This window comes from Ambystoma mexicanum, chromosome 6p, assembly GCF_040938575.1.
Source record: "Ambystoma mexicanum isolate Mex_15411 chromosome 6p, UKY_AmexF1_1, whole genome shotgun sequence".
In the NCBI taxonomy this organism is placed as follows: Eukaryota; Metazoa; Chordata; class Amphibia; order Caudata; family Ambystomatidae; genus Ambystoma; species Ambystoma mexicanum.
This window is the reverse complement of record NC_090935.1, coordinates 254,103,349-255,256,781: the sequence shown is the minus strand read 5'-3', so window position 1 is coordinate 255,256,781 and position 1,153,433 is coordinate 254,103,349. Positions and strand designations below refer to the sequence as shown.

Genomic DNA, 1,153,433 nt, shown 5'->3' with positions numbered 1-1,153,433 from the left:
GAGAAGGAACAGGAAATTGACTCGGCCTCCAAAGTCCCATGGAAAAAAAAGAGGCGAGGTGAGTAAAGGAAGGACCAGGCACAAACAAGTGCACCTCTCGATAGAGAGAGAGAGGGAAACAAGCGGAAAGGAACCGATGAGTTAACATTTATAAAGGACGAATGGATGGGAGGGCAGATACTGTTGAAGTTAGAAGTTAGATGGAAAAGGAAGTGATGGTGCAAGGCCGAGTGAACGGTCTGATGAGGCTCAAAGAAAGGAAAGGGAGAAGGAAGTGGACATAAGAAACGAGAGGGCAAGAAAGAAGGATAGGTTGAGGCGAGAACAACTATATCGCGAAGAGCAAAGTATACCGCTCAGTCTCACTCAATATGCAGCCTATGGAAAGTACAGGCAGAACATGCTAAGGTTAGAGGAAGAGAAGAGAGTGCACGAACAAAAGGTAAAAAAGCGAGAAGACGAGGAAAGTAGAAGGACAAAGGAACGTAGAGATGAACGGATGAGGGAAGTTGATTAGGCTAGAAAGGAAGCGAAGAAGCGAAGAGAAATGGATGAGGAAGCAGAACGTAAACGCAGGCAAAGGGTGCGAGATTTAGAATATTTGCAACAGGAAGTGAAAAAACCCAATCCTGTTGTAGACTGGGAAGACATAGAAGAGTTCTTTCCTGCAAGCGATGCGGTACCAGGTACAAGTGGGACAAATATCGATGATGACTTTGACACCAGAAGCATCGGGGGAAGCGATTGACAAAATATAAGATGAGATGGGACTGGAACGAATCTCCCAAGAGGGAAGGGAAGATGAGCGCTTAGAGAACACTCAGCTATATGACACTGAGGATGTCACCCAAAGTAGTGGGAGTAGGGGACGTTCCCTAGATAGACTAGAAGTTGGGCAGAACGAAGATGATGCGAGAAGTTGTGCAAATTGGGAGTACTCGGAATCAGACTCCGATGGGGAAGCGAAGGAAGTAGCGTATGACGAAGGGAGGTGGTGTGAAAAGTGACTCCCAGGGAACCGAGAGATACGATGGTCAGATGCTAGCGGGTCCATAAGTAGGACACCGAAGCCCGCTGGATGGTCCAGCCGACATGAAGAGACACCCCACAGTCAGAGGGGGGCGTCGGCACCTGCCTATACTGTTAAGTGGCTTCAATTCAACACTCCAACCAAGTCAATGCCGAGTCTGGGATGCCCAAGGGAAGCCCTTAATTATATATTTTTATGACAATTTTATAGATCTGGATGATAAACCCTTGTATAACGCCCCTCTCTTTGAATCCCCCTGACCTCAATGAGCCAAGAAGTAGGTTTGTTTTGCAAATTAAAAGATTTATTTGAAAAAATTAAACAAGATATATATCACACTTTTATAAATAAATTAATATTTGATAGCACACTTATGAATATGACAGTGATCAACAATGGATAATATTACACTAACACTTTTTAATTACTTAGGAGTTGGTATAGAGAGGATAAAGTAGCTGAGAATGCTTTTATGGTTTCAAGGAAATGCAATGATGGAAAAGAATGCAGCACAGAAATAAACTGAGATGGTTTCCACAAGAGATAATATGATCACTTTTTCTTTTGACAATTCACTCCCCCCCTATGCAATATAAGGAGATGGAAGGTGAGCACACAACTTTCAGGAATACAATCGAATGCAATACCAATTTAGTTCCCCCCTAGCAAGCTTAGAGCAATCGGTATGCTTTTAAAACATGCAGAAATACTTTTAATGTGATTTACAATTAAGTGAAAATATGCTAAAAATGATTTTAATTCCCTTTAGGAGATTCAGGGTAGGTGACAGCTACTTTGAATTAGTCCAGGTCAACACTAGGAATGATTCAGGAGGGATTATCAGGTTGAAAACTCTCATTCCTAGCACGTATGGTTCAAAAGATACAGACAATTTAGTGGAGGTAGATTCTCAAAATTAAAGTAAAGCTCAGAATGACAAATGACACTTTCACAGGTTCGAAATCACAGAACGGACATACAATTTCTATGCTGTTCTAAATAGGTTGAAATGGTTTGAATTAGATTATTTTAAACTAAGAGATTGGTTTTGCACAGCTCTGGCTGGATACTCACTCCTAATTTTGGAAGGAATGGGCCTCATCACAGATCTGGTCAACAGGTTTAGCTGCGATTCTCTGCTGGTCTGGATCTCTGGTTCTGGCAAAAGTTCTGGCACTGCACAGCGGTCTGGTCTGGGTCTGGTCTTCTATCGGCACTGCACGGCGGTCTGAATACAGCTCTGCTTTGTGGGTTCTGGCACAGGGTTCTAGCCAGAATCAAACAGCACAGCCCGGCTGTTGAATAGTTTGGTTAGGTGGCTGGATTCTAAGGCCTGCTGAGAAGGATTCAGCTTTTGGTTCAGGCCTCTCTGCTTCAAGTTCTGGAGTCTATCTGGAGTCTATGGTCCTTGTGGATTTTGTCTGGTCCGGCAAAGTGCTTCGCAAGAAAGTGGAAAGTGACCGTGTCTCCTTGGGTCTCAGTGGTTCTTTTTATGTCTTTTGAAAGTGGGTGGGAAGCCTGACTTTCTATGCCCAACCCTCTGAGGATCCTGATAGGCTATAGGATTCTCTGTCGCCTGACTGGGGAACTGAATTGTGAGTCATCCGGTAATCCTTTTTATGGCATACAGAAAGAACACTCCCCTTGTCACTTTGCACACAAATATATTTTTGACTTAAATGCATATTTATCTATGTACAATTTTTCTGATATTATATGTGCAGTTAACATATTTTCTGTAGCACCAAACCATCCGATCCCTGTCTTTGTAAGATGTTGTGTTCACTTGTGACAGAATTCTGCCCTTTTCATCCAGAACACAACCTCTAAAGTTTTCCAGAATTTACACAAATGTGTGCAAGGAATATGGGCAACAGATGATGAAGTGTCAGATTTTTAACATACATACATTTGGAGTAATACCCTATTTTCCACTACTACCCCCAGAACATACGACAGAGTCCTAACACCTCTTAAAATGTGCACAGAAAAATCACAGGAATCATGATATTATTGATATAATTTTGACATTTATGTACAATGAATTATCCATCTTTCTAAAATTATGCTCTGGCCCAGATGGGTGTGGTTTAGGTCCCAAAGCACATGGCGAATTCCTTGTTCGTCCCCGCCTCCAAGCTCAGCTGGCTCACAGAGGCAGTGCCCCTCCCATTTCCTTCCACGAGGAAGCCATTTACGACCCCCTGATTTAACATTTGCCTGAGCCAAGGAAAGTTCATTGTTCTGTTTCCTGCAGTCCCAGGTACTCCTCCCCTGATTCAATCAGAGAGGTGTGATCTCCATTTGGTGGGGGCAGCAGAATGCAGCCAGGCCTGTGAATGCAGTTGTTGGACAAGTTTCAACTCCTGTCGGGGGTAGTTGCCGGGCAAAATTCAATCTCTTTAAGCCAGGCTTCAGCCAAATGTCACTTTTGTTCCAGTTTTTCTTCATTCAAATCAAACTTACAATTTTGACACATGCAGCTAGAACGCTGATTCTAAGTTCAAAACTATGACATTTAAACAGTTGCAACCTATGTGACACTCAAAAGTAGGTCACTCATTTATTTTAAACATTTTGATTTTAGTGGCTTAAAGTCCAATTGCACTTAAGCTGCTGACTTCCACAGCTCAGCCAGTTTTGTTATGAACATTATTTTAGGCTCTTCATCTTTCCAGATTTGGTATGCACACAAGACTTCATTCTACCAGACGTCTGCTGGTGTTCAGTAAGATTTTTGAATATCTTGCAATGTTTGAATAGGCATTTTGAGCTTGCATTCAGAGAAACAAAGGTGATTTTAAAGCGCTTTTTGAGCTAACAGGCACTGCTGTTTTTCCTTTGGCACCACGCTTCACTCATGGCGCTTCTGGCCCATCACGCTCGCACTGGTGGGTGGCAGGTCAGGCGACCATTTTGGTGTGCGCAAAAACTGTGCGGTTTTCCTGGATTCTGGCGCCAATGTGGGCTTTTCGGCCATCTTGGATTTTCTAAGCCCAAAGCACCAAATGTTGTAGCATAATAACTTGAACGTGGGTTGATACACCTAACAAGCCCCCCCGCGCCGACCGCACTTTGATTTCGAGTCGAGGGGGAGTCGGGTGCAAAGGATGTTTTGATCCACACGCTGGGATGTCCGCATCATCTTCTTCCAATTCCGCAGATGGCAAAGTTCAGCATATTTTCCTCCATCAGGGTGGAACGATCGGTTCTCCTCGCCGGTCCTGATGGGAATATTGGGCGGTACCCCTGGCCCCTCGGACCTTTGCTCCCGGTCCCCGGGTCGTCCTCCATGGTTAGTCTCCATGGTTTCATCTCTCCTAGGATGACAAAGCAAAAGCGGCAGAACATATTCGTAGACATTTCCCCACCACTATTAATGGTGGGGCGAACATATACATTTTATACATCAGGAGACATTTGCATTCAAGAATCATAAGATTTTATAGGCTATATGTGGAATATTTTAGGGTTGGATTTGTAGTACTCTGGAGCGGCCCCCTCTGGCATTGCAGAGGACTCCTCCAGTTGCTGCAGAGTGTGCCTGGGATGGCAACACTTAAGCTGATTTATATGGACCCACTTGTCTTCCCCTTCCGCCAAACTACCCTTGGGGATGCGGATCTTGTAGGCGACTGGTGAGATCTTGTCTACAATTTCAAAAGGTCCCTTCCAGGTAGGCAGAAATTTCCGCTGTTTGGCCTGGTTCCTTTGGAAATTGTATAGATAAACCTGGTCCCCTACATTGTATTCTTTCCTAGTAGTCTTCAAATCATAGTGAGTCTTCATGCTAATGGCTGATCTTTCTAGGTTTCGCTGAGCATAGGCAAAAGCATGTTGGAGGTGTTTCCTTAAATTTTCAACATACTCATGCGTTGTGGAGGCATTGATCAAGGTTTGCTCTTGGGTCCTGTAGAGCAAATGCTGGGGAAGCACCATCCTGCGTCCAGTCATCAGCTCAAACGGTGACATTTAGTTGCAGATGAAGGGGTAGATCTGATGGCCATTAGGACCAGAGGTAATTGGATATCCCAACTTGGCCCAGAATCTGCCACAAACTTTTTTAAGATGCTCACAATGGTTCAGTTGTAACGTTCTACTGCACCAGAAGAGGCTGGCCGCTAAGCAATGTGTAGCTTCCTTTTAACCCCCAGTATCTCCCACATCTTTGTCATTACTTTGCTGGTGAAATGGCTGCCTCTGTCTGACTCAATCCTTTGGGGTAGACCAAAATGGGAAAAAATGTGGTTGATCATCAGGGCAGCTGCTGTTTCTGCCTTGCAGTTTGGGGCCGGGAGACATTCCACCTATTTAGTAAATAAGCATGTCACCGTCAACATGTACTTATTGCCCCTAGAGGAGCGAATCACAGGGCCTATGAAGTCGACTTGCAAATCTGACCATGGCAGTGTCGTCCCCCTCTTTTGGAGAGGCGAACGGTGTGTGACGGATGTTGGCTGAAATTGTGCACCCACAAGACACCCCTTCAAGTATTGGTCGAGGTCCTGCCCCATGTGTGGCAAGTAAGCAACCTCTCTTAAGATCTCAAGTGTTGTATGAACCCCCCTATGACCGGCGGTGGCCGCATCATGGGCGTGACTTAACATCAGGCTTCGGAATGAGGTAGGGACCACCCACTGATCATGGCCAGCTTGGGATTTCCTTACCAACAAACCATCTTGGATTCAAAACATTTTTGGACATTTCATCAACACTCTAAGGTCCTCTTTCCCAATCTAATCGGTATCCGTCAGGGGAAAGTTCTCAGGGTCCTCAATGTGTTGGTAAAACTTACCAATTATTGGATCCCCCTTCTGAGCCGTGATCAAAGTAGCATCTGGGGTCTCCTTACTCCATTGTGTAGTTTAAAGATCATTGTGAGCATTTGTCTGGGACCTAGTGATAGCAGTGACCTGGATTTCCCTCAACAGGGGCTCAATCTCTATTAGATCCCCTTGGATGGCCCCGGTTTATGCCAGCTGATCAGCTAAGTCATTTCCAGTTTTGGCTGGTCCCTCTACCTTGGAATGACCCTTGATCTTTTTCCAGTAGATGGTCATCCCGTTCGAGGTGACCAGATCATCAATGTTTTGGATTAACTTCCCATGTTTCAAGGTTTTGTTATTAGCACATAACATGCCTCTGGTTTTCCAATTAACCAGGTGCTCCACGAACCCGTTCCGTACATAATCCGAATCTGTGATTATGACCAGTTCGTGGAGTTGATGTTGGACAGCAGTGAGGATAGCTTGATACACAGCCATCAACTCTGCCACCTGACTACTTCGGGGACCAATTTTGTACCCAGCGGAGGGTTCTGGGGACTCATTCACCCATGCATTCCCTACGCCGGTCACCAGTTCTTTTTCCCTGTTGTTGTCAACATGGTAAGAGCATCCATCCACATATACAGTGGGCATTCCCTCACACTTGTCTTCTTCAAAGACTTTATGGGCGGAATTAAGGTATGCCTCCATGTTGTCCTTGATTTTTAGACTTTCGTCCTCGAGACAGTTTTCTCTGGCACAATCATGCAAGTCAGCCAGACTTTGCGCGAGGGGACTCTTCTTGTTGTGGCCATATCTGACCTCCACAGGAAAGCCTTGCATTGACAGAATCCAGGAAGTAATTCGGGAATTACTCACATTTCCGGCCCGGATTCTGTCACTTTGGAGATACGGGCAGTAATTCTTCAATGCCCACACCGTTGCCAGGAGTGCCTTCTCACACTCATTGAATTTGTCCTCCACAGAGGATAAAGTTTTGCTCGCATAGGAGATTACTTTATTGACCTTGTCATGCTTTTGATATAACACTGCAGTCAAGCATGTATTAGAGAACCCTGTCTCCAAGAAAAACTCCTTGTTTCTGACAGGGTAAGCTAGGCAGGGCGCTTGTGAGAGGCTTCTTTTTAGCTGTCTTACTGCCTCGGATTGTTCTGGACCCCATTCCCACTTGACCCCCCCTTCAAGAATGAATCAGGGGTCTGGTGATCTCTGCGTAGCCCTCAATGAACTTTCTGCTGTAATTAGTCAGTCTAAGGAGGCTCCTTAGTTCCCGCAGAGTTGTGGGGTCTTTCAGTTTCTGAAGTGCTTCCACTTTCTTTTCCTGGGGACAGAGCCCCTGAGGAGTAATCTCATGCCCCATGAAATTAACACGGGTTCTACACCACTGTGCTTTCTGAAAGGAAAGTTTTGCTCCGGCGGCCTTCAACTGTGTCAGAACATAACGGATCTCTGCTATGTGTTCCTCCACAGATGAACTTTTGATGAGGACATCATCTACATAAGCCAGGTTACCCCTCGCACCCAGGTCGGGCATGACCTTGTGTAGGAAAATGTTGAATTAATTGCCGGAGTTGAGATATCCGAAGGGAGTCCGGGTCCAGGTGTACTGCTGGCCCCCAAAGGTAAAAGCCAGTTTGTATTGGTCCTCCCTACTGACAGGCACAGTCCAGTACCCATTGGTCAGGTCTATTGCAGTGAATACTTGTGACCCCTGGATCCGGGCCAGCCCTTGGTCAATGTAGGGAAGAGGCCATCGGGAAGTATGGACCCGTTTGTTGAGCTCCCTAAGGTCGGCGCAGAGTCTCCACTGGCCGTTTGGCTTCAATATTCCCAGCACCGGATTATTGAAGGTGCTGTGTACTGGACGGATTATTCCTCGGGGCTCAAGGTTCTTAATTATTTCAGTAAGGGACTCCATGGATGGGAGAGGCAAGCGATATTGCTTCACAAACGCTGGAGTCATGCCAGGGTCCGTGGGAATTGTTGTGTGGATGTCGGTGCGACCACAGTCATATGAGTCTACCGCAAACAGATCTTGAAAATCCAAGAAAACTTGTTTCAACTTTTGCTTCTGTACCAGAGTCACACAGGCATCAGCTAGGTTGACTCTCTCTCTTCCACCATCTGCCTGAAGCCTGGAAAGACTTCTGGTTTTGCTGTCTCAGCGGCCTCCTCCAGCTGGGTGGGGAAGTCCCTGGTCAGAGTGCTGATTTTGACTGGAGGCTTCAGGTGGGAAAGGCAGCCCTCATGGACCTGGAAAATCACCTCATCCCTTCTGAAGTCATAAGTCACATCTTCCTTACCATAAGGGCAGGAAGTGTACACCAGGAAGTTCCCCCCCATGCCGGGTAAAGATCCTGTCTGGTGTTGTATTGTCATCACTGTCACTGTCAAAACAGTCCTTGGGGATTGGTCCTAACAGTTAATTTCCTAAATCAATGGAGAAATGTCGGCCATCAACCGCCATTCCAATAATGGTGCCTGCGGCTAGAGTAATACTCTTTAAGTCGCTGTTATCCACCTCTATTGGAATGGTGTCATGTTCTATGTTGACTAATGGTGTTGGGTTTACCTCTAACCCTTGCTGTTGGAGAAAAGCATTTAGATGAATATAAGCATCAGGGTTTTTCAATTTTTGTCTTCTTTTAACTTTCACTTCCAGGGAGAATTGTTGGGTCCTTTCTGGGATGGTGACTTCCTCTTTAATCTGAATTTCAACTGCATAAGGTAGCAATTGAGCCAACCTAAATGCTTTTTCTGGATCATCAAAACCCATGGGATTATCCGCTAATCGGGACCAAGCTTTGAAGTTTTTTAGGTCCAAACTAATGGCAAAGCGATTGAGAATATCACTGCCTAAGTAAAAGGCGGCAGTGACGTCTCGCACGACCCAACAATTATGGACTATGCTCCTGTTGCCAATGGAGATTTTGAGCATACACCTGCTTGGCAGATGTTTGGAATTGGGTGTTTCCAGATCCATTTCCCATTATCTATCAGTTTGAATGTGGGAATGGCTGGATCTTTTGGGAGTTGGCGGAACATGGCTTCGCTGATGAAGCTCTTACCGTTGTTCACACACACTCGGGCGAGAACAGAGTCCTTCCCATCATTTAACTGAACAGGGATGAACAACTGCTCTCCAATTTGCTAAATATCAGCCAGGCTCTGAGCTGATTTCACATCTTTCTGGACTATTGGAGTGGGAATGTCTGATTGTGGATTAGTAAAGAATTTCAGCGTGTTTCCTTCCAGTGTGCAATACCACCTTAAACTGGAAGGAAGGTTGATTTTCAGAAATAGAGAGGACCCCCCATCACCAGTCTGTTGTCCTACTGCTATTACTGTCACGTCTGGAATTTGGTTATTCTGGAAGTGAAATTCTACTTGGTCAAATTTTTGTTCAACCTTGTGGCACGTGCCGTTTAAACTAACATGGTTGACACTCTGTTTTAATTTTATTGGCCGGCTAGTCTGGGTCCAGAGGACCTTGTTTACGCAATCTATTAGGGATGACAACCTTCTCAGGATGTCATTCCCTAGTAAACAAGGGGTGCCCTCGGGAGTCACTACTATGACCGGGTGTTACACCTTGTGTCGCCCAATTTTAATGTCCAAATCTGCAATCCCCTCGACGGGAATTTCCTTCCCGTCAAAGTTCTGAAGTTGTCCAGGAAGAGAGGTGAGAGGAATACAGTAATTCTCCCCCCTTCCTGCATTTAGTTCATCAAAGGCCCTTTTGGACAAAAGGGTAGCTTGGGATCCCGTGTCCACCAGTGCCAAAATTGTACCCTGCCCCTGCACTTGTACCGGGGCATAGTATCTTCCCTCCTTCTCCTCAAGGGGGCACAGATAATGCACATTTCTGGACAACTGGTGGGCTACTTTTTTAGTTTTGGACATTGCGAGAGAAGAGATTTGGGCAGAATTCTGTGGAGAGTCATGGGAATCTGCAAGAAAAAGTTGGCAACTGGAAATCAGAGCCATTGTGGGTTCCCCTGGTTCCGGTTCTGGTCCGCCACCCCCTTTTTGGAGGCAGTCACCAGGATGAGTTTGAACCAGGGGATTTTGATGCTGTTGGTTCTGGAATGAGATGATGGGCGGCGCTAGCTCAGTCCCCACATCTACCCAGTCTGGATTTGGATCCCTTGGGACCTATTTTTCTTTGGGAGAGTTCCCCCATCTCTGAAGGAGAAGACCCCTTTCCCAGGATCCTCTGAGGATCCCTCTCCCTCAAATTGGAAGATCTGTACCTCCTCCACAAACTGGGTCTGTTTGGGTCCTTTGTTTCTCCTACTTCCTCTCTGCTCCTTGGGTGGCAGACTTTCAGGGGTAGGAGATTTTGTTTCCGGTTCCTGGGTTTCCAGGGACTGTTTACAAGTGGGGAAGGAAGCTTCCTCCAAGGCTTTACACCCCCCTTGCCCTTGTGCCTCCTCCCTGGGAACCGGTGGGTTATCGGGGTGCTGCCCCGTCATTGTTCTGGAGCACCAGGCCCAGAGTTTGGGGCATTCTGCACCGGCATGCTCATCTGAGGGTTCTGTTGAGCCTTCAGCATGTGACCCAGATCCTGTGCCATATTTTGGACCTGGCGCTCTAACTGTGAAACCCGCTCAGGCTGATACAGGGTTCTGTTTTCCACCCCTGGGCTGATCCCGGGAAGGGTAGCTATCCCTTCTCTGGTAGTACCCCAGGTTGGGAAGATTTGGGTACCCCTCCACCCTTGGCCTTCCCTCTCCCGGATTAGGTGGTCTGAGCTCAGGGAATTGGGGAAAGAAGGATGGATGATTTTGGGGCTGGAAGTTGGGTGGATACCTGGGGAAAAAGTTCTGCCCAGGGTTTGGTGAATTTCTGCCCTCCTGTGGGAAGTTAGGAGGGGAGTTCCCTGGGTTAGGTGCTTGGCTGGATCCCCCCCCTTGGGCCGGCGGAGTCCACACATAACCCAGGATGGGTCGGTTTCCCTTGTAGCGGGGACTTACATAGTCAGGGGAGCGAGGGACCCCATTTGTGGGACTACCTCCTTGACTCCCTGTCTGTGACTGGCCCGAGGGCCTTCTGGGCTGAGAATTATTCGGTGCAGTCAGGTTTTAGGCCCCCCATCTCCAAATCTAAAATGGGGGCAACCTTTACCTCTGCCACCTTGCCAGCAGCAGGGGTGCTGGTCGGTTTGGGACTTTTCTGGGCGTTATTTTTATTTTCTATCGGCTTCTGCACCTCATAGATTCGGGTGGCCTGTTCAATGACCCAGTCTAGTGATCTTTTCTCGTGAAAATCTCTCACTAGCTGGGTCATGATGTATTTGGGCAAAGCATGGTAAAACGTATTTACAAACACTTTACTGTCCGTGCGCACCCTTCTGGTAGTCTGCGCAAAGGCACGCTTCAATTCCTGCACAAATTCTTGTGGGGCCTGATCCTCCCCACATTGCAAATTGTAGGCTGCCTTGTGAGCCTCTTGGGGATTCCGGTGAACAGAAAAATGTTTCAAGATGGTCGCCGTATATGTGGACCATCTTGAATGGTTTTGGTCCTCCAGCCCCGCAAAGAAATTGGAGTATTCTGGGAAGAATGTCCATTTTACATACTGAATGCAGCTACTGCTGTCCTTCAAATGGAAAGTCTCCATCATGTGCTCGTAAAGCTCCAAGTGTTCCCAAACAGAATACTTGGTGTTCTTGTGATAAGGGGTGATGACACTCCTTATCGCCTTAATCTGTTTTACGGGGTCCTTAAGCAAGGAAGCAAGGACCTTTTTGCCTTCTTGGTTCGGGTAACCCTAGTCCATTCATCCTCTAACTCAGAGGCACTGCTCCCAGAGGTTCCCGTCTGATCTTCCAGGTTTTCCCGAATTCTGCAAGGCTGGGAATGGCCGGCAGAATGTGGGGACCTAGTCTCTTGTGTCCTGGGGCGCGCGGAGGAGTCTTCAGATTCCTCCTTGCTGCCCGGATTTGATGAGTACCCCCCCACTGACCTAACTGGGCAGAGGTTTTTAGGATGCCCTTATTGGGCCTACTCTCCTGGGTTCCCCACTAAATTGCACTGTACTTGGGTGCCCATACCCGGATGCCCGCCCATCCATTCCTGGGTGGTACTGGCCTATGAGCTCCATAATTTTGGCTGGATGGTAATCTGCCATCCCTGCGGCCCTGTGCTCATGTGCGCCAGGGGACATGGGGGTGGCAGAGTCCAGGGACTGGGAGAAGTGAAGGCCTCTGGTACTAGGGCTCCTGAGGTTATGCTCAGGTGTTTCCCTTTCACAGCGAACCTCATCTCTATCAGCCCCTGCTCCCTGTTGCCATGCAAGAGCCTGTGCTTTCAGTTCCTCAGTTAAGGCCTTATTAGACTATCAGTCTCTCCTGCATGGCTACCTGTTGCTGGAGCCTATCATTGTGCTGACAGAGAGCCTCATTTTCTCTCTGTGCCTCCTGGTTGGTCCTGGAGTACTGGGCAAGTCTTTGCTGCAGGAGGGTTACCACCTGGGTCCCATCCCTACTGGCCTGTTCCTTGCTTGCCAGAGCACCCTCCACCCTCCTGGTGTGCTCTAACAAGTTCTGATGCTCTTTTTGGAGGTCACCCAGTCCCTGGAGGGCCAAGTGATTTTCTTCAATGTTTCCTTTTAATTGGCAGACTTCCTGGCCTAAGGTGTCCCTTTCCTGACTAAGAGCCTGCATCTGTGCCGCCAGGTCGTCCCTCTGCCTTTTAAGGGCACCAGCTTTCTGGCGCTCTTCCTCAAATTCTGTCTGGGTATCCAGGTCTTTCAGAATCAGTTTGTTGCTCTCTGCCTTCTCCCTATCTAGGTGGCTTTGCAGGGTGACTACCTGCTCTGCGCATGCCCTGTTGAAGTCCAGTTGTTGCTCCAGCTGTTTCTGGCTCTGCAGTAGGGAGTCCAAACCTTCTTGGTACTCCTTCTGCAAGGCCAGAAATCTGGTATCCTGGTCAGACTTTTCCTGAGATACTGTCTGCTTTCATTTTCTGACTCCTGGCTCCTGTGCAGCCTCTGCTTAGAAGAGACCAGGTCAGATTGGGCCTTCTCTAATGCCATATGTTGCCTATTTGCCAGATCTTGGCCTTCAGCACATTTGTACTGCATGGCTCCCATATATAAATACAAATATGCCGCTATCCTAACAATCTTGTTGTGTTCATCTTTGGCCTTAGGGGCCATGTATAGTTCGCTCAGGGTCACGTGTAAGGGACCCTGATCTTTCCAGCTGTCTAACCCAGTCGCATTGACCTGTTGTGTGATTGCCTGCAGCCACACATTCTGGTCCTGTTCAGACCATTCACCTCTCACAAAAAGTTTATGTAAGAGGTGCTCTCTAGCTATCTTCATATCTACCAAGGTCGTCATTCTGGAAATTGATTTGCTTCCTGACTTACAGAAGTTTGTATTTTGTTTTGCAAAACAGACCATCTCCTTAGAGCGTCCTACTTTTGAGGGGTGATTTTACAGTGTAACACAGCGTGGTGATCCCACAGGATTTATGTATCCTGTCAGTTAGCACACTGTATTAAGCTGCACAAGTGGTAGATCTAATCCAGACGTCCCGGCTCGAGCCCCCACTCTGTTAAGTGACTTCAATTCAGCACTCCAACTAAGTCAATACCGAGTCTGGGATGCCCAAGGGAAGCCCTTAATTATATATTTTTATGACAAGTTCATAGATCTGGATGATAAACCCTTGTATAACGCCCCTCTCTTTGAATCCCCCTGACCTCACTGAGCCAAGAAGTAGGTTTGTTTTGCAAATTAAAAGATTTATTTGAAAAATTAAACAAGATATATATCACACTTTTATAAATAAATTAATATTTGATAGCACACTTATGAATATGACAGTGATCAACAATGGATAATATTACACTAGCACACTTTTTTTAATTACTTAGGACTTTGTATAGAGAGGATAAAGTAGCTGAGAATGCTTTTATGGTTTCAAGGAAATGCAATTATGGAAAAGAATGCAGCAAAGAAATAAACTGAGATGGTTTCCACAAGAGATAATTTGATCACTTTGTCTTTTGACAATTCAATCCCCCCCCTATGCAATATAAGGAGATGGAAGGTGAGCACACAATGTTCAGGAATACAATCGAATGCAATACCAATTCAGTTCCCCCCTAGCAAGCCTAGAGCAACCAGTATGCTTTTAAAACATGCAGAAATATTTTTAATGTGATTTACGCTAATATGCTAAAAATGATTTTAATTCCCTTTAGGAGATTCAGGGTAGGTGACAGCTACTTTGAAATAGTCCAGGTCAACACTAGCAATGATTCAGGAGGGATTATCAGGTTGAAAACGAATTTCAGCAATGCAAGCAAGAGACAGCAATTTTTTAACCTGTGGTGAGATTGAGCTAGTTTTCAATTCTCTGCATTTTTTCCGAGCTAGTTTTCAATTCGCTGCATTTTTTCCGAGTGCGTAAAGCGCGATTACGGAAAAACTATAAGGAGTAGAAAGTCGGTTTAGGGCTAGTTAGAAAGCTTAGATTCTTAGCGTATGGTTCAAAAGATACGGACAATTTAGTGGAGGTAGATTCTCAAAATTAAAGTAAAGCTCAGAATGACAAATGACACTTTTACAGGTTCGAAATCACAGAATGGACACACGATTTCTATGCTGTTCTAAATAGGTGGAAATGGTTTGAATTAGATTATTTTAAACTAAGAGATTGGTTTTGCACAGCTCTGGCTGGATACTCACTCCTAATTTTGGAAGGAATGGGCCTCATCACAGATCTGGTCAACAGGTTTAGCTGCGGTTCTCTCTGCTCTGCTGGTCTGGATCTCTGGTTCTGGCAAAAGTTCTGGCCCTGCACAGCGGTCTGGTCTGGGTCTGGTCTTCTATTGGCACTGCACGGCGGTCTGGATACAGCTCTGCTTTGTGGGTTCTGGCACAGGGTTCTAGCCAGAATCAAACAGCACAGCCCGGCTGTTGAATAGTTTGGTTAGGTGGCTGGATTCTAAGGCCTGCTGAGAAGGAATCAGCTTTTGGTTCAGGCCTCTCTGCTTCAAGTTCTGAAGTCTATCTGGAGTCTATGGTCCTTGTGGATATTGTCTGGTCCGGCAAAGTGCTTCGCAAGAAAGTGGAAAGTGACCGTGTCTCCTTGGGTCTCAGTGGCTCTTTTTATGTCTTTTGAAAGTGGGTGGGAAGGCTGACTTTCTATGCCCAACCTTCTGAGGATCCTGATAGGCTATAGGATTCTCTGTCGCCTGACGGAGGAACTGAATTGTGAGTCATCCGCATCCTTTTTATGGCACACAGAAAGAACACTCCCCTTGTCACTTTGCACACAAATCTATTTTTGACTTAAATGCATATTTGGGGGCGTGTTTCGATGGGTGAGCCGAGCGTTTTTTTCCCACATTTCGGACTTTGCGGTTGTGTCTGGGTAATAAATTCTGGGGCGATTTGGGCATATCATACCTCTGCGGATTCCCACAGGAGTCCTCTTTTCGGAAATGCATGGTGTTCCCTGTTTTCATCGGTGGCTTGGACACCCGAGGCCCATATCTGTATGTTGTGCCGGTCGGCAGAGCGTCTCAAATTCCAGTCTGAAAACAGACTTGGGGTTACTTGTGTGTTAGGCTTTCCCCTTGGTGGCCAGGTAGGTGCACCCACACATGTGAGGTACCGTTTTCATCGGGACTCCTGTGGGAACTCGGGACGGTAGGCCATTTGTTGTTGGGGGCGTGTTTCGATGGATGAGCCGAGCGAAATGTGCAGAAAATGCGTTTTTTTCCCCACATTTCGGACTTTGCAGGGGTGTCTGGGTAATAAATTCTGGGGCAATTTGGGCATATCATACCTCTGCAGATTCCCACGGGTGTCCTCATTTCGGAAATGCATGGGGTTCCCTGTTTTCCTCGGTGGCTTGGTCACCCGAGGCCCATATCTGTATGTTGTGCGGTCGGCAGAGCGTCTCAAATTCCGGTCTGAAAACAGACCTGGGGTTACTTGTGTTTTAGGCTTTCCCCTTGGCGGCCAGGTAGGTGCACCCACACATGTGAGGTACTGTTTTCATCGGGACACCTTTGGGAACGCGGGACGGTAGGCCATGTGTTGTTGGGGGCGTGTTTCGATGGGTGAGCCGAGCAAAATGTGCGGAAAATGTGTTTTTTTTCCCCTCATTTCGGACTTTGCGGGGGTGTCTGGGTAATACATTCTGGGGCGATTTGGGCATATCATACCTCTGCGGATTCCCACGGGTGTCCTCTTTTCGGAAATGCATAGGATTCCTTCTTTTCCTCGGTGGCTTGGACACCCGAGGCCCATATCTGTATGTTGTGCCGGTCGGCAGAGCGTCTCAAATTCCGGTCTGAAAACAGACTTGGGGTTACTTGTGTTTTAGGCTTACCCCTTGGCGGCCAGGTAGGTGCACCCACACATGTGAGGTACCATTTTCATTGGGACACCTGTGGGAACGCGGGACGGTAGGCCATGTGTTGTTGGGGGCGTGTTTCGATGGGTGAGCCGAGCAAAATGTGCGGAAAATGCGTTTGTTTCCCCACATTTTGGACTTTGCGGGGGTGTCTGGGTAATTAATTCTGGGGCGATTTGGGCATATCATACCTCTGCGGATTCCCACGGGTGTCCTCTTTTCGGAAATGCATGGGGTTCCCTGTTTTCCCCGGTGGCTTGGACACTTGGGGTTACTTGTGTTTTAGGCTTTCCACTTGGCGGCCAGGTAGGTGCACCCACACATGTGAGGTACCGTTTTCATCGGGACACCTGTGGAAACGCGGGACGGTAGGCCATGTGTTGTGTTTGTGTGGTTTTCATAACATTTTGACCCATTTGCTGGTGGCCTTTGTCACACAACCCTTTCATTTCCCAAATGTGACCTACATTTAGTCGCTGCACCATACACTTTTGTAACCTGCACAAGTCACCTAACCTTGAAAAGTTCTGCCTGTGCTCTTTCAAAAAATGTATGCTTGCCATTCCTCACCACATTGGTTTTCCCGTTTTACACATGCTAAGTGCATCTGTTCAGGCCGTGAGCGTAAAACTCCTGTGTACCATGGCTCAGTGTTTGGCTTGTGGTATTGCTTGTTTTGTAAAACACTACAAAAAATGTGTGCTCTCCTAACTGCAAGAGTCGGGGGAATGTAGCGGAGCATTGCTTTTCTCAAAATTCATAGAAGACATTGCCGTACCAAGCCAACCATGTCCAACACATACCTTTTTTTCGGTCATTTTCCCGCTTTTCCCCCAATCTATGGCAGTTTCCCCTACCTAGTTGTTGCCTGACCTAAGCAAATCACCCCTTCCGAAACTTGAAATTTTGTCTACTTTTCAGAAATACTTGCCTTTCTGTCCTCTAATTCGGCTTTCCTACCCTTTTCTTCCATTCCGTCCATGCATGTTCAATTGGCAAAAATGGCCAAAATCACCTACCTCTCACAAAACGGTTGATAACCACATCAAAATAATTTGTTTTCGTTTCCACTCAACCTGTCCTTGAAAGCCTGGAAATTGGGGAATTCAGCACAGCAAACCATTTGTTCCTAGCTCTTACAAGGAAAAAACCACAGGCTTCTTTGTACATCATTTTATTGGCATTTTTTGAAAAAACCCAAAATGTTCGCCCTTTTTGCTTATTTTCTCTCACCCCCTACAACAACCTAGGGTTCCTGGGTGGCGTTACGACCGCCTACATGTGGGAAAAAAGGAGCCAAATTTGGCCGAGATACCTCATGTAACAAAAAAGTTACAAGCCATTGAATGGCCACATACCGAAATCACCAAAAAAGGCCCTGAAACTGGGGAGAAATACCCATGGCACTTAAGGGCTAAAGGGCAAGACAAAGATAGCATAGGTTTGTTCTTTGGAGGCCGGTAAGGTGTAAGAGGTCTGGAATGGCTGCCCCTCAACTTTTTGCGCAAACAGCATGGCCCCAGACTGACAGTGGTATTGGGCCTGTGTACCGCCTCATACTTGCCAACCCTTCTGATTTAGGCAGTAGGCGGGCTACTGCTTTTTAAGCAGTCCTACTGCCTACAGATTTGGGTGACAGATCCTACTGCTTTTTACAGTGGCAGCTTAATTTATGTGACTCTAAGACAATTAATCTGTCAGTGCAGTGGGTGGATAAGTGATACCTTTGAGTGATGAGCTCAGATAAATCCACTGACCTGACAGCTACATCACTCTGCCCTGCACTCTTACAGGGAAAGACCTTACGTTAACTACTAGTGAAGGCAAGTTGCAGAGCGTACCACCATCAAACAGCATTTGCCTATAAGACTGAGGAGGGTATCAGTCTCCATGTTGTTCAGTGTTCCACCTCCACTGCAGTAATAAATATGTACTACCCAGGCTGATGCTTCAGAGGAGTGGCAAATGTTGCATACCAGCTCTGTGTGATTACCATCTGTGAAGGTGGGTAATTAAATATAGTGTTACCGTACCATTCAAAATTATATATTGTAAACATTTCACCATCTCTCCATGTTGTGCTGTTTGATGGGTTGTGCATTTTAGAATGCTCCAGTGGTGCCAACAATGTATGGTTTGTAATTTTCTGTGATGTCATTGTTATGCTAAGTATTATTTTTGAAACTTGAAAAATCCTACATCTTAGACTTTTTTCTCACAGAATGTTGGCAAGTATGCCGCCTGCCCACGTGGGCATGCAAGGCTGAATGGGGCGGGCCCACAATGAGGAAGCACTAGCAGCTCCTTCAACTTCAACACGCTGCGTGTGTTAACTGTATAAATACTATATTTATACAGTTAACACGTACAGCGTGTTAAATATGACGGTCGCTCGTTCAGTCCCTCTAATTAAATCCTCCTCCCCCAACACCCGATGCTGGCCCGGCCTACACTGCATCTCCCAGGGTGTCAGACAGGACATGGGAGTGGAGGGGGGCACTTCACAGCTGTGCACGATCTTTTACTTAGACCCATGGCATGTGAACGAGCAGCGCAGGTTTGTGTGGTGAGAAACCGTGCCGCACAAACCCCCCCTCACCCCTTGCTCAGCGCCATCAGCAGTTTATGCAGCTTTAAAGGTGCCAGACAGGAAAGCCAGGGAAGTGTTACAATTTATTGCGTGCAAATTAATTACCAATTGGGATGAATTAAGGGGCTTGCTGTCTTTTCGTGAATTGTAAACATTGACTAAACAGTGCCATCGCTGTGGCACCCCTGCACGAAAACGCACCTTTCTGGGGCCACTTTGACTTCACTTACCTTACTTAGTAGGCTGAGTAAGTGTGAGGTCTCTCCTCAGGACTCCAGTCTCCAGGAGGTCGAGTTGGCGGAGTCACACTTCGCTCACGCTGTCAGTAGTCAGGAGCATGCGTCGCTGCCTGGCTAGTGGCTTCTGAAGCTGAGGCTGCGCACTCGCAGGGGCATATGCAGTATGCCGCCTGGGCACGTGACGCTCCAAATGCGCAGGCGAAGGTGCGGGGGGAGGGAAAGGGGGAACGCATGAGCTAGCTGCGCAGCAACAGAGTTAATAATCTTGTTTGTTTACTATTACCAATACCCGGGACGTGGCGCTGCTGCTGACTGTCTGAACTCAGTAGCGTAACACAAAATGTGGGGGCCCCCCTGCTCCCTTCTGGGGTCACGCTTCCATTTCCTGGTGGGGTGGTCCATCTGGTGGTCCATTTGGGCGTGGCCTATTCCTTCTTGTTTCTTGTGTGCGTGGGTTCCATTCTCCCTTTAAGTTTCTCTCGGCCCAGGTCCATGCCTCTTTGGGATCAGTGAAGTGTATTGTGGTGCCATTATGATATATCTTCAACTGCGCAGGGAACAGGAGGCCATATTTCACGTTCAGTGTCTGTAAGCGCTTTTTGAGAGGGTCAAAGGACTGTCTCATCTTCTGCACCTCTCTTGGGAAATCTGGAAAGAAACCAATCCTAGAGCCGTGATATGTTATCTCCCCTTTCATCCTGGCCATTTGCAATATTGCGTCTCGATCTCTGTAGTTGAGGATCGTCGCTACTACAGTTCTCGGTTGTTTCCCAGGTATCGGTGTGCCCGTTGGGACTCGGTGTGCCCTTTCTATTGAGAAGTGTTGACAGGGTCTTGGAGGCAAACAGTTCAGTGAGCCATTGTTCGAGGAAGAGTTCCATGCTCTCTCCTTCAGTCTTTTCGGGCAGCCCAAGAATACGGATGTTGTTTCTTCTTGACCTGCCCTCTCCCTCCTCCACCCTGCTCTCCAATACCTTAATACGTTCTAGCGCTCTCTTCATTTGCTGGCCCATGCTTCTCAGCTCATCCTCCGCAACAGATATACAGGTTTCAGCCTCACCGGTGCGTGATGAGAGTTTCTGGAGATCGTGTCTCAAAAGGGAAACTTCTGTGGAGATGCCATCCATTTTGACTTCCATTGCGGCTCGTGAATTGGCAATGGCGTTCATTACGTCTCTTAGGGATATGGCTTCCTCAGGATTTTGTGCGTCTTCAGGTCTACCTGATTCCGTTGGCGGGGGCAGGGTGGTGTTTGTGAATTGCTCCATAGTGCTTTGGGTGACCACCTTTTTGGTTGCCGTCTTGTCCTTGCCCATTGCAGCAGGTGCCTGCTGGCGTATTGTTATTGTATGGTATGCGGGTCTGTTTCAGGGTATTTTGGGCACACGCAGGCGACCCAGGGGGGTTGGGGGGGTGCAATATGGCGTCCTTGATACAATGTCCTGCCCCCACCCTCCCCTCTCCTTACCGGCTTGACTTGCTGGCTGTTAGCAGGCGCTCACGGAGCGCCCGCGAATGTCTGTTTTGATCAGAAGGCAGTGATGATATGGCACGGTTCATCCGTGTCCGAAGCCACAGTCTTCCAGGTTCGATCCGCCTCCGGTCGTCGCCGAGCGGGGAGGTCAGGGCCCACCCGGTCAGATTCTCGGCTGGGCTTGCTGGGTGTCAGCGGGCGCTCGACGTTACCCGGAGCGCCCACGAGTGTCTCTATCAGAAGGGAGTAGTGGTGTGGCGCCGCAATCACCCCGATTCACTCCGCCTCCGGTCGTCTGCTCAGTCGCCGAGCGGAGAAGTCGGGGATCACCCACTCGGGTCCCTTGCAGGCTCCGCCGCTCGTCTGCTGCAGCTGTGTCCTGCCTGCGATGGTAATGATGCGAGCAGCTGCCAGAGGTCAGAGGCCTGTATGTCCCCCGCGCCACTGGGCCCCCAGCGCTTCTTTGACACAACGCGCCGTCCTTTCTTGAGTATGTCAGACCGCTGCGGCCTCTCCTCTCTCGTGTCGCGTAGCGGCCATCTTGGATTCTCGACAGCGCCGGTTCCAATACTTTCCTCGATGGATTTCTCAGGGTCTGGTTGATACATGGCTTCGCAACTTCAGCAAGTTGTGGCGGCGGATGACAGCTCTCTTTTGGTGCGTCTGTTTGGCTTCATTTCAGCAGCAAACCGCAGGATCATGAAGGATGTTGCTGGCGGCCCAGGAGCTCACAGAGATCACGTCTCCATGTTGAGCCCGCTGGCCACGCCCCCTGTATGAACATTGTTGATGACAAAATTAAGAATGGAAGAAGTTACCCCACTTGCACATTTGTTCAAGCAGTTGCCAAAGCATGCAACAAAATTGAAGAAATATAGTCAGGAGTGGGTTAAGGGCACCGCAAATAAAATGTTTATGCTGTGGCCCCAAAATGGGTCATTATCTAAGGCTGTTTTAAAGCACATCACCACCTTCTTACATGCCACATATAGCAGGAAGAAGCTCAAAAAATGCCTTGCTATTCTCGAGCTCTGGAAAATGTTTCAACAAGTAAATGAAGAAGAACCCCCCCGCAGACTGGATATTAAATGTATGTACGGAGGGGGGTGAGATGCGTACCGCGCCACCTGCCCTGCCGGAACCAGTTGTTGAGGGAAGTAAGCCGGAGCGTCTTTACCCACTAAGAGAATTTAAGGCAGCCACAGGTTATAGCAACCCTGCATATGAGTCACCTGCATGTAGCAGTGACAAGACGAAAGAGAAGGAACAGGAAATTGACTCGGCCTCCAAAGTCCCATGGAAAAAAAAGAGGCGAGGTGATTAAAGGAAGGACCAGGCACAAACGAGTGCACCTCTCGATAGAGAGAGAGAGGGAAACAAGCGGAAAGGAACCGATGAGTTAACATTTATAAAGGACGAATGGATGGGAGGGCAGATACTGTTGAAGTTAGAAGTTAGATGGAAAAGGAAGTGATGGTGCAAGGCCGAGTGAACGGTCTGATGAGGCTCAAAGAAAGGAAAGGGAGAAGGAAGTGGACATAAGAAACGAGAGGGCAAGAAAGAAGGATAGGTTGAGGCGAGAACAACTATATCGCGAAGAGCAAAGTATACCGCTCAGTCTCACTCAATATGCAGCCTATGGAAAGTACAGGCAGAACATGCTAAGGTTAGAGGAAGAGGAGAGTGCACGAACAAAAGGTAAAAAAGCGAGAAGACGAGGAAAGTAGAAGGACAAAGGAACGTAGAGATGAACGGATGAGGGAAGTTGATTAGGCTAGAAAGGAAGCGAAGAAGCGAAGAGAAATGGATGAGGAAGCAGAACGTAAACGCAGGCAAAGGGTGCGAGATTTAGAATATTTGCAACAGGAAGTGAAAAAACCCAATCCTGTTGTAGACTGGGAAGACATAGAAGAGTTCTTTCCTGCAAGCGATGCGGTACCAGGTACAAGTGGGACAAATATCGATGATGACTTTGACACCAGAAGCATCGGGGGAAGCGATTGACAAAATATAAGATGAGATGGGACTGGAACGAATCTCCCAAGAGGGAAGGGAAGATGAGCGCTTAGAGAGCACTCAGCTATATGACACTGAGGATGTCACCCAAAGTAGTGGGAGTAGGGGACGTTCCCTAGATAGACTAGAAGTTGGGCAGAACGAAGATGATGCGAGAAGTTGTGCAAATTGGGAGTACTCGGAATCAGACTCCGATGGGGAAGCGAAGGAAGTAGCGTATGACGAAGGGAGGTGGTGTGAAAAGTGACTCCCAGGGAACCGAGAGATACGATGGTCAGATGCTAGCGGGTCCATAAGTAGGACACCGAAGCCCGCTGGACGGTCCAGCCGACATGAAGAGACACCCCACAGTCAGAGGGGGGCGTCGGCACCTGCCTATACTGTTAAGTGGCTTCAATTCAACACTCCAACCAAGTCAATGCCGAGTCTGGGATGCCCAAGGGAAGCCCTTAATTATATATTTTTATGACAATTTTATAGATCTGGATGATAAACCCTTGTATAAGGCCCCACTCTTTGAATCCCCCTGACCTCAATGAGCCAAGAAGTAGGTTTGTTTTGCAAATTAAAAGATTTATTTGAAAAAATTAAACAAGATATATATCACACTTTTATAAATAAATTAATATTTGATAGCACACTTATGAATATGACAGTGATCAACAATGGATAATATTACACTAACTTTTTAATTACTTAGGAGTTGGTATAGAGAGGATAAAGTAGCTGAGAATGCTTTTATGGTTTCAAGGAAATGCAATGATGGAAAAGAATGCAGCACAGAAATAAACTGAGATGGTTTCCACAAGAGATAATATGATCACTTTTTCTTTTGACAATTCACTCCCCCCCCTATGCAATATAAGGAGATGGAAGGTGAGCACACAACTTTCAGGAATACAATCGAATGCAATACCAATTTAGTTCCCCCCTAGCAAGCTTAGAGCAATCGGTATGCTTTTAAAACATGCAGAAATACTTTTAATGTGATTTACAATTAAGTGAAAATATGCTAAAAATGATTTTAATTCCCTTTAGGAGATTCAGGGTAGGTGACAGCTACTTTGAATTAGGCCAGGTCAACACTAGGAATGATTCAGGAGGGATTACCAGGTTGAAAACTCTCATTCCTAGCACGTATGGTTCAAAAGATACAGACAATTTAGTGGAGGTAGATTCTCAAAATTAAAGTAAAGCTCAGAATGACAAATGACACTTTCACAGGTTCGAAATCACAGAACGGACATACAATTTCTATGCTGTTCTAAATAGGTGGAAATGGTTTGAATTAGATTATTTTAAACTAAGAGATTGGTTTTGCACAGCTCTGGCTGGATACTCACTCCTAATTTTGGAAGGAATGGGCCTCATCACAGATCTGGTCAACAGGTTTAGCTGCGATTCTCTGCTGGTCTGGATCTCTGGTTCTGGCAAAAGTTCTGGCACTGCACAGCGGTCTGGTCTGGGTCTAGTCTTCTATCGGCACTGCACGGCAGTCTGGATACAGCTCTGCTTTGTGGGTTCTGGCACAGGGTTCTAGCCAGAATCAAACAGCACAGCCCGGCTGTTGAATAGTTTGGTTAGGTGGCTGGATTCTAAGGCCTGCTGAGAAGGATTCAGCTTTTGGTTCAGGCCTCTCTGCTTCAAGTTCTGGAGTCTATCTGGAGTCTATGGTCCTTGTGGATTTTGTCTGGTCCGGCAAAGTGCTTCGCAAGAAAGTGGAAAGTGACCGTGTCTCCTTGGGTCTCAGTGGCTCTTTTTATGTCTTTCGAAAGTGGGTGGGAAGGCTGACTTTCTATGCCCAACCCTCTGAGGATCCTGATAGGCTATAGGATTCTCTGTCGCCTGACTGGGGAACTGAATTGTGAGTCATCCGGTAATCCTTTTTATGGCATACAGAAAGAACACTCCCCTTGTCACTTTGCACACAAATATATTTTTGACTTAAATGCATATTTATCTATGTACAATTTTTCTGATATTATATGTGCAGTTAACATATTTTCTGTAGCACCAAACCATCCGATCCCTGTCTTTGTAAGATGTTGTGTTCACTTCTGACAGAATTCTGCCCTTTTCATCCAGAACACAACCTCTAAAGTTTTCCAGAATTTACACAAATGTGTGCAAGGAATATGGGCAACAGATGATGAAGTGTCAGATTTTTAACATACATACATTTGGAGTAATACCCTATTTTCCACTACTACCCCCAGAACATACGACAGAGTCCTAACACCTCTTAAAATGTGCACAGAAAAATCACAGGAATCATGATATTATTGATATAATTTTGACATTTATGTACAATGAATTATCCATCTTTCTAAAATTATGCTCTGGCCCAGATGGGTGTGGTTTAGGTCCCAAAGCACATGGGGAATTCCTTGTTCGTCCCCGCCTCCAAGCTCAGCTGGCTCACAGAGGCAGTGCCCCTCCCATTTCCTTCCACGAGGAAGCCATTTACGACCCCCTGATTTAACATTTGCCTGAGCCAAGGAAAGTTCATTGTTCTGTTTCCTGCAGTCCCAGGTACTCCTCCCCTGATTCAATCAGAGAGGTGTGATCTCCATTTGGTGGGGGCAGCAGAATGCAGCCAGGCCTGTGAATGCAGTTGTTGGACAAGTTTCAACTCCTGTCGGGGGTAGTTGCCGGGCAAAATTCAATCTCTTTAAGCCAGGCTTCAGCCAAATGTCACTTTTGTTCCAGTTTTTCTTCATTCAAATCAAACTTACAATTTTGACACATGCAGCTAGAACGCTGATTCTAAGTTCAAAACTATGACATTTAAACAGTTGCAACCTATGTGACACTCAAAAGTAGGTCACTCATTTATTTTAAACATTTTGGTTTTAGTGGCTTAAAGTCCAATTGCACTTAAACTGCTGACTTCCACAGCTCAGCCAGTTTTGTTATGAACATTATTTTAGGCTCTTCATCTTTCCAGATTTGGTATGCACACAAGACTTCATTCTACCAGACGTCTGCTGGTGTTCAGTAAGATTTTTGAATATCTTGCAATGTTTGAATAGGCATTTTGAGCTTGCATTCAGAGAAACAAAGGTGATTTTAAAGCGCTTTTTGAGCTAACAGGCACTGCTGTTTTTCCTTTGGCACCAGGTTTCACTCATGGCGCTTCTGGCCCATCACGCTCGCACTGGTGGGTGGCAGGTCAGGCGACCATTTTGGTGTGCGCAAAAACTGTGCGGTTTTCCTGGATTCTGGCGCCAATGTGGGCTTTTCGGCCATCTTGGATTTTCTAAGCCCACAGCACCAAATATTGTAGCATAATAACTTGAACGTGGGTTGATACACCTAACAAGCCCCCCCGCGCCGACCGCACTTTGATGGTGGGGCGAACATATACATTTTATACATCAGGAGACATATGCATTCAAGAATCATAAGATTTTATAGGCTATATGTGGAATATTTTAGGGTTGGATTTGTATTACTCTGGAGCGGCCCCCTCTGGCATTGCAGAGGACTCCTCCAGTTGCTGCAGAGTGTGCCTGGGATGGCAACACTTTAGCTGATTTATATGGACCCACTTGTCTTCCCCTTCCGCCAAACTACCCTTGGGGATGCGGATCTTGTAGGCGACTGGGGAGATCTTGTCTACAATTTCAAAAGGTCCCTTCCATGTAGGCAGAAATTTCCGCTGTTTGGCCTGGTTCCTTTGGAAATTGTATAGATAAACCTGGTCCCCTACATTGTATTCTTTCCTAGTAGTCTTCAAATCATAGTGAGTCCAGTCATCAGCTCAAACGGTGACATTTAGTTGCAGATGAAGGGGTAGATCTGATGGCCATTAGGACCAGAGGTAATTGGATATCCCAACTTGGCCCAGAATCTGCCACAAACTTTTTTAAGATGCTCACAATGGTTCAGTTGTAACGTTCTACTGCACCAGAAGAGGCTGGCCGCTAAGCAATGTGTAGCTTCCTTTTAACCCCCAGTATCTCCCACATCTTTGTCATTACTTCGCTGGTGAAATGGCTGCCTCTGTCTGACTCAATCCTTTGGGGTAGACCAAAATGGGAAAAAATGTGGTTGATCATCAGGGCAGCTGCTGTTTCTGCCTTGCAGTTTGGGGCCGGGAGACATTATACCTATTTAGTAAATAGGCATGTCACCGTCAACATGTACTTATTGCCCCTAGAGGAGCGAATCACAGGGCCTATGAAGTCGACTTGCAAATCTGACCATGGCAGTGTCATCCCCCTCTTTTGGAGAGGCGAACGGTGTGTGACGGATGTTGGCTGAAATTGTGCACCCACAAGACACCCCTTCAAGTATTGGTCGAGGTCCTGCCCCAAGTGTGGCAAGTAAGCAACCTCTCTTAAGATCTCAAGTGTTGTATGAACCCCCCTATGACCGGCGGTGGCCGCATCATGGGCGTGACTTAACATCAGGCTTCGGAATGAGGTAGGGACCACCCACTGATCATGGGCAGCTTGGGATTTCCTTACCAACAAACCGTCTTGGATTCAGAACATTTTTGGACATTTCATCAACACTCTAAGGTCCTCTTTCCCAATGTAATCGGTATCCGTCAGGGGAAAGTTCTCAGGGTCCTCAATGTGTTGGTAAAACTTACCAATTATTGGATCCCCCTTCTGAGCCGTGATCAAAGTAGCATCTGGGGTCTCCTTACTCCATTGTGCAGTTGAAAGATCATTGTGAGCATTTGTCTGGGACCTAGTGATAGCAGTGACCTGGATTTCCCTCAACAGGGGCTCAATCTCTATTAGATCCCCTTGGATGGCCCCGGTTTATGCCAGCTGATCAGCTAAGTCATTTCCAGTTTTGTCTGGTCCCTCTACCTTGGAATGACCCTTGATCTTTTTCCAGTAGATGGTCATCCCGTTCGAGGTGACCAGATCATCAATGTTTTGGATTAACTTCCCATGTTTCAAGGGTTTGTTATTAGCACATAACATGCCTCTGGTTTTCCAATTAACCAGGTGCTCCACGAACCCGTTCCGTACATAATCCGAATCTGTGATTATGACTAGTTCGTGGAGTTGATGTTGGACAGCAGTGAGGATAGCTTGATACACAGCCATCAACTCTGCCACCTGACTACTTCGGGGACCAATTTTGTACCCAGCGGAGGGTTCTGGGGACTCATTCACCCATGCATTCCCTACGCCGGTCACCAGTTCTTTTTCCCTGTTGTTGTCAACATGGTAAGAGCATCCATCCACATATACAGTGGGCATTCCCTCACACTTGTCTTCTTCAAAGACTTTATGGGGGGAATTAAGGTATGCCTCCATGTTGTCCTTGATTTTTAGACTTTCGTCCTCGAGACAGTTTTCTCTGGCACAATCATGCAAGTCAGCCAGACCTTGCGCGAGGGGACTCTTCTTGTTGTGGCCATATCTGACCTCCACAGGAAAGCCTTGCATTGACAGAATCCAGGAAGTAATTCGGGAATTACTCACATTTCCGGCCCGGATTCTGTCACTTTGGAGATACGGGCGGTAATTCTTCAATGCCCACACCGTTGCCAGGTGTGCCTTCTCACACTCATTGAATTTGTCCTCCATAGAGGATAAAGTTTTGCTCGCATAGGAGATTACTTTATTGACCTTGTCATGCTTTTGATATAACACTGCAGTCAAGCATGTATTAGAGAACCCTGTCTCCAAGAAAAACTCATTGTTTCTGACAGGGTAAGCTAGGCAGGGCGCTTGTGAGAGGCTTCTTTTTAGCTGTCTTACTGCCTCGGATTGTTCTGGACCCCATTCCCACTTGACCCCCCTTCAAGAATGAATCAGGGGTCTGGTGATCTCTGCGTAGCCCTCAATGAACTTTCTGCTGTAATTAGTCAGTCTAAGGAGGCTCCTTAGTTCCCGCAGAGTTGTGGGGTCTTTCAGTTTCTGAAGTGCTTCCACTTTCTTTTCCTGGGGACAGAGCCCCTGAGGAGTAATCTCATGCCCCATGAAATTAACACGGGTTCTACACCACTGTGCTTTCTGAAAGGAAAGTTTTGCTCCGGCGGCCTTCAACTGTGTCAGAACATAACGGATCTCTGCTATGTGTTCCTCCACAGATGAACTTTTGATGAGGACATCATCTACATAAGCCAGGTTACCCCTCGCACCCAGGTCGGGCATGACCTTGTGTAGGAAAATGTTGAATTCATTGCCGGAGTTGAGATATCCGAAGGGAGTCCGGGTCCAGGTGTACTGCTGGCCCCCAAAGGTAAAAGCCAGTTTGTATTGGTCCTCCCTACTGACAGGCACAGTCCAGTACCCATTGGTCAGGTCTATTGCAGTGAATACTTGTGACCCCTGGATCCGGGCCAGCCCTTGGTCAATGTAGGGAAGAGGCCATCGGGAAGTATGGACCCGTTTGTTGAGCTCCCTAAGGTCGGCGCAGAGTCTCCACTGGCCGTTTGGCTTCAATATTCCCAGCACCGGATTATTGAAGGTGCTGTGTACTGGACGGATTATTCCTCGGGGCTCAAGGTTCTTAATTATTTCAGTAAGGGACTCCATGGATGGGAGAGGCAAGCGATATTGCTTCACAAACACTGGAGTCATGCCAGGGTCCGTGGGAATTGTTGTGTGGATGTCGGTGCGACCACAGTCATATGAGTCTACCGCAAACAGATCTTGAAAATCCAAGAAAACTTGTTTCAACTTTTGCTTCTGTACCAGAGTCACACAGGCATCAGCTAGGTTGACTCTCTCTCTTCCACCATCTGCCTGAAGCCTGGAAAGACTTCTGGTTTTGCTGTCTCAGCGGCCTCCTCCAGCTGGGTGGGGAAGTCCCTGGTCAGAGTGCTGATTTTGACTGGAGGCTTCAGGTGGGAAAGGCAGCCCTCATGGACCTGGAAAATCACCTCATCCCTTCTGAAGTCATAAGTCACATCTTCCTTACCATAAGGGCAGGAAGTGTACACCAGGAAGTTCCCCCCCATGCCGGGTAAAGATCCTGTCTGGTGTTGTATTGTCATCACTGTCACTGTCAAAACAGTCCTTGGGGATTGGTCCTAACAGTTAATTTCCTAAATCAATGGAGAAATGTCGGCCATCAACCGCCATTCCAATAATGGTGCCTGCGGCTAGAGTAATACTCTTTAAGTCGCTGTTATCCACCTCTATTGGAATGGTGTCATGTTCTATGTTGACTAATGGTGTTGGGTTTACCCCTAACCCTTGCTGTTGGAGAAAAGCATTTAGATGAATATAAGCATCAGGGTTTTTCAATTTTTGTCTTCTTTTAACTTTCACTTCCAGGGAGAATTGTTGGGTCCTTTCTGGGATGGTGACTTCCTCTTTAATCTGAATTTCAACTGCATAAGGTAGCAATTGAGCCAACCTAAATGCTTTTTCTGGATCATCAAAACCCATGGGATTATCCGCTAATCGGGACCAAGCTTTGAAGTTTTTTAGGTCCAAACTAATGGCAAAGCGATTGAGAATATCACTGCCTAAGTAAAAGGCGGCAGTGACGTCTCGCACGACCCAACAATTATGGACTATGCTCCTGTTGCCAATGGAGATTTTGAGCATACACCTGCTTGGCAGATGTTTGGAATTGGGTGTTTCCAGATCCATTTCCCATTATCTATCAGTTTGAATGTGGGAATGGCTGGATCTTTTGGGAGTTGGCGGAACATGGCTTCGCTGATGAAGCTCTTACCGTTGTTCACACACACTCGGGCGAGAACAGAGTCCTTCCCATCATTTAACTGAACAGGGATGAACAACTGCTCTCCAATTTGCTAAATATCAGCCAGGCTCTGAGCTGATTTCACATCTTTCTGGACTATTGGAGTGGGAATGTCTGATTGTGGATTAGTAAAGAATTTCAGCGTGTTTCCTTCCAGTGTGCAATACCACCTTAAACTGGAAGGAAGGTTGATTTTCAGAAATAGAGAGGACCCCCCATCACCAGTCTGTTGTCCTACTGCTATTACTGTCACGTCTGGAATTTGGTTATTCTGGAAGTGAAATTCTACTTGGTCAAATTTTTGTTCAACCTTGTGGCACGTGCCGTTTAAACTAACATGGTTGACACTCTGTTTTAATTTTATTGGCCGGCTAGTCTGGGTCCAGAGGACCTTGTTTACGCAATCTATTAGGGATGACAACCTTCTCAGGACGTCATTCCCTAGTAAACAAGGGGTGCCCTCGGGAGTCACTACTATGACCGGGTGTTACACCTTGTGTCGCCCAATTTTAATGTCCAAATCTGCAGTCCCCTCGACGGGAATTTCCTTCCCATCAAAGTTCTGAAGTTGTCCAGGAAGAGAGGTGAGAGGAATACAGTAATTCTCCCCCCTTCCTGCATTTAGTTCATCAAAGGCCCTTTTGGACAAAAGGGTAGCTTGGGATCCCGTGTCCACCAGTGCCAAAATTATACCCTGCCCCTGCACTTGTACCGGGGCATAGTATCTTCCCTCCTTCTCCTCAAGGGGGCACAGATAATGCACATTTCTGGACAACTGGTGGGCTACTTTTTTAGTTTTGGACATTGCGAGAGAAGAGATTTGGGCAGAATTCTGTGGAGAGTCATGGGAATCTGCAAGAAAAAGTTGGCAACTGGAAATCAGAGCCATTGTGGGTTCCCCTGGTTCCGGTTCTGGCCCGCCACCCCCTTTTTGGAGGCAGTCACCAGGATGAGTTTGAACCAGGGGATTTTGATGCTGTTGGTTCTGGAATGAGATGATGGGCGGCGCTAGCTCAGTCCCCACATCTACCCAGTCTGGATTTGGATCCCTTGGGACCTATTTTTCTTTGGGAGAGTTCCCCCATCTCTGAAGGAGAAGACCCCTTTCCCAGGATCCTCTGAGGATCCCTCTCCCTCAAATTGGAAGATCTGTACCTCCTCCACAAACTGGGTCTGTTTGGGTCCTTTGTTTCTCCTACCTCCTCTCTGCTCCTTGGGTGGCAGACTTTCAGGGGTAGGAGATTTTGTTTCCGGTTCCTGGGTTTCCAGGGGCTGTTTACAAGTGGGGAAGGAAGCTTCCTCCAAGGCTTTACACCCCCCTTGCCCTTGTGCCTCCTCCCTGGGAACCGGTGGGTTATCGGGGTGCTGCCCCGTCATTGTTCTGGAGCACCAGACCCAGAGTTTGGGGCATTCTGCACCGGCATGCTCATCTGAGGGTTCTGTTGAGCCCTCAGCATGTGACCCAGATCCTGTGCCATATTTTGGACCTGGCGCTCTAACTGTGAAACCCGCTCAGGCTGATACGGGGTTCTGTTTTCCACCCCTGGGCTGATCCCGGGAAGGGTAGCTATCCCTTCTCTGGTAGTACCCCAGGTTGGGAAGATTTGGGTACCCCTCCACCCTTGGCCTTCGCTATCCCGGATTAGGTGGTCTGAGCTCAGGGAATTGGGGAAAGAAGGATGGATGATTTTGGGGGTGGATACCTGGGGAAAAAGTTCTGCCCAGGGTTTGGTGAATTTCTGCCCTCCTGTGGGAAGTTAGGAGGGGAGTTCCCTGGGTTAGATGCTTGGCTGGATCCCCCCCCTTGGGCCGGAGGAGTCCACACATAACCCAGGATGGGTCGGTTTCCCTTGTAGCGGGGACTTACATAGTCAGGGGAGCGAGGGACCCTATTTGTGGGACTACCTCCTTGACTCCCTGTCTGTGACTGGCCCGAGGGCCTTCTGGGCTGAGAATTATTCGGTGCAGTCAGGTTTTAGGCCCCCCATCTCCAAATCTAAAATGGGGGCAACCTTTACCTCTGCCACCTTGCCAGCAGCAGGGGTGCTGGTCGGTTTGGGACTTTTCTGGGCGTTATTTTTATTTTCTATCGGCTTCTGCACCTCATAGATTCGGGTGGCCTGTTCAATGACCCAGTCTAGTGATCTTTTCTCGTGAAAATCTCTCATTAGCTGGGTCATGATGTATTTGGGCAAAGCATGGTAAAACGTATTTACAAACACTTTACTGTCCGTGCGCACCCTTCTGGTAGTCTGCGCAAAGGCACGCTTCAATTCCTGCACAAATTCTTGTGGGGCCTGATCCTCCCCACATTGCAAATTGTAGGCTGCCTTGTGAGCCTCTTGGGGATTCCGGTGAATAGAAAAATGTTTCAAGATGGTCGCCGTATATGTGGACCATCTTGAATGATTTTGGTCCTCCAGCCCCGCAAAGAAATTGGAGTATTCTGGGAAGAATGTCCATTTTACATACTGAATGCAGCTACTGCTGTCCTTCAAATGGAAAGTCTCCATCATTTGCTCGTAAAGCTCCAAGTGTTCCCAAACAGAATACTTGGTGTTCTTGTGATAAGGGGTGATGACACTCCTTATCGCCTTAATCTGTTTTACGGGGTCCTTAAGCAAGGAAGCAAGGACCTTTTTGCCTTATTGGTTCGGGTAACCCTAGTCCATTCATCCTCTAACTCAGAGGCACTGCTCCCAGAGGTTCCCGTCTGATCTTCCAGGTTTTCCCGAATTCTGCAAGCCTGGGAATGGCCGGCAGAATGTGGGGACCTAGTCTCTTGTGTCCTGGGGCGCGCGGAGGAGTCTTCAGATTCCTCCTTGCTGCCCGGATTTGATGAGTACCCCCCCACTGACCTAACTGGGCAGAGGTTTTTAGGATGCCCTTATTGGGCCTACTCTCCTGGGTTCCCCACTAAATTGCACTGTACTTGGATGCCCATACCCGGATGCCCGCCCATCCATTCCTGGGTGGTACTGGCCTATGAGCTCCATAATTTTGGCTGGATGGTAATCTGCCATCCCTGCGGCCCTGTGCTCATGTGCGCCAGGGGACATGGGAGTGGCAGAGTCCAGGGACTGGGAGAAGTGAAGGCCTCTGGTACTAGGGCTCCTGAGGTTATGCTCAGGTGTTTCCCTTTCACAGCGAACCTCATCTCTATCAGCCCCTGCTCCCTGTTGCCATGCAAGAGCCTGTGCTTTCAGTTCCTCAGTTAAGGCCTTATTAGACTATCAGTCTCTCCTGCATGGCTACCTGTTGCTGGAGCCTATCATTGTGCTGACAGAGAGCCTCATTTTCTCTCTGTGCCTCCCGGTTGGTCCTGGAGTACTGGGCAAGTCTTTGCTGCAGGAGGGTTACCACCTGGGTCCCATCCCTACTGGCCTGTTCCTTTCTTGCCAGAGCATCCTCCACCCTCCTGGTGTGCTCTAACAAGTTCTGATGCTCTTTTTGGAGGTCACCCAGTCCCTGGAGGGCCAAGTGATTTTCTTCAATGTTTCCTTTTAATTGGCAGACTTCCTGGCCTAAGGTGTCCCTTTCCTGACTAAGAGCCTGCATCTGTGCCGCCAGGTCGTCCCTCTGCCTTTTAAGGGCACCAGCTTTCTGGCGCTCTTCCTCAAATTCTGTCTGGGTATCCAGGTCTTTCAGAATCAGTTTGTTGTTCTCTGCCTTCTCCCTATCTAGGTGGCTTTGCAGGGTGACTACCTGCTCTGCGCATGCCCTGTTGAAGTCCAGTTGTTGCTCCAGCTGTTTCTGGCTCTGCAGTAGGGAGTCCAAACCTTCTTGGTACTCCTTCTGCAAGGCCAGAAATCTGGTATCCTGGTCAGACTTTTCCTGAGATACTGTCTGCTTTCATTTTCTGACTCCTGGCTCCTGTGCAGCCTCTGCTTAGAAGAGACCAGGTCAGATTGGGCCTTCTCTAATGCCATATGTTGCCTATTTGCCAGATCTTGGCCTTCAGCACATTTGTACTGCATGGCTCCCATATATAAATACAAATATGCCGCTATCCTAACAATCTTGTTGTGTTCATCTTTGGCCTTAGGGGCCATGTATAGTTCGCTCAGGGTCACGTGTAAGGGACCCTGATCTTTCCAGCTGTCTAACCCAGTCGCATTGACCTGTTGTGTGATTGCCTGCAGCCACACATTCTGGTCCTGTTCAGACCATTCACCTCTCACAAATAGTTTATGTAAGAGGTGCTCTCTAGCTATCTTCATATCTACCAAGGTCGTCATTCTGGAAATTGATTTGCTTCCTGACTTACAGAAGTTTGTATTTTGTTTTGCAAAACAGACCATCTCCTTAGAGCGTCCTACTTTTGAGGGGTGATTTTACAGTGTAACACAGCGTGGTGATCCCACAGGATTTATGTATCCTGTCAGTTAGCACACTGTATTAAGCTGCACAAGTGGTAGATCTAATCCAGACGTCCCGGCTCGAGCCCCCACTCTGTTAAGTGACTTCCATTCAGCACTCCAACTAAGTCAATACCGAGTCTGGGATGCCCAAGGGAAGCCCTTAATTATATATTTTTATGACAATTTCATAGATCTGGATGATAAACCCTTGTATAACGCCCCTCTCTTTGAATCCCCCTGACCTCACTGAGCCAAGAAGTAGGTTTGTTTTGCAAATTAAAAGATTTATTTGAAAAATTAAACAAGATATATATCACACTTTTATAAATAAATTAATATTTGATAGCACACTTATGAATATGACAGTGATCAACAATGGATAATATTACACTAGCACACTTTTTTTAATTACTTAGGACTTGGTATAGAGAGGATAAAGTAGCTGAGAATGCTTTTATGGTTTCAAGGAAATGCAATTATGGAAAAGAATGCAGCAAAGAAATAAACTGAGATGGTTTCCACAAGAGATAATTTGATCACTTTTTCTTTTGACAATTCACTCCCCCCCTATGCAATATAAGGAGATGGAAGGTGAGCACACAATTTTCAGGAATACAATCGAATGCAATACCAATTCAGTTCCCCCCTAGCAAGCCTAGAGCAACCAGTATGCTTTTAAAACATGCAGAAATATTTTTAATGTGATTTACGCTAATATGCTAAAAATGATTTTAATTCCCTTTAGGAGATTCAGGGTAGGTGACAGCTACTTTGAAATAGTCCAGGTCAACACTAGCAATGATTTAGGAGGGATTATCAGGTTGAAAACGAATTTCAGCAATGCAAGCAAGAGACAGCTATTTTTTAACCTGTGGTGAGATTGAGCTAGTTTTCAATTCTCTGCATTTTTTCCGAGCTAGTTTTCAATTCGCTGCATTTTTTCCGAGTGCGTAAAGCGCGATTACGGAAAAACTATAAGGAGTAGAAAGTCGGTTTAGGGCTTGTTAGAAAGCTTAGATTCTTAGCGTATGGTTCAAAAGATACGGACAATTTAGTGGAGGTAGATTCTCAAAATTAAAGTAAAGCTCAGAATGACAAATGACACTTTTACAGGTTCGAAATCACAGAATGGACACACGATTTCTATGCTGTTCTAAATAGGTGGAAATGGTTTGAATTAGATTATTTTAAACTAAGAGATTGGTTTTGCACAGCTCTGGCTGGATACTCACTCCTAATTTTGGAAGGAATGGGCCTCATCACAGATCTGGTCAACAGGTTTAGCTGCGGTTCTCTCTGCTCTGCTGGTCTGGATCTCTGGTTCTGGCAAAAGTTCTGGCACTGCACAGCGGTCTGGTCTGGGTCTGGTCTTCTATCGGCACTGCACGGCAGTCTGGATACAGCTCTGCTTTGTGGGTTCTGGCACAGGGTTCTAGCCAGAATCAAACAGCACAGCCCGGCTGTTGAATAGTTTGGTTAGGTGGCTGGATTCTAAGGCCTGCTGAGAAGGATTCAGCTTTTGGTTCAGGCCTCTCTGCTTCAAGTTCTGGAGTCTATCTGGAGTCTATGGTCCTTGTGGATTTTGTCTGGTCCGGCAAAGTGCTTCGCAAGAAAGTGGAAAGTGACCGTGTCTCCTTGGGTCTCAGTGGCTCTTTTTATGTCTTTCGAAAGTGGGTGGGAAGGCTGACTTTCTATGCCCAACCCTCTGAGGATCCTGATAGGCTATAGGATTCTCTGTCGCCTGACGGAGGAACTGAATTGTGAGTCATCCGCCTCCTTTTTATGGCACACAGAAAGAACACTCCCCTTGTCACTTTGCACACAAATCTATTTTTGACTTAAATGCATATTTGGGGGCGTGTTTCGATGGGTGAGCCGAGCGTTTTTTTCCCACATTTCGGACTTTGCGGGTGTGTCTGGGTAATAAATTCTGGGGCGATTTGGGCATATCATACCTCTGCGGATTCCCACGGGAGTCCTCTTTTCGGAAATGCATGGTGTTCCCTGTTTTCATCGGTGGCTTGGACACCCGAGGCCCATGTCTGTATGTTGTGCCGGTCGGCAGAGCGTCTCAAATTCCGGTCTGAAAACAGACTTGGGGTTACTTGTGTGTTAGGCTTTCCCCTTGGTGGCCAGGTAGGTGCACCCACACATGTGAGGTACCGTTTTCATCGGGACTCCTGTGGGAACGCGGGACGGTAGGCCATTTGTTGTTGGGGGCGTGTTTCGATGGATGAGCCGAGCGAAATGTGCAGAAAATGCGTTTTTTTCCCCACATTTCGGACTTTGCAGGGGTGTCTGGGTAATAAATTCTGGGGCAATTTGGGCATATCATACCTCTGCAGATTCCCACGGGTGTCCTCATTTCGGAAATGCATGGGGTTCCCTGTTTTCCTCGGTGGCTTGGTCACCCGAGGCCCATATCTGTATGTTGTGCGGTCGGCAGAGCGTCTCAAATTCCGGTCTGAAAACAGACCTGGGGTTACTTGTGTTTTAGGCTTTCCCCTTGGCGGCTAGGTAGGTGCACCCACACATGTGAGGTACTGTTTTCATCGGGACACCTTTGGGAACGCGGGATGGTAGGCCATGTGTTGTTGGGGGCGTGTTTCGATGGGTGAGCCGAGCAAAATGTGCGGAAAATGTGTTTTTTTCCCCTCATTTCGGACTTTGCGGGGGTGTCTGGGTAATACATTCTGGGGCGATTTGGGCATATCATACCTCTGCGGATTCCCACGGGTGTCCTCTTTTCGGAAATGCATAGGATTCCTTCTTTTCCTCGGTGGCTTGGACACCCAAAGCCCATATCTGTATGTTGTGCCGGTCGGCAGAGCGTCTCAAATTCCGGTCTGAAAACAGACTTGGGGTTACTTGTGTTTTAGGCTTACCCCTTGGCGGCCAGGTAGGTGCACCCACACATGTGAGGTACCATTTTCATTGGGACACCTGTGGGAACGCGGGACGGTAGGCCATGTGTTGTTGGGGGCGTGTTTCGATGGGTGAGCCGAGCAAAATGTGCGGAAAATGCGTTTTTTTCCCCACATTTTGGACTTTGCGGGGGTGTCTGGGTAATTAATTCTGGGGCGATTTGGGCATATCATACCTCTGCGGATTCCCACGGGTGTCCTCTTTTTGGAAATGCATGGGGTTCCCCGTTTTCCCGGTGGCTTGGACACCCAAGGCCCATATCTGTATGTTGTGCCGGTCGGCAGAGCGTCTCAAATTCCGGTCTGAAAAAAGACTTGGGGTTACTTGTGTTTTAGGCTTTCCCCTTGGCGGCCAGGTAGGTGCACCACACATGTGAGGTACCGTTTTCATCGGGACACCTGTGGGAACGCAGGACAGTAGGCCATGTGTTGTTGGCAGCGTGTTTCGATGGGTGAGCCGAGCAAAATGTGCAGAAAATGCATTTTTTTCCCCACATTTCGGACTTTGCAGGGGTGTCTGGGTAATAAATTCTGGGGCGATTTGGGCATATCATACCTCTGCGGATTCCCACGGGTGTCCTCTTTTCGGAAATGCATGGGGTTCCCTGTTTTCCCCGGTGGCTTGGACACTTGGGGTTACTTGTGTTTTAGGCTTTCCCCTTGGCGGCCAGGTAGGTGCACCCACACATGTGAGGTACCGTTTTCATCGGGACACCTGTGGAAACGCGGGACGGTAGGCCATGTGTTGTGTTTGTGTGGTTTTCATAACATTTTGACCCATTTGCTGGTGGCCTTTGTCACACAACCCTTTCATTTCCCAAATGTGACCTACATTTAGTCGCTGCACCATACACTTTTGTAACCTGCACAAGTCACCTAACCTTGAAAAGTTCTGCCTGTGCTCTTTCAAAAAATGTATGCTTGCCATTCCTCACCACATTGGTTTTCCCGTTTTACACATGCTAAGTGCATCTGTTCAGGCCGTGAGCGTAAAACTCCTGTGTACCATGGCTCAGTGTTTGGCTTGTGGTATTGCTTGTTTTGTAAAACACTACAAAAAATGTGTGCTCTCCTAACTGCAAGAGTCGGGGGAATGTAGCGGAGCATTGCTTTTCTCAAAATTCATAGAAGACATTGCCGTACCAAGCCAACCATGTCCAACACATACCTTTTTTTCGGTCATTTTCCCGCTTTTCCCCCAATCTATGGCAGTTTCCCCTACCTAGTTGTTGCCTGACCTAAGCAAATCACCCCTTCCGAAACTTGGAATTTTGTCTACTTTTCAGAAATACTTGCCTTTCTGTCCTCTAATTCGGCTTTCCTACCCTTTTCTTCCATTCCATCCATGCATGTTCAATTGGCAAAAATGGCCAAAATCACCTACCTCTCACAAAACGGTTGATAACCACATCAAAATAATTTGTTTTCGTTTCCACTCAACCTGTCCTTGAAAGCCTGGAAATTGGGGAATTCAGCACAGCAAACCATTTGTTCCTAGCTCTTACAAGGAAAAAACCACAGGCTTCTTTGTACATCATTTTATTGGCATTTTTTGAAAAAACCCAAAATGTTCGCCCTTTTTGCTTATTTTCTCTCACCCCCTACAACAACCTAGGATTCCTGGGTGGCGTTACGACCGCCTACATGTGGGAAAAAAGGAGCCAAATTTGGCCGAGATACCTCATGTAACAAAAAAGTTACAAGCCATTGAATGGCCACATACCGAAATCACCAAAAAAGGCCCTGAAACTGGGGAGAAATACCCATGGCACTTAAGGGGCTAAAGGGCAAGACAAAGATAGCATAGGTTTGTTCTTTGGAGGCCGGTAAGGTGTAAGAGGTCTGGAATGGCTGCCCCTCAACTTTTTGCGCAAACAGCATGGCCCCAGACTGACAGTGGTATTGGGCCTGTGTACCGCCTCATACTTGCCAACCCTTCTGATTTAGGCAGTACGCGGGCTACTGCTTTTTAAGCAGTCCTACTGCCTACAGATTTGGGTGACAGATCCTACTGCTTTTTACAGTGGCAGCTTAATTTATGTGACTCTAAGACAATTAATCTGTCAGTGCAGTGGGTGGATAAGTGATACCTTTGAGTGATGAGCTCAGATAAATCCACTGACCTGACAGCTACATCACTCTGCCCTGCACTCTTACAGGGAAAGACCTTACGTTAACTACTAGTGAAGGCAAGTTGCAGAGCGTACCACCATCAAACAGCATTTGCCTATAAGACTGAGGAGGGTATCAGTCTCCATGTTGTTCAGTGTTCCACCTCCACTGCAGTAATAAATATGTACTACCCAGGCTGATGCTTCAGAGGAGTGGCAAATGTTGCATACCAGCTCTGTGTGATTACCATCTGTGAAGGTGGGTAATTAAATATAGTGTTACCGTACCATTCAAAATTATATATTGTAAACATTTCACCATCTCTCCATGTTGTGCTGTTTGATGGGTTGTGCATTTTAGAATGCTCCAGTGGTGCCAACAATGTATGGTTTGTAATTTTCTGTGATGTCATTGTTATGCTAAGTATTATTTTTGAAACTTGAAAAATCCTACATCTTAGACTTTTTTCTCACAGAATGTTGGCAAGTATGCCGCCTGCCCACGTGGGCATGCAAGGCTGAATGGGGCGGGCCCACACTGAGGAAGCACTAGCAGCTCCTTCAACTTCAACACGCTGCGTGTGTTAACTGTATAAATACTATATTTATACAGTTAACACGTACAGCGTGTTAAATATGACGGTCGCTCGTTCAGTCCCTCTAATTAAATCCTCCTCCCCCAACACCCGATGCTGGCCCGGCCTACACTGCATCTCCCAGGGTGTCAGACAGGACATGGGAGTGGAGGGGGGCACTTCACAGCTGTGCACGATCTTTTACTTAGACCCATGGCATGTGAACGAGCAGCGCAGGTTTGTGTGGTGAGAAACCGTGCCGCACAAACCCCCCCTCACCCCTTGCTCAGCGCCATCAGCAGTTTATGCAGCTTTAAAGGTGCCAGACAGGAAAGCCAGGGAAGTGTTACAATTTATTGCGTGCAAATTAATTACCAATTGGGATGAATTAAGGGGCTTGCTGGCTTTTCGTGAATTGTAAACATTGACTAAACAGTGCCATTGCTGTGGCACCCCTGCACGAAAACACACCTTCCTGGGGCCACTTTGACTTCACTTACCTTACTTAGTAGGCTGAGTAAGTGTGAGGTCTCTCCTCAGGACTCCAGTCTCCAGGAGGTCGAGTTGGCGGAGTCACACTTCGCTCACGCTGTCAGTAGTCAGGAGCATGCGTCGCTGCCTGGCTAGTGGCTTCTGAAGCTGAGGCTGCGCACTCGCAGGGGCATATGCAGTATGCCGCCTGGGCACGTAACGCTCCAAATGCGCAGGCGAAGGTGCGGGGGGAGGGAAAGGGGAAACGCATGAGCGAGCTGCGCAGCAGGCAACAGAGTTAATAATCTTGTTTGTTTACCATTACCAATACCCGGGACGTGGCGCTGCTGCTGACTGTCTGAACTCAGTAGCGTAACACAAAATGTGGGGGCCCCCCTGCAAGCCATGCTGAGGGGCCCCCCTCAACTCCGCAACAAATCACGGGTCATGCCACACTCTGGGCTGACCTAGATTATCACGCTTGCGCAATACGCACAAATGTGCTGTTGAAGGGGTAGGCCACACACTGCACTAGGAGAAATATATAAATATGTGTTTTAATGCAATATACCGCACACTTTCTGAGTAACATTGGCTAAAAAGTCAGAGTGTTTGCAATTTGTTTTGTAGGGTAATGCCAATCCACTACATGCAAGTCACCCAAGGTGCACAGGAACATTAATGCTTTCGTATGAAAAGTTGCATGCCACATTGAAAACATGTCCCACTGGCTGCACAATGTAGACCAGTATAGACACATAATAACATTACAGTAAAGCATGCCAGGCCACATTTAGACATACCTAGACTGGTTGAACCAAAATGCCAGTCGAAGCAATAACACTCATAAAGAAGAGAACACACATTCAAGCCTGCATCTCTGTGGCCTCTAACATAACTGCCAAACTCTTTAAAATCTGTAAGTAACGGGTCAATCCTGTTACGATCTTTACCTCTCTTGTTCCCTCCAAAGCCCTCTATATGGCCCTGTTCTCTCACTTCTCTGCAAAAACTCAGGACATCCAGTCCCCCATCTCCTCTTCCTCTCCCTCTTCCTCTCTTGGCCCCCCATTGGCCAGCTCTACTTCTCTTCCTACTTTCTCCTCTTTCTCACTGACAATACCTGGTGAGGTTTCTAGACAAGCCTGATCTTTTAAAGTGTTTTCCAAACAAGGGCTCCCCTGCTCCTCTAGAACAATCAAGGACCATATTGACACCCTTGCTCCAGCCATGGCAGATTTCTGTAATCACTCTTTCACCACTGGAATGTTCCCCTCTCCCCTTAAGCTCTCCCTTGTGCACCCACTCATCAAGAAGCCATCTGCCTTTCCTGCCTGCCTGCAAAACTATGGCCCAATATCCATCAATCCTTTCCTGGGCAAACTGTTGGATAAAAACTGGCCATCTTCCAGCTTACTCTCCACACTGAATCTGTTGGTTTTCTCCATGATCATTAGTATGCCTTCAGAGCTGCCAGAGGCATGGAAACTGTTCTCCTGCACACCTGTGAAGAACTGCTCTCGAACCTTGATTACAGCATTCCTTCTGTCCTCATCCTCCTTGATATTTCCTCTGCTTTCGACACGGTCAACCACGCCATCCTGATTAATCGACTCCATGAGAACCATGAGAACCTGGACATCTCAGGCCCTTGAGTGGCTGTTCTCCTTCCCCTTGGACTGCCCCTCCCAGGTGCACCTTGGTCCCTTTCTCTCCACCACATCTCTCTATACATGTGGCGTTCCCCAGGGCTCTATCCTCTCACCCTAGTTTTTCAACCTTTTCTTGGCCCCTTTGGCTCACCTGATCTCTCCTTTCTCCTCTTATGCAGATGACACTCAGCTTTCCTTCAGGCTTCCCTCAGTCTCCTCTCCTCTCTCTCTCATTCAAGTCTGTCTATCTGCGATTCAGGATTGGTGCGTATTCACTGATCTCTCCCTTAATGCCAGTAAGATGGAGATCCTTCTCATTGGTACCCCTGCCCCTGCTTTCCCTCTCGCACTCTCTCCGTCTCTCCACCCAGCTTGTGCCCTCTTCTTTCGCCTTCCTGCAAGGCAACAAACGTAGTTGTTATCTTTGACTCCACTCTCTCTTTCTCTCCCCACATCTTGGACATCGCCAAGAAGTCCCACTACCAGCTGCTCCTCCTCAAAGAGACTCTTCCCTTTCTCACTTTCCCCCAGAAGCTCACTGTCTCCAGAGCCCTGGTTCTCTCTAGGCTGGACTACTGCAACAGCCTCTTTCTCAATTTGCCTTCCTCTACTCAATTTGCCTTCCTCTACTCTCTACCCTCTGCAACTAATCCAGAACAGGACTGCAAGACTTATCCTTGGCCTCAAGCCCAGGGATCATATCTCTCCAGCCCTGAAATCTCTCAACTGGCTCCCGGTTGCTGCAAGGATCAAGTTCAAGACCCTTTGCATTGTCCACAAAGCTTTCTGGGCCCGGGCCCACACTACATCTATCGCTCTCTTCCAAAATACTTTACTTCTCAAGCCCTTTGCTCAGCTACCTCCAACTCTCTTAGGGTTAGACACTTGCCCAGGCAGAGAGTGGGGGGGGGGGGTAGATCTCTCTCCTATGCAGGTGCCTTCCACTGGAAAGGCCTCCCTGCCCCTCTCAAACTTGAGCCGGACCACCTGAAGATCCGGAAGCAGCTCAAAATGTTCCTCTTCTCCTCTGCTTTCTCTCTCTCCCTCCCCTCCTGGCCTACCTGACCTACCAGTCTGCTGTACCGACTGGTTGCTGGGCTACCCTCAGAGTCTCACTATGTCCAGACTCTTTCTTGATCAGTCACCCCTGCCCTGCCTCTGGGCCTACCACGCACTTAGGGACTGTAACTGTAAACCAACAGTCCCTTGTTCCTCTTGCACTACCCAGAGCTGCACTGCCCTGGCTGCACTTACTCAGAGAATTGCTGCCCTGTTTTTCCCTCCCTCTCCCTTGCACTTCCCCTCTCCCTTTCCCCTTGCATTTCTCGATCTCACACCTGCACAATCTAAATGACACAAGGCTTAGTAAGATCGTTTGTCTTTTCCTCCATTGTCTTGTCACGCCTAGAAACACTTGTGTACAGGCGTGTTATAAATGACTTATAGCATAACATTTTATCACAGATTCCCAGAAAAATATACAATGCCCCAGTAAGAAACGACTAGTATGGAAGCACTGAAATGCCAGTCTAGCCAGGTAATTACACTTAGCAGGACTGCTTTCTCAGAAATGCCAAGTTATAAAAAAAAAGTCATACCAAACTGAGGAATGACTAGACTGGCTGCACAAAAATGCCTCTCTAGCCGCTAATACCACTTATCATGCCTGCTTAGACTGGACATGGACAACCATTATGATTTGTCACACAATCCCACCCCCTCACTAACATCCCCTCTCCCTTCCACCCCTACCCCAACCTCCAAAATCAGCTCCTTGGCCCGGAATTGCCTCCACGTCCCTCTTCCTTGACCCAGAGCTTACATATGAGGCTCCTTCACTCATAGGTAAGTACTGGGATGAGGAAGAGTGGGACTAGGAATAATGAAGGATTACAGGTAGCTAAGTCAGGCATTACCTCCATGTACCGCTACCTCATCCCAGTACTTGTGTATGAGGTAGAGTGCATCATACACAAGTAATGGGACGAGGAAGAATAGGGCTAGGACTAATGAAGATTACCAATAAGTAATCAAGGCATTAAACACAAGTAGTGGTGCAACACCATTGAGTTGACTGGGATTCAGCAGTAGTCCCCCCCGAAATGTTGGGCTATGTTGACTCGACCTGGCTGACCTTCAGAGCAGTTGCCGGGCAGAACAGGACAAAGATGTTAAACGGCACCTGGGTTTTGCTGTTAACAAAAACCCAGCAATTGCTAACATAAAGCATTTCACTGTTAGTACCTGAATTCAAATGCGACAGTTTTTAGCCAATTGAAATCTTGATATGGATTTAGTACTTGCATGCCACGGGAGTGATTGGAAGGGTAGAGAGGGAACAGGAGACCACTCAATTCTCACAGCAGTCCATACGTGGGAGCTTTAAACCTTAACAGAGAGGGTTAACTGCTTGTAACATTGAAGCTGCACTAAAATAGTCTCATTAAAATGCGTAAATAAATTGGATTCCCCCACACAAATATGTTTGCCCCTCCCCCAATGCCCGTGAAGTTAGCGCCTCTCCCAACATTTGAAGGGATAGCCCCCCCGAAATGTAGGTTTTGTTGCACCCCTGAACACAAGCACACACACCATTTACCATATACACACATGCACACCCAGCCATCCATACATTTAAGTGTGCACCCTTTCACCATACAGGCAAACACACCCAGGCACCCACCCATACATTTAAGTGTGCACCCTTTCACCATACATTCACACAGGCAGCCACCTATACATTTAAATGTGCACCCTTTCACCATACACTCACACACGCACCTGTCATGGGGTTAAGGAGAGCCCTATTACTTCAAAAAGAAATTGTTTCTTTTGGAAGTCACATTTCTTTATGAATGCAGAGTGACTTCAAAAAGATACTGGGGGTCATTATGACCCTGGCAGTAGCCGTGCCGGTAAATACTGGCATGGCTACTGCCAGAGTCATGAATTTTCTGGTGCCCATTCCTGGGCGCCGGAAAATATTACTCCCCATTCCCATTTGAGTCTCATTGGACTCAATGGAAATGGGGAGGCCGGATGCACCAGCACCATTCATGAATGGTGCCAGTGCATCCGTCGAGATCTGCGCGCCGGTGCAGTTCCGCCCACCAGGTCAGTCCTGGCGGGCTGAAAGGTACCTGCTTGCAGAACTCGTAGTTTGCCGGTCTGGAAACAACGGTACCGGCAAGCTTACCGGTACTGTTGTATCCGGAACGGCAAACTCATAATGAGGCCCACTGTTTATTTTTGAAGTCATAGGGCTTCTCCACCCCATGACATGGAGGCCTCCAGCCTAGGGTCTTCCATTGCATGTGGTGGGGGGAACACTCATACTTCGAAATTAAAGTTTATTTTTGTAGTCACTCTGCCTTCATGAAGACATTGGGCCTCATTACACGACGGCAGTGGACCAAGGTGCTACTAGCTACTAGCTAGCTACTAGCTACTAGCACCTTGGTCCATGCCAGTAAAATACCGGCACCGCCTTGGTGGAAAGGGGAATTACCGCCCCATTCCAAGGTTGGCGGGGCGGTAATTCCCCCCTCCCCCATTGCCCTTCCCCATTCCCATTTTTGCCCCATAGGGCATAATGGGAATGGGCAAGGTGCTAATTACGGCACCGCAAATTGCGGTACCGTAATTAGCTCCCTGGTCCCTTTGCGGGTTGGTTTTTAATGCCTGCAAAAAGCAGGCGTTAAATTCTCCAACCCGCAAAGGGACCTCGTAGTAAGGCGGTAAGGGTTTACTGGTACCGGTAAAATACTCCAAGTGGGGCCCCCTCCCAGGACATGTGCTGGTGGGGTCGCCCGCACCGCGGGTGCTGCGGGGGCCCCCGTTACGCCAGTGCCCCGGAGTTGCCAGCCTGGTAACGGTTGTACGCTATACAGACGCATCGGAGGCCAAGCACAGCAGCAGCAGGAATAGCGGTGCTCGCCGGGTGGGGAATGAAATTGCAGAATGCCGTCCCTGTCTGTCTTCTTCTTACTGATAGATTGTATCGATCAGCAGTGAATCTTTGGATACCGAGACCTCATTACTCCATCTTCTCGGGTTGAGTATGTCGTTGTGGGTTACGATTCTTCATAGTCTTTGTGGATTTGTCACAGCAGTCTGGTTTCACAGGGTCTTCACCGTGAATGGCCACGTGTAGCGGTCGAAAGGGTTTGCAGTGGTGGCAGTGAGTCAACTGATCAGAGGGTTCCGGTTCTGATCCAGTCCTTGGCAGAAGTTCTTACTCAGCTTCACTAGATGTTCGTCTAACATCTCGATGTCCAGTTCTCTGTGCAGGTCAGCTATCCTTGTGAAGATTGGATCTCCAGACGATATCCGGAGGGCCTTGTTCTGGACTATTTGAAGACTCTTCCGGTGTCGCTCATGGGAGGTCATCCAATCTGGCGAGGCATACGTCAAGGTAGGTCTGATGATCGCCTTGTAGCCATTGATCTTTGTCCAGAGGGGCATGGACTTGGTCTTCAGGAGTGGGTGCTGCGCTGCCATCTTTCCTGTTGCCTTCTGCTAAGTATTCTCGATATGGCTTCCCCAGTTGAGTTTGCTGTCCAGGGTCACATCAAGGTAGCGGCTGCTGCTCTCCCACTTGATGATCTTTCCGTAGGATGGCGTCCCTTCTAGACCTGAAACAGTTAAACTTGGAAGTGAAAGGAGCGGGGTGGTGCATGTGTATTTTTAAAATGTTTTTCTTCTTTTTTTAAAACCGTATGACTTCCAGGACTATTGAGCTGGGCTTGTTTGTGCCTATCACTGAAAAACCCCCTGTGTACTGTCGCACACACCTAAACCAGTCCTGAAAACAGCGCTATCTAGCAGCCACCGCGTGTACCTAAGCGTGCCACCCGTAGGCGAACTCCCCAACAACCAGCAGCACAGAGCATACCTGCCTACATTCCAGAATGAAAAACCAGAGATCTACGTCAATGGAATTCCCCGCCCACATGTTCGCTAGGCCACGCCCACACATTGCATTATAGTTTATAAAGTCCCAGGATTATAATAAGCACTAAATGTGCAAAACATATTAAAGAATCCATCAGAAATATATATGTACGTGTGTGTGAACAAAGTGCATTATTAATGTGATAAAGGAATCTCGAGAACACATGCCACAATAGCTTTTATTTACTTAATCCACATGCGGTATAAGGGTTCCCCATAGCGGAGGCCGTAACGTGTCCCCTTTATTACAGTTAACTCGTTTTGAAGGCAAACATGAGCACATTTCGGGAGGGATAGCAAAGAAACTTGTACTCCCGTCAGATGTGCTGTTAAGTGCTGAAAGGCACAGTTACTTGCTGGTATTGCATGGCACGAAAGGGATCAAAGCACACACATCTAGTGGAGATGCAGGAATGGCTGGAAAACCCAGAGACTTCACGCTCTTCCCTGGAGAACCAGAAAAGAGCTTAAAAACCCTGAGTCTCCGGCCTAAACCCGGAGGTTAGGCAGGTATGGCACAGAGCGATGTCTCCTACTTGGGATTCCATTTGGGGGCCTGCGAAAAATCCTTTCTGCCTGATAACCCCCTCTGCACGGCTACGGCCGAGGGACACATGCTTCATTATCACATATCCTGGCTGCCACGGGGCACAGAAAGCGTAAACCCAAAGGAACCACCCGACACGATGCAAGTGGAGGGAGGGTGGCAGTTAAACAAAGTGCTTTAAAAGCCAACACTACAGGGAACAGGCCCGTTCCCTGCCACTCCCCCACACTTACCTCCTCATCCTGCTTCGCTTCATCCTTCCTTGCAGCCAACATCTTAATCACTAAGCAGGACCCAAAGAGGTTGCCCCTAGCGCTGGCCGCCTTTATATGGGGGCTCTTTGACTGTGGTCGGCCCAGCGTCGCCCCCTGATGATGCTACCACTCCCCCCTAACCACCTCCCCCAAGAGGTCTCCCGCCCCCCTTTTCCTGGGCCGGGCACTAAGGGTGGCCCTCGCCGACCGAAGGCCATTTGCAATGGCGTGGGAGCCTGGCAGTTCCCAAGCCCAGTCTCAGAAGACTTGCATGAAACTGAATACGGAAACAACCAGCCTGAAATCTTGTTCAAAAGATGTCCAACTGGTATGTTTGTCTTGCAATGTAAAGACATTCTTTTGATATGGTTTGTACTGTGTCCAATGAAAACAGCAGAGTCCAACTTCCATTACTCACTCAAAAGGATTTCTTGCTGAAACACAGACATGTTTCCATTCTTCTGATTGTCTGAGGCCACCTTCTAAAGAAGGTAAACTCTGAAAACCATCTCATTGCAGTTGGTAAAAGCCTCACAGCCTTAACAGGGCATCAAGCATTTGCGGCTCTAGCTCAGGCATCTCACAAAAACGCTCGAGTATCAGAGCTGGCAACCAATGGGCAATTATTTTAAAAGTTCCATTAATAGCCAAACTTTCCAACACTGTGCAGGTGTTAAATGGGATGCAACTCCTATGCAAGTTGAAGTTTCTGTGAGTGTATAAGATTAGTAAATATTGGGGCTCCTGTTTCTCTTGTGTTTCAGTGATACCACTGCATAGTTCTATGACATCACATTGGATAAAGTCCAGGAAGCTGGCTGGCAATTCTAAATAGTACTTGCACACCAGGTTATCGATTTTATGATTCCGCTGTGAATAGATACTCAATATCTTCACCAAGTCAGAACGGAGTTGGATTGGGCGCTGTAAAACTGGTTGCTGGTGCTGTTGCTAGATGTTCGTCGAGATAAATCATCAGACAGTTGGAGCGAGTGAAAGCGAAGCTCTGAAGCTTCCGACTGTTGTTTGCTGAAACACAAGAGAAACAGGACCCTTCTACTATAAATTCTCTTCTCGTCCCGATGATGGCCTACCAACTTCTCAGCAACATAAATGAGCTAACGAATGGCCGAAACACTGTTGTGTCGACTGCCCTTCACAGTGTTTAACACACAAACTGTAATAGTTTTGTAATCTGATACACTTTGTCTACATTTTCATTTCTTACAATGAGATTCCTTACAGATATAAGGATGTTCATATGTTTTGTATTGTGATCCAGGCACATAGACTTGGATGAACACTAATGTATCATGTGGAGATACTGTTTTGAAACTGATAAGAGTCCTGTAAATACTTTTTAACAAGAACAATTTTTCATGGATTAAATCATTGGATAAAAAAATAAAAATTCAGTCTGTCCTAAAGTATTGTGTTGTTTAACTAATTCTAAACAATATTGATTATTGTGTGAACATTGTGAGAGGTGTCTACACCGGGTTCAGTCACCCTGTTCACTTTTTTTTTTTATTGTGATTGTATAAGAGACATCTGTATATCTAAAAAGTTCAACATGGTTTCTCTTGCCGCTTAAAATGCAGAAAGGTTTTCCATAAACTTGATCTTTTCACTCTGCTCCCTGCTAAAATGTAACTTCTCACAGCAGAAATGCTAATGTGCCATGATCTCAAGTTTGTCACAGACTAAAGTTTTTTGAGACTGTACAGTTCATGAGGCTTGAGTTCACTTTTATTTGAACGGCCCTGACACAGTCCCTGACCCTCCTCTAAGGAGGAGGGAGAGAGCAGAGTTTTTTTTGTTTTGGGCAGGGCAGGCACCCAATTTAAGTGAAAAGCTTCCTGCTCTAAGACAGGAGTGGGGATCTTTTGACTTTAATAGCGCCTCCACCACTTGGGGAAGCCTTTGAAAGGCTGTACATGCTAGTGGCACCCTATTCAAATGAAAAGCTCTCTGCTCCCATGCTAGATCAGGGAGATTTTCACCTAAATAGGAATGTAGAGGAGCAGTTGGATGCGTTTTCCCTAGCCCCCGCCTCCTCACAGCTGTCATACTGGACCAGCAAGAGAAGAGTTATATGTAGGGCCCCATGTGTTGTCCCTATACCGTAATGAGTGTATAAGAGATGATATGCACTCAGTCAACCATACAGAATGTACCCCCGTACTAAAAGAGTTTAAGGATGTCAGCACGCACCAATGGACATCATGTGCTAAGTGAACTCTGACGAGGGCAGAGTGATGTAATGAAGAAGATATACGAGGATATACTGAAACGATATGGAAATACGTAAGAGTAACAATGTAACTGAAGTAACAAGAGAAACATGTACAAAATGACAAAGTAATCGTATACAAATAAGATTAATTAACTTGCTGACCAATAAGTGTAAATACACAGTAACGCAAGGTAGATGAGACATATAGAACCTCGTTATAGAGGAAAATTTACCGTTAACGTGGCAAGGACGGCCATAATAGAAAGATGAATATCGGCTTGTGTGAAGATTCAGTCCAGCTACCTCAGAAACAGGCTAGGGATGCAGAGTCAGGAGATGTTGAAGAAACAGTTTTGCATGCAGAATAAAGAGGAGTCTTTATTGGCCTGGGATCACGGGTGCTTTTTTAAGGAATAATTACAAGACACAAAGGGAGGCAGATGGATAAGACATGTACGTTAGACATAGTTCTCTTAGATTAAAGACAAAGAAAATATTTGCAAGAGCCAAGTATTGGACAATTAACAATGTATAAGGCTCATACAAGATGGACTGAGCAAGTCTGTAGAGGCCAAGAGGGGCAAGAACACTCATTAGCACCCTGGGCTGGGGAGTCAGTCAATCAGGTGACTCGGAACGCGGGCTGACACTACCAGTGAAAGCCTGCATTCTATGCTGCCTCACGGCCAGCTCCACCAACCCGCCAACTTCCCACCACTGACCCAGTTTTAAAAAAATCCCTCCCCCCAATTTCACTTACATGTTAGCTGCAGCCGCGAGTCCCGCTGCCACAGCTGCTGCTCCCCTCCCTGCTCTGGCCGTCATGGAAATGGAAGAGGGGTGCCATACGGAGCCCTGCTGTCCCGTTCACGGAAAGAAAATACTTTGTAAAAACGAACATTAGCACCCATGCATCTGAAAAGCTGCTTCACCATGCGGGGTGGCAGGGTCAACCAACTTAAATGAAAAGCGCATTCTGAGGTGTGAGGACTTTTTCACTTAAGTTCGATGTGGCTGCCGCTCAGCACAGTGAGGCATTTTATTTTACATGGGGTGCCATGGCCATTGCCATGCCAGTATAAGGGAGCTTTGTAAAGGCTTTCCCATGCTGGCGTGGCAGAGGCTATTTCGCCCCATGTTAATTATGTCAATGTGGCACCCTGGGCGAACACGCAGGTCGCCCACGCCTAACATTGGCCCTGGCCATACACACAGTGGCACTTTGGATAGGGGAAGAATGTAAAATGGGCATACTTTACATGACATTGGTATTCAGGGCTCATCGTTTTCTTTAACATAGGGGGCTGCATGGTTGAACACCTGCCTGGTGACCCAAACCTGGAGCGCACCTCACAACTGGGTAACCCCTAAATCAGTCACGTTTCAATCCTCCACACTAATGTTATTTTCTATGTGTTCAGTAAACGTTCAATACCTGATTCATCCTCAATATATAATTCTCTTTGTATGCTTCTACAATGAGAACTGAGCATGTGCACAGCCGTTCTTACCACGCTACCTTTATCTCTGGGCAGCATATCGTCCACAATAGAGTGAAATGCAGAAGCTGCCTGAACCAGTATATATGATTCAATGTTAGCTCAAGTGTTGTGAAAAATTAAAATGAGCACTAAAACAGTGCACGTTGTGTAATTCAAATATATAGGCCTTTTATCATAGACATATTTGTGGTCATTCATATTGTTCTAAAATGCTCTTTCCTTTTATGCAAAGCAAGAAGAAACTCTCACTGGTGTTCCATGCCACTTCACCTTTCTCCTAGAGCAGGGGTCTGCAATCTGCAACTCTCCAGTTCTTTTGGACCACAACGTCCATAATCCGTCACCCATGGCTATTTTGGCCTGTGGTGATGGGAGTTATAGTCCGAAACACCTGGAGAGTCAAGGCTTAGAGAGCCTTGTCCTAGGGGTATTTCCAAAGAGTACAGTAGAAGTGTACCAGACTGCCCATCTTGGAATGATAATCCTCTATCAGAAAATAATGTATATGATTATTCTAGGTTTTTATATTGTTAAGCACTGCACTGCAGAAGCACTGCAGTGGCTACCTCCCTTGCAAACCCCCAGAAAACTCACCTGGGCCATGCTGCACCTGCTGGCCATATCCTCGAAACCCTCCTAGAAGCCCACCTTGGTTGTGATTTATCTGTGACCCATACCCACGTCCACTGGGAGGCCCCCCTCTTCCTCAAAAGCTGTGCTGCATGTTCCACCACCCCATGAATCCCCCCCCCCGCGGGCAGCGGTGCCTATGTTGTTGTTGTTGTGGTGTCACCTGTCCTCCTGCACTGGTCAATACTGCCCCTTCCAGAGCGTATTTACACTAACTTTGCTTCCTCTTGCTTCCTTTCCTAGCGCTTCTTCCTCATATTTTCTTACAATAGCCTACAATGGTGTACTATCGTAAGTTGCATTTCAGCCAAGGTTTCGACTCCATGCCTACTCATTTTTTAAGCTGCTTCTGCACTGGTTCTGGTAACACTTGGCACAATGTGTAGTAAAATAAAGCTACTGTCTTGCCCCACATTTCTCGCATTTCAAGGTGCCAAAGCTCTTGAATCGCCTGAATATCGTGTAAGGGGCCTTCGTCTTCATCTTGTGGGCCATAATCACACTAATTTCTGAAGTGTCTGGGTACTGCATCCTTAGAGCTTGCCATACAGCGGCTCGGCAGTTTGCAAATGGCGAGCCATCATGTGCCATGTCCTAATTGGTCACTCCTGGTGTTAGAACTGATAGAATATTGTTTCGTCCTCATTGTATATGTTGGCCTATACCCAGTCGCTTTGCGAGGAAATTCGTATTACAAGGTCGTGATTCAAGTGAATCAAGCCTCCATTTTAGGTTAGAGCTGCCATTTTAGTTTATTGTACAAAGTTACCCTGTAGTCTAAAATGGCCGTCTCGTGTGCTCTTGTTCTTGCCTTAACCTCTTCAACCTCTGTAGGAGAGTTAATGTCCAACCTGCCTTCAGGCTACATGTTAGGGTCATGTAGACCTTGTCCTTTGTTGACCTCGGGATCAGGGGATTACTTGAATCAGCAATGTTAACCTACAAGTATACAAGAACAATAACGCTATCCAAATACAACATGCAAAACATTTGTTTGATCTGTATTAAAGCAATGTGTAAAGAGTGTAACGTTAAACTAGAGAATAATAATGTTTGTTAGTGAATGTATTAAAAAAGTAAACCGCATGCACGAGATATGTAAATGAGGAACGAACCTGGCGTGACCCTAGCCCAGTACATGATTAACTTGAAAGAGGCTGGACATCGTTATAACGAAAATGTATAAATACGCCGATGTCCAGCTAGCAAATCCTGCTCACTGCTCACATTGAACCCTGTTGGTGGTCTCTGTGATGTATTGACGGCCAAATAGCTATTTGCGTACTTTGTTTTATAACTGTTCAGTTTTGTAATAAAGATTCTGGGAATCTTTACAAGCCTGTGTCAGTGTATTTTCCTTTTGCATGGTGTAAAAGCCTTAATATTGTATTTTTCTGATTCAACAGATGGCGCCCGAATAGGGACCCTCAAGATCGACTTCGTCTCGTTGAAGGTTGGCTCGGCTATCGGACCGGGATCGGACGGTGCCAACAGAAACGGCCACTCTGGATGAGAAGCAAATTCCTCGACAAAACTGCACGATCCGATCCCTGAACGGTGAGCTGTAGCGACGTCTTGACGAGGGTCCATATATCGAGGTGGGTAAATTTGCCGAAAATCACCAGACACGTGGGTCCTTAGCATTGTCCTTAGTAACCCGATCGGGCCTCCCAGTCCTTTGGTCAGGTGAATCGTGACCCGATTCTTAATTTAACCCTGACAATTTGAATTTGGCGCATTGTACTCGCGAGCACAATTACTTGACGAGGTAACATCAGAACTTTGATATGCCTGGGAAATTGCCTGCCTGCTTTAGGGCATTATTCCGCAGCGACAGACAATCTTTGGAAGATAGCAGTCCCGCACCACAGGAGGGGTCGCCGGCATGTACTATGTACTGTAAAGGCTTTGGTAGTATAGCATTTAATGACATTTGGCACAGACAGACCAGACATAATTCTAATCTTCGGTGGCCAACCAATGGTAGTTTTGAAATCCCTCGTATAGAATATCTACAGTCTGTATTAGTCAAGAAAAAGGCTAGACCTGCAGCATTTGACGCATTGCATAGTTGGAAAACAGAAGCTTTGCAGCAACAAAAGAGTAGAGAGAAACATATGCATAGATATATGACAAGTGTCGAAAAGGCACGGTTATATGATCGAAATAAACAATTGGAGTCAGTCAGGAACACGGACAGGGAGTTTCAATTAGGCATTCAGAAAATCTACCCTTCAAAAGATTTTCATACGTCATATGAATTGATTAATAAACTTTTGCATGAACGAAGGCCTGATGCCTCCGCGCCACCCTGGTACGTCCCTCCTCCTGCCGCTTTGCCCCTTCCTGTTGTTATTCCCCCTCCTATAGTTCCTCCGGTCCTCCCAGCTGTTCTTCCTGTTGTTCTTCCAGCCATCGCTCCTTTGCCTGCCCCCTTGCCTCCACCTGTTGATATTCAGAATGTGCCAACTCTTCCTCTTCCAAGTGGTTCTGCATCGCTTGTAGTACACCAGGGAGCGAGACCAAGGGTTGTGACTCGTAATACTGTGTCCCCAGAAAAAAAGAATGAATTGATCACTTGGGCTAAACATTGTATGGAGAAGGGTGAACAAGCTGATGTTTTTTCCACACTCGAAAATTTAAGAGATATTCCTGAGAAAAATGTTTTTATTGAAGGATTAGGGACTCATTTGAGTATAATGTGGAATAAATTAAACGATGTAGATTTCCCACAAGGGTTACGGGATTTGAACGCCTTAGCGTTGTCCAGAGATACTGCGGAGAAGGTATATGAGCATGTTGAGAGGATTTTTGAATATAGGAAGGAGTTGGAAGGGTTACAGAATGAGGAAGCAGATGGTGGTAGTTTAGGTATTATGTACTTACAGAAACGGTTTTCTCTTCGCCGTGAATTAAAAGGTGAGGAAGCGCGAATTTGTACTAAGGATGCGATAAGATGGATTTCGGATATGTCGATAACTCCAGATGAACTATATGACACATACAGTCAGTATACGTTAGAAATGCAAAAGAAGGTGATACAGGTGATGGTAGAGTACCTGCAGAATGAGTGTGTAAAAAGAAAGATTTGTTGTCCCGCAGAATTGTTGAGTGTTTATAAGAGAGCCTTTTCGATTGATACTTCTTCGACTGCCTTAGCGCTTGATTTGGCTCTGTTGCTTAGTAAGCGTTCAGAGCTGCCTACTTCTCAGTTGTCTATGAGAGAGGTCCCTCCGACATTTGTCCCGAAAGTTGAGATTGCGGCCGATGCTGCGCGAGGAATACTCGCGGGGGAAATTCCTGCACATTACGTATCACATTTTGTTCACGTCCCGTTTTCAAGACAGGAAGTGAACACCATAAAGCAATCTATTCCTGATGTAAGAAAGAATCCGACCTGGTTCTATAAAGAAATAGAGTCGGTCTTACAGTCGTCGGGATTCACCTTAAGTAATATTGATTTATTATTTCCCGTACTCCTGAAAGTTGATTTATGGAAACAGATTAGGACTGTAGATGATGTACCTGGGTTAGGAGATACATGGGATAACATGGCTAGGCTAGATAGAGAAAGACCAGCTGGCGAGCCACCGCCTCAAGTGATATTAACCTTGCCTGATAGGATTATTGTAAAATTGAAAACCATAGTTCCTGAAAAAAGAATCATTTGGGACAAGCTTACGGCCTGTGTCCAAGGAAAGTCTGAGGGTGCTGCCGATTTCTTCAATCGGTTTGAACAGGTATTTTCAGATTTCAGTGGACAAGACTTAGGCACAGAGTCAGGGAAAAGGCTGTTTGTCGACAAATTTGTACGTGGATTGCTGCCTGACATCCAGTTACAGATTATGTCTTCCGAAAGCGCTTGGCAGGCGAAGTCTCAATCAGAAGTACTGCATATGGATCAGTACTATGAAAATCGTGTAAATAATGAAAAGGAAAAACTTGAGAAAAAAAAGGGTGAACTGAAAACAAAAGTCCTATTACAACAGATTGTTAGAAACCCTAGTGGGGGTAATCAATTTAGAGGTCAGTACTTACCGCAGGGAAGTACGACCCTGGCTCTGGTAACCATTAACCAGTGTGCCTATTGTCGACAGGAAGGCCACTGGCGCGCACAATGTCCGACCTTGCAGCAAAGGTCATTTGGGAACATGGGTAGACGATCCAGAGGTCGCCCAGGTGCAGAGGGCCCTGGCAGAGGTCAGTTTGCACCAGAATCTCAGCAACCTCCTTCACAAGATAAGCAAGTTTCGAATGTGGATAATAGGAACATTTTTGATCACCCTTCTGCCGCGTTCCTCTCTGAAGAGCTTCCTCTTGATAATATTCTGTTTTGCTAGGATTGCCCGAAGCAGGATTTGGAACCGACGCCTATTCCCGTTCCTCAGAAAGGCCCCTACGTTGAGATGGCGGTGGGAAATAGGAAGCATCTATTTTTAGTAGATACGGGAGCACAGAAATGTTCCATTGATCATTCACGGGTTCCAAATATTCCCCTGTCAGGGCAGTTCAACGTTTCCGTAGGGTTTTCAGGCACACCTGAGGTTTGTCTGGTCTCTTTGCCGGTACCGATAACACTGGGTCCCTTCACGGAACAGTGTCCATTTCTACTTACCACAAACTGTGGGGTGAACTTGTTGGGGTTAAATTTGTTGAAGGCACTGCATGCAGTAATACATTGTTCTCCGGACGGAGTTCGGTTAACAATTTCACCTCAGCAACCACTCGCCTCTCAGTTTTTGACTCCACCTTTACCGACAGAATTCAGTAATGTTCCAGAATGCTTATGGGCAATTGATAATGATGTGGGCATTCTGTTAAAATTGAACCTGTTAAAATTATTTTGAAACATGGAGTAAAATTGCCTCGCATCCCGCAATATAAGATCTCAGTTGAAGGCGAGCAGGCTTTGAAATGTATAGTTTCTGATTTTGTACATCGTGGAGTAATTGAGGAAATTACGGGTAGCCTATGTAACAGCCCCATTTTGCCAGTATACAAAAAAGGTGATAATGCGATTCCCTTTTGGTTCATAATTGATTTACACGCTATCAACAAAATTGTGGCTCCTCAATTTCCTATTGTACCTGATGTTACAACGATACTAACCATGATTCCGGCTTCTGCCACTCATTTTAGCGTTGTTGATCTTAAAAACGCGTTTTTCAGTATTCCTATACACAAGGATAGCAGGTATTTGTTCGCGTTTACCCTGGGCGGACGCTCGTTCACATTCACTCGTGCACCACAAGGGTACACTGAGAGTCAGAGTATTTATAGTAGGGCATTCAAAGAGCAGCTCGATACTCTTGAGTTGCCTACTACTTGCACGTTACTACAGTATGCAGATGACCTCCTCTTGGCTGCTGATTCTGAGAGTGCCTGTAAAGAAGGCACCAAGTTGTTGCTTTGTCATCTAGCAAAACATGGCATCGAAGCTTCACTCAAAAAATTCCAATATTGTTGTCAGGAGGTCGCCTATTTAGGCTATCTCCTGTCAAAGGAGGGAAGACGGTTGACACCTGAACGAATAAAGACTATTTCTGGCATGTCTGTCCCAAATACGCAGAAGGAAGTTAGAGCCCTGATAGGTATGGCTTCTTACTGTAGATCGTGGATCCCTAACTTTTCGTTAACGATTAAACCAATGCTGGCTTTGACAAAGAAGGGCATTTCTTTGCCATTGCCATGGACTTTGGAACACCAGACAGCATTTGATTTGCTCAAATCCACGCTGTGTTCAGCGCCGGTTTTAGGAACTCCGAATTATGAAAAGGCCTTTGTGTTGTATGTGCATGAACGTGATGGATGTGCTTTGGCTGTGTTAACGCAGGAACATGGAGGGAAGAATAGGCCGTGCGGCTATTTTTCATCCGTCCTTGATCCTGTTGCATGTGCTTTGCCGAGATGTTTGAGAGCTGTTGCTGCTGCGTCTGTAAAACAGAGTGAGGGAATGGTCCTGGGTCATGCGTTAACCTTAATGGTACCTCACTCTGTAGATATTTTATTGAATAGAACTCAAACGCAACACCTCACTTCCGCATGATTGACAAGATATGAACTAATCTTGTTTGCCCCCCACATTCAAATTCAGAGGTGTTGTGTATTAAATCCGGCTGAACTTTTACCTGTCCCGCAAGATACTGTTGAAAGTGACGAAACGTCACACGATTGCCTTTATGCGACAGAACAAGAGAATAAAGGTAGAATCGATCTGAAAGATACGCCTTTGAATAGCCCACAAGGAGAGCTATTTTGTGATGACTCTTGTTTTAAACTTCCGCATAGTACATCCACGGCTGCTTATGCCGTTACTACTTTAAGCACGATTGTGGAAACCAAAAGAATTATGCATAAATCCGCTCAGGCCGCAGAAATTATAGCGTTAACCCGAGCTTGTGAACTTTCTGAAGGGCTTACAGTAAATATATATACCGATAGTCAGTATGCTTTTGGGGTGGTCAACAATTTCGGTAGACTTTGGAAAGAATGAGGGTTCTTGACCTCGCATGGCACGAAAATTCAGCATGGCACTTTAATAGTACGATTACTTTCGGCACTCGTACTCCCTGTTCAGCTAGCTATCATATAATGTGCAGCACATCAAAAGGTTACAGATGATGTAGGAAAAGGGAATGCTTTCGCTGATCAGATAGCTAAACAAACTGCCACTGATTTTAGTTCAGAAATGTATACTGTAAGAGAAACTGTAAATATTTGCACTTTGGGTGAAAGTATCGATTCTGTAAAAGATATTCAAGCAGATGCTACCATAGAGGAAACTAAGAGATGGATCGAGGGTGCAGGGAGACTGGATGATGATGGGTGTTGGGTGGACAATGTTGAAGGAAAATAGTTACTCCCTGACGCCTACATTACAATGATGGTTATTATGGCTCATGGTCCGACACATGTTTGTGCGTGTAAATTGACTAAAATGCTACACAGTATATGGGCCAATGATAAGATTTTCAAAACTGCGGAGCGTTTTGTCCAAGGGTGCATGGTCTGCTTGCAGCACAATGTAGGAAAAGGTACCTTGACTCCTAGAGGAAGTTTTGCTCCACCTTCTGTTCCGTTTGAGGTTATTCACTTTGATTTTATTGAAATGGAACGTTGCAACAATCTTAAATATGTGTTGGTTGTCATTTGTGCCTTTAGTAAGTGGGTTGAGGCCTTCCCGGTTAGAGATGCAACGGCCATAACCACGGCAAAAACTCTGTTGAAAGAGTTTTTTCCTATGTTCGGGCTGCCGAAAGTCATCTGGTCGGATAATGGGCCACACTTTATCGCTGATGTAATCCTACAAATATGCAAAAGATTACAGATTGATAAACGGTTCCATTCGGCCAGACATGCCCAAAGTGCCAGATTAGTGGAAAGGCATAACGGCATTATAAAGAACAAGCTTGCTAAGACGTGTGCTGGCACCAAGTTAAAATGGCCGGACGCCTTACCGATTGTGTTGCTATCGATGAGAACAACCCCTCAAACTAAGACTGGGCTCTCTCCCTTTGAGGTGGTAATGGGGAGACCTGCTAATATTTGGGGTTTGCCAAAAAGCAGTTTGTTGCGGGATATAGAAAATGTGCTTCTTTCAGATTACTGTAACCAGTTGACTAAAAATCTGTTTTCAATTTATCACCAGGTGCGAGAGACATTACCTGTACGGTACGAGGGTCCTGGTCACAGTCTACGACCGGGGGACTGGATCCTCATGAAGGTTTTTGAGAGGTGTCTTGCCTTGCACCTCGGTGGAGGGGTCCCTACCAAGTCCTGCTAGTCACTCAGACTGCTGTGCGGGTAGCGGGTCGTAAGAACTGAATTCATGCGACGCACACCAAACGGGTCCCACAGCCCGTGCCATACGATACAGAAGACACAGAATCCCTTCCCACTGCTGTAACTAACGTGCCTGAAACAGCAACAACCGACAAGAGAGTATCGGAGACCGTTCCAGAAGTCGCAAGGCCAGACAAAACGGCCATTTTGTCTCCGCACTCTCCAACAGTGGAACTTCCGGATCAATCCTTTTATGATCCCATTTCCGTTCACTCGCCACCTCCAGGAGGAAGTGACAATACTTTGTTTTCACCAGAAACTATGAAATTTAATTTACGTCCAAGGAAATAAACGTACAGCACGGTCTGACTGTGCGATTGAGAAAATCATTTGAGGGCTTGTCTTTTGGCCTGACTGTACGGGAGGATTCTGTTGGCTAAGGGTTGTGGGAAAGACATTAAGAAGACGCACGACTGGAGTCACCAGCAAACGAACAATTTTTATTTTTTCGATTGAAGACTACAATGCCTGCACCCGCTACCGCTCGTATCGAACTTTTAGATCAATATGTGACTAGCAAAGACAATGATCAAATATGCAATGAGACCCCCAAAGTGTATTGTTACCTTTTTGTGATAACTGGATTTTTAGTAACTGTTGGTTTTGGGTTATGGTATCTGGAGGAAGCATATCCGTTAGAGGACTTTTTACCTATTGAAAATGTATCTGTTATCCCCACTTCTTCTGTGCAATTGCATACTTTATCGCCTGGAGATTCTTCGCATAGACAGAACTATCAGAATAATACCCTTTTGTTAATCATGAATGCCACTCATGCAATTTTAAATAGAACCAATTGCTGGATCTGTTCACATCTACCGCAACATGGGGATAAGGGGTTAGGTTGGTATATTCATCCTTTACCTTTGACAACTGCCTGTTACGCTTCTCTTAGAGCACTATTCTTTGGCCGATGGAATGACAGCATCTCAGGGAACTTTGATGGTACAAATTTGAATAGTTTTGAAAAACGTGTTTTGGTGCCCATGGGATGTTCGCTGTTTGCAAATAGGAGTACACCGAACGTTGCTTCTGTTAAACCCTCTGATAGATTGTCTCGTCCTTTTCAGTCTTTGAAGTCTTTCAAAATGGCTCCTATAGGCAATAAGGATGCCACGCCTCCATCTTATTCTGTTAATCATAGCCCCGATTCAGTATCCTTCTCCATACAGAGAAATGGAACACGGTCAATGGGTAATTTTAGAAAGTGCGCCAACGTTGCGAATTTGACTAGTGAGAACAGACCTCTGTACGTAGGCGAACCTGTCTATTTTGTTTGCGGTAATGTGGCATTTCCATGGTTGCCCAGGGATTGGCAAGGAACCTGTTATTTAGGGATTCTATTACTTGGGGTATTTATTGCCAGTACTGCAGAAATTTCGAAGACTCGTCCACAACGAGGTGTGAAAGGGGATACTCCAGCGCAAACTTTAGGGGACATCATGAAATCCTTTGTGCCATTTTTTGGGCAAATTACGAATTCAGAAGATATCAGGGGACTAGCGAGAGTATTGGAGAGAACCATCAACCGGACCACTGACATACTCTATAATATGACGTTGGAACAGAAAGCGAAGATTAGTGGCTCTTCAGAACCGGATGGCATTAGATGTCATTCTGGCAGACCATGGAGGAGTATGTAAATTAGTGGGGTCCGCTTGCTGCGTTTACGTACCAGACTCCTCTCCAACGATCTTTAGGGCTATCCAAAATCTACATGTTCTTAGTTCAGAAGTGCATGTTCCTGAGGGAAACTGGGAACTTAGTGCATGGTTTTGGGACCTCCTACGGTCGTGGGGATGGAAGTTGTTTTCGGCCCTGCTGATTATCTTGGGAAGTTTTCTATTCCTTTGTTGTTGTATACAGTGTCTCCCTGGTATATGTTCAGTATTATGGGGGTATTGCGCGCAAGCAACAAGTGTATTAGGGCATAAAATATATGCCCCAGATAAGGCTTCCAAAGAGTATGTGTTGAAAGAAACTCTAGTGTCTGATCTAATGGCAATAGATATGTCCGACAAGGATTCGGGATGTATAGACATTGAAATGTGGAGTTAATCCCAAAACGATTTAAGGTAGTCTAGTGCTTGGCATAGGCCAAAAGGAGGGTTTGTTAGAACTGATATAATATTGTTTCGTCCTCATTGTATATGTTGGCCTATGCCCAGTCGCTTTGCGAGGAAATTCGTATTACAAGGTCGTGACCTCAAGTGAATCAAGCCTCCATTTTAGGTTAGGGCCGCCATTTTAGTTTATTGTACAAAGTCACCCTGTAGTCTAAAATGGCCGTCTCGTGTGCTCTTGTTCCTGCCTTAACCTCTTCAACCTCTGTAGGAGAGTTAATGTCCAACCTGCCTTCAGGCTACATGTTAGGGTCATGTAGACCTTGTCCTTTGTTGACCTCGGGATCTGGGGATTACTTGAATCAGCGATGTTAACCTACAAGTATACAAGAACAATAACGCTATCCAAATACGACATGCAAAACATTTGTTTGATCTGTATTAAAGCAATGTGTAAAGAGTGTAACGTTAAACTAGAGAATAATAATGTTTGTTAGTGAATGTATTAAAAAAGTAAACCGCATGCACGAGATATGTAAATGAGGAACGAACCTGGCGTGACCCTAGCCCAGTACATGATTAACTTGAAAGAGGCTGGACATCGTTATAACGAAAATGTATAAATACGCCGATGTCCAGCTAGCAAATCCTGCTCACTGCTCACATTGAACCCTGCTGGTGGTTTCTGTGATGTATTGACGGCCAAATAGCTATTTGTGTACTTTGTTTTATAACTGTTCAGTTTTGTAATAAAGATTCTGGGAATCTTTACAAGCCTGTGTCGGTGTCTTTTCCTTTTACATGGTGTAAAAGCCTTAATATTGTATTTTTCTGATTCAACACTGGGAACCCTGCCCTTCTCCATACATCATCAGCGGCCTCCCCAAGAATCGCCGCTAGTAGCGCCTTTACGTCCCCCACTAATCTCTGTCCCGCTGTCATTTTTCCATTGTCCCGTACCCGCTGTTAACGAGGGTAGCCTACATCTCATGTTTTCCTTGTCAATGTGTTTCCATGGTATATAATTGAGGTCGCCCCTCCCTTTTCCAACAGGGAAAGCTGTGTAAATCCTACCTACCCATTCGCTCCTCGAGTCAGTCTAATCTGCTTGTCGGCGTCCCTAATATCAATGTATGCATCTACGGGCTCCCCTTTCTGTCGCCGTGGGAGATCCGAAGCCTTTGTGCATATGGGACCAGGTCATCTATGTTGCATAATTTGTCCATCGACCGCAGTGTTCGGTCATCCTTGTCTCCCTTAGATCCCCCTATAACCTTCCCCAGGTCCCACTTTTGCCTGCACTTTTCCCTGTGGACTGGTGCTTGAATTGCCTGCTTCCCTCATCCCCACTACCGCTTGCTTCGTTGTCTGAATCAAAGCCCATTTTACTACAAAAATCGTCCACGACGCTCAGTCTCCTAGAAGTTGTGTCTGTGTTGGGCTTTACAGTAACGTCGATGTCCCGCAAGGCATGCCTGTCTCCTTCCCGCAGGACCCCATGCCTGTTCTGTCTGATACAGCGGTAGTCCTATCCTGTGTGGTCGTGCTGTCCGTCTATGCTCGCCTACCTCCTCCTACTCTATCATTACCCGTGCTCAATGTCCATCGTGTTTTTATGTCTCTAATCGCATGCTCCTCCTCCTTCTTGCATACGCGGTCTCTTGCTATTCGCTCTATCTGCCACTTTCTTCTCTCCCTGTCAACTAACACTTGCTTTACCTTCTCATCTTCTTCCCTTCGTCTCTCCTTCTCTGCTAACTCTCTTCTCCTCCTTTCTCACTGCTCCTGATCCTGCTCTTTCTCTTCCTCCTTTTCCCTTTCTCTGCATGCGCTCATGTCTCTTTTTAACCTCCTTCTCTCTTATGTCTATGACCCCCATTATTTCTGCTCATTCCTTTGCTTCAATGCTCCCCGTAAGGCCCTCTATTTTTTTTGTTGCCCCCGCTGCCTCTTCCGGTGTCTTCCCTTCTAGCTTTAGGAGGATCTGTCCCCGTACCCACTCGTTCATGGATATGTCCTCTTTGTGCTTGCCTGTGCCTCGCTGTGCACTCCCTTCCCACTGGTTGCCTGTCCGACCCTTTGCAGCCCCTCCTCCTTTGTATACAGTGGCAGTTAAAATACTCAGTTTGAATACCATTCGGCTGCCTTTGACTCCTGTAATGGCCCTTGTTCATCATATTAGTCCTCAGCGTTTTCGCTCACAGGAGAGAGTGGGGGAGCTAAGTGTAGGGGTGCTGTCCCAGTTGCCTTGTGTTGGTTCAGCATCCATTGACCCTTGCTGCTTTCACCTCGCCCTCCTGGAACATCCACCACAGCTCAAATATTGCCATGGGGTTTGCTAACTTCTTCCCCTTAAAAGTGCCTTTTAAGTATGTCAGTAGTGATTGTCGCACATCCTTGGAGAAACATCTGCATTGTTGCTATGGTTTAGTCAATTTACCCTCAGTGCTTTTTGTCCATTCTACGCTATCTTTACAAATCTTGTCCTTATCGGGAGGAAGGGTCTTACATAAATGCTGTTGCGGCGTGTCACTGCCACACCACCCTTGATAAATTGCGTTTATTCTTACTTGACACCAAGTTGAGGTTTTTGACACTCCGCTGTTAGGGGAAAAATACAGTGCAATGGCAATTCTTTCAATTTTCTTTGAGCCTCTCTGGATCAGCAACAACCTGTCAGGCGTGCTCCAACTCTCTGCTTGTCAGGCACACCTACAAATCTTGCGCATGCACCTTCTGCACACCGCCACTAGACAACCTCATACATCAATTCAAAGTTTCTCAACACTGTGCCCACAACACGAAGTCCTATGCACAAATCCATGGGTGACATCACTGACTTAATAAACAAGGTAGTGCTAAAATCACTTACATCGCGCACAATGCTAGAATCCCGTTGTCCCAAAGAGACACACACAACCCCAACATAAAGCCACAGCTGTCTTCCTGCCTCCTAGCAGAGTATACCAATATTTTCTTGTGTTCGATCTGTACCCTAAAGTGTCGCCTTGTAGATAACTGCCTCTGCAAGGCTTAACTAGATGAATCATCTTCTGCTATCTAGGCAAGCTCCCTTTGCTAAACCTTACAGGGATACCATCATCTATGACCTGAGCTAAAATGCCCAACCCACAGGAAATCCAATATTTACATAACTTCTGTCATTCGTGCCCTCGAGTCAATAGTCTAGGTTGTTCACCAGAATCTTTTACCTCGAAACCGAATGTGCCCTAACCAGAAAAAATGAAATCTACCTCTGCTCCTGTCCCTGCTTAGCTTGACTATGCTAGACAATGCTTAGACAATACTGTATAATACTTAACAATGCTTGATACCACATTCCCACTCCCTGTTACTTTCCCTCTACAAATAGTTGCTGTGTGGCTGGGTTAATACTTACACTCTGTGATCTGCTGATGCTGCTCGGATGCCGCGGCCCCCAAAGTTGCTATGCCACCTGTCTGGTATGCTGGACTTCTCACGGACCGCAGGCAGGATATTTGCCAGGATGGCTCCTGATGGCCTTTGCACAAGTCACGCTTTCCCCGTCATCTCGAAACCCGCGCGGCATCCAGCTGCCCTCCAGGCTCTGTGGTGGGAGAGTCGGCTTTGTGCCGGACTAGCGTAGCTGAACCATTCTCTGCTACCAACTTGTTGGGGTAAATACCAGGTATGCCAGGTCGTGTGGGGACTCGTCTCACTCCCAAGGGCCCAACAACCCTTTCCTGTGAATAAACAGAGGACTCAGCCAACGGCAATTAGAACTGTGGTTTCTTACAAAAAAATTATAGGGATCATAAAAGACAATCAAGATTCTCCAGTACTTCTCAACATTACAAGGCATGCTCCCCAGTTTTGAAACTACATGTTGTCATCACCTGGGCTCTTACCCAAAAACCTATCCCCACTACTGATTGGGTGCTGAGAGTAGTAACACATATAGCTATCACCTATAGAGGTTATTCTACCAGGCTCCATATGTGCTCCTGTAGTCCTATAGGGTTAAATGCCATAAGCATCTGCAAGCTTGCTCAGGATCTCTTGTTGCCTTCTGTTTCTGCGTTACTGCATTTGGCTAATGGGAAAAATAATACATTCTTTGACGGTATGTATATGAACTGTGTAAGCATGTTCTTTATGTATGCAGGTGTGTGTTTGTGTAATGTTGTGCAGGGCTGCGAGTATTCTTTATGACTAATGCTGCTACGTTATGGTGTCTCTAGTGATGTCAACAAAGTGGCTTCTCGGTACTTAATCGATACAGTAGATTATGGGGTTCGGGTCCGCAATCTCTGTTAGATTCTCTGGATCTGGAAGGATATGCACTGGATATGGTTGAAATGGCTGTTGAGGGAATATCTCCCTGTATACGTGTCAGGCAGTGGTGCACTTGGTGAAATGAGAGTGGCTTTGAGTGTATTTAACTCTTCAACCTGTCATGTTCATGGGGGTGAGGAGGGGCATTCCTTGAACCTCTCTTCAAGGGCAAAACAGATCTTGTAGTAGTAGGCCTGGCAGGTGAGTGGACCAGGTGCAAATCATTGAAGTACTGTGGTGTGGGTGAAGTCTAAAGAAGAAGTGGCAGAACCACTGTTTCTGTTAACTGTTGTAGAATTATCCTGACAAATTAATATTGCTGAAGCAAGTGTTGTGTGAACTGCTGCAGAATCATTTAACATTGTTCAAACATGTGTTTTGTGAACTAGTGCAGAACTATCCTGACAAAGACATGTTTGTTGATCCTAATGAACTATGGAAGTAAAAAACGCAGAACGACAAACCTGCCCCAAATGTGGTGAGGAAAATGCGGGGATGACGCATATGTTTTGGGCATGCCCAGAAATCGAGAAATTTTGGAGAGAGGAAGCCCATAGATTGGAAGAAAAAGGGATTAAGATAACTGTGGAAAATGCATGGGCATGTTTGATAGGGGGGTTTCCTAGACCACGTAAAACTAAACATTTAAGTAAGCTAAAAGATTTGGCGTATATACTTGCAAAGCGTAGGATCGCCATGGGATGGAAGGCATGCCACAGACCAAAGATAGAAATATGGTGGAAAGACCTTCAGAAATGGGCAGAAGCTGAAACTGCGGTATGGCAGGAAGCTAGTAACGTTGGCGGGGATGAAGAAGCAGAAACCCTGTCAGCATTTAATAGCACACTGTTTGGGCCCATACAAGATTGGTCCAGCGACCAAGACTCAGCAGAGCACACAGGTAAGGGAACCCCTTTGCAGGATGAAGCGGATCGAGAGGCAGTGTAGGCTCGGGAGGTAGAGGGGGCGGAGGGAGCGGGAGATGCAGTAAAACGTTGATGGAATTGCACAAACATTACAAACATTGAAAATATTGTAATATGTACTGAAAGTTTGGTTGTTTGTTGTATGGTTAAAAGAAAATTAATAAAATTGTTTTAAAAAAAAAACAATGGAAGTATTCCTGGTATATGAGAAGAAGTTGCTTTAAACTTTGAAGAGGAAAGACTTGTTGAATATTGTGAACTGTTGGTGGAAGTTCAAGTTGTAACAAAAGAACTGTATTGGAACTTTGGTTGCAAGACAAGATTTCCTTATTCCTTTGAACTGCTGACTGGTATCCTGCTTGCATCTGGGGAAGGGGAATTCGCCCAGATTATAAGGGGAGTGTGAGACAGGCATGGAATCAGGAGAGACAAAGACTCAAAAGTAACAGTTTGAAAACCTTTATTGTCAAACTTAGTGGGGTTGGTGTAATGCCTACCTGGTCCTAACTGATGCTTCTAAGGGCCGTCGATGTCTGTAAGTCCAAAACCAAAATTTGTCAGTGTCCAAACCTATGCTTGCCCTCACTCTTAGCCCAAATGTGATAGGGGATTTTCGTAAAAGAAAAAATGGTGGCCCATAAAGAAATATAAACCACAACTGGTTTCAGGTAATCTTACCAAAAGGTGTAGTTCTGCCAGTTTCAAAATAGTTCAACTCAAAAGGGTTTCCTTTGGAACCTTCCACGTAGGGCTCTTGCAGTAAGTTAATAAAGTTAACAATGTCTCTGGTTTCTTTGGATCCCTTCCCCAAGCTTTGATTCTTCCAGTTTCAAACAAAAAGACACAGTTCCTGTTAGGCCTCTCAGGGTTCCCTTCCCCAAGCCGAGGCCTTTCCCGTAAAGTTCACAATGTCTCTGTGTGTCTCTCAGGGTTCCCTTCCCCAAGCCTAGGCCCCTTTCATTTCAGATAAAAAGGTAGTCTCTCTGGGGCCTCTCAGGGCTCCCTTCACCAAGGTCTAGGCCTTTCTGATCTTCATAACAGTGTTCTTTACAATTACTTCTGGGATTCTCAGGGTTCCCTTCCCCCAAGCATAGGCCCCTTTTTGGTATTTCAACAAAATGTTCTCCTGGTCAGGATGTACCTTTCAATATATAGTTCTTTCATGGGGTAGTATCAGAGACATTTGAGAATTCCGGGCCCTTTGCTCCTCCCAAGCATGACCACTCTGACTTCTAGCCCCTCTCCTTATTCTCTGCACCTTTCCTCTGGCCCCTTTTCCCTTCTGTACCTCTTTCACTTTGTCTTTTCCACTTCATTGTGCTTCTTGCACACCTTCTTTTCTGTCGTGCACACTTGAATCCTCTTTTCCACCTTGCTGCGCATCTTGCACACTTTTCTTTACTATTTCATGCACTCTTGCATCTTCATTTCCCATTCCCGTGCTTCTTGCACCGTCCGTTTTAGTTTCGGGTAGCTTGCAAAATTTCATGGCTTTCCGTTCTTTTTCTTTCTGTCTTTTCTGTTTCGGGTCGCTTGCACCCTTTTCCCCGCTTTCTGGTTGTTCGCATCCGCTCTATGCTTTTGGCTCAATTTCTTTCTATCTATTTAGTTTCTGCGCCACTAGCGCACTTTCTCTTGTTCTTTATGTCTTTTGGGTTTCCGCGCCGCTAGCGCCCTCCCTCTCACTTTGCTTTCTCTCACTTTCAATCGGCGGGCCGCTTGTCCGCTTCCACTGCTTCTGCTCCTACTCCAGCCACTCGCACGCTACTGAGTTTCTCGCTCTCTCTAATTCGTAAAACTCACCAAAGTAGCGCAGCGCTGGCGAATAGTTCTTCAAGGTTTTTGGACCTGCACACATCCCAGGGAAATGAGCACTGGCATGGACATGGCCAACAGTCTGCAATTCTTCCTGCTCCAGCTCCTTGGAGACACGGCTCCCTTGCCACGCTGCAGCCCTTCTGACACACCGGGCCAGCGTCTCGGCATCCCGCACTCTACTGGATCTTCGGGCTCCTCTCTCTACAGCTTTCTGCTCCTTGGCCTCCACGTCCCATTCAAAAACCCCAGCTTGCTCACTGCTTCTGTCAGACCCACACCTTTTTTTAATTTATTTGTTTTACTTGATTTAATTGTTTAAGAAACAATATTTACAAGATTGCTCCTGAGGATTAATCTTTCAGTCCTTAAAAGAATAGAAAAGTCCAACTCGTACCAGCCTCTGCTACATGAAGAAGGAAGAAACGGACAAAGAGGAGGGAGGGTTTGATCTCCTCAAATTATGCAGTCTATTTTGTCCAATTCCGGGCGTTTCATTAGCCCGAGGCTTTCATAAAAGCCTGTTACTGCAATGGTCCATTTGATGTTCTCTCCACTCATCAAATTATTCCATTTCCCCTCTTCGTCCTAGAAATCGAATTTGCCAAATGGGTGTCCCAGATGGAGAATGCGGGTCTCGTCCACCCCTCTACAAGTGAGGAGCAAATGTTTAAGAGTTTCAATTGCGTCCGATTGGCGACAAAATTGGCAGAGGCTGGTGTTCACTTGTTTTCGCCTTGCTAATATCTCATTTGTGTATAAGATATTCAGGCGGATGCGCATGAAATCTTCACAAAGCTTCTTGGAGGGACACTTCAATAGATAGGCTTTTGTTTCATTGATTTTAGCTGGGTTGTCCGGCCGTTTCTTCATGGATTTTACTAGTTGTACTTCGTCTATTGTTTGTATCCAGTCTCTCTCCATCACTCACCTCTTTACTTTTCCTGGATTACAAATTAGGTCATCTTGGGTGCAGCCTGCCCAGTCAAGGCGTTGGTTGATTTTCTCCTCCCATCGTTGGAGCATCTTACACGTACCTGCTCTAGTTTCTTGCAAAATTGCCTTGAGTATCAATGAAGAATTTTGCAAGAGCATTTTTCGATAAAGCATCAATTCGTTCCATGTTACGATGGAGTTTATAGACTGGAGTGTTCGTTCTTTCCTGATGACCGCCACAGGAGTGGATTGTGGTAGACTTAGTACTTTGCGCCAGTACAGGCCTTCTACTTTCTGCCAGAAGAGTGGCGAAATGTAGGGCATTGATTCCACCCCATACGTTAATGTGGGGATGACTTTCATCCTATAGAATGTCAACAAGGGTGCTATTGAGAATCGGCCGTACTTCTTCAACAGTATTCTGGTCTGTGTTGTTAAAAGGCGTAATTTTTTCAATATGGTTTCACACCTCGGGCTTTCTTTGGTACTTTTACTCAGTATGACTCCAAGGTACTTAAACTCCTTGACAATTTCCAGAGTTTCCTCTTGTACCTTCCATAATTCATGTTTTTACTCATGCCTTTTCCCAGGATCATAACTTAAGTTTTTTCTTGGTTCCTTTGTAGATGGTTTGCTTGGAGGTAGGAATCACGTTTAGTAAGTTGTCTTTGTAAGCCTATCGGCGTTTGGTACATCAAGATGATATCGTCTGCATATAGCATTCTTGTTATTCTCTCTTCACCTAGTCTTGAAGGCAATATGCGTACTTTTGCCTCGAGATCTTTGTAGTCCGAAGTGTATGTGTTATAAAGTGCCGGGGCAAGAGGGCATCCCTGCTTTACTCCTCGTTCGATTGTAATCCAAGATGACAGTAGACCCTGCTGGTTCAGGTGCACACAAATCGACGTGTCACTGTACAGATCCTTGATGGGATTAAGGATTTCTGGTTGGCAGTTATGATTTTCTAGTTTTTCTCACAGCAGAGTTCTGTCGACACAGTCGAATGCCTTTGTTAGGTCAATGAAAGCCATGTAGATTTTGGGATGGCCCTCAACGACTTTGGCTTTCAGAGTATTTATGGCTAAAATGTTGGAGGTCGTTCCTGAGTTTTTTTACAAAACCTATTTGTAACGGGTCAGTCATTTTGCCGAGGGTTACCCAACCTTGGAAACTTTCCAGGATGAAAGCAGCAAAAAGTTTCCCAATCGAGTCTAATAATTATATAGGCCGGTAGTTGCTTGGGTTGTCTCTCGCATCTTTCTTAAAAATTGGCACCACTATCGCCTTCTTCCAAGACGGGGGGATGGTTGACGCTGTGTTACAGTTCTTGAAAACTTCTCCCACGGAATTGGACCAGCTTTCCGCCTTTTGTTTAAGATCGAAGTTGGTAATGCTGTCTGGTCCCGCCGCGCGTGAACCATTGAGTTTTTTTTATTTTGTTGATGATTGTTTCTTGATCCGTAGGGACCTTCCATTTTGCTTTTGTAACTGTCGAAGAGGATGATGGAAATTTCAAGGGGGCTTTGTAGAGTTGTTCGAAGTGTTTAATCCAGCTCAATTCACCCACTGCGTTGGTCAGTGGCTGGTTCTCGCCCGTTATTTTCCCATTGATAAGTGACCAGAAATCCTTTGATTTCTTGCTGCAGATAGTAGACAGCATCAGTTCGGCGTCATATTGGTTTCTCTGATGTTTATTCGCTCTAAGCCACTGTTGATATTTTTTTGTAACTTTGTTTGATTCCACTATGTCCATTTCCAAGCCTGATTTATTTGCTTTTCTTTTGGATTTTCTAACAAGCTTCCTTTTCTCCACCAGTTGTTTGTTACAGGCGTGGGTTGTCGTTGGTGGCCATTGAGCATCTTTTTTGCAGGCTCTTTGTGAACTGTCAAGGCTGATGAGTAGTCTGTTATGTTCTCAGAATTGTGTCTGCCCCGACTTGTACGCTCTGCGTATTCTTTCATCAAGATGCTGATTGCTGGGCCCGAGAGTCGAATACGAATACCCATTGTATCAGTTTCTAGGGATGAGAGCCTTCTTCTTCTTTTAAACTTGTGTGCCACTCATAAAGTAGTAAATTGTGATCGCTATTTTTTGTTCTTCGCACCCTGAAGGACGCAAAATATTTTAGGACGCTTCTAGACACATGGATGTAGTCAATAGCCGCCCCTTCGCCATTTCTTTCCCATGATGGAATATGGCTTGGCTTTGCGTCGTTTATCAGGTGCAGGTTATGCAGGTCTCTGGATTTCATGAGACTGGACCACAGAGCGGCCCTTCCCCGTGAGTTTCTCTTTCCGGCAATTAGGTCGATGTTCAAATCCCCTGCAATGATTACGTGTTTGACATCTTCTTCTATTAGGGCTGCGTCAATTGTCAGCTCAAGTTCCGTCAAGAACTGTTTGTTCGATATTCGCAGAGGGTTCCAATAGATGTTAAGAACCAAGATCTTTTCTTGCGTCTCATTTTTGGAGCTTGAGGCAGGGGCTAACCAAGTGATTATCGATGCCAAAATGAATTCAGATCTTTTAATAACCTTTGTCAAAGCAGGGTGCTACCTGATTTGACAGCTATTATTATTCCTGACCGGGGTCTTCCTCTAAGTCCTTTCTGGTCCGGTGAGTGTGCCAACTCAAATCCACCCAAACAGGGTTTTTGGATTAGCCATGTCTCCTGCAGACATAGTACGTCAAAGTCAGGCAGAAGCACGTCTGATCTTGCGGTCAAATGGGCGAATCCCCTCGCGTTCCAAGATGCCAATGTCAGTATAGGTGTAATATCTGATCCAAGGGGGTCTAGATCTAAGCCCCTGGTATCCTTATATGGTGGCTATTTTGCTCTCAGCCGGTTGACTTGCTTCTTAAACCAATCGCTGTTTTCATTTGGGTTTGTGGGCACTTGCTCTCCGAAACACCAGCCTTGTCTGCCTTTGGAGGATGGACCAGTTTCAGTCGTTTGATGAGATCTCTTTAGAGTCGATTTGTCCAAATAATCCTCTTTCCAGTGAAATCTTTCTACTGGTTGGGGTAGCTTTTCTTTTGTCTGTTCTTGTGACTGTATTTGGTCGTTGGAAGTCCAAATGTGTCTTATTACTTTTTCCCCCGCCAATCCCAGAGAGTTGGCTACTTTCTCTGAAGGGACCTGAGATGGCTTTTTGAGGGGGCGTCTCAATTTAGGTGAGTTGTGGTTCTGTGGAGCCCTTGTGTTTCTTCCTTTAAGCGGCCCTCTGGGACTTTTATAGTGCACTGGAGAGTCAAGTAGAATCAGGTGTGCACAGTTGTAGTACAGTGCCTGACCTTGCCTGACTCTATTAGTGGGACAGCCTAATGGTGCTATGATGTAGGCCTCTCTTTGCCTCTCAATTTTGTTCCTATGGGTAATCCTCATTGCTCTCGATCACCTCTTCCTCGTCCCCGTACTTATTGGAAATGGGGAGTGGGAGATGGGATGAGATTAAAAATACTGTCTGTGGGCGAACAAACATAGGGTGATGAAAAGAGGAGAAAAGGGGATACCCTGGCCCTGGTTTTCTGTGCCTGGGGCGGTTCTCCCTTTTTAAATTCAGTCTCAGGCCCCATGTATTCTGTAATGAAGATACTGGTTTTGACAGCACACCCTATGATCTGAAATAGGGGGGAGTTGGATATATTGTAAGGTCCAGGCTAGAACTTTGTCCCATCTGATCCTCCTTAATGTCGTCTTTTGTTCTGGAACAACCCTCCCGCCTCCCTCTTGGGTTAGAGACAGCAGAACCTGCATATCCGATGAAAGCACCAGAGACTTCTTCCTCCTCGCCTATCATCCCGTTGGCATACCGCATCTCACCCATGAAGGTTGAAGAAGAGTAGAGTGATGGATAACTGGGAAAGGCGGATACTCTGTCTTGCCCTCAAACATACTTCTCCCACTAACCAAGGAACCCCTAGTCCGGTGATCCTCCCTCGCTTGTCCGGGACCCAGAGAGAAAAAATTTGAGAATACCTTCAGGTTTCTCATAGGAGACAGTTATCAAGTTATGAACATGACTGCTATTTCTGTTATATTTTAATTGCCACATGTTACCTTGTTACGTTTGTTATATGTATAAGTGTGAGAGACAGAAACCTTTTGTTAGAGTGTTTCCTTTAGTTTATTTTGATAGGCAAGGAAATCCTCGTCAGGATAGGCAAAGTGAGGCGTTTATTAAACCTTTTGAGTTAATAAACCGTCACAAATGTATCCGCCTCACATTTCTGACCCCTCACAGTAGTTGGCCGGGCAGCAGTTCTTAACTGCAATTGTCCCACCAGCCAGCAGGCGAAAACCGACCCCCGTCCTAGGGAGGTGAACTTAAGGGCAGCTTCCCACCCTGTCTGGCCCTGTCCGGGCCTGGAGGATCATGAGGCCCCGGCCGCCTGCAACTTAGATGATTTCCTTCCCACTGCAGCGGTCCGCAGGACCCACTGGTAAGCATTCTCACCCTGCATTACGGTCTGCTCTTTTCCCTGCTGCCAGTTACTCTTGGCCATCTCTTCTCCTGCTATACTTCTCAATGTAATTGCCATCTTGCTCCCTCAGTCCTCGGACTCTTTTCCATGTTCGCAAGCACCCCCTGTGTGCAGTGCTGATTCTCATCCCCCAATGCTCATTCACAATGTTTAGCCCTCGTGCTGTTCTCTGATTGTCGATGTGCTTTTACATCTGTGCATCTCCATTTTGTGCTGTATTTGAACTCTCTGGTAAAATCGAAATTATGTATGCTTTTACATCTGTGCATTTCCATTTTGTGCTGTAACTGTGCTCTTTGGTTAATTCCCAGGTCTGCCCTCCCCCTCTAGGTCCTAGTCCTTGATGGATATCATGTGTAGTTGTGTTCCGTGTCCTCTAGGCTCTCTCCCACGTCTACGTCCCCTCTCCACTGTGATTACTGTTGCTACTGCTGTCTGTCTCCTGCCTTTTGCTTCTGTGTTGCTCCTTATTGTGTGATCCCCCTCCTTGCACTTCCTGCATTGCATAACGCTGGGTTGTGCACCCCTTTTCTATCTCTCTCTTTCTTTCTCTCTCTCTCTCTCTCTCTCTCTCTCTCTCTCTCTATCCCACTCTGTATCCCTCTCTCTCTCTCTGTCTCCCTCCCTTCAACTTTCCGTCTCGCACCCCTCTATGGTGCTCTCCATTTCTCCCATCTTCTGTAACTGCTACTCTATCTGCTATCATATCCTATCCCTCTCACAAAGACTGGAAGGAAAATGTTCAAGAAGGATATTCTGGTCTCCAACCCAGGCCTTCCCATCACTGAGACCTACATCAGCGCTTCCTCCAGACAGACTCGCACTGACTTCCTCTTTGCTGTTCCCTCTCCAGACCTATGGACCACTCATATGGTCTCTGTAATCTCTCCTTTCTCCTATTCTCCCATTAATGGTTGCCCCAGATGGGAGGTCATCTTGGCCTCCTTCCACTCCTCCAAGACCATCATTAATGTCTATCTGAATGGTATCGTCTTGGTCCAGGGTTTTCAGTCCAATCTCCTGCTGCTTGATAGGTGTCTCCAGCTTCTTATCAACTTCCTCCCTTCTCCTCCCACTCCCTCTACCACCTCTCTGGCTCCTCTGAGACTTTCTTCCTCATCTGCCACCTCCCTTGGCACCCATCTCCTATTCTCTGGCCCCTATGCCAACTCCTGCATCTGCCCCTGCCCACTCTCTGGCCCCTCTGCTGCTTCCGCTGGGTGGCCCTCACCCGTGTATTGCACCCCAGAAATCTTTCAAATGTGGCAACCTGCTCCATGTCGCTCTCAATGCTCTCTCTGCTGTCAACCACTCCTCTGACATCTGCCACTTCCTAGAAGAGCTTGGACTCCTCGCTCTCACTGGGAAATAGTTCACGGCCAGCTCTGTCAACGGTTTTGACACTCTCCTCCCTGAAGGCTACAAGATCCTCTCTGTGCCCAGCACCAACCGACCCACAGGCGGAGTGGCACTGATCTTTCCGGAGTGGGTCCCTGCTTCTGTCATTCCTACGCAGGCCTACTCCTTGTATCAATCCCTGTCTCCAGGCTCTCTTTCTCTCCTGGCCTCAACTCCTGCATCTGCCCCTGCCCACTCTCTGGCCCCTCTGCTGCTTCCGCTGGGTGGCCCTCACCCGTGTACTGATCTTTCCGGAGTGGGTCCCTGCTTCTGTCATTCCTACGCAGGCCTACTCCTTGTATCAATCCCTGTCTCCAGGCTCTCTTTTTCTTCTGGCCTCTCTCTTACTGTGCCCTATATTTACAGGCCACCTGGCCATGTCACCCTCTTCATCTCAGAGTGTGCAGACCTCTCCTCTTCTCTACTTGCCTCTACCTCTCAACCTCTCCTCCTAGGAGATCTCCACATCCACCTGGATGCCTCTAATCCCTCCTCTGGGCTCTTCCACAACCTCTGCGACTCACTCTCCCTTTCCATTCTTCCCTATGGTCCGACACACTCTGCCAGACACACCTTGGATGTTCTCATCTCCTCAGACATCCCTCTTTCTACTCCTCTCCCGTGGACTGACCACTTCCTGCTTTCCTCTCACCTGACTCTTTGTGTCCCTCAGACAAGACCCTCCCCAGCACTGCCACCTTCATTCTCGGTCATTTGGCCAATGAAGTGAGTGTCAGTGGACGTCTTTGCCTCTACCTTCTCTGCTCCTCCTACTCCTGCGGTTGACTCAGACTCTGGCACAGCCCTCTCTAACCGGCATCTTTCCATCTCCAACACTCTGGACATTCTTGCCCCTGTCATGAGAATCCATCTGAAGCCTACCTTCAAGTGTAACTCTTGGTATGATTCCGACCTTGCCGTCCTGAAACGCACGTGCAGGGTGGCTGAGAGGAAGTGGGAGGGCTTTGGGTGCATCCTCTGACAAACAGGCCTGCCGCCTGCTCCAAAGGCAATATAGACTCTGTCCACTTCGATAAGAGAGCGCATATCCAAGCCTGCATCTTACCGGCCTCTAATAGCTTGGCCAAACTCTTTAAAATCTGCAAGGAACTGGTCAATCCTACTGCAGTCCCTACCTCTCCTGTTCCCTCCCAAGCCCTTTGTATGGCTCTGGCTTCTCATTTCTCTACTAAAACTCAGAACATCCTATCCTCACTCCCCTCTTCCTCTCCTTCTACCTCTTTCAGGCCCCCTCTAGCCGCCCCTCCTTCTCCTCTTCCCTTTTCCTCCTTCTCTCTTACAACACCTGACAATGTTTCTAGACAAGTCCAATCTATGAAAGTGTCGTCCAAACAGGTGCTCCCATGCTCCTCCAGAAACATCAAGGACCACATTGCCACCCTTGGCTGATTTCTGCAATCACTCTTTTGCCACTGGATCTTCCCCTGTATCCTCAAGCACTTCCTTGTGCACCACCTCTTAAAAAAGCCTTCAGCCAATCCTACCTGTCTGGCAAACTATTGCCCGATTTCTATCACTCCTTTCCTGAGCAAACTCCTGGAAAAGCTGGCGATCTCCCAGCTTACTCTCCACCCTGAATCTGTTGGTTGTCTCCATGACCATCAGGCTGGCTTCAGATAAGCAAGAGGCACTGAAACTGCTTTTCTGAACACCAGTGATGATCTGATCTCTAATCTTGACTCTAGCTCTCCCTCTGTTCTCTCCACCTTGATCTTTCCTCTGCTTTCGACACGGTCAATCACACCACCCTGATCAATGGACTGTGAGAACCTGGGCATCATGGATCAGGCACTTGCATGGCTGACCTCCTTCCTCCTAGACTGACCCTCCCAAGTCAGACTTGGGTCCTTTCTCTCCACCACCTCTCTCTCCACATGTAGTGTACCCCAGGGTTCTATCCTCTCACACCCTGGATCTTCAATGTCTATCTGACCCCTTTGGCCCACTTGATCTCCACCTTCTCTTCTAACCTTCAGTGTTATGCGGATGACACTCAGCTTTCCTTTAGCCTCATTCCTGACTGTCTATCCACGAGGCAGAATTGGTGCACCTCTAATGATCTCTGCCTTAATGCCAGTAAGACGGAGATCCTTCTCATTGGGACCCCTGGTCCAGCTTTCCCTCTATCACTCTGGCCACCCCTCTTGGGCCCTCTTTCTTCACCTTCCTGTGAGGCAAAAAACCTTGGTGTCCTCTTCGACTCCACTCTCTCCTTCACCACTCACATCACAGACCTCGCCAAGAAGTCCCACTTCAAGCTACATCCCCTCAGAGGTATTCTCCCTTTTCTCACCATCTCCCAGAAGCTCACTGTCTCCAGAGCCCTGGTTCTCTCTAGGCTGGACTAATTCAACAGCCTCTTTCTCAGTCTGCCTGCCTCTACTCTGTGCCCTATGCAACTAATCCAGAACAGAACTGCAAGACTCATCATTGGCCTCAAGCCTAGGGACCGTATCTCTCCAGCCCTGAAATCCCTCCACTGGCTCCCGGTGGCTGCAAGGATCAAGTTCAAGACCACCTGCATCGTCCACAAGGATTTCTGGGGCCTGCATTACATCCAACTCTCTCTTCCGAAATACCTTCCTTCTCGAGCCCTTTGCTCTGCTACCTCGAACTCTCTGAGGGTCAGACGCTTCTCCAGGCAGAGAGTGGAGGAGCAGATCTCTCTCCTCTGCAGATGCCTACCTCTAGAATGGCCTCCCTGCCCATCTCAGACTTCAGCCGGACCACCTGAAGTTTTGGAAAGCAGCTCAAGACCTTCATTTTCTCCTCTGCCTTATCTCTCTCGCTTCCCTGCTCACCCCTGTCTGCTGCGCCGACTGGTTGCTTGATTCCCTCAGGGCCTCACTAGGTACCATCCTCCTCCATGACCAGTTCCCCATTGCACTGCCTCCAGGCCTACTCCACTAAAGGGCTATCACTGAACCGCACAGCCCCATGCCTCCTAGCACTTACACAGAGCTTTCCTGCTGCCCCGATCGCACTTCCCCTGCACTTCACACTGTCACACTTGCACGATTTGAATGACGCAAGACCTAGTAAGATCGTTGTCTTGTTTTTCTCATCATATGTGTTTACAGGGTCATAAGTACTCACATTAACCTCTTTGATCTCCCATGACACACTGGTCTGGGCACCTTCCCTGCTTTTTGGTAATGGTAAATCTTCATCAATATCATATAAGGAGTGCGCTTCCTGATCAGACTGGCTAGGGATAGGGCGAGCCTGCCTGCCTCATTTCTCCCTGTTCTCTATAAGAGGCATGTATGAGGTCACTTTCAGTCTGTACATGGGGAGTAGTAAGTACATGATATGAGTACCTTCATGAGAGGGTTGACTCCCCTTCAGCATAGCACCCTGACCAATACATTGGTTTATCAGAGAGTTTCAATGCCAGTTTATATTCTTTCATTTCATTCTTTAATTTCAGGAACTGGTTTCTCTCTACCTTGGATTTCCTGCTTACATTCAGATAGTTGAGCTTATAACTCTGCGTAACGTATCAAGAGTAAGACACGGACACAGTGGCATTTTTGGTGTTGGTTGTAGATTTTTGTTAATAAAATAAAAGAGGGGTTGGGTGAAATTCTGCCTATCCCTAACTCTAGGAGGGGTTTCCCTGCCTCAACAAAACTAAGGAACGCCTGTGTCACAATGTCCAAATCAGAAAGTGTCCTCTGTAGCACCGGCAGGGTTACCGCCGGACCGGTAATGAGGCACTATGTCATTGATATAAGCTCCGCTAAATGCTGAAAATGGATGGAGTATCTGATCCATAAGTATCTGAAACGTGGTAGGTACTCCATGGGGACTGAAAGGAAGTACTTTGAATTGGTACAGTCCGACAGAAGTGGAAGAAGATGTTTTTCCTTATCTTCTGGATTTACTGACCCTTACAAATGCCCTTTTGTTAAATCGATGGTGGAAAGGTAAACAGCAGTTTTGAAATGGTGTTTACCTTTTGGAAATGTATACAAAACCTCCAGGTGTTGTCAGGCTTCATAACAAGAACTATTGAAAAGCACCAGGGGATTTGGGAAGGTTCTACTATGTCCAAGGCTGTCCCTTTCTTCAACTCCTGTATGATGATATCTCTTCGAGCATCAGGGATTCTATAAGGTTTCAGACTGACCACCTTCACTGGAGGAGTATGAATATAATGAAAATAAAACCTTTCCCCTTCCTGGCTCATTAGATCATCATGGAAATTGTTCCAGCAGGTCTTGAAGGTACTGTTTGTGGGTAGGAGAAAGATCTGAAGGAATCAAGTTGTTCTCATTTGGATCTTCTGTCAAAAGACTAGCCATACCAACAGACTTAGATTGGATTGGGTCTTCTCTCCACTCTTTCAGAAGGTTAATATGATATATTTCAGTTTTCACCCATCTGTCTGGCTGAGAAACGCCATAATTATAGGGACCCAAGGGGAGGAGGGAGGGTTGGGGGCATGGCAAACAAGCCATTCGATAGACTATGTTTTTCGTTGTCTCCGATGGATCCGAAATTATCCTGGAACGCCCGCAGGAAGAAGAAAGCGTCCATAACTCCTTTGCAGACCCACATATGGGTGAATGTAAGCAGCATTCAATGAACTGAGATGTTGTTCATTCCGTGACACCGGGAGTGAGTTATAGGCTGGACAAGTACGAGGGAGTCCTGAGATACGAAGGGCAAGATGGCCGCCCTCTGGGAACAAAGGATCCGAAGTTCGGTGAACCTGCATTGCAACTTAGGACACTGAGACACTCGCACTGGACCGTTCTTGGAAACAGTGACCACAGAGCTTGAATGAAGGTGAGCCGGGTCTCCACAAAGTGCAATAAAGTTAAGGCGCAGCCCGGGTCAATTTGGGGACTACTGGCCACGCTTGTACCCACGGAGACATGAACCGAAGCAAGATCTGCACCGGCGAGCGCAGCGGAGATCAGCTCCTCCTCGTCTGAGACTGAACTGGAGAACAATCAGCTGATACATGTGTTACTGTATCCACGACCAGGTACAAACATAACACGGACAAGATCCAGGAGTCTGCAACTGTTGCGAAGAAAGAATGAAGGAGCCCGACACTTACGAAGACATAGGAAGCTGAGACACATAGGGTAGGCGAGTGATTGGTTTTTGGACATGGCGATCACAACGGCAATGACTGAGGTACTAAAGAAAGGGTTTCTCCTGCCCATGGTACTGGCATGAAACTTGGAGCGGAGTCCTGTGCGTTTGCATCAACCGCGCGTAATCTAGCACCATTGTTCAGTCTCCTAGACACGGGGATGGCCCGCGTTGTGGCAGTGCACTAAAGTCGGATGATTGTTGGGACAATATACCTATACACAGAGCAGCACCCAAAGAGACAAACAGTAAGATGGAAGCTGGGTGCCTGTAAAGCACCAGCCCGCATTTCGACATAGAAGTGTCAATTTGCACAGTGGCCAGATCCCATGTGAGATCCTGCACCGGGGTCTTCCCCCTTGTTGTGCAGGGAACTAACAGCCCAAATCAGGTGCCCTAAATGCCCCGAAGCGGCCGCAAGAGGAGAGGGCCATCTCTATGCGCATACAGGAAATAATAATTAGCGTAAGCTGGACATACTCCGGTTCATTGTTACAGGATCATTCAGCCCGATGTGAACCTGCAGATACGACAACCAGCTGCAGAAGGGACAAGCACAAGAGACAGTTCGCCGCAATCTGAAACCGGCTCTGTAGAGCCAGAAAACTGGGAAACAAGAACCTGATTGACAGGGAGGTAGACACATTGGGTCTCATTATGACTCTGCCGGTCTGGAAAGAACGGTGGTGGTAAAACCGCTGCCACTGTTCTTTCCGGACTGGCTGATTCAGAGTCCTGCAGGCAGGAGGTTCCACTCCCTCCAGGTCTGACCTGGCGGGTTTAACACCACCCGTCTGCAGGCGGAAATGAAATCACCGGCTCCATCATAGACGGAACCGTTGTTTCCATTGTCCCCATCCCCTATGGGAATGGGAATTTACAGAATTCCGCCTCCGGAATTCCCAGGTCACTGGGGTCGTAATGCCATGGTAATTCCGGGAATCACGGAGGCGGAATGGTAATGCGGGTCCGGTGGTATCCTGCTGGTTTTTCCGCCACGGTTACCGCCGGACTCGTAATAAGGCCCATTGTCTGGGTCTCCGCGCCACGCGGTTTATTGAAGAGAATCCAAAAACTGTAACTGTAGCAAGGGACATGGAGCCGGCAACGTGGGAGTCCCGAGAACTTCATCAAACCAAGTCATTTCACCGTGCAGGCGCACAAGAGGAAGACACGGTTGTTCTGGCACCAAGGACATTGAGGTTGTATAGGTGAGCTGGCCCTTCTGATGGGCAAAATTGCAGACCGACAGCACATGTCGTGAGTGCAATGTAAACGAAATAGCAGAGACACAGTCGGGGGCCTCTTGAATAAATTGAGTGCCCATGAATCCGGAGCATAAAGAGGCCATGTGAGGTGCGGGATTTGCATATTGACTACACGGGCAAAATTACTAAAGGTAAAGGGAAGCCACAAAAGAGGATACCAGAGGTCTGTGTGTGGAAGAGAAGGATTGCAACAAAACCTATGACCAGAGCCCACACTTCCAGTTATAGGAGGTGGTGGTGGTGGTGGGCAAGTTAGCACACCAGATGCAGGCGCCTGTAAGTGCAGCCTGAGGAACTGTGAGTGGCTTTAACCCCAGGACCCGGTGCACAAGTGGCACAGACAAGAGCACATTAAAGACATGTCATAGGTGGATTGGCAATGGATAAAAGGTGCTGGCATCATACCAAAGGCGCACAGAAGATGAGCGTAGAATAAGGGGCTGAGTCCAGGGTTCAGATATCTGAGGAAGACAGAGACGACAGAGCTCTGAGGAGAACACAAACTGAAGCACTTTCATACTGCGCAACACGCAGACAACAGCCCTCTGACGTACAAGGTTCCAGAGTAAGCCTGGATACAGAGAGACATTGGAAATAACGACTTGGGCAACCCCAAGTGAAGAGAACATTCCCAGATTCAACCTGTCCTCTGCAAACTGACTGGAGTGAAAGAGGAGCAGGCAACTAAGAAGAAGTTTATTATATCATCATAAATAACTGGGGGTGTCCAGCGTAAAGGGCAACACGTGCAGAGTCTACATTGGGGGACTTAGACCAGTAGTCCAGGTACTGGTAGTGCAAGAGGACACAGAACGGCGAAAGGGATAAGCTAGGTGCAATATCTATACAGCGCAGCATACAGCAAGAAATCCTTGTGAGAGCCAGGAGACGAGACAGTGCCAGGCCCCGTGAGATTCCAGACCAGAACTAATTGGACTACACGGGGGAGGGCACACCACCTCAAGAACAACGATGGCCACTAAGCCAATTAAAGGCAAGGGGAAGCAGCCCACGATGGAGGAGTTCACTAAATCCCCAAACACGATGGAGGTGTTGAAACAAAAATTGCAAAACACGCACAGCGAAGAAACCCAGATAAGAAATGACCAGTGGACCCTGGAGGCGATCGCAGACTTGAAAACATCGGGGGAGGACAAGCTCGATGCCGCAGTGGCTGAATTGAAAATCTCGCTGGAGTTTAAGATAGATGCGGTGCAGGTAGACGCCAATTTGTTGCGGCAGGATGTGAGAGCGCTGGCGGAACGCACGAGTGGACTGGAAGTAGTGAAGGCTAACACAGCCAGAAGTTCAGCGAATGCCACAGAAGTGCATATACTGTGACACCAAGTGCGCAATCTGAAGAACCGAGCAGAAGAAGCAGAGGGGCAGGCATGTAGGAACAACATACGCATTGTAGGACTCCCGGAAGGAGAATACGGATCAGATCCGACCAATTATATTGAGTTCATGCTGCTGCAGGAAATTAAAGGGGGTGCACTCACCCAGGGGTTTGCAGTGGAGAGAGCACACAGAGCACTGGTGCGGAAGCCACCAACGGGAGCCCCCCCACAGCCGATCATTGCTAAAATATTGAACTATAAGGACAGGGAGAAGATCTTGGAACATTTTCGGAAAAGGGGAACGGTACACAGAGCATCAGTGTCCATCACAGCGTACCCAGACTACACTCTTCTGGTGCAGAGGCAGAGACTTCTCATTACGGGGCGATCAAGCGGAGGCTGAGTGGAGTGGGTTATAAATACATGTTGATGTACCCAGCGAAACTCAAGGTGTTCAGTAAGGGCAAGACCCTATTCTTTGATACTCCGGAGAACACAGCGGAGTGGCTGGATGCACAAAACTGTCCAGCTGGGGTGGATGACCAGGCGGAGAGTAATATGAATAAGTGAATCTGGGGTTTCTGGGGCTGAGCAGGTGGGGGAGATGTTGACTTTGGGACTTGAATATAACACTGTCTATTGCTAGGTTGAGATGAGGCAAACTGAGAGTTGGAATGTTAACTTAATGCAGGAGACACAGGTGTCGCATTGGAGCAGCGACAGCGGTAATTCCACTATCAACACCCGAAATAGTTTTTAGTGATACTGTTAGAGCGGTATCTACCTGCTGTGTTCCGAGTATCAGTGTTACCGGCAAAGGACTAGATGCGGGGACGCCGGGGACGCCTGAGATGCAGGGATGGAGCTGGGTGACAGTTGAGGTTGGGAGGGGAGGGAGTTTGGGGGGGAGTTAGACCAGTTGGGGAGGGAGTTGGGGTGGGAGAGGGGGTGAGTTGTAATAAAAGGAGGGCAAGGGTTAAGGGAGTTGGGAAAGGGGGGGGAAGGGATATTGGGAAAAGTTGGGGTGCAAGCTTATATCTATAAATCACTGCGTATGGAGCGGAAGACTAGGGAGGATAGGGGCAGAATGGGGTATGGATGAGATGGGGGACCTCAGGATAGAGACCTAGAATGTCAGGGCTCAATAAATATTTGAGGAGGAATAAAGTCATGATGTATTTGAAGAGACAGAGAATTGATATTGCTTTATTACAGGAAACTCACCTGACAAAAGAAAAACAAGAGGTGGTGGAGAGGAAATGGAGAGGGACCACCATAGGGGCAACATACTCCGCGTATGCCAGATGGGTGATTACGTGGATAGCACTGCATGTCCCTTTTAAGCTGTTGCAGTCTACGATAGAGCCAGATGGGAGGATGGTGCTAATAAAAGGACTAGTAGAAAATAGAGAGCTGAGCATTATCAACACGTATGCCCCGAACCAAGATGCTGCCAGCTATTTCAGAACATTGTATAGCAAGATCAGCCCATATATTGGGGGGCAGTTATATGGGGGGGGACTTTAATTGCATGCTGGATCCTAGGGTGGACAGATCAGATGAGAAGATGGAGAAGCCCACTCCGGTAGCTAAGGCTCTGAAGACCCTATTGAGTGATTTTTGACTAGTAGATGTATGGAGGATGCACCACCCACAGGATAGGCAATATTCTCACTGCTCGGCCCCACAAAACCTGCACACGCGGTTAGACTACATATTTGCTGCACCGGAGTTGATAGGGGAACTAGTGCAGTTGGAATACAAAGCGAGAGTCCTCACAAACGACTCGCTATTGATCATAACATGGCAGAACTCTCCACCCAGAGCATGGATTCCGACATGGAGACTTAGAGCTGAAGCTTTGAAGGACACAGTGTTCAGGGAGAATCTGAAGAAGGAAATAAAGGCATATTTTGAACATAACACCGGGAGTGTAGCATCGGCTGGCACACTATGGGATGCATTTAAGGTGGTGGTGAGAGGGGCGGCAATATCTAAATCCAAAGGCCTACAAGATGGGATAACGCATGAGTTACACAAGGCAGAAAAGAAACTAGAGACAATAATGCGTAGGGGTGGGCAATCCCCAGAGGAAGCTGGAATTATATGACAATTGCAATAAGATTGCAGGGAGTACTGGGAGAGTTTATGTAACCTGAACTACAAAAAGTATTTTGAAAGGCAGCATGCAGAGGGAGATAAGCCAGGCAGGTTGTTGGCCTGGTTGTACAAGAGTGAGACACCCAGACAAACAATCAGAGCGGTACGGGGATGGATGGACAAATATTAGATAACCAAGAAGGGGTGAACAAAGGCTTTTTGGAGTTCTACCAGCGACTGTATATGGATGTTGATGAGGGAGAGGAGATTGATCTGATGGAAACATTGAAGGACATCGGCCTTCCCAAACTGGAGGCAGGGGAGAGGGAGAACTTGGAGGCCCCAATTACATTAGAGGAATTGGAAGTGGTGCTCAAGCTCTTACCTACTAGTAAAGCTCCAGGGGTGGATGGACTCCCTAGCGAGTTTTACAAGACGTACAAGGCAGAGTTGCTTCCACCACTACTAGCAATGTTGAACGAGACGCTAGATGGGAGGATGCTACCAGTCTCATCCCACGCCTTAAGCCAAATAAACCATGCATGGACTGCAGGTTGTATAGGCCGCTATCCATGCTTAATCAAGATAGCAAGATACTTACGGAAGTGCTGGCAAATAGGCTGAGACCGGTTATCAATAAACTCATACATCCTGACCAGACCGTGTATGTTCCGCGCAGAAGCATAGCAGACAATCTCAAAAGGCTCCATCATGTTATTGAACAAATGGAAAAGGATCCCAGGAGGTTGCATTAATCTCATTAGATGCTGTGAAGGACTTTGACTCTGTCAAATGGCCCTGGCTGATGGCGGCCTTGAAGGAATATGGGGTTGGGCCCACATACTTGAGGTGGGTCTAGTTGCTGTACAGCAAGCCACTGGCTCGCATCAGGATGGGAGCGACCATCTCAGATCGATGGCAGCTAGGTAGGGGTACTAGATAGGGATGCCCATGGTCTCCGATGCTGTTTATCTTAGCACTGGAACTGCAACAATATGGAGAGGTGGGGATCAGCACGAAGGGAGGGCAACATCTGATATCAATGTATGCTGATGATATGCTGCTGTATTTGAGATATCCCGAAGAGAACCTACAATATATTCTGGAATGAATGGGGCGATACGCGGTGCTGTCTGGCATAACAGTGAACCCCAAGAAATCATGTATATTTCCCCTGGGTAGGTACAAAGGGATACCACAAGAAGAACTGCTGGTATTACAAATACAATAGGAAACCTGGACTTTGAGATACCTGGGGACTGATGTACATCACAGTGTTGAGGTCGAACAAAAGCATAACACAGAGAAGGCAGTGGCTAACATTGCAAACAGCATGAGGTTCTGGGCCAAGCTCCCTTTGACCATGATGGGGAGAGTGGCACTATGAAAGATGGTGGTGTTGCCTAGTTCCATGCTCCCCACAGATGCCGTTAGTGGCACTAAATGGAGTGGATGAGCAATTGAGGAAGATAGTCCGGAAGCATTGAGAACCGATTGGTATAGCAACGCTGGGGGATGTGTGGCAAGAGGGGAAGGCGGTGGAGTTCGACACACTGGTGGAAGACACCGGTTTGCACCAGGGACAGTATAGTACTTATACTAGGTTGGAGCGGAAGATAAAAGACACCTGGTCGGAAATAGAGCTGGAGAGCCAAACCGACACGGCTATAGAAACGTTTTATGATGTGTCTGACGGAGGCCACGAAGTCTCCCGACTTTACAAACTGCTGATGTCAAGGGTGGGGAAAGAGGTGAACCAGTTGAGACGGGACTGGGAGGAGAAAGCTAGAGAACATATGGATGACGGGCTGTGAGTGAGGGTACAGGGATACCACAAAAAAGTATCCAGGAACATGAGGTTGAAACAAATCCAGTTATATGTTATCCATAGAGCGTAAATGACTCCCAAGAAGATAGCCAAGTTTAAGAATGCGGTAATACAAACCTAAATGTGGGGAGGAGAATGCGGGACTGGTGCATATGTTCTGGGCATGCCAGGAAATAAGGAGATTTTGGAGGGAGGTAGCCCACCTCTTGGCGGGGAAAGAAATAAGTTTGGAGGTGGAATCTATGTGGTCGTGCATGGTAGGGGCTTTCACTAGGTCGCAGGGAAGGAAACACATAAGCAAACTCAAAGACCTGGCTTACATACTTGCTAAGCGCAGAATTGCAATGAGCTGGAAGGCAAGCAATGGACCGAAAGTAGAAGCTTGGTGGCAGGATCTCCGGAAGTGGGTGGATGCGGAAACGGTGGTGTGGGGCGAGGCAGTACATAGAGGTGGAGAGGAAGAAGTGGAGACGTTGCTAGCTTCGAGGCAACTAGTAGCTACACTGTCTGGGTCTGACCAGCAAGCTTGGAGAACAATGGTTATTCAGGAGGAGAGGGGGGGTGCCCCCAGAAAGGGTGGTGGAAGGTGGTGATGTGGGTTAGGCTCGGGATAGGGGAGGGGGCTAACAGGGAGGCAGTGGACATATCACGAAGAGTACATGAGACAGGGAATGTATAATTGCTGTTCACTGTTTGGTTCATATTTGGTTTTGTTTGTTGTTGAAATCAATAAAAATTGTTTAAAATAATAATAATAAATAAATTATAGGGACCAGTTTTCTCTAATATATCATATGGTCAATGCCATTTAGATAGCATTTTATTCTTCCAGGTGGGTAACACAACACAAATATTTTGCCCTTTTAAGAATGATGAAGGTGTAGCTATCTTATCATTATCATAGAGGGACTTCTGTTGTTCTTGAGCTTTCATTATATGGGAATGAACTATAGCTTGGACTGTACTCATATGTTCTTTCACACATTGGGCTGTCTGAGATAGGGGTAACAAAGCTTCTTCCCTCTCTTCCCATGTCTCTCTCAACATGTCAAAACACATGTCAGGGCTCCTGACCATAAAAGAGCTCAAAGGTTGAGAAACCTAGGTATTGGGGGGGAGGGGGTTACTGGATGGCAAAGAGGACCCAAGTTATCACTACTTCCCAATTCCTCCAATCTGTGTCTACCAATTTTTTAGGACACCTTTTAACATCTTGTTGAAATGCTGACCAAGGCACCAGTTTGTGAGTGGTATATTGAGGTTCAGAGCGTTTTACTTTGAAGTATCTGTTTTGTTTCGGCTATTAACTTACTTTTGAAGGTGGTCCCTTGATCTGTAAGGACCTCCTTAGGGAAGCCAGCTAGAGATAAAAAGGTATCATATGTGTTAATATCTGTTGTGATGTGTTGTTTCTGAAGAGGGGAATGCTTCGGGATAACTTGTAGCATAATAGAAAATTAGCAGGATATACTGATTTCCTAGCCGGGCGGGTTCAAGTGGTCCCACAATATCCATACTAATGTGAGAAAAAGGGATGTCAATAATGGGTAAAGGTTGAAGAGGAGCTAGAGCTAGAGCTGGTGTGTGAGTGGTAAGATGGATTTCTGAACTCTGAACTGGGGGGCAGAGTTTCAGAAGGCCAGACTAGTTTCTTTGAATAGGGTAACCTTCTGGACAAGGCAGACCAATCAAGGTAGCATTGGCGGCAGTCAAGACTAGGTCTCAGGATGGCTGAGGGTGATTGAAAGCCCACAATGAGCACACACAGAAAGGACACTACACATTACTCTGTCAGGTGTATATCAAAAATACATGTACATTTATTAAAGGCCTTTTAAATCAAACATAAATTAAGATCAGTAGCAATACTTAAACGCATACAACACTACTATAAAACCTATATACAGTTACAGTTGGCCTAAAGGAATGGCACACAGTGAGGGTCCACAACCTGTAAGGGAAAGAGAGCAAACAGTGCGAATATACTTTAGGCAGTCCTTCACTTTATCAACCCTATCTGAGAGGCAGTCCAATCCCGAAGAAGAGTTGAGCCTTATGCTCAAATGTACTTTCGGATGCAGCTGCACACAATCGTGCAGTTGGGCAAAAACAGGGTCTCTTGCAGGGGCTGTAGCAGCTCAGGAAGGCAGGTGAGGCAGTGAAGAATATGTTCCCACTATTCGAGGAGGGTCTCCCCAAGAGGGCAGAACAGGTTACAAGAGTTGGGAATAGGACGGTAGCACAGGCAACCTGGGGAAAGGTGAGTGGCCCTCAGGGGACACTTGTGTGTTGAAATGGATGGATGCGCCAGGGGCCACCGTAAGGGTTGCAAGTACTCACCGACCCTAGGCGGATTCCGGATCAAACTTCAGCAGTTGAGTCCACTTCGGTTGCGGGTTCAAATGCTGCAATTGTGGTGCTCTTCGGCTTTCAAGTTCTTCACATCGGTATATGCACGAGGTCAATAGAACCTGTTAATCGCCTGTCCTTGCATCTTGGCTGTTCCCAAATTCCTTCCTGTCAGATGTGAATGTGTGATAGTCAGTAGCATTCTTTGATGAGTTTTGGGGAATACAATTTGAGACTGGGGCCGGCCTTCTGGACTAGTATCGCCACTATAAAGTAGGCCCTGCCTAATGAAGAAGAATGGTCCTTCTTTCCTTTTCCCCTCTTCCTCTCAGATGGCATGTAGGAAGGCCTCAGCTGATATAGGGTTGTTGCGTTGGGTGAACACTAGGGCCGGGATAATCGCTGGCTCATCACCCTGGGGGTTGGGTTTTAATACCTCAGAGGATGGTATAGTGTCTTCATCTGCCTCCCCAAATCCTTTCTCACCTCTTTCGGTTTCATTAGCTCTGGTACTTTCCACATTTCTAGGGAACAGTTACTGCTCCAAAAATCCCTGTGCTATTTTTTCTCCCTCTTTGATAGTATAGGGGTTCTTCTCGTTAGTCTGAAGCAACCATTTAACGTCACCCCTATAATCAGGGTCCACCACCTCTGCCATGACATCTAAGCCATGCCTCCAGCTAATCCCTACTTAGATATTAACCATATATAGGTTGCCTTTGGTGGCTTTAGGCCCAATTTTGTTGGCAGCAACAACCGTTCTCCTTGGCTACTAGTAAGTCAAAGCCAATGGATTCCTTAGTGGCTATAGATGGTCTGGTATCTCGCTCACTAAGTTTCACAAATCCGAGGGTCCCCCAGTTTGTATCAGCTGAGCTTGATCCCACTGCTAACACCATACGTAATGGATCAAAAGAAAGACTCGGACACAGTGGCATTTTTGGTGTTGATTAAAGACATTTATTAATAAAATAATAGAGGGGTATGGTGAAATCCTACCTATCCCTAAATCTAGGAGGGGTTTCCGAGCCTCAACAAAATTAAGGAATATGTGTGTCACAATGTCCAAATCAAAAAGAGTTCTCTGTCCTGTGTCCAAAATCCTAAGCTGAGACTCACACATTAAACTCAATAGAACTTGAAAATGGGGTGTCTTTTAGCTGAACGCCTGCAGCTTCTTTCCAAAGTTCCAAACACAAAGTTCTTAAAGTGCAGAAAAGAAACCAAATAAGGTTCCACCAGAAAGTGTCCTTCCATTACCCAAGCGTTCTCTGGCTTTTCAATGTCACTTTAATATACTACAGTCTCAAGGGAGATGACCCTTCCCCTGCATTTCCTTCAGTTAGACAGATCAAAAATGTTCACACTCCAAAGAGGTAGGATTCTTCTTATTCCCTTTGAGACATTCTCAATTCCACAAGTTAAGGCAATGTTCGCGCTCCTAAGGGATATGGTTCTTCTCTTTGAGATTCTCACCTTCAGATGAATTGTTTATATGCAGGGACCTCTTCTCCTTTTCTTCTTCTCCATCGTCTGGTTCACTCTCCTGCTGGGGCTTTTTCCATTCAGTTCAACAACGTACATGCAGGGTGATTTTTCCTCTCTTCCTCTAATGCCCGGTTTACTCTCTTGCCAGGGCTTTTTCAGGTGATTCAGTATTTGGGTGCAAATCCCAGATTTACACTTCTGACCATTAATCACATTCCCCTGCATCCAGTTAATTATAATGGTCATACAATTGGTCTGCAACCCTTTTCCAGCAGTTCTTAATGTCCCAGCTCCCCTGTTTGGGCTCCCTTGATGTGTTAACAGTATGCAGCATACGCCCTGAAGTGCCCAATCTCCTTCTTTGGGACTACCAGTGTCCGTTGGTAGCTTCGGCGGCCCTCACATCTCACTGCAGTCTGCTTGCTGGCTAGGAGCGCGTCCTATCAGATTCTCGGTTCCCGTTTGGTCTCCTTCTTTGCTTGTCAGCCCCTGCTGCCAGTGGCACCAACGCAGTAAACCTTCCTCTACTTGACTTCCCTGGCAACAGCTCCAGTCTGCAGCTTGCTTTACTCTGTTGTGCTAACCAGTGTCCGGAGAGGTGAGTCTCTTGCCCTGTTCAGATGTGCCGCATTTGAATGTCCCGGCACCTGTTAATCTTCTCCAACCACAATATTGCAGTGTTGGCTTCGGGCTTGTAGTGATCTTCATTGCTCCAGCCCTCTTCCTCGTCTCAGTATTAAGTAGAGGGGAGCGTAAGTAAGGTTGGTGATTAGTTCTAATGGGAGATTCTCCCTCCACACTACAATATGCCATATAAGAATGGGGAAAAGGCAAGTGGGTCTTACCCAGAAAAACAGGTGCAGGTCTGCTTTGGTCCAGCAAATTCACCTCATCTCTCAGAGGGTTGTCCTCTCTCATGTGGTCCTCCCACAGGTAGCCACCCCCATAGTCAGAGTCAGGTAGCATCTTCCTTTCCCTGGACATGTGAGGTCAAAATTTCCCCCCGGAGTTAATGACGGCTTTGCTAGATTTGTCACATCTGACACTGACGTTTGGCTAGTTTCAAGCACACTGATCTGAGCCATCAATCAATTCCTGCAATTCTGTACCTCTTCTTGGAGGATTTTGTTATCCCTCTGAGAACCTTGCGCTATGCATGCATTTTCATGGCATTTCCAATTTAAAATGACAAGCCCTCTCTCCTGAACATCTATACTTTATTTATTTATTTATTTGTATTGCATACCAAACCCTTAGAAATCTGGGCGCATTATTCCAGTTACATTTTTACAAGATATGGATGTATGTTACAGTGGCATAGGTGACATGGCATTTAAGACAACATTTACAGTACGGAATACATGTTGCAGAGATAATAGATGATACAAGCAAAGACAAAATGTACAACATAGGCAATAACATGGGCAGGAAATAATACGGGATAATATGTACCGCCCGAAATGGCCGCAGCAGGTGGAGTAATTAAATTTACTTGGTTTTGCTGGTGGTAAACCATGTTTTCACACTTGTCCTGAATTGGGGGAGAGTGGGAGTGGTTCATATGGCAACCGGTGTAGAGATCCACACTTTGGAGGCGAATATCCGGAAGCTGGTGCCACCAGATTTCTGGCAGTGGTACCGAGGGACTTGAAGGCAGTGCATTTGGAAGGATCTGGTATAGCTGGATGATTGGGTTTTGGTAAATCTGCAGACCAAGTAGTTGGGTGCTGAGTTCGTAAGGCATTTATGGGTAAGGGTTAGTGTTTTCAGCGAGATTCTGTTATTAACGGATAGCCATCCGGCATTCGGTCTTGTTTCTGATATATGGTATGACTAGGGTATTTTAAAGGCTGCTCTGATAGCGTTGGTTTGGAGGACTTGTAGTTTGTTTAGATTTCTTTTGTTGGTTCCAAGATAGAGTGCATTGCAATAATCCAATTTGGATAGTATCAATGCTCTGGCTACAGTGGAGCAGCTTGTAGAGGAGAGAAATGGTCTGCAGACGTTTATTCATTTACAAGTGTTGGCTGTGGAGGAGGCCACAGCTGTCACTTATTTAGTCAGTGTTACGGAGGAGTCTAGATAGACTCCTAGGGTCTTGACGACTTTAGAGACCGGGATGTTAATTCCCCTCAATACAGAAGGAGTTGAAGGTGGTATCAAGTTTGTTTAGTTTGGCTTATAATTCTGTTAGTAGGAGTTACGTCTTCTTATCAATGGAGCAGAGGCCTTGTGTGGTCATCCATGCCTGAATGATGAGGTAGATTTTATTCAGTAGTTTGGAGTCTGTGTCATGATTACCAGTAATTGGTATAAGGACTTGGGTGTCATCTGCATAGTTAGTGCTGGTGACACCCAAGTAGTCGAGACCGTCGAATAGTGGTTTTGTGAATATGTTATAAAGTCTAAGTGACATGCAGGAGCCTTGTGGCACTCGGCATGTCACCAGGGCAGGATCCACAGAAGAGAGGGGTGAGAAAATTCTCATTGCTCTATTTTCTAAGAAGGATTGTATCCACTCAGTCGTTTCTTCAGAGAAGTGGGCTGAGGAAGAGAGGTGGTTACAGAGGATTTTGTTGCTAAGCAGATCAAACGCGCTGATAAGTGTAGGAGAAGGAGGAGTGTTATATTGCCTTTAACTATGTGCTCATTGATTTATTTATTTTATTTAATTTTATTTAATTATTTGTATTGCGCCGTTAACTCGCGAGTTTCGGGGCGCAGAAACGTGGACACAAAGACAAGAGAAATGGAGGGGACAGTTCCTGGAATCAATGATTAAGTGGGTCATGAACGTGGTCAGTTGAAAAGATATGTTTTCACTAATTTACGAAAACGTAAGTAGTTAGATTCTTTCCTTATGTGGGCTGGCAGATTATTCCAGATGCCTGCTGCAATGACTGGGAAGGATTTTCCCAGTCCAGATCTAAGTTTGTGTGGCATCACTGCGATACTATTTTGATCCGAGGATCTCAAGGCGCGGCTTGGAACTGAAGAACGTATTTTCGATTTTAGATAACCTGGTGCCTTCCCGTGGATGCATCTGTGGGCTATTGCGAGAGCCTTAAAGTGGGTTCTGCTCTCCACTTTGAGCCAATGTAGTTCCTTCCTAGATGCACTGATGTGGTCTGATTTAGATTTGCATTTGATTATCCTAACTGCGTTATTTTGGATAATCTGCGACTCTTGGATGTTTTTTTTTGTTAGCTCCTAGCATAAGTGCGTCCCATAATCCAAAGGGAAAGGATGGTTGCTCTGGCACCTGTGGCACAGTTGTTCTCCGTGAGATACGGTCTAATAGTTCTGAGGAGTCTCAAGTAGTAATTGCAGGTTTTTTTTATGTATTGAGTCTGGGCCTCTGCTCCTAAAGACGCTTCCATCATCATACCCAAAGTTTTTACTTTCTCAAGTACTTTGATGTTAGCATCCTTGATCTTGAAATTTGCATAGTCGTGGGGCAGTGATTTTCTGGCTTGGGTGGATCCGAAGATCATCAGCTCAGTTTTGCTGGCGTTCAAACACATCCAGTTGGAATCCATCCATTGTTCTATGATGTTATAGATACTACTTAGATTGTTTTCTGTTTTATGGTCCCCGCTGAGCTCCAGTACCAGCTGCGTATCGTCCGCATAGTTGGTAAAGAATATGTCAGCATGGTCTAAGATGTAGCATAAGTATCTAATGTAGCGGTTGAACAGCAATGGGGACATGCTGGCTCCCTGGGGAACCCCGCAGAGGATCTTCCTTTCAATTGAGAATTTGTCTCCCCAATGGACTCGGGATGTTCTTAAAAAGGACATTATCCATGTTTTTGCCTCCTGTGAGCAGTTTGCTGTTTTGCCTAAGGCAGTTTCGAGCAGGTTCTGATCCAGGAGATCAAAGGCAGCACTGAGGTCTAACAGGATGAGAACTCCCGTTTTCCCCTTGTCTAAGATGCTAAGCATCTTTGTCTGTAAGTCGAACATGGCTGATTCTGTGCTATGAGATGGTCTGAACCCTGATTGATGTGGGTGTAGCGCGTTAGAGGCCTCAATGTGTGCCTGTAGTTGTGCCGTGTAGTTGTGTTTTTAAGTCTATTGGCACTGTTTCCGTGCCGTGTCTGGGCTGGATTCCCGATTCCTGTAGGCCTAGGAGGTTGTTTGTTTCCAAATGGGTCTGAATTTGGAGATAGGCTGTCCTGTCAAGAATTTTCAACAGGAATGGCACTGTGGTAATCGGCCTATAGTTTGTAGGGACATTAGGGTCGAGGTTGCTTTTATTAAGAGGGGGAGTACCCACGCATCTTTTACGTTACTAGGGACTGTTTTTGATTTTAAGGATGAGTTAATGAAGGCTGTGATGGCTGGTGCCAGGTCTTTTGCTGCATCTTTGATTACGGCCGCAGGGTATATATCGCCTTGGCAGCAAGAAGGTTTTAGGCTGGTGATGATGTTTTCCATTTTAGCGATGGATAGTGGAGAGAATTTAAAGAGGTTGCCAGTCATCTCTACTGGGTTTTGGGTTTTAGAGGGTATTACGTTTGTGTTGATACTATGTTTTTTCAGTTCAATCTTTGATTGTAGTTTTGAGATTTTGTTGAGTAGGGCATCTTGGACCTTAGTGCACCAGTCCTTGTTTTTGGCACAGGACTCAGTAGGTGGGGTGGGTGATTCTAGCTCTCAGAGTATCTTAAAGAGTTCTTTAGAGTCTGATTTAGCGCTGTGGATTCTATTATTATAGATTTCACTTTATGTCTGGAGGATGGCTGTCTTGTATGCCTTAGTTGTTTTTAAGAAGGTATCTCTAGTAAGTGTAGAGGGTTGGTTTTTCCAAGCCGATTCGGCCTTCCTTTTGTTGTCGTGTAGAGTTAAGTTTGGGGGTGAACCAGTTATTGAGGTGAGCCTGGGGCTTAGCTTTCTGTAATTTCACAGGAGCAATAGTATCAATGGCTTGGAGGAGCGTATTATTGTAGAGGTCCACAAAGGTGGACAGGTCTGTATTTGTGTTGGAGTAGTTTAAGACGGGTTGTATTAAAGGTTGAAGGTTTTCGGTGGTGGTGTTTTTATTATTTCTAGTTAGGCCGGAGGAACCAGGAGGTTGGTAGATGGGGAAGAAGAGCAAGGCTATATGGTGAAAGTGATCACATGGTGGTCAGTCCGCGCGCATGGTGCGTTGTCGAGAATGTTGGTTTCACAGTTGAGGTCAGCAATCCAATCGAGGAGTCTAACTTTGTTGTGGGTAGGTTTGTTAATACGGTGGGAGAATCCAAGTTCCGTTATTGTGCTATTGACAGGGCTGGACTGTCCTTGGGGTCAAGGAATCCGAGGTTAAGATCGCTGAGGAGTAGAATTTGTGTTCCCGGTTTGGTATCTGTGGCAAGGAGTTGTTGCAAATCACCCTCGAATGTGGAGATGGGGCCGGGTGGTCTGTAGATCGGATCAATCTTAAGGGTGCAAGAGGCTGATAGAGGGAGTTTCACTGTGAGGAGTTCGGCAGAAGGGAATGGAAGGTGAGGAGGGGGGGACTCTGAAGCCGAGGTCAGTTTTGCGAATGAAGGCTACACCACCACCTTTGGAGGTTTCTCTGTCGTATCTCGTGATGGTGTATTCATCAGGAATGGCTAGTACCAAGGAGGGGCCTGCTGCTGCATGTAGTCAGGTTTCTGTGATGGCCAGGAAGTCTAATTGATTGGTGTTTATCAGGTCTGCCACGTCAAGGGCGTGGGCTGTTAGAGACCTGGCGTTGATAAGGGCGCCTTTGTCGACCATGTTGGGCTTAGTGAGGTTGCTTCTGCCAGTAGAGCCATTAAGAGTGCAAGGAGTGTCCCTGCAGGAATCGATCGTGAGCACCATATTAGAGTTGCTAGTAGTCTTAGTGATAGTGGGCTGTGTACTATGTGCTGCCTGCAACAGGTCAGCCTCTGCCTGTCTGAGATGCGACATCAGATATATATTTTCTTCCCTGATTCTAGCCAGTTCCTTAGACACGGGTTGACCCTTATCTACATTCATTTTCAATTTGAAAACATTTTTTTCTTTGATCAGCTGCAATTTCTGTTGCTTCAGAATATTTAAATCCTGGTGTATCTGATCAAAGTCCTTTTGTGAGTCAATCTCTCTGATGAGCAACTGACTGTTTTAACGTTTTAGTTCACTTATGGACTGTTAGAAGGCCACAATTCCATCCAACAATACTCTATTGTGGCTAGTCTGGTTATTCAATTGGTGTTTAAGGTGACTTATGGTTTCTGCATTCTCTTTTTGTGTCTTTTACATCGCAGAGAATTGCATTTCCTGCTCTACACTGGCTTGTTGATGGGTTTGTAGTTCATTTATGAGTTGCTCAATGATGTTTTCATATTTGGGCTCTAGAATGTTGCTTTGATGTAATTTACCTCTAACTGCATGAGTGATTGCCAAGCTTCTTTCTTTCAGGCTGCTTCAACATACTGGCCCATTTATTTTGCAATCCTTTTTCTTTTAATTGTAAATGGAAATAGAACAAAGCCATACGTTGGGCTGTTTTAAGTTGTTCCTCACAGTTGTTTTGGGTCATATAGAATTCTGCTAGGTCTTTGTGTAAAATTCCACCTTCATGCCAAATGTCAGTGCCTGCTAATGTAACTTCCTGTATCATTCTGGCTTGGCCAAGACATGTTTCCTGGCATCTTCAAATTGAATGTTGCTAATTTTGAGTGCATTATTTTAAACAACTCCCTAGAACTCATGCTACACAGGAAAGCAAACCTTGCACTTTATTCCTGCTAGATATCAACAATCAATGCTAAATCAAATCAAATTATCTTTGTATTAACTCTACACAATCTTATTCTCCTGTACACCTCCCTGGAACTCAAGGGTCAAGCAAACAGTGTCGTTTTTAACAACCGCATCAAAAACATTCCATGCAAATCTCTGACATTGCACTGAAATGAATAGCAGGGTAATATTGCAAATTGTCATGAATCAAACCAGAAAGCTAGATGTGAGGAATTCGACAATCCTCACGGGGAGTGTGCGCTGGCTTCGGCTTTTTTGTTGTTTTTTGGTAATAAAAATGAATGATGGGAGATCAACCTCCGGAAATGTGTGAGGCCATTCCACACACATTTTTCCTGCTCACTGTACGATAGTCACGTGTACTCCGGGTGGACACAGCCTACAGGCCCTGTCCTCCACAGTCATGTCCAGCTGGAATGTGACAGCCATGGGTACATCAAAGCATCTCAAGAAGGGGGAAGGCACACATTCCTCCGGCCATGCGCAGCCTAGTTAAAATATGAAAGGCCCCATGGATCTGCCTCCCTATTGTCTGGTTCGGCAGGTGGTAGTGCATAGTAATGAGAAATAATGAAGGCAAGCCTGCGAAAGGGGCTTGGTCGCAGGACAGACAACAGGAAGGCGGGGCTAACACCTCTTTGATATTCAATGTGTCAACTTGAAGCCAGTTCCCACCCCTCTGTATGAAGGACAGTGAATGGCATGTCTGGGTCCACTAGTACAGGCAGTGTTAAGCGGAAACCTGTGCAGTTCCCTCTGGGACCACTGCAAAAGATTTAGGCCTACAGGTGTTTGGCAGTAAACCCACTTGGTAGCTGTCTGTACCACACAGATTCACCTGGTAGCTGTGGCTGAGCAGTCAGACTTCTCTCAAGAAAAGTTAGGCAGTATGTGGAGTATACAAAATAGGGCAATTTACACAGTAGAACAAGCAGACACGGAACAGAGCTTGGGTGTAAAGATATATAGGTATTTATTTATAACACCACATCTATGAAAAGCACTCTGGCACTAATACGGCAAACAACTTCAATTACAATTACTAGAAGTATCTCAATCCTCTAACAATATGTCGACAAGTCTAGGTTCATCGGCACCACTTATTTGCAGACAGAGGTGAATGTTTTAACCTAGATGGCACTCTAATATTCGTTAGGAGGGGAGAGAAAAAGGTAGGGTATGAAACCAACTCGGTACCAACACTTTTAAAAAACAATGCAAGGCACATAAAGCAGAGTCTACTGTAGATCACAAAGTTCAGAGGCCAGGCCCACTCGTAGAGAGGCAAGGCGATATGTCCCAAAAAGTATCACAGTGGAAATGCACTTCGAGTCTTTGTTGCAAATTGTCACAGAAAGATTGGACCAGTTCACAACAAAAAGTTAAGAAGGCGACCCAATGGAGAGGCAAGGATTAAGACACCTCACGCTAACCGTCACAATGGAAGCCAGGCGGACACGGTACCTTGTATGTGGAGAGACAGCTCTGGCGGGGGCAGTTGTTCCTGGTGGTGGATGCAGGTCGGGGCTTTGCCAAGAGATGAGATGCTCTCGTCGTCGAAGAAAAGTTGAAGATCATTGCACCACCAGGGAAGAGACCAGCCGCGGAGTGCTCCGTCACAAGGCACCACCTTTTGTTTGCGGTACAGTGGTTAGTGGCTATCCGGTTGCCGGGGTGCTCAGCACGGGCAATTCGACCACTACGTCCTGGAATGAAGAAAAAGCAAAAGGGGACTGGTTGTGCCCACCAGTCAGGGGAAGAAGACTCTCCGGCGGGGAGATCTCCTCTGTCGTTGGGAAGTGGTGAGTCGGTTCAGCAGGGCTCCACCGGAGGTGTCGTCGTTGCAGGTCGGCTCAGCTTTACCCTCGTCAGATTCTTAGGTCCTGTGGCGACTTCTGAAGATCCAGTCCCAAAAGCCCTGCTTTTATGCAGCAAACCCCCATTCATTCAGCCTAGCTGTCAATCAAAACACGCTAAGTGGTGAGCGGGGTGGCTCACCACTTGGGCCAATCACACCAGAGTGCGACTTGAGTTGGCAAGGCAACTCAGTCCAGGGTGCCTAAACCCCCTCCCACACCCCCTGTGGTACCCAGACAGAATGGCACCACTTTGGAGGGCTTCTGTGCAGAAGCCCGCCAAAAGTGGAACAAAGGGCTCAACCTTTGGTTCGGAGTTACAGAGACGAACACAGACGCCATTTTAAAAACCGAGTTCTAGCAGAAAATACCAACCGATAGATTTATTTAAGACAAATAAACCGGCGGTATGTTAGAGACTAACGGGAAAAAGTATTAGTCCCCAACAATCGGAAGAATTCCATAGAATTATATTCGGGGTCGAATATAACAAGTAGTTTCCACTGCCACCAGCCAAAACTCGACGAGGGGGGACGGGACGGTGCCCCCTCGAATAACAGACCCAGGGGTAATCGAATTACCCCTACCAGTACTTCCACAATAGGATGGTTTGTACTAGTTCTGTTAGTAAATTTAGGTCTAGTAAAGCCAATGGTGACTTTACATGCCCTAGGAGACAGTAGTCAGTCCCAGGGTATGGAGTCTATGGTGGGGATCCTCTAGGACACCCCAGTGTTATGGCACGGAGGGTGCGGTGTAACACACATAGCAAAACATATGAGACCCTATGGAGTAAAAGACCCCATAGCCCATAGAACACATAGACATTAAAAGGAATTAACCACATTCATGTCCAAGAGTGGGAGAAAAAGGGTCTCACTCTTGCCAGGATGGAAAAAAACAAACTCCAAAAATCCAGCCTAAACAGAGAATTCTCCCTAACACGCAGGCAACCCCTGCGGAGCGGACCCCTTTCAGTGGGAGAAGTATGTGATTTAAGGGAGACAGAAAGTCTGCTTTTGTCACAAACTTCAAGAGAGACCTGCGCTTTGATTAAGAGTCACAGTGGAATCAGTTAACCAGAGAAACACTATGGTCTACAACAGACAGGAAGATGGGTGGGACTTAGGAGTATATGTTGTCACCTCTTACCTTACCTGTTGCAGAGCACTCTGGTTCTGACCGGACGCATAACAGAAGATTGTTGGTGGGGACCCAGGTTTGGTTCATTAAGGTAGGCTTAGCATGCACCAATAACTGGGGCCCATTTGGCTTTAAAAGAGGGCTGAACCCCTCACTTAGCTGATCATCCGACAACTTCAAAAGGAGTAAGAAGGACTCATTTGGAATCTGGCTGAATGTACAGTCTATCTTAAATCTTCCACCAGTGAAGGAAGACCAAGATTTCCAAGAGGGAAACAAGATCCCTCCCCTAAACATATCCCATGGAACAGAGGGAGATACCTGACTCAGAGGACTCATCCAGCAGCTCCAGAACTGGTACCTAGTCAGCACACAGCATGCCCTCCTAGGTTCTGCCAGCAAGCTTCCTAGGTGGGAAGAGCCAGAGAGTCTCTGAACAAAAGACAAGGCAGTTGCCTGCAAGCAGTGTCCTCAGCTTTTGGCCATCCGCCTTGAAAGGACGCCACAAGCCCTGTGAAGAAGCTAGGAGGAGTGCCACACAAGCATCAACCAGCGTCCATCTTTTAAGGACATTTTTGAGGCCATAGAGCTCTCGAACTGTGACAGGCTGCGCGACTGACTGTTGTCACTCTACAGTCACTCAAGCCGCCCGAGATGCCTCGACCAGCATTCCAGATCCATCAACCGGCACCGAGACCACAATTCTTGACACCAAGCCGCAGTGTAGGCCAGCCTGCAGCCGTCCGCCCAAAGTCGCTTGCCGAACTGCCTGCTGACTGATACCTGCAGCTGTCTCCCATCGTGAACTCTGTCGCAGGAGCTGCTGCAAAGCGTCCTGGAACCAACTTGATGCTGTCAAGCATCAAGAACATCTCAAGCACCAGGTACATTGTGGATCTTTCCCCCGGTCCTTCTCCGAAGGCCCCTGGTGACATTTACAACCCCTTACTCCCTTGGTGCTAAAACCAAATAACCTTGAACAGTTGCGTTATCGACTACCTTCCTTTCAGTATCCAGACAACATCCCTTTCCTTCGTGAAACTTTCCTCTGTGTTCCTTTACAGGGTGGGTTGGCAAGAATAATGTATTCTGAGAAACCAAGAAAGAGGCACAGACACAGATGGTGATTGGTATAAACATTTATTAAATAATAAAGGGGTTGAAAAATGCCTCTCTGTCCCAAATCTAGGAGTTAGTTCCCTACCTCAACAAAAACTAAGTGTCTGTCCTTTGTCAAGATGTCCAAAGCAAAAATGTCTTGTGTCCGAAAGCTTATCTTTCTCAATCTAAAAGTAACTCTAATGTGTTAAGGGTTTTGTCTATGGCTTGAAAAGTCCACCACGTTCCAAATGCACAATTTTCACGGTTCCAGGGAGTGGCTCCCTTCCCCAGGTATCTTTCCACCAAAACAAAAGTTCAAAAGAATAAGCAAGTTCTTTGTAGCCCAAGAGGATAAACCCCCCTCTTTGTGGTGTTGCAGTACACACCAGGGGAAATTACTCCCTTAGCAAGGTCTTTTCCACATTCAAAGCAATTCAAAATCCTAAGGGCATGACTCCTCCATGGGATTCTCTGACTCACCAAATAGCTTGTATACTCTCCTGCCGGGTTCTCACTTCATCCATTTCCAAGATATGAGGACATATGCTTTTTCCCCAAGTTCTTTTTATCACTGGTCCATTTGTATCTCCCCAGATATTAGGGCTATGAAAATCAGTTTGTGATGTAAGTCATATGGAATTTCCCTCCCGTTCCAGTTAGGGACACAAGTTGCCTTCTCCAGCTCCCTCCCGGGGCTCCAATTTTCCACTGTGGCCTCACCAGTTTTAGGAGGGCTCCTATCACGACCCTCACCCAAAACCCCCTCTGGCAAACCCATTGGCCAGGTGGAGTCAGGACTCGGGCCTCTAGAGCCTGGCATCCGCTTCAAAAGCCCTCATGGGGCCAGGCTCATAAACCATGAATAAACAATGTGCTTGGGAACTACTTTATTATTGTCAGCCAACATGGAGGCATCCACATAGCTTGGTCCCTAAGAACCAAGCTATGCGGTTTAGTGTTTTGGGTGTGGTAGCCTAGGGACTACTTTCCCTGGACTATTTTATTGGGGCTATTTAAACCACACTCGAGCAAGACAACACGCTTCTCATTACTTTGCAGCTTGCAACGTGACACTCATTGTGTCCAGCTATTCGCTCGAACCTCGGAGAAGCAGAACCTGCAAGGAGACAAAAGGAACATCATTAGCAGCAGCATCTCACCTGCAGTCTTCATCTTTAAACACTCTAAGAACAGCTTCCTCGAATCTGCACGCCTCCCGGACAGAACGACCTGATAGAGGAAGATAGAGGCAACATTAAAGAAAGCAGTAGAGACATTTGCAAATTACGAACTGCTCAAAAGGCTTACCTGGCTGGTCGCCTCTCGGCTGACACCACTCCAGACATTCTACTCGCGCTGAAGAAAACCATGACCTACAAGGAAGGAAAACACAGGTTAGCAAAGGCAAGACTTTGCAGCACTGCGCATAGCGCTTACTTACCGCATCATAGCGCTCTTAATGCACTAACATTTACCAGCGGGGCTCAACCAAGCCAGTTCGCCGCGCTGAAGCTCCGCATACATATGGGAGAAAAAAGAGATATTTTAAACAAAGAAAGGCATGCAAGATAGCAACAAAACTAAAGAACAGCAATAAGACCTACCTGAACAATATCAAACGGGCCGGCGTCAGTGAAGTAACTGGACCGCACTCGCCCATGAAAGACAATGCGCCCCTGCAAAGAAGGCAGGACGGAGAGCACGCCTAATTCTACCACAAGGTGAGGAGAGGGCGCCAGAGGGACTGAAATAATACGGGGGTGCAGGGAGGATACTTACCCCAGTCGGTCAGTCTTGAACACAGTCCTCCTGTATTTTCAGGCAGAACCTTCCACGCAGACCACATCAGCGCAAAGCTGAGAAGCAAACCAGCGAGTAACCCGGCTGGGTGGCATCCCTGTGGATACCAGGTGAGCGTAACAGCTCCCTTGGCTTCTCTGACCACGCTCGGGTCCCTCTTAGCGTCCGTTTTTTCTGCTTCGGGTGGCGTGTCTCTGCGGCTGGTGGCGGTCTGTGCGTCACTTGTGCTTACCTTGCCAGCATGAAGCTCCTTTGCCTCGTGTCCCACATCGTTGTCTCTCCTGCCTGCAGGAATGCATCTCCAGTCCAAATTCCACCTCCCCCTTTCTTTGTGCCGCTTATCTGCCTCACTCGCCACCTTTTGGATTCCCAGCCCGACTGGGAAGTATTCTCCATGGTTCTCCTGCATCTCTGTGCTTGCCTTTCAACCTTGACAGCATGCCCCCCCCCCAAGTGACTAGCCAGTGGGATCTCTCTGTTGCTCTCAGCTGTTCCATCTTTGAACTCCTGCTTCAAGGAAGGGAGTTGCACTGAGCCAATCATATTACTCCAAACACTAAACTGCTCCTTCTGGTTCAGCCAGGTAATCTTCATTTAGGAAGTCCTCTTTCTCGTCTCAGTCTTTGTTATTCTGTTTGCTAAAGAATATTGGAGGATACTGTCAGCAGACTATGTGGATTGTATAAGGGGATTATCACAGTATGCCATTAATGCATGAGGGTAGGAGGGGATATCCCTAAAGGGGAAAGAGGATAACATGGCTCATCTGATGATGGTTGTCACTACCCCTGAGGGTTGCCTCCCCTAATGTGATCCTCCCTCACATAGCCACCCCCAGGGTCAGGATCAAGTAGTGGCTGCCATCCCCTGGCCACATGAGGAGAGGCTACCTGCGGGAAAGGAGTGTTGACATCATCCGATTCATCACAGTAGGGATATCCAATTACTTTAACAGACTATGGGGGTCAATACTTGTTTGCCGGTATGTGGCAAACTGTATTTCCGTTACTGCCAGTGGCTGTGGCAGAGTAGGTCCCCATTTCTTTTTAGAGTCTGTTGGACTCTCTTGGGCATTTTGCTCGAATTTTTGGGTTAATTCCAGCAAACCTTGGTAGAAAGCTGGCAGATTTACCTCCTGCTCATGGCTCTAGGTGAATCCCCCAACTTTCCGCCTAACGTGCAGTTGGGCGGTGCGGGAATGCGGCAGTATATGCTAATAACGCTGCCTTTTTCCCACACCACCCATTTTTAATGAGGCCCTATATCTTTATTCTCAGTTGGATGGATGTTGGGAATTTCGAAGTTTCCCAAAATAACTCCAGTGTCTGTTGACTATGTGGGCATTAATTAAATTATTATTTAATTAGAAAATGCTCAGGATCTACTTCAGAACCCCCACCCAATCAATAAAGGTAATATAGTAATTCAAATAGAACCCCTCCAATGGTTTATCTTCGGTACTCACTTTAAGTTTCTCTGGGTTTTGTGTTCTGGAAAAGTCATCAATCCTCCAGGATCATCTCATGGGAAGAACAAGGATCTGGTAAGACTCAATCCCTCTGTTTGCCTCATCCCAAGCCCTTCTCCTGCTTTCCTCCAGATTTTAATTCACCACTCCTTGTCTCATCCACCTTGCAACGTTTGGTTCTCCTACACCAGCCATCAGTTCCCTCTTTCCATTGTTCGTCTACTTTTAAACCCCAAATCGCCCCACCAAAATCTCTTAATTATGAGGAGCCACCTTATTGGCCCATGATTTGTATTGGACATCTATTGTCCTCCTCCTTAAACAAGCCCTATTCCCTTTTCTCTGACTGGTCCCTATTCATTATTAGTCTCCAGTTCTGGGAGTTATGACTCCACCCATTTGGAATGGCATTTCTGAACACTTCATATATGAACTTTAAAAATCTTCAATATGACTCTTTTCTTCAAATTATAAATAAGCGTCACAAACTGTATATATCTGAATTGGTCTGAACATGCCGATCGCAATGCGCCGTGTTTCATGTCGGCAGACGGGTACAGGTACAAATGACACATTTTTGCTATTTGAACAATAAGGATAAAAATTAGAATCATGATATTTTAAGTATCTGTTTCCATTAGCTACAAGTTACCTGACTCTTTGATCTTTCATATATTTTGGGGAGCTGTAATCACATTTTAGCTAATAATGTTTGTTCCCAAAGTCACAGGGAGTTGGATTATCAGATGCGTCTTTTCCTTTGCTTTTTCGGGAATATTTGAACCATTTTAGTAAGAGTCACAGTTCTCAATTAAATGGACAAAATATGATCCTCCATATATACCTATGGCCACCTATTAACTACATACATATTATTAGTTCAATCAAACTAGCACATTTGTCTTCCCATGATCTGTATGTAGGCCTGGCCGCTGGCTTTTGTTGACCCAAGCCTGCAATAAACCACTTAACATTTTTGCTCCCAGGGTTGATGACCATCTGACCATCTGTGTCCTATCTTCCTTGAGCAGAGGGGATAACTCCGCCCCCTAACTCATGTGACATTCTCCTGGAAAAGGTCAACTGTATAGACTACCAAGTAAAATCCAACTGGAACACTCTTTTGCTTGTGTATGTTATAATACTCCTCTCAGTCCCCATTGAGTACGGGGTTCCCTTCAGTTTTGTATGTTTGACAGCCTAAACTGTCTGTAGGGACCATTTATTGTAGTTTAGCCACTTACACTGTATGGGCTACCAAGTAAAATCCAACGGGAACACTCTTTTGCTTGTGTATGTTCTAATACTCCTCTCAGTCCCCATTGAGTATGGTGTTCCCTTCAGTTTTATATAATTTGACAGCCTAGGCTGTCTGTGGGGGCCATTTATTGTTGTATAGCCACTTACACTGTGTGGGCTACCAAGTAAAATCCAACGGGAACACTCTTTTGCTTGTGTATGTTCTAATACTCCTCTCAGTCCCCGTTGAGTACGGAATTCCCTTCATTTTTATATAGTTTGACAGACTAGGCTGTATGTAGGGACCATTTATTGTTGCCTAGCTACTTGCACTGTGTGGGCTACCAAATAAAATCCAACGGGAACACTCTTTTGCTTGTGTATGTTCTAATACTCCTCTCAGTCCCCGATAGTTTTATACATGTCAATTGTCATCAGTCCTTGGGCTCCACTGCAAAACTGAATTTAATGTTGACAATTATTTTGAGGCCACATCATTGTTTATTCAGTGTTTTCATTCACCCCAATAAAACCTCTTCCCAAGCTCAAGCTCCGGCTTCACAGAGTTGACCAATGTCTGGTACATTTAAGGGACAATGAGCAGTTCTTGATCTTTGAATTTGCATAACTCAATATCTACACTACAGCCCATGGTCACCTCTCCACACACTGTTATTCTGTTCTCCAACATCCACAACCCCCCCAAATGAAAGCCCTACCCACCCTCAGCCCAAGTGGTCACAAGCAATTGTGAAACATTTCCTTGCTCCTTGCAGCTGCCTTGCACAGCAGCCTTTGTCAAAACCCAGAGATTGGTCTTACCCTGTAGGCGATATCACCTGTCTCCAATAGGTGGTGCAGGATCTATGACTGTGTGCTGCTCTACCCTGGACTGGGATCTCATAAGAGAAAGGCAAGAGGTTTTCACTAATAATGCAAATAGTGGCAAGCATTGGATTACCTTTACCTGACTCACACGAAGCACCATAGTCAACATATTTGCTTCTGTAGAAATGTCAACAAGGTATGATATCTGGGTTGTAAGATCACGGAGGAACCATTGATCTCCCAGGAAGTTCCTGTCTAGCACCAGCTTGGGATTCATTTGCCCTGATATTTTCGCAAGATGTCCCTGTGGTTGCCTTTGGATGGTTTCAGCCTGCACAGACATTTAGTAGGCGGTGCAAACTCTATTGCCTTAACTTTAGTCATCATCTCCTACACCATTCTACGTGAAAAGAACTGAGCGCATGATATGTTTGGTGACTGTAATGCCTATAAAGACCACACAGATCCACCAGCAAATTATAATAGCAATGCACTACGCTGCATTCCAGGATCCACCACCACCTGTGTATTTTCTATTTTTTTATTCATGTGTTTAGTTTATATTCAATCAAGAACAAACTTTTGCATATAAAAGAAAAAGAAAACACAGATTAATTAAAATAGCATTATCTGCTACACAACTTAAAATAACATTACCTACTACATTTATGGACACAACTGATTCTTCAACACAAGTAATTAAATCCTCTATATATAAAAAATACAATTACACATTTCTATGTTCACTGACTAAATTTGCAATATGATGACTTCTTTTATAATTAAAATGATCGATGCATATCTACGCAGTCACCTTTTGCCATTTATGACAGGCAGCAGCGTTATGTACTATTGATTCTGCCCCTAACAGATCGGACCAGAATTGGTCCCTGCTTATGCTCTCTATGTATGTGCCATGACCTCCGTAACCTTTGATGTATAGGGGTTTCAGTACAATGCATGCAGTCAATAAATGTCGAATTGTTTCCACTTCTGTATCGCAGTGCCTACACATTCCATCTTCGACTTCGTTGGCACCCCTGTTCCACTTGTTCATGTATTCTTTAGTTCCCAATATATTGAGTCTTAATTGCAGCGTAAATCTCCTGAGCGATAGATTAGACAATTTTATTAGGTAGGATTTGGGTTTACCCATCTTGAATCCTTGGTGAGAGTACTCTCTATATCTGCTGAGCTTACACAGATTGTCTATGTCAGTTACCATATCCCTCTCCCTGGATTTCATTTTTAATCACTGACACATAGTCCGGTCGATCGCATAATGCGTCTATGTTTAGGCCCAGTTTGTACAAATAGTCTTCCGTGAAGAGGCTCAGCTCTTTCCTAAAATAGTTGGAACGTTCATGGTTTGTTGTTTTACCCATTAAATGAAGAAGGGGATTTGTGCTGGCTACCCTTTTTCCAATTTCTAGATATAAAAGTGTTTTTCTGATGGACCAACTTGAAAGTAATGACTCTAATCCATACTCCAGTTTCAAGGCCTCCACCGGCATGCCCCTAGGCATATTCATTTCTGCTCAGAATCTTGCCTTCTAGTTTCGGTAACCAGCCGACATCCTTTTCTGGCAGTGTCTCAAGTGCATATAATATCCCCAGGCTCACACTAGATTTATAAATTTATATAAATCCTTCTATATTTCTGCCACCTCTGTGCTCCACGTAAGATTTTATTGCCAACCACCTTCTCCATATTTTGGTTACAATATGTTCTTTCTATTGCAATGCTGATGGTGTCGCCCATATGGGGACACCCAAATAGAGCGCTTCCGTTGCCCTTTCCAATGTTATACTTTCTAAGTACCATGATGTTTTTTTTGTCTTTCTATAGGAATCTTTCAGACACATTGTTCTTGTCTTGTTTATAATCATAAAATGCTCTGTTGCGTATACTTATAGGTCGTTTAAGGAGCGCTGCAGACCAATTTGTGTCTGGTCTAGGATAATTATATCATCGGTGTAAGCCATCATGACCACTTTTACGCTGTTTATTGTTGGGGGAAGGTTTCTTGTTTCCATTAGGGCTTTGTCCATATCCGCTGTGTAAGGGTTGTACAGGATGGGTCCTAATACGCATCCCTGTTTCAGGCCCTCACTAGTGGCAATGTATTTTGTCAGTACCCCCACTTGATTAAGGCGAACTGCCACTGTGGTGTTATTATATACCTCTTGTATGAAGTATAGAAGAACGTGATCAATGCCCCATGCCTTTAGTTTGTGACACAATCTACTTCTAGACACCAGGTCGAAGGCATTAGAGAAATACACATAGCAGCAGTATAATGTGTTTTCCCCTTTTGGGCGTATTGCTCTCAAGAATTGCAATGCTGCAATGTTAGTTGTTGTTCCATATCTCTTCCTAAAACCTATTTGGAACAGACTCATTATGTTCCTATTTTCTGTCCAGTTATTCAGAATTTCCAAAAGGACTCCTGCAAACAGTTTCTGACTAGAGTCCATCAACGCCAGCAGTCTGTAATTAGTTGTTAAAAGTCTATCCCATTTTTTTGCTATTATAGATTTTCTCCAGCTCTCAGGTATTTTGCCAGACTTAAGTATTTCCCCGAATTGCCATGCCAAAAATCTCGCCCAAAGGTTGGGATGTGCTATGTAAGCCAAATTTGGGATGCCATCCGGCCCCGGTCCACGGGAGGCTTTTGCTTTTATTATTAGTCTTTGAAGAGTAGTTTCCGAGAACTCTTTTTCCAGTTTGACTCTTAAGATTTCATTGACCCTACTCCAATTTATTTTCTCTCCTCCGTCTGACTTTGTAAGTAGCTGAGCCTTTGGGTAATAAAGATTTTGAATATGTTTTACCATCCATCCTCTGATATAGGATGTAAGTCAATCTTAGATGCCAGATTTCTAAAACTGTTACAGTTTCGCCAGAATTTCGCCTTGTTGTCTTGTCTTAGCCAAGTGAACAGGTTTATCCAGTTCACCGTCCTGATCGAAGCTCTGTGTGTTTTTTTGCCAATTTCTATATTTTGTGGCCAAGTTTTATGTGTGTCTCTTTTAGGAATCTGATGTTAGATCTAAATTACGTTTCACTGCTGCCTTTTCATTTCGATATTTTCTCTTTGTTTCCTGAACAATTGGGTCAAATAGCTTGTGATCTTCATCCTGGATGTTTTGAAACCTCCCTTTTTTGTTTTTTAAATAAGGTGGGATAATCTGTTTTATTATCTCTTCCAAATTCCGATCCCCTAGGGTGCGCAGGCAGTTCAATTTTCCTTCATTAGATTTTATTGCTTCGTTTAAACGTTCTATATGTCTATGTGACCATTTCAGTCTATTTCCTGAGTTATTTGGAATGACATTTACACAGTTTTGCAGTTCTTCCTGGCCTTCATTTTGCGTCGACGTCCAGCGTAATATTCTATGATCGCTAATTCTGCTGTGAGTAACCTTTATATTGCTGCATATTTCCCCCATTACCCTATTCAATACCACATAATCGATTAGGGAGGAGGCTATGCCTTTTGACCATGTATATATTGGTGCAGTTGCCGCACTGGTTTGCATTCCCATTGGATCCAGATAAAAACATTCAAATAATGAATGCCAACTGTATTTCTGCCACACTTTAGAAGTGTTTGGTACTTGTAACAGTCGTCTATCGAAATCTCCCGCCAGTATGATGCCAACTGTGTGGGTGTTTTCCATCCAGCCGGTAATAGCCTCTGTGATTACCACTTGTGTAGGTTTAGTCTGTAGGCCCCCTGGAGGATCATAAATGTTGATAATTAATATTTTACCCTCAGAGGGCATGCTGGAGGGTTGTAGTATGCCCATTAGCATGTTTGGGGATTTGTTTGCACTTAACCAAGGTTGCAATTTTAAGTGAGACCTAGCTCCAATAGCAAGACACTACTCGCACTGCCCTTGTTGTATTTTGTGGCCTTCTTATATAGAATTTGATACCCATCAATATGGAATATTTTTGTGCACCAAGTTTCTTGGAACATACGTCCACCTCCTTCATTAATTTCTGGTCCTTTGGATGTATTAAGAATGATTTATGTCCTCTTGTATTCCAAGAAGACCATGATAACTTGCCAGCAGCTTTCACTTGTCAGTTGGTGCCACTGCATGCGTTCATGGGCATCAATAACGTGGAAGTGACGGCCTGGGGCGTAGCCCGTGATTTCTGCTTTTATAATGCTCTCAATGCCTCTTTCTCTGTTGGCAGATGTAAGGTGGTATTTGTGTTCTTTATGTAGCCTTCGTGTACCGCTTTTGTGCCTGCAGTTCTCTGGCAGGCTATTAATATAAAGCCTGCACTCAGAAGGGCTTCTGAGTGTGTTTTCAACAAAGCCACCACTAATGGTGATGCAAACTCGATCAATGCCCACTTTGTCTCACTGTTCCATTCCGGTAACTCGATTTTTAAAATGTCTCTAGTTTGAATGTACTCCATGTATTTTAGCTGTTTAAATATTGCCAGTAGTACAGATCGATTTAGGAAAGGGCTCTGTGAGGTGTGTGCAATTTCCTCCAATATTACCCATGTCCCCCGTCTTTCAAGGCACCAGGGTGGATAATTGGCATTATAAAGGCTTCCTCCGTCGAGATCTGGTTGCTCCATGTATCTCTGTGATGTTTGGCAAGTCAGTCCTCACACCTTCTAGTTCTACTGACTTCTGAGCCTGTAGCAGAGTTGTGTCCTTCTTCAAATCGCTCTTAGGTGGCGCCTCTCGTTCTGCCAATGACTTATTGTTTATATCATATTTCCCTATCGACCCTTTGTTCTGAGTTAATCCTGTGCCTTCCTTCTTCTGGTGTACAAATCCTTTACACTCAAACAACCTTTGCTGTTTTTTAGGCTCCAATTTTTTATAAAATGGCATAACCTGGTTTGTCTTAGGCGATTGTTTATTTTTTAGAACCCTCTTTAGTTCAGTGGGCTGGATATTTGGACCTCCTCGAAGTCCCAATCTGTTTTCTTCTTACTGGGTTACCCACAATCATCCTCTGTTTTCTTTGGATCGCTGGTTCCTTGCTTTTGTTTTTTTATTTTTTTTTCATTAGTAGCGTCCACTTTACCTTGTTCGCTTCCAGACTGCTTGGTTTGGTCATTTAAGAATGTATCCATTTTTTTGAACAATGCTCTTGTTATACCTAAGAGCTTAATAGAGATCTTTTGCCTATCTCCTAGTTCTTCTTTTATGGAAGCGATTAGTACTGCTTGTGCATCAATCTTACTTTCCAATGCCATCAAATGGCTCTTTATATCAGGGTCATCAGCCATAGTTCTTTCAGCCACCATATTGGACTCCGTGGCCTCCTCGGAAAAATAGGTATCTGATGAGTCCGAGTATGTGGCAAAAACTGACATGTCAGGTGAGTAAGACAAACTGATGCCTTCATTAACCTCAGCACTTTTCTTGTTTAACAGCCTTTTTTCTCCCCCAAATGAAGCTCTTTTCATGTTATTTACTAAATTCAACAGTGAATTGTTGTTATCTATTGTGTCCGACAGGCGCTTTTCCTTATCCGACTCTCTTGTTTCTGATGAATGTCTGAGCGAAGGCTTGTCCTGGGCTCCAAAATAGGCTGTGGTGTCTGCTTGAGATGGCTGGTTGCATTTAGGGTTTTTTAAAGCTGCATACCTGTTGACACTACGTAGGTTGTGGCACTTGTGCTGTACATTTTCCTTCTGTGTTTAATTTTTAAATGTCATTATTACAGGTAGAAAGATCTGGGTTACCCAGGTTGTTCACTAGTGCTAGAATTTCCAGTACGTCTGCTTCCCAGCAAGTATAGCAGAGCTGTTTTATGCCTTCTCTTCCCAGATCTATAACCCTCAGCAAAAGGGTATGTCTGTTAGTAGCAGCAAAGGTAGAACTTAATAGCAGAAAATGAAAGTACCTTCTTCTGGTATTACCCAAATTGACCTTTTACGATTGACCTTTTGCACAATTGACCTAATTATAGTGGTCCTAATTGACCTTCAGCACAATTGACCTTTATATTATTTTAGTTATTTTATATATGTATTGGGTTGGTTTTGGATTACAAATTATATAAGGGGATTGAGTGGGGGATTGCAGAGGGGGGTTGGATTGGGTGGCGTAGTGCGGGGGGGTTTCCCCCCCGCATATATGTCCTAATTGACCTTCTAAATTAGGTTAATTCTCGCGTGGTCAATTGTGAAAAGGTCAATTAGTTATACAACCCTTCTTCTCACTTGGCATTGAAGCTCAGGAGCGTTTGCATTTTGCTCCCAGCTTCACTCCTCACGCCCAGTTTACCGCAATTCAATCCAGCGTAGCTCCGCTCCTTGCTTTCATGATTTAGCCAGTCTTGTCAACTCTCGCTTTTTCACGCTTTCGGGAAAGAGCCCTTTAATTTCCAGTGAAAGGGCAGCGTGTATCTTCGTGTAGCCGTCCACTAGCACAGCAGTTCCAGCCGCCTCGGGAAGAATTGCAGCTGTCGCAGAGTATTTCCGTGTGTTCATACAGGATACACGGTACACAATATAAATAATGGCGAAAAATGGTGTATGTATGTGTTGCTGGGGAAGCAGTGTGTCTTGGTGTGGGTGGAGTGCGCACACACACCCACACAATAAACATTTGCAATGTGCTTAATACTGGAGATCTGTCTCCAAGCACGGTACTGGTATGCAATGCATTTCCCCTGAGCTATCCTGCTGGCACACACGCACACCGGCAAACTCTGTATTAGCTAGATGCTGGATTTAGGTAGGTCAGGGGTTGGGGACTGTAAGGTAAACACTTGGACAACAAAATAGGCTCACACAGGAATAAAATGGCCTAATTCACAAATCACCTTTAGTGATGGTATTTGGGAAAGGCATGGGCATCCTAGACGTACAAGATCACAGTGCAGTTTTCTAGAGACCCAGGTAAGTTTATTGCACAGTGTTCATTCATGTATGTATTTACTAGGTATTACAATTAAATGAAAAGACAACTCGAGCTGACTTGTTTGGTTTCAATCACCCTAAAGTGAAATAACTTTGAATTGCGAGAGTGCTTGAATGGCTCCACCTTCTTCTGTGGGGGGCACCACGTTTTTTTGCTCTTGCGGATGGGGTCATTCCCAGCTCTCTGCAATAGGGTGCCAATGGTAAACAATTAGCGCCCTTTTGTAATGAAATGCACCCCTCTCTCACGCTGTAATGCAGGACGCCGGCACGAGAGCGGGTGCATTTCATTACAACGGGGCACCTAACGCGCCTTCCTCCATCACGCCAGCTCGGGGAACCCTTCAAAGACTACCTGCGAGTTGGCGTGGCGTGCAGCAAATGTGGCACCAGGGTGGTTGCCCAGGTGGCCGCGGCCTAAAGCTGTCCCTGCATGATTTGTTAGAATGACTGATGTGATGTCAATCTGTGAATGCAACTCTTTATTTATAGAGAGCTGAGAACATAAGCAGTGCTTCCAATTTTGGTAGATGTGGGAAGTGGGGTTCATGGAATGGATTTCCTTGGTGTTACTCAGCAGTCGGGGGAGCACGTAAGCCAGCGACCAGGACTTCTAAGATGACAAGCCGAGCCTCCTCTCAATGAGGGATATTAGACCTTTTCAATGATATGACCCCTTGCTGTATACTTATAGCAGCCAAGTTGACTGATCACTTAAAAGAGCGGGGAGAACGCACCGCCACAGACCCAGCTGAAAGAATAAGGACAGCAGGTAAGTAACACAGACACCGATATGGACCACCCTATAAACCCACACTAGATGAATACCTGAATCAAACTGTCCCGAATCCCACAGTATAAACTGGAGGCCACCGTATAATTTACAGACAGGTGGTTAGGTTTTGATTGTAGATAGGAGAGAAGAATAGAATACTCAAGTACTAAATGATTCTTTTACCCTTACCAGTGATGTGAAGAAGGATGTCCAAAGTCAAATTATCAGAAAACAACAATAGAGTAAAACAAAAAATAGGGAAGGTTAGTATAGGGTACTATACCCGCGTGACACGAGGAGCGCACTACATACAGGAAGGTGCACCTACCGCAGAGCGTCCTGTGTGCACTTGTTACCAGTAAACAATTCAAAGGTGAGGAGCAGAAGTCTAATAGGAAGTATTCAGATGGGGTAGCCCACAGAGTACAAAGTCATGCAGTCCGTAGCAAGTAGATCAGTATTTTACCAGATGGATGCTGGGATCAGTAGGTTCAAACTGCGAGAAAAAATGCAGTTTGAAAACTGCAGCAGGCGGAATGCTGTGTTTTCGGCAGGAGTGTTTTACTCGTTCCAAATGGAATGCAGGTAAGAGAAGTTCCGTGAATGGGAAGTCTTCTAGCAGGCCAGCGGGTTCGGTACACAGGCGGGCGGCAATGATGCAGAAACAGTAAACGGGCAGACCGGGAGCAGGCAATAAGTCGAGTTGAGGGGCGGGCGGTAGCTGAACAAACGAGATCCAAATCAGTCCTTTTACAAAAACGAGGGTCCTGGTACACGGGCTTGACACAGTAATAAGGAATAGACAAGAAGGAAGTCCGTAATGACAAAAACAGGGTCTGATACACGGGAAAAGTAGTTAGAGGAATAAGAAGACTTCAAAAGATGCCGACGTAAAGGTAATCAGAAGCAGCAGGCTACTACAGCTCATATTCCCAAAAGGGGCTCATAGTCCCAAAAGGGGCGTGCCCGAGTGAAAGTGAGGCACCATGCTTGGATTCCGGACTACATTGAGGGGGTAAGTTTTCTGGGTAATGTAGTCCACTTTGCATCCCGTAGATACTGCTGCAGCAATCTTCCAGGGCAGCTGGCAGCGCGAATACCTCACACCTTTAGGGAGAGCTACATTCCCCGTGCCCTTATTGAATGGAAGAGCACAAGGGGCATGTGATGGCGAACTAGGCAGGCCCTTAGGTGTGACACCTGGGATCAAACAATTTGCACAAGTAGTGAAGTTGTGATTGGCATTCAGGGCATCAATAACATTAATTTGACATTTTTCACGGTATTGGCACTAGAGCAAAGATGCCCTTACTGCAAACACGTATTCTTTGAATGCATTGTTGCATCAGGGCAATATTTGCCCCAGAGCTAGTACCGTGCCAAATGAACACTAGAGCAAACAATGCACCGATTCAAAAATGAATTTTATAATGTATAAAATTGTACTTGCAGAAAGCACGTGTTAATGACTGGGGCTGTCCTAGTTGCTGCCTTCTGGCCTTTTGGCCTTTTGATGCTAAATATGAAGCAAGTCCATTACGCCACACATTCAAGGGTTTCCACGTTCAGCGCCCTTTTCCAAAACAATTCCTGCTCTAAAAATACGGGCACTTACTTACCCCAGCCAGAACATTAGCAGAAACCAATTTCTGTTGTCAATGCCAAGTTGGAGCAGTCCCAAAGAAATGCTTTGTTTACTAGGAAACAACTCGCAGCAGGTGATCGGGACGATTTAAAAGTTGCGCTGGAAGAAAGCCAGGTGTCACTCAGAGCGTGTGGAATTGGCGACCCTATCTTGTCAGAGGGCATTGAAATGGCGGGCGAACGCGCCTACGAAGGAGGCATGGCGGGCGCCGCCCCTTAGTGGGGGTTGCCCAGCCGGCCTCCGCCCCCCTCCTCGGACACGGCAGGGGGCGGGGATACGGGCCGTAGAAACACCCCCGGAAGAGGCTCAGAGTGGGGGGTAAGAGAGGCGGGGGCAGGAAACCGAGGGAGAGGAAGGCCCTATAAAGGGGGAGGGTCTTCTACGCGCCCGTTCTCTATCCCTCGGTTTCTGCCCCCGCTAGAGGACGCATTTTGCCAGCAGAGAGTCTTGGAGGAGTCACAGGTCGATCCCTTTAGCAAAGAACTGGCAGGCCCATAGGGGAATGCTCAGCCAACAGATTAGATCTTACGGCGCCCCAAGAGTTCTAGACTCAGGGGAGGCCCTGGGAAAAAGGGGAGGGGTTTAGGGGACTTGGAAGCCATTTCCAACCCAAGATTGCGGGGTGTGGGGGGGGAGAAATGAAGAGACAAAAAATCACAATAAAGGTCGTCAAGGGAAGTCGGTCGGGGGAGCAAGAGGAGAGTACGGGGGCTCAGGTAATGTTGACAGAAGTAACTGGAGGGGGAAGTCTTCACGGAAGGAGGGAGGCACGAGGGGGAGGTGGGAGGACCAAGACAGGGCTGTATGGTGAGCAGAGGGAACAGGTGGGGGGGGAAATAGGTTCTAGGAAGTCAAGGGGGGACAATGACCAACGATGGGGGGGGCAAGATACAGGGTACGAAAGAACAGGGCTGGGAAGTCTGCCTTTGGGGGAAAAGGGAGCCTAGGATCTGGAGGGGCAGAATTGTCAGGGGGGGGGTTTGGCCTGACGCAAGAAACCTGGGACCTGGAGAGGGGAGGAGCAAGCTAGGGAAAGGAATGGGGAGGGCTAGTGTCCACGGAAGATGACGGGAGTGCGGGCTCTGGGCTAGACTTCGTAGGGAGGCCTGGGGGAGAGGGAACTGCGAGGGAACGAGGGACAAGTTGGGGCTTGCTGTAGAAGCGGCACAGTTGGGGACGGGGGGCCAGTTTAGAGTAGTAAGGGCGCTGGGACAGCTGTACATCGCAAAGCGATGATTATCTAGGCAGGCAGAAAACGTGTTAGCCGGCACCGGAGGGCGGTGTTGGCCAGACTGAAAAAACGTGTTAGCTGGCACCGGAGGGCGGTTGTCGGCCAGAGGGAAAAAACTTGTTAGCCGGCACCGGAGGGCGCTGTCGGCCAGAGGGAAAAAACTTGTTAGCCGGCACCGGAGGGCGCTGTCGGCCAGAAAGAAGAATTTGTTAGCCGGCACCGGAGGGCGGTGTCGGCCAGAGGGAAAAACTTGTTAGCCGGCACCGGAGGGCGCTGTCGGCCAGAAAGAAGAATTTGTCAGCCGGCACCGGAGGGCGGTGTCGGCCAGAATGTATAAGGAATATTGGCGGGAAGTATGACAAACGGGAAGCATCAAATGGCCAGGGGTAGAGAGAGGTTGCTAGCAAGGGCTGGGCTCTACCCGAGGCGTCCACCGGACGAGGACGGTAAGGGAGGGGGTGGGGGAGGGGAACCTAGGTAACCTCACACGGCGTAGAAGAACCGGTGGTGTGGTGAATTACGGATCGCCTGTAAGATAACTCCAAGACTTTATGCAAATAAAGCTGCTGTGGCATTTACTCTTCCAACTTTACTAAGCGTCTGGTGTGTTATTTCTGGCTGACAAACCTCTACTGGGTCGGTGTAGCGCTGGGGGGGGGGGGGAGGGAACAAGTCAAAGGAGGGGGGCGGCGGCCTTGGGATGCCCCCGCTATGGCGGGCGAACGCGCCTACGAAGGAGGCATGGCGGGCGCCGCCCCTTAGTGGGGGTTGCCCAGCCGGCCTCCGCCCCCCTCCTCGGACACGGCAGGGGGCGGGGATACGGGCCGTAGAAACACCCCCGGAAGAGGCTCAGAGTGGGGGGTAAGAGAGGCGGGGGCAGGAAACCGAGGGAGAGGAAGGCCCTATAAAGGGGGAGGGTCTTCTACGCGCCCGTTCTCTATCCCTCGGTTTCTGCCCCCGCTAGAGGACGCATTTTGTTACCCACCCACCCTCCCTTTAAACAAAATGTATGCACTAATTTGTCTTTTGTTTTGCAGGTCGCCCGGCGGAGTTACATTGCGATCCCTTTAGCAAAGAACTGGCAGGCCCATAGGGGAATGCTCAGCCAACAGATTAGATCTTACGGCGCCCCAAGAGTTCTAGACTCAGGGGAGGCCCTGGGAAAAAGGGGAGGGGTTTAGGGGACTTGGAAGCCATTTCCAACCCAAGATTGCGGGGTGTGGGGGGGGAGAAATGAAGAGACAAAAAATCACAATAAAGGTCGTCAAGGGAAGTCGGTCGGGGGAGCAAGAGGAGAGTACGGGGGCTCAGGTAATGTTGACAGAAGTAACTGGAGGGGGAAGTCTTCACGGAAGGAGGGAGGCACGAGGGGGAGGTGGGAGGACCAAGACAGGGCTGTATGGTGAGCAGAGGGAACAGGTGGGGGGGGAAATAGGTTCTAGGAAGTCAAGGGGGGACAATGACCAACGATGGGGGGGGCAAGATACAGGGTACGAAAGAACAGGGCTGGGAAGTCTGCCTTTGGGGGAAAAGGGAGCCTAGGATCTGGAGGGGCAGAATTGTCAGGGGGGGGGTTTGGCCTGACGCAAGAAACCTGGGACCTGGAGAGGGGAGGAGCAAGCTAGGGAAAGGAATGGGGAGGGCTAGTGTCCACGGAAGATGACGGGAGTGCGGGCTCTGGGCTAGACTTCGTAGGGAGGCCTGGGGGAGAGGGAACTGCGAGGGAACGAGGGACAAGTTGGGGCTTGCTGTAGAAGCGGCACAGTTGGGGACGGGGGGCCAGTTTAGAGTAGTAAGGGCGCTGGGACAGCTGTACATCGCAAAGCGATGATTATCTAGGCAGGCAGAAAACGTGTTAGCCGGCACCGGAGGGCGGTGTTGGCCAGACTGAAAAAACGTGTTAGCTGGCACCGGAGGGCGGTTGTCGGCCAGAGGGAAAAAACTTGTTAGCCGGCACCGGAGGGCGCTGTCGGCCAGAGGGAAAAAACTTGTTAGCCGGCACCGGAGGGCGCTGTCGGCCAGAAAGAAGAATTTGTTAGCCGGCACCGGAGGGCGGTGTCGGCCAGAGGGAAAAACTTGTTAGCCGGCACCGGAGGGCGCTGTCGGCCAGAAAGAAGAATTTGTCAGCCGGCACCGGAGGGCGGTGTCGGCCAGAATGTATAAGGAATATTGGCGGGAAGTATGACAAACGGGAAGCATCAAATGGCCAGGGGTAGAGAGAGGTTGCTAGCAAGGGCTGGGCTCTACCCGAGGCGTCCACCGGACGAGGACGGTAAGGGAGGGGGTGGGGGAGGGGAACCTAGGTAACCTCACACGGCGTAGAAGAACCGGTGGTGTGGTGAATTACGGATCGCCTGTAAGATAACTCCAAGACTTTATGCAAATAAAGCTGCTGTGGCATTTACTCTTCCAACTTTACTAAGCGTCTGGTGTGTTATTTCTGGCTGACAAACCTCTACTGGGTCGGTGTAGCGCTGGGGGGGGGGGGGAGGGAACAAGTCAAAGGAGGGGGGCGGCGGCCTTGGGATGCCCCCGCTAAGATGGCGCCCAGAGAACATTCTTCAGAGCTGTGCGTCGTGCCAGGGCAGCAACACAGGTCTCACGCGAATGAAATGACACGTGCTGTTTTCAGACGAAAGATAACATATAAACCGACCTAATCCTACTTCTCTCTCAGGCGACACATTTACATTGCACTAGTAAGACATCCGGTATTAAAGGGGTAACCAGGCATGCCAATGACAAGGAAAACGAGCATTGGTAATAGCAACCGTTTGGGCTTTTGTGTTAGGTATGGGAAAGGCATTTGGAAGGCACTGCCGTAGTGGTATTAACTGGCCATCAATGGTAGCAACTGCAAAATGGTGCGAGTACATGGGTATATAATAGCGGTGTCTGGCAAATGCCTAATACCTATACATAAGCCAACCCGGTTGGCTTTACCAATGCTTGTTTTTAACAGGACTTCAGCAATGGGCATGCAAAGTGCTTCTAAATGGAGTGGCTGAAGGCAGACCCGGTTAAGACATTTTCTATCACACCAGTAATGTGTTTACAACTTCAATTAAATTAAGTCGTACACTCTCAGACGACTGATTTGAAAAAAAAAACAGGTAGGCACTTTGATGGTAAGGCTTGAAAAAGCTATCTCAAAGATATCCCAGGAAGATGTGTTTTGGAAGGGGCAGGAAGTGGGTTACCTAACAGCCAAAACTAAAATATAAAAACAATATTAGGAAAGGTGTTCTACATTCCAAGATAGAAGGTGACTGTCTCACTTGTGAAGGCAAATTAAGAATTGTTCGTCATGCATAATTTGCAGAAAACTCCGCCGGAATTCAAACATGATTAAGATGGATGTGCTTTAGTATGATAGCCTAACTGGTCACAGAGCAGTTGTGAGAGATGGGCAAGGCAACAAAGGAGCAACAGTAACCATGCCCACTGCTTCTTCTCCCAAGCCTCAAGCAGTGGCACCCCTCGATCAACCATCTAAGGCACTCGTGGATAACATTATTGGCCTAATTACAAGTTTAGCCAGAGGCATTGCTAGGGTGCTGGGGCGGGGGGGGTTGGCTTAGGGTGAGGGGGCTATAGCCTCGTGTGTTTTGGTTGTAGCGCCGGATAGAAGTTCAGGGGCTACAACCAAAAGGCTAGCTAGCCCCGAGTCACGACAGTCCCAACATTAGGTTACCCCCAGATCTTTTCCAGACCTAGCAACACCCCTGAGCTTGGCAGTTTTAACTGTGGTAATACAGCCAAAATGAATTATTACTTGAGCCCAGGGAGAGCAAGAACCAAGCCAGAGCCTGATGGCTCTCTAGCCCTTCTGCATGGGCATGAATGTTTGTGTAATGCTTCGAGTATGAGCCAGATGTGACTCTGGTGGTGGAATGAAAAAGCAGCCTGAGGGAAACTCTGATGACTCCTGTAAGCTTCCAGGTTTCATCTACTTCTAGATGAGTATTGTAAGGGTGCAGAAATAAGACTCTGACACAGAGGGTGGTGATTCGAAACATTTATTTAGGTGCAAAACGGAAAAGAAAACCCTTTCTCGCCCTTACTCTAAAAGCACTGTCCTTGTCTTGAAATAACTAGTTTCAGAATGTCCAAAACAAAAGTCCCAATGTCAGAATCCTAACTCTGTCCCCCACATCTAAGTTTAAACTAAATGAAAATAAGGTCTTACCAGCGCAAAGGGAGTGGCACCCTTCTCCTGACAAAAGACACTTCTTGAATCATCAGACCTTGAAGTATTGGGGAATGCCTCCCTTCCCCAGCCTTTTTCAGGCTTCTTGCAAGGTTCAACAACGATTGAGGAAAACTCTGATCCCTAGTTGGCCCTTCTGAGGCTTCTTTTCTGATCTGGGCTCCCGACCCTGATTGGCAGACCTGGCTTCTTTTTACCATCACAGTTGCAAAAACAACAATTGTTGGGGAAAACTTTTCCCTAGTTCGCCCTTCTTAGGCTTAAATTCTGTCTATGGATTCCCCGACCATGATTGACAGACCTAGTTTCTCTTCACCAGGCACAGCGATGAAGAAGAATCGCCTTGATGTACTCCCAAGCTTTGGAGGGTCCGTCGGCCTGTTTAGCAGACCTGGTTTCCTCCCACCACACACTGTGACAAAGAAGAACAGCCTGGATGCACTCCCAGGCTTTGGTGGGTCCCTGTCCCTGGTTGGCAGACCTGGTTACCTCCCACCAGGCACTGCGACAAAGAAGCAACAAAGGAGAAAACCAAGGATGGCTGTACAATTATATGAAGTCACTCACTTAGTTATATTTAAAAATAATGTATTTGATCACAATCTTTGAGAAAGTGCTTAGTGCAATTAGACCAACAAATCTCAACATACGCATGAAAAACAGTTGCTTGGGCTGAACACTAGTTGCTCCACCAAATGTACTAACATGCGTACGGGTGTACTGACATACATTCACAGATTCACTTTTAAGAAGAAATTAAACCAACACGTTCACAGGCTCAGACATTCTGATAGATATATATGGATATTGCACATACAAGGTTGCCAAGAGGCAGAATCAGTGAAACACTTCCCTGTGCACACCCACAAAGAGAGAACCAACAAAAGTACTGCACATCATGTGACAATAATGAAAAGAACACACAGACCACAAACCAATGGTTTGTGAAACAACCTAAATTAAAACTAACGAGACTTAAAGACCAGGGGTGTAAACAATATCACCCTGTAACAGTGGGAACATCTGTTACTGTATCCAATTCATAGGTATGCAGACCTATACATTTGCTAAGGTACCTAATCATTAATGCTTGATTAATTACACATATTGTATAAAGAACATTGCCAAAGCACTTCATGACTACACACAATCTTCATCATATGCCAACTCGAGGTTCAGCTGTTGACTCAGCCATATATTTTGACAATGGCCCAGCCTTCATCAGGGCAAACAGAAACTTTGCAGTCAGGGAAGTGGAAGTTCAAAACACCTATGGAGATTAACAATGTATTTTTTAAACACTGGCCCAACATTGCTTAAAAGCATATCTCAAACAAAATTATATAAAAAGTACTCTTCAACACATTGGGCCTCATTACAAGTTTGCTGGTAAGAAATCTCAATTAACGGCATGCCGGTGCCACTGTGCCCGTCAACCCTTGACGCCGGAAACACTGGATGATTCTGTGTTGGCGTGCAGGTTGTATACTAATTGACCTTTTCACAATTGACCTCGGGAGAATTGACCTCAGGAGAATTGACCTAATTTAGAAGGTCAAATAGGACGTATATGCGGGGGGAACCCCCTGCAACCCCCCACCCAATCCAAAATCCCCTGCAACCTCTCATCCAATCCCCTTATATTATTCATAATCCAAAACCAACCCAATATATATATATAAAATAACTAAAATAATATAAAGGTAAATTGTGCAGAAGGTCAATTAGGACCACTATAATTAGGTAAATTGTGCAAAAGGTCAATTGTAAAAGGTCAATTTGGGTAATACCGGTGTGCACGCGCATTCCAACATGACGGTGATACCAACCCCCGCCCACAAAATGCCAACACCGGCGTCCTCGGTGCCGGTGACTCCGATTCCGGCAGCACGCTCACCGGGCCACCGGCACCAGTTAAAACGGTGCCGCAATTACTGTGACCGGAAATACAATGATCACCGGAACAGGAAATCAACCGGCAGCCATTACTAAAAGACAATCCATTGCAATCCTCAGAGCAGAGGCTACAGACAAAAATCCTGAGCACATAATCAAATAAAACAACATGGCATCAAGAGTCTGTGCAACCCGGAGGCGCAAGCCATGCTTCAGCGAGGCGGAGCTCAACATGTTGGCGGACGCCATTGTCCAACGTGCAGATTAACTTTTCTACACTGGCCAATGCATTCAGGCCCAGCTGCGTAAGAAGACCATCTGGTAGGAGGTTGCCCAGCAGTTGGCACAACCCCCAGCACTGTGCGTGACTGCCACAACAGGTGGTGGCAGCGCATCTCCTATACACCTGCTGCCCTGGGAGGAGACGTGCAGCAGTGTGCTGCACCTCAAGGCAATAGAAGGGGTCGGTGCTGTGTAGACCAGAGCCATGACATCTGAGTAGGCTGATGAGTATACGTAACGCCAATGACACATCAACCTCCCTGTCCACCCTGCACTCACTACAGCAGCAAACTATGACAAGTGCTTAGTGCACAACACCAATACAGCATTGCCACCCCCCCAGAGACATGCAACCTAGGTTGCACACAATGACATACACCTTCATCCAAAACCTCACTCATACCACAAATACACATAGAACATAGCACATGCACCCTTTATTGCCAACAGAACATGCCCCTGCTGCCACTCAGACACACATCCACCTGCCACAGCAAAAATGGTATGTGTCTGCTGTGCTAGCCCTGGCACAAAGTCACGTCAGTGCCAAGCACCTTCACCACCCACAAATGACCAGCGTCCCACACCATGGAAACATGTGACACTCTCGTCCCAGCCAGCCCAACCCATGAATGCAAATTGCCACCTATCCTTGTAAGTGCTACAGGCAGCAGGCACAGGGCGACCCCATCCATGGCACAACCCTCCCCAACACAACATCACATAGCATGTGTGCCACACCCCTAATATCCTAGCCAGCAATTGCCAGTACACCTCTACAGTATCTCTAGCACATCACACACCATGTACATACATCACACATCCACACACACAGTATGCATGACACAAGCATGTGTGCACCATGCCATGTCCCCCGCCATGTCCCTGACACAGCCTGTCATTAAAAAGCAAAAGCATTAATCTTTGCCTCATCAATCCACACTCATTACTGACAACCTGCCTTTCTGACTGTCTCCGGCACCTCATCTGGCAATGAGGATGCCCATCCCAGCACCTCAAGGGGCCATAGGCGTCAACACCGAGGAACCCAAAGGACCACCACCACCCAGGACTCCACAGCCTAAACAGGCACAACTGCAACTGCAACCCCAGTTTATCTGTCAAGCAACCTCAGGCCCCAGTGGTGCCACCAGCACAGCCACCTCAGGCCCCACAAGCTGCACCCACCCCGGCAGCCCAAGATGCAGCAGTACTGCCACCACCACCACTGCCACAAGGCTGTGCACATCCGTGCTTTGTAGAGGACGCAGCTGACAAGAGTGCTGTGTAAACCAGAGATAGCACAACCATAGCATTCAGGAGCCCCTGCTATTCAGCTGCATGGGCCCAATTAGCCCACAAGGTCCCCCCTTCCCCAGTGTGAGGGATATTGATGGACGGCTCACCAGGATGGAAAAATGGCAGGATGCTCTGATATCCCTGGTGCAGCAGCACATTCAGGAGGTGCAGATCATGCACAAGCGAGTCCAGGCCAGTGGACGCCGTAATGCACGTGCACTTGTCCACTGTACACGTGCCATTGTACAAATGTCACGGAAGGGAGGGAAAAGTGTGATTTCGTCCTTTGCAGAGAAAATGGCAATGTTACTCTAGGCTTTCCTGGACCGACAGCCCATGACCCCTCCCACCCCCCACACCATTGCCAAGCACAACACCTGCTAGTTTGGTGTAGAGCAGCACAAGGCTGCATTCCATGTGGCTATCCCGCGCGGGATACAGTCGCACACCTGAACCAAAAAGGGGAAGGAAATAGGCCATGGACACATATGTGCCCTGTCTGTGACTCGAACATTGTCAAACATGACAGGAGTTTCCTAGAAACAGTTGAGGAGGGTGGCTGGGGAGGGATACTTGGTGAGGGGTATATACATTTGTATATATTTTCATAGCACAAATTACAGTTGGTGTTGCAAACAAATCATGACTAGATATTGATTTTTCAGTGTAAGTGAGTGATTTTATTAATATGCAGTGCCCAGTGCGCTAGCTGACCTGTGCCACGTGTGTGACAGGTGATCAGAAGTAGTGGTGTATAAGTTCATCTCGTGCAACACATATGGATGCACAGTGCTGTGATGGCATGGATGGATGCCATCACAGCACTGTGCAATTGGCAGCTCCTCATCACTGTCCTCCTCCGCCACTGGTGGATGCATGGCCATGTCGGGCGGCAGTGGGACATTGCGCTTGATACACATGTTGTGCAACATGGCACAGGCAAGGACTATCTTTCCCACCTTTACAGGGCTGTACATTAGTGCACCCCCGATCTACTCAAGCAGCGGAACCTCCCCTTTAACAGGCCAAATGTCTGTTCAATTGTGCACCGAGAACGGACATGGGCACGGTGTGTGCCTGCTCATGAAGGTTGTGTGGTTGCCTCACGGGGGTCATCAGCCAGGGCATCAGGGGATAGCCAGCATCACCTGCACAGGAGCAACAGAAAGTGTACACTGTCATACTTTAGCCCATATCATGTTGGTATAGGCTATATAGTGTTCAATTAACAATACAAAAATGCACATGCAAAATGCAGTTTAGCTAGCCTGTGTCCTATTTCGGTACTAGAAATGAACATTGTGATAATGCATGGTGGGTGTGTGGTGTGCAGTTGCTTTATCATGGCCCATTCACAGCCAACATGACCACTGAACCTTTTAGTACAACCAACGCAAATGGAACTGGTGTATGTGTTATTATTGTGTTAAAATGCAATAATACTATTATGTCCATGACACTAAATCATAAATATGTATTGAAAAACATTTCTAATTCCAATCCGATGCATATGTGATTGTGCACTTCTAAGAGGCAGTGGATCTGGCTAATTGGTGTGCAGGCCAATAGTGGTATGTGGGTGGAAGCATAGGTATTCTCTGTCTGTGCATCAGGTGGTGTGGGTTGACTAGACTGTGTTTGGGCTTCTTTTTGTCACTTTGGTGTGGGGCATTCTGGTACATGTAGTGCTTTTTCATATTGGTGTACGGAATTGATGTTGTTATGCATGCACTGGATCATTTTCTTCAGTTGAGGCACGCCTGTCAAGGCCTTGCACTCAGGAATGCTATTACTGTATTGCACCTTGATTTCTCCCTGAACACTTGCAGGTTGAATGCACTCACAACCCAAAGTAGGTTTGTCTTTTTTATCATTACTTGTACTATTGTAGCAACTATTGATCATTGCTCTTATTCATGGTCTACCTTCCCCTTTGCCCACCCTATGTGCGCTTTCAGGGTGTTTTGCTAATTGTTTGAGCGCATAGTAGTTGAACAACAAATTAATTGATGCATAAACTGCGCACAACAGCTGCTGTGTCATGATGCCTACCCCCGGGGACCCAGACCACGTCCAGCAACCACAGAAGCGGGTATCAAGATATCCTAAGCAAGCCCAACAACCCTTGCTAGGGTCTATTTGGGTGCAGGCCTGGCGCCTATGGCGCCAGGCTCATATGGAGAGTCAGTCCTGGCGCCATAGGGACTATTTTACCTAGGGACTATTTTTTTACTCGGGTGGGGCTGGGGAGGAATACTTACCTGGGACTACTTTGGAGGCTATTTAAACCACGCCCGAAGAGCAGCACACGGTTTGCGTTATTCTGCATCCAGCACCGTAACGCTCATCGTGCCAGCAAGTCTGCATCCAGTCTTCTGCCATGCCCGCCTCGAGTTTGGAGCTCCTAGAAAAAGGGAGAAAGAAGGAGAAAAGGTTAGAACAAGAGCAATACCTTTGATCCTTACCTGAATTCCCGATCCATCACGCCTTCGAGCTGGAAGAAAGAAGTTATTTTATGCGCGTCGCCTTGCCTGCTGCAGCGTCACGCTGAACTCGCCGGCCTTCGCAGCATCTTCACATTTCACTGCATCCTCCTGCATTTTACCACCGCACTCCGGCACCTAAGGAGAAGACAAGAACAGCAAGGTGAGCCAAGGGAATACACAGAGGAATACCCCCCATAGACTTACCTGATTTTACCACCGGGGTACTATTCTTCTTCACGGGTCGGCGCAGCTTCCACTGCATCCTAGCCGAACCCCGGCCCCTAAGGGGAAACAAAAGGACAGCAAGGTGAAACAAGGGACTAACAAGGGGAACCCTCCTCACCACAAAAGACTTACCTGATTTTACCGGCAAAGGCATTATTCCCCGAGACTTCATACTTTCTCTCAGCGCCTGAATAAGGGAGAAAGCAACAGGTTACATATGGACATTATTTTATCTGTGTTGGATAATACAAATCCTTACCAGAACATTACCTTTTGCCACGAGGAACTCTTCAGTAGGGTCAAGCTGCAACCTGCAAGGAATCGGACAAGAGTGAAAGTCAGGCATTTGACCTCTTATGAACTACATACTTACGGCATCTTGCCGGGAATATCGGAGTCAATATTGTCCTGGAACTCACCAATTCCTTCGAGCCAGTGAAGCAACTGGTAATCTACGCGCCCCTGCGCTCAATGCAGGATGGAGAGCTCATCTTTTCAAATCATCAGGAGAGACTATAAGAGGGAACACCCAAGGTGATCAGTGGGGAGAACAGCGGGTTGCGGGATTTACGCACAACTCAACGGGTGGTTAATTCCCTTTCTCCACTTGCAGAAGAATATTCCTACGGGCCAAGCAAACGAAGCTAGGTGGGCCAGTCCAATCCGTCATATCGGCCCTACGCATCACATTGCTGGAGACCGCAGCTGTCCATCTCAGACCGACGCCTCTGTGGGAGCCAGGTGAGCGTAACATGCTGATCGGTGTTACATATGCCCATAATTCAACTGTGCACATGCCCTTGTAGTTAGACTCACCCAGCAGCCAGGTAGGCTATGGTGTTTTCTGCCTCCTGAAAGGTAGGCCATAATTGCACCCCTTAAATACATTGGGGTACCCCCTGATCACGCTCATACGAGATTAAATACACCCCTCTAGGGAATTAAGGCCATGAGTCTATCTTGCAAGAGATAACAAACTTTAATCTTTACAGAAAATGAGGATAAGGGGATGGGGGCTGCAAAGTACTGTGCCCCCCACCCCGACCTGCATTCTGTCTTCCTTGGCTGGCTCCTGCAGACTAAATGGCAAGCAGGCACCTTTATATACTCGTCAACTTGGTCACTGCATACCGGTATAGCTCATCCAAAACTGTTCTTCTTGCCATACAAGGGATGCTGTAGTCTCCAGTGTTGCATGGCCAGGTTACCATTTAGACCAACCTAATTTAACATACTGCTGCCTCTACAGGAATACATTGTAGCTCTTACTTAGCATCATTTGCTATGTTATAAACATTCATACATAAACACATCTTCCCATCATTCTCTCAACACTTCACTCAATACAATTATATTTGATCTTGTTCAGTAATTTCTACAAAAAAACCTTATTTTTACATATGGTGGCATTGTGTGCCTGAGCACGTACATTCGTCTATTCTTAGTCTGCATGGGCTTTTGATGGACAGGAACAGCTGCTCAGCCACTGTGGGCTCTGCCAGCCTGCCTGTAGTTTACTTTTAGCACAGGCTGCATTCACTGTGTGCTTTGAGCAAAGCTAACTCAATTTAACAGTTTTACAAATATATCCATCTAAATAGTTACTTGCACCTTATATTTCAATCCTACCTATCTTTATTTAGTCACCCTCCTCCCCCCTGGACTCTTGTAGTGCTTAGAAAACAGTTAACATAAGTCTTGGCCAATTCTAAAGTGCTTGGAAAGTTTGGGAATGAAGGAAAGCATTAGGCTTCTTCCCAACATTCCCCCCTTTCGTTACTTGTACACTAACAAACTTATCCCCACCCGACATATTTACAACCCCAGAAATATTAGTTTTTGAGTTTTGCTGTTTATTGTATGGCAAGGTGTTTTAGATCCCCCAATTGATACCATCATCTTTGCACTATTGGGGACTATAGGAACAAATCATCGGAGACCCCATTGGAACGTGCAGAAGAGAACCAAGAAGAACACAATCACAGGAACCAGTATTTTTACTGCTACCCCCACCCATGATGAGACCCAATCAAAGACAAGCGATAACCAATCTGTGTTCTGAACTCCACCTTCTTTCTTCATTTGAACACCTAGATTGTGCACCGCCTTGATGAGGTGGAATAGTGACCCATTCTCAGCATCCTCCGGGGGTTTAAAAGTGCAGCAGCTGCTTGTACCGCAGGAAGTAAAAAAGATGAAAAAGAAAGTCTCTGCTGGGCTAAAAAGCCGATACTCGTCAGGTATTCCTCAGAACAGTGAAGAACAGTCTTTTAAGACAGTTTGATCTGTTATTTATTCCCCGCAGTTGAAATCTTCCTTTTCCTGGCAGCATACCAAATTCTTGCGTGATCTGCAAGCTTCTTTCTGCTTCTTTAGGTGCTAGAGTGGCTGTTGGCACCCAGACCGGCATTTCTTCTCCCTTCAGGTGTTCTTCCAGGATTACTAGTAGCACGGAGTACAGAGTGGCCAGTGAACACCTCCCCCTCCAAGATGGTAGGAGGTGCAGGCAGGCTTATTGGACACAAACCCAGTATTAATCCATCACCGCTGCTGTACCTTTTGTCAAACCAGGGATCACAAGAGTGTGCTTGCACTGTGTTTTTGTGCCACCAGGAACTGTTCCTTCATTGCTAAAATAAAGTTCAAAGTTTTTGGCTCTATGTATTCGCACTGCTTCTTCATTGTTGCAATCTGTGTCAGCATTGTTATGTGTTGGGACCATATTTGCGCACACATAGTCTCAATTTCGGATATTTCTTCTCCGCTGTATTCAATCAGCCCATCTGCCAGGCACATCACTCTGGTACCCTGCCATTTGTCATTGGAGTAACCTTCCAAGGAGAAATATGGTCCTTGTAGACTTGTAGACACTGGCGGTATATTGTGTTGCCATTGCATAATGCTGTGTCTAGATCAATGCTCTTCAACTGCACACTATGTGCCTGGAATGTGCCCTTATCCCCTATAGTGCAAGATGTCCCGGGCATTATGCCTCTGTAATTGGGAATGGATGTGGAGTTAAATCCTTGGAAGCCACTGACGTGTGCGGGATAAGGGCACCCACATAACATCTTTCATGGATTTCCTTCCTGCAATGCACATATCAGAGTACAAGCTATTCAATGTTTCTAAATGCTGGATGTCAGAAATACAATCTCCATATCATACATACACATCACCATATCATACATACATGTTCCCATTTTGTTATCACTTGCAAGAGTATACTCACGTGGGCTTTGTTCACTCGAGTTTCCTCTGTTCCGAAGCTGGCCGGTCGTTCTGGATCCACACCCTGCTTCAGTGTGCAGAGAAGATTTCTTTTAAAATGGCTCCTACTAAAGTCGCTTAATATACATGGGGTTTTTGATTAAGGGGACCGATCACTATAGCTGGGCATGGCTCTTTTCCTGGTGACTAGGCATTGGCTTTGCAAAGTACGGAGGAAGACTGAGGTCACGTCAAGGGGTCACCAGTGAAAGGTAGGCCATACTTGTAACCCTTAAATACATTGGGGTACCCCCTGATCACACTCATACCAGATTAACTACACCCCTCTAAGGAATTAAGGCCATGAGTCTATCTTGCAAGAGATAACAAACTTTAATCTTTACAAAGATGAGGATTGGGGGTTGGGAAGTTCGGGAATGAAGGAAAGCACTAGGCTCCTTCCCAACACTCCCCCCAATTCAACAGTGCACGTGCCCTTGTAGTTAGACTCACCCAGCAGCCAGGAAGGCTCTGGTGTTTTCTACCCCACCCCAATTCAACAGTGCACATGCCCTTGTAGTTAGACTCACCCAGCAGCGAAGTAGGCTTTGGTGCTTTCTGCCCCCTCCAATTCAACAGTGCACATGCCCTTGTAATTAGACTCACCCAATAGGCAGGTACGCTGTCCACTGTGACGTGCCATGTATCCAGGCAGCATGGAGTTGTGTAGCAACATGGAGACGTGGGTTGAACTGGGAAATCTGGCACATCAATGGGTGATGAGGTGGCAGGCATCACACACCATCTTAACATTCAGTGAGTGATACAGTTTTCTGTTATGGTAGACTGCCTCCACAGCATGCCTGGCCACCAGCTCCACATGTATGCAGTCCAAAGCACCCATCACGTTTGGCAGGACATTTTTGTGACATTGACCTGGTCAGCAGTCCTGGGTAGGCTGATGTGCTCTCCAAGGTGACGCAGCAGTGCATCAATGACCTGGAACAGGACACACGGAAAACAGGGATGCAATATCCCATACAGCTCACACACAGTGTGTTGATATGTGCCTGTGGCTAGGAAGTGTAGCACAGACACTACCTTGAGCAAGGGGGGATGGCTGTGTGGATATTTATCAGGCTGACCATGTTGTCAGGGATCAGGTCTACTATTGAAGTGATTGTGTCCCTGTCTAGCCGGTACAGGGTGTGGATCTGGCTTTGACTCAGGTTGAAAGGTGTGATCCTTATGCGTGGAATTGTTGGCTGCCTACGATCTGCAAATTGCTGGACATTGGGGTTTTTCTGGGCCATGATGGGCCTCCTCCTCAAGCGCCTCTGCTGCACCCTCTGCCTCTCTGCATCTTCAAGTAGTAGGCCTGCAGGCAGGGCCTCTAGCTCCAGTACTGCTATTGCTATCATAGAGGTGTGGGGTGTGGGAGGGGTTCTTTTTTGCTGTGCTCATTGGGATCACCTGTGCTGAATGTGGACAGCTATGGAATGTTTCTACACCCCTAAGTCTACGTAACGCCTGGTCCATGATCCCAGTGTTTCTGGCACAGTTTTCACAGTGCTTCTGGCATGTCCATGCCGGTATTTGCGTGTGTGTGGAGCGCACGACTGATGCATCCCTCTGCAGATTCCGGCAACAGTGTTGCCGGATGCAGTTGGTCACTTTCGGTGCCAGTGTTACCGGCTTCGCAGCTCAGACTATGCTGGTCTGAAAAGGTGCCGGTACGGAGTGACCGGAAATGCTATTTCCGGACTGGCATACTTCTAATGAGGCCCATTATCTTGGAACACATACCATGTGTAGGTTTCTGGTGGATGTAATCCACATTAGTATTCAGACAACAGAATCAGCCTCCCCAGTGACCCTTCGGTTCCCATCACCATGGAGAGTCTGCAAGAAGGACAATAATGAGCCCTTTTAGTCTTACATTCTGTTATAAATACGTTGTTGTAACAACCCAATATCAGAAAACATTACACTGACCTTGAGGAGTGGTGCTGAATTTGCATCTGCCACACATTTCTGTCACACACAACTGCAACAAAAGAAGTAGCACTGAGACCAACATTATATTGTAATGTGATACCGCATGCAGGCCTGTTATGAGCGCATCCATAGTCAACTCTGTGTCGGCCTATCTCCTTGTCGTGTAAGCCGCTTCCCTCAAGATACTCTCATCCTGGGACATGGGGATCACCGCCAGGGCACCAAGATACTGCTGTTCAAGAAGTCCAAATACACAGCCTGTGCGGCAGCGCTTGTCAAACCAGCTTTAGGCGAGCTGTGACAAATCACATGATCCAAAGCAATGTGACTATGGCTTTAGCCTGCCAAGATGCCGGCCATCTTAAAGAAGACCATCTTAAAGAAGACTACATTCGTAGTGAATTTAAATTCCAAGGACAATGCCATACGTGCACATAACCGTATACATTACAGTTGACGTTATTCTTTTTGCGATTAGTGTTGGAAATAAATAAAGGGATGCTCCTATGTGCGAACGGCTACTGAACTATGAAAGATCACATGACCAAAGACAACGTGACTATGTGTTTGAACAGCAACAGCGGCGGCCATCTTAACTTAGGCAACATTCAAAGTGAATTAATTGTCGGGGGTAGTGTCATGTAGGCACACAAAAAAACAGCACATTAGCATTTGGCATTGTTGTTTAGTCCATCAGTAATATTGAAAATGAACACTGGACTAATCCTATGTGCAGGCGGTTAATGCCACTTGAAATTGTTAGTGGGGCTTCAAATCCACTCACAGAAAACACATTTTGTGGTACTTCAGACTAAGTGAGTACAGTATAAATGCCTGTTCAAATCACAGAAGAACTTGCTAAAACAAGGGATTTTATACCCATTAGGCCAGCCTGTTATGAAGTATTCAAAACACAAAGTGTGCAGTCACACACACAATAAAGCTCACCAAGCAGACACCAAGAGAAACTAAGTAATGGATGCCCAAAGAGAGTAACATTGGCATCATGGCACTCAAGCCTGTACTGGGCTGACATGCCGTTCACCTGGTGTTGTCACCTTAGAGCAAAGAGGCCCAGTGGATTTCATCATTTAGGCCCAAGATGTAGGTCTTTAGTCGGAAAATCCATTTCTGTTTCAAATTAAACAATCAATTGCATGTGCTATATCCTGCAGGCTCTGGATTCACAGAATCTATGACCATCCAGCAGATTTCAGAATACCTGTTTTGGTTGTCTATGTAGTGTTGCACTAATGCTGCAGTCAGAGTACCATTCCTAATTCTCGACCTTTGTTCCCCAATTCTAGTGGATACCTTTTGAGTCGTCATTCCAATGTATGCTAGCTGGCAAGGACAGAGAATTGTATACATCACATTGGTGGTATTGCACTTAGTGTATGTCGGTAACTTCCAGCGGGTGTTGTTATACACTACTTCTGTACCACTAATGCAAAACTGACAGACACTGCAGTGACCGCATGGAAAGTGATTCCTCACAGGGTCTGAAGCTAAGGTCCACATGCTTGATATAGAGTTTGTTTGTGGTTGTGATTTTGACAACCTGGAATGAACCACATAGTCTTTAATACCTTTGCCTCGTTTCAAGGCAAATAAAGGTGGAGAAAATGTGCAGCCTGTGCTACAAACTAGGTTCCAATGCGACGAACAGCCTGGATGCACTCCTAGGCGTTGGTGGGTGCCTGACCATTGCACACAGACTTGGGTTACTCGCCTGCCAAGTACTGTATTTATTGTTTATCACTCTCACAGTACTCTTTATATGGTTGCAGATCCCCACCAGTAACCCGCTAGACTTGGTTCACTGTTCCAGCAAGTATTCTTCACTTGATTATGGTTTCTGAGTGTATTTTGACTTTTGTTAAGGTTGCAGACCCATTCATGTGGCTCTATGGGTTTACTTGCCCGCCTTGAATAGTCTCTGCCACTTTACTTGGCCCCCGACACCTCCCCAATCATCAGCATACCTGGTTTTTTGGTCCGTAATATTCTCAGGACGTCCCATGCGCCTGCCGTCAGTGGTGGGTCTACACCTGCTTCCTTCTCTTGGGGGGGGGGGTGCCAGGAGCGTCCTCCTTGCTGCTCGCCGCTTTGTCACTGCTAACTGGATCAGCTTGACAGCGACCTTCTCCTTGTTCAGTTCCCCGGTCTGCCTTCCTTCTTTGCTTTTAAATTTACTCCTTTCTATCAGCTGTCGAGTACCACTAGAATGGGCAAAGTGGTTCTGGCAGGCACTCTGTACTGCTCCAAGCCTCCTCCTTGTTCCAGTACTGATTGAGGTATGGTGTTGCAACTCCCTAGAGATCTTTCTTGTCCCACTACTCTGTTTTATTACAAAAGTAAAAGGGTAGGGATGGTGGGAGTGGGGGCATAAGAGAGGTGTGGGGCGGACCACATTCTCTTCATGTCGTCCTTAGTCCCATACTGGGAATTCTAACCAAGTGATCCTCCCGCTGAGTACCACCTCCAGGGGGACAACCGGGGAGCGGCCTCTCCTCCCTGGTAACATGGGAAGGGGTCACAGTACCTTTCTCATTTCCCATGCCAGTTTATGTTTAGCACATGGTTTTTTGCTTAGCCTCACTTGTGTATCAGATCCATTCTCCACATTTCTCCATGCTGCTATTAGTGGCAGGGACAAGTAGAGTTAGGTTGGGGACTGAGGGCAAATTATACTTTTGACTTTGTGATGACAGACAAGTGCCTTTAGTTAATTTAGATAACCTGGGTGATCACTTTAGTAATAGGGAAAGATAGGCCTTCTTATATTTTCATTAAAGAAAGGTATCATGTTCTCAATGTGTCTGACTCCTTCTCCTGACCTGCCATTTATGGTGTTAGAGTGGAATGTCAACCAACAGATAGAAGTTGGGGACCTGTGCTCTTCACAAGGTATAGCCCTTCTGGCTAAAGCCTCTACTGTAGCCACTGATGAGTCCATAGGCTTTGATTTACAGAGCAGAGAGGACATTTTAATTCCATCAAATGAGAGATGGTTGATAGTCATGGGACTCACCCTCTCACCACCCCCGGGTTCCTATGTTAGGCTAGCCTCAAAATCAGGCTTAGCATGGAAATATGTTATGGTGGGGGTAATGGATCCCGGCATCATGGGAGATGTAAAAATCCTAATCCATAACCACTGAAATAATCCATAAACAGTTAAGGAGGGCGAGAAAATAGCTCAAGGGATACTAGAACGCACCATGTTCACGATTATCCCAAGAGGTGAAAAAACTAAGAGAGATGGAGATGGGCTCACAGGGGTTTGGAGAAGCAGACAATCCCCATAGAGGAAGCCTGCTGAGAAGGGATGGAAGAGGTTGCACCCCTTCCCGATATGGCGTTTTCCCAAAGAAATTACTTCACAGGGGATTTTGGAAGGGTGACCACTGAAGCGATTTGGTGTAGCCAGGCTGGCCCTTTTCCCTTCATAAAAAAGATTTATTATATCGAGGAGATGTTGAGAAAGGTGGCTCACCCAGATCCCAACTGTACGCTCCCCGGAGCCATCGAAGGATTGTTTTACAGCTAGCACATTCACAACTGACGGATGCTCATGAAGGGGTGGGAAAAACTCATTCAGGTAATTCCCAGATTTTCCTGGCCAAGAGTTATCAATGACATTAAGAACTACCTTTTGCTGGTGACATCTGCCAAAAGACTACAGCAACTCTGGTCCCGATAGAACCCTTACAACCCTTACCGATTATTGAGGTCCCTTTCTCTAGTATAGCGATTGACATAATGCGCCTGTCCAAAACATCTAAATTAGAAAACACATTAATTCTAGTGATTGTGGATTATGCCACCCAATATCCTGAGGCATTTCCTCTTCACAATAACACCACCCAGCAGATTCTAAAACATCTGCTACCCTTCCTCTCTAGAGTAGGATTCTGTGACAACCTAATGGTTAATTGGTACAAAATAACAAGAATTATGAGACTTCAGCCAAAGTAGTTTTCTTTGGATTGAAAGAGAGCCCAATACTTTATTAACCAAGTTCTTTTCTTTTCAGAAAAGCCAGTAAAAAGGATACTTCTTCTGCAAGGTTCCGCCAATCTTCAAGGAGAGGGTCGTCTTGTCGGGCTGGCCAGGACTTGAAAAGGTAGGTTTTATCTGAAGGACTGTTCGAGGTCTTATTTATTTATCTTTGTCTTTACTTCTGTCTTTTCCCTTTTTGTCTCTTGCTTTGCTTTTCCTCTGTCTCTCCGGATTGACGTTTCACTTTGGCTCTTAGGTTTCGATTCTTAAAGGATCTTCCTTTTCCTCTTCTGTTCACCTTGTGACTGGGCTAATAAAGTTCAAAAGTCTCTATGTTCCTTTTCTTTCCACTTTGAGCCATATGTTGTTTATTTCTTTCAGTAAGGTTGCATGAGTATGCTGGCTTTCTTCTGTTTCCCAATTGTCACGGTTGGCTTCCTTTTCAAAAGTCCTTTCAGTCCATCACCCTATATTCTAGAGTCCTATTTCTTTTCTCTGTTCATTTATGTGGATGTTCGCTTGTTTTTATTTTTTTAAGTGTGCAATCTCGTACTTCATTTGGCTTCCCACATAGTTAAGCCCTTATTTCCTTTTGTTGCACATACGTAATAAAGTTTGTGTGGCCTGACTCTTTCTTTAAGGATTGCTCTTCGCCCTTTCACTTCTCAAGCCTCTTATGGGTTAATCAAACGATCCTTCTATTTTGTCAGCCTCTTACGAGGTCATAGGTTTTTACTCCTCCCCTCGTTACGGAGCGTAACCTGCGGGCTGAGTCTTCCTTTTTCCCCTCGTCAGCGAACGAATGCTCGATCGCCTCCCCGCCTCTTCCTAACTTCAAACCTTGGCTCCGGAGTCGGCAAATCACCCTTTCTTCCAGTCATGAAGAACGTCTCCCTCCTCCTCTCAGTCCGTTGTTCAGGAGTAGCTCGTCGCGGTCCGCGCCTCCTCACGACACGATACGCGGCAGTATTTCTTTATGTAACTCTTCCTGGTAACACTCCGCTCTCCGCTTCAACGTTGAACGATAAAATAACTCAGCTTAACTTTTATAACTTAACTCTGCGCAACGGCGCATTGGAACTTTTTTCAATCTCGTTATCACATCAGCTGCCTCCTCAATATGCCCAGCTGAGACCGTTGGGTTCGACCTCTTCCTCGTCACCCACCGTTTCCTAGGGAACGAAAAACACAGGGTTTTAGAGGAAAGGTCCTACATGGCTCACTTCCTGGTTTAGTATCTCCGTCTCCGGAGGGCTTTAGAGTCCCAGTTTGTACACAAAAGTAAGGCAGACCCTAGGACTAGGACATACACATTGTCACAGATTCCCAAAGGAAATCCTTACTGACCAAGGAACCACATTTATGTCCTGTTTAATGCAAGAAGTAAAGGAGTTAAAACACCTCAAAACCCTAAGAAAACCAGTTTATCATCCACAGACAAACAAGTTGGTTGAAAGGTTTAACCAGATGTCAACAAGAACAAACTGGTGGGAGGAATTGGGATATTATGGGCTTTATTTGCAGTCCGGAAGACTGCTCAGTCATCCCTGGGATGTCACCTTTTGTGGTTCTTTATGAGAGGGAACCTCAGGAGTTTCTAGACATGCCAAAGGGGACTTCTATTGTCCCAGCCTGGAGCACAGACGAATGTCTGACGAGCGTGTGAACTTTTTTTGTCTTGGTCCATTCAAAGATTTTTTCAAGCTATCAATTATCACTTTCGTGTCCTGGAAGTTTATGGTGTGGCTCCCTTCCTAGGGGGAAGCTTTAACTCTGCCAACTGGAATAACCTGTTTTTGACAGCTTGCAAATGCAGCCAAGGCGGTTTAAACCTTTATTTTCTGATATTTGGTCCTGAATGAAAACAAACCTGTGGAATAAAATAAGCCCAGTATGTATTTTCACCAGCCACAAACCCCTTTACATTGCTAGGTAATGGCAGGCTTTCCTTCAACAGTTTACTTTTTAAACAGGCATTTTTCTCCTTTAGTTTTGCAAAAGCTCATTTTTACACATGTGTTGCAAACTGCTAGCATTTCCTTTCAAATTCGATTTTTCCATCTGACTCCCCAATATTGCCTCGCAGCCATAGTTATTTTCTTCTAGGCAGTAGTTTAGTTGAAGCACAGATGCATTGAAACTGACATGGCTCAGATAGCTGGAGTCTCTTTTGAACTACTGAGCTTTGATTCATTTATAAAGAAATGAACGTGTTTTCCCGTGCAAGTAAAACTGAAGTTCTTTGTCGATTTCTCTCAGAGTTGGTTTGACAGGGCCTGTCATTGAGAAATCATGCCTGGTTTTGCTGAGGCACAATGGGATCTCCGTGATCCGACCGTGGCTGATTTGCCCACGGCCGGAAAGTTCTCATGAGAAAGGTGCGAACCACCAAAAGTCCACACCTTTCTCATGCAAACAAACATACATACCCACACCCCCACCCACACCCACAACACACCCATGACACCCCCCCACCCACACCCTCAACACACCCCCACCCACACCCCAACATAAACAAACCCCACTTACCTTTTTCTTCACGCTGAGACCCTGCAGCGCCAGTTCCATTTTACTTCCATGATCGGGAACCGGCGCCACAGGGTCCTTTTTTTTCTTCTTCTTTTACAGGGGCTGCAGAAGTTTTACCCACAATACCCCGCTCACTATACCACACAATATATTGAGTGGGGTGTTGCGGGGGACAGCCCCCTTTTTTTTCGTGGGTGAGCTGCGGGGGTGTCCCCCGCAACACCCCGCTCACTCTATAGTGAGCGGGGTGTTGCAGAGGATGCCCCCACAGCTCCCGCAGTCTTTTTTAAAATTTTGTTTACTTACCTGGAATGCTATCATCAAAGATTCAAACTTTTGGTGTTCAAACCTTTGGTGGTAGTATTTTTAGACCTTTTTGTACGTGCAACAGTTTAGATACGGTCAAAACGTACAATACCGCACAATTAGATACTGGGCATGGCAGGGCCTTATTAATCACAGTGATTTAAGAAAGAACAGATGGAAATAGTGTCAGCAGCATTATTTTAAAGGTGAAAAGTTTCCTTTATAATGGAGATCTTGGGCTTTCAGCAAAGCAGTGCTGCCTTTTCCTCCATTTCTTTTGTACAGGAAAGAACACACTGGCACGCTCCCTTAGTGTGTCCCTTGTTCCATCATGCCCCTGTGTGCTTGGCAAGAAGGAGCAGCCATCTTTTTGTTGCTGCAAAAACACAGTTTTGAGGCCATAGCGCTCTCAGGAGCCAGCACAACCATTTTGCTGTTTCTGCACAAATGCAGCTTGGTAATGGGAAATACTGTTGAGTGTGTAAATATATCCCACATATGCCCCCCCGACTCTTCTGAGATTTCAAGTCGAGGGAGAATCGGGCAAGTGGGATTACTCCATGGGGCCAAGAAGGATCAGTCAGGTATGAGTCCTTTGTCCATCAGAGAGCGGAACGTTCCGACCCTCTCGCTGTCTCTCGTTGGAGCCTGGAATGACACCCCCAGCTTTCTCTTGGATCTTCCCTTATAGTGTTGAGCGACACTCCCAGATTGTCTTTGATTTCTCCTTGCCAGGTCCCAGAGGAGGTCCTCCTTGGTAGGTAGTGAAGGTGCAACCAGTTCAAATCTATGAAAGAGAACACAAACCGGTTACTGCAATTTCCCAATAACTGCCCTCCAGTCGGGCTGACAGCAGTGGGATACGCAGGTATTCAATGATGAAAATTGATAATGAAGAAAAATACTCCCTGTTACATAATTATACTGAAAACTCTATCAGTTCCCTTCTGGTTCTTCTTTTTCTTATTCTCATGTTTCAGATGTCTCCTCTATGTGATTCTCTCTGGGCTCCTCAATTCATTGCAAAGTGGGCCTAGGGTGACAACTGTTTAGCTGATTAATATGGACCCATTTCCATTCTGTCAATTCACCTTTGGGGATGCAGATTCTGTAGGCGACAGCTGAAATTTAATCTACAATTTCAAAAGGACCACGCCAACTGGGCAAAAATTTGAGCTCTTTGGCCTGGTTCCTTTGGAAATTGTACAAGACCCTGTCTCCTACTTGGTATTCCAGTGGTTGTTTTTAGATCATATTGAGTCTTCATGCCCTCTGCAGATCTTTCTAGATTCTGCTGAGCGTACGCAAAAGCACGTTGAAGGTGTTTTCTTAGATTCTCAACATACTCATGAGTTGTGGAGGTGTTTATCAGTGTCTGCTCCTGTGTTCTATTGAGCAAATGCTGATGTAGCAACATCCGTCGGCCAGTCATCAGCTCAAATGGAGACATCTTAGTTGCAGAAGAAGGTGTAGATCTGATGGCCATCAGGATTAGTGGTAATCAGATGTCGCAACTTGGCCCCAGAGTCTGCCACTAACTTTTTTAGAATGCTCACAATGGTTTTATTTTATCGCTCAACTCCACCACTAGAGGGCAGCGGTATGCAATGTGAAGTTTCCTTTTTGCCCCAAGTATCTCCCACAACTTTGACATCACTTTGCTGGTGAAGTGACTACCTCGGTCTGACTCAATCCTTTGGGGTAGGCCAAAACACGAGAAGATGTGGTTGATCATCAGGGCAGCGGCTGTTTCTGCCTTGCAATTTGGGGCTGGGAGACATTCCACCCATTTGGTAAACAAGCATGTTACGGTTAACATGTACTTGTTCCCCCTAGAGGAGCGAATCACGGGCCCGATGAAATCTACTTGTAAATCTGACCAAGGCAGTGTCATCTCCGTCTTCTGGAGGGGAGCTCGGTGTGTGAGTGATGTTGGCTGAAATTGTGCACACACAAGATACCATTTCAAGTATTGGTCGAGGCCCTGCCCCATGTGTGGCCAGTATGCAACCTCTCGCAAGATTTCTAAAGTAGTGTGAAACCCCCGATGACCGGTTGTGGCCGCATCATGGGCGTGACTTAGCATCAGGCTTCGGAATGAGGTAGGGACCACCCACTGGTCACAGCGAGATATGGATCTCCTTACCAACAAACCATCTTGGATTCAGAACATTTTCGGACATTTCATCAACACTCTGAGGTCCTCTTTCCCAATATAATCGGTATCAATCGGAGGAAAGTTCTCAGGGTCCTCAATGTGTTGATAAAATGTACCAATAATCGGATCCCCTTTTTGTGCCATGATTAAATCAGCATCTGGGATCTCCTTACTCCACTGGGCAGTTGAGAGTTCATTGTGAGCATTTGTCTGGGACCTAATGATAGCAGTGACTTGGATTTCACCCAACAGGGACTCAATCTCAAGGAGATCCCCCTGGATGGCTCTGTTTTTGGCAAACTGATCAGCTAGGTCATTTCCAGTTTTGTCTGGTCCCTCTATCCTGGAATGACCCTTGATCTTCTTCCAATAGATGGTCATCCCACTAGAGGTGACCAGATCATCAATATTTTGGATGAGCTTGCCATGTTTAAGCAGTTTATTATTAGCACATAGCATGCCTCTGGTTTTCCAATTAACCAGGTGCTCCACAAACCCGTTCCGGACATAATCTGAATCAGTGATTATGACCAGTTCGTGGAGTTGGTGTTGGACGGCAGTGAGGATGGCCTGATAAACTGCCACCAACTCTGCCACTTGACTACTATGGGGACCGATTTTGTACCCAGCAGGGGGTTCCGGGGCATCATCCACCCAGGCATTCCCAACGCCGGCCACCAGTTCCTTTTCCCCGTTGTTGTCAACATGGTAGCAGCATCCATCCACATAAACAGTGGGCATTCCCTCACACTTGTCTTCTTCATAGCGGGGAATTCAGGTATGCCTCCATGTTGTCCTGGGTTTTAAGACTTTCGTCCTCAAAACAGTTTTCACTGGCACAATCATGCAAGCCAGCCAGACCTTGCGTGTGGGGACTCTTCTTGTTTTGACCATATCTGACCTCCACAGGAAACCCTTGCATTGACAGAATCCAGGAAGTAATTCGGGAATTACTCACCATTCTGGCCCGGATCCTGTGACTTTGGAGGTATTGCAAAGGCTGGTGTGGAGTCTCCACTATGATGTGTTCCCCCTGGATGAACAGGCGGTAATTTTTCAATGTCCACACCGTTGCCAGGAGTGCCTTCTCACAATAGTTGCATTTTTCCTCCACAGAGGATAAAGTCTTGCTTGCATAAGAGATGACTTTATTGAGCTTGTCATGCTTTTGATATAATACTGCTGTCAAGCATGTATTTGAGAACCCTGTCTCCAAGAAGAAAGCCTTGTTTTTGACAAGGTAAGCTAGACAAGCCGCCTGTGAGAGGCTTCTTTTGAGTTGGTTTACTGCCTCGGCTTGATCTGGACCCCACTCCCTCTTGACCCCCCCTTCAACAGGTGGATCAGGGGTCTTGTGACCTCTGCGTAATCCTCAATGAACTTCCCACTGTAATTAGTCAGTCCAAGGAGGCTTCTTAGTTCACGCAAAGTTGTGGGGTCTTTTAGTTTTAGGAGTGCTTCCACTTTCATTTCCTGGTGACAAAGGCCCTCAGAAGTTATCTCATGCCCCAAGAAGTTGACACGGGTTCTGCACCACTGCGCCTTTTGGAAGGATAGTTTTGCTCCGGCAACCCTCAACTGTGTCAGAACTTAACCGATTCCCGCTATGTGTTCCTCCACAGTTGACCTTTTTATCAGGACATCATGCACATAGGCCAGGTTACCCCTTTCACCCAAGTCGGGCATGGCCTTATGTAGGAAGATGTTGAATTTGCTGCCGGAGTTGATGTATCCGAAGGGAGTCCAGGTCCAGGTGTACTGCTGCTCCCGAAGGTAAAGGCCAGCTTGTATTGGTCCTCCCTAATGACAGGTATGGTCCAGTACCCATTGGTCAGGTCAATGGCAGTGTATACCTTTGACCCCTGGATCTGGGCCAGCCCCTGGTCAATGTAGGGGAGAGATCAGGACATGTGGACCCGTTTATTTAGCTCCCTAAGGTCAGCACAAAGTCTCCACTGGCCGTTCGGTTTTAAAATCCCCAGCACTGGATTATTAAAGGTGCTCTGGACTGGACGAATTATCCCACGGGACTCAAGGTTTTTGATGATTTCCGTCAGGGACTCCATGGATGCGAGAGTCAAGCGGTATTGCTTCTCAAACACTGGAGTCATTCCAGGGTCCGTGGGAATTGTTATTGTATGGATTTCGGTGCAACCACAGTCATACGAGTCCACTGCAAAGAGATCTTGAAAATCGAAGAAAACCTGTTTTAACTTTTGCTTTTGCTCCAGCGTCTCACAGGCATCAGCAAGGTTGACTCATTCTTCAACCATTTGCCTGAAGCCTGGAAAGAATTCCGTTTTTGCTATCTCAGCGGCCTCCTCCAGCTAGGTGGAGAGGTCCCTGGTTAGAGTATTGACCTGGACAGAGGGTTTCAGGTAGGAGAGACAGTCCTTGTGGACCTATAAGATCATCTCATCCTGTCTGATGTCACAGGTCACCTCTTCCTCACCGTAAGGGCAGGAAGAGTACACCAGGAAATTCCCGCCTTGCCGGATGAAGATTCTGTCTGGTGGTAAGTCATTGTCACTATCACTGTAAAAACAGTCATTGGGGATTGGCCCTATCAGTTCTAGTACCTAGATCCATGGAAAAATGTCAGTCATCAACCACCATTCCAATAATGGTGCCTGCGCCCAGAGTGATACTCCTAATGTCGCTGTTGTCCATCAATATTGGAATGTTGTTGTGTTCTACATTGACTAATGGTGTGGGTTTAACCCCAGCCCCTCATGATGGACATTGAGGTGTACATATGCATCAGGAATTTGCAGTTTCTGTCCTCTTTTAATTTTTAATTCAAGGGGGAATAGTTGTGTCCGTCCTGGGATGGTGACCTACTCTCCAATTTTGAACTTCAGCTGCATACGGCAGCAATTGGGCTGACCGAACTGCTTTTTCTGAATCATCAAAGTCCATGGGATTACCCCCTTGTCGGGACCAGGCTTTGTTATTTATCAGGTCCAAAATAATGGCAAAACGATTGAGAATGTCACTGCCTAAATAGAATGCAGCAGGGACATCTTGCACGACCCAACAATTATGTACTATGTTTTTGTTTCCTATAGACATTTTTAGCATACACCTGCTAGGCAGGAGATGTTTGGAACTGGGAGTTTCCAGGCCCATTTCCCACTTATTGAAGAATTTAAATGTGGGAATGGCTGGATCTTTTGGGAGCTGTTGGAACATGGCTTCGCTGATGAAGCTCTTACCGTTGTTCACGCACATTCGGGCGAGAACAGCTTCCATCCCCTCCTTTAACTGAATAGGGAGGAACAAATGGTCTCTAATTTTCTGAATATCAGCTAAACTCTGAGTTGGTTTCTCATCACTTTTGACTATGGAATTGGGATTTTCAGATTGTGAATTGGGATAAAATTTCAAGGTATTTCTTTCCAGTGTGGAATGCCACTTGAGACTGGAAGGAAGGTTGATTTTCACGAATGTAGAGGAGTTCCCATCACCAGTTTGTTGTCCTACAGAAATTACTGTAACCTCAGATATTTGATTGTTCTGGAAATGAAACTCAATATGATCAGATTTTTGTTCAACCATGTGGCATGTGACGTTTAAACTAACATGGTTGACACTCTGTTTCAATGTTATTGGCCTGTCAGCCTGAGTCCAGAGGACCTTGTTCACACAGTCTATTAGGGGGGACAGCCTGCGCAGGATGTCATTCCCCAGTACCACAGGGTGTACCCTCTGGAGTCCCGACTATGATGGGGTGTTTCGCCTTATGTCGCCCAATTTATATTTCCAAATCCGCAGTTCCCTCGAAAGGAATTTAATTCCCATCAAAGTTCTGGAGTTGTCCAGGAAGAGGGGTGAGAGGGATCTGTTATCTTTCCCCCCTTCCTGAATTTAGCTACTCAAAGACCATTTTTGACAGAAGAGTGGCTTTGGATCCAGTGTCCACCAGCACCGAAAATGTACACTGCCCTTGCACCCGGACCGGGGCATAAAATCTACCATTTTTCTCCTCCACTGGGCAAAGGTAATGTGCATTTTGGGCAAGCTGGGAGGTCAATTTCCTTATTTTTGACTCCGACACAGGGGTAGTTTGGGCATAATTCTGTGTGGGAGTTTGGGGATCTGAAAGAAAAATTTGACATTTGGATATTTGGGGAGTTTTGGGCTCCCCTTTTTCAGATACTGGGCTGCCCCCTCCTCCCTTTTTGGAGGCAGTCACCAGAATTGGTTTGTGAGGTTTGGGATCCCTCTGTTACTATTGGGTTTCCTGGATGCTCATTCTGGGGTTCAAGGATGGGCGATTCTGACTTAGTCCCCACATCCACCTAGTCTTCATTTAAATCCCTTGGGACCCATTATTCTTCGGGAGGAGTTCCCCCGTCCCTGAAGGAGAAGATCTTTTCTCCAGAATCCTCTAAGGATTCTTCCCCTTCAAATTGGAGGACACTAACTTCCTCCACAAAATGGGTCTTTTTGAGTTTGTTATTTCTCCTACCCTCCCTCTGTTCATTGGGTTGCAGATTTTCTGGGGCAGGAGATTTTTGTTCCGGTTCCTGGGTATCCAGGGGCTTTTCACAAGAAAGGAAGGAAGCTTCCTGTAGGGCTTTAAAACCCCCTTCCCCCGTGCCTCCTCCTCTGGAACCGGTGAGTTGTCAGGGTTCTCGCTCGTCCTTGTTCTGGGGGACCAGACCCTTGGTTTATGGGGTCCTGAGCCGCCATGTTTGTCTGAGGGTTCTGTTGAGCCCTCAACATGCGACCCAGATCCTGGGTAAGGTTTTGGACCTGGCACTCCAGTTGGGACACCCGTTCCGGCTGGTATGGGGTTCTCTGGTCAATTCTAGGTGGATCACGGGAAGGGTAACTATCCCTTCTCCCGTAATACCCTGGATATAGTGAATTTTGGTAAACCTCCACCCTTGGCCTCCCCTCTCCCAGATTGGGTTGTCTGGGTTCCTGAAATCGGGGAATGAAAGGAGGGTTGTCCTGCAGGTTAGGGTTTTTTGAGTATCGGGGGAAGAAACTTAACCCAGCATTTGGGGAATTACTGCCCTCCTGGGTAAGTTAGGAGGGAAGTTTCCTGGGACAGTACTTATCTGATTGGATCCCCCTCTTGGGCTGGGGGAGTCCATACATACCCCAGGATTGGTTGGTTGCCCTTGTATCGGGGGCTGATATAATCAGGGGAGTTAGGGGTCCCATTTGTGGGATTACCTCCTTGACTGCTACCTGTTTGTGATTAGCCTGAAGGCCCCCTTGGTCTTTGATTTTATGCAGGTATATTTTTAGGCCCTCCCATCTCTTGGTCTAAAATAGGGGGCAACCTTCACCTCGGCCACCTTGGCAGCAGCTGGGGTGTTGGCTGGTTTGGGGTTTTTGTTCAGATTTTTATTTTCTGCAGATTTTCGGACCTCATAAATGCGGGTCGCCTGCTCTATGACCCAGTCCAGAGATATTTTGTCATGGAAATCCCTCACCATCTGGGTCATAATACACTTTGGGAGTGCATGAAAGAAGGTGGTTACAAACTCCCTGCTATCCGTGCGCACCCTCCTTGTGGTTTGTGCAAAGGCACGTTTGAGCTCCTGCACAAATTCTCGTGGGCCCTGATCTTCCCCGCACTGCAGATTGTAGGCCGCTTTGCGAGACTCTTGGGGGTTTCTGTGGGCGCAAAAGTGTTTCAAGATGGCCGCCCTGTTCGGGAACCATCTTGAATGGTTCTGGTCCTCCAGTCCAGCAAAGTAGCTGGAGTACTCGGGGGAGAATGTCCATTTTACATACTCTATGCAGGTCGGGTTGTCTTTCAGATGAAAAGTGTCCATCATCTGCTCATAGAGTTCCAAGTGTTCCCAAACAGAATATTTTGCGTTTTTATGGTAGGAGGTTATAACACTCCTAATGGCCTTAATCTGCCTAATGGGGTCTTCTGTCATAACTCTTGAGTTTGTGTGCCTTCTTTGGCTTAGTCACCCGAGTCCACTCGCCCTCTGACTCAGAGGTGCTACTACTTGAGGTCCCCTCATGATTATCTAGGCACTCACGGATTCTGTGAGCTTGAGAGGGGCTGGCAGAATGGTGGGGCCCAGTTTTTCTACTCTACTCCTGGGGTGCTCAGGAGAGTAGTCTTCTGACTCTTCCCTGGTCCCAGGGTTGGCAGAGTATCCATCCCACTGTCCTAATTGGATAGAGGTCTTCAGGATGCTGTTTTTGGGCCTCATTTCGTTCAGTTTTTCATCAAATTGACCCAACTGGTCCCTAGAAAGGTAGTATTTCTGTCGGTCTAATTCCCTGACTGTCCCCTCATAGGAGTCTTCCTTGTCAGAGACATCCGCCTTAATATTTGAATATCTAGACAGGGACGCCAGTCCATCAATTTCTGGGGGTGCTGATCCGTCAGTTGCATCATGCCAAACCTCTTGAATTCTGCCGGCCTCATGGTTTCCGGCTCATATCTACCGGTAGACATGAAGCTGGAAGTGTTCACAGTATTAAATGGGTTTGAGTCCCTTAGAGGTCCTTATACTATGATCAGGGGTTGCCCTGTCCCTCTCTACCTGTTCATGGTCCCTCCAGTTAGGATTAATTCTAGCACCCTCTTTCTCTAACCTCGCTAGTTTCTCCTTCTCAGCCCCTACTTCTTGATAGTAAGCAATGATCTTAGCCTTTTGCTCAGCTATCAAGGCTTAACTGGCCTCTATGACCAGCTCTTGCACTGCCACTTGTTTGTGGAGCCCATCATTCTTTTCACAGAGGGCCTCATTGTCTCTCTGCGCTTATGGTTTGAGAATAATGAGACAATTTCTGTTGCAGGAGACTCACCTCCTTAGTTTTTCCATCTTTGGTCTGGGTGTTCTCTTTCCGAGCACCTTCTACCCGCCTGGCGTGCTCCCGTAGATTCCCATACTCTGTTTTGAGTTCATTTAGTTTCTGGAGGGCTAACTCACTTCCCTGTAACTCTATTTTTAATTTGCTTACTTCCTGGCCTAGTGCACCTCTCTCCTGATTTAGGGTGCCTCTCTGTTCAGCCAGGTCATCCCTTTGTTTCCTGATGGTATTGAATTTCTGGTGCTCTTCATAAAATTCTGTTTGAAAGGTCTCTCAAAATTACCTTATTATTTTCCTCTTTTAATTTCTCTATTTGGTCTTGTAGGGTAACTATCTGCTCTGCGCAGGCCCTGTTATAGGTTAATTGTTCAGTCAGCTTCTGTTGACTCTCTTCTAGAGAATCAACCTTTTCCTGACACTCTAGTCTTACTGTGTCTAATTGGGCCTACATTATTCTGTTGTTGGAGGACCAAGTCCTCTTTTAATTTTTTTATGTAATTGCCAGATTCTACCTCCAACTCTTGGCTCCTATGTAGTTTCTGTTCCGCTAATTTTAGTTCAGCCTGGATTTGATTTAATAGTTCAGATTGATTATGCGCTAGAGTTTCATTTTCCTCCTGCTTTTCCCGCATCACTCCCATTTGGAGATACATGTAGGCTGTGATCCTGACAATTTGAATGTGCTCCTTTTTAATTTTTTGGGTCATATATAATTCACTCAAAGCTTGGTGTAATAGGCCACCGTCCTGCCATATATCCAGGTTCATGGCAGTGACCTGTTGTGTTATTTCTTGTAGCCAGACTTTTTCATTCTGTTCTGGCCACTCACCTCTGACAAATAGCTTGTGCAGAAGGTGCTCTCTAGCCATGTTATTTCTACTACAGTCATTTTGGACATGTTCTTTCTTTATTAATTTATTTATGTAAGGGTAACCTGTATTCTATTGCTTTTCTGTCTATTTTGGGGTTGATTTTAGTTTTAGTTTTCTAGACACAGGCCTGGTACGTAGAGTATTTGTTTTTGGGCGGCGCTTGTACAGTGTAACACAGTATTCCAACCACACAAAATATCACTACCCTGCAGGTTAGTCTGCTGTGCTAGACTGCACAGGTGGTAACCAAACTCAATCCCGGACTCGAGCACCAAAATTTGTTACGGATTTCAATCAGGCGACACACACCTTGGTCTCGGCCTAGTATGCAGTGCACAACTGAAATGCTTATCTTTTTTGTTATATAGATTCAATATTGAGATGGTACACTACTCATGTCACACCCCCTTTTCAAATACCCCGGGTCAAAATGGACCATGAACCAGGCTGGTTGGTAAAATACAATATTTATTTATTTATTTTAAAATTCAAAAGAAATCATACACTTTTTAATATAGGGAAGCAATCACCAATGGGGAGAGAATTACAATGAGAATGTGAGCAATGCACAGGGTTTAACCTTCTAGCGGCACATATACACAGCACAGCGGAATGGTAGCATTTTTTGGTTTAGGAAAGATGGCACCCAAATTAGAATTTCCCCCTGCAAGGTTCCCTCAACCCACAACTAATCAAGTGTGGATAAACAGAAGCAGCAGGTAATCCGGAATAAGAAACAGGAAACGGAATCCAAATTTGACCTTCCCATCCCAAATAAGAAAGATAAATGGATTTTAAACCCCTTGCAATGTTATGAAATGACACTCGGAAATTGACAAATAATGAATGTGTGCTAAAAACCTTATAGAAAATATAATCCCTCACTAAAGCAACAATGCAAAGACACTAATAATCACAAAGAATGGATTACCAGGAGCATACAGTTAAAAAATGAGTACAAAGTTTAAAACAGATTGCAGCAAAATGACACGTTGGAAACTTTGCAATTTTTCTAATTCCCGCCTGAAATTACCCAAACGGTTTTTAATACAAATACACTGATTTGGAGTGTGTTCTTTTGGTTGGGGTGTAGAGATATATCCCAGGGATATTCTAGAATTGAAAATATGTCTTTAGCTATGAAAATGGGTGAGTTATGCAAGATATAAAAAGGGGCGTTTTGAGTAAAATGGAGCTGTGAAATAGGAAAGGAAATCAGTTGCGACAAGAACAGTTTTACTTTACACTAGAGTATTCAGGCTAGGCCACCAAAGATGGACAAGTAAGAGCCAGGGTTGATTTGTGATTTCAACCCCTTCACCCCAGCGCCCAACCCCGGCGGAAACCAGTCCGATCACTCGAAATAGGACTAATGGCTTAGGATTACACAAGACAAAATTACTGAAGAGATGGTGCTAGCACTAGAAATCAAGGGCAGGGTTGAAAGGATGATTCTGACAGTTTTAACAAGTTAGCAGGGTAAGAATAGTTTGACTTAGAGAGTGAGTTAAGGACAAAGACAAGATATGCTATGGGTTTCTATGGGGTGGCGATTTTACTCACAGTCCACCTTTTAGTTTTGGGATTTTTCAGACCATCAATGGTTCTGGTCACTACACAGCAGCGTGCCTGGCAAACAGCTGGGCAGTTCTGGTAACCGGATGGCACTGGGCTTGAATGGCAATTCTGGTCACTGGATACTAAAGGTCAGCTGGAAGGCAGGATGGCATGCAGTTAGTGGTATCAGGATGCTTCCCAAAAACACCACAGCTTTCCCCTTTTCAATGGGAGATTAGTTGATTTTAAGATTTGAGGCCTTGCTGGTAATAGGATCAGCACTGCTTAGGTTTTGCAGTGGGCCCTGGAATAAGGTCAGCAATGCTTTAGCCTTTTAGTTGGGATCTGGAATCTGGATGGATGGAACAGGAACGCAGAGCAGGAACGTCAGGAAGAGTGTGTGTCTAGAGTCTTTTCATGGACTCTTATTTATAATGCATAGTGACATCATAGACTATATTGCTGGGCCGGCTTAGCTAAGCCCACCTCTAAACAACTGGATTGGACAATCAATGTTGGTTGCCTCCCCTGGGATTTTATGATGTAAAAAAACTTCTGACAGACCTTTTTGCCAAAAATCTGTCATACCAGAATTTACACATTTGTACAGTTGTGGCACCTTAATAAATGACATAATCAGGTTACATATTTTATCTAGAGCACAGCCGTCCAATCCTGCAATCTGTGACACATTGGGCCTCATTACGACCCTGGCGGTCCGGAAATAACGGTGGCGGTAAACCCGCCGCCACCGTTGTTTCCGGACCGCCTGATCCCGACCCCTGCAGGTGGGAGGTGATGTTCCCGCCAGGTCTGACCTGGCGGGTTTAACACCTCCCGCATGCAGGCGGACGAGGAAACACCGGCAGCATTACGAGATGCTGCCGGTGTTTCCATGATCCCGATTCCCATTGAGTCCCATAGGACTCAATGGGAATGGGGATTTACACCATTCCGCCTCCGTGATTCCCAGAAAACCGGGGTTGTAATGCCCCGGTAATTCCGGGAATCACGGAGGCGGAATGGTAATACGAGTCCGGCGGTAACCAGGCGGTTTTACCGCCGCGGTTACCGCCGGACTCGTAATGAGGCCCATTGTTTTGTCCTTTTATATTTTTTTGGTCATTTTCAGTTTGAAATAGTCGGCCTAAAATTCCATAACTTTATACATGAGTGTGGATGAACATAAAGGATGTATGTACAAAACTTTGCATTTGCAACATGGATGCTTTTCTTGTAATCCACAATACTTTGTCATTTCTGTCCCCAAAGTGTCCGTTAATTCTACCATGTCTTCAATGAAAGCCCATAAAATCATATTTAAACTATAACATTTTCACATTTTTACAAATTCTTGCTGCAGAGATAAAAGTCTTTAACGTTTATTTATAAAATAGTCTTTGGAAGCAAATGGCAATCCTTTGTCTGTCACTGGACCATTTTTTTTCTTAAGCTGCCACCAACTGTCACTTCATCCCTGTGTGGGGTGGGGTTCCCAGTTTGATTGAAGGTTTTATGGCCCGCTCCACTTTACAGGTTAGTGTCCCAGGACTTCTATTGTCCTAGCCTGGAGCACAGGCAAATGTCTGACTAGCGTGTGAACTTTCTTTGTCTTGGTCCATTCAAAGTTTTTTTCAAGCTAGCAATTATCACTTTTGTGTCCTGGAAGTTTATGGTGTGGCTCCCTTCCTAGGGGGAAGCTTTAACTCTGCCAACCGGAATAACCTGTTTTCTGACAGCTTGCAAATCCAGCCAGGGCGGTTTAAACCTTTATTATCTGATATTTGGTCCTGAATCAAAACAAACCTGCGGAATAAAATAGCCCATGTATGTATTTTCACCAGCCACAAACCCCTTCACATTGCTAGGCAATGGCAGGCTTTCCTTCAACAGTTTACTTTTTAAACAGGCATTTTCCTCCTTCAGTTTTGCAAAAGCCCATTTTTACACATGTGTTGAAAACTGGTAGCATTTCCTTTCAATTTTCGATTTTTCCATCTGACTTCCCAATATTGCCTCGCAGCCATAGTTATTTTCTTCTAGGCAGTAGTTTATTTGAAGCACAGATGCATTGAAACTGACATGGCTCAGATAGCTGGAGTCTCTTTTCAACTACTGAGCTTTGATAAATTTGTAAAGAAATGAAAACGTTTTCCTGTGCGAGTAAAAGTGAAGTTCCTTGTTAATTTCTCTCAGAGTTGGTTTGACAGGGCCTGTCATTCAGAAATCATGCCTGGTTTTGCTGAGGCACAATGAGATACTTGGCATGGCAGGGATTTATTAATCACAGTGATTTAAGGAAGAACAGATGGAAATAGTGTCAGCAGCATTATTTTAAAGGTGAAAAGGTTCCTTTATAATGGAGATCTTGGGCTTTCAGCAAAGCAGTGCTGCCTTTTCCACCATTTCTTTTGTACAGGTAAGATCACACTGGCACGCTCCCTTAGTGTGTCCCCTTGTTCAATCCTGCCCCTGTGTGCTTGGCAACAAGGTGCAGCCATCTTATTGTCACTGCAGAAATGCAGTTTTGAGGCCATAGCGCTCACAGGAGCCAGCGCAGCCATTTTGCTCTTTCTGCGCAAATGTAGCTTGGTGACGTGGGGAAATACTGTTGAGTGGGTCAGTATATCCCACATTCTGCAGGGCCTATCTGGATGATATAGTGCTTCACAGTAACAAGTGGCCAGAGCATGTACACCACCTTTATTCAATCACACATGCTTTCAGGAAGGCAGGATCGACAACAAACCCACAAAAGTGTCCTTTAGCCCAGACGGCTGTAAAATATCTTGGCTTCTTTGTGGGGAATGGCCTTATCCAACCCCAGGTGGAGAAAGTGAAGGTGGTGCAGCAAACAAGAAACCCTAAAATGAAAAGAGATCTTTGAGCCTTCCTGGTATTAACCTGATACTACAGAAGGTTTATCCCAAATTACTCGACCCTGGCAGCCACTCTTACTGATAAATTAAAGAACTCCCAACCCCAGAAACTAACTTGGGATAAGGAAGACCAAGTGAGTTTCGAGGGCTTGAAAAACATCCTCTTAAGTTCTTAAAATGCTGGATTTTAATAAAGAGTTCCTCCTGCAAACTGATGCCTTAAAATTGGCTTTGGTGCAGTATTCTCCCAAGATCATGATGGTATTGAGCATCCTGCACTCTACACCAGCAGGCAGCTCTTTACCCACACGCAGTCATGTACCATGGTAGAACTCGAGGCCTTGGCAATCAAACGGGTCATTGTACACCTGAGATACTACCTAACGGGGAGGAAGTTCAGGTTGATTACTGACCACTCACTGTTAACCTGGATGAGTCTCAGGAAATACACCAACATGAGAGTAATTAGGTGGTTTCTGGACCTTCACCTTTTTGTTTTACTGTTGAATATCGAAAAGGAAAAGAACAAGGAAATGCAGACTTTATGAGCAGATTCCCACTCAATACAGATGGGGATGCCACAACCCTAAGGGGAAGGGTATGTGATGAATCAAGGGTATTCATCCCTTCTGCCCAGTGGGGAGCCAACCCCCTTGAGGTTAGGGAGGTGAGCCTGTTCCGCAACACCCTTCCTAGGAGTCTGGGCAAGTGTGACCTCAATGGGAGTGACTCCCACTTAGGGGACAAGGACTCCCATTCCGAGGAGTAATTCCTTAGACCAAATACCCTATCTGCATATATGGGACTACCTGCTATGAAGACTAATCTGTCATCCTTATGTTTGGCTTCAGGTAATGTGGGAATAAAACCGCCATACCAAGAAAAAGGGAATGTCGCTTTAAAAAGACCTGGGACAAGAAGCTCTTGAGAGGAGAGGCAGTATGATGCACAGGAGAAGCCTCCTTATGTGATTACATATTGGAGAGGTGGAGCAGAATGATGTCACAGAGCATGCGACTTTTGTAAAGGCGAGGAACCCTAGAGTGAAATGCCAGAGAGTCGACGAATACGGCATCGGGAGACCCATTGTCCAAACACGGGGCTAAGAACCGTTCAAAGGTGGTGTCATAACCACGGCTGCTTCATGGTGGGTGAGACCCCCAACAAACAATGCCGAGACCACCGTAGAAAGGACTACTGACAGCCACTTGCAGCCTGCATCTGTAGATGGCATCATAAATCAGAGGAGCCGAGAAAGCTATGCTGGCGAAGGCAGGCACAGAGCAAAGCCGCATAGAAGCCGAATACCTGAGTGCATGCCAAGCCCCATAAGGTTCCCCTGCATCAGAAAATATACCAGGGAGAGGTCTCTGGGGCAACATATTGAGAGGAGAGATAAAAACTCTCAATGTCACAAGTATGAAAGTCGAACATTAAGTTAGCAGAATTGGTGATATTTGAACTCAGTACAGAGCATGACAAGCAATTCTGTTAGGGAAATAGATAAACAATGAAAGTGAATAACTTGGGAGGAAGGGAGAAGCCCCTAGGTACTGATGCTTGAATAGAGGAGAGAACCCAACGTAAATAGGTGTAGCATGTATTGTGAAATCATACTGTCAAGGGAACAGAATCATAAAAGAGAGAATCCAATACCAAGAACCCAGGAGATGGGGACTCCTAATTTGGATAAAGTCATACAAAACCTAGGGGTTGTGAGTCCTCAAGAATATAAGAGGCATGCAAGTAAATACCCGAGTGTAAGAAACTATTTCAAGGAAAATCGTTGTAAAGCTGGCATTAGAGAGAATGCAAGGCCCCAAGTATATGGGAAGAGCTACATGAGCTCCTGAGGGAAACGTCAAGAGAATATCAAGGGAGTTAACTTAATGAATACTATATTCATAACAGACACATTTGTCTATCAATAACCACAGGTGATAAGATACAGCCTTAAAGCGAAAGCCACTGGGAAGAAGGCCAGAAGACCGATGACCAGGAGAAGATAGACATTCTGCTGGCCTATTTTGAGTTATTCACATTAATGGTAGGATCAGGTAGAGTTAGTTTTGGGGCTTAGGAAAAATTATACCTTTGACTTCCTGATGACAGACAAGCACTTTTAGTTCATTTAGAAAGGCAAGGCAATCCCTTTAGTAACAGGGTAAGATAGATATTTTTCTTATTTTTTCATTAAAGAAAGGTAACATGTCCTCCATGTGTCCGACTCCTTCCAACCCGCCACAGGTGTCATTAATAGGTATCATCAGACTAGAAAGGGATAACTGGACGATAAGAATGCATTCTGTTATGCCTTTCTAGTATGATGATACCTATAAATGACACCCTTCTTCTTAGGCTCCAGTTAGTCCTTTCTTGTCTGAGGGTACCTGCAAATGTCACCGTTATTCATAGGGTCCAGTTTGTCCTTTCTATTTTGATGATACCTATAAATGGCACCCTTCTTCTTAGGCTCTAGTTAGTCCTTTCTTGTATGAGGATATCTATTGTTGTAAGTTGGCTAGCCCTCTCACACCCCTAGTCCCGGTTCAATGCCTTGGCAAGTCTCCATGGAGAAACATTTTTTTATTGTTCTAGAAAGTGTATTCGTATAGAAGTGTACAGCACAGTCCCTTTCTTGGCAGCAATTATTCTCATAGCATGCAAGATTTGTTTAAGCTCTTCTCTTTTCCACTTGGAACGGATATGAGTACTGACACCTTTATGGATACTTTTTTTCAGAAATCGCTTTTTTGATATTTTCAGTAACACCATAGCTGGACTCTCCTAAGAAGCAGAGTCACGTCACCAATCCTGTCTCACAGACTTATTGTGTTTGGTCAAACACCCTCGCAGGGACGTCATTTCACCAAAATGCCAGGGGCAGCAGAAGTGACATCACATGACCCTTGACCTCTGAAGACATCACAGGAAGTGATGTAATTTGACCTCACCCTGAAGTGACATCACAGGAAGTGATGGGATACAACCTTTCACCCCTTGACAATACAGGAAATGGCATTACATAGCATTGTTCCTAAGTACACTACAAAAAATATGGTTACAATATCAATGTAATGTGATATACATTGCAAATAAAAATGGATCACCATATGTCTCGTTAATATCAGTGTGTATATGCCCATATTACCACATTACTGCGAAGGCAAGCAGATGTCCAAGGCCAAATAATAATGATGTGTTATTATATAGCACTTATGCTTAAGAGCTTCATCTAGAACAAATAAACATAGAATATCACCCAACCTGTGTTGGTACTCATTTATCAACATCAGAACGATGAAAGGCTAAGTTGGTCTTGCCAGAATTAGAATCTGCAACTAGCCGATCACACACACATCGCAGCAGCGAGCGCTCAACCCACTGAGCTATGTTACTGTTACGCTAACCTGGCTCCCACAGGGGCGTCGGTCGGAACCGGACTGCTGCGGCCTCCGCCCATGTGACGCGTAGTGCAGCGATGACTGACTGGATCTGCCCTCCTAGTCTTGTCTGCTTGGCCCGTAGAAATATTCTCCTACAAGTGGAGAGATGGATTTAGCGACTTGTGGATTCAAGTGATAGCACCCCCACTGTCCTCCCCACTAATCACTTCTGAAGCGCCCTCTCAGCAATCTCACCTTATATTCTTGAAGAATGAGCCCTCCATCCTGCGAAGCAGGCAGGGGCGTGTTGATGCCCAGTTACTTCACTGGCCTGAAGATATTGGAAGAGTTGTAGACAAATCCTGACTCCAAAAGGTCCTGGTGAAGAGCCGTAAGTATATAGTTCGTAAGAGTTCAAAATGTCTGGAATTCACTCCTGTCCAATTCCTCTTTTATCTTGCAGCTTTGACCCAATAAGAAGATTGACAGCTGAAAGCGCTCAGGTAAAAGTCTGTGTTACCCAACACTGTCCGGTAAATAATGCAAAGTGTTAAACTTGCTGCTTTCTCCTTATCTTACAGGTGCGGCATAAGAAGATGTGGCGTGCTGATGAATTATACCTCCGGCAGTAAAATCAGGTAAGCATATGGCGGCTGAAGAGATTGTCTCTGTCTGTTCTCTCTGCTCACCTTGTTGTTTCTTGTTCCCCTTAGGTGCCGGGATTCGGCGATGTAAAGATGGAGACAGCGCCGGATCAAAGAGATGCTGTGTGGAACGGTGAGTATGGTGCGGCGCTGCAGCTGGCGATGCGACGCCTTTAAAACAAAGTCTTTCCTCTGGTTTGAAGATGCGATGAAACCGGAATCAGGTAAGAAATCAGGTAATACTCTTCTTCTAATCTTTGCTTCTTTCCTTCTTTCTAGGTGCTCCAGGTTCGGAGCGGGTGTGGCAGAAGGCTGGATGCTGCTGCTGGCACAGTGAGCGTTACGCTGCTGGATGCAGAATAACGCGAAGCGTGTGCTGCTCTTCGGGCGTGGTTTAAATAGCCTCCAAAGTAGTCCCAGGTAGGTATTCCTCCCCGACCACACCCGAGTAACAAAATAGTCCCTAAGGTAAAGTAGTCCCTTCCAGGCCTCACATGGGCTTGGACCTCCTTGCAGCATGGTCTGCATCAGGTAAGTGTGCACCTATGAGCCTGGCACTTTTGGCGCCAGGACTGATGTTCCATATGAGCCTGGCGCCATAGGCGCCAGGACTGAACCCAGACAGCCCCTAGCAGGGATTGCTGGGTTTTCTCAAGGCAACATGATGCCTGCTCCCGGGGCTGATGGATGTGGTCTGGATGCCCGGGGGTATGTATCATGACATGACTTCCGGGAACTAAGCCGAAGCCATTGGAGGAACTTACGCATTCAGCAGTAGTCAGTTGACTCTGACCTGCACAGCGGCTACAGCCTCATAGGAGGACTACATCGTAGATAGGATACGGACCGCATTGGGTCTCTAGATGGCCCCACCTTTTCTTGTCCTAGCGAATCCCGCATTGCACCTCTACAAGAATTCGGAGCTGTATTGTTTAGACCCACTCATATTCTGGAGGAGCTCTTTTTTCAATTTGAAGTTTTGAGTATCACTAAGATGGAGAAGTATCTCATCGTTGTGAATTACGGAAGATCTACATGAAGATAAATGTCTGCATGGAAGAATTTTAAAACTATTTCCATATTGCCTGTAACCAAGTGCTTTGTGCCTTGAGATATGTGAAGAAATGAAATGTTTAAATTGTATTACTAAATTATCTAATCTGTCCTGTCCTGAGGAAGACGACTGTCAGGCCTTCTCTCTCCTGCTAGGGCAGGAGATAGACTGCCTAGACTGTGTTAATTAGTCGTCGAAACCACCCGTGTATGATACCAGTACAGCCCATGAAATGGTCGGTTGCTGTACGAGGTACTGGTTGTTGACTATCATGGTCAGATTGGAGACAAGTATTGCTTCTGTTCTATTAAGCTACGACGCGATTATACTTGTCTGTTTCCCATAACAATTTATTGGATTGAATAGGGGACAACTTTTTTACCTCGCAGGAGATACTGAATGTTCAGTCTTGCCTGGATGAGTGCCCTTGTTTTTCTGTTTTTTCTTTTTCTTTTTGGTTTTTTCTTTTTGAATATTTTTTCCTTTTTGTTTTTTCTAGTTAATTCAAACTACCATTATAATTTTTCCAGTGTATTTATTCCAATAGGTTAGGAATATTATCAAGCTAATATGCACTTTAATAGGAAATGTGGAGTATTGATGGTATGTTTTTATGCTGCTTTTATTGTAATTTCAGCACTATGTATGATATAATTGAATATGTGTCTATTAAAGATTGATGAAATTCTACTTTCCTTGACCTGATCTATCCCCCGACTTGACTCCTGTGCTTGTTGCAGTTTATCCCGGCGATTTGTTCTCCGGTTGCATACATGTGAACCCCTCTTCCCTCTTGGTACATATTATTTGGGTTTTCTCAAGGCGACATGATGCCTGCTCCCGGGGCTGATGGACATGGTCTGGATCCCCGGGGGTATGCATCATGACAGCACTCCCCCTCAAGGCCCCTCCTAAAGTCGTTCCTCCCCTTGGTCCTGGTTTGTCTGCGAAGTCCCGATGGAATCTCTTCACTAATCGTGGTGCATGAACGTGGTCACTAGGCTCCCATGACCTTTCCTGTGGCCCGTAACCTTTCCAATCGATTAAGTAAAAAAGTTTTCATTTAACCACCTTGGAGTCCAGGATGTTTTTCACCTCGAATTCAGGTTCTCCATCTATCAAGATAGGATCTGGTGGTTTGGTAAATCTTGTTCCTGGTTGAACTGGTTTTAAAAGTGAAACATGAAAGACGGGATGAATTTACATATTGGAGGGTAATTCCAGTTTGATGGCCACCGGGTTGATAATGGCCTTAATGGTGTAAGGTCCCAAATATCTAGGATTAAAAGTCTGAGTTCCTTTCAGAGGTATGTGTTTTGTAGCTAGCCAAACCTGATCTCCAATTTGGTACTGTGGAGTTTCACTTCTATGTAGACCAGCATTTTTCTTGTATTTCTCTTTTGCTTGCTTCAAATGTTCTGTCGCTTCCTTGAAGGCTTGTGTAATAGTAGAATGTAAATGACTAACTTCAGGCATTTCTAAGTGCTGAAGCGAATCGAGTTCTGAGGTTCGAGGGTGGTGTCCATATATGGTATAAAAGGGGCTTTGTCCGGTTCCTGAATGTACAGAGTTATTGTATGTATATTTGGAAATCCATAAAATATCTTTCCAATTACTTTCGGTCTGATGAAGCATGCAACAAAGGTACTGTTCAAGGGTCTAGTTGGTCCTCTCCGTCTGACCATCGGTCTGGGGATGGTGACTGGTTGATAACCTTATGTCGATTTATGCCAATTGCCAACATTTCTTCCAAAAATGGGAAATGAATTGACTACCTCGGTCAGAGACCAATACAGAAGGAAACCTGTGTATTTGAACGATGTTTTCAAGGAACTCCTTGGCCAGGACTGAAGCACAAGGTAATCCCTTAAAAGGAATAAAGTGGGCCATCTTGGTAAAAAGATCCACGATAACTAGAATGGTGTTAAATCCATTACATGGAGGTATATCAGTAATAAAGTCTAAAGATAAGATGTGCCATGGTGTAGGTGGAATATCCAAAGGTTGTAAAAGGCCAGCTGTTTTTTTCTTCTGACTCTTGTTTTGGGCGCAAATGCCGCAAGACATCACAAATGACTTTATATCTTTTCGCCAGGTGGGCCACCAGAATTGTCTCTTAATTTTGGCTTCGGTTTTTGCGATACCTGTGTGACCTTCCATTAGGGTATCATGATAATTGGAGATGACAAGTTCCTGTAATTCCTTGTGTGGTAGAAATAGTTGTCCTTGATAGTAGGGTAGGTCATTGATGACTGAGTAATCCGGGCCTTTCTTTACCCAGTCCTGCAGGGCTGCTGGATTGAAGAGTTGTTGGATTTTTAAATGAATTTCTCCTAGTGTCTGTAAAGCAGTTATGCCAAGAATTCTTTGTTCAGAAATTATAGGCACCGCTCCGGGTTCGCATATGCTTCTTCCATTCCTATTCGGGATAAGGCATCTGCCTTGCCATTTTTACAGCCTGGTCGATAAGTGATCACAAAATCGAATTCGGCAAAGAACAATGCCCATCGAAGTTGGTGCGATGATTGGGCTTTGGCTGTTTTTAGATACTGCAAGTTCCGGTGATCGGTGATTACAGTAATGGTATGCCTGGAACCGAGAGGATAGTGTCGCTAAGCCTTAAAGGCGGATTTGATGGCTAATAACTCTTTATCGGTAACCGCATAATTTAACTCGGGTGCTGAGAACTTTCTGGACCAAAATGCCACTGGGTGAAGTTGACCAGTTTCAGGATCCTTCTGGGACAGGACAGCTCCCATGGCTAAACTGGATGCATCAGTTTCCACTATGTATGGAAGCTCTGGGCGTGGATGCTTTAAGACAGGCGCAGACGTGAATTTCGCTTTCAGCTCTTGGAAGGCCTTTTCAGCCTCTTCGGTCCACAAGAAATGTTTGTTCTTTCGCAAAAGTGCTGTGATGGGATGTACAACATGTGAGAAGTCCGGAATGAATCTGCGGTAGAAATTGGCAAATCCGAGCATGCTTTGCACCCCTTTAACTGAACTAGGTGATGGCCACTTGAGAATTGCGTCCACCTTTCGTGAGTCCATTCGGACTCCTTTTGGAGTCAAGATAAATCCAAGGAATTCAACTTCCGTAACATGAAAAACACATTTTTCCAATTTTGCATATAACTTGTGCTGGCGTAGTTTCTCAAGGGCTGCACGTACGTGCTTAACATGGTCTGATTCTGAGGAGGAGTACACAAGGATATCGTCTATGTATACGACAACACAGACGTCAATGAGTTCACAAAAGACATAGTTCATAAAATACTGGAAGGCTGCTGGTGCATTGCACAACCCGAAGGGCATCACCTGATACTCGAATAAACCGTACTTGGTGCGAAAGGCCGTCTTCCATTCGTCGCCTTTCTTTACACATACTAGATGATATGCCCCTCGGCGATCTAACTTAGTGTAGATACAAGCATCCTTTACTTGGTCTAGTAATTCGGGGATCAGAGGCAATGGGTACCAGTTTTTTACCGTAATCTGATTTAGTTTGTGGTAGTCTATGCACGTTCTAAGGTCACCTTCCTTTTTTGGCACGAAGAACAAAGCTGAGGATACAGGAGACTTGGAAGGGCGAATAAAACCATTGGCAAGGTACTGGTCTAAGTATTGTCGTAGGTCAAGGTTCTCAGGTTCCGTAAGGACATAGATCCTGCTACAAGGGGGTTGTGCACCGGGTATGAGATCGTTTTGACAATCGTACGATCTGTGAGGAGGTAAGGTGTTTGCCTGTTCCTTTTGGAAGACATCCTGGAATTCTTGGTATTCTTGAGGTAGTTGCATGACTGCTGTGGTTACTGTGGCCAGGCCTGCGTTCTGATTTTTCTTTGGGTAACAGGTTTGTGCACAATCCGGGAAGGTTATTCTCTTCTCTCGCCAATCAATACAAGGATTATGTGTTTCCAACCAAGGTATCCCCAGTATTATTTGGAACTGTGGGGCTTTGATTAGATCAAACACAATAGTCTCTCGATGCCCATCCTGACCCAATAGTGTCATCTCTGCGATGGAATGAGTTACAGGTCCAGAGGCTATTTCAGTTCCATCGACTGTGGTGATGACATCTGAGGTGGTTTTTTGGCAGAGAGGTAGATTCATCCTGGAAGCCAATTCATGGTCCATATAGTCCCCTACGGCCCCGCTATCAATGTATGCCCTTACTGCGTGCATACGTGAGTGTTGTCTAGGATCAATTAGGACCATTTGTATGATCAGATGCGAGGTCTGAGTGTCCTTCTTTAAGCTTGGCAAGCGGACCTCTACGCTTGTCAGGCGTGGTCGTTTTCCAAATCAGGCTCTTTTGGATTTTTATCAGCAACTCCTACCACCTTCCTGGGTGGTTTCATAGGGCAATCCTGTAGAAAATGTCCTGAGGTTCCACAGTACAGACACAATTGCATCTGTCTTCTTCTTTCCCTTTCCTTTTGAGTTAAGGGTCCTTTGACCCCCCACAATTTGCATAGGTTCTGATGCATCTGTTCCCTTGGGGGCAATGTTGGATTTAACCAATACCTGATTTTCGAACTTAGCTCGATCAGCCTTTCTATTCTGAAGTCGATGATCCAGCTGGACCACTAAGTCTATAAACTCTGTGCAATCCTGAGGTGGGTTCACAACTTGAGCCAAGACGTCTTTAAGTTCTCCCCGAAGTCCATGATGAAACAATGTAATTTGTTTGTCCTCAGGTCATCCGGTTTCCATTATCAATCTATTGAAGGTTGCGATATAAGTTAGTAGATCCTGGTTACCCTGTCGTAGGGACAGAAGTTTGTTATCCAGGGCCTGTCCTTGGGAGTGCCGGGCAAATAGTCTTTCCATGCTCGTTTGAAAGCCCTGAAAATCCCGAAGAATTGGGTCATCCTGAGTAACTAGTGGAATTGACCAATCAGCTGCACTGCCGCTGAGATATGATAATACAAAGGCTAGCTTGGCTTGATCGTTTGGGAAGGCTCCTGGTCTGCATAAAAAGTGCAAGCGGCATTGGTTCATAAACACAGCGAACCTTTTGGGACCTCCGGCAAAGCGTTCGGGTGGAGCTAATGGAATATTTCCTGGTAGGTTTATTTGCACAGGGTTGCTCGATAACACAGGAGCTGGGTTTCCCCCGGAACCAGGTAGGGGTGCTTGTCCAGCTTGAGTTTGCAGCAGCTGTCTAGCGAGATCATCTGTGCGCTCCTTCGATACAGTTAGTTCTCTTTTGAGGCCATTAGTCTCTTGGCGAGCAGAGTGCACTTCCGCCCTAAATTCCCCCAATAGTTGGGCCAGTTGGGCAGTTTCAGAGGTTTCCATAACACCCGGGTGGGGATTTGAAGATAGGCTTCGCGTTCTGTTAGGCTCACCTGGCTCCCACAGGGGCGTCGGTCGGACCCGGACTGCTGCGGCCTCCACCCACGTGACGCGTAGTGCAGCGATGACTGACTGGATCTGCCCTCCTAATCTTGTCTGCTTGGCCCGTAGAAATATTCTCCTACAAGTGGAGAGATGGATTTAGCCACTTGAGGATTCAAGTGATAGCACCCCCACTGCCCTCCCCGCTAATCACCTCTGAAGTGCCCTCTCAGCAATCTCACCTTATATTCTTGAAGGATGAGCCCTCCATCCTGCGAAGCACGCAGGGGCGCGTTGATGACCAGTTACTTCACTGGCCTGAAGATATTGGAAGAGTTGTAGACAAATCCTGACTCCAAAAGGTCCTGGCGAAGAGCCGTAAGTATATAGTTCGTAAGAATTCAAAATGTCTGGAATTCACTCCTGTCCAATTCCTCTTTTATCTTGCAGCTTTGACCCAATAAGAAGATTGACAGCTGAAAGCGCTCCGGTAAAAGTCTGTGTTACCCAACACAGTCCGGTAAATAATGCCAAGGGTTAAACTTGCTGCTTTCTCCTTATCTTACAGGTGCGGCATAAGAAGATGTGGCATGCTGATGAATTATACCTCAGGCGGTAAAATCAGGTAAGCATATGGCGACTAATGAGATTGTCTCTGTCTGTTCTCTCTACTCACCTTGTTGTTTCTTGTTCCCCTTAGGGGCCGGGATTCGGCGATGTAAAGATGGAGACAGCACCGGATCGAAGAGATGCTGCGTGGAACGGTGAGTATGGCGTGGCGCTGCTGCTGTCGATGCGACGCGTTTAAAACAAAGTCTTTCCTCTGGTTTGAAGATGCGATGAATCCGGAATCAGGTAAGAAATCAGGTAATACTCTTGTTCTAACCTTTGCTTCTTTCCTTCTTTCTAGGTGCTCCAGGTTCGAGGCGGGCGTGGCAGAAGGCTGGATGCTGCTGCTGGCACGGTGAGCGTTACGCTGCTGGATGCAGAATAACGCAAAGCGTGTGCTGCTCTTCGGGCGTGGTTTAAATAGCCTCCAAAGTAGTCCCAGGTAGGTATTCCTCCCCGACCACACCCAAGTAACAAAATAGTCCCTAAGGTAAAGTAGTCCCTTTCAGGCCTCACATGGGCTTGGACCTCCTTGCAGCATGGTCTGCATCAGGTAAGTGTGCAACTATGAGCCTGGCACTTTTGGCCATAGGCGCCAGGACTGAACCCAGACAGCCCCTAGCAGGGATTGCTGGGTTTTCTCAAGGCAACATGATGCCTGCTCCCGGGGCTGATGGATGTGGTCTGGATGCCCGGGGGTATGTATCATGACAGTTACCTGCTATAGCTATCCTTCCCTCTATAATAAAATGAGCAATTACATGTCTGAATGTTCTCAAAGTCAGAAAGCAAATTACACTCTGTAGTGGATACCATTAAACTGGTAACTGAGATTTAACAGCAGGCCAGTTTATCTGCAGGTCTGGTTCAGAGTTGGCCACATATCAAGCCTGCGTAGATCTACTTTTCAGGCTTCAGAAGTTGTCAAAATACATACCATTGGGAGGGTTCATAAATGTGGATTAAAGAATTTAGAGTAGCGTAAGGAAAGCAGCGCAATCACACGGCATCCCGTACTCTGGCCACTCGTTACCTGATACAAGCAAACAAACATCATGAACAGCATGCCATGGAGATAGGAAAGATAGACACATTACAACAAAGCATTTATTGTGGCACAATGAAATCAAGGGCCACTTTATGTGCTATGGTCAAACATTTATACACTGTACACACGCTTTTAGGCACAAAGATTTTGTCAAGTGACCGAGGACACCGAGATGGAATGTCTTGTGATGATCGTAACAGAGACACCGGCAGAACAGAACATGCTGTAATTGCAACTTGCGAAAAGCAAAATACATAGTCCGAAATTGATGCTTATACTACTCTGAATGTTTTTTGGAAGTTTTTGTTTACATTGTGAATTTGAGGTGTTTAAGAACTCACCCACAGAAGTGTGCCTGAAATAAACCTTTAATGAGTCTAGCAATTATTGTATAAAATTCCAGAAAGACAAATTATTAGTTATTCCTATTATTTCTTATTTATGGTCACTGCTCAAAGTGTTAAACTTGTAGAAAACCCTGTTTACATTAAAAAAAAAAATTTTATTTAAAGGAATTTTTGTCTTTTTTCAGGGTGCAAGGGAGACCTCAGGCGTTGTGGGTGCGACCCCTGGCAATCCCGTAATGACGTCCCTGCGCCCTCTCCTCCAGCGCTGAATTTGACTCATCCACGGAAAACTGGTGACCTTTGTTAAGTCCAAAGGCCATGGTATATCAGATCAACAAATCTGCTCTCTGTATTGTCACTCACCATAAGGCACAAATTCATCTTGAATCTGCTCTTTTCATTAGAGCATGAAGGGAGAGGAGGGTTTCTTGGTGTGCTATCACCTGTGACGAATTTGAGAATTCGTCCCTTTCTTTAGGCGAGGGAGCCCTCCCTTATAGATGAAAACGGGGCATTCTAATCAAATTGCCACAGCTTCCCCAATTAGAAGTACTCCAATATCACACAAACCAATAGATATCTGTAAAGTGGAACCAACTTCCTGTGGGAGGAACACTGAGACGAGGAGGCCTTGTGGAGATGGAAGAAGACATGAGAACTTTAAGAAACATCTAGTTTTTGCTCAATACTTAAAAGCAACTCCGTAAAAAATACAGAACAAGAACTAGACCTTAGAAGTGGAAGCAGAGGTAGCAGTAACGTGAGCAGAAGAAGCTGCAGAGGTCTAAGAACAAAACTAAGACGGAGAAACAGAAGGAAAATTAGCCCGTGGACTACAAATGGCTTGTCTGAGCGAGGGTCATGGGGAAACCACCAACCCGAAACAAAACCACAATGCCTTGCTGACACAATAATACCGGAGTTCGGCAGGAACAGAGCAGGTATCCGAACAGAGCTGTTGAGCCCTGTGACTGACCCGTGGACAGAGAAGGTTGTCGAAGAGTGGTCAACAGACAAAAAACCGAGTCCAGAGAGAGCGGGTGTGTTATTCTGCGGGATTGAGTGGAGACGCCGCTGGTATGCGTAAGAGCCTGGAGTGGTACAGGCCCTGTCGCCTCGGAACCATGCAGCAATATAATAATCCGCCTAACGGAGCTGTCAGGAGGTTGAGGAAAGAGCACTGAGGGTTTCTGAGGCTCGAGCTTCGCTGACTGGTGTTGCTGCCGCAAGGAAACCCTGCAGGTGTTGTGATCATGGAACCCAGGAAAATCTGGGCAAGCAGACCGGAAGAAGCCTGTAGCAAGGTATACACCTGGTGAGACGGGATCAGGGCAGGGGTTTGAAGAAGTTGAGATTTGTCACCTCTTGGATTTATAACTGTGGACAGCTTGACAGAAGAGTAGACCAAGTTTACCAGGAGTAACAGGACTATAAGAGGGGAAGGGACTATAAGAGGGGAAGGGAAGTGATAAGATAATCATGACTCGCCTTCCTCGTCGCAGTTCTGGGCTAAGAGGGTGAACAAAAAGGGAAGCAAGCTATTCTTGTATATATAAAAGTTATTTTTTTATATTGTTAATTTTGGAACAGGAACTTTATTTTGAAAGAGCCATAACATCCCAGAGGCTCGCACAGACCTTGGCAGGCGAGTAAACCAAGGCTGGGAATTGACCTACAGCTGGATAAAAAAAGGATGTGACTTTTTTTTAAAACAATAGAGACTGTCAAAGGGAAGGGAGATAACCCCTTTGAGCTGTATGCAACTTTAATCTTGAAACACATTGGTTGTTTTTGGTACCTTTCACTTTGGACACCAGAAACTAAGGCTGCACGAGACCAGCCATTATATATTTTTACCCTTTTGCACGGTTTGTTGAGTTTAAAATGTGAGGGAAGGATTAGGTTTTGGATAGAGGATGCAGAATGTTTTTTTTTCGAAATTCTGACACAGACACTAGTTGGTTTTGTTGCGGCAGGGAAACCCCTCCTAGAGTTGAGTTTTTCCACCCCCCTGCTTTTACTTTCAATAAAGGTGGCTAGCAAGCAAAGCAACACTCCTGCGTCTGCACGCACCCCTTTCACGAGTGATGCTCAATCACCGCCACCACTAGATTGCATTTCTGTAAATAGCTGCACATACTGGTTCCTAGCGCGTCCTAGGCAAGTGACTGACAGCAGAAATGCGGCATGCGCGAACATGTCAAAGTTCCTAGAGCTCACTTAGTAATTAAAAGCAGAAACGATGTATGCTGGAACTGGAGGCTAATAGCCTAAACCAAAGTGCAATTCCATCGAAACCAGTGCATCGACAATATACATGGACTGGTTTCAATGAAAATGCACTTTTACATGTAAAAAGTAGCATTCCCATGCTTTTTCTGCAACTTTACAACGTTACATGTCGCTGTCCAGTGCTGAAATTTCAGCACTGGCCAGCTCCTTGTACCGTTTGAAAGTTTTTCTGTATATTGGGGGAGGGGTTCCCCCTCCCCAACCCCACACCCACTCACCCCAACCCTAACCCTAATGTAACCCCTAATTTAACCCTAGCCCCAACCCTAACCTTAACCCTAATCTAACCCCTAATCATAACTTTACATTTCGATGGATCCATCGAACTTTTTTCAATGAAATGGCCATTCTATTGAATGGAATTTCGATGAAATAAATGTGATGGTTTGCTGTTGGATGCATTGTCATTTGATGGAATGACTGGATACCGACTAGCATGGAGCTCAATGGAGTGGCGATTCATCACTCGCCTTGTATCGTCGACTGTGACCTCTCATTCAAAAATCACATGGCCAAGAAGACCAAGCAGCATGGTACCAGCTTACGCTCCTCCACAAAGTCCAGCCTTTCACCCTTGCCCTGACTTTCAGATTAGTTGTCCCATTCCTTATCCATTCCCACCTGAACAATGGCAACACCCTGCATGCACAAGCCCCAGATGTCATCTTGGCCCCTCTAAAAGCTGTCCAGAACACTGCTACACAACTCATGACATGACTACAAATATTTGATCACATCACCTCATCCTCAAGAGCTGCACTGGCTACCCCTTCAAGCACACATTATTTTCAAGACTGTCGCCATCACCTACAAAGAAGTCCCAACCAAAACACCATTCTACTTGGCAAAGAAACTCACCAGAACCAGCAGCCATAGAACCAGCAGAAGCCAGACACCACCAGTCTGGACACAAATGACTTCAAGAGGGGAAAAACAGGAATCAGGCCTTTCCCTGCTAGGCACAGAAAGGACCGCCTCACCCGACTCGAACCTAATTCTGCACCTCCTCAGATCCCCCTTCCTCCCATACCCATTTCAGCTCATCTGCTACTCCTGCACCCTACTTTTAATCCCCAGGTGTGTCCCTTTGTCACAGTGCTGTTGCTTACCAGCTAGGTTTGACTTTTATAAATCGTATCCCATTAAAACTTTATGGAGATGTGACCATTTTAGAGACTCCTTTGCTCATGACTGTCATATGGTTCAGGGGCTTAATACAGACTCTCTCTGAAGGTTTGATCATATTTATCACAGACAATGTTTCTTGATCTCCTAGTTGGTGATAAAGAAGTTCTGTTATGCCGAACACAATTGAATTTTCCAGGCTTGAAGAGTCCGAAATTATGTACTCTTTCTATGTACCACTAAAGGATGCTCAGTGTATTATGTGCAAACAGTGCTTAAAGGAGCAATCGTGTCGCAGCTTGGACGGTAACGGCTCACCAGCCCAAGCTTATGCCAACCCGAGCGAAGCGAGGGCCCTGGCTAGGGCTGTGGCCTGCAGGCACCCCGCTTGGGGTGTGTTTGCTATTCGCACCCCAGGGTTTGCCTGGAGTGCAAATAGTTTGTTTTCCTGGGGAGATGCGTTCTGTGCTATTGCGCGATCCCAACCACCTGAGGAATAAATAAATAAATATGGCCACCATAGTCCCTTTTACATTTCCATGGCAGCCACAGGCGGGACTAGAGCCGGGACCAGAGCACAACGCTCTGTTCCAGCAGTTAAGTAGGGAGGGGAGGTGGGTTGGAAAAGGTTATGTTTTGATTTGAAGGGATGGGGAGTGCAGAGTTAACAAGGAGGGGCACCCTGTTGCCTCCACACATAAAAAAAAGACAAAATAATAGGGTGTCAGGTGGCTGGAAACAGCATGCGGTACACTGTGCATTCTCACCCACTGTTCTAGTCACCTGATTGACAGAGTGCCCTTCCCTGGGTGTGAATAAACCAGGTGCCTACTTGGGATATCAAACAAAGGCTGTTCATCTGTGTTCATCTGTGTAATAACTCTTGATTCACTACTGGCCTTCTAGCCCTACTGCCTATTGGTTCCCTTTGAAACTACTGCCCATTACTTCTTGTGTGTACTTTAACAAAAACTGTAGCATACACAGTGCTCACGCAAGTGCCGCCATGCTCCGCGCTTGTCTATGGACACATCTTTGTTCAGATTTTGAGGCCCAGCTTTACTTTATTATTATTATTTTTTTTAAACTTTATTTTTGGAGTTTACATACACAAACCAACACATTTGCACCAACCGGGTGCAGTCATAACAGTCACAACATTCAATCTTCTCTGCTTCATTTCCCCCCACCCCTGACGCTAATCTTAAAGGCTATTATTGCCGACTTGTCCACATTATCTTAATCCGCCATGCGTGGTTCTTCTGATATGTTTGTGTCCACACTCCGTGTTTACGGAGATTGAGTTTGCGAATCTGAGGCATCTGAGTTGGACAGTAAGTATGCTATGTATGGACCCCAGATGTCGGAGGGTCATGCATGAAGGGGTAGTGTCTATATAAATTCAGTGTCCATGTCTTGACAATACAAAATGTCTTTTTTCCAGGCAGCCAGCGTGGGGACTGGGCCCCGACCCCATGTCATAGCAATCCTCCTGCGCGCCAACACCAGGAGAAGGGCTGCGAGTTTCCTTGACGCGGGGTTCAGATATTTGGTCAGACTTAAGAGGGCTACCGTCGGGAGTGGGGACAGCTCCTCTCCTAATATGTCAGCAGTTGTTTGTAGGACTGGAGTCCAGAATTGGGATATCTCGGGACAGTTCCAAGCGAGGTGGAAAAAGTCTGCATCTGTGGTGCCACATCTTTCGCATTGTGCCAATAGTTCTGGATGGTGTCTGTGTTTTTTTGCAGGGGTATGATAGGTTTGGTGCACGGAATTAAAATGGATTTGCTTAAAACGGGTGTTTATAGCAACTTTCTTAGTTTGACGGAGGATGTAAGCCCAGTCATCTTCAGGTATTGTAGCTTGGATGGCTAGTTCCCATTTTAGTTTCGCTCGGGAGTCTATGGTTACTGTGTCTGTTAGTAAGGACTTATATATCATTGACACTAGCCTTCCCTCTCTGTCCGCCTGAATTACATTATGTAATAGGTCCCATGTCGCTAGCTGTTTGGGGAATGATGGGAACAAGGACTGCATAGTGTAGCATAGCCTAAAGTAGAGGAATGTGTCGAGTGATGTAGTACCCCCTCTCTCTTGGGCCATCTGCAGAGTTATAATTGTGCCCTCGGGGAAGAGGTCTCCAAGTAATTGGATGTTGACTTTGTCAAGCCATAAAAGAAATACTTTTTCAGCTGTTAGGGGGATGCCTGGAATAAATTTGATTGGCAGTGGGGGGGAGAACCTTATGTGTACATCGTATTTACGTGCAATCTTCTTCCAGATAGCGTAGGTGGATATGACAGTGTTCATCATGTTGTATGGTACTGTAATGTGGCTAATAATGACACCTCTCAGCAAGTTGGGAGATGCGAGGGCCCATCCAACCTGTACATGCGGGTGGGTAAAGTGTGTTGTATACCAGTGACTTAAAAATTGTGCCTGGGCTGCCCAATAGTACCTCTCTATATCTGGGAGTGCAAAGCCGCCCCGTGATGTTGGAAGTATTAATGTTGCGTGGGCTACCCTCGCTGGTTTCCCTGCCCAGAGTAGTTCCAGAATGAGGCTTTTAACTTTTTGGAAAAATGACCTTGGTAGGAGTAGTGGCATATTTGTGAATAGCTAAAGGAGTTTGGGGAGAATTACCATTTTGGTCGGTGAGGCTCTCCCCCGAAATGTTAGTGGGAGCGACTTCCACCTGTGAACGCGTTCCTGGAGCGAACTTAACGTTGTTGCATAGTTTTCTTTATATATGTCGCTGTGATTAAGGGACATAAAAATACACAGGTACCGGACCTGTGAGCTTTCCCACTTAAAGCCATGGTCGTCTGGAAACTTGGTGGTACTCGGTGTCAGGGGGAATATTGCTGATTTCGAATGATTGGTTTTAAGGACAGAGATATTGCTAAACCTAATCACTTCCCGCATTATTGGGTTGAGGTTAGTTTGGGGATCGTTGACAAATAAAATGACATTGTCAGCATATAGAGAGACCACTAGTTTATGGGGTCCTAAGGTAAGACCTCTGTGCAGTTGGTAGGATCTCAACCTTGAGGCTAGGGGTTCCATTATTAAGGCAAAACTGAGGGCTGATAGGGGACAGCCTTGTCTGGTACCACGTTCAAATCCGATAATAGGGGATTTCATGCTGCCTAGGGTAATATAGGATCGCAGGCCATTGTAAAGCAGCAAAACCAGTTTAATAAAGAAGTTCCCAAGTCCCATTTGTTTGAGCGTCTCAAAGAGGTAGGGCCATTCAACAGAGTCGAAGGCCTTTTCGGCGTCGAGTAAGACAGCTATTGCTTGCTGTGCTGGATTGAGTGCTTCTATGACGCTGAATAGTCTTCTTATGCCGTAGGTTGCGCTGCGCCCAGGAATAAAACCGGTTTGGTTGCCCAGCACCAGTGCTGGCATGAGAGGGAGTAGTCCTGTCACTAGGATTTTGGCTAGAATCTTGTTGTCGGGGTTGATCAAGGAGATCGGTCTGTGGGATGCGCAGTCTTCCGGGGGTTTACCTCCTTTGTGTAATAGTATCACATCACATTAGCTTCGCGTAGTGTGGGTGAGAGAATCCCCTGATCTATGGCTTCTTCGTAGACTTGGAGTAGTAATGGGGCTATGGTGGCTGCAAAGGTTTTATAAAATTCTCCCGTAAGGCCTTCAGGGCCTGGTGCTTTGGTGTTTGGGAGGTGTTTGATTGCTTCTAGAATTTCTTCTTGTGATATAGGTGCATTTAGAGGTTCGTGAAGTTCGCTGGTTACCCAATACAGTTCGGTGTCATTGAGGAAGTTTTGTAGTGTCTCGGGACTTGTGGTGCCTTTGGAGCTATATAGGTCTTGATAGAAGTTACAAAACATGTTAACTATTTATTTTCTGGAGCTATTTGGGTCCTCATATGATGGATCAAGTGATGATGACTCAATGAGCGCGGTGAAAGAGGACTCCCCACCGCAAGGGATGGAGACTAATAAAGTGGGAAAGTAGGCTTGGGAGTGGGGAGGGACGGGAAAATACAGTGGGCGAGAATTATCAATGTATGTTTATCTGTTAGCAAATGGTGCACCCACTGTAAGTTTGGTTTGTTTTTTTTGTTTTTTCGTTTGTTGTCTGAATAAAATCAATAAAATATTTTTAAAAAAAATATTTCTTTTTCTGTGTAGACTAGGGTTCCTTGTGTATCTCTGACACGTTCCACGCGGGCAGGTTTTTGGTCGATAGTTATTAAGTGGCCCAGTAGCGCTCCAGGTTTTTGGCCCTCACCGTATTGACGGATCTGATGTCTGCACCCGAGGAACTTCAGCTCGCGCTCGGCCGTTTCTTTAAACTTTAGCAGTTCTTCTTTTAGGTCAGCTTGGGACTTTGGTTCGTTAGAGGTGGTGCACTTGAGTTCGAGCTCCTTCAGACGTTGTTCACTGCTTGCCAAGTCACATCGTATCAGTTTTAAGATACCGTTCTCTTTTGCCATGCACACTCCACGTATGTAGCATTTTAGTGTTTACCACAGGGTGCCAGCAGAGCTGACGGAGTCTTGATTTACCTCAAGGAATTACATGATTTCCTGTTGTAGCTCTGCTGCGAACACGGGGTCTAATAATGATCCTGGCTTGAATCTCCAGTTGAGCACTGGTGTCTTAGCGCTAGATAGAGTGAATTCAAGCGTTACCATCGAATGGCCGGAAAAGGATCGTGGGAGAATTTGACCAGGCCGCCAGCAGAATGGACTACGAGCGGACACTAAAATATAATCTATGCGTGAGCTGGTGTTGTGGACGGCTGAGTGGAACGTGTATTCTCTTGCATCTTGTTTGGAGTGACTCCAAGTGTCAATCAGATCGAATGCTTGGCAGATCTCCTTGACCTGAAGACTTGCTTTAGAGTGCTTACCAGCTGTGTTGTGTGATTTGCCAGCTTTGCGTTCCATTGGTGTGTTAAGATCCATTCCCCAGATGATTGTCGCTGACAGAAGCACTCCCAGATGTGACATGACCCAGCTGAAATTGTTCGGTCCGTCTGTATTGGGGGCGTACGAGTTCACTAGGGCTATTTCTTTCCCCGCGAGGATCCCTCTCACCAGCAAGGCTCTTCCCTCAGTGTCTTTCTTCGATTCGATCATGCTGAAATTGACTCTTGTCAATTAAGATTGCAACCCCTCTTACATAGGATGATTATGATGAAAAGTACCTATGGCAACCCCAAGATCGGGCCCAATGTTGTTCCGAGGTTGGTAGAAGACGGGTCTCTTGCAGCATGGCCACACTGATTTTGTGTCTCCTGAGGTATTGGAGGATCCTCCTGGTTTTTTCTGGTTGATTGCCACCACGAATATTCCAGGTGGCTATTTTAAACAGTTCTACAGGAGGATGGGTGGATGGTTGGTGACAGACTTGTCGCGGTCGGCGGGTTTCGGCTGAAACCTGGGCATGTGTGTGGATCTGCTGGATCTTATAATCGTCGTGATGGTGGTCTGTGGTGTATCCGTGACGGAGCGTAGGTGATCAGCCGATGGCGTCTTCATGTTGCTATTGTCCCTCGCCTGCATAGGCAACCCCCAACTGGCCCACGGTGAACCCTCCCTTGTAAACAAAACAGTGAACATTGCTGTGCTTGGGGCGCTAGTAGTCTTCCAAGAGGGGAGAGGGCTCCCATGATTTATAATATAGTAATTCTCTGGTTGTTTTCGAGTAGTGGCAGTGACTTGGTACCTCCTTCATATGCTGCTTGCGGGGTGGTTTACGGCGGGTCTCTACTCATCCGGTCTCTGCGTTGTGGCCTCGCATTGTTAGAGGCAGGTCTGCAGCCGGTTCGATCTAGGTAATCATTGGCTTCCTCAGGTGTATTGAAAAATTGAGCTTTATCCTCATGCTGGATGCGAAGTTTCGTGCTGAAGAGCATTGAGTACAGTATTTGATTGTCCTGTAGTCGGTGTTTGACGGCTGTGTATGACCTCTTTTGCGCCAGGACAGCTGGGGAGAAGTCTGGAAAGAATTGGATGTGGTCTCCCTCATATTGGAGGTCTCTTTTTTCTCTGGCCACCCTGAGTATCGCGTCGCGGTCTGAGGAAATAAGGGCTCCAGGCAGCAGTGATGAAGAAACAGTAATTTATTTCATTACAGAGACAGCGGCCTATGAGAGCCGAGTGCCAACATGGCTCTCTCCCTGCAGTCTCTACTGTAACTCATCAGCATTCCTAGAATAACATTCTTAGAACTTAATCAGCTCATGGTGCAGCTCAATGTTTAACTAGGATCTGGTAATACTTTTTTATGAACTTGTTTTAACTTACACCTACATCATAACACATCTCATCCCTTATGTGCATACAGCTGTTTACTCCACATAATAATCCTTAAACCAGCTGGGTTTGTTCTTGACTCTATTTGAATGTGTCTCTGCTGCAGACCTTGAATTGTTGTCATCCTTGGAACACTTATCTATGACACTAGAGTCTCTGATACTGTTATTAGAAAATTCACCAATGTCATGTTCACCATTTTCATGTTTATCATGTGCATTGTCCTTCATTCATTCTGGACATTTCACAATTCTGGACATTGACCAACACTCCCCCCTTCTACAATTACTACATTGTTTCTTACCGCAGATATTTTCTTGGGACCAATGTATTTTCTTTCTACACATTTGGGAGTGAATCTAGGGTTCTTTATGAGAATACAATCTCCCACTTTCCAGGTATTATTTTTGACACTCTTGTCCTCATCAAATCTTTCTTTGTACACCTCCTGTGCTTCTTTGAGGAGAGTCATAATTCTCTCGCGATCAGTGTTGGAACTCTTGGCTAAGTCCATCCACCCTGGACATAGTTTTGTTCCAGGTTGTCTCCCTTTCAATGACATGAACGGAGATACATTTGTAACTGAGTGTGGTGTGGTACAGTAGTTCCATATCATTTCTCTTACTACACCAAACCATCTTAGATTAGAAGCCATGGCCAATTGCAAACCACCCTTTATGAACCTATTGTCTCTCTCAACGAGGCCGTTGGCCCTTGGATGATATAAAGCAGTTCTAGTGTGTTTGATGCAAAATTTCTTCAAGAAAGTTAACATCCTTTCAGAACAGAATTGTACTCCGTTATCAGTGATTAATTCTGTCGGGAACCCCCCCCTGTAAAACACTTCCTCGAAGAATAACACCATCTCTGCAGTGGTTGCCTCACGCAAAGCCTTCCATTCAATCTATTTGGAATGGTAGTCTACTAACACAACAATGTATTTATACCCATTGTCAAGGTTTTGTAATGGTCCTATCAAATCAACTGCAACTTTTTGCCATGGTACACTCGGTACTTTGACAGGATTTATTGGTACTTCTCTAACCATCTTGGTCTTGTCACTCTTACCACACTCTCTACAACCCCTAACACACTTCTCTGCATCACTGTCAATCCCGGGCCACCAGAAATATTGCCGCAAATATCTCTTTGTTCCTCCCATGCCCAGGTGACCTTGATGTGCTATATTTACTAAATGAGATCTGACTCCACTGGGGGGTATTATCCTATTTCCTTTTCTAAGTTTACATCAGTCCTCAGACATACTTAACTCGTCCTTCACACCAAAATATCTGTCAAACTCTTTTCCCACAATATTCTTGTGAGGCCATCCTTCTCTGGTTCAAATCATAACTTGATTCAATATTAAATCCTCCTCACCAGCTCTTATCCACATCTCTTTATCAATGGCATCATGCTCAATTTCTGCAATGCTCACATCTTGAAATTCAGGTGCTCCCTCCAATTCACCATCATACACAGGTAATCTGGATAAACAATCTGGTACCACATTCTCCCTCCCGGGAATGTAACACACCTTGAAATTATAACCCAAGCCTGATCCTAGACAAAGGCAAGCCGGCCCTTCTGCTCCTCCTAGACCTCTCAGCGGCATTTGATCTAGTCGACCACGCCATCCTCACCAACCATCTCACACAGGCCGCACATTTCTCTAAACAAGCCACAAATTGGATCACCTCCTTCCTCGAAGGTAGAGTGATGAAAGTGTTTTCCAATACAGCCAACGCAGAGCCTACCACCATCAGGTATGGAGTCCCTCAGGGCTCATGTACGGCTCCTACCCTCTATAATCTTTTCACCAAACCACTCTTTGATAAACTGGACGCACTTGGGATCACATACACCAACTACGCTGACGATACCCAAGTACTCCTCCCGCTCACAGGACTCTACCACCAGGACGCAGCCACCCTCCAGAATATATACGCCACCATCCAAGCATGGATGGCCACAAACGGTCTATGCCTTAACGGAGACAAGACCGAAATCCTCATCCTCGGCCAAAAACCCACCCTCACAAACCTCGACCCCCTCTTCACCAACTTCTGCATTGACAATTGTGTCATCCCAGTTCTACCTTCGGTAAAAACACTAGGAGTCCACATTGACGCATCACTCTCCATGGAGAAGCAAGTCAACTCCATTGTCTCTGCTTCCGCCCTGAGTACCAAGCTTATCAATGCAATCAAACCATTCCTAACTAAAGATAACTGCCTATCCATTGCCAGAGCCACCATTGGAGCCAAACTAGACTATTGTAATGCGCTACTGGCGGGCACTTCCAACTCCAATCTCAATAAACTTCAAATAACACAAAATAATGCACTAAGAGCAGCCCTCAATATACCTAAAAGAGACCACATTGCGAAAGCCAGAAGGGAAGCACATTGGCTACCTGTTAAAGAGCGCATTACATTTAAAATACTTACCACCGCACACAAATGTATTAACCTGACTGCACCTTCATACCTGTCTGACACGCTAGTTAGATCTCACACCAATAGGCCAACAAGACAATGCCACACTAACCTACTTAGGGTCCCTCGCATCAAGCGAGCTAAAGCAGGTGGAATAAGCTTCCCCTACATCGCACCTAAACTATGGAACGCACTACCTAGCACGCTCAGAGCAGAAACCTCTCTCACCACCTTCCGAAAAAAACTGAAAACCACTTTGTTCAACTAATTCCCCCATCATGTGTATGCTCACCCTCTCCTCTCTCTCCTCCTCACCCACAGCTACACACCTATAACTACTACTTTTCTCTTGCATCCAAGTTATGACCTCTATGTATGTATAACAAGTCATGTTCATATCTGCAAACCTTTCTATTGCAACTAAGTTATGACTTCTCGGTATGTACAAGAAGTCATGTTCATATCTGTAACCAGCGCCACGATGCCCTATGGGCTGCCTGTGCGCTTAACAAATACGAATAAATAAATAAATAAATAAGAGTTCTGCCATCCACCTCGAAACTCTTGGAGACCCTTTGGCCCACTCAGAACCGTTCATCAATTGAACCAAAGGCTTGTGATCTGATCTGACAATAAAAGGTCGACCCCATAGAAAGAACTTGAAGTGCGTGACTGCCCAAAATACTGCTAGTGCCTCTCTTTCAATGACCGAGTAATTCTTTTCTGCTCCTCTAAGTGGCCTGGATGCAAATGCAATTGTGTATTCAGTTTTACCTGAGTCAAACTGAGTCAAAACTGCTCCTAAACCAAGGGTACTAGCATCAACTGAAAGCAACGTTTTCCTGCCAAACATGAATCCACTTAAGGATGGGGCCTTGACTATACAATCTTTGATTTGCAAGAATGCTTCCTGACACTCTTTGGACCATGTGTACTTCACGTTCTTTTTTAGTAACTCCCTCAATGGAGATGAGATGGATGCAAAGCCATTCACAAATTTATGGTAATATTCCGCTAGTCCCATGAAAGAACATAGTTGGTCCTTGTCTTGGGGCTGAGGAGTATTACTAATGCTTTCTATGAGTGACTTTTTGGGAGAAATACCTTCTTTCGAAACTTTGTGTCCCAGATACTCCACTTCCTCAACACTTATTTTACATTTGCTTCTTTGGACCGTTAACCCAGCCTCTTTTAGTCTGCATAGTACTGCCCTAAGTACTCTGTCATGCTCATGCTCATTACTTGCAAAAATCAGAATGTCATCTTGAAACACCTTAACATTTTCCAACCCTTTTAACACTTCCTCCATCACCTTTTGGAACACAGATGCGGCCGAGGCCTACCCAAATGGCATGCAATTGTATTTATAAGTGCCTTCAGGTGTGATAAAGGCAGTGAGATGTTGTGATTCTCGGGAAAGGGGAACTTGGTGATAGGCAGCAGAGAGATCAATGACAGAGAACAATTTGGGTTCGCCAAGAGTGGAGAGTGTCTCGGAAATGTTGTGTAGGGGATGTCTCTCCACCAGAATATTGTGATTAAGACTGCGCAAATCTACACAAAGTCTTAATTTACCATTATTTTTGGCCACTAAAACAATGGGGGACAACCACTCTGTGGCCTCAACAGGTTCAATGACACCCTTATCTACTAAGTTATCGAGTTCACTGCGTAGTTGCGCTCTCATGTTTAACGGCACATGTCTCACTTTATGAACAATAGGCTGAGATTCTTTCTTTAGTCTAATATGGTGTTCGAAGTTCTTGAGTCTGCCCAGACCTTCGGTGAAGACCTCTAGGAACTCTCATGACCACATATCATCAATCTCGGCAATGGTGACAGGCTCAGTGGCACTAGCTTGCACCCTGACTCTCAACTTCCTTTGTTCCTCCCATCCTAAAAGGGAGACTCCCTTTCTTGCAACCAAAATGTCAGCTATGCATTCTCCACCTCTGTATTGCACACTTGCAGTAAACTGTCCCAGCATCTCAATAGGGGATTCCGCATAGCCGCAGGGCCGAATTCTTGGTGGATCCAGCATTGATTCATCCTTTTTTAGAACATCTTTAAATGTCTCTTTAGAAATGATGGTCCATAGGGAACATGTGTCAACTTTCATGAGTATTTCTTGACCATCAATTACAAAAACATCTGTTGGACCTTTGCTGTCTCCTCCTCCAATGGTCGAAATCTCGAAGACATGTCTGGGGTTGTCTTGCGAGGAGTATACCTCCTGTATGTTGTAAGCTGAATGAGTACCTTCTTCTTGGTTGTCTCTGGTTTCTAAGAGATTTATTGATGACCTCGTGCATACATTAGCGAAATGTCCTCTGGTCCTACACTTGAAACATTCAGCATTCCTTGCTGGGCACGAAGGGTAATTCGGACCATGCTTGACACTGCCACATCTGGTACACTTTGCACCCCGTGTTCCTTTCCTGCTTGTATTGACATTAAGTCTCTTCCTGTGATCAACTGCGCACACAGCTTGGGTACTCTGTTTGTCAGACTTCAGTTCTTTGACATATTGTGATGTTTGTTCTATGCTTCTGGCTAAGTCCACTGCTTCATCCAACTTCATGTCTTTTGCCAACAATTTCTTCTGTATCCTAATATTATTTGTGCACCTCACTAACTGATCTCTAATTAACGAGTCAGATAGATGTTCGAATTCACAGGAGTGGCTTAATGTTCTTAATGAGGCTATGTACGATTCCACGGATTCTGAGGACTCCTGCGTACGCTGAAAGAACTTGTGCCTCTCGAATGTAACATTTTCTTTAGGCTCAAAATGATCCTTGAGTTGTTTAATCGCAAGGGCATATTCATCTGTGTCCTCCGCTTCACCAGCTTGTGCACTGCCTAACCCATCAAACACTGCACGGCCTTCCACACCAAGATTGTGAAGTAATAATGCCTTTTTGCGAGTTGAGCTGAATCTCTCTCCTCCCATTGCCACCAGGTAGTTTTCAAACATGTCTTTCCACCTGTCCCACCTAACTTGGGGGCGTCCAGGTTCATTCAAAAATGACATTGGCGGAGGTATTGAAGCTGCCATGTCTTAAGCGGTAAAAAGGTGGTAAAGAGTGGGCTTGCTGGATGCAACCAATAGACTCTGGATCAGTTCAAGTATGCCCAGTGGATGCACAGACTGAGCAGTGACAGTGCTGTGCTATGCAGACAAAGGGATCAGTCTTGTATGAGTACAATCCCTTGTGTATGATGTCACAATCCTCCTTACATCAGTCTGAATTGGAATGTGATGGCTGCTCATCCACAGAATGGATACGTCATAATGGCTGGCTCCTGAAACTTTCCAGAACTGCATGGGCAGGTTGCTGAGCAACGATAATGTCAATGCTAGGGCTCCTTGAAAGTAAACACTGTTGCTTTGAGACAGAGTCAATACAGTAATGGGGAAGGCAATATTACACCCCCAGGGGACGCGCCTGCTGACCTGTTGTTCCGCTCCTCCTGACCTTCCTGCAGCGTCCGCTGTCGCACGGGAGTGTGGAATAATGCAGGCCGCGCTATGACGAGACTTCAAAGGAGTACGCAGACACTGCTGAGAGCCATCCTCGTCGCCAATGAGGAAATAAGGGCTCTAAGCAGCAGTGATGAAGAAACAGTAATTTATTTCATTACAGCGACAGCGGCCTATGAGAGCCGAGTGCCAACATGGCTCTCTCCCTGCAGTCTCTACTGTAACTCATCAACATTCTTAGAATAACATTCTTAGAACTTAATGAGCTCATAGTGCAGCTCAATGTTTAACTAGGATCTGGTAATACATTTTTATGAACTTGTTTTAATTTACACTTACATCATAACACGGTCCTTATAATTTAAGAGCTTTGCTATAATCGGGTGTGGATTTGCTTCTGGAATTGGTCTAGTATTGGGAACCCTCTGTGCTCTTTCGATGACAAACAACTGGGAGAGAGTCTCAGTTCCAAATAGTTCTATGCAAATCTTTTCAACATGCCCTTCCATCTTGATTCTGAGCTGTTGCTCTCTGACCCCAACAATTCTGATATTGTTTCTGCGAGAGCGTCCCTCCAAATCTCCATTTCTGGCGCACACTGCTTTCATTTGAGACTCCAACGAGGATACCCTGGAGGTCAGGGATGTTGTACCATTGTTTAGTTCCGACACGCGCTGTTCGGCTGCATCCAGCCTATCTGCATGTTTGTCCAGACGATGTTGGAGTTGATCGACCTTCGAGGACAGTGTGTCTAGTTTGCTACCCAGGCCCCCAATTCCAGCTTTCAGGTCTAGTAGGATTTCCCTGATGTCAAAGTTCTGAGATTGCTCCTCTGCTTGGGAGACCTCTTGTGTAGGTGACTCTGGTCTGCTGTTGGGGTTGATTGATTTAGTGGAAGAGCTTGCTTCGAAATGTAGTTTCCTTTGGGATTTGTCGGTCTTCCCCATGGTTAGCTCCGAAGTGGCCGCTGTTGGCAAGTGGTTCTCGGCTAATTAGCGTGCTGATGGAAGTGACTTGGTTGGGTCACCAGCGTATAGCGATTTGCACCAGCATTGTGGGCGACTTGTAAGGACTGGTCTCCGGGTGTTGCGTGTTCTGGTTGGCCTGTACCTGGGACGGGCCTGGAGGCTGCGCGGGACTTCTGCCACTGGATGGCGCGGATTTGGGACCCTTGGGACAGTGGTTCCAGAAATGTGCGCCTTCAGAGTGTGTGATTTGGGGCGTGTTGCAACTTCGTTGGCCGGCTGTGTCAGTGAATATTGCTTATATGGGGCTTGCAATGATTCTGATGAGGTGTAGGTTGTAGTTCCCAGGCAGAGGTGAGATCTACCTCCAGTTCTTAGAGGGTCCCGGTGTGTCTGAGAGTATGACTCACTGCTCTTGCTCGGACTGTTATCCTGTGACCCCGTCTGGTAGGGAGAATGCTCAGGTGAATCCACGTTAGACTTGACTGTTTGTGCTTGTTGTCTGGAGCCAGGAGCAACCACTACAATATGTGCGGGGGCTGAGATTGATGCAGGGTAGCTGTGCTGTTTGATCTTGCCACCTGCATGCACCTCTGCAGTTTGGGTGGCAGGGGAATGGCTGCGTGGCTTGTTATGCACGGTTGGCCGTGCGCGTTGGTCTGGGATGGATGAAGAGGGTGGTTCCTTGCCGCCTAATAGTTTGCGTGATGTTGGCGGTATCACTGTTGTACACTACGGACGGCCTGCGTATGTCGCTTTTTACCCCAGGGAGAGGGTCAGCGTCGGCTGCGGTGGAGCGTGTTCCTACAATTGCAGGTAAATGTGGATGTCACACGGGCAGACTGGGGTGTTTGTGGAGCCGGCCCTGTTAGTTGCCGACCGACTGATAGTGCGGGCGGATGCCTGGGGAGCCACGCACGCCCCGGAGCGCTCCTACCTCGTCTTCAATGGAGGCCCACCTGGGCACGGCAGCGCAGTCTCCCCACTCCTCGATGGGCTGGCGGGCGGGGCTCGTCGCAGCAACAGGAGTGCCCGCACCTTCCCAGGCGCTCAGGCCGTGTTCCCCTCTCCGCCACGCCGATGCGGCTCAGAGCTCATGGCGAGTTGTCTTCGGTGTCCACCAGCCACCCTCCACCAATGCCGGTCCGAGCCCTCGCAGGCTCCTCCTCTGTTGGTTGGCTGCTGCGCTGTCAGCGCGGCCCCTGCCAGTGAGGACTCCCGGGCAACGCGGGCGGGTAGGCCCCTGTTGGCTACACCGCTGATGTGCAAAATCTTGAACGTCAACAGTGACCGTGGGCTCTGTGAGGATGGCAATGTCTCCCCCAGACTCCTGACAGCAAAAGCAGTCGAAATGTTCATCACAGATATGTTGATGTTGCAGGATTTATTGGGAGCTGCACAGAGCTCTTTAGGGAGCCGCCATCTTGGTTGCCCCTCTAGCGTCCTCTCCTTTACTTCATTAGGTCATGTTTCTTTGAGCTGGTAGTGGCTCTGAGCAGGTGTGTTGCTAGATCTGGAAAAGATCTGGGGCTACGCTAATGGCGGGACTGTCAGGACTCGCTGCTGGCTGGGGCTACCTAGTCTTTTGGTTTTAGCCTCTGAGATTCTATCCGGGGCTACAACCAAAAGACCCCCCCTCCCTCTTCTCCCCCCGCACCCACCTCATCCCCCTGCAATGCATCTGGCACTGAGGGATAGTTCTGATCACCTACAGAAGTTGTAGAATGCTGGCATATACCTTGTCACCCATGGTTAAGAGGGTAATCCATATTAAGAGTTTATGGGGTATAAGAAGCACGCAGCCCTGCTCCTTTGAAGAACACTATCTCTTGCATGCCGGTGCACCCTGTTGTTTGGCTGACAGAAGGAGGCCAGAGCGTGACAGCAGGAAGTTTCTGGACAGGATGTCCGCAAGGATCATATGCCCATTGTACTGTGAGACTATTCTTGCAGCCAGCCAGGAAACACGCGAGGTATCACGTGAAGTGATGAAAGTGATCACATGGTGGCGCAGGCAGAAGCACTCCTATGAGCAGGTGGTCTCCAATGACTGATACAATTCTCCCCCACTAATGTCCCCAGTGCGAGGAATGGCAGGCACATTCACTGCTGTATGAGCCCAGAGTGGATACCTGGCGCCACTTATTTGTTCACTGCAAACTCGGCCTCTCCCCGGGTTGGAAATGACGGACCTGGTGGCTCGCTGCTGTAGTGCCCACATGGACGGGACAATGAATCCAAAGAATGCCCACTGTTTTTGTGTTTATTTTACGTGTTGTAATTTATTGACCATTGTACTCCCTGCCATACCTCATGGTCGAATGTCCTCGATAATAGCCACTCTAAAGTGTTCCATGCAAACGTTCTCATTGTGTATTTTTCACAGAAAAAGCTGAAGGTCTACAACGGTTTCAATTGTGCTGGGGCCTGAAGTAGAGCTATTATTGCGTTAATCCTAAATCCAGACAGAACCTGAGGCTGCACAAATCAGTGTGTGTCCAGTGTGTTTGTGAATATTATGACCGTGACAGTGAACAGCCATCAAGCTCTCTGTTGTATATCTGCTGCAGAAGGAAGAGTAACAAGAGGACACAGGAGACCCAGGATGCAGAGGAGCCGAAGATGGAGAGAAAAAAAGGCCCACGAAGCCAGAAAGAAGTACCAGGGTTTAAAATACAGGAAAGCAGCAACTGATCCGGCTCATAGGAGTTCAAATTAACCATATTCTAGAAGCCTGTCCTTTCAATTGTGGATTCCTTTGCGAGACAGGAAACTGGATATCCCAAAACTGGAAGTGCATTTGATGCCATGTTGGATCAGAAAGTGTATATTGCTTTCCTTAAAGCCAGACATCTTAGAATGGGGAGAATTATGAGCCATAGGTTTTGGTCTGGCCTTCACCTCTTCCATAGGGTTGCATCGCCACCTAGGGAGGGAATGCCAGCAGCTTCTGTGGGCTCACCCAAGGCACTCCACTGTTTCTAAGCCTCAACGATGGGGCAATCCTGCATCACTCCATGAAGATCCCTGGTCATCTTTAAGAGGGTCTTTCAGCCCTTCAGTCTGGAGGTCAGGAGGGCCGGTATGAAATACAGTAATCTCCACTGCAAAGTCATTTTGCCCCAGGCAATATGCATCAAATAGGGGATGTTCTGTTCCTCGCTAAGTAGCTTACAATACATTTCTGCATACAGGTATTCATCATTCCTATTGATGCCCATGATGGTATATCTATTCAGTATTCTAGATTTCTCAAGGTTTTAATCCCCTTCTCCTTCAGATGACTTATTTCAACTGTCCCTTTGAGCAGGGTGACTGTACTGCCTTAATTGAAGGGCCTGCCCATCACCTTTCCCCGAGATTAGTAGAAGTTTATATACCATTGGATATATGGACAAGTGAGAAGGCTATTTTTTGTATTCCAAAAGGGAATACCGTAGCCCATTGTAACTACCCATCTGTTATTTTGATTGATATGATGTCAAGTGTTCTGGAACTCCAGTTCTAGAACACTTGAGAAAGCGGTTGAGGAAATAGAGGTGGGTGAGCTGGCCATGCACGAGTGTCCCAGGGGTCTCCTATGTATGAATAAACACACTTGTTCCACCTCACAAAGTGCTCAACCATTTATAACAAATTGGCGGCGAGGCGCTGTACACAGCGCAGACAAGACCCCAGAGAAGGTGAGCAGCTTTACGGCTGTATGACCGCCTACACCTTCTAAGCTGGTGAGTGAAGGGAGAATAGTGGCCGCCCTGGGAGGAGAGTTCCCCACTTCACCACCACCATAGTGACAACAAAAGGAGGGTCAGAGAGCACTGCTACCCCCTCCAAATCCAAAAATAAAGTTGTGCGCGACCAGCGCCACTGAAACCAGCGCAAGCACTTCCGATCGGAAGGGTTAGAAAAAAGGACCTGACGATATGCAATGTTACCCATTGTTGACACAGGCACTGTGGCAACGCTTCTCCGCGGAGCGTTGTACCTGCTAGAGAAGGCACAGCTAGTGAAAGAAATAAGAAGGAAGGAATGCTTCTCAGAAAAGAGTAATGCAGCAATAACACAAGAGTGCTATCCACACTGAGGATGCCTCAGAGCAAACAAGGACTTACCAAGAGAGAATAATTGAGAGGACCCAACTGCTTAAGGCACAAAGAGAGCAATTGTGAACATTCACTGCACATACTGAACATCCAATAACCATGCAAAAAACGCCTGCCACATGTGCACTCCTGGCTTCCCCAGGAGAATCTCCCATACCTTGGGAACAATGAGTGGACTCTTTTCAAGTATAACTATGTGCTGTGGGTGGAGGAAAGTTAAACGACGACTTGAAAGAAGAAAGATGCTTCTTTCAAGTTGTCGTTTAACTTTCCTCCACCCAGAGCACGTAGGTATACTTGAAAAGAGTCCACTCATTGAATTGGTGCTAAGGCTATGAGGATTTTTCGCACCCTTCCTGAAATAGCTTACCAAGAAGGGGGAGGGGGCGGAGAGTCCAGCTCCTCAGAATCCGCTAGAAAATTTGAATCAGCACTGGCAAAACTAGAGAAGTTCTTCGGGAACAAAACAAATGTTTCCCTGGAGAGATTTTCTTTTTTTTCAAGGAAACAAAATAAAGGAGAATCTGTGGATAATTATACAGCGACACTTAGGGGTCTTATCACTTCTTGCAAGTTTGAAAGACCAAAAATGAGGCTTACTACAAAGAAATGGAAATAGCCAGTCACGAGGTAAAAGAACAATGTTTATTACAGTCATATGACTGGGTCTCAGCACCCCACGAGGAATACGTACAGACACCGTGGCGGGAGAGAGCCCCGAGCCATCAGAGACATGTTTATATATACAATTCGGAAATAACATACGTTCTACTTGTCCAGCCCCCTCATGTGATAGGGATGACAGGGTTCATGACCTTTCCACATAGCTGGTATTACCAAAACAACATACTTGCATTCCCCCGGCCCCTGTCCTCCTGCAGACATTTTACTGTCTGGGAGCAGGGTAAGGACGTGCATGGGGAAATATTGTGTTCTCTGGTACAAGGTAACATTCTCCGTGTAGCTTATCTATGTTGCTCCTAGAGCCTAAGATCAGTCTGCTCTAAAGCTTGGGAATAGAGTTCTTCTAAAGAAGCACGTTCAGATGCACATTATTACAATTAATGGTTCAGCAGAGAAAACATTTTCGAGACAGGAGGGCACATAACTTATAGATTAGCTATGCTTCTGCAAGGACTTCAAGGTTCTACAGTGTAAGCCAAACAACACGCTCAGCAGAATGTGCATTCCTGTCTCATAGGTGTCATAAAGTTCATGCCTCGCTCTTCCACCGCATTCAGAGTGAAAGCACAGAATGAGCAGGGAACTGAACAATACATCTAAGATGGCGAATAAAACAAAACGGCAATGTGACCATCATAATTGCAGCAATAGAATTGTGGTGTGATGCGAATGTGCTTAGGCCAATATGCATACCTTATAGGACAGTAAACTGAATATATTTTCACAAGCTCACTGGAGTTCTAGATTAATACATCAGAGATCAACTAGTCCTACATTTGAAACACTTGTGATTAGGTGCGTTATAAATGCCATATCACATCATACACACCTCAGACTAACAGATCCAGCAGAGACTCTGGCAAGCTAAAGATCAGACATTAGATCAGGCAATTGATCTGGCTAGAACACTCGAATTAGGAAAGAAGTGCATAAAGGTTGTACAACAAGAGGAAGGGGCTTCCATTAAAAGAATAGAATAATATGGGGATGACAACAACGGCATGACTGTTGCCTTAGTGAAGAAAAACACAGCAACTACAACATTGGCATAGAGTAAATGTCAATGACAGATCTGAGAGGAGCGAACATCCCCAGGTGAAGTGTTATAAGTGTGGGTGCAATAGGCACCAGAATATTGAAAGGGAGTGTCCAGCTGTCAATGCAGAGTGTTACAAATGTGGCATGTTAGGGCATTTTGGGAGAGTGTGCAAAAATCCCAGACTTAATTAAATATTTATTTATTCACACTTGTAGAGCGCACAACAGCCCTTGGGCATCGTGGTGCTGGTTACAGGAAACATAGTTCATTTAGTTACAGTAGCAGCAGAATTACAATTTAACAGGTTTTTTGGAGCAGCACAATATGTAAGCAGAGTAATGAAATGAAACATTAGATTGCAGTATGTTGAGGAAAGAGTGTGATCAGTGGGGGTAGTGGGTAAGAGGAGGGGAGAGGAGAGTTAGTTGAAGAGTGTCATTTTCAGGTTTCTCCGAAAGGCATAGAGTGAAGATTCAGCTCAGAGGGCAGTCAGGAGAGCGTTCCATAGCTTTGGGGCTATGTATGGGAAACCTGCCCTCCTGTCGTGGCCTTGTTGATGCGCGGTATAGTGAGTTGATTGGTGTAGCGTGTCCTAGTGGGTCTTGCTGATGTGGCTCTAGTGAGAGTTTCAGCTAGGTAGGCGGGTGCAGTGGAGTTGATACATTTGTGAGCTGTGGTGAGAATTTTAAATGTAATGCGGTCTTTGACTGGAAGCCAATGTGCATCCTGTCTGGCTTGAGAGATGTGGTCTCTTCTAGGGATACTTAATGCTGCTCTTGGCACGTTGTCCTGCGTGATCTGGAGTCTGTTTAAGTTTTTTGCTGATGTGCCTGCTAGGAGAGAGTTACAGTAGTCCAGTTTGGCCCCACTGGTGGCTCTGGCAATTGAGAGGCAGTTAGTTTGGATAGAAAGGGTTTGATGGCATTGATGAGTTTGGTGCTTAATGCAGAGGCTGAGGCTATGGCATTAACTTGTTTATTCATGGATAGCGTGGCCTCGATGTGGACCCCTAGCATCTTGACGGATTTAAGGACGGGGATGATGGAGTTGTCTATGTTGAAGTTGGCATAGAGGCTGTCTAGTTTTGCTAAGGTAGACTTTTGCCCCAATATGAGGATCTCGGTCTTATCTCCATTTAGGAATAAACCATTCTCTGCCATCCAAGCTTGGATGTTGGCATAGATGTGGCTAAGGGCGGCCGCATCTAGATTGTAAGTACCAGTTAGAGGTAGAAGTACTTGTGTATCATCCGCCTAGTTTGTATATGCTATCCGGAGGGCATCGAGTTTGTCAAAAAGGGGCTTAGTGAAAAGATTATACAGCATTAGGGCAGTACATGAACCCTGTGGGACTCCACAGTGGATAGTGGTGGGGAGGCGCATTCGCTGACGTCACACCATAAGAGCACTGGAAGAAATAGGGGGACCCAGCAGCCTTCTCACTATCATTGATCATTTAGAGGATCCAATATGCATCCTATCGCTTAATGCACCTAGAAAAAGAGGACCTTGGGTAAAGGTTCAATTGAATAAGGTACCACTTGAAGTGATGATAGACACGGGATCACCTTACACAATTGTGGACGCCCTTACGTTTCAGAATGAGCTGTGTTGTTCCATCCAAGGATTGAAATACTCCAATGTGAGAGCAACTGGTTATGGCCAAACCCCCATCAACATATTAGGATTTAAGTGGGTATACCTCAAATTTGGAGAAAGAGAAATTTGTAGCTCAGAAAACATCATCCGTGTAAGGATGGGATGAACAGGCTGCATTGTGATTAAGGATCCAACCAGGAGAAGACAAACCAATATTTAGAGTCATAACTCAAGCCCTTTCGTCCAAGGAGAGTCTGGTTGAACAGTTTCTACAAGTGTTCAAGGATACCGTAGGAAAACTCCAATGATTGTGAAGAGGGATGGTTGAATGCCACCCCTGCTCCCCCTCCCACAAAACACACGACCCGGAAGAAGAACAGAAGGTGCCATGATCGTTCGTACCATGTCAGACCAATTCCTAATGCTCCCATGATAGACAAGTACGTTGAAAGGTACCCACTCAGTCAACCCAATGGCCCAGGAGCAGTGCAAACATCGCCGAAGGTGAATGAGGAGCCTCAGGACACGACTAAGGACACCTCCATTGACAGTCTTGACTAAAGCGCCAAGAAGCCATGCATGACGTCATTAGAGACATCACAACATAGCAGTATTATACATGAAGCACACGTGCCTTCCGCACATCGGGACACAATCACGAACCCGAATGCATGAAGAACACATGCGTACAGATCTATAAGGTAGGCGACAGAGACACATACATACTGTCTTCATGTTTATTATTTTGTCATTAGCTTAACTGCAGCAACGCAGAAACCACAAGACGCAAGAAATCCTGAACAAGCTTGCAGGTGCTTATATGCAATGTACCCTATGGAAATGCAGGAGCACCTACGGGACCTGACAGAACCATGTACGACTAACATATGGAGGATGTCGAATAGCACAATGTAGAAGCCATGTTATGACTTAGGAAAATTACAACAGGCCACTGACCCTCGGCAGAAGCTGAGCTGAGCGAATTAAGGCTGCTCAGAAGAGCGAGCGTGTGAGACAGGGTCTGCTGCCAATGCCACCAAGATACGAGTGACATTCCCTTCCCTGAACTGCAGTAACATCGGCACAGTAAATACGAATACATCGGAGTAATTCAGAGCTCCAGAAGTCCAAAACACGGTCTCTAAGCACTTGACCCAGCCAAGCCGATGATGAACCGAAACTAGCAGCGGGGAAAGAGGAGAGATCTCACGCAGCCAGACAGGAGCTGCAACAAAGTCGTTACAGGAGAACCCAAGTGTTGCATGATATGGACTGGAACTCTCATAGTCTTTGGTGGTGCACACATGTTACAATGCAGGCACATAGTTGTTCTTATTACCTTGAAAAGGTACACTTCGAGCTGAGAACCGATTCGGATCCCATGCCTGGGGGTGTGGGGGGGAAACAGCTCTAGCCAATCACTGTTCAGGACCCCAGGGGTGGGTAGCAATGGGCAAGAACCACTGATCAGACCCCCACACTGCAACATTGTTTAGGTGTAGTAATAATGGGACGGGCTAGGCCTGACATCTGACATGGGAGGGCCAGTGAACTAACATGTATATGGTCCACTATAGGTGGACTATTACTCAACGCCCAATCCACTCACTCGATGGGTTTGCTGGAGAGGGGCCCTGGTTATGACGTCAGTGTGATGTGGTTTTCCCTAAAAACTGGCCTGCGAGCCCGAGATCGCTGAGAGGTTCCATGAGCTTTTCCTTGTGCTGATCCCTGTTGGTTTATGGCTGTAATAAACCGCAGTTGAACATGCTGTGTGTCTGGGCCTATGTTCCTTCTGAGAAAAGGTGTTGGCCCTTTCATGTGTTCTGAGTCTTCAAACTCCCAGTAGCCCCGGACCTATCTCGGGGTTGTCTTAACAAGGTGGTAGGCAGAGGATGGTTCCTGGCACCAGCCTGGCACTAAGCTGACTCCTTCAGCGCCGAACCTGAGAGGCTGTGGGGCCCTCACGTGTATTTGGAGTGAAACGGGAAATGCGTACCCATTTTGAAGGTCGTCAGGAGCAGTTTTGGAAAACATCCCACCCGAGATCGGTGAGGTGTCCTGGCGAGCGCCTTGACGGGGAGCCGGCAGCCGAGCAGTGTCAGCGAACACAGAACGTAAGTATTGGTCCAGGCTAACAGCAATTGTGGGTGCACGGGAGGGTACTGAGCATTGTGGGGTATAGTAGTGGGTATTGTTAAATATTGGTGAAGTATTGTCTAGCAGTGTTGTAGTATTGTTTAGTATCATTGTTGTGAGTAGGGACTGGAGCAGAGGTAGAAGTACCCTTTCCTAGGTTAGGTCACATTCGGTCTTAGAGGGCTTGGATGACGAAACTTTATAAGTAAATTATTCCTGTGGGTTGGGTATTCTAGCTTGTGTCATAGATGACGGTATTCCCGTGAGGGCTTACTGGAGCTATCCTAGTTTGCGGAAGGTGAATTGACTGGTTAAGTCTCCCGGAGAGAGCCGTTTCACACGTTAGGCAACACAACAGGGGCAGTTCGATCACAAGAAATTTTAGTATACTCTGCCTGGAGAGCGGGAAGACAGATGTGGGGTTTGTGTGGGGTTGGAAGTTACTGGCTATTTTGTCTGCGCGCTATACTCAATCAACCTGTGTTGTGTTGTGTTGTTGGCTTGGTGACGTCAACGTTAGGTTGCATACAGCTCACAATAGTGCACCATTGCAGGTTGTGGTAGAAGAAGGTAAAACAAAAGGCAAAAGGGAGAAAGGCAGATGAGGCCAAACATAACCAGCACCACAGCAACTGTGTCAACAGCCACAACAATAAAGAAAAAACAGCAAAATGTGTTCCCACAGGTAATGGTCTAGAGGTAATGCAGTATGTGAATTACCTACACCTCCATTTTGTCCAAACAGAAAAAGCAAAAATGGGCAATAAAAGATCACTCCTACCTGGATGTTCTAATCACTGTTCCCAGATAGTATCCTAATGTTCTCTATGTGTTCAAAATAACATCACATATACGTAAACCCAAAATGTATACATTTATCTCTGCCATTTCGTCTCAATTTATAAACTTCATTGAGCATGGAATCTAACAATAAACTCAGAAGTACTTTTCACAATTTATTGCAAAACATAGATACATTTTTCATACAAACTCTCAAAATTTATTACAAAACATTTTGTTTAAAACAAGCTCAAATTTGAATATATTTAAAAAAAAAAGAAGAGATAAAGGAAAAACATCATGGTTGAACAAAATCATCAATGATAATTAATATCAACAAGCAAAGCAAAAAATAAAAAAGAAACAACAATGAACATGAAATTTCACTAAAAATCAGAAATTGGATTAGTTATCCTAAAAAAAGAAAAAAAGGAGTGCTACAAAATAACTATAACAAATTAATTTCTTTATAAAAAAAGTCATCCAATTCCATCACGTTGGTAACTAATGTATTTGAGAACAAAGTCTCAATAATATTCCAACTCTACTTCAATTTAAGAGTCAAAATTGTCCCACAGTATCAAAAAATGTTCAATTATTTTTGTAGAATTTAGGGTTATGTCTAATGGAAATTGGCTCATGTGCGAACAATGTCCCACTATTTCTTACAGCTCTTCAAAAGGTCTACGTATATGGCCTATCTGTACACCCACAGGCACATCACTCACACCTGCTAGAAAAGTCAATATGGCGTGGTGAAATATGCTTCGGCGTATTGATCAAAAAAAGGCCACCTTCCCCAGGACCTAAGGTGATATGTGTAAGAGCAAGACTCCTAAAAGAAAGGAGATAAAAGCGTAAAAAAGAACAAGTCACAAAAAATTACAAAATAAAAGTGCCTGGCTCTTCAGTCCTCTCCCAACACCACTAAGACATCAAAAAGAAGAGGAGTGAATTAAAAAGTTGGGATTCTGTAGAATTAAGAAATGCACAGAGCTTAGTCATATTGAGATACAAAATACAAGGGAAAGTGTTCTCCCATGATCCAGGGCACAGGATATAAATGAATATATAGCGAGAATGCAAACACTTCAAGCACCATAGAGGGACACACCAAGACCTTAGGGGAGAGGGACCAGTTACGGTCTAACAGAATGTCCAATGAGTGGTGCAGGGGCCATGCAAATAATGACCCCTGTAATTTGTTGGTATGGCATGTGGATGTGAACATACACACTAAGTTGACTACTGCTATGAGTATCCACCAGGGAAGAGCCCCTTCAGGCTGGAATTCCTGATATAATAAAAACAAGAAAACATGCACATCAAGGGGGCCACAAGGCCAGACCAGTGGAAAACTCCAGCCTAACCCTCCAATAGCAATGCCTTTAAAATAAGCATGAAAGTAAATAGAAAACGAATGGGGAGGCACCATCTGCCCTGACGACATCAGCGCTCTATGTCACGCTGGCTCTAAATATGCTAATCTGGTGAACCAAAGACAAGAGAGGACGCTATTACCTTCACGGTCGCTAAGGGTTGTGGAGGCAACTGTGTGTCACATGGAGTCCATCAATTTGTGCACGAAGATGCAAACATGCCGGAAAATATTGAAGCAAACTGCAGGTCATACAAGCAACCGTTCCGACAGCAGCTAGGTAAAAAAATATATATATGATGTACACGCAATCCCCAAAGACCAAAAAGGGGGTATGCACGGGCTCATCGTATTAGTAAAAATAAGCAAGAGCAGACGAGGGAAGAAAAAGGCAAACTGTACCTTATATTGCTGCTGGCATCCCTGCCGCCTTTGTTGTCACGGCCGCCAAGTCACGCAGCCGTAATGTCAGTCTGCGGACGCACCAGGGAATAAAATCACTGTAATGGCGAAACACATGAAGAAAAGGGGTCCCAGATAGGTTTGCACGGTTCCATGGACCTAAACTAGTGCGAGCGCGCCTCTAGCTGTTTGATTACCGTGATGCGGTCGAGAATCTGGTGGATAGAGTGTCTCCTTGCTGTGTGTCCAAATCACTATGGGAACAGAACCTGGGGAACAAGGCTCAAACTTAAAAAGAACGCCATTTGAGCCCAGTGGCCAAAACTGGAATAACACCCTGGGAAAACAGGAATAACCACCATATCCAAACATGATATGGTTGCTGTGGATACCCTGTTAAAAACCAAAGGCCATAAACCACTGCTGAATATCTGCAGGGCATTGTTTCACCGGTATCCTGGCAAAAGTAGAGGTTACAACCTAGAAGGCCAAAAGGTCTCAACTAGAGACAGGCTTCCTGTGGTACATATACCTGCGATCATGCACGTTGAAGATTATGGCGTGCGTGGAACGTGTTACCTAATGGGCCAATGGCCAAATTAGGAAATGACAACTGCCAGAGAACACCACTAAAAATTAACATGCTGTGGTACATGTATCTATTGTGTTGACACATGGAAAAATCCAATGTTCAGTCATGACCCATCTCATATCTAGTGGGTTAACCAAAATGCGGCAAGAATACTCAAGGGCCCCTCATGCTGTAGACTCTCCACCCGTGTCTGCAGGATCTTGGTAAATGAAGTGGTGAGCCTACGAGGGGCTAAAGGCCGTATCAAGTCTGGGGCTTCAGGCTCACCCATATATTTGTGGCAGCTGTCGCCTTGAAGGTATATATCCAGATTTCCAAATTGGCAGGCAGTTACTGAATGTAAATGACCCTAGGGCTGCAATTGGTAGGCAGGAGATTCTTCATTAAGGCCCCTTAGCTTGTCCAGCGTTCTCAGATGATGGATCCATCTGGATTCTTTGTTGTTCAGTGCTTGCTGCGTATTGGAGCTATTTTTGACTGTGTTGATTACCCACCATTGCATGTCATCGGGGGAATGAGCAAATGCGACATAGTGAGACACCATAGGTGCTTGGTGATTCTTGCACCTGATCCTTGATCGATGTTCATTAGCTCTCGTGTGGACTGGTCTAGTGGTCTGCCCCACATATCTTAGTCCACACGGACGTTGAATACAGTATACCACATTTGCAGTTTTACAGTTGTATAAAAAGTGTATATCCCACGTTCTGTCTTCAATTTGGAAGTTGGACATTTTTTGGGTAAATTGGCAGGCTCGACAATTTCCACATGGGAAATGGCCTATCAGTGCTCGAAGGACTCTGTGGCTAGTGTTGGGAGCAACCTGGCTTGTGGAATGAACAAGTTTGTCTCTCAGGTTCCGAGACCTTTTAAACGCAAACAAAGGTTTGCTTTTATCTGGGAGACAACTGCTTACCATCGGCCAGTGCTTCAAGAGGGTCTCTTTAATTGCAAACGATTGGGTACTGTAAGTTGTCACACATGTTATCCAATCTTGTGTTTGATTTCTCAAACTTGGTTCCAACAAGTTCTCCCTGGGGGTGAATCTCACTCTTTTGAGGGCATGCAACACCAATTTCTTTGGATAGCCTCGTTCTTTCACATCATTAGCTAGTTTGTTGGTGTGTACATAATAATCAGCAATCACTGTACAATTTCTTCTTAACCTGAGGAATTGGCTATAGGGCAAATTCTCTTTCAGAGGCATAGGATGGAAACTCTTGAAATGCAGGAAAGTATTTCTGTATGTTGCTTTTTTATACAGAGTACAGGAAAGATGTCCCAATTCTACTTAGATGCAAAGGTCCAGAAAGTTAATCGACGTTTTAGAATGTTCCATCGTGAGCTCGTTGGTAATATGTTGATTATTTAGATAAACAAAAAATTCATTCAAGGACTTGATGTTACCTCGCCCACCGCCCATGGGAGGAGGGTACATGGGGCGTGCTGGTTCCAGCCCGGATTCCCAGGGAGGGGAGGATTCCAAAGGGGACGTGGCTTTGGACCACAAACAGATCATAATCAAGGGGGGTTTTGGGGATATGGCCAACAGATGCAGCAGGTACCAGGGGATTTTCAAGGGGGTTTCCCAGAGCAGGGGAGGAAACCACCTCAGTGCTGGACCTGGGGTAGGCTAGGACACATTTCAAAAGCGTGCCGATTTAGGGGGGCACAACAGAGTTGGGGATATCAGGGACAGCGAACTATCAAGGGGGACAAGAAGATTACTATGTGCAGGGCCAGCAGCAACAAGGACAGATACAAGGCAGCTACCAACAGATGCCACAAGCACAAACGCAAGCACTGGCACCATCACAGGTACAGACACAAGCACCACAAATGGCAGCACCACTACCACAATATTTGCAAAACCAGGGATCAGAGGGAGCACACAACAGCTAGCACAAATACAGGACGATGACACAACAGAACCCATGGACACAATGGCAACAGTACCAGTTAGGTGATTGAGAAGGGTTTCCATGGTGGGAAACAATGCCTTCGCAGGGAATGGGTTATCACTGTACCTGCAATAGGACAGCACACAGACAAACTTGATGCATCCTTTCCTGTTAGTCACACCCAATCCTGCAGAGGAACCTTGCATAGGGGTGGCGATAGGTGACAACACTTTTTCCTTTTTTGTTGACACTGGGGCGATTAGGTCATGCATCCGGGAAGGGACATTTGCATTGTCAGGCGAAACCATGAACACTCAAGGATTCTCTGGGCTCTGGAAGTGGTTCCTTTTACTAATAACATCTCACTATCTATAGGATGTCACAATTTATCACTATCCTTACTTTATTCTCGACAGGCACCTATAAATATTCTGGGATGTGACATCATGAGCAGACTAAACATGACCGTTTCATTTACAGACAAAGGTATAGTGTGCTCAACACCAGGCATACGCATGTTGAACGTAAGACAGATTGTTCAGGCATATTGTGGGCACACAGTAAAGAGGGAGTGCCAGTGGACCCTGAGATATTTCAGTACAGGACAGACATCGCCATTGCACAGATGCCAGGCATCGCAGGGAAGGTGTAGCAAGTGCCTGTTCAGACCAGAGACATCATTGGATGAGCCAGAGGGAACAATAGTGTCCATAGAGATCGAGGCAGTGCACCCAACAGATGATACTGGGAGGGCATGGAGAGCAATCACTGCAGTTGCAGAAGGATGCAGGCTGACCACAATGACAGATGAGGAACCTTTTGGGGAAGAGAGATTGGAAGTCGAAATGATGTTCGAAAGGAGTATAATGTTCTGGTTACAGATCCATTAGAGAGGTGCCACAGGGAATGGCGATGGCGCTGGAGCACCGCCCTCATTCTGGGAGGTGGATACGGCCAAGGTACCAGACAGCTTATGGACCACAAGTCCTTATGACGTGGGGTGCATCAAGGGCATAGGGGGAGTGAAGATCAAATTGAAACCAGGAGCAATATTGTATCCCCTAACCAAAGAAACAGATGAGGGCATTTATGAAACAATCAACACCCTTATTGAGAGAAGCATCCTCATACCATCAAAATCTCCATGCAACACGGCAGTGTACTCCGTGCGCAAGGCCAACGGGGGGTCTTGGCGTTTCATTCAGGACTTAAAACCACTGGCCTAACAGGGAACAGACACCGATTTTTGGCCGACCCATTGAAGAACTACCGCACCCTCGACTTAGAAAACCTATGGGTCCTATTGGCTAGCGGTAACAACAGAAGGTGCACTATCGGTCTGTCTCTGTTTCTGGAAAAACTGAACGTGTGAAATTGGCCTTTTCGCTAAAAGATCTCACTCAGAACTAAGAATGAACAATTCAATAAATTATCATTGGTCGGATTTTTGTAAAAATTGTAACACAATTAAATAAAAAAAAAAAAAAAAACACTTAAACATATTGTGGAAGCAGTGTATCCAATAGCAGCAAACCCAGCAACCATTTTGTGTGGCATTCCAGCGGAAGCCACCTGCTTCGCAGTCATTGATTTAAAGAATGCATTCTTTGCAGTACCACTACACCCAGACTCACAAGATCTCACCAGTTTTATGCACCAAAATCAGAAGTGGAAGCACACTCGTTTTTCACAAGGGTACTGTGAGTCACCTTCTATCTTCAACAGAGTGATCCAGATGGATCTAGGCAACATAGAGACAGAGAGCACAGTCCTACAGTATGTTGACAACATTTTGATTTGCAGTGAGATGGAAGACGAGCGCAGGAAAGATCAGTGCACATGTTGACAGTGCTAGATGACAAGGGGTACAAGGTGGACAAGGCCAAAATACAATACTGTCAGAAGGAAGTGCTATACATTCGACCGATGATAACCAAAGACGGCAGGAACATTGCCCCAAAGAGAGCAGGAATGATATTTGCCACACCACAGCCCAAAACAGTGAGGGAAATGCAACGATTCCTGGGGTTATGCAATTACTGCACAGCATGGGTCTTTGACTACAGCACATGCACAAGACCACTCTTGACTGCACTGAAAGAGGCCCAACAGGGAACAAAGACACTACAATGGACCACAGAGATGACTGACGCTTTGAGGAATTGAAGCTGGCCACATGTGCCACTCCAGTGTTAGGGACCCCTGACTACAAAAAGGAGTTCTTCCTGCTCTCCCACACTGATGGTGTAGTGATGAAAAAGGTACTGATGCAGAAAACAAGCATGGGTCATAAGCCAATTGCTTACTACAGTGGACAACTTAACCCAGTGATGAGAGTACACTACCCATGCAAGCAATCCTTGGCAGCTGCATTTCGCAGTAGAATGGGCATCAGCGGTGACAATGGGGTGCACTACCACTCTTTACGTGGAGCACGCCCTGTTTGCAATACTGCATAAGCCAAAGAGCACACTAACAACACAGAGAACATCAGGGTACAAGGTCATACTATCAAATGTGGGACTGAAGATAGTGCACTGCAGGACAGTGAATACAGCTACATTTTTGGCAGACATACTCAAGGCAGGAGACTGTGCTCATGACTGCACAGAGAACATAGAGCTATTCAGTGAGACATGCAAGGTGGAGGAAGATGCACTTGAGGCGGGAGATGTGTGTTGTACATTGATGGTTCATCGACTATTGATCAGACTGATGGATCAGGAGGACTGGAACTGCTGTAGTGAGACTGAAGGAGGACTGGACAAGTGAGGTAGTTGTGAGTGCACGCTTACCATCTCATTACTCAGCACAAGCAGCAGAACTAGTGGCTCTCATATTGGCACTAGAACACAGCATAGACAAAAGTGTGACGATATATTCTGACAGTGCTTACGTCACATCAACAGTACATTCAGGATTGGCACGATGGCTAAGGAGGGGTTTCAGAAGGGCAGATGGGAACCCGGTGCAGCATGCGCTCTTATTAGGCAAACTGATTGAGGTGATTGCATACCCGAGGGAGCTAGCACTAGTGAAATGCCAGGCCCACACAAAAGGGGAAGATCCTATCTCAAGGGGGAACAAGGCAGCAGACTATGTGGCAAAGTGTGCAGCATATTTTGTGGAGCTGTGGGAACTGAAGGAGAGATCAAACACCCCGGGTGGAGTAAGGAATATGGTGATGAGAGAGGGTTACAACAACATGCCAGAAACACAGATTATGGAGCTGCAGGGAGCTGCACCACAGGAAGAGAGGGAGCGGTGGGTGAAAAGAGGGTGCTCCATGTCCCCAACATATGCCCTATGGCGACAGAACAACATGGGGAAAGTGGTCATGCCACTCGCCTTATTGAAAACAGCCCTGGCACAATTGCATTATCCCACACACACAGGGAAGAAGGTCATTGCTACATGCATTGGAGAAACATGGTTTTGCCCAAATTTAAATGAACATGTAGCTAATTTCATCAGTAACTACTTGACTTGTCAGCAGTTCACTGCAGGGCATACTCTGAGAGTTGTGAGAGGTGCCATACCACAACCTGAAGGCCCATTTCTGCATCTCCACCTGGATTATGTGGACATGATCCAAGTATGTCAAGGATACTGCTACATGATAGTGGTTGTCTGCCCGTTCTCAAGGTGGATATAGGCTGGGCACTGTTCACATGCTGATGCCCTCAGGGCAGAAAAATCTCTGGTCTGGGAAGTGTTCCCAGGATGGGGCGTGTGTGAGGTCCTGCTATCTAACAATGGTCCTCCCTTCACAAATGAACTGTTTCAGCATATCACAACTTTGCTAGGAATCAAACACAAATTCGCCTGTGCGTACCACCCACAAGCAAATAGGGTGTGTGAATGCCTCGATCGCATCCTGAAGGAGTGCGTTGCCACAACTCAGCAGAGCACCAAGAAAAACTGGCTTCACTGTTTGCCTCTAGCACTGCATGAATTACGCAACAAGCCAAGGTCTGACCACCATTTGACTCCCCACGGGGTGGTGACAGGACAGCATATCCGTCTTCCCCTGGCTCCTCCCACTAGAGCCTTGAAGGACTGTAAGAATAGTGCAGATGTGTTAGGGCAAGAAATGTTTGAATGATATGATATGATAGTGTATTTATATAGCGCCTATACACAATGGGCCTCATTACGAGTCTGGCGGTAACCGAGCCGGAAAAACCGGCAGGTTACCAACAGACTCGTATTACCATTCTGCCTCTGTGATTCCCGGAATTACCAGGGCATTACGACCCCGGTGACCCGGGAATTCCAGAGGCGGAATTGTGTAAGTCCCCATTCCCATGGAGTCCGATAGGACTCCATGTGGATGGGGACAATGGAAACACTGGTTCCGTCTATGATAGAGTCGGTGTTTCCATTTCTGCCTGCAGGCGGGTGGTGTTAAACCTGCCAGGTCAGACCTGGCGGGAGTGACACCTCTCGCATGCAGTACTCTTAATCAGCTGGTCCGGAAAGAACGTTGGTGGCGGTTTTACTACCACCGTGTTTTCCGGACCGGCTGGGTCGTAATGAGGCCCAATGTGTTTCAAAGCACTTCAAGGCAAGGGAGGGAACAAGGGAAAATACAATGACATTCTTACAGGCCATGAACAGTAAGGATGTGAAATTAACTATCATACTCGGCCTGACGACATTTCAGACAGTGCAAGTGCTAAGACATAGATAAGGAAGGGAGGGAGAGAGTGGGAAGGAAATGGAAACAGACAAGTGACTGCCGTACTAGACCTGACGACATTTCTGGTAGAGCTGGAGAAAAACAAAAGGTGAGGGAGAGGGGTGCAGAAAGGGAGGGGAGGAACAAAACAAGCGACTATCGTACTAGGCCTGATGACATTTCAGCCAGATAATGCTGGAGAGGAGGGGGGGAATAAGCAAGGGGGGGAGGAGATAGACGAGGTTGCTATCATACTCGGTCCAGGGACAATTCTGATAGAGTAAGTGCATAGAGGAAAATAAGGGTAGGAGGGGAGGAGATAGGAAAATGGAGGAAGGGAGAGGAGGAGACAACAGAGAGTAAGCAGTCAAAAAGAGTGGAGAAGTGAATACAATTGCAGAAGTCCGTAGTAACACAATGTTGCAAGCCAGGATACAAGATGAAAATGGGGACCGCATGATTCAGGGCCACCATGAGTACAAGATGCAAAGGAAGTCCAGCATGAGAGTTGAGAAAGGGTGATTCACCGTGAAACAATGAAGTCCATAAAAGTCAAGTCCAGCATTGGCCACAAGACGGTGATGGTCAAACCAGAATGTATCAGGACAGAATCCTGCAGAAGTAGGCTGGAGGGGGAGGGAGGGGGAGCAGGGTAGAGGAATCAAGAAAACTAGGCAACACCTGTGTGCGAGAAGGGTGGGGGGCACAAGGAAACATCACAGGGGGATGAGAGGGGGTGAGGATGGCCTGTGGGGACAGAGGGAGTAAACACATGTTGGTGCATGCTTACCTGCTGTCTGAGCAGGGGTTTGGGCCCTGGGTCCTCCTGGTCCGAACAGGAACTGCTCTTTTCTTTGTCTGTCCTTCGCTTTGGACGTCCAGAAGAGAGACACCCTTGATCTAAGAGTTAAGAGCAGGAAGGAAGAGGCAGGGCTGAGAAGGTGGCCGGAATTTAGGCCTGGTGACCTATATCCACTTGAACCTGCTCCCCATCTGCAATGGAAAAGAGGATGGACGGCTCCTTCAGTAGGGAAAAAGAGCGGCAACCAGGAAGGCACCAGGTGGGCGGGGCTTGCTAAGTGGGGAAAAAGAGAGGCAACCTGGAAGGCGCAAGGTGGGCAGGGCTTAGTCTGGGTGACATAGATCCACTTGAACCTGCTCCCCATCTACAGAGGAAAAGACGCTGGAGGACACCTTAAGTAGGGAAAAAGAGCGGCAATAAGGATGGAACCAGGTGGGCGGGGCTTGCTAAGTGTGGAAAAAGAGCGGCAAGCTGGAAGGCGCGAGGTGGGTAGGGCTTAGGCCAGGTGACCTAGATCCACTTGTACCTGCTCCCCATCTGCAAAGGAAAAGTGGCTGGAGGGCTAACAGCGGCAACCAGGAAGGCACAAGATGGGCAGGGTTTGCTAAGTGGGGAAAAAGAGAGGCAACCTGGAAGGTGCCAGGTGGGTGGGGCTTAGGCCAGGTGACCTAGATCCACTTTCACCTGCGCCCCATCTGCTAAGGAAAAGAGGCTGGAGGGCTAAGAGCGGGCAACCTTGTTTGACTCCCCTGTAGGTTTTGATCTCTGCCGACAGAGTGCCAATTTGGTCTAACCAGATTCTGATGGTTGTGTCCGTATGTAGCTCTCTGATTGCTGCCAACAAGTCATCTGGACAGCCCCAGGACTTCAATTTGTGCCATAATAACTCACGGTCGATGCTGTCAAAAGCATAAGAAAAGTTGATAAATGCAAGGTGCACCTTTGTGTCTGTTCACAAAGCCTCCATCTTGATCAAATTTAGCAACAGAAGATTTAGCGCCCATCCGACATTCTTTACAAAGCCCGCTTGTCTCAAGTCCACATGCTTAGATTTTATCACCCAGTCGACCAGCTTCCGTTGTATCAAAGTTGCATTGATCTTTCCCAAAACGTTTAGTAGAGCTACTGGGCGGTAATCTTTTGGGCTGGCTCTATTTCCCTTTTTAAAGATTGGAACGATTACCGCGCTTTTCCACAATTTAGGAGTGCAACAGTGTCGATTGATTCTTTCAAACCGAGCTGAACAGATATTGGCCCAGATTTCAGGATGCTGTTTTATGGTAAAGTTTGTTAGCCCGTCAGGCCCAGGGGCTCTAGAGCCTTTTGCTTTTCTAATCACGCTCACAATGTCCTCTCTTGAAAAAGTTAACGCCCAATAGGATAGGCCGTCGGAGGGCACAATCCTGGTGGATTCGCCTTTCTTGTGTTGCTCAGTGAAGTGTGACATCCAGTCAGCCTTGGTCACCAGACTGCTTTGTAGGGCCGTTTGTGGTGCGTGTGTATTATTTATTAGCTGACAAAATTCGCCAGAGTTTTTATTACTCAGGCTATCAAGCATTGACTCAGCGTCCTTCTGTAGCATTAAATGTTGATGCGCTTGTAGCCAGATTTAAAATCTTTGTCTCACGGCCCTTTTTTTTATTGCGCTAGTTTGTGGATTTTGGTCCGATAACTTGCGAAGCTCGCCACGCATCGAACGCTTCCTTTTTAATATTTCGAGGTAAAAACTGTGTTTGTGAGCGTAATTTAAGTGCCTTGAGACAGCTTCTTTTGCCTTAAATTGTGTTAATAGGTGACAATATTCGACAGATAGGGTCTCCTTGCGAAACTGGTTTGAGATTTGAGAGCCCACAGCTTCATTCAGTCTTAGTCTTACTCTGTTTGTTTCCACTAAGACTTTATGATTCCATATGGTGCGTTTCGACGCTCCAGCAACCCTTAATTCCATTTGCAGCATATCATGGTCACTGTTGTCCCTTTGGACCACCTTCATGTTTTTCACTCTCGCGTGCACATCATCAGAGAGAAATATGTAATCGATCGTAGGTAGATTTGTACTCCAATCGTCTCCATGTTGCTGCACTGGTATGTCGCCAGAAGTCTTCTTAAGTCCATCTCAGAACACCATTATTTAGCCAGATTGGTCATTTGGGTTTGAGTATTGTTAACACAGTCAATGTTTAGATCTCCACACACAATTAGACTAGCGCGCTCAGCAGTCTCTTGCAAGGAGTCCAATAAAGTGGATACTTGATCTACAAAGATTTGCTTGCCCGCTCCACAATGGTTCCTATACAGATTGATTATCGTCAGTTGGTCAGAGAAGGTGCTGAAGGTGCCAGGCTTTCCTACAGAGGTCACTTGAATAAATGGAGAGTGGTTTGTGGTTTCTATAATGCGAAAACCGGAATTTCTGTTGATTAAGGTAACTAAACCAGCCATTGGGCGACCTTTTTCCTTCTTTATGGCCGGATTAAATGCTAGTTCATAGCCTTCAACAGTTTCCTGCAGGCACACTACCCCCATCCAACTAACCAATTTGAGTTCAGCAAGTGCACAAATCCCCCTGTATTCCATGAGCCAAACAGGATCACATCCGTAGGGATGTCCGTCTGGCGTTACTTTCCAGATTTTGTGTTCAAAGATTTGGCCAGCCATTGCCACTCGGGGGGACCCTCAGGCATGTTCATGGGTTTGCGCTCCACTTCCTCTACTTCTTTCGTGGTGTTCAGACCTTCTATTGTTATTCTAATTTGGTCCTTGGCAATGTCCGTAGGCTTCGGCTGCTCTGGGGCAAACTTGACTTTGTTCTTACTGGGGTTGTTTATTTCACATGCTTCAAGTTTTAGCACTTGTTGCCCTTTCCTCTCAAGCAACAGAGTTAGATCAGGCTGAAATGAAGCTTTTGCGGCTATCGCCTGAAATCCCGGATCCACTTCAGTCATGCGGACAGGTGACGTACCCGCTTGACCAGAAAGTCGCCCTTTCGTCAGCGTCTTGGCGATGGAGTCTGATTGTTTATATACATCAAAGCCCAAGGATAAAAGGACAGCGCTTGCTTCCAAGATAGTGTCAACGATGATGTTTGACACTAGATGTAGCAAGACTTTGTCGTTTCGTTTCTCATCCGGGAACTCGACTATTTTCACGTCGTCTGATCCAATCGCGCATAGACTTGGCACGTAGTGAAGTAGTTTGATCACATTGTTTCGATTCAGGATCAATTTGTCACTTGATTCAACCTGTTCTATCATCAGCGTATAGGTGGGAAAACCGTTGTTCCTATTCCTGGGGTCATCCTCGCGGAGGAGAGATGTGGTTGACTTTATACTGGGGTGTTTGGACAAGGGCTTATCAAGGGCAACGATATCAGGGAAACTGGCGGACGTTGCTTTTTAAGGGAAATGGTTTTGGGGTTTTCAGCCCAGTGGCGGGGAGATGGCATGTAGAATGTTGGAAGGTTGGGCAGGTGAAAACAGGAAAGGCAAGGATAGCAGGAGACTGGGTTCAACAGCCTTGTTGGTGAGGTTGGGCAAGGCTTTGATGGGGGTGTGCTGGTCATCATGGGACAGGGACTTGTTTTCAACCTGTTTCACTTGGTGGATCTTTGGGGCATTTAGGGTGTCAGAGCTAATGGGGGGGGGAGAGGGGAAGGAGGTCTACGGTGGGGAGATGTTGATTTATCAGTAATGGGTGTGGATATAAAGTTGCAAAAAGGGACCGGTTAGGAGAGAGACTCACAAAATGTTTTCTTTTGCAGATGTGGCACAGAGGAGTGGGGAGTTGCCGCAGATATGGATTTGTGGACATTCCATTGTAAAATGGGCAGGGAAAGATGCAGCAAAAAGAATTTTCGGGACACAATTTGGTTGTAGCTACAACATTGCTTTAGTGAAGTGGTCAGGGGTAGGGGGGCTTAGGTGGGACCAATTGCTGCCCATGTTAGCGGGTTTGAGCGACTGTCATGGGGTTCCGGCAGCAATAATTCTGCATGCAGGGGAGAATGACATAGTTAGAGATACAGGGGTATCACTGTTAAAGAAGATGAAAAGGGACCTTAGGTGGTTACAAGAGGTATGGCCCAAGGTGGGACTATTGTGGACCAAGTTATTGCCAAGGACAGTATGGAGGGGCACGGTGAAGGAAGGGGCAGTTTTGCAGATCTTCGGGGGTGTAAGTGCTGGAGCACCAGGAAATAATTTGCAAGGATTTTTCATTGTTTCGGGAGGATGGAGTACTTTTGTCGTTATTGGGGAACATTTATTACCTGGGCGATGTTCGGCTGGCGGTTAAGGAGTTGGAGGTAGAGGAGGTCTTAGGGTAGGATGGTGTGGGGGCAGAAAGAACACCTCAGGGGAGGGTTTTTCTGGTGCCGGTGACATGGCCCTTTGGAGGAAGGGTGGGGGAAGCACATGGAGTACTAGCGCAGTAAAGGAGGAGGGGTGGTGTTATTTGCACGAGCAGGCTACCCCGGGGATACAAAGAGGGGGAAAAGGTATTGAAGGAGGGTCATGGCCTCGGGGAGAAGTTGGGAGAAAGTAGGAATCAAGGTTAAGAGGAATTTAAGGGGATGGGCGGGAGTAAGGGACAGGAAGGGAGGAATTTTAAATGTTTTTTTTTGGTGGAATTTAATTAGTTTATGTATTTAATTGTTTGGCAAATTGTTAATATGGTTTGTTAGTCTGTAAGGCCAGGGAGCAAGGTTAGCGTTTTTGTGAGCTGTGGCCTGTCATGTTAAGGTAACCTTTTCCACGTAAAAGCGAGTGTGGGAAATTTGTGCAGTAAACCCAAAATATTTTATACAGCAAGGGGCTCTGGCACCACTAATTGCAGGTACTGCTGCTGTCAAAGCTAATGAACAAGTTTTACGAAGAGAGAAAATCACCTCACAACGCAATAGGACCCGGTGTTTTCCTCTGTGTACATCAGCCAATCAACCCAGCACCTAAGTGAACTTCACTACGTTTTTGCTTGTGACTTCCTAGTGTTTTTTGTTTGGCATATTAGTGTTTGTATTTGGTAGACTGCAGCTACCGAGACTGTTAGTTAGTGCTGTATTCATTTTTTAGAAAAAGGTCTTTTGCCCTTATTCCGGTATCACAGCATTAAAGCTGGGTGATGGAGATGGACATTGAGAGAGTATATGAGGAAAGGTAAACAGAGACCAATATAAGTACTGTTGGGCATTAATTAAAGGGCATGTTTAAATGTGCTGGCGGGTCTTCACCCATGAAGCAGTGTATTTTTACATTACACTAGTATGTATTTTTCTCTTTACATTAAGACAATTATTTAAGACCTATATTTTTTCATGCTATGCTGGTCTATACCTGCATACTCCTTTATGCACCTACTGTTGAGTCATAATTTATGCATTTATTTTTTTATTTAGTATAATATATATTGCATTATTTAGGGTCCGTTTACCACTAAATGGGAGCGGAGGCCTTCTTATTGTTTACTGAGCCAATTGCACTAACCCAGGTTGTGTTTTTCTTATTTTCTTCCACAGGTGGGGATTCCGAAGTATGTCCCTCATTCACTCCCAGCGGAGGTACTACTCAACACAGGCAGGATTAGGTGGCACTGTCATTCCTAGGCCCATCTGCGGAGCTCTCAAAGAACTAAAGTACATGTGAAGATGTGTGGGCATTTCCTGTTAGACCTATAGGCAGCCTTACCCTTCAATCTTCCTCAGGGCGTCAACACCTTCCACTCAGCTCCCAGAGCAGGTACTTTAAAAGAGTTTGGGCCTCATTACAAGTATGGCAGGGCAGGAAAACATTGGCGGTAATGGAATTACCAGCAATATACCTGCTCTGCCACACTAGGAGTATGGGCCTGGAGGTAAATCCTCCAACTCTCTGCCTAAAAATCGTCAAAATCGGTGAATTAGCATAGCGGAATTACTGCGGCAGTAATTCTGCCAAAAAAGCCCCATAGAGTCCTATGGGCTCATAAAAATGGGGATTTACACCACCACCGGTAATCCGGTGGTGGTGTAAATCCCCATTTTTATGAGCCCGGACAGTTTTCCGGTGAATTTACAACTGCCGAATACTGTGAAACTCGTAATGAGGCTCTTTTACTTCTGGTGACTTCCAGTCTCAGCTTCAAAAGCATATTCAAGTCTCTGGGCTTCATTCCGGGTCCAGCGGCAACCCTCCGGTATCACCAGCACGGTTACTGCCAGACCCGTAAATATTTACCAGCGCCTGACTTCCCAGTAACACTGGGGGATTACAACCACGGCGGACTGGAAAGTCAGGTGCCAGTAAAATGTTCCCATTCACATAAGAGGACTCTATGGGAGTAGAGACCACGGAAGCACTGGCACCATTAATAACTGTGCCGGTGCTTCCTTGACGGTTTGCCTACCGTGGCCGCTGTGCCCGGCAGGGTCAGACCTGTTGGGCACGGCGACTCTGGCAGGCAAACCTGTAGTTTGCCGGTCCAGAAACAACGGTGTCGGTGAGCTTACCGTCACCGTTGTTTCCGGACCGGCAAACATGTAATGAGCCCCTCTCAGTTGAAAGTAATGCATCCTTTCTTGGTCTACTGCACCAAAATACAGTTTGCATTTCAGGAATGAGTGGATTATCCCGTCATATAGATTATCTAGTTTATTACATTTATTTTTATTTATTTAGTCCGCTTTGTTTGGCTTAATATAAACCTTTCACCCATATCAAAAATAAAATTAATTGCATTAACATTATCGATTTCATCAAGCATATAGAAAGAAAAATTAAACGAATCACAATATCTTGGATGAACAATGAAAGGAGTAATAATAGGCAGTCCAGCTTGACAGAAACACATTCTGTTACACTCTACACTCATCACGAGTTGGGCGGTATCCCGGCGGTAATACCACCAGGATACGGCCCAACGCTAATAGCGCTACCACAACTCGGTCTGGCGCAATTGGTGCCAGGTCACGTGTTTTTGGGGGCAATAAATCCCCATCCCGCATTGGGTCCAATGGGTTGGGGAGCGCTATAACTGTTGGCGGTAATTGTGCCGGCAGTAATAGCGCTGACAACTGCTGAAAATAGGCCGAAAATTTACATTTTTACAATTTTTATCTCCAGCGGTAATAGCCCTGCCCAACTGGTTGGGCACTGCTATTACCACAGGCGGTAATTGTGCCAGCGGGAATAGTGCAGAAAACCTCCCAAAATGCCCCGAAAATTGTCATTTTTACCTCCAGCAAAAATGCCATTTCCCGCCCAACTCGTCATTTGACCAGCTCTTAAATGCAGTGGTAATACTGTTACCGCCACATTTAAGAGCTCAGGCCAGACTCGTGATGAGGCCCTATATATTATTAGGTGCATTATTTACCTTTGCCATTGATTCCAACAATTTAAGCATCTCTTCTAGGAACTTATCAAGGATATTATCAGTGTCACCCTCTCCCCACTCGTAAAGAGCGGTCACAAGCCATCAGATGTAACAGAATTAAGTTATTCGAGGAATATCCCAAGATAGCGTATTCTTTGATCAATTAGACCCATAAAGAACAACAGGAGATGTTGCAGTTTTTCCTTGTTATCCGCGCGGTACAAAATCTATATGTCAAATCTGATCCCCTCCATTGCTTCCCAGCAATTAAAACTTTAGTTGGGTATAAGTTGAGGCGGAAGCACAAGTACTGTGATCTGTTGAAGCTATATGGGAATTTCGTTAGGTATTTACAAAGAGTATTGTAAGTCCGACATTCGTTAGAGGGTAGCTGGTACAGTTTAAATTTTGTTCTCCATAGTTTTATTTTAACTGATTTTCGGTTTAATAGCAGCGCCTCCTCAGTTGTATCTAAGTTAGCTACTCTCTTACGGGAAGCTGCTCTCCATTCTTTTAGTATTGGCCCACTGAGATCAGTGAGGGCTTCTTGTATGAGCTGGAATCTTCTTGTTGCAGCCTTGATGCAGGCAATACTTTTACAGTATAACGAGAGTGCCTTCCATTCCACTGTAGAGAGGTGGAGTGTACAAGCCCCCCCTCCCACCCTTAAAGACATGGCAGAACATAAGGCTCTAATTGCCTGCACCAAGTCAGAAGGGCATCCCCATCTCATCCGTTTCGCCCACAGGAGAAACCTGCCTATGGTGTCAAACGCCTGGGCTAAGTCAATGAACGCTATATCTTTCCCTTGGTCTTCATAGCACGAGTCTTCAAGATGTTCAACAAAAATATTTTCAGACTTGTGCCCAGCACTTTGACGAAGCCCGATTGATAGATATTGTAGTGTCCGAAATCGACATCCAGTTAAACAGTCTCTCCAGTATCAAAGATGAAAATACTTTACCCATCATATCTAGAAGGGCAATAGGATGGTAATTGTTAGGGTCGGCCCCATTGCCATTCTTGCAAATTGAGACCACTATAGATGTTTTCTATTAATCAATGCAATCATGTCCTCTTTGTCGAGATCTATTGACCACTCCCCTGCCCTCACATTCCAGATCCGGTCCTGGACTCGGGTCCAGCCTGTCAAACAAGGTAGAAATATGCTTCACCCAGATCTCCTCTGAGACTGCATTTATTTGTAATGCTCAATGCCTGGAGTGCCTATCGAAATTAATCAATTGCCATGTTTCGCCCGAATCCTTGCAGACATTTATTAGTAGCTTTCTCTGAATCGTGTTGAAGCATCTTTTGCTTATGTGACCGGAACCCAGTTTTTTTTAAGTCTGCCTTCATCCTTTTAGGTGGCGCAGCATCCCTCTTTATTTTATTCGAATCGACTCTCAATTTCTTTTTGCCTCACCAGGTTCACAAACATAAGTGTGTCTATAGGTGAAATCTTTCCTCCTACCAGTAATACCAGTTACAACAAACTCTGCCAAGAATGGTACTTATTAATTAGTTTTATATGGGTCATCTCCCGTGGATATCTTTATACCTGGAGTAAGTTTCGCCCTTAATGAGAACGGGTTCCTCCTCAAATGGTTCCTCCCTTGAGCAGCTTTTACATTTAAAGCATACACATCTTTTTCTGGAGTATGTGTGGTGACCCAGTTCATGAAAGAAATATTATGGACACTACTGATTAATGGAATTACTTCAAGTTTAGAGACCTTAGGGAGAAAGTTGCCAGACACAAAAATGTAATCAATTATTGCATTTTGAGTGTTTCTCTTCTAGGTAGAATGCCCCACACTGTCCCCACTGACCTGCCAATTTAGGAGGTGAAGATTTCTATAATTGGATTCCCTAAACCACCAGGCCCCCCTATTTTCCGTTGGATTACATGTAATATCGTCTTCCCTTCTTATTTAATTATTACCATTCAAGCACGTCATATTAAAATCACTACATATCATGATTTTCAGTTAGGCAAATGTTCACTGCTTTTATCTAATATGTCCATGATAGAGTCCAGGAAGTCTTGATCTTTAATGCCTAGTGGATTTTGATATGAATTGAACATTATAAACCATTCATCCTCCCCAAATGTACGAGTCACCAACTGGGATAATGAGTTGCCACCACTTTAATTCCCAACCCACTCATCAGAGCTAGCAATAAACCTGAAGATGGCCTTTCCTTCGGGCTCTTTGTTGCTGGGTTTAAGTAAATTGAAAAGCTGTCAAGAGATGGGGGCACACGTAGCCACGTTTCCTGAAGGCATAGTATGTCAGTTTTCAAATGGCAGCTCTCCTGTCACACATAGATTTTTGAACCCTCTTGTATTCCTTGATCATAATATCAGGTCACCCGGTTTTGCTGAGGCCTAGGTTAATGCTTCCTTTTATTCAAAACCAATGCCTCTGTCAACCATGACCATGATTCTTCTTGGCCAACTTCACTCCTTTCTACACTCTCACCCTCCTCGTTGAGTCTTCTTTCCCTCCAAATGTTATCATAATGGGCGTCTTGGGGTTCGAAGTGAGGTTGTTCTTTGTATAAATGTTCTCCCAGTCTATTTCATGGGGGTTCCTCTGATGCTCCCTTTGGTTCGGATTTTTGGGAATATTATCGCCTTGCGAGTATGTTCCTGTTTTTCCTCGACTTTACTCGAATCTCTGGTCTTTTGAACTCTGGTTATGTCAAAGCCCAATGGCAATAACCCTGATGCCTCCTCTAGGATGGGTTCCTTAACCAGGTTAGACGTCAGATGGAGCAGCACTCTGTCTAAATGGGCATCATTTAGAAGAAATTCCACTGTTTCCCTGTTGTTAGAACATATGGACCTCAATTTCGGTATGTGATGTAGAAGTCTCAGTCCCGTCCCTCAATTCAAAATCAGGGCATCATCCAAGTGCAACCTGATACATTTCATTTGGGAGCTATTCCTATTTAACAATGGCCCCTGTAGGTCAATTAACGGTTTAACCACCCTATTAACTCCATTTCCCTGACTTAACCTTTTAATCAGGGATAGTCTCTTTTGTTTCAGTGTTTGGAAAGTCAGGGTGGAGAACAGGGAGGTTAAAACGGACATCAACGGACGTTTGCTCAGCTCTCAACGATTTTACAATAAAAAAAACCTTATATGCAAAAAAATACATCAGAAGTGACGTCATACTAGGTAGCAAATCATAAGAAAAACTATCAATTGCTGTGATATGCTTAAGGGGACATCTAAGTATACATTGCGTAGTATTGTCATTGGCTGCCCACTGTCAGGTGGACAACTTATGCCTACCTCTAAAAACATGTCACCTTCAACACTTTTAAGAACAGGGTTTATCATTGTTTTTCAAACTATAATGCCCTTTGTTATACAGTCCTCTACACTTGGTTGGCACGCTTGTGCCATGTCGGGAACATTTGGTTACACTTAGCAGCACGTAAGCTAAGACCCAGGTACCAGGAGGTGGACTTGATATTACCTCCCCCCCAATTAGCCCAACATCTCTCATCACCCATGCCTTCTGCCATGAAGATTGCCCTGGAACTTGACTTTGCAAAGTATCCTTGTCTGTGGGAATATATGGGAGTGCAGGCTCTCACTGTCATTGTTCTTGGACTCCAAGCTCAACTCTATTTCCATCCTTGGCTCACGTGACTTGAGACCACAATTTGGTCCATTTTGCAGCATTTAAATGTCTTAAATGAATACAATTTGGCACTATTGGTGTTCTTTCTTTGCACCTTAACAAGGGATAATTCATCCTTCACACATTCACTGCTTTCAAGAATAGATAACCGACCTTGCTGCTTCAGTTTTGATACCAGGCCAGACAGCCTCGCTATGCACTTGCACAATCTCAGCTTATTCGTGCTGTGACACAATTCTCTGCCTTTCCTCTCCATGGGTCCAGGCTTACTAAATTCATGACACTGATTTTTCAGTTCCTATACAATGGCGGCTTTGCCTGCAGTCTAATTACTACTTATAGCCAGCTTCTATGATGACTTTGTCATTAAAGTATCTGTACAATTATTGAACGGCTGATTTTCTACAGCACTTCGCACATGTGCAATCTTCTTTTCGCATATGAAAGTTTTCTCGATTCTTTACTTCGGCATCAGTTTCTTGTAAGATCCATACATTCTCTTCAGCCAGTATTCTCAAGGCGTCAGACATGTTTCTTGTGACATCACTAGCTTCTCCCTACGCTCCTTTTCATATTCCTTCAGGGAGTTCCTCCCTCAGATTATCATCTCTTCAGGGATACATTCAATAGGGTTTTCTAAATGGGTACTTTCTTTCGAATATCCGCTGCGGTATTGGCACAACTGCTGGTGTCAAACATGGCACAATCTCAGGCTTCCAACATATAAGAGGTAGGGGCGCAGGATCTCCAGCAGAGACATGTAACGGCTCCTCTACATTCCCCTCTCTTGTTGAGTCTCTACAATAGTTTCCGAATCTTGATATTTTTGCTTGAAAAAGTGCTTCTTCAGAGTCCAAATCTTCATCACCCCCCCTCAGGGTGCCGGCTGATTTAACATGCTCATCTACACTCCAGGTCATGTAGGTGCACTGTCCATTCGGATTACCATAGAAACATCGTCCCACGTACTTCTTCTGATTCTTTGGATACAGGAACTTTGTTCCTTCAGGTGCTACGATGCTGGCCTCTATATATTTTCTGACCTCATCTTTATCCGTCAATTCCTTGGGTCCAAATCCAGTTTCAACATCGACCATGATCTTCATTCTTACTGCTTTCTTCACTGTCTTCTTGCATTGGGCCATTAATTTCCTGATCACACACAATCCAAAGATTACCCTCACCAATATTTAACCAAGAATCTTGAATATGTTTGTCAACCACTGTGGAATCCATGAGAATATGGATGCAAACCAACTGTCATCCGCAATGTCCTCTGTCTAGTCTTCCATCTGGTTATGCAGGTTTGTCAACAAAGTTATGGTCTCTGTCAAGGTTCCATTCTCGTCATCATGAGAAGGTACGAAAGTGCAACATGATGGCCCGATTTTGGCACAAACTCCTCCTTCCATTGCTGTGATCATGTCAAGGACATATCTGTTCTGCAGGGTCATTAGTCGTATTGGCCTTCAGCTCTTACTTGATAGAATTGAATCCCCTTATCGTGGTATTGATTGCAGAAGTGCTCATCTCATAATCTGCAGCCATTTGGTCTTGGCCATCGTTTGGATCCCAGGCATGAATATAGTCGTAAATATTGAGACACTCTTGCTGAACAACCTGTGTTTATAGAGAGTGGAATCATATGCTTCCATTGACTTGGCTGAGAAGTAATTCTCTCTTCTGGTCCGATTGAGAAATTCAAGCAATCTTCTTTTTCTCAAATGGTCATCTGCTTTTGTAAATTCTACAATGTTCAGGTCACTCCGAGGAATCACTAATGCTGGAACATGGATGAGCACCAAGGAGCATACTCCACCCCAATCCTTGGGCAGCTTTATATAGGCCCTAGACCCACAAGCCCAATATCGATCCATGAGGATGGCTGTCCCTTCTCCCATCCTGGAAGCATCAACTCTAGTCTTACAGTCCTTGTTATCTCCCACATGTTTCTTTCTGTGTCTTCGGAAGCACAATGTCGCATTAGCCAATGGGATTACAACCAATGATTCATCTTCTACCCATGTCAGCAGTTTGACATGTTTGGCCCATGACTTCAAACATCCATTGTTCACTTTCTGTACCTCTTGTACATATTCTGGCTTCAGTAGATGAGCTGTGCAGCTCATCAGTCCTTCTTCCCATCCCTTCTTGGATTTCACTCGTCCATAGACTAAAACTTGAGTTCGCACCCAACACCCAGGTGATCCAGCTATGTGTGTCACAACAGAGCAATTTGTTTTCTTCATCTCTTCAATGACTACCTCGTCCTGTCCTGCTGCAGGATACACCAGCATCTTGCTCTTCCATCCAGGATCCTTTTCCATCTGTGTGGTCTTGATATAGTCATCCTGTTATTGAAAAGACCATTTCGATCTCCATCGTAGAGTGGCCCAACTAACTTGAAATTGTCCTCTGGTCATACATGCTGCAAGATGGCTGCGGTATCTAGAATCGTCTTCTGGGATTTCTCTGGCAACACAAGTTTGCACTGTATTCATGGCATAGTGTATGAGAGAGCTAAAGTAGCAACTCTCCTTGGATGTTCTCTCCCCCACTTTTCTCATGTGCTGGTACCACATGTTATTCCCCAAATGTGCTCGATTATCTAGATACGTATGTATCCCCTCATTATCTTCCTCTGAATTTCTCTTGTGTCTCCCAAAGGTTGTGTAATAATCATGAAGTAAATAAAAAGTAGTTTTTATAGAAGGGAGAACCATAGGACCTCTGCCTCAGCGGAAACACTAACATAATAGAGACTGTGAAAGATGAGGACAGAAAGACAAAGAGAATAATCGTACAGGTGTATATTATGCATAAAAACATAGGCATCAATTTCTCGCGCTATCCTACTACTCATTGCACTTGTTCTTTGCCTAGAACCATGCCACTTTCCTCTTTAATCATTTTTAATACAGCCATCACATTTCTTTATACTTGCAACTGTAAAATTTGCTCAATTATCGCAATAAGAAGCCTTCTTATCACTGGCCCATTTTTAGGATCTATAAGAAAGTGTGAATATCAACGTTTCTTCTGACAAGAGCCGGGTAAGCTTGAAGTATGAACACAAAGACAGCAAGCAAAAGTTGATGAACATCACTATCGGTAAGCACCATATGAATATTCTCGACGGAATGAATCTGGATACTGATCTAGTTTCCAATTTCTATTTAAGAGTTGACGTTTAGGCATAAATCTGATGCTTCAATGTATCTCTAAAAGTTCATTTCAAATTTCCTGAAATTCTCAGCAAGTCTTTGCACTCCTGCTAAAATATCTATAAGGCGTGTCCACTTGAATTTCAGTGCAATACAAAATCTGTATTAACCGCTAGTTGCTTTATCATCCTTCTTCTTCGTCATCAATCGAGACTGCAAACACTGAAATTCTTCTTCTTGTATTGCTTCTGTATCGGCAACGGTGGGAGGGCTGTCTCACCTTTATATGCTTTTACGTCACTGCAGTGAATCCAAGCACGTCTCCCTTGGACCTTCACAGCTGAAGGGGCTATATTCTCAACAAAAAAAGGACCATTAAAATGTGGCTCATGCCATTTTCTAGTAAAATTCTTGATGAGAACTAGGTCTCCAACATATAACTTAGGTGCTGATAGTAGTGCAATTGGGTTAGTTGTTTAATTGTCTTCTTCTGTGTTCTGAGACCAACTCCCCTTGCACTTGATTTGATCTGAAATGAAAGAAATGCTAGAGGTCATACATGTCAAATAGTTGTGCATTTCATCACCTAAAGCTTTGGCTACACTCTGGGCATCACTTTTACTTCTAGATGGCGGAGTAAGGGGTGTTCTCATTCAATGCCCTGTCACTAGTTCATGAGGAGTGAGGGGATGGTCCAATCCTGGTTGATTCCAAAGGGCATATAAAGCTAGGGGTAGGCAGTACAGCCAACCCTTCTTCAACGTCAATGTAATCTTGGGAATCCTTTCTTTAAGGAGGCTGTTGAGTATCTCACATATTCCATTCACTTGCGGGCGATAAGCAGAAGAAAACTTGTGCTTAATGGTGAATAGAAGCCCAATCTGTTTGAATAGGTCATTAACAAAATGTGACCCATTGTTGGATCTCAGCACTTCTCACATACACCACCTCTCGGGAAAACTTTGCGCACTAAGACTTTTGCTGCTCAAGTGCCATCACGGTGTGTAAACGGACCTGCCTCGATCCACCTAGGGAAGGGACACACCACCACTAATATACCTATATCCATTACATACTTGCAGCATATAGACATGTAAATGCTGAAACGGACCATTCGGTCAAGGTATTACTCCTCTAATTGTGCTCAGTGTATGCCCAGCAGTAAACTTTTGACACACTACGCAGTTTAGCATAAATAGTGCAACGTGTTCCAACAAATTCGGAATTAACCAGTCTTCCGCAATCGTAGCAGCAAGACTCTCTCTAGTTACATGTGCGGTGCAATGCAGCTGTTCAAGAGCAACCTTTAATAACACTACTGGCATCACCGGCTTTCCAGTGCTTTCTTGTCGCCATAATGCTTCTGTGGGGGATAAGGAACACACCCTTCATTTACACAATTCCTGCTCTTCCTGTGGTGCACTCCCTTGAATCTCCATTAGTTGGGTTATCGATCATTTATTAAACACTTCTTGCATTAACATGGGGTTGACTACCTTTTCTTTAACATTCTCAGTATTAAAACTTGAAATGTCTGGGAAATATGCAACCCTTTTGGTTTCTTTGTCTGCGGCTTTGCTCCCACAAGAGAACAAGTCTGTTCACTTAGTATGTGCTGCGCTTTGAACGACCGCTATGGCCACTGGGAGTTGTAGTGCCTTAATAAGCCTATTCAATAAGGATGCATGTTGCACTGGAGTGCCATCTGGGCGGAGGTAGCCCCTCCTCTTCCAACATGCTAACCCTGCGTGTACGGATGATGTCACTATACATCGTCACTTTCTGGCCTTCGTGTCGGAGGCAGTGGAATAACCAAGTTTCTTGAAAACTTCCTAGAATCATTAGATTTTAGTTTTTTACCTAAACCCAAGTTTTTAGATTTTTTGCTTTTGCTTTGCTGTTGTTGTAATTTCGATCTTTGTTTCCTCTAGTTGTAACTGTATCTTTAACTGGACTATTCAGGCTTCCCTGTTCAATTTCGTAAAGAGGTTCCCAGGAGAATGGCAATCCTTGCATCGTGTTTGTTTCTTGGTCAACAATTTCAAGTATTCCTTCCTCTCATATCAAGCCAATTTCCTCTGGGGTTGTATTATTATTTACTTGTTGGACTTGAAAATTCATGGTGTCTTCCACTTGCACAACTTCGATTTCTCTCTCCGCCATAGTTTTTGGTGTGGCAGGCCTGACCAATCGATCCACTTCAGACCACAATCTCGCTTATTTTATGTCATTGCGTTAATTAATTATCAGGTTGACTGTTCTCTGAATAGTGTTTAAGGTTTGTTCAGAGTTCTTATCTAGGTTACCTTGACCGCTGAAACAAATCGTTCGATATAAATCAACTTGGAATAGAGCATCGCTAGTAACGTAGAATGATCTTTCAGTTTGCTGTTTAATGATTCGTCCAATTTTAGGAAGGGGGCCAATGTGATGGAAAGTGCTGACATAGTACTCACATTGATTCCTCCACTTGCAGAGTGGGTCACAAATTGTTCTGACCGTCTAGCTAGTGGCAGTGATCTCAGTTTCTTTTTTGTTCAAGTTGGTGTAAAACACTCCAACGAGTCGTAGCTAGTAGAGCTGTCAGAGGCCCTCCTCCTTCTTTTGCCTCCATTGTGTGTTTGATAGAAGCTGGTCCTCATCTTAGATTCAATGATGGCGGTTTGTATGGAACGCTGAATGTCGTAAGATGTGGTAGATCTCTAAGAAATCAGATTTATGGTTTTGCGTTTGTCACACCACCTCACTGTATACACTCTCCAGATCATGATTTCCTGTGTGCTGAAAATGCTGAGAGTCTTTATTTGACATTGACCCTAGCATTAACCCTTATATTCACTGCATCAATCGGGGGGATGTTGTTGCTAATTGTCAATGGCTTTATTAGGGGCTCCGTAAACATAGACTTAGAGGCCACATTTAATGGTGGTACTGGCAACACCAAAGACTCAGATCCATCCAGGGTTGTAGATAGATCATCTATCAATTCCATGCTTTCAAGCAAGTCCACGTCTGCAATCTCTTCTATCTCCCCCATTAGTTTCCTCCTAGTGGGCGGATTACAATTTTTCAAATTTTGGCCTCGATAAAAAATAAAATCTCTGTTTAAAAAAAACCAAATTGGAGACAAAGGGGGGACAGACCAACAAACATGTACTGTAGTGAAATAGAGGCGTGGATTTAGTCGGTGCGGCGGCCAGGGCTGACAACCTACCCCTCCCCTCTGACACCTTTGTTTAGAAACCCTCAATTTACATAAGGCATGGGGGACAAGGAATTTGACAGGTGGCAAGAGGGTGTCTGCAGGAAACTGAGAGACATGTTTAATGGGCAAGAACTGAAGTCCTATAACCAGGCCACATTTAATGGTGGTACTGGCAACACCAAAGACTCAGATCCATCCAGGGTTGTAGATAGATCATCTATCAATTCCATGCTTTCAAGCAAGTCAACGTCTGCAATCTCTTCTATCTCCCCCATTAGTTTCCTCCTAGTGGGCGGATTACAATTTTTCAAATTTTGGCCTCGATAAAAAATAAAATCTCTGTTTAAAAGAAAAAACACATTGGAGACAAAGGGGGGACAGACCAACAAACATGTACTGTAGTGAAATAGAGGCGTGGATTTAGTCGGTGTGGCGGCCAGGGCTGACAACCTACCCCTCCCCTCTGACACCTTTGTTTAGAAACCCTCAATTTACATAAGGCATGGGGGACAAAGAATTTGACAGGTGGCAAGAGGATGTCTGCAGGAAACTGAGAGACATGTTTAATGGGCAAGAACTGAAGTCATATAACCAATGCAAGCAAGACTTCAAGCTAGGAGAGGGAGAGGGATACAACTACTTCCAATTACGACACTGGCTACGGCTTGCCACGATTAAGCTAGCTGCATCCAGGGAATTTACCCAATTTGAAAAATATGTCACGACAGACTCTGGGGATTAACACATTGTGGGGGCCATTTATGGTATTATAAAAGAGGGGAGGACATTAGGAAAAGGGTGTACATGGAGAAATGGAAAAAGGCAGTGGGACATCACATTGAGGAGGAGCAATGGTTGGTTCTAGGGGCGCAGATCCCAAAGCTAACAAAGGCAGTCCAAATACAAGAAATATGGATAAAGCTAATGGTTCAATGGCACCTCACCCCATAGACGCTACATAAATGTTATCAGGCGGTCCTGGATAGATGTTGGAGGAAATGTGGGGGGGTGGGGACATAGGATCTCATTTGGCGGGAGTGCCCATCCGTTCAACACTTCTGGATGATAATCCCACTAGCAATGGAAGAGATCTTTGGGGTACAACTGAGGGGCTCTCAGGGGGAATCCATCCTGGGTTTGGAAGGAATCCTTGAAGAACTACCAGTAAACCCACAAAGGAAAGCATATGCCACCCTGATGATGCCGGGAGCATTGGTGTTGACCCAAACATGGAAAAATAAGGAACCCGCCAACAAGCATGAATGGGTGGGGAAGGTATGGAACTTTGTGGCACTAGAGTGGGTCACCTATTCTACCCACCAGTGGATCCTCTTAGACTGGGACTTGATCTTAAGGTTTCTTCAGCAGGACTCAAGAGGAGCATGGAGAAAAATGAAAAATGAAACATTTGGGGGTTATCTTATCGTAGAAATGGTCAAGACCCAGAGAGGACCGGGACTGTCGAGGCCAAGTACTGGGAACATTGTTGAAACAAGGGCCACAATTGAGTACTGCAAGAAAGACAAAGTGGCACGGAAGAAGGAAAGGGTCGAAGAGGTTCTTAGGGGATAAAGGAGGGTAGAGGGAGAGAGGTGTGGAGAGGAAAAAGTGTGGGAGGGCAATGGGTTAGCGTTCTGACAGAAAAAGGGAGGCAGGGGCAAGGGATGGAGAGGAGGGAAGAAACAGAGTTAACAATGTTGTTTTACTTGGAAAATGGCAATAAAAACTGACTTACAAAGAAAACCCACATTCGCATCTTTGGTGGTCAAAGCAGTTTTTAACTTTAGATACGCAGTGTTTGGTCTGTTGGAGATCCGTAATTGGGTCCGATTGCTCACAGGGACTACGCTGTTATCGTTCCGAGTTGCTGTTGAGCCACATTCCTGGCTGTTTAGTGGTTCCAAGACAACACAGTCATTAAAAAGTTAGTTTGAAACCTGCTGCTCTGATATCAATAAGTGACCAGTGTGAGAAATCTGAGAATGTACTCCCAAGTAGACCTCGAGAAACCCTTATTCAGGTGGCCATGCGAGGGCTGACACTCTCAATTCCCAACCCTGGGGGTGGACGAGCGAGGGAGGATCACCTGGATAGGGGTACCCAGGGTTATGGTGAGGGGAATGCCCCAGGTGAGATGCAGTATGTTACCAGGGGAGAAGATGAGAAGAGTATGATCCCTGAGACCTTTATGGGCTGTGCCACATCTGCCCTTCTTCCCATTAGATCTCTCTTAGGCCCAGATCCAACAACCCATCTGTGCGTATTCAATCCTCCAAGTTCTCAAATCCTATCACACCCACAAAGCAAAACTCCCAGAATCCTTGTTTCACCAGTCTCCATTTGAATACTCGCCATCTGTAACGCTCACCTGACTCCCATGGAGGCGCTGGCCTGGTTCGCGCTGCTGTGACCTCTTCTAAGGTGATGCGCAGGGTTCGGAAGACGGACTGGACCGGGCCCCCAAATCTGGCTTGTCTGGCTCGCAGAAGTATCCTTCTGTAGGCGAAAATAGGGGATTAACTGTCTGCGGGGTAATGCAATCAGCCTCCCACTTTCCCCTCTCACCCTCCTCGAAACCCTTCTGTGATTCCTTGTAGCGTCTCACCTTAGGGTCTGGAAGGACAAGCTCTCCATCCTGCTTCTGATGCAGGGGCGCGTTGGTATCCAGTTACTTCACTGGATTTTCGGATTGGTGAGAACCAAACTTGCTTGGCTTCCAGGTAAGTTTTGATAAGAGGTTCCCCTTGTGTCCATGCATTAATGTACTAATGCTAGTGTCTTTTTCCCCATAGGGGCCGGGGAACAGGCACCGACCCGAGATGAGAGGTGGAATCCTTGTAGAAATCAGGTAAGTCTTTAATGAGCATTTTTTGGTAATGTCTTTTCATTCGCTCATTAACGCTGATGTCTTTTTTTCCCCTTAGGGGCCGGGGTCTGGAAATGCCAGGATGCGGCGCGGACCCGAAATGAAGAGGGAATGAATCAACAGGTAAGTCTTAACATGGAGATTTAGCTTTCCTTATTCCCTTCTCTCTCTCACCTTTTGTTCTGGCCTTTTTCTCCCTAGGCGCTGGGGCGTGACTGCGAATCCGGATGATCGCTGCTGAACATGGAGGCGCCCAGTAAAGGTGAGTGGAATGCGGCGCTGCAGCGATCGACGCGATGAGCTTTTAAATAAAAGTCTTCCTTTTCAGGATTGTCGGCGAGATGTCTCCGGGATGCGGATTTAGCAGGTAAGAACTTTTTCTTCTTCTGTTCTTTTCTTCTCTTCCTTTGCAGGTGATCCAGGATGCTGGCAGGCGTGGCAGAAGTCAGGATGCAGGAGCAGACACGGTGAGCGTCCAGCTGCTAGATGCAGAACAACGCGAAGCACGTGTGGCTGTTCGGGTGGGGTTTAAATAGCCTTGGAAGAAGTTCCAGGTATGTATCCTTCCTCCAATCAGGTATGTATCCTTCCCCGACCACGCCCGGATGGTAAAATAGTCCGACGGGTAAAGTAGTTCCTTTCAGGCCTCAAGGACGCCGGGATCCTGCAGCATGGTCTGCATCAGGTAAGTGCACCCAAGCACATCCATAATGAGCCTGGCGCCTATGGCGCCAGGACTGATGTCTTTTATGAGCCTGGCGCCATAGGCGCCAGGACACTGTCCAAAGGGCCCCTATATGGGGTTGCTGGGTCCTTCCTTGGGGACTGGGTGTCCGCTTTCGGGGAGGCAGGGCTTGAACCGGCTCCCCGAGAGCGGGCATCATGACAGCACTCCCCCCCCCCCCCCAAAGCCCCTCCCAAGGTTGTTCCCTCCGAGGGTTTTGGTTTGTCTGGGAAGAGTCGGTGGAATTTCCTGACTAATCGAGGTGCATGCACATGGTCGCCGGGTTCCCACGACCTCTCCTGAGGTCCATACCCCTTCCAATCAATTAGGTAGAACAGTTTTGACCTAAACATTTTTGAGTCTAAAATGTTCTTCACTTCGAATTCGGGCTCACCATCTATTAGAATAGGTTCTGGAGGTTTGAGTAGTCGGGTTCCGGGTACCACTGGTTTCAGAAGTGACACATGAAAAACAGGGTGAATTCGCATACTAGCAGATAAATCAAGTTTAACAGCCACTGGGTTAATTATTGCCGTAATAGAATAAGGTCCCAGATATTTTGGGTTAAAAGTTCGAGGCCCTTTGAGTGGTAAATGTCTGGTAGCTAACCACACTTGATGCCCAATCTGATACGGAAGTGCTTCACTCCGATGTAGATCAGCATTCTCCTTGTATTTTCTCTTGGCTTGTTGTAAATGCGTAGTTGCCTCTTTGAAGGCTTGGGTAATTGTAGAATGCAGATGTTCTACTGCAGGCATTCTGAGGTTCTGAGGAGAGTCAAGGTTTGAGGTTTGAGGGTGATGCCCAAACAAAGTATAAAAAGGACTGTGGCCAGTTCCAGAGTGTACCGAATTATTATATGCGTATTTGGCTATCCAAAGAATGTCTTTCCAGTTGCTTTCAGATTGCTGTAACATACACCGTAAGTATTGCTCAAGGGTCTGATTTGTCCTCTCGGTCTGACCATCGGTCTGAGGGTGGTGACTGGTCGATAATCTTACGTCGATCTGCGCCATTTGCGCCAGAAGTGGGAAATGAATTGGCTTTCCCGGTCAGAGATTAGTATAGATGGGAATCCATGTAGCCGAACAATATTTTCGAAGGAATTCTTTGGCTAGGACAGAAGCTGAAGGTAAACCTTTCAAAGGAATAAAGTGGGCTATTTTGGAAAACAAATCCACAATTACCAGAATAGTATTGTACCCCGAACAAGGAGGCAGGTCCGTAATAAAATCCATTGATAGGGTGTGCCAGGTTGCTGGCGGTATGTCTAGAGGTTGAAGGAGACCAGCTGGTCTTTTCTTTTGACTTTTATTTTGGGCGCAAACACCACAGGACATCACAAAAGATTTGACATCTTTTCGCCAAGAGGGCCACCAAAATTGTCGTTTCACCTTTTCCTCTGTTTTGGCAATACCGGGGTGTCCCTCTATTAATGCATCATGATAACCGGAAATAACTAGTTTGTGTAATTCCTTATGTGGCAGGAATAAGCGTCCTTGAAAATAAGGTAAACCATTATCTATGGTAAAGTCTGATCCCTTTTGTATCCAATCCTGTAAGGTTGTAGGGTCCAGGAGTTGTTTCACTCTTGCTTGAATGTCTTCAAGCGTCTGTAACGAAGTCATGCCTAGAATCCTCTGTTCGGGAATTATTGGTACTGGTTCTGAGTTTGTATCAGTTTCTCCCATTCCAATTCGGGATAAGGCGTCTGCTTTGCCATTCTTGCAGCCAAGTCGATAGGTAATCACGAAATCCATTCAGCGAAAAACAAAGCCCATCGGAGCTGCCGTGATGACTGAGCTTTGGCGGTTTTCAAATACTGTAAATTCCGGTGATCAGTGATCACTGTGATGGTATGTCGAGCGCCAAGCAGATAATGCCGCCAGGCCTTAAAAGCAGACTTAATGGCTAACAGTTCTTTGTCCGTGATTGCATAATTAACCTCGGGTGCCGAGAATTTTCTGGACCAAAATTCTACGGGATGCAGTTGGTTGGTTTCGGGATCTCTTTGGGACAGGACAGCTCCCATGGCTAGGCTGGATGCGTCAGTCTCGACGACATAAGGGAGATCTGGACGCGGGTGTTTCAATATAGGTGCGGAGGTAAACTTAGCTTTTAAATCCTGAAAGGCCTGCTCGGCTTCTTCAGACCATTCAAAACGTTTATTTTTCCTCAAGAGTGCAGTAATGGGTTGTACCACGTGTGAAAATTCCGGGATAAACCTGCATTAGAAATTGGCAAAGCCGAGCATGCTTTGAACCCCTTTACAGAGCTAGGTGATGGCCATTTGAGGATGGCATCCACTTTTCTTGAGTCCATTCGGACTCCTTTGGGTGTCAGGATGAAACCTAGAAACTCGACTTCTGTGGTATGGAAAACACATTTCTCCAATTTAGCAAATAGTTTGTGTTGGCGCAGTTTTTCAAGTACTGCCCTGACGTGTTTTCTGTGATCAGATTCCGAAGAGGAATACACCAGAATGTCATCGATATATACGACAACACAAACATCGATGAGTTCCCAAAGGACATCATTCATGAAGTATTTGAAGGCAGCCGGTGCGTTACACAATCCGAAAGGCATCACCTCGGTACTCGTATAATCCGTAATTAGTACGGAAGGCAGTTTTCCATTTGTCGCCTTCTTTAACTCGTACCAGATGATAAGCCCCCCGGAGATCTAACTTGGTGTATATGCAAGCGTCTTCATCTGGTCAAGGAGTTCAGGGATCAGAGGCAGAGGATAACGGTTTTTAACCGTTACCTGGTTCAATGCCCGGTAATCGATACAAGTTCTAGGGTCGCCTTCTTTTTTGGGCACGAAGAACAAAGCCGAGGATGCCGGGGACTTTGACGGGCGAATAAAACCATTAGCTAGGTATTGATCCAAATATTGTCTCAAATGCAGATTCTCAGGTTCGGTAAGGGCATAAATCCTGCTACAAGGGGGTTGTGCACCGGGCACCAGATCGATTTGGCAATCGTACAATCTGTGAGGAGGTAACGTGTTGGCCTGTTCCTTTTGGAAGACGTCCTGAAAGTCTTGGTATTCCAGAGGTAGTTACATGGAGGCAGAGGTTAAAGAAGTTAGATTAATCTTCAGGTTTTCTGGGTAGCAGGTTTGTGTACAATCCGGGAAGGTTATTCTCTTAGCTCGCCAATCAATTCGAGGATTATGTGTCTCTAACCAAGGGATTCGGAGAGTAACCTGAAATTGTGGAGCCTTGATTACATCAAACACAACACCCTCGCGATGGCCGTCGGGACCAATAAGAGTCACCTCAGTAGTGGAATGTGTTACCGGTCCAGAGGCAATTTCAGTTCCATCGACTGTGGTGATGACATCTTTGCTGGTTTTAGGACGGAGAGGGAGGTTAATCCTAGAGACCAATTCACGATCCACATAGTTTCCAATAGCCCCACTATCGATGTATGCCTTTATTGCATGCAAACGCTTAGGCTGTTCTGGATCTACGAGAACCATTGCCACAATGAAATGCAAGGTCTGAGAGTTAGTTTTCAAGCTCGGCAAGCGGACCCCTACACTTGTCGGGCAGAGTCGTTTCCCGAAACAGAGTCTTCATGGTTTTTATCAGCGGCTCCTACCGTCTTTCGGGGCGGTTTTGCCGGGCAATCTCGTAGAAAGTGTCCAGAATTCCCACAATAAAGACATAATTTTAACTGCCGCCTCCTTTCACGTTCCTTTTGAGTTAAGGGTCCTTTAACCCCTCCAATTTGCATAGGCTCAGAGACATCAACTCCCTTGGGATTAGGATGAGTCTTGACCAACACCCGGGTCTCAAACCTGGACCGATCTGCTTTTCTGTTTTGAAGTCTGTGATCCAATTGGACCACTAAGTCTATATACTCTGTGCATTCTTGGGGCGGATTTACAACTTGGGCCAAGACATCTTTAAGTTCTCCGCGTAGGCCTCGATAAAACAACGTGACTCTTTTATCCTCTGGCCATCCCGTTTCCACAATTAGTCTATTAAAGGTTGCAATATGGGATAGGAGGTCCTGATTGCCCTATCGCAGGGATAGAAGCTCGTCATCCAGAGCCTGCCCCTGAGAGTGTCGAGCAAATAACCTTTCCATGCTTGCTTGAAACCTTTGAAAATCACGGAGAATCGGGTCATCTTGAGTAACCAGCGGAACTGTCCAATCGGCAGCGCAGCCGCTGAGATATGACAATTCAAAGGCTACCTTGGTCTGATCATTAGGGAATGCCCCAGGTCTGCATAGGAAGTGCAAACGACACTGATTCATGAATACGGCGAATCGTTTGTGGTCCCCAGCAAAACGTTCGGGTGGGGCCAGCGGCATGTTTCCAGGTAGATTAATCTGCACAGGGTTACTGGAAACCACAGGAGCGGGGTTCCCTCCGGAACCGGGTAGAGGAGTTTGCCCAGCTTGACCTTGCAAAAGCTGTCTGGCCAGGTCATCAGTTCTTTCCTTTGATATTATTAATTCCCTCCTGAGGGCATTAGTCTCTTGACGAGCGGCATGTACTTTGGCCGGTAATTCCCCCAGTAATTGGGCCAACTGATCAGTCTCAGAACTTTCCATAGCGCCTGGGTGGGAATTTGTAGGAAGGCTTTGCGTTCTGTAACGCTCACCTGACTCCCACGGAGGCGCTGGCCTGGTTCGCACTGCTGTGACCTCTTCTAAGGTGATGCGTAGGGTTCGGAAGACGGACTGGACCGGGCCCCCAAATCTGGCTTGTCTGGCTCGCAGAAGTATCCTTCTGTAGGTGAAAATAGGGGATTAACTGTCTGCGGGGTAATGCAATCAGCCTCCCACTTTCCCCTCTCACCCTCCTCAAAACCCTTCTGTGATTCCTCGTAGCGTCTCACCTTAGGGTCTGGAAGGACGAGCTCTCCATCCTGCTTCTGATGCAGGCGCGTTGGTATCCAGTTACTTCACTGGATTTTCGGATTGGTGAGAACCAAACTTGCTTGGCTTCCAGGTAAGTTTTTTGATAAGAGGTTCCCCTTGTGTCCATGCATTAATGTACTAATGCTAGTGTCTTTTTCCCCATAGGGGCCGGGGTACGGAATGCCGGGGAACAGGCACCGACCCGAGATGAGAGGTGGAATCCTTGTATAAATCAGGTAAGTCTTTAATGAGCGTTTTTTGGTAATGTCTTTTCATTCGCTCATTAACGCTGATGTCTTTTTTTCCCCTTAGGGGCCGGGGTCCGGAAATGCCAGGATGCGGCGCGGACCCGAAATGAAGAGGGAATGAATCAACAGGTAAGTCTTAACATGGAGATTTAGCTTTCCTTATTCCCTTCTCTCTCTCACCTTTTGTTCTGGTCTTTTTCTCCCTAGGCGCTGGGGCGTGACTGCGAATCCGGATGATCGCTGCTGAACATGGAGGCGCCCAGTAAAGGTGAGTGGAATGCGGCGCTGCAGCGATCGACGCGATGAGCTTTTAAATAAGTCTTCCTTTTCAGGATTGTCGGCGAGATGTCTCCGGGATGCGGATTTAGCAGGTAAGGACTTTTCCTTCTTCTGTTCTCTTCTTCTCTTCCTTTGCAGGTGATCCAGGATGCTGGCAGGCGTGGCAGAAGTCAGGATGCAGGAGCAGACACGGTGAGCGTCCAGCTGCTAGATGCAGAACAACGCGAAGCACGTGTGGCTGTTCGGGTGTGGTTTAAATAGCCTTGGAAGAAGTTCCAGGTATGTATCCTTCCTCCAATCAGGTATGTATCCTTCCCCGACCACGCCCGGATGGTAAATTAGTCCCACAGGTAAAGTAGTTCCTTTCAGGCCTCAAGGAGGCCGGGATCCTGCAGCATGGTCTGCATCCGGTAAGTGCACCTAAGCACATCCATAATGAGCCTGGCGCCATAGGCGCCAGGACACTGTCCAAAGGGCCCCTATATGGGGTTGCTGGGTCCTTCCTTGGGGACTGGATGTCCGCTTTTGGGGACGCAGGGCTTGAACCGGCTCCCCGGGAGCGGGCATCATGACACCATCCTCCTTCCTCCTGTTCCTCTGATTATTATTTTCGCATTCCCAAACCTGATCAGACAAAACACTAAGATTCCCACAAACCCCTTTGTTCATGTCACAACCCGTTATTCTCGCTTACCCCGCACACCCTACCAATCCCGTCCCTCTGATTGTCATCTTCCAAAATCCTGATCTACTATGACAGAATACTACTGTTCACACAATCCCCTATGTTCTGTTCTTCATCCCGGTCATTCTCGTCCGTTGCACAAACTTCCCTGTGCTGTCCCATAGAATACTCTGACACTCCAACCCCAGTCCCCTCCCCCTTTCTGACAAAACTACTTTTTCACACCCAAGACAGTGGACTAATGTAAAACCTGTTTACCTGACATGTCCCGACACAAGGGTCAGACACAGTCAGGCAAATGACTTAGATCACACACACCTGATGGTCCTTCCTTTTCCCCACATGGACAAAAAGTGGAGCAAGAGAGCAAAGTAAGAGCAAGGCGAGCACTGCATACAGCACAACAAGACTGCTACCATGCAGCAGTTCAAGAGAAGGAGAAAGGTGGCAGGAATCGAGAGGGTGGCGGGAAGAGAAGTGACCTTGTCCTTTTCGTCCAAGACCCGCAGAGCCTTTGTGGGAGAGAGCCTAAGGCTGCAAACAATAGCACAAGTGTACTGCAGCAAATGTCAACGGTACACGGGGCAAACCCCGCACCTGTGGTACCGGCCTCGACTCCAGAGAGGCAACAGCCAAGCAGTTCATCACAGCCAGTGAGTCGTCACAGTCAGGTCAGACACAGTTAGGCAAATGACTTAGATCACACACACACCTGATGGTCCTTCCTTTTCCCCACATGGACAAAAAGTGGAGCAAGAGAGCAAAGTACGAGCAAGGCGAGCACTGCATACAGCACAACAAGACTGCTACCATGCAGCAGTTCAAGAGAAGGAGAAAGGTGGCAGGAATCGAGAGGGTGGCGGGAAGAGAAGTGACCTTGTCCTTTTCGTCCAAGACCCGCAGAGCCTTTGTGGGAGGGAGCCTAAGGCTGCAAACAATAGCACAAGTGTACTGCAGCAAATGTCAATGGCACACGGGGCAAACCCCGCACCTGTGGTACCGGCCTCGACTCCAGAGAGGCAACAGCCAAGCAGTTAATCACAGCCGGTGAGTCGAGGCGAGAACCGATAAAAACTGGGCTGTGTTGAGTAAGAATCGCAAAGCGGCGTGTGTTGAACCTAAGCTGATGAACTTTGAATTAACTGTTAAAAGTGTGAAGGGGAGACCGGTTGCCGAGGGAAACCGGCACCACGTGGCTGGTAACTCAAGACACTCTGGTCAAGCCCCATATGAGGGAAACTACAGATACCAGAAGTCCATAGGAGGGCCAGCGAAGTAGGTCAAAGTGGTCATACAGAGGGTCAATCAAAATCCCTGTACAATCAAAAGTTTTCATCTACAAGCACTGTGAAAGAAAGGTAAGTGAATCCCAACGATATTGGACAATTGTGAATGTGAAGTAAAGAGGGGTCCAAGCTCGACCGAGGGAGATCCAGGGGTGAAGCCATCACCCAAGAATATAAAGAGAAGAGGGGTCCGAGACTGACCGAGGGAGATCCAAGGTGAAACTGTCACCCAACTTGATTGATAAAGGAACTTTGATATATTTTGGAATATGATACGTGAAGGGTCAGTGCCCAGAAGGGGGGGATCCAGGGGTGAAGTCATCACCCTATGTGAAACCGTGATAAACACATAGAAAAGGGTCAGCACCCAGAAGAGGAGGACCCAGGGGTGAAACCATGACCCTATCTGAACTGTGTATTAAAATTGAGAAGGGTCATCGTCCAGAAGAGTGGGACCCAGAGGTGAGTCATTATCACCCTAACACACTTTCATTTGGTTAAAGGAACTTTTGGTTTTGGTATTTGAACACGTCAGCCCCGAAGGCATGAGACTTTCAAAGGAAACGAGATTTGGCCTTCGACGGTCCTGCGAACTGCCATTGGAACTGTCGTCCCGTGCTGGAGAAGCCCGAGACTGTACTGTGCTCCAAGCTCCCATCTTACCCCGTGTCCAAAACGTTGGAGGGGAGGGAGCCCAAGACTACCGCATCCCGACATATTATTTGAGAACACTTCTTTCTTTTCTTGAGAACTATCCCACACCCCTTTTTGTATTAGTTGTGAGGTTTGGCAACAAGTTTCTTAGTATAGGCCCTTTTTATTTTGACATGAAGCCACAAGGATTGCCTTATTTTTCATGTGATGGTCGACACTTGCTCCCATCTTAGATATAGGTTTAGATTAGGCGTGTTTTCAACCTGCATACAGCATTCATTGTTCAATAAACACCCTTGAACTGTGATCACTTGAGTCTGTCTTACTTTTTGTCACCATGAGTTTCTCACACCAGGGACCTCAGCCCCCTTTCAATAGTCAGTTGCCTCAGAGAGCCAGCTTTCTGCTCACTCTGGGAAAAGGAAACCGCTTGGGTTGATTCTACAGGAGCAGTAACTACAATGCTGCTCACCGCATTGACAATGTCACTGGTATCCATAGTACAGGTCAGTATTTCTTCAACATTCCTATCAGCGACGGTAGAGTCAGCCATGCCAATGCTATCCGCTATTAACAGTGTCAACAATATCAATACTACGGTGCGTTAAAATGCTTTAACCGTCACACTTCTCAACCTGGGGTGATCCTGTGTTTCAGGGTCCTGGCCGAGGTTCTTTGTGCACCGGGTGCAGTTCAGGCTGGGCTTCCTGTGGAGCACACTTTTCCACAACAGTCAGAGCATACCTCGTGTTCCTAGCAGTTGCTCGGAGTCCATTTTACAGCTCAAAAGCACCTCACCACACTCCTTCCCACAGCCTGACTGCAGCCCGACTGCACACCCTCCACACTTGCGCCGCCGCTTCACAAGAAGGATCCCTTTTGAAGATAGCTTTACAGTTAAATGGCCAGTAGCAAACCAGCATCACATGGCTTCACAGGGAAAGAGAACCAGTGTTTCTTGCAGACTACAGCCCGACTGCACAAAATGGTTGGTCAGAAAACAATATTCTGTTGTAGTGGAGTGAACATGGATTAGAATTGCAATGTTCAGATGTAGCCCATGACCCAAATAGAGCCCGGCTAGATGCTTCTCCCCTAAGGGAAACCTAGAAATAAAGACAGAGTTTGTGTTAGGTGTAGTGTTTGTGTGCTTACTTGCCTGGACTAATCTATCCAGCCCACCATGGGGAGGGATGGAATGTTGAGGAAAGGGAACAACAATAAAGGACAGCATTTACCTGTCCTATGAGTGGATTAGGGAGAGGAGAAAAGATTCCAAAAATTTAAAAACAAAAGGAACTGTTGGGGAACATTTAAAAAGAGAGAGAGCAAGAGAGGAAGGAGAAAAGAGAAGGGAAGTGTGAGGAATATGATGGCATACTCACTTCTTTCCCCTATATATCCTCCTCCCAGGTGGCCAGGGAAAGGCTGTCGCAATCGTATCCTGACCGTGGGGGTGGATATGTGAGGGAGGACCATCTGGGTGGAGGAGACTCAGGAAGTGGGGATGAGGCACCCTTAATTGAGACATTCTATCTCCCACTTCCCTTTCACCATGAGTCCAAAGTCCCTCAAGCCTTTAAAGGCTGTTTTCCATCCCTTCCCTACTTTTCCTGTAAATCAAACCCTAAAACACACCAGTTATATACTGAGATGAGGAAGAGATCAACTAGATACACACAGCCGCTCTTTAATGATACAGACACATACACCAGTTATGTACTAGGACGAGGAGGAGGCAACCAAGATTAATACAGAACTCTGAAACCAGCAATGAGCGGTCTAGTCTTTTTTTGACTAATCAGCTGGGCGGGAGTTTTAAAAGCAGGCACATTGAAGAACATGGGATCAACTGTGGAAGCAGGTATCTGGACTGCAGGATGAGAGCAGACCTCTCCAGGAAGGCGGCGTGGCCGACGGCGTGCTAGAGGAACTAGAGAAGATGCAGAATGTATGGAGCAGGAAGCAGGGCTAAAGGAAGCTGGAAGCTGGTGGCAGAGTGCGGAAAGGGAACCAGCGGGAGCAGGAGAAGCTGCCGAGTGAAGCCCGAGCTGCGAGGGACGCATCATTGGTGGGAGCGAAGCCACAGAGCGCCGCTGTGTAGATGGAGCGAGGAGCTGCACAAGAGAGAGAAGACGTGTGACAGCTAGGGGCCTCGCTGGAATGCCGTAAGACCCGACCAGTGAGTCAGCCCAGAGAAGGGGACACTGGACTGGCAGGAAAGCATGTGACATATAAGAAAGTTTATGAATGCCGATTTAGATGAAAGTAAGCACCTGACATATATGCTCCCACTGGGGCCAGACCGAACAGGCCATCATGGAAAAGGTCCCTGGTAGCGTGCACAGTGCTGCCCAGGGAAAAGAGTCAAGAGTTACCTAACTAAGCAACCCAGCCAGGCCCTTTGTGGGCCCACTTCATGGCCGGAAAGGTGGGCCCTGCAGTAAAGTTCTCTCAGGTCGTGTATGCAAGGTGGCCCGGGAGGTGAAGGAACAGGTTCCATCCCTGAGGGCGGCGTGGTGAACAGAGGAGCAGGAACAATGGTAAATGAAAGTCCTGGGAATCCCTGTTGCGCAGACCATGTGAATAAAAGTGAAAGTTGCGTAAAAGTCAGGAAAGTCGGGTAAGTCCCAGGCTGCCCTGTCAGGCAGCCCTGGTGAAGAAAAGGTCAGGACTGCCACGGCAAAGCAGCTTATGTAATGCAGGGAATTCTGGTATGCCGGCCAGAACTCCCCAAGTGACCCACTTTCTGCTTCGCTTTGAGACAATGCAGAGGAGGCAAGGCCGTGAAATGGGTGGGAAGCTGGCATCCCCATAGCAATGGGGACGCCGGTGGAAGGCAATATGTAACCGCAGGCATGGTGATGATGTGGGCAGCTACCTAGGGTATGGCTTCCCAGAAGATTGCCCATGGGTGCAGTGAGGCCACGCAGGTCCCTCAGCTTAAACGGGCTGCCAAAAATATTCAATGTGCCACAGAGTGGCAGTGAGCATTGGGGGTTGACCCTGGAAGGAAAGATTTTCTTTTTGCTCATTTCCCTTCACAGATATCTATGGGCCACCCTGCTTTATGTTTGGTGGTTAACTCTGTCCTGATTTTTTGAAGGGAATTAAATCCCTCAGCTTTACTTCCCTTGCCTTTTGCTCATTGTTCTGGGGAAACTGACTAGTCCCTAAGATTGTCAGTAGTTTTGTCCTTTTTGGAATTCCTTTATTGTTACAATTGAACACCTCACTTTACAGCAAAGTGCAATAACGATACTTTGTTTCCGTATGACTTTTCACGTTTTGGGTTTTTTGGTTCCTTTTTATGTGTCTAAGACAAGCTGGTGGCAGCAATGAAATTTTTATCGTTTTTATGATGTTTTACTTGTGCCCTTTAACATTTTTGACAAATGGCTATTAAAGGTAACTTGTTTAGTGTAGAGCCTTTTGAGGCATGATAACCCGGTCTCTGTCTCTTTACTGCCAGTCCCCAGTGACATAACACTGGCGACGAGCGGGAAAGGAGGCAGCCCAGTGTTCTGGGCTACATAGATCCACGTCTTTTGATTGCCTCCTTCAGTCCCAGTGGCAGAAACCTGCCGCCTGTGTGTAGCGCGCATTCCATGCTGCCTCCTACTGTGTTCCCTGGAACGGTATCCCACCGGTAAGAGCGCAAATCTTCTGGTCATCCTAAAAACATCACGTTATACTTGGCTGTATGCCAAAATATTTGGAACCTCCGCAGGGGAGGAGGAATTTACATACTGAGCATATGTTGGGCCCCCACACTCTTTTCCTCTCGCCCTGCATGAACTGCACATTGGGACACCAATCAGCCCTGAAGAAACAGGGTTGCGGCTCTCTGATCAGAGAGTGCACATGCGCCGTGGGGTCTCATTGCCGTTCTTACTTCTGTGGCTGCTGAAGAACTAGGGTTGCGGCTTCCCCATCTACCACAGTGCTGCCCAAAAGGCAAAGATTTCGGGACATTTACTTAGCAAACTCGCCTCATTCACATACACATACACCATGTCTGGAGACGAGGGTTCAGCGCCCCAAGAGGGTTATTACCTCGGCAGCAGGGGTCCTGGGCACCCAATCCCAAATACAATGTTGACAGCTCACATGCGACCTTGGGCCCTAGATGGAGCAAGGTATTGAGCGCTCATTTACTCTGTGGGCCCAGCTGTCCAACAGATCTTTAAGACTCTATACCCCACTAATGGCACCTATGCTGCGGCTGTGTCCGACCTCAATGACTATTTCGTCCCTATGGTGAATAAGGACTATAGAAAAAGTATCATGAGGCCAGCTACACAGAAAGCTGGCCAAAGCTTGGATGGTCTTCACCGACGTTTGCGCCACCTTCCAACCACTTATGCATGGACGGATGAGGACGAGGAAGTGTGACTTCATCTTATATTTAAATGCCTGTCGACGAAGTTGCTGAGGCAGATCCTCTGTGAGCCGGGCATCACCCTACCTTGTATTTTCGAACTGGGGCACTCACACGAGCGGGCGGATGTTAGGGCATTCCGAATGGAGTCAGCTCTCAAGTCAGTGAAGTTGGAGAACGTATGTGCAGTGAGCAGGCAGCCGGCTGGCAGAGGGGGAAGGAGAACCACCTGGCAGAAGAGGGATCAACCTCGAACGCTTAACAACGCAACATGCACCTAGTGTGGTTACGACCTACCCCACTAAAATGATTGCCCAGCTAAAGGACACACCTGCGGTCGAGGTGGTATCCAGAACCACTTTGCTTGCATGTGCAGGGCACAGGCAGCTGCAACCCACTCGAGGGTGGAGAGAACGCCAGAAAACAGCCATCCTTCAGATTTACGTTGGAGCTAAGATTCCCGTGAAGGAGCAGCCCGCTGTTGACCCTAGGATGATTTCTTTAGCTGACCAGCATCGACTCAAGTGATTGACCCGAGGAAGCCGTGCTCTTCTGCCTGATCTGAGAAGACCCTTGTCAGTGCTTTGACCCTTTGACTAGTGGGACCAACTAGTCTCGCCCCTTGATCAAGGATCCGTTCCCAACAAGTCTTTGGAAGTTTCCCTGGACTGCCTGGTGGCCAGACCAGCTCCCTCCTGGGCACCCTGCTGCAGCCGTTGCCGTTCTGAGTGGCACATTGGAACTTAGTGGGTCCATTATCACTGGTACTCATCTTCATCAGTCCTGTAAGGCGTCCTAAGGAGGTCTTGTCCTGCAGAGGTCTTAATTTTTCTTCAATTTAGAAATTAACGTTGAAGCTGTCCTAACACTGGAAGTAGCCGTCACACCCGTGACCCTTGGACCTCTATATCCTGAACAATGACCAGTAGACAGTGTTCACAGCAAATTCCGGATTACCCAAGGTGTCACATGGAAGAATCGGAGTCAGGGGTAAGTAAACATATGCTCCTGTCCCCCTGTCCTCCATAGGGTAACATTGGGTGCAAAGTTCCTTGTACCCTAACTCCCTCTGTCCAGAACTCTGTTTGTCAAACCTAAGTCAAGGATCCTACCCTTGGGCTTACCTTGAGACTAGGATAGAGAGGAGTACTTACTTGATATTGGGAACAACCTTATTTCACTTTGAAATACTTCAAATACCTTTTGAACTCCTTTGAATCACCACCAAAGCCCACTGCATCTTTTCTGAAATACCTTTCATGGAGAAACTGTAACTGGTGCCGGTTACCTTTGGGCAATAGGCTCCATACATCATAGAGGGAACTGGGGTTGGACTGATTCTTTCTATTTCTTCTTGCATTTAAGTGATAAATTGATGTTGATGCATTTTCATTGAACCATATTGAGGAATGTATATATATATATATGTGATATATGGTTTTCAGTGATGATACTTGCCTTTAGATTGCCTTTCTACTGTGTTACTAAAGGCCTAATAATTACTGGGTTTTTTTGTTTCACGCTGACTGTCCAATTTGAATTATTAGGTTTTGCCCTGTATGGATTTGCACACAATTCATGAGATTAAGAGGCCGATTCTTGGAATGAATGTGCGCTGAAATCTTCAGCGCAAGCGTGCGAAAGCGTGCGAATCGCAGTGCCAGTGCGAAAATCGCAGCGAAACCCGCGCACAGCGATTCATGGTAGTCCGTGCGCGAGGAAATTCCAGGATGAGCGCCAAAATTCTGCGTGGCGCATGCTGACGCACACGTCTCCAAACAGCGTGCGCTAAGCGCACAACGGAATCGCAAATAGTGTTGCGCACACAACAAAAGTAGGAGGAACAGGGGGCATGATACGCGGAATGGGGAACAACTCGTGAAAATGTGGGCGTCACGGGGGAAGTACAGGAGGCAAGTGCGCGGAACGCCCACACGCACGTTCAAAACACGTATTCATGGAATCGAACGGGGCTAACGCGTGCGCCAAAAAAGACACGCTAATCCGGAAACTAGGGGTGTACCGAACTTCGGCTTCGAGTAAGTATTCGGCCGAATTCCGGCTCAAAAAAAGCTATTCGGCTCCGGCCGAATAGTTTCTTGCTATTCGGCTCTTGCCGAATACTTTGACATTCGCATTTGAATACAATGCAACATGAACTCAGAAAGACAAATATAGACTTCAGTTTGCAAAACTGAATAGAATTAGGCCAGACAAATTGCTATCACTCAGCTGAAAAATATCTTATATTGTAATCTGCTCTTTAGGGCATGTTTTGTTACAGAGTCTTGGACAAAAAAGGTGCTCATCTTTTATACATAGCCTGCAACAATACAGGAACATCTTTTCTTTTGGTGAATGTTTATACGCAATGTGCACTTTTTTCAGTTGGAAAAAACAAACTGAAAGAAATGTGCGTAGGTACTTTCAGTTCCTGTCATGTCACTTCCCATTGCATACGTCATAATCCCCCCTATTCTTTTTTTAAGGACTTGAGTCTTGAGTTTAACATTATCTGATATTTTATCAGGAATTATAAGTTGCATTGGTTTGTGTATTGGCGAGGAAGAGTGGCTAGGCGAAGTGAAAAGTGAGCAGCATTTGTTTGGGTGGGGTGAATAGTTGTGAGATGGAGTTCATGCATTTCAGATTTCCTCTTGATTTGTGTCCTGCATGAGCCGACATGAACCATTTTAGACATTTCTATGTGAGCTGCAAAGAAGTTTTGAAACTCGACCACATCGACGTTGCAACTGGATAGAGAATGCAATGAATTTGATTCACAAAGGCAGTCCTTTTGCATTTGTGAAGCCTCCTACTTTAACTGGCAATAAATATGCAACAATCCTCTGTACATTTGGTCCGTTCATTTTGGTTAAATCTGCTTTATTTCTGGCTTTTATACTTTAAATAAAGATGCTACATTAATTATAATGAAGAGAAATAAAAGTATAGAATGCATTTAAAATGGTGCTTTATTTGTTTTTGTAATAAGTGTGTTTTTTGGAAGTTTGGAACATGATTTATAAATATAGCAACTATTCGGCTTCATATTCGGCTTCGGCCTAATAGTTAACAAACTATTCGGTATTCGGCCGAATACTAAATATGCTATTCGGTACAGCCCTACCGGAAACACATACGCCAGCAGGAAGCAGGCGTACGTGGACCCACGCAACATAAAAGTGCGCGCAAACAACAAACAAGCACAGATGCCAGGATGAATATACCGTTCCTAGCAGCAGTGGTCGTGGGATACCGCAGGAGGAGGAGGAGGATAGTCAGGACCAGCATTTTTACACCCAGAACCAGCCTTTTTGGGATGCCTGATGACCAGGTGTATGGGAGGTACAGGTTTCCACCTCACATAATACTCAACCTGGTCAGTGAGTGGAAGGATGACCTCACATCACCCACCCTGTTCTCCCAAGCACTCAGCCCCCTGCATTCGGTCCTCAATGTACTGCACTTCTTGGCCACTGGATCATTTAAACAGACAACTTCTATAGTGAGGTGGGTGTCACAGGCCACGCAGTCACGCTGGCTACCTACACCAGGTCTTGGCCATCATGACTGCACGCCCATCAGTCCGCAGGCACATATACCTGCCCAGAACACCTGCAGAAAGGCAGGCTGTTGTCCAGGATTTTTACGGGGTGGCACACTTCCCCAAAGTGCTAGGTGCCATTGACTGCACCCATGTGGCTCTACGTCCCCCCAGGGCATCAGAGCACATCTACAGAAACCGCAAGCACTGGCATTCCATCAACGTCCAAGTAGTATGTGATGCCAAGGGAATCATCACCTCAGTATATGCCAACTATCCAGGGACCACCCACGACAGTTTTATTTACAGAATGTCAACCCTAAACCGGGACCTAGAAGCTGGGCGGCATGGTGATACATGGCTGCTCGGTGAGTATAAATGCCACAGCACATGCATGCATGACAGATACCGAGTAATGTCACAACCCCACTAATGATACCCATTACCACCTCCCAGGGGAAGTGCCTACCCTCTGAGCACCCACATGATGACGCCAATTCGGAACCCCACCACCCCACCCGAGGTAAGATACAACATAGCCCACATTGCAACCCGGGGCATAGTGGAGCGCACATTCGGAGTGCTCAAGTCACGCTTTCGCTCCCTTGACCGTTCTGGCGGGCAGCTGTTATACGCTCCCCCAGTAGTGTGCAGGATCATAGTGGCAGCATGTGTCCTGCACAACGTTGCAACACGCCGGGGCCTGCCCGTGGACATGGTGGTGCCCCCACATCCCCAACCACATGTACACCCGCTGCGCATGGGAGGGGAAAGGGCACGGGGTTAGGCAACCCGTACGCAGCTGGTAGATAATTACTTCACCTAAAATCACACCCCTGTGGAGTGCACAAAGCCCTGGCACATACCAGCTGACAATCAATGATGATGACATAAGGGACAGTCAACTGTCACAACCATACCAGCCTGAGATTGGTCACCTGGAAGTGTTACATTGTGTGCCCTACCTACACAAACACCACCAATGCTGTGTCATCAAAAGACACACTTCTATGCTGCAAAAGTCATTACCCCCTTGCAAAATACAACATGACAACAGTGCCATGTCACCCTACTCCTCCCCAGCACCGCCACCCAACACACCATGGCATGTCATGCTATGTGAGAGCAAACAAAGCAATCCCCAAACCATCACACAAGTGTCAAAGTACAGTGTCCTCAATGGAAACTGCCCACACACAATATGCTCCCAGTAATGTTGAACTAACAACACACATGACCAAATACTTACCAACAATACAATGCAGCTACACAACCTCAAACATAGCATAAACATGACAGTACTAAGTTAAAGTAGTGGTAGTCTTACAACCTGATCATGCCAGCACATCGGCCACTTCCAACTGTACAGTGCTGCTGCCACGCAAATGTCCAAGTGCACTGCTTACAACATAAACTCCATCTCCAAAGTAGACGGCATTGTGAAGACTTGAGGAATTAACCTGCAAATTAGGCGAAAGACATGGATGCACAAGCACATAGCAATACACCATGCAGTGTACAATTCAACAACAATATTCACTAGGAATGTATACACAGTATTGACTACAGACTGCCCACACAGCTCATGGGAGTCCTATGTCACCGTGTAAGTCAATGTCACTTGGGCACACCCTTTGCAAGCCCATGGAAACACGAACCCAAGCATCTAACCCAAACTCAGGACAAGCCTGCATGTGCCCAGCCTGAATACAGTGGATGCCCACGGGAGTCACACAAGGCAACACACTGCAAAAAAACAAAAAATAAAAATAAAAAATCAAAAATGGCCATGTGGGGGCCAGAGGGGGGCACCCAGGAGGTCCGAGGACAGGGTGCGCACCAACACCCACCTGTGTGTATGTTGGGAAAAAAAACCACCTCCATGGGCTCATGGCCTGCACGGCTATGCCAATGTGAGAGAACTGCTGCTGTCGCTATCATCACCCTCTGCTGCTGCCACAGGAGGTGGTGGTGCAATGGGAGGCAGCCCACGCAAAGCCCTGGTATGGTCCTCCATGGCAGCAAGCATGCGGGTGTGGAAGGTCTCGTTTTGGAGGATTATAGTGCGGAGATCCCCATGCAGCACCTGACGTGATGCACGGATCTCCTCCCGAGTTGCCTGCATCTCAGCTGAGAGCGAACGTGTGAGCCGCTCCAGCTGCTGTTCTGTCCTCAAGTTAGTGGAAGCCTCAAGGTCAACAAGAGTCTCCCTGAGGTGTTGGAGTTCTACCCTCAGGGCTTCCCTGTGGCCCTGGGACTCTATTGATATCGATTAGCGTAGAGTCTCCAGTGCCGCCCGTCTGTCCCTGTTGGACGCCAACATGTTCTCCCTGTGTGATTGGCAAATGGAGTCTGTTGCCTGCTGTAGTAGCTCCATCTGCCTTTCAGGGGGGACAATGGAAACGGCCACCCTCTCCATTGCTTGAGCCATCATCTCAACTGATGCTGCCTGTTGGGTTGCCATACCGTAAATGGATTGTTCCCATGCAGTATTGCCTGGTGGCATACGGCCACCGCTTCGACGGGCACCACACCTGTTTGGGGCAAGGTGATCTGCGCCTTGCTGTGCCGGCACTGCCTGAGGCTGCAGGACTGCATTCCCCCTCTGATCTGCTGGCCCAGGAACAGGATCAGATGTTGTGGAGTGTGACCCTGCATCCGTAACCGCCAAAGGCGGACTTACCAACACTGACATCCCCATAGAGGGTTCTCCCCCTGGTACAGGTGGGTTGGACAGAACAGAAACCCTGCCAAAAACACTTACCTGCGACTCCACATAGGTCTCATCATCCGAATCAGCACCTGAAAAGAGGTCTGGGGAGGTGCACCCAGAGGCACCCCTCGACAGAATGCTCTGCAACAAGATTGGGTCTCACCCACCACCACACCACGTCCCCCACTGGTGCCCGGTCGTGCCTGAGATTCCTCCTGGGTCTGAACCATCTCCTCAACCTCTACAGCATCAAGTGCGTCATCCCCTGCAAAAACATGAAAGACAAAAAATGGAAACAGGCATTAGCACCATAGCACACAAATAGGCCTGACAAGCTACATAACCAGTACATGATTTACACAGGTGCCACATGACTATAACCCTCCCATGCATGCACTGTCACTGAGTTTGAAGGGGACCCAAAAGGCAGACACTGATGACACCTACATGGAAGAGCAACACATTTTCTGCATGCTGGGTGGCACTTCCATCACACATTGGGCTGTGAGTGGCATGTCCAATACACATACATGACACATGCCATCACACAGATGGCATGTACCATAGCCATGGTACATTCCACAAGTACATCCATATGTTAGTGAATGAATACTATCAGCCATCCATGTGAGATGGACATGATGAGATGAAAAATGCTACGTAGTGTGACAAAATAGCCATGTGCCACACACTGCAACACATCGAGTGTACAAAAATACAGTGATTGCAGGCCGATGTACACATCAATGGTTTGTCACTTCAACATGACAGGAAACAACTATCATGTTCCACATTCAAACAGGCCCCATAATATCCTGTGATCAGGCCAATACTCAATTAGCCTGAATGGTCAAATCATTCATCTAACAAGGTAACACATGTGGTCCAATGTGGGGTTCATCAATGACAGAAGCATGTCACAAAAGTGACAATAGGGCTGAGAAATGCATAGCCAAAGTGGGAGAATTGAAACAATCAGCCTGAACGAACACGGAAAAATACAAACAATGTTGTTGCAAGATGCCACTTCAAGGGCAACTTCAGTAATGTTGAGCCAAATTACTAATGTGGGCAGAAGGGATACTGTCACACCCAAATCCAAGGCCGCTGAATGTTTTGGATGAAGCACATGAGTGACCCATACCACTCAGGCACACACACCCTCACCTGGCACTCAATCAGAACCCGTCACCCAAACAACATACACATGCATTACACACACATGCATGGGCACTCACCGGACAATGCTTCATAATCAGGTAATCCTCCCACACCTTGGATCTGTTCCTCTGTGACGAAGGCCCCAGCAACAGACTCATGTTCAGTAAGATCGTGGTCCTCTTGTGGAGACCCACCGCCAGTCACCAGAGTAGCGGCATGATTTGAGGCCAGCTTGTTCTTTGCTCTGCATTTCAGGTCATTCCACCGCTTGTAGCAATCATCAGCTGAGCGCCTCACAAATCCAAGGGCACTTATGCAGTCGGCGATGGTCTGCCAGTGTGCCTTACGTTGACCAGGTGTGGTCTTGCACCCTGCAGTCACCAGCATTTCGTGGCTATGTGCCGACACATAGCCCACAAATGCATCAAGTTCCGAATCATTGAAGCAAGGCTTCCTTGAGGTACCGGAGTGTGTAGCCGTGTCTGGGGTCTCAGCCTGTCATGCCAGAGCACCCTTCTTCCTCTTCTTTAAAGGTGGAGCAGAGCCAGAGTGGCTTCGCCGCTCTGGTCAGTAGGGGCAGAATCACCGGTGAACTGGGTAGTAGGAGTGTGGGAATGCACAATGACCATAGGTCTTGATGCAGGCATTGGTTGCAGGGTAATGTTGGCAGGGGGAACGTTAGTTTGATGGACTGGGACTGACACTGTCCTGGCTGGGAGAGTCAGAGCTGTGGCGGATGGAGCTGCAGCTGCCCCTGCAGCCTCCCCACCCTGCATACTTAGGGCAGCAGATGACATAGCTTCCCCAGATCCACGTGGATTGGTGACAACAACTTGCACCGCCACACGTGGCCTAGACTTGCTAACCTGGAAGTCAGCCAGGGAGTCATCCTGTGCCAGGTCAGGTGCCACAATGGGCTGGTCCAACAGGGGCTGAGCTTGGAAGGTGTCAGCCACGTTTCCCTCAACCATGGGGGGGGGCATGGGTGTCCCTAATTGTTCCTCCACACATGGGGGCATAAGGGCACCCTGCAAATCCCGGCCACGTCCCATACCGCGCCCACCACGCCCACCTTTTGAGGGTCGGCCACCTTTGCCTCCCTTACCGCTTGGTCGCCTCCCAGCCATGACACTGATGTTGTTGTGCGTATGGGAGTTGCAGTAAACTATTGTCCTGGGCAATTGGGGGTCAAAGGGGTAGGATACTAGATGGAATTCATACCCTAGTGCTCTAACAAGGCTGTCTGTGACCCCTGGGGGAAGATGACGGGTCACGCAACGCACAGGCAGCCCAAAATCAAAAATAAACGTGCACGCAACCCCTCGTAGACCAAGTGCGTGAAAAAAAGAACCCGCACTACGCTGTGGCACCCAGAAACACAAAAATAAGCGTATGCGTAATACACGCAGCCTACAATGACCTCTGAAGGGGCACGCGACACACGTGGCAAGCACAGTTGCTAAGTACGTGCGGAACTCACCGTTTGCCTGGAAAAAGAACGTGAAAAATACGCGCGTGTGCGCGTTGGCAACACCCCCGCCAAAAGAAGAATTGTACGCTGTCTGAGGAGACAGGAAAAAAGGAGAAGTGAACTCTGTTTGAGGAAACAGGCCCAACAAAAAATCAGAAAAGAGCTGTCAGAGGTAACAGGGAGTACGAACTAGAAACGCTGTGAAGTAATCGCGTGTGAACCGACAAGAAGTATAGATTTCACCCACTCGCTCTCCACGAAAAGCACGTACAAGGAAATGGCGTCCTACACGCAGCTTTTAAACCGGCCCACACGTACACGTCAGAGACGCGTGTATGCGGGCGCTTTCATCCAATTACACGCAATGACACTCGGACGTACAGTTTTTTCACGTGTGCTCTGTCATCACGTGCTATGAGGGAAACACCCGCGCGTATAATCTAATTTACGCGCCTACGTGCTAAGGGCCTTTGGTCCAATGGAATCGCGTGCGTGTGCTGACGCGCTTACGCGCTAAGGCCCTTTCCTCGAATTACACGCTGGCGTGCAAGATTTTCACGTGCCAAATCACTCTGTATCAAGCTGGCAACGCGAAAACACACGGAAGACCACGCTCCTGCCCTGAAGGCCATTTTCCTGCCCCCCAGAGTCCCGCGCATGCTCCCACCTGCTGCTGCCTGACTGCCTGCTGCCCACGTGCCCTGCTAATTGGTGCCTGCACATCAGCCATCTGCAGGGGTCCAGTTGCTGTGTCCACCCCTGCTGAAACAGAAGACTCTTGACTGGGATACCATCGCTCCACAGCCCAGCCCCAGGACCCAGTTGCCCACCCACGCCTGCCTCGGGGGTCGTCATGTCAGGGCAAACACCATCTGAGACCACTGGTGACCCCCAGCCAGAGGGGCAGAGGGCCACCAGCTTCAGTCAGAAGGAAGTTGGTGTCCTGGTGGAGCATGTCCTGGGGCATTATGATGCCCTCTTCGGAACATCACGCTCGAACAAAGAAGGACGGGATAGGATCTGGGACGACTTTGTGGTTGCCATCAACGCAGAGGGGGTGGCAACCCGCAACATCAAGCAAGTCAAGAAGCGCTGGGAGGACTTGAGGTCCAGGACCCTCATAAAGGCCCGGCGCCTCGTGGCCGGGGCAGCATGAGTACCATCCAGATGAGGGTCCTGGAAGGCGTAGGCCCAGCGCTCCACGCCCAGATCCTTCGGAGGCAGACCCGTCCGGAGTTGAGCGGTAAGTGGCCAAGCATTGCTGTGTGAGACAGGGAATGTTGCAGGCTGCTCGTTGACTGATACTTGCCTGTATGTGTGACATAGGCCATGTACGCATGTATGTGTGCAGGGACATCATGGTCATGCATGTGAGACTAGTAATGTGTGAACCACATGGTTGGTGCATGTGTTACAATGCAACATGCGGAGCAGCATGTGGAATGCACACATTAATGCATGCCTGTCTCTGTTATAGGACATGGATGGGGTGTGAGAGATGGGTGCTGCTGTCATGGACATGTATGGTGTCCATGTCTGTGTGTCTGACTTGCGTGTCTGTGACTTGTAAATGCCATTGATGCATGACACATGTCTGTGACAATGTTCAGAATCACTGATGCAGCCTACTCATCCTTGTATCCACTGTGTCTGGGGTGTACGAGGACAGATGGATGAAACTACGGTGAAGTGTGTGCATGTGATAGGCATGACCCATGATGCATGTGAGTTTCAAACCAGCATTGTATGTTTCAAGAGTCCCTTGGACATGTATGCTAATGTTCATAGCATGCGCCATGCCTGTTACTGCATGTGTTTTGCCTGCACTGGCCCATGTGTTGTGGAGGGACATGATGGAAGTGGTGTTTGACAGTGCCACTCATCTGCTATTGCTTCCTGTCTAGGGGATCATTGTACATATCCCTGATGCTTGTGTTCTATGTCTCCCTCTACACAGCGGCAAGTGATGAAGAGGGCGGAGACGGCGCTCTGGAGCAAATCGGCAGGGATGCCCACCCCGGCCGGCGACGCAAGGCCCAGTCACCCTCCCCGAATTTACCATCGTCCGGGAGTGAGGGGACTGGTGCTGCGTCTGCCACTACGGCTGCAGCGGAAGGGGTAGGTGAGCCCCCACAGGGGCTTGCAACGGCGGAAGACGGTGTGGAGCCATCCGGGTTGGTGGTTTCCACAGAGGAGATGGAGGCCGCTACTGAGCCGCACATGGGGCCTGGTGGGGGTGGTACCACTGGTGCAAGTGGTGCAGTCCAGGGGCAGGAGGCACCGTGGAGGGGCCTGTGCATGTCGCTGTCCCTGACCCTGTGACTGCACCACCATGCACCAGCAGGGATGCCCCATCCCAGGCCCGTCCGCAGGTAGGGGGGATGTCCATGTCATCTGACACTCCTCTACCTGCGGACGAGGGAACCCCTGGCCGTATGGAGAAGGTCCTGATTGGTGTCGCGTTGCGCACGCGTGACATTTGTGATGACGTGCGTGCTTCCCGGGGGGAGCACGCCCGTCATCACGAAGAGCAGCCTGCTAACGTGGCCCAGTTGGGAGTGTCCATGGTCGGGGGTTTTGTACATGTGTCGGCCACTCTGGCGGCCCTCTCCTCCTCTGTGGAGACTATGCGCCAGTCATTCTCCATGCCGTCTTCCGGCCCAGATGCCACCAGGGCCCCCTGTGGACCTGCCCTGACCAACGCAGCCAGCTCGGTGGCGATCCCATCCCTGCCACAGTCGGGAGTCGGAGGTCCAGCAGGGGTGGACACCACAGCAACTGGACCCCAGCAGATGGAGGATGTGCCGGCATCATCGAGCAGGGCACATGCACGACAGCGTCAGTGGATTCCATCAGCTTGGATGCTGTCGTGCTGGCAGAGGCAGTTGCGTCGGAGGCAGCGGCAGGCTCAACGTGGGAGGCATCATGGCTCGGGGCCATCTACATCAGAGGGGGGGCATCGGCCGGAGGGCAGGAGGACCCTGGAATGGGAGTGTCTTCCGTGTGGCAGTGGTTGGGCCAGCAGATAGGTGCGGAGCAGCGGCGGGCGGAGGAGGCACGGCTCACAATGGTCAGGGCGGAGAACTCCATGCGCAGAGCGCTGAGGCGGGCTGAGTGCCTCGAGGGAATTTGCAGGGAGTTGGAGGTGGACATGGCGTTATCCCTGCGAGACCTCGGGGACAGAGAACAGGCCCGCCTCCAAGACATTGAACAGGAGTTCGATGATGCCCTGGCCCATGACATCAACAAGTGAGCCGTTGGACTTGCCTGCCGCCATTGTATATAGTTCATTAGTGTTAAGTTTCATTTCTTTTTTCTTTCATTTGGGGCGCATGGACTATGCCCCACATTTTTGTATATAGTTAGTAATTAGGTAGGTTTCATTGTAGGTTTCATTTATGTCGTTGGGCTCATGGACCCTGGATTTGCTATTTGTACATAGTTTTACAGTGGATTTTTCTCCTTCATCTTTATTTTTCTTCACCATGGACCAATGGATATTACGCTTTTCTTTCCCTTTGGATTTGCTTTGTTGGATGGTGACTTTGGACACATTTTCATTTGGATTAATTTGGATTCTCATTTTATTTATTTATCATTTTTTGGGACATGCTGCATTTTGATTATTATTGGCATTATTGTGTGTTTTTATTTCATTCCCTTCATTTTGACTTGAATACATTTTTGTTTCTTACTTCAATGTGTGGTCTTCTCTCATTGGTTTCATGCATGTCACAATGTGGGTTTTCTCAGTCATGTGTTGCCATTGTGTGGGTCTGACAGACTTGTACTCATACTGCTTATTTGTGATCTATCATGTAATGGTGATTTCAATTTGGATTGGATGTAAAGCTTGGTTGGGTGTTTGGACTGGGGTGGCGTGGGGTGGGATTTGTGTGGCCATAAGAGCCAGGGATCTGGATTGTGATGACGTGTTGGCTGGGGGACATGTGTCGGGGCCTGCTGGCAGGTGCCTGTCAATGATGCTGGGGTGGGGGTGCTGGGGGACATGTGTCGGGGCCTGCTGGCAGGTGCCTGTCAATGATGCTGGGGTGAGGGTGCTGGGGGACATGTGTCGGGGCCTGCTGGCAGGTGCCTGTCAATGATGGGGGGGTGGGGTTGCTGGGGGACATGAGTGGGGGCCTGCTGGCAGGTGCCCCTGACTGCTGGGGGGTGGGGATACAGGGGGTCATGAGTGGGACATGTTTCGGGGCCTGCTGGCAGGTGCCTGTCAATGATGGGGGTGCTGGGGGACATGTGTGGGGGCCTGCTGGCAGGTGCCCCTGACTGCGGGGGGGTGGGGAAGCAGGCGGACATGTGTGGGACATGAGTGGGGCCCTGCTGGCAGTTGCCCCTGACTGCTGGGGGGTGGAGGTGCAGGGGGACATGTCTGGGGGCCTGCTGGCAGGTGCCCCTGACTGCTGGGGGGTGGGGGTGCAAGCTGACATGTGGCTTGGCTGGGGGGCATGCCCATGGTGGATGGGCTGCCTGCGGGACATGACCAGGGGTGCAGGGTAGTCCCCTGTGGTGTGGGCTGCCTGCAGGTGCCGTGGGGGGTGTAGAGGGAACACCTGGGAGGACCCACACTGCCAATCCACGTGTAGGACTCACCGCGCACCCCTGAAATTAACGTACCCCGCTCTGACAGCAAAATCGCGTGTGAAACTTCCTGCAAACCCCAGAAATACACGTACCCTGCTGAAATTGCGTGTGGAACTTCCCGCGAAACCCAGTTATACACGTACCCCACTCGCACAGGCCCTTTCGTGTGTGAAACTTTCTGCGAAACACCGTAATACACGTACCCTGCTGAAATCACGTGTGAAACTTCCCGCGAACCCCAGTTATACACGTACCCCACTCGCACAGGCCCTTTCGTGTGTGAAACTTCCCGTGAAACCCCGTAATACACGTACCCTGCTGAAGTCGCGTGTGAAACTTCCCGCAAACCCGTTATACACGTACCCCACTCGCACAAGCCCTTTCGCGTGTGAAACTTCCCGCGAAACCCCGTAATACACGTACTCTGCTGAAATTGCGTGTGAAACTTCCCGCGAACCCCAGTTATACACATACCCCACTCGCACAGGCCCTTTTGCGTGTGAAACTTCCCGCGAAACCCCGTAATACACGTACCCTGCTGAAATCGCGTGTGAAACTTCCCGCGAACCCCAGTTATATACGTACCCCACTCGCACAGGCCCTTTCGCGTGTGAAACTTCCCGCGAAACCCCGTAATACACGTACCCTGCTGAAATCTCATGTGAAACTTCCTGCGAACCCCAGTTATACACGTACCCCACTCGCACAGGGCCTTTCGCGTGTGAAACTTCCCGCGAAACACCGTAATACACGTACCCTGCTGAAATCGCGTGTGAAACTTCCCGCGAACCCCAGTTATACACGTACCCCACTCGCACAGGCACTTTCGCGTGTGAAACTTCACGCGAACCCCAGTAATACACGTTCCCCGCTTGGCGTTTGCTGTTTGGCAGCCCTGTAAACTGGTCCAGGGTTAGCGCAGCCCTTTGCGCTGGATTTGGGATTTTGATGGCTTTTCCTTGCGCTAGGGGCGTTCTTGGGGGCGTAACTGGCGCTGCTGCAGGGTCGCTGCGCCACTCTGCGCCACAGCTGTTTTTTCCCTACTTAAGAAGCCCTCCAGCCTCTTTTCCTTTGCAGCTGGGGAGCAGGTGTGATCTAGGTCACCTGGCCTAATGGTTAATTTTGTTTAAAGAGACATTTTCTCTTTCTTCTGGATAATAGCATCTAGTTGCTTCTTCTTCAGCCCAGTCTTGGTAATTAACATTAATTGATAGGTTTGGGGGTGGTCTTTGTCCACTAAGGGTGAGTCTCTTCCGGTGAGGTCCCACTTGCCTTGACCCCCTAAGGAGGGTGTTGGGGAGCAGGCTCGCCTCCCTAGGCTCACCGGGCGGGAGGGGGTCTCCCCTTTGGGGAGAAGAGAGGAATTCCCTCAATTTGTCACAGTATGCATACATTTAGGTTGAGCTTCCATGCATGATTGGATGCCCAGGATTTTGGTGATTGTTACGAAGACGCTCTGGACACAGGTAAGTCTTCATGGTAAGTATTTATTTAGATAACAGGATATAAAGGCCCCCACAACACAGAGGACTCCTCTTCTCCCACAAGAGGCATCAACTGACAAACTCAGAACTTTGAGCATAACATAAACACACACACAGGGTCTGTGACATCGTCAGAACCTGAACAGGTAAACATTCCACTGCATGGCTTTCCATGCAGCAGTGATCAACATCATAACACATCTCCCTTTTTTTTTCCAAAAATTCATCCATACGAACCTTGAACCTCACACTTGACCTCTCTTCACAGTAGCCACCCTACTCTTGTTCCAGACCTGACCTCCTTCCACACGTACCGCTCCCTTCATAACAGCAACCACTCTAACTGGATCTGAGTATAATGAATCGCCTTTTCTCTTCACCACACCCTTCTTTATTCTTGCCCAATCACCTCGCTCCACATGCAATTCCTTCCTTCCTCTTCTCCTATTTTCGCGCATGACCCACTCACTCTTCTTTTTCTTGAGTGTATTTCTCACTTAATCAATAACTACATCCGACTCCCTGCTCCTCCCTAACCATGGAGGACATGCCATCGAGAAAGGCTTTCGGCCCCTCATAAGTTCGAATGGACACAATCCAGTAGTTGCGTTGGGTGCCATGCGCAATGCCCACATTCTGTTTTGAATCGTCACTAATTTATCAAAACCACACTGCTCTCCCATGCGTACACTTTCCATCACACATCTATTTAGTCTTTCCACTACTCCATTGGTCTCAGGATGATAAAGAGATGCCCTCCTATGACTTACTCCACACCTTTATAATATGCAGGAAATAGCCCTCCAGTAAATTGCGTTCCATTGTCAGTAAGGACACTCTCAGGTAATCCTTCACTCGCAAAGATTTCCTGAAACACCTTCACCATGTTCTCTCCCGATATTTCACGCACCACCTTGAAATCTACTCACCTGGAGAATAAATCAACCACCAGTACCACATACTTTCCTCGGCCATACCCTAGGTCAACAGGACCCAAAATATCCATTGCTATATCACACCAGATTTTTGATGGAACTCCTACATCAATCAGGGGCTGCTTCCTAGCCTCCTCTCCCTTCCCACTCTTGATACAAAAATAGCATTGTGCAAGATGATTCTCAACTTCCTTGTCGAATCCCGGCCACCAATAATCTGATCTTAATACTCCTTTGGTCTTGGTAATACCAATGTGGCCACTATGAGCCAAATCGATAATTCTTTTTCGAATACCTGCCGGAGCGACTGCTCTCTCCCACCTGAACAACACGCCATCAATGACAGATAGCTCATCCTTAACTTCCCAATAGGGCCTCTCACCCTCGACCAATTCAGATTTGTTGGGCCAAACAGACGTTGATACATATGTGATCACCTTGTTAATTATCGAGTCTCTTGCAATCTCCACCAGCCACACTTCTCTAGATACAATTCCCTCTGTGTTAACAAACACCATTTCCATTTCCATCTCCTCATCTAACCCTTCCTGGGTTGCAACCCTTACTCTTGAAAGATTGTCGGCTAGCATGTTCTCCTTCCCAGGAATAACCTCCATGGAAAATTTGTGTGCCTGCATCCTGGTAACCCATCCAGCTACTCTGCGCGAAACCTTATCCAAACCCTTATTCTCGAAGATAACCTTTAAGGGCTTGTGATCAGTACGCAAAACAAATTCCATACCCCACACAACATTTCTAAACCGCTCAACAGCCCAATAACAAGCATAGGCTTCCTTCTCAAGAACAGAATATCTCAACTCTGCACCCTTCAAGGCACGTGACGCATGTGCTATCACCTCCTCTGAACCATCGTCCTGTCTCTGCGAAAGTACTGCACCCAGCCCTCCTTCGCTGGCATCTACAGTAATAATAGGACATTTCCTTGTGTCAAAACAACCCAATGGGCGGGCCATATCAATCTCTTGTTTGATCTTTGTAAATTCCATGTCACAATTTTTGTTCCATATGAATTCAACCCCCTTTTTTAGAATCTTCCTCATTTCCAAAACTTTGGATGCATAATTCATCACAAATTTTTGATAAAATTCCGTCATGCCTAAAAATGAACGTAGTTCACTTTTATTAGTTGGCTTTTCAATTACTTTTATCGAATTTACAATGCTCTCTTTAGGTTTTACCCCTTCATGAGAAACTTCGTGGCCTAAGTAATCTACCTTTGAAACAGCAAATTTACACTTTTCCTGCTTTAATGTGATCCCTCTTTCTTCAAAAATTCTCAAAACTTCGAACAATCTGTTGTCGTGTTCTTCAAGTGTTTCTCCACAGATCAACACATCATCCTGGAAACAAAACACCCCCTTCACACATCTGAGTAAGCGGTCCATTACTTTTTGAAATACCTACGAGGCCGATGCCAAAAGGCATCCTTCTAAATTGAAAAACACCCTCGTGAGTAATGAAAGCTGTAAGCTTCCTACATCCCTCCTCCAACTCAATCTGGTGTTAAGCTGACGCCATATCCAATTTTGAAAAAAACTTCCCTCGCCCGACCCTGGTCAACATCTCACACATGTTGGGCAAAGGGTGCCTATCAACCATGATACATTTATTGAGCTCACGCATGTTTATGCACAGCCTTAGATCTCCTGAACTCTTTTTAACGACTACCACCGGAGATACCCATTCAACTCCACCTGCCTTTTCAATCACACCCCTCTGTAACAATTTCATCAACTCCTTCTTGACCCCTTCCCTCAAGGACAAAGGTACTGGCCTGAGCTTAGCAGCTACAGGTGTGCTATTTCTTTTCAAAATGATTTGGTGAATAAAACCTTTCACTTTTCCCATGCTTCCATTGAACACTCCACTGTGCTCTACCACATACTTACATGACCCCACACATGATCTTGATACCTGATAAACCTGCTCCTCTTTGTTTGGGTCCAGCCTGATGGCAAGATTTTTCTGCTCCCTCCATCCCAACAAGGATTGTCCCTTTTTTGTTATGTATACATTGCCGTCGCATTTCCACCCCTTGAACTCAAACTTACTCCACACATACCCCAACAGGTCAATTTTGTCCTGATTGTAACCACCTGGATTTATATCAGGCTTAGATAGGCCGGACACTTCCCCTTGCATGTCCTTCTCAAACACACTTCTTGACACTAAAGTGACCTTGGATCCAGAGTCTGCCATCATGGATACCTCATGGCCATTCACTTTCACCAAAGCATATGGACGCTCACAATCACAATCATCCACACTTTCATCCTCCATGACAACATTAACGGTGTTAACAACAACATTCTGCATTTGAAGTGTCACTTCCTCCTCAGACGACCTTCCATCTTCTTCTTCGTTCACATATAGGACCTTCTTTTGAGCATTTTGTCCAAATTGAAAGTTTTTGCAACAGTTTGCGTAATGCCCTTTCCTCCTACAATTAGCACATGTAGCCCTGCGTCCCGGGCACACAACCGAGGATGCAAAGTGCGTATTGCTCGCACATCGCAAACATAGTCTCTCATCTTTCTTCTCCGCCTTCTGCGGTGGTTCTTGGCTTCTTTTCTCTTCCACAGTTCCCCGACTTGACTGCCGATTCCTGGATTTCTTCTTCACCTTCCCGTCTGTTACATTTAAAACTTCAGTTTTGCTCTCCTTTGGCTCTCCTACTTCGTTTCTGGATAATTTGGCAACACACGCTAGTGAATGTTCTACCCTCCTTGCAATGTCCAATACGTCATCCAGATTTGGCTCATCTCTTAGCCATAGCTCCTCTCGGATTTTGCTGGTCCTGCAATGTGTCATGAATTGATCACGTATGTGTTCGTCAAATCCATCTTGGAATTTGAAGGACAAGGCAAGGTGTCTCAACGCCGTCACGTATTCCTCCACAGATTCTCCAGATGCCTGCACACGCATGCGGAAATTATATCGCTCCAATATCGTGCTGGTCTTGGGATTAAAGTGCTTATCCAACTTCATCAGAGCCAAATCGAAGTCGTTCATGTCATCACCACCACCATCCCCATAAGGTTGTGGAAGCGTTTCGTATATTCTCTGGCCCTCATATCCCAAGAAATGCAGCAACAACGCCAGTTTCCTTTCGCTGGGGTAAGAAGACCCACCAGCTGCCTTCATATAGTGTAAGAAGCCCTTGCGCCATTGAGCCCACAAGATTTTTGCAGGTCCCGGCACTGGCATAAAAATTGCCGGTCCTGCGATACCTGGTAAAGCTGCCATAATGTCAAAAGTGTGAGCTGCTGGTCTGTGACCTCCTAAAACTGTAGTTGAATTCCAAATGCTCCTAGAATTTCACGTGCCTTCCAATGCTGTGCTAGCTGTCTTTAGATGGAATCCTGCAAGCTTGAAATTTCCCCTTTTTTTTGCAGCTAATTCCACACACAATGCGATGGCAAGATCCTTACTTATCCTGGGTGGTGCACCTTCTACCCAATACTGAGGTGGTGCGGCCTATGCTCCTTGTCCACTCATAAGTCTCTAGATCAGCACAGCACACTACTTTCCACTCTTTCGCGCCTTCTACTGTCTGCGCGGTAATGTGCTCCACCTGCGCGCCTCCTACTGAACTTACGGTAGTGCTCTGCGCCGCCGCCCCGGGCTCTACGCTGCTTTCCAATCCTGCGCGCCTTCTACTGTCTGCGCGGTAATGTGTCCCACCTGCACGCCTCCTACCGAACTCACGGTAGTGCTCTGCGCCGCCACCCCAGCCTCTCACTAGTTTCCCAAACTGCGTGCTTCCAACGGACTGGAGGGGATGATTTCCTCTGGGTAGGGGCGGGTCAAGACTGCCCACCTTACCTTCTTGGTATGCTTCGCCTTCCCCTGTTCCTCGGCGACGTATCAAATACCGTCTCTGGGCCACGCCCCCCCCCTTTTATTTTCCGGGAAGCTTAAGTCCGGTCGTGGCGATCCCGCCTGGAGAAGGGTGGTGGCTGCACGGGACACGATCGTGAAGCTAACGGCGCCAATGAAGAGCAAAGTGGGGCGACTAACTTGTCGCTCGTCAGTGCATGCGGGCAGCGCGGCACTTACTTGGTAGCAGCACTCACTGGATATGAGAATATCCGCCTTCTTGGTCCGGGGGCCGCTGCAACGCTGGGGAAAGCGGAGCGGCCCAGAGCAGGGACAAAACAGCTTGCAGCGGGGTGGCCTAGCTTCGGTGGTCGCTTCTACGCTTTTGGGCAGCGGAGCAACATGCGGGGAGATTTGTTGCTGGGGGCCTCCTGTAATCCCATCCTCGTCGCCATTGTTACGAAGACGCTCTGGACACAGGTAAGTCTTCACGGTAAGTATTTATTTAGATAACAGGATATAAAGGCCCCCACAACACAGAGGACTCCTCTTCTCCCACAAGAGGCATCAACTGACAAATTCAGAACCTTGAGCATAACATAAACACACACACAGGGTCTGTGACATCATCAGAACCTGAACAGGTAAACATTCCACTGCATGGCTTTCCATGCAGCAGTGATCAACATCATAACAGTGATGAAGAGAGATTGACATTGTTGCAAAGTTTCTGGGAAAGGTGGATTGATGGGTTGATGCATTGAGGTTTCAGGAAGCTCTTGATCATTTGAAACATCTCCTTTTATTCGTTCCACGCTGTGAAAAGGTAGTTGACAAAAAATCTTCTAGTTTACAAGTTGGCACTGTGGTATTTTGCTACAGCTTTATTGACTGTCTATCATTATAAAACGATGATTCCGACCACTTGGTTTCCTTGGACAGCAACATTTATTGTGGCTATTAAAGAATGCATAGCACCAATGAGGTTTGAGTCTTCTGTCCGAATTGGAGCAGAGAAAAAGAGGAGAGGCAATTATAAACAAAACTGTTTCCATATCCTGGGGGCTAAGAGGGTGCAAACACTGGGGGCTTTGGTAGCTCAAAGAGAGATACAAGGGAACAGTGAAAGAACAGTTTAAGGGAGAATGAAAGCAGATGGGGGATACATTATTTGGACAGTAACATAGGAGCATTAATTGGGCTTTAATGGTGAATAACCGGCCCATTTTGCTGACTTTGCTACATTCTTTTCTGACAAGGGCCCTAAACTTTGCTCCTCTTTTCCATTTACCACTTTTCCCTCCTTCCTGCTCTCCAGCCGGTTTCTTCATTTTCCTCTTTCTCATCTCCCACAGATTACGATGCTGCTCACCTTTGTGCTCCTGCTCATCCTACTGCCTCCCCTCAAGATCCTATTCCTTCTGTTCTTATTCTCAAAATCTACTCTCTGCTGCTTCCTTTCTTGACCTCGCTTATCAACTCTTCTCTTTCCACTGCTATTTCTCCTTCTTCCTTTCAGAAGGCAACTATTATTCTGATTCTAAAGCCTTCCCTTGATCCTTCTTCCCCTTTCAATTATAGTCCTATTTTTCTCCTTCCCTTTCTAAGATACTTGAACATGTGGTCTGTCCTCTAATTCTAACTCTTTACTTTCCCTTTTTTAATGAAGCTTTTGCCCTTATCATTGTACCAAAATGGCTTTACTCAGCGTTTCCAACTCTCTTCTTACGGCTTGCCATTTTACGCTTTCCTCAATTTTTATTCGCCTTGACTTCTCAGCTGCTTTCAACACTGGCTCATCCTACTCTTCTCTCCACTCTTTCTTCCTTTGTTTTTTCTGGCTATGTTCTATGCTGTTTTTCTTCCTATGTTTGTGGCCACTCTTTCTCGGTCTCCTAGTCTGGTAAAACCTCCCTACCTATCCTCTACTGCATGGTGTGTCAAGGGTCAATCCTTGACCCTCCTCTCTTTTCCATCTATACCAGAGACGTTTGGGTTGTCATCCCACTTCTATGCGGATGACTCCCAAATCTTTGTTTCATTTTCTTCATTCTCTGATTCTCTCCACTCTACTATTTCATCCGGTCTCCTTGTGCTCCAGTCCTGGATAAATGATCACTACCTTTGTCTTAATGCCTCAAAAATTGACATTGTTTTCTTTCCCTTTTCCTCTGTCCCTTCTCCTATGCCCCCTCCCTTCATCTCTTCTCCCCTCCGCTCTCTCCTTTCACCCCTCTGCACGTAACTTAGGTGTCATCTTTGACACCACTCTTTCCTTTGCTCCTCATGTCTACTCTATCGCTAAGACTTGGTGATGCCAGCTCTACAATTTTGCAAGGTTCATCCATATTTGACGTTTCATGCGACATAACTACCCATTTCTACTCTTGGAAGTTCTCAGCTAGACTATTGCTATTCTCTTCTTAACAGTCTTCCTGATTTTAGTCTTGCTCCTCTATGTTCTATTTTTAATTCTGCTATCCGTACCCTGTGCCTGCTCTCTCCTCTATTTCTTTACTCACGTCGCTCACTTTCTTAGTTTACTCCTGATGATCGCATACTCTTTCACTTAACATTCGCTCCAAAAGTGCACATGGTCTTGCCTTCATGTGCCCTTCAGGCCACTTCGTTCTGCTAACCAGTTCCTATGTCTTTCCCAAGGCCTACCTGTGCACAATCTCGTTCCCGCTCTTTTTCTTTGCTGGTTCCTAAACTCTGGATTTCTCTTCCTCTTGACATTTGATCTTCCACATCATTACGTCTTTTCCGCTCTCATCTTCAACTTGACCTGCTTAGTTCCGATCTGTGGTTTTTTTTTTCCAGGCTTTCATAAAAAACTTTAATGTCGGTGTCCTATGAATTTTGTACCGCTTTGTCTGTTTATCGCTTTGGTGAAAGCGCTTAATAAATTTAATAAAACCCATTTTTATGATGCATGTAAAGGAACTGAAGAGAGAGCAGAAAAAGCGAGTTTCAGAGCCTAAATTACAAAGCCTTTTTCAATGGGGGGTTGTGATGCTGGAAATGCATCGGAGGGACAGGGCCTCCGAATCCTTGTCCTTTGCTGTTTTTATCATGTGTTCTGTCGTGTTTTCCGCGCAGGAGTTCATGTGGGACTCCTGGCGGTGCAGCTCTCTCTCTCCTTTGGTTTGGTGAACAGACCCGTGGGATACCCTTATGGCACCCGTGGGTAGGGGTACAACCCTGTGCCCCTAGTGTATGTTTTTGGGCACCTGTGCGTGACCCACAGAGCAGGATACGGGCTAGTGGCAGCTCCGTGCTGAAATGACTGGTGCCCTGAGTGTCCTCCATTTTGGGATGCCCAGGCCCTGTCATTGGAATCAGTAGATTCCTGATGGAGACAAAATGGCCCCTATGGCCTCTTGCCCTCCATCACCTGTTACCCTGATCTTCCCGAAGTCCCGAGAAGCACTGCCTCTGTCCCTTCCCCCTGACTTCTGTTGGGTGGAAGTTCCGTATATGGTAGTGAGGGGAAGTGCCGACCAGACTGGCTGGAGCCTTCTCAACGACCGTATGTTGTGGGTACGCCTGTGGGTGGGACCTGGGTGAATGGATTGTGTGCCGAATATACATTCTATGTTGTGACTGTCTAGTATCTGGTGTTTGACACAATGGTTGAGACAGCCCTGCCCGAAACCGGTATGAATGCAGCTTGGAGTGTTGAATGGCTCGGTACTTGTCCCAATACACATAACTTGTTGTGAGTGTCTAGAGAGAAGTGAATGGCCTGAATTGTGTGCCTGATTGGCTGACTGCCTGCATGAATGCCAGTAGTTGTGATTGGATGCTTGAGTATGGCCCAGCGGAATGAATGGGAGATCAACAGTATATCTGGGGACCTCTCACTGCTAGGAATCGTGTTCAGAAGCTGAAGTCCACTACGACGAGTAACTGGAGTGAAGCTTAACCTTGAGCCCTGCTGGACGAGAAGAATTGCTGTTGCTCTCCTTCGCAATCTGAAAGCTGCTGTGCTTCAAGAACTGACCCAGAGAGGACCTGGTAAGGCACCCTCTTCCCGAGCCATGAGGGACCATCATGCACAGCGGATCTTTGCCTAAGCTCCCTGATAGACAGACCTTCGACAGGCTGCCGACCCGATACGGGGACTGCTGCGGAACGCCAAGGAGAAGCGCCTGGACTGTTGTCCGCCACTGTCGCCGACCGCCGTCGCCGACCGGAGCCGCCGCGCTCCCGTGTTCTGCTTAATTTATGCTTGGTTTAAAATGTCGCGGGCGCACAATGCATTCTGGGAGCGCTCTGAGCCATGTTGGATATTTACTTCACTCCGCAGTGAAAGGCTGCACACATTTTGCTGAAGTGTTAGATTCACAGTGCTGAGACAAACATGCTTTTTAAAACTTGGTATGCAGCCAAGGCCATTTCTGCTGGGAAAAGCTAACCTTGTTATGACTTGCTACTGTTCTCCGTGGAGCATGTTTTTAGAGCAATGAGGCCCTGCGTTCCTTGGGGGCAGCTCTCGATTGACCCAGCTGGCAACCGACGGCTGTTCCTCAACTGCGCAGGTGCAATTCCAGAAGGTTCGAGAATTAACTCCTTTTTTTTGGAGTTCCTATACATGCGGAAACCCGGAGGGGTCAGGTGAGACTTCAGCCAGAGAAGGACGCTCCGACTGGCCTTCCTGTGAGCTGTAGCACTCTCTTCCTGGCTGCCCTCCGGAGTCTTCCAGCCGCTTCTGGATGAGATGAGGACAAGAATTACGCTCACGGTGATGTATTTCTTTTGACTTCTTTACTTCTTCTGCGATCTATGTCCATGTTAGTTTTATGAGTTATTTCTATGTACTTGTAATCTTTGAATAAATAGCCGTAAAGAGCTGATTATCTTCTAAAGAGTGCGTGGCTGTGAGTTATTGTGTCTGTCTGTTTTTTGGGTTGAAGTATTTGCTCTATAATTGCATTGTGATTTATGGTAGTTCCGTGCACTTTTCAGAGGAGAGTAATACATTATGGCGCTGTGAGCAGGGTTATTTGTGATGAAGTGTTCCAAATATTCCAGCATCTGTTTGAACGTAGATAGGCTTCGGTTATCTTGCAAGCGAAAGTAAGTTGGCAGTGAGTGTTGAACTGTGTTAAGCTGTTTTTTTTCCTTGATGGTGTGTGCGTGCTTGTGGGAGTGATTGCAGAGAAAAGACAAAAAATAGATATAAAGAGGTTTTGTACCATTTTGCAGTAATTAATAGTTTGTTCAGGAAAAAGCGTGTTACCGCTGGCGGTGAATGCTCTGATGTTGTCATTCCAGGCTGGACTAAGAGTCCATATGATAAGTTGGCTCAGGCATGGGCTTGTGGTGCCAGGCTAAGTGAGACTTGGGATCAAGGATTGGGGGATGCCGATCCAGCTGATGTAATTGCATGCTTGCAACAAGTTTCAGTAGAACGTGGTAAAGAATGTGTGGCATTAGGTAGGCGAGGTTGGGTTCTTTTGCATGCTTATAGGAAAATACATCAGAGACAAATGGATATGAAAAATGAGGTTTTGAGATTAGAGAGAGAGCTAGCTGCAGAAAGGCAGACGGCATTAATGCAGCAGATTCAAATGAAACTGTTTAAAGATAATGCCGACACATATCAGGCGGTGGCCGAGAGGGCAGCAGTCAGAGTAGCTCGTTATAAATATAGGAAAAGACAGGGAGGGGTCAATAAAAGAAAGGTGGCAACTGTAATCGCTACCGCTGGCGCCGACTGGGATCCAGACAAATGGGATGGGGATATTTTTGATTCCACCAGTTTAGAAAGTAGTTCTGCAGAAGAGTCTGACCCCAAACCCGAGGGGAAACAGAAAACAGTGGCGGCGAAGCCTGTTAGAAGGCGGCGAGCCGGACCACACCCGCAGAATCCTGGTGGTGGTATGGTGGATGTAACCATGCTGGAGGATTACACACAACAGGAGGTTGGGGAAATTATTACCCGTTTGAGGCAAAAATCAGGGGAAGCTTTATTGACATGGATGGTGAGATTGCTAGATGGGGGTGCTGCAGGGTTGTTGGTAGATTCTACTGATTCACCGCGTTTTTTACCCCTGTCAATTGACACCAATGTACAGGAGGTCTTAAGAGCAGGACCGCCCCTGATGCAAATGGTCAAGATACGCAGGTGTCTTTGTTGCACCTGATAGCCCAAGCATGTAACCGTAAATACCCCATTACCACAGACTGGCCTAGTGAAGAAACGAAGTGGTATACATTGAGAGAAGCAATTCAAAAAGTCAGAGAGCATGCTATGAAAGAGGCGATTCACATAGATGCTCCTGATCACATGGGAGCCGTGCCGCTCTCAGTTTCAACTCGAAACATGGTGATTAGAACTGCGCCACCCGCATACAAAAGTATCATTATGACTTTGCTCGTAGGCATGACGGGCAAGGCTACTGATGAGGTAGCAGATGCCATTAGGCATCTTGCAGATTTGGGAGAGTTTGACAAGAGCAATAACAAGCCGCGGGAGAGAGAGGGGCGTAGTGAGAGAAGAACTGAAGGCAGGCGGCAAGATAGCAGAGACTCCCGAGTGTCCCGAAAAGACATGTTTCTGGCTTTGTTAAAAGATGGTGTGCCACATGAAGAAATTGATGGCATTGAAATCAGAGTAATGTATGAATTATACAAAAAACGAGGACTTGCAGCAAAAGAGCGCTATAAACAGGTTAAGAAACAAGTACTCACCACACCAAAGGGGGATGCCTCACCTTCCGCTCCCCCTGCAGAAGAACAAGATGAAGGGTCTATAGGGACACCTTGCCCGTATCAACCGTCATACGCTGATTTGAGAAAGGTGGTGAGTGCAATGCTAGAGGCGGAGTCAAGTCACACTCATTCGAAGTTTGACTAGGGCTTCGGCCAAGCTCCGGCAGCGTCTTCCCGCATAAAAGTGGATAGGCGGCCTCATGTTGATGTTAAGATTTTTTGGGGGCCAGGAAATACACAAGGGGTGCGAGCAATGATAGACACCGGAGGCCTCTTTGATTCATGGTAATCCGACACGATTTAAAGGCAAACAGTTCATGATCACAGGTTTAGGGGGAAAGGAGACCCCCGCAGTGCAAACGCGAGTGGAGATAAAAATAGGCAATTTAAAGAGGCAGAAATACCAAGTGTTGATTGTGCTGATACCTGAGTATATAATTGGTTTTGACATTTTGGAAGGGCTAACCTTGGGACTTGGCGGTAAAACGTACCAGTTTGGGGTGAGTGCATTGATTTGTACACCCATTACTGTAGGCAAATTGAAGATGCCCCCAGTGCAAGTGCCAATAGCAACCAAGTGGGTAGCAATGAAACAATATCGCATTCCTGGGGGGCACAAGGAAATTTCAGACACCATCAAAGAGTACTTGGAGGCGGGTGTATTACGCCCTATTACCACATCATGGAACAATCCGCTCTGGCCCATTAAAAAAGGGGATGGGTCGTGGAGGATGACGGTGGATTACAGGGAGTTGAATAACCACCCCTTAGTGCCCGCAGTCCCAGATGCTATTACTTTGATTGAGAATGTCCAAAAGTTCGAGGGGACTTGGTATGATTGATTTAGCTAACGCATTTTTCTCCGTGCCAATTGCTGAAGAGTGTCAAGAACAGTTTGCATTTACGTGGGGTGGACGTCAGTACACTTTCACGAGACTACCCATGGGGTACATGCACTGTCCGACTATCTGTCACCGGCTGGTGGCAGAGCACTTAGACAAGATACAGTGTAAACCTGACGTACAAATCTCTCATTACATTGATGACATTTTGATTCAGGGCAAGGATGAGCACAGCGTGCAAAGTCTGTTAGATGTCCTTATGGCAGGATTGAAAAAGGAAGGGTGGGAGATTAATCCGAGTAAAATTCAACGTCCAGCTGAAACAGTGATATTTCTAGGGATTCAGTGGCATCATGGGCATCGAGAAATGGTGCCAAAAGCTCGACAGAAAATACTTGAATTCACCACTCCAATGAACAAAAAGCAAGCTCAGCAGTTCATAGGACTGTTTGGGTTTTGGAGACAGCACATTCCCCATTTAGGGCAGATATTGGCCCCCCTCTACAAGGTGACACAAAAGAAATATGAATTTCAGAGGGGGGAAGAGCAGCAGAGAGCCTTTGAGATGGCGAAAGACACCGTGCAGCAGGTGCTTGATTTATGGCCCTTGAAGGAAGGCGAAGTGGAATTAAATGTGTCTGTGCAGGACAATTATGCTAACTGGAGTGTGTGGCAGAAACAAGACAGGAAACGTGTGCCATTAGGGTTTTGGACTCGTAAGTTGCCCGATGCTGGTAATTCATATACTCTGTTTCAGAAACAATTGCTGGCATGTTATTGGGCTCTTGTTGATACTGAGCAAATGACGGTGGGCCATGATGTATTGATGAGGCCAGAAATACCGATCATGCAATGGGTACTGAGCTCTCCTAAAACACATAGAATAGGACATGCTCAAGAAGCCAGCATAATTAAATGGAAATGGTACATTCAAGACAGAGCCAAATCAGGAAAGGGTGGAGTGGCAAAATTACATGAGCAAGTAACCAACAAACCGCCCTCAGATTACATACCACCGGAAGTGCCTGAAAAACGTGAGTCTCCTGTGAAATGGGGAGTACCTTACAGCGATTTGACCGTGGAACAAACAGAGCATGCTTGGTTCACGGATGGTTCAGCCCGATACGTGGGAACTGAGCAGTACTAGAAAGCAGTGTCGTACATTCCCAAAACCAAAAAGATGTTGACAACAACAGGGAAAGGAAAGAGCAGTCAGTTCGCAGAACTTTACGCAGTTTACCAAGCATTGAAACAAGAGACCCCTGGTCAATGTTATGTGTACAAAGATTCATGGTCAGTGGGGAATGGATTGGCAGTGTGGTTGCCAACTTGGCAAAAGAATGGATGGAAGATTCATTCAAAAGAGTTGTGGGGAAAAGAACTGTGGCAAGATATTGCAGAAATGTTGTTAAAAAGTGAAGTCACTGTATATCATGTGGACGCGCATTGTGCCACAGATTCATTAGAACGTTGGTTTAATTCTGTTGCAGATGAACACACCAAAATTGCCTCAGTGGATGCAGAGGCTCGGGAAGACGATATGGAGGGTTTGGCCAAATGGGCCCATCAGATATGTGGGCACCTTGGAGAAAAGGCTACTATCAGGTGGGCACAAGCTCGAGGCATCAGTCTTCCTTTAGAATTAGTGAAAACCATTATTTTGCAGTGTCCCGTGTGCCAACACCAATTGCATAGACCTATACCTCAAATTGTTCGAGGCACATTGAAAAGAGGAAAATTACCAGGTCAAATTTGGCAGATTTATTATATCGGTCCTATGCCAATCAGCAGAGGTTGTCAGTATGCATGCACTATTGTAGATATATACTCGGGATATTTGATGGTTTTGCCGTGCAAACGTGCAACCCAATTGAACACCATCAGATTGTTAGATCAGATCATATTACATTATGGAGTGCCTTTGCAGATTCAAAGTGACAATGGGTCACATTTCAAAGGCAAATTAGTCCAGGAATTTTGTCAGGAAAAGAGCATTGAGTGGGTATATCATATTCCCTACCACTCAGCTGCAGCAGGGCTAATTGAACGAATGAATGGGTTACTGAAAGAACAGTTGCGCAAATCTGGAGACGGCAGTTTGGCAGGCTGGCGTGATCGTGTGTGATGCGGCGCAAGTGTTGAACAATAGGCCTGTGTATGAACATGAAACACCTTTGATGCGATTAATGACTCCTACTTTGCAGGTTCAACCCAATTCAGTCAGAGAAACACTATTATACTGGGAAATTAAACCAGGTTCTTTAGCTCCCTATCGAGCAACTCCAGAGTCAGCAGGGGTAGACTTACATTCTAATGAAGAAATCAGATTAGACCCAAGAGGAATAGTTGTAATTGAAACAACAGGGATTGGAGTACAGATTCCCCCAGAGCATATGGGATGGATTGCCCCTAGATCTGGCCTAGCATTGAAGGGAGTTCAAGTGTTGATGGTAATTGATGCTGATTACCAAGGCGAGATTAAAGTCATCCTAATGAATAGTGGGGATCAATTGTTATCAATCCACAAGGGTGATCGAGTGGCCCAATTGATAGTCATTCCTATTAAGCTGTCCTTGATTAAGAAAGGGGAGCCTCCTACAGTTTTAACTACCCGTGGGGACCGTGGTTTTGGCTTTTCAGACAGCATGGTACCGGGTGCAAAGGTGTGGTGGAACAGCCAAGTGGTCCACCAGTACCAGCAGATGTCATTGCATCAGACAAAGATCAAGTGGTTTTAGTAATGGAGCCTGGTAGAAGAAAATGGCAATATGTACCCGCAGACAAATGTTACCTAAGAGAGTGATGTGCAACACTGATATCTCTTTTCTGGGTTTGCTTTGTAGATCCTGGGTCTGGTTGGTGTGACTGTGGCACTAAATGGACTCCATTTGGACGGGTTAAAAAGTCTTCTGTCACCAGCGAACAATGTCACATCTGTGCCAGTGATCAAGGGGATACTGATAGTGATGAATAATGTTGTCCCCAAGCAAACCTATGCTAGTGCCGACAAGCCCGCCAGACCGAAGACATGGATCCGTGAATTGCGACAAACACATCAGGAGCAAGTGGAAACAACCTTGATGCCAGTTGTGCAGGAGCCCTTTGTAGGACGGAGAAAACACTCTCCTATGATTACTCAAGAGGAAAATATGTGGGTCTATCCGGCACAGCAAGTACGGAATATATCACACTTTTGTTTATCTGATGTGCCCAATGCTGAAGCTTTATTGACTACATGTTTAGTAGCGGTGCCGATGCCTGTTCCGGTTTTAAAGCATATTTTCGGCGTCACACATAATGGGCCTCATTACGACCCTGGCGGTAAGTACCCGACATTACCGCCATGGCGTAATGAACGTTTACGTCGTGGACCGATGGCAGAAAGAGCGCCACATTCCGACCCATCGCGCACGAGCATTACGCCATGGCGGTAATGTAAATAACGCCATGGCGGAAAGGGCCCCTACCGGCATCGTAGGCCGCGCAAGGTGCACTACTGCCACCCATCTCAGCGGCCACCGTAATTAGCGGCCACCGTAATCAGCGGTGGCCGCAATTAGCGGTCACCGTAAAAAGCGGAACCGGAAATAGCGTCATCGCGGCGGAACGGGAAACAGCACGGCGGCCATCTTTAAAAACACAATCCATTGCCATCCTTCCCAACAACACCGGATCCAACCCTGACACCTGTTCCAACCCATCACCCACCCACTTAACCACCCAAAAATGCCCAAAGTTGTCAAGAAGGCATGCGACCGCCAGCGCCAGGACAGATTCTCCCGGGAGGAACTGAGCATGCTCGCGGAGACCCTACAAGACAATGCAGCCGTTGTTTTCTAGCCGCAAATGACCAGGCCGGCGATAGCCAAAAAGAAGGCCATATGGGCCCTGGTGGCAGAGCGCGTCAGCGCGTTGGGGACCGTACCCCGCACCCCACATCAGTGCAGGATGCGGTGGGATGACCTTAGGCTACGTGTAAGAAACATCATCTCTGCCAACCGCAACCTTGCCCTGGCTACCGGTGGAGGTTCTGAATCCCCACTGAAATTCCAACCGTGGGAGGAAATATGTGCCAGCACGATTGGCATGGAAGGCATTGAAGGCGTCGGAGGGATGGAAAGAGGAGTACCGACATCAGGTGATGAAGGTAGGTGCCTCAAATCAAGACATGCCATAGTCACTGAAGTCCATTCATGTGTAGCACAATGTTGCCCTAGAGTGTAAATGCAACACATTAGCTGGACACTGCCCACAGCCACATGCGAGCTCCACCCTGTATACATGTAGCATGCACACCCTAACTGCCGGCACCCACATACCTCCATCCTCATTCCACACAAAAAGGAGACAACCTGCATGCCCTTGCCTCAAATGTGCCTCATCTAATGACCAAAATCATGTCAATCATTGTCATTCCAATGTCCGCAGACTCATCAATAACGCTCTCCCTCCTTTGCTCCACCACATGCTCAGAATTACACCCCGAGGACGAGGACACCCCTGCGACAAAAAGAGCCAAGAAGGCCAAGACAACCAAACACGCACCGTCAACCTCAGCTGCAGTGAGCCAGACCCCACAGCAAGCACAATCCACTGCCTGCAAACACATAAGCCCACCGGCAAGCACCCCAGTAGGCAGCAGGCCAGCAGCAGCAGCACCACCTGTTCCAACATTGCCTGCCACAGAAGGCACCGGTTCTGCGGCCAGCAGCAGCATTGGAGAGTCAGCTGCCATTGCAGCATGCTCAGACTCCGACATTGAGGAGCACGACGTCAGACACCCCACTGACCTTCCACATTCCCCCTGTTCGTCCCATGCCAGCCCCCATGAGGATCCCACACAGGGGCACACTGAGGAAGAGGAGTGGCCATCTACCCCATGCCCAGTTCTAAGTCCACAGGAGGGGAGCAGCCCCTCCATCACACCACCAGCAATGGGCATGGCCCAGCAGGGGCAACAGTCCCTTGAGGACATCATTCAACGGCAGGAACAGCTGTCCACGCTACTCACCGAGCATGCTGCGGAATGTGTGGGTGATAGGGCAGCCATCGAACAGGCTACGGAGACCCTAAGGGCCGAAATTGCGCAGAACACTGACACCCTGAGGGATGCAATGCAGTCCATGTCAAGGGACATTTGTGGCGAACTTGTCGGGGTGCGCCGTGTGCTCTCTGAGCTCTCCCACACCCTACAGGACATGCATGTACGGGAGCAGGCAGGGACATCCTCCGCTGCCAGTTCTGCCCAGAGCAGCCCCGTCCGACGTTCAGGACGGAACCTGTGCTCCACAGGCAGGGGTGCCCCGGGGGCCGGGAGAGGGGGCTTGTAATAGCCTGTGCCCACTGTTACAGGCATCTGTAGACACTCACAGGGGGTGTGTTGGGGGGTGTAGGGGGGAGGGTGGAGGGGGTGTGTTGGGGTGTGCAGGGGGAGGGGAGAAGGGGAGGGGGTGTGTTGGGGTGTGCAGGGGGGAGGGGGTGTGTTGGGGTATGCAGGGGGGAGGGGGTGTGTCACGACAAATTATGATTAAAATACACTTTTTCCTTTTTCCGAAATGAAATGTGTGGACATTTTCATTGCTTATGTGTGCTTTATTGGTGCACAGTCCACAGTGTGCATGTCCCAGAGACACACAGTGCCCCAAGTGCCGTCTCCATGTGATACACACCATCCGTGTGTGCTAGAAGCATTGGTCGATGATATTTTGACGCATTTCACGCCCCTCCTGTGCATCGCCTCCTCCATGAGGTGCGGCCCCATCTGCACCCTCCTCATCCTCATCGTCAGGTGGTTGCAGTTCTGCGTCAGGGGGCAGGGGCACATTTCGTCTGACGCACATATTGTGTAGCATGACACATGCCATGACCATCTTTGCCACCTTCTCATGGCGGTACAGGAGTGCCCCACCAGACCTGCTGAGGCATCGGAACCGTGCCTTCAATAGGCCGAATGTCTGCTCAATGACCACATGGGTACGTGTATGTGCACGGTTGAAGTCCTCCTCGTGCTGGTTCTCCGGGTTCCGGACTGGTGTAAGGAGCCACCTCTTCAGGGGATAGCCTGCATCACCTGTATGTAGGCGAGAATGTATGTGTCAGTCATGACGTCTGATCAAGAACATGATGTGCCACCATGGCTTGCATCCAACTGTTACTTTGGACAACTTCTAAATGCACTAATTGATTCACACAATGCAACCAGTATATGCTCATGGCTCTCATGGCCTGTTTTGCATGCCATCACCCAATGTATGCAGAGGGGTGGAGTGCATTGTGAGTGCCCATGCACTGTGTCTGTTTATGCCGTTTGTTTTGTTGGCCTGGCACGTGTCCTGTGATGTCAATGCGCACATCATTGCAACATTGCTGTGGGCCTCATCATTACCCCAGTGAGCAATGCTGATGTTGATAGGGACATTTTGGGGGCCCTGCTGTCTGTGCAATGGTGTGTTGATGTTTCTGTCCGTCATGTGCCTCCTTCGTGGGCAGTTATGGGGGACAGGCCGTTCGGTTGATGGTGTTTGGTGACGTGCATGTAGGTGCATTTCATTGTTGACAATGTGGTCTGAATTGGTAGAATGCACTTGCAGATGGTTGTGTCATGGTTGGGACACAACCTCATTCACATGGTAGGGCTGCATACATTGGATATTGGCTTCACTGGTGTTGGGTGGAGTTTGGGTTGCTTTAGGGTATCATCTGTCTCCGTTCTCTCTGCTACTCACAGCCAGGTGGAGTATGCATCATTTCCCCCCCTTTCAGCCAGGTGGAGTATGCATCATTCCCCCCCCCCTTTCAGCCAGGTGGAGTATGCATCATTTCCTGACCCCCCCCTTTCAGCCAGGTGGAGTATGCATCATCCCCCCCCCTTTCAGCCAGGTGGAGTATGCATCATTTCCCTCCCCCCCTTTCAGCTTGGTGGAGTATGCATCATCCCCTCCCCCTTTCAGCCAGGTGGAGTATGCATCATTTCCCGCCCCCCTTTCAGCCAGGTGGAGTATGCATCATCCCCCCCCCTTCAGCCAGGTGGAGTATGCATCATTCCCCCCCCCTTTCAGCCAGGTGGAGTATGCATTGGTACGTCGTTCACCTACCCACTTCACATTTCCATGGTCATGACATTAGACTCACCGAGTAGCCAGGATCTTGGGCCTGCATGTCGCTCCATGTAGCGTGGTATTGTGGAGTTCCTCAGGACCATTGAATCATGGGTTGATCCGGGGAATCGGGCACAACAATGTGTGATGATCTTGTTGGAGTCACAGACCATTTGCACGTTGATTGAGTGGAATTGTTTCCGGTTGCGGTACGGTACCTCCATGGCACGTGGAACCACCAATTCCACATGGGTGCAGTCGATGGCACCAATGCAACCAGGTATGCCGGCTAGTGCATGGAAACCCACTTTGGTGTTTGCAATCTCCTGGGCAGTCTGTGGTAATGAGATGTGGTCGTCTGTGTGCTTGAGGAGGGCATCGAGCACTTGGATGAGTGTACGTGAGAATAATGGTTGTGAAATGCCATGCAAGTGCCCCACTGTGTGCTGGTAGGTGTCTGTGGCCAGGAAGTGGAGTACAGACACTACCTTCAGTAGGGGTGGGATGGCGGTTGGACTTTCTATCATGCTGACAATGTCGTTGTGTGTCATGTCTACGATGGCGTTGATGGTGTCCCCGTCCAAATGGTACAGGGTGTGGATCTGCTCAGCAGCGAGGTTGAATGGACTGGCTCTGATGCGTGGGATTGGGGGCTGCCTGCGTGGTGGCACTGGCTGTGCTGGTGGGGCTTGCTGGCCCTGCCTTGCCCTCCTTCTCCTCCTGCGTCTCCTCTGTGCTGCCTGTTGTTGTTGTTGTTGTTGTTGTTGTTGTTGTAGCACTTGCATTGCTATCAGGTCCTCCAGCCCCAACATTGCAAGTCGTATTGGTATCATTGTGGAGTGTGACTGGGTGTGGGAAGGGGTGGGGTGTGCTCTTTTTGTACTTCCTGAGTCTGTATTGGCTCCACCTGTGCTGTTTCTGTGCACCTGTGGCAGCTGGATTCACTTTACATGGCCATTTACGGTTGGTTCGCGATGGCGTACTTAGCGCCATGGCGGTAAGGTACTTAACGGGCTGGGTGATGGCGTTAGGTGCATGCCCGCTTGGGTCGGCATTCGCGTACCTTTCCGCCCTGGCGCTAAGTACGGTGTGGGATGTCGCGTGCGCGCGTCCTTGGCGCAGATAGCGGCAGCGTTGACTACGATGCCGCTAATGGCATCGTAGTTAACGGTCAAGGGTCATAATCGGATCTAGCGGAAAACGATGGCGGTAATCATTTACCACCATCGTTTTTCGCTTACCGCCAGGGTCGTAATGAGGCCCAATGATTCTTTAGTTCAAGACTCAGACATTAGACAATCTTTTTCAGTCTACGAATATTGCCGCTTCTGCCTAGAAACCGACAAGAAGTGGAGAAATTTGACACGTGTGATCACGTACAATGTAACCCAAGGTGATGTATGTTATATTATGACGTGCAAAGCACAAGAAATTGGTAAATGCAGACAAATAGAGTTGACTGATCAATACAATCACACCACATTCGAGAGGAGACTCTGTTCACGAATGTCACGCAAATGCACCAGTGTAAATAACACTATGTCTTGCAATCATACAGTGATAACTGCTAGTCATTTGAATCATGTGAAACTTCCAACAGGATGGCTCTTTTCATGTGGTAACGTTACATATACTTATATTCCAGCTAACATTTCTGGAGGTCCATGTGCTTTGAGTCGATTAGGATTAATGATTTTTCCTTTACACTCAGCGATAACTCGAGGTAAAAGTTCAACCTTTGAATCTATGGGATTATCTCCTGACTGTGATTCACATGTACATTTGCTATGAGAAGCTGAGGTTTTAGCATTAACCCTTTCATTAGTAGGTGTTTGGGGTTTAGCTGCTGGAGGTTACAAATCTTTGATGAAATTAGCGTGTTTAGTAGTTAAAAGTCTTAACCATACTTCGCAAGCTTTAGAAGAATTACTCCTTGATAGTGAAGTTATTAGAAAAGCTACTTTGCAGAACAGAGCGGCTGTTGATTACTTATTGCTGAAACATAATTTAGGGTGTAATGTCTTTGAAGGTATGTGTTGCTTCAATTTGAGTGACCACTCATGATCCCTTGAAAGTCATATTCGAGGTTTGAGGGTTCTCATTTCTCAAGTGTCTCAAGATCAAAACAGAAACTGGTGGGCTTGGTTATTTTCATGGATACCTGATATTGGGAGTACACTACGTTATATTTTTGCTTGCATTTTTATTATATTGTCTATTATAATTGCTTGTTGTTGTTGCCTTCAATGTGTTCCCAATTTAGTTTTAACATTTCATAGGTTTCAGAGACCAGTTCCAGTGCCACCTGGCTACGGAAGATAAATATCCAAAGGGTGGAATGTTCTGCTTAATTTATGCTTGGTTTAAAATGGCACGGGCGCACAATGCATTCTGGGAGCGCTCGGAGACATGTTGGATATTTACTTCACTCCGCAGTGAAAGGCTGCACACATTTTGCTGAAGTGTTAGATTCACAGTGCTGAGACAAACATACTTTTTCAAACTTGGTATGCAGTCAAGGCCATTTCTGCTGGGAAAAGCTAATGTTGTTATGACTTGCTACTGTTCTCCGTGGAGCATGTTTTTAGAGCTGGGAGGCCCTGCGTTCCTTGGGAGGAGCTCTCGATTGACCCTGCTGGCAACCGACGGCTGTTCCTCAACTGCGCAGGTGCAATTCCAGAAGGTTCGAGAATTAACTACATTTTTTTGGAGTTCCTATATATGTGGAAACCCGGAGGGATCAGGTGAGGCTTCAGCCAGAGAAGGACGCTCCGTCTGGCCTTCCTGTGAGCTGTAGCACTCTCTTCCTGGCTGCCCCCCGGAGTCTTCCCGCCGCTTCTGGACGAGATGAGGACAAGAATTACGCTCACGGTGATGTATTTCTTTTGACTTCTTTACTTCTTCTGCGATCTATGTCCATGTTAGTTTTATGAGTTATTTCTATGTACTTGTAATCTTTGAATAAATGGCCGTAAAGAGCTGATTATCTTCTAAAGAGTGCGTGGCTGTGAGTTATTGTGTCTGTCTGTTTTTCGGGTTGAAGTATTTGCTCTATAATTGCATTGGTGATTTATGGTAGTTCCGTGCACTTTTCAGAGAAGAGCAATACATCCCGTTGCCTAAGAACTTCATTGATCCACGGACGCTCTCGTCCGCATCGGCGCCGCTGTATCCTGCTGGAGAAGGCCTGACAGTCGATGCGCTGAGGAGCATCCACCGGTGGGTTTCCCGCCACCCAAAGACCACAGAATTGCCGACGACTCGACGCCCTTGCTGGGCCACAGTTCTTCAACTCTTTGCGGTCCAGAACTATCGACACTGAGGTGCCCCACACGCCTCTTCCTAGCAGGAGGTTTATGCTTCCCCGTCAACGAGCACCGCTAGGAACGACGCGGCCACTTCACTGTCGTAGCTCGACCTGTTCTTCGTCGGACGTTCCACGACCCGTGACTCCTGCCTGAAAGGGAGGACACTCAAGAAGGGTTGTCGATTTCCCCGACGTGGAACGCTAAAACACCAAGGTACTTTGGGTTGCAGAACTATTGGGAAGTCTAAGGGTGAACAATATATGGACTGGGCTTGTATCTTTCTTCTACAGGTTGCCCAGGTGGGGGGATCTCCACACAGAGCTGTGTTTAACGGTAGTTACCAGTATTCTGCCTATTGCTCAACCATTCTGCTTTCCTTCCTCTCTCTACTGCTGGTTTCCTTTTTATTTTGATCTGTGTGTCATTCTGACTGTATGCACTTGAATAGGATCTAATAACGTTAGTGGTACCACTTTAGAACTGTACATATTTACCATTGTTGATTTTCGGAGTACAAAGTGAGTTATTGTGATCGTGTATATGACCTTGAATATTAATGAAATAAAGACTGTGGTTTAACTGATACTGTGTGTGGACATGCCTTCGTGGGTGCTCGGGGACTACACTGTACTTAAGAACCAGCTTGCATCACCTCCCGAGAACCTAGGCCTGGATTGCTCGACTTCGTTACCATAATAGAGAATCTTGGCAGGGGTCTCTGTGCCTCCCCTCTTCCATATAGAGAGCGGAAGTGCAGGCCCCCCCCCTCCGGTCTTTACAGGGGTTTCCCTTTGAAAAAAGCTTTTTGCAAATCAAGCCCTCAGGCTCTTTAATGGAGAGGTACCTTTATACAAATAATGCCCATTAACAAGTGGGGTACTTATTGATCACTCTTTATTGGAAGCGCCGTGACAATGGACCACTAAACCTAACAGCTAACATAGTGAACAGAATTCTCAAAGCCCTTGCTTTCAATGCATGTCAAAAAAACAGGACACTGCACAACAGGCAGAAGGCAACATAACAAATGTCGGTACACAACGCAGCCAACCTTGTTCTAGACAAGATAGAATACAATCCATGTCTGAACCAAAATATCACAATAAATATTGTGCCTTTTTTCAGCCATTATTAATATTCCTCTGTATGAATTCATCAGACCGCCCATAACTGCTTACACTGTAAAGGCTGGTTTAATTTAATACTAATGTGACCTCTTACCTTCCAGCCTTAATGAGTACCCAAAAATGCGTGGTTTAGAAGCAGTCCTTTCTCCATCATATGGCCATTAATATATCTATGCTGGAAATCGAAACCCCTGCGAAGACCCATCAAGAGTCCTGAGGGTTCAAACCCAGGTCAGCATGGAGCTTTGCAAATCCTTCTTGCATGAATAAATGTAGCACAGTAAAACCAACAATTGATGGAAGGGAGACTTTAAAGACATGACAGCCTCTGACCTTGCTCTGTGAAGCCATCCAAACCTTCATCTCGCTAGGTGTGTGCTTTATAAATCCCATGCATAGATACACACACACGTATACATACATACATTTGTCTCCCTAAATAAGAGGGTATGATATGCCTTGATACAGCTCTTGTGCAGCTGTGCCAGCAGGGACAGAGCTTCAACTCACTGATGAGGCCCACACAAGACAGAAACATGGATTTCGCTGCTTATGTTTAAGTGTACTAGAGTTAGGACATAGTAGTCCGAGCAGGTCTGCTCCATTGGTTAGAGAACTGATTCTTTTCTATAATGTATGCATGCATGTATATGTTTATGGGGCCACTGCAAAAGGCAACACCTTGTGTGATCTGATTAGTTAGTAGGCAGGGGGAAGGGCCTCAGCCTTTTTTAATAATTGGAGCAACATAGACAATGGCCAAAGCCCACGGCCAGTGGGCCCGGAGAAGATATAGCCTAACCAAACCCTTGAAAGTAAGTGAAAAAACTCAGTTGACACTGAGTTCAGATGATCCGATTTACTGAAACAAAACCCATGAAATTTGGCAAATGTGGGAAGCAGGGGTGTTGCTAGATCTGGAAAAGATCAGGGGCTAAGCTAATGTCGGGACTGGCGGGATTCGGGGCTAGCTATAGCCTTTTGACTGTAGTCCCTGAGCTTCTATCTGGGGCTAAAACCAAAAGACTCGGGGCTATAGCCCCCTCAGGCTCACCCTAAAAACGCCTCTGGTGGTAAGTGATGCCAATTTTAACTCAGAATCTCCACAGTTGATCGGTCCATGAGTACAACCAAAGAATAGGTATAAAAATGATGGCTTAGTCGGTTGCACAGATCAATGGCAGTGAATATGATTCTATCACCTATGGGTTAAATGAACGTAGCGTGGCATATAACTTCTCAGCATAGAGTACCATCACAAAAGCAAAATAAGCGTATCATAATAAACACAGTACCATAACACCATCTTTCTTCCTGGTGGTCAAAACATCTCCCCCTTAGATTCTTCTGCCTGTTAAATTGAACCACCATAGCAGAAGTGAAGCCCAACTGCCATCTGAATGTATGATCAATTGAGCTGAGAAAGTGCAGCCGCCATTTTGAAACATCACTGAACTCAATATCCCACATCAATAAAATCAGTTCCATTATCTCTTTATTGGCTAATGTGCAATGAACAGAAAAAAACAAACACAGAGAACAATTGCATTAACAGATTTTGCATCTTTAAAATAATTGGAAGATATTTTTGTTTTGACATACATTCACTGCCCAGTTCTTTTTTTTTTCTTTCAATTTCAGATTTGAAAAGGGTCATGCATCTTTAGGTGAGGTCAACTTTAGATGCTGATCAGCTACCAGCAAATGATTTTTAGCTGTACCGTTTCCCAATTATTTAGACAGTGAAAGATTGATACAAGACGAAGGATGAAGGACCATTAAGTTCACAATGGGTACAGCTGAAGACATTAGCACCCCATGGTCTCACAACTTACATACACGTAGATGTGTCCCACTACCCCTATCTGAGATGTGGGTAGAAACGGGTAGCAGCCGGAAACAGGTGACATTGGGGCTTACATTCAATAGCGAGTGACCATGGCAAGATGTTTGACTGGGTGCAAATAGAACACTTTGAGGGTGCACTATTTAGTTGGATAAAGGAATGGAGCAAAATCATGTTAGATGCAGATTACATACAAATGACAAACATCTGGGCTTTCCAATGAAGATGTAGTCATTGGAAGGGATGGCGGAAATGGGTTGGATTTGGTTTTCCAGTATAAAGCTGTCCGAGCTGCCAAAAGTGTTTCTACTTTCCTTGCTGAGGTTTCTTGCGAGTCTAGGTGGTGGGTCCTCTTGCCATTCTGGTGGCTTGACTGGTGAGGGTCTTGAAGCTGTAAAAGTCAAGTTTCCTAGTAGGGCATGCAACAGAGTGGTAAAATATGGCGATACTGTGGATTGCCTATCTCACCTCATACTTGAGTAGCTTTGTGTTCGTATTTCCATGTAAATATGTTATATTTCTTTGGACAATTTTCTAAAACTGATTTTTTTTCTTGACAGCTAATGCCAAGAGCAACGTATGCAGGTTTTTCAGAACCGTATATCAAAAGGAAACAGACTTTTGCCAGTGTAGGAGGCACAGCTTCCACGAGGTTCCTGAGTCGGGTTCCGGGTTCCTGGAATTTTACACATTGGCGGGTCACGGACCTGGCAGAAAGGATTTGCCCCACCCTTTTTACCCGGGGCATCAAACAGGTCATGCCCATAAAGTGAAACTCTAAGCAACACAACGGCTTTCAAGTATAAGAACCTATCATTGTATGCCACATGTAGCCACCGTGGCTCCCTATTTCCTTAAACTGTAAATATCAGGTGTTAATATTATCCATTTTAACTCCTTTACTGTCTGTAGGACATTTAAAAGGTCCCAAAATGTTCCGGGTTTTGCCAATGGGCGTACATATGGCTGTACATTTTCTTTTGGAATCATTATAGCCCCTGTTGTCAAAGGGTTAATGATGCTGATCTTATCGACCTCGGTAGGATGAACGTCTGAGTGGCCCATGTCAGACGTCAGGATTCGGTCATGTGACCTGAAAGTTAAGCCCAGTTATTAGCTGTAAGCGCTTAACTCACGAAACTTTGTCAAAGGCTGTAGGCTCACTTTGGTGCATTTTATGGGCCGCAGCCTAGCCCCGCTCTGGGACTCACAAAAAGAAAAAGTAGTCTTAGGTTGATATAGTGTCAATCCTATTTAATCTTCAATTAGAATAGCTGGGATAATTGCAAGGGCAATGTTTGCAAAATACCTGGTGGTTTCACTATGAATATACAATGCTACCTAAGAATCTAACCAGTGAGTATTGACTCAGGTGAGATAGCTCAGTGGGTTGAGTGTCAACACAAAGACTTTTAGCTTAAAGGATAGATTTTTGGCAGGCCTGTTTTAGCCATTCATCTTTCTCAGTTAGATACATGAGTCCAGTTGACCTCAGTTAGATCATTACTAACACCTTCTGTTTCAACTCATGGTGCAGTTCTCTGTAAGCGGCCTATGATTTATTATTCTGCTTCATAATCTAGCATTTACACATGGTTTAGAAATATAATAACATTTGTTCTTGCGCTAATGTAATTTAATTTAAATTAATCATTTTAGATTTTAAAAAACAGCATATTTCTTCTGTGTACACAGGGTGCTGTGCACTCTACACACATATGTGTCTCTAGAGGTGAAGTAAGCCTGACTCATGTGAATGTTCACCTGCTCATCAAGTAATGTCGCACTTCAGGTGCGATTCCTCCCTCTTCTAAGCACTGTAATCATAGGTGTCGTTATTAACCGAAGTAATGGTACTAAAGTGATCTCTCTTGGAGGCGTGAAGGGCTTAGTTGCCACTGCTGATCCAGAGCACGGTGGTCTGACTGAGGCCTTAAGTAACAAGCGCTTAATGGCCTGAGTTGCTTTATCAGGGTGACATGTCTTTCTGTCACTCCACTTACATCTACTTGTCTCTTCAACAGTACATATTTGTATTGGTTTTGCTCTTTTTCAGGGAGTAAGCTGTATAGATGTAATAGGGGAGCAGTGCCAGGCGACTCAGTCAGTTCATTGAAAAAAAAAAAGCAACCGAAGTGAGTGCACTGATAGGTGTGACTGGTATGAAATACACTTTGAGAGTTGGAGAAAGGGAACACTTTCAGTGGCCCCTTAGAACAAGAGGAGTGCGGTGGGATTGTATCAGAAGTTGGCAGATGTATTTTTTTTACAGTCTAAGAACCAGGACATTCCTCTCTGAAAAGAAATTTACAATTGTAATAAAGGATTGTTGTTTTTGGGTGTGGATGGACTATTTAAACTGGTATGTGGTGTTCTACTAAATAGCAAGCGACTCCCGCCACCACTTCACACGTGAACAATATTTCGCCTGAAGTTGCATTTCCATATACTTTTAATACAATTATACCTCTAACCTGTGCTGATTATATCTCAAAAAGTGCTTTTCCATGGAACAATACCTACCGAGGTGATATCCCTGTCTCTGTTCTGTAATACATAATGTCATATTACAGTTATATTATTTCATTTAGAACTGATTTAAAATAGTCTGAGCTTTTGCTATAGAATGTTTCGGCAAAAAACAATGTAGGGGCGAACAATTTGGGGTTCAAACCCTCTACATTTACCAAAAAAGTCCTGTTGTTCACTCTGTAAAACCTAATATTGTCTTAAGAAAGCCGATCCAGGGATTGCAAAATAGGCATACAAAAAGTCAGTGCTCTGTAGATGCTACACACGAAACTTGAGGTCAGAATGGGTCCCAGAATTCAAAGGCTAGCATAGTAAGGCAGCATTGGAGGTCACTCTCACTCTCAACCCTTCATTGCTTTAAGGCATAAAAAGGGAGAAGCTGGAAATTGTGCTTGCCCTAGAAAGGTTTGATGTACAATCCGCTGCTGGACGAATCTGTGACGTGTTCCATGATGGATCCTACACCTCATACTATCCCGCTGATCATGTTACCACACCTCTAGCATGTGTGTGGTTGTGATTAGGTTATTAATGCATGTTACCATTTTCCAGGTACATCCATTCACCACCTCTCTTTCTGATACACTGCTATCTGAGCATTCTCGTTGGGATGCTCTGGAATGCACGCGCCGTTTATATCGTTACGCTTGCTCTCCGCTATGTCCTCGGGTTTTGAGCACAGTTTCAGCGCCCGTGTGATGAAGACGTCCAAGTCAAACTGAGATTTCGTTCCATCATTGATGTCCGCAGACTCAGTTTGATGAGGTGGAGACGGGTGGTTGTGGTCTTGGGTGTCTGGTAGAGACCCGGGGGGACATTCCAGCATCGGCTGAGTGCTTTTGACCCATTGAGCAATCTCTAAGAAAAGATTGGAAGGCTCCTCGTCCAGGGCGATCTCCCCCGCAGGTTCAATAGCAGATCTTTTCCAGTGGGATAAATCCAAAATAAGTTTGGGTTCAGAGTAATGATGCGGTTTATTGTCCCTCCAAAGTGGTTTGTCTAGGTAGGACGGTGACCCCACTTTGTAATCACACGATCTCCCACAGTCCGTTTCGAACATCCGGTCCATGGATGAATGGGACTGGTCCATGTACCTTTCAGAGCTGCTCTGGGAATACTTGCGTGGGTCGACCTGTGCTTCCTCAGCAATGGATCCAGAGTCGGCTCGTGGGTCTCGCTGGACGTCACTCATCCCCAGGTGGGCATCTTGTCGCCATTCCAAGTCGGAAGACAGGCTGACTTGATACCTGCAACACATAATGCAAAAGGATCATCCCATGGCAAACAGCCACACACCCAGAATCACTTTACATACATGTGAGTGCTGCATGTCTAGAAGTCCCTGGAGTGTAGAGAACTACTCAAGCAAAGAAATGAACATGTCCAAAGATTGAGATGGACAGGCAGGCCTGCTATCACTCTTGAATGGTAAAGCAATGCTTCCAAAAGCAGTAGGACATCTATGGTAGTATATGGAGGTAACCCAGCAAAGCTATATGACCAAGTCTACAGTTTGCAGAGCACAATCTAAGCCTCTGCTTGTAGTTCTACAATGCAAACAGTTGTTGTGTGGGCTGTATAATAATCAATGTTTAATAAATTCCATGTTGGTAAAGAAGCGGTGCTGTGCAGTTTTGTGGCTCATTGTCTGATTTGAACACACAATTAATTTTCTACTTTGAATCATTCCCCAGTTACTGAGTACAAGTAAAAAGTGAGCAAGGTGAAAAAGATCAGGCTATTGGGCTGCCTGATCTGGCTCCCTAGTAATTCATTTACAGGCTATGGCACGAGACTGTACCCGGAGCTAGGCACTACACCCTATATCAAAGAGAATCATGAACCACAGAACTCTCCTGAGTCTGCACGGCCATTTAATATGGGAAACCAAAAAGTTTCATTTATGGAAAACTGATGTGATGTTAAACTCGGCTACATCAGAGGCAAAACCACCCGAGATATGACTCTTGTTTATAGTAACATACATGGTTGACCCTAAATACCCTTAATAACACTCATTAATACAGAGCTAATTTATGACCAACAACAAAAGAAGATATGTGTTTCGCAAAACTGTGCTTTCTTAAGGCACCTCGGTCTGGTCAATATACAATGTCAAATAAAAGTAATTTAACTTTTGTGTATCATGAGTTGCCCAGTGAAACTGTGTACATTTACATCAACAAATAAGCTGTTTTAACATAAACATTTCATAAAATGCATCAATCATTATTTTATTACTTATTTTTGTGAGTGTAGAATTTTGTGAAAATGTTGTGTGTGAGCAGGGGAGAACTGTTGGGTCCTGGCTGCTTGTCCTCCTGGCTACAGGGAATGGAAGATAGATGTTTGATGACAAATGAGTGCCTGTCATGTCACATAATGTTGGAATGTTGCAGGAGGGTTCTGTCTGGTCTGGCAATTGGTGGCTGAACTGGAGTGAGTCTGGTGGCCGGCAGCTGTCCTCTTGTCTTTTATGTATTTTAAGGCTTCACCTAAGACTGCAATCTACCAAAATTAAATGTAGGCTATTCCACTGTCTCCTTGCCTTTGCTTCATGTAAAAGGAACTCTTCATCTGAAACATAACACAATCATCTGTCTGTACAAAGATAATTAAAACGAATTGTCAACACACAATCTCTCAATGAGACAATATTCCAACATAAAGATTTTATAAAGAAAGGAGAAAATTCAAAATGTGAAAAGGTCAATGACGAGAGGTAATTAAAACTTAAAGCACCATCGAGGAAAATTAAGAAAAAAACACATTTACATTAGATCAAGCACATAGCAATGGATGATGGGTAACAGAGAAAATTATTCTTTGAGAATTTAGATAAAGGTTAATCACTACAGAGCTACCTGCTGAACCCGCTCATCGTGAAGCTCTTTTGAATGCAGCTTCTGAGTGCTCTGGCATTATTTGCCCATTCCATTTCCATCTAAGCAGGCCTTTGCCTCGTCATCAGGCCTGTTTTGTTCCCATCCCCTTACCCATTCCAGCCTTCCTTCCCCTCTCACCCTCCCGGTCAGCTAAGAGATATCCGCTGATTCTGCTCCTCATGTAGCTCCTTTGAATGCAGCTTCTGAGCTGGTAAGTGCTCCAGCATTATTTGCCTGTTTCCATCTAAGCGGGCCTTTGCCTCGCCATCCGCCATCAGTCCTGTGTTGTTCCCATCCAACTTACACAATCCCCTTTTTTTCCGGGTAATGGGCAATCTTTTTTTTAGAGAGGAGTCCGGAGGCCTGGAACTTGGAACCCCGAGTCACGAGGAGTATGCAGGCCTTGTGGTAAACCTCTCTAATTATCAACCCACCCAGGAACAAATGAGAGTTTTGGAGAAGGCAATGGGGTTTGTAGCTACCAACTTACACAACCTCCTTCTTTTCTGCCAGGAATTCCACCAATTTATGAGAAAGATTCACCTCCATCAGTACTTTCAGGACATGATCTATTATGTAGAACTTCGGAATCAGGTCTGCAGAACAAATCCAATTTCTGTGTACCCACTAATGCACAGAGCCCTGAAGCACGTGTATTTCAAAATAGGGTACTTAAAGACCTAGAGAAATTGGAGCAATCCAAAAAGAAATCTGCGTTTCACAACACCAGTAACACTGAAAACCAGGCAAGAAAGGATCTACTGAACAATCATAAAATTGTAATCCGCAGAGCGGATAAAACTGGAGCAATAGTATTGCTCAACCGTGAAGATTACCTAATAGAATGCAATCGACAACTCCTGGACTTGACCTGCTACCAACCACTTGTGGAAGATCCAACATTAAAATTAGCGGATATTATTTCTAATAAAGTCGCTAAAGCTGAAGAAAGAGGGTGGATCACAGAGAAAGAGGCAGACTTTTTGGTCAAAGATAAACCTCAAATCCCCCTATTTTATGTACTACCTAAAATCCACAAATCTCTAATCAAGCCACCTGGTAGACCTATAGTCTTGGGAGTGAACTCTGTCCTGGAACCCTTATCGCGGTTTGCTGACAAATTTTTACAACCATTAGTAAAAAGGATGGCCTCTCATGTCTTAGACACGACACAGATTATTGCAGAAGTGGAAGGACTATCGTTTGACCCACAGACCGAAATTCTCCTGGGCCTAGACATGGTGGTACTTTACACCAGCATACCCCAACAGGCAGCCTCACTGGAAATGTTAGAAGAAAAACTGCTCAGGGATCACACTGTCATAAAAACACCTATGTCCTTTATTCTCTGGTGTGCAGAAATGGCAAAACAGGCAAACAGATACAGGGCACGGCAATGGGAGCCACGCTGGCTGCAAGTGTAGCCGATCTATACATGGAGTATTTCGAAACCAGTAAAATCATGATCAACACAAACCCCTTCCGAAACAACATTAGAATGTGGTGACGCTACATCAACGACATCTTTGTCATCTGTCAAGGGCCCACAAGTAGAGCTAGACGAATTTCTAGGTTGGATTAACAAGCAGAATAGATTTCTACAATTCACCTCCAAATATAGCACCAGCTCTGTCGATTTTTTGGACATTTACATCATGTCAGATGCAGATTTGAAAAATCTATATTTAAAACCTTTTAACAAACCAACTGACAAAAATTTGGTTTTAAATTATTCCAGCTTCCACCCGAAATATGTACGAGGCAATCTTCCACTGGGACAATTTCTCATTTCTCAGGCTAAAAAGGAACAGCTCTAGAAGATCTGATTTCAAGATTGAGGCCAACAGAATGCAAGAGCGTCTACTAAAGAGAGGCTACCCATGTAAAATCATTGAAACCGCATGGAAAAGGACAGAGAACAACAATAGGGAATCACTCTTGGAATATAAACAACAGAGATTGGGAAAAGCCAAAACAGAACGGATTGTGTTCGTAAATACCTATAGCCACATGTCTAACACAATAAAAAAATTGGTGTGTAAGAATTGGAATATCCTAGAAAACAGTCCACAACCCATTCAAAGACCCATCATAGCTTTCAGACGCAGCGTAACATCAAAGAACAGATCACCCGGAATGACGTGACCATCAAACCAGAAACCCCACCAACTTTAAGACAACAATGGGGCTTACAAGAAATAGTTGGCCATTTCCCCTGTGGACACTGCACATGCTGTGCCTTCACGAAGAAAAGCTCCTCGATTGACATTGGGCTACGAACTCCATGGCTACAAAAGACCCACACAAATTGTAACACTAGTTGGGTAATATATGCCATATGGTACCCTTGCAACAAAAAATATAGGTAAACCGAAAGAAAAAGAAAATTACGCATAAGTGAACACCAAAGTTGCGTGAAAAATCGAACTCAGAATGCCCCCCTAGTGGACCATTGGATAGAACATGTCCACAGAACACAAGACCTGAGATGGTCCATAATATACAAACTAAAGCAGGGGAAAGATACCAACTTAAGCATTTACTCTTCAAGAAAGAAGAGGAGTTTATTTTCCTGACCAAAAGCATGAATACGGGCCGAAATGAGAAAATGGATTGGATGACGCAGTCCCCTTCTCCATCGAAACCATGACTTGTAGCTGTTAACTGAAAAGGAGGCGGACGACTACTGTACGCGTGACTCGTAGTGTAACCTTCTCTGCGCTACATTACAGTCTCTCAAACTCGCCATGCTTTTACTTTTCTATGCGGACTAAATACACAGCCACGTGTGCATGAGTTGCTTTTTGACTCCAACACAGCTCCTGTACCCCGCTTATTAACATCAGATGAATGTAAACATTCTGCCCATACCTAGGGTATGTCTCCAACACTAAACAGCTCATTTTCCGTTCACTCTCGTTTTTTTGAGAAAGAAAACGGTTCAAATGCTAACACCAAACTTTTTGAATATGCGATCGTTGGTGTGTCAAACCTGTGCTTTAGAGGGTGCGGGTAAACACGGTGGCTGCGGAGTCATGGACCTCTTTCTCTGCTCTCTAGACTTACAGAGTGAAGGATATCTAGCTCCGGGTAGGGTTAGTTCTAATTGAATTAGAAAGTGCGAATGCCGGGTGACGCAGGACGCGAGAACAGGTAGCTCGGCAACCCTGAAAAGAACCAACGAGCCTCACACCCACTGACGTGGTGACAAGCCTAAAAGGACGATGTTTTGGACGGATAGTCCTCGAGGATCTGGTACGAATAACCGACTGCCCTCCAGAGTGACTAATGGACACTTGGACACTTGTAAGCTGATTGCCGCTGCCATTGCATTACCGATCTAGACTCCAGTTAGAACCCATATCCATAATCGTGATCCATTCTGTGCTCCCCTCTTCTTAGGGTCCCTGAACGCCTCCACACGATTTACCGCAACAGTGGATGATACAGAGGGACAAGGCGAGCATTAAAGGACACCCGTGGACAATTCTAGAGAAACGGATTTTAAAAAGCGAGAATAACCTCCAACGGTTTTGTCTTGCCACATACCGTTTCACCATTATGATGTGATATGATATGATATGGCATTTGTAACGCACCTATACACAAGTGTTTCAAGGCGCGACGAGGCAGGGAGGGGGGAACAAAGGGGAGACAGACAACAATCCTACTAGGCCAGGTGTCATTCAGATCACGCAAGTGCAAGGGTAGAGGGGAAGGGAAAAGTGCAAGGGGGAAAGGGAGAGGGGGAAGTGCAGTACAGGGTTAGTAGAATACAAGATAAATAAAAAGGGTCAGCTGGTGGCAAGTGTAAGGTAATTGCAGACAAGTGCTGGGAAGGGGGGCTGTAGGGATACAAAGACAGTCCTGCAGTGCAGGGGATGCTAGGGAGGCAGTGCAGGGGAGAGTGGCTGGGCCAAGGACTGAGATCAGTGAGTGGCCCAGTTGCAGATTCAGTGCAGTTTCAGTTATCTAGCAGGGGAGACGGGGAGAGAAAGCAGAAGCAAAGAGGAAGGTTTTGAGGTGCTTCCGGAACCGGAGATGGTTCTCCTCAAGTTTCTGGGAGGCAGCAAGGCTGTTCCAGAGGGAGGCCCCTGCTGCGGAGAGAGGTCTACCCCCAACTTGTTGCTTGGAGAAGCGGCTGACCCTGAGGGAGTTGGAGGCGGATGAGCGAAGAGCTCGAGAAGGAAGATATTTAGGAAGAGAGAGTTGAAGGTATTTTGGCCCCAGACCCCAGAAGGCCTTGTGGACAATGCAGACGGTTTTGAACTTAATCCTCGCTACCACTGGGAGCCAGTGTAGCGATTTCAGTCCTGGAGAGATACGGTCCCTGGGCTTGAGGCCAAGGACAAGTCTCGCAGTCCTGTTCTGGATGAGTTGCAGAGGGCGGAGAGTAGAGGCAGGCAGATTTAGATAGAGGCTGTTACAGTAGTCCAGCTTCGAGAGAACCAGGGCTCTGGAGACAGTGAGCTTCTGGGGGAAGGAGAGGAAAGGAAGGATACCTCTGAGGAGGTGCAGCTGGTAGTGTGACTTCTTAGAGACATCAGATATGTGAGGAGAGAAGGAGAGTGTGGAGTCGAAGATAACCCTGAGGTTTTAAAGCCTTGCAGGTAGGAACAGGAAGAGGGCCAAGAGAGGCCGGCCAGAGAGCTGCAGGGAAGGATGGAGTGGGTGTGCCGATGAGTAGAATCTCAGTCTTACTGGCATTAAGGCAGAGGTCATTGGCGGCACACCATTCCTGGATAGCAGAAAGACAGTCAGAGATGAAGGAAGGAGAAGAGGAGGCCAAGGTTAGCCTGAAAAGGAGCTGGGTATCATCCACATAGCACTGACAGTTGGGGCAGAGAGCGGCGATGCGGTGGGCAAGGAGTGCCAGATACTGGTTGAACAGCCAGGGAGAGAGGTTAGATCCCTGGGGGACACCACAGGTAGAGAAAAAGATGTCAGAGAGGAAGGACCCCAGTTGGATCTGGGAGGGTCGATTGGAGAGGAAAGAGGTCAGCCACGCCAGAGCCTGACCAGTGATACCCAGGTTATCACGGAGGCGGTTCAGCAGGATGGCATGGTTGACAGTGTCAAAGGCAGAAGAGAGATCGAGCAAAATGAGAACACACGGAGTGTTAGAGTCAAGGTTCGAGAGCAGGTCCTCACGGATGTTCAGGAGAGCAGTTTCCATGCTTCTGGCAGCTCCGAAGCCAGACTGATGGTCATGAAGACTACCAACAGATTCAGCATGGAGATTAAGCTGGGAGATGGCCAGTTTCTCCCGTAGCTTGCCCAGGAAGGGAGTGGTGGAGATTGGGCGATAGTTAGCCGGGCAGGAGGGGTCGGAAGAGGGTTTCTTAAGAAGCAGGTGCACAAGGGAGTGCTTAAGGGGGGTAGGAAGACTCCAGAGGCGAAGGAGTGATTGCAGAAGTCAGCCAGGGCAGGAGCCAGGGAGTCGATGTGGTCCTTGATAGTTTTGGAGGAACATGGGTGGACCTGTTTTGACGAGACTTTCATAGATCGAACTTGTCTGGAAACCTCGTCAGCAGAAAAAAGGGGAAAGGCAGAGAAGGAGGGAGGAGGGGTGGCTGCAGAAGGGCCAGAGGAAGATCAGGGAATAGAGGGGGGGAGGTGATAGGAGCAGAGTGAGGACAGGATGTCCTGAGTTTTTGAAATGAAGTGAGAGGCCAGTGCCGTGCAGAGGGCCAGGGAGGGGACAGGAGAGGTAGAGACTGCAGCAGGGTTGGCCAGCTCCTTGCAGATTTTAAAGAGTTCGGCCGAATTGTTAGATGCCGCAGAGATGCGGGCTTGGATAAGGGCTCTCTTCTTGGTGAGAACGGAGAACCGTTATTGCCTTTGGAGCAGGCGGCAGGCCAGTTTGTCAGAGGATGAACATGAAGCACGCCATTTCCTCTCTGCCACCCAGCACTTGCGTTTTAGGGTGACAAGATCCGAGTCATACCAGGAGTTACATTTGGCTTTGGGCTTCAGGCGGATTCTCATGACAGGGGCAAGGATATCAAGAGTATCAGATATAGCAGAGTGGAGAGTGGAGAGGGCTGTGTCAGGGTGGGAGTCAGCCGAAAGGGGACAGGGGGGCGAGAAGGTGGCAGCAAAAGCCTCAACTGACACGCGCTTCATGGGTCGGATGACTGAGAAGGAGGGTGGCAGTGATGAAGGTGGCTTTACCTGAGGGGTAGGGAAGGTGAGGTGGGAGGCTAGGAGAACGTGATCACTCCAGGAGAGAGGAGTGGAGAGAGGGACAGAGAGGGGAAGGTCAGAAGAGATCAGAGCATCAAGAGTGTGCCCTGCAGAATGAGTCGGCCCAGACGGGAGAATAGAGAGTGAGAGAGAGTCGCAGAGGTCGCGAAAGAGTCCAGAGGGGGGACAGGAGGCATCCAGGTGGATGTTGAAGTCTCCAAGAAAGAGGAGTTGAGTGGTTGAGGAAAGGAGTGAGGAGGAGAGGTCCGACCACTCGGAGAGGAAGGAAGAAATTTGATCGGGTGTCCGATAGATAGTAGCCACAGTAAGCCACGGACCGTCTTTATTATCAACTGCGCATGCGCGAGCCTCGATCCCGCCCGCTCATGCGTACATTGGCGTATTCACTACGCAACATCCCTCCCTTTTCCCTTGAACAACAAACATTATCAAACATTAGAATTAACAGTGTTCTATTCAACTGCAACTGACAGTGTGTCACTGGTTACGAGGCAGGGTCCATGATAAAGTCTTGGAACTTCTGCGGTGGCTTGCGCCCCACCCGGCTCGGGTATCTGAGTGCCTCAACATTGGGCGTCTCTGGTGCCCCAGGAGTCTCTGGCGGTCCATCGTTTCCTTGTGGCACTTCTGCATCTGGATCTGGGCCTTGCGTGACGATTTCTTCCGTGTTCGCCGACCCTATTCGCTTGAAGAATGATACGTTCCGGGTGACTGTCCCTCGTGTATTGGCGGCCGTGATCATAGACCCTCTTGATGTGCGTCACTCCCAGAGGTTGTGTTTCGTAGGGCAGTGACAGCTTTCCTTCAGGTCTCCTATTCCGCACCAGCACGATGTCTCCCACCACAATCTCTTTCTCTGGTAATCCTCGCCGTATTGTCTCTCTCTCGTTCTGAGCGACCCTCTCCGTTCGCACGTGGTTGTTGTCGATCTCCCCCGGACGTCGCCCTTCCACTTCAGGTAACAGTCCTCTTGGTACCCGGCTGAAGAGGGCCTCCGCAGGAGCGACTCCCGTGGATTGGTGCAGTGTCGTGCGGTATTCTCGGAGAAAGTCAAATGGGTTGCGTCAGAGCTCTTCCCCCGTTCATCGATATGCGGAACACTTTGTTGAGCGTTCGCATGAAGCGTTCGACTTCTCCGTTCGCTCTTGGCCAAAGGGGGGTGACTTTGCGATGTTTTATCCCTCTTTCTTCACAGTAACGAGCGAATTGTTGTCCTTTGAACGGTGCTCCGTTGTCCGAGCATATCTCCAGGGGAAAACCATGGGTGGCGAACATCTTCTCCATTGCTAAAATGGTGTGGTCACTGGCCGTGGATTCAACCAGCTCCACCTCTGGATATCGCGACCACTGGTCTGTCACCACCAGGAAATGTGTTCCTCTGCCCGTGGATCCAAAATCGGCGTGTACCCCCCGTGGGCGGTCACTCCGTTCCATTGCCTGAATGGGTGGTCCCCTCTGCACGGGACTTGCTGCCTGGCAGGGAATGCAGGCCCTCACAAATTCTTCAACCCTTCTTTCCAGATCAGGAAACCCGACCTTCAACCTGAGCCGTGCTTTCGTCTTAGCCATCCCCTGGTGGCCTTTGTGGGCGAGCTGCAGGACTTTGTTCACCAGTGTTCTGGGTATCACGATCTGGTGGCCTCTCAGCAGGAGACCGTCATCTGCAACCGACAGCTCATGGCGTGCCTTCCAGAGCGCTTGTAGGTCCTTCTGCGCTCCTACATTCCTACAGGAGTTGTTCTGGAGGACTTCCCGCCACTCCCCACTGGCAACGGCTTCTTTTATTACGATGAATGCCTCGTCATTGTTGGATTCGTCTGCGATCTCGTGGCACGCTAGGGCTACAGGCAGTGCCGACTCTACCACCAGGTGTATGGCCTCTATGCAGTCAGCCACTTCCTGCGAGTCTCTGGGTCGTCCTGTACCCGGATGGCGGGACAGATAGTCAGCCGGGTTGTGTGTCCCTGGGCGGTGGAGTAGCTTGACCCCATATTCCATGAGCGAGAGCATCCATCTTTCTATGCGAGGTGGAGGTTTGGACGATGTACCCGACAGAATCGGGATGAGAGGTTTGTGATCTGTCACCACGACAACTGGCTTCCCTAGGATGTAGATCCGGAAGTGTTTGCACCCCCCACAATATGGCCAATGCCTCACGTTCAATCTGAGAATATCTCCTCTCTGTCTCTGTGAGCGCCTTGCTCGCCTAGGCGATCGGTCGCATGTTCCCCTGATGGTCTGCCTGCATGAGGACTGTGCCCAGCCCCACCGGGCTGGCGTTGACCACGATCTCCGACTCCCGGTCCTGGTTGAAATAGGCCATAGTCTCTTGTCCGGACAGGGCATTCTTGATGGCTGTGAACGCCCTCTGTTAATTTCCGGTCCAGGTCCACGCAACGTCGTTTCTGGTCAGAGCCCTCAGGGGTTCCGACAAAGAGGCTAGGTCGTGAATGAATCGTCCGCAATAGTTGACCATCCCCAGGAAGCTTCTGATTTCAGCTGGGGACGTTGGTGGAGCTGCCTCTCGAATGTCTTTCACCTTTTCGGGATCTGGGGAGATGCCCCCAGCGTGGAGATGCCCCCAGCGTATGAATCCAAAAAATTCCAGCCTGTCCTACAGGAATTCGCACTTTTCTTTGTGCAGAGTCAGACCGAGGCTGCGAAGTCTCTCGAGGGCGTTTTCCAGGCGCTTTAAATGTTCTGCCTCCGAGCGTGCGAAGACCAGAATGTCGTCTGACATGTTTATGACTCCCTTGAGTCCTGACAGGGCCCCCCTGATGGCATTCTGGAAGACCTCTGCTGCGGACGAGACCCCGAAACTGAGCCTTTTGTATTGATGTAGCCCCTCGTGAGTTGTAAAAGTGGTAATATACCTTGACTCGGGGTGGAGCTCTAGCTGGTGATAACCAGATCTCAAGTCCAGTTTCGAGAAGATCTTCGCTCCCTGAAGTTCGCCAACAATGTCGTCCAGGGTGGGCGTAAGGTGGCGTTCTCTCTTGATGGCTACATTGGGTAACCTCATATCCACACATATGCGTACAGCACCCGGCTGTTTGGGTTTTGGGGCCACCACAAATGGGGAGACCCACGGGGTAGGTCCTTCCACTCTTTCGATAATATCTAAGTCAACCAGTGACTGTAGCTCTTTTTTTTACCTGAGCCCGCAGATGGAACGGGATGCGGCGGTGCTTGAGCGCTGTCGGTCTCACTGATCCATCAATGTGCAAACGTATGGGGCTGGCCTTTAGTTTCCCTATGCAGTCGAAGATCATCTCAAAGTGTTGCAGCAGGCGTTCCAGATCGGCATGATATACCACTAACGTGAAATGCACAATGTTCAGCGCTTCTGACGCGGCACAACTTAAAAGGGAATGTGGGCTTACGCTGGTGACGAAGAACCGTGCTTTAATTCTGTTCTGTCCATGAGATACTGGAGCCACGAACACTCCTTGGATGGGAAGGGGTGCATCTCCTCCAAATGCGTATATCCTTGCTGTGGACTCAGTCAAACTTGGCGGGCCTAGGAGTGCATTGCAGTGTTCGGTTGCTAACACACAGACAGATGCCTCGGTGTCTATGAGGACCAGAGTAGGGACTTCTCCAATGAGTACAGTACATTTTGGTTGTCGACTTTCGCCAGGGCCCTTGGCAATGCTGGAGATGAAGAAAATGTCCTCTTCTTCCTCTTCTGCGAGGTTGAGGTCTTGCATACCCTGTTCGACAGCTGATACACCCCTCACTCTCCGAGCGTTGCTCCTGCCAGCTCTCTCTGGCCCCCTCGAGGCCGCTACTGGTGTCGCTGCCCTGCACACCCTAGCGTAGTGTCCTGGTGTGCCACACCGGCCACAGACCCTTGATTTAGCTGGGCACTCACCCATGTGCGGCAGGTCATACCCGCAGTAGGAGCACGACGGAGCAGTGCTTGGAGTCGTGGAGCTTTCCCCACTCCTCAGTGTCCATCTCGCTCTCCCTGGACCAGAACGTCCGATTGCAAATGCCTCTTCCTCCTTTCTCGAGTGCGTGGCTGCGTCCATCTTTGCCCCCCGGGCCTCAGCAAGTTCGTAGGCTTTCCCTGTGTCCAGAATCTGCTGCAGCGTCAGCCCAGGTTCTCTCAGGACTTGTCTCCTCAGCTTCCCGGAACTGCACCCTTGCAGCAGCTGGTTACGAATCATTTCTTCTTCATTCGCCCACCGGCAGGAGCTTACTATGTGCCGCAGCCTCGCACAAAACTGGTCTAGCGACTCTTTTCAGCGCTCTTGACAAACCTGTCAAAGTCTACGTTTGCCATGGGAAGGAAATGGTCTCTGAGCGCTTGTTTTACCGCGTCATATGTGACTACTGGGATAGTGAGCGAGTCATATATCCTGTGGACCTCCGTCCCTGCCGAGTATACCATGATGGCTATCTTCGCCTCATCCTCCGTTTCCCCCGAGGCCCTGAAGAACATTTCTAATTTTTTTAACCACAGGAGCCATTTTGGTCCTAATTTGGATGGAGGGCCCGTGGTGTCAAATTCAGGCATGGGAGCCAAAGTACTGTGCATCCTGCGTGGGACCGGGGCCATGGCACCCTCTTGCTCACCCTCCTCATCCATTGTGATGAGTGGTACTCACAGGGGAACGTAGTCCTTCGTGGGTGTCGAGGTGGTCTGGCCAGGTGGGCCTACTTGCGACACAATATCCTTCTCTGACACACCTCCTCGACTGGTTCACTTTTCTTCAATGTCACAGTCCTGTGGGCGCACAGGCTGTGTAAGTTCCACAACTTGGTCACCAAAAGATAGATGAAATGCAGCTCGTGCACGAGCACCCTCACAGGCCGCAACCACTGCGATCTGCGTGTGGAACAAAATGGCGGCCGGCCGTGCGCGTGGATCCGTGCCGACACGGAGCAACGATTTTCCCTCCAATGCCGTCGGAGTGGAGAAATGCTCCAGAGTCTTCCTCGTCGCCAATGTTGTGTTTGCAGGGTAATGCCAGGGGCCCCAGCTGTCATTCACACGTGCGCTCACACACTCGCACAATGAGCCACGCCGGAGACGTGTGACTTGCTCGGGTCCCCGGCGGCAACTGCCAGCGGACCGTCTTTATTATCAACTGCGCATGCGCGAGCCTCGATCCCGCCCGCGCATGCGTACATTGGCGTATTCACTACGCAACAAGTGGCAGGAATCCACTCAGGGAAGATAAGGGCAACACCCCCCCCAGCACGGGTGGGCCTGGGCACAGAGAGGATCTTGTAACTGTCAGGTAGGAGTGTGTCAAAGCTGGTGACAGAGCTGGCCGTGAACCATGTCTCAGTGAGACCAAGGACATCAAGGTCCAGTTCCTCAAGACGGTGACAGATATCAAAGGAATGTTTGACGGCAGAGCGAGAGTTAAGAGTGGCAATGTGGAGAAGGTTGCCATCCTTGAAGGACTTCCGGGGAGGGGTACAGATCAGAGGTACGCCCTCCGGAGGTGAAGAAGGAGCACGAGAGGGGGCATTAATGATGGCCTTAGAGGAGTGGAAGGAGGCCAAGAGGACATCCCGATGGGTGCCACCATTAATGTAGAAGAGGAGACAGGAGAGAGCACAGATACCATATGAAGGGTCCATAGGTCAGGTGAAGGCACGAAAAAGAGGATGTCAGTGAGAGTTTCCTTGGAGGAGGCACTAGTGTAGGTGTCAGCGATAGGGAGGCCTGGGTTGGAGACCAGGATGTCCTTTTTAAACTTTTTCCTACCAGATTTAGTGAGGAGAGCAGGATAGGCAATGGAGAAGCAGTTAGAGAAGATAGGCGAGATAGAGAGCACCATGGAATAGGAGGGAGGGGGGGAAGATGACGAGAGCAAGTGGACAAGATAGTGAGCGTCAAGCCCTTGTTTACCACATTGCAGAACACAGTAAACACAGTAAATGCATATTAGGTAACCAGTGGAGAGGCCACCTAAGTTTGAGAATCCTGAGAGGGGAGAAAAGCCCTAGTTTACCACATTGCAGAACAACAGTGCACACACTTAAACACCATCGCTCTGGTAAGCATTTCTGATCTAAACCATTGTGCCTGGTCATAATGGTTAGGATATATGTAATGTCAGACACCAGAAGCATGAGACACTGAGACAGACCAACTAATGTTAATGGCCTTTCGGCACTCTCCTCTTCTACTTTCTCTCTGCTCTCCGCTTCCCCTTATTTGGGGTAAGAAATTAACTGTACCATTTCTTCGGTAACATTCTGCTTTCCCTTGTGTTTTCCCCTGTTCTGCAACATTAGATCTGGAGCAAGCTAAACCCGCTGCAGTGAGGGTCACTGCCCTAGAGATTTAACGTTGTCAGGTGTTTTCCCACACCAAACTACCTTGAGATAAGAACCTGTAACAACCTAACTAGGTAATTTCACGTTCGGCACTCTACACCTAATATAACCCTGACTATAATTCTGGGATAAGATCAGCTTGATGCCGGTTTCCTTTGTTTACCTTCTGCGGTAGGACGACATTCAAGAACATCCTTAGTCCAGAATCCGTTTGGACAGCGGTAACCACAGAGTAACAACTGAGCCAAGCTCAGCACGACTGACTACGGTTTTCCTTCTCCTCGGTTGCAAGGTAAGAGACCCCTCCCCATCAATCTTGCCATTGGTTTAATCTCAGCTGCATAAGAACTCTTCCAATGATTTACATTTTGCTGAGCTCTGAGGTTTGCCATTGGGTTAATTCCTGCTGCATAGGAACTTTGCCACCGATTTAAATCTTGCTGCGTGCAGAGGTTTGCCATTGTGTTAATTCCTTCTGCATAGGAACTTTGTTACTGTGTTAATTCTTGCTGCGTGCTGAGGTTTGCCATTGGGTTAATTCCTGCTGCAGGGGAACTTTGCCACTTATTATAATCTTGCTGCACTCTGAGGTTTGCCATTGGGTTGGTTCCTGCTGCATAGGAACTTTGCCACTAACTTACTTTTTGCTGCACTCTGAGGTTTGCCATTGCGTTGATTTCTGCTGCATAGAAACTTTGCCACTTAAACCTTTATTTATTCGGCTTGACAACACACTGGCAAACTGAGATGTTCACATTGCAACAGCAAAATACACTTTAACACAATGCATACTTTACAATACAGTGTTAGGATTCCATGCACATTGAAATGACAGCAGTCTAGGCAATGGGGGAGAACAAACAATTAAAGAGATACAGTTCACAGGGTGGAATTATTGAGGAGAATGGGTGGGGGAAGGGAATTCAGTACCTGAATTCGAGTTCAAGGCGGACATGTAACTACGGAACTGCCGCCAAATATCCCTCGGTCTCGAGTGTGGATGTTGCAATACGCTCCAGGCCTCTTCGGTATCATGTGTCCACGTGATTGTCCTGAGCCACTGTGTATGCGTGGGTGCTCTAGTTCGAAGCCAGCACATCAATATCCAGCGCGCAGCTATTAATATGCAGAGTCCAGCTAGTTTCCTAGAATCGCGTCCAACTGGGGAAAGTCGTTGAAAAGACAGCGCATCGGGGACGGGCCTATAGTATGGTCGAGTATGGTCAACAATGTAGAGCATATTTCAGTCCAGTATTGGGTCAGACGGGGACAGCACCAGATCATATGAATGTATGAGGCTTGATCGGCGCCGCATCTAGGGCAGTTTGGTGGAAGTTTGTGAAACATGTGGTGTAGTCTACTTGGCATATGATGGTATCTGTGCAACACCTTAAATTGTATCAGCTTAAACCCAGAGTTATAGGATACATCATGGGTGCGAGCGCACATTCGGTACCAGCCTTCATCGGTAATGTCAACTCCGAGATCCTCCTCCCACCTGAGTCTGAGTTTAGTGAAAGAGGGGGCAGCTCTAGTCTGGACTAGTGTATAGAGTCTTGAGACTTTTCCCCTGAGAGAGCCGAAGGAGCAAAGCTCGGCAATTATGGGTTCATCGGGTGGAAGAGTGGGGAAGTTGGGGTATCTGTCTTTGAGATTTTTCCGGAGAGAGGAGTATCGTAGCCATGCCGACGGCTTCCGCTTGAGGGAGGGAGGTCTGCCCATTCAAGAAAGTTGCCCTGTACAAAGGCATCCCAGAGTACCAAGAAGCCTGCGTTTGCCCAGCGAGATATGATGGATTGCGGTACGTGTGGGACATCCGGGAAGAAGTTCCAGGGTGGGAGGACCCCATGGAAGGGGTGGGGGGTGTCGACCATTGTCCAGAATTTGGTGAGTGCTAAGGATGTACTAGTGACATGGTCCGCCGAGTCGGGGTCGGCCAGAACTGGTTTAAGGATAAGGGAACCTATTACTCAGTCGCTGACCGTTAGTTTCTCCAGCCGAACATGAGGTGGAGGGGGGTCTATGGTGTTAAACCAGTAGGAGGCAAATTGAGATTGAGCTACCACCCAATACTTGGTGAAGTCGGGGGCGCCAAATCCACCCAACTCCTTAGGAGAGGTCAGTGTTGATAATTTGAGTTGGACTGCGCCGGAATGCCACAGGAAGGTGTTGGTTATGCGGCGTAGTGACCTGAAGAAGTCATCACCCAGCCACAGTGGGAGATTGGTGAATCGGTAAAGGAGTTGAGGCAGCACTACTATTTTAAGTATTCCTATCCTACCCGCTAGGGAAATGGGAAATCTGGTCCAGCTTGTAGTTTTAATGGACAATTTTGTGAGGTAATTCCGGTAGTTGTCTTCGCGCAACTTCGCAGCGTGGCGGGCGATCACTACCCCCAGGTAAGTGAAGTCAGACTGGGACCATATGAATCCCTTTAGATCAGAGGGGGGTTGAGTGGAGTCTGTGAGTGGGAATAGGTGAGATTTAGAACAGTTCACTTTCAGTCCAGATATGTTGTGTCCAAATCGGGCTACATCCTTCAGGATAGGGGCGAGGTTGGTTTCCGGGGAGGGAATGTAAAGGAGGGCATCATCGCCGTACAGGGAGACAATATTGGATTGGCCTGCAGTACGCATGCCTCTATGGGAGTGTGACTTGCGTATCATGTCAGCAAAGGGTTCCAGGGCTATGGCGAATATTAACGGTGAAAACGGACATCCCTAACCTTAGTGCAGATTCTGGCCGATGGGTCGGTGTAGAGAAGTTTAACCCAGGTACGGAAGTTGGGGCCAAACTTACATTTTTCAAGGACTCTCCACAAATACTCCCACGTCACTGAGTCAAATGCTTTCTGCATGTCCAAGGTAGCTGCCACTGCCTGTGCCTCCGGGTTGATCCTACTAATTACATTAAAGATTCTTCTCAGGTTCAGGGAGGTTGACCTGCCCGGGACAAATCCCGCCTGATCTGGGTGAATAATGTGGGGCATAAATGAGGTTAGTCGGTTGGCCAGTAGCTTGGCATATATTTTGATGTCGGAGTTAATTAATGAAAGATGGCGGTATGAGCCGCACTGGGTGGGGGATTTGCCAGAATGTAATATTTGATCGAAAGCCAATGGAGTGAGCACAGATGAGAGGTGGACTTAGGCGGGATAGTAGTGAGGTGAGCCAGTGACATTGTGGATGAGTTTCAGCTAATGTAAGCTACTCGCAGGAAGGTGAAGATAATGTATGTTGCCATAATCTAGATGTGATTTAAAGTGGCCACAAAAACCAATATGTTTTAAAAAAAAAGAGAAAGGAAAGGAAGAATTTCTTTAAAGAAGTGTTGATAGAAAAAATAGGCATGGGCAATTGGCTTCATGTGAGTCAGAAGGGAAAATAATTGATTGAGATGGAACCCAAGGTTTTTAACAAAGGTAGAAGGAGAGGACAAGGAGTGAGATCTGATGGCCAGAGCAAAGGGCCCCAGAGCAAGTATGGGCCACCAATTATCATGGCTTCGGTTTTGTCTGTGTTAAGCTTTAAGTAATTGAGATTTAACACATTAGAAATGGCTCAAATACACATCTGGAATTGCTTTGGTGGACATGCCGACATCTCCATCCAACCAAATGAGAAGTGGACTATCATCAGCTTATATGTACAATATGAAACACAAAGAGTGAAAGAGTTTGGCTAGTGGTTAGCTTAACAATTAAAAAGAACAGGAGACAAAGAAGATCCCTAATTAGCACCACAAGTAAGGGGAAGAAGGGAAAAAAAGAATTGGGGAATATGGACAACTTGAGAGTGACCGTTCAAATGGAAGTAACCCAGGCAAAGGCAAGATCACAGAAGCTCATATTCTCTAGACGGTCATGGAGAGTGCTATTGTCTATCATATTGAAAGGAGCCGAGAGGTCGAGCAGTATTGGAGCAGTAATACTACCCTCTTGTGCTGCCTTTCACATGTCATAGAAGATAGCACCAAAGACTGATTTGGTGCCCTGGCCAGGGCGAAACCCAGGTTCCATAGGATGGAGGCAGTTGTGTCTCTCTAAGCAGTTGCAAAGCTAAAAATTAGTAATGGACTCTAAAAGAATTTCTGGCGCGCCAAGAAGATAGATGGGATGGATATTGGAAGGGACATTAGGGTTGAGAAAGGGGAAACAGCAGCCTTTTTAGCGACAGCTGTAATGCGACCCAGGCTGAGAAAAAGATTATTAGAGATTCAGTAAAGGGTAGAGGATTGTCATAGGATACTGTTTAAGTACTTCAAAAAGGCATGCATCTGAGGGTTAGCCAGTTATAACCCAGTGGAGTGTTGTTAGAAAGATATCTAAAGAACAAGGGAAAAGGTCTGGAGAGGAGGGGAGAATAGGCATTTGCACATTTCTGTGCATATGGAAAGGATTGGTACGTAATGAAGGTTGATTGACAACCGTTTGAGAGGCAGCTTTAGAACTGTGTTCCACAGAAGGGGTTGACAGTTCCTTAATAATAAAAAAAACATTGTCAACACTGTAAACTAGAACAAATATTGTGCTTTGATCATTTTCTTAGAACATTTTAGAAGGTGACAATAGGTTTAATTAGCAAAAGGGCAATACTTTAGATGCCAGTGCATTTCATCAGCTTTGGTAAGCGTGTTAGCCGTAAGCAATGTGTCAGTAAAACATTTACGGCCATTTTTATTATTAGGATGGAAAATATCTTTGATGAGAACCAGGTGGTCTAAAGCTGAGGTGATCCAGAAATCAAAAAGATTAAAGCTGAGCCAATAGTTATTTTAAAGAGGATAAGCAAAGAAAAGAACAACTCACTAATGAGTTCACTGATGAGTTCAAATTAAGCTTCTTCCATGAACATCATTTCAGAGTTTGTGGTTATTTCCTGGGTCCGCATTTTAACAGGTGCACTCCATTTCTATGTTTTAATTCATTGTCATTCCGAGCCATAACAGTACATTCATCAATGTCCTGAAACTCTTTGACGCCATGAAGCAACTTTGACTGATAAAGGCACTGTAAAAATTACCAATAAATATTCGGAAGGCCATTGAAAATGGTGCAAGGTAATGGTTCATGGGTGGGGAAGGATGTGACACAGGACTATGGACAGGGAGACCTGAGGCACAGAGTCAATGATATGGTGATGCATATCAGACAGCAATAGACAGGGAGGCCAGGGTCACTGACTCATCAATGGGTAAGAGAAAGGGTATCGAGGATAAGAGAAGGGCAAAAAGCCATGAAAGGGGAGCGTGTGCAGTGGAGGCAATGCTAAGGGTGTTGAAGAGGACGAGGCAACAGGATATGGGCAGTTATGGGGTAATGAGTGGTAAATAAAAGACATGGCAGGAGAAATAGGTTTGAAGTGTAAATCACAGAATGAGAACAGGGATTACGTAGAGATTAGCACAGCGCAGTGACTGGTAGGAAATAATTCAGGAAGTAAGGAGCGGCACAGTTCAGTAGGCAAACACAAAAATAACTCATTCACTGGCATAAATTGTATGGATAAAGAGGGGAAGAGCACAGGTTATAAATAAAATACATGCAGGACAAATGGTGCTGAGGAGCAGTGCTGCCACCTAATCAGGTACACCTTGCTTCTTTCAGAGTCTAGAAGCAGTGTTAATTTGCAGATGAGGGTGACAATGGATTTTGATTAACAATTATGAATCAGTTTCAGGCAAATATGTAAACTCGATCCAGTTCAACGAAGCATGATAAGCACGATATACAATCCATTCTGGTGTTTAGTTTAGTGACATCTAGAATGACAAATTATCTAATCTAATGTTTACAATTAGCCCTTCTGTGTTCATATATTCAGCAACATGTTAGACAATAAAATCAGCATCAGTTTCATGAAAGGTTAAGGATCCCATAACACAATACATACTATCGAACATCTGGGCACAGAAGACACAATTGGTCTGAATCTGAATGGTGTAATATATCTTGCTTATTCTGGTTTTCTTAGGTATCCCAAAATATGGACTTTACAAATAAAGTTTATATTGTGTTCTTAAGGATTAAATAAGTAATTTATATGGTGATTGTGATGAATCTGGCAATGTCATCACTGCATCCATGGGGGAAACCTTCCCTCACTTGGCCAGTGTGAGGCAGACACATTCTGGTCCTAACCCTGGGGGCGGCTATATGAGGGAGGACCACATGGGGGGAAGGCGACCCTAAGTGGGATGATCCGGCATCATCGGATGAAAACATATATTTCCCTTTCCCTTTTAGGGATATCCCCTCAATTTCTCATGTCTTTATGGCATACTGTGACAGTCCGCTTCAACCACCCATAAAAGCTGCTGATGACATCTTTCAGTATTCTGTGAATAGAATGCCAAGGACTACCTATCATTCCCATGTATATAGAAACACTGGGAGGCGGAAGCTGAATGGAGCCATGAGGATCAGTGAAGCTGAGAAGCCCAGGACACGCTCTAGTGGTTGTCAGCGTATGATAGGTGCCGGGACATTTAAAAACCCAGACAAGTGTGGTGGAGAGAGACGCCGTCTAGAGAAGCGTTCTCCTCTCTGTGCTGACTGGGGGCCTTCCAAGCCGCAGAGAAGACCGTGGAGCCTGGAGGCTCAGGGAAATGGTGGAAAGAGAAGGACTGCTGGAGCGGCTTTGCCATGCTGGGATCATAGCAGGAAGAGAAGAGAAATCTTCCTGGTGGCCATGGAAACTGAGAAGCTGTACCAGCGCTGCCTGAAAAACTGAGAAGGGCTCAACAGCAGAGCGGGGGCTGTGAAGGACGTGGAAGCTAGGTGAAACCGGTGAGCACTTGAAGCGGAGAAGAGAGGCCGGTGTACGAATTCATATTTACCTCGAGAGGTCCAGAAAATGCCACAAAAAGCCAGTGAGTCCTGAGAATGACACTGGGCACTTCGACAATGCTAACAAAACCTGATATGTCAAAAGGAATAATAACAGAAGTCACATTTGCAAGTGTGTAAAGTGAACTGTACAAGAAAATCTTCGCGGGAGATTATACCAGGCAAAGTGAAGTTTGCAAGTTTATAAAGTGAACTGTATGAGAAAGTCCTGGCAGGAAAGTACACCAGGCAAAGACAAGCTTGTGAGTCAAGTTGCATTTAACATGGAGAAGAACCTGGCAGGGGAGTATACCAGGTGTCCTGCAAGGCTGTGACCTGCATACAAGTTGTTTTGTTAAACAAAGAATTCCAAGGAAGACTCATGCCCTTAGGATTCTGAATTGTTTGAACTGACCTGGGGTAGGGAGACATTTCCCTAGGAGTGGAGTGTGATGACAAGAGGAGGGAGTTATCTTCTTGGGCTATAAAGAACTTTGATTGTCCTGTTGATCTGTTGTATTGGTGAAGAGAAACCTTGGGAAGGGAGCCATTTCATGGGACTGTGAACACTATCCATTGGCAACCTATGTAGCACCTTAAAGTTACTTTTAGAATGTGAGGGCTAGGATAGGATTTCAGATACAGGACATTTTGCTTTGTACATCTTGACACAGGACAGACCGTTCGTTTAGGTTGAGGTAGGGAGATTCATCCTAGTGTATCGACTGCAAGGCATTTTCCAACCCCTCTATTATTTTTAGCACAGGTTTGTAATGTGAGAAACATGATGGTGTCTCACTGTCTGAACCCTGGGGATCTCTTTCTCAGGTGGTCAGGGCACAGCCATCGCCCTTGGATCCGGACCCTGTGGGTGGACAGGTATAGGAGGATACTCAGGGAATGGGGGTGAGACATCTGATGGTGAGACATGGTATTCCCCCCGTTCCGACACTTCCTCCACCTTTATAGGTTATTCTAAATCCTGTGCCGTTACCCCCCTAATTGCAACAAGTACCAACTCAGAAAGGAGGCGTGGGAGAACCAGGAGAAAGAAATTACAATTACCATCCCATGTATTACAAGCGCAGGACTATTCCCTTGTCTTTCGACATTCCTTCTGTTGAAATAGAATATTGCCAAACCAGTTCCATTATGCCCCAGTACCTTTCTGTGAAACCACACAGTTTTTGACTAATTAATCAGAAGAAATACAACTCCCACAATCCCTCGACACTGGTTTTCTCTACAAACACTGAAACGAGGAAGAGGAGGGGAGATGAGACAATGAAGATCTCTCAAAACACCAGTGAGAGACAGAGGAAATACTATGCCATATTAGGACTGAACTGTCCTTCTAATGAGGCCAGGCAAGGTCAGACCTCCCTTTCTAACTACTCACACCTGACAACACTTAAAACTCCCAAGAAGTAAAAAAAAGGTGGAGCAGGAGAGCACACTTTGAAAGAGTTGGGGATTCTGGAAGGTGCCGGGAAGCAGGAGAAAGACCTAGCGAGGAGCTGCATAGTGCCCGGGAGACCTGGAGGTCCAATCACAGCAGAGGGAGGCCCTTTGTGAGCCATGTGAGGGATCCGAGCCCGGCAGAGGTAGACCTCTTGTGAGCTTTTGAAAAGGTTCCAAGCCCGGTAGAGGGAGGCCCTTTCAGAACCCTGAGAGGGGTCCAAGCCCGGCAGAGGGAGACCCCTTGTGAACCCTTTGAGAAGGGTCAAAGCCCGGCAGAGAGGGGTCCTAGCCCAGCAGTCAGAGACCCCTTGTGAACTTTTGGAGAAAAGTCTGAGCCCAGCAGAATGAGGCCTTTTGTGAACCATGAGAGGGGTCCGAGCCGGCAGAGGGATACCCTTGTGAAGTTTGGCATAGGGGTCCGGGTCCGGCAGAAGGAGACCCTTATGAACTTTGGGAGCGGTCCGCACCAGGTGGAGGGAGGAGGGAGACCCTGAAAGACTGAGCAAGGCCAAGCAACAAGGAGAAGGTTGCAGGAAAACCGATAAATACTTTTTTTTTGAACTGTGTAGTGCTGAAAGAAGAAGGGTACAAAACAACCAAGTGGTCAGACGAAGGGAAACCACCCAGTCAAAAGTCTGGGTTAGATGTGTTTCAAACTTTGATGCAATTGAAGAGAAGTAATGTTAAAAGGCTTGCGCCCAACTGTGGGAAGCCAGACAAATTTTGAAAGTTGAATGCTGTAACCCCGGGTGAGCGGAACCAAAGTGAAGGTGAACTTTGTATGAGAACTACAGATACCAGAAACTATTACAATGTCAGGAATAAAGACGAAGTGGTCATGTAAGGGTCTGAGTGAAACCTCCCTCACACAATCAAAAGTCTTTGATGCCAGTGAATAATTGAAGAAGTTCCGAGCCAAAGAAAGGGAGACCCATTGTAAGCAGCATTGTGAGACAAAGATACTTGCTAACATTGAGGAATAGCACCATTGATTTGAACTGTATCCAGAGGCTCAAAAGTGTTTTTCCGAGCTCCAATGAGAGGCCTTTTCACATGCCTGAAAATGTTGGGAAGGGGAACACATTTACTCAGTCATTCTGACTTATTATTTCTTGGGCACTTCATTTAGACATATCAATATCCCACACACCTTTGTTACATAGAGTAAGGTTTGGCAATAAGATTTTTTAGTGTAAGTCATCTCTATTTGGACACGACACGACTAGGACAGTGTTTTCTATCATTTAATGGTTGTAGCTTGCTCCCATCTATAGATTTAGGTTATGATAGGCGTGTATCACACCTTTGTTAAAGTTCAATAAACACCCTTGAACTGTGGTCACTTGTGTCTGTCTTACTAATGATACCATGCCTTCCTTACAGTAACCACAATCATGAGTTCTCTGTGTCTGTGTCTCATTCCTGTCTCCTCACATGATGCATACAAAAATAGAATTGAAAAGTTAAATTGAGTTTAGTGGATATTTTTAGGTTTCAGCAGTGCCTCCTTTTAACATACCCTGTACATATCTGCGTCCCTCAATCAGTACAACATACGTGACTAATTCACTGCTACTATTTGCATGGTTCCCAGGGGCTCACATGGCTCCGTGAGAAAGAGGGTGAGGTAGGTTAGTGGGGTAAGAGAGATGGGATAGAGGTTGTGCTCTTCTGTTGGTGTTTGCAGAACCCAGAGAAACTGGCTTCTGTGTGTGTCGGTTTACTGTTAATGGCGCTCTAGCGGACCTGAATAGGAGGGTGTGAAAAAAGTGGGGAGTGGGTGGGGTTAGTAGGGTGTAATGGGAATAGGAAAATAAGAGTTGTGATGTCCTTTTGGGAGCTTCAGTTTAGTTTGCACCGTTCGCTGAGCTTAAGTGCGGTTTTCTGGATGGTGAAAATTCTCATGTGCTGTTGTGCTCGATTATGTGTTAGTCTTTTGTTGCAATGTGGTGTCGTATGTGCAGATTGCTGTGCAGAGAAGTGGTTGTGTGAGGTTCTGTATCAGTAGTGTATGCAGAAAGTTAAGGTTTTAGAATTGGTTTTGCATGTTTTTTCCACTTTTTTGGGCTAGCTTAACACTGTCTATCTAGATGCAAGATATGGCTAAGGGGCACAATCTACCTAGATGCATGATATGGCTAGCTTAACACAGTCTGTCTAGATGCAGGGCATGGCTAAGGGGCACAATCTACCTAGATGCACCGGGGTTATTGTGTCCGAAGGGCAATGTCCAGTGTCTGGCTTGTTTGTGGTTGTTTTTCTTTTTTTTTGGCAGATGTGTGCTGTGTGTTTTGTTAGTAGAAAGGCTGGCCTGTTGGGGTGTGAGTGGCATGTGGGAGGTATGCTGGAGAGGAGCGAGGAGCAGGCGTAGTTAGTAGGAATGCGCACAATGCCAAACCTCAGAGCACAGCAAAATTGACTCAGTGGCAATGTGCCTATGCAGCAGCAATTAACACAACGGCAGACCTCAGTATCAGCAAGATTTAAATCAGTGACAAAGTTCCTATGCAGCAAGAACTAACACAATGGCAAACCTCAGAGCGCAGCGAAATTTAAGTCAGTGGCAAAGTTGGGGGCACTGTTGCGCTTGATGGAACCGGCAGTCTAGACGCCGGGCTTCGGACTGGGGGGATCACTCGCTTGAAAATAACTGCCTTCGTAAAGGATTTCTCCTTCATCTTCGTGTGGGCTGCGCACAAACACCCACACCAGGTCCACACGGACCCTCGTGGCTTGGGACCCTGTTGCAAACGAGATAGAGCGACTCCCAGCACCAGCAGGGGAGCTTGCTGGCTCTCCCTGCATCGCGGGTGAGGGGGCAGGGGCGTCTTGGTGCTTGACGCATGTCGGCCCGCTGTCAGCGACCTCGCCGGCGGAAGACACCCGGTTTGGCACAGGAGTGGACCGGTGCCCACACCTCGAATCTACACCCTTGGGGGCTCCCCTTGGGGCGGGCGCGGACCCTGCCCGGTGCACCGCCGAACGATCGGGTTATTGCAGGGGACTTGCACTGGCCTCCTGCTCCTCGCCGCCCCCCCTTGCCAGCAGATGGAGGCTGCCCATATGAAGACACGGTAGGAGGGCAGGGGGGGTGTATGAAATTTGACAGTGCCCACCAGAGCGGCCCTACACAAGAAGGGCACACATAACTCCTTGCTTACAACTGGACCGCAGACCTGGTGACACATAAAGGGAATCGCAGCCACTGAGGCCCCCCGCCCACCCCACTGGGGGCGGCCCCACCTCTCGCCCTGCAACCCGATCGTCTGTTCAACAGAGGCCATCCACCCTCGCTACCCAACAATACTGGCACCTGGACCTGTGGCAAATTGCCCCTTAGGCGGGAATTTGTGTATTCCCTTTAAATAAGGCGGACCCCTGCTGCAACACCCTATAGGGGGACCCCTAAGGCTTGTGATATACCCACTGCCCTGCACCACAGTGGTACAACCGCCCTCTCTCCACATGATTGAACGAGACTTTAAACCCCAGTAGTGGGCGCAAACCCTCAACAGCCTGGGCAAGGGCACATTCTCTACTGAAACGGGCTTGCAACCTCCTCGAGTAAATGGGAATATAAATCACGTTGGGGGACCCACCCCAACTCTTCTGGCGACCCTACCAAGGTGCCCCCGAATATCCTTTTACATGCATAGTGGAATATAGTCTCGACATTACTGTCCACATACGCCTGCCCAGATTCCTGGAACCCCCCTACACGGACTAAGGAGCAGGTGAGGGAAGAAGCAGACCTCCTTAAACATGTTTGCTAAGACTCCAGCCAAACCCACAGAGGAGGAATCTGACGACACCCCTGCAACATCGGCCGCACCGGCCTCACATGACTCACAGAAGATGCTAGAATACATCCGCGAAAGGTTCACCACATTACACACCAAACTGGACGATATGAATGGTACCATCTCGTCCATCAAGGCACATATTGAGAAGACCGAAGGTCGCATTGCAGAAATTAAAACAAGGGTTGGGGCCAATGAGGATGAGCTGGGTTCTGTTCTGGCCACGGTCTCCTCACTCTCCACTTGGATGCTGGAGGTGGAAAAGAAAAACGATGACCTAGAATCGCGCTCGAGGCACAACAATCTGCGCATAGTCAGTGTACCTGAGGACAATATCAACAAACCCATGGAAGACTTTGTAGAGCACATGTTACTGTCGCTTCTAGACTCCCCTAAACTATCCCCGCAGTAAGGGCAGCAAGGGTTCATCTATACCCCGATTTTTCTGTGGCGGTGCAGCAGGAACGAAAAACCTTTGTGGCAGTAAAGAGAAGGCTCCGCGACGAAGGGGTTAAATACTCCATGTTATTTCCAACCAAACTAAGAATTGAACACTCCAATCAGACATATTTCTTTACCATCCCCGAGGAAGCCTCTAAATTCATTGATGAACACTTTCCTGGCTGATTCTTCACCGTAGAGGTGGCACCGATGTCGCCCGATTAATATACACCATGTTCCTGCCTGGAAACAACCCTGTTTACACCCGCTCGCGCGGTTTGGGCTTTGCCCCGCAGAAGTGCTTTAACAGTTTGTAGTTGTTTCTTCTTTTTTCTTCCTGAATCACTGATCCTCCGCTTACGTGGCTCACACTAATCACATTGGTTAAATTACGGTACTGAAAATCTTCTTCCAACCACCCCGGTCCGGTGCGTTAACGCCAGGCCAGCTAACAGGCCCCAAGGCATTGATGCCGATGAGTTTGCTATTGTTATGGCTTTATTGGGTTATCATTCCTCTGTTTGGGGAGGGATGTGGGTGTGGGGTGGGTGGAAGGGATGTTATTTTAAAAAAGTATTGACAACCACCAGAGATGCCACACATACCACAGTGTTATGCCACATACATTCGGACACAGTGATGCACCCGTCCAGGCTGGATCGGCTTTGGCTGCTGCTGTCCCGTAGACTAAAATTCAACCAGCACCTCTGCACAATTGGCAGATAGTAATTTAACCTCCATGAGCTGGAATGTGAGGGGTCTGAGTAATTACAGGAAGATGCGGCAGATACAACTCCATGCTGAACGCCATGGCTTACAGGAGACCCACGCCCGTTCTGAGCAATGCGAAAAATTTGCTAAACATTGGGGACCCCAGAGGTTTTACACCAACTACTCTGCCCAAAGTCTAGGTACCCTTACTCTGATACACAAAAGCCTTAAGTTCTCATGCTGTCACTCACAGATAGACCCGCTAGATAGATATGTACTAATCATCGGTAGAGTCCAAAACCAGGAGGTAGTCATCTGGAATATATGGCCTGAACATCGATGACCCTGTTTTTTATCTCTACCTGGCCTCTGTGTTGGAATGTTATCCCCTGATCCCGATTATATGGGATGGTGATTTTAATACAATACTAGACATTAATCTTGACATATCAGGCTCTAGACCCTGCCAGCTCTTCAGAGCAGCCTATACTATTCTTACAACGCTCCCTCGACTGGCGGTAGTGGACGCTTGGTGGTTCATGTACCCCGACTCCCACACATACTCCTACTATTCCTTAGTCCTTGATTCACACTCTAGAATAGATTAATGGCTTATATCAGACATATTGGTCAGGTGCCTGTCCCATTTGGCGATCCTCCTTAGAACTTTATCCGGCCACTCACCAGTGATCATCTCATTGAATTGGGGGCAAGACTATGATAGAATGAGACAGTGGAGAATGAGGATCCATGTCCTCCTTGATCAGGTTTTTGCCTCTGAACTCGAATCTTCTATTGAAGAATTCTTTGAGATTAACACGGACTCTGTAGCATCGCAAGCCACCCTCTGGGAATCCTTCAAGGCATACACTAGGGGTATTGCCATCTCTAAAGGGAGCGGCATCCTGAAAGGAATCCGCGCAGATATCGCTAATAGTGAATTGACCCTAGCTAACCTAGAGACTAAATATGCCCGAGATCACTCCCCTGAAACACTAGCCCTTTTGGGGTCAGAACTAGACACATTCTGCAGCCTGGCAGAACGAGAAGTCAAATTCCTGGATAGCCCTCAGTCGGTAAGGAAATACGGCGAGGGAGAGCGGCCAGGCTGCTTATTGGCTAGGTTGATACGCCGAGAATTTGGAGCCCCCAACATACCAGCGATAGAGAGACCCGATGGAACGCTATCTACCTCACCACAAGACATTAACTTAGAATTCCTATCATTCTACACCTCCCTTTATTCAAAAGTTGAAGGCCCCCCGATATCAGAAATGGACTCCTATTTAGAAAACCTCCTTCTCTAAGTCCTATGCACGGACGCCAGCATCTCCCTTGAGACACCGTTCACTCCAAAAGAACTAATCGAAACCATTGAATCATTGGCGTCAGGTAAAGCCCCTGGCCCACACGGCCTCCACATGGACTTTTATAAACAATATAAATCTCTCCTGGTTCCACATCTACTAGCCCCATGGGAGGAGGCGTGTGAGAGGGGCATACTCCCCCTTCACTCCGAGAGGCAATGATAACAGTCCTCCTGAAATACTCTCTCTTTGCAACTTTGTTCTACTAGTAACTGTTGCAGGGATCCACCTGGGATCAAGAAGGAAGTCAAGATCATAAATCAGTATCAACTATCATGGATATTGTTATTTGGGGATAGTTCCACAATTGGGAAGCTCAACTTTAAACAGGATCTTCCCAAACAGACAAAAAGTTCAGGATGCTTCTCTCCTCAGTGGGGGTTTAGTTTCATTGGTTTTACGACTCTTCTGCGGATGGAGTTACATTGGCATTCCTGGTGTCACAAGAAAGTGTCTAATTTCAAACCATTAAAGAGTGGTTACCTTGCCATTTCTGCCATTATGGGAGCTACAGTGACCCATCTCAATGACTCACCAATGTCCTGTGAGAAGGTGGAACAGCAATGAAGAGCTACAGTGAGACCTGTGGGGTCTGTGTTATGTCGTACTATACTGCTTCTGCTCTCATGCAGTTTAGTCACTCATGGGAGAAGGAGCACACCTGGAAAGTGTGATGGAATTATGGGTGGTTGAAAGGATGGGTAGGTCCCAGTGCGTAGAGGCGGTTGTAGGAGTGACCTTTGAAGTGAAGGAGGATGGGGCCCCATTTACCCATGTACTGTATCACTCTATATAACATTCTGTTTAAACTTTCCTGTGGTTTCTGTAAGGGTGTGGAACAAGAAGGGGACATATTTGGGGCTACAGTCTTTTATTTATAAAAGACAAATTTAACTCTCCCTACTTCTAAGGGCTTGCCCTGCCTCAACCTAGGAAAACTTGAGGGGCCTGTCAGAATGTCCATCCAAAAATAGTATGTTCTCTGTCCTCTGTCAGAAACCTAGCGTACTAACCCTAACACCTAAACCAAAAGTCCATAACAAAAGTAAAGTTCATTCACCAGGAGAATGACTCCTTTCTCTTGGTGTCTTGCTTCAGTTTTATTGTGCCAATAGTTTGTTCAGAGTCCCTTCAAAACAGGCCCTGGGGAATAACTGGCTTCTTTTGTTTCTTTCATCAAGGTTCTTGACAGTGACCCTTCAGCACTTTTACAGAAAGCTTGTATAAGTCCCTTCAACTCTTTCCAGGAAGTAGAAAAGAGTGTGGCCTTATTTGGCTTCCCTTTAACGTCTGGATGATAAATGTCTTTTCCAGGCTCCTCTGTATCTTAGTAAACCTTTTGCCAGGCTACTTGAGCAGTGGTAGTGGTTAGGGCACATCGACAAGAGTGATGACTCCTGATGCCCTCTACTGGAACAGTGGTATTGGCTTGACCAGAGCGACGAGGAAGATGACTCCCTTTACACTCTTCTTTACTCTCTGCTTCAGAAGTGGTAGAAGATTGACCATTGCGCCGAGGAAGATAACTCCGGATGCACTCTTCCTTAATCTCTGTTTTAGCAATGGTGTGGCACTGGCCACTGGGCTGAAGTGGATAACTCTGGATGCAATCTTGATTTACTTTTTCTTCGCCTGGTCCCCATCCCGACTTTCTGTCTTTCTCGTTACGTGCTTTGCAGGAATACTTCACTGGTTCTTCACAGGGCTGCAGGTCTTGCATTTTGCTGTTCGCTTCTCCTCTATGTTCTCTTGAGCGACTCTGTGGCCACTTACTGCTGGTGGTCACGGTGTCGTTCCAGGACTATCCGGTCCACCCGCTAAGGGTTATGCCACCACTACGGTCCTTCTCTGACATCAGCGTGTCAGCGACTTTACGACCAGTTGGACGCATTAATTGCGTCCCCCGGCTCGCCTCTTCCCTCTCGAGGACCTGCTCAGCTTCTCAGGGAAAGGCCATCGCTTTTGGATCCTGCCCTTGGGAGTGGATATGCGAGGGAGGATCACTTGAGTAGAGAAGACTTAAGGAGTGGGGAGAGGACGTCCTTGGGTGAGGCATGGTATTACCCATTCCCTTTTCACAATGAAGCTTCGATCCCAACCGCCTTGGTAGGCTATTGTCAATCCTTCCCCTCCTCTTCCCTTCCAAGTGAACCTCCAAAATACCAATATTTTACTAGAACGAGAAAGATATCCACTAGGAGGGCAACTCCTTAAGTGGGCTGGACAAATATACATTAGCCTGCTCTTGTTAATATAGAGAAATATCAGATCAATACCAAAATGAGGAAAAAGCAACAGAGTAATGCGCACGTCCATTCATTCATACCACTTTGGTTGTGAGATGAGGAAGAGGGCTGTGGAGGAGTACTGTTGTAAAAGTCAGTCATGCCCAGCTAATTGGTTTAATTATGGTCAGGCAAGTAAAATAGAGGACTTAAAACTGAAACCACTTAACAAGTATTAGGTGGATAAAATAGGTGACCGCCCAGCAATTCGAGACAACCTTCCAGGAGAGAACCATCCTGGGGTGAGGCATCCAGGAATGAACACGGCATGCAGAGGCAAACCGGGCTGGAGAGGAACCGTTTGGAGTGAAGTTGGGTTGAGCAGGAGTGCAGAAAGGAAGATAAGGATGCCGGGGCCAACGGAGGCCAGGAGAGGGTCAAGAAGCCTGCTGTCCACTTTTCATGGTGTCAACAGCAGGAGCTGTGGCACATCGAATGCATCTGACCAACGCAAGTCGCAGGTAGAATCCGCTGGGGAAGAGCAGTGCTACACACAGCGGAAACCGAGGATGGTGAGCGCTGCTCGCAGGAGCTCACCCGAGGCTCTGGCGGAGCTGAATGAAGCAGAGAAGCTGAATCGAGAAGCCCAGAGGAGCGATAACAGAACAGTGAGTTTAAAAGAAGGGAACACTCATACGGAAGCGCTACGGGGCTGCAAAGAGTCATATTGGAATATCAAACAAACTCAGAATCATTGCAATTGCTATGGGAGAGTAATTCCAAGATTGTTGAATGCTGAACAAGCTGCAAATTGGCATGAGTACTTTTAAGATTGATATGAACATGACTGAATACCGGATAAAGTTGAAAAGGGTTATAAGTACTTTTGAGAGTGCTACAAGCATTATTAAATGCCGGATAAAGATGCAAAGTATTATAAGTACTTTTGTGAATGCTGCAATGCAAGCCTTGTTGAATACCGAACTAACTGAAAGGTGTGATGAGTCTATGTGAATTCAGCAGGAGAGAAAAGCAAGTGATGAACACGCAAAGTGAAAGCAAGGTGGTGTAAAACGGTGAATACCACAGAATGAGTTATATGAAATATACTTTGTGGCAAAGCCAAGAAAATGCCAAAGAGAATCTGAAATCAATGTTTATTGATATATCTGAAGAATGCAGAAGCATAACAAAGTGCCAAGGGTTATTGGTTGTGTCACCTGTAATAGGTGGACCGTGTGGTCCGAAAACTGCACCTAGACCGAGTGACCCCTATTTGAAAAAAGCCAAGGAAAGCAAACGTGAAGAAGTTTACATTTTGCCACGGTTACTTGTGCATGAGAGATACAGAGAGAGAGGGAAAGGAACCTTTGTGAAATATTGAGAATCCAGAATGGTTACGGAGTTGAATTGGAATTAATTTGAAAGTCAAGGGACTTGAACTGATGGTTGTTTGGAAACCTGGAAGAGCTGACTTCTTGTGGATGGAAACGCAGAGACCTTGTGAACTGTGAGCTGACTTCTTGGAGAAGGGAACCAAGAGACTTGGTGATTTGTATTGACCCTAGAACTGTGTTGAACTCTTGGGGAAAGGAATCCCCAAAGGCTTTTGAAAATGTGTTGAACTCTTGGGGAAAGGAAGCCAGAAGGCCTTTTGGAACTGTTTTGAACTTTGGGGAGAGGAAACCTCAAGGCCTTTTTGGAATTGTTATTAATTGGGGAAGGGAAACTGAATTTAAGCCACGATTTGGAAGAAGCTCAGAAATTTGTTTTGACCACCATTTTCGCTGATGCTGGCATCCCTACACATTATACATGTTTAGTTGTGAGGGCAAGTATATGTTCTGCAAGCAGACAGACTTTTAAGTGGAACTTACTGACACAGACTATCCTTAGTTTTATTTAGGTAGGGAAATCCCACCTTAGCATAGGGCAAGTTAGGTCTTACTCGATCCTGACATTAAAGAAAAATAAAACATCTACTTAAAGAGTTCAATCTGTTATCTGTGTCTTACTTCATGATGCCTTCACAGTCCTTTTTGCTTGTTGTTTTATTTTGTTGACTCAGATCTTGTGTAATGTTAACACCATCTTTAAGAGTTCCTTGTTCATTCTCTATGCCGCCTGAGGGCCACTTCGTCACTGTAGCTGGTTGCTTTTCCACATATACATGGCAGATGCTTCTCATGTTCTTCCTCGACCCAGTATACTACACATTTGGAAGTGTCAGTGTCTCACAATAGTACATGGTCTCACTATCAATAGCAGATGAAAAGGGTGGGAATGAGGGTAGGGGTTTATGTGCTGTGGCGATAGTAGGGAGGTTTTTTCCCAGGTAGCTGGCCTTATCCCCAGGAGGGGAGTCCCTCCCTATGAGGTCCTCCCACCTATAAGCACTCCTAGGGGCACTATTGGGTAGCAGCCTCACCTCCCTATCCTCATAGGAAAGGGCTCCTCCCTGGGGAGCAGTGACAAGATCTGGTGAATCATCACATTTCTTTTTCCCTTAACTCTCTAAACCCACAATAATCTCCCTTATCATAGCTCCTTCCACTGTCTGGGTGTTGTCAATACCAGTCTCTGATGTTGCCTCCTCCTACTATTACTACCAGTGTCACACAACCTCCTCATGCACCTTTGCTTCTACCACCTCCTATTGGCTTCCACTCCCCTGTCCTGATGTAGTCTTCTCCCCACCACTGTCCTTTCCATGATGTTATCACTTCCTCTCCTAGTCCCTTAATTCTCACCTCCTCCTCTTTTTCTTCCTCAGTTGTTACCACCTCCTGTCTGGTTACCATCTCCTCCTCCACTTTCTTCTCCAAAACAAAATACAATTGTCGAAATCAATTTAACTCTATCAAAGTATCAAGTGTTAACTATTAAAAATAATGTATGTGAATCAACATAGAACCCATTTTCATAAAATGGGCTGAATAGACAGCTGGGCGATCCACACCACCCATCTCGAAAGCCTGATGGTGTTGTGCAGAGGGACTGACCTGAAAGAAACAACCTGCTGGTGGGAGACTTCACCCAACTCGAGTGGCAACCAGTGAGTGGATGGGTTCACATTACATGATAGCTTGCCCAATTCTACTACACCACTTCAACAGCTCTCTATGACAATGAGATATGATGAAGCTGGTAGACCGATAAAAAGCATCTAGTTTCAGAACATCTGCTAACTACTTTTCAAGTGGCTGCTTCGTCCATGGGCAACTTGATATGTTGGAATCTCCCAGGGGACCCCTCCTATCTATGGGGCACAGGAGATACTGCACAGCTCCTCGCCACCAATTGCAGGTATATCCGCTGAGTGGTACCATAGTGGGAGTTAGGAAAGATTTTCTCTTTCATCTTTCCCTTGTGCTCTAGCACCTTCAAGTGTCTGTTTGTGCTAGATGGAATTACACTAATGATCTTAAATCAGATAATCAGGCATACTCAAAGAATATGGCAAAGTACTGCTTTATTGTCAATTTAATAAAGTAGGGTGATCTCGCAGACATCAGACTGATGCATGCACACTTGCATAGCTGCTTCATTACATGGAGGTCTTATACCCCAGTATGTGTCATCTGTGATTTCATTCTGTGTGACAAAATACAAAACCTATCAAGGGAAGGAGTTGGTTAAGGGAACATACCTACTTATATAAAATATGAGGATTAGTGCATAATTGGCTACCCCGTGACTGTAGGGCACGCCTTGAACCACCTCTAAATATGTATAGTACTGATTATAGTGGACAAATCAACACTGGATTGGTCTATGCAACATTGTATGTTAGGGTGTGCCTCAACCCCACTGATTGGTTAGCATACTATCCCAGCCTTCGACTTTTGGCTCAGCACGTACATGAAACGAAACTTAGATGTTTGAATCCCTTGTCAGACTACTCCCCATTTTCCCAATTAGTCCATTATCTCTCATCGGTAGGCCATCTGCCAAAGTCTTCTGTTTGTAGTTGACCTTGTTTCCTGTTCACTGTCACAAGGGAGTGTGAGAACACCACTATCTTAACTTGAAGCTCTAATGGATAGCTTTTTGTTTTTGACTTCTGAGTCACGTGTGAAGAGACCACAAATTTGTCAATTTCCGCCTCCTATTTACTGCTATTTGATTTAATTATGCAGGGTGCTGTTGCTCTTCTTGGCTTCTAGAGACTTGCTCACTCTATCTCATATGAACTATGTATACGTTTAATTGACCAGCAGTTTAGCCCTCACAGATGCTTTCTTCTTCCGTCATCTATGAAGAATGTCCCACATTTAGAGCGTATCCACGAACTCCCTTTGTGCTCTGTGTTTATCCTTTAAATATAGCCTCCTTAACTCTGGGCCAACCTTGACTCATCGTCGGCTCTGCACACAGAGCTGTTTTTCCACGTCTCTTGATTCTTCAGCCTCGGCCTGTCTCTGAGGTAGCAACGTTAAGTTCAACGTGAGTCAGCATCCATTTTCCTACTATGGCCTTTTCTTGCCACATTATATATTCCTCTATAGCAAGCTTCTATATGTTTTCTTTGTACCTTGCGTTACTGCGTATTTACAGTTATTGGTCAGTAAGTTACTTCATCTTCTTTAGATCCATGATTACTTTAGCTTTAGGTACATGGTACTCTTAGTGCTCCCGTTACATCGCTACTTCTAAGTATTTTCATATGGTTTTAGTATAGGTTCATATATCCACTTTATGACATACTTTGTCCTCATCAGATCTCACTTTAACATCCATCCATAGTATTCATTGATGCATTCTGACATCTTGGCAGGCAACATCCTTCCATGTAACATTCAGTGAAAGGGTACATCCTGTATGGCTGTCTGAGTGCATACCGTCTCTCATACACTCGATGCGGTATAGGAACAACACAGGAGGTCCCAATTATTACTCTTCTCTGACTGTTACAATATGACGGCGGTGAGGGGGTGGGAACTGGCAGGATAATGTCTACCTGCTTCTCTACACGCTCCATAGATTCCTAAAGGACCCCCAGTCTTTTTGCTTACTTTTGTACCTTGTCCTGATTTGAGGAGGTCAGCAGAGCTTCTGCTTTTCTTCCCTTGCCTGTTTTGCTGAATCTCATAGGGAAACTGACTATTCCCTAAGACTGTCAGCACTGAGAGACTTTGGGCCTCGTTTCCACTGACCTCGTAACACTGTTCCGCTGCCTGATATCCCGGTGCCACCGGGACATTACATGTCACTGCGGCCCGGGATGTCAGGCGGCGGAAAGTTTAAGTCTTCATTCCCTATCGGACTCCACGGGAAGTGGGACACAGAAGCACCAGCACCAATGCTAACAGTGCGGGTGCTTCTATGAAAACCATGCCGGCAGTGGCCACTGCTCCTGGCAGGCCAGATCTGCTGGAAGCACCAGCCCCTACAGGCATTGTCGTAGTATGGCGGTCGGAAAAGGGTGCCGGTAGCAACATATCGCCAGACTTGGAATTAGGCCCTTTGTCTCCCTTTTGGAATTATTGTATTTTTATTATTGCGGACATCCCCCTACAATTAAGTGTAGTTAGGATAGTTTGTATCCTTATAAGCTTTTACCTGATGGCTTTTTGGTTACTTTGATGATGGGCCTAAGACAAAGTGGTGGAAGCTGTGTGCATTTTTTCTCATGCTCTTTTGCATGTATTACCCTGCTACAAATATATTTGCTTGTTCTTTCGCCATCTTGCCCTTTGACCTTCTATTCTGTCTTCTCAGGTCCGGAAATGCCATATATGGTAACCCCTTTCCCAGTGAAAGCTGCTGCTTTTTCTTGCAAGTGGGCTTATTTTGTGACTTGACATTTCATGCCGGGTTTCGCTTCAGGCAGCGACGGAGGTTGGTGTGCTGCATAGATAACAATTTGATTGTTGCTGAGATGCAGAAGGAATGAACAGACCAATGAAAATGGACGTGTTGCTATTAAAAACATCATCCTAAATGAGATTTTGATGAAGTAGACTGAAAGAAGGGATAACAACCATAGGCAAGTGACATGCCCTCAACGTGGTGAACAAGAATACAAGAGGGGTGTACTCATGACCAAACTGAATAAACTCTACCCTGATGAATGCCCATGAGGAACTATAGGGGCAAGGACACTTGTTCAGGACCCTTTGTATTTTGCCCGAAACACGATTGTGTTAGTAGGTTTTGTTTGTAAAGTTCTTTCTCACTTTATTTTTTTGAAAATTAATTTCAACAAACCAAAACAACCAAAAAGAACCAGACAGTGAACAATCATTGATACATTTCAAGTCTCATGTACAGTTTCATGATGTGTCCACCGCCTCCCCGTTGCCCCGCTCCCGAGCCTACCCCACATCACCACCATCAACCACTCTATCTGAGGACACCCCTCCCTCCGCTCCTCCCGAGGAGCCATCGTCTTCTAGGCAAGTCTGGGCAGACCCAGACAGTGTAGCTACCAAGTGCCCCAAGGCTATCAGTGTCTCCGCTTCTTCCTCTCCCCCTCTATTAACTGCTTCGTTCCACACCACCGTTTCCGCATCTGCCCATTTCCAAAGGTCGTGATACCAAACTTCTACTTTCGGTCTATTACTTACTTTCCAGCTCATGGCAATTCTGCGCTTAGCAACTATATTAGCCAGGTCTTTGAGTTTACTCATGTGTTTCGCTTTGCACGTCCTATGCAATCCCCCCACCCCCACCATGCATGCCCACAAAGATTCCACCGCCAGACTAATCTCCTTCCCGGCTAAGAGGTGGGCCGCCTCCCCCCCAGAATCTCCTTGTTTCCGGGCATCCCCAGAACATATGTACCAGTCCCACATTCTCCTCCCCACATTTAGGACATGTTTGTGTTCCTGCATTCTTAAATCTTGCAATCTTCTGGGGGGGGGTCATATACGCTCTGTGGGTAACATATAATTGCATTTGTTGCAACCTCACGTTCCTGGACACTTTTTGTGGTATCTCTGTACCCGCACCCACAACTCATCACTCGTAGGTTCCCCGGCCTCTGCTTCCCAATCCCGTCTCAACTGAATCACCTCCTTCCCCACCCTTGACATCAGCCGTTCGTAAAGTCGGGAGACCTCATAGCCTCTGTCTGACACATCATAAAATGTTTCTATGGCCGTGTCGTGCTGACTCTCCAGCACTAATTCTGACCAAGTGTCTTTTATCTTCCGCACCAACCTAGTGTAAGTGATAAACTGTCCCTGGTGTAAACCGGTGTCTTCCACCAGTGTGTCAAACTCCACCGCCTTCCCATCCTGCCACACATCTCCTAGCGTTGCTATACCAATCTGGACTAGCTTCCTCAATTGTTCATCCACTCATTCAGTGCCACTAACGGCATCTGTGGGGAACACGGGAACGGGTTCTCCATAACCCTGCAAGCCCTTCATCATATCTTCCATCCCAAGTCTAACATTCTTGTCTCCCCGTCTCGCTGTGATTTTGGCAACCATATCCATTCTTTCAGGAAAAACGGGACACATTCAGCCCTCAAAAATCTGGACTCTGATGTGGATTCTTCCGATAACCACCTTGTCACATATTGTAGTTGACTGGCTAGATAGTAAATCTCAAAGTTGGTCAATTTAATGCCCCCTTGATCATACGTGTTTTACAGTTTCCATAATGCTATTCTGTTCCGTGTATTATGCCAAATGAACCCCCTACATATACTCTGGATTTTAACAAGAATCACGTGGGTATCATATGTGGTATATTCACAAAGTAGTGCAACAGTCTAGGCAGCATCACCATCTTTAGCAATGCCACTCTCCCCTTCATGGTCAGAGGGAGCTTGGCCTAAAACCTCATGCTGTTTTCAATGTTATCCACCGCTTTCTCTGTGTTTTGTTTATGTTCGACTTCGACACTGTGATATACATCAAACCCCAGGTATCTAAAGGTCTCGGTATCCCATTGTATTTGTAATACCGGCAGTTCCTCCCGTGGTATCCCCTTATATCTACCCAGGGGAAATATACATGATTTCTTGGGGTTCACTGTTATGCCAGACAGCACCGCGTATCGTCCCATTACTTCCAGAATATATTGTAGGTTCTCTTCAGGATATCTCAAATACAACAGCATATCATCAGCATGCACTGATATCAGATGTAGCCCTCCTTTCAAACTGATCCCTACCTCCCCATATTGTTGCCTCAAATATATTGCCAGGTGTTCCAGTGCTAAGATAAACAACATCAGGGACCACAAGCATCCCTGTCTAGTACCCCTACTGAGTTGCCATCGATCTGTTATGGTCGCTCCCGTCCTGACGCGAGCCAGTGTTTTACTGTACATCAATTGGACCCACCTAAAGTACGTGGGCCCAACCCCATATTCCTTCAAGACAGCCATCAGCCAAGGCCATTTGACAGAGTTGGAGGCCTTCACTGCATCTAACAAAACTATTGCGACCTCCTGGGGGTCCTTTTCCGTTTGTTCTATAACATGATGGAGCCTTCTGAGATTGTCAGATATGCTTCTATGCAGAACATACCCAGTCTGACAGGATGTATGAGTTTGTTGATAACAAGTCTCACCCTATTTGCCAGCACTGCCGTAAGTATCTTGCTATCTAGATTAAGCATGGATAGCGGTCTATAAAACCCGCAGTCCATGCATGGTTTATTAGGTTTAAGGAGCGGGATGAGAGTTGCTTCCCTCAGAGACTCCGGCATCGTCCCCCTATCTAGCGCCTCATTCAACATTGCTAGTAGTGTGGGGAGCAACTCTGCCTTATATTTTTTGCAGAACTCGCTGGGGAGGCCATCCGCCCCTAGAGCTTTACTAGTAGGCAAGAGCTTGATCACTGCTTCTAATTCCTCTAACATAATTGCGGCCTCTAAGTTCTCCCTCTCCGCTGCCTCCAGTTTGGGAAGGCGATGTCCTGCAATGTTTCCATCACATCAATCTCTTCTCCCTCGTCAACATCCATATATAGCTTCTGGTAGAACTCCAGAAAGCCTTTGTTCACTCCTTCCCGGGTATCTAGGATTTGTCCATCCATCCCCCGCACCGCTCTAATTGTTTGTCTGGGTGTCTCACTCTTATACAACCAGGCTAACAACCTGCCCGGCTTATCTCCCTCCGCTTGCTGCCTTTCAACGTATTTTTTATAGTTCAGGTTACATAATCTCTCCCAGTACTCCCTGCAATCCTGTTGTAACTGTCGTATGGATCCAACCTCCTCTGGGGAATGCCCACTATTGCACACTATTGTCTCTAATTTATTTTCTGCTTCGTGTAACTCATGTGTTATTCCACCTTGTAGACCTTTGGATTTAGATATTGCCGCCCCCCTCACCACCACCTTAAATGCCTCCCATAATGTGCCAGCCGATTCTACGCTCCCGGTGTTATGTTCAAAGTATTCCTCTATTTCCTTCCTCAGGTCCTCCCTGAACACCATATCTTTCAAAGCTTTGGCTCTAAGTCTCCATGTCAGGATCCCTGATCTGGGCGGTGAGTACTGCCATGCTATAATCAAGGGCGAGTGGTCTGAGAGGACTCTTGCTTTGTATTTCAACTCTACTAGTTCCCCTGTCATCTCTGGTGCAGCAAATATGTAGTCTAACCGCGTGTGCAGGTTTTGTGGGGCCAAGTAGTGAGAATATTGCCTATCCTGTGGGTGGTGCAGCCTCCATACGTCCTCTAGTCAAAAATCACTCAATAGGGTCTTCAGGGATTTAGCTGCTGGGGTAGGTTTCTCTATTTTCTCATCTGATCTGTCAACCCTGGGATCTAGTGTGCAATTAAAGACCCTGCCCATATAACTGCCCCTTCAATATATGGGCTGATCTTGCTGTACAGAGTTCTGAAATACCCAGTTGCATCTTGCTTCGGGGCATACATGTTTATATTGTTCAGCTCTCTATTTTCCACTAGTCTTATTAGCATAGTCTTACTAGCACCATCCTCCCATCTGGCTCTATGGTAGATTGTAACAGCTTAAAAGGAACATGCAGTGCTATCCACATAATTACCCCTCTGGCATACACCGAATATTTTGCTCCTATGGTGGTCCCTCTCCATTTCCTCCCCACCACCTCCTGTTTTTCTTTTGTCAGGTGAATTCCTGTAATAGAGTAATATCAATTATCTGTCTCTTCAAATACATCATGACCTTATTCCTCTTCAGATAATTATTGAGCCCCCTGACATTCCAGGTCGCTATCTTGAGGTCCCCCATCTCATCCATGACCAGGTCCGCCCCTGTCCTTCCTTGTCTTCCGCTCCATGCGCAGTGATTTACAGATGTAGGCTCGCTCCCCAACACCCCCTCCCAACCCCCTCCTCCTTGTCCCTTCCTAACCTCGCCTTACCCCAACTCCCTCCAACGCCCTCTGTTCCCGCCCCTCCTCCAACTCGATCTACCCCAACTCCCCGCCCCTCCACCAACCTCCCAAACCGTTCCCAAAACTCCCTTCCCCCTCCCCCTCAACCCCTTTAACTCCTTCCCATCCCTCGACTTGAACTAACCCACCACTCACCCCAACTCCCTTCCCAACCAACCCCAACTGCCGCCCAGCTCCACTCCTGGATCTCAGGCTATCCCACATCTAGCTCTTTCTCAGTATACCGTTACTCGAAGCTCAGCAGGGGGTATCGGTCTAACCGTATCCCAACTAATCTACCTATGGGGGTTATCGTGTGTCTTCTTGTGCTGCTGATTTAATGCAGCTCCCTTACTCCCGCATTCAACTATTAATATGCCGTTCCGTTTACTTCCCATATCAACCCATCCTGCCCTCCCCAATAACCTTATTTTCTGTCATATTATATTCAAGTCCCAAAGTCAATTAGCATAACAGACCCAAAGCCCACTGGTTCACTTATCTGTTCCACTCTCCGTCCAGTCCTCTGCTCCTGCTGGACAGGTCTGTATGTCCAACCACTCCGTCGTTTCCTCCGGCGTCTCAAAAAATAGAGCCTTATTCCTATGCAACACCTTCAGTTTCACTGGGTACATCAATATATATCTGTATCCCGCCTCGCGCAGCCTTCTTTTGATTGCACTGTTATGCAGTCGCTGTCTCTGCACCAGGAAAGTGTAGTCTGGGTAGGCTGTGATGAATGCAGACGCTCTGTGTATTGTTCCTCCTTTCTGGAAGTGCTCAAGAATCTTCTTCCTAGCTCTGTAATTCAGTATCTTGGCGATGATCGGCCTAGGGTGGCCCCGGTGGTGGCTTCGAACTTGCGCTTTGTGTACTCTCTCCACTGCGAACCCTTGGGTGAACGCTCCTCCTTTGATCTCCTGTAACAGCATAGTTTTGACATAGTTAGTCAGGTCAAATCCTTCTTCTCACTCCGGGAGCCGCACAATTCACACATTATTTCTGCGTGCTCACCCTTCCGCTTCCTCCGCTCTGTTCTCCAGATTGTGCACTTGTTGTCACAGCGCGTTGACTTCTGTGGAGTTCGTCATGCAGATGGCCGTATTGGCCTTCACTTCCGTCTCCAGTCTGCTCGTGCGTTCTGCTAGCGCTCTTATGTCTTGCCGTAACAAGTTGACATCCACTTTTACTGCATCTATCTTAAATGCCAGCACGGTTTTTAGTTCAGCCATCATGGCCTCAAGTTTGGCCTCCCCTGACACTTTCAAGTCTTCAATTGCGTCTAGGATCTGCTGGTCTTTTTGTACTGGAATTGCTCCACCTTGTGTGCTTTGTCCCTTAGACTTAACAACCTCGGTTATATGAGGAGATTTGGCAAACTTGTCTATGGTTGGCTGCTTCCTTTTTCCTTTAAGTTGCTTGGCGGCCATTTTCATGTCAAACATGGACCTTCTGTTCCGGGCGGAGCTTCCTCTCACTGGTGCATTCGTTTTTCGCTCGCCTGTTCCTGTGTGGTACCCACTGTGCAGTTAGTTGCCCCGAGCAGGGCTCCCTCTGGGAATGTCTGTTTAATGTCCAGTCCGTTGACAGTGCAACCGCCTGCCACTTGTGTCAGACACTTTGGCTGAAGGGACCAGCAGATTCTCCTGGGTGCATCACTAGTTTTACTACCTGTGGGGGCCGTGTCTGAACACCACTCAGTCTTTGGGCCTGCGTTTGTGTAATTTGTCTGAAAGGATTGTCCAATCAATGGCAATTCTCCTTGTATGCACCGTGCTCAGGACGTTGTGTTTCCGGGCCAGGTCGCTTCCCAGGTGATCAAACGTAGTCCCTTCCTTTCTTTTCGGTGCACCCCGTCGCAGGGCTCCGTCTCTTCAAAACATTGCTCAGGCACTCATGTATTTCGCAAAACCCATAGCTTGCTCTGTCTCTGTTGCTGTCGGGTGTATTGCCTCTCTGCTCTGGTTGTATATGATCCGTTTTGCTCAGGATCTTGATACTTATGGCCCCTAACCCGTATCTACTCCTTCAGTTTGCTGCAACGTTTCTCTTCTGTTAGTGTAGCCTTTGATGTTCAAGCATGATTGCAGTCCCTCATCATGCGATTCATGCGTGTCAAAGCGTCTTTGTTATTGGTGAGGCACATCTCTTAATCCAAGCATTCCAGTTGCCTGCCTGATGTTGCGGCCTGCATCATGTCCCAAGTAACCACCACTTCCCTTCAGCAATCCCCACTGCCTGCACTAGGCACCACTTTGTCCAACGCTGATCGCCATTTTGCTGTGTACTCCAACGAATTCTCTGTCCTTCTCGTCCGTAACTCCGGTTACAGTTTGTTGTGGACAAGCGAGCTCAGCGTTCCTCGCAATTTCCCATTGCAGGGACTTCAGCACATCCTCATGGGCATGTATCCATCCCCCGTATACGGCCGGATTAGTCAGGATCAGCAGGAGCTCTAGTAACACATGCACTATCCCATGGCCATTAAGCCACGCCCCATCAAGTTCTTTCTCACGTAGTGAAAAGCAGAGCAAGATCACCCAGGCTGTGCTACAGTTTGCAACAAGAGGCAGCTCTTTTGTATGCCATCACCAATTTATTAGTAAACTACAAAACTATTAATACTTTACAGTCGATAGTTGGATGTTGAGAGTGCTGTAGGTTTCTGGTCTTATGAAGCTTGTTTATCCCTGGGTAATAAATGTTGAGTGATGTGTTTGATAAAGTCACAGTGGTATTAGTCCTGTCACTTTTTATTTGTTGGTATTTTGTTAGCAAGAGTTTTACAGGGTTTTATTATGCCTTTTGTGTGAATTTTTTTTTTTTACTATGGATCTTTAACAAATGCCGATAGATGTATTTTTTATTCATATTTAGAATGTAGAGAATTTGAGCATGGGAAGAGCAGAATCAGCAGTACCAATCCTACTCCTATTAGGAACTCTATATTGTCTGTTGATAGTACCGGTGGGGGAGTAGTTGACCGGGTCCCCATATTAAATGGGCATATTGTGTGAGCCAGCTGTTTGGCCCCGTCCACATCCTCTGGCACATGTGACGAATCCTATGGATCCCTCACTGAAACCCCTGCCTAAAGTCTCCTTAAAGGTGGCCAGGGGAAGGCAGACCCTTCATGATCCTGACCTTGGGGGTGGTGTATTGCAGGAGGACCGCTTGGGAGGAGACAAGACCTGGGGTGGTGAAGAGATTGGGATGAGACACTGTATTTGTCCTTTGACAAACAAAACATATCCAGTTTCCAAAACAGGTAATAACATATTGTCATTGTAATGTTCCTGACCTACATATAGAACCTGTGGTCCTGGACACAAGTATCATGAAATCTGAACAAGCCTTACCAACAGAAAGATCCCTTAAAGATATTCAAGATACAAACCTTTCTTACCCTCAAAGGCATAATGTACAGGAATCCAGAAATGTCACCTTACATTAAATATGTTGCCCTGTACCAACAAATTCTAAAGTTTTGATATTCAATAACCTTAAGGGAAGTAAAACTACCCTTAAAGTTAAGAAAATACTTAAGAGAAATGACTGCTGTTGGGATCTACATGTTCCATTACCCCATGAGTACTGGGACAATGAAGATGGCTTAAGATCCATGTTGCAGTAACAGTCAGGCAATTAGGCCTAACAGCCCACACTGAAGGAACCTGGGAGGCATAAAAGGCCCCCTCAGGTGCAGGCAATAGGAAGGAGAGGAATGAGCTAAAACTGTGATTGAAGTGCATGCTGTAGCAGTACAAGCAGAAAGAAGAAAGCACAGAGCTGGCAAACCAAGCAGAAGTGGGAGAACCAAAGGAATGCCGGAATGTGGATACAGCATATTTCACCTGCTTGTTCTGAGAGTGTCCTGTTACCCTAAAATCTGAAGTTCAGAGGATGCGCAGCGGAAGACGTGCAGAGGAGCGGTCTTTCCCCATGTGAGCCGGATTGCAGTCGGTGCTGGAAAGGAAACGTGGCAGAGACTGAACCGAGTAGCTATGGGCGAATCACAGGTCTCAGGAGCGAGAGTGGCTCCTTGATTGAGTGGCCGGACTGGCGACAACAGAGCAAAGGAAGGGTGGGGTCCTTGTGAAGCCAGAAGCAGTAGAAGTTTTACCCAAAGTCGTGGATATTGAGCAACACGCAAAGCAAGGATTACAGAAGCTGGTGAGTCAAACCTGGCGTTCTGATTCCTGATCTTGTGACTTAAGCCCTTCCTGGGCTCGTGCTAAGTCACGTTTAGGGTGACACATGGTAGACGTGTCACCATGTTAATAAAAGGAGTGCACGGCCACCCGTGCGCCAGTCAAATACCATCCATGACTCCTGCCTCCATGTCTTATTGCGTGCTGTGACAGCGCTAATGCAGAGGGCCTACCTGCAGAGCCCTTGATAAAAGTGTGCCGGCACCCTCGGCCTGCGATAACAACTGGCGATGAGGAGTTTGAACCCAGGGTGTGGAGCATGCCCTTGCATGCACCCACTTAGCGGTGCATGTTGCTGGTGGGTTGTGCCAGACAACTGTCTGCATCGCTGGCGAGTTCCCATCGCTGTGGGCGCGCTCCTCTGAGTTCTCGGTGCGTGCCACAGCAAAGGCCATGGAGGAAACAAAATGAATATAGTGAGTCAGCAACACGCCAAAAACCGTCAGCATCGCCGGTGAGGACCTGTGTGGTGCGGATGTGTGCCCCGGAGTCCCCGGTGTGTGCCAACCGCAAAGGCCATGAAGGAAGTAAAACATGATGTGAGTCTGCAAAACACTGACAACCGTCGGTACCGCCGGTGAGGTCCCATCTCATGTGGACTGGCACTGCCAGAGAGCTGCCGCTAATGAGCAGTACTTCCAACCCAAGGGAGAGATGGGAGGAATGAAGCTTACTCCGCCGATACAGGCACCCAGTGCCGGGCTCACCATGCTCCCGCTTAGGGGAATTAGAGTGGTTTGTTATCGCAAAGAGGCATATGAAGTACCCGCCTGGGGATTGAGACCGGAGTGCAAGGAGAGAAATTAAGTATCACCCTCTGGGGAATGTGAGCGGAGTGTGCAGCAGCGGAAAAAATGAAGTGGCTGCAGCCGCAATGTGATGGGGGGGCCAGTTGGATGGGATGTCGGACCGCCGCTGCATGCCAGCATAACCAGCTCCTGCCTGGGGGAGATAACGAGGGTTGCGGCCTCTGCCGCAGTGGTGAAAAAGGCAACACAAGTAGGTTATAGAACTCCCTGCCTGGACCAGGTAACGTCCACACAGGTGCAGAATTGCCTGCGTTTGGACAGAGGATGTAATAAAGTGAAAGAACCAGCACCCATGTTAAGTTTAGCCCAGTGAACTATGGTTGTACTGTGCTGTTGCAGGCTGTGATCCCGCATATGCTTCATGATCAAAATGGGCACAGCAAGAAGTTGGGGTCTTGCATGTTCAGCGTGCTTAAAGATGACCCAGTAAAGGCTGTGTTGTCCATTTAGTGCAAATGCTTAAAATTGATCCAGTGGGAGTGCATGTCAGGCGATCTCCACCTTTTCCTGGACTAATAAAGTGTATTATTTGTGTGTAACACCCAGTGCCTCACTGGCTGAGTTTAAATGTACCTGATTTCTGTTTGACATCCGATGACACAGGGCCTGATTATAGTGTACAGAGTGCAAATTCATGTTGTGTGAACACTTACCCTTGGCATGGGATGTTGTGACTTAAGCCCCTCCTTGGTTCGTGCTAAGTCATGTGTAGGGTGACACGTGGTAGTTATGTTAATAAAAGGTGTGCACAGCCGCCCATGCGCCAGTCAAATACCATCCATGACTCTTGGCTCCATGTCTCATTGAGTGGTGCGCCAGCGCTAATGCCAAGGCAGAGGGCCTGCCTGCAGAGCCCTTCATACGAGCGGGCCGGCACCCCCAGCCCACCATAACACCTTGCGCGAGCACTGCCAGCAACATCATCTAGTCTTTCCTTCATTCGCGTTCAAGCAGAAGCGAGATTAAGTTGCTTGATGCCTTTTCTTCAAGGGAACAATGGAAAGTAGCACTTAATTGTGAATGGAAACATTTCCTTTACTCACATAGAAGCTGAATACTGCCGTAACACCATTGTTAAATACTTAAAACCTTTAAACTTCACGAAGGAGTAGTCCCGTACACCCAATCTTGTTTCCCAAATGAAGAGTACCTTTCAGATCTCTCATTAAACAGAACGATTGTTCTGAAACACCATTGTTAAAAACGTAAAGCCTTTAAACTGCATGAAGCAGTGGTCGTGTGTGCCTAATTTCAAAGTGAAGAGTGAACTTTTCCTCTTTAGTGAAACAAACATTGTTCCTAAGAGAAGTCAAGTGTTTAATTCTATATCTGAAGTTGGAGAGAGAGAGAGAGAGAGAGAGAACACGCATTGCCCAATCCAAGAGTATTCCCCTATTGAGAGTGAAGCAGACTTTCTCAAAGCCAGGAGCTGTTCTAATAATGATTGTGAGCCCAATAAATGATTCTTGCCTAGGACACAAGTGTGCAAGCATTATCTGAAGCCAAGAGAGTGGCACCAAGGCTTCCGGATAATTGTATGGCTGACATTGGCAAATAGGCAAAGGCATAATTGGGGAAGGGAAGCCTTGATGCTCATATACAAAGCTGCTGGAGTTGTCATGGTTGTAGAAGTACAAGAGAGGAAAAGAGGCTGCCCCTTTTGAAGAGATATGCAGAGGAAGAGTGTGTTGCCTGTTTTAAGGTATTGATGTGCCTTAAAGCGAATCCTGTCTAAACCTGTCATTTCAAATACAAAATCCTGAAGCCAAACCTGTCTTTACTGAAGTTGTGGTGTGGTGGTATATTGGTGGTATACTTAGGTTGTCAGTGGATGCAAGACTTCAGTGGTTCAGATGATGTGGAAAGGTATGTGGTCAAGGGGAATGTCTTCATGGTAAACTGTGGTGGAAGTGAAGTTGTTGAAATAGAACCAGCAGAAATGAGATGTCATCCTGACAAACATACCTACTGTGATTTGTAACCTGAATAGACGAAGAATAATTGTTAACCAAGACTTTCATTCCATTAACATTCTAGAAGTTGTGTTTTTCAACTGGGAATATATTTAACTCTGATATAAGATATTCTATTTAATTTGAGAAGACTGCCCTATCACTAACCCCAGAAAAAGAAACCTACCGAGGAGGGCCCCCTGCCTTGGAATATACCGCAATGTACCACAATCCAATTTTGATTCCAAAACAGAGGCTACAACTTAAAGCCAGAGCAAGGCAATCACCTCTGTATACTACAGCTGACAATTCTACCACTAACCCCAGGACAGAGACCTACCCAGGAGAGCACCTCGAACCCACAAACCCTAATCCCAGACCAAGACACATAGACCATAAACATAGCACGATATAAGAAGGATAAAGAAACAAGAATGGAACACAGAAACAAGAAGGAATGTGCACCCATGTGGAATGGAAACCACATCCCACAATTCACAACACCTCAAAATCCTCACTGACCTCCACTATACAGGCTAAGGATAAGGACCAAGACAAGACCAAAAACAGAGTACATCTCCCGATACCTCTCCACCTACAACCCTACCTCAATGGAAAACAAACAACCCAAAAACAAGGACCCGAACAAAACTGGATCTCAACAGTCCACCAAACTGTACACCACAACACACAGAACCCAGTAATTCCAAAGACATTTTCAGAAACACTCCAACAAGAATCAGAGCCAATCTAGAATCCCTAACCATCTGGAAAATAAACCAAACTTACAAAAAAACAACTCACTACTATGAACCAGAACAAAGAAACCCATCCCTCAATTTAATTAAACTCATCAACCAAGAAACAAAGCCCCAACCTCAGGAATAGAAAACCCAACAAAGACCACCCCGGCCAAGAAGCAGGAAATGATAGGTAACAATAAACACGGGAAAGCACACACTCTACACTGAAGCCTACTCAACGTAAGATCTAGGGCCAAACACAAAACAATGTATGCCCTCCTAGGCAAGGGCCGTACCAATGCTCTCTTCTTCACAGAAACATGGCTATCGGACAACTACAAAACAGTCGCCCACAAAGCCATACCAGACAACTTCAACTAATAGATTCCAACAGAGAAAGCCGAAGAGGAGATGGAATTGCAATAGCACAAAAAGACCATGTCAGTGCCACACCACTCCCCTCAACTAACAGGCGACTGTGAATCACTCCTAATCAACATCACGCTCAACGACCAAGACAACTTACTATTCCTCCCGATCTACAGACCACCATCCTACAACCCCAATTTTGCAGCAAAGCTTGCTGACGCCATTGCCAACCGCTCCACTAATCATAATGACATAATTGTTCTGGTGGATTTCAACTTCTGGTTCAAAAGAGAAAATGAATCCACAGCAAAGTCCATCAGCACCCTACTGGAAACACTCCATTTCAAAGAAATAGTGAACGACCCAACTACTGTGCTGGACACACCTTGGACGCAATTTTCTGCAGGGATGGAATCTCGACCACTGCCCAACCGTTACCGATCATATGGAGTGACCACCACTTGATTCCATTCACCGCCAAAATCCCTAAACGCATTTTGCCTGGAAACGCAATACTACATGCCACTAACAAAATAAATTGTTGACCTGGAATCCATAACAGAACTAACAGAATCAACCAAAACAAACATCTCACAGCGGAACAGAATGACCCCAGAATAAGCGGAAGAAAAACTCGACATCTGGATCACAGATGCCCTAGATTAATTAGCACCTGCAAAAACTATTCAAAGACACTTAAAATAAATTACAAGATGGTTAACAGAAGGACTGAGGGAACTTAGAAAAACCAACCCTCAAACTGTAAAAACAATGGAGAAACCATTACAATCAATCGGTCAAAAGCAAATACCAGCCTCAACTCGCAATGTACAAATATCGCCAGTCCTTAAAGCAATAAAAGCATATTACTCCACAAGTATCCAATCAACAACAAACCCACAAAAATAACTATTCAAAATTATCAAGGAAATCAAAAACCCGACCTCATACAACAAATGCATCATACCATTAAAATCCCTATGTGACAACATCAAAAGCCACCTAAGAACAAAAATAGAAACAATTCAGCAGACCATTGACGCAAGTCATGCAACAATAAACACAAATATGGAACCTCCAAAAACCAGTGCACCACCAACCACCGCAACATTCGACAGATTCTAACCCATAGACGAAGAAACCTTCAATAAACTAATAAAAGATACTAACCTCGCCGGATCCTCCAGTGACCCATGCCCACCAGGCATCTTCAAAGAAATCCTCAACCACAGGACTCCAGCATCGTACTTCCAGCTACATATGAACCTATTGCTAAACACAGGAATAGTACCTGAAACCTTCAAATCAGCATACATCAAGACCCTCCTAAAAAATAAAACAGGAAGTGCGCTAGACCCCACCAACTACAAACCTCTATCAAATCTACCCTACCCAGCTAAAGTACTGGAGATGCACATCTACAAAATTCTACTGAACCAGGTAGAAACCAACAGAACACTGGACCGCTCGCAAGTCAGCTTCAGAACAATGAGAGGAACAAAATCACCACTTCTATACATTTGAGACAACCTAAAAATAAACACTGACAACAGCACCCAATCGGCCCGCATACTACTAGACATGCCAGCTGAATATCAGCCGCCTTCAACACAATCAAACACACAACACTAATCCAGAGACTGGAGGAATGCAGCATAATGGCTAAAATCTTTCCCCACCAACCGAACGGAAAGAACCTACCTAGCGCCATTTACATCTAACACCAAAAACATTACTTGTGGCGTACCACAATGACCTAGCTTCTTCCCACTCCACTTCAACATTTACATGCCCCCCCAAATGAAAACTATATAAACCCACGGACTGACCGCTTGCAACTATGCAGACGATACCCTAATCATCTTCAAGATAACCTCAAACCAAGATCCAAACAACACCCTCAACAAATGCCTCACAGACCTGGATGACAATCTCACACTAAACCCAACCAAAACAGAAATAATAACTCCCTCCCACCCCCAGGGGAAACGAAACACAGACACACCTGAATTGGCCACCATGCATGGGAACCCAACCGGAGGCATCCACCGTGATAAGAAAACCTGGGAATACTCATGGATAACCGACTCTCACTAGAACCACAAGTCAACGCAATAGCAAAGAAATGCTTCACCTCATACGACTAATCAGAGGGATACTCCCCTACCTTTCCTTCCCACACAGAACCCTGACAATCATCTCCTTGGTGTAATTGAAAATAGGCTATGCAAACAGCCTCTACCTTGGAATGGCAGAATATCTCACAAAAAACTCCAAAGTATCCAAAATACTGCTGCAAGACTACTCCTGAGACTAAACAGAAGAAACTACACTGCACCAGCCCTGAGAAGCCTACACAGGCTTCCAGTAAAAAAACGTGCTAACTTCAAAGCCCTTTGCCTTGCTCACAAATCACTATATTGACAAGGAGCCAGATTCTTCCAATCCAAAATCAACCGATACCAACCAGGAAGAAATGTAAGATCGAGCAATGACATACAAATTGAAATGAAACACTACGAGAAAAGGAAATTCGGAGGACCCGCATTCTCAAGTTTGATAGCCGAACTATGGAACTCAATCCCAAAGGAAATAAGAACGACAGAACATAACCTTCAGAAAACGACTGAAAATCTGGTTATTCAACTCACCAAGATTAGCATAAAAACAGGCCCCTCCCACAACTCATACCTCGAACCCAAAGCAATCAGGGGACAGTATGGATCCTGGAACCAACAATAAAATAACCACACTGCACTTACTACTAATCATCTCCGCTCCAGGCTCCTCTCCAGCATACCTCCAACATACCACACATGCCCGAATGGGGCAGCCTTACTACACACAACCACAAATCCACAAAAAGAACAAACTACCGCAAACAAACAACCCAGACACTGGACGTTGCAGCACCAGACAATATTCCTAGTCCACACAGTTCCAGCCCACTCAGAAAGCCGACACGCACAGACACAAGTTCCTCCTGGTTCTGCGAGCACCAACAGAAGAGCACACCCTCTATCCTATCCCTCTTCCCTCACGTACCTACTTTCTTACAGAGCCACATGAGCACATAGAGACCATGCAAATCGTATCGCTGCACGGTATAAATCAACATAAAATAACATATACAAATAGAGAGGATGTTGGTCCAAAAAGCTAATGTCTAATTTGTTCTGATTTGTTTTGCAGCTGAAATAAATAATGAAATCATGAGCTGCCGTCAACGCATCAGTGGAAAGAGGTAGACTGGCTAATATATCTGGAGTGTAGGACTAGGCAGAAGAAGCACAAGTGGTCTAAATATTGTGTAAGACCATAATCAACCACGCCATGCTTCTGTTATCTCCATTATGGTGCCACCTTTTCATTTCCTGCACCACAAGAAACACTGTCACCTGTGGAGTTTTGGATTCCAAATTGTAATCACTTTTTGGGAAAAATGCATTTTAATCTATCGTCAGTAGGAGCCGTGTATTTGGACAGACACAATATTATCTCCGGACCACTGTTTTTATAATAGGTGTACATGATGAATAAAGGTACCAGGCCTTCCCAGCACAGCCCTCACACGGAAGTACAACCCAACGAAATACAGGTGCATTTCCCTGAGAGTGTGCTCATTGGCCTACACAGAAAGCTCACAGAAAAAAAGCTTTTATGAAAACGGTTGTGAAAAAAGGGTGCAATGAAAGTGGAATGGTTAATTGTTACTAATAAAAGAATAAATGGGGGTTCGAGACAAAAAAGGGAAACAATGGATTAAAAAAAAGGGAGAGTCGGACGGGAAGTGGCAGGTAATGGGTTAGAAAAGGGTGCAACAAGAAAACCACTATTTTTACATTATTACAAACAAAAATATTAGAAAAAAGTTAATATAACCTAAGGTGTTGGTGAATTGTTACTTGTAATAAGGTGAAATACATAAGTATAAAACATGAAAAGGAATGTGCTGAATTAAATGCATTAAGTGTGCATTTCAGTGAGAAAAACGAAGGTAAAACGTAAATCCAGAACTATGGTCCCCAACCACTAAGCCCATCTGTGTGTAAAGAATGGATCACTTTAGTTACTAGTCCATGGCATGCTATGCAGCCTATACAATTCTTAAATAATAACACACTGCAGCCCCTACCTGTCCCAGTTGGAAATCTGGCTCTGGTTGGCCTCCATCAGTAAAATGTCGTCAATCTCGTCCTCGATCCTGAAGGGATGCTGTGAGGTCGGCTCGTCCTCTGGGCAGGAGTACGGGGTCATGTAGGGGTGCTTGAGCGCTTCTTCTGCGGTTAAGCGATCCATGGGGTTAAAGGTCAAAATTCTCTCAAGGAAATCAATAGCTGTGGATTACAATTGTACAATCATGAATGAGGGTCATTGCAATGCGAGCAGATGCAGAGGTTAATGACAATGGGTGATGCTTTATCTGGATGTATGCGTGGGCACCGCTAGTGTTGGATATCAAACTGATTGCTCTTCTGATTCTCTTCTTTTTTTTATATAGATTGTGCGTGGGGTGCAGCCCACTGTCAAGTGCCACCGTGCAGGGCACTTTACGTTTATTCAAAAGAAAGAGACCAAGGCTTATTAGCCATCGGTGTGGACCGCACACCCTAATGCCCACGAGGGGTTTGTTTGCTTAAATAAAAGTTCAAATTCGTTCGATATTCAAAGTACTTCAGGTAACAAAAGAATTGCTCATTGCATCTCGTATAAGTAAAAAAAAATCTTATTTAATTCAATAAGTTGGTTTCAGGTTAGTAGCAAATCCAAGAATAAGCCTATGCGTTTCGGACCTAGGGTCCTTCGTCAGGGTCTCGTAACCTCGCTTGTCACGAATAATCCTTGTGTTTCACAAATGGAGAAATCAAGCAATGCAATCATAATGTCAAAATTAGCCATAGCATTACATCATGCCATTGCCACAAATAGCAGCGACACGTAGTTATTGTTCACAATTACATTTGCATAATACATTTACAGGGCGCCCACCAAGTAACACAAGACACACATTAACATGGAACATATTTGACAAGAGATAACAGAGAGAACAGTGAACATTTCGCTTTTCATCAATATACATGGCTACATGTGTTGTTTGCATTGAACCAAGATCGTGTTAAACATTGTCATCACGGCTTGCCAGTCGTGTATATTTCTAAACGTGATGATGCTGTTAATGTGATGTGTCTACCCACAGCCGGAGCGTTGAGTTTGCTTCAGTGCTTGTTGGCACTTTGGTTTAATAACCCGCCCACTTTATGCATTGACAGGCATACACAAGCAGCGCTGGGGCATGTGGGCCAGCACTTAGAGTATGAGGACAGCACCCGACGAGCATGTGCAGCTTCTCCTTACATTGGTTGGCTATGCCATGACTGGAAGGAATACTGGTATCAGGGCCGGTCTTACAACAGATTGCACCGCAGGCGGGAAGCATTGTTGGCGCCCCTTCTCCCCAGACCTGGGTTTGGGGTTTGCCATACTTTTATTATGTCTTTCCTCTTTTCCACTGCTTTCCTTTTTGGTCTGGTCACCCTTCCCTTCTGCTATGGAAAGGACTCCATTTAGATTCTGCCCTGTGTGTGGGGTCAGATATCCGTGGAAAGATGGGCACACGTCCTGTAACGCTTGTATCCCCCTAGAGCACGACGAAAAGCGGTGTTCGGCGTGTAAACTCCTTAAACCTAAAACTCTTAAGGAGCGCCGGTTGAAGCGGTGGGCCGCGTACGGTATGTCACGCGTGGAGCCTCCCTCCCCTGCCGCGACACCAGCCGAAGTGATGGGGGTACATCGGATGACCAAACGTCCAACGCGGACTTTATAGACCTTGCGGCGGACTATTCTAGGGCCGCCACGCCCGTCCCTGACCCTTCCAGGCTCGACTCCGGTCTTGCTACAGGGACCACACCCGGTGACGGGGGGGTACAATCGCACCGCACAAAGCACACAACCCAAGCGCTTTCCTCGACGACTTCATCGAAGAAGGCCAAAGCGCCAACAGGTCCACCGGAAACTTCGGCAGCACCCACAGATCGGTCTGATCCGAAGCCTTCCCGCATCTGCAGCAGCGCATGACGACTGGGCATAACAAACATAACAAGGGCGCTACTCCCCAAACTACACGCGCCAAAGTTTTAGAACAAGAAACTTCGACGGATTCCAAGGTTTCCAAGGCCCGTACAGGCCCAAAAACTACAAGTAGGCCTCTACCCGAGAAGCCATCCGCTGACCCTTCTGGAGCCGCGGAAGACATTTTCACTGCCGACACATCATCGGAGGCGTTGTCTCCTGAAGATTCGGTGACTATCCGTAAGAGCATTAATAGGATTTCTACGGCGGTGGGCCTGGTACCGGTTCCGCCCACAGTTATGGGCCAATCCGCCGAAAAGTTTTCCACAGATTGGGAAGACGATCCCGTAGACTCTTACGAAGAAAGCCAGGCACCCCTCTCAAGCACCCTGAGGAGATCCTCTCAACGCCTTAGGACGGAGAACATGGTTCCTACTCAGCTAGGTCCATTTGGGTCATCCAAGTGGACCACGGAGCAAGTCGAGGGGTGTATGGATCGGCTGGAGCAGTTTTTCAGGGCTTCTGATCAACCTCCGCCGAAAAAAGCTCGGGTAGACATTAACCCTCAAACACAAGATATCCAACACCTAGATGTCCAACACCAAGTTGACTATCAAGAAGATGTCCAGATGGACACGTATAGAGACATCTATAAAGAAGAAGAGGAGTCTTCTTTTCTGGACAACTATGGGGAAGATCAAGGCGCAACGGACAACTGGGAGGACACCCAGCAGGACGATCACAACTCTGATATCGTTTGCCTCGACTCTCCCCATCCACCCCGATTCGACAAGCTTCCCCGGTGGATGATCAAATGGCTTTCAACAACATGTTGAAAAAATCAGCAGAATTTTTTAAAATTGCCACGCTTGAAGCCTTGCCCGAACAGGATTTCGCGGACGACATTATTAATGAAAAGCCTCCGGCAAGCCAGTCTATCCCTCTCTTGAGCTCTGTAAAGAAACGGCTGGCCCCTTCCTTACTCACACCCGCTCAGTCTACGGCAGTTTACCCAAGGGTCAAAAAACTTTTCCGACCCTCCCCGCTCCGACCCGCTTTATATCAAAGGACACGCAATCCCAGACTCGCTTGTGGTGACCAACACTCACAAGAGAGCAGGGGAGAGTCACCCCCGGACAAGGAGTCCAAAAGGTTGTATGCCTAAGGTAAACGGGTTACGTCGGTGGCGGCCTATACCGTCCGGATTGACAATAACATGACGTTACTAGCAAGCTACGTCGACGCGCAATGGAACCTACTCCAGGAAGGCCTTCAAGAGGTTCCGGAACCAACCAGAGCCAAGCTTCTCGCCATTGTCTCGGAGGGCAAACTTGCCAATCAGAATGTGGTAAAGAATACCCTGGACACCGCAGAGACAGCAGGCAGGTCTCTCGCACAGGGTACTCTCCTAAAGAGGCACGCGTGGCTGTGCATTTCAGGCTTCAGGCCTGAAACCTAGGCATCTATTATCAACAAACCCATCGAAGAGACCAGTCTCTTCGGGAAGGCGGTAGACGATGCGTTGGAGACAGCCAAGAAGGAGCACAAGACTATTAAGTCGCTGCACCAGATTTCCCATAAACCCTCTTCACAGAGGGGCAGTAATTCTCGACGGTCCTTTCGAGGACAAGCCCGTGCTGCTCAAAACAACTTCGGCACGGGCAACTTCAACTCAAGTCAACCTGCTGCAAGCCCCACTTACTACACCCAGAGGGGTCAGAAGCACGGAAAGAATAGAGGCAGAGGCTCCAATTCCAGAGGAGCGGCAACTGCTGGTCAGAAATGACCACCAAGTCCAGGTCCCCTCCCATGTCTCCCCGGTCGGGGGGCGATTGACATCCTTCCTCAAGGCATGGGAGGGGATAACTTCAGACCAGTGGGTCTTAAAGACGGTCGCCCACGGTTACTGCGTGGAATTCGCCCGACCTCCACAGTTCAGACCGCCGAAACATCGACGCCTTTCACCAGAACATCTGCAGATCCTGATCCAAGAGGTGGAAGCGCTGCTGGGAAAGGACGCCATAGAAGCCGTCCCGATTCTTCAGGTAAACGAGGGTATCTATTCAGTGTACTTCCTTGTACCCAAAAAGGATCTCACCATGCATCCTGTTCTAGACCTGCACCCAGCGAACAAGTTCATAAAGCCCCAGAAGTTTTGCATGGTAACACTGCAAGAGGTGATCCCATTGCTAAAACAGGGGGACTTCATGACAACATTAGATATGAAAGATGCATACTTTAATATTTCAATGCTGCCAGCGCACAGAAAATTCCTAAGGTTCGTGATTCAGGACAAACACTACCAGTTCAAGGTACTCCCCTTCGGCATAGCCTCGGCACCAAGGGTGTTTACCAAGGTCCTGGCAGTGGCAGCGGCACACCTGCGCAGACTTTTAGTTCCAGTTTACCCTTACCTCGACGATTGGCTCATCAAGGGGGACTCGTTCGACGTTTGTTTTTCGAACACCCAAAAAACAGTGGACCTACTGTTCAACCTGGGATTTTCTATCAACGAAAAGAAATCCAGCTTAGTCCCCAGCCAAGTAAAACAGTTCCTGGGGGCTCTAATTCGTACGGAAGATGGTCTAGTCTTCCCTTCCAGCGAGAGGGTTCAGAACATACTCTCTCAGGTTCCTCAGTATGTAGCCAGTCGAGAGGTAACGGTACGCAAAGCTATGCATTTGCTAGTAATGATGGCGTCATGCATATACTTGGTTCCCCACGCGCGGCTGCGCATGCGTCCCATGCAAGAGTGGCTCAACAGCCAGTGGTGTCAGGCCAGCGGACAATGGGAAGATCTGTTAGTTGTCTCGCCAGCCCTCGTTCTCTCTCTGCAGTGGTGGTCGAGGGAGAACCTCTTGAAGGGGAAAACCTTCACCACCCCTGCAGTGGAAGCCACTCTCACGACAGACGCATCTCTCACGGGGTGGGGGGCTCACCTGCTTCAGCAGACAGCGCACAGAGTGTGGTCCCCTCAGGTAGCGTCCAACCATATAAACCTACTGGAGCTACTAGCAGTGTTCAAAGCATTGAAAGCCTTTCAGGAGCAACTGCAAGGGAAGACAGTGCTGGTCCTAACCGACAGCACAACAGCAATGTATTACCTGAACAAACAGGGGGGCACTCACTCTCCAGGGCTATCCAAGCTGTCCCAAAACATCTGGATATGGGCTCTCAAACACACGATGATCCTGATATCCCAACATGTTCCAGGGGAACTCAATCTTCTGGCATACGTACTCAGCAGACATTTTCCTCTGCCAGAAGAGTACGAATGGCGACTGCACGAAGACATTGTATCCAACGTCTTTGCAGAATGGGGGTTTCCAGAGATCGACCTGTTCGTTACTCAGGAGAACGCCCAATGCCAAGATTACGCCTCCAGGTACCCCCAGAACCGATCCAAGGGGAACGGTCTCTGGATAACTTGGTCGGGGAAATTTGTCTACGCTTTTCCCCCGACTCCCCTTCTGAACAAGATAGTACACAAGATGAACCAGGAACCATGATTCTGGTGGCTCCCATGTGGGCCCGCCAACCTTGGTTCGTGCATCTGATGGAAATGTCCCTCTCCCCACCAGTCAAGCTGCCCGGCCCGTACAACATGTTGTCCCAGGACAGGGGGGAGACTCTGCACCCATGCTCACAAACTCTGAATTTAGCAGCATGGCTCCTGAGGTCATAGAGTTTGGACATCTGCAACTCCCTCAGAGATGCATGGACATACTGAGGGAGGCAAGAAAGCCTAACACACGTTATTGCTAGGCCAGCAAATGGAAACGTTTTGTCATCTGGTGCCGTTCCAAAGGCATCAATCCCACCGATTGCTCGCCTTCACACATTGTGTTATATCTAACCCATCTGTTGGACTCTGGGTTAGTCTTCAATTCCTTAAAGGTTCACCTAGCGGCATTGTCAGCCTACACCACGTCACAGCAGAAGGTGTCATGGTGGAAAATACCTGTGATTAAAGCCTTTATGGAAGGGGATAAAAGAATGTATCCCCACCATCACTCACCCAGCCCCTGGGTGGGATCTAAATGTGGTTTTAACTAGGCTCATGGGACCCCCCTTTTGAGCCTATGCATAAAGCTAGTCTGAACGATCTGACTTACAAGACAGCCTTTCTAGTAGCTTTCACTTCTATCAGAAGAGTTAGCGAACTACAGGCCCTCTCAGTTTTGGACCCCTTTGTTACAGTCCACAAAGATAAAGTAGTTCTGCGCACACATCCCAGATTTGCGCCGAAATTCATTTCGAAGTTCCATGTGAACCAGTCAATCGAACTACCCACGTTCTTCCAGAGACCTACTAACATGGCCGAAAGAAGCCTTCACACACTAGATGTGCGCAGGGCAGTCATGTTCTACATGGATAGAACTAAACCACTGAGGAAAACTAAACAATTATTTGTTTCAGTGGCAGCTGGTAGAGAAGGGGACCCTGTTTCTAAATCAGCAATATCAAGGTGGATTGTCAAATACATCACACTATGTTACACTCTGGCAAAGAGAGAACGGCGCTTCAAGCCTAGAGCACATTCTACTCGAGGCACTGGGGCATCCACAGCATTCATTGCAAATGTTCCCCTAGAGTCCATTTGCAAAGCGGCAACCTGGAGTTCTGTACACACCTTTACAAAAGACTATTGCCTAGACACTCTAGGTCTGATTCTCAGGTGGGACAAGCAGTACTTTTTTCTACTGTTCCTTCTCACAACCCACCTCCAACTCCGGGTACTGCTCGCTAGTCTATGCACAGCATGTGATTCTAAGCAGATTAACAAGCATCAGAAGACATGCATTACTTACCGTAAAAGCATTTCTGATGATTGTATCTGCTTAGATTCACATACGCCCTGCCTACCTCCCCGCTCGGGGTGGAAGGAACATAGACTTCTTACTACTTTCTCTCTTCATGTACTCACTCACTATAGCCTTGGGCTCCCTCATTGCAGAAAAAATACGATCGGAGGGACCTCGGCGTGTGAGGGATTTTGGGTACTACACGCGTCACGATAGGGATAGTGTTTCAGACACGCCTGTGCCGACGTCCCCTTTCTTCCCCTTTCGGTCCCCCGAAAGACAAGATGCAATACTCCGCAGTTACCACTGGATGTCGGACCATATGCACAGCATGTGAATCTAAGAAGATACAATCATCAGAAATGCTTTTACGGTAAGTAATGCATGTCATCACTTCTCCATGTGAGTGGTAAAGTCTACTTTAAACATATGCAGAGAGTTGACATGCATGTACAATTCAACATAGCTCCCAATGTTAATGTTGGGGAGGTGGCGTTCTAAAATTATGACATTACAATGTGGACTTTACATTGAAACACACTACAGTGCATTACCGTGGCAGAAAAATGGCAGTTTGAGTATTGGGGTTTATTTCGCTCATGCTCGTGAACTCTCAAAATTCTTAAATTTTTCCTTCATGATCACTCATTTTAGCTCCCGACAGCACCATGAAATTGAAAGATCGCAAAGAAAAACGATGTCGACCATCCCAACATAAAAACAAAAACAATCAAATTCTTAAAGGGTGGAAGGCAACCTTTTCTTGGGACTCATTAAGTTTACTTTTTGCAAATTACTAGTCGCATGTGCTTGAATAACAGCGGCCCCTGCACATTGTGCAGTGTGTAGACAAATTTCATTTCAAGGGACTTGGAGTACTGCGGTTGTCAGAGGAAGCATCTCCAGTGTACCCCAAGAGTAGTGCACTTTGCCCTCCACCCTCACCCCCCAGCCTTGCAGCCCTGCGCTTTTTCACATTCTCTATTATGGTAAAGAACATTGTGCCAAGCTTGGGAGAGAAATGGACTATGCAGAAGGAGCAGCCTCCCCAGGGTGTGTTTAGCTGCTGGTGTATCAAATGCAGAAATGGGTGGCATCAAGAGCCCCACGCTCTGAAACACCTTTTGCGCACAGGTTGGTCACACGACAAAGTGTGAGTAGGTGATTCCCCAACACTTGAACCATTCTTTAGAGACCTGGCTTTGATTAATGTGGCGTTAGCTAGTCATGGCCATTTCCCAGCGTTTGTGTTAAAGGAGATTGGAAGCTGCACCGTGTGGGGTATTTTAAAGGCCATGAATTGATGCTACAGCATGTTGCCCCCAATGGAACAAAGAAAGTGAAGCATGCATCCTGCAAGTCTGGGGATTTGCATTATACGGAATACGGGCAAACCGTCCATGGAGACGGTTTCTACTGTAGTTGCTGAGTCGCTTTCCCAAGCCAGATGCTGTGCAGACTTTGCTCAGCTTTTGGTCCAGCGCCTGCATCCATCCTTCACATCATACAAAAAGGCGCGTTTGTGTAGGTGTTTGTTTATCTCGTTAGACTAGCGTGGTTGCTATTCCAAACAAAAGAAGCACAACGACAAAGAAGAGTATAAAACAAGTCTGAGCGAACAGTGAAATGTATGAAACTCTTGCACTAAAATAAAGTCAGCAGTGCATGCCCAGGAAAGAGGGAACGATGAACAATATGCTCGGGAGCGGGAACTAGGGGAGGCCGTAGTAACCCCCAAACTGGCCCAAGCGTGGTACCGGCCCCCAGGACCTCGCCCTCGAAGCGATTTTGGCCCAGCTGCGGGCCAAATAGCCAACGAACGGACCAATCCAACCCCCGCTGGAACTTGCAACTGTCTAAGATCTGCTGACGGTGACACTCTGCCCAGGTCTTCCGAGAACCGGCCTTTTGATCTCCTGAGGAGAGTCACCCACCAGTGCTCGCTTCCTTTTTCATGACTACTTGAGCCTTGCCAAAAGTGTCTAGCTTTGTGGCCGCCAGAGGCCGTTCTTGGTTGGCCCAGTCATCTCCGCAATACCATTTTAAAATAAATAAAACACCTATGCAGCAATAGGCCTCACCTGTGTACTTGCCTCGGCAGGCTGTAGTTACTGCCGGATTTCCTGAAACAAGGCCAGCGAGGACAGGATGCGGCAACTGTTTGTATTTGCTGATTCTGCTGCTGCTTGGCAGCGTGTGCTTGTGATGTGAACAACTTCAGGATTTAGTGACCCAATCGCTCCTCTTTTCTGTAATGGCCGGGGCCGACAACACCAGCAAGCACCAATCGATCCACACTTCAGTGTCAGTGCACGCCCATAGCCTTGAGGAGGGCACACCACACGGCGCCACCCTGGGCCGGGGGAAGGTAATAAAGCAACAAATGTTGCAAATTTATTTGCCAATTACCCTGCCCTGCCTGAGGGCCAAGGCCAGGTCCGTTTCTTGGCCCTGGCGAGGTGGGCAACTGCCCGGGGCGCAATAGCCCTGGGGGGCGCAATTTCCCCCACCCTGGAGCCTCTGGAGGGGATGGAATTCCCCAGTTTGTGCGGCGGCGCATTGATGTGGGGAAAGTTCCGCAGGTCAGGTGCTGGCGCTGCTCCTTCCGACTGTAATATCACGTAGTATAAAAGTACTACGTGACATTACAGAAGTCAGAGGCAGGCATTGAGATGGGAGGGGAGGTGCAGTGGGCTGTGGGGAGTGGGCGTGCCTTGCAGGGACGCACCGTGGGCCCCGACACAGTAAAAACGGAGACCCGTTTTATTTTGGCCATTTTCTGGGCTTGCATCCCTGCAAGCCCAGAAAATGGCCAAAATAATAGTTTAAAGCAGCGCTATTTCTTTCATGCCGCTTCTTTTCCAAACTATATCAATAACACTTTAAACCACTTCCATGGCACTGGTAATGAGTTACTTCACTATGCGGATAATAGTTTTGACCAGTGTTGCTGAGTAAATATTCTTTAAGCCACGAACCTGTTTATTTATTTATTTAAATGTTTGTCAGGTACATGGAGACGGATAATCGGATACCTGTATCCGACACACATTGCATAAATAAATAAATATGCAGGTACCCGACAAACATTGCATGAATAAATAAATAATCCTGGTCCATGTATCCTTACAACAGTCAAGACTTTACTGTATCAAAGCATACACTTGATTCCCATTCAAAGAATGTTAAAGTAATTGTTTATTGGGTTCAGGTGTCTGCTTGTCATTGCCCTTTTGGCTTAGGTTGCCTCCAAACCCCCTTCAGCATCTTGTGTTCTTTGTTGGTTGTATATACTGCATCCTATGCCATATTCATGGTCTCTTGGTGTGCCCAGTCCTCATTATCTGCAGCCTAAGTGGGACTGGGGCATAAAATTGTCTTCGGCACCAGTGAAAAAGTGGCCCACTGTTGCAAATGGCAATTCATTCCTTGTGTGACGGACTGTTTGACTTTGAGTAGGAGTTCCTTAATGGTGTAGTTTGGAAATGGCGCACAGGGTGCAGTGGGAGTGGTGCGCGGGGTGCGGTGGGAGTGGTGCGCTGGGTGCAGCAGGAGTGGTGCGCGGGGTGCGGTGGGAGTGGCGCATGGGATGGTGTGCGGGCGGGGGCACATTCCTAGTGTTTTGCCCTAGGCACCAAATGGACTAGAAACTGCCCTGGCTGAGGCCACAGCCTGCAGCAGTGCCAGTGGTAGAATACACATGTAACACGTTCGTTCCTAACATTATACAAATGAACAGGCACATTCATTTTTATAATGTTAGGAAACGAATGTGTTACACGTGTATTCTAGCAGTGGCACTGTGGACTGCTAGTGCAGCGCCCCCTGGAGCCTGACTGACGTCAGGCAGCCGCCTGGGCTGCCTGATGCAAAGGCTGGCCCTGACTGGTATGATATGGCAGGACTGGGACATTTAAGGCTGCACTTCATAAATTATGGCAACACCACTGCCCGTGAGGCTATGCCTTACACATGGTGACTATACATCGATAGTGGGCATTAACTGGCATAAGGTGACAGTACTGGGACATTCTAGGCTGCACTTGGCATAGGATGGCAGCACCTATACCTGTAACTTTGAGCCTTACATATGACTGCTCTGCAGTATCCCACATAAGATGATAGTGCCTGTGCCTTTGAGCCTGTCCTTGGTATATGATGCAGCACATGGGCATGGCCTATCTTGCATAAGAGGACTGTACCCAGCATATGGCAGTAAAAGGCTATATTATGGAATTTGAGGTTGCACTTGACATATGATGACAGCTCCTGGGCCTGCCAGGTTGTGCTTTACAAATGATGATTGTATCTGGACACAGGTGACTTTACCTGGCATAGAAGGACAGTGCTTGGGTATCTGAGGTTGCACTGGACATGTTGGAAGCACTTGGACATGTGGAGCTATACCTTACATATGATGACCACATACGTGAATTGGAGGAGTTTGAGGTGAATGCAGTGTTGCGTATTTGTAAGTCTTTTATGCATTTTTATTCCTGTTTATGCATTTACAGTCTTGCCATGCCTTGCTATCTCTTTTTACCTTGTGTTAGGATTTAGTATGCAATGCTAGGCTACGCTAGGTCAGCTCACACATGCCACGGCGTGAACTCAGGACCTGCAAAGTATAGGCAATTGGCCGGGCTCTGCCTTCCAGCTGACCATTAATAACTCACAGATATTCCAACCGGAATGTCACTCAGCCTTAGATGGGGTAACAATACAAGGCAGCTGAACACAAACTCTGTATGCACTACAACTGACATCACACCACATCGCAGCTACTGCATTACCATGCTGACAATTACTGCTAAGGGACAGTCTAATATATTGTCCTCTAGCACCTTGAAGCGTCTCATGTGCTAGATGGAATTACCAATAATGATCTCAGGTCCAAATAACCGGACAGACTCAAAGAACATGGCAAAGTACTACTTTATTGTCAAGCTCAAATAAAGTAGGGCAATCTGGCGAACATCAGACTGTAGTCCACACGCTCACATTTCAATTTTGATTACAGAAAGTTTTTTTACCTCAATGTGTGTCATCTATGACATCATCCTACGTGGCAAACTTAAAAACCTATTGAAGGGAGGGATTGGTTAAGGGAACATATATACCTATATATTATATCAATGAAAAAAAGTTGTTAAAAGGGATGTTATGGTTAAGTTGCACTAATAAAAACCTATGAAATTCATTGAAAAAAACGTAGTTAAAGGGACGTTATGGTTACAAGTAAAACCAAAAAACCTCAGAAATTCGCCAGTTATCTTAAGCTAAGCAACCATAACTCGCACCACCACCGTGCACTGCTAAGACTAACACCCAAGAAATCAAAAATAACATCACAAATGTCATTGATGACATCACTGATGACATCACATATCTGGGCCACTTGTTTTTGTTCACTGACATATATTGGCCAGGTAGTTTTGTTCACTGACAGTTGGATTATTAAAATTGAAAAGGTGATATATATCTAGACGTTAACCATATCATATGTTCTTAAAGTACGTTCCTTAGAGTTTAGTCTCAGCTAATGGTGCACACATGGGGAAATAAGCAGGCCTCAAACACACAATTCATTTATATACATGAAGATAAACTTTAATGTTATTAACATTTTTCTGATGATGCTGTTTCTTTCTTTCTTACTTTAGTTTCCCTGTATGTGCCTCTGATTTGTATGCACAAGTTTAGTTTATTCATTTATAATGCGCACCAGACCCAAAGGTATCAGGGCGCAACAATACAGATAATGCAAAGCTTGATGAACAGGTTACATAATTGGCAGAACAGTATAAAACAAGATAACGCATAGTGGAATATGCAGTGTATACAGGTACAGTGATTGCAGTTTAGTGCACGATACAGGCAAAGCAAAGTACATATATATAAAATATGCAGTTTTTAGCAAATATACAGCCAATATACATTAGTGGTGCCGGAGTGTGATCCCGGCTAAAGGATACATAAGAGTAGGCAATTAGATGTCGTTCGACTTAAGCCAATTGATGTAGCTTAGTCTGAATTTTGGATAGGATTGATCTTCTCTAATGTGGTGTGATAGGGAGTTCCAAAGTTGGGCAGCTTTGACCTGGAAGCTGTTGCCACCAACCTTGGATAGCCTAAATCTAGGGATAGTGATGCAGTTGGTATTGATGAGTCTTGTGGGTCTAGTGAATGTTCTTCTTTGAAATCTGTTTGTGAGGGAACAAGGGGCAGCATTATTCAATGCCTTATGTGTCAAGGAGGCTGTTTTTAAATGAATCTTGTTGAGGGTAGAGAGCCAGTTGTTTTGGCGCCTTATCGCTGAGATGTGGGATCTTTTAGGCACGCCAAGAGCCACTCTTAGGGCGTTATTTTGAAGGATTTGGATGTTTTGGAGGATAGATTTGTTGGCACCAATTGATAGTGCATTGAGATAGTCGAGCCTAGATAAGATCAGGGCTCTTGTAGGGTAATGCAATTATCTTCTGAGAGAAAGGGTTTGCCAGATCGAATTAGCTTACATGTGTAGGCTGTGGCAGAGGCCAAGGCGTTGACTTGTTTAGCTAGGGAGAGGGTGGCGTCGAGGTAGAGACCAACATTTTTTACCTCCTGGGCTACCTTAATAAGATAACCATCAATGATGAAGGATGAGTAATCCTGTCCTAGTTTTTTCAGGTTGGTGTGGGTACCTAAAATGATGAGTTCCGTTTTTTCATCATTCAGGCATACACCATGAGTGGCCATCCATGCCTGGATGATGAGATACACCCTATTCACCAAGGCCAAATCCTCGCCATAATCCCCGGAAAGTGGGAGGAGAATCTGGGTATCATCTGCATAGTTAGTGTAGGTGATACCATGACAGTCCAGCTCATCGAAGAGGGGCTTGGTAAATATGTGGTCTAGAGTGGGGGAGACACAAGACCCCTGGGGGACACCACACATGATAGGAATGGGGTCTGCTGCCGCTGAAGGAGCAAAAACCCTCATGGTTCTGTCGCTCAAGAAGGTCTCAATCCATATTGTAGCCGCTTTCGAAAAGTTGGCAGCTGAGTCCAGGTGTCTGCATAAAACCTTGTGATCCACCAGGTCAAATGCAGCTGAGAGGTCAAGAAGTAGAAGGAGTGCTGTTTCCCCCTGTCTCTCAGCTCATCAACCTGTGCCTTCAAGTCAGTAAGGGCAGTCTCTGTTCCGTGTTGGGAACGGAAGTCTGATTGACGTGCTCCTAGGATTTTATGAGAGTTCAGAAATGTTTGAATCTGGAGATATGCAACTTTATCAAGGATCTTGAGCAGGAAGGGTACAGTTCTAATGGGGCGATAGTTGGTGGGTATGAGCGGATATAACGTTTATTTTTTAGTATTGGGAGCACCCATGATTGTTTGAGATTGGAAGGGACGGTGGTAGATGTAAATGATGCATTAATCAGTTTGGCTATGAAAGGGGCAAGATCTCTTGCAGCGTCTTTTATGAGCTGAGCAGGGCAGAGGTCTCCCTGACAGGTAGAAGGCTTGAGTGAAAAGATTACTTTCTCAGCCTCAAGGATAGATATTTCGGTGAAATTGAATCGGAGGACGAGTTAGCCAATGTTTCCTTCGAGGGGACATTCGGAGGACTATGGTTAGGTGGGTGGTTAAGGGATTGTTTTTTTGGTGATATTTTATTTTGAAGGGTGGTCACTTTATTAGAGAGGGCCTGTTGTATGTCAGAGCACCACGTTATGTCCATGGTACAAATTTCGGGGGTGATGGAGAACAATTCTTTAGTACTAGAATTAGCACTAGAGATGCGTTTGTTGCAGGAATTGCGTTTAGCAAGGAAGATTTCCTTTTTGTATTGGGATGAGATTTCGGTAAGTTTAATTTTATTGGATGTGGATGGGAGAAGTCTTCATGTATTTGAACAGCTCCTTTTTAGGTGTCTAAGGTCTTTGAGTTGAGGCATGAACCATTTGTTCAGATGTGCTTTCGGCTTGCTAGGTCTAAGTTTAAGGGGTGCAATGGTATCAAGTGTGGTTAGCATAATTTTATTATATTCCTTGACAAGGGTGTCTGGGTCAAGGTTGTCTTCAAGCAGGTTGAGGGTAGGCAGGATAGCTGGGATCACTTTATCCCTAGTTATATTTATTATGTTTCTAGTGAGACAGGGAGGAGCAGTAGGTGTTATTGACATGAGTGGTCTAGTGGTAAGGAGTTAGAAAGACAGGAGAGAGTGGTCTGTCCAGGCACAGGGCATGTTGGAGGTGAAATTAACCGTGCAATCGTATTCCACCACCCAGTCGAGGGTTCTTCCTTTGGTATGGGTGGGCTCGCACATTTTTTGGGATAGGCCTAGTTCAGATAGTGTATAAGCAATGGTGGTGGCATGCTTGTCTAATGGGTCGTTGAAGCCCAAGTTGAAGTCTCCCAAGACTAGTATTTGAGACTTGGTTTTAAGGTTATGGGATAGAAGAGTGTGGATATCCTCCTCAAATGTTCCAATGGGGGGGGGCGCTGTTGAGCCGCCGACAAGATGGCCGCCTAGCTACGGAGCTCCGAGACCCACAGACAACGAGCGAAAAAAAAACGGTGGAATCCGCACATCACCGACCCCGACAACAGTACCAGCTGATTCCCCTAGCTGCGGGGCGTACGCCGTCGAAATCCCGCCATCCGAGATACGACCGACGGCGCCGGCCGGGCCTGTGCTGACGGGGGGCGAGGACGGAGTGCCTGGTCATCCGAGTGCGCCGAAGAGTCGGGCCGCTAGGAGAGCTCCTGCCGGGCCGCCGCCTTGGGCCGCTAAACCCACGGACCGTGGGCGTGAAAGGTGAGTGCCTGGGGACGGTCGAGCGGGCCGCCAGCCACCCGCTACCTCGCCGGGGCTCCCCCAAGCCCGGCGTCACCTCCTAGGCGGCTGCGGCTCGCTCCCTCCCCCTCACCTCGATTGTCCTGCCCTCCGGGTGCGGCAGCGGCCTCTGGCAATCCCGGACCCCGCTGGCTGCAGCCCTCCGCGATACGGGAACTGGACCCCCTCCTCGCTCATCCGGAGGCGGGGAACGGCGCAGGGACAGCCCGCGAGCCCTGAAGCGCCCTGTGGAGGCTCCCGGCCCACAACAACACTACGGGCACCCACCACTAGCGACTCCGGCAGCACGACCCCCCGCCCAGAGGACCCCACGAACTGCCCACTCATGGACTTTACCCCAGCAAGCCCTGAACACCGCCGGGCACAACACTAGCCTGCCTGGAGACCACCATTCCCTCCAACTGCACCCTACGGGCCCCCCTGGCCAACCTCTCTCTACAAAAACACGGACTGGGGCAACACCTGTGACATTCGGCACCCCAAATACTTGCCAAATTACTAGCCGGCTGCCACCCCTGTCACTGTAATTCCGCTACTAACCCGCCCATCCGAGATAGGGATGTCGAACAGAGCGCGGGGAGCAAACAAGACAGGAGCTATGGACAAGTTCGCCAGGGCGGCGCCCAGGCCGGACCAGGCATCCTCGTCCACCATACAAGAAGACAATGAGACCCAGCCGGATCCACCACAGCCCGACCTGACGGCAATGATGGAGTCCATGGCAAAAAACTTTGCAGCGTTCCACGAAAAACTGGACGATATTAACGCCAACGTGGCCTCCCTGAAGGCCAAACTGGACCAACATGGCGCAAAGATCACGGAGGCGGAACAAAGAATAGGGACAAATGAGGACAACGTCCACACACTACAAGACACAGTTGCAGGACTCGTCCGGGACATGAAACATGTCAAAGCCAAGTGCGACGACCTCGAATCGAGGTCGCGAAGAAACAATATCCGCATTGTCGGGGTTCCCGAAGCTGCGCTAAAAGGGCGTATGGAACTAGCGGTCGAGCAGCTACTCAGGAACCTACTTGGCAACCCTGAGCTATCACCATTCTTCACGGTGGAGAGGGCGCATCGATCACTGGCCCCACGACCCAAGCCCGGAGACTTTCCCAGACCAATAATCGCAAAATTGCTCAGCTACAAAGACAGAGACCACATATTGCGCCTGGCTAGAGAGAAGGGGGAACTAAGGCTGGACTCCCAAACAATCAGAATCTTCCCCGATTTCTCCGTGGGAGTACAAATGGAACGTCGCCAATTTGGAGGAGTCAAAAAGATGTTGAGAGATAGAAAAATTGAATATGCTATGCTCTTCCCGGCGCGCCTAAAATTCACTCACCGTAACAAAATATACTTTTTCACCGTCCCAGATGAAGCAGTCAAATTTATCGAGGCGCAAATCCCGCCAGTGGACCAAATGGAAGAACCGGTGAACGATGTTTGAATCCCAGACCCTGCCCGTTAGACCTGAGGGTTCCATTCACGCTATATGCCGGAGAGAGGTGCGCCACCGCGACTCGAGATCAGGATGACACCCCTGGTCCTGAACCTTGTCACCCCAGCCTAGCGACTAGGCACCAAACCACTCCGACAACAACGCAGACTTTGGGACCTAAGTACACACTTGCTTTCCTTGTAACCCTTTGTTTCAACAGCCGTGTAGAATACTTATGATGTACCATCGTGATATGTGTCAAAAAATGTGGGTCGTCGGCAGCGGTAGCCCCCACTGCAGCTGCAATACCGCTTGTGACGAAGAGTTTATGGTTTAGCCCCTGTTGGGCTGTTGGTGAAGCGTTGCCTAACTTGAAATGGCACGTGGTTGGTTATACCGGGGGTGGGTGTTGTTACACTGCTGGCTCTGCCTGGGCGGTGAGGGAGGGGGGTGGGGAAGTTGCGGGAAGTTATAAGAAAAATGGCAGGAAGGTGATGACTGGGTTTGTACTGATGCATGACAATACCACAGATGCACATCTCATGGCAATCAGACACAGATCCTCTTGCACTTACAGTTGGGATGTCCCATAAAATGTCAACATGGCTCTCAAAATAATGACATGGAATATTCGGGGACTGACAAACTTTACAAAGTCCCGTAGGATCACGGCGTACGCACAAAGACACGGTATCACAGTACTCCTGCTACAGGAAACACACGCCCAGAAACTCCTATCATCCAATCTTGCACCGTCCTGGGGCCCCAATAGATTTTATACCCAATTTTCCACCCAATCCAGAGGAGTCCTAACACTCATTCACAAATCTATACAATTTAAACTCCATGCAACCCACATCGATACGGGAGGCAGGTATGTGATCCTCCATTGCACCCTAGCGGGTGAGGAATGCCTACTTGTGAATTCGTATGGTCCCAACACCGACTCCCCCGAATTTATAGACGCCGTAATGGCCATTGTCATGAAATATGTGGCGGTGCCCATTATATGGGGTGGGGACATGAATCTCATACTCAATAATGACATGGACAGGACAACCTCGACCCGCAGGGTGGTGCCCCGAGTTGCCAGGCGGCTCCTTACACACATGAACTCCCTGAACCTATATGATGTGTGGAGAACGCTCCACCCCCGGGTTAGAGATTACACCTTTTACTCCACAGTGCATGACAGCTCTTCCCGTATAGACATGTTCTTGTTGTCGGGTTGCCGTGTGGGCAGGGTGCTAGATATCAGGATACTCCCCCGCACACTCTCCGATCATTCCCCCGTGCTGTTGCAGATCCAACTGGGCAGCGCTATGACCGCCCGGCCCGCCTGGCGGTTTAAATCGGAGGCCTTGGCTGATATTGTCTTCAAGGCCGAGATATTGTCTGACATAAATACTTTCTTTGAAAACAACAACACGCAGGATACAACGGAGGGGACCCGTTGGGAAGCATTTAAGGTTTACATCAGGGGGATGTGTATCTCGAGGGAGGCCGGGGTTCTCAAAGCTATAAGGCAAGCCCTACACAGCTCCGAAGCGAAGCTCAAAACGCTTGAACAACAACACACCTCCGCCCCAACTCCAGCCACCCTTGCAAAAATCAGAAAGGAATTAGAAACGTTTGAATCTCACGCCCAGAGTGAACTGCGGTATTTAGCCCGACCCGTGGCCGCCCGCCGTTACGGCGTAGGTGACAGACCTGGCAGGACCCTGGCCAGACTGGTGCGGGCGGAAAGTGGCAAATCCCGAATAGACAGCATCCTAGACGAGCATAACGAGCGGCATTGGTCGGACCAGGCCATATCTGATATCTTCTCTGGCTTCTATGCCAAGCTCTATGGGCCCCAGCCGGAACACAACACACAAGACCTAGACGACATGCTGGAACACATCCCCATGACCATCATCTCCCGGAGCACCAGGGAACAGCTTGACAGCCCGTTCACCCTGGACGAGATAGTCCAGGTGATCTCCGACCTTCCGAAAAACAAGGCCCCGGGCCCTGACGGGCTCACAGCTGAATTCTACCGCGAACACGTCGCCATCCTAGCCCCCATTTTGCACGGTGTCTGGACGGAATCCCTCCTAGCGGAGTCTCTCCCTCCCTCCCTAAGGGAAGCCCTAATTATTGTCCTTCCCAAACCAGGGAAACCCCCAGATGAGTGCGGATCCTATAGGCCCCTATCGCTTATCAATACGGACATGAAAATTTTTGCCAAAGTAATTGCGAATAGATTCCTCCCATTCATGCCCCATATGATCCATGCAGACCAAAGCGGATTCGTCCCGAGCCGCTCCACTGCACTTAACATCCGCCGATTATTCAATATAATGTCCAGAATGGACCCGAAGGCAGACGCAGTGGCAGTCACGCTAGACGCTCAGAAGGCGTTCGACATGGTTTCCTGGAGATACCTGTGGGCGGTGCTGGGGAAAATGGGGATAGGTCCGAACATGCTTTCCTTTATTAAACTCCTGTATACTGACCCACGAGCCAAGGTGCTGGTCAATTCTGTTGTTTCCCCCCCCTTTGTGCTACACATGGGCACCCGACAAGGTTGCCCATTCTCCCCCATCCTTTTTGCGCTCGCCATCGAGCCCATGGCGGATCACATCAGGCACAGGCATACCCGCAAGGGTATCCGCCTACAGGGCACGCCGGAAATCATTTCATTATACGCCGATGATGTTCTCCTATATGTCAGAGACCCCTCAACACATCTCGACCCAATTATTCGTGACATAACAAAAATAGGAACATACTCAGGCTTTACCATCAACTACTCAAAATCCGAGATATTTCCCCTCACTGCGGCAACCCGGCAGCCGACATGTGAATTCCCCCTGCGATGGTCACCGGGAGGCATCAAGTACCTAGGAGTGCAAGTGTCACAGACCAAGACCTCCCTATTGGCAGACAACTATGAGGCAACAGCAGAGCACGTCGAATCCAAACTGCTCAAGTGGCGCAACCTCCCGTTGTCTCTCGCAGGCAGACTGTCACTAATCAAAATGATAGCGGTTCCTAAGCTCCTCTACATCTTCGCTAACGTCCCGGTATGGCCCGGGAAGCAGTACTTTAAGAGACTCCACGCCGCGTGTGCCCAATTTCTCTGGCATTCCGGGGCAGTCCGAAAAAAGTGGCTTCACATGACCCCCCCCTACGAAAAAGGGGGCTTTGCAACCCCAGACCTCACTATGTACTGGATTGCGGCACAGGCCCAACACGCCACGCACTGGTATGCACACCTGAACCCACCTTCACACGTCAAACTAGAGGAACTGGCGGGGGACGGCACTAACATAATGACCCTGTTACTACACCACACGTTCCAAACTGACGCCCCTGCAGATCCGGTGGCCACTACGATCAGGGCATGGAATATGATCTTGACCCCTACAGATGGGCACCGCCCATACTATAAATGGCTACCCCTGCGACAATTCCCAGGTCTCTCCCCCACACATGACCACCATTTCATCCAACATTGGGAGGCCCTGGGATACCGCGCACTCGCAGACCTGTATCCAGAGGGCAAATTCATTACCCCCCAGACATGGAAACCTGGGCACTCTAACTCAGCTCTGGAACTACTACAATACTTCAGGCTGAGAGCGGCGGTCCGGGCAATGTGGCCATCATACCCAAATGAGCCCCCTGACGCACCCGAACTCCAATTCATAGCAAATTCCGTGGGTGGCAAAGGTGTAGTCTCCTCCCTGTATAAAATGCAACTGGTTAAGCGTGAGAATACGTCCCTAAAACCAAGGGAAGCCTGGCCCAGGGAGCTGGAAATAGAGATCACTGACGAGTTGTGGAACAACATGTGCGCGCACACACGCAAAGTCTCCCTGAGCGCTCGATTCCGTTGCATACAGTATAAGCTACTCAACAGACTGTATTACACACCGCTCAGAGTAGCGAATTTCACATGCTCTTCTGCCCACAGGTGCCCGAAGTGCGACTCCGAAGAGGCAGATCATGAGCACATGTTTTGGTCCTGTGCTGCGCTGGGCGCATTCTGGCTGGGGGTAACGGGAGCGCTCACAAAGATAATTGGATCCCCCGTGGACCCCGTCCCACAGGCCTTGTTGTTTGGAATATGGACAGGGGAGAACGCTAAAAAAATGTCCAAATTCCTGAACGTGGGTGCCATGGTTGCTAAACGGTGCATCTTACAATGTTGGAAACGCCGCTCTCCCCCCACCTTCGAAATGTGGCTTAGAGCCCTTACCTGGGTTCAGGCCTGTGAGGAGGAGTACATTGGGTCTCTGCCAGCACCATCTCGCCCAAAGAATGTATGGACGGAATTTTGCACCTATTTGAACAATAAAGATGAGATTGAGGACTCAGTGCCCTTGACCGTTACTCTGGACACGCTACCATGAAGACGGGGGAGGCCGCCCCCCCCCCCTCCTCTTAAGTTGTCAGCACCCCTCCCCCCTCCCCGAGCCGTTCAGAAATGTATGATGTAATACCCGACTGTAATAATGCGAATATGTGGATTTCTGTGTAAACTATGCTATTCCTGTCTTGACTTCCCTTGCCAATAAACAAAAGTTTAAAAAAAAAAAAATGTTCCAATGGGGCCAGGGGGCCTATAGATAAGATGAATGGTTAATGTCTGGGAATTAGTTAGGGGGAGTTTAGCTGTGAGGGTTTCACAGGAGAGTGTATTTTGGGTAGGTGCAAGTCTCATAGAGAGACTGGATTGAGAGATGATGGCAGTTCCTCCACCACGTACATTTTCTCTATCTTGTCTGATTATAGTATAACCGCCCGGGACAACTAGGGGGAGTAAGGGTCCTGCTGCCTCATGCAGCCAAGACTCCGTAATGGCTAAGAAATCAAGGTTGTTAGTCAGTATTAGGTCGGCAATGTCTGTGGCATGTTCCACTAGTGACCTTCATTTATTAATGCTGCATTGAGTGGAGGGGCAGGTGTGGTAGTGATGGGAGGTGATGGCAGTTGGTCTAGTCTTTTTGGATTGTTAGAGATGTATAGGTGTACAGTGTGATGAGGCTCATTACTTGTGATATAAGACATGGTCACTGGGATTTGTAATGTCAGGGTAATATATGCCCCTAGCAAAATAAGCAAGGATAGAGGATTAGTAGGGCTAATGTTAGTGGTGAACGTGAGCATGTTGAGCAATGACCCACTGGGTTTGTTTAGCCAAAGTTTGGCCTACCCTAGGAAAGCATGTCAAGATGTATGCTGATGTCTACGTATCTGATGGAAGTTTGGCTGTACTAGGCATCGTTAACTAGATTATACTATGGTCACAATGGCTGCGACTCTTTAGTACAGGTTGACTGCTGTGACGAGTTGACTACATGCTGGTATGGTGGGTAGTTATGTTAAGGGCTAATGTTAGCAATGATGATAGTTTGATGGTGGGTACCACAATAGTCTAAAGCGGTGCTACCATAGGTTGCTTATGAGATTTCCTAGGTGCACAGTCAGCATGTAGGATACGATTTAAAGTACTTAAATGAAGACATAAGCAGAGTGTCAAATAGGCTGGTTCAATTAGGAAGTGAATGGATGCTAGTGGCCATGCAGAAAAGGACATGCTAATACAGTGTAACATAGGGTAGTAAGTGATGCTGTCAAAAGTACCTCACAGCGTCAGCAGTTTTAGTGCATCCGGGGGCTACTGAGATCATTACAGTTGGATAGCAACAACAGTGTTTGAGAGCAGTATCAGAGACAACAAGCATCTACAGTTTTCAATATATGCAGCGGTAATGGTGAACATTTGAATCGTAATACTATACAATACAGTCACAGGATGCATATGTGATACAGCAGCAAAGTTAAAAAATAAGTAGTGTTCAGAGACATCTGCGAATGATAATACATGTGGAGGTAAACTACTGAGACCGATACTATGTAATTTACTAGTCGTGAACGGACACTGGGCGGCATCAGCAACTTACACTATATGCAATTTAATGTTCGTGGACGTTCAGTAACACAGCATAGGGGTGCCTAGGCAAGTATCTGAGGGAGGGCGCAGATTTTAAGCATAGGTGCCACGGCATATAAGGGTGATTTATGGACATTGGTCAAGCAATGAATGGGCAAAGGATCAGACAGAGTCAGGCAAGTGTAATAAGTCATGAATTGTTAGCTAGTCATTACATGTTTAACATTACTCAAAACTTGAATAAGGTAGCATTCATTATTGTTCTTTCCAAAATTACAAGATTATAAATATTGTACCACTATGGTGCAGGCTGCAGCCATTGCCTATGTTTATATATGAATAGGTTGGAACAAGCTACTTACCTGTAGTTGTTGTTCTCCAGCATGGGTCTGGCATGGATTCACATGCTCATGAATATTCCCCGTCGTCAGGCCGGGAATCCTCGGTATAAAAAAAATCAGTATCAGTTTCGTTTCTGATCTGTCTTTCTCAGTAGTAACCAATCACTGGTCTCTGGGTCATACTGCCCCCAGCCAATGACTGCCCTCTCCCTAACCCCCACCCCTGGCAGCCATCCTCAGATTTGGTAGCACGTGAAGTGGCAGTATGACCAAGTGAGCATGTGAATCCATGCCAGACCCATGCTGCAGAACAGCAGTTACAGGTAAGTAACTTGTTCCTTCTTCAGCATGGGGTCTGGCATGGATTCACATGCTCATGAATATAAGAATACATAGCAGTATACATATGCACAACCACGGGAGGTGGCACAAGGCTCAATATCAAGCAATACAACAACTCAACATTAAGCAACTCTTACCTCCTCACCAGGCTCACCTTAGGCGAATAGGTTGCGCAGCACTGCCTGGCCGACTCTGGACTCCTCCCTGGAATCCCGGTCGACGCAGTAGAATCTCGTGAAGGTGTGCGTCGACCTCCCCGTAGCAGCCCTGCAGATGTCGAGCAGGGGCACACCAGACAGGAACGCCGTAGTAGCAGCGATCGCTCTGGTCGAATGGGCTCTCGGACGGCCGGGCAGCGGTCGGTTTGCCAACCGGTGACAGTGCATGATGCAGCCGGAGAGCCATCTGGAAATGGAAGTCTTCGAGAGAGCCTTCCCTTGATTGACAGGTCCAAAGTTCACAAACAGCTGTGATGTCTTCCGGAAACTCTTCGTGCGGTCCACGTAGAACTTCAGCGCTCAAGCTACATCTAGCGAGTGCAGAGTCCTCTCAGCCGGCGACGAAGGCGACGGGAAGAAAACTGGCAACACCAAGGGCTCGTTGAGATGGAAGTCCGACTGCACTTCGGGCATGAAGGAGGGGTGCGTCCTCAGCACCACCCTCGTGTCGTGAAAAGTCAAGCATGGAGGCTTGCAAGACAGGGCCGGGCCTGGATCTCTCCCACTCGTCGTGCAGAGGTGATGGCCACGAGGAATGCTGTCTTCCACGACAGAAACTTCAACGGCACTGAATGCATAGGCTCGAATGGGGCCCCCATGAGCCAAGTTAGTACCACATTGAGCTCCCACGCTGGGGCTGGGGCCTTCACCGGCGTGAATGATCGGAACAGTCCTTTCATAAATTCCTTCACCAGACGATGAGACCACAAGGACGCCCGTCCTGTAGTTCTGGTGTAACGTGAGACGGCAGCCAGATGTACCTTGATGGAAGCGTGAGATAGGCCAGCCTTGGCCAAAGACAGTAGGTACGGCAATACTTGAGGGGCCGTAATCCGCAGAGGGTTAATCTTCTGTGCCCGTCACCAGACAGAGAACCTCTTCCATTTGTGTCCGTAGCAATTGAGAGTTGAGGATGCCCTGGCCTTTGCAAGAACCTCTCTGCAGTCGGCCCGGATGTCGTATCCTCCAAACTCTAGTGCTGCAGGAGCCAGGCCTGCAAGTTCAGCGACTCTGGTTTGTGATGAAGAATGGCGCCTCCTTCTCTGGAGAGAAGATCCGCGTCCGTCGGTAGCTTGACTGGTGTGGACGCTGACAAGTCCAGAAGGTCCGGGAACCAGATCTGTCTCGGCCACGCCGGTGCGACGAGGATCATCCTGCACCGGGACCTCTTGAGCTGGTTGACGAGCCGGAGTAGCAACGGCAACGGCGGGAATGCATAAAGGAACAGGCCGTCCCAGGGGAACGAGAAAGCATCGGCCATGCTCCTCGGTTGGGGAAACCTGCCGGCGAACCTCCGGCACTTGGAGTTCGCCGCCGTCGCGAAGAGATCGATCTGGGGTTCGCCCCATCATCGGAAGAGTCGGTCCACTTGATCCTGGTGCAGTTCCCACTCGTGGCACAAGCGCAGCTCCCTGCTGAGTGAGTCGGCGATGGTGTTTTTTATCCCTGCCAGATGAAAGGGTACCAGAAACATCCCTTGTGCGATGGCCCAATGCCACAGATCCTGGGCTTCCTTGGACAGGGCAGGGGATCTGGTTCCAGCCTGCTTCCGAATGTAAAACATCGTGGTGGTGTTGTCGGTGAAGATCCTCACCACCTTTCCCTTGCGGGACGGAAGGAAGGACCTGAGGGCCCAGAACACTGCGTGGAGCTCCAAGATGTTGATGTGGAGAGTCTTCTCCTCCGAGCACCAAAGGCCTCTCGCGTGGAGGCCCCCTGGTGTGCGCTCCCCAACCTTCCAGGGAGGCATCCGTCGTCACCGTCACCTGGTGGGCCGGGGCTAGGAAGCCTGTTCCCGCTGTCAGATGAGTGCGGACACCCCACCATCGTATCGCCTGACAGAACGTTTTGTCGAGCGAGATCCTGTCCTCGAAGCTGCCCGTCGTCTGGATCCAGTGGGCGTCGAGGAATTCTTGCAAGGGCCGCATCCGAAGTCTGCAATGGGGCACTAGGTAAATGCAGGAGGACATCATTCCGAGGAGGGACTTGATAGACCTCACTCTGGCCACGTCCGTGGCCAGTAGACGTTGCACCTTTCCTAGGATGGTCCTTATCCTTTCCTCCGACGGTGAGGCCCGCCGCGCCACTGTGTCGAGCTGTGCTCCCAGAAACAGGGCGACTTGCGACGGGACCAGGTGGGATTTTGGAAAGTTGATGGAGAACCCCAGGTCCGTGAGCAGCTGGACGGACTTCGCAGTGTGTTCCACGGCAAGCTCCCTTGTCCTTGCCCGTATGAGCCAGTCGTCCAGGTAGGGGTAGACGTGGATCCCCTGCAGGCGCAGCCGCGCCGCCACCGGTGCTAGGCACTTGGTGAACACCCTGGGCGCCGATTTTAATCCGAACGGGAGGGCCTTGAACTGGTAGTGCCGCCCTTTGACCATGAACCTGAGGAACTTTCGGTGCCTCTTTAGCATAGGGATGTGGAAGTAAGCATCCTCCAAGTCCAACGACGACAGGAAATCGCCCTCCTCCAGCTGTCCCAGCACGTGCTGGAGGGTGACCATCCGGAACTTCTGTGCCTTGATGTATTTGTTTAGCCGTCGCAGGTCCAGGATGGGACGCCATCCTCCTGTCTTCTTCCTCACGAGGAAGTATCTTGAGTAAACTCCAGAGCCCCGAAGCCTCTTCGGGACGAGCTCGATGGCACCTTTCCTGAGCATCGCCCGTACTTCCAACAGCAGTTGAGGGACGTGATTTTCCTTCCTGGCCTCGGGAGGAATGTGGGGGCACCTCTTCTGGAACTCGAGGGCGTGCCCCAGGACCAGGGCGTCCAGCACCCAATGGTCGGTGGAGATGGACTCCCACACGCCGACGAACTTCGTCAGCCGGCCTCCCACCGGGGTGCTTCGGCGGGGGCCCGACCCGACGGACGGTTCAATCTTGCTTGGAGGCCGCTTTGCCTCCTTGACCACCTTGGCGACGACGGCGGGATCCACCTGACTTGCCGCGTCCCCTGTAGGCCTCCTGCGATGAAGACCTTGCCGCTTGACGGTAAGTAGAGGAGCTGCTGCCGGCTCCCTTGGAGGCATCCTGTCTGCCTCCGGAACTCCGAAAGGGCGGCCGTCGTTGTTGGAGCACACCCAGTGCACGGGCCGTCTCCGTGTCCGTCTTGATCACCTGAAGGGATTCATCAACCGCCTTGCCAAAAAGGTTGTTCCCATCGAAGGGCATGTCCAAAACCTTGGTCTGAACGTCCTGGCGGAAATCCGTCACCCTGAGCCATCCTCGTCGTCTCAGGCAAACGCCGTTGCCCAACTGACGGAAACCGGTGTCGGCGATGTCGGCGATGTCTGTAGCCACCGTAATGGCGTGGTCTGAGGCAATCTCACCTTCCTGCAAATTTCCAGGGCCTCAGCCCTCTTGGCATCCGGAAGGAAGTCCAACAGAGGGGCGATCTTGAACTCCCTGTCGTAGCGGGCTACGATGGCCAGGGCGTTGGCCGCCATGATGGTCGTCGCTGCAGATGAGATGACCCGTCGTCCCATCGCATCCAGTTTCCTACCCTCACCGTCCGGAGGGGAGGTTGAAGTCAAGGCCGATGCCCCCCCGCTTTCTTCTTGGCCGCCGCCGAAACGACCGAGTCCGGGGTAGGTTGCGCCCTAAGGCACAAGGGGGCAGCGTCGGGGACCCGGTACTTCTTCTCGTACCGATCCCTCCTCGCAGGAGCCGTGGCAGGGTTCTTGAGGAGGGCGAGCCCCTCATCCCAGATGTCATCAAGAAGCGGTACGGCGAGGACCGTCTTCCTTTTAGCCTTGAGCCGCTGGTAAAGGAACCCCTCCTTCTTCTTTTCCTCGGGGCAGAGCTGGAAGAGCTCGGATGCCCTGGAGATCATTGCATGGAAGGATCCAATCTCGTTGGGTGGGCACGTCCGGTCGTCGCCTCCGTCGTCATCCGTACCCGTCGTAGTCGTGTCCATGCCTGTATCATCCCTGTGGGTAGTGGACCGGGGGGAAGGCAGAGAAGGATGCAGAGGTGGGAGAGGAGGCCTAGGATGCGTCCTCCTCCTCTTAGGCGGTGGGCTCCCCGAAGGTCCTGGCTCCGGATCCTCTGTCGGGTCTGGCTCAGGCTCCTCCGTCGGGGGAAGGGGCAACCTAGTCCTTATCTCCGAGCATAAGGACTGGATGGCTGACAAAATGGGCGCCGAGGTGTCCTGCGGCGCCGGAAACGACGGGCGTGAGGGCTCTTGAGGAGCCTCGTCTGCGTCACCGTTGCCCTCGTCGTCACCCTCGTCGAGATCCCTCCCGATGGGCTGGGTCTCCTCCATGACTTGGATGAGCTCCTCTTTAGAGGTCGTGTCCGTATCCACGACGGCCACCACCCCCTCGACCCCCTTTCCAACGAGGACTTTGTGGGGGTCTTCTCGATGGGCCTGAAAGACGACTCCCTCCGTGGTGGCAGGGAGACTCTGGTACCTGAGGGTGCCTCCACTGGTGTAGCCTCCACAGGCTGAGCCAGGGCCGCGGCGACATCCTCAATCGAGGTCCTAGCAGGGTGAATCACGGCCAACGTCACCTTCTGTATGCCTGGGGCCTTCACCTTCAGGGGAGGGTCCGAGCCTCGCTCCCCCTCTGCCAGAGTCTTCGAGATCGACCGGGGCCTCTCCAGAAGCTTCGCCGGGTTCTCGGACTTCCTCTTACCCGAGCCAGAGCGTTGGCTCGTGGTCGATGGCGCCGGGGAGGGTGCGCCCTGCCTGGCAGCCAAGGAGCCCGACCGTTCGGCGCTCCCGGTGCCCGCGGACTCGCAGTGCTTAGCCTTTTGTTGGGCCCCCGTCGCCGGAGCACCCTCACAGGACTTAGAAGACCGCTCGGACTTCTTCTTCTTCTCGCCTGGCGGGCTCTTACCTTCCAGCCAGTTGGCGAGACGGAGGTGGCGATCCTTCATGGTCCGCTCCGACATGTTTCCACAAAACACGCAGTCCTTTTCCTTGTGCGTCTTGTCCTCATGGAGACAGTAGAGGCATAACGAATGCTCGTCCTCCCTGAAAACGTTCTGAAGCTGGCATCCAGGGCAGGTCCTGAATAGCTTCCCGGGCGTCGAGCTCCCTTTCTCCTGGGCCATGTCCAGGGTAGGCCTCGGAACTTCTGGAATCCTCCAAAAGCGTAACTTGATGAAATCTTCACCCTTGAGGGGCGTAGAAAACTCTGAAAAAAATTCCCATTGATCGGAAGTAGAAACGGTGGAGCTTGAGGCTCTTTTAACCGAAAAAATGAGAAAATCTCCTGAAAAAGCGCGAAAACGCAGCAAAAGCTCGAGAGCTAAGCACGAGGTCTCCCAAAACTGGAACGTGCGGTAAAAATCGGAGGATGGCTGCCAGGGGTGTGGCTTAGGGAGAGGGCAGTCATTGGCTGGGGGCAGTATGACCCAGAGACCAGTGATTGGTTACTACTGAGAAAGACAGATCAGAAACTAAACTGATACTGATTTTTTCTATACCGAGGATTCCCGGCCTGACGACGGGGAATATTCATGAGCATGTGAATCCATGCCAGATCCCATGCTGGAGAACCCTGTATTAACAACAACACTTCAATTCAATGTTGTTTTGATGAGTACATTCTTTAATTCATTAAGTAGTTCATGATAGGTCTCTCAATCACCCCTGACATCTTGTTTCCAACATTATAAACAACCCGTTGTAGGGACTTTTCATCAAAATTAATTTCACATGTGACGTCATCAGTGACTGGCGAATTTCTGAGGTTTTTCGGTTTTACTTGTAACCATAACGTCCCTTTAACAAAGTTTTTTCAATGAATTTCATAGGTTTTTATTGGTGCAACTTAACCATAACATCCATTTAACAACTTTTTTCATTGAATGTCATAGGTTTTTATTAGTGCAACTTAACCATACCGTCCCTTTAACAATGTTTTTTCATTGATATAATATATAGGTATATATGTTCTACTAGACGGATTTCCACCAGATTTACAAAAGCACGCTTCCGAGACCAGGCTGCCAATCCTGCTGCAAATTTGGTGAAAATCCGTCCAGTGGTTTGGGCTGTAGGCGTGAGCAAAGTTTTTTCTCAGTCTATGGAAGAAAAGAAAACATTTGGGACCCCTCCTATAACTTTGCCCCCCTTGACGAAACCTCACCAAGCATTTGTAAAACAACTAAGAGCGCCCATATACTTTTTTTTGCAAAGTTTGGTAAGGATTCGTCCAGGGGGAGCGAAGTTATAAGCCGCCCAAAAAGAGGTCTTCCTATGGATTTAGCAACTTAACCATAACTACAAGGCCGATACAGCGTGCCATGTAATAAGTATTAGTAATATCACTGGATGCTCCTTATCTAGAAGGCACGCCTTGAAACACCTCTAAATGTGTATAATACAGTTTATAGCAGCGGTGGGATGGCTTGTGCAACATTGTATAGCATGTTGCCACATAGGCCCACTGATTGGTTGACATTCAATCCCATCCTTGGACTTTCGGCTCATAAGCAGCAGGCGAGCAAAACGAAACTCGGGTGCAGAGAGCAACGTCACACTACTACCCACTTGCCCAATTAGTACATCATCTCTCACCGGTCAGGCTCTAAACCAAGGCTTCTTCTTTATAGTTGACCTTGCAGCCTGTTCGCTGTTCTGGGACTTTCAAGGGAGTGTAGGTACACCATTATCTTCGTCTGGAGCTTAATGAATAGCCCTGGTTTTCGACTTCAGAGTTACGTGTGAGGAGACAAGGCTTTTGTCCATTTCGACCTTTTATTTACTGCTATTTAATTTAAGCTGGGTTTCATTACTCTTGGCCTTTGTGGACTTGCTCACTCCAACGTACATAGGCTTTTTTGATTGTACAATACTTGCCACTTGCAGATGTTTTCTTCTTTGCTTAATCTAAGAGAAATATGTCTTACGTACATGGCCTATCCTCTTGACTGCCTTTGTGCCTTGCAATTATTCCTTCGTGTTGCATCCTTGATCCCAGGCCAATGGACTCCTCTTTGATCCTCTCACAAAGATGTTTTCCAGTATCTCCTGACTCTGCAGTCCTGGTCTGTCTCTGAGGTAGCTTCATTGGTTTCAACACGAGTCCGACATCCATCTTTTTCTCATGACCGCCTTAGCCACGTTATGTTTTCTTCTGCAGCAAGCTTCTATATGTCTCATCTACCTTGCGTTTCTGTGTACATACATTCTCTTCATCTCTCCTCACTCATTTGTTTGGTGCACATGATTTCTTCATATTCATTTACATGTTTCTCTTCAAACTTTAAGTATTTGCATATTGTTTCAGTATGGGCCTCATTACGACCCTGGCGGTAGCCGTGCCCTTATTTAGGACACGGCTGCCGCCGGTAATGATTTCTTACCAGGTCCAAGAAAAGGGCAATAACCGGGTCATGCCGACCTTGGCGGACCAGGTTATTGCCCTTTTCTTGGACCCGGTTATTGCCCTTTTCTTGGACCCGGTAAAAATCAATCCCCATTCCCATTTGAGCCACATAGGGCTCAATGGGAATGGGGAGGATGCGAACAACGGGCACGTTAATGACGGGCCTGTTGTTAGCACCCTGGCCTGCTAGCGGGTCCCGCTTTTCACGTCTGGTCTGACCAGGCGTGGAAAGCGGGACCCGCTAGCAAGCCTCGTAATAGGGCAGCCCGTAATGAACAGTGCCGGTCCCGTACCGGCACCGTTCATTACGGGACCGCCAGGGTCCTAATGAGGCCCTATGTCTTTGTGTCTTCCCTTCATGACGCCACTCTGACCTTGTCCGATTTCACTTATAGCTCTTCGATGTCCAATGGTGTGTGCAAACATTCCTCCACCCTTTCAGCGTGGGCACATTCGATATGGTTGTCGGAGTGCATATCGTCTCTCATACACTCAATGCGGTATTTGGACAATACCTGGTGTCCCACATAGGGCTCTTCTCCTGCTGTTCCAATATGATGGAGGTGAGGGGGTGTGTCCATCTGCTCCTCTACAATATTGTGTTATTTATTGTGCTATTATGCCTGAAATGTTATGTTAACATCCATTTAAAATGTATGTGTGCCAAATGTTTACCATTCTGCAATTATCTTACTCAAAGTGATTTATTATGGGGGACCAGATTAGTTCCCTGTAACATCCCCCCTTCGATCAACTCGCACAAAATAAATGCTTGCTACCAACTAACCTTCCAGGCTACCACCCTAGCCCAAATCACTGCAAGACTCAGTGTCATAAACCCTTCATCACAATCTTAACACATCGGACATGCATGCATGAAACTGACTGTCCAACCACGCAAATGACCACGCGAATGTACACTTGATACCAAACATACCCACACATGGGTATGCCCAGATCAGGTGTCTTTGGACACCATGGGCCTCATTACGAGTTTGGAGGTAGCCATGCCCTTAGCAAGGGCAAGCGCATGGCTACCCCCAAACCTGGGTCCGGGTTCCCTGAATGGGGAAATACCGGGCCATTCCGACCTTGGAGGGCCCGGTATTTCCCCATTCAGGGAACCCAGACCTGGTCCATCCCCAATCCCATTTGAGCCCTCCTGCCGTTAACCCCTTACCGCCATCCTCGTAATGAGGCCCCATGACTCTAAATACACCTAGAACCCTACACGCTTCAAGATGCCAGTTTCTTCTAATCTGCAAGCATCTAAAATGCAACAACAGCTTAACGATTAGCCCTGGTTTTCGACTTCAGAGTTACATGTGAGGAGGCAAGGCTTTTGTCCATTTCGACCTTTTATTTACTGCTATTTAATTTAAGCTGGGTTTCATTACTCCTCTTGGCCTTTGAAGACTTGCTCCCTTCAACGTACATAGGCTTTTTTGATTGTCGAATACTTGCCACTTGCAGATGTTACAGCAATTTGTGGTCTGTTTTTATATTGTTCTTGTAGTTATGTAATGTTTTTTGTATTTAATGTGTTGTTTTTGTTTTGTTTTAGCGCCTTGATAGGTTTTCTGCACTTAAGAAATATTTTACTTACTTACTTATAGGACTATCAGTGGAAATTGGCAATTGCTGGTGGTCAAATAAACGCCCCGTTATAGAAAGAGAAATAGCAGCACATAGCACCAGCTGCTGCAATGTGAATCACGTGGTATGTGCCAACAGCAAACATACATTTCATGATACAGAAATAGCTGGTGCTGCAGGATCACTATACATGCCGAAAAGGTTTAAATATTTTAAAGCCAGCAGTACTTCTTTTATACAGGCTGTAAATATTTCCACCAATCAGATTTTTTGTTTCTAAAAATGCAAAAAATGTGATGTCTTTCGCATTCCTGTATTTTTTACTGCAGGTTGTAATTACCAGGGCGGTCTATACCTTTGGTTGTAATTCCATGCTGCCAGTGTATGGTATGCTGAAATGGACATTCATGAGTCCATGAAGAGTTTATTTCAAGTTATTTATTCTTCTGTGTATAACAGACAGTTGCTTCCTTCTCCTTCCTCAACCAACTCCTCAATTGCTTTGTTTGTTCCACTGTAAAATGGAACAAACAATGCATTCATCAAAGTATTAAATCAAATACAACACATCTTTCCCCTTTACACTAAATGCCCAATTCCATACACATCGCAGCTATGCCCAAATCAACAAACGGCCGTCGATAGTCATCACGCTGGCCCTGATAACTTTTTTTACTTTGATGGGAGTACCATACCTGGTGCAACCCTTGTGTACACCATGCAGTAACCTTATGCGAACCAGATCTCAAACCAACAGAAACCACACCCCTCCTTCTATCATTCCTTCATTCTCTCTTTTTTCCTTTTTACAGTTTCATCGCTGACTCTACTATCTACCTCCTTCCTGTTTCTTTTACTCATCTATTCTAACCACCCTGGAAAGCGAGCATCTCTAGAGCGCCTGTCCCTCATCAATTCAAATGAAGATCTATTAGTTGTTGTGACAAATCTCTTCTTCCAATTCCAACCTTGGCATCCTACTAAATTGAAGAGTTTTCTTAATCACTCTATTGAAACATTAAACTATTCCATTGGCTTAGGGATGATATAGTGGTGTGGTGATGTGCTTAATTCCACTCTCCCTCACAAATTTAATAATCTCTGACACAAACGGTGTCACATTATTCATCACTATCTCTCGGGGGGAAACCCTCCTTGCTGAAAATGTCCTCTAAAAATATTATCGCCACCTCCTTAGTGATTTTCCTAACAAATCTCAATTCTGGTTAATGTGTATAATAGTTTAACAGTACCAAAGCATACCTCTTCCTTGATTTGACTCTGTGAAACGGACTAATAATATTCATGGCCACTTTATTCCAAGGTTCGAACTGCAGTTCCCCCACCATTAATGGTGGAGTCCTGGTGACAAGCACCTTATCACTCATTCTGCATTGTTTAAACTTTCTAACATACCTGTCAACTTCCCTATCCATTCCTGGCCACCAGAAAGTCTCCATGACCAATCCCTTTGTGCCCACCATACCCAAATGTCCTATATGTGCATCTACTGTGATCTATGGCCTAATATGCTTGAGAGGTTTCAGTCTCTCTACCCTCTTCAAAATCTCGCCCTCAAATTCCAATTCCTCTCCCACTATATCAAAAGGCTTAACATAATTTGGCTGCTTTGTTTTATAAGGCCATCCATCTAGGATGTACCTGCAGACGTCTTTCATCTCTTCATCCCTATAATGTCCAATATCCACTTCTCTTTAGATATGGCATTAACTGTGAAAACACAATCTTCTGCTACATACATTTCACCATTCTCCACCATGTCAATATCAACATTTTCCATTCCCAATATTGGTATTCTGGTCAAACAATCGCAATCTTGTTATGCCCTCCCTGTTTAAATTATATTCAATCAATCTTGATGCCATTCTGAACAGTCTTGGTGAATCCTTTTCCCCCCCACACTCGATATGCATAGAAGAGGTTTATGATCAGTTTTTAGTATAAATGGTGCACCCCAAATGAATTGTCTGTAATGTTGCACACACCCCATGCACATGCTTACGCCTCTCTCTCTCTATTACTGAATAGGAACTTTCAATCTTTGACAATGTTCTTGTGGCAAAGCTTATCAGAACTACCTCTAGTCTCTCCTACTCTTGTGTGAGCACTGCTCCTAAACCCTTGTTGCTCGCATAAAAGGTTATTATTGATTTCTTTTTTGTATCAAATGGTTTGAGAATTGATGCCTTCAATAAGCACTCTTTTGCCATGTCAAATGCAATTTGTTGAGTCTGCATCCATTCAAATCTTGTTCCTTTCCGGAGTAATTCTCTAAGTGGCTCCACTATGTCAACACATTTTCTCATGCATTTCGTGTAGTATTCACACATTCCCAAAAAGGACATTAGCTCAGTTTTATTCTTAGGCCCTGGTACTGCTATGATTCCCTTCACAAAGGATTCTCTAGAACTGATACCATCTTTTGACAATCGGTGTCCCAAATTTTTATAGAATTTGCATTTTTGCCTTTTAACTGCCAGATCACACTCTTGAAATCTTCAAAACTTCCTTAAGTTTCCTTGTATGCTCCTCTTCATCCTTCCTGTATATCAATATACCATCCTGAAAATAAATGACTGTCGGTGTCTTTTTGATTAACTTCCCTATTAGCTTTTGGAAAATGAACGCTGCTGAAGACAAACCAAAAGACATTCTGTCGAAATGGAACAGCCCACAAGGTGTAATGAATGTTGTCAGTGGCTTGCTTTCTTCTGTCAGCTCAATTTGATGATACGCACGCCGCAAGTCTATAGTTGAAAAGATAGTAGCATTCTTCACGCTATGTATTAATTCAGTTATATTGGGCAATGGACGGGTTTCGCCTATAATGTTGTCACTGAGGCCTCTTAAGTCTATGCATAGCCTTATCATCTCATCTGCCTTCATTACCAACACTATAGACACTATTCCCTCTGCACCATCTACTTCTTCTACAATTCCTTCTCTGACCATGTGCTATAGCAATACTTGCAATGGTCCTAATAGTCTTATAGGTAACTTCCTAACTTTTCCTTTAAACGGCTGTGCTGCCGCCTTCAATCTAATGTGATGCTGATAACCAACAAGCGTGCCCACTCTTCCTGAAAAGACTTCCGAGAATTGTCATATAAAGTCCTGTTCCTGCCAATTCTGTTTTATCACTAATATCTGATCCTGCACACTTGGTTTCAGTTTCATACCCAAATCGGTATGATGCCTCCAACTGAGTACATGAGGACCTTTGTCAACCACATTCACTTTTCCCACTAATTATCGTTAAACTTTTCCACAAACCAGCCCAGCATCCCTATTTGATGTCCAGAGTACGCACATTGCATCTTGGTGACTGAGTTTAATGGCCCCACTTTATCTTGCAGCTTGCCTTCATACATGTATTTCTGGTGTGTAAGGAACCTCTGTCTGCCATCAAATCCATCATTATTCCTCCAATTTCTATTTTACAAGTAGGCCTTACAATATTGGCGAACTCAGTGCAGTCCTCATCCTGGTCCCATAACATCAACACATCCTTCCTGTGTTCATATATGTGGCTGTCTCTAGTTGTTTCATTCTACTCATGTATGTAGATTCTTCTTTGATCAGTGCTACTTCCTTCTTTTCTCTCACTGCTGGATTTTTTTTTAAATACTTAACCCTGTATGCTTTAGCTATGTGTCCCATTTTACCGCAAACATTGAAGATTTTTCCCAGCACCAGACAATTCTTTGATGTCAAATGTGGTCGTAAGCTCCACGCCTAAGGCAATTGAACACTGAATGTGTTTTGCCCATAGCTTCACTTATATTAAAGCGCGTCCTATCTTTCTTGTTATCAAGTGCACTTATTTGTGTGCGTTCGGTCACCTTTTCCTAGCCAATCTTTTTTCAAGCCTCAGATGATCTTTCTATACTTTTGGATATGCAAATCACTTCATCCAGGGATGGGTCAGATTCCTCCCATATTTGTTCCCTAATTTGATCATTCATAGTGTGTAGCATTAACTGATCTCGTCAAGAACTTGTCAATTGATTCACTGAGCAGTGGATTTCTTGTATAGAAAGGATGGGCCTCATTCTGAGTACGGCGCTAACCAATGGCGCTATTAACGCCTTGGTTGACGCCGTACCCGGACCGGCAGCGCCTTGTTGGATGGCGGAATTACCGCCCCATTCCAAGGTTGGCGGGGCGGTAATTCCCCATTCACCAAGGCTCTTCCCCATTCCCAAATGAGCCCCCATAGGCTCAATGGGAATGGGGAAGATGCAAATAACGGTGACCGTTCATTACGGTCACCGTTATTGGCTTGGAGTCCCCTTTGCGCCCTCGACTTTAACACCTGCTCAAAGCAGGCGTTAAGGGCGAGGGCGCAAAGGGAACTCGGAGTATGGCAGTAAGGGATCACCGCCACCGGTCTCGTTACCGGTGGCCGCTATCCCTTACCGCCATACTCGGAATGAGGCCCGATGTCTTTTCAGAATGATGCTATCCCTCTTTGTATTGTTTTTCCATTCTTAGCACAACTTCGTCATACACGTGTAAGTCATGCCATTCTTGAGCTCCTAAAACAGGTAGTAATGTAATATTTCCTGGCATGCCGAAACTAAATTATGCATAAAAATTGCTTTCTCTCCGCTTGCTGATAATCTGTTTCCATCAATAGCCTCTAAATATGTATCAAATTCAGCCTTCCACCTGAGCCATGGCATGGGAGGCTTTACAGGATTTTGCATAAACTTAGGTGGGGGATCAAGATGTTGCATGTTTCAATTGTATGTAAAATGTGATAGGTTTGCACAAACTGTGTGTCTCTTTAATGCATCTCTCCTAATCGCTTCATATACGTTCAACTTTGAATCACATACGTTAAACTTTTTTTTCTTTTTTTTTTTTACTGTAACAAAGAGGATGGCAGAGAAAGCTTGTAGACTTACGTATCAACCAGCTCTGGCTGCGTTGCTATGTATGCAATGAGCTTCAGATACGATACCGTCTCTTTTTCTCCAACAGTTACAGGATGCTCAGAACGCTCACTACACCTGAACACTTGTCTTCGGACACTTTGCTATGGATGCAATTGATGTCAGACTTTACAAGGTCCCCTTTTCTACTAGCTCCTCTCCCAGATGCCTCATGCCTGTGTACAAGCCCTGGAAGCCCCACTGCAACTATGGATCAAAATGGACCCACCTCAGTTTGACAAGTGCGCACCGTTGGTGCAAGCTTGGACTGGCCCTTTCGGTCATTCGGCCCGTGGCTGAACGGCTTTGGGGACCCCTGGGGCCGTTTTTTCAGCAGCCACCCTGGGCCGTTTTTTTAAAATACATTTTATTTTTGTATTAGTAATTATACACAATTGTAGTCTCTGTCTGTCTCTGTATGAGACTATGTGTACAGCATGCTGCGGCCCGCGGCGCTGCCTGCTGCGGGCGGGCTACATGACCCGAGCGGAGCAGCTCGCATCGTAGCAGGCCGCAGCCGGCCACGGAAGTATCAAGACTCATGAGGGTGGGGGCCGGGGGGCTGGGCCACTGGGCATCAGGCAGCACAGTGTCTGCAGTCAGACTGCAGGCAGTAGCATAAATAATTCATCAAAGCAAGGTAACACTACACAGATGTTATGCTACCTTGCTTTGAGGACTGCTTCATGCATGCATCATAATTTATGGTGGCCAGTGGCCACCGGCAGTCGCGCTGAGGGGGGCCGGCGCCGTGCAGTGGCGCTGGTGGGCTCGCTCATGCCGGCCGAGTTGTTCTGAATGATCAAGTAAGCAATTGCAAACTAAAGCTATTGTATTTTAACACCTCTGAGTCCTGACCCTGGGGCTGGGCTGGTACTCGGAGCTGCTGCTGGGCCTGGGCCCGGCCACCGGCACTTCGGCATGGCAGCGCAGGAGGCAGCCAGTGACACATTTCACACACTCAGTTGCTTCACTTCAACTTTGCAGGAACTAAGTGCCAACAAATTTGTTACACTTCTTGCAAAGTTGAAACAGCAACTTGTGCCTGGGGCTGGTGGCCGCCGCGGAACAAGGCGGGGTCCAATGAAAATTCGGCTGCAGGGCCGGCTGCCCGCCCGACATAGATTCTGTGCCGCCAGGTCCACAACGTCACACTACGTGACGTGATTGAGGATATGAGGATATTTGCCTTGGGCCTCTGACCCTGGCCATGATTTTTGGCCACACCGCACGGCGCATAGCACAGCGGGCATAGACTAGACGAGAGACAGTCTAGAGACACAGAGAGCCAGACAGCTGAGCCGAACTGCAGTGCACACTAGTCCAGTGGTGGACCACCACCAGACAACTTGTCGGAGGTCGCCAGCCAGCCAGTGCTCAGTGTCTCTACCCAGTGCTGCAGGGCAGGCGAGTTGGCGGAGGCCGCCAGTGCCCAGGCCAGTCCACAGCAGCCAGCCTGCCAACTGTGCCCTGCACAATCAGGTAAGGACAGGACTTTGTATACATCGCAGTTAGGTAGGTTCTGCCCCAATATTGCGTGCTGTTCTACATTCTGCCCCAAATTGCTTTCAGTGTCCGGTTCTACCTCATGCAGCTCTCCCTCAGTTATATTCCAATTCTGCTCTTAGTTAGAGCCTAGATTTTCCCAAATATTCCCCCAAAATTACCCCTTCGTGGCTTCGTATGCACACAGGCTGCAAGTTGTGCCCAAAGAAAATCACACATGAACTAGGTCTCGGGAGGATAGCTTAGGGGGACAACATGGTCGCCTTGAAAGCAAGACGACATGGATCAACAAGGGGATCGATCCCCGGGTCTTCGGTTTACCCTTCATGTCGTAGCTTGCGGGGGCGGGCCTGAAAGAAGCAGGTCATCGGGTCCACAGCAGAGGGGCTGCCTTGATAGGAGGCACCGGGGCGCCTGCAGTATTATCCTGCTGTGTGTGTGTTTTATTGCCTTAACAACATGTGTCACGGAGTGCAGTGCGCAGTGTGTTTCGCTTTTCAGCCCCAATCGGCTGCAGTCCGACTGTCCTCACACTCCCTAAACTGTGCCAATCCGACCATTCCTCGCTTTCATTACGATGCAATGAAACTAAATATTTGATTGGATATCTTAATGGATGCGTTAGTACGTGCATAATATATTTAGCTTAGCTCACTCAACCTCTCTTCCCAACAACTTTCTTAAGCAGTGTCCAAAAAACTGGGATGACTTTTTTCATCTAGGCCAAGTTTCAAGACAGTTGCAAATACTTTTGCTTGTAAAGAACATATCAGTTATATTCAGAGACATTTCTGGGACTTGATTTATTTACAAACAAACACAGCGTACCAACATATAATTAGAGAAACTGCTGAACAATAAGAAGTGATTAATTATAGGCCTCTGTAAACGACATACAAAATTCAGTCTTCGGGTTTGCAGCACGCATTGGCAAGCAAAGAAGTGTACACCTTTTGAGGATATTTTGGAAGTTCAGACTGGTACACTATTTTGCATTGTAATTTATGCGCTCTTGAAATAGCACACACAACACATACTAAGCGAAGCAGAGCATTTATATTGAAACCCGGCGGGCAAATACATTGTGGCTCATTCCTTCCAGAGCAAGACGCCATTTGGGCAGGACTCAGACTGCTATAATTAGATTCAGATGGTTTAACCAGTAACTGAAGGGCAGGGTCAACAGGCCAGTGTTGGAGTATGTACACTGTGCTTGTGGTATTACTAAATCTGGGTGTTTTAAAATACACGGTGTCTGGCAACATTATTTTCCTAAATGTGCCCATAGAAACTTCTGAGTTTTTTGTGAAAAGTAACAAATAAGAAACGTGTGCTTGTGGGACTTTTTCAGACTGGTCTCTGGTCACTTTTCTCATACGCTTGGCTTGCACTCTCCCATGTTCAGCAGCTCGCACGGCCAACAAATCCAAGGCTGTGACCCTTACTTAACGTACTAGTGTGTGTGCAGTGCAACAAGCAATAGTGTGAAGTGAACGAATCGCCCACATCTCACATGTACTCCACAGCAAAAACCATAATCATAACCAACCATTTTACACACACGGCATAAGAGTCATATAAGACCTGATGCACACACACCACGCACGCACCATTGTTACATTCCACACAAGCACAAGTGTTTTTAACAGGACTTCCGAGCAGGTCACACAGAATGCCATTAAATCAAGTGCTCTAGGATGACCTGGTTAAGACATTTTTATTACACCAGTAGCTATTTAACTCCAATTAAGCTATTAACTCACAGAAGACAGCGTTGATAAACACACTGGCAGACACTTCAAGTGCAAGTTTGATAAGGCCTGATTAAAGTGAGCTCAAAGAGTTCCCATGAGCAAAGGCGCTGCTAGCGAGGGTGTGGGGGGTCTGAGGTGGCTATAGCCCTTGGTTCCCTTTTCGTTATAGCCCTAGATAGAAGCTCAGGGGGAAGGGCTGCCTACAACCAAAATGGTAGCTAGCTCAGAGTCTCGCCAGTCCCGACATTAGCATAGCCTGCCCCTGGATCTTTTCCAGCCCTAGTAACACCCCTGCCCAATAGCGCAAACTAAAAATGGTGCTGGGGGTTGGTGTTCTTGTTGTATGTAAACAGGTACATGCTTCCAGATCCCCCAAACGCTGCACCTAGGGAGATGAGGGGAGTTACTAACTTACTGGGGACTGGAGCCCAAGTCCTGGCACCTCTACTGTGTAAAATGTATAAGAGTGAGAGGTGTATGGGCTATTTCAGCCAGAAACTTAAACCAAAGCTGGTGGGGTTGTGGAGCCCTGTATAAGCATTGGCTTGCAGAAGGTCCCAAAACCGCAGTGAGGGTGGTTGGTTCATGCCACTCCTGCGCCTCGGAGCTGTGGCCGGACCCTGTCAAAGAACTGTATGCAAAGTGATGTTATTTTATGAGTTGTGTTGTAATGTAACAGACACATGAACCTTCCATACGTAGCATTTTCTGTAAAGTTGTGAATTGATGCGACTCACGGATGATGGTTTGAGGGCCACTTTTTTTGAGGTGAGGGGTGGGCCACTTTTTTGAGGTGAGGGGTGGGCCACTTTTTTGAGGCGAGGTGTGGGCCACTTTATTTTTGGTGTCCGGGCCTATTTCTTGTCCCAGTCCGACCCTGCATTGGTGCAACGAATCAATGAGGGCTGCTAACATCATAAGCTGCACGTAGGTTCATTGGAGGGCTGGAGCTACAATCATATGGTGCTTCATCCAGGAGGCAGTTGTCTGAGATGGTGGAACTCGTTACCAATTTATGGTATGCCAAAATGACCATTCATGAGTCTATTTAGTATTTAGTTCAAGTTATTTATTCTTCCGAGTTTATCATGGACAACTACTTCCTCCTCTTTCCTCAACCAACTCCTTGACTGCTTTGTTTGTTCAATTATACAATGGAACAAAAAAGCATTACCTCACAGTATTTCATAAGCTACACAACGTGCAATTGCATAATTTTAATACAGCAGCAATTAATACTTGGTGATTGGCAATATCGGAGGCCGATTGCCAAGTGTTACAATTTTTAGGCCTCTTGAGTTCGGTAAAGAACCCTACTGCTAAAACAACATTCATAGTTCCACATCGGTCGGAGTAACCTCCCTCTTCAATTGTTTAGCAATATCATAAGGGACCCCTTAATGAAAAAGTCAACACTTCTTTCTTTATGTGACAGCAGCCGTAGGATGGACTCTGTCTTGCTGACTGCTGCAATAAAGGTAGAATCTCGAAGGACCTACAGTCCAATGGTTCTGTAGGTGGTCCTTCTAAATGCACAATGAAAAGAATCTCCTGCAGATTAGCCGTACAAAACCTTAATTGACACATTGCTAGCTTGTCAGATAACTTATAATTAATGTATACAAATGAACACATCTCCCTACTCCTGAATAAATGATTGAGAGTGAATTTTGTATTTAACATTTGTTTATGGAGTCCAATGTTTACATGACATCTCAACAATAATAATACAATACTCTTTGAACACCCGCAAAAATGAAAACCGCTGTACATGCTCATAAAATGTAAGCCATTGCCACAAATTTAAAGAAATCTCAGTGTTCCAAGTCTACTAACCTCTCAAAATAGATCCTACGCTGTTATTAGAGCACTGCAGTCCTAGATCGGAGTTGTGGGAACACACCAACCAAGTGATACTGAGACACAGGTCTAGATCCCAAGTCTGAAAATGCACCCACAGGGACCTCTCACACTCCCTCTAAGAGTAAAGAGTCCCATGAACAACCAGCACCACTCCCTAACTGACCCAAGGAGAGAGCTCCTCGCCCAGCTAATGTGTCAATCAACCACCGGGTCCTTTAGAATGGCTCTGAGAGAACATATGTTTCTTCCACAAATGTTCAGTTTTGAGGTGAACTGGAAAACCCAACATGGCCATGATACCTCTCGAGTTCAGTTCCTTTTTGATTGTCAACAGTGCTCTCTTCCTGGTCAAAGGTTCTGTGCTCATGTTGTGCAATAGCAATTCATACTGGAAGCCTGTGCATGCCTCTATGTGTTGGATCGCTGCCTTTAGCAACATGTCTCTCAAATTCAACAATATCAACGCCATCATTATGGTGTCTCCATCACCCTCGAGTCAGTCCTCTCATGGGTAGTATGGAGGAACAGTATATATATATATATTTTTTTATTTGTGTTTAATCATTTAAGGATTTTTACAAAGTCTTTTACCATTCTTGTTTTGTAGTTTTTAAAGAAAAAGAAAAAAAGGTCACCATTTTCATATGCCGTTTTCTTTCATAAGGTCCTTTTAAAAATCATATTTGAGGATTGCTCGATTTCAGGCGGACAATTGCTGGATCTGCCCTTTTGAGTGCTATGTCCAGGAGTTTCGCTGCAGCCCTCGACCATCTTGCAGAGTCACCAGCGATTAGCCGACACCAACCTGTTTCTTCATTTAACACTGATGGGTGAGATATCAGTGGTGCCAAGTACGTCTCTCTTTCTTTAGACATTTTCGGACAGATCGTGAGGAGATGTCTTACAGTTTCTGTTTGGTCTGGATTTTCACAGAGGTGACATGTAGCTGTTGAAGATTGTAATCTGCTGGCCAGAATTTCTCTTGTGTGGAGGATGTTTAGCCGGGCTCTCATAAAAGTTTTTCTCATACAATTGAAGTGTACTTTGTTCAACTATTGAGGCCAATGACACGAGGCCCAGATCACGTCGAATCGCAGCCATGGGTGCCGACTTTGGCAGTCCCAACACCGCCTTCCACAGAAAGCCTTCAAGCTTGGTCCAGAATTCTTGTGGGAGAGTTACGTTTGCGCTCATTCCGTATGTTAAAGCTGGCACAATTTTGGATTTATAAAATTTCAAGGCTGGGGTTCACAAAAGTTTTCCAAATTTTGTATCCACTGCTTTTAGTTGTGCAGTCAAATTTCTTGTTTTGTCCCATAGGGACTTCTGGGTGGTATTTTCAGTTAAGAAGTTATCAATCCAAACCCCGAGATATTTGTATTCTTTCACCACTTCCAGTTTGGTATTTTCTAGGAACCAGACCGGGGGAACTTTATGGTCGTGTGCCGATTTGGTGAAAAGAAGAATTTTTGTTTTTTGTTTGTTTATTTCCAGGTTATTATTTTTCATGTAGGATGAGAGGTTCACTAGTTGGCGTTGGAGACCTATTTTGGTCTGGTCCATAGGTATCAGGTCATCGGCGTACCATAGCCTGGAGATTTTGGTCAGTCCGACCTTTGGGAGGAATGAACAAATTTTATTTTCGGTGAATTGAAAATCTCCAATGAAGGCGATGAACAACGCCGGGGCCAGCGGGCAACCTTGCTTGACCCCTGGTTCCGAATAAATTGCGTTTGAGAGATGGCCTTGCTGACTCAAACGAACAAGCATCAAAGTTTTTGTGTGTAATGCCATTATTGGTTCCAGCACCGGTGGCGGACATTTCCAAGTTCTTAGTTTAGACCAGAGTGTTCCACGATCCACCATGTCAAAAGCCTTCGATAAATCCACTAATGCCAGGTGGACCTTTGGTGCGCCGGTTTTCACTTTTGCTTTTATGATGTTTAGCAGTAGTAAATTGATCGCCATGCCTGTGCCCTTTTGGAAACCTGTCTGGAAAATATCAACAGCTGGTGAATCTTTGGCCTATTTTTGGAAATGTGTGTGGAGCAGTGTCGCGAATATTTTTCCTAAAATTTCCAGCAAAGCGTTTGGCCTGTAGTTTGACGGACTTTCTCTACAACCTTTTTTAAAGATTGGGACCAGGACTGCTTCTGTCCACGATTCTGGGATTTGTTTTGCTTTTTAGCAGTGGTTGAAGAGTTCACTTATTACTGCTGCCCATTCTTCCGGATGTTTTTTGATGTCTATGTTGGTCAGGCCATCTGGGCCTGGGGCTCTCGAGGATTTCAGTTTTGCGATTACTCTGATAATGTCTTCCACATCTGTTAAGGATACCCAGGATTCCTGGGTCAACCGTGTTTCCATATGTTCAGACGTTGCAGGAAGCCAAAACAGGTCGCTGAAATGGGAGACCCAGCTTTGTTCCGAGACGGCATTTGAAAGTAGGGGTGCCCTTTGTCCGTTTGTATTTTTCAATAAATTCCAGAAATCTCTTGTATTTCTGGAGGCCCAGGTCTTCAACATTATTTCGGCATCATCTTGGTAGAGAGTTGCCGCGTGATGTCTGATCCACGATTTGTAGTGGTTCGCTCCCTTTCAGTATGCGGACCACGCCTCTTCAGTTTGGTGGCGAATTTTTACATTTTTCAGGTTTCTCATTTCTCAGCGCTTTACCACCACTGTCCGATCGTAGGTGTGGTTATGTTTAGGCTGATTGCCATTTGTTCCTGAGAAGCACATTCTATGGGGCGACAGTAGAGGTACGTAATCCGGTCTCTTAATGTCCCTGCTTGATAGACTGTGCGCTGGATCCGTACTTAGCCTTTCCTTTATTGTTCTAATGTTTTCTGAGGTAAGGCGAAGTTTAGTTTGCCGCTTGTAGGATTCTACGGCCGATGTATATAGGGACCTTTCGGGGCCTAGGTCGCCCCAGGACATTTGTAGCAAGTTATGGTCACTTTCAGCCGTTTTCAAAACTTTGAAAGAAGAGATGTGGGGGATCAGACCTTAGGTTATGAAGATGTAGTCAAGAGTGGCGGATGCTTCTTGTCTTTCCCATGTAGGGATTTGTGGTTCAGATTCTTGTAAAGACGCCACATCGTGGAAGTTTCTAGATTTCATTAATTTTGACCATGCCAATCCTCTTTCATCCGCCAGACAGCTGGGAGGTTGTGATCTTTTGGGTGTGTTCTGAATTCGACACTTGGCGTTTAAATCTCCACAGATTATGATATTGTCCACTTCTAGATCCACATTAATGGTATAAATTGCGTTTGCGACAGATTTGCATAATTCTTTTATTGACGTCCTCTCAGGGTTCCATTACAGGCTGATTATTGCCAGATCCGAGGCAGTCCATGTGTCAAGATCTGGGTTGCGGCGCTGCCATGAAGTTAGCGTGACGAGCATGCCACAGGCTTCGATGATTTTACTTTTTGGTGTTATCCCTGAGCCTACGCGAGTGGCGGTTAGTAAGCCCGAGGACGGTCTTCCCAGTAGCGACCTACAGGCCGGTGACAATTCAATTACAAACCGGTCCATTGTCGGTTGGTCCATTAGCCAGGTTTCCTGTAAGCATAAGATGTCAAAATTTCCCAAGTTAACGTCGCTGGGGCGGGTTAGATGTTTATAGCCTCTTGTATTCCATGATGCCATTACCAGTTCTTTCTGGAGGACTTTGGTGCAGTTGCCTCGACCGACTTGACAAGTTCTTGGGAACTCCCTGTTAGCTGCTATTTCTTTTGGTTTTGTCCAAAAGTGTCTGCCAGCCACTTCCATGGCCAGTCTGAAACTTTTACTGTCTGGTGAGTCTTTTGGTTTTCGCTATTTGCCCCCCGTTTGTATGTGCCAGAGTTTCTTTCTGTAGGACTCTGGGGGGTTTTATATTGTATATGGTATTGGCTACTCCGGCGGGAGCTTGAAAAGCTCACTCATGGCTCATGATTAGGGCCCTCTTTTCTTCTATGTGCCTCTTCTGATCCATTCTTTGTGCTCTGTTGCCAGGCTACTCGTCGCCTCGGAGTGTCTTGCCATCGGTTTTTGTTATATTGGGCTTCGGTTCTTGAGACATAGTGTGTCTTATTCGGTGAACCCCTCCTACGGGTTTCCTGGTCTGGATGTTTAGATTTAGGCTTTGGTAGAGAAAGCAGGTAAAATCGTAATTGGTGCAAGTCTTTTGTCACATCTGTGGGGTTTCTGCTAGTGCTTTGTTTCTTATGTGAATGTATGCTTTTGCTCTGTGTTCCCGGTGGTATGGCTCCAGCAACTCAAAGTCGCTCGTCGTCAAGTGTTTAAGTTTGCTGATTTTAGCCAGGGTTTTTAAAACCGTTTTTCTGTTCAGTACCATATAATCTTCTTTGGCTGAGATTTGCTCAAGTTTGAAGATTGTGGTTCCTGATGATTTATCTTCTGACTTCTTAGAACCTCGGTTTGTCCTGGGTTCATCATTTTGTATTATTACTCTATGGGAATCTGGTCGCTATTCTCTTCTGATTCCAGCAGGATTTGTCCGGCTTTCTTTTTGCACGTGTGGGCTCACTTGGTTTTGTCTTCGTGTGTATGAAGAAACTCCAATGGCCCTACTTGGCCGAACCGTTCGTTTTGAATTCTCGTCGCCACCTTCTACTTCATCGATATGGATTGGCGACGAATTTTTAATTGTGGCTGCTGGAGGTAGTTTGTTATCTGACAGAAGTGTTTTTGATATAGCTGGCGGATCTTCTGACATATCAAGGTGCTGAGACAGGTCTATTAATTTGCTGTTAGCCTGGAAATCCTCGATCGTTTTAAGTGACTGGTACAAGCCCTGATGAACTGCTGCGGTAACAAGTGTTGGTCGTGGTGGCTCTGTCGGTCTTGTTTTAGAGCCTTCCTTTTTTCCATTGCCTAGTACCAGCAGCACTTGAGGCGACTTTTCCCTTATTTGGTTTGGTGGAGTAATCAGTTCTGTTTTTTTTTGTTGGTTACATTTCTTCGGTGATTGAGTCTGCTGTGAATCGGACACAATTTGCCCTTTATGGGGCCTGGAGTCCAGTGTAACGGCCATTTGCCGTGATGCTGTTTTTGAGAAAATGGGGCCAGATCCTTCTGTTTTGGTCCTTCGGTAGTTTGAGTCGCCCTGGAGGATGTTGCGGCGACTATTTGAGCCACATGGCGCCTTTCCTTTAACTGGTCTTCAAGTTTTGCAAATTTTTATCTCCAAGGACGCCTGTGTTTTACTGGTTTTTGAATCCAGGGCTGTTATAAAGCCTTCGATGAAAGTCAGTTTAGCCATCATTGTGGCTGACATTGTGGTGTTGTCCTTCAGGGCCTCGTTGATAGACTCATAAAGTTTCCCAAACGGGTTTAGTGCTATTGTTATTGTTGACATAATCGACAGTAAGTCTACTTTTTTACTAGGAGACTCCTTCTGAGCAGAGGCTGAGATTTCGCTTAATCGTCTGCTTTTGGCTGGAGTGTAGGTGCCCCTGTCGCCAGATTGTTGGAAGGGTCTGTCTTGGGATCTTCTCTCTGTGGATATCATTTTATCTTGCGGGTGGCCTAAGTCCACTGCTTGAGTCGCCGGGTAGGTGTGCAAGGATCCTTGTATATGAGATCTCGTCCATGCGTGGCGATCTTCTACATGTCCAGCTAATATTGTTGGGCAGGCCTGGTCACGTATAGGTGTGGTGGGAGCTGGCAAGCACGCTGCCCCCTGGGCCGGCTGTATGACTGGTGTTTTTTCTGGTTCTTTGAAGTTTCGGGTCCTGATACTTTCTGGGAGCATTGGAGTGGAAGCTAGATGCGTCAAAGTTTCTGGAAGTTGTTTCTGGACTGGTGTTTTCAGAATAACTTCAGTATTTAGTGCCTTTTGTACTAGTGGTTTTAACTTTGGCTCCAGCCTGAGGTTGATTGGGTCAGTTTTACGAGATTTATTTGCTGGGAGGGGATCTTGTATGGCCTCCGAGTCTTCATCCAGTTTCCTTTTATGTTGTTTCAAGAAATATTCCTTCAAAGAGGACGATGTCAATGGGATTGGGAAACACTTTGACCCCCCTGTTTTTTAGGGCCAGCTTTTCGGTGCTTTTTTGTAAGTATTTTGTTTGGTACAACTTTTGTTTTCACCGTTCCTTTTGCATTTGATTCCTTTGATGTGGGGTCAGAAGCCTCATTTTCATTTAGGTGAAGGTCACTTTGAGAGTTCAGTGAGTCGGCCTCTGACTTGGAATTGGGGTCTTCAGTAGGTTCAACATATATAAGTTCTTCGGTGTTCTAATCCTGATTTACTCTCCCTGATGACATCGGTGGGGAGTCTAGGTGATTGGATTTTTCTCCTTGTAGCTTGTTTCAAAAGTTTCACCATCAGAGCTCCGCAATTCATATATTTTTGATTGCTCATCTTGATTAGATATCAAAGAGTCACTTGAGCCAATTCTTATAGGAGAGGCCTTTGTTGTACTCAAGCCCAGGTTTCCCATGGAAGGATTCGTTCTTCTGAGTATCAGGGCTGTGGTCGACAGCCTGAGCCGAGGAAATACCTGAGCCTGCGCTTCCGCGGCTTCATCCACACCCCCATTAAAAACAGGGGGAAAGATCTGTGCCGATTTTGGTTGTGAGGAACCAACGTCTGTTGTAAGAAGCGGGTTCAGTGCCCCCAGCCGTTCAGACCCCCACCAAGGCCGTCCTCCGACAGTCTCAGGAGGGGAGCCACTCGTCGATAAGGTGGAACAGGCGGGGGTTTGTGATGCCGCTTTAGGGCCCCGTAGCAACCGAAGTTGGGCAGACAGGGCTTTTGTGGATTCCACTACAGGCACCCGGACCTCGACGTTGACCAGCGTTGACTCCGGGGCCAGTGCGTCCTCCGCTCGTTCTGGTCCTTCTTCAGATGTGATACGAGGGGCAAGCGAGCGCTCTGCGGTCGGTGGTTGATTTAGAGAAGATGTCATTGCGGGTTTGATTGATGATGCCTTTGCGTTTTTCGGAGGCTCAAAGTCTTTCGGAAATGTTTCCGGTTGAAGGGCTAGCCGAAGCGGGGACATCAGAGGCCGTTTGGGGTGAGTCGCCCTCCCTTCAGCGACACCTCTGACTTCGTTTGACAATTTGCTGCTACTTAGGCAGCGTTTCTCGGGATCGACCTAGGTAAGGATAGGCGGCACATGATGATGGGAGGTCGGATCGAAGGGTCGGGGGCACTGAGTGCACTGGGTCAGAAAGGAGTGCGGAAAGAAATGGGAGCCAGAGAAGGTCGGTTGAAAGCGAGGAGGGGTAAGGGAAGGGTAAAGTGGGGCCCTCATGGCAGTCCACGGTCTGACTGTGTGTTGGGTAAACAGATCACACCGATTAGAAGCTCTGTTTAGTTTTTTTTTTTTTTTTTTAAGGTGTTAGATGCACAGATTCTTTCTGTGGGGACCCACAAAGGAGAGCGGAGGTAAAATGGAAAGGCCCGCTTACCGCTCCTCCTGACTCTGGACACCAGACATATTGCTCGCACACCGCGCAGCGCTCCGCGCTTGCCCAGTGTTTATGTAGATGGTAGAGAAGTTCTTCTGACGAAATAGAAAGCGGACGGTAGTAGCAGATACTTCTTGGCAGTCTATGAAGCAATCTGAAGAGCAGCAGAAACAGCGGTCTGTCCTCACGTCCTCTCCAGACACACTGCTCTCCCTTTCTTGCTGCTGCCATCACTGACAGGTTCACAGAATCCTTTTCCACAATGGATGACAAGGTGTCTGCCTGAATCTCTCCCAGAATGTCAGATACTCACATCTGTTTATTCATTCTTGCATTATCCAATACCTACACTCTGGTGTCTAACTGGAGGAAGCTCCCCATGACCTTTTGCTTGAATTCCCCAATGCTCAAACATATATCAGACATCGACTTACTGATCTAGCGAGGTAACCTACCCATCCACATTGTAAATTGTAGCTGCAACTCTGCCTACCCTACCTGCCACCTCTCCCAACTTAGTCTGCACTACCTTAGATGCTGCCTCAATCCTCTCGCTTCTGCGAGTCACGTTGGCATGTAAACAATTAATAAAGTTGAGGAGGATATGCTGTCTATTTGTCAAACCATGTGGATCAGGTATATTTCCCCCTGAAAATCCCTTTTGTTCTTTCACATGGAAACTGGGTCTTGTGTTTAAAACCTCATCCCAGTGTCTTTCCTCTGTTTGCCAGTAATGGCCTTTGGGCCAGCACTTACCCAAGATGGCTGCCAGACACAATCACTTGGGCAGGGTAAAGTATGTCCTTGTCAGTGGGGACAGGGAATGCAGTGTGATCACCAGTTCCTGAAAAAGAGTGATCCACTAGTCATCACTGGGACGGCACTGGAGTGATGCCTTCACATTACTCCACAATCTCACCAATTGCAGGATTTAGAACAGCTGCATCCAGGATGCAGAGGGTCTCAGATGCAGCTCACTGGTCCTACCTGGTGTCTGGTCCCCCTTGAGCCCTAATCCAGAATCCAGTTCTCCACGCTGTCAGTGCCATGACAGTCTACGCGGTTACCTTTTCTCAGTAAACCATATCGGGAAGCACTGCTCTGGGAAGGTAGATCAGAAAAGGAACCTGGGCCTGATTCACAATGCATGCATATAATCCCACCTTTCAGCAGCATTGAGGTTTGCCATAAATTCTCCTGTGCCAACATTCATGGTGTCAATGACGGGTGCTCAGGTAGTTAGGCTATCTTGGACCATGTTTGGCTCTGCCCCTAGATTTTGTAAATGCACGGAATTGAATACACTCTCCCTTAGGCTATCAGAAAATGGCACTGGATTATTGACAGTGGCCAACTAACTGAAAAGCAAACATTTCAGGACTGTCCAGTCTTTTATGTAGCATGATCTAATTTCCAGAGGAAGACATATCCAAAACAAGATTTCATTCTGCCCGCAGTTTTGGCTATCTCTGCAAAGGTTGCATAGTGCCCAAACAATACAATGGTCAACCCCTGGGAGGCAACGATAAGAAGGTGCTGAGGGCCCAGCCACAGCACCTGGCATCATTTTACTTCGGACTAATAGATCCCATTCACCACGCAATCACTGTAAGATGTCCTGCACTACTGTACCCCATAATATGAGGCAGAGTTTAATACCTGACCATGATCTTTGATAGTCTCTAGGAGTAGCCACATATAGAGTTTTTAAAGTAGGAAAGGTCATTTACAGCCCACTTAACGCTACAGAAAGTGGACCCAAAGAGCAAATTCTCGAGTTTCACTGTTCCATTCTGAAGGGATTGATTGATATATTTTTTTGATTGATATTTTATTTCTATCGTGCTCGTACACAAGTGTTTCAGAGCGCGAAGGGAGACACACCAGGTCACGGAAGGTTTGTTAAACATGGTAGGCCAGTGTAACAGAATTGTTTATTCAATCATAACCAATGATACACTGAGTTCAAGCATCTTGTACCCTATTCAGCCATGTACAATGCTTCAATCCACAACTTTAAGAAGGTGGTTTCGGAGGCCTGAGCCGCATGGGTGGATATAGTTAGATGCCTCTGGGGTTTGTCCATCTACTGTGTTTCCTTCCATCTTTGTAAGCGTTGGGGGAGCATCCTAGCTGCCTGCAGTTTGTCAAAAGCTTTAGAACCTTTGACACTTGGTTCATATTCCTTCAGTGGATCAAAAACGCAGCATCCCCAGCTTAGCATATATTTCTTAGGAAGGTTGACGCATAGAAGACATGCCGAAAAATGTCTAAAACACTGGAGAACCAATGATGAAAGAAACAGTCTTGGGTTCAAGCGGCTTGACCGCGATAAGTTGCAGCTGAGTTTAGTTGCTGTTCTTTGACCATGACCTCACCCTGTTGCCAGTATTCAGGAAGGGCTAACTAAAGAGTAGCTTACAGCTCGACGAAGACTGCTTAGTTTCTAACCAACTTCCAATGTGTGCTGTTTGCCTATAATGACAAGGAGCAGTGATCGGAATACTATTGGGGCTTCGGATGTGCTAGCTTTCTGCTACTCATCAGCTCTGTCCTTTGACCTTGATGTCACAGTTGGCCACTAGCCCTTCAGGAAAGGCGACTTGAATAGCTACTCAGCACACATCGTTGAAAGCACATAGATGTATATGTTTAGGACGCTAGCAGAGAACAGATCACATGTAAGAAAAAGGTAGTCTTATACTGTTCCTACCCACATTCCCTATAGTGACTCCGGGTACATTGCTTGTTGCTCCCCTACTCCATATCTTCCTAGTTCAAGCAGCCTTGCTCTACATTCCCTTCTTGCCAGGACATTCTATGAGTAGAACTCTTTATTTTATTTTTTGGATTTGTAAAGCACACTACAGCCCAGAGGCATTGAGGCGCTGTTTCATGAGAGTGTCTTAGTTACAGGTAGGTGGCCTTGCCCATGGTTACAGGAAGCAAAGGCCTGATCTGGTGTTGTACAACATGAACATAGGTGATTGAGATTACAAAACATCAGATTAGCCTAGTCATGGAAGCACTTAGCATACACGTGTGCAAGTAACATGGTGGATGGGAACAGGTTTAAACAAAAAGCAGTGTTTTGATCGCTTTCCTGAATGTGGTGAACGATTCCAAGTTTCTCAGATGGGGCGGTAAAGAGTTCCAGTTGGTGGCTGCAATAACTGGAAAACTGGATCCTACTGCTCAAGCCCTGATAGTTTTAGGGATGGTAATGCGGTTCAAGTATGCAGCCTTGTGGGTCTGTCTGTGGCCGGAATGGTGATTCGCTAAGCAAGGTAAAGGGGGCTGCGTGTTGGAGACATTTGTGGGTGAGGGACAGGGTCTTGAAAATAATGTGTTCCCTGATGGGGAGCCAGTGGATCAATTTTCTAGTAGCTGAAATGTGGTCCCTCTTGGAAATGACAGTGGTTACCCTGAGGGCATTGTTTTGAACAGTCTGAAGTTTCCTGATGTTTTTTTGCAGGGTGCCTGCCAAGAGGGCATTGCAGTAGTCAAGCCGAGAGCCGAGTATTGCTCTGGCTAAGGTCAGACAGTTCTGTTTTGTTAGGAAAGGTCTTGCTCACGTGATCAATTTGGAGTGGTAGGCGAAGGCCGACGCAATGGCATTAACATGTCTAAACATTTGCAAATTTGCGTCGAAGTAGACCCCCAGGGTTTTTGCCACCTGCGACACAGGGATGGTAGTGTTTTCAATCAAGAATGAGCTGTACTTCACATCAAGTTTTTTGAAGGTTGCTGGGGACCCAATAAGAAGAAGTTCTGTTTTTTCCACTGTTGAGGCAAAGCCAGTTTTCAGCCATCCATGTTTGTATAGTGTCGTAGAAGGAATTAAGTGACTCCTTGTCAACTTCGTAGTCACCAGTTACGGGGATGAGGATCTGCATATCATCAGCATAAATAGTGTATGTGATACCTAGTCTGTCTAGGAAGTTGAACAAGGGGCTCATGAGAAGGTTGTAAAGGGTGGGGGAAATGCAGGATCCCTCAGGGACTCCACATTTGATGATTTTGGGGCTGGCACAGGCCTGGTCCGAGAAGACTTTTATAGTTCTTTCTTTAAGAAAGGATGATGTCCAGGCTATTGTGTTAGGAAAAACGTTTGCGGAGGTAGAGAGGTGGTGGCAAAGGGTATCATGGCCCACCAGATCAAACGCTGCCGACAGGTCCAGGAGCAGCAGGAGGGCAGGTTTGCCTGCGTCACTGAGATCATCAATCTGGTTTTTAATGTCCAGACCAAGCAGATGATTTGATTCAAGATAGTTGTAGACCTGTATGTAGGCTGCTTTATCAAGAATTTAAAGCAGGAAGAGGACCGTGGTGATGGGCCTGTAATCTCCTGGGATGAATGGGGCAAGTGTGGGTTTTTTCAGAAGTGGTTGAACCCATGGTTCCTTGAGACAGGCAGGGACATTGGGGGTCATTACGAGTTTGTAGGTAGCCATGCCTTTGGTCTACAGGAGTCGGGGAGCCCATCAGTCTCATATATATCATCCCCTCGGCGGGTGTGGGAGCCTATCAGGTTGCTCCAAACCCAGGCTGTATCTACCGATGCAAGCCCGGATTCGGAGCAGCCTGATTTCTCTGCATCCGCCCTCTACCTAGCGCTGCTCTTGTCACCCGTCCCCTGCCTCCCACCCACAAATGTAGCCCCTGAACACACCTTCAACCCCCTCTTATTACCTCACAGGGTCTCCTCTGGCCTGGCCAAACTATCATCTTAATTTCATGGTGAAAGCTATGGAAATGGGGCTATTAGTGCACCCTGACCAGGCCCTGCAGGAAAAAGAAGTTTCTCTTTTTATTCTTATTTAAAAAATGGCGATAAGACCCTTGGTGGCGGGCCAACCCTATAAGTAACAACTCACCACCCTCTTTAAGGGACCCTCGCTGCGCTCTGGCCCTTAACTTTGGTGGTGGGCCATTACCTTCAGGGTTGGCCCGCTATTGAGGGACATATTGCCTCATTGGCACCCTGGGAGGGTGCGGGAGCCAGTCAGGTAGCTCCAAACCAAGACTGTTTCTACCGATGCAAGCCTGGGTTCAGAGCAACCCAAGTGCTCTCAGCACCCGCCCTCCACCCGGCGCTGCTCTTTGTCCCCCTCTCCTGCTTCCCACCACTAAATGCATCCCATGAACACCCATCTACCCCCCTCTCCTTACCTCAAAGTGTCTCCTCCGCCTGGGCCAAACCGTCACCTTTGTTTGCTGGTAAAAGTTATAGAAATGGAAGTGGGGCTCTGAGCGGAGCCCCATCTTCAGTTTCCATGGCCACCATGGTGGTAGCATATTGTGGCCAAGTTTCTCATTTATTTTAATTTTACCAAAAAAATAAACATAAGCACACGTATGGGGAACTACACGGGTGCTAATGTCGATATGTCCCTCCCCCCGTGGCAGGCCAACCCTGTAGGTAACGTCCGACCACCCTCGTTAAGGGACCCTCGCTGCACTCGGGTGCTTAACTTGGGCGGCAGGCCGTTACCTACATGGCTGGCCCACCACTTCGGGGCATATCGCCACATTAATGGATGAAGAGAGCCTAGCTCTGCTGACTGCTCCACACACTGTCACTCTGCTGAATCACGTGGGCTCTATTAGACATGAGCCTCCCTACTGCGCTGTCTTCTACACGGAACCTTGGTCCGTTAAACCAAATTGCCATGTCTGGGTTCTCCAGTAGTAGTTTCTTGTAATTCAACAAAGCTAGTTCTCTAAAAAGTCGCTGATTTTGTTAACTTTAAATCTAATTCTTTAAATATTATGTAGAAATGATTTATTTTCAAAAGTAAAAATAAATAAAATCAATCCTTTGGGTATAATAACCTTTGATCCATTATTTTATTTTAAAAAGCATTTATACCGTGGCTATCACCACAGCGGTGCTCTGTGGTTTAATCCCGGCAATTTGTATAGTAGACTGTTTGGTCGCAGCAATGGCAATGTCACCGGTGCCGTATAGCAATGGCAAGCATAGTCACGGCCGTGGCAATTTCACCGTTTCCATGTAGTTGTTGTCTTAGAAAATAATATGGTGTATATATAGTCTTCCGAACATATTTTAAGTAACTTTCTTTCTCCAATGTATGGAATACTCTCGTTTGGATTGATTGCCACCATGTGGTCTAAGTGGATTCTGCACTGTGCCCGGAAAGGTATCAACACGTCTGAAAATAAATCGATATTATTAAGGTAATGAATTGGAGAGTCACGTTTTTCAGGAACCATCATAGACTTTGTGTTTGAAGGGAGGTGTTTGTGTGTTGCAAAGGTTTCCGGATGTTAAGCACCAGGCCATCTTGGTGACCTACTACCTGGGGGACGGATGGCCTGGTGGAGGTGTTCGTTGAGGCACGAGCATTGGTGTTTTAGTGACATTCCGGCTCCTGAATTTAATGAGTCCGTGTTGCTTGAATTGGGGTTCTCAGTATCTATCATGCGTGATGACGGTTTGGCTCTATTGTCTCACATTGCAGGTGGAGTTGCTTTCCAAGATGTTTGCTGTTATGTATGCCTTCACTTGATTGTAACTTGTTGGCAGGGTATGATCCCACGCATGGGTACTTTTTTTTTTTTCAGTTGACATTCAACCATTATTTAAGGGAGCCGACTTTCATGTAGCCGAGTCTCTGTGGCTCTTGTGCATTGCTGTCTTACCTGGTCTCTCCTGGGTTAGCATGGATGGTGGACTGGAGGCCATTATCCGTGCCAAACATCAGATGGCCAAAAGGTTTGCATGCATTCACACTTTTACATGAGTGTGCCCGGGCTGGAACATAGGTGCTATTGTCACCCAACCCCCTCTCTCTTGTGGGATGTTTTTATCCACGCATCCAAGCCCTACCTCAAAACTGTGCAGTACTGACATGGAAAACATCATGATGGCCAGAGCTTCCCAGAAAATGCACAGGGAAATGCATGAAGAATAGGCTGCCACTCATTTTTGCCGATGTTATGGGCACAGAAGGACACTGCCTAAAACCACCAGTGGACTACCCACACAGTAGTCTGAAACCATTGGGAATGGCAATGCTGATTGCCAAAAGCAAACCCATAACTGTTGGGAATTCATTTTCTTAAATCCCAAAAAGGGGTGCAGTACCAGTACTCACCACTATCAGAAAGCCGGCGTTTTAAAACCACCAGATTTTGTAGAAAACTGGATAAATTAACCCAAAGCAAGCCAAAGAAAGACTTACTGAGAGGTGGATCCAATGTAAAGTTATATTCTGAAGTGACTTGAAGGTTTATAACAAGACTGGCTGAGCTGTGGATTTCAGCAGTTTAAGTAAATTTGGACTGAAAGACACTAAAAATCTAAATGTTTAAATTGACTGAGTGACCTACTTTTGAGTGTCACATAGGTTTCAATTGTTTAAATGTCATAGTTTTAAACTTAGAATCAGCATTCTAGCTGCATATGTAAAAATGTTTAGTTTTATTTGAATGCAGAAAACTGGGGAACAGAAATGACATGTAGCTAAAAACTGGCTTAAAGAGATTCCAATTTTGCCTGGCAACTACCCCCCATTAGGAGTGAAACTTGAGTCACAGCTGTGTTCCCAGGCCTATCTGCCTTTTGCTGGCCACACTAAGGATATGCCATCTCTCTGATAATTGAATTAAGGGGAGCCCCCACAGAATACAGGAGCTCTGAACAAAGCCCTGTCCTGACTCAGGCAAATGTTTTATTGGCGGGAGTCGTAAATGGAGCTTCCTCCTGGAAGGACAGGGAAGGGGCACTGCCTGTGAGAGCAGGATGGCTTGGCAGAACTGGAAAAACCAGAAATTCAACCTTGTGCTGGTGGGAAACCACACCCCTTTGGGGCCAGAACATCACTCTAAAAAGATAAATAACTCATAGTACGGACTTGTGAAAATTATGTAAATGACACCATAATTCTTGTGATTTTTCTGCCCACATTTTAAGACGTGTTAGGACCCGGTGGTATGTTCAGGGGGGTTTTAGCAGAAAAGAGGGTATTACTCAAAATGTGTGCATGTGAAAAATCTGACACTTCATCAACTAATGTCCATACTCCTTGCGCACATGTGTGTAAATTTGGGTTAATGTCCGATATTGCAAAATCAGTTAAAAAGTGAAATATGTGCCATTTCTGAATGCAAGCCCCCAGGAAGAGCAGAGTTTGAACAGGGGATACCTCCTGTGATATGTGAGGGGTGCATGTAATTTTAAACAAATGTGTACCTGTGCAAATATGTCTTTTTTTATCAAATATAGATTATGTGCAATTTGACAGGGGAGTGTCCTCTCTGCAAGCCATAAAATGACATCGCTCTGACTCACAGTTCCTTCCCCAATCATGGGAGAGGGGAGAATTGGGCCAATGGCAAGTGGAGAGGGGTAGGGTCTAGTGATGCTGCACACACACACCCATTTTAAAAACAGATAAAAGCAGACAGACAGGACAGATAGGGACCTTCAAATCCATTTGCTGCGGGACGCTCTGCGGGAAAATCCATACTTTACCTCCATCAATCTCTAGAGAAAGCTGTGCAGAAAGATCCAGACTTCAAATCCATCAATCTCCAGAATCCAGAGAGAGAGCAGACCCAGACCAGACCGCTGTTAGCAGAACCAGAGAGAGCTGACCCAGATCACTGTGAAGTGCAGAGACCAGAGTCCAGTCTAAAACCTGACCAGATCCGTGGCGAGGCCCATTTAATTCAAGAATATAGTGTGAGTACCTAGCAGACTGTGCAGAACCAATCTCTTAGTTAAAATAATATAATTCAATCTATTTTAATCTAAGTAGAACTGCCTCCTAAATGTCACCTGTCATTTGTAAAGCTGTCACCTGTCATTTTCTAGTTGCAAGCTGCACTTGTCACTTTGAATTTTAACATTCCAACTCCGAAAAACTACCTTTATTTAATCGCTCATATCTCCGTGACCGTTTGTCCTAGAGACTTGCAGTAACTTTCATCTGGAAGCTGAGATCCTAGGCTGTCCTAGGACCCCAGAATGATAGTGCTAGTCCCTATAGTTTTGCCGCAATCGCGAAAAACGCACTCGCGAATTTGCCGCGATTTGCAAAATTTCTTCACGTGTGAAAACAGCAGTTTTCTTGCTTTCATTTGCCAAAAATTCGTTTAACCTGCTAGTTACTCCTAGATCCTTGCTAAAGTGAGCCTGAACTCATCCCAAGTATATTTCACTCACCCTGAACCTCCTAAAGGGAATTAAAACCATTTTTAGTATATTTTTCACTTCATTGCCAGCACATATAAAAGCATTTTGGGCCTGTGTTTCCAACTTCTGTAGTCTAAGCTTGCTGGGGTGAACTGAATTACAGTTGATTGCATTTCTGAGAACTGTGTGCTTTCCTTCCATTTCCTTGCATTGCATAAAGGGGGAGGGGATTGCCAGAGAAAGGTGATTACATTGTTTTGTTGAAATCATATTGAGTATTTTCTGTACTGCATTTTCATTCAACATTACATCCATCTGAACTTATATAAAGTATTCGTTACCACCTTGTTCTTCAGTTCCTATTCCTAAGTTTACTACCTTATCTGTATACTATTCCTGAGTAACCAAATCAGTTTACTATTAGAACGTTATTCATTGTTCACTACTGCTCATATTTTTAAGTGTGATATTAATTATTACTTCCTATAAAAGTGTGATAGATATATATTGCTTTACTTCTCAAATAAACCTTTTAAACTTGCAAAACAGAACTACTTCTTGGCTCAGTGGGGTCAGGAGGATTCCAAGGGAGGGGTGTTATATAGGGGTAGTCATCCAGAATGCATGAACTGGACATAAAGATATATCAATAAGGGTTTCCATTCAGTATCCCAGACTAGGCATTGATTTAGCTGTAGTGTTGAATTGAATCCTCTTACAAATTGGGGGCTCGTGCCGGACGTTTGGATTAGATTTATCACTTGTGCAGATTAATACAGCGTGCCAGCTGACCAGATACACATATCCGGTCGGATCACCACGCTGTGTTACGCTGTAAAGCACTCCCCAAAGGAACGCTCTAAGAAAAAGGTCTGTTTTGCAAAAATAAAATACTAATTTCTGTAAGTCAGGACAGAGACCAATCTCTAGAATGACGACCTTAGTAGACATGAAAATAGCCAGAGAGCACTTCTTACATAAGTTATTTGTGAGAGGTGAGTGGACTCACCAGGACCGCATGGTCTATTTGCAGGCCATCACGCAACAGGTCACTGAAACAGGGTCAGATATATGGGGAGATCAGGGTCCCCTACATGTGGCACTGAGTGAACTATACATGGCTCCTAAAGCTAAGGATGAACAAGACAAGATGGTTAGGATAGCCGCATACCTGTACCTATATATGGGAGACATGCAGGATAAATGTACTGAAAGCCAAGATCTGGCGAATAAGCGACAGATGGCGTTAGAGAAGGTCCAATCTGACCTGGCCTCTTCTGAGCAGAGGCTGCAGGGGAGCCATGAGTCAGAAAATGAGAGTAGACAGCACATCATTAAAATAAAGAGGGATATGGACATCCTGCAACAGGAAAAGGCTGACCAGGATACCAGATTTCTGGCCTTGCAGAAGGAGTACCAAGAAGGTTTGGACTCCCTACTGCAGAGCCAGAAAAAGCTGGAGCAACAATTAGACTTTAACAGGGCATGCACGGAGCAGGTAGCCACCCTGCAAAGTCATCTAGATAGAGTGAAGGCAGAGAGCAACAAGCTGATTCTGAAAGACCTGGATACCCAGGCAGAGTTTGATGAAGAACGCCAGAAAGCTGGTGCCTTTCAAAGGCAGAGGGACGACATGGCGGCACAAATGCAGGCTCTTAGCCAGGAAAGAGACGCCTTAGGCCAGGAAGTCTGCCAATTAAAAAGAAAAACAGAAGAAAATCACCTGGCCCACCAGGGACTGGGTGACCTCCAAAAAGAACACCAGGACTTGCTAGAGCACACCAGGAGGGTGGAGGAGGCTCTGGCAAGACAGGAGCAGGCCAATAGGGACACAGCTCAGGAGGTAACCCTCCTGCAGCAAAGACTGGCCCAGTGCTCCAGGACCAATCAGGAAACACAGAGAGAGAATGAGGCTCTCTGCCAGCACCATGATAGGCTCCAACAACAGGTAGCGATGCAGGAGAGACTGATAGAGTCTAGTAAGGCCTTAACTGAGGAACTGAAGGCGCAGGCTCTTGCATTGCAACAGGGAGCAGGGGCGGATAGAGACCAAGTTCGCTGGGAAAGGGAAACTCCTGAGCATAGCCTCAGGAGCCCTAATACCAGAGGCCTTTATCTCTCTCAGTCCCTGGACTCTGCCACCCCCATGTCCCCTGGCGCACATGAGCACAGGGCCACAGGGATGGCAGATTACTATCCAGCCAGAAGCATGGGGCTCATAGGCCAGTACCACCCAGGAATGGAGGGGCGGGCATCCGGGTATGGGCACCCAAGCACAGTGCAATTTGATGGGGAACCCCAGGTGAGTAGGCCCATTAAGGGCATCCTGAAAACCTCTGCCCAGTTAGGTCAGTGGGGGGGGTACCCATCAAATCCTGGCAGCAAGGAGGGATCTGAAGACTCCTCTGAGCGGTACAGGACACAGGAGACCAGGTCCCCACATTCTGCCAGCCATTCCCAGGCTCGCAGAATCCGGGAAAACCTGGAAGAACAGACGGGAACCTCTGGGAGCAGTGCCTCTGAGTCAGAAGATGAATGGACCAGGGTTACCCGGACCAAAAGGGCCAATAAGACAAAAAGGGCCTTGCTTAAGGACCCCTTAAAGCAGATTAAGGCAATCAGGAGCGTCATCACGCCTTATCATAAGAACGCCAAGTATTCTGTTTGGGAGCACTTAGAGTTGTTTGAGCAAATGATGGAGACTTTCCATTTGAAGGACAGCCAAAGCTGTATCCAATATGTAAAGTGGACATTCTCCCCAGAGTACTCCAGTTTCTTTGCAGGGCAGGAGGACCAAAATCATTCCAGGTGGTCCACCTATAGGGCGGCCATATTAAAACATTTTTCTGTTCACAGAAATCCCCAAGAGGCTCGCAAGGCAGCCTACAACTTGCAGTGTGGGGAGGATCAGGCCCCACAAGAGTTTGTGCAAGAACTGAAACGTGCCTTTGCGCAGACCACCAGAAGGGTGCGCACAGACAGCAGAGAATTCGTCAATACATTTTTCCATGCCTTGCCCAAATATATAATGACCCAGCTCGTGAGAGATTTTCATGAGAAGAGATCTTTAGACTGGGTCATTGAACAGGCTACCCGGATCTATGAGGTGCAGAAGCCCATAGAAAATAAAAGCAATACCCAGAAAAATCCCAAAACCAACAGCACCCCTGCTGCTGCCAAGGTGGCAGAGGTAAAGGTCACCCCCGTTTTAGAGTTGGAGATGGGGGGGCCTAAAAACCTACCTGCACCTAATAATGCTAGGCCCAGAAGGTCCTCGGGCCAGTCACAGACAGGGGGCCAGGGAGGCTCCCCCCCACAAATGGGGTCCCTCGCTCTCCTGATTATGTAAGTCCCCGGTACAAGGGAAACAGACCCATCCTGGGTTATGTGTGGACTCCTCCAGCCCAAGGGGGGGGTCCAGCCAAGCACCTAACCCAGGGAACATCCCTCCTAACTTCCCACCGGAGGGCAGAAATTCTCCAAATCCTGGGCAGAACTTTTTCCCCAGGTATCCACCCAATTTCCAGCCCCAAAATCCTCCACCCTTCTTTCCCCAATTCCCTGAGCCCAGACAACCGAATCCGGGAGAGGGGAGGCCAAGGGTGGAGGGGTATCCAAATCTTCCCAACCAGGGGTACTACCAAAGAAGGGATAGCTACCCTTCCCGGGATCAGCCCAGGGGAGAAAACAGGGCCCCGTATCAGCCTGAGCGGGTTTCCCAGTTAGAGCGCCAAGTCCAAAACATGGCGCGGGATCTGGGTCACATACTGAGGGCTCAGCAGAACCCTCAGATCGGCATGCCGGCGCAGAACGCACCCAACTCTGGACCTGGTGCTCCAGAGCAATGACGGGGGCAGCACCCCGATAACTCACCGGTTCCCAGGGAGGAGGCACAAAGGGAAGGGGGGTGTAAAGCCTTGGAGGAAGCTTCCTTCCTCACTTGTAAACAGCCCCTGGAAACCCAGGAACCGGAAACAAAATCTCTTGCCCCTGAAAGTCTGCCTCCTAAGGAACAGAGGGGGGGTAGGAGAAACAAAAGACCCAAACAGACACAGTTTGAGGAGGAGGTACAGATCTTCCAATTTGAGGGAGAGGGATCCTCAGAGGATCCTGGGAAAAGGATCTTCTCCTTCAGAGAAGGGGGAACTCCTCCCAAAGAAAAATGGGTCCCTAGGGATGCCAATCCAGACTGGGGAGATGTGGAGACTGAGCTACCGCCGCCCACCATCTCATCCCAGAACCAACAGCAAGAAAATCCCCTGGTTCAAACCCATCCTGGTGACTGCCTCCAAAAAGGGGGGGGCGGCCCGGAACCGGAGCCAGGGGAACCCACAATGGCTCTGATCTCCAGTTGCCAACTTTTTCTTTCAGATTCCCAAGGCTCTCCACAGAATTCTGCCCAAATCTCTTCGCTAGCGATGTCCAAAACCAGAAAGTTAGCCCACCAGTTGTCCAAAAATGTGCATTATCTGTGCCCCCTTGAGGAGGAGGAGGGAAGATACTATGCCCCGGTACAAGTACAGGGGCAGGGTACAATTTTGGCACTGGTGGACACGGGATCTCAAGCTACCCTTCTGTCCAGAAGGGCCTTTGATGAACTGAATGCAGGAAGGGGAGGGAATTACCAAATTCCTCTCACCTCTCTTCCTGGACAACTGCAGAACTTTGACGGGAAGGAAATTCCCGTTGAGGGGACTGCAGACTTGGACATTAAAATTGGGCGACACAAGTTGAAACACCCGGTCATAGTTGTGACTCCAGAGGGCACCCCTTGTTTACTGGGGAATGACCTCCTGAGGAGGTTGTCACCCCTAATAGATTGCGTAAACAAGGTCCTCTGGACCCAGACTAGCCGACCAATAAAATTAAAACAGAGTGTCAACCATGTTAGTTTAAACGGCACCTGCCACATGGTTGAACAAAAACCTGACCAAGTAGAATTTCACTTCCAGAATAGCCAAATTCCAGACGTGACAGTAATAGCAGTAGGACAACAGACTGGTGATGGAGGGTCCTCTCTATTTCTGAAAATCAACCTTCCTTCCAGTCTAAAATGGTACTCCACGCTGGAAGGAAACACTCTGAGATTCTATACTAATCCACAATCAGAAACTCCCACTCCTATAGTCCAGAAAGATGTGAAATCAGCTCAGAGCCTGGCTGATATTCAGCAAATTGGAGAGCAGTTGTTCATCCCTGTCCAGTTAAATGATGGGAAGGACTCTGTTCTCGCCCGAGTGTGTGTGAAAAATGGTAAAAGCTTCATCAGCGAAGCCATGTTTCGCCAACTCCCAAAAGATCCAGCCATTCCCACCTTCAAATTGATAGACAAATGGGAAATGGACCTGGAAGCACCTAGTTCCAAACATCTCCTGCCAAGCAGGTGTATGCTCAAAATCTCCATTGGCAACAAGAGCATAGTCCATAATTGTTGGGTCGTGCGAGACGTCACTGCCGCCTTTTACTTAGGCAGTGACATTCTCAATCGCTTTGCCATTAGTTTGGACCTAATAAACTTCAAAGCTTGGTCCCGATTAGCGTATAATCCCATGGGCTTTGATGATCCAGAAAAAGCATTTAGGTCAGCTCAATTGCTACCTTATGCAGTTGAAATTCAGATCAAAGAGGAAATAACCATCCCAGAAAGGACCCGACAATTCTCCCTGGAAGTGAAAGTTAAAAGAGGACAACATTTGACAAACCCTGATGCTTACATACATCTAAATGCTTCTCTCCAACAGCAAGGGTTAGGGGTAAACCCAACTCCATTGGTCAACATAGAACATGACACCATTCTAATAGAGGTGGATAACAGCGACTTAAAGAGTATTACTCTAGCCGCAGGCACCATTATTGGAATTGCGGTTGATGACCGACATTTTTCCATAGACTTAGGTAATGAACTGTTAGGGCCAATCCCCAAGGACTGCTTTGACAGTGACAGTGATGACAATACAACACCAGACAGGATTTTTACCCGCCATGGGGGGAACTTCCTGGTGTACACTTCTTGCCCTTATGGTAAGGAAGATGTGACTTGTGACTTCAGGAGGGATGAGGTGATTTTCCAGGTCCATGAGGGCTGCCTTTCCCACCTGAAGCCTCCAGTCCAAATCAGCACTCTGACCAGGGACTTCTCCACCCAGCTGGAGGAGGCCGCTGAGATAGCCAAACCAGAAGTCTTTCCAGGCTTCAGGCAGATGGTGGAAGAGAGAGTCAACCTAGCTGATGCCTGTGTGACTCTGGAACAAAAGCAAAAGTTGAGACAAGTTTTCTTGGATTTCCAAGATCTCTTTGCGGTAGACTCATATGATTGTGGCCGCACCGACATCCACACAACAACAATCCCCACGGACCCTGGCATGACTCCAGTGTTTGTGAAGCAATATCGTTTGCCTCTCGCATCCATGGAGTCCCTTACTGAAATAATTAAGAACCTTGAGTCCCGGGGAATAATCCGTCCAGTCCACAGCACCTTCAATAATCCGGTGCTGGGAATATTGAAGCCAAACGGCCAGTGGAGACTCTGCGCCGACCTCAGGGAGCTCAACAAACGGGTCCATACTTCCCGATGGCCTCTGCCCTACATTGACCAAGGGCTGGCCCAGATCCAGGGGTCACAGGTATTCACTGCAATAGACCTGACCAATGGATACTGGACCGTGCCGGTCAGTCGGGAGGACCAATACAAGCTGGCTTTTACCTTTGGGGGCCAGCAGTACACATGGACCCGGACTCCCTTCGGATACCTCAACATTTTCCTACATAAGGCCATGCCCGACCTGGGTGCGAGGGGTAACCTGGCTTATGTAGATGATGTCCTCATCAAAAGTTCATCTGTGGAGGAACACATAGCAGATATCCGTTATGTTCTGACGCAGTTGAGGGCCGCCGGAGCAAAACTTTCCTTTCAGAAAGCACAGTGGTGTAGAACCCGTGTTAATTTCTTGGGGCATGAGATTACTCCTCAGGGTCTCTGTCCCCAGGAAAAGAAAGTGGAAGCACTTCAGAAACTGAAAGACCCCACAACTCCGCGGGAACTAAGGAGCCTCCTTGGACTGACTTATTACAGCAGAAAGTTCATTGAGGGCTACGCAGAGATCACCAGACCCCTGATTCATCTCCTGAAGGGGGGGGTCAAGTGGGAATGGGGTCCAGAACAAGCCGAGGCGGTAAAACAACTCAAAAGAAGCCTCTCACAAGCGCCTTGCCTAGCTTACCCTGTCAGAAACAAGGAGTTCTTCCTGGAGACGGGGTTCTCTAATACGTGCTTGACGGCAGTATTATACCAAAAGCATGACAAGGTCAATAAAGTAATCTCCTAAGCGAGCAAAACTTTATCCTCTGTGGAGGAAAAATTCAACGATTGTGAGAAGGCACTCCTGGCAACGGTGTGGGCATTGAAGAATTACCGCCCGTTTATCCAGGGGGAACACATCATAGTAGAGACTCCACACCAGCCTCTGCAATATCTCCAAAGTGACAGAATCCGGGCCGGAAATGTGAGTAATTCCCGAATTACTTCCTGGATTCTGTCAATGCAAGGCTTTCCTGTGGAGGTCAGATATGGCCAAAACAAGAAGAGTCCCCTCGCGCAAGGTCTGGCTGACTTGCATGATTGTGCCAGAGAAAACTGTCTCGAGGACGAAAGTCTGAAAATCAAGGACAACATGGAGGCATACCTTAATTCCCCACACAAAGTCTTTGAAGAAGACAAGTGTGAGGGAATGCCCACTGTATATGTGGATGGATGCTCATACCATGTTGACAACAACGGGGAGAAAGAACTGGTGGCCGGCGTAGGGAATGCATGGGTGAATGAGTCCCCAGAACCCTCCGCTGGATACAAAATTGGTCCCCGAAGTAGTCAGGTGGCAGAATTGATGGCTGTGCATCAGGCCATCCTCACTGCTGTCCAGCATCAACTCCACGAACTGGTCATAATCACAGATTCGGATTATGTACGGAACGGGTTCGTGGAGCACCTGGTTAATTGGAAAACCAGAGGCATGTTATGTGCTAACAACAAACCCTTGAAACATGGGAAGTTGATCCAAAACATTGATGATCTGGTCACCTCGAATGAGATGACCATCTATTGGAAAAAGATCAAGGGTCATTCCAAAGTAGAGGGACCAGACAAAACCGGAAATGACTTAGCTGATCAGCTGGCCAAAACCGGCGCCATCCAAGGGGATCTAATTGAGATTGAGTCCCTATTGGGGGAAATCCAGGTCACTGCTATCACTAGGTCCCAGACAAATGCTCACAGCGACCTTTCAATTGCCCAATGGAGTAAGGAGACCCCTGATGCTGATTTGATTACCGCACAGAAGGGGGATCCAATAATTGGTAAATTTTACCAACACCTTGAGTACCCTGAGAACTTTCCCCTGACGGATACCGATTACATTGGGAAAGAGGACCTAAGAGTGTTGATGAAATGTCCAAAAATGTTCCGGATCCAAGACGGTTTGTTGGTAAGGAAATCCAAAGCTGGCCACGATCAGTGGGTGGTTCCTACCTCCTTCCGAAGCCTGATGTTAAGTCACGCCCATGATGCGGCCACCGCCGGTCATAGGGGGTTTCACACAACATTGGAAATCTTAAGAGAGGTTGCATACTGGCCACACATGGGGCAGGACCTCGACCAATACTTGAAGGGGTGTCTTGTGTGTGCACAATTTCAGCCATCATCCCTCACGCACCGCGCGCCTCTCCAAAAGCGGGGGATGACACTGCCATGGTCAGATTTGCAAATCGACTTTGTAGGCCCTGTGATTCGCTCTGCTAGAGGGAATAAGTACATGTTGACTGTGACATGCTTGTTTACCAAGTGGGTGGAATGTCTCCCAGCCCCAAATTGCAAGGCAGAAACTGCAGCTGCCCTGATGATTAACCACATCTTTTCCCGTTTTGGTCTACCTCAAAGGATTGAGTCAGACAGAGGTAGCCACTTCACCAGTGAAGTGATGACAAAGATGTGGGAGATACTGGGGGTCAAGAGAAAGCTACACATTGCTTACCGGCCAGCTTCTTCTGGGGCAGTAGAGAGATATAACCGAACCATTGTGAGCATATTAAAGAAGTTTGTGGCAGATTCTGGGCCAAGTTGGGATATCCGATTACCTCTGGTCCTAATGGCCATCAGATCTACCCCTTCATCTGCAACCAAAATGTCACCATTCGAGTTGATGACTGGACGCAAGATGGTGCTTCCTCAGCATTTGCTCTACAGGACCCAAGAGCAGACACTGATAAATGCCTCCACAACTCATGAGTATGTGGAGAATTTAAGGAAACACCTTCAACATGCTTTTGCTTATGCTCAGCGGAATCTAGAAAGATCAGCTGATAGCATGAAGACCCACTATGACCTGAAGACTTCCAGGAAGGAATATCAGGTGGGGGACCGGGTCTATCTATACAACTTCCAAAGAAACCAGGCAAAACAGCGGAAATTCTTGCCTACATGGAAGGGACCCTTTGAGATCATCGACAAGATCTCCCCTGTGGCCGACAAAATCCACATCCCCAAAGGTCCTTTGGCAGCGGGGGAAGACAAGTGGGTCCACATAAACCAGTTGAAATGCTGCCATCCCAGGCACACTCTGCAACAACTGGAGGAAACCTCTGGAATCCTAGCGGGTACTGTCTCAGACTAATTCAGTTCCAACCATAAAACATACCACATCTAGTCTCTAAAATATTGTGATTTGCATGAAACTGTCTCTTAGTTATACTGTTTTTTTTCAAAATAAGAATGTAATGTTTTGTTATGATGAAATGCATATGCTGCCCCACTATCTCAACAGTGGTGGAAAAACATCTATGAATAGGTATTGCCGCTCTTCCTTTGTCGTCCTAGGAGAAAGAAAACCGGGAGACGGGCCAAGGAGGACGATCCGGAGACCGGGAGCAGAGACGCAACGGGCCCAGTGTACCGCCCAATATTCCCATCAGGACCGGCGAGGAGAACCGATCGATCCGACCGGATGGAGAAAAAGATGCTGAACTGTGCCATCTATTGGAAGAAGATGAGGAAACATCCCAGGTCTTGCGAGTCCCATTAGTGAAATAGAATGGCCATCGCAAGAGGGGGGCTTGTGGGATGTTTTTATCCACGCATCCAAGCCCTACCTCAAAACTGTGCAGTACTGACATGGAAAACATCATGATGGCCAGAGCTTCCCAGAAAATGCACAGGGAAATGCATGAAGAATAGGCTGCCACTCATTTTTGCCGATGTTATGGGCACAGAAGGACACTGCCTAAAACCACCAGTGGACTACCCACACAGTAGTCTGAAACCATTGGGAATGGCAATGCTGATTGCCAAAAGCAAACCCATAACTGTTGGGAATTCATTTTCTTAAATCCCAAAAAGGGGTGCAGTACCAGTACTCACCACTATCAGAAAGCCGGCGTTTTAAAACCACCAGATTTTGTAGAAAACTGGATAAATGAACCCAAAGCAAGCCAAAGAAAGACTTACTGAGAGGTGGATCCAATGTAAAGTTATATTCTGAAGTGACTTGAAGGTTTATAACAAGACTGGCTGAGCTTTGGATTTCAGCAGTTTAAGTAAATTTGGACTGAAAGACACTAAAAATCTAAATGTTTAAATTGACTGAGTGACCTACTTTTGAGTGTCACATAGGTTTCAATTGTTTAAATGTCATAGTTTTAAACTTAGAATCAGCATTCTAGCTGCATATGTAAAAATGTTTAGTTTTATTTGAATGCAGAAAAGTGGGGAACAGAAATGACATGTAGCTAAAAACTGGCTTAAAGAGATTCCAATTTTGCCTGGCAACTACCCCCCATCAGGAGTGAAACTTGAGTCACAGCTGTGTTCCCAGGCCTATCTGCCTTTTGCTGTCCACACTAAGGATATGCCATCTCTCTGATAATTGAATTAAGGGGAGCCCCCACAGAATACAGGAGCTCTGAACAAAGCCCTGTCCTGACTCAGGCAAATGTTTTATTGGCGGGAGTCGTAAATGGAGCTTCCTCCTGGAAGGACAGAGGAGGGGCACTGCCTGTGAGAGCAAGATGGCTTGGCAGAACTGGAAAAACCAGAAATTCAACCTTGTGCTGGGGGGAAACCACACCCTTTGGGGCCAGAACATAACTCTAAAAAGATGAATAACTCATAGTACGGACTTGTGAAAATTATGTAAATGATACCATAATTCTTGTGATTTTTCTGCCCACATTTTAAGACGTGTTAGGACCCGGTGGTATGTTCAGGGGGGTTTTAGCGGAAAAGAGGGTATTACTCAAAATGTGTGCATGTGAAAAATCTGACACTTCATCAACTAATGTCCATACTCCTTGCGCACATGTGTGTAAATTTGGGTTAATGTCCGATATTGCAAAATCAGTTAAAAAGTGAAATATGTGCCATTTCTGAATGCAAGCCCCCAGGAAGAGCAGAGTTTGAACAGGGGATACCTCCTGTGATATGTGAGGGGTGCATGTAATTTTAAACAAATGTGTACCTGTGCAAATATGTCTTTTTTTATCAAATATAGATTATGTGCAATTTGACAGGGGAGTGTCCTCTCTGCAAGCCATAAAATGACATCGCTCTGACTCACAGTTCCTTCCCCAATCATGGGAGAGGGGCGAATTGGGCCAATGGCAAGTGGAGAGGGGTAGGGTCTAGTGATGCTGCACACACACCCATTTTAAAAACAGATAAAAGCAGACAGACAGGACAGATAGGGACCTTCAAATCCATTTGCTGCGGGACGCTCTGCGGGAAAATCCATACTTTACCTCCATCAATCTCTAGAGAAAGCTGTGCAGAAAGATCCAGACTTCAAATCCATCAATCTCCAGAATCCAGAGAGAGAGCAGACCCAGACCAGACCGCTGTTAGCAGAACCAGAGAGAGCTGACCCAGATCACTGTGAAGTGCAGAGACCAGAGTCCAGTCTAAAACCTGACCAGATCCGTGGCGAGGCCCATTTAATTAAAGAATATAGTGTGAGTACCTAGCAGACTGTGCAGAACCAATCTCTTAGTTAAAATAATATAATTCAATCTATTTTAATCTAAGTAGAACTGCCTCCTAACTGTCACCTGTCATTTGTAAAGCTGTCACCTGTCATTTTCTAGTTGCAAGCTGCACTTGTCACTTTGAATTTTAACATTCCAACTCCGAAAAACTACCTTTATTTAATCGCTCATATCTCCGTGACCGTTTGTCCTAGAGACTTGCAGTAACTTTCATCTGGAAGCTGCGATCCTAGGCTGTCCTAGGACCCCAAAACGATAGTGCTAGTCCCTATAGTTTTGCCGCAATCGCTTTCATTTGCCAAAAATGTGTTAAACCTGCTAGTTACTCCTAGATCCTTGCTAAAGTGAGCCTGAACTCATCCCAAGTATATTTCACTCACCCTGAACCTCCTAAAGGGAATTAAAACCATTTTTAGCATATTTTTCACTTCATTGCCAGCACATATAAAAGCATTTTGGGCCTGTGTTTCCAACTTCTGTAGTCTAAGCTTGCTGGGGTGAACTGAATTACAGTTGATTGCATTTCTGAGAACTGTGTGCTTTCCTTCCATTTCCTTGCATTGCATAAAGGGGGAGGGGATTGCCAGAGAAAAGTGATTACATTGTTTTGTTGAAATCATATTGAGTATTTTCTGTACTGCATTTTCATTCAACATTACATCCATCTGAACTTATATAAAGTATTCGTTACCACCTTGGCTCAGCGGGGTCAGGAGGATTCCAAGGGAGGGGTGTTATATAGGGGTAGTCATCCAGAACGCATGAACTGGACATAAAGATATATCAATAAGGGTTTCCATTCAGTATCCCAGACTAGGCATTGACTTAGCTGTAGTGTTGAATTGAATCCTCTTACACTCTCTTAGCCAGACTCGATGTTGCTTTGTGCCCTGCTATAAATGCCTCGCTCAGGTTGTCAGTCCATGACCTAGCAGCACCAGCTGGCAGGATGAGGGTGAGAGAGAACCCTTCACTCCCGAATGTCAAAATCACGGTCTTAACGTTTCCTTGTTAAGAACTACAAAGGGAGTTTTTATTTTGAAAGCACCAGTTAGCTGACTCAAATCTGTGCCTTCCTCGAGGACAATGAAGCATATTCTATGGCAAGACTGGAGGCGAGCATTATGCTTCAACTTCATTTATTACTACTCTCCAGCAGTTTCAACAAACTATAACAAAACAACAATAATGAAAATGTCCCAAGTGACTTTTCTTCTTTTGCACTACAAATCCCATAGTCTCTATAGTCCTTCCTCTCCAGCTCAGCTATGACCACATCATGTCCCTGAGCTCCTCCTCTTCTTTTACTGCTCTTCAAGCAGATAAGTGATGTTTTCTTGACCTCCCTGTTTAGATAACTAGAACTTGTTGCGTATATCATCACTAGTGGAAGTAGATGTATAAAGCTTATAGCTTATTACTTGTAGCGTATATCCACCTAGTGGAAGTGAATGTATAAAGCTTATAGCCTATTATCTTAAGGCAGTGAATGTATTCATAATACGCAGTATCTTTGAGCATAGCACTGTTCAGCGCATTAGTTTAGATCTGTGAGATAACACGACAAGGCAGAGTTTATTGCGGCGCGTGAACGTATGAGCCAGCGTTTCTGCCCGCGGGCAAGATTCGCCTTACTCAGGTTTCAGATAAAGGCTCCAGCGGTGCTCCAGTCCTGTGGCGTAATAACGGCACCCTAGGGATTCTGTGAGAGCGACCGCGGAGTTCGCAGGCCCCTCATATGAGGAAACAGGGCGCATGGAGCTCCGGCCCCCTCCCTCATGGAGGCCGAGCCGAGAGCTGTAGCACGAACGAAGTGAGCGCTCAGAGAAATAGCGCAGAGCGATCCGGTGCCCACCTTCGTGTGGGCGGAGCCAGAGCCCTGTATTCCGTCCATGCTCAGTCGCATTTCGTCCCGCTACACAGAGCATTGCAGTTCAGGAAGAACGCTTGCGCACGAGCGAAGCCGTGTAGACAGACATATAACGCTATAGAGCTCAAATATCTGTCAAAGCAGCAGAATAAGAACCTCTGCATAAGAGACTGGAGGTTTCAGCCTTTCTAACCAGGAAGCAAGAGGACCGGCATCCATCTGTAGGACCAAGCCTCCCTAACAGTGGGGGAAACAGCCTTGCACCAGAACAAAAGAACTTAAGCCATCTGGCAGAAAGAAGTATAAAGAGACTGGTGCAGCCACAAAAATAAAAAAAAATAAAAATAAAAGAATAATAATAAAAGAATATACTTGGAGAGAGTGGAAAGACACTGGGTATTTATCCCAAACAAAAGCATCTACTAGGAAGGGGCAGCTAAAACACCTTTACAGGTACCTAGGCACACAGGACACTCCTGATCATGTCAGAGTTCGAATGGCACGAGGTGGAGCAGTCATTGCACTTAGCGGCCAGCTTCAAGGAGATGACGGGGAATTCCCTAGTAGATACAGTGGCTCAAGGGGTCAGACCCCTACAAGAAAGACTGGAGACGTTAGAAGCTATGCTTCACCAGCCTAAAGATAGCACCACAAGGACAAATCGCACGCCCATCGAACCCTCGACAGCAGAGTCTAAGCGGAGTACTCAGGCCCGCATGGAAGGGGCGAAAGACAAGGCTCCGGAGGTCGCCGACACCTTTGCAAAGCTTAAGGAAGCCTATTTGCAGCATCAGGCAGTGCCAGACCTCACGACCCCCACTCCTAGGAAAAAAATGAAGGAGAAGAAGACCTGGGCTCAGAAGAGGTGCCAGTGGAAGGGGACCTACCCCCGCAAGAGTGAGAAGAGCCAGTCAAGGAAGAATGGGCAAAACCCAGTGGGGGAAAGAGAACCCGCAAGGAGAAGCACCTTGAGGAGGAGCAAGATGATATGTTTGATCCGGATAGTATCCGTAATCCGAGATCTTCCGACTGGCAACCGTCCCATAGGGTGGCACAATACATGACAGCGCGGCTGAGAAAGGCCTTTGACAAGGAGGTTTGACAGCGCCTCCGAGCAGAATGCCCTCGCCCCGATCTGCCGGGGAAAGTTGCAGAGACCCCCCGAACTGGACCCCAGTCCAAGACCAAAAAGGACCCTCGCAAGGGTATAGAAAGGTCATGAAGAGTTGTCAGGAGAAAGTACTAGACCTGGCTGGTCCTCTCGCTAAGGTCATGGACCTAGCAGAAAGAGCGAGAGATACGGGGGAGGAAGTAGATCCAGAAGCCCTGGCAGGCTGGGTGCAAAGAGCTGTTTGCCTTCTGGGAAACGCGAACTGCACTATAGCATCGGAGAGAAGGAGAGGCCTATTGCTAAAGATCGACTCGAAGCTCAGCGACTTAGCATCCTATGAAGCTGGAGAAGCAGCTCGGGGCCTCTTATTTGGGGAAACCTTCGGAAAAGAGATGGGCCGCTTCGTGGGCACTTACACATCGCTGGAGAAAGCTCAAGCATCCATTCGAAAGATCTTCCCGCATAGAGTTTTTGTAGGGACCGGCCGTTACAGGGGTAGCACGACCAGTCGCCAACAAGGAGGGAGAAGACCCCCCAACCATAGAGTGCAATACTGGCAGAACAGGCAGCAAGATGCGCTCTTTCCAGCCAGAGGCCGCAACACCAGAGGGTGCAGAGGCAGAGGTTTTGGTCGAGGACAAGGATTTACACCAGGTAAGAGCGATTGCCTACCCCCCAGTAGGAGGGAGGACCAGTATGTTCTGGGAAAACTGGCGCGCTTTCCAGTGATGTCTGGATTTTGCAAACCATCAGAGGTCTGCAGATAGAATTTATGCAGACCCCAGTGCAGAGCCGAATACTCCAGCGCCTGTGCCTAGCAGCGGCAGATCAGGAAGCCCTGAATATCGAGCTGTCACTTCTAGCGAAGAAAAGAGACATAGAGAAATGTCCGGTAGCCCCGAGTTTCATAGGCAACATGTTTCTCGTTCACAGGGAGGAAAAGGTGCTACCAGTAATAAATCTGAAAGAGTTGAATGGATGGATCGTCTACCATCATTTCAAGATGGAGGGGATCCACCAACTCAGAGTCTCCCTGAGACAGGGAGACTGGCTGACGAGGTTAGACCTAAAAGATGCTTACCTGACGATACCAGTGCAGAAACAGTTCAGGAAATTCTTGGCTTTTCACTGGAAAAAGCAGCTCTGGCAATTCAAGACGATGCCCTTCGGGCTTGCGTCAGCGCCTTGGGCTTTCACCAAGCTGATGAAACCCGTAGCGGCAGCAATCTGAGAGAAAGGAATAAGACTGATAATATATCTAGATGACCTTTTACTCCTGGCGGAGGATCAGGGAGCGCTAGAATATCAGACGAGGTGGGTCCTAGACCAATTGAAGTCACTAGGATTTCTAGTGAACATAGAGAAATCAGATACCAAGCCAGAACAGAGGTTAGACTTCCTCGGTTTCGTATTAGACACACGGAAAGCCACGCTAGAGCTCCCTGCAAGGAAGATTCGAGATATCAAACGAGAGATCAGAATGTGTCTGAGGAAGAAGGTGATTTCACTGAGAGTCCTTGCAAGAATAGTGGGCCTCTTGGCGGCCTCCATACAAGCCATATTTCCAGGTCCCTTACATTATCAAGCCTTACAAAGATTGAAGATAAGGCACCTCCAACAGGGATTGAAATATCATCAACTGATACCATTAGATCAGGAGTCCATCACAGAACTGGAATGGTGGTTGCAGAATATGGACGCCTGGAATGGGCGTGCCATTTTTGGAGACCAACCACACCTGATCGTAGAGTCAGACGCCAGTCGGTTAGGCTGGGGAGCACGTTGCGCAGAGTTGCAGACAGGGGGCAAGTGGAGAGAAGAGGAGTTGAACTTACACATAAACTGCCTAGAGCTTCTGGCAGGCTCCTTCGCTATAAAGACCTTCACAAGAGACAAAGTGAAGTCATGTGTACTGCTGAAGATGGACAACATCTCAGCAGTTCGGTACATAAACCACTTAGGCGGAACGAGATCCAGGATGCTAGAAGAACTAGCAAAGGATTTTTGCCATTATTGCCTGCAGACAGGGACGTCAGTGACAGCAGAATACCTGCACGGGGCACTGAACGTGGTAGCAGACTGGAATTCCCGATACATCACAGACTCCAGCTATTGGAGGCCAGACCCCGAAGTATTTCAGATTCTGGATCGGAGATGGGGTCCGATACACATGGATCTATTTGCATCTCGCCTCAACGCACAGACAAACAGCTACTTCAGCTGGAGGTTAGACCCAGACACAAGCGGAACGGATGCATTTCTGCAAGACTGGGCAGGCAGAATGCATTATGCATTCCCTCCGTTCATGATATTGAGCAGAGTACTAGCGAAATGTCGGAGGGGGAAAGCAGAGCTGGTGATAGTGGCACCATTGTGGAAGTCAAAAGTGTGGTCTCGATGCTGATGGAACACTCGATAGACATGCTGAGATTCCTCCCCGAAGGAGAGCGACTACTCACGGTCCGAGCTGGACAGTGTCATCCTCTGAGAGTGAGAGGGACACTCCCGCTCATCGCGTGCAGGATATCAGGAAACGATGGGACCTGCCAACCATTTCGATACAAGCTGCAGAACTCATCGCAGAATCCTGGGCTCCATTGACTAGGAGGAGCTACGACGCGGCTTGGGCCAAGTGGACTAGCTGGTGCAGAAGGAGAGGTTTTCATCCCATTTCAGCGCCTGTAGTAGCTATACTGAATTTCCTAGCACAGCTCCTACAGGACGGGAAAGCATTCCGCACCATAGGAGTGTACAGATCAGCGATCTCTGCCGGGCACCTGCCGATCGAGGGAGTGCCAGCAGGAGAACACCGGGCAGTAAGCAGGCTCATCAGAGGAGCTAAGTTTAAAGTACCTCCTGAACCTAAATATAAGGTCTTGGGGGACGTAACAATTGTATTGAGACTATTAGAGAGCTGGCCAGCGAACAGATATCTGTCGCTCAAACAACTTTCAGGCAAATTGGCAATGTTACTGTGCCTTATATCATGTAAACGTGTTTCGGATATCAAAGCACTAGAGATTAATAGAAGGACATTCGGGCCGGAAGGAGTGTCCTTTGTGATAGTACAAAGGACTAAGACAGGCACTTCAACAGTGCATTATCCTTATTTTCCGAATAATATCAAATGGTGTGTAGCAAGCTGCATCAAAGAGTATGAAATTAGGACATCAGAAAATAGAGCAGCGAGTACTACTCAATTGCTAATAGCGCGTAGGAAGCCTTTCCATGCTATAAAAACAGCTACCATCGGGAGATGCGTCAGAGAGGTAATGCAGGCAGCAGGAATTGATTTACAAAAATATGGAGCGCACTCAATAAAGGGAGCAATGGCGTCTAAAGCATATACAACAGGGGTACCTTTACAAGAGATCATGACAGCGGCAGACTGGGCTAATGATCAGACTTTTAGAGAATTCTACTTTAAGGCTGCTGAGAATATAGTGGTTACAGTATTGGGGCAGCTTTGAACAAGCATAATGCTTGCCTCCAATCTTGCCATAGAATAAAGATTAACCCTGCTAGCTGCGCAGGGAGTATTAATTCTATCAAAGACTAGGAGGCAAGCATTAGTTCCTGCCCGCTGCTATTGTTAATCATATGTTTTTGTATGCAATTTTGATGATGATATGATAACAAAGCTGGACACCACCCTGATACCTTATCTTGTATTTTCCTTAGGGGAAGAGCAGAAGAATAGTTGAGTGGAGAGACTAGCAAAGAGAAGGAGAGTGAGCAGCATGAGGAGCTGACAAACAGTTGGAGTGTTATAAGTCTTCGCTCTGTTGGTGGGACAGTAAAGTTGCATGGTTAAGTGACATTAGGAGCCGTAAAAGAGAGGAGGAGCTCAGGGACAGGATGTGGTCATACCTGAGCTGGAGAGGAAGGACTACAGAGACTATGGATTTGTAGTGCAAAAGGAGAAAAGTCACTTGGGACATTTTCATTATTGTTGTTTTGTTATAGTTTGTTGAAACTGCTGCAGAGTTGTAATAAATTAAGTTGAAGCATAATGCTCGCCTCCTCGTCTTTAATAGAATGAATACTCCCTGCGCAGCTAGCAGGGGTAATCTTTATTATCGCACAAAATGGTTTTAAACTATCTGTCTTATTTTCACATGTTCATATTTACCACTCCAAAAATGTTATTTTAGGTTGAATGTTATATATCTTCACATATAGGAAGCATCATGCCTTTCTAAAACATTCAGGTAACAGTAAGAGACATTGGGCCTCATTACAACTGTTGCGATAAGCCATCAACAGCGCTGGGAGTGTTACCGGCACCGTTGTTGCTGCTCGCGGGAGCCGCTCTACACGCCAGGTCAGACCAGGCGTGCAGAGCGCACCCGCGAACAGACCTGGATTTTGGCAATGGTACCGTTATGAACGGTACCGCTGCTACCATCCTCCCCATTCCCCTTGAGCCCTATGGGGGCTCAAATGTGAATGGGGACGTACCGGCTCTGGGTCCCGCAAAAGGAAACTGCTGGGCCCTCTAAGGTCGGAAGGGCCCGGTAAGTTCCCTTTTGCGGGACCCGGAGCCGGCCCCAACTTTGGGGGTAGCCATGCCCTTCTTGAGGGCATGGCTACCTCCAGACTCGTAATGAGGCCCATTGTCAATTACATTTTTGTCTTGACGATTCCCTACACCTTTTTGGTATTTTGTGGTTGCAACAACATAAGCCTCATTAACTGCTGAAGTGATCGTTCAATGGTGATGCGTTCAAAGATATGTGAAGAGAATATTCTGTGTAATGTGGGAAATTGGAACCCGGTTCTAATGGATCACTGGGGCCGTAGGATGTTGAAATTAAGGTGCTGGAAAATGTTCCCATAGGCCCTGTCTTTATCAGATCAGGACTGTACTGATGTCTTGCCAGTCAGTAAAGTGGTAATCCCATTGTGAAAGGATGACCACGACATTGTGCTAAAACAAGGTTGCCTTTCATGTCAGATTTTATAACAAATTTGTAAATATTCATTTAATAAGGTAAAAATGATAAACATGAATGATAATACGCTATATGTCCACACATTATGTTAGTTGATAACGAGCTTCTTTATATAAAATAAGAGTTCAGGACTATATACACATATAATTAATAACACTTTGTACTTGGAATTCTTATTCAAAGAATTGCACATATATACACTCTATGTGGTACCACACATTACTTAAATCCAGTAACAGATGCACTAACTGCAGACAGTTTTAAATAGGCAGGTGGATTCTTAAGTGAGGTATAACAGCATAGAATAGGGAAGAAAGGCAGATTAGTAGTGAACAGTGGTAGAATATGTTATTTTGGCTAGATATATAATTCTGAGTCAGGAGTCCCCCCACCTGGGCAACCTGTAATGGAAACGTTAGGGAGTAATTTATTCTGTCTTTTTCAGCCCAGTCCAATAATGTTCAATAACCTTCTGGATGACTTCTGTGGCTAGAAGATGCTCTTCCTCGTCACAGTACCTTTGGTGCCTTGGCAGGTGAAGTGGCAAAGGCTCTCGGTTTCACTCGACGATTCCCTCTGAGGATGGACCCCCTTTGGAAGAAGGAGCCACTGGGATGCGATACCAAGAAGAAAAATGGAACCAAAGTCTTTTTGAAGTGCAGCAGCTCTTCGCAGTGCTCTCCTTCGGTCAACGATTTCTCCAACTGCAGAAGTCCTGTGAAGATGAAACTTGATGTGAGCTCCTTAAAGGATTGGTGTATGAAAGTAAGACCCCTGGGACCCTTCGATGACTTCTTGCGGTGACGGGTGCATAGGTCACTTTTGATGTCAGGTTTTGGAATATTGTGTTTTTCCGACTTTTTGTTCTTCAGTGCTGCAGTCGCAGCAGAGACCTCTGTGATGGCTTCTGGAGACCTGGACTCGACCCCTGGAGTAGACCTCGGACCGTCACCAAATCTGGACCCTCGGAACATCTTTGTTAGATTCTGGTGGCAGGAAACCCACTGGCGGACCTTCGACTGCATCCAGCAACTCTGGACTCTCTGGCTGGAACAAGGGGTCAGTGGTGACGGCAAGGATGTCCTTTCAAATGTTCTAAGCAGTTTGGAGCCTTCACAGCTCTGGGTTTCCAGCAGCACTATGCCAGGGTACCCCCTCTTCTGGGCAGTAGAAAGCAATGGCTTCCAACGGTCAGAAAATGCACCTCCGGACGCTGGGTGACAACAAGGACTTCTCTGACTTGAGATGTCCGGGCACTCCTCTTCAGGACTTCAACAACCCCTTCTCCGGACGGCAGGCACACAGGACTGGCTTCCAGGATCGATGTAGCACAGCAGGTTGCACGATGGTCCCTCGTAGCTCGGAGAGAGGTTTCCTTCATAGGTCCTCTCTGGATCAGTCCTTGGTAGACACAACAGCTTTCGGATTACTTGAAGAAATTACATTAGCAGACGTCTCCCCCAGCTGGGCTTCAAGGTACAGCTTCTTCTTGCTAAACTTCAACTTCAGCTTCTGAACAAATTGGTAAGAGGTCCCCAGATATACACATCTTTTCCCCATTCACTCTGGCTGAGTCAGACTCGGTCAGCCATTCACGCAGAAGGGCATTAATGCAGGCATGCATCCAATCAGGCACACATGCATTCAGGCCCTTCACTCCACCCAGACACCCATAACAAAGAATGCAGATTGTGGTAAGCACCAAGCCTTTCAGCAAACTACACTGCACTCGTGTCAGTTTCAGTCAGGGCTGTCTCATTAATTCGGTCACACACACAATAACTAGACACCCACAACAGAGAATGTGAGTTGACTCCATACTCCATTCAAGCAGGTCCCACCCCTAGGGTGTACCCACAACTCACAACCCCTGTGAAGGCTCCAGTCAGATTGCCAGGAGACAGCCCCAGAGCCATATATGGTATTTCCTCCCAACAGCCAGTCATGGGGAATGGGAACAGACATATATGGTGTTTCCACCCAACAGCCATTCAGGAGGAAGGAAACAGAGACATGGCGTTCCAGGACTTTGGAAAACAAGGTAAAAGGCAATAGAAACCAAAAGGACACAGTGGCCATGTTGCCTTTGTGCAAGAATCGATTGATTCCTATGGCAGGGCCTGGATTTCCCAAACATGGAGGACACTCGGAGCCACTGCCAAGCCAGCATGAAGCTGGTACAAGCCCATACTCTGCTCTGTGGGCAACACATTGGTGCACAAAAACACACATAAGAGGAACAAGGTTGTACCCCCACCCATGGGTGCTATAGGTGTATCCCATGGATGTTGTTCACCAAAAGATAAACTGACCAAGATACTTACACCACGGAGCAAAACATCTAGTTCAGGAGCAAATATGTTAACCCAGAGAAGGTGATTCTAACTAGGTCTTGCAAATCCCAGACAATCAGTTTATTAGAGGGTATGTATGAGTATTAAGAAGAGGCTGTATTTGCAGTAGGTGGGGATGAAGAAGACTTAAATTGACCAAAAGACATTGTGAATGTCACTGGGAAGAATATAGAAATTATGCGTGATTCAGGAGCAGAGTCCACTCTGCTCCCAAAAGCGTCTTTTGAACATCTGTTCCCGAATGAGAAGCTGACGGAGGTGGACATCAGACGGGTAGCATTTGGAGAGGCGAAAATAAAGATTGCTTGTTGGTTCGTGGCACATTTTGAATTCAAGGGTAGAATGGCTTCTCGGAAAATATGTGTCACAGAAAAGGTGCCAATTCCTCTTAAGCTGGCTGCAGCAGACAGAAAAAACCTGAGCTCAAACGGAATCCAAATGGATGTGAGACAGTTATGTATTGCAATGACAATAACTTGAGTGAAGAGTAAGTGAAGAGTCTAGTAAGAGACTGGGCTATTTGAAGGAATTTCTGCACAAAATAAGGTTAAGACGCGACTCGAAGCCAGTGGGTCACAAAGTGAGAAATATTCGGATGTCTATTCAAGAGAAAGTAAAAGAAGAGTTGAATAAACTAAAGGCAGACGGAATCATTGAGAGGATAGAGTCATCTGAGTGGGTTTCTCCTCTCATTATAGTAGCAAAACCAAATGGTAAATTTAGTTTTTGTGTGTAGTTCTTGACCGTCACCCTCTGCCGAAAATTGCAGAAAACCATGCCAACACGGGGTGATGCAAAGGTATTCTCAGCACTAGATCTTACGAATCTATCATTAGATCGGAGCAAATGCAAATTCAATCTAGATAAGATTGATTATCTGGGACAAACAATATCCGTCAATGGTGTTAGTCCTAAAAAGGAATTGGTGAACAACATCAGGAAGACACCGGAGCCCAAGAAAAAGGATGAGTTACGCTCCTTTTTGGGCATGGCTGAATACTATCAAAATGTATTCCAAATTGTGTAGACAATTCAGTCAACATAAGACTCCTGATGAAAGACAAATCCAAATATGAATGGAATGATGACTGTGCAAAAGAATCCATCTCAATTAAAGGTGAATTGGATATGGATAAAATGCCTTCCCTTAATAATTTTGTGGTTGGGCGACAAACCATATTATTGACAGATGCCAGTAACACAGCCCTTAGTACGGTCATGGCACAAACTGGCGATAACAAGGAATGTGCCACTGCTTTTGCTTCTAGACTCCTCAAAGAGGCAGAGTTGAATTATTCAACTATTGAGAAAGAACTCTTGGCAATGAAGTGGTCGATTGAAATATTCAGAACTTTTTTATGGGGATCGAATTGTGTGGTTTGCACAGACCACACACCCCTGTAAGAAACACTGGAAACAAAGGGTATGGACACCATTCCTTCAAGAATAAGGAGATGGGTAATGAGTCTCCAGGAATATGTAGTTGAGGTGGAGTATGTTCCAGGGAAGAGATACATACCCGCTGACTGTTTATCACGAATGGTGGCGTAAGGAGGAACAGATGATGATGTGCAAGGACGAGAAGATTGTGTGCTAAATATTGTTCAGTAGATAGTTTCAAAGGATGAATAGAATGCAAGTTTAGACCTTTAGAATGATGTGTTGAGGAGAGTAAGGAATTAATTAGAAAATAATGGTTCGATATCCAAAAGAAGTGTGGAAGGGATAGAATTGTGTGGGGCACGGCCCATTAGGGATACGTTACAAGTGGTTCATGAAAATGTTATGAGAAGTGACAGAGTGATGCCTCCTCACGGCGTTAGACAATAAAATCATATAATGAGTTCACGAAGGACACCAGATGATTACCTAGACGAAACAGAGGGCTTGTTCAGGGTATTAGTGGCCGGGATGTGACCTGGAAATTGAAAGGGCAGTGAGAAAAGGTATTTCTTGTGATTTAAGTGAGAAGAGTCCAGTGATGCAAATGTCTGTTCCTAAAATGCTGTGGGAGAGGTTTGGTATGGATATTGTTGGACCACTCTGTAGCCGAGGAGTACATTTGTATTGCATAGTTTTGGTAGACACTTTATCCAAGTGGTTTGAAGTGAAGATTATAAGGAATATAATGACAAGAGAAGTAATTGGTTTCATGGGAGAAATCTTTAGGCGTGAAGGATATCCTTTGGAAATCCTGACAGATAATTGAGTACAATTTAAGTCTGGAGAACTGCATATAGGAAAATGGCACTGTGGATAGGTTCACATCTATTTATCATCCCCGGTCAAATGGAGTCACAGAAAGATTTAATAAAGCCATAAAGGATTGCATCAGATGAGCTTGGAGTAACAATGAAGAAAGGGAAAAAGTAGTTGTAGAAAGTAGAACAGCCCATAGATTCTCTCCGCACATCACCACAGGATTATCTCATTTTGAGATTAGTTGGTGGAGAAAGCCAAATATTCAAATGTGTCCCTTGTGGTCAGGAAGAGTACAATGGATTTGGGAGGATGTGAATAGAGCAAAATCACGCACTGACGCGAAACAGTTTTACAATAAATGTAGATATGATGTGAAGGAAAGCAGTGCTGGACAGAGAAATAAATGTAGGTGATTGGTGACAGTGAAACTGCCATTTGACCTGAGAAGGGATCAGTTGAAATGGGCAATGCCTCAGAAGGTTATGGAGGTATTTCATCATGCGGTTAGAGTTGAGGATGGGAAGTCTTGAAACATTAATAGGATAGCTAAAATGAAGGAAAAATGTGAGAGATATGGGGTGATGAAACGCAAATGAAGAGACATGAGGTGAAGGAAGGGTGTGAAAGAAATGAGTTGATGAAACCTGATGTGAAGAGTCCTGAGGTTACAGTGAGAAAATCCCTAAGGGTGATGAGAAAGCCGAGTTATTTCATAGATTATATTGTCGATGGATGAAAGGGAGATGTGTAAAATCCTGCTAGCCATTGGAGAGTAGAAGGTGGAATGGAGAATTGGGAGTGCGTGAATACAATGAGGAGCGGGAGAAGAGAGAAGAGAGTTGTGAAGGACGGAGCGGATTGCAGTTGGTAGGTTTTGCAATTATAGACCTATATCCCAATAAATACTTGTGAAAACTGTGATGAATCCTGCAGAGTCATCACTAACCCTCATCCTGAAGTCTCCGCCAGTGTGGCCAGGAGAGGCAGCCGCTACTGGGGCCTAACCCTGGGGTTGTTAACATGAGGAGGATCACATGGGAAGAGAGGGCTGTCAAGGGGAAGTGGTGACTCCTCTAGGAGAGACACAGTATTCATCTTCTTTTGAGCATGAAATTCCCATGATACCCAAATACCCAATAACATGCTGTCAGTGTACAATTCCCTCTCATATAACTACCCAAAGGACAGGCTATGAAAAGTCTGGTAAACAGAATAAGGTTGGTACATTGGGGATTGAGGTCCTAAACCCAAGGGTACATCAAAAACCTTTTCCCAACCTCTGATAAACTTAACAACTCTCAGTTCACAAATCAGTTAAAATTAGCTAAATATAAAAAGACCCAAACCACTAAGAACTTCAGAATCCATAATGCCTGTGGTACTGGGACATGAAAGAGGAATTCAGAGTTGATGGAGATTAAAGGTACCATTAAACATAATGAGCGGCCTAGTTGTTGTAGTGTGAAGCACCTGAGTGGGACATTTAAACTGAGGAATGAGTTACAGCTGGGAGAAGGAGACACTGATGGAGTAGTAGAGGCAGCAGCAGGTCTGAGTCCGGGACTCGCTGTGAAAGCAGAACAAATGCCAGCTGAGGCCAATGCGGGACAAGGAATGTAGCAGTCCAGAGAGACTGCAGCTGGAAGCAGCATTGGGGACAGAGACGAGCTCCCAACACGCGTGTACCGCTCCGGTGAGGAAGCAGAAGCAAAGACCCCACAGAGTTGTCAGAGCTCCACCGAATGACTGTGCTTACCATGACAGTCATACTGGGGTTGACAGCAGAGCAGACAGATCCTGAAAGATCAGTTGCAGTGCCAGCGAGTGAAAAGGGGATGGAAGAGAAGACTGGCCTGAGACACTAGATGACTCCGGGGCACTCCGAACAAAACAATTAGCTGAAACTAATAATTTTGCATATCGAACAAGTGAAGCAAGACAAACGCAGTCAGGGTACAACTCTCCTTATATGGGACACCAAATGGGGATACTTAGAACCACCATTGCCAGAAGCCAAGAGGCCTCAGAAAAGTAATACAAAGGCGGCTGGGGTGTAACTCTCCTTGTATGGGACACTAATTGAGGGAAACCTGTAACCTGCATTGCCAATAGCCAAAAGGCTACAGAAGAGTAATACAGAGGCAACAAGTGTGCAACTTCCTTTTTATGTAATACGAACTTGGGGAGATCTGTAACCCATTTTGTCAAAAGTCAAGAAACTATAAAGAGAAGCTACGATTCTTCAAACCTCCTCACGTAGGATACTGGTGTGGAGAATCTTGGAACAAGCATTGCCACTAAGCACAATTATAGTTGTAGGAGATTTCATCTGGCAGGCGAGTAAACCAGAGAAGGGACAAAATAGTAGTCAGTCCTGAAAGGCGAGTATACAAGGAAAGATAAAGTTGATTTAAAAATGCTGTGTTTGTGGTAAAAATGTGTGGTGGAAAGAACTTGTTAACTTTACAAAAGCCGTTGCTTTGCTATTCTGACAAAAGTGTTTCCTTTGAGGAATAAGTGTGATGTGCTAATAATTACTTGCCATTTTGAAGAGAACATTTACCTTGATTTATGAACTTAAGCTTTGAGGAAGAGACAAAATGGGCCTCATTACACGGACGGCGGTAAGGGTTAACGGTCACCGTTAATGGCAACGGTGACCGTTAACCCTTACCGCCGTACTACGAGGTCCCTTTGCGGGTTGGAGGAATTAACGCCTGCTTCTTGCAGGCGTTAAGTACCAACCCGCTAAGGGACCTCGGAGCTAATTACGGCACCGCAAAATTGCGGTGCCGTAATTAGCGCCTTCCCCATTCCCATAGAGCCCTATGGGGCAGAAATGGGAATGGGGAAGGGCAATGGCGGAAAGGGGATTTACCGCCCCTCCAACCTTGGAATGGGGCGGTAAATCCCCTTTCCGCCAAGGCGGTGCCGGTAATTTACCGGCATGGTCCAGGGTGCTAATAGCACCCTGGATTACCGCCTTCCGTGTAATGAGGCCCAAATTTTAGCAGGCAGGAGACTGTGAAGAACAACAGTTGTTTTGATCTACGACCAAGAATCTGCGAAAGAGACATTTAGTTTGCTACGTAGAAGGACACAGTGAATGGAAAATACTTTTTGTATTACACTGAACAGAACTTTATTGCATCAGAACTGGACTCAGGGTATTCCTGAATTGATCCAGGGCAGGGGACTCCAACCCTGGTCACATGGATACTTTCTAAAACCTTTGAGTTTGAATTGCTATGTTATTTTGTTGAACTAAAGATAGTCAAACATTCTTTGTATCATGTTGTTGTGTGTATGAGTGTGAGGGTCAGAGACATTTTGGACACTAGGTCATGTTTCTTTAGTTTTACTTTGCTAGGAAGGAACATCCTTGTTAGGTTAGTGAAAGATAGGTGTTTATCTTTCCCGTTTTTATTTAATAATGGAAACCTTTCAGAAAACTATACCTCTGTGTCTGTCTTGCATTTCTAACCCCACACAAAACTCACCTGGCTCGTGAACTAGATAATACAATATTCATAGCAGATAATGCTTCTACTCAAGGTTCCTGATTAAGAATCACAAACATTATTGCACAAATGCTTTGCTACTGTACCTTCTCCGGTAACTTCTGGGAGCAGTTTCCGAAGAGGCTTCTTCACGGACCATGTGGTGCTGAGGAACGCTGGCATGACCTTACAAAGCTCCTCTTTGTCCTCTTGACGAACAACAGGAATTGTCTCTAAGATCAGCTGCATTTGCTCCAGCTCATGACCACCTGTGGACCCAAGAAGGAGACGATTAAGGCATGGTGGTGGCCACTTGATTTTACGTGGCTCTGACATTCTCTGTGCAGTTAGAGAAATATTTACCATGAGCACATACACACTCGACCACCTCAACTGTCCATGTCATGACAACACACATTTTACTATTCAGATCGCCTCAGATCAATGCATTCACACCGCTGCATGTAATATTATGTTATTATTTACTTGTAAGGAGTGCTGATGCAGCAAAGGTGGTTTGCTGGTCAGGAGCTTGAGTGATGGTTAAACACAGCTATGCAACCATTCAGCGAAGACACAGGCTTTCAGCTTATATCAGTGCTTATGTCAGTCGCAAAATCAGGTGGAGAGAATTCTACAATGAAATGGCATGAACAGAATAAACTTTACCACCTATTTATGGGAGTAGGGATTTCAGTGGACTGCACAACCAGGAGCAGTCTGAGCATAAGAATTTAGACACATTATAGAGGATGGGTTACTTTGGAAAAATCGAAGGGTGAATACATTGGTAGCTAAGTGAACAGTATTTGAGGTTTTGAAGGCAGGTTTTGAAACAGTGTCTTTATTTGAAGCTAGTCCCCATTATAAAGCACTAGAGTTGCATATTCCAGAGGCACAGATTGTACCAGCAGTCTGGCAGCAGAACTTTTCAGGTGTTGCAGTTGACTGAGTAGGATGAAATATATGCCATTGGTGTAATCAAGTGTTGATTGATCAGTGAAAGAACTGCTTGAATCCTATGGGTTTGGCCCAGAAAAGTGCAGAAGATGACATCTGTCCAAGGGGCATTCTGGAGCCAGCATTGCTGGAAAGGCTGTCTCCTATGCTATAGTGCATAAAATAGCAAGCAGAGGATTAATATGTGAATTATTTCAATCTTTGATACGTGTATTCAATTACATGATAAAATAATGTTAGACTATTTTTTTAATTTTCAATACATGCTAAATATCTTCAAAAAGGTGGAACACATTTATCCTACTGGCAATTTCCATATTTGAAAAAACAATAATTTCATTGAAAACCAAAACCAGAAGAACATTAAAACATTAAAAAATGACATTGTATGTGTTACAGGAGGATGAACAACTTACTACTAACCTTTGTGGTATTGTGAAAGTGGTGCAATGGGGGTAATATGAAGCCCTATCTCAAATGTAAGTTATAAAACAAGGAACTATTATTTTGGAACATACGAAGAATTGATGTAAAACTACACACTTTCTGCATTGCAAGAAGCAAAGAAAGTAAAGTTAAGATTGCTTGCCTCGTGTATACTGCAATGGGCTGGAAGGACATTGATAAAGTAGACTATGAGCCTCATTCCGAGGTTGCCACCGACCCGGAAACACTGAATCTGCCGCCTGACTTCCCAGTGCCACCAGGACATTACAAGTCCTGGTGGCACAGGAAGTCAGGTGGCATATTGGGTAACTCTTCATTCCCGTGGAGTCCCATAGGAGTCCACGGGAGTGGGGAGACGGAAGCACCGGCACTGTCGCTAACGGTGCCAGTGCTTCTGTGAAAAGTCTGCCTGTAGGGGCCGTTTCGCCAGCAGGTCTGACCCTGCCGGGAGAAACGGCCCCTGCAGGCAGACTCGTAGTGTGGTGCCCGTAAGCTTGCCGGCACCCTTGTTTCCGGACCACCACACTTGGAATGAGGCCCACTGTTTGGCAACAGTGACAAAATAAGTTATACATTCCTGTAAGGCTTAATAGGTTTCTCCCACTTCTAGCATCTAAATTACCTACTGTCTCAACATCTATAATTGGATGACATTTTCTACTTTAGGGGCCCACAATCATGTATTTTATGGAATGTTTTGTTGGTCGCCGGTCTAGTGCTTACACTGATTCCAGGCCATCTCAACACACTGCATTGAAGAATAGAATGAAGGGAAGTAGTAGGGAAGAGGTCCATGCTCAGTATGTATGTCCATCTTCATGGCATATGTATGGAAGAGGTCCATGCTCCGTGTGTAAGTCCATCCTTAAGGAATGTGTACCTCCTTGGTTTATATGACCCGCCTCAATGTATTTGTATGTGTACCTCGTTGGTGTGCATGTGCTTTCTCAGTTTGTGTCCTTATTCTGTGAGTATATTATGAGTTTAGCACCATGGCTGCCTCCAAACCTGCGTCCGGGTAGTCGGAATGGGGACTCACCGGGTCATTCCGACCTTGGAGGACCCGGTAAATCCCCATTCTGAAAACCATTCCCCATTCTCATTGGAGCCCCCAAAGGCCTCAATGGGAATGGGGAAGGAGCTAATAAAGGGCCCGCAAATAGCGGACCTGTTATTAGCTCTATGGTCCCTTAGTGGCTCCAGCCACAGTAAAACCAGCCGACCTTAGTGGGACCCGCTAAGGGACCTCGGAATGCGGCGGTAGGGGGTTAAAGGCACCGGCATCCTTACCGGTGCCGTTAACCCCTTACCGCCATACTCGTAATGACCCCCAATGTCCTTACTCAGTGTGATATGATATGATATGATAGTTTATTTATATCACACCCATACACAAGTGTTTCAGGGCACGTGCATGCATCTCAACCCATATGTCCCTCATTGGCATGGACAGGACTGGCTTAAGATGTGTGGAGGCCCATTTCAACATGATGGTTGAGGCCCTCCCTTGGTTAGAGTAGAAAACAGTCTGAGACACCCATTATGATGGAGACAAAGAAATGTACCGAGGGCCTAATAGCCGGCCAATTATCACGAGATAGCCAGCTAGCATGGAGCTGAAACACTAAGTTCCCAGGGAAATTATATAAATACTTTGTCAGCAAGCGGCTGATGTGGAAAAACCAGTGTAAAAAAACAAAGGTGATACCTCTTCTTTATACACCGAGGTAAGGGACAGCCGGAAAGGCTTCACCGAATGCAGCTTGTAAGGTGAGTGCCGCAAAGCGCACATTTAAAGCACCAGAACAAAAGTAATATATTATTGTTTTATAAGTCTGATGACTGGCAACATGGTGGCAGTTGCTGAGGGCCCCCTGTGGCCTGAGGCCCCTTTTAACTGAAAAAGGTTGAAAGGCCCTGGCACTGTCCCTGGGCATGTATGTCCCTCCTTGCTGTGGATTTCACTAACTGTGTGTCTGTGTCATTCCCTCAATTTGATTGACCCTTGTCCCTCTGCACTGTATCTGTCCTGCTCTATGGGCCTCATTACAAGTTTGGCGGTAGCCTTGCTGGTAAAACCGGTGGTCGAAGAGGGGTTTAGTATAGACATTGTAGAGGGTAGGGGAGATGCAGGAGCCCTGAGGGACTCCACATGTGGAGGTAGTGAGGGTAGAGGAGTGAAGGCTGGCGGAGACCCTGGAGGAATGGGCTGCGAGGAAGGAGGCAACCCATTTAGTGGCATCTGAGGAGAAGGCAGCAGAGGTTGCGAGATGGTGACACAGTGGGGTGGTTGATTAGGTCAAATGCAGCAGATAAGTCCAGAAGCATGAGTAAGGAAAGGAGGCCCTCATTTCTGGCATCATCAAGCATGTTCTTTAGATCTAGCAAGGCAGTTTTGGTGCTGTATCTAGGGCAGAAGTAGGATTGCCTGAGGCTGAGAATGTGATTGAATACGAGGCGTTCCTGGATTTGGAGATAGACAGCGCGGTCACGGATTTTTAGCAAAAAGGGGATGGTGGTGATCAGTCAGTAGTTGGTCGGGATTACTGGATCAATGCCGAGCTTCTTGAGAGTGCAGTGATCCAGGATTCTTTGAGTGACACAGGGACCGAGCAGGAGGCATTCATAATCATGATTATTTGTGGTAGCAGAAGGTTGGCACCTTCCTTGATGAGGTGGGCCGGGCAGGAGATACCCCTGCAATGTGACGCTTTGAGGCTTCTGAGTATGTTGGCTACCTCTGCTTCTGAGACAGGGTGGAAGTGGAAGATTTGGGAGGATTGGAGATTAGGCGATGGGGTAGGAGGATTGAAAGGCACATTGATGGATGCTAGTTTGTGCTGAATTTTCTGCTGTTGAGAAGCGATTTTGTCAAGAATTGCCTTCTGAACGTTGCTGCACCAACTGTCATTCTTGATGAATGTGGGTGGGGGGATGCCAGTGATTCGAGCTCTCAAAGTATGGCGAAGAGTTCACAGGAGTTTGAGTCAGCATTCAGGATGTGCGTGTTGTAGGCAGAAGCCTTAGCGTCTTGGATCATTTTTCTTTTGGTTTTTGGGATTGCTTAGACATGGGCTTTATTTTCAGTAGCAGGGTGTTTGTGCGAGATATCTTCCGAAACATGTTTCTCAGAGCCCAGAGAGTGTAGGTCAGGGGTGAACCAGCAGTGTGACCATTTGGAGTGTTTGGGTAGGTGCTCTTTGAGGGGGGGGTCATTGTTGGTAGCTGAGGCTAGTGCTGAGTTGTACTGGTTAACGAGCAGGTCGACATTGGAGGTTTTTCTGGGGGTTGGTAGGAGGTCAGCGAGGAGTGGCTGGAGGTGATCGCTGGTGAGATACAGGTGCATCTTCAAAGGGAGGGGGAGGAAGGTAGGGAGGGGTAGGTTGGTGATGGGAGGAGAAGGAGAATTTGACTTTGTTTTGGTTGGACTATGAACATAGTGGGTTTGACATGATCATGGTGTTACAATTATGGTCAATTAGCCAGTCCAAGGTGCGGTCAAGAGTGCGTGGGGGTGAAGATTTTCTGGATGTAGTCTAAGGCGGCTGTGGCGCAGGTGAGGGAGGCAGCATCTTTATCGTGATGATCATGGTAGCTAAGATTAAAGTCTCTCATGGAAATGGTTTTGGAGTTAGGTCTGAGATTTGTCAGCAGAAGATGACCTAGGCGATAAATGATGTGTAGCAAGATGGTGGATGTAGGAGTATGTGAGATTTTGGAAGTAAGGGTTTGGCAGTTGGGGAAGGGGGTGGAGGGTATGATGTGGATGGAAGTTTTGAGAAACTTTCTGCACAGGTCTGTCATTGCAGAGGATGGCATAGTTGGGGGGAATGGCAGTGGAGAGAGTAGGGCCTGCAGCATTGTGTACCCAGGTCTTAGTAATGGCTAAAATGTCTAGGTCATTGAGCTCAATGAGGTTGTGGATGTTTAGCGCATGAGCTGTAGGTAGGCGTGCATTGATTAAGGCACATTGTAAAGTATGTGAACGTGTGAGGGGCTTGGCTTGGGGGGAGGAATGTCTGGAGTGAGGGAGTGAGGGCAGCAGAAGGCCGGTCTACAAGGTGTGGTGGTCCTGGTACTCACGTGTTCATTGCAGGAGCGACTGGAGGTGGGAAAGGTGGTGGTGGTGGATGGACGAGGGATGTGCACACTGAGAGTTGGGCGAGGCGTTCCTGTCTTGCTCGGGGACGCTGCACTGCAGGGAGGTGGATGTTGCTGTAGGTTTTGCGAGAAGGTGTTGGTGGCAGGGGATGAGTGGTGTTGGTGAGAGAGGGAGATGACTTGGCAGTGCTTAAGAGAACTGCTGGGGTTTGAGTGTAGATAGCCAGTGAGCTCATAGACTTGTACATTGTGGGTACCAAAGCTGGGGAGGGAGAGAAGATGAGGGGGTAGGAAGTGAGTAGGGGGGAGTGTGATGTGGGCAGCACTTCTAAGGCTGATGTCCCGATTGGGGGATGCCGGTGCATGAGTAAGATATAGGTGGGTCGCGACGTCCTCATTATGGGTCAGTAGCTTAGGATTTGAGTGTACCTTGGCTAAGGCAGGGCAGGACAGAAGCTTAGGCACAGTAGGTTGTTTGCAAGGTATGTGTGTAAATAATGGCAGTACATTTAAGTAGAGTAGGGTTATGATATGATATGGTATTTATAACGCGCCTGTACACAAGTGTTTCTAGGCGCCACAAGTCAAGGGAGGGAAGACATAGGGAGGACTAGACAAACAATCCTACTAATACGTGTGTCATTCGGATCGTGCAAGTGCAACAACGAGAAGTGCAGGGGAACGAGAGGGGGAAGTGCAAAAAAGAGGAGAAGAGAAGTGCAATCAGGGCAAGGCTCAGAGTAAGTGCAGCCAGGGAAACGTGGCTTTGGGTAAGTACAAGGAGGCAGGGTGGCTGTACGGGTTACAGTTACATCCCCTAAGTGTGCGGTAGGCCAGGAAGCAGTGCAAAGGAGTCTAATCATGGAGGAGCCTGGTACCCAGTGAGATTCTGAGGGAATCAGGCAACCAATCGGCAAGCCTGAGAGGGACAGGAAGGCTAGAGGTTAGAGGGTGCAGTGCAGTTCATGGAACCTTTGGGTGTAACAGTGCTGTTTACTTGTATGAAGCTAGAGAGGGTGTTAGCACAGTTAAGGCTACGCTTATGAATAGGAGGAGGGAGCAGATCTGTGCTACAAATCATACGCTTACCTGAAAGGCGTGTGGCTTCTGGGAGGTTAGCACCGGTGGAGCCAAAGGCTGGGCTGGATAGGCTGGCGATACAGATTGCTGGATATCAGAGCTCTGAGGGGTACTTGTAATAACAATCTGAGGCAGTTGAATAAGTCTGAACTCGTTCAGGTGGCAGTGGGCATCAGCCGACGTGTGTGGGAGCATGATGCTCTGCAGTTCTTTATCTATGTGGCAGCGTTGAGATGCGAGGCTGCTGTGGGTTGGACAGAATCCATGCGCACCATTAGGATCCTCTGTTGGTTGGCGTTGTAAGTCCGGGAAGCCTGCATGGCATCAGGTGTGTAAGGTACCTTAATGAAGCAAAGTGGTTGCGGCAGACAGAGAGGGAGGGTGCCTTCAGCGCCCTGACAGGCCCTATACAGGTGGAAGCATTTCTTCTTGGCCCTCTTTCTGCGCCAGCTCCACCTGCCGGCTTGGGAACACTTCCTGCATTTCCATAGGATGCGGTCAATCAGGGTTTGTGCTTCGGAGCAATAGGCTGCTCAGATAAAGCTCCAGTGATTGTTGTGTGGTGGCGGCCATCTTTAAAGAGCGTTCACACTCTATTTCAAATAATGAAGGCATGGATGTCCTGGATGTCATGGGGTCTGTGTGGGAGGCAGACCGATCCTCGGTCGATGCCTCTTCAGTGTTGCTGGTGAGAAATGCAGTTCACTTTTTCAGCGTGGAGACTGTTCGTTATTCAGGTACCATTTAATGTGTGGCCTCAAATATCATTTCTTCTGGGGTAGCCCTCGTAACATATGCGGGCTTCTGTCCTTAGGAGTGGGGTGCTCGGATCTTCTGCCCATTTAGGAGTATGCTGGAGATTAGTGTCTTTGAGGCTCTTGGGGCCACATTTCAGAGAGAAACTGTTTCATAAGTCATGGGACCTTTAATCTTTTATTGACCTTCACAAGAAGTGTGTGGTCCCCAAGTCATGGATCACTCTGTGGTTAAAAAGGATTTCATAGAACCAGTGCGTTGTTCTGGTCTCCCTATTGGTGATATTTTTTGGTTGGATCTGGCTTATTTCAAAGTTATTGTCCAGTATTTTCTTTGTGGTCTAATTTACTTAATGCTTCACTACGCCAATTAGACTCTGGTCTGGGAGTCCATAAAACAGCATTTTTTTGGGAGGATCCTTCCTCCACAACTAGATGTTGTTTGGTCTTTTTTATGAGGGGTATCCCGACTGGTTTCTTGGGATATCCTTGGTTAATAAGAGGTCGACCGGTTTCCGATGATTGTAATTCATCATCTTCATCAGGACCGTGATTATTTGCTTGTCTTGGTGAGATCAAGAAATGGATGGCGTTGGGGAAGCCGTCATCCCATCTACCTTCCGTGCAGCTCTGCTGTTCAGATGCTGTCAGCCTGTTTCCTTTTTATCTGGCTGGAAGGGTACATCTGTGATATCCTGTCGTTAGTTTTAGATTCCACGGCATAAGCAAACAGCGGTTTACTGATACAGAAAACCAATTTCTGTGCTTTCCTTGTATCGCCAGACCTCCTTGGTTGAGGGTGCCAAGCCTCTGGGCATCCCGAGGCTCGGCTCAGGGATTGCTGCACTTTACTTTGTTCTGCACGCACAGACTAATCTGAGTCTGTTCTCGCTGCCTATTTGGTGAGCCATCTGATTGGCTGTGGTAATAATATTTGTGGTTATATTGGGCAAGGTCACTCACAGCAGCGTTCGGGCGCAGCGGGAGTGTGCCTCCTGCGCTGAAGTCAAGCCTGTCACTCAATCCGGGCTAAGGATGGGCCGGACGGGCTGTCCCGCAACACAAAACTGCAATTAGCTTCTGCTGACACAAATTTTCCAGTGGATTTCAGGCTGCCCGTCGCCGAGACTTTTACTGGTCATAGCTCTGAGGGATCTGCACTAAAGCTGCTTCTACTCAATACACGCTCTCTCGTGGCACATTCAGTATTTATATATGCCCTCCGCTCAATGCTTTCTCCCGATGTGTTATGTCTCACTGAGACTTGGTTAGCAGAAACATCTGCCCTACTTTAATTGCTGCTCTGCCAGAGGATTTTAACATCATCCATGTGTACAGGGCTTCCCTCCATTCTGGAGGGGGAGTAGCTATTATTTTTAAATCATTTTATACTCTGGCTAAGATTGCAGTGCCCCACGCTCTTCAGATGGACACCCTTTTGGTGCGCTTTACTGTCTTGGTGGTGCGTACACTTCACTTTCTTATTGTTAACCACCCTCCGGACCGGACTTTGTTGATACGCTTCAACTGAAAGTCTCTAATCCTCTGGTTTTAGGTGATTTCAACATCAGGTATAATGCTCCCCAGGTCAACTGCATGGCTCAGTTTCTTGAGACGCTGTCTGAGCTTGAGTTGAGCCACTTAGTTTCTGAACCCACTCACTCAGGAGGTGGTATTCTGGATCTGCTTTTTCAGCTGACCCAAATACCTATGTGCATCCCCAAGTATAGTACTCTGGTGCAACCACTTTCTTATTTCTTTTACCATTCAGGTCATCACTCCTCCTAGTGCGCCCCATCCGGCTGCCACTCTGAGAGAGACGTAACCGGAGGACGACTGATCGCAATCTGATGGTGGTGACCATTACTATAAATGGTAGGAAGGTACCAATGGTTGACCCCCCCATTTTTAGCTCAGACATTTCTACAGGCCGCTGACCTAGTGGCTCCTCTTAAATTTCATAAACCACACAAACGTGACACATTGGCTGAATTTTTTATCACTAAAGTGGCTAACATTCGTGAGCATATACAGTCCAATGCCCTTAGTCACAATGTTAGCTGTGTCACTGTAGATGGCGCAGGTGTTTCTCACTCCTGGTCCCATTTACCTGATTTCTCTACTGATGCAGCAGCCAATGCGGTCTGTCAGCTTAAATCTGCCGTCCATTCAGACCCTATTCCTGGGGCAGTATTAAAGGAAATTCTCCCTGAGGTGATTACTTGGGCTACTGCTGGAATCAATAACACCTGCCAAAGTTGGACCATTCCCTTTAAGTTAAAACAGGCCATTGTCCTTCCTCTTCTAAACAATACCTTCACTGGAACATTTGGTTCTGACTAAGTATCAGCCTATTTCTCTTCTTCTTTTTCTCATGAAACTCTTGTAATCTTTTGTGGCACTTCTTCTTTCTTCTTTTCTGGAAAGATCTACTGGTCTTGATCCCTTTCAAGCTGGGTTCCGGCCTGAACGGGGCACAGAGAGGGTTCTGCTGTCAGTGCTTGATGTTCTGGCCATGCTGGTGTATAGGGGTGGAGTGGGTGACCTGATACTGCTCAATCTATTTGCTGCATTTGATACTGTTGACCACACCATCCTGCTATCTCGTCTGGCACTGGCCTGGTTTGCCTTGTCCTGTTGGCTCCTCTCTCTCTCTCTTGTTGTGTCCTCCAAGGCTCTGCCTTGTCCCCCAATGCTGTTTCATATCTATGTTCAGCTGCTGGTGGCTCTCATCCGCTCTCGTGTCTTCTGGTGCTACGCCTATGCTGATGACATCCAGATCTTGGTACGTTTAGATCTGCATTTGAGATTGCAGTTGTGGGGGTGCTTGAAGGCGGTGAAGGTTTGGATGGACAGCAACTGGCTTAAGCTGAACAGGGACAAGATGGAGGTTCTGGCGGTGGGCTCTTCTTCCTGCATTTCCCTCTGGGTCCCCTCTTCCTGGCCATCTGTGCTGGGAGATTTTCCTATCCTAGTGCCAGTTGTCAAGAATCTTGGTGTCCATCTCTCCTCACTCTCCATGACCTCACAGGTAGGTACAGTGTGCAAAATTGTCTTTTCTTTCCTGAAGGAACTCTGCAAGATCTTACCCTTCCCAACAGTGACACTTCGCCCCAGGTAGTCTCTTCCTTGATTAACAGTCATATTGACTACTGCAATGCCCTTTATTTGGCTCAGCCAAAGGATCTCATTCATCGGCTGCAGAACCTTCCGAATATGGCATCAGGGTGGCAACTCTTTTGCCCTTTGGTGCCCATATTAGTCCTGTCCACCACGCTCTGCATTGGTTCGTGGTAGCAGAGAGGATTACATTTAAATCCCTTTGTTTGGTCCACTGGGCCTACTATGGCCAAGGAGCAGAGTTTCTACAGGACACATTTCTCTGCCTTATACTCTGAGCAGGACACGCCAATCGGGAGTGGACAACCTTGTGGTCATTCCAAAATATTCCAGCTTTCACGGATAGGAGGCTGGGCCTTCTCAGTTGTGGCTGGAAACCTTTGGAATGTCCCCCCTGCTGCTCTTTGGAGCGTTGAGAATCATCTCTCTTTCTATTTTAGGCTGGCTGTTTCCTGCTGTTTCTGTTACTGTCCTAGCGCCAAGATGCCCTCAAGTGTACGTGCGCTCTATTAAGGGTGATAACATAACAAACGATTCATGGGTGAGCCGACATGGGGGTGGTGAATATTTTCAGTGGAGGGTCCCAAATGTTTCCTCAAATGAGCCCTAAATAATTAAGGAATCTTGGGGAGGGATTTTCTACAAAGATTTCTTTTTAAAATAATGTGCTGAAATGTTGCATTGTACAGCACAATATTTTTTTTTAAATGGGATGAAAAGTTATACAATTTATAATTGTTTCTGTATGGAAAAAATAAAAATATCCATTAAATTTCATGATCCATGATGCACGCAACCCTGATCCTCACGGATTCTGCCGCCACCTCCAGCACAGCACGAACAGGAACCAGGAAGCACTGATGATGTAGCACTCCGCTCCATTTGTATGTGGGGGAAGGCGCAGGTGCACAGCATTCCCTTGCACATACAAATGTGCAGTACTCCACCCTGTATCCCCAAAGGCTGGGGAAGCAAAACATCCCGGCCTTGCATGGCCCATTGGACTTGCGTTGCAGGGTTATGAACTGTCAAAGGAAATCACGCTTCCCTTTGACAGTTCAAGCAATCCCATTAGCGTTCTGCAGCTGCAGCACTCCTGGGCTGGCCTGGCTCCTCCACAATGCATGTGTGTTCTGGTGGGTCGGTGCCCCATGCCCATTATGGACGAGTCGCCCCCAGGACACAACCTATCTTTGCCATTAATGGTTACTTTAAATCGCAAGCATGAAGGGCACTTCATGCATACGATTTAAAGTACCCATTACTGGCATAGATGGGAGAACCTAACGTTGACACTAATGGTCATTTAAAATCTAATTCATGAAGCTGGTGCCACAACCTATCTATGCCAGCAATGGTTATTTTAAATCACATGCATGAAAGATGAAGCATTTCATGCATGTGATTTAATGTGGCCATTACTGGCATACGTTGTGGCAGCAGCTTTATGCATGTGATTTACTTACAGTGACTATTACTTGCACAGATAGGTTGTCACAACCTATCTATGCCAGTAATATTAACCTAAACCACTATGCCAGCAGTCTCTGCATGGCATTTACAGTGTCCGACCTTATACATTGTACGGTTTGTCACTATAAATCCCTTGTAGAGAAAATACAAACACATTGTGATTAATCACTGGATGTCACCACTTCTCCGAGAGGGAACCCTTTGCCATGAGGCCAGGGAGGTGAGGCTACTACCCCAGTCAAACATAATAGGAGAGATGTTTACCTCTTGAGTTTGGGTCGAAGGGATGATGGGATGTAGAGCAGAAGCACTTATAGGACTCTCATGGCGACCTGATGAAAATGCTAATAAGATTTTCCTAGAAGAATGAAACTAATTTGTCAAACTATTAGCATGGGTAGAGAAGGAAGAAGGCCCAGTGCACATAACAAGGATAGTGAATGCGTCCCTGTGTTTCAGAAATAATGTCACAGTGAAAGTAGGGGACAATGAAGGATGCAAACGCATCATGGATATGTTAGGCATGAAAGTACGCATGGCCGTATTAATGGACCACTATTGGGCCTGTGATACATGGGCCCATATGCAGCTCTTGCCAAATTGGGTGGGGGGGGGGGGCACATGCTCACTAGCAGTGTTACATGCACGGACACTGGTGCTGCCCCAAAGTGATGTGGTACAAATAGGAGAGTACCCTATGGTAAAAAGTGACCAGAAGGAGAAAAGATACAAGGTTACAACGCACACAAATTGCCAATTATTTTTTTGGAAGATATCTAATGATGCACTAGATGCTCTCCCAACTGAACACAGGCTGTTCAGCAAGGTATCTATGTTTTTCTCATCTCTTCTTGCCCCTGGTTTACAAACAGCCGTAAATACCAAGAGGTTGCAGATAACTAGATGGGAATTAGAAAGTGAGAAAGGACTCAATGCGCTTAAGAAGGAGCTGAGAGCTATCAGATTGATGACTCTCCAAAACAGGTATGTCCTTGACCTCCTCAATGGCACGGAAGGAGGAGAATGTGCAAGAATGTGCTCAAATTGCTGTACATTCACATAAGTACACAATGAGCAATGATGGAAGTAATAACTTTCCTGCAAATCTTGCACACAGAAATGGTCCAGAAAAGAAGTGCAGCTGAAGATGAGGACTGGTTTGAGGGACAGTTCTCATGGGTGCCTGCCTGGTTAGGTAACATGTTTAAAATAATAAAAGCAGTCATGGTATTGGTATGAACAGGTCTCTGTGTCTTGCAAATAATACTAGCACAATGTAGAAAAACAGGGAACAAGGTTGTACAGCAGCACATGATGACAGTAATATTGGGCACCGATAAAGTTGTACATGCCCACACTCAAACAGACAAACAACCTCAGATGCATGTCATCGAAAGACCTATTGGATCCCCTGGCACCAGGTTCACGCCCCCTTTCGACCGTGACAATTTCCTACAACAATGGGTCATTTGTGAAGGTGATAGGGACTGCTGCTTTATGACATGTGGGCCAGAGAAGCATGTAGAACAAGGAGGTAGCTTGAAGGGTGCGTGTAGGGTATGGATACCTACATATGCATATGACAGGATGAAGGAGAATGGAGGTGTGTCAATAAATTGACCAGAGGGGGAGTGTGATGGTGCAGATGATGAGTTGCACTGGGTCTGGCCATGCACCCGTGTCCCCATGCGTTCCCGCGCATAAACAAAGGTACAAGCTGAGAAATGCTCTGTAAACAGTCAGTAAAACACTAATGGTCACGCAGCCACCATGAACAATAGTGTAGGTTGTGCGACAGAAGTAGGGTGAGAAGTAGTATGCATTCACGAAAGCTGGGTAAAGTACCCAGACAGTGTTACACAAGTTGTATAGACATGGGCAGGTAGGGAGTGGTTGCAGCATACAAGCGCAGGGAATAATAAATGGCGGCATGCAAGATACGAAGAACACTGACATGGCAGAGGAAGAGCCTAAGTACCACCATTACTCAGACCAAACCCTGCAAGGCCTCAATTCTGAAATATTTCAGTTTAACATATCATTCCAGGCCTCACGATGCTCAGACAGCAGCCCAAGCACCAGGGACAGTGTGCGAAAGGGAGCTCTGCCTAAGAGTTGAAAGCGCCCCAGATAACGTTTCCCATGGCACAGCGTGGAATTATTATGTTAATTAGTTTCTATTGGTAGCAACAATAAAACAGACATATCTTTGAATGCCAGGTGCAAGTAGCTGCAGTGCCAAATGATCCCATGATGAATAAACATATAGCGCCCCAAGTGGCCACTAAAGAACAGGCACGCACGTTATGAAGGTAGAAAAAACAATAAATGGGCAGAAATGGTTTTAGCGCAGCAGTCCCTAACCACGTGGTCAGAACAGTGACCATTTATTCCATGCCCAATTAGATAGCGCACCCGCTAGGCTCATTGTGTATCTAGAGAGGGGGATGAGATGCCAAGGCCACAAATGTGTCTGGAAGAGAGAACCTCGATATGGGAACAAGATAGGAGTAACTTTCAAGGTTGGCGCACAGTGGTTCGCCCATCTCTCTTTCCCCACCACGTACCTTGGCCACGCATAACATAGCCCAAGGCTGGATGAATAAATTACCAATCAGAACCACCTTTTTGCACCTTATCAACTAGTGTAGTACAATGCCAACCAATGGCAAGTTAGATAACTATATGTTCTATAGTCTACTAACCAAGTGAATAAGCGAATAGATGTTTTTCATGATAAATACTAACCATGACATCAGCTCTGATGTTTTTTTAACTTAAAACCTTGTTGTTCCCAACGCCATTTGAGGTTTTCTTTTGTACACTCTCTCGGCCATTTATAAAGCTGGGTTTCCTCATGCACTTGAAGTTACTCAGTTTACCGAGTTTCTCTCTTTATGGGTATACTTGGACCTATCGCAACATTATGTTCACCAATCACCTCCTCTTCTTTCTCTGCCACCTCCATCTGATGTTCACTCATCTCATCTTTTCTTGCAACTTCTTCCTGATGTTCTTTGGCATTTTATCTTCTATTGTGACCGCTTCAGGATTTTCAACCACCTCCTCCTGTTCTTCTCCTGCTATCCCCCTTGAAACACTTGTGTATAGGCGTGTTATAAATGCCATATCATATCATATCATATCATGGCCACCACATCTTCCTGATTTTCTCTTGCCACGCCCTTCTCTCTCTAGCCTCCACACATCCTCCCCAAACTCTGGTCACCACCTCCTGCTAATAATATCTACTCCCACTAATCACCTGACACAACTGTCTCCTAACGCCTACACAGTCTGTGTGACAGTTTAGGCTTATATAGCCTCGTCTCTCCCCCTGCCCCATCCCTGGGCCAGCCTCTCAGTGATCGTCTGCACCTGTTATTTGAAATTGGTAGGGAATTGGGATTGGCTGTAGTAAATTGGGTAACATGGGCTCCCTAACTGTTAAAGACTAAGGACATGGACCAAGTCTTTAAATGGCCGGTCCAGCATTTTGGATTTCATGCATGTCACTGCTATGGTCTGCCAGCAACCATTGGAGTTGGGATATGAGGCTTTATTGAGGCCAATATTTTGAAACGCTTGTACGTTCAGGGTAAGGCCTGGGAGGAGATTGCAGGGAACTCCTGCTGCCTGCATTAACCAGCAATGAGGTCATGCAAGAATTCACAAAGGGCCCTTAATGTATGAGCAGGATCCAGCAGGGGAGAGTCATTTCTTGCACAATGTACCCTATGTTTCCCTTGGACAGGAATAGTACTCCATAAAAAAGAGGGAATGCTTGGTACTAGGGTGTAGGGAAGATGCGGATGGAATGGATTGCTTGCCTTTCTTGGCCTTTAGACAAGGCTTCCAAAATAATTGGGACTCAACTATGCAACTCCGGGCACAAATGGGGCCCTCTCAGGTACGGCGGTTACTTACAGGAATTGGTGCTAAGGGAAGAAGGGAATATAGGCTAGATAAACTGACACACAGACACAGTGAATGGTTCTTTATTAAAGTGTATGTGTTTTAACTTTGTGCAGTGTAATGACTTACCTGACCAATGTGACCCTCACTGCCGAGGGAACTTGGATCCTTCTGACTGGTGACAATGGGCAGGACTCCACTGCCAGGAACATCAGGTTCAGGTTTGTGAAGATTCCAAGAAAGACATTGTCAAGGAACCGTTAGAAATGGGAGAAAATTGGGAGCAGGTCAAGAGAGGCAGCTGGTGTGCTCCCTGGTGGCCTTTGGCCTGGAGCGGCCTGCCAGGACTCCATGGATCCTGCAAATTTGGCTACAATTGCCAGCTGTGGCCCAGTGGTGTACAAAGCATGGGCAGAGTGACAGGAGCTGCCCGGGCTCCTGTATGGATGGGGAAGTGTCGGCTCACTAAGAGGCCAGACCGGATGGGTCCAAAGAACGACGAAAGCCCCAGGCAACAAGTTGAGATGAAGAAGGGCTACATATGTGGAAGGATGGGCAGCCCATAGGAGTTGGGAGTGGGGTCTGTTCAAGGTCCCTCAGGTGTGAGGTTTGTGTTGATCAGGTTAACACTTAACCCCATCAATGAATGGGGTAACCTGCAAGAGAGAAAGTCTACAGGGTGGGCAGATAATAGAAACGTTATGTTGATTATCCTAAATTGATTTTTTAAAATAAATGCCTGCAAGGGCTAAAACCATCACTCCCTGTGTACTGTGCATTATCATTCCAGTAGGAACTCAGGTCTGTGGCCCATCCAACATCTTCATAATGCAGGTAGCTCAGCACCGCTTTCTGCCCACTTGGTCCAGGTGGTGGAGGTGGTTCTTATGTGGTATATTTCTAGCCTGGGGAATCGGAATGTGCACCTTGCCCCGGGCCAGAAATACCAGGGCTACAAATAGAACCTGCAGTCCATTAAGGTACAGCTTCCCTTTTCACATCTTAAAAGTGAATCAGAATTTCCAATGAGGTACCATCAAGAGGCAGCAGGACTGGGAAATGACTTCCCAGCCACACTAAATATATCCCCCATCCTGGAGAAATACCAATGATCGTCAGTTTAATCACAGCATGGTACCATCTGCATACATCTGAGTTCGTCTGAACCTAGACAAGATTACACTAAATCATTCCACATGAAGTCTGCAACATCTGCGTGTCCTGCTTTTAGTGTCCCAATCATCGGATACAAATCAGACATTACCTTCTTCATTTAAGAAAAATAACATTTACAACAGCCCTCTTCCAAACACCTGACAGAGGCTAGGAATATTGACCAGAGGTGGCAACAGCTGGATGGCTGATGGTGCTATCAAAAGCCTCAGACTGTACTACAGTAATGTCCATGTATCCCATCATACCTATTGAAATGGGGACTTTTAGTGAAATATAGTCTCATTTAGAAACTGTGTCTCGATGGCATGATTGCCCCAAATTACAAAGGCAGCTAATTCAAAAGTGCCCTCACATATCTGTTTCCCCTCGATAACATCAAAGGAAGAACAACAAATGACCTCTGTACCCTATGACATCGCAAGAGATAAAATCACATAACCTTTGGGCCCGAGCAGGGGCGAAACAAAACCTAACTTTGGGGGCGTGGGGGTTACTGGTGTTAGGGTGGGCTACTTGAAAAACTGGGCAGTTTCACTTGGAGGCTCCACCCCCTCTGTTCTACCCCCCAAGAGTAGTCTGGTGTGGGGACCAAGTATCAAATGATACATTTTAAAGCGGAGTGTGCCAGTAAGAATTAACATGTTATTGGATTTAAAGACAACATACACATTTAGTTGTTTTGATAGTTTTGATATGCCATAAACACCCTTTGAAAAATATTCTTGAAACAAAAGTAGATTGTACACCAGAACACTTGTACATATAAGGTCATGTCACAGTAATAAATGACTAGACTGGCTGCACCAAACTGCCAGTGTAGCCATGTGATAACAGATGCCATGCCTACTTTATTAAGTAAAAAATATATATAAGGTCATGCCACAGTAATAAGTGACTAGACTGACTGTACCAAAATTCTGTTCTAGCCACATTACACATATGCTGAAGAAAAAGCAAGTGCACACCAACTCCTACCATCGGATGTGAAAAGGCACATAATGTGGTTATATGTTGGCTCATATCCATTGGGAGGGGGATGATGTGAGCATTTGATTTTGCTGAGGCAGAGGGGCGATGGCAGTTTTGAAATGAAGTGTTACTTCATTTGTACACATACATTTTTCTGTATCTCCACAAACACAGTAAAACGTGAATGCTGCCAGTGCCAGCTTCATGAAATGCGTCCCTCCTTACATCTCTGCTAATAGCAAGTGCGCACATCAGCCTCTTCCAGGGGTGCACCTAGGGGAACATTTCTAGGGTGGGGGCTAATCCTTCAAATATTAGGAGAGGCGCTAACTTCAGATACTGTAGGGAAGGTGCAAACTTACTTCTGTGGGGGCATTTAACATCTTTACACATTAGATGGTGAAGCTTCAATGTTAAAAGCAGTTAACTCTGCCTTTTACCTCTGAAAGCACCCACCTAAGGCCTGCAGGTAAGTAACTTGTTCCTTCTCCAGCATGAGGTCTGGCATGGATTCACATGCTCATGAATATACGAATACATAGCAGTATACACATGCACAACCATGGGAGGTGGCAAGGCTCAACATTAAGCATTACATAAACTCAACATTAAGCAACTCTTACCTCCTCACCAGGCCCACCTTCAGGCGACCAGGTTGTGCAGCACTGCTTGGCCAGCTCCGGACTCCTCCCTGGAATCCCGGTCGATGCAGTAGAATTTTGTGAAGGTGTGCGTCGACCTCCACGTAGCAGCCCTGCAGATGTCCAGCAAGGGTACACCAGACAAGAATGCTGTGGTAGAAGCGATCGCTCTGGTCGAATGGGCTCTCGGACTGCCGGGCAACGGTCGGTTTGCCAACTGACAGGTGACAGGGCATGATGCAGCCGGAGTGCCATCTGGAAATGGAAGCCTTCGAGAGAGCCTTCCTTTGGTTCACAGGTCCAAAGTTCACAAACAGCTGTGATGTATTCCGAAAACTCTTCGTTCGGTCCACGTAGAACTTCTGCGCTCTGGCTACATCCAGCGAGTGCAAAGTCCTCTCGGCCGGTGACGAAGGCGACGGGAAGATAACTGGTAACACCAAGGGCTCGTTGAGATGGAAGTCCGACGGGACCTTGGGCTTGAAGGAGGGGTGCGTCCTCAGCAACAACCTTGTCTCGTGAAAAGTCAAATATAGAGGCTTGCAGGATAGGGCCTGAATCTCTCCCACGCGTCGTGCGGAGGTGATGGGCACAAGGAACGCTGTCTTCCATGACAGGAACTTCAATGGAGCCGAATGCAAAGGTTCGAATGACGGGCCCATGAGCCTGGTCAGCACGACGTTGAGCTCCCACGCCGGGGCAGGAGCCTTCACCGCTGGGAACGATCGGAACAGTCCTTTCATAAACTCCTTCACCAGGCGATGCGACCACAGGGATGACCGTCCTGCAGTTCTGGTGTATCGGGAAATCGCTGCCAGTTGTATCTTGATGGAAGCATGAGCTAGTCTAGCTTTGGCCAGCGACAGTAAGTACGGTAGCACTTGAGGGGCCGTAATCCGTAGAGGGTTAATCTTCTGTGCACGGCACCAGACAGAGAACCTATTCCACTTGTGTCCATAGCACTTGAGAGTTGAGGACGCCCTGGCCTTTGCAAGAACCTCTCTGCAGTCCGCCGGGATATCGTACCCTCCAAACTCTAGTGCTGCAGGAGCTAGGCCTGCAAGTTCAGCGACTCCGGGTTGTGATGAAGGATGGCGCCTTCTTCTCTGGAGAGAAGATCTGCGTCCGTCGAAAGTTTGACTGGTGGGGACGCTGACAGGTCCAGAAGGTCTGGGAACCAGATCTGCCTCAGCCACGCCGGTGCAACGAGGATCATCCTGCACCAGGACCACTTGAGCTGGTTGACGAGTCGCAGTAGCAATGGCAACGGAGGGAACGCATACAGGAACAGGCCGTCCCAGGGGAACAAGAAAGCATCGCCCATGCTCCTCAGCTGGGGAAACCTGCTGGCGAACCTCTGGCACTTGGAGTTCGTCGCTGTCTCGAACAGGTCGATCTGGGGTTTGCCCCATCGTTGAAAGAATCGATCGGATGAGCCAATCGTCCAGGTAGGGGTAGACGTGGATCCCCTGCAGGCGCAGCCGTGCCGACACTGGCGCTAGGCACTTGGTGAATACCCTGGGCGCCGACTTCAATCTGAATGGGAGGGCCTTGAACTGGTAGTGCTGTCCCTGAACCACGAACCTGAGAAACCTTCGGTGTCCTTTTAGTATGGGGATGTGAAAGTACGCATCCTCCAAATCTAACGACGATAGGAAGTCGCCTAACTCCAGCTGGCCCAGCAAGTGCTGGAGGGTGACCATCTGGAACTTCTGTGCCTTGATGTATCTGTTTAGTCGACGCAGGTCCAGGACGGGACGCCATCCTCCTGTCTTCTTTCTGATGAGGAAGTATCTTGAGTATACTCCGGAGCCCCGGAGCCTCTTTCTTGAGCATCGCCCTTACCTCTAACAGCAGTTGAGGGACGTGGTTTTCCCTCCTGGCCACGGGAGGAATTTGGGGGCACTTCTTGAGAAATTTCAGAGTGTGCCTGTGGGCCAGGGCATCCAGCACCCAACGGGCGGTGGAGATGGACTCCCACACGCTGACCTACTTTGTCAGCCGCCTCCCACCAGGGTGCTTCGATGGGGGCCCGATGCAACGGCTGGTTCAGTCTTGCTTGGAAGCGGCCTTGCTGCCTTGGCCTCCCTGGCGCCAACGGCAAGATCCACCTGACTTGCCTCGACCCCTGTAAGCTTCTTGAGATGAGGAGCGGGCCGCCTGATGGTACGTTGAGGTGCCACCGCTGAATCCTTTGGAGGCACCTTGCTTGCCTCCGGAGTTCCGAAAGGGCAGCCATCGTTGCTGCAGAACTCCCAAGGCTCGAGCAGTCTCTGTGTCGGTCTTGATGACCTGCAGTGACTCATCCACTGTCTTTCCAAACAGATTGTTCCCGTCGAAGGGCATGTCCAAAACCTTGGCTTGCACGTCTTGGCGGAAATCCGTCGCTTTGAGCCACCCCCGCTGTCTAAGGCAAACGCTGTTGCCCAACTGGTGGAAACCGGTGTCGGCAATGTACGTGGCTACCGTTATGGCGTGGTCCGACGTCACCTCACCTTCCTGTAGGATCGCCAGGGCCTCCACCCTCTTGTCATCCGGTAGGAAGTCCAACAGGGGGGCGATCTTGTACCACAATTCCCTGTCGTAGCGGGCCACAATCGCTAGGGCGTTGGCCGCCTTGATTGTTGTCGCCGTCAACGAGATGACTCGTCGCCCCATGGCGTCCAGTTTCTTTCCCTCGCCGTCCGGTGGGGAAGTTGAAGATGAAGCCGATGCCTCCCCGCTTTCTTCTTGGCTGCTGCCGAGACAACCAAATCCGGGGTCGGCTGTGCCCTCAGGCACAAGGGGGCGGTGTCGGGGACCCAGTACTTCTTCTCGTACCGATCCCTCTTGGCAGACATCGTGGACAGGTTCTTCAGAAGCGCAAGTCCCTCGTCCCAGATGTCATCTAGCAGCGGCTGGCATCGGTGAAGGTGCGCCCTGCCTGGCAGCCGAGGAGCCCGATCGTTCGGCACACCCGGTGCCCGCGACTCCCGGTGCTTTGCCTTCTGTTGGGCCCCTGTCGCCGGGGCGCCTTCACAGGACTTAGAAGACCGCTCAGACTTCTTCTTCTTCTCACCTGCTGGGCTCTTGCCTTCCTGCCAGTTGGCGAGACGGGCCCGACAATCCCTCATAGTCCGATCCGACATGTTCATGCAAAACGCACAGTTCTTCTCCACGTGCGTTTTGTCCTTGTGAAGACAGTAGAGGCACCTCGAGTGCTCGTCCTCCTTGAACACATTCTGTAATCCGCATCCAGGACAGTTCCTAAACAGCTTGGATCCGGGTGTCGAGCTTACTTTCTCCTGGGATATGTCCGCGGGGTAGGCCTCAGAAACTTCTGGAATCCTCCAAGAAGCGTAACTCGAAGAAAACTTCACCCTTGAGGGGCGTAGAAAATTCCAAAACGGGTCCCCATTGATCGGATGTAGAAACGGTGGAGGTTAAGGCTCGCGTGACTGAAAAATTAGATTAAACTCTTTGAAAAATCGCAAAACGCAGTAAAAGCTCCAGAGCTATAGCACGAGGACTCCCAACACTTGAACGTGCGGTAAAAATCTGAGGAGGGCAGTCATTGGCTGGGGGCAGTATGACCCAGTGATTAGTTACTACTAAGAAAGACAGATCAGAAACGAAACTGATACTGATTTTTTCTTTACCGAGGATTCCCAGCCTGACGAGGGGGGAATTTTCATGAGCATGTGAATCAATGTCAGACCCCATGCTGGAGAACTACAGCCCGATCAGCTCAATGGTGTTGCGTCACTGAGCCTGAGTAGGGTGACCAGACGTCCCAGTTTTCCCATGGCAGTCCGGGGAAATCGCACTCCGTCCCGAGAGTTTTTTAAATGAATGAACCCCATCCCGTGATTGGAATGGCAGGTAGCTGTGGTCCCAGTTTTTGCAGGAAACAGTTTCAGAAATCCTGAAATCGGGGGCCCGGCGCATCTCTTCCTGCTCATGAAGGCTTTTCACGCCCCATTACCTTCCCCCTTCCCCTCCCTGGTGGCTCTCCTCCAATGAGAGGAGTGTGCCTGGAACACACCCCCACAACAAGCCAGCGACATTGAAGTAGGACTACAGTTTTATAAGAGTCATGTTTGTGTTTACTGTAGTACTACTTTTATGTCTATGGGCAGATCAGTTTTTTTTTTTAAAATGGTCACCCTATGCCTGAGTAAACTACAGCAAGTGGATACTAACAAAGACCCTCCCATGACTGCCTACCTAACAAACTATCACGCTCGAAATGTCACAAGAACAATCACAGGTGATCTCAGAAGCCACAATGGCAGGCAATGCAGTTACAATCCCTGGCCATTCATGAATAATGCAGGCCACTACTAGCACTTTCTCGGTTCCTCACTGGTTTCTGCGGGAGGGGGCACAAAAACACCACCATGTCCACTCCTGCAGGTGCTGGTGATTCAGGGGAGAACTCCCCGGAAGGATGAGAGTCTCATGCCTCAGGAGCCTCGTCCTTGGTAGAGACTGCATCAGGGTGATGGTGTTCTCTGATGGCCTTTCAATAATGTACCTTCCCCCCATTAAAGCAGGCAGGACATAGCTCATGCCATTGCTATTTTCAATTAACAACCGAAGGCAGGAAATCCAGAAACATGTCACTTTGATGATCTACAATGCAAAAGTAATCTGCAAATTCCAAGACTCCCCGTCGATAAACTAACCGTTCAGGAAAAAATCACGATTCTAAAACAAGTTTGAAAAAGCGTCATTGAGAAGGGTGGTGTTTCGCTCGTGACGATAGTGGTCCTCTTTAGCCAAGCGATATAGGGTTCAGTTCACGCCATAATTAAGGCGTCTCGGAGGAATATTCTGAACAGATTGAAATGGAGCATTTTCCAAAATGCTAACAGAGAATTTGCCTTGCATAATTCACGCAAGCTCAGCCATGCAACACCGGAGGATACCGCGGCAACCGCTACACGACTCCCCACGCTCATGACTACATTCGCATGAAAAATGGTCCCTTGCAAAACTATGCAACATTCAAGCTATTCAGGGCACGTGCGTGCGCCACAAAGAAATGATTCTTTAAAAGGTAAAGGGCAGCAGTTTGGGCTGCTGCCCTTTGCATACACAAAGGCATCCCGATTCTCGAAAAATGAGCAAACACCCAGGCACAAGTCTGTGGAAGGGAAGGATCCATGTTGAGGTAAAATGTGAAAACATATAGGTGTGTGTAGTGTCTGCGAGTGGTAGAGATGACGTAGGGAGCACACAGGAGCCAGCAGGTCAGCTTTATTGTAATTTCAGGTTACAAGCTAGAAGTAAATGGAGAGCACAGGTAGAGGCAACCTTCCAGTTATGTCTCCTACCCTGAATCCCCAACTGTCCTCTGTGGAACCCTGAAGGGACCCAGAGTTCCATCACCAACTAACATTCCAAGCCTCACACTACAGTTTTTCACTAAAAGGGAGGACAACCAGGTAAGTGATACACTGACTTACAATAGTGCGTTAAATGGATGACGTGTACCCAGGCTGAAAGGAGCAAGTGCATTGTTGCTTTTTATGAGTCGGAGTACTTTACTTGTGTCCCATGTACATGGCCACTCCTCCAAGCCCATACATGTTTCATTTGCAGATTGGCTGTCAATGAATGTATACCGCTTCCCACCCACTGTGTCGCACAAATGCATGCGTACATCCAAATTGGCCTACTGGTTTGTTTTGGGAATAAGGCGCAATTTGCCAGTAACAAATTGCCCCCACAAATCTGTTTGCGGCAACATAATGCTTTGTAAATTTGACCTATTTGACTTAATGCTCTAGCGTGTAAGCTAATTTCGGGGGCCCCCCATCACAGTGGCTCTTTCAAACTGCTCCTACTGAGATTCAGCATGTGACCCCCAGAACACATAGCTGTCAAATGGCCCTGTGACACCTATACCCAGTCCTGGTTTTGTATGATGCATGCTGGGACTTGGTGGACCATGTTTCCAACAGGGAAAATGGAACTGCATGTCCCACCATACAATGCGAAACGCCAAAAAGTGCTATGCATAACATGGGGCAGCTGGAAGCTATGCATTCTGCGGGCCACGCGCTGATTCTCACCAGGGATAATCTCACAAGGGCGACTGCTGCATGCAATTAGTATTGTGCATCAGCAGCCGTTCTGCGCACGTGTGGAACGCAACTGCTGCTGCATAGGGGCTGGGGCAGACTGGTAGGGGATGGAGAACACCCGGGTCAGGTGTGGCTGGCAGGTGATGGGGTTTACATTAGACTGATGCTGGCTTCAAGGGAATGGGACAAAGGTCTTGTCCCCTGGAATGGGATAAATCCCCTCCTGGATATTGCATCTTGCATGTCGATCGCAAGCCACCTCAGATTGGAGGAGGAATTGCTGTTATATTCAGGGAAGAGGTTACTGTTACTCAAATAGACTGCTCCCACAACATCCCGCTGGAGGCCCTATTATTTCGTTGTGTGAGTCAATCCTCTGACATCTGTCACTTTTTGCTCATTTACCGCCCTCCGGCCCTTTCTCAAGGTAGCTTTCTCGATAAATATCCTGATCTTGTAGCTAATCTGCAAATTCAATACACTCATCTGGTGGTTCTAGGGGACTTTCATTTAAAATACTGTCCTTCCAGGCCTCCTGTTCTCGACCTGTTTGCTGAAAGCATGGTTGATCTCCAACTCCATCAACATGTTGATAACCCAACTCATAAATTGGGCAACATACTGGATTTGATATTTGCGCATAAATCCCTTCTTACACTTCAGTTTATCGAACCCATCCCCTGGTCTGACCATTTCCTGGTCTCTTGTAGACTGGAAATTATAGGCAAAGCTGTTAAAACTCCGACAGAGAAAATTTGGCAGCGCTCCTGGTGTGCTGTGGACACCTCAATTTTGGCTACTTTGATCCAAGCCAAATTCAGCCTCAAATCAGCGGTGTCACTGTCCTCTATGTCTGAGGCTTTCCTCGAAGTTGCTGACATGGTTGCCCCTCTTCGGTTGATTCAACCCCGTAGACTGCCCCCTGAACCATGGTTCACTAATCTTTTGAAAGAAGAACGCCTCAAACTACACCAGTCGGAACATAAATGGAGTAGAACATATGATCCTGCTCTTAAAATTCAATATAAAAAACATTCTGCTGCATATTCTACTAAAATTAAAGCTGCCAAAATGGCGCATTTTACTACCAATATTGAGTCCTCTCTTTCTCAGCCAAGGGCCCTGTTCACTGCTGTCAAGGATCTTACATCAGTGGAGAGGCTCATCCCTACTGTCACACCCAGCCAGGAACTTTGTGATGTCCTATCTCACTTCTTTATTTCTGAGATTGATGCTATCAGACAAACCATCGCTTTGGCAGTGACAAGGGATGGACCCACTGATAACACCATCCCTTTTCTCGCTGTCTGATCCCACCATTGTTAATACTTGGTCCATCTTTCCGACTTATACCGAGGAAACAATCCTAACGGTTATTGGAAAAATCAAGTCATGCTCTCCCTCGGATGCTATTCCTTTACGGGTCATGAAAGACATTGCCCCTGATCTGCTATTAGAGATTACCAAAGCTATTAATTACTATTTTCAAAAGGGATTTGTCCCTCAGGAGTTGAAGTCTGCCAGGGTGATCCCTCTTTTGAAAAAACCTACCTTGGACCCTACTACTCCATCTAATTTCCGTCCTATTTCACTTCTCCCTTTTCTGGCTAAACTTTTAGAATCATTGGTGACCCCCCTACTATCCACTTTTCTAGAATCTTCTAATTTTCTGGACCCCGTTCAGTCCAGTTCCATCCCGGTCGTGGCACGGAGAGTGTCTTGGTCGCCGTTTTTTGGACTATATGACCAAGCTGGTGGATGCAGGTGGAGTGGGTGCCCTGATTATGTTAGACCTATCAACGGCTTTCGACACTGTCGACCCCTCCATCCTGCTTTCTCGCCTCTCCCAGTTTGGCATATCTGGACAGGTACTAGCTTGGTTCAGTTTGTTCCTTTGCGGATCGTACTCAGACCCTCTCGATGCCCCCTTTTCTCTCTGCTCCTTGTCACCTCGGTTGTGGTGTGCCCCAAGGCTCCTCTTTGTTGGCTATATTGTTTAACATCTACATCTGGGCCCTTGTGTGTCTCATCAGCTCCTTCGGCATCAGGTTCTACTTCTATGCCGACGACAACCAGATACTGATCAGATTAGACCTTGATGAGACTGAGGTGTCATCGTGCTTGTGGGGGTGCCTAACTGCTGTTGGAGATTGGATGAACCGCAACAGGCTCAAACTGAACGGGGACAAGACTGAGGTGATGGTGGTGGGCTATCCCCCTAATCCTACAATCTGGGTGTCCTCCTTCTGGCCCCCCTTCCTGGGACCCCTACTGACTCTGGTTAAGAAAATGAAAAACTTGGGTGTGGTCCTTCCTGCATCCTTGTCTATGGACCAACAAGTCTCTGCGGTCTGTCAGGCTGGTCATTTTCAGCTGAAAATTCTGAGAAGAGTATTACCCCTGATCCCGGCCCCACTGTACCCTCCTGTGGTTACTGTCATGGTTCTATCACGAACAGACTATTGCAACCCCCTGTATCTAGCCCAACCCAAGGGCCTGATTAAACGGCTGCAGTGGCTGCAGAACTCGTCCGCAAGGGTAGCCACAGTTCCCCTTTTGGAGCTCACATCTCCCCTGTGTTACGGAACCTGCACTGGCTCCCTGTGGCTCAGCGGGTTGAATTGAATTTAAGACCTTGGGCCTCATTACGACCCTGGCGCTAAGGGGTCTGCGCCAGCGTTAGCTGCGCGGACCCCTTACCGCCAACTACGAGTTCCTGGAGCGCCATGGTCATTTTTCCGCCCGCTTTTTGCGGGCGGAAAAATCCATGGCGCTCTGGGACCTTGGTGTTAATTACGCCACCGTATTTTACGGTGGCGTAATTAACTCCTTCCCCACTCCCATTGAGCCCTATGGGGCCGAAATGGGAATGGGGAAGGGTAAATGGGTCAATGGGGACTTACCGCCCCCCCGACCTCGGAATGGGGCGGTAAGTCCGCCATCCGCCATGGCGTAAAGGGACTTTGCGCCATGGCCGGAAAGTCCGTCGATGGCGGAAAAAATCCGCCAGGGTCGTAATGAGGGCCCTTGTGTATTGTACACTGTGCCCTTCATGGTCAGCGAGCCGAATACCTTCAAGCCAAGTTTATGCGTTATCATCCTACTCATCACCTTCGCTCAGCCACTTCTGAACAACTTGTTGTTCAAAAGCTCAACATAGACCGGGTTGGCGGCCGGGCCTTCTCTTTTGCTGGAGCAGTTCTGTGGAATAATCTCCCACTTATCATAAAGAAAACCCCTAACTATCTGGAGTTTAGAATGCGGGTTAAAACCTACCTATTTTGAATTTTCATGGGGCTGTCTCCATCTCTCTTAGCGCCATGATGCCCTCAGGCGACCGTGCGCTTTATAAGAATCACTAACATAACAAATAAGAATCACTAACAAGAAGGTATTATGGCAGCGTCTAGGCGAATGCAACACCATGACCTCACTATAGGTGAAGTTACTCTCATGCAGCCTTGGGCATCTCAAGTAGACTCGGGATCTTTAGGTGCCCCTTATTTCCTCATTGACACAGATCCACCAGAGAGAGAGAGAAAGAGAAAGGGAGCGGGCAAGGAGAGGTGGAGAGGGAGGCAGAGAGAGAGAGGCAAGGAGAGAGGGAGAGATAATCAGGGAGAGGGAGAGAGGGGAAGTGAGAATGAGAGTGTGAGTGTGTAACAGTGAGAGAGACTGAGATAGAGAGAGAGAGAATGAGAGAGAGAGAGAGAGAGAGCCAGAGAGAAAGCGAGAAAGAGGGTGATAGAGAGAGAGAGAAAGAAAAGGCACGCGAGGGAGAACCCAACACATGATCCCTGGCAGCCACATCCATTACATAGCCCTTTACCCCCAACACCTACAACGGACAGTGGCTGTGGATTGAACACAGTAGGTTGTCCTGGACCCTGTGCCGCAGGTGAGTAGAGAGGAATACACCACTTAGGCTGTCCAGGTACCGGATGAAGGACTTGGGCTTGCCAAAGGTTCTTTCGAAGAGGCCTCAAGTGGAGATGCCTGCATCATCCCACCTGTACTGTGCTGAGCTGAGCTTCTGCGGGTATGAAGGGCACCAGAAGATATGGTTGCATTGGGTAGCCACTGTCACTTGCATGGAAATGGAAGACATTACTGTTTGGGACCTTCTGCACAGTCTGACATTCTGTCCTACGTGACTGGCTGAAGATGTAGTAGTGTTCATGTGTTGAACCAGAGAGGTTAGATTTCACGTGCATGATGGGGTCCTGGCATTGCAGATGGGGTCCCTGGCATTGCCGATGACCTTTGCCTTGATGGAATTCCAGTTCTTATTATTGCGGTAACGGTGCTTGGGTGTAGTGGAGGCTGAAGTGCAACATGGGTGTAGTCTAGGGCCTCAAGCATTTGGGGAAATGGGCAAGTGCATGCCACCCTGACCCGCGGACACTGTGGCATGCAGATGTAATGTCGCAAGTGAGGCATAAAGCACCTGCTGCAGGCGATCTGACTGGCTGGTGTGCCAGGTGCCTTCACCCATGCACCCAGGGATGACCCACATGCCATGAAATGGTGCACAGCAAGCTCTTCAACGTGCAGCTGCAGCACTTGTGAATGGGCAGTAGATGGGTATCGCTCATCCTCCCTCTGGGCATTAAACGCGATATAAATAACCTATCATATCATATCACTCCCTCACCATATCCAGCATCACCTCTGATGGAAACTAAATCTGCCCCAGTATCTCCTCATCAGATATCCCTCGATCAATCCTGTAGCTCACGTGCCTCCATCTAGCAGGATTTGGAAGTAAAACAGCAGCTGACGCCTGTGCAGCCATTTTGGAACAGTGTCCATGAGTGTGCTAGCTCATTTCTGAACTTCACACCCGTCATGGCTAGGTATAATGTGAGAGAGGCATATCTGCCAGCAGCTGGGATTCCATTCCTTTGAGAATCAGGCCTGCCACTGGGAGACTTGCTCCCTTCTGGGTGATCACCCACCCTGGAACCTCACTTTCACTTCCATTTTTGGAATGGAACTTGGCTATTTGACACTTCCATTAGCTCCCACCCGTGTATCCACATTTGGAATCTGCATGCAAGCACACTGAGTGCAAGCGTAGGCATTGAATCCACACAGTGCCCCGTTTCTCATTTCATAAATTGCACACAACCTGCAAACACACAGCAAGTGTGCATCCCTTTGAGAATCAGGGCCGAATTATCTCCATCATGGACGGTTCATTTTGAACAAAAAGGTTTCATCCATTTGTCGACTCACTGCCCAAGGCTCCTCTACCTGTCCATCCAAAAAACAAAAAAAAACACCTGCCTGTGAATACTAACCAAGCAAGCTCACGATGATAGCCAAAGGCTAATAGCAAAAGATGGACCAATGGAAAGGAGTGGAGGAGTTACTGTTGCATCACTAAGCACTCCTGGTCACTCTTTCCTTTTAAGAAGAATGACATGATGATATGACGTTGCGATAAATAAATAAAATACATGGGGCCTCATTAGGACCCTGGCGGAGAGGGTATTACGCCAGCGTAGTGCATGGCGTACCTCTCCGCCATACTACGAGTTCCCGTAGCGCCATGGAGGTTTTCTCCGCCTGGTTTTACCAGCCGGAGAAAACCATGGCGCTACGGGACCTCGTTGTTAATTACGCCACCGTATTTTACGGTGGCGTAATTAACTCCTTCCCCACTCCCATTATACCCTATGGGGCAAGAATGGGAATGGGGAAGGGCAGAATGGGGATTGGGGATTTACCGCTCCGCCGAGGTCGGAATGGGGCGGTAAATCCGCCAACCCCCATGGCGCTATCGGCGGCTTTCCGCCATGCTTCGCGGTGCATTTAGCACCGCGAAGTCCGCCCGGGTCGTAATGAGGCCCATGATGTTGAGCTGAGACATCCAAAAGGGAACAAGGTGCAAGCGCCCGCCATCTGAAGCATGGCAGAAGTCTGATTTCTAATGGGCAAGAGGTTTCCATTGGATATGATATGTGGATGTAGCTGCTGTGCCAGGGCTCAGTTCGAAGGCTTGGCAATACAAGGGAAAAGTAATACAGGTCTAAATGTGTTTGTACTGAGTGTATTCAGCCAGGTTAAGGGTCTGAAACCTTAGGCTCTCCGGATGTTTTGGACTGTACCTCCCATCATCCCTAATCAGCATAGTCAATGGTGAGAGATAATGGGAGTTGTTGTCCAACACAACTGGAGAGTCACAGGTGGCAGACCCCTGAGCTAGGGTTTCCCCAACATGAAAGGACATTATAGTGTGCATCAAAGATGCAGGTGTCGTGCCCATGCAAGGGGCTTTCATAAACTCTCGTAGGAATGGAGGGGGAGTGGGTTCAGCTAAGGACAATGAATTGCCCAGGCCAGGGCCTCAAGAAGAAGCAGAACATTTGCCTGCAGTTGAAAACAGTTCCATTGTGTCTGACGGAGAAGGTGAAATAACAAGGTTCGTATATTTCACCTGCACTGAAAAATGTGCAGGCCATTTGTTTTGCTTACATATTTTCTACAGTGCAACCTCATTCGTTTACCTAATGAGAACCCCAGTAGGCCTGCCCAGGACATTCCCAAACAATAAAATTATATTAATGTACTCAGCTACAGCCGAGTAACCTCGGATACTGGCTACGAGGAGCCCCCCCCCCCTTTACTGTACCCATCCACTAACTATCCACAATGAAAGTGCAAGCACAGTTTTGGCAGGATTTGCTCTGAAGCATTGCAATGAATGCCTGGGTGCTTTCAGAGCGAAGCAAGACCTTTTTTCTCCCTTAGACCAGGCGGGCAGGACAGCCGAGGACAAGCTCCCCCGGCTTAATGTATTGGTGATGCTAACATTTGCACTGGAGGAAACCAATCGTGTCACAGCGATTCTTCTCATACAAATGTTCAGTATTACATTCTCTCAGACTGATCAAACGATGCACAGATCTGTGCAGACCCAAAGTTTCCGCACTTCCAAACTTTTGTTAAGAGGACAACAGAGGCCATCCCTAAACTGGAGATCTTTGGGGCCTCCCCAGTTATGTGTCGAGGCAGATCTTGGGTCGTTTCACCCATAGTATTTTGCTGAAAGATGTATCGAGTGCAAGTTTGCAAACTACTCTATCATAAGTACAATTCCATATTTTACTCCCAAGAAAGCCTTCGTGCATTACACACAATAAGCACTCTGATGCTTCAATCCGATTGGCTTCATGTGAGTAGGTGTTAATTGACAGTAGCTGGGGCCTGCAGTTGCTGCCTCTGCTTTAACTAGGCCAGGGCTAGACCGGTAGTCTCCAAAAACTGACCCCAAGTCCGGGATCCCTGACCTGATTTCACCTATTTCCAAGCACATAAATGATAAGATGATGAGTGCCAATACTGCGCTTCCCCAGTAGATGTCACTATCCGCCAGTTTTAAAAACCCATCATTAGCAACATACATTTTGAATTCGATTGTCTTCTAATTCGGAAGGGGAACTGTAGTATAGAGAATTCATTGTTTAATGTTTCCAACATATATTAAAGTCTTGTCATTACAAGGATTTTGGTCAAATTAAAAAATAAGAATCATGGTTTTCCTTTTAAAGTTGGAATTGAAACATGCATTGACGTATTTTGATTCGATTTCGAGTTTATATTTGAATATTTTTTATTTTAGTTGGTTTTTTGACGGCACATTAATTATATTTAGCCCACCTTTTACCATAAATTGTATTCCTTTTCATGCAACTTCCCCGTTTGACAGAGATTCAGCCTTTGGAAACAGGCCCTCTCTCCCTATCCTGGAACATGTAACTCAATGAGTCCGCTTGAGAATTCAGTGGACTTTGTCAATGCACATGGAGGATTACCTGCTTTATAAACAATAACAACATCTACCTTGCCCCTCTGGCCCACCTGATCGCCTCCTTCTCTCCTCACTTCCAGTGTTATGCAGATGACACGCAGTTCTCCTTCAGGCTTCCCTCTATAGCCTCCTCTTCCTCCTCTCATATCCCTGACTGCTATTCAGGCATGGTGTGCTGCCAATGATCTCTGCCTTAATGCCAGTAAGACTGAGATCCTTCTCAATGGGACTCCAGCTCACTCCTTCCTTCCTACACTCTGCCTCCCCTCTAAGGGTCCCCTCCCCTCACTCTCTTATGAGGCAAAAAACCTTGGTGTCATCTTTGACTCCTCCACCTCCTTCTCTCTTCACATCACGGACCTTGCCAAGAAGGCCCACTATCAGCGATACCTTCTCACAGGCATTCTCCCTTTCCTCAACTTCTCCCAGAAACTCATTGTCTCCACAGCTCTGGTCATCTCTAGGCTGGACTACTGCAACAACCTCTTCCTCAGTCTTCCTTGTTCCTCCCTTTGCCCCATTAAACTAATCCAGAATAGGACTGTAAGACGTATCCTTGGCCTCAAGCCCAGGGACCACATCTCTCCAACCCTAAACTCTCCACTGGTTACTGGTTGCTTCTAGGATCAAATTCAAGACCCTATGCATCACCCACAAGGCTTTCTAGGGCTGGGGACCCCACTACATCTAACTCCCTCTCCCTAAATACTTCCCTGCTAGAGCCCTGCAGTCTTCTAGCTCCAACTCTCTGCGTATCAGATGCTTCTCTAGGCAGAGAGTGGGGGGGGGGGTAGATTTCTCTGCTCCACAGAAGCCTCCCTCTGGAATGGTCTCCCTGTCCCTGCTTGACCCGGATCTCCTCAAGTTCTGGAAGCTCCTCAAGACCCTCCTTTTATGAGAATCCGTCAACCTGGTTTTGTGGTGGAGAGAGCACACCATGCCCTAACCAGAAGGTTTTTGCCTGGTGCACAACCTTGTGCCCTAATTGCTAAAATCATGAACTACAGGGACAAAGAACTGATACTCAGATATACATGTACAGTAGATAAAATCTACAGGGGTAACATGTCTCTTGCAGTTTTCCCAGACTTTATACAGCCAATCACAACTTCGAGCCTTTGAAAAGTTTAAATGCATCCCAAGACAAACATAGTTTTGCTATATGATAAGCCTGAGTGCGAAAAGGGCAAGTGACATTACAGCTGAATGTTTGGCATTTGCGTTTGGAGCCTGCTGCAGGAGCGCAGCTTGTGCTTTGAATCCCCTGCTGAATCCCCTGCTTTTCCTCTGCGGCGAGCCGTGAGCCGTAAGGAAAGCGAGAAGGAGAAGCAAGGCCACGCCCCCTGCGAGGCCACGCCCACATAAGGAAGTGGAGCTGAAAAGGAGCTCCCAGCCGCCCTTGTGGCGATAAGCCTGAGCGCAAAAAGTGCAAGTGACATTACAGCTGACTGTTTAGCTGTTTGCTGGCTTGCTGGTTTTGTCAACTTACCTTAACATAGACTACAGACATTTGCGGACCGTAGAGGAACTGCACGTCGGGAACTAAATGGGCTGCCTGACGAGTGAACCTACCAACTCAGGGGGCGAGGCGGTGGTGAAAACGAGGACGCAGGTAAGACAGAGGCTAGCCTCCCATCTTGCCCTCTTGGTGCCTGCATCACTCTCAAGACCCCCAAAAAGGATACCCCTGCCCCCCGAAAACAATCACGGTTACCATTTACTAAAGAGAGACTCCTCCAAGAGACGCTAGAGGATGTCCATACTCAACCCCTATCCCAAGAACCAATCTACACACTCACTCTACCTGAATTACCTGAGAAGGACCAGGTATCGAAAGAGTGTGAAGAACTTGGGAATATAGTAGGCAAAATTAATAAGAACATGGAAGCCATTATAGAGGGCGAAGATGAGCAACCACCCATACAGACAATGTTCTTGGAGGAACCTCTAAGGAACTGGTCACGGGTAACACACCTAAAGCACTACCAAGCAATTTGATACCCCCAAGGAAGCCAGAGGGCCCCCCGCTGACACCACAGCGGCGGGTCACTGACACGGTACAGGAGGGACATAAGAACATGGCTGAGATGCCTAAAATAACTCTCCTAGATACGACAGGCTTGACATGCAAGGAAATACTGAATACAAGCTGGAGAGGCGAGGAAGCACATAACCCAGAGACTATTAGATCTGTACAACAAGATCATGCTTCCCCAATACCCATCATGAGACCTGACATATTAGAGCAGACAGAAGATCTACTGGATACTAACAATGCCACGCCTACTACAACTCCAGTAGCCGTGACGCAAGTGGGAATAAACTCCTCTCCTCAGATACTTAACTCTAACCTTGAGGTGGTTTCTCACAGGGAGAACACCACTGGTAGCTCTTTTGAAGAGTCTAGTGCTAATCTTGAATCAAATGCCAGTGAAAAAACTCACACTACTGACCTTCATACAAGCCTTCGGAAAACCTCAGATGTAGCTATTCTAGCTACTCTCACTCTGAAAGAAACTAATCATCAGAAGAGCAAGCACTCTAGAAAGGACGCCTTCGAAGCATTTGAAAGGTGAACATGAGAAATTAGTGAATCAGAGTTAATTACCTGGCAGGACGAGGCTTTATGGGGAGATATGGACATATCACTGCAAGCCCCGAACCTAATTAAATCTAAAATGCCAAGACACTCCAGGGCGGCGGAGGTATCCTGGAGCTCAGCGAGGGAAAGCCACTCAGGGACCAGGACAGGATCTCTAAATCTCACGGTCCCGAATGAAGGGAAGATTATAGAGGAAGAAAAACGCAGTAACTCTGCTCTGGCACAGAAACTTGTTCAGGATATAGCAAACCTCACTGGGAAAATAACCACAGAAAAAAGGAAAAGTTTGTGCTTTATTAAAGAAAAAATAGCAGCGCTTGATGTAGAAGACCATGAGGAATGGGAAACTTAGAACCGACATGGACGAAAGGAAAAGGATACAGGGTTCCCTTGGAACAAAGGGACACATAAGACAAATAAGGAGACAAATCAGGGACAAAAAAACAAATCAGAAGTACGGATGGATGAATATTCCCTTGGAAAAATAAGAGAGATGTGCAATAAGGGGAGAACGGACAACCTTGTGCACATGCAGAATGTGGTAATGGCGGCTGCAAACATTACAATGGTACCCTTTCTCAAGCTGTACGAGAACATCAACGAAACTCTGCAAACAGTTTATTCAGTAAACTCTACAACGAAGGTCCAGATAACTGAAATCGAAGGAGCATTAAAAAGATTAGAGCTGAGAATGGACAAAGAAGCAGATAAATCAAATAAGTTGCAAGATGATTTAGCATGCCGTGAAGCCAACGATAAACAACTTTTGATGGAGGCGATCCTAGAAGATCATAAGTGGATTCGTACCATTTATCAATGAGACACTTGCAATCCCCCCTCAGATCGAGGCCTCTCGAGAAGATAGAGGGGAACAGGAAGAAACGGAAGCTCCAACTCTGGTTACAGCAGGAAAAAAAACTATGAAACAAGATAAAGGGGGACCCATGAAATTAGGAAGGGGTCCCAATAAAATCAAAGCAAAACAAGATGGCAAAGAACATGTAGATAATGATCTCCCTCGAAAGGCTATGCTGGAAACGGGCAAGGACGAAAGGGGTAAATCAAGCTATGCAATTTTTGGTGAAGTACAAAATGAGACTAAGATTGGAAAAGAAAATACTTCAAAGGGACCACCCAAAGAGCCGCAAGACAACCTGCAAAATAAGCCAAAACATCAAAGTATCAATTGAAAGGAATGTGGCTCAAAGTCCTTCATAAGAAATATAAACATTTCGGCAAGGGAAGAACAAAACCAGCCAGCAAAGAAACCAAGGCTGGAAATGAAGATCTGTAATTCATCTAGCAAAAATGAAATTTCTAAAAACCAAGATTCCCCTGAAACCGAAAGTGATGAGGACTCAGATGGATACTTGAGCGACAAACAATGGCAAAATATTAGTAAGTCAGATTGGCAAGCAATTAACAACCAGACCCATCAATACGAAACAGAAAAAAAGACTAAAGGTGATGAAAAACGAAAACAACTTGAGAGGAAAGAAAAAAGACTGATGATTGAAGGCACCAGGAGCCCAGGAAACGATCCCCTAGTAGAGAAATGAAAAATGAAACATAACAAAAACGACTGATATTTTGGAAATCGCTAGAAGAGAGACGTAAAAATAAGATATCAATCTGTAGGACTAGCACGAAGAAGAACCCTGCGAAATACGACAAGCCAGCAAAATAACAAGACAAAGGAGAGGACAGAAAGAAATTCGGACTATGTGGATGGAAAAAAAGGTATGCAAAGTCCCTATAAACTGAAGCTGGAAAGAGTGGCAAAAGACTCAAAAAAGATCATCCTCAATAGAAAAAATCTGATGACTATTATAACACAACTCACATCACTTAGAAAGATCTCGGCGGACGACATTTTAATATTCGAATTTCCAGAGGAAAAGAGGCTAGATGTGATAATAAACCACCTGCGATCGCAAAGAATTGTAGATCTCATGCTAAAATCTAAGGGTAAGCTGGCAGACGCAGGCTTCAGATTAACAGAGGTGAAAGGAGATGAAATGAGTTGCAGAAAGGAAAAACTGAACCGCTCATCACCTAAAACTTACAAATCAAGGGCGGATGGTGATATGTAGAACCCCCAAGAGATCATCAAACAAATCCAACCAGAGAGCACAATAAAATCAGGCACAGTGAAAGGAATTGGGATGAAAAGATTGTACATCAAACTAAAGGGAGAGAGGCCCAGAAAAACAAACTGGCAAGGGCAATCCCACAGAGGAAAGATTACAACCGGACAGAACGAGACATGCTGAAAGAAAGGCAGAAGGACACACAGAGACCGAGAGGAGGAGACAGAAACACACTGGATGAAAAAAGATTGAGAGATGGATTCAGGCCCTCGCTGGTAGCAGAACGGCAAAATTGAAATTTACGCTGGATAACTCTGACTCAAAAACCTTAATGCAAGGCAGCGGAAGCCAACGACTAAAACAAGGAGTCCACGAATTAAAACCGGAAAAAAAAGACAATAGGCCAACACTGAGGCAGTGAAGGGGAAACCCTTATTGGCCTCATGGAACACAAGGCGCTTTAATCACCTTTACTCGGGAGACAGTGCCTTTCTGGGGAAATATTAAATAATCGGCCTCCAGGAATCTTGGATTAGATCGATTCCCTTATGCGAGGGCTATGAGGTCTACATGAACCCCGTGCTGGTCTCCTGACATTTGTGAAAGGGGAAAGTGACCTCCAAGTACAGAGTCACTGCACTCTGAACCCCTATGTCCAGAGCCTAAAGATTAAGAAAAAGGTGTAACTCTCAGGACATCAGTCCCCTCATAATCAACACCTACTGGTGCCAAACGGACTGCGATACCGAAATATATCTATCGGATATAATGAAAGCAATAGACAAATCCATGATCGAAGAAAAAAAACAATCCATTATTATATGCGTGGACCTGAACTTAAAGCTGCTTGACAAGACGGGAAAACTAAAATCAAATGAGCAGCTGGAAGGAAATGAAAAACGATGGTCGGATGAAATGGAAATTCGAGAGATGAAAATCCTAAATGGACAGACAAAAGGAGACCTCGAAGGAACAATCACATGGTCAAATAATTTAAGTAGCGCAGTCCTAGACTACTGCTTTGTTTCAGGAAACACTCAAAAGTGGATAAATACATTCACCGTGAAAAAGTAGAAATCTAGTGATCACGTTCTATTAGAGCTGGAATTTAATTGGGAATCTGGTGTTGCAATAAATCAGGCACTCCCGATACTAGAAGTTTCATGGGAAACAAACCGGCTTAGAATAAAAACTCAAGCAATTGCTGAAGTAATGGATGGGTTCAATGACCAGGCAAAAAGAAGCCCAGGAGAAGTAGATGGTTATTAAAGGAATACGTGGTACAATGTGATGGAAATAAAAAATAATCCATCATTAGGAAACACACGTATAATGCCGATCTTATGATCAGACGAAAGATCCATTGAGCAGAATTAAGAAGCATAAAAAAAGCTCAATGGCCAACAAAGAAAATCTAAAACAAAAGTGCAAACAATCTACAAAAATTGGCTAATTTCATCGAAGGCCTGTAGAGCCCAATGTGATGCAGAGAAGATGTTAGCTGCAATCCAAACAGCAAATATGCGTAGCCTGTGGGAGAGCATTAATAAAGGAGACGATTTCCAACCGGCCCTAACCATCTCCCCGATCTCAAAAGACCTATGGGTTAAACATTATTCTACCCTGCTTCAGCAAACTTCAACTACAGAAACAATAATAAATTCAGGGCGAAGAACGCTATGGCTCATAGAATGTGATCTTGACGACATTCTGGGGAGAATAAAGAGGTTAAGCACCTCAAGGGCGCCCGGCCGGACAGCATATCAAATCAAATGCTAAAAGAAAATGGGGAAGCATGGGCCATCTTTATCCTGCAACTTTTCAACCAAATAAAGAAGACGAGAACTATTCCATCGTCGTGGAAAGAAGCATTGATTGTCCCAATATACAAAAAAGGAGACCGTGGAGATCCCAGGAACTATAGACCTATAGCTCTCCTGGACTCCATAGGGAAAATATTCTCCTCCATTCTTCTAAGGGGCTTAGAAAATTGGGCAACAAAGGAGGGGCTTCTGGACAAACGGCAAACAGCTTTTGTATGTGGAGTCGGCACGTCTTTAAATCTATTCATTTTGAATTTACTAAAGCTCTAAAGCTCCGGGCCCTAGAAACAAAAACAACTGTGTACCTGGGATTTATCGATCTAGAGCAAGCCTTCGATGGAGTCAGCAGAGAGCTTCTCTGGGAAAAATTGAAGAAATAAAATTGCCCAGTCGATCTTACGGAAGCCATTCCGGCACTAAACACCAACACATTGATTCAAATCATAACCACAAAAGGAGGTGCCAACACGGTAAAGATCCCGACATTCAAAGGAATCAAACAAGGCTGTGCGCTCGCGCCCTTTCTGTTCATCTTATACCTGATAGATATGATTGAGTCGCAGAGCAAGATCAGAGCCTTTCCTCCTATGACTGAAGGGGAGGCGCTCCCCTGGATCTTATACGTGGACGACATGGTCTTCATTGACCAGACGGCGATAGGACTGCACCGACGTATCAAGGAGTTTAAGAGCTACCATGATAGAAACCAAATGAAGATCAACATAAAGAAGTCAGTCGTCTTACTAATGAAGTCAGCACGAGGTCATCAATCAAAAAAAAAGGAACTTCGTATGGTCAATAGAAAACCAAAAACTAGACACTGTATACTCAATACTCTATCTAGGAAAAAGAATCAACAAAATATAAATGAACAAGATCAATATACTCTAATTAGAGAAAAAAATTAAAAAACTCACAAATCAAGGGCGAGTCCTCCACCGCAGATATGGGGCATACTCCATGTTACCAATATTAACCTTTTTCAAGCAGAAAGTAGTGGCGGTGGTGACCTACGGAGCAGAGTGTCTGCCAACTCTGGGATGGGAAATTTGGGACATGGTGGGAGCCTATTTTTGGCGGAAAATCCTAAAACTCCCTCACTGCTTGTCCATCTCAACAATAAGATATGAACTCAGGCTCAGTCAATGAGGTCGATAGTCCTGTGGAAATCTATTTCTTTCTACAGGAAATGTATCCTGGACCCACCCCCTCCCTCATTCGAGATCCTAGTAAAAACAACAGGGATGAAGAAAGATTCTAACCTGCAAAAGTGGAAAAACGAAATGCCAGGAGATTCTACTGTATTACAATTTCAAAGGAGAGATATTACGAACAAATCCTGACAAGGCAAAGAGAACAATGCGAGAGCATGACTGGGATGAAACCAGCACGTTAAAATTGTCGCACAAACTATGTCACAATATTATCTGGGAGGGGAAGGCAGTCAATGATCCACCTCCATACTTGAGGAAATTTCCTTCTTTCCGGCTCAGGGACTTGTTGTTACGATGCAGGTTAAATATTCTTCCAACTAAAGAAGTGCAACTTCAAAGAAAACAAATCACACAGTCTGAAGCAGGATGCAGACATTGTGGAAACGCCAACATAATAGAAACAATCAGGCATCTGTTACTATCCTGCCCAAAGCTCTCCGCTCAAAGGAGCAAATACTTGGGAAATTACGCTTGCTTAATTAACCCAAGCACTGAGGAGGAATACTGGGAAAGGCTGTTAACAGTGGAAAAAACGGAAAGAACTCTCGATTCACTCAAATTTATTGAACAACTTTTATGGCTGAACAGTGAGTAAAGCGTAGCTGTCTTGCCTAAAATTAATCCCAAAGGATCAGGATAAAATTGGGCAACCTAATCACACCCATCAACTTGATGCCGGGGACTTAATTGTTGATGGGCTTACTGGTTGAGGGATCCCTCGCTTCTTTGAGATTGGAAACTATGTTAAAGGTTTAAAAATGTTCTTTTGTAACTAATAAAACATATAAATATATATATATATATATATATATATATATATATATATATATATATATATATATATATATATGGGATACATTACTCACCGTAATCGTATTTCTGATGCTTGTATCTGCTTAGATTCACATGCTGTGCATAGGCCGACATCTAGTGGAAGCTGCGGAGTATTACAGTTTGTTTTTCGAAGTCGAAAAATGGGCGTCGACACAGGGCGTGCCAGTAATACTATCCCTAGTGTGACGTCCCCTGTACCCATGATCCCTCACGCGTCTAGGATCCCCAGATTGTGTTTTTCCTGACATGAGGTAGCATGAGGAGTAGCGTGAGTACAGATAGTCCAAGCAGATAGACAGAAATGTAAGACTACAAGCAACCATGCGCCTTCTCTCGGAGGGGAGGAAGGGTGGGTCGCATGTGAATCTAAGCAGATACAAGCATCAGAAATACGATTACGGTGAGTAATGTATCCCTTCTGAGGCTTGTGGAATCTGCTTAGATCACATGCTGTGCATAGATTAGCGAGCAGTACCAGAAGAAGGAGGTGGGATGTGAGAAGAGTCATGAGCAAACAGGTGTCTTAGAACCGCTTGTCCCACTTGTGTATCTGCCTTGGAATGAGTGTCAATGCAGTAATGCTGAGTAAAAGTGTGAATAGAGCTCCAAGTAGCTGCTTTGCAAATGGTGTCAAGGGGAACATTTGCAATGAAAGCCAGAGTGGCCCCAATGCCTCTGGTAGAGTGGGCCCTTGGCGTAAAAGGCAGAGTTTTTTCAGAAAGAGAGTAACACAGCTGTATACAGTTGATAATCCACTTTGAGATAGCGCCCTTAGAGACGCGATCCCCCTTCTCTGCCTGTAGCTACGGAGACAAACAGTTGATCTGTTTTCCTTAGCGGTCTGGTTTTATTTACATAGTATAAGACCGCCCTACGCACATCTAGGGTGTGTAGTTTCACCTCAGCTGAGCTTTGTGGGTTTTGGAAGAAAGCCGGAAGCTCGATGGACTGGTTTACATGGAACTTGGATATGAATTTTGGTGAGAATCTAGGGTGTGTGCGTAAAACCAGTTTGTCCTTGTGGATAGTAAAGAAAGGATCTTGCACTGACAGAGCCTGAATTTCACTGACCCTTCTTATGGAGGTAATGGCTACTAAGAAGGCCGTTTTATAAGTCAGGTGTTTGAGACTACTTTTATGCATGGGTTCGAAGGGGGGCCCCATGAGCTTAGATAGTACCACATTGAGATCCCATCCTGGCGGTGGGTTCGAGATAGGAGGGTGAAGTCTCTTTACTCCTTCCATGAAGGCTTTAACCACTGGTACTTTCCACCACGAAACCTTGTTATGGGATGTGGTGTAGGCTGAGAGGGCTGCCAGGTGTACTTTCAGAGAGTTAAAAACCAACCCTGCATCCAGTAGGTGGAGCATGTATGTTACAACGTTGGAAGGAGTGCAATCAACCGGGTTGATTTGTTTACTCTGGCACCAGATAACGAATCTTTTCAACTTGTCAAAGTAACAGTGCCTTGTATTTGGTTTCCTAGACTCTTTTAGAATGTCCATACACCTCTGTGGTAATTTGAGATGTCCAAACTCTATGACTTCAGGAGCCATGCTGCTAGGTTCCTAGAGTTGGGTTGTACCAGGCTGGGAGTCTGATGGGCTCGCATACCGCCATCCTGCGTAGGTGTGGAAACCATGGTTGTCTCGCCCACATGGGAGCAACTAGGATGAGCGTCATCGATTCCTTGTTCATCTTGTACACCACCTTCCTGATGAGAGGAGTTGGTGGGAAAGCGTACGCAAACATCCCTGACCAGTTCATCCACAGGGCATTCCCCTGGGAGTCCGGTTGTGGGAACCTGGATGCAAATCCTGGGCATTGTTTGTTTTCGCTTGTGGCGAATAGGTCTATAGTGGGGAAACCCCACTGAGAGAAGAGATCTTCTACTACGTCTTTGTGAAGGACCCATTCGTGTTCTTCTGGGAGGGAGTCTCTGCTTAGAGCATCCGCTAGGGAATTGAGCTCCCCTGGAACATGTTGCGATGACAGGAAGATGTTCCGTCTGAGTGCCCATATCCATATTTTCTGGGCAAGCTTGGACAGATTTGGCGAACGAGTCCCTCCTTGCTTGTTCAGATAGAACATGGCTGTCGTGCTGTCCGTCCTGATCTGCACCGACAAGTTTAGTAGATGGGGCTCGAACGCCTGCAGCGCTCGGAATACTGCCAGAAGCTCTAGCAGATTGATGTGGTTCTTGGCTACTGAGTGAGACCAGAGACCCTGAGCTGTGTGGTGGAGATGGTGAGCTCCCCACCCCGTCAGGCATGCATCTGTAGTCACCACTGCCTGTACTTCGGGATCGTAAAAGGGTTTCCCCTTTGCGAGATTCTCTCTTGTCCACCAGTGTAGGTTCTGTACGAGTGTTGGCGAAACGACCACTAGATCGTCCCACTGACCACTTGCCTGAGACCACTGTTTCGCCAACCATTCCTGCATGGGACGCATGCGCAGACGCGCGTGGGGGACCAGGTAAATGCATGACGCCATCATGCCGAGTAACCGCATAGCTTTGCGTACTGTTATCTGTTGACCTGACTGATAATGCGGAATTTGCAGAAGTATGTTCCGAATTCTTTCTTCCGAAGGGAAGGTCAATCCTTTCTGAGTATCTAGGATAGCTCCTAGAAACTGTTTTGAGGTGCTTGGCACCAGACTTGACTTTTTCTTGTTGATGGAGAAGCCTAATTCGTGGAGGAGGTCGATGGTCCTCTGAATGTTTGACCTGCAGATTCCTGGGGTTTCCCCCGTTATGAGCCAGTCGTCCAGATAAGGGTACACTGGGATTGCCTCCCTGCGTAGGTGTGCAGCTGCCACCGCCAGTACCTTGGTGAATACCCTTGGTGCAGAAGCTATCCCGAAGGGCAGTACCTTGAATTGGTAGTGGCGACTGTCCACCTTGAAGCGCAAGTATTTTCTGTGCGCCGGGAGCATGGAAATATGAAAATAGGCATCTTTCATATCCAAGGTTGCCATGTAATCCCCCTTTTTTAGGAGTGGGATTACCTCTTGTAGTGTGGTCATACGGAATTTTTGGGGCTTGACATACTTGTTGGCAGGCCGTAAGTCTAAAACTGGGCGCATTGTTAAATCTTTCTTTGGCACAAGGAAGTAAGTTGAATAGATACCCTTGTTTACCTGGTGTCCCGGGACGAGTTCTATCGCGTCCTTTTCTAGCAGAATGGCGATCTCCTCGAGGAGGATCTTCTGATGTTGTAAAGAGTGGACTTTTTGTCTTGGAGGATGGTTTAGGGGACGTTGCAGTAGTTCTATGCAGTACCCATTGGATACTGTTGACAGCACCCATCTGTCGGATGTTATCCCTTCCCATGCCTGGGTGAAACTTGATATTCGTCCCCCTACTGGGGTTGCATGGGAAGGGACCCTGAACTGAGCGTCACTGCTTTGGTGGAGGCGTGCCTCCTCCTTTACTGGGGCTGCCTCTGCCTCTACCACGTCCTCTTTTACTACCCCTACCATACGCCTGGGTAGACTGTTGTGAGCTGGTGTTCCACTGTGTACCCTGGGTGTGGGAGTAGCTATTTCCTCTATTGGAATTTTGGCCGCGGGGGCGACGAAAATTGCCATTCCCTCTTTGGTTAGGTGGTTTGGTAGTTAACTGGCCAAGGGATTTGAGGGTGTCGAATTCTTCCTTAGCGTTTTTTAGAGCGTCCACGACTGCCTTCCCAAACAGGAGATCACTTTCCACTGGTTTGTCTAAGAGCGCAGCTTGTGTTTCTGCTTTGAATCCCGACTGCCTCAACCAAGCATGCCTTTTGATGACAGTCCCCTCTGCTAAGTCTACCCGCATTGTCAGCGGCGTCCAGAGTTGCTTTTACAGTGCAGCCTGACACGTTCCTTCCTTCCGCACAAATGCGAGCTAGCTGGCTTTTAAGGGGTTCGGGAGCAGAGTCTATTAGTGCTGCCACTTCTTCCCACTGGTGACAGTTGTAGCTAGCCAACAGTGTGGTGGAATTCGCGATTCTGGCTTGGTAGGCTGCCGTGGAAGCTACTTTCCTGCCAAAACCATAAAGTTTTTTTACTTTCTTTGTCGGGGGGAGCCTCAGAGGAAGATAATGGTGTACCAGCTCTTTTGCGGGTGTTGGTTACTACTAGAGAGTCTGGCTTAAGTTGACCTCTAATATATAGGGGGTCCGACTGGGCTGCTTTAAACAGCTTCTCCACTCTCGGATTTACAGGTCTTGTCAGGTTTGGGTTGACAAGGGATGGTGCTATACTGCGTTGAACAGATTTTAGGATGGGAATGGTCTGGGCTACTGGCTTCCTTTCCCCTATTAGTTCTTCCGCAAAGTCCCTTTCTTCCTGGACACCTTGTGTGTCTATGTGGAAGTGGTTAGCTGCCCGAAAGAGCAGTTCATTCAGGAGGGGCTGATTATCTATTGGGGAGTCAGACACTGGGGCTTCCCTTTCGACTGGTGAGTCCATTCTGAAAATATCTGGGCTATTTTCTGGCTCATCCTCGTCTTCGTCTTCGCCGTAATAATCTGATCCTGCAGGATCTTCTGGCGTGTCAATTTCCTGACCTTCTATAAGGGAAGAGTTTCCTTGGTCTGTAGGGAAGAGGTAAGAATAGGGTTGGACCTCGATGGGGTCTAAAGGCCTAAATGGTGTCTCGACCCGGGGTCTTTTATTTGAGGGGATAGGGTCCCTAGACCCTGAGGGAGAATCTTCCTGAGGGTTAAAGCTAGGAGTTGTTCAGGGTGTCTTTCGAAAAAATTCGCCAAGGAAGACATCCTTGACATTACTCTGTCAATGTCCTCGCATGACCAGAGTTTTGAGCTTGGGGTGACCTTGCTGGGACTTTCTATGGATTGGCCCTGAGAAGACTTGGTCAGTTCTTTTGTAGTGGAGGACTGCAAGGGTTGTTTCCTTTGCTGTTTACCCCCTTCCCCGTGGGTGGAAGTGTGTTTCCCCTTTCCCTTATCTTTCGACGCCTGGCGTCGAGGATCGGAGGTGGAATCCCTGTCTTTCGAACTAGCCTTCGAAACTGGCCCCTCTTTACTCCCAAGTGATGTACCCTTTTCCTGGGGTGCAGGCTGGGGGTGGAAGTCGTGTTCGTCTCCGGACGATTGATCTTCTGGGATATTAATGGTCGAGGCACTCTGTGCAAGTGTGGAGGCTTGCCTGACGTCGTGCGGCGACCTCGACCGGGACCGCCCAGAGGACGTCCTTTCGGACCGCTCCTTCTGTGCCTCTTTCCGAGGTTTCGACGACGTCGAATCTCGGGTGGATTTTTTGTGTTTAGCGTGTGTATGTGTAACGCTTTTGTCGCCGGGGGACTTCCCCATAGTCGCCGGGACGGACGACCTTCCGAGGCCGGGGACGTGCGTTCGGCTGTCCTTCGACGCCTTGGTGCCCTCGCCGTCCGAAAGTTCGGCGTCGCTGCCGTCGCTGAAGGTACCCTCCGCCTCCATAGCTGCTAGCTTGGCGTGGTGGGCCCAACGCTTGGTGGAGCGGTCCTTAAGAGTTTTTGCCTTAAACCTGCTACAGGCCCTGCAACCCGTCTCGGGGTGGTCTCTGGGTAGGCAAAGGTTGCACGTAGCGTGCTTATCTACCCAAGGGTATTTCTTATTACACTTGGGGCAAAACTGAAAGGGCGTACCCTCCATACGCGCCTGTGGGCAGCGGGCAAGTGTGTGTAGGTAATAAGGTGTCGAGTGTGGAAGTGTACCACCCCCACTCTCCCTACTTGTAGGGCCGAGGCCAGCGGCCCAGGCCCGAGCCGAGGCGGAAGCCTCAAGGCCCAATCCGTCGGGTATTCGACGTTGATCTCCTCCCCGGTTCGGCGTCGAGATGTTGATCGACGAAAGGTTGGCCAAACGGGGCAAATTAGAATTAGTTTAGAGTGAAAATATGGCAAAGCCAGGGAACTCCGATGAAGTGCTTCCGACCAGAATGGCGGAAAAAAACAATCTGGGGATCCTAGACGCGTGAGGGATCATGGGTACAGGGGACGTCACACTAGGGATAGTATTACTGGCACGCCCTGTGTCGACGCCCATTTTTCGACTTCGAAAAACAAACTGTAATACTCCGCAGCTTCCACTAGATGTCGGCCTATGCACAGCATGTGATCTAAGCAGATTCCACAAGCCTCAGAAATATATATATATACTTTTGTACCCAGCCAAATTTAAGATTTTACATACAGGCAAGTCTCTTTTCTTTGATGCACTTGAGGAATCCCTACTTTGGTTACAGCAACAAGAATTGGATCTATGTTTAGAAGTTGACATTAAACGGACGACACAGGGGGACCCAGAAGAGGTTTGAGAACTATAGCACCTGATCCGAAACAGAGAATCGGTAGATGGTCTATGATGGAGAAATGTGCAACATGTGCTAATAATATCGTCACACAACAAAGGAACTTAATCCCACGCAGTTTGACATTGATCTTGGATCGACATTAAACACACCAACCGCTCTCGAAATTCGGGAATGACATCGCCTCAACACATGTTTTTGGCAGAAATAATGTTTCGAATATGGAGATTGATAGTTCTAACATCCAACATAAACAGGGAAAATGGGAGCTAAGTATTGAAGTCGACTGGAACTGATAAGCCACATGGGCCACATCACGAGTTGAGCGGTAATGCCGGCGGTATTCCCGCCGGCGGTATTAGCCCTACTGCCAACCACCCCAGCGCTATTAGCGCTGGATCACGGGTTTGGCGGTAATGGAATTCCCCATTCCCCACTGAGCCCATTCGGGAATGCCCCATTCCCCATTGGGCTCAATGGGGAATTTTCACGCTCTTACCGCTGGCGGATTTCCAGCCGGCGGTAATAGCGCACATTTTCGGCGGATTTCCCCCCAGCTCAGAGCTGGGGAGAAATCCCTCGAAGCCCTGATTTGGCAGACCCTTAAATCTGGCGGTAATAGCGCGACCGCCGGATTTAAGAGTTACCGCCAAACTCATGATGAGGCCCTTGTCATTTATATAGTGTTAAAGCCAGCAGGCATCGAGGCGCACACAAAGTCTAGAGACAAAACATGAAGCATGGGACAGTAGTTCAGGGGACGCAAGCTGTAATATTTAAGCAAACAGGACGGTCTTTAGTTGCTTGCGGAAACACAAGATATTGGTTTCCTGGGGAAGAGTAACGGGTAGCTTGTCGCAGGCCCTGAGCACTGTTGTAGTAAAGGATTGCCCATTGCCGTGGGTACGTCTTGCCTTAGTACATGTGAGTAATGTAGAACCGGATGATCTCTGGGTTCTACTAGGCTCATATTTGATCAATTTCTCTGCCAGATAACATGGTGCAGTGCCATGTACACCAGGGGTCAAGTCCTAAATAAAGAAGTGTGGGGACTCATTAACAAACGCAATGGGATGTGACGTCACCCTAAATTAGAATAGCCAGGTGAAATATGCAGAATTCATTAAGTTGGCTTTGCATTGCCACACAAATTGCAGAGGACAAAAGTCATAAATTCAAAGAAGACATTCAATGTTTCACGTTTTAGCTTGGGAGGGGACGGAGTCCACCCTCAGAAAAAAGTGGCTGGACTCCGTCCACCCGTGTGTATCCTCGACTTGAGCCCTGATGTACACACTTGTGTGCCAGTGTGTACATCAGGGCTCAGACTGTATGCGGGAAGCAACTGGAAGCTAAAGCAGTTCTTTCCGTAGTCCGCATGCATGGGAGTGGCATTACTGTTTTTATTACAATGCGGATGGCACCATTCTGGAGGACTTGTCGTTTTATTAGAATAGATTAATCTGCGCCTCCCAGTAAGGCATTGCAGTAATCTAGTCTGGCAAGAATGGTGGCACGTGCAAGGGAAATGCACATTTCTTCCAAGAGAAACAGTCTTATCTGTCTCAATACATTTAGATGGTAATAGTATATTTCTACATGTGATTAACATGGGCCTCAGGGCCTAAGGATGCTTCCAGGATGCCTCCGAGGGTTTTGACTTTATTGAGGACTGAGATAACACAGTGCTCTATTTGGAAGGTGGAGTAGTCTGGTGTGAACTTAGCCCTGGCCTGATGTGAACCAAAAATCAACAGCTCTGTCTTGTTTTTATAAAGACACATCCCGTTTCTCGACATCCACTGTCTGATACTGCCATATATCGATTGCAGCTTATTAGAGTCTGTCTCGTATGTCCCTTCAAGTTCCCACAGTAATTGTGTGTCATCAGCGTAGTTTGTAAAAGTCAAGCACTACTTAGTAATATCGCAAAGCAGCTTGATGTAGCATTTAAATAACACTGGCGACAGACTCAAGCCCTGTGGGACGCCGTAGACAATAGTGGCTGAATTAGAAAGAGTCCCTCCCCATTACACCGTTGACTTTCTATTGCTCATGAAGGATTGTATCCAGGAAATTGTATTCTCTGAGCAATGAGCAGATGTAGCAAGGTTGTCTGCTAAAAGATTGTGATCCAATCGATTGAAGGCAGCAGAGAGATCTAATAGGACTAGGAGTCCTGTTTTCCCTCAGTCCATGATATCCAACAGATCGGATTCTAGATCAATTAAGGCGCTCTCTGCCCCATGATATGGGCAGAAGCCAGATTGCTTTGGGTGCAAAAGGTTGGCTTTTTCCAGGTGTTTGTGGAACTGTAAGCAAGCAACTTTGCTGATTAATGTTAGCAGGAATGTTGATTAGTAATCAGTCTAAGATTAGATGTGTCCCTGGGACTGAGTCCTGATTTGTTATGAGTGGTGTCACCGTAACTTCTTTAATACCATCTGGTATCAGAGCATGATGGAAAGATGAATTCACAAACCTTATGAAGAAGGTGGAAAAGATTGGTATGTTGTCCAAGATTATCTTAGTTGGAACAATATCCCCGAAACATGTGGTGGGGTGGAATTCCTTTAGCACGTTTTCCATTTCCGATATTTTAAACGGACGAAAGGAACAGTTTGGAGTGAAGAACAGAAGAACTGTGCTAAGGATTGCTGCCCCTTTTACTTTCTCTCTTGCCTTATCATCTTTGTTCGAGAAGGTTTGCTGGGCCCTGATGCAATCTGCTGAGGAAGGTACAAAAGGTTCTACTTGTACTTTTGGTTTTTCCAGGGATCTCATGATCACAGAGTTTTTTTGAGTTATTTTCGGCGTTCGAGATTTGGATGTTAAAAAAGGTTTCTTTCCCAAAGGAACTAGCTATGCTCTTAATGATGGTTCCCTACTTTTACTGCATGCTACGCGTGTCAGAAAGTAATGCCAAATTGCGCACCTGGTAACGGGGCCCGCCATGCAGTATCGAAAGTGCACCTGAGTATTATTGCTCAGGGCGTCTTGGATGGCAGGTAACTATCGAGAACTTTCTTTTGCATTTTTTGTAACACAGTTTTGGTATGGTTTGCTATATGAGTAAAAGGGTTTGGCAGGGGGAGGGATAAGAGCAGAGATCATGGGTACGTATGAAATCATATGGCATTGCACTTAATACTAGGCCTAATATTGTATGTGATGCATTGGATTAACATGATGATGGATGGTGGAGTGATGGAGTTTGGGATGAGTTTCGGGATACAATGCACAAATGCCATTACCGGTTAAGTGCATTACGTGGAATGTGCATGGATTAAATGAATTTACCAAAAGATGTAGGGTGCAAATTTACCTAAAGAAGGCTGGGATAGGCATAGTGCTCATTCAGGAGACGCATCTTGTTGCCAAAAATCTTTGTAAATGTATCAAGAAATTGGGAGAGGGGAAAAAAATAAAATAAAATAAAATAAAATAAAAAAAGAAATGGGGAGAGGGTACGTATCCTTGTATTCTGCTTATGCTAAAGGTGTGATGATCTGAATAGCAGATGATGTTGGTTATAGTCTCAATTTATGGCCCCAACACCTCCCAAGCCAACTTCATCACAAACTTAATTCTGATCATTACAGCCTTTTGTGAAGGTCATCTAATCATGAGTGGAGATTTTAACTGCATGCCAAATCTTCAAATGGATAAGACTTTACCTCCCACGAACTCGGACTTTGCACAAGCACTATCAATAGCCAAACTGCTCAGAGAAACCGAATCCGTGGATGCATACAGACTATTCAACGGCACTACAAGGGACTACACGCACTACTCCTGTGTGCATAGAGGCTTTTCAAGAATAGATCTCATACTAATGTCTGGAGTACTATTCCCCTGCCTTAACAATGCAGAAATCCACACCTGCATGATATCGGATCATGCCCCAGTATCAGCTAAAATAGCCATTTCAGGCAGTAAACGACTTGCGCAAAGGCACTGGAAACTTAATGAGGCACTGCTTTTAGACGTATGCGTCCGATCGGAAACTGAAGAAACGCTCCTCAACTATTTCAAAGAAAATACAACGGAGACCTCGCCTATCAACATCATCTGGGATGCCATGAAAACAGTCGTCAGAGGCACACTGATTAGCACTGGAACGGAGCAGAGAAGGGTCGCAAACATCATGGCAGCTAAACTGGAAGGAAAAGTAAAACACCTAGAGGATGAACTGAAATTACGCAGCTCCAGGAAAACGGAGAGAGCCCTGAAGAAAGCCAAAACAGCACTGGAAATGCATTGTGCCGATCGCACAGCGAAAGCCTTAGCATTTACTAAGCAATTTTATTATACCAAAGGGAACAAGGCGAACAAAGTGCTCGTGCAAAAATTGAAAAAACTCCGGAGTCGAAACAATATTCTGAAACTAAGAGGGGAAGATGGAAAAATGCACTACTCGGAGGCAGAAAAAATTGAAGAGCTAATGAACCACCATAAATCAATCATGGCCGGGAACCCCACAGCACTGGACAATCTGCCAGAATATTTGAGCACATTTCCCCCCCGAGACACATCCCAGCTCGAATCCCTAGAACTACCCATCTCCACCGAAGAAATCATAGACGCAATCAAGTCTCTCAAGCCCGCCGCGCTGGGCCCTGACGGCCTATCTGCAAATTTCTATAAAAAGTTCGCTAAAATCCTAGCTCCTCAAATTACAGCCCTATTTAACTCCTTCATTGACTCAAAATCAGTCAACACATGTGTTCCCAGCGCGTCCGCTCCCAAAAAAGGATTAAGAAAAAGGTAAGTGGGGTTGGGAGGAAAAAAAAAACCAAAAACGTACCTGCATACCCGGTGGGGGACGAGGAAAGCCCCAAGCCGGGATGGCCCCGCTCCGAGTCTCCACACGGCTGGAGACTTCCCTCGTCCCCCGCCGGGGACGCAAAAAAGGATCAAGAAAAAGGTAAGTGGGGTTGGGAGGGTGGGAGCGGGAGGGGGAAAAAAAAAAGCACCTGCATCCCCAGCGGGGGATGAGGAAAGCCCCCAGCCGTGTAGAGGCGCGGAGCGGGGATGGCCCCGCTCCGAGTCTCCACACGGCTGGAGACTTCCCTCGTCCCCCGCCGGGGATGCAGAAATAAGAGGGTAAATTGGGGGGGTGGGTGGGAGGGAGGAGAGGGAAGGGAAAAAAAATACTTACCTGAGTCCCCGGCGGGGGGCGAAGACAGCCTCTCAGCCGCGGGGAGGCCCCGCTTCGAGCCTCCCCATAGGCTGAGGGGTTGCCACGCCCCCGTCGCCGGGGAAAAAGGCTGTGGAATCCCGACGGAGGGATTCCCGGCCGGGTATGGACCTGGCGAGAGCCAATCAGAATGCTTGTTTCATTCTGATTGTCTCTCGACGGGGTACTAATAACTCTTATGCACCTAATATAGACACTGCAGACTTCTTTAAATCACTATTGAGTCAATGTGTGCAATATAGGCAGGATCTTTGGATATGGAGAAGTGACTAATTGCACACTCAATCCAGTCATGTGCAGGTTTGCGGCATCCAAGGTTACATCAAGGGATTAATGTGCATTAAGTGATATCCTCAATAATTTCAACTTAATTGAAATATGGAGGGTTAAGCATACATCTAAACTAAACTATTTGTTTTACTCAATCCCACATGATGCACATACCAGAATAGATCACTTCTTCATGAGTACGGAACACTACAAATGTGTGGCAAGATACGTTTTTTTGGGAGAACATTATCTAATCAGTCACCATTGGTGCTTCTGATTAAACGACACAGCGTCAGACCAAGTATCTCATTATGGAGACTACATGCAGATGGGCTGGGGTATATAGCATACAGAGACATTTTGGGAACAGAGATAAGTACATATTATTTTTAAATGAATGAAGGATCAGTCGGGAAAGAGTGTGGAATGGGACGCTTTCAAGTTAGTGATACGTGTGTGTGTGAGAGTTTGCTGTGTGCAGAGCAAGGGCCTCCTTGAGAAATTCCCTTGAAAAAACTGAAGAGAACATAGAATTGATTGAAAACAAGATGGAGGGCCCAAAGAGGAAAATAACAGAAATTAAGTGAACAAAGGCTGAAATGTATAGAAGATTGGGAGGGTTTGGGTAAGCATGATTCTAATACTTATATAAGCCATCTACACGGTGAGGCAGGCAGGCTTTTGAGCTGGTTTATAAAAAATTAACGCTCAAGTACATTGATAATGTCAATTAGGTATAAGGTGGGACGGAAGTACATTATCAATCGGACTTTAACAAAGCTTTTGTTGATTATTATAGAACGCTATATGCCGAGGACACCCAACAAGTAAAATTTGATATACAGGTCAAGCTTGAACTAATAGATTTGCCAGAATTTTGTATGGCACAGCTTCCTGAGCTGGTGAAGCCGATATACTTGCAAGAAATTCAAGGGCGTTATTCAGAAACTTCCACAGGGAAAACTTCGAGACCGGACATTCTTCCTCCAAAATTCTATAAAAGTTATAGTACAGAGCTAGGAGATAGACTATTGCAGGTATATCAGTATGCTTTTGAAATAGGAGCTCTACCCCAATCAATGAGAGAAGCCTTAATAATTGTGGTTCTCAAAACAGGCAAGGATCCAAAGGCTATGAGTTCATATCCTTAGTACGCGGAAAGCTAAACATCTACAACGAGTTGTGACGAGCCTGGTACATCCAACATCCAAACCAGGCAGGATTCATGCCATGACGTCACATAATATAAGACAACTTCATTTGTTACTGATCAGACGAAAGATATGCCCTCAGGAACTGCAGTTATGTCAATAGATGCTGAATAAACGCTTGATTCAGAATGGATGTGGAGCACACTGCGTAAATATAAACTGGGCACATCAATGTTGCACTGGATCACATTATTATGCACCGTTATTACTGCTAGGGTGAAGTCGGGGAAATGATCTCTGCTAGTTGGAAAGTGAAATACCCACTGTCCCTTATTTTGTTTCCATTGACCCTGCAACCCCTAGCGTGTATGCTTTGTCGTGACCTGGTGGACTTGGATAACTATAAATGGTGTAACACACATAGGAGGTCATTACGACCTTGGTGCTAGTTGCACCAACTTTACCACCATGGTGTAAACTATGTTTACACCATGGTGGATGGCGGATTTACCGCCCCATTCCAAGGTGAGTGGGGCGGTAAATCCCCATTTCCCATTTTCCTTTCCCCATTCCCATTTTTGCCCCATAGGGCATAATGGGAGTGGGGAAGGCGCTAATTACGCACCATGGATTAGCGCCATGGATTTTAACGCCTGCTAAAAGCAGGCATTAAAATCGGAATCAGGCGTTAAGGGTTAACGGTGGCGTTAACCCTTAACGCCTGAGTTGTAATGAGGCCCATAATCTCGATTTACATTGATGACATGTTATTTATTATACGTCCAAAACCCAAAATCGAATGTACCAATCTTGATGGAGATATTTGAAAATGTTGTTTGTCTATCCGGAATCCGGATAAATAGGAGTAAATCCTGCATTTTCCAAATGGCATCGCACTGCATTTATTCCTGCCCCTGGTTTCGTGCCTACAGATTAAGGGGCAACCTACCACATTTACATACCTTGGCATCGGGGTACGTCGAGACTTCTGAGATACATTCTAAGAATATACTTTAAGTGCCATTAAGGGCATTGAGAAGTCAGCAGAATTTTGGAACAAACTGCCTTTGTCGTTGATGTGCAGAGTGGACTTAACAGAAATGGGAATTCATTCTAGAATATTACATTACTTTACTGAGGCACCCTGTGACATTCCGAAGAGTACATTAGAAAAATGAGATGCACTCATTAAAGAAATACTTTAGTAAAATGTCGGAGGAAAGTGGTCTTAATGAACATACAGGAACCGTTCATTTGTGGGCGTGGGGGGGGGTCTACAAGTGCCGAATTTGTAATCACATTATTTGGCAAACCCAATTACAGTTTGTCACACACAGGCTCTCAGATGAGCAAACACCTAAGCTGAGACTATTGGCTGTCTCGGTGGGACATTATAATGCTAAGGAGGTGTTATGGTTGTAAAATGGGAGTAGAAAGTGGCATTATTTAATAACATTAGGTAAACGAATATGGGAATGTGCAAATCGATGGGTAGGTTGTATGAATCCATACTCTCTTACCATTCCTCTGAACATGCATTTGGATCAAATAGATGATCATATACAAACTACCTGGCTGACTGGGAAATGAAAGTTCTAACAGTATGGGGCGATATGTCTGAAGGAAGGCAGTGAATACCGTTCACTGATCTTTGCAGGAATTGGGGCTTGACAAAGGAGACATTTCATATTTTATTCGGGGAAGACTAGTAGAGCTTGTAAGCTGTGGAACGAGCTTCCAGAGAAACTTCTGAGTAGCCCCCTGTTGGAAGGTCTTTATTGTTCTGTGGGATGGAGGAAGGCTGACCTCCACGATCTACAAACTATTAATTAAGTAATAATCCCTGCGCCGGGGCGGCATTACAGAGTCAGGTATTGTCCTGGGGCCCATAGTTGCAGGCCTGAGTGTAGCCCCCTCGAAGAGGGTATTATTGCTATTAGTTCCCCGACCCCTTGGACCGGGGTACTACAAGATTCTTTCTTCCTTTGCGAAACGCTCTGGTGTTTTGCAAAGGAAGAAAAATAAAAAGAAAATGCCGGCGTGGAAGGGAAATCGTAGTCCGTTCTCCCTTTCCATGGCAGCCACTCAAAAAATAGGTAAAAGGACGTGCTGGAGACAGAAGGGTTTCCAGCGCGTCCGCTCCTGAAGAGGATAAAAAAAGCAGGTAAGTGGAGGGAAGGGAAGCAGGGGTGGGAAATCTGTGGAGGGGGCAAGGTTGAGGGGGGAAGCAAACACTTACCTCATTCCACGGCAGGGGAAGACAGCGGCCTCCTTTCTTGAGGAGGCTCGAAGCAGTGGGATTACCATGTGGTAATGCCCCCATCCCGAGCCTTCTCATTGGTTGAGAGTTAAGCAACACCCCACCCCCGGGTACTAATAGAAAATAGTAACAAGAAAATGAGTTACCATAACGCAAAAAATGCCTGAGAAAGTGATTCGAGCTTAACATTTGAGGTAGAATGATGGCAAAAAATATGCTCCTTTACAAAAGAAGTGTCCCGTAATACACGTTTGAAATGCATACAATACAATGTACTACAAGGAGCTTACCTGACCCCTCTGAGATGACATAAAATGATCCAAGAAAAATCTGAGCTATGCCCACTTTGCAATGAAATTGATGCCTCGTTCATGTGTATGATATGGCTCTGATCGTGGCTTTGCCACTTCTGAGAAGGACTGATATATAGAATCCATAATATGGGAAATGTCTGGATAGAAAGGATGCCATTAATGTGTTTAGTAGATACATTTCCCAGACGAAAACCAATGAGACAACTGAACAAAATGGCTTACCTGGCTCTAGTATTAGACACAAGACTAGATTGGCCAAAGGATCTGGTAAAATAGGGAAATTCCGAGCTAGCAGTACTTATTAGAATGGGGTCTATGTACGCTATCAGAGACATGCCAAGTAAAATGGATGTTATTACTGAATTGGGTTCATAGTGATAGTTTCGAATCAAAAGTTTCGAAAAACAAAAGTTTCGAAAACAAAAGCTGTGACATGCTATATTTAACATGCAAAGTGCATTTCTTTCGAAACCAATCCGTCGACAATAGTCACAGATTGGCTTCAATTGAAATGCACTTTTACATGTTAAAGCATTTCAACGCCTTTTTTTTGTAACGTTGAAACGTTAGATGGAGCTGTCCAGTGCTGGACAGCTCCATGTAACGTTTCAAAGTTTTTGTGTATATTGGCATTTAAATGCTTTTTTTTTTACTTTGAAACGTTACATGGAGCTGTCCAGTGCTGTAATTTCAGCACTGGACAGCTTCATGTAACGTTTCAAGGTTTTAGTGTATATTGGGGGTTTCACCCCCAACGCCACAACCCCCACGAAATCCTCCTACCCCCAACCCTAACCCAAGCCCCAACCCTAACCCATGTCGACAGCACTTTCAATTTTTTTTCAAAGAAATTGTCGTTCGAAAGAATGGCATTTCGAAAAAACAAATTCGAAAGTTTATCTTCCGAAACATTTACATTCGATAAAATGACAGGACACCACTGAATTGATTGATGTACTCTCTGACGTAAGTGTTCATCATAAGCTAGTATGGGGTTCAATGCACATTAATGATATGTAGTATTATGTACATGTTGTATCCATGGTCTGGTAAAATGTTTGGAAGGCAGGTAGTTGGGGTGTGGAATGGTTTGGTGTTGGTTTCGTATATGTATAAAACTGTAACGTGGTTGTTGATTGATATCTGCGAAAAACCTAATAAAGAAAATGAAATTAAATAAACAATGTCCATACATTTAACGCCACTTATTTTCACCATCCAAACGAAATGGCTAAATTACAAATGTACTTAAAGATTAATCGACAGTCACTTTACAATTGTCCCGGCGCTTCGGGGCACTGTCCATTTTCGAGTAACTCCCTCTACCCAGTAGCATCTGACTTCTCAAGAAAATCAAAGAGGATTTTTGTAGAATTCTCTACCCATTCTGCCCTGTAAGGCGTCTACATTGAATGTTTTTCAGCTACGGTCCCTGTGGATTCAGAAGAGGAAACATGGCATTGCAACCTACCAGCAAACAGCATCCTCCCAGTAAGCATCTCTGCCAAGATGCATCCTGTGGCCCACATGTCGATAGCTTTGGTGTAGTTGTTCGGCGAGAGGAGAAGGCGTGGTGATCGATACCATTTGGTGACTAATCCTTCGGAAAGATATCCCTAGAAGGCCAGAAAATGAGCATACGTAAGTTTGGGCATGTACTTTTTCCCATGTGCTATGCATCCACTTATGGTTCATTAACATGAATATCTTTGAGTATATCCCTAATGCATACCACAATGTGCATAGTGAAGATAATGATACAGGAGGATCATGGCAAGCAATGAATACAGCATTCTAGAACAAATTACCAATGCAGAGACGACCCTAAATTCTGGAAGGATCTGAATATTGTACTCTTCAATGAACATCACACCAATTGGTGATTGCTCCACTGAACCCTAATCCTCCCCCTTCTGGTGCTCTGCTCCCTGCCAACCTCCACCTATTTTTATTTATTTTATTGTTCATTTATAACGCGCTTAATACCAGCGAGTGGTTTCTAAGCGCGGCATCGGGCTTCAAACCTCTGTTGCGCCACGTTGGCTTGCTTCCAAGACAAACGCGTTGCCCCTGAGCTATCCTTCCTCCCCAAAAACACATCCCAGTTCTATTGCCCTTGTATTGTACTTGTTATTTGTATAGCACCAATTGTACCATTATGATAGTCTCAATGCGCTGTTAGTGGGACCGCCCTCGGAGGACCGAAGTCCAGAGTGTTGGAGGTCTTGGGGCACGATTATGATGCGTGTGTGCATTCCTACTTGTATACCGCTGGGTGTGCCCCCTATGTACAGTGCTCCATGACTCCTCATCTAGGCTTCACTTTATAAATCCTAAAAATCCCATGAATAGATACATACACAGAGGCAGTTTCATGGAATCCGCTGAGAGCATGCTTGCTTGTATAGCACATGACATTTGGTGCAATGCTTCGAGTCCCAGTCCCTGGTGCCCCGATGATTTGTGAGCATCGTCAATTCGGCACTGTTTATGCCACTTCACAAAACTGGACATGTCCTTCTGCCGTGTTGGTCACTGGCGACACGTGTTCTCAAAGTCACATTTGCAACTGACCAGAGAAACACTACCATGTCGTCATGGGATGTGTCTCCTGAGACTGCACACACCAAAGCGCCAGTGACAGATGAACCAGCCACACACTACAAGAGCTAATTAAATCAAGAAATCATGAGATAAGTGCAATTCAAATGTTTCTAATATATTGTTTATGAATGTAGTTCTGTAAGTAATGGGATTGTGTGAAAATGGCTTCACTAAAAACATATAAATGGCAGGGTTAAATATTGTATAGAATTATTGTGAAAGAACACGAGTTAATAGACGAATCCATCTTTGCAACGGTTCTATGTCATTTCATCAACAGTCGTTATTTCGCTGGGTTTTATTACAAATATTTATTTATTTAAAAAAATCATCGAAATTGATCTTTTTTTATTTTTGGGGTTTTCCCCCTCCTCCAAGCTCCCCATCCCCTATTGTATTTTAACTATTCCGAAACCCGAACCCCTTATATACACTTTCCCAACCCCCCATATGTTTCGAATCATTTTTTCGTTAAAAAGTATTTGTGAAAAAACCCATCGAAATAACGACTGTCCATTAAAGGACGTTGTACCCTTTGCAAGATGACTATGGCACGACTTACAAAGCCTCCTGTCACCCGAGGCATTGTTTATCAAGTCACACGGTGATGGTTACAGTTCTGCCAGAGGTGTATTGAAATACATGGGGTGAAGGCAAGCTGTTTATCGTCTGTGAAGAACAGCTGTCGTAGAGAAACCTCAGGCCAGCCATGACCTACAGAAGACCAACGTGCTTTGCTCTGCATATTTCTAACTACCTCCGGTGTTGCTGCTGTAAAAAGCAACTGCTCTTAACCAATATACATGGCTTAGTGGATTGACTGTGGAAGGATGAAAATGCTGAGCTGTGACCTGCAGGATGAACACAGCTGTGACCAGGGAACCCCTAATGCCCTGCCATGTCATATCAGCTGATGCAGGCCAGGTCCGGCTGCAGACCACCACATGTTAAATTTCCCAGTGACCCACGTTTCATGCAGTCCATCCTACTTAAGATATAGTTTCCGTTGCACTGTAAAGTGGTCCTGGTTGTGTCTGGGCACGTGTAAATAGACAGTTGCAGGACACTACTACAATGATGGCACTTTATTTAATATGGTACTGTGTATCTGCAGTAGGCACCGTGACTAACTGGTGGGCTAGATGATACCAGACAGGCCTCTTTCATCCTTCAATAGTAAATCATAGAACAGATGAGAACCCCACACTTTATCAAACGTAGGCGGATTTTGATCCCCTGAACCCTACTTTTTACCCTGCAGAGCCCCTTCCAGTGCTTAATTTGTAAGAAAATAAGTGCCACGGACGAAATATTATTTAGCATGCTTGTGACACTGCGGGTGAGCAGTTTCCCACCATTGCTGCCACCGCCCACAGCTGCCCCCCACAGTGTTGACACATTTGGGGGTACACTACAGCTCGCACCTGCTCATTGGGGTTGATGGATGCTCTGACTATCATCACTCCATAATCAATATGAGTCTGAGACAATGAGTGCCGGGGCTCAGAAATAAGTGCCGGGGCTGAGCCCTAGCAAACACCCCCACAAATTAAGCACTGACTCCTTCTCCTTCCCTGCTCCTCCATCCCACCTCCTATGCACTCTGCTTGTAACCTCGGGATGCCCCCTCTTTGTACAGCACCCCATTGCGTCCCAGCTAGGTCTGCACTTTATGAATCGCATACATACGTATAGAAGACCCTCCAGTTTCTGGAACACGTTCTGCATAATCAAACTTGACAGTGCTGCAAAGACATTGCCTGCATACCCCTGTTTTCATATGCAGAGATCCCCTCTCAATGAACCACACGTCTGAATTCGCTGTGAGTCTCATTACAGTGGCAGGCAGTTGGTGGTTTTATTAGTTTGCCTTTCCTTTTAGTTTGATTAAAGACTTGTAATTGTAAAGATCTTTGGACATTTCTTTTATTCTGGTATCACAGTACTAGTGTTGTTTTGAAGGTTTCCTTGCTTGCTCACACCCCTCTTGAGGACCTCAAGACCACGTAAACCTAAAAATGGGAAGGAGGTACACCATTCATGTTGTGTCTGTTTCACTTTCATATTTGGGATCAATGCTGGTTTAGTAGTAGCATGGAGCTGAGTAAGAGTTTAGATACCACTGCTCCTCCTTGTACTCTGAGCAATAGCCTATTCATCACACACTTATTCGGTATCATATGCGTGCTTGTGTACATAGGCATTTAATTGTTCCATGTCATTTGAGGCAGCTATGCATTTCTGACACCGTCCATAGAGACGCATTACCCAGCATACTCTGATGCTTCTGGCGGGGTACATAAGTAGGGCATATGGCAGTCTGGGTATTGTTCCCGAAATAAGCAACCAGGGCCCTGTAAGCGATCAGTTGCCTATTGGCAGTTAAAGCTCAGCGATGAAGACCAACCTCCTATCAATGAAGAGGAGTGGTTCAAGCTGCAGGCACTTTAGATCACATGGAGGGTGTTGTTTACCATTGTTGGTTACAACATCCAGCCATTACAGTTACTGCATGCAGTAATCTAGGGCTCGCTGGCTGATTATGACTTTGCCCCTGTTCTGGCAGCAGAACATGGAAATCATGCAGTTGTTCCAAAATTCTGAATGGTAACTTGTGCCACCCTCAGAGACAATCTATTTCCAAGTGTTCCCCTGAGGTGGATGGGAAAAGGTCTTGCTCCTCTCTTGAAAATCCTTATCTTCACCCCAATGAAAGGATACTTTGGGCAAACTGACACCACAACAAGCTTCCAGTGAACTCTTTCTTTTTGACTCCAAAGATGATTCAACTAAGGGATAGGGGTCTTGCCCCTTATCTACTCATTTCTCCACAGTGGATTGGTGCATTTCAAGCATTCTGTAAGGTGACAATCTGAGCTGTTGTAAAACAAGTGTTTGCAATCTGGGTCAGCTCTCAGAGAGCTTTGTCTACAGGAAGTTGGGAGAGAGAGCCTAAACATTTTCAAGATGGTGGGACCCTTTCTCTGTTTCCCTCTAAACTCCCATATACTCCACCCTCTATCACAGGTCTGCCAGATCAAAGAGTCCGAGTCATTATCCTACTGACGTTATAACCCATTGTGCTGGCAGAGCACCCTTTGAAGCATTGACTCTAGCATCTCCCCCACGTGTATGCCCTGTTCCTCAGCAAAGGAGTCAGGCCTTTACAAGTAAAGAACAAAGGAAGACCCCAGGACTTTGCCCAGAACCCGGCTGTTGTGGGTGACACTCAGCCTCGGACAAGGATATATTAACACTCTAACAACTGTAGTATTCACAGGAAATCAGTTGATAATAAAATGACAACAGATGGTTTGCCAAAGTATACAGTATTTTGTCATAGGCCACTATATCAAACCAAATATAGCTTTATATTTCTATTTAACAAAAGTGTGATTAGGCCTTGGGGATACACAGGTATATATCATTTGAATATGAGTTCCCACTCTTAACGGCAGCCCCTGGCTTCCAACAGGCAGTTTCATGAATGGACATGTTACTCTGGAGCTTCTATGTTGCCAAACTATCGGCAGTTGATGGAATTCAAACAGGGACCAGCAAAGAGAACGCAGACCTACTATACTTTTTCAGCATGGATCATTTAGAAAGTGAGGCTTTATTAGCAGAGTTCACTTTCTGAGAGATAAAAGCTAGCATCATTCTACACAGTAAAAATCCCAAAATCCCAGACTTGCACCTCCGTACAGATGACATTCCTTCACAAAGTGTCTCCAGCCCAATTTCTCAAAGTAATTTCTGCCTTCTTCCCTCTCTGCCACCTCTCCAGGGGTTTTGCAAATGTTCTCTTTCTTGTTCTCTGCTTGAAATTTTAATGAATGCAATGTTTGACAAAAACAAGCATTGGCAATGCCAACAGTTTTGGCTTTTGTGTGGGCATAGGATGGCCATTTGCCATGCACTGCCATAACGGTACTAAATGGTCACTAATGGTAGCAGATGTAAAATGGTACAGCTGCCTAGGCATATGTAAGCAGTGCTGGCTGATACATGCCTATGCAATACCTATACACAAGCCAAAAGAGTAGGACATTTGTATTACGCCAGTAGCACATTTTAAGCTCCAATTAAGACATTCAGGCTCATCATGAGTTTGCCATTATATGGTAAAAATGCCGGTAATACCATTTACCAGCACTTTACTGGTCCGGCCAAGTGCGAGTTTGCCGGAACACAGTTGCCATAATTACTGGCACTAGTATCATCTCATCCGGAACTACTGCCGCTCGTAATACCTGCAATAAAAATACTGCATGGGTCGGAAACCATTGACAGTAATACCGGCACAATGGTATCACCGGCATATTAAGAGATTGGATTGCCGGTAATACCAGCTGATATTTGCTAGTAATACCAGCAAAACCAAGGCAGAGATAACAACATCTCAGAGCAGCCGGTAAAGTAAATAAGGGCAAAGGTGCACCCAATCCACCCAGGAGTACCCAATGCACACAGGAAAAGTACAAAAGGGCCACACCTTCCCCAAAAACACTTACCAACAAAACCATGTTGCCAGTCATTGCTGCAAACAGGGAGATGGAGGTACTGCATGCAAATCTACAGCTTTTACAGTACAGGAGTACCAGCAGGGACAACAGGAGGCCAGCGAGTGAGGGAGGAAGAGGAGGAGAATTATGGGGATGCAGGTGGCAAGGCAGAGGTGTGCAGTGACCCCTTGCACAAAGGCCACACTCTCGGCCCTCACTGACAGGCATATACTAACCCTGTGCCAACTAAATAGGGAGATCATACTTGACCTCCTGGTCCACATCCAGGAGGACATTGGAGCCGGATCGGCATCAGGTTAGCCATACCACCACTGTTAAAACTGGTGTTGGTCCTGCACTTCCTGGACAGTGGCACATTCCAGCACTCTGTGAGCCAGCTGCATGTCATTTTGCAGCCTGCCTTCTCCAGAGTGCTGGTGCAGGTGCTTGAGGATCTCCTGCGCCATGTGGATCACCACATCGCCCTCCACTCCGCCCAGGCACAGTTCAATGCCATCAAGACCTGCTTCTATGTAATTGCGGGAATGCCCAAGCTGGTGGCAGCATTGGACTGAAAGCATGTTGAGCTGGTGCCTTCCTGCACCCCACCCCACAATGCCTCAGAGGAGGTCTACAGGGACCAGAGGCAGAGCATTCCCTGAATACTACTAACATACACTACAATTTAACAACTAAGGAAAGAGAATCCCTTATTGAGATACAGAAGGATAAATCAGTTGTTATAAAACAAGCAGACAATGGAGGAAACATTGTATTGCTAAACACAACGGACTATATTAAGATGGCTGCCAAACATTTGAGTGACAAACAAACTTATGAGAAACTCACCAAGAATCCTCTTTCCAACCTTATCATGGAATGGCAGCAACTTAATAAACACTATTTGGAAGAACAACTCGTAACGGAAGAAGAATATAATTACATGAACAACCAACATCCGAAACTAGCAAGCATTTACTTCTGACCCAAAATTCATAAAGAATACCATCAACTTCCACCGAGAAGACCAATAATAAACAGCATTGGCAGCCAACCTTGCCTCCTTTATCAAAGATAGAACAGACGTCATCAACCAACTGGAATTAATAGAATGGGAAGAAAACTTTAGATTAGTAACCTTTGACTTGACCAGTTTGTACACCAGCATTATCCACCAAAAAGGAATGGAAACAACTAAAGGGTTTCTAGACACTAGATCTATATCATATAAAAACCAAAATGAAATGATTCTAGAAATGTTAAACTTTACGCTGACCAACAATATTTTTCTATTCAATGGAGATATCTACAAACAAAAAAGAGGAACAGCAATGGGGGCCAAATTTGCACCAGTCTATGAAAACTTTCTGTGAATTAAATCAAATCGTCTATTGGAGTCGATTCATAGATGACATTTCAGTTATATGGAAAGGTGACAAACAATCATTGAGTGAATACCACCACTTCCTAAACAACAACCAATACAACTTACAATTAACAATGGAAGAAAGTGTCACCAAAATCAATTTTTTTGGATTTAGAACTATATATCTGCAAAAACAAGATCAACACCACTCTGTATACGAAACCAACTGCAGGATATAGCATCCTACATGCAGCAAGCCATCATCCACTGCATGTCAAAAACAACATCCCTTATGGGGAGTACTTAAGAATAAAATGAAACTGTACAGAAAATCATGAAATGCTAAAACATCAGAAAGCAACCCAAAACACATTTCTGGAAAGAGGCTACAAAAAGGATCTTTTAAAAACGGCGACAACTAAAAGTCAAGTACACAACAGAATGGATCTTTTGAATTACAAACCTCGAAAACAAAACAAAACATGCAATACAAGCATACAAACCTTAAGATTCATCACAACTTACAATACGGAGGTAACTTCTCTGAGGAAAATTCTTAACAAACATTGGAACATACTGACTACCGATCAAGGCTTGAAACCTAATCTACCCACATCTCCATGCCTCACCTATAGAAAGGCACCTAATCTGAAAAATGTGTTATGTCCATCCCATTTTGTTGAGCACCAAACAACCAAAGGGCAACACCAACTATGGTCAACAGAAAGCCTACAAGGTTTCTACAAATGTGGTACATGTAACATGTGCAACTATGCCACAAATGGACTCAAGGAATGTTTAAAAGCAGATGGCTCGAGCTACAAAATAAAAGACTTCCTCAACTGCAACTCCAAATTCATAGTGTACGCCACATGTGCCAAAACGTACATCGGAAGCACTATTAGACCTCTCAAGATTAGGATATATGAACATATTCGGACAATTAAACTACGGGACATAAGGTATCCTTTGAGCAAACATTTCCTTGAGAATCATAGACCTGGAGACATATCCATGATTAGATTCTTTGGTAAAGAACAAGTAACCCTCTCAAACAGAGGGGGCAACAGAGAAAAACAACTACGCAAAAGGGAATCACATTGGATTTTTTGTATGTATAGTACCAACACTGGTCTAAACGCAGACCATGAACTTTATCATTTTTTATAATTATTCATTCTGTATAACCAATTCTCTCTCTCAGATATCCATACATATGCAACTATGTATATTCTACCTGTACAGTGAATGTTTAACGATAAGTTATGACACTGCATAATGAGTTCTATAATCTCTTACAGTATGTTCTAATCAATGAAATATATCATTCTTGCAACTATCATCAACAGATAGTACTTTCCCTATATATGATCCCCATAATGGTAGGTTAATCTCAAAAAGACTGAATTTACTGTTATTTTCTTAAAAGGATGTCCGCCCAAGTTTTGTGCACCATCATTAGTCTCTACATCAAACACACCAGTATTTACATGACCTAACTTTATTTAAGAATGACACTTTTTTACAGTATCCTTTACAGTACTTAATTGTATTTAAAGTATGACCCTTTTTTTCATTTTTGACAAAGTGGCCTTCACATGACTAAATGAATCACACTTAAGCAGACATTACAGTGATAAGGCATAACACTTTAAGAAATAGCCAGCCGATAGAATTGCATGTCGAGTCGATCACAGCCTTATAAACAACTCCAATATGGAGTGCTAAATGTGATCGCGTATATTACGCGATCACGTGGTATCTGGAACTTGAGGACTTCAACCAAAAGGAGGCCAATTACGGCTCCTTAATACCAATTCCTCACACACTTGCGAATGTTAAGTTAACTACGGCATGCAAAACCACTCCAATATGGAGTGCCACACGAGTTCGTATACTACATGCGATCACGTGACATCTGTTTATTAAGACTTCACCTAAAAGGAGGTTATTCACGGCTCCATAAAATTAAATTTTTCATGAAATATCTAACGCGTTCACGGGATACTTGGTACACGAAGATATCACCAAATATAAATGAGGAATTGCAGAATTGAATCACGGCTCGAAAAACCATTCCAATATGGAGACCACGTCCATCACGCGATCACATGACTTTACGAATGACGTCATGACGTCTTCCACTGTATTTAAATAGCGGCCATTTTGATCACCTAATACAAGCAGTTCCCGCGTCTGAATTGAATCCAATGCAATCGAACTCAAGGAGAAATCCAGGTAGGACTTTGAAGACACGCTTTGCTGTTAGAAACCTTAGCTCTCTGATAATAGGATTATTTTTGCCAAATTGATAGTGGGGATCCCCAATCATTCTAAATCAGTCTTTTTCCTCCCAAATCCTAAAGGGACTGCCCATGCCCATAATCTCAAGAAACATTCCTGCTTATGTTAAGATACACTTATCAAGCAACAGAGGAAATGTATCATCCCTTCTACAACTAAGAAGCACTTAAATCATTGCTGATAAAGTAAGAACTATTTCTTCCAAAATATCACTGTATAAATATTTAGAGTCTGCATTACTTAATGATTGTTGAGCAGCATGAACAAAATAATGTTTAGGAACAAACATACATTTTTTGACCAATATGTTACATGGAATTTTTTTCAAATACCCAAAGGGTAATGTTATTTATGTGAGCAGAATCTCAAAGTACTATTCTTAACTGTAAAAACATCTTTAAAAAAATGTTTTCAAAATATTTATTTTCTATTGAACTCTCTCTCTTTTTCTTTTCTTTCTTTTCTTGTTCACAACAGCTAAACATGTACACGTACCTACGGATGAACCACTGACTACAAGTGGGGAAACACGTGTAGAGGACAACAATTATTGTTTTCAAATAATAGAACAAATAAAATAAATATTCTGGAGCGCTTATCAAACAGTGTTTGGAATTTTTCTTTGTAGCATTCTCTGAATGTCCAGGTCACCTATGACTCCAACCTTTCCATCACACATTGCTGTGCTCGATTGCCAGGATCAACCCACAATGCAATTGTCCTGCAGAACAGCACACTGCTGGCCTACAAGGAACGTCACAGAGGACAAAGGACCTGGATGTTGGGTGAGTACATGTACAATACCTTCTACCTTGCTGCATGAGTGACAGGCAAAAGGGGGGGGGCAACAATGTCACAAATGCGTGTCCGGAAAGCACCATGAAAATACAGGACCCACCAGCGCACCCCTCAATTGACAGGCCACAACACACAGGAGCATCACATGACTGGAGATGTAGCAGTTACTGACCAGGCCATTTCAAAACCAACAGGACATCCACAGGCAATGCACTACAGGTACCAGAATGCAACCCCAGCCCCATCCTATGACAGTGAATTGCTAGACATGGCCACCTAGGGTCATCAAATGCATGTCCTGGGGTACCCCAATAGCCCAGGGGCAAGCCTGGAGATGACATGCAGCAACAATGAAGACCAAGGCAGAGGAACAATCACAGGAAATAACACAGTCCAGTTATGCACAGTTAGCTGTGCCTATCCAAAGCAGCCCAGGCCCACACCCACTTGGCGTACCCCCTGGGGGTTGGGCTTAGGCAAGATGAAGGGTCAACAAACAACAATGTTGCCCATGGTGTTGCCATTAGATGAGGCACCCAAACACACACCCATACATAAGATGAGAGATTGCCAAACCACTACTGAGGGACACTACTCTGCCATCAGACCTGGCATTCACTCTGTCCACAAGTAATGACACACACCATCATGGATGCCAGACAGTCCATCTGCACATGCAACCCAGACTCCTGTCAGGTACCATGCATGGTGGTAATTCACAGGCCCAGACCACCCCCCATGGCATGCCGCCCTCACAGTGAGATCCCAAATTAAAATGAGCTTTGGCCGTGAGTCATGTGCAAGTGTTACCTAGTCAGACTGCCCCCTCCCTTACCCTGAGCAGTGCAATATGCATCCAATCACTGGAACATGGAACAGTGTGGTTCAATGCGACATGGGACATGCATGCACAGACTGACCATTGAGATGCTGCCATCACAGGCAACACCACTGCCGGGCATCATTACCCACACATGAGTCCTTACCCCTTGCAGGTGACTCAGGATACCGGCTGCTTCCATGGCTGATGACCCCTCTGAGGAGTCCCCAGATACTGCAGGAAGTGACATACAACAGGGCCCATGTGAGGACCAGGGTAACCATTGAGCTGGCCTTCGGACTCTTGAAGGCACATTTCAGATGCCTGCACTGGTCTAGGGGTGCACTCATGTCCAGGCCAGAGAAGGTGGGGCAGATAGTCTGGGCCTGGGCAATGTTGCACAACATCTGCGTCACGTGCACCATATCCCTGCCCCCAAATCTGGACATTACTCCACCAGAGGACGATGATGATGATGCAGCGCCAGTCCGGTCCATGCACGTGCGCATGGAGGCCACTCTGCACACTCCTTGCACCTTTGCAGTTATCATGCACCATCACAGTAAACACTTGTTTGGAAAAAGGAATGTCCTGTCAGTGTTTCAGGTGAAAACCTTGTCTTAATTTCTAACGTGAATGCACACAAGCCCTACACCCACCACCCTCTTCCTAAACACCCCCACCTCCCCAAAAACACCCAGTCAAGCACCCAGTCAGTGTTCAATGTCACTTGCAACCCCTCTTTGGCATGGGGCTCTTAGCAGACTCCATTGGGGACCTGAGCTGCTGTGAGCAGTGCCTAGAACTGCCATCCTGGGAGATCTCGGTGGTAGCAACCGAGTTCGGTGGATCAGACTCTTGCCCCCCCATGTGTTCCAGGGTCAAATGGATTGAATGATTTATGACCTCAGCCGTGGCAGAGGCAATCTCGTTGGCCTCATGCACTCTTTGGGCAAGGGTGAAGATGGTGGTGGTGGAATGGCCTTGGGACTTGGCACTGCTGCGGCTGAATGCCTGCATGTATTCCTGCATAAGTCTCATCTCTTCCAGCTGCTGGCGTGCCTTTATGGCGAGTTCACTGTGCTCATGCTCAATTGCATGCAGGCGTGCATCAAGAGAACATATGCTTGGCACTCAGGGCATTGGCAGTGGAGGGAGGAGTGTGTAGTGTTGTGAGGCTGTAACACGCCAACGGGTAGGATGTACTGTTGTCTGCCTCCTCACCATAGGTGACCCTGGCAGGATGGCCTGGTGGCTGCTGCACCCATGGTGGTGTGGCGGGCACAGGAGGGACAGTGGAGCCACTGACCACAGGTGCAGTGATGGCAGTAGCCACATCCTGATGTTCCACTTCCATTGGTGGGTGGGGATGGTGGCGATGATGGTGATGATGGTGGTGAGGCTGGCTGATGGTGGCTGTGACTGACCAGTAGCCCTGCCCTGCTGCCTGGGCCTGTTGGCGAGTGGTGTGGCCTTTGCAGGTCTGCCTGCAGCTGCTGGACCAGATGCCGGTCCAGGCGCGTCGCTGTAAGAGGATTGTGTGCCTTTTGGGGAGAGATGAGCATGCTGTTAGTCTTCTGGGAGTCATGTCTGCGGGCTTGCATTACACTCATGCTACATTGTGTGTGTCCTGCTCATGTCATGCGGCTAATCTGGTCTGTTGGCTCTGATGTGTGCTTCTAAATGTGGGTGGGAGTGCACATTGACTATTGGTCTGCAAAGGTGGCTTGTTGTTGTGTGTGTGGTGGGCCTATGATATGGCGCTCACCATGGGTCCATGTGTGGTGCTGTACATTTTGGCAACAGTGCTTGTGCATGGCTACATCTACCTGCATCCCCTGGCACGTGTGTGTGATCGGGCCATTTGCTGTGATTGACACTTATTGGACTCTTACATTTGCATTTACATGGGGTTTGTGTACTTACCACTATCACCTTGGTTCCCAGCTCCTGCCTCTGCTGTCCCAACTCCTTCTATTCCCTCCATGTGCATGATGGAGCTGCACCTCTACTGCCAGGGCATGAGGTTGAGGGGTGCCACATCCTTCCTTCAGTGGCAGCAGATCCCTGCTGTGTGTCAAGATGAGGTTGCAGACCCTCAGGCAGACGTCATCCCACCGCTTATGGCAGTCCCCCTGCCTGCAATGCACAGTCCCCATGGCCGTGACCATTTCTGTCATTTCTTTCCAAATGGCTGTCTTCCCCTTCTAGCTGGCCTTCTGTGGCTAGCCCCAAAGTGTGTCTCAGCATGCTGCACCACAGTGTCTACCAGTGCAGTCAGCTCTGCCTCAGAGTACTTCGGTTTCCGTAGGCAGACGTCAGAGACTCGTGCCTTTCACCTTCCAGACGTACTTCCATGCTTCAGTCATGGTGGATGGCAGTAGGAAATGGGAGATTCAAAGTGGGTTGAGTGTTAAAGATGGCCACCGGTGAACTTCTCGCTCCGGCAGTGACCTTAATTCGTGGCGCCAATAATTCTGGTGCCAGTAATTCTGGTGCCGGTAATTCCAGCAGTTTGGGTGCCGGTATCGGTATTACCAGCACATTTCTGCTTGTAATACCGGGAGCGTGATGCCGATACTGGTAATACCGTCACAGCAATATTACTGTTTCTGGCAGTGCAGTGTGTGTGTCTGCCCTTACACTTTTAATGTGACGGTATTTCTGGCGGTCGCCCTGCCGGAGACGGTAATACTGGTGTGCCGGTGTTACTGCCATTTTACCAGAAAACTCCTAATAACCCCCGTTAAATCTCAGAAGACAACTTTGAAATATCCTGGCAGGCACTTGCAGTTTGATGTTACTGCTTGAAAAAGCTAGCTCAACATGATCCCAGGAGGATGTGTTTTGGGCGGGGAAGGGCAGGAAGTAAATGGGAACGCCATAGGGACTGGCATGGCCATGGGTAGTCGATGGGTGGATAAATAACCATATAACACCCACAAGCTGTACATCCATCATCACATCCCATCCTTCCTAGGTATACTCCAATGGAATAGTTTGTGCTTTTAGGTGGCGCATTAGTGCCACCTAAAACAAAAGTGACAAGACAGGCCCTTAATAATTATGTCTAAGTTTGAACATGACTCCCAGCATTACCCATTAACCAAAATGCACTATTTTAAAATGTGAAAAGGACCAGAACACCATAGGATTGCATTTCTCTCTATATATAGTGAGAAGCAACGAGCAGCAGAGGAGAAGGCAGGTCACAATGTATTCACCCCTGGCTAATATAGGAACAATTCCTAAAGAGCGAGGTGAAAAAGTCCTCTTAATTCTTCATCCTAAAGCCTAAGGCTCGACCTGGGGCAAGGACATAAAGGCTTGAGAAGCGAGGCGCATCGGTTTACTTCTTCATTATCTGGGATTAGACCGGAAGAGAAGATTAGTGGTCGAAAGCACTTTTCTATTTTGGTTTCTATCTGAGGAGTTGTCAGCGTAAAGCAGTGATCCCCGGCCAGTGTGATAGCAATGCTTCCAAAGTTATATTACTATGCTTTTGTACTGCGCTGAATCACCACCATAACAGTTTCAAAGCGCTGACATTTCAATGCAGAGGCCTTCTGGTGGCGCTGACATTTCAATGCAGAGGCCTTCTGGTGGCGCTGACATTTCAATGCAGAGGCCTTCTGGTGGCGCTGACATTAGAATGCAGAGGCCTTCTGGTGGCGCTGAAACATTTCAATGCAGAGGCCTTCTGGTGGCACTGACATTTCAATGCAGAGGCCTTCTGGTGGCTCTGAAACATTTCAATGCAGAGGCCTTCTGGTGGCGCTGACATTTCAATGCAGAGGCCTTCTGGTGGCGCTGAAACATTTCAATGCAGAGGCCTTCTGGTGGCGCTGACATTTCAATGCAGAGGCCTTCTGGTGGCGCTGAAACATTTCAATGCAGAGGCCTTCTGGTGGCGCTGACATTTCAATGCAGAGGCCTTCTGGTGGCGCTGAAACATTTCAATGCAGAGGCCTTCTGGTGGCACTGACATTTCAATGCAGAGGCCTTCTGGTGGCGCTGAAACATTTCAATGCAGAGGCCTTCTGGTGGCGCTGACATTTCAATGCAGAGGCCTTCTGGTGGCGCTGAAACATTTCAATGCAGAGGCCTTCTGGTGGCGCTGACATTTCAATGCAGAGGCCTTCTGGTGGCGCTGAAACATTTCAATGCAGAGGCCTTCTGGTGGCACTGACATTTCAATGCAGAGGCCTTCTGGTGGCGCTGAAACATTTCAATGCAGAGGCCTTCTGGTGGCGCTGACATTTCAATGCAGAGGCCTTCTGGTGGCGCTGAAACATTTCAATGCAGAGACCTTCTGGTGGCCTACCAACAGAACGTGACATGGGTTTTCATCAAAAGACGTGCGTACATTTTAAAATCATCTGAAAGAGTAAGAGAATGAAGGATTCTAGAAAATACAGTCAACTAATTGTTGTATGTAAATGTGAGGCTTACTTCAAAAGGTATTTATCAGCGTGTGTTTATTTATCATTTTATTTTATTTCTATTTCTTCTTTGGCAAACACCTTTGGCATGTTTAAAAAAAAAAAAGTCGGCACTGTTGTGGTGTAGCCTCTTTAACATAAATGTATTGCCCGGCATGAGTCATGAAAGCGTCATGCCAGGAGTTAATAAAATGGGCCTCTGGGCGCATGTGCAGGCAGTGCAGCCAGAGACCCAGAGAGTGTCCATCTGGTATCCATGTATTATTGTGTGCTGTGTAAGCCATGTGATCACAGCCTTTGAGAGAGCCTTGGCTTGTGTGCTCACAATGCCAGCGGTTGAGTGTGCTAGGTGCCCCCAGTGCCTGGACCCGGCCGGGTGATTCTGACTGACGTCTTATGGTGAAAGTACGCATGCGCGAGCCTCGTTTTGGGCCGGGCATGCGCATTGTTAATAAAGACGGTCCATGCGGCAGTTGCTGCCGGGACCCTGGAAAGCACAGACGTATGTCTCCTGTCTCAGTGATTGTGTGCGTGTGTTTGCGAGTACAGGGCGGCCCGAGGTACGGGCTCGCCCATCACATTGGCGACGAGGCGGGATCCAACGGAGGGAGCGGTTAGACACGCGCGAGTGTGTCAATCACTGGCATTTTTCTTCATTGGGCATCCCCAACCCGACGCGAGCGATGGCGGCCATGTTATTTTCAGCGCGTAAGGCAGTAGCAGCCTGCGAGGGCACTCGTGAGCTGCCCACGTGCTAAGGGATAACTAACAACCCAATTTTTGGAACTTCTGTAGTTCTCCAGGCCAGGAGGACTGCAGTGAAGCCTGTGACCAGATGGTCTTGAGGCCAGGATGGTCATCTAGGTATTGAATGACAGCCAGGTGCCTGGGAGGATCATCACTGTTGCACCGCATCACCACAGCTCATGCATCCAGGTATGTCAACATCTGTCTAAGTCAGGTTTGCGACCTCTAACCCCGTTCTGAGGTGCCTGTGCGACTTGTGAAGATGGCGGACAGTGATGGAGAAGCACCTTCGGCGCAGGTGGTGGTGCGCGGACAACATGGGTCGTTACTGCCAATGCAGGAATTTGACACTTTGGGCCCACCTTCGAAAATGGGCCCAAAATGGGTACTGTGGATAAGAAAATTAGACATGTACTTCACAGCGACCGGAGAGACCAACGGTGACGCAAAAAGAGCGACACTGCTCTACTCAGCAGGGATGGACGTTCTTCGCATTTATGAGTTTTTAAACCTGCAAGTGGTGATGTACAATGCTGTTAAAACGGCCCTTAAGAACTATTTCATTCCGTTATCTAATGTGGATTTTGACAGATTTCTCTTTTGCGGCGAGAAACAGCGTGAGGAGGAATCCCTTGACCAGTTCTGCGCACGGCTGTGGCAGATGGCTGCCACATGCAGGTGGGACAATGAAGAGGTCATGGTCCGCAATCAGGTGATCCAAATTTGCAGTTCAAGCAAGCTACGCAGACAGATTCTGCGGGAGCCAGGCATGACTCTAACTCAAATATTGGATAGCAGCAGAGTATATGAGTTGGCCGAGACGAGAGGTGCGAAGATGGACGCAGCAGTGCGCCCTGGCAAGTCATAAGAGGCGTTTGCAGTCGGGAGGCAAGCCTCGTCGAAAGCTCGCTGGGGCCAGAAGCGCCAGGAGGCGGCTCCAGCTCATGGGTCTGCGACTATTTGTCAGTACTGTGGGTATGCCTCACTCTGATGACTGTCCCGCCAAATCAAGGGTCTACGGTATGTGCAACAGTCCTGGTCACTATGCCAGGATGTGTCGCGCTGCAGCACCGGTGACCACTCACCGAGGGCCAGCGAGGACAGGCGGAGGCGGGTTTAGGAGGCAACGTAGCATTGCGACATTAGAACAAGACGCTCAAAGACTCAACATCGCAGAAGAAGAGGAGGAGGAAGAGGAAATCTTCTTTATGTCGAATCTTGCAACAGGAGTACGGAAAAGGAGGCAGCCTACGTGTGTTGTAGACATTCAAGGCGTCCCCATACAGGTACTGATAGAGACAGGGGCATCTGTTTGTGTGCTTGATACCGACCACTACAAGGCACTCCCGGGTCCGCCACCGTTGGACTTGTCAAAAGCAAAGATTTTCACTTTTGGGGGTGATACCCCGCTACTCATTCAAGGGGTGTTTGTGGCGCCCCAAGACCATCAAGGCCTGATTCTTCGTCACCGATGTCAGCCCACACTCACTGCTCAGCTGCGCTGCGTCGGAGGCGTTGGCCATGGTGCACTTTGCCCTAGAGGTGTACCAGGTGGACATAGATCAATGACTAGTCAGGTTTTCTGGCATCTTTCAAGGGGTTGGCAAGTTAAAGACTCCCCCAGTGCGTCTTCACATTGATGACACCATCCGGCCCACCGCCCTCAAACACAGACGAATTCCGTTCCATCTCCGGGAGCAAGTGGAGAAGGAACTCCAACTGCTTGTCGAAATGGACATAATAGAGAGGGTGGAGGGGCCGACGCCCTGGGTATCACCCATTGTAGTGGCGCCAAAGCCGAAACAGCCAGGTGCTGTCCGCATCTGTGTAAACATGCGTCTCCCGAACGCTGCCATCAAACGGCAAAGGCACATAACAACAACGCTGGATGACATTGTGGGAGAACTCCAAGGGGCCAGAGTATTCTCGAAGTTGGATCTGAGGTCGGGCTAACAGCAGCTAGAGCTCCACCCAGATTCAAGATATATTACGACATTTACCACACACAAGGGTCTCTATCAATTTAAACGCCTGAGTTTTGGCATTTCATCTGCAGAGGAAATCTTTCAAAATGCCATCAGGGGAGCGCTGGCTGGCCTGAAAGGGGTACTCAATATGAGTGATGACATTCTGGTTTTTGCTGAGTCCATGGCCGAGCATATGAAAAGACTGCAGTCCACTTTGCCGAGGTTGAGCGAGCTGGGCCTTACCTTGCACCGTGAAAAGTGTGAGTTTTTCAAAGACAGGATTGGGTTTTTTGGTTTCATCTTCCATGCCAGCGGTGTTTCGCCAGACCCGGAAAAAGTCAAAGACATCCGCGAGGCGGCGGCGCCCCAGTCCCCCATGGAGGTGCGTAGTTTCCTGGGGATGGTTAACTACTGTGGGTGTTTCATCAGGGGACTGGTCCCTATCCGAGCCTCTCAGAGCACTGACCAAGAATGAGGCCACCTGGGTGTGGGACAAGAGAGAGCAGGAGGCCTTCCAGGAGATCAAAAGAGCCAAGTCGGATCGTGACACAATGGCGTATTTTGACCCCACCACAGAGTCAGAGATTGTGGTGGATGCCAGCCCGGTGGGACTGGGCGCTGTTCTCATGCAAGCTGACACTAGAGGTGACATGCGCCCAATCGCATACGCGAGTAAGGCCCTCACGGACACGGACACGGAGAGACGCTACTCGCAGATCGAGAGGGAGGCGTTGGCCATCCTTTGCTGCCGGCATTTCCGTCTGTATATTCTTGGCAAACCTGTAACGGTGGTAACGGCCCACAAGCCGCTTCTGCCCATCCTAGTGGGTGTGTCGTCAAAGCCCCCCCCCGAGGATAGAGCGCTGGATGCTTGCACTCATCGAGTACGGGGTCAAGCTGACATACCGACCAGGAACTAATAATCCTGCATATTACCTCTCCCGCAACCCGAACTACGAGCGAGCAGAGGGTCCCAGCGAGATGGTGGATTGCCCAGAGTTGGTGCACAACACTGTGGAAAGCGCGATGCCTGTGGCGCTGTCCAGGGTAGTGTCCAGCGGTGTGTGTGCGAGTACAGGGTGGCCCGAGGCACGGGCTCACCCATCACACTGACCATATAGGGTGTTGCACCACCCTGATTGGAGCTGTGTGAACCCCCAGCTGGACACAACATTGGCAACGAGGAGTTTGGGCCCCCGTGCCCTGGTGAAGTGGAATCTGCCGCCAGAGAGGAACATGTGTGCGTCCTGGCCGGGGTACAAGCAGCCTGCCCGCCATTCCTGTTGGTGCCGACAGGCTCTAGTAGTTGCTGGGCCCGCTGGCGGTGATTGATGGAAGTGCTCCGTGTCGGGTCTGTCTGCATTTCTAATGCACCGGAGAAGGGGACAGGAGTTGCGTGGCTGCCTGCCCTCATCCCTCACCTCCAGAGTACTGCAGAAATCTGGTGGTGAATTTCTGCAATACTCCGTGTGTTGGAGCAACTCGGAGGGGACGAAGAGGGCCCCCTACGACTCCCGGACCCAGCGGCAGTGAGCAGAGGAGAAACTGAGCGTATATTTTACATACACTACACTTGGTAATTTATGCTTATGGCCAGGGACTGTCGGAGGACTTTATGCATGGTTGATCTCAAATAGCTCTGCACTCAGCCAGCTTACTGTACCTGCAGTGCCTCCTCCAGGACAGCGTGGGGCACAATGGACAAAACAATAGACAGCCTCTGTGGAACACTAACGTTGGGTTTGGTGGGGGTATTAGTAGACACAGAGGGAAGGAGGAAAGTGCAGTAAATCATTCTGCAGAACACGTGGTCAGTGTCCCCTGCAGGGAGGCACTGGATTTTGTTTTGGTGTGTGCATTCTGGATGCTCTATGATCAGGTGCTTGGCGTGTATCAGGGACGGTCTGGATACATGGGAGGAGCACAAAGATCCTGTGGCCTGCTGGTAGAGGGAAACAGTTTGCATTTTGATCTGGCTGGTCGCAGTGTAGACACCAAAGGGTTGTGGCTCCCAGTGAGTGCTTGTGCGCCCTCTTGCTGATACACCATTTGAGTCCTGGTAACAAATCCGTGGACTCTGACCACACAAACCGATCACGTACGCCATGGGTGATGACAGAGATGGTGCCCAAGTGGCTGCTGGGGCATACCATCAACACGGACAGCTAGCTCCAATGTGCGGTTTTGATGTGGTGGGAGCACCTGCCAGTCTGGTACCCCGATGGACAGCATGGGTGGAAACCCTCAAACTGTATTTTGAGGCGGTGGAAATTAATGAACGAGCGAAAAGGCCAACTTTGCTATATTCAGCAGGCCCTGCGTTACAAAAGTTGTTCAAAACTCTGTGGCCCAGGAATAATATGCTGCCGCGGTTCCAGCACTGAATTAATATTTTATGCCCATGATTAACCGTGATTATGAAAAGTTCTGGATGAGATCTGTAAGTCAGGAGGAAGGAAAGAGCCTAGAGCATTTCATGGCAAGCTTCGGAACATTGCGCTTTCCTGTGCATATGTAACTTCGAGGACAACGAGCTTAGGGCCCAAATAATCTATGGCTGCATTTCGGTCAAACTGAGGAAGCAGATCCTCAAGGAAGCAGAGTTCACCTGGGAAAGGATCCTAGAATTGGTACGATCCCAAGACCTAGCAGAGGTGCAAGCATCTGCCACAGACGCCTCCAGGCAGCAGATCAAGCTATAAGCCCCCATGCAGCGGGTGAAAATAGAGGAGGTGTTCACCGTTGGCAAGTGGCAAGGAAGTAAGCCAGCAACGAAAGGGGAGTGGCCACGGAAGGAGACGGGCACACCGCTATGCCCACAGTGTGGCCTGCCACACGCACTCGTCATGACAGGAGTTAATAAATGGTGCCTCTGGGCGCACGTGCAGGCAGTGCAGCCAGAGACCCAGAGAGTGCTCATCTGGTGTCCTTGTATTATTGTGTGCTGTGTAAGCCGTGTGATTACGGCCTTTGAGTGAGCCTTGGTCTGTGTGCTCACAGTGCCAAGGGTTGAGAGTGCTGGATGCCCCTAATACTTATACCCCAATACTTGTGCTGGGTGATCCTGACCGTGGTAGGGTGCTGCACTACCCTGACTGGAGCTGTGTGAACGCAGCAAACCTGACCCTGCTGGGTGCTTCCCAGCAGTTGCGTGTTTGGCCCGGGTGCCTCCGTGCTGGACACAACAACTGTGGTGGGCTACAGTGCCACTGCTGCGCAATACGTGTTTTCATAGCTTTCATTTGTTAAAACGTAGTTTCATAGCATTCATTTTTAAAGTCTGAGCTATGTTCACACAGTTTTGGTCAAATTAATCTTAGAAGTGTCAGAGCCTGAGAATTCTGGGTAGGGCAGAGACGAGCTAAGTCAGCATGGCATTGCTTGCCTCTGAGGGCCCGGTGCAAGCCACGCTGGCAAGAGAACGTCTGTGTATATCTTGAAAGGAATACTTTGTAAATTACACAAGTGTAGAGATCATTTAAGTGGCGAGTGCTGATGGACAAGTGTGGAGCGAGCCACCAATAGTTTTTAGGGTACAGAATAAAGCACAACTTAAAAGGGTGTTTCTACATTTTCACTTCTCCCATTTACTAATGCCTTGTTCCCATGTATTTGTAAAGGTATGAGGAATTTTCGTGGGAGACCAACATGTGAGCCTCAGCGCCCTTAATTGATTTGTAGTTCTACAAGAGGTGTCGCACACAGAGACGAGTCGGATCATTATGAAAATATTTAAGGAGGGATTTGGACATTTGACTATGATTTAAAGCTGGAAATAACAGCCCTGATTTGATAAAGACACAAAGACGCCGAAACACGTGTCATCTAAAAAGGGCAACGTTTTGAAAATTGACCAATGAAAAACCTTGTTGAGTCAAACTTACCTTTTGTGACGCATTTGAATATATGGAATATACAATTTTGACTTGTTCCCATGTACCCCCAGACATGCCAGGGACCCCTTAATAGGCCCATGTTTTGCCGCACAACTGTAACCTGCATGTGCGGGAGGAGAACATAACTGATGAGTCCTAAAATTAAAAAGCACACAAAGGTACTAAACTCTGACAAACCAATGCCCACCTAACATCACTAGAGAGAAGCAGAAGGCGTCCTAGTCGCCGGTGCAAGCTTCTTTTAACAAATCACTTTGTGCTGCATTCTCACACAGCACTTGCAGTTTTGCACTTTATTAATGCATGGGTTTACCGATTATTTTACACCAAATTTGAGACAACTTGAGATTTCTATACACGGCCATCTGATGTATAAAGACATAGCGCAGAAGAGCCTGTGGGATAACAGCATTTACTTGTAGCCATTGACGACGTGTGCATAAAGTGAGACAAGGGTACAGTGGCACAAAAAAAGCAAATGTATCTTTTCTGCATTTTACAAGCAAATATTATGGTCTCGACAGAAATCCAAAGTTTAAAGAGGAGTTTTACTTTGCAATTCAATTTACTCTGCAAGAAGCAGACTGAAGACACAAGTTGCACTGCTAACTTCCAGTCATTAACAGTGATTAGAACCCGCTGCTGGTGGGAGAACGGTGGATTTCCCACACTTCACTCAACACTGATGGAGTAGGTCGGCCACAGCCCCTTTATTTCAAAGGCACGACTTGAAATACAAAAACTGTGAGAAAAGCAAAATAATTGTTCCCAGCATGCCCTGAGGTCTGAGGGTTGCTGCAGGATCGAGCGTGGCACTTTCGCACTGTCTGGGGTCAATTTACTATACTTGTGCCATGTTTCAGAGCCCCCACGGACACGGCTAGCACCCTGAGCAATCAACCAAATATTCTTTCACCTCGTTGCTTGCTGTGCTCCTATCACCTTCGCTTCGGGGGTTAATTTTCCAGCACGCCTGTACAAAGTTTGGCCAGCCAAATACCGCAGCCCCCATCGAATGTGGGCTTCGGAGTGTCAAGATATTTGGGCTTGCAGCTGCAACACCCACGAACTCAATGGAAGAGGTGAAGTGTACACTACCCATGGCAGATGAGAATTTACAAATATCAATCAAAATAAAATATTAGTTTTGTCTTTAAATGAGACATCAAATGTTTAACTGATTCTTTAAAGACATCCTTCAAGGCCTCTACAGCCTGTCTGGTCCACCTTGCCAACTGCCTACTCTGGAGAGGTATGAACAAGGGGGGGATATGGGCAAAAAAGCCCAGTAGGACACTGCGCTTGCAAGGTAGGTTAACACAAAGAAGGAAGCAGGTGGCTGGAGATTGTGGGTACGTTGCCCAAGTACTCCACAGAAATAACAGGGTATATACCTATCAACCCAAATATGATCAGGTATCACAATCTAGATCCAACAGCGTCGCCTCATCACTTGCGAGCTCGGACCCAGATAGCGAAACAGAGACACAAGCCCCCAGTACCTCAGAAAGTGGCCAGGTGAATCATATGCCACATTTAATTGGTATCAGCCTCAGAGGAATACCAAGTACTGCCCGAAACACGTGTCAGGTTGTAAATGTTACCATTAAATAATTCTGCAATCGAAGCAGTTTCTGGATCCTTTTTTTTGTTGGCGCAGCGAGACTGGAATACGTGCTAAATTCTGTTATTTCCGTGGAGTACTTGGACAACGTACCTACAATCTCCAGCCACCTGCTGCCTTCTTTGTGTTAACCTACCTTGCAAGCGCAGTGTCCTACTGGGCTTTTTTGCCCATCTCCCCTCTTGTTCATGAATCCCAAAGACCATTTGTACAATTTTTCTTGATTGTAACAATGTAATTAATGTTTTTTTTTTATACTTTATTTTTCATTTTGCATCAACAACATAAACATACAAGGAGTCTGATTCAACCCGCGACCCACCCTAAACATAATACAGTGTATATCGGCAATACATAATACAATGCATATTACAAAGATGAGTCCCCCCTCTCTCCCTTCCTTGTTGTAAGGAAAGAAACTAATCATCAATAAAAAAAATCCCTGAAGGTGACAATGCCCAGATTTTCCACCCAGTGAAGATAGGCTCACTCTCCCGTTATGATTAGCCCTGCCACGTGTCGTAGAGGGAGAAGGGCCGAGTATAATGTACAAATACCCATCTTGCCTGCGACTTTCTTCCATATCACACAGGTAATCTTAACAGCATTCAGGGAGCCAGCCGATAGCCCTGAGACCCAGAGGACTACGGAACGCAACAGGTCTAGGGCGGCAATCGCTCTCTCCACCTGAACATGAGGACGAAAGAAGTGGGTGGCATACCAGTGCGCAAGGAATGTGCCTGTGCTGCCCAATAATAATGTTCCAAATCTGGCAGAGCCAGAACCCCTCTCAAACGATTGTCAGTGTGGTATACACCATCCTTGGCCGGCTTCCCCACCCAAGGCAAATCAAGAATGAGCCCTCACAATCGTAAGAAAAAGCTGCCAGATAGAAACAGAGGGACATTGAGAAAAAGGTATAAGAATTTGGGGAGCACAATAAATTTTACAATCGAGATTCCGCCCAACAGCGTAAGCGTCCACTATCTCGCCACAGCCTCCTGGAGAGATCCAACAGTCTGTCCATAATTATCTCGAAACGGCTCTTTGCGACTGTGTGACACCTCCACCTCCAGGTACCAGAACCCAAAAGACTCCCACTTGAGACTGAGCTCGTCCTCGAAAACTCTTGTCCCATCCGTAAGAGGAAAGACTACTGATTTACTATGGTTGATCCTCAAACCAGAGAACTCTCCAAACTTGAGCATTGTCCGCATCACTGGGCCTAGGTTGCACACCAATGAAGAGGGCCACTTCATCCACGTACAAGGAGATAATGAGCTATGCGACCCCAGCCTCAACCCCTGCTGTATGTGCCTCTCTCATAGAATCGCTGCTAGTGGATCCATTGCTAGAGCAAAGAGGAGAGGGGAAAGCGGACAGCCTTGCAGTGTCACCCCTTCCCATAGCAAAGCTTTTGGACTGCGCATCCCCCACCACAATCTTCTCCATTGGGTTAACGTATAGGAGGGACACCAGTGCTATAAAGTGAGCGTCAAGTCTGAGTTTTTGAATTACTACGGATAAATATGACCATTCGACAGAGTCGAATGCCTTTTTGGCATCTAAAAAAAACTGCGGCAGCCTGTGACTGTTCAAGTGCTGCCGGGACCCAAAAACACAGTGCAACCCATACATCGTGTTCCTCTCGGGGACAAACCTGGCCTGATCCGCCAGTGCCAGTCCTGGCATCAAGGGGAGCAGCCCATTAGCAAGCATCTTAGTGAATATTTTGTTGTCCACGTTGATTAAAGAGATTGGCCAGTATGAAGCGCAGTCCTCAACCAGTTTCCCCTTCTTATGTAGAAGTACGATATCTGCATCATGTAGTGAGGGGGGAAGTGTCCCAGAGGCAAGTGACTCCACGTACACCCGCAAATGAACAGGGGCGAGGATGGGGGCATACGCCTTATAAAATTCCCCAGACAAGCCATCGGGCCCTGTGAACCTAGATCCCAGGAGCTCCCTAATCACTGCCAGGACCTCCTCCAGCAATATCTCTTGGTCAAGAGCTTTGCGGAGTTGGGGATCCACCCAGTACAGTTATATATCCTCTAAGTAGCGATGCAGGCTCTCCGAGACCTGCAAGTACTTCGGCCCATACAGGCATCTATAGAAAGCACGGAATTCAGCTGCTATATCTTCCTCCACATACAGGGGGCTACCCTGGGGGTCCTTAATGCACTCCACCAGAGGAGGTCTTCTAACAGCCGCCAACACCTGAGCCAACATTGCCCCTGGCTTCTTCCCCTCTCCATACTGATGCACCTGATGGCCTCTGCCCAGAAATCATATCTCCTGGTCAGCATTTGCCCTAAACCCATCAAGCTCCCTCCAGAGCTCCGCCAGGATCTTGGGGTCTGTTACGTTCTTAATTGCATGCCCCGGCCCCTCCCATATACAGGCCCGGTCCCCAGTACCTGACATAAAGACACTGACACGCGTCTGCCTGTTACGGGCTCCTGGCGGCAACTGCCATTGACGGTATGCCCCTTTATTAAAACTGCGTGTGTGCAGCGTTCGCCTGAACGTCATGCCCACATCACGTGACTCTGTAACAGGGTCCACCGTGGACACAGATTCGCCCTCCAGCAGCTTTAACCGCGCCTCACCTGTCGGAAGGTCTCCCCTGATTTGACGGAGGAGCCCAATCTCATTTGCCATACACACCCCTCGAATGTAGCACTTGAACACTCCCAAACTACAACTTGCAAGGAGACAGAGCCCTCATTGTGTTTGAAAAAAGTCTTGATCTCGTCCCACAGTTCCTGGTAGAACACAGAATCCTACAGTCCATTAGATTTAAAGCGCCAGGAGTGGGCCCCCTTGTTTCCCCCACCCAGCAAGCACTCAAGGATCACAGGCGAGTGGTCCGACAAGGTCTGGGGAGAATCTAGCAATTACACCCACCTAAATCCCCCAGCACGGGACCCCAAAAGGTAATCAAGTCTAGAGCTAGTCCCACGAACTCAGGAATGGAAGGTATAATCATGTGGGTCCCTGTGCTGCCACCAGCCACAAGATTGTATGTCCTACATATCTCCTGTACTTGTAGACTCGCCATAGACACAGAGCCCTGTCCAGCCCCTGATCTATCCAGCAGAGGGTCTATTACCATGTTTAGAACCTCAACCCACACTATAGTGGCGTCCTGACACCCAGCCAGCTGAACCATCACCCAATCAAAGGCATTACCATTGTCCACATTCAGCACGTATGAGTTCACCAATGCCACCATCACCCTCTCCCAGACACCACAGACCAGTAGGGCCCTCCACTCGTCATCCATTGCCACCGTGACCAGGTGAAACTTAACCACCTTGCCTATCAGGATAGCCACTCCCCTCACGTAGGGTGAATAGGATGAGAAGTACCAATGGCATCCCCAATGTGAACCCCATCTGTGTTCAAAAGAGTGGGCAGGGTGGGTCTCCTGAAGAAAAGCCACCTCCACCAGGTGTCTATGCAGATACTGTGCAACCTTCTTGACTTTGGAAGGGCGATATCCCACCCCTCATATTCCAGGTGCCTACCTGAAAAGCCATCGTCGCTCAGCAACAAGCTCCCCCAAACCACAGGTGAATCCGCTGCAGATTTTAACCAGCCAGCAGATCACCAGGCAAGGTATCTGACTCCAGACAAATGTAACAGTACGACCCCCCCAGTTGTGCTCTCCCAACTCCCCTCCACACATCTTGCCCTTGCAGCCCGCCATCCAGCCCTGCCCCCAGCCTCCCCACCCCCACGGGCAACCCCCAATCCACCCGAAAGACCCACCCCACTCACCCAACTACCAAACATAAATAATGCTGCACTTGTGGCGCTAGTTCCCATCCAGACAAGTGCCAGCTCAGACAAACACGGGTTGCCATAACACATTTTAAAGGCAGCCCAAACCACCGGATAGAGATGGCAGTGTCTTATAGTCAGCTGTTAGGCATTCAATTTTCCCTCCCCCCAGTTCTATCTCAACAACGCCCAGTCTCAGGGGTCTTCCTGGCTCTCCCGGCCCTGATTCCTGGCCCCATACTGGGATGTCATGTTGTTGGGGCGATATAGTCTGCCGATCTTATCCAGGAAGGAGCTCTCTGCCTGTGGGGACATGAAGAATTGTGTTTTCCCATCATGCTGAATACAATGTTTTGCAGGGAACAGCATGGAATATGGGATGTTGTTATCTCTAAGACAACATGTAACCCCCGTGAAAGACCTCCTTGATGCCTGCACTGCCGCTGAAAAGTCTAGGAAAAACTGGAATTGATCCCCCCTCTGCCTGGCCAAACAAAGGATCGTGTCCCGGTCCCTATAGTTCGAAAGGCAGACAATGATGGGGCAGGGAGCCGCCCCTGGTATTGGCCGCGCCGCTGAGATCCAGTGAGCCCTCTTAACCAAAAACAGGGGGGAGAGCGTTGTCCCACCAAAGACTTCCCTGCAGAGAGCTTCGACAAATTCCTTCATCTAGACCTGCGCCTGGCTCTCCCGGATCCCATCCAAACGGATATTGTTCCTGCGGGCCCTGCCCTCCAAATCCTAATTCTTGGCAGACACCGACTTGAGAGGCACCTCAAGGGCTGACACCCCAGCCGTGAGTGACTCCGACACATCCTCCAGACCAGATACTCTGTGCTCTACCTCATCCAGGTGGTCACTGTTTTTGTCCAGCCGGTGTTATAGTATATCATCCTTAGAGGAGAGTGAGTCTAGCTTGGAGTCTAGCCCACCGATGCCCGCCTTAAGATCCAACAGTATCTCCCTGATATCCAACTCTGGCGTGGGGCCCGCCCCCCCCCCAGGGACCAGCTCCGTGGACACTGATTCCTCTACCTGGGACTGGGCCCGAGGGTCCTGGAGGAAGGGCCCCCCTCCAATGTTTATGTTTATGTTTGTGTTTATGTTTATTATTTGATAATGTGCTCCAAACACAGGGGTAGCCGGGCGCAGCAGGTACAAGATTACTTAAACTTAGGTTACATACATAGGGTACAAACAGCTGATGCAATACATGTCATGTTACCATATTTACAGTACATATATACAAAAGTACAAGATAAGGGTACCTCACAACCCACAGAGGGCAGTGAGATGGTCTGTAGTCCAAGTTTCAGAAGTATCAAGGCAGTTGTATGCAGTGATCCAGGGCCTAGTGCAAGGGTACAGTTTGTTAGTTGTCATTGGTTCAGATCCAACTTTTTACCTTGCATCTAAATCTGTAGTAGGGTAGATTAGCTCTCAATGCAATAGGAAGTGCATTCCAGGCTTGGGCAGCTTTAACAGGGAAGCTTGTTCCACCCGCTTTTGTTCGCCTAAATCTAGGAGTTTCTAGTAGGAAATTGTTAGAGGCTCTGGTGTGGTGACTGGAAGATTTTCTGGTCAGTCTGTCCGAGATGTAAGGAGCTGCAGTATTGTTCAGTCCTTTGTGCGTGAGAGATAGCGTCTTGAGAAGAACTCTGTCACTGATTTTTAACCAATGATGGTCTTTCCTGATATTAGAGATGTGCGCTCTACGGGGTATGTCCAAGACTGCTCTAAGAGCATTATTTTGCAATATTTGCAATTTGTTTATGACAGTTTTATTGGCGCCCGCGTAAAGGGCGTTACAGTAGTCCAGTTTAGACATTACTAGTGCATTAGCTAGTGTGATGCAATTGGTTTTAGAGAGGTAGGGTCTGCAGGTCCTGATTAATTTGCAGGTGTACGCTGCAGAGGAAGCCAAGGTGTTAACTTGTTTTTTGAGAGATAGAGTGGAATCAAGGTAGAAACCTAGTGTTTTTACCTCAGTTGCCACCTTAATTATATTGCCATCTATGTTGAAGACGAGATAGTTGGGGCTGAGTTTTTTAAGGTTAGAGTCGGAGCCCAGGATCAGTATCTCTGTTTTGTCGTCATTTAGGCAGAGGCCGTGGGAGGCCATCCATGCCTGAATGAGGAGGTAAATCTTGTTTACTGTAGCTGTATCTTCGACAAAGTTGCCAGATAGTGGTATGAGGATCTGAGAATCATCCGCGTAATTAGTATAAGTTACCCCCAGTCTGTCGAGTTTGTCGAAGAGTGGCTTAATAAAGATATTGTACATTGTGGGGGAGACACATGAACCTTGTGGGACACCACAGGTGATATGTATTGGGTCCGCTGAAGCTAAGGGGGAGAACACTCTCATCGTACGGTTGGCTATGAAGGATTGTACCCAGGCTATAGCTTCACTTGAGAAATGGGCGGCAGTTGCTATATGGTTGCATAACACTGCATGATCCACCAGGTCAAAAGCCGCCGATAGGTCAAGCAGGAGGAGCATAGCTGTTTTACCTTTATCCTTCAACTCGTCGATTTGTGTCTTGAGGTCAATTATGGCCGTTTCAGTGCCATGTAGTGGTCTGAAACCAGATTGTCGCGATCCTAGTAGTTGGTTTGACTCCAGATAGTTTTGAATCTGGAGGTAGGCTACTCTGTCAATAATTTTAAAGAGAAATGGGACCGTGGTGATAGGCCTATAATGAGTGGGGATGGCTGGGTCAAGAGTCTGTTTTTTAAGGAGAGGCAGTACCCAAGATTCTTTGAGGTTTGTGAGTACAGTACTAGAATTAAAGGAGGCGTTGATTAATTCAGAGATGATGGGTGCTAAATCTCTGTCTGCGTCCTTAATAACTTGTGCAGGGCAACTGTCGCCTTGGCAGTTCGATGGTTTCAGGGATAATATAACTTTTTCAGTTTCTAATATGGATATGTTGGAAAACCTGAATGGTTTGCAATTGCTTTGTGTAGTTGTACTTGGTGTATCTGTCAAGAGGGTGGTATGTGTTACAGTAGAGCTCAATGAGGCTTTTTTCTTTGCAATTTTGGATTGTAGGGTTGTGATTCTATTTGCTAAGGCATGTTGGATGCTAGTGCACCATAGTTTGTCCTTAGGGACATTGTCAGTGGGCGCAATTGGGTTTTCCATTTCTCTGAGAATGGAGAAGAGTTCTTTGGAATTAGAGTTAGCTTTACTAATTCTCTCATTAAAAGTGTCTTTTTTAGTTTGGATGATTTCCTTCTTGTATTTTTTGGCAAAGTTGCCAAGTAAGGTTTTATTCTCAGCTGAGGGTGTGTGCCTCCAGATAGCTTGGAGTTTGCGTTTTTGGATACGTTGTTCTTTGAGGTGGGGGGTGAACCATGAGTTGAGTTGAGATTCTCGTTTACTTTTACTAAGTTTAATAGGGGCTATCATGTCCAAGGCTTTGGCCATAGAATTGTTGAATGTCTCAACTAGCGTGTTTGGGTCAGAGTTAATAGTGCTAGCAGTGAGAATTGGGAGGAGTAGTGGGAGTCGTTTTTCAACAGTGATTTCTTTTTTACTTCTCGTTGGCATAGGAGGTGCTATTTCAGTAGTATTTAGTTTAGGAGGCTCTATGGTGGCTGAGAAGCATATGAGGTGGTGGTCGGTCCAGGTTTGTGGTAAAATATTAGAAATGGAGGTGTTGCAGTTACGGTTGGCTATCCATTCTAAGCTACGTCCTTTTATATGTGTAGGGGCTAAGACTTTTTGGGTAAGACCATGATCAACTAAAATTGATTGGATAGAATGGGCATGTTTATCCTCAACATCATTGAATCCCAAGTTAAAGTCACCTAGTAATAGGAGCTGGGTGGACTCTTCGATGCTATTAGTGAGGAGGCTGGATAGGTCTTCCTCAAAGTTACCTAGTGGGCCTGGTGGTCTGTACACTAGGAGAATAGTTAGTGTACTATTATTAGAGATGGGTATTTTAGCAGAGAGAAGTTTGCATGATGTAATTGCTGGCAGTGGGGTAAGTCTTACAGCTAGCTTCGTTTTGGCAATGATGGCCAGGCCACCTCCTCTGGAGTTAGGCCGATCAACTCTTAGTATATTGTAGTTGTGTGGTATGGCAATCATGAGTGCGGGACCTGCGGCATCGTGGAGCCAGGTCTCAGAGACAGCAAGAAGATCTAAGTTGTCCATAGCAAGTATGTCAGCAATTTCCGTGTTGTGAGCTATGAAGGACCTTGCATTGATAAGGGCTCCTGATAAGGTAGGAGTTGTGATTGTGTCTTAGAGGAGTCTAGGACTGGGGTAGTTTGGTCTCTTCTGTTTGTGGTGCGAGCCGATTTGTGATTTAGGACACTTTACAGCCGCTATGGCAGGAGGGTTAGTGGCAGTTGGAATGGATGTAAGGCCTGATAGATTGGTTCTTTTGTTTTTGAGGTCGTAGAGTCGAGGCAACCTTGCTCTGAGTCGCGAGTTTCTCTCTTGCAGGTCGCAAGGTATAGAGTTGGTGAGGGCCATTATTATGGTGATGGTTAGACTGGTCAAGGCTAGGGACCAGATTGTGTATAAGAGGCAAGTCTTGGTAATGCGCATGTTGGGCGACAATAGCAGGGTGACACCTAGATTTGACAATCTTTTTCTGGACTAAAATGCATACGTGCTACAGCAAGGCACCTAGATTTGACAATCCTATTCAGGACTAAAATGCATACATGCTACAGCAGGGCATCTAGATTTGACAATCCTGTTTGTGACTAAAGCTATAATGTGCAAACAAGTAGGTGCAATTTCAACTGTAGGGGTTCACCAAAAATCAAACATCACAGTATGGGCTAAAAGTGCAATGTGCAAACAGGTAGTTGCAATTTCAGCAGAGCTGATGTCAAAATACAATATGTTCACAGATCAATGTGGCGCATGACTGGAGCCAGAAATTAGCTAGTCAAAGATTTGAGATGGGATTTGAGATGGGAATGCTACAGCATGACACCAGGGTGTGAGTTAGATGCACAGTGGTAATGATTGTGGCATGGACACTGTGGGCGGAATGCAGAAAGTCATGAGTTAACATGGCACAGGGGTGTGGGCCAGGAGAAATGTGGGTCCGGTTGGATGAGTAGGATCAAGAAATTCAGTATATTCTCAGGTCAACACGCTTCAAGGGCTGCAAGCAGAATTTAGAGAGGGCAGAATTTGTGCTGGGCATGGTTAAACATGGCGTCAGGGCTGCAAACTAAATATGCACTAATAGCATATAATAGAAAAAGATTACATTAGCGTCTGGACTGTAAACTAGTTATACAGTGGTGAGATTAGTGTAGCAAGGGGTCCGTGGTGAAAGGAGTTTGAATTTACAGTATGGCAGTGTCCAAGGCAACATAGTAACCAATGCCCAGGCAGGCTGGATATACAATACAGATATGCAATACAGTGTGGACACAAGTGTGGCAGAGTCAGATCAGGAAGTTTGATGCCGTTACAAGTCGGGCACAGACAAGATACGAGGTAGAAATAGCAGAGCGTGGCACTGGGGAAGCAAGCTGGCTGCGTAGAAAGGCAAAACAACGTGGTCTACAGCTGCCTGCAGAGATGTAGATAAGCATAATATATCGAGGGCTGCAGGTTAAATGAGGCGTAATTACACAGCAGTGTGGGCGCAGGTGCTGAGGCAAGGAATCGTAGGGTTGTCAGAGCGGTCATAAACGAACTGCAACTGAAATATTTTGGTTAAGTGAATATTGGAATACAACGTGCACTTTAATATTGATTACAGGTTACAATGAACTGGGGGTGATGCAGACGCCGTATTTAAAGTTCAATAGCACAGAGTCTGGAAGTCTCACCAGGTCACAAACTGGTCAGTGGAGGGAGGGAATGTGGTTCCTGGTGGGTGTGAGACTAGCATGGAGTATTGCCCTGGGCTCTGTCCGGCTCGTGACAAGGCAGGACAGGAAGCAAAGAGCCTTCGATGTCCTGCCTTAGAGGGCGTGCCGGCTTCTCGCCTGCCGGCGAATGGGGTGAAGGTAAATAGGAGGCTCCAGCCAATCCTATGGGGCCATGCAGGGCAGCAGTAGTTAAAAGCCAACTACTGTGGTTGTGCGGCCATCTTTGAAAGTCGGACCTCGTGGGCAAGCTACTGCATTTAATGCAGTTTGTGGTAAAGATGGGGGCAAATTTCACAGTGCAGCGTTGCACGTGGAGATGGATTTACTGCACAAATAGTGGCGAAAAGTAAAGCAGTAAATTCCGATTTTTCGGAAATTAGCCCATCAGGCTTGAGGGGGTTGGAGTGAGCTTCCTCTGCAGCTTGTTCGTTTTCCGCATGGCGGAAGCAACGGGTCCCGACCACCTCCTATCAAGGGGACCAGCAATGGAAGGAGTAGAGACACGGAGCTCAAGAAGGTCAACAGACAAAGGCAACCAAGGGAGGTGACCGCAGGCTCAAGGATCCTCTCCCCTGCATCCCCACCATGGGCCTCACTATCCAATAGTCAAATCTCTAGCCTCACAGGATCATGCCACCATACAGGGTCTCCCAGCGCCTCCCTTCATCCTGTCCTGCAGACCTCATAGGATCTTTTCCACCAGGGGCAATCCCCAGAAGGCCAGCCTGCACCCCACATGCACCAAATCAGCGGGGCATAGCTCCACCAAGTCCTAGCTGGTGCCACCACACAGTCCAGGGCTCCTGCCGCCTCCCACCCCGAAATTCAGCCACCACCGGGCCGGGTCCAGTCAGGCCTCCCTCCAGCAAAGTATGTGCGGCAGCCACAGCACCCCAGCGGGAACCGTCACCAGATGAGTGCCAAAGTGCCACACGGGGGGAGGGTGCTCACAAAAGGGCCTGGGCCTCCACCTTACTAGGGCCGCTGCCTCACACACTGCACCCCGCCATGTGCCACTCCAGGAATTACCCCCATGCAGGGCTACCCTCCACCTCACAGCCAGACATTCCTGCCACAACCTGGTGGCTGATGTATCATCACTACTCGTCCGCTGGGGGGCTCCCGTCAAATTTGGCAGGGCCTGGTGTTGCTGCCAGACAGCTCAAGGCCTCAGGGTGTGCTTCAGGCCCCCAGTGCAGTTGCCAGCCCACATCAGTCTGTGGGGCATGCACGGTTAGCTACATACTGGAAATGCCTTCGTCGGGCTACAGACTGCCTCTGCCTTCGGGCTGCTGTGGCTCCACACACGTGTGCTGTCTCTCCGAGGCCACGCTCTGCACCGCCACACCAGGGGTCTCCTTCTGGGCCTTTGTATTCCTCCAGACTGCGACCGTGCTCCCGCAGCTCACCACGTCCACCCCCGATAGTACACAGGGGAAGACCGCTCGCCAGAGGCTGGCCCCTCAACCCTGCACCGACAGATATTTTAGCGCCAAATGGACCTGCCTCTAGGCCTGATCTCCTGCAGTAAGACCCCGCGTTGCGGAGGCCGCCTCTTTCCAGGACAACTGCCAAGCCAGCTGCACAAGCCCTGCCAGGTCGGGAAGCCACACAATTCTGGGCAGGCCGCTTTACGAACGCCAAATCCACCGGCCAAGCACACCAGGCCACCTCCTAAGCTGTTGTTTCAAAGGAAATTGTAGAGCCGATACATGGAGCTCAACGAGAGTCCGCCATTCCGGGACGAGCTCTCTAGCACCACCCAATGTGTTTATCTTGCACATAAATGGTGAAATTCAGATAACAATTGTAATTGTACCAGTAAGCATTTACAAACAAACCTCTGCTTTTGTAAGCTACAATTTACATGAAAGAATTACAAACAAATTGCCCACAGTGGGTCTTTAAATCATTTTATACAACAAACATACATAAGCACATTCGTAAAATGTTATAAAATACATTTTCAACAGAATTTGAAGACTGCAGTAGTGCCACTTAGTTTGATGCCCAAGATGTGTGCTCAATGGAATATTCTGCTGACACTAGGCATTTCAGGATTTTGCTTTCTCCTATCATTAGGTGTGGAACATCCTGTCTTCCTAGAGGAATAACATACATTCAGTACTCTGCTTTCTCTTATTGTTTTTTAATGCACACCTGCAGGGATTGACTCATTAAGTCATACTGGTATCAGGTAATAGTATCCCCCTAAATAATGTCGCCATACATATAGTCGCCGGGAAACGGCATAGGCGACATTTTTTATGGGGATAATTTATGGGGTAATTGGGAGCGGGTTTACAGGGATGTCCCCTGCTTCCTTTAAAAAAATATGGGGGATCCGGGGTTGTCCCCCAGCAGGTTCCCTATGGTAATATCGCTGCAAAAAAAGGCACCATACAAGACATGGTATGGCGATATTTTTGCGGACATAATAACACATGGAACCGTCATACTGACCTGCATTAGAAATAGAGCTCTTATGCATCCCAATTGGGAATTATACTGATGAGAGCTATTGCCAGCCAGATTCAGGTATTTACGTTTTCAACAAAGCGAGGATACAAAGAAAAATATAATATATAGTTCCTTTAGTATAGGGTGAGATAAATGTGCGGTAAGAGCTATGGTCAGGTTATTAGGAGCGCTTACTTCGCAGTATGAAGGCTTGCCCTGTCATATATGGTGCATATATGGTGAAAAAGCGCGGTCGCTGATAATTCTCTGTCAGTGTAAGTCCATAGTAAATATAGAAATGGAGGTCGAATCTGCTCCTGCAAGCAGACCAGGAGTTACCGCGATTCAGACCATTGCCCTGAAACACCATGCACACCACCTTCCATCTACCGCCAGCCTCACCCTGTTCATCCCAAGATTCAAAAGCAAAAGAGCGGGAGGTGCGAGTGTAACCGCGGCCTCCCCCTGGAACCCCTTACCCCCCTCCATCAGAAATGAATGCTCATCCCTGACCTTCAGAACACCTGTGAAAACCTGGCTGTTTAACAAATACAATGAATGTACGTGTTGCTTCTCTCTTTCTGCTCCCGCATGCCTCTGTGCAAACACTGCGACACCTGCGGGTCTGGGCGTGACATAAATGTAATACAATAAATACATAAATATATCATTGCCACCATCAATTTCCTCTATACTATAGGTGGCAAATGGAACATTTTGACTCTCTGTCCAAAGTAAAGAGAGCAAAGGAGCCTTGTTCCTATGTCAAAGTGATAGACAAACTCAATGCTGAACTGATGAACTTGCTCGTTAAACATGTTTATTCGGATCTTCTACACGTCTCCACTGAGCACAACACTTCACCGAGGCAGAAGTCCTTTTACCAGCCTTGACCCTCTGGTGGTGCTCTTAGCTGCTGCTGTCCCTTTGTTGTCTCCTCTGTCCCACTAATGATGCCGGTGACTGTGCAGCACCTATTGCAGTTAAGGGCCAAGGCGTGTTGAGAACTGATTGAGTTCTTGCTTTCGCATACGCCTGCATCGTGGTTCTGGCAGCACATCAGAAGAACACCGGAAAGTACCTCCTGTACGCTACCTCCTGCAGAGGCACACTAAAATCAGCAACATAATCACACTGGCACATATATGTACACGGCCATCAGCCCACTGTACTAGTGAGTTGCACACGATGCAGTGGCTATTTGGCTGCTGCCTGTGGTGCACGCCCGAGCCACCAACATTTCTGAATCAGTGCTTTGGGATATTCTAGCAGCAAAGCAGCAGCAATGTTATTTAGGTTGATTAGGGCAGTGTGCTGGCATGACCAACACGAGTGCCCAGTGCTGCCACCTTCTAGCTTGTTGTTATTCATGAAACTGGAGAACTAACACAGCAGCATCAGTGTGGCTCACACGGTCGTTGCTTGTTTTGTGACATCAGTGTGGCTCACACGGTCGTTGCTCGTTTTCTGACTAAGACTGACAGTTAAAACCTTACCAAAACACCACGTCCTAATTCAACTGTGCAAGAGACAATATGAGACCTGGCAAAGACCTCCACACCCTATTCATGGCTTAGCTCACTTTGAACCCTGGGAGGGAAGGAGACGGTAGAACAAAACCAGTGACCTTCTCTGTCATGGGGGCGGGAGGGAGTGTTGCTAAAGCAGAGCTGGAAAGAAGCCACGCCCATGCAGTCAAGAGAAACCTGTCTCCACGTGAGTACACTGCCTGCTCCAGAGCCACAGGTCAGAGTGGGGCTGCTTACATCAGCCCATAAAGTGGTCCAGAAATTAAGAAAGCTGTCAGGAAAGGACACCTCTCCAATGCCTCTTCTACCACTGATTCTGGAGCTGTCTGTCAGTGGCACACGGGGAAGGGACCGTGAACCATGTTTTTCCAGCAGAAGACTGGGGGCATTCATCTTAGATTTCTGAAGGCCAGGGGCTCAAATCTTTGAGTCAAACTGGAGCCAGTCACTTGGCCCGAGTCTGCAGAAACCCTGCCTGGCTTGTCCACCTCCATGTAAACATGGTTGGCACGTGAAACAGGAAAATACTGCCCCTTTGTACTGCCAGCACGATAATGAGCCAAGGGGTAAATACTGCCTGATCAGGATGTAAAATATCTCAAAAGAGGCCTACAATCTTTACCCCCACCAAAAATGTAGAGACAAAAAATAAAATACCTGAGCACTAAAGGAAAGTTGTATCCTTAATGCTAGAGGCAACAGTTGGTGAGGCAACACTCTTCAGGTGTAACCTCAAGGGATGAGCGCAAGTAGGCATATCAGACACTTTCCTTTTCTCTATAATTTCAATGTTATGCACATTAGAGTCAAATCTGACACTACTGTGCATTTATCTCAATAGTACAGTAGCGGTAGATCCGTCACTGTACACAATTCATGTCCATTCTTCAAACAAAGGTCTTACAAAATGTCAAAAATACAACCTGTGGATTTTCGGAAATACTGCACTTATACTTCTGTTGCCGCTTATATGACAGTAAAGACTGAAGCAGTCATTGGAGCACGCGTGTGTAAAAACCCACAGGACTCCTAATGAGTCACATGAAACTCAAAAGTCCACAACTACCCTTAATTGGTCTCCAAAGGATATGTAATGCTGCTAGGATGGCAGCGGCAGCCGTGTGGGTGGACGCCGAGCTAATTTACTTGGGTAAGTCCCATGCCCACCATGCCCACCAGTGGGGATTGTGCAGCTCCCGGCCACCTTACCATCTTCTGCAGAGCACGCATTAAGATATCACTCGCATGCGCTTTGGGCTACCACCTGCATTGTCACACCACTATCCCTTGCTTGTGTGTATTTCTTTGTTTATTCTCTCTGGCAGGGTGACCTCAACCATTTTGTATAGCTAGAAGCATGACATGCTTTATAAACAACTGAATAAATAATTCAGACCTTGACAATTAGGCTGTAAAGCCCAACACGAGAATTCAGTGCACTGATGGGGACTACTCGCAGGAAAGAGCGGCATCGAATAAATCCTTATTAGGAATAACAAGTACAAACATTCTACAGAATAAATCTTAGGCCACTAAGGCACCTTGAATTAGATGAGCTGCTGCTATGAAACTATGGTGCCTCCCTGAGAGTGGAGCCCTAGGAGGCCAATAACTATTGCCTGGTTATATTGCCAGTGCCTATAGGTTTTATTAGGAAGTGAGACCTTAAAATCCTAGCAAATTTTAGGTTTTGGTGTCATGGTAAGGGGGCAGGGGTGTTGGTAGTAAATCCTCAGGGATAATCAGTTCTGGGTGATTTGGTCGAGATTATGTTCTCGAAGTAGATTACATCAATTTGGTTTATATAAGCGGGGTTGAGGGGTGCAGTCCCCCTTTTAGCCCTCTACACTCAATATTAACCTAACCCCACCCCTCACATATATTTGCAACAAAATTAGGCAAAATAAATGTACTTCGAGCAAATTTGCTGCAGCGAAATCTACCATTTCCGGGTAATCCTGTTACACAATGAAGAAGGCTACCCCCAAGAAATACCAAGAACATCCTTTGAAAGAAACTTGACAGCATATGTATTATCTCTCTTTCTGTCAAACTTGTATCCAAGTGGGATAGTTAAGGAGGACTTTAGAGGTAATGATTAGAAATCTATTAAGCTAACTGAGTGACAAGCTAGCGGTCTGGATACTTTTCAACAAGAGGCCAAGTTTGAAACAGACAGAGAAGATGCTTTTCTCACAAGGGGAGCAGGAACTTGAGTACTGGGGTGACCATATGGATACATGGGACAGCAAAGCACTTTATGACATTATCCTGCTCCCTTTGTGTTGTATATTGCCTGGAATGGCATATTGATTTAACCAGCACATATTTCCTGCGCTTTCTCAAGGCCTTGAATGTCTTGTGCTTCCGTACAGAAAATATGTATCATATCTTTAACATTTTCATTTTAGTTGGTTATGTTTTGCGTTTTCTTACCAGCATTTCTTTGGCTGGGATGTTCAGCATGTGCTCTGCCTTCTGTTGTGACATAGCACCAAATGTCGCCAGAAAGTCCACGTCCAGCAGAAAAGTAAGAGGATGCAAATCCACATAGATCAAACAGAAGAAAAATAGTCCTACCTGCGGAAAATGTATCGTGTTCTTATTCTGTCAAAAAAGGATCATGTGTCAGAGGCAACTCACTTGAGGGGTCCCAGGTCTAAGCTTTAGCTAATTCATCACTAAAAGGAGAACAGATTTTGACGCCTGTTCCCTCTTCTCCTGAACATATCCATGACCCCACTTCTGCATCTCTTCAACATATCAGACCTGACATGCTTCAACTGCGCAGACAACTCGTTTACAAATTCACAAATGGAATACACACGACCTCAAACCACACCTTACACATGTGGACTCTTGATAGTCCTCAAAGAGACTTATGCGCCACCCCGACCAAAACAGACAGAACTCATGATCTGTGGCAAACACCACGTATCCCGATGCCAAATCCATGGCTGCATGTGCTGGGACCCTGCTCACTTTCCACTTCAACTGTGAGGAGAATTGCATTCGCAATGGCCAGCAACTTTAAACTAGAAACACAGGCTAAAGTCATTATAAGGACTTGCTTCTTTCAACTCCAAGACATCCAATACATCGTGCCCCACCCGACCTTCAGACATATGACCTTAGCAGTTATCACCCTGGTACTATGAAAATATCTACTGAACAGACCACAAAGAGTTCAAAATGCAGTAAGCAGATTACTGCTAAGGCTGAAATGACTCAAACATGTCATACCAGATTTCCACACTCGCCCATGGCTCCCAATCAAAAGATGGATCCCCTTCAAAACTCTGTGCATACCTACCACAGCCGGGAGCCTGGATCCATTACAGGAACACACCGATACAGCAGCAGCGTATTAGCAAGAGGATCAAGCGAGAACCGGAAACAGCATGGAGGATCAACCTTCTCCCTTCTAGGAACTAAACTATGGAACTCTCTGGCCAAAAACCTCCACACAGACGGCCATCTGACCTTAAGAAAACAGCTACAAACCTGGCTATTAAATGAATGGGATTATCACCAGGACCTCAACCAACTATACACCGTCTCGATTCCACTCAAGCCTCCCAGACCAAATTTGTCCAAATCGGACCCCCCACCAAATAACATCCATTGCAACACTGTCCACCTAGCAGACTATCAAATGTAAGTGGGGTTTTCCTCCTGTTTTAAAAGAAAAAAGTACAATTGCATTGTATCAGTATTTAAAATTGTGAAACTCGGGCCTTTCTCCCACTATTCAGGATTCTCAGTGTGTTTTTCCTACTGTTTTACAAATTTGCATTGTGATAGTTCTTGAATTCTGAGTGGCATCATCTTGTCCAACTGCTCAGTTATCTTGCTTCTCGCTGTCTCGTCTCGTCTGCTTGCACCTTGCCCTGTGTCCTTCCCTCAGTGCTCTCCCCTTCCCTCTTACTTTACAATCTCTCCTCTCCCCTTCTACTCTATGGTGCTCTCTGTCTCTCCTATATGTTCTAACTGCTTCTCTATCGACTATCCTGCCCTCCTCACTAAATCTGGAATGGAGAAGTTTAAAAAGGACATCCTGGTCTCCAACCCAGGCCTCCCTATCGTTGACACCTATACCAGCGCCTCCTCTAGGCAAACTTTCACAGACATCCTCTTTGTCGTTCCCTCGCCAGAACTGTGGACCCTACACATGGTCTCTGTGCTCTCTCCTTTCTCCTCTTCTCCCATTAATGGTGGCACCCGGTGGGATGCCCTCCTGGCCTCCTTCCACTCCTCTAAGGTCATCATTAATTTTTATGTGAATGGCACCGTCCTGGTGCAAGGCCCTCAGGCCAACCTTCTCCTCTTTGATAGACGTTTCCCACGCCTCATCAATTTCCTTTCCTCTCCAGCTGTTCCCTCCCCCCCTTCCATGGCTTCTTCGCCTCCCTCTACCTGCCTCCTACTTGGCTACCTTGCCATCTTCTTCCTCTTCTGCCCTCCATCGGGGTCCTTCTACACCTCCGCAGGGCGTACCTCTGATTTGTACCCCTCCCCGAAAGTCCTTCACGGACGGCAGCCTTCTCCATATTGCCACTCTTAACTCTCGCTCAGCTGTCAATCACTCCTCTGACATCTGCTGCCTCCTGGAGGAACGTGACCTCGATGTCCTTGGTTTCACCGAGACATGGTTCACGGCCAGCTCTGTCACAAGCTTTGCCACTCTCCTCCCTGACGGCTACAAGATCCTCTCCGCGCCCAGGGACAACCGCTCCGGAGGAGGTGTAGCCCTGATCTTCCCTGAGTGGATTCCTCCCTCTGTCATTCCAACTCAGGCCTACTCCTCTTTCGAATGCCTCATCTGCAGGCTCTCTCTCTCCTCTAGCCATTCCCTTACTGTGGCTACTATCTATTGGCCACCTGGCCAGGTCTCCTCCTTCCTCTCTGAGTGAGCGGACCTCTCCTCTTCACTCCTGGTCTCGACCACTCAACTCCTCCGTCTTGGAGATTTCAACATCCTCCTGGACGCCTCCTGTCCTCCCTCTGGACTCTTTTGCGACCTCTGTGACTCTCTCTCCCTCTCTATTCTCCCCTCTGGCCCGACTCACTCTGCAGGGCACACTCTGGATGTGTTGATCTCCTCAGACCTTCCACTTTCTGTCCCTCTCACCACTCCTCTCTCCTGGAGTAATCACTTTCTCCTTTCCTTCCATCTCACCCTCTCTACCCGCCAGGCCAAGCCACTTCCATCACTGCCACACACCTTCTCGGTCATCCGCCCCATGAAGCGCGTGTCAGTTGAGGCTTTCGCCACCCTTGGCTGACTCTCACCCTGACACAGTCCTTTCAAAGCTCCACTTTGCTATATCTGATAATCTTGCCCCTGTCATGAGAATCCGCCTGAAGCCCAAAGAGAAGTGCAACTCCTGGTACGACTCAAACCTAGTCACCCTTAAACGCAAGTGCAGGGTGGCCGAGAGGAAATAGCACGCTTCATGTACATCCTCTGACAAACTGGTCTGTGGCCTGCTCCTAAGACAATATTGGCTCTCTGTCCTCACCAAGAAGAAAGCTCATATCCAAGCCCGCGTCTCTGCCAAACTGTTTAAAATCTGCAAGGAACTGGCCAATCCTGCCACAGTCTCTACCTCTCCTGTCCCCTTCCAGGCCCTCTGCACAGCACTGGCTTCTCACTTCATCTCTAAAACTCAGGACATCCTGTCCTCACTCTCCTCCTCTCCACTCACCCCCTCTACTCCCTACTCCTCCTCTGGCCCTTCTGCAGCCTCCTCTCCTCTCCTCCCTCCTTCTCTGTCTTTCCCCTGTTCTCCCCAGACGAGGTTTCTAGACAAATCCGATCTATGAAAGTCTCGTCCAAACAGGTTCGCCCTTGTTCCTCCAAACCCATCAAGGACCACATCGACTCCCTGGCCGACTTCTGCAACCACTCCTCCACCACTGGAGTCTTCCCATCCCCCCTGAAGCACTCCCTTGTGCACCCTCTTCTCAAGAAACCCTCCACTGACCCCTCCTGCCCAGCTAATTATCGCTCAATCTGCATCACTCCCTTCCTGGGCTAACTCCTTGAAAAGCTGGCCATCTCCCACCTTAATCTCCACACTGAATCTGTTGGTTGTCTTCATGACCATCAGTCTGGCTTCAGAGCTGCCAGAACCACGGAAACTGCTCTCCTGAACATCGGTGAAGACCTGCTCTCCAACATTGATTCTAACACCCCCTGTGTCCTCATCTTGCTTGATCTCTCTTCTGCCTTTGACACGGTTAACCATGCCATCCTGCTCAAATGTCTCAGTGAAAACCATGGTATCACCGGTCAGGTCTTGGCATGGCTGACTTCTTTCCTCTCTGATCGATCGACCCTCCCAGGTCCAACTTAGGTCCTTCCTCCCTGCTATCTTTTTCTCTACCTGTGGTGTCCGCCAGGGGTCTAACCTCTCTCCCTGGCTGTTCAACCAATACTTGGCACTTCTTGCCCACTGCATTGCCACTCTCTGTCCCAACTTTCAGAGCTATGCGGATGACACTCAGCTCATTTTCAGGCTACCTTCGGCCACCTCTTCTCCGTCTCTCATCATTGACTGTCTATCTGCTATCCAGGAGTGGCGAACCGTCAATGACCTGTGCCTTAACCCCAGTAAGACCGAGATTCTCCTCATCGGCACACCCACTCCCTCCTTTCCTGTCTCTCTCTGGCCGGCCTCTCTTTGCCCTCTTCCTGCTCCCACCTGCGAGGCTAAAAACCTTGGGGTCATCTTCGACTCCACACTCTCCTTCTCTCCTCACATCTCTGACATCTCTAAGAAGTCACACTACCAGCTGCACCTCCTCAGAGGTATTCTTCCTTTCCTCTCCTTCCCCCAGAAGCTCACTGTCTACAGAGCTCTGGTTCTCTCTAGGCTGGACTACTGCAACAGCCTCTTACTAAATCTGCCTGCCTCAACTCTCCGCCCTCTGCAACTCATCCAGAACAAGACTGCGAGACTTGTCCTTGGCCTCAAGCCCAGGGATTGTATCTCTCCAGGACGGAAATCTCTGCACTGGCTCCCAGTGGCTGCGAGGATTAAGTTCAAAACCCTCTGCATTGTCCACAAGGCCTTCTGGGGCCTGGGGCCTCAATACCTTCAACTCTCTCTTCCTAAATATCTTCTTACTCGAGCTCTACGCTCATCCGCCTCCAACTACCTCAGGGTCAGTTGCTTCTCCAAGCAACGAGCTGGTGGTAGATCTCTTTCCTCGGCTGGGGCCTCCCTCTGGAACAGCCTCTCTGCCTCCCTGAAACTTGAGAACCATCTCAGGTTCCAGACGCACCTCAAAACCTTTCTCTTTGCTTACGCTTTTTCTCCTCCTCTCCCCTGCTGACCTCGTGGCTTAAACTGCACCGGTTACCTGGCCACCCCCTGATCTCGGACGCGGTCTCTCCCCCGCCAGTCACACACACCTGTACTCCCTGCCTGGCAACCCCCGCACTTGGAACTGTTTCTGTATCCCTACAGTCCCACCATCAGCACTTGACAGCTGATTTCTGCACTTACCTTTTCACTTGCTACCTGCTGGCTGTTACTTTACCTTGTGATTATTTATTCCCTTGCATTGCGCTGCCCTTCCCCCTCCCCCTGCACTTTCCCTTCCCCCATCCCATGCACTTACGCGATCTGAATGACACCTGGCCTAGTAGGATCGTTGTCTGTCCTCCCTTTGTTCTCCCTCCCTTACCTCATCGCGCCTTGAAACACTTGTGTATAAGTGCGTTATAAATGCCATATCATATCATAACAATGACTGGCTGGACAACAAGTTGTTGTGGTTCTGTGTGAAAATGTCACCAGGAAAATTTCACCAGTCAAGTGTTATTTTTTCCTGATCCCTAAAAAGACTTCCACAACATATTCAAGGACTGGTGTTATTTACTATTTTAAACTTCAGTCCTAGAATATTTGGGGGAAATGCTGGATTCCCTTTGGGGTGAAAATTTGGTTAAATGTTGCCCCCTATCAACCTTTTCCTTGGTGACAGTATCATTGGATACAGTTGTTGTTTGTAAGGATAAGGATCCATACCTCAGCTATCAAACCCAGCAGAATCCCTGTGCTTCAGTGTTGACAGTAGTCTGTCCTTCCAATAGCACACACCCAAAAACCGCAAACCGTGTGACTGCAGATCTACACGCTCTGCAAACATCAAACCCTCTATCCCCCTGCATGTCTTCCGCACAGTGGTCCAAGTCCTCGCAATTTCACCCATTGATAAGGGAAATGCCCTCCTTCCTGGGCTTCCATCCGTATGCTTGACCCCCAACAAGGCAGCCCATCATGCTACAGACTGCCTGATTACAGTACAGAGGCCTGCACATTTGGCAGTATCTCTTCAATAATCTGCAAGCTTCATTGGCAGCCCCTCCACACCAGGAGTATATTAAAAACAGCATATAAAATCTACAAAGCAGTCTCAAACAGACCACCAAAATACTTGACAGCTAAACTCCACACCCCTGGCGGCTCTCACACCACACATAGCAGTCTAAACTAGTCCGCAAGGAGAAGACTTGCAAGCAGTCCTTCCGCTGCCATAACCCGACCATCTGGAACTCAATCCCGGTAGAGGCTGAAAATGCCCCAACCATCCTCCAATTCTGCACAACTCAAAAAATGTGGCTCTTCAACAAAACCTGCCGGGTGATTAATAAACTCTCCCTACCTCCACCAACAGTACCGTTCTACAGTATTAAACAGCAAGCCCAGTGCTGGCACCCTCCTGTTGTAAAGTGCTCCATTGCTCTTGAGCTAGGTTTGCCACATAAGCATACAATAAAATAAAGTAAAGTTTGAACCAATGAACATGACTCCTCTGATATTATAGGAAAATACCAGGAATCCACAAACAACCCACCAACTCTCCTGAGCCAGATCCCACACAACTGATACAAAAATAGGACTCTTTAATCTTTTCACCAGATGGTACCCACTACATCGCTCATGCCGACTTCTGGTACCCCATATTTGGCTATTGTATCTTCTTCCCTACTGACCAACCCCACTTTAAAATCTACCACCTTACACTATACACACAACCCCTCCCCGCACATGGCCACGTTACAACATGAACATTAATCGACCAAGGACTAAGCTCAAGTCTGTAGTCCTATCATACTCCCCAAAATCAGCACCTAAACAGACTCTGAGCACTTTACTCAATCAGATCTTGGGCTCTCCCCTTCAAATAGCCTACTCCCAAGTGTCTACACCAAATCCATAGAAGCAGAACGGTGCTCAGGTCTTGGGTACGTCCGACCTGCACCAATCAACTTCACAGGTTTCACAACTGTGCCTCTTAGTATACCTCTAACATACACCCTCCATCTGTTCTCACAGAGCCACATGCAGCAAGGCCAACAGAAATGGCTATATGAGAGCCTTTACTTTAAATTACAATTCCGATGGTGCCTGTATTCTTTCAGGCAAAAATGGCTTTATAGAGATGTGGACAAAAGGTCTTAAGTGCTTCCAGAAGATGTCATTATGTGGCAGCACAGAGAGAAGCAGAAAGGCATATAATTATTTAGATGGAGATCAGCATTCTATAGTAAAACATGTGTATTCAGTGTTTAATGCGGTATTCTTCCTGCTACTAAGGGCTGTAAATCATAGGTGTTATTTTTATCCATTTTAATGGTACCTAATTTATGGACATTGAAAACGTCTGAGTCAGCTATACCGGGAATTAAACCCGTGTCCTGCTGCTTGAGCACAGATGTCAAGGGTAAAGTGAGCTATCTTGCCAGCTACATACTACGTAGAGTCAAATTGCATATTCCAGATAATTTCACGGAATCTGTGGTAACAATTTCTATACACATAACATGCATGCCAAAATGCCGGCAGTAGCATCAGTTGTCTGTAAATGTTGACTGCATATTGTGACGAATCCATGGTATTCGTCCCTTCTCCCCAGGGTGAAGCCATCCCCATTAAGGCTGTCCAGCTTACATTATCTATGAGATCTGGAAAGACTGTTGTTACCTCTGTTTTGAATACTCTTATTTCAAACCACCAAACTTTGACACTTATTCTCTTTGTCTTCAGGTAACTGGATCGCATCTGAAATCTGAATGCCAAAGTCAAACAGCATCAGCAGAACCTGTGTATTTGGGACATCACTCTAGATTCGCTGAATAGTGAAGTTTCCTTAAACTCTTTGGCTACAGGCAATGCTGAACACAGCCGGCACATCTTAGTCAGCGAAGAAGAGGACTGTGCTGTTTATTCTTGTGTTGTGCATAAGAAGAGAGACTCCTACCGAGGGAGGAGAACTGCTATGCAGAAGCGAACCGCCGCAGAATTGATGGCCTCTGTGGGCATAGCCACGGAGGGTTGCGGAGGCTCGTGGCAGCAATGAAGATAAGCAAAGCACTAGCCGAACATCTGGGGGTTGGCGTTCTACCTGACAGAGGAGGAGAGGCAGACGGAAACACAACCTTCTCATCTGGTGGTGTTACCAACAAGAAGCTGCGGTGGACCAATAAGCCTGTAATGAGCGCGGGGACCAGACTGCCTGAGGGACCCCGGGTCCCCAAGCTCCTCACACGTCGGACCATAGTTACCGAGCCAAGTAGCAACCGGGAGAGCTGACGAGGTTACGGTAGCCTGAGAAACACGACAGAGACATTTAGTGAAGGCTCTGAGAACCCGATGAGGTTACGGGAGCCTGAGAAACCTGACAGAGAAATTGAGTGCAGGCTCCGAGAGCCAACAAGGTTATGGGAGCCTGAGAGACCAGGTGGAAAATATACTGCTACAGGGTACGCACTTTGTGATTAATGAATGGGTAAGATGTCAAGGTGACGGGAGCCTGAAAAAACCTGAGTGTGCAAAAACCCTATGAAAGGGGGATCACAAAAGATATGAACATTGTTAATAACAGGTGGGAAAGCTATTGAGGTTACGGGAGCATGAGAAACCCAGAGGTGGAAAAAACCCTATAAAAAAGGGACTAATATGAATTTTGTGATTAATGAATGGAAAAGCTATTAAGGTTACGGGAACCTGAGATTGGAAGTAAAACAAGAATTGTGAACAAGTGCTAAGGAAGCTATCAATGTCATGGGAGCCTGAGAAATCTGAGAGTAAGAAAGCCCTATGAAAAAGGGACTGTGAGAAATACTAACAATGTGTATAACAGCTGAGAAAAGTGATGCAGGTTATGGGAGCCTGTGAAACCTGCGGATGCAAATAACCTACGAGAGCAGAGAAAGAAAGAAACCGACACACAATTTTGAATCGAGGCTTAGAAAGCCAAGGAAATTTCAAAACTACAGAACTTTGAGGAATCCCAACACCTTGAAGAAAGAACATGCAAAAGCATTATTTTTGTTGTTGTTTTAAAATCATCTTGGAGAAGCGGGATCGTTTTTCATCCAGGAACAGTTGCTTTTGAAATCTTTACTTTGAGTTAGAGACCAGGAAAGATAACCTGCCGGATACAGGAAACCATTGAAGACTATGAACTATGTACGTATGAACTGGGCCAGGAAGAAGCCATGTTCAGGCTGCGGTACAAAGCCTCCTCTTTTTTCTTTTAGTTAGCTGTTTTCTAAAGTGGTAGGGCCACTTGATTGGATAGGATTCGGACTTCATTATGGACCTCCTTAACATCCGTCCTTAGTTTTGTTTTGTGAGGTAGAGGAACTTTCCTCTTGGAAATAGGGAAAGTTAGGCGTTTAATGTTTTAGTCTGAATAAAACCATTGAACTATGGGTCACACTCGTCCGAGTCCTCCTTCTGGTTCAACACAATAGTCAAGGCCCACTTGCTTGAAGCGTATTTTGACTGTTTATAGAATGCAATCTTTCAATAACTTGGGTATTAAATGCTATTTTCTTTACAAGGTGTGCTTGTTCTATGACAATATTGCATATAATATGGATAGTAATGATGCTGCATAAAGAATAGTGTGTGCAGTGCCAGGTTTCAATGTTGCCCTTTAGCCTATTTCTAAGCACCATCTATTTTTGGAAGGTATGGGAGCTGAGAAACAGAGGTATTCATATATTTTCTTATCTATTATTAGACAATTATCAGTAGGATAAATTTTGCTTTCCTGTGCAATCATTTTAGTCCATGGATGTGTTTTTCCCAATATCATTTTCCCACCAATGCCCACCATCACATCAGATCTGTTTGAGAAGATAGAACAAGGAGGCCGTCCCTTGACAAAGTGAGAGTTTAAGGGCTAAATCATGACTTTTCCTTTTCTGTCCAGCTGAGCCTGGAGTAGAGTTTTGCTGTCCTCTGGATCTAGAATATACATAAACTGCGTCTTGTTACTGCTTTTTACACAGCGCCTCGCTTTCATTTGCATGATCTCTTGGCACTAAAAGGGCGTGTTGTGTTAAGTCACCAGCGTGTTCCGTGGTTCCATCCCCACACATGTTAAGTTGCTTTCGTAGCAGGTTTCATCATGGTGGAAGAGGTGTACGGGGTGGGAAAGGGCGGGCTAGGGGGCTGGTAAAGAGGTGCAAGCGGAGAGAGTATGGTGGGACCCCCCCTTTAAAAGAAAAAAATTCAAAGCCCACATGGAAATGTACCATGAAGTAACTTACCACTTTTTGATCTGTGGAGATGAAATCACACAGAACCGTTAGTGGTGAGAGAGGGAAAATGCCAGATAGCTTTACAAAACGGGACCCCATAAAAGGATTTCTTCAGGGGTTCCCAAAAGATTCTCAATTGTTCGGGTGTTTGTGTGGAAATGGTTGCTTTGACTGTCACTGTCACAGATGTAAGGTTACTCCCATGCAACAGCATCTCATGACGAACCCATGTCACGGAAAAGGAAGCATCACGTTGAGAAGTTATTGCCTCTCAACACTTTGGCAATATGTTCCTATACTAGTAGTGCACATGAACACAGCTAACCTAGTGTATCACTTCCAAAACTAATGAAAGAACGGATAGAATATTAAAGAAAAGAGCAGAGCTGATAAAATAGTCTGCAAACCTGACAAGCCAACCACTTTAAAACTAAACTAAAACGACGATGGCTGTCTGTGGGATGATTTTGTTTTTATAGGACTGTACATTTACAATTCCTTTACTATAGGTTTTGATCTCAGTTAAGTTCCTCAAAACATGTACATTTATTGTGGTTTGCATTCAAAAGGATATCCTTAGCCATACACACAAAGGTGCTACCATCTGGACACGACATTTCCCATCGCCTTAATCTCTTGAAGCTTTTTACATAATCAGCATTACTGACCATTTATTTAGTTGACTCCGTAAAACGAGATTAACTCTTGGTTCAACAAATAAACCTTGCAAGCCACAGAGAGGTCATAGTGATATAAGAGCAGCGCTCCTACGTAACGGGCAGAGGCGTGATTGCACAACAAATAACAGTGCACAGCATATTACAATACAATAGGAGGTGGGTCGGGGTATTGCTGCAAAACAACGAATGCAAAAATAACGAGGCAGAAACACCGCATTTTTTACATCGATTTTATATGGTATTTTGCACTTTTTTTCGAACAATAAATGGGCGTTGGAATAGGGAATATATTAAGGTGGTGGACATTTGCGAGGGCTGCACAGTTTCTCCCCCTGCATTTAAATTCCAAAAAGTGCCAAAAAAAGAAAAAGCATTTTAGAAATTCAATAAAAAAAAATTGGTGTTTTCAGTCTTGTTGTTTTCTTTTCAGTATTATAAGGCAGATCCGGATCAGGAGCAGCACACTGTAGCATTCCTATAAGAATATACATTAAACGATTTGGCAACATTGCAAGACTATTAATTAACAGCAATGGTGTTGCGTTATGTATACAAAAATGATGTGGCCGAATGTGTTGCATATGGGCTCTATCAGAGCCTTGGCAGTATCCCGACGATGACACTGCCGGGATAACGCCAACGCAAATAGCGTTACCGTAACGCATTCCGGCGCTATTAGCACAGGATCACGAGTAGCGGTGCAGCAGTAAGCTCCCATTCCCCATTGGGTTCGTTGGACCCAATGGAGTTAGGGGTGACATTAGTGCCGGCGCAATTAGCGCTGTGCTAATAGCGCCGAAAAATGGGCGGAGAGTGGAGTATTTTACCTCCAGCAACAATCTGTAGGTAAAACACAAACCTTTCTGCCCATCTCATGATTTGGCCTGCCCTTAAATGCGGCGGTAATAGCTTTACCCCGCTTTTAAGGGCTGAGTGCAAACTCGACTTATTTCTAAACCTAGTGTTGAGTGTGAGATGGGCCTAAGCTGGAGTCTACCTCTCAATAAAGGATAGTGTTCGGGATATTGTGCTCCTCTCACTTTCACTGAGGGATTCCACACCCTTGTCACTCTCAATAAGGGATGGAATGTCCTTCTCAGACTGTGTAAGGGATATCATGCCCTCCTCACTCTTGAGCCAATATTGTCCACTTCTCATTTCTGTGAAGGGCCCTTTCCCTTACCACCATCAGAAGGTTATAGGATACAAGGTTTGTGGTGCTGATCTTACTCTCAATAAGGGATGTTGTGCCCTTCTAACTTTCAATAAAATATATCGTATTCTTCTCCCTTTGCCAGAAGCAGCTCCAGTTTACTAGTGGGACTCTGGCCACCTCTCACTGTTCAACTTTCTCACCGGCAAAGCAGTTTCAGGGTCTTTAACACTTGCTACTCCATGACTAGGCAAAAGTGCTTCCGGTGTCCGCCACGGTCTGGGTGTACTGCTCGCTTCCCCGGTTTCTGCATGCTCTAGACATTTCTGAGACTCTGCCTCCCTATTTGCTCTCAATGTTCTTTTTTAGCAATCTCTGCCTCTGTAGGCCTCTCTTTTGTTTCTGCTTTGCTATATATGTTATGTGTCTGTGGCTTCCGGAAACTTGAAAAGGCCTATTTTATTTTATTTATTAAAGTGCAGATCGTGCTTATGAGCAGCAGAGCGCTATGCAAGGTGTGAATAGCCAGCGTTTGGCCTGTATCTTTTAACAGTAGCGTAGAACTGTGAGTTGCGTTCTGCGCATCCATTGAGATTAGTCCATGGTCCTGTGGTCTTTTTATTCTCATCTACAATGGGGCATCATTTGCGTATTAGTGGATGGCTATATCAGGGTCTTTGAGGAGTGTACCAAGAGGCTCCATGTAAAGGTGAAAAAGGATCAATGAGAGAATGGAGCTTTGGGGGATATCGCAGGAGACTGGGAGTCAGTTAGACCGCAATGTGTTCATCCGGACGGCCTTGTATATACCCAAGAGGTAGGAGTCAAACCAATTCAGGACAGTGCCAGAGAATCCCATCCTGTCAGTGAGGAGGGAAAAGAGGATATGGTGGTCGACTGTGTCAAATGCTTCTGAGACTAGGAGTTGCCCGTATCCATGATTTGGAGGGCATCATCCACCACTGTCCGTCGCAATGCTCACTTGGGACAGAACCCCGTTTGGTATTCATTTTGGAGGTGTAGTATATCGAGTCTGACAAGTAGTTGTGTAGTGACAACATTACACATCTCTATACGTGTGGGGTCATCAAAATGGGGGTTTAGCCCCTTAGGGGTGTCCAAAGTATGTCCAGGGGGACCCCCAAAATCTGCCAAAAATGATTAGGCCACTGTTTTTAACATGAAAAAGGATTAAGGACACTGATTTTTTATTGAATATACGAGCAGTATACAATCATGGCAGTGTTTTGAACACCCTGCCCTCTCCAGGCAACCCCTAGGTGGAGGCCCCACAAACAATATTTGAACACAAGGGGATCTCAGTATGAAAATGTTTGAAAAACACTGCTACACATGACATGCTTCTAAACTGCAACTAAGAATACTTACACTGGCAGATGTCATGCCATTTATTCAGGTGACCATGGATGTTAATCTATCATGGGCACATGCATGGGAGCAACATGTAGGCCCAACAGACACAATAACACTGGCTTGGTGAATCATGTGTGTGAAAACTTGTGAAATGCATGAACAGACTGTCTTTCAACATGCCGCTGTAACAGGAAACACATCACCAATGCACTGGGACCTTTGACCTTGCAGGTGACTCTGGATACCCCCAGCTTCCATGGCTCTTGACACCAGTGCGGAAGCCACAGATGCCACAGGAGGTCACCTACAATGAGGCACACGCCCCGGCTAGGATCTCTATAGAGCAGACCTTTGGCCCGTTGAAGGTGCCTACACCGCTCTGGAGGGGCCTGATGTACTGGTCAGAGACGGTCAGAAAAATGGTTCTTGCCTGTGCAATGCTGCACAAAATTTGCATCAGGCGGAATGTTCCCCTGATCCCTGGTGGGAACATGCCATCCCCAGATGAGAAGGACCTGCGGGTGCTGTGCTGCCACGCAGTGAGCGTGAAGAGGCTAGGAATGGACACCTGGTTCGCCAAGAATGAATGACAATTTATTTTGATCACCATTTTTATGCACTTACATAATCACATTATCACATTGACACTTAAGCACAATAAGGAATGTCCTAGCATTGCTTCAAGTGAAAAACGATTTTATGTGGAAATGTGAAAGGACCTTCACCAAAACACCCTCCCCTAAACACCCTCTGCAAAACACCCGTGCAGTGTCCAACAGTTACTTTTGCCGCCTCTTGGGCATAGAGGCCTGACTTAGTGCCTTGGGAGTGAGGTGGTTCTGTGAGCGGCTCCTTGGGGTGCTGGGTTGTGTCCCTCTGTGGGGGTTACAAAGGTTTAGGGCTCTGACCCCAGTGCAGGGTGAGCTGCATGCACTTATTCAGTGCCTAAGCAGAGGCCGAGGATGCCTCTGTGTGCCCCCACACTCTCTGGCCTACTGAGGTCATGGCAGCAGTGGCATGGCCGAGTGAACGGGACATCCTGCGGTTACACACTGCAGGCAGTCTTGCATGGCCTGCATGTATCCGAGCTGATGGCTGCCAGTGCCTCAATGGATGGCTGCCGCTGCTCTATGGCCTCCAGCCTCGCTCAGACAGCCACCATAGTGGGAACAGGCAGAGGGGGTGGACAACTCATTTGTCAGGCCCCTTTTCATTTAGATGCCCCCCCACGCAAACATTTTCAGCAACGTTACTACACTGGCCCCTGCCATGATGGACTGGTGGCTGCACTGCCCGTGATGGTGAGGTGGGCATGCTGGGACCCTGGCGAGGTGCAGCCAGAGCAGGGACGGCAGCATTGTGTTCCGCAACAGGTGCTGGCTGTGGTGTGGCAGTGGCGGATTGAGTGACAGCTGTGCTACCTGCCTGTCCAGTGAAGGGGCCACTGTGCACCACTGTGGGGGTGGTGACATCCTCCAGACCTGCTTGAGTTTCCATTGCAGTTGTACGTGGCAGTGGTGGTGGAGGTTGTGGAGGCAGTAATGGTGCCATTGTTGCCCTGTTCCGTTGCTTGCTCCCGCTGGCAAGGGGTGTGGTCTGAGCAGTGGTGGAGGCAGATAAAGTGGCAGCAGTGGCGGATCCAGCCTCGTCACTGTGCATGAACTGTGTACCTGTTGGGAATAGTATGGCAAGCTGTCAGACTTCTTGCAGACATCTCTGTGGGTTTGCCAAATACTCATGTGACTTTGTGTGTTCCAGATACGCACATATCATATGATTGGCATGGGTGGTATGGGTCCAATGAGTGCTTCTACTACTAGGTGATGGTAGTGCCTGCTGAGGGTGTAAATGTGCATATTTCCTGTTCGGTGGGGCTTCACTTGCTGTCATGGACTATCGTGGCACACATGCATGCTTTTGATGTGTCCATCGTTATTATTATAATTATTGTATTTATTGAGCTTTGAGAAGCAACTGAGCACTTTACAGATGTATACAACAATACAAATACATAACGGAGCACTTAACATAGGTATACAACAGTACAGATGCATAGGTAACAACAGAACAGATATACAGTCGGGGTAGGATACAGAGGGGCACAGGGGAGGGGGTACAGCTGTACCAGGTGGCAGGAAGGAGAGGGGAGTGCATCCTCTAGCGAGTCAGATGACGCAAATTTTAGCAGCATGGGGGCGAGTCTGATGCTGACGGGGAGGAGGTTCCATAGTCTTGGGGTGTAGGCAGAGGAGGCTTGTTTTGTGGTCCTTTCCTTTCTGCAGCGGGGGATTTCGACTCTGCATGTGTTCTGTCTTCTGGTGGTACACTGTCCGCAAGAGATGCTTAGTTTCTCTGCAAGGTAGCTGGGTGACTTGAGGGCGACTGCCTTATAGATGATGCAGTAAGACTTGAAGGTGATTCATGTGTGCAGTGGGAGCCAGTGAAGGTCGACGAGGGCCGGCGTGATGTGGTTGTATCTGCATAGACCCTTGATGAGGTATACAGCCACGTGTAGGACACTTCTCAGAGGCACAAGGGAAGCTTATCGGAGGCATTTGAGGGGTGCTTTGCCCACATCCAGGTGGGATAGGACTCGTGCCTGAACATTGGATCTAAAGCTGTCCGGAGGGAGGAAGGGCTTAACTTTTCGCAGGAGGGAGAGCTGATACCAATCTGTCTGAGTTTTCTTAGCTATGTGTGTCTTGAACGAGAGATGTTTATCGATGTGGAACCGAAGGGACTTAGCGCAGGAGATGTGCTCAGGAGTGAAGACCTCAGAGTTCATGGTTGATAGCCAGGTCTGTATGTCTGGGTGTCCGGTGTTGCTGGTGAGGAGTAGGAATTCAGTCTTGGAGGGTTGAGCTTCAGGTATGCACTGGACATTCAAGACTTCTTGAGGTATAGCTGTATGTCATCGGCGTATTGGTGTATGTGGATGCTGTGTGTGGCTAGGAGGACTCACAGCGGCTCCATGTATAGATTGAAGATCATTGGGGAGAGGATGGAACCCTGTGTTGGCATGCATGTTTCCCCTATAGTGTATGTGCATTACTACATTTCCCTGCCTCTCCTGGTACATGTGTGTACTCATTGGGCATTTGCTGTGGTTGCCATGTGTTAATCCATGCCCTTGCCCATTGTGCACATCTCTGCTGTGGAGTGTATGCTGTTGATCACTGAATTTGCATGTACGTGGGGTCAGACAGACTTACCACCATCACTGTGGGTCCCTGCTCTTGCCTCTGCACTCCCGATCCCCTCTATGCCCTCTGGAGGAAGGAACTGGCCTTCTCCTCCCAATGCATGAGGGTGAGGGGTTCCACTCTGCCACCTGCCATGGCAGCAGTCTCCCTCATGTGCCGTGCAATCAGGCTTTAGACCCTCCCCTTCAGATCGTTCCACAGCTTGTGGCACTCCTTTCCATCATGGGGAACGGTGCCCACTGCTGTCACCCTAGCCATGATGCCATGATGTCTGCCCATATGGTCTTCTTCCTCTGTGCACCGGTCTTCCCCTGCCTGATCCAAAAAGCTCCTCTGCATGCTCCACAACTACATCAGCCAATGCAACGAGCTCAGCTTCTGTGCACTTGGGCTTCTGCAGGCGGAGTTCTGTCAGGGGTGCCTTTTGCTTGTCTTCGTTATTTCCAGATGTGTCAGCGGTAATGGTAATACTGCTGTGTTTTGGTGCTATCACCACCTGTTTTCCATTTTTTGGCTGTGACACCGCCAGAGGTTATAATTGTTGCCGCCGGGGATCTCTGCACGTGCCTGCCATGTCATAATACAGCAGTAATTCTGCCGGTCATGCCAGCGGTAACGGTAACACCGGGTGGAGGTACTGCCATATTTCCACCGAACATGTGAGAAAGAGATTTGAGGTTTGTGAGATCTCCAGGGTTATTGTTTTTCACCACGGTTTTTCTAGGGCTCGGATTGAGCATTTTTTTTAGGCGAGCTCAGGGGTATATTAAGTGTCGGATTATTTGATTTTAGGCAAGCTGTTCTTTAGGGGGGCATGACAGTCGACCAGATTCATAGCTGAATTGTTGAATAACTGCAGGAGGATTGAAGCACTCCCTGTGGTAGGTGGTAGTCCGCGAAGCCGGCAGCTGAGGATAAAGTGGAAGTCCCATCTGTGATTCACGGCTCACAATGGTTCCTGATGATTTCTCAGCATTATTTTTGTGACTGTTTACTGCAGGGTTGTGTTTGAAGGGGTTCTCATGCCTCAAATTGCAAGGTGTCTGGAGGAATCAATGTTGGTTTGCGGGACATTGCAGCAGAGTTGCACATTCTCTGTTTTATGCAGTCTCTGATTACGTTATCACTGGTCATTACAGGGATTTTCTGCAGGAATGCTTGATTAGAAGCGGGATCATGCAGTGCTTGCTTTCGTAGGGCAGCCTATCTCCTAAGGATCTAAGCATGTTCCTCTAAAGCATGAAGGTAAATATTCTATAGTTTGGGGTGAGCATCTCAGTATATGAATATCTTCCTTTTCATTATAATTTGGGTCAGAAACAAAGTCTCCTGGACCACACAACGACTCTGCAATTCTCACCGTGAACGGCGTCTGGCATAATTTTCCTGGTAGGCAAGCTTGCTTTTCTCTCCATGCCCCGTAATCGGGTTGGGACTCAGCTTTCCTGGGCTGTTGAGCCTTCTCCGTGCCCTTAATCGGGTCGGGACTCAACTTTCCTGGTCTGTTGAGCCTTCTCCAAGCCCCATAATCGAGTTGGGACTCAGTTTTCCTGGGCTGTTGAACCTTCTCCATGCCCCATAATCGGGTCGGGACTCTGTCTTCCTCACCTGTTCTAGTGGTAAGACAAATTATTTAACCACTGTAATACCCGCCTGCATGAGGCGGTCTGATGCCACACCACAGTTCAGAGCCAGATGCAATGCTCCATGGTGTCTGCTGCATCTCCACATCACTGACTGAGTCATCTTTGTGTGAGCATTTGGTTTCCTTTCCATCTCCCTGCCAAAGGAAGGAATATTAGTGTGGCGAAGGCTCAGTATTCCCTAGTGACTCCTGGCCGATTGCACTCTAACTCGTGAGCAGACCTGTGACACAAGCAAAGTTTGTGAGAGTGTTCACAGGGTCAGACTGGGGCATAACATTGTCTCAGACACCAATAAAAAAGAGGCACACAGTTGCAAATGGCAATTCATTCCTTTTGTGACAGACTGTTTGAAAAATACAAAGTTTATTGATAAAATGTAATGCAAATTGTGCAGTTTTAAAAATATTTATTCAGCAAACCAAACGCGAGGCACAGGGAAAAAAATGCTCCTGGAGGAATTCGTGGGGTGGCCATTTCTAAACACTAGATTGAATCGACAGGGGATGGGATATGGGTCACATTTAGTCAGAATGTCGGGTGTAGGAAATGGATATACGTAAAAAAAAGAACCCCAAAAGCGTGAGTTAAAAAATTGCAAAGCCAACTTGTTTGCATTTTGAAACTTCAGCTTTTGGGACTTTCTTCATTTATCCCCCGCTTTACATATAATGTATGTGGGGGACACCCCCGCAACCCATGAACCCATTATACCATGCAAGGGGAACGGGGAACACCCCTGCAACCTCCACTCTCCTTGTACAGTGCAATGGGAATTTGTAATTTTCTTTTACTTCCGAATGCGCAGTAAACGTGCATTCGTTTTTTTTCGACACCATAGGAAACGTACTGCCACTAACTGTAGAAAAAACACATCTTTCTACATACACCTCTCAAACTCTGAACTAAACACAGCCATTCCTCTACAGCACCACAAACTGCATGCACTTCACAACACCACGACAACAAAACAAACCACACATAATCTCGCTCAGCACCAACTGGCGACTACCAACCAAAAAACACACCTACGCTCAATAACCGGTTTCTCCGAACTGAAGCTGCCAACAGCACATCACAACTCTCTTGCTCTTTTTGCGTTCAGTCCCACTAACATACCCACCTCCCCATTGCATTACAGATCCAACACAGTGCCAAGAGACCACAGTGCACGGTATAAGAATCGTTAACATAACCTAACATAACAATAGTCAAAACTACTAGCAGCATTGTGAAGTAACTCACCAAAAAAGTCTCCCAATATAACCCAAAAAACTGGCCCACAATGCCATTTTTCATGTTTGGTTCGGGCATTGCCCTATATGCCAGTCCGAGTCCAGCGGCCAGTATGCTCGTGAGTGGGCAGGATATTCATTCGTAAATAAATAACAAATCGACTTAATTCAAGCGAACAAAATTTAGTTAAGTAGGTACACGTTGTATTATATCTGAAACTGTGCATACTGTATACTATATATAGTTTCTTTTTTGCTAGGCTATCGATATTGGTGATGATGTCCAAACCTCTAGATTTATTTTAAAATAGCTACCGCATTATTTACCTGAATCAGATCATCCAGTGTCATATCAATGTTCTCTAAATGAGATAGGGCCCTGGAGCGCAATTCCCCCAAGAAACCATTTTTACATCCTTGGATATATAGTTGCGCCAAATTGCTGAATAGAGTATTTGCAGAAGAAGAGGATAGAGAGATATTTTTTACAAAGTTTACATCACTGGACGAGCTGCAGGGAGCGGATGCAGGTGACTCCCAATTTGCAGCAGAGAGTCTCAACCGGAACAGAACAAGAAGCTGCCAGAATAGAGCACAATAGTTTGCCTTCAAGTTTTTCTATCCATGTCATAATCAAGTCAGGCAGTACAGCAAATCTGTATAGTAACCCCGGTAGAATACTTTTTCGATAGATTGAGGTCAGGCCTTCTATATTATATCCACCTTTCCTGCAAACAAATCTTTTGAGCAACAACCACTTTTTTAATACTTTAAGCTCAATAAAACCCCCATAAAAGTATTGCGAAGCGGAGCAGCAGAAGGAAAGCAGACCGCACTCCAGGCGAACAAAATAGTCTCCACAATTAAGGGTCAGAAAGATGAAAAATCCGACTTAGCTCGTAGTAAATAACGTGCTGTTTGTTATTTAAAAAAAGGGCATGAGGTGAAGCAGTAGGTCTGTGACAAAAAATCAACAGAGGCAGGACGCCATAGAGTACATCCTGCTAGACAAGACGCGTTTCGCGCACCACTCGGCGCTTGTTCACATGTGAGGATGCAATGCAGACTGCAGTAATAAAAGGACAAACAATAGTCCTACTGCTATGTCTGCTACTAACAGCTAGATGGAGGACTTAGTGTGGGCAGGTCGGCAGACATTTTAGAACATATAACATCAATGAAGTAACAGTCCATTTGAGCGGCAAACGCAGAATGGCATCCTAACAATGATTGTGCCATTTAATTAATTTGAAAGCATAACAAAAGAAAAAAATGTACTTGTTAGCACTGCGTTTACTTGCTGAACTCCCACATGTGTTTTGTTCTATTAGCCCCCCTGCAAAGCCATAAGTAATCCTAAAGCAATATAGAGTTGAGACAAATAATCCACAAATATCCAAAGCATTGAGTTGGCTCCAAAATAAAATAATCCAAAAAAGGAAGTGCACATCAATCACTTCATTATTAAAATGGTAACACCTATGAGCACAGTGGAACATATTTCGTTGGTACATGCTACAACACAATTTTTGGAAAGCACACATATGTTCATCCGATTTTGGGGCCTTGAGCAAATATTATATTGGCCAACCAAAAATTGTTATATCAAGTTTGCAAAACAATCAATAAAGTGCATAGTGCAGACTTTGCTGGCAGCATATGCGGTAAAATGCAGCATGATGCATCAATTTAGGCATAGCTTGCATCAAAGCACATAATATTATTAGGACTCTAGAGCAAATAAAGTGCATGGTGCAGAGTCAAAATTGGTTCGAGCATGAGAGCAAAGCAACAAAATGCATAGTGTAAATATAGTAAAAAGCAGCATAATGTATCAGTGCAAAAAGACATTAGAACAGGCTCGCACAACAAGGCAATAAAGTGCATAGTGCAGATTTGCTAGCAGCATATATGGTAATGTGCAAAAAGATGCATCAGTGCAAGATCAGCATTATTGCAGGCTCGCACAGCATATATATATATATATTTATATATATATGTGCACTATGTCTGGGGGGGTGTTTATATACCAATGAAAGCCAAACTTCTGCGATTTCCATGCAATAATCAGAATGTTTGTTTTTAATACATTGATTTTAAGAAAACTTTTTCCAGCTCATGATGCTAAGGCATCTAATGAGCGTTGTAGGCCAATCGGAGTCTGGTCAACCGGAATGGTGTCATCGACATAGCTGATCCATGGCACCTGTATATCTCCAATACGTGGAGGAAAATTGTGAGCACCTAACATACGAATTATAAAGTCAATGAGTCAACACACTTGGAGCCAATCCAAGGTTGGTTCGAATTTGCCACGTTATCTAACCAGCCTGATTTGTCCTAACAACCACAACTGTATCAGAATAAAGAGACATGAGAAAATGCAATAGGGATGCGGCAATACCCCAATTATTTTATTTGATCCAAAGACGAGACCAAGAAACAGAGTCAAAAGCCTTAGCAAATTCTATAAAATACTTGTACAGTTTGCCACTCTTTTTTTCCTTGTTGGCTGAGTTGATAAAATGTAGAGCACTGATATTGTATAATGTGCTATAGCCTTTACGAAAGCCAATCTGTAACAGGGACAGAAGCCCTTTAGTCATGGCCCATTTTGTTCGTTTTTTTAATAGCATAGTAGAAAAGATTTTTGGGCTAATATCAAGCATGGCCAACAATCTATATAGTCCTATTGGTTGGTAACAGTTATGCTTTTGAAAATCTTCGATCAGTATTTATTTCTGCCAACTCACAAGGATTATGCCACAGTTTAAAATGTTCTTAAAAAAGCAGTTCTAATATAAAAGCACAACATTGGGGATTTTCTTTTAATACTATATTAGACAAAGAATGCGGTCCTGGGGCACAAGAACTATTAAAAGATTTTATGATCATAGCAATAGTATCTCTCCCAAAATCAGCTGAGAAGTCTACTATGGGGGAATAAGAAAACTCCTTGTCACACGGCCAAGCAGGGTAAACATAAAGGCCCATAACGGCCTGTGACCAGGCAGTTTCACTGATTGGGTTAAGGTTGATATTGGACTGTCCAATCAAAATATTTGTCAGTGTAAAATGATCACACAAAAATCGCAGACATAATATAATTTGAGCAAATTTCATCACAGAATGGTTTCAGACTTAGTTTTGCCTGGGCTCCGATCGCAAGACCACTTGATAGGCGGCCTTTTGATCTATGGAGAGCGTGACGATGTAAGATGTTATAACCATCAATGTTGAAAGCTTTAGTGACCCACGTTTCTTGTAGAATAAAAAACATCACTAGACTTCATATATGTTATGCCCTGAGGATGTGAAAGAAAAGAGTGGAAACCATGGGTATTCCAGCACACCCACTAAATAGTATAATATAAATCATATTTAAATAGTTTCCCCTTTCCTGGGTTTCAGGAACCCATCGTATGGTCTTGCTCCAACTAATTGGGTTTTCCAGTGGATATGCAGTTACTGGCCTGATCAAGAGTTGGCCGGTATCTCGTCCTGGGAAACCGGCCAACTTAATTAGTGATGCTCACCGTCCCATCTCCCTGGTCTTTAATAAATGTAGTTAAATGAGAAGTAGGTGAGAGCGCGTTGCTCTCGATTCGACGTAACTCACTTTTACACGCTGGCTGAAGTTTACGATGCTTCTTCCTGCACACAATTATAGAACTGTTCAACATCACAATTTCATTACGCAGCACTTCCATCGCATCTTCCTCAGTGTAGGCAGCAATATTTAATATGTCCTGTGGGAAGGTGGTGGAACCTGAAAGCACCAGTCTTTGTTCCGGGGTTTCAAGCACATGTACTCTTCATTCGGGAGAACATACATTTCCCCGAACATTGCATAGATCACCAATCGAGTCTAACTTCTGATTTCCAGAAGTCTGCCTCTCTTCAATAATTATGCTTGATTGATATTACAGTCAGCATTACTGTCTTGGATTATATCCACAACTTTTGCTGTAATCATCTCCAATGTATATTGCTCAGCAGCCATGTTTGTACAAAGTATAAATAGAGCATCGATTTTAGAAAGAATAATATTAAGTCGAGAGGAAATAAGTGCATCGCTTACAAAGGAAGCCTTCCTTGATGAAACAGAGGCAGCGTCTTCACTATAGCTTTCATCATCATAAAAATCTGAAATGGAGACAAGTGCTTCCATATTAGGACTCATTGACATATTGCATCCAATGATATTATCATGACTTGCTATGATTGATTCCAGTGAGTTTCGCTTCAAATTCAAACATAAATTGAGTAGGGAACCATTATTGTCAATAGTAGGTGATGGGCAAAGAGTACAATTATCAAAATGTCTCAATGATTTGGCAGAGGAGAGTGGTTCAGGTTCAATTTCAGCTACCGGAGCAATGGGATCTGCTATATCCAAAATCTCTGTGATTTTTTACTGTAATGTCGATATTGAGTTTGGCTTGTCTGGTTTTTGTCTTCCTTATAACAAGCAATGCCATTTTTCCTTTTTGATTGTTTCATTGGGCTCCTGCAACGCTTTCCCCATTTAATATGAAGTCTACACTGGTGTTTAGGTTTCAAATGGGCTTAAATTGAAGCAGCAGAGATTTAGAGCAGGATAAAACAGCAAAAGCTTACCATAGCAGAAGCCGACAGAAATTGACAAAATGCGTGAGGCACGGGCAGGGGAGGATCAGCACATCACATCAAGCCGGTCCTAGACTGCAAACACAGTGAGACAGGAGGGGGGATCCCGAACCCTCTGCACACCCGAACACTAGAACACACCATATACTCTGTGTGCTCCGCGTAGAGTGAAGTATGTGTAGATAAGAACTGCTTCTTCCTGTTAGCATGGCAGTAAAGAGTGAAGAAAGACTATCAGTTCCAAAAGTTACACAGGAGGTAGAAAGATAGCCAGACACCAGAACATTCCACGCATATTGCTTTAGGACAGCTCTGGCTTAACTTCTGGAATACCAAACGCTAGTCGTGTCCCAGCTATGCGCGCTGCGCAGCAAGATTGTTCCGCACAATTCAGCACAGTTGGGTGCATCAGCACTAAATACATTCCCTCAGCAGACATCTCAGGAATATTAAACAGCATGAACAAACAGCAGAAGAGCAGAAGACGCAGGGTCTGATTATTAATGATGCAATCCCCATATTGCATCGCTCGTGCTCTTCTTTTATACCAATAATGAGCTCCGGCTTTTCACAGCACAGCAGTTTAGCAATTGCTGCAAGATGCACAATTAATTCCATTTTCAAGAGCACCCTCTCCTGTCTTGATGAGCCATATGGGATTAAGTTAATCGGTGAGCTCAGACTGATTAGCCTTACGGGAGGTCGTTAACAAGCATGCCGTAAATTGAGGGACTCTAAAAACAAAATGTTTCACAGAAAATCATTCTAAGGCTTAATATTCTATTTCTGACCAGAATAATTATCTATGAAATGCACTATTTGGCAAATTCACTGTCATTGTGCTACGGTTGTACCTCTAACTGAGCATCTTGCACACGTGCAGGAATACCATTGGGCCCACTATGGGTCAAGGAATAACACATACATGATCTCTGCCACATGCAGAACCTCAAAAGGTCTGCTCCCATCATAGCTTCACCACCGCAAGGTCAAACCTGGACATGTGCAATTCAGAAAGACCACAGGCAGCAATCAAAGCTAGCAAGAAAAAGAGAACATCCACAAACAGCTCTCCTCCTGCCACACACCTACCCTCTAGAACTCGATCCCACTGCAGGCTCGGGAACACCCCCACCTTCCTCCAGTTCCTGTAAAACACTAAAAGAAATGGCTTCCATCAATATCTGCTCCTCACAGTTTTCCGCCCTTCAGCCAATAGTACTGCTCTTCTCTCCAAAAATGCCATTCTCAATGCTGGCTTCCATAAATTGTAAAGAGCTCCGCCGCTCTTAAGCTAGGTTTGTTCTATAAATGATCAAGTAAAAACAGATATATCCAGGTTTTAGAAAATGTTGGCCATTGGACACACATGGATGTGGCCATTTGACACACATGGATGTGTCTATCTAGGAATGGTGTGGTTTGCTGTGCCATCTGCCCAGAGCAGTAGACCACCGGAAAGTCTTGCGTTAATGCATCCTAAAGCTCGCTCATCCGTCATAATCCTTCTTGGTAACCAACTGAGTTTCCAAGGGTATTTCCTGCACCTTCTATTGAGTTGACACTCAATTGTCGGCCCCTGTGTGGCATTACCATTCCTTATTCTTCACAGCCTGTTGGGAGCAGGAGTGCAGGGAGAGTTCAAATTAGATATACTGCTACTTCTAGCTGCCACAGCCCCTTTTCGGCAATTGACACTCGCCCACGAAGTTAAGGCATGGCAGAGCTGAGAAATGGCCCCGTAGGATCTCTCTGGACTGTGCAGAGAAGGGGGCAATGTGGCGCTGTACTGAAGGCATGTCCTGAGTATTGTGCTATAAAACCACTCTAATGCTCTCTTGGAGAGGTATGGGGGTAAAGATGCACACTTAAGGCCCAGAGGTTTTATATGGGCATACCCTGCATATCTCCTACTTCCTTTACTAGAGTAAAAGGTATAGTCAAGGCACCTCACTAAAACAGGCTACTGCAAAGAGCCTTCTGGTTCTAAACCTGACCTGACCATGTCCCTCCCCATCCTTACATATCTCCTATCCAATAAGCAGAAGAATAGCCTCCTAGCGGACGAGAACTATTGAATGCATAGAGTCTGCAAGGATGTGGCACTGCAAACACTCTCAAAGGCTACATCCACCCCTCGTGGTCCGGCAACACATACACAGGAAATGATCTTAAACATGTTTCAAAAGAATAGCTAGGTATCACAGGCATGTTCTAGGGGCATGTGTACCTACTAGTTCAAAGGCTAGACCCTGATAAGTTACATGCCATGCCTCATCCCATCATTTCCATGTAAAGCTCAATGGCACCAGAAAACCAGGACGAAATGATGGGTTGCTCCTCACTTTCAGTTTTGATTCCACATGCTAGTGATATGATATAAGACATTTATAACCCGCTTATAGACAAGTGTTTCAAGGCGCGACGAGGCAAGGGAGGGGAATCAAAGGGAGGACAAGACAACGGTCTTACTAGGCCTGGTGACACTGAGATCACACAAGTGCAGACAAATATGAGAACTGTGACTCTAAACCCAATGTGGCCCATCCCCCCCAGCCATGGAAAGTAGCGAACGCGGGATGAAGGAGCTGTTTGGGAGAAGCAGAGCAAGGATCCCTCCCCACTACACTGTTACATGTCCCCTCCAACTGTAAATGTTAACTTCTTCTCCACGCTACCCTGAATTGTGTCCCTGTTACAAATACATTGTTGAAAAGTCTGTTCCCCATCACCATGTCTGCAGGCCCTCCTGGTCTACAGTGCTCTGTTACTTTGTGAATCTAGGTTTGTGCTCAACAAATACCCAAAATAAAATTAAGAGATGAGTGCATGGAGACCCTCATTGAATGAAAGGGCAATCAAGCTACCCACACAGTCAGTCATGAGAGGCAAATTCTCACAACAGGAGAAATTGCCCCCCAGTAGTGGTGTCCTGCATGAGGGGAGCGTACCTGTATGGATGTTGTAGAATAATATGCGTCCCCAAACGCACTCCTAGCTCCAAATCAATTAATCTGGAAGCACATATAACACCTATAGAGACTTCATGGTAGAACACACAGCTATGACTTGGGATGCTAGGAATCTAGATGGCAGTTCTCAGAAAAAAAGCAAAGGGACAAAAGTCAAGAGGTCCCCACTGAGCTAAGCTGGCCAGGTTATTTCTCAAAATGTCAAGTAGAACAATCAGTTCAAAAGAAATGCTTCAGAAACCTGAAGAAAGGGATCAAATCTTGGATTCGTGGAGATAGGTGTCAATGAAGATTTTTCTTTTGACAACTTCCCCAATTGACTTCAATGGGGCCCAATGCATATCTGCTATGAATTTGTACTCTTGACTGATTTTGAGGCTTTGTAGCATCACTTGCCTGATCAACTCATATAATTAGCCCCTTCAGTCCCCAGTGTATGAATAACTCTCCCATTTTAGGTCACATTTAGTTTTGAATGGCTGCACAGTCCATGCTAAGTGGAGTGCTGCAGGGAAACGTTTGTAAATGTGTATCAGTAAACGCATTATTATTTTTGCCGGGTGCACTTCTGTGTTGTTTTTCTTTTAACAGAAGTTATGCCTTTTGAGTACCGGATATGTAAAATAGCAGTGCCTCGTGGTTTAAATCCTGTTCTTGGATTTATCGTACCTGTTCAATTATGCTCTGCCTTCTCAGCTCAGAAATAGCCTTATTGAGCATGCATTATCGCAAGACTCTTACAGGGACCCAAGAACAGAGTCCTTGACTCCACAATCCATCCAGGATGATGTCTTGTTTCTGGGCCGGTTGTGAGGTAGCTGGCTGTCCACTATTGGACAGCCGCACCTCTTTGAATGGTGCATGTCCTTAATAGTTCAGGGCAGGGAACCCCCTTAGCTTGAGTTCAGGATAGGGTTAAATTAGATCTAGCACTATTTCATAGAATCAACCACGGGATCCAAATATCTGAAGCTGAAGGAACACCAGTAGCAAATCAGAAGACCATTGCTGGAGCCAATATTGGCAAATCCAACAATCTGTCTCTGAGGCCCTACCTTCTTATCAACGGGGAGGCCTGAACTGGGTGCCATCCTCCCTCAGACTGCTGGGACCCACCAGTCTGAAGTCCTGCTTGCTGTCCTCACTTTCCCGTAACTCAGACAAGTCATGGTGCTGCATTGTTCCTTCATCCTCCTGATGTTGGACTGCCTTGTTGCAGAGAAGCATTCTAGCCTTGTGACTGGAAGCTTTACGAGCATGTTGACTGCAGTGCACATGCCTCCACAGCTTGCTGCTGCCATTCTTAATCACAAGTATGGCACCAAATTCTGACTGGCATGCTGCCTGGTGAGACTGAACCTGTCCGGAGAATAAGCTGCTTGCGCTCTCTTCTGCTCCTATAGAAAACAACTTCGAGCCAGCTTCTCACCCTTCAGTGGTGCCTGGTGGTGGCGCACCTGTCAGTTCGAGGGAGACTCAAACCTGCCACCAGGAGCCTGCTGCTGCCGAGTCCAACAGGGAGCCAAATTGTCACCAACAATCCTCAGTCCAGTGGTGGTGGGGATATTGCTATTCTGTGTTCAGGGGGCTAGACTCCTTGTGTGCATTTAGGTCCCCTGTCCCCAATGAAAAGTACTAGGATGTGAGGTTTGACTGCAGCCGTCCTTGTGTGGTCTAAGGCGGTGGTGCGTGTCTCTAGGCGTTCTTTATGGGGTCTCCTTGGAGAATGAAAATTAGTGGTCTTCCTTTTCTTTACAGGAACCCAACCTTGACCTTTGAATAACTACATTCTAATCTGAATTGTGATTTTTAAACTGCCATATTTATACCTGCACAACTAGGGCTACTTACCTGTAACACAGCTGGATACTTGATAGGATGGGGCTGGACCTCTGAAAGAGTTGTGGTTGCCTTACAAAGTGATGAAGCCTTTAATTTGTGTGATAACATATTCCCCTGTTTTAGTTCCTGTAACAGTATATGCCCATTTAATTGTCTAAGAACTAAAGTGGTGTGCAATACATTTTGGGTTACCAAACTGTATTGGAATATGTGTATATTAGGTACTTGGAAAATTGAAGGAAGCAGATATTGATGTGGCAACACTAATGTATAATCCATTTAAAGTCAAAAAGGCATGTAAAAGATCTGACTGGATTACAACAATTGAAGGAATGTGTAAAGCTGTCTTGGCGAGATCTCATTCAATTTTTGATAAACAACTCAGCTTTCTTCCGGAATATCTCAGACAATTTCCTGATTGGAGGAAAAGACAGACCTTCCTTAGATTTCGATTAAATCTAATCCACATAGGAGAAGTCCTAACTAAATGGGGGCGTGGTGGAGAAGCACACACACTTTGCCTCACATGCAAAGACCCCAGGAGTCACACCATTAGACATCTTCTAAAGGACAGTAGGGCAACTTGGGACACAAGACTGAGATATCTCAAAGGTTTGTAGATAGAGAAGATGGCCTACTATCGGAAATGTTTTGGGGTAGCTTAATTGCAGGCCATGAGACATAACTCACGCTAAATGTGGTCGAGGTACTGCAAATATGTGGGCTAATAGATAAAAACTACTAATAGGGGAATGTAATTGAATAAACCAAAGCTCTTAGAAGAAAATATTTTAAACATGCTGTAATGAAATTGTCACTCACGAATGAATTGCATTATTTTATATGATGATTATGTATGAATTTGTGATAAAATGTGTAAAAAAACAAAGATGGTAGGAACACAATAATAATAAAAAATACATGTGTATATGTTGCTTTCCTTAATTTGCAGTGATTCTAACTTTAATGCATATGTGCACTTAATAACTAGTATATTTTCATATTCATGTGTCTGGACGTTCCTCGTTCATCAGTGTGGATATCTTGTACTGGGCTATCTCTCTTATTGTTAACTGTACCTGCCAGCAAACCCCTGATCTCCTAAGTCTACGCCTTACTGCTCAGCCTTGTTGGCAATTTAGAGTTTGCTTCGTCCAAGCATGAGCATTCTCTGCAGGACCACTGGGTTGCTTCACAGGACCCCCACATGTGCTGAACCATCTACTAATAGGACTGCTGAAGGGTAACATGGTGGGACACAAGCTCCCCCAGAAGTCAAGGAGCAATATACTTGTGACGGGATCATACCATTACTGTGCCAGGTTTACTGCACCGGCCCAAAATGTCGACCTTTCTCTTTTCATTCAACAGCCTTTTCTCAGCATATATATATGTGGGGGATGGGGTACAGTAAATAATGAATGCTGAGGACAGTAGGGATATTGCGGGGGTCTCCCGCCGCTTATATATGCTGTGAAAAGGGGGATAAAAAAACATCTGCATTTTCGGCCGGGCAGTAACCTCAGCACAGTAATTACATAGATCTCTTGTGATTAGCCACAAATGAAATACTGGAAGAATGCTTACTTCATACATGACCTTCCTTCATGTGCCGAACCCTTAATTCCACAGACACCATACAAAAAGTATACCGATAACATTACTGAGCTGACAAACACAACTATAAGGAGCATGGGACTGGCTGAAGTTATCAAGGGCGACCATGCAGGCCATAGAGTAGGTCCTACTAGATGCATGAGGTGTTTCCAGATGGAGCTCGAGATACTGGGCCTCATTACAAGTCCGGCGGTAGCCGTGCCAGTAAAACCGGCAGGTTGCTGCCAGACTTGCAATATTTACTGGCACCTGGCTTGCCGGAATTACAGGGGGATTATGACCCCGGCGTTCCGAGAAGTCAGGCGCCGGTAAATGTTAATCCCCATTCCCAGTGAGTCCCTTAGGAATCAATGGGAATGTGGAACACGGAAGCACCGGCACCATTATTAATGGTGCCGGTGCTTCTGTGTTGGTCTGCTCACCATGGCTGCTGTGCCCGGCAGGGTCCCACCTGCCAGGCCCAGCAACTCCAGCAAGCAGACTTTTAGTGTGCCGGTCCAGTAACAATGGTGCCGGTAGTCATACCGGCACCGTTGTTACCCGGACCGGCAGACTTATAATTAGGCCCACTGTCTTACCTTTTTGAGTGGTGAATGTTATGTTAGAGGAAGACATTCCTTCATTCATATTAACAGAATATACAATTGATTGCCAGACCTGTGAGTTATTGGTGGTGAATTACCTCATGACAGAGGAATTGCATTTTGAAATTGTTTTGGTGGTCAAGTCCATTGTAGTTGGATCAAGTTTCAGATGACCCGGTCACAATGTCTCATGCTGGTGAAGAGGTATGTGTGGCATCTGCAGTGTTTTCCTGCGGAAACAGGGTGGCATGTGGTGCTCACAAAAATAAAGTGTCTCTGGAGTCAAAGGTCAGGTTAGTGATTCGGATGGGTTTCAGACATAAGGATGCCTCTAGTGTGTTAACATTTTTTAAAGAGGTGTAATTTTGTATTCACATTGAGCAGATATTTTATAACTGTGTCGTAAAGGATGCATTTGGGTAAGGTTTGAAGCTGAAAGATTTTATGTGGGTTTAGAGTAATTAATTAATAACCCAGAGAGATAACACAGAGAGAAAAAGATGAAGAGGGAAATTAATGAACATTACAATAAAAGTAATGTAAACTGTCAAAATAAAAATATTTAAAATGAACACAGTAAACATTACTAAATGTATTATGTTACTTGTTTTTCTAACAAGTGATATCCTGTTCAAATAATGTCTTTTTTCGAAAAATGGCTTTATAGTTTTTATTAGCAAAGTAGTATGAGTGGAAAACCAAACCCACTTATCCCTGTTAGAAATTTACATCTGAGATTCAGATTCTACAATGAAGGTGCATTTACCTTATTATGAATATAAAAATGAGAGACAGAGCAGAGCCGAATTAAATGTACAGAGGCCCTTCAAGGACTAACATGGATGTTTAGCCATAGATGCATAAACATTTCATGCAGCAATAAAACGTGCACAGAAATATGAAGGCAATGTTACAGCAGGACTAGTGAAGGAAAGTTGCCTGGCGTGTTGGGGACATGAATAAGAAATGTTTCAGTACAAAGTAAACCTCGAGCAGAAAAGGCTGCGTCTGTACAAAGAGAGAGTTCAATTGTTTGTATGAATAGAGTGTGCAGGAGACATGTAGCTAAGGCAGACCTAGAGGAGGGGCTGTAGCAAAATGGAAAATGTATTGAAAGTCAGGATGGGGTGAGGAAGGGACAGAAAGTTACTGAAGAAGCACGTTATATGGAAAGAGGTGATGCAGAGCAGAAGGGGTTGGAGTAAGGTAATGAATAATAGTTTATACATGTGGGCCTAGTAAGAGGAAATGGTGAAATACAAGGTCAAGGAAAGGCTTGTGATGGGGCGGTTTGACTTTTGGGGAGACTGAGTTGTGAGACTCTTAGGCAGCCGTTGCTGCATCTATTTGATGCCCTTTTTGGTAATTGGATATTTTGGGCCTCGTCTTAGAGATAATAATTAAAGGGCAGTGTGAGGCCTATCCTGGAAGTGCTAGGGGGTGGTTTGACAAACCATGGATGATCAGAGACAGCGTTGGAGACACACATCCAGTATTGCAGAGAAGCACATCTATGCAATCGTCTAAGCTGTGGAGTCTGAAGAAGCCAGTGACGAACAGCATAGGGTCCAGGGAAAAGCTCGCCTAGGGAAGTCCCAGGACAGAGGGCTCAGAAAGAATCCAGCCTCTGTGCGACTGGTAAGGTGTATTGCAATGATATAATTAGCCTTGCATAGATGACTGATAAAGTGTCACATTTAACATAAAACTTTGACCTTCTGGCACTGAGGGTTAGTGAATGGACTGTTCTAAATTCAATTGGAATTAAAGGGTTATTTTTAATACAGATGCTATGAAGAATAGGACTAAAGCCATGTATTACCTGCAAGCGACCTTGGGTGTGGGGTCTGTTAGCGAGAAGAACGAGGAAACAATGTATTAAAAACAATCATGTTGTGAATAAATCATCATGTCCCATTCTGAGTGATATCATTTTGCCTGTTTCTTATTCATACTATGATTGAAATGTTGTATGAAATGTGTTCATTCACCACAGACGCACACATTTGAAACATCAAGTCTATTCTCAGGTAGTCTAGTGTATTTGGGGGATACCAGTTTCCTAGCCATTAGTTCAATTGCTTTTGGTATGTACGGTGTGACAAAGGTATTCTCGTATTTGACTAACTTTGATGAGAACTGTAATCATAATTACATGCACAGGTTTCAATTAAACAAAGTGTGAGTTTCATTTCTTTGATGCACTGTTTGCAGTAAGTTTGGTCTATCATTCCGAATGACAGTGTGAAGTCTGGTAGTGCATAGTGGAGTACCCAGAAAAGAGGATAGGACAATACAGAGTGCAGTAGATAAGCCCCTCCATCCCTCAGCTCAGAACCCCTTCTTTTGCACTTGCCTATTACCATGGGTGGAGGTATATGTTTAAAACTGGTTCTACAGACTCACCCGAGGTTCTCACCAGAGTTTATTTCTAAATTCCATGTTAACCAGTCCATTGAGCTACCGGCCTTCTTCCAAGAACCCAAGAGCTCTGCTGAGGTGAAACTCCACACACTAGATATGAGGAGAGCGGTCCTTTACTACGTGGAAAAGACCAGACCGCTAAGAAAGACAGAGCACCTGTTCGTCTCCGTAGCTACAGGCAGAGAAGGAGATCGCGTCTCTAGAGGTGCCATCTCTAAATGGATAGTCAAATGTATTCAGCTGTGTTACTCCCTTTCAGAAAAAACACTGCCTTTTACACCAAGGGCTCACTCTACAAGAGGTACTGGGGCCACTCTGGCTTTCATTGCAAATGTACCCCTTGACACAATTTGCAAAGCAGCTACATGGAGCTCTACTCACACTTTTACTCAGCACTACTGCATTGACACTCATTCCAAGACAGATACTCAAGTGGGACAACTGGTTCTAAGACATTTGTTCGCTCATGACCCCTCTCACATCCCACCTCCTTCTTCTAACACTGCTCGCTAATCTATGCACAGCATGTGATTTAAGCAGATTCAACAAGCCTCAGAAGGGATACATTACTCACTGTAATCGTATTTCTGATGCTTGTATCTGCTTAGATTCACATGCGCCCGCCGTTCCTCCCCTTTGAGAGAAGGTGCATGGATGCTTGTAGTCTTATCTATCTATCTGCTTGGATACTCTGTACTCACGCTACTCCTCATGCTACCTCATGTCAGAAAAAATACAATCTGAGGGTCCTACACGCGTGAGGGTTCATGGGTACAGTGGACGTCACACTAGGGATAGTATTACTGGCACGCCCTAGTTCGATGCCCCTTTTCGAGTTTCCAAAAACAAACTGTAATACTCTGCAGCTTCCACTAGTTGTTGGCCTATGCACAGCATGTGAATCTAAGCAGATACAAGCATCAGAAATACGATTACGGTGAGTACTGTATCATATATATATATATATATAATAATAATAATAATAATAATAATAATAATTAATAATAATAATAATAATAATAATAATAATTTGGCATTTATATAGCGCTACAAACCCTCAGGTATCTGAGCGCTGCTTATTATTACCCACGGTGTGTGGTGCTCATTTATCGACCTCGGAAGGATGAAAGGCTGAGTTTGGCCCCGCCGGGATTCGAACCTGCGTTAGCAGGCTCTGCACGGATGTCAAAGCGAGCGCTCTACTCGCTGTGCCACTTGACCGGCTATATGATACAGTACTCACCGTAATCGTATTTCTGATGTGGAGTTCACCTCAGCAGAGCTCTTGGGTTCTTGGAAGAAGGCCGGTAGCTCAATGAACTGGTTAACATGGAATTTAGAAATAAATTTAGGTGAGAACCTAGGGTGAGTCCATAGAACCAGTTTATTCTTATGGACATTAAAGAAAGGATCCTGCACTGACAGAGCTTGAATTTCACTGACCCTTCTTATGGATGTAATGGCTACTAAGAAGGCAGTTTTATAAGTCAGGTGTTTGAGACTAGCTTTATGCATGGGTTCAAAGGGAGGGCCCATGGGTTTAGCAAGCACCACATTAACGTCCCACCCTGGTGGTGGGTTAAAAATTGGAGGGTGGAGTTTCTTCACCCCTTCCATAAAGGCTTTGACTACAGGCACCTTCCACCATGACACCTTGTTATGGGAGGTGGTGTAGGCTGACAGTGCAGCCAGGTGTACCTTGAGTGAATTAAATATCAACCCTGCATCCAGTAAGTGGAGCATGTATGTAACAATATTGGAAGGAGTGCAATCAACTGGGTTGATTTGTTTATTCTGGCACCAAATAACAAATATTTTCCACTTATCAAAGTAACAGTGCCTTGTGTTAGGTTTTCTTGATTCTTTTAAGCTATCCATACATCTCTGGGATAAATTGAGATGGCCAAACTCTATGACTTCAGGAGCCATGCTGCTAAGTTCAACGAGTTCAGTTGAGGATGCACTGTTTGTCCTTCGTGCTGGGAGAGTAGGTTGTACCAGCACAGGAGTCTGATGGGGTCGCACACAGCCAGTCTGCGTAGGTGTGGGAACCATGGTTGTCTCGCCCACATAGGAGCTACTAGGATGAGCGTCATCGATTCCCTGTGTATCTTGTTGACCACCTTCCTCATCAGAGGGGTTGGTGGAAAAGCGTAGGCAAACATCCCTGACCAGTTCATCCATAGAGCGTTCCCCTTGGAGCCTGGCTGCGGGAACCTGGATGCGAATTCTGGGCATTGTCTGTTTTCGCTTGTGGCGAATAGGTCTATAGTGGGGAAACCCCACTGAGAGAAGAGATCTTCTACGACTTCTTCGTGTAGACGCCATTCGTGCTCTTCTGGGAGGGGATCTCTAATCAAAGCGTCCGCTAGTGAATTGAGATCCCCTGGAACATGTTGAGATGACAGGTAAATGTTCCGTCTGAGTGCCCATATCCACATTTTCTGAGCAAGCATGGACAGATTTGGCGAACGAGTGCCCCCTTGTTTGTTTATGTAAAACATAGCCGTCGTGCTGTCTGTTAGAATCTGCACTGACCGGTTGGATAGGTGGGGTCCGAACACCCGAAGCGCTCTGAAGACTGCCAGAAGTTCTAGCAGGTTGATATGATTCTGAGCCACTGTGTGAGACCAGAGACCCTGAGTTGTGTGGTGAATGAGGTGTGATCCCCACCCTGTCAGGGACGCGTCTGTTGTGACTATGGCCTGTATTTCTGGGTCGTAAAAAGGGTTTCCCCTTTGAAAGATTCTCTCTTGTCCACCAGTGAAGACTCTGTACTAGTGTTGGCGAAATGACCACTAGATCGTCCCACTGACCACTTGGCTGAGACCACTGTTTCGCCAACCATTCCTGCATGGGTCCCATGCGCAGGCGCACGTGGGGAACCAGGTAAATGCATGATGCCATCATGCCTAGCAAACACATCGCTTTGCGTTCCCTTATCTGGCGACCGGACTGATATTGAGGAATTTGCAGTAACAGATTCCGAATTCTTTCCTCTGATGGAAAAGCCAACCCCACTTTGGTGTTTAGGACAGCTCCTAGGAACTGTTTGGAGGTGCTTGGCACTAGGCTTGATTTTTTCTCGTTGATTGAGAAGCCCAATTGGAAGAGGAGGTTGATTGTTCTTTGAATGTTTGACCTGCAAATTACGGGGGTTTCCCCTGTGATGAGCCAGTCATCCCGGTAAGCGTACACTGGGATTGCCTCCCTGGGCAGGTGCGCTGCCACCACCGCCAGTACCTTGGTGAATACCCTTGGAGCCGAGGCTATTCCGAAGGGCAGCACCTTGAACTGGTAGTGCTGGCTGTCCACTTTGAAGTGCAAGAATCTTCTGTGCGCTGGGAGCATGAAAATATGAAAATAAGCATCTTTCATATTGTCATGATCACTGCTTCCAAGGAGTCAGGACCAGCCCAACGTCCTTGGAAGCAGGCCCCTAACCCTGATCCTAGGCACCATCCGGTCCCCACAGGGACCTTTTGGACCTTGTCCTGGCGCCGGTGGCACCAGGCTCATCAGAAGCATCGGTCCCGGCACTGGAAGCGCCGGGCTCATCATTGGTGTGAAGGTGCTTGGGTGGACTTACCTGTGGCAGACCATGCTGCTTACTTACCATACTCTTAGAAGTCCTCGGTGAACTGGGACTACTTTCTTACCTGGGTGGGGCAGCTCCACTCCCTGGATACAGCACTGGAACTCTTCTGGAAGCAGGAACTCTTTTCTTACCTAGGCGGGGCCGTGGAAGGAGACGCCTCATCACTCCTAGGCTATTTAAACCACACCCGATTGATGAAATGTGCTTCGCGTTATTCTGCATCTGCAGCAGAACGCTCACCGAGTCTGTTCCAGCCTTTCTTCTTTGGATCCTGAACCTGCAAGAATTATACTTACCATTCCTGTACCCGATCAACATCAGCACCTGCAAAAGACCAGAAACAACAGGTTAGCAGAAAGAACTTTAACACGCAGTGTTTACTTACCTGATCCATCGGCAGCGGCCGTGTCTCACGCTGCACCTTCGCCTGCAAAGATAAACAGCATTATCATACTTACTGGCACGCTGTGCATTCCGGCTTCTTTACGCTGCATCTTCACCTGCAAAGATAAACAGCATTATCATACTTACTGGCACACTGTGCATTCCGGCTTCTTCACGCTGCATCTTCACCTGCAAGGATAAACAGCATTATTCTACTTACCGGCACGCTGTGCATTCCGGCTTCTTCACGCTGCATCTTCACCTGCAAAGATAAACTGCAGTGTTACACTTACCGGCACGCGGCGAATTCCGGATTTCTTCATTCTGCATCGTCGCCTGCAAAGACAAAGAAAGAGACAGTAAGAGCGCTTGCCATACTTACGCAATTCCAGGCGTATCTCCGCCACGCATAAAAAGACTATAAAGAATAAAGGTGTCCAGAAACTTACCGGTCGTGCAGACAACGACGGTACCCATCCTCTGAAGTCAAGAGGCCAACGTTTCACCAGTGATGGAACTGGCAACGGCACCCTGCACTAGACGCAGATGGAGAGCCCAGCATTCACCTATCTAAGGTGAGCACGTTGACCTGGGAGGGGGGCTCAACAGTCAGGCTGAGAGGAGAGAGATAGGGACATTCACAACCCAGACCTTTAATCCCCATATTATTTCACCTGCAGAAACCTCACCCTTCGAGTCCGACACACAGTGCGGAGAGGTTCGACCCCAGAAGCCAACCGAATCCTGCACATCACGTTTCGTGTTACAGACACCTTCCTGCCAAGACCTGCGCCTCCGTGGGAATTAGATGAGCGTTACACATATCCAATGTTGCCATGTAATCTCCTTTTTTTAGTAGGGGGATTACTTCTTGGAGTGTAGTCATGCGAAATGTTTGTGGCTTGACATTCTTGTTTGCAGGGCGTACGTCTAATACTGGGTGCATCGTTAGATTTTTTTTGGCACACTGAAGTAAGTTGAATAAATAGCCTTGTTTACCTGGTTGCCCGGGACGAGTTCTATCGTGTCCTTTGTAAGAAGAATGGTGATCTCCTCGAGGAGGATTCTTTGGTGCTCCAAGGAGTGTATCTTCTGTCTTGGAGGATGGTCGCGGGGGCGTTCCAATAGTTCGATACAGTATTCCGCGGGCACTGTGGACAGCTCCCATCTGTCCGAAGTGATCCCTTCCCATGCGTGGGTGAAGATGGAAATGCGCTCCCCTACTGGGGATGCATGGGAAGGGACCCGGAGCGGAACGTCACTGTTTGTTGGGTGGCTTAGCGCCTCTACCTGGGCTGCCTCTCCCCTACCACGGCCCCTCTTTTGACCTCTGGAGAAACCCTGGGTAGCTTGCTGGTTTCTGCCCCCTGATGTTCCTTGGTTCGGAAAGTAATGGGACCCTCTCTGGGAGTTTTGGCCATGAGAGCGACGACAATTATTATTTCCCTGCTGGTTTGTGGGTTTATTTGTTAGTTGGCCAAGGGACTTTAAGGTGTCATATTCGTCCTTAGCTGTCTTTAGCGCTTCCTCCACTGATTTTCCAAACAGGACGTTTGGTTCCACCGGCATGTCAATGAGGTAGGATTGGGTCTCGGGTTTAAACCCCGACTTCCTCAGCCAAGCGTGTCTTTTGATTACTGTGCTTTCTGCTATCAGCCTCCCTGCATTGTCTGCTGCATTGAAGTTAGCCTTGAGAATGCATCCGGACACTGATCTTCCTTCCGACGCAATCTGGGCCAACTGGCTCTTTAGAGGTTCTGGTGCGGAGGCAATGAGGGCAGCTACATGTTCCCAATGTTGGCAGTTGTAGCTTGCCAGCAAAGTGGTGGTGTTGGCAATATGTGCTTGGTATGCTAAAGTGGATGCCACCTTCCTTCCTAGCCCATATATTCTCTTGCTCTCCTTGTCTGGGGGAGTTTCTGAAGATGCTAGTGGTGTTCCCATTCTCTTCCTGGTGGTTGTAACCGCTAATGAGTCGGGTTTTAGCTGACCCCTTATGTACAGTGGGTCGGAAGGAGTCGCCCTGTATAACTTTTCAATTTGTGGGTTAACTGCCCGGGTAAGATTAGGGGTGAGCAGAGAAGGATAGATTTTGCGTTGAATAGACTTTAGAATGGGGATAGCCTGGGCAATGGATCTTTTATCCCCTAGAATTTGCTCTGCAAAATCTCTCTTTTTGGGCCCCCTGAGTGTCAATTTGGAAATGGGCTACAGCCTTGGCTAAAACTTCGTTAAGCAAGGGCTGATTGTCAACAGGTGAGTCATTTACCGGGGGGTCCTTGGGAATAGGGGAGTCGAGACTATAGGCCTCCGCCTCGTCTACCTCCTCCTCTTCCTGGTCCTCATCATCTCCATAATAATCGACCCCGACCTGGTCGTCTAGTATTTGTACTTCTGAATTCTCACCATACTGCTGGTAAGGTTCAATACTGAACGGGTCCGAAACCAGCCCCTGAACTGGAGTCTCAGTGCGGAGTCTCTTAGTAGGAGGTTGAGGGTCTTTGGATCCTGAAGGGGCAGAGGTAGCAGGGGTATTATGATAGCTCTGGAAGTAATTAGGGTCTTTTTTGTAAAAATCTACAAAAAAAGACATTCTTCTCATTACTCTGCCGATGTCTTCCGAGTTCCATTCTTTGGAACTGGGAATTACCCTTTCCTGCTGTGGTTCCTCCTCTAATCACATATCCCGTGGAGTGGGGGGGGGACAATCTTTGGCCTAGTGACAGGGTCAGGGGCCTTGGACTTTTCTAAAGACTTGGGGTGTTTCTCCTTCTGAACCTGGTGTTCAGAGGCTTTTTATGTTGTTTTCCCCCTTCGCATGTGTAGAGGAATGTTTTCCTGACCCCTTGGATTTTCCTGAATCTTTCGACGACTGGCGTCGAGTATCGGAGGAGAGATCACGAGATTCAGGAGTCTTGGCAGTGGGGCGTGGAATATTGGAAGCAGACATCAAACAAGCTACCGAAGTAGCCGTCGAACGTGCTGCCTGTGGGTAGAGGTCAGATTCGTCTTCCAACGACCATACCTCCGTGACTTAAGATAGTGTGGCACTCTTAGCAATGGTGGATGGTTGATATGTGGCATGGGGCGACCGTGGCCTGGAACGCCCAGAGGACAACGATTCGGCGGACCGCTCTCTATGTGCCTTTTTATTCTGATCACTTGACACACGTGTCGAATCTCGGGAGGGGTTAGTGTGTTTAGTGGAAGAGGTGTGGGTAGCGCTCTTGCCGCCGGGTGTTGTCCCCATAACTGACCCGTCGGTCAGTCCTCCGAGGTCGGGGGCTTGCGGTTGCGTGCCTATCGACACCCCTGTGCCCTCGCTGTCCAAAACGGCAGCGTTGCTGCCATCGCTGAAGGAACCCACTGCATCCATGGCCCCGAGTTGCCTGGCGTAGTTGGACCAACGCTTGGCAGAGCGGTCCTTAAGTGTCTTGGCTTTGAAGAGCTTACAAGCTCTACAATTTGCCTCGGGGTGGTCCCTTGGAAGACACAGGTTACAGGTGTTATGTTTATCTACCGAGGGGAATTTACGGTTGCACTTCGGGCAGAATTTAAATGGAGTACTCTCCAAATGTCAATATCTGGCAGAGGGCGGGTATATGTAGGAAAACAAGTGTGTGTGAGTATGTCCACTCCCCACTCTCCCTACTTGCAGGGCCGTGGCCAGAGGCCTTCCGAGACGCGGGCCTAGGCCAGCGGCCTTCCAAGGCCCAAAGTCCGTTGTGTAGTCTCGACGGCTGTTCTTCCTTGGTCTCAAGTACCGGCGTCGATCTTCGACGATCTTCGACGTGGGGTTTGAGAACAGGGATTTTTTGATAATTCTATGATAAATGGCTAAAAGCCAGGGAACTCTGCAACTATGCTTCCAACAAATATGGTGGAAAAAAACAATCTGAGGGTCCTACACTCGTGAGGGATCATGGGTACAGTGGACGTCACACTAGGGATAGTATTACTGGCACGCCCTAGTTCGATGCCGCTTTTCGAGTTTCAAAAAACAAACTGTAATACTCTGCAGCTTCCACTAGATGTCGGCCTTTGCACAGCATGAGATCTAAGCAGATTCCACAAGCCTCAGAAATACACTATAGCAATCTTTCTCCAAACGAACGCGTGCAAGGTATTAGCCTATGCACACAAGCGTCCCCATTTAACTCCAAGCATTCAAAGTTATTGTACTTTACAAATATATGCCCACAGCAGAGGCATATAAAGAAAGCGTGTGACTGTATTCATTTGCGCAGATATGGCTAACTCCCTGGCCAACAAAGAAGCAGCACGGAAAGCACAAGCAATTACTCTTTTTAATGAAACACTGCAACAGACTAAGTCGGCTCAAAGCACTGCAAAAACAATAGAGGCTGATGGGGAGATTGGCCTTCTAAAGGAGTTGGAAAAACTTCAGAAAAAAGAAGTGAGCAAATGGTGGGAGGAGCACTCCCTGAAGAATTACATTGAAGTAGGGAGGATTCCGAGGGGTTTAAGAATATTGACCATCCCCTCATTTGAAGAGCAAGACCCCGATATGCTCAATGAGTGGAGTGAAGCTACCAACCTCTGCTCTAAAACCTTTTTACGACTCCTAATTAAATATGCAGGAAACGACCGTAAGATAATACTGAAAAAAATCGAAGAAGTAGAGAAGAACTTGACTGAGTTACCCGAAAGTCTAGAGGGAAAGAAATTGAAGAAAAGCATTGAAAAAAATCTATTGGGATATGAGGAAGAAATCAAACAGCGCAAACAGCGCAAATTCTTGCGAGACAAGGGAGATTATGAAAGGGGAAGTGTATACACGTTTGCCCGAAGGTTCGATCAATTAAGACAGAACTCTATGAAGAAAACATTAATATCTGAGGAAGCCAGTGGGAAAGGAGGTAACTTGGAGTTGTCTGAATCCGAGTCAGATGCAACAATCAGTGAGAGCGATGAACCAATTGTACGCCTACATTTTTTAGACGAGATGAGACTGTTACGCCAGGATGGCAAAAAACAAAAACAACCAAAAGGAGAAAAACAAGGTCGGGGACAAAGCAGAGGCGGCCGGGCAAAATGAGGAGGGGGCAGAGGGGCAACCAATACGGCCAGCAATATCCCGGACAGATTGCTGCGCTCTGGGAAATAGATGATATGCCCAAAGATGAAGGTCTGAAAATCATCAATCTATCTACCAATATTCTCACTGAACATCACGAGAAGGTTTTGAGCCTTGGTTTGAACTTTTGCCCGACTGCCCACTTCAACTATGTAGAAACTCGCATTGACTTTGACCACTTTGTGCGTAAGCTACGCCTAAAAAAGTTTTTTGCCACCACTGAATGTGCCAATAGGCGCACACCTAAAGAAAGCGGAAAAACAATAATAACCATCAGGGATCTAGAAGCTCTAACAGATCTAGTAGAACTAGAGAAGGGGGCTCACTCAGACGCCACGGATTTGACCAATGCAGTGGTTCTTGAAGACTATGATATTAGAACTGATTGGACAGCGAAAAGCAAACTCAAACTTAAGTCCAAATTCAACCCTATTAGCAATTTAGGAAATAACATCGAAGCCTTCCAGACATTGGTCATCGAAGATCTTAAGCAGTATCGCAAGAAAAAGAAAGCTAGATACAAAGATAATCTAACAATGTGGGAAAGAACGGCAATAAAAGAATTACAGACTCTCAGCAATTGCATAATAAAGCCCTCGGACAAAGGTCGGAACATCGTCCTGATGAACAGAGAAGACTACATTAAGAGTGCCTATAAACAACTACATGACAAAAAATGTTATGAAAAAATCGGGGGCAATCCTACCAAATCTCTAGAAAACAAATTAAGAGACTTCCTCGGAATATGGGAAAAAAGAGGGATCCTTACTGAGGATAACTGTAAGTTCCTCAGAACAACAAACTCAGTGATTCCGACAATATATTTTCTTCCGAAAATCCATAAGGACATTAAGAAACCTCCAGGCAGACCGATAGTTTCCTCAATGGGCTCCGTCTCGAAAAAATGTCAAAATTCATAGATGAGACACTTTTTCCTTTTGTGTCCTCTCTTCCATCTTATATCAAGGACACAACAGATTTCCTGACACACATTGAAAACATGCCCTGGCAGACCAATTACACCATGGCCACTATGGATGTTGTTTCCCTATACACATCCATAGGGCATGAATATGGGAAAAAGGCCTGTGAAAGCTTTTTGAACACTAGATCTCTAAATTTCTTGGAACACACTAAGATGATTCTTTAGATGATCGATTTGTGTCTGACGAATAATGTTTTCATATTTAACAACGAGTACTATAGACAAGTGCAAGGCACAGCAATGGGCACAACGTTTGCCCCATCTTATGCGAATCTGACCATGGGAGCATGGGAGGCTTCAGATGTATGGACAGAAGAAAATCATTCAACTACTGATAACATCGTTTTGTGGCTCAGGTACATTGACGACCTTTTTATAATATGGAAAGGATCGGAGAAAGCATGGATAACATTTGTAAAGCTTTTAAACAACAATGACCACAATCTAAGGTTCACAGAAACACATAGCAAAACCTTTCTAACTTTCTTGGATGTGAATCTCCGAATTGTGGATGAAACCTTGACCACGGAACTACACAGGAAACCAACTGGTACAAATACACCCTTGCATGCAACGAGTGGCCACTCTAAAAATCTAATATGGAGTATTCCATATGGTGAGTTTATAAGGATTCGGAGGAACTGCTCGACCCTGAAGGCCTACGACAATGAGAGTAAAATGGCAGCAAAGGGTTTCCTGAGTCAATGTTATCCAAAGAAGGTCATTGCCAAAGCATACATAAAAGCAAGGAAGAAAGAAAGATCTGACCTGCTAATAGGAACTCGCTCAACAAATGAGTCCAATAAAGACAATGATGCTACAAGATTAATTCTGACGTATAATAATGAAACATCTGAAATAAAACGTATATTACAAAGACATTGGAAGGTTTTACGAGCAGATAAAGACCTTGCACCCATTTTGAAAACTTTTCCAGAAATCAGTCTTAGACGCAATTGCTCGCTTAAAGATTCTCTGGTCCAGAGTTTTCTACCACAAGAGATAAAATCCACAAAAGAGACATGGTTGTCCAAACAGAAGCAAGGTTTCCATAAATGCACTAAATGCAACATCTGCAAATATGCCAAGAGCTGTTCAAATTATATACACCCGATTTTAGGTGACTCAATCAAGATTGCAGATAGAATCACATGCGAGACTGAATATGTGGTGTATATACTTTCATGTACCTGTCAAAAATGGTACATAGGAAGCACCAAATGTAAACTTAAAATAAGAATTCAGCAACATGTGAGGGCCATTTTACACCAAGATCCGAATTATCCAATGGCCAAACATTTTTATGACTATCATCACTGCAATCTTGAGGATTTTCATTTCTTTGGCATTCACAGAATTGAGCAGAATGTGAGAGGCGGAGATAGAGAAAAGACACTCCGTCAGAAAGAGACATGTTGCATTATAGACTTTGAGACCAAGTGTCCCAAAGGACATAACATAGATGAAGAGATGTATACCTTTTTAGGCGGACACACCTATTGAAAATAATTTTGCTTAAGGATTCACTCTAATGAGAAAACGATCTGTTTCCCTTCACTTTTTTAAATTTCTATTGGCTATTGTTCCTAAGGGTGTGACCTGGTCTAAGCTTCTCTGGTTGCAGTTAGGATAACAAAATATGGTGCTAATCTTGGTATTTTGGTGTTTTTTACCCCAGGTGGGGTTTTAAACTTTAGAGCAGTACACTTTGGTGATTTTTTGATTTTTTCTTTTAACAAATTTTGGTGAATTTATACATATGCATGGTGAAGATAGGCTACAAAGAGGAGAAGCGTGGATATATATTTTTTAGCAAACTCTTTTTCACTCTTTTTACTGGAATGGCCAGGCCCTTAAACTATGAAAACTCTGTTTTTTTTTTTTTTTTTAAAATTGGTATTTATATTTTAAAAAAAGTTGTATTGCAGGCCTTTTATCAGTATCTAAACTATAGGAACAACTGATGTTTTATGTAAATGATATGTCTAAGTATAATTGTGCCCTATGGCAGCTAGCACAAGGCACTTTAATTCATGGACATAGGAACATTTAAAGCACTATGCACTTTAATGTTTACATAGGAATATCTAATGTTAGATCATAATGTGGCACTTTATAGGCACTATGCACTTTAATGGAATTGCACTATGCACTTTACTTTATAAATAAAGTTAAAAGCATACTAACTGCAAAAATATAAAGGTCACAGACGATACGATTGAAAAAATAAAAAGCATGAAGCAATGTGAACGACAACATATTGCTCTTATGTACTCCTGTATATTGCATTCCCCTACGAAATAACTGTACAGGCACTGTGCCATTACTAGGTATGTTGGGGAAACCAATATTAATTATAACTATTTTCAGAGGTTCCACTAAAGCAGATAAGGGATGATTGTACAAAGAGTTGGAATTACGGCCAATTAGTCCCTTTTTGATGTCTATGTTTGGGACTTGGCCATGTAAAGATGGCCGAAAATTAACGACCACACGCTAAAGTGAGTCCTCTTTCTTTGCCTAAAACCATGCCACATGAGCTATTTTAAAGTACTGGTAACATGGATCACTTGTTGTGAACAAGCGGTGAGGTAACCGCAAAACGCGTCAATCTGCTATGCAAGGGCCATATATTTTGGGAGGACCACAATGTTAGTGGGTTTTTTTATGAGCCATATGCTGCGCAATTTTAAGCAATAAAGAACATTTGTTTGGACACAGAACACCGGTTTCCTGGAGTAACATTTTTCGAATGGGGGAGTGCTTTCCACGGACTGCAGAGAAAACAGTCTTTTCTGACATATATATATATGTATATATATATATATATATATATAGTCATATAAGGTCTGCGCTTCCACCACTACTAAGTTTAATGGAACCCCTGGAATATTCCCCAGCACTTTGGACACCCAGGGGGTGGGAGACAGCACTTAAAAGGTTAAATATTGGAAGAATAGCCCAGGCAGAAAATGAAACTGTAAAAATGAAGAGCCCCTTGGGTGTTCCAACTCCACGCCTCGAGGGCCAGAAACCTGAGAGGTTGTCATGATATCCCTCATTAATATATTTATGAGGAAAAATGTGCATACATTTAGAATCATTGCATGCAAATGTATCTCATGAATATTAATGAGGGGTATCGTGAAAATCCGACATGGATCCGGCCCTCAAGGCCTGGAGTTGGACAACCCTTGTGATACAAGCAGCACACATGCTCTTGTTGCTACCTAGGTAGGTTTTCACTATATAAGTACATTGCACCCCTACGTAGATGCAATAAACTAAAACTAGCCGCACTTGCTTTTAAGATAATGTAAACCATAATAAAGGCATTTTCAATGAAGAAGAAATACATATTTTTTTCTATATGTAATACAGGGTGCAAAATAAGGGACTCTTGGTAAGAAATGGTGTGCTCTCTGCATGCGTCGAATTGAGGTGGCCTGTGGCTTTTTATGACCGGATAGAGAATTGCAAATTGACACTTTTACCCCAGTAATGTATATATAGTTGAACAAATGTTGGTTGATTTAATATTATTGAGTGTGTGACCCACTATACACCCCAGCTCATCTAACATCCCTTCGTTTGTGTTTACTATTTCACCCATGGTCGGAATGGGGGCCGTTCAATAGCACCTTTTGAAGGCTCCTGTGAATCCCGCCGCCTACTCTTTCTTTTTGCCGTGGTCCATTTTACGATTTTTTTCAGATAGGTTTCAACAGTTATTTTTGAAATTTTCAGTAAAACGTATCTATACATCTGTTTTTATTAGAATTATTCATTCGTGTGGACGAATTGTGACCGGGAAAAGCACCCTCCTCCCCCCCCTTTAAAGCCTTCTCCTGGGGGAAGCGGACGTTCCTTAACACAGGGGGCAAGTTGAAGTCTGAGCTGCCATTGACATTCCCTTAGGCCTGTGTAAATATTGTCCAAACTACAGAGTTGGCATCCTTGAATGTGAACATTATGAGAGTGTGAGGAATGTGACTCCTTTCTGGTTAACTTCCCTCAAAAAGGCACAGGCTTCCAATTTATTTCCGTACTTTGTAGTAGTGGCCTGGGGCATTGTTTTAAAAAAATATTTACTGCAAAATTGATTTGTTGAGGTTTGAGTGATGAAATATTGGATTGGGGGGTTGGAGGTGGGTAAGGGTACAAGAGTGAGGGTTGTGGGTCGCTCTGCATTTAGGGGGCACATATTAACAATGCAGTAAAAAATACAGCAGTGGCATTCCTGTGGCGAAAGCACATGGAACCCTGGCCTGGATCCCCGCTTTGATAAACGCATGCCCTCGCGTGCGTGGAATACGTTTCAACTGCCTTCCTGAGGAGGCGTTTAGTGGAGAATGGAGGCTCCCTTCAGGGACAAGATGTAGGACTCTCTCTTCCTTGATTATTACCCAATGTTTCAAACGGATTGCAATCAATCAAGCGTAGCCACAATTCATTTGCGATACCTTCCTCCTTTGGAGGGGCCTACGGTGATGCAAGGCCGCAGGACGGCAGTACCTACCGGTGTTCTTTACAGCGCATTTCATGTTTGGGGGTCTCTCAGGGTGACCCGCAGGCTCCAAGGGCCATTAGCAGATGTGGAAATCGTGGCGGGCCGCTCGAGGCATGATTAGAAAGCAGAGCGCACGTGCCTGCGGTTCTGGGCGGGGGCCTTGAGTATCTATCAGCGATGAGTGCATTCAGTAGCTAGACACCGCTGCATGATGCCAAGGTCAGGAGCAGGCTGGGAGCTGCGTCGGATTTCTTCATCATATGTTTCTGGGACGATCCGAGCCCATTGGTGCCGACTGCTTTTCATGAACGTCATGTTCATATACAATTGCGTTTTTTGATTTGACCATTAATTAGGTAACGCTGTACTCGATAACGATACCTATAGTAAAACTACCGGCACGGGAAATGAAGGTAAGAGAGATACTGACTGGGGGGGTGGGGGAGGAGGATAACTCAGGGGCAATGCGCTCGACTTGTAAGTATGACGACATGGAACAACACAGGTTATATCCCCGGGTCCGCGCTTACAAACCTCTGGGTATTATATATGCGTGTTAAAAATAACCAATTATGATTACATGAGAAGGGTACAGCAGGGGGTGTTGTTTGGCTTTTTGCCCACCCATAGCCGCCTGTCGCTATGGCCATTCCCACGTGCTACCTGCCTCTTACCGCACAAACACACCCGTACATGACTTCTTTCAGCTAGCTCTGTGCTTCCAAGGGCAGGCCATTGTTATTTCTAATCAGTCTTCTGAAAGGTAATGGGCCTCATTCCGAGGCTGGCGGTAAGGGTTAACGGTCACCGTTAATGGCAACGGTGACCGTTAACACTTAACACCATATTCCGAGTTCCCTTTTGCAGGTTGGCATTTAACGCCTGCTTTTAGCAGGCGTTAAAAATCCAACCCGCAAAGGGACATTGGAGTAAATTACGGCACCGTAATTTACGGTGCTGTAATTTACTCCTTCCCCATTCCCATTGAGCCCTATGGGGGCAGGAATGGGGATGGGGAACCGGTATGGTGAATGGGGAATTACCGGTCCCTCCAACCTTGGAATGGACCGGTAATTACTCCATTCACCATGCCGGATTTCCATGGAGTAAATAGCTCCATGGTTGCTTACCATGGTGCTATTTACTCCATGGATAGCGCCAGCCTCGGAATGAGGCCCAATGTCTTTAGTTCAGCAGCCAACCAGCACCTGCGGAATACATTTCTGAACCAATATGTGCCTTCACCACTTGATTGATAAGCCATAGCTGTTTCCTTGCATCTGTTCCTTGCAATGTTTTCCTGATAAACAGAAGACATTGCACTTTGAAACAGAATGTATTTCCTGTATAAGCGCCCTACAAGCACACCCAACAAGCAAACAATAAATAAATAAAAAACATGCATTGTAAAAGCTAACAGTGTTTTCTCTTGTATAGGCATTAGCATGTTCATGCCAAAATATGTAAAAAAGCAGGTTCAACCCTAGCTTCCCAACTTCCAACACATAGGCCATGGAATGAGTACTCCAAGAATAACAATAACTTTCACTCAGCTGTGTCTGTCAGCATCGGTTCAGGTATCACAAAAACATATTTTAATATGCATTCACAGTAATATAAAAGAACCATGTGTTAAATAAAGTAGCACATGGATACTCTACTAAAACAAAGGAAAAGGCCTACTAAGAGCCATTTAAACAATTTGCATTTTTATGAAGAATACATAAGCAAAGTGCATCACATAAATCACATAGAAATGTAATAGCAGCTTCCACCAATGGGATGAGTCTGCATACGACTTTTTGCATTCAAAACAAGGTGTGATGTTAGTAACACTGAAATAAACTGAAATAATTACTCATAGTGAAACCAAGAGAGAGAGAAAAGGAAAGGTTTCTAAAACTGGAGAAAGACTAAAAGAGCAGTTTTGTACGGGGAGAGACTTTCAAGTTTGTCAATGCATGTTGTATGCATATAAGCGAAGACAGTATAGAGCCTACCTATAAGAAACAAAGTATATTAGCCAAAGTAGCTAAAAAGCCGAACCATCAAAGGCGGGAGAGTGAGAAGGAACTCAGATATGAAAAGCTCTTGTCAGTTACACGTCTGTGCATTTGAAAGAATCCCTGGCAGGAGAGTGTACCAGGCAATTGTGAAGTGTAAGCCCAGAGGCCTGGCAGGAGAGTATACCAGACAGTTGCAAGTGTGTAAAAGAATTTCTGGTAAGGAAATACACCAGGCAAGTTGGAAGTGAATGAGAGACATGAACTAACCACCAGCTGTCTTGGTTTAATAGACTTTGGAACAAAAACCCTGGCAGGAGTGTACACCTATGACCATGCATAAAAAGAAAGATAATCAGTTTGAAGTTAATGGTTGTTGTTGACCCAAGGGAACTTCAAGAATTGTTATTTGTAACCCAAGAGAATACCAAAGAATTCAGGGGAAGGGAAGAACCGACCCACTGGACCAAGGATACCTGTCTTTGAGAGACTTTTTTTGTGGGATATACATATATATATATATATATATATATGGGATAAATTACACACCGTAATCCTATTTCTGATGCTTGTATCTTCTTAGATTCACATGCTGTGCATAGGCCGACATCTAGTGGAAGCTGCGGAGTATTACAGTTTGTTTTCCGAAACTCGAAAAGGGGCGTCGAACTAGGGCGTGCCAGAAATACTATCCCTAGTGTGACGTCCACTGTACCCATGATCCCTCAAGCGTGTAGGACCCTCAGATTGTATTTTTTCTGACATGAGGTAGCATGAGGAGTAGCGTGAGTACAGAGTATCCAAGCAGATAGATAGATAAGACTACAAGCATCCATGCACCTTCTCTCAGAGGGGAGGAAGGGCGGGCGCATGTGAATCGAAGCAGATACAAGCATCATAAATACGATTACGGTGAGTAATGTATCCCTTTTGAGGCTTGTGGAATCAGCTTAGATCACATGCTGTGCATAGATTAGCGAGCAATCGGTGGGATGTGAGAAGGGTCATGAGCGAACAAATGTCTTAGAACCGCTTGTCCCACTTGAGTATCTGTCTTGAAATGAGTGGCAATGCAGTAGTGATGAGTAAAAGTGTGAATAGAGCTCCATGTAGCTGCTTTACAAATGGTGTCAAGGGGTACATTTGCAATGAAAGCCACAGTGGTCCCAGTACCTCTTGTAGAGTGGGCCCTTAACGTAAAAGGCAGTCTCTTTTCTGAAAGGGAGTAGCACAGCTGGATACATTTGACTATCCATTTAGAGATGGCACCTTTAGCGACGCAATCTCCTTCTCTGCCTGTAGCTACAGAGACGAACAGTTGATCTGTCTTTCTTAGCGGTCTGGTCTTGTCTACGTAGTAGAGGACCGCTCTTCTCACATCTAGTGTGTGTAGTTTCACCTTAGCAGAGCTTTTGGGTTCTTGGAAAAAGGGCGGTAGCTCAATGGACTGGTTAACATGGAATTTGGAAATAAACTTAGGTGAGAACCTAGGGTGAGTTTGTAGAACCAGTTTATCCTTATGTACAGTAAAGAAAGGATCTTGCACTGACAGAGCCTAAATTTCACAGACCCTTCTTATGGATGTAATGGTTACTAAGAAGGCAGTCTTATAAATCAGGTGTTTGAGACTAGCTTTATGCATGGGTTCAAAGGGAGGGCCCATGCGTTTAGCAAGCACCACATTAATGTCCCATCCTGGTGGTGGGTTAGAAATTGGAGGGTGGAGTCTCTTCACCCCTTCCATAAAGGCTTTAACAACTGGCACTTTCCACCATGACACCTTGTTATGGGAGGTGGTGTAGGCTGACAGCGCCGCCAGGTGTACCTTGAGAGAATTAAATACCAACTCTGCGTCCAGCAGGTGGAGCTTGTAGGTGACAAAATTGGAAGGAGTGCAATCAACTGGGTTGACTTGTTTATTCTGGCACCAAATAACTAATCTTTTCCACTTATCAAAGTAACAGTGCCTTGTGTTAGGTTTCCTTGATTCTTTTAAGATATCCATACATCTCTGTGGTAAATTGAGATGGCCAAACTCTATGACTTCAGGAGCCATGCTGCCAAGTTCATCAAGTTGGGTTGGGGATGCACTGTTTGTCCTTCGTGCCGTTTGTCCATAGGTTGTACCAGCATGGGAGTCTTATGGGTTCGTACACTGCCAGTTTGCACAACTGTGTGGGAACCACGATTGTCTCACCCACATAGGAGCAACTAGGATGAGCTTCAACGATTCCCTGTGTATCTTGTTGACCAACTTCCTCATCAGAGGGGTTGGTGGAAAAGCATAGGCAAACATCCCTGACGAGTTCATCCATAGAGCGTTCCCCTTGGAGCCTTGCTGGGGGAACCTGGATGCAAATTCTGGGCATTGTCTGTTTTCGCTTGTGGCGAATAGGGCTATAGTGGGGAAACCCCATTGAGGGAAGAGATCTCCTACGACTTCTTCGTGTAGACGTCATTCGAGTTCTTCTGGGAGGGGATCTCTGCTCAAAGCGTCCGCTAGTGAATTGAGACCCCTGGAACATGTTGAGACGACAGGTAAATGTTCCGTCTGAGTGCCCATCTCCAAATTTTCTGGGCAAGCCTGGACAGATCTGGCGAACGAGTGTCCTCTTGTTTGTTTATGTAAAACATTGCCATCGTGCTGTCTGTTAGGATCTGCACTGACAGGTTGGATAGGTGGGGTTCGAACGCCCAAACCGCTTTGAAGACTGCCAGAAGTTCTAGCAGGTTGATGTGCTTCTGAGCCACTGTGTGAGACCAGAGACCCTGAGCTGTGTAGTAAAGGTGGTGTGCACCCCACCCTGATAGGGACGCGCTGTTGTGACTACGGCCTGTATTTCTGGATCGTAAAAGGGTTTCCCCTTTGAAAGATTTTCTCTTGTCCACCAGCAAAGACTCTATACTAGTGTTGGCGAAACGACCACTAGATCGTCCCACTGACCACTTGCCTGAGACCACTGTTTCGCCAACCATTCCTGCATGGGACGCATGTGCGGGCGCGTGTAGGGAACCAGGTAAATGCATGATGCCATCATGCCTAGTAAACACATCGCTTTGCGCACCCTTATCTGGCGACCGGGCTGACATTGAGGAATTTGCAGTAACAGATTCCAAATTCTTTCCTCTGATGGAAAGACCAACTCCTCTTTGGTGTCTAGGACAGATCCTAGGAACTGTTTGGAGGTGCTTGGCACCAGGCTTGATTTTTTCTCGTTTATTGAGAAGCCCAATTGAAAGAGGAGGTCGATTATTCTTTGAATATTGGATCTGCAAATTACGGGGGTTACCCCTGTGATGAGTCAGTCGTCCAGGTAAGGGTACACTGGGATTGCCTTCCTGCGTAGGTGCGCCGCCACCACCGCCATTACTTTGGTGAATACCCTTGGAGCCAAGGCTATACCGAAGGGCAGCACTTTGAACTGGTAGTGCTGGCTGTCTACCTTGAAATGCAAGAAGCTTCTGTGTGCTGGGAACATGGAAATATGAAAATAGGCATCTTTCATGTCCAATGTTGCCATGTAATCTCCTCTTCTTAGTAGGGGGATTACTTCCTGGAGTGCAGTCATGTGAAATTTTTGAGGCTTGACATACTTGTTTGCAGGGCATAAGTCTAATTCTGGGCGCATCGTTAGATCTTTTTTTGGCACAAGGAAGTAAATTGAATAAATACCCTTGTTTGCCTGGTTGTCCGGGACAAGTTCTATCACGTCCTTTGCAAGAACAATGACAATCTCCTCGAGGAGGATTTTTTGGTGCTCCAAGGAGTGTATTTTACTGTCTTGGAGGATGGTCGCGGGGGCGTTCCAATAGTTCGATACAGTATCCCGCGGGCACTGTGGACAGCACCCATCTGTCCAAAGTGATCCCTTCCCATGCGTGGGTGAAGGTGGAAATGCACTCCCCTACTGGGGATGCATGGGAAGTGACCCGGAGTGGAACGTCACTGTTTTTTGTTGGGATGCATAGTGCCTCTACCTGGGCTGCCTCTCCCCCTACCATGGCCCCTCTTTTGACCTCTGGCGAAACCCTTGGTAGTTTGTTGGTTGCCGCCCCACGATGTTCCTTGGTTCTGAAATTAATGGGACCCTCCCTGGGAATTCTGGCCGTGAGAGCGACGAAAATTATTATTTCCCCGCTGGTTAGTGGGTTTATTACTTAGTTGGCCAAGGAACTTTAAGGTGTCATATTCATCCTTAGCCGTTTTAAGCGCTTCCTCCACTGCTCTTCCAAACAGGACGTTTGGTTCCACCGGCATGTCAATGAGGGGGGCTTGTGTCTCGGGTTTAAACCCCGACTGCCTCAGCCAAACGTGTCTCTTTATTACTGTGCTTTCTGCAATAAGCCTCCTTGCATTGTCTGCTTCATCGAAGTTAGCCTTGAGAATGCATCCGGACACTGATCTTCCTTCCGACGGAATCTGGGCTAATTGGCTCTTTAGAGGCTCTGGTGCGGAGGCAATGAGGGTAGCTACCTGTTCCCATTGATGGCAGTTGTAGCTTGCCTGCAGAGTGGTGGGTGTTAGCAATTCGTGCTTGGTATGCTAAAGTGGATGCCACCTTCCTTCCTAGCCCATATATTCTCTTGCTCTCCTTGTCTGAGGGAGCTTCTGAAGATGCTAGTGGTGTTCCCGTTCTCTTCCTGGTGGTTGTAACCACTTATGAGTCGAGTTTTAGCTGACCTCTTATGTAAAGTGGGTCGGAGGGGGCGGCCCTGAATAACTTCTCTATTCGTGGGTTAATTGCCTGCGTAAGATTAGGGGTGAGCAGAGAAGGATCGATTCTGGGTTGAATAGACTTTAGAATCGGGATGGCCTGGGCATGGATCCTTTATCCCCTAGAATTTGCTCTGCAAAATCCCTCTCTTCTTGGGCCCCCTGAGTGTCGATTTGGAAATGGGCTGCAGCCTTGGCTAAAACTTTGTTTAGCAAGGGCTGATTGTAAACCAGTGAGTCATTCACCGGGGGGTCCTTGGGAATAGGGGAGTCGAGACTATAGGCCTCCGCCTCGTCTTCCTCCTCCTCTTCCTGGTCCTCATCATCTCGATAATAATCGACCCCGACCTGGTCGTCTAGTATTTGTACTTCTGAATTCTCACCATACTGCTGGTAAGGTTCAACACTGAACGGGTCCGAAATCAGCCCCTGAACTGGAGTCTCAGTATGGAGTCTCTTAGTAGGATGTTGAGGGTCTTTGGATCCCGAAGGGGCAGAGGTAGCAGGGGTATTATGATAGCTCTGGAAGTAATTAGGGTCTTTTTCTTAAACATATACAAAAAAAGACATTCTCCTCATTACTCTGTCGATGTCTTCCGAGTTCCATTCCTTTGAACTAGGAATTACCCTTTCCTGCTGTGGTTCCTCCTCTAATCCCATATCCTTTGGAGTGGGAGGGACAATCTTTGGCCTAGTGACAGGGTCAGGGGCCTTGGACTTTTCTAAAGACTTGGGGTGTTTCTCCTTCCGAACCTGGTGTTCAGAGGCTTTTTTATGTTGTTTTTCCCCCTTCCCATGTGTAGAGGAATGTTTTCCTGACCCCTTGGATTTTCCTGAATCTTTCGACGCCTGGCGTTGAGAATCGGAGGAGAGATCACGAGATTCAGGAGTCTTGGCAGTGGGGCGTGGAATATCGGAAGCAGACGTCAAACAAGCTACCGAAGTAGCCGTCAAACGTGCTGCCTGGGGGTAGAGGTCGGATTCGTCTTCCAACGACCATACCTCCGTGACTTTAGATAGTGTGGCCCTCTTAGCTATCGTGCATGGTTGATGTGTGTCATGGGGCGGCCGTGACCTGGAACGGCCAGAGGATACCGATTCGGCGGACCACTCTCTATGTGCCTTTTTATTCCGATCACTCGACACATGTGTCGAATCTCGGGAGGGGTTAGTGTGTTTGGTGGAAGAGGTGTGGGTAGCGCTCTTGCCGCCGGGTGTTGTCCCCATAACTGACCCGCCAGTCAGGCCTCCGAGGTCGGGGGCTTGTGCTTGCGAGCCTTCCGACACCCCTGTGCCCTCGCCATCCGAAACGGCAGAGTTGCTGCCATTGCTGAAGGAACCCACTGCGTCCATGGCCTCGAGTTGCCTGGCGTAGTGGGCCCAACGCTTGGTAGATATGAAACAAATGGGTGGCGTCCTGCCACATATATTTCTAACAATTGTTCTTTACATTACTATTTGTTGCAAAGATTTTCACATTTCGCACGCTAAGTATCAGAGGAGCTGTGTACTCATAGTAGTTAAAGTGCAGGGACACAAAAAAAAAAAAAAGAAAGAAAGAAAATCACAGGTGACTATTGGCTTATTTATTCAGCTAATGTCACAAAAGAACTGGGTTTAGTTTCCCATAGTGTTTAAATAGCTTTTTTGAACAACACTTGCCTAGCATTTGGCAAACATGTAGAAAAGAGAACAAATAAAGAGCAGACTGAAGCCACAATTCAAATTTCTCAAAGCATGATCATACATTTGCTGAAACATGTACATAAAAGCAGAATAGTTTTGCAGCAGTTATGTACAGAGAAACACATAAAGCATGAAGCATGAAATTGTAGTTAGTGAACCGGAGTTTTGTCTTCACAAAAAAGTCATCCTGATAGTCGTTTCAAATGATGTACTGGATGTCTTGTCACGGGGAGATAACCAAGTCTTGGTTAGAGCAGTCCTTAAGTGTCTTGGCTTGGAAGAGCTTACAAGCTTTACAATTTGCCTCCGGGTGGTCCCTTGGAAGACACAGGTTACAGGTGTTATGTTTATCTACCGAGGGGAACTTACGGTTGCACTTCGGGCAGAATTTAAATGGAGTACTCTCCAAATGTCAATATCTGGCAGCGGGCGGGTATATGTAGGAAAACAAGTGTGTGTGAGTATGTCCACTCCCCACTCTCCCTACTTGCAGGGCCGTGGCCAGAGGCCTTCCGAGACGCGGGCCGAGGCCAGCGGCCTTCCAAGGCCCAAAGTCCGTTGTGTAGTCTCGACGGCTGTTCTTCCTTGGTCTCAAGTACCGGCGTCGATCTTCGACGATCTTCGACGTGGGGTTTGAGAACAGGGATTTTTTGATAAATCTATGATAAATGGCTAAAAGCCAGGGAACTCTGCAACTATGCTTCCGACAAGTATGACGGAAAAAAACTATCTGAGGGTCCTACACGCGTGAGGGATCATGGGTACAGTGGACGTCACACTAGGGATAGTATTACTGGCACGCCCTAGTTCGACGCCCCATTTCAAAGTTTTGAAAAATTTACTGTAATACTCTACAGCTTCCACTAGATGTCGGCCTATGCACAGCATGTGATCTAAGCAGATTCCACAAGCCTCAGAAATACATATAGATTTCCTTTCTTTCCAACAGTTGCAAAATACTCAATCCCAAAGACGTTATCCTTTTCATCACAGAATTCATTTGTTTAGAGTGTGAGGGTTAGAATAGTACTTTGGACAAAGGACGGTTTTGTTTTGAACATTCTGACACCGACAGATCCTTAGTTTTGCATTTAGGTGGGGAAACTTCACTAGTGTAGGGACAGCGAGGCCTTTTCCCAACCCTGTTTATATTATAATAAGTCTGTAGCCAAAATATTGTCAGACTTTTGTCTGAGTATCATTCCTGACTCCTCACAGTGGCTACACTCAACATGCAGCTGAATTTAACACAGTGGAAAAATTCAAAGTACAGCTAAATTCAGCACAGTGGCTATACTCAAAATGCAGCTAAATTCAACAAAATGGCAAAATTCAGCACACAGCTAAATTCAGAAAGAATAGGACTAAGAGTAATGAAGGTTAACAGTGACCAGTCAGAACATTGCCTCTATGTTCCCATTCCTTGTTGTAGTATTTATTTCTGAAGCATGGCAAAGATCCAAAGATCAGGCCAGAAAAAAACTGGACCAAAAAGGAATGACCTGCACCATGCACCGTATTAGACCTTTTTTAAAAAAACGACCAAAGAAAAAAAGCTTTAGAAAGACTGCTCGGAGATCGCACAGAGCAGTCTTTCGAAATCTAACCATCAGCCCCTGCGACGCACACGAGTGCGCGCAGAGGCTGTCAGGCACAGGACCCGGAAGCGGCCTCGACAGAGAATGGGTAAGTTGATATGTGCGTGTGTGTTTGTGTGTGTGTTGGGTGTTCATGTTTGTGTGTGTGTTTGTGTGAGTTTTGGTGGGGGGGAGTCTTGTGAGGGAAGGGAGGCAGCGGGGCTGAGGGAGGGAGGTTCGTGCAATGAAAACCCTCAATTTGGAGTAAATCCAGGAAGAGAGAGTGGTGGTGGTGGGAGCCAAATATTTTGATTTTTGTAGGCCGCCTAAAATTGGCTAAACAAAATTGGTATTTGGTTAAGCGACCTATAAAAATCGATAAAATGACATACAACCCCCTGCACAGAAGAATCAGGAGCCTTCCCATTGTCACAAGTTACTCCCCCTCCCAAGAAGAGAATGAGGAGTGTGAAGAACATCCCTCACAAAGACCAACTTGGGAGGGGAAAAAAGCAAAGGCAACAGGTCTCAAGAGGTCGCTCAACAGGACTACTTTAGATGAACCAAAGAACCCAGCCCTGGACAGTTCAAACCCAAGGAACGCCAGAGAATCACAGATGTCCCAGACAAAGACCAGGCAAGAAGGCATGCCCAGACCAACTTAATTCAAGAATTCACAAGGAGCAAACCAAGCAAGATGGGGACCTAGCACGCCTTTCGGTATAAAAGGACAACAACCACAGCTCTATTGCCAGTCAGATGATCCAGAAAGTCACTTCATCTGAGGTTACCCTTACCAACCATTACCTAGAATTTCAAGTGTGGGTCCATCCAACCATTGAACATGGGGAATCATAAGGGCTCCAAAACGGCTGCCAGTATCCCGGGGTGTGGATTGAGAACCAGGGCAGGCACCCTCCAAAGAGGCTGGAAATGAGACTGGGGCACTGAACAAATCACCAACAACCAATCCTGCCCTCCACCCGCATCCCCTAGAGCCACATCACAGGAGGGCTGAAGAAGCAGAGACTTAAACAGGGAAGAACAGGGTGGCAAAGTGCCCAGATTCAGACTCACCACCACAACTTGTAAAATGACTCCCAAGCAGATCCTACTTGCTACCACAGAACTCAAAGGTTTGGAAGAATAGGCCAATTCACAGAAACTCCTAGCAAAATACAGGACCCACTCATACAGGATAACAACCACCTTCGAGGGCCTAAGGGGCCTGTCTAGACATCAGCCTCTCTTTGACAAGCTCTACCCACATTCGAGATGGCCATTTGGAAACTAGCCATTAGCAAGTGCCCAAGAAAGGGCAGTGAACCTAGACATGATATGATATGGCTTTATAACGTGCCTATAATCATGCCAGCTAAACCAGAATGCAATGCAGTAGAAATCCACAGGTACCAAGTAAGGCTGGGTTCAGCCTCAACAACATTACTAGCAGAATAGTTTCAGAAGACTGGCAAGAAGATCCCTCACAACCATGTTCATTACTCTGTCACACCACCGATAAACTACGATCCGGCCATTTTCCAGTGCATTTAAAATGTGAGGTGGAGCGGTACAGAGGATCCCCCTCACATTTTGTGGTATCGAATTCTGCAAACAATTGCAGTAAAACGAAATAATGAGTTGACCTTCAGCCAATTCATATAGATCCTCACATCTATTTGTCTTACTCCGTGCGCATACTACAAGAATGGCTATTGCTGCCACTCATCTAAATGTACCCCAATGGATCCTGCTTGAAACCTTAGCTCCTCCTACAGACCCCTCCTCAACACCCTCTCCCAACAAATTGCGAGAGTCTGCACATTCGTCATCCCTGCGTCAATGACTGCTTTCCCCTTCTGACGCAGAACATTTCTCATCACTTCTCCTTCAAATGAGCCCTAGAAAACATGGCTCTTCAGAACAAGCATTGGCAATGACAGCAGTTTGAGCTTTGTGTAAGCATGGGCAAGGCACTTGCCAGACAAGTAGTGATATTAACTACACATTGTTGGAAGCGGGTACAAAATGGTGTGAGTACCTGGGCATCTGATAGCAGTCCCTGGCAAAAGCTTAAAACTTATGAACAAGTCAAAAATGTTGGCGTAGCCAATGCTTGTTTTAAACAGGACTTCAGTGGCTTTGCCAATGCTTGTTTTTAACAGGACTTCAGTGAAGGACACGCAGGTTGCTTATACGTTGAGTGGCTGAAGGCAAACCTGGCAAAAAAAAATGTATTACACCAGTAGCACCTTTACAACTCCAATTAATTCACTGGTACAAATTACAAGTTGGCCGGTCTGTAAAGAAGAGCAGGTAACAATTACTGGCACCTTTTGCGGACCGGCAAACTACAAGTTTGCAGGTAGGGGCAGTGAACTACCGACAGGCCTGACCTGCCGGTAGATCAAGCCCCTACCGGCAGATTTTTCACTGAAGCACCGGCACCGTCACTAACAGTGCCGGTGCTTCAGCGTTCCCATTCCCGTGGTGTCTTAAAGGACTCCACGGGAATGGGAACTTACCGTTCTGCCACCAGCCATAATCTCCCGGTATTACCGGGGTATCGGGTGGCGGAAACGGTAAGGTGAGTCTGCCGATAAGGTTACTGGCAGACTCATGATGAGGGCCATTAACTCTCAGAAGATTGCTTTGAACAAACACTGGCAACCACTCTGAATGCAAAGCCTGATGGTAAGGCTTGATCAAAGCCAGCTCAACAAGTTCCCATGAGGAGTTGTTTTGGGTGGGCAGAAGCAGGAATGGGTGGGAATGTCCATAGGGATTAGCATAGCCACGGGCAGGGAATGGGTGGGTACATAATCAAACAGCACTTACAGAATCTGGGTCCCTCATGATATGTCATTCCTCCCTATCTGTAGTTAAGTGCAATAGTTTCAACAAAGCCACACCTTATAGCCCAAACTAAAAATGCACTCTTTGCACTATTTCCTTGCCCGTTGGGTCATTAGAGGTAAGAGACGGGCGCAGTGGTTAACGTTGTGCACTGCAAATTCTAAAAATAATGAAATACCATTATATTCTGATTGGATGTATATTTCCACAAAGTACGTTTTCAAATAAAGCACGCAAATGTGAGAAGGGTCTTGAGCATAGGCTTTCAAGTTATCCGAAGCAGGGAGACGTGTGCAGTGGCGTCTCTAGAAATCAATATTCGGGGTGGCAAGCTAGAACAGGGGGGGGGGGGGGCAGGAGTATGGCACATCAAATAAGTGTCAACAGCACAAACTGGTTTGAGTAAATATATATTTTAGTAAGCTGGTTAAAAAAGTGACACCATTCAAGTTCAGAGAAGTTTTAAGACAATACAAGTTTTGAATCAAGTAAATATAGACCGTAAAAAGTTAACTGTTCTAAGTTCCCTTATTGACTGTGAAGTGGTGTGCATGTCTTGTGTGATGGGGAGAAAAAGTTGGGAAGAGTGACATGACTGGGTTGCGATCTCCAATGCCAGTACTTTTAATGAGTCTTTCCTAACTGTCCCTCAGTACCTGCACTTCTCGATTTTACCATATTGGGTACCTGGACTTCTCCGAGATGAAGGAAAGTACCGGTATTCGATTATGGGGGCAGGTGAAAAAGAAAGCATTTCTTTTAACTGTGCAGCGATGAAGGAATAAGCCCCTGCAGCCTTTGATGTGGAAAGTAGAGCCTCCTTTTCTCTCCCCCACCCTCAGTGCCCATCAGGTCTCCTTCAGGGACCACCGATGTAGCATAAAAGGATAAACAACAAACATACAGCTCTAGGGCTGCTAGTGTATTCACTGGGCACGCAGCACTATTTGGATAAATGTGCTGTACCTGTCGCTCACAGGGCCCTCCAGAGCTTTCATGGGGAGGACATATTCATGATTATGGAGTCTGGGATACCACTCTGCAGGCAGCAACTTAAGAAGTCCTGGCAATTCGTTTTTAACCTTTTTAATATTTTATTAGAAGCGCCTTTTCGTATGTGTACATTTTAGGTGATTGAAACTGTGATTGTACGTTTCGGACTGAAAGCCAACACACAACTCCAGTTACCTACCAAATATTCACCATACTAGGACATGAAAGTGAGTAAAAAATAAAACTCACATTTTGAATCTTTGTTTTTATCTATGATATCTGATATGCACAAAAGAAAGAATTTGCATTTATGTGGATAGTCACATATTTTAAGACCATGCATAACAAGAGCAACGTTTGTCTAAAACAATTAGTTAGGCTGGTGACAATATCACATCATTTCTTTTGTGTGTTTTTGAGTTCTGGACGTAAAGTGGTGTAAAAGAGAGATTATTTTTAGGGTTGTTTTACTTTGCTTTCTGTGGACTGTAGTTGTCCCTTAGGATGTGTAAAATAAAGGTGCAATGATGCTCTTTTAGCTGTACATGTTTTTGTATGGATGCATACATTATCAGGTTGCTTTACTATGCGATGTGTGTACTTTGCAAATAAACTTTAAAAGATTGTATTTTAAAAGCCAAAAATGGAAATTGGTATCTCAACTGCAGCTTCGATGGTAAGTGGTCAGGTACCTACATTCTCCACAGCTTAACAAACTGTATTCCTGGACAAATAATTGAATGTCAGTGTGCCTTATCTGCAAACCTTGGGAGTTCTCAAACTCTCCAAACCTTTGTAAATCACAATGCTGGTTCAAACAAGGGGTAACCTCAATCTGTGATTGACAAGCATTTTTTGAGAGATTGCTGCATTAGACTAACAATCAAATTGAAAGTTAATGTTTTGAAATTATTATAATCAGACTTTGGTTCAAACCCCTGACTGAGATGTTTCAGCTCATCATGCTCCCAAGGCGCACGCTCAGAAAAAAGAGGGGCTAAAAGAGAGTTAAAGAGGGGGTGAGAACCAAACAGGAGTTGGGGTGCGGGTAGGTGAGGAAATAGACAAAAAGGGACATCAAATTTGAGACACACAGGGAAAGTGAGAAATGCAAAACTATGCAAATTGACACACAGAGTGAGATCAGTCGAAATGGGTCGAGGAGTTCCAGTATGACCCTTGCATGACAGCGATTTCTGGTCCATGCTGGGGTTGAGCCCTGGCACATTTAAAGCCTAGATTAGTGAGTATGTGCACTTCTTTTTCCCATTGAAACACTGGCCAAGGTGTTCTTGATTTATGTATTGAGCAGGAGCATATTGCACATGACAGTGAAGCTGACCCGAATGTCTCAGTCTCTATTTCTTTCCGGTTTGTGGTCCATGCCTCTGGAGTTGCAGGACCATGCTGATGCATCTGAGTGGCTCTGGTGTGTCTTAATTCCCGGCCTAGGGTGGCTAGAGACTGAAAGGTTTCCTTTCTTGGGTCTGGGTTGGGGGTGAGGGGTCATGATAGTTATCTGTTTCAGATAGATTGTGAGAGATTTTTAGATGACTAAGAGCCTCCTCACAAGTTTAGCGGTAGAAGTAAAACACCCGGTATTGCCACTAACAGGTGATTTACCACTCAACCAAAATCCAAGTTCAACTTTTACCGGCTGCTTTTGTGTGACGGTAATTACCGCCACAAAAATGTAGTACCATATTTAGTAATTGCTGCAAGCATAAATACCGGCTCCCATGGCGGTCTATTGGACTCCAAAGTGCGGAATAACTGAAAGGTCTACATGACTTGTAATCATAAGTTTCTACCAAGGCACTGGGTAATTACCACAGGGGGTAAAAGTAACCGGTTGTTGGTAATAGCGCCAAACTCTTAATCATGTCCGAAATGATCACAATGGTTTTGCTTCTACCACCTGACAGGGACTAATTTGAGATGTCTTTCCGCTGGGTTATATATGTGATAGTCAACTGCTCTTAGTCATTGTTTGAAACCGACATGCAGCTTGTTGTTATGTGTGATGTGCATATAAGCAAGAGTCAGGATGCGTGAAATGAGAATATACTAAGAATAAGGGATGCCTGGTAATGTGTCTATGGTCCTCCAGGCGGGTATACAGTGAGCAAAAGGGGAGGTGGACCAACTAGACCAAAGATGACAAATTGCTGTTTCTTAACTCATAATAAAACATCATATTTATTTAACAAATATGGAAAACAGTCACACAAAAATGTGTAAATTAGGCTCAATGTACAAAAAACATCCCTCCACATTCTATTCACTCACAACTCGCACAGACATTCCTCATACGTTTGGACAATAAGGTAAAATGTTGTTACCATCTCAAATAATAATCAAACAAATGTCACTTTAACACTCTAATATTGAACAATGTGACCCTCTGTGCATCTCCAGGGGTAAGAAAATCTATCATCGACATATGTTTCGTTTGAGTTCTCAAACAAGGGTAGGGTCCCCTTGCCCAGTTATTTTGTTCAACCTTCCTCAGGACAGAGCCCTGCAGCGCCTGAATTACAGTGACTCACGTCCACCAAGCTGCGACCAACAGGGCCCATGAGTAGACACAAGAAGCGCTTTGCCTTTTTCTAGCTGAACAACAGGTTTGGTTGACATTTATGACCTGGCGCCCATCACGAACAACGCCGCGCCGGACATTTGGTCCACATTTAGGACACGCACTACAGGTGTGAGGTACTATATTGACGTGGAGCCCCATTACTGGCAGCCCCCATGCTAGGATTCTTTCCACATGTCGAGCCACCAGCCCCTGGTAGTCCAGAGGAGAATTGAGGCTCTCCCGTTCCACCCTCCCCCGCCTTTTTGCTTATGAAGAGGCAACGTGAAATTGGTGTTGGCACTCCGTACTGAGGAAGGTTGACCAAAATAACTCGGCAAGGGGATCCTACCCTTGTTTGAGAACTCAACCGAAACATATGTCGACGATAGTTTTTCTTACCCCTGGAGATGCACAGAGGGTCACATCGTTCAATATTAGAGTGTTAAAGAGACATTTGTTTGATTATTATTTGAGATGGTTACAACACTTTACCTTATTGTCCAAACGTATGCGCGTATGAGGTATGTCTGTGCGAGTTATGAGTGAATAGAATGTGGAGGGATGTTTTTTGTGTATTAAGCATACCTCATTAATTTTTGTGAAACTGTTTTCCGTATTTTTTAAATAAATATGATGTTTTATTATGAGTTAAGAAACAGCAATTTGTCATCTTTGGTCTAGTTGGTCCACCCCCCCTCTTTTCCCCACTGCTTGAAATGAGAAGACATTACTCATAGTACAACCATGTATTAATTTGCACTCGACAAAAGACTGTTACCTTTGAACTAAACAGACATTTCTCCAGGCTTAGCTTCAAATAATATGCACTCAAAAACGAGTCAGTCCAGCAGAAGAGATATCACTCATTGCTCAGTTTCAAATGATAGGTATTCAAAGACAATCTGATTATGACTTTTGCGGTATTACCAGAGGTAATACTGCCGAACACTGTTTCCATTACCATATGTGGTAATAACTGGGTACCCTGGTACCTACCCGGTCCACATGAGTACAAGTTATGGTTATAATGATAAGTTATTTATATAGCGCCTTAACCCAAAGCGCTTTACAGTGCACATATTTACATATAATATCACCCAACCGAAATTGGTACTCATTTATCGACCTCAGAAGGATGAAAGGCTGAGTTGGCCTTGCCGGGATTCGAACCTGCGACCTTCAGATCACGCTCAAATCGCAGCAGCGAGCGCTAAACCCACTGAGCTACATGCCGACCTTTCCATTATTTCACCATTTTGGGGGCCAATAGGACTCCATGGGGTCTGGCGAGTACTGCTCCCAGTAATAACTGTATGTGGTACTTCTTATGTGTGGCGGTAATTGCCACCACACAAATGCAGCTGGTGGTAATGGTAATTTATAGATGTTTTACCACTACTGCCAAACTCGTGATCAGACCCAGTCTGTTCAGCAGATCACCCATGGGCTCCGAGTACAGGGGGAAAGTGGGCAAGTGCAACCTGTGGACAGCAGGAACCTCTACCCCTGTAGAGACGTTCACAGTTCCCACCTGCTGAATGTGTATCCCAAATGAGGACATAGTGTCAGTGTTGCTGGAGACGGAGCACCATTGACATTACAGTCATGTATATGAACTGTCCTGTTGGCAATACAGTGATTTTGAGGACAATAACGGATCCAGATCTGATGTTGAATTCTTGATAGGTAGAGCAATACTTCCTAAAGCAGAAAGCTACCAAAGTAGCTCAGCAGGTTGAGTGACTTGTTGAGATGTTAGAAGTTTGCTTTAAATCTTATGGCTTTTTGCAATCCCTTATAAATAACGGAGCTGTTCGGCCAGGTGATGGGTTGGGCTTGCAGCTTGCTCCTATTCAGGGCAGGGCTGGAGGAATGTCTTCCTCCCATTGTTAAAATAAAATGTCAGCACCCAGGAACAGACAAGTCCGTTTCCTAATAATTGCTGTCAGCTCAAAAGAATAATTTAGTTCAAATTGAGCAGTTTGACAAGCAAATAACATCTTTAGAAGTATACCCTGCCATACAACTCAAAGGTAGGTGCCCACAAATACAAGGTGTTAGTGGGATAGTCCAATGAAAAACGAACTGTAGTTTAAAGAAAACTGCAAGATGTACTCTTAAGAAGCACGTTTCACTTTGGAAACGTTTTGTTTTGTGGTTTTAATAGACTTGTAAGCTGCACTTTACCAAAGCAATAGTGCGTCCAGGGTGAAGGTAAGCACTTGTTTTGTCATACATGGCCCCACCCCAACGATATTCATGGCCCTTTTATTCCAGCTGCGTCCCCTTCAGTACAAGAAGAATGAGCAGGTTCAGCAAACACAGAAAATGTAAACATGCGATCGCCTCTGCGATTCGGGGGGCAATTGTTCGACCCCCCTCCTACCCCTCACCCTCCTTGCTGCCCCTAGGGACGCCTGTGGACTTGTGACAAAGTTTCATAGCTCACTCAGGCTCAGCTGTAGACACTTAACTCTCCCTTACAAAATATGAACTTATCTATGAATGACATTTCCTTTAAGAATGTCCTGAAATTCCAGGGCAGGTGTTAAGGAAATGGTTTCTTCCTGGCTCACCTGCTTACCTACATGGCAACACCATCCATTCCATTCGCCCGATGCTAGTCCGGTCCTGCTTTTAACTTTGAAATCTGGGACTTGCAGTCTTGGGCTTATAAAGGTGAAATCAAGGCCATGTCCCAGAATGCAAAGTTTACACCTGGACTGGACTCGCCTCTCCCGGATGGAATGGATAATGCTGGCCTATATATGCTTATTGTTGTTTAAAGGATACAGGTCTATGATGATCCTGGCTGAACTACTTAATGAAGAATCGCTTAGTTAATTATACTCTTCAGAATGTGATGAAAAACAAACTGCTCTATGGGGAAAATATTGGCACCAAACCCGTATTATTTCTATAGAATCAATGCAACACTGTATGCCCTTATATATTCAACTAGCCCCAATCAAATTCTCTTGTGCTTACTGGTATGTAGCTCAGCGTATTCCTTGGGTTTGATATAAATGCAAAAAATGCAGAGAAGCACACGGTTAATACCCTGCACAGGAGTAACGAAGCTATTAGCTAAGTACTGCAATCATTCATTTTGTAAATAATCTAAATAAAATGAAAAAAGAACAGTGTTAGAGAACACATGTAAGACACCAAGCTTCTTTTTTTAAAAACGTTTTTAAATTAGTTTCAGTTTAACAACATTCCACATGACAGTATTATCCAAATAAATAAAATACATTGGCTGCAATTTCACTATCCCTCGCCTTATATGCTTTCAGTGGCACTAAGCTGTGCCATCTTTTCCCTCGACCCTTTAAAACCATACCTTCGGCCCATTTCTCCCGTTAGGTTAGATTCTTTGATATCCCCTTTTTGTTTCATAATGGGCCTCATTACGAGTCCGGCAGTAATCGTGCCGGAAATTCCGGCAGGTTACCGCTGGACTCGTATTACCATTCCGCCTCGGTGATTGCCGGAATCACCGGGGCATTACAACCCCAGTGACCCGGTAATTCCGGAGGCGGAATTCTGTTAATCCCCATTCCCATGGAGTCCCATAAGACTCCATGGGAATGGGGAAGTGGAAACACCAGCACCATGCTGTAATGGTGCCGTTGTTTCCATGTCCACCTGCAAGCAGGTGGTGTTAAACCCGCCAGGTCAGACACCTCCCGCCTGCAGGACTCTTAATCAGCCGGTCCGGAAAGAACGGTGGTTGCGGATTTACCACCATCGTTCTTTCCGGACCGGCAGGGTCGTAATGAGGCCTCTACCCCACCGAACTTAGTTGACCGTTTCACAATTGTATCATGGGGGCTTCAGGTCTGGGGAGGAAGCAAGCGCGTTCAGCATCTGACCCTAATCCAAGGTGGCCCCTTCCTCCTACTCCTGGCTCCTGTTTTGTGCAAGATCTCTGCTTCCGTCAACCCCCATCAGTGAACATCTTTTAACCATTGCTGAATCTGTGGGCCATGAGGGAAGTACCAACCTACTTGAACATATGGTATTAGCCTACTTGTCCGAATAACATGTGACCATTTACTTTTGACTGTATTTTTTGGGTGATCTCTTGGTCGAAATTCGGTCATATATTTAATTTAATTAAATATATATATATATATATATATATATGGTGGGGTAAAGGAATAGTAGGGAATGTGGGGGGTCTCTTTTGACCAAAAAACTACAAAAATAAATTCGGTCGAATGTGAAAAGGTCAAATATATTCGACTAAGTAGACCTAAAACGAACAAATACATGTTGCAGTAATTACCTTATTTCAAGGTCGGAAAAGACATTAGTTACGTAGGTAGGATAATTATATATACTACTTCTAATACAGGCTCCCTCTTCAAAAAGATAATTTAAATAAAGAGCAGATTTAATTTCAAGATTTTGATGTATCCCTAAACAAGAAAAGAGATTCTAGGTACATTCTTGGAATTATTTAGAATGATATATGATCCATGATAAATATGTAATAGAAATGTCAATGCATGCCATTTAACAGTTTCTCTACGAGTCTGCATATTTAACAGAAGTGTTTATGAAGAGAATATGACAATACCTATCAGTACACACTGAGCATACAAACATCATTATATTCAATTTAATATGGAATTGGCACATCATAAAAAATCACTTTGGGCTACCACATTGTGATAATTGGAAAATGGCAGCACTTTGGTATAACATTTTTTGGAATGCTGTATCATATATAATACTGACTTATTGATCACCTCACGATGGTGCATGTCTTTGAGTAATACATACTTGAAATTCTTTCCAAGTTTTTGTTTTTCTAACTTCAATTAATCAATTGTTAAACAACACTATGTGAAAGTATCAAATAAGCTACACACCTGAGATTAAATATTATTTCTCTTTCCCTTGTGTTGTCTGAAGCCCTGAAGAAGCTCACTTAAAAGAATCATGCAATTTAGTGTGGTTAAGGAGCGAAACATGTGTAGGCTGATATACCTGCACAGTTAATGTTTAATTTATTCATATTGGGCCTCATTATGAGGTTGGAGGTAAGGGGTTAACGGCGTCGGTAAAGGTACCGGTGCCGTTAACCCCTTGCCTCCGCATTACAAGGTCCTTTAGCGGGTCCCGCTAAGGGTGGCTGGTTTTACCAGGCGCCCTTAGCGGTAGCTGCTAAAGGACCAGCATGCTAATAACGGGCCCATTATTAACGGGCCGGTTATTAGCATGCTCCCCATTCGCATTGAGCCTTATGGGGGCTCGAATGGGAATGGGGATGGGTTCCCTGAATGGGGAAATACCGGCTCCTCTAAAGTTGGAATGGCCTGGTGATTCCCCATTCAGGGAACCCAGACCCGGTATGTGGTAAGGGGGTAGCCATGGTACTAATAGCACCATGGCTACCTCCAACCTCGTAATGAGGCCCATTGTATATGATAGAGTTTGATACAGAATGATCATATTCAAGTATAATTAAAAGAATAAGAATAGTTGTCTAATATGATATTCTGATGTTAATAGTTCATGGCAAAATATATGGAAATACAAAACAAGTAACAGAAAACCTGTTGTACACTGTAAGCAAAACTCTGACTGTAAAATACATTTGAGATTAGCAAACAAGACATAGCAGTTTACACTTATATTAAATCCAAAGGAATGCAAGGAATATGCAGAGCTTCATATAAGTGAGCACAAGAGAAGCACTGGTATGATATAAATGGAGTTAGATAAATATTATAGCAGCAAATATAGGGGTAGATTGATTATATAGAAATGTATATGCTTATGTATGTATTATTTATATCCAAGCATCACTGTTGCATAAACACTGTTTTCCATAAATAAGACTCAGCGCAATGCAACAGAAATTAGTGCATCGATGAGTAAGGTACAATGAAAGCCCCCAGCTTTCCTTACCAGCCCCACTCATTTCAACAACAAGACCCGAACTAACAGTAGCTTTCTTTCTGTGTCTTTTCTGCAACTGCCTATTTTGGCTACCTTAGTTTGGTTTTCGTGGTTTATGACCATATATTTTTAGTTAGAAAAGTACATTACCTTAGGTAGTCACACGAAAAACTCACACAAAAGGATGTTCCTGTCAGGAATTACTTTTAGCCCTGAAAGGTTTTCCTGCTGTACCAGGCCGAAGCTCGTGAAACATCATTTTTGCAACCCCGCTAATGGGTATTTATTATAACTCCTCATACAAACCCAGAATAAGCATCTTAATATAATGTTTCATTCATCAATTACAAATCAATTACAAAAATACATTTATATCATAAGGAAGTGTTGTCACTTGACGTATATCTTACAAAACATGCCAATAAAATCGAATAGTGAAACACAAAAATATATATACATGACAATTACCCAATATTAAAACAATCAAACACAGGTACAAGGAGTGTATCCAAAAAAGCCAAAAACAAAAAAAAATTAAAAATCAAAGTCCCCTCTTTGCCATATACCCCTTGTAAAATGCCAAGGGGCAGAGGCCACTTATTCTAGGCATATTCTGGATGCGTGAGAAACATCAAGGCTATACGTAGAAAAAATGCCTAAAAATCCCAACATAGAAAACTATTTGGATTTTCAGTTTATATGCATAAGGCAAATTCTGCACGTTTCGGCGGTTTTCAATTATACTACGCCTTCAGCAGGTCCGGATGATGCACGACCCTGTAGATGATAAAACTAGAACAAAGTCCACAAAACTAATGGTCTTTAGCAATGGGTTGCATGAACCACTAACGCTACCCGTCACCAAACACCTGTGACTGTACAAATTATCACTGAACTGACAGGTGCTCTTACCCCCTAGCCATAAAACATATCAGAACTTCCCATTATCAATTACAAAGTCAAGGCAAGAAATAGTAAATCTGTTGCAAAAGACTAAACCTAAAATATAAAGTTAGAAAAAAAGGCCACAGATTGTGACAATACAGAACATAAAGCTCACCAAGGCTTGAGGAATTAGCCTGGGGACAATTAGAGGACTTGATTCAATTGTCAGGTATCTGGACCTGCGCACAGGGGTGCATGTACCTTAAGAAGTCAAGCCAATCATGTAGACATCCAAAGCCATTGCAGATATATAGCAGAAATTTCAACATTGACACAGGCCGGGAACTTGCTGGGAAAAGCAATAACCGGTAGTTGTAAAACCGGCTGTGTGGAACGTGTGCCAAGAGTACAGACACTGTATATAATAAGAGTAAGCTGCACCATAAGCACAGGACAGTATGTTTGTCCTGTACTAAATAGTTCCACATATTACATTATTTAAGTATGCTTGGCTACATATTGTTTTTAATGTGGCATTTGTCATAAAATCAACACTGCGTAGAGGAAAACCTCTCAGGCATTTTCCATTCCAGCTCTGCTTAATTGAGCATTGAAGAAATAACAGGATCAGCTGCCAGAAGTTGGTGCTGACCCGAGGCTTTGCCATCACCATTCCATGTCTCCTCCTCTGCATGCATGCCCCTGGCTCTCATGTTCTCATGTTCCAGCACGCACACACGGAACCATCTCTGGTTCCCGTCATGTGCAGAAGAGCACAGGAGCTGGAGGGTTCCCTGTCCTGGGAGGGGGCTTGGATTTCAAAATTTCTTTTTCAAGTCACTCTAACTCATTTCAAAAAGAAATTATTTCCATAACGGAAAAGCGAATCAGAAATATTTCTTTCAAATAGAAATTACTTCTTTTTAAATCAGAGCCCTCCATTTGCACTGGGCATCTATAATAAAGTAAGCATGATAAGTGTTATTACCCGTCTAGAGTAGCATTTGGCTGCAGCCAATATAGCCATTTCTTACTGTGTCATGGCATATTTTCTGTCTGGGCATATATAATGAAGTAAGCATCATAAGTGTTATTACGTGGCTAGACTAGCATTTTGGTGGAGCTAGTCTAGCCATTTCTTACTGTGGCTTGACATTTTGCACTGGGCATCTCTGATAAAGCAATCATGATAAGTGTAATTACCTGGCTAGGCTTGGCTTTGGGTGCAGCCAGTCTAGCCTTTCCTTATGGCATGGTATATTTTTCTGGGCATCTAGGAAAAAGTAAGCATGACAAGTGTTATTACGTGGTTAGATTGGCATTTTGGGGCAAGCCATCTAGGTGTGTCTTACAGTGGCATGGCATTTTTTACTGTGCATCATCAAGGCTACAGCAAACATGATAAGTGTTATTACGTGTCTGTTTACATTTTGCAGCCAGTGTTGACATGTTTTCTTATTGCGACATTGCATTTTTAATAGCAAAGCAGTAAGATAGCTCAGTGGCTTGAGTGCTCATTGCTGCGATCTATGTGTGATCCGCAGGTTCAAATCTCGGCATCATTCTTCCGAGGTTGATACAGGAGTACCAACTTCAGTCGGAGTGATAATTGCATGTAAATATGTACTATGTATAGTGCTTTGATGAAAGCGCTCTATAAATAACAAATCATTATCAGAAATCAAAGTATTAATGCTCCTGTGCACTGTTGGTGACTTGCATCTGTTAGATAGTTGGATACTGTAAAATCGCAGCAACTGGTAATGTAGGGGCTCTAATTATCATCTAATGACAATACCTGACATGCAGCTATAATTGGCATACTAAGGAAATAACTGTCCATACAATGCTAAAGTGGCATATCTATGGCAGTGACTCAGCCTATGTTGTACTATTGGGTCTAACCCTATCATATCATGACCCAATCCATGGCATAATAAGGCAGCACCATGTTAAAATGTGGCTGGTATCTAAAGTATTCTAGTCTATTTGGCATTTTTTAAAATGGTACATTTATGTACTGTATTTTTATGCCTGCAAGCCACTTCCGGTGATGTGACCAGAGTTAAAGAGGAACTGATGCCATCTGGGTCAAAGGTCGTGTGATGTCACTTCCTGTGATGTCATCGGGGTGTGATGTCACTTCTGCTACCCCTGGCCTTTTGATGAATCGACGTCCCTGATACGTTTTCTGCTGCTTGCTTTGCTCACCCACTTTCGCAGTCCTCCTTGATATAAAGGCCAGAAAAAGATGCTCTCCACACTAGATATTGGTGTTTGAGATTTCCTTCTTGGTGAATAAGAAATGGTATGGTCTGTGCATGTGTGGAAATTACATATATGCCACGTGTCAAATGATTTTCTATGCCTGGCTAGTTGCTTGCCACTCAAACTGTTCTTCCCAGATAAGCAAACCTCTTGTAGTGAGCCCATTTCTCTCATGGAGGAAACATCCTGCTTACAGGCTCAATCTAGAGAACTTGCCCATAAAGCAGCTAGATGGAGAACTATTAGGCCGGTCTAGCCACGAGCAATGTCCCATGTATTCATAGTACTTCGGATGTAAAGATGATGCTGTGAGTAACAGTAATACAGGTGATATTTCAAATACTGTCTGTGTTTAGCAGCTACCAGGGAATGCATCACACAGTAAATACAGTCTAATTATGAGATTGAATAGCTCCAAACAAGTTCTCAAAGAAACAGCGTTAAGCATTTGAAATTGGCCCTTGAAGGCTATTAAAGGTTTTTCCGCGTAGAGAACGGAAGAGCAAGCACATTCCTCTACTGCATGTAAAAAATAGTTTCGGCATCCGCCAGGGGATACCCTAAGAAGGTTAACAAGTGGTTATCTCTGTGCCCAAATCATCCTCCTCCTTTCCAATGTAATGTATAAAAGGGGCAATAATCGGTGCTCATATTCTCACACACTTTACAATGTAAGGCATAGAAGTGTTATGCTCTGCTACTGTACACAATATAATTCCATCCTCAGATAGGAGTGGCATGGATTTAAAATAATATAATAATATCAAATATCGCTCACTGCTTTACAGAAATAGTGCCTGCAGTATTTATGGAAATCTGTATGTGGTGCTGCCATCCCTGCAGATTACTTGTAATCAGGCTGATGCAAGAATTGAGACAGGCGGGAACTAGAATGAATGCATGTGGTAAATCATTGAAAACAATCTGCCGAGTCCATTTAGAAAGGTTGTGGAATCTTTAAGACCTAAATGAAGTCATGGCTAGCATAGGCCTTGCTCATCTATGGCGGACAAAGAAACACACAGATGCCAAAGTGTGATCACGCTCAAGCTTCAAGGAAGACACAGCTCAGAAGATGGTCTGACACACCAAGGCTCTGGCATAATATATACGTTCCTTTGAGAATTGTTTAGTCCGATTTTCAATTCAGGAGAAAGCTTCAAATCAAACTCTTTATGGAGCTCCCCCACCATCAATTACAAAAGTCTAATCTGTTCACCCGACATCTGGATTCCAGAAGAACCAGCCTCGGAACCAAGAGCAGAAGGTGAACTATATTATAGTTTCTGAAAACAGGCAGTAATGGGTACATTACCCATCTGATGCTGCAAAGAGGGCAGTGTCATACAAAAGGTTGGTCCTCCTGTTTTGGCCACATACATCTCTCCTCCCATAAAAGCAGGACCAAGCACTACTACCCCGTAGGTGCAGCAGTCACCACTCTCATGGTCCCACAGACGTCTTTCAACAACTATGACTGGGTATGACCTTCAGATAATGGGAGACAAGGAGGGTGCAGAAAAGCAGGAGGTCCCCCTGGCATAGATTGTGTACAAAGACATCCCTTCTGAGAAGGAGCACCACCCTCAATGTTCAATTGTAAATATCTATGTTTTCTACTTGCTATGTAACCTTTGTTTCAAGATATGCGCCCGGTAGCCTTCGGGCCTGGTTTGCACTATACAAATAAAATAAATACAAATACAAATACACCCGGTGCCCCAATTGTTGCTGAACAAAGACACTGAGGTGGAGCACCATCCTATGCCCCAACTGTTGCTGAACAAAGACATCCCTACCGAGGAGGAGCACCATTCTGTGCCCCAACTGTTGCTGAACAAAGACACCGAGGAGGAGCACCATCCTGTGCCCCAACTGTTGCTGAACAAAGACATCACTACCGAGGAGGAGCACCATCCTGTGCCCCAACTGTTGCTGAACAAAGACATCACTACCGAGGAGGAGCACCATTCTGTGCCCCAACTGTTGCTGAACAAAGACATCACTACCGAGGAGGAGCACCATCCTGTGCCCCAACTGTTGCTGAACAAAGACACTGAGGAGGAGCACCATCCTGTGCCCCAACTGTTGCTGAACAAAGACATCACTACCGAGGAGGAGCACCATCCTGTGCCCCAACTGTTGCTGAACAAAGACATCACTACTGAGAAGGAGCACCATCCTGTGCCCCAACTGTTGCTGAACACAGACATCCCTACCGAGGAGGAGCACCATCCTGTGCCCCAACTGTTGCTGAACAAAGACATCCCTACCGAGGAGGAGCACCATCCTGTTCCCCAGTGGTTGCTGAACAAAGACAACCCTACCGAGGAGGAGCACCATCATGTGCCCGAACTGTTGCTGAACAGAGACATGACTACCAAGGAGGGGCACCATCCTGTGCCCCAAATGTTGCTGAACAGAGACATCACTACCAAGGAGGAGCACCATTCTGTGCCCCAACTGTTGCTGAACACAGACATCCCTACCGAGAAGGACCACCATCCTGTGCCCCAACTGTTGCTGAACAAAGACAACCCTACCGAGGAGGAGCACCATCCTGTGGCCCAACTGTTGGTACTTGGTATTTCAGTGCAACAAGATCCAATTACAATCTTCCCTAGCTAGTTGGAGGCCCACCTGTTCGTTCAGATGTAGCTATTGAGGCAGAATGTTAGGCTTTCCTTATGAATGGAAGGTGTTGGTGGAGGATTCCCACCTGTTGGCACAGGTTGGAACTTGGCTAAAACAGCATCTGTGGGCTAATGGGCAGGAAAGACCATGGGAAAGGCAGGGTGGCCACGTACCGTGTTGGGAGGCTAGGGCTTCCAACGGTTTCCATGTAGCAGCTTCCATGTCAGTGGCCCAGGCCTCGTGCCACGTGGCTGCCGCCGCCATTATCATCTGCAAACAAGTGAGTGCTGCAAAAGAGGTGATGACCTGCTTTTTTAAGGCCTTGACTGGGCCTCCAGAAGAAGCAGAAACTAACACATGCAACTGACTCTGATGGTGGCCTTTCATCTCTACCTATACTTCTCCCCCTCATTCACAGCCATCCTGGCACAGGCACAGCAAGGAATCTCATTGGATCCACCAAGTGACTTGCTTTTCAAAGATGGCGCCTTATATCTCCAAAATAATTCAATGCATAAATACATTTTGTGGCACCCAGAGAGGGGAAGTAAAGTCGCCTTTATGGAGCATCTCTAGTTGTTAAAACCTATAAAGAAAACCTCCATTAATGTAATCAATAATCTGGTGGCAGTCTTTTGATTTGTGGTCCACATTTCGAGCCATTTTATTCACCATTCTTATATAAATATATAGGCATTGTTAAAAGATGAATCTAGTATTAAATAAATTGGAAAACATAATAGTGTTTGATTCAACAAAGAACTGATCTCCTTATTGACCACCTCTCTTAAAGCCTTCCACTGTGATCCAATGCATTTAAATGTAATACTAAAGCATCTTCATTAGTTACTCTTCTAGTTCTATGTTGGCTGTTGTGAAGTAGCAATGGTGCCGGAAGTGCAAGATTAAATAAATGGCAGGCACCTGGGGAAGGGCTTTGGATGGCTGTCGAAACTGTGTTCTCACCCATATTTCCAGTCACCTGATTGGCTAAGCGACCTTTACCGAGTGCAAATTGGTATTGTTTCGTTTCACAAAAGATTCCTGCCTGCAAATCATCTGGGTACTAACTGGTAGGGCTAGGCAGAGAGAGATGTCAGAGTACATTTTCACCTTCTTTAGGTATTCCATTTACGAGTAGTGTATCTGATGTAATTGATAACTGCCCCCTTACCTGGCTGCCTGATTTAGCACTCTCAGTGGAGCGTGAGTGAGTATGTAAAACACCTTTTAACTATACTCTGTTCTACAGAGAAAATTCGTCCACTTAATGTACGACTCTAGATGGTCCATCAGGGAAAGCATTTCAAAGCGGGTAGAGATTCTGTTTATCCCCATTAAAGTTAAAATGAAGGAATAACAGTGTAGATAATGCTGCATATCTCATTGCACAGCAGGGGTGCCGATACACGGGAGCTCCAGGGTCCGGGCTGATCCCCAGAAAAAGGCTATTTTCGTTAAACTCCCTATTCTTATAATGGGACAATTTTTCTGTTGTTGCCCCCAGCCCTGATGAACGCGCCCTTGGAAAAACAAATGTCTACGCTCCTGTTGCACAGCAGCTTAATGTTCACATACTGACAGACCGGCCTACCATAATCTATCGATCAGTACACATATTTCATTTGTCCTTCTCTCTCACCATGACTCCTTCAACAACAAAAAAGTGGTGACTCTTACACTCATATGACCCTCACCTCGCTTCTCATGTTTATAGAGCCAATCCTTACATTTTCCATAATCAGCCTCACACCACAATCTAAGCAGGGTATGAGCTTCTTTCATCCTGTTATTTTTGACTCACTGCAGTTACAGACCGTGCCCAGTCAGGAAGGGTACCTGAAAACGGACATAAGATATAAACTGCCCCTAGAACACAACTTCTACTTTCTCCCCCAAGATGTTATGAATCATCAAACAATAACACTTTCATAGATTATTTTTTTATTAAAGTGTGGTACAGTTTAAAACAAATGTTACACTCTATAAAATAAATAACAAATAATCATAATTTATAACCACAAATTACATGAAACACCCATCAAACAAGTCTATTCTTTCATCATTTAAAAGAGATCACAGTTTCCATGACATAATTAAAATTATTTCCCTATGACATGCCAAACCTTTATAAGAGCACTTATACATCAAATATGTCTCCCATTTGAACATTGGCACCAAACAGTTGCACACTTTAGCATTCTGTCATTATGAACACATCTACCCAAATCTGCCCAAGGAAGCACAAACAATAATCACATGCTGCAAAGTTTCCTGATATCCGTTAATTAAGCATAAGTGACTCATGGCTGGCAAACTACCGGTAGGCCAGTGCTACTGGGCACCATCTGAGCTAAAGGTTGTAGTGTTAGTATTATCACCAAATAAAGACCATTGGCCTCATTACAGTTTTGGTGGTATTCTGGCAGGATGCCACCAATACAGTAATACCGTTTCCGCCACTTGGAGTGCTGGAATTATCGGCATATTCCAAGTGTTGGAAACACCAGTAAATCCCCATTCCATTAAGTCCCATAGGAAACCACGTAGGGGATTGCCAGAATTACTGACAACGGAATAACAGGTGCTGTTAAAAAATGGCATTTTTCTACCAGAGTGGGCAGTGTTGACAGGCAACGGGTACGGTGACATTAAGTCCGCCGGATTGTACTCTCTGACTGGCTTGTGGATTATGATAAAGTCAAACTCCTGTAAATGTAGGCCCCATCTTTCTATGCGAGGAGGCATTTTGCAGTGCAGATTTCCGTAGATGGTCACGAGCGCCTGATGATCAGTGACAACAGTGAATGCCTTCCATAGGAGAAACATTTGAAAGTGCTCACAGGCCCACACAACTGCTAGCCCTTTCTTTCCTGGCTGCAAGTGTTTCATTTCCACATCCGATAGCTTTTTATTGGCATTTGCAACCACCTGTCTCAGCGTTTCTTGTCCTGGTCGGTGTTGCGCCCGAATGGCTCCTAATCCTACCGGACTGGCATCCACTGTCAATTCTGTACATAGTTCAGGATTAAGGTAAGCTATGTGCTCCACAGACACTATGTCCTGCTTGATATGCCTGAATGATTTCTGACACTCTGAGGTCCACTGAAAAATACACCCCTGTTTGGTAAGTTCTCTGAGTGGGGCAGTGACAGTGGAAAAGTCGCATAGATACCTGTTGCAATAGCTTGCCATCCCTTGACATGATCTGACATCACTGACGTCTTCCGGTGGCGAGATTCTCGTTATTGCAGCAACTTTGCTTGGGTCTGGACTCATCCCTCTTTGCGAGAATATATGCTGAGGAATTTGAGGCATTCCTTGCGAAACCTGCACTTTCCCGATTTAAAGTTAGCCCGCTTCCATCAGTGCAGTGCATACTTTGCGTAGCGCTTAATCATGTTCTTCCATCGTGGTTCCAAATACCAGGATATCATCACTGTAATTGAAACAGCTTTTAATGTGTCGAATGACCCTTCATATGCACTTCCGAAATATCTCTGCCGACGATGAGTTTCCAAAGCTGAGCCTTTTCTACCTGAAAAGCCCAACGTGAGTGACAAAGGTGGTAATGGATTTCGATTGCTCATCTATCTTTATCTGGTGGTATCCCTTGTTGAAATCAAGTTTTGAGAAGATTCGGCACCCGTTTAAGTAGGCTGATCATGTCATCCAGGTGCATTCCTGGATGCCTCTTGCGTCCAATTGCTCCGTTTGACTGCCTCATATCGACGCATATGCGTATTGAATCAGGTGTGTCCCTTTTTGGAACCGCCACTATGTGAGACACCCATGGGGTAAAGCCGCTGGCTGGCTAAATTATTTCTTGTTTGAGGAGGCAGTGTATTTCTTTCTCCCCCTGTGTTTGGAGGTGAAACGGTATCCTCCTGAGGTGTTGAGCGGCAGGAGTGACTGACTCATTGATGTGTAGTGTTTGAGGCACCCTAGGCCAGTAAATAGTGCCGGGAAGGTCAGTGTGATGGAGTCATCTTGCCGCATGCACTAAGTTACTGCTGCAAACCCCATTTTCAGAGCAGTAGGGCAGCATAGTAGATTCACCCTGTAGTTCATGTAGCTCGGTGTCAGCATGTCTGCCCTTGTACCAGAGAGTCATGAAGAATTTCCCATGGTTGCGTACAGGGCTCTTTCCTCCCCACTAAAATATCTTCAGTTCAGATGGAATCAGGCATGGAGAATTCAATATTTTCTGATACTCAGATGTGCATATAATGTTAATTGTGGCTCCAGTATCAATCATGAAGCTTGCCGGGTGATTCCCTATACTCATGTTGACATCACTCTCACCCGCTGTTGTCGCCGCCTTCATTATGTATGCATAGTCGTGGATTTCTCTCTCTACCACTGACGAGAGCGACCTTCCTGCAATTTGGCTTACATGTCTCACAACATCTCGCTGAGTAGTTGTGTCTCTCCTCGGCATCATGTTATGTGTCGCTGGTTCCTGCCTCGGTGCAGCATAGATGGACCCCTGAGGTCGACACGGCGGTTCATTGCATATAACGGCCAAGTGGTTTTTTCACCCGCAGATAGTGCATTTCTCTCCGAACGCCAGGCTCATGTGTAAATGTCAATCTACAACGATGGCACCTGCTTGTGGAGACATGGCTTTGTGTTTGGTTGCCACCCCGGTTTCAAGTACATCCATCTGGCATCCCCAGATATATCTGTTCCCATGTCCTTTGCTGCTTCCATTTGAGTTGCTTGCGTGTTGGCGCGTGCCTCGGTCCTAGCCATCTGCAGAACGGTGGTCAGCGAGATTGGCTCTCATAGTAGCTTCTTTCTGAACGATGATGACAGGCATCCACCAATGATCCTGAGGCGTACTGCTTCTTCGTTTGAAAATGTGTGAAATTCACAATGGGCTACCAGCTTGAGGACCCTAGTCGCAAATGCGTCCATGCTCTCACCTGTGAGTTGGCAGGCAGTATTTAAAGTGTGTCTTTCGTGGTCAATGTTTCATTGACCTCTCTGGAGGATAGCTCAGGGGCAACGTGCTCGCCTTGGAAGCAAGACGACACAGAGTAACACAGGTTCAATCCCCGGGTCCGCGCTTAGAATACTCTGGGTATTAAGCAAGTTATAAATAACCTATATTATCATTATGATATCATTGTGTATCAAAGTAGGCACACAATGCTTCTTTCAGTCCAGCAAATGTTTTCACCTCTTCTGGCGGGAAAGTAGGGATGAGGTCCTCTATGTCATCTCCCACAAGGTTTATAAGCAGTCTTCTTGTGAAGCGATCAGGCGCCTGTTCATCATGAGCCCCTAAATAATTTTCAAACCGTCGCAACCATCTCTCCCACCTTGGTCCAAGAGACTGTTGATCTTGCATGTCGAATGGTGCAGGTCTGCGGAAGGTGCTTGCGTCTAGCATCTCATCCTCCTGATTGTCCCATTGTTCCTGACCTCGCACTGAGGTTTTGCAGGTGTAGTGGGAAGCGTGTTTTCTTTTTTTAATTATTATTTATTTAAATTCATTTTGCACCCTCCCAAGAGCGAGAAGAGAGGGAGAAGGTTTTTATTTTTTCTTTGTTTTTTCAATACAGGAAAGTGGGAGGCGCTCACGCAAGCCTATACCATCTTCGTCACCATTGTCCTGTCTGCACGCAGTAATTTAGACTGTGTGCAGACGTGAATAAATGAAGGCGCACAGTGAAGTACTGCGTGACTGCTGTTAGGCAGAAACCTGTGCAGTTCCCTCTGGGACCACTGCAAAAGATTTAAGACTACAGGTGTTTGGCAGTAAACCCACTTGGTAGCAGTCTGTACCACACAGACTCACTTGGTAGCTGTGGCTGAGCAGTCAGACTTCCCTCAAGAAGAGGTAGGCAGTATACAGAGTATTCACAATAGGTCAAAATAACATAGTAGAACAAGTAAACACTGACCAGGGCTTGGTGTAAAAGAGATATAATTATTTATTTAAAACCACATCTAGAAAAACACACAGGCACTAATAGTAAGCAATTCAAAAACACGGTCACTAAAAGATATACACTCCCTTAGTAGAATATTAGACAAGTCTTAAGTAAAGCCCCACATATTTTCAGACAGCAGTGAGTGCTTAACGTAGATGGCACTCTAATAATTCGTTTTAAAAGGGAGAGAAAAGCAGAGAATAAAGTGAAACAGATCCCAACACTTTTTAACGAACACAACAAGAGAGGAAGGCAAAGTAACACCGTGAGTTTAGAGTCAGTAGGCCGGATCCACTTTAAGAGGATCAAAACGAAATGTGTCCAAGGTTACACGGTTGCAGTGCACAAAAGTCTTGTAACGGTTCAAAAAGGAGTTGGACCAAAGAAAGGGACCAGTTAGAAGGTCACGGCGGCCAGCCCAGTCCAGAAGGTTAAGGGGTTATTATTACCTTGTAGCAACCTTTAGAAAGGGCAGTTGTTCCTGGCAGCGGATGCAAGTCGGTGCTTCGTCCGGGGGAAGAGAGGATCTCGTCGGGGAGGAAGACAGGAGTCCGTTGCACTGCCAGGGAAGAAACCAGCTGTGGAGTACACAGTTAAAAGGAACAGTCCTTTAGTTTGCGGTCCAGTGGTAAGTGGCGATCCAGTTGCCGGGGTGCTTGGCACGGGCAATTCGACCACAAGCCGGTCTGGGGTGCGAAGAGAAGAAGGTAAACTGGTTGTGCCCACCAGTCAGGGGAAGAAGCCTCTCCAGCCGGGAGATCTTCTCTGTCGTTGAGAAGTGGTGAGTCGGTTCCGCAGGGCTCCACCGGTGGTGTCGTCGTGGTAGGTCGGCTCAGCTTCTCCCTCGTCGGATTCTTTGGTCCTGTGGCGACTTTCGAAGTTCCAGTCCCCAAAGCGCTACTTTTATGCAGCACACCCCCATTCACTCAGCCTAGCTGTCAATCAAACATGCTAAGTAGTGAGCCGGTCGGCTCACCACTTGGGCCAATCACACAAGAGTGCGACTTGAGTTACCAAGGTAACTCAGTCCATGGTGCCTAAACCCCCTCTGACACCCCCTGTGGTACCCAGACAGAGTGGCACCACTTTTGGAGGCTTCTGTGGAGAAGCCTGCCAAAAAGTGGAACAAAGGGCTCGACTTGGGTTGGAGTCACAGAAGAGAACACAAACGCCATTTTAGAATCGAGTCCTGGCAAAAAATACCAACCGGCAAATTAATATTAAATAAATAAACCGGCGGTATGTTCGAGGCTATGAGAATTAAATAATTAAAGTTTGGTAGCCTCGAACAATGGGAAAATCCCATAGGAATATATTTGCGGTCGTATATAAAAAGTAGTATCCACTGCCACTAGCCAAAACTTGATCAGGGAGGAAGGAGACGTGCCCCCTCGTCTAACAGACCCCGGGGCAATCGAATTGCCCCGAACAGTACGTCCACAATATGATGGTTTGTACTGGTTTCTGTTAATAATTTGGGACTAGTAAAGCCAATGGTGACTTTACATGCCCTGGGAGACAGTAGTCAGTCCCAGGGTATGGAGTCTATGGTGGGGTGTTACTATGACACCCCTGTGTCACTGCACGGAGGGTGCTGTGTAACACACATAGTAAAAACACATGAGGCCCTATGGAGTAAAGGACCCCATAGCCCATAAAACACATAAACAGTCAAAGGAACACCATAAATCATGTCCAAGAGTGGGAGAAAAAGAGTCTCACTCTTGGCAGGAGAAAAAACAAACTCCAGAAATCCAGCAAAGCTGCTGGGGGACTCACTAGGTTAGGAAATTCAGCCTCAAGAGAGAATTCTCCCTAACAACTGCTTTCTTTATTTTTCACGCTGTGAAAATGCCCTCTCAAGCATGAAGCCCTCTGCGCATGCGCTGCAAACTGGGCCTCATATAGGCCGTCGGCATAAGTGACATCGGGAGCCTAGCTCCATTAACTGTGTCCTCGCCGGACATGACACAGTCGCAGACCAAGCCAGCCGCTTCAATTTGCAGCTGCCCCGCCTGCTCTGTCCTAGTCTGGGTCTCTGAAAGTAAATCGGGTGTCGCAGAAGTGTGGCCCTCCTGTGCCCTCTTTTGCTGGCCCTGTTTGTCAGTGTCGTCAGTGCCCTATCCTGAGGTCTGTGCAGCCTATTAATTCTTTACTAAGTTTGAAAAAAAGGAAATACCCAAGTTGGAGAAAGACAACAGAAAGGGATTTGACAATGTTGTTGCAAAAATGAGTGTTTGCCACATAATTATTTTCTATAGCGAGCATAACTTCCCTTCTTAAAGTTAACAACGAAACAGCCTACACATTATGGTAAGACTATGTTTCTACAACCAATGATAGGACGCATTATTTGGAACTTTCAGGTAAACCACCCGTATTGTGTAATCATTAGAGTTACCTTTTTCACGAAAGTTGCCTGTCTGGATGATTAGGAAGACAATGGTGATATCTAAGCAGAGAGCCACATTTGAGTACATGTGAAAGCGTACATGTGAAAGCGTACATGTTGCTAGCATACCTCACTTACTTGTGCTCTACCAGTATGAAGCATAATACCTGATAAATTAATATGGCTCACAATGTTGTGGCATCTGTGCTGGTTTACTATCTGCTTCACTGCATGTTTCTATTATCATTATTGCTTGCTCCAGAGACAAGTACATTGAGATGGTTCTTGTCATGATCCCTTTTGGGGAAGGCCGCACAGCCAATCAGGAGGCTGGGAATGCTGGCGAGAACACACTGTGTACTGACCGCGCTTGCTAGCTATCTGAGGTACATCCCCGGTGGCGCCACCTTGATTGCTGAGAGTCAACGGGGAGCCACTCCCTGTTGCCTCTCCACGTCCCCAGCATCCCCACCCACCCCCAAAGAAATCCTGCACCCTTTCGTCACACCTCCTCTCCCCACTTACCTGCTGGACATGAGCTTTGTGCGCTGGTCCTGGTGCTCCTGCCGCCTGTGACTGCCATATAAAGAGATGAATGCTGTCTACAACACGCGGTGAGTTGATAAGAAATAGGCTTATTAAATCAGAAGCAGAGAGAGCAGCAAGCGCCCTGCCCCAGCTAGCCTTCAACCGCTGACTGTGTTCCAGAACCACTGATGGTTCTGGAACACTTCAGATCATAACATATCTTCCCCGCTTAACCATGAATGATGAATGAACAACAACATAAAACACCCCAAAAGGAACCACCTTTACAATGAGTAAAGAAGAAACCATAGAGATAATTAATAAACAGGCACACCAATGAACATAAACATAACACCATGTGCATAGAAATCTAAGAACAAAGAAAATCCTTAAACTTTACAGGACATTTCTTGGCTCTTCCACTTACACGTCCCCCATCCAGCACCATACTTCTTTCACCACAACTCTCCCCTTCTTGAACACCTCCTCTTCTTCCCATCCTCAAATCCTGCAATTGGTCCCTTCTTGCTTAACGCCAGCCTACCCTTTGACCATACCTCTCCACCAGCAATCACCACCATACTATTCCTCACTGCTGCAATCCTTTTTGGGCTCAAAAATGTACTTTCTAGGCATTTGAGACCATACCTGGGATTCTTGATAAGCACCAAATCTCCAACCATCCATTCCCGCTCCTTTACTTTAGAGGTTTCATCAAACACTCTTTTGTATTGGGACTGAGCCTCTTCCACCAATCTCATCACCTCCTTCCGATTTACATTCACACTGCAGGTCAACCCTATCCATATCGGAAATAATTTAGTACCCGGTTGCCGTCCCTTTAATGAGACAAAGGAGACACCCCTGTGACTTTGTGGGTTGTAATACAATAACTCCACACCATTTCTCTCAGAACATCACTCCAATGTAACCCCAACCTCATAGCCAACTGAATACCACCCTTAAGGAATCTATTTGCTTGTTCTACCAACCCATTTTCCCTGGGATGATATAACGCAGTGCGCATGAGCAAAATACCAAACCGTATCAAAAATGTCCTCATTGTTTCTGAGCAGAACTTTACACCATTATCCGTTGCAATTTCTGTAGGAAACCCCCCATGAAAGAAAACATCTTCAAAACATTTCACCAACCCTACTGTCGTCGCTTCATTTAGCCTGACCCACTCTAGCCACTTCAAGTGATAATCCACCAAAACCACAATGAATTTGATACCGTCACCCAGATCGTGGATAGGACCTATTAAATCTAAAGCCACCTTTTTTCACGGCTCCTCAGGTACTTGCACAGGATGAAGTGGCATCTCCCACATCAGTTTGCTCTTATCACTTGCTAAAGAAACATCACTCTCCTTTATTTTCCTATCCACTCTGCTATCCATTGCTGGACACCAGACACTATGTCTCAACAACCTTTTTGTACTGTTCATTCCACAATGTCCTTTCCTAATACCCTCAGGAGGAACAACCTTATGCCCCCACCTGAGCCTTCCTCCAGACACCAGCAAGCACGACTCATTCCTTACCTCATAAAATCAATCAAACTTCTTGTCTACTTCATTCCTACAAGGCCAACCTTCCACCATCCACTCCTTCACAGTGCTAAGTGCTGTGTCATCTCCCTCTGCCACCCTCCAAGCCTCTTCATTCAAAGCACGTTGCTCAATACTGCCAACAATCACTTCATCTTCTTGTTCCTTCCCTACAACTTCATTGTCACCATCCACAGGGAGGCAAGAGAAAATCTGCCACCACAATTTCTTTTCCATGAACATAACACATCTGTAAATCATACTTTTGCACTTCTAACACCCATTTATCATGACCCGTGCCCCTGGCCCTCACTGGCAAGTCAGCGTTTCAGTTAGGGCCAGGTCAAAGGCCTTAAAACCTCATCCATGACTCTCTTGGAGTCAGTCCTGGCACCTTTGATGCCAGGCTCATAACCATCATGAAGACCAACATTAGAATGGACTATTTACTTGGGACTATTTAACTTGTGGGGGTTCGGCCAACATGGAGGCACACACATAGCTCAGTTACAAGGAACTGAGCTATGCGGTCTAGTCTTTTGGGTGTGGCAGGCGTGTGACTACTTTACCTAGACTACTTTGGGTGTGGCAGGCCTGGGACTGTTTTACCTGGACTACTTTACCTGAGACTATTTAAACCACACCCAAACAGCAGAACATGCTGTGCGTTATTCTGCTGTGGGCAGCGTAACGTTCACCGTGTCCAGTTCTTTGATGCCAGTTTACCTGGAACCAAGGACCTGCAGAGAGGGAAAGAACACTACGAAACCTACCTGGAACAGTATCCTGTCTTCAATCCACCGCTGACTTCAGTTCCACTCACCTGAAGGTACGAACTCCATCATCCGGCACCGCATGCATCCTGGAATACCATAACCTGGAAAGAGGAGAAAGAAAGACAGCATTAGTAAGCGTTTCCTCCCGTTTCCTCCCGAATGAAGAAAGCCACACAATTCTTACCTGGGTAGTCATCTCCAGGTCAGTATCATTGCTGGAACATTACGGCGATCGGCGAGGAACATCGCAACCTGCAAGGAGAGAAAAGACAAAGGTTAGCAATATAAAAGGCGAAACAGCGCCACGCATCGCGCATTACTCACCGGACAGCATTGCGCACACCGCGCTTTCGCCTACCGGCCCATGCTCATCTTCAAACTGCATGACAACACCAAAATACCTTTCCATACCTAAAATGAAAGAAACAAGACATGATTATTCGAACTAAGAGGAAAATAAGAACTGCATATAAAGACTGTAAAGTCTGTAAAATCTGCAAACCTAAGGAGTCGCAGCAAGCCTGGATTCCCACAGGGGGCTTGCACCAGTGAAGTAACTTGGTTGTGGCTCGCCCCCCATATCTACGCGCCCCTGCCACGAGAAGCAGGACGGAGAATCCACCTCTTACAATATTAAGGTGAGGAGAAGGCCCAAGGGGGAGGAAGGAGTTGAGGCCAAGGGAGGTGGGAAAACATAAAGACAATCTGGTATTGAATCCAGCTATCCTATATGGTTCGAGAGTGCAAATCATCCAACCGGGGCTGGGGGGCATCCCCGTGGATACCAAGTGAGCGTAACACCATTTTGAAATTCTGGTTGACCCTTTGGCCCAGCTTCCACCAGCCGCCATCTGCACCAACGGTCTGTGGTCCGTCTTTACTGTTAATCATTGACCCCACAAGAAACATTTAAAATCCATGACAGCCCAAAACACTGCTAATGCTTCTCTCTCCACAACTGAATAATTTTTCTCTGCGTCCCTTAATGGTCTAGACGCAAATGTTATCACGTGCTCCTCCTTCCCACATTCCAATTGTGACATAAATGCCCCCAGACACAACAGGCTAGCATATACCATCAACAATGTCCTCCGTCCACTCACAAACCCCCCTAACAAAAGCGCATTCTTGAGACAAGGGTACTTGGTGATAGGCTGCTGACAAATCCATGACAGAAACCACCTTGAATCTCCCAACAGAGCCAATATTTCTGATATGACTGGTAAAAGGTGTCTCTCCACTTAGATGTTCTTATTAAGCTCTCTCAAGTCAACACATAAACAAATCATCCCATTACTCTTTGCCACTAGGACCACTGGAGGTAGCCATTCTGTGTCATGTACCCATTCTACCACTCCTCTCTGTAAGAGTCCATCCAGTTCCTCGTGTAATTTTTTCTTCATATTATGGAGAACTGGGAGCACCTTGTGCACAACAAGCCATGTCCTTGTCTTCATCTTGATACAATGTTCAAAGTTATTTAACATTCCCAGATTCTCTGTAAATACGCTAGGGAATTCTGCAGCCCATTTATCGTCCACTTCTGCTATTGTTACTGGAATGGATGCATTTGCTTCAATGCGAACCCCTAAGTTTCTTTGCTCTTCTCATCCCAACAAGGATAATCCCTTCTTTGCCACTAAAATGTTCACCACACATGCTCTACCTTTATAGCCAACGAGCCCTTGAAACTTCCCTAGCAACTCTATTTCACTCTCACCGTAGCCACATAGCTGGAAGTGAGGTGGGGCCAATTCCTGTAAATCTCTTGATAAAGTGCCTGTGAAAGTGTCCTGCAATACAATAGTGCATGGAGAGGCACTGTCTACCTTCATCGATAACTTTGAACCATCAATATGAAAAACATCCATGGGACCTTCCATTCCCCGAGACACTGCAGATATTTCAAATATATGTTGAGGCTTGACTTCACCACTTTGGGGAGGTGGAACACTCTCTTGTTTGCAATGATTTTGCTTGTGCTCAATGGCGTTAATGGTGGTTTCCTTACACATACGTGCAAAATGACCTTTGTGCCTGCACTTGATGCACTCTGCATTTCTCGCCGGACAGAAGAGAATGGTAGCTGAATGTCTTGGGTTGCCACATATGAAGCACTTGTGTCCTATCCACTCCTTCCTTATTCCATGAGGTCTTCTCTGGTTCACTGCGCGCACTTCCTGACTGTTTGTTTCTATTTTAATTTCTTTCATATACTGCATCATCTGCTCAATGCCCTTGGTTAAATTCACAACTTGTTCCAGAGTCATGTCCTCTGCCAGTAATTTTTCTTGCACCGTGGGATTGCTGGTGGATCTCACAAGTTGATCTGGAATCAACAAATTTGTTAAGGCACCAAACTCACAAGTGTGGCTCAATGTTCTCAGCACAGCCACATACCCTTCTACTGGTTCCGACGGTTCTTGTATCCTTTGGAAGAATTTGTGTCTTTCGAAGGTCACATTTTTCTTTTTCACAGCCAAAATGAATTCATACTGGTGCCCTGCTCCTTCACCTTGTGGTTCCAGAAGACCATAAAATACACTGCGCCCCTCCGGGCCCAGATTATGCAGCAATAATGCTTCCTTCCTCAAGGGGTTAAACTTGTCCCCACGCATGGCCACGATGTATGTTTCAAACATCTTTTTCCACCTCTTCCATCTTATTGGTGGTATCCCAGGTTCAGTCAGGAACGGGGTGGAGGAGATATTGATGCAGTAGCTGTGGTTGGATTCTTTTTTTTCCTTTTGAATTTGCTCAATTTATCACACTTTCCTGGTTTCCTTAATGGGCTCTACCTGTCAAGATATCGAGATTTGAATTCCCTAGATGAACTAAAACCTCAGCCCCCCAGCACCGGTCAGAGAGAAACAAAAGATTCCCTGACCAGTTATTGAGGCCACAGATGAAAACAGGAACGGCAGCAGCAGATTCCAGCAACTGAAAAGGGGAAACAAAGAATAGGATTAACCTCACTGAGCACACCAACATTAAGTTTAGCGAAAAAATCAACAGAGACCGACCTAATTGTGATTACCGCAACTCTGAATATGAAATACCCCCTTTGCAGAAGGGCGGACAAAAGGGGCTGCAGTATGTTGTTGGTTAAGTTCCCAGCAGGCAGTTCACAAATGTTCAAAATATAAAAGTATGAAGAGGAATCAATAATCCTGAGAGCAAAATCCAGGAAAAAGCCCAAGAAAAAGAGTTTTTTTTCAAAGTGTCCAAAAGAGTCTGACACTTGATTCCAAAGAGCGCCGAAACAGAAGGGTAATCCAAAGCAGATCCAATTCAACAGTGCCAAGTGCAGGAAAGCCAGCAAAAAGTCCAAACACTAAAAACCTAAGCAGAGGGAGCATCCAAAAGCAGTCCAGTAACAAAGCAAGAGATTACAGGAACCAGGGAAGTCAGGAAGAGCAGAAACAAAGTCAAACAACAAACTATTCAAGAAAAACATTGAGAAGCAGTGACCTGCGGGCCAGTAATTCTTTCATACCACTTCCTGGTAGACTTGGTCACGTGATGAACGTGATGCAACGCCTCTGCAGTCTGGAAATTCTGTTGTCAAGGAAATTCTGTTGTCAAGGTAATGCCATGGCAACTTCCACGCATGCGGAGACATCGTGCCGGCAGGCAGAGAGACCCACAGCCACCATGAATTCATGGAACCTGTCCCTTACAGCCCACCTGCACCACCTGCGAGGACCGCACCGGAGCGCGCACACAGAAGAACTGCGACTCTGGTGCCGATCCGCCGGTAGGGCCATGACACTATCTCAAAATATATCAATTGCGATCAGTCTATGTATGTTTCTTAAGTGTACTTTTGAACTGTGCTAATTTGCCATATTCAATGTTGTATCTCCTTCCTTGTTTCCTTGATCAATTGTATATTAAAGTTCCTGGAATGTTATCAGTGTTTCCCTCCTGTGCATTTTCACATCATCTTCAAATCAGCTGCCTAAGCAACGCCTTGTGTTGCCTGGACAACACATCACAATGCTGGCCAGTGGAGAGAGGCGCTCGCAAGCGTACCATCACGCTCGCAGTGCTGGTCCAGAGGGGGTGGCGGTCACGAGCATAAGGTTGCTCGCGAGCATAGCTTCTCGCGCCATCCCCCTTCTTCGTTTCTTTGGGGAGTCACTCATCCACTGCCCTCCATTCCTCCCTGAATGCCCGTGAGTTCATCAGAAATAGGAAATAAATCAGAAGCACAGAGAGCAGCAAGCGCCCTGCTCCAGCTCCCCTTTAACCGCCGACTGTGTTACAGGACCACTAGTCAACACACCATGGAAATAGAAAATGGACTAGGCCGAATACCGAATAGTTGACCGAAGAATTCGGCCGGAGCTACTGGAAATGTGTCAAGATATGCATAACAGGCCAATGCTGGTTTTAACCGGACTTCAGTGAAGGACATGCATAGTGCTTATAAATGGATCATAGTGTTTCCAGTACTTTTCTTTCAGTAAGATGGTGTTTATCGAGAATCTGTTAATATTGATGTGTCTGTAGTGTCTGTCAGCATGTGCCGGTATGTTAACAACACCCATCAACGCAGATCTAAATGCAATGCTTACACGCGAGGTCCTGTTTTATAAAGCCTCTTGTGAATCAATGCTTGTCAATACGTGGCATGCCTATTCATACGTGTGCACCTGAAGTGTCTATCCGTAAACGTGCGCTGTAGTGTATCAGGAGACTACCCTTGTTTAAGGAACCAAGAGGCACTTTGCCCACCCCACTTCCCCCCATTCATCGACAATGCAGAATGCACATGGGATTAAACGGCTGCTGTTAAAAATCTGTGTTGTGACAATTGCGCTGAAAAATGACTATCACTCTAGCAAGCGCTATATAAAGAGATCACTTTTTGTGCATGTGGTAGTACCCATAAAGAGGTCTGCCTATCATACAAACACACCAACGCTGGCATCATCAATTGCCATCACTTTTAGTGATTGGAAGAGCCACCCACTCTTAACAGCCCCTAGGAAGCACGAGCGCCTGCCAGGCACCAGACTCCGGGCTGTGTTTTGTCTGCAGCGGTTTGTTGACATTGTCCTCGACTCCATTTGAATCTCTTGGCCAGGAGTACTTGAAGGGGATGTTGTCGTTCACACCCGGTGTGCACCCAACACAGGGAAGCAGACAGAGCGGTGCGGGCGGGGTCGCTCCCAGTGCGCCCCTAATGGTGGTGCTAAATAGCTCATGTCAGCCAGATAGTCTCCTGGTGCCTGGGCAGCACCTTCTGCGTGATAGTGATGGTGGGGGAACATACAAAGATTGGGCGTGTGGAATTTGTAGACAGGACCTGTTTAGGAGAAGTGGTGGATGACGGTTCTGTTATCAGCCATGCCAATAGCAGCCGTAGTGGGCAAAGTCGCAGGCGGAATCTTGATATACAGTGCAGTGCATGCAAAGTTATTCATTACAGCTGATGGCATAAATGGGAGAGTGAGCAAGCCGCAGAAATAGTCCTGCTCCCTCGCGCTGCTCACCAGATTCCTTCCCCAAGGCCTCCCTGCCCCACTGCCATTCCTGGCCCGCTCATGCCATGCGAAATTAGGTGGCTTTGTGTGTCCAGCTGCGCACGCTTTCAATTACGAACAGGTGTGATAGAGATATGCAGCAAAAATCCTTACAAAGTGCATGGAGCACAGTGGGTGTTATTTCTCCATATTGAATGAGTTTCTGTGAACGTGTAAACGTTTTTAGAGTGACACTAATTTATCACTTGTGAGTCAAAACTAACGATGTTGCTAAAGCACCTCCTTAACTATGAGCCAAAAATTATGGCGGGTCTAAAGCACCACACATTATCCACAACTAAAAACACACATCTTTTTCTACCTCCGAAATGCCATCCACGTCTTTACACAATGTGTACCAATAGGCTTACCTAATTAGGTGGCACTTATGAGAAAACCTAAACATTGATTGTTTTAGTTGTTAGAGAGGATATTCCTACTACAGAGTAACAGTAGTTTGAGGTTAATGCAGAAAGGGCCCAAATTGTGTCAGCAGTCGTATATTTTTCAATGGGTCTTCCTTTAATGGGTCAGTCTTATGAAAGGTCACTGGAAATGTATATACGAAGAAATTGAGTATAAGAGGAGACATCTTGTTGACCTCTAAGTGTGATCCTCCTTGTCATGACCGTATCGCGAGGATGCGGTGGAATACCCTGCGGTTCATTTTTAGTAATGACCGGAGCATTCTGTTTCTGTTGTAGGGGTGCGAAAGAAGAAGAACTGGTGCAAATAGGTCCTCTGTAAATAGGAAGGCAGACAGCAGGTCGGGTCTGAACTAGCACAAGCCTCTTCAGCTGGCATTTAGTGATTTGCAGCTCTGATGCGCGACGAAATTCAACAAACGGAAATAAATACAGGGAAGAGAGACGCTGTGACTCAGTAAACTGCAGCAGAGGTCTTGGCCGTGCAGCTCCTGCCTTTTTGATTTACAATTAAGAAAGCCGGCCGATGACCTACTGAGTGCACTATTGGGTGCACTATTCAGCGGGACGCTCACCTGGATGCTAAGCAGCCTGAAAGCTGGCAACCTGCTCCATCAACACAGCAGCACTGCCCAGCTCGCTTGGGCTGTCAGCTGGGTGTCCAAACAGCCTCTGCTGCATCAGGGTTACTTGATGGCTTCCCCCTGAAGCAGCTGACTGACGGGCAACAATTTGAGCATGCAACATTTCTGCCGTATATCAACAACTTTAAGTAGGCAACGCACTCTTCTGCTGAATATCTCTCTTCAAAAGGGGCAGGTGCTTTACTCTCTTGTCTGTCTGCCACAATAACAACCTGGGCTTGACTTTAAGACTCACTTTTCTCTGTCTTCCACAGTCTCTGGAACTACAGGTTGTGTGAACTTCAAAATAGTCTTTACAAGCAGCCACTTTCCCTTCCCAAACTTTACCTGCACCTTTCCGCCTGTTCTTAGCCCAAGAAATTACACAGAAGCCTTGGTCCCACTCTCTTAGCTTCAGGAAATACTTGAACACTTGTATCTTAGGCAAGTGAACTGTTATTAACTTCAGAGTACAGTTAGATTGCTTTTCAACTCTGAGAAATGTTGGTTTCACTGTTAATATGGGGAGCCCCTTGGCTTGGGCACTGCGTGTTCTCTTCTTCAATAGTTTTCACACTTTATTTTTTTTATAAATGAAAGGTATGCGTTAAAGTAAAGAATAAAGTTCAGACTTTCTTTAGAGATCACAAATAGGCACACACTACCACTTCTTAATGCAGTTTTCAAGGTTTAAAGACTTGCATCGACTTGCATTCCCAAGTGAAAGGCTGGTTAGAATTCAGTCCTCCTTTGGCAATTACAATTAGGCACACTTGACCACTCCTTGATGTAGTTTTCAAACGCTAAAGGTTTCAACACTTGTATTGTCGTGGTTAGGTTTTCGGTAATGGTCTTCACAGCGTTCACTCTTCTTAATTAGTGACACACAACCACTCCTTTAGATAGTAACAGTATTTAAGAGAATGGATTTAAAATTTTAAACATTGGATCTAAGCGTTAGGTTCTCACTTGAGTAAAAGGGACATTCATATTACACGCAAGTGCTACATTTCCATTGTCTTGCCCTTTCAGCTTCAACAAACAACTTCTACTCACTTTAAACCGTACACGAGTGAATATGGATACCGTTGCTGGCAATGGTCGCGCGCAAGTTATTAGAATACCGTACTTCACTGACCGGCTTCTCTGACACTTGCTCTGCTGGTTGCACTGCTTTCCCGACTTCTGCCACAACTTCTACTGATTCTTAGGGGCCCACACCCTTCCTCTCTAAAATGTCTCTCGTCCAGCCACACATTTCTGGAGCCCCTCTCACTCATATGATCCACGGCTTGACAACTGCTCCTCGTCTCGGTCTCCAGCACATTATCTGCATGGCAACCACAGCAATCAGGCTCACATGGGGAATCCAGCTCTCCTGCATGCGCTCCGCAAGCCCCTCTACTTACTCTCCTAAGCCCCGAACAGTCACGAACAGTTGCTTCTATTTATAGGACAGCTGGAAGGAAATATGGGCATATTTAACTGACAGTGGGATTTTTGCCACAACTTCCTTGGGAGCAGAATCCCAGTCTGGCCTTCCTGGAGGTTCTTGCTGAGCCTTTTAAGTTAATGGTTATATCAGTGTGTGAGGCAAGAATCCTCTTAGGCAGAGGTTAGGCGCTTATGGAAGTTAATGTACATCATCCAGTATTTGACTAGCCATCTCACCCTGGGCTGCAGTTACTTTGTACTCTTAATAAAGGCCATCATGTGAATGTTAGCTCAAAGCAAGAGTGTATGATCTAGTTAACAGATTAGATATCCAGGTCTACCATCTGTTTTTTTTTTGCATGTTTAGGGGCTTGCTACCTGGTGTCTTATGGTTGCTGCAAAAGTGCTTGCAAATTAGACATTTAAAGCAAACCATTATAATGAAACCTCAACATAATATTACATGACCTAACCAGCTAGTATAAAAGGAAACTGACTTCATATTCTTCTCTTTCCCCCAAAAGGAGTGAATGGGTACCTACAGTAGAAGTCAGGTAGATTCTAGTTAACGTTCATTTAGCTTTGGGAAAAGAATACTTTGATCCTGGCAGAGTAAGCCATTACAAATATGTTTATAAAGCTTAAAGCATGACATGGCGTAGCATAAAAGAACACAGGATAGCATACCAAACCTAAATTAGTCTAGCATTTCGAAACAGCAAGGCGGGAATAGATGGTAAAGCTTAGTACAGGCACATAGAAAAACTTCATCCCACCACAAGGAAACCAACTAGACTGGGTTTTAGCGCAAAACCTTCAGACCCAGTTAGTAACCACAGAACCCTGTATCTGGAGCGACCATTGCTTGGTCTCTTTTGAAGTAATGTTGGAAACTCCCAAACAACAACACAATCCACACATTAAAGTAGCAAGTAGAAATTTTAAAAATCTGGGTGCCGAACAACTTCAACCCTGCATAGATAAAATCTTGTCATTATTGCAGGATCAAGATAGCTGTGAAACGATGTTAAGCAAATACTTAACACAAATCCAAGTTTTGGTGGAACAAGTAGTGCCACTGAAAACTAAAGCAGCTAGGAAAGATAGTAAGTACCAGAAATGGTTTAGCACAGAGCTGGATAAACTTAAAGGAGAAAAAAGAGCACTTGAAAGAAAGTGGCATCAAGACCATTCTAAGGAAATTAAAGATAACTGGAAGCTAGCGAATAGAAACTATAGAGATAGCATAAGAGCGGCTAAAGCCAACTTTTACAGTAAGGAAATTGAAGCAGCATCTAATGCTACAAGTAAAATATTTGAAATTTTAAAAAGCGTTGTGAAGCCCAAAACTCTTACCCCGCCTTTCTTACCTACCAAAGAAGACTGTGATATAGTGCAAAATGCCTTTGAAGCCAAAATATTAAAGGCTAAAAAATATAATTAAGGCCAGAGAACTCTCTGGTAAATCAACACTGAGGAAAAACAGTGTCAAACAGGGTGGGACGGATACATTTAATTTCACACCTGTCTCTGAAGTAGAAATGCTCGAGGTCTTAAAATCAATGCATCGTTTGAAGATGGCTCAGTGCCGAAACAAATATAAAAAGTAACTATCACGCCCCTGGTTAAAAAGGCATGCCTTGATCAGGCGGATCCAGGCAATCTTCGCCCGATTACGAACTCTAACTTTATCCTCAAAATACTAAATAAAATCGCGACTAATCAACTGCAGAAACACATAGAAAAAGAGGCATCTTTACATAAACAACAATCAGGTTTCAGGGCTGTTCACAGCACGGAAACAGCCATGTTAGACCTTCAAAGCCACATGTTGGAGCTAGTCGATAGAGGTAAAGTAGGGATGTTAATGTTGCTGGATCTTAGTGCTGCCTTTGACTTGGTAAATCACCAAATATTAGTAAATGCGCTGAAACGCACAATGGGATGTTCTACGGTAGCACTGGACTGGCTCGTATCGTTTTTAACGGAGCGACCAGCCAGAGTGCACTGGGGGATACGTTTTCTGAGCCCCTCAGGGAGCTAGTCCCTCACCATTGTTATTTAACATATATACAAGAAGCTTATGTGACGTGTTGGATGAGGTCGGCGTGTTTTTTGCTAATTATGCCGACGACACGCAGCTTATCAATGAAATAGAGGGAAATTACACCAGGGATAGCGATAAGATAGCGTAGTGTACAGTAAAATAGAAACATGATGCAGCAAAATTGGATGTGCTTTAACGACACGAAAACAGAGCTCATGCTTTTTGGAACCAATCAGACAAAAGCCAAGTTAGGAGAAGAGTATGAGACGTTCTCAATAAATGAGGTGAGAATTCAAGTCTCGAGTCAGGTCAAGACCCTGGGAATGATGGTCAATGCCTCTGTTAGCTCAGAGGCACAGGTTAATTATCTGCACAAAAATACGGCATATTACCTATGCCTTATGAGGGCAATTAGACCATACTTGAATGAGGAGAACACAGCAACAATTGCGAGGGAATTGTATTGTCCAGACTAGATTATGGCAATGCCCTACTAATAGGAGCCACTAAAAAAGATCTGGCGAGGTGCCAAGTCATAGAAAATGTTGCGGTGTGGATTGTGAAGAGAATACAGAGCAGAGATCATATAACAATGGCAAGAAGATCTCTGCATTGGCTTAGAGTGGAGGACAGGGTGAACTTCAAAGCTATGACTATTATTCATAGGTGCCTGTTTGGAGACACTCCCCTTTACCTCAAGAATCACTTTGCGGCATATATCCCACAGAGACACCTACGCTCAGCAGGAAAAGGTTTGCTCACTGTGCCAAAATATAAATTAAAGGCAAGCATGGGCAGATCATTTGCAGTATTGGCCGTGCAGCAGTGGAATAAACTCCCACTCTTGCTGAGACTGGAAGAAAACTATCTTCTCTTTAGAAAGAGTTTGAAGACATGCCTCTTTAGGTGATAATTGTTAGTTGGAATTATTCCGAGCCGCAGTTGGGACAATGGATGTGTCCTTTTTAGTTATAGTCTGTGCTGTTTGTTACAAGCGCGCTGATGCCCGCGGGGTGCCGGCGCTATACAAGCTTACATACATACATGCATACACACGCCGCTCCAAACTCACCTTCTGCAGCTCTTGCGGTCAATGATTTCAAGATTAAATGGCTGGTCTTTTGTAAGCCAAGGCCCTGGGTCTTCAGAGATTAAACCCCTCACACCTTCCTTCCCTCTGCCCTGGGCCAAATTGCTGTTTCCTTTCATTAAGGAGTGCCATTTCTCCTTTGAATAAGTGGTGTTATCACTCTTGGCCAGCGGGAGGAACATTTAGATGCGCTCTGGTGGGATAATTGTATTTATTTATTTTGACCTCGGCTTGTGCTTCTGGGCAGAGCATTTAAGTACCCAGAGCATGTCATTGGCTCTGCGTTGGTCAGACTATTGAGTCTTCCACAGTGTCATGATGAGCATGTGGATGTTAAAGCCCTACAAAGAAAACACAGGTGGCAAAGTCCTTTAGCTTACTCCCCTAGGCACCCTAACAAAGTTTGCAAGGGATTTTATGTCTGAAGTCCGAACCTAGATACTCTTCTACAGGGGTAACCCCACGCTCTGGTGATAATCCCTCCTACTAAGTGAGGATGTATAACATGTATTTCAACAAAAGGAAGGAATAAACAACAAACTATATCAAACAATGAACATATCCCCTCAGAAAGCACTATTAAATACCAGCCGCTAAACCAATATAGGCTGCATTATGTATTCTCAATGAACATAAAACAGTATTGTCAAAAAATATCATTTTTAAAATATTAATCTCTAATTCAGCACAAGTAATACAAAAATTGTTTAAAAAACATATACACATAACATAGTCATATACATGTTAAAAACATTCCACCTCACAGTATAGAAACATTTATGCCAACAAATAGATCAGCATAACACAACAATGGCAACTTAATTGATCTCATTTATTTGATTAAATGCCCATGTGACCTAATTTATATAGGCAAAACCAACAGAAAGTGCAAGACTCGTATGATCGAACACAGGAGCTGTTTGAAAAATCATATTGATAAAGCTCCTCTAGTAAAACATTTCGATGAGAAAAGACACACATTCTCGAACTTCGAATGGTGTATCCTTAAAAAGATTAAAGGTAGAACCCAAGACAAAATCAATAGAAAATTGATTAATCTGGAACAGAAGCTGATTTTTCTTACCAATAGTCACATTACAGGATTAAATGAAAATATAGAGTGGCATAATATTAGATAAGAGAGCTTGGTGTCACGGCGATAGGGCTCACGAAATCATTGGAGTGTTGCACTTACTGGGGGTTCCCACTGTGGGAGAATATCAATCTCTATATGTAGAAACAAAGAACTATATATCTGGTGGTGAATTAATGATTGCATAAACCTCTTGATGGTGTAATTCATTGGTGATTGCTTCTATTGTGGCAAATCCTCATTGAGAGAGGTGACTCTGTGGTTTCTCTGTGACCGTTGGACATGATCGGGTCAGGGGTTTTCCCGCTGTAAGAGTGACTAGAATCACCCAGATGGTCGACCTATAGTCTTGTTGACTGTAGTTTTTCTGTGATGGTCATTGGGTGAAAGAACTTCGGTAAGTTACCCCGTTCTCTTTCATTTTGGTGTTACTATTTTTGAGCCCCAGATGTACCTTTGAGGCTGTTGTGGTAGGCACTCTGTTGGCCCATGTACACGTGGGGTTTGTGTGAGATCCCCATTTGTTTTCCCCGTAGCAATGGTTGCTTGGCAACCTCGCTATCGCTAGGGATTTTTGAGCCCGGCCCTATTTTCGCATGAAGGGTGCGCGATGACGTATTACGTCACAGCGTGATGACTAGCGTGATGACGTCATCACGGTACGCCACTTACTCATAAGGAGGATTCGTGTACGGTTGTTGGTAGAACTGGCGGTGGACGTGTCCGCCGGCCCCTATACGTGGCTGCCTACTAGGAGCGGATCCACCAATTTGTAGGTAAGAGCTAGGAGTGTTGTCTAATTACTCGAGTCCTATATGGGGATACTCCTTGACATTTTGCTGTACTATTACAGAGCGAGAGGTTTACATCCGTGAAGAAGAAGAGGCCGTATTCAGATGGACTCTGATTAAAACATATATTTGTTGGCTTACAAGAGCCTGAGATAGGTAAGAACCCTCCTTTGAGTTGGAGGTGAGGAATAATGGATATTTGGTGGGATAATGAGATCTATCTTCCACTACCTGTATTTCATGCACCTGGAGGTCTAGAGGAATTGGAAAGGGGTCCACGGGTGGCTACCACTACTGAGACTTGGTTGGATCTAGGAAAAGTACAGCTTCCACATCCCATGGTGAGCAATCTATATAGTAGAACTTCTATTTTTGGGTTGTATTAGTATCCAACCGATGATTGAGATGCTTTCTTTTACTCAGGGGAAAGAACAGCTATTATGAGTAAGAGAGATCTACATTTTAGCTTTGGGGTAGGTAATCCATGGTACTTGATGCTGAATCCCTCTTGCTTTTGCAGTGAAGAGCCATAAATGGGTTGGCTTTTGAGGTCCAAGTTATATATTTCTTGAGACACTAGACCAGGTATATGATTTACTGTATACTTGGTACCCTATTGGTGATTAGGGTGTGGCTATGGTGATTAATTAAACCGATTATGCCGGTGTCAGTGATACATGTTTGTCTCTTTTTTTCCTTAGAAATAGCAAGTTGTTGGTTGAATAGGAAGAATCTACCTGAAGCACAGGATTACTTCTGCCCCTGATGAATGTCCGGTTATTGAGAACACAGAGGACAGAAACTTATATAAGTTGTGCTGTGACACACAATGGGAAATGAGATCAATTAAGTTGCCATTGTTGTGTTATGCTGATCTATTTGTTGGCATAAATGTTTCTATACTGTGAGGTGGAATGTTTTTAACATGTATATGACTATGTTATGTGTATATGTTTTTTAAACAATTTTTTATTACTTGTGCTGAATTAGAGATTAATATTTTAAAAATGATATTTTTTGACAATACTGTTTTATGTTCATTGAGAATGCATAATGCAGCCTATATTGGTTTAGCGGCTGGTATTTAATATTGCTTTCTGAGGGGATATGTTCATTGTTTGATATAGTTTGTTGTATATTCCTTACTTTTGAAATACATGAAGTCCGAACCTATCCATTTTTGCAACAGCTCCCTGAAAAGCAAGCGACAACAACTATGATTTATTTGGGCAGTTTCCTATGTTTGGGGCAAAGCATGTAATTGGCTCAGCGTTGTTCAAACTATTGAGTCTTCCACAGTGTCATGGTGAGCATGAGCATGTTGAAGCCATACCAAGAAAATACGGATGGCAAAGCTCATCTGTTTACTTCCTGAGGGCCCCCAACAATGTTTGGGAGGGGTTGTATGTCAGAAGTCTGAATTAGCCAATTTTTCCAACAGCTCCTTGAAAAGCGAGCTAAAAAACTTAGATTTATTTGGGCGGCTTCCTCAGTAATGTCATGGACACCAAAAGATGTTTTCCACCAAAACCCTGGGCTTGTGCTTCTAAGCAGAGGGCTAGATGAAGAGTTGGACCTCATACTTGGAAAAGTGAAGGAAAAGCATCTTGTACAGGCCATAGACTATCAAAGAACTTAGAAACTACTGAAACCTAACCCATCCATCAATACAGTGGCCTACAATAGGGCTTGACCATTAACACAACTTTGAAATAGGCCAGACTTATGTAACAAACAGGACAAAGAAGGAGTGCAAAGGGCACACATGGAGGAGGCATTCAGTATTTAAATATGGCGTCATCAACGTAAAATAATGCAAAAGAGTGGCACCAAATATTCAGATGGTTTGAGGTATGAGAGAATTTTGGTCTGCATATTTCAACACTTTTCAATAGACGCAATCTCAAAATATATACAAATTGAATAAGCAAAGTGCTCACACAAAAATCGAGAGCAAATGTCAATTCAGAACCTGAAGAGATAAAATAGCAAACAGATACAGTGTAGTGATGCATGGACATAAGACATTAAATCATGTCCCTGGGCTGTTCAGTTTTACCTACCGCACGGCGGCATTGGACTTCACAAAGAGACAGCATAATGAGGACATGTTTAACTTTCTGGCGGACAATAGGCCTCATTATAAGGCTGGCGGCCACGGTATGAATGCTGCCGGCAAGGCACCGGCACCGTTCATACCGGACCGCCGCATTACGAGATCTGCTCGTGGGTCCCTGACAGCCCGCCAGATCTTACCTGGCGGGCTGTGCGGCACCCACGAGCAGAACTTGTGATTCCACGGGCACCGTTATCAACGGTGCCGGTGCAACCATGCTCCCCATCCCCACTCTGCCCTATGGGGCAGAATGAGGATTGGGAGCCCAGCATTACCGCCACCCGCGAATGGGAAATTACCGGCCCACTCATCTCGTAATGAGCAGAAGAGATGGAATTGTATATGTGGAGATGGGATAAATGGCCATAATAGAACACATAATGGAATTAATGTTATTTCAGCTTAGGTACTGAAGTCCAGGTAATGTATGTATATCAGCTTTGTGTCTTTGAGTGGATGTTTATAGCAATGCTAATTAAGGGGTGGGAGGGTGATAAGCACAGTGACAATTAAATCCAAGTGACAACTGGTGTTGGGCTATCAAAGGTTACTAGAAAGTATGGGCTTACACCAATTGCTAAGTGAGATTACACAGAGAGCAGTTTACATGCTGAACAGAGTATTCAGACATAACACCAAAGCAACACACCTAGCTATTGTGATAAAGTCAGTGGGCCTCATTACGAGCATGGCAGTAGCCGTGCCTGTATGGCAGGCACGGCTACCGCCATGCTCGCTACCTGCCTCACCACCCGCGATTGGGCAATAACTGGCCCATTACGAGATGAGTGAGCTGGTAATTGCCCATTCGCAGGTGGCGGTAGAATGGGGGTGGGGAGCATGGTGCACCGGCACCGTTGATAACAGTGCCGGTGCAATCACGAGTTCTGCTCACGGGTGCCGCACAGCCCACCAGGTAAGACCTGGCAGGCTGTCAGGAACCTGCGAACAGAACTCATAATGCAGCGGGACAGTATGAACGGTGCCAGTGCCTTACCGGCACCTTTCATACCGTTCTCCCCACTATTATAATGAGGCCCAGAGTCTTTAACCTGTCCCAAGACCTGAGAAGGACCATCGGGAGCAGGAAGGCCAGCATATCAGAGCCCTTGGACCAGTGCCATGATCTACTTAGAGGCAGAAAAGGATGGGATTTCCTGTGTCCTCCAAGTTCAACCCCTTCAGTGATCAACGGATTATACACTCCTATGTGTGACCTAAATAAGGTTTCTTTATATCTCTTCCTTACTCCGGTTCCACACGTTTTATGGGGCCAGTGACAGCGCCCCTCTACCATCAGCCGGACAACCAGTGGGTGAATTGTAATGACACTTGGAACATATGAACTAACTCTAGCTTTCACTACTGCTGAGCCCTATCTTGTATGACAAAGATCTTCTCTGTGCAGACCCAAAGGCAAGAGCCTGGAGCTTCTCCGCTGAAACCCGCTCATTGTTTTGAGTATGATGTAGCAGTAAGGACTTCTGGAGCTGCTTGGCCATCCAGCGAATAAAAGTGGCACAGTGCATAGGAGGAAATACTTGTGCCTGAAAATAAAATGTCCGCCGGGCTATTTAAAGCCATAGCGTTGTGCACCGAGGCTGCAGGAAGGAAAGATTATCCAATTGGCCTGCAAGAAATCAACCAAAGCGACCAAAAGGAAGGTCCAGTGGGGAAAAACAAAAACAAGCTTTGCTAGTATGACATCATCATTCGGACCTCTATAGAAAGCTCCATCAAACCAGGCCAAGCATTTCCGATGCCAGGAACTTGCAGCAGGACAGAAAACAGGAACTATAAGAGGAGAAACCACTTCAGACAGAAAGGGGATCTCAGCAGAATACACTCCCTATCCTATCCATGTGGATGGTGGAGTCAAAACTGTGGGAGAAACCTTGTGACAGCCCAGGGACTGGAAAGTCATGCACCCAGAGGAACCTGTCTCTCCTAAAGAGAAGCCGCACACATCGGAATATTGCCCAATCGGAGCAACCTTTCCTGATGGTGAAAGTATTTGGGAGTGGATGAAAGTGCGTGCAGTGTGCTAAATCCCTAAAAGCATAGTGGGCTGGGCACATTATCCCTGAGACTGTCGAAGAGGGAGCAGGGTGCTATATCCTTAAAGGCATAGTGAGCCAAGAGCTAGCTGTGTGCCATAGCCCTGAGACTGTCGAAGATTGAGCCTGGTGCTATATCCTTAAGGCATAGTGAGCCGAGAGCTAGTTGGGTGCAATAAGAAATGTCAATGCCCGACAATCTTGGATACTCTCCTCTTACATCTTTTGGCCGCTGTGTCTTGTTACCATGACCACCAGTTTAGCGAGATGCTTTACATCGTTTAGTCGCAGCGTCTGGTTAACATGACCACACTCGAGAACTAACACACTGAGAATCCTGGCGTGCTACACATAACGAACAAAGCAGTAGGGATACCAACGCTCCCACTGACATAATTGTGATTGAGGGACGCATCCTCCCCTTTTTTGGTAAACTTCTTGGGTAACGTCAGGATGCCTTACTGTGGTATAATACCCTAGGAGCTATGGCAGATTGTAGGAACCATATGCATTTCCTGCAACTCACTTGTCCAGTTGGACATTGGCAGTACAAGGCCAACTAACGTATTTGGTTAGGTTATAAGGGATCCCCCATGACCATGCAGCGGGCCACGCCATCGCTCGTGCTTATTGTTTCTTATGTATCTAGAGGGGTCCTTTTTTCTGGGTTCACATACTCTTTTCTTAATTTTACAAGGTTTATTAGTTTATGAGGGGACTGGGACTACATTAGACCCGAATCTACGTGCTGCCTAATGGCGCATACTTCACGTTCAACTCCCAGTAAAGCAAAGTGTTTCCTTCCCCAAGGGGATGCGACTAGTTATTGTTTTGATAGGCCCTGTAACCATGGGCTTTTTACACGTTTTGTGTATTTATAGAGGAATGTGCAAACGTAGCACTCCACTACCTTATCCATTGTGATGTGACAGAGAGCCTAGCAGCCCATGGTTCATGCGCTACCTGAATGTGCCGATTCCAAATGCTACACTCATTCAAGCATGGTAAGTTTCCCCATTGGGGATACTGTTGTAGCTACTTTCTGAGCTTATTGAAATAATTATAATAATTGTCCTGGAAACAGACCATTATTTTGTACATCCCATTTGTTTTGTAGATCAGCATCACAGTAAGCTCTTGCCAGAGCCCCAAACACAATTCCTGTCCTGATGAAGGCCGTCACATTCACAGCCATCCAAGTTTTCTGAAAGGCCAAAACACAGTTGTGTCGACTTTTTATACTGCACAGTGTCTATTGTGTACACCGGGCACCAAGTTTATGGGGGTCATTACAAGCTGGGCGGTAAGGGGTTAACGGCGCCGGTAACGGTGCCAGCGCCATTAACCCCTTACCGCCCTATTACGAGTGTGCTTGCGGGACCCGCAAAGGGTACCTGGTAAAACCAGGCGTCCTTAGCGGGTCCCGCTAGCAGACCAGGGAGCTAACAACGGGCCTGTTATTAACGGGCCCGTTGTTAGCTCCCTCCCCATTCCCATTGAGCCCTATGGGGGCTCGAATGGGGATGGGTACCCTGAATGGGGAAATACCGGGTCCTCCAAGGTTGGAATGGCCCGGTATTTCTGCATTTAGGGAACCCGGACCCGGTATGCGGGTAGCCATGGCGCTAATGGTCTAGCCAGATGTGCATACCGGCACCCACGAGCAGACCAGGATGCTAACAATGGACCCGTCATTAAAAGGTCCGTTGTTAGCATCCTCCCCATTCCCATTGAGCCCTATGGGGGCTCAAATGGGAATGGGGACGTACCAGGTCTGGGTCCCGAAAATGGGAATTACCGGGCCCGCAAAAGTTGGAATGGCCCGGTAATTCCCTTTTTTCGGGACCCGGACATGTGTTTGGAGGTAGCCATGCCAGTAACGACTGCATGGCTACCTCCAAACTTGTAATGAGGCCCATGTTTTTTTGCGTGGGAATGTTTTGCCTTCACTCACCTGTGATAATTATTAACCTGTATCTAATGAAGCATATGTTGTGTTTTGTTCCAATAATCATTAAATCTTTGGGTCTTTTTGTTCCTCCGGGTTCGCCCTGATCATTTTCTCGATTCATACAAGAATTGTAAAATAGTGTACATGCCTCTACAACTACTAACGTGATCCCTTTCCCTGCAAACATAGCAACACGTATGTATTATTAACAAAAGACCTACAATGCAGTCCAAGTAACTCCACCATGTGTGGCAAATCCAGGGTAATACCAGAAGACTGCTTTCACCACAACAACGTCTTTTGCACATATATGTGGTATAAAGACATCATTTGTCAGGTGTCTGTAAATGTTTATCGTGATCAACATCAAACCAACAAAACGTTTTAAAAAAATGAGATCAATGCAATTATCACATTATTAACTACTGCTTGCTTTGACCTCAATTTAATTTTTGATTTTGTAAATCATATTTTTCTAATCTGAAAAGGACAGGCCGAAGTTTGAAAATCATATGATGCTGGCTCACCTCCTACATAGATGAGTCTCAGGAGAAAGAATACAGAGGGAACATTACTTTCAAACGTCAGAGCAATTAAGCATCAAATAACCCGAAGGGAACACTTACGCTCTTCCGTGAAATGGCTAAACCATCATCTCTGAATAACTCCCACTGCATGACTGCCAAACCATGCTGACATTTGTAGATTACAAAATATCAAAGAAAGCATGTGCCCTTATCAAACAACCCAAATATTCCTGAAAAATTCCGGCAAGCTCAGAATAACAGCGGTCCGCCTTAACCAACCATGGTTAGAGACATCTCGTAAATGTCTAAAACAAGATCTACTCTTCCACCTTGTCAAGAAATCCATGGTCGAGCATTTTGTCGCAACTCATTACGAGTTTTCCGGTATTCCGGGGATAAATCTGCCGGAATACCAGCAAATGGAATTACCGATAATGCCACTTGGTCAGGCGCTATTACCACTGGAGGTATTACCTTCGGTGGTAATACCTCCAGATTACAAGTGGTGGCTTGGCATTGTAAATCCCCATTTCATGGAAGGACTCCATTAGGGATGTTTGCTGGTATTACCCCAGTCGGTATTACCTGATTGTAATACCAGCAATTTTGGGAGATAATGGGGTGCATTACAGGGTTGCTGGTAAAACCCACCTGTAAGTGGTGGGTTACCGGCAACCCTGTAACACCCTTGCCACCACCTGATATGGTGCCAACAGGATATCACAAGCTGTGGCGGTAACGGTTAATCCCCATTTCCTAACAATGCCGGTGCTTAAGTGAGAGACATGCCAGTAGGGGCCTGAAAACCCGGCAGGTCAGTTTCGCCGAGGGATCCGTGGCTCCTATCGGCATTCTCGTAGTATGGAGGTCCGGAAAGAGTGCCGGTTCGTTGCTACTGGCACCCTTATTTCCAGACTGCCATACTTAGAATGAGGGCCAATGTGGAGAAGTTACCTCCAGTTTGAAGCAACGCCTCCACTTTTATCTCCAATAATACCGGCTGAGGTAATACAGGTAAATGTGTAGTTTTGCAGTGCGAGTGAAATGGAGGTAACCGGAATTGCCTCCACTTTTTTCCTGCACCGCCAAACTCGTAACGAGCCCCATTGTTCCCAATATTCCCTCCAAGCATTGGGTGGCACGAAGTCTGTGAATCCATCCTTTACCAATAGCATACATCCCAACCTCAATTAATGTGCAGTTATCTGAATTTATCTAATGGAACCCACCTCCAGTCCAATTGCTTTGGCCAACTAGATGGCTATTCCAAACATTCCTTATTTAGTTATGCGTAAGAGTAACAAAAGGTTTGGAAGTGATCCAGTTTGATAAAAAAACAGAAACACCCTTATTGAAGCGCAGATCTTTATTTATTTATTTCTATAGGCCGAAAACACAAAGTAGACAGACAAAGTAACAGGACAACAGGCAATCTAGAGTGCCCTAGCTGGAAGGTAAGAAGCCATAACGCCCAGAGGTTTCGCTGAAAAGGAATGTCGTCAATGAGTTCCTCTATTACCCCAAAACGAACACCACACAACGAAAGAAGAAGCAGTCTGAGATAAAGCACTGTGTACAAGTCAATATTTGAAAAGCATCATTCACAATAAATACTGTGCAAAAAATACACTTTGACACATGAATGTTATACATGTATATACACATATTTACAGCCGTTGGCCCTCATATGCCAATAATTACCAATTATCTTGACGAAATGTGTTTATTATTAGAGTCTGGAGGATCATGGGAAACTCACTGGGCTGCTGGTCTGAATAGAGATTTCCAGAAGTAGTGCATACGTTTTTTAAATCCATTTCCTCTTTCCGATTGAAACAGCGTGTGTGTAGAGTAGTGTACATTTTTTCAAAAACAGAAAAGGCCCAGCCTCCCCCGCCTGCCACTGATGCACACCTTTTCGTTCGCCTTTAGTGTCCCTATTGAAAATAAAATGTGCCTGCATGGCGGGTAGGCATTTGTGCTGCCCCTCACTACAGTTCAAAACGTGTTTAAAATTAAGAGGATTTTTTTGGGATGTATACCACCTCATTATTTGTTACCACATATATGTGGCAAAAAATATATAATTTGTCAGGTGGTAAAAACTAATATTTTTACCATGTCCTGCAGACTATTGAGAGCAAAAGAACAGACAATAACAAAAACCATAAGAAATTATAAAATATCAAATATATTTATTTTTTACATCAGTTAGCAAAGACTACTACTGGTGGCCACCCCTGGGGGCCATCATGCCAGGATGAGGGCCTTCACTACACACTGCCCTGGTCCAATTGCTCTCTATCTGTAATCATGAGATGCACTGAAAGTGGAAACAAGACATCTGGAGACATTAACCATACTGAGTGTGGCGTGAAGTCTCTGCAAAATGGATGCCCTTCATTAGGAGGCGGCTGCTGGCCGGCTCCAGTGCTGAGCATGACACTGCGTCATTTTCTCATTTTGAACGGCAAGCTCGGATGATAGATTTCCCGGTGCAGGTGGGATCCCGGCAGACCGCCGGCACATTGCCCAGGTTATGAGATTCCATTTTGTGAGTAGTCCCCTAGTGTGGCGTGAGCATTTCTCAGGTGCTGAAGCGCGCCGCTCAAAGTACAAGCGACGTTCGTCTCCAGGCTCGGCACACAAAATGAGCTCAGACTTCATGCAGGTTTGTACTGGAGGGGTTAGGGTTTTTTCTTCTCAAGACGTTGGGCCTCATTACGAGTATGGGGGTAGCCATGGAGCTGCCAGCTCCATGGCTGCCTCCTTACCGGGCTCCATTACCGGGTTCCTGCAATGCGAACTTACCGGGTTACTCCGACATAGGAGGACCCGGTAAGTCCTCCTTGCAGGAACCCATCCCCATTGAGCCCCCGTAGGGCTCAATGGGAATGGGGAGGGAGGTAATAATGGGCAGATTATATCTGGCCCGTTATTACTTCCCTCCTCCCCTCGCGGGACCCGGAAAGTACGCCTGGTTTTACCAGGCATCTGATCCGGGTCCCGCAAAGGGAAGCACGTAATCGGCGCTGCCGTAATGAAGGGGGCCGGTACCGTACCGGCCCCCTTCATTAAGGGAGCGCCAGCCTTATAATGAGGCCCATTATGTTCACAGTATTTTTTCTACTTTTATTTGTATTATAATGTAAAGCAATATGGAATTTGTATAGTGCCTATTCTCACTGGTATGGCCTCAAAGCGCTGTAGGTGAACGCCCTCGGGGAATCCAAGTCCGTGGTATGGGAGATTCGGCAGAGGAGTTTAGAATGCGTATGTGCATTTTAGCCAATACTTAGGTAGGTAAGAGTGGCCACGTCCCTGCTAGCGACCCACCTCGAGCTGGCTTCTGGATGGGTGCTGTGAGGTTGTCGGGGAGAGCATGCGAGTCCCGGAGACTGATTTTGTATCCAGCTAGACCGAATTTTAAGTTTGAAATTATGCCCATCGGTGTTTGGAACACCTAGAGTTTAAACAGGACTCATTCGGACCAGATTCACAAAGATTTGCATGGGAGCAAATATGGAGCATGCCCAGCGCACCTTTGATTGACACCTATCTGATTCACAAAGCCTAAAACTCTAAACTCTGACACATCTAGAGCTGCATGGAGCATCTTTCATTGACACCTTCCGCATCTTTCATTTACACCTTCCGCTACCTTATATATGATTCACAAAGCCTAAAGCTCTGGCACATCTAGAGCTGCCTGGAGCATCTTTGTTTGACACCTTCTGCTACCTTATATCTGATTCACAAAGCTGTGGGTACATCTAGAGCTGCCTGAAGCATCTTTGATTGACACCTTCTGCTACCTTATATCTGATTCACAAAGCCTAAAAATCTAGAGTTGCCTGGAGAATCTTTGATTGGCACCTTCTGCTACCTTATATCTGATTCACAAAGCCTAAAACTTGGGCACATCTAGAGCTGCCTGGAGCATCTTTGATTGGCACCTTCTGCTACCTTATATCTGATTCACAAAGCTTCAGACACATCTAGAGCTGCCTGGAGCATCTTTGATTGGCACCTTCTGCTACCTTATATCTGATTCACAAAGCCTAAAACTCGGGCACATCTAGAGCTGCCTGGAGCATCTTTGATGACACCTTCTGCTACCTTATATCTGATTCACACAGCCTAAAACTCTGGCACATCTAGAGCTGCCTGGAGCATCTTTGATTGGCACCCTCTGCTACCTTATATCTGATTCACAAAGCTGCGGGTACATCTAGAGCTGCCTGAAGCATCTTTGATTGACACCTTCTGCTACCTTATATCTGATTCACAAAGCCTAAAACTCGGGCACATCTAGAGTTGCCTGGAGCATCTTTGATGACACCTTCTGCTACCTTATATCTGATTCACACAGCCTAAAACTCTGGCACATCTAGAGCTGCCTGGAGCATCTTTGATTGGCACCCTCTGCTACCTTATATCTGATTCACAAAGCTGCGGGTACATCTAGAGCTGCCTGGAGCATCTTTGATTGGCACCTTCTGCTACCTTATATCTGATTCACAAAGCTTCAGGCACATGTAGGGCTGGCTGCAGCATCTTTGATTGACAACTTCTGCTATCTTATATCTGATTCACAAAGCCTGAAACTCGGGCACATCTAGAGCTGCCTGGAGCATCTTTGATTGGGACCTTCTGCTACCTTATATCGGATTCACAAAGCCTAAAACTCAGGCACATCTAGAGCTGCCTGGAGCATCTTTGATTGGCACCTTCTGCTACCTTATATCTGATTCACAAAGACTAAAACTCGGGCACATCTAGAGCTGAATGGAGCATCTTTGATTGACACCTTCTGCTACCTTATATCTGATTCACAAAGACTAAAACTCGGGCACATCTAGAGCTGCATGGAGCATCTTTGATTGACACCTTCTGCTACCTTACATCTGATTCACAAAGACTAAAACTCGGGCACATCTAGAGCTGAATGGAGCATCTTTGATTGACACCTTCTGCTACCTTATATCTGATTCACAAAGCTTTGGGCACATCTAGGGCTGCCGCATCTTTGAGATGCTCACGTGCAAAAGAGATTAACACATATTTGGTAGAGGACATCCCAAAGAGTCCCCAGCCATCTCCTGATTTGCTCCAGTTTTACATTTTCCGAATGGGATATAGAGTAGCGTGTGCAAATTAGAGATGTTCCAAGGCCTCTCCTGATTTGCTCTGGTCTAAATCTTAGTTCATTGGCCCCATTATATTCTGGAGCACTGCCTCCTATAATCGAGTATTTTATGCAATCATTAGCAACTGATTTGTGTTGCACTCTATTTATCGAAGTGATCAGACAATGCAGAAAGATATATTTTTGGGGAAGTGGGCAGTGCGTCTGCACAATATATTTGAGTTTGAGGGATTTGCTCCTGGAGGGTTTGGTGGCATGTCTACTAACCTCACTTGCTGTAATAATGCAAGTAAAACCCAAAACACAGAGGCCCTCATTATGACTTTGGCAATAATAGTAACAAGCATTGTCAATGGCAACAGTTTCGGCTTTTGTGTAGGCATGGGAAAGCCACTTGGCAGGCACTACCATAGTGGTATTAACTGGCCATTGATGGTAGGAGGTGCAAACCGGTTTGAGTACCTGGGCATCTAATAGCAGTAGCTGGCAAATGCCTAATACTTATACACAAGCCAAAACTGTTGACTTAGCCAATGCTGGTTTTTAACAGGACTTCAGTGAAGGATATGTATGGTGCTTATAAATCGAGTGGTTGTAGAAAACCTGCTTACTACATTTTTATTACACCAGGTTTACAACTCCAATTAAGTAATTAAGTCATTAAAGGGTTGGGAGTATCCTGGCGGTATCACTGCCAGGATACTGTTAACAGGCAACACTGTTACAGGCCCTCAGTCCGCCAGAATCACTGCCAGATTATTAGTGCCGGTACGGGTGGTAAATACCCATTCCATAGGACGCCATGGTGGGATATGCTATTATTACCGGCACTGGTAATACCGGCAATGTTTACAGTTGGGCTAGAGGAATTACCTCCAGCTGTTGACATAGGTAATTTCGGCCACCCCAATCTTGTACTTTGCCGGTGTGGAAACATTACGGTATATGTAAATACCGGCACATTAATTCCGTAACTGGCAAAGCTGTAATGAGGCTTATTAACTCTCAGAAGACTGATTTGAAAAAAAAACTGGCAGGCACTTTGCGTGCAAAGTTTGATGGTAAAGCTCAAAAAAGTTAGATGAAGGAGTTCCCATGAGGAGGTATTTTTGGCGAGAAGGGGCAGGAACTGGGGGGGGGGATGGCCATAGGGATTAGCATGGCCATGGGCAGTCAATGGGTGGGCACATAACCAAACGACACCTACAAGCTTTAATGCCATTTCTCCCTATCTGTACTTTAATGCAATAGTTTAGGCTTGTAGGTATCGTAAGCGATACCTAATAGCCCAAACTAAAAAGAGTCTGTAGATTTAAGAATGACAATTTTACCGTCCTCCTGATTACGTTGGATATCACATGTATTTACCTCCTACGGAATTGAAAAAACCTGCACCCAGCATCAGCCTCTTAATTTAGTGGGAAATCAGCCTGACAATAACCAAATATACCTCCAAAATGTACTCAAACCAAATAGAGTTAATGTCATCCAGATTAAGCCACATGGTATGGCTGCCAGCATGAATTCATACATTGATAATCTGTACTAATACTCATTGGAAAAGGTAGTATCCAGCCAAAGCAAAAAACAAAATGGCCCGTCACAAATTGGTAGCAGACTGGGAGCCTTATATATAGTTCATACATATGGCATACATCTTTTTCGGAGAGATAATGAAGGCATAAAGAAAAACAACACGCAGTGTTGGAAGCCAATAACAGACTGATGAGTTCAAACAGGCAATTACATGAAAAGAGGTCGGAAAGGCCGGAGGCCAAGAAGCAACGTGTATGGGGCTGATCCAACCAAAAGGAGCTGAACTGATCTTTGGCAGAGCTGAAGCACCTCAGAGGCTAGGATGGGGGGTGCCAGGGGGAGGTGGGCAGCTGGACCAGAGGAGAAGACGAGGATGAGCGGGGCTTGTGTCCAAGGAGCAACAGAATCTCCCTGGAAGCTCATCATGGAGCAAACAGGCTGGAACGGGAGCCAATCATCCCCATCATCCAGCTCATCCAGGATGACACAGAGCGCAGCGCCTGCATACAGACTGTCACTCCACTGCCACAAAAGTTGCAGGCAGGAGTGAGCCACTGAAATACCACTGGACTATTTATTTATTTATTTATTTTGACATTTGTAAAGTGCACCCAACCTGGAGGCATCTAGGCGCTGTTCTTGAAAATAAAAACACAATAGTTACAGGGTTACGCATATACAAAAGCATATATATACAAGAAAGGTGCATTACATCGTCAACTTCAGTTACAATGATCATATAGTTTTTAATACAGTACTGATTGCTGATTGAGATTTATTTACTACTGCATGGAATGTTACAGCCCACCTACTCTATCGTACTCAGCCAGCTACTGGATGTCCTCTTGCCGCATGCACATAGCTACATCTCCTTGACCCATAAGTAGCCAGTGTGCTTCCCTCCTAGTCTTGGGTGTGTGGTCAGATTTTATTTATGCCTAGGGCTGCTTGCAGCACTTTATTTTTCAGTAGTTGGAGTTTGGCTAGATTAGTATTTGAAGAACCTAGCAGTAATGCGTTACAGTAGTCTATTTTTGACAAAATGAGAGCACAGGCAATTGTGATGCAGTTTTGTGGAGTCAAAAATTGATGGCTTAGCGCAATACGTTTAGCCGTGCAGAAGGTGGATGAAGCGAGGGCGTTGACCTGTTTGGTCATTGTTAGGTTGGAGTCTAAAAGGACGCCCAGCGTTTTTACCTGTTTTAGGACTGCAATGGGTGTTCCATCAATCGTGATGGATGAATAGTCGGGATGGAAAGATTTAATTTTGGCAGGGGATCCCACAATGAGAATCTCAGTTTTTTCATTGTTAAAACAGAGGGCCTCATTATAAGTTTGCCGGTCCGGTAACTATGGTAACGAGTTCTGCTCGTGGGTGCCATTACGGCCGCCAGGTTTGACCCCACAATCAGAGCATGTCGGATGCACCGGCACCATTCTGAGTGGTGCCGGTGCATCCGACCTCCCCATTCCCATTGAGCCCTATGAGGCTAAAAGGGAATGGAGAGCATTCCATTCCGACGCCCGCAAATGGACAATTACTGGGTCCGGCAGGGCTGTAATGACCCGGTAATTGCCCATTCGCTGTGCCAGAATTTTTCAGAAGTTTGGCGGCAGCCTGCCAGTTTTACCGTCAAGGCTACTGCCAAACCTATAATGAGGCTCATAGACTGTTGGTAGACATCCAGTTTTGGATAATGGCATATATCTTATTTACAGTGATTGTGCCTTGCTCATGGTTACCAGTGATGGGGATGAGAATCTAGGTGCCATCCGCAAAGTTCGTGTATATGACACCCATGGCATCAAGGGCTGCGAATAGCAGCTTAGTATAGGCATAATAGAAGGTGGGTGAGAGGCATGAGCCTTGCGGTACCCATATAGGGATTCGGGGAGTCAAAAACCATCTTTGCCTGGATGGCTTCCCATAGCTTGATATACTTTCGGGCAGTGGTTTGGGACTGGGGGTGGCTAATCAACAGGGAACATCCCATCAGTACCTCCAGAGGTCCCTTGGCCAAACTTGTCTGTTAGATGGCTGCAGCAATGGTGTGATTCTATGTGGATTGGCTTTTTCAAAATGGTGGCTGCACCACCTCCTGTCCTGTGTACGTGCTGTAATAGTATTTCTGAATAACATCAATGTCTTTCCTGCTAGTGCATGCAGACTTTTCATTTGTTCTGCATGCAGAAAGTAGCTTTACCACTCTGCCAGTAGGAAAGCTATTATCTTGTGGGGAAACTATAAAATAAACTTGATACTCCGCCTGCAGTAATGAGTCAATGAATGTGATTGAATGGTGTGATGAAGTGTATGGTGGTGTGGGCACAAAGCGATGTATACGTTGGGAGGGTTCTGTGTGTTAAAATCATGGCAAAAATGGCCGCTTACACAAAATATTACGGCAAAAAGGCTGTGGTTTTGCTGCTGCAATCCATGTGATGGGTGCAGGGGACACCCCTGAAGCCCCCGCTTCCCTTAAATGGTTTAATGGTTACACCTTTACCTGGTCAAACCACTGCGATTATTTTTACAGGCGACTTTGTTCGCAGCAATTTTGTTACTGCACACGGTTGGTAGTGTGCAAGAGATCAATGGAAGTGAATGTGTGATTGATTTATGTGATCATGTTGATTGGTGAATGGATAAAATAGGATGGATGGATGCAACTGATAGATGGATGCTGTTGCTTGAATAAAACAAAGCTCCCCCCAACCAAATGCAATTTCAGTGCGTTCTGTGTGATGAACTTTGGACATGCTCTAATTACAGTCCTTGATGCTCTTCATGATAGATTGGGAGTCTGTGCTGACCTGTAGTACCAGCTTCCCCTCAGCAGCCACTACTTAAACTGCAAAGGCCTCCAGGTGCAGGCCTTGCACTGTAGCAGGGAGAGTGGCGAGCTGCGGGTGTGAGCTAGGTGGTCTCTCCAGTGGGCCTCCATTGGGATAGGGAAGTATGAAGCCACAACATGATGGGTAAAGTTTGAAGCTAAGTGTCCTCCAGGCTCAATGGGTCAGATGCGCTTTGAGGTTCTACTATCAATTAGCCGCAGCTCAGTAAGTGAGATGTGATAAGAAGTGAGCAGGTGCGGGTGGAATGCAGTGCACACCCTCAAAGGCAGGTTTTGCAACCTTGATGGGCTCATTTACTGGATGCATGGCTATCGAAACACACATCAGGGCGTTGGTTACAAAACACATCTATTGTAGGAAAGCTTAGGAATTTATAATTTCGTAGACATTGCAATTAAAATACATCAGGACTATTCCTTCACTTCTCCTTATAGAGTCTGCTCTCGCCCTCTGCTTGGCATCGCCGTCCAGCTGCTGCTATTCTGGGTCTAATTAAACTTGCATGGTCACAGTTATAGAAATTGAATGGGACTGAAAACTTTGCTAGGACAATTGCACCCATTATGGTTCAGGAACTTCGCGGCTGCTTTGTTTGACCACACAAACAGAAGCAGCAATTAGCAACAGTAAAGATAACACAACCTCAACGTAAGACACAATAAAGTGGAAAACTGCATTAGTGTACCAAGCAGCAGGAGAAAATCATGCCTTCAAAAGCATCATTCACAAATCTCTTCTTAGTTAAGAGAACTATACTTGCTCCTACAAAATGTCCACCGCTGGAGCAGCGCTTTCAACGGGATGCACTCATCATGTAATGTTAAAGGATATTTATACTGCACACTTTCACCACCGTAGTGGTTCCCTGGCGCTCTGGTGGATCTGGAAGAAAGGAGGGTAGGTTGGGGTACGTTAGTAAGATGAACTTTGGAGAAAGAGCAAGGGAGCTGTGATGTGCTGTTGGCAGCTTCAGTTCGGTTAACACTGTTGGCTGAGCTTTTTAGTGTGGTATCGGGTCGGTGTCCGTCGTATGCTTTTGTGAAAGGCTCTGTGTCGGTTGTTTGTTGTTGCGGTGGACTCATGAAGCAGCTGGGCTCCCTCTACATATTTAGCCACAAACGCTCTCATAGACAGCATCCTCCCTCTTTCCAGACCTAAGAATCCTTTTGGGTCAAGACTACCTGACACTATTTCTAGGTACACAATTGGGCGAAGAGTTTGTTTTGTAGGATGCACGTGCCATCCCTGCATCTGGACACCCAAAGAATTTAAGCATTTCCCCTCTGCCCGTTCCTTCAGCAAAAACCCCAGTCCCATTGCCAGGACACCCACAGACGTCCTGCGATTCAGCTCATTCCTAACCTTTTGCACTATGCACTACCATCCCATCACCATGTCACCCACAGAACTCCAGTGATTCACCTATACCCTTACCTGCACAGCGTTGGTTTTTCAAACACAGACTCAATCAGTCCTGGTACATAATCAAAGACATTAAAGCCAGCATTATAACCTGCGAGCATAGACCCAACCCGGCAGCACTGCCACAGACCTGACCACCAGGAAAGAACGGAACACGTACCTCTCTCCAACCACAGTAACGCCACAGTAGCCGCAGTAATAAAACCTTTCACTGGTACCAGAGAGCAAGAGACCACCCTAGGACAAACCAAATCACTTAACCCACAACCAAGACCACAAAGGAAACCACAAGAGTGATGATACACAAGCTTGCACCAGCAGCTCCCCTGACCACATTGGTTAGAACCACAAAGGAAACCACGAGAGGGATGGTACACGCCTTTGCACCTGAAGCTCCGCTAATCAATTTGGTTGAAACAGGAGCTGTCGACCAGAAGCCACTGAGGACCATCTCATCCGCAGGCTGGAAAACATAGCAAATGCGGATGCGGCAGGTACTCCAACCCTGCCATCCGCCAACGACACCGCATCCCATCATATGAAGCCCTGTTTCCATATCGACCGCGCAAGGCAGGGCCTTCACCACTTCAAGCAGTGCACAGCACAAGGCGACCAGCCAACTCAGGGCCCAGCCGACAGTAATCTGTCAGTAGCAAAGGGCGCCCACAGGGCAAATCGCCACTCCTGCATCCACAAACCCCAGACCACAAAGCAAGAGGACGCCAAAGGTAACTAAGAACGCCTCTGTCTGCAACACCCTGCTGCTTCATAAAGACCACATCACTTGCTGTGTTAGGGACGACCCCAGCACTCCAACGACTAAAAGAACCATGTCAACCCCACTGACACATCACCCAACAGCCCACCACAGCAGCCTGACAGACCGGGGGTGGCCGATAAGACAAGCGAATGCCTCAATTGCCCAGCGATTCAAGACAACCTGGGGCACTCCACCAGTTTGTACCACAAGAACCCACAACAAAGGGCACATCTTGCCCGGCACGCACCTATCATCAGTCTATTGGCACACACAGTAGAACGCCACTTTCACCAGACAAAGGAAAACGGGTAATATGAGGAATGGCACTCTCGATACTCAAGGTCATAGCTGAAACGCATCAAATGAATTAACTGGAACATCACAGGAAACCAACAGTGGATGTAAAAGACCATCTACAGAAAGAAGGAAGAGGGGCCAGCCGTGATGGAAATGAACATCAAGCCCGTCAAGAGCCTTCACTTCCGTGATACAGAAGGCAGCTAAGGAACCAAGCAACATCCAAGTACGGATACCAAAGGAGAAGAAACGGTCGGAATATGTGCAAAATGAGCCACTAGCGAAAGAGGCAAGGGAGTACAGGTGGGCAGTGAAAAGAATGAAACCTATTGCTGGCACAAACCACTGGGACAACTCATCGGAAGATACGGAACCAATAACAGCCAGGAGCAAAAGAAGTCAACTAAACAGAGAGATAACGTTCCACACACCCGGAAATCAAAGGGGGAACCCTTAGTACCTCCATAGGGAATAGTGATAAACCACTTTTTCCGGTGGAGACAAAAACACGAGAGAAAGGAGCTAGGCTCGCCAAGAAGGAATCCCCCGGCTTCAAAGGTGCGGACCAGACAAACCACACAGACTCTAACAGAAGAGAAAGGGAGGATCTACGTGGCCAAACGCCGAATAAGAGGGCGTGGTGTACAAGAAAATGAAAACACAGAACGCGCAGTCTACAATGAAACGGAATCAAGCGTCCCGTGGTCATACAGGGAATGGCAGTGTGACTGAAGAACTCCAGCTGGCTAAAATGTGCGTAACAGCCAAAATGGAACATGGGATGGGATAGATAAAGAGAGTGAAGTTTCAATCATGAACAGTGAGTCTACGGGTACAAGGGCGTCCATGCAACCGCCAGAGAAGACTATGAGAAAGAAACAGGGCAGCAGAAGCGTTCTAAAGGCAAGGGCCATGAACCGATGGAACAGGCCACCAGTGAGAATATATTAACATGAATGCAAACAACAATCAACGCCAAAGATGAGAAAGGAAGAGTACCGGATGAGGGAGTATGGAAAGACGATACTGGCCAAACAATGAACAGTGGAGACAAGGGCCCCAACAAACACATACAACAACATACAACATGCGGTGCTAGTGAACGTGAGGACCGAACAAGTCCAAGAGATATCCAGTATCCAGAATGTGGAAGCAGAGTTGAATACTGTACCTGAGCAACAGAAGAAGGAAAACAACCTATTAATAGAAAACCGGACAGCATTGGGAACACTGACAGTAACAAAGGAAAAGCTGAAGAAAAGGGTGACCAAAACTGCAAGTGTGAACAGGGAACCGACACATGTCACTGAGAATGGAAATAAGGAGAAGTGGCAGACACCATCAAACCCGCGCTGATAAGTCGCCCAGTCTAAGGCGTAGTGAGCGGCAACAGGGGGTTGAAAGGCCGGCAGCGAGAGGAAGTGGTCAGAAATGGGATCAGAGGTTGAGAGAAAGAGAGGAAATGATTGAGCTGCTACACTGGGCAGGTGCAAAACACAAGTCCTTGCTGACAGAAAAGAAAGACAGAGGACAGAGGCTTCAGAGCAAGGTGGAACATGGGAACGAACCAACAAACAAGAGACCAAGGAAAGTACCATGGAAACCACCAGAAATTACAGAACAGACAGAGGGAGCAGCAGTCCGTGATGAACAATCCGGACACATAAGACACAAGCAGAGGAAACGAAACCCCATGAAGGATGCTAAAGAAGTGGGGAGATGTTGTAGGTGGAACATGACCAAACCAGCTTAAACCTAACACGACCTTAAGGATCAGGAGGAGGAAATCCGCATGGGGAAGGAGGGAGGAAGAGGAGGGGCTAGTAGAGCCCGGGAACTCAGAATACCGTAGACGATGACTGAAGAAGGTCCCTATGCAAATATCTCCGTCTCCGATTTTCTCCCAGTATCCACTCTGTCCATGGTGTGGCCCTAGTCATAGAACCATAACACATCTGTGTGTTTTTCTGGCTATAAAATTGAAGGGATATTATCTGTACAGGTGGTTTTCTTACAATCAGCACATGCTGATAGCCCACTGCAAAGTAAACACATTAATCAGAAAAATAAAGAAACTTTTCCCTCACAGCTTCCTCTACATCTGTAAATTAAGTCCGTGTTTTCGACTACACATACAGGCAGTTTTAGGAAATAAATAAATAAAAAATGCACGCAACACTGGAAACTATTGTCGCATTCAATTTGTTGTAATAATCCCATTATGTTATGTTTTACGGACGGTAGCTTTGCGGACGAGGATTTGCACTGTTGATGGAAAGTGAGGAGGACCATATCTGTTCTGCATTCACGCCCTTTTTGGCGTCGCCACCTGGCAACTGCTGTTTTGGGACTCAAAATGGTTGCGTAGTCACATGTGTAGACATAAAGAAAGGACAGCAGGGTTTTCTTTCCCAATGTCAGCTCTTATTGATTGAAAACTTTAGCCTTATGTAGTATGACCACAAAAACAACCTTAAATAGCAATGAACATGATAACACAAGCACGATTTAATGCCGTACTAAAGAGGCAATCGTACCAATGTAACAAGCAGCAGGGACTCCAAACACAATTTTGAAAGCATCTTTCACAATCTCTCACCAACGTAGCTGTACTGTGTCCTAAAAAAGGGACACAAGTGGAACAGATCTTTTCAGGAGGATACGCTTCTCATGCAGACCAGCTGGGAGTCACTCTAAATATGAGACTACAAATGTTGTGGTAAAGAACAAGCTCTTTCTAGCCAGACCTACAAATATACTAGATGCAGGTTAGCAACATTACATAGGAGCACTTTCCAACAAATTTACAGGATGACTGTGCCACTAATATAGGAAATCATTGTCACACATGTTGACTCTGCCCTACATTGCCAGTATTGCTACTATGAGAAGACATGTTTCTGCTGCATGTTATAATATATGGCAGTGTTGCCACTGTAAGAATATACTGGTGTTTTCTTTGCCACCTGAAGTGGGACAGGCGTTCCCAGATGTGGGTCTCAAGGCTGCTGTGCTTAGAGACCCCAGCTACACCTCACGTATGATGCCCATTGAGGCAGAATCATGTCTGAGGTGGATTGTGGTCTTGTGCACATGGGACGTGACATAGCAGTTCAGGCTGGACTGTCCCTTTTGGGTATGACCAAGCCTGATTAGCATACTGTTTCCCCTTCTCTCAGGCATGGCACACTGAAAACAATGATTTATAGGGTATCCAGAACAATGCCTATGGTTGTGATTTATTCCAATCCTCCCAGCCATATCTCTGCAGTTATGCATGTGTCAGCCTAAGTGGGACAGGTGTACCCCGCATGGGTGCGAAGCCTACTGTGCCTAGAGACCCAAGCTATACCTCAGTGAGGATGCCCATTGAGGCCTTAACATGTCTGTGGTTGCTTGTGGTCTCCTGAACAATGGTGTGACCTAGCAGTTTGGGATAGACTGGCCTTTTCGGGTGGGGTTTGGATACGTTCATCCCTTTTCAATAATGGCATATAAGGCTGAAAAAAGATTGTTTGGAGGATTGTCAAGAGCAATGCCTGTGGTTTTGATTTATTGCCGGAGGATAGCTTAGAGGCAACACACGTGTCTTGGAAACAAGACTACACTGAGCACTACCCTGGAGAGTGGGGGCCGGTTTCTGGCCATGCCTGGGCCGGTTTGAAAAAAGATTTTTTTTTTTTCTTTTTTTCATTTTGCTTCTTTTCAAAAAGCCTTTCATCCTTCTTCGGTCGATAAATGAGTACCAACACAGGTTGGGTGACATTCTATGCATATTTGTTCTATAAAAAAGAGCTTAAGCGTAAGTGCTATACAATAACATATTATCATTTGGCCTTGGAGGTCTGCTTGGATTCACAGTAATTTAGGGCCTGATTCATGGAAGTGTTTTATAATGGCGCAATTCCATAGGAAAATGTTCCATGAATCAGGTCCTTAGTTTACTTAGGAACAATGCTATTTGATGCCACTTCCTGTTTTGTCAAGGGGTGAAAGGTCGTGTTTCATCGCTTCCCGGGATGGCACTTTGGGGTGGGGTCAAATGACATCACTTCCGGTGATGCCATCAGAGGTCAAGGGTCGTGAGGCGAGGGGTGGCCCACTTTTTTTAGGGTGACCGAGCCTGTTTCTTGTCCCAGTAAGACCATGGGAGTAGCTTTGGTCTCTAGGACCAGAAGGCACGGGACCCACCTCTGGGCATACTCGTCCCACTTAGGGAGACTTATGCAAAACAAAAGAGGAGATGGCTGAAAGGTTTGGAATGAATCATAACCTCTGGTATTGCTCTGGGCAACCCCCCAGACCACTGTTGTCTGCCCAGCCATTACAGAAGAGGAAAGACCATATGCAAATCAGGCTTGTTATCACCACAAAAGGGGCAGTCCAGCCTGAACTGCTAGGTCACATCCGTTCTGCGCGAGACCCCAAGGATCCCCAAACATGTTTCGGCCTTGTTGGGCCTCATTAGTGAGGAATAGCTTGTGTCTCTAGGCCCAGCAGGCACGGGACCCACCTCTGGGCATAGCCGTCCCACTCAGGGTGACTACAGCAAAACAAAGGAGGTGATGGCTGGAAGGTTTAGAATTAATCTTAACCTCTCACATTGACACAGACACACATTCACATAACACACACACCTTTTTTCAATAAAACAATCTCACCTTGAAGAACGGTGACATGACTGATCCCACAGCTCCAGTACAACCAATAGGAACACATATGTAGAGTGCCTAAATAGAGACCTTTGTGCATTCCTTCGGGCCATGCTCCCTGCAGCCCTCCACTTAAGGCAGCCCCCCACATACAGGTTTGGGGGTCTCTGTCCTTTGAGGGTCTCTGTCCCTGCAGGCAATTATTCGGTCATGTGCAGCGCTCCACATCAGAGAATAGTGACGTCTGTGGGTGAGGTTGTGCCTCAGTTCCCATTATCCACTAGCCATCACTGCTTACTCAGGCCTTTAGCTTTTGGAAGTTGACATACTGAGTAGCATTACATTAGGCAGCAATGCCCCATATTATATAGGGTCCATAAAAGTGGTTTTGTTTTAGATTCGTGATGTCTGTAGGCATGTAGATGCAGACTATGTTCAGGGCTTCCTTTGATCCATTCCATGTACTACAGAAGAGGAGGACCTTTGTCCATGGAGCTGCCGATCCACAGCTAACACATGCTGTAACATAAGATTCAGAGAAAGAAAGAAAATAGCAGAGCCCTCACACTAGACCTCCCAGCGCTGCAATATCTATTCTAAGGCTGTCTGTTTGCAGGTGGCCCAAGCCCTTGCGTGGGGGACGTGGCTGCCATATAAAGGTCCCCTATACTCTTCTCTCAGTCCTACATTACCTTCCTAGGTGGTGGTCCCCAGACTTGGATAGGTGCCTAAGTGAAGAAACCCCATGTGAAGAAAACCACTGTCAGTCTTTTTACCACCAGTAATATCCTCCACAGTGACACCATGCCACTAGGAGTAGAAGCTGGACACATCATTGTTCACACTACCACAGTGCAGAGCGGTAATCTCAATAGAGCAGACATGTACCACGCGTGGTATCTCTTCCGGAAGGATAACATGTCAGTTCCTTACAAGCAGACACACATGCCCAATACCCTTACATTGCATCCATCAATAATGCTTTTTTCTGAAAAGCCAAAACCTATTAACTCTTTCATGTCAAAGCTATGTCTTGGAATCCAGGATGGGGTGGCTAGACAAAGTAATAGTCAGATAATGTAAAGTATTTTTTTATAGCGAATCAACGCCATTTTTGGTAAACTCGTTGTTCTGTAAAATAAAGTAGGGGAGGATGTTGGGGAGTGGATTAGAGTGAGAGGCAAATCTTTTGGTAGAGGTAAGTGCAGGTGATAAGTACCTAAACACCTGAGTACCAGTATTGTTCTCAGTGGTGGTGACACCTGGTACATAGTTTCTGGAAACCCAAGGACTATTAGAGGACAGCACTGGTTCAGCGGGAGAGCAGCTGGTCTGGAGGTGTGGGGCGAGGGGACTTGTAATATGGCAAAAGGTGTAGCGGGCTTTGCACACTGTGCTGCGTCAGTGTGGCAGTCGTAACAGGAAGCCGCCGCCTTCTTAAAGATCCCCTACCAACAGGTTTCATAATATGCTCAAAAGGAAACTCCCCGTAACATAGCCCACAAACATTTTGCAGAAACATGGTAGTTTTCTGGATTTTACACATGTGGACTCCAAATTAAATGGGGGAAAATATATATATGTTTCTCTAGCAAGCCATCCCAAAATATCTGAAATCTTAAAAGATAACAAGCTCTTTGATAAGCGCTCCCAATATGATTTTGAGTAAAATGAGTTTTAAGGGAGTCAAATAATAATTCCCTTTCCCAATGGGGGTGTTTTTCAGGCGAGTAAAAATAGTTTTTTCCATGCTCCTCTGCAAGGTTGCTTTGACCGTCTTCTTCAGATTAGACAGTACTAATAAATAGTAGAACTCCTTCCTGTGGCACAGCTCTGTTGGAAGCACTGATCCAAACTTATCAATGCCTATGTGTCGGTGGAAGCACCGGGAAGGCTGCTACATGCCAATCAGGGTATTAGTGGCTGGTACATCTATTATCTGTAGGGCATCGTGTGAAAACGTGTTACGGACTGGCAATAGGCAATATAGGAACCTGGTAAGTGCATAGCACCTATGACAAGAGCAGTGTCCAACATGGTTTCCAACTATAACACCACACAGGGGACAGGTAACAAATACTGCAAACCACCCAAACCTATGCGCTCAGAACTACAGCACATACCCGGGTAATCGCCCACATCAACGGGAGAAACACCGTCCTCACCTGCAAGAGTGGCACCATCACATATGTACATTATATGCCCTCTATTGCATTGGTATTTTAATGTGCTTTTATTGGACTTCTTTTTAAGGAATTCTGCTCTCGAAATGAGTATTGTTATATGCATTGCATGTGTATTTGAATGGTTTAGCTATGAAGTTCTTGTTGAAATGGTAATAATAAACTCGGCTGAACTTAACTGATAGTTCAATGTCTGATGATTAGTCACACAGGCCAAGGATTTACCTCTTCATCATGGAATGTTAATGGATTCTGCGATCAACTGAAATGGGGAAGCTTAACTCGCATAAACCATTTGATTGGTGATAACTTTATTAAATCTAATTAACTGTATTAAATCTAATTAGCCGACGGCTATTCATGCTGGTTTCCCTAGAATATCGAGAGGGGTGGTGCTTTTAATTAAGAAAAACACTCAATTTAAATAAGCGAAAATGCTCTAGGACAGTAGAGACAGATATTGATCAAATGTGTTGCTTTGTGGTGAATATGTGGCGTCCCCCAAAGGTTCATGCATCTCCCCCACACTCTATAACATCTTTACTAAACCTTTATTCAACCTCTTGGACAGCCAGAGCAGTTGTTGCACTAACTATGCTGGTGACACTCAGATCATATTCTACTCACTGGTAGCTATCTCCAAATCTCTGCTCTCAGTCTACCTAACCACTCAAGCTTGGATGGCCTCCCACCTCCTATGCCTCTATGATAACAAAACCAAATTCTCCTAGTCGGCTCGCAAGCGTCACTTAGATAACTCGAGCAAGCCTACAACGTCTTCGCCATTGATGGCATCACAATCCTGGTATCTAGAGATGTCAAAATACTTGGTGTCTACCTAGATGCCACATTGTCCCTCACAAGGCAGGTCAACGCTATTGCTTCCTCTACAGCACACTCTTCCAAGTTAATCAACGCCTGCAGACCCTTTTTGTCCTCAGCCAACTGCCTCACCATTGCCCGAGCCCTCATCGGCTCTAGACTGGATTATTGCAACGCCCTATTTGCAGGAACTTCTACTCAGAACATTAACAAACTCCAGGTAATCCAGAACATGGCACTCAGAGCTGCACTAACCATCCCTAGCAGGGAGCAGATTTTAGCCGCAAGAAGAAAAGTACATTGGCTCCAATTCGTGAGCGTATTATTTCTAAAACGCAGGCAATCACTCACAAATGCCTTGCGAACATCGCCCCCCCAAATACCTCTCCCACATATTCATCAAATCCGAATCCTTGAGACCAAACCGCTCCTCCAATACTCACCAACTGATAACCCCAAGATTCAGACTAAAAAGAGAAGGGGGGGGTGAGCTTCCCGGTCATCTCCTCCAAAAATTGGAACTTTCTACCCATGACCCTAAGATCAGAGCAATCTTATTGGGCCTTCTGAAAACAGCTCAAGACTTTGCTATTCTCCTAATGACTGATCTCGTTCTGGCCTACTTGGTCAGCATTGACTGTGCACCTAAATGCAGTATGTCTCAATTCTTGTGTAACTATGTAACCAGCGCCATGATGCCCCTGGATTTAGAATGCTTAACAAATGCATAAAATAAAATAAAATAATTAAATGTAAGAATCTTTAATGTTTATGTACCACCTACCCTAGGGTTGGACCTGTTACAAGAAATGCAATCTTTCATGTACAATACAATGTTTATTTAAGGATTGTGGATGGAGATTTAAATGATGTGATATACCATGCAATGGACTGTTTCAGAAAAAGGAAAAGTAATATTTTAGGTCATACAAAATTATTTGAATACGTTACAGCTATGGGTCTGGTTGATGTCTACAGGCCATTAGACCTCCAACTGAAAGGTTTTTCCTTCCATTTAGAGTTCATCTTTACCTCATGGGGAGCAATATGGGGTGCAATATATGAATGCTATCCCCCAGGGGATATCTGACCATTCACCCTTAATACTTTCAGCAAAAGGGAGAAGCACAATCGCCCAAAAACTCATGGGGGCCGATTCATAGAATTCAGCGCACAAGTGGCGCACGCGGCTGGCGCACAGTGTGCGCGTGCGAATCCCTGCGCCAGCCGCGTGCGCTAAAATCCATTTCCGCGCACAGCGTATTCATGGATTCCAGCCACCAAAACCAGCCGTGGCGCACAGTTGCGCAGCGACCCTGCAGCAGCGCCAGTTACGCCTCCAAGAACGCCTCTCGCGCAGGGAAAAGCCATCAAAATCCCCAACCCAGCGCAAAGGGCAGCAGCAAACGCAGAGCTGGGAGCGTGTATTCCAGGGGTGTGCGGGTGTTTCCATACGCGGCTGGGCTGGGTACGTGTATTTCAGGGGTGCGCGAGAAAGTCTACACGCGATTGGCCTGGGTACGTGTATTTCAGGGGTGCGCGAGAAAGTCTACACGCGATTGGCCTGGGTACGTGGATTTCAGGGGTGCGCGAGAAAGTCTACACGCGATTGGCCTGGGTACGTAGATTACAGGGGTGCGCGAGAAAGACTACACGCGATTGGCCTGGGTACGTGGATTTCAGGGGTGCGCGAGAAAGTCTACACAGATTGGCCTGGGTACGTGGATTTCAGGGGTGCGCGAGAAAGACTACACGCGATTGGCCTGGGTACGTGGATTACAGGGGTGCGTGAGAAAGTCTACACGCGATTGGCCTGGGTACGTGGATTTCATGGGTGCGCGAGAAAGTCTACACGCGATTGGCCTGGGTACGTGGATTTCAGGGGTGCGCGAGAAAGACTACACGCGATTGGCCTGGGTACGTGGATTTCAGGGGTGCGCGAGAAAGTCTACACACGATTGGCCTGGGTACGTGGATTTCAGGGGTGCGCGAGAAAGACTACACGCGATTGGCCATGGGTACGTGGATTTCAGGGTTGCGCGAGAAAGTCTACACGCGATTGGCCTGGGTACGTGGATTTCAGGGGTGCGCGAGAAAGTCTACACACGATTGGCCTGGGTACGTGGATTTCAGGGGTGTGCGAGAAAGACTACACGCGATTGGCCTGGGTACGTGGATTTCAGGGGTGCGGGAGAAAGACTACACGCGATTGGCCTGGGTACGTGGATTTCAGGGGTGCGCGAGAAAGTCTACACGCGATTGGCCTGGGTACGTGGATTTCAGGGGTGCGCGAGAAAGTCTACACACGATTGGCCTGGGTACGTGGATTTCAGGGGTGCGCGAGAAAGACTACACGCGATTGGCCTGGGTACGTGGATTTCAGGGGTGCGCGAGAAAGTCTACACGCGATTGGCCTGGGTACGTGGATTACAGGGGTGCGCGAGAAAGTCTACACGCGATTGGCCTGGGTACGTGGATTTCAGGGGTGCGCGAGAAAGTCTACACGCGATTGGCCTGGGTACGTGGATTTCAGGGGTGCGCGGGTGGTGGGTGTGCGGGAAGTTCAAGACGTGAATTGGCAGTGTGGGTCCTCCCAGGTCTCCCCTCTACCCCCTCCACGACCTCTGCAGGCATCCCACACCACAGGGGACTACCCTGCACCCCATGTCATGTCCCACAGGCAGCCCATCCACCATGGCCATGCCCCCCAGCCAAGCCACATGTCCCCTTGCACCCCCACCCCCCAGCACTGTGGGGCACCTGCCAGCAGGCCCCCACCCATGTCTCCCAGCACCCCCACCCCCCAGCCACCAGGGGCACCCTCCACCAGGCCCCCACCCATGTCTCCCACCACCCCCACCCCCCAGCCACCAGGGGCAGCCTCCACCAGGCCCCCACCCATGTCTCCCAGCACCCCCACCCCCCAGCCACCAGGGGCAGCCTCCACCAGGCCCCCACCCATGTCTCCCAGCACCCCCACCCCCCAGCCACCAGGGGCAGCCTCCACCAGGCCCCCACCCATGTCTCCCAGCACCCCCACCCCCCCAGCCACCAGGGGCACCCTCCACCAGGCCCCCACCCATGTCTCCCAGCACCCCCACCCCCCAGGGGCACCCTCCACCAGGCCCCCACCCATGTCTCCCAGCACCCCCACCCCCCCAGCCACCAGGGGCACCCTCCACCAGGCCCCCACCCATGTCTCCCAGCACCCCCACCCCCCAGCCACCAGGGGCACCCTCCACCAGGCCCCCACCCATGTCTCCCAGCACCCCCACCCCCACAGCCACCAGGGGCACCCTCCACCAGGCCCCCACCCATGTCTCCCAGCACCCCCACCCCCCAGCCACCAGGGGCACCCTCCACCAGGCCCCCACCCATGTCTCCCAGCACCCCCACCCCCCAGCCACCAGGGGCAGCCTCCACCAGGCCCCCACCCATGTCTCCCAGCACCCCCACCCACCAGCCACCAGGGGCAGCCTCCACCAGGCCCCCACCCATGTCTCCCAGCACCCCCACCCCCCAGCAGTGCAGGGGCAGCCTCCACCAGGCCCCCACCCATGTCTCCCAGCACCCCCACCCCCCAGCCACCAGGGGCACCCTCCACCAGGCCCCCACCCATGTCTCCCAGCACCCCCACCCCCCCGCCACCAGGGGCACCCTCCACCAGGCCCCCACCCATGTCTCCCAGCACCCCCACCCACCAGCCACCAGGGGCACCCTCCACCAGGCCCCCACCCATGTCTCCCAGCACCCCCACCCCCCCGCCACCAGGGGCACCCTCCACCAGGCCCCCACCCATGTCTCCCAGCACCCCCACCCCCCAGCAGTGCAGGGGCAGCCTCCACCAGGCCCCCACCCATGTCTCCCAGCACCCCCACCCCCACAGCCACCAGGGGCACCCTCCACCAGGCCCCCACCCATGTCTCCCAGCACCCCCACCCCCCAGCCACCAGGGGCACCCTCCACCAGGCCCCCACCCATGTCTCCCAGCACCCCCACCCCCCAGCCACCAGGGGAAGCCTCCACCAGGCCCCCACCCATGTCTCCCAGCACCCCCACCCCCCAGCCACCAGGGGCAGCCTCCACCAGGCCCCCACCCATGTCCGACTCATGTCTCCCAGCACCCCCACCCCCCAGCCACCAGGGGCAGCCTCCACCAGGCCCCCACCCATGTCTCCCAGCACCCCCACCCACCAGCCACCAGGGGCAGCCTCCACCAGGCCCCCACCCATGTCTCCCAGCACCCCCACCCCCCAGCAGTGCAGGGGCAGCCTCCACCAGGCCCCCACCCATGTCTCCCAGCACCCCCACCCCCACAGCCACCAGGGGCACCCTCCACCAGGCCCCCACCCATGTCTCCCAGCACCCCCACCCCCCAGCCACCAGGGGCACCCTCCACCAGGCCCCCACCCATGTCTCCCAGCACCCCCACCCCCCAGCCACCAGGGGCAGCCTCCACCAGGCCCCCACCCATGTCTCCCAGCACCCCCACCCCCCAGCCACCAGGGGCAGCCTCCACCAGGCCCCCACCCATGTCCGACTCATGTCTCCCAGCACCCCCACCCCCCCAGCCACCAGGGGCAGCCTCCACCAGGCCCCCACCCATGTCTCCCAGCACCCCCACCCCCCAGCCACCAGGGGCACCCTCCACCAGGCCCCCACCCATGTCTCCCAGCACCCCCACCCCCCCGCCACCAGGGGCACCCTCCACCAGGCCCCCACCCATGTCTCCCAGCACCCCCACCCACCAGCCACCAGGGGCAGCCTCCACCAGGCCCCCACCCATGTCTCCCAGCACCCCCACCCCCCAGCCACCAGGGGCACCCTCCACCAGGCCCCCACCCATGTCTCCCAGCACCCCCACCCCCCCAGCCACCAGGGGCACCCTCCACCAGGCCCCCACCCATGTCTCCCAGCACCCCCACCCCCCAGCCACCAGGGGCACCCTCCACCAGGCCCCCACCCATGTCTCCCAGCACCCCCACCCCCCAGCCACCAGGGGCAGCCTCCACCAGGCCCCCACCCATGTCTCCCAGCACCCCCACCCACCAGCCACCAGGGGCAGCCTCCACCAGGCCCCCACCCATGTCTCCCAGCACCCCCACCCCCACAGCCACCAGGGGCACCCTCCACCAGGCCCCCACCCATGTCTCCCAGCACCCCCACCCCCCAGCCACCAGGGGCACCCTCCACCAGGCCCCCACCCATGTCTCCCAGCACCCCCACCCCCCAGCCACCAGGGGCAGCCTCCACCAGGCCCCCACCCATGTCTCCCAGCACCCCCACCCACCAGCCACCAGGGGCAGCCTCCACCAGGCCCCCACCCATGTCTCCCAGCACCCCCACCCCCCAGCAGTGCAGGGGCAGCCTCCACCAGGCCCCCACCCATGTCTCCCAGCACCCCCACCCCCCAGCCACCAGGGGCACCCTCCACCAGGCCCCCACCCATGTCTCCCAGCACCCCCACCCCCCCGCCACCAGGGGCACCCTCCACCAGGCCCCCACCCATGTCCAGGAACAGAGACTTCCATGCTGTCATGTGTGCAATCTGCACAGGGCTCCCCATGTCACATTCAAACACATGCAACAACCATGCGGTTCACACATTACAGGTCGCACATGCATTACCATGATGTCCCTGCACACATACATGCGTACATGGCCTATGTCACACATGCAGGCAAGTATCAGACAACCAGCACACTGCAACATGCCCTGTCTCACACAGCAATGCTTGGCCACTTACCGCTCAACTCCAGACGGGTCTCCCTCTCAAGGACCTGGCTGTGGAGCGCAGGGTGTGCGCGTTCCAGGACCCTCAACTGGATGGAACTCATGCGGCCCCGGCCCCCCTCCACAAGGCGCCGGGCCTTTATGAGGGTCCTGGACCTCAAGTCCTCCCAGCGCTTCTTGACCTTCTGGATGGTGCGGGTTGCCACCCCCTCCGCGTCCTCTCCCGTCCTTCCCTGTTGGCGCGGGACGATCCGAAGAGGGCATCATACTGCCCCAGGACATGCTCCACCAGGACACCAACTTCGGTGGCAGTGAAGCTGGTGCCCCTCTGCCCCTCTGGCCGGGGGTTGCCACTGGTGTCAGATGTGGATGTGCTCGACATGGCAACCCCAGGGGCAGGAGTGGGTGACCAACTGGGTCCTGGGGCTGGGCTGTGGAGCGATGTCATTTGAGTCGGGACTCTTCTGTACCAGCAGGGGTGGACACAGCAACTGGAGCCCTGCAGATGGCTGATGTGCAGGCACCAAATGGCAGGGCACGGTGGCAGCAGGCAGGCAGGCAGGCAGGCAGCAGCAGATGGCATGTGGGAGGCTGCTTGGGGGACTGGGGGCCAGTGAATTGGCCTTCTGGGCAGGAGCGTGGTCTTCCGTGTGTTTTCGCGTGGCCAGCTTCATACGGAGTGAATAGGCACGTGAAAAATCTGCACGCTGCGTGTAATGCGCGTAAGCGCGCGTGAAAAACTGCACGTCCGCGTGTAATAGGAGGAAAGGGTCCATGCATAAGCGTGCGCGCGTGAAAAACTGCACGTCCGCGTGTAATGCGCGTAATCAAACGTGAAAAAGTGCACGTCCGCATGTGACGTGACGCGCGCGTGCGTTTCCCTCAGCACGGGTTAAAGGTGAGCGGGCCCAGCAGTTCGCTGTACGTGCCTTTCGTGGAGACCGACGTGTGTTGCTGCTTCCAGTCGTTTCGCGCGCCATCTACTTCACAGCTCTCAAGGACGTATCTCTTCTTTTGGCGGGGGTATTGGCTACGCGTGTTTTTCTGCATCGCGCTAGTCAGACGGTGAGTCGCAAACGCTCCTTTTCCCACTGCGGGTGCCCCTGTGTATCGCACCCATTTTCGATGTCATCGTAGCCTGCGTGTCCCACGCGTACGCGTTATACGTGTTACTGGGTGCCACCGCGTACTGCGGGAGGTTTAATCCACGCACGTAGGCTGCAGGGTTGCGTGCACGGTTTTACTGCAGTTTTGGGGTGCCTGAGCATTGCGTGACCCGTCAACACATCACCGGGGTCACATACAGCCTTGCAGGTGCAGGGGGGCTGTTAACATCTTGCTTCCCACCCCCTTCACCCCAATTGCCCAGGTCAATTGTGCTGTACACCTCCCATTGGCACCACTCCATCTGTGCCAGCACTATTACATCTGTGCCATGGTAGGGAGGCTACCAAAGGTGAGGGGCGCCTCAGCTGGGCGTCCTCCTCGTGGCGGGCGTGGTCGGGGACGTGGCCGTGGTGACCAGGGAGTAGGGGGACTCCAGGGTGTCCAGGGCAGCCACAGAGGGGGAAGAGGCAGGGGTGCGCCACTTGAGCACAATGTTGTGCCATGTGTTGGTGCAGCCATGCCACCACCCCCTGTGGTTCAGGGGGATGCAGCTCCTGCATCTGGCACTGGCACCCGTATGACCCGGCAGTCCGTTTCATCGACTGCCACGGGCCCAAGGGTAGCGGTAGCTGCAGGTGCAGTTGTGGACACCGCCACCCAGGCTCAGGGTCTGCCAGCGCAGGCTGCGTTGGCACTTGAAGAGCCCTTGGTAGATCTCCAACAGGCCAGGGGGGAAACCATTGGGGCAGGCCGGGCTGCTCAGACCAAGACACGTGTCCCTGGGGCAGTCATGTCATCTGCTGCCCCGAACAGCCGGGTGTTGGCAAGTGCAGGGGCAGATGCACCCAACAGCACCCCGGTTGTGAGCCTGCCAACCAGGACCGTTGTGGTCAATGACCCTGCCACAGCTGATGTTGCTGCGCAGGGTCCATTAGTGGGCACCCAGCTGCCACTGACACAAGTCAGGCCTTTGGTCATCCCTCCACCTGCCACTCCCTCGGCTCAATCCACCCAACCCACTGGCCATACTGGTCAGGGCGGCATTAGCCAGCCAGGGTCTGCGCCACAGTCCAAGAGGAGGAAGGTTGCATCTGCAGCACAGGCTGGGACCCCACACACAGCCACGACCTCCTGCACGTTGAGGAAGAAGCCTTTCTGTAAGCAGGAACTGGACTTCCTTGTGGACTACGTGCGGGGACACAGCCGTGACATGCTAGTGGGTGCCAATAGTCAGACTACGGCTGCCCAACGTGACACCCACTGGAAGCATGTGGCGGAACATGTCAGTTCATTCGGCCATGAGGTGCGCACGGCGCAGGAGTGCAAAAAGCGCTGGAATGACATCAAGCGCAGCACTAAGGCCAAGCGTGCCTCAAATTACAACTTGACTCTGGTGACTGGCGGTGGGCCTGCACCAGAGGAGGAAGAACTCACTCCGCATGAGGCTCTCGTTGCGGAGTTCATACCACCAGAATTGGTCGAAGGTGTGGGAGAGATGCTGGACTTTGATGCCCAGTCCAGTGAGTGTTGATGCGTAGTTGTTGAGGACGTGTGTGTTTCACTTGTGGGATGTGTTGTGCATGATTGCTGCTACATGTGACCTGTACATGGTTCTGATGTGTAAGTAATGCAATGCCACCGTCATGCGTGTCTCCTCTGCCTGCATGCGGGACTCCATGTGGCCATGCTCCCTTGCCCCCCCTCCGCCACTCTGCACCCCAGTTCCACCTTTGCACTGGTCTGCTACATTCTTGCCAATGTGTAGTTTCATGTTCATGTGTCCTGTGTAGATGCTAACATCCAGCTTAGAAACTGCCAGACATATGCCGTGTGGTACAGCCTTAGTACTCGATGCAGGGCATCCCACTTGTACTGTGCGTGGGTCAGATGTCCCGCAGGGACATGAGTGCCCCTTCATGCTCCATGTGCATTGCACACATGCCCCTATGTGTCCTTGACTGGATGATCACTGTAATATGAGTCCTTGGTTACATACATTGCCTGCCATATCATCGGCCTCCCCATGTCAACTGTGGCTCAGTCCTGCGTTGCACACATGTTTAGGCTCTGACCATCTGTGTGGCTCACAGGCCTCAGCCTGTTCAATGGCCAATGACTCTGTCCAACTCTTGTCGTGTCTTCTTCACACGTAGCCGGCCTCCGGATCTTCCATCATGTGTCCTGCCCACTGTCCCAGCATCATTTGCAGTGTTGTAATTGAAATCACATTAAGCTGTTGATGCCAGTCAACACTGCTTGTCAATACACAGGTGTATGGTCAGCCTTTTGATACCATGCTAGGCATCCCTGCTTTGGTACTGGGGTGGAGGGGTGCTTGCCTTCTAGACATGGTACACATTGAATACACAATGCACGTGATGTCTGATTTTGAAATTGCACTGCCTTCACATTTCCTGGCACACACCATGGAGTGCTTGTACATGTAGGTAGTGAGTGGCGTACACATTTTCTGCACTGCTTAGACCCACTTCCATGCAAACTGCCACCTTCCAACAGGTCTGATCACAGAAGCTATTCTAAGTAGACCCAGCATGCATGCAAGGTCATATGTTGTGTGTCACATGTCTGCCAGATGCCTTTGCTGTCGGTGTGTGTGTGTGTGTTGTGTGCTTCTGACATGTGTACTGACCTTTTCCTCTCTATTTTTCAGGTGATGACGCAATGGATGCAGAGGATGGTGTTGTCATGCCAGACACAGGGTTGGTAAGACCACATCAACCCGGCACTAGTGGGGGTCGTGGGGTGGTAGGCCACGAAAACCCCCAAGTGCTGCAGTCCATCCTGTCTCTGGCTGCCTATGAGTCCAGCCTTGATGACGACTCTGACGTCCATGTTGAGTTGAATGACCATCAAGTCCATGTGTCAGGGGTGAGTGATTCTGATGTGGACACTCCTCTGTCTGCGACCCCTGCACTGAGGGATCAGACAGTCTTGGTTCCTCCGCCCGTGGTGGATCGGGACGCAGGGTCACCCTCCACACCAGTCACTGATGTGCCTGGGACATCACGTAGACGGGGGCATGTAGTCGTGCAGCCGCAGGCGGTGCCAACACAGCGAGGACCCCCGGTCCTTGGGTCCCGCAGGGGTCAAGCCCGGCAACGCGGTCGCCGCGCGCAACCGCTGTATACTGAGTGGGAGCAAGACATGACTGCCAATTCAGAACGGCAGGGGGCAGCAATGGAGAACATCGCTGACAGCATGGAGCGTGTGGCCCGATCTGTGCTCCCCCCTGCTAGGCAGGTGCTTCTCCAGCAGCAGGCGGCACGGTCCACGGCCCGCTCACTCAGGCTGGGCATGGCGGCCTCAGACAGGGCACGCCAGGCTGAAATGTCGTCTCTGCGTCAAGCAATTGCTGCTCACGCAGAGGCGCACATGGATGCCCTGAGGGAGGAGTATGCCTCCCTCAGATCCACTCTGGGTGTCCTTATGATGTCCCAGAGGCAGCAGGCAGAGGAGAGGTTTGCACAGCTTGAGCGCACCATCTCGGCTGAGCTACAGGCTTGCCGGGAGGTGCAGCGGTTGTCCAGCCAGGCCTTGCAGGAGGAACTCAGTGTTACACGTGCTACCTTGCAAGAGGAAGCACGTGTATCACGTGAGGTCCTGCATGCAGACCTATGTAACATCGCCACACAGAACCAGGCTCACCTGTCCGGCAGACTTGCTGCCGACGAGGGGCAAGCTGCGGCTAGGCGTGGCCAGGCTACTGTGCCACGTCCTCCTTATCAGGATGAGCCAGACTCGGACGACCATCTATCTCCCACATAGGTCGTGCTGTGCAGGCGTTGAGCCCATGGAGGTATTTTTTTTTGGCTCAGCATCATCGCATGTGGATGTTGAGCAGCACCCTGTACCTCCCCCCTCCTGGGTGCCTCCCCTCCCCCCCGGGTCGTATGTGGCCATTTTTGATTTTTCTTTTAGTTTAGTTAGTTAAGTTTCTGTTTGATAGTTAGTTTAAATAGGTAATGTAGGTTTTCCATAGTTAGTGTAATTAGTTAATAGTTGAGTTAGTTTAAAATTTGTAGTCTATTGTGCTTACATGTGACAGTGCGGTGCCTTGTGGTTTTTGAAGGCATCCACTGTCTGTTCCAGCTGGGCCCTTCATGGTTGTCTTGTGTATGTGTTTGCTGCTTGGGTTCCTTGACTCACATATGCCACTCCTGCCTCCCTTATCCATGGGCTCGCAAGGATGGTTCGGTGTAACAGCATTTTACACAAGGGCTTTGGACTGTCATATCTGTGGCATGTCTGGTGCTTTTTGACTTGTGTTGACACCCCTAGTGGGGATGATTTAGGTGTAATTGTCCACTGTTCAGCATTTGCTAGATGGGGCGTGTCATGATTAATGTGGACATTGATTGCTATGCATTGTGTATTATGTTTCATATCTTTCCTGTACACGTGCTTGTTGCAAATCATGCTGTAGATAGTGTTCCACATTTTGGAGGTGAAAGACGGACTGATGGTGTGATTTGTGATGTGACTCTCTGACATGGTCAAGTAATGAGATGCATGATGAGACACACACAGATCACTTTGATGCATTAATCATGTGTTTCATGCACTTTCTGCAGGGGGATGAGGCACCAGAGCACCTTTGCCAGCAGACATGGCCCATTGGACAACGTAATTCCTGACCCGTTTGTTGGTGCCCACATGCACATGTGTGCACATGCAGAGCCACAGTGATTGCAGACCCACATCCTAGAACTGCTGACATGTTCCAAGGAACTCCAGGCAAGGTGAGCATCACAGGGGGGCCACTAGACAGCAAAGCTTGCACCAGGCGAGTTGCACGTGCAGGCTTAGTCACAGCACTGAGGGTGAGCTTAGACAAATATTGGTGTTGAAGCACACAATGCAGCTCAGATGTGTTTGTGGACTGATGGCTGTTGATAGTAGGGTTGTCTGGGACACATGCGGGGGCAGTGGCACATACCCTGCGGTACACCAAGGTTCATTGAGGCACTTGTATCAACCATGTAGCCTTCCAAGACATGGAAAGGGGCAGCTCACAGGGACATACAGCAAGGGACATACTCGGGTGCAGTGTATGTCTATTCCACGTACTTCATGATAAATGCACTGGCAACTTTGTTTTGGTCATGGTGGTACGCAACTTGCTCTGTAGTCATGGCTTGCCATATGGGTCTGACTGCTTACCCAGGTAACATTGCATGTTGTGTGAATTGTGACACATTGGTGTTCCATTTGCCACGCACCCACCAGCGGCTGACTTACTGCATTAACTGTGAATGACCCGTCACAGGGGTGATGTTATATATGGGTACGAAGCATGGAGCACAGATTGTCTGTTTGTAGAGTTGTATGTTGTTATGGGGCATGTTTTGTGTTGTGTTTTTGTGTAATTGGCACGTACAGGTTGCTGACTGTGTCTCTCTTTGCAGCATTGCAGTGCTCCTGTAACCGGACCTGAGAGTGCGCAGGCAGGAGGCCAGCACTCAAAACCAGAGCTAAGTGTCTTGTTGTATTTTCTTACAAACTGCCCTGCATAGGCTTGCTGGGGAGTGTACTGATGCATGGATGTATGTGTGGTCCTATTTGGTATGTTTATTACCCTAATCACCCGTGATCCTATGCAATTTCGAAACCTGTACCCTCTACCCGGTGTTCCTGCTTCCCATGCCTATCCAAGCAATGTTCCCTGACCCTCTTTCCGCACTGGGGTTGCGGATGCCTGTGTAAGCCCCGAACTTGCAGGCGCCAAAACCCTAGAGGGGGTGGTTGGTTCGTACCACTCCTGAGCCTGGACTACAGAAGGCCATGACAATGATGTCCAAGTTTGTTTGGATTGTGCATGTGTTCATGCAGGTTGTACATTTTCGTGCATTCCCCGGTTTCATGTGTCATTCCTACTCCCCTCACCTGCCACGCATTCCAGTCATCCAGTGTGTCTACACCTGTCCAGACTGCATATCCCTGAACCTCTTTCCCCACCAGGATCTCAGGGGCCTGTGTGAGTTTGACCTTGCAGGCACCCGGGACATGGTGTGGGTGGTTGTTTCATGAGACTCCAGCGCCTGTACAGGGGATCTGTGACAGTACACATCCATTCATGGTGCATCATCCTATGTCATGTACCACACATGTCTCACATCCTGTCGTGACATTGTTTTGCTGTGCTACCTTGGTTGTTGCATCATAGTGGTAGTACTTGGCCTTTGAGACGTACTGCTATGTCAAGTCATCTACTGGAGGGTGTTTGGGTTCCTTTTCATGCCTTGGATTTTGTGATTTTGGAAATGAGTGTGGATTCTGAGGGTTCAGGCATCTCTTTACACACAAGGTGGGAGATGGACACGAAGGGTAAAGGTGATCCTGTGGCCAGGTGGGAATGAGGGTTGGAGGCTCCATGACCCAGGTGCAGTTGTTCAGTGGGTCATGGTCATTTGCGAGGGGGGGGGGGGTTGTTGTTGATAGTTGCGTTGCCCTGCAGTGTGATGGGAACTCTGACATTGTAATGTTGTTGTCCTATGTACATGTTGTGTTCTGCTGATCAATGCCTGTTCATGTGTTGTGTTTTCCTTTCAGGTGCGAGGGGATAGTAGTGGTTTGACATGCTGGGGTGTACACATGGTGGATGTTCACATGTGATGTGTAGGGAACACTGATGGTCACTTGAGTGCACATGCATATGTGGAGTGCATGTCCTTGCAGAACCACACACTTGCACTCGGATGCACTCCATGTCCTCCCACCCTTGCATATCCACGTGTACACTGTTTGCCTTCTGGTGCCCACTGTGTCCCGCCAGCACATGTTCTGTGACCGATTATGGTTCGAGTACATGCCTAATTTGATTTTTGATGTAGTCTGTCACTTAGATGTGATGCTCAGGGTGTGTATCACACGCAATGGCTGTTCACTGTGCTGTGCGCTGAGCAGTGTGATGCAGGAGTAGGACATTGCACACATGAGCTGCAGTGTTCATTTTGCAATGCATCATGTGCATATAGCCAGGCATTCATTGTGATGTTACGTCTACGACTGTTGTAATGCATTAGGAATCGACTTATTTTTGGTGGGACATTTTGTTGGTCTGTCATTTCATCGGATTCCGGGTCAGGCATCATTGTCCGATGCCACTGTACATTTAGGACATGGAAATGTGTACCTTATCGTTACTGGGTCGGTGTATGGGTATTGCTTGCCATGTCATGTTGATGTTTGGGAGGGTTTGACTGACATGACAGTGATGGCCATGGCCTGTTTTGCAGGTGTGTGTGATGCACACCTTGCATGTCCAGGTCATCCGCTTCTCAGAGCAACTAGCTGGGGGTAGGTTTCTCTCCGCAGCAGGGCCCTCCCCCTCGAACAGACTTCCTGACTTGAACTTGAGGGGAACCATCTCCAGTTCTGGAAGCACCTCAAGACCTTCCTCTTTGCTTCTGCTTACTCTCTGCCTCTCCCTTGCAGAATTGTTCACTGGAACTGCACAGGAGCTGCAACTGGGCCACTCTCACCAACCTCGGTCCCTGGCCCAGCCACTGTCCACTTGCACTGCCACCCTGGCAACCCCTGCACTGCAGTACTGTCTCTCTATCCCTACAGCCCTCCCTTCCCAGCACTCGTCTGCACTTACCTTAGCAGTTGCCACCAGGCGACCTATGTATAATTTTTTGGCCTACTTCCCCTGTACTGGACTCCCCCCCACCCTTGCACTTTTCCCTTCCCCCTACCCCTGCACTTGCACAATCACAATGACACCTGGCCTAGTAGTACCGTTCTCTGTGTTCCCTTGTTCCCCCCCCCCTGCCTCATTGTGCCTTGTAATACTTGTGTATGGCTCATGTCATGTCACATGTCATGTGTGCATTTTGGTTGCACAGGATAGCTTGTGTTTAAGTAGCTAGGGATGCAGACGATGTGGCACTTCCATGGCAACTATCTCAGGGTGGTAGGGTTGTGACAGTTGACTGTCACTTTGTCATCATCGATTGTCACCTGGTATGTGCCAGGCCTGTGTGCACTCCGCAGGGGTTGGAGTTTAGGTGAAAAATGTGGCCACAAGCTGGGTCCGGGCTACCTCGCCACGTGCACTGTCCCCTCCCATGGGCAGCGCCTGTGCCTGTGGTTGGGGATGTGGGGGCACCACCATGTCCACCGGGACGCCCTGCCGTGTTGCAACATTGTGCAGGACACATGCTGCCACAATGATCCTGCACACAACTGCTGGTGCATAGAGTAGTTGCCCACCAGAGCGGTCAAGGGAGCGGAAACGTGACTTGAGCACTCCGAATGTGCGCTCCACTATGCCCCTGGTTGCAATATGGGCAGCGTTGTATCTTACCTGGGGTGGTGTGGTGGGGTTCCGGATTGGCGTCATCATGTGGTTGCTCAGAGGGTAGGCACTGTCCCCTGGGGAGGTGATAATTGTTCAGATTATTAGGGTTGGTATATTTGTCTGTGTGTGACTTGCATGCATGTGCAAGGGCATTTGTACTCACCTAGGAGCCATGTGTCGCCATGCTGCCCAGCTTCCAGGGCCCGGCTCAGGGCGGACATTCTGTATATGAAACTGTCATGGGTGGAGCCAGGGTAGTTTGCATACACAGAGGTGATGACTCCCTTTGCATCACATACCACCTGTACATTGATGGAATGCCAGTGCTTGCGGTTTCGGTAGATGTGCTCAGTGGCCCTAGGTGGACGTAGGGCCACATGGGTGCAATCTATGGCACCGAGCACTTTGGGGAAGTGTGCCACCCTGAAAAAATCCAGGACAACGGCCTGCCTTTCTGCGGGTGTTCTGGGCATGTATATGTGCCTGCGGACTGAGGGGCGCGCTGTCATGATTGCCAGTACCTGGTGTAGGCAGCGTGACTGCGTGGCCTGTGAGACCCCCCCCACTATGGCAGCGGTCCGCTGAAACGACCCAGTGGCCAAGAAATGCAAGACATTGAGCAGCTTCTCCAAGGGGCTCAATGCTTGGGAGCAAAGGGTGGGGGATGTGAGGTCATCTTCCCACTCCCTGACCAGGTCTAGGATGATATGGGGTGGAAACCTATACCTGCCGTAGACCTGGTCGTCAGGCATCCCAAAAAGGCCTGTCCGTGGTGCAAAAATGCGTGCCCTGGCTATTCTCCTCCTCCTGCGGTGTCCCACAATCACTGCAGCAACAAATGGGGCATTCATCGTCGCTGTATATACGCGTTTGTTGTTTGCGCGCACTTTTATGCTGTGCGCGGGCGCGGGACGCCTCCGTGTGGGCGGACTCGTTGGTTTCCCGTATTCGGGTGTCATCGCGTGTGGTCGGAGGGGAGCGAGCGTACACGCGATTGGCCTGGGTACGTGTGTTTCGGGGTGCGCGGGTAGTTCCACACGCGATTGGCCTGGGTACGTGTGTTTCGGGGTGCGCGGGAAGTTCCACACGCGATTACCCTGGGTACGTGTGTTTCGGGGTGCGCGGGTAGTTCCACACGCGATTGGCCTGGGTACGTGTGTTTCGGGGTGCGCGGGTAGTTCCACACGCGATTGGCCAGGGTACGTGTGTTTCGGGGTGCGCGGGTAGTTCCACACGCGATTGGCCAGGGTACGTGTGTTTCGGGGTGCGCGGGTAGTTCCACACGCGATTGGCCAGGGTACGTGTGTTTCGGGGTCCCGTGAACTTTCACACGCGATTGGTTGGGATCCACGTGTGTACTGTCATCACGTGCAATGAGGGATACTCCCTCGCACGTCACGTCACAGACGCGCTCACGCGCTGAGGGCCTTTCCTCGAATTACACGCTGACGTGCAGAATTTTCACGTGCCAAATCACTCCGTATCAAGCTGGCCACGCGTAAGCACACGGAAGACCACGCTCCTGCCCAGAAGGCCGAACTACTGCCCACCAGAGCCCCGAGCACGCTCCCACCTGCCATCTGCTGCTGCCTGACTGCCTGCTGCCCACGTGCCCTGCCATTTGCTGCCTGCACATCAGCCAGGGGTGCTGTTGGTGTGACCACCCCTGCTGGAACCAAAGACTCCCGACTGGGATTCCATCGCTCCACAGCCCAGCCCCAGGACCCAGTTGTCCACCCACTCCTGCCTCTGGGGTTGTCATGTCGGGGCAAACTCCATCTGTGACCACTGACAACCCCCGGCCAGAGAGGCAGAGGGGCACCAGCTTCAGTGCCACCGAAGTTGGTGTCCTGGTGGAGCAAGTCCTGGGGCAGTATGATGCCCTCTTCGGAAGTTGCCGCGCCGACAAGGAAGGACGGACTCGGATCTGGACTGACATCGTGACTGCCATCAACGCGGAGGGGGTGGCAGTCCGCGACTTCCAACATGTCAAGAAGCGCTGGGAGGACTTCAGGTCCAGGACCCTGACCAAGGCCCGGCGCCTCTTGAAGGCAGCGGATGCCAAGGGGCGCCGGGGCCACTTGTCGGAAGAACAGATGAGGGTCCTGGAACACATATCCCCAGCGCTCCACGTCCAGGTCCTTGAGAGGCAGACCCGTCTGGAGTCGAGCGGTGAGTGTACATGCATCCTGATTGTGAGCAGTGCGTGTGGTGATTGTTCAGTAGTGTGCAGGTTGCACATCTGTTTGTATGGGGTCGAGTATGGGTGCGGGTGTACAGGGCCGTGGGGCTGACACATGCGAGGGCTGTAATGTGTGAGACATGGATGGTGCCTGTGTGTGTGGGCTTGCATGCCAAATGCAGTTGTGTGGGCACACAAGTTTGTATGAATGTGTATGTGAGTAGACATGTCCGTGATGTCACGCATGTATGTTGTTTTCAGCTGATTGTATCAGCGCTGTGTACATGTGCATGTGTGTGTATTTGACAAGGGTGCAACAGTGATGCAACATGGATGCATGTGACAGCGGTATGTGGAAGCCTGATGGGCAGATGTGACATGGATGCCCGTCTGAACACTGCGACACTTAGCAGAGGTGTACACATGCATGCAAGTGTGGTGGTGAGTGTACATGTGTGGTGCACTTCCTGTGTTGCATGTGATGTCTGGCTCACCTTTGGCTGCTGATGCTGTTGTATGTGTATGGATGGTGTTGGCAGTTGCAACATGGCTGTGGTATGGCTCGTGTGTGCAAGTTGTAATGACATGTGTGTTGGGGATTGTGATGACATGTCAGAGGTTTGCCAATGCCACTCATGTACAACTGTCATGTGTGTATGTGTACATTGTACAGTGCCCTGATGCCTGTGTTTTGTTTCTCCCTGTCTGCAGCGTCAACTGATGAAGAGGGCGGAGAAGGTGCTGTGGAGCACAGCGGCGGGGATCCCACCGCCAGCCGGAGACGCAAGGCCCGGCTCCCCTCCCAGGTTGTCATCTCGTCGGGGAGTGAGGAGTCCGGTGCTGCGTCCCAGGCCGCAGCTGCCGGGGGGAGGTCCAAGAGGCGGAGGTTGCAGTTGGACTCCTCGGCAGCAGAAGGGGCAGCTGGGACCCCACAGGGCCCAACGGGGGAAGATGGCACAGAGTCATCCAGGTTGGTGGGGGGTTTGGTGGAGGAGGAGGCCGTGCAAGCACCGGAGACGGGGTCTGGGGGTGGGGATCCCACTGGTGCTAGTGGTGCAGTGCAGGACCAGGGACAGGAGGCAGCACAGGCCGCCGCGGAGGTGCCTGTGTGCAATCCTGTCCCTGATCCTGTCCCTGCATCATCTTGCACCAGCAGGGATGCCCATGTCCAGACCAGTTTTCAGGCAGGGGATGAGCTGACGTCAACTGGCCTTCCTCTGCCTGCGGACGTGGCTATCCAGGCCCGGGTTGAGCCTGTCCTGGCTGGAGTGGCGTTGCGTCAACGGGCCATGCGAGGTGACCTGCAGTCTTTTCATGAAGAGACTGCAGGTCATCTCGAATGGCTCGTTGACCACATCAGCCTGCTGGGACAGGTCACCCAGGCCGGATTCCTCCGTCTGATGGGGCTTGCCACGACCCCCTCCTCAGCTGGACCCCCTACGCGCCAGTCGTCCTCTGTGCCATCTTCCCACCCATCAGTCACCTGGGTGCCCTGTGGAGCTGCCTCTGACGGTGCGGCCAGGCTGGTGGAGGAGGCATCCCTGCCACAGTCGGGAGTCGGACGTCCAGCAGGGGTGGCCACGTCAACGACTGCACCCCAGCCGGCGGAGGATGTGCAGGCAGCAGGAGGCAGTGCAGGGGCAGAGGCACAGCAGCAGCAGCACCATGGTGGGAGCCATGAAGGCTCGGGGCCTTCGACATCGGAGGGGCAGGCATCGGCCGGAGGGCAGGAGGACCCAGGACAAAAAGTGTCTTCCGTGTGGCAGCGGTTGGGCCACGCCATAGATGCGGAGCGGCAGCGGGCGGAAGAGGCACGGCTCTCAATGGTCAGGGCGGAGAACTCCATGCAGAGGGCCCTGAGGCGGGTCGAGTGCCTCGAGGCAATCCGCAGGGCTTTGGAGGTGGACACGTCGACGGCCCTGCGGACCCTCGGGGCCATGGAGGAGGACCGCCTCCGGGACATTGAGGAGGAGTTCGATGATGCCCTGCCCCGGCACATCCAGAAGTGAGCCGTGGAACTAGCCCGCTGCCCTTGTACATAGTTATGTAGGTAGTGTTAAGTTTCATTTTTGTTTTTATTTCATTTGGACCTTTTGGACATTGGCCACATTTTTGTATATAGTTTTTTTTATTAGTTAGTGTAGTTAGTTAGGTTTCCTTTATTTTGTTGGGATGATGGACCCTGGCTTCTTGGATTGTACATAGTTGTGGACTTGTACATACTTTCTTTTTTAACATTATCCATGGATCAATGGCTTATAATTTTTTTTTCACATTGGATTTTGTTTGGTGGACTTTGACTTTGTACTACATTACTTTGGATTTCTATATTCTTTAATTGTTTTTTTATTTTGAACGGACATGCTTCTTTTCATTTTTTTCCATTCACATTTCTGTTTAATCATTTTTGTTTCTATTCATCTTTCCTTTAATACATTATTTATTTGTTGCACTTCAATGTGTGGTGTCTCATTGTTTTCATGCATTTCATGTTATGTGTTTTGAGAATCACTGACACCCATTGGGTGTATGTGAGGGACATGTGTTTGTTTTGGAACTTGCAATTGGTGTTCTGTGATGTAATTGCAGAATATGAGTGGGTGGATGCAATACTCGGGTGGGTGTTTTGCATTTGGGGGCTGACCATAGAGACCAGGGATCTGGACTGTGATGACATGTTGGGTGGGGAACATGAGTTGGACATGGGTGGGGGCCTGCTGGAGGGTGCCCCTGGATGCTAGGGGGTGGGGGTGCAGGGGGACATGAGTGGGGGCCTGTTTGAGGCTGCCCCTGCACTGCTGGGGGGTGGGGGTGGGGGGAGACATGAGTGGGGGCCTGGTGGAGGGTGCCCCTGGATGCTAGGGGGTGGGGGTGCAGGGGGACATGAGTGGGGGCCTGGTGGAGGGTGCCCCTGGATGCTGGGGGGTGGGGGTGGTGGGAGACATGTGTGGGTGCCAGGTGGAGGGTGCCCCTGGATGCTAGGGGGTGGGGTGCAGGGGGACATGAGTGGGGGCCTGGTGGAGGGTGCCCCTGGATGCTGGGGGGTGAGGGTGCAGGGGGACATGTGTGGGGGCCTGTTTGAGGCTGCCCCTGCACTGCTGGGGGGTGGGGGTGGTGGGAGACATGTGTGGGTGCCAGGTGGAGGGTGCCCCTGGATGCTAGGGGGTGGGGGTGCAGGGGGACATGAGTGGGGGCCTGGTGGAGGGTGCCCCTGGATGCTGGGGGGTGAGGGTGCAGGGGGACATGTGTGGGGGCCTGTTTGAGGCTGCCCCTGCACTGCTGGGGGGTGGGGGTGGGGGGAGACATGAGTGGGGGCCTGGTGGAGGGTGCCCCTGGATGCTAGGGGGTGGGGGTGCAGGGGGACATGAGTGGGGGCCTGGTGGAGGGTGCCCCTGGATGCTGGGGGGTGGGGGTGGTGGGAGACATGAGTGGGGGCCTGCTGGAGGGTGCCCCTGGATGCTAGGGGGTGGGGGTGCAGGGGGACATGAGTGGGGGCCTGTTTGAGGCTGCCCCTGCACTGCTGGGGGGTGGGGGTGGGGGGAGACATGAGTGGGGGCCTGGTGGAGGGTGCCCCTGGATGCTAGGGGGTGGGGGTGCAGGGGGACATGAGTGGGGGCCTGGTGGAGGGTGCCCCTGGATGCTGGGGGGTGGGGGTGGTGGGAGACATGTGTGGGTGCCAGGTGGAGGGTGCCCCTGGATGCTAGGGGGTGGGGGTGCAGGGGGACATGAGTGGGGGCCTGGTGGAGGGTGCCCCTGGATGCTGGGGGGTGAGGGTGCAGGGGGACATGTGTGGGGGCCTGTTTGAGGCTGCCCCTGCACTGCTGGGGGGTGGGGGTGGTGGGAGACATGTGTGGGTGCCAGGTGGAGGGTGCCCCTGGATGCTAGGGGGTGGGGGTGCAGGGGGACATGAGTGGGGGCCTGGTGGAGGGTGCCCCTGGATGCTGGGGGGTGAGGGTGCAGGGGGACATGTGTGGGGGCCTGTTTGAGGCTGCCCCTGCACTGCTGGGGGGTGGGGTGGGGGGAGACATGAGTGGGGGCCTGGTGGAGGGTGCCCCTGGATGCTAGGGGGTGGGGGTGCAGGGGGACATGAGTGGGGGCCTGGTGGAGGGTGCCCCTGCACTGCTGGGGGGTGGGGGTGGTGGGAGACATGAGTGGGGGCCTGGTGGAGGGTGCCCCTGGATGCTAGGGGGTGGGGGTGCAGGGGGACATGAGTGGGGGCCTGTTTGAGGCTGCCCCTGCACTGCTGGGGGGTGGGGGTGGGGGAGACATGAGTGGGGGCCTGGTGGAGGGTGCCCCTGGATGCTAGGGGGTGGGGGTGCAGGGGGACATGAGTGGGGGCCTGGTGGAGGGTGCCCCTGGATGCTGGGGGTGGTGGGAGACATGAGTGGGGGCCTGGTGGAGGGTGCCCCTGGATGCTAGGGGGTGGGGGTGCAGGGGGACATGAGTGGGGGCCTGGTGGAGGGTGCCCCTGGATGCTGGGGGGTGGGGGTGGTGGGAGACATGAGTGGGGGCCTGGTGGAGGGTGCCCCTGGATGCTAGGGGGTGGGGGTGCAGGGGGACATGAGTGGGGGCCTGGTGGAGGGTGCCCCTGCACTGCTGGGGGGTGGGGGTGGGGGGAGACATGGGTGGGGGCCTGCTGGAGGCTGCCCCTGGTGGCTGGGGGTGCAGGGGGACATGCGTTGGTGGGCAGTAGTGCTAGTTGATATGTGGGTTGGCTGGTGGGCATGGCCATGGTGGATGGGGTGCCTGCAGGACATGTGCTGGGTAGGCCCCTGTGGTGTGAGCCACCTGCAGGGGCCGTGGAGGGTGTAGAGGGTACACCTGGGAGGACCCACACGTGCAATTCACGTGTGCTGCTCCCCGCGCACCCCCGGAATACACGTACCCCGCTCAATCGCGTGTGGAACTTCCCGCGCACCCCTGGAATCCACGTACCCGGCCAAATCGCGTGTGGAACTTCCCGCGCACCCCTGGAATCCACGTACACGGCCAAATCGCGTGTGGAACTTCCCGCGCACCCCTGGAATCCACGTACCCGGCCAAATCGCGTGTGGAACTTCCCGCGCACCCCTGGAATCCACGTGCCCGGCCAAATCGCATGTGGAACTTCCCGCGCACCCCCGGAATACACGTACCCCGCTCTATCACGTGTGTCACTTCCCGCGCACCCCTGGAATCCACGTACCCGGCCAAATCGCGTGTGTCACTTCCCGCGCACCCCCGAAATACACGTACCCCGCTCAATCCCGTGTGGAACTTCCCGCGCACCCCTGAAATCCACGTACCTGGCCAAATCGCGTGTGGAACTTCCCGCGCACCCCTGGAATCCACGTACCCGGCCAAATCGCGTGTGGAACTTCCCGCGCACCCCCGTAATACACGTACCCCGCTCATTCGCGTGTGTCACTTCCCGCGCACCCCCGAAATACACGTACCCCGCTCAATCGCGTGTGGAACTTCCCGCGCACCCCTGGAATCCACGTACACGGCCAAATCGCGTGTGGAACTTCCCGCACACCCCTGGAATCCACGTACCCGGCCAAATCGTGTGTGGAACTTCCCGCGCACCCCTGGAATCCACGTACCCGGCCAAATCGCGTGTGGAACTTCCCGCGCACCCCCGTAATACACGTACCCCGCTCATTCGCGTGTGTCACTTCCCGCGCACCCCCGAAATACACGTACCCCGCTCAATCGCGTGTGGAACTTCCCGCGCACCCCTGGAATCCACGTACACGGCCAAATCGCGTGTGGAACTTCCCGCGCACCCCTGGAATCCACGTACCCGGCCAAATCGCGTGTGGAACTTCCCGCGCACCCCTGGAATCCACGTGCCCGGCCAAATCACGTGTGGAACTTCCCGCGCACCCCCGAAATACACGTACCCCGCTCAATCGCGTGTGGAACTTCCCGCGCACCCCTGGAATCCACGTACACGGCCAAATCGCGTGTGGAACTTCCCGCGCACCCCTGGAATCCACGTACCCGGCCAGATCGCGTGTGGAACTTCCCGCGCACCCCCGTAATACACGTACCCCGCTCATTCGCGTGTGTCACTTCCCGCGCACCCCCGAAATACACGTACCCCGCTCAATCGCGTGTGGAACTTCCCGCGCACCCCTGGAATCCACGTACACGGCCAAATCGCGTGTGGAACTTCCCGCGCACCCCTGGAATCCACGTACCCGGCCAAATCGCGTGTGGAACTTCCCGCGCACCCCCGTAATACACGTACCCCGCTCATTCGCGTGTGTCACTTCCCGCGCACCCCCGAAATACACGTACCCCGCTCAATCGCGTGTGGAACTTCCCGCGCACCCCTGGAATCCACGTACACGGCCAAATCGCGTGTGGAACTTCCCGCACACCCCTGGAATCCACGTACCCGGCCAAATCGCGTGTGGAACTTCCCGCGCACCCCTGGAATCCACGTACCCGGCCAAATCGCGTGTGGAACTTCCCGCGCACCCCCGTAATACATGTACCCTGCTCATTCGCGTGTGTCACTTCCCGCGCACCCCCGAAATACACGTATTCCGCTCAATCGCGTGTGGAACTTCCCGCGCACCCCTGGAATCCACGTACACGGCCAAATCGCGTGTGGAACTTCCCGCGCACCCCTGGAATCCACGTACCCGGCCAAATCGCGTGTGGAACTTCCCGCGCACCCCTGGAATCCACGTGCCCGGCCAAATCGCGTGTGGAACTTCCCGCGCACCCCCGAAATACACGTACCCCGCTCAATCGCGTGTGGAACTTCCCGCGCACCCCTGGAATCCACGTACACGGCCAAATCGCGTGTGGAACTTCCCGCGCACCCCTGGAATCCAAGTACCCGGCCAAATCGCGTGTGGAACTTCCCGCGCACCCCCGTAATACACGTACCCCGCTCATTCGCGTGTGTCACTTCCCGCGCACCCCCGAAATACACGTACCCCGCTCAATCGCGTGTGGAACTTCCCGCGCACCCCTGGAATCCACGTACACGGCCAAATCGCGTGTGGAACTTCCCGCGCACCCCTGGAATCCACGCACCCGGCCAAATCACGTGTGGAACTTCCCGCGCACCCCTGGAATCCACGTGCCCGGCCAAATCGCGTGTGGAACTTCCCGCGCACCCCCGAAATACACGTACCCCGCTCAATCGCGTGTGGAACTTCCCGCGCACCCCTGGAATCCACGTACACAGCCAAATCGCGTGTGGAACTTCCCGCGCACCCCTGGAATCCACGTACCCGGCCAAATCGCGTGTGGGACTTCCCGTGCACCCCTGGAATCCACGTGCCCGGCCAAATCGCGTGTGGAACTTCCCGCGCACCCCCGAAATACACGTACCCCGCTCAATCGCGTGTGTCACTTCCCGCGCACCCCTGGAATCCACGTACCCGGCCAAATCGCGTGTGGAACTTCCCGCGCACCCCCGTAATACACGTACCCCGCTCATTCGCGTGTGTCACTTCCCGCGCACCCCCGAAATACACGTACCCCGCTCAATCGCGTGTGGAACTTCCCGCGCACACCCGGAATACACGTACCCCGCTCAATCGCGTATTTTACTTCCCGCGGCGCCACTTTTTTGATGCGCTGGGACTCTACCGCCTGCCTTTGTGTGGCGGACGTGTTTCAGCTTGTGCGCGGCTTTGGCTGTGCGTGGGTTTGCCCTATTCCATTCCATGAATACGTGTGGTTCGTGTGCGTGTGGGCGTTACCTCTGCTTCCGTGCAGTGCATCCCCAGTTACGCCCTTATTTTCGCGTGTTGTTCCCCATTCCACGCGTTACGCCCCATGTCCCGCCCACTTTCTGCTGTGTGCGCTGAGGTTGTGCGCTTTCACTGTGCGCGTCGCGCACCGTCGCGCACGCCTTTCGCGATGTTGCAGTGACTTGTGCGCCATGCACGGGTTTGGCGCACATCCCGCGGTGAACACGCGCAGGGACTTCCATGAATCGCACGCGTGCGTGTGCGCCTGTTTTTTTCCGCTTGCGCCTGCTTGCGCCTGCTTGCGCCTACTTGCGCGTAGATTTTCGGCGCACGTTTGTTCCATGAATCGGCCCCATGGTATCTAAATTCATATTACTTGGTATTTCCCAAAATTATGGATGCTCTGGAAACAAAATCTGAAAAATATTTCATGTTGAACACTAGGTCAGTAGAAGACTTGAGCGTGTTGTGGAAAAGTTATAAAACGGTGCTGAGAGGAGAAACGATATTGATATTTAATGCAAAGAAAAAAATATACGAACATTTTGCCTAACTAGAAACAAAAAACCGATGAGACTTAAAGGAGAGTTTTTGTTAAACCACTCACTGGATACTCAAAGACTTCTACTGAAAACTAAAATGCAATATTATAATGGTAATACCAACACAGCTTGCCTGGCGTATCTGGAATCCAGAGGTAGGATTTAGGAGGCCGGTGATAGAGCAGGTATGATGCTGGCCTGGCTCGAAAAAAGAGAGTAAACTTTATGTTTTGTTCGTGACATCGAGGGTACACATATAACTGATATTACAGATACTGGCAATGCTTTTGCAGATTACTATGAACCATTTTATAAAGCGATCCATAACATACTAGATTCAAATTAAGAGGTACTCCTAAATGATATTCGTGTTAGGAGTGGGATGTCTCTGAAGCGGTAGTAGGCTTACAATCAGGTAAATCCCCAGGACCCAATGGGTTCTCAATTGAGCTATCCAAAAAAGTAAGCAATATGGCGACTAAACCTACGTTAGCAAGGCTTTTGGCGAGTAGGAATATGAACAAACTATCCCCTAATTGAAGACAAGATAGTTGTTATCCCCAAGCAAGAAAAACCCCCAAGGGACTACTTTTATACTTAGGGTATTACCCGATCTTATTCACCCCGATCAATGTGATTTTCTCCCAGACAAAGCTACCAGAATGAATAGTCTTTTACTCTGTATTGCCAATAAAAAATCTTAGACTATCCAAAATCCCTCGGCTATCCTCGTGATAGATTTTGAAAAAACATTCAATTCTATCTAGTGTCATTTTATTTGGTCCGTAATGACAAAAAATTGAATTTGGTGAAAGCCTTCTGAAAAAGGTCAGATTATTACATAATAAACCAATAGCCTCAGTGAAAGTAATAGGGTGTCTTCTGGACACTTGCCTCTTGCATGCAGAATGCGACGGGGATGGCCGTTGTCATCAATTATCTTTGCCTTGGCTATCAAACTGTGGCAGTGCGACTCAGTGAAGACCCTGCATGCTTGGATGGGTCGGGTCTCACCCTCCAGATGCTATATGGGGGGTATCCAAACAAGTGCCAATGGCTATGAAACAGATTATAAAGTAAAGAAGTTACAAACGCTATGGGATGGACTGGTATTGTCACTCTGTTCAGAAAAACACAAACTCCTGGTCGTTGTGGCAGGAGTGGAGAAAAAGACATCCTTAATGGGTATTTATCCCTTTAAGATGGCACTGTGTATTCTCCCTCCACAGAATGCGAGGCAACGTTCTAGCTGTATCCAAGATGGAGACCTGAAATCAGACAGACTCACGATACTTGCCAACAACTCTACAGCATATAGAGCAGCTCTCTGGTAAGCAATCTGCATCACTTTGTTATTCTTACAAGCACTGGCACTGTTTTTGTCTCCTTCTGTCCTTGCCCCGTGGCCTCTTCGACTGCCTCTTATTCTTACCTTGCCACTTCCCTCCTCCTTTCCCTGTTTCACGCCACGCTGCTAAGCTCCCTCTGTGGCACTCACGTCATGGCTCATTGTGAACCAGACAGTAACCAACTGCACGCTACTCCTTATTCAACATTCTGCATCTGCTGTTTTTATTCCGCCTTGCGTTCACCATCCTTCCCTGCTACATCTACGGAAGAAGGATTTTTTTACCCCAAGGAGGGGCTTTTCCCGGATCTACATGATCCGACCGCGGCTGATTTTGCCGCGGCCGGAAACTTTGCATGAGAAAGGTGAAAACCACCAAAAGGTTGCACCTTTCTCATGTGAACACATGTACATACCCCACCCCCACCCACACCCACAACACACCCATAAAACACCCCACCCACACCCTCAACACACCCCCACCCACACCCCCAAAATAAACAAACCCCACTTACCTTTTTCATCATGCTGAGTCCCTGTAGTGCCAGTTCCCTTTCACTTCCATGATCGGGAAACGGCACCGCAGAGTCCTTTTCTTTCTTTTTTTCTTTTACGGGGGGTGCAGGGGTTTCCCCCCACAACTCCCACGCTCACTATACTGTTAAGTATAGTGAGCGTGGGGGTTGTGGGGGCTGCAGGGGTTGCAGACAACCCCTGCAGCCCCCGTGTGTTTTAAAGAAAAAATGCGACTGTGCTGCGGGGTTGTCCCCCGCAACACGCCGCTCTCTATACCACACAGTATAGTGAGCGGGGTGTTTTGGGGGTGGAGAGCTCCCCAGCCCCCCAGTCTTTTTTTAAAATGTTTTTACTTACCTGAAATGCTACCACCAAAGGTTCAAACTTTTGGTGTTCGAACCTTTGATGGTAGAATCTTTAGAACTTTTTGTTCATGCGACCGTTTAGATACAGTCTTTTTGTACAATACCATTTTTCCCTTGGGCTTTGCCCTTTGAGCACACGCTGCCCTGTTGACATAAGGCCAACAGATGCTCATTGAGGCTTTGTCTCATTTGCAAAGCCAACGTGAGCGCTTCGGCCAGATGATGTCCTAGTGTCTCTCTTTCACTGTGGTTTAACAGAAGACCTGAAAGATGAGATAACCAGAGTGCCGAAACCACCTAATTTGAAGGAAATTGTTGCACTGGTCCTACAAAAATCGATTTCCGCCTGCAAAGGCATCAGCTGGAGAAACGGAAATCCTGTCCTCCAAGGACCCCCGATGCCTATCGTCCAAATGCAAAATAGCTTCCAGAAGAAGAGCCTATGCAAATTGTTACAGCTCACAGTGCATTAACTCCTAAAGAACGTAACCACTGCAGGTCACAGGGTCTTTGCATTTATTGTGGTTCCAAGGATTGGCCAGTAGCTCCTCCCAGACAGTCGGGAAACGTCAATCCCCATTCATAAAGGGAACTATGAACAGGGTGGAGAAACTATGTTCCCAAACCCATAACCCTCAGTACATGATCATGATGGTTCTCAAAATGGATATCCAGGTGCAAGACCAAGTGTTGAAAGATGTCCCTGCTCTTATAAATTGCGGCCTAGCAGGGAATTATTTGGATGACCAATGGGCTATGGAACATTAGGTAGCTCGGGTGCCAACGTCGGTTCTGATTCCAGTGGAAGGAGTGGATGGTACACCTATGCCCCCTTTGAGAATCAGACCTCTGATCTTATCATGAACTTCTCATCTCACACTGAAACCATCAGGTTCGATTTGATAAAGGCAGCTCACTATCCAATCATCTTAGGTCTTCCTTGGTTTCGCCGTCATAATCCATTCATCAACTGGATGGAGGGAATGTTATTTTTGGGATCCGAAATCTCATTTTCCATTTGGCAGAATGTATACACTGTCAGAACCAGAAAAACCAGCATTAAGGTTATACTTTCATACCAATGTATGCAACAGAATGATTGCAGAGACTAAGTCACCAGCAGGAGCATCTTTATTTATTATCCCTAAGAAGGACACCTCTGAATTGCGCCCATTAATTGACTTTAGAGGACTAAATAAGATCACTATTGAAGATAAATACCCACTCTCTTTGATCCCAGACATTCTGGGAGGGTGTGAGAGGGACATCAGTTTTTACAAAACAAGACCTAAGAGTAGCCTACCATCTTCTCTGGATTCGAGGTTGGGACGAGTGGAAAACCGCCTTTGCACTCCCTTTTGGCCCCTGCTGTTTTTCAGCGGTTTATGGATCACCTGTTTGAAGATCTCATGCTTCATTAGTGGTAATTTACATAGATGACATTTTGATATTCTCTAACAAGCTACAAGAACATTGCTTTCATGTATCAGAAGATCTTGCACGCCTGCAAAAGAATCATTTGTTTGCCGGGTTAGAGACATGTGAATTTCATCAATCCTCATAAACTATTTAGGCTTTGTGTTATCTTCCCAAGGAGCTTCAATGGACCTAGCTAAGGTACAGGACATCATACAATGGAAAGAACCAACATCTGTAAAAGACATACAACGATTTGAGTTTTTCCAATTTTTACCAGAAATGTATCCCCAATTTTTCCCAAAAGATCTTACCTTTGACAACTCTTTTAAAAAGAAAAGGTACGGTTCCATTGGGGCCCCGTTGACAGACAGGCATTTCAAGATCTCAAAGTAAACTTCACCGAAGCACCCATACTCAGACTGCCAGATCAAAACAAAGCCTTTATTTGGGAAACTGATGCATCCAACTCTGTTGGAGCAATCCTGAAACAAGTGTTCGATGACGGTTGTGAACACCCGATTGCTTATCTTTCCAAAACGCTGTCTAGCTCTGAAGAAATTATACTGGGTTAGAAAAAGAGTTATTGGCAATTAAAAAGGCATGTAAAGAATGGCAACATCTTTTACTTGTATCCAAATTCCAAATAACTGTGAGAACCGATCATCGCAATTTGAAAGTCCTTCAACAGTACGAATGCCAGAACAGTTGTCAGGCCAGATAATCCTATTTTTTTCACATTACAATATTTTGTTCACTTTGTTCCCTGGAGTCCAAAACCAGATGGCGGATAACTTGTCTCGAATTGATCAAGACCGTTGAAATGTCTGTGCACAGGAGAGATTGTTTCCCAAGGCTTCCTTTCTGTTTATGTGTTCCACATTTCTGCAATGAACTTAGCAAGACACTTGCCCTGATAATGTCTCAGTATATGAACTAATAGAATAACATGGTTTATGAGAGGATCAAGGACTTCTGTTTCACGATCAACAGTTATATGTACCAACCTCGCTCTTACAACAGGATGTGCTGCTATACATGCGTCATGATTCCAAGATGACAGGTCATCGAGAAATGCGTCACCTTGTACAATGTAACAAGTCATTTTTGGTGGCCTAACCTTGTAAAAGATGTCCAGGTTTATGTAACAGCCTGTGCTATTTTTCACCAAAGCAAGACACCTTGCAGACTGCCATTGGGTAAATTAATTCAGTCTGCTTTGCCGACTCGACCATAGGAACACATAAGCACAGACTTCATTGTAGACTTACCTCTTTCTGACAATCCAACTACTATAATGGTTACTGTAGATTCCCTAACAAAGATGTCCCATTTCATAGCCTTGCCGCAAGTTCCTTCAGCGCCTCAAATGGCTAAAACCTTTCTTCAAACCATCTTCCGTCTTCATGGTCTGCCTTATACTATATTATCAGACCGAGGGCCTCAATACACCGTCTTTCGGAAGAAGTCGTGCCACTTGTTGGGGATACAAAGAGTATTAACTTCAGGTTACCACCCACAAGCAAACGGGCCAACTGATAGACTAAAGCAGTCTTTAGAACAATACTTACAGGACTTCATTTCTGATTCACAGGATAACTAGACTAACTTAGTTCCATATGCAGAATTGGCTTATAACAACTCAATCCATACAGCTATAGTAGTCACTCCATTCTACTGTACATATGGTTTTCATACCACCTGGTTTTCATGCCAACAACGACACCCCCTGCTACAACTGTTCCATCAGTTGACGAACTTGTAGACAACATACAGTCCAGTCATGCAACAGCAATACGGACCCCAACAGAATCTTGGGCTTCCAGCAAGAGATATGCAGACAAGAAATGAATGCAGGCACGATCATTGGCAGTTGGGGATCCCGTATGGCTCTCTTCACGATATCTATCAAGACATTTAGTGCCTTTGAATTTGTTTGCTCGATTTTTCGGTCCTTTCAAAATCACACAGAATATCGGAGAAGCAGCCCAAAAGCTCTTGTTACATAAATCCTGGTCTAGGATACACCCTGTATTTCACGTATCCCAGATAAAACCACATGTCCCTGACTGCTTCTATAGGCAGGATTTAAGACCTCCAGTACCTGTCGATACCACCTCTGGACCCGAACACAAAGTCAAGGCCATATGTGAATTCAGGTATTACAGGGGAAATTTGCAGTATTTACTCGACTGGAAAGGATATGGTCCAGCGGACCACACATGGGAATCAGCTTCAGCGTTCCATGCTCCTCAGGAGGTTCCACCAGTCCCTTCCATGGAAACCTGGACCTTTGCCCCCACAGAGGGGACATACGGTTAGGAAACACACAAACTCCTGGTCGTTGTGCCAGCAGTAGAGAAAGAGACATCCTTAAGGGTTATGTATCCCTTCGAGATCGTGTTGTGTATTCGCCCTCCACAGAATACGAGGCAAAATTCTAGCTGTATCCAAGATGGAGGTCTGCAATCAGACAGACACACAGTACTTGCCGACAACACTACAGCATAGAGCAGCTCAGTGGTAAGCGCTATGCGTCACTTCATTATTCTTACAAGCATTGATGATGTTCCTCTTGCACTGCCTCCTATACTTAGCTTGCTGCTTCCCTCCTCCTTTCCCGGATTCGCACCACGCTGCAAAGCTCCCTCTGCGGCACTTCTCAAGTCACGGCTCCTTGTGAACCTGGCAGTAACCAACATCATGCTACTCCTTCTTATTCAATATTCTGCATCTGCCATTTTTGATCCGCCTTGAATTCACCATCCTTCCCTGCTACATGTATGGAAGAAGGGTTTTTTACCCCAAGAAGGGGTTTTTCCCTTGGTCTTTGCCCTTTGAGCACACGTCGCCCTGTTGACATCAGGCCGACAGATGATCATCGAGGCTTGGTCTCACTCGCAAGACCAACGTGAGCGCTATAGATCTATACAGGCATCTCCTGCAGCATATATCAGGTCAGTCCTGGTGCATTGTTGCACATTCTCAAAACAGTAATTTGGTACAATAAAGATTTAATTACCATTCAAAAACTGGGTCCATTTAAGATCTGGATTGACAAGAACATTTTGATTTTGAATTACTCTATCGCCAAAAGTGATATTGTCCTGTTCTAAAATTTTCCTAAATATGTTGGACTGTCAGACACTAGAAAATACCACTATATTCAATTCAAACATGCAATGCAATCTAAATTCATGGGTAACTCTGATCTCCCACTACAATCTCCACTTGAGGCTAATTTGAAAGACAAATTAATTTTTTTAACTCTCGACGCTATATCAGGCTATTTCCTCCTTCGCTTCGCATTCCATATCAAAGCTTAAAACTAAATGGGAAAAACAACTGGGCTATATTGAACCCGAATAATGGTGTGAAGTCCTGCGGCTTCCCCGGGAATTGGCTATTTCATCTAATTTCGTCTGGTTCAATTAAAGATACTGCAGAGACTATATTATGAAAGAGAATGCCTTTTTACATGGGGACGCGTCCCAGACTCTTGTTGTTTAAGATGTAATAATATTACTAGTATCAAGATGTAATAATATTACTAGTATCTTGTACTATGTAATCTGGCAATGTTCTAAAATAGAAAGATTTTGTAGGTCAATACTAAGGCACCTAACACTATTGGGCCGAGATATGGGGAATGGTCGCAAGGTGCTCTTATTGGGTACAGGAGATAAGAATGGCTTTTTCTGAACGATTGTTTCTCTCAACAGCATTAATAGGTGCATACCAGAATATTGCTATGAAGTGGGGTGTTGTAGAAATACCTTTTCTGGGGAAATGGAAACCAGACATTGATAATTATATGCTGCTGGAAGAAAGAGAATATAGAACACTTGGCTGCCATCAGACATTTGTTAAAATCTGGAACACGTGGGGAAACTGATGGATGATATGTTACTTTTGTTACATTTAATGTAAGCATACCGATCTCTTGATTTGTTCAAGATTTGTCATAGATTTATTACAAATGCATTTTGAAGTAAGATTTCACATGTTGTGTTTTAGATGGTGTATACTAATTTAAAAACTAATAATGAAGCCATTAATATTAAGTATTATTTAGGAACTTTACATACTAGCAGAGAAAAAGGGACAGCAGGCCAGTAGGAAGAATATGGGAGGGGGCCACCCGACATATCATGCATCAAAACATAGAATACTGGGAAATTGATCATGTAAAGAAAGCTCACATGGCAACATATGTCAACATATGGAAGGATATTCATTTAGGAGTCGACTCGAGGGTATTTACATTCCAAGGACAGAAAGACAACATTTCATCTGTGGGAGTCACACTTTGGGATTTTCTATTCAGGAATTGAGTTTTGGATTTGAAACTGTTTTTAGGTAAAATGATGATTATCATGATTATACTACCAATGTCATACTTTAAAGAGTATGTGAGAACTTTTGTGTTTGATAAATAACATCCCTAGTCCAGCTTCACAGACTTTATAATGCTGCTTCTGTACTCAGCTAACGTTTTCCTACAAACTGTCTATTACAAGCTGCCTTAAAAACTCAGAGCCATTCAATTACCAGCCAGAACCGCACCTGTCTTTAATTACCAGCGGGTCCAGATTATTTGCTTTCACGAGCATACTTTGCTTACATGACACATCTGTTGTGTTTGCCAGTTCCTAATTGGATCATAATCAACATTTTGACTTGTTTACAATGTTGCTGTAAGTGTTTCTAAAGCAGGAAAGTCACATGATAAAGCAGTGTTATTTGCATGGTTAAGGACATACCTGGGGCCAGATTATCAAAGATTTGCTCTTGTGCAAAAAAGCGCAGCAAATGACTTTAGCACCACTCTTGCTGCTTTGATAATAGAGAATGGAGCAAACAGGTTTAGCCCCAGTCGGTATTATCTAAAATGTTTTCACCTGGGGAAATGTGGAGCGGGCTGTTTTATTTACTATGTGTGCTGTGTAACATGAAAAGAAATGTAGTAGACACTTGTTGTATGTTATGTGGCAAACGTTCATTCTTGCCCGAATGTGTTTAGATGATATGCATTATGACAACATCTGTCTGCACCCTTTTGCATTATCAGAGCAGTTGCTTACGTTTTAGCAGCACTGGAAACGTTCGATAGTCTGGCCCCGGCATCAATAGCAATACTGCTGCTTCAGATTGCGCTTTATATAGATTTCACCTTTTCTTCTTCTTATTATTATTAATAATAATAATACTAATAATAATAATAATAATATTAATAATAATATGGTGCTTTTAAACAATGTAATAATAGGTGCTATTATTGCCAAATATAATGGTGATTAAATTAATCAACCAGAGGGATGAAAGGCTGAGCCAGCTATCCTCGATTCCAACATGCGGCAAGTATTTCACTTACTGGCATACTTTCTGGACTATCTGAAGATGCTTTAATTACTGCTCCAGCGGGCGCACCCCATAAATGTGCGCCCCTGCCCAAAAAGCACTTCATTCCGTTTGCAGTGCAGAGGCACTTCATGCTTTTGTAGAAGCCTCTCAAGTTATCTTCTTTAATCCTGAATGCATGTGTTGAAGCTTTGTGGGCATGCAATCTGGGGAAGTCGCCCCCTTATCTGAATGGGGTGAGTCCTATGCAAATTAGGGAATCCTAATGCCCCACACGTATGCGTTCTGTTATCAAAGCATACCCACAGGCACTCTGCTCCCGCGTGTGTGCGCCACCTTGGAGGAGTTGGAGAACATAAGCAGTGTAATTCATAGTGACCTTTGAAGAGGGAAATTAGGGTTACAGACTGCAGTCCTGCCTGTGTGGGGGCCCTCGCTCCACGTCAATGTTCACGCAACTTAGCCCTCCCTAAATGGCACAACATTAGGGAGAGTCAACTCTTCTAGCAGCATGAAAACCATGCTGCGCCACCTAAGAGTGCTGCGGGTGCACTCCGGAAAGGCACTCTTCTTCAGTAATGGGTCCCAAATTCAGAGGTTGCACCGGAATGTCCTTTTGGTGATGCGGCAGGGGCGGCCAACGCAGCAGTTTGGAGGCCCCATGGCGGGTCAAAAAGACCCATGTCTTACAAATGGATTTTCTAATAGTTTGGGGGTTAGCACACAGAACCGTACCTTTCTGTGACAATTTAATGAATGTGGTGAATTGCTTACTCACCCCCTTAATTGTCACAGTCCTACTCTTACGACAGATCCCTCTGCCAATTGAATGAAGCACCTGCTACCACCTGATAGTGACGAGTGGTCATTTACACACCCTCACCCATAATTTCGTCTGAACTCCCCCTGCTTTTTGGTCTGACTCTGACCGGTGCCCTGACATGCCTACCGCACAGAAGTGCCCCCCTATTCGCTTCAATATTTCCAGTCCTCTACGTATTTCTTTTTCCCTATTTTGTGTTGCTACCTTGCTCTCTGTTGGATTCCAGGCTTTCCTTAGGGAGGTGTGAGACACAGTGAAGCACTTGCTACCTAGGCCTTAGCTGGACTTTACTAGTGGTCGTATGCATTGTGTTTTATGTGGCTGTTGCCGAGATCACCACTCCTGCCAACAAGATTAATAGCTAGGACCACGATCCTCAAAGTAATGTAATGACACCTTCAAAAATTGATTTTGGCTGTCAGGACATCATCAGAGAGATGCACAAGGGAAAGCACCTCTGGGCCCCGTAGTGACCTGGAGCCACAGGAGGAACTTTTAATCACAAGCCTTGGCCCGGCGGAAAGATAGAATGCAGGCAGTGATCACTTCTCTGCATCTCCATCGTCTTCATCCTCAGAAACTTTACCCTCATGCTTGACCTCCTTTGCTTGTCCTGACCCTGATAACAAACATCCCCAGCGAGACTCCAAACTCCATATACATACTGTTGGGAAGTGGGGATGATCTTCACACACCCCCAAGCGGTTCAGAATAAGGCAAAGGCCGTGAAATGAAATATAAGAGACCAGTGGAAACGACGCAGTGCTTCTAAAGTCCTTTATGCAATCATATTATTGCATGCTTCGTAGACGTAGTGCACCTGTGGGAACAAACACCAGATATTAGCAGCCATATTGGTAAACAAGGCGCAACGGGGTGCAGTAGCCAGCATCAGAGGTCTAGGCAGCGAACATGAGGAAAGAAATAGGTTGTATCCTGGATCCTGGGCACTGAAGAGAACGGCCAGAGCCACAGAGATCCACAAACCCTTAATTGTCTTAAAAGTTGGCAGCCTTCGTGCTCTGGGAAGAATGTGACCTGCAAGGCCACAGGAGGAAGGTTGAGTGTCTTTGTGTAATATAATCCCACGAGAAAGAGGGCACAGGCCACCCACCCCCACCAGTGCCAATTCTAGGTTATTGCACCCAAATGCTCTGGCCTTAGGGCCTCTGAATTCCAAGATACCAGCCAGCCACAGACCACTGACCATAAAAGAGTAAGGCCCCTGATTGATCAAGAAAGATTAGAAAGCAGGGCTTTCTTGCCTTCACTTCTGGGTCACATGATATGAGTTGCGAGGTGCAGGGAGTGATACAATTATAGTCTAGAACAAGGGTGGATGACCTTGGAGAGATGCCGGCTTGTTTGGGATCGAGTGAAGTTTATAAGTTAGTAAGACCTCAGCTTTTCCCTCTGGCCCTGTCTGCTTATACCAGGTGCACTGCTACATAGACAGAGATGTATTGTTTACTTTGTACAAAATTGCCAATTAGCCGCCTGCTCATGACAGATGACAACTGCAGCATCGCCAAAGTGGAGGAAGATGGACAGACAGGGCTGGGACCAACGGCCTGGCGTCCCCTATGGAGCAGTCAGCCGATGTATAAGTTCTCACCAACCAACCGCGCTAGTTTCTACTGTATGTGATGTTGTCATTGATGACGTGATGTACATTCTTAATGTGCTGCTCATGCAGATTTTGGCAGAAGGTGCAGCGGAAGCAGAGTCTTTGCTGATGCACTCCTATTTTTCAGGAATGAAATACTTGTTATCATTGCAAAAGGTGTCTTGAGCCTTTTTTCCCCAGTGGGAAAAAAGGCCCCTCTCGCTTCCACTCTTTCCAACTCCTCGCTCGCTTCCACTGGAACCGCCTCCCACTCCACATCCGCTCTTCTCCCTCCTACCCTTCCTTTCGCTCTTCTCTAAAATCTTATCTTTTTCACTCCCCTCTATAACACCCTTCACTTCCTCTCCTTCTTCTCCCACCCCTTCTTTCCTCACCTCTTACTCCTGCTCTTCCTTCCCCTCTCCATCCTCTCTACCTCCTTCTTCCCCCCCCCTGCTCTCATCTAGTCTAACTCTTTCCTCTCTTCTTCCTCACACCTTCTTGCCTTCCCTCTTAGTTCTGATCTTACCTCCACTAATACCTACCATTCCCTCGCTCACCTATGCCCCTCCCTACTCCTTCCTCACCTCAGCAATATTGTAAATTGTTCCTTATACTGTTTTCGAGTTGTGATTCAATTGTCATCTTATGCTTGTTGTATTTTTTGCTTGTTCTTATGTAAAGCACTTTGGATTAAAGGGCTATATAAATTCAATAAAATACAATTACAAATACAAAATACACATTTTTTCTGGTGTGAGCGTTGGGGGCTTTTCTACAATACAAAAGGTCTATATCACTAAGAAAAAAACAGTCCACAACTGAGGTGCCACAGCACAACTTTGGTGGAGAGACATGGAGGCGGATTTGTCAATTCCACCACTCTTTCATCTATTATCCTACTCCACTTGAGAGTGGCATTTAGACATATGCTCAAACCGACCACATCTTGCCACTGTTCTGGACCCAAAATATCCCTGAAAGAGGTGTGGGAGATATAACTTGTAATGATTGTTATTTTTAATGCCTTTATTGAGCGCTGACCTAGCTTTGGGAGGAACGGAGCGCTTTACAATCATAGGGTTAAGAACATGTTGATGGGAGCAGAGCAAAAAGGTAGTGGGGGAGATAACAACAGGGGAGGGGAGGGTGGGCAATTGGTAGCAAGGGGTCTACAAGCAAACAGGGGAGGAAACAGTGGGGATCCGATCTCCCAGTCTAAGGTAAGGTGGGGAGTGGAGAGTGTGCAGAGATAGGTGTTAGGGAGGAGCCATTCATTCCTAACACCTAGATCCACTAGCTGCCTGCATGTTGTTCATCAATTGTCGAGCCACCCACACATGAATGCCAAGACCACAATGCACATAGGCACACTGTTCTCAGGCACATAAGCACTCAGGCATTAGTCATAGCCAGCACATTGTTAATTTGTTAACAAATAAGTGCTGGGCCTGAAATATTTTCATACACACCCATGACACGGCAGGATGGACGGCTCCCTGCCCACTCTTGCCTCAACCCATGGTTGCTCTACGTGCTGGCAACATATATGGGGTCACGCCGTCTAGCGATGGGGATTGGACACCTTATATACCAGACACAGTGGGCCTCATTCCGACCCAGGCGGTAAGGGGTTTACGGCAGCGTAAACAGCGCCGACCCTTACCGCCTGATTCCGAGGTCCCTTAGCGCCATGGAGGTTTTAACACCTGCTTTTAGCAGGTGTTAAAATCCATGGCGCTAAGGGACCTTGTTGTTAATTACGCCACCGTAATTTACGGTGGCGTAATTAACGCCTTCCCCACTCCCATTATGCCCTATGGGGCAAAAATGGGAATGGGGAAGGGTAAATGGGGATTGGGGATTTACCGCCCCGCCAACTTCGGAATGGGGCGGTAAATCCGCCAACCACCATGGCGTAAACGTAGTTTACGCCATGGTGGTAAAGGTACAACCCAGGCGGTAACTTACCGCCTGGGTCGGAATGAGGCCCAGTATTTGGACATACTACGCGACTAGCATTTTTGCTACATCATTAGTTCTGTGATTTAACACATAGACCTTGATAACGACCGTTGAGGGTCGAAACACGTGTCGGCTGATTTTCAAGATTCCTCCATCTTTTGAACTCATGATAAAGACTTTGTTGGAACTTCAAGACTTCTCTATTTTTGATTTCATTATTAAGACTCTGACCTAACTCGCAAGATATGATGCTTCAGTAGCTTTTCTCTTGTCACCAGCTACATTGATTTATAATCAAATCAATAACTTAGGATCAGCGCATCAGATACACCTTCATTCTCAATACTTCTCTTTTCTGTCCTGGTACCTTCTAGGGGGCCCAGTGGAAGTGTGTGGATGCTGCAGATCCAGTTCTTATCTTAGTGGTTATTGATAGAGCACGGTCACCTAACAACCCCTAGTTCCTTTTCTCACAATATGTGGGGTTAAAGCTGCAACTCCCACCGGCTTGATATGATAAGTCATTTATAACACGCCTATACACAAGTCTTTCTAGGTGGAACAAGACAAGGGAGGGAAGTCGAGGGGGACAATACAAACGATCTTACTAGGCCTTGTGACATTCAGATTGTGCATGTGCGACAGTGCCAAAGTGCAGGGGGAGGCATAGGGGGTAATGCCAGGGGAAGGGAGGGGAAGTACCATTAGGGCAGCTGTGCTCTGAGCAAGTGCAACCAGGGCAGCGTGGCTCTGGGTAAGTGCAGGGAGGCAGGGGACTGTAGAGGTTACAGTTACAGCCACTGTGTGCACAGTGGCCTGGAGGCAGTGCAGTGGAGACTGATCATGGAGGAACCTGGTACCCGTAATGCTCAGAGGGCAGCCAGGCAACCAGTCAGTGAGACAGACAGGTGGGTCAGCAGGGGAGAGAGATAGCAGAGGAGAATATGAAGGTCGCTAGCTGCTTCTGGGACTTCAGGTGGTCCGGTTTAGGTTTGCAGGGAGGCAATTCGAGAAGGAGGCACCTGCAGATGAGGGAGATATACCTCCCACTCTCTTCCCAGCGAAGCGTCTGACCCTCAGAGAGTTGGAGGTAGTTGAGCGGAGGGCTTGATAAGAAAGGTATTTTGGAAGAGAGAGTTGGATGTAGTGCGTCCTCCATCTCCAGAAAGCCTTGTGGATGATGCAGAGGGTTTTGAACTTGATCCTTGCAGCAACGGAGAGCCAGTGGAGGGATTTCTGTGCTGGAGAGATACGGTCCCTGGGCTTGAGACCAAGTATAAGTCTCGCAGTCCTGTTCTGGATTAGTTGCAGAGGACAGAGAGTAGAAGAAGGCAGATTGAGAAAGAGGATGTTGCAGTAGTCCAGCCGAGAGAGAACTAGGGCTCTGGAGACAGTGAGCTTCGGGGGGAAAGTCAGAAAAGTAAGAATACCTCTGAGGAGGTGCAGCTGGTAGTGGGACTTCTTGGCGAGGTCCAAGACTTGGGGAGCGAAATAGAGAGTGGAGTCGTAGATGAAACCAAGGTTTTCTGCCTCACAGGAAGGCAAAGGAAGAGGGCCCAAGGAGGGTGGCCAGAGTGAGGGGGAAAGCTGGAGCATGGGTCCCAATGAGAAGGATCTCCATTTTACTGGCATTAAGGCAGAGATCGTTGGAGGCGCACCAATCCTGAATCATGGATAGACTGTCAGGAATGAGCGAGAGAGAAGAGGGGGCTAAGGAGAGCCTGAAAGAGAGCTGGGTGTCATCTGCATAACACTGAACGTTAGAGGAGAAAGTAGAGATCAGATGGGCCAAGAGGTCCAAGTAGACATTAAAGAGCCAGGGAGAGAGGTTAGAGCCCTGGGGGCCGCAGCATGTGGAGAGGGAGGTGGTAGAGAGAAAGGACCCAAGTCAGACCTCAGAGGGCCGGTGAGAGAGGAAGGGGTCAACAACTCCAAGGCCTGATCCGTGATGCCCAGGTTCTCAAAGAGTCGATTGATCAGGATGGCATGGTTGACAATGTCAAAGGAATATGAAAGGTCAAGGAGTATGAGGACAGAAGGAAGGCTGAAGTCAAAATTAGAGAGCAGATCTTCACGGGTGTTCAGGAGAGCAGTTTTCATGCCTTTGGCTGCTCTGAAGCCAGACTGATGGTCATAAAGACAACCAACAGATTCAGTATGAAGAGTAAGGTGGGAGATGACCAGCTTTTCCAGGACAGTAGTGATAGAGATCGGGCGATAGTTTGCCAGACAGGTAGGATCGGCAGAAGACTTTTTGAGGAGGTGTGGACAAGGGAGTGCTTGAAGAGAGAGGGGAAAGACACAGTAGCAAAAGAGTGATTGCAGAAATCGGCCACGGCCGATCTTTAATAAAATGTTTAATTTTGAGAAAAACACAAACAGGTGTCTGGCTCGCATTACTGACCCCTCACAATACATAGCCTTGGGAAATGGTGCCCTTATGGTGAACACAGTTAAAAAACTTTGACTTCAGAAAGAGAATCAAAATCCAGCTATTTACTTAATTGCTCACACGCGTTCACAGTTGTTTTCAAGGACAGCACTTCCATGCCTCAACTTTGGGCGCTTTTTAAATATCAAATAGACAAATAGACAAATAGACAAATAGACAAACAGTCAATAGACAGACATCCCCATTAATGCAGATCTATCACTGGCTCTCCACATTTCTCTGGTTCCTTCTACCAATGATCCCTCGTGCTGGTCATATGCCAATCATTTTTTATCATCAGTCTTTACCGTTATTTGGAGCTACCCCTGAAACAAGTGCACAATTCTGTGCTGGTCTCCAGATCATCAAACTAGAGGCATAGAGACTGAATCACTCCACCACTTCTTTCCACGCATGAATTTTTGTTTGCTTCAAACAACATTGATAATAAGTCTCTATCTATTGTCATGGACTCCATTCATAATTGGTAAGATGACCCACTAACTAGTTCCCTGCACTTCTTCCTGCGCATTTGCTCTTATTTCCATGACGCGGATTCCAGAAGAAACATACTGAATGCAGCACCTTTTTCTCACGAAGCTAGCATCATTTTGGCACAATATATTATTGCACTTTGGGGAGCTTAGAGGATGCATCTAGCTTCAAAATATCAGCGAATTTCTCTTTTACCAACATATTGTGCTCTTTGTTCCTGGTCAGGACATTTTACGTCCAACACTACATTATAGAAACATCAAATACCATAACAGATGATCATTAGGAATATATGTTTTCTAAGGTACAGCACTATGGTATGGTTTTACCATTTGTTTATTAGCCTTTTTTATGGTACCCTAGTACTTTTACATAAAGACATCTATGGTTATGAGCCTAGGAGTAGTATTTTGAAAGACATAATGCTCAACTGAAATATATGATAGTAATTGGCAAGCGTCAAACTGAAATCTAACCAAGTGCAACAGTAGGATGGTACTCTTCAAATGAAGCATTATCCAATACTCAGAAGAAAAAGTAAATATTCAAAAAACATCCTCATAGCAATGCTCACACCACAAAACAGCACCTATATGTTTTATTAATGTTCCTTTTATAATACACAGACACATCATTCACAGCCCTTAGTGGTGTAAAGCTTTGAAGCATAATGATACGCTCATACACTCTCTCAGTATAGACATGTGTCAGTTCCTGCGCAAATGGAGGCGTGGGCACTCACATGAGGACCTGAAACTTTACCTCTCTGCCCTGAACTCTCTCAAGTCCTCTATAGATAGAGCAAGAACAGATTTATATTACAGCCTCATTCCGTGTTTGGAGCTAACCATGGAGTAATTAGCTCCATGGTTGACTCTGAAACCGTCCCAGATCCGGCATGGTGAATGGAGTAATTACCGGTCCATTCCATGGTTGGAGGGACCGGTAATTCCCCATTCACCTTTTGCCCTTCCCCATTTCTGCCCCATAGGGCTCAATGGGAATGGGGAAGGAGGTAATTACGGCACCGTAAATTATGGTACCGTAATTACCTCCGAGGTACCTTTGCAGGTCCCGTACTTTACTCCTGCTAAAAGCAGGAGGTAAGGAAGGACCCGCAAAGGGAACTCGGAATACGGAGGTAAGGGATTACCGGCTTCGGCTCCCTTACCAGTGCCGGTAATCCCTTACCTCCAACCTCGTAATGACCCACATTGACTCTCACTCCAACCATCCTTACTGGCTACAGGATGCCCTCCTCCTAAACCTGTGACTATCAACTCCACTCTCACAGCTAATGACCAAGCTGAATACTTAGCTGCAAACATTTCCAAAACTAGACACTCTCTCCTGACCTTCCTCATACTCCCTCCTGCCACATTCTATGCCCCACCAACTCTACCATCATCCTCTGCCTCCATCTCACACTTTAGTCACACTAAAACTGAAGATGTATTATCTCTACTGATAAAGGCTAACCCCTCTTGTGCGATGGGTTGAGACACTGGTGCACACCTTTAGTTAATGAATGGGGAAAGTATTAATTTGGATAATTTTTTGTCTATTTAAGTGCGGGGAGGAACTGGGATCATGGCACAAAACCCCAACAAAAAACAAAGAAATGATGACGATTCAATCTAGGAATCCTCCCGTCCCCCAAAACCAAGAAACATGCTCAAGGTGAACATGAGCAAACATTAAACCACTACTGTATAGAATGTTTGTCGAAAGTTAGATGTGTGTATATATATAAAAAAGTGCTTCAAGTCTATAATGAATTTGATGCATTATGTATATATCTTGTAATGACTGAACTGTAATCCTATAAATGATCTTTCTTCAATAGTCCATATTGGCCAATGAAGAAGAGGAACACCCCTCGAAACGCATCGCCTTTGAAAAACAGACGTTTCTCTCCATTGTTTCTGTGCATATTGTGTTTGCTTGTTTGCAAATCCATTTCTCTTCTAAAAAATATATGGGCCTCATTCCGAGTATGGCGGTAAGGGATACCGGTCACCGTTAACGAGACCGGTGCCGGTAATCCCTTACCGCCACATTCCGAGTTCCCTTTGCGCCCTCGTCCTTAACGCCTGCTTTTAGCAGGCGTTAACGACGAGGGCGCAAAGGGGCTTTTTAGCCAATAACGGTGACCGTAAAGTACGGTCACTGTTATTTGCAATTTCCCCATTCCCATTGAGTCCTATGGGGGCTCATTTGGGAATGGTGCCGGTACGGGTCCGGTGCCGACCAAGGCGCTACTACCGCCATTGGTTAGCGCCGGACTCGGAATGAGGCCCTATATCTTTTTTTTAAAAAACGTCCTTGTATGTGATCAAATTCTTATTCCATATACAGAATATACAGAATGTTCATTTAACTGATTACATTTCTTTAGATTCTCTAGCAATTGGCTTGTTGGCCAACAATTGATAGTGTGCAGGGGAAGAGGAGGATTCCAAAGTTAAATCTTCATCATTTCTTTAACCCCTCTTGTGCCCCCATTAGACCCTCTTGCTCAGCTAGGCAAGCCTATTGCTTATTGCCCCTTTAATGGCCTCTCACCTCGCTGAACTCTTTGACCTGGCCTTAGACTCTGCTTGCTTTCCCTCTATTTTCAAAATGGTCACAGTCATCCTTCTCCTAAAAAGCAAGACACTGACCACAATCTACAGGCTAACTTTCACCCTGTGTCTCTCCTTCCACACTACTCTAAAGTGATATGATATGATATGATATGGCATTTGTAACGCGCCTATACACAGGTGTTTCAAGGCGCGACGAGGCAGGGAGGGGAGGAACAAGGGGAGACAGACAACGATCCTACTAGGCCAGGTGTCATTCAGATCGCGCAAGTGCAGGGGTGGGGAAAGTGCTCGGAAGTGTTGCGTTCAACTGTCTTACCAATTTTTTAGATATCCAAAACCTTCAAGACCCTCTACAAGCAGATTTTCCGCTCCTGTCGTTTCACAGAAAATGCTCTTGTGAATGTCTCCAAATTAATCTCCTCTGCTAAGCACTCCAATGGTATCCTCCACCCTAATTCTCCTTCATCTCTCCGCTGCATTTGGCACTGTTGATCACTCTGATCTCCTTAAAACTCTCATTCTTGGGATTCTCAATCAAGCCCTTGCCTAAATTGAATCCTACCTGGCACCTTGCCAATTCTCTGTCTCCAGGAGCAACAACACCTCTCAACTTACTCATCTAACTGTTATTTTTTGCAGGGCTTTGTCTTGGGTCCTCTCCTCTTTATACTCTACACCTCTGCTCTTAGTTGACTTCATTGAAAACACCCAAATCTTCTATTCTTTTCCTGAGCTCTCATCTGATCTCTCTATCAAAATTTCTACCTGTCTATCTGCCATTAAGAATTGGATGGCTTCTCACTCTGATGTTAAACTCTACCAAAACAGAAGTGCTCTTCTTCCCTGCCAAATACTCTCTCATATCACTTCCTCTGCCTATACAGTTCCCACCTGACACACTCCCCTACTCTTCTTCAGCTACAAACCTCGGCATCATCTAAGACCCTTCTCACACCTTCTCTACTTTCATCTCCAAATCTGCAATGGCGGCTCACCTCTACCTCCTAAATATTAGGAAAATGACGCACCTCCTTCCTTTCAACACCGTCCAGCATCTCTTAACCACTCTTGTATTCTCTAAACTGGACTACTGGGGCAACATCCTCTTTGGTCTCCACAACTATGTTTTTTGTGTCCTCTCGACAAGATTATTAACTTTGCTGCCAGGACTCTCGTTGAACTCCCTCACCTCACACCTACTGCCTCTTAGGGCCTCATTCCTAGATTGGAGGTAGCCATGGCGCTATTTACGCCATGGCTACCTCCAATACTGGGACCGGCACCGGTCTTGTTCAATTGGCACTTACCGGTGCAGTCCGACCCTGCCCTGGCGGGACCGGTAAGTCCCCATTGAACAAACCATTCCCCATTCCCATTTGAGTCCCCATAGGGCTCAATGGGAATGGGGATGGCACTAATAACGGGCTCACGACTTGCAAGCCCGTTATTAGCACCCTGGTCCCTTAGCTGGACCCGTAAGGGACGTGTGGTCAGACCACACGTTCCTTACGGTCCCCGCCAAGGGACCTTGGAATAGGGCGGTAAGAGATTACCGGCACCGGTCTCCTTACCGGTGCCCAGTATCCCTTACCGCCCAAGTCGTAATGACCTCCTTAGTGTCACCGGGTATCTACCCAACACTACAAGCCTTCTGGTCATCTATGCTCTGTCTTCTTGACTACCCTTGTAGCACCTTGTACTCCCTGTGCTTCCTCTCGCTGCTGCTCATTTTCTCTTCTTGCTCCACTTGCATGGAATTCTCTTCCACCGGACATCTAAGGAACAAACCACAACGTTTGTTCAAAACAAAGCTAAAAGCCTACTGCCTAGCATCCAAGTTACGATCTCAACCTGCCGCTCATCTAGATAACCTGTTTCCCTCACCTCTACCCTGTCCCTGACTTTCTACAGCCTCCACTCTAGCACTCCTTCCATCATGGTCACTTCCCTAACACAGCTGGCCGTACTGCCTACCTCCACTTAAAAAATGTCTAATGTTGATTGTCCTTAATCTATGTACGTCCACCCATGTATTGTCCCTGGTGACTGTTCCATTTACTCCCCCCACAACCTACTCTGAATGTCACTCGAACTCAGCACATTGTAAAATGTTCACTGCTTTGTGTCAAATCTAATTTCTTATCTATTGTACGCTGCTTTATGATCAAAAGAGCATTGTTCCTTCCTGTCTAAATAAATAACTATATTAATTAAATATTTGAATAAATAATTATATCAGGTCATGTCACGCAATAGAAAAAGAGCCTCATAGTGAGCTCCCTTTTTAACTTTGGAAGATCTAGAAGGACACAGATTGACTGGTTCAGGGGTTCCACAGAGCGTGGTGATGCAGTCCAAGCATATTTCCTGGCATAAATGCATTGAAGGGACAGGGCAGGGAAGAATGGATTCTTTGGTCTGCATGGTAGAGTATTTTTGTCTATCCAAAATGTCAGAACCCGGTAGTAGAAGATGGTTAGTGCATTGCTTTGAGACAGGCAACCTGTGTAGGTGAGATGTTGTCTCCATGCTTCGGTCATAACTCTACTCCTAATTATTATTATAATTGGTTATTTATAACACGCTTAATACTCAGAGGTTTCTAAGCGTGGACCCGGGGCTCAAACCTATGTTGCTGCGCGTCGTCTTGCTTCCAAGGCAAGCAGGTTGCCCCTGATCCACCCTCCTGAGACACTGAGACCAAACTCATTGATGATACCTCACTAATAATTCAAGCAGACCAAACAGCAGCCCTTTTGGGTGACCAAGACTCTAAAGAATAGCTTAACTCATAATGCTGATGATTATGATGATGAGTCATTTATAACGTGCCTGTACACAAGTGTTTCTAGGCGAGACAAGACAAGGGAAGGGAGGACAGAGGGAGGACAAAACAAATGATCTTACTAAGTCTTGTGTCATTCAGATTGTGCAAGTGCGATACGCAGGAAGTGCAGGGAGGATGGAGAGGGGACGTGCCAGGGAGAGGGAAATGGGAAGTGCAATAAGGGCAGCACGGCCTTGGCTAAGTACAAGGAGGCAGGTGACTGAAGGGTTCCAGGTACAGCCCCTAAATGCGCAGTAGGACTGGAGACAGTGCAGGGGCTACTGGTCAGGAGGAGCCTGGTACCATTGAGACTCTGAGGGTAGCCAAGTGACCAGTCAGCGCAGCATACAGGCTGGTCAGCAGGGGAGAAAGAGAGAGAGAGAGAAAGCAGAAGCACAAAAGAAGGTCTTGAGCTGCTTACAGGACTTAAGGTGGTCCGGCTCAAGTTTGAAAGGGCCAGGGAGGCCATTCCAGAGGGAGGCACCTGCAGAGGAGAGAGATCTACCCCCACTCTCTGCCTGGAGAAGGATCTGACCCTCAGAGAGTTGGAGGTGGATGACCGAAGGGCTTGAGAAGGAAGGTCTTTAGGAAGATCGAGTTGGATGTAGTGCAGATGAGTAGATCAAATATTTGAACAACATTTTAAAGATTCCTTGTTGAAAGAAAATGCATTATGAACAAATGAAACCATGTGTTGCAAGGGTTCGTTTATTATTTATTGGTACGACCTTAAGTAGAGCAAGGTCATCTCTCATCAAGAATTTGGCTAGATTGTGCTGAAATTAGCCTTCTATGAATATTAATTTTTGAGGTGTTCCATTTGTTTCTAGTTTCTATAATGCTTTATTCGACAATGTTGTCCTTAGCATGTATACATAATTCAGTCAGTGTTATATTAACATTATGTGAAAAAGCTAAATGAACCTTGATGCAAAACACACATCATTGATGTTTTTGGTCGAGTGTCGCAGTTTCAGAGCTTCCGTTACACAGCTGACACGGGCCTTCATGAACAATGGTAGCTCCTCAAATCTTTTAACGAGTCACGAAATAACAAGAAATGTTATATTGTCTCCACACCAGAGTCACATAGCGAACACATTTCAGAATTGTAGGTCTTCCAACCACTAGTGAATTTTGCAACCCTGATGGTACCACACCTGAACTCCATAAATAGAGTTTGCGTATATGCTAGAGATATAAGATCAATATATTCCTCGCCTCCCTGGTCAGCTTTCAAAGACAAATAGTACAACCCTACTTTTAAGCATAGGCAAGAGCTTATGCCACCATGCATAATCCGCTGAACAGCCCTCTTCACCTCATTTGGTTGGTTAGATTCTGAAGGACCAAAGGTAACTCACATCCATTACGCTTAACGATTGCCTTACATGCTTGACCCATGGGAGTGAACGCCCTCCTACAATGCCAAGTAGGCAAGTAAGCGCCTCCCGATATTCTTCCAGCTCCGATGTTACCCAGAGTCTTATCCAATAAAATACTGGCTTCAAAGCAATCTGACAAACAATTGGCTCCAGTCCACACTCCATCAACAATGGGCCGGTTGGAAAACTCTTTGGGAGGCTGAGAAGCATTTTCAAAACCTGTTCTCCACGTGTGCCAATTTCGGACAATCAATATGACCCTAGAGCTCTGCTCCATAGAGTGCGGCTGAAGCAGTTTGTACTTTATATATGTTGATAACAGGGGAAACAGTCCATGGGTAACAAAGAATTTCCTGAAGCCACCACTGTTTTTTCCCCAAAATGACCTGTGCTTGTTCTGTTTGGGCAGAGCATGAGCCAGTGTCAGTGAATCTTACCCCATGATAGTCATAACATTTTACCTGCTCAAGACTAATACTATCTACTGTCAGCAAGCATTCACAGAGCTGCGATCTCATAGGCCTGAATACCAATGTCCTGCTCTTAGTTTTATTCAAAGTCAGGCCAAATTGAAACATTTTCTTACAAAACATTTGAGGCTTCACTTGATCCCCAAAGATGATGTTGTAAGCAGCACGACAACGTCAGGCAATCTATTAGTGCCTAGCCTTGGGGTTCAAACCTTTCCTCTGAACATTTAGCCAGCAGTTTCAGGATAAGCTCATTGATATAAATATAGACCAGGATTGGGGAAAAGGCACAGCCTTGCCGCACGCCCTTGTCAACCCTAAACTGATCAGTGGTTTCTAATGTGAGTCCCCACTGCACTACAGCTGTGTTGCCTGTGTAAATCTGCTATATTGCAGCGAGCAGGGCATCAGACACCCCCCCTATTTGTTAGTACTCGCCAAAGCTACTCTCTTGGCACACAGTCGAACACGGTCTGGAGATCAACCAAGACTGTGTACACTCTCATTTTGATCAGTACTGTGTATTTTTGTAAGATCAGCGACAAACGAAAACATTAATCTATGGTGCTAGTCCCTTGCTGGAAACCAGACTGGAGATGGGAGATGAGGTTATTCGAGATTGCCCAATCCTGTAGCTGCTTTAGAAGTACTTTTCCAAAGTCATCAAGTAACGAGGTTAGCCTGTAATTGCCGGGCATATTTTTTCCCCCCTTTCTGTAAATCGGCGCTACTACAGCACTACGCCAGCGGTTGAAGATCCTATTATGTCTAATAGCTGCTAAAAATACTTTCTAAAAAATTGATGCCCAAACATCAAGCTCATCTTTCAGCAAGTCGGTGGTTATCCTGTCAGGGCCAGGAGCTTTCTCGCCCTTAGAATTAAGAATTGCACTCCTTACCTTGGCTATGGTAATGGTCATCACTGGACTGTCACATTCCGTCATTCCTAAACTCTCCATTAGAGACCCCATAACATTGATACACTCAATTGCCATAACAACTTCGTACAAATCACTGAAGTGATTGAACTAGTCTTGCGGGGGTTTAGAACAATGTAGTGTGTTGTCATCTACTCCCTTTTTGTCTGCCACCAGCGACCAGAAAGCCTTAGCATCCCCCTTACTGGCTGCCCCAAGGAGGTCATCCCACTTAACTTTGTGATATTCCTCTTTTTTCCTCCTTCATTTTTTCTTTATATTTGGCGCTACATAAACGCAGCTCGTTTTTATTCACCTTTCCTTGAGTGGCCAAACATTGTATTAGATCTCTCTTAGCTGATCTGCAATCGAACCAGTCAGCCTTTTGTGTCATTCTTTTTTTAATCTCAAGGGCCGGTGTGTTAGCAGGGGAGAAAGGCCTTCAACCAGATGATCAAACTCTGCCAACACTTCCCTGTCATTGAGCTCAGTTCCACAGATATTCTCAATATTTGCCAATTAAGTTCTATAAATAGTTTGCTTGGTCCAAGCTGACAATATTTTGTCCTATTTAATAGTGCAACAGACATTTCCCGAAATCCTAATGGGCACAGTAGGGGTTGGGGTTTTGTAAAAATTGGCCCTTAGTTTTATTAAAAGCGAAAGGGGATTGTGGTCATTTTCTCTTCGATCAAGAATGGTAAAATCATCCACAAGGTCCCAGTAACTCGCCAGGACAAAGTTGTAGTCTATCCGTGAGGAACATTCAAATCGAAAAAGGTATTCACTGCAGGTCGGTCCTTACTATATTGCCCATTACAGGCCCTTAAGATATGTTCTTGTAATTCCGGGCTGAATCTAACGCATGCTTATGAACCCAGGGGAAGGGAGGGTAGTCTGCTTCTAACGCTGGAATCTCACACAGTAAATCTTGTTTGTCCCATAATCCTTACAATTCGAACTGCAAATCTAAATTTTGAGATCTCCTCTAACCAAAATATGAAGCTTCTCAGACAGCCAATGGTCCCAGCTAGCTATTAGTTCTTGCAGTAGTAATAATGCCCCAACGGGTTCACCACAGATGGCCGGTTGTACATATTAAACATTAATATGATATGCGCATTTCTTTTTTTTTTAAACTTTTTTTATTGATTGTCATGTCATCTACATACAGCACATTCAAATAAAATACAGTTGTAAAAAGGCATTTTCAGAGATACAGTATAGTTTGGTTGTACAAGATCAAGGTGATGGCATAGGAGATGCTTCCTCCTCAGATAGCATATCACATAGGTAAGTTCTGAATGGGGCCCAAAAGTCCTTAGGACGACTTGTCCTCTGCAATGTCATCAGATATTATTCCTCACATTCATTTGCGTACTTTAGTTCCCTGAGGAACTGCTCAACTTGTGCTGCATGAGGACTTTTCCAACTGTGCACTATACATTTTTTCGCTATCACACATGACACATTAAACAATCTTCTTGTGTTTTCTGCCGTTCTCCCAATGTCCCCAAAAAGATATTTCTGGGCTGAGTAAGGCCGGAATCTGCGTTATTTCCTCAATTATCTTGGCCACCTCCCTCCAGAACACATTAAATAATGGGCAGGCCCAGTACATATTAAACAAGTCTGCTCGTGGATCCCCAGATTTCTGACATCCCACAGTACAATTTTCAGTGAACTTGGCCATCTTGGTCGGCGTATAATGTAATTTATTTAGGATCTTGAATTGGATCAAGTCGGAGGCCAGCAATCATTGATATGGATTTGGACAGTTGGCAGTACTTAAGCCATTTTTTTGCTGTGATCGCCACTCCCATGTCCGCTTCCCAAGTTGCTTTAATTGTGTTTAGGGATGAGGAGTGCGTTTGTATCATGGCATATAGTCTGGATATACCGGTCCCAGAGGTCATGGTCCGCAAACATTCGTGGGAGGGTGGTTCGTCCGGGACTAATGGCCATCTAGTGATAAATGCTTCTTTCATACAATGGTATTGGAGTATTCTAAGCTGTCCTCCATCGACTGTGTTTAAAATGTCAGCCAGGGTCAAATATTCCCAATTCGGAAACATGTCCCTCATTTTTATTTCTTCATTGGGGTCCCACATTCTCTGCATCTCTCCATAAAATGAGGGTGAAATACCGGGACAATTTCATAGTGGGGTCTCTGGGTCATAAGGTACCTCTATCTGTAGTGTTTTATAGATCACGGACCAGGCATGGACAGTAGTGCTGACCGGGCCAAATTTGCATGGGTCCCTATGGCGTGTACTGAATAGTGAATGGAGCGAAGGTTGGTCGGGGATGCAGCATATCGCTCTATCGGGATATGTGGTGCAGTGTCTAGTGGATCGTACCAGTGTTTGGCGCATTGGGCATGTGCCACCAAGTACTAAAGCTCAAAGTCTGGTGTTGCAATGCCCTCCGTGTTTTACGGTTCAACCAGTTTTTCCCAGTTCATCCAGGCTGCATCCCCGTTCCATATGAACTATGTGGCCATAGATTGGAGTCTAGCAAAGAACACTCTGCCCGGCCAAATCGGGACGTTCCTGAAGAGATATAGGAGTTTGGGGAGAACCACCATCTTCTGAATGGCAATTCGGCCAAGTAAGGAGATGGGAAGCTTCGCCCATAGCGGTAATTTAATAGCAAGTGAATGCAGGAGTTGGTCATGGTTGTCATTGTATAGTGTCAGTCTCTCCTTAGAGACAAGTATGCCCAAATACCGGATTTGTGTGGGTGACCATTTAAGTCCGTAGGTGTTGGTTGGGCATGTGGTGGCAGATGTAAGTGGGAATATTTCGGACTTAGAGTTGTTGATTTTATAGCCCGAGTACTCAGTGAATTTGTGTATGTCAGTCAAAATGGGGCCCAGGTTTTCTTTATGGTCTCGTATGTAAAGAAGCGTATCATCCGCATATGATGATATAGGGCCTCATTACAACCCAGGCGGTAAATTCCCTACTTTACGACCATGGTGTAAACTTTGTTTACACCATGGTGGATGGCGGATTTACCGCCCCATTCCAAGGTGAGTGGGACGGTAAATCCCCATTCCCCCTTCCCCATTCCCATTTTTGCCCCATAGGGCCTAATGGGAGTGGGGAAGGCGCTAATTACGGCACCGTAAATTACGGTGCCGTAATTAGCACCAAGGCGGGTTAGCGCCTTGCATTTTAACGCCTGCTAAAAGCAGGCGTTAAAATGGTAATCAGGCGTTAAGGGTTAACGGCGCCGACGGCGCCGTTAAACCCTTAACGCCTGGGTTGTAATGAGGCCCATAGACTGGGTTGGGCCTGTCATTCTGATGCCCCTATGTCTGTGGTTCTGCCGCACAAATGCTGCTATCGGTTCGATGTTATGGCGAACAGTATGGGGGAGAATAGGCAGCTCTGTCTGGTGCCCCTACCTAGTGAGAAGGTTTTGGAGAGAGTATGGTTAGTGAGGGCCTTAGCTTCTAGTTTGGTATATAGCAGTCAAACACTTTTAAGAAAGTAGGGGCCCATCCTGAAGTTTTGTAGCACAGCGAGCAAGTATTCCCAGGACACAGAATCAAAAGCCTTTTCGGCATCTAAGGAGACCTCCGCTGCACCCGCCTCGGGATTGACTAGTGCCATAACCCCCAATGATCTGCGGGGATTTAAAGCAGTGGACCGAGTCGGGATAAAGCCGCATTGGTCCGGATGGACCAGTCTGGGCATGATGGGGAGGAGCCAAGTGGCCAGGACCTTCGTGAAAATGTGTGCATCAGAACTGATTAATGACTGGGGTCTATATGAAGACATGTCATGGGGTGGACGTCTGGGTTTCATTAACACCATTATTACAGCTTCCCTCATAGATTCTGGTAGGACGCCCTGGACCATCCCTTCCGCCCACACCTTTGAAAGGATAGGGGCAAGTTCGGTGGTGTATTCCTTGTACAGTTCTATGCTCAGACCATCTGATACCGGGGCTTTCCCCGATGTCAGGGATTTTATTGCCTCTATTACTTCTTCACAGGTGATTGGTTGTTCTAGGGCCAGTTTGTTTTCAGACGGAAGTTTATGGAGTTTTAATGCATTGAGGTAGTCATTAATTTCTATTGTGGATTTGACATCCCGGTTTTCATAAAGCTCAGTGTAGAAATGTGTGAATTCTTGATTGATACCATCCTCTTCTGTGATTACTCTGCCATTTGGTGCGTGTATGCTAGCAATGGGAGTGTGATGTCGTTCAGCCTTCAATGGATTGGCTAAAGAGCGCCTTTCTTTGTTGCCTTCCCCGTACCTGCGTGCTCTTATAGGGGCTATCATGTATTGTATTTCTCTGACTGACAGTTTGTTAAAGTCCTCTAATGAACTATTAATATCAGATCATGTTTTTTTTATCATGGGTACCACTATATTGGAGTTCCAGTCGCTGTAGACGGGCCTCCACATTCGCCAGTTCCTATCTGACGGACTTCAATAGCTCAGTTGTTTCAGACATAAGGACCCCCCAACCCAGACCTTGAAAGTTTCCCAAAGTGTTGCATGATGGTCGACGGGCCCCTCATTAACAGTGAAAAATGTGCCTATTTCAACGTGGAGAGATTCAACAACGTTGGAGTATGATATGCCCATTTTCTATTCTTAGCTTTTGTTAATTGTAGATATATTGTTAATTGTAGATCCGGTGAACTCAAGTCACTAATTTCTGTTTCCTACCCAAGTACGGCTGCCACAAGAGTAAGTAACCCCCCTCGTGATCTTCCTCTGGCACCTTTAACTGCTTGGATGTTAAGTTCCTTAAACCCTTGAAATTCATTAGGTGGAAGGGCCCAGGTTTCCTGATACATACAATCTTGCAATTCTGAATTAAGGCTATCCAGTCAGGGTCTACCAGTTGTCTCTCAATACCGGAACATTCCATGAGAATACCCTGAGACCCTGGGGCAATTTGGTGCCTTCTGAGGTGAAGTGGGGGGGTGTCAATCCACCTCTTATAGCCCATTACCTGGTAGTGGGGAATTATGTCTACCCCAGTAGCTGATTGCCCAAAAACTCCTTGGTCTCACCCATTAGTGGGAGAAGACCTTAACAAAATAAATGTCCCAGATGGTGGATAGAATCTTGCCTCAATTGCAAACAGCCCTTCAACCAGTGTCTTATCCTTTAGGGACATTTGGATGTAGTCGCCTGAACCATTGGACATGGTTCCCCTATCACAGGCAATAACATCGCTCTAATCATGGAGAGACACCCCCGGACATGGCGAATCCAGTAAATACTCTTGTTGGTCAGCATCTTCTGGTTTTCATGCGTCCCAGGACTCAGTTTGGGGACTTTACATATGTAAACTGTAGCTTGATTCCTGTGCCCAGCTTGGTTATCCCTAAATGGAATAGTTCCTTCTCGCCATGTGTACTTACTAGCCCCCGACTGGTGCCACCAGGGAATCTTAGCCGATGGGTAGACACATGCTTATTAATGTTTTCTGTGATTGTTTTAGCCCACTGGGCATTATTCTCAGACCTCTTGGTTTTCACTAAGACCATCTCTCCTCCTCCCCTGTTACCATTAGTCTCACATGGTACTTGAGGCAATGGAAGCCCCTCCACTGGTACACATTTCGCATCCTTCCCTGCGGATGGTTGTAGGTGAAGGCAGCACATTCCTTCCATAAGCTCTTTAGCTTATCCATCATTCCCATGACTCTTAAGTAGCTTACCTACCATTTCTCTAAACTTCACAACCTCATCCAAAATTACTTTAAAGATACGGCACAGATTGCATTTACATTCACAGGCATGTGGTACTCAGGATTGCTTAGATGGAGTACCAACAGTAGTCGTATCCCGAGTTCCTTGGGTTCTTATTTTATTTTTGAACTAGTTAATGCTTCCGCAGAATTCTCTCCCATCTCATGGTTGGACATATTTTTGGCCGGCTCTAGGTGGTGTACTCCCCCTGCATCCTCTTCTCAGGCGGCCAGGGAAAGGCCATCACTTTTAGATCCTGTCACCTGGTGTGGAGAAGCGAGGTAGGATCACCTGGCTGGAGGGTCCTTGGGAATTGGGAGTGGGGTGCCACAGGCGAGACATGGCATCCCCCGTTCCCTAATTGAGACCAACCTAACCCTCCCCGGCCTTTTTAGGCTATTGTAAAACCTCACCTCCTCCCTAACATTTTACCTCTGACAGTACTGGGACAAGGAGGAGGCGATGAACACTTAAACATCATTTCACCACTCTAGTACTGGGATGAATAAGATACCTGTAGAGTGCTTTGAAGGTCAGGCATGTCCCTTTAATTATAGTCAGGAACGCCCAAATGAGAGTCCAGACCTGCAACCAATCAATTGGTTGCAGGTGTATAAAGAGAGATCAAAGAAGCAGCAGGGAGAGCAACAGGGAGGCATGTGTGGAAGAGACCAGCAGGAGACCCTTCTCGTGAGGAGGCAGCCATGGTGGGACCTGAGAGAAAGCTAGGAAGCAGGCCGAAGTCCCAGGGGACCTGTGGAGCCCAGGGCGAGCTGGGCTGTTAAGCTACTCCATGTTGGAGAGAGAGCAGCCGGAGCTGCGAATGAAGAAGAAAGAAGAAAGGATGCCGTTCGGGTCGAGGTAGCGGAGCCAGCGGTGTGTGGAGGACGGTATCCAGTCAAATTTCGAAAACACATTTTCGAAATGCCATTTTGTCGAAAAGAAAATTCCGACAAAAAAAATTCACATTTATATGTTTTCTTTTTGTTACGTTATTAAAAAAAGTGTCAATACAAAAAAAACAGGGGGTTGGGAGGGGAACCCCCCATTTAAAACATGAAATTAAAAAAAAAATCAATTTTTTTCATTTTGGTGTCGAAAAAATGGCATTTCGAAAATCTGACATTCGAAAAAGTCACTATAAACCGTGGAGGACAGCATCCGGAGTGCAAGCAGGGCTTGCAGAGGCCGGGCCGCCAACCTTGGAGACAGAAAGGAAGAAGCAAAGCCAACGGAGAGGAATGCTGAGGACCGGTGAGTATCGGGGGAAGTCACTCAATACTCAGGCACTCCTAGAGGTCTACGAACAAGCAATTAAGTACTCTATGAGCTATATTGAATCCCGAAATTAATGAAAACTTGAAACAAAGCTAATTGAATACCGAACTGAGTGAAACTATGAAACACAGCTGAATTCCATATATTGAATACCGAATTGAATGAAACTTTGAAACAAAGCTGAATTAAGTATATTGTGAGAAACCTGAGGGTATTCTCCCAAGCAGACCTCGGGAACCCCTTATTCAGGTGGCTTGGGAAGGCCGACATTCTCACATCCCAACCCTGGGAGTGGATGGACAAGAGAGGATCACCTGGATAGGGGAGCCAAGGGTTGTGCTCAGAGAAATTCCCCAGGTGAGACGCGATATGGCACAAGGCATGGAGAAGGAGAGGCCGAGAACTCCCTAAGACCTTTACAGGTTATAATACCTCTGCCTCGCTTCCTCCCATTAAAACTCTCCTGCCCAGATCCAACAACCCCTCCGTATATAACCAATCCTCTAAAATCTCCAATATCTGTTTTCCTGTATCCAACCCAAAAAACCCAGATATTCTTTTTCACATCCCTCTGGTTATTCTGTCCTGAACACCCAGTTTACCCTGACAAAACAATATGGTTCCCACAATTCCCTCCGGTCATCTCATGATCCCAGTTATTCCTGTTTGCTTCACAAACCCTACCAATGCTGTCCCTCTGAGTATCATTTTCCGAAATCCCAATCGAATGCAACCAACTACAATTCCCACAAACTCTCTTGCTCATGTCACAAACCCTACAGAACCTACCCTTCTGAGATCACCACAAACCCCAATTCCATTAGGTTATAATTCCATGCAACACCTCTTTCCCTTCCGATCCAGTTGGATATCTGGAAACTCTACCACCTTGTTTCTCTCGACATAAAACACAAAGGTTTAACACTAAAACTGTTTACCTGACATGTCCTGGTACAAGGGTCAGGCAGAGTCAGGCGATTAACAAGAATCACACACACCTGACGGCCCTTTCCTTTCCCCAAAGGGATAAAAGATGGTGCAAGAGAGCACAGTACGAGCAAGGCAGACCACACGATGAGACAGCTATCCAGATCCAGCAGTTCAAAAGGAGGAGAAAGGCAGCAAATATCGAGAGGCTGAGGCGGAGAGACACAACCTTGCCCTTTTTGACAAAACCCTGCGAACCCTTCGCAGAAAGAAACGTAAGACCGAGGACAATAGTCCAAGTGTGCTGCAGAAGATGTCAACATTACACGGAGCGTATCGAATGAACGTCGCTAAGTCAGAAAGTTCAAAGAACTGTAAAATTGTAAAGGGGGAAACCAGTTGCAGAAGGGGGCAGGCACCATGTGGGTGCTGCTCCTAGAAACTCTGAGTAAAACTACAGAACACAGAAGGCCATAGGAGAGCTGCCAAGATAGGTCAAAGTGGTCATACAGCAGGTCAAGCAAAATCAATGTACAGTCGAAAGCCATTGACCTATGAACTTTAAAGAAAGCAAGGGAAGTGTATCCCACCACATGAGAAAGCAAGTGTAGTGAATGCCATAAACATTGAAAGCAAATGTAAAGGTGAAGTTGGCAAGTGTGGGCCCGGAAGAGGGATACTGATGAGAAGGGGGCAAAGTCTAAAGTCCCAAGAAACAGTGTGTTGACAAAAGTGAACCCGGCGGAGGGATGTCCATTGGAACTGTTTAAAAGGACATTACATTAGCGAACGCTGGAAAAGCCATAGTGAACCCGTTGGAGGGAGGCTAACAGTGAAAAGGGGTCCGAGCCCAAACGAGGGAGATCCAGGGCTGAAGCCATCAACCAAAGTCCATTAAGAAAAGGAACTATTATTTGATTTGTGGAATACAATTTGTGAAGGGTCAGCGCCAGGAAGAGGGGGATCCATCACCCGAAAAATATGTAGACCAGAACTTTGTGTTTGTTTGTTGTTTTTCCTGATAATCCTATCAGGCCCGCGGGATCAGGAAACCACAACCCAAAGGCCTCAATAGGAACTGTTGTAGGATCTAAGCCCTGAAGAGGGAGACCCAAGGGGTGAAAACCGATCACCCAAGACACCAAGGAACAAGGGTCAGCGCCCAGAAGAGGGGGACCCAGGGGTGGAAAATCCTCACCCTAAGAAAATACAGGTAACAAACTTTCATTTTGGTTAAAGGAACTTTTGTTTTGTTATTGAATACATTAGGACCTCGAAGGCACAATACTTTTAAGGAAACGAGACTTGGCCATCGACGATCCTGGGAAAGCACAAGTGTGTACTGTGTTCCAAGATCCCATCTTGCCCCGTGTGGAAGACGTGGGGAAGGGAGTTCCAAGCTACCACATCCTGACATATTATTTGTGAACACTTCTTTCTTTTCTTGGAAACCATCCCACACCCTTTTTGTATTAGCTGTAAGGTTTGGCAATAGGTTGCTTAGTATAGGCCCTTTTTATTTGAAGCGATGCCACAAGGACTGCCTTATTTCCATTTGATGGTCGACGCTTGCTCCCATCTTAGATTTAGGTTTAGATTAGGAGTTTTCCAACCTGCATACTGTTTAATAAATACCCTTGAACTGTGATCACTTGTGTCTCTCTTTACTGTTGCCATCATGAGTTCCTTACAATATTGAATACCGAACTGAGTGAAAACCTGAATCTAAGGTAAGCTTATTGAATATAACCCATAAAGCCTGTAAACACTTGTGTATAGGCGCCTTACAAAGGTCCAGTTAATAATTAATTAAATAAATAAATAAATAAATAAATAGTGGATGAAAGCCAAAAAGGAAAGTGCCCATTTTGAAAGCAACATACGGAAAAAAGTGCAAGTGGGAAAGAATGCAACAGAAAGGTGGGGCATGAAAAAGACCACCATAGAGTGAACTTTAAGAATGTATACAGTGTGGCAAGGCCAAAGACTGGCAAAAGATGTGTGACACAAAATGGCAAATCCGGGAGAAGTCAGGAAAGTGTGAACCTGCACATAAAGCCAAGGCGCTAACAAAGAGAAACTAAGTGAATGTGACCCTGCACACAGATGCAAATACAGAAGAACCTGTGTAGACTGAAGAGCCTAGGGTGCCCGGTTGCGCGATCTGTGATGGGTAGACCATGTGCCCTGACAACTGCGCCTAGACCAGGGAGCCCTGAATTGTAAAAGCCCTGAATTGTAAAAGCCAAATGCATTGGGCCTCATTACAAGTATGGCGGTAAAGCAACAACGGTGCCGGTATCGCTACTGGCACCGTTGCTACCGTACCGCCATACTACGAGTTCTGCTCGCAGGCTTCCTTGCAGCCACCTGGTGGCCGTACCGGCACCCACGAGCAGGACATGATGGTAGCACCAGTACCATTGTTAACGGTACCGGTGCTACCACCCTCCCATTCCCATTCAGCCCTATGGGGCCGAATGGGGATGGGGAGTCCCTTATTACCGGCACAAACTCGGCATGACCTGGTAATTTTCCATTCGCGGGTGCCGGATTTCTACGCAGGTTTGGAGGTAGCCTGCCTGTATTACAGGCATGGCTACCTCCAAATTCGTAATGAGGCCCATTGTGAAATAAGCCAAGAAGGAGCACTGGGAGTAAACTGGTAATGCAATCCAGAAGGAGGGTCAAGTTGATCTGGATTTGATGAATTGCAATACTGTCTTGAGGACGGAACCTCAAGACCCCTTTTCATTTGAACAATGTTGCTTTGAACTTGGGGAAGGGAACCCCAAGGCTTGTGTGAAACTATATTGCCTTGAACTTGGGGACGGTAATCTTGAGATTTTTGTGGAATTGTCTTGAACTTGGGGAAGGGGGGCTGAAGAGGAAGATAAGAGCTGTAAGAAGCTCAGAACTTTGTATTGATCACCATTTGTTTTATCATTGACATCCCTACACACTGTTTAGCTTTAGCTGTGAGGGCAAGGATAGGTTTTGGACACAGACAGACTTTTAAGTTGAACTTTTTGACTCATACTTTCCTTAGTTTCGTTCAGGTAAGGAAATCAAACCTTGTTCCATCCTGATATTTGATTTAATAAACCATTTTGTGTTGTCCTTCTAATCTGTTGTCTGTGTCTTGCTTCATGGCGCCTTCACTGTGGACAACCACTTCTTCACAAGATACTTTTAACACTTCATCCTGCTGGGGCCTCACTTACTTCAATAGGGAGAACCTATTGTGGAGGGCGATGTCTGGGGAAACATTGAACATTCTGAGGGGCTGTGGATGAGTAGAGAAGCTTGAGGGATTAAATCCCACTTCAGGTCCTGCCTCATCTAATGCCCCCAAATCAGTGGGCGCAGTTGCAGTCAGGTCTGTCTCAGGCGATACAGTGACATGTTTCTGCCCTGGTTGGGAATACACCTCAATTACATGGCTAGCTGGGGATCCCAAAGAACTACAGCTATGTACTGGGATGAGATAATTATTTCCCCCTTCCTGTCCCTTACTGTTCGCTGCCTATTCCCCCTAACTCTTAAAAACGTATACACATTTACTTCATCAGAAATTAATTCTGATGAAGTAAATAACCGTAGAGTAAGTTACTTTTTGGTTTTAACGGTATACGCTCTCTACTACTCTCCACCCTGCTACTCCCCTGTCCACTCCACTCTACACTACACTACACCCCACCTTCTTCCACAGCAACTCTTAACTCTTCCAATCATTTCTCTCACTCGTCCCTACTAACTGCCCTATGCTCCCACATAGTCTGACTCACTGACCATCCTCACCATGCACACATTCTCACACCCAAGTACCACTTTCTCTCACCAACCAATACCTGACTGTGAAATAATGTTCCTCCACATTCCGCTGCAATGTCCTTCTTCTGCCTGGTCGCTTGTTCCACCTGCTGCTCCCTTGGTCTCATCCACGCAACCCACACTGTTCTGTTTCCAGGTTACTCTTTTATGATCCTCCTCCCCCTCTCATTAGTCCTGGTGCCCTCCTGGTTCTCTAAACCAATTACTAGCTGGATACCAAGGGTCGTTTTGTACAGGTGTGAGGCTTTAAAATGCCACTTAAGCCCTGCACTATCATTAAAACGGGTCAGCCAGAGCCCTGCCATGATTGGTGGGTTCAGTTATTTAAAGTAATTTTCCATATTTTTGTGACAAGTGGGGTTTACTTGCCATTTTGGTTAAATTTGATAATCGGTCCATTGTATAAAAAAGGCACACTAATATTCTATCTTCATACAGGTCTACTAGCTTAATGATTATCGACTAAATTTTTTGTGAGATCATACTAACAGAGCTAAATGACTGGATGAATATAGGCCAGGAAGGCTTGGCCGTGGACCAAGCATTCATTATGTTAATGTTAAAGGATATTTATCTCGTGCACTATCACCACTGGAGTGGTCCCCTGGCGCGCTGGCCGATCTGAAAGGTAAGAGGGTAGGATCAGTTAGTAGGGTGTAGCAGGATGAAGGTAGAGCGAGATTTGTGATGTCCTGTTAGTAGCTTCAGTTAAGTTAGCACTGTTCGCTGAGCATGGGTGCAGTTTACGGATCTGTGGTCTCCCATGTGCTGTTGTGCGAGACTATGTGTGGTTTGATTTCTTGTTGCCGTGTAGTGAAGTTCTTGTGGTTTGCAGTGCGAGAGTGGTTGTGTTTGTTTAGGGTTTGAGGGGTGTGTGCAGAGAGTTGAGTTTTTAGTAGATGGGTTAGTGGGGTTACCTCGTTCTTTCGGGAATCTCTGTTGGGTGTCTTTGGCCTTGCTGTCTGCTGGAGTGTTCCTCTGTGGTTCATCCGCCTGGTTCCACGCAAGGCAGTGGCCTATCTCTGTGGCTGCCTAGTGATCTGTTGGCGGGAGAGTGATGAGGGCCTCCCCCACTCAGGGTCGAGATTGCTAGGGTTGTGGATTGCTCTTTCATCACAATAGGCGTAAGCATACAGACTGAGAAAGCCTCACCTCATGTTATGGGGGGCTACATCAGGGATGCAGATATCATGGGACACAATAGGCCTAAGTATACAGACTAGGAAAGCCTTGCCAGTTTGGTTTGGATTAGGAACTCTTGGGCATGGCCAATACCAGGCTCTCAGAGAGTTGGTTTTATATTTTTTCAAAAGCCGTTTGGGCTTCTTGGTCCCAGCGTTCTGGGTTTGGATGGGTATCTGTGGGTTTGTTTGTCAGAGGTGCTGCGAGTTCCGAAAAGTTAGGGGTGTATCTTCGGTAGTATCCCATCAGCCCCAGAAAAGCTACAATGTCCTTTTTGGTTAGGGGCCAGGGGACACTTAGATTTTTTGGACCACCCTGCGTACCCTTGCAGGGTTCGGAGAGACAACACATCAGGATGACTTTCCAGCAATTTTGCCAGTTTTTTGTGGCTAAATGTATGAAGACCTGGAGCAATTGTGATTTCATGAATTTGAGTTGGCAAGGGGGTATTTTGGGTATTGTTCTCATAGAGAGCCAGGAGCTGGGGATTACTGTTTTCTTGCAAAGTTTTTAGCTTGTTGATATAGTATAGCTGGGATGTTTTTCTTTAATCAGACTTTATATGTAATTTCATATGACCTCTGCCATCTCACAAGTAATTTGTTCTAGGCGGTGGGGAGTATCACCATGACTTTCTCTCCCACTTGGAATGTGCGTAACTTGGCTTCTTTATTGTAGGCTTTTTCCTGGTGGGCCATGGCTGTTTGAAGATGAGCTTTTACCAGGCTTTGTACATTCTTCATGTATTCCCGGGAATTTTTACCATGGGGAGATCACTGGTCTGTCGACTTTCTGGTCCTTCCCACTCTTCTCTCATGATATCAAGGATATCTAAGGTTTCTGGCTATGCACCAGCTCCATCAGAGAGAATAGCAAGGAGTATTGCTGTGTCATCCTCCCAGCAAAAAGGGTCAATTCTTTGCATCCTGTGCAACCAATTTTTTCAGGGCGCACTTCAGGGTTTGGTTAAACTTCTCATCTACCCCATCGGTTTTAGGATGGTACACAGACGTTCAAAGGGTCTTGAGCTTCATGAGGGTTTTAATTTCACCAATCAAAATGGACATAAACCTGCTGCCATTGTCTGTGAGTATTTCTGTAGGGAATCCAACTCCGGTGAAGAATGGATTGAGCAAATGGCGTATTGCTTTGGTGGTGTTGCTTCTCAGGAGAAAAGCCTCTGATATCAGGTGGCTGTTATGTATGCATAATGTCACCGCGCACAACGTGACGTGACGTGTCAATAAAGAACCCGAAAGGCTGAAAAACCCGGTAGTTCGGGGCTGAGGGTGAAACTGGCGTGACGTGTCTCATAAGCACTGTGCGACCAGGCCACAGGCTATAGCTATGGCGCAGAACAGCCCCACACACTGCCGGATGCCTCTGCAGTAGCACACAACACTGGCGAAGAGGCACGACTTGAACCGCACATGCAAGCACAATTTTCTAGGTGTGAGAAAGACATTATGCTAATTTTTGGAAAGCCTGCTATGTCGTGCAGCGTTCCAATGGCAGGAGCACATGCAGGCAAGTGCACCAACCTGTCTGAACATTGAAAACCACCACAGCCAAACTGGAACACATCATCCAGGACTGGAGCTCACCCCTGGCACACAGCACTACCACAGCTACCTACCAGGTGAGACGGAGAGGCCCCATCTAGCGCAGAGGAACACAATATCATGGTAATCATATAAGGAAACATGGCCACATGTTTCTCAACACCCAGATCAGGCACCCCATCGAGGATAGCAGCGTCACTGGCCTCGCCTGCCCTGACACCATGTAGTCATGGTGGTGCCACAGCAGCACTGGGACAGTTCGATCCATACACAGACCCCTCATCAGTGGGACCAAGATGGATGATCTGGATACAGAAATGTGAAATGGCAATGGAATGTAAAGTGAAGTCTCATCTACTGCTGCATGTCGGGGATGATGTGTTGCACATTTTCAACTCCCTGGCTGTAAGGGATGGTACTGATGCATACCAGTCTGCTAAAGACATGCTCACGGCGCATTTTATGCCACAACTAAACACTGACTATGAGACATTCAACTTCTGCACCACAGTCCAGACAGAGGAGGAAATCCTTGATGCCTACCACAATAGGCTCCGGGGATTGGCGCTATCCTGTGAATTCAATGACATAGAGAAGGAAATCGGGCGTCAAATCCTATATGGAATTAACTCTGAAAAACTGTGACTGATAGTACTGAGCGAGAAGGGTATTTCTCTACCAAGAATACTGGATGCCAGAGAGAACTGTTGCACACCAGAGTAGCTCAGATGGGCACTACACTGCAGAAGCTACAACTTACCCCGCCAACCACAGTGGCACAAATCACCAATCCCCCATCGACCATAGACGAGAACAATGAACCCCCCACAATCCCTCGATGGCAACCAAGGATACCTGGACCTACCGAATGTGGGTGGTGTGCCGGTGCGTGCCATGCAAAGAGGACCTGCTCCGCCCAGGGCACCACCAAAGTGCCTCATACACATAAAAGGTCAGGAAACTGATGACATTCGATAACGGGGCATCCGTAAATGTGATGCTATTTGAAACATTTAAACAGATGCAACTGCACCCGGAACTCAAACGCAAAGACACTTAAGACACAAATAGCAGTTAAGGCCATTAAGAACGCTAAAAACCGTTGCTCAGTAAAACACCCCTTTAGATAATGTGTCTAAAATTTCAATTTATTTCCAATAAAATGTTACCATGAAGCATTTCAAATTTACGTCATCACCCTGCATAAAATCTTTCCATATCATAGATACATCATCACAGTCAAATTGATTATTATAGGATTTTAAAAACCGGGATCTAATCGTTATTAAACTTTTACTATCCACCAGCAAATGTTTAAGCAATTCCAATTCTTGTTCCCCACTTTGGCGACATTGCCTATTGAGGCGTGAAATGCCCAGCTTTGCCCCTTTTGTTGCTAACACATCACTCGAATTAAACTTTGACAAGGTGTACTGACGAAATATTTGTTTGCATATGAGTGCAAAACACTGTTATCAGTTGTGGGACTATTCCGAACAATGCTGAGCAGAGGGGACAAAGTAATCAGGTCTAAAGTAAATGTTGTGAATGTGCACATTGGATACCTACTCATTTGGGAGTCAGCAGAAGAACTGGGACTAATCAAATTAATCTGCAACATCTCTGACTCCACAGACATCAGTGATTTACTCACAAAACACCCCGGATTTCTACAGGGCATAGGGTGCCTGAAAGGTAAACTTATCAAGTTACACATTGACCCCACAGTGCAACCCAGAGTGGTGCGGCACAGGAGGACATTGTTCCACATGCAAGATTTAGTCGCCAAGGAGGTATGCAAACTGGAGAAAGCAGACATCATAGAACCAGTATCGGGCCCAACACCATGGGTGTCCCCAATGGTTGTCACTAAAAAGCCAAAACAACCGGGGAAAGTGTGAATCTGCATTGACATGCGCCTACCTAATGCAGCCATCAGAAGAGAACGGAACCTCACCCCCACGTTGGCTGAAATTGTGACAGACCTCACAGGGTCCTGTTTTTTCTCGAAACTAGACCTCAGTGCTGGATATCACCAGCTGAAGCTACACTGTGATTCAAGATACATCACAACGTTTTTGACACACCAAGGCCTGAGACGATATAAAAGATTGAGCTTTGTGATATCCTCTGCAGCGGAAGTATTCCAGCAATGAATCCATGAAGTCATCCAAGGGATATCCGGAGTCCTAAACGTCAGCAAATCCTTGTACATGCCAGCAACAAAGAGGAACACCTACACAGACTGGAAATGGTACTCGACAGATTGGAAACGGCGGGACTCAATGTCGACAGAGAAAAGTGTGAATTCCTGAAGAAAGAAATTTACTTTTTTTGGATACGTATTCAAAAGCAATGGCGTATCTTCTGACCCTCTCAAGGTGGCAGATATCAAAGGAGCCTCTCCTCCCACCGCACTGACGGAGGTGCGCAGCTTCCTAGGCATGGCAACGTACTGCGGCAGGTTTATCCCGAATCTGGCAACAATTTCAGAACCATTGAGGGAACTGACCAAGGTCAACACCAAGTGGGACTGGAACACCCGCTGTCAAGACGCCTTTGAACAAGCCAAGACCTCACTGTCGGCTGACACTACCATGGCGTACTATGATGTCACGCTACAGACAGAACTATATGTGGACACCAGTCCTGTCAAATTCTTTACTGCCCATATTTACGGGGTCTTCTCTTTACCCGCCTGCCAGAATCGTGAAATGTATTAATTTGGTTTAATTCACGTTTAGCCTTACGGCTTTATGTATACATAATAATACAAATAAACAATACACAAGATTTCATCATTAAATACAATAAATTCAATCCCAATCACTAGAGATAAAATCCATAAACCATATTAAAAATAGCAGTTAAGACCAATAAGAACGCTAAAAACCGTTGCTCAGTGAAACACCCCTTTAGATAATGTGTCTAAAATTTAAATTTATTTCCAATAAAATGTTACCATGAAGCATTTCAAATTTACGTCATCACCCTGCATAAAATCTTTCCAAATCATAGATACATCATCACAGTCAAATTGATTATTAAAGGATTTTAAAAACCGCGATCTAATCATTATTAAACTTTTACAATCCACCAGCAAATGTTTAAGCAATTCCAATTCTTGTTCCCCACATAGGCGACATTGCCTATTGAGGCGTGAAATGCCCAGCCTTGCCCCTTTTGTTGCTAACACATCACTCAAATTAAACTTTGACAAGATGTATTGAGGAAATATTTTCGGGGATGGTTATGCTTTTACATACAGGGGCACGATATTCTTTCCGTTATGTAACAAATAAAGGAACCACTGTTACTTAGGGTAGACAACGTATTATGCTATTTATTTTCTTTACTATAATCATAGATTAGTGCTCAAAGCCAACACTTAAAGTGAGAAATAGGCTTCAGATTCCGATTACTTTCATAACTCTGTGACCATTTTTTATGGATCGATTGGATTTTAGCTAGAGTACCCATTTTGTGACTCTAGTCGATCTTCATAAATGCATGAAAGTACGTCACTGCCATGGTTGCATCATCTAATTTACTCAATTTCTCGTAAAAACATAACTGTTTTATAAATTAACTCTGCGTCAATCCCTTTGAGGTTGTATTCTAATAACAAATATTCCACTGAAATATTGGTGGTTAATCTAAAAGGTTTACGGAGGATCTTAGCCTCGAATTTCTTCTAATTCAAAGTAATTTATGACCCCAGATTTCAACTCCATATTGTAATATGGGGGATATTTTAGCTGTATACAACAGCAGAACTGTACGTGCAGACTAACCAATATTTTTACCAATAAAAAGACTTATTGCAGTAACGGCCTTCATACACTTATTTTTTATTTCATTCCAATAATAGGACTATTTCAGTTTTTCATCAATATAAAAACCCAAGTATTTATAGGTTTTGACTTGTTCTAGCTCTAGTCCAGTGAAAGTCCAATTCAGGTCATTTTTTGTTGCGTATTCACATAGGGCTTTTAACAGAGCTTGCAGGCCACTAGGAGTACGATCTAGTATCAGGAGGTCATCTGCATATGCTAACCAGTTTACAGTAATTGACCAACCTTAACTGGACAGGTGTGAGATTGTGCTAGATGCAGGTGAAGGTCGGCTAGATACAAATTAAAAAGGGTAGCTGCAACAATGCATCACTGTTTGACGCCACAGTTAGTCGAAATGGCTTGGGAATGTTTCCCTTGTGCATTTAAGCGTATCTGGATGAAGGTCTCACTATATAAAAGCATTTGCATTTTTAATAGTACTGGGGGAATATTCCATAGTAACAGTTTGTGTCATAGTTTGCTACGATTAACTGAATCTGAATCAAAAGCAGCGCTAATATCAATGTAGGCGCAATAAACTTTAGTGTGACGACGCTTCCATGAGTATTCTATTGCAGATGTCAAGATTAGAATAGTATGAGAGGTGTTTAATTTGGCTCTAAATCCTGTCTGGTTCGACGGCAAGATGTTATTAATCCAGATGTTCAACTCCTCCAATTATACTCTTGCAAAGATTTTTGCAGGTATATCGAGCATCGCTAGAGGACGATAATTTGAAGGTCGATTCCAGGCCCCTTTTTTGTATAAAGGCAGAATTTTCCCTTTTTTCCATGAATCTTGAACTTTACCATGCCTTACTATTCCACAGAATAGTAGATCGAGTGCATGCGCCCAAGTGGAAGCAGACATCTTCAACAGACTGTTGCGGACCCCGTCAGGGCATGCAGCACGACAGTGATTTAATTTCTCAATAATTATTGTAATATCTAAAGATGTAGCTTTGCATTCCCACTTGTTCACTGTTAACTCAATTATATCTTCATTGATGTCTACTACCCCCAGTGTTGTTGCTATATATTCTAACCAAACAGGTTAATGTACACAATTAATGGCAAGCTCACGTTTCTTATTCCCACGTATCTCCTTCCAGATCTCAGTATTATTGTTAGAGGTGGCAAGATGCGCAATTTTTAGCCAGGTCTCGCTTGAACAATTCATTTTGCGCTGTTTTATCCATTGACTATATGTTCTTTTAATACATTTAATTTTGTAGGAGACTTCAGTTGAAACTTTGCTGCCAAGCGAAGGATAAATAATAGCTGCGATGTTGATACGCATTTTTTGTTGTTGCTTCAACCACTCTTTGGTCATAATTCTGACGTATATTAATTGTCTTATTGGAATGCTCATGCACTGATTTATAACTCCTCTTATTCAACAGTGCTTCAGATATTTTCTTCATCAACAAATCAAAAGCATGAACTATTTTATCATCACCATTTATAGGCTGCATCGCATACTGCTTGATACGTTCAGGAACTCATTTTACTGCTACTTCATTGGCTTTTTGCAAGTTTTGCCCATTCCACTTAATCCTGTTTAAAGGTTCATTCATGTATATATTTCCTTTCTTATCAAACTCATGTCGCTTCTCGAGGACAGATGGGGGGCGGAGTAACATGATCACTCTCTACACGTGGAATTATACTCATGTCTTCAATCAACAACAGACCAGTAGAGTTTGCCAATACATAATCAATAGTAGATGCGCTGCTCTTTGACACACGTGTGTAGGCCATGTGGCCATCGCCTGGACAGAGACCATTTAGAGAAACCATATTGCTGTAATAGATTTGCCCAAGTCTACCTTGATGATTACACTGAGCAGGGTTTGTGGGACCTGAGGAAGTAACCACATTTAACTCTGTGTTTGCCCATCCAATGTTTGCATTAAAATCTCTCAATACCCATGTAGGGAGGCGTTGGGAATAAGTTCTCGGCAAGGATACTACTACTTTGATATTAGCGACTGTTGTGACGTAATTAGGGGGGTCATACATTTTAATTAGTAGTACCTTCAGATGATTATTGGTTAACATTACCACTGGAACAGTGTTTGTTGATTCTTTCAATGCAGTAATCTCCCAGGGCTGAGCAACAGATATCAACATCTGGGAGACCTTTCAGGCCCTTAGTGGCCGATTGCTGAACCGTGCTACGGCCATCGAAGTTTACCTCTTCTGTTAACCAGGTCTCCTGGAACGCAATTATTGAGAACGTGGTAATGTATTTTACAAGACCTTTCTCTCCAAAAACGTGCGTGAACCCACAAGTATTACATGTGCATATTAGACTATTGTCATCGTGAATCGTGAAATGGTTGTTGCGCCTCCAACAATATGACTTTCAATTGGTGTACCAAGTGGGGCAGACAATCCAACAGATTTCCTGTCCAGACACACAAGAGCAGCAACACCACACAAAGTAAAGGAATCAAGGGAGACAGAGGAACACATTTGCCAAATTGTCAGCTTGATGAAACCAAATCAAGACGGCCTCTGCTGTGACATTGTAAAGGATGCAATACTGGCAGGAGAGTGGAAGTCATTTCTCCGGAACGTCCACAATCGCACGCCTGCAGCCAGGGATTTCCTCACAGGAGTATTCCCAGTGTGTCAAGAACTGACAGTCACAAGAGAGAGGCTGATCCTAAGAGGCACACGCATTCTCATCCCCACCAGCCTACAGGATCGTATTGTCACACTGGCACATAAAGGGCACCAGGGGATAGTCAGAACAAAGGCCAGAATATGACACAGGGTGTGGTTCCCCCAAATTGACGAGAAAGTAGAAAGTACCATTGCCTCCTGCCACCCATGCCAAGCGACTGGGGCAAGCACCACCGAGGTCGGACCCAATACAGTCCGCGAAAAGAGGCACAGCATGGTGGGAAGCAATCAGCATTGATTTCTGCACACTACAGGAAGGAACTTACCTGTTGGTGGCCATAGATGATTACTCATGGTACCCCGAGGTGGAGATAATATCGTCCACATCAGCAGACACAGTAATTCCAGCTCTGGAAAAGATGTTTGCCACACATGGCCTACAAAATATGTCAAGAGCAACAATGGGCTGCCGTTCCAAGGGAAGCAACTGACAAAATACATGGACTACATGGACGGCCTGCAAATCTGCCACCACCACATCACTCCGATGTGGCCACAAACCAATGGAGACGTGCAACGTTTCATGAAGACCATAAAGAAAACATTACAGATATCTTTTTTTTTTATTTTTTTTTTTTATTGTTGTTTTGGTCAGTTGAACCCGACCTTTCAACAAATTTATAACAAAAAACAAATAAATTACAATAAGATACATTAATCATCATTACATTATTCGCTCTCGCTCTCATTCCACTTCACATATATAACGGTTGCTTAAGTTTAAATTGCAAGGTTAACCATCAGCTGTGTCATGTATCTTAATTTTCAGGGAATTTAGATAATTAACAACTGCATACCTTGATTTTTTTGAGTGTCCTGTGTACAATACTAACCATAATTGCTCCGGCATAATAACTGCAGTTTCATTGAACAAATGTTTGAAGTAAAATATTCTCTTTGTTAACAACTTGACACACTCAACTATCAAATGTTTTAGCGTCTCAACCTCTTGATTACAAAACCGACAACTTTGGTCTGATATTTTCTTCCATTTATGTAATATCTCTCTTGTGGGCCATATATTTAATCTAAAACGTAGGAAATCTGAACGATGATCAGGACCAGGGGATTGCTTCAGGTATTGCTCTACAAGTCCCTGTGATTTTAAACCAAATGGATTCGTACTGAATTTCGATATTTTCATGCACGCTTCCCTGGTCTTAATCCAATCCGATCTCCACAGTTTAGATTTGGCTTTATCTGGGTTTTCAATGAGTAAAATTTCAGTTATATCAGCCCCATCTAGAAAGTTTTTGGCACAGTTTCGCCAATTTTTTGCAAAATTATCATTTGCTAGCAGTAGATATTGAGATATAATGGCAAGTAACCCATTAGTATTATCTTTCATAATACATTTTCTGTATAGTTGGCAGACTTTCCATTTATATACTGCATAGATTGATATTAAACCCATTTCATGTCTAATAATCGGCATAGATTCTGAATTGGGTAACATGAGTGATTTTTTCCAAAAAGCACTCTCATATTTGGTCCAATAATAATAAGTTTGACATTTTTTTGTTTCTGACCCATACAGAATTGTGGGGATGTATTTTTGTTTGTAATATATAATAATGGGGTTTATAGTGAATTTACAATATTTTGCCCGAATTATCCGGACTTGTGATATTGCACTGAGATGTTTCAGCTGAATATGATCTTCATAGGGTTTGTCAGATGTATGATTATTCACGCATACTCCTAAATAAATATATGATTTTACAACCAAAAGATCAGTATCTTGTAATTGCCAACTACATGATTTTTGTCTTGTTTTGACACCAAATTGCATCACTTGTGTTTTTGTAGTATTAATACTAATACAATTTTTCTTGGCATATATATCTAGCGCTTTCAACATAGTGCGTAAGCCTGCTGGTGTTTTAGACAAAAGTACCATGTCATCGGCATAAAGAAGCCAATTAATGGCTATTCCAAACAATTTTGGTGAGTCAGTAATCAACCCTTTGAAACTAAGCCCAAAATCTAAAAGAAAAAAATTAAATAGTGCAGAAGCCAACAGACAACCCTGTTTCAAACCCCGCGAGGTATAAATGGGTTCAGAGAGCAATCCATCATTATTCATACGAATCTGAATTGATGTATTTGTATGTAGCTCAACTATCCATTTAAGTATATGCCAGGGACACCCCAGGTCCATCAATTTCTTAAAGAGTAATTCCCTGGGAACAAGATCAAAAGCCGACCTAAAGTCTACATATGCTATATATAAAGGTTGATGATGCTGTTTGTTTTGCTGAATAATAGAATTCAGGGTGATTAAATTGATAGCTGTTCCTAAACCGGGAACGAAACCTGTCTGAAAAGGATCTCTGTGGTTTAGTTGATTTAGCCATTTGTTAAACTCACCTAGTATCATTCGGGCAAAAAATTTTCCCGGGCAATCTAACAATGCAATAGGTCTATAAGAGGCCGGATTAGTCCTGTCGCCTTTTTTATATATGGGAAGAACAATCGATGTTTTCCAATTCAGGGGAATGGAGCCTGTAGCCATTATTTTCTTAAATATGAGATATAATATGGTAGACCATAAATGTCTGTTTTGTTTTATTATAGCATTATGTAAACCGTCTGGTCCGGCTGCTCTTGAGACGCTCAGTTTCGATATAAAAAAAAGTATATCATCACAATCAAAATTCACATTATGGTCGGCTACAATACTGTCCCAGTTTAATCCAATATTTGTGATTGGTGTGGTATATATATTACCAAAAAAGGTCCTCCAACAATGTTGAGAAATAGAATTCACCATGAGGGAAGGTTGATTTTTAATTGCGGTTTTATTTAAAAGAGCCCATATACCGCCTGAGGATTTAAGGATGATCTGTTGCATCATTACCTCTCCGTCATGTTGATATTGGGAGGCACGACGTCCTCTTAACCATTTTTTGTGTTCCCTTTTTAATTGTTTTATCTTATCATGATTTGTCATGGGATTTGACCCACAACCTTTATATATTTTTTTTATATTCCTCCTTAATTCACTTTTCTTGGTTTTAACTTCAAGGTCAAAGGCATGAGGGTGAATTTGTATGCCTCGTTTGGGGTTCAACCCCTGTGTAGTAAATAGTTGCATGGCATGAACATAATATCCACTTTCACATTCGGTATCATCAGTATACCGCTCACACAAGACCTCTCCAAACTGACGTAGTCTTGATTTGGACCATTTTATACGGTTACCAGCATTATTGACCTGTAAGTTCGAGATATTAATATTTAGAGACTGTTTCCTAATTTTAGGCCAATTACATTTCACCCGCAGCTGGCTATGATCACTCATGATGGTTGAGTTGACCATAAACATAGTTATATTGTTTAGGAAGTGATCATTCACAAAAATGTAATCTAATGTTGCATGACTACCAGCATTGTGCCAGGTGGTTTTGGGAGGATAATCCCCTTGCAATGAACCATTTACCATGACAAAATTTCGATCAGCCATGATGGATAACCAACGACATTCATCTGACATGGATCTCGAGTGTTTGGAAGACAAGAGATGTAAATTTAGGTCCCCCATTATGAATGTGTTAATAATGGTTTCATCCATTAACAGTTGATCGAGAATCATGGCTAAGGTTTCAAAGAATACATTTGATGACAAGTGTTTTTTCCCCCAATAGATGTTCACTATTGCACAAAACGTTTGACCTAACTGAATCTTAACATATTGAAAACACGGTGATGGAGTTCTGTGCCAAATGACTTCGATGTTCTTATCTTTTCTAAAAGCCATCAGCAGGCCAACCATTGGGCGACCTTGCAGCGGCTCGATGGCAGGTACCACATAGACATTATAATCATCCCACACTGGTATGGCTCGCAGCCACGTCTCCTGGAATACTAATATATCAAATTGGAGAAGCTCTTTGCTTTTGTTGTTAATAAAATGTTTATGGCCTCTGGTATTCCAGGAGAGTAGGCTGATGGATTCCAGTGTCTGGGGTTGTTATAGTCTCATATTGAGATTATCATCTCTCCATACATTTTGTGCTTGCCCATCTTCTGTAAGCAATGAAGTTGCATTATCGCCATACGTTCTAATTCTTGGGCGGTCAGTAATTAATTGTTTTATATCTTGAGTAGTTGTATCTTGTGATAAAATAAAACCTAGGTTATAAAATGCAGTTCGGGCTAGCCATAAGGTATTTAGTACAACTCTTGATGGAATAAACAGCCGGGCTTCTGTTAGATTTGTATCATTAACAAATTCCACCAGGCTAATATCGGCTGAGGTTAGATCATCAAGAGCGATAATTTCCGCACAGATGTTCAAAATGCTAGTTCGGTTCAAGTCATATGTAGCAAAAGGGTAACCACGACATTTAATAAGGAGACGATGATGATTTTTATATTGATTTTTGCTGATATGCCTCGAAACCCCGGGGTCAGATTCGCTCTGCTGGTTCTTGAGCTGTCTGTTGATGGTTGTAGGCCCCGCGGCCCCCTGATGTATCAGGTCATGCGGGGCTGACTTTTGTAGCATCTTTGGTTCTCTCAACTGGAGCTCCCTATTAGATTTCTCCTTACTTATAATTTGATTACACTGATCAGATTTATTTGATAAACCTTGATTGGCTAATCTGATAGTTTCTGTAAGAGCTTCATTTTCTTTAGCGTATTTTAGAAAGGAAGCTCGTATTTCATCGCGCAGATCTTGTAACACGCTGTCTTTGTCATTTGACACATTTGTATATACCTTTTTTCCTTCTAAAATGTCATCATTCTTTTTGTTAGCCTGGTTTTCTCTATAGGGTACTGTATAAGACTGTACCAAAACCTCATTTGCGTTGGAATGTTTTTCACAAGCGGCTCTTATTTCTTCCCGTAAATCCTGCATAATATCAACTATAGTGCTTGATGCATTTTCGTGTAGTGATTTAGTTTTAATTGGGGCCACAGTGGTACTCATAATCAGCTCTTCATTTGCAACTGAAGAGATTGAGGGCCCCTTTATTAATTTAGCTTTCGTCGCAATGCTCTCAAGTGGGGTTTTTCCAGTAAGTCCCACTGGGGGTTGAGAAGTTAATGTCACAGTGTCAAGCAAGTCATCAAGCGGTTGATATTTTAGTAATTCCTTTCTCCTACAATTATTTTCAATATTCAGGTTCAATTTCCTTTTTTTCTTCGCAGAGATTACTAGCTTTGCAGCTTGTTTTACTTTGGACAGATTTTTCTTATTAATGGTTGTTTGTTGAGTTGCACAATTTGTATCTGGCTCGCGAGACTGGACAAATTCTGAAGGTTGCAATTTCGAGGTAGTAAACATAGGTGCAAAAGATACCCCTTGTATTTTCGGAATTACCTCTGTTAGTTTAACCGACGGTAATTGAACACTTTCTCCCTGAATGACTGCATTTGCAGTTATTATTTGTTTCGGTGTGGTTAGTGGAATATCGACTATCAAACCCAGATCTTGTAAAGAATTGGTTTGGGTCGATTGGTTTTTAGGCCCAAATGTACATGAACAGATTGGTAGATTTTGAGTCTGCGACTCTTTTTTGAGAAGTGAATGTAACATTTGAATCTCTTTGTTCTGACCTATCATTTTTTCGTCCAATGATTCATATAACTTTGCTAACGACAATAAGGCCGTATTCATAGCACTCAGAGTATTATTCAGTGCTGAAGCCTCAGGAAAAGAGAATATATTGTCTTTGTACGGCATCTGGCTATCGCGTATAAAATACGGATGATTATTGTCAGGTTCGTTAAATCTAGTGCGTCTAGGCGTTGGAGCTATAAATGAAATATTTGATATATTAGATGAAGATTTTTCAAACAGTACTGGTGATTTATATAAATCCTGATTCTCATTCGCCAATGTTGGAGTGGTATTTGGTACTTGTTCTTGGTCGGGGGTAATACTTAGAGGTTTTTGTGAGTTAACATCTAGTTGGATCAGATCACCCGTATTGGAACATATGTACATCACCTCAGGTGTTACTGATTCAAGTGGACTCGATGCATTCAGAGACGCTAAGGTGTCATTACCAAAGGCTCCTACTGCTGTTATTTTTACGTACTCAGCTTGCGGTAGATGCTGAGCTGCAACGGAACAAATAGGTGCAACCGTAGGTGATTTAACTGGACACACTTTAGAATGTTTATTGACATTGTCAGTTGCTTGGGAGATGAGTAATTCTCCTGTTGTGTATGCCATAGTGATCGTGGCGTCTGTTACTTCTCTGATCATTTGTTGTGCATTATCAAGACAAGCTCTTGTATCACTCATTGGTTCCTCTATTTCAGCGAAGGCCGAAGCACTGGGACAGGCTGAATGTGGAGCCATGACCGAGATCGAGCTCGGAATTGGCAGTGTACTGATCTTACTTTGTGGGGATTTAGATCTTTCCAACCCCACAGTATCTTTTGTATAGAAGGTGCGAATATCCATATTTAGGGAATTCGCACGCTTTCTGTCTTTACTATCTTTGAGTCTTTTACCAATTAAAGCTTTCTTTGTTAGAGGAGACAAAGGATTGTAAATATTTGACATGTGCTCTGGCATTCCTGTTTTCAACGAATTAATTTGTCGAGACATGTCACACAATGGAACACAATCAATAATATATAAAAATAAGATAATAACCTCACTTTGGATTATAAATCGTTCTCACATCAAGCAACAAGACAGCTGCCAAAATATTACTCAGGATGGGTTATAGTTAAAAGTGCAAGAGTGATTATGCAATAATATAAAATAAATAATATATATTCCTACAAGCTCAAAAAATTGATGTTCATAGATCCCACCATTTACTAAGACTAATAAGGGAGAAGAAATCTTCGCAGCCCCCAAGAATGAAATAGTATGAGGTCTGGGTATCTTCAAACAGTGTCACTATGAATAGAGCTATCAATAAAACATAGTTTAACACACTTTGTAAAATGCGAATGATAAAATATCATTACAAAAAAAGATTAAAAATAAATCAAGCTCAATATTTCATAAATGACGCTTATAAAAAAAAAATATATAAAAAAAAAAAATGTATAAGACTAAATTGTTTAGCTTTTTATATATAAACTGTCATCAGTGATGAGCAGCAGTCAAATGAATATAACCACCTGGTTTTGGGAACGCCCGACAGCTTAAGGAGCGGCCTTAGTCCGACTCTCCTCCCCACCAGGATGGTCTTTATACGTGGAAGGTGCAAGTAATTTTCTTATTCATGATGTGATCAGCGTACATTATTTTTCCACCATGGATGGTAATTCTGGACACAACAGGAGGCACCTTTTGGGTTACGGCACGCAAACGCCACAATACGCCCAACAGCCTAACAGCACCAGCCCTTCTGCCTCCAGGGCTTACGCCGCGAGGGTGGTTGGGGCGGACTTTTCACTCGGGCTGAGGTCACGTGACTGGTCAGGTGATCGGGTCTGGGCCCCACCTCCTCCAGGAAGTGGAAGCAAGCTAGCAAGAGTTATTGAAAACTCGCAGTGCCAGTAAGAAAAGCACTCCAAGGACTCCCAAAACGAACGTTCAGGGCACAGTTCGTATGCACAGCAAATACGCCTCTCAGGCGGCTGGGGCGGACTTTTCACTCGGGCTGAGGTCACGTGACTGGTCAGGTGATCGGGTCTGGGCCCCACCTCCTCCAGGAAGTGGAAGCAAGCTGGCAAGAGTTATTGAAAACTCGCAGTGCCAGTAAGAAAAGCACTCCAAGGACTCCCAAAACGAACGTTCAGGGCACAGTTCGTATGCACAGCAAATACGCCTCTCAGGCGGCTGGGGCGGACTTTTCACTCGGGCTGAGGTCACGTGACTGGTCAGGTGATCGGGTCTGGGCCCCACCTCCTCCAGGAAGTGGAAGCAAGCTGGCAAGAGTTATTGAAAACTCGCAGTGCCAGTAAGAAAAGCACTCCAAGGACTCCCAAAACGAACGTTCAGGGCACAGTTCGTATGCACAGCAAATACGCCTCTCAGGCGGCTGGGGCGGACTTTTCACTCGGGCTGAGGTCACGTGACTGGTCAGGTGATCGGGTCTGGGCCCCACCTCCTTCAGGAAGTGGAAGCAAGCTGGCAAGAGTTATTGAAAACTCGCAGTGCCAGTAAGAAAAGCACTCCAAGGACTCCCAAAACGAACGTTCAGGGCACAGTTCATATGCACAGCAAATACACAGTTATATTACAGATATCAAAAGATCAGAACAGCCCATGGAAAGTTTAATTTTATGGGTTCTAGTGGAACTACCGAGTGACCCAACACAGCTCAATGAACATACCCCATACCAGAACTGTTGTACGGACAATACTAAATTCATCAATACCGCAGTATCACAGTTGGGCGGCAATGGAACTGTACACGGAACACACTCATGCTAAGCGAGTGGCGGCCAACGAACACATGAGCACAAAGCGACAGGCAAAAGAATCAAATCACAAGGTGGGGGACCATGTGTTGGTCTTGAGAAATGCAACAAAGTCAAAGCTGTCGACCCGCTATGACCTAACACCAGGGAGTGTGGTCCGGAGAGAAGGAACTATGGTAACAGCCAGCCAGGGACAGGAGACCATCACGAGGAATGCGCTGTGGTTCAAGCGAGTCCCAAATGACCTGTGGACAGAAGATCAGAACTAGCCACAATGGGGGATGAAGGTGCACCACCGACCTTAAGGGAACATCACGAGAGCGAAGGTGAGCGAGGCCATGGCTCGTGGGCAGTCAGACGATGAGGAGACGCCCCGCAGCCCGGAAGATGAGCAGGAAGAGTAGGAGACTGCAGAGCCCGTGCCTCGCCAGGACTACAGTGGGTATGACCTGAGGGTGGCCCTGCGGGTCCCTGGTAAAATGAGAAACTATGTTTGTTAATGTAGACTCTGTTTTGTTGGGACTAGAATATAGAAGAATAACGCAGGTAGTTTATAGTTATCACAAGTTTTGTTATTTGGGAAAAAGGAGGAATGTTATGTACGCGTCACATAACCGTGCATGGCGGGATGTGACGTGTCAAAAAAGAACCCAAAAGGCCGGAAACCCGGCAGTTGAGGCTGAGTGTTAAACTGGCGTGAACGCTCTCATTAGCGCTGCGCGAACAGGCCTTATGGCGCAGTGCAGCTCCATAGACTGCAGGGGGCCTCTGCACTAGACCACAACAGTGGCGTGGTCGAGGAATGCTAGCATGTACTTGTTCCCCACTCTGGAGGGAATCAGGGGTCTCAATACATAAAATGCACCAGTTTAACTCATTGTTAAGAAAAAACAACACTTGTGAGAGAACCACACTAAATCCTGCTGACTCCTCGTTGATTGGTGGGTGCTCTCTCGATATGTTCGGTCGATCAGCCGCATTCAAGGAAATTGTTTATACCCCTCCAATCAAAAATGCCACCAACCACCACTGGAAAACACCTGCGTAATACGTAATACAAACAGGCACTTCATGCACTCGAGTCAGCGTGCTGCACACAGCCTCATAGTAGGTAAGCTGCATGTGCCAGTCTAAACTGCAAAACTGACCATTACACCACAAAGACAGATCTCGCAGGAAACACAGTACATATAAGGTACTTTCCATAGTAGGCAAAATGACAAAACCACTAAATCGAACATGCTTAGATGTTTTGTTGTAAACGTTAAAAGTGATACGGGTAGGCATAGGGGGACAGAACTCCACAGCCCACTGCACGAACAGAAACAAGAGGATCCACAAACAAAGCCTGTTCTCTGGTAGAACAGCTACCCACTCACCACGGTAATGATGGTCATTACAGCCAGTAAGATAGCTCTGCTGTAGTCTGCAGGTCGCAGGTTCAAATCCCGGTAAGGCCAACTCAGCCTTTCATCTTTCCAGGGTCCATAAATGAGTACCTGTATGTAAATATGTTCTGTGTAAACACGCTTTGACGAAAGCGCTATATAAATAACACATCATTATCACCTATCTGTAATACATAAAGTATTTGTAGACCGTATTAAGATTCTGTATAGGGCCGTCCAATACTTCATTTGAGTAAGGATCTCAGTGACACCAGCTTCTTCAACTCACATCACCAGCATTTCATCTTCCGGCTTTGATAGGAGACAGTTCTGGTTGAAGTGCTCCAGTCCAATAAATACAGCAATGATACACAAGCCATTCTACAGTATATAAGAATACTGCCCCGAAGCGGATAATCATTGTCCCTATAGATTATGAATCTGGTACAAGGAGCTGTATGCCGCCATTTTGACTGGCAACTTCAGCCATGCGGACTGCTTTTGCAACACTCCTGCTTTGATGGAAAACACATTGGCCCCCATTACAACCCCGGCGCTAAACCATGGCGCTATTAGCACCATGGTTGGTGCCGGTGTTGTAACGAGTCCGCCATGGTGGAATGGGGAAATACCGCCCCATTCCAAGGTTGGCGGGGCGGTATTTCCCCATTTCACCATGGCCCTTCCCCATTTCCATTTTCGCCCCATATGGCTCAATGGGACTGGGGAAGGCGCTAAATACGGTACCGCAAATTGCGGTACCGTAATTAGCACCGAGGTCCCTTTGCGGCACCCTACTTTAACGGCTGGTAAAACCAGCCGTTAAGGTCGGGTCCCGCAAAGGGACCTCGTAATCAGGCGTTAAAGGTTTAACGGTGCCAACACCTTTTACGGTGCTGTTAAACCCTTAACGCCAGGGTCGTAAAATTGTCTGATTGCTATGTGGAGCTCTTACTTCTTTGTGCAGTTACACACTAGATAAACGGGCATGGTACTCTGCTTAGAGAAACAGAATGGGGGCCACTGAAGAAAACATGGAATTCATGAATTGTTGACATACAGTGACCCAAACAGTTCAATGCTTAAGCAGGAAAATGACAGAGTTCAAACAACATCAATATCGCACAGTTTCCCAAGTTATATCACAAAGGCGGACTTTGCTGTGAATCAATATGCTTCTTTCAGCGCCCAGTGCAATATTAATGGATGGCGGTTAAAGCAGGCACAGGAGCAGTGCTGGCACAATGGCATTCTTCACTGAATTGCTATAGTGGGCGCCGCTCCCCCCTCCCTCCCGCGCTTGGGGTCCTGCTGTGTTTTTCCAAGAATAGGGGGTAGTTGGGGTGGGGAGGGGCATAGCATAGGACTTATTGCCACCAACCAAACGAGGGCCTCATGACAAAACAAGGTGGTATGTGCTACGGGCATTCAAAGGTTTAATCTGTGCCCACCCCATCCAAGCCACGAATGTATCCTCGGCATGGATGCACGTGTTTATGTTTCCTCTTGTTCTCTTCATCCCCATGATGAGTGTAGGCCGTGTCTGAATTCGCCCCGCCCCTTTGGTAAGGGTGAAGATAGAGGGCATGCAAAGGGTGGCAAGTGGCACTGCAAGGGTTCCCCCAATGAAGACTAAGGGAAGGCGATAAACACTCATCGTGCAGCGACATGGATGATAAAGGGAGGGCGGGCTAGAAGCTAAGGAGGCCTAGAGATGTGATTGACCACCTATAGCCTTCCAACGCAAAGGAGGTGGCTGTTCCAACGATGTCCGCAAGGATGGGCAGGCAGGATGGGCTGGAAGCTGCACTCCTGCCAACTTGGAAACGGCTAATCACCGTAAGAGGTGCCCACCTAAACATCTGAGAGCTTGGCCAAGCTTGGAATTCTGCAGAAGATGACACAGATGCAGAACAACTCAATGAAACAGAGAAACAACAAAATGCCCATACATAGGACATTCTGAAAATAATAGGAGATGCCCAGCAGGAATCCTGTATCATAACCTTGACAAGGTTTATTCCATGTGGCTGCTGAGGGTAGCAAAATGTTCCCAAAAGGTCTAAGGTTTTCGGAGTAGGTTGGGAAGGGCGACACCATAGGGTTGACCAGGCAAGGGCGGCATCTGGCCAGGTAGCAGCAGAGGTTGGTAGGGTTGACCAAAGCCGCCTTTTAAGGCAGTCGTCTGGAGGCATCACGGTTCCTTTGAGGGTGAGCTTCTGTTGAGGGCATCTGCTGAAGTGTGACTGCTCTTTGGCAACTTCACTGTTTTGGACTTTGACTCTGGAAAAGATCCTTTAAAAGACTTTTATAGCCCTGAATAAAGGTTGTTCTAAGTGCTCGTTAAATTAAATGCGTTGTGGAAAATGTCTTATAATAGGGCAAAGTGCATACATAATAGTCTTGGTGCCATGGCTGGTGCGGGCAGGGAAGGGATCTGGCTTGGTCTGGCAGAACCATGCACCTTTGCATGAATTTGTTTGGGTGCAGCAGTGTTCCTCATAGTGGGAGCCAATTCTGAGAGGGTAGGACCATCAGACCAGGCCAGTGGTACAAAAGAGGATATTGCCCAGGCCTGGGTCCCTTGTTCACTGCGCCAGAGGGAACCAAGCTGCACCTGACTTATGTGGCTCCAAGGCTAACACTAATCTAATGCAAAATTGCAAAGTTCAGGCTCAGCCGCTCCATTGGTGGCAGGACCAAGACTGATTAGTAAGGAGCTGATACCCTTTCGTGCTGGTGCAGAAAGGCTAAAAAAGTCTGGTGTGTTGGTATGTCCAGAGCAGTACCAGCAATTAGGGTTCAATCAAAACTTTACATTCATAACCTTTTGGTTTTAATTACTCTTAAGTGAGAGAGTGGCTCCCCAGACAAGGGCCTCTTTCTTCCTCCCCCATAGGGAATCAAGCTGGACCTCACTGATGAAGCACAATATGGTCAAAACATGCATGGAGCTGCCTGTGTTCCTCGTGAAGAGTGGACGTGACATAGCAGCTCTCATTTCTGGCAGGGCGATGGCTAAATTGTATATTTCTGTTCCCATTCTGCAGCGGCACAGAAGGGTAAGAGCCTGTGATCTGATTAATATAAAACCTTCCATCCGTCAATTTATTTATTTATTTATTGCGCATTTGTAAGGCGCTTATCCAGCAAGTAAATTGTGTTTCAAAGCGCCTACAGGGCAACAGGGAGGGAACATGGGGATGAAAGTAAGATAAAACAATGAAAGATAGAGTCAGACCTACTAGGCCTTGTGAGAATTCAGAACGTGCAAGTGCAGAGAGAGAGAGAGAGAAGGGACAAGTGGTTGGGGGGATAAGTGCAAGGTGTACCAGGAGGGAAGTGCTAGGGAGTGAGCAGTTGTAAGTGCCTAGGTGAGTGGTCAGCTGCCAATAAATAAGTAAGCGCAAGGCTGAGGTGGCATAGGCCAGCGGGTGCTGAGGCAAATGCTGGGAGCAGGTGGAGGCTGAAGGGGATTGTGTGTGGGGGTGACCAGGGCCCAAGAGGACATATAAGGTACCAGGCCACCAATTTCAGCAACTGTATGTGTTTAGCAGAGGAGGGATGAAGAGAAGGAGGAGTTGAAAGTCTTGAGGAACTTCCGGAACTTGAGGACATCCAGCTCAAGACGAAGAGGGAGGAGGAGGCTGTTCCATAGGACAGAGCCTGTCGAGGAAAGAGATCGGCCCCCAGCTTGCTGTTTAGCAAAGCGCTTCACACACAGAGAGTTGGTGCTAGAGGAACATAAAGATCTGGAGGGGGAGTATTTAGTGAGAGCAAATTGCAGATAGCTTGGTCCCTGGCCCAGACAGCCTTATGGATGATCCTAGCACCAACTGGGAGCTGGAGAAATGCAGTCCCTGGGCTTGCGGCCCAGGATCCGTCTCGCAGCCCCATTCTGGATTAGCCAGAGGGGTCGTAGAGAAGAAGAGGGTAGATTAAGGTAGAGACTATTGCACTAATCTAGCCTAGAGAGGGCCAGAGCTCTTGAGACATTTAGCTTCTGGGAGAAAGTGAGACAAATACCTTTGAGGAGGCAGAGTTGAAAGTGCGCCTACTTGGCAAGGTCCAGAATGTGAGGGAGAAAGGAAAGCGAGGAGTCGAAGAGGCCTGTTAGGGAGAGTTCTCAAAATGTGCTAATTCCTCTCTACCTTAGAGACCTCCAGCTCTTTTGCTGAACTTTGGGACTCTGTACTTTTTAATTCTGTTTGTTTTCTGTGTTTATTTTCTTTGGTTATGGAGTTTTAAACAACTCCATAGGCATCATCTTTTCATGTGTGTTACCCAGCACCCTCAGTGAAGTGACACAGGGATGTCTTTTTAGACTTCCTAAAGTTTTAAATACCTTTTCTGGGATAAATTACTGTTTCCCAGAGAATGTAAAGTGAAAGTGACATCACTGATCTTTCCAAATTCCTAGACCCAGCACACACCATCTTACAATGGAGTGCTGGAAGGGTTACATAGTATCCCCTGTGTCTAAATAATCATGTAGCAGTCAAATGCTAACCTTTCCCATTGAAGAGGCTGGTGGCAGTGGTTTTGCAAAGAACTACCATGATTTTTCCCGACCGCGAACACCGGTAGCTAAAAATTACAGGAGCAATGTTTTTCAAGATGGCGCCTTAAGCCCCTTTGTTTAAACAGATCTCGGTCTTATTTTTCTGCCGTCTCTCTGCACACCAAACCAGGTTTGGTCCCTTTGTTCGTATGGCTTTGGCGGGCTTCAGGACTGAAGCCCGCCTCTGGCGTCTGAGTGTCTGCGGTGGGCAGGAAGTGAGGGAGGTGCCCGAAACTCCCTGTGCTTAGTCTTCTAGGAGACCCAAATGCACTCTGGCGTGATTGGCTGGCTAACTGTCCGGCAGGGACAGCCACCCTGCTGGGTGAGTGACAGCTAGGCTGGAATGAAAGGGAGAGAACTGTTTAAAAGATGAGTCTCTTGGACTGGAAAGAAGAGTCGACCACAGGAACGAAAGAACCGAAGAAGAACTGGAAGAGGATGGCTGCTGCCACTCCTGGACCGTTGGTTTGTCCGGTGAAGCATTGCTGCAGTTCCGAATTGCCAATTTCATCTCAACAGAGATGCCCCTTCAAGGACGCCTTCTTCCTTTGAGTTGGTGGTACCAATCAACTCGTACGCCACCTGGATACCATTCTCAAGGCTGGTTAGGATTAACCAGGGAGAGGGATACCAGCTTGTGCGCTTTAATCTACAGCTACTGGAACTGAAGTGACTCCATCTTGTTTGCTTTTTCGACGATCCCGTGCAGTGCAGGAGTCCCCCGACGTCCTCCCTCTTCTCCCCACGACTGAGGCTCAGGAACAGTGAGATCTGCAGGACCTACCAGGGACCAACGTCTTCAGCTGCATTTTGTTCTTCATACTAATGTACTGTGCCAATCAGATTGAGAGAACGCCAATCTTGCGGTGAAAGTTCGTGAAACTTTCCCAACATGCAGGCCTAATCAGCTTGTGACCCGACATATGATTCCTTTTCACCTAAACTACTTCTAAGAACCTTTGCAAAGACTTTACTGTTTGATACCAGAACTGCTCTTTCCTATCCAGAACACTGTCCCATTGACTTTGGCCTAAGCCTATTGACTTGAATTGAACTCTTCTGGTGAACTGAAACTATTTGCACTGTCTATTAAGTATCTATGATCTATTTTACTTACCTTGTGCCTTTTGCTCCATTGTAAGTAACTGAACTGCCATTTGGCTCCCATTTCATGAGAGCTCAAACTGTCTCAAACTCTTCAAATTTTGTATTGAAGTGTATTGGTTTATAATATTAAGATGCCTTCTTCTAATGAAATGTTTTCTAAATGATTGTGTAATAAATTAATAAGTGTTTTTAACAAGAAACCTTGAGTATAAGTGTTTACTTGAACCACTGTGATTGAAAGTCCTCTGTGTAACTACTTGTACTGCTCACATTCCCTCTTGAGATAAGCCTGGCTGCTCAGCTCGCTACCAAAAACTGTGTGGTACAGACTTATACCAAAGGTTGATTTGGCTAACACCTGTAGTCCTAATTGTGTGTAGTGGTCCCAGAGGGTACTGCCTGCAATTCTGCCTGACACTGGCCATAGATGAAGGGGGAGAATCCATGGAAGATGGTCAGAGTGAAGGGAAGAAATTGGAAGCAGGAGTCCCGATAGGAAGGCTCTCTGTCTCTGTCTATCATGTTTTGGTTTAACTTGTATGTTTGCACTATGATTAAGGATTGACCATTTTTCAGGCTAAGTCTTGCCTTGATAGTAAAGATTTTTTTCACCTAGGAACTCACAGTGGATTTCATCTCTGGGTTTGATCTTGTGGAAGACTTCTATAGTGTGACCTACCCCTAGTTATTTACTTGAGTTTGTTGCGATGTAACTTTCTCAAGACGTTGAGTGGATCGGCGTCTATATCAGACTCAGGACTTTCTACTAGAGGGGCTATCGTGTCATGGTTCTTCCAGCCACTGGAATTCAGATATTCATGTACAAAAAAAAACGTCCTCCAGAAAATAACAGCTTCCACCAGGGAGTCTCACCAAGGGTGCCATCAGTCAACCCTTGCCCACTGCTTGTCTCCTTAACTGGAGAGAGTTCTTGCACAGATGGTCCTAGACTTGGCATAGTCTAGGCCGGGGCCTTACTCCAACTTGACCCTTATGGGTTCTGTGACCAAAGGCAATGCTTGGCTCTTGGCAAAACAGATATGTGAACTGGATACGGGGCCCTTGCCAAAGGTGACATGTGTTAAAGTAGACCGGCCGAACGAATATTGGCACAAGTAGCGACTGTGTTGGATCACGGCCGAATCCTAAATCAACATGATTTGGTTTGTGTGCCGCAGGACTGGCACACGGTGAGCAGAATAGGACTCTGGCATTGAAGCACATGTCAATTCCTTCCTTCAACATATTAACAATCTCCCTAAAATGTATTCAATGAGTCTGGAATATTAATCTCGAGACGGAAATTGCAGCCTGGACCATCCTGCAGAGACACTAGGACACAGGAATATCTCACGTCTATTAGACTGGACCTCACATCAAGAGGCTATCTATCCAGGCCACACTCCCCTCTCCTCAAGGAGAAGGAGGGTGGCAGTGCAGCCGCTTTTCCTGACACAGGATGTGAGAGGGGTAAGAAGTACCTAACAGCTGTGATTTTATTCCCGATTCCTTCCTACTTTACCATTATGGCAGTAACGCTGAGAGGTGTACAGAAAACAGGATGTAATGATGGTAAAAACATCATCAGGAAGTAGAAATAATAATATATACATATTATTTTTAATGTAGCACCTTACATAGGACATATTTACATATATTACCCATCTGAAATTTGGATTCATTTGTTGACCTCGGAAGGATGAAAGGCTGAGTTGGTCTTGTTGGGATTCGAACATGCGACTTGCAGATAAGCACAGATCACCGCAACGTGCGTTTAACCCACTGGGCCATCTTACCGGCCAAATCAATGTGCCAATGGGGCTGTCTGGGTGGCCACGCTTCTTACAGATGAGCACAGCCCAAATGTGATGAGGTACAGTAAAGCGGGAGATGCATGTACTGGAGAGACATCACATGCCCTGCCATGCACCGGCTGGGACGCTGTAATGTTTGAGAGATACCCGTGTTGAAATATCAATGCACAAGGATGAACCTCGGTTCTCGACTGGATACGTGTCAGCCGGGGTCTGTTCAGCTGGAAGACAGTCGTTAATGGGCGTGGCTTGCTATGTAGGTATTTATCACATGTATCATGTCCTTTGCAGAGAGCAAGTGGTCGCCTCTTGACTAAGACGCAGGCATAACACTTGAATGGGTCTAAGAGGAGAAAGGTCAAATTAGGCTATTTCCGCTATGCATACAGTATCGACTAAGCGGCATAGTGTGCCAGTCTCACCAGCCACCCGCGAGGGGTACATCCTGAGGGGTACATCCTGAAAAAGAAAAGGATATACACTCATTCCACTTGAAATAATATCTTTTTACAGGTGGGTACTATTGGAATCTGCAGCGACTGAGCTCCAGCATAGTATTCGACCAGGGAACAAGCAGTGTCAAGCAAGGAGTGACCAGCCCGGGTGTTGCTTAATGGACACAAGAAATAGCAGAATCATCCAGGTAGGCAGTGGCTAGGATAAGGGCACAGGGCATAATGTGACCTAAAAACATTTGGACTTATATATATGGGGGTGGGTAAGGGTATAGATTAGGTTGAGGGGAAGTGGGGCTTCCCCGCATTTTTGGCCGGTAAAAAGGTCAAATTAATTCGATCAAATGTGATTAGGTCAAATGTTAGGTCAAATGTTTTAGGTGAAATAGACCCAAACCAATGAACGGATCTTCGGAGCTCGTACATCGCCTCGCGCCAGCAAAGCTATTTGCAGGGGGGCGGGGTGCGGCTCATCAACGGAAAAATCGTTAGCCCACAGCTGTCGCCGCAATGCATCTCTAGGCAGCCGGAAACATGGTTGGCACTTCCCTGCAGCGCACCGCATTGCATGAACACATATCTATCTCCAAAAAGCAATCAGGCCACCGCCGCAGGACTGCACCGCGGCTGGGTACCCAGAAAAGCATCCTTGCCCGGGAGGGCAATGAAGGAAGCCCGAGAATGGCTGTCCTGCCTCTGCACAGCTACTGCTTGCAAGTGGAGAATAGCTGTTAATAGGTGCTGTGAAGATCATCTCATGGACTCCCCGTGTGACCATCTGTATTTGCAACCGCCTTGGATCCATTCATGATACAGGCAGCCCTTCCTTGGCGTTTTAGAGTTTAGCGCCCCAGGACGGTCCTTCTCAGCCGGGAGGCCCTGACGTTTTGAGAGTGGGGTTGTGATCTCGGCGGGAAACAGGGCTCGAGCAGAGCTCACGGATGCAGATCAAGGGAAGCTGGGCCAGGTCCTACACCACTGGCTGCAAGTGGGTGGCGTGCATCAGCTGCTGCTAGCCCCCTGTTCCGGGGGTTCTGTGGCCTGAACGGGGGCACATCAGCATATGGAGATGTGTACGGTTGCCTGCTGGGGAAAGTTGCTTCTCAGCCTGTGAAGGCGGTGGGAGGCCAGATGAATCTTTATTTCATTGTTAACATTTGACATCAGTTCTATGTTAGGGTCTGCTCTTTTGACCCAGGGACATTGGTATGAAATGAGTGCATAATCCTGAAGGCCAACTCCAAAACGCGCAGAGACTGCAGAGCACGCGGCCTCGGAACGATGCAGAAACGAAGGGGTCCAGGGAACAATGCCCAGCTCTGCAACATAAAACGTGACACCGTGAAGCACCGGAAGCAGGCTTCCCTCCACTGCTCTCGCGATGCCTGCTAAACCAAATCTCCATGCAGAGGACCGCTCCAGAGGCACGAGTTCACCCGCCCTGAAAAGAAGGTTCTCGTCTGCTATTATACGAGAGGCTTTTTTCCACAGTAAGGCATTATGAACACCAATCGCTACGTTTTGAGAGTAAACATTACTAAGTGTTGTAAGCGGGGCTGCTGGGGCATCCAGCAGGACCCCATGGGGCTATGGACATCGGGGGTTTGGGGCCTGCTATGGGCTTCCAGCAGGCCCTATCGGCACCATTGAGGCCCAGTTCCTCCGGGGGTTGGGGCCCCATGGGGCTATGGACATCGGCACCATTGAGGCCCAGTTCCTCCGAGGGTTGGGGCCCCATGGGGCTATGGACATCGGCACCATTGAGGCCCAGATCGGCACCATTGAGGCCCAGTTCCTCCAGGGGTTTGGGCCCCATGGGGCTATGGACATCGTCACCATTGAGGCCCAGTTCCTCCAGGGGTTGGGGCCCCATGGGGCTATGGACATCGTCACCATTGAGGCCCAGTTCCTCCAGGGGTTGGGGCCCCATGGGGCTATGGACATCGGCACCATTGAGGCCCAGTTCCTCCATGAATGACACACAGACTGAGTCGTTCCTCTTTGGGAGTCTGCAGCCGGTCTGCTGCACCGGTCTGCAGAGGGTCCTTTTATTAGCGGGGCCCATGACACAGACATTTGAGAGCCTGTATAATTCTATACCAGAAAGATGCTGTAGATCCAGCCTGTGTGTTATGCAGACATTGCTTAGAAAGTTCAGGTCTTATTAATCGGGTAGCTTTCCATTCAACCAGGAGGTGTCCTAACACTTAAGAATGTGCATTCCTTCCTTTTACAATGGCAACATGTGCACTACCACCTCAAGAACCTCCATTGAGCCTGAAGTGCACGCCTCATCTATTGGCTTAAGGAATCTGAACGTTTTTCCCGCAATAGTACCTTCAGTACCTTCTTCAAAATGAGCAGGGGTTTTCGTTGATCTGTTTGTGTGGCTTTTGCTTCTTTACAGTTTGTGTAAAGGTGACTTTTTATATATTATGTGTGACAATTGAAAACCGTTCAAAACACTGAACTCTCAGTACTTTTGTACATTTCATAAATGGCCTTCTTTTTTATACATTGTGTAGATAGAGAGGGAGATGGCTCGGTGGGTTCACGTGCTCGCTGCTATTAAGTTTTCATCCTATACCTTGTCACGGATATTCCAGCAGGTCTGACCGAGCTTTTCGTCATTTTTGGTGTTTATAAACAGAGGAACGCTGAGTAGGATAATAGTAAAATCTGTAAGTATGAAAAGGAACATTATGTTAGCAACAACTATAAAAAAAAACAATAAACTTGATCTAACTCCATTTACACAGTCATTGCTTGTTTTTTTATATTGTCAGGGTGGTCTATAATGTGGTTCGATTAATTGCAAAGCCGGTTTATGAAATACAGACAACTGGTTCTACTAGTAACCAGCTGCAATGTAGACATCATTGTAGGTTGGTATAAAACTAAACATGCTATGATAAGAAAGGCGGTCGACTGAATCCATGTGAGACACTGAAATTAGGACATTTGGCTAAAATCTCAACTTCCCAACTTGTACGATATTAGGGAAAAAGCGTTAAATCAATGTGTATATGTCCTCCAAGCGATTCAGTTGGGTTTGCACAGTAAATAAACGAAAACAAAAAGAAACCTTTCCCTTTAAAAATACACCAATGACCACCAAATGTCCACGTATGTCAAAGCTCACGCCAGGGCTCGGACTGGCCTATAGGACAATAGTGCAATGCCCGAACCACAAACGGCAAAAAGCTAATGTGGGCCCGTTTTTTGGTCAAAGAGGGCCACTTTTTGGGTCGGTGGGGGAGGGGCTGGGGGGGGGGCAGTTCGATGAGTTACTTCACTACGTGGCTAGTAGTTTGACCAGGGTTGCTGAATAAATATTTTTTAAATTGCACAGTTTGCATCACACGTCAAAAAACTCCCCCTTTCGTTCTATTCAAAAAGTCTTCACAAAAGGAATGAATTACCACGTGCAAGTGTGGGACACTTTTTCATTGGTGCCCGAGACCGTTTTATGCCCCAGTCCGACCCTGATCACACCCCATCATCTGCCCACCTGCGAACTTGTGTAAAATGTCCTACTGCTGGTGGGCTGGGTAGGTCTGTGGCTCCAGGCTGCGTCTAGGAAAATAAGGCTACAATTTACATATGAGGGGAAAAAACGTGGATATATGAGGCTGTACCTTAAATGTAATGACTGTGACGGTCACGTCTGCCTTTACATGTCAACAGAGTCAACAGATGGCAGTACTTGGGCGACTGAGACTCCGTAGCCATGGGATGGCAGTACTTGGGCGACTGAGACTCCGTAGCCATGGGATGGCAGCACCTGGACATGTTAGTGTGCACCTTCCATATACTGCAGCTACCTGGCATGTGAAACCTAACACGGAAGGCGCTGCTTAGTAGATGAGACCGCGCATTCATGGGGGGTGTAAGCTGGCGCACCGTGGAAGTAAATGGCTGCACGAGACAGAAAGTGCATATGAAGACAGTTCCCCTAGTCTGAACATCATTTTAATTATAACTTACAAAAATAAGGAGCACAATACTACTTCAAAATCTTAACGGGTATTAAGCGCGTTATAAAGAACCTATAATATCAGTGTGCTTTATTAAAAAGCCTTTTCTAGTGTAGAACGTGTGTGTCTTTATAGCAGTATTTCCGAAAAATATTAACAATCACAAAACAGTCACTCCACTCAAGGCCCTTCACTAAATCTTTTGTCGTTCATCCGATGTGACACGGTGACACGATTTACAGCAAGAAGGCCGCAGTCCCTAAAGCAAACCATGGGGTGCCAAGGGCGTGCCAATGAAGCCTGCTTGATGGGTGCTGCTCTGAGAAATTCAAACACACACAGCGCTGCTGCGCGTGGCAGTCTGAAGACATTATTAAACTGAAGTATTGGGAATTCTCTGCACAAATGCACAAGGGTAAAACCAATGGGTCTGGACACTTAAATGGAAAGCACCACATCTCTGCGATAACATAGAACATCTAATAGCATGTATCCTGCGCTTAAATGTCTGCGCAGTAAATACACAACTAGATTTCTATACATACTCTGAGCTCTATGTAAAGTAAGAAAAGTGTCCTTCCACGATGGAGCGGCAATTTTCTGACTTGCTCCATATACTATATCTGTCTGAACAAAAGCAGATAACACGGAATTACACTTTCCTATGTTACATGGAGCTCAGAAGCATGCCCTCAATGTCTACCGAGCTTCTTATCAGGCGTGAAAAAGTCACGATGTTTGTTTGTGAAATGAGCAGAGCTTCTTATCAGGCGTGAAAAAGTCACGATGTTTGTTTGTGAAATGAGCAGAGCTTCTTATCAGGCGTGAAAAAGTCACGATGTGTGTTTGTGAAATGAGCATTCATCATAAGCAGATGCGCTGTATTTGAGCTAAATCTCTGTAGCAGGACCTCAAGTAAAATTCCCAACAGCGAATAACACAGGTATGGCTGTGATGGGAATACAGCGAAAGAGTCCCTGCTCAAGTCAGAAGAGCGGTGGCACGTCCCTCACTCTAGAGCATGCAAAAGACACAGGTTAGAGCCCTGACAACCTTTCTCCCCTTTGAGTTCTCCTGGGAATGCATAGTTTCAAATCCTTCTGAACCACCTTCTTCCAGCACCACCCACTCACCAGCCTTCCCCTGCCCCACACCCGTTGAAGTCCCACTCCCCCGTCCGCGGGGCTAGAGGAGATTTTTACACAGGCGGTGGCAGCACGGAAGGCAGAAGTATGAAGTCGACAACGAATTCCTAAAAAGCAATGCTTTGAATTAACTGGATGGGGTGAGCGAAGAAGATTCGAGGTCGCGGAATGTGGAGGAGCCGAGAATCCGTGCAAGAACCTCTGATCAGACTCCTCTGATCATTGTCAACAGAAACTCTACAAAGCGCCTTGTGTTTTGTGGCTTGAACATTCAAAACAGGCATATTATTGCACAAATTACACAATCAGTACAACGCAAAACAACCCATATGGGCGGATCATCGAATCATAGTGAATATTGACTGATAAATTAGTAAAAAAATAAGCCGATTTCAAGAATAACGGAAAAACACAAACAGCAAAATCTCAGTCAGTGTACAAGTGCTTCTTCACATACCTTGTGCGAGTAGTGTTGGTCCACAATCCTCGCTAGGCCGAAGTCGCCGATCTTCAGGAGCAGGTCTTCTGTGCTGATGAAGATGTTGGCAGGCTTGAGGTCTCGGTGGAGCACGTTAGCAGAGTGGATGTACTTCAGTCCTCGAAGTAACTGATACATGAAGAGCTTGGCGTGGTCCTGGGTGAGCGCGCCCTGCTCTAGCAAGCGTGCCAGATCGGTCTCCATGTACTCCTGGACTATGTAGACCACGCTCATCTTGAAGAAGTTCCCCTGCATCTCCGCTCCCTTAGGGCCCAGCACCTCGTGCAGCTTCACAATGTTGTCATGGTTCAACCGGCGAATGATTTTGACCTCCCGCAAGGCATGCTTTGCGCTGCGCGAGTCGGTGAGGGTGAGCTTCTTGACCGCCACTTTCCGGAAGCTCTGGCTGTCGACGGCAGAGAGGACCAGTCCACTGGCGCCAAAGCCCAGGGGCTTAAAATCAATGAACCTGCTTCCAAGATCGTAGCCGTACATGCTGGCGATGCAGTCACAGTTCCCCGCCATTGCTCCAACGACGATTTGAGCACCACAAATAGTGTTAACATACAAAATGTTCAGTTTTCTTTAACTCCGAATCCAAGTCTTCAAAAAAACTGCCTTCACAAAAAATTATGCACGTGACCAAAATGATGTCACAAAAAAATAAAATACGATTTTCTCTTGAAAAATCTAAAAACCAGAGCACACCGTCACTTAAAACTAAGATAACTAGAAACAAGCAAGTTCGTCAAAGTATCACGCTGCAGGGTTGCTTTCTGCATGCCACTGAAGGCTTTGTTAAAAAGCAAGTCTTCACTTTCCCTCCACATGCCGTCCAAGGTGTGCAGTGCACGATGTGAGATATACATACAACGCAGAGAGGCAATCCACAAGGAGCTGCTGGCGCCACCACCATCCCACCGGCATCAAAGGAGTCGTCTTACATCCTCTGAGTAGTAACCCTAGCAGAAGTCAGTGTTTAATGCCACAGCTCTACAGGTGGAGGGGCGCGCCAAGCAGCGGCAGATCTTCCGGAGAACTTCGTGATGGTGACACCCAATGACCTTGACCAAGTCACTGTGCATCGCTGTGTCTCGGTTTACGCCCATGCATTAAACTGGCCGTGGTGCTCCGAAAGCACTACCACCGTCTCCTAGCAATGGAAGTGGCGGTGCTGTGCACGGTGGCCGCCTGCACTTGGGTTTGTTGTTTGCATGCTGCTGTACAGCTGTAGCTACCCAACGGGTAGCAGATGAGTGGTGGCCGCTTACCCTTGCTCAGGCACTGACGTCACGAGCCACGTTGGCCCCTTATCAGGACGTGTACTCAACGATCAGTCCTGACGTCCACTGCTCGCTCGTCCAGCCCCATTCTCTCGACAACACTTAATGTCAACTCGTGGCCTGCCATCTACGCGCCACGGCGTCCCATCCTTCTGTAATTTTCCGCCTGCCTCCATGCGGCGCACGGGCGCGCGCGCGCGGGGCTCAGCTGAGGGCGCCCCCAGACTCGGCCGCTTCCGGCTGGCATTCCTGCAGCCACGCCATTGCCCCTTGCTCTTCACCGCCGCCTGCGATTGTTATTGCTCCGCGAATTCCCTGCATTGTTCACTGCGGCCCGGTGATCCCTTTGGCCCTCTAGCTTTCCTAGAATAAAAAAAAGAAAAAAAAAAGATCCATTGACTTGATAAGAATATCGCACGTGAGCGTTTATGTACATTCCTTGAGGTTAAGCACGAGAACACCAGACTTCTAACATATGACAGCACCTAGTATAGTGCCGTTTGGAATGCGATATAAACCTTCCCTGAACATTACCCCAGAACCTTTTCCTTTTTATAGGGAGCTAAATCCCTTTAACAACATTTTCCATCCAATGGAGGTCTGACAACTCTTTTTTTTATCACTGTTTGCGAAAAGAGCTTGTAACATATTTTTATATTTATTTTTTAACAGCAGAATGCTCTCGAATGGGCCGCCTGTGATCTCCAACTCACCTTCAACCTAATGTGATTGTTTCGGGCTATATTTAAGCAATATGCCCCGAGCGGCAGGGGCGTTACCGACTCAGGTAAGGCCCCGGGGCCAATTTTAATTTTTTTAAATGTTGGGCTAATGCTATTGGAAAAAGTTGTACTCCTAACATAGGCAGTCTGGTACTGTTCACCCCCCACCCAGCAAGATAAATACCATCCCGATCCAGCCCACCTTGGCTGAGGCCAGACCAACTCTTCTTATTTGTGGCATGACAAGACTGCAGTTTTATTCTTAAAAATGTCAGACTATCACTTCAAACCAAACAATAACATATTCAATCATTTTTACAATCCCAGACGATCAGCAGCACTCTGTTTAATATTCTTATTCCTTGGCACCCCCCTTTTATGATATGATATGATATTTTATTTATATCGCGTCCATACACATGTGTTTCAGGGCGTCACGAGGTAAGGGAGGGGTACAAAGGAGGACAAAACAACGTTCTTACTAGGCCCAGTGACATTGAGAATGCTCAAGTGCAGGGGAGATGGAAGGGAGAAGGGGCAAGGGGCGGGGGGAGTGGAAAGCACACAGCACATGATCTAAGCAACAACAGGTAGTGCGGGCCCACTGGTGGCAGAAGTGCAACAATAAGGCACACACAAACGGTGTCTTAAGTGCAGGAAGGGCCTTTAGGGTTGCAGATACAGACTCAAGTGCAAGGTTTGCCAGGAAGCATTGCGGGTATGCGGATGAGTGGGAGGGATCTGGGCCTGAAATCTGAGGGTAGCCAGGCGCCCAATGCCGAAACAGACAGAGATCAGCAGGAGAGAGGAAGAGAGAAGGCAGAAGCAGAGAGAAAGGTCTTGAGGTGCTCTGGAACCGGAGACGGTTCTCCTCAAGTTTCAGAGAGGCAGGAAGACTGTTCCAGAGGGAGGCCCCAGCCGAAGAAAGAGATCTACCCGCGCAAGTTGTTGCTTGGAGAAGTTACTGACCCTGAGAGAGTTGGAGGTGGAGGAGCGAAGAGCTCAAGTAGGAAGGTATTTCCCAAGCGAGAGTTGAAATTATTGTGGACCCAGGCCGCAGAAGGCCTTCTGTACAATGCAGTGGGTCTTGCAGCCGCTGGGAGCCAATGAAGATATTTCAGGGCTGGAGAGATACGATCCCAGGGCTTGAGGCCAAGGACAAGACTTGCAGCCCTGTTCGGATGAGTTGCAGAGGGCGGGGAGTAGTAGCAGGAAGATTTAGAAAGAGGCTGTTGCAGTAGTCCAGCCTGGAGAGAACAAGAGCTCTAGAGACAGTGAGCTTCTGGGGGAAGGAGAGGAAAGGAAGAATACATCTGAGGAGGTGCAGCTGGTAGTGTGACTTCTTAGAGATGTCAGAGATGTATGGAGAAAAGGACAGCATGGAGTCGAAGATGTCCCAGAAGTTCGTAGCCTCACAGGTGGGAGCAGTGAGAGGGACAAAGTAGGCCTGCCAGAGAGTGACAGGAAAGGAAGGTTCAGGAGTACCCATGAGGAGGACCTCTGTCTAACTGGCATTAAAGCAGAGGTCGTTGGCGGCACACCACTCCTGGATTGCAGACAGACAGTCAGAGATGAGAGAGGGAGAAGAAGTGGCAGAGGGGAGCCTGAAAATGAGTGGAGTGTCATCCGCATAGCACTGAAAATTGGAGCAGAGAGCAGCAATGCGGTGGGCGAGGGGTGCCATATATTGGTTGAAAAGCCAGGTAGAGACGTTAGACCCTTTGGGAACACCACAAGTGAAGAGTGAGATAGAGGAAAGGAAGGACCCAAATTGGACCTGGAAGGGATGGTTGGCGAGGAAGGAAGTCCGCCAGGCCAGGGCCTGATCAGTGATACTCAGGTTAACACTGAGGCGGTTGAGCAGGATGGCATGGATGACCATGTCAAAGGCAGATGAGAGGTCCAGTAGGATGAGGACAGAGGGGAGATTAGAACCAAGGTTGGAGAGCAGTTCTTCACTGATGTTCAGGAGAGCAGTTCTTCACTGATGTTCAGGAGATCCGTTTCCATGCTGTTTGCTGCTTTTGGCTGCTCTGAAGCCAGACTGATGGTCATGTAGACAGCCAACAGAATCAGTGTGAAGATTAAGCTGGGAGATTGACAGTTTTTCCAGGAGTTTTCCCAGGAAAAGAGTGATAGAGATTTGGCGATAGTTAGCAGGGCAGGAGGGGTCGGCCGTGGGTTTCTTGAGACAAGGGTGCACAAGAGAGTGCTTCAGAGGGGAGGGCAAGGCTCCAGAGGCGAAGGAGTGGTTGCAGAAGTCGGCCAGGGCAGGAGCGAGAATGTCAATATAGTCCTTGATGGTTTTGGACAAACAGGGAAGAACCTGTTTTGACGAGACTTTCATAGATCAGACTTGTCTGGAAATCTCATCAGAGGAGAACAGAGGAAAGGAAGAGAAAAAGGGAGGAGAGGGGGCTGCAAGTGGGCAGAGGTAGCAGAGAAAGAAGAGGCAAGAGGGGGAGAGGGTGGACAGGATGTCCTGAGTTTTTAGAGATGAAAATAGAGGCCAGAGCCGTGCAGAGGGCCTGGGAGGGGACAGGAGAAGTAGAGATTGCAACAGGATTGGCCAGCTCCTTGCAGATTTTAAAGAGTTTAGCTGAGTTGTTAGATGCCGCAGAGACACGGGCGTGGATGTGGGCTCTCTTCTTAGTGCAGACAGAGAGACAATATTGCCTTTGGAACAGGCGTCAGGCCAGCTTTTCAGAGGATGTGTAAGATGCCCACCATTTCCTCTCGGTCACCCTACGCTTGCATTTAATGGTGACTAGGTCAGAGTCGTACCAAGAGTTGTCCTTGGCTTTGGGCTTCAAGCAGATCCTCATAACAGGAGCAAGACCATCGAGCGTATCAGAGATAGCAGAGTGGAGCTTGGTAAGGGCGGTGTCAGTATGAGAGCCAGCCAGAGGTGGAGGAGAGGGTGAGAAAGAGGCAGCGAAAGCCACAGCTGACACACGCTTCATGGGCCGGGTGACTAAGAAGGTAGGTGGCAGTGCTGGAGCAGGCTTGGCCTGCGGGGTAGAGAGGGAGAGATGGGAGAAAAGGAGAAAGTGATCGCTCCAGGAGAGAGGAGTGGTGAGAGGATTAGAGAGAGGGAGGTCAGAGGAGATGAGAACATCCATAGTGTGCCCTGCAGAGTGAGTCGGGCCAGAGGGAAGAATAGAAAGAGAGAGAGAGTCGCAGGGGTCACAAAAGAGTCCAGAGGAGGGACAGGAAGCATCCAGGTGGATATTGAGGTCTCCAAGGAGGAGGAGCTCAGTGGTCAAGGCCAGGAGGGATGAGGAGAGATCAGCCCACTCGGAGAGGAAGGAGGTTGTCTGACCAGGTGGCCGATAGATAGTATCAATGGTGAGAGAGTGGCTGGGATAGAGAGAAAGCCTACCGACAAGGCATTCGACAGAGGAGTAGGCCTGCATAGGAATCACAGAGGTAGGAATCCACTCTGGGAAGATCAAGGCTACACCCCCACCGGAACGGTTTAATCTAGGTGCAGAGAGGATCTTGTAGCTGTCAGGGAGGAGAGTGTCAAAGCTCATGACAGAGCTGGCCGTGAACCATGTCTCGGTGAGACTGAGGACATCGAGGTCGAGATCCTCCAGGAGACGGCAGATGTCAGAGGAGTGTTTGACAGCCGAGCAAGAGTTGAGAGTGGCCATATGGAGAAGGTTGCCAGCCTTGAAAGATTTCAAGGGAGGGGTACAAATCAGAGGTACACCCTGCAGAGGTGTAGGAGGAGCCCGGGGGGAGCAGCGGATGACGGACGAGAGGGCGAGATAGCCAAGGAAGAGGCAGAAGTGGGAGGCAAGGAAGCCAGAGAGGAGAGAGAGGACACAGCAGGAGAACGATGGATGTTGATAAGGCACAGGAAGCGTCTATCAAAGAGGAGAAGAGTTGCCTGAGGGCCTTGGACCAGGACAGTGCCATTCATGCAGACATTCATGATTAACTCAGAGGAGTAGAAGGTGTCCAGCAAGGCCTCATACCGGGTGCTACCATTAATGGGAGAAGAAGAGAAATGAGAGAGCATAGAGAGGACCATGTGAGGAGTCCAATGATCAGGCGATGGAACGACAAAGAGGATGTCAGTGATGGCTTGTCTGGAGGAAGCGCTGGTGAAGGTGTCAGTGATGGGGACACCAGGGTGTGAGGTCAAGATTTTCATTTCCACTCTTTCTTTATTTACATGCAGCTCTCTTTTTCCTTATCCATTAATTCTACAGCATACTTAGGTCTCACTCCCCAAACCTCCCAGATCCTCCTGCTATGGCTGAAAAACTACCAGCCAGTCGCTGCTGATGGGCTGCATGGAGTGCGGTTATGCTTTCCTTTTTCCACCAGCCCAAGCTGGAAGCTGACAACCATGGAGGGTGCCCCTCCTCTTTTTACCCAATGCCTCCCCCCACTGTGCTAGGCGAACAGGGGGCCATTTACTCTTGGTATTCTTTACCCTCCATCAGGAGGTTAGTTTTGGCACTGCTCGATCGCCTGAGTTACTGCCAGAGCAAAAAGGTTTTCTTGCCCCTTTGCCCCCCACTACTAGCACAAACACTGACCTACTATTCACAGCCTCGCCCTCTTAGGGCGTCCTCCAAATTCAGCAAAAAGAGGTACCAGCCTATGTCCGACAGGTGAACTCCGTCCTTCTGGTAATACCCAGGCAATCCTAGGTTTATTAGCCCGTGCCTGATTGTTGAGAAACCGCCCCCCCCAGCAAAATGTTGCCATTGCCATGTGCAACTTTTTTCTAGGCTTCCCAACAGCTGAGTTTGACTTGGCCTCTCTCCAAGTGAACGTAAGAATCATTTCTGACCACATCAACTCGCAAGCCCCCCAAGGCCTTGCTCAATGCCCACATTGTGCGCCACATTTCGTGCAACATATGATCTCTGCCCAATTGGGCCAGGTCATTCCCCCATAAGTGGATTATTACTATGTCGGGGAGGCCTCCTCTTCGATCAATTCCGACACTGTTTTCTCCATTTCACCCCATCTCATTCCTGCCCTACCAAACCAAAGGATGTCGGTCTTACTCAAGGCCCTTTTGCTTCCACTCCTCCTGACGTTCGCTCAGTCTGCTGCACTCACTACGAATAAGGGGCCAATCACCCATGCTACCTTTCTGTCAGACGTGGCGCCCTCAAGCATGGGGGGAGAGAAATATATACAACCCTCATTGGAGAGCTCTACATCTTGTCAGTCCTAATGTACTTATCACAGGCCCCCAGTTTTCATTGCCCAATCTCCTTAAACCCCTGGACGTATGTCCCTGCTCCTGCTGCCGTGGTGGCTGCTTCAATTCTAGAAGGGTGGGGGCCATACCATTTCAGGTCCCTGCCCACTCTCTCAACACCATGCCCAACACTGCCCTGAACTGAAACCCTATTAGAGGCAGCCCGCCAGTGTGTACCAATAGATTCCTCGGCCAGGAGATTGCTTAGCAGACATACCGGGCAGCAGCCGCCTTCGCTTATGCAGCGCAGCCAGACCCATTACCCTTTTCCCGCCTGATCTTTTTTTGACCTCCTCAGTAAAATGGCCCCTCCTACCCCTGCAGCTCCACGTCAGCCTCCTTGAGGTCACCCTGGCCATCACCTGTGTTCTTTGCCGCAGCCAGATCGCTAACCCTACAGGCCCCAAAAAAGGCCAAGCTGAACGCCACTCTGAATAGCTTGGTCTCATAACCCCCTTTGCATACGACTGTGGTCTCACTCATTATATCTGCCAGATCCTGGAAGGTGATTGGGCTCCTGTTATCTGGCTCCCTACCTTCCATCCTCCCCTAGCCCTTTATGGCTGCCCTTATAACCTCGCTTTTTGTGGAGTCTGATTCTCCTCTGGTCTTGCTGAAGAAAGCCACCACTGCTAAGGTAGTTGCTGCCCATACCCCGCTTCTCTTTGCCCTGCAGGCCTCTGTTTTGAACTTCACAACGTCCTGTTGTCCAATCACTCCACTGGGCTCTGGTATTGCCAGAAAGCTCTTCCAATGCCTCTTGGACTGCTGCAACATACCTGGGGCCACTGACTTGACAACGAGTGTTCTTAAAACATCCTCGCTATCCCGCAGAGCAACTCCAGCACTTCTGGAATATGAGCTTCTGCCCAAGGTGCGAGCTGCCTGAGTCTCTACCACAGCAAACAAGACAAAGCATCACCTATGCTGTTCTGCACACCAGGAACATGCCTCACCCATACCTCTGTATTCAGTCTCAGACATGTAAGTGTCAAGAACCTCAGCAGGGCAAGCACTAACGGGCAGTTTGGTCCACCACTATTGACCACCTCTACCACTGCTTGGTTATCGCACCACAGTGTGATCTTTTTGACCAGACTCTCCTGCCATATGTGGAAGCTGACTACAATGGGAAACAGCTTGAGGAATGTTTTGTTCCCCACCAGCCGTTCGTCATTCCACACCCCTGGCCACGTGCTCGCCTACTAGCTCCCTGCCAGAAACGCTCTGAATCCCACACCTCCTGAAGCATCTTTGAACAGCTCTATTTCCTCACTAGACTGCCATGGCTCCCTCTATACCGACACCCCATTGTACGATTCCAAGAATCTCTTCCTTACTTCGAGGTCTCTCTTCACTCCTGTCCCCAGACGCAGGTGGTGATGTGCCTGCGCCAACCCCACCGTTTTTTGGCCAAGCCGTCTTGCAAAAACTCTGCTGGACGGGATGAGGAAGGAAGATGAGTTGCTCCATCATCATCTTCAACTCCGCTAATGTAGCTTTCTCTTCCTTCCCCAACTCTTGCACCGCCTCCCTAAACTGATCTACTTTCTCTGCTGGGAGCCTACAGCCACTGTTTACGGACACTCCCTTAGGGAGTTGGTGAATTCAACTGATTTGCACATCTTCCTTCTTTTGGACCACCCCTTAGGGCAAAACCACACATTCCTTGATACCCCTCTTTAACCCTTTGAGTAGCCCACCACGGGCCACTTCCCTGGGGTCTCAGGGTGCTGCAAATAAAACAAAAGGTTTGCTCAACAAGCCCCAATGCTCTAGCCACAAGGGGTCAGACCATAGTTCACAGATGATCCATAATAAGGGTCAAGCATACATGCATGCAGGTTTCTGAATCTTTGAGAGCGGTGGAAAATAGCACTGCCCTATAGCTAAGAATACTTTCCTGGAACAAAGGGTTGACTTTTGGGCTAATTTGCATACCGACAATGCAGTGTCCACCTGGCTCTGAACTGGGGGTGAACTAATAGTGCTGTGTGTGACTTGGCTGAATGGCTAATCCTACTTTTTCACCTCAGGTGGAAAAGTTTTTTTTGAGCTGCTTTAATCTACCATTACTCATAAATTTGCAGATTTTTGCTATATATACACACATATAGATTTATTTATTTGCATTTTTAAAGTGCTCACACAGCTCGAGGCTGTTACAGGAATTGTTTGTTTTCTAGTTGGGTAATTGTTTTTTTTTTGTCTTAGTTGCGCATTTATAAAGGCGCTTAAATACCCAGAGGTTTCTAAGCATGGACCCGGGGATCGAAGCTTCGTGTCATCTTGCTTCCAAGGCGAGCACGTTGCCGTTGAGCTATCCTCCCGGGACTAACACACACAAATGCATACTAATGGAAACAAATTGAGATTTGTCTCATCAGATCTTCATGTATTTATGTCCTAAGGGTACTCAAATGGTTAACTGGAAGTCATTCTACTTTATTCTGCACTTCATTTCACAATTGGTTACTGAAGTAGTTCACAGACAAAAACATAATCAAAAACAGCAGAAACAGAAAATAAAAAAGCTGTGACTTCTGACAGACATTAAAATGAGTAATAATATTAAAAGGACTCTAAACAATAAAAACAAAATTACCAAACTCTCAGTGATCAATGAATGCATGACATCTTTGGAAACCGTTGTTCCATAAAAGAGAGCTTTCAAAAGGAACATGATAAAACGTGGAACACGGAATCACTCCATGAGAGTACCATTTGGACATACACCCATGTGCAGATTCAGTCATTTGCAGACCACAGCCACAGAACATTGTTTTGTTTCCTAGACCAGCTTTTTCATTTACGTACACAGGCTTCTAGAAGGAATTGGCCATATGGAAATCGAGTGGCAACCAAGCCTTTCCTTCCATGCCTATCTCTCCTCATTCATTCTCTTTCATGCTGCTCCTGTTTCTACAGGAGGGACTCAGGGGGAGGGTCTGCCCCAGGAAGATAACAAAAAAATACATTGGAAGAGCATTTCCAAGGCACACATGTCCTCTGGGGCTAGAGGAGCAGATAAGTAGTGTAAGTTCTTTCCATATCCTGTCCCGGCTCCCTGGCCTGGAGACTTGCTCCCACATTAACCTTGGTAGGTGGGCAGGTGAGTGGGTGGATTGGGTGTGTGACGATTCACAGGCCCTCACCACTTCTCCCCAGAGTGGAGCCCTTCACTGTGAGGCTAGGGAGGTGAGACCACTACCCAATAGTCCCCCTATGGGTGCTAAAAAGCAGAAGGACCGCATAGGACGAGACTCCCCTCATAGGGATAAGGACTCCCGTCCTGTGAAAATCCTCCCTAAAGCCTTGTTCGCACAAGCTATGGCCATGTTGACTCCTTCTCCCTCCCAACCTGAAACTACTACTGTGTGTTATTGTAAAGGTACTACTATTGTTTCTGCAAGACCAGATAATACTGGGACAAAGAAGAACCAAAGACACATACAGAGCAACAGTGGAAAGGATTACCCAATAACTGTGACGAGGTGGTCACTAGGAGGCATGAAGATAACTTCAAAGGCTTTGACAACAAATATTGACGCTACACTGGTGTGGGCCCAGCAGTACGAAGTAAAGACTGAGGAAATCCTGAGCGTGTTAAGGAGCAGAAGGAGCAGCGAGGGAAGTTGAAGTGCATCCTGCACGGCCCGGGATATTCATACCTGCACTGCCCGAAGCAGCGAGAGATAGTCAGTGTCTGAAAGAGAGACCAAAAGGAATTACGCTAGCAGGAGGGAACCTGACTTGCTGCAGAAGCATGAAGAATCCAGTACTGGCGTGGCCTCTCCGAGGTTGACCGGCTTGTCCATGAAACAGGCCGAGACCGCAGCAGCAGCAGCTCTGCGGAATGGCACACGCCAGAGAGGAGGAAAGCAGGATGAGGTGCTCAGCACGTGCAGATCCAACAGCAACCTGAGGATCTCCCTTGTCATAGTAGTGATACCCAAAGAACCAAGAGTCAAGTATGCCTCAGATGTGATCTGCTTCATCACAGTATTTGTACACAGAGCGTCAAGAGTCAAGTATTCTTTGGGAGTGATCTCCCTCATCACAGTACTGATACACAGAGCTTCAAGAGTCCAGTATTCCTGAGGAGTAATCTCCCTCATCACAGTAGTGATACTCAGAAAAACAAGAGCCACGTATTCATCGGGAGTAATCTCCCTCGTCACAGGGGTGGCATGAGAAACCATACATCTTAAGAGTGCTTCGGGAGTGAACTCCCTCATCACAGTGGGAAACCCAACATATGTGAAATATACCAAAAGGACCAAGAACTGTCAGGGAGTAATCTCCCCAGTAGTCAAGATATAAAAAGTCCTGACAAAGCTCCTGCAATAGGAAGAGTTGATAAGGTCTTAACTCTGTTGTTCACAAACCCTTGGGAGGAAGTAAAGAGACTTCTATATACTTGTCCAAAGGACTATCAAGGAACAGTCTTCAGCGCTCTTCCCTACAGACCAAGAGAAGGGGAGTCATTCTCCTGGCCAAGGCATTTTTTGTAAATCAGAACCTATTGCAGGACACTGTTGTTAAGTCAACCTACGACTGAATTGCTTCACAAGGAGAAGTGAGCCATTTTCCTGGTGGCTTGGATTAGAGGTTCATTGAACCCTTTTCCTCTTGGTTCATTTGTTAGTGGTAGGGACAGAGTAAATTTTTTAGACAGAGTACGGTATATTGGTTTCTTTTGATTTACACCCTGACGAGCACCCGAGTTATTCTGTGTTGAGGTAGGGAAACCCCCTCTAGAAATAGTCAGAGACAGGTTATTTTCCCACTTTGAATAAACGTCTATAGCCGTCTTCCTCCCTGACTCTGCTGCCCCTTTATTAGTCACAGGACAGAGATCTATGGCCACCTCAGTGGCATAAGAAGGTTTAAATGGCAGAGAGTGCGAAGGACTTTACAAAGGGGCAATGGGCAATAAAATATCACTACTTTGCTGGTTGCTGTCAGAGGGGAACATTTGATTGTCAAAGGTTCGGGGGGTTGACTTCTCTGCTCCTGCCCAGCCCCTAGCTCTGCCACTGGGGGCCCTGCATCTACTCCCCTTTCTGAACCACATCTTGGGTTCTGAGAAGGGGACTCAATAGGGATTTAAGTAATAACAAAAAAGTGAGAAAGGTGTGACTAGGGAGAGGGAAATATAACAGAAGAAAGGAGGTGTATCAATCAGGAACAAAATAATGAGGAAGATACCAGAGAAGTGGCTGAAAGCATCAGGAAGAGAAAGATGATTACAAAAGAAAATCAAAAAACCCTTTGAGCACACCACTTTCCTGGCACGCCAGTCCTCATAGAAAGGGACAGGTGGCACGTGAGCATGACATCTGCCCACCTGTAGGGGGCCAGAGAGTGGGAATCAAGTAAACACAACACAACAATGTGGGAAAGGTGTGATTAGGGAGAAGGAAAGCAACACAGAAGAAAGGAGATAGAAGGAGTGGGAAAGAAATCCCTCATTAATCATTTACAAGCTGGTTTTCCAAGGGGGCATAAGCACAATTGAAAAGTGTATGCAGCTACAACGTCTGCGGAAGAACTAATTGGCACTGAGAAAAATGAGTATACCATGCTCACAGATCTCCAGACCACTTTTGGTCCCCCGGGCCATGCTATGGAATTTCTTTATAAAATGAGGCATTCTCCCAGCACTTCTTAATGCAATGCAACTTTTGTAAAAAGATAACAGCTACATTAAGATGTAACCTAAATGGGGAGATAACCCGGTCATTCAAGATACAAATGGGTGTCCTTCAGGGGTGCATGCTTGTGGCAAACTATTCTGTATTTTTATCAATGGCGCCATTGGACGTTTCCTATCTACACCATCTGATGCTCCTTCCATGGGCGGGGAAAAGTGTCCAATTTGAATATTCAGAGATGGCTCTGTACTTATTCCGTTGCCCTCCCTCGGCCTTCAAAGCACAATTTATCATATTCACAGACTTTAGCAATGAAAATGGACTATCAATGCCACAAAAACAAAAATGTTGGTGTTTTTTAAAAAAGCACAAGAAACCAGTTTAAGCTTTAAATCAAACAACAAGTCGAAAAGATCGAGCAAGTCAAATCATATGACTATCTTTGCCTTCAAGTTACATGGTCAAACCAAATTAAAAAGGCTGCGATTGTGTTGGCAAGGTGCAGCGGGGCAATCGCCAAATTCCGCAGAGAATATGCAAATATAAGATACAAGCCCATCAGGCAGCCCTTTATGGCACAGAGCTATGGGGCAGTATGCACTGTAAAGATCTGGTTACTATTGATAATGGGTTTGTGAAGAACATCCCGGGGCTTCCCTTGAGCTCACCTAGCATACCGCTCTCTATTGAAAGTAATCTCCAGTGCATGCTTGGTCAAATTCAGTCCTCTAGTTTATTGGATGAAAGTATGGTCCTCCCCAATGCTAGAAAAATACACAGACGCCTTTAATGGCCTGGTGGCACAAGAAGGGGGCATTGCCATGGTGCTTGCACATTTAGAACGTTTTATGAAGGATAGGACATGGCAAACTCTGTAGTCAGCTCGACAAAATAAAGTTTGAGTCCACTTGCGCTACACTTAGATACTTTCTGGTGTATTTGTTTAAAAACATTAGTTTTACTGATTGGCTGCGAGATCATGGATTGTGGAGGTGTTGCCCACACCCCTTTATCGGATTAGTAATCGTGAGTCTCACAATGCCAACAGTGCCATCCAGACGTTTTCATTAAGGAGCTTGAGGCCAACCGGCCAGACAAATGCCCAGCTGAGCCCAACTCTACACAGCCCACCAGGACCACTAGTGGAAGACATTCCCCTCAACCAATCATCAGGAACAACCTAACTAACTGGTAAATGGATGCAAATGTACTAGCCTTGATAAAGACCCTGAGATGTCAAAACATGTGTTGACTAACCACTTAAATAACCCTATTAATAAAGAACACAATGGTTTACAAACAAGGATACAAGAAACACGCTTTCCCCTTTTGTTTCATGCTTGAGTTATCTGGGAACACACAATTACTAATACAACTAATACTACTGTGAAGAGAGATTATATTACAAAAGAGCACAAACTAGTCGTGGCCAAAATAAATAGCTCTGGGAGCCTTAGTAACTATCGGGCCTTACAATCTAAAATTGGGGTTTAACAGAATCTGGACCACCTGAAACTAACATTTCTCTGTGCACTTTAAGTAAAGTTTAGAATTCCCACTTCAACCCTGACTTTGCCGACAAATAGATGAAATAACGTAAGTGTTGTTATTTATTGGAACATGTGGAAAGTTTGGTTCACTTCATGTTGATATGTCCATTCTATATGGCTCTGCGAAGAAGCCACCTGAAACCTTTTTTCCTTGCGCAGGGCAACAAGTGATGATACGGTGCCATAGAACTGATAATGCGATGACTGTATTCACAGTGGCAAACTTTCTCTATAGAGCATGTCTAAGGAGACAACATATGATGAAGGGGATTAGTAGATCTCGGTTATCGATCTAGGCCTGCGATGCACTTTATATCAGATTATGATTAATGTAGCTGTCAAATATTTTTAATAATGAAATGTAATTGTTTTAAGTTGTATGTAATTGACATGTGTATTTATGTCTTGTGACTGAATGACGCTCTGTTGATTAAGGTCAATAAACTGACTGAAAGAGTGAGGAAGACAAGAGAGAAGTGGGTGAAATCATCAAAGAGAGCAAGATGATTACAAAAGAAAAGCAGAGATGCATGATAAGAGAACAAGAGGAACAGAAGAAAGAGAAAGATGTTTGGCCTTTGATATAATATATGATATGATGTGGCATTTACAACTTGCCTGTACGCAAGTGTTTCTGGGCGCGACAAGAAAAGAAGGGGGAAACAAAGGGAGGACAAAATAACGATCTTGCTAGGCCTTGTGTCATTCAGATCGTGCAAGTGCGGGGAAGAGAGAAGGGGAGAAGTGCCAGGGGGGAGGGGAAGTGTAGTTAACTCACAAGTGCAGCGAGAGGGTGGCTCATAAGTGCAGAGAGAAGGGACTGTAGGGTTGCAGATACAGACCCTTAAGTGTTGGGGATCCCGTAGGCAGTGCGAGGGCAACTGGACATGTAGGAGACTGGGCTCGAGTTCAGAGGGTCGCCAGGTGACCAGTGCGTGGAGCAGCCAGGTGCATCAGCAGCGGAGAGAAAGAGAGAAAGCGGAAGCGAAAAAAAAGGTCTTGAGTTGCTTCTGGAACCGCAGGTGGTTCTGCTAAAGTTTGAGAGAGGCAGGGAGGCTGTTCCAGAGGGAAGCCCCAGCCAAGGAGACAGATATGCCCCCAACTTTCTGCTTGGAGGAGCGTTGGAGGTGGATGAGCGGAGACCTCGAGAAGGAAGATGTTTTGGAAGAGAAAGTTGGAGATAGAGCAGTCCCAGGCCCCAGAAAGCCCAGTGGACGATGCAGAGGGTCTTGAAGTTGATGCTTGCAGCCACTGGGAGCCAGTGAAGAGATTTCAGAGCTGTAGAGATACAATCCCTGGGCTTGAGGCCAAGGACAAGTCTTGCAGTCCTGTTCTGGATAAGTTGTAAAGGTAGAGTAGAGGCAGGAAGATCTACAAAGAGGCTGTTGCAATAGTCCAGCCTAGAGAGGACCAGAGCTCTGTAGACAGTGAGCTTCTGGGGGAAAAGTGAGAAAAGGAAGAATACTTCTGAGGAGGTGCAGCTGATAGTGTGACTTCTTAGAGACGTCAGAGATGTGACGAGAGAAGGAGAGGGTGGACTCAAAGATGACACTAAGGTTCTTTGAGTTTCTTTAGCAAATGGTGAGAATATACAACTCAAAATCTAGTAACATTTTAATATTCCATTTCAGAAATCAGTTAGAGAGGGTAGGGCTGTGCAAAGTTGCAGGACTTCTCCTTTGTATACTTCATAAAGTTTACTGCAAAACTGCACAAACCTCATATGCAATTATTAGCGTAATTACAGATACTCTGGAGGTGTAGTGATTTTCTTTCCTCCCTTCAAGAAATTGGAACCAAGGAACACTTTCTGCTGGCCTGACTATTGCCTGTCAAATGAAGGATGCATAGGCAAAGAAATATTCCTAAAAACGTTGCTGAAATAATTTCTCGCAAATCAATTTATTCAAGGTCAAAAGGATGATAAAGACAAGCATGCAATGGACAAGAGGCAGCAGGGAGGCTTGACCGTACACCATGTCCACTTCTAACGCATGTTGGCGCATTTTAGAAAGCTATGAGGCTTTGAAATTAAAATAACAATTAAATCCATCTTTTTAAAAACAATATTTGGATAACTGATGGTGATATAATGACAGGGCACAGTTCCATCTAACCCAGGAGTAAGGTTCAAGTTTTATGACAATATAAGAGACAAGGTGAAAGGAGCCACTATCTGTGCCAAGGAGCTTTGATACTGATGATAGGCCAAACCCTAGCATGGATGATAACATCCTACTTCCTCCAAACGATTCTTCTGTCTTGAATGGGGTATAGTTCAGTATATAGCATAGTTTAGAGTTTCCAGATAGTTTAGAGTGTAACATCTAGAGTTCAGAGTTTAGATTTTAGAGCAGTTAGAGTTTAAAGTTTAGTTCATTGAGATGAGCTTTTAAAAATGGTGGGAAAAGTTGAATGAGGCACTCATTTCACAATTAACTTGCTCTGACTGCCACCGCCTTCAGTTATTGCTTTCTCTCACTGCCACCGTCTTCAGTTATTGCTTGCTCTCACTGTCACCACCTTCAGTTATTGCTTGCGCTCACTGCCACCACCTTCAGGTATTGCTTGCTCTCACTGCCCCAGTCTTCAGTTATTGCTTGCTCTCACTGTCACCACCTTCAGTTATTGAAAGTCCGGGTTTCATAGCATCCTGGACCTGCTGTGTCTGGTTCCTGGTTCAACACAGCACCCTGCTGAGGACTGGTGTGTTTGGGGTTGCGTTTGATTACAGTTCTCACCTCCATCTTGTGGACCAACATCTCCCACAATGCCTTCCTTACTGTGAGGTAGTATGCCCTCCCACCACACTCCAGAATACAACGCATGTAACATGCCATGTAGTGTATTTTGGCAGACTTCCTAGTAAGGAGCCATCTTTCATGACCAAGCACCTATCTCCCAGGGACTGTCACTCAGAGAGAGCAGAGTCAGACAGATTTGTAAGTCATGTGTGTTGCGTGCATGTTTATACTTCTGGTTCCAGTTACGTCATACACACTGTGTAGCTAATCGTGTTTTATTTTCTGCTAAATATACAGTAATGAAACCTAAAAAGGTGGTATTGGGTGCTCAATATACTTTAGCAAACCATACACTTAGCAAATTGGTTTATGCTTTAAAATCTGCAGCTGTACTGCTGTGAACTACTCCATGCACATAAATGTGTGTGTGGTGAGTTTCTGCTGAAAAGAGAATAGGCAAGAAGCTTCATCCACCAATGAATGGTGCAGGGAAAACATATTCGTTGTTGGTGCCAGTGGAAGAAAATAGCAAGCTTCACATATTTGCATATCTGCAAAGTAAGGAACCTCTTTAAATGACAGCAGTGGACAATAAATCAACTCACCTTTCCTAAAGACCTTACATTACTCAACCATTCCTAAATAAAAGTTTGAAATGTACCGTACATTGCAAAAAAACATTCCTAGAGACAGGGAGCAGTACAAAACTTCAAAGGGAACCTATGAATCCAGCACCAAGTTGTGCTTTTTTCAGAATTTTCAAATTTGTGACAGGGTCAGTAAGCCGACCCTCTCAAGAGGGGATGCAGATGCCGCTCAGCCTCGGGTGGGAGGCCTATCAGGGTGGAAGCCAGAGCCAGTCTACCCCAGAATGAAAGGCGGGCAGATACGAGGGCCCGGTGCCTTTCCCTTCTTATTACACCCCATACCTTTTTCGCATGAGGCTGGCCAGTTTATTTCTGTTTCTTGAAGATAACTACAGGTTCCAGCATGCACAGAGAAAGACTCAGGAGAATTAAGGAGGAACCATGCACCCAAACCAGCAATAGAATGAAGCAAAGCCATTACACAATTCAAGGGAGAGAATCAAGGGAATATCAGCATGGATGCGGTGGGTTCACAGGTGCTTCACAAAAGGAGGATGCTTACCTGTTATGGAGCCGTGGAGCAGCTCCTCAACCAAATCAATAGGCCAATGAGCTGGGGAGACCCTCACACGAACTTGGACTTGATCATCGAACTCACTTGCCAGTTGGGCCCACACAAGAGAAAGAAGAGGGCTTAGAAGCCCTTTCAAATCTTTTGCATATTGTAACCCTATACGGACCAGCGGTTGAGGATAGACAATGGAGACGAAAGGGAGGTGGATAAACAGATACCCAGGAAGCAGGAAGTAGTTGGTTGTTTGGGTGAGATCAGAGGAGGCAGAAGAAGCAAGAAACCAGATGGAGGAAGGGTGGTGCTCCTCTGCACTCAAAGATTTCCCAATGATGCGATTCAAGGGTTGTGCCTTCCAGACACTCAAGTCCCACTCTATCTTCTCCTTTGCGCTCTCATCTCTAAGTCACTGGGCCTCATTACACGGTAGGCGGTAGGGGATTACCGTACCGGCACCGGTAAGGGCACCGGTGCCGGTAATCCCCTACCGCCCTACTACGAGGTCCCTCAGCGGGTCCCGTCCTTAACGTGTGGTCAGACCGCACGTTAAGAAGGGACCCGCTGAGGGACTTCAGAGCAAATAACGGTACCGCTAATAGCGGTACCGTTATTAGCTCTTTCCCCATTCCCATTGAGCCCTATGGGGGCTTGAATGGGAATGGGGAATGGTAATTGGCATGGGGACTTACCGCGTCCTCAAGGGTCTGAATGACCTGGTAAGTTCCCATACCGCCTACCCGGAACCCAGAAGGTGGTAGGGTGTAGCCATGGCGCTAATTGCGCCATGGTTACCTCCTACCATGTAATGAGGCCGACTCTCTCTTCCTAATCTCTCCCCTCCTGCTCCACCCACCATGTCTCTTCTCTGTCCTTGGCTTTTCCTCCTTTATCCTCCTTTATATCTCACCTTGTATATTCACCGAATAATCTTCCTCCATGCTTTGCAGAAGTAAAGGCCATTCTGTGCATCTCAATTTCTCATGCCACGCTCCTGTGTTTTCTCCTGTTCTCCATTCATCCTTTCTGGATGCTTCTGGCCTGTACTCCCTTGCCTTCCTGCTCTTCAGGTTGCCTCTCTTGCCTTACGTCTCATTGTTCTCTTTTCCTTCCCAGTCTCATTCTGTTCCCTCCTTGCTGGTCTTTTATTTACTCACTTTGTCTTGGCTCTGGACGCTATTCAATTCACCATTCATCTGCCATGTGTTATGAAGTCTCTGTGTAGTCACTCAGCTTAGCACTCAGACACAGACCTGCTGTGGAGTCTCAGATTGGTCCAGGTAGAGCTTTATTATACAGTGTATACAGTATGTACATAATCCTTGTACTCTTCGGTATATACAGTGACATTGATGACTGGACCGGCACAGGGATGGGTAAATACACTACAAACAAAGGAGCAGACCCACCGGCCATCCTACCATATCCAGCTCAGGCCCCAACTGACACTCCTAGAACATTCACTCACAGATCCACACAACATTCTACTGAGCTGCTCATTCATACATCAACATTCTGATAGCAAGCACTCCAGGCCAGTGACAAGACAAGACTACAATATAACACCATGCCACACTGTCCTTGCACCACGCTAATCTGGGGTAATCTTTTGTGGTGCAGGGAGAATTGTCCTGCTTCCTGCCTCAGAGGTGCTGTAGTAGGCTGGAGCAGGAGTTTCCCTCTGTGTCGCACATACGTAGTTCTAGTCCCAGTGAAGAACATGGCGTTTCCTGCCCTCCGGACCTGCAAACCAGGTGCACACCAGCGCTTGATCGTATTTGACACCCCCACCGCCACTCATGCCGCTGGAAGCCTTGAGAGAGTACGGCCGGAGCCAATCTCGCGAGACTAGAGCACCACAGAATACTACTTGGCAACAAAATCAAAAAGCTGCCGACACATTCAAAAAGCTACTCGTATGTGATCACACCACCTCCGTGAAAGACAGATAAATGTTTTGTTAATTTGGAAAAACGTGTGTCACATAACATTGCTTTACAACTTTAAAACCCTGAACTGTAAGCATTAACCTTTAAGATCTTGTTAACCCTTTTCAACAAAAATATATGGGCCTAAAGCCAAGAAACACAGCTACCACTGGGGGATATTTTGAATGAAAACTCTAAAAATGAGATGACGTAGCTTAGCAATACCAGCTCGGGCAAAGGCAGAATAAAGCAAGTCTTATAATGATAACAGTGAACAGGAAACAAAGAATTGAAAGATTGTTGTCCTGTAACGCTAGGGCACATGCTTGTATATATATTGATTTAAATGAACCAAGCATTTAGAAGAACCTAGAGAAAGAAAGTGGAGTGCTATTATCAGAATATATGGGGGGCCATAAAACGGGTGCAGCTCAAACTCAAGGCCACCTACTCTATGAAAAGCTATAAAAGTAAACTGTCTCCTGGCAAACAACTATCACAGTGCTGTGAACTAGCCATGGATGAAAATCTAAGCAAAGTAATTGGGGAATTACCTCCAGTTTTTGGCTGCACCTTAGTATCAATCACTACTGAACATGTAATCATAAATGTGCTTTTTCCAAAATAATTGATCAAATCTTCTTCGATAACCAAGCTTCTTCTTGTTAAAATGGTATTTGACGTTATTCTCACATGCTTCACATGTAATCATTCAGGGGCAGAGGATGTGGCCAATGCATTTGGAACCATGTGTCCATCCTCATGACTAATTCTTTAACATAGAAGCCGATACTCAAATAACAGATTCTAGAATGGCCTCTGAGGGAGTAGCAGCTTAAGGCAGCAGCTCCTTCTCCCACCCTAGCAACCATTGGAAACCTATTTAATATTGGCTGAAATGTCGGGAAAAAAGAAGAATGAGCTTGTGGACAACCCTCTACCTAAGAAGCCTAAGCAAGGGATGGATGATCTTGAAAAAATTGAAGAAGCTCCAAGCAATGCTGAAATTTTTAAGCTGCTTAAGCAAGTGGCCAGTGATATGGTGGAAGTAAAAACAGCTTTTGGTGATTTATCTGGAGCTGTCACTGGTCTGGAAACACGCATGAAAGAGGTTGAAGGCAGAACTTCAGGTTTGGAAAGGGAGACTGCAGGCAGTTATAGGGCCTATCAGGAATTACAAGAAGGTATGTCTAGGCTCCAACTGTCAAATATGAACTTGGAAATCCAGGCCAGAAATAACAACTTACGCCTGATTGGCATCAAAGAACAACCTGAACTCGACTTGTTCACCTTGGTCACTAATATTTTTCAAAAAAGTTTACCAGGAAGCAATGTGCAGTCCAGGGATTTGGATGTGGTGTTTAGGGCTGGAAAATTGGAAACCGGGAAACCAAGACAAATAATTGTGAAGTTTTTGAGAGCCAGCATGAAGGAAGATATTCTGACTATTGCAAGGAAACAGGCCTCTCTGTTCTGGGAAGGAGTTTCCTTTAATGTTTACCCTGATTATCCTAAAGAAGTAGTCCTTAAAAGGAAAGCATTTTGGGAGGCAAAACGCTTGGCCAAAGAAAGAGGATTGAAGACCTCCCTTTTGAAACCTGCAATCTTGAAACTGTTTCTACCAGATGGAGTAAAACTCACAGAGGTTCCTGAACAAGCCTGTGCCTGGCTTAAGGGTTATTCTTGCATAATGGCTCAACCTAATCCTTAATGTTTTCTTGTTATTTTTACTGTCCGCATTGTATTTCGTTTAACTGGTGTTTATTTATTTATTGTTCCCGTGATTGTTGTTGCTCTTATTTTAACTTCATAGTTATTTATTTGCTTGATGTGGTTAATGGCTTACTATATTGTATTGTTGTTGTCCAAATTTTGCTGGGATTCGAAATGCGGCGGTTTAAACGTGTGCTGCGCGTGTTTTTCTCTGTTGCCGGCAGCCATGGGCATGGTACGGGGCTATTCGAGTAAGGGACCTTTGGTGTTGTGTCACGCGACATTGCGTGCGGAGTGACGACGGCCTGCTTACTTCCGGATTCACTTGCTCCCGGTCTCGGATGCGTTTACTCTTGCCCGAGGATGCGTTTGGGCTTAAATGTGAGTACATTTGCCGCGGATAGTGCTCGTCTTATGCTGAAGTTACTTTAGGTAATGGGGAAAGGCAGAGTACCTCGCAGATGGCGATTCGTCACAATAACTACAATGTGGCAGGTTAGGCGACGGTGGAGGGATGATAATGGCATATGGGTGATACGCACATTGGGCAGTACAGTGAGTTGGTGTTGCTCATGTTTTGATGGATTGGGCAATGTCTGAGGCTGATTGCCCCATACTCTAAATTGAAACAAACCGCACGTATGTGCAGAGAAACGGAATCATTACAGGCAGAGAATTCAATTGATGAAAGTTAAGTGGTGCTGATGTGTACACCTTATGGTGGTGCTATTGTGGCAGTTCTATTATAATTGTGGGGCAATGCAATACCTGTAACTTATATGGAGTGCCATCTCTGTTCCCAGACCAATATTCCTTGTGCTGAACTGTCTTTTACACACCATCAACACTGCTGCCTTGTTCAGTCAGTTAGGGGGATACCTATTTTTATTGAAGGGGTGTTGATGTTTGTAATACGGCCATGGTCATGGATCCCCTTGATTTTGTAGATGCACATTAAATGGGTATTATTGTTTGCTATGTATTGCATTATTCTTTGTGTGCCGCATTAAGGGGTTCTATGCTGATGTTTGAATGGTTATTCGAAGATGGGTACCTTTTCGGCTTGGGGGTTGAGGGTTAGGGACACTGTTTGCAGCACTGTGTGGGAGCTGTAATGGCTGTGAGGGGAGTAGCAAGTTGGTGGTGCATATGCATGAATTAGATGCTTTGATCTAGGTAACTTAAATGTGTATGTATATATGCATTATTTCTGCACTCTAAATGCTTTTTTTTTATATTTACTCCTATTTGTTATGTATATGCTTCATGGCTGAGGTTTTATGTGTATTTTTACGTGTGAGTTGATGCTCCCCACATCAGGGACCTTTCCTATTGGTACTGCCTAACACCTATGATCATATCCAATCAACATATATGTGCTTTGATCCTTGGGTTTGTTTTATTCCTATGTCCATGCCTCAACTGTTGAGTATTGCTTCATTGAAGCGGTGAGACTTGGCGCCTCAATGTAATGTGCTTCATTGTATTTGATTGGCCCAAAATATGTGAGTTTAGAACTTCACTTATTATTGAGTTGTAACCAGATTTGTCTTTATATTCTGATGCTGCCTGTAAGGGGTCTATTAGTTTATGTGGGGGCAAGGCTGATACTAGTGGCGGGTTGCTCTGTGCTTATCTATTGTGAATGGGTTGTCCTTGTTATTTGTGGGCATTGTAATATTAATTCTTTGGTTAGTGTGCTGATTTAGGGTGGGGATGGGAGACTTTGGTTTGGAGTTTACTGTGAGTTTATTGTCAGTAGACATTATACTTCAGTTGCCTGGCTGCTGTATCTGTACAGTGTGCCATCTACGTGTTACCATTTTTGTAGCGTATTCTAGTAGTTTGCCGCCCCCTTGTGGGTATGTGCGTTCCTTTTACTTTTCTTTTCTTTTTTCTATTTTCGTTTTCTATCCTATTCATTGATTGTAATTGCATATGTTATAATATATTCCGAAATTTTAATTGCACCATGAATACTAAAGGTGTGGATCATCTGAATATTGTCTCATGGAATGTTAATGGAATCAACAATGTGGTGAAAAGGACTAAGATTTTATCTCATCTGCGTTCTTGCTCTTGTGACATAGCATTCCTCCAGGAGACGCATTTAGAAGACCCAGAGGCTGAAAAATTGAAAAGAGGTTGGGTGGGTGATACTTATTTTTCTAATCACTCCTCTAGTAAAAGAGGTGTTTCGATACTTATTAAAAAGAATCTGCCTATATCAGTCATCAGGAGCAAGGGAGACAAAGAAGGAAGAATTATTTGCGTTCTGGTGAGAATTCAAAGTGTGGACATTCTACTATGCAATCTGTATGCACCGAATCTGGATGACCCGATCTTTTTTCATGAAGTGGCTCAATTGCTTCAGAGTTTTAATATGGACTCCATTGTGGTGGGTGGTGATTTTAATCAGGTCATGGACTCTGCTTTGGACCGATCAAATGGAAATTATACGAGGACACCAAATAGATGCAAACGATCCTTGGAGAATTTGATTGAGGAGTTCAGACTGGCTGACATCTGGAGGCTGGAGCACCCGTCGGACAGAGATTATAGCTTTCATTCACAGTGTCATGACACTTATTCTAGAATTGACTTCTTTTTGACCTCTGGCCGAGTGACTCCCAGTTGCTATGATTCGGCTATTGGCCTTATTGCCCTATCTGACCATGCACCTATTTCATTGCGATTGTCCTTGCAATACTCTTTGGTTAAATCTCCGAGGTGGAGAATGAACTCTTATATATTGAGGAATGATCGGATCAGACAGGAGGTGTCAGAGGAAATTGATAACTTCATCCTACTTAATAGGACTGCCGATGTTCAACTTTCTACAGTTTGGGAAGCTCTGAAATGCTTTATTAGGGGGATACTGATTTCAAAAACTGGCAAAGAAAGGAAATTGAGAATGAAAGAAATTCAGAGACTCTCTTCTGAGGCTAAGCGCCTGGATGTTCTGTTTGCAGCAAGTAGAGATGAAAATGCAAAGAATGAATTACGAAAAACTAAGTATGAACTTAACAAACTCATCTCTAGCCAAGTTGACTATGCACTGTTTAGACAAAAAATTAATTATTTTGAGAATGGTGAAAAGGCAGGGAGATTGCTGGCACATCGACTGAAGATGGCTGAAAGTGATCGTTTCATTCCTGCGGTAAGGAGTCTTGCTAACACGTTGGAGACGCAGCAAAAACAGATTAACAATTCTTTCCGTGGCTTCTATGAAAAACTCTATGCCTCAGATCTGTCCTGTGGAATTGATGAAATTGAAAACTTCCTTGACTCTCATGTTCTCCCTAGCCTGACATCAGATGATGCAATGAGTTTAGAAGGGAAGGTGGAATTAGATGATGTTCAACATGCAATTTCAAAACTAACAATGGGTAAATCACCTGGCACTGATGGGTTGCCTAATGAATTTTATAAGGCCCTCCCTGATTCCGCACTACAGCTTTTGTGTGATGTTTTTAATGCTGCTTTTGAATCTGGTTCACTGCCGGACTCAATGAGACATGCGTTGATTACAGTGATGAGGAAGAAAGACAGATCTGCTACCAGATGTGAGAATTATCGACCGATCAGTCTGATAAACTGTGACTGCAAAATATTGGCCAAAATCCTGGCTGTTCGGTTGAATAGGGTGGTTTCTACTCTGATACATGAGAACCAAGTGGGTTTTGTCTCTGGCAGGGCAGTGGCGGACAATATGAGACGCCTACTATTGACAATTGAGAAAGGGCATAATCAACCATTTGCCAGTGCGATCATTTCCCTGGATGCTGAAAAGGCATTTGATCGTGTTGAATGGAACTTTTTATTTGCATGCTTAGGGAAAATGAAATTTGGGCAAGATTTCCAGCGCTGGGTTAAGTTGTTATATACCAACCCTTCTGCAAGTGTGCTAACGAATGGCCTTATTTCTGATCCGTTTGAGCTTCATCGTGGTACAAGGCAGGGTTGCCCTCTTTCACCTCTCCTTTTTATTATATCTATAGAACCTCTAGCAGTGTGCTTAAGGGCGGATGTACGCCTTCAGCCGGTAATTGGAAATGATCGGAATAATTTGGTTTGGTTATATGCTGATGATTTGTTGATTGCCCTGCAAGACCCGGCTGTTGGTATTTCTTATTTGATGCAAGACATTCATTCTTTTTCCGTGATATCGGGATATAAGATTAACTGGAGTAAATCTGAGATCCTTCCAATCAATGGGTTGTGTCAACGACATACATGTGTTCAATTTCAATTCAAGTGGTGTGCTGAAAAGTTGAAATATCTTGGCATATGGATTGGAGCAGATGTAGTGAAGTTACCTGCCATTAACTTTGCTCAGATTCTTCCGATGCTAAAATCAGATTTGATGAGGTGGAGTCTTTTGAAGTTGTCGACATGGGGCAGAATCAACTGTTTGAAGATGAACCTGGCTCCTCGGATAAATTACTTCCTGAGCATGCTCCCCATTAAGATACCAGGAAACTTCTTTAAGGAGATCAATGGGATTATGCAGAAGTTTATTTGGAATGGGAAGCCTCCGAGACTTGCAATCTGGAAACTTCAACTCCCATTGAAATTGGGGGGAATGAATTTGCCTAATTTCTCAGACTACCATTTATCCTTTTCCACTCGACATTTATGCAAAGTTATTGACTCTGGAGATGTACAGTCTGAGCATTTTGACCTCTTATCTTGGGAATGCAGTGCTGTATCCCAATTAGACCCGAGAGCTCTGCTAACCACTCGAAGGAATAAATCAAGAAAAATCAGCGCCCTTACTTCCTTCTTACAAGACTGCTGGTGTGAACTCTCAACCCGTTTGAGTGCAGATCCATATTTACATCCAGATGCTTCCTTATGGAATAATCCAGCCTTGATGTATCAGGGCAAAACTCTGTTTTGGATGGAATGGTTTGTGGCTGGTATCAAATACATTGGAGATTTGTTTGATGGGGAAAACTGGTTAACGTTCGCTCAGCTTGGCCAGAGGTATGATATGACGGAATGCTCATTTGCCGAATATCGTAAATTGAAGATTATTATTTCGGCTTGTATTGAGGAGCCACAATTAACTGCTCAGAGTCCAGCCTGGGCAGCTTTAACTGTATGCCTCGGTGCATCTCACCCTGCTTCTACTATGTATAGTATCATAAAAGCTACTCGGAAGGGCGATCCGAGATTACCTGCTCTGTGGGCGGAGGAACTTGGGGAAGATGTGAACTTCAGGTGTTGGCGAAGGTGCTGTGGAAACACTCGTTTGGTGAGTTTGGATTGGTCCCTCAGAGCTTCTCAAACAAAGTTGTTGTTTAGGGCCTATTGGACGCCGGAGAAACTATTCAGGAGACAACTTTTGGACAATAATCTTTGCTGGAAATGTAAGTGTTCTAGAGGATCTCTGAGCCACTTGATTTGGTCCTGTCCTAAAACGATGCAGTTCTGGAAAAAGGTATGTGAGAGATTAAGTTTGGTCTTAGACATTGCAATCCCCATGAATGCCTCATTGTTGATTTTAGGCGATGATTCTCTTCTGGAGGAAATTGACTTTGGTAAGAAGGTTTGGCTGCTACGTGCATGTATGGTTGCTAAAAAATTCATTTTGAGGTCCTGGAAATCGAGTAATTCTTTCAACATTGATGATTGGGTGGAGGAGCTTCTTACAATTTCGACATATGAAAGAGCTATTTACAAACTTTCTGATGACATTGACAAGTTTTGGGACATCTGGGGCTGCTTTCTTGACACCTATGGGTAAAACAGAACTTTGATCTGGGACAATATATACACATCCTGTACACTACTGTGTGTATGTTATCTATAGGACGTGCATTGGTTGTTTTATAATTGAATTTGTTATATGGTTCATGTAATTAGTTTTCTTAGTCCTTCTCTCCTGCATTTGCTCTCTTTTTTCCTCTCTCTCTTTCCTTTCCTTTTTTCCTCTCTTCTTCTTCAACCGGTTCTATTTTTAGTACACTGATGGTTATTTTTAAATTGGTTGTGATATGTTGCTTATTTACATTGTATTGATTGGCTGTGTGTTTATTGGATTATTCATGTTCATGGTTGTTTATGTAAAATTAAAAAATGTAAAACAGAGAATGCTAACTAGACATGAATATAAAAGTGGAGAAATGCGAGAGCATAAAAGTAAACTGTCTCCTGGCAAACAACTATCACAGTGCTGTGAACTAGCCATGGATGAAAATCTAAGCAAAGTAATTGGGGAATTACCTCCAGTTTTTGGCTGCACCTTAGTATCAATCACTACTGAACATGTAATCATAAATGTGCTTTTTCCAAAATAATTGATCAAATCTTCTTCGATAACCAAGCTTCTTCTTGTTAAAATGGTATTTGACGTTATTCTCACATGCTTCACATGTAATCATTCAGGGGCAGAGGATGTGGCCAATGCATTTGGAACCATGTGTCCATCCTCATGACTAATTCTTTAACATAGAAGCCGATACTCAAATAACAGAGCCAAGAGAGCCTATCATCAAAGCATCTGTATTCATAGAGTAAATCTCTCGGGAGGGGTTGTGTGGATACTACGAGCCCTTTCTCTCTTTCCATCTGACAGGCATGATTACATGTGAAGCATTTGTGAATAAAGGTAAGCACCTTTTTTTTACAAGAAGAAGCCTAATTATTGAAGAGATTTGATACATTATTTTGGAAAAAGCATATTTATGATTCAATGTTCAGTAGAGATTACTACTAAGTTGCAGCCAAAAACTGGAGGGGATCTCCCAGTCTTTTTGCGTGTATTATTTACCTGAAATTATTAAATTCATGTTTTTTTGGCTATCACCAAATAAGGGTACACCATATATGTTACAGTTCATACACCTTTTACCGAAGAAGGTGGTGCCCACTTTCCTTCTGTTTAGTTCGTGGATGAAAATCTGCCTCTTGGTGATAGAATTTTAGGAGACTGTGTCCACCTTCATATAAAGGCGCTCCTTTCTCTATCGCCTTTTGGCACCATGCATTTCAGCTGTGAGAAGAACCTCTTGTGACTTAAACAGCTTGGCCGATTGACTTTTAAAAACAGGCTATTAGACAACCTAGAGAAATTGGGGCTGTTATAGTGACTTGGTGCTCATGGAGTTGCCGGAATAACAGTCCAAGGCCTCATTACACGGATGGCGGAGAACCATGGCGCTATTAGCGCCATGGTTCATGCCGGTAAAATACCGGCACCGCCTTGGCGGAAAGGGGAATTACCGCCCCATTCCAAGGTTGGCGGGGCGGTAATTCCCACTTCCACCATTGCCCTTCCCCATTCCCATTTTTGCCCCATAGGGCATAATGGGAATGGGGAAGGGGCTAATTACGGTACCGCAAATTGCGGTACCGTAATTAGCTCCCTGGTTCCCTTTGCGGGTTGGTTTTTAACGCCTGCAAAAAGCAGGCGTTAAATCCCCCAACCCGCAAAGGGACCTCGTAGTAAGGCGGTAAGGATTTACCGGTACCGGTATTTTACCGGTACCGGTAAATCCTTACCGCCATCCGTGTAATGAGGCCCCAAGACTCAAAAGAAGTGAATCAGGGGAAATGGGGTGATATAACTAAAGGTGTAGCAGAAGCATGGTAACTGCCTTATTCTCTAGGTTGTGCCCAGCGTGGCCTTCAATGGGAGTCCACCTTGCTCGCTAGCTCTCAGAAGAAAAGATTTGACAAAATACTACATTCCACATTTTCGAGTACAGTGCCTTTAATGGAATCACTGCTTGATGTATCACTCTGCTATATTACAAGTTACTTGGAGGAAATATCTCTGGCACTTGGCTGAAAAAAGTACCTCTAGAAAAATGGGAGCTTTATCACAGATGGATTTACTGCCAGCGGTAGTTGTAACAATCCTTGATAGTGTTTTATGGAACTCCATATTGGGAAATAAGAAAAAGTCTGATTATGGAGGTTAGGAGGATACGTTCATGTATTAGAGGGCAATATCAGTATTCAAGTTTGCCAAACATTTATTGAGGTCCTCTGTGCCGAAAGTCTGAGGGGAACAGGTGTGTGAGTTTCCACCATACCCAAAAACCTTTCCACTTAGCTAGCCAGAAGTGGAAAACAATGAAATCCAAAATTGAAACAATGTCAGTCACTCAAAAGTATAGAGCTCAGTCACACTGAAAGTGAGCCTCCATCACCAGTGTGTGACATATTGCTATTTTAAATCTGTGCCCCACATTCAGTCACCCTCAGAATCCTTTATCTGCCTAAGGTACCTCTGGATCAATTTGGAAGGGGTGGGGGAGTGGAAGGTCTCTCTCAAAACATCATGTTCTGAAATGCTGTGATAAGTCAACCTGGAAGGATTTACTCAAAGGGAATGTAAACACGTTTGTGCCAATCCACGATAGGCCAAGATAGGACTCAACCACACTCTCTTGCATCACAATGCATTTGAAAGAATGTAATCAACCTTAAACCCACAATCCAACCATATACTACTCCATGGGCTGTTGGTGCCAATCCAAGAATTATCTATGGGAATCAATCTCTTTCAAAATATTCACTACCTGCACTGCTTAATCCCTTTCCAAAAGAGTCATTGCCTGGACCAGTCTGTGGAATTAACGTCTGCTTAATGAATGCCTTATTTAAGGAAAGCATGGTTATCCGAAGTACGACAGGCACAAGGAGCACAATCCAAGGGTGTTTATTGAACATTATATGGGTGAGAAAAAAGCCAAAACTAAATTTAATTCTAATATGGGATCAAGCTACAACCATCAAAGTAAAAAAAACGCTGTCCTAGTGGTGTTTTGGCAAAAAAATGACCTATACTAATAAACCTATTGCCAAATCCTTACTCTATATAACAAAAGGGTGTGGGACAATGATATGTATAACAAGAGTGTAGTGCAAACTGAAATTTCCAAAAGGGTTTCGGTAGTTCAAGACTGCTGAACTAATGAACTCCCTTCCCCAAGTTACATCACAGAACAAGGTGGAACAGTGGCATGACTGTGAGCACCCCTTGAGTCTATAGGCATCAGGAAGCAGCTTCTTTAGAAAAGGCAGGATCCCTCGAATCAATGGCCCTCATTACGACCGTGGCGGAGTGGGTTTACGCCAGCGTTATTCGCGGCGGACCCGTCCGCCCTACTACGAGTTCCCGTAGCGCCATGGAACGTTTTCCGCCTGGTTTTTCCGGGCGGAGAAATCCATGGCGCTACGGGACCTTGATGTTAATTACGCCACCGTATTTTGCGGTGGCGCAATTAACGCCTTCCCCACTCCCATTATACCCTATGGGGCAAAAATGGGAATGGGGAAGGGTAAAATGGGGAATGGGGATTTACCGCCCCGCCAAGGTCGGCATGGGGCGGAAAATCCGCCAACCTCCATGGCGCTATCGGCAGCTTTCCGCCGTGCTCCGCGGTGCTTTTAGCACCGCGATTTCCGCCAGGGTCGTAATGAGGGCCAATGTCTTTTGCTTGGCATCACAAGACCTTTCCTAAGCTCTCACCATGCGCAATTCCCCTCTTCCCACGGCTTTCTCGTGATACCCCTTCATTGGGTTCACCTTTGTCTTTTCACCACTGTTCAGTCACTTTATCAAAATGCGGGAATTACTTTCCCTTGCTTTCACTTGGCATCCCTCCGTCGGGTTCACGCTAGCCTTCAAATCACAGTTCAGTTAACTTTACTAGTTCTACTAGCTTATTACACTCAGGAGCTCTTAATGTCTTTTTAAACAAATATTTGGTGCACTTTCACCGATTCACTCAGGTCCCCTTCCTCTGGGCTCAGACCTTCCTCTGTAGGCAGTTCTGACATCCCTCGATCGGGCGCGAGCCTTCAAAACGCTAGCATCACACTTGTTACTTTGCAATAGTTCACGCTTCCACTTCAAAGTACTTGCCAGTTCAATACAGAGACTTCCGATAGGCGATGGCGTCTCGTCGGGTCACTCTGTTATATTGTAGCAAGTGCATTAATTTTCAACAATCAGGCTTCTCTTTCTCACGGCTGCTGTCCTACGTGCAACCCACAATACTGGATACAGTTCAAAGGTTTATACCGGCCTCTGCTCCCGAGGCCTTCTGGTATCTGCAATTCTTAATTAGCACCATCGGGCTAATAATTCCTTAGGTTAGCTTTATACTTTGTTTCATCTTTTGCCAAAGACCTTCGACTGTACGAGGGGGCCTGCACCCTTGACTTTACCCTCATATGACCACTTTGACTATTCACTTCCTCTCTCGGTTACACTCTCAAGTGCTTCATATTTCTTTTGTGGCTTCTCTCACACGTACAATCTCGGCATTCTTCATTCTAGCTACAATGTGCTTTTGTTTGCAGTTTCTCGACAGCACAACAAGTACTTCAAATGTGAATGTCCTTTTCATTTATCAACACAAGCCGGTCTCCCATTTCACTCAGCGGCTGATACAGTTTATCAAGACTTTCTGTCTAGTCAAGGCTTTTGGCCCAGCATGGCTCGCTTCCTTTCAAGTCCTCACACCACACATGAAGGAGGACCGCTGTGACCTTCTGCAGTAGCAGGGAGTTGCCCCTTTGGATTCTACAGCGACCACAGCCTTTCATTTGCCTCCTGGTCCTGTCTAAACTGCTTCCATGGTCACGTCGCCTTCCCAGGATTCCTGCCCTTCCGTTCTGCTGGTTTTGCTCGCTTTGCTTGACCTTCTCACTTTGCTTGTGTGTTTTGACTCGCTCTTTATGGGTGCTCTCATGCTCCACCTTTTATCCCAGTGGGGAAAGGTAACAGGATTCAGGTGTGAGTCATCAGGATCAAGTGCCTGATTCTGCCTGACCGTGATACTGTTACATGTCAACCAGACTGGCTGTATTTGAGTCTGCCTTCTCTTCCAGGGTTTGGTCCGTGTAGCAGAGTGTGTGTAGGAAAGGGGGAGGTAAACCTCTTAGATAGAAAATGGAATGAGGGTGTTCTACAGGAAAATGGGAACAGAGATACTGCGTCTCTACTCTGGGTGCCCCACTCCCACTCCCCAGGGATCCCTCATCCAGGTGATCCTCCTGCATTTGTCCACTCCCGGGGTCTGGATCCAATAGCGATGGCCATGCTACGGCCATCTTAATTTCAGATCCCAAGGGATTGGCCGGTGAGACACCCTTTGGTTTCTCACACTAATTTAATGATAAAAGCAAAAATAAAATCCAAGATTTAGTGTAGAGGATGTCTCTCATCCCACCAGACGAGACATATGCATGTTATTTCACTAATTTCACTTTCTATTTGAAGAACAGGCATGTCAATGTTGATCAGAAATGACTTCCAATAACACATTTACAGATGGTGGAGACATTCCCCCAAATGATGACTGTGGAATATCACACAGATAAGAGCAATTGGTGAGCCAATTCATGGGGATGTAAAAAAGTGGGACATCAACCAGGGACCAAACAAAACAAGCAGAAAACACAAATATATACAAGAAACTGGTGACTTACAAAGGCTTACATTAAAAGTTAAGGGGACAAGTGCATACAACTAAAGATGAGTACTATATAATTGTACAAAATAACATGATTAAGCATCACTGGAAGTAGTGGTGAGGTCCTGTAGGGTGGATGGAGGAGAGGGGTGGGAAGCTCACTCTTTGGTGAAAAAGTAAACATTAAGGTGAGCTTCGAAGACACCAACTGTTGGTCTGCCTTTAATTGTGATGGTCAGTTTGTTCCAGTGAATCAGGGTTAGTAGGGAGAAAGAGCCGAAGCAAGAGGAGGCACAGGGAGGACATGGGATGATGAAAATCCTTACAGGCGAGGAGTGGGCGGAACAAAATGAGCAGACAGTGATAAAATCATAGAGGTATTGAGAAGCAAGAAAAGTGATAGCTTTCTAGACCGGAAGGAGCATGACAAGGGGACGGTTGTGCATGGAGGGCCAACCAGCTCCTTGCTTGTAGGTAGAAGTGAGGGAGGATCTGGGTAGGTTGTAGAGAGTGTGGGTAGCAAAGTTTATATTGAGGTAGAAAAAAATAAAGAGGAAGGCTAATGGGAAGCTCGGTCAGTAGTCAAGTTTGCCGAGAATTATAGTTTTCAAAGAGAAGTTAGTAAGTAATAGGCACATTTTCTGAAGGTTAAGATGAGCACCAGAGACAGCAGTAGTGATGGATTGGTGCAGTCATAGGTCGCTATCAATAAGAGCCAAAGTTCCAAGCCTTGGAAAGGGGGCAAGAAGGCCAGGTAGGAGTGAGACACAAGATCGGAGGTTAGGGATAGTATTGGAAGCTGGGAGAAAGAAGACTTCAATTTTTGAAGAGTTAAAAATGAGGCAGCAAAAAGCCATCCAGTAAGGAACTACAGTGAGACAGTTGGTTTTTTAGAAGGCTCAGGTAAAGGGGGGAATGAAGACACAGCTGTTAGTGTCTTAAGCAAAGATGTGATAGTGAAAGCTAAAAGACAAGCTACGTCTTCCTAGGGTAGAGGTACAGAGGGCGATGAGCTGGAATGATCCTTGGTGGATGGCAACTGGGCGACAGGTGGGGTCAGAGGTTCCAGGAGATCTTAAAGGTTCTGACTTTCAGGTAGGAGGCAATCCCTGTGAGAGTAGATTTGGGAATATCCTGGAAAGTGTGGAGGAGAGATGAATGGTCGCAAGTGTCACAAGTGGACAAAGAGGTCCAAAAGGATCTGTTTTTAAGAGTCTGGAGTGGTGTGCATCATGGAGAAAGTTGGAGACATGCATGAGTGCAGTCTCAGTGGAGTTCTTACTACAGAAGCCAGAATTAAGTGAATCTCCAAATCCATTTCCCTCAAGATCCTTAGTGATCCAGTTGAAGACCACCTGCTCAAGGACTTTTGAGTTGGCAGAGTTTGTTCAATAAGGGTAGGACAGGTGCAGATTTCAAAGAGATATCGAAGAGTCCAGCAGAGAGAGGGAGGTTAAAGAGCTCAGAGAGATAAAGAAATGGGATCGATACTAAAACTTTGACTGGAGATCAAAAAGGTCAACAGTGGTGCAAGATAGGTCGGTGCTGCAAAGGATGGGTACTAATTAAGTAGGGTAGGGATACATGATTTTCACTGGAGTCATAGGTAATGGCTCAAATTCATTTTGAGTGTCTGAATCGCTGAGGTGATCCAGGGCTGAGGACGAGGACAGGAAGGTATGAATAAGCAGCCAGGATAGTGTTTGTCAAAGGGAGCCATAAGTGCATGATGGAAGTCAGAAAAGCCACTGTCAATGGAAGAGGCATGAATAGGGGAGAGAGGCAGGAGAGAGGTCCTCACATCATCATGGTTAAGGGAAAGGAAGACGTGAATTAATTATTTCCCCTGAGTCATTGAAGATGTTACAGGAGGAGTACAGGGTGGGGGAACCGAGATGTTAATGTGAAAAATTGAGTGATGAGAGGTAGAAGGGTCAATGGAGTTGGTAGAAAAGGAGAGTGAAATAGAAAGACATGGTCAAGAGAGCTCCCATCAGAACGGGGAGGCTGTGGAGGGAATGGTCAGATAGGAGGGAGTTAAGTTCAAGTAGGGTGGCTCTGGAGGGCGTGGAAAGGTTAAGGTCAGTCCCTGCATGACAATGGGGGTGTTGTTAGGAAGTGACTCAATGAAAAGGTTCAGGTCAGAGGAGAAGGAGTTGAGAGGACTAATGGATCTATAAGGAGGCAAAACATTGAGAGGTGTAGAAGTAAGGAGCCAAATAGGTGCATATTCAAAAGATAAAGAGGTGCTATTAGAGGGGGCTGAAGAGTAGTGGTGAGGGTGTTATTCATAAGGATGCCCGCACCACCCCTTCCCGACAGGTCAGGGAGAGCGGGAGAAGATAGCAGTGTCAGTGTGGAGAAATCCGGGTGAAAGTTGAGTGTGATAAGAGTCGAAGTGAACAGTGATGTAGGAAGACTTGTTTCAGAGGGATTGTGCATTTCAGAGGCAAACTGAACGAGTGATAGGAGGTGGAGAAGAAGAGCAGTTGTTGTGAAGTAGGCAAGGGGATAGATGAGGTTGGAGAGCCTGGAAAAATGGGAGCACCCTGTTTCAGGGGTGTGGGCGCAGGGGGGAGATAGGAAGGTGGAGGGTGAGGCAGAGGTTAGACTGAGGTGACGCTGAATGCTACAAGAGAAGGAGAAGAGTGCGTGCACAAAGGAATGGAGTGAAGTAAAGGTGCATGATGGAGTGTAGTCCAAGTAAAGACAGAAAAAAGGGTACAACCCGAGAGAGATATGGTAGGTGGTTAGCAAAGAGAGAAGGGGCAAAGATTGGCTGAGAAAGAGGGTAGGTTTTGAATTGGGCTAAAATGGGGCTAGATGTCATCAGAAGACAGTTAGCAAGCATGTTCCTGTGTCCTGTGAGATTACAGCAGCTCTGCAGTGAATAGATTGTCACTGGGTGGACAGATCCCACCATCGCTTGCCCAGCACAGCAAAGGCTGCGCTGAGCAGGGGTTCTGGCACTGGGTCTTTTTCCGCCATTACAGGCAGAAACAGGGAGTTACCCTTTGCTGCCTTTGGACCGCAGATGCAGATGCCTGAACTGGGCGCCCAGTGGAGCCTCACTAATAAGCGAGGCAGTGAATCACATGACCCTCTGGGAGGCAATCACAGTACACCAGACGTGGTCTTAAGAGAGGCAGCAAAATCCCAAGCTGTGGATAAAGATTGGTGAAGCTTAGTTAGGAGAGGTTGGGGGTCTCTGTTTAAATATATTAAGATGTTATTAAAATAGGTAGATTTAAATGTGGCACAACTATGATAACGGCACCGACTTATATCTTTATCATTAGAATGTGTAGAAACATGATCATGAACATTAATAACTAAATGTATTCCATAGTGGTCTGTCCATGGTAGTCGGTGGATCGAGTTAAAAGTTGTCAATTGGTGTTTCGCAAAAATAACACCCAGTGTATGTCCTCGACACCATTATTTGTAGCACCAACTACAATTCATGCTATCTAATGAGGTAACGGTTTTGGGGTGGTTGGCATTTCGAGCCAGGAGTTCAAATCCCCCACCACAAAGAGTTGTGAGGTGGTAGGTAGAAGCATGGAGAGACAGTCACCAAAGAAATAATGCAAATGGGAGTTGGACACAGAGAGACTTTATATCAATAATAAATGAATACAGAGTCTTGAGGTGAAGTGAAGTTTATTATGGAGATGGTCAGTCAATATTTCTTATGAATTAGTGTAGTTAATTTATTATAGCCTGGATAGGACACTGGGCACAGACCACATTATGGAACAACAGACTCAACCAATAAGAGCAAAATTGTACCCTACAAAATGATTCTTGGGAGATAAGGTAGCTTGGAACTATCCAAACAATAGGAAATACACTTAATGTACCCGCACCTTCAACTACACCATTACTTAAAGTGAGACATTGCTCCTCTTGCTTACAACATCGTTGCCAATCTGCACAGACATTACATTATTGGCATCGTTTGGAATGTATGTAATTGCATCGATTGCACAAGAAATGGTATTATTGCTGCTGTGTGGTTGCCTATTTGCACATTGCACTGTTTACACAACGTAAGAAACGATTAGGCGTATATCTATACAATTGTTGTCTATGTCTGTATTGTATTGCATATTTGCACATTCCATTGGTTGTACAAGAAATTAGAATGTGATTGGGTCTACACAGGTATGTTGTACTATTTTGTATTTATTTTTCCCATTCATTGTAATTATACAGCAGGTGCAGTGGACGTTTGTTCTACATTGAATGTGCGCCCCCCCCAAAATATGAAAAAATAACAATATGTTAAATAAAAGGGTATGAACACCCACATCGAGAGGTGTCCCTTTTTGAGGTCAAAAGGAATGCTCATCATTGCAGACACAATATGATGAGAGACTGCAGAATAGACTAGAACATTGAGTGTCTCATGGTGAAATAATTACTAAGTCTCTGCAGTATTCATTCCTTCTTAGGAGCTTTTTCTGTTACGTACGTTCATGTTTTAACAGACAGTGTTTTTGAACAATATAAGGGCATATTTTTAGAACATTTAGAATGAATGCACTGGCATGATCAGAGGTTATCTATCGGTCCTAGGCTATGTTTAGAGAGGACCAGCATGAACACGCTGTATATGCAAACTGTCAAATATGATTGAAACTCTGAAACATTTATAGTTATACTGTCTCGTATTGATTCATGATAGAATAGGATTTTTTAGAAAATGCCTGTACAAGTTGGACACAATATGTTCTGAATCCCTTCGGATGAGATGTCTTCAGGGGCACCATGTAGGAATGTCAATCGCCATTGCAAAGTGTTGGATGTGAATTACCACCAAAAGTGGCATAAAGGGGAACGGTAACTGACAAAAAGAGTGGCAGGTTGTGTATATTTTTATATATACAGTGTATTTTTGTATCTATTGATAGTGGTAGTTTTTTTTAAAATTGTCAATACTGTAACATAGTTGAAGAAATGCAGTTATCTTAATTTTGTTTGCTGTACTATATTTTGGAAAATGTGTAAGATTTGAATGCAACCAAATTACACAAAGACAAATTAAATTGAAAAAACAATATAGCTGCTCCACCGCCAGGTTTATCTAAACGATTTTCAACACAGTATTAAATCCTGAAGGAAAAATGTCGGCGATAGTGCTAGTATTATGCACAAAGTCTCTGTTAGGCGAGTAATATCTAGGATAATCATGGTGTAGTATAGATCATGTGGGGTTTTGCCCCGGAGCGAGCATTCACGAAGTACCATTTGGTCACCGTAGATGAGTTGCTCTGAGTATTGCTTTAAAACAGTAATGAGTGTGGGGTACTCATTGGGGATTTCTTCTTAATGATGTGAGTCCATAGAAACAGGGTGTTGGCGGGGCTTACCTAGAGTAGGTATGTGGTCTGCAAACGTTGGTGGAATTACGTTTGATGGGGCAGCACATTGACAGCAGGAGAACACAACATGCTGTCCTGCTCTTGCCAACATCTCCTTCCCTGCTCTTACCTCCATACATTCAGTTGCTCAGGGCCTCAGAAGTGCTTTACCTCATTCACAGCAGAAGAACACAATATGCTGTCCTGCTCTTGCCAACATCTCCTTCCCTGCTCTTACCTCCATACATTCAGTTGCTCAGGGCCTCAGAAGTGCTTTACCTCATCCACAGCAGAAGAACACAACATGCTGTCCCGCACTTTCCAACATCTCCTTCCCTGCTCCTACCTACATACATTCAGTTGCTCAGGGCCTTAGAAGTGCTTTACCTCATCCACAGCAGAAGAACACAACATGCTGTCCCGCTCTTTCCAACATCTCCTCCCCGGCTCTTACCTCCATACATTCATGTGCTCAGGGCCTCAGAAGTGCTTTACCTCATCCACAGCAGAAGAACACAACATGCTGTCCTGCTCTTGCCAACATCTCCTCCCCTGCTCTTACCTCCATACATTCATGTGCTCAGGGCCTTAGAAGTGCTTTACCTCATCCATAATTTAGCAGTTCTGGTCATGTTAAAAGTTCTCAACTTTGATGTCAGTCCCACAGGACTCTGAGCGAGGTGGGGTAAATAACCAGGGGAGCGACTGCCTTACCAAGGCCGAGGGGTGGGGTCTGATGGGGAGCAAAAGAATAACCAGACATGGAGATGGCGAAAAGAGGAAAAGATAACAGTGTCAAGAAAGAAACTCATTGGAACACAGCAGTGTCATAGGGAGATTGCTATCTGTGTTGCCAGGTCGGCCACAGTAGACCCATGTGGTCACATCATATGGCAGGCATGGGCATAATAAGCCAAGTACCAACATGAAATGGTAGACATTGCAATCTGTCATTTCCGTTTTCTTTGTTAGTCACCTTTAGTCACCATAAGAGGGGGGTTGTGGGGCAGCAGGGTTGTGGTTTGGGGGTTGGTGTGTGTAGGGTGTTTGTGCTGCCCTCTCTTCCTCTGCCTGGGTCACTGTGCTCAGCTGGCAGTCATTGTGCACTAGCTCGGATTCCTTGATCTGTTCTTGGCCATTTGACAGCACCCCCTAGTAATGTCGTGGGTGTTATGTCCGCCCTCCTCCCCGCTACGCGGTGACGTAGGGCGTCTTAATAAAAGCCCCGCCCCCGCGCAAGGGAGGTAGTTCCGGGCACAGACTCCAGCAGCGTGTGTCGTGTCTTTCTTTCGCTCCGGCTGGAGCTGCGTCACTGAGGCCTACCTCCGAGGCCTACCACGTTCTGCCTCCGTGCGGGGCCAGAACATAACATTGGCGACGAGGGAAACGGGACCCAGCACGAGCGCTCGGCGCCCGACCATCTCATTCTCCTGCATCGCACGACCGACAACTTTTCCAGCGAGCCGATGGGACCGCTCTTCGACGCGTGGGCCTACCGCACACGCAAAGCGCACGTGCGTTCACGGCTGCAGACAGTGGAGGAGAGGCAGAGGCCCTATCAGACAACGGGCTCATAGTTTGGCCTCAACAGGGACCGTCAGGGGACGACGTCACACGACATGGTGCCGGGCACGTCCACCACTGGGCCTAGCACGCCATCCAGAATCGCAGCGAATCTGCCGATCTCACCACTGCCAGCTCGCCCACAGAGCAACTCGACCATGATGATTCAACCTTTCAATCCGTTCACAGATCCATCCTCGGTTGGCCCCCGCTGGCAGCTATGGCTCCAAAAATTTGAGATGGCTATGGAGTGCAAGGACGTAACCTCGTCTAGGAAGATGAGATTGCACCTACTTTTGAACGTGGTGGACGAGGTGCTATGCATTTTCAACATGCTAACCATCGCGGATGGCCTGGACATCTACCAACGATCGAAGGACGCGTTGACGGCTCACTTTCTCCCGCAACTCAATCCTGACTATGAGACATTCATATTCTGCACCACGTTTCAGGTGGAAGAGGAGACCTTGGATGCTTTTCACACCCGGCTCAGGAAGCTAGCAATGTCATGTGAGTTCACGGATGTCGAGCAGGAGATTCGGAGACAACTCATCAATGGCATCCATTCCAAGAAACTAAGGAGGTTGGTGCTGGGTGAGAGGGGCATCTCTTTGACGTGCATTCTTGAGTTGGGTCGTCAGAGGGAGCTAGCGCATGCCAGGGCTGCTAACAAGGGTTTGACACTGCACAAATTACAGCCGGCCCTCGCGTCATCCATCGTGGTCCAGGTCACGAACAGACAATCCACAAGGGATGAATCCGGTGGTAACTACGCACCGCCCAGATGGCAGCCACGGTTCCCGGGGCCCACAGAGTGTGGATGGTGTGGTGGACCGCGTCATGGACGGCGAACTTGCCCGGCACAAGGCACAACGTGTGGGGCATGTGGCAGGAAGGACCACTATGCAAAGGTGTGCCGTTCCTCAGCCGCTCCATTGCCGCCTCTGCCGAACCCTCAGGAGAGGAGTGGTTCAAAGAAGAAGAAACAGGGAGTCACGAGGCGCATCGAAGCTAACAACTCGTCGACTGAGGAAGACGGAGATGACATCACAGGAACTCCACTAGACCCCGGCAGAGAGCAGCGGACCAAAGGAAGGAAAGTCTACCTAGTGTCAGCCCTGAATCGAGGATGCAGCACGCAGAAGAAAGGGCTCCGGAGGCGAAAATGCCAGGTTACCCTCCAAAACCAGCAGATATGGATGACCATTGACATGGGAGCCTCGGTGAATGTCATGCCCACGTCCACGTTCAAGACATTGCAGCCACAACCATCCCTCTAGAACACTGACACTCTCCTGTTCGCATATGGCTGCAAGAAGCCGCTACCGGTAGTTGGCAGATTCCGCACGACCCTCAGCCACGGCGAGAACAGGCTACCGTCAAAAGTCTACGTAGTGAACGCCAGGATCGAATGCCTTCTGAGCGGTGATGCGGCGGAGGACTTAGGGCTCGTGCAGTTTGTCAATCAGATCGGGGAAGCCCAAGAGGTCGAGAAACTCCTGGCGCGACATCCGAACCTGCTGAACGGGATTGGGTGCCTGAAGGGAAAGACAATTAAACTCCACATTGATAAGTCTGTCCAGCCAAGGGCCGTCAGACATCGGAGGACCCCATTCCACATGCGCGAGCAGGTGGAGATTGAAATAAAAGCGCTGAAAGAAGCAGGTATCATCAAGGAGGTGACGGGGCCGACACCATGGGTGTCCCCGATGGTGGTCACACGAAAACCCAAACAACCGGGGAAGGTCCGCATTTGCATAGACATGCGCCTCCCGAACACTGCCATCAAGAGGGAGCGCCATATTACTCCAACCCTCGACGAGATTGTGGCTGATCTCATGGGATCCAGAGTCTTCTCAAAAGTTGATCTGAAAGCACGGTACCATCAGCTGAAGCTACACAAGGACTCTCAGTACATAACAACTTTTTCTACACACTTGGGTCTGCGAAGATACAAGCGGCTTAACTTCGGCATATCTTCGGCAGCTGAAGTCTTCCAACAGACCATCCAAGAAGTCATCCGGGACATCCCAGGTGTCCTCAATGTCAGTGATGACATCCTGATCCACGCCCAGGACAAAGGAGAACACTCAAGAAGGCTAAAGATGCTCTTGGACCGTTTGGAGGCTGCGGGCCTAACCATCCACAAGGAATTTTTTTTTTCAAGACAGAGATATCTTTTTTTGGCTACAAGTTCAGCAGCTCTGGCATCTCGCCTGACCCCCAGAAGGTCGCTGACATACAGGCCGCAAGTCCGCCCAAGACACCCACCGACGTCGGCAGTTTCCTAAGGATGGCCACGTCCTGTGGAAGATTCATCCGAAACCTGGCCACATTGTCGGAACCCCTTTGTGAACTCACAAAGCTCAACGCGAAGTGGGAGTGGGGAAAAGCTTGCCAAGATGCCTTCGAGAGCATCAAAGAGTCGCTGTCCGTAGAGACGAGAATGGCGTACTATGACACTGCTCTTCCGACGGAACTCTACGTGGACGCCAGCCCTGTCGGCCTGGGGGCCATCCTCATGCAGGTTACCAACGAAGGCGAGAAGAGAGCCATCGCCTATGCGTCACGTGCTCTCACAGCGACGGAGCAGAGGTACTCTCACATCGAGAAAGAGGCGATCGCCGTACTGTGGGGGTGCCGCCACTTCCACTTGTATCTGTATGGCTGCAAGTTCACAGTGATCACGGACCACAATCCCCTCTTACCCATCTTCATGGGCACTTCCTCGCACCCACCGGCCAGAATAGCCAAATGGCTGCTACACCTTCAGCAGTACAATTTTGAGCTCCTTTATCAACCGGGATGTGGCAACCCGGCAGACTTCCTCTCCAGGCACCCGAGAGCGGCAACGCCACAGGAAGTCCAGGTGGCCGAAGAGACCGAAGAACACATCTGCCAGGTGGTGCGGGCAATGAGGCTGAAGGTGGTCATCATTGAGGACATCGCGGAGGAAACATGCAGTGACCCCTGCTGCGATTTGGTGAAAGATGCCATCATTTCGGGCGACTGGAGGTAATTTATGAAAGAAAGACACGACACACGCTGCTGGACTCTGTGCCCGGAACTACCTCCCTTGCGCGGGGGCGGGGCTTTTATTAAGACGCCCTACATCACCGCGTAACAGGCGGAGGGCGGATATAACAGTGGGGGGCCATGGCATTTGTTGACTATTCCTGGCAGTGGGGCCTTAGTGACAGTACATGGTACGGGTGTGGGTACCTGGACATGTGATCACTATCAAATGGCCATCTACAGGCGTCACTGCCAGAAATAGTCATGAAATGCCACAGTATTCACACCATTCCCAGTGTTTGCCATCAAAGTGCCAAGAGCAGAGAATTCTGCGCAAAGGTGTAGCTCGTGAGACGACTGGGGGGGCTATAGCCCCAGGTCTTTTGGTTGTAGCCCCGGATAGAAGCTCAGGGGCTACAACCAAAAGGCTAGCTAGCCCTGAGTCCCGAGAATGTGACATAACATTAGCAGGGAGACACACACATACACACACACACCCCTCTCCTCTCTCTCTCTCTCTCTCTCTCTCAACCCCCAAATCCAACCAACACCCAAACCCAACCAAGCCCTAAAGCATTGCCTGACATTGACTAAAGAGTTTACCTAAGAAGCAAAAATAGACCCATGTGCATATGATCTCTCAGGCACACAGTACCATAGTCCGCCTCTATGTTTAAACCGACATACACAAGCGTGAACACGCAAATGAAGGCATCCGTGCAAATCATCAAACATAACTATATAGCTGCTGCACAGAGAACACTGGGTCGGATCATTTGCAAAGCCAGTCCTGCAACATTTATGTCGGAAGAAATACAGTGACGCAGGCTCTTCCACGGCGGCATCTGCAGAAGACAGGAGGTAATTTCAGTAATTGAGTACACCAGAAAGGACAGTGATGCTTGTCTTGAATGCAGCATTCTTTTTTTAGAGGACTCGCTGTACACCGAGTATTCAACTACTTTTCAGAGAATGTACTCATGGTTTTTTTTTCAGTTCATATTTGGCAACCAGTTTTTTATATACTCCCCAAAAGTATATTATATAAAAAAAAAGAAAATATATTAAAGTCCCTGTTTTACAAAAATGCAATTTGCATTTGAATGTACATAACACATGTTCGCATAGGGCCAGAGTGATGAGATGTGCACGCACCTTTTATCACTGGCACCAGATAAAAGGAGCAGCCCAGTCCACAAAGGACATCTGAATGAGTGCATCTTTTTCTACCCATTTGCACAAAATCAGGAGACGTTTCAGCGCATTCCAAATTCACAAATGGGATGCGCATTTAAATGTGCATAAATGAGATTCAGGCACTTCTGACCCTGTCATGAATTTGTCTTTAAGTGTTACAGCTGCGGTTTAAACTGTCACACTACATTTCCATCTCCCAAACCGAGATGGAAATGTTTTTTTTTTCTTTAGTGAAGTGCGCTCACGGTTGCTGTGAGGCAGTCATACTTTAGTCCTGAAACTAAGGTATTGAAGCGGGCTGCACAATGCATTTTTTGCGTTACTGTCCAACTTCTCCTGAAACGCGCAGGTCACCTTTCAAAATAAGGGGACCTGCGCATTTCTAAAAGCTGTGTAAATGTTACAGTTTTTTGCTGGAGGTAAAAATGACCATTTCTGGCCTGTTTTCAGTGCTATTACCACCAGAGCAATTACCGGCAGCGGCAATAGCGCTGCCAGGCCCCATTGGGTCCCAATGGGAAATGAGGATTTACTGCCACCCACAACTCGTGATCTGGCGCAAATTGCACCTGACTGAGTTGCGATAGTGCTATTATCATTGGGTGGTGTCCCGGCTGTATTACCACCAGAATACCGCCCAAAACGTGATGAGGCCCTTTGTGTCCGCTTCTCATTTCTGACCCCCTCATACAACTCTGCATATATTTAATTCTGAATAGCAATATGCATTCCAGTCATAATTCGGCTACTTGTATCAAAAGTCTCTTGACTTAAAAACATTTCTTCGTTACACATAAGGTTCCATTTAAAAAAGATTCCCTAGTATTGCCAACAAATGCTAGAATCAGAGAACATTTCCCATGTACATATGGTTCTGTGGTATGTGTGTGTAGTTTAAAGTAAGCTTATCTTGCATTGCATCAGAATTTATTTTGATTAGGGACGCAGTGTTATCGATTCAGAAGGCTCACAATTTCGGCTCTCCCACCCAACCTGACAGAATGGTTTTAGGATTTTTTAAACAGGTATAATTGCCCCACCTTTTATTTAACAAATATAGTCCCATGGTGCAACTTCTAGAATGAGGGGCATATGGGATTTATATTATCATCATGTTCTATGGAAGTAGAAATGGCACAATTAAACTTACTTTATCAATACTTATTAAATATCTTTGGCACACTTTATCAAGGACATCTTCATTAGGCTATGGTATGGGCGTTTTCATATCAATGCTTAATGTTAAATATTTCTGTGAACATACTTTGGGTACAATGTAATAAGATTATAATTTGCAAAGAACTGTGCGCAGACTGCCCAGAAGTGCTTTTTGTATCTCTGCTCACAATGACTGAAATTACATCTCACTTGATTTTAAATGCAGTGAGAAATCATTGTTATTGTTCATTTCCCTTTTAAAATCAATGCATTATGGTAACACCTTTGCAGACCGCAAACCTCTTTTCGGCCATTAGCAGAAGAAAAGTTGTATATCTCATTTATCATTTTTATTTGGAGGAATTCTCATGCTCACTTGTAAGTGTTCTATAATGGCATGGAGCTATTACAGACCCTTTAGTTTTCCCAGGGAATAACCAGTTAGCAAGCACTGCATGGTCCCTTCCTCCCTTTTTCAGGAAAGCAAGTCTGCCAAAGTATATTTGGTTCCAATTTCTTCTGGATAAGGTCTGGTCAACTGCAGAGAATATCCATATCCAGCACACATCCAAGGGGAACAGATGGTGTAAGTTCCTGTAGCTCTTTCAAGCGTCAGACTCCTGTCCCTCTGTGCACCCACTTTTTAAAATGCCAAATATTTCCATGATTATGTCATGATTATATTACACTATTTGATTTGTCCATTCATTCTTTTGGCTTGTCTCATAGTCAGACATTCCTATAGAATACACTCCCCAAATCTTCATTGGATGTTCATATTTCTATATTTTATTTAACATGAACAAATGTGAAAGTTGTTTTACTCTTACCCCCATGAAATGCAAAATCCTTTTTATTCCATAATTCATGGTAGCAACCTGCTACCTTAATAACAACCAGATTTCTATAATCCCATTGATTAAACGCACATCTGGATATGCAGCATTAATGTGTGGCATACAACCAGAAATGTATAAATATTTATAATTTTAGTCATGTTTAATTATAGCAGGGATATTTACATTTTGACTGATAGGTCTGATCTCATGATAATCTGGAGAAAAATGTTTATAATTATGTAACCATATGACTAAGAAAAACTGAAGATTATGTAAAAAGGTAACTGCAAATAATGCATTAATTTAAACTGTAAGCCAGATCTCATTCTACAGCACAATGACTCATGCGAGCAAGGCTTTGTAATTCATTTAGGCAATGATTAATTTGAATAAAATGACAGGTGTCCTTTGTTTGGAGTTTTTTGGCTCTATCTGGTCAACATCATTCCCTTCAATAATGTAAAGTGACACATTGCTGGCAATGAAGTCTGTTTGAAGGTAGACCCCAGAAAAACATTCCCAAAGGCTATGACTAAGTAAACCATGAATTTCAATTTTAGGGAATGGTAATGGATGTATTTTCAAACATGTATTCTTAAACTAGCCTCCTATGCCAGCTGTCTAGTCCAGTGATGTCTTTGTTTCTGGTGTCCCTAATGGATTCTATTGACAATAGACCATACATGTTTGCACTCTGAGAGACCCAGACCCCACCTCATGCGACCCCCACCCCGATTGAAAGTGTAAAGAGGGCAGAAGTGACATTTTGACTCTTGTTTAGTTCAACAATAAGACAGGCCCGGTAGTGTTTTCAAATATAGTGGGCATGGCCAAAGGCTTTGATCACTGACCAGGGTCAAAGGCCCAGGCTATTGCGCCCGCAAAACATGTATAGTGGTCATGGCTGAAGGCCGTGCCACCTACTGGGTCCAAAAAAACATATTGGGGAACATGTATAGTGGACATGGGCGAAGGCTAGTGGTCTGGTTGTGTTTTAAAATATACAGTGGGCATGGCCAGGGCCGAATAACCCTGGCTAGTGGGCCTGAAAGACATGTACAGTGGTCATGGCCAAATGCTGTGGCCACCTACTGGGTCCAAGAGAAACATATTGTGGGAACATGTACAGTGAACATGGCCCACTGCCCATGGCAAAACTATGGTATAGAAAACTATTGACATTCAGTGAAAAAATATAGTTGCAGTGATGTTAAGTCGAGCAATACAATGTAACAAAACCTTTGAAATTCAGGGATCAATCTTTAGTTGCTGGGGCATTAAGGTGAAAACGTAACACAACAAAACCCCTGAAATGCGACAGACAATTCAGGCAAAGCCACCTTAACTTCATGCCCCCTGTTGGGCAGCATATGACTACAATGATGGCATCACTGGTGGTATCACTGGTGACATCAGATATAAGATCACTCAGTAGGTATGTTAAAATAATTATAGGGCTAGACCTTGGTACATATGTGATTTATGTATTCTTAATAACAATGAGAACATTGTATAAAACATTAAATGGCTATAAATGCATCATATTAGTAATTGTGAAACTTTAATTTGTAATATTTTGTAAAAGATTACATTTAAAAGATGAATATGTGATATTGTATCAATTTCTTTACTTTCATTGCAGTGCAATCAGTTAAAATTGTACATCACATGGGCTCTGCCTGATGGTGGAAAATATTTGCAAGAAACCTGATTGTTTGGTAAATCTTAAATATAAAGATTTAAATGTCCAGTTGTGCTTATTATAACAGTAGTGACATCATCAATGAGATTTGTGGTTGTTAGTCCTTGCCGTGCACACTGGTGGCGAGAGTTATGTTTTTTTTTTCTTGGTTTTACCTGTAACCATAACATCCCTATAATAACGTTTGTCAATTGCATTGATAGGTTTGTAGTAATGCAACTTAACCATAACGTCCCTTTAACAATGTTTTTGTTAGTGAATTTCATAGGTTTTTAGTAGGGCACTGTAATCAGAACATTGCTTTAGCATAGTGTTTTCTGAAAATATAGTAGCTGTTTGGCACTGCAACGGAACCATAAAGTCCAGTTGACAACGATTTGTTACTGATTCCTTGGCTGCCCTCATGATAAAGGTTTGGAAAGGCCAAGTTGTCTGGTGTTTGTATCCATTTCCGCTACTCCTTCCTTTTTTCCGAAAAGTGTTGGTGTATCTTAGCAATTACAGATTGACTTGGTAAATGTTGGTGAGTGTTTGAGTAGTTTCTCTTTCTGTGTTAACATTGCATGGTGAATCTGTGCCGCACAGTACTGGCTGAGATGACTACATTTGAGCAATATGGACGTTTCCTAGGGAACTGCACCTGGTCGGCGTATGTGCAATCACACAGAAAGTATCCTTAGGAATCCATTAGTTGCTGAATGTCCGCATCTTCTAATGCACTTTTAAGTAGCTGTGGAAGCGCACGTGTATGCGTTCCACACCTATACCCATGCATAGGTCATCCACTGTGTGCTGGTAACACTGCCCTGTCGCCAGCCCTATGGATGCATATTGTAGGCCACCGCATTTCAAGTACTCCTGCGGACTATGTGGGTGGCTCTGCAAACCTACCAATGTGTGGCGAAAGCACGCCTGACTGTATGACGCCCACTGGTAAACAAGGAGCCGCAACCTGCAGTGTAATGTGGGCGTGTTAAATGTCGCATTAATTTGATTGATGTGCTGCTTGCCTTTCAATGACCTGTAAAACAGACACATCATGTCTGCACAGAGCAGTGTTACAGAAAGTGTCAAGAGGTCGCCTGCGGGTCGTACAGTTGAGGAAACCATGTAACTGCAGGTGGGACAGTTTGTAGTGAGTCTACAAAATGACAAAGCTGGTGCGGCTTGGTCACGCACATACTAGTGCATGTAAACGCAAGTGAGCAAACAGCAGAATGTGCAGAGAGCAAACAATGTTAGCGGTGGTTAGAAAAGTACTGTAGCTGCATGGGTCACACAAAATAAATGGCTTCCTGCTCCACGAAAGGAAGCTGTGTTTCCCGTTGTTGTAAACATTCTTGTATTCCAGAATGTATGCATCTCTGTGAATGCTGCTCCTAAAACTAATGGCGTAGCATGAAGTGTTTGTACTGCATGAGATAACAACTGAAATGAAAGCACAAGGGACTAGTGGGCAATTGACCGCTCTTCCAACAATTACGTAGAGTAATTTCATGTACAACATTTGGCACATCTGCTGTGGGCAACAAGAGGGGCACTCCTGTAGGGCAGTGGAGCTCTAAAACATCCATGCAGACCATATGCCGGGCTACAGACCCTTACCCAGCAAAGGGCATTGTATTGTGCATGTATTGCAAAACTCTACTCTACAGAGGGAAGGTACTTGGAAGTGCGTGGGAAGGGTCCTTCTGGGAGCATGACAATGACTGGCGCCTATGTAGGTGAGGGTCACCCAATAATTCTGTTTCTCGGCACATCCCCTATCGTATCCATGCAGGTACTGCCCCTTCTGTTCCGGGCCTTTCCTGCCGTACCTTCTGTGGCGTGTGTCAGAAGAGCATAATAAATTAAAAGGAACTTGGAAAGGAAAAAAGGAAAATAAAGAAAGCACCTTTTGGAGATGGACAATGGATTTACCAATGAACGGATGCAGGGTGGGAGGTGTGGCACTATGCAAAACACTGTAGTTCAATCGGTTGGAAAGGGGGAAGCTGTAGAAAGAGGTTTCTTTACGTGTTGCACAGCATTTTTAAGAGTGTCAGTGTGCAACACTAACTACAAAATGTTTTCACTACTTTCAAGAAAAGCACTAAGGCAATTTGGATGGGGTGTGCAGAAATGGGGATGGCAGGCATAGTAAGATCAACGTTATAGGTGGAGAAATTTGTTTGTGCTGTGAAACGTCATATAGCCATGTGTGAAGTATGCCATTGGCACATGTGGTACAAAGGCACAAATACACTTCTTCGCAATGTACCATGCTTTCTCAATTTGCGGACCAAATAAAAAATGATGCACCACATCGGTGTCTGCAAGAGATCGGAAACCAATGCATGACCTGGGCAAGTGCCTCCTTCATCGCAAACGGCACTGAAACTCGTGTAACATTCTGTGCAATTTTCCCTCCACAATGAACACAAATAATATTGGCATGATTGCGAGTCACCAAAGTGACACACAGACAAACCAAATCAGTCACTTCATTGTAGGTACTCCATAGCAGTACACATCCACATGATAGATTCCAAAATGAGCAGCCACTGCACAGTGTTTTCCAATCACTTTCAGCCAATGTATTTCGAACTCCCCTAAAACCAGCACGCTGTGGCTCGTGAAACACACAGCCATACCCGCACCCTCTGCATTTCTGTCGACACATACACCATGTACCACAGTCTCTGCATACACACCAAACCCAGAAACCTTATTGACCAATCCCGTAGCCTCTTCAGGCCCATTTCTATGTCCGTCCTCTGCAAAGGGGGTGTATAACACGTGGCACCATGCAAATATCGTGATATTTGCAGACTTTTCGTATTGTGCGCGTGTGGGAGTAGGGGAATAACTTTCAACCAGGGTAGGGGACGTCCTTAGGTGTGGCGGCTCTTAAAAGAGACTTTCTTTTTATAGGTGCTTTCATAGAAACATCTTTTTTTGCGTTTTTTATAAGTAAATTTGTGTTTTCAACATAAGCTCACAATCTTACAATAGGGTCTTCAGTGCAGCCTGCAGTTAGTGAAACAAATTGTCATTGCCACTGTTCGACAAAGGCATGCCATTTCTTTTGAAATGGTTTATATATCGAGTACCAATGTTCTCGTTCTCACAGGAGAACATTCCAGCAGCACTTAAGAAGTCACACATGCTTCTGTTGATGAGACCTCTTCCAGACTCTGGCTGGCGACAGGAATCATTCAAATACTTTCACACTATTCTCGGGGGTATACATGAGAAAAGCACTTTGGCAGTGGGAAAATGCACTGCGCTGTTTTCATCATCTTCTTCAGTTGACGGTACACACTGTAACAAGCCATGGAACCCAAAAAGAAGGCTGCAAAGTGCACAACCACAACCTGTACAGTTGCCAGAGAGGTCATGCGTCGACATTCTACAAGCACTCCGCCGAAACAGCACGATTTGACACTGCACCACAAAGCGTCCATTCCCTCCAAATCGAAATTGCAACAAAAGATTTCTTGGAGGGCATACACGAACAGATCTTCCACAAAGGCATCACCCACGCCGAAAACTGTGCCTCTTGTCATTTTTGCCAGCCACACTGCACAAAGTAATGCAAATAATGATTGCGTCCGTTCCTGTGATGCCCACCCTGCGCACCTGATTGGACATTCCCCACAGTACCATTTCCATTGGCCACCATGGTGAGTAGCGCAGAATGTAGCACGTGCCTTTCCCCAAGAACCGCGAGGGCCATGCCCCAGTGGAGCAGGAGTCATCCTTCTCCCTATTGGTGCTCTTGCCTGTGACGCACACCCTGAGCATCGATTGGCCAAAGGACATAGTCCCATTTCCATTGGCCAGCATGGTGAGAAGCGCAGAATGTGGCACATGCCTTTCCCCAAGTACTGCGAGGGCTGCGCCCCAGTGAAGCAGGAGGAGTCCTTCTCCATACTGGAGCTCTTGCCTATGATGCACATCCTGAGCACCTGATTGGACAAAGGCCATACTCCAATTTCCATTGGCCAGCATGGTGAGAAACGCAGAATGTGGCATGTACGTTTCTCCAAGTACCAGGATGGCCGCGTCACAGTGAAGCAGGACGACTCTTTTTTTCGCTTTCCACTCCAGCCATGCAAGCAAGGCGCTTGGCCCTCCCCACAGAAAACACACCATAGTACAGGCTATGGGTAAATGCTCATGTCATGTGCACTGCACTCCCCATCTGCAATTCAGCCTGGCAGCCTTAACGTTGCATTTGGTGTGCTGAACGGAATGTAGGGTCCCGTGTATGTTAGCCATAGTTTACATGTGTGCTGCTGAGCACAGCTTTTCATGCTGCAATATTTTACAGCACTCCCAAAAGCAAGGGGATTATAAGGGCCAAACTATAGGAAATGCACATGGTGGCATGAGGCTCCCTATTGATCAACAGGAGCAAAGACTTACACCGTATGGTAATGTATGCATACCAGCTCACTTATGCTGCTGTACCAAGTCTGCAATGTCCTCCACAACCATTGTGTAAAAGTCACCAACTTCAAATGCATGCAGACACCATTGTACACTCTATGTTTAAATGCTCATGCCATGTGCACTGCACTCCCCATCTTCAATTGAGCCTGCCAGCTTTCACCCTGGGCACATATTTGCATGCATTGCTGCATAACGGTCCATTGGTTGTGCCGAACGATATGTAGGAGGCCATATAGATTAGCCATAGGTTGCATGTGTGCTGCTGAACATGTCCTTTCATGCTGCCATATCTTAAAGCACTCCATAGAGCAAGGTGCTTGTAAGGGGCAAACCATATGAAATGCACATGGTGGCATGTGGCGGCCTATTGTGCAATAGGGGCAATGATGTACGCCATATGCTAATTAATGCATAGCAGCTCTCTTTCGCTAGTCGACCAAGTGCACAATGTCCTCCACAATCATTGTGTAAAAGTCACCAACTTAAAATGCATGCAGAGTGACAACTGCATGACTGCATTATGTTGTGGTGGCTGTGATGAAGGCCTATGCTGTTGGGTGCAGGTGTGGTGAACGGTATATAGGGGGCTGTGTGCATTGGCCATGTTTTACATGAGTGCTGCTGAGCACGCCCCTTCATGCTGCCATATTTTACGGCACTTTCTAAAGCAAGTTTCTTCTAAGGCCCTAACCAAAGCAAACGCAAATGGTACCATGTGGCTCCTTATTGTGCAACAGGGGCAATAATGTGCACTGTATGCTATTGTACACATAGGAGTTCACTTCTGCTGCTCTACCAACTCTACAATGTCCTCCACAATCATTGCGTAGAAGTCACCAACCTGACATGCACGCAGACTGACAAGTGCATGACTGCATTGCATTTCGGTGGCTGTGATGAAGGCCTAGCCTATTGGGGGCATGGGCTACGGCCTTTGGCCATTCATCCAACAGTCTAGGCCTTGCCGACACCCACTACAGCATAACAGAGTTATGCAGGTGCACATGTAAGCATGTGCCACAATTCAGAAAGGCAACATAGGCACCAGCACTACTACCCATCCTCTGTACCCTAAAGCAGGAATGCAACCAATGCACAAACATGGCACAGGATTTGCCACCAGTGCTCACTTCCAATCAGAAACTATTGTAATAATGCCAACCAAACAACACAATTGTCGTAACATTGGTCTTGCTCTCCACACTGTACTACGTACATACAAGCAATACTGCAAAGTGCACTTCAACACTTACTAATCCACGCAATGCACACTACGCAAGCACTTGTAAAAACCATTTGCACCGTATCTTCTTCCATATTTACACTATTGCATTAGTGCACCCGGTGACCACAGTAGACGACTGGTCACTGCAGCATCTCCACCCATACTCGACAACTGTTCTACTAATCACCATACCCATGCAACAAACAATGTGTGCAATGCAGAACAACCAAACATACAAAGCGACAATGTGGCTCTGACTTCCAACCAGTCGACATACCTTTTCAACCAGTCGACATACTTTTCTGTGAAAGGGCTGCAGCCATGCATCAAAGGTGCTACGGACTTACCACACACAGCACACCATAGTATACCCTATCTGTAAATGTGCATGTCTTGTGGACTGCAGTCCCCTTCTGCAAATGTGCCTGCCACCACTCATCACAGAATGAAGGCTGCCTGCAATGACCACACAAGATTGTTGCCTGTTCAGATAACCAAGAATTGGCGTAGCATGCATGGATGCCGCTGTTACACCACCGTCTTCTTTTAATGAGATGTATCACTTGCAGCACTTCTCACTCCTCCACCCTTTCCATCCCTTCTTCCCACCACCAGATGCCGTAAACTATGTTTTCCAGGCCTGATCGCTGCCGCACTGCCCTCAGAAACAACATGCCAGCGTTATCAAAACTATTCACGCACAACATGTCACCGTACACTGCAGTGCAATCACATTTTTCACCACGTGGCGAACAGGGAAAAGGGACGCCGGAGCGGAGGCAGATATGAGTACTTTTAGTGGCCACACAGTTAAATACAAGAGGCCCAGCCATACACACAATGCATTAGGGGCTTGCCACAAACACCACAACACTGTCCTCCAATAAACCATAGCAGTGTTTCCCAAAACCTTTGATGCACACCACACTTCCCTCCAGCCAACTACCGGCCACGTCCAACTGTTCGCCACCAGCACGGCGTACCACAGGCAAATGAGACTTCGGTCCACAGAGCGAACAGGGAAATGGGTCTGCTCCGCGGATCCAAATATCACACATTTTTTGGGATGTACATTTCAGTCCTTTGCAACAAAAGTACTGGTCCGATTTCAACCAAACACACAAAAACACGCTTTCTGACCCAAGCTCCTGCTCCTGCCACACATTTGGTGACAATCAGTCCAGCTGTTCGGGCTGTAGCCGTGCGCAAAGTTTTTCCCCATTCAGTCTGTGGAAAAAAGACATTTTTTGGGACCCCCCTATAACTTTGCCCCCCCCTTAACGAAACCTCACCGACTTGATGAAAAAATTCAGAGCCTGCCATATACTATTTTTGCAGAGTTTGTGGAGGATTCCTCCAGGGGTAGCAAAGTTATAAGCTGCCAAAAAAGTGCTCTTCCTTTGAGTTTAGCAACTTAACTATAACTACACGGCCGCTACCGTTGGGGTGAGTGCTGCATGACACCTGGTCTGCCCAGGATATGTAATGTATGCTTTTTATGAATTTATTGCACAACATTTTGATACAATAAATGAATTTTAGAACTCAGTATTGGTCGTGAGTGCTTGGGCATTTTGGCTGGTGTTTAAGTTGGTTTTATCAGATGTTCGGCGACCTTCCTATGATGTTCACGAACTTGCCAAAAGTTGGAGAAAATCTGTGCATATGTCTGCATTATAGCAGTTTTTGGATGCTTCATAACTTTGTCCCCACTCAATGAAACAGAATGACATTTTCCAATATAATTGTAGACCCAACCTCAAATGGGTCTGTAAAGTTTGGTACTTTTTTTCTAAGATGGGCCAAAATTAGAGAGCGGGGGGCAAAATATATGAAAGGCTTATATATTTAGTGCCGTTTGACAAATCTGCACAAATGTTTGCAAAACGATTTTAGACACATTTGGTGGGATTCTGTCAAGAGGGGGCAACATTAGAGGGGGAACTCAACCTTTTTAGATGGCTTATAACTGGCGCTGTTTTATGAATCTGCGCACAAGTTGGCAAAAAGATTATAGGCCCAACCTTGAATGTTTGAGCAAAGTTCGAATGGATTATGTCAAGTGGGGGCTATCTTTTATGACTATTTTTAGCACATACATTTTGACACTTTAAAAAAAATAAAGCATGGATGGATTTGCAACAAACTCGTGCAAAGGGCATTGATTGTCAAGGACCCGAAAGCATGGTTTCGCAAATGTGTCCTTGATTTATTTTTTGAAAAGTGCCATAATGTAGGTACAAAAAATAGTGATATACCTTTGGTGACTGAGGTATAACCTTTGGCCAGATTGTCCGGTTCATGGCCAAAAGCCAAAGGCCATGAACCTGACAATCTGGCTACTGGCTATGACTACGACTACAAGGGACCGGTAATGGGGTTAAAGTGGGCATGGCCACCAGGGACCGGCTATGTGGTAATGTCTTTCGAAATCAGGATAGGTTTGAATGAGGAAAATAATTCTGCTTGTAGTTACATTCTGAAGTGTTGGACTGGATTACAACAAACCTGCATGAAGAGCATCAGCCAGGACCTGAAAGCATGCTTTTGCAAATTTGTCTTGTGTTTTATTTTATTTTTTCCAAAGGGTCTAAATGTAAGTACAAAAACGAGTGATAAAACTTTGGTGTCTGGGCAGTGGGCCTGGCCCTCGACAAGGAGAAATTTGCAACAGACTCTGTGATAATTCCACCCCTATACTTACAAAACGTTATGAGTGATATTATGAGAACCTCAGATCAAGTCCATCATGGCATTGCACAAAGAAACATACTAAATAATTCTGCTCAACCCGCCCAAACTCCACATTCCCACCCTTCATACAATTGTAATCGCTTGGCTTCCGAAAACATGACACAATTCAGCTACATGTAACCCCTTGGCTCACCAAGTTTCAATTGAGCAGTCATCAAGACTATCACAGTCACCTATCCTCTATACTAATGAAGGATCCGCTCATAACGCTGCCCTCTCGGAACCGGATTCATCCTCAGTTGCTTCATTCACAAAGTGACTTCCAAGACCGTCGTTTAGATTTCCCCAAACATCTGCGCTTGCATTAGACACAACTCGTACAGCAATTAATACGAGCATAGTCACTGTAACCAAACTTTATGAAACGTTGGACCAGAAAGCGGCCCAACATACTATAGTAGTAAATTCCCTAATGGCAAATGATGAATAAACGGAAGTCAATAAATTTGAAGCATCACGCCGATTTTATAGATGCAAATGGAATTGAACCTGCACTAGAGACGGTGCTGAAACGAGAAATAGACAATAGTGGAACTACTGAAATTTTGACATCGAATTTGGTCATAGTATAATCTCCCATTGCATTATCCCTGCCTTCTAAGATTGATGAAGAATCTGAAGAGGTCTGTAACGATGATGATACCTCGTTACTATATGAGATCTTTAGAGCAAAACAACAAAAAAGAAGAAAAATAAATAACAAAAAAGAACAAGAAATGCGTCTACGCTAAACGATGATTTGCAGAAAAAAACAAAAAAATATAGACAATTCAAAGTAAAATAACTGCTCTAAATCAAAAAACAAAAAATGCATAAAACACGTAATGAGAGTAAATCACCCTGTTACACTCCATGAAATCAATTCTACTAGAGAAAATGATAATTCTGACATACAAGTATCCAACCTACCATCTATTGTTATTTCTTCCTCTGCATCACTGCCACCGTCTCAAGGAAAGACTGATATGCGTAATGACTATGCTGTTGATAGCAATGAGTTAGATTGTATAATGAACACTGCACAAGAACAACTCGAAATTGACAATGATAATACTGAAATCTTGAACTTCTCTGTATACTCTACATCGTCATTGCCTATAACTGAAATTGCACATCAGAGCTTGCATTGGCAACAAAGCAACACAAATGTGCCAAAGCAAACCTTCTGTGTTAGTTTAAATGTTGAACCTCCACCTTTCCTAAGGTTACAGCAGAAGCGCATGTGTTCTACACAGAAACAGGCAGCCCACCATCCGGGCAAAGAAACCACCTCGGAATCTCCATTTTCAGAACAAAAGCATATATCTCTTAGGGAGAAGGATATATTGCATCATGAGGTAGCACAGATTACCTCGCAACCTCCCTTTTCAGGACCACTTGTACATGAAACCCCATTCATACACATTGAAGCACCTCCTAACCAGACCTTAGCATCACATGCCGAAGAGCAGCCGAAGAGCAGCCGCCAGCATTACATTCTATAAACTTGTCTGTGCTGTCTTGCGAAACATTAGTAATCACGATGCTTGACAAACTACAATAGATCTACCTTATTAGCAATTTTACATACTGTCCAAGGACTTGAAAATATGAAATCAAATGACCTTGCGTCAGTAAAATATCCTATTCCAGGAAATTTAGACTGGGTTGAGCTAGACGTTCCTTCAAAAATCATTAAAAATATCATATGGCAAAATAAATCTGTGATAAAAGAATATGGGCTGTTTCTAGAAGCCTTAAAACCCCCTCCACCATTGAAAGACATGCAAACACAACAACCGCAATCCGAGTGGCCACAATCTAACAACCACCATATGTACCCAAGTTGCTGCAAATGTCAAAATAGAACAAGCAAACCAGCCTGATTCAACCTACCAAACATCAAGATGGTCATGGATCTGTAATGCTACTAAATCCAATAATAAACACTTAATGGAGTAGCTTCAGGAACCAACACGTAAACATTCTTGCACACTAGCCGTGTGGAATGCTAGACGATTCTTGCATCTTTTGTCATCTAAAGCTAAATGCCTAAATACCTACGATGTCATTATGCTGCAAGAGACCTGGCTCACCACAAAACCAATTTGGCCAAACTACCAAGTAGCTAGGGTCTCGGCAATGAAAGCCTGTAGAGATCTCCCAGTTGCTGCACTAATCATAGCAACCGAAATTAATGCGAGAATTCATCTGGAGCAATGGCAATCACCTGATCTGGGCATCCAAATGGTTAAAATATCATCTTCCAATACATATCATCCATTCTACCTGATAACTGCCCTTATTAATATGCACCGGGATCCTTTATCTTCCAACGACTATCTATTTCTAAATAAAATAGAAACACTACTAGACCAAATTCTCCTAAATCCCCTAATAAAGACCACCATTATTGCTGTAGATTTCAATTTGAATTGCTTTCCAACGAGTCTTGTCAAACTTAAATCAAGGGCAACTGCCTGACTCGCCCTCATGGAAGTTAGAGAGTTTGTTATGTTGAACAGATCCACTTCGGAAGACACGCCACCAGCTCCAACTTGGTCAAGAGGACCAGCTGCATCTACATTAGACTATACTTTTATTTCTACCAGTGCAAACAAAATAATTCTATCTTTTAAAGTAATCACAAATGAAGCTAGAGATAGATCATAATATATCACAGACCCGATGGACCGCTGACATTATTCACACTGACCAATACTATACCCAATCATTGAAATTGAATGCTAGCAGTCGCCCAGAGTTTAACCATAAATATAATCACATTAGAGTTATTCAAGACCTTAAAAACAAGCTACGCAAGACTTTAAGACCATTATCCCCTGTCACTAATGCGACTCAAAGATCAAAACTTAAAACCATCTACACAAACCGGATTAAACAGATACTAGCTTCCAAGAAGCAGAACGACGGAGAAGGAATGTTACAAGCCATAACAGCAAAATCCATATCCCAAATTAGGAATCTATTCAATGACTGTGAATCTAATGCAAATCAGTCAGTAGACCTAAACTTAGATGAAGAAGAAGGTTGTACTGAACACTTTAAGAACCTATTAAACAACAAAAGTGTATTGCCATTGATAGAATCTGCCTATAACACTGCATCGTAAAATATTACATTTGATACGATGGATATTATCCTTCTAATTAAAACTGAGTTCCTCCAGAACCCCGGGCCCAGATAACCTATCCAATATAATGTTAAAAGCCCATCCTACACAATGGGCTGAAATTTTACAAACTATTTTTACACAAGTTATAAACTGAGGAACAATTCCACTGTTGCGACAAGAAGCTGTCATAATCCCAAGATTCAAAAAAGGGGACGGCAATAATCCAAATAACTATAGACCAATAGCTCTCACAGATATATCTAGCAAAATCTTTGCAAGATTAATCTTATATGACTTCGCCACATGGCTGACCACCAATAACCTGCTTGATAAATTCCATATGGGATTTGTAAAAGGAATAAGCACAGTCCTAAATTTACTACTACTTTCAGTAATAAAAAGACAAGCAATTATGACTAAACAGCCAGTTTTTATAGCACTTGTAGATTTAAAACAGGATTTTGATTCAATATCCTGTGTTACTCTATGGTCAAAACTCTCCAATGGGAATTGCCCTTCACACATTATTCATTTTTGACAGCTATTTTATTTAACTATGTCGATTAAAGCTAAAATAACGACCAATGGTGTTTTATTAAAAGATATTTTAACATCTTTAGGACGAAAGCAAGGATGTATTCTAGCGTCGGTTTTATTACATGTTTATATTAATGATATCAACACGGCCTTTAACTCAGTATGCTCCTTTCTGCCTAAAATAGGATCAACAGAAATCTCATGGCTCTTGTATGCCGACGACTTAGTGATCCTCAATAAGACTCCAATCAGGGTATAGAGAATACTAACAGCATTAGAGAACTACGCCAATGCCAATCACTTAACCGTAAATATACTCAAGTCCAACATTCTAATCTTTCATCACAAATTGCGAAAATCAGGGTATACATTTAATTGGCTATTGTCTAACTCATCATTAATTCAAACCACCCATTATAGGTATCTAGGCACTAATTTAAACACACACCCCTCAGATCAACCATACAAGAGTGAATTAAAAAACAGAATGACACTGCTTACGACTCAAGGAAAAGCACTCCAACGTAAATATGGAACATTTTCATATCAACCTGCATTAACTTTCTATAAACAAAAGGTAACTCCAATAATTATATACGGAGCACAAGCGAAATTTCCTTATGACTCGCCTAGGTGGGACGTTTTGGAAGCTATTATCTTTATGATATGATATGATATGGTATTTATAACATGACTATACACAAGTGTTAACTATGAGTACACCTATCTCAATAACTAGGTTTGAGCTAGGCCTTATACTGTTACCAGCCCGAGTAGCCTGGCAAATACTCGCTATATACAGGAAAGCTCTCATATGCCCAAAATCCACCAACAATCTTTTTCCAGTGTTGAAGTCCTTAATGTTATCCTCATCTCTTGACACCTTACACTCTTGGAAGGTGTGCTGTAAATCTATAATGAATCAAGCTGATATCTCTGACCAATTGTTAATAGAGAATCCAGACAAAGCAAAAACAAAACTGTGGTGGTGGGATTGGAGTTTAACTTGGGAAAAATGTAATAACTACATAGCTTTCAAGACTGGTGCTTTCATTCTTTTACGATTGTGGGGGGGGCGTGGCCAACAGGCACACGATGAGGACGTGATTCCTCGGTGCTCCGTGGCCGCCAGCTAAATCCTGGACAAATCCTGCAATAATCGCACCGGATTGAAAAGAAAAGAACCTTCCCAGTGGCGGACGCCGGTGGCCGCACGGGGTGGAGATGAGAAGTGGAATCGGAGAAAGGAACAGAAGATATTGCCGAGTGTAGCTGTCTGTGCCTGGCGCCAAATCTACATCAAAAAGGCTGCCGGGCGCGAAGAGTGATAAGAATCGTCGCGGCCCATCGGAGAAGGGACCGCACAACCCCCTCCTCCCCCGCTGTTGCGTACGGCCGAAACTGCACTGCTGAGGAATCCCGAAGCTGACCTGCCGGCTACTGTCGGCTGTTGGGTTCGGCCCTGCGGCCGCGCGCGAGAACCCCGGGACTCCGACCTACCCGGTCCGGCGTCGGAGGAAGAATCGACCCCGGGGCCCGGCGAGGAGGAGAGCGCCGTCCCGCCTGAAACTTGGGCGTCGCGAGAGACGGAGACGGAGCCCCGGACGCGCGGCGCCTGAGCACAGGATACGCCGGCCCGGAGCGGAGGGGACGGCTCTGAAGGCGCAGGCCCGGCCGATGTGAGGGCAGAGGCAGAGAGATCCTCACTACGGGTGATCCTTGGTGCTAATCATCCATATCAGACGCTCCGACCACTGAGGTGTGACCTGCATCCTAGCTGTTGCGGGCTTTGGGGGAGAGGCGCAGGGCCGAAACCTCTCTGGGCGAGACCGCGACGCCCGGCTGGATGGTACGCCTGGAGGAGCGTATGATACGCAGCGCTCCATAAACACGGACACTCCGCTCTCCCGGACCCGCAGAGATCCCGCTGCGTGTGACCCCCCGTCCCCAGCTGTGAAGCGGGATGGCGTGGGAGAGCAGATCCTGACTCCCGGACCTGCTTGGGCCCTTAACATCCTTCAGAGACACTCGCGGAGACTCCGTGTCACGTTGTGGCACCCACCACAAGGAACCGCAGGCTTTGCCCTCCAGGTGCCCGAAATGGGGAAAGATAAACCCAGGAAGACCTCCACACAAAGCAGGATTGAACAGTACGCAACTACACCACTGTCTCGTTCCCCAGAGAGGCCGCTACAACACGACGCAGACTGTATGGAGGAGAATATCTCCCTCAAAGACATCATGAGTGCCATTACCAGCTCTAGAACCTCCGTGGAGAAAAAGATGGACAGTATTGGTGCGGATGTATCCTTGCTACGACACGACCTCCAGAAGCTGACCTCACGCACTGGGGAGGCGGAGACGCGAATCTCCGAAACCGAGGATAGTCTCCGCGGAGTGTACCGCCAGATGTCCGGCATGTTGGCACGCATAAAGCTCCTGGAATCAAGAGCAGATGATAGTGAGGGTAGATCAAGACGCAACAACATCCGTATACTGGGTCTCCCAGAAAAGGCAGAAGGAGATTGCATGGAGCTATTCCTTGAGGGATGGCTCGCGGACATATACGATGCACAGTCCTTCTCCAAATTTTTTTCCATTGAGCGAGCCCACCGCATCCCGACCGGCAAGATCACGCCAGGTGCACCGCCACGTACAGTCATCGCACGGTTCCTAAATTATAGAGACAGAGACACAGTACTGCAGTTGGCGAGGTCCGAAGGAAATGTTACGTACAACGGATCAAGAATTGCTTTCTTCCCTGACTTCACCAGAGAAGTACAGAAAGCACGCCAATCATTTGATCCCCTCAAGAAACGCTGACAAGCAATGGGAGTTAAGTATGGGCTAATATTCCCCACCCAACTCAAAATATTCCACAAGAACGCAACGGTGCATTTCACTGATCCTAGGGAGGCGTGGAGCTGGGCTGAAAGGCACATAGACGGCGACTGGAGCGCTGAGGGAAGAAGGAGAGGAGAACGGAACAGACCCCACCCTGAGCGCCCACCTGATTTGGATCCGCAACAGCAACAACAGGTCGAAATCCCACAACATGCTGAGGCTTGAAAAGCATCAACAGTATCTCAGATACCCAGATCACTACTAAAAGAGAGCTCCTCCGAAGCGCCCACAACAACAACCTCAAGCACAGCCAAAGAGGGGCAATGACTGAGAAGAAGAATAAGGTATCCACTCACAAATTACGCATTAAGAGCCGGCACCACGCTGTATATTACGTTAACAATAAAGCTAACTGTGAATCCGCTGCTTGTACAACTGGCGGTCCGGACTGCGCAACCCCCAATGCTGAAACAAGACAACCCAAGACTAAGTATATCGGTACTCCTTGGGGAATAGTTATTACTTAACGAATTGACTGTCCTTTGTTTTTGTGTTGTATTGATATGTTCGGGCGACAGGTACTTCAAGTTGGGGTGGAGTATAGGGAGGGGGAAGAAAGGGAAAGTTTTTATGTTGTTTTGTTAGTCCGGATCCATAGCATGTCCAAACACCGACCCAAACCCAACCCTTTGCACATTATACCCCGCTGTACCAGATATCGGGACCCTATCCCCGACAGACACACCAAGGGGAGGCAGCTCCCCCGACCAAAGCATCCTACAGGCCCTCCAACGGGAAAGTTTAGATGACACACTCACAAGCACATCTACCACCACCTGACCGACCCAGGTCCCTTAAGCTGCTCGTCTGGAACGTGAACGGAATGGGCTCTGGGATTAAGAGACGTCTCGTTAAGCAACTGTTGAATAGACACTCTCCCGACCTGGCCCTTCTATCAGAAACGCACCTAGCGGGAACACACTGCACCCTTTTCCAGAGAACAAACTACCGGGCCGCATTTCATGCGGGGTACACAATGGGATCCAGGGGCACCCTTATCCTTATACACAAGAGGCTCCCGTTCTCCCCACAGATCGTGGAATTGGACCCACGGGGTCGCTACGTACTCATCCTAGGCTCGCTCTGGGGAGAGACACTGGCCATTGTGTCAATATATTCCCCACCTGGATTGGGCAGGGGCTTACTGGACGATATTACCACTCTCCCAGGGAAAACCACCCGGATCGATGGATCCTAGGGGGAGACTTTAATGACGTTATGTGCAACACCATGGACCGTACCCACCTTAGAGGGCGTGACCCGGATACTCCCACGAAACTCTCCAGCTTTGTGTCCGCCCTGGGCCTCCGAGATGTGTGGAGGGAATTGCACCCTAAAAGCAAAGGCTATTCGTTCCACTCTGGGGCCCACGGCTCCCTATCTAGACTCGACTACCTCCTCGTCCCGCATACAGACCTACATAGGGTGATGTCCGCAGAATTCCTCCCCCGTGGAGTCTCGGACCACTCCCCCTTAATAATAGAAATACGAACCCACGCCATGATCCCTCCTAGAACATGGAGACTAAATAACTACCACCTTGGATTCCCAGAATTAGTGGACCACCTCGCGGAGGTGTCCGATGAATATTTTGATATAAACGAACTAGCAGTGGATGACCCAGTAGTGGTGTGGGAGGCTTATAAAACGGTGCTGCGTGGGGAAATAATCTCCTGGGTAGCGAACAAAAAGAGGGAGAGGCTCAAAAAAATGGTGGAGGCGGAGGCTGAGGTGATCAGGGCTGAAAACACACATGTCCTTGCCCCAACCCCGCAGACTCAAAGGTCCCTCAAATTAACCACGGAAACCCTCAGAAATATTATGCTGGATAATGCCAAGCAAGCCCATTGGGACACCAAAGCTAGGATATACGATCTGGGGGACAAGGCGGGCAAGATGCTGGCCTGGCTTGAGAGGAGGGAGGAGGGGAGACGTCATGTCCGTGAAATTGTTGCCCCGAATGGGGTCGGGTATCAGACGGATGCTGAAATAGCAGAGGCTTTCGCCCAGTTCTATGCGGAACTCTATCGAACCCCGATAACACCATTTGACCCGACCCTACTAGACGAAATAATACTCCCAGCACTGTCGGTACAACAACGTGAGGAGCTGGACTCAGATCTCTCTGAATCTGAAATAACCGATGCCCTGGCGCAGCTTCAGGCAGGAAAAACACCAGGCCCTAATGGATTCCCGGCCGAGACCTGGCAAAAGCTTGGAGGGAATAAAATAGCAACCCCCCTCCACAGGATGCTCCTTGGCGCCCGCGACCAAGGCACCCTCCCACCAGACCTATGTAAAGCCACCATTGTGGTCATTCCCAAACCCGATAAGCCCCCGGAACTGTGCGCCTCTTATCGGCCTATCTCGCTAATTAACAGTGAAGCCAAGGTTCTTGCCAAGCTCCTCGCCAACCGACTGCAGTCAGTAGTCCACACCTTGATCCACCCGGATCAATGTGGCTTTATCCCACACAAGTCAACCCGTATGAACATACGTCGGCTCCACCTGGCGCTAGAGCGGGCCCCGGTCATTGATACCCCCCTCGCTCTATTGGCAATAGATTTCGAGAAGGCCTTCGACTCGGTCAGGTGGGACTGCCTCTGGGAGATCATGAGGCGTATGGGATTCGGAGACGGCTTCTTGGGATGGGTGAAACTACTCTACACTAATATTCAAGCGGTGGTCAGGGTGAATGGTTGGTCGTCCCGGTCCTTCCCACTGGGAAAAGGCACGAGACAGGGTTGCCCCCTTTCTCCCCTTCTCTTCGCCCTGGCGATTGAACCTCTTGCCCTTTGGCTCTGCCAAAATGCTGCATGGACAGGGTTCAGATGGCCCGAAGGACATGAGGACCGCATCTCCCTGTATGCAGACGATCTCCTGATTTACCTGGGAGACCCAGCTCGATCCTGCCCCAGGGTGACACAGATGCTTACCCGGTTTGGAGAACTTAGTGGGCTTAAAATTAATTGGGGGAAATCAGTCCTCTTCCCGGTGAAGGGCAATGTGCGGGTTGACCCCCAGCAATGCCCGTACCAGATGGAGACGCAAGGCTTTCGATATTTAGGGATCTGGGTGACTACAAACCTGACTGAATACATAACACACAATTTCCAACCGGTCCTTGATCGCTTCGTCAACGACGTCCACCATTGGAGGCTTCTCCCTCTTACGCCCATGGGAAGAGCCGCACTCTTTAAGATGATGACTCTCCCAAGGTTTCTCTACGTCTTACAGAATGCCCCATTGAAGATCCCAGACTCTGACTTCAAACGGGTCGAATCCCTCTTTCGGGAACTAATATGGGGGGGAGGCCAGTCGAGGATAGCGCTGACCACGCTCCAAAGATCGATCTGGGAGGGTGGGATAGGGGCCCCACGCCTCCAAACTTATTATTGGGCTGCGCAGTTAGCAGTGGTCAACGACCTGCTCCACGGAGATAGGGAACTCCCCCACATCAAGGCCGAGGTTGCGGCCATGCACGGTACCGACCCATGGCAACTGCTATACCAAACTCTCCCGAGACCCCTCCCGCCAACGACCACGACTCATATTACTGCCGTTTGGAAGCAGGCGCATAGATTCGTAGGGTGGGAACCCAATGTAACTACCGCACAACCCCTGTGGAGAAACTGCAACCTGCCCGAAATAAAGAAACTTCATCCATGGCCCCGATGGGTAAGGGCCGGGATTCTGAGAGTCGGGGATATTCTTGAGGGAGGGGATATAGCCTCGTTTGAAGTCATCCAGCAACAATTCCAACTCCCGGACACTGAGCGATACCACTATGTACAGATGGCCGATGCCCTAAGAAACCACATAGCCGTAGGCACTAACGTCCCGGACTATACACCGATAGAGCGCAACATGCTGCCAGCCTTCATCCCCACCAAATGCACCTCTATCCTATATAATGCTATTACATCCTTTGCTACGCCCGAACTCAGGACCCTTAAAGCCAAATGGGAGGTGGATGTAGGGGTAATAGATCCAGAAGACTGGATCCAAGTGCTAATGCACCCAAGGGAGGTGGCCATCTCTTCCAGGCTTCGGCTGGTCCAATTAAAGATCCTCCACAGGGTCTACTACCCCAGGACGATACTATATAGGTGGGAGAGAGCCTCGAACCGTCTCCGATTTCGGGGAAGAAGAGGGGACCTTTTTACACATCCTTTGGGCATGCCCCCGAATCCGTACCTTCTCGGATGAATGCTGTACTGCGCTTAGCAATGCCTTGGCGTGCCAAATACCACTGTACCCAAAGATCCTCATTCTGGGTGTCCCGGGTGAGACTGCACTTAACAAATGGGACAGACTGCTCTTGAACACGGCAGCGGGACTGATGAAGCGCAACATAGCGCAAAAATGGGGAGCCCCGGAGTCCCCAACGATGGAGCAATGGGCATCGGACATGAACATTTGTGCAGTCATAGAACATAGAATATACACTGCCAGAGGCTGCCCCGCCAAGGCGGATAAGATATGGCGGAGGTGGGAAGAAGATGGACCTTAGATCCTCCTGGACCCTGCTGAGGGCAGCGAAGGGGATATGGTTTAATCGCATTAAAACCCGGGGTAATGTCATGGGTGATTGATAACTGACCTGTTCATGATCGAATTTTGAAAGGACATGCTAGTCCACACATGTTGTTGTTGTATTGATAAGAAGTAAAACAATAAAAAATGTTTTATCAAAAAGAATTTTACGATTGTGCCTAGATTTATGGCCATCAAAGAAAAGACTAGCAATCTATAGTCAAGAAGCCAACTACAATATCATCTGCCGATTCTGCCAACTTTTAGAATGCAAGGAAACAGTAAAACATTTAGTAACTGAATTTACTGCTCTTGAAGAGGCTAGACATCTGTATTTCTTCAAACATCTTAAACACGTATCCCCACTAACTAAAGAACTAATGTGGATTAATGTATTTAATGCAAGCACCATATCGTTAAATATAGCAACAATGCAATATCTCAATTCCTTGAACCTCCTTCCGAATACTCAGAATATAAAATACACATAAACCTCAAGAAATGTATATACTAGAATCAAACAGAGGTTCTGAAAGTGGACATTTCCTTTCTCTCTTACCAGTTTTATGAAGTAGATTGCTTACAGAGATAGTAGAACAGATACAATAGCACCTCATATTACTTCATTACTAATGTTAATGATAAAAAGAGTGAAGGCACCAACAAACAGCAATATTGGCATCTTATCACCTTTTTTTAGAACTAATTTGACCCAATCTGTGTCCAGCTGTAATTTATTATTTTAATAGTTTTAACAGTGTGATAAATTAATCAGTGAGGCACTATTTTCAAGTATGTCGACCAAACTCATTGTCATGTGTTATATGAACTGATATTTACATTCTCTAAACCTCAACCTATATTATCGAAAAACTCAAAGCATTTGATCAATATAGAAAATCAGAACTCTTACAATTAAAGATTATAATTAAAGCTCGATATGTACAAATAACAAATTTAATGTGCCTGTTCCTCATATGCACGATAAAAAAATTCACTTTGATGTAGAATATCAAAAGTGCTCTACTTGAAAGAATGTCAATCAGATGAAATGTCAGTCCAAAAACTAAAATGTGTTGCTAAAAGGAAAATTGATAGAAAAATGGAAATGGAATGTGTTACAAGTGTTTTCGTTTTGTATCAATGTTGAAAAAGTTGAAATGTCAACTAAAACAACTTTCAATCAAAAATACAAATTAAAAAAAGTATGTTGTTATGGCTGATAGGATTTTTTAGACAAAATGAGCTTGTCTCTAGAATGGGTAAGGCAGAGCATTAATGCAGGGGGGATAGGCCTTAGCTTCTCTAGTGCCTTCATAGGAAAAGCTGCACCAGCCTGAGATGTGTGCAATCTACAAAGCACCCTCTCTGCAGTCTCTAAAATCGTGAGGATGAGTCAACTAGAGTCACCACTTGTGATCATTTGAGCTTGCTCCCCTGTGATCATGTTTGTTTGATCTATGCATTTGTGTCTGGAGTACCTCCTGGGGGCTGGGTAGGCTCTGATTTGATACACTACTGGGAGGAGCAAGGAATGAGACTTCAATTAAAATAAAAGGGGGTGGAAAAATGCCTCTCTGTCCCTGCACTGGAGGTGTTTCCCTACCTAAAACCAAAACTAAGGGCCTGCCAATGTCAGAATGTCCAAAGTAAACCCATCCCATGTCCAAAGTACTATTCTGGCCCTCATATTCTAACACAATAAACTCTAAGATGAAAAGGGTAATGTCTTTGGCCTTAAGTGGTTTATAAGTGTTCAAAAGAAGAATGCGTAACTCCAACACAAAAGTTCCAGAAGGACAGAGCTCCTTGTTCCAGAGGGTGATTCCCTTCCCCTGGCTTTCTCTTCCCTCTGTTGTATGTTCAAAGATATCAGTTCTTTTGAATTTCTCTTAATTCACAATGCAACTGATCCACAAACACAACTTGGTTCTTTATCTTTAGCTCATTAGGGTACCTAGTGTACTCTCCTGCCAGGTTTTCACTTCTTGTTTGATTGGTTTCACACAGTCTTTGGCTGGTCCTGATATGTCCTTCCCAAGACCCCTTTTTGTAATATACATCTGGTATACTGTTCAATTTGTCCTTGCCTGATGAATTTTTCTACCAGGTCCGTCCCATTTAAACACTCTTCCACTTGCCTGGTATACTCTCCTGCCAGGGCTTTCTTTAGGACACTTGTAATTGCCTGACATACTATGCTGCCAGGGATTTCTTTATACTCTTGTAATTGCCTGGCAGACTCTCCGGCCAGGGCTTTCTTTAACATGCTTGCAAATGCCTGGTATACTATCCTACTAGTGCTTTTCTTTTCTGTGTGCTCAGCACACACCTTCAATGGTCAACATTCTTGTTCACATCTGCTCTGCGCAGACTTTCAATTGTAAATACTCTTGAGTCTGCTTTACCTAACCCATTACCTGCCTGGTATACTATCCTGCAAGGGCATTTCTTCAAATGTGTGTTGCATACACTTGAAAATGTAAAGTCTCTTACTTCTTGTTCGTTTTCCCTTTCATAAAGCATTCACTATTTCCTTCTCTTGCAAGTGATTCATTCACAGGTTTGATATCTATTTGCTTTCAGCACATCTGCCTGTACGCCCCAGTGTCCCGGTTTCCCTTTAGCAAACTCTCCGGCTCTTCCTAGCGTTCGCTTCTCTTCCCGCAATTAGCTGGAGGTGGTGGGTTGGCTTCCCTCTCCACTTCTCCACCGTCGGTCCTTGGTTGGTAAGCTCCCCGCAGCTCCTGGTGAGCTCTTCTGCTTTCCGCTCATCTTTGGTAAGGACAATGCTGCCGCTGCTCACCTGGAAATGCCCAGGAGCCCTGTGCTGGCTTCTGGCATTCTCGCAGAGTGTCTGGTCCCACGGTCAGCTTCCCACTTCTGTCTTCCTGAGCCGGATGGCTCCACAACCGCATCTGCAGCTCTCTTGTCTCTCGGTACTTCACAAGAGAAACAGCTTTCTCCTTCCATCAGCGCATCCTGGTCAACTGTGGCTGGGATTAAAATCTCCCGGCTACAGGGCTGTACTCACAAAAACATGAGCGCAGCCTGCAGAGTTGGTCATTTCCACTCTGCATTACTCAACTCCTCTTCCTTGAACCAGTACTCTTGCAAGTATGTGAGTGGAAGTCCACTCTTGATGTTGAATCTGTATAAGTGTCTTGAGAGATGTTTGAAGGCAAGTTAGCTCTTAATGATTTATACACAGATCTTTTCAGGTGGTTTTCCGTACCCTTCCTAGGTGAATGAGGGGGTGTGTAACAATATGCCATCAAGGCATTGGCCATGGATGCGGTATCCTCAAAAGAAGAGGGGGGGCTATCATGTCTCATCCAATGGTGCTCTACTACTCCCCGGAGGCTTTCTCCTCCCATGCGGTCCTCCCTCATACAGCCGCACACCGGATCAGGATCAGGTAGCGGCTGCCAACCCCTGGTCACATGGGGAGAGGTCACAGCTGGGAATGGAGTGATGACACCATTGGATTCTTCTCACTACCCTTAATGGCCTCCAGAGAGATATAGGAACCTTGAAACACTTGTGTATAGGCGCGTTATAAATGCCATATTATATCATATCAAGTATATTGCAGAGACTGTGGGTTAAGAGTTTTACCAAAACAACAAGTACCGCCTTTCACAGCACTAGGCTGCCCTTTAGAACTAATTTTTCTAATTAATTTGAATTAGAATTGAATTGGGAATTAGAATTGTACTTTTAATTTAGGAAGGGGGAATTGCTAATTGCTCTCTTTAGTTTGTGTGCAACTATAGTTGAACCGCTTTACAAGATTTACACTCCGGTATTTAAACTGTGCCGGGAGTTGATTTTCCTTGATAACGCCTTTCACAGCACTAGGCTGCCCGTTTAGAACTAGTTTTTTTAATTAATTTGAATTAGAATTGAATTGGGAATTAGAATTGTACTTTTAATTTAGGAAGGGGGAATTGCTAATTGCGCTCTTTAGCTTGTGTGCAACTATAGCTGAACCGTTTTACAAGATTTTTAGACTGAAATATTGGTAGCAGACCTACACGAGTGAAAGCAGGAGTGCTATTCATTGTCCACGCGTAGAGCGACGTTAGAACTACAGTTCCCTTGATCATCGTGGTTCTACGTACGCTCATAAAGACACGTCAGGCGCGTCAGCGCCGGCGCGTCTAAGCCGGTTCAAGAAAACACAAGTAGTATCCAGGAGCATCTAGATGGAGGCTGAGAAGAAGCGGGCCATGTTCGTAGTAAAAGTTGGAGATAAGGCACTCTCAGGAGAGAAAGCCGGCCAAAGTCATGATGCAAAAGATGGTTCAGGAGTGATGAGATGCCCCGCGGACGTTGGGAGGGACAAATGACTGTTGAGAGGCTGTGAGAGACGCTCCAAAGATTAAGATGCTGGACAAGTGCTGAGACGCCGAGGGAAATGCTGTGACATGAGCAGCTGGAGAACTGCTGAGATGCAGCAAATGATGCTGAGGTGGACAAGCCATGGGAACACAGGTGAGATACTGGGAAAGACGCTGCAAGTGCCAAGCTGCTGGAGAGGTACTGAGACGCTGCAGCGGACACTGTGAGAAACACGTTGCTGGAACGATGGCAACCCCGTGCAAAGACCAAGCCACTGGGAAATTACAAGAGGCCACCACCAAATGGCCTAAGGGAGAGTGAGTAACCATTATTAGGACACAAAGAGGGGTAGATCGCAAGATCACTGGAAACCCCAGTGAGGTGAAAGTGTGGATGCCCATACACACATTTCTTAATGATTTCATTTAAGTATCTCATCAGAATCTCAAGATATTACATAAATCCTACTTTAAACGTATAAGATTTCATAAGTATCCAATAAGATGAAGGTGCCATAAATTCTTATAAAGATGTTTTGATTAGTTTCTCTCAAGTTCTTAAAGCAATTTATTAGAATCCTAGAAGGCATTTTTCTATGGGTGATCCCGAAATCCTTACATGATTTACCTACAAGCCGTTAACAATGCCTCCTCTGCTCCTTCCCATCTTGGTCGTTCACGTTGGAGGTGAGCGGACCGTTTTGAAGCACTTTGAAGGTTTATCCTTTCCTCTCAATTGGTTTCAATCTTGGAATGCTTACGCTTTCCGAAAGTATGGAATTCTCGCCTGGCTCTCTCTCATTCTCCGCTTGTGCACATCAGCCCATTTTTCTTCCAACTTGGATTGCCTGGTTCGCATCAGCCCCGGAAGAGCTGCTCCTTCTCATATCCAGCCTCACTCAGAGTGTGCCTGTGTACACATCATTTCATCCTGACAGGGAGTGTTAACAAGGGGCAGGTGTGTGTAGTTAGGATTACGTGCCTGACTCTGCCTGATCTCATTAAAGGGACAGAGCCATTGCAAGTCAGTGGAGGTAATATTCCTGGCCTAATTCCTCATCTTCGTCTGCCCAGAAGTGTTGTCAGTGTGAAGTGGGGGGAATTCTGGAAGCTTTAGTTTCCCATAAAATAGGTAGGGACAGGGGTTAGATGGGCTTTGGGAAAAGGGGGATACCATGTCTCACCATCAGGTGCTTCTCCCCATTCCCAAAGGACCCCCTACCCAGGTGACCCTCTCTCGCTTTTCAACCCCCAAGGTCGGGACCCAAAAGCGATGGCCTTTCCCTGGCCACCTGAGTACTGGATCCCTGGGGACTAGGTTGTGAAACACCCTCTGTTTTTTTCACAGTACGTTTATAAAGTAATGCATAGCAGGTCACCTAGGTCAAAGGAGACAGTCATGTTAACAACAACACTCTAGGAGGGCAACTTTCCATTATAAGACATGTATGCAGAGAGCATAGGGCACCTTAGGCACAGGCTTTGGGGCCTTCCTACACTGCCTTTGTGTGTTTAACCAATGCACAGAGGAACAGGAGAGCACACACTGCTCCATTTAATCCTTAGGCTCCGAATGGGCACAATAAACAGGAAAGCTGGGAGGAACAACAGTCACTCTTAAATGATGGTGACTTTTGATCTGTTGCTCCTCCGACAGCCATTCCCTGAACCCGGCTGCCTAGATGTTGTTGGGGCCTGCCTGGTGCTTTATGGAGATGGTAATGGTGATGTGGGTGGATGGGCTCTTTTGGGAGTTAATCTGCATAATTCAGCCTTGTCTCCCCTTCTCAAACGGGGCTTTAGTTACTGTGTCCTGTTAATAACAGGCAGCAGGGACTTCAAACGTTCAGAAGGAGAACCCAATGGGCAGGCACCTATTGAAAACCTTCATCTTTTACACCTCCATTTCAAATTAGCTTCATCCATTTCTCGAGACTTATTTGGCCAATTAAAGAGTATGGAACCTGGCAGCTTTTGGTGGGCACAAGCTTAATCTATTTTGTGTTTTGACTCTGCCCTACAACAATGATTCCCAGCCAAACCGCAAAGAAGCATACCTTACAACCTAGGGGGTTTTGTGTGTATGTATGTTTGTGTGTGTGTGTGTGTGTGTGTATGTTTATGCTTTGTGAGATGTTATGCAACAATGATCTGTTAAGATTATTTATTTTGCTTGGAAATGCTTCTTTGCTGGAAATGTTAACATGAAATTGTGCTTTTTGAATGTACACCACACTTTCCATATGATAAGGCGTGCCCCTTCACCCCCACAAATATTCCTGCTGGACTCCCGCTTCCTCCCTAACTACACCCACGCCTGTTCCTTCCTGTGTTTTCATTTTAATTCTTCTTTCCCAAATTTGATTTTGTAACTCTATGTGCTCTACTCCCAAATACATCTCTCTTGGAAATTCTAAAATCAGTCACGTATACATTCTCTTTCCTTCTCCAAACACACACTTCTGTTAGACCTTGACTTTCTCAAACACCGCACCTTTATCTCACCTTGTGCCAACCTGGTGAATTTTTTCAATTCTTCCTTACCAGTGTCAATTTTGTATCAGAGTGTCATTTATTTTGTTTTAGGGTGTTTTGCTCATTTAATTGATTAATTCCACCCTCCTCTTTTTTGGACATAATGCCTGTTTTTTATACTAGCATGTTATAATACGTTGTGTTATATCATATTACATTATGTTGTTTCCTTGTTACATTTTTCCATTTTGTCATGTCGCTTTGTAAGAGTCCATTAGAGGCTGTGAAGCATCTAGAAGGTGTCATGTAGCACTCCACGAATACCCAAATAAATAAGTGATACGTGTAAATGGCACTCTGTTAATGAGAAGGGCCAAACACCCACCGCAGACCTAAAAACGTGAGCTGGTAAGCGGACTCCACCTCTCTAGACAGGGCTGGAATATGCAGAAATAAAATCCCAGAATCCTAGCCCAAGAGGAATCCAACCTACCAGACCACTCTTACCAGCCCCACGAGCATCCCAGCAGGCCTCAAGAACTTGCAGGCACCTGAGTCTAAGGCCACACAGAGCACCAGAGACCCTTCCAGATTTCCTGTCTATAGAACCTGGCAGTTCATGGCCTAGGAGTACACAGAATAGTGTATGATTTCATGGTGCCTTGTGCTTTGGCTGTATACATGCAGGCAGTTTGTGAAGGTCTTAAAGCCTGACAATGCCTACTCCTAGGGCATACGTGGATCACTAGAACATTTCACACAAAACTGCATACATACCCTGTGATGGACAGTTGCCCTCCTAGAGTGTTCCCTTAAGTAATATTTTTCATTGAATTTTGCAACCTTACTTCCAAGTTAATTCTTGTACAGTAAAACAGTAAAGGCCACCATTCCACCCGATCGCACCCGGGCTACTGCATGCAGCCATGGAGGTATGGCACGCTGGGTTACGGTTTGCACGCCCTATTCTTTTTACCTTCTGTGTCCAAGGTGCTCATCCTACACACCGTCCATTCTGAGCGCTGTCACTTCTGGCAGCTGGCTGGGCAAACCAAATGGTTTCCATTTGGGGTCTGGACGTTTGCAGTACAATCCAACAAACAATGAAGCCTCCATTCTTCAAGGCTACGCTAGAGCACATCTCTAGCGCATCAAGCAACCATTCACTGACTACGTTCAGATTAAGTACAGTTTTGTGGAATTTTTGCTAAATGTTTTACTTTTTTATAGTAAATAGCTAAATTTCACACTAGGTACACACACACACTCACACTAGCTATACCCAGCATATGATGCTCAATCTACTGCTCTCTCTCCATCACTATCTCTTTGCATTCCCTTTCTCTCTCCCTCACTCTCTCTTTGCGCTCCCTTTCTCTCTCCCTCACTCTCTCTTTGTGCTCCCTTTCTCTCTCCCTCACTCTCTCTTTGCGCTCCCTTTCTCTCTCCCTCGCTCTCTCTTTGTGCTCCCTTTCTCTCCCCTCACTCTCTGTGCTCCCTTTCTCTCCCTGCCACTCTCTCTTTGTGCTCCCTTTCTCCCTCCCTCACTCTCTCTTTGTGCACCCTTTCTCTCTCGGTCACTCTTTCTCTCTCTGCCTCTTTCCATTTGGGTCCCTTGGTTTGTCAGGTGCTGGAGCCACTAGAACTGTTAATGATAGTTGCGCCACCAGAGAGGTAAAATACATCTTGGGGGTGGAGAGGCTGGGAAGGGCTGTGTGTTTTTTGTGCATAATTAGCTATTAAAAAACCAAAAAAGAAATCATTGAATTGTAACTTGTTCTTTTAACAATTGTGCAATGTTCATTTCTAATGATCCCTTCCAAAATATATTTCAGCAATAAGAAGGTCACACTTGTTACTAGTCTTACTGAGCTAATCACATGATCAAAACATAGATTAACTATGTACATTATTTTCTAATAGAAGGTTCTGTCCCAAGATGGACTGCTTGGTACAATCCTATTATACTGTTTCAAAATAACTCCATGCGAAAGGGGAAATGGACAAATATCACCAGTGTGGATTCCAACCTGCTTTGCACAACATCAAAGATCATTTTGGGAACATTTTGCAGTTGGGGAGCAGGTGCAAGTGAATCTAGGTCAACTGGCCTAAGCCCCGCCCACCTGGTACCTTCCTACCTGCTGCTCTTTTTCACCACTTAGCAAGCCCCGCCCACCTGGTGCCTTCCTTCACCATCACTGTCTTGTGGCCAATGCTGGATTTGACTTTTATGGACTTCATTCATTTACGGTGCGTCACTCTTTCTCAACTCTCATGCTGGACTTCCTTTGCATCTTGTACTCATGGTGGCCATGAATCATGCTGTTCCCATCTTCATCTTGTATCCTGGCTTGCAACATTATGTGTTACTACTGACTTCTGCAATTGTATTCGCTCTCCACTCTTGCTTCTCCACTCTTTTTGACTGCTTACTCTCTTTTCTCTCCTCCTTCCCTTCCCCCTTTTCCTATCTCCTCCCCTTACTTTCTTCTATGCACTTACTCTATCAGAATTGTCCCTGGACCTAATATGATAGCAACCTCGTCTGTTTCCTCCACCCTCCCATTACTGTTTTTTTCCTCCCCACCCCCCCTCCAGCACTATCTGAAATGTCGTCAGGCCTAGTATGATAGTCGCTTGTTTTGTTCCTCCCCTCCCTTTCTGCACCCCTCTCCCTCACCTTTTGTTTTTCTCCGGCTCTACCAGAAATGTCATCAGGCCTACTACGGTAGTCGCCTGTCTGTTTCCATTCCCTTCCCACTCTCCCCCTCCCTTCCTTATCTATGTCTTAGCTCTTGCACTATCTGAAATGTCGTCAGGCCGAGTACGATAGTTAATTTCACATCCTTACTGTTCATGGCCTGTAAGAATGTGGTTGTATTTTCCCTTGTTCCCTCCCTTGCCTTGAAGCGCTTTAAAACACATTGTGTATAGGCGCTATATAAATAAACAATCATATCATATCATATCACAACATAACAATTCGCCAAAGATGACTTAAAGAACACATCAACTCCAGAAGATGGTTCTGGTTTTTAATTAAATGTTTAATAGTATTGCACTAATGGCAGTTCCTCTCTCTCTCTCTCTCTCTCTCTCTCTCTCTCTCTCTCTCTCGTCTTCCACTGATCTCCCTCCAACCTAGCCCAGACTTTAATAATCCTAAAGTGCTCACTAGTGCTCAGTAGCCACTACTAAGATTTGGCTGGTTAGTGGCGAGAGCCTTATGCACCTTGCTCCCTCTCGGGTCTTCTAGATGGATCCCAACCTGGGATCCCACAAGAAGAATGATCTCACTTTGCCTGAATCTCTCACACTCTTGTACTACTTACCTTGATGTTATTCTCTTCCTTTCCCTTGCTCCTACTCTCTTCCTTTGTCTTCCTCTCTTCACTTGTCTTCCTCCCACTCTCCTCGTTCTTTCACTCTTTCTCCCTCTCTCTGGCCCTCCAGTGTTCTTCACTCTACTGTTATAATCTGACTCCCTTTGCTAATTTCTACTCCCCTCTTACTGCTCTCCACTTCAATCTCCCCCACTACTACTCTCGCCCTCTACTACTCTCCTCTCTCCTCCCACTACTCTCTACTCTCTTTCCACTCACCTTCCACTAATCTATCCTCCTACTGCTCTCTACTTTCCTCACATTACTCTCTACCCCACCCTTCCTTCTTTCACAGTCACCCTCCTTTTGGTCTCATTTAGTTGTATCCCTCAATCTCACATGCTCCCCCTACTCTTGCCCCTAACCTTAGTCATTCTCTTCACTCACCATACACGCACTCTCACACCCAAGTACCACTTTCTTTCACTAACTACAACCTTCCCTTTCACACACTCTCTGTAATTCTCCTCAATGTTCTCCACCACCCTTCCTCTGCTTGGTCTATCGGTCCCCAATCTCCCTTGACCATAGCCGAACAACCCACACTCCCTTATCCTTCATGCCCCTGTTATTCTCCTCCTCCCCCTTCCATTCGTTCTTTGTCTCAGCTGGTTTCCCGGGCCACTTTCTCTCTTGCTCTTCCCAAGAGCTGGGTTAAAGAGACGAGAAACCATAAAATATTGCTTTAGGTCTAGCTCCCTTTTGAACACGCATCCACAGGCATTCTTCAATGCCGGCCCACTACAAAGAAAGTGAATTTGAATGTTTGTATACGCCGTTAAAGGAGCATCTGGCTTGCCAGCCTGTACTGCATGATATTCCACTGGTTTTCTATCCCCTGCAGCATTTTAATCTAGTGAGCTGGGTGAGAAACGTGAGGGTATTCTCCAGAGTAGAACCCGAGAATCCCTTATTCAGCTGGCAAGGAAAGGGCTGGCGCTCTCAGATCCCAACCCTGGGAGTGGCCGAGCGAGGGAGGATGCCCTGGCTAGGGGAGCCTAGGGTAGTGCTCGGAGAAATGCCCTAGGTGAGACGCAGCATTATACCAGGGAAGAAGGAGGGGAGGACGAGATCACAGAGACCTTTGTAGGTTGTAACACATCTGTCTCCCTTCCTGCCAATGAATCTCTCTTGCCCAGATCCAAAGACATCCCTGTATATGACAAATCCCCTAGGAACCCAAACCCAGTCGCACTTGGAAACTATCTCTCCCAGAATCCCTGTTTCTCTGTGTCCTACCCGAATACTCCCAGTCGTTCTCCTCCACATCCCTCTGATTATTATTTCCCGAACACCCAATCTGATTTGACAAACCTCACTGCCCCCCCTATTCATTTCACAAAGCCTATCAAACTCACCCTTCCGAATTCACTTACCCCCCCCCAGGATGAAGAATATAATTCCTCATGACACCTTTTCCCTATCCTGCCCAGTAGGATACTAGAGAATGTATACCTCCCCTCGACACAAACACTTTGGCACACCACGAAAGACGAAGGACTATCACCAGAATCGTTTACCTGACATGTCCCGACACAAGGGTCAGGCAAAGTCAGGCGATGGACCAGAACAACACACACCTGATGGCCCTTTCCTATCCCCTCAGGGATAAAAGGTGGAGCACGAGAGCACACAAAGGGCAAGGCAGACCGCACAACGAGACAGCTATCCCAGTAAGGCAATTCAAGAGGAGGAGAAAGGCGGTGACAACTGAAGTGGCGACAAGGAGAAAAACAAACTTGCCTTTTCCGACCCAGACCCGCGAAACCTCAGTGAAAGTAATCATAAGATCATGATCAATAGCCAGCATCTGTTGCAGCAGATGTCAACGGTACACAAAACCCTCCTACACTAATAATCAGGACAGGGAGAGATGCCTGCTACCGTGGTACCGCCCTTGACTCCAGACACAAGAAAAGCCAAGCAGTGAGTGAGTCAAGGGGAGAACCGACAAGAAACCGAACTGTGTGAACGAAAGTTACAAATGGGAAATTGAAGGAAAATCAACAAACTATTAACTCCTAACAGGGAAAACCAGCTGCAGAGGAGTCCAGCACCACGTGGATGCTCATTCGAGAGACTCTGTTAAATTTCACCAGTGTTGAAACTACTGATACCAGAAGGCCTTGGGTAAGCCGCAAGAAGAGGTCAAAGTGATCATACAGGGGTCTAGCAAAATCCCCTGTACAGTCGAATGTCTTTGACCGACAAACCATTGGAAATCCAAGGGAAGTGAACTCTGCATAGTAAGAAAGTAAAAGAAATCGAGAGGCTGGCAAACGTGAACCCGACGGAGGGATGCCTGCAGAACGGGCGAAGCATGATGCCCCGATGATCATTGTGTTGTCAAGAGTGAACCCGGCACTGGTCTGTCCACAATGGATTATTTAAAATTACATTAAGACTTGTGAATGCAAATGGTGATTATTTTGGGACATCAAGCCTTAGTGAACCCGACAAAGGGAGGCAAACATTCTGGAAGGGTCTGAGCCCGGAAGGGGGGGATCCAGGGGTGAAAAGCCATCACCCAACGACACGTGAATGTAGCAGATGTTATCTTTTTTAATGCAAGCCATAGTGAACCCAACGGAGAGAGGCCAACATTTGAGAGGGGTCTGAGTCCAGAAGAGGGAGACCCAGGGGTGAAGAACCATCACCCTAGTGGAACCAGAAAGGAACTTTTGTATATTATTTAGAAACTTTCAGGTCCTCAGAAGCAAGAAACTTAACCACTGAAGGTCCTGATATCACTAAGAGCCTGGAAGAGGGGGATCCAGGGGTGAAAAGTCATCACCCAAAGTAAATGTGAAAGGGAACTTTTTGTTTGTTATTTTGAACACATCAGGTCCTTAGAGGCCAGAGAAAAGAGACTTAACCACCGAAGGTCCTGATACCTGAGAACAGAACTGTAGTCTCGTGCTGGGAAAGCTCAAGTGTGTGCTGTGCTCCGGAGTCCCGCCTTGTCCCGTGCTCAAAACGTGGGCAAGCGAATCCCCCAGCTACCACATCCTGACATCATTTGTGAACACTTCTTTCTTTCTTGTGAACCCTATCCCACAATCATTTGTATTTAGTTGTAAGGATTTACAATAGATTTTATACCATCGATACCTTGAGGTTGGCTCATAATGGGGGCCGGGACTATACATTCTACTCCCACGTTCACAGAGGCCACTCAAGAATAGACCATTTGCTGGTGTCCAGCGCACTCTACCCCTGTATTAAGGACATAAAAATCGGCCACAAAGTGATATCCGACCATGCCCAAGTCATAGCCCGCCTGCGAGTCGAAGGCCTCCCAGCACCTCCGCAGAGGTCCTGGAAACTACAAGACTATATTCTAGCAGATACAGCTTCCGGCAGCGAAATCCATGACTCCCTTACAAATTACTTTAAGAAGAATGCAGCAAGGGGTACCTCCGAAGCCATGGTCTGGGACGCAATGAAGCCAGTCATCAGAGGAGTGGCCATCACCTGCACAGCGGCACACAAGAGGAGACACCAACTCAAACTCTCCAAACTGGAGGCAGAGGAACTAGAATCCCAATTCAAGAAACACCATTCCGTGAAAATAGGCAGGGAATTCAAGAAAGCAAAGGCAAAGCTCGAAATGCATCTGGCAAATCGGACGGCCCGGGCACTAGCCAACACAAAACAATACTACTATGCAAACAGCAACAAGGCCAACCAACTGCTAGTGCAGAAACTGAAGAAGCTACACTCCCAGAACAGGATACTAACCGTGCAAGACCGGAACAGCAAGCCCTGTTGCTCAGAAACAGCGAAAATGGAAATCATCACCGAGCACCACACAAGGATTATGTCCGGTCGTGCCACGAGTAAAGAAGCACAATCTCAGTACCTGCAAGCAACCCAACGGGCCCTCCCGCTCCCACAGCTCAACTCCTTAGAAATCTCCATCTCTACGGAAGAGGTATCAGACACAATTTGATCCCTGAAGAACACAGCCCCAGGCCCCGAAGGTTTAACGGCCCAGTTCTACAAAAAATAGGCCCACATCCTGGCCCCACATCTCGTATCGCTGTATAACTCTTTCCTAACCTCCGGCTCCATCACCCCCGCTGTGGAGGAGTCCCTAACGGTTTTAATCCTAAAGCCGGGAAAGAAACCGGAGCTTTGCTCATCATACAGACCGATCACCCAATTGAACAATGACGCTAAAATCTTCTCGAAAATCCTGGCTCGCAGACTGGCAAAATTCCTCCCAGAACTAATCCACCAAGACCAGACAGGATTAATCCCAGGCTGCAGCACCTTCGACAACATTAGGCGCACCCTAAACGTCATTGAATAGGCAGGCAGGACAGGGGAGCAGCTCGCAGTCCTATTGCTCGACGCGCACAAGTCATTTGACATGCTGGACTGGGGATATATAGAAGCTACGTTAAAACACCTAGGCTTTGGCCCAAAATTCCGAAAATGGACCCTGGCCAACTACCAGCACCAAACCAGTGAGAATGAACGTCAACAAATCGCCCAGGATTTGGATCACCAGGGGCGCGTGGCAGGGTTTCCCTCTATCCCTGCTAATCTTCTCCCTGTCTATGGAGCCGTTCGCCTGCAGAATCCGCAATAACCCCCTGATAGGTGGGCTGACGGTGGGGGGGAGCCTACAAAACAGCCCTGTACGCCGACAATGTCCTTCTGACCCTCACCAAGCCTGAAACATCCCTGGAGGCCCTGTGGAGCGAACTGGCTAACTTTGGGGCGGCCTCTGGGTTTTCGGTCAACCTCGAAAAATCAACGGCCCTCTGGATCAACACCTCAAGAGCATTGGTCGAGTCGCTGGCCGCCAGCCACCCCATCCAATGGGTCAACTTACACTTCAGCTACCTGGGGGTCCAGATCCCAAGCAAAATAGAGAAAGCGTACAGGCTAAACCCCCCACCCCCCTTCTGAAGGAGCTGCAATCAGACCTGAGAAGTGTCGTGGCTGGGAAGAATAACAGCGGTCAAAATGAATCTGGTGCACAGACTCCTATACTACTGAAGGGCCTCCCTATCTCCATCCCCAGGAAGGACCTACAGAAACTTCAAGCAAACATCCTGAAGTTCGTCTGGGGGGGGAAGAAGCTGCGAATAGCCAGGAGGGTGATGCCCCGAGGCAGGCAATCGGGAGGCCCCAGAGGTGGACAGGTATTGCCTCGCGGCCCAGCTCACACCGGCCTTCACCTGAACATTAAACTCCAACAGATCGTGCTGGATAAAGCTAGAGGAGGACTGGTGCGGTGGCCCCCTAGAACCACTCCCGCACACCATCAGGCCTATCGACCCCCCCAAATGCGGGACTACTGACCGCGACCAAGAACACTGTGGAAAACTGGAGGCAGCCAGACGACAGGGCTGCAGGACCACAACTGGCCCACTATCTCCAATCTGGGACAACCCAGACTTCACCCCCGGCAAGGCACTGAACAATTTCGACCGCTGGAAGGCAGGAGGGCTGAAGCATGTAGGGGACTTCTACGCGGAGGGAAACCCGCTAACCTTCAAGGAATGCAAGAGCAAATTTGGGGTGCCTGAATCGGAAAGATTCCGTTACGCGCAGCTCCGACACTGGCTCTCACATAAGTCGATGACGTTGCATGGCAGCAGAGAACCAACGGCTCTGGAAAGAACTCTCACAGCGCCGCCCCCTGCAGGGAAAATATCGACCCTGTATAGACTGCTGGACAAAGGAGACCCCAACAAAAAGGAGGCCTATATGGAAAGGTGGGAAAGGGACATTGGCAGAGCAATCCAGATAGAAGAATGGGGCCAGATCTGGACCAGAGTTCAGAAGAACTCGAAATACGTCACAAATAAGGAGGGAACGATCAAAACCTGTTTCAGGTGGTACCTAACCCCGGAGACTCTAAACAAGAGCAGCCCAGCGATCTCCCCATTGTGCTGGAGAGGATTCACAGACACAGGCACATTGTTCCATTTGCTCTGGTCGTGCCCGATGGCCACGAAATACTGGAAAGAGATCCTGGACCTTATCAAACAAATCAACAGCCTGTCAATCCCGTGGGACCCAGGGATAATCTTACTAGGTAGCACAGGGGACAGCCAATTTCTGCTGACCGGCAACCTAGCAAACCTGTGCACCCAGCTCCTTACGGCGGCAAAGATCGCCATAGTCAGACTGTGGAAGCATCCCGAGGGCCCCGCAGTGGCCCTGTGGTGGGCCAAATGCTAGGACATCACAGTGGCGGAAAAAATAACTGCTGTCCACCTGGGAAAGAGGAACAAGTTCTGTGACACCTGGCCTCCTTCTTGGACTACGCGTAGCAGTTCCCCGGCATGACAAGAAAGCCCCATGTCCATCCACTGGCTGTCCAAATATGACTCGGAGCTCCCGAACCCCGTCCAGAGGCCTTCATGGAACACTCCCCCCAGGCTCTGGCAATGCGTAGCTGAAGCACCGACACCCAGCAAGCACACCCCGAGGCTCTCCTACCTCAGACGCTCTCCAGCCAGATCTGCCTGTGGAAATCAGCAGTTATCCCCCATGACTTGCAGAACCCCTGCACGACCCCCCCCCTCCCGGCTCCCCATTTGGTTATGTTCCTAATTTGTGGCGTTTCATCTCTGAACTCACTTTGTGCTAACCAAACTTATGCTTATGAGATGCTTGTTCATTGTAAAAATCAATTAAAAGATTTGTTGAAAAAGAATAGGCCCTTTTATTTGACAAGACTCCACTAGGACTGCCTTATTATTATTTGATGGTCGTAGCTTGCGCCCATCTTAGATTTAGCGTTTTTCCAACCTACCTATACAATTTAATAAACACCTTTTAGCTGTGATCACTTGTGTCTGTCTTTACTGTTGCCACCACGAGTTCCTTACAGCCGTATGATCGGTTCTGTGCCACAAGGAATCCTGTCCTGAGCCGACCTACGATGAGAGAAAAAAGAAAACTGGCCAGCATGTTGTGTAGCATATTTGCGGTAAGCAGTACTTCGCAATTTCAACCCCAGACATGCAGAAGGGACAGCGATTGGGGCCCTCCTAACTTCCACACCCGCCTCTGGAGCAGGAGTGGCTTGGGTAAACACCCTGTCCTGTGCCAGATTGAGAGGTAGAGAGGCTCAGGTCCCGGAGCCTCTCCAAAAAAAAAAATCACAACAGATCTTTATATTTGACAAATATGTCTGTGATTAAAAGCTGTAGATCTGAATGCACACTGGGCTTAGTGGTCATTTAATTTTTTTTACCACCCTCACCCTAACATTAACATGTTTGTAATATTGAACTACATTCTGATTCAGAGAGCTTCAGGATTATAATGAGAGGGTATAATGACTGTAACATCTGTCACTCCATCTAGGTCTAAGGGCCATAGAGGTGCAGAATGTTATCCAGGTCTCTAAAGATGCTTGAGAACCTGCTCACTCCCCAATGCACAGACCTGCTAAGAGCACCATATATAAATTATACTAATTTTCATTTATATAGCGCTATGAACCCTCAGGCATCGGAACGCTTCTTAATATTAGCCCCGGTGTGTAGTGCTCATTTATCAACCTCAGAAGGATAAAAGGTGGAGTTTGGCCCTGCGTAGGCAGAGTATGTACAAATATCAAGGCGAGCGCTCTACTCCCTGTGCTATCTGACCAGCTAAATCATAAAGGGTTTACATAGTTCTGCATGTACAAATATTATATAGCACACCATTGCCTATATCGCGAGGAAGCACTTTTGAAGGATTTTAAATACAATAAATCAATCTCTTGTCTTACTCTTGTTTGATGTGTTCCATTGCACATTCCGAAACCTTAGCCTTAATGCTGCATTCCCTGTCTTTTCTGTCATTTGTTTAATTGCATTTTGCTTATTTCCTTGAGTTTTTCAGCAAGAATGCATTTTTTCTTGACGTTACTCATTGTTTTTTTACCATGACTTTTTTATTTCATCATAACAGTTGCGTCATTGTTGTTGATGAATATTTGGGTCTACGGTGCTATTGACCACAATCTCAGCAGTATCTGGGTTTGACACTTCTTTAGACATTTATATACTGGCAGTTCAAATGTCTGTGTTTCGATAATGACTGTGGGCACTTTTTTGGTGTAGTACCACCCAGAGCAAGTCAGGAATTCAGGAAAGGCATAGGCACGTACCATCCCAGGAAAAGTAATAAATACCATTGGCCACTTTTACCCCCTAAAATAGGCAAATACTCAAAAAAAATAAAAATAGCGAGTAACAATACTCCCAACAAAAAATAGGAATCGGACATGTAGAACCTTGTGCCCGTACTTTCGCTCACGCAGGTCTATGGATAGGGTTGGAACCATAGTGCACGTAGTAAAAAACGGGAAGAAACTACTATTATTACTTCCTGATCGGAAGAAGCAAACGTATCTTTTAATGTGCATAAATAACCAGGTGCAAAGTAATGATTACAAAAACATTTCAGTTTTCCAGATAAACATATTTTTACTCACGTATAAAATACTCCCATTGGGAATTGGATTTACATTTTTACTCCCTAGAAAAATCATTTTACTCCCAACTTTAAAAAATAGGGAGTAAAATACTCTGTCGTAATGTGCACCGGCTCTATTGGAATGTTGATGCCAGTTTGTGGATCAACATTCCAGGAGAGCAGTTAGAAGAGACTCTGGAGGAGGCAGCTGCTTGTGGGGTCTATGCAAATAAAAGAGAGTGATAACTTACCCTTGTGTGGAAGGATTTTGTCATTGGCGACGAGGACACGGCATAGACCCCGGTTCCACGTGTGCGCTATCTTTATCCAGCGCAGCTGCATCCTCGAGTCCGGAACTTGTCGGCGATGTCCCCCCCGGAGCACCCAAGCATCGATTGGTGTTCCCCCGCTGGATTGGCCTACAGAGCTCCGTGTGGAAAAGGGCCGGGTGGCGGAGCACTGCAACGGTGTTTGTGACGTGTCCTTTTTCGGACGCGTTCTTCCCTGCAGCCGCAGACGAGCTTGAGGGGCTACCGGCGGTTCTGGGTGGTTGCTGGGAGGCCCGGAAGGACGTTTCTGCTGGCGACTGGGGGATCCAGTTTGTGCGACGGCTGTGCGGACTTCCGTTCGTTGCTTCCGTTGTTCTGTGTGGCCTGGTGGGTGTAGCCATCGGGGGCGGGGCTGCGAGTCTCCCTACATGTGGAGGAGCAGACGCTGACTGAGTGACTGCCTTGGGCCGTGTCCGGTGGGGATTGGCCTCCCCCGAGTCAGCTGGCCCAGGCCGTGCCCCCCACAGGTCCACAGCGTAAGTGGGCAATTGGGTGCCGCTGGAAACGGCTGGCTGGTGTTGAATGCTGCGGTTTGAAACGGATCCAGCATTCAGGTCACAAGCGACCGTGGCGATTAGTTGCTTGGAGTACTGCAATCAGCACATGGGTGCATATTTGTCAGCCGCAGGAGGAGTTCTGGCTGCTACTTGCATTGCATCCGTGCTGGTACTGTGACTCACCCAGACCAACAAGTCGTTGGAGTACTGCATTATATGTGTGGGTGCACATGTCTGCTTGGAGGTTCTACAGTTGTAGTATGGGTGCATATTTATAAAGTGACAGTTACAGGTGGAGTTCGTACTGTTACTAGCATTGCATCTGTGCTGCTATTGTGACTCACCCAGGCCAACGGTCGAGTTGGTAGTATTGCATTATGTGTGGGTGCACATGTTCATGGTGACATCTGGAAGGGGTGTTTGCACACTTCTTGCATTATTGTGTCTCTAAGAGGGGTACAAGGCTGCATATACTGGTTTTGGGGCCCAGTGACTGGGGCATTTTTGTGTAGCATGTTGCACACGGCTGCCAGGCCTCCACCTGCCTTTTTGCCAAGCCCTGGAGAACCTACTGCACCTTGGGAGCAGTGGGTAGATGCTTTCAAGGTTTATCTCAGGGCTGCTGGGGGTGCCAAATTCAGTGATGACGAAAGGGAGGCTGCATTGCTCAATTGTAATGGCACTGAAGGGTTGAGGGATTTTTGGTATTTGCCTGGAGAAAATGTGATGGTTCAAGGGGGCGGTGAGGGTGAATTGGTAATAAGTGCGTATGAGACCGCTTTAAGGAAATTGCAAGTGCGATTTGGTAAAAGGGTTAATGTGGTTTTGGAGAGATATAAGTTCAAGTTCAAGGCCCTACGAAAAGCATAGACACCTATGTTACGGCATTGCGTGCACTCATGGCTACATGTGGCTTTACTGGCAATGGGGATGAACATATCAGGGACCAAATTATGATGAAGACGTCCAATCAAAAAATTAGGGAGAGATTGTGGATTGAAAGTGATCCGTCATTGGTTAAGGTTTTGGAAATTGCCAGAGTAATTGGAGCTTCAAAAATGAGTGTATAAATTGTTACCGAGAGGGAGGTGTCTAGGGAGGTGGTTCATGCAGTGATGCAAAAAAATAAAAAAAGTGTGGTGGTTGGTCAAGGTGGTAAGGGGTCCAAGGGTAAGGATGGGTGCAGGAATTGTGGGTGGTCTAGTCATGCTGCTGATTCTAAGTCCTGTCCTGCTTGCAATGTCGAATGCAGAAAGTGTAAACAGATGGGCCACTTTGCACGCATGTGTAAGGGTCTGGTGGTGGCCAATGTGTCTACGGATGAAGCCATGGTGGTGCCGGAAAGTGCATCAGGGGGTGGTTCGGGTCAGAGTGTGATTTTGCAGGTGGAGGTAAGGGTCCGTGAGTGTCGGTATTGGTAGATCAACATCCCCTAGATATGTTAGTAGATTCAGGGTCACCCTACACCCTGGTGGCTCCGGAGGTTTATCAGGAAGTGCTAGGAAAACAGGTTTCGGATTTGTTGGCCCCGGACATCAAACCATGCGCTTATGGGCAGAATCCCATTGATCTACTGGGATATAGTTGGTCTAAATTCTCTTTCAGGGGGAGGCAGACTTCTGGTAAGTTTTATGTGGCTTTGAAAGGCACCAGTGTGTTGGGTTGGGATGAGCAGGCAGCTTTGAAAATACAGATACATCCTGGTGAGGAGGATCCAATTCTCAGTGTGGGGGAGGGAGTGAGTCAGACTGGTATGGTTACCCCTACCGTGCTCATGAGTGAATTTTCCTGAGGTGTTTTCCGACACTTTGGGTAAGCTCAGGGGTTTTACCCATCGGATAGTTTTGAAGAAGGGTGCTGTCCCCAAGGTATACAAAGTGAGGGGTGTGCCGGTGGCAGCGAGACAGGCGTTGGAAGCAGAATTGAACAAATTGCAGGCAGCGGGTATAATTGAGCCCATTGAGTCATCAGAGTGGTTGTTTCCCGTGGTCTTGGTCAGGAAAGGTGATGGGAGCATCAGAATGTGTGTGGACCTCCGGGGGTTGAATTCCAGCATATGGGTGGATCGGCACCCCTTGCCGAATATCAATGAATTGTTATTGACATTGGGGGAGGCCAAGTATTTCTCCACCTTTGATCTGTCAACGGCATTTCATCAGATTGACCTGCATATTGATTCTAGGCCCTTGACCTCATTTGTGACTCCCTTTGGGGCATACCGGTTTTGTCGCATGCCATTTGGTCTTGCCTCAGCTTCTGCCGTGTTCCAGCGGTTGATGCAACAGATGTTTGGGGAGGTGTTGGGGGTGAGTTATTTTCAAGATGACATCCTTGTGTGGGGCAGGAGCAGAATTGAGCATGATGTGAGAGTTAGGAAAGTCATGCAGATTCTCAAGGAAAGAGGGCTCACAGTGAAATTATCCTAGTGTCAGGTGGGTGTGGAGGAGGTTACCTATTTAGGTCGTTCTCTCAATTCACAAGGTGTGAGTCCCAAGAGGGAGCTGGTTCAGGTGTTGAGTGACACGCCGGCTCCGGTCAATAAAGATCAGCTGAGGGCTTTTCTAGGCCTTGCAGAGTATTATGTTAAATTTGTGTCCAATTATGCTGAAAAAACTGTGGCTATGAGGGCTCTCATGAGGAAGTGTGTCAGATTTGTGTGGACTGAGGAGTGTGGGGAAGAGTTTGAGAGAGTCAAGAGGGATGTGGAAAATGCTCCGTGCCTGAAGTCATTTGATCCAAAAAACAAGACTGTTCTCACTGTGGATGCGAGTGAGGTGGGTTTGGGTGCGGTGTTAGAACAATGGGTGCATGGTGAATGGATGCCAATGGCTTTTGCCTCAAGGACGTTGAGGGATGTGGAAACTAGGTACTCTGTAATTGAGAGAGAGACTTTGGCAGTGTTGTGGGCCTCAAAACATTTCAGGACATTTTAGTGGGGCATACCGTATGTTGTCAGGACAGACCATAAGCCGTTGGTCCAGGTATTCTCAACCAAAGGTGTTATGGCGGTATCCCCAAGAATTGCGAGGTGGTCAGTAGAGTTACAAGATTACAATTTCTCGTTGCAATATTTTCCAGGGAAGTTTAATGTTGTGGCGGACTGTTTGTCCCGGTTGCCGGTGAAGGTGGCGGACAATCAGGCAGTTTGGTCAAAGATGAGGACTTGCATGGATGTCAGGTTGCGTATGTGGCATCTGCTGTGGAAAAGTCGGTGTGGGAGGTGGAGTCAGAGGCTGATGACGAATTGAAGTGGATAAAGGAAGGTTTGGTGAAAGGTTGGCATTTGGTTAAGGACAAACCGGAAGGTAAAGGTTATGCCCAAGTTTTGCATGAATTGGCTGAGGGTCCCTGGGGTGTCTCCAGAGGTTCTAGATTAATTCCTCCTGTAAGTTTAAGAGGTAAAATGGTTGAGTTGGCGCATGCTGGTCATTTGGGCAGATCCCTTACCAAGAGGAGACTTAGGGAAGAGTACTGGTGGCCGTCCATGGACAAGGATGTAGAACAGGTGGTGAAAGATTGTCAAGCATGTGCCATCAGTGATAAAAGTAAGGTTGTGCATCCCCAACCGGTACATCCTGTGGACATACCTAAGCAAGTGTGGACCAAATTGGCTTTGGACATCATGGGTCCTTTTGAGTGTTTGGAGCCGGATGGCAAATATCTTTGGTTTTAGTGGACTATACGTCCAGATGGATTGAAGTGGCGGCTTGCGCCAGTGTCAATACTGATTCTGTTATTGATTTTCTAAGGAAAGTTTTCGATCGGGAAGGCTTACCTGCCAGCCTGGTTACAGATAATGGTATCCAGTTCACGTCTAGAGTTATGAGACAGTTCTTGGACCAGCATGGCATCTCACATTGCCGGACAGCTTTATACAATCCATCTGCAAATGGACTGGTTGAGAGGGCCAATGGTACTATTAAGTCAGCCATACAATTGGCTCTTGCCAATGATTTGGATTGGCAGGAAGTGGTGACACAATATCTTGCTGCATATCAGAGAACTCCTAATGTATTTACGGGGAGGTCTCCATTTGAGCTCATGAGGGGCAGGAAGGCAGGTACCATGTTGAGGACTTTGGCCATGGGGGGTGGTGGACCATGTCAGGTGGAATTGCAGAATATACATCGCAGTATTCTGGAGCGCCAGGAAGCTGTGGTTTCTTCTCAGAAGTTCAGGAAGGAGTTGTCTGTGAAGGTGGGGGATTATGTGCACATAAAAAATCCCAGGAGGGTCCATAAGGGTAATACTACATTTTTGCCTTCGAGGAGAGTTGTCAAGGTTTGCAGGGGTCATGTACATTCGGAGGATGGCTCGGTGTGGTGTAAGAGAAGAGTGGTGGTGGATGGCTGCAATCGCGAGTGTCCGGGAGGTTCACAGGCAGAATTGAACAAGGCAGAGTTCAATATGGAGTCCCAGGTAAATGTGTTGGACTATGATCCTGTGAATGCACAGGCAGTTGGGTGCGAACAAGAAGGAGTGATTCCGGGCCCTTCTGGTTTGGATGTTAATGTGCAGAGCGGAAGTGTTCATCCCCAGGAGTGTGGGAGTACTTCTTCTCAGCCATGTGATATGGGGCAAGAAAGGGGTCCCCGGGCCAGGCGATGTGGGCCCCCCATAAGATTTAGAGATTACATTTGTTAAAGGTTCTTATTGATGTATTTTGATATTATAATTATAAATTTGTTCTTGCATCTTAGCAACATATTTTGCTTAACTTTGCAGGTGTCTTCGTGTCCACTTTTGGTTATATTTTCATTATGGCGTTATATAGTTCAAGCAAGTATACTTATGTTATGTGAGGGAAGAGGATATGTCGTAATGTGCACGGGCTCTATTGGAATGTTGTTGCCAGTTTGTGGATCAACATTCCAGGAGAGCAGTTAGAAGAGACTCTGGAGGAGGCAGCTGCTTGTGGGGTCTATGCAAATAAAACAGAGTGATAACTTACCCTTGTGTGGAAGGATTTTCTCATACTCCCACTTCAAAATCTTACCTAGGGCACTGCCTACTTGAATGGAGTAAAAGCAACTCATGACGCAAGGCTCACTCTCATTAGATCTCATCATAGGAAAATTACTTAGCCTGCATAAAAGCCGAGAACCCTTTAGCAATTGAAACCGGGTTTTAAGCCTAGCCTGTTGCCTTAGTTATGCAAAAATAAGAAAAGGAATTCTGGATAGGTTCGCATTTTTAGGTGGAGAGCATTCTAGGTCAAACTATCAAATATTGTTTGGCCTTGTTCATATTCTTCACCCTTGAGAGGAGCAGTGAATAGGGTAGTGTGGATTGGGATATTAGAGTCGGCATCCTGGGTCCCCCCAATTGTGCTCGTCATAACCTGTTAGAAATTGAACTGTACATCTCTGAGTTGTGCCGTTCCTGTTACTTGATGCTCTAATTCTCCAAAAACAGAACATTCATTTGAGTTTTCCAAATACAGAGCCATTAAATCCATATTGTGGTCACCTAGATTCAATTTTCTGTTTCAAAACATCTACAGCAATGTATTTTGATATTGCACCTCGTGATTAGTCTGTAAGGCTGCTGTTTGCATTAGTTCAAGAATAAATGGGTAAGGCAGATCACAGAGACATAGTTGAACTCCATACTCTAGATGCTGGAATTATGTAGAAACCGAAAAATACGTGAGTGTGTTTTTACAGAACTATCACATATGCATTGCTCATTGCATTGATGAAACGTGCTGACATAGCTTTTAATTTTTCTTTCTAAATTTTACAATCATAAATTGGTATTTTTGTAGGCAGGAATGTTAATTGTTGGAATTTAATACATGGGAGACTGCAATACCCCTATACAAGGCTGGAAATAATGTTCATATATCAGGCCAGTTGTGGCATCACTGTTGACCTCTAATAAGGAAATCACATCTCTACTGCTCTTAAATGGAGTTATTACAGTTGGGCTGGGACGTCACAATGCCGGCTGCTTGAGCCAACACAGGGCAGAATTCCAGCTGTCACTGCATCACTTAATTAAAGCCCTAACAAGCTTTTCATATCTCTTCCCTGTAAAATAGTTTCCTGTGACAATTTACAGCCATTAACAAGAAACTGTCCCTGGAACATTTGCCCTCATATTCCCAGATACCATCATCATTTCCCCTGGTGACGGGGCAATGCTATTGTATAACAGACATTACTCTCAAAAGCTAAGGTGCTCCATAACAAATCCAGCCTCTAGGTCTATTGCAATAAAAAGCTTCCGTTATCTTTTCATTACCAGGGAATGATATGCTATGATATGATATGACATTTGCAATGCGCCTATACACAAGTGTTTCAAGGCGCGGCAAGGCAAGGGAGGGGAAACAGAGGGAGGACAAGACAACGATCTTACTAGTCCTAGTGACATTCAGATCACAGAACTCCACAGCATTTGTGGCGGTTTGTATCCCTTTAAAAAAAGACTGCTTTGCAGGCTGACCAATACATAAAGAAGAGATTGGTTGGAATGCAGGGCACAGTCCAATCAATTGCATTGCTTGCCTGGCATGTCCTTGACACCACTTGGCAAGTAGTGTCCTTCTTCCAATCAGCCAAAACTAGAAAGGTTGGTTCTCATAAGTAAATGCAATCAGATAAGTTAGGCTACAACAGACACATAGTGACCAAACAGAGCTTTAACATGTAAACACAAACGGGAAGTGTAGTCATGTTTCCATGTAAGACACGGCCACCTGTGTGCACTCTCTCATTTTAAATAAATAATGTTGTTAAACAATGACATTTGCTACAATGCTCTATCATTTGTTTTGCTTTACACCCAAGTGCGCCATCTTGATCTATAGGTTTATGTATCAAACCATACCTGGTGAACTTGTACTCATGAGGATGATCCATCAATCATCTAGAAGAGAAACCTGTGACATGGCAGGGGAAGTTCTTTCTGAAATAGAAAGAAATGAAAGTTAGTAAATAGGTGGAGTTCAGAAACATTGTGAACAGTTGTCGACATGCATTGCTGGCGACCAATTCACACACGTACAGTTTCCAGACATGTGTGCAGCATATGGTATATGGAAATGCCACCCATTTCTAATCTAGGTCTAGAGGGATGTTTGGCTCTCTGCAAGAACTCGTGAAGAATCATACAGAGGGGCCTTGTTGTCAGTCAGCTGCTCCATGATGTAGAAGAAGTACACCATGATGAAAGCTCTGTTGTAGTGGCAGCCATATTAAAGAAGCAAGTGGAACTGTTCAAGTTGGGAAAGATTTGTTGAATCAGGCTTTTAAAAGCTTTTTATGTTTACATGCTTTTTGGTATATTTAGATGTTTTTCACTTTTGTGCTGCATTGCGTAGACATCTTATTTCTGTTGGGAACATTTTCATTATGTTGAATAATGTATAATGATGCCACTATTCTTGTGATTAAAAAATGCCACCATGATGGACTGGGAACCTCACATCTTGGACCACAATTATAACAAGCATTGGCAGAGCCAATGTGTCTGGCTTTGAAAATGAAATGCTGAGGGCACGATATGTTGTGTAAAGACCCTACAGGACAAACATAAACTTCACACTCTACATTTGCAAACGCATGCCTATTGGTTTTGCTAACGCTTGTTTGCAGTAGCTGCTAACATCTGATTGTCCTAACCGCATGTAGTGATTTTGTTTCCATGTGTTCCTGAAAGAGTCAGAAAGAGTTGGAAGCACATGCTAATACATTGATGGACCAAAGTTCACACTTATGAAGCTTCAAGGATAATGGAGGTCCTCAGGCTCCATGCCAGAATTATCGAACAGTATGGGGGACCCTTCAATCAGGGGTGTCTTTAGGATGGGGTCACAGGGTTCTCATGTGTTCCCTACAAATTGTTGTGCCCCCTATTGTGCCCCTCTTTCCCAGGAGACAGGTGTGGGCTTGTGTTGCTCTGTTTGCTGCCTCTCTATGGAGAAAGCCAGCATAGAACAGAAGAGGAATGCTCTTCCGGACTGATGCCTCAGAACCAACAGCAGCCAGGTATAGGGCTCCTGCTCTGGCTGTAGTGGGGCAGGATGCCAGGTATTGTGCTCTGGGTGGTGGGGGACATAACGCCAGGCATGGGGCTTGCAATCCTGGTGGCGGTGGTGGCAGGCAGGATGCTAGGTATGGGACATGCACACTGGTTGGTGGGGGCAGAATGCCACATATGGTACTTGTGCTCTGGGTATTGGGGAGACAGGATGCTGGTATGTGGTTTGTGCTGTGGGAGGTGGGGCACAGGTTTCCAGGTATAGGGCTTGTGGTCTGGGTGGTGGGGGCAAGATGTCATGTATGGGGCTTTATGCTCTGGGTGGTGGGTGGTGGCAGAATGGTATGGGACATGCACACTGGTTGGTGGGGGCAGAATGCCACGTATGGTGCTTGTGCTCTGGGTAGTGGGGAGACAGGATGCTGGTATGTGGTTTGTGCTGTGGGAGGTGGGGCACGGGTTTCCAGGTATAGGGCTTGTGGTCTGGGTGGTGGGGGCAAGATGTCATGTATGGGGCTTTATGCTCTGGGTGGTGGCAGAATGACGGGTATCAGGTGTGTTATCTGGGTGGTGGAGGGGCACGATGCAAGGTATGGTGCGTGTTCTCTGGGTGTAGTAGGACAGGATGCCAGGCGTTGTGCTCTTGGTAGTGGGGGACAGAATGCCAGGCATGAGGCTTGCAATCTTGGTGGTGGGGGTTCAGGATGCCAAGTATGGTACTTGCACACTGGGTGGGGGGCAGAATGACATGTAGGGGGCTTGTTCTCTGGCTCTAGTGGGGAAGGATGTCAGGTATTGAGCTCTTGTTGTTGGGGGAGAGGATGCTTGGCATTGGGATTGCAATCTTGGTGTTAGTGGGGGGGGGGTAAAATGGCAGGCACTGGACTTGTGCTCTGGGTGGTGTGGGATAGGATGACAGTTATGGGGCTTGCAATCTTGGTGGTGGCGGTCAAGATGCCATGTATATGGCTTGTGCCTTGGATGGCGTGGGGCAAGATGTCAGGTATGGGGTTTATGCTCTGGGTGGTGGGTGGGTGTAGAATGATGGGTATGGGGCTTGTGCACTGGGTGATGGGTGCAGGGAGCCAGGTTTAGGGCTTATGCTCTGGGTTGTGGGGGGGCAGGATGCTAGGATTGGGGATTGAGCTCTGGGGAGTGGCAGTGTTGGGCCATTTGAGTTTGGACTTGTGGGCTCTACCTTACATATGGTGAATCTACCCACCATGAAATGGCATTACTAGGGCATTTAAAGCTGTGCTTGCCATATCATTGAAGCCCCTGCAAGGCGATACATTACATATGGTGGCAGACCATGCATATGATGGTATTATTGGATTTGAGGCTGCACTTACATCAGAACATGTCTCATCGGGGCAGGATTGGGCAAGGATGACATGGTGCTGTTGAAACTGGCATTATTTTGACTGTGATTAAGTAGAGTTGTTTGAAACTGGCAAGGATATGCTTGACTGGCTGGTTGGCAGATTGCGCTGAACATTGCAGTTATTAGGAGAACCATGTCGTATTTAAACATTATTCCAGGCAGGTTGGCATTTTTATTAGCAACTGCCTGTAATAGAGCAACACGTGTCACAGCATTTGAGAAACACGAAGGTATGCTTTGAAGTAACCTGGCATTTTAGTGGTAACACCTTGCAACTAATTCTGTTATATTCTGGCAATTCCAAACCTAATGCTGTGCACTGAATGATATACTGGTACAATGTTAAAACTGGGTTCATTCATACTGACCTATGATGCATAATTGGCATTGTGCTTACAGTTGACACCCTGACATTAGAAGTATTCGAATATTTAATTATTTCCACAGAATTGCTTGTTAATGTCTTTTTATCCACCTTTCCCCAACTATTGTGCTCTAGAAATGCACCATGTTTACCTCCCCAAGTTCACTTTGGGCTACGTCTGTGGCCATGTCAATTTGGAAAAAACATTCACATCATCAATTTGTAGGTGGCCCTCCTACTCTTGCCTGTGGCCACTTCTGCCCCGCCCTAAATTCGATTCCTGGAGACATCACTGCCTTCAATTAGTTAAACAAATCTCCCCCCTAGAGAAGATTAGTCAGAATACCATCACATGTACAACAGTAATTTCCCTCAACAAACAGTGCTGTATCTAGAACGGTCAGTATCCTGGGGACTACATTGTATAATACAATATAATATATATTTTTTTATTATTGGCTATGCTATGGTTGTATGAAACAAAAGGTTTCCTAATTACGGAACCTGCGTCCCCCTGCACACTGTTTAAATAGCCTGAGCCTAAGTAGTGTTTATAAGGTACAGTCTAGTATAAGTTTCCCCAACAAGGAGGAAGGGGACTATGTAGACCGTCCTGTATTTTCAGATATTGCAGGATATTGATTCAAGAATTTGTCTTGTCACATCATAGCATGAAATAAATTTCAAATATAGCAATTATACAATTTGACCAGCTGGGAAATGAAAAAAACAATACGTTTCTTTATTATGCAATTGGCCCAACGCATTTCGAGTAAAATTCACTCTTCCTCAGGGGCAACAATTCATTTTCATTCAATTTCTATAAAGAGAAAACATTTTTGTAACAATTAGATGTTTAGTACATGTCTAAATGAAAGCATGAGCATATTATAGTACATCTGTTTCAAAGTCTTGTTCATAATTCTCCATTTTGAGGGAATAGGACCAAATTAAGACTAATAGTCATTTCATAATAGGAAGTTCAAATATTGCAATCAATATACAATGTCCAATCAACTACGTATTTATAGATAGTCATGTTTATATATTGAATCCACAGGTGTACAGTCTAGGAATCTTCTAAATTGTCATACTCAAAAATGCCAGGAATATGATGCTTAAAAAAAATGGGGGCACCCAATCTCAACTGAATCTTTACTTCAAGAATAACCTAACTAACTGTGAATATGTATATTAGACAAAAAAGGAATAATGCGCCTAGTCAATTTTAAGGGTGAGAGAAAGCCCGTGCTGGCCCACTTGTGTATGAATATGGGATCTCATTCTTACCTATAGCTCACTAGGACTTTCTTCTATGTTCAACATAACATCTTTAAGATCGCTATCTTTGTTGTACTTGCGGTCGTTTATACTGAAAACCCGTAGGAAGTGTGTAAATATGGTTGTACAAAGAACATCTTAAAGCCATTTTATCCAACATCTAAAATCACAGTAAAATCTAATCAAATGGAATCAAATCAAATGTCCACATAATGCATCTTCCCTATAGCCTTAAGTCTTTTTAGTTGCTGCCCGTCCTGATATAGAGGCTCAACTTTAGTAATTCCGGTTTCTTAAAAATAGAAATGATTGGGTATGATCGGAATCTAGCCATGTAGGCCCATTATCGCCAAGGGCTCTGCTAACAAGTAAAGGATGCAGAAAAAAAATGGAGAATCCTTTGACTAGGAGTTTACGGAATTCGTGGCTGGTTCTGAATGAATGTTTGGGTTTCAATGCACTGAGAGATCAAAATGCTTCAATTTGGCTGAATCCAAGTGTTACACATGAAGGGAAAGTTTTGTTCTGGCATGATTGGTTCTTGGCTGGGGTGCAGTGGATCGGGGATCTTTTCAATGGTGTGAATTGGATGACGGCTAGGGAGTTACGGATGAAGTTTGATATTCCTACTTTCTGTCTGGCAGATTATCGGAAGATCAAGAGGGCGGTGGGTGAAGTCAATATGGAAAAGGGGATCAATGTGGATATGCTTGGTTGGAAGCCAGGGGTGAGTGGTTGTGGCCTAGTTAGCTATGTATATAGACTAATTGTGGCAAATTATAGAACAAATGATGCTCTGAGATTGGATTGGAACCGGAGGATCGGTGAGGATATTACAGAGGATCATTGGTCACGAATTTGTGAGAATGTGAAGTTGTGTTCTTTAAGTCTGGGTGAAAGATGAAGGTGAAAGTGTCAAATCAAGATTTTGAATAGAACTTACTGGACGCCTGAGAGACTGATGAAAAGAGGAATGAGTGACAACTCTGACTGTTGGGCATGTGTACATGAGGTTGGCACCATTGAACATATGCTGTGGGAATGTTCAAGGGTGGGGGGTATGTGGTTCGAATTTGACCAGATTTGTGAGAAGGTTCTTGATGAAAGGATTCACATGGATTTTAAGACTGTTGTGCTGGGTAGTGATGATGGATGACTTGAGTACTTTCCATTGAAAATGGATCTTTCGGGGAGCGATGGTAGTGAAAAAACTGATTTTGAGAAATTGGAAAACATCTGCTCCTGTTACAATTGAGATGTGGGTTGCAGAGATGCATAATCTAGCAGAAATGGAAAGAGTGTTGTATCGGAGGGAGAAGAAAAGTGCTTTATTCAACAAGATCTCGGGTACATTTCTTTTATTGTATTAGACCTGATTTTTGAATATGGTGTGACTCTGTGGGTGGGGGGAGGCTTTATCTGTATATAGTTTGATGTATTTCATTACTGTAAAAAAAATTTGAAAAAAATAATTAAAACAAAAATAAAAATAGAAATAACCAGCTTAACAAATGCCAAAGTAATTGAAACTCACTCTCCTGTTAATAAGATTTTCCACCATGCTTCTTTAGTTCTGTATCCATGCTTTGGAACTACTTCCGACATGAGTTTCACCCTTAGATCTTTTGTTGCAGAACATGACATTACTAAATGGTCGAGGGATTCTATCGATGAGTCTACTTTACACAAACGACAGGTCAATGAGCCCCCACCCTGATTTCGTGGTCTCAGACAATATAATACAATTTGCACAGTCTATAATATTTATGAATATGTGCTGATATAAAAACTCATATAAAAACTCCCTCTTAATTATATATTTAAAACATGCCATATATTATATGCATAAGGGTGACATTGGGCCTCATTAGGACCCAGGCGGTAAGGGGTTTACGGCGGCGTAAACAGCGCCGACCCTTATCGCCTGATTCCGAGGTCCCTTAGCGCCATGGAGGATTTAACAGCTGCTTTTAGCAGGTGTTAAAATCCATGGCGCTAAGGGACCTTGTTATTAATTACGTCACTGTAATCTACGGTGGCGTAATTAACGCCTTCCCCACTCCCATTATGCCCTATGGGGCAAAAATGGGAATGGGGAAGGGTAAATGGGGATTGGGGACTTACCGCCCCGCCAACCTCGGAATGGGGCGGTAAGTCCGCCAACCACCATGGCGTAAATGTAGTTTACGCCATGGTGGTAAAGGTACGACCCAGCCGGTAACTCCTCTTCCTTTAGAAGAAATGGTCCTGTCCTGATGTAGGCCGCAGCATGAATTTGTGAGGAGACTTGGAATGTGTGTACCTTCAAAACTATGGCCGAAACACAGAGGGCCTAATTCACAGAAGTGTCTTATAATGGTAAAACCCCATTGGAAAACGTTCTGTGAATCAGTGCCAGAGTGTCGACATTTGTAATGTCAGAATTCATCCTTATTGGGCATTGAGAGCCCACAGAGTGAAAATCAAATTCACAGGATTGAAAATTGAGTTCTATACTGATATAGAGCCACATTAGCATGTAAAAGATGGAAAGTTGGACATTTGTGGCATTAGTCCAGCTTGCATATAAAGAATTGGGCAATAATAGAACCGTGGCAAGTTATTTTGGTTTCCTCTATGTTGTTCACAGAAAAACTAGGACATGATTTTGGGCACTTGCACATTGGTGAACAAATCATCTTTTAATGTTTTTGTTGTATTGTAGTAATTGTGTATTTTGTTTATGTAATTGTTTAGGTATAATGTGATCAGTCAGGGAATGTAGATATGGGACATGTAATGTTGTTGTGTTTTGTATACAATTTTGAAAATATACAAAGAATAATAGAAATTGGTCATATATATTTTTCTAAACATGAATATGTGAGATCGTTTAAATATTGGTCTCTTTTCATCTTATAGTGCATTATGAGAGGGTTGGGTGACCTACTCCGGCTTGAGATTATTTGTGTGCTCTCCTGAATTAGAGTAGGTCTCCTTTTGTTTGAAAGAATTACAGGTGTCACCCATTTCAAGATATTGTTACCTCTCATCGGCCAGTCTGGTCTATCTGGCGGTGTGGGAAGATGATCATCCATTACCGTAACTTTTGTTGACGCATTGCCATGGCCAAACATTCAATGGCAGCCTACCCTACTCTAGCACAAATACTCGCCAATCCCAAAATGGCCGTCACACATAACTAACGTCGTACACGAACGGGGGAGGAGCAATAGCATTTCCAAACAAGTACAGTTCACAACGCTGGTTCTGTGCATTGCATCTTTCTTGCTATTTACGCTCTCTCACTCTGTTACAAGTGGTACTGTTTCTCTGTTCGCTCCGAGCCTCAGCGGAGCACTCTTCTCTCCGGTTTTCTCTCTGCTCTGGCTTCTTCCGCTCCTGCTGCTTCTAGTGGTTTTTCCCTCCGCTACCTTATTGGAAACATGTGCCTGCGCTCAGTCCTTTCTGGAATGCTGTTGGGGTATCTCTCCCTTCACCCTGCACAGTTTACCTGGGAATTCTGCTTCCAAACTCCTAGCTCATTGGCCTCAAGTCTTGTCAGTCCGGCATTGCATCAAACCAATCTTCGGAAGAAGGTTTTTTCCCCTTTGGGTTTTTTTCTCCTTGGGGGACTGGCCTCTCTGGCGGCCGGTCCACCCTGTTTCACTTTAGAGAGACCTGGCCACCAGAAAGGACAGTGCTTACTTGCACGACACCAAGAGCAAGCCCTCTGGCAAACCACAGGTGAGCAGTAAGCCCAAAAGATATACACGTTTAATCCAGACTTATAAAGATGGGTCATACAACAGAAAACTGAAAACCCACACTGGAAAGTGGGGTTTCTTTCACTGTGTAGTAATGCTCTTTAGTAGTGTCCGGGTGCAAAGAGATTAAATAAACAGATCAGACCAGAAATAAGTTTATCACAGGACACATTCCACAGAACTTCTTCAGAAACATTACAATACATTGGGCCTCATTACGACCCCGGCGGTAGCCGTGCTGGTAAAAAACGGCACAGCTGCCGCCGGAGGCGTGCTTTTTCCAGGGCCTGGCTTTGGGGAGTAACCAGGGCATTACAGCCTTGGCAGTACCAGTAATTCCTCAACGCCAGGTTTCGGAAAAAACTATTCCCCATTCCCATTGAGTCCGATAGGACTCAATGGGAATGGGGAGGACGGATGCACCGGCACTGTGTGTCACAGTGCCGGTGCATCCGCCAAAGTCTGAGAGCGGGTTCCTTTCTGCCCACCAGGTCAGACCTGGCAGGCGGAAAGGCACCCGGACGCAGAACTCAGAGTATGCCGGCACGTTGTTCCCGGACAGGCATACTCATAATGAGGCCCTTTGTTTATAATTAAAATAAACAGTTTAAGATCAGAACATCCAAATATAAAAATAGCTTCAACTTTAAGATCAAGACAATGCTCTAATCATAATTAAAATGTATGACATAGTAGAGCTCATAAAATCCTATTAATGGGTAGGCAGTGCAATAAATAATTCTACCAATTGTCTAGGCAAAAGTTCAGCCCTACATTAACAACTGCATAATTACATAATTACAAAAAAGGTTTGGTGATGTACAGGGAGCCAACGCTGCCTTTACATTTCCTAAAATTTGGCACAGACACATTGTTCTCATCATAAAAGATAGAGGACAAACAATAGGCTATACCCTCTCGCACATTAGGTAGAAAAAGGGCACCGATCACTGAGGACTACTCTCCGGGGGGAGGTGAAGGCAGCCAGAAGGAGGGTGCCTAGGCAGAACTTAAATAAAGGTTTTACACCAAATAAATGTTTCATTGAAACCTTCAAAACCTAGGTGACATGTATAAGGCAAATAGCCCTTGGCAAGTTCTCCTCTACAAATCAGTACTCTCAAGACAATAGAGCATTCTTCAAAAACTGTACTCACCACCCATGCAGTGCTCAAATAAGCTAGAGAGGGGTTCTCCGAGATGTATTTGAGTCTAATATTTCTGGTCATATGTCTTACTCCTCTCATCCATAGAAATAATACAGTGCCTGGCGAGCTAAGGGCATCAACCCATTATAAACCCCCTTATAGTCTACGAGAGCTGGGCAAAACCTGGACTCTATACATCTCTAAAGCAGCAGGTATAACACAATCTCCAAATATGTTTGAGAACCCTATGATTACGCCACCTCTTCTGGGAAGAACTAAATCACTTTTCACTACCTGGATTTACTGTGAGCCATCTTGACTAAAGCAAATCCCCAGGTAGTCACAGAAACTAACCTTCTCAGTTTTACATGCCCTCAAGAAACAGAGCAGGCTACGCTGGTCTCCGAGCATGCATTTGGTCATGCTAACAATATTGTCTTAAAACGTACTTAAAATCATACATAGTAAATTACCGTCTTGGTATTCATGGTGTCCATTCACAAAAATAACTCCTAATTAGTATTTAAAGTCGCCTGTTTCCCAGAGGCATTGTGTTCGATTTGCGAATAGTATGCGTGATGCGAAAATACAAATGACTGCATCCTGTGTCAGGTGACCAATACCAGTCATGTGACCTAATGTTATGGAAAGTGAAAACAAATAAACTATTAATGACCAGAGCTACCAATATAGAACTGTCATTGCCAAAGGCATGATGTTCCATTTGCATACAAGATCAAGTGCGTAATGATAATGAAAGTACTTCCGGTGAACAATGTCAGTCACGTGACCTAATGTTATGCATGTCAGAAACGAATGTATGGATTAGATTATATGCAGAGTAATCGTTCTTGAACTAGCATTTCAAGACATGTAATTTGTAGAAACAATGTTGTGGTTATGTGAAGGAGATATAAACGCCCCATATGTCTGGGCTAGAACACACGATGCACAAATGATATAAAAGGCACTCATAGCCTCCCCTAAAGATGAAGATGTGTATTCATTTATGCCCAACAAATATGCGTGAGCAACAAAGTTTGTACACTTGATGTGTTAATCATACTGTTGGACTTGTTAGTAAGAAGAGAACCGTGTAATGATGAAATTTGCCATGTTATTTAGTATTTGGAGATATTCACTTCTAAATTCCTAATGGATACCACATGAAACTGACATTAACCTCAACAATTTGAGGACAGCTAATCATGGTCCTGTCAGTAATAGATCAGATTGTATTAAGGTTTGTCACAATTCAGTATTTTATGCATTGAAGGTCAACACAGTTCTCCCCTCACAAATGATAAATATCATTGCATAGGGTTGTCTATAGAAAACATTACAATCTTAGTCAAATATGACTGCATTCTGTTATTACTGACCCTCGCCATGTTACCGTCATGATTGGTCATATCACCAAGGAATACACTGCAATGGGACATTTAAATAGCAACACAAATTGTTGGTACTCAGAACAATCTCAATCCGGATATAGTCAACACAAGAAAACATTCAATTCATGTTCCTTATTCAAACCGAGCGTTGCACGCCTTAATTTGCAATTGTCATTATAACCCATATAAATTATATGATGTGATGATATAATGTGTTTGAAATATGTCTAATCCTTCCCTCTTTTTCTCTTTCATACAATGGTATTGTCCGTTTTTTTTTTCTATCTATGTTTTTCAACAAATATGTGATACATGATCATTTATCGGATATTTACCTAGTGGTGTTGTAACAAGTCTTGCCTTGAAAAAGACCAAATGGGGTCGAAACATGTGTTGGCAAAGATTAAATTACAACTGTGATTAAAACACAGACTGTATACTTGAATCTGTTTTTGTCACTCAATCAAACAAATATGACAGCGCATCTCCTTGGAAAAAAAGTTTGTTTTGTCTCTTTAGATTAGGTTGGGGTCACCTCCAGTTCCTTTGGATTGCGGCAGTCTTTATACATACTAAAACATTTTGTAGCGTGTTGACTGGTTTACCCGAGTGCTCAATTACCTGGTACCCCACACGCTTGTTTTTGTTCAAGTCATATCTTCTAAATTATTCACCAATGTTCATGTGCTTATGGCAACACTTGTTCCAACTTTCCCCTTATTGACATCTCAGATATGGAGACATGTACAAATTCCTGCTTTCAACTTCTTCATTAACATTCATCTGCTTGTAATAGCCTTTGCTCCAAATTTCCATATTTGATTTTTCATGGATGAGGATTTGTGCAAGTTCTGTCTTTCTGCTTTACTTGGTCGGTATTCGAATTGAACTTTCAATTGTTTCTGTGTCTGTCGGTACACCCTGGCATTCCCACTATCGTTGGGCCAACTCACCAGTGTTTTCCGACCCGTGGCACACTGCTGCAGCAAAGTCCTCACTCTGCAATGGCATCTCCCGCTTTGCAGACCTTCTGTTAGCTACCCTGCCAGCTTCGCTTTCACTCGCTGGTGTTGCTGCTGTTTTCCAGCTCGACTGATCCTTGGGCCGCGTCGCTGCTGCTGCCGGTTCTGGAGGGGTTCTTCCCTAGTGCCTGCCACACTTGCCTGGTTCTCTCTCCACTCCAGTAAGGAAGGCTGACAAGGGGCTGTTTGAAAACCTCTGCTTCGTGCGGCACATTTCATTCCGGTGTGTCTGCCTTCGCTCGTTCTTGTGCTCCTCGCTTCACTCGCTCTTCTACTCTGCTCGCCGACGTCTATTTGAAAGTGCAAGCTATTTTTAAAGGTCCTGCGTAGCTGATCTCCACCATAACAACTAGTATGCGTGTTGGACTTGAGGTTTCTTTCAATCCCTGCGAACTCCTTCCTCCCCTTCCTTGTCTCAGTACTTGAAGCGTTGTGGGAATTGTAGTCCATACGATTGTTGTCAAGAGCCAAAACATCAGAGTAACAAGATGTTAAATGTGAATTGTGTGTATTTGAGGTGTGAATGTTGTTCTGCGCATAATGGCAATATACCATTAGTACTTTGGCGCCATAGGGCTTTCGACCAAAGAGGGGGGAATACCACGTCTCTCCTAATAGAGTCATCACCTCCTCCTGGTAGTTATCCACTCCCACATGATCCTCCCTCATAATACCACCCCCAGAGTCAGGATCTGGTTGCGGGCCCCTTGCCATGTGGGGGGAGACCATCACCGGGTAATCAGTGATGACTCCACAGGCTTCATCACAGTGGCAACACTTCCGATTTGAAGGGGTTCACTTTGAGTATATGGTCTATACAAAGTGGCAACTAATAGGCTAACAAGGCTAAACTGGTGTGTAGTTAAAGTAGAATGAAGATGCCACCAGCCTGTGAATCTCACATACTTGGAGGGTGAGAGGACTCACCACCATGTGTCAAAATTAGACACTTTTATATTACCCCTGCCATGGTAGAAATATGGGCTGCTTAAAGGCAGCAAACCACCATTTGGTTGCATTTTATAGGAAGACCCCAGAGAAATCTTCGCTGTCAGCAAAATAGGTCAGGATACCAAAAAGTCAGTACAAATTCAGAAATAGGAGAGCCAAAAAGGGGCTTTCTGACCTAACAGATGGAAACTAGTAAAACCTGTGGCATGCATTTGCAGAAGCACTGGTTATTCTTGTTGGGTCTTTTCTGCTGTATCAGTGAACGTGGATGTGTCTTACTATATTTGTGGCAATATGGAATCTAGACACAGCAGAGACTCTAAGGCTTTTATATATGGGTCCATACAGTAAAGAGACTTGCTTCCTCTGCCTGCATGGAGGGGCTGACACATGGATGGTGAGAGAGCCACCATTAGAGGGCAGGGACTGAGGAGTGCAAATGTGCAACCTGGTTGCATGGGTGTCCCATAGCCCAGCCTCCACCTTGTCCTGCTAGTCAATATGCTTATCAGGGTCTTGTAGCAGCACTTTGAGGCAGGCAGAGGTGCAAAGAGAGCAGGGATGAGTGAGTGAACAATCAGAGAGGGTACATGAGAATGTCTTTGTGGTTTTAGGCGTCATAGCATTGATGTGAAGGAGAAATCGGGCCCTACTTTGTAGTGTGCTGACAAATATTTGGATTGAGATTAATTAAAACATTGGCATCTAAGGAGGGAAACAGCTACCCCAGCACTTTTGTAACCTTATCTGCAATATTGTCAATAATTGCCCCATTTGACCAGTAACATTGAGTGAGGCAAATACCCATAGATATCAACTCTATATAATTAATGGGTAGTTTTAGAAGGAACATAAGTGGTAGTGGTGCAAGCATAAGACCATAGCAAACTATCAGATCTGACAACTACTTCAGCACCAAAACACCGTCAACCCACATGAACTCCCACCTCAGCACCAAATATGTCTCTCTCACCAGCACCACACCCAGCCACAGTCACCCCAGTGCCCTACATATCCACCTCCACCCCACTGCCGAAAAGCCCCACCCCTATCCCCACCAATCCACATCCCTCCCCTGCCCATCCATCTACCTATCCTCACCCATCCCGAGCACCCCACTTGAGCACCCCATCCTCACCTCAGAACCACATCTATTCACCCAAAACCCACACCAGCACGGCACCCACCTTCATACCACTACTTTAACACAGAATCACACAACCCTATCTTCACTCAACTACCCTACCCCAGCACTGCACCAACCCAGCCTCATGCCAGCACCACAAGAAACTAGAACTACACCCACCACATCACTCCAGAAAAACAAACCACCCTCACCTGAACACCACCTCCACCCCAGCACAACAAAGCACTGAAACCAGACCCCCACCCACCCTTAGACCAGCCCTGTCAGCATAACCCACTCTCATCTTAACGCCACACCCACCCTCAGTGCCACACCACGCATTCACCCTCACCAAACCCTCACCTCTACACAACACACCCCTAATCTCACCTCAGCACCACGCTCATGCTCATCCCAGCACCACACAACCTCAATTCCACACCAAAGGCTCCTCAATCCAACAGCATCCACTCTCAACCCAACACCACTAGTACTACACCCAGTCACTCCCACACCAGCACCACATCCACCCACCCTCATTCCAGCACAACAGCCCTGCTTTCCACCCCATTACCTCAAACCCCAAGCCAAGACAACCACACTCTCAACCCAATAGCACATTCCTGTGCCACACCTACCGTTGTGCCAGTGCCACACCCAAAAATCATACCCATCCACCCTCACCCCAGCACCATCCCCAAAGATGACACCCCCAATTTGTAGTGTTCCAATAGCAAGCAATTTTCCTGAGCACTGGACTCGCCACCCCTAACCACAACACCACAGACCCCGCCCATCAAATCACCCAACCTCACCCCACTTTCTGGCCCCTGCACCAAACACATCCTCAACCTAGCACTACACTCCCACTACTCCACCCTCAACCAACTGCCACACACGAGCACCACACCCACCGTCAGCCCAGACCCCATCCACTCTCACCCAGCATTGGAGCTGCTGAGTGCTTAGCCCACATATCTTTATGCATCTGTATAATTATCTTGCACAGCCAGAGTGTGAGTCTGCCTACTGAATTGCCTTCTGTGCATGTTCTAGATTTGTGTTCATTCTTTGAGTGGAATATGGCAGATTTCTCTTGCCAACATTTACTGTTTGTGCCTTCCATTGACACAAGCCAATGCCAACAACAGGTGTCAGACTCTGGTTCCACCTCCCCTTGCTCCTCACCTGATTCTTCTGAGGCTTGCCCTTTGAGATGAATCTTGGTCCTGGGAATCTTCTTTTTCTTACTGGAGGTCTTGTCCTTGGGGGTCCGGACCTTCTTCTCGTGTAGATAAGGTCTATCCCCACCGGAGGCCACCTTCACAGCGGTGGGAACCTGTCGTGGAGGCCTCCAGTGGGGCCAGCCACAATCCAGGGAAAAATCCAAAGGCAGAAAAAACCCTCTAGATATAGATTGTAGGAGACGAGGTGGTCAGTCCAAGGAATTTAGGCAGAGTATAGGAATCACCTCTTCACTGCAGAAATGCCAGAAGCTGGCACTAAAGGTGATTGATGAAGCAGAAGGGTGGTCTGGTATCGGGCATCAGAGACAAGCTCCCCAATTTGTGCAAGGAAGCGGGAGTACCAGAATCTTTCACTCCAGTAAGAAGGTAAAAGTAAGTATGAAACAGGATAATAGAGAGGAATCAAAGAAAGGATGCAAGAAGGAGAGTAACCAAAAAAGGAAAAGAAATAAGAAGAAGGATAAGTGAACCGAAGAAGAAAAATAGAAAGTTGTACCCAGTGGAGAGATGAATGGCAAGATACAGCTGTGAGCAGAGATTATACCAGAGTCAAGAAGAGAGTGCCGCGTCCCGACTGTCGGTGGACCGAAAACAGCAGGGAACGCGGAAGGCAGAATGAGGCAAAGAAACGCTGCCATGCACAGAAGAAGGCTGTGAGCGGGATGAAAGGGACGGCAGAGAAGCCGAGCAGAAAGAGCAGGAATGACCTGCATACCGGCCGAAGCGCTGTATGCGGAAAGCAGAGACGGCAAGGCTCTGAAGAAATTAAGAGGCAACTGCAAGCCGCGAACAGAAGGAACTGTACGCGGAAGAAAAGAACAGCGAAAACGCTGATGCAAGAAGAGAGGGGAACAACGGAGAGGAAAGGCGAGTAGTCCTGATAGCCCAAGGAAGGAAAGTAAACTCAGTGAGTAACGGAGCGTTAGCGTGCAAACAAACACAGATACAACGCACTGCTCTGGGGGGTGGAGTCAGCCTTTATAGAAGACTCCGCCATGTTGAATGAGGTCTAGAGCGTGGCACACTGCTTGCTAGTACCTCCAGCGGCTCCATAACTTCCACCCCTGATTCCTGACAGTATACCCCCTCTTTTTCGAGGATCCCCCCGGTTTGCCAGGGTGTAACTGATGAAATCTTCTTACCAGTCGGGGGGCATGGATGTGGCCTTTAGGTTCCCAAGATTTCTCTTCAATTGGATAGCCTTTCCAATGTAACATATATTGTAATCTGCCTTTTTGGTACCTGGAATCGATTAGACGGGCCACCTCAAATTCATCCGGAATCTCTTCCACTGGAGGAAGTCTCCGATGAGCTGGTCTTTGGAAGGGGTCTTCTTTATGCTCTTTGAGTAAGGAGACATGGAAGACAGGATGTACTCTTTTGAGAGAGCTAGGGAGTTTTATCTTGTAAGCCACCGGGTTGATCTGTTGAATGATAGCGAAGGGCCCAATAAAACGTGGGGGAAAACTTCCTGGTATGGACCCATTTTGGGAGGAATCTGGTGGACAACCAGAATAATTGTCCTGTCTTCCAACCAGGGTTGGAACGTCTGCTTCTATCGGCCCATCTCTTTTGTGAAAGACGGCTAGCCAAGAGAGCCTTCTTTGCTAGATCCAGTATCTCATGGAGGTCTTTAAATGTTCCATCCAATGCAGGGATCTTGGTTTTAGGTGGAAGGATATGGGGTAGATGTTGTGGATGAAATCCATGAGTACAAAGAAAAGGACTCATCTGAATCGAGGTGTGTAAAGTATTGTTATATGCGAATTCCGCTTGCGGGAGGAATTCAAACCACTCTTTCTGCTGATGACTACAGAAACACCTTAAACATTGTTCCAGGCTGGCGTTGAGTCTTTCCGTCTGGCCGTTGCTTTGAGGATGGTATCCAGAGGAAAGAGCTCTTTGGATACTCAATATGCAGCAGAGGGTAGCCCAGAGTCTGGAGGTGAATTGGGATCCTCGATCCGAAACAATTGTTCTGGGCAATCCATGCAAACGGACAATGTCTCTAAGAAAGGCAACTGCCGTATCGGAGGCTGATGGAACTTGTTTGAAGGCTGTGAAATGTGCCAGCTTGCTGTAAGAATCAACCGTCACCATGATTACAGTCATATCATAGGACTGGGGGAGATCCACAATAAAATCCATGGATATGTGTTCCCAGGGACGTTCTGGAAGAGAATGTTGTTGCAACAATCCGAACGGTTTGCCCGTCTGATATTTTTTGGAGGCACAAACCGACACATACTGGTATACATTGTCTCCGAGCGTTGGCCACCAGAAGCTCCTCCTTAGTAGTTCACAAGTCTTTCTAATGCCTGGATGGTCAGTCAAGGGTGTTTCATGGCACCAGGAAAGAACCTAGCTTTGGAGTTTCTTCGTAGGGATTAATAATGCCTTCTCATGATAGAACAACCCGTCTTCTCCTTGAAGAATAGTCGAAGGAAACTCTGTGCAGGTTTGATAATGGGGTATCAACTCTTCGAGAAAGGAGGTAGTGGAAACCAGAATCATAAGTCCAGGAAACATCCCGTTTTGTCCTTGACAGAACTTCGATCCTTCCCCAAGACTCTGTGATAAAGCATCTGCCTTCTTATTTTCTGTACCACAAATGTAAGTAATTACAAAGTCATATTGCAAAAAGAAATAAGCCCATTGGGCATGCCGTGCGTTCGAACATTCCATCTGCTGTAGGACTCTAAGGTTACGATGATCCGTGCATATAATAAAGCAGTGAGTGGCAACTTGTAAGAGATGACGCCATTCTTGGCAAGCCAACTTGATGGCCAACAGCTCTCTTTCTAGGACAGAGTAGTTCCTTTCCCTACAGGTCAGGGTCTTAGAGAAATAGGCTACCGGATATTCATAGCCATCATTGGAACATTGTAAAAATATTGCTCCTACAGCCCCTACAGAAGCATCTGTTTCTAGAATGAACTGTCTTGACTGATCAGGTTGAGGTAATATGGGTGCTGTGGAGAACCTTTTTTTGAGAAAAAGGAAAGCCTCTTGGGGTTCCTTGTCGAAGGTGAACTTGACCCCCTTCTTAAGTAGTGAAGTTAGTGGGATTACCATCTTAGAAAAGTTGGGAATAAACCTTCTTTAAAAGTTGGCTAATCCGAGAAAGCTCTGTAGTTCCTTAATGTTAGCTGGTCCCCTCTATTCCATTATAGCCTTGACCTTGTTGGGATCCATCTTGATACCTTCCTGGGATAGGATGAATCCTAGATACGACACTGAAGTGACTTCGAATTGGCATTTTTCAGGCTTGACTAACAACTGATGTGACTGTAGTCATTGCAAAACTTCCTTAACTTGCTGCCGGTGATCGGCTAATTCTTCTGAAAAAATCAGGATGTCGTCAAGATAGACCACGACTGACAAGAATAACCTGTCTGCAAATACCCTATCCATGTATCTCTGAAAAACTGCTGGAGCGTTCACAAGGCCAAACGGCATTACCTTGTATTCAAACAACCCAAAAGGGATTCGGAATGCCGTCTTCCATTCGTCCCCTTGTCTTATTCTCAGGCGGTGATATGCCCCCCTTAGATTGAGTTTGGTGAAATACTTTGCACCTTGCACTGCCTCCAGGATGTCACTTATAAGGGGTATAGGGTATCGGTCTCAGATGGTTACCTTTTTGAGACCTCTGTAGTCTATGCACGGGCGTAGCTCGGTGGTATCCTTCTTTGGTATAAAGAATAAAGAGGCTCCACAAGATGATTTAGATTCTTGTATTAGTCCGTTTTGAAGATTGGCTCCGAGATTTCTGAGGGCACCTCGTTCGGGAAGAGACAAGGGGTACATTCGACCAAAGGGCACTGTAGAATCTGGTAAAAGGTCGATATAACAGTCTTCCGCTCGGTGTGGAGGTAGCTGTTTAGGTATGGTATCCAGGAACACCTCTGAATATTCCTGATACTGAGTGGGAACCAATGACACGATTAAAGGGCCGATGACCCTAGTCCCTTCTTTCGCTGCTTCCTTAATAGCAACAGGATCCATGCAATTTGCCTTACAGAACTGTGAGTTAAAGCTGACCCTGTTTGCAGTCCAATCTATATGTGGGTTATGCTTTCTTAACCACGGAATACCTAATACCAAATGAAAATGAGCTGCTCTGATCTGATCAAAAACGTTAATCTCTTGGTGGTGGCCCAGTGCCATTCGCAGAGGAATTGTCTCTCTTATAATAGGTCCTGAGGATAAAGGTGTCCCATCTACTCCTTGAACAGGAATAGGCCTTGACTTGGGGTTTGTGGGAACAAGGTTTCCTTTAGCCCAGTTGAGGTCCGTGAAGTTTTCCGGCTGCTACGCAGTCCAACATAGCTAACACCTCAATAGGATTGGAGTCTGATAACCATAGGGAAACTTTGAACACCATCAAACTATTAGCTTCTGTGTCCTCTATTGTTCCTGCGTTGTAGCAAGGTTGTTTGGTAAATCCCCCGACACTTCCCTTGCCGCAGTTCGGGGGAGGTAGTTTTCTTTCCGCCTGGGAGGAACCTGAGGGAAATTCCGTAAAAGATGTTTCGAAGAACCGCAGTACATGCATAAACCTGCTTCCTTACAGCGTCTTCTCTCTTCCGGAGTAAGAGGATCATGAGTAGCCCCAATCTGCATGGGTTCATCGGTTAAGGGGGGTGTTCTCTGAGCTGGAGTCTGTGTGGGTAAACCAGTAACCTGCTGGTTTCCGCAAAACCGTCTTCTTTCCTGACGACGTTCGTGCAACCGGAATTCTATCTGGAGGACTAGGGTCATCAAGTCTCGAAAAGAAGAAGGACGAGCTACTCGGGCTAGCTCGTCCTTAATTTCATCTTGAAGCCCTCATCTGAATATCGTCTGTTGTGCTGAGTCCGGCCAATCCGCATTGGCAGCAAGCCTCAGGAATCGGGAAATGTATGTTTGGACGTCAGTGTTTCCCTGGCGAACGTCCAAGATAGCTTCCAAGGAAGAATACAATACTTCAGGTCTGTCAAACCTGTCCTTAAAAGCGGCTATGAATTGGTCAAAGTTATTCAAGGAAGGATCTTCGTTTGACACCAACGGTGTAGCCCATGACAAGGCGTTTCCGATTAGATTAACAATGATGAATCCTACTCTGGATCGATCTGTTCCATAGGCATGCGGTGTGAAGGTGAAGTATACCTTGCAGGCGTCCAAAAAATCCTTAAGTCCACCCGGATGGCCATCATATTTGCCAAAGGAGAGTGGCATAGTAGTTAAATCCCCATGATCATCTTGGTGCAGGACAACTTGCTGTCGAAGAGCAATGTTTTCTATTCTCAAAGATTGAACTTCTGCAGTGAGATTCTGCATGGCCGCGACCAACTCTTGGTACTGCTCCAAGGATGTCATGGGTAAAGTTGGGGTTTGTATTCTGTCAGACTCCGGTTCCACCTCCCCTTGCTCCTCACCTGATTCTTCTGAGGCTTGCCCTTTGAAATGAATCTTGGTCCTTGGAATATTCTTTTTCCTACTGGAGGTCTTGTCCTTGGGGGTCCGGACCTTCTTCTCATGTAGAAAAGGTCTATCCCCTCTGGAGGCCACCTTGACAGCGGTGGGTATCTGTCGAGGAGGCCTCCAGTGGGACCAGCCTCAATCCAGGGAAAAAGCCAAAGGCAGAAAAAACCCTGTAGATATAGATTGTAGGAGACGAGGTGGTCAGTCCAAGGAATTCAGGTAGAGTGTAGGAATCACCTCTTCACTGCAGAAATGCCAGAAGCTGGCACTTAAGGTGATTGATGAAGCCGAAGGGTGGTCTGGTATCGGGTATCAGAGACAAGCTCCCCAATTTGTGCAAGGAAGCGGGAGTACCAGAATCTTTCTCTCCAGTAAGAAGGTAAAAGTAAGTATGAAACAGGATAATAGAGAGGAATCAAAGAAAGGATGCAAGAAGGAGAATAACCAAAAAAGGAAAAGAAATAAGAAGAAGGATAAGTGAACCGAAGAAGAGAAATAGAAAGTTGTACCCATTGGAGAGATGAATGGCAAGATACAGCTGTGAGCAGAGATTAGACCAGAGTCAAGAAGAGAGTGCCGCGTCCCGACTGTCGGCGGACCGAAAACAGCAGGGAACGCGGAAGGCAGAATGAGGCAAAGAAACGCTGGCGTGCACAGAAGAAGGCTGCAGGCAGGATGAAAGGGATGGCAGAGAAGCCGAGCAGAAAGAGCAGGAATGAGCTACGTAACGGCTGAGGCACCGTACGCGGAAAGCAGAGACGGCAAGGCGCCGAAGCAATTAAGAGGCAACTGCAAGCCGCGAACAGAAGGAACTGTATGTGGAAGAAAAGAATGGCAAAAACGCTGATGCAAGAAGGCAGTTCGAGAGGGGAATGACGGAGAGGAAAGGCGAGTAGTCCTGATAGGACTCGAAAGACAATAACGGCGGCTATGAAAAGCCCAAGGAAGGAAAGTAAACTCAGTGAGTAACGGAGCGTTAGCGTGCAAACAAACACAGATACAACGCACTGCTGTGGGGGGCGGAGTCAGCCTTTATAGAAGACTCTGCAATGTTGGATGAGGACTAGAGCGTGGCACACTGCTTGCTAGTACCTCCAGCGGCTCCATAACTTCCATCCCTGATTCCTGACAACAGGTCAATCTTACGTTAAACTAACAGATTGCATATCATCGGCTGATATCTAGATATCTGGACTACCACCACATAGCATTTGTTTTGTGGGTGGATATACATGAGAGTGACAGATCCTTTCTTTCTTGTGCGACCCTGGTAGAATCCAGAGGAGGCACCCCAGTAGCTGTTACCCACGTGCATGTCTTTTTAATTAAAAGTCATGTGAAACTGCTTGTACTTTACTCCGTAATGTCATAATGCTAGTTCTATCATGGATTTCCTTATTTGGCTGGGTAGCAATGGGTTATTACTGCAATATCATATATTAATCTGCAGCCCTGGCCCTGCAAATTGGCCAATTGCCTTACTCATATCTTCTCTGTTTTCTCTACAATGCCTTTAATTGCCAGAACAAATGTATCATCCGACAAAAAATGTATTATGCTGTGAGTCTGTCAAAGGGGTCCCTCTTTTTAATTGCATTGCACTAGAGGCTGATTATAATATTTATTGAGGAGCCAGAATGTCCATGGACGCATGGGCATTGGTCATTGTTGGCTAGGTTTCATTTGCTAGCTGGCTCACAGACGGGAGATAGCAAACATCCTATGCAGTGTTGTATGGAGTGAACGTTAAGACTACTGGTAACAATATTGTTTGACCCACACACACAAGCATGCCACCAATATTTTAAGTTCATTTTCAAGGCTGATAGTTCTTTTGCTGTATTGGAGTAGAACGATTGAATTCTCTATCCCATTTTGGGAATTTACTAAAGAAATGAAGGACTTTGTAGGAAATTGGCACTCCTAGGCATTTTTCCAAGCACTTCTCTAATCTCTTCTGTGAGGAGATGTGTGAGGAGATGTGTTTCATTGCATAGTTGATTAATGACTGCTTGAAAATGCTGTTTGCTAATTGATGATCAAGACGTTCTTGGGCAGCTTCATAGTCTTATTCTAAATATTTCTTCATGCATAGTCCTACACTGGAAGGTGAATGTCCACCCTAGACCTCATCAACGTGCAAGTTCCCGCCTTTTTTAAGAACATTATTTTGTGTGCCCATGATATTAGACTTTACAAAGCAATTTATGTGCATCTCATTTGTAGCTAAGATTTTCTGCTGGAATCATTCTTCAATTATGGACTCTTCTTCAATGTTTCTAGCAAGTTTTAAGAAAATTCCCATCTCTTTGCCGCCATTTGTTGTAATTTCCAAGACTCACTGTGCTAAATAGGAGTTAACATTCACAACAGGTCATAGTGGAGCCCAAAGATAGAAGTGACGCTAGTTTATATCTATAGTATACCTCTAGTGTAACAAAAAAGCATTTTTATATATAAAAAAATGAAATCAGTTTACTTAAAACACTTGAAAAATTGCAGAGAAAAGAAGTTAGTAAGTGGTGGGAAGAACACTCACTCCAAAATTACGTGGATGTGGGAAGAATACCACGTGGCTTCAGAATTTTGACCTCACTGTCTTTCGACGAACAAGATCCCGAAATGTTGAGAGAATGGGGTGACTCCACAAATGCATGCTCAGGACAGTTCCTTAACATTCTCATCAAATATGCAAAAAAAGACAGAGAAAAAACATTAGAATAAATTGAAGAAATCACCGAGCAACTATTCCTAATACCAGCGAGCGAAGAAGGTAACAAACTGAAAACCAATATTGAAGATAGTCTCAAAATCTACAAGGAAAAAATCAAACAACGGAAACAAAGGAAATTCCTTCGTGACAAAGAAGATTATGAAAAGGGAAGAGTATACACCTTTGCTCGCAGATTCAACCACTTGAGGAAAAACCTGTCCAACAAATAAATCCAGAGAAACGAACCAACAACGACCCCCATATCTAGTGAGGCAGCCAATACATCAGAATCCGAGACACCCACCAGTGAAACTGAAAACGTCTCCAAAAAATAAATTCTTTAGACGAAATGAGGATGCTGGGCCTAGATGGCCGAAACAACCCAAAGAAGTACACAGGCAAAGGACGAGGAAAACCATCAGGACATGGAGGAAAAAGAAAACCAGGAGGGGACAAAGGAACAAGCAGTTCAGAGTCAGATGGAAACTCGAGAACACGCTCTGGCAACAAGAAGGTGAAATAAACACAAATAGCATGGATAATAGAATCATCAATTTGTCAGACTATGTACTCAGTCAGGACTAAACCAAAGTCCTCCAGTATGGATTTAACTTCTGTCCAACTTTTTCATATGACTATGCAGAAACAAGGATTGACTTCTTTAAGTACATGCGCAAAATTAGATTAAAAAATTCTTTTTGCTGAATCCACCAAAAGAAAAAACCAAAATCATTCCACAAGGAAAAACATCTGTCGCTATTGAGGATTTAGACACCCTACTGAATTTGGCAGAATTGGAGTCCTTAGGAAATGTGGAGGCAGTGTCCTCCGATATCTCCCTGGATATGCTAAACATAGACACAGACTGGCCGAGCAACAGCAAATTAAAGGCCAAATAAAGGTTCAATCCCCTACTCCAACCGGGGGGAAAAATAGAAGCCTTTCAAGATTTAGTGATCCATGATCTTCAGAAAGCAAAACTACAAAAAACTAAAATTAAATCTAATTTTTTATTAAAAGAAAGACAAATCCTAAAAGATCGACAAAGTGTCAAAAGCATTGTTATAAAAGCCTCTGACAAAGGCACGAATGTGGTTATTCAAAACCGCACAGAGTACATAAAGGAAGCATACAGACAACTGCGGGATGTAAATTGCTATGAGCCACTGGAAAGCAATCCAACAGAAGAAATAGAACTCAAAGTGGAGGCTTTTCTCAAGAAATGGTCCGATATGGATCTCCTCGATGAAGATGACTGCAGGTTCCTTTTCAATAAATTCCAAAGTATACCTACCATATACTTTCTCCCAAAAGTCCATAAACATCCAACCCGCCCCCCAGGCCGACCCATTGTCACTTTGAATGGAGCTTCCCTCGAAAATATCTCAAAATACGTGTATCAGACTTTATTACCGCTTGTATTCACACTACCATCATACTTGCGGGACACTAAAGATTTCCTCAGCAAGATCGAAGGTATATTGTGGGAGAAAGATTATATGTTTGCCACATTGGATGTCGTTTCATTGTACACCTCAATTCAACACAATGATGGCAAAAAAGCTGCAAGTATTTTCTTGACAGCAGGTCTCTTAACTATCTCGCACATGGAGAAATGATAATAGAAATGATAGAAATGTGTCTTACCAACAATGTCTTTCTATTCCACAACATATTCTACAATCAACTTAGAGGGACTGCCATGGGCATAATATTTGCCCCTTCTTATGCCAACTTGACAATGGGGTGGTGGGAGAAGTTCCATGTATGGACAGAAGGTAACCATCAGTACACTGACCATGTGGTTTTATGGCTTAGGTTTATTGATCACCTATTTATCCTTTGAAAAAGGTGAAGAAAAAGATTGGCTTGAGTTTGTAATTATGCTAAATGTGAACAATCTAAACCTACAATTTACTGAAACTCATAGTCGGCAAGAAATAATTTTTCGGGATGTCTTGGTGAAGCACAACCAATAAGAAATCATGACTGAACTATATCGAAAGCCAACAAGCTCAAATATACCACTGTTCACCACAAGCAACCACCCGGCATCTCTAAAGTGGAGTATTCCATACAGCAAATTTGTAAGAATAAGACGTAATTGCAGTACAATTGAAAGCTTTGATAAAGAATGCAAATTTACAGCAGCGAAATTCTTAAAACAAAGATACCCGAAAGCAGTCTTTAGAGAGCATACACTAAAGCCTGCAACTTAAACCGAAGGACTTTACTCTCAACTAATAAATCAATAGAAGACAAAGAACAAGATGATTCAATAAGACTTATCCATACATTTGGAACACATGCCAATGTCATAAGAAAAATACTACATCGACATTGGCATGTTTTGCAGTCTGATGAAGTTCTAGCACCGATTCTAAAGGAAAAAGTTAACATAACTTTCAGAAAATCCACACCCATTAAAGACTCGCTGGTTAGCAGTTTTCTGTTGCCCATAAATGAAAGTCAAAATACCACTAAGTGGCTCCCCAAAACACCAATGGCATCTTTAAATGCTCGAAATGTAAGGCATGCAAATTTGCTCAGAACAAAACAAACTATATACATCCAATAACAAAGCATCTTGTAGAATTGGGTAGTCACATTACATGCAATACTGAGTTCGTGGTTTATGCCCTCCTATGCTCTTGCAACCGCTGGTATATTGGCAGTACCATCGGTAAATTGAAACTTAGAATTCTACAGCATATGAGGGCGATAAAAAACTGTGACCCTTCTTACCCAATGGCAGTCCACTTTAAAGACATACATGAGAGCAAGTTGGACAGCCTGAGATTCTTTGGATTACATCATGTTCGAGCTAACCCTTGTGGGGGCAACAGAGAACTAGCACTACGCCAAATGGAGACTAGATTTATTTTGGACCTTGAATCGAAAAAACCTAAAGGCCATAACCTTGATGAAGAGTTATACACATACCTAGGAACCTTAGAAAATGGTTTATCAAGAACTAATGATCGTTTTTAATTGTTCTTATTGCCTTGTGGAAATAATCTGGGTCTCTAGTGTAAATTAATTTCAGTTCATTTTTTAACTGTCAGTTTGTATATCTACAAGAACTTTAGAAAGCAAGGCTTGGTGGTATGATGCTTTCATTACATCTTACTCAAGATTTTAACAATTTGTGATATGTGTTTTTATTCATTTTAAATTTCTACTCCGTGGTGGTTCCCGTACAAAGATAATGAGAATGGACTCTAGTAATAGTTTAATTTTGCTACCAGTATTTAAAAACAGAAGGCCTAGCTTGGATTAATGCTTATATAGATGTTAATTTTACTCATAGATTATATTTGCATTATGCACTTTATTATTCTACCTCAAGTTAAAAAAATGTCTGCACTATGCACTTTATGAATGTCTTTTAAGTGAGAACTTTATGCACATTTGCACTTTAGGAATGGTTATGCAAAGCTAAGCACTATGCACTTCATTGATTAGTATTTGACATATACTAATATGTAAGGCTTGAATTATGCACTTTATGACCTGTTTACAGTTTATTAGCACTATGCACTTTATTGTAAAGGTTCAGACTTTTTGTCTGTCCATAAAGGTTCATACACTATTCGCCTTAAAAAACATCCGTAACTGAAGTGGCTGCATTGTTAACTCACATTACTTTTACCTCAGGCAACGTTGAAATAATAGCGATACAATTTGGTAAAAATGCCTAAATCAACAACGCACTACTGAACACATATAAGAATGTGTTAAAAAGGCTGGGAATCCAACTATACTCCCACGTTTATGTCTGCCTTTACAATAGAGTATTAGTAACCAAGTATATGCGACAGCTGTTGCAATAGCCATTACAAAATGGCAATCTTGTTTATTAGCAAAAATTGGCTGAGTTCGGGTAGCAATGAAAACTAAAAAGGGACCACCACTGGTAGTAGAATCATAGAGTTGGGTAATGGTGGGTATATTTACACAATGTCATCAAGCACTCACTTGTACGTGATCAAGCAGCGAGGAAGCTGTGAAACGCATTGTACCGTGTGGTTTCTACCTTGGCTAATGCCGTAATAAAACTGGATATTTTTTAAGGACAATGTATTGCTTTTTGATTTCAATAACGGACAAAGCATTTCTCTGGCGAGTATTTCATTGTTTGGAGTGCCATCCCCTCTGGGGAAAAAGAAGAAATAATGTTTCCCTTCTTTTGGAATATATATATATATATATATATATATATATATATATATATATATATATATATATATATATATATATATATATATCCAAAAAAGGAGAAGGGGAACCGTACTCCCGCAGACCAAATGTGGACTCCACAATACAGACAGGAAAAAGGAAAACACAGTGTAATTGATACGAATGTTTTTAATAGTCAATAATGCAAAATAGTAAAAAAAATAACAAAAGCAGCAACACACAGACAGACAGAGGCAGGACGCCGTGGTGCACAACCTGCAACACAACGCGTTTCGCGCTACACTGAGCGCTTGATCACGTGAGGGGAAGTGGGTTGCCCGGCATAAATACAGACAAAGCAAGAAACAGTCCTACAACTCTGTCGGTCACTCTCTTAGCAAGCCAAAACATTGGATAAAAAAAATGCCAGCCATGTTGTAATGTAGACAGGTGCATCGAGAGCTCAGGGAACTGGGGTCTAACCTGTCCAAGCATAGAATGCAGGGACAGCAAAACAATACTAGCGCATAGCGCGCATATACTGCGAAATGTGGGAGAGAAACAACGTAAAAAAACGTGTAAAACATTCATGTCAAAATGAACATCAGAATACAATATATACGTTGTAATCAACAAAAGCAAGCATAAAGTCAAGTACTGTAGTGTAGTCCCCCGGTTATTGAAAAACATGCATATAGTGAATAAATGCTCCCTGTCAGAAATGGCTGGGTGGAAAGATTGCAAATATTAAATATTAAAATGGGCACAGAAATGTGCGACAGTTAAATAACATACGAGCAAAGCAATAAAGTTGGGCAAACCATGACGAACAGATAAAAATACAACAGCAGGTAGGTATCAAAGTCACAAAGGTTGTTAAATTGTGCAAAGAACCAAAGTGCTAGTGCAGGAATGGAGATGACATCACCGCCATTAGGGGTAATAAAATAATAACCCAAGGTGAAACGACACATCAAAAACCGGCCATACCTGAGCATAGAACAAGAAAAACATAACAGGTCTTATAGTGAAGATGCTAATGATCTAAACAATTGATTAAAAAACGGTTGCATGGAAGATTAAAAAAGCCCAAGTAGTAGTAGCAAATATAATAAATTCCTCGTAATATAAAATAAAGCAATTAATCGTTCCACTTGAAATGTCCAAAAATGGCAGCCAGCATGGCAAGAATAGCCGCTCTGCAAAATGAAACCAAGGCATATAATATATAATGCCAATACAAATAATGTCCTGGAGGAAAAGTGCATAAATAGCAGTAGATACAACAGCATGACATCAAGGCCTCTAAATATCAAAGCCAAAATAAAGTGCAAGTGCAAACAGACTGCAACAATACTAAAGAAAATGCAATAATGGCAATTATCAAAAACCTATGGTCATATAAACACATATGAATATGGAAGCCAAGATGAAATTACATCAGGCAGACACAGAGGTCCATTATATGAGGCAGACAGGAGGGACCAACAAAAGATGGAGAGTAAAGGACTGAAAAGCAAGGCCACAGGGATAACGGGCCGAAATAAACCCCGTCTCAAGTTGTCTCAGTTTAAGAACACGGTCCCCACCCCTAGGATGAGTGGGCACATGTGCTACTGCAAAGAATGTTAACAAACGGAAATTGTGCTCATGTTCCTGTTTAAAGTGTTTAGCCATGGGGTACGCGGGATCAGAGTTCTTGATCGCTCTGAGATGCTGAAGAATTCTCAATTTGAGTTTACATGTTGCACTCCCAATATACCATCTCATACAAGGGCATGAGAGAACATACACCACAAAAGTAGTGTCACAATTAATCGAGTATCTTATCTCCTGATTCATTTTGGTGACAGGGTGTATGAATGATTTCAGTACAGTAGCATGCGCACACGCTTTGGATTTCATGCATTTGGTGAAGCCCATGGGCGAGGGGCTTCAGAGAGCCAGGTAGTGGCAGAAAGGTTTTTATCTGCCGGGGACAGAATACGAGAGACAAGTTTATCTCTAAGTGATGGTACACGTTTATATGTCATAGTAGGACGCTTAGATAATATAGGGCTAAGGTCATTATCTAGAGTAAGAATACGCCAATGTTTCTCAACAATTTTGCTGATGTTACTGGATGCATTGTCAAGCGAGATAATCAATCTGGGTTTGTCATTGGTGATAGTTTTCACAGAATTAATGTTGTACAGAAGTTTATCTCTAGACATTCCACGTGCCTTAGCATAGGCCATTTCGATACTTCTTTTGTCGTACCCTTGTTCCAAAAGGTCAGCAGCTGCCAGTGCACAGTGGTGATCAAACCAAGTAATGTTAGTACAGTGTCGGCGAAAACAGATGAATTCACCGTAGGGAATGCTTTTTTTACATGAAGGAGGGTGGCAGCTGTTGGCGTGAAGAGGCAGACCAGTATTCGAGGGTTTCTTGTGGAGTGCCATGTGGATATCTGAGATATCAAGCAAGACAATGACATCCAGATAGATATTTTCAGTATGACTGTGACATTCTGTAAAGCTGAGATTGACCTTGTTGGTGTTAATACTCTTGACAAAGGATAGCCAGTCACTTTCCATGCCCTTTCAAATTATAAAAACATTGTCAATGTACCGCCACCAGAAAACAATCTGTGTGAGAAAGCTAGACAGAAGTAGATCAGATAAGAAGGTAGCCTCCCACCACCCCATCGTGAGATTGGCATAAGACGGGGCAAATGTACTGCCCATAGCAATGCCTCTGACTTGCTGAAAGAAAGACCCTTCAAACAAAAAGACATTATTTGTCAGACAGAATGAAAGCATATCCAAAATCATAGAGCTGTGTCCCAAGTGATTCAGTGAGCGATTGTCCAAGTAGTGTTTGCATGCATTGATTCCGACTGTGTGGTCAATGGAAGTGTATAATGAGACCACATCAAGTGCTCCCAAAATAAGACCCTCTTCCCAAGGAGTATTAGTAATATGTTGTCAAAAATCCTTAGTATCCTGCAGGTTGGACGGAAACGCTGATATAAATGGAAACAGCGTTTCATCAATGAATTGAGCCAGATGTTCTAATAATGAGCCACACAGAGTGACAATCGGCCTGCCAGGGGGATGTTTAAGTGATTTATGTGTTTTGGGAAGAAAGTAAATGGTGGGTATAGTGTGACATGCAGGGATGAGAAATTTAACCAGATCATCCTCTAATAGGCCTTCATTGGCCCACTTGGTACAGAGAGCTGTCAATTCTGTTCATATTGCTGGAAATGGATCTTTGGAAAGCTCGGTAAAACACAAATGGTCACGCAATTGTTGATTCGCCTCAGCCACATACTTTATCCTGTCTTGGATCACAATGTTAGAACCTTTATCGGCTGGTTTTATAACAATATGGGATAGTTGTTGCAGTTCACCAATGGCCGAACGTTGTGCAAAAGTAAGATTTTGCTTGGTATTGATGTTTTTTTGCCGCAATTTTCTAAAGTCACAAACGCAGAGATCATGAAATGCCTCAATGCAGCCCCCCACCGGAAATTGTGGATTAAATCTTGATTTGTTCTTTAACTTGTTATGTACATCCCAGTTTGGATTAATGTCAAAATCAAGAGGGTCGAAGTTGGCTGATTCATATTGGTCATCATTGAGACACGCTGGATCCATGAGTGAAGGAATATCCGAAATAAGAAGATCGGTGCGGCCAGTTCGTGGTGTGGGATGTTTGACAGCAATAGGATTGGTGGAGAAAAACTTCATAAGTTTGATTTTATGTAAAAACTTGTCAAGATCGATGCGTGCTTGCACATAGTCAAAACTCATGGTGGGGCAAAAGTTGAGGACCAATGAGAGGAGTGAAGTTTGAGGTTTGGTATCAGTCATTAGTTTTTTGTCCCAGAGCGCATTGATCTGCCCTGTTGGTGCTTCTTTGAGCCGTTTCCCACGTCGGCCTCAGCGGGTTATCTTCCTGCCTGTGATTTCTGACCTCTTCCTCTTGCTCTTGCTCTTGCTTTGCCGTGACCCCTGCCTTTTATTTTGGTTTTTCCCATCCTGACACAACAGTCGCATTTCGTTAAAAAATTAAATCGCGTTATGGGCTCATCAGTTTCAGACGCTGAAATATCCGACTCAGACGTAGCAGCGCCTAAATCACCAGACTGAGTAGCTGCTGACTGTATTGCAGTGTTCTTATGTAGGCAATCAAAGCGTCTAGCAAAGATAAAGACACATCCTGTCTCATAATCTATTTTGTCCCTAAGAAATTTCCTGTGCTTGTGTTGTTTTATCTCATCTTCATAAGAAATTAGACCTTCATCAATTTTGATACGTAATATACATATATATATATATATATATTCAGTGAAAAAACATAGTTATGGTTAAGTTGCGCTACTAAAAACCTATCAAATTCAGTAAAAAACTTTGTTAAAGGGACGTTATGGTTCAAAGTAAAACCGAAAAACCCCTGAAATTTGGCAGTTATGGTAAGATAAGCAACCATAACTCCCGCCACCGTGCACTGCTAACACTAACACCCAGGACATCAAAGATGACATCACATCTTTCGCGCCTTGAAACACTTGTGTATAGGCGCGTTACAAATGCCATATCATATCATTTACTTTTCATGAAAACTCTGTGGGAGGGATTCTTATAATGTTGACCAAAAAGTGTCAAGGATCATTTGAATAAATATCATGAGCTAATTAGTGCATTAAGCAATGCATTGATATAAATAGCATTCTATTATGAAGTTCTATCCAGTATACTAAGCAACTCATGCAGAAACTTAGGCAGTGTGTGCAGTATACATGATGAAGGTGCAATATTCATAATCTTGCCATGTAGAATAATGAAATGATAACTGCTTTCTTGTTTGCGTACTGTGAAACATGTAATAAGTAGCTAATAAAACCCACTTAATACATAATTACACTTAATACAGACAAAACACAAAGAGACAACAACACATACAGATATGAGTATATACAGGGACAGAGAAGTAAGCAAAAAAGCAGAAGTAGTAGCAGAAAGAGTTCATAACCTAACTGATTATCGTTATGCAGAGAAATGATTGCTCTGTTTCAAAGCTGCTACTTACTGTATGTATGTGTATGAAATGATGTCAGTGAACCCTAAGGAAAGGAGTGTGAGTACAATGTATACAAATATGAGCATATACAGGGAAGGTATAGTGATAAAAATAAAACTATGAGAAAATGCTGATAACTCTAATGATTATCTTCATGCACAGAAAGGATTGCTCTCTTTCAAGCCCGTGTCTTCCGCTATTTATATGTTTCATATGATATGACTTGACCCTAAGTCTACAAATATAGTACCTTTTCAATTTTTACTTCCTGACTGTTACTGAAGAAAACTATGTGGCTTAGATATGTCAGTAAAGGAAAAAAAGGGAGAGCCAGCCATGTGATGTCATCAGTGATGTCATCAATGACATGTGTGATGTCATCTTTGATGTCCTGGGTGTTAGTGTTAGCAGTGCACAGTGGCGCGAGTTATGGTTGCTTATCTTACCATAACTGCCGAATTTCAGGGTGTTTTCGGTTTTACTTTGAACCATAACGTCCCTTTTTTTACTGAATTTGATAGGTTTTTAGTAGCGCAACTTAACCATAACGTCCCTTTTAACAAAGTTTTTTCACTGAATTTCATAGGTTTTTAGTAGCGCAACTTAACCATAATATCCCTGACTTTATATACATGTAACATAGAACATACTGAACCCCTAGCTAGTGATTTCGATGTCCGCGGACTACCGACATTTCTGCGGACATATCGAAAATCTGAGCGTGGTGAATGTAAATTTAAATAGTGTGCCCCATTTCCCCTTTGAGGTTGGCTCTGAAAAGAGCCGTTTTTTTGGGGGTTTTTTGCAGATGCTTGACAGACACCTGTCATTTTGTATTTTTCTTTTTTTATTTTTCTTACTTTACTCCTAAAATCTTCACATAACCTTCTCCAAAGCAACCCTTACATTCCAAAACAGAATGGCATTTCCCATAAAAGATAAGGAAATGCCATCTTCTTTAAAATAAACAGCATTACTGGAATCAATATTCTCATTATTACAGAAGAACATACCAGCTCTAAGCATGAAGGCACACATGCCTCGGTTGATTACACACCTAGTATTGTTTTGCTGAGGAAATAAAACGGAACTATTGTCCCATATTGCCCTAGGTACTAATCCAGAAAAAATTACTTTGGCATTTGGAAGGATGTTCATTACTGCTTGAACCAAGTGTTCCAAATCTGCCAACAAAGTAGGGGCACTCACATAGCCCAAATGGAAAGCACCATAGTGCAAAACTACCACATGGGGACTGTTGATCCTGCCCATATCTTCACAAACTTGTACAATTCCCTGTACATTGCAATCAGGCACAGTGCTCCACACCACCTCCACTCCTTTAACATCAAAATTCTTTGCAACATGCCTGCATTGAGCATACTGTTGTAAACCATGCGCAAACATATCTCCAAGCACCAACACCCTGACTTTCTCCAGTTCTGCCATCTTCACTACACACAGTCTCTTTGAACACAAATCCACAACCTCAACATCTGATTGGCTGATCCCTACAGTCTTCTTTCCATGCTGAATTTGCTGGAAAACCCCGGATGTAGCACGCCCTGTCCGCAGACCGCATAACTCTTAGACAGCCCTTCTACCACGTCATTCTCTGTGCCATTCCCTCATTGGATACAGCTAAGCAGGCACACAATACGGAGAACGTCCTCAGAACACCCCCATTTTATTTATTTTCGAACATTTCAGGACACCGCGAGTGTTCTTAGAACACATTCAACTTGCCAGCGAACAATACGGACAACGTCCTCAGAACACCCCCATTTTCTTTATGTACGAACATTTCAGGACCCCGCGAGTCTTCTTAGAACACTTTCAACTTGACACCGAATCCATTCTGTTTATTTACGAACATTTCAGAACAGCCGTGTTGTCCGCAGAAAAATCGAACACAAGAAAAGTGTCTAGCACATAAAAAACAGAACATTGAACCTATTTCATACTCCCCCAACCTCCCCAAACACTCTTACACACCAACACACTCCACTAAATACAATTTTTAATCCAAGTTTCACCGCGCTGTCTGCGGGCGCCACAGAAATTCTGACGCGCTTCACGCACCATGCCGTCCAATCAGCGAACACGTCGCATGTCCGCGGACATCATGCAAGCCGCTCGGTCAATCAGGGCACTGTCCGCGGAGCGAACCGGGAAGTCCGTCCGTGGAGCGAACAGAGATATCACTAATTTCTTTGCCTTACATGGTCATTTTTAAAAAAACTACTGGACGGATTTACACCAAATTTGCAAAAGCACACTTTCGGGACCAAGCCCACGCTCCTGCTGCAAATTTGGTGTAAATCCGTCCAGCGGTTTGGGCTGTAGGCGTGCGCAAAGTTTTTTCCCATTATGTCTATGGGAAAAAACAAAAGTTTTGGGACCCCCCCTATAACTTTGCCCCCCCTGGACCAAACCTCTCCAAACTTTGCAAAAAAATTCAGAGTGGGCCATATACTTTTTTTTTGCAAAGTTTGGTGAGGATTCGTCCAAAGGGAGCAAAGTTATAAGCCACCCAAAAAAAGTTCTTCCTATGGAAACACCAACTTAACCATAACTACATGGACGCAACTGCGTCCATGTAATATATAGGCATATATTAAACTGCCCGCGGTAGCGGGCGTGTAGTTATGGTTAAGTTGCTAAATCCATAGGAAGACCTCTTTTTGGGCGGCTTATAGCTTCGCTCCCCCTGGACGAATCCTCACCAAACTTTGCAAATTTGCAAAACAGTATATGGACCGCTCTGAATATTTTCTCAAGGTTTAGTGAGGTTTCTTCCAGGGACGGCAAAGTTATAGGGAGGGCCCCACATTTTTTTTCTTCCATAGACTGAATGGAGAAAAACTTTGCTCATGCCTACAGCCCAAACTGCTGGACGGATTTTCACCAAATTTGTGGCAGGAGCGGCGGATTGGTCCCGAAAGCATGCTTTTGTAAATTTGGTGGGGAGCCAGTACACCACACACTGGCTTAACTGCGTGCAAGAAACCAGGAAAACTACCATTGTTAGACCCCTGGATTAGCTGCACAGAGAAACGATCCACCACCCCACGTCTCACTGCACCTGCAGACAGGACACGTGGCCTGTAATACTCAACCAAGAGACCCTTGTTCTCCCCCTTCCTACAAACTTTGCAGAGTCTCACCAATCCATCCCAATTACTCTAAAGAAGACGATGGCCTCAAGCATTGGGCTAAGGGCTCGAAAGAGGGGGAAGGCAGAGAATGAGCTGTCTATTAACACTCTATCTACCAAACAGGGGCACCAACCCTTAATACACCAGGCACTAAGTAAAAAAACAACACCAAGAGTGACATCCCTCTTAAAGAGCACACAGTCTGGAGAAGAGACAGTACAAACGGATGACATAACTGAACAGCAGAGAAGCAAAACTACCAACCAGACGGAGACGCAATCCACAAGCATGTGCTCAACACAGTCAGAAGCTCTAAGTATAAGAAAAAATCTGAATCAATCACTCCCCCCAACCAAATGACCAGCATATCCTGGCTGATGGATAGCGAAACAGGAGTGGAGGACATAGGCGAGCTCCACCTATCAGAACGTCCAAAGTGTAACGAGATGACTCAGATCGAAATACATGAGACTCCAATGGGCACCACCTCTCATATATCCAAAGACCACCAAGAAAGCAAATGTACATATATATTTCCACCAAGAACAACCATAGAAGGTGAACAGCCTAAACCACCACCATGTACACAGGATTTGGCAGGACAACGGCCTTCCAGCAGCCCAGAGAAGGCCATCACAACGAATGACCAGCTTTCCATAGTGATGGTCAAAGACAGGCAAGAACAGGATCCTGTGGAAACAAAGAGAGCTGCTGATGATGACCAAGGGCCTGACCAACCAGGGATGGCAGGACCAAATAAACTGACACAGTCCAATCAGATTGCCACAAATACAGAGGAATCAACGACCAAAAGAAGAGAAAAAGCTAGAAAAGCAAGAGAACTATGGATGCAATTACAAGACAAGACCCAGCTCAAAGAGATAGAGAAACAACGAGACAGCACCAGCCGTCCCCCCAGGACCGAACGCCTCTCTTTAGATCCATTGGAAATGAACACCATCATGAGCCCACATGAAAAAACAAAACGCCAACAGTGGACATCTAATGGAGAAGGGAACTCAAGGTTTTGCTAGACCTCGACCCCAGCCTTCATACAACAAGAGGGAAACTTCTCATTCACCCCGAAAGAAGAGAGACGTGAAAAGGAACGGATACTGGACGACTTGTACAGAGCCCAGAATGAAGAATTACTAACAAAACCTGATCAAAGTCAACAGAAGTCCCCAGAAATGCCAAACCAAAATTGTGCCATCGAACTGCCCAGAGTTTACCCATATGCACGCCTACCAACAACAATGCAAGACCTACAAAATCTCCTGATCACCACTGCAACACAATCCATGATCCCATATCTCAAACTGCATGAGGCAAATATCGATGCGATAAAAGATCAGGCGACACTTATGGCCCTCATGCACATGAAACACTTTCACATTCAGAACTTTATAGCTCAACTTCAGAAACGGCTAGAATACGAGGCCGAGACTAGCAGGATCTGGCAAGCGAGACATGCGGATATTGCCATCGCAGATCACAGAGAGAGAGTTCATGCAACCACAGCCTTGATGTCACTAATGAAAGAGATGTTCAAAATCACCACAAAACTGACAGACATCTGCACCCTGCACCGTAACTGTACCCCATCCGGTTAAGACACAACCACAAGAGACACAAACAGAAAACGAACAAGATCCTAAAGAGACCTGGCCTAAAACAGTAAGCACACAACTGCAGCAAGATCAACCACGGAACAAGATACATCCAGTGAATGAGACACAAACCTTCCAAATCTTTTCAAAACAAACAACCATGAATTTGTCACAAAAAGCTAAACCCAATGAGAAAAAGACAACAGAGCGTACCAAAGGATCACAAGCATTTCTAAGGAATCTCACGCCACCGCTACCAACCCACATCAGGACAAGATCGTAGCTTACAACCCAACCATTACAATCTCAGCAGTCGAAAAAACAAGTAGACCCACATAACAGCTCCAAAGTGCTAAGGCACACTACGGTGATAAAAAATGAGGAAGACGTCATCGTACAGGAAGGTCTAATGGAGCTGTCAACATATAAAGTGGAATCCGACTCTGAGACTGCGGCATACGGACAAGAACACAACGAATAAGAAATTATCGTACTGGCCAATATCCAGGCATCCATATGCCAGTTGAACAAACCACAAACCTGACCTGTGAGGAGATCTCGGACAAAGAGCTGGAACTTTCCAAGAAACTACCGAGTCAATATGCAGGTGAAAGAAGATATCCTGAAAGTAAACCAAAAGAAAATTCACGACTCAGGGATCAACATAAGAACCTAAATAACGAGAACAGTGCAAAGCCTGAGGAGAGAAGCTTCGCATATTCCCTGTTGCGAATGCCAATCTTTATAAATCCTATAAAGATGCAAGAAAAATTCTGGATAACACTGAAGCAAACAAAACCATCAAAATGTCCAGTGATACTAAACAGAACGAACACACTACGCCTACTAGGAGCTTTCCAGGAGCTGAAGCACATAAGCTCTCAAGACATCAACCTGGTCAGATTCGTAGACGACGACACGCTTAACATAGCAGAAATCGGACTAAAATTGAAGTCCATCATGCAAGAGATACTAGACATTGCAAACCAATTTGATCCCATCGGCTTTAGGTGTACGACACGAACAGAACCAGTCATGAATACAATAAAGAACCCCAAAAAAGACCAACAGAGGAACCGAATAATTTTTTAACCACAAATCAACGGAGAGAAGCATGTATCCGGAATATACAGACTCTGACGTCTCCCAAATATCATCCACAAGGAGATCTAAAGAAAACCAGAACATGATCCATAGCTCGGGAGTGGAGAAACGTAAAGAGAGGAATATAAGACCAAACCCGTACACTCAAGAAAGATAACAATTAGCAGAGCCCAAGCAAGAGGAGTTGAAATTAGTCTCATGGAACACTAAGGGGTTCGGCCATCTTTTAGAGAAGACACACACAAAGTTAACTGATGGCCACATAATATGTTTACAGCAAACGTGGATGACGCAGCCACCAGTATGCAAAGGATACATAGTAATCCACAACCCAGCAGAAACCCACCAAAAGGGAAGACCGTTAGCAGGGCAACTGATGCTGATAAAAATTGATTCACCATGGTCACCGATGGAATATAAAAATATAAATCCCTGGATACACTATGTATTACTACAAAGAGAAGTAGCCTATGGGCCATAGAAGAAAAACAAATAGACCACTCACCCCTACTCATCGTCAATTTATATTGGAACCCAGTGGCCATTAATGAAACAATCTTCATCGACAAATTTATGACCGAACTCAACCACGTTATCACAAAACACCCTTCCATCGAAATAGTGATATGTGGCGACCTGAATATGCACCTAATGGACCAAAAAGGGAAAGCCATTGACCCGACCCTTCTGCGGACCAAAGAAAAATTGTGGATCAAAGTAATGGAGATGAGATCCTTGATGAATGCAGGAACATACCATAACCAAAAAGATCACAAAATGATCCCAACATGTAAACAGCGATCAGCAGAGTCTATCTTCGACTATATCTTCATCTCACCAGGGATCTATCAGGTGCAAAGAAAGATGGAAATACTCCATACCACCTATAGTGACCATAGCATCCTATCATTGACATGGGCGACCGACAAAAGGTTTACGAAGACAGAAACAACATCTTCCAACAATGTCATTGAATATGCAACAAACGCGGCTTTGAATCAATCCAAACCAGATAGAAGCCATGATAGGAACCTTCTTGTCGACAGAGAAGACGCAGACTGACAAGGTCATCTACGGATGGCTCCTGATCCCATACCACAAAATAAAGAAGCCAAGTGTGACTGATAAAGCCGTGCACAAATACCCTTATGATCCTTTAATCAGAGAAAAAAAGAGAACTAAGGAAAAAATGTAAACTCATACAGATAAATCTCAACATAAGTTTCAAGCAAACAATTCGCAAAGAAAAAAATGCCTACCGTAACTGGTTAAAGATGCATCAAAACGCATTACTACAGGTGGATGCAGAACAAATACTCAACTGCCTAAAGAACAGGAACACTAGAGACCTATGAGCACTTCTAAACTCAGTATACTCGTGTTAGGGAGAATTCTCATCTATGGCTAATTTCCCTCACCTAGTGAGTCCCCCAGCAGCTTTGCTGGTCTTCTGGAGTTTATTTTGTTCCACGTGGTAAGAGTGAGAGCTTTTCCCCCACTCTTACCTGTGTTTTGCTATGTGTTTCTACCTGTTTTTGTGATTATGGACTCTGAAGCACACCACTTCAGTAGCCCTCTTCTTTTTGTGTGTCACACAGCACCTTCAGTGCCGTGGCACAGGGTTGTCTTTGAGACTTCCCTCGACTCCATTTCTGAGGCGACTACCGTCCCCCAGAAAAGGGTACAGTTACCATTAACTTTACTTAGTCAATCTACCACAGGTCCAGTACACCCCATCTTCCATGGAGTACTGGAAAGAGTTAATTCATATCCCTTTTTATCTGTACCTCCTAGAGCATTGTTTCGCTCTTAACATTTAGACTTGGCTGGTGGCAGTGGTATCTACCCTAACTTTTCTGCCACGATTATATTAGATAAACGTGGCACTGTTCTTGGCTATTATATTAGCCTCGAACATAAACCCGCTTGACCAAATCATCTTTCTTTTGGCTCCGGTTGGGTTTATTCACCATTTCTTTTTGTTAAAGTCCTTCTTGTGTCTTACTCTGCGCGGCAAAATAGGTTTGCTTTTTTGTTCACTGTCTTTTGGCGGCTTCTGCTCAGAAGCCCTCCTCAAGGCGCCTGGGTGTCTAGGTGGGCTGAATGTGAGGGAGGGGTGTAGTCCTAGGTATCCTAGGAAACCCAAGTCGCACTTTGTCATGATTGGTCAGGGTAGTTGTCTGGGCTGGATAACCCCCTTGCTGGGTGATTGACAGCCAGGCTGTGTGAATGGGGGTTTTTCGCATAAAATGCAGGTCTCTTGGGCTAGAAGTCAGAGAGTCACCACTGGAACTACAAGGAACCGAAGAGAAGCAGAGAGAATGACGGCTGCTGCAACTACCCCGTCCCGGTGAAGCCCTGCTGCAGTCCTGAGCTATCTTCCCTTCAACGACTTAGAGAAGATCCAGACCGGAGTCTTCTTCCCTTGAGCTTGGTGGGGATAACTTGCTCATCTTCTACAGCCAGAGGATCCTCTTCCTTGGTCGAAATCGCTGCACGTTGCTGTAGTGGTCCGGATAGCCACCTGAAGAGCCTCTCCTGTTTTTAAGGAGCGCACCTTTTATTCCTCGTCGCTGCTGCCGGCTTCATCCCTGTGTGGTGCAGACCCCCTTCAGACGTCCTCCTTTACAACGAATCTCCAGGAATCGTGGGTCTGCGGGAAACCAACAGGAACAACTGCCAGGGCACCAGCTGCACCATTGGAACAAGGTACTGTGTTCTGATTGAGGAAACTGGGTGAATCCCTTTTCTTCATTTCCAAGGCTTGCCCTTGTCTTCCCTCCTTCTTATAACTTTTGCTTCCGAACATTGACAATATCGAAGTGCTTTTGGCTACGTGGAATCGTGAACTGTCTGACTGTGTGATCTTCGGCAACAGGCCCCGGTGTCTTTCAACCCTGGCTCCAGCCCTTTGACTTTTGAACTCATGTCTAAGAGTCTAACCAAAATATTGCCTGTGATTTTTGCCTCCAACTCCCTCTGAGTATCTCAGGTGCTAAGTGTGTTTTTGCCCCGGTAGCATTTCATGTCACGGATACGTGTTTATTTAGTAGACCGAACTGTCAAAAAGTGATTGCAATCGTATTCATGGAAACGTGTTTTATGCCTAACACCGATTCATTCAAACACAGGGTACTTACCTTGAGACTTACTGTACAAAGTGAATTGGTTAGTTGTAGTATATTTACCGTGTGGTTTTTATTTGAGTTTAATAGAAGTGTTGTGTTAATAACGAATGGTTTAAGAATAAATGTACTTATATTTTTTTTTACCTAAAACCTTGAGTCAGTGTTTGCTTGAGTCACAGTAATTGTGGTCCCTTTGTGTAATCTCTGCTACTGATCATATACTCTTGAGATAAGCCTGGCTGCTCCGCCACTGCTACCACTCTGACATAGTAGTACAGGCTTGTACCGAAGGTAAAACATGTATTGCCACCGGTAGTCTTAATTGTGTGTAGTGGTCCCTAGGGGCACTACACAGGATTCTGCCTAACAACTCGACACAACATCACCTAACTCGAAATGTGCTTGAAAAGGATTGGATAGAGTACTTTGCTAAACTCTATGGAAAGAGGGACACGGCAGTGATTGATAAGTTCACTAATTCCACCACCTGGTCCATTGCTTGTACCAAAGAGGATATCATTCAAATAATCACCAAGCTAAATACATCACGGGCTCCTGGGCCCGATGGGTTGTCAAATGAAGCAATAAAGAAGGACCCAGACCAATGGGCAACATTGATGGTTGAACTGATAACCATAATAAATGAGTACAACATAATACCATCGACATGGAGGTCCGCAACGCTCATACTGATATATAAACAAGGGCCAAAAGAAAATCCAGCCAACTAAAGGCAAATAGCTTTGTTAGACCCTGTGGGGAAAATCTTCGCCACAATCCTGCTGCAATATTTAACAAAATGGGCCACGGAGGAAAATCGATTTGTAAGAGGCAAGCAGGTTTCATGCGACTAGTAAGTACAGGAATTCATCTTTTCCTACTTAACCTAGTAAAACAAGAAGCCATGATAACAAAATCAACAGTCTGGATGGCGTTTGTAGACCTTCACCTAGCGTTTAACACCATAAATCGGCAACTCCTATGGAACAAGCTTGAAAAATGGAACTGCCCAGATTACATCTTGCAACGGATCAAACTGCTGTACTCTGAGACGAAAATAAGAGTAAGATTGACAAAAGAAGGAATACACACAACCGAGATAGAAACCTCGAATGGCCTCAAACAAGGATGCTCTCTGGCAGCAACCTTATTTAACCTGTTCACAGCAGAGATAGAGCAAGAAGTGAGTGGCCCTGACCTTAACCCACCCAAAGTAAACTCCACACCCTTGCCCATATTGATGTATGCTGACGATACAATACTGATGGATGTTAGGCAGAAACCTGTGCAGTTCCCTCTGGGACCACTGCAAAAGATTTAGGACTACAGGTGTTTGGCAGTAAACCCACTTGGTAGCAGTCTGTACCACACAGATTCACTTGGTAGCTGTGGCTGAGCAGTCAGACCTCCCTCAAGAAGAGTTAGGCAGTATACAGAGTATTCACAATAGGTCATGAGGACACAATAGAACAAGTAAACACTGACCAGGGCTTGGTGTAAAAGAGATATCATTATTTATTTAAAACCACATCTAGAAAAACACACAGGCATTAATAGTAAGCAATTCAAAAACACGGTCACTAAAAGATATACACTCCCTTAAAAGAATATTAGACAAGTCTTAAGTAAAGCCCCACTTATTTTCAGACAGCGGTGAGCGCTTAACGTAGATGGCACTCTAATAGTTTGTTTTAAAAAGGGAGAGAAAAGCAGAGAACAAATTGAAACAGATCCCAACACTTTTTCAAGAACACAACAAGGGAGGAAGGCAAAGTAAAACCGTGAAGTTAGGGTTCAAGAGGCCGGATCCACTTTCAGAGGATCCAAACGAAATGTGTCCAAGGTCACACGGTTGCAGTGCACAAAGGTCTTGTAAAGGTTCAAAAAGGAGTTGGACCACAGAAAGGGACCAGTTAGAGGGTCACGGCGGCCAGCCCAGTTCAGAAGGTTAAGGAGTTATTATTACCTTGTAGCAATCTTTAGAAAGGGAGGCCTGGCGGAAACGGTACCTTAAAGTGGTGAGAACGCTCCAGCGGGGGCAGTTGTTCCTGGCAGCGGGTGCAAGTCGGTGCTTCGTCCGGGGGAAGAGAGGATCTCGTCGTGGAGGAAGACAGGAGTCCGTTGCACTGCCAGGGAAGAAACCAGCCGCAGAGTTTCTCAGGTACAAGGAGCGGTCTGGTGATTCGCGGTTCAGTGGTGAGTGGCTATCCGGCCGCCGGGGTGCTTGGCATGGGCAGTTCGACCACAGACCGGGCTGAGGTGCGAAGAAAGAAAGGAAAACTGGTTGTCCCCACCAGTCAGGGGAAGAAGCCTCTCCAGCCGGGAGATCTTCTCTGTCGTTGGGAAGTGGTGAGTCGGTTCTGCAGGGCTCCACTGGTGGTGTCATCGTGGTAGGTCAGCTCAGCTTCTCCCTCGTCGGATTCTCAGGTCCTGTGGTGACTTCTGAAGTTCCAGTCCCCAAAGCCCTGCTTTTATGCAGAAAACCCCCATTCACTCAGCCTAGCTGTCACTCAAACATGCTAAGTGGTGAGCCGGCCGGCTCACCACTAGGGCCAATCACACAAGAGTGTGACCTGAGTTACCAAGGTAACTCAATCGAGGGTGCCTAAACCCCCTCCCACACCCACTGTGGTACCCAGACAGAGTGGCACCACTTATGGAGGCTTCTGTGGAGAAGCCCGCCAAAAAAGTGGAACAAAGGGTTCGACTTGGGTTGGAGTCACAGAAGAGAACACAAACGCCATTTTAGAATCGAGTCTTGGCAAAAAATACCAACCGGAGAATTAATATTAATTAAATAAACCGGCGGTATGTTCGAGGCTATGAGAATTAAATAATTAAAGTTGGTAGCCTCGAACAATGGGAAAATCCCATAGGAAAATATTCGCGGTCGAATATAAAAAGTAGTTTCCACTGCCACCAGCCAAAACTCGATCAGGGGGGACGGAGACGTACCCCCTCGATTAACAGACCCCGGGGCAATCGAATTGCCCCGACCAGTACGTCCACAATATGATGGTTTGTACTGGTTTCTGTTAATAATTTGGGACTAGCAAGGCCAGTGGTGACTTTACATGCCCTGGGAGACAGTAGTCAGTCCCAGGGTATGGAGTCTATGGTGGGGTGTCACTATGACACCCCTGTGTTACTGCACGGAGGGTGCTGTGTAACACACATAGCAAAAACACATGAGACCCTATGGAGTAAAGGACCCCATAGCCCAAAAAACACATTACCAGTCAAAGGAATACCATTAATCATGTCCAAGAGTGGGAGGAAAAGAGTCTCACTCTTGGCAGGAGGAAAAAACAAACTCCAGAAATCCAGCAAAGCTGCTGGGGGACTCACTAGGTTAGGAAATTCAGCCTAAAGAGAGAATTCTCCCTAACAATGGACAAAACCCCACGAGGCTTGCAACTCAGCATGGACCGATTATCAACATATATGGTCAATCATGAGTTCAAAATAAACATCAAAAAAGCTAAAATCATGGCCATCAGGAAGCCCAAATCCAAGGAAAGGAGCATAAACATAAGAATCAACAGCCAACAATTAAAGGTAGTGGAATCCTTTAAATATCTTGGTATAATGATCAACCAAACAAAAGACGAAGCACCATGGGTAGAGATCCTCACACAAGAAAACCCTTGCGCTTGCAAGACAAGGAGCCATATTACACGAAAAGTATGGGAAACTTTCTTTCATGCCAATAACAACATTCTACAAAACCAAAGTTATTCCAGCACTGGTATATGGAGCAGAAACCTTGTTAAAGCTGGATTCAGCAATCTGGCCCAAACTAGAGGCAATATTTTGGAGAAAAATATTAAACTTACTGCCGAGCTTTCCAATACCACGAATATGCTTTGAGTTGGCGTTACAATCCATAAGGTCGATAGTGTTCTTTGAAAAAACTATGTCTATATCGAAAGATAAGCATAGAAGATAAAATTCCTTCAGGAGAAATAAGGCAAATAACTCCGAACGCAACCTCCATTACCATCCTAAGAAAATGGATGGAAGAGCCGAAGCAATACCTGGATCAAGAACATATATCAGTGGAAACATTACTACAGCACTCACAAAACGCAAAACAAAACTGAGATGGAAAGACTGGTGCAAAACAATCACTGAGAAAAATATCTACAAAGAAAACCTGAACTGCGCACTTGATCAAAGGGCAATAACACAACTACCAGCTTACCTGATGATCTTTCCAGATCCAAGAATAAGATCGCTCTTTATGAGGTTGTGTCTGAATCTGCTGCCTACCAGAGCAAGACTGTCAATGACCAAGTAACAGGACAATGGAACTACCCATTGTAGATTTTGTGACCATAAAGGAACCTTAGAAACCGTATACCACATAATCATGGTATGTCCGACACTACAGGCCCAAAGAACACTATACAGATCTTACATTACAACCAGTAAAGAAGCACAGTCTCCAGAAGAACGGTGGGCACAAATACTGCTGGGACATGACAACAAACTGATATTTACCATACTATCATTCTGGGAAGAAATCATGAAACAGGCATCGCGAGAAGTAGTTCTATTGACCCTGTAACCTGAGGACCATGAGAGACACAGTAAAAGAAGCAAAACATATTATAGTATTAATAAAAGAAAGATTTATGAAATTAAAAGTTTATGTATAAACTATATCATTTTAAATAAAAAAATAAAAAAATATATTTTTTGTATGTGAAGTTTTGGTCTATGTGTTATAGACACATGGTTTCCAAAGCGGTACTTCTGTTTAGGTAGATTGTGTCTAGTAAGTTGTTTTTTAAAATGTCTTGTTTGTTGGGATCATTTTTGGCTATTGTTTCTATGTCTTCATATGATTTTAGAACTCTTTTTCTAGATTTAGCAGGACCAAGGCTTAGGCATACTATGTTTTCAGATTTCTCATACACTGCAGTGCCGTTTCAACGGTCTGTGGCTTTGTAGCAGCCACATTCTCTAAGGGAGAGCATTTCCATGCCAAAGCTGTACAATTTTTGTGACAGTGTTTTGTCAGATGATATGTCATCCCAGAGGTCTTGTAGCTCTGTTTTCTCTGCTTTGGTCAAGTATGCTGTGACATATCGTGCAACTGCATTGGAATTGTCTGCATTGTACTGCACATCTATATATGCATTCCATAGGAGGGCAATAATTGCACTGTAATCATTGATGGACTTTGATCCTTCTGTTCTTTTTATGCAGTATCTGTTCTTAGGTGATTTGCCTTTGACACTATGTCCAACTGAAGACATAAAGTTGTTCACTTGTCCTGTTGTTGAAACTGGTCTAGGGAAACCAAAGCGGCATTTGGTGAAGTATTTCCCTTTGTTTTTATATTTGCACCGACAATACTTGCCACACTTGTGTTTTTTGAAATTGTAATGTATGTGCATGTAAGTCGCTATGTGTAGTTTGTGAAGGGATTTTACAAGTGACATATTTCTGAATGAACTGCAAAACAGTGTCATCACTGTCCTGACTAAATTTAGGAGCATCTCTAATCCACAAAAGCATGTGGATGTGTGGTGCTCCTCTGGCTTGGTATTCTTTTCTCCAAAAGAAGTATTACACTTCTCTGAGGGGAGAAACTGTTTTATTACAAATTAAGTGTAGCATGGCAATAAAGCAATGATGGAAGTATCTTGATACATTTACAGGAACAAGAGAGCAGAATTCTCCTGGTGTTTTTATGTCTATATTTGTTTTGTTTTTGTTTGCTATGCGTAGGAAATCGTGTAAATCTTCCTATGCATACTTTGCACAACTTAATGTCACAAACCATGTGGCTGGGCCAAGGTTTCTTATCATACAGCGTACTTCTGCATTTCGTCGGAACCAGTATTCTTTTGTACCACGCATGTTTGCTAAAAGATTTAAAATACTTGACTGTAAAACTTCATCTTTTTCCTTGCACCTTTTGTAGTAATTGCATAGTAGACATATTTTGAAAATTGGTACCTGATTTCAATGTGTGTGCAACTCTGTAGCATAGAGTTGCTAATTCACTTTCAAAGAGAAGGTGGAATATGTATTCAATGTTTTGTCTGAATCTGAGGTCTTCAGAATACATTCGTAAAGAGCGGTATTCCGATGCTGTTATTTGTATGGGTCTTTCTTCGTACCTTCCTCCTTTTCAAGTAGGAATGAGTAGAGCAAAGGCTTGTGCTTCTACACTTTTTTGCCATATGCTGATTGGAGATCCTTTGGGTTGCTGCATTTGGTAAGTTTTCAGTGCATCATCTATGGTGTCTTTGGAGTGCAGTGGGTGAACTGTAGAATGGTCTAAAATATTGGATGCTGTAGTAGGATCTAGAAGTTGAAATTGGCCAGTTCCTCACGAGTCTTGAATTATTTCGGTGGTTTCCCTCAGGTTTTCTTCAATGTTTATTTCTTTGTAGTATTCATTGTTGTCTTTTAGATATTGCAGGGCTTCTCTAACTTTATGTAAATAGACTTGTTGCTGCCACATTTTTTTGTCTTTTGTAGGTTCGCCATTCACTAGGATAATCAAAGATTTATCTATTTTCCGTTGCACTCTCAGATTTTCTACATTTTCCTGGAGATCTAATGGCAAATAAACTACTTTGCCACAAATGCCTTTCAGTAATTCAGAGGGAGGTAGTTTTGCTGTTTTTGGTTGAAGGCGTATTATTGCTTGAAATGGATGCCCTGTTTGAATTATAATGCTTTCACACAAGTTAAGTTGTTGCAGTGGTTCGGCAGTGGGAATATTTCCAAGTTATTAGTTATAGCACGTGAAGGTATTTGGTTGTTGTCAAGTTTTGTAGTGCAGTATCTGCAAACTATTGAGGGGTTAGTAATTTCGTATTTGTTTTCTGCTTCAAGATAGAGAGCTAATTGGAACCACTTGTATTCTTCATTGTCTTCTATTTTGTACATTATGTCTACAGTTTTTGTGCTCTTTTTATAAAAAGTTCTGGGGCAAAGCACACACACACATGGTTTGGTACTTCAACAGATGTGCTTTTAAACTTTAGTATTTCTTTTTTGTATGTGTGTAGTAGAAGTTTGCCTCCTGTAAAGTTGTTGCTACTCTGTTCTAAAGATATTGAATTTTGTAAGTGGGTTTCACTTCCAAAATATTTTCTTTGGATGTGCTCTATTTCTTCGTGTAGTTCTCTGGCTGTACCATGTAGAAGAATGTTATTTAAATTGTCCACTGCTGAAGCAGGACTTTTGGCATAGTACAGTTTATAAACTAGATTTCTTACAGTTGAATGGTGTGTTGCTAACATTTTGATATGATGGAAGGTGATTTTGCAAGTAGGTCCAGAAATGCAGGCTAATGAATGTCCTCGTAGTCCTGTGTATTTGCGCACTGGACAGGAATCCATAATTTGTCATTGTTTTATTTTTAATTTGTTTTTGCCTTCCACATACTGGTTGAGGAACTGGCGTAAAGATGTGAAAGATTTTTTGCTTACGTTACACATTGATGTGCAAGGCCATTTGTAGACTGGATGTATTAGTTTGGTGGATTGGAGAGTTGATGCTAAGTTTGCTGGGAATATTTTTGTGAGCAGCGTTTCTTGTTCCATGATGTTATTGTTAAGTTTTTCATACCCTCGTCCACTGCTACGTATGGCAATTGGGTTTGTTTGCTTTTGTTTGTATGCTTCTTCAATGAAATATGGTTCTGTGCTAGTAGTGTGACTCCACTCACCAGCACAGATGTTTGCAAAGCTATCTTTGTTGATATTCCATTTGTTGAGAAGTCCTTGTTGTAGTTAAGTAATTAGTTTTGTTAGTGGTTTAATTCTGTTTAAAACGAATATAAATAATTTCCTTTTGAGAAGGATTACACTGTATATGAGAGCTTCTAGGATTAGTTTTCTGTGGTAGGTTTTAAGGGTTGAGCATGATGTGTCCCCTGTTTTTATAAGGTTCTGAAGGACTCTGTCGCAGAGCATTCTTTGTAAAATAATTTTTTTGATAAGCTGTCTTGTGGCTACATCAAGATTTATAGGTGCAGTGTTAGCACTGGTGGTAGCTGCAGTCTTCTTAATACCTTTCTGTTTAGTTTTACATTTTGAAAGAGGAGTCAAAGTTTCTTTCCTGCAAGCTGCTTTAGTTTCGCTTAGTGACTGTATTAGCTGTTTTGTTTGAACTTTTTGTATACATTCTGCTAGAGGCGGATGTCTATTTTGTACACTTTTAGTTTGATTTGCTCAATTTCTGCATTGCTTTCTACGGAGTTGCTTTTTGGTAGGCATTCTTTGGTGTCTGTTGGAGAAAAAAAAGAAAGTGTGGGTTGGGACATTGTGCAATGTATGTGTGAATTTTGCACGAGTGTCTGAGTATGAGGGTAGGCATGAATGTAGAGGTGTGCGATTGTGGAATGGGCTGTGACTTCAGGTTGGCAAGGGTATTCTCGTATTTGTTTGTTACTATACTGGTGTTCAGATGACAATAAAAAGTGTGCACCTGCTGAGAGGCAATCCGTAATACTGAATCTAATGCTGTAGGGTTGATACATTTGTTTGTTCTACAATACAATAATACTACACTGTTTGAGTAACAGTCAGAACATTATGACAGAATTTCACTTACTTTGTTGGATGCAAAGAGTATGTTTCTTACGGGTTCTGTCTTGTACATGAGACGCTACTGGCTTTCAGCAGTGTGATCTTCACTGCACTTGTGAACGAAGGAAGTTAGTACATATGTGTGTTAATGGTACAGTAATTTCACTTGAAGAATAGATTAGTTACATTTGCAAAAGGGTTTCTTTGCAGGAAGAGGTACTGTATGTGTTAAATTGCATAGCTTTGTATATGGATGGGGATTTTGGAGCATCAGCATCATTGCTAAGGGGGTTAGTGGAGTATTTATAAGTGTTTCCTATGAAGTGCACTTTTGAAAGTGCATGTGTTCCTGTTGCACTATTTAGTGTGATAATGGATTAGTGGAAGTTGTAGTAGGGTGAGATAAAAGCTTGGAAAGATGTACAGATTGAAAAGGAGAATGTTTTTGTGTGTGAAATTCCATAAATTCTTCTGTGCTTAGATGCTTGCTATATGAGTGCAGGAAACCTTTCAGCTATTTGACTTATTTATCCACATTTCTATTAGCACTGTTCGGAATGTACACATATCTTGCTTTTGCACGAATGGCAAGTGGCAGGCACTCTGTTTAAATGAATGCAATGAATGTACTTGCAATGCTTTGGTAAGATACAAGATGGTTTCCTGTTGTGTGTGAATTCTAGGAATTTCATAATAGTGTGTTAAGGGGTAAGTGGTTATGAAAATGACAGAAGGAAAAAAGAGAGTAACAGTTTGCACATTACAATGAGTAATATGGGTAAATGCAAACTTGGAAAGCAGACAGATTTGTAAGTGAACTTGATTATAGGAGATGGGAGAAATGACAGTATGCTTTATTTGCACATTATGCAATGGCAGGTACCCTATTCAGATGCATTTATAAAACAGTTGCAAATGTACTGTACACATAATATTCATACCTGTAGTTTGTATTGAAGTATGTAGATGTGGAAGAATCTGGAAGGAGACATCTTGGAGAGATTTACAGTAGGTTTAGCTGTAGGTTTGTTTGTTTATTGAATTTGTTATGTGCGCCAAACCCAAGGGTATCTGGGCACAGAATACACAGGAGAGCAAGTATACGTTAGGCTTATGTTACAGACAAGAAAGAGGAGATACGTTACAATATTTGACATGTTGAGGATAAGTAGTGCAAATACATGTGGTCATATTACATTACAATCAGTAGTGAGAGGTTGGGCAACATAGTAAGAGGTTGGGCAACAAAGTATGTACATAGATGAAGAGGAGCTGCGTAGAGGTAGGTATAAGGCGGGGAGGAGCAAAGCCCCGTAGGAACATGGGACATGCAGCTCAGGTGAGTGTTGTGTCAGTCATGGGAGGATGGGGGGTCATTGGAACTGACAAATCAGGAGTCTTTGGAAACAAGCCAGTTGATAGTGTTGCACCTGAAGTGTGGCAATGGTTGATCCTCTCTAAGTGACGGAGGGCGGTCATTCCAAAGTTGTGTTGCCAGGACGGGGAAACTGCTCCCTCCTGCCTTTTTTAGTTTGAATCTCGAAACAATCAGTCTGGAGGAGTTGGCTGTTCGGGACGGTCGAATGGGAATTTTCTTGATCATTTTTTTCAGATAGGTAGCATGGGGCCGCACCGTTCAGACATTTGCGGGTGAGGGATAGCGTTTTGAGGGTAATTTTATCATTGGTAGAGCCATTTATTCTGTCTTCTTACATGTGAGATGTGCTCCCTCCAAGGGATCCCACAAGCTGATCTCAGCGTATCATTTTGTAGAATCTGGATTTTCTTGATAATGCCTCTATTAGCTCCTAAATAAAGTGCATTAGAGTAATCCAACTTCGACAAAACAAGAGCCCTTGCCAGGATCAAGCAGCTTTCTATGGAGAGAAAGGGTTCACATGCTATAATCAGCTTGCATGTGTAAGCTGTATAGGATGACATGGCACTTACTTGTTTGTTTAGATTAAATGTGGAGTCAAGGTGAAATCCTTATGTCTTGACCTCCTTTGACACTTTGATAGTATTTCCATCAATATTAAATGAGGCATAGTTAGGGTTAAGTTTGCTCAGGTTGGATGCCGACCCAGGTATAAGGAGTTCTGTTTTATCGTCATTCAGGCATAGGCCATGGGCAGCCATCCATGCCTGAATGATTAGATACATTTTGTTCACCAGAGTGATGTCTACACTATAATCGGCCATAAGTAGAATGAGGATCTGGGTATCATCTGCATAGTTAGTGTAGGTGACACCCAGATGGTCCAACTTATCGAACAGTGGCTTTGTTAAGATGGTGTACAGTGTAGGCAAGAGACATGAGCTTTGTGGCACGCCACAGGTAATAGGGTTGGGGTCAGCACAGTCAGTGGCAGAGAAGACTCTCATAGTCCTATTATTCAGGAACAATGTGAACCATGTGATAGCATCCTTAGAGAAGAGGGCAGCAATGGCCCAGTGATGACACAGTACTTTATGGTCGACCAGGTCGAAGGAGGCCGAGAGGTCGAGGAGAAGTAAGAGGGCTGTTTTACCAGTGTGCTTGAGGGTGTCAATTTGGGTCTTTAGGTCTTTAGGTCTTTAGCTCTTTGGGTGCTTTGCAATCACAGAAGACTTGTACTCAGAGTGATGAACAGTTCATCTAAAGTGCTGAATTGTGATGACAGAGTTAGATGTAGAGTTATTCGATGTGATTGGTGAATGGTTGTGTTACTGCTTATGTGTAGCCAATGAGAGAGTGGTGCAGAGTGTGATGTGGAAAGAGAAAAAGGGCTGCCCCCGTGTTATGGCGTCCACGTACACCGCAGTAGTTTGTGGACAGGGCGTGTCACATCCAGGGCTATTCAGCATGTCTAGCATGGAAAGGGGAGTGTGGGGATTAGCTAATCAGGTGTTGAAGTTGTTCTTTGTAGAAAGAGAGGCTGTGTGGAGTGAAGATGGCAGAGGTGAAGAAAGTGAGGGTGTTGGTAGTTGGCAATCTGTTTGTAAATGTTTTAGAGAGGTATGCTAAGTCTAAAGATATGTCTGCCAATTTTGGTTTTGAAGGAGTAGAGGTTTTGTGGTCAACTGTGCCTGGTCCAATATGCAGGCAGTGGTTGGAGTTTATAAGAGTTTGCCCATGTGGAACAGTCCAGGTGTAGTGGTACTGCATTGGAGAGCTGTCCATTTGGGATACATCAGTGCCCCTACTTTGTTGAGTACTCTTGAAAAATTGGTTCAGAGAGTGATGGTGGTTCTTCCAAGTGCCAGGGTTATTTTTTCTGAAATTCTACCTAGGGTAGTATGGGACGATTGTAATGTTTTCTGTCCCCAGCAAAATGGTGCAAGGTGTTTGGTTAACAAAGGCATGTCTGTTATTTTGTCTAGAGCTGGGATGTTGTCTTGTAATAATGAGAATATTGATTCATTTAATGTTCATTATTTCAAAGAAGATGGCATTTCTTTATCCATACTGGGAAATGCCATGTTATTTCAAAATATAAGGAATGCTTTAGAGAGGATAATGTGAAGAAATCTGGAGGAAAATGGGTGAAGAAACACACAAAAAAAGAACAGTGTTTCTTAAGAAGCAACTTACAAAAAAAAGGCACTTTTCAGAGCCACCATCAAAGAGAAAATGGAATAGCCTGCTTACATTTTCTTTCCCCACCCTCACAGATTTCACGATATGCCCACGGACACCGCGGTAGTCCACGGATCTCACATGTCACATCCGGGGACTTTGAGGCTGGCAGGCATGCAAATGAGACTGTGCAGGCCAAGGGATTGATCAATAAGGTTTACTGGGTGTAATGTGTAAGGAGAGACTTTGGCAGAAAGTCTGTTTGCTGAGAGGAGAGCAGGTAGCTTTGGCTGTGTCTTTCAGAAGGCAGAGTGTCTGGATTTTGGGCGACTCCTGGATAAATTGGTTGGAGGTGCATGCAGAGTGCTGTGGAGTTGCTGTAGATCTTGGATTCCCTCATGTGGATGTACAGTGGCATGGAGTGCGCGGAATGAAGTAGCTCAATTTGGTTCCTCTTTGTGCCTTTTTGATGACACACCGTCATCCAGACATTATTACTATTCATTGTGGAGGTAACAGTTTAGGACATATTACTGGAATCTCCTTGCAGTTTGCAATGAAAGAAGGACTTGGGAAAGTCATGGACATGTTTCCAAGCTCCCGAGTAATTTTTTCTGTTATTGCGCAGAGACAAATGTGGCTGCGTTCTTTTTCGTTTGGTCCACAAATGTAGAAAGCGAGGCGCAATGTCAACAAGGCTGTTTGCTCTTTTTTGAGAGATGTTGGCATGTCCTCTTTTCAGAAAATATTATGTTTCGTAGCACAAACATTTTTCGGAGAGATGGAGTCCATCTTACTGATGCTGAGAATCTGATTTTTTGGCAAAATATTCAAAATGCATTGCGACCCTTTTTGGAAGTATAGCAATCCTTTTTCCAGTAGGTGTTGACCACTTGAACTTTTTGAAACACAAAAAACACTACAAAAGCCTCTTTTCTGAGCCACCACTTCCTCCCGTAGAAGAATGCAATGGATTTGGTAGCGCAGTACTCCAAAAATTTTAAATGTCTGCGGACTGTCCGCTGACTGCACCATTTCATTGACACTTCTATTTTTAAACTGTGAAAGGTGGCTCTACAAAGAGCCTTTTTTTGTTTTTTGTTGTTTTGTATTTTTTTGGGGTTTTCAGACATGACACATAAGGAAAGGAAGAGAAGGGAAGGTAGGCGAGGAGAGTGGTACCAACCACAGGGATACGAAAGGGCAAATGGAGAGAGGAAGATGCTGGGTGGGCCTCACTTGGGTAGGTGGCACTCTTTCTCATGCTCCCGGCCTGAAGCCTCAAAAGCACTCCGAAATTGTTCCCCCCTGAAGAGTACCACGTTGCAGTACATCCACAATATAGTGACCCTCGAAAGGTAATGGTCTACTGCATTTCGTAAGGCCTGTGAGGCTGGTTCAGGGTTGCGCTGTCCTACAGGAGTGTCTCTTGTGGTGACAGGAGCAGATTTGGAGGATGTTTTAGTGGAACTCAACCTACTGCCTTGTTCAAAGAGAACGACCATCCGAATTGCCGCCCTGTGGTATGACCAAAGGTGTCGCCGCATTGAAGTGGTCCCGTAGCTGTACAAACATGGTTTGCCACAACTGAGCTCCATGTGGCACTCAGTGCAGCGCACCTTGTGTGCATGTGCTTTGGTTAGCCCTCCGATGGTGGTAAACAGCCTCCAACCCCAAGACTCACGCTGGCTGGCAGTAGTAAGGACTTCCACTACCTCATCCTCGTCATCCTCTTCATCCCTCTCTACATCTCCACACCCGTTCCCCTCTCCAGGCCCGTGGGAAGGTGGTGGTGGTGGAAGGGGTGGGGGCTGGTGCTGAGATAGAAGTAGCACCAGCAGCAACCCTGGATGTCACCAGGACAGCTGTGAGGAATGAGCAATAGTAAAAGCTGAAGAGTTTTGATCAGGAGAGAGGATCCAAAAGAATTCCTGGTATGTTCCAAAAGGAATTAAGGCAGGAGCAAAAGCAGGTCCAGCAAGACTTGCAAAAATCACCAATGTGCAGTAGTGCTCTGTCTTAGATAGAAAGACAGAATGAGGAGAAGCTCTGGGGTGTGGCCTTTTATAGGGGTGCTGGGGAGCGCTTCGCAGACAGCTGCACCGTCCGCTGACACTTTGAACACCAAAAAGGGCTCAAAAAGTTCCAAACAGTATCCAGATTGGTAGGGGCATAGTCTGGGACCTCTACAAGGGTGAAGTTTCATTAAAAAACATCTTGGATTGCTCAAAAAAGTGTTTGTTCGGTGTCCGGAGGCCTGGACACTGTCCGCAGTCACGGGCGTACGCTCAGCCTGGGTGTGGTCACATGATGATGTTGCAGACACATTTGCAAATGGGGCGGCTGTCCATAGGACACCTATTGAGCGGGATCGGTTGTACGCATGCGTACGGGTGTTCTATGGACAGGGTTGGGGTCCCCGAACTAATTAAAAGTGCGAAACACCTGCACTGGACAGTTCCGGACAGGCGCGATGTTCGTAAAACCTCGAGGGTGGGATGCGCATGCGGACAAGTGTCCGCCGGACAGGGCTAGGGACCCCGAACTAATTAGAGGTGCATCACAACTTTGCGGACATGCGGACAGGGCAGGTGTTCTACGGACACCTCCATTTTGATTGCGGGCAGACCGGACAGGTTAAGTGTCCATAGGACACCCCCATTTTGATTGATTATGGACATTCCGGACAGACGCCTTGTTCGTAGGACCCTGAAAGTGGAATGTGCATGCAGTCAGGTGTCCGCCAGACAGGGCTAGGGTACCCAAACTAATTAAAGGTGCGTCACAGCTTTGCGGACATGCAGACAGGTTATGTGTTCTACGGACACCTCCATTTTGATTGCGGACTGTACGAACAGGTTAAGTGTCTGTAGGACACTCCCATTTTGGTTAATTGCGGACATTCCAGACAGTCGCTCTGTCCGCGGATGACTCACAAATGGCCTTTTAAAAAAAACACATACACATTCAGCAACAGTATACAAATCACTTTATTTATATACAAAAATATATAAATTATGAAAGAGAGGGGGAAGCAGAAATTGAGAGATATACAGGGGAATTAGGGTTTTCTACAGGTAGGGTGTTATGGGAGGAAGAGATTGAGGTCTCATCATAACGTTTTTGGTGATGAGGAATTTTTGGGGATGGTTGACTGGGATAGGGAGAAGGGATACAGGTGCACGTGGGGCAGTGATATTTAATTTTCTCCATGATATTTCTTTCTACAAAGTCTTTCAAATCATGGACATCGGTCAATAATTAATCAATTTTCTCTTCTAAGTGCACTAGATGATTCTCCGCAGTGTCTGTTTGTTATTCCAAAAGTTGTTGGATTACTACATTATGTACTGTTTTTGGAGCATTATTCTTATTTTCTGTATGTACTGCTAAAGAAAAACAATGTGTTAGGTACATGTGAAATAATGTTCTGCTTGGCTTACTTTGGAAACTGCAGTGTGTACCAGTAGTATCACTGTCTTCACACATTTCATCCCGGGGAACATTTACTTCAAGCAACTCCAGGGTGCTAGACATTTCTGTTTAAAAAAAGATACATTATTTTTTAGTGTCTCCTACTAAAGAAGGTGTATAACTATAGGAATTAATCTAGTGTTCTTACCAGTTTGTTTTTCAGTTTTTCTGTTAGTGCTTTGTAGGTGTGTTGTTGATATTTGCTGTGCAGTTTCTGTATAAAGCAGCAATGAGCTAATTCTGCTGGAGGCATTGGTATGATCCATTATAATGTACATCATATAGAACTGCATTGTTGCACTCTTAAGTATACACTTTGTATTTCTAGTTTATTTTTGTTTCTAATTCATTTATGTGCTGCTCTTTGAACATGTTCAGTGTGTTTATTGTATGCTACAAGAATGTAAGGTACCCCCTGAGCTTTTGGACAGTGTTGATGTTGCCCCAGGTCAACGGACAGTCGCCTAGTCCACGGACGCAATGGCTATTAGCATGCGCTAGGGGGTTCAGTATGTGGTATGGTATATGTACGTAAGGGTATACTGGTAAAAACCTAGGAAATTCAGTGAAAACACATTGTTAAAGGGATGTTATGGTTAAGTTGCGCTACTAAAAATCTATGAAATTCAGTGAGCAAAATGTAGTTAAAGGGACGTTATGGTTAAGTTGCGCTATTAAAAACCTATCCACTTCAGTGAAAAAAATGTGTTAATGGGACGTTATGGTTACAAGTTAAACCGAAAACCCCCTGAAATTCACTATTTATGCTAAGCTAAGCAAACATAATTCGCGTCACCACTCTGCACTGCTAAGACTAATACCCAGGACATCAAAGATGACATCACAAATGCCATTCATGACATCACTGATGACATCACATGTGCATTTAGTTTTTATGCACAGCCTCTGCAAGGGACTGGCATTATAATGTTGGCAGAAAAATGTAAAAAAATCATTGGAAGAATTATCATGTGCCAAATAGTTCATTAGGTGATGCATTGCTATTAACACCACTGTGTTACTGACTTCATTCCAGTACATGAATGAACTCCTATACACATGTAGGCATTCTCTGCATCATGCGCCATCGAGCTGCAATATTCAAAACCTTCCTATGTTGGATAGTAAAATGTTGAATCCTTTCGTTTCAGAGTTTTGTGCAGTGTGACACATGTAATAAGTACCTAACAATGCCTCCCTTACTGCAACATTGTAGTACTACACACAAAACATAAAGAGACCACAATGCATACAATATGAGCATATACAGGGAAAGTAAGGAAAGCAAAAAACACTAGCATTACCAGAAAGTGTTCATAACCTAACTACTTAAGTTCATGCACAGATATGATTGCTGTGCCTCAAGGCTGCTTCTTCCCTTATGTATGTGAATTGTATGATGTGAGTGGATTCTAAGGAAAGTAATATAAGTACATATGAGAAGAGTAAGGTCTACAAACATAGTACCTTTTGCATTTTTACTTCCTGACTGTCACTGAAGAAAACCACCTGTCCTTCATATGTTAGTGAACAACAAAGAAAGTGCAGCCAGACATGTGATGTCATCAGTGATGTCCTGAATGACATTTGTGATGTCATCTTTGATGTCATGGGTATCAGTCTTACCAGTACACAGACGTGGCGCGAGTTATGGTTGCTTAGCTTACCATAACTGGCTAATTTCAGTGGGTTTTCGGTTTTACTTGTAACCATAACATCCCTTTAACAACCTCTTTTCACTGAATCTGATAGGTTTTTAGTAGCGCAACTTAACCATAATGTCCCTTTAACAACGGGTTTTCACTGATTATATATATATTCAATGACAACACTTTTTTAAAGGCACATTATGGTTACAAGTAAAACCGAAAAACCTCAGCAATTCACCAGTTATGGTAAGCTAAGCAACCCTAACTCACACCTCCACCGTGCACTGCTAAGACTAACACCCAGGACAACAAAGATGACGCGGAGTCCCGTAGAGTCGCAGTCTGCCCAGGATTCTGATCTGTGAGGAGCTGCTGCTACATTCTGCTGAGCTGGAAATACTTTTCAACCTGTCTAAACTGGCCCTTTAACTGGTTGACTCCACCTTAAATAAGTGTTGCAGGCGCGAAGCACCGCGCGGAGTCCTGTAGAGTCCCAGTCTGCCCAGTCCGCCTCAGGACGGTATACGGTGTACGGGCGGTGCGCGAACAAAGATGGTCATCAGTGGCAAAACGGGGGTGCCTGGTCCACAGACAAGGCTGAAAACTCTATTTGAGCGCCGCCAGTCGAAATTAACAAAAGATGTTGGCATAACTACAGCTACAAAGTCCGTTGTTGAGGTAAGCGATGCAACTGCAGAAACGGATGTAACATATGTTGAGAAAATGATCATACCTTCTTTACAGGCACTAGCATCTGCCCAAGTAACCACAAATGAAGAGGAAAGCGCCGATATGGAAACTATGTGCGCACAACTACCTTCTATCGACCTGCGTAGTTTGCCTGAAGCAACTATTTGTCCCGCTGGCCAGGCGACTACGCAACCAGCGTACAAACAATCTTACCCTCCGCCGAGCTAGCGACTTCACCGGCGACAGAAGAGATCTCACGTCCGAACTGCAGAACAGAATAATCATTGACCCCACACAATTTTTGTCGCCATTTGATGTCACGGATGTGGAACTATTGAGCTACAAGTGACAGAGAGCTCCTTTGAACGGAGAGAAGTATCATTTGAGCCGCAGCTGCCCCAAGTTGCCTTGCGATCAGACGCAATGCATTATGGTCTCTGAGGTACATCGACGCCACATCCAAACCGAACCACCTGCAGCTATGTTGAACAAGCCGGTTCTACAACCTGCAGCTCTGGCTTCGGTTTTGGCTTCCCCCTCAGTAGCAGAGGCAATATCTACGCCTCGTACTTGCATCACAAACCAACCGCTTCCGCATTCCATTCAGACGGGATTCATCTTTCCCGATAGGCAAATGGAACACAGCCAAAAAACTACCGTGCCTGGACCTGCAACTGCAAAAGGCACATTTAACAGGGACACAGTCCCTAATCAACATACAATGAAGACTTTGTTAACTGGACCTCTCAGTCTCAGCAGTCAATGCAGCTGTTGTGTTGCACCAGGAAGTGACTTGATTAAGTGGTCTGAATCTGACCCAGTAAAAATAAACCCAACAGGTACTGAGTCCATCCAAAACCAAATGACGATCTTTCTAACACCGAGCCGTGACGCCGCCGAGCGTGAGGCTCGCCTATCAAAGCGGCTCTCTGAGGACTACTTGGAAATCAAAGATAGGCTGACCAACAGCTTCTTACAACCAGGCAACACACAGAGAGCGATGCCTGCCACAGACACAAATCAGAGCCGAAAAAATGCAAACTCGGCCGAAGTAAGGAAAAATAAAGGGAGAACAAGCACACCTTATCAAAAATCTTCGCAAATAGAGGAAACATTAATTGGGTCAAGTGACTCGGTGCTACAATCTCGGGACGTTGCCGTATTGGACCAGCAACACACGAATGGTAATGTCTCCGATATTACAAATGAAGAGAACTCAATGACACGTAACGAAGACCAAATACCTAAAGAGCAAGAAAAGGATAATGTCCAGAAAGCTAATCTATCAGTAGCTGCATCAATCCAGATCCACAACAACATGCTAGCCGCAACGTCATTAGCGTTAATACCCTTTGTAAAATTGTACGAAGCACTGAATGAGTCAATAAGGGACCAAGGCGCAATACTGACAAACATGGAAAATAGATTATCAAACTTGACTCACAGCTACTCGCTACTACAACAAAACAGTGAAATAGAGGCTAATCTTTCGATGCAATGGCAACATAGATTGGGTGATTTGGCAATGAAAGAGCACATAAATTCGGTTGACCTAATGGAGGCCATTTTAGAATCCATGAAATGGTTTCGCCATTTAGATAAAAATCGACTGAATGATCAGTTGTGTAACAATAACCCACAAGATGAACAGCAGCCAAAGGAGTATCTCAAATCAGCCAACCCAGCGACGCATGCTGAAGAGCCAAGCATCTCGACTTAATTAATACCCTCTGGAGTTTCAGTAGTTCCCCCAAAATCAGGACAAAAAGAAGAGTACCTGGCGTGGCCAAGTCAAGTGCAAAACCCAAGCAGGCTTCAACGTCAGTGATTGTTGATTCAACCACTCTGGCAACTCTCTCAGAAGTGAAACTACAAGAGCCAACAAAGGGCATCCAATGCAATACCTTTGGTATTTTTCAGGGGAACGCAAAGACACTGGACCTATCCATAAAAAAAGCGACGAAAATACCAAAACGCTTGCCGGCGCAAAGAAAAGGTGTCGTAAACAGCTACCAGTCAAGACCAAACAATTCATTCGCAATTTGTCTACACCTCGTAAAGTAGGACTATTTCAGCGAAGGACAGCTGACTAGCCCTCTGAACCCCAAGTCGGTAATGATATCAATGATGGGGTTTCGAAAGAAGTAGGACGAAGTGACCGGGTTCAGGGAACACTTCCAAAAAAACGCCCCAGGTTGGACGAGATCTCCTGCCATGGAGATGCTATACAGGAGTCTCTGATCGGTGAGGAGTGGTCGACATACTCAATTAACAGTGACGAAGAATTAGCAAATGAGGAAAATGAGGGCACTTTAGGAGTGCTCTCCTGGGCGCTGTCAAATAGATCCTTACCCTCTGACTACTCACCCTGTGGATGTAAAGCAAAAAAAGGCAAATTGATTCACCTTCCAAATGAAGGGAAAGATCTAATTAAGGTACCAAAGGCTGCCCCCGTGTTATGGCGTCCACGTACACCGCAGTAGTTTGTAGACAGGGCGTGTCACATCCAGGGCTATTCAGCATGTCTAGCATGGAAAGCGGAGTGTGGGGATTAGCTAATCAGGTGTTGAAGTTGTTCTTTGTAGAAAGAGAGGCTGTGTGTAGTGAAGATGGCAGAGGTGAAGAAAGTGAGGGTGTTGGTAGTTGGCAATCTGTTTGTAAATGTTTTAGAGAGGTATGCTAAGTCTAAAGATATGTCTGCCAATTTTGGTTTTGAAGGAGTAGAGGTTTTGTGGTCAACTGTGCCTGGTCCAATATGCAGGCAGTGGTTGGAGTTTATAAGAGTTTGCCCATGTGGAACAGTCCAGGTGTAGTGGTACTGCATTGGAGAGCTGTCCATTTGGGATACATCAGTGCCCCTACTTTGTTGAGTACTCTTGAAAAATTGGTTCAGAGAGTGATGGTGGTTCTTCCAAGTGCCAGGGTTATTTTTTCTGAAATTCTACCTAGGGTAGTATGGGACGATTGTAATGTTTTCTGTCCCCAGCAAAATGGTGCAAGGTGTTTGGTTAACAAAGGCATGTCTGTTATTTTGTCTAGAGCTGGGATGTTGTCTTGTAATAATGAGAATATTGATTCATTTAATGTTCATTATTTCAAAGAAGATGGCATTTCTTTATCCATACTTGGAAATGCCATGTTATTTCAAAATATAAGGAATGCTTTAGAGAGGATAATGTGAAGAAATCTGGAGGAAAATGGGTGAAGAAACACACAAAAAAAGAACAGTGTTTCTTAAGAAGCAACTTACAAAAAAAAGGCACTTTTCAGAGCCACCATCAAAGAGAAAATGGAATAGCCTGCTTACATTTTCTTTCCCCACCCTCACAGATTTCACGATATGCCCACGGACACCGCGGTAGTCCATGGATCTCATATGTCACATACGGGGACTTTGAGGCTGGCAGGCATGCAAACGAGACTGTGCAGGCCAAGGGATTGATCAATAAGGTTTACTGGGTGTAATGTGTAAGGAGAGACTTTGGCAGAAAGTCTGTTTGCTGAGAGGAGAGCAGGTAGCTTTGGCTGTGTCTTTCAGAAGGCAGAGTGTCTGGATTTTGGGCGACTCCTGGATAAATTGGTTGGAGGTGCATGCAGAGTGCTGTGGAGTTGCTGTAGATCTTGGATTCCCTCATGTGGATGTACAGTGGCATGGAGTGCGCGGAAAGAAGTAGCTCGATTTGGTTCCTCTTTGTGCCTTTTTGATGACACACCGTCATCCAGACATTATTACTATTCATTGTGGAGGTAACAGTTTAGGACATATTACTGGAATCTCCTTGCAGTTTGCAATGAAAGAAGGACTTGGGAAAGTCATGGACATGTTTCCAAGCTCCCGAGTAATTTTTTCTGTTATTGCGCAGAGACAAATGTGGCTGCGTTCTTTTTCGTTTGGTCCACAAATGTAGAAAGCGAGGCGCAATGTCAACAAGGCTGTTTGCTCTTTTTTGAGAGATGTTGGCATGTCCTCTTTTCAGAAAATATTATGTTTCGTAGCACAAACATTTTTCGGAGAGATGGAGTCCATCTTACTGATGCTGAGAATCTGATTTTTTGGCAAAATATTCAAAATGCATTGCGACCCTTTTTGAAAGTATAGCAATCCTTTTTCCAGTAGGTGTTGACCACTTGAACTTTTTGAAACACAAAAAACACTACAAAAAGCCTCTTTTCTGAGCCACCACTTCCTCCCGTAGAAGAATGCAATGGTTTTGGTAGCGCAGTACTCCAAAAATTTTAAATGTCTGCGGACTGTCCGCTGACTGCACCATTTCATTGACACTTCTATTTTTAAACTGTGAAAGGTGGCTCTACAAAGAGCCTTTTTTTGTTTTTTGTTGTTTTGTATTTTTTGGGGTTTTCAGACATGACACACAAGGAAAGGAAGAGAAGGGAAGGTAGGCGAGGAGAGGGGTACCAACCACAGGGATACGAAAGGGCAAATGGAGAGAGGAAGATGCTGGGTGGGCCTCACTTGGGTAGGTGGCACTCTTTCTCATGCTCCCGGCCTGAAGCCTCAAAAGCACTCCGAAATTGTTCCCCCCTGAAGAGTACCACGTTGCAGTACATCCACAATATAGTGACCCTCGAAAGGTAATGGTCTACTGCATTTCGTAAGGCCTGTGAGGCTGGTTCAGGGTTGCGCTGTCCCACAGGAGTGTCTCTTGTGGTGACAGGAGCAGATTTGGAGGATGTTTTAGTGGAACTCAACCTACTGCCTTCTTCAAAGAGAACGACCCTCCGAATTGCCGCCCTGTGGTATGACCAAAGGTGTCGCCGCATGGAAGTGGTCCCGTAGCTGTACAAACATGGTTTGCCACAACTGAGCTCCATGTGGCACTCAGTGCAGCTCACCTTGTGTGCATGTGCTTTGGTTAGCCCTCCGATGGTGGTAAACAGCCTCCAACCCCAAGACTCACGCTGGCTGGCAGTAGTAAGGACTTCCACTACCTCATCCTCGTCATCCTCTTCATCCCTCTCTACATCTCCACACCCGTTCCCCTCTCCAGGCCCGTGGGAAGGTGGTGGTGGTGGAAGGGGTGGGGGCTGGTGCTGAGATAGAAGTAGCACCAGCAGCAGCCCTGGATGTCACCAGGACAGCTGTGAGGAATGAGCAATAGTAAAAGCTGAAGAGTTTTGATCAGGAGAGAGGATCCAAAAGAATTCCTGGTATGTTCCAAAAGGAATTAAGGCAGGAGCAAAAGCAGGTCCAGCAAGACTTGCAAAAATCACCAATGTGCAGTAGTGCTCTGTCTTAGATAGAAAGACAGAATGAGGAGAAGCTCTGGGGTGTGGCCTTTTATAGGGGTGCTGGGGAGCGCTTCGAAGACAGCTGCGCCGCCCGCTGACACTTTGAACACCAAAAAGGGCTCAAAAAGTTCCAAACAGTATCCAGATTGGTAGGGGCATAGTCTGGGACCTCTACAAGGGTGAAGTCGCATTAAAAAACATCTTGGATTGCTCAAAAACGTGCTTGTTCGGTGTCCGGAGGCCTGGACACTGTCCGCAGTCACGGGCGTACGCTCAGCCTGGGTGTGGTCACATGATGATGTTGCAGACACATTTGCAAATGGGGCGGCTGTCCATAGGACACCTATTGAGCGGGATCGGTTGTACGCATGCGTACGGGTGTTCTATGGACAGGGTTGGGGTCCCCGAACTAATTAAAAGTGCGAAACACCTGCAGTGGACACTTCCGGACAGGCGCGATGTTCGTAAAACCTCGAGGGTGGGATGCGCATGCGGACAAGTGTCCGCCGGACAGGGCTAGGGACCCCGAACTAATTAGAGGTGCGTCACAACTTTGCGGACATGCGGACAGGGCAGGTGTTCTACGGACACCTCCATTTTGATTGCAGGCAGACCGGACAGATTAAGTGTCCATAGGACACCCCCATTTTGATTGATTATGGAAATTCCGGACAGACGCCTTGTTCGTAGGACCCTGAAAGTGGAATGCGCATGCAGTCAGGTGTCCGCCAGACAGCGCTAGGGTACCCAAACTAATTAAAGGTGCGTCACAGCTTTGCGGACATGCAGGCAGGTTATGTGTTCTACGGACAGTTCCATTTTGATTGCGGACTGTACGAACAGGTTAAGTGTCCGTAGGACACTCCCATTTTGGTTAATTGCGGACATTCCAGACAGTCGCTCTCTCCGCGGATGACTCACAAATGGCCTTTTAAAAAAAACACAGACACATTCAGCAACAGTATACAAATCACTTTATTTATATACAAAAATATATAAATTATGAAAGAGAGGGGGAAGCAGAAATGGAGAGATATACAGGGGAATTAGGGTTTTCTACAGGTAGGGTGTTATGGGAGGAAGAGATTGAGGTCTCATCATAACGTTTTTGGTGATGAGGAATTTTTGGGGATGGTTGACTGGGATAGGGAGAAGGGATACAGGTGCACGTGGGGCAGTGATATTTAATTTTCTCCATGATATTTCTTTCTACAAAGTCTTTCAAATCATGCAAATCGGTCAATAATTAATCAATTTTCTCTTCTAAGTGCACTAGATCATTCTCCACAGTGTCTGTTTGTTGTTCCAAAAGTTGTTGGAGTACTGCATTATGTACTGCTTTTGGAGCATTATTCTTATTTTCTGTATGTACTGCTAAAGAAAAACAATGTGTTAGGTACATGTGAAATAATGTTCTGCTTGGCTTACTTTGGAAACTGCAGTGTGTACCAGTAGTATCACTGTCTTCACTCATTTCATCCCGGGGAACATTTACTTCAAGCAACTCCAGGGTGCTAGACATTTCTGTGTAAAAAAGATACATTATTTTTTATTGTCTCCTACTAAAGAAGGTGTATAACTATAGGAATTAATCTAGTGTTCTTACCAGTTTGTTTTTCAGTATTTCTGTTAGTGCTTTGTAGGTGTGTTGTTGATATTTGCTGTGCAGTTTCTGTATAAAGCAGCAATGAGCTAATTCTGCTGGAGGCATAGGTTATTTTTGTTTTTGGTATGATCCATTATAATGTACATCATATAGAACTGCATTGTTGCACTCTTAAGTATACACTTTGTATTTCTAGTTTATTTTTGTTTCTAATTCATTTATGTGCTGCTCTTTGAACATGTTCAGTGTGTTTATTGTATGCTACAAGAATGTAAGGTACCCCCTGAGCTTTTGGACAGTGTTGATGTTGCCCCAGGTCAACGGACAGTCGCCTAGTCCACGGACGCAATGGCTATTAGCATGCGCGAGGGGGTTCAGTATGTGGTATGGTATATGTACGTAAGGGTATATTGGTAAAAACCTAGGAAATTCAGTGAAAACACATTGTTAAAGGGATGTTATGGTTAAGTTGCGCTACTAAAAATCTATAAAATTCAGTGAGCAAAATGTAGTTAAAGGGACGTTCTGGTTAAGTTGCGCTATTAAAAACCTATCCACTTCAGTGAAAAAAATGTGTTAAGGGGACGTTATGGTTACAAGTAAAACCGAAAACCCCCTGAAATTCACTATTTATGCTAAGCTAAGCAAACATAATTTGCGCCACCACTCTGCACTGCTAAGACTAATACCCAGGACATCAAAGATGATATCACAAATGCCATTCATGACATCACTGATGACATCACATGTGCATTTAGTTTTTATGCACAGCCTCTGCAAGGGACTGGCATTATAATGTTGGCAGAAAAATGTAAAAAAAAATCATTGGAAGAATTATCATGTGCCAAACGGTTCATTAGGTGATGCATTGCTGTTAACACCACTGTGTTACTGACTTCATTCCAGTACATGAATGAACTCCTATACACATGTAGGCATTCTCTGCATCATGCGCCATCGAGCTGCAATATTCAAAACCTTACTATGTTGGATAGTAAAATGTTGAATCCTTTCGTTTCAGAGTTTTGTGCAGTGTGACACATGTAATAAGTACCTAACAATGCCTCCCTTACTGCAACATTGTAGTACTACACACAAAACATAAAGCGACCACAATGCATACAATATGAGCATATACAGGGAAAGTAAAGAAAGCAAAAAACACTAGCATTACCAGAAAGTGTTCATAACCTAACTACTTAAGTTCATGCACAGATATGATTGTTGTGCCTCAAGGATGCTTCTTCCCTTATGTATATGAGTTGTATGATGTGAGTGGATTCTAAGGAAAGTAATATAAGTACATATGAGAAGAGTAAGGTCTACAAACATAGTACCTTTTGCATTTTTACTTCCTGACTGTCACTGAAGAAAACCACCTGTCCTTCATATGTTAGTGAACAACAAAGAAAGTGCAGCCAGACATGTGATGTCATCAGTGATGTCCTGAATGACATTTGTGATGTCATCTTTGATGTCATGGGTATCAGTCTTACCAGTAGACAGACGTGGCGCGAGTTATGGTTGCTTAGCTTACCATAACTGGCGAATTTCAGTGGGTTTTCGGTTTTACTTGTAACCATAACAATCCCTTTAACAACCTCTTTTCACTGAATCTGATAGGTTTTTAGTAGCGCAACTTAACCATAATGTCCCTTTAACAACGGGTTTTCACTGATTATATATATATTCAATGACAACACTTTTTTAAAGGGACATTATGGTTACAAGTAAAACCGAAAAACCTCAGCAATTCACCAGTTATGGTAAGCTAAGCAACCCTAACTCACACCTCCACCGTGCACTGCTAAGACTAACACCCAGGACAACAAAGATGACGCGGAGTCCCGTAGAGTCCCAGTCTGCCCAGGATTCTGATCTGTGAGGAGCTGCTGCTACATTCTGCTGTGCTGGAAATACTTTTCAACCTGTCTAAACTGGCCCTTTAACTGGTTGACTCCACCTTAAATAGGTGTTGCAGGCGCGAAGCGCCGCGCGGAGTCCTGTAGAGTCGCAGTCTGCCCAGTCCGCCTCAGGACGGTATACGGTGTACGGGCGGTGCGCGAACAAAGATGGTCATCAGTGGCAAAACGGGGGTGCCTGGTCCACAGACAAGGCTGAAAACTCTATTTGAGCGCCGCCAGTCGAAATTAATAAAAGATGTTGGCATAACTACAGCTACAAAGTCCGTCGTTGAGGTAAGCGATGCAACTGCAGAAACGGATGTAACATATGTTAAGAAAATGATCATACCTTCTTTACAGGCTCTAGCTTCTGCCCAAGTAACCACAAATGAAGAGGAAAGTGCCGATATGGAAACTATGTGCGCACAACTACCTTCTATCGACCTGCGTAGTTTGCCTGAAGCAACTATTTGTCCCGCTGGCCAGGCGACTACGCAACCAGCGTACAAACAATCTTACCCTCCGCCGAGCTAGCGACTTCACCGGCGACAGAAGAGACCTCACGTCCGAACTGCAGAACAGAATAATCATTGACCCCACACAATTCTTGTCACCATTTGATGTCACGGATGTGGAACCATTGGAGCTACAAGTGACAGAGAGCTCCTTTGAACGGAGAGAAGTATCATTTGAGCCGCAGCTGCCCCAGTTGCCTTGCGATCAGACGCAATGCATTATGGTCTCTGAGGTACATCGACGCCACATCCAAACCGAACCACCTGCAGCTTTGTTGAACAAGCCGGTTCTACAACCTACAGCTCTGGCTTCGGTTTTGGCTTCCCCCTCAGTAGCAGAGGCAATATCTACGCCTCGTACTTGCATCACAAAACAACCGCTTCCGCATTCCATTCAGACGGGATTCGTCTTTCCCGATAGGCAAATGGAACACAGCCAAAAAACTACTGTGCCTGGACCTGCAACTGCAAAAGGCACATTTAACAGGGACACAGTCCCCAATCAACATACATCGAAGACTTTGTTAACTGGACCTCTCAGTCTCAGCAGTCAATGCAGCTGTTGTGTTGCACCAGGAAGTGACTTGATTAAGTGGTCTGAATCTGACCCAGTAAAAATAAACCCAACAGGTACTGAGTCCATCCAAAACCAAATGACGATCTTTCTAACACCGAGCCGTGACGCCGCCGAGCGTGAGGCTCGCCTATCAAAGCGGCTCTCTGAGGACTACTTGGAAATCAAAGACAGGCTGACCAACAGCTTCTTACAACCAGGCAACACACAGAGAGCGATGCCTGCCACTGACACAAATCACAGCTGAAAAAATGCAAACTCGGCCGAAGTAAGGAAAAATAAAGGGAGAACAAGCACACCTTATCAAAAATCTTCGCAAATAGAGGAAACATTAATTGGGTCAAGTGATGCCCAAATCGACTCGGTGCTACAATCTCGGGACGTTGCCGTATTGGACCAGCAACACACGAATGGTAATGTCTCCGATATTACAAATGAAGAGAACTCAATGCCACGTAACGAAGACCAAATACCTAAAGAGCAAGAAAAGGATAATGTCCAGAAAGCTAATCTATCAGTAGCTGCATCAATCCAGATCCACAACAACATGCTAGCCGCAACGTCATTAGCGTTAATACCCTTTGTAAAATTGTACGAAGCACTGAATGAGTCAATAAGGGACCAAGGCTCAATACTGACAAACATGGAAAATAGATTATCAAACTTGACTCACAGCTACTCGCTACTACAACAAAACAGTGAAATAGAGGCTAATCTTTCGATGCAATGGCAACATAGATTGGGTGATTTGGCAATGAAAGAGCACATAAATTCGGTTGACCTAATGGAGGCCATTTTAGAATGCATGAAATGGTTTCGCCATTTAGATAAAAATCGACTGAATGATCAGTTGTGTAACAATAACCCACAAGATGAACAGCAGCCAAAGGAGTATCTCAAATCAGCCAACCCAGCGACGCATGCTGAAGAGCCAAGCATCTCGACTAAATTAATACCCTCTGGAGTTTCAGTAGTTCCCCCAAAATCAGGACAAAAAGAAGAGTACCTGGCGTGGCCAAGTCAAGTGCAAAACCCAAGCAGGCTTCAACGTCAGTGATTGTTGATTCAACCACTCCGGCAACTCTCTCAGAAGTGAAACTACAAGAGCCAACAAAGGGCATCCAATGCAATACCTTTGGTATTTTTCAGGGGAACGCAAAGACACTGGACCTATCCATAAAAAAAGCGACGAAAATATCAAAACGCTTGCCGGCACAAAGAAAAGGTGTCATGAACAGCTACCAGTCAAGACCAAACAATTCATTCGCAATTTGTCTACACCTCGTAAAGTAGGACTATTTCAGCGAAGGACAGCTGACTAGCCCTCTGAACCCCAAGTCGTTAATGACATCAATGATGGGGTTTCGAAAGAAGTAGGACGAAGTGACCGGGTTCAGGGAACACTTCCAAAAAAACGCCCCAGGTTGGACGAGATCTCCTGCCATGGAGATGCTATACAGGAGTCTCTGATCGGTGAGGAGTGGTCGACGTACTCAATTAACAGTGATGAAGAATTAGCAAATGAGGAAAATGAGGGCACTTCAGGAGTGCTCTCCTGGGCGCTGTCAAATAGATCCTTACCCTCTGACTACTCACCCTGTGGATGTAAAGCAAAAAAAGGCAAATTGATTCACCTTTCAAATGAAGGGAAAGATCTAATTAAGGTACCAAAGAGCATACCGTCGAGTGGGATCGCTCAACCCAAGGAAGATGCAAGAAATAGAAATGTGTTAAGTAAAACTCTAAATCCAAGACAAACACAAGCACAAAGGTCAAAACAGGCTGATCAAAAACCTCAAGAGACTGCCGAGTATCGTCGTGTGCATTCACGAGCATCAGGGAAAATTTGGATTGTGAACATCTTTCCAGATGGAAATGAGGTAAACCTGAACAGAAATAACGTGATGCGTTTACTTCATGTAATTCCTCATTTACGCACTATCACATCTGATGATATCCGTCTCATGGAATATATTTCGGAGACATGCTCTGACCAAGTTTTCTTACATATCCGCTCAAAAGCGGTAGAAAAAACCCTTCTAGCAGCAAAAGACGAACTGCTCTCATATGGGTTCGAGGTTTCATTCCAAAGATATGAAAGTATGAATCAGCGGTCTTTAATCAAGCCTATGACTGAAGACAGTCGTACTACCAATGAAAAGAGGCGAGATATCCTAAAAGACGTATTTAACATCCACCCAGCAGGATCTGCCAAATCAGCCCAGAATAAGCGCAGTGTTAACACAACTGGTCAGCGTAGGAAGTAACTAGTTCTGCAAAATGGAAAAGTGCTGTGTGGACTGGTGTCTTGGAACACATGGGGTTTTACCCATCTCTTTCAAGATTCTCCCTTTTCGCTAGACAACAACTTAGCGTTATGTCTACAAGAAACATGGTTACGAGAAGAACCAATAAGAGATGGTTATTCCATAATACTAAACCCTGCAGGAAAAAATCGCCTCGGTCGCCCATACTCGGGGCTGTTAATAATATTGAACAATTCCATTGATTGCAAAATAAAAGAAACCTATATGCCCAACCTATTTGTTTTGGGGATCTTGTTGGAATTCAAACCAACGGTCTCAGATGTCCCTAAAATGTTACTGTTGTTAAACACACATTGGAACCCGAAGATGATATCTCCGAGCTGTTATTTGAAATCATTAACAGCAATCATAGACAACAATCTGGTGAAATGGCACTCATTGCAGATAATCATATGTGGCAATCTAAACTGTTCCTGGTTTGATGACAGCAAGTCTACGTCTTGGTTCACCCAAGAACCAGCTGATCATTATGCAGAGAGACAACACCTATGGTCTAGTGCCATGGAATCCCGGGACTGTGAAATGCTGAATGGGAAGACAAAGAGTGATAATCCACCCAAACCAACTTGGCATGGTGAGACAACGCATAAAACGCTTGACTATATATGGATCTCAAACAATGTATGGGCTGACATTGAAGATCTTGAAATAGGAAAAAGCGTTAACAGTGACCATGATCTGTTGGTTTTGCGTTGAATGTGTGACAAAATCACAACAGAGAGCATCTATGGAACCGCTGTTGAGGTAAATCAAGGTGGGAACAGGCTTCGAATCAACACGGCCCAAGTTGATAGGCTATCTCAAAATCTGCGTGAAGGAAATCTGTCACCACGAAGCAAAATAAATTTTGCACCAATGCTTATGAAATTTAGTACCGCAAGGAAGTCAAGAGGTAGACTACCTAAAGATCCGAAACACTTCTTCAGCCGGACTGTGTGCAACGAAAAAAAAGAGACTGCGAAAAGACATCAGACGCCTCAAGAAATTACAGTGTCATAACGTTGCCCATGAAATTAAAAAGAGAAAGCTGATTTACAGGAACTGGTTGAAGTCTTTCAAGTGCTTAAGAGACCAAGAAAGAGGCGAAGAAATACAAAAATTAATCTTGAACCACAATTCAAGAGAAATTTGGAAGATCTTAAACAAAGGTACGCTTAATCAAGATTTATCCCAGTCTAATGGCATCTCAAAGGCGAACTGGGAAGATCATTTCTGCAAAGTATTCGGAGCCGCCTCCACACACAGTACAGCGTTGACACCAGAAAGCAACGTAACTTGGGATGTCATCGAGAGCACGGAGGACATAGCGCACATAATCCAGCATCTAATAAATTCTAGAACAGCAGGACCTGATGGCATAACGAACATCATGCTAAAAGAAAAAAAGGATCATTGGTCTAAGTTCATTGTCCATCTATTTGAAATAATCGCATCATTTAAAGAAATACCAGATTCTTGGCGATCAGCGGTTGTTGTACCAGTGTTCAAGAAGGGCAGTCGGAACGACCCCTCAAACTATAGGCCGATTGCACTTCTCGACACGATTGGAAAAATCTTCGCAACCTGCCTACAACGCAAACTAACGAGATGGGCTATTGAATCGGGCTTGATGGACTGTAGACAAACAGGCTTTACAAAAGGTGTGGGGACCGAGGTAAACCTACTGCTACTAACTCTGCTAAAACTGGAGACGTTGAAGAAAAACTCAAAGATTTTTTTTGCATTCATCGACATTCGTCAAGCATTTGACTCAGTTAATCGAGTCAAATTGTGGAGAAAGCTATATAAGTGGAACTGCCTAGTTTCACTATTACATCCAGTGATTGCATTGCATTCAAATACCACTGTATGTGTGCGAATGAACTCCCAAGGTGAGCTAACAAATAAAATACCGACTAAAAATGGAGTCAAACAAGGTTGCCCCCTTGCGGCGTTACTATTTAAATTATACATTGCAGACATTCCTTCAGCATCTACAGACGTCAACTGCTTCTCACCAAAGGTGAATGGGCAAAAGATTAACTATGCAATCTACGCCGACGACATTGTGTTAATGGACCTTACTCAAATCGGGCTTCAGAGGCTGCTCTGTAGCTTCCAGTCATATTGTGAAGCAAATGACTTAATGATAAATGAAAAAAAGACGAAGATCTTGGTAATTGGAAAGGTCTTCACTAAGAAAGATCGTGCATTCAAATGGTCCATTAGTCGAGAAAACATTGAAATTGTCTCTTCCATACGCTACCTAGGAATACTCTTTAAAAGCTCATTAAGAGAGGCAGATTGGATGATGGATCTAAAAAATCGCATGAATGCTGATTATGGTAAATTCACAACACTCCCGGTGTTGACATTCTACAAACAGAAGGTGGTTCCTGCAATCTGCTTCGGTGCTTCGGTGCAGAAACTGGATGGAATCTGAGCGCTAAGTGCTGGGAAACACTAGAAAATGCTGGGAAAAACTAGAAAGCAAGTTCTGGAGACGTGTACTTAGACTCCCCGCCTATGTCTCAGTAAAATCAATTAGACATGAGCTTGACCTCGACTCCCTATATACAACAATGCTATGGAGATCAATCAGTATGGTAAGGAAAATAGATTTAACCGATCCAGCACCGCCTATAAGAATTTGGCTGTTCCAATGCAACGACCTCATGAAGAGCTGCTGAGCTGTTGGATCAACAAAATAAAGCAAATTGTTGATGCTGCCAACATCAAGTGGGAAACAGTGATGGCCACTCCACAAATAGCCAAACTAAAACTACGGCAATGGAGCTGGATACAGAACTCAGAAAAACGAGCTGGCTTGAAGACCACGTTGGATTTAGGACTAGCAGAGAACAGCTTAGATTATTTGCCTAAATATCTAAAGCAATTTCCCTCCAGATTCCACCGAAATAAATTCCTGCGTCTACGGCTAAATATATATCATACAAAAGATGTGCTGTGGGTTAGACACGATGAAAAAACAAGTGACAATACTTGTAGATTTTGTCAAGTGTCAGTAGAATCCTTAACATTTAATAATGGAATGTGAGGAGTTGGTAGAAGCTTGTTCACTGTTTTTAGGAAAGTATGCTCCTGTAAATGATAATGTTGATGATTGGTGGTATAGGATGTTGTCTAGCATCAATGTTCAGTTAACATGTGCAGTGATTCATTTCTTGGAAAAGATTATACCAAATGAAGTAATGAAACCATCATCAGAATAGGAAAACATTGTGTTGCCGCTGCTGCATCATAATTATCTGTTTTTTTTCCTTCCTTCTTTCTGAGTTCTGTGTTCTGTGTTGCGTGTTTTGTAATAAAAGTTTGAATAAACTGCAAATTACAAATAAAAAAAACCAAAGATGACATTGCAAATATCATTGATGACATCACTGATGACATCACATATCTGGGCCACTTGTTTTTGTTCACTGACATATCTAGGCCAGGAGGTTTTGTTCACTGACAGTCAGAATATTAAAATTCAAATGTGCTATATAACTAGACGTTAACCTTATCGTATGTTCTTTCCTTAGGGTTTGGTCTCAGATCAGAGTGCACATACATGGGGCAATAATTAGGCCTCAAACACACAATTTATTTGGATACATGAAGATAAACTTTAATGTTATTAACATTTTCTGATGATGCTGTTTCTTTCTTCCTTACTTTAGTTTCCCTGTATGTGCCTCTGATGTGTATGCATTGTGGGTCTTCATGTGTATTGTTTGTACTAGCACAAGTGTGTAGTAAATATTGAATTGTTAGCTAGTTGTTACATGTTTAACATTACTCAAAAATCTGATAAGGTAGCCTTCATTATTTTACTATCCAAAAGTACAAGATTATAAATATTGCACTTCTATGGTGCATGCTGCAGCCATTGCCTATGTTTATGTATGATTAGGTTCCTGTATTAACAACAACACTCCAATGTAATGTTTTGTTTAGATGAGCACATTCTTTAATAGATTAAGTAGTTAATGACAGGTCTCCCTATCACCCCTGACATCTTGTTACCAACATTATAAACACAACCCCTTGTAGGTACTTTTCATCAAAATTAATTTCATATGTGATGTCATCAGTGATGTCATCAATTACATTTCTGATGTCGTTTTTTATGTCCTTGGTGTTAGCCTTAGCAGTACATAGAGGCGGCGTGAGTTATGGCTGCTTAGTTTACCATAACTAGTGAATTTCTGAGGTTTTTTGGTTTTGACAAAATCCCACCAAACTTTGCAAAAACATTTATATCTAGATCTAAAATCTTTTTACAGATTCGTCAAATGGCAGCACCTCTATAAACCTTTACAATATTTTTGGACACCCCCCTATAATTGTGTTCCTTCTTGACAAAACACCACCACAGTTTCCATTCAGAATCAGGTCTAGAATGAAATTCCCAAATTTCATGCACTTTCATTGAGTGGCGCCAAAGTTATAAGCCATCCAAAAACTGCTTTTCACCAACCCTGTAATGCACAAATAAGCATAGATGGCCCTGAACATCTAAGATCTCTGCATACATTACAGGACTACCCTGGACTGTTCGTGGACATCGGAGAAGAAAAACACATTTTTTTTGGCTTCTTAAGGCCATATCCCTTCCCATCCTCACCACCACTCACCTCCCTAAAGATTGCTTGATACGTGTGACAGCTCAATGTTGTGTTTTTTAATGTTTTTACTGCAGTGTTCGCGGACACCAGCCGCTGTCCGCGAATCCAACATGGCGGGCGTTTCCAAAAATCTGATGCAGTTCACGCTTTTCACCATCCAATCAGCGGGCGCGTCCGATATCCGCGGACCTCACGTCGGCCCACGGGCCAATCGGAGGTCCGTCCGCAGACCGAACAGGGAAGTGAGTCCTCGGACCAAACCCAGATATCATTTTTTTTCTAGCTACTTTTTGATTATTTTAAAAAAAAACTACTGGACGGATTTACACCAAATGTACAAAAGCACGCTTTTGGGACCAAGCCGCCGTTCCTGCCGCGAATTTGGTAAAATTCCATCCAGGGAAAAACTGCACATTATGGGACCCTTCTATAACTTTTCCCCCCCTTGATGAAACCTCACCAAACGTCGCAGGATCGATCTGATGGGTCCATATACTTATTTTGCAAGGTTTGGTGATAATTCTTCTAGGCGGGGCGAAGTTATAAGCCACCCAAAAAAAAAAAAAAAAATATATATATATATATATATATATGTATATATATATATATATATATACAATTTAAAAACTTTGTTAAAAGGGAGGTTATGGTTAAGATGCGCTATTAAAACCTATCAAATTCAGTGAAAAACCTTTGTTAAAGGGACGTTATGGTTACAAGTAAAACCGAAAACCCCCTGAAATTCTCCAGTTATGGTAAGCTAAGCAACCATAACTCGCGCCACCACCGTGCACTGCTAAGAATAACACCCATGACATCAACAATGACATCACATATATGATGCCTGACATCACTGATGACATCACATGTGCATTTAATTTTCATAGGAAGTCCCTACAAGGGGTTGTGAATGTAATGTTGGCAAAAAAGTGTCAGGGGTCATCTGGAGATGTGTGAAGAACTACATACTTGATTATGCAATGTATTGCTCCAAAGAACATTCCATTGCAGTGTTGTTTCTAGAACAGGAACCTACTCATACAGAAACATAGGCATTGGCTGCAGCATACACCATAGAGCTGTAATATTTATAATTTTCCCATGTTGGATAGTAAAACGGTGAATGCTTCTGTATCACACTTTTGCATACTGTGAAACATATACTAAGTAGGTAATAATGCATCACTTACTACATGCTTGTACTACTACACACAAAACATTAAGCGTCCCTTTAACAATGTTTTTTCTGTGAATTTCATGTGGAATTTCATGTGTTTTTACCAGATTATGCAATTTTCCTACTACTTACTAATATCATACTTACCAAATATAACAATATTTGTTTCCAATTTACAAAGTGTCACCTTAAAACTCTGCCATTTCCCACCTTCTAGAATCATTTTTTACACTTCTATACACTTGTTGCAACTATTTCAACTAGTTTTGCATCCGTAGATGTCTACGAACATCTGACTTCATTGCGGACCTTCAGGACAGCGCCACATGACAATGGCTGGCGTGCGGCATGTCGATGTGTCCGAGAACCCGTCCGCACTTCGCGATAAGATCCGTCCTTCGCGGACAGTTCGGAAATGCATTTTCTATTGATCTATGAACTTTCAACTTCAAAATTTCCCTTGCACACTTCCTACACCTGTTCATACTCATTAACCATTACCGGTACATACTTGGAAGAATTTTATCAAAACTACTATTTATCTTAAAAATGGCATCAGTTATTGCCATCCCTCCTCCCCAAGAGCCACCACCACCACCAGCTGGAGGACCTTCACAACAAAAAAAGCGCAGTACTTCAAAGACAATGAAGAGGACCAAGAAGATGAGGTAGAGGAAGTGCCTACTTCTAGCACCAAGATCGAATCATGGGTGTGCCAGTTCTTTGCTACTGTCGGGAGTGTACCAAAAGCTAAAGCTACCAAAGTGAAATGCACTGAGTGCACTCAGTCGCAGACTACCTGGACAGTACTCCTATGGGACCACATTCATGCGCCGCCGCACCAAATCCAATGACCGCAATGCTCTCAGAAAGGTTGTTCCTTTCTCAGCAAGTAGTAAGCTGTCTTCCTCCACCTCATCTTCCTCAACATATACTGTAACCAAACATCCTGATGTCTGCGGGCATTGGTGCGTTATAAATAAATAAATAAATAAATAAATAAGGCGGGCTACGGACCATTATTGTCCATTGAAACCCCTTAAATGGGGGATAAAGGCCATTAGCAAACCTGGTTCCCTTAGCGGGAACCCAGGGTGCTAAAACATGGGTTTTTCTTCCGGTAGCGGGACACCTGCGCCATCCCGCTGTAAAAAGGATGGATTATTCTTCCTACAGTGGACGGACGCCTGCGGCCTCCCGCTGTAGGAAGGAAAATCCTTTTCCAAGACAGCCAACATGGAAAGAGAAGGCGGGGCTCCGTACACAGCAAAACCCTACAAACATATTACCACAAGCACTTTTTTTCCCTTTCAAACGTATCCTACCTTCGAATAACTCTACCACATAGCCAGTCCCAGGTAGACAAAGCCACTTTAACACAATTTTTCGTCCCTGGTGGTCATGGCCAGTAGCCAGATTGTCCACGTCATGACCTTATTCCATGACCCAGACAATCTGGCTACTGCCTACGGCCACAGGCTATACCTCAGTCACCAAAGGTATATGACTATTTTTTGTACCTACATTATTACACTTGTAAAATAATAAAACACAGGCACATTTGCAAAACCATGTTTTAATGTCCTTGCCAATGCTTCTCACGAGTTTGCTCGAAATCCGCACAGGTATTATTTTTTTTAAAGTGTCAAAATGTATGTACATACAATAGTCATATAACTTAGCCCCCACTTGACAAAATCCATTCAGTCTTTACACAAACATTGAAGGTTGGGTCTATAATCTTTCTCAAAACCTTTGTCCACATTCGTCAAATAGCAAGAAAGTTATAAACCATCTAAAAATGTTAAGACCCCTCCTCTAATTTCGCCTCCTCTTGAGAAATTCACACCAAACTTTAGAAAACCATTTATATCTAGATCCAAAATCATTTTGCCAAATGTTGTGCAGATTCGTCAAATGACACCACATTTATATGCCTTTACAATATTTTAGTACTCCCCCTGTAATTTTGCCCCCTCTTGACAGAATCCCACAAAACTTTGCAAAACCATTCAGGATTAGTTGTAGAATACAATTGCAAAACTACATGCTGTTTTATTGGATGGCGCAAAAGTTATAAGCCATCCAAAAACTGCTTTTCCCCAACCCTGTAATGGAGAAATAGGTACAGATGTCCTAGAACATCCGAAGTGTCCGCGAACACCACAGCACTGCCCCAGGACATCTGGAGTGTTCGCAGACTTTCGGGGGGTGAAACAACCCGTTTTTTGGGTTCTTATGGACATATCCAATCCTCATCCCCGCCACATCCCCAGAGATTGTTTGTTGAGTTTGACAAGTGAAATGCTGCTTTTAAAAAAAAAAATTCTCTGCGCTGTGCGCAGACCCCAAAAAAGTCTGCGAATCCAAGATGACGGGCGCTTCAAGAAAACCGATACATTTCACGTTTTCCCACCAGCCAATCAGCGAGCGCATCCAGATGTCCACGGACCACTCAAAAATCAGCGAATTTTCTGGCCAATTGGAGGCCAGTCTCCAGACAGTACAGCCAATCAGAGGCCCGTCCGCGGACCGAACAGGGAAGTGAGTCCGCAGAGCGGACATAGATATCACTAATTTGTTTGCCTCACATTTTAGTCATTTAAAAGAAAACTACTGGACAGATTTACACCAAATTAACAAAAGCTTTCGGGCCCAAGCCGCCGCTCCTGCCGCAAATTTGGTGAAAATCCATCCAGCGGTTTGAGCTGTAGACGTGAGCAAAGTTTTTTTCCCATTATGTCTATGGGGAAAAAAACAAATTTTGGGACCCCCCCTATAACCTTACCCCCTCTGGACCAAATCTCATTCAGAGTGGGATATATACTTTTTTTGCAAAGTTTGGTGAGGATTCGTCAAGGGGGAGCGAAGTTATAAACCGGCCAAAAAGTGCTCTTCCTATGGGATTAGCAATTTAACCATAACTACATGGCCGCTACCGCAGGCCATGTAATAAGAACAAAGCAATACCGCAAATGCATGTGCTGGGCATTGCACTCAGAAAAGGTGCTCACCGCCTAGTGCCAAAAAATAAACTAGTTAGAAAAACTGGTTCCAACTGTATATTCCAGTTTATTAGCGTCTCGAGAGACTAAAAAATATGACGTGTTTCGCAACCGACTAGCTGCTTGCTCACATATAATACACCAAGTGCATGAATCAAGTTTAAAAAGGGGGAGGGGGAAGTGGAAATGGAAGGTCAGTCAGGCAAAAACTTGATGGTACCAGTGGCCGTAGTCCTTCCTTTGTCTCAAGTATGTGACTAGGATATTGGAGTAAAAGGAAACTGCTGAATGCAGCAGCCATTGGTGAAATGTTAACAGCAATTCTCTGAAAGATTATATGTAAAGCAAACGCATACACGTGCATAGTGTACGATGACTGCTGTAAGGTTAATGATTAATCTTGATGGCCCCAATTCCTCGAAACTAAGGACCGCGTCCACTCGATCCATTAGAACAATGTATTCAAGGTGGTAATATGATCACGACGGGCTGCTGCCTTTAAAAAAAAGGTTAAACAATGCTGACAAGCACTGAAAAGACCCAGCACTCAGTGCATGTACAGAACTAAAGCAAGCTACACAATGGAAAAAGAAAAAGAAATAAAAAAGAGTTGGAGTTACTCTATAACAGCAAAATCAACTGCACATTAATTAGCCACTGCACCCACAGAACCAGTACAGAAGGTAATGACATTACAACAATGTGTATATTCATTAACAATCAAGTAACACAACTGCCTAAAACCAGATTACATTTAGTGGAATCCATGTAATTGATTTTATATATATATATATATTCTTGAAAAAGTACAATGTGCTTGCATAGACAGAGATGTGACAGCCAGAAACCCAAGCAGATGGGTATAGTAAATGCACGGAAGACCCTTTAAACTGCGCTATGTTTAAAGTGCATAGTGCCTTCATTAAAACACAGAACAAAATGTGCAGTCACAGTATATATATGACCCTTCAATGGAAACAATGCATAATTGAATATTGCAACTTAGCTGTATCTAATATGGCGACCCTCCAGCTGACCTAAAACTAAAGTGCATAGTGCCTGGAGTGTGCCCAAAGTAGGCAGTAACGTTTTGTTTATGGTCCTGTATCTAAAGTGAATGATGACTACCTAGACACAGGTATGGCAGTCAGAATTTAGAATCCAAAAGGGGTGACTGCTCCCTGTAGATGTACAAAGCACATGTTGCACCTAAAGGACAAGGGTTACTTAAGTCAAACTAGTTAGTGCATAATAAAGTAACTTGCCCATATCTAATATAGCGACCCTCCAAATAGTCTATATCTAAAATGCATAGCTGCCCTATAATTAAGGTGAGTCAGAGACACACAGGAACCTCTCAAAATTCTATTGTTAATAACTTTTGATTCGAGTAACGTATTTGACCGACATTGCAGAAGTGATTAAATGTCCGTGCGGCCCCCCAGACTGCCAAGTTTCGTAAGGATTCATTCAAAAGTAAGTTATTAAGCGTAAAAAAAAGAAAAATTCCAAAAGTGCAGCCTACTTCCGTTCATTTTCACATAGACAAAAATGGTCAATTTTTGCCAAAGCGCACAGCCCAAACCGCTGGACGGATTTGGACCAGGTCTGAAACAACATGGGCACGAAGCGTTCAAAAGAGTGCTTTGCTTGGTTTGGGGTTATTCTGTGCAGTAGTTATTTGAATATTTGACGGAGAAAGGGGTGCCTCCTTCCCCCAAAATATAGAGATATCTCCCATGGTGCATTGCAGGATCATTGTTTTCAGAAATGAAACGACCGCCATCTTGTTTTTCTCTCGATGCAAGAGATTTTCATGGCTATAGCCCAGGTTATGGGAAAATGAAACACAGTAAAAAGCTATTTGCACGTCAAAAAACATAGAAATTACATCAGGGTAGATGTGGGGGGATGGCTAGAGGGCACTGAGTGAAATTTGGGAGTTGGAGGGAGTCCAGGGACCGAGTTTGCAGCACAAATCTTTCTGTTGCCTCGGCTATAACCGCGAATAGCCGACATCTGAAAGCAAACTGCATCACAGAAGCAGCATGTGTTCTGGGGTGAAAGGGAGAGGGCAGGAGAGGTGAGGAGGGCGTCTAGGGTGTGGGGGGGAGCTGGAACAGATGAGGGGGACCCTTGGTGAGGGGCTGGGGGACAAAAAGCTTTTTATTTTTTGGACCATTCAGTACCCTCGCTTACATTTTTTTAAAGAAATGTAATGATATTTTTACAGCTAGAGTGGCATTGGGGCTGAAAAATCACTGGCCATGTGTCTCTATTGCCAACGGGGTCTCCCATTCATGCATTAACCAGGACAGCCTCTGCTTAGTTTCATAGTGAGGAAGGGGCTAGCCTCCTCAGGCCATGTTGCCAGACAAATGTGCCAAACTTACAAGACCACTTAGAGGAATGGGCCGCCCCTTTTCTTGCTTTGAAGCTAATCAGGGTCAGCACCGTTTTAAAGCTATGCAAAGTCAGTCCCGGTTACTGCATGAATGGGCGACCGAAAGGGCATCTGAATTATTATTTTGTTAAAACGTGCTACTGTCAGTCCTTGAAAGTTTTGCACTTAGAGACTATGTGTACTGAATTGCATTCTGGTATTTGTAGTCTTTCAGTCAATAATAATAATAGAAAAATAGATATTTTTACAGCAACAGTGGATTTCCATCCCTGCAGTAACTGGGACAAACTCTGCTTAGCTTCAAAGCCAGGAATGAGTTATCCACCTAAGGCCATGTTGCCTAATATATGAGCCTACCTTACAAGACCACTTAGAGAAACAGGGCCTAAGGGGGCTGGATCCTTCCTCACTTTGAAACTAAGCAGGGTCGGTCCCAGTTACTGCATGGATGGCAGACAGGCCACAGTCCTGAATGTTGTGTGTTTTATTAGTTTTAAATATCTCATAACACACAGCATCTGCATTATTTTTTTAAAACTGTGCTACTGTCAGGCCTTCAAAGTTTTTCACTCATAGACAACTTTTTTGCCTTTTGCTGAATTGCATTCCTGTATGTGTAGTCTCACAGTGAAGATGGGGGGAATAATGCCATAATTGTACACTTTTGCCTAACATAGTTCTATATGGATTTATATATTGGAGTGGCACTATGGTATGTGTACTTTTCAAGTTAGCTTTTTAAAGCAGAGTATTGTTGAAAGCCAGACATGGGGATGAGGAGGGGAAATGATGAGAGGGCAAATAAGTCATGAGTATTTGCCCACGATGTGCCAAGAGAGTTTGCAATCCTGGACATTGGTGCAGTTATTTTCCCCTGATTGTGGCTGCTTTTCGGGGCACCAGTAAAGGACACATGTGGGTGGACAGTGTAACTTTTTTTCAAAGGGTGGATGCAACCCCTTATTTATTTTTTTTGGTTGTCAAGCTTGCTCAAGTATATGGATAAAAGGATTTTACTCAGGTTGTCATGTTCCCAGTGCAGACGCTTACCCACAAGACCACAAGCACTTGCTTCATATTAGGATTTTGTTTTCCATGGAATATTTCACTACAGATTGCTGGGTTTAAAAAGTGAGCACCTTTTATACTTCGCCAGCATATTTATTGGAAGATTTCCTCTCTCAGGTTATTTTTCTGATGTTCATTACTTTTTTTTAAAAGTCCAATGCTATTTTGTCCTGCACACTTTTTCCAAGGAGAAGGTCCATTGAATTACATTTATATATTACACTTCAAAATATATGGTCACTTACGGTGCATATATTCATGGATGCCAGCTTTTGATTTTTGCTATGGGGCAAAAGAACCTGGGCATATGTTATTCTTGCAAATGATCATTTTCCGTGCTGCTTAAATGTGGTTAGTTGGGGTTGTGCGATGTATCACAACAGTCACCAAGAGACCGGCCATAAAACAAGGTGCTTGTACGCCGCTGCTGAACCAAAGTATGTCATCCTCTGCAAAAAATGTAATCACACAGGTACATTAACTGAAAACATTGGGCCAGTTAGGCGTGACCGTTACGCCGCAGGTCCCATTTGGGAACATCCAGACAGACACAGCCAGTTGGGCACAGGGACCTCTCGGTGCAAGGATGATTTGGCGTGAGAGGTCACAAATTAGCGTGGCATGAACCTGCAGGCACTTTGCATTTTGTACCTCTCGGTGCAAGGATGGTTTGGCGTGAGAGGTTGCAAATGGCATGAACCTGCAGGGACTTTGAATTTCGTAATATGGATTAAACGTGAAAAACGTTTATTTACATTATAAAACAGGATGGGGTATGTATTACACTGTCATTGCAGAATTGAACACATATTAAACATGAAACACATGTATTTACTGCAACATTATAAAACATAATGCAACATGTATTAAACCGTCTCTGGGCAACATAAATAAATGGAAAAAACAAAATAAAAACACATTTATGCTGAACACTGTCTTTGAAAACCCTGGCCTATAGGAGTTAAAGATGCAGCACTTAACCATTATGCTACAATTACATTATTGTTTGAATTATCACAAATTTCATACTTGGCCTTTTACAAATGGACACATTAAATTGTAGGCTAAGTATGAAATATATGCCCCTTGAAGCACTAACCTCCTTCATGAAAACGTTCACCCAATCACTGCATGATTTTAAGAAGGTCTTTTGAGCTGCATTGCAATTGGTTAATTATAGTGGTGCGTTCCATTGCACGTGAGCCACTGCAAACAAGAAGAGAGGGGCTTGTCACACAGTCCCATTATTGCCTTAATACATTGCGCTCCTTTTAGACTTTGAAAATGGTGGGGGCAAGTAGACATCACTCCTCTCCAGCCCCTTATTCTCACTTTCCTCAGCTGTAAAAAACATATTTTACTTTTTTCCCCCTCCTCCAATTCTACACTATGTGCCTCCTTCTGCAAATAACTTACAGATCCTCTACTGCCACTCAACCCAACCAAATAGAGGTGCAGGAGGAATCATGCATATAGCCAAGTTACATGTCTTGTGTATATTGTTATATGCCACACGTCCCTTGTTATTTGTAAGATGATCATTCAGATTTCCTTTTTACTTTGCATTTTGGAACTTGTACTAAAAAACAAGAACTGGATGTGCATCTTCCGAATTACACGGAGACATGCACACACACACACACACACCCACACACACACACTGATACTGAAAACTCACACTCGACATGTCACAATGCTCACATACACCCACGTGTGCACACACGTGCGTACACACTAACACTCGCCATCACAGAGCAAATGCACACTGCACGCACAATCCCTCACACACACCTTCACACCATGTACACATACACACGCTCACATCAAACACACACATTGCATGCATACCCTCTCAGATGACATGCACACCCTCACACCACACATTCCCCCTACACTGCAAATATATCCAAAAGAGGACTACATCGTCTCTGGGAAACATTATAAAACAGAGAAAGCACATTTATGCTGAAATCGGAGAAGCCTGGCCTGGAGGAGTTTGAGACGCATCACTTAACAATCCAAATAATAACATTATTGTAGCATAATGGTGATCATTAACCTATGAAATGTGCTCACTGTATATTATATACACTAACAATATATACTAACAAGCCACTAGCCATGGTATTCAACACAATACTAGCCAGTGGCCACGGCCTTTGGCTGTGCTGACTGCATATTCTAACATATTAATGGGCACTAGCTATGGCCTTTAGCCATGGCCACTGACTTCAGCCTCCAAAGTTGCCCCCTGTATATTTTAAAACAGTGATGGGCTACTTAACCATGCACATTGGTGTTTTTTAACACTAACCGACCACTAGCTACGGCCTTTGGTACTGGCCAGTAACCCCAGCCTTTGTCATGTCCAAGTCCATGGCCTAAATTGCTATTATGATAATCAAACGTTTCATGAGCTAACTTATAAATGATGTTATGACTAATTCCATTATTGATGTAATCAGTTATATTCAATATAATTAGTGTTGCCACCAGTGATGGCATCAGTGATGTGATTTATAATGTCATCAGTGTTCTCATACAACATGTAATTAGTGATGTCATCCGTGATGTAATCTGTGATGTCATCATTGTAGTCATAGGCTGCACAACACAGTGCTTCGACATTAAGGTAGCTTTAGCTAAATTTCAGGGGTTTTGTTGCGTTAAGTTCTCACCTTAACGTCCCTGCAACAAAAGTTTTTTCCTTGAATATATATATATATATATAATATTTTTATACAAAAGGAGTGGTGCAACTCTGAGTCCCAGCTGCAATCAACTCACAGTCCAGTGATGTTATCCTCCTAGCGTGTGCTTTCATGCCTCAGAAACGCTTCGGGTAGGTTGGTCTGATTTAGGTGTGCAAGGTTGATACCAGCAGTGCGGCACTCCAGAGTCAGACATAGGTAACCTGGTAACCTGGGTGCAGCCCTTCAATCGCCAATCGTTTGAGATTCCTTATGATGATAAGAACCACCAATACTATGTTCTCATTTGATCTAAGCAAGCCTAGGTTATATGGCCAGGTAGAGCTATACAGGTGTGTCTGGGAATCCCGAATCATGAAAAAACATCACATGCCAACTAGGCAACAACCACACCAACATGGCCAAAGTGGTACCCAATGGGAGCTGCTTCTATTCAAAACTCCAAACACAGATCACAGTATCGTTTACTGCTGAGCTATTCCCGCGGCCCTTTCCTTTGCTCGTGTTATCTCGCTTTCTTTCATTCCATTACAGTACTATTTCAGCTTTCTCTGTGACTGCATTCCTCTTTGGCTGGAACCGGCATTCCTGCACGCACACCTCCCCCACAGTAAAGTAGCAACTGGCCCGCACATCGCATTCTACCTCCTAAGCTTCTCTGCCCTTTAAAACGATCCGGGCCGATTAAACGAAATGGGAAACTCGCAAATATTTCTTCTGAGAGAAAAGCCTCCCAGCTTTCTTAAAGGCCAGCAGTAGACAAAGGTATCCCAGAACAGAGTCATGCAAAGAACACCGCAAAGAGCATCGTCACGTCGTCTCCATTACAGAGGAGTAGGGGCGTCTCAGCCAATCCCATGCACCCCTGCAGTACTCTTCAGAACTGGCCTTCCTGCAGAGGAGGTCTTGGTGCCCCCGAGTTACCCTTAGGATGCCCTACAAACTAGTTCCATGGACAATCCCTAATTAGGGGGGAAGAAAGTCCTTGTTCTTCTATTGAAGGCTCCCTGCCTCGTCCTCCTCCTGCACATCAGCTCCAACACCTGCCTGCAAGCGCCTCATTCTTTCTGTTTGAAGTGCTGCCATGCTATGCCAAGGGTTCTCCTTCAGGGCATCGATTCTTACTCTGCAGCGAAGGTATTCCTGTCTACCTGGGATGCAACACAGCCTCAAGAACCTGAATTGTCCCCAGTGCTGCAACTCTGGGCAGTCCCTCTGAAGGTGAGCAGTCGTTGTATTATGGCTGCTGCTGTGGCCTGCCCAGCGACAGCTGTGGGAGAGGGGGGGCCTTATTGAGAAGGACAGCCTTCCAGGGCACAGAGTAATCTCTACAGGGTCCTGTGCAAATGACAGGACCAATAGAGAATTAGCATTCTTCATGGGTCGGGAAACCGAGCTGCATAAAGGCAAAGGAAAGGGGCACATTAATTGTTATTAATCTGGCTAATTACCTGGTCTAGTCCGCATGCAGTAATGCATCATCATCAAATACGGTTATTCACCCATCAGACCATCAGAGTACCTAACATCTCCAAAACAGTTACTTTAATAATTTAATGTAGCAATACAAAGGCAGTGTAGCATTTGCAATGACGCCCAAGTCCTGCTGGACCCAGTGGGGCTCAGCAGTTCAAAACCCCCTATACATATCGTCACATAGCCATTTGAGAACCCTTCATCCCTAAGCCACCGTGGTTGCCCGTTTGTCCTTTTCCCTAATGGTGTTATGTTGGCACCGGATAAAAGAGACTTGTGAAAGAGTTTGGGCTAATTATGATCATACTATTTGATTTGTTGACAGGCCAACTACCCAAACCACTGTTAGCCACTCTATGGTCCCCGAATTCCAACTTAACAGAGCCCTCATTGCGCAGTCTGGAGCAATTCACTGTGGCTTCCCTGGTCATGAAGAAACAGCTCCTTGCAGCGTGGAGCCAGTGCAAACATTTGCTTAGGAGGGCATCCCTTGGTTCTCGTTGATTAGGGGGTAGTTTAGGTAACCCATGGAGAAATGCAATGCCCCCACTTGGCCACCTTGGACTTTGTTACTGGGCATCCCTTCCCTAATGGGCGGTCTACATGCTCTACGCTCGGTGGAATTAAGGCCATGATTTCTCACTATATTTGTAACCCTGCCATACCTTTTTGCATGCAGTATATTGGCATTGGGAGTCTTCTTGGCTTCCTTGGGTTTGTGCTGTTGGACGAATTGCTCGTCTTGGTTCCATGTCATAAGGGTGTGCGCACGAGGCTCACACTGGGTAGTGACCTCGGGTGGTGTGATAATATGTCCTTTATAAGCATCGATATTTTCTTCAACTGTCAAGGGGCCTTTTGCAGTGAGTATTGCTAGCTCATTGAATACCCGGGGCAGTGGCATAATCCCCCATGACTCCCCCTCCTCCTCTCCCTTGAGCTTTTATCTAGATGTCAGCAGCTTCTTTATATCTGCAAGCACCAAGAATACTTGCTTGCAGTTGCCTCCTTGGTTGGAGCATGATATGATATGATGTTATTTATAACGCGCTTAATACTCAGAGGGTTCTAAGCGCGGACCCGGGATCGAACCTGTCTTGCTCCGTGTCGTCTTGCTTCCAAGGCAAGCACATTGCCCCTGAGCTATCCTCCCGAGACGGGGAATAGCTCAACAATGGGTAAAGCACATTGGCAGGTTTGATTAGAGCCCCTTAGTGGAGTAAGACAGTGCAAGGAGCTAGAGCATGGGGACATATTCGGCACATGCCCACTCCAAGCACTGCTAGTAAGTGGGGGGGCCTGGCTTCAGGCACGTCACCATCCTCCAATTCCATTCATACCGTAAGTTCCGGGGAACTGATAGTCTCTGCAGGCAGGGGCATGTTGTTAACTTCATGGTCCAAATCCAACACGGGCTAGCTCTCATGGGCCATGCAATTACTCCTTGTGATCTTCTTAGCGGACATTCCCACCGCAGTGTCCTGGATAGGGGCCGGCTTGTAATAAGGTCTGCTGCTGTATCTCCCACCACTGACACCAATCTTAGCTCTGCAACATTCGTGACGAGCCATCTCCGATGTGGGGTGACGGGTGTCCGCATTAATGGCCAGAGGGAGAGTGGCAGAGGACTGATAGGGCAGGGAAGGGTCAGCCACTAGAGAGCCTTCCCAGCTCCCCGCACTGTTTATCAGGTTAGGAATGGGGTCGTTGGGCGATTGACAATCCCTCGTTCATTAGCAGGTCGGCGTGGATTTTAACGGTGGGGATTCTCTACCGGGCATACCCCCATCAAATGCCTCATACTGCTGGTGGCCTCTCCATTGGCTTTACTTTGTTGTCCCCCCCCCTCAGACATCCTGATTTGTCCCGAAGAACTGATGAATTTCTTTTATCATCAAGAAGGCCTCTCCCGTAAACTTGATAGAGCTAGAGACACTTTCTATGGAGGTAGCATCGGTGACTTTCTCTGCTCCATATGTGGGAGGGCAGGTTGCCAACTTTCACCTCACAGTCATGATCAACGGGCTCTGTATAGTCTTGCATGGTTGGGGCAGAAAGAGAAGCAGAGAATAGTGACGAGATAAGAGGGGAGGGTCCAAGCAGCTCAAAAGCGACTTTAATATAGTCCACAAACAGGGATTGGATCAAGAATCCCCCACCTCGACCCGGCCTTTCTTTGCTCCCTTGCTCTCGCACCTTGTGATGTGCTTCCAATACCTCCAATGAATTTCAGTGAGGATCCACAGCTGCGGTTGCAGTGTTCTGTGCTCAGGCTCAGGGATGTGACACCTCCATCTCTGCTTCAATAGTTGGTGTGCTGCTCATCCTGCTATCGAGGAACACCAACCCAGCGGAGCACAATACCCCGCACCCTTGATCCCCGTGGGCCTCACCCTTTCGGGATGCTTGCAGTCCTTTAAGTGGATGGGGGCATGGCCTAGCTTAGAACCCAGCAAGGCAGGCCCTCCTGGGAAAAACAGAGCAGGGAGCATAGTGCAACATACTGCGCCCTTGATGCCCGCGGGCTTCACCCGTGCGGGAGGGTGGCTATCTAAGTGCATTGGGGCGTGGCCTAACTTTGAACCCTGCAACGGAGGCCCTCCTGGGCAAAACAGAGCTGGGACAGAGCGCAAAACACCCCGCGCCCTTGATCCCCGCGGGCAGTACTACAATCAGCATTTAAATAAGGCCTTTGTTAAATGTCTATATTCATTAAAGGATCCCCATTGATGAAGTAAGAATTGAACTCAGCATGTTCAAATGCTTGAGTCCACCATGGTGAGTGCTTTAACCTTTTGTTATGTTATTTATACCATGCACTGCTACCATTTGCATGGTCTCCTGGCACTCACAATAACTTCAGTAAGTTCATGGGCCTGCCACACATGTGCACTTCGACTTCTGTTGACTGAGGCACCTAGTGGTGAAATTATCATTTCACTGTTTTATCGGCTGTACATTCGAGATTTTTGTGGCCAAAATAGGAGCAAGATATGTTGATAAGACGGCCGTTTCCGGCGATAAAAAAGAGAGATGTACAAATGGAATGGTTACGTACAGTCAATTCTTGCCCAGTGCATTCCATACTGGTGTACCAAGAGCCAAGCGTGTTTTTCCACCTGCAACAATCTTTTGGAATTTTGGTGCCTAAAACTAATTTTGGAAATTTGCTGAAATGATATGATATGTTATTTATAACGTGCTTAATACCCAGAGGTTTCTAAGCGCAGACCCGGGATTGAACCTGTGGTACTCCGTGTCGTCTTGCTTCCAAGGCAAGCACGTTGCCCCTTAGCTATCCTCCTGAGAAATATATCCTATAGGAAGAAATTATTCAACATTTCCCATGCTAGGTTTTGGGCAGGCTGGTCATATACAAAGCCACTTTCAATCTTCCCAGAACAGGGTAGGGATGGACTTTTCTAAGAACTCGGACTTCCCTGGCAGCACAATCTCGTATTTTCCAGGGGCCAAAGAAGAGAACATTTTAGATAGTCTTTTGCTTATGAAAAGGTTGGCCTCTCTTCTCCCTCCAGATCTCATCAGAGCTTGAAAATCCTCCCAATATACATGGATAATTTGTTTGGCACTTATTTTTATCTATCTATGGTAGGAGAGATTCTTAGGTAGTGGGGACCCAAGCTTGATGAGGAGGGACCAGGAAAATGAAATTGGAGCCTTTCACATTTTTCGAGCATCTTTCCCAAGAATGTTGTTTTGGAGTGTGTAGAGGGTCATGATCATCACCAGCTCACCTACAATGCAGCGTAAAGAAGAGTTTGCAGAGTGTATTATTTGTATCAGCACCATTAGAATTATGATTAGCCGGACAAGCTTACTAGAGTTAGGAGAATATTTGGGTGGTGGTTCTTGTATCCATGACAGCTTTTTTTATCATCAGGGGTGATCAGTCTGGGTCAGTAGTGTGAGGGAATACACTATTGTCCATTTCAGTGATGACTAGTTTTGAAAGACGGCCACATTCTTTTAGGACCTTTAAGGCACATGCATCTAGGAGTCATACATTGGGTTCATTAATGTTTAGGTAAGTCATTGATTTTTCTCCCACTGCCTGTAGACTAAACACAAGAGCTTAATCCCTTTCATGATGCCTCACATTACACTGCTCTGATGCACCTTTTCTGTTTAGAATCCAGCAATCAATCACAAGTGATACCCTAGTGATCCACAATCGTGCAGGGGTGGCATTGGGTAGTATCACCTTAGATCAAATCTGCGTAAACTGCAAACTGAGTGGTGCAATCCCAGATGCACTTTGCTTAACATCACTTAGGAAGAAGAGAAGATGCCAACCATGTTGTCTTACCTCCATAGAAATGCAAGCCATAGGCAAGATACTTAATCTAGAAGGAGGAATTCCATGCATTAAGAACATATGGTCCAAAGCCTCTGAGACAAAATCCCCTGCCTGGCATTGCAGATCTTGGGGGGGTGACCAAAGGGCCAGGTGCCTCCCTATGTTAGAGGACGATGCCATGTGGGGTGGCAATGGATACCCTGCTCACCCTTCCTTGGACTACTTGGAGGGCAGCAGGGGATGGTCACCTTGCACCAGCTTAATCTCTTGAGGCAGGAGCGCTTACTGCTCATGATGTCCAGATCCATAGTCCATGGGGAAGAAAAACAACTCCTGATTTTGAATCTTAAAGTCATTAACCAAACCCCAGCTGTTACACTGACCAGAGATCACAAACATAAACATGTTCACAAGGTTTGAAAAGAAGTCCCCCAAATCCTGCTTCACAGCGTGTGTTTGCTAACCATAAGTAAGGGTTGGTGCCCGTTTTGCAAAGCCTGCACCGTAAAGGAGATTTACAAACTGCGGTCATCCCTTTACAGTGCAGCCAGTGACACAGTGAAACATACACCACTAGATTACACTTGCAGGTTTTACAGTGAAGGATGCCGAAATTCAGTCTACCGCAGGGAAGGATCTTCTGTGCAATCCAGAGTGGCCAGCCTGTTACACTGACAACTAATGCGATAGGAACAAAGTAACCTCACCTTTTCTACATATCCCTTGCGACTAACCAGGCACTGAGAAATCAATCAAAGATGGCGGTCAGGTCTCATGAAGGCTTGCTCCTGCCCCTTCTCAGTAAGTTGAGATCCAGTGATTTCAGGAAGAAAAGCCATGTAATTGCCGTCAAACTCCCATCAAACATCAGCTAAAATGTAGTGCAACTCTCTTATAACAGAGAGACATATGTGACTATCTGCTTTTATTGCAGTTCCCAAGTTGACTCCATGTATTTTGTATGAATAAAAACCTTTTGTACAAGCATTGCATGTGTCACGTCTATTTGTACCTCTCACTAGTTATCGTCTGGTAAACTGGTGTCGAAGGCTCTCAGAGGAGGCCGTTAGGTGGTGCGGCATGATGGCTCTAGGGCCTTTCTTCTAATCAATCGTAGTTGCCTGCTCTTTCATTTGCTTGCTGTCAGAGTTCCTGAAACTCCTGATATTTCCCTTAGTCTCCGAACTTTGATCTTGGAGCCTGGAGCCGTGGCCAACGTAGCAGCTGCTTTGTGGGACCAGCACCCTTGGGTAAATATCGGCAGCACAGTTGGAAGCCTGACTCAAGTACCACCCTCGGTGAGCCCAGTTGGCTGGCATCGGCCGGTGCTTTGTAATTTCAGAGCTAAGCTAAGGTAATACTGCACCATCTTGTGGTGTCCTGTGTGAGTATTGGAGTCCTTTCCCCACTGTGTGTCTACCTCGTTGCGCTGTGTGCCTGGTGGAAGGACTCATTTTAAAAATGGGAAAAAGTGATGATGAAAAAAGGTGCACCAAAAATGCCTGCCATATGTCCACTGAATGGCAAATACAGTACAACCTCCACAAATCAGACGTTGGGATCTGCAGCCTTATTTATTTAATGTTTCCCTGGCCATCTCGCTGGCTGTTATTAAATCCTGGATGAAGGAAAATACAGCAAACTCTGCCGGGGGTACTCATCTGATTTTCAAGGGGGACCACTTGTATCATGTACAGGCGCTGAGCTCACGCAGGAGAGAAAAGTTGCTTTCGGAAAGGGCGGATTTGCTCCCTGATATCAGTGATGGTACTGCCTTGATTAGTGGGCGTAAAGAGTAGGCTCGCAACTTGCCGGATATGTCATCTATGGAGGATGTCAGTTGTGAACGCCCAGGTATAAGTGCAGAGGTTACATGTGTATCTTCTCCTCTTATGTCACCTCACTCTGATAGAGAAGGCGATAAGCCTAGCTGTGAACTGGAAACTTCCTCTATAGGACCGGCATCATCTTTCCTGACAGCCACCTTCAGAAGCAGACTTCCCCAGAAAAATGGGTATTGGTAAAGGCAATATAATTAAAGACCTAAACTGGTATAATAATTTTGCAGACTTTTGTACCTATATGGATTCCTTGGACAACTGTGTAGGGAACTATCATCTAATCAAGACGGACACATCTTGCCAGACTGATGCTTTAATCCCTTCTACAAGGTCTCGGCACCCTTGTCAAATGAACATTAGTGGCCAGTTAGCTCCTATACTGGAGAAAATCGACCAGGGCACACAAAATATCCAGCCAGCATCTGATCCTGCAGTGCCGTTGTTGGCCCTCCCCTAAGGGTTAGGCCTAGTGAAATCTCTTTTGGAGCAGGCAAACGTTTTGGAAGTTCCTGATCCCTTACCATTGGTGGACGTAAGAGAAACCAAATCAGAGAGGGGTTCCAAGGCCTCCCAAGTTCATCAATTTCCAAGATGTTCAGAGTGAGGAAATCATCAATGCCGGTATTCAGGGATGAGATCCTACAAGACTTTGTCCTGGATGACAGGAATTTCATCATCACTAATGTAGAGAGATCATGTGGGTATGAACCGAGAGAGGCTTTAAGGAACAAAGTTTTGACCTGGCTTTGCCAAAGGTCAGATGCTCAGACTTGAACATTTTACGTAGACTGGATATTGACAAGTGTTGTACCCAGGAAAATAGGGTTTGTGTCTTTGTAGGATGTGGAGCCAATAATCTACCCGATCTTCTTAGCAAATGCAAGTACCTGCCTACAGGTGTGTCTGATATAAAACTTATAGTGGACTAGCTGTGGACTACTAATTATTTTTTAAGAATGTTGATATTAAGTTAATTAGTATTGCTTTATGTATTTGTGTACTTTTATGTTGTAAGTTTTTTTTCATTCCAGCGCTTTAGAAATATATGAATAAATAAGAAGCAGAGACTAAGATTGAGAGGCATATGCTGCTTTGGAACCCGTGGTAACTATAATGAAGTGCAACTCTCTTCTAACAGAGCGAGTTATAGGACGGCCGTCTTTTGTTGTTGTTCCCAAGTTGACTCCATGTATTTTGTATGAATAAAAACCTTTAGTACAAGCATTGCATGTGTCGGGTCTATTTGTACCTCTCACTTGTTTCATGACATTCATGTTGCACTCAATCGCACAGCACAACAAATGCAGAAAATCAGAAACAAACCGAAAGTAACATGCAAAATCAGGATGATATGCAATGCTGCAGTCACAACAGACCACATTTGTTTTAGGGATAGGGGGAGAAAGTGGCATTGCAGGTCTGGGCATGAAAAATGGACACCTCTAAAGAGACACATGTTTCCTACTTTCCTTCTAAGTGATAAAAGGGGTGTTATTCATATAAATGTAGAGATATACATAACAACTAAAGCATAACAAGAGTGACATATTGTCTCAACAAAAGGTCACTTTATTTTTTGAACAGGACCATGGATCACCGGCAGCAATACATGTGTTAGGGTAGGATGCAGGCTTCTGGATTCCTCTTTGGTCTTCTTGGTGACCTTTCAATGATGGATTTTTGATGACATCAGGTAGTGGGTCCAGACTACGATGATAGATGAGGTTTGCCCCCCGATGAGCGGAAGAAGGAGCTGCTGTGAAAGAATGTCACAGCCTCACTATCTTATGTATCTCGTCTAAAAAGCCATTTTGGTGTAAGGCCACTGATAGCCTTAGGGACAGGGCAGAAGCCAAGGAGGAAAGCAAATGAATTAGCATGATCAGCTGAGTTGGTCAAGGATTACAATAGTGACCCACTAAGTTCACACTCGCAGCTCAGATATACTTTAAGTGGGTGTTAGATTTTTAAGTTATTAATTAATTTTTATTTATGGGTGGCAATTGTTGGGAAGGAGAGAGGGTCTTCCCACCTCCCTCCCTAGGCGATACCAAATGAGAAGCAAATGATAGAGTGCACATACAGGGGAGCAGGGGTGAGGGGGTGCACACACGGAGGAGAGAGTTCGATCACCTTCGTGCATGCATTAGAGGCAATATAGAAGATGCGGGTGTGAACGCCATTTTAGCTAATGGCAGCCATCTTGGAACTTAGGCCCAAGCGCATTGAACAGCATTTTGTGTGTTAGTATTAGATCCCTTGCATGAGAGTGGCCATCAACCCCATCCTGGCCAAGTTTCAGAGCCCAATCAAATCCTCCATTGCCCAAGAAGTTGCAGGCACAACACGAAAGACAACGGACTAACACCAGAGTCGTTTACCTGGCATGTCCCAATACAAAGGTCAGGAAAAGTCAGGCAATTGATCAGAATCACACACCTGACGGCCATTTTCCTTCCCCACAGGGATAAAAGGTGGAGCACGACAGTACACTCCGAGCAAGGCAGCCCGCACAATGTGAGAGCTAACTCAGGAGAAGGCGAAAGACGGCATGAGTCGAGAGGATACCAAGGGGAGAAGTGACCTTGCCCTTATCGACAGAGACCTGTGAAGCCTCAAGAGAAAGAATCGTAAGGCTGCAGACAATAGCCAGCGTGTTTTGCAGCAGATGTCAATGGTACCAGAGCGTATCCTCCACTGACAGCCAAGCCGGGGAGAGTTGCATGGCCCAATGGTACTGGCCTTGACTCTACAGACAAGAAAGTAAAGCAATTCATCACAGCCGGTGAGTCGAGGGGAGAGCCAATAAAGAAATCAAACTGTGTTGAACGAAAGTAGTAAGTCGCTAATTGAACTTTGAATGAACAAAGAACTATTGATACAAAGAAGGGGGAAAACCAGCAGTAGAGGAGTTCGGCACCACATGGATGCTCACTCAAGAATCTCTGGGCGATTACCCAATGGTAAGGACTACCGTAACTAGGAGGCCTTGGGAAGAGCCGAAGAATGGTGAAAGTGGTCCTACTTGGCAATTTTACAAGAACTGTTCTGTAAAATCCTCTGTGCCGTTGAAGGTCTTTGACCGACAGAGAATTGTGAAAGCTAAGGAAATGTATTCCTGCATAAAAGAAATTAGTGCATGAACTGTGTTTCGGGAATGTGCGAGAGTGAACCCGGCAGAGGAAAGCCGAAGATCAAGGGAAATAACCAAAAGCCTCTTTAAAAAGACATTAACATTTTTTGAAAGCAAGAATCATTGCAAGATAAGGGGGAGGAAAGTGTCCCCCTTGTCATCTGGGATCCCAGACCGTCCGAGGGAGATCCAGGGGTGGAAAGTTACCACACAAGGTTCACTGAGAAAGGAACTGTCTTGTTAATTTGTTGAATATGACGTCTGAAGGGTCTGCGACCAGAAGAGGGGGATCCAGGGGTGAAGCCATCACCCAAAGTGTTTGTAGAACAGAACTTTGCATTTGTTTGTTGAGAGCATCAGGCCTCGAAGGCAAGAGACATTTTCATTACAAAGAGACTTAACCATCGAAGAACCTGATAGCTGATAAGGAACTGTTGGCTCGAGCTGGGAAGGCTCGAGCGTGTTCTGTGCTCCAAAGTCCCACCTTGTCCCGTGCTAAAAACGTGGGGAAGGGAGACCTCGAGGCAATCACACCTGATTTATTATTTGTGAACACTTTTCCTCTTTATTTTGAATATCCTAGCCCACATTATTTCTGTAATTAGTTGTAAGGAATTAGCAATAGGTTTTTTTAGTATAGGCTTTTTACTTATTTTTCATTTGATGGTTGACGCTTTAGATTTAGGTTTAGGTTAGGCGTTTTTACACTCGCATTTTTAGTTTAATAAACACCCTTGAACTGTATCTGTGTTTACTTTTGTCACCATGAGTTCCTTACACACAGTACCATCCAAACCCAGATCACCGACCATAAACGTTTAGACCCCTCGATCGATCACTAAGATCAGAAGGCAAGGCAATCGTTCCTTCAGAAACGGGTCACGAGATTTGTGCAGCAAGGTGCAGGGTGGCATCAAATTATAGCCTAAAACAAAGATGGAGGACTTTGGAAGTTGCTGATGTGTCTGGGAATGAGTGGAGCATGTGAGTTAGTTTGAACTCAGCTCCCCCCCCCCGGTCTCACCCCTATATCTGCCAGGTGCATTGTTACAGCGATAAAATAACATTGTTTGTGTAAGTAGCTAATTAATTGTTAGGCCAGCATCTCCGTGGATGACGAGCACAGTAACGCCTGCATGGACGAAGATGGACAGATGAAGACGGACTAATGACTAGCATCCCATAGGGAGCAGGCCCTACATGTATAGGACTCCTGAAATTAGTATTGAAGAATTGTTCTGTATAAGATTATGTCATCAGTGAGGTCGTTTGTGCTTATAATGTGCTGCCTATGCCTATGGAGCACTGTAGGTTCGGCGGCAGCAGCGTTCCTTGCTCCTGCATCTCTATTTTGTAGAAATAAATACTTGTTATCCTTGCAAGTGGTGTCTTGGGATTTTTTCCCTACAGGGTTGTATTTTTGCTGGTGTGAGCGTGCTGGGGCGTGCCTTCACAATTCTTGTGCTATCCTTGCCTCAAAGCTCATGCAATAGCAATTGTTTAAATGCCAGCCATTGGGTCAAAGGACACTGGATGTCAATTCCGCTTCCTCTATGATTTTGGGGAAATTGCTATAATGTATACATGCTCCATTGGGTTTAATGTCATTGCATCACAACCATGAATAGAGATAAATGCAAACTCATCTTCATTTTCTAAGGACTAAATTCCAAACCAGTAAAACATTGTTAGCACCCACATTTTCCAATGCGATTTTGTGTGATCATTCCCTACCTTAAACTGATAATTTCAAAGAATGTGTTAATTATTTTTATTCTATTGCCTTTATAAAACGATTTACAAAACAGATTTGCAAAATCGAGATTGTTGAAAAACAAGCTTCCGAGCTCTCTATTTGCAACCGTAAGATTTGTTGATCGATATATTGACTGGACGCCTCAGCACAGCTTCCGAGAGTAAGCAATATTGAATAGCTTAGGCATGCTGGAGATCCAAGCAGAAACTTGCTGAAGTGAACAGCCGCTCGATAGCCGGCGCGAGCGCCGGGAACGACTCCTGCTGAGGATCTCTCACCATGGAATAAGGGGTCGCCGTCATCAACAGAAATTACAGTGGGGGCAGCTACTGGAGACCACTTATAGCACGACAGGATCCCTTTGAAGCTGAAGGGTACCTTTGCGGTTCCGGGGGCTCTGCCGCTGTGCTGTACATCAGACTAAGCATACCAATCAGCTGACTAATGCAAGATGGCTCAATGTTTCTGGATCTCAGAAGCTAATGTTGATACGGGTCACTCACTGATCAGGGCCAGTGAGGGAGTGGCTTCAACTCCAGACCTAACCAAACGGTCAGTGTGTATTACATGTGTAAGGTAAAATTTGCATGAAAAATATGCGATGCCAAATTCGAAAATAATGTCACTATACTAATGATTTGACTTTTTTGGGAAAATATATAATTTTACAAACAAGCACAGCTTTTGCTGCAGGACAACTTTCTCCTGAGTGAACTAAATTAGGGTATAGCTTTCAAGACATCCTATCATAATTGTGTGGCTGTAGGTTCAAATATCTTTGCAGTCCTATTTCTTTGTTCATGTCTTTCATTAAGTTGCTATTAAAAATGGAAGTTCAGAAGAGGAGCTTTCGAAGAATGCATGTCTTTCTTTTCTTTTTCCTCCACTTTCTCTCAACCGTCCTTCCTTCTTCGTTAGAAGGTATTAGGGCTGCACAGCTGTAATGCATTAGCAACCACACCCATTCAGGCTGTAGCAGGGTACTTGGGAGTTTCGTGACAGGACAGAGGACGAGGAAGCAGGCGGAGCTCTTTGTGCAATGAAGACACGTCAACGTAACCTATACATACGGATAGAGTACAGTTGATATAGGCAGCTTAACCTCGAACAGATAATATGCGAACACACAAACACATACACTAAACAATACATGGCAAATAATAATTGCATCTGTCCTCTAAATACAGAAGACTTTGACATCATGCACACATCCTTTTTGGGTTTGACGGAAGGCGGAAAGGCCACCAATGGTAACGTATGCAATCACAAATGTAGAGTGTTTGACGATGGATAAGACTATGGTTTTATAGAGCCTGTTGGGCTCTTGGTTGTATGGTACAGCCTGGAGTAGGTCAGTTTTGGGTGGAAAAGGGAGACTTTCCTTAGCCTTACAAAAAGACAGATTATTCCTAATGGATATGATGGCACAAGGAAGAGAATTCGATACCTGTGGCGCATGCCAGTGACGTGTCCAGACTCTTTTTGACCAAGGTGGCACAAGTGGGGCACTGACTTACACAGGGGTGGCATGAAATACGAGCGCACAAACACACATAATGATCATAGTTTAGGATAATTGGGTGGCCAATCAGATTCTAGGGGTAGCACTTGCCACCCCAGTCTACTCCCTGGACACGCCAGTGGGGCAAGCACAGAGAATAAACGGCCACCTCTCTGTTAGAATGAAAATTAAGGGCACTCAAAAGTCGATAAAGGTGAAGGAAGGTGACTGGTGTGTTGGTACAGGGTTACTTTTTTAACAGTAGATTAAGGGCATGTTTTACTAATAACTTGGGAGGATAGCTCAGGGGCAACACGCTTGCCTTGGAAGCAAGACGACGCTGAGAAACATAGGTACGATCCCCGGGTCCGCGCTTAGGAACCTCTGGGTATTTAAGCGCCTTAGCATTCTACGTAGAAGAGGAGGAGTGTTTGACTGGTGAAAAGAGTAACACTCTGTTCGGGCTGTAGTGTTCTGCGTGTGCCAAATTGTTTGCCGGGAGTATTACTCTTTCAATGATCCGGTCCTGGGGCAATGTCTGGTGAAGAGAGTTTCTAATAAAAGAAAGAAAGCAAGAATGTGTTACTTCCCCAATTTGAGGGCCAAGCGACAGGCCGGAATAAAAATAAATCCAATATTGTGAGAGGTAGATACTGGTACAGGAAGAGAGACATCCCGATATATAATTCACATGATGTTGCAGCTGAGGGCTGTTAATCAGTTTCTCTGTACCTTCGGTGGTAAAGCATAGTGAGAACCGCAGATTGCATCTTTTCCAGGCCTTCTGTGTCAGAGAACTGTGGTGAACATCTGTCTACACTAGGGGGAAGGTCAGTGAGTCTGTGTGAGGGGCTGCCCTTCGCAACAGGAGATTGTATGTGTCAGCCCTGGCAAAGTGACAGTTAGTTTGAGGTTGGCTTGTGTGAGGAGAGCCACGCAGAGAAACCCACTGAGAAGTGGAAAGTTGATATCACATAGTGGCTGTAGGGAGTAACACTGCCCCAAAAGCCCACACAGGAAGCTCCCCATTAAGGGATCACACTGGGGCCCTTTCCCTCTAGCATGGGCGCAGGGCCCTAAAGATAGTGCCCCCTCGCAAGTAAGTGGAGAACAGGACATCCTTGATTGAGTCCAAGGGCTCCCAGGAGAGTGACTGTGTATACAATAAGGAGATCAGCGCCTCTGGAGAGATCTCAGCTCCACATTTCAGACGAGCTGACACAGACTGCAGCAGGAATGACAGAACGACTCCCTAGATAGAGACCCTTCAGCACCCACAGCCTTCATATGTCATTGCTAATAGAGCACCAAAACCTCTCTGTACTTAAGGCAGTTGACTGAGGGTGTCATATCCTATATGATCCTAAATGGAGGTCATATATCATACTGATGGTGAGATGCACTGGGACCTGAGGCCGCCACTCCTCTGCCCTCTACAGGAGGCTCTAGATCGCCAGTGTGAGGCTACGGCTGTGCTGTGTAGGTTCCCTTTCAGGAGCAGAAAACAGGCCTCACAAAAAAGTTCAGCATGACAGACAGTGGCAAATATCGCTTTCAGAAAGGTAGTTATTAGAAGGAAGACTAGTGTTGAGAGAGGGCGAATGTAAGTGTATAGTTTGCCCACCACTATGGATCTCTCAAATATTAAATCTAGTACAGAAAGGGGAAATATGACTACCCTACCTCTCACAAACTGGTTGTGTGGTGTTTGTGTGATCCTTATGCCATGAATTTTATACGAAAGTATGTTTTCCTGAGCCATGTGGATTGGATGGCGGAGTGCGGTGCGGGGCGTGGTCTGCCGTGGTCCGCTGGGGACCAACAGACCGACCTAATCAGCTGGTTTCTATCTGCAGCCTGCAACCTTGAGAGACAAGCTAAACGGCTACCACGGTGAAAACAAGCCGGAATAATGGAGCCGCTAGGAGAGACGCTGCAAAGGAGGGAGGAGGTATGCACTTCGCACTGGCCCCACAAACTCGTGGAAAAATTGTGGTTGCAGAGCGAGGATTTGTGCGAGAGATTATGAAATCTTGATTTGCAGAAAGGAGAGATCTAAGAGCGATGAAAGTGCTTCTGTTCGGAGCATTCTTGCATGATGCGGGACTGAAATGTGGAGGTCGGATGTCTCGCTACCTGAGCCCTGGTGTGATGTTGACATGGGTGTGGCGGCGGATACAGCCAATATAGAGAGGTGCTGTTTGGGAAACCCGGAATTTGTAATGGGATTTGTAACTAGTGGAGCCAAGATGTTGGCGACTGTTACCCCAATTGTGTTTCCCCAAAGATCACTGAAACATTGTGTAAGTATTGGCAATAAAAAGGCTCTGGTTTTTTATTGTACATTACGTAATATTACACAACATAATAGTCATAATAATAATAACCATATCATACATAATGTACACTTTTGGGCAAGAGGTCCAGGGTTGTGCCCCCTGGCCTGTGTGGCCTTCCTCTTCCCACAACGACGTGGGCCCTGTTTGTGGCCCTGTAGCATGGGCCCCGTTCGTGGTCCTGTGTTTTGTTTCTTCCCCCCTTTTGCCCTTCTGTTCTTGGGTGGGCGCGTGGGTTTTGGGAAAAGAGAAATCATCTACATACGCAGATGACTCGTGGTGCTCTGTCCGGAGCACCAAGGATTGTGTTTTCTTGCTGCCCAGGCAGCTCCTTATATACTGGTAGATTACCCCTAGGCACTGCATGTGTGTGGGGGCGGCTTTGTGCGCCCATCGGCCGGCTGGCGCTGACGGCAGTTAGTACCTCATGCTGACCATTGTCGGTCACCTGCTATTGCTTCCTGCCTTCCTACATACTTGTGTAGGGGTGACACATGCTAATTGTGCTTTGGCACCTTGTGGGGACCTCATCCTGCCTCTTGTAGCTGCGGGAGAGAGGGGGGTATGGGGCTGACCATGTATCTGCTTGCCCCCCAGGTTACTTCCCACGCATTTGAGCTGCGGGGTGCCCCCTCAGCAGCGCTGCCTATACCATCTTCCTCCCTCCCCGACCCGCTACATTTGACGTGGGATGCGGTGAGCCTCTCACTACGAATACAACTATCCCGCGGTCAGAAAATACATTGCCCGAATTCGCTTCTAACAGAATTATTTTTCAATTTTCTTCGGCTGTCTCTGCTATGCGGCCCTCTCAGGATTGATACCCACACAAAGATCAAAGCACCCTTTAGCCTGAAGAGGGTGCCACAGCAATTATTCAACGACAATCGTGGAGCCAATATTGGCTAAAGCAAGGATAAACCACATCACTATGGCAACACATAAGGAGTTGGCTATTAATGTTGGGGAGTCCATTGCTAACTTGAGATCCACTAGAATTGTGATAGAAGGGAATCGAAAATCTGGAGGTGTTTGTTATGCAGACCGAAACTGCCGAAATTCCACCACGCGGATTGGCAAGGAAAGAATGGTGCAAACCATTTTTACAGAAACGGTTCTTTTACAAGGGAGTTCATGTGACTACCATTGGTGTAAATGAAAATGCCAGACCAACTCTAGGGATGGGCTCAGTACCATCAAGTGACGTGGGTGAAATAGCAGATGCACTGCCATTGGAAACTACTATGACTCTTGAAACGGAAGTAGGAAAAGAGACAGATACACCACTCCACAAAACACCTGCGGTAAAGTGGGTATGGACTCTCAATCAAGAATCTGTGGAATGTGTTCATGACAGCGAAGAAACAATGTCTGCAAATTCTCTGCTGGAAAAGGGCAATGGTTTATTAGCCTAGACCCTTGAAAGTGCAATTGCACGGCTAACGGAGCTACTGGAGACAGACTCTAATATTATGGACTGTCCAAGAGCAAGTGATGAGCAAGGTGTTATTGTAGAGGTGGCCCAGGTAGACCAGAGCACAAATGCAACCAAGAAAAAGAGGAGCAGTGTGAGTGAAAAGGCAGAGGAAATAGTGAAGCAGGGATAAGGTATAATCACAGAAACCCAGGTTAAGACAAAGATTCTGCCCATAATAACAGCCCCATTTACAACGAATGAGTTCTCAGATAAGGTTGTGATGGCAACTGGAGTCAATTCTAATAACGAATCTACACATCGGAACCTGAATGAAAGAGGAGTTCACGAGACGGCTCTTCTTCAGATTCATCTCCAAAGTCACCGCCCTCTAATTCAAGAAGGACATCACTAACGTGATGTCTGCATGGAATTAGGGACCAGCAGATGCTGGACTGTAGAGGGGTGGGCATTGGTGCTGCTACTGTGTCAGAACTGAACATAACATCGGCACCATTTCTTAAACTCTATGAAGCCTGAATGAGAACTTGAAAGATCATTCTTCCATGCCAGCCATGCTTCACACCAAAATGATCTTTATAGAGGGCTTCGTTACAGCCGTGCAGGGAAGTCTGGATACAAATGCAGACCAGACTTTCCATATGTTTCAAAATATATTGGAGCCGATAATAAGCGAAAGCATTGATTGGAAAGTGCAAAGGCTGCGTTCAGAGGAGGCTACATTAGTGGCACAAATGCCATCAAAGAAGACAGCCTCCGTGGGGATTCTAACCAATATTCCAACTAACACAGAAGGAGAAGAACGAAGGTCACAACAGGTGCCGCATACGGAATCCATTACAGCAATGGTACATAGGGTGCCTTTGAGAACTCCAACTGCGATTCTTATGGAACCAGCAACCGAACTACTACAGGAACTACCTTTCTGTGATGTATCAATGAATGCTGAGGAAGAAGCTCTTTTCAGCCTTTCCCCAAACGATACATCAATTACCAGAGACTATCCAGTCTTTACCAGAAAGAAGAAAAAAAAGCAAGGGTCAGGATTACCCCAACAACAAGTCAAAACATCAAACAAATCAAGGCTCACGGCAAAAAGTGAAATCAAATGGTTCACAAAAATGTGTGAGAAATTTGAGGGTACCATTGATGGTACAACGTCCTTTCATCGTGGGATGAAAGGACGCAGGGTTTTTCTCTGTTGTTATTTCAACGAGAAAACTCATACAATTTTGTAGGGGGGTTAAAAAATATATAGATAGGGTGTGGGTGTTAGGGAATAGTTAAATAATTAAAGGCGATGGGGGCTCGAGAGGGGGAACCCCCCCAAAAATAAATGTTAAAAAAACGATTAGTTTTCTCATTGAAATATCCACAGAGAAAAAAACATTGTTGTTTCATCCCGCAATGAAATGACATGGAACGCCATTGATATGATATGAGGGTTTATTTATATAGCGTCTATACACAATGTGTTTCAGAGCGCTTCATGACAAAGGGAGGGAACAAGGGAAAAATACAAAACATTCTTACAGGCCAAGAACAACAAGAATGTGAAAAAACTATCATACCTATCCCTAGCGTCATTTCAGATAGTGCAAGAGCTAATACACACATAGGAAGGAAATGGGAAACAGACAGGCGACTACCGTACTTGGCCTGATGACATTTTTGGTAGAGCCGGAGAATTACACAAGTTGAGGGAGAGGGAAGGAGAAGGGGGAGAGGAACAAAACAAGCTACTATCGTACTAGGCTTGATGACATGTCAGATAGTGCTGGAGGGGGAGGGGGGGGATAACAAGTAAGGACGAGGGGAGGAGATGAACAAAGTTACTATTATAATAGGTCCGGGACAAATGAGATAGAGTAAGTGCATAGAAAAAGAAAGAGGGGGGAGGAGAGAGAAAAGGGGGAAGAGAGAGGAGAAGAGAACAGAGAATAACACAGTGAAAAGAGCAGAGAAGCAGAGGGGAGAGCGAAAACAGTTGCAGAGGTCAGTGAGGCACGTAATGTTGCAAGGGAACAAAAAATGTAGGGAAGGAAGACAATGGGCACAGCATGATTCAGGGCCCACCAGAGTGGCCTTCCTTGAATGGCCCTCAAGTCAGCAAACAATTAAGTAGCTCCTCCTACATTTTTCTGCTCTTTTCTGAGCTTGCTTAATGAAGATTTTGAAAGATGGTTTTCTGTCGTGGAGATACTGCAACAATTGCTCACCTAACATGGAAGCACTTAACATTTATAAAACACAGGTGCCAACCTTGAAGCTGTATTGCTGTGAGGTTCCAAAACATCTGAAATTCAAAACTGCCAGTGGGTCTGCATCACTGTTCTCATCTGAGGCTGTTCCTGGTATGGGCATTGTGGGAGAAGTGCCTACCTTTTTATCCCTTGAATGGTCCTCAAGGCACCAAACCATTAAGACGCTCCTCCCATTAAGCCTGAATGCTTTATTGATGAACAAATGAAAAATATCAAAGCCATCTGGGAGTGTGACCGGTCCAAATTCACTATCTAGTAAAGCCAGTATAGGTGATAACCCTGGGAGTGAGATTATACCAATTGTCTCACCAATGGCATTGATGGAAATTGTAATGAGTCTATCTACCTATTCCATCGACAAGGATTTGGAAAGCAAAGCCAAAGGTCTAACCCAGCAAGTGCCAACAAAAGAGCCAAACCATCAGGCTGGCATTGCCTCCACTAGCTCAAATTTGTGGTATGAAAGGAGATCTGAAATTTGAGTTGATTCAAACAAGGTATTTGCTACATTGGAGCAAAAACTAGTGGCACTGAGGAAATCACAAACTATCTTGAATGAAGTGTGAGAAACCAAAGGGTTTCTCACCTACTAGTCCCCAGGGATCTCTCTCTCAGGTGGCCAGAGCACGGCCAATACCTTTGGATCCAGACCCTGGGGTTGGACCAGTGCGGGACTATCACCTGGGTGAGGGGTCTTCATCTCAATGCATGCCATGGCTGTGTGGAAGGCCCTCTCCCTATATCAAAAGTTTATCTTGACTTCCACTCTAAGGGGGTTTTGTTTGGTGAAGGGGGCTTTGATTGATCACAGTGAACCAATGGCTGATTTCAAAACATCAGAGGTAACTCTAATCACTAATCCGACCGTAGTGAAACTTAAACTGTGGAGGGAAAGATTGGTGTGAGACAGTGGACCAGAGAGCAAATTTTAAGCTTTGCCCAAGCAAGAGTTGTTCGTATTTATATCCTACGAAGGAGGTCATGATTGCGAGGAGGTAATGGAAAGGAACTGATCATTCTTGTGGGCGCGAGAAACACTATCACTTGTTGTTGTCATGCACTGGACTGTTAGGAACATTGTTGTTGGTTAGATTTTTTATGGAAATGGAAAACACCTACTCTGGACAGTTGGTGGCTCCTTTTGGGGGCGGGTGATAGAATATCAATGATACTAGCCCTAATGATGTATTGGGAGGGACAGATAAGGAGGATTGTTAGGAGATTATTTGGGTATGGGAAAATGATTTTGCATGAATGAATAATTATGCAATCAATGATTGCAGAGGTAAGGAATTTTATGAACTATGTTTGATGTGTTATTTATGAAATATGGTCTTATCTTTGTATGTGGATGAAAGATTATATTTTCTTTTAAACCAAACACTGATAATAAAAATAAATAGAAATAAAGTGTTTCTTGGGACAAATGAAGTCACTGTACAGTATAAAGATTAATGAAGTAAAATGCAGGCTAAACTAAGGTGGCTTGTATGGTCAATGCCCAATCCTGTTTATATGCAGCGTGTGACAGGACCATTACCCCGGCCTTGTCAAAAGGGGACGGGAACCCCTCTCAGCCAAGGGTGGGAGGTCTAACAAGGAGAAATCCAGACCCAGTCCTACCGCTGAGGTGCATGTTGGTGGCTATCCCAATTCCTGCACCAGCCCTCCCTGTGCCAGTTTGTTTCTGAGCAGTCCACCTTTGTCTCATGCCATACCTCCTACACAAGGTGCATGTCACTTTTTTTTTGTGTTTTTCCTATTGACAAACCATCTGAATGGGCAGACAGCCAGACGCATCAAAGTGTGAGTAGTTATCCAGTGCCTTACGCCAGCCGCATGAAGAACGAGACCCAACCACCAGCAACCAACCCCTCAGTGTTCAGCGTCCCCCACTGCCAGAAAAAGACTAGCGGGGAGAAAGGAACACTGCAACATCGTCCATACGAGGACGACAGAGGAGCTACAGGATATGTCCTTGTGATAGTGGTGCGCATGCAGAGCTGCAGAGTTCAGAATTCAGGAGTACCCTAGGCCACCCGGCACTAACCGGGGACCCAAATCCTCACAACTATGTGACTTACCTTGGGGGCACCAGGAAAATGGCTGTCTAAAACAAACAAGGACAATCAAATTCCCAAGCAGCCACAGCTATTCCATGGTGGGCCAGCGCAGAGGAAGTAGGTGGGTCTTAGCCCCCTATTTGTAACCTTTGCTTCCTTCAAAATGTACTGGGCAGAGAAGACAGGCCTAGATTGGCCAGGCACAGAGGCCCAATGCAGAGAGCAGAGGAGGATAAAAGGAGACCACAGAAAGTAGGAAGTGTGGGTTATTTAGGTGAAGTCATAGGGTGGAGGTTGTAGATCAAGAGACCAGCAGGTGAGAGGAAGGAGCAGTGTACTGTGGAGGCTATTTCTATACAAGGTGGTTAGGAAAATGACAGTAAGGAGTGAACATGAAGTGAGTGCATGATTGAAAGAGGGTGTATAAGCAGTATGGAGAAAGAAGTATTAGTGAGGGGATGGTAGTATTGTGGAGGGAGGAGTAGTAGTGGTAGTGGACGAGGGGGTTGTAGCAGAATTGAGGACTAGTAGTGGTGTGGGGGAGGGAGGTGTAGTGTAGGGAAGGAGAGAATAGCGCGTTGAGGGAGTAGTAGTAATGTAAAGGGTGGAGTAGAAGTGTGGAGGGAGGAGCACTAGAAGAGGGAGTAATAATGAGTAGGCAGTTGTAGTGTAGAGGAGAGAGTAGTAGTGAAAAGGAGAAAGGAGTACACTCAAAAGGTGGAGGTGAGGCCTGTAGCATACAAGAGACAGAGGAGGGACAGAGTAGAAGAGGGTGGACTTGAGGAAGGAGTTTAGGAGAGAGAAGAGGGAGAGAGGAAAACATGACCATGAGAGGAAAATACCAAATTAAGCAGGGTGTCCGCAAGGCACAGATCCCATACCCATTAATTTACTGATAATTGTAAGGAGTAGGGAAAGCTAAAAGGTCCCAGAGGGAGATTAGGGAGATAAGGCCAATGCTGTGGGTTAACATTTCAGTTTATTTAACAAATTATCATGCTGAAGGTGAGACAATTGCTTTTACTAACCTGGGGCTAAGGACATCTTGGCTAGGGAGGAGTGCATTGAGACAAGAGAGAGAGGGAGAGTCCCAGGCCTCATTGATATTTCAATAAAAAACCTGAACCATCTCTGAAGCTTGAAGTGATTCTTGTGACATCTGTGACAATAGGTAATGCCCTACTCCACACCTAAAAAGGGTTACATGTAGGCCAAATATGGTTACCACCCAACATGACCTTAGTTTGAGCCAATCGGCTGCCATCCAGGATACAATGTTACTCATGCGGCCTCTAAAATGACAAGACATTTAGGTGGCCAAAATGCTACAGCCAGTCTGATAGATGAAATTCAGTGAGTTATACCCCACAATGTGCCCTCATACTCTGCCAGCAGAAACTGGAGCGAATGCTTGGAATTGTTTTCTTGGGTGGATCAGAGTAGAGTGTACCAGTTCTGTTGGGCCCGCAAAACATTTTCTAACCCAAAGTCTTAGTATTCTGATTGTTGGTGTTGCTCAGTCATGGCAGAGGAGGTTTATGCGTGTATGTAGCAGCTAGACTTCAGGACCCAAGCTGCCAGTACCACCGTTTCCTGGATGCTAGTGAAAGAGGGCTTACCAAATGCAGGTTATGGCAATGCTTTTGTCTCTACAATGCAGACGAGAAAGAGCATGGCTGGCAGTCTATGTAATGGCTACTTACCTTAGGACTGTGGAGCTCTGAGCCTGGCTGCTCTGTTCACTTTATTTGAACCACATTAGTTGTTTTTATGGAGCGTAAGTCTCTGTTAGGCTCTATGGTCATTAAAATCTCTGATGCTGGTCACTGCTGTAGCAGTTGAGTGTTCAGACACAGATTTACATCGACGCTGACAGCAGAGGATATTCCCGGCCATGACATGAGGAGGAGCGCAGAGGGTGCGACCCTTGATTGAGTAGTGTGTGACGTGGCATGGCAGACTGGTGGTGTGAATCAGTCTCACTCCTTCGCGACTCTTCATCCATAAGGCTGTCTAGGGCCAAGGACCACGCTATCTACAACGTGCTCTCACCAAATACTCTCCATCCAGATCTATACATTCCTCTGGCACCAACACTTGTGTGTGAACCGCTTCGCTACACAGAGAGCTGGTGGCCGATCTCTTTCCTAAGCAGGCTCCCTCCTATGGAACAGCTTTGCCCTTCCTCTTTGTCTTGAGTCGGATCTGTTCAAATTCCAGAATGCTACTCAAGACTTTCCTTTTCACCTCTTCCTTCCCTTTCTCTCTCCTCTGCTAATACCACAGTTGCTGAGATTGGTGACCAGGGCCCTTATGTGTCCTTTTGGGCCCTGGCCTCCCACATCCAATCGCCTTCAACCTTTGCCCACTCCCAGCACTTGGCACTCATTGGCCCAAGCCACCGCAGGCCTGCGCTTACTTATTTATTGCCAGCTGACCACTCCCTAGCACTTCCTCCACTGGCATTTGCAGCTGCTCGGTTCCCTCTTGGCATAACTAGCACTTCCCCTGCTCCCTCATCCCTTCTCTTCTCTCTTCACTTGCACGTTTTGAATGCTCACAAGGCCTAGTAGGTCTGCCTCTGTCCTTCATTCTTTTAATTGATTTTCATTCCCATGTTGCCTCCCTCTTGCCCTGTGGGTGCTTTGAAACACAATTGAAGTGCCTTACAAACGCACAATAAATAAATAAATAAACAAATGCAGACTACTTAGGTTTCTAGTGGTGAAAGAAGGAACAGCACTTTTTTATCCAGTGTGGTTCTGTTATTTTCATGGGCACGCTTTAGAGTTTCATCAATGACTTCTTGCATTAATCCCATACATTGCCTCTCCTTTGCAATAGATATGTGCATGTGCCGTTTCGCTCTATTATCTGCTACTGCTTCTGGTATTACTCAGTTAGCTTTTAATACCATGGAGAAGGGTTTGACTGCATATCATTTGATGATTCTTTTACCTAACTCTTACATCAAGTGCTTCGCCACTTAACCTTCTTATACCACTGAGTTTTGTTATCTCTTTGCAGCTATCAATGTTTTAATATTTTCCAGCTCCTCATTCCGCTACTTTGTACGCAGTATTGTGTTAATCTGCGCCTATGCCTGTGCAGTACATCTCTCTTATAATTTGATGCTTAGTGCTGCACTGAGGCATGAAAAGGACCGTTCAGCGGTGCAACTTGTCAACCAAGCTAATTCTGCACAAGAAATGGACCCTAGATCATTGCAGCAGGTTAGTACTGCGCGGCGGCCATTCACCAAGAATTGCCTTCCATTAGGTTGGCACTCTTTAAAGTAGATAAGAGGAGTAAGATCATGTAATGAGATTTCAAATAATGCAGAACGAAAAGAAACAGTTCATGGGGAGAATGGAGAGTGCTGTATCTAGAATTTCTTTGCAGGGTAGGATGGACTGTTTGGAACCTTTGCAATCTATGGTTTTGGAGCAGGCATGCAATAACCTAGAAGACCGAAGTCAGAGGAATAACATTAGCTTATTTGGTATGGCAGAGAAACTTCAATTAGCTAATCTGGAGTCCTTTATGCAGAGTTGGAGACCAGAATGAGTATACCTGACTTTTCAGCTACTCCTTGTGATCAGCAGGTTCGCTGTGGCGACTCTTCAAGGCCTAGGATTCTGTCAGTACTCAGGTTTCCACAGGTTAGACAGATCTTGAATGCAGTGAAATGTCTGATTCCAATTCCATGTGAAGGAAATAAGATTTAATGGAGGTTGGCAAAACCAGGGGGGTTCTTTATGTAGATGATGTGCAAAACATCCGTGGACTACTAAATATGGAAGATATGTATATTGTGTCTCATCCTCCTCCTCAGAATTAGCACCAAAGAAATTTGGATGAAAGGTGGCATAAACTTTATCGACACCATGCTGGCTCTTCCAGACCAAGAGATGACCAAAGTTCTCAGAAAGTAACTGAGGAAGAAATGCAATATCAAGTGAAAATAATGGATCAACCTCAGCTGTTAGCCTATCTCATGTGAAGCTTTTGAAGCATTCGCAGATGTTTTTTGTCAGTAGTTCTCATAACATATTTTATGCTATTTCAGTATTTATAGTTGTTGGCGAGGTATGATTGGGGTGAGTTCTAATCTCCACACTCCTGTTGCTAGTTGTGTGCAAGTTTCACTTCTCTTTAACCTCTTTTTAGAAAAGAGGGAACATGATAATGTGGTGCATGAGGTCTTGTTCATTTTCAAGGTTAATTCATTTTGCAAATCCACAGACATTTTTTATTTTGCTTGCCTTCTTTTTCCTTTTTATTAATGTTCTATTCTCCAATTGTATGCATGTTTTATAACCTATTATTGGTTGAGCTTGTATTATGTGCTTCACATCTTTTTAACTCACCAAATCCTTGTATATCTTCTAAATCCTTTCCCTTGAAAAATCAATCACTTATCACTGTGCAAATGAGGGCAGATCTTAAGGCCTACCCTTTTAATGTAAATGGGATGAATACTTATATTAAGCTGAACATATTTATTTAAAATCAATTCATCCTGATATAGTGTTACTTAAGGAGACATGTTTATTAAAAGTTGAATCTGATACGCTCTAGAGGGATAGTGGGAATGGGTTGGTAGAGCTTTCCAGAAGAAAAATGGTCTGTAATGCCATACCGAAAACATATCTAGTGTGTAGTGTGTGACAGGGTAGCCAGGTAGAATGCACAGAAAAGGTCAACACTGATCCAGGTTGCTGTACAGATGTATTCTACTAACAAACAAAGCAAAGAAATTAGTGTCTTGGTTATCGTATCAAAACGCAAGTCTCTGATAAAAGATCCAGCAGTGAAAACCTTCCACCATTGCAGGTCAGTCTGTTTTGCAGATTTCACAGGATTTACATACCCTGATCTACTGATCACCTGAATATGCAGGTTTGGATTTAGTTTTTTTAGAAATCGGATGAACTTGCAGGACTCTTCCAGAAAGGCCAGCCAATTAACAAGCTTCTCCAGCAAAACCTCACTCTCTCGGGGTGTGGGAGCAGGACCTGATATGATCTTCATCAGGGAAGTGTACCCCTGCACTAGTGTCCCAGTCCCTGGGATATTTTCTGCCTGACCGTCTCTATTGTTTATTCCCTAGCCCTTGTTGAGAGTACACTACCTCATACCTCCTCCCACCTCAACTAGAACCTGCTTTAGGCTGACCTGGCCTTCCGTTACCTCCCTTATCCGGCTTGCTGGGGATACCTGGGTTTCTCCACCAATCTTTATGCAATGCAGGGTAAAGCACCCTCTAGTCATTTCTCTCCTTCTCTCTGACAGTTCACCCTCTCCACTGCCACCCACTTCACCATTTTGCCCACCTCCTTCACTCTACAGCAACTCTCCTCTCCTATCCCAACCTCTATTTGAGATAGTTGCCTTCTCCTAATCCAACCACCTCCAAACTCCTGTGCCACTCCTACTGATGGAGCCACCCTCCTGCTCCAATTTCCTCCAAACTCTCTGTCAATCTCCAGTGCGTTCCTGGTCCACTCATTTTGGTATGCATCTCATCTGCCACTCTTCACCAAACTCATTCATCCTCCTCCTACTCTAAACCCCACACTGGCAAAAATGAGCTGGCTGCATTATATAGTAAGGGTTCTCCTCCCCTGGGGTTGGACGTATTGTAATTGAGGCATCTAAATACCGAGTTTCAGGCTTGCAGGTTACTGGTTCCTGCACATGGATTGTGTAACTTTCAAGGAGGCTGGCCTAAGTTTCCAATAAGGTCTGCCACCATCTTGGATCTCAGAGAAGCTGTGGAAATGTCTGTGTGAAGTCTCCGTACCTTTCCCTGGGAGTCCTATTTTCAATTTCTGTGCCACTCGGCTACCATGTGCCTCTCTTGCAGGAAACCCTCTTGTTAAGTAGGAAAGATCGCTGCCATGTGTAATTCTTGTTCGTCATGATGGATGTGTACGTTTATCACTTTGCTGTACTTGGAGAACACAGTCTCAGTGAGTTCTCCACGGGAATCATCCGTGCCTCAGCCCAGTGAAACTCTAGAGCTGCGGGACTTCTACCAGACTATTCATACAAGATTCATTTTAAGAACCTGCTGTTCCCTGTGCAAATAAAACCAGAAAATAATTGGCATTTACTTGCTAACCAGGAAATGTCAGCTGGGACAGCACAGGTTATCTCTGCAGAGAGACCTCCCATCTGGTACTAAAGTTTTGAGTCTGACTTAGAGAGTTGATTAGCTCTCTGTGAGCCATTACGTTAAGGTGATTATTCCCTCCAGGGACCATCAACCATCCTTGTTCCTTGTGTGGGCTACGGTAAGGATGAGGGAAAGGCAAGAAATTGGAATGCCCTTGAGACAAACCTCTTCATGGTCCTGCCCAGCATTAGGCTTGAGGTTGGGGTTTATCACCATGTGATTGTTCCCTAAATTAGTGCAGAAATCCAGTGGAGGTCATCAAGGGATCCCCTACGGACCCCATCTTGGCTAGCACCAGCTCGGGATGACACCCGGTCATGTTGAGTACCCCCACTGTGGATCCCGAATGTCAGACAGGGGATTTTGTCACAAGTGGAACTAAGTTGTGGAAGAATGGGGAACATGGGAGTGTATTTGTTAGATTGCATGATGACCATACATCCTTAGTACTTGGATCTATTTATGCTCCCAATGTTAGAACAGCAGTGTTCTTGCCTTATTTGAATAGAGTACTTTGTAAGTCAAGACATGCACCACTGGTTTCAAGGGGAGATTAGAATGGTGCCATCTATCTGATTTTTGGTATGTAAGGTAAACAACTTTGACACATTGTAATGATAGGGATGTTCTGAAGGGCATTTAATTGGAGAATTGGTATTCCTCTTTACTGGATGCTATTATTCCCCAAGAGTAATCATTACACATTTATGTCGTTTCTACATGGGTCCTTCTCAAAAAATGATTTTTGTTATCTATCAGAATCTTTTTTTGTATTGTTAATTATTGTGAAGTCTTGTCAAGTGATATTATTGATCACATCCCTAATCTTATTTGTGTAGCTTAGAATGTAGATAGAGCTGAATATATGAGGTAGAGAATGAATCTGGGTAAGTATTAAAGTCCTACAGAGAAAAAGGATTTGATGTGCTCCCTTAAGGAATAATTAGATTTGGGCACAGGCTTGCTGTGGGTAAACTTGTGTTAGTTGTAATAAGCCCCAGGCAGTTGCAAATAAAAATCAACAGAAGAAAACTTCACTATCAAAAAATAATCTTAGAACGAAAAATTTCAGAATTGGAATTTAGAGATGCTCTTTAGTCTATGCATATCAGAAAAGCACCTGCAGACAATAGTATTCCCATGGAATGTTATATCAATTATAACTTTTTTATTATTATACATGTATTTAAAGTGTGTAGTGAAGATTTAGCCAGAGGGGAAAGTAGACCAGAATTTAGGCAAGCCCTGATTGCAGTTATACCCAAGTTGGATAGGGAGCCTATGATATGTTCATGCTATAAACCTATTTCTTGTATTAGTACTGATATTAAATGAGTTGCTAAGGTCTTGGCCAATAGGATTGGACAATTTATCCCGCAAGTGATTCAGGAGTCTGAGGTAGGCTTTGTCCTGGATTGGTGTAAAACCTATTCTGGCAGCGAAGAATGGTCTGAACTTTAAACGTACCTTTGGATGCTGAAAAAGCCTTTGCTAGTGTTGTCTGGAGTAATCTTTTTGAACCCCTGTCTAAGATTGGCTTGAGTGCCATAATGCCAAAAAAAAGTGTTATATTGCCTGCCTTCTGCAAGAGTAAGATGCGGGCAATTTATGTCACACCCATTCCCGATTGGTAGAGGCATTAGGAAGTGGTGTCCCTTATCCCATCTATTAATTCTATTAGCTGCCTTCATCCTTGACTATAGGGAAAATATGAGGGTGCAGAGGGCAGTAATAGCTGATTGGGCAACCAGCAATTTCCTTTATGTGGACGATGATCTGCTTTTAGTGTTTGATCCTGCATCTCCCATAATCACATCACAGAATTATTTTTTTCATCCTTTTCGGGGTGTAAGATAAATTGGGAACATTATAAGAAGATGCCTGGTACTAAAGGAGGTTCTAAATACGATAATAATCTTTCTGTTAATTGGGTATCACTGAAACTGAAATAGTTGGAAGCAAGGCTGAATAGGGGTCTTGAACATATGATAAAGGGTGGTTTGCAAATAATTTGGAGCAGACTGAGCTAGATCTTTCAAAATGAAATTAATTAAATCCATCATTTTGTGGGATAACACAATGTATATAAATGGTTTCTGCCCCGAGAACCTAATTATGTGTTAGTATGCTGTCGCCTATGCCAGATTACTGGTTTTGTAAAACAATTTCAAATGCCATCTCTTTACTCATTTGGGGTGGTACTAGACCCGGGCTGAGTACAGCAAATATCCATGTACATTCTTCTTGTCGGGCTATTGGGCTTCCTGACATGGAGATCTATAAGTTGGCCATAGAGCTAGCCTATTGGTTTTCGAATTCTGACATGGCACCTATATGGTTTCATGTTGAAAAATGTATCTTGGGGAATTTAACAGGTTAAGAATCCATTTATAACAATTTGCTTCAGAAAACATCATCAACCTTTCATAGAATACAATGCTTTCCCTTGGTCTAGAATACAAACTTTGTTATATATTGATCCTTATATTCATTTAGAGGCCTTTTGATGGCCTAGCTATAATGCTAATATATTTTTCAAACATTTTTATTTATAGATCGGAGACATACAATACAAAGCTTTATAGACTTTCAATGCACTTATCCCCCTTTTTCGACTATGTCCAGCTTATATTCGCCTCGATCGGTTCAGTGCTTTTATTCATTGCCTCCAAGTATTTTCATGTTTACCCCTCGACCCTCCCCATTCTTCCCTCCCCCCTCCCATTTCTACTTCAACTTTTGTGATTCAGAGTTTGAACAGCAAGAGTTCCCTGTGTTGAGGGCACATATCGTCTCCATAGCCATCACTCCCCAGATCTTGACCCACCACCAGGCTGACTGCGGTCCGGATTCATTTTTCCAGTTCTGTGCTAGGGACATCCTCGCCGCTGACAAAAGGTGGGTGATTACTGTGGCCTTTGCTCCTGACATTGCATACACTTCTATAGGAGCCCTTAGCAGAATTGTTTTCGGGGACAGTGGCAGCTCGACCCCTGTGATGTCTTTGATGTGGGCTAACATTTCTTCCCAGAAAGTCACTGCCTTGGGGCATGACCACCACATGTGGAATAGATCTCCCTTCTGGCCACTTTTCCTCCAGCAATTAGGTGAGTAGTACTTATTGATTTTGTGTATGCAGTATGGAGACCATCTAAAGCATAGTTTGTAACGCTGACTCTTTGTTGTGCATCTGGATGTACCATGTGGCCTTGCCCATATATGATGCCATTCCTCCTCCGTCAGTGTCTCTTCCAGGTCCCTTTCTCAGTTAATTCTATATGAGAGATTGTCCGTAGACTGTGCGTTGGAGGGTATTCTTTAGAGTCTGGTCATTCCCTTCATTGTCTGACCCTCCTGTAGGGTCAGCTTGGGGCCAGAGGGAGTCCGCATGCCCGCCTTCTTCACTGCAGGATGGGTTATCCAATGCCTGACTTGTATGTATCTAAAGCGCTCAGTTTCCCCCACTCCGAATTTCTGCTGACAGTCTGCATAGAGCAGTGGGGACCCATTAATATACATGACACTCATGGTCAATGTTTCTGTGCCTGACCATCCCTCCCAGAACTTTCTTTGGAGGCCTGGTGAGAAGTCTGGGTTATACATCACCAGAGTGCAGGGGCCTAGTCGCCGGTGGATGCCTTTCCATTCCCTGGCTTTATCGCAGCTCAAAAGTGACATCTTGGTGGATTCCAGGAGAGACCCTCCCCGTCTCCGGCTCTCCGCAGTCAGACTTAACAGTGCTCTCAATGGAACTGTTGTAGCTGTCTGTTCTATCTGACACCATCCTTTGTGATTTTCTGGTCTTGCCCATCTCAGCATTGGTGCCAGTTGTGCCGCTAGTATATATCTGCCCACCTCCGGGACTCCCAGCCCTCCGAGGAGCGGGGGACACATTAGGATCTGTTTTGGCACCTGGGTTTCTTGCCTTGCCTAATGAACTTGAGTATGGCATGTTGCAGCTCTTTAGTCTTGGCCGGTGGTATAGACACTGGGATCGAACCCACCACATAGAGCAGGCAGGGGAGGATGGTCATTTTCACTGCGGTTATTCGGGCAAACCACGACAACTCCTGGGTTTCCCATATGTCCATATCATCCTGCAGCTCTTTCCAGAGGGGTATTATGATTGACTTGTATAATGTGTTGAAGTCCCTAGTTAGATGGATCCCCAGGTACTCTAAAGAGTCTCTCACCCATAGCACCGGAAATGACTTCGCTAAGTTCTCGATCATTTGTCTCTTCTCTGTAATGTTCATAGCTTTGGATTTAGTGAAATTAGTGGAGAACCCTGAGGTCTCTCTGAATTCTTTCAATTTTGTCATCTCTCTGGGCATCGTTACTTCTGGGTCTCCCATGAATAGCATAACGTTGTCTGCATATAGTGCGATTTTGTGGGTCTCCTGCCCATCTGTTATCCCTTTGATCCCTGCATCCTGTCTGAACTGAATTGCCCAGAGTTCCATAGCCATCGCGAAGACCACGTCTTATCTTGACATATACTGAGTTTTGGCCATTGAGTGTGAAACTTGTCAATGGGAGCTGGTAGTTGGCTAGCACCATTTTTGTGAACTCGGGCCGCATCCGAAGCTTTCAAGAACCAGTTGCAGATATCGCCAGTCCATGCTGTCAAATGCCCGGCTAGTGTCTAGGGCTGCTATTGCAAATATTTGTTGTGTACGTTTTCCAACGTCTATTATACCTATCGCTCTTTGCACATTGTCCTGGGTATGTCGACCTGTAATGAATCCTGCTTGGTCATCATGGATTATGCTCGGGAGAACCATCATCAGCCTGGTGGCAAGAATTTTGGCATAAAGTTTTGCATCAGTGTTTAGAAATGCGATGGGGCGTTAGCTGGAACATTCATGGGGATCTTTCCCTGGTTTCAGGGGCAAAATGGTCGTGGACCTACCCATATTGGGCGTTACCTGCCCCTCTTCTCTGATCGTATTGAAGAGTCTTGTCAGTGGGATCAGCAGTTGCGAACGGAAGGTTTTGTAATAGCAGTTGCCGACCTCCTGTGCCAAGATTGGGGCCCCAAGGATTAACCTGTCCTGTTCGGTGATCTGGGGGAGAGGAATAGATCGGATATAGGAGAGCTGTAGCGCTGGGTCAAGGTTCTCGCTTCGTAAGAGTTCCTCATGGTACTGCATCATAACGCCTAATTTATCCTGTTCTGCTGTGTGTGGGGTTCCGTGCTTGTCTTTCAGCTGTGCTATATAGTTAAGGGTCCTCTTTCTCTGCAGGTTTGCAGCAATGAATCGGTTTGCTTTGCCACTGTGTATGTAGTAAGTTTGTTTTGTGTTTAGCAACGATTGGGCCTCCCGTTCCGCCATGTGGTTCTCGAGCTGGGCTCTGATCTTCCTGAGCTCCCATAGGGACTGTCTTGATTGGTGGATCTTGTGCTGGGATTCGGCCTCCCTGACCTCCTTCTCCAATTGGGTGGTCACCAGAACTCTTTCCCTTTAATATGCTGCTTCCTGTGATATAAACTCACCCCTGATCACCGCCTTCCCAGCATCCCAGATCACCCCCCAGTTTGTTTTGCTTGCGGCTTGTCTTCCCCCTCACTACACCCCCACCAACACCGGTGCGTGGTAAGATAGATATTCCACTCCGATTTCTACCTTTGTTATCAGGGGGACCAGAGTAGCTGAGACCAGGATCTTGTCTATTCTGGAGTAGCCAAGATGGACGGCCGAATAGTGAGTATATTCTCTACTCTCCCCCTGAAAGAACTGCCAAGTTTCTATTACTCCTAGTTCCCTAAAGAAGCGACCCATGCCTGTCTGTTTTTCTGATCTGCTGTTGTAGGAGGGAGAGTTTTGTCTAGCAGGGGATCCATAACACAATTAAAGTCCCCTCCTATGATCAGTTGGCCCTCGCACCAGCTGCCAAGTTTTCCCAGCAAGCCTGTTATGAACGTATCTTGTCGGTCGTTGGGGGCTTATATGGCGAGGATTGTGTATATGTTACCCCTTATCATCTCCTTGAGCACGAGGAAGCTCCCTTCTCTGTCTCTTCGGAGCAGAATTTTTCTAAAATCTAATGCCTGCCCTATCAAGATGGCCACTCCCCTCTTTTCCCCCCGCTAGATGCGAAGTATTGTTGTGGGAAGGCGCGGTGGGCCAACCTCTTCTCATCTTTGGGCACGAGGCGTGTCTCCTGTAGGATCGATATTGATGCCTGCATTGCCCTCAGTCTTTCCAGTATCGCCCAACGTTTTACTGACGAGTTCAATCCCTGTGTATTCAGGGAGACAACTATCGACTCAGCCATTCCCGAGTGGGAGGTGAGTACCTACTGTTCTTATTAAACCATGTGTTACCCCTTTGCCACCTGCGTCTATTCCATGCTGCCCATCCCAAAGTCTGAATCGCTTAACTATTCTTTGAACCCCCAATCCACCACTCCCTCCCTCCCCCTTCGACCCTCCCCCAGCCCCTAACCCGTCACCCTCCCATCCCTCCCCCTTGCACTCCCTGTGACCGGGATTCCGAAGAGCCCCCCCTCTAATGATCTGGGGTGTTGGGTCATTGTGCGGTACACAGGTTCCGAGTGACCAGAAGGGTCCATGACTCGGAGTGGATTCCAAGGTGTGGCTGCGCCCGCTGCCGCCCGGGCAAGCCGTTAGGGTCATGTATTTGATTTGGATGTAACTTTACTCTTTGTGGCATGAGTTAAGGCTATCATCGTTGAGTTTCTTGTCGTGGTTGGGTGCTTTGTGGGCCCGCTGTTCTAGTCCTCCTCTAGATTTAGCAAGGTAAGGCCCTCGTCACATGTGCTGATCCTTCTCACTTTGCCTTCCCAAGTAAACATTAGGCCAAAAGGATATGCCCAACTGTAGGATATCTGTCTCTCTCGAAGAGCCGTTGTGACTGGTCGCATGAGTCACCTCTTGTGGAGGGTTGAGAGCGCCAGGTTTTGGAATAGTTTTATCGGGTGGCCATTGATCATCAGGTCGGTTGTAGTCCTAGCTGCACGTAAAATACTCTCTTTCATAACATAAGAGGTGAGGGTCACCAGCATATCCCTGGGCCTCGCGCCTGGGTCTGTCTTCCTGGGCCCCACACGATGTATTCTGTCGAATACGATTGATTCAGGCATAGTGACGTGCAGCATATTGCTAAATGTTTGTTGCAGTGTGTCTTTGAGATCCCCCTCCAGCACCGACTCAGGAAGGCCTTTGACTCTAATGTTAGACCGATGTGATCTATTTTCAAGGTTCTCTGCTTGCAGCTCGAGGTTGTTTGTGGCTGCCGCTATTTGGTCTAGTAATTGGTTTGTCTGTTTGGTTTCTTCTGTGAGGTTGGAGAGGCCACTTTCCACTGTATCTACCCTGTCTCCCAATTCGTTCACCTCTTTGCGGACTTCTTGCAGGGAGGTCGTTAGGTCTTCCTTGAGCTATCCAATTTGAGCCTGAAATGCATTTGTCATCCTTGTTTCCATACCCTTCATTCAATTCAGCAGCTCCTCCTTGTCTGTATTCATTGCGCCTCGGGATGGGATCGAGCCTGTCTCGGTTAGGTCCTGCAGTGATTGCTGTGGTGCTTAGTCCTGTAGCTGCTTTTGATTCCAGCACTTAGCGAGTTGGCCCTCCTGTTTTTTAGGTGAGCCCTTCACTCTTGGGGGTGCGCTTTTGCATCTGGGCTGTTCGCTCGCCTTCCCCACTCTGATGTGTCGCTTCCCAGGTGCTCCACAGGCTAGTTGTCTGAGTTCTGGGTCTGGGTCCCCCTGACAAGCTGTGAGGTTGCTACCCTTTGCTTCCTCCTTTACTGTCTGTTTTTTCTTCTACCAGGGTTGTCTGGACCTTGGGACATGAACCGTATCTGTTCGGACACCCGTTGGGGTGCTAATGGTTTTTGGCTTAGCGTCGGGGACTGGGTGGGCGGCAGAGCTTTAGAGACTCAACACTTCAATTTTCAATTTTCGGGCAACCTGGGGGCGACTTCTATTCGGCCCATCAGAGGGCTGATCTCTTGGGGGTGTGAGATGGCAATCAGGGGCTGTCCACCTTTTTCTGTTAGGCCTGTTTGGCTAGCGGGGTGACTATAGATGGGATCCTCTATGCCCAGTTGATCCCTGTGATCTCCACATCTCTTTTCAACACTTGCCGACAGAACCTCAGGGCTTTTGCAGGGTTAATTGGGGGCTTGTTTCTCTGGGTAGGGGAGCACTTGCAGGGCTCAGCTCACCCCCTCACCTCCTTACCAGCTATGTGTTGTGGGCGTGCTCCCGGCGGGGACTGTGCGCCTCAGTTCGGCCGCCTTCTTTTGCGGGGAGAGTGTTCCGCTGCAGGCGGGCTTCCAACTGCTCTGTGAGGGATGGGAGGGGCGTCCCCCTCTCTCCCGGTCTTGCTTCACCCCCGATGGGGTCCACCAGTCACCATTAGGCACGCAGAGTTGTCCGCTGTCCCCTTCTCCAGGCTCACCCCTCCGTGGGTGGGCCCAGCTGTCTGCTTGTTGGTGGGGCCTCCGTTGTTCGGAGCCTGCAGGGGTCGACTCTGCGGTGTAACCCTCTGTCTCAGGGCGCCTCCTGAGCCCCCTTTTCTCCCCGGCGTAGTCTCTCGCCACCGGCTGGCTGCTACCTTGGATGGGGCTATGCGATCCTCTGCTCTCCGTTCCCCTCCAGCTGGCGCATGGGCAGGTCTATCCCCGCGGTTCTCCGGATCTTGCTATGGCTGTGGTCCCACACCCGGGACCACCTCCTCCCAAACCGCTGCTGTCCCCTGCACAGTACACCTTGCGGGGGGCTGGGCTCACTTCTCTCGTCCTCGGTCGGGCTCCCAACGCTTGGGCAGGGTCTCGGGTGCTCACTCCGCGGGCCCTCCTATCGCCCACCTGTCGTCTTGTCTCCTGCACTTCCTCTGCGGGTTGCTGGGTCTCCCGTGCTTGAGTGAGGGGGCTTCACATTACCCCTCCATGGAAATCAGCTTTCGGGCGTAAAGGTGCCTTATATAAATAAGTGCTTTTGGCTCCTTTCTTTACTTGCTGATGCGTAGCACTGTGAATGTGCGTCCTCAGCTGGTGGCCATCTTGGAATCCGCTATAATGCTAATATTAGAGGATACACTTTCAAGTGTACACTGTACACCTTTGCAACGGAAAAGGCACGCAGAGTGGACAAAGTTCCTCAAAATGATCATAGTTTTGCATCTTTGATACACTGAAAGAATCCTTCTCTTTCACTACTTTTGATTTTTGGAGGTTTAGGTAACATTAGGACCTCTGACATGAGAAATAACAGGATGCAATCCTGAAACTTTGCAAGGTTTCTAAGTAGTTGTAGTTGCCGTAGAGGCCTTATTTCTGTGTTATATTCCACTATGATTGAGGATCTGTGTTCCAGCAATGTCTCCTCCAACATTGGGAGTACAAAGGAGGATAAACATAATAGACAGTGCACTGATGCCCAATGGTTAAAATTGCACTAAACCATAATGACGGCATAAGAAAATCTAGAACTAAATACATGATTTTACATGAGCGGCATTGGTCACTCTAAAAACTTAACACTGTTGGATTATTAGATAATTACCTTTCTTGCCAGAGTTCCAGTATGCACTGTGTGTTGTGCATACTTCAACTGTACTATGGTGTCTCGTCTTTGGTCAATATTTGGAAGAAAAGTTATAGTATAATGAGCAGAATGGTACCTCAAAAGGCAATATTGCTTTGCTTAATGATTTTCCTGGATGTGGGCAATGGAAATAAACATGGGTATGTGGACCAGTTCAGCTCTGTTAGCGGCAAAGATAGATATACTTTGAAGTTGGAAGAGGTCTGCTAGCCTAGCATTTAAAATTTCATAAGGTTATCTCACTGTGTTGGCTAGCTGTGAGCAGTTTATCTATTGGGTCAATGAATTAGTGTCAATATTTGCTCATATTGGGGCCATTTTCTAGATTCCCTAAATTAGTATAGATGAATATTTGGGTTACGTTTACCATCTGGTAAGGCTAGACCTATGTCACTTTCTTATACCATATTTTGCACCTACATCCCACAGTGTATTCAATAGGAACATTTTGTAATGATAGTTTTCAATCTCCCTTGTTTTCCTTCTCTTACCTTTTTCCTGTTTGGTTATATAAACATATGTTATTAAGGAATCTTGTCATTGAAGTACATACACACCGTCATGTTTTACAGATTGGTTACCTTTACTAAATAGAGTGATTAGGAAAGACTCTAGCTGAAGCTCAAAGCCAATAGTACTTGCAAACTCTTATCTTTTCATTGATATAGAGTGATTGGCTTATTTCTGTCCATGACTGATAAAATACCTTTATTAATGTTTTATTACTATATACTTAAACATCTATTTAGGATATTCTAAATCGACTCTCTTTCACTATACTATGTTTTATAAGAATGTTTTTATGCAAGCTTGTTTATATACTCAACATTTTCCATGTCCTTAATAGAATCGCATGTTCTTCTCCTTCCGTGAATACAAATTAATATTCCCAATGCAGAGTATTACAGTTCTATTATTTGCAAACTCAGTGGGCCTCATTACGACTTTGGCTGCCGCCGAAATCGGGTCCGGGTTCTCAGAATGGGGAATTACCGGGCCATTCCGAGTTCGGAGGGCCCGGTAATTCCTCTCTCCAGGAACCCGGGCCCGGACCTTTCCCGTTCCCATCTGAGCCCCCTTAGGGCTCAACGGGAATGGGAGAGGGTGCAAACAACGGGCCGATTATGAGCGGCCCGTTGTTTGCTCCCTCTTCCCCTCGTGGGACCCGGTAAGGACGCCTGGTTTGACCAGGCGTTACTTACCGGTTCCCGCCAGGGGAGCTTGTAATGAGGCGGAATGGGTTTAACGGGTCCACCTCCTTTAGCGGAGCCCATAAACCCGTTCTGCCTTAGTCATAATGAGGCCCAGTGTCTTGGGCGCGAGACAGAAAAAGGGCAAGGCTCTGTGTTTCTCCCTAAAAGAATTGCATTTCATCAATCTGCATCAACTCCCCATTTGAAAACCCCCTCCTTCTTTTTCACTCTTCTCAAATGCCTCTCATGAATTTGCTGCTCTGTTGAGAAGGTGGTTTGCGTCATGTTTCTCTGTATGTTTGTGTATGCGATATCAGGGTGGTCCTTCAGCAGAAGGTTGGAGTTAGGCACATGTATAGGAGGACTTCAATTGCTTTCATTGCTTGAAAATCATCTATATCACGACAACTGCTCCAGCTCACTGTACTTGCTTCAGCGCAATGAAAGGTGATTGTACAGCCCAATCCTATCAAGGTTTTGGCAGCCCTGTTGAATAGTGCTCATACAGTCTGCTTCAGACCTATACGGGCAGAAGTTCCTTTAAGGGATATTCCCATGTATAATTTTAAGCACTTAACCTTAAATAACAGGAACAGACTGGTACAATTATTTCACCGCAAATTCGAGCTCTCCAATTTGTCTTTGTGGACAGACATTTTACAATAAATCTTAAACTCATTTTTCTTTTCAGGATCTAGCTATCGATAAGTTGTTACAATATATCAATAATATACTTCACTACAGGAAACATCCTTTAACTGAGAAGTATAGCAGTCCAGAGTTAAAGAATGGGGTTCATTTAGTGAAGCCCAATATTGATACATTATAACAAAAAAACACAGAGTGAATCTGAAAAGAAAATAGTTCTGGAGATATCCCCCGACTGTGAGAAACGAAAGGGTGTCTCACCTGCTGGTCTTCAGGGACTTGTTATCCAGGTGGCCAGACAACGGCCATCGCTTTTGAATCCAGTTCCTGGGGGTGGACCAGTGCAGGAGGATCACCTGGGTGAGGGCGCTTTTGTGATTGGGGGCGAGGCAGCCAATGGTGATACACAGTATTCCCTCCCCTTTCCCGTACACCTAACCCATCCTATTTTTTAGGTCTCTCCGATGTCCCAACTCCCCCCCCCCTTTCTACACGAACACTCGGCCGAGGAAGAGGGCGACAGACTAAAGAGGCTAACCCTTACATATCGCATTGGATATGTGCCGCTAATCGGGTCGGACAAAGTCAGGCATTTGGCTTTAAATGCATATATCGGATACCAATGACCTCTCCTCACATGGATAAAAGGCAGAACACAGAGACACACTCTGAGCAAGGTGGAACACGAGAAAGAGCAGATCTTCTGGGGTGAAGACGAACCTACTGGGGCAGAGTGATGGACAGAGGGACGAGAGCAACGGGTGGAAGACTGCAGCAGTTCACTACAAATGGTTGTTGGCTCCAACAGGCCATGAAAGACATGTGGTGAAGGCTGTACCCATGCTGTACCCCATACAAAAAGACTGCCTTGTGTTTCAAGGACCCAAGCGACCCTCCCGGGTGAACGGCAGAGTTGGGGAGGCAAGGCCAAGCCTGTGGTGCTAACCTTGACTTGTGAATTGAAAATCTGCAAAGACAAGAAAGAAAATCACACAGTCAGTGAGTTGGCAAGCGACAAGAAAGACCGGTGTGTGTTAAGAAAAGATTGACGTGGCAACATTATATCGCACAATTGAAGGCTGCACGCGTGTGGATGAGACAAGAAAAAAGGCAAGCCTGCAAATGCATTTTCAAGTAACAATAGCTGTGAAAAAAGCGATACTGAATGGTGTGGTCTGGCGAAAGGAAGTAGCCCACTCGAAAGTCTCAGTGAAAGGAGAAATGTTTGCAGCGATAAAGTGAATGAACTGTAAAAGCAAAGTGATCAAAATGAACCCATAGGAAAGCGGAGAATAAAAAGGTGAAGGTTGAACTTTTGTGCTTACAACATTGAACTACCCAGACCAAGAAGCACTGAGGCAAATAGCACAAGAGTGTAAGCTGAAAGGAAAGTCGAAGTGGTCCTGCGGAGGACTGTAAGTAAAAGTCACGCACATTCTAAAGTCTTGGACATCAGGGAACGGTCCGAGCCTGACTGAGGGAGTCAGGAAGTGTAATAAGTTAGGGGAAGGGAACCCCTAAAGGATGTGAATTTAGTTAGTGGAAGGGAACCCCTAAAGGATGTGAATTAAGCTTGGGGAAGGGCATCCCTGCAAAGTGTTTTGAACTTTGACTTTGAAAGGTCTGAGCCCAACAGAGGGGACCGATGTGAACTGTTTTGTTGGACTGTATTTTGAAAGCTGGAAAGAGAGACTTTAACGTGGTGACCAGGCGGGCCTCTATCCACGTTTTGAACTGCCTTTGTGTTAAGAACCTGAGACAGAGTGTGTCATCTCGCATATGGGGACCGCCTCACTCCATGCTGTCTAACGTGGGGAGGAGAGCTGACTCAGCCACATTTATTCTTTATACTTGAACACTGATTTTCCTTTGCACACATATTCCACTTTACACACTTTTTGTACAAGACATAGGGCAGGCGTTAGGTTTTGTTAGTATAGGCTATTTTGATTTGACGGACTCAACTAGGACTGTTTTATTTATTATTTGATGGTCGAGACTACTTCCATCCTAGTTATAGGGCACAGTAGGAGTTTTTCCAAACCCAGAAACGTTTATAGCGGTTTTACAAATTGTACCTTTGTGTCAGTGTCATACTTGTGATGCCATGCCTCGCTTACACCACAGAGACACACATTGGAGTAAGTCGAGAGGGAGGGGTGGGGAGATATTTGTACAAGTCTGTTGTTGTTCTCCAAGTGTCAACTGGAGATTAAAAGATATACATTGAGGGCCCTTTAATAGTTATTTCTGGCTTCACCCCTCGGCCTCATTATGATACTTGTTAATTGTGGACCTTCTTTAAAACAAGCTATGTGTGTTTACATCAGACATTTTATTCTGCTAGTATGCAATAAAACTACATAAATAAAACATGTAATCATCAAAATCCATAATACATTAATCAATAAAATCAATAAAAAACATACATCTAATCTATACGATAATCATAACATAGTATTAAGAGCAGAATATTAAGCACCAGTATTTGAACAGTTATCAGAATCACATAGCTACTTCATTAAAATTCATAAGCAGCATTGATTTCAGGAGCCGCCGGGATAAAACTAGCTGCCATTGCGGACTGCCTTAGCCATGACCGGTGTATGTACTTGGAGACAAGATACACAAAAGAAACATTTGATGTATTTTTACAAAATGTTAGTGCCTCCAAGGTAGATCAAATACCAGCCTCCCTACACAACCCCTCTCCCCCCCAACCCCCCAGATACCAGATCTTAGGTTTTCCACTTCCAAATATAAGAACATAAATGCATTGCAGTTTAATTTGCCAATCCACACGTAGGGCAAGTTCCCACCTCCCCAAGATCTTGTAAATGTTGCTAGCCTAAGAGTACCCATCCTGAATTGAATGTGTAAGGCATGTGCGTAAGGTGGGTTATAATATTAAGATACTTTTCATAGCCAAAATCTGTTTTTTTGAGGAGATAATTTAGACCTAGTTGCAGGGTGCTACAAGCATCCTCTAACCTCCTTCTGGAGTATACAACGATGGCCTTCTTGAGTTTATTGGGAGGTGGATTTATCGATCATCACAGCCTTGAGGGGCTTCTCTACAAAGGCCTATGGGTACCTTGTCAGGGCCCGGGGCATTTCCCGCTTCTTGTCTTGCTAGCGCTTCGCAAACTTCCTTTAAGTCCAGGCAGAACGCAAGCCCTCCATTCAGTGCCATCTTAACCACTTTTGGGGCCCTGGGCATGAACATCTTTGGGGGCCCACCTCCACCAAACCAAAGGATTTAACTGATCATGAATATCTGGTCACACCCCCCCACTCCTTCCTCGCGATCACAACCTATAGGGTGATATGCTGATTTGCAGAATTCAAAATAAGCGTGTTTCCTGCTTTTAAGTCCCCTTACCCTCTTCATTCTTGCTCTAATTAGAATGATAATCAAATAGAATTGTAAGGCCCACATTAGCAGTCTATGAGGAGGTTACTTATTTTCTAGTATAGATAAAGGTTACTTTTAGCAGTAGCATCCAGGAAGATATGCAGCCTGCAGTATTAATGCAGGACCGTATGGAAAAGATACATGTAACCCAGAATAGACTGAGTACTCACATATGCTGCCTCACAGAATGCAAAAGTGCTCTAGCATGGATAGAGGAGAACAACTGGATCTAAGGAGACATTTACACATAACATAGCATCGATAGTGGATGCAGGTTAGAAGCTACCAGGAAGACTGAAATAAGAAGTGGGATATGGTTTTCAAATAGTGTTGCCATTAGAGATCAAATGAACAAGTGGCCGTGGTGTGCAACATAACAATGCTCACTATTATAGTGGAAGCAACACTATAGCCAGTGAAACCATGAATTAGGCTTTAGGTATCAAGATCATACCCTGAGAAGGAAATCACTCTTAAGGGCTGACAATTTTGAAAGGCTAGGCAATGCAAGATTAAATGAGATGCCTCGGATCCCATATTGGTTAAGGGGCGGATTTGTGCCAACTATGCAATTTCTGCATTTGAACACTTTCTTTCCCAGTTCTTATCATGAACTAAAACAATCTCATTTTATAAAACTGACTTGAAAAGTACACAAATCACATTATCAAACATGACCATTTTTAAAAACAAAATATTATAGAAGGGTGTTATGCAAAATGGGAATGATTCTCGCTTCATTCTCTCCGTCATCGAGGGAAGTGAATGAGTACCACCATACCAATCAGTGTGATTTAACACATTTAAGGTGGGTTTTTCTTTCATATTTTAAAGCTTTAAATACTTCCAAAACAATGACTGTGGCATTGTCATTCACAAACAGGCATAACAACCTTTCACTTTTACAAAAAAGCAAACCGTTTTTTGTGCAAATGAGCAGACCTTAAAATATTCCTGCCCGAGGCCTGCAACCCTTGGTCCACTCTCTTCCAGTCAAATGGCCCACATAAGAAGAAAGATCAAGTAATGAACAATGCCACTGCATGCAAGAAGGCAAACCTCACAGAAGACGGCACAGTAATGTAAGAGATATTAGATGATTTGACCAAGATCACTGTATCGTCTGCTGAAAAAGACAGAATTGAAGCATGAACGGTGTTGTTCCACAGTCTTGAAATTGGATACGTATTCACCTCTTGGACTAACAGTTTATGCTCATCATTGGAGGTGAAAACGGCCAGGTTTTACAACACCCCATCTGAACAAAACAAATTCTAGACCTTCAATATACAGATGACATGTTAGTTTATAGAAGCCTCTATTGGGTGCAGGTACATTGCTCATAATAGAACCTGTTGTGCTATAAAACCAAGTACATATGCAGGCAGGTTTATAAACTTCAAACATAGGACAGGCTCAGCCAGCTTTGCTGGAATGTTCTATTCTAATCTTGAATATGACTACATATATCTGCAATGAGTGCTTAACACACTGAGCTGACTTCTTAACGATTGTGGCATTCAATTTATCAATGTGCATTTCAACTTAAGGTATTGCACATTATCAACATAATTCCCACAGGAAGGAACGAATGCTACAGAGTTGTGCTGTTAGGAACACACAGACTATGCATACCACAATGAACACAGTAGGTATTACATGATGAATTCATCAAGGCAGAATGTACGTGTCAAAACAGACAGGCAGTGGGTTTAGAACCTCAGCAGCATGCCATAAAATATCCTGACATGAGCTGTTTAAGACTGGTGAACAATGGAATTGTACTTCTTTAGATCAGGCAGCCTTGTGGGGCCCCCGGGCAAATGCCCCTTTTGCCCTCCCATAAAAACGTCTCTGCCTCCATTATGCTTCTCTTTTCAGGGTAAATCCCTCATCGATGTTTCAACAGCACTAGCTATTGAACCACAACCATACAGGTTCGGGTGAATAACCATTAACCTCCTTGCCATCTATTGGGTTCAAGAAGGTGAGAGTATCACCCTTCTCATAGGCTATCAGGAGCCTATCCCAATTGGCTTTCATGTGTTCATCCTTGTTTTTTTTCCTTATTCTTTTATAGACGGCCCTTTACCTTCATAAACATTCCTTATCTAGAAGGGGCCCCTCTGCCAGGCAAGACAAATGCCCTGCATTCCTCATCGTGCCATTCAACCCTAGCAAGCACTTGTTTTTTAATCTATGCGTGTTTTATTGTGCAGAGTGCACTCTTACTCTGTCGCTAAGAGCTTGCTATACAATTCCTATAAATACATTTAAAGCATCGGGTACGTTGAGAAGTGCATGTAAACGCGTAGCAGCACTGCTCATTAAAACTATATTGCTCTTTGAGACATTCCTGCATATATCAGCTATGCAAAGAAAAGGCTCCAGGGTTTATTGAAAGTAAATGAGTCTGGCAGGATCACATTAATGCTAGAGCGAGCTAGCTGGGATGGGGCAGTACCTCTCAACCGAACCTATACATGGGTGGACTGGCCTATAGGGAACTCTGGAGATATCCCACTAGGCTTTTGCACCCTGGGCAGGTGTGGACTGGCCTATAGGGAACTTTGGAGATTTCCCAGTAGGCCTCTGCACCCTGGTCAGGGCTGGACTGGCCTATAGGTAAGTCTGGCAATTTCCAGGTAGGCCTCTGCACCCTGGGCAGGGGGGGGGACTGGCCTATAGGAAAGTCTGGAGATTTCCCGCTACGCCTCTGCACCCTGGGTCTCTTTTGTGTGGAATTTGCAAATGTTCCCATTAGGAAAAGAGTTGGGCTTGCTGAAAATGTGTAATATGGGGCCACCTTGAACATTATTTCCAGTGCCTCTTTTGGTTCCCACTCTACCCCTTGAACGTATAACTGCTTATCTGCTCTGATGGGTTGGCAAAGTCCATTTGAAACATAAGTGCCTCTTCCAGGCTACAGTGCCAGAGAGTGCCCGCCTACATTAAGTGCTATACCGAATCTCCGCTGTGCTGAGGTGCCACTGGGTTTGTAGGGCCTACTTTGTATTCCCCCGCAGTTGTTTACACACATGAGTCACTCGGCTCTGCTGCAGAAGATAGCGGAGCTACACGATTGCATGTTTGCGTTTGTATTAATAAGAGATGGGGTTTGGGTGCTCCTGCTAGAAACGCAACCCCATAGGAGCGTATAGAACAAAGCAGTCCTGTTAAAGGGTGCTGGGGCAGAAACCTATAATGGCTGTTTGAGCAGTTCACGAAGGAGGAGCTGTGATCCAGAAACTCGGCATGATACAGAATAATAGACAGTGCCTGGGCAACTATTACAATTGTGTACACAGGGATACACAGTGGCAGCTAAAGTCCAAATGACTTACCCTCAGTAATGTTCTTTCTGATGGATGTTGCTCCCATGGATTCTGGGACCAGTGGTTTAAGAGGGCAATGGTGTTGTGTAACAGCAAGGGACACCCTTCGAGGAGCTGCCTGCTTAGATTAAAAGTGCTGGATAGATGAAATAGGTTTTATTTATAAAGTGGCCGGTCCCCGGGATTGAGAAGTGGTGCAAGGAAGTGGCTGCGCAGGGGGGAGAGGGGACAGATACGTGGAGCGTGCTTCTGAGCAAAGAGTGTAAGGGGAACAGTAGCATGAGATGGAGCCGGCCGATTGATATGATATGATAGATTATTTATAATGTGCTTAATACCCAGAGGTTTCTAAGCGCGGACCCGGGGATCGAACCTGTCTTGCTCCGTATTGTCTTGCTTCCAAGGCGAGCACATTGCAGCGGACAATGTTGAGGGGGGCAGTACATGGATAACCCGAATGCAATTCGGAGGGTTTTGTGACATGAGTTGGGAGAGGATTGGGGGAAGTTTTAGACGGTTTGAGTAGCAAAGTTGGTTACTTTTCTCAGAAAAGCAAAGAGATAGGGGGATAGATGGGGACAGTAGTCCAGGCGTCTGAGAACAAAAGTAGAGAGCAAGGTTTTGGGGGAGCCATAGAGCAGGACAGTTGAGGAACTATTCCACAGTTGATTGGCCTGGAAGGACTGTTTTGGCCCAGCATCACGCAGGAAAGAGCGGGGCTGCACGAGTGGGGTAGCACGAGTGGGGTAGGAGCAGCCGGTAACGAGTGCAAGTCTTTGATCATCTCGGATGCAAAAGAGTTCCTAGAAATAGAGAAGGCGTTTGATGGCCTGAGGTTGGGAGACACTTTACCAAGAGTTTATCAGCAGAGGTTGTGGAGAGGAGATTGGCGACAGATGAAGTTGTGCTAATTGGGTGTAGAGCAGCAAGCACCATGAGACCGCTATGCTGGAGAACACAAGGCAGCGTTATGTTTGCGCTACGTTCCACTAAAGAGACTGCAGATGACAAATTGTGCCACACGTCCCCATTGTAGCTGAAAAGACTGGAGTGAGACACATCCATCCACCTACCCAGTCACTCACTCACTAGCCAACTTTTCCCCCTACACACTCATCCATCATGAACTCACTTACCCATCCACCTACTCATTCAACCATCCATCCGCCCACTCACCGATCTACCCGCTCAATAGCTAAAACCACACCTGCACAAACGTACTCATCAATCCAATGGTGGATACTGGTCAAGCATTTCTCTCTGATAAGAGGACAACTTGCACTTCGCAAGTCGGAATCCCACAGCAGGGCCTACTTTACCATTCATCCATTAGAGGTTGATAAATCAAGAACCTTTAAAAACATGAGCTAATAAGAACACTTGTTATTACAGCGCTTAGAAGCTAGGGAAGTCTTTCATGAAGCGCTAAGTAAAAACACATTATTATTATTATTATTATTATTACAAAAGAAACACTCACATAATTTAAAAAAAAAAATCGCAAACATGTGTCTTTATCAAATCTTGTTTTCTGTCCAACAGATAGAAACGGGTAACAGTACAGGCATGAAACCATAACTGTACTGTAATAATCCCTACCAGTATGCAGGAGTGGTGATATGTTGCTATAACAAAACATTCTATGACTCCAGATGATCTTCTCAGCTGCACCTTCCTGATCAACCCTCTTCAGTTTCCCCGTCTCGGCACGATAAGGGGCCAAGTGCTCGCCTTGGAAACAAGACAGCACGAAGCTACACAGGTTCGATCCCCGGGTCCGCGCTTAGTAACCTCTGGGTGAAGCCCGTTATAAATAACCAATTACAGTTATAACCTAACAGCGAAGACTTAGCCTTTCATGCTGTAGACCTTAGTTACCAAAACAAATGGTTTCCTAACCAAACCTATTATTAAAGCAATTTGAAGCCGCACATCTGGCATAAACGTTATATAAAACATGACTTTTTTATTGGAAATTGTGCTGAAAAAAATATTTTGTGATCAATCCTGGTGTGCGATGAGGAAAGCTTTTTCTTATGCTTTATTTTTAAAACTATAAAAAGAATTATACAACACGTATATTTTTAATGCATGTAATATTCGATCTGAGGCCATTGTTAGTCAGTGGAGTGATGGCAGGTAGACATTTTCAATGCCATGGCTGAAGCTATTTATATTTGAGGAGATGGGGTGGGGGTCGAGGCAGTGGATGCAGTATTGCCCCTGAAGCTGTGTTGTTATAATGTATGAGGACAGATGGTAAATGGATAAACATTCATGTGTAAAATCGGGTGCCCTTCGGCCCCTGCGAGAGTGCTTCTGACAGGAGCTGTTCATCACTGCAGTTGCCCTATCAGACACGGTGTTATGACCTACTTTTAGGGCTAAAACCGGTAGTCCTTAAATATATATTTTACAAGGATTGGGAGGTCCACTCTTCAGCCAATGAGATGGCAAAACCAGAAAGAGTTGCCCCCAGTTTCTCTATATTGATTGAAATGAATACACTTTTCAGAGAAAGGTAAAAAACCTCAGAGAATACCTTTTCGTTACTGGTATTATACAGGATAAAATACCAACACCTCTACAGTCCCCGGCTGTGAATATTCACACATCTGTGCAATAGTTAAACAGAAACTCATGGCTGTACTTCCCTAAGAAAGTCTCGCACTGCCATTTTCTTTGCTGGAGCTGCTATTTGTATTTTTAAAGTGACACCAAGGCCCTTCGGCAACACTTGGAGAGGAGTTCAGCAATAATGCATGTAACATGACAAATGTCAGGAGATGCGGAAGCAAACATCTCAGGGAAACGGAAAGAGTAGACTGCCTACTTTTGTGATTCTCTTACCACCCTCCACCATCTCCACTATCTCCCCTGAACCCCTCTCCCTCATTCCACATGTGAGGCGGATCCTTTCCCTGAAAAAAGTAAAACTAACTTGCAATCTTTCTCCCTTCCCCAACCTCAGTGAGCTTTCCTACGCCTCCCCCTTTTTGCCAGCGTTGACCTAAAAAACTGCAGCTGCTGCAGGCCAGTTGTTGGAACAGCCCCACCCAGGGGGCTCCAGGTAACAGAAAGAAGTCTGCTGCTAAGCATCGGCTACTCGGCAAGAGTGGGAGCTGCTGGCCTTTCTTGTTGACAGGCTAGCGGGTTGTGGCTCCTGGGCTATCACAAAGCTGTGTAGAGCAGTGTCGTATTCAGGAGTTGTACTCTAAGTGCAGAGACCAAATTACAAGCGTGGCACATGTTTACCAGGCGTTCCTTGGCCTCCACTGCTTCCCTTTGGTCTGAGAGACGCCACCAGTGGAGGAAGAGCAAATGCTGTATTCCCACAAGGTGACCTCACTCTGGTGGAATAGGATTTCCGCATTCCACTGAGGTGGTGTCATATCGGAACATGGTGGTGGGGAGGCAGCCAATCACCTCCCTCTGTCCCCATGCCGAATCCACTCTCTCACACACACACACCCCATTCCTCGACTGCCTATATCTTTGACCCACTTCCACCCTCCCCTCACCAAAAATTCCATAGATTAGCTTAATGGCCAGTATCACTTGGCTGCCATATATGAAAGGCGGAGTTGGCCTTGCGCGGATTCGAAACTGCAACTTGCAGATCACACACACATTGCAGCAGCGAGCACTCAACCCACTGAGCTATCTTACCAGCTATAGCTATCATACCAGCTGTAGTAAGATACCAATAAACTGGTAACTGAGATGTACAGCAGGTCAGTTCATCTGCAGGTCTGGTGCAAAGTTGGCCACATGTCAAGCCTGCGTGGATCTAATTTTCAGGCTTCAGAGGTTGGCAACATACATACTATTGGGAGGGTTCATAACTTTGTATTAAAGAATTTAGAGTAGTGCAGGGAAAGCAGCACACTCACACAGCATCCCGTACTCTGGGCACTCGTTGCCTCATACATGAAAACAAACATCCTGAACAGCATGCCATGGAGATAGGAAAGATAGACACATTGCAAAAAAGCATGCATTGTGGCACAATGAAATCAAGGACCACTTGATGTGCTATGGTCAAACATTTCTTCACTGTACAAAAGCTTTTAGGCACAAGGATTTTGTCAAGTGACCAAAGTATTTCAATCAGGCGATACACCATGGTCTCAGCCTAGTATGCAGCGCACAACTGAAATGCTTATTTTGTTATATATATAGGTTCAATATTTGAGAGATACACCACTCATATCACACCCCTTTTTCAAACACCCCGGGTCACGATGAACCAGGAACCAGGCTGGTTGGAAAGGTAATATTTATTTATTTATTTAAAATTCAAATCAATCATATACTTTTTAATATGAAGCGGCAATCACCAATAGGGTGACAATAACAAATAGGAATGTGAACAATGCACATAAATTAATCCTTTGGCAACACACAGAAAACACCAGAGAATAGAGATACTTTTGAACTTTTGGAAAGATAGTTTCTCAAGTTAGGATTTCCCCCTGCAATATTCCTCAACCCACAAACAATCAATTCTAAATAGATATAAGGACGCAGCAGGTAATCAGGAATGCGGAATACGGAACACAATTCGAATCCAACCTTCCCTCCCCAAACAAGAGAGAAAAATGGATTTGAACCTTTGCAATGTTAAAATGACACTCGGAAATGGCTGAATAAAACAATGAATGTGTGCAGAAATCCTTAAATAAGTACAACTCTCTACTGGAGCAACTTTGGAAAGATACTAGCAATCATAAGCAATAGATTGAGCAAAATCATACAATTCGAAATTAAATGGAAGGTTTAAAACAATTTATAATCGAAATAACACGTGTAAAACTTTTGCAAAAATGTTAATTCCTGCCTGAAATTAACCAGACGGTTTTTGTTAAAAACGGGTGAAATTCAATCTGGAAGTGAAATGAAGTCTCTAGCTATTAAACTGAGGAAGATAGGTAATGTAGAATAAGAAGCGTTTTTTGAAAAAATTGGGTAGTGAAACAGAAAATAAATTCAGTATTGAAAACAGAAAATAAATTCAGTTTGGACAAGAAAAGTTTTACTCTATACTAGAGCATTCAGGCTAGAATACCAAAGAGGGACACAGTAAGCTCCAGGGTTGATTCATGAGTTCAACACTAGATCCCCAGTGACCGCCCCGGCGGAATCAGTCCGATCACTCGAAATAGGATTGATAGTTTAGGATTTACAGGACAAGATAAAAATGACTAAAGAACTGGCGTTTAGCAAGATAAATCAATGACAGGGTTGCAATAAGTATTCTGACAATGTTACTGTCATGATCTCTGCTTCCAAAAGGTCAGGGTTTTCCCAACTCCCTTGGAAGCAGATCCATAACCCAGGTTCCGAGTGCCAACCAGTCCCAATTGGGACCTTTTGGACCCAGTCCTGGCGCCAGTGGCACCAGGCTCATAAATATGCCCAGTCCCAGCGCTGGAAGCGCCAGGCTCATAATGCTTGGGTGGACTTACCTGCAGCAGACCATGCTGCTTACTTGCCTGCCAGTTGAGCCTCTGATCCTCTTCTGTTTGGAACTACTTTTCCTGTTGGGTGGGGCAGGAGCCACTCCCTAGATTCAGAACACTGGAACTCTTCTGGAAAGCAGGAACTCTTTTCTTACCTAGGCGTGGCTGTGGAAGGAGACACCTAAGCACTACAGTAGGCTATTTAAACCACACCCGGTGGATGAATCTTGCTTTGCGTTATTCTGCATCCTCTGCAGCAGAACGCTCATCGTGTCTTCTGCATCGGATCCTGGGCCTAAGGAAAAAGGCTTTCCATCCTGAATCCAGTCTTCAGCAACACCTATAAAGACAAGAAAGAACAGGTTAGCATTCCGGCATCTGAAAGACAAAGGCTTACCTACTTTTCGTGCGCTCCGGAGGTCTTCACACTGCATTCCGGCATCTGAAAGACAAAAGCTTACCAACTCTTCGCACGCTCCGGAGGCCTTCGGCGCTGCATCCCGCATCTGAAAGATAAAACAAGGTGCGTTTAAAGACATTGGGGAACTTTAATACTCACGTGCCATTACTCCTTTCCACATCTAACCCAGTGGGTATTCCGGCACCCTGCAGCCGCTCCGAACTTGTACCTGCAAAATAAAAAGACAGTTAGAGCGCATCGTGAAGCAGGCAACAAGCGCTTACTTACGTGCTTCCAGGCGCTTCTATTCATCACACGGGCTCCATCTTCAACTCACTTCAGCCCGTCATCCGCCATTGCCGGAACCCTGCAAAACAAGAGACATCATTACTAAAGACTTTAAAGACAATAGAATTACTCGAAACTTACCGTTCGTGCAGTAAACGACGGACAGCAGTCCTCTGAAGTCAAGAGGCCTGCGCTACCTATCCAGTGAAGAAACTGGTTACAGCACCCTGCCCCGAGGCAGATGGAGAGCTCGGCATTCACTTACCTAAGGTGAGAGCGTTAACCTTTGGGGGTCTACAGGAGAGGAGAAAAGGAAAGAGATAGGGACACCCCAATAACCCCAGTTCATTAATCCCATATTTTCTATCTGCAGACATCTTACTCTTAAAGTCAGGCATACAGTGCACAGAGGTCCAGCCCAAAGAGCCAACCGGGTGCTACACATCACCTTTGAAGATACGGTAGTCGCCCAGTCAAGACCGGCGCCTCTGCGAGAATCAGGTGAGCGTTACAGAACGCAAAGACTACCGCAAAACTCTCGCCCAGGCGCTATGGAAACCTCGGATACTGACCACCTAGCCCGGTTACTTGGGGAACTAAGGGCAGAAGTGCATGCAGCACGTCAGGAAACGAATGCTCTAAGAAGGGAACTAATTATTTCCAAGGAGAGAACAGACGGTCTTGCTAGACAATTGCTACAGTCACAAGCCGGACAGACCCCGTTACCCGCATCAGGGGCAAATCTTCCTTCAACATCCTCTATGAATCCAGTGCAGATCAACCTACCTGGGAATGTACCTCTGGCTCCGCCCGAACGATTTTCTGGTGACCCAAAGAAGTTTGCAGTATTTATCAATCAGTGCCGGTTGCACTTCTTATGCCGGCCAGCAGCCTTTCCAACTGATCAGGCTAAAGTAGCTTTTGTACTTTCGTATCTTAGTGGCAATGCGGCAGACTGGTCGATCCCTCTAGTTAATCAAGATGATCCGGTTCTCCATGATTTTCAAGCCTTTCAGCTTAGTATGGAAAAACTGTTCGCAAGACATTCACAGGGGCAGGCCTTGGACAATGAGCTTCTTTCGTTGCGACAGGGTAATCAAGACCTTTTGGCTTATATTGCATCTTTCAATAGACTAATAGTGGAAACTCAATGGCCTGAGGACAAAAGGATTACGCTGTTTTATAGAGGTCTACGTGGAGAGCTCAAAGACGTTTTAGCCCAAGTAGTGAATCCCCCACAAGACTGTCCGGATTATATAGACTTGGTCGTTCAATTAGATCATAGACTGCAGAACAGGAAGGCCGACCGTTCCAAGTTTGATGCTCGAGTATTTTCCAAACCGTCAACTCCTTCCAAAGGAGTAGACTCCAGGGAACCCATGCAAATAGGGGGTCTGAAAGGTCCTCTAACACAAAAGGAGCGGGAAAGGAGAAAACAGTTGCAATTATGCCTATATTGCGGAAACTCAGGGCACTTTCTTCGAGACTGTCCGGTGAAACCTGCCAAGAAGGCAGTAGGAGCTGCAGTTACCAAAGTTACAAACTCTGAGCAGGGAAACGACCTCGCCCGACAAGAATAGAGGTCCTCTTGCCGAGCGTGAAAACCAGTTCCGTGACCTCGCATTTCGTGATACCTATGGTCCTCATTAGCCCTAATAATCCGGATTGATTACATGCAATTGAAGCTTACGTCGACAGCGGTGCCATCGGCAATTATGTGGATCATGAAATGGTTTTGAGGATGAATCTAACTCTTTGTCCCAAGGCTGTAAAGGAGGTCATTACTACAGTGGATGGTACGGAGATAGCCTCCGGGCCAGTAACGCATACCACTCAAGAGGTGACGCTAGTAAGTCAAGATGGACACCATGAGAAGATCGTGTTCGATGTGATCAAGGCCCCTCAGTTTCAGATTATTCTAGGAATACCTTGGTTAGAGAAACACAATCCTCTGATCGATTGGCGAGCAAGAACGGTCCAGTTTCCAGAATGTGTCTCTACTTGTCACCCTCCACCTGGTGTTGCACTGGCAGCAATTTCTTCAGAGACTCCCCAGTTACCTCCCGAATACCTAGAATACCAAGATGTTTTCCGGAAGGATCAGGCTAACTCTCTACCTCCTCATAGGTCTTATGACTGCCAGATAGACCTGATACCAGGATCTACTCCTCCTTGTAGTAGAATTTATGCCCTCACCGAGCCTGAGAACCTTCACCTTCGACAATACCTGGATCAATACCTGGCGAATGGGTTTATTCGTCCTTCCAAGTCCCCTGCTTCTTCAGCTTTGTTCTTCGTTCCAAAAAAGGAAGGAGACCTTAGAACTTGTATCGATTATCGCTCCCTGAACCAGATCACCGTTAAGAATAGATATCCGTTACCTTTGATCCCTGAACTCCTGGACCAAGTCAGAAAAGCATGCATATATACAAAGCTGGATCTTAGAGGAGCTTACCACTTGGTACGAGTAAAAGAGGGCGATGAATGGAAGACGGCCTTCCGCACCAAGTATGGGCTATTTGAATATCAGGTCATGCCCTTCGGACTTTGCAATGCCCCGGCCGCCTTTCAATATTTTATGAACGATGTCCTCAGAGAGCTCATAGATGTGTGTGTTGTTGTTTACATTGACGACATCCTCGTTTATTCTTCATCGGAATCTGAACATCGGAAACACGTGAAAATGGTCCTCGAAAGATTGCGTCAACACAAACTTTTCGCTAAGTTGGAAAAATGTGTTTTCAACGTGACTGAAGTTGAATTCTTGGGATTCATATTATCACCTGGCGGAGTACGTATGGATTCAAAGAAGGTCGATGCAGTTCTCAAATGGCCATCACCATCCTCCGTAAAAGGTGTGCAAAGCATGTTAGGCTTCGCTAACTTTTACCGCAGGTTTATCCCCGAATTCTCTCGAATAGTCCAGCCCATCACTGCCTTGTTAAAGAAAAACAAACGTTTTGAATGGTCTACCGAGGCGGAACAAGCTTTCCAGGATTTGAAGACTAAATTTATCTCTGCACCAATCTTAAAACACCCTCGCCCCGAACTCCCCTACATCGTGGAAACTGATGCTTCAAGCCTTGCCATGGGGGCAGTTCTATCACAAATGGACCCGGTAACCAATCAGTTGCATCCCGTGGCATTTTGGTCCCGCAAATTCTCGCCTCCTGAAATCAATTACACGATTACTGACAAGGAACTTCTGGCTATCAAGTCTGCCTTTAAGGCTTGGCGGCATTATCTGCTGGGGGCCCGACACACCGTTACTGTGATTACGGATCACCGAAACCTGCAATATTTGAAAACGGCAAAAGCCCAATCCTCTAGACAACTCCGTTGGGCGTTATTCTTTGCCGAGTTTGACTTCATAATTACCTATCGACCTGGTACAAAGAACGGTAAAGCTGATGCCCTTTCTCGGATGGGAGTGGAAGAACACTTGATCAACCCTAAACCTGTACCAATCATTCCCGAACAAAGAATTCTGGGTGTAATCGCCACAGAATCCATAGAGGAAATTAAGGATAAAGCCAGGCAACTTGTAACTCCAGCAGACATACAGAATTGGCATCTGCAGGGAAAGGACTTTGCAGTAAAGGACAATTTATTGTATTTCCAAGAACGATTATACCTACCCAGCACAGATTTACAGAAAAAAGTAATCTCTTGTTATCACGATTCTTTAATGGAAGGTCATCCCGGTATGGCCAAGACCTCAGAAAAGATCAAGCGCTACTTCTGGTGGCCGTCTTGGAAAAAAGATATCAGAGACTTTATAATGTCCTGTGGAGTATGCGCCCAAAACAAGAGTCAAAAGGAAAGACCAGCAGGCCTCTTACGCCCTATTGACATCCCACCTCGCCCTTGGCATACGCTTTCTATGGACTTCATCACCGATCTACCTCCATGCTCCGGATACAATACGATTCTAGTAATCGTGGACTTATTCTCCAAGATGGCGCATTTCATTCCGCTCAAAGGCTTGCCAACAGCAGCAACTCTGGCCCGAGAATTTCTCGAAAACATCGTCCGACTACACGGTTTTCCTTCGGTTCTAATTTCGGATCGAGGTAGTCAATTTATTTCTCATTTTTGGCGAAGTTGCTGTCGGTCGGCTCAAATTGATGTGAGACTATCGACCAGTCACCACCCTCAGACCGACGGACAAACCGAGAGGACCAATCAAACTCTGGAACAGTATTTACGCTGCATGCTGCAACAAACTGAAAAAACTTGGAAAGACATCCTTTGGATAGCCGAATATGCCTACAATAACTCTGTCCATTCGGGAACTGGGAAAACACCGTTTGTTCTTCTGTACGGCAGTCACCCTCGAACCTCGGAGTTGGATCCCCTCCAAGATCTTGAAACACCAGCAGTAGACTACCTGCATTCTACAATCACCCAAGCCTTTAAGGAAGCTGTTTCTCACCTTCAAAGGGCTAAAGAACAATACAAGAAAGGAGCAGATCAACATCGGAAGGAAGCCCCTCAATATCAAGTAGGGGATCAAGTCTGGTTATCCACCAAATATCTACCTCTAAAAGGGCCACGCACATTCAACCCAAGATACCTTGGTCCCTATTCCATTACTACCATAGTAAACCCAGTAGCGGTCAAGTTGGACTTGCCCCCGCACATGAAGATACATCCGGTCTTCCACGTCTCTCTATTAAAACCCGTGCAACCTCAAACCCGACTAACTAAATCTCCAAAACCTATCCTAGTTGATGGAGAACTCGAGTTTGAAGTCAAAAGCATTCTGGACTCCAAGATCTCCAAATCTAAACTATTTTACCTAATTGACTGGAAAGGCTACGGCCCCCAAGAGAGATCCTGGGAACCTGCTGAATATGTCCACGCTCCTCGCCTAATCAAAAGATTTCACCGAACATTTCCTGACAAGCCAAAACCCCCGGAGAAGCCCTGTTTGGGAGGGGCCTTGAGGGGGGGTACTGTCATGATCTCTGCTTCCAAAAGGTCAGGGTTTTCCCAACTCCCTTGGAAGCAGATCCATAACCCAGGTTCTGAGTGCCAACCAGTCCCAATTGGGACCTTTTGGACCCAGTCCTGGCGCCAGTGGCACCAGGCTCATAAATATGCCCAGTCCCAGCGCTGGAAGCGCCGGGCTCATAATGCTTGGGTGGACTTACCTGCAGCAGACCATGCTGCTTACTTGCCTGCCAGTTGAGCCTCTGATCCTCTTCTGTTTGGAACTACTTTTCCTGTTGGGTGGGGCAGGAGCCACTCCCTAGATTCAGAACACTGGAACTCTTCTGGAAAGCAGGAACTCTTTTCTTACCTAGGCGTGGCTGTGGAAGGAGACACCTAAGCACTACAGTAGGCTATTTAAACCACACCCGGTGGATGAATCTTGCTTTGCGTTATTCTGCATCCTCTGCAGCAGAACGCTCATCGTGTCTTCTGCATCGGATCCTGGGCCTAAGGAAAAAGGCTTTCCATCCTGAATCCAGTCTTCAGCAACACCTATAAAGACAAGAAAGAACAGGTTAGCATTCCGGCATCTGAACGACAAAGGCTTACCTACTTTTCGTGCGCTCCGGAGGTCTTCACACTGCATTCCGGCATCTGAAAGACAAAAGCTTACCAACTCTTCGCACGCTCCGGAGGCCTTCGGCGCTGCATCCCGCATCTGAAAGACAAAACAAGGTGCGTTTAAAGACATTGGGGAACTTTAATACTCACGTGCCATTACTCCTTTCCACATCTAACCCAGTGGGTATTCCGGCACCCTGCAGCCGCTCCGAACTTGTACCTGCAAAATAAAAAGACAGTTAGAGCGCATCGTGAAGCAGGCAACAAGCGCTTACTTACGTGCTTCCAGGCGCTTCTATTCATCACACGGGCTCCATCTTCAACTCACTTCAGCCCGTCATCCGCCATTGCCGGAACCCTGCAAAACAAGAGACATCATTACTAAAGACTTTAAAGACAATAGAATTACTCGAAACTTACCGTTCGTGCAGTAAACGACGGACAGCAGTCCTCTGAAGTCAAGAGGCCTGCGCTACCTATCCAGTGAAGAAACTGGTTACAGCACCCTGCCCCGAGGCAGATGGAGAGCTCGGCATTCACTTACCTAAGGTGAGAGCGTTAACCTTTGGGGGTCTACAGGAGAGGAGAAAAGGAAAGAGATAGGGACACCCCAATAACCCCAGTTCATTAATCCCATATTTTCTATCTGCAGACATCTTACTCTTGAAGTCAGGCATACAGTGCACAGAGGTCCAGCCCAAAGAGCCAACCGGGTGCTACACATCACCTTTGAAGATACGGTAGTCGCCCAGTCAAGACCGGCGCCTCTGCGAGAATCAGGTGAGCGTTACAGTTACAAGTTATTAAGGTAAGGATAGGATGGTTTAGAGATTGGGATAGGACTAGGCAAGGTATACTATGGTTCCTATTGATACTTACAGTCTCCTTTAGTTTTTGGATTTTGGACCGTCAAGGGTTCTGGTCACCACACGGATCTGGTCTAACAAAGGACAGCTGGGCAAACTCAGCAGGACAGATCAGCTGGGAAATTCTGGTCACCGGACTGCGCTTGACTGGCACTTCTGGTTACTGGATACTACAGATCAGTGGGATGGCAGGTCTGCAGCAGGCATGCATTTAGTGCCAGAAAGCCAGGTTAAATTCAGGATGCATTGCCAAAACACCACAGCTTCCCTTTGGTTATTGGGATAATTACACATTGAGGCCTAGCTGAAGCAGGATCAGCAAGGTTTGGCATTGTGGTTGGGATCTGGATACTAGATGGATAATTGCAAAAAGACAGGAACAGACAGGACGCCGGGCAGGAAATCAGGAATCAGTCAGGAATCAGTGTCTTGAGTGCTAGTCAGGGGCCCTTATTTATAATGCCAGATGACATCATTACAGTATACGACAGGGGCAGGATTCACTACCCACGCCCCTATCAATAGGATTGGGCAAGGGCATAGTCTCCGCCTTGCTCACAATTGGTTGGATATCAGAAAAGTGATGTCATGTTTATGAGGTGGTTTTTACAGTATCTAGACACTCCCAAATTTACTTTACTGAAAATCTAATTTTGCCACAACCAGATATTTATGCAGTTGCAACCTCTTAGTAAATCAGATACACAGGTTATATATTTTGTGCTTCACAGATCAGTCCAATCCGCAAGTCTGTGGGACCGCGCTTCGCCTTTCTGATACATTTTGGTGATTTTAAACATGAAAGATTTGGGCCAAAATTCCCCAATTTTATACACAGATGCAAATTGTCCACAGGGATCCATTTACAAAACTTTATGTTTGCAACATTAAAACTTTCTTCGTAATCTCTCATATTTTATAACTTCTGTTCCTCATGCGGTAATGAGTTCTACCAGGTTTTAACAGAACGGACATAAAATAAGATTTAAAACCACAAACCTTTCACATTTGTACTAATTCTTGCTACAAAGTTTAAAGTCTTTAAAGTTCACTTATAAAATAGCCTTTGAAACCAAAAGGAAGTCCATTGTCACTTGATCATTATTTTTTTCTTTCCTCCAACTGACACCAACTGTCACTTCCTCCAAGGCAAAGTGGAATCTCCAGTCTTAATTGAAGGTTTTAGTGCCCCTTCACACTTGACAGGTGAGTGTCCTAGCCTACTATAGTCCTAGTCTGGAGCACAGACCAATGTCTGATGAGCATGTGAACTTCCTTTGTCCTGGCCCATTCAAAGTTTTTGAAGCTGGCAATTAGCACTTTCCTGTGCTGGAAGTTTATGGTGTGCCTGCAATTCTACTGGAAGTTATAGGGCTAACAACTGGCAGTACAGGTTTTTTAGAGCTTGCCAACTCAGCCCAGTTGTTTAAAAGTCTTTATTTCCTGATTTCTGAGTCTTGATTTAACAAACCTGTGGAATAAAAATAGCCTATGTGTATATTATCACCAGCCACATAATCCTTTTACATTGCTAAGTAAGCAGGCTTTCATTAACAATTTACTTTTAAATAGGCAATTTTTTCTTCAGTCAGCAAAACCCATTTTACCACATGTGTTAAAAACTGCTAACATTTCTTTCATTCATTTCGATTTGGCAGCCCCATCTGCCTTTGCAATACTGCCTTGCAGCCAAAGTCATTTTCCTGGAAGCATGTGTTTTATCTGAACTATGATACGTGAAACTGACCAGGTTCAGATAATTGAAGTTCTTTTGAAGACAGCTAATGTTTGATACATTGTGGAGAAATATGCGTGCTTTCCTGTGCGAGTGAAAGCAGAGTCTTTGGTTAATTTTTCAAAGTTACTTTTGACAGGGGCTGTCATTCAGAAATTAGGCCAGTTTCTGCTGCGACATAATGGATGATCCTGGGCAATGCAGGGCCCTTTTTATCACAGTAGTTTCATAAGGACTGGATGAATTTAGCGTCAAGCAGCACTTTTAAAGGTTGAAAAAGGTGTCATTCTAAAGTGAATTTTGGGGGTTTTCAGCAAGGCAATGCTGCCTATTTCACTTAATTCCATGTTAAACGTTGCAGAGCACATTGGCACACTCCTGTGGTGTGTACTCTGTTCCACCCTGCCTGAAATGTGTGCGGCAGGATGGTGCAGCCTTTATTTTGGTGGTTGTAAAAACGCAATTTTGAGATCCTGCCGAGAACAGGAGCCAGCGCAGCCATATTGCTGTTTCTTGCTCAAATGCAGCATAGTGATGTGGTACAGCATAGCTGAGTGGGTCAATATATCCCACAGAGGACACTGAGAAGGAATGATATATAACACTCTTAATACCCAGAGGTTTCTAAGCATGGTCCCGGGGATAAAAACTGTGGTGCTCCGTGTCATCTTCCTTCCAATGCAAGCACGTTGCTCCTGCGCTATCCTCTCGACCGCTGTCTTTTGATGATCATAACAGAGACAACGGCAGAAAAAAACATGCAAAATACATATAGTTTTTGCCTGCATTGTGAATTTGAGGTTTTTAAGAACAGACTAAATCAGTGACTCACCCCCTGAAGTGTGCCTAAAATAAACCTTTAATGAGTCTAGCAATCATTGTATAGAATTCCAGAAAGACTGTTATTCCTATTCTTTCTTATTTAGGGTCCCTGTTCAAATTGTTACACTTGTAGACCACCCTGTTTTTTTAAGAGGCCTGAACAAGAAAGCTAACCACTCCAGAAACAAAGAACCACATGGCACTGGAAACAAGCCCAAGGGGTTCCATTAAAAGAATAAAAAGAAATCAATGTATTTCTTTTTTTACATTTTCTTTCATTTGCGACCCCTGGCGACCCCCAAATGACATCAGTACAGGTTCGATCCCTGGGTCCTCTGGGTATTAAGCATGTTACAAATATGCAACCAAGACATATTCCCATAACAGCGCCTTGATGCCCCAGGCTGTGAGTGCTATAAAAATGCAAATTAAATTAAATTAAATTCATCTGTCATGCTAGAGTTGGAAGAGAGTATGGGACTGTCTTTTGAATCCTCTTTGATGAAAAAGGATGCAGCTGCACTGCCATGACATACAATGATCAAACCAACTGCTAGCTGACACTGTATCATTCTGCTTGTGAGTACTATGGCCAGGAGGATAGCTCAAGGGCAATGCTTTTGAAATAAGGCAGCACCGAAGAGCATGGGTTTGAAACGCAGTCCAGCGCTTAGAGGCTGTAATCCAGTATGAAGCACCACATTACAAATCATTTCATTTAACTCTCATCAATATAAACACTTAATTTGATCACAGAGGAGAAATTAATGAATCTCTTGGCAGGGCAACCTGTTCTACAATGTCTTTACAACTGTATTTATCACAACCCACTCTGATCCGCTTCTTGTCCATTTGTTTAAACGCTAATGCTCTCTTTTATTGCGCTCTCTACAGCCCCACATGGTTTTTCAACCACCCACTTGGGAAAATGTTGGATATGGTATGCATTATTTAATTACATGCAATGCTGTCTATAAAATAAAATAAACTCAGAAGATCTTTACATCATAATATTATGTAATTAATGTTAAAAATAAGACCAAATAAACTGAGAAAACATGTTATATAGTTGACTTTACTAAAAAATTAAATTAGCTAATGCAAAGGAGCTTCTGCATTTATGCGGTCATCTGTAGGGAAGCATGCAGAATTATACAACTTTAATTTTTGCATTCTTCAAAGAAATGAGACACACAGTTATTACAATTCACACAAGCGGTCTACTGTGTTTATTAACAAAACACACACATTGCCAGTTTGTAACTATGAGTAAAAGTAATGTAAATAGCAATCTATGCTACACAGGATGCAATATGTTGCATGTACCTTTTACATTATGGGGACCTAAGCTCTGAACTTTGTTTCACCTGAAACTGTATGTTTGTGCAAGTGTCCCCTCTCTCTTGAAGGCATGCATTTTCAGGCTCCATTTGTTTGTTTGTCTTTGAACAAGCCTTTAAAAAGGCTAATGGCACATAAGCATTTACTTGAAGACAAATGCCTTCTTTACAAATACAAAATAAATACACTAAAGGCAAGCTTCATATCAGAGAGTCATTCCAAATCCATGGAGGTGTGTTTTTAAGCTAACAGAAAGGTCAACAGGTTCAATTGCTGGTGGATCAGTAAGAGCATGCTTAGAAGCAGATGCTGTGAACAGACCATCATAACTTGGCAGAGCAACAAAGCCTGATGAATAATTTATCTGCTCCATTAAAGCAGCCTATTAACATGATCCTTTGTTTAAATATTGCAGATGGCCCAGTGGTATTAATTCAGCACATACAAACATATCAGTTGAGATGGAAATATACAATATCAATTTTCAAACGTGCACCAAAGGAGATACACTTGAATTGAACATGGGAACCTCTGTTCCAAATAAAATACAAAATGAAGATTTAGACTCAGAGGGAATACTTGGATCACATACATATACATAGGCTATATTAAAATGTATGAATTATGTATAAATTCATATATTTTAATATCTTTGTTATGGAAGCAGTGACCGAAAAATGAAGCATGTTTCTGAATTCAGATTATTATTGCAAATCTGAATATATTATTTTTATTAATAAAGTGCCTAGACAATGACATTTAAAAAAAAATAATATTTTAGTGCACTTTCGATTCCCCATTCCTGAGGGCAGAGTGATCTCATAGCTAGTACATCCCCTTATGACAGAGTGAAATCAATAGACCAAAGAAAGCAAGGAGAAGGGCCCTTGTGGGTATGAGTTAGTCAAGGGTGACCTAACACAGGCATTGTTCAATCCAGAGATGCTGCATAACATTGGTTGAGAGAGCTGGGCATTTAAACTCAAATACATAGGAAGTATGCAGAGTTTTGGGAAAGCAAAAAAGTAAGCAAGCCCAATCAACAGAAGAAAGCTGATTCTGACTCCAACTGGAAGTAGCTTTCTGAAAAATTTCTTTAAGAGGACATGAATGCAAAGGTCTTTTCCAAAGACTGAACTAGAATACCTGACAGGGATTTTGGACCTGGAAAACAGACTAAAAGGGTGAGTTTATCTGGTGATACTGCCCGATACAGGTTGAAGTCCCAACCTGTTCAGGGACTTTGGAAGACAAACCGAAGTGAGTTCACTTACTCTAAATGATCTGAGCAAATGCCTCAAGAATTAATCTAATCCTAGATAGCAATTAAAAGGTAAAGGTATTTTGGGAGAACCCTGTTTATTATCTCTGTGTCCCTGAAACAGGGAATATAGTACAAGACAATCTGGTTTTCGCCCTCTCCATGGGACAGAAACCACCCACATCGACCTAAAAACTCAGGTCGATGAGTTAAGAGACAAAGGCAAAACAGCCTTCCTCCTACTGTTAGATCTCTCAGCCGCATTCGACCTGGTGGATCACAAGGTCTTATGCAGCCAACTGGACTCGGGAGCTCACTTTTCTACATAGGCTATCAGATGGATTGAATCATTTTTGAGTGATAGAACCATGAGCGTCTTCTCCCCATCGGCAGCAGTTGACCCTGTCCCTATCACGTGTAGTGTCCCCCAGTGCTCTTGCGTCTCCCCTACCTTATACAATATATTCACCAAGCCCTTGTTCGATGATCTGGACCTTCTGGGTATCACCCACACCAACTATGCAGATGATACTCAGATTCTCCTCCCACTTTCTGGGGATTATGACAAGGATTTGGCACTGATGATTAGAGTGTATCTGATCATCCAGGCATGGATGACCACCCATGGTCTATGCCTGAATGATGACAAGACAGAGCTTATCATCCTGGGCACCCACCCCAACCTTAAGAATTTAGGCCATGAATATTCCTCACTCACCATTGATGGGAACCTCATCAGGGTAGCCAAAGAGGTAAAAACCCTTGGCTTCTACCTTGACGCTACCCTTTCCTATGACAAACAAGTGAAATCAATGGTCTCCACCACTGCCTACACATGCAAGCTCATTAGGACTGGCAAACCTTTCTTATCGAATGACAGCTGTATGATCCTGGCCAGAGCTTTAATACTGTCAAGGCTAGATTACTGCAATGCTCTTTACATTGGAGCCAATAAAGCCATTATCCAGAGGAATCCTCTGGATAATGCACTAAGAGCCACACTAGGCATGAACAAAAGAGTACACATCTCTGCAACAAGAGGCCAAAACAACTGGCTCTCGACCCACAATAAAATCCTTCTAAAAACAGCATCCTTTACCCACAAAGCACTGAATAATGCAGCCCCTAGCTATCTTGTAGATAGACTGCATAGAAAAATATCCAGCAGACCCAGGAGAGCTAGCAATGACAATTGCCTCACGATACCAAGGTTGGTGGTAGTAGCTTTCCTGTGAAAGCAGCCAAACTCTGGAACTCCTTTCTACACCCGCTCAGAGAAGATCAACCATACTTGTACTTTAGATGTAACTACATCAACCTGCTCAAATCCAATGATCCCTAGGTTGGTCTGCTGGTCTATTCACGCCAAGGTTGCTTCAGCGTAATCCTTCTAATCATATTGTAAATACCTGCTTACTGTACTTATTTATCCTACCTGTTTATAACTTGTATATATGTATCACTGTGCCCTTACCCTGTAACTCTGTAAGCTTTGCAGTGTCTTGTTGCTGCTCCCTGATACACTTGGGTCTGGTGCGCATTAGAAATAAATAAACAAACAATGTATTTGTGCTTTGTGTTTCTAAGCTAATAGTACAACCCTAGCTGTATCCACTATTCAACCCTAGCTTCCATCATTTTCTTATGGCTTATCTCCCACAATTTGGGATCTGCAGAAGCTTTTGGCATCGCAAATTGACATATTGAAATAAAAAGACCTTTGGTTGTTGTCAGCCCTTGTTGATAAATAATTGAAACGCCTTACTTAAACGAACAGTCTGTATCCAGATCCATTCAGAGGTAAGACTCCAGCCCTTGTGACTCGATGGAAGATACGCGGTTTTGCTCGTGTGTTGTGTAACTGCAGACTGTTTTCAAGCTAGGAGGCACCGCGTCTGGGCAAGAAGTGTTCATTTCTCTCACTTGGCTCATCTCAATAGACGTGTATGAATGAGGAGATACATGTGTTAATCTTTGCTTCTTTGCATTGAGGAGACGCGTGTATGCTTCCGCTCGTTTTTCTTTGTGTCTTTTTGTAATGCAGATAGGTTCCAAGCCAGCAGGCACCATGACTGGGAAAGAAGTTTCCATCTATTCCAGCACTAGACGAGCCGGAATGAGGGGATACTTTTATTGACTATCCTTAGATTAGAGCTCGGCCTCACTTCCTGGAAGTCTCTTGTACTCAGGAAGAGAGCCGAATTATACCTAAAAGCAACACCGGATACAGCCAATTTATTATTAGCGGCGATTCATTGTGAAATTAACAAAGCATCCTCATATTGTATTATGAAAAAAAACATCGTTAAATATCTTGAAGAGATCGGGTGGACCCAAAAACAACAAGAGGTCTCCATTCCTGTACTGAGGGCGTTAACCAAGAAATCTGAATTGCACGATTGGATTAGCAACTTTGCACATTTGGAAAATCTAAAGCGCTATAAATTTGTGCAATTCATGAATTACACCCCCAAGAAGCCGTTGCCTTATCTGAATTTATGTCCTTCGCCACGGCTACGTCGTTTTATTCTTTTGCTAAGGATCGATCAGTTGCCCGTACTGGCCATAAGCGGGATTAAGAATAATCTCCCCCTACCTGAACGTTTTTGTAGGCTATGTAAGGACATAACGAAATCAGAAACGGGCAAACATGTTCTTACCAGATGTATCGCTATGATAAAGGTCTACACATCATTCTACATAGATTTTGTCCATAACATGGAACATGTTGGTAGTAACGAATTCTGGCATAGAGCCGTCAATGCAAAGGGAAATGGAATGAAATTATACATTGCCGTGTATAATGTTTGGACGACCATCGAGAAATTATTGGACATAAACATATAGCGAACTGTCAACTCATGGATGGCCACCTTCTTTTATTATGGGAAAGTTTTTATTAGGAAAAAAAAAAACTCTTTATAATCTCCTCATTAGCAATATCTATTTGGACTTGTAGTCTTCAATATATAAAGGCATTAATATACATCTACTGGTGGACTATGAATACATCTGCACATCCTTTTAATTTTGAATTTTGAATTCTGAATGTAACTTATCTCACTTTTTATTCTTAATTCTTTTTATCTTCTCTTTTTCTCTTTCTTGTTTATCTTTCCTAAATCTGCTTTTTATGCTACTACTTTTTTTTCTTTTTATGCATTTAATATGTCAGTATTTACTTTTATGATCAACTGTCTTCTTTTTGTTGAATGTAATTTCTTATGTTATGTGAAAAGCTTATAATAAGCTGTAACACATTAATAATAAATTAAATTAAATGTATTGACTTTTGCGATATTGTATCTGAGGAAAATTGTCTAGCGTATACTCCTATAGGTAATCTGCATCTTTTTTGGGCCGTTGCTATTAACTCTGACGTTTCGATTGCCTACACTTTCTATTTTGACTTAGATTATGTTTCTTTGTTCACAGAGAGGTACCATTGTACCTGATGCTAAATGGGAAAGCATGTTTTCGAAAATAAACGTTCTAACCAGATAACGTTTCCGTGTTGTTACCGCGGTTCGCAAATTATTGATTTAAGAGGTACTTGCATATGGTTGATACGTTCGAGAATGTTTTTTTACCTCTGTTTGGCTGGCAACTTATACAGCTTTTCTTCTTCTTTTCTATTAGATCTAATTTAGGGAATCCTTATCGTCCCACATTCACAGTTTCTGTGGTACAAGCCAGACCATAAATTCTCCTTGCTTGTACAGGTAATGTCTGTATGAGATGCATTGTTGACTGAATTTTGACATGGGTGGGGTGTGGGATTGGGTGTGGAGCATTTGCACTAATGACTTAAGTCTTTGTCATTTTCATTGTTTGTGATCACTGACCCTAATTTAATAAAGGCAGTGACGTTCGGCAGATAGTTGTGTTGTATGGTTTCTGAATGTTGGCTCCAACCACTTATTGAGCCAAGTCCAGGACTGATTTGATTAAGAGGGTCCTTTCTTTTTGTCTTTACGTTTGGGTGAGAGAGTAATCTTTTATGATGCCCCCCTGTTTTGACCTATATTTATGATGGATAAATTGAGTGAGGGAGAATAGGAGTGGTTATTTTAATGTTTTTATTGTTTTTGTTTTTAGAAATTTTGTTGAGGTTCACTTATCCTGATGAAGACAAACATAATTCTGTCAAAGTCGAAACTATTTTGTCAACTGGGAAGCCCTGCCTTGTAAAGAAGATTCATGCTGTTGGGCACCAATAGTCGATATTTTTTTTACTGAACTACTGTTTGAATTACAGTGGAATGAAATTGAATTTTATTGTATTATCATGTAATGTTTTACGATTTATATTAGTACGAATGGGTGAATGAATGCATGATGATTGGTTGTCTTGTTTTTTTTAACATAAAGAATTCATTAAAAATGTTCAATGATTTTTGATATTTAGCATATTTATCATAATAAAATAAAATAATGGTTTAATACTCACCTCCTTTCTCTCTCGCATCAGTTCATCCGCATTCACCCTGGGACCATCACTTGTTTCATACAATTTGGACATAATCAAGGTCCTGGCCAGGGTAATGCAGTTCTGCGTGGTGAGGAATAGGCGACAGGCTGAGATCTATTTTTAAGTGTAAGCAGATGCAGCAGCCACTGCATTGGTTTGTCAAGTGAGAGTCAGGGAGGAGTCAAGGTAAATACCCAAAGTTTTGGTATCTTTGGATACTTTAATTAGATTGCCGTCAATATTAAAGGAACCGAACAGGAGATTCAGTTTGTTGAGTCTCTGTTGCGTCCCTAAAATGAGAAGCTCAGTCTTGTCATCGTTGAGGCACAGTTCGTGCTCGGCCATCCAGGCTTGGATAACAAGGTAGATGTCATTAAGGGCTTTAGAGTCAGCAATGTAGTCACCAGTGATGGGTATGAGTATCTGGGTCAGCGTAATTCGTGTAGACGAGGCCCAGATAATCAAGCACATCAAATAGAGGTTTGGTGAAGACATTGAAGAGAGATGGGGAGATACAGGACCCTTGAGGGACTGCACAAGGGACTGGTGTAGGATCGGCCGATGAGGTTGGTGAAAAAACTCTCATGTGCCTGTTGTCGAGGAATGACCTGATCCAGTTGAATGCATTGTTGGAGAAGTGGGCAGCGGACTTCAGGTGCTGACATAGTATTTGGTGATTGACCAAATCGAAGGCAGCGGATAAGTCCAATAGTAGTAAAAGGGCCAGTTTGCCGTTGTCTTTAAGGTCATCGATTTGAGTTTTGAGGTCAAGAAGAGCTGTTTCAGTCCCGTGCTTGGGTCTGAAGCTAGATTGTCTTGAGATGAGGAGGTTATAGGTTTCCAAGTAGTTCTGAATCTACAGGTATGCTGCTCTGTCAAGTATTTTGAGTAGGAACGGTACAGTAGTGATAGGTCTATAGTTTGTTGGTGTTTCAGGGTCTAACGTCATTTTTTTTTAGGAGAGTGATAACCCATGCGTCCTTTAAGTTGTTGGGTACCGTTCAAGTTAGGAATGAAGAGTTAATGAAGGTGGTTATAAAAGGAGCGAGGTCATGCGCCGCTTCCTTAATGATAGGTGTTGGACAAGAGTCGCCTTGGCAGTTAGATGGGTTAAGATTACGAATGATGTTTTCGACCTCGAGGATAGAGAGTGGGGTGAAGCTAAAAGGAGTGTGAGAAAAGGATGCCGTCGGAGTAGTGGACGATTTAGTGGGAGGGTTGGTGAGTAAGGTGGTCTGTTTGGCATTAATTTTCGATTGCAATGTGGTGATTTTGTTAAGGAGGGCGTTTTGGATGTTATTGCACCATTTACTGTCTTTAATGCAGGTATCGGGAGCTCGAGAGGTGGATTACAAATCTTTAAGGATTTTAAATAGCTCCTTAGTGTTAGATTCCGCTTAAGTGATACGTTGGTTGCAAGTCTCCTTTTTGGCTTGTAAGATTGCTTCCTTGTAATTGTGGGCGGTGATGATGAGGTGATCTTTGTTAGAGTCACAGGGGTGGCTCCTCCAGAGTGATTCTGCCTTACGTTTTTTTTTACGTAGAGTTCTTAACTGTGTGGTGAACCAGGAGTTCAGATGGGCTTGTTGTTTGGCTTTCCGTAGTTTGAGTGGTGCTATATTGTCGATGGCTTTAAGCAGTGTTTGATTGAAGATATCTACTAAGACTGTGGGGTCGTTGTGTTGAGTTAAGCTGTTGTTCAGGAAGGGAAGGATAAGTGGGAGTAGTTTGTCCCTGGTGATGTCTTTTTTATTCCTTGTGGGAATGGCAGGAGCTATCAAAGGAGTGGTGTGCGGGTTGGTTGCTGGTAAGTGGAAGATGATGATATGGTGGTCCGACGCAGGCGTGGTTGGAACTTATGGTGATGTTGCAATTAAGATCAGAAATCCAGTCGAGCGTTCTGCCCTTAATATGGGTAGGTTCGTCAATGCGTTTATATTTCTTAAAGCTTCAAAGTTGCAATTCCATTCCAAAGCTAGTAGAATGCAAAAGGGGAGCAAAATGTTTACTCTCCAGGGTCAGCATTGGAAAAGTCACCTGTTTTGGCTTTACGATCAGTGTGAAATGGCAATGCTGTTGGGTTGTGAATAAAAGGCAACCATACATGTTGAAAGCTTGTGCAAAAGTGCCTGCATCTTCATAAATAACATGTTCTTACATTGTTCCTAAGCATCAGCTTGTTAAAACAAAACAGCACAGGTGAGATGAACGAAATTAATACATTGCAAAGGCACCACCACAGAACATCAGTTTCACTCTCAGAGCACATGTAAAACACTACATAGGGAAGTGTGTGATTACGATGACACAGCACCCTTCCTGGTGTCTCAGTTGCAAAGGGTGCATCAAACATTTTTGCCATAAAGAGTATTATTGTAGTTTTATTTCTTCCATCTTGAATGAAAGCATAAGTGTTTCAGCATGCAAAGAAAAGATAATTCACAACTTCAAGAAAGTGATTTCCAGAGGCTATACTCACATGCATTGTGGATGCAACAACCACAGGATTTACTGTATGGATGTTGGCATATAATGTGAATTCATCATCATGAAAGTGATGTGCAATAGAAATACTTGCATATATTGGTGCTGCTTCATGAAAACTCATTTACAGTGGTAATGCTGACATATAATGTGTGCACAACTTCATGAAAGTGATTCACAGTGGCAATGCGGACAAGCATTGTGGGCATGACATCAAAGTGCTCATGTGTACTGTGTGTGGCCTGGCATGTACTGGATTTCATGTGTGCTACCCTAGAGAACCATTTATACATTGTATGCCTTTTTAAAGAAGTGTGCAGTAAAATACTCCATTTCCTCCCAGTTTATTAAAAATGTTTTCAGGGGAGAGCCTGACCCACTACTCTTGGTCACTTGCACAAATTTGTGGGAGATGGTAGTTACCACTGACTGAAAATATTCACGGGATGCCATTAATCATGAATCCTTTACAATTTAGGTGCCACCTCAGGAATGATATGCCCCCCCTCGCCCGCCTTCGCTAACAAAAGCTGACTACACAACTGAATAAAGACTATTATGTTAGCATGGGATGTGTCAGGAGAAGGTTCCACTCCAGCAGATTCCAAAGGGTGTAAAAAGATGAATACAGCAGACTACTTACAGGTGGTATATTCTATATTTCGTGGCTTTTTATTAGCTAGCAGTCTAACGAGGAGTGACATAGACCTAGTAGTTCATTAACCCACAACAATGGACGGTTCCAGTGGAGATATGATAGTTGCTGTGACTGTGAGTAAAGCCATTGGACAGAAATGAGATAAGTGTAATAGGATCAAGGGTTTGGCTATCAATAAAAGGCAGACTGCAGAATGCGCAACCGCTTTTAAGGTGCAAGGGATGCTTTGCGACGGCCAGTGAACCCATAGTTGCATTTGTCGATGGTGTTTTGGTGCCTGTGGAGACTCAAGCATTTTCGCACATGTACAAATCGGGTACCTCACTACTTGGAAATAAATAGGCATTAATCAAGCATACTCACTGGTATGGTCTTATGTAAATGAATCAGAAGAAAAAATATATCTTTTGAGGACTTGAATGGAAAAACATTATTGGGAAATGCCCCATTGCAGCCGAATGTGGGGTATGATTGAGGTAAAATAGCTTTATTTGGAAGCACTACGTGAAAGTTTAATCTGCCCAACAGGACATCCATCCTCCAACTGCCCGGCTCCGCCTTAACTCGCAACTCATTAGATTGTAGGCTGCAGGCTGCATGTACTGTGAGAATTACCTGGGTGAGGGGGTTTCAGGGAGTGGAAGTGGGACACCAGACGGTGAGACGCAGTATCCCCTTCCCTGTAACACCTTTACCCCATCCTACCAGGTAGGATACTTAGGAACAGAACCCCCCCTTTTCCGACACAAACACTTTCCCACATACAGAAAACAGACTAACACCCGAGCCATACACCTGACATGTCCCAATACAATGGTCAGGCAGGGTCAGGCAATTACTGATCATTACACACACCTGACTTCCATCAAACTTCCCCACACAGATAAAAGGCAGATCACGAAAGCACACTCTGAGCAAGCAAAGCACATGAGGAAACGACAGTTCCAAGATGGCAGTTTAATACAAGGCAAAAGAGGGCAAGACCGAAGACGATTGCAAGGAGGGAAGTGCCCTTGACCTTTTCAACGCTAGACCGTAACTTTCATGAGCCTTTGAGAATAGGAAACATAAGACCAGGAATCAAGGATGAAGAATCCTGCACTGTGTTTCGGAGGTACCCGGGGCTCTCCTGCGTTGATAGTCAAGGCGGGGAGAATCTTTTGCCGCCGTGGTACTGTCCTTGGCTCCTACAACAAAGCAGCGCCAGTGAAGTCAGCACAGCCAGTGAGTTGGGATGACTGATACTAAGCCAATCTGTGTTGGAGCCAAGGTTGCAAGCGGCAACATTGTATAGTGAAAACTGAAGAGAACAGTGTATGAAGGGTATGTGGCAAGCGACACCAACATAACTAACCAGCAGATGAGCGATTGAACTTTGAAGCCAAGATACAATACCATAGACAGAGTGGTCCGGCTCATTCGAAAGTCTCTGTTTGGAATCCAACTGAAAGGTGACAAATGTTAAATGAGAAAAGGAATAGTGAAATTGAAGTAGTCCTGCAACAGGTCAAGCCTAACCCTGTGCACATTCAAAATTCTTTGATAGTAAGAATATAAAGAAAGTAGATGAAGATGGTCCAAGCCCGGCGGAAGGAGATCAGCTAAGAGCTTTGGTTAAAGCAAACTTGTTACATTTGGAATTGTTACATTTGGAATTGAAATTTGTTCGACTAATTGTGTTAAAAGGGATCTGAGCCCAGCTGAAGGGGATACGGGGCGAACCGCGAGTCACTCGAGAAAGAATATCTGATGAGCATTGTGTTAAAAGAATCTGAGCCCGACTGAGGGGGATCCGGGGTGAATAGTGAATCACCTTAGAAATTGAGTACTTGTGAAAATCTGAAAGAGAAAAATAACTTATCATTTATTTTTCACATGAGGCCCTCTGAATGAAGAGACTTTGAAAGTCAAAGAGACTTGGGCACAGAAGGCCCTGATGCAAATGATTAAACTGCATCCTCATGCTAGAGAAGCCAAAGACTGTGTTAAGCTCGAGTTTACCGCCTTGTCTCGTGTTGAAAACATGGGGAAGGGAGGCCAACGGCCTGAACATCCTGACATATCATTTTGTCAACACTTCTTTTGTTTTCGTGACATTGTTTCCTACACATTTTGTATTTAGAGGTAAAGATTGGCAATAGGTTTATTAGTATAGGTCCTTTTATTTTGACAAGACACCACTAGGACTGCGTTATTATTATTTGATGGTCATAGCTTGCTCCCATCTGCAGCTTTAGGATTCGGTAACCCTTTTTCAAGTTCAATAAACACCCTTGAACTGTGGTCACTTGTGTCTGTCTTACTGTTGAGAGCATGCCTTCCTTACAGTACCAACACATAGGCACATCAACCCTTGTGGACAGAGAGGCATACAGGCAGAGGACACAGGTTAGGCAGGGAAAGGTGGGCCCATTCTTGATTAATTTGTTGGTGGATCTACAGCTTTGCACCTACTGAAGCTATATTCCTGTGAGTTTCATGCAACCTTCCTAACTGCAACGCTGTGTCTTGCGCCTGCCTCCGTGATTCCCTTCTTTGCCTTCTGCTACGATAGAGGAAGTCAAATGTGTGCCCTTTTAATCCCCCATTGAAGACGAACCCTAAATCGTAAGTCATTACACAGCTCCTCCAACATTGTTCACACTTTTTTCTATGATAATCCCTCAGAAGATCTGAAATGCAGCAGGTCATTAAGAAACACCTGCCACCTGTTCCCGCCATTTTATATGAAAGTGTTTTGCAGCTTCATAAGGGAACTCTAAATATGATTCTTCTTAATTTCACTCGAAGTTTCCACATGTCAGAGTATAGTCACCCCTATTAATTTTCAGCACATTTAAGTAGGATATAATCAGAAGAAAATATACACTGCATACACAATATATACGCAGACGGGTCTATTGATTATACACAGAGGTGCCCAGTTGCTTTGCTAAAATGGTAAGTTGTAGCCTGTCAGGGCTGTCAGGGCTGGTCCAACAGTAAGGTAAGACGGACACTACATGGATCTGATTAACTGACTTTTAATGACAATATCTGCCAATTATATTAGCACATGAGCATAGGAAGGCAATGACTGGCATATGAGCGCAATACCTGGCATATGATGTAATTACCTGGTAAATCGTAGCAATACTTTTCAAATGATGGTACTACTTGGTTATAAGTTCACAACAGTTTGAAATGGATTCGAGTACCAGAGTATATGATGACAACTCATGTCAAATAGCTATCCAGTGCCTATAGAAAAGCCAAAAAGGTTGGTTTTGCCAGTACTTGGGGAACCTGCAACAGACAGAAGAGCTGATACAACAACTTCTGAATTTGCCAACTCAAACACTGAACTAATCAAGCAAACTAGAAGTCAGTGATTTTAAAGAGTATCTGGTACAATAGGGCTGGTACAATAGGGCCGGTTTGCAAGTCGCTAACGACAATCGTATTGTTCCATAAAACGCCAAAAGCGTGCTCCATTTGTAGGCCTGGCTCAAAAGAACATTTGTTTCTGCCAGAACTCTTGCAGGTGCATATATATATGTATATGCCTGGAGCGAACGAGTGCCCAGAGTGAAAGGATGTGTTGCGTAGAGCGGACGAGTAAGTAGAACGAACGAGCACAAATTGCGTCCAGTACTGATGAGTGCGCAGAATAGATGAGTACGTAGAACTGCTGAATGCGTAGAGCATGGGGCAGATAGGAGTCCATGCATGGGGCAGACAGGAGTCCATGCATGGGGCAGAATGGAGTCCATGCGTGGGGCAGACAAGAATGCAAGCGTGGGGCAGACAAGAGTGCATGGGTGGGGCAGACAAGAGTGCATGCGTGGGGCATACTGGGGTATGCAGGGTGGACTGGAGCGCGCGGGGCGGGCTGCAATGCATGAGTGCGTGGAATGGACTGGAGTGTATGGAGCAGACTGGAGTGCATGGAGTGGATAGGAGTGCATGAAACGGACTGGAGCGCATAGAATTGCGTGACATATATATTTTTTTTAATTTTATTTTATTTAAATTTGTATAGCGCGCAGGCAGCCCAGGGGCATTGAGGCGCTGTTACTTGCATGAGCTTAGTTACAGGCATGGTATCAGTAAGAGGCATAAAACAGATAGGAACAAGCAAGGTTGTCATTACAGCTTATGCGGTTGGTCAATACAACTTAGGCAATGGGTCATATGGTTGGTATTATGCAGCTGCGAGGGACCTTATGAGAAGAGGGTGGTTTTCAGCGCTTTGCGGAAGGCTAGGAGGGAGGGCTCACCGCGGATGGTGGGAGGTAGGGCATTCCAGTGAGTGGGTGCGAGATAGGGGAAGCTGGATCCACCTGCTCTGGATCTTTTTACTAATGGCACAGAGAGCATGTTGGTGTAGGGTGATCTTGTTGGTCTTGTAGAGGCGACGGAGTGGATTCTTTGTGAGAGGTAATCGGGGGCAGTGAGATGGATGCATTTGTGTGTCAGTGTGAGCGCTTTGAAAATTATTCTTTCCTTTATTGGGAGCCAGTGGGCTAGTTTTCTGGCTTCCGAGATGTGGTCCCTTTTGGCAATACCTTGGGCTGCTCGGAGAGCACTATTCTGGATGACTTGTAGCCTCTCCAAGTTTTTTTTTGAGGTTCCTAGGAAGAGTATGTTGCAGTAGTCTAGCCTGGAGCCAGTGATGGCTCTGGCTATGTTTGTGCAGTTCTCTTTGGAGAGGAAAGGCCTGACTGCGTTGATCAGTTTAGCATGATATGCGGCTGAGGAGGCAATGGCGTTCACTTGTCTGTCCATGGAGAGGTTAGAGTCTAGATAGACTCCAAGAGTTTTGACTGAGTCTGAAACAGGTATTTTGATGGTGTCGATGGTGAAGTGACTGAATTGGGAGTCAAGTTTTTTTAGCGTTTCGGGGGAACCTACCAGTAGGAGTTCTGTCTTGTCAGAATTGAGGCATAGTCCATTGTCTGCCATCCAGGCTTGGATGGTGTTGTAGAGGTTGTTAAGGGTCATGGAGTCGGTGTCGTAGTTGCCTGTGAGGGTAAGGAGGATCTGGGTATCGTCCGCGTAGTTAGTGTAGGATATACCCATAGCGTCGAGGATGAGGAAGAGGGGTCGTGTGAAGATGTTGTAGAGTGTGGGGAAGAGGCATGAGCCTTGGGGCACGCCAAAGAGTATGGTAGTGGGTGAGGCAGAGGCTAGGTCGGAGAATACTTGCATGGTTCTGTCCTGTAGGAAGGATTTGATCCATGCTGTGGCGTCAGGGGAGAACTTGGCAGTGAAGGAGAGATGATGGCAAAGGACGTCATGATCTACGAGATCGAACGCTGCAGACAAGTCAAGGAGTAGGAGAAGAGCTGATTTGCTCATGTCTCTGGCATCGTCCATTTGGTTTTTCAGGTCAAGTAGGGCGGTTTCAGTCCCATGTCTAGGGCGGAAGCCAGATTGGCGGAGTCCCAGGAGTTTGTTTTCTTCGATGTAGTGCTGAACCTGCAGATAGGCTGCTTTGTCGAGTATTTTGAGGAGGAAAGGGACAGTGGTGATGGGTCTATAGTTGTTGGGGGAGGTGGGATCGAGAGTAGGTTTTTTTAGGAGGGGGCGGACCCATGCTTCCTTGAGGGAGGTGGGGACTTTCCCTGTTGCGAAGGAGACATTAACAAATGCTGTCAGGAAGGGAGCAAGTGCTTCAGTGCAGTCTTTGATGAGAGTGGCTGGGCAGGCATCACCTTTACAGTTGGATGCTTTGATGTTCTTCATTATGTTAATGATGTCCTTTTCCTGTATGGATTTGAAGGAGAAGGGTTGGGGAGGGTCTTGGGCTGGTGGTGGGACAGGGATATGGGTATTGGGTAGGGCTTGTTTGGTAGCTAGTATTTTGCTTTGGAGACGGCTCAGTTTTGTTAGCATTGCCGTTTGAATTTCGTCGCACCAGGCTTTGTCTTTGGTGAGGTTCTGGGGGGTTGGAGTAGAAGTCTCTAGCTCCCTAAAAATTGCAAAGATTTCTTTTGTGCTGGATTGGGCTTCCGAAATTCTGGATTCAAAGGATTTGGATTTTGCCCGGGTGATAGCTTTTTTGTACTCCGTGGAGCAGGCTTTAAAGATCAGCTTGTCTTTGTCAGTGTGGGACGTTTGCCACTGAGTAAGTGCTGCCTTTTTCTCGTTACGGAGTGCGAGCAAGTCTGGGGTGAACCAGGAGTTAGAGTGGGTGGTGGGTTTGTATTTACGGGGTTTTAGTGGGGCAATGGAGTTGATAGCTGCTTTAATGGCAGCATCGTAGGTTGATGCAAGAGTTTCTGGGTCTGCGGAGAAAGGTGGTCTGAAAGCTGGGCCTTGTAGGAAGGGCAGTAGTCTTTCCTTAGTGAGCTGGCGGGAGCTTCTTGTGAGGCAAGGTGGTAGGGGCTGGGGTGGCGGGGTAGAGGAGCTGGTGGTGAAGATGCTAAATGTAATGATATGGTGGTCAGACCATGGGGTGGGAGTGTTACCAGTGATGATGAGTAGGCAGTTGTGCTGAGCAATCCAGTCGAGTGTTCTGCCCTGAGTGTGCGTTGGGCTAAAGATGGTGTTCTTATAGCCTAGTGTTGTTAGGGCTAAGTCAAAGGATTTGGCTGCTGGGTCCTTTTTATCCTGGAGGCCTAAGTTGAGGTCCCCAAGGAGAATGGCTTTCGAATGTTTTTTGAGGTTGTCAGATAGGAGATGGATGAGGGCGGCTTGGAAATCTTCTAATGGGCCAGGAGGGCGATAGACAATATGAGCGGTAATGGTACAGTTGGGGGAGAGGATAATTTTGACTTGGAGGTAATCATAGTTGCTGTGTAGGGGTTTTTCTACCTTTCTAATACTATAGCAGTCCTTAGCGATGATTGCGACCCCTCCACCTTTAGAGGGGCGATCTTGTCTGGTGATGGAGTAGCCAGAAGGGAGTGCCAGGGAGAGCGCAGGGCCAGAGGCATCGTGCAGCCATGTTTCTGATATCATGAGCAGGTCAAGGTCATGGGTGGTTATGAGGTCGTGAATGTCTAGAGCGTGGGCGCTGATGGATCTAGCATTGATCATGGCGCATTTGAGGTGGGGTTCTGTGACGACTAGGGAGGGGTATGTGGGAGGAGAGGGTGAGGTGATGGGCATGGTCGGTGTGGAGCTGGGGGCTCCAGTGGTGTTGTGGTGGACGGCAGTAGAGGAGTTGGATATAATATATTTAGCACTGAGGGGCGCAGTTTTAGAAGTGGTGGGCACAGGTGAGATCACATTTGGCACAATAGCATTCACAATGGGGGTAGAAGAATTGCATATCACACATTTTGCACTGGGGGGCGCAGTTTTGGGAGTGGTGGGCACAGGTGAGATCACATTTGGCACAATAGCATTCACAATGGGGGTAGAAGAATTGCATATCACACATCTTGCACTGGGGGGCGTAGTTTTGGGAGTGGTGGGCATAGGTGAGATAACATTTGGCACAATAGCATTCACAATGGGGTAGAAGAATTGCATATCACACATTTTGCACTGAGGGGTGCAGTTTTAGAAGTGGTGGGCACAGGTGAGATCACATTTGGCACAATAGCATTCACAATGGGGGTAGAAAAATTGCATATCACACATTTTGCGCTGGGGGGCGCAGTTTTGGGAGTGGTGGGCACAGGTGAGATCACATTTGGCACAATAGCATTCACAATGGGGGTAGAAGAATTGCATATCACACATTTTGCACTGGGGGCGCAGTTTTGGGAGTGGTGGGCACAGGTGAGATCACATTTGGCACAATAGCATTCACAATGGGGGTAGAAGAATTGCATATCACACATTTTGCACTGGGGGGCGCAGTTTCAGTGGTGGTGGGCACGGATGGGGAGAAATTGCAGGTAGAGGTGGAACAATTAGGGGTGGGGTGGAGTGTATCATTTGCTACTGTATAGGGGGTAATAGAGAAGGTTTTAGGCTTTGTGGTTAACCGCCTGGGTATGGCCATGTAAGTGGGTGGGTTGGGTTGCGAGATACGGGAGCATAGCCGCGCATTGCGGATGTTAGAGGGACGGGGATTGGAGCTGATGGTGGGCTCTATAGTGCGAGGACGCAGTCTGGAGCTCCTGGTGGCCAAGTCTTGGTGTAGGAGGAGGCAGTGGGCAAGCTCCTTACCTCTGTGATGTTGCATAGTATCGTGGCAAGTGGCAGCCGAGCAGCGAAGAGCTGCAAAGAGGAGTGCAGGCCTTGTCCTCTGGCCTTCTCCTCGCGGCTTCGCCTGGCGGTGAGCCCCGTCTCCCTTTATGGTGGGGGGGGGTGGAGCCGGCAGGGCGGGAAGCCGTATCAGGCTGCGGGCTGCGGGCGGGAAGCGGCGTCGTTTCGGCGCGTAATTCAAAAGATGCTTTGTCAGCGGTGATCATGCCTTCCATGGCGGAGGCCTTCGCAATGTGCGCGAGATCAGCTGGAGCTCCGTAAAGCAGATGGAATTCTGCTGCCAGCTGATCGAGCACAGCTGATGGAGGCACTCGCAGCGGAGCTGCAAAGAGGAGTGCAGGCCTTGTCCTCTGGCCTTCTCCTCGCGGCTTCGCCTGGCGGTGAGCCCCGTCTCCCTTTATGGTGGGGGGGTGGAGCCGGCAGGGCGGGAAGCCGTATCAGGCTGCGGGCTGCTGGTGGGAAGCAGCGTCGTTTCTGCGCGTAATTCAAAAGATGCTTTGTCGGCGGTGATCATGCCTTCCATGGCGGAGGCCTTCGCAATGTGCGCGAGATCAGCTGGAGCTCCGTAAAGCAGATGGAATTCTGCTGCCAGCTGATCGAGCACAGCTGATGGAGGCACTCGCAGCGGAGCTGCAAAGAGGAGTGCAGGCCTTGTCCTCTGGCCTTCTCCTCGCGGTGAGCCCCGTCTCCCTTTATGGTGGGGGGGGTGGAGCCGGCAGGGCGGGAAGCCGTATCAGGCTGCGGGCTGCGGGCGGGAAGCGGCGTCATTTCGGCGCGTAATTCAAAAGATGCTTTGTCGGCGGTGATCATGCCTTCCATGGCGGAGGCCTTCGCAATGTGCGCGAGATCAGCTGGAGCTCCGTAAAGCAGATGGAATTCTGCTGCCAGCTGATCCAGCACAGCTGATGGAGGCACTCGCAGCGGAGTATGTTTTGGAATGCAGAGAACGTTTGAAAGAGCATATAACCCATCATATCACACCACCACGCTTACTCTCCCCTTTACATCACCACTCAACTAGAACACAGAGATACTATGACACCATTCGGTATAACTGTTCTCATACCAACATTCGCCGCTCACTCCACACAAATTCTAAGTAAACACTGCTGGTTACACACCCCGAGCCAGGCGTTCTCCTCAGGCCTAACTCAGCCACATCCGGTCTGGATAAATCCTGCCAGAACGAACGCATACTCCTGATCTCTCAACCACCACACCTACTGCTAAGAAGCAGCTATTACACTAATACCGCACGAGCTGCACACATATCCGGTGCTCACAGGCACCTTTTGACTCCCTCTACTCTCTCTACTGGTCTGAACTTCGGTTCCCAAGGGCGTTCAACCTACCAGCACCTTCAGACCATACCAATGGTATATAAGGCGCTATATAAATGCAAAATAACATAACATAACATATGAGGAACCCTGGGGTCAGTCAGCTGCTCCAGGATGCATAACACGTGCGCCTTGTTACAAGCTGTTCCAACGATGGCCATTTTTAGGAGCGAGTGGAGATAAGCTGGGGAGAGATTTGTGAATGAAGCTTTTTAAAGCATGTTTTATTTCTCTGATACCTGGCACATTGAGGGGTTTTCAAATGTACAGTGCGATACATTGTGCTCATTTTAACAAATATTATTATGATTGATTATTGCTACCTATGTTTGTGTGGTTAAACTGCATACTTCCATCCCAATCCACAATGGCCACATCTGGCCTACCAAATACTGCAGTCTTTTGTTTCTATGACTGTGGCCATGCAAGCCTACCGAGACCTCAAACCGCAGCAGGCAAATGGTGAATAGCCGGCCTGGGAAGAAGGAGCTGCAGGATACTCCAGATGTAGTTTAAATTGTACTGTCAGCACAAATGTAAATTCCTGAGATCCCCTAGGATTGCGTGCTCAGTGCCTTTTCTTTTTTTAACCACACCCGTGCATGTGTCTCTATGGCCATGCATACAATAGGGGCCACTCAGATCTGTAAAGTCTACCTTTAAGAATGCATATCATATCGAGCTTGTCCCACCTACACACCTTTTATTTTTAACACTTGGTTTAGCGTGGTATTGCTAACTGGGATTACGGGGTCTCTCTCAGTCCGGCAGGGGTGTGGCTAGGTCTGGAAAAGATCAGGGGCTAAGCTAATATCGGGACTGGCGAGACTCAGAGCTAGCTAGAAATTTGGTTGTAGCACCTGAGCTTCTATCTGAGGCTACAACTAAAAGACCTGGGGCTATAGACCCTTCAGCCCCCCATACCTCCTCCCCTAGCAACGCAGCTGCAGTCCAGCTTCTAGGCTTAGTCACAGGAATTAAGCAGATTAGACCCATTGACCCCAGGCGTCATTTTGCTTCAGATTCTTGCTATATTTTCTTGGCTTTATACTTCCAGCTGCTAAAATGGCCATGCTGCAGCACCAGTCCAGGCAACTGTCCATGCAGGAGAGCAGCACACTGCATCCAAAGTCAGGCCAAGTTTAAGGAGCAGCTGTCGCAGAGAATATAGTGGTCCATCGCACTTAGAGCATGTCCTCTACGTCACTTAGAACCTCATGCAGTACTAGGTGCGGGTTTGTAACCAATGCTTTATTTCAGTTAACTTTGAACTGAACGTTTTTAGAGTCAGAAAAATCAAACAAACAAAAGTTCACAAATAGCAACCCCAGGCCAGCGATAAATGATATGATATGATATGGCATTTGTAACGCGCCTGTAACGCTCACCTGGTTCCGACGGAGGCGCAGGTCTAGTCTGGATTGCTGTGGCTTGACTGGCCCGTAGGAATATCCTTCTGCAGATGAGAAAGGGAATTAAGTCTGCAGAATAGTGTGCTTGATTCCCCCATTGTTCCCCTTCGTTCTCCTCTAACTTCCTCCTCCAAACCCCCGGTTTAAGCTCACCTTATGGTTTGGAAGGATGAACTCTCCATCCTGCGTCTGGTGCAGGGGCGCACGTTAGTCCAGTTACTTCACTGGTTTTCAGGATGGCGCTGGCAAAATCCTCTTGACTTTTCTGAGCGAAACGCCGTAAGTATGAAGATTCAAAAGTTCAAGAGTGAGCCCCCTTTTATTTTGTCTTCCTAACTTGTGATCTGTCCTTTATTTCAGATGCAGAATGAAGACGATGCGTTGAAGGGGTTAATTGCCGATGGTAAACTCAGGTGGGTTAGTGAGGGCGATTCCTCTAAATGTCTTTATCATTTCCCAATAATGTCTTTTGTCCTTTCCCCATAGGGGCCGGGGTGCGGTACCTGCCAACGGAACGGCGCCAGCCCGAAATATGGGATGACACCAAGAAAAGCTGGTTAGTATTATGGCTGTAAATTAGGCTTTCCTCCGGTGTTCCCTTTGCTCACCTTTTGTCTCTTCTTCTCTCCCCTAGGCACAGAGATGTGGCGACATGTGCTGACAGCCGCGATGGAGCCGGGAGATGTCTCGAGGACAGGTGAGTGAAGAGCGCGCTGCAGCGAGCAACGCAATGCTTTTAAATGGAAGTCCTTCTTCAGGGATGCTGGAGTGAAGATTCCGGATGCAGGTAAGAAGTTTGAAATAGTTTGTGGTTTTCACCTTTCTCTTCTCTTCTTTCCTAACAGGAGTTCCAGGTTTGAGGCGGGCGTGGCTGGAGCCCAGGAGCAGGAGCAGACACAGTGAGCGTTCAGCTGCTGGAATGCAGAACAACGCGAAGCATGAGCTGCTGTCTGGGCGTGGCTTAAATAGCCTCCAAAGAAGTCCCAGGTATGTATCCTTCCCCAACTAGGTATGTATCCTTCCCTGGCCATGCCCAAGTGAAAAAATAGTCCCTATGAAAAAATAGTCCCTTTCAGATCTCAGGGAGGCCTGAAGCGTGCAGCATGGTCTGCATCAGGTAAGTGCACCAAACACCTCCCTTTATGAGCCTGGTGCCTATGGCGCCAGGACTGATGTCCAACATGAGCCTGGCGCCAAAGGCGCCAGGCCTGAGTCCAAAGAGCCCCTATAAGGGGCCGCTGGGCTTTTACCCGAGGGCATGATGCCTGCTTCCGGGGGTGCTGGGCCTGGCCTGGTGCTCTGGGGGCAGGCATCATGACAGCGCCTATACACAAGTGTTTCTAGGCGCGACGAGGCAAGGGAGGGGGGAACAAAGGGAAGACAGACAACGATCCTACTAGGCCAGGTGTCATTCAGATCGCGCAAGTGCAGGGGTAGAGGGGAAGGGAAAAGTGCAAGGGGAAAGGGAGAGGGGAAAGTGTAGTACAGGGGTAGAAGAAAAACAAGATAAATAATAAGGGCCAGCTGGTGGCAAGTGCAAGGTAAGTGCAGACAAGTGCTGGGAGGGGGGCTGTAGGGATACAGAGACAGTCCCGCAGTGCAGGGGTTGCCAGGGAGGCAGTGCAAGGGGAGAGTGGCTGGGCCAAGGACCGAGATCGGTGAGAGCGGCCCAGTTGCAGAATCATTGCAGATTCAGCCAGGAATTCAGCAGGGGAGAGGGGAAGAGAAAGCAGAAGCAAAGAGGAAGGTTTTGAGGTGCTTCCGGAACCGGGGATGGTTCTCCTCAAGTTTCAGGGATGCAGGAAGGCTGATCCAGAGGGAGGCCCCTGCCACAGAGAGAGATCTACGCCCAACTCGTTGCTTGGAGAAGCGGCTGACCCTGAGGGAGTTGGAGGCGGATGAGCCAAGAGCTCGAGAAGGAAGATATTAAGGGAGAGAGAGTTGAAGGTATTTTGGCCCCAGGCCCCAGAAGGCCTTGTGGACAATGCATAGTCAGCAGGTGTCTTAAAACTCTAATGCTAATTTCTATTCATCTGAAGTCCTTCATTCCCAGGAGCCACCTCACTTTTCCATGTCCAGTTGGGGAATAGAACTCTCTTAAGTAGACTTGAACAAAATCTAACAACGCCAATAGCTCTTCCTTTTCTTTACACTGAAATTATTTTCTTTGCTGGACAAGGTTTGGTGGATAAAGAGGTACCAGAGTTATGCAGAATGCAGTGGTACAACACACACAGGAAATAAGAGCCAGCCATGTTCTTGGGCCTGCACAGTGACAATATCACTGGTGACCTTTTATTCAATGGAGGAGGCATTGATGTTTACCCAGAGTTGTGTGTATCACACAAGCCGGATCCATCCCAGCATAGGTTTTGGTGAGTCCTTCCCCATAGAATCTTTTAAAAAGAATGTGATGAAAGGGTACATTTTGCAGCATACATTTTAGAAACATTGGGTACAAATATATTGAATTTAAAAATCGGATGTATGGGGATATCGATAAAATATTTCAGAAGATATCAGGTGAGCAACAGTACAATGGGGCAACTTGTGAAATATGTTCATGCTTTCTGTGCCCAAAGAAAAATCATGAGATATGTTCTAACATTATATGCCAACGTTCCCCCGCTGTAACACTGGATGTGCTAGTAGCAGATCTAGAGGCATGTCAACTAAATATTCCAGAGCTACACAGCTCTCATGCTGGCTGTGCCCAGAATGGATCATGTGGCCTGCTGCAAAAATACATGTAATCATTGCCACTGTAAAACATATTAAACATATTTTCATGATGCTTGCGCTCAAAGCAGATCAGGCGGTCAGTTAACAAAATTTCCCAGTGCTGCTACCCTTTCATGGCGGTTAGGTACAAGTAAATTCATGATGTTTGTCTGAATCATATAAGCCAGCATTGCCACTGTAAAACACATGCTCATACTGTGTGTGGCGAATACAGAGCACAGTATTACAAAGTGCATCTGCAAACAGCGCATACATAATGGCAACTGCTACCTGTTGCCTGCTGAATTTCTGCCACTCCCATAAAAGGCACGCTATGTTCCGTCCTGAACACGCCACCAGCCAGGTCCTCACTACCAAACAGTAGCAAAGGTGGGCCCCGTACAGTAAAGGGAGAGCATCAGATCCTATGTTAACTAATACATTTTTTGTATGTGCATATATGTAATAGCAAGGTTTCTGAGGGTTTTTTCATGATTTCGGTGAGGTGGCAGGGGAGTAGTCGGGGAAGCAGTTTGATTTTTAAATTGAGGAAAGTATTGTATCAGGTTGCAGAAATGTACAGTGAAATCTGGCAGCTGTGTGGTTCTGCATGTGTTGCTAAGTCTGACTACAGGGAGATTTGTTTCACCCATCCAACAGCACCCATCCATCTAATTGCACCAATGTGTCATATTTCACCCATCCACCAATCAACACAATTGCAACGACACATTCACACCCATGCATCCCTCACACACAAACTTAAATACATCTATCTGTACCCTTACCACCATCCATCTAATAACTCCCATACATCCATCCATCTCACCACACTAAAACACCCATTAATTCCCATGCATGCACACGATTTTACGCAATCATTCACACCTATCCTTTCTTCCACATCCATCCATCTTTTTTCGCCCATCCCCAAAATTGCCACACATCCATTCACACAATGACATTCATCATCCATCTAAACAATCTCGTTCATCCTCCATCCACAAAATCAAACACATCCATCCACCCTTCTAGACATCCATAAGTAAACACAGACACCTAAAAAGAAGACATATGCTTCTTTCTAAATGCATATGCTTCTACCAAGACATCACAACAGTGGAATACAGAAGCCGTCTCCCACTGGCACCATGCCATGGCACAGGAATGCAGCATGCCCTTTACTTTTCCCAGGTTCACTTAGACCTTAGAAATCAGTGACCCTGCGTTCTCCAGCACAGCGTGTGCCACCTTTGGCACCAGCCTCTGACACTATTAAGGCCAACTATGTCCTTTTGGGGTGGGAGCACAACCAACCAAGGAAGGAAGTGGGCGTTTTCAGAAGGCCAGGAAGGTTGTGTATTTTTGGGTTGGGGGGAGGAAAGGGAGAGCCGGTCAGATAGCACAGTGAGCTAAGCACCTGCCACTGATATCTGTGTGCAGCCTGATGTGGCAGGTTCGAATCCCGGCAGGGTCAATTCAGCCTTTCACCCATCCGAGGTCAATAAATTGAGTACCACTCGGTGGGATAATAATGTCTTCTGTTATTTCAGCACTCTGAGACCTATGGATGTGTAGCACGAGATAAGAATACATTATTATTATGAGGCCATATCTTTCCTGATCTTTTGTGGTGTGAAGGCGGAAGCTACATTATAGAGCCAAGGAAAGATGGTTAGAAGCCAAGTATATTTTGATGACAGGCGAGGGTGAGAGGATGTGAGTAAATCATCCTCTGTACTTTAACCATCACTGTTGGCGCTGTTTAATTTGTGTCTCCCCTCTCCATCCCCTGTACTGCTGCACCATGCGGACAGTGCAGGGGCTGGGTAAGGGACACAAGGGATGCAACATACACAAACGTTAGGTGTGTATGTTGCGGGGTGACATGCAAGTCTGATACTGCAGGTAAGGAAAGTAAACTTCTTTACTAAGTTCCAGTGACAAGGTATATACATCAGGTAAATCCAAGGGTAAGTAAGTAGGAAGGTACACAGGAGACATCCACCGGCCTCCTCTCTCACAGTCTGCTTCACTCCAACTGACATTCATGGAACCTGCAGGGGTACTCACACCACAACATTCTGCAGGCATAACATTCCACTAAGCATTCTCTCAGGCACCGATTCACACAGGACCAAGGCAGGGACCACAAGACACAACACATCTCCCTCCTCAACAGAAACCAAGATAAAGGAACGGAAAAAGGCACAGGGGGAATACACAGGGTAAAGGGACAAAAGTATGAAACCAACAACACTTTGGCCACCTCCATTCCAATCTCCAAAACTCTCAAAACCAAATCCCACTCACTCCATTCCGAAGAACACAAAGACATGCTCCCACCTTCCTCGTCCCTTCAAGGGCCTACAATGAAGCCAAACCCATCCGAAACACTAGATATCTGTTGCAGGCCTAACAACAAACATTCAACCAAAGGAACCATCTCTAACTCTCAACACACCACCATGCCACACAATCTCTAAACAGCACCCCATTCATCCTGCGGCCAACAACTAAGGTGCACTGAAACACAGCACACCCTTCATTTTACAGTATACTAAACCAGAATAAATAATTCTCAAAAAGCACAGAGCACAGGCACCCACTACCATGCACGGCAGGTGGAGAGGACCACTCCCTAAGGTACCGCTGTCCAGCTCCCGAAGGCACGGCCAGGAAACCCCCTCAAGTGTGGTGTACAACACACCAATATTAATGGCACGGGTGGGAGAACACCCCTATAAACTTGAGCCGGGTTCCAAACCCCAATACTTGTGGCATGAGTGGCAGAACACCCCTATAAAAAGTGTGCCAAGTTCTAAACCCCCAAAAATTATTAGAAGGCAAAACTTCCAACATTCTCCCAATGCACGTCACCCTTAACTACCCACAAGGTGATACATTGCAAACCAAATATTGAAACTCTAAACATTTTGTGAAAATAACACCCTAACTTTAAAGTCCATAATGTAATCGTTGGTCCTGTGGAAGAAGACGTTAGTGCAAGGTACATCACTGTGAATTAATGCACTGTTCACTGTTCATTAATGCACTGTTGTCACAACCAATGATCACAAAACATTGCAAATGTTCTAAACAAAGGCCACAACAAACATACACATCAGCCAACATCATACCCAAGCTACATCAGTCACTCCCAATTCAACCATAAGCAAGCAGAACTGAACTGCACAACCTTAAATACAGGTACAATCTAACATTTCACAGGCCTCTTACAACATCTCAATTTGAGCAGTGTTAAAAACCAATCGCTTCCAAAAACCAAATGCCCTTGCATTATTGGCAACCCTCTCTGAATTGTGGAAGCGTACACAGGAGACATTCAACAGCCTCCTCTCTCACAGGCTGCTTCACTCTAACGGACATTCATGGAACTTGCAGGGGAACTCACACCACAACATTCCACAGATCTAACATTCCACCAGGCATTCACACAGGGCCAAGACAGGGATCACAAGACACAACAGTTTACTTCGGATGTGTATAGATAACAGGCAGTTTTTCACCTCTGCCTTCTCAGTGACACCAAGACAACACAATCTTCATTCACCCTTGATGTCTATCTGAGCTCCTTAGTGGAATATATTCCTATTGTTTCGTTTCTAGTCCACAATTCTATATTTTGAAACATGTCTGGCCTGTCGTGTTCATATACACAGGTCTCTAAGGCCTGGAACAGCCAGCGTCAAACAAAACTATAAATACAAAATAAAAAACAATCCCAATCACAAGAAATAAGCACAAGGATGTCACTGAATTTAATCAACCACATAACTCCAAAACAGGCACCTTTGATTAGAAACTGGAAACTTAGGGCCTGGTTCACAGAACGTTTTCCTATGGGATCACACCATTATAAAACGCTTCCATGAATCAGGCCCTTAATTGTCTACACAGTACAAACAAGTCTAGTGAAATATGGGAATGCCGGTAGCACACGAGGAAGGGAAGGGACAGGTGTCTACAATCCCAAAATATTGTGTCATCAGAGAAGGGGACAATTCTTCAATAGAGAAATCTGGAGTGGGGGCAAGCACCTGGGGGAAAACCAGCCAGTGATGTTTACAGGTTAAGGCGAAAGAAGCAGAGTAGATGGAAAGGGGCAATGAATAGATGTATAGCTATAGTGATATTGATGTCAAAGTAAGACCATCAGCTCCACTGACTCTGCCCAATTACTTGCCCACTGCAGGTCTTTTGACTTCTCCTGTTGTGAGAAAGTAACTCCCTACCATCCTTCGCTGTGATTCCCACCACTGGATTATGTGTCTCACCCTGAAGTTATCATTGTCTGGGACGACATCCTCGCCAAAGCCAAAAACAAATCCTGGTATATGCCCATCTCTCTACATCTGCCCACCTTCAACACCACCTTATCAATGACATCTTCCTTGCAATGGTCAATGTCACCATTTTTGTTTTTGGATCAACCCTTCAGTGGTTCAGATCACTCCTCACTATTTGAGACCAATCAGTCAGACTAGACTAATCTGTCTCAGCCGGTGCACCAATTATCCATGGTTTCCCCATTCCCACCCATCTTCTTTCATCCCTGATACTTGCATTTCCTCAGGCATCAACATAAATGACTAATTACTTTCCATTTCATAGTCGGATGGGACTGAACTATACCTGAAGGTCAATGACGAGCAAGGAACCCTCAGGTGTTGGTCCACTATATGGAAGTGTACTGGTTAGTACGGCTTTTTTTGCCAAAACATTTTCTATGAAAAAAAGTAATCGCAAAATATAGAAGGGTGGGTAAGGGGATATAAGGGTTGGAGGGTGGGGAGTAGGATGTAAACGAAAGAGGACATGGGAACATGGGAGGTGAACAGGCAGATAAAGGGGAGTTATTGATCTCTACCTGTCAAAAGCAGATGAGGAAGAAAGGGGTGAGGAGCAATGGAAAGAGAAGGGGTATGTGACAGGAAGCAGGGAAAGAGGCGAAAAACTAAAAATGTAAATAAGGAAATAATTGACAGAACAGAAACATTGTAACACTACACAACGTGCCTTGTAAAAAGAGTTAGTGGATATCAGCGAGAACATTTTGGAGGTAGTAAGCTTGGTAAGGGTGGGTTGGACCGACTTCAAGATTACTGAAGTTAAGACAGGAATTCTGCTTCTCTCCAAATTCAAGCTGATCAACTCTCCCATCCAAAGATCCTAAGCTGATCAACTCTCACATCCAAATATCCTAAGCTGATCAACTCTCCCATCCAAAGATCCTAAACTGATCAACTCTCCCATCCAAAGATCCTCCCCTTTGGTTCACACCCTATACACGAAAGCGCAGACTGTAGTTCAACAGCAATCCGAACATGCAACGCAGTCATGTGCCAAATGGAGACTTCTAACCACTTAGAGAACTCACTAACATGTTTTCATACTTATTATTCTTCATGCTGCAGAGATGGGCAAGCGGGATCTGCCGCGAGCAGGGTTCACCCAGTGCATCAATATCAAGATTGCTTGCCTCAAAATACAAGGCTTCTGATAAGAGATTGTCCAACACCCTTTAAACAGCCTGCACTCTGCTCAACCAGCCACCACCTTTCTGGGTTTCAACCTCAAGTAGGTGCGTCGTAGAGACCTATGTGTCAAGTTCTATATACAAATAAACCCATGAAAAACCCATGAAAAACCCATGAAAAATTGACAGTAAAAAGGAAGAGGTAAAACAACACATTTTTCAATACAAAATAATAAAATCAATAATAATGAAAAAAGTGACAATAGATATTGTGGGGTACGTGAGCTTCCTACAAGGAAACGTAAGTCATCCATGCCAGAGGCAGTGAAAATAATTTTTTCAAAAGTAAATATCAACCGAGGTTGCTATTCACTCAGTTGTGAGGACACTTAATCATTATCCCCACAACTGAATCCTAGATGCCATCTCGCATATAATCTGTTACAGTACTTTATGGTTTGGGTACCCCATTAGTATAAGATTCCATACAGGAGAGAGCAGAGACAAAAAGATTATTATGGATATGTTGTTATTTTTGTGTGTGTGATTTTTTGTTTTGAGGAAAACAATGTTGCTAGTATATTTTGGTTTAATTTATTTGCTGTTCTTAATACATCTTATGTTAAGAGTTATATTGCATTGCAGAGCACTACATTGAACTCATTCTACTATGTCTATGTGTTACATGTTACTATATACTTGAAATTATAAAGTTTAAAAAAACATACTTTTCTTTCTATAGACAAAAAGTTTAAACATTAATGCGTACAGTTTGTTAAAATCTACCAGTTTTACCAAGCATCATCCAAAAAAACAAAAAGGCTTCACTTTTATTATATACTAACGCGGACTGTACGCCCCACTCTGCCCCCTTGGATTAATGACAAGAGATTTCCATGCCAGAAAGGCAACACAACTTGACGTTTGCTAAAAACTGTGAAAATGTTAGAATGTGCCACACTTAGATGTCATCCTAACTTTAGCTTCCGTCACTTCTAGATAGAAATGTGAATGTTAGCATGTGCCACACTTAGATGTCATCCTTAACTTTAACCCTCATCGAATCTAGATAGAAATATGAATGTTAGCAGGTGCCACACTCAGATTTCATCCTTAACTTTAGCCCTCATTGCATCAAGTTTGAATATGAATGTTAGCATGTGCCATACTTAGATGTCATCCTTAACTTTAGCCCTCATTGCATCAAGTTTGAATATGAATGTTAGCATGTGCCACACTTAGATGTCATCCTAACTTTAGCTTCCGTCACTTCTAGATAGAAATGTGAATGTTAGCATGTGCCACACTTAGATGTCATCCTTAACTTCAACCCTCATCGCATCTAGATAGAAATGTGAATGTTAGCATGTGCCACACTTAGATGTCATCCTTAACTTCAGCCCTCATCGCATCTAGATAGAAATATGAATGTTAGCATGTGCCACACTTAGATGTCATCCTAACTTTAGCTTCCGTCACTTCTAGATAGAAATGTGAATGTTAGCATGTGCTACACTTAGATGTCATCCTTAACTTTAACCCTCATTGCATCTAGATAGAAATATGAATGTTAGCATGTGCCACACTCAGATTTCATCCTTAACTTTAGCCCTCATTGCATCAAGTTTGAATATGAATGTTAGCATGTGCCACACTTAGATGTCATCCTTAACTTCAGCCCTCATCGCATCTAGATAGAAATATGAATGTTAGCATGTGCCATACTTAGATGTCATCCATAACTTTAGCCCTCATTGCATCAAGTTTGAATATGAATGTTAGTATGTACCACACTTAGATGTCATCCTTAATTCTAGCTTCCGTCACTTCTAGACGTAGTTGTGAATGTTAGCATGTGCTAGACTTGAATGAAACTGTGAGGGATGACAAATTCCACACCTGGATGGAATAGCGAATGATAGCGGGCATCACACCTTGACACAATTGCAAGGACAGCAATGCCAACTAAATAATGCACTAACAACTTCAGCCCTCCGCATACACCTCTCAAACTCTAACAAACACAACCACAAGCCTAAATACAGCAATTCGCACAAACTTCACTACATTACAACAACAAAACAAACCACACATAGACTTGCACAACAGCACACGACGACTACAGACCGTAAAACACCCCAAGCCCAGCCAACGGACCCACCGGGCTGATGCTGCCAACAGCACATCACTGCTCTCTTGCACTTTTCCAGCTTATTCCCACTAACTAACCCCCACCCCTTTCTCACTTTTCAGAGCCGCCAGAGCGCCAGGGGACACTCCGGTGGTGATAGTGTGCGGTACAAATACCCTTTAACATTAACAAAATCATTAATGACTGAATTGGGAGCCACATTTTCCAAAGTTAATATCAAAAGGACTCATCCAATGACAACCGCCCACTTGAGAACAGGACGTGTAATCGCTGAACTGAATCACTGAATAACTTAATGAAAAGAAGGAAAAGGGAATGAACAAGAAAATATTCAAATAACACTACAAGAAGTAATATTTGTCCTTACTTTCTAAAACAATATTTTATAATCACCAAGGACCTTACTGCAACCTTTGAATTGTAATATGAGAGACCAATGCACGCGTTGGGCAGTTTGAGAGCAAGATCACTTTTGAGAGATAATAACCACATAAACGCCCAGAGGAGGATTAGAAATAGTGTGGGCGCTACATTTCAAATGATATTTTGAGCATGGGACGCAGAGGCCTTTCTAGGGGATGGCTGAGGGGGCTATAGCCCCGGGTCTTTGGTTGTAGCCCCGGATTGAAGCTCAGGAGCTACAACCAAAAGGCTAGCAAGCCTTGAGTCCCGACAGTAACAACATTAGCGTAGTCCCTGATCTTTTCCAGACCTAGTAACAGAGGCATTGCTATGGGGGTGGCTGAAAGGGCTAAAGCCCCGGGTCTTTTGGTTGTAGCCCCGGATAGAAGCTTAGGGGTTAAAACCAAAAAGGCTAGCTAGCCCCCAGTCCTGACAGTCTCAAAATTAGCATAGCCCCGGATCTTTTCCAGACCTAGCAACACCCCTCCCTAGCAACACCCCTGATGGGACAGACTGGGAAATTAAGTCAGACTGGTCATCAATGCAAAGGTGTCCCACAGTCATAAATGGCAATTTGTTACTTTTCGCAACAGAATGTTTGAGGAATACTCAAGGAGGAGCTTTATGGCAAAATGTCTTGCAAATCGTGTATTTTCAAGCATAGTAGGGGTACCCGGCATATCGTGCGGAGATCTAGTACTCTCGCTCGCTTTCTGTGTGGGCGGGCAGTCGCGCTGTCACGTGTCCATTTGTTAGGGCCCTAGCCGTTGCTAAAAGAAGGGTGATTGGAGAAAAACGCAGATATCATGATGTTTGCTGGTGCTTTGTGTTTTTGAAAAAGAAGATATCTAAAAAAGTCAATTGTTTAACTGTACTAACATTGTAAACTGAATCTTTTAAACATTTTATGATGCTAATTTACAATGATCACTCGCAGTATATATTGACGTCAAAACAAGAACCTTACATGTGTTCCTTCACTGAGAAAAGCACATTATCAAAACCTACAATAACAAAATACATACAATGCAGGTATCACAGGTACATCACTGCCAGGTTTCCCAGTTTCATATGGAATCTTTGAGTCAGCCCTGTTTTTCTCTGCACTGCATGCTAGGACCTGTAGGTCCAACCTTGCAATGGAAAAAACAAAACTACAAGTTCCAGCATGCAATTGGAAATAAAAACAGGGACTGGCTCGAGATGTCATGCATGGAACTGGGACACTTGGTAGAGAGGGTCTCTGGGGGAAGAGGATAGCAGCAGACAGGGGACCCCAGGGCTCTGGCCTTGAGATGTTAGAGCCTAGCCCTTGGTGGAAGCATGGGGCCCCTCAGGGGTGCCTGAGGGCAGGGGCACCACCCCCAGCAAGCTGGAGCACGGTAGAGCTTTTCTCTCCGGAGGCGGGGAGGGCCAGCGCCTCCACCAGGGTGTATGGGGACCTCAGCCATGGTTTGGTGGGTGGTGAGCACTCAGGCCCGTGCGGACACAGGACATCCCACCAACCTCAGGGAGCCCAGCCCAGGACTGGGAACTGTGTACCCTGGGTGACAGAGGGGGAGGTCTGGACAAATGTGTCCAGCCTTCCTATAGGCATAACTGGAGAAAAATATCAAATTGGTTCCTATTCGGACAGCTCTCACTAATTTGGCTCTGTTGTTTTTGGAGATTAACAGAGCCACCTATCTCAATACTCTCAGATAATATTGAGTGTTCTTTTCGATGGCATCTACTTGGGCCCCTGCATGCAAGGAGGCTTCCAAGTATGCACCCCGTATCTTTACTTTATTTACTTTATTTACCACTACTATATGGCTGTCCTCCACCCGGAAACTAGAGAAGGTGGGAGCAAAGGTCTCTCTAGACTTCTTGGACCCATATATCATGAGTTCCCTTTTACCAGCATTTACGCACAACCAATTTGTGGTCATCCAATTTTTTATGACTCAGTAAACCTCATTTAGTTTGTTCTGATCTTCCTGATAGTCTCCTGATAACTCCATTGACAGCTGGAAGTCGTCGGCATTATTCGTGAAGAAAAAGCCCAGTCTTTCCAGTTCTCTACATAGGGGTACTATATAAACGTTGAAGAACAAAGGGGATAAGCATGCACCCTTGGGGACACCACACACAATGGTCTCCACCTTGGAGGATGAGTCTCCCCAATATACCCTGGATCTTCTGCCGTCTAAAAAGGATCTTACCCAATTTATCATCTCACCGGCAAGTCCACCCGTATCTTGCAGCTGCTTCAATAAGATCTCATGGTCTAGTAGACCAAAAGCCGCGCCGAAATCCAAAAGTATCAGCAGCCTGGATCTGCTTTTCTCCACTAATGTCAACATATAAGTCTGAAGGTCCACCAAGGCACTTTCCGTGCCATGAATTTATTTTAAAATTTGTTTATTGGCATTTATAGTTTCAAACAACATTCAGTTTGACTGACTTGGTCACTAAAATTCTGTCTTTGCAAATAAACAATAACATTTACATAACAAAAACATCAAACATTAACTATCTCCGGTCTGGGGGCAAGTGATGACTGATTGGGTCGCAAGCTGGGGGAAGTGGCCGGGGGCCCATGGTCGTGGATAAGGGCTTCCGAGAATGTCAATGCTGGAGGGGTCTGATTTCGAGTGTCTTGGTCGACCATTTAGGTCATGTGATAGAGCCGGTGGATTGTTCAGGGGGGCTTATCATCGGAGGAATGAAACAGTCTGGACATGGTGCCTTTCCATGCAGCCAGGGCCATACTCGACTCATCCGTGGATCTAGCCACGCTGTCCTCCCAAGCTCTTGTTTCGGCGGTCGCCCATCTTTCAAATTCTTTGCGCCATGCTCTGTGGTTCGGCCCTGCCGGCCATTTCCATGCCATGGCGATGGTCCTCTTGGCTGTTATACATAGCAAGTCCATCAGCTTAACCGTATATTTGAGTTTGGCCAATCTGGGGTAGCAGCCTAGGAGGCATTCGGCTGGGGTCCATTTATACCTCGTGACTTCCGCCTCTTCACAGGTTCTTTTCACCATTGACCAGAGGCTACGTGCTTTGGTGCAGTTCCATAGCATGTGGATTAGGTCCGCTCCCCCTATCCCACACCAGGTGCACTGTGTCTGGGCGCTTTTATTGAACTTTGCAATCCTGCTCGGGGTTAAGTATGTGCGATAAAGTACATTTAATTGGATGAGGCGAAATCTCTGGTTTCTAGAGACCTCTTTCGGAGAGGACAGTGCTCTACTCCATTCCACATCGGACAGCTCTTGTCCCATGTCTGACTCCCAGCGGGTCTTTAGTGTATCACTGCGGGGATTGGGGATGTCAGCGAGAAGACTGTAGATTTGAGATATTGCCTTTCCCCCCTCGCTCAGGCTGTATAGTAGTGTCAAAAAGGGGGTTGCCTCAGGCTCCTCTGGCCAGGTGTCTCATTTTGTGCGTGCTATCTTGCGAATCTTTTGGTACCACAGGAATTGGCCAGTGTGAATACCCTCTACCTCTTGCAACTCAGTGAAGTCTCTGAATATGCCTTCAGTATACAGATCACCCCAAGTGTATATACCTTTGTCCTCCCAGAGCCTAATGGTGTGGAGGGTGGTGACAGATTTGTCGAGTCCAGAGAGTATTGGTACTTCTTGGAAGTATGGTTGCTTCCAGTGTAGTGTCGTCTCAGTACGACGCCATATTTTCCTACCCAGGGTTGCCAAAAAAGGCTGATCGTGTAGCAAAGTTTGAGGGGCCCAAATCAGTTCCTTCAGACGGATTGGGAAGATCATGGCTTGTAGCAGGGGGGTCTCTGAAGTAGCCCCGTCCGCTAACCATTTGGTTACGTGACTTAACTGGGCTGCAAGGTAATACTTCTCAAGGCTCAGTAATTGGATCCCTCCTTGTCTGTGTGGTAATACTAGGGTAGATAGTGCCACCCGATGTCTGCCTTTCCCCCATAGGAACTCCTTAATTATTGTGTCCAAAAGCTGGAAAAAGGGTTTGGTGATATAAAACTGCACATTCTGGAACCCGTACAGGAATCTGGGTAGAATGATCATCTTGGTTATTGAGGCCCTGCCCAGCATGGATAGTGGAAGCTTAGACCAGAAACTTATGGACTTGCGCAGTTTGGGTATCGCAGCTTTCGTGTTTTGTATGTGCATTTGTTCTGGGGTGTGCATTATCTGAATCCCAAGGTAACGGAAAGATTCGGTCTCCCACTTCATGCCCACTGAGGGGAGCTCTTCGGTGGTTTTATGTTTCAGGGCTGCTAATGGGAACATGCAGGATTTCGTTTTGCTAAATTGTATGCCCGAGACTTTGGCATAGTTATCAAGGACATCCAATATTGTTGGGACGTTGAGATGTGGGTTGTTAACGTATATCAGTACATCGTCCGCATATAGTGAGACAATGTGATCTGTCCCACCCAGCCTAATTCCTGCATCGAAAAATTGCTGCCTGAGGAAGATTGCAATGGGTTCTAGACCCAGGATGTAGAGCATGGGGGAAAGTGGGCAGCCCTGCCTGGTGCCCCTGCGGATGTCCCATGCGTCTGACACATACTTCCCAGATTTCAGCCTGGCCCTAGGTTCATTGTACAGGATAGATACCCATCTGATAAATCGTTGGCCAACTCCAAAACCCTCCAAAACCGCCACCAGCCACTCCCAATAAATGGAATCGAATGCTTTAACTGCATCCAGGATAGTAATGCAAGATGTTTTTCGCACTTTCCGTGCCATGAAAGCGGCGAAAACCCGATTGTCTTTTATGTAACCGACCAGTGTTTTCGATGTAGAGTTGCAGACGGGTTGTGGCCACCTTGTCAATCAACTTGAGGAAGAACAGGGTGTTCGTGATAGGATGAAAGTTTGCGGCACCCTTAGGATCTAAACCTGCCTTTTTTAATAAGGGTGTGACTGCCACTGCTTTAATAGATTGTGGAACAGTACTATACTTAAATGAGGCGTTGACAAATCTGCATAAAAACAGTGTTTTAAAGTATACATATATGATGGATGCAGTGGGAAAATGTAAGTAATTAACAGATTTGGATGAATGTGCAAGATACACAAATGTAATTAACTTATTCACAACAGGTTCATAAGGTACATTGGAATTTGTTGTAATAATGATGTTGTAATACAATAGATATTTATATGTTTTATGACTGTAACCTGGTTAAAATGTCTTAGACAAATTAAAGTAACAAACAAAGAAGTACATGGATAATACATGAAATTCACTAATGGTTCCTGATCACAGGCACGTATATGACAATGCCAATATACTTGGTGTGGGACGCGCGAGATTCATAATGTAACAACATTATTAGAATTAATGCCAAACACAAATGGGACACTGGCATAAAGACAAGTGAATGAGTTGTTCTAGGAATAATAATGTGTGATTTGAGAAGATGACGAATTATAAACATATAGATGAACTTGATTAGGAGCACTGCGATGCATCCAAGGAGTATGTGGCACGAGCAAGGTAAGAAAGGGTGGCACACGCTGTACACCTGTGCATGTAAATGCACTGGATTGGGAGCAAAGAGATGCATTCCAGGAGTATGTGCCGCGAGCAAGGTAAGAATGGGTGGCACACGATGTACACCTGTGCATTTAAATGCACAGGAGTGTGTGCACAGAGATGCATCCCAGGAGTATGTGCTTCAAACATGGTGAGAAAGGGTTGTACAAAATGCACATCCATGCATATAATCACGCTGTATTGGGAATACTGAGATACCATGAGCACGGTGAGGAAGGGTGGCACACAATGCACATCCATGTATATATATGCCTTGCGGTTGGGCGCACAAATAAGCAAAGCAGAAGGATGTGCTACGGGCATGGTAAGGAAGGTTAGAACATGATGGCCACCATGCATAATAATGCACTGTAACTGTAAGAGGGAGCACAGTTAGCAGCTAAGAAGTGATAATATAGATCGCCAGGCTTTACAACGCATTGAGCAGTTAAGAAGAGATAAGAATGTTTACCAACCTATGCCTATATTTCTGGGTGAACAATTTCAGGGAGCGGCAGGGTCCTTTGTGTGGTCAACTGCAGAACTCACATGGAGGCATGTCTCACTTTGTCCAGTTCCCTGTGCACCCATTCCCCTTGCTCTGTGTGGGATAGGCAGGAAGGACTGGTGTTTCAACATCTAGCATTACATTTCCGCTAGGTCGTAGGAGTCCTTGTTATGAGGGTGAAGCATGTGTAGTATTGTGGTATCATTGTGTTGTGCTGTTTCTCTAAATGGTATAAATGGGAGTGATGTGTTGTATCCTGCACTTCCCCGCCTGAGTAAGCAGGCTCATGACATCATGGAACCTCCATGTGCTGACTGGATGAGTAATCCATGGGAGAAGTTGAGAGAATGACCTGACAAGGGAAGATATGGATGAAAGGTGGCTATGACTACTCGCACATATTATACCTGCTTAGATGACCCCTGATGCCTGATGTAACCAATAAACAGCCTTAAATTGAAGATACTGTCTGAGAGTAATCACTGTGTGCATCAGTGAATACAACTGTGTCTTTCGGGTTCCTCTGGACTTCCACTGGACCTGGCCTTTGCCATCTGCTTTAGCTCGGTAGTCTTTTGCCTGGAATGGTGGATGTCCAAGCCAGGTCAGCTTCTTCTCTGTTCAGAGCCGTAACTCATGTGCTCTTCGTGGCTGGTGGTCAGAGGCTCTTGGCTGGTCTTCATGGTGGAAATGGAATCCCTGCAATCCTCAATGCTAGAAACATACTTGGTAGCCAGTATATCCTGCACCCTCAGGTCTCAAAGAGCCCTATGGGACCCCGCCTGCTCAACAGCAGTCTTGGATGGTCAGGTGCAGGCCTGGTAACTCCCAACTCATACCTTGCTCCCTGTGGATGGTCAGGTGCAGGCCTGGTAACTCCCAACTCATACCTTGCTCCCCGTGGATGGTCAGGTGCAGGGCTGGTGACGCCCAACCCATACCTTGCTCCCTGTGGATGGTCAGATGCAGGCCTGGTAACTCCCAACTCATACCTTGCTCCCTGTGTATGGTCAGGTGCAGGGCTGGTACCTCCCAACTCATACCCTGCTCCCTGTGGATGGTCAGATGCAGGCCTGGTAACTCCCAACTCATACCCTGCTCCCTGTGGATAGTCAGGTGCAGGGCTGGTGACGCCCAACCCATACCTTGCTCCCTGTGGATGGTCAGGTGCAGGGCTGGTACCTCCCAACTCATACCCTGCTCCCTGTGGATGGTCAGATGCAGGCCTGGTAACTCCCAACTCATACCTTGCTCCCTGTGGATGGTCAGGTGCAGGGCTGGTGACGCCCAACCCATACCTTGCTCCCTGTGGATGGTCAGATGCAGACCTGGTAACTCCCAACTCATACCTTGCTCCCTGTGGATGGTCAGGTGCAGGGCTGGTACCTCCCAACTCATACCCTGCTCCCTGTGGATGGTCCGATGCAGGCCTGGTAACTCCCAACTCAGACCTTGCTCCCTGTGGATGGTCAGGTGCAGGGCTTGTGACGTCCAACCCATACCTTGCTCCCTGTGGATGGTCAGATGCAGGCCTGGTACCTCCCAGCTCATACCTTGTTCTCTGTGGATGCTCAGATGCAAGCCTGCTACCTCCCAACTCATACCTTGCTCCCTTCTGGTTGGTGCATGGCTTTTTCACTGCAGGTCAATGGGGAGTAACATTTCTGGAATGAAACCTTTGAATCCCTGCCCTAGAAATGTAAAGAAAAGTCGGTGTCAGTCTGTGCTGAGCCACATGTAGGTGGAATCTGTTGCTTATTTAAATGTGGCTAAAATGCTTTACATGGATGTTTAATAAACACCCCTAGGTCAGAGAAATCGATAAAAAATTCATAGCTATTGAAAAAGTTAAAGAAAAAAGCAAAAATGTAGTCTTTAATATTGAAAAGTGGAGAGAATGAAGAGGTATCGGCTGAAAAGCAGGAAGGTCAAAGGATAAACACTAGTGTTTTGGATCATCACATTCCCAAGAAATAATATGCAGAGAAAAAGGCAAGACTTGTTCTGCAGTAATAACCAGAGCCATCGCTGCAAACAATAAAAGCAGGATTCATATAGAAAAAACTGCTGCAGTAGCAATCTATGCAGACAGAGCAAAACCTCTGCAGAGGAATTTTGGATTAATAATAAAAGACTTTGCCGCTACTGGCATGAGCTGCTTTAATGGAATTTAATTAAACTGAGTCAGCTTTCCATAATCACTCCACCACGGTCAGGATGAGTAAGATTCGATCAGACTTCGCAAAAAGTCTTCTTGCTTAGCATTGACACACAGGCTACATTCTTGGGGGTCAAACACCACTTTTCTGCACATTACACAGAAACGTCTTTCCTGCTATCCCAGACATCCAGTTAAAGGCCAGTGCTAAGAGTGAGTCTTCAGCAAGGTTTTCTGGTGCCTTTAAGGCTGGCATGGCTCACTTTGGAGGGCTTTTAAGCTGCTAGTACCCGTGCAGTGGAAGCTGCTTGCATTTTTTTCCAATTGTGCTCTGAACGCAGCAGGCTAGGAGCACAAACCAGATTCCCGGTTTAAGAACACATTAAATAAATGGCTGCAATGGAAAATGCACAGGTCTGCTTCAGTAGAGAGGAAAGAGCCCATTTCAGATGTCAATGGCATCAGCATTGCAGAGACGCTGACAAAGGACAGAGGCCTTGGAGGAAGCCTAGCTGCTGTGACCACCATCACAGAAGCAGAGCAGATATGTAGTCACAACACGCAGTAGTTATTGCCCAAGTGCTGAGCAACCTGATTGGTCGGCCACCACTTCCTGGCTGCTAATGTCACTTAGGATGTTTGTATATTTGTGGTCCTATGCATGCAACACTGGACTCTTTTTCAATTGTGGTCTACTGAACGCATAGAGGCCTCTGGGTTTTGTGCACTATACAAATGACAAAATAAAGAAATCTGATTTCTAAAGGTGTCTTTTGTTACATACAACACATGACATCTGTTTTTGGGAAGTAACTGGTGTCCCCAGGTGCTCTACGTTTTTATCATTAAAGTTACCATGAGGAAACCTGAATGGCTCCTTCTCACACAACAGTCATCTCCTCTTTTGGGTGGAGTGGACTGCCAAGACCTGCACCTGACATCTGCACCTGGCCGTTCAGGGCGCTTGCACCGGACAGTCAAGTGGAGGCAAATATGTGTTCTCAACTGTCTCAACTGGCGGAAACAGCAATGATTGTAGTGTATATGCATAGTGCACACATGTGTTTGATTTCAAGGGGAAAAAAAGGATTGTACTAAACTGCACACAAGGACAAGGTGTGTGCCCCATGTCATGAAGGCACAATAACATGTCCATAGCATAAAAGGAGCAGAAACAGCACCTTCGCAACATAAGAGGCACGTCATTTATTTTTGAAACACCATTTGTCATACAGGCGCCTTACAAATATCCAATACACAAAATAAATAAACACCCACGTATTGTTCATGCAGTGATATGAATCAGTAACAGATTATCTGCATAGGGTTCAAATTGTCCATATAATCCCAGGATTATTCTACCAACTGATTAACATATTTTTATATTATTCTAATTGCATACACTTTGGGTGAATATACTGACAAAATGGAGTCATTTTGCAGATAAAAGGGTTACTGTAGTGTAGGCAATACCACATGTGGCCCTTACATGCTGTTTTGGTTTCCTGCATGAAATCTTCACCTTCTACAAAACCAATTGCAAAAGAAAAGAGTAAAAACAGGCACAGTCAAGTGTAAAAGAAAAGACTGAAAACAGGCACCGTCACCTGTATGCTTCGCTTTTGCTCTCCATTTTGTACAAGTAAATGCCACCTTCAATTTACGCTGGCATTTACAATGGATTCCCGTGGAATCCGCCTGTGTTTAGCTACTGCAAAAAGAGTCTGATTCCTTGCGAATCAGTTCTTTTTACACCTGCATGTCGTCTCGTGCAGGCATGAAAGCATGCACTCGGAGGAAGAATGCATGGTGGAAATGTTAATTACGTCTGAAAATGCAGTGCACCCAAGGACGTCATTTGCGTGTGGCTAGGGATACCAGCTGCTACTCCCCTGGCAATCTCTTTGGTAGTCCTAGCAATGTATTTGCGACCACTGGCCTACTCATCCCCAAATCTAGAAGTCAACAAGTGATTTATTGTTCAATGAAAGAGCACTGTTGGCATGAAATAATTCACGTTGGTTTTTCCAAAATGTGTTTAGTCTCATTCACCTTCCCAGAATTATAACTGGCGTACAATGGGAGCCACTGCCACAAGTACTTCCTGAAGGAGTGTCAATGTGTGTGAGGAAACTAAACACCAGTCGTGCCATGGCCTCCGCACAATATACCATACTTGTTTGATAGACACTTTCATATAGGTTTCTTTTATATTGTCAGAGTCATTTAGAATGTGGTTTGGTGATTCACATATCTGCTCCATTAAACAGACAACTGTGTCTACACTTAAAAGAAAACAATGGAAACGTCTTAGTACGTTCGTGTACAATTAAAGATGGGATGGTAGGAAATGTGGTCTACTGAGTAAGATGGAGACAGTGAAATAGGCAAAAGTCTTGGCTTCTCCACTTGACCAAAACGTGTGATCCTGGAAAAATCACTTTACCTCACTGGGTTGTTTAATTTATCCTAACTTCTCGTATTGAGGTCACCAAAAGCAGTTCAGTTAAGTTTGCATTATGAAAAACAAACACACTGCATCATGTATCTAGAATTTCAAGCTTTACCATGACAGTGCCTGGGCGATTGAGTCCAAACTTTGCAATGATCACAGGACTTGGGCTTTTGAGGTAGTAACTTCCTTATGATGAGTATACGGGCCATATGAGGCTTAACCTGGTGTGAAATTGAACTGTACTGTATATGAGTGTGCATTTTATAGCACTTCCTGGCATGCAAGTAAGTCAGTATTTAGCATATTGTGGCTATATCTGGCAGGTGATGCTTTAAACAGATATGTCATTGACTAGCCATATGAGGCAGTAATGGCCTACGAAAGCAGTGCTCCTGCTGTATTATGGTTCTACTGGGAATGTGAGTCAACAAAACAAGTGGTCCAGCTATGTGATGCCATCAGTGATGTGATCAATGACATTTATGATGTCATCCTTGATGTTCTGGGTGTTAGTGTTAGAATTGCACGGTGGTGGTGTGAGTTAAAGTTGCCTAGCTTACATAACTGGTGAATTTCTGAGGGGTTTCGGTTTTAGTTGTAACCATAACGTCCCTTTAACAACGTTTTTTCACTGAATTTCATGGGTTTTTACCAGTGCACCCCAATTTGCTACAACTTTCCGTTATCATACTTACCGCCAATATAGCAGAATTTTTGGCCAATCTAGAAAGTTTCAACTTAAAACTGTGACCTTCCCCACCTCCTAGCAAAGTTTTTAACACTTCTATTAACTGTTCGAACATTTGTGCACTTTTTTTGTTCTCCAACGTTCACGAATGTCTGACGTCACCGCAGACTTTCCAGACAATGTCACGTGACCACAAGCGTGGCGTGATAACGTGTTCACAAACTGTTCTTTGCTTCGCCAACGGGTCCATGCTTCACAAACAGTTTGAAACTGCATTTTCAGCTGATCTAGGAAGTTTCAAGCTGACATTGTACCCTTGCACAGCTCCTGGACCTATTCTTAATGATTTTCCATCTGCAATCACAGAGAGCACATGCATCAAAGAATATTAGCACAACTTCTATTTAACTTCAAAAATGGCATCAGCCATGGCCATTCCGTCTCTGCAGGAGCCAAGACCAACAACACCACCTGCAGGGCCTTGACAACGGAAAAAAACGCAATGATGCAGAAAAGAATCAAGTGGACCCGGAAGATGAGATAGGGGATATGCCTCACTCTAGCACCCAGAGAATCAATGGGTGTAGCTGTTCTTTACTACCTTACCTCCTGGCCTTTCCTGCAAAAAAATATTTTTTAGGAACCACCTTTCACAATTGTAAAATAGAACACAAAAAATTAACTTGTAGACTCCATCCACTTTATATTGTTCAGTAAAGTAGTAAGACTCAATACGATTCTCCAACATTTACATTACCATTTTCTACTATACTAATGGACAATTGTATACTACAGAAGAAGAAAAAAAGCATAGACACAATTTTCTGTCCCAAATACTTTTCTCTAGCATACAATACGGGCCATAATCCATGAAACTTCATGACTGTCCGCGGTCTCCACAGACCCCTCTCCAAGCCATGCATCATTAAAAACCTGAATTGCACATGCACACCATTGCACAAGACAGCCCTTCTACTGTTTTTACTGTTATGTTTTTAACACTCCCTCATTGCCTGCTTTAAAACAGCCCCATATCTATCCATTAATCAGTTTCAGAAACTCTACATATCACCCTATCAACATATTAAACTTCCACGCACCAAATGCCACTGAAGAATGTTCTAGAAATCTTTTGCATCTGCATTTCCCTTGCTTATCCAAACAAATTTTACACACTGTTGCTATAAATGCACATATGCATTGTGCAGTGAGAGAAGTGCATGAATGGAAAGGGCAGTAGGGATTGCCATGTGCTGATAGGAGCCCAGAAGGAAAGTGTGAAGAGATGCCAAGGTGGGAGGCCACCGGCTAACTGCTGGGGCAGAGGAGTACCAAGGGTGGGGTACACAGCTGCTAAGGTGGTAGACCTGCAAAGGTAGTGCTGAAGGGGACACGAGGGGTGTAGTGGTGTCGACTAGATAAAGGTCCTGGAACCTGTAAGGTTCATGAGGGACCAGGCCACCAATCTCAGTGGCAGTGTTATGAGTTATCAGGGAAGGGATTAAGTAAAACAGGAAGAGAAAAGCAGAGTTTTCAGAAGTTTCTTGAATTTAAGTCAGTCCAGCTTAAGTATAAGAGGAGCAGGAAGGCTGTTCCAAAGAGAGGCAGCGGCCGAAGAGATAGCATGCCTTTCACTCTTTGTTTCAAAAAGTGTTTGACAAGCAGAGAATTGGAGTTAGAGGAGCAGAGGACTCTAGCAGGGGAGTATTCAGGGAGACAAAGTTGGAGATAGTGTAGTCCCAGGCCCCAGAAAGCCTTGTCAATAATACAGAGAATTTCATCCTTGCAACCACCAGAAGCCAATGTACACATGTTGGGGCTACAGCGATACGATCTCTGGGCTTGAGGCCAAGGATAAGTCTTGGAGCCCTATTCTAGATTAGCCAAAGTGGGCGTACACAACAAAGGGGGAGGTTAAGGAAGAGGCTGTTGTAATAGTCCAGCCTAGAGAGGACCAGGTCTCTAGAGATGTTGAGCTTCTGGGGGAAGGTGAAGAATGGTAGAATTCCCGTAAGGAGAAGCTGCAAGTGGGCTTTCTTTACAAGCTCCCAAATGTAAAGGAGAGAGAGGACTTAAACATGACCCCAAGCTTTTTGGCCTCACAGGATGGTAAGAGTAGAGGGCCCAAAGAGGGCAGCCAGAGGGTAGGACCAAAAACAGGACACAGGTGTCTCAATAAGCAAGTGCTAGCATTAAGATAGAGATTGTTAGCCACCCACAATGCCTGGATGGTGGTCAGACAAAAAAGGATAAAAACGAGAAGAAATTAGTAAAGGGAAGTTTAAGGAAAGCTGTGTCAGTAACATAACACTGGAAATGAGAAATGAAAAAGGACATCAGGTAAGCCAGATGGACAAAATAGACATTGATTGAAGAGCCACAAAGATAGAATAGAACCCTGGGGTACTCTGCAGGTAGACAGTGAGGTGGTGAAAACGGCTCAGTTGTAGCTGGGACGGGTGTGTAGTGAGGAAAACAGGTCCGCCAGTCCAGTGACCGGTCCATGATGCTAAAGGTATCATGTAACCGTTTAATGAGGATAGAATGGTTGACCGTGTGAAAGGCAGAGGAGACATCAAGTAGCACTATCCTCAATTATTCTATCATAAATACCATATACACTTCAATTATATAATTCCACTATATTACAAAGACTGTATACTGCCCCTACAGTACCTATAATTACTATACACATATTACTATACTATGGGATACCATTGGCCAGATTCTTGGGGGCATGGCCACAACAATATAATTAAACCATATAACAAGTACGTACAATACACCTTCAAATAACAAGACTCACTCAGAACCCTCCTACCATCCAAATGATGTCTGCGGACACTAAAACTGACCGTGGACTTGGCGACACCTGCACACCTTTTTTCCACCTAGAAAAACAGCTCCATGTCAACTTAATTCCACTCCCCCACCTTTTCCAGACCCTCCTGACCAGCAAATATCCCCAAATGTGTTTTCCAGACCTTTTCCAGACCGCTCTATCGGCGGACACCGGCGGTTATCCATGGATCCAACATGGCGACCGTTTAAAAATATATGACGCACCTCATGATTTTCACCATCCAATTAGCGGGTGCATAGGATGTCTGTGAACAGCACTGCATCCCGATTGGCCCAAACATGTCAGCAGACACCGAATCAGAAAATTAGTCTGCGGACCGGACCCAGATATCACACATTTTATTTAGCTACTTTTTGGCTCTTACAAAAAAAATGACTGGACATGGACGGATTTACACCAAATTTACATAAGCACAGTTTCAGGACCAAACCACTGCTCCTGGTTCACATTTGGTGAAAATCCATCCAGAGGTTTGGGTTGTAGGCACAAGCAAACATTTTATTCCATTGCATCTATGAGGATTTCCACAAATTCTGGGATCACCGCTATAACTACCCCCTCCCTCACCCCCCGGACGAAACTGCACCAAACTTTACAAAATCATTCTGAGGGGGCCTTATACTTTGTTTTGCCAAGTTTCTGCGAGGATTCGTCAAAAAGCGCCAAAGTGTTAAGCCACCCAAAACGTATTGAGCAACTTAACCACAACTACAGGGCCGCTACTGCGGGCCCTGTAGTATATATGTGTGTTACTATTTATGATTTGTGTATAAAGTACTGTTATAATTGCCAGTTGGTCATTATGTACTGTTTTAAATACATAGCAGAAAACCGTCAGCATAAACATATTTTGGGTGCTTTTAACTGTATTGGTAAACATGTTTTGGCAGATGCAGCATTTTGGAAGTACATTTGTTATTAGGTTGCCAGGTGAATGCCCAGTACCATCATAGTATGTTCTGTTGCCGCCGGGGTAACTTAGAACCACCAAAGGTTCCAAACCAATGTTTATATAAATGGGGCTGGGTCAGAGTTCAGATTGCCAGCTTTCAACTTGGACAGGAGGGCCTCCTTTTGAGAATAAATACTTCTTACAACTTACCTGTCTCCTTTAGATTACTATAGATAGCTTAGATGCCTAAAGATGGATATGATAGGATGTGGGGAAACGATTTTGGAGTGGTCGATGAATCAACCAGAGGGGGCAGTGTGGTAATAGAAATGAGAGTTGTGCCTGTATTAGCCACGCACCTAACAACCCCACCCGTCCCCCTTCACAATCACAAATTAAAGTAAAAGCGGGGAAGGTTGCAGTAGACCAATAAAACAACACACAGCACCAAAAGCCATGTGGTTGTGATCAGAGTTGAATAAGATGACACGAGACAACCAGGAGTGTTACATTATTGCATATATACATGTAGGGAACAATCAAATGATGACACACACACACGGTACACGTAGCAGACATAAAGCACACCTAGTGATGAAGAAGAGCACATAGACATGAAAAACACTTGCGCACAGACATGAAATATATTTGCACTTCGACATGAACAATATTTACACATAGACACGAAGAACACATAGATGCAGGGACAAACAATATTAACATGCAAGAGGTGAAGGGCATAGCATGGCGGAGAACGAACCAGAGTACGACAATCATAAGACGAAATCGAGCTAGGCCTCAAATTTGAAATACTGAAGCCTCTCATAAAAGTGCATAACACACAGTTTCAGGCCCCAGAGCTCGGACAGTAGCCCCAGCCCCAAGGCAAATGTGCCGAAGGGAGTTCGACTTGGCAAGCTGAAATCACCCAGATTAAGTTTCCCAGAAAGCAGAGCACAATTGGTAAGGCAAATGAGTTCCAGTTGGCAACAGTGAGGAATACACATATCAGGTGCAGGTAGCTACCATGGCAATTAATCCCTCAACAAACGAATATAAAGTGCCCTTAATGGCCACTGAAGGAAAGAGTGTGCAAGCAGAACTGTAGAGGAATTCCAATAAATGGTCAAAATGATTTTAGTTTAGCGGTCCCTCCCACGTGACCGCAACACCAGGTATTCATTCAAGGGCCAAACAGATAGTACACCTTCCATATTCTTAGCACAACCTGACACCAAGGAGAGATATCCAAGGCCATAAACAGGCTGGTAAATGGACCTCAGGTACTGGAACGAGTTGGGAGTATTACTTACACAAGATCATGGGAGTTTGTCCACTCCTCCTTCCCCACCATGCTGCTTGGAATGGCATAACAGTTCTCAGATGAACAAATAACTGACCAATCAAATTGTGTTCTTCTATCAAGTAAAATATTTGAGTATTAACCAATAGCAACTAGAGTGAACTGTATCACTGTAGAAGAATGTATCTAGGAGGAGTTTGTAGATATGAAAGCACCAATAGTAAACCAGTCCACCTATACAGAAATATATACTATATTCTATTGCCCTATCAACTTAGAGAGTAGAGGTTTTATGAGAATTATTAACATGACATCAGTATGATGTATTTTTGTATCTAAAAGCTGTTGTTTCCTTCCTCATTTTGAGGCTGTTCTTTGTATGCTCTCCCAGCAGCTGGCTGGAATAAAGCTGGGTTTCCTCATGCATCTTGGATTTACTCTGATCATTGAGTTTGTATCGATTATTGGTAACTCAACCTATCACAACAGAGCATCAAGGCAGATTTCCTATCGAAGGACAACATCTCTAACATGTAGATACCTAAAAAAAGCTATTCTTCAGGTTATTGCTGAAATGACAAGAAAATGACACGTGTGAGGAACTTCCCAGTCTCAGGTAGCTGTGACTATGCTGTTTCATTAGAATGAAAACAGTGCAGGCACGTATTGCACCCCATAGTGGTGTGTACATGGATTAAAGGGATATGCACCTTCTGCCCGATTTCAATCCATTTCTTTGAGAAGCTCTCCGATGTAGTTGGGCAGGCTTTTCTGAAGAATTTAGGTTCACTAAATCTATCATTCTAGGATGTACACAGCTTGAACTGCAAGGACTACAGGAATAAGGGACAAATCTGTCTTCTTGAATAGATTTCTAACATGTTCACTTGGGCAGTCCAATTGTAATCCAGGAAGTTTGGTAGGGATACACCTCCCAGCTCTGCATGAGTGTATGCAGATTATGCTACTCTAGGTAAAATTAGAAAGAACAGAATGGAAGTTCTTCAGACAAACCCTAGACAGATTGATGAGACCAGCTCGAAATACATACCAACATTTAAGAAGGATAAACATTTTAATCAGATCAGATTTTTTTTCTCTAAAACTGACACTGGAAGGAACTTGGCAGAGTTTTTGATGACCAAATGTGTAAGAAGCTCACCATCAATTCTTTACACTCCAGACAATTAAGGATGACAGATTTAGTCTTTCCCTTATTTAGTCTAAAACCTGAGACATCACCAATTTTTCCAGCCAAATCTCTGAGTCCTGGGATGAAATGTAGGGGATTTGGTGAGTACAGTACAATGTTGTCAGCGCAAAGGGCCCAGACAAATTCTCTGCTCCTGGGAAAGCAGGATGGGACAGTCAACTTGACTTGCTTGACAAGCTGTACAAAAGGTTCGACATAAAGTGCAAACAGCTACGAGCACATGGCCTAGCCCTGCTTTGTTCCATGTATTATAGGGAACCAATTAGATTGTTGACCAGCTAGTGGCATGGAGGCCTCCAGGTGTGTGGAGAGCACTGGATTGCAGTAACTGTCGAATGTGCCCTCTGCATCCACAAATGCACAGGATGGAGTGGGGTTAGACGGTGCTGCTACATTCTATGGGCCTCATTACAACCCTGGCGTAGGACCATGGTGCTGTTAGCACCATGGTCCATGCTGGATTCCGCCATGGTGGATGGCGGATTTACCGCCCCATTACAAGGTTGGCGGGGCGGTAAATCCCCATTCACCATTGCCCCTTCCCCATTCCCATTTTTGCCCCATAGGGCTCAATGGGGATGGGGAAGGCGCCAATTACGGCACTGTAAATTACGGTGCCGTAATTAGCACCAAGGTCGCTTAGCGCCTTGGACTTTAACGCCTGCAAAAAGCAGGCGTTAATGTGGGAGTCTAGCGTTAAGGGTTTAACGGCGCCGCAGCCTTTTATGGCGCCGTTAACCCCTTAACGCCAGGGTTGTAATGAGGCCCTATGTGTTTTAAAAAAGAAAGTTGGATTATCTGATCCTAATTTCACAAACACTTGTATCCAGAAAACTTAGGATCAATTGTAGAGCGAGAAAGCAATGAAGACACCCTTTATCTAGATGTGAAACAGTGCTTTGGGTAAGATCGCACTGCAAAGGCCAATGTTGTGGCCAGAGGGAAAGATCCTGTTGCAAATAGCAATATGGATGCCAGAGGAAAATAGACCCACGTTCATTTAATTAACCTCCTGCAAAGGTTGACGTGAGCAGCTGGCTTGTACTGGCCCATAGGTCAATGTCCGAAGGCCTAGCCCAAAATTCTAGTTTGGGCCAGTTTCTTTGGCCAAGGTGGGCCAGTTTGTGTTTTTGCAATCGTTTTACAAAATGCCACTAACCAAATACACTTTAAAATTGACTATTTGCATTATATTGTACCAAAAACTCCCCCATGAGTGGTACTCAAATCACTGTCACAAGAAATAGTTAATTCTAATGTATTATCAAGGCCACTTTTCATTGGTGCCGGGACACATTTATGCCCCAGTCCGACACTGGTGAGCAATAGTAAGCAGTAGGAACCGAGATATTAATTTCCGAAGCTCTGTAACTTTTCCATTTGCAGTTAAACTATACCTGTTGGTTTCACTTGATAGGCTGTTTGAAGCTAATTACTTCATGGGGGCTCCTGCTGAGCGGGTAAACAGTAGAAAGTACAAAGCGTGCAGCTGAGCTAATAAACAGTAGAAGGTACGAAGCGTACTCCACGTAGCCCCTGTGTGGATCAGTGGAGGGCTGCATGGATAGCTTGCACGGCTGACAGAGCTACGTTTGTGGTGTATATGCTACAAGTGGAAAAGATGTAGGCATCCGGTTCTAGATCTATTGTTTTCTTAAAATTCCTGCCAGAAGACTGCTAAACAAACAGTTTATTTCTTGGATTTTAGTATTAATATGTGCCCTCGTTTCATATTTCCCAACTCAAACGAGTGTACATTTCTTATTCTCATAAACACAATTGCCCCTGCCCCACTTTGGCTCAACGCCGTTCCGTGTTGCCTGGACCTTCGCCGGCCCACTGCTCAGGAGGCAGGCTATGGGGCACATGGGAGCGGGTCAGGGGCAGGGAGCAGGGGATCTGGGATGGTGGGTGGGAGAGGTTTTAGGAGATTTTGTGGCGGGGGGCAGGAGAGGGGAAATGGGTTGCCCTAAACGTTCCTGGGGTTTAGGTGCTTGGCAGCCCGAGGTGCACAGCTATATAAAAGAAATTTAAAAAAAAGCAAAAAGTGCTGTCGGAGCACTGTGGTGTGTTACCCCTCCTGGGGGCATGCTATCTCCCAGGGCTCGTGCCAAGGTCATATCTTGTGGCCATGTGACTGTGTAGTAATAAAATCAGTTGATGCAATGGAACCCTGCCTGCTGTGTGCGTTACTACTGCAGTGCAATGCAGGGGCTGCACAGGCGAAGGAGGACATGCTGCCGCAGGACCCTCCTCTCGACAGTGCCCCTGCTGGGCAACACTGTCCATGATGCTAGGCCCCTGATGTCCGCAGAGTCCCTTATGGGCACCTCTACAGCGAGGTGCCAGTGCCCCTGCTGGGCAACTCCCGCGCCATCCTTTGTGGTCGCCTAGGTGCCCCCGGTAATGGTACCAGGTCAGGTGATCCCAACCCCCGCAGGGTGACCCCTGCCGTGTGACATGCTATGTGGCGCTCCGTGCGTGCCTGGGCACATTGGCGGTGAGATGAAAAAAACAAAAAAAAGGGACAGCGTGGCTGACACACTAGGAGCAGATGTCAGGCTCCCTGGCAATCCCGGGCTGCACCACCGTTTAAAATGCTCCATGTCGGAGCATCAAGAGGGAAAAGTAACCGATGGCAAGGAAGAGGACGAGGCGCTGTACCGCAAGCCCCTGGTGATGGGGGGAGCCGTCCCGTGCCGTGAAGGTGGTGAGTTTTGCTCTACTCTGTGAATGGAGTTCTCTAGAATCACAAGAAGGAACTGCCCACATATGTGTGTTGAGATGCCAGCAGGTGTTTGGAGGGCAGCCCAAATCGCTGCCCAATCCCAGTGGCTGCAGGGGGTCAGTAACATGCCCTCCAGGAATGGAGCTCTGAAAAGAGCAGCCTGCAGGGCAGCTCCTGCAAAGTGAACTTGATGGGCCCCATAAAAGACCCCGGGGCCAGGTGGCGGTGACTGCCAAAGAAGAAATGGAAAAGGGAAGGGATTGAGCATAAGAGGGTTGCAGCTCTTGCGAGTGCTTGTGTGCCCTCTGTTATCAGCAGTGTCCTGCCGACAGCCCCTTTGTGGAAGTCGAAGTGAAATGAGTGGCTTGCCACCCAACCACCAGTACCCTGCCATGGCCTGCCCCCACCATCTATGGGTTAGGCCGATGTGTCCCCTGGTTCCCCCCAGGTGCGAATTTGCCAGCGCCTGAACTGTGAACTGAACTGTCCTGAACAGATACTAACGGGAGTTGAACTGCTCTCCTGCAGCCCCGCAATTGCTTAATATGGACTCAGTAGCCGTCCCGATAAAAGGCTGGGAGCCTGCAGACTCTGGACATGCTCAAAATGTCCCCAGCCAAGTTGCTATGTGAAGCTGTGATCCTGTGTATTGTGGACATGCTTTAAATAGTGCCAGGTGCTAAGGGTAATGTCATCCAGTGGGTTAAGTTCCACTCACCCAGTTTAATAAAGGGTTTAAATGTGGAATTTCCAGCGTATCACATTAACCAGCAATCCACCAACCCTGACTGTCACCCCACATGTGTACCAATGCTCAGTATGTGTTATGTTTTCAGTGGTAGTGGTTGTCCCAACCTGAGTTCCTGTGTATGTGAATATGATTTGCACCTGGATTCCAAGCAGTGCTGTTTGTGACTGGTAATTGATTTAATGTCCCGTGGTGTTCCAATTTGTTTGTTTGTTATGGAAAAGGAGGAGTGTGGTGAGTCACCCCTCCTGGGAGCATGGTATCTGCCAGGGCTCGTGCCAAGATCACATGTTGTAATAAAAGAGACGGGCCATTGATGCAACGGATCTCTGCCTGCTGTGTGCGTTACTACTGCAACGCGATGTTGGCGCACTGTAGGCAGCAGAGGGCCTGCTGCTGCAGGACCCTCCTCTCGCATAGTACCCCTGCTGGGGAACACCCTCCATAATGCTAGGCCCCTCATTTCCGCAGAGTCCCTGATGGGCACCCGTACAGCGAGGGGCTGGTGCCCCTGCTGGGCAACGCCGGCGCCGTCCTTTGTGGTCTCCTGGGTGCCCCCAGGCCATGGAAGAGACCATGTGCTCATGGTCGGACAGGGTGACCCCTGTGCAGAGATGTCGACTGGGTGACCCCATTAATGGTACCAGGTCGTGTGATCCCAATCCCCACAGGGTGAAAGGGTGTCCAGTAGCATTTTTCTCAGGCGAGTTGAGAAAGATGCTAAATCCGTCACGGGTCGGTGGCTCACAGAGCCAGGTTTCCTGCAGGCATATTGCGAAAACAAAAGAATGCTATAAAAAAAGAAAGAAAACATATTTCAAGTTGGGGGGCGAGAGGTTGGTTAGCGGGGGAGAGGAAGACTAGTATGTGGTCAGGTTGTTTCACAAGTAAGGTTGGCACCAGGAGAAGACAGGATAAAAAGGGCATTGTGGAGCTCTGCTTGCCAAGAAGGTGGTAGGAAGGGATAAAGGAGGAGCAAGGGAGATTTTGGGGGGTGGATGATCATACAGTTTGTGGGCTTATGTTTACAGATGAAGCTGGGGGGATTAGGGGCAAGTGGGGGGAGCCAGCAGTATATAGGTGAAATAGGTGGGGATGCCTGCTGCTAGCTTTGGGGGCATTAGGTGTTGGTCCCTAGCCCGGCATAGGGCAAGCAGTGCTCAACGGTTACTTCAGGTCTGGCTTGTGCCTTAACAGCCCAGTTAATGGTCACACCACTGTAGAGGAGCAGTTACATGCATCTTCAGGAAATCCCACCGCCTACCTCCTATATGTTGGAAGCCTGGGAATGTGCCATGCTTAACACCAGCAGTTGTGACCTTACCACGGCGAGTATTCGAAAGAAGGTACCCAATGAGACAGCCCTATCAAATGTATCCTCAAAAGAGATGATAATCTGAGGGAGGAACTCCCTGAAGGAATATGAAAAGGAGCAAAATGAGGAGCTGGTGATGTCACGAAAGGCGAGCGTAACACCCTAAGAATACTGGCTGAAGAGAATGCATGGATCTTACAGATACTGATGACAAGAAGTTAATAATTGAGTAAACTTTCATATGCGAAAAGAAGGTTGCACGTGGGCGAAGCACTGCAGAAAATGCAAGCCATTCAATAATTGTACAGATGCTGTAACGCAAGTAGATTAGATTAAGAAAAAATTAAGAAATAATTAAGGAATTTTAGAAGCTGGCTATATGTGGTGAATAGACTGCAGGCGAAGCCACCATTGTATAGAAGCTGGACATCAGTGCCATGAATTTAGTAAGCCAGGACTCATTGAGAGAAAAGTCGAGAACTGTGTCGCAGCAAGAATAACCTGTGATCATGGAAACAAATGGCGAGGCTGTTTGGCCTAGTTTTAAAGCTGAAGCAGCCATGGTCAGTTATCTATTCTTGAAAGCAGTGAACATGCAAAGCTGAATCCTCCCTTGTTGAGGTGCAAAGAAAGAACACCAAGCATGCCAGGTTTTATTCAATTAAAATATTTAAATGCTGCAAAATAGACCAAATCGTGGGCTGCTGTCACGTGAACCAAGGATGGAAATAAAGTTGAGCATGAAGTTCTAGAACAACGATAGTGAGTGCTCGCACTCCCATATATTCCCAGAGACAAGAATACTTTGCAAGGCCAAGTTCAAAGACAATCTTCATGGCAGAAGGCATGGGTGATGAGAGATGTTTTTGGCTAATTGGGTGGGGAGATAAAGTGAAGTCCACCTCCTGGCACCTGGGTCTGAGCTTGCGTGCTGCTAAGTGAACCAAATGTTCCAGACATAGCACGAGCATGCCAACCAATTATAGAGAGCCGTAGAACTAAGCGCCTTATAGTTTGTGAGCCAATGATATACTGTATACTTACCAGTGTTGAAGATGCCATGTTTTAGAGGTAGGCATAAATTGTCCACCTGACAGTAGATAGCCAATCACAATCCCAGCACTTATAGAAAGTATGCTGAGATGTACCCCGTGAAAGGAAAGGATCACAATCCCTTGTAGGTTTTTCTTATAGTACCTCTGACGTATTTTCTGCACGTAAGGGTGTTTTTATGACAAATGCACTGAGAGTTCAAGCAAACGTCCGTTGATGTCTGTTGTCACTCCCAGTTTTAGATAATTGTTAATAAAACAGCACCTTTGCCATCTTCCTGAGTTAGTTTGATTATTTGGTGTCAGAGTTATTCTGCATCCCCATCCATAGCATTCACGTTACTAAAAGGGCCATATGCTCACGTGGTAGCGGTGAGGATGGTTGGAAAAGATCCAAACTAGTTTGTCTCCAGATTTTTGGATGATTCGCCATTAGCCGGAAGTCGATGCCGAAGGCATTGAGTCGATTAACGAACCAATGGTGAGTAGACTAAGGGGAATGGCAAATGAAGGGGATGGGGCTGTGATCATTTTTAAGTAACAGGAAATATTGTGTGAAGAAAGGGTAGCGCAGAGAAGTCCTGGGAGTTTCAGAAGGAGATGTTTCAAATCTCAGCGGAAGTAGAGCAGAAACATAACGTGTAAACAGGTTTACGTAAGGTGACCTCTCAAACCCTGTATAGGGTTTAAAGTAAAAGCAAGGGAGAAAAAGTTGAGCACAGTGTTTATTAATGTGTAATGTCGACTAGTCTGAATGTTGTTTGTTGAGTTAAAATATCAAAGAGAGATAGAAGTCGTGAAGAGTTGAAAAAGTTGAGGAGCAATAGTGTTTGAGCATAGCAAAGTGATTGATACCATTCAAAAGGTAGAGATAGCTAATTAAAAAATTAAAGGCTTGAGCACGATTGATGGTGCCTGCTCATATTTGTTGTTTTAAAGGCGTTGAAATAGTGGTGATTTAAGCAAAAGTATAAAGGTTATTTTATAAGTCTGGCAAGTATAGACAGTCAATTGAGACTTGTCATTATGGGAGACACTCTTTTGATGCACTTCTGTTTTTTTTTTTTAAATGCACTTATGTAAAATGTTACCAAAGCATATGCCCAAGCTTAAACAATGTAGTGCTGAATGGGTAAAAGGCTCAGCATATAAAAAGGTTTATGCCGTGGCCACAAGAGGGAACATTGTGGAAATCGGTATTGCAACACATGACTACATACTTGGACGCTGCGTACACAGGGAAGAAATAGAGAAAAGATTAGCGATTCTAGAGCTCTGGAAAATGTACCAAGAAGAAAGGAAAGATCCGCCACCTGAGGAGTGGATGCTTAGTCAGCGTAAGGAGGAAGGTGTTGAGCCCTCAGCTCCCCTTACTTCACCTGAAGTAAAAGGAGCTAGTACGGAGGAAAAAGGGTTATATCCTTTAAAGGAGTTAAAAGCAACGACGGAGTATAGTAATACAATATACGAACCCCCCCGCTTATGGTAGCGATGATAGTCCAGAGGAGAATAAGAGAAAAGAAGAGATCTATAACATCATACAAGACAAAGAAGAAAGGAGTGAGCGGTCGAATCTGTCGACAGGAATAGACAGGGAGATTAAGAGATGGAAAGGAGAGAAGGATAAAGCTGACAAGATAGCGCTTGTGCTGAACGAATGTATGGGAGGACAGATATTACTTAAAATAGATGGGAAAAACATTGAGGAAGTTAGGCAGAGAGAAGATAAGGACTAACAAGAAAGAAAAAACAAGGAACAAGAGAAGAGTTTGAAACAAGATGAGCAGAAAAGAAAGAACAGGGAGCGATGAGAATAGATATATCAAGAGGAGCAAGAGAAAAAAGAAGAACAGGCAGAAGAACAAAGAAAGTATGACAATAGACAGAGAGCGATAGAAAATAGGGATAGAAGAGAAAGGAAGAGAGAAGGAGGAAGCGCAAAGACTAAAGGACAAAATATTACAGAGACGAAGGGAAGAAGAGGAAAGAAGGGAAGGAGTAAGGAGAGAAGAACAAAGGCAAGAGAAAGAAAGAATTAGAAGGGATGCGAGAGAAAGCGAAGAGAACTAGATGAAGAAATAGAATGAAGAAGAAGACAGCAGGGTCTTGATACCAGTCTCATTCGTAAGGAACCAGTAGGGCCAAGCTCAGAAATATCATGGGTCAGAATAGAAGAGATTCCTGTGATGAAGGAAGCAATGCCAATGGCATTTAGAGTAGTATTGGAAGAAGAATGCTTTGATGCAGTGAGCATCGGAGAAAAGATCGATAAGGCCCATCAAGAATTAAAGGAAGATAGCAAGTTTGCAATTCGAGGGAAGAGGGATCAATCCCTAGCATTTCAATTGCAAAGAAGAAATTCCATTGAGTCACGGATGTAGAGAATTGTCCTTAAGCAGACTGAAACTAGACAAAGGTGAGGAAGATAATAGTCACACTAGTTGGGGAGAAGACATGTCAGACGAGGAAAGAGAATCCAGTCTTGGGGGTAGAAGGAGGGAGCGTGTGTGCCCCTGAAGGAAGCCTGCAAATGGATAAAGAAGTAAGATGGTGGGATCTGGAACAACCTAAGGAAAGGACACCAGATCCCATAGCATATCCAGAGCGTCCCCGAGGACGATCGTAGAGTGAGAAGGGAAAATCGCTGCCATATGTGAGCAGGTTAAGGCCATTACCGAAAAGGAGACAGACAGGGACGATCGTCCCTGCCATGGATAGACTAATAATGGGAGCCGACTCTGGGCTGGGGTTCACAGGGTTTCCCTTATTGGAAAAAGTCGGAGCAAGACCACAGCATATCCCATGGCCGCAGATGGACAAGGATAATTTAAGGTGTAAGCTCCAGAGTTTGATTTCAGGCGCTAGGAAATGGATATATGTATTAGAAAAGAATGACAGGAGGAAACACACTGGCCAAAGGGGACATAAAAGGGATGTTGGGGATAGGCTATTCTTGGGGAAAGGGTTGATGACATATGGAGGAGAGTAGGATATTCATGTGTGACAGCACAAAACACAGTGCATGACAGAGCACAGTTTAATAATTGTAGAGCAGGTGTGTGCAGGACTCTCAGGGTACAGTACCCCGATACATCAGATATGGGTGCAATTATGACACCTAAGATGAAGACCCTATTGCTTACATTCAGGATATTCATGAGAAATGGCAACTTGAAACTTGCGAGCCGTGGGAAAAGAGTGGGCAGTGTTTTACCACATTTAATGCCAGGGGCTGCCTGAGCCAGTACAGAGGCAGATGAAAAAAGTAAGGGTAGAAGCAAAACCATGGGCTGAGATACAGCTGATGATAGTACACCATTGTCGGTTATTACAAGAGAAAAATAGGAAGAAAGAGGAGACTAGGAAAATCGAGGAAGCCAAGTTAGTTCAGAAAAATTTGTCTAAATTTGCCATTGAAGGGGTGGTATTGACAAGTGGAGAAGGACTGGAAATGCAGGAAGCAATGCGTGCATCACAGGCAAGTAATCAGCGCCCGATGGATCAAGGTGGATATGGGTTTGTGCCACAAGGCAGAGGTATGGGGTATAGAGGAAGAGGAGGTGGATTCCAAAATAACCAAGGTGGGTTTCAGAATACAGAGAATGAGAATCAGAGTACCTAGGGAGGATATAACCAAGGGGAACTAGTCTGATGGGCACCCCCGGTATGTTGGACTTGTGGGATGACAGGGCATATTGCATGCGTATGTGGAAGCCAAGGAAATATACAAAATGGCCAATTTTCAAGAGGAGGGACAGTTAATCCTCCACCATATAGTACACAAACTAGAGAAGGGTTCGCCCAAATTTACACATTTTATCAGACACAAGCGGCGCAAGTACAGCAACAAGAGCAAGTGCAAATGAATCCACCAAAAGGGCAGTCGCAACAAGCCCCTATGCAGACACAGCAGTATGCAAACACAGGACAAGTGCTGACACCCATTAAGGATTCCAATCGGGCGTCACACACTGGACCAGGACAATTGGTCTTAGCCTAGGATGTGGTGCTCAATAGGAATGCTTTATCTTTAATCTCAACGAATTCAAATTGAGTCGGTAGCCGACCCATCTCACATCCCCTTTTTAAAAAAACCCGGGTCACAATGGACCATGATCCAGGCCGGTTGGTGAAAATACAGTATTTATTTTATTTTTAAAATTCACAAAAAACACACACATTTTAATATTGGGCAGCAATCACCAATGGGGTGATAATGACAATAGAAATGAAAGCAATGCACTTTGTTAACCTTCTAGTAGAACATATCAAAAGCACAGATGAATAAGAGCACTTTATGAATTAGGATAGATAGCACCCAAGGTAAGTTTTCCCCCTGCAATGTTCACTCAGCCCACAGATAATCGCATTCTGAGTGGATAGAAAGAAGCAGCAGGTAATCAGGGATAAGAGGTAGCAAACATAATCAAAATCCTCACAAAATAAGAGGCAAACCCCTTTGCAATGGCCTAAAATGACACTCAGATTTTGATAAATAATTAATTATATGTGTGCTGAGATAATGATATGCATATGTTTTATCACAGTATTAGGGATGTTATCTCACTATCAACCATAAGGTAAGGTATCTCAAAAGCAAACAGTTCACAAAACAGATTGAAATAGAAAACCCAGTGCAGCCGAATTCACACATGGAAAAGTTGCATTTTTTCTAGTTTGCAGTTTTAAATGGCAATTCTTTTTTCAAGAAATGGGTGAAAAACACTGAAGCAGAATGCGTTTTTTGGGCAGGGTGATAGATGCACAGCACAGGGACACTACAGAAGTGAAAGGAGGGCTATAACTGATGAATTGAGAGAGATTTGGAAAGTAGAAGGAGGTTCGTTTTTAGGAAAATAGAGCAGTTCAAACAAGAAAATCGGTTTAAAAAATGAAAGGCAAATTTTACTTAAACTAAATTATTTAGACTAGATTGTTAAAGAAAGCCATGGTACGTTCAAAGATTGATTCGCAATGTCAACCTTTTCCCACTGTGTTCAGATCTATGTGGTAATTAATTTAAATTACTCCAAATATTACTAATGAGTTACAAGCTAAGGTGAAGGAAAGAATTGCGCTAACACTAGAAACAGGAACAAAGTGCACAGACAATTAGAACAGTCTAGACAAGTTATCAGGATATGGATAGGGTTGCTTAGAGAGCGGCACAAAGACAAAAGTCAAGATGGGGTAGACTATGTGTTATGGGATGGGGATACTCACAGTCCGCTCTTAGATTTGGGATTAGGAACAGTAACCGGGTTCTGGCCTCCAGGGCTCGGGTCACCAGGTAGCGGCGGACTCTCCTAGCAGAACAGCTGGGCCAGTCTGGTCACTGGATAATCAGGACCGCTGGATGGCAGGGTTGCAGTGGGCATGCAGTTAGTGGGCAAAAAGCAAGGCTGGTTTTAGGATGCTTCCCAAAAGAATACCACAGCTTTTCCCTGATTATTGGGATTTTTAGTGGGATTTCAGGATGGTGGGCTTGCTGGGATGTTCAGCAATGCTTTGGCCTTGTTGCTAATAGGATCAGCTATGCTTTGGCGTTGCAGTGGAATCTGGAATCAGCTATGCTTTGGCTTTGCAGTGGGATCTGGAATCTGGCAAGATGAATGTAGAAGATCAGGAACGCAGGCGCAGGATATTCAGGAAAGAGTCTGTGGCCAGAGTTCTGTCAGCCACCCTTTTTATAGAACATGGTGACATCATAGAAGTATATGGTAGGGCAGGCTTAGCTAATCACGCCTCTAAATAACTGGATTGGTCAGGGGTGATACATACCGCCTTCCTCTCAGCTGGTTGGGTTTCAAAGGGATGATGTCAGACTTATGGTGTGAGTTTTATAATGTCCAGAACATCCTACAGTTACTTTAGCTAAAATCCAGTTTTGCCATAAATGGCACATTTGTACAGTTGGTGCCTTTTAACAAACTACATAAGCAGGTTACATATTGTATGCAGAGCATGCCAGTCCAACTCTGTAATTTGTAAGACATTGTTTCCCCCTTCAAATACCTTTTAGTCATTTTTAGTGTGAAATACCCGCCTAAAATTCTATAACTTTACACGTGTCTATGGATTATCATCAGGCATGTCAGTATTGAATTTTACATTCGCATCATGTACACTTTCCTCAGAATACCCAATTCTCTGCCATTTCTGTTCCCAAGGTGGCATTGAAGGTTACAACATCTTAAATTAAAACCCACAAAATTACTTTAAAACTGTTAACTTTTTACATTCCTTCGAATCTTTGTTGCAAAAACAACAGTCTTTAAAAGTTTCTTAATAAAATAGTCTTTTGAAACAAATTGGCATCCTTTTGTCCTTCATTGGACCATTTTCTTCTCTTCAGCTACCATCAACTGTCAATCCAGTCCAGTGTGGGGAGGGGGTTGGATTGAATGCTTATGGCCCACTCCACTCCATTGTAAGAGGCCTCATCCCAGACAAATGTCTGCCAGGTAGCAATTATCACTTGTGTGTTTTAGCATCTACTGTGAGGGGCCTTCTGTTGCTGGCAACCCCCAAGCAGAAACCTGTTTGGGGCTGATTTCCCCCATGTAGCCCATGCAATTTAATTCCTTATTTTATTTATTTTTGTTACAAATCAGAATAAAGCCTGTTGAATACGATCTCCCATATATGTTTCACAGCACAAGACCCCTTCACATTGCTAGATAATGGCAGGGCATTATCCAAAATACACTTTTAAACAAGTATTTGTCTTTATTTGCAAAAGTACATTTAAACATGTGGTGACTGTTGACATTTTCCTTGCAAATTCGGTTTTTCTCTTCCCTCTGAATTCCCACATTGTTTTGTAGCCAGAGTTAGTTTCTTGTATGCAGCAATTTGTTCAAATACAGATGCACTGAAATGACATAGGCCTAGAGAGCCAGGGCCCCTTTGACGCATTGATCTTTGATATTTTGTAGCCCAAAAGTAAAGCGTTTCCCGTGTAGCTGAACTAAACGTTCTTTTGAACTCTTCAGAGCTGAACAAAAGCCTGTCATTCAGGAATACTGTTCTTGTCTGCTGGAGCACAATGCGAATGTGGATGGGCATGGCAGGGTCTCATTAATAAAAGTAGTGTGATGAGGAATCAGAGGAAAAAGAGCATCAGAGCGGCATCATTTTTAAATGTAAATATTTCCCTTTTTCAATGGGAACTTGTGGCTTGCAGCAAAGCAGTGCTGATTTTTCACTCCCCTTCTTTTGTACATGTAAGAACACACGGGCAGGCTTTCTCAGTGTGCACCCTTGTTCCATCCTGCCCAATGTGTGCTTGGCAAGATGGTGCAGCCATCTTTTTGTAGTTGCAAAACGCAGTTTTGCCGTGAGGCAGTGGTGCTCACAGGAGCCAGCACAGCCATTTTGCTGCTTCTGCTGAAGTGCAGCTTGATTATGGAAGGGAGTACAGCTCAGTGGGTAAATATATCCCACACACCAAGAATATGAGGTGTCACTGACGTAAGAGGACATCCTTTCACAGGGACGGAGATGAGCCTGTGCCCGCAATAGGACAGCTCACACGGTGACTTGATGTGTTCAGTACTATTTGTGACACCAGACCGCTAAGAGGAACCAAGGGTTGATGAGACAATAGGAGGCAAATCTTATTATTTTCTAGTAGACAATGGAGCTACTCGTTCATGTATACAAAAGGGAAAATATCCAGTGTCGGGAATTGCCATGAATGCTCAAGGGTTCTTTGGAGCTACGAGTCGGGTTCCTTTTACTAATGAATTACCAATCTCTATAGGAGAATATGACATGTCTGTTCCTTTGTTATATTCATGACAGACACCGGTTAACATTTTGGGAAGAGATTTGATGGCAAAACTAAACATGACAGTTTCATTTACTGATCAAGGAATAGTGTGCTCCACTCCAGGAATATACTATTTAAACATGGGTGAAATTATACTGGCGTTCACAGGGCAAGTGGCTCTGCGAGGCGTTCCAGTAGATCCACAGATTTCTCTATGCGGAGTGAGCATTCTACTGACATGACTACCTGGCTTGGTGGGAAAAATTGTTAGGATACCTGATGAGTTTTTGTTTAGACCACGAATACCTATAGACAAAGAGGGGGACATACTATCCCTATAGAATTAGAAGCAGCCATAGTACGAAGGGAAATGGCAATGCTTGAAGGAGTAGAGGATGAGGGTAGACTATGGATAACAATAATAGCTCTCGAGGAAGGGTACCGATTGACTGACATAACTGATGGTCAGGGAAGACCAAACAGATGATGAAGTGGTATTCTTTATGAGCATCACATACTGGATAAGAATAGAGAAAAGGGAAGTCCCACAGTGAATGGCGATTATGCGGCAGCGTCCAGAATTTTATTCAGGAAGATTTGGAGAAGGTGCCAAGCGTCCTTTGGACCACAGGCCCTTATGTCACAGGTTTATTAAAAGGAATAGAGGAAGTTAAAATAAAGCTTAAGCCAGGAGCGATTTTACCTCAAGCAAAACAGTACTCCATGTCTCGAGAGGCTGATGAAGGTATATTTCAGACCATTTCAGCATTGATGAAACAAGGGATTCTGGTGCCATTGGAATCATCGTGTAATACTGTGGTGTATCCTATCAAAAAATCTAAAGGAGGGTTGTGGAGATTTATCCAAGATATGAGACCGATTAACCAGATTGTAGACGCAGAGTTTCCTTTAGTTCCTAATCCGGGGTTGATACTATGTAGTATCCCGGTGGAAGCTCGATATTTCACGGTGATCGATTTACAAAATGTGTTTTTCGCGATCCCGTTGCACACACACTCACAAGACTTGACTTCCTTTAAATTTCACCAAACTTGACTGAAACATATTACACTGCCCCAGGGGTACTGTCAGTCCCCATTGATCTTTAACAGAGTCCTACAGATGGATTTAGGCAATATTGATCTTAAGAGTGCAATGATACAATACGTCTATGACATTTTAATTTGTAGCACCACAGAAGATAAGTGCAGACAAGATTCTATTCAGTTGATGACTATTCTAGCAGACAAGGGATATAAGGTAGACAAGGAGAAGTTATAATACTGCCAAGAAGAGGTGTTATACATAGGGCATCTGATTTTACATAAAGGAAAGAAAGTGACTCCTGAAAGAGCTGAGACAATTATGAAAACCTCAAAGCCAAATATAGTGAAACAGATGCAACAGTTTATGGGGTTATGCAACTATGTTAGAGCCTGGGTGTTTGATTACAGTACATACACAAGACCCCGTTTGCAAGCTTTAAAGAAAGCACAAGTGAATAAAGTAAAAAAATGAATGGACTGAGGAAATGGAGGAAGGGTTTGAGGAGCTGAAAAAAGCAATTTGTACAGCCCCTGTTCTAGGAATTCCCATTTATGCTGAGGAATTTTATTTGTTTTCGCACACAAATGGGACAGTCAAGACAGCAGTGCTTACGCAGAGAACAACATTGGGCTACATGCCTTTAGCGTATTACATTGGGATTTTAGACCCAGTTATGAGAGGACACTTTCCTTGTGAACAATCTTTGGTTTCTGCCACGTTCGCAATTGAGAAATCTACAAGTATTGTTATGGGCTGCTCCATGACTCTGTTCGTGCAACATGCTCTATTTGCCATTTTAGAGAAAGCCAAAGGCACATTGACATCCCAAAGAGCTTCAGTTTATGAGGTAATGATTTCTAATCCAACGATTAAGATTGCAAGATGATAAATAGTGAATCCTGCCATGTTTATGGCTGAGCCAATAGAAGAAGATGATCATGTGCATGACTGTGCTAATTATGTTGAACTTTATGATGATATACCCTGAGTGAAGGAGAATGTTTTGGCAGGATGGGAAATTCTCTTTATTGATGGTTCTTTGAAAATTGATCAGACTAGTGGGGAAAGGCATTCAGGTGCCGCGGTAGTGAGACACAGATTAAAAAGAAAATTTGAAGTTGTAGCAAGTGCAAGGCTACGTCTCACTTTTCAGTGCAAACAGCAGAATTAGTAGTGCTTAGTAGTCAGAATTGATGCTCTCGAGAAGCACGAAGGGCAGGAAGTGGTGGTGTACAGTGACTCTGCCTATGTGACGTCAACCGTAAATGCAGCATTAGCACGTTGGAAAAGGAGGGGCTACCTCTGTGCAGACGGCACTCCAGTGCAGCACGCATCCTTATTAGATAAGCTTATTAAGGCACTACTACTTCCAGTGGCCATAGCGGTCGTTAATTGCGCAGAGTATACTAAGCGAACAGATTTTATTTCTTGCAGGAACGAAGACGCAGACGAAGAAGCTAAAAGGGTAGCATATTCCCTAGATATTTAGAGTTTTGATACTGAGAGTATTAAAGAAAAAGTAGTTACAACCATGTTAGTGCAAGAAGGGTTTAATAAATTGTCGATAACCCAACTAATGGAGATTCAAGGCAGTACACCACAGGAAGAGCATGAATTGTGGAAACGAAGGGGATGTTCTTTATCCCCAACAGAAGCATTATGGCAACAAGACAGCACTGAAAAGCTGGTGATGCCAGTAGCATTATTAAAAGTCGCGCTTGAACAGCTGCATTACCCCGCGCATGTAACTAGGGAGAGTCTTCCTGCTACAATTGTGGAAGACTGCTTCATTACGAATTTGTTGGAGCACGTTGCACTATTTATGGTAAACTGCATTGTGTGTCAAATGTTTACAGCTGGGCATACACTGTGACCTATTAGAGGGGTAATACCTCGACCGAATGGTCCGTTTCAGCATTTACATATCGACTATGTCGATGTGCTGCAAGTATGTAATGGACCAGACGGCAGGAGACTTTGTGTGACATCTAGGGGGATTCATCCTGTGACATTTTTGTGGCTCTATTGAATTGGAAATCTATATATGGACGATAGTTTCGATTAGCCCTGATTTGAAGAAGACACTTGTGTGACGAAACACGTGTTATCTGGAAAGGGCAACCTATTAAACACATATATCTTCCACCTAATATACAATGTGGCGCCGTTTTTAAAGTGTGGAGTTTTCTGTCTAAAGGTTTTCGCCAAGCGGTTGGGTTTCAACCCCTTTTTCTGCCCCGCACTCAACTGTGACACAATTCCAATTTGTACTAGTAAACTGCCGCACAGGTCTATAAATTGGTACAAAAAAAAAACAGACTTTTTCACAGTATGTAATGGATATAGGCATCTATTAGTGGTGGTGTGTCCATTCTCTAGGTGGATCTGGGCAGGTCTGTGTACACACCTTGCTCAGCAACATTTTTAGTGCACAACGTTTTCCCGAGATGGGATGTGTGTCTGAAGTACTGAGATCTGACAATGGGCCACATTTTGTTAACAAGCTATTCAAACAAATAGGGCTTCTATTGAATATAAAGCACAGGTTTTCTTCTGCTTTTCGCACACAAGCGAATGGGATATGTGAGAGACTCAATGGCCTCCTTAAAGAAAGGATTGCCAAGATTAAATTGACTTTGAAGAAGGGAGGCAATATTGCCTACTCCTAGCTTTATATGCCCTTCAGAATCAGCCAGGCTCAGACCACCACCTCATCCCGCATGAACTAGTGACAGGGCGTAAAATAAGAATGCCCCTCACTCCTCCATCTAAAAGTAAAAGTGAGGCCCAGAGTGTAGCTAAAACCTTAGGTGATGAGATGCACGACTATTTGACATGTATGGCCTCTAGCATTTTTCTCATTTCAGATCAATTTCAGCATGTGCAGACACGATCAATGATGAAGAAGGACGATGAAGCAACCAGCTGATAATACAGATTTTGTATTGAACTAAAATTCAGTGGATACTCCTAATAGATATTTTAGCAGCAGTGCAAAGATGTGCCGAGAATTTCAGGAATTTTGAAAATAAGCTTTTAGAAACACATTTACGTATCAAAGTTATGCCTAACCATCAGTTCTTGATCAGAAATTGGAAACGAGATCAGTATCCAGATGCATTTCGTGGTGAATACCTGTTCTAAGTAGTTAAACATATGGTACTTAATGACAGTGATGTTCATCGGCTTGTGTTTGCTGTCTTTGGGTTTATACTTCAAGCTTATCCTGCTCTTGTTAGAAGAGACATTGATATTCACACTTTTTTACAGGATCCTAAAAATGGCCCAATGTTAAGAAGGCTTCTCATCGCATAAATTAAGCAGATTTTACAGTTGCAATTATAAAGAAATGTGATTATTGTATTAAAGATGAGAAATGTACAAGCCGGCACAGTTCTAGAGAATGTACAAGTGCAACCAGTACTAGGATGGTGCGATAAATGGTTGCCTATATTTTTGTTGCTCATTTTTCATAGTCTATATCATGTTAGTACTTCCACTGAGGTAGAGGCCCCTATGGTTCTTCCTACTATGGGAACTTCACCTGATATACATCATGAATGGTACAAGGCTTCGAAAAGACACAGGAGAGATGCAGAGGAAGATAATGAGGGGATAAATACCTATCTAGACAATGTAGCACACTTGGGTAATAACATGTGGTACTAGCACATGAGGGAAGTAGGGGAAAAAACATCTAAGGAGAGTTTCTACATCTGCGCTCTCATCCCCTATGCCATGCATACAGTGCAAACTTTCATCTCCAGAGAAGTCCCAGAACACTATGCCAGGTGCCTCATTCATCTTGCAGCATGTATGACCAGAGGGCAATTTCAGGGAAGTTGGGCCACTTTACGGTGGAGATCGAAATGGTCGTTTGCATTCTAGGATGATTATATCAAGACTACACAGATGGAATGGGAACCTGGATGGGAGAGAAATATGCGTGTGTATCCTGCAGCAGGACATGAGGTCATTGAAGACATAAAGAGAATGGATTGCCCTGATTTAACAGAAATAGCTGGATTGCTTGGATGTTGGGAACAAACTCAAGTCTTAGTCTATGGACGAGTGAAGTCCGAGAAGGCATGTGTAGGCGGACTGACGTCCTGTGCAGCTCATCTACTGAAATCAGAATATGTGGAAGAAGTGCAGATAGTGAACAATCGATGTTTGAAGTCATGGGCTAAACATGTCAAACTTCTGACATGGGTAGAAGATGAATCAGGTCCAATGGTTGTGATCCCATTCCGAAGACATGGAAAGAATCGTGTGAGAGATAACAAAGACTGCAAAACTACAGTTGACGTTTCCACGATGGGAGAAGGGACAGCTGTCCACATGGATCGATATTGGGTTTGTGGGCCTTGGTCCTACATTAAGTTGCCCAAGGATTGGAATGGAGTATGCTCGTTGGTGCTCATCCATGTTCCAGCATTAGTGATTCCTCAGAGTGACCTGAACATTGGAGAATTTCCAAAAGTAAATGCCTATTTGAGAAAAAGAAGATTGCTTGAATTTCTCAATCAAACCAGAAGAGCAAATTACTTCTCAGCCAAGTCAATAGAAGCATATGACTCCATCCCTTATGAACACAGGTTGTTCAGCAAGACTGCTTCAATATTTATGATTATATTCATGCTTGGGATCCAGGCGATGGCCAATGTCAAGTGGTTGCAGATTACGAGATGGGAGCTTCTGCAGACAATCAACACCACCATAAAGAGATTCAATGCTATCAAGGAAGAGCTGAGGGCTATATGACTAATGACCCTGCAGAACAGATATGGCCTTGATATGATCACAGCGATGGAAGGAGGAGTTTGCGCCAATATCAGGCCATCATGTTGCACATTCATAACTTCTCACGATGACGAGAATGGGACTTTGACAGAGGCCATTACGTTGCTAACAAACCTGCATAACAAGATGGAATACGAGACAGAGGACATTGCGGATGACAGTTGGTTTGCGTCCATATTCTCATGGATTCCGCAATGGATGGCAAACATCTTCAAGTTTCTTGGAGCAAAATTTGTGATGGTGATGTTTGGATTCTGTGTAATCAGGATAGCAATCGCCCAATGCATGAAGAAGGCAAAGAAAGCAGTAGCAATGAAGATCATGATCGATGTCGAATCTGGGTTTGGACCCAAGGAATCGACTGATGAAGATGTCAGAAAATACATAGAGGCCAGCATTGTATCACCTGAAGCAACGAAGTTCCTGTATCCAAAGAATAATAAGAAGTATGTGGGACAATGGGTCTATTGTAATCTGAATAGACAGTGCAACTACATGACCTGGAGTGTAGATGAGAATGTCAAATCAGCCGGCACCCTGAGGGGGTGATGTAGATCTGGACACTAAAGAAGTAGTTTTTCAAGAGAAAAAGAAAATATCAAGATGGAGACAATTGAGGAGGCGGTCGAGGACTCGACCAGAGGGGGGAATGTAGAGGAGCAGTTGCATGCCTCTGCAGGAAATCCTGCCGCCCTACCTCCTATATGTTGGATGCCTGAGAATGTGCTATGCTCAACACCAGCAGTTGTGACCATACCACGGCGAGTATTCAAAAGAAGGTACCCACTGAGACAGCCCTATTGAATGTATCCCTGAAGAGACGATAATCCAAGGGTGGAACTCCCTGACAGAATACGAAAATGTCAAATTGGGAAGCACGAGAGGGCTGCGTACCTGGTTTCTTGGTCTTTGATCTTGCCGAGGTCGCCAGTCTGTATCCAGTCGAAAGACGAGCTTGTGGCACGAGAGACCAGCCTCTCCGCCACCCAAAAACTGACACTGGGTGGAGGATGGGCCGATTCCCAATGTCACGGAAGGCACTCTCCTGATTAACGTGACGAAGGGACTGCGCAAGCACAGGCAGGAGAGGTTACGGTCTTGTTGCAGATCACGGGCAAGGATGGAGTCCGATGGAATAAAGTCCAAAGTACGTGAACTGAAGCGGAGGTCAAAGATTCCAGCGTGGCAGATATATTCTTGGTCCACAGGAACGGATGAAGAGGGTAAGGCCGGACAGGAAAGGAAGGAACCAAGGCTGAGCAGGAGACCTAACTGAAGGAGCCCGAAAGGTTACTCTAGGGCAGCAATCGCTGGGGACCTTGGTCAATGTATGCTGGCAGACCCAGGGAGGTCCAGGTAAAAGTATGCCGGCAGGTCCTGAGTTTATTCTGGTAAGTTGCTGGCAGAGCCAGGGGAACCCAAGTATGGTAAGTTGGCAGGCCCAGGGAGAACCCTGGTAAGGAATGCTGGCAGGCCCAGGGAAAACCCAGGTAGGGTAAGCTGGCAGTCCCAGGGAGAACCCAGGTAAGGTAAGTTGGCTGGCCCAGGGAGAACCCCGGTAAGGAATGCTGGCAGGCCCAGGGAGAACCCAGGTAAGGTAAGCTGGCAGGCCCAGGGAGAACCCAGGTAAGGTAAGCTGGCAGGCCCAGGGAGGAATTCAGGTAAGATATGCTGCAGGCCCAGGGAGGAATTCAGGTAATAAATGCTGCAGGCCCAGGGAGGAACTCAGGTAAGATATGCTGCAGGCCCAGTGAGGAATTCAGGTAAGAAATGCTGCAGGCCCAGGAAGGAATTCAGGAGGTAGCAGGCAGCCCAGAGCGGGCTCAGGTGAGTGGCAGGCAGCCCAGGTTGGAAAGCTCGCAGAACGAAGCAAACCGCGTTGAGACGCGGCTTGCCTCGATCTGCGGCTCCTTTTATGGGTCGCCGGCGCCCGTGAGGCTTGGAACGCAAGCCACTTCACCTCCGGGCGCCGGCGTACCCAAAGCGAGTCCTGGAAGGCAAGCCCTTCCTAGGGTTTGAGCCCAGTCCACGGCGCATGCGCGGAACCGAGACAGAGGTCTTCCGCGCATGCGCCGTAGCCCTCCGGCCCCGACACCGAACGCTCTCCCTCTGGCGAGCCCCCAGGCGCGGAAGCGCGGGTAGACTCGCCAGGAGGTGAAGGGAAGAGCGTGCGCGGCGGACCCCGGTCTCCAATGTGGTGTGACACTATGCCCCCTCCCAGGAAGGCCTGGGGCCCCGGGTTTCCAAGGAAACTGCCTATAGAACTCACGCACCAAGCGGGGAGCATGTACATGCCGATGTGGTTCCCAAGTACGATCACAAGCTGGGTACCCTTTCCAATCCACCAAATAGTGGAGCACCCCCCTGCGATAACGAGCATCGCAGATCTCCTGAACCTCAAATTCCGGGACGCCGTGCACAATGACTGAGGTTGGGCGAGGGCAGGAGCGACCGTAGGTATCGACAACATAATGCTTCAACAAGGAGACATGGAAAACTGGGTGTACATGCCAAGAGGGGGGTAACTGGAGACGGAACGCTACTGAGGACAGCCGCTTGGTAATAGTGAATGGACCAAAATAACGGGGAGCCAGTTTGGCAGGCAAATTGTGAAGCGGCAGGTTCCTAGAGGATAACCAAACCTTGTCCCCGACTTGAAAATCTGGTTCCACACTCCTCTTCCTGTCCGCCTGAGCCTTCATCCAATCCTTGGTTTCTCTCAGGATCTTGCGTGCCAACTCCTGTTGCTGTTGGATGCTTGAGACCAGGGCATCAGCAGATGGAACAGTACTGGCGGGTACAGGATGGAAGGGCATCACTTTGGGATGTTGGCCAGTTGAGCAGAAGAACGGACTGACCCCAATGGAGGCATGAACAGTATTGTTATAGGATACCTCAGCAAGGTCTAACCCAGCCTTCCAGTTGGACTGAGTAGCGTTAGCAAAACAGTGGAGGTACTCCTCCAAAGTCTGATTAGTCCTTTCGGTGAGCCCATTGGTCTGTGGGTGATAACCCGAGCTTAGAGCTCTATGAATTCCTAGATGGCCCCACACCTTACTCCAAAAAGAAGAGATGAACTGGGAGCCGCGATCTGAAATGATCTTTTCCGGAAGGCCATGTAACCGATAGATGTCATGCAGAAACGCTGAAGCCATTTGGGTCGCCGTAGGAATCTTGTTAAATGGAATGAAATGAGCTAATTTGGTGAAACCATCCACAACAACCATTATGCAGGTAAATCCTTCGGAAGGGGGCAGATCCACAATGAAGTCCATGGCGATGGTATGCCACGGGTAGGGTGCTACTTCAGTAGGTACCAGCAATCCCAACGGCCGTCTTCTCGGAATCTTGCACTGGGCACAAACAGGACAGCTTTCAACGTACTTCTGAACTTCAGTAACCCATACAGGCCACCAAAACTGTCGGGATATCAATTCTCGTGTAGCTCTCATTCCTCGATGACCTCCGATAGGTGAATCGTGAAATCCATGCAATATGCTATCTCGGATTGTTCCCTTAGGAATGTACAGCCGTTTCCGGAAAAACAAGAGCCCATCATGTTCGTACACTGACCGACGTCTAAGAAGGGCCGAACTTTCAGGATCCGTCCGGGTGGTGTCAGCGATTGACTCAAGGTGAGGTGACAAAGTCAGTAAAAAATGCTGAGGGGAAATTAGTGGCTGATCCGGACAGGCCGTCTCTACCTCTTTCTCCAGGGATCGGGAGAGAGCATCTGCTTTCAGGTTGGAGGTTCCCGGAACGTAAGTGACATGAAACACAAACGGAGAGAAAAAGAAGGCCCACCTGGCTTGACGAGGCGTTCGACATTGCAAGGAGCGTAGGTACTGCAAATTGCGATGATCAGTCCGAACTTCCACAGAAAAGCGAGCTCCGAGTAGATGATGTCTCCATTCCTCAAAAGCGGTCTTAATAGCCAACAGTTCCTTTTCAATAACCGCATAGTTTCTCTCGCTGGGATTCAGTTTGCGAGAGAAATAGGCTACTGGATGTTCTACTGACGTCGCTGGATCTTTCTGTAGGAGAACAGCTCCGACAGCGAAGTTGGAAGCGTTGGCTTCCACAATGTAGGGTAGATCATCCTGTGGATGGCACAGAATCGGGGCTGCCATAAAAGCTGACTTCAAGGTGTCAAAAGCCTGAGAAGCAGAGGAATCCCACTTGAAAACCACTTTACTACTGGTCAACCTGGTAAGGGGCGCTGAGATCTGAGAAAACTGTGGAATAAAGCGCCTGTAGAAATTGGCAAATCCCAGAAAGCGTTGAAGAGATTTCACTTCGTGGGGTGGTTTCCACTCTTGTATTGCTTGCACCTTCTTAGGATCCATCTCTATCCCATCTTGGTTAATCACAAATCCTAAAAACTCGATACTAGGCTGATGAAAGCAGCATTTTTCCGCCTTTGCGAATAGATAATTACAGGACAACCGGCGAAGGACCTCCCGAACGTGTTCCACATGCTCTTCAAAGGATTTGGAAAAAAAAACAGGATATCATCCAAATACACCCAGACTGACAAACCGATTAGATCACCAAAGATGTTATCCATAAACTGTTGGAAGATAGCAGGGGCATTGCATAGACCGAATGGCATAACTCTATATTCATAATGCCCAAAAGGTGTCTTGAAAGCAGTTTTCCATTCATCTCCACTCTTAATGCGGACCAAGTGGTAGGCCCCGCGTAAGTCCAGTTTGGTGAAGATCCGAGCTGTGTGTAAAGTTTCTAGGATACTGCGAATCAATGGTAATGGATAACGGTCCTTTACAGTTATGTCATTTAGTTGCCGGTAATCCACACAGGGTCTCAAGGTGCCTTCCTTCTTCTTCACAAAAAACATGGGAAATCCTGCGGGCGACTTGGACGGAACGATGTATCCTTTCTGCAAGCAATCTGACAAGTAATCCTGCAGTACTTGTCTTTCGTCCCGGGTTAAAGCATACAGTTTCCCATGGGGAATGACACAGTCCGGCAACAACTCGATGGAGCAGTCGAATGAACGATGTGGCGGAAGAGGTATGTTGCCTGGTTCAGAGAATACCTGTTCAAAGTCTGCGTACTCCTGCGAGATCAGAGAAGTGGAACAAAGACGGACCCCACTGCCATATGTTTCCAGAGCGGTTGAGAAAACCTGGGTAGGAGCTGATAATTTGCATTTCTGGGCGCAAACTGCGGAGGAAAAGGTCAAGGTCTGTGTTCTCCAATCTATAACCGGGTTATGGTGTTGTAGCCAAGGTAACCCCAGGACCACCTTATAGGTAGGAGACTTGATAACATCCAATGCGAGTTCTTCAGAATGACCAGCGATCTGGAGGATTAGACCCACTGTAAACTGTCGGACGGGCCCGGAGGACAAAGGTTTCCCGTCAAGGACCTCTACTGGTAGGGCGGTGAATCTAGACAAGAGCGGAATCTTGTGACTGGAAGCAAAAGCCTCGTCAATGTAATTACCGGAAGCTCCGCTGTCCAACAGCCCAAACACTTCCAGATTCTTATCAGGCAACTTGATTCGGATCTTCAAGGTCTGTAATACAGCAGGTTGCATGGGAAGAAGTATAGAACAAAATGTGGTAAGGTCTGAAGATAGAATAGGACCTGTCGCTGCCCTTCCATTACACGACAGGTCTTTTAGTTTCCCGCCTTCTTCTTCTGTGGCCGTAAAGGACACGTACCCAGATAATGCCCGGCCGCTCCACAATAAAGACATAGGCGTAATGTTCTTATCCATTTCTTTTCTTCCTCAGACAATGGACCTCTCATGGCTCCCAACTGCATTGGCTCTGATCCTGATTCAGTAGGACCGAACGATCCGGCGGGTAAACTGGTCATTCTGGGATTGTTTCTTTCAAGTCGGCGTCTTTCTGCTTTCCGCTCGGCTAGCCTCTGGTCAATGCGGAGCACCTGATCAATCATATGTTGGAGACTCTCTGGTTCAGGGATATGGAGTAACTCGTCCTTGTACTCCTCTCTCAAGCCTCGACAAAACAGGGTCTTCTGCGTTATCTCAGGCCACTGAGAATCGGCTGCTAATAGTCGGAAGCGGCTGATATAGGTTATGATGTCTGCACTTCCCTGTTTGAAATCCATCAGTTGATTCTGTGCAGCAGAGGCCAGATTAGGCGTTTGGAACACCTCCAGGAATGCCTTTTCAAAGGCTGCGAAGTCATTCAAAATAGGACTGTTTGAAACCACAAAAGGAGTTACCCAGGCTAAGGCATTCCCAGTTAGGTTCCCCAAGATGTACCCGATCTTGGCCTTATCATTGTTGAAATGAGTCGATCTGAAAAGAAAATGAATTCGGCAGTGGTTATAAAACTCTGCCACCCATCTAGGGTCTCCATCAAACTTGATTGGTGTTGTATGAGCCAAAGAACCCTCCGCCTGTGAAGTACTCATTGCTCCTTGGGTTATCATTTGACGTAACGTCTGATTCTCCTGATGCATGGCGGCCATCTCAGCCCTGAGTGCTTGTAACTCGTTCCGCAGGTCTTGCGAATCCTCCATCTCCATGTCTGAAGGGAGGCGTCTCAATCTGTCAAGTTGGGAAGCACGAGAGGCCTGCATACCTGGTTTCTTGGTCTTTGATCTTGCCGAGGTCGCCAGTCTGTATCCAGTCGAAAGACGAGCTTGTGGCACGAGAGACCAGCCTCTCCGCCACCCAAAAACTGACACTGGGTGGAGGATGGGCCGATTCCCAATGTCACGGAAGGCACTCTCCTGATTAATGTGATGAAGGGACTGTGCAAGCACAGGCAGGAGAGGTTACGGTCTTGTTGCAGATCACGGGCAAGGATGGAGTCCGATGGAATAAAGTCTAAAGTACGTGAACTGAAGCGGAGGTCAAAGATTCCGGCGTGGCAGATATATTCTTGGTCCACAGGAACGGATGAAGAGGGTAAGGCCGGACAGGAAAGGAAGGAACCAAGGCTGAGCAGGAGACCTAACTGAAGGAGCCCGAAAGGTTACTCTAGGGCAGCAATCGCTGGGGACCTTGGTCAATGTATGCTGGCATACCCAGGGAGGTCCAGGTAAAAGTATGCCGGCAGGTCCTGAATTTATTCTGGTAAATTGCTGGCAGAGCCAGGGGAACCCAAGTATGGTAAGTTGGCAGGCCCAGGGAGAACCCCGGTAAGGAATGCTGGCAGGCCCAGGGAAAACCCAGGTAGGGTAAGCTGGCAGGCCCAGGTAGAACCCAGGTAAGGTAAGCTGGCTGGCCCAGGGAGAACCCCGGTAAGGAATGCTGGCAGGCCCAGGGAGAACCCAGGTAAGGTAAGCTGGCAGGCCCAGGGAGAACCCAGGTAAGGTAAGCTGGCAGGCCCAGGGAGGAATTCAGGTAAGATATGCTGCAGGCCCAGGGAGGAATTCAGGTAAGAAATGATGCAGGCCCAGGGAGGAACTCAGGTAAGATATGCTGCAGGCCCAGTGAGGAATTCAGGTAAGAAATGCTGCAGGCCCAGGAAGGAATTCAGGAGGTAGCAGGCAGCCCAGAGCGGGCTCAGGTGAGTGGCAGGCAGCCCAGGTTGGAAAGCTCGCAGAACGAAGCAAACCGCGTTGAGACGCGGCTTGCCTCGATCTGCGGCTCCTTTTATGGGTCGCCGGCGCCCGTGAGGCTTGGAACGCAAGCCGCTTCACCTCCGGGCGCCGGCGTACCCAAAGCGAGTCCTGGAAGGCAAGCCCTTCCTAGGGTTTGAGCCCAGTCCACGGCGCATGCGCGGAACCGAGACAGAGGTCTTCCGCGCATGCGCCGTAGCCTTCCGCCCCCCACACCGAACGCTCTCCCTCTGGCGAGCCCCCAGGCGCGGAAGCGCGGGTAGACTCGCCAGGAGGTGAAGGGAAGAGCGTGCGCGGCGGACCCCGGTCTCCAATGTGGTGTGACACTATGCCCCCTCCCAGGAAGGCCTGGGGCCCCGGGTTTCCAAGGAAACTGCCTATAGAACTCACGCACCAAGCGGGGAGCATGTACATGCCGATGTGGTTCCCAAGTACGATAACAAGCTGGGTACCCTTTCCAATCCACCAAATAGTGGAGCACCCCCCTGCGATAACGAGCATCGCAGATCTCCTGAACCTCAAATTCCGGGACGCCGTGCACAATGACTGAGGTTGGGCGAGGGCAGGAGCGACCGTAGGTATCGACAACATAAGGCTTCAACAAGGAGACATGGAAAACTGGGTGTACATGCCAAGAGGGGGGTAACTGGAGACGGAACGCTACTGAGGACAGCCGCTTGGTAATAGTGAATGGACCAAAATAACGGGGAGCCAGTTTGGCAGGCAAATTGTGAAGCGGCAGGTTCCTAGAGGATAACCAAACCTTGTCCCCGACTTGAAAATCTGGTTCCACACTCCTCTTCCTGTCCGCCTGAGCCTTCATCCGATCCTTGGTTTCTCTCAGGATCTTGCGTGCCAACTCCTGTTGCTGTTGGATGCTTGAGACCAGGGCATCAGCAGATGGAACAGTACTGGCGGGTACAGGATGGAAGGGCATCACTTTGGGATGTTGGCCAGTTGAGCAGAAGAACGGACTGACCCCAATGGAGGCATGAACAGTATTGTTATAGGATACCTCAGCAAGGTCTAACCCAGCCTTCCAGTTGGACTGAGTAGCGTTAGCAAAACAGTGGAGGTACTCCTCCAAAGTCTGATTAGTCCTTTTGGTGAGCCCATTGGTCTGTGGGTGATAACCCGAGCTTAGAGCTCTATGAATTCCTAGATGGCCCCACACCTTACTCCAAAAAGAAGAGATGAACTGGGAGCCGCGATCTGAAATGATCTTTTCCGGAAGGCCATGTAACCGATAGATGTCATGCAGAAACGCTGAAGCCATTTGGGTCGTCGTAGGAATCTTGTTAAATGGAATGAAATGAGCTAATTTGGTGAAACCATCCACAACAACCATTATGCAGGTAAATCCTTCGGAAGGGGGCAGATCCACAATGAAGTCCATGGCGATGGTATGCCACGGGTAGGGTGCTACTTCAGTAGGTACCAGCAATCCCAACGGCCGTCTTCTCGGAATCTTGCACTGGGCACAAACAGGACAGCTTTCGACGTACTTCTGAACTTCAGTAGCCCATACAGGCCACCAAAACTGTCGGGATATCAATTCTCGTGTAGCTCTCATTCCTCGATGACCTCCGATAGGTGAATCGTGAAATCCATGCAATATGCTATCTCGGATTGTTCCCTTAGGAATGTACAGCCGTTTCCGGAAAAACAAGAGCCCATCATGTTCGTACACTGACCGACGTCTAAGAAGGGCCGAACTTTCAGGATCCGTCCGGGTGGTGTCAGCGATTGACTCAAGGTGAGGTGACAAAGTCAGTAAAAAATGCTGAGGGGAAATTAGTGGCTGATCCGGACAGGCCGTCTCTACCTCTTTCTCCAGGGATCGGGAGAGAGCATCTGCTTTCAGGTTGGAGGTTCCCGGAACGTAAGTGACATGAAACACAAACGGAGAGAAAAAGAAGGCCCACCTGGCTTGACGAGGCGTTCGACATTGCAAGGAGCGTAGGTACTGCAAATTGCGATGATCAGTCCGAACTTCCACAGAAAAGCGAGCTCCGAGTAGATGATGTCTCCATTCCTCAAAAGCGGTCTTAATAGCCAACAGTTCCTTTTCAATAACCGCATAGTTTCTCTCGCTGGGATTCAGTTTGCGAGAGAAATAGGCTACTGGATGTTCTACTGACGTCGCTGGATCTTTCTGTAGGAGAACAGCTCCGACAGCGAAGTTGGAAGCGTTGGCTTCCACAATGTAGGGTAGATCATCCTGTGGATGGCACAGAATCGGGGCTGCCATAAAAGCTGACTTCAAGGTGTCAAAAGCCTGAGAAGCAGAGGAATCCCACTTGAAAACCACTTTACTACTGGTCAACCTGGTAAGGGGCGCTGAGATCTGAGAAAACTGTGGAATAAAGCGCCTGTAGAAATTGGCAAATCCCAGAAAGCGTTGAAGAGATTTCACGTCGTGGGGTGGTTTCCACTCTTGTATTGCTTGCACCTTCTTAGGATCCATCTCTATCCCATCTTGGTTAATCACAAATCCTAAAAACTCGATACTAGGCTGATGAAAGCAGCATTTTTCCGCCTTTGCGAATAGATAATTACAGGACAACCGGCGAAGGACCTCCCGAACGTGTTCCACATGCTCTTCAAAGGATTTGGAAAAAAAAAACAGGATATCATCCAAATACACCCAGACTGACAAACCGATTAGATCACCAAAGATGTTATCCATAAACTGTTGGAAGATAGCGGGGGCATTGCATAGACCGAATGGCATAACTCTATATTCATAATGCCCAAAAGGTGTCTTGAAAGCAGTTTTCCATTCATCTCCACTCTTAATGCGGACCAAGTGGTAGGCCCCGCGTAAGTCCAGTTTGGTGAAGATCCGAGCTGTGTGTAAAGTTTCTAGGATACTGCGAATCAATGGTAATGGATAACGGTCCTTTACAGTTATGTCATTTAGTTGCCGGTAATCCACACAGGGTCTCAAGGTGCCTTCCTTCTTCTTCACAAAAAACATGGGAAATCCTGCGGGCGACTTGGACGGAACGATGTATCCTTTCTGCAAGCAATCTGACAAGTAATCCTGCAGTACTTGTCTTTCGTCCCGGGTTAAAGCATACAGTTTCCCATGGGGAATGACACAGTCCGGCAACAACTCGATGGAGCAGTCGAATGAACGATGTGGCGGAAGAGGTATGTTGCCTGGTTCAGAGAATACCTGTTCAAAGTCTGCGTACTCCTGCGAGATCAGAGAAGTCGAACAAAGACGGACCCCACTGCCATATGTTTCCAGAGCGGTTGAGAAAACCTGGGTAGGAGCTGATAATTTGCATTTCTGGGCGCAAACTGCGGAGGAAAAGGTCAAGGTCTGTGTTCTCCAATCTATAACCGGGTTATGGTGTTGTAGCCAAGGTAACCCCAGGACCACCTTATAGGTAGGAGACTTGATAACATCCAAGGCGAGTTCTTCAGAATGACCAGCGATCTGGAGGATTAGACCCACTGTAAACTGTCGGACGGGCCCGGAGGACAAAGGAGTCCCGTCAAGGACCTCTACTGGTAGGGCGGTGAATCTAGACAAGAGCGGAATCTTGTGACTGGAAGCAAAAGCCTCGTCAATGTAATTACCGGAAGCTCCGCTGTCCAACAGCCCAAACACTTCCAGATTCTTATCAGGCAACTTGATTCGGATCTTCAAGGTCTGTAATACAGCAGGTTGCATGGGAAGAAGTATAGAACAAAATGTGGTAAGGTCTGAAGATAGAATAGGACCTGTCGCTGCCCTTCCATTACACGACAGGTCTTTTAGTTTCCCGCCTTCTTCTTCTGTGGCCGTAAAGGACACGTACCCAGATAATGCCCGGCAGCTCCACAATAAAGACATAGGCGTAATGTTCTTATCCGTTTCTTTTCTTCCTCAGACAATGGACCTCTCATGGCTCCCAACTGCATTGGCTCTGATCCTGATTCAGTAGGACCGAACGATCCGGCGGGTAAACTGGTCATTCTGGGATTGTTTCTTTCAAGTCGGCGTCTTTCTGCTTTCCGCTCGGCTAGCCTCTGGTCAATGCGGAGCACCTGATCAATCATATGTTGGAGACTCTCTGGTTCAGGGATATGGAGTAACTCGTCCTTGTACTCCTCTCTCAAGCCTCGACAAAACAGGGTCTTCTGCGTGATCTCAGGCCACTGAGAATCGGCTGCTAATAGTCGGAAGCGGCTGATATAGGTTATGATGTCTGCACTTCCCTGTTTGAAATCCATCAGTTGATTCTGTGCAGCAGAGGCCAGATTAGGCGTTTGGAACACCTCCAGGAATGCCTTTTCAAAGGCTGCGAAGTCATTCAAAATAGGACTGTTTGAAACCACAAAAGGAGTTACCCAGGCTAAGGCATTCCCAGTTCGGTTCCCCAAGATGTACCCGATCTTGGCCTTATCATTGTTGAAATGAGTCGATCTGAAAAGAAAATGAATTCGGCAGTGGTTACAAAACTCTGCCACCCATCTAGGGTCTCCATCAAACTTGATTGGTGTTGTATGAGCCAAAGAACCCTCCGCCTGTGAAGTACTCATTGCTCCTTGGGTTATCATTTGACGTAACGTCTGATTCTCCTGATGCATGGCGGCCATCTCAGCCCTGAGTGCTTGTAACTCGTTCCGCAGGTCTTGCGAATCCTCCATCTCCATGTCTGAAGGCAGGCGTCTCAATCTGTCAAGTTGGGAAGCACGAGAGGCCTGCATACCTGGTTTCTTGGTCTTTGATCTTGCCGAGGTCGCCAGTCTGTATCCAGTCGAAAGACGAGCTTGTGGCACGAGAGACCAGCCTCTCTGCCACCCAAAAACTGACACTGGGTGGAGGATGGGCCGATTCCCAATGTCACGGAAGGGACTCTCCTGATTAATGTGATGAAGGGACTGTGCAAGCACAGGCAGGAGAGGTTACGGTCTTGTTGCAGATCACGGGCAAGGATGGAGTCCGATGGAATAAAGTCTAAAGTACGTGAACTGAAGCGGAGGTCAAAGATTCCGGCGTGGCAGATATATTCTTGGTCCACAGGAACGGATGAAGAGGGTAAGGCCGGACAGGAAAGGAAGGAACCAAGGCTGAGCAGGAGACCTAACTGAAGGAGCCCGAAAGGTTACTCTAGGGCAGCAATCGCTGGGGACCTTGGTCAATGTATGCTGGCATACCCAGGGAGGTCCAGGTAAAAGTATGCCGGCAGGTCCTGAATTTATTCTGGTAAATTGCTGGCAGAGCCAGGGGAACCCAAGTATGCTAAGTTGGCAGGCCCAGGGAGAACCCCGGTAAGGAATGCTGGCAGGCCCAGGGAAAACCCAGGTAGGGTAAGCTGGCAGGCCCAGGTAGAACCCAGGTAAGGTAAGCTGGCTGGCCCAGGGAGAACCCCGGTAAGGAATGCTGGCAGGCCCAGGGAGAACCCAGGTAAGGTAAGCTGGCAGGCCCAGGGAGAACCCAGGTAAGGTAAGCTGGCAGGCCCAGGGAGGAATTCAGGTAAGATATGCTGCAGGCCCAGGGAGGAATTCAGGTAAGAAATGATGCAGGCCCAGGGAGGAACTCAGGTAAGATATGCTGCAGGCCCAGTGAGGAATTCAGGTAAGAAATGCTGCAGGCCCAGGAAGGAATTCAGGAGGTAGCAGGCAGCCCAGAGCGGGCTCAGGTGAGTGGCAGGCAGCCCAGGTTGGAAAGCTCGCAGAACGAAGCAAACCGCGTTGAGACGCGGCTTGCCTCGATCTGCGGCTCCTTTTATGGGTCGCCGGCGCCCGCGAGGCTTGGAATGCAAGCCGCTTCACCTCCGGGCCCGGCGTACCCAAAGCGAGTCCTGGAAGGCAAGCCCTTCCTAGGGCTCGAGGCCAGTCCATGGCGCATGCGCGGAACCGAGACAGAGGTCTTCCGCGCATGCGCCGTAGCCCTCCGGCCCCGACACCCAACGCTCTCCCTCTGGCGAGCTCCCAGGCACGGAAGCGCGGGTAGACTCGCCAGGAGGTGAAGGGAAGAGCGGGCGCGGTGGACCCCGGTCTCCAATGTGGCGTGACAGAAAAGGAGCAAAAAAAGGAGGTGGTGATGTCACAAAAGACGTGCGTGACACCCTGAGAATACTGGCTGAGGAGAATGTATGGGTCATACAGAAACTAACGACTAAGTTAAGAATCGAGTAAACGTTCATATGCAAAAAGAAAATTGCATGTGAGCGAGGCACTGCAGAAAATGCAAGGCGTTCAATAACTGTACAGATGCTGTAACGCAAGAATATTAAGTAATCTTAGAAGCTGGCTATATGTGGTGAATAGACTGCAGGCAGAGCCGCCATTGTATAGAAACTGGACATCAGTGTCATGAGTTTAGTAATCTAGGACCCATGGAGAGAAAAGGTGAGAACTGTGTCACATCAAGAATAAGCTGAGATTGTAGAAACGAATGGTGAGGCTGTTTGGCCTGGTATCAAAGCTGAAGCAGCCAAGGTCGGTTATCTATTCTTGAAGGCAGTGAATGTGCAAAGATGAATCATCACTTGTTAAGGTGCAAAGAAAGAACACCAAGCGTGCCAAGTTTTATTCATTTAAAACATTTAAATGCTGAAAAATTGACCGAACCGTAGTCTCCTGTCACGTGAACCAAGGATGGAAATAGTTAAGCGTAGAGTTCTAGAACAACGATAGTGAGTGCTCGCACTACCATATATTCACAGAGACAAGAATACTTTGCAAGGCCAAGTTCAACAACAATCTTCATGGCAGAAGGCATAGGTGATGAGAGATGTTGGGCTAATTGGATGGGGAGATAAACCTCCTGGCACCTGGGTCTGAGTTTACATGCTGTTAAGTGAACCGAATGTTCCAGACATGGCACGAGCGTGCCAACCAATTATAGAGTGCCGTAATGGCCATATAACGAAGGGCCTTATAGTTTGAGAGACAATGATATACCATGTACTTAACAGTATTGAAGATGACATGTTTTAAAGGCAGGCATAAGTTGTCCACCTGACAGTAGATAGCCAATCCCAATCCCAGCCCTTATAGAAAGTATACTTAGATGTTCCCCTTTAACATATCACAATCCCTTGTAGGTTTTTCTTATTTGCCACGTAGTAGGATTTCACGTCTGATGTATTTTCTGCATATTAGGATGTTTTCATGAGAAATGCACTGAGAGCTTGAACGAACGTACATTGTAACTCCCTGTTTTAGATAATTGTTAATAAAACAGCACCTTTGCCATCTTCCTGAGTTGGTTCGATTATTTGGAGTGGAGTTATTCTGCATCCCCATCCATTGCATGCACGTTACTAAAAGGGCCATATGCTCACCGCCCTGGACAAGGCTGGCGGGACAGTAGGCAGACGGCAGCCAGCAACTGTTTTTGGGGAGGGGGTTGCAGCAGGAGGGGCGGTTTTGTGGAACGAGCACCAAACACAGCATGATTAATGGAACTTAGGTGTATAGTGATGTAATATGCCCCGAGGTGGCGGGCCCAGAGTGGGGCCCAGCCACAAGGGGCATATCGCCATTAGCACCCGTGTAGTGTCCTACACAGGTGTTAAATGGTTAAAAAAAAAAGTATTTTTTCTCTGTGAACGGAACGCCTCGTGGTGTCCCGTTCTCTGAGAGAAAATACTATACCAGCATGGCCGCCAGGGAATTGGAAGGCAGGACTCCATATAGAGCCCCTCTTCCATTTGCATAGCGGCCACATGGGGAAAGGAGCGTAATCAGGTAAGTGGGATGGGGGAGGGAGAGGGAACAAAAAACACAGGGTTGGCAAGGGAAGATGGCGGGTGGGCCAGCCAGTCATCAGTCGATTTGGAACACAGGCTTTCACTGGTAGTGTCAGCCCGTGTTCTTAGCCACCTCCCAGGGTAAGTAACAAGTTCTTTGTTGTCTCTATGTGGAGGTCGTTTTTGTCAGTAAGGGAAGAGGTGGGTTCGGAGTGAGTTAAGAGGAGCAAATACACGTCAACAAAGCAGTTCAAATTAAAGGGCTGGTCGAGGAGGGGCAAAGAATGTCATTTAACTGGGTAATGATTAGGAGGGGAAGGTAAGGTAAATGTAAGGGGACAAGCATTGGAGAGCTGTACCAAAGGGAGGGGACAGTAGGGACAACGGACGGGCAGGCAGAATAGTACTCAGTGTTTCCACAAGGATAGAAGAGGGGACAGGGTGAAGGGGTCCAGGTTGTGAAGAGGAGTGTTTTGGTATCGGCGAGAGAATAAAATAAATGAATATACATTTTTTTTTTTAAATGGGAGTTAAAGGGTGTCCTACAGTGCATGGTGTGGAAGTGTAAATGCTATCACGGTCTCACAGTTCATGCCGCAAGGACGTGTTTTGGAAATGGTGCAAGGGATGACATCCAGGAAGGGGAAGGAAAGTTTGGGGACTAGGGGAAGTTTTGGGAGGGGAAGTGGATGCAGAAGGTGCGCGGAATGGTAGCCAGGGCAGAATAGGGGCAGGTTTGGTGGCAGCATGGCTGCGTAACAAAAGGTACAAAGGGAAGTGCCTGGACAGAAGGACTCGGACAGTCCCTGGTGTACTGGTGGTGGGCGGACTGGGTGCAGCGTTCTGTTGGGGTCTTGCATGTCAGGTTGCGGTGGTCAACGGCAGAATTAGGGGAGGGAGGCACTGCAGTAACATGTGTCGATAGACGCAGGTACACAAGGAGTTTTACGTTTCTTGACACTATTAAAGTGGGGCTGGTTTATCTCTCCTTGAAACCAGTACAGTACTATGTAGAGAGAGATATCTGGACCTAATAATCCTAGTTTGTGCGCGCACTTTATTCTTGGAATTCAGAATTGGCCCGCTGCAGGTCGTGACTTTTACACGCAGCTGGAGGAGTGGAAATTCATAAACATGCCTGATGGGTGGACTGGATTCAGAGGCCGTCACCCATGGTTTGCTCTTCTGTGTGTGCTACAATGACGTGAGGAAAATATTTTTGATACCATTGTTCAGAAAAGCATGTGTTAAAACAACCCCAGAAGCGATCAATTTATACAAATCCACCGCTGTCGTGAATGATGTATACTTTGTTGACCATCTCCTTTTCTAGGATGTTTTTATTGGTGTAATTGTATGAATTGTAATTTTTATATTTATTATGACTTGTTTATTCTTTGTATGTAATTGACGTATTTTATATTGCTGTATTCGAATGTGTTTATGTTAGAGGCACAGCTTCACCTCACTTCACCTCAGGCTAAGCTTCACCTCACTGATGAGGCCCAACAAGGCTGAAACACGTGTATGGGGTTGCTGTTGGTACTCTTGTTCAAAGAGGAATTGCCATAGCATTTCGGTGCTGGACTGCCCATGTGGGCGGGACAAAGACTGATATGCAAATGGGAATTTCCCATCTGTGAAAGGTACAGTGAGCAAAAAGCGTGTGCTGCAAACTCTCATCTCAGAACAGGTTATCATGCCATGTTCTTTCTGGAGAGGAGCGCCTGCTACCTTTTCTGAAATATTTGCAAGGAACTTGGGGTTGGTCACCCTGAGTTACCTGAAGGTAACCAGATGTGGACTCCCTGCTCACTGTGCTCAGAGAGGCACAGCTTCACCTCACTGATGAGGCCCAACAAGGCTAAACATGTGTATGGGGTTGCTGTTGGTACTCTTGTTCAGAGAGGAATTGCCATAGCATATCGGTGCTGGACTGCCCATGTGGGCGGGACAAAGACTGATATGCAAATGGATATTTCCCATCTGTGAAAGGTACAGTGAGCAAAAAGCGTGTGCTACAAACTCTCATCTCAGAACAGGTTATCATGCCATGTTCTTTCTGGAGAGGAGTGCCTGCTTCCTTTTTTGAAATGTAATTGTCGTATTTTATATTGCTGTATTCGAATGTGTTCATGTTAAAGGTAAATTTGCCAAATAAAGCTTTACTGACTGACTGACAATATGTTGAAGGGTTGGCTTGAAAAAAAGAAGAAAGCTGTTTAGGGATCTTTAGTGAGGGATGTATGGTTGGGTGAAGAAGGGGCGGATACAGAAGCTGTGCGCACTGGTGAAGGGGCGGAAACAGAGTGACATCTCAGGTGGAGGAGGGATGCAGAAGTGCTACGTGAAGTAGCGGGGGTGCGGAGTGTAGTGCATGGACAGAGGGCCTCTGGTGCACTGGGAAAGCAGTGATCATCTGGAGCATTTGCAAGGGTGAGCATGGGGGTCCACTCGCGAATGGGGATGGATGTGGAGTTACTGTGTGAAGTGTGGGGAGGGAATTAAACTGCATGGACAGAGGGCACAGGAACGGCCCCCGGTGCAGTGGGGAGCAGCAGGTGTGGGTGCATGGCAAAGAGCAGGGGAGCAAGCATTCCCAAGGGTGAGCAGGGGGGCGTATTGGCAAAAGAGGAAGGATGTGGAGTTACTGCGAGAAGTGTGGGGAGGGAATTAAACTGCATGGACAGAGGGTGCGGGTACGGCCCCTGGTGCAGTTGGGGGGCAACAGGCTTGAGCGCATTGGCAAACCGCGGGGGAGCAATTGGTTTTGATGGGGTGTTTGACGGACGACAGAGGAGTACCTGTGCAGGAGCACGTTGTGTTGTGCATGGCTGTGAGACGCTGTTGAATATTCTGTCTCCTAAATAAATGAAAATGGAAAGGGCTGGGGATAAAAGGTGCATTGGCAAGGGAGGAGAGTGGGGACATGTAATGGATGAAGTGATGAATATGGCGAAAGTGCAGCGGGTTGTCACAGCAACGTTTGTGGTCATTATGGGGAGGGGGCATACGGTCTGTGAGGGTAGCCCTGGCTGGGTGATTTCTTCAAACACTGTTAGTATCTTGTCACCACATTATGTTTCAGTGCTCTTATTTGTCTAGGAATGAAAATAGGTAGAGGAAGTATCAATGGCGACTCGGGATCAGAGTGAATTTGGGTTTTAGCAAGAGCTGAGGTATGGTGGGCAGGCTGTCCGGGGGAGGACAAACAAAAGAGCTAGTGAGCAAGTGGAGTTTAGAGCAGGAGGATGCATGCGGAGGTGGATGGGGGAGGAAAAGGAATTATGTAAAGGGATGCATGCTCAGGTGGTGTAAGAAGGCATCTAAGGGACAGTAAAAGGGTCAAGCTGGATTCTTTACTGTTACGGCTCTGAGGAGGAGTTGTGCGGGGGGCAAGATGGGTCAAAAGGAGGCGAGGAGGCTGGTAAAAGGGAGAGGAACAGCAGGTGAGGGGGAGATGCAGGAAGAGTGTGACATGAGGTTTAGGGATGCAGGGTCGAGGTGGGTAGTGCATCATGGGGGGCGTTGGGTTCAGATTTACGATTGATTGATTATAAGGGATATCTGGGATAGTGAAGTTAGAATGTTTTTTAAAGTATGGTTTTCGCGGGGGGGGGGGGGGTGAGTGGCAGTCTTGTGCTCGGTTATGGGGAGAGAAAATGGGCGAACACATAACGACTATGTGCTGGTTTATAATGTATAGGGCGGGAGAAAGTGACAGCAGTGAAATGGTTTGGGGTGTGTGGGGTTTATGAAAGCATGACCGGCACTGGGAACCTGGGGGTGGGTGGCAGTTGTGGGGGTTAGATTATGGGTTGAGGGTATTTATGGGGGGGATTGGTGAGCAGGGAGAAGGAGCAGGGATTGAAGTACAGAGGGAGGAATGGGGGTGAGAGGGAAGTGAGAGAATTATAGTAACGAGCGTTAGGTACAGTAACGGAGGGGTAGCAGAATGCAGTAATGCGGGGCAGGTTTTTCGTATGTTTCTCAATGTGTCGTTCCCTTCGCAGATGCGGCAGAGGGCCGGTGTTCTGGAGAAGAGTATAAGGGGCCAGCTGCTTGATTGAAGGTGTCTATTAATGTGGCGGTATAAATGTTGTAGTATTTGGGTATGTTTTCTTAGGTGAATGTTGTTTTCGGGGGCTGAAGAGTAATTGTGGGTTATACCGTTGGGGATATAGGGAGGGTGTCCAAGGCATGCGGAGGACAATGGTCAGGTAGGAAGGGAAAGGTTTTTTTGTGTGAAGGTAAGGGGGGATGGCCCTAAGGATCGGAGGAGTAGGAACGCTATCAATGAGTAGAAGGGACAGAGCAGGAATGCTTATATTGGCATTAAAGTCGATGTGCAGGGGTGAGTTAAAGGTAATGGAGAGAGAGAGAGGATGACACGGGGGAGTGGGAGTGAAAGGACGGTTTTGTTTCAGTTTGGTATTTTAAAAAAAAGGGAAAAGGGGCACACAGGTTTTGGCACGGAGCTAGGGGTTACAAATCAGTGGATCAGGGAAGAGAATGGTTGCAGGACGCTAGCGAAATGATAGGGGAACAGGAGGTGTCTGGGTGTCAGGATTTTAAGTGAGGAGTGTTTTAATCATAGGAAATGAATAAACAAATGAACAAAATTGTAAAATCATTAATAGAGAGGCTAGGGGTGTGCAGAAAGAACACCTCTGGGGAGGGATTGTCTGAGTGCCGGGGATACGGTTGGTTAAATAATGGTTGAGGAACAGTTGGTGGTTAACGCCATTCTGTGTTGTCCGCCCGCCCACTCCGGTAAATTTGTCTTTGGGAAGGTTTTCTTTTGGGTTGGTGTACTTGGCAGGAGAGGAGGGTAATAAGGAGAGGCAGTGGTTTTCTTTGACAGGTCAGGGCGATAAGGGGTAGTGTAAGCTTTGTATTGCGGTGTTTCGGTCAGCCTGGCTTTCAGATTAAGGGGAAAGTGGTGGTGAGTTGGGGGGGTCTGATGATATTGGGGAGTGTGGGGATATTGAAGCAGTAACCGGGCACACGGTCGGTTAAATGATGGTTGATTGAAGCTGAAGGATTATTAGCACGGTAAGGAGGATGGTTAGTACTGTTTGGATTGACAGGCTAGTCCATGGTTACAAGAGAGCGGCAGTGGTAGGCAAGAAGGATGGGCGGTGCCTCGGGGAGGGGACGTGTATGAAGTTGCGAAAGATGTTGGGGAGTTGAAGGGGGAGGAATATTTGACAAGTGGGACTTGGGGGAGCGGGGGGGCGGTCGGTTTACCTACATGTTTAACAGTTTTTTTAGTCTGTAAGGCCAAGGGGCCAGGTTAGCGTAGTTTGTAATCTGTGGTCTGTCACATTAAAGCAACCTATTCCACTATTGTCGAGTGTGGGTATTTTCTGTGGTTTAGCCCAAAGCATGAAGCGTACTCCACGTAGCCCCTGTGTGGATCAGTAGAGGGCTGCATGGATAGCTTGCACGGCTGACAGAGCTACGTTGTTTGGTGTATATGCTACAAGCAGAAAATATGTAGTCATTAGATTCTAGATCTATTGTGTTCTTAAAATTCCTGTCAGAGCCTTGACTGCTCAACAAACAGCTTATTTCTTGGCTTTTAGTATTAATATGTGCCCTTGTTTACTATTTTCTAACTCAAAGGAATGTATATTTCTTATTCGCATAAACATAACTGCTCCTGCCCCACTTGGCTCATGATGACCAACTTCACCTGCATCTTCCAGACCGTGAACTGAAGAAGAGAGCTCGATCTCAGAACATGGTTGTGCTACATCAACAACAACAACAACAATAACAAAACTACAGCTCTGGAATTTCCATCCCCCCTTTGAAATCTTTTTTTCTTTAAAATAGAAATCACTCTACCACTAGTTTTCTTTATATGTGAATTATTACAAATTGAAAGCGTGTGAAACTGGTGTACAACAAATGTCTCATCAGTGCTGACAGCGAAAGAGAAATCTCAATTGCGAACTGTTCCAGGCTATTTGTAGAATGTAGAGGGCGCGTGCCCAAAATCTCAGAAGGCACTTACAGCAGCTACATTTCAACTAAAATCAGTGTTGTCCAAAGAGAACAGTCCAGGCAGCATCTGACCCACTTTGCCAACTGCATGCCCTGCCAACAAAAGAAAATACACCCGCTACCCCATGCATCTGCATAGCCACCCTCTTCCCAGGACCCACCACCAGGTTCAAAGATCCAGTGGTTTACACTTTCACCTCTGTTTCCAATAGTAACCGTGAAGATGCTGTACTTGGATTGGACGCTAAGGCGTCTTTCTACAGTGGCTATTATGAGTACATCTGGCCCTCATCAGAGTACAGGAATAGAGAAAAAGAAGAAGAAATCTTTCCTCAGGAAGGTAACACTGGCATCACAGAGTCCGACCCAGCATCGGCCGAATCCCAATCTACGCTGAGATGAAATTACATATGATTTACTGCAGTCCTGAAGAAGAAGCAGCAGCAGTAGAAACAAACATGCATTGATTCTCACAAAATAACATTAAATGGCTGAAATTAACTGAAACTGCCTGACTTGAACGAAATATTCATGGACACAATAAAATGAGACCCAAGTTGCAATAAACCTTATAATAGAGCCACATTGTTCTCATCATTGTGAGACTAAATTAGCTTTGTAAAACCAATTAGAAAAGCAATTCGACATCGCCCAGTAAAAACAATCTTTCTCTTACACCACCCAACCTCATGGTAACAGAGTTTATTTAGTGAAACTAAGCATACGTAACCAGTTAGCATTACTGGGCTCTTTCATTACAGCTGTAACCCTATGCAGAAGTCTAAGTGAACATCTCCCACACACACCACTTCAGTTTAACTTACTCAGTAAAACTGATGCCAACTCTTTCAATAGAGAAGGCCAGTGACACAGCAAGCTCACTGGGCTTTGTATGTCGTGCGCAATTCAACTGAACAGGCCTCTCAAGGTAAAATGACAAGAATCCATTTTGTATTATTGATCTTACTCGAAGTAACTCAATATAACCACCAGCACTGCACTCAGGTCTCCCATGGTACAGCCTAACACCAGCCGTATTCAGTCACGCAACGCCAACCTTGCTCTCTAAACTGACTTCAATTAGTAAAACCAGACATGAGTCACTCTGTAAAGCACACCATGTCACAGAATAACTAGACAGAAGACTGTCTAGGCAACCAGTAAAACGCATTAGATGCCACTCGGAGCAGACACCGTAAGAATGACCAATGCCACCTCAGTAAAACCAAATAAACCTCCTTCTCCTTAAGGCAACAGACATCACCCAGGAACATGGACCAGACTTTATCCCCTTGATCAGAAGAGCCAGTCAGACATCACTTGCTACACACCCTACTCACTGTGGACAGGCATGCCATACTCAGTGCTGCCATACTAAACTCTCTTGAAACATCCAACCAGAGGCCTGTTAGGTGGATGCCCACAGAGGGCACCCTCAGGAGAGCTAAATTACAGACTACACTCTGAAAAATTTACTCAACTTGTTTCCCCTCACACGGTAAAGAAAGGTGAGCGAACACTCAAGAGGTAAAAACAGACCTCTCTCAGAGAACTTAAGAGAACTCCGTAAGAAGAGCTAAACAAGCCACCATCAGAAGTTCAAAACCAACATCACTCGGTTTACCCAAACAGACGTTGCTTGGAAAAAGCCAACATGCTCTGCTTGGTAGAGGCAAAGAGATGAAGGTGACGAGAGGCAAACACACCTCACTCCGGAAAGCTAAACACACTTCATTAGCACAACTGAGGAGGTCCCACTTCGGAGAGCAAAAACGGACCTCACGCAACAGAGAACAAGCAACCCCACTCACAATGTCCCTTCAGTCAAAATCATCCCAGCTTCATTAGGTCACACCAACAAGCCCCCACGTACAAAACAAAAAAGTAAACTAGTCAGTAATACACATCAAACCTTGCTCAGCAGCACTAGAAAGCGACCTCGCCCAACTCAATCACCACCTCCTACCACACAGTGCTCAGTTACATCAATGCAATGCTACTCAGGAAAATTGCCCATGATACCAATTTACTTACGTAGGTTTAAAAAGACAGGGGCCAATTCAAGGAAATATTTGCGTGGAAAATTGGGGATTTGTGCGCCATTCTGCGTGCAAAACCCTGTTTGTCGATTCTTGGAATCGACTGCGCTGCACTTTTTTGTAACTTGTGGGGACTTTGCGCATGCTCGGCACGTCTCTGCGAGTGGTCGAGTGCGTTGCGTGAGACACCACGCACAGCGTGGGAGAGACCTATGTAGAGAGCGGAATAGGGGGCGGAACTCGGAAAATGAGGAGGAACAAGGGATAAAGTGGGCGTTACGGGGGAACGGGCCGCAGGCTCTCCATAGCACGCACACTATTACATGGAAGGATACATTCATGGAGTCGAGCATGCAACCTCTCAGCGGGGAAATGCTCACGCAAATCCCTCCATCTCGCCACCACCCAAAGGCAGGTGCAAGTACAATTGCGCATTGGAATTACAGCACGAATGTGGGTTTGCATGACGGATTAAGGGGTGCATGTACGCTGCCAGCGACCTGATCGGATTTACAGGTGCGCGTACGCAGTGTAGTGTGGCGCAGGACCGGTTTACGGGAGTTTGCACGCACATTTTCTGAGTTTCACCCGAATTACGATACAACGGACGCACGATGATGACCCCATGCAATTTTTGAAGGGTGTGTGTACTCGCACCCGTGGGAGCATGCAAAGGTAGCTGTTCTGGCTGTTTTTGCTTTGCATGGGGGCGTGTTAGGGACGTTCCGGCCGCCACTTGCTTACACGGTTACTTTGCGCACAAAATTCCATGAATACACTTGGTGTGCATTTTATATTCTGCGCATAGGATGAGGCAGTGTTGTTCTCAGCGCGCTGCCTTTGCGGGACAAATGAGCACTTTGCCATGAATCGGGCCAACAGTCTATAAAAGCTAGAACATTCCCATCACCGCCTGACTCTCATGATAAAAACAAGTGAAATTATTACTAAATTAAAAATTGAAGAAAGGTTAACGTGTCACACTACCGCGACAGTTGTCTTTTCAGTATGCCCCACGTAGACAATACTTGTTTATTGATAGTGCATTTCCAAATCGATATTTTTTTCCTGTTCCTATGTTCGTTTCGAAAACACTCCAATTTACGAGCAACAATTAAATGCATTGCTCGTTGTGATTAAGTTGAGGAGCATACGGTCCGGCGGTGAGCAAGTGAATTAAGGTTGAGGGCGGATTGTGATGGTTGGGGCTGCTACACTGCCTCACACTGTCACTGTTGCAAGGTGGGGAATGTGGTGTTCCCCTATAGCCACCTATGAGCACCATTGTGTCCCGTTTACGTGTGCCTTTAGGATGACACGATAAGGAGGATGCCTTCTTGCCAGTGAGTGTAGCCCTGGAGCAGGGAAAGCACAGGACGGCGCTACTATGCAGAAAGTGAACCCGTGCATCCACCCCCCTCCCCCCTCCTGCAGGTGATTGACTGTCGCTGGATGTCCAGGACTGCCCGCCTTTCAGCAAAAGGAAGCACCTTCTGCACCTCTCAGGGGAGCCTGCCGTTTCTTTAGAGCGCAAGCCGCAGAACTAAGCAGCATAGATTATAACAGCAACGCGAAATGGCTGCAGGGCAAGCAGCATCGTTCTGCAGGATGTGGCATTTCTGAAGCAGCCGCCGCTGCCGCTGAAAGGCATGGGTTATATTATGGTTCTTTCCTCTCCCACCCCGCCCCTCCCCCCACCCGTGCCCCGCATGGACCAGAGTTAAGCATCCCTCGGGGCTGGCTTGGATGGCAGCGGGCTGCCAGGCTCCTCTCAGGCAGGCAGGCGACATCGTTATGGCTCTATTGTGCTGCAGCTTGCCAACCAGTGTCCGTTGCACGCCTCACCGCGGGTGCAGCACCTTGACATCTCTATGCCAGGAACATGACCCCTACCGCCCCCCAAAGACCGGCGTGTCAGTCAATAACAGCATTTTAAAGAGAATGGCTTACCACAGAGGAAGCAGCCGCCTTGCCTTGCCCCTGCTGGCTCTGTTTCCAAGGTGTGCGCTGAGGAGGATGGCTCACATTCCGTCCTCCTCCTCCTGCTGCCCAGCATCACCATTGGATGCCGGGGCTGCCCCTGTGTTGTGTTTCATCTGGTAACAGCGCCCGCCCGTAGCCTGGCTGCCTGGAGAGAAGCTGCCCCCTCCTCCCCAGCAAAAGCCCCGCACGCCCCGCCCACTGCCTGACGTCATCACAACAGAGCTGTCAGTCGAGGTGAGCTGCCACCTGCAGGCAGAGCGCAGCTGAGAGCCGCTGCTGCCAAGTGCAAGGTTTCTAACAGGCACTGTTGCCTAGGGATCTAGGCCCAAATGAAGGACGCACACACGGAGAGATAAGAGGAACTTCTTTATTCTTTCACAACCAAACTGGAACTGGCACTCGCAGCGCACGTGCCCCATAACCCCCTTGCCCAGTCAAACTCCGCCTTTCCAACGGAGGGGGCTCACGAGCGTTAACCCCTTGAGTCCCGGGTAACACTACCCCCGGACAATATGTCCAAACATCAACTTGACACGCTGTGTCTCAACAAATAACTCAACACTCTTCAACAAGTCTCATCGGCTTCTTTATGAGCCGTCTCGGCCTCTCACCTCGAGTCCCCAGATCAGGCTCCTCTTCAATCACTTCACTCTGGGCCATGTCCCAGGGGTCCCCTTCCGGGGGAAACCACTCATCATCCCTCGGCATCCGTGGTTCCGGTGAAAGTGCCCTTTGGGTTCCTTCCGTGGGCTCTCTCCTTGTATATGGCCTGAACTGCTGACAGTTTCTGGTGATGGTCCTGTTCTCATCTTCCGCCGTCACCATCGTGCCTTTCATGGCAACAATCCTCATGGGGCTTGGAGCAAACCGCGGGTCTGTCTTCCTGCTTGCCGGCTGCTGTACCAGGACTTCGTCTCCCACCTGGAGCTCCGGCAGCACCGCTCCTCTTCGTGCATCGGTGCGACGCCTCGCAACCTCTTTTGCCACCGCATCTCTCTGGAGCAGATCTTGGTCGGCCGGCTCAGCCTGCACCGTACTCCTCGGGATGCGAGTTCGCACCACATATCTGAACATGAGCTCTGCAGGCGTCTTATTTGTGACCTCGTGAGGAGTGTTCCTGTAGTCTCTTAACAAGCGGCATAGCGCTTGGTGTGTATCAACGGCGTCCAGCCGTGCCCTCTGAATGGTCTTCTTAATCGATCCCATAAATCGCTCCGCCATTCCATTAGCCTGGGGGTGACGTGGTGTGATCTTCATGTGCCTGAACCCCAGGCGCTCTGCCAATGTCCCAAATTCGTGTCCACAGAACGGTGGTCCGTTGTCGGATTTGACCCACTTGGGGATCCCCCACTCACTAAAGACCTCTTCTATCGTTGCCGCAACTTGAGAGAACGCTGTGGAACTGACTCTCTTGGCAATCGGGAATCTTGAGTGTTCATCCACGAAGAGCAGAATGTAGTCGCCCGCTTCAGTGGGCCCGTAAAAATCCATGGCTACTCGTTCCCATGGGTGCTCAGGTATTTGAGTGTGTTGGAGCGGGGGCGGACGTTCTGCAGGGGCTGTGCACTGACAGGCGTGGCAGTTCTTCACCCACTCGTCCACAGCTGCGTCCAGGAAGGGGAACCACACATGGCATCTGAGCTGCTTCTTTGTGTTCTCCGCTCCCCTGTGACCTTCGTGCGCTATGCTGACCACCTCGCTCCTGAGTGTGGCAGGGATGACGATCCTGCACCCTCTGAGCAGAATGTTATCGTCCTTTACCGCCAGTTCACCATGGACCCTGGCTAGCCGTTCGATTTCTTGCTTGTTCACGCCCGGGTGAGCTAGGGTGGCTCTCTGGTGATCTTTCCACTTGTTGGCCGTCGTGAGGCTGATCGCCAGGGCTGTCGTGGGATCGGCTGCCGATGCGGCCGCTACCCTTTCAAGTGATAGTGCCGGGGGCAGCGCCTGAGCCGCCACATATTGCACATACGCAACGTCACCCTTCCGTGCCAGCGGGGCCCCTACTGGGTGTCGGGAGAGGTAGTCAGCGGGGTTAAGGTCGCCCCCCGGGCGGTGTACGATATCGTAATCATATTCCTGGAGGCGGATGCCCCACCTCTCGATCCTCGGTGGCATCTTGGTATGCGGGTTCCCAAACAATGAGAGGAGTGCCTGATGATCGGTGATCAGCGTAAACTTCTTTCCGATTATAAAGTTATGAAAATGCTCACACGCCCAGACGGCTGCCAAGCTCTCCTTCTCGGCTTGGGAGTAGGCTAGTTCAGGTGTTGATAGCGCTCGGCTCGCGTATGCAATCACGTGTCTGGGGTTAACATCCGCGCCACTGGTTTGGGCCAGAATGGCGCCGAGGCCTACGGGGCTGGCGTCGACTACCACCTCGGTGTGCCACTGTGGGTTAAAATATGCGAGGCGATGAGCCTCGGCGAGGGCTTGCTTGATGTCCGCGAAAGCCTGTTGGCAGGCCTGTGTCCATTCAAACGGCGACTCCTTCTGTAGCAGTTTCCTCAGCGGGTCTGTGATGGAGGCATAGTGGGGGATGTACCTCGCACAGTATCCTGCCATGCCAAGGAACGAGCGGACGTCCGCCACTTGTCGGGGCTCGGCGAGGTTGGTGATCGTCTCGACCTTCTCAGGGTCAGGCAGCATGCCGTCCTTGGAGAAGATATGTCCAAAGAACTTGAGTTTTGTTCTGCTGAACCGGCATTTTGATATGTTGAGCGTGAGGCCGGCACTCTGAAGGGCTTCGCATGTGTCGTGTAGAGCCCTGTCATGGGATTCCTTGGACGATCCAAAGACGAGAATGTCGTCGCTGTAATTGAGAGCCCCCTTGATAGGTCGGATGATCTGGCGTATAGTTTCCTGGAAGATCTCAGCGGCAGATGAGATTCCAAAGTTCAGCCTCCGGTATCTAAAGAGCCCATCGTGTGTCGCAAACGTGGTTATGGGCCGGGAATCAGGGTGGAGCTCCAGCTGATGGTATCCCTGATTTAAGTCCAGTTTGGAGAACATTTGGGCACTGTTCAGCAGCACAATCATGTCCTCAATACATGGTCCCGGGTGTCGCTCCCGTTGAATCGCCGTGTTGGCCACCCGCATGTCCACACACAAGCGGATCTTACCCCCTTCCTTGGGTACCACCACAAGGGGGGACACCCACGGCGTCGGCCCCGTCGCCGGTTCAATAATGTCGTCGCGGAGCAGTTGCTGGAGCGCCTCCGAAACTGTCTCCTGAAGGTGGAATCCGACCCTTCTGGGATGTTGCGGCACTGGACGCACGTTGGGGTCAATGTGGAGCCGGATGGGGGGTCCCTGTAGTTTTCCTAGCCCCACGCAGAGCTTGGGGAAGGCCTCCGCGATGTCTTCTTGTGAGACGAGCGATTGAGTTTGATGATAGGCAATCGCATCTACCGTGTTCCCCTGGCCGGGTTTGGCCGCTGCGGCAGTGATCACGTCTCCCGCATTCACGTGAATTTCGATCAGTCCGAGGTGCGACGCCGTGTAGTAGCTAAGGAGGCATCGGCTCTTGGCGAGGGACCGTATCACGTGAATGGTCGCATCGACTTGCCGCCCGTTCAGGAGAAGGCACTGGGTGAATTGACCCACCGTTTGGAGCGGGGTGGCGGCACCCCACTGGAAGATTCTGGAGCGAGACGGACTGAGCTGTGGCGGGCATGGTATCCTGGCGTAGTCTTGTTCACCCATGATGTTCACTGTGGCCCCAGAGTCGATCATAAATTGAAATTGGCAATTCGCCATCTTGAGCGGGATCTGCGGGGCCTCCCTGGCCTCTTTGTTGTCGAGGATGAGGTTCACGAACTCATCCTGGTCGTAGTGGTCCTGCGGCGCGTAGTAGGCCGCCGCCTGGTCGTCTTGGCAGAGGGTTTCCGGCCTGTATTCTGCAGGCGGGTTGTCGTATTCGTCTGTGAAATGTCTGGGCTGTTCGGCCTGGTCATACGGAGGGGCATATCCTGCCGCTAGGTATTCGTCCATCGCACGAACGTAACGCCTCTGGCCGAGGCCCTGTTGATATGGTCTCGGCTGGCTGTATTGCAGGGGTTGCGGGCGGAACGGCATTCTGGGGGCCGCCTGGGGCCGCATCGGTGGAAATGGTACGCCCTCCCTGCAAACGGAGTGAAAGTGTCCTTCTCTCCCGCAGTTGGTACATCGCTGGGACAGGGCTGGGCAAGACCCTGAGTGGGGGAAGGACATCCCGCAGCGGTAGCACTGTCTTTGCAGACGCGGGGTTGACATCGACGGGGCAATCGGTGGTCTATATGGCTGAGGGCCCCTGTCGCCTTGACGGGGGGGCAGTATGGCGGCCACGAATTCCCCTGAGTCCACTTTCGCGTTGTTGGAATGGCCCATGGCTGAGGCCTGCGCATCCACCCTCTCGTGGATGCGGGCGAGTTCACTGACCTCGGGCATGGTGAGCGGTTTCTTGAGGAGCTGTTTCTTGAGTGCGGGGGAGAGGCATCCCTCGATCACCCTCAGCCGGATAGCTTCCTCTAACGAGAACGCATCAAATTGGCAGTTCGCCCCTTTCACCCGTAGACGTGTGATGAATTCGTCGACGGTCTCTTGCGGGAGTTGGGTGCATTGATTGAACAGGTATCTTTCATAGTCCCGATTGACTTCGATGATAAGCAGTTTGTCCAAAGCGCCGATCAGCTTGGGAAAAGTGTCCTGGTCTGTGGGCGGAATGGCCTTGACGACCGTTTTGATCTCTCCCCCTACCAGGTTAAGGAAAATGTCTCTCATATTGGGGGAGTCCCCGTCGCCGGAACCTCTCACGAAGTGTCGAAAATCGTCCATCCAGTCGGTCCATCTGGGGCCTTTGGTGGCCTGAGGAGTCATAGTGAACGGCGGGGGCAGTCGTAGTTGAATCGACTTCGCCACCCGTGGCAGTTGAGGCGAGCCCTGGCTGGACCCCGGGTTGGAGGTGCTCATGGCGCCTGGGAGAGAAGGCCCACGGGTGCGCGGGCGGGGTCGCTTCCGCGGAGGTTCGACGGAGGAGGTCCGGCAAGGCGGATTCGGCGGAGTGCCGTGTTGCGCGGAGGTGGAGCAGGAGGAGGGGGCTCGCTGGATCGGCCACCACAGGCGGACTGCCGTAGGAGGAGGACTCCGGTGCGCGGGAGAGATCCTCGTCGCCAAATGTTGCCTAGGGATCTAGGCCCAAATGAAGGACGCACACACGGAGAGATAAGAGGAACTTCTTTATTCTTTCACAACCAAACTGGAACTGGCACTCGCAGCGCACGTGCCCCATAACCCCCTTGCCCAGTCAAACTCCGCCTTTCCAACGGAGGGGGCTCACGAGCGTTAACCCCTTGAGTCCCGGGTAACAGGCACTTTAGCAGGGACCTGCTTAATAGCTTGTGGCTAAAGATATTATTTCCCGTTTTAGAAACCACTTGTGAGGTTGCAAAGCAGCACTCTGACCATGCACGATGACAACAAACAGCACCGTTTGAGATTGAGTTGTTGTTATGTTATGATATGATATGATCGTTTATTTATATAGCACTTATACACAATGTGTTTCAAAGTGTTTCAAGGCAAGGGAGGGAACAAGGGAAATTACAATGACATTCTTACAGGCCATGAGCAGTAAGGATTGAAATTAAACTGTCATACTCGGCCTGATGACATTTCAGATAGTGCAAGAGCTAAGACATAGATAAGGAAGGGAGGGGGAGAGTGGGAAGGAAATGGAAACAGACAGCCGACTACCGTACTAGGCCTGACGACATTTCTGGTAGAGCCGGAGAAAAATAAAAGGAGATTGAGAGAGGTGCAGAAAGGGAGAGGAGGAATAAAACAAGTGACTATTGTACTAGGCCTGATGACATTTCAGATAGTGCTGGGTGTGGGGGCATTAAAAAAACAGGAGGGGAGGAGACAGTCGAGGTTGCTATCATACTAGGTCCAGGGACAATTCAGATAGAGTAAGTGCATAGAAGAAAGAAAGGGAAAAGGGGAGGAGATAGGAAAAGGGAGAGGAGGCGAGAACAGAGAGTAAGCAGTCAAAAAGAATGGAGAAGCAAGAGGGGAAGAGTGCAAGAGCTAAAACATAGATAAGGGAGGAGGATGGCTGACTAGGCCTTTCATGAAAAAGATCGACTTACAAGATAGAAAATAAACTCAATTAGAAAATATGCAACAATCTCCGATACAGAATCCAATCATATAAAAAATAAACTATAATACATATTTCATCCATAAAATGTTAAAATCAGTTAAGTCTGTTAACTTCCTCACTTAGATCCCATGTCGTACAAACCCCTCTTGGCCTGGGGATCATTGGTGACCAGGCAGGCTTACTGGTCTCCCGGCCCCATAGAGGATGATTTGGCGATGGCCCTATCCAAATCCACTCAAAGGAAGGACGTTATTGTGCTCGGGGGGCCTGAAAGACCTTCTCGTTCCTAGTAGGGGATGACCTCAAAAGCGTGTAGGCTAGTCATGCGAGCAGAAATTGATGCACATTTTCCACCTGACACATTTTAAACATAGCATTCACTGCACTGTTTTCCCGCTATCCAGGTACCTCAAAACTAGCTGTTTTGCATTTACTGTTGTGTCTCCAATTTAGGCGTTTTCCCTCTATCCTGTTTGCATTTACTGTTGTGTCTCCAATTGAGGTGTTTTTCCTCTATCCAGGTATCTCAAATGTAGGTGTTTTGCATTTACGGCTTTGTTGGCAAATATCTTGAATCTAACTGTGTTTACCTCCTCCTTAGGTGCTTTCCCACCAGCAAGCACTGTCTACAAAGTTCTAGGGGTCTCCATACTGCTCCAGTTTTTCCAATCTAGGTGTTCTTCCCCTAGCTGCTTTTTTTCTACTTCTGGCCGTCCGTCCCAATCTCTGTTTCACCAATTCTAGGCGTCTCCCCTCTAGCACTGTGTTCCAGTTCTGAGTACTCCCCCAACCACTGCTGAGTTCAGCACCGGTCTCTCTCTCTTTAGCACCACAGCTCTGCTCTTACACAAATGGCTCCAGAACTAGGTCCCCCACTAGTAAAGGTCCCGGATTTAGGTGCTCCGCTGCCTTCTCTGTATTCTGAATCTAGGAGTTCTAGGGGGTATTGTTAAGCGGCTTCACTTCAACACTACAGCTAAGTCAATGCCTAGTCTGGGATGCTGAGGGAAACCCTTATTGATATATTTTTAGATCCAGTTCATGTACTCCGGATGACAACCCTTATATAACACCCCTCTATTAGAATCCCCCTGACCCCACTGAGCCAAGAAGCAGGTCTGTTTTGCAAATTTAAAAGGTTTATTTGAGAAATATAAAAATATATATCTATCACACTTTTATAATAAATTAATATTGGATATCACACTTAAAATATGACAGTGATCAACAATGGATAATGTTCTACTGGTAAACTGATTTGGGTTACTAGAAGTAGTACAGAGGATGAGGTAGCTGAAAATGCTTGATGGTTTCAAGGAAATGCAAGGTGGAATAAATGCAGTACAGAAAATAAACTGAAATGGTTTCACAAGAGATAATATGTTCACTTTTCCCCTGGTGACAATTCACCCTCCCCCCCCTATATGCAATGCAAGGAGATGGAAGTAACACACACAGTCTTCAGGAATACAATCAAATACAATACAGAATTCAGATCCCCCCCCCCAGCAAGCTTAGACAACAGGTATGCTTTTTAAAACACAGGCCCAAAATGCTTTTAAATGTGACGGCAATGGGTGGGAAAAGGTGCTGATTTTAATTCCCTTGTCCAGGGTCACTTTAGCTATGCTCTATGAGTTATTACCAGGTTGCAAACGGATTTTAACAAAGGAAAGAGTGGAGCTGCTATTTTGACAAGTGGAGAAATTGAGCCAAATCGCAAATCGCGGTAAATGTCGCGAGTGCGTAAATCGCGATTGCGGAAAAAGTATAGGAAGTCGGTTCTAGGTTCGTTCGAAAGCCTAGAATCACAGCTTTAAAATGAAAGTTACATTTCCTTCCTAGCCCAACGGTTCCACAGATATGGACGATTTAATAAAGGTAGATTTTCAGATTTAAAGTAAAACTCAAAATGACAGGTGACAGCTTGCAGCTGCAGAATTGACAGGTGACAGTGGTGCAGCTTTAAAAATGACAGATGACACGATTTCTAGGAGGCAGTTCTACTTAGGTTAAAATAGCTTGAATTAGATTATTTTAACTAAGAGATTGGTTCTGCACAGTTCTGCTAGGTACTCACAATATAAATTTGAAATAGGCCTCGTCACAGATCTGGTCAACACGTCCAGCGGCGGTTCTCTCTGCTCGCCTTATCAATCAGGCACCGGTTCTGCTCACAGCGATCTGGGTCTGGTCTGCTCTGCTTTCCGGTCCGGATAAAGTGGATTCTGGATGTAACACTGCTTTCTGGGTACTGGCAAAGGTTCTTGGCAAAGAATTCAGACAGCTCGCCCGGCTGTTGAATAGTTTGCAGATGATTTTAAGGATGCTGAGGCCTGCTGAGAAGAGTTCTCAGTTTGTGGGTTTAGGCCCTTGCTTTAAGTTCTGAAGTAAAGTTCTGGTCTTTGGAGATTGATGGATGTGAAGTCTGGAGTCTCCCGGCAGAGCGTCCCGCAGAAAATGGAATTGAATGTTTCTATCTGTCCCAGCAGTCTCTTTTTATGTGTTTTGGAAGTGGGTGTGTGCGTGGCATAACTGAGCCTGCCCCTCTCTACTTGTCATTGGCCCAGTTCTCCCCTCTCCCATGATTGGGGGAAGGAAATGGATTGTCATCATGATGAGGTTTGTTTATGGGTCAGAGCATCCTCCCCTGGTCAATTTGCCCACAAATCTATATTTGATTCAAATACATATTTCCCAGATACACAATTTGTTGAAATTACATGTACACATTATCACATTATATATTCCTTATGGTCCATGCTTGTCCGCCTCTGATCTTCCTGGGGGCTTGCATTCAAAAATGACAACATTTTGCGCTTTTTGACTAGTTTACCAATATCGGACATTTACCAAGAATTACACACATGTGCGCAAGGAGTATGGACATTAACTGATGAAGTGTCAGATTTTTAACATGCAGACATTTGGAGTGAGACCCTATTTTCCGCTAGCAACCCCCCAGCAGCCACCACAGGGTCCTAACACTTCTTAAAACGTGCACAGAAAAATCACAAGAATAATGATACTACTTATATAATTTTGACCAGTCCGCACTAGGAGCTATCTATCTTTTTAACTTATGCCCTGGTAAAAAAGGGGTGTGGCTTCCCACATCACATGGTGGAAGAACTGGTTTATCCACTTCCCCCAAGCTGAGCTGGCTCTCACAGGCACTTCTCCTCCCACTTCTCCCAAGAGGAAGCCATTTTACGGCCCCCCCAATATAACATTTGCCTGAGTTCATTGTTCAGTTTCCTGCAGTGCCCCTCCCCTAATCTAATCAGAGAGGTGTCAACTCCTTTTGGTGGGGAAGCAGGATGCAGCTAGGCCTGGGAAGAGTGGCTGAGCAGGTTTCTCCTGTCGGGGGTAGTTGTCAGGCAGAATTCAGCTAAATGTCACTTTAGTTCCCAGTTTAAATCAAACTTACAATTTTTACATATACATTAAATAATTACTTCCTTCAAGTCATTTCAGAATATAGTTTTACATTGTGTCCACCTCTTAGCAAGTCTTTCCTTGGCCTGGTTTGAGTTCCTCTGTTCAGTTTTACACAAAAGTCTGGTGGTTTTAAAACACCGGCTTTCTGATAGTGGCGAGTACCGGCATTGCAACCATTTTTGGGATTAAGAAAATGAATTCCCCACAGTTCTGAGTTGCTTGCTTTTTGGCAATCAGCATTGCCATTCCCAATGGTTTCAGGCTACTGTTTGTGAAGCCCAATGGTGGTTTTAGGCAGTGCCCTCCTGTGCTCACAACATAGGCAAAAATGGGTGGCAGCCTATTCTTCATGTTTTCCCTGTGCACTCTCTGGGGAGTTCTGGCCATCATGATGTTTTCCATGCCAGTACTGCACAGTTTTATGGTAGGGCTTGGATGCATGGGTAAAAACATCCCACAAGCCCACCCTCTTGCGATGGCCATTCTGTCCTTTCACTGATGGAACTCGCAAGATCTGGGATGTTCGCCTCCTGTTCTTCCAATTCCATAGGTGGCACAGTTCAGCATCTTTTTCTCCCTCCAGTCGATCAATCAGCTCTCCTTGCTGGTCCTGATGGGAGGATTGGGCGGTACCCCGGGCCCCTCGGATCTTCGCTCCCGGTCCCCAGGTCGCCTTCCGTGGTCAGTCTCCATGTTTTCTTTCTCCTAGGACGACAAAAGAAAGCAGCAATACCTATTCATAGACATTTCTCCCCCACTATTGATATAGTGGGGCGACATATACATTTTATACTTTAATAGACATAGCATTCCAATTTTTAAAAACAAGATATACTTCAGAGACAGTGGCTTACAAGCGTCATAATGTTTTAGAGACTATATATGGGATATTTTAGGGTTGGAACTGAATTACTCTGGAGCGGCCCCCTCTGGTATTGCAGAGGACTCCTCCAGTTGCTGCAGAGTGTGCCTGGGATGGCAACACTTCAGCTGATTAATATGGACCCACTTATCTTCCGCTTCCGCCAAATTGGGGATGCGGATTTTGTACGCTACAGGGGAGATCTTGTCTATAATTTCAAAGGGTCCCTTCCATGTTGGCAAGAATTTTCGCTGTTTGGCCTGGTTCCTTTGGAAATTGTATAGATAGACCCGATCACCCACCTTATATTCCTTTCGGGTAGTTTTTAAATCATAGTGGGTCTTCATGCTCTCGGCTGATCTTTCTAGATTCCGCTGAGCATAGGCAAAAGCATGTTGAAGGTGTTTCCTTAAATTCTCCACATACTCATGAGTTGTGGAGGCATTTATCAGTGTCTGCTCTTGGGTCCTGTAGAGAAAATGCTGGGGAAGCACCATCTTGCGCCCCATCATCAACTCAAATGGTGACATTTTGGTTGCAGATGAAGGGGTAGATCTGATGGCCATTACGCCCAGAGGTAGTCGGATATCCCAACTTGGCCCAGAATCTGCCACAAACTTTTTTAATATGCTCACAATTGTCCAGTTGTAGCGTTCCACTGCACCAGAAGAAGCTGGCCTGTAAGCAATGTGTAGCTTCCTTTTCACCCCCAGTATCTCCCACATCTTTGTCATTACTTCACTGGTGAAGTGGCTTCCCCTGTCTGATTCAATCCTTTGAGGTAGACCAAAACGGGAAAAGATGTGGTTAATCATCAGGGCAGCTGCTGTTTCTGCCTTGCAATTTGGGGCTGGGAGACATTCCACCCACTTGGTAAACAAGCATGTCACCGTCAACATGTACTTATTCCCCCTAGCTGAGCGAATCACGGGGCCTACAAAGTCGATTTGTAAATCTGACCATGGCAGTGTCATTCCCCTCTTTTGGAGAGGCGCCCGGTGTGTGAGGGATGTTGGCTGAAATTGTGCACACACAAGACACCCCTTCAAGTATTGGTCGAGGTCCTGCCCCATGTGTGGCCAGTATGCAACCTCTCTTAAGATTTCCAGTGTTGTGTGAAACCCCCTATGACCGGCGGTGGCCGCATCATGGGCGTGACTTAACATCAGGCTTCGGAATGAGGTAGGGACCACCCACTGATCATGGCCAGCTTGGGATTTCCTTACCAACAAACTGTCTTGGATTCTGAACATCTTTGGACATTTCATCAACACTCTTAGGTCCTCTTTCCCAATGTAATCGGTATCCGTCAGGGGAAAGTTCTCAGGGTCCTCAATGTGTTGGTAAAACTTACCAATTACTGGAACCCCCTTCTGAGCTGTAATCAAATCAGCATCAGGGGTCTCCTTACTCCATTGTACAGTTGAAAGATCATTGTGAGCATTGGTCTGAGACCTAGTGATGGAAGTGACCTGGATTTCCCCCAACAGGGACTCTATTTCTATTAGATCCCCTTGGATGGCCCCGGTTATGGCCAGCTGATCAGCTAAGTCATTTCCAGTTTTGTCTGGTCCCTCTACTTTGGAATGACCCTTGATCTTTTTCAAGTAGATGGTCATCCCATTCGATGTGACCAGATCATCAATATTTTGGATTAACTTCCCATGTTTCAAGAGTTTGTTATTAGCACATAACATGCCTCTGGTTTTCCAATTAACCAGGTGCTCCACGAACCCGTTCCATACATAATCCGAATATGTGATTATGACCAGTTCGTGGAGTTGATGTTGGACAGCAGTGAGGATGGCCTGATGCACAGACATCAACTCTGCCGCCTGACTACTTCGGGGACCAATTTTGTATCCAGCGGAGGGTTCTGGAAACTCCTTCACCCATGCATTCCCTACGCCGGCAACCAGTTCTTTCTCCCCGTTGTTGTCAACATGGTAAGAGCATCCATCCACAAAGCAGTGGGCATTCCCTCACACTTGTCTTCTTCAAAGACTTTGTGTGGGGAATTAAGGTATGCCTCCATGTTGTCCTTGATTTTTAGACTTTCGTCCTTGAGACAGTTTTCTCTGGCACAATCATGCAAGTCAGCCAGACCTTGCGCGAGGGGACTCTTCCTGTTTTGGCCATATCTGACCTCCACAGGAATGCCTTGCATTGACAGAATCCAGGAAGTAATTCGGGAATTACTCACATTTCCGGCCTGGATTCTGTCACTTTGGAGATATTGCAGAGGCTGGTGTGGAGTCTCCACTATGATGTGTTCCCCCTGGATAAATGGGCGGTAATTCTTCAATGCCCACACCGTTGCCAGGAGTGCCTTCTCACAATCGTTGAATTTTTCCTCCACAGAGGATAAAGTTTTGCTCGCATAGGAGATTACTTTATTGACCTTGTCATGCTTTTGATACAATACTGCCGTCAAGCACGTATTAGAGAACCCTGTCTCCAGGAAGAACTCCTTGTTTCTGACAGGGTAAGCTAGGCAAGGCGGATGTGAGAGGCTTCTTTTGAGTTGTCTTACTGCCTCAGGTTGTTCTGGACCCCATTCCCACTTGACCCCCCTTCAAGAGATGAATCAGGGGTCTAGTGATCTCTGCGTAGCCTTCAATGAACTTTCTGTTGTAATTAGTCAGTCCAAGGAGGCTCCTTAGTTCCCGCAGAGTCATGGGGTCTTTCAGTTTCTGAAGTGCTTCCACTTTTATTTCCTGGGGACAGAGACCCTGAGGAGTAATCTCATGCCCCAAGAAATTAACACGGGTTCTACACCACTGTGCTTTCTGAAAGGAAAGTTTTGCTCCGGCGGCCCTCAACTGCGTCAGAACATAACGGATCTCCGCTATGTGTTCCTCCACAGATTAACTTTTGATGAGGACATCATCTACATAAGCCAGGTTACCCCTTGCACCCAGGTCGGGCATGGCCTTATGTAGGAAAATGTTGAATTCATTGCCGGAGTTGAGGTATCCGAAGGGAGTCCGGGTCCATGTGTACTGCTGGCCCCCAAAGGTAAAAGCCAGTTTGTATTGGTCCTCCCTACTGACAGGCACAGTCCAGTATCCATTGGTCAGGTCTATTGCTGTGAATACCTGTGACCCCTGAATCTGGGCCAGCCCTTGGTCAATGTAGGGCAGAGGCCGTCGGGAAGTATGGACCCGTTTGGTGAGCTCCCTAAGGTCGGCGCAGAGTCTCCACTGGCCGTTTGGCTTCAATATTCCCAGCACCGGATTATTGAAGGTGCTGTGTACTGGACGGATTATTCCCCGGGACTCAAGGTTCTTAATTATTTCAGTAAGGGACTCCATGGATGCGAGAGGCAAACGATATTGCTTCACAAATACTGGAGTCATTCCAGGGTCCGTGGGAATTGTTGTGGTGTGGATGTCGGTGCGACCACAGTCATATGAGTCTACCGCAAAGAGATCTTGGAAATCCACAAAAACTTGTTTCAACTTTTGCTTCTGTTCCAGAGTCACGCAGGCATCAGCTAGGTTGACTCTCTCTTCCACCATCTGCCTGAAGCCTGGAAAGACTTCTGGTTTGGCTATCTCAGCGGCCTCCTCCAGCTGGGTGGAGAAGTCCCTGGTCAGAGTGCTGATTTGGACTGGAGGCTTCAGGTGGGAAAGGCAGCCCTCATGGACCTGGAAAATCACCTCGTCCCCTCTGAAGTCACAAGTCACATCTTCCTTACCATAAGGGCAAGAAGTGTACACCAGGAAGTTCCCCCCATGCCGGGTGAAAATCCTGTCTGGTGTTGCATTGTCATCCCTGTCACTGTCAAAACAGTCCTAACAGTTCATTTCCTAAATCAATGGAGAAATGTCGGTCATCAACCGCCATTCCAATGATGGTGCCTGCGGCTAGAGTAATACTCTTTAAGTCGCTGTTATCCACCTCTATTAGAATGGTGTCATGTTCTATGTTGACTAATGGTGTTGGGTTTACCCCTAACCCTTGCTGTTGGAGAGAAGCATTTAGATGAATATAAGCATCAGGGTTTTTCAATTTTTGTCCTCTTTTAACTTTCACTTCCAGGGAGAATTGTTGGGTCCTTTCTGGGATGGTGACGTCCTCTTTAAACTGAATTTCAACTGCATAAGGTAACAATTGGGCTGACCTAAATGCTTTTTCTTGATCATCAAAGCCCATGGGATTATCCGCTAATCGGGACCAAGCTTTGAAGTTTATTAGGTCCAAACTAATGGCAAAGCGATTGAGAATGTCACTGCCTAAGTAAAAGGCGGCAGTGACGTCTCGCACGACCCAACAATTATGGACTATGCTCTTGTTACCAATGGAGATTTTGAGCATACACCTGCTTGGCAGGAGATGTTTTGAATTGGGTGCTTCCAGGTCCATTTCCCATTTGTCTATCAGTTTGAATGTGGGAATGGCTAGATCTTTTGGGAGTTGGCGAAACATGGCTTCGCTGATGAAGCTCTTACCGTTGTTCACACACACTCGGGCGAGAACAGAGTCCTTCCCATCATTTAACTGAACAGGGATGAACAACTGCTCTCCAATTTGCTGAATATCAGCCAGGCTCTGAGCTGATTTCACCTCTTTCTGGACTATAGGAGTGGGAGTGTCTGATTGTGGATTGGTAAAGAATTTCAGAGTGTTTCCTTCCAGTGTGGAATACCACCTTAAACTGGAAGGAAGGTTGATTTTCAGAAATAGAGAGGACCCCCCATCACCAGTCTGTTGTCCTACTGCTATTACTGTCACGTCTGGAATTTGGTTGTTCTGGAAGTGAAATTCTACTTGGTCAGATTTTTGTTCAACTATGTGGCAGGTGCCGTTTAAACTAACATGGTTGACACTCTGTTTTAATTTTATAGGTCGGCTAGTCTGGGTCCAGAGGACCTTGTTTACGCAATCTATTAGGGGTGACAACCTTCTCAGGAGGTCATTCCCTAGTAAACAAGGGGTGCCCTCTGGAGTCAATACTATGACCGGGTGTTTCAACCTGTGACGCCCAATTTTAATGTCCAAGTCTACAGTCCCCTCGACGGGAATTTCCTTCCCGTCAAAGTTCTGCAGTTGTCCAGAAAGAGAGGTGAGAGGAATACGATAATTATCTCCCCTTCCTAAATTCAGTTCATCAAAGGCCCTTCTGGACAGAAGGGTAGCTTGAGATCCAGTGTCCACCAGCGCCAAAATTGTACCCTACCCCTGTACTTGTACCGGGGCATAATATCTTCCCTCCTTCTCCTCAAGGGGGCACAGATAATGCACATTTTTGGACAACTGGTGGGCTAACTTTCTGGTTTTGGACATTGCTAGTGAAGAGATTTGGGCAGAATTCTGTGGAGAGCCTGGGGAATCTGAAAGAAAAAGTTGGCAACTGGAAATGGTTTCGGGTTCTGGCCCGCCCCCCCCTTTTTGGAGGCAGTCATCAGGATGGGTTTGATCCATGGGATTTTGGTATTGTCGGTTCTGGGATGAGAAGATGGGCGGTGGTAGCTCAGTCTCCACATCTCCCCAGTCTGAATTGGTATCCCTTGGGACCCATTTTTCCTTGGGAGGAGTTCCCCCATCTTTGAAGGAGAAGATCCTTTTCCCAGGATCTTCTGAGGATCCCTCTCCCTCAAATTGGAAGACCTATACCTCCTCCACAAAGTGGGTCTGTTTGGGTCCTTTGTTTCTCCTACCCCCTCTCTGCTCCTTGGGAGGCAGGCTTTCAGGAGCAGGAGATTTTGTTTCCGGTTCCTGGTTTTCCAGGGGCTGTTTACAAGTTGGGAAGGAAGCTTCCTCCAAGGCTTTACACCCCCCTTCCCCTTGTGCCTCCTCCCTGGGAACCAGTGGGTTATCGGGGTGCTGCCCCCGTCATTGTTCTGGAGCACCAGGTCCAGAGTTTGGGGCATTCTGCGGTGGCATGCTCATCTGAGGGTTCTGTTGAGCCCTCAGTATGTGACCCAGATCTCGTGCCATATTTTGGACCTGGCGCTCAAGTTGTGAAACCCGCTTAGGCTGATACGGGGCTCTATATTCTCCCCTGGGCTGATATCGGGAAGGGTAGCTATCCCTTTTCTGGTAATACCCTGGATTGGGAAGATTTGGGTACCCCTCCACCCTTGGCCTCCCCTCTCCCGGATTAGGTTGTCTGGGCTCAGGGAATTGGGGAAAGAAGGATGGATGATTTTGGGGCTGGAAATTGGGTGGATACCTGGGGAAAAAGTTCTGCCCAGGATTTGGTGAATTTCTGCCCTCCTGGGGGACGTTAGGAGGGAAGTTCCCTGGGTCAGGTGCTTGGCTGGATCCCCACCCTTTGGCTGGAGGAGTCCACACATAACCCAGGATGGGTCGGTTGCCCTTGTAGCGGGGACTTACATAATCAGGGGAGCGAGGGACCCCATTTGTGGGACTACCTCCTCAACTCCCTGTCTGTGACTGGCCCGAGGGCCTTCTGGGCTATGAATTATTTGGCGCAGGCAGGTTTTTAGGCCCCCCCATCTCCAAATCTAAAACGGGGGCAACCTTTACCTCTGCCACCTTGGCAGCAGCAGGGGTGCTGTTGGTTTTGGGGGTTTTCTGCGCATTACTATTATTTTCTATGGGCTTCCGCACCTCATAGATCCGGGTAGCCTGTTCAATGACCCAGTCTAAAGATCTTTTCTCATGAAAATCTCTCACGAGCTGGGTCATTATGTATTTGGGTAAGGCATGGAAAAACGTATTGATAAATTCTCTGCTATCTGTGCGCACCCTTCTGGTGGTCTGCGCAAAAGCACGCTTTAATTCTTGCACAAACTCTTGTGGGGCCTGATCCTCCCCACATTGCAAATTGTAGGCTGCTTTGCGAGCCTCTTGAGGATTTCTGTGCACAGAAAAATGTTTCAAGATGGCCGCCCTGTATGTGGACCACCTTGAATGGTTTTGATCCTCCAGCCCTACAAAGAAACTGGAGTATTCTGGTGAGAAGGTCCATTTGACGTACTTGATGCAGCTACTGCTTCAAATGGAAAGTCTCCATCATTTGCTCATAGAGCTCCAAGTGTCCCCAAACAGAATACTTGGCGTTCTTATGATAAGGCGTGATGACACTCCTTATTGCCTTTATTTGTTTCAATGTGTCCTTAAGCAAGGCCCTTTTTTCCTTATTGGCCTTTTTGGTTCGGGTAACCCTGGTCCATTCATCCTCTGACTCAGAAGCACTGCTCCCAGAGGAGCCCTTCTGATCTTCCAGGTTTTCCTGGATTCTGCGAGCCTGGGAATGGCTGGCAGAATGTGGGGACCTGGTCTCCTGTGTCCTGTAATGCTCAGAGGAGTCTTCAGATCCCTTCTTGCTGCCAGGATTTGATGGGTACTCCCCCCACTGACCTAACTGGGCAGAGGTTTTCAGGATGCCCTTAATGGGCCTACTCTCCTGGGGTTCCCCACTAAATTGCACTGTGCTTGGGTGCTCATACCCGGATGCCCGGCCCTCCATTCCTGGGAGGTACTGGCCTATGAGCCTCATACTTCTAGCTGGATAGTAATCTGCCATCCCCGTGGCCCTGGGCTCATGTGCGCGAGGGGACATGAGGGTGGAGTCCAGGGACTGGGAGAGATGAAGGCCTCTGGTACTAGGGCTCCTGAGGTTATGCTCAGGAGTTTCTCTTTCCCAGCGAACCTCATCTCTATCCGCCCCTGTTCCCTGTTGCAATGCAAGAGCCTGCACTTTCAGTTCCTCAGTTAAGGCCTTACTAGACTCTATCAGTCTCTCCTGCATCGCTACCTGTTGCTGGAGCCTATCATTGTGCTGGCAGAGAGCCTCATTCTCTCTCTGTGCCTCCTGATTGGTCCTGGAGTACTGGGCCAGTCTTTGCTGCATGAGGGTTACCTCCTGAGCTGTGTCCCTATTGGCCTGCTCCTTTCTTGCCAGAGCATCCTCCACCCTCCTGGTGTGCTCTAACAAGTTCTGGTGTTCTTTTTGGAGGTCACCCAGTCCCTGGAGGGCCAGGTGATTTTCTTCCATTTTCCTTTTTAAGTGGCAGACTTCCTGGCCTAAGGTATCCCTTTCCTGACTAAGAGCCTGCATCTGTGCCGCCAGGTCGTCCCTTTGCCTTTGGAAGGCACCAGCTTTCTGGCGCTCCTGGTCAAACTCTGCCTGGGTATCCAGGTCTTTCAAAATCAGTTTATTGCTCTCTGCCTTCTCCCTATCTAGGTGGCTTTGCAGGGTGACTACATGCTCAGCACATGCCCTATTGAAGTCTAACTGTTTCTCCAGCTTTTTCTGGCTCTGCAGTAGGGAGTCCAATCCTTCTTGGTACTCCTTCTGCAAGGCCAGAAATCTGGTATCCTGGTCAGCCTTTTCCTGTTGCAGCACATCCATATCCTCCTTTATTTTAGTGATGTACTGTCTGCTGTCCTTTTCTGACTCCTGGCTCCTGAGCAGCCTCTGCTCAGAAGAGTCCAGATCAGATTGGGCCTTCTCTAACGCCATCTGTTGCCTATTTGCCAGATCTTGGCCTTCAGCACATTTGTCCTGCATGGCTCCCATATATAGGTACAAATATGCCGCTATCCTGGCAATCTTATTATGTTCATCTTTGGCTTTAGGGGCCATATATAGTTCACTCAGGGCCACATGTAGGGGACCCTGATCTCTCCATATATCTGACCCTGTTTCAGTGACCTGTTGCGCGATCGCCTGCAACCAGACCGTTTGGTCCTGATGAGTCCACTCACCTCTCACAAATAGCTTATGTAAGAAGTGCTCTCTGGCTATTTTGATGTCTACCAGTGTCGTCATTCTGGAACTTGAGTTCCTTCCTGACTTACAGAAGTTTGTATTTTATTTTTGAAAACAGACCGTTTCCTTAGAGCCTTCCTTTGAGGAGTGCTTTACAGCGTAACACAGCGTGGTGATCCGACCGGATGTATGTCTCCTGTCAGTTAGCACACTTTATTAATCTGTACAAGTGATCGATCGAACCCAGAATCTCCGGCTACGAGCCCCCACTTTGTTAAGCGGCTTCACTTCAACACCACAGCTAAGTCAATGCCTAGTCTGGGATGCTGAGGGAAACCCTTATTGATATATTTTTAGAACCAGTTCATGTACTCTGGATGACAACCCTTATATAACACCCCTATGTTAGAATCCCCCTGACCCCACTGAGCCAAGAGGCAGGTCTGTTTTGCAAATTTAAAAGGTTTATTTGAGAAATATAACAATATATATCTATCACACTTTTATAATAAATTAATATTGGATATCACACTTAAAATATGACAGTGATCAACAATGGATAATGTTCTACTGGTAAACTGATTTGGGTTACTTAGAAGTAGTACAGAGGATGAGGTAACTGAAAATGCTTGATGGTTTCAAGGAAATGCAAGGTTTAATAAATGCAGTACAGAAAATAAACTGATTTGATTTCACAAGAGATAATATGTTCACTTTTCCCCTGGTGGCAATTCACCCCCCCCCCCTATATGCAATGCAAGGAGATGGAAGTAACACACACAGTCTTCAGGAATACAATCAAATACAATACAGAATTCAGTTCCCCCCCAGCAAGCTTAGACAACAGGTATGCTTTTTAAAACACAGGCCCAAAATGCTTTTAAATGTGATGGCAATGGGTGGGAAAAGGTGCTAACTGATTTTAATTCCCTCTAGAGATTCAGGGTGAGTGAGAGATGCTTGTTGGTATTAGTTCAGGCTCACTTTAGCAATGCTCTATGAGTTATTACCAGGTTGGAAAACTGATTTTAACAAAGGTAAGTGGAGCTGCTATTTTGACAAGTGGAGAAATTGAGCCAAATCGCAGTAAATTTCGCGAGTGTGTAACTCGCGATTGCGGAAAAAGTATAGGGAGTAGGAAGTCGGTTCGTTGGAAAGCCTAGAATCACAGCTTTATAATGAAAGTTAAATTTCGTTCCTAGCCCAAACGGATCCAGAGATACGGACGATTTAATACAGGTAGATTTTCGGATTTAAAGTAAAACTCAAAATGACAGGTGACAGCTTGCAGCTGCAGAATTGACAGGTGACAGTGGTGCAGCTTTAAAAATGACAGATGACACGATTTCTAGGAGGCAGTTCTACTTAGGTTAAAATAGCTTGAATTAGATTATTTTAACTAAGAGATTGGTTCTGCACAGTTCTGCTAGGTACTCACAATATAAATTTGAAATAGGCCTCGTCACGGATCTGGTCAACACGTCCAGCGGCGGTTCTCTCTGCTCGGCAGGTCAATCAGACACTGGTTCTGCTCACAGCGATCTGGGTCTGGTCTGCTCCGCTTTCCGGTCCGGATCAAGTGGATTCTGGATGTAACACTGCTTTCTGGGTACTGGCAAAGGTTCTTGGCAAAGAATTCAGACAGCTCGCTGGAATAGTTTGCAGATGATTTTAAGGATGCTGAGGCCTGCTGAGAAGAGTTCTCAGTTTGTGGGTTTAGGCCCTTGCTTTAAGTTCTGAGTAAAGTTCTGGTCTTTGGAGATTGATGAATGTGAAGTCTGGAGTCTCCCGGCAGAGCGTCCCGCAGAAAATGGAATTGAATGTCTCTACCTGTCCCAGCAGTCTCTTTTTATGTCTTTTGGAAGTGGGTGTGGCATAACTGAGCCTGCCCCTCTCTACTTGTCATTGGCCCAATTCTCCCCTCTCCCATGATTGGGGGAAGGAAGTGGATTGTCATCATGATGAGGTCTGTTTATGGGTCAGAGGATCCTCCCCTGGTCAATTTGCCCACAAATCTATATTTGATTCAAATACATATTTCCCAGATACACAATTTGTTGAAATTACATGTACACATTATATATTCCTTATGTTCCATGCTTGTCCGCCTCTGATCTTCCTGGAGGCTTACATTCAAAAATGACAACATTTTGCGCTTTTTGACTGGTTTACCAATATCGGACATTTACCAAGAATTACACACATGTGCGCAAGGAGTATGGACATTAACTGATGAAGTGTCAGATTTTTTACATGCAGACATTTGGAGTGAGACCCTATTTTCCGCTAGCAACCCCCCAGCATACACCACAGGCTCCTAACACCTCTTAAAACGTGCACAGAAAAATCACAAGAATAATGATATTACTTATATAATTTTGACCAGTCCGCACTATGAGTTATCTATCTTTTTAACTTATGCCCTGGTCAAAAAGGGGTGTGGCTTCCCACATCACATGGTGGAAGAACTGGTTTATCCACTTCCCCCAAGCTGAGCTGGCTCTCACAGGCACTTCTCCTCCCACTTCTCCCAAGAGGAAGCCACTTTACGGCCCCCCCAATATAACATTTGCCTGAGTCCATTGTTCAGTTTCCTGCAGTGCCCCTCCCCTAATCTAATCAGAGAGGTGTCAACTCCTTTTGGTGGGGAAGCAGGATGCAGCTAGGCCTGGGAAGAGTGGCTGAGCAGGTTTCTCCTGTCGGGGGTAGTTGTCAGGCAGAATTCAGCTAAATGTCACTTTAATTCCCAGTTTAAATCAAACTTACAATTTTTACATATACATTAAATAATTACTTCCTTCAAGTCATTTCAGAATATAGTTTTACATTGTGTCCACCTCTTAGCAAGTCTTTCCTTGGCCTGGTTTGAGTTCCTCTGTTCAGTTTTACACAAATGTCTGGTGGTTTTAAAACGCCGGCTTTCTGATAGTGGTGAGTACCGGTATTGCAACCATTTTTGGGATTAAGAAAATTAATTCCCCACAGTTCTGAGTTGCTTTTTGGCAATCAGCATTGCCATTCCCAATGGTTTCAGGCTACTGTGTGTGTAGCCCAATGGTGGTTTTAGGCAGTGCCCTCCTGTGCTCACAACATAGGCAAAAATGGGTGGCAGCCTATTCTTCATGTTTTCCCTGTGCACTCTCTGGGGAGTTCTGGCCATCATGATATTTTCCATGCCAGTACTGCACAGTTTTATGGTAGGGCTTGGATGCATGGGTAAAAACATCCCACAGTATCTAGCATAACAGTAGAAACGTAACCATAAACTGCCAGCTGACTGATAGCAGCCCAAACGGTAAGGCCACCAAAGCGTGCATTCACAAACCACTTCACAGCTCTGCCCCATTTAGACCTCCACCTCTACCCAATCTGCACAACACCCTAAAAACAAGCAACCGAAAAAGATAACAACACGCTCAACAAAAACTCAGAAAAGTGTCCGAGGTTTGCCAGCCCTGCACTGTGTTGTAAATGTTCACGTTGCACTCAATGTAACCTCCTCCCCTTTCACCTGTACTTTTTGTCATATCACTTGCACGATCCGAATGCTCATGGCCTAATAGGACCATTTTTGTTTTGTACTTGCCCCCCTCCCTTTTGTCTTGATGCACCTTGAAACACCATTTGCTTTATAGGCACGTTATAAATACCCAATAAATAAATAAGTAAATAAATAAAGTGTCCCGACGACAACGACCCAAACACAATAACACAGACTCCAAAAAACTATAAAACTTAAAGAGAACTGAATATGCCACGGCACAGAACAGGGCAATGCGAGAGAAAACTAGGAGAAAGGATACCTCACCAGGCCACCACGCCACCAAATACCAACACAGCAACGGAGCACACACCCATAAGCGCGAACGAAAATAGAATAACTTCCTAAACAAGACAAAAAACGCTATACCTAACAATACCTCACGACAGACAATTCTCCAGAGCAACATACAACCACCGGAAATGTATTTATTTATTTATTGTCTGGTTAAGTATAAAATTGAACTTTTCACACATCTTGTTACATCAAAAATGTCATAACATCAATCATTTGCACTTCTTAAAAACATCCTAACTTCAGTCTCAATTTCAAGTAATACAATTTCATTTTTAAATCTAAAAACATTAGAACAAAATCACCTACCTAAAAAGAGCAACGTTGATAAGAATATGCCTTCCTTCTGATTTAAAACGTATTTAAAATGATATCCAGAAATTCTAACAGCCTTATAGACAGGGACATTTCATTTGTGTTCATGATTCTAGGCCATAAGTCCCCCTCTAATATACTAGGGCACAGCTCAGTTATTCTCAACTACAAGGAGCGCAAGGCCGGACAGTACACCCACAATTGCTTTAAAGTTTCATCATCTAGGGAACAATATCGGCATAATCTTTCGCCCCCTAAGATCGTTTTCCTTATCCCCAACACCTCTATTGTGGGGAGCAAATTACATTTTTCCCTTATCATTTCAAACCTAAATTCTCTAGACGGGTGCTTCCTCAAGTATTCTGCTCAAATGTTATAGTTCTTTATCGACCGAACAAAATGGTTGTTAAAACATCGGTACTCCAACAAACCAACTCTGAGCTGGATCCACACATGTTTGAATAACTTTTGCTTCACTTTATTTGGGTTTGTGGACAATTTGTGCGTTGGGGATTCAATTTTTACAAGAGTCTGCTTGCACCATGTGGCCCAGTCCAACAAAACCCTGCAGTTACCCTAACTTCACATTTCATTAAGATGGACAAAAACGAGGCATTGGGCAGAGAAACAATATCAGCATATAACTGAAGCTTTCTCCAGTCAATTACCGTCTGAATTGGTAGTTTCCCCAACTCAAAGAGTATTCCTGCTATTGGGACCGAGGCCGGTAAATGCAGCACTTTTCTCCACAACTTAGCCTACAACCTTGCCCAACATAGTCCATCTTTCCTTGTTTGTACCCCAAAAACCAATTTAAGAACAATTTTCTGTTTGAACATCTTCATTACAGGTAGAAACGAAAACCTCCCAAATGTATAGTCAAATTGGACAAGCTGACTAGTTGCTGCCAAGAACTTTGACTTTAGTTCGGCTTCTGGCGCATTACTACCCTTTCCATTATAGATACACAAACCCAAATACTTGTACGTATTAACCACCTCCAGAACTTGACTTCTCATATACCAACCACATTTTTTCCATTAACATGTGCCCCCTATTCAGCAACAAGATTTTAGATTTTGTGCTATTAATCGGAAGGTTAATTTCACTCAGGAAATCATCAACAGCCTGTAAAGCTCTTTGCAGGCCTATCAGGGTCATATCAAAGATGACAGTGTCATCCGCGTATACCAAATATAGTTACATCTCCCAGCTTTGGGGGATTTGTCCTAATAATCTTCCAACAGGCTAGCATATCCTTATTGTAAAAACAGAATAAGAATGGACCGAGAAAACACCCCTGGCACAGTCCCCGATTTGTCTCTATCCAATTAGAGAAAGAACCATATGAATCCACTCTGACTTTAATTTTAGTTCCCCGGTATAGGGCCTCCAAGATACCAATTAACGCTTGGGGGCAACCGCTATCCTGCAGGCTCTTGCAGAGGGTTGTCCTATTCACGTGATCAAGTGCTTTGCTCACATCCAGGAAGGCCAGGTAAACCGGCCTCCCCTGCTCCTTTGCTTGCCTAGACAAAAGTGCTAGGACAAGACTATTAAGGGCAGTTCCTACTCCCTTTTTGAAGCCTGCTTGGTAAGGACAGTTGCCACCCCTGACCCAGCTTTGCAATTTTTTCAAATTCAACTAGGCAAAAACTTTGTTGGAGGCACCCAGCAAGGAAATGGGCCTATTGTCAGGTGAGGACAAAGGCAGTGAATATGGCGAGGGAAATGGGCACAAAATCACACAGTGAATAGCTTTGAGTCAAACAACATGCACACAGGTACCAAGACTCATGTATACTAAAACCCATGAGTGCAAATAGAGTGTGACAACAATAAAAATATATGAAAAGGGATGTAGTGTTAGCATTTAGAAGCTCTTTATAACTGCAAGGAAAGTCGGCAAGCTCCTTACCCACATTTGCTGTTACAGGTGCTGACAGCGCTAAACCCACGTAGAGGGCAAGCAACGACAGGATCTGTGAGCTAACACTCTTGATGCTATTGAATAAGGGAACTTAAAAACAGTACTCACGAGGCCGAGAAATACCACTTGAATGTCTGCATTCCCAAAACCCTGTTGATCAAACAGGGACCCAGAAAGGCTATAACAGCAATGGGAAGATAACTAAATACGTAAGACTCAAGACAAGGGGCAAGTAGGAATAGTGATTACAGAATAGTGAAGAAAACATAGGCATTCACAAAGGAGATAGCTACAACAGAAATTCCAAGAGAAAGTAAAGAAACAGGAGCAGGGAAAACAAAATAACAAAGGCAAACTTCCCCCACCCATCCAAGGAAAAAGGCAGGAAGCTAAATCTATAAAGAGGAAAGACTAAAGCATCAAGGTTTACAGCAGCAAAGGACAAAGTCCAAGAAATATAGAACACAGGCAAACTGGGCCGCACCAAAAGGGAAAGCACTGAGAAATGTTGCCTGCAAACAGAGGAATACAGAAAGGGAATCTAGGAAGCAGAAATAAATTAAGCACATAAATTCGAAATCCCGGGAGAAGGAACAAGGAATAGAAATGTGAAACTAGGCACAAAGCTAAGAACCAGGAACAAGGGACCAGTCACAAACAGGAACACTGCATCAATGATCAGCACTGGACTGAAGCAAACTGAGTCTTTTAAAGCTGCTAAACGAGCACACGCCTCAGGTGTGCTGCTTGCTGCACCTGCAGCCACAGATGTTGCCTATCCTCCACCCAGCCTTGCCCTGCAAGGGTGGAAATGAAGCTGTGGGCCAGGCATTCTGGGAAGCATAGTCATTTGATTAAAGCAGCATGCTGACTGCCAAAAACCTGGAATGGGTCCGGAAGGGAAGTATCTTGGAAAATACGGATTTAGCGCTCCCAATTCATCACAGCACTGTAGCATAAGGTTCCGAAGAGATGTCCAGTAGGGTATAAACCCCAAATCATGCCCCCAAGTGGTGGGAACGGGAGCGAAGGGAGCAAAATGGTGACACCTATATTGCATTGGTGACAAACTGTCTTCTCCCTTAAAAATCAAAACAATCAAAGCCAAAACCCCAAGTGCCCGGGAGCTTTCTATTTACCAAGATGTTACCAAACAAATGTGACAAAAGCTGAGCCCATAGCAAAATATTTGATTTAAAAGTCAGGTTAGACAAACCGTCCGGGCCGGGGGCATTTGATTTTTACTCAACCTAATCAAAAGAGCAATATCGTCCAAGTTCCAACTAAAGGCCCCCCGCCAACTGACAAGTGCGAATTGAGTACATCCAACTGCCCCCGTCTTTATATATACTTCAGTAAAATACTTTACCCAAACGTCTTTCGATATTGCTTGAATTTGCAGATATTGGTCTGTCCCCTTTGACTTAATCAACTGCAAAAAGTGCACAGTGTTGTTACCCAACATGCAGCTCAACATTTTTTCTGCATCGTTAATCCCCATTAGGAAGTTCTGGACTTTTAGACAATTTTGTATAGTTTTGTTTCACCCTGTGGGCCTCATTAAGCTCCACAGGAGTCGCTGCGCTCCGTATCGTCCTTATCTCTAGTCACATCGGCTTTTTATGCTGCTGGACCAAAGAATCAAAGCCGTGGTTATGCCCAACCTTCCTTAATGCTTTTTCCAGGTTCTTTGCTGGCATTAGGCCCCCCAAAACCATGGACACACATGGAGCAAAACCATTCGGGGAGCACAGGACTCTTCCCTCTTCCAATTTTGTCCTCAAAGGCCAATGCTATTCTTGGAGACCACTTTACTGCGTGATTACTTGGGTTAATTACAATCTGCAGGGCCTTTGCCTCAGATTGTTCAACCCTAGGAAGTGGAAGCTTACAGCAAACCATAGAGTGGTCGCTTAAGTCTGTAGTTTTTACCTTCAGACTTCCCTCTTTCGGGAACAAATCGATTGACACTAAGTAGTAGTCTATAGTAGACTTCCATGGGATGTTTTGTCAAGTAAAACTCGGGGGCACATCTTCCGAGTAATTTCCATTCAAGGGCCTTAAGCCTCTATCTCCTCTCGTACCCTTTGTCCCCTCTCCCAAGCTTCCCTTGCTATTTTTACCCTCATCGGTTCTTGGTACCAGGATTCATCCAAGCATTTAGCATTTAAAGTCCCCAAAGACCATAACTGAGGATCCCTCTTCAGGAATTTCCCCAACTAATAAAACGGACAGAGCTTCCTCCATTTTAACAGACTTTGGATTTAAACTTACGTTGACCAGCGAACACTTGTTAGTCCCCACCTCACACGTTCCTGTTCATTCAAGCAAAATGGCCAGCATATCCCTCCTATTCAAATCTATTTTATGGAAAGAAATGCCCACATTTCTCCTAATAGCAATCAAAATCCCTTTAAATGGGCGACCCTTATGCCTCGTTCTGCTTCAACGTAGACTACATCAAAGCCATCTGCAGTCGGTATGTTCATCAGCAGAGTTTCCTGTAAACACAAAATATCATAAGTTTGGAACAAATCTGGATTATTCATAATATTCACAAAACCCCTTGAATTGCAAGATATGAAGGTCAAGTCCATAATTCAGGCTTCCCGATTGTAGTCAATCCACTGTGGTTGACCACAATACACCTTTCTTTGTAGAAACTGCACAGAGCGCCGCGAAGACCCAACCATGTCAGTCTGGAGGGCACTCTGTCGCTCCACATCCCTATATCCATCCCCATTTCTCGGTAGACAAATCTTAATAGAAGTCCCAAAATCAGCAACTTCAACCGTAGTGAGAGGAATGATTCGTTTTCTGCCAAAATGGCATGTTTAACAAATTGTGAACAATTTGTGAACGTAAGTGTAATTTAACAATGTCCAATCAATCCTCAACGACAAACTCCACTAACCCAATATCATCAGTAATTGTCTGTTTAGGGGGATTCTATTAGAGCTTTCAAAGAGGTGACTAAGATGCAGCCAAAATGCCTCTTCTTCCGGCTTTTTCCTAGTAGTTGATACCCTAATTTGATCATTATTTTGCCCAGCTCCATTTTGGGAATCTTTATGTTGTATCGTACTTAATGGAAGTTGTTTACTTTTTGGCGTCACTAACCTCTTTTCTTTGATGGTATGCGACGGTGGCAGAGGAATTGAACAAAATGTTCCTTGCAAGTGAAAGGCTGGCATTACTTCATTTACCACCATGGGCCTTGAAAATATTGAGCAAAATGCTTGGTCCCCAACAACCACCAGAAATGCTAGATACACTGGCAGGATACCAGGACCTCACAAGAAAATGGCAGAAACATGCAGAAGGGAAACGACTCCTTCATTCCATACATCACCAAAACTAAAGGGGGCCTACAGCAATGGCAAATAGATACAGAAAAGGGGCCAGAAGTCATGAGCCCGACACGAAACCCAGCCGATCTGCTCAATGGCGAAACAGAGCCAACATAACACATCCTACATCCCGAGTATAATGAGGAAATTCACCAACAAGACCACACAAAGACAAAAGCAAGAACAAAACAGGACATTATAAAGAAAAAAATACACTGCATTTTAATCTACGCGAGATTGATGCCCAACACGCTATTCCTCACAGAAACCTGGTTAGATGACATCTACAAAGTCACACTACACAGGCTGTCTACAAGACAACTTCAAATGCATACAGGTAAACAGAAAAGTAAAATGGGGAGGAGGACCTGCATTAGCCTACAAAGAACACCTGAAAATAGAAACAGCCGACCCACTAAACATCCCGAACTGCAAATACCTCGTCCTTCACCTGACATCAGAGTAGACCACCGACCTATCATGCTACCTTCGTAGATACCTTCATAAAACCTGTAACGATCCTGACCATCAAACATGCAAACATGATCACCTGTTCATCCTCAGGGACTTCCACATATGGTTCAAAGGAGAGAACGCAAACTCACACAAATCATTAACTAAGCAGTTTGAGACGATGGGACTATGTCAGATGGAAAAAGGAGCGACACAAACGGCAGGATACATTCTTGACGCAATCTTCGCCAACATAAAAATGATCTCAACTGCGCCACCAATACAAATACTATGGAGGGACCACCTCATTATAGCATTTGTGATCCAATTACCATTTAAAGCATCAAAACTCCCCAAAAACTCTGGAAAGGAAACTGGAATAATGCCAAGAGAAGCAACTTAGAAGAACAATTCAGAACCCTCAAAACTATTGATTGCAACGTTGGATGCAACTGACCTAGATGAAAAAGCAGACTTAACCCAGAAATTAATCGTAGAAACAATTGATAGCATCTCCCCGGAAAAAAACCATATCCCATCATGTAAGAAAACAGTGGCTAAATGGCTTACACCCCATCTCAGTACAATGAAAAAAATTAACCGGAAACTAGAACAAGAAGAAAATCTACGACCAAGCTAAAAGATGAATTTATCAAAAACAAAACAGAGCATACAAAAAGGAAACGCTTAAAGGCAAAAAGAAGTACTATGAAGACAGGATCACAAAAGTCACCAACACTCAGAAAGAACTATTCAACATTAAAACGAGATGAGAAACCCCCCTGGATGCAATAACACACCAGTACCTTCTCAAAAAGTATGCAGTGATCTTGCAGATCATTTTAAGAATAACATCAACTACATACACTGGATCATACAAAATAGACCAATCAGCTAGACCGTGCTGCAAGAGAAAAGCTGCTCAACCTGGTTAAAAAAAGCAACAATGCAGGCTCCCCAATGGACCCCCCCCCACCAGAAATCTATAAATCAATCCTTACACAGAGCACACCCTTGGAAATATACTTAAACCTTTTCAACCTCTCACTCTCAATGTGGAGAGTACCATGAGTGTTCAAACCTGGGTACATCAAACCACTACTGAAGGATGCTATGGACGATGTAAGAGATATCTCAAACTACAGACCGATCTCAAACATTCCCTATCCAGCAAAACTAATAGAGAACTATTTCTACGAACAAACATTGGAACATGTGGAAAATCACCAACTACTGGACCTGGCACAAGTCAGCTTCAGACCCATAAGAGGAACAGAGAAGCCACTACTCTTTATATGGGGTGATCTAAAGACCAATGCAGACTCCAAAACTAACTCAGCACTGATACTACTCGACCTCTCTGCAGCATTCAACACAGTCAGCCATAACATCCTCATCAAGAGACTGGAAGATATAGGGATCACTGACAAAGCGCTGCTCTGGATTAAATATTTGTCTGAAAGAACAGGAGCAGTATGCATAAAACCATTCAAATCAGCACTGCTAGACAGCACCTGTGGAGTACCACAAGGATCCTCACTATCCCCACTCCTCTTCAACATCTATATGACATCACTAATCAACCTCATCAGAAGACACTGCTTCACCTGCTACAACTACGCAGATGACACCCAAATCATCTACAAAATCAGCGATGGACAAGAGGGGAACAAAAACCTAATAGATGCTCTCAAAGATTTCTACCAATGGATGAACACTAACAACCTCAAAATCAACCCGGGTAAAACGGAAATCATGATTGCATCCAACAACCAACCAATGAAGCAACCAGTAAATCCCATGGCCCACTGAACTGGGAACAGCACCCACACTATCCAAAGTTGTAAAAAACCTGGGAATCCTAATGGACAACAAGCTAACCCTAGAAGCGCAAGTAAACACGATAATCAAGAAATGTTTATATCTACTACACGATCAAAAAGATTCTACCATTCCCCTCCTTCACTCACAAAACACTGGCCATCCCCAACTCCTCTGGTCCCCCCGTGATGTTCCCTTGTGCCCCCCACCCTTCTCGCACACAGGTGTTGCCTGTTTTGCTTGATTCTTCTAACCTGCTCCCCCTCTCCCTCCTCCAGCCTACTGCTGAAGGAGTCTGTCCTGATACATTCTGGTTTCACCATCACCGTCTTGTGGCCAATGCTGGATTTTACTTTTATGGACTTCATTGATTCACGGTGCATCACCCATTCTCAACTCTCATGCTGGACTTCCTTTGCATCTTGTACTCAGGGTAGCCCTGAATCATGCTGTTCCCATCTTCATCTTGTATCCAGGCTTGCAACATTATGTGTTACTACTGACTTCTGCAATTGTATTTGCTCTCCCCTCTTGCTTCTCCACTCTTTTTGACTGCTCACTCTCTGTTCTCTCCTCCTCTCCCTTTCTCCCTTTTTCGATCTCCTCCCCTGCTACCCTTACTTTCTTCTATGCACTTACTCTATCAGAATTTTCCCTGGACCTAGTATGATAGCAACCTCATCAGTCTCCTCTCGCTCCCCTTACTGGTTCCCCCTCTCTCCAGCACTATCTGAAATGTCGTCAGGCCTAGTACGATAGTCGCTTGTTTTGTTCCTCCTCTCCCTTTCTGCACCTCTCTCCCGCACCTTTTGTTTTCTCTGGCTCTACCAGAAATGTTGTCAGGCCTAGTACGGTAGTCGCCTGTCTGTTTCCATTTCCTTCCTATTGTCCCCCCTCCCTTCCTTATATATGTCTTAGTTCTTGCACTATCTGAAATGTCGTCAGGCCGAGTATGATGGTTAATTTCACATCCTTACTGTTCATGGCCTGTAAGAATGTCATTGTATTTTCCAATGTTCCCTCCGTTGGCTTGAAGCGCTTTGAAACACATTGTGTATAGGTGCCCTATAAATAAACTATCATATCATATCATATCTCCCTCATGCCCATGCCAGATTTTTTACTGAAGAAACTGTAATGTATACAAAACGCAGCAGCCAGACTCCTCCTCAAACTCTCATGAAGTGACCACATCACTTCAGCACTAAAAATGCTACATTAGCTACCAGTCAAAAGATAAATTACCTTCAAAACAATGTGCATAATACACAGAGCAATCCACATCTTAGGAGCAGAGTTCATACAACAAAAAAATCACCATCTACCAGCCAACTAGAACACTCCGATCCAGAGACGACATCCCCCTAGAACCTAAACCATACACAAGGAAAAAACTTGGCGGATCAGCATTCTCTTGCCTAGCCATACAACTTTTGAACTCCCTCCCCAGAGAAATACGAACAATTAAGGACCATCTGAAATTCAGAAAACCTCTAAAAATCTGGCTCTTCAACTCAGAACGGGACGAAAACGAATGAACAACACCTATGCCCCATGAAATTAACACACAGCTGAAAGGGACTGGGGAGTAGGCTGGACCGGAATGAAGTGCATGGAAGTAGAGAGGCGTCTGAAGGGGAAGGAGGCCACGGTGTACCCATCCCGTTAGAGGGTGAAACCGGAAATAGGTTAGAGAAATGGGCCGACTTAATTGAACCTCAGCTAGAGGATCCTAGATAAAAAGGGGAGAGTGAGGTGTCCTGCACTGGAGCGAGAGGTGTCCTGCTTGAGGAACCCGTGGGGGGTGGTGGTTGCTGCGCACCAGTGTGAACTAAGAGGGAAGGTATATGAGCAGCACTTAGTCTGAACACTGGGAGGGGAAAGGTAGCATCACTGAATAGCCCATTGAGGACCCACCTATCTGCACGTAACATTCAAGTGGTAAGTGTAGCACATCAGAATATACAGCAGTGGAATTAACACAGGCCACAGTCAATCAAAACAGTGGGGGTAGGATAGGAGACCGCCACTAACCAACCCTACTAAAATTTCAATTTGAAGTCTAAGCCTCTGCAAGACCTACAACTATTGTTGGGAAGTTCTTTATTTTTAAGAGAGGGGGTCTGAACTAGCAGACCCTCAAGAGATGTTTCTTCTCTTGAACCTAAAATATACCTTTTGACAGGACCTTTAGTAAAAGGCCCCAATGATCTAGAGGGGGCTCTATGACTCATATCAGTATCCAGTCATTTTAAGGAACGTAAAAGTTTCGAATGGCAAACTTTTGCATTTTTTTTGTCAAAATGCCATTCATTCCAATGACAATTTCGTTGAAAATAATTCGAAAGTGCCGTCGACATGAGTTAGGGTTGGAGCTTGGGTTAGGGTTGGGGGGTGGGAAGGTGGCGTGGGGGTTGTGGGGGCCAGGGAGGGAACCCCCCCAATATACACTAACATTTTGAAACGTTACATGGAGCTGTCCAGTGCTGAAATTACAGCACTGGACAGCTCCATGTAACGTTTCAAAGTTACAAAAAAAAGCATTGAAATACTACTTTTAACATGTGAAAGTGCATTTCAATTGACACCAGTACATGACTATTGTCGACAGATTGCTTTAGAAAGAAATGCACTTTGCATGTTAAGTATAGCATGTCTCAGCTTTTTTTTTTCGAAACTTCGTTTTTGAAATGTTGGTTTTTCAAAACTTTTTTTTTTTAAATAATCACTATAAACCACTCATATCCACCTCTCCATGCGGAGCAGGTTGGATCTCAGGTTTCATAACTGGAGTTTTAATGGTAGAGCATGCTTTGGGCTCCCAATTCCTCTTAGGTCTGAGTTTGGTTTGTCTAGGGGTAGCCCTGCTGACAATAGGATTTTTAGAAGTAGAGAAGTTGTCCTCTTCTTCAGAGATGGCAGGAAGATCTAACTTCTTGCCCCTGATTCTGGTCTTGAGAATTTAAGGGTACATAAACTACTTTAATCACTAGATTGAACTCCATAAGGTTCTTGAGCCAGATAGGTAAAGAAACCCTCTGACCTAGTATCTTCTCCATCCTGGGAGAAGGCTATGGCCACAGAGTGGATTCCTAAGGGTTTACCCTTACACTTGGAATCTCCCTTCACATGGTCCTCAGCCCCACACACCACCCACCACACACTTACCAAAAGTATTCTGGTATGGGGGTTTCTGGAAACCTCCTTCTGTTTTGGCCCCAGAAGGTCCACTATCCCTATTGTATTTCCCATGGTGTTTACACTTATGACTTTTGTAGGCCTCATTGGAATGGGATTCATTTAGAGAGTCTTCCTCCCTTTTCTGCCTTTTCCCATCCTCCTTTTTGTCAGGAAACCCAGAATCCTTGTGAGTGGCCCTGTTAGCCACCCACAAGCCAGCAGCTAGTGCTAACTTCTTGGGGTCAAACTCTTTCGAGTCAATCAAGTGCTGCTCTGCTGTCTCAAGTCTGGGAACCTGGAATCAAAAATGGTTTCTAACATGAAGAGATTCCTCATGCCATTAAAAGTGCTCACCTTATGGCCTTCAACCCACCCATCTAAGTATTTTAGGCATTCACACACCCAGGTGGTCCACAACACACCATCCCTCTTCTTATTATCTCTAACGGTTTTATATATTGGGAAGAAGTCTTTCCATATCTAGCTATGAGAGCTTGTCTCACCAGTTTATAGAAATGTTCTATCTTCGGCATTCATCTCCAGAGTCACATCACAGCCACTCTGGGGAAGCCTAGAAATAACCCATGGCACTTGCTCACTCTCACAACACATTCTGCATTTCACAGTCAATAATATTCTTCACATTATACTGACTCCCCTTTGGGTAGTGTGTGTGTGTTGATCCTAGAGGCATCAGGCAGAGAAGACCCTGAAAGTGAAGAGGAGCCAAGGGATAATTTTCTCATGGCTAACGCATAGTGCATTTTAATTTCTTTCTCCTGGGGTAAAAGTTTCCTATACTCCAGCTGCACGCTCATTTTCACAATTTCCAAATGTACTTCAGAAGCCTTGGTAGAGGCAGATGCCAGCATGGGGGGAGGTACTGGAGATGGCCTAGCGATTGGTACTATGAGCTCTTCCAGCTCTACATCCTCATCTCCACCAGGAACGTTTTCTTATAGGTCAGAACTTCCACCCATAGCTTCATTTAAAACAATATTAGGAGTAGGAGTGACAGACCTACTAACTGAACTTTGGTAATTCAACAATTTTTTAATTAAATCATTCTTGTTTCCTTTACAGTTGAGGTTCTTTGCTTTACACAGTTCTTTATGTTTTTCTACTTTCAGAGCTACACAAGCCTCCTGCTTACAGGTTTCCATGTTATAATTGATTAGTTAAGTTACACAGACTTTGGCAAACCAGACCTTAGTGGATGGTTACTTTGGACACAAGTATCCTCAATAGTCAGTGTATCCAACTCTATATCAATCCCACTGCTGTAACACCAATTGTTAGCGTGTTTTACAAATGTCCACAATAGCTAGGACTAGAGAAGAATCACACTTGGGACACAGGGTTCCAACTCTTAGTATGATAGGTTATTTATAACGCGCTTAATACCCAGAGGTTTCTAAGCGCTGACCTTGGGATCGAACCTGCGTTGCTCCGTGTCGTATTGCTTCCAAGGCGAACACGTTGCCGCTGAGTTATCCTCCGAGACATGAATATGCATATACATATGCATGTACCACACAAGTATGTTGGTAGCAATGACTGAGCAGCCAGGCGTATCTTTGGGGGGCGGGGAGAGGCTGTAGTCAGTACAAAAAATTACACATAGGCAGAAAGAAACACACACACAGAGTTATATAATAATTATGTTTTTTATATAGACACCAAGGTAAGATAAAATGTAAGTACTACAACATTCAAGAAGCACATAGAATAACCGAGGCAATTATCACAGTAAGTAACACACTTTTGTATACTTTGAGATTGGCAGTATGCAATTCAAAAGGTAAGTAAAATTATTATTATATTATTATAAAATAATTATTATATTATTATTTTGTAATAATATTTTCAGGTAAAAATAAATGAAATACCACAAGGTAAGTAAATAGAGGCCTAACACTTTAAAAGTCCATCCCTATCTAGTTATGAGTGTCTCATAGTGAGATTGGAGGGCAACACCGGTAAGGCGCAACTGTAGAAAGTTCAAAGGTTCCAGAGACAGTCTTCAGTTGCAAGTAAGTAACAGTCTTTGTTAGGAAAAGCTTCCAGGACTTCGTAGAAGGCTCCCTGAAGGCATGCAGGTCGTAAGGCCTGGGCAAACGTGTATGGACGAACTCCCAAACACAAATCAGCACTTCTGCAACACAGTGGCAGCTAAACAACTCTAGGTAAGTTCTACCTTGAGTTCCACATTACCTTATGAGTGAAGAAGAGGTTGCAGCACAATGCCTACGATACAGCAGCAGCAGACCCGGTTACCAGATTCTTGGTCAGGCAGACGAAAGTAGGGACACTGGAGTGGATCTTGCAGCAGCTGTCAAGTGAAGAGGCTTCCACCAAAGGATTCTTAATTTCTTCTCACAGCTCTGTGGTTTTGGTGCACGTTTCAGGATACCAGATGAAGAACAATTGTTACACAATCGAGTTTCCTCGCTTTCTTGGTCAAGCACGCTGGGGAGGGGACTGCAAGGAATGAAATCTTGCCCCTGCCAGTCCAGAAGGAGTCCACCAAAGTTTTGGGAGGATTTAATCTCCAGAAGACGATGCACGGCACGATAATCGCTGGTCCCAGGGTATTGGTGGTTTGCAGCCCAGGAAGGATCGCAGCTTTTTGTGGGATGGCTCAAAATGCAGATGGTCGTAGGACTGATGGGTCCCACCACTTCATGGGAGAGAGTCGTCCTTTTCGGAGTTCGCCTGACACATGGTAGAGGGGTCGAACAGCAGCAGTTAGTCAGAAGGCCTCTCCGGGCTTCTGGAAGTAGTTGCAGGCATTTCTCCTCTTCTTCCTCATTGCTTCTTCTGTTCCAGTAGTCAGATTGTTTTCAGCCTCAGGATCCCTGCCTTATATTCATGAACTCAGCCAATCAGCACCCATGCACCATTCAAACCCTGGGTGGTGGATGTCCTTTCAAGACAGCCAGACCCTCTGTTGGAACTAGTTCCAAGCATGCAGACCAGAAGACAAATAACAGCAGAGTTTCGGACTCCTCCAACATTTCCTGTCCTCACAGACATGCTGGTGTCTTAACAAAGACAAAAGTCAAATCAGGACCTCCTCCACTCAGCACGGCAGAAGAAGGAACAAGAAAGGGAAATCAAAAGAGAAATGTTGAAAAAAGAATACAGCCACCATTTTGGGTCTATAGCACCAATTGCCCCTTCTGTGCATTACCGCAGCTGTAAGTACAACCTGGGTGTAAAAATGCACAAAAGTAAGTAGGATAGAACAACTGCCAAAAGCCATTCAGCTTTGCTTGTCCCTGTAACCAAAAAGTTACACGAGCAGTGAGAAAAGGGGATACTCGGTATCCCCTCAGCACTCCACATAAGGTAGGGTGTGCTGATTTCACAATAGATACGTTAGGAAAGATACTAAATATCCCCCCGTCATTAAGAACATAAGTTTGCACTAGGAAAATAGCAGAAAATAAAACGGGAAACCCAAGGGGCTCTCAGCCACACGGCACAGAGGGTGCCGTGTGTAACACAAGTCAAAAGACAGATGCCATCAAACTTGGAGGAAAGTATTTCTCCAACAAAGAACTACAAAAAGAAATAAAACGCATCCCAAAAGATAGGGATAAAGAATGAGTGAGTGTGGAAAAAGGCTCCCACTCACTCAGGGGAATAGACTAAAAATCCATAAATCCAGCAAAAAGTGTTGAGGCACTCAAATATGGAGGAGATTATGCCTACAAATGAAAATGTACCCTAACAAGGTTTTAAATTATAAGGCCCTTATAATGTCAAGTAAGATTCGTTCAATTCCTATCTTTGTCAATTTGGCCCATAACCTCTCCCTGTCCACCAGGTTAAAGGTCGATGAGAAACACAGGAAGGGTACATATGTAGGCATCATCTTGGCTACTGCATATTTACTGGCCAAACGCCAGTAAACATAAACAAAGACCTGAGGCACAGTGGAAAGCCCATGTCTGTTACCTCCCTGTGCCCAGTCCAGGATAGTATTCTCCTCGATCCACCTATTTACTTTTCACAAAATAATACGGCAGATGATATTGGCAATAATGTCAATCAAACTGATCAGTCTTTAGGAGTCTGTACCCAGTCTATACCCTCTTGGTTAGAGCCTTTCTTATCGAGCGGGATGACATACAACAGAGGTGACGTAAGGTTCTGTGCATCCAGCCAGGCCAACACATGTGGAACAAGGGAGTTATATAAGAACAATTTACATTACATTTGCAAATATGTGTACCTGTGGCACTCTATAACCAATAATAACACATGGAGATCGTTATTGACCTTCTCTCGGCCAATCAGAATGTTCAGAGTGCAGTCAATGGTTCTATGAATGTTTGCCACATTATGTTTTGCTGATAGCATTTTTGCAGAATTTTCCACTTTTTTACCACAAACAGCAGGGAGAGACCCCCCTCTTTACACCCCCACTTCCTTCCTTACTATATATCCCTTACCCATATTTACCTTGGCAGTGATAAAAGCAAATTGTTTAAAGCTATTCAACCAAAAGCCACATGATTGGCTGTGCAGGCTACAATTATACACAAACAAATTTGGCCAACTATCTTTGCTTCCAGTACTGGATTTTTAGAAATTGAAGGTGGTGCCTCCTTTAACATATGTGCGGAGGTGGTGCTAATTTTGGAAAATTTGAACTGGGAGTGAATAGAAGACACCTTCTGGAAACGAGTCCTCAGATACCTCAGGGGGGTTCTAAATTCTGTAATCAGGTATGATTTAAGACTCCCTCCTCTCTAAAATAGAATATGCACAAAAATAATCTTTGTGGTGGACTCCAAAACTACTTAAGGAACAAAAATCGATTCAGTCTTTTAATAAGTGGATACACCATTGCTTAGCATTGCTTGACCAGATCGCAGCACACATCGAGATGATGACGACGAATCCTACAAAACTGAAAGAAAGAGAGCACCATAGAGTAGGTGGGAGAGGGGAAGGGTGAAAGGGAGAGGGGAAGACACTAGCGAAGGCTGGCGAAGGCCAGTGGAGTAGGCAGACCAGACTGAGGGAGGCAAGCAGGTTGCGCAATAGGACAGATGACAACACTCAAGATAGAAGTTTTCAAAATGCGCCGGTTTGAGACAGGTAGGAGGGCACACCTAAGATTGAGAATCCTAAAAAGGGGGGAAAAGTCCTGGTTTTTCACAATGCAATTTTTTAAATACTGATACAGTGCATACTATAACAAACACAGGGAAAACACCCAAGTTTGAGAATCCTAAAAGGGGGAGAAAAGGCCTGGGTTTTCACAATACAATTTTTTTAATACTGATACAGTGCATATTATAACAACACGGGGAAAAAACACCTACGTTTTTAACAACAAGGGGAATACAACACAACCGAGAAGGTGTGATGGTGGCAAGGAAGCGCAGTATGATTGACCAGAAGACTGCCTGGTAACTGGCGTCCCCTGCGCACACCTGCAGACACAACAGGAGGAGCCGGCGCAGAGGGAGCCACCCTTTGACTTAGGGGCCCTTAGCCATGGGGCTGCCGGGCAGGGGCAGCCCTGGTAGCGCCTATAATGAGGAGGGGGAGGGCGTGCCAATCAGGGTGCAGTGGGAGGGATGGGAGGCGGGAAGGAGGGAGGAAAGGCAACAGAGAACCACGGAAGGGGAGAGGGGGTAGGGGGAGCACAACAAAGGGGGATACAAGGTAGGGACAACAAATTACAAAAAGCAAGGTCCACGGAGAGTCTCAATACCTTAACAGCAGCCTGCAGTCACCCGCTCAGCACAGGATGTAAATGGCAAGCGCAGTGACTACAGGGCTACCTAACTTGTCCAGGAACTGAAGCGGCCCATCAGGGTGCAGTGAGAGGGATGGGTGGCGGGAAGGAGGGAGGAAAGGCAACAGAGAACCAAGAAAGGGAGAGGGGGCAGGGGGAGCACAAAGGGAGGATACAAGGTAGGGACAACAAATTACAAAAAGCGAGGCCCACGGAGGGTCTCAATACCTTAACAGCAGCCTGCAGTCACCCGCTCAGCACAGGATGTAAATGACGAGCAAAGTGACTGCAGGGCTACCTAACTTGGCCAGGAACTGAAGCGGCCAATCAGGGTGCAGAGGGAGGGATGGGAGGTGGGAAGGAGTGAGGAAAGGCAACAGAGAACCACGGAAGGGGAGAGGGGAGTAGGGAAGCTTGAATTAGAGCTGAGTGTCATCCGCATAACACTGAAAGTTAGCAGAGAAGGTGGAGATCATGTGGGCTAGAGGAGCCAGGTAGATGTTGAACAGCCAAGGTGAGAGGATAGAGCCCTGAGGGACTCCGCAGGTGGAGAGTGAGAGATAGTGGAGAGAAAAAGGCCGAGTTGACCCTTGGAATGTTGGTCCAAGAGGAAGGAGGCCAACCAGTCCAGAGCCAGGTCCGTGATGCCAAGGGTATCACAGAGCCAATTCCTCAGAGTGGCATGATTGATGGTATCAAAGGCAGAGGAAAGGTGAAGAAGGATGAGAACAGATGGGGAGTTGGAGTTGAGATTAGAGAGAAGGATGTTAACTCCTTAAATGTCATTCCTTATTATCTAGCTTTATTCCCCAGTGCATTTTAGTGTTCTCAATTCTTGAGACTACGCTTGAATCTCTTTCCCACAAATGAGATTCTGTGTGCAAGATCGAAATTACCTAGGGATATGAGAATATGTCGCTTTCGCGGGAATACCTCTAATATAGAAACATTACTGCACTTACTGTTAGAATGTCATAGTTTACAGATTCGCTGTCATCCTTTATTTGGCTCTCTGATCAAGGATTCTACCCTTTTGTCGAGTGAAGCTGCATGGCACAAAATATTATCAGACAAGCCGATGCGTGGAGATTTGCAGCTTTGCGATTCATAGTGGATAGTTTACCTGTGGAGCTTAGGTAGAAGATTGAATTATTTAGCTCATGTTTATGGTTGAATCTTTATCTGTAAGTTTGTGGTAAAAAAAAGTGGAAAACAATTCAGGGAAAATGCATTTGGCAAAAAATACGCCATTCAGCAAAAGTGGTGTATACCAATAGTATACTCGTATTGACTGCATTCTGAACTTTCTGACTTCAAAAACCATCAATGAAACAATGACATAAAAACACTTCCTCTCCAGGAGGACTTTTTTCAGCTGGAACATCCAGTTTAACTTGTGAAAGAGAAAGCTAAATCAAGGGGAAATGCTTTCACCTTCCTATAGGGAAACCATTTATTTTTTATATGACACCTACTACATCTTCATCTGATACCTGCCAGGGTTTAACTGAGTTTTCAATTTAAATGCTTCACTTATGAAGACAACATGTGTATTCAAATACTACAAATTAAACTGAGTTTGTCTATTTACTTTACTCACTATTAAAGTAACATTTCTACTTCACCGCCAAAACTCCAAAACATCATATCGCTGCTACCACTATCTGCAAACAGCCTTGTACACCTCGGGAGGGGTCATTACCCCATGATAAGGACCCCTCCCTCATTCTATAAGACTATATGCTGTACCTCCGGTAAGGTTGATTCGTTCTCCCATGCATTCCTTGCAGGTCAACTCTTCGTAGGTTCCAATGCCAGCAGGACTGATAGGGAAGATGTACACATGAATGACTACTGACTGTTCAAGGAGAAAGGCCTGGAGTGGCCAGTAGTCCAAACGCAATACCTTTACGTCGTTTGATTCATCAATATAGATGATAATCAAATGTTCCAGAGGATCTCCCAAGTGATGCACTTGTTGAAAGTAGTCCTTCTCAAGAATTAAACATTGGGGGTGTTCTGCCCTTTTAAAGTGCAACCCTTTGAAACCAGAGTTTGTCATAGTCCACCCAAAGGAAAGCCACCCAAAACAAACAACAATAACAACAATAGTACCTAATTGTGTGCCTCTTATTTGTGGTATGGCTTCCCTGCTACAGGTGGTTGTTTTGTGTCCAGGGTCAGTTGCTGCCTATATGGTTCCTGCTGTTTGTAGTGTGCTGGCTGTCTGTAGGGGGATTAAATTACAGTGAGTTGCTGAGTTTTGGTTGGTTTAGTGTGGACTGTTTGGCTTTGGCATGATATCCTTAATTACTTTGTTTTGAGTAATGGTTCCAAAAATAACGGCATGCAAAAAAATCACCGAAAAAATTGCTGTTTTTTGAAGGGACATTATTAGATGGAACATGCGGGGACACCCCCGGAACCCCCAAACTATTTTTCCCCCAAGGGAAGCAGGGGAAACCCCCACAACACCTGCGCCCCCTGTCCCTATATTTATGGCTACCTATATAAGGTTGCCACAACCTTTTCCCGGCGACATTATATAGGCCACCATATATGTATAGGGATATTATTACCTGATACCTTGAATAATGACACCCTCTTGTCTGTATTTACCTTTGCTTTGGTGTGAGAGGTGGTAGGGGTGGTGTTTGTTCTGCTGTCCTGTGGTGTGCTCTGACTCTGTAGTCATGCAGTTGGCATACTCATTTGAAGCGAAGACCGTATATTTAAGGTGGACCATTTCTAAGAATATCCTATATCGAATACTAGCTTGAGCGATAACTAAACGCGGATGGGCTTGAAGACATTATTTAAAAAACATCAGGATTACTTATAGAGTTGAAGTGTTTTTTGGTATGGTATCAGGGTTTGAAGAACCCGCTTTCTGCATCTAAAAATCTACGAGCGCAAAAGAAGTGTGTAAATGATCACCAATAAAATAGGCTCTTGACACAGCTGAACTAACCAAAGATAGAAATGGTAGTGTTGACATAGGTAATTCGTATAAGCATATATTTTAACCATGATGTACCAATCAAATGGATTTTGGCTGCATTAAAGATTGTGCCAACACTGGAGTGTTGTTTTTAGGTTGCGAACACAGTTTCATTAAAGAAGATACCCTGAAGAAGTTCCAATAATCTACTACTGACATCAGAGGGAATGAAACATTTCGGAAAATGGGAAATATCCATCTAGACTATAGTAGCTGTTTATAAAGATTAGGGCTCTGTTTGAGCCACATTCTAGTAGTAATTAGAATAAGAGATTACATTTGTGGTTTTATTAATAATTACTCGGGATCCATCATAACCTGTTGTTGAGAATTGTTAGCAGTATGTTTTTTAACAGTATGAATTAATGTTACAGAATTCATTAGGCATGCACAAGTCACTTTATTGGGGTCCTCATTTCACTTTTTGAATAATTAGTAGACTCATCTATTTTTAAATATTCTGGAATAAAGTATATATATATATATATATTTCTTGTTTAAGCCATACACGTACAACATGTGAAGATGGTATGAGAGTGCTAGTCATGGGTGGTGTGATGTTAATTTCTTTGGAAATCTGTTGCCCATTGCATTGAAGCTGCGGAACCCCCTAGTGTGAGTGGACGCTGTGAGTGGTGAAGGTAGAATAGGGACCTCCAGTTCATGTAGAGGAGTCTGGGTTAGATTAGTAGATTGAAGTGTGTGTTTGAGTCTACTGGCTATGCTATGCTTCCTCTTGCTTGCGTTGGTATCTTTTAAATGTGCCTATTTTTTCTGAGTTCTTATAAGGGAGATGAACAAGTTACTTACCAACTGTAACATTTTTTCGACTGGATGTTCCTCCCACGTATTCCTCATCTTGTGATAATTCGTTATCTTCAGCTTCGCTGGTTCGGAAAAAGAATTTCTCTCGGCAGAGGGCGCTGTGCTCGAGGTGGTGGCGTCGATTGTCCCTCAACGTACTCCATATTCTGTCGACGTCACCGATGGTATAAATAGCTCGAGCCGCGCCCGTTGCTTCAGTTCTGTTTTTTTGATGAAATATATATATATATATAGGAGGAACACCCAGGCGTGTCCCATGACCGATACATTCTTCGTGAGAGGAAAGTGTAAGAAACGTAAACTGTACTGTGGGGTAGGATCGGAGGGTCGATGAGGAATACGTGGGAGGAACATCCAGTCGAAAGAACGTTACAGTTGGTAAGTAACTTGTTCTTCGAATGGATTGTGTCCTCCCACGTATTCCTCATTTTGTGATAGGCTCCCATAGCAGTATCAATTTTTGGAGGCGGGAGTACTAATTTCAGTTTTCGTGGACAGAATGCAGAACTGCCTTTGCAAATAAACCCTCGTAAGAGGAGGCAGTGTCCAGACAATAATGTTTAACAAAAGTATGCATTGTTTTCCAGGTTGCAGCTGCACAAATATCTGCTGCTGGGACTCCCCTCTTTAGAGCCGCAGAAGTAGCCATTCCCCTTGTAGAATGGGCACGAAGCCCATCTGGTGGTTCTTTTCCCGCTAATCTGTAGCATTCAACTATGGCTAATATGATCCAGCGGGAAATGGTCTGTTTTGTTACAGATAAGCCTAATTTATGACCAGTATAACCCACAAACAGTTGGTCATCTTGTCTCAATTTAGCCATCCTTGAGATGTAAAAACTAAGAGCCCTCTTGGGATCTAATCTGTGTAATCTCTCCTCTTCTTTGCCCAGATGAGGAGGAGGATAAAAGGTTGGTAGTACTATGTTTTGTGACAAATGGAAGTCCGAGACTACTTTTGGCAAGAACAAAGGTTTAACTTTAAGGACTACCTTATCTTTATAAAAAATAGTATATGGTGGTTTGCATGAGAGAGCCTGAAGTTCGCTAACCCTGCGGGCTGATGATAGGGCCACAAGGAGGACAGTTTTTAGAGTCAAAAGCCTCAATGGACATGAGTGCAGAGTCTCAAAAGGTATGCAAGTCAAGAATTTTAATACTAAATTTAAGTCCCAAGTTGGTACATGAAAAGGTACTGGATTGTATACATTAGTAAGCCCCTTTAAGAAATGAATTATTAACGGTATTTTGAAATATGAAACCTCTTCCGGGGAGCGCTTGAAAATGGACAGCGCAGCAAGGTATCCTTTGATTGTTCCTATATGGAGCCCCAGATTAGCTAGGTGTAGTAGAAAAGAGAGCACCATTGGGGTGCCACACTGAAAAGGTTCCACATCCTTGTCTTTGCACCAGTTACTAAACCTGTTCCAGCGACATCGGTACAAAGACTTTGTTGCTGGTCTCCTGGCCGAAAGCAAGATTTCCATTACGTCATCCGGAAGATCCCAATCCTTGTATCTCAACCTCTCAGAAACCATGCGTGAAGGTTGAGTGTCTTGACCTCTGGATGGAGAACCCGACCTTCCTCTTGCGAGAGAAGATCCTTTCTTTGCGGCAGATGTATTGGAGGGCAGATGGACATGTCTAGAAGGTCTGGGTACCACGTCCTCCTGGCCCAATCCGGGGCAATTAGGATCATGGTTTTCCTGAACTTTCTCAACCTCCTGATTACTTGAGGAATCACAGGGACTGGGGGAAACGCATACAGCAGTGGAAACTTCCACTCCACTACGAATGCATCTCCCAGAGCTCCTCTTTGAGGAAATTCCCTTGAGTAGTACTGATCGCACTTCCGGTTGATCGCGGTGGCAAACAGATCCACTTGAGGGGTTCCCCAAAGGGCGAAGATCTCCAGAAGGACTTCCTGAGCCAGCTCCCACTCGTGAGAGACCGTACTCTGCCTGCTCAGAGCGTCTGCCGCCGTGTTCTTCTCTTCGGCTAGGTGAATTGCCGACAGAGAGATTCCTTCTCGTATTGCCCAGAACCAGAGCTGCATTGCTTCTCTGCACAGTGGCAGTGACCCTACTCCTCCTCTTTTGTTGAGGTAGTACATGGCCACCGTGTTGTCCGTCATTATCAGGACATTCTTTCCCTGTACAGAGGGCAGAAAGGCCTTCAGAGCTAGTCTGATTGCCCTCAGCTCGAACAGGTTGATGTGTAGTTTGGACTCCGATGGAGACCAACGACCGCTGATTGTCAGATCGTTGGTGTGTGCTCCCCACCCCGTGAGTGAGGCGTCCATCACTACCGTTATCTGCGGCCATGGTTGCCAAAAAGATTCTCCCTTGAGAATGTTGTCGTTGCAAGCCCACCATAGAAGATCCTGAGCAACTGTGCTCGGGACTTGCAGAAGATCCGACATATTCCCTGAGAACTGGGACTACTGAATTCTGAGTGCCCGTTGAAGAGATCTCATTCTCGACCTGGCCTCTGGTACTAGGAAAATGCAGGATGCCATGAGGCCGAGCAACCTGAGAAAATCGAAGGCCGGTAAATGTTGGGCATTCTGAAACTTCGTTACCATCTGCTGTATGTGGAGAGCTCTCACTTCGGGAGGCGAGGCTTTTCCCGATGAAGTGTCCAAGACTTCTCCGATAAACTGGAGTTTCTGGGATGGTTTCATGTGGGACTTCTTGAAATTGAGGGAGAAGCCCAATTTGTGGAGGAAGTGGCAGGTGATTGAAAGATGTTCCTGAGCTTGTTCTGGAGAACTTGCTCTGATCAACCAGTCGTCCAGGTAGGGATATATGTGAATACCTTCTCTCCTGAGATTTGCTGCCACAACCGCCAACAGTTTGTTGAAAACCTTTGGGGCGGAGGACAACCCGAATGGCAGACTCAAAACTGATAATGAGAATTGCCAATCGTGAACCTCAGGTACTTTCTGTGCTTTGGATGGTTTGGCACATGAAAGTAAGCATCCTGAAGGTCCAATGATACCAACCAATCTTGGAGTTGGAGAGCCTGAAGGATCTGAGAAAGAGTCACTATCTTGAAATTGTCCTTCCCGAGGAACTTGTTCAAGTTTCTCAAGTCCAAGATGGGTCTCAGTCCTCCGTCCTTTTTTGGGATGAGAAAATATGGGGAGTACCAACCCCTGTTCCTCTTCGCTACAGGTACCAGTTCTATGGCACCTTTCTCTAGCAGGGTTAAAATTTCCTGCAACAGAAGCGGATCTGGAATTTTGGCGGAGGTGGCTCCCGGTGGATTATTCTGAGGCCTTTTTAGAAAGGGGAGACAGTAACCTTGGGCTACTGTTTCCAGTGCCCAAGCATCTGAGGTAATGCCCCGCCATTCCTTCAGATGTTGAGAGATCCTGCCTCCCACTGGTGTTTTGTGTAACAAGGCCTCAGAGGGATTTGGAGGCGGCTGCAGGAGTGGCTGAGGGTACAGATGCCACTCCTGAGGCCGATTTTGCACATCTTCCTTGTGCTCCACGAGGGAAGTTTCTTTTGCCCCTTTGAGAAGCCTGCCCTCTTCCTCTACCAAACGAGGAGTAGTAGAACGACCCCTCCAGGAAGATGAGCCGGAATAGGGTTTTAGAGGCTGGCACAAAGAGGCGCTAAGAGATTTAGCTGCCGCTTTCGAGGTCTGAAGTTTTTCTAGGCTTTCATAAACCTTTCTGCCAAAGAGCCTCGAGCCATCAAAGGGCATGTTGAGGAGTCTAGCTTGCACGTCTGGTGCAAACCCCGACTTCCTCAACCACGCAAATCTGCGTAGCACAACGCTTACAGCCATGGATCTGCTGATACTATCAGCAGTATCCAGTCCAGACTGGAGACATTCCCCCATTGCCCCCTTCCCGTCTTTGACTATATTCAGGAAGCCTTCCCTTTCCTCGCCTTCCGGAATATGATCAGCCGCCGCCGAAATACAGTCCCACAGGGTATGGGTAAACCTGGCTAGGGTACAGGTGACATTTGCCGACTTAAGTGCCATACTGCCTGACGTGAAAACTTTACGTGCCCAGGCATCAATTTTTTTTATCTGGAGGGATAGTTGGATAAGCAGTTTGTTTTGAAGTAGATGCTGCCTGAATGACTAAACTCTCTTGAGTCGGATGTTTATTCAAATATTCAGGATCCGTTCCAGCTGATCTATATTTTCTTGGAAAAGTGCTATCTGCAGCAGCAATAGTTTCTGGTTTCTCCCAGTTTTTCTCCACAGTCCTTTGAAGGGCCCTGTGAAAAGGGAGAACAGGATCTTTCTGAGGTCCCTTGACGATTATATCCGTCATGTCATCTTGTTCAAAAATGGGTGAACCCATATATTCAACTACCCTGGTCATAAAACCCCTGTACCCAGCATCTGCATGCTCTGCAGGATCAGGTTTGGCGAACTCTAATTCTGGGGATGTGTCAACTCCACTGGCAGAATGTAGAGTATCACTCAGGTCTCTCATTCTAGATTTCTGGTCAATAAGTTCCTCAGGAACTTGTCTTGTACCATAAGTAACTCCCAAAGGAGTAACCTCGTCTTCTTCTGAAGCAGACTCTTCATAGATTGCTGACATAGATTTGAAAAAGTCTGACCTGGGCAAAGGAGTGAATCTCCTTTCTACCTCTTCCATCTGCTTCGAAGGAATTGGCAAATCCCTCGAAGTTTTCAAAGGTGTCTTCGAAGTCTTCGAAGATGACTTTGATAATGGCGTCGATGACACATTTGGCTTTGGCGTCGAAATTATCGACGTCGGGGGCGTCGACAAAGTTGTCGAAGTCTTCGACGAATTGTGTTTCTTGCATGGCACTGGAGAGGTGCTCGACTCTCGAAGAGTCTTCGACGGTTTTACGTCGACTCGAGGTTTTTTGGATTCCTCGACGCTACCGGTCTTAGCCATGGTAGCCTTGGACTTCCCTTTGTCGTCCAATGGAGCGACTTTAGGGGTATGGCTTTTTCGAGGGGGTCGGGCCGCATTCTCGAAAACCTCCATCATCTTTTTGCGGAATTCTTCCCACTTACTGGGAGAATCCGATTTAGTCGGACAACGAATTTCTTTGGTCGACTCTGAAGAAGAAGATGATGAGGGAGATCTATGTCTCCTTTTAATTTTCTTCGATGACGACGAAGAGTGTCTCGATCTACTCCTAAATCGAGATCTCTTTGAGTGCCTATGGCGATCCGATTCCTTAGAATCAGTCGCTTTCTTGTGTCTTTTTGACAAAACCTTTTTTGAGGCCTCCCTCCCCACCGACAGTTTACCTCTCCTCTCACAAAGAGCTTTTTCGGTCATAGATTGGCAGGACCCGCAGTCGTCGGTTCTGTGACTGGAACCGAGACACCAGAGACAAATCCGGTGGGGATCGGTGATCGACATCTTAGATCCACAATCTGCACACTTCTTAAAACCAGTTCTGGGTGTCGAAGGTGTCGAAGATGACGACATTTTCTTCACAGAAAATAGAAGCGCGCCGTTCTCGATAGCGAACCGATCGGAAAAACGGAACTAAAGCAACAAGCGCGTCTCGAGCTATTTATACCATCGGTGACGTTGACAGAGTACGGAGTATGTCGAGGGACAATCGACGCCACGACCTCGAGCACATCGCCCTCTGCCGAGAGAATTTTTTTTTACGAAGCAGCAAAGCTGGAGATAACGAATTATTACAAGATGAGGAAGACGTGGGAGGACACAATCCATTCGAAGTGTTGTGATGTGCTGTCTGCTTTATCTGTCTTTGCTGCTTGCATGGTGATATCATGAATTCTGAGCATGGAATTATGGGGTGCTGATTGTGGGGTGACCTGCTGAGTGTTCTTAGAATGACAGCTGGAGAGAGGCTGCTGGAGTGAGAGGGTATGTCAGTGGATATACCTTGTCTATGTGTGTGTCTTGTGTTCCCTTTGTGGTTTTGCTATCCTGATCATGAAAATGACAAATAAACGCTCCTTTCCTATTTCTGACTCGTGGTCATCGTTTGAGGGACACAACATAACAGGAGGCTTATCTGCAGAATATGCTGATTTTTCTTAAGGTGCCCTTTTATATGGAGACACAGTGTGAGAGCTGCTGGACTGCTATAGAGATTCATCTGCTCCAGAGACATTATTTGTGTACCGGAAAGCAGAGCACTATATGACCAGAGGGTTGCTGTATTTGCAGACGGCACCATTGAACATCCTAATTTCTGTAGCAGCCCCTCCCCAATTCATCTTCTCAGCAGCCTCAGCCAGTATTTTAAGTGGGCTAAATCAACAACTTCTTAATCTGATATGATAATATTCAAGGAACAAATGTTCAGCCTCTGGTACAATCAGAACCTATCTGGTCTTCTACTATGTCTCAGACCTTTTTAGTGCACCAACAGTTTGACTTTAGTTCGATTCCCCAGGAGGAAATCGCTGCTTTGATAAGGAAACTAAAAGCTACGAATTATGCTTTTTTTGTTCTCTCCTCTTGTGTGGCACAATCCCATGCTGAAGATCTGGTGCCATTTATGACTATTTATATCAATCAATCACTGAAACAAGGGCTGTTACCACCCAATTTGAAATTGTCTACAGTGTCTTCACTGCTAAAAAAAAAAACCTACACTGGATCCAAACGTTTTTCAGAGCTATCGCACTGTGGCAGACCTCCCGTGACCTAGTAAAATTCTGATAACAGTGGTAACCACCCAACTGCAGGATCATGTTGAGAAATATTCACTGTTGGACATTTATCAATCTGGTTTCTGGCCACTGCACGGAACAGAGACGGCATTTGTGGCGGTTTGGGATGAGTTACTAAATTGGTCTGACAAGGGAGATCTAGCCTTGCTGGTAATGTTGGATCTCTCAGCAGCCTTCGACACAGTGAACCATGGCATCCTCTTGTCGTGCACGATTTCGGTATGGGGAGTGTCGGATGTCGCTCTTCAGTGGTTTGACTCCTTCCTGTCTAAATGCTGGCAAGGTGTGAAATTAGGGGAACATTACTCGGATATTCAAACACTGAAATGTGGTGTCCCCAACGGATCTTTGCTTTCACCTCTCATGTTTAATCTCTATATGCAACTGCTAATGAGCATCTTTAGAAAATAGTATGAGGGCGTTTACGTGTACCCAGATGATACTTAGATCTACCTTTAAGTTAGTAATTCAGAAGAATCCCTCCATAACTGTGGGCAATGCTTGGATTAAGTGACAGTCATCTTCAATTAAACCCAAGTAAAACAGAAGTGACTATGTTTGGACCTAAACACCTTTTAAGTGATGAAACAAGATGTCCTCCATTCCCCTGGGTTATGGTGTCAATGCTTTTTCTGCTAAAATCAAGAATCTTGGGTTTATTTGGCAATCAAAACCTGGCAGCGGAAATCAGGTCAGAGCCAAGGTGCTATCAGTTTTTTACTCTTTTTGCGCCCTGCCCCCCCTTCATTCCACAGCGGGACCACTCCACTCTGGCGGGCGGGGGCATTGTTAAATCACAACTTGATTATGGTAATAGTTTGGTGCAAGAAGAAGTGTCTGGTGAAATCTTCAACAGACCTGGGGTCCCCAATGGATGTAGTAAACACCACTGCATATTTGAAAACTACATTCAGTTATTCCATGATTGCCTTCATCATAAACACCAATAATGATGCCATATGTATATAAGATGAATAAAGTCGCCAGTTTTATTCTTATTTGTTTTCCATATTAGTTGTGCAGAGGCCTTAGTCGTCGATTCATTTTGTACCTTGGCCCTCTTCAGGGTGAGCACTACAAACACAATACCAGACAGGAATGTTTTAGATAGCTTGCTTATAGGTCAGACAGGAATTACACATATCAACTTCAATATGTTGCCATGTGGCTTCACACTCAGAATATTATTTTACCTGAGGGATGGAAAATCAAAAAACCTGTTTGTTCTAACGGCCTTGTCTCTCGCTCTTCCTGCAATTTAAGTGTGTAAATGTGAGACTACTTGTTCACTAAACCTCAAAAAACGATGATAATAAAAGTATCAATATTTGCTTAGTTCTCAACAAATAGAGTAATGCATACTCCACCTTGTAGATACACAATGATGTGGTAAAAGTGGATTGTAGTCTGATGTTGCTTCAAAATTTAAATGGCGAGAAGCACTTCAAAGAATCATAGACAACCTTGCAGACCATCGCAGTGACGTAACGGGACTTGGGTTTACTGGTGCGTCCTGTTCCTGTGGAGACATGTAGTTGAGCTTCCAAAATAGTGGGTTATTCAATTTGTTAATGTTGTGCGGGTATGCATGGATGATGTGGACAGATCGTAGTGAGTGTGATCAATCACTGGAATCTTGCAGGTGCTTACATGTACTTGATTATCATTAGTATTTCTTTATAATCATTACTGGCAAGTTCACATACCCCAATTTATTTTCATCAATACCAATGCTGAAACAGTAGAGAAATCATACATATTATATCATTCGAGTAAACAGTAACCTCCAGTTTCTGCGTTGTTGCAGTATGAGTGCCACTTCAAGGGATGTAATAGTCACGGTTTAGGTGAAACATGGAGTGTGTATAGCCGATGTGGCAGTTACAGGTAGCAAAATAAGTCAAATTCTTTGTTCAAGCCATTAGGGAACACTGTGTTCAATTTTTCAATCCAATAGGCCTCCCTTTGCTCAGGTTTTTTGCTGAAACATAATCTTAAATCAGAATCTTTTGGTGGGTGAATTGCAGCTTTTCCACCTCATGAGTATAGCCCTTTTAGCTAGTAGTAGACTTAAATTCAACAACCTTTGCCACGTTGGATTCATCCTTCCCGTAACCCCCAATAGACATACAGTTGGGGTTCTCTCAATGGGCTGATCCACCATCTTGTCGAATACATCACATATATCTGTCCACTATTGATTCAGGCGTGTGCATGACCAAAACATGTGTAAGATATCGGCTTCTTCACACCGGGGACATTTGCCATCCATTGTGAGGAATATGCGTTTCAGTTTAGCTGGGGTGTAGTGTATTCTGTGTATAATTTTATAGTGTATCAGCCTATAACGAGCATTACATGACACAAACCCGTACCCACTGTTTATCAGTGATTGCGTGTCCCAGGTCCAATTCCCACTTCTCCTTGACTCTCTGAGGCAATGGGGTGCGTCTTGACGTTATGAGCTTGTATAATGTTGAGGCGGATATCTTAGCCATCCTTGCAGTGAACATATAACCCAGGCCTGGATGTATCACTGGTTCAGTTGGGAACGTCGACCACACTTTAGCAATGGCAGACCTAATGCGCAGGTAGTGCATCTTCTGAGTCAGCGTGTCTCCCACTACCACCTTAATTGTTTCCCATGTTATGAATTTCCTTTCGGGAAAAAAGTTGCCAAACTGACTGATGCCCCTGGCGCCCCAGTGTGAGGCGATCTCTGGGTCCAGTGTGGGAGATATATAATGAGCCCCCCACATCAGCATATTTGGATGATAAAGCATTTCTGTCACTTGTGTGCCGGCAATCTTGGCCTAAGCCGTGCACATCACAAGTGTCGGATCCGTAGTGTTATAGCGTTTAGGGTGTGGTGAAGCCATCATATGAAGGTATTCACACGGTACCAGGGCTGCCATTGTGTCTGTCTGGGACTGAGGGTCGAGATAAGCGGTCACCCATTGTAACGCATAATGCGCCTGCGCTGCCATGTAGTAGATTTCAAAATCAGGTGCCGCCAGTCCCCCCTGGGAATATTGGTTTGTGAGCGCACGCCATCTCAATCTGGACTGTCCGTTCCATACCAACGAAGTGCAGGCGCTCGTAATTTTTGAAAATAGTGTTCTCCACGGCCACACTGGGACGGTACTAAACAAGTAAAATAGCTTCGGTAGAATTATCATTTTGATAAGAGCTATCCTGCCCATCATTGATATTGGTAGGGATCTCCATATCTCCATCTTGACGCAAAGCGTATCTGATAGTGTTTTAAAGTTCAGTGTGCTGGATAATTGTGCGTTCTAGCTACTTGCACCCCCAGGTATTTGATATGTACGGGACTCCGAAGGAGCCCATGTAGTTCAATAGGTCTGACGGTCGCCTCAGTGAGGGGGAAGATTTCTGATTTAGCGGAATTTAGCTTGAGGCCCGAGTATTTACCAAATGATTTAACTGCATTTAGAACCCTACCTAAGTTGTGCTCGGGGTTTCTCACATATAACAGGATATCATCTGCATATAATGTAATGATCTCCACCCTTCCCGCCAACTAGAGGCCCAATCTGCCATATCTGGTCCTCAGCAGGTCTGCCAGCGGCTCTATCACGAGCGCAAACAATAGGAGGGACAGTGGGCAGCCTTGCCGAGTGCCCCCCAATAGCTCCAAAATCGATGAGAGGGCGCCGTTGACACTTATTCTAGCATAGGGGCAGGTGTATAATACCTCGCTTTGACACCCGTGCAGAGCCTGTTAACGCAGGTTCGAATCCCGGCGGGGCCAAACTCAGCCTTTCATCCTTCCGAGGTCGATAAATGAGCACCACACACCGTGGGTAATAATAAGCAGCGCTCGGATACCTAAGGGTTTGTAGCGCTATATAAAAGCCTAATTATTATTATTATTATTATTCACCCATTTCATAAAGTTGTCGCTGAATCCATAATTTTGTAAGACTCTAAACAGAAACGGCCAGTATACCGTGCCAAAGGCCTTTTGCATATCCAATGCTATTGCCACCCTCTGTAGTTCCTTCGGTACTGTTGCCAATATGTTATAACAACGTTGGATGTTCATCGCTGTAGATCTATCCGTTATGAAGCCAGCTTGGTCCTCATGGACCATATACGGCATTAATGGTGTTAGGCGCGTGGCCAGAATCTTAGCAAAAATCTTGGCATCAGTGTTTATCAATGAAAGAGGTCTGTACGATCCGCATTCCTCAGGAGGCTTCCCTGTCTTAAGTAATAGAGTGATGATAGCCTCTCCGGTAGTCTCAGGTAGCTCGCCGTTCTCCTGAGCCTCAAGTCAGATGGCGTGCAGTCTGGGAGCAAGGGTTCCAGAGAATTCTTTATAAAATTTTGCGCCAAGCCCATCGGAGCCTGGGGCTTTACCACTGGGGAGAGCCTTGGTGGCATCTGATATCTCAGTTACAGTAATGGGCCTTTCCAGGGCGTCCCTAGCATCAGGAGATAAAAGTGTCGTTGGTATACTGGCGAGGTACCTGTCTATATCAAGCTCGGTGGCTGTGCTCTGGGGGGTGAGTACAACTGCCTGTAAAATTCATAGAATGTCTCCTCAATCTCTTACTGTGCCGTGGTTACCATTCCAAACAACCGTGCTATACAGGGTATACATGTGTGCCCATGTTCACCTCTCGCCATTCTAGCCAAGAACCTACCCGGAAGCTCCTGTTCCCCATTTCTTCTAGCGGTGGCAGGCCTGTCAAAGTAGCAGATCTCTCGGTCCACTGCTTTCCTGTATTCCTCTATTTGGCCCTTAATGTCTAACTCCAATTGGGGGGGATGGGTGTGTGGCATATTGCGCCTGCATTCCGGTGATGTCCTTTTCTCACCTCTCCAATTCCCTATGGATATCTTTCAACACCCCGAACTCTGTTGACATGGCAGAGCCCCTTATACATACCTTAAAGGCCTGCCACAGAGTTGCCTGGCTTGTTATGGTCCCCTCATTATGTTCGAAGTACTCATCAATTTGTTGTGTTAGTGCTGTTTTGTAAGCCAGATCTGCCAGCGCAGCGGGTTTGAATCTCCATGGGGGTCTATATAGTTTAATCTCCCGGACCGACAGCGTTATTTGAATGGGGGAATGATCGGACCATGTTCTAGGATATATTTGTGCTTTGGTGACCGAGCCCGGCATGTTGCTGGACAACAGCCAGACGTCTATCCTAGAGTGCATATCGTGCACTGAGGAATAAAATGTGTATGCCCGCTTTGAGCCGTTCAGGGAGTGCCAAGTGTCCCTGAGGCCCAGGTCGGTCATATGAGTAAGTATCACGTGGGCTGCATTGGTGAGTGCACTAGGTTGATCAGATGAGCGATCTAAGTGCGTATCCAGGATGGTATTGATGTCCCTTCCACAGATCAGGTGGGCCGTAGGGTGTTTAGCTAGTGTGGCGAATAGGGTTGAGTAAAAGCCAGGGTCGTCCACATTGGGGCCATATATATTCAGGAGTACAACCTCTTTCCCTTTAAGCCTACCATGCACCAGGACATAGCGGCCCGCCGGGTCTCTTTCTGTATGATAACATGCGAATGGGACGGATTTATGTATCAGAGTCAAGATTCCTGTGGCCCGGCTTGAGTATGACGTGCAGTGGCGCTGGGATCCCCAGTTAGGAGCTAGCTTTTCCACCTGGTTTGGCAATAAATGAGTTTCCTGTAGAAAAACAATCTTGGGTCCAGCCTATTAATGTAGGCCATAATTTTCCTTCTCTTTGTTGGAGATCCCAGCCCCCGAACATTCCTGCTTAATAATGTAATGCTGTCCTTATCCCCCCTGGCCATGGGTGCGTATCCTGTGTAGGAAGTGTGCAACATATTAGAGACTTAGGGCCTAATCACGCCTTTGGCGGTAACCCTTAAATCCGGCGGTAGCGCTATTACCGCCGTATTTAAGGGTCCGCCAAATCAGTACTTCGGCGGATGTCCCCCGAGCTCTTAGCCCGGATGGGCTCAATGGGGGAATGGGGATTAACATTACCGCCAAACTCGTGATCCGGCGCTATTAGCGCCAGGGAGCTCAGCGGTAGGGCTAATTACCGTCCAAGTCATGATGAGGCCTTTAGTCTGCTTCTGAACTGTATTATCAGTATCTGTGCTTTTTGGACCTTAACTTCCCTTACATCCATCCCTCTAAACCCCACCCCTCCCCAACCCTCATAGTTTCCCGAATTTCAACTGTTTCCCCGTTCCCTCCCCCCAACTCCTGATGTTCCCATTATCACTCTTAAACGTGCACCTGCAACAGGGGGTCACAGCTGCGGCGCCGGGGCTGATTGTCCTAATATTCCTGCCAAGGTGTTGTCAGGCTTGTTTGTTACTTGTACACATGATGAAATTGTCAGCATCGCCTATGCATGTAATCAATCATATTGTCCAAGCATCAGTTAGTTTGAGATGCATTCCCCAAGTGTCTATAGTCGTTGTTCATCTTCTCTTATAGTGCTGTATCTTTTCAATGCCTGTTTGTGGTGTGGTGGCTAGTTTGCGGCAGATGCTGTGGGATTCGATGTTTGTTTCGGATGTGCCGAAATATTTGCTTCAACAAAACTCGCTGCTTCCTCCGGAAACATGAAGAAATAAGTTTTATTGTTGTGCTGTATACGAAGTCTTGCCGGGTACAGCATTGCGTACGGGACATTCCGGTCGCATAGCATTTTCTTGACCCCTCAGGAAGGAGCGCCTCTCCTGTTGAATTGCTAGTGTGTAGTCCAGGAATATTCGTATCACATTGGAGTCCAGTCTCAGTTCTTACTCATCTCTGAAAGCTCTTAGCACCAAGTCTCTATCTCTGTAGTTCATCTGTTTTGCAATGATAGGTCTAGGGTATGCACCCGGTTTGGGCCGCGGTGCCAGTGATCTATGTGCTCTTTCCACAATAAACATGGGTGACCAGCCGGGTTCCCCCAAGCAGGTCACTGATCAGTTTCTCCACAGCTAGCTCCATCGGGCCCTTAAGTGCTTCCTCCGATACCCCAATTATACAGATGTTATTGCGTCTCGACCTGGCCTCCAAATCCTCACATTTAAGTTTGACTGTCCCCACATCCTTCGCCATCTCTATCACTGTACTGCGTAGCATTTCCAGCGCATCCTCCGTCGAGCTGATGTGGGCCTCTGCCTTTGTAATGCACCCTGTGGCTTTTTGTAGCTGGTTCTTGATTGTTGCCACGTTTGCATTAATACTGTCTAATTTGTTGTTCAAGGCTGGGAAATCATTTTGCATTGCCGCAAAGACAGCCTGAGGGTCCATAGTCGTTGGTGGCATGGTGGTAGTATGCAGGGTTATCTGTTCCGTGCTCGTGTCTGCCATATTCCCTGTTTTGACCACCGTCGTATACTTGTCTATGGTACCGCTGGCCTTCTTTGGTCCAGCCCCCCTGGGCACCGTCTACTTGCACGCTGTTGATAATGTTCCAATTTTCCGGGATCTTCCTGCTGTTAATTTAAGGTCCAGGCGGATACATGTCGGAGTTTGCTGATGCCTTTTGCCCTCCTGCACTGGGAGCTGGATTCCCTCGTGGGGGTCAGCCACGTGCACATGTGTGGCCTCCTTGTATTCCTCTCCAGACTGAGCTGCCCCAAAAATGAAACTAAAAGGAGCCTACGTATCCTGTGGGAGAAGTGTGGCAGTGGTGCTTCGCCGTGGGATCTGGGCCCTTGGTTAATAGTTTGGAGGAGTATCTCTGTAAGGCAGAGCAATTCCCTTTTTCCAGTTATCGCTGCATCAGGGTGGGGCCTCTCCCAGGTTACTGCATCACTGCTATATTGTTTACCAGCACTGTCATAATACTGTAGCAATTCCCTGCCGGACGTGTCAAACAACCCAGGGGTGGGGTGGGTCCTCTCCCCGGCAGCCCAGGTCCGTGTTTGCCTTTATAATTTTCGTTGTGGGTCCCTGCGTGAACACCAGCAATGGCCGGCTGACCCGGTGCTCAGGGGAAGGGGGGACCTTACTGTGTGTATTCCTCAACCACGGTGGAGCCGCAGAAAGGGCTTCAGTGGCAGTTCGTGGGGGGAGGACATGTCTGGTGGCGGGCGGATTCCCAGACTTTTCTGTGTACCGCCCGCAGCAGACTGGAGGCCAACTCACGCTGCGGGGGCTCCCTCACAGACAAGATGTGTGCTGGGCATTCCGTCGCCCTTAGATTGGAGCCCAGGGCAGCATGGGTCTTACTGGGCTCACGGCAGGGTCCGCACCACAAGCAAAGCAATCCAATCTTCTTTGCCGGTAGGCTCTCGACAGAGTGGCCCGCAGCGCCCGCCATTGCCGGAGGTAGGTTGACTGGTCTGTGCCTCCAATTCAGTTGCTGGACACGAGACAGGGCCCGCCGCAGCACAGCAGTGAGCCGAGGACCACAGGACTTTCGGTTTCCCTCTCAGGCTGGTTGTGATCCCACACAGGCTGCCATTTCTCCCATAGCACGGCGTATCTCTGGAATCCTGTGGCGGGTACCTTCGATTTTCAGCCACGTTCAAGTCAACACCTTCATACACCTTATGTCTCGCCTGCAACGCAAACCGGGCAGTTTCGATGGATTTAATGGAGTTTAACAGCCCCAGCTCATACAGGAGCTTACGTAGCTAGATGCATCCGGCTGCACATGCAATAGCGCCTACTGCTCTTCGGAGTTAAAAGTATTGATCGTTCTTTTGTGGCTGCTTTATTTGGTCAGACGTTCCAGACACAATTTGCCAGGCTACAGAGGGCTCAGAATGCTGCTGTGTGTCTCGTTTATAATGCCTCAAAATCTGCTGTGGTCTCTCCATTTGTGTTCTATCCAGGAGAAAATGTATTTTAAAATGTTTTGATTGGTCTTTAGGTGCTTACACAACCTGGCACCTAAATACCTTGCAGATAAACTGACATGGTACATTCCAAGTCGATCACTCCTCTCCTCATATAAGCTTCTGTTGACTATTCCTCCCTCCAGATGTGTTTTCAGGGGGGACAGACCATTCTTGGTCTACGGTCCTAGACTGTGGAACTCCTTTCCATGGGAGCTTTGGAGCATGGTATGCTGCTAAAATTTCAGACATTTTCCAAAACAACGGTGTGGATATAGAGGTTTCTTAGAATGCGGTAAGATTGCTTTGGTTACACATGTATATCCCTGCTACTTTGGCGCCCAGATGCAGCTCAGTCTGCCAGGAAAGTTGTGCACGTTACAAATAATGCAAATCAAATCTCCTCTGTCCATCCCTGAGGAATGAGCTGTATGGACAGCCACTCTGTTGCCATTGATGTTCAGTTAATCTGTAAGGGCACACTGAGACCTCCACTTCACTACGGTCCTGACTGCCGCTATGACCAAGGTGGCTCTACTCAGACTTTCCATAGAAGCTCTTCTGCCAATTAACATTTTCAAATATGAATCTAACTTGTAATATAATTATAATGCGTACCATGAGCTTAATTAAGGCTCCCCGTTTTCCATTTCTACTGATGTTTACATATAAATACAGATAAAAATCCGTCTGTTTTCTATATGTATTCATTTATTTTAAAAAACAGAGCAACACAGTCTTTCTGCTTGGTTCCCCATGGTGTCAGTCATGTCTTGAAGGCCATTAGTTTTGCAAACTGGCAGCTTGCTTAGTGTTAAACAATGAACTAAGAATGCAGTTGGATTTGACGTGCAAGAACCCAACTCTATTTGACTACCATGTGTCTGTGGGTGTGCGTGTTTCTTAACTAAATATATACATTTTTTTCATGGGAATAAATGTGGAAAAATACCAGTTGGAAATTGTTTTCAAACTAAAAATAAAATAACTGGATAAATACAGAAGAATAATTCATAGATATGGATAAATACAGACAGAAATAATACAAAAGTAAATATCGTAAAGCCATAATCATGATCTTCTTATTGAAAGATTCCTCTCTGAGACGAACAATGCCTCTCAAACCTACTGTCCATCGTCTTCATGGTGACAATGAAAAGAAAAATCAAATTGTGCTTTTATATCAATGGCTGAAACAAGCCTCGACGTGTGGATCAGGATTAGAACCATGGTGCTCTACGTTGCGTTGTCTTGCTTCCACGACAAACGCATTGCCCCCGAGCTATCCTCTAGTCCAAACTACTGTAACATGACTCATCGACATGTAAGAGGTAAAGGTTATAGCATGCTTAGAAAGGAGAGCAAATGGGGTAACGGCTATCTCAGGCAATAAAATAAAAGTCGGGTTATTGTGAAACAAAGTTTAGCCAGATGTGCCTCTATGTACAGACAGGCAGGCTGATCGAATATTCCATTGGAAAGACAGAAAATAGTGTTCCTGTCATCTATAGGCATGTCAAAAATGTCAAATCGGCCCAGATTAACCAACATTTGCATCAGTGCTAAAAAATTGGGCACGATTTGATAATATAAAATGGAGCTACCAGGCTTTGTCACAATCCATATCATCAAAGACGTTTCCACTGGGGCAAACATGATGTTTTGTCATATGTTTGCTGGACAACACAGAACAAAATGTGTCTACTACATATCTTTATTCCTTTCATGTTACCGAGCAAACATAATATAAAAAACAGCCTGCTTCAATTTTCCCCTGGCATAAGCATTTGTATATAATACCAATTGTGGCTTAGCTTGTTTGCTCCATTCCGTATTATCCAAGCAGCAAAATCAGTGCTACGTTTATTTGCTCAACCATCTTTTGCACAGGGACAACATTTTGATGATCTGACCCCTAATGTATTGAGTAATAGACCAGCGGCCCTCCTCGTGCTTCACCCATTTGCGCAAAGTCACCCTTATAGTGGTGGTGTTGATTCCAATCGCTCAGATATTGATACACTTGAGTGAAGCCTGCGTCATCAATATATATATAACAACCCACTGAGTCACACAATCAGAGCGTCATGGTTCAGTGCCATTGGCACCAAGGGCAAATCAGTGTACCCTATCACATGACAAATCCGTTTACTTGAGTGAAGACTACAACATAATTCCATTCTAAAAATAAACTTCGCCAAACTGACTAGCCATTGCCTCTATTTCTGCTCAGGAGCAATCAAGATTCAGTTGCTTTGCCTGAACTCTGAAGACGGGATGGATTTGGTGATAAATGAGCTTAATTAATTGGCACTACAGCAATCGCTCACAATGAGCAGAGTGTAATCTGAGGAAGCTAGAGCCGGCTTTGTTTAAACCAACAATAATTAAAAGTGATTTTGAACGTTCATCCTTTGCAAGATCTTTTTTCATAGATATACAATTTCTTAATCCAAACGTTACAGTGAGGACTGCATATATTTCCCTGAAACTTGTTCTCCACAAGTGTGTTCATAGCACATGGACTCCTGTCCTAATTAGAATTCTTTCTAAGGTCTAAGGTAAAACACACCACAACAGCAGTGGCAGCATTTTAATAAGGTTGTTCTATGTAGTTAAGTGGGGTGCCACAAGCAAAAAGGCCCGTGTAGGTCACACTCTTACCGTGTATTTTACTTTTCTTGTTAGGTTTGTGGGTTGGGGAACATTCTTTGGTATGACGATGTGTGCCTGGCAACCTAAAACAGAACTGTCTGATATATTTATCCTTGCCCAGATGTACAGAATGTAAAGTGGGCAACAACTCAGAAGCCCCTGAAGCGTCCTCCTGCGCAGCCGGCACTACAAAAATGCAGGAGGCTACGAGACTCAGCAAGCACAGGAATACCGAGGCAGGAACTCTCTCTTGTTGGAGATGAACCATTTGGAAACGTTTGCCACTTGATCCTAAGGCAGGAAGGCTCTGCCCAGGTGAGTGTCCAATGCTGCACCAATAAATCAGAGGCACAGGGATGGCAAACCCTGAGACTTCCTGTAGTTCAGGGAGAAGCACAAGCTGCACAATAGACTGCATGTGCAGAACAGACGTGCCGGAGCTTGGTCTGGATAGCGAATTCAGATGACCTACTAATAAAGGTAGGGAAAGAGCTGACATGAATGGCTTATGTCCAGAGGCAAGCGCTACCACTGCCAGCAGTTTGTTGAACACCCCGAGTGCCGAAGACAGACCAAATGTCCGAACCTTGAACTGATAGTGGCAATGGTTCACTAGGAATCTCAGGGACGTCCTTTGCTTTGGGTGATCTGGTACAAGGAAGTAGGAATCCTGGAGGAGCAGCAATACTGGGCAGTCCTACAGGTTAAGGGCTTGAAGGATTTGGGCTAAATTAACCATCTTGAATTTATATCTGCCTAGGGACAGGTTAATGAACCACATTTCCAGCATGGGATGAAAGGCCCCATTCTTACTTCGGTACCAGAAAGCAGACTGAGTACCAACCCTTGCTTCATTTCCAAGCGGCGCATGAATTCTGTAGCCCCATTTGTCAGAAGCTGATGGACGTCCTCCAAAAGGAGAGTTCGGAGGCAAGAATTGGCCAGAAGGAGGATGATCCTGAGGGCGCTGAGCAAAAGGAAGGCAATATCTCTGGTGTACGCTTCTTAGGCCCTGTCATCAGACGTGGCGAGACCCCATTCTGTGTCGAACAGGGAAATTCCCTCCCGATCCCCTGAGGTCATATGGTAGAAGTCTCAGTCGCAAGGGCTTAGTAGCTGGAGCTGCTGCGGGAACGTTCGAGGCTGATAAACCTCCACATTGCAGCACATTGGTCCTTCCCCCGCTAGCTGAGTGGCATTGCACTTGTTGCTTGCCTGAGGGAGGCTGTCTCTGGGGGTGTGCAGTTATATTTTCGAATGTAATAATTTCGAAAGTCAAAATGTCAAAAATATTATTTCGAAAATATAAATGTCGAAAAAACAATAAGTCGAATTTATTTCGCATTTTTTTCGAATAATTTTACATACAAGTGTTAACATATGTTATTAAGCTGTTAAATTTGTTAATAGTTAATTAGAAATACGTAAAATATAATAACAAATATAATATATAATAACATTATGAAATACTATAAACTATAAATATTTTATTAAAAGTTACTACAATGAATATTAAAGATAAATCATTTTTTAAATAATTAGAAGTGTATTGGTGAATTGCAACTTGGAATAAAGAGTATCTTTTTTTACCGCTAGATGGTGGTATAGGATAACATATTGTAATTTTGATGTTATTTGTAAAAGTTAGTGAAGTAACGTAGCGTACCGTTACGTTGACGTGGGCGCCATTTTTAAAGTTCAGTTCGTATCCGCTTTCGTTGCGTTCGGGTCTCTGTGCTGCGTGTTCCTGGATTTTTGGTTTTTGGATGTTTTTTTTTCCCGGATTTCTTGGACCTTATGGATTTTTTTATCATATGGATTGTTCCTGTTCTATCAAGGATTGGAATCGGGATTTTTACACTTTCTTTTGCTGGATCTTCCTTTTTTTACTGTGGATTGGGATATCATTTTTTTGTTTTTGTTCCTTGGCTGGCGTGGACTTCAACTATGGATTTCTGCTTTTTCTTTGATGGATATCATTTTTTTGGATTGGGATATGGATTTCGGAATCTTTGGATATGTTCGATTGGCGTCATTGGTTACTTTTGGATTCCCTATGCTGGATCGTGGATTCTGCAAACTGTGAATTTTTCAACATTTTAAATTGTATGCAAACGAATCGAAGTAGTTTTGTTTGTCTTCTTTGTTAAATTGTTTCACTATTTGTTCAATTCTTTGGTCATAATCCCGGTATTTTCTTCTTTTTAATTGGGTGTTTGCCCGTGAAATGTTCTGAGACAGTCTAAATTCTTGATGCAATTGTTCACATAGTAAGTCTTTTAAAAAGTGCCACAAATTTGGGTTTTTAGTGTTAAAATTCTTGTTAATCCTGTTGTGCCATCCTTCCAATGTATTGTTTGTCTTTGGCCTCCCTTCCAGTACATCTTTGTAGCAATTCCACCATTTTATATTATATTTAGGTCTTCGTCTAGTGCTATTCCTTGTCAACTGTCCCAACCAAGTGATTTCCATATAGTCGAATAAGTCAGAATTTTCTTCTTCATTATTTTTGAAATATTCACCGTCGATTAAATGTTCGTAAAATTGTATTACGTTTTCTTCCCTTACAAATGCTAATGCGAAAAGTTTTTTCACATTGTGTTGATATGCACTGTCCTCTGAGTATTTCATGTGGAGTCAACGTTTCTGTAGTTTTTTCCAAACGGCCTGTGTGAAATGGAAAAAACATCCTTTTATGTATGTGTCTTTATATACAGCTGAGAATGCCTTAATTTTAGCCATTTCAAAATCCATGATGATATTAGTAGATTTTGTTTCTGGTATGGCATCTTTAACTTTTTGAAATACAATTTTGTAGGCATCTTCCATTATCTTGGGCATTAGGACGTATACCAGGGGTATGAGGTGGCTATTTACGGATCCATTTATAGTAAAAAAAACTGTTGGAAAGGCTGGGGGCATGTCTTGAAAGTCACGTCACTTTGCCACATTTCGCATTCACCAAGTTGTTTTATATTGCTTGCTGTTGAAAATATAATTTTTTTTTCATCTTTTATTTCTAATGTTGCATGGTGAAAATGTTCTCCTTTTTCTGTTGATTTTGAACATTTCAGGTATGTTTATATCGCTGAAATTTCTTGGTGCTGGTGGAAGATTTTCTTTCTGTTTTGCCCCGTTTACTGTTCGTTGCATGCGCTTTTCTGCAGGCATTTGTGCCGAGATGTGTAATGGCATTTTGTCACAGATTCCAGCAATTACAGACCCGCTGGCCTCAGTTGGGTTTTCTACTGCTTTTCTTTTTAATTCATTCAGAGTTTTTTAAATTATTATACTGGTTCTGTCAGGAAGATGGTTGTGTTCCCCTTTTACCTTTACAACGGAAGTCTCAGTTATTACCCTTGCTGTACATTTGGTTTTCGCATATTCAGTGCATTTCCAATAGGTTCTTTCATTTTTGTGGGATTCTTTATTATAAACGTATCCATCCCGAATTAGCTGTTGTCCGCCCTTCTGTGAAGTTACATACTCCACGTTCTGTCATTTTAAATCTAAAATAACGAAAAAAAAAACGTTTCAATATGTCTGTCACACATTATGTGTAGTACACTTTTTGAATTACCTATTTAGTTATATATTTAGTATGGTAATATTGCCTGAAGTATTTTCACTGTTCGTCCTTTAGTCTTCTCTGACGTTAGGTTCTGTCAGGTAATGATGGTTTGTCGCAACCGTCATCTGTTCCTCAGCGTCTAGGTAAGGTTCTTTTCTTTTGGCTTTCATTTATTCGTTTAACCCTTTCTAATCTTCATTTTGTGTGTTTTTCATTATTCATAATGTGTTATATTGAAGGATGGCGACACGGTTCTGTGGGGGGGGGGGCGGTTTTGGGTGGGTGGGAACCCCCTCCCATATAAACATTACTATTTCTGACATTTTACATTGGTATGTAAGCATTGATTTTTCAATTCTTTTTCGACATTTTGTTTTCGAATAAGTGTCTTTTTCTATTGTATGTATATGATTGACATATTTACATTCAACATTATTTTTTCAACATTATGTTTTCGATATTATTATGGGAATAAGAGGGGGAGGGTCAAAGTCCCCTTGCCTCTAGTCATGGAGGTAGTGGGGTGCTGCCGCTCAAACGCTACACATAGTAACTTGGCAGTCACCTTTGAGAATTGGAACTTTAAGAGGGACTCATCGACCTTTGCCCCAAATAAGTTGTTGTCATCATCATCACTCATAACAAACAAGCCACATCAATACGATATCACACATGTCAGCCTTCTGAGCCCAGTTAAGCTGTGGAAGGGTTGTGTGTATGCCCCACCTACAGATAGGCTATCCTTGCTGCACCGAGTGGGACTGTAGCCCTGGGGCTTGCCTCTCTTTGTTCCTTTCTGAGTGGAGGTAACACCCTTCACAGAGAGACAGACACTCCACAAGAAGCAGTCCTGGGGAGAGGGATTAAAGTGCACTCATTTAGGAAAAGGAGCATCCTCACATCAGCGTATTACATACCAAAGAGGCATTTGATTCTATTAAGAAGAGAAGGGGCTGGTGTAGATAGAGTGACCTCTAAAGTGGAGGAAGATTCCACCATCTTGCTTTTCTCTTCCTCCATCTTTCCTTTCTGTCCCCTCTACCTCCTCTAGCATAAAGAACGTTAGGTGGGATGTCAGAAGGCAATGCCCACTTGTTCCCAGGGGGAGAGATTGAAAACCTAAAGCAGACTTGCTTTTACCCAATCTCCTGTAGACATCTGCCTTTAAAAGAAAAGGCCTCCCACCATTTTTTTGAATCATTTCTGGACTTCAACTTTCAAGTAGATTTCGTTGGACCCTGTTGGAAGAGCAGTCCTTTCCAAAGTGCTCAGTTGTGAGTTGAAGGCATGTGTTCCAAGGCAGGCGGTTGCTCTGTCCCCTAACCATCCCCAGGCACCATTTGGTTTGAACCTATTGCCGAAGGACACCTGAAAGCCTGTGCCAGCCTTCCCCATGTTGGCAGCCCGGTAAAAGGACTCTTCTTGTCCCAGAGATCTTGGAGTGAGACTCACAGCTCCGGAGCCAAGACAGCCAGGATTCCCGCAATTTCACCATCAAACTGATGTAAAGCATGAATCGAACACGTTCGACCCCTTACAAACCAACTGACCCTCCGGAGCAGCCTTTGGCACTTAGACATTCAAACCGAAGTTATGCCCATTCGGACCAGTCCGTCACTGAAACACGCCAGCAGTAGTGTGTTGTTTTCTGGGCTTGAACATAGAAGTACTGCTGCACTTGCTTTGCTCGAACCGCCGGTCAGACCACCAACCTCTTCACTGTCAATGATCGAACTGATGCTCCTCCCCAACTGCATCCTTCGAGCCACCCGCATCGAACCAGTTTAAATGCGCATCCTGCCAGCAGCCCATCAGTCATTGAACCTCAACCTGAACCGGGTGGCCTCCACAATGCGCATCGCTCATGCCTGCTTTGAACTTCATCCTTATTCCAGTACGACCCAGACTAGAAATTTGCTTGCCGCTGACTTCTGCGACTGCCGCATCTCGAACGGACTCGAACCACCAAACAGCGCATGGAAATCTGGTTCACTGTTGTCGAACCACAAAGACACTGCAAAAGGTATAATTGCCTGGAAACTGCCCACTGGTCCATTTGGGGACCAAGAGACTTGCTAGGTCACATGAATCTCTTTTTGCAACTCCAGAACATATCCTTTTTGAGCATTGTTTTTATTGTCTTTTCTGACTGTTTCATTAACCAGAGTGCTGCATGTCATATTTTGTGTTCTTTCTGTAGGAGTGAGTTCTTGCAGTGTTTTCTAGTTAGTTATTATTACATATAGTGTGTTTAATTAAAATATATTTTTTTGTAGAACCTTGTTTGTACATTCCTTTATTTTGGATTGTTATACTCCGCTGTTGGGGTTGCAATTGCCCTATATTCACACCCCTCGAGTGTATAGAGTTTCCACAGTCCACGTTATCACAAAAGGTGAAGGAGGTATATCTCTTTAATGTGCCTGTTTTACCTTTATGATTGTCGTCTCTTGGTTGGTAAAGGTTTGAGGGGCGAGAAGGCTCTTTAGCCTCTACTCATCCTTGTATCCATGCAGGGCAGAACCCAATTTGTCACACTCTTGCTGCATATTTGCTCTGTGTTTGGCGACCTCAAACGGGTCTGTCTGATGCCTTTTTCCTTATGTAAAAAGAATAGCTTTGTGCTGCTTTGGAAATAGGGTGAATCGACAAGAAAGGAAGGCAGTTACGAATTTACAAAAAGCAAGGTAATCAGGACTTTTTCTATCCTATTACAGGTACCCATGACCCCCAACACTCTCAGATGGTTTCGTTTTCTGACCTGGTGTCTAAAGATTGTGCATGCAATTCATTTTTATTTTGTATTGTCCTGTTGCTCGCTCACGGGGAGGCAGGGCAGGCGCATTGATTGAAAGCATATACATGCCTTAGAAAGAACAAGTGTCTCCCCACCACTCCTAGTCGCCGTGTGGTCTCCTCTGGCCTACCCTTATCACAGTTTGCCCGCGCTTGCTGCCCCAAACCAGTACTGATGTGACTGTATGTTTGCCAATGATCCGCTCTAACAATGTTTATACTGCTAACAATGCTTTACTCTATCGGTTAATGTTGCCTTACTACTGTTCGCCTAGCCTATTGCATTAGCCTCGTTACTTTGAACTGTTTTGCCCTGGTACTTGACTCCCACTCGCAGCTAGGTCCTAGCTCATTGATCCGCTTCACAGGAGTGTACCCCTTTGCTTCTTAACTAGCAGCATGCTCTAAGTCCTTGGTACGTTAAAATTCCTTGTGTCCTACTCGTCAGGACGTCGCATTGCATACTGTTGTCCTGGCTGTATGTTGGTTTGCGCCAGCACCACTGCCTTACTGCAGTATAATTGTAACACACTCTGGGGCCTACGGCTTCCGTAGCAAATATATTGATTGCCCCAACAGCCTAACCGCACAGATTCAACTGTCTTAGCCTACTTAGTAATTTGCACTAGCCTGCACTGAACTGTATTTCGGTTAATCGTGCCCCTCTATACCTTCAGCCCACTTCTGAACACTACTGATACCTCATATGGTTGGCAACACTATCAATATGATTGCATATATTGCCCTATGCCTTTGACCAATGCTGCCCCAGTGATGCCTTTATGATTGCATATATTGCCCTGTGCCTTTGCCCAATGCTGCTTATGATTGCATATATTGATTGCATATATTGCCCTGTGCCTTTGCCTAACGCTGCCCAAGTGCTGCCTTTATGATTGCATATATTACCTAGGTAGCTCCTAGGACAGCTCCACCCACTTATTAACTATACCCAGATATCCCCTGCAAGCTATCAACTCGCTAGACCCTTGCCGCCACCTTCTGCCACTACCTTGGAGCCTTACCTCCCATGATGGCCATCCTAAGAGGAGTCACATTGACCATGGCAACGTTCTTCCCCTTACTCCACAATATCTCACCACAGAACGGTACCAACACGACTACTCCACTCTACCCAGAACCACTATCTCCAATGGAATGGATAATCAGTTTCACTTGCCCGCCCACACCTCTCATACCATGCCCTACACTTCTAAGAAACACACAACTAGGCTCTCGCCTCGCTCCACCTACTACCATCAACCTGAATGAGTTCCACCCATCAAGCTCAGACTGAGTCACCGCATTAGCCTGCACCACAAATCTGCTAGAACGATCACCAGCCAGACCAAGAACCACATGCAGCAGACACCGCATATCAATTCCATAGCTACCCAAAACTGCACAACACCCCACACTCCGCCACCCACAAAAGTTAACCCTACTTCCATTCCCATTAAGGGTGCTCTCATCAATGACCACTCCTTGGTAGCCCACGCCACCGTTGTTGCAGACTTCTCCTCAAACCACCTTGACTTCATCGCTATCACGGAGACGTGGCTCCACTTAGCAGCTGGTCCGACCTTAGCCTTAGCCATCCCTGATAACTATAACATCATCCGTGTTGACAGAAAAAAATGGAATAGGAGGAGGTGTGGCAATTATTGCTAAATTTAACCTAAATATCAGAGAAGCATCTAACACAACCCTACCTTCAGCCAAACTCCTATCCATCAAACTTCCATTATCGAACACCCAAACCATTCTCCTACACATTGTATACAGACCTCCAGGCCCGCTATCCATGTTTGAAAAGGATATCTCTCTCCTACTCACCACTAACACTAAACCAAAATCACAAATTATCATCATGGGTGACTTCAACCTGGGACTCAATGACCCTAACGACAATCACGCCACCTCTCTCAATGACACCATTACTCACTTAGGTCTCACTCAACTCATTAACAACTCAACACATACAAAAGGAAGATCGTTAGACTGGCTAGCAGATGCCAACTGCAACCTCTCACTGACAGACATCATACCGTGTGCTTGGACCAACCATCACCTTATCACCTTCTCACTGCCCAGAACTGTTCCCAAAACGACACCGCCTTCCAGGACACCACAAATAATTTCCAGAAACAATCGCAACATCACTATAGAAAACCTTAGACCACTCCTTATGCCCATCACTAAAGCCAACCTTCCCACTCAGAATGACAACCCTTCCACCTTGGTAGACCTTTACAACAACACGTTGGAACCAGATAGCACCATTCAAACAACGTAAAGCCAAACCCATTGCCCATACCAACAAATGGTTCTCAGCAGAACTAAAGGCTCTCCGCAACATCAAAAGAGCTGCGGAAACTAGCTGGAGAAAAGCTCCATCTCTCTCCACAAAAGACAAATTCTCTACAGCTGCCTCCACCTACAAATCTGCTATCTTAAACGCCAAAAAAGAGATTTACAACATGAGAATACTCAATGCCAAATCTGGTACGAAAGAATTATTCTCTATACCAAGAGAACTTGAATCACCATTGCCACCCAGAGAGGACTGAACTAAGGAGAAGGCCTGGTTCAATAATATCCAGCTAGCCCTCTCTAACAAAAATCGCCCTCTACAAGCAAAGATTAAAGCCAAAAAAGCCAACCTTGCTGCCAAAGACAACCTTAATAGTAAAAAAGACCTCACCATTCCCAACTGCCCCCCTTTCCACTTCTCCCCAGTCACTGAAGAGGAAGTAGTTAAGATAATCGCTAGGCTTAAACCATCCAATTGTAAAGGTGACGTGTGCCCCGCCTCCGTCATCAAGGACAGAGCCAAAGACCTAGCTCCTCTCATCACCTCACTTATCAATTCTTCTTTCAAGAATTCAGTGGTCCCCAACAACCTCAACAAAGTGTGGGTCCTCCTGCTTCTCAAAAAACCCAATCTAGACCCTAACATCCCCACGAATTATAGACCAATCACAACGGTCCCTTTTCTCCTCAAAATATTAGACAGAGTAGCCTACCTCCAAATACAACATTTTGAAGACAATAACCTCCTAGCTCTGCGACAATCCGGCTTTAGACCCAGGCACGGGACCGAAAACGCCCTCCTGGATCTAAAAATCCAAATGGACGAAGCCAAAGACAAGGGCAATCTGGCCATTTTGCTCCTGTTGGATCTCACCGCTGCCTTCGATCTGGTTGACCACCAAATCCTTGCACAACACCTCTCTCCGGCTGACGCATTGTCCCAGAATGCCACCAATTGGATTCCATCATTTCTGTCTGACAGGTCGACTAGGGTCTTCGCCCCTTCAGCGGCTGCTGACCCTATCCCAATCCAATGTGGAGTTCCCCAAGGTTCCTGCATCTCTCCCACCCTTTACAACATCTTCACTAAGCTTCTCTTCGACCTAATTGACGATCTGGGTGTCAGCTACACTAATTACGCTGACGACACCCAGGTCCTCATCACAATCACTAGTTGCTATGAAGAAGATGTTGCAAAGCTAACCAAATCTACCTAGAAATTCAAGTCTGGATGCCCACACACAGTCTCTGCCTCAACGACGATAAGACGGAACTACTTATCGTAGGCTCCCAGACCCGCCTCAATAAATTGGACTCCAGGTACCAATCTTTCACCATTGATGGCAACATTATAAGAGTCTCCAAAGAGGTTAAAACACTAGGTGTGTATCTCGCCTCCACCTGATCGCTGAAAAAACAAATAAATGCCACCATCTCATCTACCACCTACACCAATAAACTTATCAATGCCTGCAAACCTTTTTTATCCTCCTCCAGCTGCCTCACCTTATCCAGAGCACTGATATTGTCTAAATTAGACTAGTGTAACACACTTTTCCTGGGCACCATGACAAAAAATCTGAACAGACTCCAGATTCTACAAAACAATGCCTTAAAATGCGCTCTCAACCTCCTGTGTAAGGCTCACATCTCCACAGCCAGTAAAGAAGTCCACTGGCTCCCCATCCGAGACAGAATTCAGTTAAGAACCCTTGTCATTACACACAAGTGCCTGTCACTGACTGCCCCACGCTACCTATCTGACAAATTCTCTAGACACAGAACCACCAGACCTACTAGAACTCCCTATTTGTACCAACTAAGATTCCCAAATTCAATCTAAAAACAGCAGGCGGTTACAGTTTCCCTGTTCTTGCAGCTCAATGCTGGAATACACTCCCTCTTGCAATCAGATCGGAAGCTTCCTTCTGGCCATTCAGAGCCATGGTGAAATCCTGGCTCTCTGCCTAACACTTTGCTACTCGCTTACGCACAATCCTGGTCTCTTCACTCTACCAATTTCTACCGTATGACTTAACCATATCTTGAAACGGACCACCATGTAACCCGGTCCTTCACCGTCTATTGTACTTGCTTCATGTCACTCACTGTACCCCTCTTTGTACCATTGAATGTATGTACCCTTTTTATTTCACGCAACGCTATGTAACTATGCTGTCCACATGATTATGCACCCAGCTACCTGAGGGTTCGGCCGCGCTCTATTAATAAACAAACTAAACTAAAGACAATGAATGGGTAAGTAATATTTGTCCTTAGGGGGTCTTGAATATGCTTAGATTCACATGTTTTACATAGATTAGCAAGCAGTTCCCAAGGAAGATGATGAATGAGCAGGAACACTGGACAATAGAGGTTGTCCCGCCTGTGAATCGGACTTTGCCTGTGTATCGACACAGTGGTGCTGTATGAATCTGTGTACAGAACTCCAAGTTACACATTTCCTCTAGGGGCACATTAGCAATAAAGGGTAGGGATTCACCCATGCTACCGTGATGTGCGGGCTCTAGATTTGAACGGTAAAGTATTTTTAACCAGTGAGCTGTCTTTACTTGACGATCCACCTAGCAACGGTGGCTTTATTATCTGGGTCACCTTGTCGGGCCATTGCGAAAGATACAAGAATTAGCTTGTATTTCGTATTGCCTTTGTTTTAAAACATGACTGTTCTACACAAATCTAGTGTGGGCAAGACCTTTACCCTCGGGTTTGAGAAAAAAAAAAGCCAGTTTTATGAATGACATTAAATGGAATTTAGAAATCTAGTTAGGAGAGAAACGTATGGATGCGTACGTAACATCACATTGTGTTTGTTTATAATTAAAAAAGGCTCAAATACTGACAATGCTTGTAATTCGCTAATCCTTCGGATAGATGCAACTGCTATTAGGAAGCAACCTTGTAAGAGATCTTTTAAGTTGGCTTTATGCATTGGCTCAAAAAGAGATCTCATGTGTCTTTGTCACAGGATATTAAGATCTCACACAGGGTGAAGGTGGGTATTCTTTTAACCACTTCCATGAAGGCTTTAACAACTGGAACTCGCCACCCAGACACTTTATACTGAAATGTAGTGCAAGCTGTTAAATCTGCCAGGTATACTTTGATTTAGTTATAGACTAGCCCAGAGTCTGAGGTAAAGGAGGTAAGTAACAAAGCGTAACAATGCACATCAATGAGCATTCCATGGGGCGTATGTGCTTTTGAGAGCAGCAACTAAGAAATGTACTCCACGTCTTGCAATGTCTTGTGTTAGGTTTCCTGGTCTCCTTTAATATCTCTATGTATCTTGCCGGCAGTCATCTCAGAATTCAGTGGTTTCAAGAGGCCGAAAGTCATCCTACGAAGTAGAGTTGAGGGAGCCAAAGAAATAATGGGGCTTGTCTTTGCTCTAGCAGCCAGACCGGAGCCGAGTCGCCAATAGACGCATACCTTGCTCTATCTGCCTCCCGAACCTCAAACACAAAACATATACCAGTCATCCTGCCTCCTCAATGAAAGCCACTAACTGCCACACTCCTCTCTGCCCCTCACAACAAAAATCCCTATCTGATGTTACTGCATCATAACAGGAAACCGCTGTCTAGTCAAATGGTCGAAAGACAAAGGGTCGACAGAAAAATGGTCAACCCAATTTGGTCAAATTACAATTTAGTCGAATGGTCAAATGATCGAAATGCATTCATTTTGGTCAAAATTGATACAAGCATACACTTTACAGGATTCAAACATTCACTTTATTTTTGTTATTTTAGTGTTATTAATTTATTATTGTACATATATTTGTTGTACCTTTTTAAACATTTTATAGCTTTTAAACATTTAACATTTATAGTTAACTTTTTATATAAATAATTAAATATAACAAATGTTTTTTGTTTGTTCAAGGAAAAAAAGTTTGTAAGAATGTATTTTTCTAACACTAGATGGTGCTATTGCATCATTTTTGAAAAGTATAGTAACGTTAAACTGTTCAAACTTTGTAACGCATGACGTGTTACGTTTTCTACGTCGACGTAGACGCCATTTTTGAAGTTCCTTGCTCGCGGTTTGGATACCTGTTGCTCGCACTCCCTCTTTTCTTGGATTTTCTGATGGATTTTTCTTTTTTCCCTGGATTTTTCAATGGTTTTTATCATGGATTTTCCCTGCTTGGATGCTTTTTTCACCGGATCGTGTCGTGGATTTTTTTTTTTTGGACAATATGTTCATGGTTTTGGGTTTTTCTCTGCAACGGATGTCTTTTTTGCTAAGCGAGGATTTCTGTTTTTCCTGTTTTTTCATGGAGTACGCGTTTTTGGAATTCTGGTTTTTTTCTACCATGGATGGATTTAGCATCAAGTCCCTATTTGGATTTGTTTTCCTGCAGTTGGTGAATGGTTTTCGTGCCTAGAACTGGCGTTTTTTTCCGGTGAGTTTTATTTTTATTTATTATTAACATTTCAAATTGTAGGCTACTGCTTCTAGGAATATAGGTTCTGTACTTTTAAAATTGTTTACTATGCTTGCAATTCTTTCTTCATGGTCGCTGTATTTTTTTTTGGTTATTGGCCGGTTTTCCAGTCATAGTGTTTGGGATAGTTTTATTTCTTGTCTATTTTGTTCACATTTGAGACTTTTGAGGAAGTGCCATAGTGTCGGGTTGTTAGAATTGAATTCTTTATCTTGCTGTGCCAACCGTCCTGCACATTGTTTGTTCTTGGGCATTTTTTTATCACCGATGTATAGAAATTCCATATTTCTACGTC

General features: G+C 46.1%; 1 protein-coding gene across 1 annotated transcript; it reads right to left on the bottom strand.

Annotated features, from left to right (window-relative positions):
• Positions 1–277,999: 277,999 nt before the first annotated feature.
• MAPK4 (mitogen-activated protein kinase 4) lies at positions 278,000–1,078,431 on the bottom strand. The gene is made up of 7 exons (XM_069626975.1): positions 1,078,225–1,078,431; positions 836,078–836,155; positions 741,989–743,655; positions 481,208–481,352; positions 423,270–423,431; positions 335,664–335,865; positions 278,000–282,146 (listed from the first exon to the last, which is right to left on the bottom strand). The coding sequence occupies exons 3-7, from the start codon at positions 742,532–742,534 to the stop codon at positions 281,462–281,464; spliced, it is 1,740 nt and encodes a 579-aa protein (XP_069483076.1). The 5' UTR covers positions 742,535–743,655; positions 836,078–836,155; positions 1,078,225–1,078,431; the 3' UTR covers positions 278,000–281,461.
• Between the last annotated feature and the right edge of the window lie 75,002 nt (positions 1,078,432–1,153,433).

Bases quoted from the DNA above. Each gene is read 5' to 3' on its own strand.
- MAPK4 (XM_069626975.1), bottom strand. From the start codon at position 742,534: ATGGCGGGGAACTGTGACTGCATCGCCAGCATGTACGGCTACGATCTT. The intron at 335,866-423,269 runs GTACAGTAGCAA...TGTAATCCACAG, and splicing joins CCCAGAAGTTACCGGAGAAG to CTATTGATTTCCTTGAGAGA. The intron at 282,147-335,663 runs GTAGGGGCTGCA...TATGTGTTGCAG, and splicing joins CAGATTTCCAACTGGGACAG to GTATCAAGTCAGCCTGTCTT.